The following is a 1,089,741-nucleotide window of genomic DNA, read 5'->3' on the forward strand; positions in this document are numbered from 1 at the left end:
CTGTTCAAAAATCAATTTTCCATGGAATTTCTGTGAGTGTTCCATTATTAATAAAGCAGCAGTAGGCAACCCTGGCTGCACTCTCACAACACCAACACTTGATGGGAAAGAATGCTGCCACACATATCCTTGCCTTATAGGACTCAGCCCTGCATTCCTTGCCCAGAGAATCTCTACCTGGGGCTGGGCCCCTATGTCATCTGTAATCAAAAGAATGTCAAAGGCTGGGGAGGAGGTGAATTATTGGTACATCTCTGCAGGTCTTCACTTTACCCAACTCAAAGCAATTTAACTTCTGTGGGCATTAAATTAATCCACAACCTTGTACAATTAAATTCTAATTGAAACTCTCATAGAAACCAATTAGCAAAATGTCTGAGAATTTTAAAAAAAATGTTTACATGGATACAGAACGGGTCTAAATTATTTCCTATTTATATCATGCAAAGACAATCACTTTGTTTTATGGAACAAGTTACCTTTTTACTTAACTCACTCTGACTGCTGCATCCTTCCATCTCATTTATGTGGATGGCATGGTTTTGATTTCATGAGTAATGATCAGAATTGGGATATCTTTATCCTAGTAATGCAATGTAATCTACATCTATCTTGAATTACAATTCCCACTATGCATCTCATCTTCAATTTTTATATACCTGAGAGTACTTCAGATCTCACTTTAATTTAGGACACACTGAAACATATGTTTGACTTTAAGCACATGTTTAAGTGCTTTCACAAACAGACCTGGAATGAGGCTTTCACAATGAAGAGATGAAATGCAGAGCTAGATCCAAAACTTAGAAGATTAAAGTGCTTTAAGAAAATTAGCAGACAGGACGGACTGCTGTTGCTCTCAAGAACAACACTACTTAATTGCCCAACGTTTGTGTGACCTGAGGTTGTCTTACCTTTTAAATGAAAAGTTAAATGTTAGTGTTCTTTCCTACATTCAGTGAATTAACATCTGTAAAAGGAAATATTTCCATACTGACCCTTATGCTTACAAATTAGTAATGAAGATTTTCTGATAAAGTCCATCTGAATAAGAAATTCCACATACTAAAGAAAAACTTCATAGCTCAACATTATTATATAGTATATTAAATAATAGAGAAGTCTGTGTACCTTGATTGGCTAACAGATGAAATCTGAATAGTGCCTAATACAACCTAATTCATTGTTCAGAATTTATGAGACTCATCATCATTTAATTAACAATATAAATATTAAAAAACATTTTCTAATAAAATTTTATAATTGTAATAAGACACTCCACTATATGAATTATGGAGTATTAATTCACACCCAGTTGTGTTGAAACTGGGTATGAATGAATAGATCATAATTCACAACTTGACATGTCCTAGTGTTGAAAATAAAAATGCGGACTAAATAAAATGGAATAATACCTTGCAGAGACAAATTAGCTAAAATTCAAGTTATTAATATAATTTATTGATTCAGCTCTTTATTAACCAGCTTCTCACATATTACACGATGCCTAATTTTGTAGTCCTTACACATGGAAATCGTCTGCTTCAGCAGACAGTGATGTGATAGTGACGACTTCAGAGATCTTGCCAAGAACACTAGTAGAGATGCTCAGATTTCCACCAGCCAAGAACTTGGCTGATTAGCTTAATGAGCAATTTTTTCTAGTGAAAGGACTCCAAAACAATGGATCTTAAGAAGTAATTAGGCAGTGACATGTTTTCATATATTCAAATAATAAATTGATTTGTCAGAACTACAATTTAACCAGAACGCTTGAAGAATTTTAGTTGAACCAGACTGATATTTATGGTCAAAAAAGGGAGAGAAAAGAACAGAAAACTCAAAATGTCTTTACAGTTTCTAACTGGAAATTTTTGATTTTTGATTACAAACTGATGTTTAATTTGCGAACACATTTTAAAGTGTGTGTTAAATAAAATATTTTCATTTGTTCTGTGAGCCAGAATTATCTCCTAGCTCTAGTAACAAAATGGAGGTTTTGCTCATAGATGTTTAAAACACTCAATAGGCAAAAATCTTCCAGAGGCTCAACTTGTGTGAATTTTAGGGATGCTTGAATTTGAATCAAGGTCAGTCTTGGAAATCAGCCATCCACTTCTGGAATGTCTGATATTAAGCTCCATCTAACTCAAAATAAAATATAGCGATCCAACCAGTTTCACTGAAGGTCCTCTCAGTGTGCATCCCTTGTCTATGTGCAAGATGAGATGTTGGAGTACTGTAAAACCAACACAGAATTTAAGAGGAATTCAAGCTTTATTCTGGTTCTCGCTTAGTGCAACCAAAGTACAAGGATTCTATCTCTGCTCCACATGGGCCACAAGAGATGACACCTTCTCTCAAATAACATGGACTGTTTGCACAATGATCATCATGTGACCCAAGCATTTGCACTGCTGACAAATGCCTGGATGTACATCCCTCTCACAGCCGACTGTATTTTAGCCACATGAGAGCATTTTCTGTCACATTAGAGGGAAGTGTGTTAGGACCTCAGGAAAAAGAATCAGATTACAAGAACAATTCAGTTGCCTGTAATCCACTTTCTACACATCTGAAGAGTTCCAAGAAGGGCCACATAGAACGAGCAATGGGTCAAACACCATTTTCTGTTGGACCAGATCCAACCATGACCCATAGAATGTGACAAAAGATGCCACGGATCCAGTTTCTCTAAGACATGCTTCTTATCACTGGAAAGCTCCCTGTTGGCCTTCCTCTCCAGTGCACTCTCCACTGCATTATGTGATTTCCCAGTGATCTCCTCTGCTTCTCTCTGCAAAGTCTCTGCAATAGCTGGCACTGATAACATTTACAGACAACTGTGTGGCTACTATAACTGTAAATCTATATCCCTCTCACCCCAAGCAAAGAACTTGATGCAAGTTAGGAAACTCAGAGGAATGGATTACATTAATTCAGCAATAACTCAGTTCTTGCTCAAACTTATCTGTCGTATGAGAAGAGAGTACAAGAGGACAGGATGCTATTTCTCAACATTGGCTCTTTGTATTATTAGGGTGGCTGAACATCAAGGGTGAAATCTTGGCCCTTACAAAATTAGTGGGAAATTTGCCATTGACTTCAATGGAGCCAGGATTTTACCCCGGGTGAGCACAGTTCCCATATGTGCTTCCATAATGAAAATTAGGAATGATTTGTCTGGTAGCATATGGAATCCATTTATGCATTATGAATAAGATTATTATTTAAAGTGGAAGATAAATGTAACTTAGCTACTATGTTCATGCATGCCTTGCACATATCAAATATAGAACATGGGAATGAGAATCCATTACATTCTCCTCTTTTTATCTGTATTAGGTAATAGCTTAAGAAGTTTGTTGGGGAAGAGACTTACAGGACAGGGGAAAAACCAGCAACCTATCAAATTGTTTACTAAGTTTTGTAATGATACAAGCCATGTTGTCCGGGTTCTGGATTTCCTGCTGCCTGTCAGTTTAAATGGATCTTTAACATTGCTTTAATGGCAGGTTTTCTGTTTGTGAATTAATTTTACTATTAAAAGAAATATATTTGAATGAATAAGAATGGAGAAAAAGCCAAAAAAGGGAATCTCATCCCTCATGGCTCTGTACTGCCTGACCTTTCCCACCAGAAAAATTATTCTGCTTCTTTGGAAACATGGCTGAGTGCCATCCCCACTGCAGACATGGTTTCAAACTGCCTTGGAGCTGTGCCACGAGGAACCTCTGGCTTATTATACAGGACGGATGCCAGACAAACTGGCTGAGGTGTGGTTGGGTTTTATGGACTTCCAATTTGAAAGTTATGCTATACATAATGTGATTAGATCTGACTGGAATGTTATTCCTTATTTTCTTTTATTGAAGTTTAATTGTTTCCTTATTCCGCTGTCATCTCTCCATTTGACTAACACTTGTGTATCACTGGTAAGATGTAATACTCAGCCTGGCTTTGTCTTTATACACCACTGCTCTGTGGACCCTTTTATGTTCGCTCAAAGAAAGAAGGAGAGAAAGAAAGAAATTATTCAAAAAGCAAATTCCTTTTTAAGCTTCAGTCCTAAAGTTTTTGCAGAAATCCTGCCTGCAGCAAATGTTTTACCTGAAGGAGGATAACAACAAGCCATCAATCATACAAACAGACCTCATTCTCACTAAAAGGCACATGTAGTTTAGATGGCCATCGCGTTCATTTTTTAGCCCCTAGTTGTGCATTCTGATCTGCACAAGCAGATTGCTGCACACATCCCATAGGGCTCTGTTTCCTCTGAAAAGGTACAGTGACCACACAGTTTGATCAAAATAAAAGATAAGGACCTTCATTCACATGGTTTTTATGTTGGGATCAAAATTACTACCATTTAAATATTTTATGTTTGCCATATTACAATCTAACAAATTAGCTTGGCTAAACAAGCTTCTGTGGTGAATGAATTACTTCTGTGCAGTTGGTGCCAGGAACATGTTATGAAAACAAAACATAAGATTTACAGATATTAACAATTTATAAGGTCAGAATGAGTGACTAATTATGAAGTCCTTGCCTAACTCAAGTGCCAATTTACCTCATGAGCTCTTCCTACTAGAAGTCATCAGCTGGACATGCCATCACATGCCGTGCACCACAGCCCTCCGCCTCTCGTAAGCTCAGGTCTGCACCTGCCATTAGTATTTTACCTTTATATATGTCCTGCTCCATTTGACCTTAATTTAATAGCATTCAAGGATTATTGACAGGTGACTGCAAATGGAAAACTTTATGGTTTGTTCTAGTACATACTGTCCACACTTCCAAAACCCTCAAATAATGAGAGAAGCCCACAGGCTTTGTGGTTACACAACTAATCCTCAACTCTAAAGTTTATTCAAGTACATCTAAACTTGGAAGCTTTTTTCCCAAGGAAACTAGAGAAACTCATAATACGGATGTACATTTTTATGCCTCCTAGCCCACTGTGTCTCATAGGCATACATGTACTTCTTGATTATTTTTTGGTAGAGGTGGGAGCTAACTGGCTCAATAGCTGTACATAAGACAGACTTTCCCTAAGTGGAGAAAAAGAAAGTAGATCAGACTTTATAGCGCTAGCATTTAGCATTAATAAAAAAATCTCAAAGATGCAATTTTCTTTTATAAGAAGACAATAGTTTGAAAAAAAACAATATATGACTACACAGCTTCATACAAATGCCAGGTTTACAGTGCCACTGGAACAGAAGTCATAGAATTAAATTGGACTGTCCTTGACTGTGTTTCCTCAGGAAACTAGTGCTGAGTTGGGGACAAGGGGGGAGATTACACAATTTTGGTTTGTTTTTTTTTTTTAAATTTCAATTCAAAGATTTTTCTCTTCTGTAGCACTATAGAGGCAAAAATGTAGGTATTTTAGTCAGGTTCTATGCTTAGCTACATAACAGAGAAAAATCACTTTATTAAAGGTGTTTATACAAAAGACTGCAAAGCCTTGTTTTGAACACCCAGCAGTAGCAAAACATAGGTTAATATGCAGACCTTGTCATTGTTCAGTTCAATTCCTAATAATATTGTTCCTTGCCTATAATGCCCATGGTTCTCATATCAGTGCTTTTCTCTTTCCCCTAGTGCTCTGTGACCTTGCGTTACTATCCAACAAAGTAGGAGAGCAAGCAGGATGCTTTATCAGAAAAAATAATTTCAAATGAATGTTAACATACCTATTTCCTTTCTGTCCTGCCCACTTCCCCCCCTCCCTTTGGCTACGATTTATTAAAATTATTTTGATTGAGTACACATGGACCCTTGCCTTCTATTGGAGAGTATCAGATGGGTTCAGCTGTGTGTCATAAACCTAATTCCTTCAGCAAATACAAGAAATACACTAGACTTTCTTGAGGAACCAGTCATGGTTGGGAAGTAGAAATGTCTTTGCTGGGGCTATGAAGTTCCAAGTAGCCATGATATGCAGCACAGTGCCAACAGCAAAATTGCTGCAAGGTCATGGATTTGTCAAAATATATGTTGTTTTCTATCCAAACCTCAAGTGACATTATAACAAGGTTTTACTGTTCTTGCTGTCACTTTGCATTAAAAGTCTTAGACCAGTGAAGAAAGACAGAGCTGAGGAATAGAAGACAAGTAGGGAAGTGCAGAGGTAGGTTCATTTTTGGTGACAGAGTAAAAAAGAATTCAATGGCTGGAAAAAGCAGGAGAAATGCATATTGAAGTGTAAACTATAAAGTTCTGACTCAACTCTGAGTGCCTAACAGACCTTAACTGCCCTACCTAGGGCCTTTACACACCCCTGCCCACAGGTTTAGGAGCCTTATTTAAGCTCAGGCCTGGGCACCCACTCCTTGCCTGAGGTACACCATAGGTGTACTTTTTCCCAGAACTACACCTGAATTTTTGCTTGACTTTCCCAGACTGACTTTCAACTTGACTTGTTACTTTGCTTTTGCGTTGGTTGTCTCTGATCTATCAACAGGACCTGTTACGGTCACCACCCTGCTGCACTTTCCTGGCCCAGGTGTTGTACAGCTTTGCCCTGTCAGTGAAGTCATTGCCTGGTCTCTGCTCTGACCACCCTTGGCTTCCTCCTCCTTGAGGGAGCAGCTGGCCCTCACTGCAATGGAGAAGAGAGACCTCTCCTTGGGGAATGCATCCTGCGGGAGGACCAATAAAGGAGTGCTACGTAACCAAGAAGAAGAAGGATAAGAACTGTGCTTCCCACTCTATTTCACCTCCTCCAATCCCTGTTTAGAGATAGAAAGATCTTCCCTGCAAGGATGTGAAATGTGTTTCATGAATTTCTGAAAGGAAGGCAAAGGCAATTGTAGACTCTTACAGTCTCCATATTGCTGGCAGTCATGCAAAAACATTGCTGGCAAACTATATAGGAAAGCAAGCAGTAAATACATGCCAAGAAGTAAAAATGAAAATCATGATGGTTCAGACTTACTCAGTTTCTTTATTATCAGAAATTTTAGCCAACAGGACATCATTTCTTACCTAACGTAAATCTCCAGTAGCATATGTCAATATATATTAGCTTTTTACCAAGCCCCTGTCAGATATTACCATAAAATAATTACCTACATCTAAAAAAAACCCCAAAAAACAAAAAACAAAAAAACCACCCCAAAACCCACAACAAAAAAATCCCACACACCATGGTTGCTCTCATAGTGGGAAGAGAATATGAGGAAGATGTCAGAAACTGAAGCTGTATAAAGAACATATTCTTAACTAAAATCTAAAGGACACCACATACAAACTGGGAAGGAGTTTTGAACTTGACAGCACTGATAGTTCCACAGTTATATTGTTATGCTGAACAGGCTGACCATAAGTGAGCATAAGGAGATCCTCATAGCTTATTGATGAGCGAAAATATGGTCTAGAAGATGGAAGTGATGAGAGAGCTCCATGTCTTTCAGATCAAGGCGAGGCTTTACTTTTCTAACTGATCGTAGAATAGAAATGAAAAAACATTCAGATCACCTCTTAAAAAAAAAAAGAGGATATTGCTTGAGTCTTTTGGCACAGGTCAGGTCAGTAGGATTCTCTTCCCATGAGGTGTGGAATGGCTGCACAACTACTCTGAAATTGTTTTTATAGCATCTGGGAGCTGTTCTGAGGCTTTCTTGCCTGAGGGTTGATGCTTGGTCTGTGGATCTCCACTGGCATGGAAATGCTGTTCACGTCTCTCCTGGCCTGTCCTCAATCCAAACATCCTTCTATACATTCAAATGACACTTTGTTCCATTCCATTTATTCTGTAAAAACGAAAAGCTTTGACCAGGATGTGGGAGGACTCTGTATTTTTATCCTTCTCAGATCTTAGCACACAACCCACAGGAAAGAAAGAGCTGAAATTACTTGTTTGCTTCCTTATTAAAAATAAAAATGTTCACAGCTGTTGATGTCTCAGCCATTTTCCCTGTTAAATGTCAACATACATCTGAGGTTACTAAAAATGCAGTATCTAAGTAAGATTCAAAATAAAAAATAAAAAAGTGTATGTTTAGCAGACTGTCCTGATTTATTTCCAGCCTCCTTAAAGTAGGCTTTTTCCTCTGTCCCCAGATTATTTTCCTCTGTTGTTGTTCTCACTATCACCTGTCATCACAAACACAAATCCCAGTTCCTTTTTCACAGAAGCTAAAGAAGCTTGGTTAAAAAGATACAGCTTCTAAAAACAGTACTTCCAAGGTGTACACAGTTTCTGTATAAGAGTACATGTATCCAAAGCAAGGACTAATGTAAATGGCAGTGACAGGGAGACCCTTCTGTCCTGGTTAGGGCCCGTTTTTCCTACAGATATATATAATCCAAAATTTATTTGCCTCTTTGATTGTTTTGATTGATATTTATTGAAAGAGAATGTTGTACTGAGTGCACACTCTTTGTTTAGCAATACAGCTTAGACTGTAAAATAGAAAACAAACAATTAAATAGCCAAGATGCTCATCTTTCAAACAAGCATACTGGAAAGATGTTCTAGCACATTCTGTCCTCTGCAGCCAAATTAATTGGTGTCTTAAAATAATGAAGGTTCCCAGTAATTCCTGTGTAAATTCTTAACTTATTCTACAAAACAGCTAAAATGTGTATCATCAACTATACAGGTGTTGCACTGAGGTCTCCATTAATGTTCACATGCTGGGAATATAAACAGCTCTGCACACTTTTTTCTTAAACACACTCACAGAAGATTTGTCACACTGTTCAGTTCATCTCAAATGGAGGAACCTTGTCCGAGCAGTTTCTCATGAGCTGAGGTCATTGTGAGGTTTAGGAGTTACCACATAACATGTTCAAGTTTGTGCTTTCAATTTACTGTGTAGTGATTTTAGTACTTAAATATCAGACTATCTCAATATAGTTGTATGCATTCCCACTCTAATAATTCAAATCAGTCAGCTATATATTGCTTTTTCTATTTCTCCTAAAATGATTACACTTACGTGCTACCAGTTCATTAACAGAACTCACAATAGCAAGACATTAGGGTGAGAAATTGATACAACTAATGAAATAATGAAAATTAAATCATTCCCTCAAATCACTGCATTTTTAGAAAAGTTTTGTTCTGTGGTGAAAAAGAACTACAGCTGTCAAAAATATGGCATCCTAACCTCTTAACAAATTTTAAAAATACCATCTGCAGGCAATGCAGTGCAGATAAACAGATGTTGCAGAAGTACAAAGCCCAAAGAGAAAATGGTTTGACAGTTCTAAGGTTAATATATCTGAAAAAAAAGATAACATATGTTTCTCTGATGAAGAGAAAGAGAGACTGCAAAATGTAACAATTGTTAATGTTTATAAACAGCTATCAAATGACTAACATGCAATTAATACCTGAATTCATTATTGTTTTGAGTTTCCTTAAGAACAGTAAGTAGATCAATTAGAGAGGACTACAAGTTCAGCATCTTTCTGTGTAGTGTTAGTTGTTTAGTTTAACTGGAGATGGTCCCTGCACTATCTTTAATCTGCTTGTGGGGTTTTTCTTCCCCTGTCCAAGAACTCCTCTCATTAAAGCGAACTCTTTTGAAATATGCAACACTGGCTAGCTTAGTCCCACTTACTAATGGTCCCGAATTGATTCTTAATTAGTTGCAGTTTTGGTCAGAATCCCATTAAAATAACCGAATGCTCCAACAGGAAAGAAGGAACAGGGTGGTGTTCTGCTGTGAGCTGCTGAGACTGGGGGTGAGCTTGCACCCACAGGGGCAGCTATGCAAAATGCAGTGAGATTCAAATCATGCTCTGTATCCTGGTTTGAATAGAAACCTTTGTATGGTAATTTATCCTCCATCTATAAAATATGATGAAGAAAGGCATCCAGATGCTGTTAGAAAAATTGCGTTCCTCCAATACTCGTCTAGTCTCCTCTTAAGGAAAAGAAAGGATACTAATTCAGAAGAGTATGAAACCTTTTCAAGAAACCACTGGGGTTTTTTTCTCTCTAATTTTATTTGCTATATATTTTCTAACCTTCTGTTTATATTCTAGAAAGCCTCTGGGAAGCTAAAGACTGCATTTTCATGTTTTTCTTCCAAATGACTGAGTATTTGCTATGAACTGAAGCATATTTTTGTTTATGAAGGGAATCAGTGGTCATTGTACAGCTGTTGCTTTATGATTTGAGTTTAATTATAGAAAAGTGAGGTATCAAGAAAACATGCTCTTCTAAAGCATTATCTGGAGCAAGTGTCCCTGTTGTTAGGGGACAGTGATATCACGTGAGCAGCTTTTGTATTCAGCAGTAATAATTCACTGCCTGCATGGGGGGATTGATCCCAGCTATGGTATCCCCAAAGGAGCCTCCACTAGGAATGGGCTCACATACTTTGATCTGTAGATTAACATGAGCAGGATCACAAGCCTTTGTCTCTTGTAAACATCGTATGTCCCTAAATTTGTATCCAGCAAAAGGCTGAGTCTTGTGTTTATTTGGGTAATGAATTGCAGTAATTAATGCATGCATTGATTCCTCTACTGACTCTCCCCTAAAGGCCATTTCCATTTTTAATTTATAGAAAATGCATACGATTCCTTTAATCAGAGCACAGTCTAGAATCTAAAATAAACACTCACGTAAAAAATACAGTAAATAGGAGCGAGATTACTGAGCAGAATTAAGGTAGGAATTTAGGTAGACAGAAGTTGTTTTTAACATTGTATTAAAGACAGCTACATAGCAATTAGTATAAGAATACGCATTCGGAATTTTCAGGGCAGATCCAACCCTATAATCAGAGAAGCACAAATCCTGCTATTTCATTGAACAGATTTCCACTTACTTCAGGGCTCAGTTTGGTCCCTCACATATGAATGTATATTTCGGTCACATATGTCTATTACAAGGATGTTTTGATGCTGTCTTTCTTTCAGTCTTTTATGGCTTTTGTATAAAAAAAGACCCTACCACTTACTAAATATTCTTGAGGGGGGAACATTCAAAGGAGCAATGTGTGATTCCTTTATGAATTGTGAATATTTCTTATTTGCCTAGTGCCAAAACTGTGCTCAGCGTTGTACAAGATGCAAAATGCAAGCAGCCTTTCCCTCACAGTTCTTCAGCCCAAAAGCATTTTCTAGCATTCCAAGCATTACCCTGATCTTAAACCGGACCGTTCACAAACAACACGGCTTCAGAACAAAGAAAAATCAAGTGCAAACCAAATAACACAGTTTAGAGGAAATAAACCACAACAAAAAGCCCCAAACAAATTATATCAGAATTTTTTTTAATTCCTGCAGCACTTTCAGACACTAAGATTATCTTTTTCCTTCTTGGGAAATGCCTGCTTTGTATCATACAGTTCTTTGTATATATAAAATTTCCATATACATATTGAAATGTGTGTAAAATATGCCTGGGGAAGTATGAAAATACAACATTATAAATACACAGCAAGGCAGATGATGCTGTGCTGAGGAATGCAATCTAATATTTTTCTGAAATGTACAGGTAATATAAATTACAAAATACCCCACGGTATGTATGCAACATAAAGGACACAAAAAGAAAGACTGATTTGGAAGCACACACAAACTAAAGGAATACCTGATTAACCTTTCACTGACTCCTGGGCCACGTGATGCAAAGCTTGCCTTCCTCCTAGAGTGATGGCTTTAGAAGAAGATGTTAAATTTAACCTCTGGCGCAATGATAAATTGACAATAAAAAATTCAATGGCTTGGTAATTACCAATCACTTTGGACATCGGCAACATTTTTCAGTTCTGTCAGTGCTCATTGGCACAAAAGCTTCAGCTGAAATTCTCTCGATCTCCCTCTTTTTAACTTTGTTTTCATGATGCAGATTAAATCTGCCACCCTATTACTGATTCATTTTCCTAATTTTTCATGTCTGCACCATGCCCCAGCTGCACTAGGCTGATAATTGTGGAGCCCAGCCCTGATGATTAACATCAGAAGAATTAATTATGCCTGCCATTAAAATTCCAGGTTGCACATGGTGATCAAGAAAAATTAAGTTTCTCTAGGCCTCTAAATCATTTCACCTTTGAGGAGAATGATAGTGCCTCGACAGCTAAACTGCAGCCTGCGTTCCAGAAAAGGTCTAAACCACACACCCTTTGTGTAATTCACTAAATGCCTTCCTAGTTATTCTCACTGTTTTATTCCACTTGCTAAAAGGATTTACTGCTCTCCAGATAAAGACAACTAAAGTATCTAGCTGATTGCTTGATTCCAATATAAACCACCTTTTTTTTCCTCCTTTCTGATACTTTGAGGAGTATCTGTTGTATTAATTTCAAGATTAAAGCATCACACAGAGAATGAAAGATCCAGACACAGAAGTAGTTTCATAGAATTAGCAGATAATTTACTTTTGTCCCAGTTACAAACTGAAGGGAAATGATGATTTTAGTACTAGGTAAAGACAATGATATTTCTCAGAAACAAATTGATAATGAAACAACACCAGACTCCTAAGATCTTTAGGCTAAGTAGTAATGAGTAAGGAAAAGCCTGTTGACTGACTTGTTTTGAAAAGGATTTTTGCATGGGAAACTCAAAATGTATTTGGTCTAGCCTAAGGTATGACATTTACTAGAGCCATAAAGAGTAAGATGTTCTTTTTCTATGCTATGTTTTGTCTTTAAATTACCATAATCCTGTATATTACTGGTTTAGCTTTAGAAGACTGTGATGAGGATTCATATTTTGATGAATGGATGTAAATATCTTATGTCAAATTGTAAATGTCACTCACTACTCTACAAGAGTATGCATAAACTATACATTGTATCTGCTTCCCTTGTTATGTTTAGGCAGTACCACCATAGCAATTTAGATGTGGATATTCTTGTTAGCTTTTATAGATGACAGATTTCTAGAATAAACTTAACAGAATCAGACCAAAGAGCAGCACAAGAGCAATTATCTTCCTCTATAAAATGTTATAAAATGTGAGGACTCAGTGCATTTAGAGATTAACTTCTACGGGAAGTCATGTGCATGGCGAAATAAGAGAAAGACCCTTCAATTTAAAACTTAAATCCCTGAGTTTAACGTGAACATCACTGCTATAGCTCAAGGATATTGTATTCTATATAAAATAGGCCATTTAGAACTTGTGAGGACTTTATTGCACTGTCTCACGAATGACAACTAGCATAGTATTCGTGATTAAATGAACATTTATTGTATTTGTAAGAGTATTCCAGGAATGCCATAAAACGAAGCATGAAGTCATCCATTTAAACATTTTTAAAACATGTCTTAACTGAAAGCATTGAAAGTATCTCCTCACAAGACTTTTGTCTAAATCCAAAACCTTTTTCTTTCTTCCCCAGGACATAAGGGATAACTCAAAGATACCAGGATTTTCGGCAAATCACAGATGTTTCCCCAGAGAGTCAAGAAAACAGTCAAACACATTGTCAAAAGCCTATGAAATAAGGTGAGAGAACTCTGAATATACTTACTGGTCTTGACCATTTCTGATATCTCTGAAGAGAGAGCAAATGAAGTCCTAAAAGGGGAAGAGATGACAATCAACACAATGAAATGGGATTAAAACACTGGTGTAAGATTATGTCAAACATTTTCTGAATTAGACCAGTATTCAAAACCATAAATTCCATTTTTAGCAAGCATGGCTATCAGTCAATATATTTAGGTGATAAAAGGTTAATCACAGATCTAATTTTAAGATTTCAAAAAACCCAAGTCTGATAGGAACAAGATGAAAAATAAGTGTACTGATTTTTGATACATTTAAAACTTACTGCAAATAGATTTACTATGCAAATACATAAATGCTATATCAGCATCACAATCAGCACAGTATGAGCTTTGGGAGAAGATCATCTTCACTGACTCCAGTCTTCAGAATGCCAAAAAATAATTAATCTTGAAAGTAATTTGAAAGGTTATTCTGGGATTAAGATTTAGGCCAGGGAAGACAGGGATTAATATGTTCCATTTCCCCTAAAATAACCAACAACCTTTGTCCAGTTTATTCTTACTAGTTCACAGATGACTTTTGTTCCTACATATGTGCACATAGCATTTTATCTACCAGTGACTGAAATACAACAGATGTTAAGAGTACAAGACTACAACACACCAGGATCATCTCAAGTCACGGAGTTAATACCCAGTCCAAATCCAGGCTTCCTTATTTATGGGAACTTGAATATAATATTTGGCTAATTATTGTAGTGAACAGATCAAAAATTTCAATCAGGGTCTTACATAAATTATTTTGGTTGTAAGATATTTCAGTTCTGAATCTCTAAATTTTGGCTAATGCTGATTTCTACTCAAAACTTGACATTAGCACAGGGAGAAGAAGAAAAATGGGAAGGGGAAGGGGAAAATCTGCTTACAGAAAGAATTTTACATAAATATAGAAACATTTATGTTGTCATCTGAAATCACAGAAATTTCTGTCAGAGCACTGTCAGGATGTGAATTCTTTCAGCCTACTGGAGAGCAGCTACAAGAAGTGACACTGCTTCTTGTCAAAAGTGAGATTCACAACCCAGCTTGCAAAACCCCTGTAATACTTTGACGGTTAGGATGATTAGCTCTAAATAACAAAAATAAGCCATACTCCATTTCCAGATAACTTTAGGCAAATTTAAGTTGATATTTAGTTTTCAAAGGTCAGTGGCTCTGTATGAAACATATTAGACAGAGGTCTCTGCCATTTTATGAGATACAATTCCAGTTTTTAGCTGCCCAGCTCTTTTTTTTTTTCTTTTTTACACTAAAAAAAAAATAATTATCCCATCCCTCCTAGTTAAACACCATCTACCATCAAAAAAACCCATTTTGCATTGTCATTGATGGTCATCTTCTGTCATCCTTTATCCTGATTTACTTTGCTTATTCATTCCAATTACATGATTGGTGAAATAGTTACTACTGGACATCAGTAGAATTTGGCCTTTAACCTTTTATTTCCAGCACCACCACTGCTTCAAAGCCTCTATGTCTGCCATCCAAATTTTTCCTGATGTTGTTTTCCACAGTATCATGTTACAAACCTGTATTAGATATACAATGTGCTCACCTCTGGCATGAAAATAATTCCAACATCTGTCATGTGTACAACATCTGCCTGAAGGACAATGAGGTCTTCAACGTAATCTCTTGTGCACTTTCTTTTTGTGATCTTTTTGGCATGATTACTATTCATTGGTTTGAGTATCCACTTGAATATTGTCTATTAACAGATTTTAATTTTATTTATTATATATTTGCATTAATGTGACCATGAACTTGAACCCACTGTGACAGGTGCTGTAAAACACAGAGGGTCTTCTCTCAGAGTTCACTTTCCAAGACAAGATTACTGACAATGAGAGACCAACAGAGGAATACAAGTAAGCAATGAGACCGAATTTGTCAGCATGTTGTTATACAGTTTTTGTAGCCACCATTAAAAAAAAAAAGTTTTGAGGAGAATAATGTAAAATCATTTCTTTCAAGCAGAATGAGAATCATGTCTGTCATTTTTTGTTACACACACATTGATACAGCAAGAGGTGCTTTTAGCAGTGATATTTCTTCTGTGATACATTCCTCCCCTCCATGTTATTTAGGTATTTCTTCATCTTGCAAATCTATATTTTCCCCATGCTGTCAATTTGAGACTCATGTTATCTCCCAGTCTTCAAAAACAGTGCTAATAACATGAAGCTGTGAGAACACACACAGCACAGCAAACAGTTAATTTTGTGTTTCTGCCTGGTGCATGAATTCCTGAAGCCAGACATAGGCCGCCACGTTTCACTACAACTGGTACTGTGCCTACCAGTTAGGCCATATTAGCCAGAGTTCCAGAGGAAATCACACCTTGTGGTCATCAAATCTGTCCCACAGCTTTACCTGTCAAAAAGACTGGAAGCAAACTGGTAATGCTGGACACTTCTGTATCAGTCATATATCTCAAGGCAGTTGATGTCCCTCTATCCCCACATACAAATCAGGTGTACCTTTTGTGCACTAAGGTGAAGTAGATCAACAGGTCTGATTTCAGCATTTTTCCTGAGAATTTTCCATACTTTCAGAGCTGTATCAACTCACTAAAGATCAGAGACAACATTCCGGTGTTGTGTGAGAATCATGGAGGGGAAAAAAAGATAAGTAATACACTTTGAAGTGTAACAACAGGCTTACAATTATAGAGAGATGTTGCACTGATACAGCTAGACATATCTATCTTCTATATGAAATAAAAATTGCTTCATAAATACAGGCAAAGGAGAGGAAAGTCCTTTTTCCTTAATTGTTGAATGGGATAGAAGCTCAAGAACCCTAGTCTTGCTCACATGAGTAACCACTGACTCCAAGAAGATAACCTGTGTGTCTAAGGACAAGTCATATGAGCAAGATTTGTAGAATCAGCCTCCAAACTTGCAGAGTATCACAGAAAAAGCAATTACTAGTGAGGAATGTGAGAATCCAGGGAGCATTGTTCAGCTTAAAGTCATAAGTGATAAAATGTTCCTGTACTGTAACACTGTGTTCTGTGTTGCTGGGCTGGGACACTGCAACAGACTGTTTTGGTTCCTTCTCTCTGTACCCACTACTGGCAAAGGAATGGCTGGTAAACCCTCATGCTGTGATGTGCATGTTGCTTTGTCACAAGCTGTAGCATCTGTGTCTAAGCTGATATGGATGGTACCATGTCCGCTGTCTTTTGCACATGCCATTTCTTTCTGAGCAGCCATGCACTGGACTACTGCTCTGTAACGTACATAAAAGCAAAGACACAGCTAAATGCAGCATATGCAGTTGTGTTTATTCTACTTAACACTATTGCATGTTGTCTATTTTTCTAATGAATTAATAGTCACGACTTTTGAACAGTTAATTGTTTTTAAAATTAGCAATATTGGTACGGAGACCCATTTACTACTAGAAAATTAAAAAGAACATTTAATATTTTATGCACACAAATTCTGAGCTTATCCTAATGATTTCAATGAAGTGTACCAGTTTAAATAATTCCAAACTTGTTTCCAGTTAATTCTTAAACAAAGAAAATAGGATAATTTATGTATACATCTTCAGTTCTGTGCTAATCAGACCTAGACTAAACTTCCCTCACTGTCTGTCACTGTAATTTGACTTGCACCATACCTGCCTAAAATATAATACAATGCATTCAGCATATATTTATCTATACGTAAATCCAGAAGCACATATACACTCAAACACATATCAACAGAGTTTTGCCACATATTTATGGGGCATTTCATATTACAAACTACCTGAGGAGACTCAGGTTTCGGTTTCTTTCCCAATTATGCTGCAGCAGGGAGCTTGCCTGTCTAACGTAAGTCACTGGAAGACACTTCCACACCAGTCTTGTGACGTGAAAATTGGCCCATGCCGTTTATGGTGCAGCAGCCTGTTACCATTTGAGTATCGTGGGCTGGTCACTGCAAGAATGTTCTAGCTCTACAGCTGTCATCCTACACGTTTCAGTTATTAAACTATCAGATATATGTAGGCTTCCATATTACACATCTCTTCCCATCTCTGTGCTCATAGAAGAGGATCTAAATTTGGAACATACATTTTCTTTCATCATTCAAATCCATATTTATAACCTATTCAGATTCAACCCTTTCTCAAGGATTTCTCTGTCTTGAAACAAAAAGAAGTCAAGTCTTCCCGTTGTCAGGTCATTGTCTGTTTCTGTCTTTCACCTGGCACATCCAGGAGAACTCCTAACCAACTCAGCAACCAGAGCTAGCTAATACCACTCCAATGTTTGCTAAAGTCCAAGCAGGCTGTTAATTCTTTGGAGGGCAGATGCCCATTTCTGCAAGGCAGGGCAATGTTCACATCCTGGAATAAAGGGTTTACCACACACAGTTAATCTTATATTTCAGATACGCATATAACTTGCTAATCACATTTAGTACAATCATATTCAGGTTCATGAAATTGCATATAATTGGTCAGAGGCTGGGTCCTGGTGCTCTAGGTTTAACAGCTATAGATTATATTTAAGAATATGATTTTTCTTCCAGTAATAAGTTTTACAAATTTACTGTCACCATCTGCATAGGGGTCTCATTCAAAATATAAAAATTAAAGTGGTGTTTATTTAGGTCAGCCCATTTAGTCAGCAAGATATTGTGGGATGATTCACACAAATAAAGATTTGGCAAAATATTCCCATGACAGTTTCAGTGTCAGATCTCCAGGGAAGACTATGGAAATATCAAAATACAATGAATTATTTTTTTTAGCAATAATCAGAATAAGGATAACTGAATTGGCAAAAAAATCACAATCATTTTTACAGAACTATACTTACAATATTACATTTTGCAATTAATGATATTTCTTAGGAAACAAAAAAAAAAAATCAAAGCACACATGAGAAGTAGTGATTAATAACATTCTAATTTGTTACACTTCCATTTGATGACATCTTGCTACCTTGGTCAATATTTCATCCCTGGTGACTTCCCTTTTCACATGCTACTAATCCATGCTCCAGATTTGGAGAACAGGCCACGAGTTTTAAACAGTCTCCAATTTCTTCCAGTTTACAGTGTTGGCTATCTTTCATTTTAAAATATCTTGAAAAATTAGTAACCATCCTCCTTATGCTGTAAAATAATGAAACTAGAAAACTGGCAATTTAATATTTTCTGGTTTAAAGCAGTGGTTTACAAAAACCTGACATCCACTCTCAATGCATTTTTCTGCTGTGAAGAAATCTGCATGACTTCTGTACTAATATACCCTTATCTGACCATCCAGAAAGTGCAAAGACAATAACTTTTTCCTAAATAATACTTTTTCATATTCTTTGCAGTGACAGTAATAGTTAAAAACATCATTTGGAATGCAAATAAATCTAGAAACTTACAAAAATATCCTCATAGTTTCTGCAGTGACTAGGCTCAATTCCTCAAGGGTTTGATGGCGTAAAAAGACGCCTTTCTCATGGCAGCTTCCCCTACTTATCCTATACTCAACATAACCAGTAGGAGTCAAAGGTCAGGGGACAAATGAGAGCTACTCATCTAAGTGAGACTCTGCAAGAGACAAAGATAAATTGATATGGATGTGGGAAACTGGAATGAATGAAGAATTAAAAAGATGTTCCCACCGGTCTGCACCTGTACCAGAAGACAGAAAACCACATACACTACTATCTGTGTCAAAACCGTTTACAACACTTCAGCTGAGACTGGCTGGGAAAAACAGTGTGACATCTCTTCAAAATCACAGTCAAGTATTTAGGTGTTTACACAGGTTTTACTCAGCATGTAAATTCTAGATTGTAGGATATATTGAAAATAGGTCATACACTTGAAATATCACTCTCACATCAGGTTCTCTATTGAAGAACTGGATCTTTATATGCAGATATGTTTTAGCAATATTTCTGCAAGCAAAAGAGGACCAAAGTTGGAAATCTCATATAGTCAATCTTTTGATGAAATTATCAGCACTTGATTATTTTAGTAAGGTCAAAAATTCCACAACTGCTTTGAAACTCAAAGTTTGCCTGAGAGACAACAGTGTTCAAGTTTTGATTCTGCTTTGATTTAATTCAAATAACATTGCTCTTCACTAGCTGATATCTTATTGGAGCAAAGCTTTATACTCCTTTTCAAGAACTACCTCTTTCTGTGAGGAGATTTGGCTTCAGTAATATGGGGAGGACTCCAAATGATAAATAACCTGAATATTGAACAAATGGCAACATTTCATTCATGCAGAGCAGGAAAATTTAGCCCCCATGGGTTATGTTACTGGGAACTCCTTAAATCAAAATGTGGAAACTCAATATTGAGGTACATAAACTATAAGCTTTATTGATCATGTCTCTTGCGACTGGGCATTCCTACCATGCTAAAGACATAACTCTGCATGGGACTGATTTCATTCAACTCTGACTTAAGGGTGCTCAGCATCTAAAAAAGATCATAAAATCCTATTTCTGCACACATGTATCTCAGAATAGAACATGGAGGAATTCTCAAGGGTATTGTTTTTCTTCAGCTTTTCTGAAATCTTGGTCAGGCATCTAAGAATCCTGAAGAAAATGAATAGATATGCTTTCCAGTGGTCGCCTATGTGGCATAAACTGCAGTAACAGTATGAAATGCCTTCTGATAAGAGGCCAATGTCATTTTGTTTTCTGATCTAGTGCAACGCAAGTAATCCATTCTTACATATTTGCATAACTTTGCTTTATATCAGTTTGGGTGACTATTTACCTGTCACATATGGTATGATACTGAGTACATGCAGAAAAGGACAGCCAGCAGAGGGTGAAGGAAGATGCCAAGGTTATAAACCAGTGCTCATATTTACAATCGGGCTTTATTTCCATGAGAAGCTTCTCCAGCACAGACATAGGTGCAAGTGGAGAACATCAGAGCTCCCTATCAGGCAACAGCCTCCCTGGCCCAATCCTGTAAATTCTCCTCAGTGGCATGTTTTATTGCCCCGGAGACACCACATGATGTCTATTTATTTAATTGCTTGGAAAGCCCAGCCAAAGAAGGGTGTCTCAAGTTTGGCATGTTAGTTTCCTGCTTGCAGATTTACAATTTAGCACCGTTTGGGTTTTCAGAGTCTCCTTGTTAAAAGTGTGAGGGGCCCATTTCACCAGATGAAGTACAACTGCTTTGTCTGCTCCAAACAGTTGAAATCCCCCAAAAGGCACAGAGCAGAAGTGCAGTCTGCTTGAAAACTGGTGTGTGCCGCCCTTCCAACCACTGATTAATATTCAACATATTCTCCAAGCAGAGCTCTATATCAAGTTTGGTGTTTTCTCTGTCCTGTCCTTTCCTTCCCTCCTCCCGCCTAATTTTGTAGACAGACAGCCATAATACGCAATAGAAGCATAACTCTTTAAACTGAAAATGTCATCACTTAAGAATACAAGAGAGTGGTATGTGTCATGTATGTCTGCAAAATGCAGTTGCTGTCTGTTACAGTCTGTAGCAACTTTTAAATCTGTCATCACGGCATGAATTTCATATTAAGCTCCTTCCCAGTGCTTTAGCCAGGAAGTAAAGGGGGGAACATACTGTATCATTTATGGGCATGCTGGTGCTGGGTCAACCATGACATCACTCTCCACTCTGCTGAGCTGTAATGAGGTGAAAAGGCAGCTTTAGAACAACATAGCACTTTATTTATTAGGAAAATTTAAGTGTGCGTGTATTTCAATTTATGATAAAACTGAAAACAAAGGTTATGGACTATAGCTCTCCTACAGCACAAAGTAAGGGGGGAAGGGAAGGCATTTTGTAGATGGTGAGAGATTTAATGCACATAAAGCACAGAAGATTGAAAGTTCTAGGCAGGCTAAAATCCTGTACTGACAGCCCAACCAATTAGAGATGGTACACAGTGCATTTTGCTGCAGTCAAATTGTACTACATGCTTTGATCAGAGTGTATCACTGAAGCAAGAGTCTAGTTGAGACTAGCTAAAATCTTCAAATTTGAAAAGACATAAGCATATAAATTGAACACAGAGGAAAAAAAAATGGTGAGGTTTGGAGCCTGTAAGAGCCCTTAATTGCCGAAGGTTCCCTAGAAACATGCAGTGCTTTTTTAATAACATTGAAAAGCTGGGCAGTCATAGCATCTTTCCAAATTAATGCTTAAATAGAAGATGGACGTTTGTACTTTACAGTAAGGATTTTTTTTCTCATGGGTGGAGATGGGACAAAAGAGGTACAAAAATGTAGAAAAGCACAATGCAGAACAGGCTGATCAGATTTGTAATTAACTGCTCTTGTTCCTTTTTTCTCAGCTACTTCTTCTGGTGTCCTGTTTTATTTTTAAGGTTAGCATAATTATTTTTCATGGTTAAGTGTAACAGTAAGGAACATATTATTTTTACTGCAGGCACACTACCAGCAGTTGGCTTTTTCTGGAAAGCCCCGCAAAAGCATCACTGATGCTTACTTCCCTATTTTGAATCTTGCCTTGCTTCTAAAAAGGGCATCCCACTGCCAGCTGATCACAAGCCTGGCAATCCCGTCTTTCTTGGCATGCACAGTAAACCCCACACCCACAGTGTTCAAAAAATACTTTTAAAACACTACATGCAAGATGGAGCTTTTCTGTCTGTAAGATCTGAACACAGTAAGTACCAGGTCTATGACATGACTTTTCAGGCACCTACTGTCATACAAATAATAAATAATAATTTACATAAATACATGGCTACATGTAATTAAACAGAGAACTATGTCTAAGTTCAACTAAGAAATGTAAAATTTGATATTAAAATTTCTTCCTTATTACAAAAAGTTACTTTAACAGCCCTGGTCCCAATAAACAGATAGCCAGAAATTGGTGTGCAGCCAGAATATCTCGGGTTCTAACCTTCCTAAATCTCACAAACCTCTAACACCTAACAAATGTCTGAACAGTACTTGGCAGAAAATACTCCATGGAAAACCCATCTGGAAGAGTCAGTGTCAGCCCCTGAAAAGGGGGTATTCTTTTTTTCAAATTAGTGGTAAGCTGATGTCTCAGCATGGTGCTAGCATACAATGTACTGCTGGAGTTGTAATTTTTCAGATGAAACGTAAAACTACGTTCCTCAGTGTTCATAGAGGTTTAAGAAGCCATTATATGTTTCCCAAAGCAACTGTATAATTACTGGCCAAACTCTCATATGGGGGAATTAATTCTGTGTAGTATTTTATCCCAAGAAGGGAAAATAGTTTCTTTTTTCTTTTTATTTCATACATGTATCAGGCCAATGTCTTAGACATTTTTTAAGATCATGTTTCATAAGCTAATATCAACCTTCCAGAAAAAAAGGGACAAAGTAGGCAGAACAGATAATTTTATATCTGTTCTTATTTCTGCCAAAAATATCCACTGGACAACACCAAATATTTCATAAGTTGCAAGTGTTACATTTCCAGTTATGCTCTGCAATATATATGTAAAAGAAGTAGTGCCCTGAGTAAATAGGGCAACTCACAGAGTTGGCAGCTCCTCAACCCAAATGCAAGCAAAACCTAGACATCTTTCACTCTGTCCTTGTCTTGATTTTTTGGGTAATGTTACCCCCTACATTGTCTTTTCCTGTTTTCTCTCTGTTCTAATCAGGTTTGATCTATCTACAGATTTCCTTGCTTAGAAAGAAAGGTCTAAAGAAATGCCACAAATATAAAGTCTCTTAGTCCAACACTCATTCTTAAAATAGCTTTGCCTTCTCAGTGCACATTTGAAAAACAGTTCTGGAAAACTATCCGAGAAACTTATTAGTTAAAATATTTTTATTTAAATTTGACTTGTAAAACATTCTGTCTACTTCCCCTCACATGTGTTACTTGTTTCAAGTACAGCATGAACCAACAGTAAACACTGTTTTCTATCTCTAGCTGTGATGGAAAGCACCTGGAAGACAAAAGATGACTGAGAGAATCAAAACCAAGACTACATCAGCATGAACCGAATTCATTCTTCATATGTTTCCTCAAATGTTGACCTAAATTGAATTACACTGTGAGTAGGTCTAGCTCTCTATCTGCATTTCTTATTAAATAGCTCACTGTTAGCATCTGCCTTTTTATTATACCTTGTGGCCTTTTCTTTCCCATTAATAACCTCACCATATGCCCCAAGTTCAGTACTTCCTCCACAGAATTTATTTTGTCATCTACGGAGTCTTTAAACTGTTTCCTTTTTCAGTATGTGAAACATCTTAGTAGAAGACGAGAAGCATAGTCTCTACATTTTCCACTACCTACATGATGCTCTTTTCAACAGGTAGCCCTCTGTACCTTTCTGTATTTAGTAGTCCTGTTTCTGTCAACCCCCCCGTCACACTGAATAGCATGGTATTCCCCATGAATCTACAGTTTTCAGACAGGAATAGAGAAAGAAGCAGAAAACATCGTTATTGTCACTGTATGAATCCAGAATGAGCTACTCCTGAGTATTCAATACAGCTTTGGTTTCTCTAGCTCAAAAAGTTATGGCAGAATTTGAAAACAGAAAGAAGAGGCCAGCAAAGACGGTTGGGACTTGGAGTGACTTCTACACTGAAATGATTAAATAGAACAGGACTCTTCAGTTTAAAGCCCTGCCTCTGAGAAGACATGATCCTAACTATAAAAATCAGAAGTTGCATGAAGAAGCTGCAAGATTTTTTCTAATACAAGAATTAGACAGCATCTAATGAAAACAGTTCAACAAATGCACAGTTATACTAATAAAATTAGACACAGTATGCTGGGAATGCTGAAGACACAATGTGAATTTTAAAAGCTGTTAGATATTTTCATGAAAGAAAAATCCATCCAGGAGTATTAAACACAAAGGTATCACCTTTGCTTCATGAAATCCTAGAGCCATACATCAAAGAAGACTAGAAGAACAGAGAGGGGATTATGACTATATGTTTGACCTGCTCTCATGCATTTCCATAGGCAGCTATTAGTGGCCAGTGTTGGAGGAAGAAATCTGGGCTAGCTAGGCTGACAGAGGAACTCCAGTAATGCTAGCAGCAAAATTTTAAAATCTCATTGTCTGACAGTTTACTGCCTGTGCAACTAGAGTTAGTAAGAAAGAATGTGTACTCCTGTCCCAGCTGCTCCAGTTCGTGGTTTCAGTTAAAACACTAAACTGAGCTCTGTAACATAATACAGATCTTGGTCAACTTTCTCCTGTGACAGCAGGGACATTCAGTTAGTGAGGAAACAGCAGAGAGCTACTCAGCAGTGCCCTACACTGATGTAGTAAGATTCACAAATGCTCTTCCGATGATGTCTGTATCATTTGCATGTTATACTGCGTAGCAGTTTGGCTCTTTAGTATGATGTTTGTCTTGCTTTCAGCCTGCTCGCTAGTTGACACCACAGACCTTCTATAAATACTTCACCTACATTTCCCTGTGTTCACAAATCAGAGGGTTCTTTTCCATTTTAATTCTCTAATATTTCTCACAGTGCCTTATAATCTGTACAAAGAAAGCTAAACAAGAAGAAACAGACAATGAAACACAATGCAGGAAGATACCAAATCAGTCAGAAACCCCCACCCTATCCACACACAATCAGTGCCAGCTGTAGTCCAATTAAACTTAATCTAGTCACATGCTCATGTGTTCCTCAGAAATTAGAGGAAATCAATTCAAATGCTAATGAGAAAACCCATAATTTATTATCTGCTGAGGAATGCATGTTACATTAATTTTAACTGTAAACAATTATTTTTATTGCAAGATTAATTACACCATCTTACACAACTTCCTTTTTTCATATTTTTTGAAGGAATTAGTTTTCTGCTACTGTTTTGTTGATCTGTCACAGTATTTTAAGCCTGGAAAAGTATAATTAATTTAGGATTACTACAAATGTGGTTTTCTATTCTTCTGTCAAAGGAAAGTGGGACAAATGCCTAGGGCAAAATACAGAAAGATCAGGATGAAGCTCTTGGCCTAAACAAAAGTACAAGAGCTGGAAAACAGTGCATTCCTGGAGCTAAAAAGTGAGAAAAGAGAGAAAGTCCAGGTGAAAACAAAAGTAAATTGTCAGCGGTATTAGCAAAAAAAAAAAAAAAAAAAAGAATTTTAAGTTAACCCAAAATGTCATTCAGCTAGCTGAGTAGTTCACTTTATTTTTAGTTGATCCCTTTTTATGTGAGACTTTCTTTTCCTCTCTACATCAATTTCTTTTAAAAAACATAAACATTACAGAGTCAGGAAGTTGGAAAAGATTTTATCAATAAAACACAGGGAAGCAGTGGAAAAGGAGAAGCATTTCAGGAAAGCCTATCTTGTTTGCTGACCAGAAGTCTTACCATATTTCTATAAAGTATGTGTACAGAATGAAACATCTGCATTATAGCTGAAATTTATTGCAGTGATACAGACACAGGGAACCACAAAAATAATCCAAACGGCATTTATTTTTCCAGTTTCTAGACTTTTTGTTTGTTTGAAACAAAAACAAAAAGCCTGTTCTAATCTTAGAAAGTGTCAGTGATAAAATAAGCAGCCCACTATTTTTTTTTTTTTATGTGTTTGATTTTTAACACCAATAAGAATTCAGACACCCTTACCAAAACAAAACCCAAAACCAGAACTGCATTTAAAGAGTTAATTTAATGACTGGACAGACCATCCAATGTAGTAGTTTCATTTCACAGTAATTGCTAGGAGTTTCCTCAATACAACTAAATTGGGGCCTCAGGTTTTTTGGATGACTGTGGGGCTCAGGTTTCGGGGCTACAACTAGATGGGAGATTTTTCTTGACAAGTATTTTCAGTGTTACCATTGGTCACATTACTTTATAGGAAACATGACAAATGTAGCTCTTTTCCTTCTTGCAAATACTTTGCAAAACTGATTTGCACTTTCACTAATTCAGTAACTATTCATAATGTATTCAAAGAAGACTTTAAACATATCTGGCTTTGTGTATCATTTAAAAAAAAGATTGACACTACTTTTTATTCTTGTCATGTGAGAAAAAGTGTAACATTGCAAATAACAAAACTCAAAGAATAACAGATAACACTGTTCTGCACAAATAGCCTTGTTCACATGCATATAGTGAGGAAGATAATATTATATTCAACTTACAAACTGTAGCACAAACAGAATACATTAGAGTATATATTCACCAAGAGCATCTGAAGACGAGTTTCAGAAGGCTGGGCAGAGTGAACTGTTTGTCCCCAGACTGTGTTTTTAGTATTAAATCAGATCAGGACGTTATAGAGAAACAGTTTATAACAGCTGGCCAATTTCATACCTGAGGGTAATAGCTTAGTGAAAAATGCCTGAATTTCTTCGTGTCTCTTCCACTGTCTTTATGTTTCTAATAAACACGGAAACTGTACTGCACACAACGCTCACTCTTTTCCTCCATCTTTGTGTTAAAAAAAAAAAAGCATCAGTTTTTAAAATCTGTCTCAGAGGATTACCTCTAGCTACCATGAAGTCTTGTTCATAATGCAAAGTTAAAAGGCAACAAAGGACAAGGGAACTTCAAACATCATCTGTGTTTGAATGTTGATGTTGCGGGTCCTGATACTTCAGCAGACTGAACGGTTCAGCAGGCACCAGAATTACACTTTGCCTGCTCTAAAACACCTTTGATTTTCTGAGCTAAACTGGATGCGACTGTGTCATTTGTTGCATTTGTTAAAGGAACTCAGTGCATTGCAGTTCCAGGTTCATCACTAATACTGGTTAAACTGTGAACCTCTCTACAAAGTAATAAAGTAAATGGAGCATGCTAGCATATATCACACATACGTTAGGAACTAGTGCTGCCATGAAGCTCTGATTAAATAGTACAATCTTCATCCAGTCTTCATGCTTCAAGCCCATACATTTTGAACTCCTTCCCAATAAAACTACAGAATGTGACAAAGCTACTCTGGACCCCTTTGTACTTCACATACTGATGACATACAACGACTAAAGGAATTTTTCCTTGGCACAGGGTATTATGTTGCCATAGTGTGTGTACCAACACTCCTTCCTCCCAGTTTGCTCAAGCAAAATCTGCACTTCATTCTGACTAGCAGAAGCTTTGACATCTGTCTTTACTGACACTTCTCACCATTAAAAACCATGCTGACAGTTTCCAGGAAAAGTATACAGGATTTTTCAGAGAGGTATTTAGCAGAACAGTAATAATCACTAGAGTTGTAAAAGTGTCTTTGAAGAAAATCTAAGGGGAAAATGGAACCACAACTCTAATCCTGTTAAGCAAGGAGCCCTGAATAAAAGTCATTAAATTGTACATTTCAAAATTTTTTAGTTCAAAGTCAGAAAGAATTATTAGATGCTTCCAGCTGGCCATCTGTTAATTAGAAATGATTAAGTTTCATTCAGATGGCCCACATCGATTCCCAAAATTTCTAGTTAAACCAAAATATTTGACCCCGTTGGGATATTAAATTACTTGCTGAAGCAGAAAGTAGAGGAGCACAAATAAGAGTTCAACAGGCAAAACTTCAACACAGACAGACAACTGATGAGGTGAGATATGCCCAAGTGATCTCAGCAAATGAATTTTAGTCTCCATGTCTGAGGGCCTTCCCCATCTGGATTGCAAGTGTATTCCCTCACAGACAGCAGTCAGTCTAACACAAGTACCTGAGCAAGATAAGCCAGGTGTATCCAAGAGGTTTCTCTCCACAACCCAGAACACTGGCTCACGTTATCTGGTGTCCCATGTCTAGTTATGGTCAGCCTCTCCTCCTTTAGGGGAAGCTGCAAACAAACAAAATCCTTGGATCCATATACTTAATTGAATGTCTGGGGAAATCCCTTTTTGACTGCCTGAAGATCTGAAGCTTGAGAACTCTTTATAACCATTGTCTTAATGCAGAGCTGGCTGTGTCACAAAACAATGCAAAAGCATTTCAGAGAGAGCAATGCAAGCATTTAATTTCTTGCTACAACCCACAAAAGAAAGGAGGAACTCAGATTTACAAACTACAGGACAGAAAAGATAACTGGAAACTTCTAGCAATCCAATTTCACTGCCGTCCACGCATTCCTGTCCCTATAAACACACAGGTATTAGAATTTCTCATTGCAACTGGATTTAAAAAAAAAGAAAAAAAAAATCTAATCTCACTTCCTTAAAAATCTAAGTAATGGTGAGTCCTCCACCTCACCTGGCAAGCAGTTCCTGCATCTAATTACTCTCACAGCTTCCAGCCATTCAATCTTGTTATGCTTTGTCAGCAGGACAGAAAAGCCCAATTATCACATTTTTTTCCATGGAAGGCTATCCGTGTGCTTCTTGACCTTATCTTTAAGAAGCTGTGTAAGTAGCACTCCTTGCTTCTTAAAAGAATAAGGCTTGTTTTCTAACACCTGCAAAATTTTCATGGCTTGCATCTGAACTCTCTTACTTCCACATCTACCTCTTGAAGAGTAGTCTCCAGAAAAAAACACAACCTTATTGTTGTTGCCAATATTGATCTTGCCAGTATTGTTTGTATTTCTTTACTTCTACAGTTACTTTTCTTCTCACCGTCGAGGAACCCTTTACCTCTTTTAGCTACAGTATTGACAGCTCATGTTGAGCTGAATATTCATAAGGTATTACATTCTTCTAAGACAAAATTACTGCTTACATTCTTAACTTCTAGGTATAGCATATCTTGCTATATTTTAGCAAGTATCTGTAGTGTAGTAGCTATAGTGATACTATCATGCAATTGAAAACATAAGGGGTCTGTGACCATGTCACTAGGTCACTGAGATCCATTTAACAATTGTGCTTTTTCTTTATTTTACTAACTCACTAATGTTTGTCTCATCTACAGACTTTAGCAACTAATGCTTTTCAGCACTGTCTGTTTTTTTGACAAAAGTATTAGCATCAAAACAAGCCTAGATCCCTGGAGAGCTCCACTGGAAATAAATCTACTGAATTAACCTTTCCCTATACACAAATATATTTTGATATCTGCCATTAGCCTATTTTTAATCCTTTTAATAAGTGTTATGTTAACATAATACAAGGTTTTTTCTAATCAAAAGAGTTTAAGATGAAAGATATATGCAAATAACTGCAAATAATAGTCAGCTCAGCACTTATAAACTGGACATATATATGTTACTTGCCTGTTCCACTTGAGAAGTAAACCAGGTTAGCTAAATCCAAAGGGTTTCAGTTAGGACAGTCACAATTACAGCACAATTACAATGGGCCATACTTGTGCAGAGTCACTTAATACAACACACCTGATGTGTATCTCAACTTAGATTGCTGCTGCACTTTACCAATTGCATACAGCTGCACTGAAGACATTCCATAAAAGTGCAAGATCCTGCATGCCTGAGATGGCACCAGTGATGGGAACAGGACATAGAGCTACATGGGATGCTTGTACAAGCGACCAAAGAACCTACCCACTAATGATCTGCAGCTTCCAACTTTTCAGAATCTCCTTCCTCAGCCAGAGTTCAGTGGACTGGCATAATTTCTTGTGTACAATGCTGTGGTTTCTAAACATTGCAGAGACCAGTTTTCACAGTAAACTGATATATGCCTAATAAAAATGTGTTCTTTTTGAAAGCTGTATTAATTTCACATGATGTGCCTGGTAGATTTAATCTTGTTCCTGGTCTACGTATGTCTCAGTTGCAAAACTTCTGTCAAAAACTCAACTGTCAAATTTTTATATACTTATTGGATAGCATTCAAATATAAAGTTGCCTGTAAGCCTAAAAGCTAGTAGCTGATTACAACCAGAGGCTTAATTGCTTTCATTCCCTTAATAGACTTCCTAGTTTGGAATCTCACATTTTGGGTAAATGTGTGAACAGAAAGCCTGGATCTTTGAGGGTCATGTACTGCTTATCAGAAGCCACGATGAATATTTGAGTAGCTGTACAGCCTTAGATGTGACAGTTACCTGTGTACTGCCATAGCTTCATCACAGATAATGTAAGCATTCCTAATACAAACTCAAATGTTATCCTATGTGCAGGCTGATATCAGACCATCTGTGAGTACAAACATTTGTGCAGATGAATTCCTGCTGCATATCAGCTGATGAACATATAGATGAGTTTCCTCTGTGTAAAACAAACTCTTTCTGACTAATCAACCTTTGCATCTTGACACTTCAGTGGTATGGTATATACATCCTTTCAGTTCTGCCATCGGAATGTAATAAATCTTCCTGCTAGTGTCATAATACTCTTCTCAATATTTATAGTTACAAAAATTTAACTCTTGACTGCATGTTAAAAAACATAGAGAGGATTGATTGTTAAAGTAAAAATCAATCTGAGGGTTTTGATGATTTAACAAGCCGCAAAAGCATATAAATGTATCACAAAAACTTTGATTGATTTATAACTTTGTAATCCATCCTTCCTCATCTATTATCCTGTAAGTACTATATTAGCAATCATTAGTAGCAAGACGAGATAGAACACTGACATCTTCCTGACACAATATGACCATAACTGGAATCTTCGAATACACAAATGCTTTTACCTGGCTATTAATAGTGCCCTTCACTAAAGATGGACTGGTATTACCAGCCGTATTGAACGACTGAAGTTTGCTATCAATCCTGGAAGTGTCTGCTCCGGATGATTGTACCTACCGGAACAATAGTGGAGTGCCAGCCAGACTACTGTATTACTGTTCTTACCAGTACTTTCATTTATCTCTGTAGAAAGACAATCATTTAAAATTAAATCCATAATAGTAAGGGAGAGGTATTTTTCAAGATCTTAGTATCAGAATCTGACTCTGATCTCCATGAAATAATGTTTTCATTTTTCCACAAGCTTCCAATTCTACCATGTGCATTAAACTTCAAGACTATGGGCACAGGCTAGGACCAGCAGTGATGTTAAGTAAAGATCAAGAGCTTATTACATAACAACTCTTTGTACCATCACTATGATAGCACTTTTTCTAAGGTTTTAAATTGTCTCTAAAGAATTTCATACAGGAAGAAAGAGCACAAAGTCTCCACCAAAATGAATACCAAGAAAATTGCCATTAACTTCATTTTAAACAAATTATAAGCAAAAAGACATCTTTGTCACCTGTACACTAAAAAGGCATAGATTTTTATATAGAATATATAGATTATATACACCATGGATGTCCGTGATCTAAGCAATATACTGAACAGCTTGGGCCACTATATATTTTGTTTCTTCCTCCCATTGGCAAATTTTTGATAGGTGACACTTGTGTTCAAGCTATTAAAATTCTTTACGGAAGCAGGTGTTGTGAAAGCTAGCCTAGACAGCAGGCTCTTCCAGGGCGATTCGTGGCCCTGCCAGATGGAATCCCCCCTAGTTTCCCCATATCTCTTACTGCTGTGCATTTTCACCCTATAAATGGATGCATTTTATTGCTAAATTGCCTACCCTGGACCAGTTTCTTACCTTTATACTACTGTAAATCTAGCACAATTCCTTTACTGATAGTGGGGTCATTTTGCATTTATGCTTGTGTAAATCAAACAAAACTTTGTCATTTCTGTCTGCGCTTTTAACACTAAATATTCCTATTAACGTCAGTCTTGGTTTTAGCTGTGTAAGAAATCCATAACAACGGCAATAGCCTGTAACATGTTTAAGACATTTAGAAACACCTAGCATTATGTAACATGGTCTACTTCATAATACTGCATTTATTGTTCTCATATAAGTAATTTCTAAAGGAATTCCTGCTATATACCCTGTTGAGAGCCCAGCTGTGGATAATTCTATGTCAGATGACAAGCTCCAAAATTTCTCCAACAGGGTTTTGTCTACAGGAGCAGGATTGTGAAGAGGGTCTTCATGCAGGTGTGTAGGACAACTTTTTGGTGACGATGAGCCATTCCAGGTTCAAATCTTTTGTTAAACTGTTGTCTTACACTTTCACATATGGGCTTAGTGCACACCTAGTACACTGCAACACATTTCATACATAATTGTATTGGGTTTGTGTGGCAAGGTTTTGATAGCCGGGGTGTCTACAGGGGTGACTTCTGTGAGAAGCTGATAGAAGCTTTCTCCATGTCTGATAGAGCCAATGCCAGCTGGCTCCAAGATGGACCTGCCAAGGCCAAGCCCATTAGTGATGGTGGTAGCGCCTCTGTGATAACATATTTAAGAATGGGGAAAAAAACCACCCTGTGTAGAACAATAGCAGTGGAGACAGAAGAGTGAGAAAAATGTGAAACAACTCTGCGGACACCAAGGTCAGTGCAGAAGGAGGGGGAGGAGGTGCTCCAGGCCCTGGAGCAGAGATTCCCCTGCAGCCTGTGGTGCAGCCCATGGTGAGGCAGCTGTGCCCTGCACCCATGGAGGTTAACGGTGGAGCAGAGACCCACCTGCAGCCCCTGGAGGACCCCATGCCAGAGCAGGTGGGTGTGACCCCATGGGAAGCCCGTGCTGGAGCAGGCTCCTGACAGGACCTGTGGACCCATGGAGAGAGGATCCCACGCTGGAGCAGGTTTGCTGGCAGGACTTGTGATCCCACGGGGGACCCACCCTGGAGCAGCCTGTTCCTGAAGGGCTGCACCCTGTGGGAGGGACCCATGCTGGAGCAGTTTGTGAAGAGCTGCAGCCTGTGGGAAAGATTCATGTTGGAGAAGTTTGTTGGAGGACTGTATCCTGTGGGAGGGACCACACGGTGGAGCAGAGGAAGAGTGTGAGGAGGAAGGAGCAGCGGAGACAGCATGTGATGAACTGACCACAACCCCCATTCCTTGTCCCCCTGCACTGCTGAGGGGAGGAGGTAGAGAAATCAGAAGTGAAGTTGAGCCTGGGAAGAAGGAAGGGGTGGGGAGGAAGGTGTTTCAAGATTTTGTTATTTCTTATTACCTTACTCTGATTTGATTGGCAATAAATTAAATTAATTTCCCTGAGTCAAGTCTGTTTTGCCTATGACGGTAATTGGTGAATGATCTCTCCCTGCCCTTATCTTGACCCATGAGCTTTTCATTATATTTTCTCTCCCCTGTCCAGCTGAGGAGGGGGAGAGATAGAGCAGCTTTGGTGGGCACCTGGCATCCAGCCAGGGTCAACCCACCACAGTAATATTTAAATACTAGTAATTAAGTGTCTATATTAATCCAAATCATGAGACAGTCTTTCTGCATCATAGTGATTCCCCTGAACCCTGCATGCAGTCACCTTCCATGTGCATATCATATCCTTCACTCACAGAAGAAAAAAAAGATCTCTGGGAACTTTAAAATACTGACTTTTCCCCTTGGTTCCAGTGGGCCAAGGAATTCTTATGGGGAAATGAACACTAGGAATGGCTGATAGGAACAAATAGTAGCCTCTGTCGTATGTATCATCACCTTCTGAAGATCAAAACATCTTCAGGCTAGATTATAATTTTTAAGATCCTCCTTCACGTCCCTAATAATATAGGGGAAGTTGGAAATGTCACTGCAGAAAACTAGTATGCAGCTTGTTGGTGCCACTCTACCAGGCAGTAAGAGGGGGAGTATAGAGGGCTATAACACCTTCCAGTGTGAATACATGACAGAACAGGATTGGTCAAGAAAGCAGCAAAAATGTATAAAATTACGTAAGTACTTTGTCCTGCAAAGGAAGAGGGTGTAAATCTCAGTGCGTCAACATGCCTCAGAGGCTGCCATCTTTAAATCCAGCATCTCCATATATCTATTGTTCTCAGGCCCAGTCAAGGAATATTTCCAGATTTCCAATGTTACTATTTATTTTTTGTTTCTCTGAAATAAAAATCAGACGGGCAAAATAGCACAAGGCACACAGTCCTGCTGAGCACCTATTTTGAATGAAATGTCATATTCATACTTATGTGTCAGCATGGATTGTCAACTGGGTGAATTTGTAGTATAATATAAAGGATCTGTAAGACAACTATGGGTCTGTAACGTTTTCACCAAAGAACACTTCATAGACTTCTCCTTAGCCCTTTAGCAATCAAACCAGCAGCTGAAAACTGCACACTTGAATATTTATGAAAGATCTTACTAAGCTGCCTCTATAGATGTGTTTTCCTTCCATTGTGCTTTCTTTCTCCCAGAGAGCATAACGAAATAGACACTTTTAAGAGTACTTTTTTAAACATTGATTGGTTTAAACATTAAACTGCCACAAGCCTAAAATAAAATTTTATTAAATTACCACTATATTGAAGACCATGGCCCACACCTGAAGACAACTAAGTATATTAGTAACATTACTGCATGATTAGTGTTAGCAAATTTATGAGTCTGTCGTAAGCATCTGCAGGAGCATTTCACCATTCACAAGTGCACATTAATTAGTTAATAGCTCATATTATACATTAATATCTAGGCAAGGATTCCTTAAAAATTATTCAAACACTTGTCTTACTCATGTAAGTAGCCCCATTAACATCTATAAAGCTACTCCTATGAGCAAAATACAGTTCATGGGTGTTTCTGGGATCAAAGGTTTGGGCATCTGTGGAAACTTTTGAATGAAATCAGCCATAGAAAGAATCAGTGAGCTGCTATTATGTTCACAGTTCTTTACTCCTGCAAGTGCTTGCAGAATCAGTCACCCTTCTTCATAATAGTAGAACACTTTTCCATTTCATTCTTAGTCCAGGTGTTCTTTGCATTTTGAAATTTCTTAGAAAATTTTACTTCTGTAAATATTAACAAGTTTTAATTTATATAGTGGGTGAACTGTGCTAGTAGTTTAGTACTCCATTTCCACTCCTCAATAAACGATTTTTGGTTAAAATCCCATTTGCATTATGTTATAAAGTTGGAGATATATACCTACAGATAGATACATAGTCCGTTCTTGACAGATATTTCTGTTTTTCTTTCTGTCTTTTGGATGGCTATTAAATGGTTATCTAACACACCAAGAATCATTTTGAAGGGGAAGAGTTCAGTTTCCAAATGGGCTATTTTATGTGTAGCAGATTCTGTCATCCTCAAACAAGCAGTACATAAGCATTCTTATTTAGCTGATGGAAACACTGTATAATCAGAGAATCTTTAATTAGCACAAGGACAGCACATTCCTGTCCTCTGTTTATGATACTTGCAAGGAAAATTTTTATAAAATTTAAATTTACTAAAAAGATTTTACATATAGTTAAAATAAAAGTAGTACTCTCTTACTGTAATCATTATAGGCCTGATCTTGTAATCATTCAATTGCCAGAAATTCTTTCCTTCTGACTTAAAATTTTTCCAGAAACTGACACTATGTGAACACACTTTCTGGATCTTCCACTAATTATGGACCTGATCTGCAAATACCAACTCACCAAAGACTTGTTAGAACAACTTATCACCACTTATGAGTCATCCTACAATAATTTACAAGGTTGGATTGCAATTTTATAGACATAATTACCACAAAGAGTACAGTAATGCACTCTTCAATGTTGTTTCCCACCACGCTGCAAAACTTTATTCTTTAACACCACACTACAACAGACAGGGCTAGTAAGAATTGTATCAACAGACAACTGCAAGTACTTAGGCATATAAACCAAAATATTTTGTGTATTTACATATAAAATTCTCTCCTCTTCTGACCATGAAAATTGCCCCTTCTGTGTGAGTGTTAGGCCAGGAGCTGGCCAGGAGTGAAGCACTGCTTTCTAAGTGTGATACTTTCAGGATCTGTGCATGCATATGGGTATCTGCAGGCCCAGATACCACATAGCCAAAGGCCACAGAAGAAGTCTGTAACAGAATTCCCTCAGCTTACTGTAAGTATAAGCATACCAAAGATGTTTTCTGTTTTCAACTGAATTTCAAAGCATGTTCAGAAGTTCTTTTTATTTCAAAGGCTCTGAGGTAGCTCATTCAAAGCCATCTCAAGCATGACCACACACTGTATTTTATCATGCACTCATTTCTTCAACATTCTGGACCTGGAGAATGTAAGAAAAACACCTCAAGCTAAAACAGTGGAATTTGCAACAACAAATGATTGCTGGCCTACAGCATGCAGACCTTCCTCAGCTCATCCAAATGCATGGAGCGAACTCCCACAAAGAGTAAGGACTGCTGCAAAATTTGTGCCATTCCATTCCCAGTGCAAGGCACATTTCTTTGACATTGCTGTCCCTAAAATAAGCCCATACCAACTTGTGAATTTTAAAACAAAAGCTTACATCTCTAGCAAACCAAGACATTCCATTGCACATGCTTCTTCCCTGGGGAGAGGATGAGAGAATGACCAACATGTGACAGATATTAGTCACATTCCTTTATGAGCTGCTGAGCCCAGAACTATGATGACAAACATCATTTAAGAGCCTAAATATAATGGAATCTTGGAACTAAACCTGTGTCTCCTGAGAAACCAAATCAGAGAGCTTTAATAACAAGACAGCATCTTAATATGAAAATTTATAGAGGCAGCAAATACTCACCTGTGTGATGTTTGTTGCATGTAACTGAATTCACCAAACAAAATACATCTTAGGTGTTTTTATACATGGAAAACAGTGGTCTGCATTTCCTACTAAAACTAACAGAATGTAAATGGGTATTTTCTGGCTTCATATTCATAACCATCTCTCCAGAACCATTTGTCCTAATCACAAGAATTTGTTTAGACCTATATGCAGGAAGATTTATGCCTAACAACAGTAAAGATGTAGAACTAACTTATTAGTCAGAAGCAATTTATTTTTCCTTGATCTGCACACGCTTTACGCACAGTCATGTTTAAGGAATGTACCCAGTGAATCTTTCCTGGAATATAATACCCAGAAGAGACCAGGCCACTCCACAAATAAGAAAAGGTACTTTTTCAGAATCACCTTCAAACTGACAAAACCTAGAAAGCAGTCAAAATATCAATTCTTCCTTAAACTAAAGACTACCCATATTCTCTCTGTTTTATTATGAAAGACTGACATATTGTGGTCTCTTAAATCTAACAATTGCTATCCCTGGCTTTATGCTACATCCAAATAAAATTAAATGTCATATTTAAAATAAAATGTATTGAAGTATTACAGTATGATTTTTATTAGTAGTAGTGCTACTGGCCTCCAGAATACACTTTCCCCCTTTTATTTTCCTGTCCTTACACTTTTTTCCAACGTTCTCCATTTGATCCCCCTATCTTTTAGCATAGTCTCCCTACGAAGACATGTCACACTTTGTGATATGAGTGTCTGACAAGACATATGCTTATAATAACCTTCACTGCATGGGTAATATATGTTAAAATGTATTACAGGAATTACTCTTTTTTTAAAGCACAAATACGCAAAAGAGAAGTATCACCTAAAAAAGTCAATTGTATGGCATCTAGGCAAAGGGTATAATTCTTTGACCAACTCTAAACAAACTGAATTCATGGGTCTGGGTGAAGTTTCAGTCTGTTGCCATTAGAAGTAATTTTACAGTTGAAATGATAAGTGATACTTGCTTCAGGACATTCCTGCCATACTAAGAAGTTAAAAGTAAGGTTGATGGTATCAGGGACAACAGGAATCATGGCATCAGAAACACATTTGTTACAGTAGCAATAATAAACAAAATAAAATTAAGAATAGCAATAGACCAGAATCAAACTTCTAGTTCCAAATGTCACTGAGCTTTAAATGCCAGTGAAGTCCACATTTAAATTCTGTGGATAACTGTCCTCTCTGGCCAAGCCAAAATCCCAAGGATAAACACCAGTGAACTTTAACTGAATGTGACTCCAGATACAAGAAATGTGTGGCTTGCTACCATGCAACATATTTAAACACAAATTAAAACAAGCAGTAGACCAACAAATGCCAACAATAATACTAAGAATAATACTACAGACATGCTTATGGTAGGGTAGCCATCCAGTTTATAAATGAAAAAGGATTCTTTAATTGTATGTCGCAGTTATTCTAAAAAAAAAAAAAGAAAAAAAAAAGAAAAAATGCAAACAAAGCTAAAACTAACTTTATTAAGTGGAACTTCTAGGCTAAGAAAGAATCACAAGCATTTGGGAAAAATAAACACAAGAACCAGCAAAAGGCAGCCTTAATATATGTTATGGGGAAGGGAGGAAAGAAGGAATTTTACCATTTTGTCATTTTCTGGTTTGAGTTATTTAATAAATGCTGGGATTACTGCAAAGAAATCAGCTGGATGCAATTATATGACACCATGCCAGCCTCAGTAATGCTAGAACTCTAAAATAAGCTCAGAGCTCCCTCACAGCCTAAACAGTGTTATTACATGCTGTTAAAAGATTCTTTTCAAGCAAACTTCATTACTTAATATTGATACTACCCAACCATTGAAAAGTTCAAAAGGTATTTCCATCTATTCACATCTTATGATCATTATAGTAAGGCTTTTAGACTTACTTCATTTCGTTGTTTATACATACTTTGAATTTTTGTCAAGTCGCTATTTCACTATTGTCAGGTCTTCATTTCTTTGGAACAGTAACTGGACTTTTATATGAACAGAACAGATTTTTATCTGTGACCTGAATATTCAGAATACATTAATGAGATTTTATGTCACTTATTCATATTATGAAAGTTGACATAATTAACTCAGCATGTATGTGTGCTATTATGGTGTACAAGAAGAGCTAATAGAACAAGTGGTCCAGATAAATAGTTAAAATAACTTGTTGACATTCAGAAAATTCCCTTTACCCCATATTTATGCAACTAATAAAATGTGCAAATATATATATATTTGTACAACATCTGCTATTTAAGAAGACTCACTTAAGCAAAGATTCTAACAGATTTTAGCAGAACTAATGTTTGTAGTGCATAGGAGATCAGACTATGTTTGGATATGACAGCATATGAAAGAGAGAATGAAAGACAACTTAGGACATTATGCATGTAGTAAATAGTACTATAATTATTTAATGGAGATTTTCAAAATATTGTATTGCTTTTAACAGAATAAAACTAAGTTCTTTCACATATGGAAAATTGCTTTTGACTTCAATTAAAGCAGAAATGAGACTGATACGTGAGATACAGATGTTTCTGAAGGCTGTTCATTCCCAAAAGGGGTCTTTTTGCTTGCAAGAATGCTGTGTATTACTACCATCTCAGGTAAGGAAAGAAAGACCATGATTTTCTCAGCTTTGACAGAGAAGCAAGCATACTAATGGATAAGCTCATAATTGCCTTGTTTCAGACTGGTTTTGATATGACATAAAATGTGCGTTCAGTGAAGAACTGATTACAGAAAATTCCCCAAATCCTCAAGGAATAATCAGCTAGCAGCTATAAAAAAAAAGAGAAGAAAGTACTTTTTTTACAGAGTGCATAATTAAACAGTAGAACTCACAAATATATATGAATCAAACATTAATTAGATAAATTAATGGAAGATAGTTGCATTGATAGCTAATAAAGAGTGTTGTACAACAGTACTAAAGGGGTTCAGGTTCATTAGTTTGGACTTCACATCAGCACACCAAGGAGAAGGCAGACAGCAAAAAGAAGGACTCAGCAGAAGGCCAGATGATAAAGGGAGATGCTAGGGTACAGAAAGAGAACTCAAGTGGGCTGACAATAAGAGATCAGCAGTCTTGTGGCAGAAGGTGTTAAAACAATGACTTACATTCAGGAGAATGCAGAAGTTTTTAAAAGCTGCCCTTTCACTAAATTTTTTACATAAAGATAGCAGTTGAAGCATGGAAAAATAAGACAGAAAGTAAGGCTCTTTCAGAGCAGATATTGATGGTCAAGCTCAATGAAAGTTAGATTGACTTCAGTATGGCATTTGTTAATCCCTTTCTTGCCCCTTTACTTCATATTTGTACTCACCCTTTTACCTTGTTTCATTATGAAAGCAGTTGAGAATGAGGGACAACTATAGATTCACGTATCATTAACATATAAACAAACACAGTCAAAGCAGAAAACTCTAAATTACAAATTAATATCTCTCTCATGCATTCTAAAAATCAAAAAGTGCTTCTCTGGAGATCTTTTAATCAAGTTGGTTATTACTTCATTCAGTGGTGTGACTTATCCGAGCATGTCCAGAGCCAAATAACCCAGTTAAATCTGTAGCTCTCTAAACTGTCACTATACAAAGACCTTCAAGCGACTGGCTTTTTTGCAGCATTCTGGGAAGCTGTTGATTCATTATATATCATGGTGCTGATGTTCCAGTTATGATTTGCCTCTGTGGAGGTGAAAAATTTTGTAAAAGTTTCCTTCATTATGTCAGGTTATGGTATCTAAATATATTAATTCCTGTGAAATAGTACAAAAATAATGTATCATAATTTCATCATAATTTTGCTTGTTGTAAAAATTAATAATAAATAGGCAGTCAGGTGCTTTTTTCTTCTGAAGAGATAAGCACACTGTAATTCAGAATGCAGAGGAATAAGTCACATTTCTCAAAGAAATTACTGAAAGCACATACCCAAGCCTATGGCAATGTGAGAAAATCAACTATTTAGGGTCTTCACCTTCATTCCTTCAGATATGTGTGAAGGGAGGCTTGAGCCTGACCTGTAAAACAAGTAATGAGATGAAACCTGCACATCTCAAAATCAACCAACCCAAAACCCAGTGAGAAAATATATCTCCTCGTGCACCTACAGTTATCATTCTTCACTCTCCAGCTTTCTCTCTTCCTTATGGTGGACTCAAGAGTCCATTCTTCCTCTAGAGAATATTTGCTGTCTTAGGGTAAAGTCCTGCTGGACTTCTACTGAAGAAATAAATAGAAGGGAAAACAATAGAAGGGACTCTAGTGTCCAGAATTGGGAACTGAGGCAATATGTGGAGCTCTTCCAACCAGCAGCTGCAGCTCACATTCATAACTTATCCTTAGTTTTGAATTACTATTAAAAGTATCACCCTATTTCTTTCCCTCCTTGCAAAGGTGTAAAATAATTGCTAGACTTGAAAAACCATGAGCTTCGCTAGGTATCTGAGGGACAAACAGAGTTGCAGACAACGCACTCCCTGGCATGCCCAGTAGTTAGGCCTGGGCCAATGTAACAAAATGGATGTAAGTGTGCCCATTTCTGCTGCTGCTATTGGTATCAAGGAGGGTGGGGGGAGGCAGGAGGCCATCACTAGCGAGTTTATCACACAGCCATGCTGCAGACCACAACCTTCAGCCATCCTGTTTCAGGGAACTAAGGGGATCTGGATCCCTCTGCTAGGCTGGCTAGCACCCTTCTCCCACCAGCTGACGTTTGCCTGGAGTCTGTGTTTATAAAGAGGCTCTGGATGTGCAAAACCTATTGTGGACCTTGCAATATGACATACTTTTTTCACAAAGCGTTGGTACTACCTCTTTTGTAGCAGCTCAACCGTTCTACTCAAAACTGTAAAGAAAAAAATATAGAAATAATTACCTCACTTTAAATGCACGGTCTAATTAGCTGGTACCTGAGCATAAGATTTGAACATTAACACAAAACTCTGACTCAGTGAATCCTTACAGCTGTGGGAAGGACTGTCATTTTCAGGTGTGAAAAGCACTGGGGAAATTTGATTACAATTTTAATTAATACTAGCAACTAATATAATGATAAAAACACATCTATTTATACAACAAAACATCCATTCAGACAAAGAAATTCCCACTGGTAACCTTTTCCCAACTATGTGTCAGCCGTTCATTTTCATTTTGCTGATGTTTCTCTTCTCTCTTTGGTTAACACATTCCTGGTTATGCACTTTATCTCATTTTCCAAGAAGGCCTCTATTTATGGAGAGTCACAGCCATTTTCTTCTGGATGGAAATGCTGCCCTCAAGCTGCCATTGTAACCTGAAACAAGGATGCTTCATTGCTTCAGAAAAGACCCCGGGGACTCTTCTTCATACACATATTTATCTTCTTCATGATGTACACAGAGATTTCCATTGTGAAGAAAAGCTGTGTGATTCCAAAACGCTGTGCCTTTCATGAAACAAAGGTTTGTTCAGGATTAAGATTAAACTGCAGCATTTTGGGGAAGAGAGAAGGAATCTTACCAGAAAAGCACTTCAGCTACCGTAAGGAACTGGACAGAGTCAGATCATGGTTTTTGCTGTATTCCTTCCTCCTCATTTCATTTCCTTTCAGGTGTCTGTTTCCTTCCAGTTCCCCACCTCTGTCCTCTAAAATCTGTTGGTTTGCAGCTTCATTCTTGACCCTCAACCATAATCCTATTATTTTCCTGCACACTACCTAGAATGTTCATCTACATCCACCTTTTTAATAGCATTGTTAATGGTTTGAGGGGAGTAAATCACAGTCAAGGTAATGGCTGCAAAAAATTAATAGACATGATTTTTATGATATAATATACTAGTATACTAATTGTCCGAACAGTTAATTGAAAAGCACTAAATATTTTATTATTCATTTGGTATTCCTTCTCCTTTTACCATTCATGCTTCTATTTATTTTTCTTTCTTTAGAACTTTTTAACCTACAGTTCCATCCTAATTTATCTTTGATAAAAATTGCACCCTACTGGCATATAATCATAGCACTTTAATATTTAAGAAATTGACAATTTTTTTGGACACTGCTGCAGATGAGATGAAGAATACAGATTTCATTTCAGTATCTAGAAAGCTTGCTGTAGAAGCAAGTCTTATTTTTTCAATCCATTTTTAAAAATTGGACTTAAACTATTGTCACTGTGAAGCATGCAGACTCCTCATGACAGTCAAGCTTAGACTCTTAAAGGGACAGAACACTTGCCAGTCCAGCGGTATCTAAAGGCCTCTATTTGTCTCCAACACTATCCAACAGCTCAGAGGACAATTTAAAAAAAAAAACAAACCCACAATAGCATCTGTCATAAGTCCAGGTTTTTCCCAAAAAGGTCATTGTAGTTAAAGGTTGTGTTAGGTGCAAAATTACAAAAATGAGATGGGTTTTTTGTGCTTTTTTTTCTTGGCAGAGGGTTTCGGGGTTTGTTTGTTAGAGATTTTGCCTTAATGTTAGCACTTCTGTTACAGTATTTGAAAAAGGCAGGGCATATCCGTTACACAGCCAATGGCTAGCAGTGTAATACACCAAAAATGATTAATTGTGTTTGGTATTCGTAAATGCATCCAGGGGCTTGCTTAAGTAACAGACTTGGTTCTTTCATAAATAAATGCATTGACTGAAACAAAACCAGTGTTAATCCTGTTTAGGATGGGGAGGAGAGGGGTGGTTTTTAAATTTTGAGTGAGCTTAGCACTTATGAAAATATCGCACATACAATTTAAAAGACAAAGAAAGGGCTGTTACTATGTTAAGCAACATTGTTTGTAATACCACAACCCTGTGATATCCATGCTGTTACAGTCTTCCTGCAAGGACAGTCCCACTAAGCTCTGTGATGATGATTAATATAGTTACACACTTACACAGCTACATAAAACTGATGCTAAATTAGCAAAACAGTCCCTCAAAGTTTAGTAGAAAGCTCCACATAATCTGTGATGAAGCTTTTAATGAGATGACTGCATGCAGTATTTTTCCACAGATCTCCGCCTCATTCAGCAAATGAATACTTAAGCAGTTTTCTCTCTATATGCTCCACAGAACATGTGGCCCCAAATACAGAATTTTTCAGTTCTATGTGGGCCTGTTTCTAGAGTTCCTTGCTAGAATATAAATGCATTTTTCTTAAAAAGCAAGAACAATGCCAAAAGCTATGAAATGAGGAAGTATTATTATTTTGTGTCATACTATTTTCTTATTTTCCTGAAAGGAGAATAAAGAAGTGGGAAATAGCTACCAGTTACCAAAAATATCAGCAGTAATTTTGGATGCTTATACAAAGCTGCTACCACCTGACTCTCAGATCAACATCCATGGCACTTTATAACTTTTTACATTCAAAACACAGTTCCCTTTGACGTCCCTTGCAAGTGCTGAAATCTCAGACCTGTGTGTCTCTATCATCTCTATAAACTTCACTCCTTCAAGAAGGACTATGTCAACCAGTGCCTGAGCACATAATGAGGCTCTTCACACTGCAAGGATCTGTCCCCAGGACATGAGCTGCAGGTTTACATGGGTTAGCTCTCTGTAAGCCTGCAGATCTATTCTGGTATATTCAATATATTGCAAGTAACTGAAAATAATATGAAGGATTTTATTTTCACTCTGACATTCTAGAAGATTTATCTCAAGAGTACATATGAAAACATAATGAAAGCATCATTGTTCTTCATTTGCACGTGAGTGTGTGCTTTGGTATTTTTTATACCTTTCCCAAGGTAGACATACAGCCACACTTAAGACCAATCTCTGGTAAAAAAACGAGCCCTGAATTTTCAGATGCGCAGAGCACCTGCAATTCCTGTTGACAATGGGCTGGAGCTGCCAGGCTCTCGGCACTTCTGAAACTCTGCCCTTAGTTTATAGACTGCCACAGGCATACTCATTCTTTAATGAGCAGTTAGTATTTTGATACACTTTGAAGTGATAAAGGCACAGATGAGGGAAGCAGAAAAAAAGTTGGAGAGGGTTAAAGTAAAACTATTCAGAAAACCGATTAATTCTGCTCTTGCCATATGCCTAATCAACCCTGTGTTTGACTTTGCTCAGTTTAGCTGATACATTTCAAGGGTAGGTATACACTACACATAAAATGTATCCATAACCACCTCTTCCTCTCATATAAACCACCTTGTTTACCCGTGTGGAAGTGCAGCCTCTTGTAGAACAAGTCCATATGTTCAATGTTACAGTGCGAATCTTGTGCTCAGTGTAAGGCTAATGAAGGCTAGAAGCCACTGAAAAAGCAGCTCTCGTGGGTAGCTGTGGGAGCTACACATGACCTGCAGCTACAGAGGCAAATGCACGCCTGCTAACTAGCTGGTTCCATCACCACAGCCTCTGGTCTCTGCACTGAAAGAAGCTGATGACCAGTAGATTACAAACGAAGAGCAATCCTATCCTCTCTGGGAAGATTTCTCTGTGCTCAGCTGTATTACTGTGCCCATTTTCCAACCTATCAGTTAAACCACAGAATCACACAATCATAGAATGGTTTGGGTTGGAAGGGATCTCAAAGATCATCTAGTTCCACCCCTTCTGCCATGGGCAGGGCCACCTTCCACTAGACCAGGTTGCTCAAAAAAAAAAAAATAATCCTTCTTTTTTGATATGCATCTTGGGATGTTTTATGACCTTAAGACCATAGAAAATGTCCTTCCATTTGCCCAGAGCTATTGTGTACATTCAACATTACCTTAGCCAGCCAATCCTGACTTTTCATTGTCAGTACTTCAATTTGTATTCATTTGTATTCACTTGACTCTCACATAACAAAAAACGTTGAACTACATTGTCTTAGAATATTAATTTACTACCATTTAGTAACAAAAGGCAATCAGTTCTATTTCAGACTGTATTATATATTCTATGTGAAAAGGATGGTCTTCTGCTGCTCTGAGGAAAACAGCCTGTCATTATTATCACAGCACAGGTTGTGCACTTCTCTGAGGTTGTTGCAGTAGTGTTTCACAGACAAGGCAAGAAATAGAAATCTCGGCAGTTCCTCCAGAAACAGTATCAAAGGTGTCACATAGGACTACTCCCAAGGTGAAATTCTCTCTAGTTCTAAAGACAAAACAATTTTGATGGTATTTTTGCATATTTTGGCATTTTAGGAAAGACTTAGAAGGACTGGGTGCTACATTTACTATCTTATGGAAGAGCAGGCCAAGAGATAAGTTAACAATTCCATTGTGGTGGAACAGCAAATATTAACAGAAAGGGCAGGATATGTGCTTTTGAGCACTGAGTTTTGAAAGCACTTGTATAGTGAACCTATTTTTGTTGATTTGCATCTGGATAATGCAAAACTATATTTGATAGGTTCAGTTTTGAAGCTACGTTATAGCTTAAGTTAAATCATGTCAAGCTGTGCTGATGATGTCAGCTAATTGGTTTTATTAGTTACAACTGCTGAATGTAATCCTTACAAGAGTAAGAGCTTCCATTCCTTCTCAGGAATGAACCTCCTAGACGCAGTCCTTTCTTCCAAGTCCAGACAAGAACCTGATAGATATAATGCAAGCCTTGGACATAACTAGTCAATGTTATGACTGGAATGTCGCTTTCCAATGACTATATTCTCACTGTGTTCTCCCAGTATTAAGACTAAGCTCTTACCCATGTTCACTGGGTAGATAGGCTGCTTGCCATCCTCAGAAGCCACAGAGCTCTCACGACAACAACTCCACCGGCACAAGAATTGGAAGCCTGTAGGGTAGGACTAATTGGTCTCACTGGGCTATCATACAGGTGTGTCTTCTGCCTCTAGATCTGGAATGGGCCAGAGTGTGATACCAGCACTGTAAGCTTTTCTACCCATAGGTCTGCAAGCTGGGATCATTTCAGATTTCTCTTTCAAAGAGAGATCTATTTAGATTTCTTTCTGGCTTCTGTGTATCTAATAATGTTTTTATTTTTGTCATGTTCTGAGGATGAGTATGCATTCCAGCATATGCGCAAAGACAGCAAACTTGCTTGTTTTAGGAAAATAACCATTGCTACAGATAAAGTCTTAAGTATGATAACTATTTAAAGAACAGAAGGCTTCCTTCCATTCAACTATGTACTGAAAAGATACCCTGCACGCACAATTAGGCTGCTCAAACTGCTTCACCAGTGAGTTCAAAACAAAGACTGCCTGAAATAAAAGGGCTGTGAGGGTTACTACCACCTTTCAGAGCTTCTAATGCAGCAACACCCCTCTTTTGTCAGATGTCCACAGGTATATTCTTCTCTCAAGAATCCAAAATACAAGAAACTTCATATTTTGATTCATGATCGCCCTGGAGAAGGACAATATCATATGCTGAGATGACTAAAAGTCATGAAGATTTGACAAATAATTTATGTATCCCTGTCTTGATTCCATATGATTAAGGGCATATCAACATAATGCTATAACACATAATAATAGTTAGGTTAATGCTATACAACTCTTTTTGCTTGAAAGGCTTTTCAGGTGCTAATCATACTTTCCTTGGGTTTACAGCTTATAACTGAAGTCTCCCTTCCAAACATGCTTTTTTTTCCTTCCAGAAAGATGTTTTGCCGGTATGTATCACTCTTCTTTATCATTGTTTTTCAAAACACTTACACTCAGTGAAATAAATGCAAATATGAAAATGAAAATTAAGGAGCACAATGATAAATAAAAATAATTAATTAGAGCCTTTTCAGTATAAACTGACTCTTATTTTAACCTCACCAAGAATCTTACCAGTCAGCTAATGAAAACTCAAAAATAGTTTCTTAAATTAGGTAAACAGAGGCACACAAGCTGAAGAATTCCCTCAAGTCACATGAGGCAACAACAGAAATAAGAGTAATGCCTATAAATACTGACTATTGTGATTCTTAGCTTTAACTACGAAGACTGATGTCCTTGATATTAGTGCAAATATCAAGGAATCTAACAACTGTAAGAATTACTCTGTGACAAAGGAATACTGCTGTCAAAGTAGTGATATTACAGCAGTGTATCAACAGAAGAACAGCCATACCAAAATCTATCTAATCCCCCATCCTATCTTCTGTTACAGCCAATAAGGATGCTTCAGAAGGATTGTATATCATATACTGGTATTTCTCCAGAACAGTCTTTCACCTCCTAGCAATCTGTACTTTGGGGACTTTCTGAGCCAAAGCAGTAAATTTGTATTTAATATTTTTCTCTCAGAAATTTGTTTAATAGTTTTTTTGAATCATAATAAATTTTTTGCATGTTCAATACTGAACCTAAACATTGAGGTCAGGAATTCCACTGCTTTCTTTTGTATGAAAAAGGACCCCTTCTCTTTGTTTCAAACTGAACACCCACTAGCTTCCTTTAGATTCCTGTTCATATTAGAATAACACTATTTTTATTCTAATTAGTCTATAAGTTCCTGGTACTTTAGAACATATTAATGCAAGGGTAGGTGGTATGTTCGTTTGTTGTGAAGAATCTATTTTGGCCTTTACAAAAATTTAATTCTTCAAATAGATTTGGTGGGTGGAGATGAATGGCCTCAGGACACTGTTTTTTCATAGTTTTAGCCATGAAATCTTATTCTGAAATTAAAACCTTTCTTATTCTAGGAAATCATGCGTTTACCAGAGCTGAGAGCTTTTTGCAAAACCTAAAGCTTAACAGTAAACACTTATAGCTCTCTTCAGTGGAGAGAGAGTGAATGTCCTATGATAACTTTCTACCTCAGACTGACTTAGGAGGGGAAAAAAAAAAAAAAAAAAGAAACCACAACAAAGTATTCCAGTACTAAAAGCTGTTACACTGGAGCTATGATTTCAGATTTGAGAACTGAGTCATCTGAAATCAGAAAGGCTTTATAGAAGTGGGACCAGAAGGATCCTACATCTCCAGAACAGAGAATAAAATATTGCATTCCCTTGCTGTAATACACAATTCATTAACAAAATGCTTTTCTCCCCTCAAGTTATGGCGAGGTCTCTGAGAAAATAGTAACCTCTAATTGTTACTTCTAGTTTCTCAATTAATTTAAGCTACAGAGATCAGTGCTGCAGAGTCGCATTCCTACCAGAAAGATTTCTGGAGACAGTCTATACAAAGGAATTTCCATTTTCATCACTGTGCTTTTTAAAAGCGTTCTGGCTAATTAAGTACCTGCAAAGCCTGTGTGTCATTGTATAATTAAATATTTTGTTCAGTATTCATTTACACAAACAGAGAGTGCTTTTTTCATAGACTCTCTACTTTAACAAAATTGTACATGGTATTTTAGAAATAAATCAGTGTGCATGTCTATATTATAGTTTAAAAGTAGGTCTGCAATTCACATAGGTATATCTGAGCTTGCTTTGAACTATCTAATAAGATAAGTCCCACAGCAGCCACAGCAACATGGGTGTTACTACAGGCAAGTTACCCCTTATCTACCTATGGCCTAGCAAGGTTTTGTAACTCAGATTAAACTTTTTTCCCCTGTAACTACAAACAGACTGTCTTCTGAGGAATGCTACAGGGATTAAAATGGAATCAACCCCATGGTATTACAGATAACCAGATTACATAATAAATAAAATATCTTCAGGCATTTTGGGAAAATGACAATAGACTCTATTGCTGAGAATTTAACAATCCCTATCAGTTTCTTTTTAAATAAAATATTTAATAAAAAGTAATGTTTTGGGGAAAAAGAAGCTGTTTACTAGAGACAAGTAATGGTTTTAGATTAGATTTTCCTTTTCAATCTTGACTTTTAACAGCATGACATTTGCCCCAAAGACAGTATTCTAGTTTGTGTTACTGTCCCTGGGAACTACATGCCCCAGAGAGCAGCTGTTTAATGAAAAAGTTTTTATAATATATTCATGGTAGTTAATGTGAACAAATATTATGTCCTAATAAAATATATCCTTATCATTGCCACACAAGTCATTCATCACTCCACTCTAAAGGAGTTTCCCAAGAAGACACTAACAACATCAGTTAGAAAATAAATACGTACATACATACATAAGAAGTTTGGGGTTTTTTAAAGCCTTATCACTGAATGTGGTTTGTAATGGAACTTGCTGCTAAATTAAAGTCTACTCCCTCAAGGACTCTTACGTCTCTTTCAAAATGTTTTTAAAGCATTTTACTCTTCAGTAGATCACTACAATGCCATGTAAATAAAACTGATTAATAAGAATTCAGTGAGGAGAGAGAGACATTTACCATAAAAACAGGAATGCTTTGAGCTCTGTAGAGATTCCTTTCTGCCACACACAGCTCGGCTGGAAACATTCCACTGGTCCCACAATGCACATGTTTTCAATTACAAACTACAGATTTTATCAGAGTTTAAGTTAATTATTTTATATCTCTGAGATGAAAGCAATTAATGTTTAAAAACAAATGTACATATCTTCTTATTTTAAAGCAAAAATATTTGTGTTTCCCAAGAATGGGCTGTGAACCCTTTGGAACAATTTTTTACTTTTAACATCATTGTGATAGGGAATCTATTCCTCTCTGGTGGTTTACCTCTCGAGTTATCAAGACTTCACAGCATAATGAGATCAAAATTACATCTTGTGGCAGTCTATTATGCTCTTGTTATTTACAGGCTTTTTAGAAAAAAACAGCCCCTGCAGTAGCTTTTGTAAAAATGATCCAGTATACATTTTCTACCCACTGCTGTTTTCAATGTCCAAACTGTATCAAAGTAAAACAACCCAAAGGAAATGAAGCAGTTTCTGTCAGCATCCCCAATGTGCCATATGAAGTATACACCCAGTATAATACTTGAGATTTATATGTTAATAATATTGGCTTGTATTTAATAAGTAAATCATATATATTGTTTTCTAAAATGAAAAGAATCATCAGTTAGCACAGATAAATCTCTAAAATATGTTACTAAACTTTATGCCAAAACCAAAATTATAACAGTGCAGAAATGGGGTATTTTCAAAATTCAGTATTAATACATACAATACCCTGTCCAACAAATCAATGTTTTTTGGTCTCTCTTCTCTGAGAGCAGAGTACACACACCATGACTTCACACTGTTTAAAACTAGTCAAGGGAAAATTTGCCCAGCATTGTTTTTAAAAACTGCACAAACGCCAGAAAAGAAGATGAATAAGAATTAATGAGGACTCCACTTCCATTGCCAAAAGCTTATTTTCTTTAAGGGCATTTAGAAAATAAAATCTTCATGTTTTTGAAGTAGAAGATACTAGAGGCCTGTAAAATGGGAAAAACCCCAGAGACTGGGTTTCTATTTTCCTCGCTTGTCAGGGAATTGCCACACAGCTGCAGGCAAGTCCCCACTGCACACCGTCACCTATCAGTTTATCAGTCTTTGAAATAGGAAGGATAATGTTTGCTGATCTAATTTAGTAAATCACTGTGAGATTTACATTTTAAAAAGTGTTATGTACGAGTGTAAAACAGACAGTAAATATCCCAAAGCAAAGGAATGACTCATCAGCAATGAGATAATTTGTGGCAAACACTCATTACTTTAGCTAATTTGTTGCAGGAAAGAATAAAACCATAACAAATATTATCTGGCCAAAATAGAACTGAACACAAAGGGCATCCTGGAAATAATTTCTGCCCTTCTAGTTTCATGCTAATTGTCATGTAAATTAGGAAAGCCAAAATTACACCAGCTGGGAAAGTAAAAGGTTTCTTTTGTTTCTTGAATGACCCTCAGAAAAGTCTTCCCCACCTGATTAACTAACATTGTGTTTGTTTTGTGGACAATAAAATGTAAAAAGTTTTCCTTTTCCTGTCAGCAAATGATGAATACATGTGGAACAGATTATTTAATACCACTAGACCACCAGGGAAGAAGATTTAGGTGAGCAGCAGCAGAGCTGTACCATTTATTTTTATTACCATGCATTAAAAATTACGTTTACAGATAATTGTTTTTCTCCCTCCAATAAACCAAGATAAAAAAAAAAAAAAATCAAGGAGAATATTTAATAATACCAGACCACCAGGGAGGAATTTTAAAAGTTTATTTTTTTATTGACAAATTAGATTCTCTTTTTCTTTCTTTCTTTCTTTCCTTCTAAATTTCCAATTATTTTTAACTGCAATTTGTGAGAGAATATTTGAAAATAGAATGACAAAATGAGTTTTCAGCTGGGGGAGTTTCACACAGATTAAGTTGTCCCTTTATAAGGGTAATTAGCTAATCAAATAGTCCCTCAACACCAGCAGTTTTATAACACCTGTGTAGCTGCCCACATGGTATATAATGTTTTGCAGATGTAAGTCCTCAAAGGTCTGGTCACACAGTCCTATTTCCTAGTATTCTTTGTCATTCCTGCTCCTACTGAAGTCTGATACTACTGCTATCTGTTTCTGTGGGAGTGTTACTGGGTATAAAGTTGTTGAACTTACTTCACTTTCCTGCCAGGAAAATTGCATTTTATATAAACCTCTATTTTAAATTCCCAATCCCAATTTGAAACTGAAGGATTGTGAGAAAGGTCATCCACTTCTGTGATGCTCCTGATGCTAGGAGACCCAAAAAATACTGGAAACATAAGTAGTTGGTTTGCTTATGTGAGAGCTCCAGATGATTTATCTATAAAAGGAATTTGGGGCCAAATTCTCAAGTCAATGCTCATTAGCTAAACAAAGCTGATATGGGCTTCAAAGTCAGTAGTGATTTTCCCTAAGTAAAAACAGCAAGCCCGTCAGGATCTGATAAGCGTCTGAATGCCTCAGATTTACAAAAAGAAAAAGAAATTAAGCCACTGAATATTTAGCTGTTTGTCTATTACAGTATGAAAGGAAACAGATGTTAGAAGAGGAGTCTATGCTATTATGTAGTGCTAGTCAGGTTCACACTATTTTCTATTTGAAGAAAACAAACAATTCTGCATGCACAGCAGGGCCATAAAAACATGCAGTGACACATGAATGTGCAGTGAACTTTTTCAAATGTGCACTGACTTTTTGAAATAAAAATGTTGGCTACTCAGCAACCACCTACAGTTCCTACAGCCAGTGCTTGGACCTGTGTTTGCTAAATCACAAAGTGGCTATAGAGGGTTTTTTCTTATATACAACTTTAAAAATAAATATGTATGCCTGGAAGTCAACATTTGCTACATACATTTTCAGTTCTATCCTGATTTATCATCAATATACACACCAACCAACTGTTAGCTTAAATGAGGACTACACACTCTCTAGGAAGGGCTTACAAACTTTCCTATATCGCTCACTCATGACCAGAAGACTCAAGCAACAAAGTAGGAACAACCTGCAGTGGCATACTGCTTACCTTATTTGTGTCTAATGAGAGAATCAACCTAGTCTGAACCGCTTCTGCTTTCACAGCCAACAGCTCCTGCCATTGCTGCCCAGAAGAGTGTGGAGCGTAGTGTTTATCTCTGCCTGTTCCAGCAGATGTTCCCAGAAGGAGAAGAAAGCCCTGCTTTAATGAGTACAGTTCATTTCTCAATTCTTACACCATTTTTTCCAAGACCTGGTTCTGGTCTTAACCTCCCACACACAGGAAACTCTTTGGACCTTGCCTTCTTCCTCTTTCCCCCCTTTTCCCTTCCAGGAGACTCAGAAGGTTGAATAGCAGCTTCTGCTTGGAAGGAAATAAAGGGTCCCCATAAATGCTGAAAGGGACAAACAGAACCATATACCTGCTCAACCACCAACCACAAACTCAACAAAGATGCATGCCCTGAAACATATTTCCAGTCCTTTTTCCGTAACTCCTTCAGAGCACTCCCCCAAAGCTCACCATGGAGGTGATTTCCTATAATTTCTCAAACTGAACGTTATGATTTCTTTGACCCCAAATTCTCCAGAACTCTACTGACTCCATAAGTCTTCATCCTACAACCTTCTAAAATTCTCCCTCCAAAGCTTTGCTGACCAATGTTTGCTTTCAGATCCCCAGCAACTGAACTTCCCCTTCCCCTAACATCCTTAGCCTCCTCAAATCCCAGCCTTCATTCTGTTCCTCCCCCAGAAGTCGGTACCACAGTAAAATTGAATTTTGCCTACACTGTTGGTACCACTGAGGAGTTCAATCCAAAACTCATTGAAATCAGTTGAAACTCTCCCAGGAAGTTCAGGTTTTGTTTGTTGGTTTTTTGTTGTTTTTTTTGTGGTTTGTTTTTTTTTTTTATTAGGCCTTTAGGTTTGATTCTAACCTTCCTATACTGAGGAAAAGTCAGTAAGTTTCTGCTTTTTTTCTATGCTGTTTTCAAAACCTAGAAGTCGAAAAGGAATACGTTGGCAAAATATCTAAATCTAAAAGAAGTTAATAAATTTTAATAAGAGTCATGAAACTTCACATATTTAATTTGCATGCACATCAGAATCTTAAATCTAAAAATATATGCTTTTTCTTAATTTTTTTCAGCTGTAGCTAAGACAACAAAGCAGTAAAAACATGCATGTTCACAAGCCATTCAATATTGCTCTGTATGTTTGTCAATAAATATGTTTAGTAACTAAGTAATGGAGTTAGGTAACAAACAACAGGAGAGACAAAATATGTTTCAAGTGAGGGAAAGTCAATGAAGTAGAGGAATGGGAGTTACATATGCATATCAATTGCAGAAAAGTCTTAGTTATGAACATGAACAAGGAGGAAAATTTCTCTTCCCTCTCTGGTTATTATTTGATCACAAGCAGCAATCAGAAGTTACTCAAGTTCTCTAACAGCAGCAACAAACATTTTTAAAGGGACACCACAAATGCCGTTGCAAAATCAGGTTGAGCTACTACAGCCACTGGAAGTTATCACCTGAAAAGTTAAAAATTAAAAATCAGCTGAATCAAAAGGCTGGGCTCCTCCCAAACAACTACAAATCCTAGGGCACAGAGTCATAAGGCTTTCTAGCTCTTCAGGAGTTGTAAGGCTTCATTTTCAGATTCCTCACAGAGCAGCAGTCTCCTTTTTCTTACTGCTCACAGCAAGTACAAGAAGCAAGCAAAAGAAATGCAAATCCTTCTGGCCAAAAAACAAACTATAAGCAGGAGAGGCAAATAGGATACCTGTTGCCCAGAGCAACATCTAGCTGATGAATGAGATAACAATGATGGACAACAAACTCATCCCTATTCCCAAGGTAAATTCTCATTCACTAAGTTAGTAAAATCATCAATATCATTACTACATTTACCTTACACAGCAGCTGCATGGCCCCTGCTATTATATTTTGACTACTTCAGTAACCAGTAGTTATTCAGATGTGTAGGCACAAGTATCAAGGGAGAAAAAGCAAGGGCTTACAATATAATTTTATCCAACAGTTGTACACAGTGGTTAGTAAAAATGTTTACAATGTTAACTATACTTCCTTTTCCTCTTGTCTTGAAATGCAGTGTCTTTCTTGGCATGGGAATGGTGTTGCTAGTACTTTAATTTTGCCTGTTGAGTGACTGAACGTATGAATAAGTTCTGGCACTGGAAATAATTAGTTTCTGAATTTTTAATGTTAATGAGCATACATTATATAATATGCATGGTGCCTTGCACTTAGCACTTACAATTCCTTAAGATTCAAAAGCACTTTACAAACAAACATAAAAATGATACATAAGGGTCACTTGCATCATTCTCTTTAGAATATCTGCTTCCTGTGTCACAGAAGACATTTTGAACAAGTCTAAACTAACCTAAGTATTGTTGTTTGAACTGAATTTGGATATAAGACACCCAGATGAACACATCTTTCCTTACAGAAGGTGTTGTAGGTGGTTGAAGCCCTGCATTAAATATTCCCTAGAATGATAACACAGTCAGAGTCAGAGCACCTCAATACAGACTTGTCCCTGAGCACCATAGTTCAATGCTAGGGAATAATACCAATGACTGACAACTTGCTTCACACATTTCCTCCCTTCAGTACTGTCCCATTTTCCTCCTTTGGCAATATTTGTACCACAACAGACTTAATTAATGCGCAAGCACAAGACCTCTTTTCATAATTTTGAACTTAGTTGGATATAGGTAGATGATATGTAGATGAATATATCAAGGCCACTTTTAATTGCATGAATAAGCAACACTTCTCTGCCAGGTTTGGACTATATTCCAGCTAAAATTAAAAGTCTTTCTTTTCCTGTTAATGCAAAAAAAATATAGCTTAAATCCCAAATGCTTTCTTTACCTGCTACTGTGTCCCATGCAGTTGGGAAGAATCTATTTCATTGTTTTCTCTGGGAAAATACTGTTTCATCTGTAATTTCTGTGATGCAGTATGCGTAAAGGAGTTTGATTTATGCATGCTGCATGAAGAACTCTAGACAGTCCAATGATTTGTATTCATTGACATACAAAGAAAACCATATTTGGTAAATTCAGCCTTTCCCTTGTTTTGCTGTTTTAACTTTATAATTGTCAGGAACAGCTGTGTACATTGCCAATCACCTTCCTAAAAACTAACAGGCCTCCAAGGGACAAAACTTCTATTCTCCTCCTAAATTTGTTTTTAATTATATTACACGTAAGAAAAAAAATGCCCCAGCTGTTAACACTGACTCAGAAAGGCCAAAAGGAGATGTAAAGCAGACATTAGGAAATACTTAAAAAAATTCTTGTAGTTCATCATGCTTTAGTAACAGATATTTCTGGCTTTGAATGAATTCTGAAAAATTCTGATGTGAGAGATTATACCATGGACTTTGGCTATTATTTTCAGATTTTAATGCCTCAAATTCTGCTTCAAAACCACAGCATATTAACTCTGTATTTGCAGGTAAATACTAAGTTATTTGTCATAATAACTTTACAACTTTGTGTTTCACCTTGTCTTGCCTTGATTGCTGAAGGTAATAGGGTCTGCTTTATTATGCCCATAAATTGAGTCAATTGACTTATCCTTATATCCTGTTTCCTGAACTTAATGAGAGATTCTGCATCATTAGGAAAACACATCATCCTACAACAGGATCAAAAGCAAAGGAAGCCTGATAATAAGTCATTTGGATTTCAGAGAATGTTCACAGGCAAACTTTCAGTGTTTTGACCTGAGCTAGGACAAACTGGCTTTGTAAGTTTGCTGATTCCTGTGTTTATTTTGCAGATGGCCCAGAAAACACAAGCAAAACTGAGTTTTTTTTGAACATAAGTTACATTCAGCTGAGTAAAAAATCCATGTGCTTTGTATGAAAAGATAAAAAAGTTCAGAAGTCCAAGCAGTCAAAAGAAGAAATCAAAGCAACAAATTAATGGAGCCACTTCCAATAAAGAAATAGAATTTTTTTCAACTTCAATGTATTTTCACTATCAACACAAAATATCTATTATGTGTTACATTACCATCATGATATTTGGATTTAAAGGCTCCCATTTTATAATCAAAATAGGAGGACAAATCTCTTAAATCCCAGCAGATTGAGTTTATTTGGCATCTGGGCACACAAATAGAGCACTGGTACCACACCTGGATAAAAAGATTCACTGGCACAGAGCAGGTCACGAGAATGCAGTCCTCCTGCTTGATTCATCACTGATGTGTCACACAGCACGTGTTACTGGTTTGCCCACATCAGTACCCACCGCACATTTTGTATTCCTAGCACCATTACAGGTTTTCTGTGGTTTAAATACAAAACATATCCTCATCATCTTTCCCCTTCTCAGAAAATATAAGAAAAGAAAAACTGAACTACAATTTTGCAACCGATGCTCAGGTGTTCTCAATGCATGGGAGTGCACAGGAAGTTGCTCAAAAGAACTTTCAGTTGTTGATTTTCCACTTGTTGCTATAAAGATGTTTTTATTCACACACAGATAAAGTCAAAACTTAAAATGGAAGTAAGACCTAGAAAGAGAGAAGATTGAATTTAATAGACAATATTTTTATCAAGGTTGAAAAGCAAACAGTAGAAGTATTACAAATAAAGCTGTTTTCATGACCTTTTTCAGCTCATTTCTGTTTTTTCTGAGTAGGAAATTTATGAAATTTCTAGTGCAGACATTAAACCAAACTGCAGTCTGGTTTCTTCAGTAGGATTTGAATATGCACCTGTAGTCCTTTGAATCCCTGTCCTTGGGAGTTCACACATTACTAACAGGTATTTTTCATTTACTGTTATCTTTAAAGATAAAGAGTAATTTCCAGACAAAATCATATACAATTTATATAATACCTTAATTAAAATAATAAATTATCTATAAATTTAAGGTTCTGACAAACCCACTGAACTAGAGAGCTTGAAGTTAATAAGAAATGCCATTTTTTTCAAAGTTGTACGGAGTGACTGCAACATACTGTATTGTACACCATACCTGACAACCCAGTAATACTTATGCCTGCTAATGATAAATTTTCAACCTTAATTCTGTCTTTGTGCTTGAGAATATACACTAACCCATTATTACAACCTATCTTTTCTAGAAAGGTGATTATTTCTATTAGAAAAGATTATTTCTATTCTGATTGAATTCAGTTATGAAATAAACAATCCCACAGTAGAAGAATATGAAAAATGTTATGTATATTGCCTTGAATTAATCTAAAATCATGAGTATGAAGGTTTTCCTGCTATGGATTTTTACTATCAAATGGAATTTCCAAGAGAACACTTCTGAGACTCAGTGATCCATATTTTTCCACCGCAAAGCACATAAAAAAAGAGTTCTATATGCATGTTATCAATGTGTGTTAGCGATAGAGAATGTAGAGTTGGATGTGTCATGGAGCAGTGCAGGAGACTCCAATCTACAGACTAATGACTTCTCTTCAGCATACAGATTATTGACAGAGTAGACCACAATGGTCAATTGTGTCAAGGACTACTTAGTCTCTCTTCAGTGCACAGATTCTTTATGCTAAAACTCATAAAACCTCCTGTAGAGTTGTTACAGTCTCTCAATAAAGACTTCCTTTCAAATCAGCCACTGTCTTGCAAAGTTACCATGTTCTGGTGGTCCAGACATATTTAGCATCTATTTAGGTGTTCTATAACACCTGTCAACTATGACAATCTTAATTCTCTAAGAATTACGCATTAAAGATAGATACCCTGCAAGTATATTTTTGCTGTTGTTCTTTTAGGCACTATATAAGAGAGACGGAAGTTATAAGACAGTGTTAAGTGTTCCCTTGGCCACAAATGCCTTCAGTAAAAGATTACAGCTGACAGAGATGTTGTTCCTAGTTAAATAAAGATTAGTAAATATATTAATTGTATGCCCAAATATTGCATAGTCTTGTTTTTTGACCAGTTTAATGGTGCTGTGGTTAAGGTTAATGACAATTTTATATCATGCAGCACATCCGTCACGCAGATGGCTTAATTTCCTATGAAATTTTATAACAGCAAAGAACATGTCCCTTTTTAGGAACGGCCTCAGATCCTGAGTGAATTCATGCAGATCATTTAAATACAAAAGATGACATTTTTTTTAAGCATTTAGTCTAAAACGAAATAAATACAAATTACAACAAGCAGATAAGAGTCAATCTTTCTTTGGAGAGGCTAAGAGCTTCATATGTATTGGCTGCATCAGTTAAACATTGAAATTAATACTGAGAAAAATAGCTGTAAAACTCTACTGCAGTAATTTACACACAACAAAATCTGAAAGTGAAGCTCAGAAATTTACTCATGGCCCTTAAAACACGGTTGTGCAGTATTCTCTGCTGAACTGCAGAAATAAACTTTTACCTAGAACACCAAAGACCTTTCTGGGATGTCACACATGCCCCATCCATTGCTCTTCTAATTATTTCTGCTAACTGCAGGATAAGGGAACCACAACTCCAGCCTCTTACTGCTCCCAGGATGCATTAAGAGGATGGAAACCCTGGTATCCTCTAGAAAAATGGAGATCATTGGCTTTCCCTAGAGGTGGTTAGTGTACCTCCTCTGTGCTTACATATTTGTATGTGGATTGAACACAATCCAGTTATTTCTGTAGTCATCATACCAGGAACCTTCAAGGAAAATAAATGTGCTCCCTGTTTGTCATGACAGAATACTATGTAAGTTGTGTAAGGCAATTTCACCTGCCTTCATGAACCCCACTCTTTGTTTTTGAGATAGAAGGAAATTGCATGTGCAAGGAAAAAAGCGGTTAAGTCTATGAATTCTGAACGTGAGTACTGTGCAAAGGGTTCATAAATCAGGCCTTTCTTTATCAGAAATGCCAAACATACCGTATTATCTTTACACTTGTTTCTTTTCTTGGAAATACTTTACGGATGTTTAAATGGTGTGGAAAGGAAGAAACTCTTTTGCTAAAACACTAACATTGGCAGGTATTCAAATTGCTATGTAAACTTACTGTAACCAATTCTAAAAGTCTCTTAGCTAATATTATGTAGTATTTTGTATAATACCTCCCAAAGGGTTCAGAGGAGAAATTTTGAAGTAGAAAAACTAAATGACAAGTTTGATTTTTGTACTGAACTCTGAAATAATAAAGTCTGGGATAAATCCTCCTCAAATAGATCTGTGTTATCAAATCCATATTCAGCTTTTGCAAAATTCTTTTTCATGCGCTAACATATTTCTAAGTCCTCCCACATTGCCTGACACTTTCTTTGGCTTTATAAATGGCCATGGATGAGGTTGTGCTGGTGAAGATGTGACTTTTTCAGATTGCTATGGTCAGGCCTAGAGACAGCTTGAATACTGGAACTGAGCTCCAATCCATAGGAAGTCAAAACACAGAATAACTGGGTAAAGTGTTGACAGTGTTACTAGCCAGGCCATCCGTTATAGTTTAAACAGATAAAGATTTTTCAGGGTTTGTCACTTTACTGCTAGGTATACTATGCGATATACTTGCCTGATACCATAAAAATCTGATGATTTATTAATGAATAATAAACCTCATGAATAGTGGATATTTGCATAATGATAAAGACTACCAGCTACATTAGCAAGGAGCACTCAGCTAAGAAGTTCCAGTTCTGTTTGACAAATGCATGAGATGGTTCCTGCTCCTAGAAAAAGAGAAACAATTTCCCCCTCTACTATTTGCACATAACATCCTCTTCTCTCTTCCTATATTGTATATATAAAAGCATATAACTTTCAACTATTTGCTAGAATATAAAAGGTTGCTAGAAGCGACATAGTTCACAGAGATACTTTGAAAAACTACTACTTGTAGTACTCCCTTCAGAAGAACTAGTCCTTATTCACAGTCAGATCCAGAACTTTCAGCAAAGTCAATCTAATTATTTTGCTTTTATAAATTACTTCTAGCCATTTGCACAGCTTTGTTTTCACCTTTTTTCAACCTAGATGATGGCAAAGAACAGGTTGAGAGTTTCTAGTCACAAGTACAAAGTTTTCACATTAATTACAAGTACACAAATCTTGCTTGAGCTTGACTTAATTTTTTTCTTAACCAAAGAGACATATTTATATCTCCTCAATATACTCTGGATACCTTCCTTTGGCCTGACTGCCTAAAGGAAATAGCTTTTAAATACCAAGAGTGCACTATAGTTGTCCAAGCTTCAAACACGGATATGAGATTTCTAGCAGTTATTATCATCTTCTAACATGTGCCAAAGAGGAACACATTGAATAGCTTGAAGCATTGGAAAAGGAAAAAGAATGTGAATTGGTGCCTGCGTTAGGTCCTGAAGCTATGGGTGAATGCTGGCTTTGAAGAATGATCCCTTAATGAAGATTTATATCTTGTTTAGATAAACATTCAAAACAACTGTACAAAGGACTTCTCTCTCATCGCCTTAAACTGCATCCTCTTAGCTACACAGAAGTGTGCATTCTGAGGTGTGTATTCTGTGTGAATTTCCACGGCTCCATTCAGTACTCCTTCTTGTGGGAAGACTTCACATATCTATAGCAGCAGTGTGAACAAAACAGCTTTCCACTCACTGGGAAATGGATAGAAAGGGAGCTGGCTCAGGAGGTCACTAGAAGCCCATTCCAGATGCTCTGTTACTATTTCACCTCTCATTAGAGGAGAGAACTAATACTCTGAAATACTGAAGTATTGACAGAAGATTGGTTGCTGACATTATATTGCTTCAGTGGGTAGAATAAAGTCTCACCCTCATCATTATCATGAATACTGCAGTAGTATTAAGTATGACCAGCACATCTTTTATCTCCCCTAACTGAAACTAAGAAAGAATATTACCTCATTTTTCAAACTGCTCAGAGCATTTGAGAAAAGCAAGTTACCTGCTCTTTAAGATCCTTGCCAATTGTGTGAGGTTACCTTTTTTCATGAAATTTTTCACGTGTTTCCAATTTCTGTGGTTTACTGAAAATTCAGACTGTGAAAAGAATAAAGCACCATTTGCCAGCAGAAGAGGTGATCGGAATGCCTAGCTATGGCTAGAATAAAGTACCACCTACTACTCCATGCAGCAAGGACAACTACTAGGAGACTATCAGTGGTATTAATTTCAGAGTATGGTGTTGAAACCAAGTAACTGGAAAAGAATGTTAGTTTTTTTTTTTTTTTTTTTTTTTTTAAGAAAGCCTACCACTGCAAATAATCCAATCAGAAATTTTAATTGCAGTCTTGATTTTGGTGGCTGACTTGTGCATGGAATGCTCAAGTTTGCCATACATGCCAAGTGGCATAAGAAAGGTAAGAACAAGCACAATATAAGAAAAATACAGAAATAAAGAATTGCATCTGTACCAGAAAGGAGTTCAAGGAATAGAAAATAGGGAGAATTCAAAATCAAAACTTTCTAAATAGTGATGTCCTAAGTGGGCTCTATGATGTTCCTAAATAATAGTTTTACCTTTCCTTCCACAGGCCAGACATAGTGAGATAACATTTTTTTAAATGTTGCTAGATGATATTCTTAGTTGCAAGATATTTTAAGTGAAATATCATTATTTTAAATATAGTTTTGCAGTATTTCACATTGTTTTTACTTTTAGCACATATATTGATAAAACTTATAAATAAAAGTTAGTTACCTTCTCTGAGTCATGTGAGTCTTTCTAGAAACTCAAAGGAGAAAGACATTTTAATGAGGACAAAACACACCAGTTAGCAAAAAATAAGAGATGCAATATCCTTTTTTTTTTTTTTTTAGTTTTTTTAATTTACAGTGTTCTTTTAGAGAGCTTCCTGTTCATTGAAGGAGTAGCCAAAGTCTTATGATTATTCTGTAAAAACTGCAAGTATTTATTTAAAGAATTATCACATTTAATCATTATATTAAGTTAAAAAAACCCACCTGTTTTGTGGTACAAAAATCCAAAAAAAGTCCAGAGATCACCATTGAGCAGACCATCAGCAGAAAACAACTACCTGCAATGGCAAGCCTGACAAAGAATACATACAGACAACCAGCTAGGAAGCAACTTCTGGACAGCAAGCCAGCTGGATTTCTGATGGTTATCCACCAGGGAACCAGTTAGATGGACAATAGTCCAGTCACAGTAACCACGTCTCAAAAGCCAAGGAGATGAGGAACGAGGCAGTCTGTGGAAATGGCATTTGAGAAGGTAAATAGAAGGGAAGAAAGCCAGTTATCAAGACACTTGGAAGCTTAGGCAAGCCAGGAGCAAGCCATTCTGTGATCCATACAAACAGCCAGAGAAAGACCTGGCTGCCCATCAAGTGATGAACTGGGATACTGAGGAGCTTGAGAGCTTGCCAGGTCAAGAGCCTAGAGAGCCTAGAAAAGAGGTCACACAGCTGTTGACAAGCTGGTTGATTGGTACAAAACCTGGCAAGAAAATAAAAGCTCACCTCCCTGCCTGCTTTCTGTTGATAGCTGTGACAGAATGAACATTCCTGTGGAACATTTTTGTTCCATCAAACAGGCATCATTCCATCGGAAAAAATTCTGCAAGCTCTATTGAAGGAACATTCTGTCTTTCTTCTAAAAATACCTATTGGTCATAAAAGATGTTACCCTCCTGGATAACTAACCAGTCTGTAGGACTACTTCAGCTGCTTCCCAATAATGGAAGAAATGCCTCAGCCAAAATTGAGGCATTGACACAAAAAATGAAGTTCTGGATTTCAGCTCTATTGACCCTAAAAACTGAGGGACTTTTAAGTAACAGATATATGAGAGCAGATAACAAAATGATGCATTACTACTGGAAAAACAGCCAAGAACAAATGGGAAAGAGCCAAGATATAGGAGTTCACTACAAACACGTCTCTACTGCTTGTATTTTCTCATTTCTAGAATATTACCTGTAAAAAGCCTAGATTGCATTTTGTTGCAGAGCAGTGAAGACTGAGTTAAAATAAAAAGCTGTTTTCTGCCAACTCTTCACTTCAGCAAAAACAATAGGAACACTTTCTGGCCAAAGTCCAAGGTTTTCATGCTTTCCTGAAGCAAACAAGTATACAATGTTAGCAAGGGTGAGAAAACTATTATTATTTTGCTAGAAGCAGCTTTTTAAGTTGCAGAGAGTAGCTCAGTTAGGTAGTAATACTTCTAATACCATATAGGTTGCATTGAACTCAGCATCACAACATGTGATAGGTGAGAAAGGAGTCTAGTGAATAAAGACAGCATTATTAAAGATTGCTGAACAGATCAACTGTTACAAAGACACTCCTGTGTTCTTAAGGTAGATATATTTTCCATGCCCTTAGCCAAAAAAATCAACAGCACTGGGGAGGTGAAAGAAAGAAATATGCTTATCCTTACCTTGGCAAGAGAGGGTGAGCTGTGTTCCAAGCTCGTATTTTTTATTCTCATTCTGACAATCACAAACACTTACTTAAGCTGAAATATTGGACCATAGCACAGATTTTAAATATGATTTTTGAAACTTGAACTCTTGACTTATATTTACATGAGAATTATGACATTCTATCCCTTAATGCTAAGGCTTGCCCATTACACTAATACTACACTTGTGTTTTTCAGCTGACCAATCCCAGCATAGGAAGTCGCACCACACAATGTAAAATGAGTGATAAATTACTTATCTCTCAACACCATTATAAGCCATAGCAACAAATAACAGATCTCAAACTATCTAGTTCCTTATTTTCATGAAGCTATATCAACCTTATATTTCTCAATATGAATTTATTTTACAGTTCATCAATTTAAGCCATGTTTTGTCCATCAGTCACCGAGCCCAAATTCTCTTCTTTTCCTTTTTTTTTTTTTTCCTCAGCTTCTTGCAGCCTTGAGCCAAAACTTTTAAACTTTCTATCCACAGCAACCATTGTAGTCTGGATTATATCCAGCCTTTTACTAACATCTGTCAAGTTCATATTTGTGGTTGCAATGGAGTGGAATAGAAAATAAAGATGGATGGCAATGGATTAACCCTAACACTTCTTTATTACACTGTAGCCATTTTATATGTCTCTACTGCACTGAGTCTTACTAAAGTTTCCACACATTATCTTCCCCTACATTCTTTATCACCTGGTAACAGAAGATAAAAATAATTCTTTTCATTTAATGAGGCAAGTGTTAATCAACATTATCAGTGGCATAACTAAGGTTCTTAAGTCTGAAATGCAGACTTTTTTGCCTATTCCACATAACTGCGCATGATCTGTTTCAAACACGTTGAAGCTCATAAAAGTACCTAAGAGGAAAATATTTTTTCTGCAAAGAAAAAGAATAAAATCTATATATAAAGATTTTATTTTCAAGGTTCCAAAAAGTTGTACTGACAATTTGCACTTTGACTATGAATTCCACCCAAAAATCTCACTTCCTTTTATAAAAATTAATTAACCCCTATGAGGCAATTGTTATAGGCAGGAACTAAGGAAGATGATACTAAACAACCCACACAAACCAAGCAGAAGGCAGATCTCCTGACATTTTTCTTGTTTGTCAAACTCAAAGCAAGGAAAGAAGAGTGTACTTCTTTGATGTGCTAATGAAAACTATTTATTGCGGCAGCCTGGTTTTTATTATTATTTTAATGTCTATGTCTGTAGAGTTCCAAGTGCGGCTTTTCTTCAGGAAAACTCAGTGGTCACTAAATTCAACATGTATGAATCCTTTTTACTTAATAAGAAAGAAATCCTTCTTTGAGTGCATAGTGTAAATAACTGATTTTTACCTGAAGGAGCCATAAATGTGGAATATTCAAAACCTTGAAAATTCATTAACTCCTATTAATTTCCAATAGAGTCTCTAAGCTTTACTTTTCACAAAAGCTTTGTAAGAGGAGACCATTTGCTAAACTTGTGCAGGTGTGTCATGTAAGATGGATATGACAATGAATTACAGCTGATCTGTTTACTGACACTGGAAAGAAATGAGCTTGGAATTAAGTTTTTTTATTGATTATATTCCATTCTGAGCATAAAGGTAGGAAATAAGATAACAACCCAGATCACAGAGTATAACACATGATAAAAAAGTCCCAAGAGGATTATTAAAAAGTACTTTAGTATTTAAAATTGTTGGGTTTCTTCCAAGCTCAGCAAGACACTCTGCCTATTACTTTCATGAAGCAGTTGCAGAAATACAACTTGGCCTAATGCTCTAAATCAATGTATGTGAGACATAGAAATTTTACAAGTGCTCAAAGTTGTTTTCTTATATAAAGTGCCTAGGGAACATGAAGAACTTGATTAGTCAATATGTATGCTAGATATTAATCTAGAAACAGCTGATAGGAAGGCAAATTCCTCCTTGAATTTGTTCTTATTTTGTGATTACTGTGTTCGAAACACGAGCTGCAGTGGGGTCCAAAATCTGCCAACATACAGTGACAAAAGACAACACTAAAGATTGTCTAATTATCATTTGAAAAATAGGATAGCTACCAAACACTACTAAGCCAATAAGGAAGAAAAAGAACATAAAAGAACAAGAAAAAGCTGAATTGTTTTAATTAATTCTGATAGAAAGATAAAGCAGTCCTGCATCTCTAGGTTAAAAGCCACTGAAGTAGTTAATAAATTCTGTTCTGATTTGCGCCACATGCTACTTCCCTCATTTCTCGCCAGGAAGTAAATGTCGGATTTAAAAGACTCTAAATGAAATGTAGATACTAGAGATGTCATTGACTATTTTTTTAAGCATTTGTCCCTCTGATATATATATCAAACAGAGAGCTGTTTTTCCTAGTGAGGGTCAAGCTGATCTTGTTGATGTGTTTTTGAAAGTACCAGATAGACAGGCACATCAGTAGAATTTGCAAGATTAATAGGAAGATACAAGTAGGACTCTCTACGCAGGACAAGAGATCTGAAGCCTACATACTATGGAAAGACTGGGCCACATGAACTTTTCTTATGCTTGTTGACAGTCTGTCTTCACACAAAATGAAGTAGAATGTTCCCCCCCAACCCAGTAAGTCATGAACACATAAAAGCAGTTTGTGGTCTCTCAGCTTACCCACAACACTTCAGATGAGTGCCTCCCCATCCCATTGATGGCCCTCTGCAGGACTAAACAGTGACAAATTTCAGTCACTGGCTGTGCCAGCTAACCACCATTGCCTGTGCAACTCCTACTGCCATCAGTATCTAATGAAGACTGAATTTGAGGAACAACAAACACGAGAGAGCAAAGTTCCTGAATACAGAATAATGCAGTTCCTAATGCAGAAGAAATGGCAACACATTTAAAAAAATATAATAATGATTGCTTGTTTTGTGAGATGGAAGAATTCTTCCCCTATCAGCATGTGAATGTACAGATAGACTGTGTACGCACACATAGGCTTGGGGTAACAGTATCACAGCTCCCAGATCTGTACCTTCTGAAAAGTTTAAAGGATTTTATTTTAAATTGCAGAAATCAAAGCTCTTCAGCAGTCTGTTCTACCTAAGCCTTTGTGAGATCCATGCAAGACTATGTTAAGGAAGTGAGCAAGGAAAATAACAATTGCTAATGCAACAGTAGATATTTGGATATGTGGGCCATAAAAAAAACTATGTAGTCTCTGCAATTCTCAGAAACTTTACTAGATCAATTTTACCACATTTACTAAGTGATCTATCTTTGTAAATTATTTCAGATCAGAACTGGTAGTTGTGTCCTTCATCAGTTACATAAAGACCCCTGTTATAACACAAAGTAGCTTTTTAGGGTCTTAGATTAAAGGAAATAAGTTGGTCCTTCAAAGTTCTGACACAGGACTAGAAAAGAAAATAACTTTTTCTTGCATCAATGTCATAATTTGTTTTGACACCTTCTGTACTGATTTGAAGGCTAACAGTTTCATTCATAGCTAGTTATGAGTTCAGTTTGATTACTGAACTATTCATTATGTTTGCTTGTTTGCTTATTATTATTTTAATAATATCCATTAAGAAGTGTGTTAAACTAGATTTTTTTTACAAATTTTCATCCTGGCTCATAAGTGTAAAAGAAAAGATAGCTGAGAAGGACTTGCAATAGTTTTAAATCACAATTTTTTCCTGGCAGATACTTCAGAATAATGAAACTGTTCCATCTATTGTTGTGCTTGTATAAATTGATGCTTTTTACATTTTAATTTAATTTAAAAGGTCTTCAGATTATTTCATCTGCCATACCTAAACTGGCTTTTTTTCCCTGAAAACCTAAGGTAGTACTCATAAAATTTGAGAGATTTAGTCACATCTAACCATTACAACTAGTATATTTCTGCCTCTACCACCTCTCAGCAGTGTGGTTCCAGTTCTACAGTGACCTCTTATCCTCAGAAGTATGACTCACTCTAATGAAATGATAGATTCTCATAACTATAAAGCAAGACAAGTTATTAAAGGGGACCTCTTACTGGCCTTCATATCAATGAGTCAGCTAATATCTAGCAGCACCTAACTCCCTACACGTTCCTCCTTCAAACTGCAGACTTGTTATTCTTTCAGTTATTCACTGTTTAGAATAAGAATATTTCAGCTGCCTACTATAATCTATTTCATTAGCTATAATAGATGTATATGGTAACTATCATTGGTCGTGCTTTGGTTGTAAATTGATGAAATTATTCCAAACTTTGGAAAGCCAGCTCTTCATCATTCTCTGCAGAACATTTTTCTTTTTTACAAAGTTGGGTTATTGCCAGGAAGTCTATCCTCCCTGCAGCATATGGCCTCCAGGTTCTCTAAACCCAGAACCAGCCAGGCAGAATTAAAATAAGGCGGCTATTTATGAAGTTCGCTGCATGTAAATATAACTTCTTCAGTACATCTCTGCCAGCTTCCAAATATGACAGAAAAGAGAACACAGAAAAGTTGGAAATATTTTCCTTCACTGTATTTTTTTTAACCAGAATGGGTGTGGCTGGCTGTCTTCAAGAAGTTCAAATGGCAGCAGACAGAAGTTTAACCATAGTCATGAGCCAAAACAAGGGTACACATGGGTTTAGGCTGGCATTATTCATAGTTTGCAGTAATGGAGATTGCTCTGTAAATATTTATCTTGCTAAAAATGCTTCCTGAAGCTCTTAGCACCAAATCCTCAACTGAGGGAGACTGCTATCACAGTAATGAAATTCTGCCCAGCTGAGGTGTAATTTCTAGCTCTGTTGTCTGTAATTCCTCTGCTGACTTTCTTATAGCTACTAGGCAGTGTCATGCCAGTAAAAAAAAAAAAAGAGAAATTAAAGTCAACGAATATTCAGAACACATCCTTCCAAGCCCCACTATTCTGCCAAAAGACTGGTGAAGCAACACAACAATTACTCATCAGTTACACCCCATTTTTGGAAGTCAGGGCTTTTATTTTATTCAGTTATTTTAATTCAATAATTTTAACTTTAAGAGGTACTTAACTTCACACACAGAATGACTGTTGGAAGGGACCTCTGGCAATCATCTTGTCCAACTCCCCTGCTCAAGCAGAACCACCTACAGCAGGTTGTCCAGGACTGTGTCCAGATGGCTTATCTCCAAGGAGGGAGACTCCACAACCAATTTGGACAACCTGTGCCAGTGCTCCATCACCCACACATTCAAACAAAACTTCCTCTCTCCTGGGCTCCTGTTGATGCCCACTGTTTCTTGTCCTGTCACTGGACACCACTGAAAAGAGCCTGGCTCCATCTTTACACCTTCCCTTCTGATATTTATATATACTGTGAAATCCCCCAAGCCTTCTTTTCTCTAGGCTAAGCAGTCCCTGCTCTCTCAGCCTTTCCTCCAGTCCCATAATCATCCTAGTGGCCCTTTGCTAGACTCTCTCCAGTATGCACATGTCTCTCTTGTACTGGGGAGCCCAGAACCGGACAAAGTACTCCAGATGTGGCCTTACCAGGGCTGAGTAGATGGGAGGGATCATGTCCCTTGACTTACTGGTAACACACCTTCTAATGCAGCCCAGGATACCATTAGCCTTCTTTGCCACAAGGACACATTGCTGGCTCATGTTCAACTCAGTGTCCACCAGGATCCTCAGGTCCTTTTCTGCAAAGCCATTTTCCAGCTGGTCGGTCCCCAGAACATACTGGTGTGTGGGGTTATTCATACCCAGGTGCAGGACTTTGCACTTCCCTATCTTGAACTTCATGAGGTTTCTGTTAGCTCATTTCTCCAGCGTGTTGAGGTCCCTCTGGATGGCAGCACAACCCTCTGCTGTATCAGCCACTCCTCCCAGTTTCGTGTCATCAGCAAACTTGCCAAGGGTACGCTCTGCCTCATCATCCACACCATTAATGATGACCTTCAATAGTACTGGGCCTGCTATTGACCCCTGTGGTACACTGCTAGTTATTGGCCTCCAGCTAGACTTCGTACTGCTGATCAGCACCCTCTGAGCTCGGCCTTAAGTTCCTATTTATATATGAACCAGTTCCTGTTATAAAGACATGATCTAAATAATATTAGAGGTAGGCAGGATCTTTCTTCTGCAGAATCATGCAAGAAAGAGCAACAGCCATAAATCACTGAAAAATAAAATTTACTAAACCCCCTGAGTAGTGCACAAGTTTGTGTATTAGTGTTACGAGATATGATGACGAAGGTATAAAAGACAATGATGCATCACCAGTGATGCATTTTTAGTCTGAGAAAGTGATTTGTCTTTCTTGCATGAATTTTTAAATTTGCTACAGATCATTTCACTAAAATGCAAATTGCACTTTGGGAATAAATCTAATAGGCACTTTTTTGCAACCATAAACACTGGTTAAAATCTATTTTCAGTTATACACAAGTAACATGGGGGGCTTTTGAATTTCAAAGTAACACTTCAAAAGTATGTTATTAGGAGTCACAAATTCATAAAGTGTCTTATGAAAATGAAATTATTATTTATTATTAAAATAAAAATTATTAATATTATTAAATTTTATATATATTCAAATTAAAGTTATCTCAATTTAGTTGCTTAAATACTTCCCAAAATACTACTTCTATCTTGGCAGTAGAGCAGAACTTTCATATTCATTGAGATTCTTCCTCCACAAATGACATCTGGTAATCAGTTCTTCAGTACTGAAAGAATGAGTTAGCATGCAGTGGTAACGTAACATGTAGACTACTTCATTCTGCAGCGTAACTGAACTCAAACTGACCCAGTGGTGCTGAAATGAAAATTTACAGCTTCCAATCAGAGTGGGATTAGCACTCACTGTGTGCTAAGCTCTGTTGCTGAGTTTACAGTTAAGACCTGAAGCATTCAGAGTTTTAAGATTTACCTTTGAATTGAGTTGAATTTCACATATAACTCACGTGCCAATAAATATTTATGGAAAGTTTAGTTAACTAGCTGCCTGGTCAAAAGAAAGCAAATGACAATCATTATGAGCAGCCAAAACACCAGAAAGTAATACGGTGATAAACAACTAAACCATGAAACTCCTTCCCTTTCATACCCGGGGAAAATGTGCCAGGATCTCTGCAGTTATTCACTTAAAATTACTACAGAAGGAAATACAATTTGCAATAGGCTCTGCTTCAAGCAATAAATAAAAGAAACATTTCACAGCTTAGTATACATCTACAGCACTAAGATCAGGAGGCTATACAAAAAAGCATTACTTAGTGAAATTTCTCTTTTCACTGCTTGCGGTGGAGGGGAAAGGAATTACTTCTGTTGCATCACAACACTTAATGATTTCTTAGTGAAGCAGAAATGGCAAATTCATTTTTGAAGATGCAAATAACGTTCTCCTTCCTCAGTGTTGTGGATCACTGTCTAACTAGTAATGGTCATTTTGTATAGAGCTTTCTCTACTCAATTAATGTAACTATTTTTTGCAGATGTATTGTTCTGTAAATCTTTTACACACAAACACATGGACACATACCTGAAAAAGATGTGAGACTGCAATCATTATCTTTCAGGTCAAGGAGTACAGGCCTGAACTTAGGAAAGAAGACTTTTACTGCCCCTTGTAGAGGCAGGTTCCTTATCTTTAAGCCAGACATTAGAGGACAATATGACACCAACATATATGTTAATGTTCTCCTCCTGACTTGAACAGAACTTATCCTTAACTTCTGACCTTTCTAAGAGTCCAAAAGCATTGTAGAAAACAAAAAGGAGTCCAAAATCATTTGTCACTGCAGTTGCTTTCAAGTATCTCCACACTACTGGGAACTTCATTCATGTTCCACATTAATAGACAGCTACATATGAAACTGATAGCATTAGCTATTACTAGTAATACTAATAAGTTTTTTAGGGGGTGATACATACAAAAATTGGAAAAAAACCCCAATTATCAGTGACTTGAGAGCATAAAATCAAATTCACACATAACATGGTACTGTCAATCATTAGTTCTGATGCCACATGAAATTTTACTTCTCTCAGTTACATAAAGAGCAAGAACATATTCTCGTGACTGTGATTCTTTCTTAAAACTCCATTCTTAAAGAGAATACCACTTTTCACAATTGTTACATCTTCACTATAAGTAGCATTTCATTAATTTGAGCAGTATAATTTTAATGAAATGCTTTCTCACTAAAATCTTGCCAAATGGATTTTCATTTTCCTCATTTCCCGTATCTTTGACAAAGAAAACTGTACTCATTTCTAGGGCCTCTTATTTCATATCCTTAGCACAAAACCACCAAAAGTGTAGACACTCTACTCAGTTTCAAACACTGCTGGATAAATTGCTGCTACACAGTTAACACAAGCAAGTTCAGTTTACGTTTGACTATGACACCCACTGCTTTCCTTGCTATCCCTAAAAGCCCATGGGTGTCTATGCCATTTCCTCTTTAATATGAGGAATGTTTATTTTTTCATATTATGCTATTTTAAGAGATATTTCCTTTCAGGTAGTTTGCCCATTCATTCAAATCCAATAAAAAGTGTTTGAGAACACACCACCCATTTAAATACTTTAATGGAGGCAGTATTTTGAGGAGGGTGAGTGGGAGGGACCAGAATCAACATAAATAAAGGTGTTTTGTCACTGATTTTGTCATGGATTTGTTTCTGTTTGACCAAGTAATTTACTACTCTATGCTGAGAACTGCAACATCTATAAACAGATGAAAAAAATTTTGAAGTAAGCCTTGAACCCTCATGTATATTCAAATATTCAGCAGTAGACACAATGGAAATATTCAGGCATGTGAAAATCATACAAGGTGCTTGAAGATTATCATATGAAATATAAAATGTGCAAATTATTCATATTCTGTTACTACTATCTTTCTATAAAATTTACTGTAGTTCAGCCACAGGTCATCAGAGTCAATGAGGAATCACCAGAGGAAATGGTCTATGGTCAAACTAGATAATCATAGCCATTTCTTTTGCCTTAAAACTCTATGAATCCATTTTAAAGCTGTTATAAATCTGGAGAGTTACATTAAAACCTCATGACTAATAAACACAAATACATCCATTTAATTATCTTTTAATACATTGTAAGTTATGTACTAAAGAAACCCAAAAGAAATACTAACTGAAATAAACAGAGCAACAAATATAAAATTTAGATATTTTATCATGTTTTCAAAGCAATTTCTTCCCATATGAAATGTATTCCACATAGCAAAACTCAGCACTCTTAAATTGTATGTGCACTTTCTCCTGTTCTCAAAGATTTTGCTTTACTTTTATGTCATGATCATTTTACAGAGTGGAATGAGCAGGGTTCAATTACTGATTCCTATGGGAAGTGGCTTCTATTCAACTGTGGAAAAGTAATAACTCTGAAGAGCCTCATTTCTGGTGAGTCTCTCTGCCTTTTCTTTTTTAACTAATTATTTATGCACAGCATTTGCATAGCAGGCCCTTACCAGACCTGTACAAATACTTTAACATGGGTACCTTGAATTCTTGTTGTTGCAAGTTTAATCAACACCTTGTCATGTGGAATCAAATTCATTTTAAAAGGATCTAAACAAACACCACCATTTAATTGTTCATATTATCAGACAAGCAACCCTGCTCATCTAATAGTGTGTATTCGTGTTCCTACCCTCTTCATTGGGTTAATGGTGATTCAATATATTTAGAGCTGGAAGCTACTTCTCTAAGCTTGAACATTTGAATGAAAAATGGGCAATTCAGCTACATCTCCCTTGGCAAAACAATCCATTTAATCAGTGTTAGAGTTTGTATCTAGACACTAGGTTTTAATCGGAGTATCTATCTACTAATTCTAAACAGGAGGAAGTAGCAGGAGTAGGGAAGGGAGTAAGATTCATTGTATCATTGCTGAGTCAGTTTATTTCCTGTAACTATCCACCATAGCAGGAGAAGCAGCAGGCAGATGCACCTACTTCAGAGGAGATTACTTTTTTCCCTGGGGATTCTAGTGTTGGATCCAGACATCTGTTCCACCACTCCAGAAAGGTTTAGTGTCTTCTTTTGTTTCTGTATAAATGTGCAACTATTTTAGTCTATTGTGTGGCTATATCCTCTAAAAGATGTTATGGGCTTAACACTGAAATTATGGGTTTCGTTGACAGGTAGCATAAGTCGCATGACTTCCACAGGCAGTTTGGTTGAATGAATATGATGGTATCTCCTTGTCTTGTACAAATATAGAGTAGGCTTGTGAATAAGGGCTTGCAGGACTGCTGTTTCTTCTGAAAGTCTTTATACTGTATCCAACATCTCTGATCCACCATTGGAGCACCAGAGTATTCTATGCAGTGACAAGGTTATCAGCAAACATACAGCTGCACACACATACATTCATGTACTACGTTACTATCTGATTCTCTGATTTCATAACAATGTAAGAAAACCTAAAAGCAACAATTTTAAAGTGACTTGCTCCATCCAGGCAACTTTAGATCCAAAGCTTAGTTTCATTCAGTAATCAACTCATGGCAGTGCTTGTCTCTTCCCACTATGTCTGAAAAGATAGTCTAAGTATCACACTTCTACAAAAATGCCTGAATTGAGACACTATGAATCTTGTCCAAACAGAACAAAAAGGCTAAGATTTGGTCTTCTGGCCATAAACTAAAGAAATTCAAATCTATTACTTAATAAAACATTTCTAGGACAATAAACTGTTGATAAGTGGAAGAATTCAGCTGAAATTAATGGAAGATGCTTCCTAAAGCTTTGTATTCTAAGATATTTTAAAATATAGTTTCTTAAAATACCTTCCTGACATCACGTATTTCATACATTTTTTTTCTGTTACATGTTGCAGTGAAACTGATTTTGCAAATTCAGAATAATATTTTGATCTGCAACATGTAAAATTCAACAAATAAACGGGAGGAACAAAAAAGTCCAAGAGAATAAAAGGCAGTAGTTTTGTGTGCTTTTCCTCTTTGTTTACATACTACCATTTTGCTCCAGAGATATAAAATAATTTAACTTAATTCAAAAATGCTGAAACTATATTTTGAAGTCATCCTTTCAAACATTGCAGAATATTCCTCTAAATACTCCTTGATAGCTTTTCTTCAACGTCAGGACTGTTGTTACCAGAAGGTCTGATCTGTATATGATCTCACAACAGCAATATATACAGTTTATGTTTCCACACGAATGATTGGATTTTATCAAGGAAGTGGTTAGACAGCTGTGACACACGGACATTTAGGGCCTTGTTCTCCAAACTTTCACTGACTGAGTAGCTAAGTCAATGAAGAACATTACAAGAGTAAGAGTTTGCTGGATCAGATTATAAAATTGGCCAACACTAAAGAAAACTGCACAGACATAATGCCCAATGTACACACTCATACCCTAGTTCAGCAAAATATGAAATCTTATTTGAAGTCAGTGGAACTACTCCAGTTGCTATTTTAAACACATCTTTATGAGTGCTGTTAAAAAAGCACAAAGGTTTAAGATCATACCATCATAGATTAAATCAGTGACAATAATATGTAGGTGTGTTTGCATGTATACACACACACATATGTGTGTAATCACACACATATATTTATATATATGTAAGAATACACAAACTTTTAATTACAGGACATAAAAGCACTTAGATAATATTTAGAAACATGGTATTTCTGTGGACTAAGTGTTATTCCCATTGTGAATATATTGATTTTTGAGTTTCACTGGAAAATACTCAATAGAAATGCTTGCTATTATCAGGGCAGATCATAAGAATAGCCATGGCAGGTCAAAATGAAAGTAGCCTGGTATCCTGTTTCCAGCAAAAGCTGATAGTAAGTGCCTAAGGAAGAGTATTAAAACAGACCAATTATATAGCAATACTTTGCCTGGACATTCTTCCAGCTTCTAGCAATTTGTGGAAGAGACTTCCTTAACTAGAAGTAATATCTGTGTTTAATAGCCCTTGATGGATTTTTCTTCCACATATTTATCTAATTGATATCTAAATGAAAGTAAAATTTAGCTTCCACAACATCCAGTGACAAAAATTTTCACAGCCAAATAATTAAACTTTTGAAAATGTATTGTCTTTGTTTTAAGTCTGTTACCTTGTACCTTAATATCATGGCCCCTCATTTCTGCATTAAAAGAAACAACCCCTATTCCTCTTCTCTCTTCCTCTCAAGATTTTACAGGTATCTATTATATTTCCCTTCATTACCTGTTTTTCTAGCTGAAGAACCCCTAGTCTATTTAGTTCTTTCTTTTATTGTCATTGTCTTATTTTATGACTTTTCTGGTTCTACTGTGTGAATTTTAGCTGAGGGTGTCAGAAGAGCAAACAAGTATTGAAGATATATCTGCATGATGGTTTTAACAATGGCTGGTTCCTACTCCTTTCTTAATAATTCCTAATATTTTACTCAGTTTTACCATTACCCAGAATTCAACAGATGTCCTCACAGAGATAGCTATCACAAGTCTAGTATGACGGAGTTAGGTCTCTCTTGAAAGGTAATAACCAATTCAGAGATCATCCCTGCATATATAAAGCTGGAAATGCTTCTTTTCCCATGTTACTTGCTTTACTTTTATCAGCATTTAATTTCATCTGCCATTGTATAGCCCAGTCTTTCAATATAATGTAACCTTTTACTAAGAGATTTCATTTTTAGCAATGTGAATAGCAAACTTCTATTTGTATGTAGCACCACAGATAGATAAGCAGGGGCAATACATGAAGAATTTTCATGTTCTTAGAGAGATCAGGCATATGAAAATGACTAATCAAGTCTAAGTTAGTTACAGGTATAAAGATTTGAGTATGCCAATTCTGGAATCTCAGATTATTCTAAAAAAACCCTTGATTGTACAAAACCAAGCCCTTTATTGTTTATTGATTTTTGACAGCCAAGGAAACTGCTTCAGTCAGTGCCTGATTCAGCTGATCAGCATAATGTAACATAAGCCTTTGTAAAACCGAATTGATTTATATTAGTAGAAACAGATTCTGATACAGACAGGGTTCCCAAATTCTCTTTTCCTCATGAACACATAACATTCAGTATTGAAACAATTCACAGTTTTAAATATTTATAGACAATTTCTAACTACGTTACCAAAATGTTTAATCAGTCTCTGAGGATCTGTTACATGGTTCACATCTCATCTGAGATCAGACAAGTATTTTTTAATAAATGGATATGGATATAATATAGTTATGGACTTTCTTCCACAGAATTTATTTTAAATATTCTAGAGAATATAACCTCAAATGGGGTAAAGAAAATCCTGATACTAACTTGTTTCTGGTTGTTGGGTTGTTTTCTGGTTTTAATTTTTTAGGGGTTTTGGGTGGGTTTTTTTCTGAAAAAAAATGAAATATTCAATATTTTAAGGCAATATTCAGGAAGGGCACATTTTAGGTTCACAGTTATATATCTGATACAAACACTCGCATCATAAATCTGACCTTATAAGCACAATGGGAAAGACATCAGATGAAACTTCAGTAGCATTTTCCTTGTTTTCTTAGATTTCCTAAAGAAAAATAAATAACTTTTGCATAACAGTATTTAAATCAAAGCCCATTATTGTCAGACTTCCCCCAGCAAAAAGCTGCTGAGCCTATTGTTTTCAATATCCTATGACTATTTTCTTTTTCCCGTAAAATTAAAACGTCCAGGAAGTGTTCTCACTGATTCAGTAACTGGTTTCTTTCTCCTACAAATCAGCGTTGAAACAGTGTTTCAGCAATGCTAGGAAAGCATTTGGCTGCTGCTGATACCATGATTTGAATGAGACTTAAAAATGAAGTTGCTACTGATCTGAAGCACTTCAAAATCAAAGAAAATAAATTATTTATTTCAAAGACTTTGTATCAGGTTCCAGAATAATTCAAACTTTCATAACACTTGAGTGTCCACACGGCAATACAAATAACTTCTTGTTCTGTACATTTCTGGTGTTACGTCTGCTCAAAAATGTGTCCCTAGGCATTTACTATTGGCTTTTGCTGGTCACTAGGTGTACCTACAGATTGCTCTACACACTACTCTGTCAATCTAAAGACCTCGAAACTGAAGACAAATGTAAACTGTTCTCTACTTAAGTTTCCTACATACAGGCCAGCACTATTTAAACGAGTATAAAAATAAAATGAGGATCTGACCTACTGTGTTGGTGCCCACGGGTGCTCCTTTTTTCCCAAACACGTGTTCTTGACAGCCCAAGAACAGTTAATTAAAGCTTCTGATTCTCTGTTATTTTTCTCAGAAAAGCAGTAGAAATGTAAAATAAATATTACTGCTTCACACAACACCAAATTTATCATTTATGTTACAGAAAAAAAAGGAGTCATTTACTTTTTAGTAAATGTTTCACTGTAACCATTAAAAAAGAAACTGGCAGCAGGCGAAGACTGCTAGAGCACTGGTGTTAGAAACATGCCATTATGGCTAATGAATGCATTTTGCAATTATACGCTATTGGCTTTCCCCTTTAAAAAAAAAATCAATCCAGGTGAATATTTTCTGACATAACTACCTTTTGACCTTGTATCTTTCATTCTCTAAAGGTTAAATCAGAGTGCAAAAAGCCACATTCATAACATGAAATGTTTATTTTTCTCTTTTGCTTCCTGATAGGAGTAAGTGTGCATAGCATTTATAAGAAAGGTAGCGTTTAAGTCAGAACACAAAAGGACTTTTACTGTACTTTAACAATAACATTATAAGTGAACAGGAGGAAAAAGTGAACCTTGCCGCTTGATGACGTCAAATGTCCAATAATTGTATGTTTAGTCACTTAAATTTGCTTTGATATCATCAGAATCAGATGATAGAGTCAAAAGGGAAATAATTAGCATCTTAACTGATAAGGGTACAATGCTAGGACAGTAGAAAGCTATGAAATTGGATTGGATTCAAGCTGAGAATTGTTTTACTGTGGAAGTGTAGTGATCTCTAGAGACTACTCTTCAATTGAAAATGATTTTCCTGTTTATAAATATACATCACTTGAGGTTGGGTTGTTCGGGTTTTTTTGTTCAAAGTTATTATGTTTTGAAAATTATCTTGGCTCCCAGGAGTTATTGGACTTATTTAAGATGACAGCTTTCTCTTTAAATTGAAATCCAAACCCATTTACAATTATGTCTTTTTATTCCCTTTCTGACTTCAACAATTAAAAATGGAAACATAGGCATTTCATTGAGATGATTTAGAATTTTAATCCTACAGTACCAAGGCATCAGTTTCCTAGGAAAACAAATCTTATTATGGGAGACTTGAGTGTTAACTGCCAGGAAATAACCAATTTTATATCACAGATGTTGACAATTTACTTTAAAAATACAGCAAAAGAAAAAACATTATTACTTATCTGTAAAGGTGTTCTGTGTCCTTTCATTAAAAATAGTGCAGTAATCATTGAAAAAAAAAAAATTCTTGGATACTATTGGACAGATTTGGAGCCTAGTTACAGAGTACTGACTGTATAGGCATACACTTAAATATAACATAATAGTTGTATCCTTTTATTCTTGCTCAAATAAAAGCAAGAATAAAAGTTGTGCAGTCATTTGCTCCCAACATTTCTACCATTTCCCCCAAAATACTCCATTTTAGCCAATTATGAATCCAATTAACTACAGGGGCATAAGCTTGCAGACAGAATAAATGAAAGACTGTTCTGTGGTTTAGATAGAATGAAGAAATGAGGCTTCAGATCTTAGAAAAGCATGTACACATAAATACATTTGTTGCACATATACCTTGAGCCTGACAAAAATGTTCTGTTATATATTATAAGGTGCTGCAGTAGTATAACCTGTATCTGCAATGTGTATCAGAGACGGGGCTGGTCAAAGCCATCTGTATACCCAGCAAACCTAGAAGTCTACCCCTCCTTCAAACTCCCAGGAGGAGAACACAAGTCTTAAAAGCAGACAGAATTGTTAGTGTCTTGTAAAGAGCTGAAAGGATCCTGTTTTCACAAACATTCAAAACCCTGATAAAAAAGAGTGCACGTGCTACATTCAGAGAATTAATTGCATATTATTAACACTTCATAGAACAGCTACTGGAGAAATGCCCAATGGAAATATTACTTTTGATTTTTAGCTGTTAATATTTTTTCCACAAGACTCTATTTTCTTCATATTCACACACCTAATAACTGCAGTGAATCAAATTCAACACCAATTTACATCCTGCACTAATCTACTGAATTGAATGGCCCTGTTCCAGGCCTGTTATAACTGAATGTGGCCAGCAGAGTTCCATATATTTCCATCAGGACTGGATTCAACCGTTAGTCTATAAACAGGTCCTGCAAGACACATTCATATAACATTTAGTCACTATAAATAGCAGATAAAAATAACTGTTTGACCCAAGTGTCCTTTGTGGATTAAGTTTTGGATAGAAACATTTCCTCCCATTCTGTTTGTGATTGCTTGAAATAAATAGATTTTTATAGTTTGTGTATGCATGCAGAAAACCAATTAAACAGAAGCCAAATAGAAATAAAATCTACAGGCTGTTCCAAACCACCACCAACATTGATTTCATCTACAATGAACAGTTCTCATGAGAGCATCTACAGGTAGCAGCCAAGTTGATAAAACTTGGTACACAAGGCACAGATCCAGCTGACTGTTATTCACTGAAAAATATAATCCTTCAGTAGCCAAACAAGACTTTGAACATGCAAGTTCTCCATAATCCTAACTAAAGCAAAAGTCATTGCAATACCTAGAAGCATCCTGATAAGCAGAGGGAACAAGAATTTCAAGTGGGAACGAGAGAGGATGATGAGGACTGAAAGAAAAGAACTGCAGATAAATTGTTCCATAGGATTCCTATCTGACTGCACAGTTTGGAGCTGCTCTGTGCTAGAATTTTATAGAAGACTTTTCAGACCCCACTGCTTCATATGCTGCAGAAGACAGAAGGGTGCAGGTGTATTCTTAATGTGGAGTTACAGTGAAAATTCATGTGCAGTGCAACTTTGGCACTTAGGAGTCCAGCCACTATGATTGTCACTATCCTTCATTTTAGTGAGTCAGACTGAATGTGACAGGCTTCAGTCTGATATATACAGAAATACCTTCAGGACCTCAAAAGTCTCCTCAAATCAGATTCTCTTCTTAATATGCTTGCAGTCATCTGTGAAAAAAATAAACACTTTAATGATGCCTGGATTGCTGTTTCATAAATCTTTCCTCTAATGTTTGGCATCTCTCATGTTAGATCTTTTTATCTTCTTTGTCACAACCAGAAATATATGTTACACTAGGTGAGCTAAGCTATGTAATTTAAAGAATTAAAAGTTAGGAGAAACAGAATGGATTATTTCTTGAATAAGGCAGTTGAAACCTGCCCTAAAGAATTAGATGCTACCATTGACTTACACAGTCCCTATACACTCTGCAAGTCACTCAAAGCCATTTTTTTTGTAAGTGATCACCAAATGTGTGTTTTTCATGCATGACAGGAGTAATTGAAATCAATGGAAATGGTGCTTTTAATGTGCTACCATATTACTGGTGCTATTATATAATACAGCTATTATAATACCAGATACTCAGAAAAAACAAGCTAGTATTGTCAAGCCATGCTCCTAGAATTAGTAGCTTCTTTTGATTCTTGTTTCTACATGCCTCAGTTTTGCATCTGTAAAACTGAGATAATGGCACTTTGTCTCCCAAAAATTTGGTTAAAATAAGTTAGTTATTATGAAGAACACCAGTGTGATAGCAAAGAGTGCTGTGTAAAGTTCAGGAGGGAATCAATGCTCATATAAAAAATTCTAGTAATCTGCTGCAAATAAGTGTGTCTATTGAACAACAACAAGAAATTAAAATTGCTTATTAGATGAGTGTAAATTAATTGTAACTTAGAATAGGCTGTTAAAAGGGCAATAAAAGTTCTAGGAGCTGGCATGATAGTACAAAACCACCCTGTGAGGATACAGTCCCTCGGGAATGTAAGGATCACAGACTGCAGCCTTTCCGCTTTTCTTTTCAAAGGCAGGCACTTAAAACTCAAGTGAAAACTGGAAGTATACCCATACAAAGTTTTCATATTTCCAAGCAAGAAAACACCGCATACAAGACCACTTTGTCTTTCAGTAGACAGACTTTTTTAGAGATGCAACTTCCAGCTGCACCTTTTCCAAGCTAGTTTCTTTTCCCTATTTTCTACATGTGTATTTCTATAAAATATTGGCTACTGACCAAATCTGACACTTGGATAAGATTTCTACTTATTTTTGAAAGCTTGCCAGAAAAACTGAAGCCAGGGGAAAATTTGCTTCAGAACTGAATACGGCCTGTAGGATTTGGTGTTAGGCAACTAAAGATTTTCTCATGCATAACTCCAATACTTTTAAGTACCCTTTGTATCAACTTGCTAAAAACATAGCTAACTTCTATAGAACCTCTTATGTGAAAGTGAAGTCAAGGCTTTAGATGGAAAAATCTAGAATCTTGTACTATCTCTAGTACAAAAAAATAAGGAAATCTCGTCTCCCCTCTCCCGCCTCAACTTTGCGAATCTCTCTGCTTCCTTCCCTTGGCTCTTGCATCTGGCTTCACGATCCTGCCCCTCCCTCCTGTCAGCTCTGGTGCTTGCTTACTTGATGTCTCAGCAAGGCCATCTAACTCACTATCAGCAACAGACAATTCCTCACAAAAACTACCCTTAGGTTCAAAGAGACATAGAATGAGCATTTCAATTGCCACAAAACAAGCAGTAGAAAAGCCCATTGAAGTGAGGAGAGAAGAAGCTGACATGGGGCACTGGAGAAGAACATCTCTCTTTTGACAGTGGTGAACTGGTATGTCAGATCCTGCTCCACCTCACTTTGTTTCACTGGTATTAACAGCACAGTAAACTGATAATATCAGTCTCCCCTGCTGTTAGGCAGTGGCCGCCCCTTACCATTTTGTCTGCACAGGTGAAATTTAATAATATGTGTATGCAAAATTAATTATTTTATGATTAACTGTATCAATAATTCAGATCAAAACTAAAGGAAGCTTAAAATTAAGCTCCAAGAGAAAGAAAACATTATGGGCCAGGGTTTGGCTTCTGGTTTTTCTGGAGTTTTAGGGGTTTTTTTTTCAGGAAAGCGCATGGCAAAATTGTTTTTTGGAAAAGGGTTATCGGCTTTGTTTGCACCAGCAACTGTGTTACAGTCTTCTCTAATGAGCAGTTAAAAGTCCTCCCACAACTTTAGGATAATCCATTTCCTGTTAACAGCAGAGGACCCAGTAAGAAAGCAGGGGGGGCAGCAAGTGCTTTAACATCAGTATTAACTCTGTTGCTCATCTCATTCAACAGTGTTCTATCTAAGACATTGTAGCAATGGGTATTTTGATTTTTTTTGGTATCTGAATTTCTACAAATCGTTTTATTTTATATTAAGACTGCATCCCACTTCCATTAGCCTACACATCTTTCAGAAACTATTGTAATTCTTTATATTATATTTGTAGAAATATATTTATATATTTAAAAGTTAATATTAAATTTCATACATATATTTTTATATACTATATTCATATATACACAACCTCAATTCCACAAATACTTGAATATTCAACAAAGACTATTTCTAAAATCTGGACACTCATTAAGGACAAGAAATAATGAGCTGCATTGCTTACAAAGGCTCTTACAAGACAACAGTTTCATTAAATCTTGCCTCCAGTGACTAAACAATCTGCGGACAAGTCTAGCCATTTCATAGCTCTTGATTTTGGAGCTATCAGCAGAGCTTCCCAGTCATACAGAGCCATATGGGTTTTTTAACCAAATACAGTGTAAAAATGGATGTCACGAAACATTACTGAATGAATCAGCAAATTCCTGCATTCCAGTAACAGAGCTAGAATGGTAAAACAGGCAGCATAAATACAAAAATATGTTGCTGTCTACATGATCAGTGGGAGAAAGCACAGAAAAATAATTTCACTTAATATAACTCTTTTGAAAACCATAGGAAATTGCACATTACAAATGACTACTGGCCTTAAATTCTTAGGTTTTTCTCCCCACTGCTAAAAGAACTGCTGCTACTGTTTGAGCGGGAGCTGCTTTGGGTAATTAATACATATTAACTATACTAAAAATATATATAATGTAGGTGAACTGCTTCATTTTTGTTTAAACCAAGAAAACTAGGTACAGACAGCAAAAGAATTCTGACATCACTTAATTTACCTGGTGCCTTGTTTGCCTCCTGTCTCTCAGGGTCTTTCACACCTTTTCTCAGCAGCACATAGGAGACAAAAAGTGTGTGATATTCAACGAACAAATCAGATGTGTTTCAGCTGCTAAAGTTCCTGAGTGAATGAGTCAACACACAAAATGGAAAACAAATGTCAAATGGCATAGAAAATGCCATCTGCACCTGAGGCAGCTGATGCACTCACCACACTACATGACTCAAATACTACTGGAAAAAAAATCACTAGAAATTATCATGTCACCAATAGAAGTAAGCAGAAGGGACTGAATGGAGCTGGATCATCATTGTATCCAGGGGACTTTTCAATATTCTTGTTATGTCTTCCTATCTTTCAATATACTGATTACTCAATGTGATACATCATAAAGTCATAGGGCATGATGGCTACAACAGCAACTAATCATTTTGAAAGTCTGTTCACAAATTCTTTAAGGGGAAGATCTCTGTGTGAGTGGTAATGTTTGCATTATAGCACGTGGCATAAGAACATAGTGCTGTGGAACCCTGACTCTAAATAAGCAAAATACCAAATAAAAAATAATTGAAATCTTTTAACCTGCCTAAAAATGTAAGAAATATTTTCTGTTAAAATAGGTCAGATTCTAAACTATATAAATGCCAAGAAAGAAAACTGCCTGAGAAAGGTAACTGTGGTAAACTAGAGAACATGGACAATGGACTAAATGCACTGTTGAGCAAAGATGAAAAGAATTATAAATAACAGATACTTATGGTTAGATGAGAGTCACATTGTTAAGTCTGTCAGTTTCAGAATTGCATAAGAATATTTTTGTTCAGAATTTTACATTTTATATCTTTAGAGATTCAGTTAATTTAAATACTCTTGAACACCACCATTGCTAATTTGCTATTGCATTGTTTGTGATACCGATTTAAATCAAATGATCTCTATATAACAGCAACAAGAGATGGTAGGATAGGTGATCCTCATTGTGAAACTTTCTTTTCTGCTTGGGAGCTTTTAACCAACAGTGGTTAGTATTTATTGCATATATGATTGTTCTCTTTTTTGTCAGCTTTTTATTGTTTTATCAAATATTTCTCAATCACAAGAGTTTTTAGGTCTACTGCTACTAAAATTATGAACTTCTACAGAAGAAAAGGTTTTTCTGAAAACATTTTGTGTTGGAAATAAAACTAAATGATCTTTTATGATGAATAAATCAAGACTAAAAAGGTATATCCTCAAAGTATGAGGAGGCAAAACACTAAAAGAAGACATAAAAATTTTATTCTCTTTTGACAATAGTATATATTGAAACAGTAGTCACTAACAGTTGTTAATGATAACTTACTGGATCAATCTGCTAAATATTAACTTCTCTTACCTGAAAATCTAATTCATTAAAACTGCTATATTGTTTGAAAACTGTTAACTATCATTTAGTAAAATATTATAGATTCCACGAATATCTCATATTATTTGCACATAAACAAATGTATTTCTAAAATAAAAGGTTGAGGTTTTCTTCAGAATTCCCAGAGTCACATTATATTCCCCTACCTAATAACAAGGCTATTTACAGCAAACAGGATATACTGAAGACATGTTGATTCCATATTGATCTTTGACGGGTTTTTAAAACATCATGACTTTAACAAATGGGTAAAATATTATTTTAAATGTTTAATGCTCAAGTATAAATTCAGAACTCTTACAGTTGATCAGAATTCCTTGCAACTACATGTGTCTTCCAGATTAAGAACTCGCAGTACTTTAATGAAATTTCACTAGAGCCCTTCAAGGCTCTATCATTACTTCAGCCTTCACTGATGACATGGAAATTATGTACAGATCAATGGGGCTCCTAAAATAATTCACACATACAAACTCACTCTTCCAGTTGAAGTCTCTTGGCCGGAGCAGAGTTGATTCAACTCGACATAGGCCCATTCACTTCAAAAGAAGGGCAGTGATTAACACTACCAAAGGGTTTGGCCATCTTGTTCTACAACAGTGACATTGATGCATTCATTAAAATATGTGAGCAGGATAAGTCTCCCATTTAGGCATCAAATTTGGCTGACTATTCTGTGGGACATCCTAATTATCCAAGCTTCTGATTTTAATAACAATTTGTTTAGAAGTGAATGTAATCTGACACATCCAATTTGAACACAGATGAAAGCTGAGCTGGATACAGATCTACTGCAAAAGTACTGCAAAATACAGTACCTCATTTGTTTTCAGCTAGTCTTCTGATTCTATTTTTACTCACTGTGATTTACCACCAGTATCCTCTGGGTGATAGTTAAGGAAACAGATGCTGGGAATCTCTGTCCCTTCAGTTCCTGAGAGGAGAGCTCTGACTCACATTTGTGCCTAGTCTCTCCTTTGTACTCACACATGCAAAGGATGGTTGTGTGAAACTTAAATTACCGCTTGATTTCCAGTTTCTCACTGCCAGTTTCCTCAAAGTTTCCACTTACGTATTTTACAGCTCTACCAGTTTCAGTTGAGCAGCATTTTATTACACGTTTCCCCTTCCAAAACCTGAACTGTGTGTTCCCAGGATAAAGTTAAATTCTTTTATTTTGAAGTGCTCTATTTATTTGGGATTTTCCAATGAAACTGGATAGAAAAAATGTACAAATGTGGGACAAAGTTGAAATTAATTTTTAGCAGATGTTTTAGATTGAATTTTTCCTCTACCACTTTGAACAAATGAATATATAGAACACATAAAGAGCTATTGAACAGAAATAAATACAGCCCATGCCTGTTTCTAAGGCTATCGTGGAACTTTCCATTGTCTATGTGCAGATATGAAAAGCCTTGATGGCTTTCATTGATAGACTGCGGTACTTAGTACAGTGCAGGAAGAACACTTCTAGATTGGAGGTATGGGCAAGACAGCAGCAGTGGTCCTCCCTGGGTGAGAAAAGGTACATATCATTATGACCAAAAATGCAGTTGTTCTTATTTTGAAAATGTTGCCCAAAACACAGCCTTCTAGTAATGAAGGAGTTAAATGACATGCTTGATTTCATTCACAGAAGATTTCTATTTGACTAGAACTAAAATCATAGTACAGTTCAGAGAAGAGGTCTAGTGTCATTTAGCAATGAGTTGCCCTGGCTGAGTTTCTAGGAGAAATAGTCACAATATAATTAATCTGGTGGAACAGCTGGATACACAGACTGCAATTAATTTTGCTCTGAATATTAACAGTTCCACAGCAGTTGAAAAGAAATGATATCAGTCAATAGATTTTTGAATTAAGTAGGTTGTGGGCGATAAAGCAAATTATTGTTGTTGATATTGTAAAACTTGTTTAAATCAACAGAATGATTACAGTAAATCCACGGACTTAATAAATCTGTAGTAGTACTCATTTATACAGGAAAAAAATGGAGATTCACATTTCAACTTCTAACTAAAAAGGCAAGAAAAGTTTTAAATAAACCCTCAGACTACTTCACTCATTAAACTGAACAAATGTGGACTGTTACTGTTACCTTGTTCAGTATGTAAATAGCATATCAGAACAGCACATAACTAATATCCATACATCAGAAACTTGTTTCCTGATTATCCAGAGATATAGGCAGTATCTCTTTAACAGTTTTTTACAGGGAATATTTCTACAAGAGCTGAACTTCTAAGCAGATGGTCACTGCACAAGAAACAGTTGAACAGTGGCACCCAGAGGTGAAAAGTGTACTGCTCCTGAAGAGTTATTCCATTTGTTGTAATCTCTCATCTTTTCCTTCTGTCACTCCCATCTTTTCTTTTCCAAGTAACAAATGCCAGAAAAAAATGCTGCAATTTGGAAGAACATACTCTAGAGCTTAAAAAAGAAAGCCCCTACTTTGTAACAACTATTATAGTTGGGAACACATTTTAGAAACACATTTTTCCTGCATATTTTCTATAACAAAGAACAGGATAAAAATAACCATGGAAAAGAGAATATTTTCAGATGCATCTCCTCGGACGGAATCCTGAAGCCACAAAGCCTTGTGTTCTCCCTAAATTCACTAGCTGAATTTATTGTACAGGATTATAACAGGAACTTAACGATCCAAACACAAAAGTTTGTGGATTTTAGGAAAAAGGCTTGGGATCATAGTACAAAGAGAATTATACTTGACACAAACTGTCCATACTATCTCAGCTGCCTTGACTTCAGACATTTGGTAAGACCTACTGTATCACTGTCCTAAAAGCACCAGGCTGAGAGCACCACCCCTCTGTGACAACCTCTCAGGCTCCTTGGCCAATATCTATTTTTGTATATACATAAATGCAGATGCATGCCAGTTACTTATTTCACAAAAAGTTTGATTAAATACAAAGAAATGGTGTGGCTATCCAGCATCAATCTCAGGAAGGCCCAATAAAATGAGTCCCATTGATTTTTAATTAAAAAGGCCATACTTTTGCAATTTCAATGAGTGCCTGCATTTTTCAGTTAGAGTGGGACTCTGTACCTGGCCTGAACTGCAACGAACCACATCCACACTCTCTAAGGATTCTCCAAACAACCTTCCACTAAGGGACCGTAATAGGAAGGGCTTTTGGCAAGCATCTGCTCAAAAGAGAAGAGAAAAGGAAACAGGTGTTTGTTTTGCTCGAATTTTAAAGTTTATTTCTGTGGGTTAAATGCATTGGGTGAGGTGTCCAGAATGTTTCTGATGATTTTCCCTAGTAGGAAGTCCTTTTGTCTGCTCTGCTCTTCATGCTGGTTGTTATTAACATTGCTGTCATCATCATCATCATAACTAACCTGTAAGGAGCAGTGGTAATGTGGTGAGCAAAAAAAGTGAAGTTCACCTTTCTCTATCTGCATCTCCAGCCCGAGCATGAGGAAGGGGTTTCCATAAACTCCAGAGGCAAATGTTCCTGAACTTGCCTCTGCAGCCAGTGTGTTGGGGAGTGCACTTCAGCTAACACCCACACGGAGCCCATCAGCTGAGGGCCCTTTCCCACAGTTTATAGGGTATAGACATTTCTCCGCATCTGTCTTTCACCAGGATTTTAAACAAATATGTGAAAGCGAGTAAGGAAAGGCATTACGGCTGTATGCAAATTGATCTCCTTCCTCCTCCCCATCCCACCTCTATTTTCCGATCTCTTTAATTCCGATCGCGACAATTTGAAGAAAAATTTTGTTGCCAAGGCTGCAAGGCAGTGACTGGCTGCAAGGATCTGGCACGTCTAGCGCGCTGCCGTTGGGCGGGGCGCGCAGGGCACAGCCCTGCTGTGGGGAGCGGCGCGGTGCCGCGCAGTGGCCCGCAGCGGCCCGCAGTGGCGCATCCCCAGGCCGGCGCCCAGGGCCGCTGACCTGACCGCCCGTTGCCTCTTAGCTCGAGCACCACACGTCACTCACACCGGCGCGCACCGCCCCGCCGCTGCGCCAGCCCCGACCGCGGGGCGGGGCGGGCGGCGGCGCCCCCTGGCGGCGGCGGCGGCGCGGAGGGAAGGCCCCGCCCCCCCGCCGCCCCGCGCCCTTCCCTCACTCCAGCGCGCGGCCCCGGCAGCGCGCGGCAGCGGCGGGCGTCCTCCCGCGCGAGCGAGCAGGCAGCGGCAGGCAGCGGCAGGCAGCGGCAGGCAGCGGCAGGCAGCGGCAGGCAGCGGCAGGCAGCTCCGTCTCCACGTCCAACGCGCCGCTGGCGAGGAGGCCTCAGTACAGGCGCCGTTCGACCTGCCGGTGAATGCCGGCAGCGCTCTCAGACGCTTCGTAGGGAATGTACTATGCTTATTATTCTGTGCTATTACATATAGTTTTGCTTCAGATGTCCAGAAAATAGTTTAATTACCCCAATTACGATCATGCTTGGCTGTTTCTTGTGTTCAGTTTAAGCTCTTCTTGTACATACAGGCAGGGATTTGGCTACATTGTTTTTGAATTTTTGGTTTTAGTTCCCAGAAAATGTCACCTTAAAAGTGATCTATTCCTTTCGAAACAAAAGTTACTTAAATGGATGGCTGGAAATATAAAACTTAACAACAATGTTTAGACCACAGTTCCTCTTCCAGTATTGTGCTGTAAAGAAGGAGGTGTAAAAATAAATAATATTTATCGTCAGCCAATAAATAAAGGCAACACCTTTTAATTCCATAAAAATACATTGAAAGAGGAGAAACATTTTGTGGAGGGGTGGAATAGAAAATCAGTACATATTTCCTTCTACAAAAAGTTGAGAATTTTCTGTGTCCTATAAAAGCACAGGTGTGTTGTATGAGCAGGGGGGGAAACAAACAAAACAAAAAGAGCAAAAGAAATCAAAATCAGTCCTATCCCTGCCAATAAAAGACACTTGGAGAAAAGTTGGAACAGAAGCAAATATTCTTGTTTCAACATCTGCACGAAGGTAAGTACAGTGCAAGAAACAGGGAGGGGGAGTCACCCTTCCTCCATTTGATCTTTTCATTTATAGACATCCCTTTAAAATGGACTGTTTTTTTAAAAATCTCTCAAAGGAAAAGACGGTGCCTTAGCCCTTCATGCCTTACTTGCAGCACCCAGGCTGATGAGGCATTCTTACTCATTCCTCCCCCTGGCCCTCACTCTGTTAACTAAAGAGATCTTCTCATACTTAATTGCACGTGTTATGCCTCACAGCCCAAACACACATTTTTCTGTTTTGCAAGCGCTGCAGCTTATTCTGCTTGGCTGTGAGGATGCGATAAGAAAACAGATATATAGCTTTGCACTGGGGGGTTAAACACTAAAAATTACTCTTGTGAATTTTCCTTTATAATCGTATCTGCTGCTTATGTGTGCAGCTAGAAATAAAATGTTCTGAGTATCTTTTGCATACACCCCAAATGCCTTATCCAGAGAGGTAGTGAGTAGCCCAAACTTCTACCATTCTCAGTGAAAGATGGAAAGCATTAACTGTCTGCGTATATCACCAATATTAATGTGGTACACATTTTCAGCATTTCTGCAAGCTAAACTGCCAAACAATCTAATTGATGGTCTATTTATCTGACCTAATTTTCCACCACTCCAGGAGCATGTAGAGAAGCTTTCCATGAAGTACGATTCTACAATAAGGTATCCAGTTTGACACAGCAATTGGCAAATTTTCCCCAAAGTATGATGGATTATATCCCCATTTAAAACACTGAATTTAACGTGACTGTGAATGTCATTATTCCTATTGTTAGCTAATGCCTTGTTTAAAGCTTGATACAGGAAGACATTTAGTATTTCCTTTAGTAACTAAATACTCTTCTGAGAAAACAGTTGATAAAATGAAACTCTGCAAGAGGTCTGGCCCAGAGAAAATATCACACATCGCATATGTAGGGCGCAGACCTGAACTGGCTGTGCCCTGCACATGCAAGGAGACCATTTCCATTTCTAACCTCAGTGACTCTATGGTTAGAACACATGAACACTTGAACAAAGTCATTTGACATGATTAAACTATACCAGCATCATATAAGCAAATTAAATGGTATGTCTGGACATATATGAGTTTTATAGTAAATAAGGACATTTTACAGGTTTTATTACTATTTAGAAAAACATATTAAGCAAAGATCATTACATAAAGCCTAAAATTTGAATTTGAATCTACATTGCTAGATCCTCAGCCTATGCATTACGTAAATGTATATAAGTGCATTTATTTAGTAAAATCAAATGATAGTAGTCTGCTGACCATCTGATTTTAACTAACCAATACACTTATCAAAATGACAGTATTATTTTCATAGCTGCCTGAATGTAAAAATAAGTTCCATTTGATATATAATGTTTATATTAATCCTTTTAAACATTTGCTGCCTTTCACCCCATAGGTGATCCCTGCAAAATGTGTCAAGTGATTTATTAAGGTCTGACCCAGCAAAGTGCAGAGAAGGCTCACATCCCACTGGCTTCAGGAGCAATTAAGGGCTTCTCCATGCACCTTCCAGGATCAAGCTCTGAGGATTTGGCAATCCTTCTGGACTACGGTTGTGTTCAGATTTTTGTATGCTAACTTTCTTTATCATGCTTTCATTTTGCACTGAGGTCAAATAACAGCTGTATCCTCTTACTGAGCAAAATTTCCAGTTAAGTCAATGAGTTTGAGCAAGAAAGGAATGCTGGCTTCAGTAAAAAGTTTGTCACATCTAGCTGTTACATGTCAGAGATTACTTAAGAATTTCACACTACAAAGATATCACAATCTAGACCTGAAAATATTATAGTTATGGTAGTTAGTAGTTAATAAATGAAATATAGCAAAAATATTTCCACTATAATAAGTAGTTTGTAGACTTAAAACTAACATTCACCAATCCTATCTGTGTTTCTTTCTTGAGAATTTCACTCTACTACAAAACAACATGTAAATCAATGGGAGATATTGGAAAACATAAATCAGTAGTAGTTATTTTACTACTAAAAAGAAAATCAATTATTCTAATTTTTCTTGTTTGCTGCTTACCCTTATACTCCAGAATTGTCTCTTTTTTCTTTGATATTTATAACCCAGTTTTAGGCAGTCTGTTAAGTAACAGTGGTCATGAAATTCACAAAGCATTTGAAAGGATCCAAAGAATTTATCTGCATCTGATTGAACTGATTGACGAAGGAAAATAATAATTAATTTTGAAAAACATATATCGCTTTTTAGAACACAATGTAAGAACACTCAGTATTATAACAGGTAGTCTAATATGAACGCTAGTAGAAAGACAGCACAGCATTCTTACATTCCAGAAAAAAATGTGTTGTTCTTTCAGTTGTGTCTTTGCTAACAATTTGGAAGCATCCATTGTATTACTACTGCAGTGTTATTGAGCTAGTTTTATTAAGGCAAATTTATAGCAATGTTAGAAATTAATACCACTCTTATTTCCTCCACTGCCTGGCTTTATTGAATGCCATGGGGCATATTAATCAGTAAAGCCAAGTAGTGCATGAAATAAAAGTATAAATTAACCTGTAACATGAATGTAAAAAGGGGCTTAATAAAATAGAAATAAATAACACTTTAATGATAATCAACCCTGCCTGGCTTAACCAAGCACATAGTGTAATAATGCTAAATACAAAAAAAAGTATTTAAATAAAGTTTAAATCATGATGCAAACAACATAATTTACAAAGTAATACTTAATTTACTGTATTGACTAAACACACATAAGACTGTACAAAAAAACACCCTTCTGGCCTGACACTTCTTCATGTAAAATTCCTGTCAACTTTGGGAGCAGGCCCAAGGCACAATGACTATGAATGTGAGGATGATTTCAGAGCAATTTTGCATTCTAAGAGTCTATGCATTCAGATATAATCGAAAAAGAAGCCTTGGCATAGTATATTTTGCATACACCCAAAATGTATCTCCAAATATCAGCTAAAACCAGAACAGTCTCTTCAAGACTGTTTCATACAGGTGAACTGCACACAATGCATATAGTGATTTATTAAGGGCTTGACCTTGCAAGTGTGTGAAGTCATTTTAACCTGTCCTTAAATTTATGTTGTGGTTTTTCTAAAGACAGTGTCTTCTGTGCTATAATAGAAGGGATTGGGGGGGAGGGGGAAAGTCTCTTCTCTCCAGGGTCCAAAATAATTCCATCCAAAGAATTACTCCCAGTACACAAATTGATATATGCAAGTATTTCCAAAATCAAAGCTAATCCTGTAATCATAAAACAATAGACAGCTCAGCTTTTCTCCAGAGTTACTGCACTTCCAGAGCACAAATATTTGGCCATGTTGTCATATATAATAACCACCTATATGAAAATACATGTATTTGCAAAAACAGGAAAAAAAATTGGCCAAGATCTGTATCATAAACCATCAACGTGTATGCTCCCTCTGCTGGTTCTGCTGCAGAAGTTAATTGTGAAACACTGCTGTAATTGCTCTGCTACTAACACTGACATAAACATGTAACAACTTTGCTAGAAACGCCAAGTAGCAAGAAGAAAGGTAAGATGAGAATTTCTGTATGGGTGACTGCACACATAACCAGATAAACATGATACTAAAGCAAAGGTTTTACAAATACAAATGTATAATATATTAGAAATGTATCGGAGTTCATTGCATCACAGTTGTGATACCATTATGGAGACATACTAATATCAGATATAGCCAAATAAAAGATACTGTGAGCTATGCTTGAGACACTGTTTGGGTGGACCTGTAATGTTGCAACCAGTATTAATTCATTTCTTTTACATTTTCAAATTGTATAAAACAGGGTTGCAGACTGGTTACATTGAAGTGTATCCAGGGTCCAATAGAAATGGTTAAGGATCTTATTTTTCATAAAGCTTAATGGCACTGAACAGGAGGCAAGCTTAACAGTTAGTCTAAGTGAGGTCCCCATACTCTTGGATGATGTTTGCTAGGAGTTTTGTCAGCTAATGAGTTGAACCATCTGTATCAGGTTCCTGACAGATGTGGCCAACTCCCGTACTGGGCTGCTACATCTTCTGATACAGAGATCTGGGGGGGGGTCCAGTGACAGCATTCCAAGGGAAGGGCAGAAAACACCGCCACCAGGTACTCAAATGTGGTAGCTCTTTGTAAATAACAAAGCAGCTTTTTTTTTTGCCTTTTTTTTTTCTTTTTTCTTTTTTTTTTTTTTTTTTTGCCAAAGGGCCTTCCAGACGTTTCTTTTTACTTCAAAATTATAATGGATCTTTTTTTCCCCTTCATCAGCCATGGTATCAAATTCAGCCCCAGCACAACATCAGTGGATGTAAAGGAATTACATGACAACTCAATTTAGGCAGGGCTTTTTCTTATTTTGAAATCAAGGTTCATGCTTAAAATCTGGATTCTTCTAAGTCCACTGAGTTTAATCTATTATACAGATTTTTAAATGCATAAATTTCAGCAAGCTTTATGAGATGCATAAGGGTATCCAATTTAGAATACACTAAGTGTATATTATCTCAGTGCTATTATAACAAGATGTGTTCTACAGTAGTAAAGAAAGTGAACTGTTAAATTTATATCTTATCCAGTAAATGTAAAAAAAACCCCTTTGAAATACCTTTAAAAATGGTTTTAAAAAGAATCATTTTGTATCATTTCTGTCTTCTGCATAAAGTATTATTTTTGGTCAAGAAATACCTTTGGACTATGATACCATGATAGCTAAAGGACTGCCAATTCAAATTGTTATTTCAACATAATAAATACTAGCCACTGTGTTTAGATCACTGAATTCCACATTATTTTGTCTGAAAGTCAAATACCTTTGCAATTTAACCTCAGTGCTGACAGCATTATAGTCATTAGTCCGAATAAGCTACTTTTTAAAATTACAATGGAGTTCCAAAAAATAAAATAAAATAAAATAAAATATTATAGCATAAATATGGTGGTTTAACTACATACCAATACAGTGTTTATGGACAGTTGTTTAATTTAACGCACAAAAAGAGAAAACTGAAGCTGGAGAATGCCCTTTGTTGGTCTCAAATTCAAACTGTGCACCTATTTTTCTACAACTGTCATGACTGGGCAACACATGATAAGTTCTTTGAAAAACTAAAACCTTATTGAATCAACAATTATGTAAACATCAAGAGACCATCAATTTGCAGAATATCCCAAATCATTTAAGTAATAAATTAGGAAAGAGTGTGAAAGACATATTATAAAACCTACAGTTAAAAGAAATCCATTAAGATTCATATTTGCATTCTAACGTTTTAAGAGATAGGTTTTTTCATTTAAATATTTCCTGTAGTATTAAATTAAAGCAACTGTGTTGTAACAGCACATAAAAAAACCAGAAAGTGCACATCTTTCATAAACACACTGTCTATGGAAAGTGGACCAAAAGTCTGTTAGTATAACAGTATATTTCAAGTAGTTACATGCAAAGAAACAAACATGCACCATGGGCCCCTGAAATTCTTTCACAACTATTAGAATACAATTTATTTTAATAACAGAAGACTATTTCTTGCATAGGTTAATATCTCAAGCATATTTTTAAAATAAATTGCTTGTGGGTCTAAAGCAGTTGATTAAATCTTGTACAAAAATCATTACATTTTCTTTATTCCCTTGGATTAGAAACATCCTTGTATTTTTACACCAGTGTAGTCATATGCATTAGACTGGAAGTAAGACTGTGGCAGCTCTGCTTACTGCCTGCAGCTGTCACTAACACTAGATCTATCTTCACAAATATTATTACAAGTGTGTTCATCTGAGTTGTCCTTATTCACAATAGCTGACCTTCATGGCTATGTCTGACATTTAAAAAGAAAAGTTCTGCTTTACAACCTTCAGTATGCCTTCAGTTATAAATTACTTGTAGAGTATTAGTAATAATAATTGATTTTAGCAGTAAGTAATAGAGTTATAAACAGCTCCTACTATTTAATGAAAGAAATGCTTCATCTTCTCGTTTTATTTATTAGTATTCAAGAGCCTTCCACAACCTCACTGAGATCAGTTATTGCTTAATTAAACTAGAAAAGGTAGCCTGTCAATGACTCTTTGTTCAAAAAAACATTTAAAATATTATTTTTTTTCATATTTCTTTACAAATGTTCTTAAGGGTTGCTTATTTTTCTGTTGTGAGTTTATTTGAATACAGATAGTGCATGTGAGTAATGAATTGTCTGAATTTTCCTTACATCTTAATAAAATACAGGATTTTCATCTTAGTGTGGTGCATCAGTTACAAGTAAATATAATCAGTTAAGAGTTTTACCCTGTGATGGCCACACTAGAGCTCTCTTCAGGGTTCACAAGTGAATCAATTGCAGAAACTGTCTAAGCATGTTTTTGCTGCTCACAACTAAAGTCTACTTCATTTTTTAAGAAATTTCATTTTCCAGCAAAGTAAAAGAGCACCTACAGATTCATAATGCGTAGAACTGATGTTCACACATGAGAAACTAAGAACTAAAAGACTTCACTGGCAAATGGCCTGATGAATGATGCAATTACTCTATCAATAATGGCAGGAAGGTTTCAAATAAACAATACCCAATTTAAATCCAACTGCAAAAATGATAGCAGCTGCTGATTTTATTTTGCCTTTTTTGTCACAAGGTAGTGATAACTGACAAATAAAACTTAATGTCACCTTATCATGATGCAAATAAAAATATACTGTAGACTTATGTAGATGTCAAGCTTGAGAAGCTATCTATCATCTCTCACCACTAGCTGGCACCATAGCTTTAAAAATGTAGCGATGTGCTCGTTTATATCTTGCTAATTAACAAGCCAGCTACCTAATTTTTAACAGAAACCGATTATTCAAAGCAAACGAGAAATATTTGGGGCTATAAACTAAAATGAGTCTGAAAGCAATATTCTCAGTGATGACTGGTATGATACATCCTGCAAAGGGAAATGGATAATAGTTAACAGACTCAGGGGTTGTTTTTATTAGATGAAAATAAACGGTACTGTGCACAGATGGGAGACTCTGATATTTTTGCTACTGGCTGGGAGATCGTAGAGGTCAATATCTTGGATTATGAAGAGGACGAACCCCAATAAACTGTCTCCCTTACTGGGCTTTTTATCCCAAATAAACTCAGAGGCCACTTCAGGTTCATTCCCAAAGAAGCAGCTTTATTGCACCAGCTAATAAATTTCACAGAGTCTGTCTCCTTCACTGGCTTCCCTTTTCTCATTAGAGCCTGCTGCTTTCATTGTCTGCTGGCTGGATACAGATGCCCTAAGAGCCAGAGACTCGCTTTCCATTCTCTGACTGCAGTGGTTCTGACATGGCAATAGACCTCACTGCCATGTTCCGCTCTATTTCTTTCGGACTAGTCACTCTGGGCTGACCCAACACATGCGTTGGCACACACGCCCACATGTGCAGCACACACTGAGTTCAAAGCAGGGGACTTACAAGCTAGTCATCTACTGCTCAGCCTCAGAAGAGACCCAACAAAAATCCAGGCAACTGTTGCCAACTGTCTATGAATGTTATATTTACTTTCAGGTTGGGCAAAGAAACCCATAAATGTTCACATCATACCAATAACAGACCATTTTGAATTGACAAATACATCATATTTGTGGTCGATCTGTCAGCTGTGGTCTGAAGAGAAATACTTCTATAATGTAAGAAAATCCTCCCTAAAAGGAAATTAAAGCTTTCTCCTATTATGGGACAGGTTCTCTGCAGCTGTCCAAACAAAGTCACTCTGAAAGCTGGGACATACAGACAAGATTTCTATATCAGTTATGGCCTCAAGAGTCAAGTCACCTCAAGAGAACCTTGCCATTCTGGCCTTGGCACCATTAAACAGTATAGCTCGTAAAGTTACACATATTCTTTTTTTTACAATCTTCCATAGGACCAGAGAGAAGATAATGTACACTTTGAACAACAGTGCTATACATGTTATAAATTCTGCAGTTGGTTCACTAGAATAACTAGCTGATAACTCCCTATTAAAAAAAAAAAAAAGTATCACAGAATAACATATACTGTCAGCTATGTAGGAAAAAACCATTCTAATTCTTACTCTGAAGAAGGTCACCTCCTGTATAATTTTATAGTGACATTTTTGTCCTACCTAACAGGGACATGGTGAACCTCATCTACCCCTTCGCTATTATCTAGTCTGGTTAGATTCTGTCATTTGCATACTATAGTACCACTGCCAGGCTAGTCTTCAGCCCACTTTAAGTACTGCTCTTCCATCCAGCTGAACAGCAGAGCAACAAGCAGCTCCCACACACGAGTACTGAGGAGATTCCGCATACAGACTGCACCGATGTTTCTAGGATAATCACTGACGTCATGAAAGTGCTGTTGTCTAAAAAGACACAACCAGTTCTAATGAACTGACTGATTTGGAAGACTGCATGGAAGGGCTTCGGTTAATGAACACAGTTACATTTTCAAACTGGTATGGCACAAATTCTTACCTTACAAAAGAAAAAAAAAACACAAACAAAAGGCTGGAAAGTAATGGAAGGAACGCACCTAGATCAAATTCTTTTAGTGTTTTAAATCTTTTGAGTAGCTTCATATTTCTAGTGAATTTTATCCTTCATTGATACAGGTATTTTGTGTTTTGTAAAGCTTTGTTTCAATCCCATATCAGAGAGTATGTATACAAACATTTCTTTGTTAATTTTATCTCGGAACAGAAAAGAACAATTAAGAGAGCATACTTATTTCTCTTCTACTTCAAAAAATGCCATCTAAGGAACACAGATTAGGATCACATTTGTTCTTTCATAAGAGGAAAGTTTATGTGGCAACATTTCTTCATTGTATCTCGACTTCTGATGACTGCCACTGGCAAGTTACACTTGCAAAGTTCACTCTGTAGCCAAAGGTTTTGAGTCTTTGTTTTGTGTAACAAAAACTGTCAGTAAACAACAAATTAGTTGCCCCTAGTGTTTTAACAAAGCCATGGGAACTGACACCTTTTTGCCATATATGCTCCACAGGATAAACTCGCTGCCAACACCATCTAATCATAATGTTAAGAACGTAGTGGGTTTGCCTTGTTTCAAAGCTATTTTGAGGTCACTTTGGTAGTCTTGCAAACAGTGGACGGGGCAGCCCCTTGTAACTGAGTCAATTCCACAGGATTCAGGACAGACGGCAATGTGAGATGGAGGACCATAAATTGGAGAAAACCCAGTCTTAGTGAATGCAGCAGAGAAGCTTGTAAAGGCTGCAGTATAATAAAGAAGTGTTAGAGTTAATCCACTGCTATCTGTCTTTATTTTGCTAACCCACTCGAGTGGACACCACAGCATTGAGACTACATTAATCAAAATTTGGAATGACCTGCTTTTCATTGCAAACTGCAGTTATCTTTCTTTACTGATTGGCCTTGACCTGTCAGCTGCATTTGGTAGTGCTGACCCTGGGGGTTCTTTCGAAGAGCCTGGAGTACTACGAAAGGTTGTCTGACTCTGTTCTTGCTTGGTTTAATTCATATTCTACTCAACATACCCATTTTATTTCCAGTAGAAATTGCTCATTTAATTGCATTGTAAGTTTTATGGGGTATGCCCCAGGCTGCGTTCTTTATGCCAAGCTTCTCAGTATTTATATGTGGAATGGTGGAAAAGAAAAAAAAGAAAAAAGTCACTCACTCACAAAGCTAGACCAGGCTTCATAATACCAGTAATTTTCACTGCTTTAAATTGTATACAAAGCTGTTTTGGGAATAAAACAAATTTATATGTCACCGTCTGAGGTTTATTTGACAAATGTATTGTTTTTAACTTAATACTTTCAAGACAGGTTCATCCTCTTTTTAGGAATTTAGAAACCCTTTCTTCAATGCTAGTATACATTAAGTCTAGTAAGAGACCTATATTAAAACTTCACGTATAACCAACCCCAAAGTTGGTTGGATGAGAGCCTTAGTACTACAAACCCAAACAGTTCACATTCAAGAATCCGATATTCTTTCAGCTACTACTGTTGTAGTGGTGTCAAAAGTATTTAATGTCTTCCTTTGCAAAAGGAATTCAGGTTTGATATTCCCAATCCTGATTCTTCCCAAAGAAATAAAGAAATGGTGTAGAAATGGAGTAGGTGTAATCTACCCTATGTGTGGTGCTTGCCAAAACACAAGATTTGAAAATTGACGGTGCTTAATCTATTTAATTAATTAATCTATGTATGAGGAGATGGTTTCAAATATTACGCCACACATAATCCACCACCTTTGTTAGTATTTGTACTCTCACAACTAGCATTTAAGTCCACTTGGACACTGTCAAAATGAAGAGAAATGTTACCTGATTTAGGAGTGTAATATCAAAAGAAACACACAAGGTAAACTTTAATTTTTGTTCATATCTTGAATGAATAGATTATTTCAACAAATAGGACTGAATTTATGGCTCAAAATATTTTACTTTGCAATAGAACTGATATGTTAAATCAGTATCATCATTATGAAATTGATAAATTTAGATCCGTCATTCAGGAATAATCTCGATCCTGGTCATCCAATCAGTTTTGGAAAGAACGACTCCTTCTTTACTAAGGACCAACTGCAGTGGAATGCTGTGCAAGGATTAGAGACCTGTGTACAATGATAAAAGTCCCAGATTCAGACCTCAGAGCAAAAAACTAATGCGGCATTGCAAGTAAAATGTATTTATTATAATCATTAGTTATTAACATTTAATTAAATTTACTTTGTGCTACATCAGCCATCTTATTTTAAAATAAAAAGTAGGCTGAAATACAAATTATAAGCATAAAAATAAAATTATGATTAACTTAAAAATTTTTACATTTTTTTTAAAACAGACAATAGCAATAAAAATGGAAGATACAATCAAAAATTTAAAATAAAGGAAAGCTACAAAAAGAGCAAGGCTGCAGTTCACTCATGAATAAAAACAAAGTCAAAGACAATGTCTATCAAGAGATCAGAAAGCAAACTTAGAAACACACCTCTAGATTGTGGAAAAATGCTGCTCGGAATCTGAATTTTGTGAGCTAGGACATATCACTAGTATAATGGAAGTAAGCTTTGGCAGAAATCTTTTAGGCTATTACATAAATAAACTTGAACAAACTCTATATGGACTCAAGTGTTTATTCTGGTGTTGCGTGCTCTAATTTCATACTAATTCCAGCTGAACTAGTACCAATTATCTTATCTGTAAACACAGTCACAGAAAAGTCCAGTCTGAAATTCACCGAGCATTTAAATGGAAAGAGAACAAAGGGGCTTATTTGTTTCCGTAACCTCCCCCCATTAAGTTCATGAAACCCTTTCTTTCTTGTATTATTTTCCTCTGTATATAATTCATAAGAACAACAGGAAAAAAAAAAACCTGAACCCCAAAACATCAAAAATATTATTCTTTCTGATTAGCTATGAGCTAATGACTTTTTTTTCCTTGCTGTGACTCACCTTGACTTTTTTTTCCTGAACAAAGTCTGTCTGTTGAGCAGTAATTGCTAGGGCAGTATTGCCAAAGTAATAAAACAAACTGCATTAATACTTTAACATTCCACTTAACTGCAATGGTAGCACATACATTACAAAAAAGGAAAAACATACACAGTTTCCACTTTTGATGAATGTCACAAATTACTGATAACAACATGTGGCACCAGAATAGAAATGAGCCAACAGCTGCAGAGATTTAAGTCATTTGCACACTGCCTGTTGTCTGGTACCTCCCCTGCTGGAAGTTACCATCTTCAGAAAGCAGTAAGGAGAGGGGAATGTGGGCCTACACTTCAGCTGCTTCAATTCACAATTCAACATGTTAAATCATGGGATGTAGGAAAACATCCTCAATTACCATAGCTGAAGTCATAACCAATCTGCTAGTAGTTAAAAAAAAAAAAAAAGTATTCAAAATCAGCATTATGAAAGCAGCATTTTGCTAGATTTTATTAGAAACACACATGTTTTTTTTGTTTCCCCCAGGAAATAAAAATGAGCAATTATGTATTATTTGAATTTTTCAAAATACTTGTAATTCTCTATTTATAACACAGTTCCTCCCAGAATGGTTAAAGCACAGCTGATTGTCACAACAAAGATAGAACTCTAGCCTACTCCTCTTCCCAAATCATCCTACCTAGACTGTGACCTTACAAGGCTGAACTGTAATTTAGAAATAACAAGGTGGCAGTCCTACAGTGTTACGTAGCAAATTTCCTGTGCAGTCCTCAGTGGAATCAGGAGTGTTCACAGAGCTCTAGGAAGAGCAGCAGTGTCCAGGAGAGTCTCAGGAAGGCCTGAGACAGTTTTGGCAAGGTCTGAGAAGACTTTCTGCACTAGTGGTATTCACACAGTGGTAAATAATGTGGGTTCTGGCATACTACTATCATTTATGTAAGGCAGACAACAAAGGAATATGGTCCTTGCTATGAGGATCTGAAGGTTTGTGGGACAGTTATCAAGCTAAGATAATATCTAGCAGCATGTAGTAGGGACATGGGCATTCCAAAAGAAACTGTATTTCATACCAAAATATTCTCTTCTCCTCATTACCTTTCACAGAGAAGTAATTCAACAACAGCTGTTTTGGTCCAGTAATTAGCTTTCGTTAGAGTAAAGAAGCTTGCTACTGCAGACACACAGAAGTCATGCTAGAACAGACTAAAGTTTATGTTCTATTCTTGCTGGAATACCACTAAAGTAAAACTCTAATAACAGGGTGAAACGTACATTTTTCAGCTTACATACTGCCAATTTCCTCAGCATCCTAAAACCAAAATGCATGTAAATCACTTGGAAATATATGTGCTTTTGTTTTAGTGTAAATGGGATCTCAAGAGACAAATGTCACAAAAAAAAAAAAAAAAAAAAAAGACTTGGGTTCAAAAGATGGGCTATAAGCAGATTTTAAAATCAATATTGACAGCTTTAATCCAAAGGTCAAAACAGGAGAATCTGCCTCTTGTCATTGAAATGAACAAAACAGAAAAAGGAAGAGCTTTAGGCTGGCGGCTGATGTTTCAGCAGTGCTGCAGTCATGTATAATTTAATACTCCATGACTGGCTAATAATACTCTTCTCTGTGTTCCTATCACAAGTTTTGCAATAATGGTCAAGATTTGTGGTTTCCAGCAGTCAGCTTGGAATATTGCCTCGCTGCTCCAGGCCTCACATAGTAGTCCTAGTTTTCCACTGGGATGTGCTATATAATTGCATCGGTCTCCTTTCTGAAGCTCTTGGGAGGGAGTTACACTAAAAAAAGAGGCAAGACAGAGGCTTTGTTTGGGCACAGGACTATAGAATGAAGAAAAAATAACTAATGCAATTAATCCCATACCTAACTTCACGAGATGGAGGGAATAAAAGCAACAGGTGTACTGGAGGGTTAGCACATGTCCATATGAGCACATGAAAAGCAGTTAATTCTTGCTTAGATAAAATGGCAACTTTAAATTACAGAAATAGCTAGCTGCGTGTTTTCTATATTTACATGCTACAAGCACCCTTCTTGATTTTTAAATAAAATACTGTATACTGATAGACACAAAAATATAAGAAACTATTTTTATTATTGGGAATTCTGTGGTACAGCTAGTATTCAGAATGGTACAGTCGTCTTGGTTGACTAAACTTAGAAAGAAGCTCCAAAGTCAGAGACACCCAGGTGATACTTCCTCGAGTTGGCCCCACTGAAGTGAAGGAAACAGACCCATTTATCTGCATGTTTTGAGTAACAAGTCTCTGAAATGGCACCCAGGAAGAATATGAAAATGGATAATATCTGCAAAGTACTTAGGCCTGCTTAGATTGTAGGCCTCATCCTCAGCCAACATAAAATGCAAGGAATGTACATAGGACAAGAATCTGATTTCATAACTCTAAAGCCTTTATCCAGAATTTTTTTGTACGCTTTGGGGACATTGTTAGACAGTTTATTAAATCTCTTAAACACCACAAAATCAAACTACATTTTAACTATATCTAGCACGAGATATTGTAACCATGTCCTCTGACATCTGGATAATGTAGATTGATTAAATACACATTAAATGCAGATGATACAAGTACAACAGCAACATGGTTGCAAACATTAAAAGGTACCAGTTTTTATACTACATTTCACCAAGAGTGACAGGTTTCAGGGGAAAGTCCACCAAAAATACTTGTCATTTTTCTGAAAGCAAAATAGCAACATTTTTAATCTGATTTGTTCCCATTTACACAATGTAACTTGTTTGAAAGTTACAGCCTTAAACATTAATACATTTTTATGAATTAGGTAGTTGACCTTATCTTAGATTTCTTTTGCATAATCGATCTGCTTATATTACCATCCTCTTATTAACACATAGAAAATGATTAATTATATGGCCAATGAATTCAAACCATGTGTGTCCTGAAGGCAGAAATGTCATCAGGTTATATATTGCCATAAATATTTCCACTACTCAGCATTTTCCAACTGTGCTTATTGCACATGACCTACAATATTTGGTAAACAAGCATGTGCAGCCATTTCCTTGGCAAGTATTCTAGCATTACAGGGCATTTTTTTAAACTCATAACACAATTTTCTATGGAATACATCCATTCATACCTTGCGGTCTCTGAGTGCACAAATGAGTAACTACCAGCTGCAGTTTCCTCACCTTTGGCTATATTCTCCCAGCAATTTCAATATATTTCTCTTAATTAAGTGATTTAATCAGCTGCAATAAGTAGATTGGTTCTTGACATTCTCTAGAGTTTTATTCTACTTGCCCAGCATCTCCATTGAACTCCTGGTACTGGTCAGTACAATCATTTTAAATGTAGTGAGAAAGAATGATAAGATACTTAGCAGAAACTATTATAATGCTTATGATATCAGTTTAAATTAGCGCTCATATTTTAGGGAATAATATTTTGTATTTAGCAATATCTGTTTCTAACTAAATACAAAATTTCTATGTTAGGAAAGAAAAGAGAAAACTTGTATGGGATTCACTATGAAGACTTGATGATTTTTTTAAAACAGATACGCCTTAATGTTCCAAATGCAAACATTAGCACACGTGGTATTACCCTCTGGAATTTAAATGTATTTTGGCAGCTTTTGAAAGACATAAGCTTATTTACATATGTTTCATGCTATATATGAAGAACTGTACATATGTTCTTGCATCACAGTAATCTAAAAATCTCGAATACATGTTATAAAATTAATGAAATGTTTCTCAGCAGCAACAGATCAGAAAATAATTATGTAAAAAAATCAATTCAATGTATTTTGAAATAATCTGACTTGCCAGGGGAGTGTAATAGTTAAAAGTGGAATACAATTTACAAACAGATTGAAACATAGCTTGCCACCAAAAAACAGTTTAAGCATAGCTGGGAGAGTAAGTACAGGAAAAGAATCATCTACGTAGCTGCGTTTTGAAAAAAATCCTGTCTGTGGCAGTCGTTGGCAAAGTAGTTGTTAGGATAGCTACAGTGTATACCAGATAAGCAGTTAAAATTATGTTTGATATAAATCACAGTCTGAAGAATGTGTGCAAATTCAATTTAGGAAAAAAAAAGTGAGAGGTTTTCATGTTTAGTAGTCAGAAAAGGCATTTGGAGTCACACAATTCCAGTGCCAGATGTAAGGCTAACTATTGGCTGAACGCTGACCATGTGTTTGAGCTGTGCGGATATGAAAACCCCTCCCAGAGCCAGATCTGCATTGCAGTCAAGGAAAGAACAAGATTTATTTCCCCTGCCCTACTGTCTTGCACAGATACGTAGGCAAGTAGGAAATCCACCTGCAGTTCCTCGCCTTAATAAAATGTACCAAATAATATTTACTATTTAGCTAGTTGTACAATTACTGCTAACTAGTGTTTTCCAAATCTTAGTAACAAAGAATGGACACTAGGACCAAGTATAATCACATACTACCTCTTACAATTTTGATTTCAAGAACAACAGATACTGCCTGCTACATCCTCCATTTTTCTTCTTTCTTCTACATCTCAAGGTTTTTTCCTTCCTGTGTAGACAACATGAATCCCAATTAAAAATCAATCTACAGATCTTGTATTTCTTACTTTTTTCCCAGTTGTGATGATTTTATTACACAAATTGTAGCAGTGCTGACTCCTCATACACTGGCATCTCAAACACAACATATTACATTTCATTTTACCTGGAGTCTTCAACTCTAAGTGGCTATCACATTCTTTTTCCCCCTAGCAATAGATAAACTCATTTAAATCTACATTTAAAGAAAATGTATGTTTTTTAACAAAAAAAATCTAGCATAAACAATGTATATTGCTTTTAAGAAAGTCCTAAATTTACCCTTGAGCCTTGTGTAAACCAAGCAGCATAGAATGTTAGGCATACAATACTTATAATCTCAAGTAAGCTCTTTAAATATGATTGTTGACACTTAAACATGACACCTTTACATTTTGTCTAGGGCATAATTTTGCTAGCAGCAGAATGCCCCCTATCCTAAGATCTACACAATAAATGTGAGATTCTTGTGCACAAAGTTACAGAGCCAACTATGTTATAATGGCATCTCAGCAAGCTATCTTTCCTTCACTGCTAGAGGTTTTATTGTTTGGTTAGTCCTAATATCATTCCCAATGCACACTTCTTCCTTTAACTTTTGTCAGAAGGGTTCAAGCAAATAAAATTTTACGGAGAAAATTCAGATAAAACATAGAGAGAGCACATTATGGAATAAAATGGAGTCTAATATGTTCAGATTTAATTAGCATCCAAAGAAGAGCAGGAAAAATGGGAAAAAATGTTTAGGAAACTATTCATTTTTATAGAAATCCAAAATGCAGGATTATTTTCCGTATTATATATCTGGTACAAATAGAAAACATTCTACAGAATAAACATTTTATATAGAGATACAATTTGTAGAAAGAATTAATCCTGTGTCCCTGAATGAAACCAAAATATACAAAGGGAAAGCTGTTTTAAAGTATTTTTAATTGAGCTAGTTGCTAATTGTTTGATCTCTCTCATTTCCTGGTTCACAGCTCTGAGATGTAGCTCTTGAGGAATATAAGTCATGCAAAATTGATCTAAGGTCTCTGACAGATGGAGTCTAACGGACATTGTTGCAAGACTTTGGTGTTATTTCCCCAAATGTTTTCTGGAAATTACTAAACCTGTACTAGGTTGCCGGACAAGTATGTGTGGTTTTGCTTCAAACTAGCTCATAGACTGACATATTACTTCAAATGCCCCTTTATCAATTATTAAAGTTAATGTAGGAGACTGTAAATTGAAGCAGCTGACGTACCTACATGCATTCAGTGACTTCCACGGGGATAAAGCAGACAGAAAGGGGAAATACTATCTCAAACCACTGCAGCTAAGTCCTCCAGAGAAAGCCAGAGTTCTGGGGCACAAGACACTTGAATTGGCACAATCTGAAGTGGAAAGGGTCTTTAGGATTTGTCATTTCTGGAGTGTGTGTGTGTGCATATACCAATGTAAGTATGTTTATGTGTATATATATTATATATATAAAGAGTATTATTAACAATTTCCAAAATAATGCAAATACTGTAGTATAATCATACTACTAATTCTGATATCAAGAACCAGGTTATTGGTTCTATGTATTTTTTAATTAATGAAGTAAAGGGTGTTCATGCACCATGCACTGCATACAAGTACAAGAAGAATTGCCAAAATGTTACCAGACTTTACACTAATATATTATCCTGTCTTTGTTCAGTGAAGCTCAGCAATTTAAATCAAATTCAGAGATGAAAACAATTGTTTCTAAATGAAGAACATAGCAGAAGCTGCAGTTGCTTACACAAGTCAAGTGTCTGCAGTAACACTTGCCCATGGTTAAATATACCATATTTCTACAACCCAGAAAAAAGAACTGAATGTTAAACAATCTTTTGTCCTGAAGCTCACATGAACGCTTCATTATACAGCACTCAGGCCTTCTTATCAAAATCGTAGTTTGTGCCCTTTTCAAAGTATGAAACTGAAATATATTCAAACCAATTATATTTGCAAAACTATCATCACAATACTAACATTTAATTAATAATGAGTCCATTTGTTTCTGCAATCTAAGAGGCTTATGGAAAATATATTTGGTTCAGTGAATTGGTTCCATTAACATTACTGTTCTGGAGGCTAGAATTCAAGATCAATTTAATGTTCGCATCTTAATCTCTGTGTAACACTAAAAAAAAAAAAAACTTTGGACAGTTTCACCAACAGTATTTATATATCCAAAGATTCACTTCACAAACAAATGCCACGTAAGAATCAAGCAATAAAAACCTGCAGTAAACCCACAACAAAAAAGGGCAATGAAGAGAAACTGACATTTCAGCCACAGAAATATATAAAAGTTAAAAGCCTTTCCCACTTTTTTTGGAACCAGGATCAAACTACTGTTCCCTTGGCTTACAAAGAGGAGACTACATGTTTGCAAACACTGCTAGGAAAAAAGAAAAGCATGTTAGCCATCTGCACAGATCACCAAAACTACATCTGCTACATAATATGAAACTTCATCTAACTATGGAACTACCTCAGCCAGAATGGATACAGGTGTATTAAATGCTACATTTTTCTCCGAAGGAAATGGGTGACCTGAAATGGGAAGCAATATTCTACTAGATAACAACCAACTTGAAAACAGTTTACTAGCAGAAAATTGTTTGCCTGAATTCAAAATGATAATTTTTCATCTAAGACCTCAAACTTGTGGATAATTTTCATCAACTGCATATCTTTGTGAAATGTGCATCTCCCTCATTTTCTGGCTTGTCTTTTATGTCAGTGCAGTAAGCACAATACTATAAAATTATTACATTCTGTACAATTGATTACACATAGGGGAGGACAATCATGAACTGAAACTGTAGAATTCAAATGTGATCTGCCTATGGCTATGCAACCAAATGAGACTGCAAGACAATCAGCCTCCATGAGTGATGCTTAACTGTGAAATGAATGACAATCAAACTAACAAAGAAAGGCACGGTATTCTTCAAATTCGGTGAGGCAGCTCCCGTGTAAACTACAAGAACCTTTGAAACTGAGAAACATATTTAGCCAGTACTGTTGCCTGTCTCAGTATTCGCACCCTGTGGGTAACAGGGGCAAGAGAACAAGCAACATAAACGACGCATATATAAATTATTTTATTTGAAACAAAAAGTTAAATCCTGTGGTTTACTTCGCTGGGAGAAGGAAGATGAGAAATTGTTGGTTTTGGCCTCAGTGCAAAGGATATCTGGAGGCTGCTGAGATTTCCAGTGAGTTTTACTTTCTAGGAAGTCACCTACCTCCTCACAGAGATCAAAATATAGGAATAATCTAAAAACTTCTTTCAACTTCTGTACACAATAGTAGCCAGAACATTTCTAAACCTATTGGGAATTTCTCTACATGTTAGGAAAATTCTCTTTAGTTAAGAGAAATCAAACAGATTTTGACTTTTTTGCATAAATGAAAGATGCTAATCTGAAACTCAAAGATTACTTTTTTTTTTTTTTTTTTTTTTTTTTTTTTTTTTTAGTAACTGCAGTGTAAAAATATAAAGAAATGAAATTAGCAGCTCATACTAAACTTCCAGTGATTCACAACCCTTTCAGTCAAGCATTTCATATGCGGGGTACCCACCTACAAACCTTTCAGTAAAACCACGTCAACTGGTTTACTCCTTTACATAGCATAAAGATATTTTTAGGAGGTGCCAATACCTCCTGCCTAGGTTAGGTCATCATACTGAAATAGCTACTGGTACTGTGAGAGGATGGAAACAACCAAGCCTGTAGAAACTTTAAGGGTAAGTTTTTATAATGCTGTTTTTCCTGATGTCATTTTCCAGATAAGGAAAAATTTGTTATGTGCTTAACTATGCTTTATTCTATACAAAATTCTTGCAGAAGACCCTCTTTTTTTTTTTTTTTTTTTTAAACTCTGTTAATTTATGATGACAAACACCATTACAAGATACAGGCAACGCCTCTGCTTAAGAAGATACGAAGAAGTTTGTAAAACTTACTGCTCGGATTCGTTTTGGTATTCAACCAGAAATACACTAACCTACCCTCACTTTCAAAGGGTGAGTGCTGAACAGTCTCTGGAGAGCAAATCTTTTCGTTGCCTCTTTGCAGCGTCTCCAGGATAAAAACAATACGTGGAGACAAATAACTTCTTTTAGAAGGTCCTGGGGCGCCTCAGGCATACCCTGATACTTCTGCAGAAGTCGCTCTGTAAACGTCACATTCCCTCCTTTCCTTTCCTACAAAGTATTACAACCCATCCGACCAACAATCTCCCTCCCTCCCGGGCAGCGTTTCGGTGGCTCCCCCGCCCCCCAGCAGCCCCCAGGGCCGCAGGCAGACGAGACACCGCCCTGCGAGCGGCGGGCTGCGCTCGCGGCCCTGGGCCGGCGCTCGGCAGGCAGCGGGGGCGGGCAGCCGCGGCGGGGGGAGGCCGCAAGCCCGCCGGGCGGCCTTACGTGAGGCCGAGAGGCGGTGCCGGCCTGCGCGCGCCAGTCACGGCTGCGCGCTGGCGCCACCACCCCCACAGCGGGCGGCGGTTCGTGCGCTAGGCCGGCAGCCGGCGTGGGATCGCGGAGGGCGGGAAGGCGCCGAGCTGAACGCTGGCACGGTTATATCTTATCTTCTCTCCCCTCCCCTACCCCACCTTCCCTCTCCGGCTGCACTCGCTCCCGCCCTTGTCCGCTCTCTCGGGGGGGAAGGGGCCGCTCGGCGGAGCGCGGCCCAGGGCTCGCGACGGGCGCGGGGGGGGGGGGGGGGGGGGGGGATGGCGGGATGGCGGGCGGTTAGAAGAAAGCGGTAACGGCCGCTGCGCGCGCGCGGCTGCCAGCCCGGCCCTCCCCTCCCCCTCCCCGGTCGCGCGGTGCCCGAGCCCGCCTTCCCACCACGTGACCCCGCCTCCGCCCTCCCCCTCCTCTTCCTCTCGGCTCCATATTGGTACTGAAGGAGGCGAGTCTGGTCACAAAATGGAGGTAACTGCCCGCCGCGTGGAGGGAGCGGGGCTCGCTAGGCTAAGCTGAGGCGAGGGTGGAAGGGGAAGTGGAGCAGCCGCCCCCCCGCCCCCCGCGGAGGTAGAGCTGCTTTAACCGCCCGCCAGAGCCCCCGGGCGGGAAGGGGGAGCGCTGGGCGCAGCGGGCTGGAAGGCGGGGTGCGAGGGGTGGGGGGCACGTAATGGTGCCCCTCGCGGTTCCCGGGGCCGCCCTGTAGCGGCCGCCGCCTCCATGTTGCGTATCTGCCGCACTCCAGAGCCGTTCTTCCCTGCGACATGGCGCATTAGCCCGCAATGGCGGCCGCTGGCAGGAAGAGGGAGGGTGCGGGAGAGGCTGCGCTTCCGCCCTGCGGCCCCTCGGGCACAGCGACTGTGGCCGCCATTTTGCTGCGATCCAGAGCGTGGGTGGGGGAGGCCTGGCCCTCGGCTTGGGACAGGGCTGTGAGTAGCAGAGTCCCCATCTTATCCTGCGCGATACCGAAGCACTTAAGTGCGTATTCGGGCGAGAGTGGGGAGAAGTGAGTCCCGCATGTGCGTGTGTCATTGTTCTGTCCTCCCTGTGTGGCGTTCCACGTAAGCTACCCGGAGTAGTGCGCTAGGGATATTCTTTTCCCGCTCATTTTCCCGGGAACAGACTTTTAAAGTATTAAGGTCGTTCAGTATTGTACGCTGCTTCTTGCTGAGGAATGCTGGTACACGTTGCAGCATCTCCCTAACTTCCCTCCCCCCGGCCCACCACCCTCTTTTCTGAGTTAGCACGTGTAGGGAGCTTTTGCTGCCCGGGGAGGTGGGGGAAGGCATCGTGCAAAGCTCTCTGCGCTTCTCTTCCCTTTCTCCGCTCCCCCAACCGCACATGCACAAGAGTCACGACATCGGGTGGCATCCTGCCATGATCCTGGTAGGCAACACGAAGAAGCAGTCTTGCACAAACCTTGGTTCAAATTTTCCTCAACTCGAATGAAGTCGAGATCAAATGCAGGCTAGGGCAGTCATCCACACCCTATCTGCAGGGAAATACTGTCATGATATCTCCCCACTGAGTTTCTTTCCTCTCTCCTCAAAACCTAAGTTTTTGCTCAAGTATTTAAAGTATGGTGAGCAAAACTGGTGCAGGTTTTTTGTGTGGTGGTTTGTTTTTTTTTATCTTGACCCCCTTCATTGCAAGATGAAACCTTACAAAATTGAGGATAGAGAAACTAACAGGTCACACTAGTTTCTGTTTCTACATTAAAAGCAGAGAAGAAACTGGATCCCTTAGTAAAACAGCTAAAAATAACTTCCATGTAAGCAATTGTTTTAGCTGCTTCAGGGTTGTTGAATAGTTTGACAACTGGGAGAGATGATGAGTTCAAAGCATTTGAACATACTTCAGTAAAGCTTGGAAACCCATCACATAAGTTATTAAGCTAATATCTTCTTGTTTTTTTCCCAGCAGACATTCCTATTGGCGTTGAGAATAAACTGCCACTTAGAGCTGAAAATCTGTTGTTTTGCTGCTTTAACTCTTAGGTTTGGCACGATACACTGTATGCACGTTAGGTCCAACTCCAGCTATTTACAGGAAAGACCAGTACATCTCCATAGTATTCTGAAGGGACAGGTAAACTGCCATCATGGGAATGTCTGTTTTGCCTGTTACCTTGTTGTCTCCGTAAGACAGTGGCATTATAAGTGCCTTTGAATAATGAGGTATCTTCTGGTGACTTTTTTCTCATCATAACAGATTTATTCTGAGACTGCTTTCAGTTCTGTAGTTAACCTGCAATATACAAGTGTTTCAATGCTAGTTTAACTCAGCTGATGTTCTGAATATTTTTATTTAGAGTTGAATAGAATTTTCTGTTGACGTTAAGTATAGAAAAAGCTAATGTTGACAGCTTTTTAAAACAATTTTCTATGAAGCAAAGTAGGAATGGGGCTGAACAGGGCTGTGTTCCACTTCAGCTGATGGTGTGCTTTAGCAAGGAGACAACTTTTTGACCATCATGGCCTTCAGAAGCCATCATGGCAGAGACCATGTCTGAGAGCTTTATGTTGGCCAGCATGGAGCCTCACTGGGAAGAGCAGCAGGTGACAAAATCAGATAGGGATTGTGTACTTTTCATTACTTAAAGTATTTAAATAGGCTTATCCCTTTCCTTCCTAACTATTACCAAATTTTTATTTTGCCATACAGTTATTTTTTAAAAGCCCTGGAATTCTTAACGTTCTGTTTCATACCTGCCGTGTATGACTTAAGGAATTGAACATCTCAGTATTTTAATACCTCTTAAGTCAAACTGATGTTTGATTTAAAGGATTCGAAGAGAAGGTTTAATGTTGTGTGAAAAGAAACTGAAGATAATACAAACACTTTGATATCACTTCATAAAACCTTTAAAATTGTTAATGCATTAAATCATGGTACTCATGATTTCACAGTTGAGTTTAATTTGAGCTAAATTTTAACATATTAAATAATAATTTCCACTCTAAATAACAGTATATATTGGTCAGTAGTAGAGATCTGCCTGCCTTTCCTTATGCAGTATTTGCAGGAATCAAACTTAAAAACAACCCCCCACAACCCAAACAAACAAAAAACCCACAGAAATACACCCGATTGTGTAGTAAATATCAATGATCTTAATGTGGCACAAATATAGTTTTACGGAAGCATGTTATCTAGTTGACAGTGTTGTATTTTGGCTACTGTAATAAAGTTTCAAGAAACATCCAAAGTAGTGGTGAATTGTAGCCAAAGATACTAATACAATATGATAAGTTAACTTAATGATCTCAGAAAACTTGAAGTAATAAAGGCTAAAGGGAATGGAATTTTTTTGTTTGAATGCTTAGATACGGATTCATTCACTGAGTTTATCTTGTGAAATACTTGATTTTTGTAATGATATGTACATGACTTACCATTTATTGTGAAATTTGGGCATGTAAATGCAGAGTACAGGGTAGTAATCAAATATCTCACTTGGAAGCAAAAGTAATGCAGATGACTAGTGCTACAGATTGCTGAGGATCAACTGTTAAAATTTCTGATGTTGCAAGAGTAGAATCAGTAAAGGATTTGTGCACTGGTGTTAGTGGAAAGTATTTTTTAATACAGAAAACATTTAACACATCCTCTAGTGTTCTAGTTCCAGGCTGCTGGATCACTGATTACAATAGGTTACACATAAGATAATTCTACTAAGTGGTATTTACAAAATGTTAAACGTTTGGGGTTTTAAAATCTACAGAAGTAGAATTTGATTTACGTAATGGGCTCGGGTATCAAAGGGGAATTTGCTTGCCCTGTACAAGTTGTATTCATGATAGTTATGTAAGACAGAAATCAACAATAGGTTGTTTTCTGCAGATTTTAACATTAGTTTGTACCTAGTTATTCCAACAGTTGTTGGAATAGACCTTTATTAGGATAACAGATGTTCCTTCTGCAGCTCTTAATTGTGAGCAAAACAGACTGAGGATTTTTACCCTTTTAAATACTTACATTTTTTTCTACTTTCACCCCTCTCCATTTCCTCCTAAAGCCACACCCTGCGTTGCAGCCAGAGAAGGCCCTGCTTCACAGGAATTGGGGTAAGTACTGACTTATCCAACCTGTTTTCTAGGTTTCCTAGATCTAAAAGAAAGGCTGAGTTAGAGTACCCTTCCAAAATGGCTGCTCTTAAGGAAGAGAGAGATGTGGAAGACTACAAGAGGAAAGGAAGACGATCCTCACAGGTGAGAAGATTGCGTTTTTTATTAAAAAAAGGTAGCTTTAAGGGGAAAAATATTTTTAAAAAAATCAACTTAACCATTCTGTCTGATGTATTAATAGCTTTTCTTCTACCTTCTTCATCCCCATATTAGCAGAGTAACTTTTAAATTGCAGTCTGTTACCATTTTAAGGGGTGGGGTGTTAAGCATAGTGGGGAAATTTTGCTTTTCTAGTTTTCTGTTATAACAAAACTGATTAAATGTATGTTTGTGATTAAAGCAAGGTATAATTATTTTTTTTAAGAAATTCATGCATCCTCAGAGTATCAGCAGGAACGTGATATTCCTTCCTATCTTCAAAATCCTGTTTTTAGTGGGAATGAAGACAGGTTCTTTTTTTTTAATAAAAAATGGTTGCCTAATAGTCACTGCAAATGAAAGCGAGGCTGTACTAAGTAAAAATAACTGTTTTCTTTTGCTTCTAGCAGAAATACCGTAGACTGAATAAGGTGCGTAGTATAGAGAAGATGTTGGGGCTGTTCTGGGAGGATGGGAGCTAGTTACTTTGGGGCAGGGTGTGGAAATGGGAGGGGGGGGAAAAGTCTTGATATCCTTCAGAAAATAAGTTCAATTTTAAGATCAGCAAAGAGGGTATTAAATATGTTTATATAGCTTGTAACTGAGACATTTTCTGATTGCTTATTTTGATTTATTTGCTTTCTAACATTACTTTTCCAGGGTGCCTGAGTATTTTAGCTAGTTCAACTTTTTTGGGAATGATACACGACTGCAATGTGGGAGGGCCTATACACTTGAATTGAGAACAAACCTTGTTGAGTTGCATGTATCTGGTAGCGTATGGTTACTTTGTAGTATATACTTAGTATATATTTTGTAGTATATACTTAGTATATACTAAGTATGATGTGTAAAGTCCTTCTGGAGGAATGTTGCAACTGTCTCACTGCTTTGGACTTTGGGTAGAATGTAACTGGGTTCGCTGGGCTGCCTGCTAGGTCAGCTCTTGCAGCTTACAAAAGTAGCTTGCTCTGGAATGTACTTAAAAGCTATTAAGTTTCTAGAGAAGATGTTTCACAGAGAAGGGTGGTGGGGCCCCGGTTGCCTGTAAGCTTTCCCGTTCCGGGCGGCAGCCTGGGATTGGACTGCCAGCGGGTCAGAGCAGTCTCATTTTACAGCTTTAGCCACAGATAAGTGTAGGTGTGGTGCCAGGCGTTCTGTGGACACTTGCAGGTGTTCGTAGAGGTACGATGCACAGGAGGACTTAAAACGGTGCTTTCAGAGCAATACTGCAACTCCAAAAGGCTGATTATTCAAAATCCCTGCCGTATGAAAGTCAAGTTTATAGCAAACTCAGAGCAAAGGCAGTGTGTGTCTGCAGCAGCGTTGTGGGAAGGTCGGGATTTCTGCAGAGAGGTGCAGTCAGACAGCGCTGTGGGGGGGTGTTAGGTGGGACGTTGGGTTTTGACGGCGAGGAAGGGTGATCGGAGGGAACCGCAGGCTCCCCCGCAGTGCCGGCCTCTCCCTGCCCGCCTCCGGGGCCGCGGACACTCCCATGGCGCCACTGCGGCGCGGGGACACGGCCGGCGGGGCGGGGGCTGCTGCGCGCGCGCCTTCCCGCTCCCCCGTGGCCCCGCCCCCCCGGCTCCATATTGAGGGTGGAGGAGACGAGATCGCTCACAAAATGGAGGCGGTCGGCGCTGCGTAGAGCGTTGGTTTGAGGGAGGAAGTCCCTAGTCGAGGCCGGAAAGAAAGTTTTCCACCACTTCAGAGTCTATTAATATGTTTTTTAAACAGTCTTTTAAACTGCTTAGGGGCAGAAACAAAGCCTCTTGCTGGCTGCAGGCAGGCTGAGCACTCTTAACACTACCACCCCGCCCCCTGCCCCGACTGAGGGAACGCTGCAAAATGGCGTGCTGGCCTGCAGTATCGGCTGAGTGGGAGGGAGCAAGCCTGCCGATCTTGTTGAAGCAGTGTGGTAATTAACACTAGGGAGGAAGGGAGAGATATGTTGTGCAAGGTTTGCTGCCCAGGAGAAGCTGCTGTTATAACTAGCTTGCAGCAGAAGGACTGAGAAACAACATCTTGTGTGACAGAGGACAACACTCTGAAAACCCTAGAGATGCTTAACCCCAGTGAGAACAAAATACATGAAAAAAACAGCTAATACCGTAAGATGATGTTGCCTTTTATTCCTGTGGAGAGTTTCTATAACATAGGTGTGTCCTGAGGATAATTTCTTTCCAATAGAAGAGAGAAGCTGTAGCAGCAAGTGTTTTTCTCCCCTATGAGAATGTCAGTTCATGTGCACAAAATAAAAATAAGCAGAAGAGGACTTCACTTTTCCTTTCAGGAGTGACCTGAAGAGTTCTGTGGTCATTCTTTTAAGGTAAAAGCAGTCTGAGTTGTCAACTGAAAACCCTGTAGCCTTGAGGGGTGTCAGAGCACTGTAAAAAGTCTTGGGGTTTTTTTCCTTATATAAGTTTTTGATTTTGGAGGAGTCTGAACTCTACAGTTTGAATAGTTCATAATAGATTTCCTTTAATATGTGTAGGAGAGTTTGAAACACGTAACGTTCCCAACTTTAACATAACCCTGATAAAAATGAAGTAGTGTCAGTAGATTTCAAAAAAATGGCAACTAGCAACAGAAAACAATATTTCACGTAACCCAAAGCAGTTTCTGTGTGCAGTAGGTTTGTTACCCTGTAAGATTTTAAGTTTGCATATAGTTATAAGGGAGATTTTTTGAATTATACTTCTGTAGTCCAGACCACTTGGAAGATGGTAGAAAAGAAGCTTTGCTTTGTAGTCACAGGACCATTGACTGTCAATCATTTATATAACGTTCCTGTAGTAACAATGTTAGTGCCTTAAATAGAAAGTTGTTACTGAGAATGTTTGGGCTCTTTCTTGCTAAGTTTAGGAGGTGTAAGGGCATCCAGCCAGCTTTTCATAATCTTGGGCATTGTTTCCTGTAGTAGAACCTGAACGTTATAAACCACAGATTTCCTAAAGCAGTATATAATTCAGAAATTCTCTTTTGCCGTGTATTGCTTCACAATATTCATTGCTCTTTAGGATGCTTGTGTTGCACTCAAAGGGATGTACACTTTTCTGACCAACACTAGCACCACCCCCGCCTTTATTTGAACCGTGGTGGAGGTTAAAGCACTTCACCTTCCGGTTTGAAGCAAGACATCTACGTGCAGAAATCTGGCTCTGGTTTTATGTAGTTCAGTTCTCAGGCTAATGCTGCATCTAGTCTAGGTTAACCCACTGCAGCAGAAACAGTGAAGCCTGTTACGCATTCATACTGCAGAATTGAAGTCATATGCAGCATAGCTAGCCGGCAGCATAACTAGCCAGCACCTTGTTGTGGAGTGTTTTACATGCACAAAAGTATCAGCTTGCTAAATAAGATCTTAATCTGGTTGCTTTTTATAAGGCTTCTCTGTCATGAGAATGGGAGAAAGTTGTAAAATAATGTTTCATAAACTCCTGTCAAACATACAGGGATATTCCCTCCCTATCTAAAAAACGTGCAATACTGAAAGAGAGCAGAAACACTAATGCACTTTGTAAGACCACTGTAATCATGCTATAGAAAACTGGGCTCTGAAAACAGCACATTTTAAAATGTGGCTGGTCATATATAGGTGATACTGTCAAGAGCTTCAATTAACTTGTTTGTTTTACGGTGCTTGTTAAGGTACCAGCCTTATTCCAGTAGTTGTATCTGCTACTGGTCGTTGATCAGTCATTATTCAAGACATTTTTTTTATCTGTAAGTTCATGTTGATTCACATTTGAGAGGTATTTCCCATAACACTGAAAACCACATATATACTTCTACCTTCTTGCTTGCATGCATTCAACTTACAAAATTATCCAAGTACAAAATTCACAATTTCAAGTAATTAAGAATTGATATTTTCTTCAAAATGCATTAAAATAACCTTTCAAAGTGGGTATCCCAAAAGACTAGACACTCAGTTTGGGTGATAACTCCTTTTCTCTTGTACACTGTATTTGAACTTCCCTTTATCTAGCAGTGCTTCGCTGCTAATCCCTACAGAGCAATATGTAACTCGAATAGACATCAAATGAATGCACTTCTAGGGGGTCAGGAGCAACCAAATTATTTAGTATATTGAAATCTCTTTACTGTTTGCATTTGAGCACTCTTTAAGTTGTTAGTGTTTTAATTTAAATCACACCTCATTAAGTGTTTACTATGCTGCTGTCTAAACCCATTAGAAGTCATTGTTTTTACGTAAATGTATTCCACCTATTTGTCATAATGTGAACAGATAATTTTTAGTAATTCTGTGAAATTTTAACTGTAGCTTGTATTCAAAATAAGTTTTTGATTTTTGTTTTTGTAGGGTCATGAGCCAAAAGAGCCAGAGCAGTTGAGAAAGCTGTTCATTGGAGGTCTGAGCTTTGAAACAACAGACGATAGCTTGAGAGAACACTTTGAAAAATGGGGCACGCTCACGGACTGCGTGGTAAAGTGTCAAATATTAGTTTGTGATTTGAAAGAATATAGGTACTTAATCTAGTACAGAAATGCAGAGTACGCCCTGTGTTTTTGCAGGTGATGAGAGACCCTCAAACAAAACGTTCCAGAGGCTTCGGCTTTGTGACTTACTCTTGTGTGGAGGAGGTGGATGCTGCCATGAGTGCTCGACCACATAAGGTTGATGGACGCGTGGTTGAACCAAAGAGAGCTGTTTCGAGGGAGGTAAGTTAGTGTTTCAGTTAACCTTATTTCCTAATCTTTACCTAATAATTTAAAACACTGACTGGCATTTTTTGGCATTACAGGATTCTGTAAAGCCTGGGGCACATCTCACAGTAAAGAAAATATTTGTTGGTGGAATTAAAGAAGATACAGAAGAATATAATTTAAGGGAGTACTTCGAAAAATATGGCAAGATTGAAACCATAGAAGTCATGGAAGACAGGCAAAGCGGAAAGAAAAGAGGATTTGCTTTTGTAACTTTTGATGATCATGATACAGTTGATAAAATTGTTGGTATGTAACTCCTTACTGAGAAATGACTTACAGGATAGAAGTGTAACAAGATTTCAGAACAGCAGTGTGTGGAATGTAAAGTGTTGGTATAATCAACTGCTTTCCTATTGTAAGAGATAGGGTAGATTTAATGTTCCTTTTAAAAATGTGGTCATGCCTTAACAGTAGCTTCCTATGAGAGTTACAGCATACTGATTTCAATGATTTGATTTTTCTAACTCCTATTTCACAATTTTCTCTAGTTCAGAAATATCATACTATAAATGGACATAACTGCGAAGTGAAAAAAGCACTCTCAAAACAAGAGATGCAGACTGCTAGCTCTCAGAGAGGTGAGTTTGGAGTTGTGCATGGTTATTTTATGTAACTGGCTTTCAATTAATGTAATTTAAGTAAAATATTTTGTAGGTCGTGGGGGTGGCTCAGGCAACTTCATGGGTCGTGGAAACTTTGGAGGCGGTGGAGGGAACTTTGGCCGAGGAGGAAACTTTGGTGGAAGAGGTAAATGACTGGAATGTTTATATAGAATGTGATTCTTTTTTTTTTTTTATTTCCTGTGTTGGTTGGCTTAAACACTTAACACGTGTGTTCAGGAAAATATTCTCATCTGTTTTGTGTTCCAGGAGGCTATGGGGGTGGTGGTGGCGGTGGTGGGAGCAGAGGAAGCTTTGGGGGTGGTGACGGATACAATGGATTTGGTGATGGTAAGTGTACTGTTCACTTCCCCCCCCCACCCCCCCCCCCATTAAAACCAGCTGTAAGTCTTGCCTTTACCTTGGAAGTGAAGTCTACTTTGGTGATAATGTTTTCTACATTGTAGAGCTGTGACGAGTTAAAGGTTTTTTGTTTTCCCCACAAAATGATGGGTGGAAAAAACATACTGCTCTCTCTATTTACCATTTAAATAACCTCATGTCATGAGGTCATGCAGCAGCTGTTCATGATGATTGAAAACTAAATGAAGATTCTGGTGTCAGTTGAGAGGACTAAAACTGAATAAAGCAGTGACCAGCTGACATACCAGAAATCTTTTCAATCAGCTCTAAGACTTTTTGTGGCTCAGTAGTATCTTTTTCATGGTGAAGTTTGGATGAGTATCCAGACTGCATCTGAAGAGAACTGTGGAGATTACCAAATGGCTGGGGAAGTAGCCTTTGGGGGGAGGGGGGAAATAAATGAGGGAGGTAGCATGTAGCTACGTACATTGTGATTCTTTAACCAGATATATGTAGTGGTGTTGAGTTCCTTGGAATTATTTCCCAGTTTGGAACTATTCCATCAAAATGTTGGGAGACCAGATCAGCATCTGGAATACTAAGTCTTTTGGATATGCTTAATCACGTAATGATTAGAAAAAAAGAATGTCCAATAGCTTAGACACACATGTAAATAAAGCTGTACATCTAGATAAAAACTGTAAACCAGAATTCTTTTGAGGGCTTTGCCTACTTCAGTTAGTTCAGTTCAGAGGAATAAAGAGGATGAGACACGGTACTGACAAAGCCATTTGTGTGAAGAGGCAGTTTTACATGTAATGGATGGTGGTGCTGGTAGCAGTGTGTCTGTATTTCCTGTGAGCCATAATGAACTTAAGTATCATGTTTCAAGGGTATACATAAACTAATGGGATTTTTTTTGTTCAGATTAAATAGTTTAGATAAATGTTGCAACTACAATGAATACAATACATGGCAAACATTGTGGGATGGTTCTACTATGTGTTTTTGTTGGTGGGTGTTTTCTTTTTGTTTTGTTAAATAGACCTTTCCTTACCAATGTTTAGCTTTGGTGTATTTAGTTTGACTACTCTTTATTCAAAGGTGGCAACTATGGAGGTGGTCCTGGCTATGGCAGCAGAGGAGGTTATGGTGGTGGCGGAGGACCAGGATATGGAAACCCAGGTGGTGGATATGGAGGTGGTGGAGGAGGATATGATGGCTACAATGAAGGAGGAAATTTTGGTGGTGGTAAGATGACAGCTTTAATTGGACGTCCATGTTTAGGCAGGTCTGAGTTGTACAATGCCTGAAGTATGATACTACATAAAATGAGTTGCATAATTAGGTCTGAATGTAGAATGGAAAGTTCTTTTTCCATCTGGATCAGCTTTTATACGTTATACAACATTGTTTTGCCTGGAACTTATTTTTCAAAAAGCAGCAGCTATAAATCTCTGGTGGTAGAGTGGGAGAATTTTGAAGCTTTTGACCATTTGCAGTATGCTGTTGCCATCAGATACCAGTTCACATCATGTAGATCTCCTCCTTTGTGAGGACTATAAATCTAAGTTTTGCTCCAAATTTGGGAAGTTAAGCTGCAAAATCTGCTGCATACTTTATTATACCCTCTGATGTGTATATGCAGTGTGCCTGTTACAGTTCTATCACTTTTTGGAGTAAATAGATTGTATGTAGTTTACATTATTGTCATACATGCAAAACGGTGGGCAGTGGAAGAATGCCAGTGAAACTCATGTGCTTCTCTGAGTTTGGAGGCCTTAAATTTGGCTGATCATGTTCAAATTGCCTACTCAAATCTATAAATTTTCTAATGTCATGTGATGTTTTCACCTTCAATGAAATAGCAGTTTCTAATCCTCAGAATGCTAAGGGTCTTCTGTGATTTGTGCATTGTGAGTAGAGATAGCATGTGGAATGCTTGCAATTCTATTTTACATTGTTTTAAACTTAAAATTTACACTGGATGTCATAATTTTGCAAGTGTTCAACACTTCACGTGTTGAACAAAAGTGGCTTTATAAATCTGTATTTGTTTCAGGTAATTATGGTGGAAGTGGAAACTACAATGATTTTGGCAATTACAGTGGACAACAGCAGTCTAACTATGGTCCCATGAAAGGTGGTGGCAGCTTTGGTGGCAGAAGTTCAGGCAGTCCCTATGGTGGTAAATGTGATTTTGTACAGAAAATACTTTTTGGGTTAAAATTTCTTGTTACTCTTGTATTTCAATAATACACCCTGTTTTTTGCAGGTGGTTATGGATCTGGAAGTGGAAGTGGGGGCTATGGTGGTAGAAGATTCTAAAAATGCTACCAGGAAAAGGGTAGGTGTAATGCATATTTATAATGATGATTAACAATGTACAACTGTTCACTGAGAGTAATAATTTTCTTATCCTGTATTCAACAGGCTACAGTTCTTAGCAGGAGAGAGAGCGAGGAGTTGTCAGGAAAGCTGCAGGTTACTTTGAGACAGTCGTCCCAAATGCATTAGAGGAACTGTAAAATCTGCCACAGAAGGAACGATGATCCATAGTCAGAAAAGTTACTGCAGCTTAAACAGGAAACCCTTCTTGTTCAGGACTGTCATAGCCACAGTTTGCAAAAAGTGCAGCTATTGATTAATGCAATGTAGTGTCGATTAGATGTACATTCCTGAGGTCTTTATCTGTTGTAGCTTTGTCTTTCTTTTTTCTTTTTATTTTCCCATTACATCAGGTATATTGCCCTGTAAATTGTGGTAGTGGTACCAGGAATAAACAAATTAAGGAATTTTTAACTTTTCAATATTTGTGTAGTTCAGTTTTTCCACATTTAGTACAGAGAACTCTATAACAGAAATAAAATGTAGTTTAGGGTGTTTCCTTGTTAGTTAATAGAGAGGATTAATGCATTTCTCAATTACTATTTTGTATTAATTTAAAGTTAACAATAGAAACACCTATTGATTTGCAGTCTTAAGGGGTCTAGTCTCAGTGTATATATGTAACTGTCATTGACATGAGTTACATAGGCATACAGAGGGAAAACATCTGTATGTTGCATTATAGTTTGTTTAGATGTATAACTAGGATTGAGTTACTCAAATTAGTGTTTGTGAATTATAGAACTAAGCTTTACCTTAATGAAAATTTCAAATTACTTTTTGGTTTGTGCATATTTTTTTAATTTGTAGTTCTGTATTAGTACTAGCGCTTCAAGAAAATAAGGCATGATAAATATTTTAACAAGACCAACTTTAGACACATTAAAGCTGTCTCCCGTCTCATTTGAGATGTATAAGGGATAACTGCAGTTGCTTAAGTCTTGGGTGAAGAGAAAAAGAAACTTGCTTTTTACCTTTATATTTATTGTAATTCCCGAGAAGTTAAGGTGGGGGGGGAATCAAGTGCCTGTTTCCTTGGGATATACAATGATTCTGTTTCAATAAAACTATACTTTGGGGAGGGCGGCTTGGAATTTTCATCCCCTTCCTTTGTCCCCATTTCCCCCTCCCTCACACCAGACTGTGCTGTTTCAATTAAATGAGGCGTCATAGTGAGAGTAATAGGTGTGTTCCTCACTAACTTAATGGCTATATACTTTCTTGCATGCACCCTAGGCAATTTTCTGGACACATTCTTCTGACTGGGAGCCAAGGGTAGCACAGGTGTAATCACTGACAGTCCCAGGTAACGCGTTCCAAAAGCCCGGTCACGATGGGCTCTAAGTAGTATAGTTCTCAAGCTTTTGCCCTTGCGAATGTCTGCGCTCAGCTGAGAGCTCGAAGATAAAACCAAAACACGATCTAGTTGTACCTTACTGACTAGAAACACGTCCCGCAATGTAGAACGGTACAGTCTTGGGTCTCCACAGGTAGAACAATAGCGTGTTGCCATTTGATCTGATGCACTGGAGTAGCAAATCTTATCAGCACATATGGCTAGAAATTGTACCTCATTCTCACTTCTGACCTCCAAATTAAGGCACTACAGTCTGTCCTCCTCTCATCTGACGTGAATTCTCTCGACTGTTGCCAGGACAGTGCTTTCTGTCAATTCAGACTCAGAAGAGTAGGGACCCAGTCAATAGAAGAAATGCTCAGACACTTGACAATATGGTATTGGAATTATTCACACCTGATTCACTGCTGGGTCAATGTGCAGTATAAGGTAAATGCGATTCCAGTGTAGGAATGAATCTGCAAAGATGTATGAAATGGCTCAAGGCATAATCAGTCATATTAATAATGAATTATAATTTTAAGAAGTAGTAGAAAAATGAGTGTGTTGTTTGAAAAAAAAAAAATTAAACAATGTTATTTAAACACTGTTATTGGAGTGTATTTAGACTGCAGTACACTAAAACAAGGAACTGGTGTCAAGATGGTAGCCTCCAAACTGGATTTCAAAGTCTGCTTATTCTTTTCTGTGGAGTTTAAAAATATCTCTAAAGTTAAAGCAAGAATTGGTGATTTAGTGAACGCTTTTGTTGTTGTACATATTAATTTGGGCTTGGGGTGGGGGTGGGGGCTGTATTTCAATAAAGGCTTTTTTTAAACAACCCATTTTGAGTTTGAAAACACTGGAAACTAAACCACAACTCACTAGGGAGTGAGCCACCTAACTACCGACTTGCTTTGTACGTTACTATGCTTAGAAGATGTGTAGACTTGTACATGGGGCCTGCATCTGATTGCAGGGACAACTGGAGGATGGGGTTGGTGTCCCTTCTGACAATTGATCTGGTATTTCTAAATTTTTTTAGAATGTATTGACAGTGTTCTTTTTAACAGGGCCTCTTGTAGCTGTACTGTGACAACAATGTTAACTTTGAAAAATAGTGTCATAATAAACTTTATGAACAAGATCTGTATGCAACCTTTTAAGAGATGGATGTAAGTGACCGCTTTGTAGGTGGGTGGGGTAGCTTAGCTGTTGTTTGTGACGTGGAAAAGTGTAAGCCGTGAGGACAGTGATTAACCAGCTTTAAAGAACCTAGGATGTACTTCTTTGATCCATACTTTGCTAAGGAGACTCGTAAGACAGGACTTCAGCAGCCTATTGAGTATGGAGAAGTCAGCATAATTAAAGAATGACAAGGCAGCAGGAGCAACAGCTTCAACTTCCAGAAAAGTGAAGGCATAAGATACTGTGCTGATAGTGAGCAGCTTTCCAAAGGCTAGTTAAATCTGCTTATCACAGCTGAAATATCGGAAGAAAGTCTAGCAAGAGTTCTTCACCTTTTGGAACCTCCTTGAGTGATAGCTACTTGAGTTGACTCAAAATCAATAGGTCTAGCATTTAGACCTGAAAGGAAGGGCAATGAGCATAGGTAAGGTTTGCCTTTAAAATTTTTCATGAATTATAAAGAGTAGTGGGAGGTTTTTAAACAAGGTAAGAGTAATTTCTTTAATTTTCAGGTTGAATGAGAAGCTGCTGCTTGACAAAATGGGGAATGTCTTGCACATCTTCTTCAGTTGAAGGTTTCTGACTGGGTAAGATTTGTAGCGTATAGTAAAACACTTGTTTAACTCTTACTTCCTTCTAGACTTTCCTTTGCCAGCCTTTTGATACCAAGGAAAGTATTAAGGAGCAAGTATTCCAGCATATGTCATCCAGTGTTTCCTGTTCTGGATGAGGGTTGTTTGCTGGCATAGTTGCTATTCAAGAATCTTCTGTTCCTGGCAGGTACAAAACTGTCCAAGATCAAGACAGAAATGATAAATGTGTTGAAATGCGTGCTCTAATTACTGTGGGGAGTGTACTGTGGGGGTTTGGAGAAATTGTTCCTTGCCTTGTAATAGAAAGAGACACCTCACAGAAACCCGGGAAGGTGAAGACACAGAAGCGGTTCATCACAGTTCTCAGTAGTGGGTGATCCACTGCTGCTGCAGTAATTGTGTAAAGGCACTTTGCATTGGTTAGAGCAGCAATTTCCCTCCTAATAAATTAATCTTGGCTTACCAGGTGGGTTTGTATTTATCTGTACAAATCAAGAGTTACCTTTCACATTTTTGGTGCTTTCAGGCAGGGTAGTTTAGTGGAGGCCAATACTGTCACGTGATACCCAGCTGAAAGCACAACAGCATTTATACAGATGAATGGCAATAAAAGACATTTTCATGGAATCTGCTTTTATACACATAGGTTCTTAACTCTTGGAACATGTATTTTGTTTTCTGCATCTTTGATGGTTACAGATCTAGGGTATTTTTAACTCCTTTTATATAGTAGTCTAGTACCTATTTAAACTTGCCAATACATTTTTGAGTGTCTGCATTATTTTTGTGAAGTCAATTTCTATTTTAGTGTTGGTTATGCTTCAGTTACTCAGAAAATAAAGTCAAATGGAACCTGTGCATTTCAGTTCAACCTGGGGCTTAGGCATGTTCACAGACTGATTGAAGTATTTAAACTTGTTACCTGCTGTCTCTAAACATCTAGAAAGCAAACTCTTAACATGGTAACGTACTTTGCAAGTAATTTACAGTGGGAAGGTTGAGATTTTCATATAATCTGGATCTACTTAATGGAAATCTCACAATGACTAACTCTTAAATATGTTGATCAACATTTTTGCTTAGCCAAAGTTGAGCCGAAATTTGAAACTGCTGCAGTAAGGTCACAGTCTGTCCTTAGTGTAGTGTGCCAGACAGCTTGTCGCCGAGGTGACAAGCTTGCTTTCTTACACATAGAGGTGGAAAACCTTTGCTTTTCCTCTGCTGGGCAGAGTTGCCTTGTGAACTCACCTTAGGCGTCTATCTGTATGTAGCAATGAGTAATGGGGAAAAGTATTCACGTGTCTCATGGTTACTCGGTTGAGGGCAAATGCTTTTGTACTGGGCGGGGGGGGTGGGGGTGGGCAGGGGGACGGGACACACAACACGGACACGGACCATTACAAATTTTTAACAGTAAAGTCTTGAAAATGTTTTAACAAAAGCAAGTTCTATTGCATCCATTACTAGGCCTGCGTATAGAGCAAAGCTCTACCTTTCCTTAACGTGAGAGGACTCCGCATTGCTGCAGACTTCTGTGCTCTGGAGGGGTCTTTTTGCACCATATATAGAACTAGGCACTGTTGGAGTTATTATCACACTTGGATTTATAACAAATTATAACATAGATTAGACTAATTTGCTTAATTATTTGTACGCCAATTTATTCAGAAATAAACCTTGTCAAAGATCCTTAAGAAGTACTTGGTCAAGTGTATGTCCAAGAGGCACTTCCAAGAGTTAAGAATATTGTTTTGTGGCTGGGTTTTTCTATAGTGGCTGCTATTGAAAATAGCAGCTGTAAATGGAGATGGAGATGTAAAGATGTAAAGTTAATGAAGCATTGGTCCCTAAGCTGCAGCTCTACGGAAGTTTATTTGATATTTAAACCTGTGTGTTAATCTAAAAGCAAATGGTACTTACAGGTAGCAAAAATGTCCCCAAAAGGGGCCTAGGTTGATGCAGATGTGATAAGCGGTTTGTGATTACAGAATACTGAAACTAAGTACAGCCTCTTAACTTTGATATCCTTTAAATTTTTAAGGCGGGAAGGGGAATGCTCCTAGGCTTTCAAGCGTTGATTGTGTGATGTACTGACTTGCTGTCTTTGATTCCTGTGTTTAAGACATGAATGTGTTTTCCTATACTGTCTGTACTGCGGTGGAATGTTCACATACATATTGGTCTGTGGTCTCTGACAATTTTTTGTTTCTTAAATTGTGTGGAGCATGAAAGATCTTGAGTATCACTAAAATTCAGATATCTGATGGATGATTCTTTCTCTGCTGTGGGTGCTACAGGTTGACATCTCTATGTAAGATTAGCTTTTTCCTGAACTAAAGTAATCCAAGTATCTCCGTAGAAGAAAAATGGCCTTCATGTAGAAGATAATATCGCAAGATTGGAAACAGAATAATGTAATAACTGGCAAAGACTTCAAGAGCAATGGTGCTAGTGTGCTGAAATCTTAGAACTTGTTGTTAAACAAGTTTAAAAATAGCATGGAAATTAAAAATTTCAGTATAGTCCATAATGGATTGAAATTTGTTAAAATATGTCAATTTTGTATCAGAATAAAGTGTATATTGTCAAATGACTTACAATCTAAAATGCGTTGCCATCACCTTTTTTTAGTGCTGTGAGGAACACAAAGCCGTCTTAAATTATTGCAACACATTTGAGTTACAGGATCATCTTTCCAACTTGGGACTGCAAGTCACCAGACCTTGGTTCAGCCCAGCTCCTCAGCTTTAATAGTTATAAAACTGAATGTTTTGATCAAGCAATGTTCTCCACGTTGGAGCCTTGTTGAGTGTATGAGGTTGGCATTGTGATGCATTAGACTTGGCAGTGTCACTAGTCACTCTCAGGTTTGGGAACATACTCTGTACCTCATCATAGTAAAATGAAGGATATAGCTTGCAATCTGATGTTTTCACATATACCAAAATAATCTAGTGTGGAATATTTTTTTCTTCAATGATGTTGAGTGTTTCACTGCGAGTACAACATTCACTGTGTTCATGATTATGAAAAGCACTGGTTTAAATTGAATGCAAGTGGTCGTGATCTGAGTTACTTCAGACTGGTTCTTTGCCTGGTGGAATTCAAACATGGCCTCTGCATTAACTGCAGGTTTTTTGCTGTTGCTGTTTTTGTCTTGGTAACGGAATAAGTATCCCTGTATTAGGTTTTAGACGTGTGGGTAGGACAAAGAGTGGCCCCTGCAAAGGCTGTAAGGATGTTATTTGCCTTTGGCTTTCACATCAGTGCTAAAATAAGGAACAAATTGGAGGGCAGGGGTTTACTGAGGTCTCTGTTTGTAATGAAAGTATCTATATTATAGCTAGGGCAAACATTTTCACTGCATTTGATAGCCTAGTTAATGGTGGGGGGGAACCCAGAGCTCTTCCTCCAGGTTCTCTGTGCTTTGCCATCAGACCTACCTGTGTATTAGAGCTATGTGTATCAGTATTGAAAGACTTATCCAGGGCCATAAGCTGGGTGTGATTCCTCCTTAATGCCTATGCTCTGAAGTTGCCATCCTTAAATATGGATTAGATCCTCTTGCTCTAAATAGCCATGTCTCACATTCCCCTACTGTTCACCCCGGCTCGGCAATTGTTAGGGGCGTTTTCCTTCCTAGGCAGTGCTGGTGGCAAAGTTGATAGAGGCACATACAAACAACAGCAAGAAAAATATCCCTCACTCCTGCAGTATCTCTGATTTAGTTTAGGTGGTGCTTGGCTGCCCTATCTAGAGCAAATAAATCCGCTTCGTCCATCAAACTCAGCCTCTGGGTTTTCAACCATTGGTATTGACCATTTGCTCCAAAACGAGGCATGTTCTTGTGTTCAGAGTGTGTCAAGGACTGTGCAGTGGGATGGAGTGACACGCTGGTGACATGCAAGGTCAGTATAAACAAGGTAAGCAGCCTCAGAGTGCAGGCAGAGCCACCCGGATTTACATTTCCCAGTGTCTTCTGCAAAACCAAATATTACTTGATGTAATGGGCAGGGTTCCTAGCACTTCCAGGGATGTTGGCAATCTGAGGCTGCAGTTTTTTTCACGACTGTGCTGTATCTGCTGCCTCAGACACAGACAGTTTTTGTGGGCAGGACTACACTTGAAAGTTTGCAGCAAGTAACACAGTATGAGAAGTTGAGTGAAACTTACTTTTCTCTTCAGGAGGGCAGGGCCAGAATATCTGATAGTCCCAGGTTTAGGAACCAAAGACTTTGGTACTGGCACTTGGCCATTACACCTGCCTCTGAAAGAGGATATAGTTAACAGGATCATGGTTCCTGGCATTACACTGCCCTGGAGCAAAACTACCACCTTCTTGGTGAAGCTGCTGTTACTGCTCTGCTTTCCTACTGCTGCTCCTCTTGGGTTAGCTAAGGCTGCACTGCGGATGAAGTGGAGAGAGAGAGAGCGTGTGTGTTTGTACCAGGTACTAGAGGGGCCTCTGCTATTCAGAATCAGTAAATGAGTTAACTGGAATATGACTGATGAGGTGACAAAGATTGGAAATAAAAAATAATTCGGGGTAATAAAAGCTGTTTGCAAAGAGTTACATTTGATACTACTGTGACTAGCTGGACAACAGCTTCTGAAATTCTGTGCATATAGGGAAAAACAAAATGTACCAATGTAATCAATGGAGTCACTGGAGAGTTGTATGGAAGCAGCAAACAGCACAGAGCAGCCAAAACCAGGAGACCTTCCACAGCATCCTGACAGAATAATATTCATCAGAACTACAGCTTTCTGTACTTCCTCTTTGTACCTTTGGGTTTTTTTGAGCATACTCAGAAGGTCCATAAAAAGCAATATAGTATGGAATTGGGGTTATGATAATCTAAAATCATTGCTTTGGCTTTCATGGCCAGCCATGAGAGGAGATGCTTTCTGATGGGTATGCAACTCCAGCACAGTTTTAAAGTTTAGGAAATAAAAATCTCAAGACAGAATTCACTAACCACTGTATCATTTCATTCAGTGTTACTCCAACTTTGTGAATAATGAGCTAATGGAAGGCTGGTTTCCTACTCTGATGTCCCTCTTTAAACCCTTTTTCCTACAATATTATTAAACAATCTTTGCAGGTCCTACTCTACCCTTTTTCAGTATCTCCAATTCTTTATTTTAAAAGAATGTACCATAAGGTCTTGCAAAACAACTTGGTGTTTATTATACTAAATGAAATTATGCATAATATTGTAATAGACACTATTCCTAAAATTACATAGAGTATCAGTAGCAGAAAAATATTTCATATTAAACATGTCTTTTAGAAGTTTCATAGGGAAGATGAAGGAAGATGATACAGTTTTTAATGTTCATCAGATCAACATGTATTTCAAATTACAAAATGTGATCAAGTACAATGAGTCCATGTGAAGAGTAAAAAAACCAATGCTATTTGTTTGCCCAATTTTTATTCTCTTATAAATTGTAATTTAAACTCCACAATGCTTTTCAATTAATTGAGCGCAGGTTCCAAACAGTACAGTTGGTTGGCAGTTGGTGTGCCTTTTTCCATAAGCTCCGAAGTAACAGCAGTGACAAATGATGCTCACTAATTGGAGTCAGAGATGCACAGTGTATTTCTAGAACAATTACTCTAAAGTGTACAGAATTTTTAGCTGGAAAAATGCATAATGCTGACAGTGTCTTAATTAACAGATTTTAAATGCCTTTGAAGGGAAAGATCTCATCATGAATTTAAGTAGCGTTCAAAGAGCAAAACAAAAGTTATGTAAATTTAGCACAGACTTGAAACTTAACTTTGTGTTACACAACCCTTCCAAATGGCAAACTAAAAATTATGCTGAACAAGCAGTAGTAATGCTGACAATGCTGAGTGATACATCTCTGGTTATTAAGCATATTTGTTACATGAAGACTTAGCCTTGGAAAACTACTAAGGATTTCCCTTTAGGGTAATAAAGGTGTATGAAGTAGAGTTAAAAAAAAAATTAATGAACTGATAAATCAAAATCAAACACTAAGTATCAACTTTTATACTAAATTAATATTAAATATAAAGCAAGTATAAATGTGTAAGAAAAATGGGAAACAAACTCTATTGCATAATTATAAAAAAGTATCAGAAGCCATACTGTTTGTCTTGCAAGAAATTATATTTAGAAGGCTAAAATCATTTTTTTATATATATCAAATAAATCTATGAATATAACAAGAGATAGGAACAGTATATAAATATGGTATCTTTAAATATTTACATCTATATGGAAACTAGTCAAAGTGGTGCTATAAGATGGAAATGTCTGTTATAAAAGTGAGATTACAAATTTTGCATATATCCATCTGCATTACACTATTAGTTTTAAACTTAAATCTTCCATAAACTAATTATTAACTTTAAAATTATCATTGCATAGAATTACCTGAAAAACATTACCTAATTCTGCATTCCACCTCACAGTAAAAACTATCAGGATAATGATACAAAAATAATAACTCTGAGAACAGTAGCCAGCTGTGCTGCCCTTCAAAGTTTAGTCTCTGACTTCTTGCTTCTAGGAACAAGAAAGACATTGCCATCTCTAGTTTGGTGCAGTGAATAATCACTAGGAGAGTAAGACTTTCCATCTTCATCACGTAGCATGCTGAAGACCTCAAGGTATAAGGTGGTTAGTTGCTTTTTCATTTGACGAAGGCTTTTGTCATGCTCTCCTTTTTCCTTAAGCAATTTCTCTTTCTCATCTTTTAGGTTACTCAAGTCTTGCTCCAGTTCCACTATATTTTCCAGTTTTCTTTTACGGCAATTTTGAGCAGCCACTTTGTTCTTGCCTCTCCTGCGTATATCTCGAATAAGTGCAAGCTGGGCTTCACTGAACTGCTCCTTAGACATCATTTCATTGAAGTCATCAACGGGGAGATTGATGATTTTTTCAACAGGAAAAGGGATCTGCAGAGCTTTTGCTCTTTGCTCATCTCTTGTGAGATGAGCTTCAAGGCGGCTTGAAGGTTTATCTTTTGTGAACGGAGCTTTGGGGTGGCCTGGACTGGCAGGGGGTTCTTCCTTTGGTGTGTTTGTACACTGCAAACTAGGCGTTTGAGTGCTTGGCCCCACGGAGGAAAACACTTGATCCTGGAACTGCAAAGAGTGCATGGTAGCATTGCTCTGCGGCACGCTGCCAGGAGCACTGTCCATGTCTTCCATTTCAGAATCGCTACAACCAGAAGTCTTATCTCCATAGGCAGATGATTCAACAGAGTGTTCAGGCGATGCTACACTAGAACTTGCATTCAATGAAATACCAGAGTCAGAATCACTACACTCTGGTACGGTTCCTGAGTGGTTGCCATTAAAAGCTTTACACAGTGAGAAATCGGAAAGATCGATAGGTTCACTTAGAATTTCTGCGAGTGATTGACTGATAGCGTGTGTCGTTGCTGTGTCACCATTCGCCTTTGTATCGATAAAGGTGGCGTAGAAATCCTCACAGAAATCAGAGTTTGAAGGGGACATGTCATTTAAAGAGTTCACACTCAGCTGACTAGTGTCTTCTGGTGGCAAAATGCTGGAAAAGGGGCCCTCAATACTATCCAGGAAATCTGGACCACAGTTATCTTTTCTCGTGATGGGTAATGAGCTGCAGTAATTATAGCTGTTGGGCATCTCTGTTGCCTTGGTTTCAGGGCTTGCGATCGTGCTTACCTCAGCCAGGTTATCATTTTCAATGTTAAGACACTACATGGGAAATGCAAGAAAGAATTTGAGCAACACATCTCCAACTGATAAAACCTTTTTCTATAATGCACAAACATCAACTGTTTTAGCAATCAACGTGGACATAAAATGGGTATTACAACATTGCTGTAACCTAGATGACTACAACACACTATGGAGAGACAATCTAGGAAGAAGACTAGATACCTAAGCAAGGGTATGAAGCAACTTGTTCTGGACAAAGCTGTTCAGATTAAGAGAGCAGAGCCTCTTAAACTCATAGCAAGATGCTGAAGAGACCCTCTCCAATGCTACATGGAAGCTGCACAGAGCCCTCCTGTTCTGGTAAATTGCTAGTGGGGATCCTGGAGCTGCCAGGTCTGAACTTTTCACAAGCACCACTGCTAGGAATGGCATGAGTACAGAAAATGCAGAATTACTGAATAAGACTCAATGAGCATTACTAGCACACAATTACTTCCAGCACTCATGTTATGTAATAGATTTCCTCAAAAAACAAGATTCTTTTAGGATTTACTGAATGAAGCAGCTGTTCAGTGCAGAGAAAAGTAATTCTCAGTGAAGTAAAAAGAGTACTAACATGAAGCCTTGCAAACATAAACTCACCCCACATACTTTTATTTAATCTGGCTAACACCAGCGTGACTGTCGAAGACCGTTACACTGATGGGCTTTCATTGGCTACAAGACCAATGTTCTTTCCAACGGGGTGGCAGTTTCTTAACTGAAGCTGAAATAAGTGTGCCTGCTGTCCCCAAAGAATTAGGCAATTACCAAAATGATTCTGTTTCTCTCAAGAAGGGACCACACACTGATTCTTTAACCAGAGATCATTCAAGGCTTAAGCTAAGGTTTTGAATGTGAGAGCTCTTTTTTTTTTTTCCTTCAAATATAATTCATAAAAGGTGATACCCCTCAATTTAATTATCTCACTTCTTTGAGAAAATTATTCAATTACTAGTCAGAATTACTGCAATAGGTAATTTTGGTTTGGTTCCTTAATGTATTTTCAGCATCACTGCTGCCTTTTCACAGCCAATTGCCCTTGTTACTTATGTGGGGCTTTTAAACCTACCACAGCAGTAAAGGTTAGGAAGCTAGGAAAACTTTCTAAAATATAAAAAATGAAGGGAAAATGTAGAGTAGCAGGAAAAACGCAGTTACTGCAAACATGGCTTTTTGTTAATTTTCAGATCTACAGGCATTCCACCAAGCATTCATCTCTAGTGTTAACAGCATAAAGTAGAGCAGCATCATGCTGAAGCACGGTGATATTCTACAGTAATATATTTGAAAATAAATATACTCAATTTTATAGTCTAAGGAAAATATAAATAGAAACATAAGGATAGGAGGAAAAGCAGCCCTAGACCTCCTCTGTAATGCACAATTTAGAAATACAGCTATGTGATTTTTTTGTTCCTTTGAAATATTCAGTTCATGTACGTTACATAATTAGTTCTTACTGAACATACATAAACAGTAGTTATAACTGTACCTGACTCTTCTATGTACCATATATATGTTCTATTAACCATCTTTACAAAACCTTTTCCTTAGATAGAAGTTGAACGTAAAAGTAACCATAAATGATTTGCATAATCAGACACTTCCAAAAAAACCCCAACATTTACAAGAAAGCTTGTGGAAACAATTCCTCTTGTACATTCATAATCAAGAAGTGTCCATTTTTAAGCAGCTGAAATTTCAACCATGATCATGGTTGGAAACTTTGTAGAGTAGGGCTGATGGTTGGACTCGATGATCCAAAGGGTCTTTTCCAACCTGAACGATTCTATGATTCTATGCTGTAACAAGTTCCATACAGAGGCAAACGATGATTTGCTAATCATGAGGAAGTTCCGATTGGGAAGATAGATTGTGATTTATTAAGGCCTTCTGATAAACAACTAATTTCATTCATCCTACGTTTTTCAATATATTATTTTTTAAAAATTAAAGCTTCTATTGAGTTATAGACATCCTACAGGTGTAGGATCCAAGATGATAGTTACAATCACCATCTGTTAGTATGCTATTGTATTGCATTCTCCGAAATGCCACACTCTTCCAAAATATCATGCTATTTTTTTCAGGTACTTATACTAAACCTTTACCTGTAACTCTGGAAGCGACAATAATTCTTCCCAAACTTGCTCTATGTTCTGCATATTCTCTGCATCAGTAAGTGGAACTAGGACAGGCGATTCAGGTGGCTGAGTCTGATCAGCAGAAATGAAGACTGGGTTGCTATTGATCTGAGCAGGAACCAGTGACTGAAATGCAGCTGAAGAAGCCTGAAGTGTTTAAAAAAAAAAATTTTAAAAACCAAACCAACACAACAATAACAGAAAACCGCCACACATAAAAAAACCCACTCAGAAAAACAACTTTTAATTTTCCAAAGCAAAATCTGGTTTTTGGCATTATACCATTTCTGCAGAACAAACAGATATTTCTTAACAAAAGCATTTTTTGTAAACAATGGGATAATATAAAAATACTCTCATGCAAGGTGCTATCATATTAAGGAAAAAATAGGGAAAAAAATTAATCTAGAAACTGGGTGGTGAAGGGCTTATCGTTACACATCAAATAGTCTAGGTCAGCACACAGAAATAAAGCAACTCAAACACACTAACTCCAGAGATCTGCACTAAGTTCACTGTAACAAACTGACAAAGTCCACTACTGTTATTTGCAGTAAGTGCAAGGGCTGCCATCAGCTGGCATTATACACTGAATCCTGGCTGCAGGATTCAGTAAGCAGAAGGAACACAAGAGTACCACTCCACTCCCTCCAGACACAGCCCTAGTTTAAGCCTACTATACTGCTTTATTCCAGCTGGGAGTCAGCTTGAGGACAAAACTCAAATCATATCACAAATTAATATTATGCTGAAGACAAATACTAGTAAGAGAAAACATGAGACTGATCCCCTAGAAGACCACCCATGAAACCGCTGTATTGAGCATTTTTACCTCATCGTCGTCTATAAATGGGAATGCTTCTGCCAAGAGCTGCATGCAGTCATCAAAGGACAAGGCCTCTGCTTCTGGTTTTGAAGTCTGTGTGGTCTAAATAGGAAAGTTATGAAAAAAATGTTACTGCATCTTTGAATAACTGAAGAATCTTCCATTACAGCAACAAATGCAAATTCATTTTAGGTAACCACTAACATTATGTCTTCCTGTGAATGGAAAAAGGTTTAAACACACTCACAAACACATATTAGAGTTTACCTGTGAAAAAACAATTGGTGGCTCAGTATTTTCTGACTGAATGCGCTGAGCTGGCTGAACAGGAACAAATTCACCTGTCTCTTCGTCTAGCTCCAGCTGAGCCAGCAAGGCCTTCTCCTGCTCTTTTTGGAGCTGCTCTTGTCTTTCCTTTTCAAGTTTCTTCTGTTTCTCGAGTTCATACTCCTTCTGTCGTTGACTAAAATCAAAAACTTCACGCCTTGCCCCAAGGTCTATATCTTGCCTCCAAAGGATGTCAATCAAGTTCATGTCCTGCAATAGAAATGCTTTTTTTAAGCAAGCGTCCTCCCCAGCAAAACTGGTTTAGAACAATAGCAAAGCTTGTAATTTCTGTATTAAACAGAGTCATGTAACTGAGGCTTATTCTCTTAATCCTGCAAAGTTATCTAAATAAAATATGGCTCTATATGACCCTTCTGAAGTGTGTGAACTGATGGCTTGGTTGCTGTGACCGGCACAGAGGCTCATAGAAACTAAGCAATTTATTACAATTGGTAAGGTAATACACAAACTAGTCAGAGGATAAATATATTCTTTTTGCCTAAGTTAGCTCACAGAAAACATGAAGCTATAGAATTAATTATACCACATTAAGAAAGTCATTTTTAGGAGAAAAGAACAGAAATTGAAAAGTTTGCCCATGTAAATTTTTTTCAGATGGTCTTATAAAACTGTAAAAGCTGACTAAAAAAATGACGGGGGCTGTCTGAAGTAACTATAATAGCCATACTACAAAATGTATTTTAAAATATTTATGTTCCATCCTGATACTAAGTATTAATCTTAAAGATCAGCAGAACAGGGCTTCAGAGTCACAGGATAACCTGGTTTCAAAGTCACCAAGTGATATAACATCACTGTAGCACTAAACACAATTATCAAGACTACTACTAAAAAATTGTAATTCAAAACTGAGTCTAAGTTTATGTTCTAAGTGCAGTTGGTTTGGAGCAGCTGAGTATAAACTAGGGGTCAACAGGTCTCAAATACTATTAATCAGTTGGCCTCTGGCTCATCACAGAGTCAATCATTATCAGACAGCTAACAACGACCTAAATTTCTTAGAAATGAGCTACCCCTTGCACCTGTAGTGTTTCAGAAGATAAACTAAACTGCTATTTAGGGAAAACCAACTGGTTAATATTATTTGATTTGGCTACAGTTTCTTTTAATTTATTGCATGAGGGTTTTTTTGGGGGGGAGGGGGTTAGTGGATTGTTTTGGGTTTTTATTGTTCAAATATTCAATATTTTTAAGGGCTGAAGTCTGTTAGGTTTCCTCCTGTAAATGAAACCTAACACTCAAAAAATGATCAATTTGGATGTCTGCTGATACAGAATTTTAATACTTGGTAGCCACATTTGTCAGATGGGTAAATGCCAACAATTTCTAGCTGGTGCCTTGGAGTCTTGATTTCATGGCATGTTTCATTATTCTTAAAATTACCTTTTAGCGGCAGCACACAAAAATAATGTTCAGTGTTGGGCATTCTCATCAGGCTAGCATACTACAAATAATATATGGAATACTACATTTCATTTAAACAGAACTTTACTGCTTCAGTTACCACTTCTACACCCAAGATACATTTTTTTGCCATTATTAAACATTCCCTTACCTCTAAAGACTATTTTCAAATAGAGAAGCAGAGTAACCTGAACGCCAATTCCTGCTGCCATTCAGAACAATCAATTCTGTATACCAGTTACGGCAAAAAGCTTTAGGGCAGGTCCACTTTTGAACAAACCAATTCAGTGTTCTCATTTCTTTGTTAAAAATTCTATACCATTAGCACTCATATTTACACATGGCATGAACTACTTCTACCAGTTACTAAAAAAATTACTTTTCTCTAAAATCGGGCAGTTACATAAAATATCTGTGTGTAACACAATGCAGGCATTCCCAAATCTACGACATATTTAATACACCTTGCTGGGAGAGACCAAACTCAGCTTTAATGGCCAGCAATGAAGAAGCTAAAATAATCACAGTGGCTGCCCAAGACTATGTTTGGTCTCTCCAGATTGGCAGGGTAAAACGAACTAATTAAGTTCTGCAGTAATTGGAGATATTGCAATATGGTATAGCTTCATTAAGGGCCAGTAGTTTACCAGCTGCTCACAGTCTCCTTCTGCAGCAGATTCAAAACTGTTTCCTAGTCTCAGAGCATTTGCAATATGTTCTGGATAAAACTGCAGGATCTGGGTTTTAGGGCTCATTTCTGAATTATTCATTTACAAGGCACCATTAAAAATGTGACTCAAAAGACTTTTTGTGTGTGTATAATGCACGCTGTGAAGTAACAGAGCTGGTTTCCTCCCCAAGTTGCAACAGACTACAGCACAAAAAATAGCAGAACTGGTGCTCAGCTTCAATTTACACCATGAAAAACAAAAGTGATCAAAAAAAGAGGTACAGAAGGCATAACATGTTTTCCTTAAGAAGAAAAACCACATAGTCTTAGTGCAAAAACTTAAGGCACAGCTATTAAATCTTTCAGCCATACTACTGGCTATATTCGTTATCAAAATAAGTAGCTTTCAGTGCTGCATCATTTGTGGGAAGCCAGCAACTGGACCAAAAAAATGCTGTGGCTGTATACTACCACCTCTGCGTGTGTGCAGCAATCAATTCAGCAGGCAAGATTATTTTTTGAATGAATATGCTAGCATGGTTTTCAGGATCTTGGGCTGTTGTCTGAGAAATATTACAGCACTTAATTGGCTCCTGTTACCATTCTTCAAGGGACCATATTTATTTCAAGGCACCTGGCAAAGGGCTGAGCTTTGCTAAACAGTGCTGTGCTCTACCCTGGAGAGAGATGCTTGTTGGGAGCACCCTTTTTAATTTTATTTAGTGTTGTGTTTGTGGCACTTGAAACCAAAAGGGTGGTTTGTTTATTTTATCACCATAATTGGAAAAGAGCCCTCCTATTTTCAATTTGAAAAGTTCTATATAAATACAGCAATATTAGCCTTAACTTCAAATAACAATTCGAGTAATAACTCTTCATGTGCATGGAAGAAGTGTTCTTCTGTTCAATATGCTAATATGTAATACCATCAAACAGCACACTGATTTAAATATTAACCTGCCATTTAACACTTATCTATAATTTCAGCCAATGTTTTTAGTAATGCTGCCCTTTTCAAGAAAAAAAAAAAATTCTGGGCATTAGTCCAAAGCCTCAGGTCAAAGTTAATGGAGTCAACATTGACCAGTGATTCACTAAGGAGTGAATCACAACTCCCAGCACAAGGTGATGGCAAGGAACTAAAAAAAAAAAAAAAAAAATTAAAATTGCAGTCTAAAGCAAATATTTTGCAATTTTGTTCCTTCAGCCTCCCCACAGCCTTCCTCTTTAAATTACTTCTCTGCCTTGTTGAACACTATCACACACATACACAGAGGTATCCACAGACACAGGCAGGCACTCTATTCTAGGTTTATCACTGAAGCAGTTTTCCCCTTCCGCTGTGAAAGCATCACAAAAATAACTGTGTATTTGATGCCTGGAGTGTTTAACTAGAACTATTAAAAAGTGTTTTACTTCTCGCCTGTACAACAGCTACCCTCTGATTTTTAGATGCCTCAACACCATGTGCCGGCCACAGAAAGATTCATTTGGAGGGACGAGCAAGCCCAGATTCACATTCGAACTGGAGCATATTCACTGAGAGTCCTGTGAAAGATTCATGTGACCCAGGGCTCGTCGCTGCCCTTTGGAGCCACACTAACCACTTCCCTTAACATCAGATGTGATTTACTGTAAAGGCGCCAGCGGTCCCTCATGTGACGGCGTCCACAAGCACCCGTTTGTTCTTTCCTCCGTTGTGCAATTTCTTGAATTGCATCAGAGGAAAGGATGGTTTTGGCAGAGTCCAGAGGCAGCGCAGGCAGAGCCAGGCCTCTGCTGCAGGAGGAAGGACCCACGCCCGGCAGGACCGCAGCCGCCACGCTTCCCCCACCGCTACTGCTCAGCTCTTGCCCACTGAACACCAACACCTATTTTGAGGGGAAATACATTATGGTATTTTGTGTCTGTATTACCATTGTCCAACATTTCTAACTTCTGGAAAAGTAATACGGTTTTAATATTTTTTCCAAGCAGACAAACAGTGATTTGATTTTGTTTATAGTATTTTCACAATTTTATCAAGAAAGAACTTCTCTCAACAGAGGACATGCTTTGCTTTCCCATGATCCATGTAAGCAGGAGGTGCCTTGTACCCATGGTTAGATTTTTTTGTTCATTTAGTGATATGCTCTTCCAACCACATTGATAGCTTACTTTGGACATATAAAGGCACTTTTAATAAGATAAACATAAATGTTAAACAATTCACATTAAGCCACCATCTGGCCCCCAATGGAAATTTTCATGTTTTAGATTTACATATCAGCATTTGCCATCTGGGCAGAGTCTGTTATACATTTTATGAGAAAATCTCTGACTACATTGTAAAGTTTGACAATTAACTCTTATTGCTCCTAAGCAAACGTATTTGTAGTAGGGTAAACAAAGGAAAGAGACCCTGTTTTCATGTTGTTTTCATAGACTGACTTTTATGCTTTAAACAAAATGCTAATCTTTCATTTCATCCCTGTTTGGTTTATCTGGCTGGTTTTATTTTTGTTTGAAATATAAGCCATTTTCAGGTAGCACTGGTAAAATGGAAACATCCAGTGGCCAAAGTGTCAGCAGAGAAACAACCTGTTATTTCAGACAGTGCTTTCAACCCATTATTAGCTATCTCCTTAATACAGAGCACATCATGGGTTTTGCGCATTGACTTCTTAAAGTCATGTCTTTTGCAACATAAATTAGGATAATGCTAGCAGAATCTCTCACCAGACAAGGATTTTTCTTTCCCATGATCCATTAGTACCTAACTCCAAGAAGAGAGAAGATTTCACATGCCAGCATGAATAAAGGCAAGAGCAACAGAATCAATGGCTATTGCATCCAGCAGGGAGCTCAGACCAGGACCCCACAAGCAGCAGGAAAACACTCCTATAGCTTACTCAGAGACATGGCAAAGTATCCCTCAATTCCTGTGTGTTTTTCAGAAAGTGAAAGGCATGAAAAAAAGCATCTTAAATTTTTGCTTTATTAAAAAAGTGTGTGGGAAGTAAGGATCATGGACCTGAGATACTCCAAGGCAAGAATGAAAGGGAGAGGATCAAGTAATAGCGCCAGTGCAAGAGAAGGAGCTGGAAGCATCTTACCACTTAAGAAAAGCACAGGCTGTGGAAGCAACAGCTGAATGTCTTCCCCTCATTGTCCTCCAAGGGACCTGATTTTGTTCAAGTAGGTTTTAAGAAAGATTTATAAACCATTTGATGTTTTCAGATGATCTCAGAAATCACCATAACTAGTGGTTTATTTTCTAAATCTTTTTCAAGGTAGGTTACTTATTTAATTACAAGTCATAATTACCAGAAAAAATCCTAGACACATAAGCCTCATGCTTCAAAGAAATCACAGAAAGCAGATAAAGTTAGCCCAACACCATAACTCTTTTTAAAAACAACTGAGTTTTGACCCACAATTTTCAATCCCTTACAACTGGAAGTCGAAGAACAAAGGTTAACTCCAGAATGTGGAAAGGACAGTGAGGCCATGAAAAACTTGAACAAGCAGCAGCCCTTATGTGAAGAATGGGGAAAAGGAATGGCAGAAGCTATTTACGCTGCAGGGCAGAAGGGTACAATAGCAATTTTAGATGTCTGGATTTAGGATTTGGAAATGTGACAGAACAGACAGCTGTCAAACAAAGCCACGTGACAGCAACCTGTGATTTGTGAATACACAAGGTCAAATCCCTGACTGTCCTGAGGAGCTGCCGCCTGCTGTCCCACATTCTTCACCGCGTCATTCCAGGCAATCTAGGAGGAAACAGCATGCTTGGGTGGGTGAGGGGGTGTCTTTTTTTCTTTCATACCTGTGCCACTTACTGCTGGTGTGACTAGACTGACGCTAAACCAGTACGTCTTGACACTAAACCAGGCTGCTTCTGCTTCTTGATGCCCTTTTGCTCTTCCTGGCCCTAAAGAGTCTTTGGATGCCTGGTATCCTGGTCAGCAAACTCTTTTTAAGCCCTGACAGGCTAACTTACCTGAAAAAGAACTCTAAAAGGGTTGGAAAGCCACAGCTTTAAAGAACTAATGTTGTAAGAGAATTTTGACTCCGTGTCTATATAAATAAGCCTGTTGAAAAATGCTGACCATGTGTCTTGGGACATTATTCTGCCCCAACAGAGTCATATGAGATAAGCTTAGTCCCTGAAATCCAAGTGTTTGTAGGCAGATTTAATTTTCTTACTGAAGAAATAAAACTGGAATGCTTTGCGAGGCCAGGAACAGACGAAGTCTTGGTATTTCATTAGCTAAAAGTGTTTAGCCTCTGTTTTCTCCTAACATACATGTCGTATTTCAGACCATACCTCCCACTGTATTCCAGCAGGCTCTCCTGATAAATGCCAAATTGTCAGGATCTACTCTTATAAATTAGATTAGTTGAAAGACTCCTTGGCTGGATTGTTCAGCATTCTTAAGAAAGTTTCACTGCAAGCTTGGTCTGGGCATTATTCTGACAAAGACAGGGAGAGACTCTGGCTGGCTGGGAGGACAAAATTCCCCTACAAGTGCAATTCGGGACACTACCCACCTACTCTCCCAGCCCTCACTCCAGAAATAGCTCCCTTGAGAGGTGGATGATTTATGTATTTCACCTGAAACGTCATCTTCCAGGAATGGTATCGACAAAGGCTAGAACTAAGATCCATACAGCTCCCAACATGATGGCTTTCCCATATGATACATCCTACTGCAAGCAAGCTTTCCAAACTGCCAGGGAAAACAGATACTTCATATATTCTCCAGTAATAGTGAAAAGACAGGTTTCTTTAAGGCTGAATAATACAAAATGAGCAAGAATGTAACTGCAATAAAGAACAGCCATTGTAGGCTGTTTATAGTCATTAATGTACTAACTTCATTCCAACTTTAAAAGCTGCAAAATCCTAATGCTAACAGCAAGACCACAGCAGGTAAAGAAAAACACCCCCATCAGAAAGACAGCAAAGAGAAGGAAAAGGAGAGACGCAAAGAGCAGTTTACTTCTTCACTTTGACGATAGTTTTCTATTTTTCTGCAAAATCAATCAATCCTCACCTCCATGCCAATCCTTAAAATACTGAATGTGTGCAAGAGCCTCACAGCAGTCCCTTCCAGCCTGGGGCACAGCAGCAGGGGCAACGTTCTCCTCTCTGGCTCATTAATCTCTGGAGTCAGGAATACGTACATATATCCTTTTCCCACCATACATTCTGTCTGCCTTGAGGTGACCATTTCTGGTACAACAGATCAGGGAATTCTTGCTCAGTGCTGCAGATCTTTTTGCAGAAGATTGTTTGGTGCTCTCTCTCAGGCACTCCAGAAGTACCTGTGTTTTTCTAAATTGTTTAATCAATATGTATTTTAGAAGGTAGCTTTAAAATAAGAGTAATATAGAGCATGCCATTTCCAGGGGCCGAATTGTCCCAAGACTGATCCTGCCTCAACATCTTAAAAAAAAAAAAATCAGGGGAAAAAAAAAGCTAAAACCCATCTCATCTGCATGGCTTACATAAAGCAGAGTCTTAAATCTGACACTGGTACTTGCTTTCTTTGTACAACATCTCATTTTTCAGAAGTCATTCTCTAGTATTCATGGCCAAATCTGTCATACATTTTATCTGCTCCAAATTCCCCTATTTCTGCCTTAGCCTAAAGGAAAACACAGTGAGGTCGAATGTTGTGAGCCAATGACAATCAACGTGAATAAATTTAACTATGCTCATATTTACAAGCACTACCCTGGCTGCTAAGCAAAAGCCAAAAATGGTCATGGGTGTCATCCCACTTCTTTAAACTTAGTCCTAAATCTCTTGACATCCCAGAGTGCTTTCTGGAACATCAGTATCTAAAGCAATGAATCTTACATGTTTTCATAGCTTTGCTGCTTCAGTTAGATGGGTTCCATTCTTCCCTTTTAGGTCTTAATTATATTGTGTTAAGTCTAAATTTCACTTTTCCACAGTATATTTGGCTGGTATAAAAGTGTTGTGGTCCCTTCTACTCAAATTTTGAATCCCTCTTTCAGCTTAACAGAGCCATTACTTGCTACTTCTTTACTGTATTTTGCATCAGCAGCATTACAAAATGATTAAGTCAATAAGCACACAAAGTTAATAAGTATTTAAGTTACAATCTATTACACAAGTTGCATGATGAAATTGGAAGGCTGGCAAAAACATAGGCTTGTTTTATAAAAGAGTGGGTTAGGCTATTTGTTTTTACATGCTTAATATATCAACAAAACTCTGCTGTGTTGCCCCAGCAGGTAAACTGAGTGATTCTGTTGTGGCTGACTTTCTAGCTGTTGTCTAATCACCATGCACTGTGCCACGTAACTCCATTTTGAAAGGTCTGTCTGAGATGGCTATTTGAATACGTCTACCTCATTTCAGAAAAAGCTGATCTTAATGGCTTTATTTGTGTTTGGTTTTCTTTTTTTCTTCCCAAGTCAAAACTGTATCATAAAAAAACATGGCATTTATTGAATTTTGTCCTTAATACAACAAAACAAATACTCACCCTACACATAAACAAATAATACAGAAAATATCAGCAGTATTTTCAGATGTTCTATCTTTTAACCATAGGAATACAAAAGCGTTTGTGTCCCAATTCATTTTATATATTGAACCTACAGTACTTGGAAAACAATTACCTGTTAAATGATTATCTTCAAGCTATCCTGCTGTACCCAGCCAGGCATGTGCTGTGTGCGGACATTGCCACAGGCTACTCATTAGTTTATCTACAAGAGGATTTGTTTATAATAATGGCTCAGTCATCTGGGAAACATGATCCAATCAAATTATAGCACGCTCTTATGTCCAATGAAACAAATCAGGAAACAAGAAAAGATGGATGTAGAAACAGAGAAAAGAACCTAAGAGAACTGCAAATAACACACTTACTAGGTTGTATCAACCTTGGGTTATAACCTATTAGCCACTATTTTGATTTCATCTGGATTACATGCTTTTTGGAAAAGCATGTTTCAAACCAGACAGGAAAACAGTGTGTTTGTGAGTCAAAATATTCTCGGGGATTATTTAAAATCTTCCTTGTACTATACATTGTCACTGCACTGGGATCTTCCTGTAAAGCCCCCATTTTTAGCTGTCATTTTGCTGATGGCTGGGCAAATTATGGGGACAAGCACCAGATGGGGCATTACAGCTGCACTACAGCCTGGATGTGGAAACAACGTGCTCTAGTATCACAAGAAGCATGTTTCACCAAGTTTCACTTCACTGACCTCGCAAGCAACTAACTTTGTTGCTATTGTTCATGGGGCAGACAACAATTGCAAGCAACAGGAATATCTGTGTGGGTTAGAAAGCAGTGAGGTTCACTAACTGTACTGCCAGCTTAAGAATACAGTTACATTGCAGAGAGTAGAGCTTGCTCCAGCTGTGACATGTTCTGTATACATCGGCACACATATGGCAGCATATGTAGGTGCCTACCTCCCACTGCAGTCTGGGGGGCACAGGTGCTAAATACCTTTGTGGATCAGAGTCTTGCAATTAACGTGCACTTTTCACATACATAATTTATATAGATAATGCTGAGAATTCAGTGTCAGTGCAGAGTGTTGAATAAATGAGTAGGGTCAAAATTTTTTTTTTTTTGAGTGTTCAAATATACTTGGAAAGGTTATTTAGTTTCTACAAGGGGAAAGAGAAAAAAACAACAGAAAAAAGGCCAAAAATATACTGTTATTCAACTGCTCACCACTGGACAGTACAAGATTGTAACAGATTTGAGGAAGGAAGGCCCAGTGTGGCAAATTTCTGCTGCAGTAACACTGTCTTCCCAAACAAGCAGTTCATGGTTAAATGGTTTATTTGACACTCATTAGTGGCATACTACAGAAAAGCTTCAGTAAATAACAATACCATTCAACTGTGCACTGATGACCAAAAATGCTCTCCCTAAATTTACATGAAACATCATAGAAATCGTTATTTAATTTGCATGAAAGGAGTATATATAGCTTTTCCCCTTTCTCCAGCCACACCAAGATATATGATGAGAGTTGTTTTTCCATAGAATGAGGCAAGGATAGATTTTACTCATTTTCTTAAGCACTTGTAATTCACATATTTCTCAGCAAAAAGCAATCCTCTAAAAGCCATCAACCCCCACAAGGGTTTCATGAAGCTCTTCCACTTGAAGGTCCTGCAAAGTTAAACAACCAAACCAGAAAGCTCAAGAAGCACCAACATGTCAGGCATCCACATGCCATTTTATTGTTTTTGTACACAATGACAGCTTTTACTTAAAAAAAGGTAAACCCACTGAGGAACCAAACAACACTGTGTACAAAACTAAAGCTTTGTTTCTGTGTGGTGCAATCCAGCCCTCACTTTTTAAAGTCCTGTGTAGTATTCAGTTTATAAGTTGTAAAAGCAAAAGGAGCCAATTCATCTTCCAAGGCATGAACCAGAGTAGGTAAATGGTTTTATACCTCTTACCCCATTATATAAAAGCAGTAATTCTCGATATCCTCAAAAGAGCAACAACCCCCCAGAACTCAACCATCAGGAGTTGTGTTCTTCTATCCAAATCAAGAGCCTCCACCACGCACCACTTTCCTTGGAGCTTCCATGTCTGTCCCTTTGGAGTACACTGGAGGCTCACAGCCTGTACAGCTGATTACCACAGCGATGCCTCTTTCAGCCTTCTGATTAAATGGACAGATGTACCTGAGAAATCAAGGCAGAGGCCAATCCCTGCCTGACCTGTGTCCCTTCACACACTCTACCAGCACCTACAATGGCCAAAACAAGACTGTTTGCCACAAATAATGAACATGTCAATATACCTCTTCCATCAATAAGCAGCATACTCCAGGCCTGTTAATATGGTTAACAAAACAATACGGGGGGGGCACACTATCCAGTTTGCAAGTATATTACAGTATATTTTGCAGACTGTTTAAAATCAGCATATACAGATGATTTTTCTAGTAGAAGACATTACAGAAGATTTGATTGCTTTCCAGATGTAATTAGAATCGATTTGTTGAGCAAAAAGGTTAAAATGATCACTTGTAAAGTAAGACAATACAGAAGGCAAGAAAATGTCAGGTTTGGATCTTACAACAGCTTTCTGCCTTTGACCAAAGCACTTTACTTCCTTATGCCTCAGTAGATACTGGGGTGTGGGGGGGAAATCAGATTATAGCAAGTTATCAGTAAAAATGGCAAGATTCTAAAATTTCTCTACAGCACAGTTAATCTACACAATGAGAGATAGAGATCTTGTTAGGGTAAATCACTACTCAGAGTCAGCTATGAACTGTTAATTGTCATTACTACTTGCATTTTATAAGACCTTGTTCATCATCTCTGTCACATATACACACAATTTATCAAAAACCCTCATCCCAAGCTTCATTTTGAATTTAAAATAATTCTATCGCTCTGACCTTAGTAACACAGTTTTTCAGAATAATTTAAAGCACTCCATTAACAGTTTCATTATTTAAGTGGCTTCCATTCTTCATTTTGCCAGCAAAGACAAACTTCAAAAGATGAGAGATGTCTAGAGATGTTCACACTGGTTATCAGCTGAGCAATGATTCCCAAGAGTGGTAGGTGCAGACTAGATTCCTGAAGTGGCAGATGATAAAGGATCACAAATCAAGCTGGAAAACATTCCACAGAACTACACCATTCCAGTGAGTCACAACAATTTATACTAGTTGAAGAATTGACCTGATATTTGGTTTTAGTGATTGAACTAAAATATTTAGAAAGCACAGTATCAGAAGTCACTGTGCTGTAATTCTCTCTGTTACGGCATACTCAGCTATGAAGCACCTAAACATCATGTGCATTTCCACAGCCAAGGAATTCAACTTAAATAATTTGGGAGACCAGCTGTCAGAAGTTATGACTTAGTTTCAAATATAAGTTCTGTTTTTTCATATTATGCTATTTTAATAGTACCATTTTTATTACTGAAGTACTTCCATTTTCATCCTTAGGTATCTTAAATCCTACTTGTTTCAAAAGTTTACTCAGGTTGGTTTGATTTATTTTACAAATACCCATGGGACAATCTCCCAGAAATTCCTCAGCTGGCACAGATCTGCTCAAGACCCATCTACAGTAGAAAAAATATAATTCAGTGTTATAAACCAGAAAATATGTCTGTACATCTCATGTCAAATAATTCACAGAAGGTTGCACCAGGGTCTACGGTACACTTGTTCCAAGGAACCTTAACGACTGTATTATCTGCACCAGTGCATACGTATCAGTCACTACTGCTGCAATACCAGTGAAGACAAGCGTTAGTGTAACAAGCTGGGGTGGAATACTCCCACTGACACATCTCGGATGACCTCTGTTGCTAAAGTCTCCACGTTCTCCTTCCAGATATGAAGCTTCTGAAAAACTGTTACCCATCTGAGCTGAGCTGCACCAACCTTCAGCGCCGCCCGCCCACACCTGCCACTCTCTTTTGCCCATCATTTTATTACCCAGCTGATTGCAGAACATGTCATCCGGTCACATAACTGCACGCAATCTAACTGGAAATACCCTGGTTTAGGACAAATTTCAGCCTTCTTACCCAACAGCACATAACTCAAGCAAACTGTTCCTGAAGGTGGAAAGAAATGACCGAGTGTCCAGGCGGCACAAAACACAAATGTCAGCTGCAGAGCAGACAGAAAGACTGGTCATCTTACATGGGAGCAGGCAGCATTCAGAGTGGCAGAGCCACATCGACCGCGCGCTGCCTGGGAATTCTGAATGGGGATCTTCCAACAGCCCCAGCAGCACAGGAATTGCTCCACTCTAATTATAGCAGTAAGTAGGGAGGTACTAATTTTACCACAAGGGTTCAAACAAAACCCCCCAGGATCTTTCTGTCTTAGCCCTTTATGGCGAAATGGTGGTGATGATCTGAGCAGTAAGCAAATCAAAGTCACAGCAGCTTTTCACATAACTCAGCTGTCACTGCTTCAACATTTAGTGGGCATTAATTTCAAACACAGCAAATAAGCACACCCTTAATCATAAAACAAACCTCTGAAAGGCAGGCTATCAACCAAGCTCCTTCTGAGTCAATTTCTCAAGTATGCAAACTTTGTTTTGCAAGCAGTCTCCAGGAGTGGATTTTTTTGTACTTACAAGAGACAGCATGTAAAACTAACATAGCAAACAGCAATAAAACTTTGAAACTGTGAGACAGGTGGGGGCAAAGAGGGAAAAGTTGATATCTTTATGTTTCATAGTCATGCAAAAGATACTTCCTTAAAAGGTTTGAAAGAGATGGTTTCAAACTGGTCTTACATAACTTGTTGCTGCACCAACAAACTTAAAGGAACTTTCTTTTCCTTTCCCTTCTCTTTTTTTTTTAAATTGTATTGCTCATAATAATACTGCAGAAATTGGACTAAAAGCCTTAAGACAGTGCAAGACAAGTACAAGTTTGGGTGGTCTCAGCTCCCTCAGTACTGCAACAGCATCAACAACAAAGACATACTTCTTGAAATGGTTTAATTGTAAAGTTAGGAAACATTAATAGTCATTTACAGCACCTCCAAAATAACTTAGCTAAAAATAAACACTATTTTATATTCCTTCTTCCCAGTATACAAACTGCAGCTTATCAGGCCAAAATCAGAAATCTAAACTGACATAATGAAAAACTTAAACTAGATCTGTAGTATATAAATTGCATCCACGTAAATTATTTCTAAGCTATACCCATTCTACTACAGCCTTGTCAATTAGTACTTGTGCTAGGGATTATTAATATACCACTGAGCAGCAGTTATACTCTGCTGGTGAAGCAACATTAACTTTGAGTGAACACTATTATTAACTCTTATTAGCTTTCCAACATCTCCATGATCAACATATCAAAACATTTAATTCTTTTAAAGTGAATATTCAAGTAGAAATTAAGAGCCAAATACAAAGGCCATGTATATCAACACATAACATTTGAAAATGAATGTGTCAGTTGAAGAATACTGAGCAAATATTTCACCAAGAACTCAAAATGGCTAAAGACAGAAAACAGAAGATGCTTCATAACGTCAAGACAAATCCTCTTCACGAAAGCAGTCAAGTAATTAAACATTTTTACCCTTACTTGATGTTGTTACAGACCACTTGGTTATCCAAATTAGTATCTGATTTAAATGTATGGTGCCAAATTAATATTTAAATGTATGGTTCTGAGAGACTTTGCTTCTGTCTGAAATAGACACTGTTGGACTATGCATGTCAATGTAAAACTAAACTAATATTAAAACAAGATATTCTTCTGGGGAATGTATTTTTTAAAATTTACTTATTTTAAAAGGTGGTAAAGAAAAGTTAGGAAATATATGTCTAAAAATCACTGAAAGTAATCCTGAGTCAGAGCTGTCCCCTGTGCTTCTTCAGTACTGTGCTTCTCAGAAAGGTAATACTGTTCTTATGCTTTAGAAAAAACTAAGTGTTATATGATCAGTTAACTTCTTGCTACTGCCAATTAATACGTGACTGTCACTAGCTTTGCTTTTCCTGTACGGAAAGCAGTTACTGGGTAGGAAAGATAAAAGTACACAATGCCTATCTTTACTTGAAATGTATTTGCCGTTACCTGTTTCAGATAAGCCTTCCATGGTTTAAAGCAGTTTTATACACCACAGATAGCATTTCTGGCTTCATTTCTTACTGGCTGGTTTAATTGTTTACCTTAATAAAAGAAATATGCTATAAAAGTATTACTGTTGGGCAATCCTGAGCAGGATTTCAGTTCGCTGTGTATCAGTCATCTTTGGATATTCAAAGCCATGACTTCCAGCTCCTCCTACCTGACTTTCCGTTGGTCTATCTGGAAAGACTTGCACAGGTAGCAGATGAAGTGTTTCCAAATCCAGCTAAACTAGATTATTACCGAAAAAGAACTAATCTGGCCAATGCATTGTATTCTTTTCCCTTCACCTAAAGCTGTATTCTGTGGCACAAAGTCCAACTTTGGTGTAATACACTGTATCAGAAGACTGAACAGACTTCAAACCCTTTCAAGTTCTCTAGGAATGTGCTATATTAAAATAATAGGTTACTTAGGGTTGGAATGAGATGGAGGCCAAAACAAACTTTAACTAGGTGATTAACCTGGAGATTTTGGAGGACTTTTTGCTGGCTGCACCTCAAGCACAGCAGCAGGGGATTAATATTTAATTCATGCCAACAGGTTACTGCCCAGACTTGTACTGCACTAGCCTCAGCCAACACAATCATTGCAAATACATCATGCTTTCACAAATTGGCCTAGTTTTAGTGAATGGTTTAGTAATTTTAAAGCTTATCTTTATAATTTCAAAGAGAAAAAGGAAAGAAGTAGTGTTCTAGATTAAAAAAATCAGACAATTTTCTTCTTTCCAATGAAGCACACATCCAGTGTTACAGGCATGAGCACACATGGCATCATTTACTGTCATCACCTGTACTTTCTGTATTTGCTCCTTCTCCCCTAGGCTCATCCTTTTGTGAGCCTGCAATTGACTCTTCTAAAAGCCTCCTTTAAAAGTCTAATGAATTCCAATAATTTTCAATTACAAACTCTGACGGCTCTTGCTGTTTTGGGGTTTGTCGATTCTACTGAAGGACCAAATATAACAAAATTTTACAACCATATAGGAAAAATTATAGTAAAGAATAGTATGAATTGATTTTACCGAGAACGTAAATGAACAAATACTTCACTTGGCTCCTTCCACCTCTAGTGTTCTTCAACATCATGTCACAAACATATCTAAGATTTCTTTAATGAAATAAGTATGTTCAACATGCTATTGCTACATTCACTTCAGTCAGGATCACAAAAGTAGCAACACCTATCAAACAGGTATTTTTCTGCTTAGCAAATTTAAGATATAGAACTTGAGAAAAAGAAACCAAAAGAAATCAAAAGGGTATTCAGGTGCAACAATAGATACAGTAATCTGACACATTTTTTACAATATCCTTGTCCTTCAGGTTTATACATAATCTGCTGAATTCTTATTCAGGATAAGAATTATACTATCTTTATTTTTTCAATTAAAAAAAAAGAAAAAGGGACAGAGCCAAAACTTACCCTTGCCCATGAACCTCAGTAGGAAGTGTACACAAACCTTCCTAACCACCCACAGAGTGCTATAAAAATGTCTCAAGTTCTTTACAGCACACGACATCATCCAGCTGCCCTCTGCTTACACTGAATGTTCTTTTTGTTCCAGTTTGGTCTCTTTCAAACATTTCCCAACAAACTTTCAAAGCCAAACTCTTCTCCAACTTTGAGTGCTAACCACAAACTTCTTCAAGTCAGATTTTCAGAGGCAGTTAACTTCTTGCACTTCCATCGATTTCCAATACAATTGTAAATTCTTAGCACATTTTAAAGACAAACTATGGAACAGCATTTATATGATGGATATTTACTACAATAATATCCAATTAGCTGTTCTCCTGAAGAGATTGATACAGTCAGCTCCTATTAGTCTACATTCATTTCAGCCAAACATACTACATTACATTGCATTACATCTACCACCAGCTTATCTGAAAGATACTCTTTTGTGAGTTTTGATGGAAAGAAAGCTCTATCAGTGCAGACTGATATCAAGGTGAGCACAGCACAGAACTGAGAGGGTGAAAATAAATACATGTTTACTTAAGATTAGAGCTTGCGATACTCTTATCTACTTCCTCCAAACTTGTCCATAATTTTAGTAGATGGCTTTATATTCAGAAATGTGGATATTTTCTTATATCGGAGTTTATCTACATACATAGATATTTCTACAGATAGTTGGATCAAATATTCCTATTCAACAGGGTTAAACCTCATTGCCAAGAAAGAAAACAAACCAAAAAACCAACCCAAAAACCAAGGACTTGTTGCCAGGCCCGAGCAGTGCACTTGTTTGTCTTTGCCTGCAGAATACACCTCATGTGGAAACAATAGGCCATTAGGGAATAAAACATAAACCCATTCACTTGACAATGTAATGCAGCATGTCATAAAAAAAGTATGTGTAATTCCTCATTAAAGCCCTTTCAACTGAAGAGATCACACTAACTGAGCTGGAGACTCTTCAGGGCAGTTCTCTGAGTAGAAAAACCCTAACAGACACACTTACCCAGGCACTCAGTTACTTGCCTTCTTGGTTTTGCCAGTTCTTACAGCTGGTCTTACTTCAACCTAAGTGCAACCCACAGCTTCATCCTTTGTGTTGGACAGTGAATTCTTGTTGCTCTCTCCTTGTTGTGAGGCTCAAAATTTAATAACTGATGGCTTTGTTGAGCTGTTTTACAAGGTTACAAACAACTATTTCAATAACTTCAAATTTATTGAAGAGGAGAATAGTTACTACGAGAATATCATACTTTCACAAGTATGATTTGAAACATCTTGACACTTGTTCCATTGCATTCTGTTTTAGATGTCTTGATGTCTGTGTTGTGTGTAATAGGCAACATCCCATTTCACCTCTGCATACAGAGAGAGGTACAAGAAAGGAATACTTTTTTCAAGAATATTGCAGGCAATAGCACTTCTAACTCCAACAGAAGTGTGTAGCAGAAAGGCGCAATTTTATGTTCTGGTTAAGGAGTGAGATCAATCCCAGTCCTTCACATTCACCTTTACTGCTATGACAATTGCTACCAGGCACATAAAAGACTAAGAGTTTGTGCTGTATTTGCACACCCATCCGCTCGCTTGCAAAATCTGAGGGGGCTAAATGAAGACTGTTCCCCGCCTCTCCTTTTGAGTCAACATTTTATGGGAAAGGGTATTTGGATTTTCTATTTCATAAACACACTTAAAACTATACAACAAAGATGGTAATCATTTACTATCTAAAAAATGCAATGCCTTTTCAGGCTAGGCCTGCAAGAGGAGAAACCAGCAGCTGTTGAGCTCAGGAAAACTGCAACAGGTGGCTTGGTAGAAAGGGTTTGACGAAGCAGGCAAACAAGTAATAAAAGCTAGGTTTGCTGGTAGAGAAGTTGCGGTGCATTAGGCAAGGTGGTACAAAAGCAGGTACGCAGGAATCAGTCTGTCAAGATACTCTGAGAAATGAGAGCAAAAATGCCACAGCTGGACACTACAGGCAAAAAGAAAATTCACAGGGTGTTTATGTAGCATAGGCCAAGTGCCTGATTTTTGTCACAGTATTTTCCAAGAAACTGATGAGGCAAGGTGGAGGTCGTGGCCATACTACGCAGGGCTAGAAAAACAGATGGGCCAGGCAGAGCTATGAGTGGCCTAAGCCAGAAAAGCAACAGCATTCAATGAACATGAAAAGGTATATTCAACACTGCTAAAGTGATGTTACCTATAGGAAGTACCCACTTAAATACCCTAAAAAATGGACAATGTTAAAAGAAACTCTATTGCATAGCATATATTGTAGTGACATACAGTGAAAGAGCCTCAAAACTCTCAGGTCTTAAATTTGTTAGCGTTAAAAGAATTAAAACAGCTCCAGATTAAGCTTCAAGTATTACTTCTTTAAACCACATACTTAGTTGATAAGGGTATGTTTGCCATTTAAAAGCCCAAGACAAACATGTAATGCTTATATAAACTTAAAGCGGAGTTCGATTATGTTTTCAGTTATTCACCCTGCTCTTGTGCAACCAGCTTGCAGCACAAGAGCACGGAACTTGCCCAAGCTTTTAAAGAGGGTTCGTAGCACAAGAATACAAAGCACAGAGACACCCAAATACCCCTAAGCCTCCAAGAGCTGCGTCTTGCAGGAAACCACCGAGCCTCCATCTCCTCCTGGGTGAAAGCCCCGGAGAAGCGCTCTGCCTCGGGCCCCTCGGGAGACGTTTCCAGCAGGCGGAGGAGCCGGGGCGCAGCCGCCTCACCGCCCCTCAGCAGCGGCCCGGGCCGAGGCCAGCGCCGTCCCGGCAAAGGCTCCGCCGGCCGCGTGTGAGGCTGAGCCCAGCCCAGAGCCGCCCCAGGGAGGTGCATGATTGTGCAACAGCTGCCGCCGGCCGGCGCGGGCCGCACGATAGCGGGGACGGGGCGGCGGCGGGGCCCCTGCCACGGGCAGCCGCGCTACAGCAGAAGGAAACCTGCGGTCACTCACCCGAGTAAGGAGCGAGGGGCGCCGGGCACGCCGGGGGCAGCGGTGCGAGGCTGCGCCCGGCGCGGGCAGCCCCTCCGGCGGCAGCGGGCGCCTCCCCCGCCGCTCCCTCAGGGGCCGCTCCCGGGCCTCTCCCCTCCCCGGCCGCTCCGGGCGCCTGCCCCCGCCCGAGGCAGCACGCGGCCGGCAGCTGCCGCAGAGGCGGCTCCCGGCGGCCCTGACTGACCTTTCCGCGACCGGCGCGAGCAGGAAGAGACCAGACCCGGCCCCCCCCCGGCAGAGCGGGGCGGGGGGGGCGTCCCCGCAGACATCGCCCCCCCGCCCCGCCCGCACCGTGACTCAGCGCGTTCGCAGGGGCGGGGCGGCGCCACGTGCTCCGCCGGCCTCGTGACCGCCCGCCCCGCCCCTCGCGCGGACACCCGCCCGGGCCGGGCCGGGCCCCGCGGGGGGTGGCGGGGGGTGCCGGTGCCGCCGCCGCCGCCCCCTCCTGCGCCCGCGGGCCGCGCTCTCACCTGGGCGGCGGGGGGCAGCTCGATCTCCATCGCGTGGCGCCGGGGGGGTACGGGGAGGCCGGTACGCCGCGGTGGGCCGCGGTGGCGGCTGGCCCAGCACCGCCTGCCCGCTCGCTCCGGCGCGGTTTGGGGACGGAGGCGGCCCGGGTCGGGCCGGTCCAGCGGCCGCCCCCGCGCTCCGCCCCGCCGCCGTCCAGCCACTCAGCGGCCGCGGGAGCCCGCGGAGGCGGCTCTTTTCCCGGCAGCGGCGGCGGCCGTGCCGGGAACCGCGCCTGCCCCCGGCGCTTCCGCGGCCCCGCCGCCCGGGACCCTCAGCTCCGCCGCCTCCCTCCCTGAGGGGCCGCCCCCCGCCCTGCCCCCGGTGATGGCCGGCGGCATCGTGGTCCGGTCGGCGCGGGCAGGCGCCGGTGTCTCCCGCAGAGCCCTCCGGAACCGCGGGCGGCGCCGCCCGTTCCTTCCCGCGCCTTAGCGCAGGTGCCTGTGCCCGCGCCTGTCACGGTCACATCGGTGGGTCACGGTCACACCTTCAGAGATGTGGCGGTCTGGGCGCGGCCGGCGGGCGCGCTCAGCGCCGGGCGGGGCAGGTGGCGGTGACGGAGCGGCCCCGGGCCCGCCGTGTGTGCACCCCGGTCGCTTAGAATTGACACCTTCAGGCGAGGTGTCCCGTCCCGTCCTCCCCACCCCGAGCAGTAATGTCACTGACCCTGGTGACATTCCACCCACCTTTTGATTCCTCCAGCTATTTAACGGGGTTCCTCGGGCGTAACAGAGAGCACGTGCGGCAGCAGCCCGCCCGCGGGAGGCGATGCTTTAGGGCAGGTGGGCCGCAGGCCTGGATCCCCACCCCTGCGTCATCGTTACCAAATTACTGGAGAGTCTTATCTTAAATCACCTGTCATTATCTGGTAAATGACATTAATCAGAGACCAAGCTGAATTCCACATGGAAATAGGAGTAGCAGTCAAATAGTTAATTCAGGGCACTGCATATTGCTTTGAAAAGGGTATGACCGCTGCCATTGTGTTTGGTACCTGGCTGACAGTATATGACAATATAACCGTTCAAATGATCCTTTGGTCACTCCTGGAGCCCATTTTTGCAGCTACTTTCAATGATCTGATATAACCAAATAGCATAGAATTAGGACACTCTCACTAGCCATAATAGAAGATGTAACTATTACTTTGTAGGTGCTTATTTAGCTTCTGTGGCTTGCAGCTGGAGTGCTGCTACAGTCTCTCAGCTGGTGCACTGTGCCTGCCTCGGGTATTCACAGTCGTTGAGCTGTGTTAGTGCACCTTGCAGTTTAAACTGGGCTAGTGTGACGATCTCATTTTTACATTTGCCCTTCAAGATACAAAAGTGTGACTTTATAGATCAAAAAATAGCACAAGTGTATAAATTTGATAAATCTGTAATAATTAAAAAAAATCTTTGAGCTATCGTATTGTGGGTGGGTGTCTACCCATAGATACTGCTTGCTGTAATTACATGAAATTGATATATCCCTCTGAAGAAAGAAGAGCCTGTAATCTGTTTTATTATACACGTGTTTGAAAACTGTACTAGATCTAGTGGGAGCACTTGCCTTACAATGAAAGTTTAGCTAAAACACATCCACAGAGCCACTGAACATATTATGGAGGTCTAAGCATAACATGTGCTGCATCACTGAATGAGCTAGGTGCGTTGGAGGAACTCTTACGATGCTATGATTTTGATTCCATGGGTGGCAAATTTATGGTGACAATAAATCATTTGTAATGGAGAACCAGCAGCAAAATTTTAGGTATATTCCTGCGTATTATTTTTGTAGTACTACTTTATTCTGTGGTTTAAAATTAACCCAACTGAATCCAAATGAAAGGGCTCTGTTGGAGACTCTGGAGAAACAGAAGTGGGCTATCACAAGTTAAAAATTCTTTCAGTAAGGCTGCTGGCAGCTCCTTGCAAACGATGTTTTTATTACGTATCAGCTTCTGACTTTTTCAGTATTATAAAAGAAACAGCAAGCAGACCACATTAGCACAAAATGAGTAATACACAATGTCAGTTCATGAAAAATTGCCCTGAAGCTATAAAGGTGTCTTTTCTACATGCTTTATTTAATAGAAAGCAAAATAAAAGCAAACATGAATCCTAGGCGTTGGCATAGATTGTATCGTAGTGCAGAAATAGTATGCAAAGCTAAGCAGCTTGCTTGGAGCCTGAGGTGAAAAAAAAAGGCAAGGACACTTTCTGGCCAGGCCAGATAAAAGAGCATTGACTATATATTTCATTTGTGTTCCTTGCTTAATTTCTTTTCTCCTTTCCTTATCTTCACACCTTGAGCTCAGGCAGACCAGCGCTTCATTTCTGATGAGAAGGCAGCCATCCAAAAATCAGCTTAATGAAAATGCTGTATCTCGCTGCACTATTTCCACCATACGCTACTGACAAATGAGGTGTATGGCACTAGGAGCTTTCTGAAACAAAGTATGAGCAATACTTTTGCAATATTGTTATTTTCAATTGGTTAGATAACCTGAAATACCTGGAAACACAGCCTTGTTTGTTAGTTGCCCTTTATAGCTTTTTGTATAGTAAAGTTTTGAAGAAAATGTTTTCAATTAACACTGCATCTTTCTAATCCTGGGGTTTATTTGGGATATAGTAACGTCTCCATATGGTATACATAGAGGAATATAGGCCCACATGTAATGCTTTGGTCTCCACTTGTAAATATGAGCTTTTAGCCAAGCACAGCCAAATGCTTTTCGATTTGCTGTATTCCCATTAGTAGACACTCATTTACCTTATAAAACTTACATACCTAGTCTATATGTATTGATACCCATTATTGCAATATTACAGCTTATATGCAAATGAGATAGATGTAATTTCCAGGAAATTTGACATAGCTGAAGTAGTATATTCAAGAACGACCCATGGTGGTACTTTACTGAAGAGTAACAAAGAGTATAGAGAACTTTTTATAACACATATGATTTTAAATTCTATTAGTTGCCTATTTTTATATTAGTGTCATTATTCCTATTCTTGCATTAGACTTTTTGTCAATTGTAATATTTAGAAAAACATTTATTTTATTATCAGAATTTATTCTAAAATATTTTCATGCTCTTTTTAAAATGATAGGAAATTAGAAAGATCTGGCCATATTTTCAGATAATGGTCTATAAACAACATTTTGATGAGGTTCTTTCTAATGTAGCTGCATAACATTTTATATTATTTTATATTAGAATAATTATGAAGATAGAAACTTCATAGTGCCACCTACTGCTGAAAATACACATTTTAAAAACCTTGCTACTTTGGGTACCTTCAAATAAACGAGTAATGAAAGAAAATATCTGTTGGAATAATATCTTTCAAACCTCTGAAAAATGTTGAAGACAAGTCTTGACTTGCCAAGTGAATTTCAGTTACACTGAATTTCTGAACTTTGAACCAGTGACTATTTTAACTGAGACTGTAATGAGAAGTGACTCTGAGGATCTGGGATTTTGACTAGAAGTTTTTTCAGTGTTACAATTTTAATAAGAACATTAATTTTAAAATTAGTCCCTGTGATGTCACTAGAAAAACACTGATGAAAGGATTCAGTGAAACTAAATTTATCTTTCACTCAGTGATAAGGAGACATCCTCTATTTTACAGAGAGCTCTGCATGAGATGTAAACCAAGGACCCTGGGATCAGCATCACGCGTGGCACAAGCTCTGTTCCTTTCTTACAAGCAAAGTCCTAAGAGGGACCATGGATCCCTGCATGGTTGTTGGCATAAGATGGTATGTTCTCAGCCATGATGGTTGGAATTCATCCTCCCTAACCCTTATCCTCTAAAAGTTAGATGAGGTTAACATACAGTCTAAAGTACAGTAGCTGGTTCTTTCTTCACTTCGTGAAGACCCTGTCTCTAGCACTAGTGAAATAGTAACCATATGCCTACAACCTTTTCCCACATCCCAGACGTTAAGTATTGGTTATGATCTCATTCCCAGGAACCATGGAAATACAAGAAGTGGTAGGACTTTGTACATGAGTATGAACATGTAGAATATAGACCCTTATTCTTCCGGAGGAAAGTTCAATTTTAAACTTGGCTTCAAGAAATCAGGAATGTTTTCTCTATTGCTGGTACTTGTCTCATCCTGTAGGACAAATTGACACTGAAATGCTTTGAATGCATGATTGTCAGAGTTTCTGTCATATTATGACTTGATGACTTAACCTTAGAAATTTCCTTTCAAGCTGAAAAATTCTTGAGAACAAGGCATTTGAAACAGATAAAAGAGCTTGTAAGGATGATTTAGCCACTTTGTAGCAGTATTTTAGAAGCCTTCAGAGGCACTTTGCGCGACCCCCCTTTTCATTCACAGAGGAGAAGGACTGCTGTCGTGACAGTATCACTCTGTGTCCTTCATTTTGCAACAGCAGCCTGATCTACTCAACAGATAATGATTTTCAGAAGAGCTTTTTGTAATGTACAGATGCTTATGTACAGGCAATTCTGGGTGCACATTTTACCAACATTACACATTAAGAATACACCTCCTATTAAGTTAGATTGATAAAAAACAAGATAAAGTACATTTCTTAGTTGAGCTTATTGTGTCTTTCATGCAGTGAAAATTCATGCTGACTTTTTGGTCAATTAAACTTTTTTTTTTTTAAAAAGTTTGGGCTGGGATAGAGTTGATTTTCTTCACAGTAGCTTGTATGGTGCTATACTTTGGATTTGTGATGAAAGCTGTTGACCACACAGAGATGTTTTAGCTATTGCTGAGCAGTGCTTACACAGTCTGGAGGCCTTCTCTGTTTCTCAGGCTGCCCTGCCTGCAAGCGGGCTGGGGGTGCACAAGAAGCTGGGAGGGGACACAGCCAGGACAGCTGACCTCAGATGACCACAGGGATATCCCACACCATATGATGTCATGCTCAGCATATAAAGCCAAGGAGAGAAGGGGCACTTTCAGAGTTATGGTGTTTCTCCTCCTAAGTCACCATTACATGTAATGGAGCCCTGCTTCCCTGGAGATGGCTGAACACTTGCCTGCCTATGTGAAGTGGTGAATGAATTCCTTATTTTGCTTTGCTAGCACATGCAGCTTTTGCTTTACCTACTAAACTGTCTTTATCTCAACAGACAGGTTTTCTCACTTTTACCCTTCCGATTATCTCCCCCATCCCACTGGGGGAAAGTGAGCATGTGGCTGCATGGAGCTTAGCTACCCACTGGGGTTAAACCTTTTTGGTGCCAAATATGGGGCTCAAAGGTAATGACAGATTTGATTGGAGTTTTCTAGACTGAATTTATAGCTGTTTTAGCTGTTTAGCTATTAATTGTCAGGGTCCTGTGCTTGCTATGCCTTGCTGTACATTAGAGTCTAGTGCTAGAGTTGGTGGCTGCTTTTTGCTCTTGCTGTTTGCTGTAGGGCTTATCATCTTACCCAGCTGTGCCTGGGAGCATTTTGATAACAGCAGTAGCGATGTGCCTGGGCTGGCTGACAGCCAAGGCATTACTGCTGTTCCTGTGCTGCTGTGCTGGACAGGCTGGAGCTCCAGTGTCAACTTGAATCAAAGGGACTTGACCTGTGGATAAGTCCACACAGGAACAGGATGTCCCAAAGTGTCTGTGGCTATGGGTAAGTCCATGTCAGAGCAGAAGCATCTGTGGGTGCGGATATGTCCACAACACAGGAGGTGTACCCCTGAAGGGATTATGGCCCAAGGATAAGTCCACATTGGAGGAGGTACGCCTTGAAGCATCTGTGGCCACAGATAAGTCCACAATACAGCAGATACACCCCTGAAGGGACCGTGGCCCGTGGATAAGGCTGTGCTGGAGGAGGTATGCCTCAAAGTGACTGTGGCTGTGAGTGAGTCTAGGCCACATCAGGTATGCCCCTGAAGAGACTGTGACCCATGAGTAAGTTCACACCAGAGCAGGTACACCCCTTAGGGACTGGGGTCTGTGGTTAAGTCCACGCTGGAGCAGCGGCAAGGGGAGAAGTACACTGCCATGTCCAAAGGGACCAGAGGCAGAGACTGTAATGGATATACCTTTAAATTGTAACCTATGATTTGAGTTACATGTTATAGTATTACTATAGTAGGAACCACTACCAATGGAGAACAGGCCTTACAAGAAGCAGTGCAAGTGCAGCAGTGACCCAACCTGGCTGACTTTGGTGCCCAATAACTCCATGCAACACACCACCTCTCTTGTCCTGAGTGACCACCATAACAGACAGAATCCAAGTCATGGACTAATTAACTCAATGGACATTTCATGGACATTTTACGGACATTTTACAGGGGTGGTCGACAGACTAGGAATGATTTCTGTGTTCCATCAAAGGATGGAAAGGGGGAAAGTGGCTAATGAGGATCTACTGGATAGTGTGGGACCTGAGCGTGATGTAAATTGTATGGAATAAGGTGTGGAAATTGTACTGGTTTTGGCTGGGATAGAGTTAATTTTCTTCATAGTAGCTTGTATGGTGCTACGTTTTGGATTTGTGATGAAAACAGTGTTGATAAAGCACTAATGTTTGTGTTTCCTAGTGTGATACAGGGGATGCCTGCACCCTGGTGGAGGAGGAAGGATGAGCGCTCTCACCATTGGCTAGGTAATTATTTAGCTCATAGGTGCACAAGTTACAAGTTATGAGTTGATGAATTGCGAGTTATGAATTAGAGAACTTGTGAGTTAGAAACCTCGTGACTTAAGTGATTAATTAGTGAATTCACGTACTAGACTAGCCTGTGCAAAAGGGATTGAGCCCTTGTCTGTAGTGTTTTCTCTCCTAATGAGCTCATAAAATAAAGTTTAATTTACAGAGTACGTTGTCCTGTAAATATGAGAGATCCAAACAGACAGTGACACAGAGTGAGAAGGGCCTGTGGCCCTTCTCCCTATTACCTGTCCAAATACTTTAAAACATCTTCTTTCCAAAAGAGTGAACAGGCAGTGACTAGGGATGCTCCTCTGAAAGGAGCAGGGGAAAATCCTTCACAACACTCAAGTTCTGGGCTGTTTGTCTACCTCAAATTCCTGTTTTCCTGTAAGGGCCTTGCCAAAGACCTCTGGTGTCTGCTCCTCTTCCTGGGGCAGTTATAATCCACCCAGTCCTTCCCTCTTGTTTCAGTCACTATGGACTATGAACTTTTAGTGTTAACATGTGTCAGCCTAAATAATTAAAAGCAATACAGACTGTATCCCAGGAAACTAGAGAGGTTGAAAATGTGCTTTTTCCTTCTCAAAGAAAGGGACAAACTCAAATCACAGTCAGCAGGAAAATGAATAAGCTATTTGGTGATACCACGTACAACAAAATAGCATCATAAAAATGAAATTATTTTTAAAGTAATATTCAAATCATGCAGTCATCGTTGATTTAGTTTCCAGTTATACAGAGGTAATTGTATTAACAAACTGCCTCATTCAGTTTGGTGGGAAAACAATTGAAAGTTTTAATGTCCTGGCATCTGCAGATAATAAATGATATGATCTGTGCTCCTAACTCAACTAGAATCCTAATTCTTGTTTTACCCAGGGCATACTACAATATCAGTATGTTTGATGAAAGATACCTCTGTGACCTTCTGGAGCCAAGACAATTCTGGAATAATTCTAGAACAGAATAACTGTTCTAGAATTAAATATTGAAATAAGCTAAAATATATGAAGGGACTTATTCCAGAATTAATGACCCCATATATAGAGAGATTTAAAATCCAAGTGAAATTCTGTGAATAGAAATGTTTGCAACATGCATTGCACTGAATATACTGGAAATAGTTTTAAAAGACTTAGTTTTGTGACTTCAATTGCTGAAGCCAGACTAACTATAAATAAACATATTACAAAGAGTCTAAAGTGCATCATGTGCTTTGGAGTCAGAACCCCATGTCTGATATGCTGTGAAACTCCCCACCATCCTGAAGTGTTGGAATATATTTATGCCATAGGTGAGCTGCCTATCTTGCCCTTTAAATTCTCAGGTGTTCCCAGGAGCTCTGAGAGCCTAGACATTTCTCAAATACATACTATAATTGTTCATGGATTTTTTTGTTGCCCCTTTCACCCCCCAAAAAATCCAGAGTGTGAAAACAAGAATAATACTGACGTCTCTTTGACTTTCATTTTCTGATGCAAGAGATAACACAAACATTGGGTAGAATATCTGTCCTATCAAAGTATTTTAGTATACTAGTAGTATCTATACAAATAGAATTAATAACTCAAATAGTGTTTCATCTGTAATACATTCATAATCTCTTCTAGAAAATGCCTTCCTCTAACTCATGATCCTGTATGTCCTCTGCTATAACAAAGGCGTTTGCTAAGTAGGGGAAACCCCAAGTTATTTCCTGTTCTGATTTTCAAAGAGAAAGGAAGAAGCTGGCTGCTTTATTGCCACTTTTTTTTTCTTGCCTTTTCTCTTTTTTGAGATTTTCCTCCTGATAGTCGCATGACACGGGAACATAATATGTTGTTTACTCCTTCAGCCTCTTGTCATGCCCCATATATTCTGCTAACCCAGCAAGCAGTCCTTACTTACCATGTTTAAAATGTAAGCAACCTGCTGACTCTATTCACACTGTTCTGCAAGAGCTGCTCTTGGAGCAGCCACACGCACAGGATGCTTTGCTTCTCCTCCGCGGGGCTGTTATGCAGGCAGCCTGTTAGCTATCAGCAACCGTCAGTGCTGAGCCTGTCGTGATATATCTGGTGGGGTGCTGATTTCCAGATGTGCTCAGGGTTGTGAAGATGGGCACAGGCAGGAGGGCAGATGCCAGTGCTGCACAGGAATGCTCGTGCAGCCTCACTGCTAGCTAGGCAGCAGAGGTAATATCTTGAAGAAGTTGCACAGACTGGCTTCCAGTGTCAATGTGTCCTCTATGCCTCAGTATGAAGTCAACAGTCAGAAATGCAGAAGCCCTGGAGTCATGATGTTTCTGTTGGTATTTTGCCTGGTTTTTCTTTTTTTTCTTTCTAATTTAACTTGCATCTCTTTCTCCTCTCCTAAATATATCATTATGTACATGGTCTTGCCACCCATTAGCCTCACTCCTAATCTCGTCTCGGTTAGTGGGCTATAGGGAGTGGGTAACACATAGGCCTAGGGATGAACAAAGACTGTATTTGAATAGGAAGCAGTATCAAGCAATCGGTGTGATCCTCAGCACTATACTGGACAGTGTGCCTACTTTTAGTTTAAATACGTGGTAGAAACAGGAAAGTTTGTCTCTGGAAGTGAGTTTCTGAGGAAACAAAAACTAAGCACGATTCTCAGAATATAAACGCACTCTTTTGGGATCTGCTGCTAGAATAATTTGGCAGCTGCTCAGCAGCAGCAACTAACAAAGCAGTGTTGGGATCTCTGGCAGACCATGACCTGCTGACCCTTTTTTTTCTACTTTGTATTTCTAAGTATTCTGTTCCAGAAGAAGTTGTCCATTATGAGTTCCCCTTAATCACCCAAAGGTTTGGACAAGTTAAACATACACATGTATTTCCAAATGAATCTGGTCTCCAGCCATTAATTGTTTTTCTGGCTTTTTTCAGAACTCTTTCTTATTTATCTTTTGTCTTTTTGATAGTGCTGTGAATAGAACTGACTATTTTTAGGCCAAAACCATAAAGAAAATTACTTAACCTGATGCTGTTACAGCTCTTCATGTGGAGGCCAAATTGACATTGCTTTTTTGCCTTGCCATATCCTGTGCAAACTCGCAGGTAGTTGCCAGAGGAGAAGACGGAGAGTTTCCCATCATTCTCTTTTCCAATTCATGCCTTTCAGGCTATTTCTAATTGAAAAATTATTTGAATTATTTGTACACTATTTACCAATTTGCCTTATTCTAGATCATTACTATTACTTTTTGAGTGCATCATTTCTTTACACCCCATCTATAATTCTCTTTTCATTGGTATTTGTAGCATTTTGTGATGTACAATTGTAAATGCCAGCAGTATGCTGGTTTACTTTATTTTCCTGATGAAAATATTTTTAAAAAATCAGCCCTCACACCCATATCTATCATACCCCAAACATCTCCTCACAGTTCAATATATCATAGAATCACAGAATCATAGAATCATAGAATACCAGGTTGGAAGGGACCTCAAGAATCATCTGATCCAACCTTTGTTGGCAAAAGCACAATCTAGACAATATGGCCCAGCACCCTGCCCAGCTGAATCTTAAAAGTGTCCAGTGTTGGGGAATCCACCACTTCCCTGGGGAGATTATTCCAGTGGCTGATTGTTCTCATTGTGAAAAATTTTCCTCTTGTGTCCAAATGGAATCTCCCCAGGAGCAACTTGTACCCATTACCCCTCGTCTTTTCCATGTGACTCCTTGTAAAAAGGGAGTCTCCATCTTCTTTGTAGCCACCCTTTAAATACTGGACATGGTGACAAAGTCTCCCCTAAGCCTTATTTTCTCAAGGCTGAACAAACCCAATTCTCTCAGTCTTTCCTCTCATGGCAGTCTTCCCAGTCTCTTGATCATCCTTGTGGCCCTTCTCTGGACTCTCTCCAGTCTGTCCATATCTTTTTTGTATAGCAGGGACCAAAACTGAGCACAGTATTCCAGGTGTGGCCTGACAAGCGCTGAGCAGAGTGGGATAATGACTTCTTTATCTCTGCTGGCGATGCCCTTGTTGATGCGACCCAGAATCCTGTTGGCTTTCTTTGCCGCTGCAGCACACTGGTCACACATATTGAGTTTGTTGTCCACCAGGACCCTCAGGTCCCTTTCCACAGAGCTGCTCCCCAGCCAGGTAGATCCCAGTCTGTGCTGCACTCCTGGATTATGTTTTCCCAGGTGCAAGACCTTACACTTGTCCTTGTTGAACTTCATGAAGTTCTTGTCAGCCTACTCTTCCAGCCTATCCACATCTCATGTTTCTGCAACACTGTACTGAGGTTCCCAGTATATACTGGGGTTTCCAGCATACTGTAAGCCATTTTTGAGAGGGAAAAGCTTATGTGGGAGCTGGAGCAGCAGTTTGGTAGCTGGCAGAAGGAAGCAGCTGGGCTGTAAGCAGCCCGAGAGCTTCCCAGGGAAATAGCTTGCTGCTGGCAGGGTGTCAGCAGTAGCAGCAGGAGGACATAAGGAGGCAGGAGACACAACAAAACTGCATATGTGACTGGCAGAAGACTGGTGTCAAATGGTCTCAACAAGGCCCACCCCATACGATCATAACCCTCATTTGAGATTCAGCTGCAGGGCTGTTAACGTTGCCACTGTTACGAGTTAATTGTGCTTAAGGGAGTTGCCCTATTTGTTCCGAGAAAGACATAAAGCAGTCGCATTACTTCTGCAGATCCTGTGTGTTAAACGAGGACAGCCTGGTAACTAGAGCCTGCAAAGCCTCCTGCCTCCAACACCTCCAGCGCTTGGCACTGAGCTGGGGGAGCCCTGGCTGGGAGGGGGCATCCTCGCCCGTTGTCAGCGGGCAGGTGCTCTGCAACAAACTCACAGCTTCCCTAGCAAAGCCAGCGTGAATTCATTTTTCAAGTAAGATTTTTATGGAATATGATTTGAAACCTTTAAAAAAATCTGCTACATTACATCTGCTGCCTTCTCTTCAGACATTCCTTTTATAAATCTGTCTGAACAGATCACTCAAGTTTGCACAGCAAGATTTTTTTAATAAGACCAGAGTGTTTGTTGATTGTGGCCCTCGAACCTTCCAGATGTTCAGCGATCACTGTGCAATGTTTCTAGTATTACTCACTAGGAACAGAAATTATGCTTAAGAGAGACTGATGCTAAGTACCACTCTTTTTTTCTCATGAAAATTGGTGAGATATTTGGTTAATAAATGTTCCTCAGTTTCCCACATCTATTGTGATGATAATTTATGCTGTAATTACAGTAAGTGTATCACAAGCATTCCAGAAACTATAGCAGAATGCATCTAGTATCCCTTGACCCCTGCAGTGAATGTAAATGATTTCCTGTATTCACTTACAGTTTCTTAATCAATTAAGAATTTGATTTTAAATCAAGCTGTTTGCAAGGTCGCGAAAGTTGTTTTTATTAGAGTGTGGTATGTGTTATTTTAGCTTGCAGACTGTTTGCAAGTGCAACAAGAGAGCTGGAGGTATGTTGCTTGATGAAAATAAGTCCACTGAACACCTATGTTTTGCTTGGATGAGCTGACAATACCAAGCAGAAAAAGCAGGCCTGGAGTAGCCCATGTGCTATAATGTGTGATGTTCAGGAGCTCTGCAAGTCTTTTTAGGTTATTATGCAAACTTAACAAGAATGAGAACTTTTCAGAATATAAGATTTTTACTGCAGTTCATGCATGCCATTTTTTCTCTGCTAATACAGACAGTAAGTTGGCTATATTCGTTGGCTAGTTTTTCAACAAACTACATTCCTGGAACTCTGCCTGACTTCCTTGGAAAATTTGAAGCTGATTTTAAGGAGGTTCTGTGAGAAAATGCAGCACAGTGAATTTCACTAACTTTGGCTGGCTTATAGGGGAAAGGGTTGTAGTTACCCTCAGGCATGAACTTGATTACATGAAGAGTAAGAAATACAAAATAAATCATATGCTTTAATTCTAAATTACATTATTTGATGTAATAAGAACTTCCATACCAGATCAAATCTAAATTAGTTGTCTGCCAATAGTAATTCCCAGATGTCTCTGAGGAAATTGCCCTATTCTTCAACCTCCTTGCCCCCCTCCGCAAGTATAATGGATAATTATATAACAACCTGACTATAGGGGAAGTTATTTTCTAACCTCAGGCTGGTGGCTGATTTATGCCTGAACTGCGAACATTTATATCCATTATGAATTTTTATCAGGTCCAATCTAATTCCCCACATAAATGTATGAATATGTATGTATAACCTTTTACTGAATCCTGCTAAGCACTTGGCCTCAATGATACCATTTGCCAGCATGTTTCACAGGCGTATTACTTTTTCCAATTTTAAATATATTGCCTTTTACTTTCATTATTACAATCAGAGTTTACCTGGGGAATGTATCAGTGGTAGCAAAAATCCTCAATATCCTTTTCCCCAGTGACTCCCTGTCCTGAACAGCTCTGAATCCCCAGCTGGAGCCTGGGTGCCTGTGCTGGGCCAGAGGGTAGCAATCTCCAGCCTGATGACATTTCCTGCTCCATCCCCTCATAGACCAGATCTTGCCTTTTACATTATGGGTTTATGATAGCGCTTAGGGATATGGTGGAGTTGAGAACGGTCAGTGTTAGGTTAATGATTGGACTAGATGATCTTCAGGGTCTTTTCCAACCTTGATGATTCTGTGATGAAAGTCAGAAGGATGATGAAAAAGGTTAAAGTGTCTCTAGGACTACTATCATTCTGCTGCACCATGACTTCCTGAATTTGCAAGTATCATTACAATTTAAAGTCAAGAGTTTATTTTTGGGAAGAATTTGGTTTGGACTATGGGAAAGAAATTAATTTTGATTTGTGTTGGGTCAGGTCAAAGAGGTGCTTTCGTGAAATACTGGGGAGGGAGGGCTTAATCTGGGGATGGGCTGTTACAGCTACATTTTCTTGTGGGAGGAGGGTAGCTTAGCTTTGATTATGGGGAAATTGCTTACAGCTGGTAAATGAAGGTTGAATTAGGAATGATTCTGAATAGAAAAGTAAGAACTATTTTACCTAAAGAAGGAATTTCACTTATGTGGGCTGATTACTGCCATAAAAAAGTGGTCAGGTTTTGACTAGAAGCAAAAGAAGATTGGACAGACTGTAGGGAAGACCATGCAAAAGAAGCAAGAAAAGACAATGTTTTCCTTTCTCCTCTCAAACCTGGACATTACTGGTGGTATCTGCATTCACAGAAATTTGAAAGGCAGGCAATTCCCAGGGTTGCCAAAGGGAAGAGGCACCCTTGCAAATCAAACCTCGACTAAGCACCTGTAATAAAAAGAAGGGCATGAGACCAACTTCAGTAGGCCATATATGAAAAATCTTGTGTTTGTGAATCCTCATAACACAATCTCAGTGAGGAAATACTCGGGCTGAAAAAGTTAATTTACAGAGAATGTGGATATATGCAAAGCCAACAGAGACATGTGGAGTGGTTACAACAGACAGCAGAAGTCAAGAGGCAGTAACTGCATACAGAGAACTTCAGTGGTCGGGTCAGTATAGAGCATCTGTGGACTTGACCACAAAGTTTCAATTTTGGTGTAAATTCTTTAGTTTGGGAGTGCTGAGACATGGTCTCTTGTTGATTCACTTAATTATATAATGAACAGCTGTGAAGTTTTTATTTGGATTAAAATTTCCCTGAAACTCGAGGTAATTTAGATCTGAGGTTTTGGCTCTGGTCCCTTCCCAGCTTGTACTCAATATAAATTACTGCCCTAGAACCATAACATGTTCAATTTATTCTCCATTTTAGATGGCTGAAAAGTGCGTGCATAATTCTGTGCATGCCACACTTTCTGTAATCTACTGTGATAAATGGACCAAATGACTGAAACTGCTAGGTAAGACCCTTTATTTTAGTCACGAACCCACACCCAGCCATAGTTTAAATACCAGGCAAAAATGACACTTGAATTATTTGATTTGAGTCAATGCCAAATTCAATCTTATGCAAACTCAGAAAGAGAGAGGGAAAAAAAGTCTTGGAATAAAGTCAGTGATTTATGCGTGGGAACATAAGGCAATACAAGCAGCAATTGATTCAATTGTAATGACAGGAGTGGACCACCATGAAAAATCTCATAACTTTTCATTGGAGCGACCGTGACTGACGGATTGGGAACAGAGTGATATTTTTACACATGGTTAATGACAACAAGAAAGGTAGACTCAGGGACCGGCATTCCAAATTTCACCTTCTATCAAAAACGCTGGTCAAGTTCTGTATGCCGTGCTCCACTCACACTGCTGTGAGGTTCTCCGTTTCTTAGTGCAATGACAAATATTCCCATTCTGGAGAGAAGAATAGAAAATAGTTATATCACACCTGTCTGAGAGAAATACATATATTTTCATGATTTAATTTCACATAACTATGTTAAATTAAGAGCTGTATCCAGAAATGATGAACCTTGGTGCTGAGTTTTGATCTTCTGGGTTAGTGCCACAAGTTCAGGTGCAGGCAGGCAATATCACCTGAACATCCCCCAGGGAGAAGGCAGGACTGCCTAGAACTTTGTCAGTGTTACACATCCCACAGGGATAATGTTTTCCAGGATTATTTTACACTCTGAAGTATTATTATTTTTCTTAGGGCTTTTTTTACTGTGTAGCAGGCCTTTCTAATAAGGCCATGTTTGCATAACCAAATACTATGCGTTCAGCTCAGAAGGGCAGCCAAGACAACTTTTTAGCTACACCTAATAATTCCAATATTCAGTTCAACCCAAGAAAAGAGACTGGGGGTTAGCTGCCTACAAAGTTTGTTACTGCAGTTCTCTTTGCTCACTGGTACCCAGAGAGACTCTGAAGGAGGTTTCTCTGAAGTTACGCACAGAAAGGTCCGACTCCTTGAAGCTCTTCGAGCAATTTTGTCCTCAGCCAGAAACCTATCCTCTAATTTGATGGTCTCAGTGGGAATTTTTTTCTCTGAATTGTCATGCCAAATAGTTGTCCGCTTTGTTGGTTTTTTTTCATGGAAAGGCACCTGTTCAATTTTAGATACTGTTCAGCCTGTTCCACTTCAGTGGTCTGCACTACTCCTCCGAGAGCCCTGAGCTTTTCACATAAGAGGCTGCCAGCTCTCTTATGTGCTTTTCCCCAGCAGCCAATTTTACTCTGAAGCTCTTACGCCTGAGCCAACTTCCATTCCTTTATAAAGGGATACCCTCTTGTTATTGCAATTGAGGAGTTCCATAAGAGGCTTTTAATGTCTCCAGAGTGTTGTTATGTACGATAAAATCTTGAATTAAGCTTTACCTAACACTTGTTCATGCAATATTCATTTATTGGCAAATTGCATTTGTTTCAGCTGTTGACAAATACTTTTAGGTTTATTTCTAATACAAGTACATGATCAGATTAATATAGGACTGAATAAAATGTTATATGCTCTGTTTGAGTAGCAGAGGCAGCTGGAAGCCTGAAATCACTACAATGTACACTGCCATCTTGTGTTCTGAAGTTCTAGATAATATAAAAATGCACACTGTACATACACAGCTTTTCACAAGATAGGACTTGGCTATATGAGTGGAGCATGCAAGCTTATCAAAAGATGTTTACTGTAATGTTCTTTCTTGTAAAATGTAAAATAGTCAAGTCTCACCGGTAAATCTGAATTGATTTGTTCTAAGGATCCATTTCTTTTAATTAGTGATTTGTGGGTAACCCAGTAAAAAAAAAAACCAAACAACCTACAGAGAAAATTCTGCTAGAACCAAGCCATTCTCTTTTTCCAGCAGTAAGGTCCAATACGGACTCCAAGGAATAGCTCTATTGCAAGGCAGCCTGTGAGCAGGTGTGGAGTTGCTAGAGGAGTTGTATGCCAAACGCTTCTCTTCTGCAAAAAGGGGGTATGATAGAAAAGAGGGAAGACTTTTATTTTTAGCTGGAATCTCTCTCCATTTGGAATAACTGTAGTCCGAACATAGCTAAATCATCCCTGAGGCTGTTTCAGGATGCACCAGAATACTGGTCCCTTGGTTGAAAGAGGACCTAAAGTTACATTTACTTACAAAATTAAGAAAGTGAATCTAACATCTCTGCCCCATGGTGTTTATTCAAAACTGGATTCAAAACACAAACCCAATGACACATCTTGGTGGATGAAATAAGTACTGCATGCTCTTCCTCTAAAAATGATAATTCCTTCATAAAGTACTAATCAAAGAAGTCTTTTTGTATGTGGATACTTCTAATTGTTTTCACTGTATAACAGTATTTAGCTCTGCCTTTTTATGTTTTTATTAATTCCAGCTTCTTTCTATAGTTGTTTACTATTGCAAACATGTAGGAGCACTCTTAAACACAGCTTTGAACAATGGCTCTATAAAACCCAAAGGATTTATTCCATGCAGCTGCTGTTGCCTGAAACAAGCATAAGCAAGATAGGGAAAAGGGTGCCAAAAATCAAATACTAAGCTTAGAGACACCTGGGGCAGGGCAGGAAATAGCAGAAGCATATCAAGGTAACAGATGCCAAGGTAGAAGGGCAGAATGGCAGAGAACATTAGCACGGGAGAGAAGCGCACTTGGCCTTACTTGCTCAGAAGTTCCCCTCAGGTTAGTTGCTTTCCATGCCAGAAACCTTTCATTCCACCTGTTTGGCATCTCTTAGCTCATTTGCACATACTTTGTATATGAACTTACAGTATTATTTGCCACCTCTGAAAGGCAAATGCTTGTGGCACCCATTATTGACTGGTGCAGGCAGTGCTTCTGTCTCTCAAGGTTACTTTTTATGGCTTACGTGTGTAATATATCACAACCTTCCCTCTCTTGTGAAATGAGCAGTTAGAATGATCCAAAAGAGCTTTTGCTCCTGTAATGATACTGTTACAATCCTTTACTGCTTTTTAAACTTGTCTTCAAAAGGCAATGTGTGTATTGCGGTCTGGTTGCATAACCTCCTGTTTCAGTAAGAGGAGAACGTTAAAACTGTTTGCACAACACATTGCAGTCAGTGTTTAAGTAATGCAAAAAGCTTATTGAAAAGGACTTTGTCATTTCAAAATCTGGAATGTTTTGCTAAGATTGTTGATGCTATCTTATTTGCTTTATCTGCCTGTAAGATTCCTGCTGGTTTTCTAGCATAGTCATACTTCCTTGATTTATATTCTTTGCTATGTTGCCATCTGAGAGATTTGTCAGACAGAAAAAGCTAATTAGCTACATATGAGGAATAATAAAACAGTAACTCAAATTGTGCTAGAAATTATATCAAATAAAGCAGGAAGCTGTTTTCTGTAATCTCTGTACTACAGTAATCTCTGATGGGGTGTACATATACTGCCCTGGTGACTGAATAGCACTGGCTGTAACAGTTATGGGAAAAGCAGAAGAGGGAAAACTGCAAACAGAGCAGGTCTGGGAGGAGAACTGACGTCTACTGTGTCCTCAGTTCCTAGAGATGTAGGCTGACAAAGCCCATGACTGGTCAGTCTAAGCCTCTCAAGCACCCCATGCTCCACCTTTTGAGCTTTTTGAGCCTATGGTTGCCATACTGCGTTAGACTGCATAATGTCCTAGCAGTGGATGAAAGTTTGTTGTTTCCATTCCTAGTTTATTTTCCATTAGCTAGTTCATTTTGCCATTGCGAGACCTTTACTGATGCTAGAAGATGCCTGTCCATCAGCCTGCCCATGCTGGTAACTACCTACAGTCTAAAAGTTAATGGTGGGAGACAAAACATTAGGGATAATTCCAAACGTGTGAGTTGAACCTGTCCCCTCCAGATGAATAACTGTATGTTGCAGTACCATGTCTGAGCTGCTGGGTTAATCCTGAATCCTCAAGTTTAGACTTTCATGTTTCCATCTGGGAGCACCCTCCGACCACCTGAAATCAGAGGAATTAGGCAGAATTGCTACTCCTGGGTGCAGCTGGGGCCAGCTAAACCTGCAGTGCCCTTGGGAACAGCAATGAACTTTCAGAGAAAGAACAAGATCCAGGAATGGCAGATAAATTTAATTGGACAAAACTTCAAAGCATTTATTTATATTTTCTCCTGTAATTAAGCTTAATATTTCTAAGCTTTTCCAGGGATATAAAGCCTACTGTTTCTGTTACTGCAGCCTTTTGCACTCCTAGTAGAAGTAAAGCACCACACATCCCTGGAGCATACGCTACACTTCCCAGAGGCCTTGCATGTATTTTACTACTCGAGGAAGTAGTAAAGAAGTGAAGAAAAGAGATCCACAGCAGAGCACAAAATAATCAGGCCCTGAATTTAAAGTTATCATAGGTTTTTGGTTTATGTTTTAACAAAGCTGCCTTTCCTTTAAAGTGTCCATCTGCAGGGCTATAAATGTTAGTGAGAAAGCCTTTGCTTAGGTTTATTTTCTGTTACCAAGAGCAGTTGGCCATCTGCTGGGTAAAAGGAAAGCTGTGCTTTGGTGCATTTGGAAGCAAAGGTCACAAATAGCACACCCCAGTCCTTTGCCAATGACACGTTTAGGCTGTGTCTGATTGGAAAATGTCTCATTAAACCACCCTGCTCAGCTTACCAGATCTCCTTAGATCAGAACTCAGTATTGTGCAATTTTAAATGGCTTTCACATAGAGATGCTGTCTACGTAAGATTCTTGCTGTCGCCAGATGTGGTAGGACAAATGAAAAGATGTCACCAGATTTTGGGGTACAGCTTCAGCCTCTGCGTTCCAGCACATGTGGAGATGTCTGTGCCAGCTAGGACTCCAGGACCCACTGCCTGCTCTGTCTGGCCTCTGCTGGGACTACCGGCAGGGGTTTGCAGGGCTGAGGACACTGCATCAAAAGCTCAACACAGAGGCGCTGATTTGAATCAGCTCATCACAGTTCAGCACTCCAGAAGTCTGGGAGATGCTTGTGCGCAGGGGCTGCTGACTCTGGAGTCTTGCTCCAACATTTAGTACATTTTAAAGAGTCCTGGGGCAGTGTACGTGGTAAGATGGAGGGGAAAAATGAAGGGTTGACAGGGGAAAAAAAAAATTGGGAAGCTTTTCTATTAAATCCAGTGAAAACATAACTGACTGAAATCTCAAGTAACATTGAGAAGGCATAAGGACCAAGTCTGCCTGTTTTAACACAGCCAACAAGTCAAGTAAAAGCTACAGAAGGTAGGATTGCTCAGCAATTTTGGGATACATGGTACCACCAGGAAAAGAAATCTGAGGCAAATAATTTTTCCTTTTTAATTTTTTAATGGTGTTTAGAAACTGGTTAGAAGCTACAATAAAATATATTTAGACACTATAACAAAAGTGTTTAGAAAATACTTTGCTGATAAACAAATACACACTTCAGTTGACTACCAAATAATTGCTAAAAAGCTTTCTGTAGAAGGAATATGCTGTGTCTCTGCATTTCTGCTTCACGAGTAGAGAACCCTCCACTGAATATCCAAAAGCAGTGTTTTCTGCTCTGATAGTTGGAGAGTCTGAACGATGTACTGAGCAGTAAATGAGGAATTTAAACACCTTATTGGAAGAATAATAGAGGAATGATCTTTAGCCATTTAAGGAAAAATTCAAACATGGAAGAAAAACTCAGATTAGGGACTGAAGAACAGGCATTTCAGATCTGTCTTGTGTCCCTGTGTACCAGAAGTCTCACCCTCTCCATTTCAACTGAAATTTGGTATTTAAATAGGGGTAAGGCAGTTTTAATGTTCTTGGCCCAAGCTACTTTGTACCAAGATGTTCAGGGTAACAACTACTATTCTCACAGCAAGACAATTGTCCTGATAAATGTCTCAATTTTCTAACTCTCCCTCTACTGAATTATTATCATGGTTTTATTCTTCCTTCAGTCACAAGGTTGTACTATTATCCTTAACTGCCCTCTTAAAACTAATCCATACATTGGCCAGGAGGGAGTGCTCTAGCAGGGGAGCCAACACTATTATCCTAGAGTCTTGCTGTTCCAGCAAGCTTGGGAATGATTGCCCTGAGGTTTCTCACCAAGCTGCTTTCAGTTCACAAGAGCATGAGGAAACACTCAGTACTTCTTTTTATGCCTAGTCATTAGGTATATTTACAGTAGTACTTTCTTCCTTAAAGTTTGGCACTGCTTTCTTTGCCCCTACTTTCTGTTTTACAACTGTTCCTTTGCCCCTAAACTTCCAGTGCTGCAGTGCTGAGGAGCCGTGAACACAAGGACAGTTTGTTTTTTTAACTTCTCAACACACAAAGAATGTTGTGTTAAAGAGAAAATAAATTCTGGTTTTGTCTTCATTTGAAAATGCCTACCTTCTTCAGCAATATCACTGCATGTAATGGAGCAGTAAGCTGGTCCCCTATCAAACAAAGAAAGCAGTAGAGATTAATTATCTCACAAATATTTTGGAGAATCAAGCAGTTCACCCATTTGTGCTGCTCCATTTCCCATGTTTTCAGCTGAAAGAGCAGGCTGCTGTCTAAATTGATGGCATCCTTTTCAGCTGAGACCAGCTTAATCTATTTTGTGTTCTTCAAAAAAGGAGCTGCCTTTGTTATCCCTTGTATGCACCACATTTCTCTGTTGAAACAAAGCACTGGTGAACAGCGTTGGCTTGACAGTGCCTGAGACTGGAGTCCTCAGGTCTAGCAAGGCAGCAGCCGCAGGAGCATTTAAGGTGTCCTGCTGGTTCAAATTCTGCAGGATGAGCTGAAGCTGTTTGATTTTATATACTTAATTAGACTTCTACAGTACAATAATCAAATATGCAGATTAATTCAAATCACATCATCATCAGGAAGGAAACAAAATTTTAAAAAGTTAAAATCAACAAATACCCAATAATTCCAGAAGTGGAGACAGTTTGCCAGGCTGCCTGCTAGTGACTCTCATGATTCAGTCTGCTCTAGCAGTGTTTGCTTACTTATAGGTAATGATGCTTTTTAACGGTTCCTACCCATGACTGTCCACTCTATCCTTCTCCAGGAGGCTCTCGCTCTCATCACAAAGACAGTTTAGCTGCCTGTGGAGCAGCTGCTGAACTGCACCAGTTTATAGCCTTGCATATTCAGATAAATTGCCACTCATTCCTCTTAATATACTGTGCTGTAATTTGCAAAATCCTGAAAATCATCTCTTTTTACTAGCATCTCTGATGTTAAAACTGTATTTTAAAAACAGCAACAGATTTGCATCTGAGCAGAAATGTTGCTTTTACTCGTACAAATATTCTGTTCAGCCTAAGTTATAGTCGAATCAACATTTGTTTCACAGAATGACAGCATTAGCTACATTTGTTCAAACTTCCTTGATTTACTACTTGATCTCATTATTATTACTTCAGCCTGTCTCCTCCTTCTGCCTTTTGTTTCTCATATGGGGCAAAACTGAAGAGCTTAGACCGAGGTCCAGGAAAAGGAAAATGCAAATGAGGTGTGGGAGCTGCATGCTTCCACTCAAACCAAACGCAAATGCCATAGTATTGACATAATGATAATGGGGCTGAATGGGAACCAGGAACTCACTCCCTTTCTGCTGTGGTTAGCCATGAGTGGAACACCACGTGGTGGATGGCGCTCACCAGCCTGTGATTAAGTTCCCTGTTCACAGCTCTGTGCCTCCAGTTCCTCTTCTGGTGACTGCAATTCTCCTTTCCCGTTACTCCATTCCTCTGGGAACAGCAGAGGTATAAAAAAAACCTGGTATAAAGACACAGAAGATCTTGTGCTCATGGCACTGGCAGTCTCCTGCTAAGCTTTCTGTGGCACAAGCACATAAAAAGCCATTGCTGGATGTTCAGTTTGCCTCCACTATCTTGCTGTATAATTGCTTAGGGTGCTTGATCCCCTCTTGGCACAGTATGTGAAGAGAGACCATTAGATGCTTAGTACCACCACCAGTTTCTGTCTACACTCTACCCGACTCTTATCTATTCTCATCATCTTTGCATGTATTCTTGAATGTCTTTCTAAACTTACGATCCTGAAGCATGTCTCTAAAAATGAAGGTGAATTGTATTATTCCCCTATACCTAGTTAGCACATACAGAGGAAAACATCTTTGATTTGTTAGAAGGCACCTCTGAGTTGGCAATGCAGAGGGAAGCTGGGCCAAACTAGAAGGAATAATAGAGCGTTGCAGGAAACTTTGGGGGAACAGACTAAGAGGGAAGTGAACATCACCGAGGGCTAAACAAAGATACAAGTACTGTGGATCAGAAGAATGGTGGCTGTTTCAATAAGGACACAGCTTACCCCATGACCTGAACGGCAGGGATAGTATTCTCTCTTAGCTGTGTGTTAAAAGACACTGGATGTGAATTATAAAAGGATATGGGTGCCTACATGCCTATCAGAACAAATGCAGAGGCTTCAGGGTAGTTGTATTCTGCCTACCATTTTCACAAAGCATCTATCATGCACTGGGAAATTCAGATTTAATAAAATTCTCTCTTATTAGTTATATAAGCTTAACTTTCTGTTAGTAGCTACCTTTACAGGACAATTGTACTATTGTGTGGGAGATAATTATGGAGTAATATAAGATCATATGAGGGTAATATAATTCAGATGGTGTTAACAGTTTTAATTTAAGCTGTAGATGTTTCATTCTGTTTTGACATCTAGTTCCCTCCAGATCATGGAAAAACCTATTGTTTTTAGCAAAGGAAAAAAAAAATGGTTCTGTGTGAAAAGTGACCAAAACAATGGCACTATGCAAAGGGATCCCTAAAAGTAGAATCAAACACTTCAGTCAAATACAACTCACATTTAAAGAGCATTTTGTTCACTTTAAAGAGTCACATGATTATTTGTCAGCTTCCATTTGGGATTAGTTTTTGCACGGTCTATTCAAACACTCTGCCTGTCCTGAATACGGTGTTTACGCAATTACATTGCTTAATTGTGTGTCTGATGTTGCATACCTTGGTATTCCCTAGAGCATATTCAGGTAATTGTCTTAAAATGTAATAGACACTAGAAGAAATTGTTCCTTCTCATTAAACTCTGAGGAAGGATTTGTAATAGCTGATTTGTTTGTTCAGCTGCTGTGCTATCTGATCTAGGAAGGGGTTGTTTTGAGTTGGCCACAACAGTTAAGTGTTACAGCTTTAACTGCATTATGTCAAAGATTTCTGCTAAGTTATCTGATAAACATCCATTTTCCAGCAGTAAAGAATCTTGTAGCAAGATTCAGTCAAGAACTGCACAAATACACTAGGCTTTTCATCAGCATTTCATATTTTAATTAAGCAAGTAAAAATCCAACAGACTTAAACTGCGTTCAAGCACAATCAGCCCTCTCCGTACCCTTGTATTTCTCCTCCTTCTGAGATGCTATTTCTCACCCAGAAGTTGTAGAGCTGTCATACCTACAATCTTCTCATATGGATAGACAGGGACTGAGTTTCTAATTAAAACCTAAGCAACATTCTCTTCCATGACACAGTTTATATATTATATACCCTTAGGAATAAAACAATGGTTATTAGAACCAATGATATGTATAGGAACATAAGCAAGGGAAATACAGAATCAAGCAAATGCCGTTATTAAGTAATTTCTTCTTCCTCCTCTAAATTCTGAGAAGTTGCAGTAGATTGGGAGAATTTTAGTGCAAGAATTTTAGTGCATCAAACTATATACTTAGAAAGGATTATTTAACAAAATGCTGCAATACAATCTAGCTTCCAGTATCTCCCCAGAGGATCGGATGTACATAGAAATCCTAGCAGTATCCTGAGTTGATCTCACACTCCATATGCATTAGAGCACAGGGGACAGGAGAGCACTAGGATATAGGATTATCAGGACAAATTGTTGAACATGATTAGTGTTTACTACATACAGCTTTTCCTGCCTTAATTCCCCATGGAACATTTCTCTACTGTCTGCTGACAGTAGAACAATATATTTTGGGAAAATATAGAAGGATATCTTTCCTTTCCAAACATACATAACTATCCAAATGAGGAGAGTGTATCATAATTAGATGAATTAAATGTCTTAAAACGAAACTACCAACTCTATTCAGGAGAAATTAATAAATGGCTGAAAAAGGCAATGTTCCTTCTCAGAAGGGGATTTTCAGAGTTGCAACACTTCCTGCCAGACTCTTCCACAGGAGGGCATAAAGCTGGAATGAAAAATGGACGTTCTGAAAGTAAATAAAGAGAACCAAGAATAGTTATGAGATTAAGTCACCAAGACAAAATTCAGGTGTACTGGAGTTGCAACAACCAGGCAAGTGTAGAGGCAAATAGCTTCTACAGAAGCTCCCTTGTCATGCTGGGCAGTTACATTTCACTTTAATTGACATCTCTCTTACAAAAGGAGGAGGAGAAGAAGAGTGTGCAGACCACACTTGAGCTCCTTTAGGATACACACCTTGAAAGCTAATTGTAAACGTCAAATTATGCTTACTTTCACCAGCAAAACTGTGGGAAGCCATGTATGGGAACTATGTTTGGTTTTACTGAATTGCCTCAATAAATAAATATGAAAACTTTTTCTCTTGACAGGCTTTTGACATACATTGCGGAAGAGTTGAAACTGGGCAGGGCTATACATCTCTACGCAGAGTTTTCTGGGAAGCTTTCTTCCCTTCAGTTATTTGGATGCAGCAGGACTGTCATTACAGTAGAATGAAGAAAGTGAAATGAGTTTACTGGGAACCTGTGAAGCATGTACATTGATAAACATATCTGCCACTACTGCTACCAGGGATAGAATTTAACTGGTTTTACTACCAGAAGTAAACAGAAGAAACAAAGAAATATGTGTCTTACTCAGTTTTCAAAGGCCAACCTTAAACTGATTGATGCACAAACGCATCTGTGCATACAGCTAACAATTTAGCAAGTATTTTTCTTTCATGCAAAATGTGATATACAGAAAAGTCAGATCTGGAGTTATCACTAGTATGTAGATAATATATTACTAATAACTCTGCCTTGGGGCACCAGTGGAAGGCTTAGTGAAGTCACAGCAGTTACACAGAGGAGTCGATATGCATTTTTTAATATATTATGGACAAGGATTTAGCACTTGCTTCTCAGTGATCAGCTCTTGTTCCGATACAGACTAGGGTCTAGCATTTCTTAAGCTGTTCAGATCATCTTGTTGACTGAAAGCTGAAACAGGTGATCATCTTTGATGCTTTCTCCCTTTACCAGGAAAGGGTTGACCACTGTATACAAAAGCATCTGTATTTTCTGTATGTTTAAAGAGAGAACATGCTGCCCACTAACCTATTCCATATAAAAAAGGTCAGCTTCTCATTGGAGGTCTCTAGATAGGAGGTTTCATTCACAGCCCATGCTCTACAGGCTTTTATCACCTTTTTCCTAGTTTCAGTTCCTCCTATGCTTGTGTAACCTTTCCAAATCCAGGCTGATCCTTGCCAGTGGCTTGAGGTCCTGCAGGCTTCTCCCTAACGGTAAGCTCCGAGACCTGGGCCTTTCTTGTTCTGTGGCACTGAGGCCTGCAAGCTGAGCCTCATAATGCCATAAAGTGGTGGTGCATGGATGGATGCAGTGCCTGTCCCCCAGGGTCTCTGCTGAATCTATAAAAATGGCACAAAGCCTAAGTAGGTCTTAGACGAATTGGTTCCTTTCAGGAAAACTTCTTAGCCCATTCAAATATCAACAAAACTCCTCCCAGAGCATGAATTACTTGGTGTTGAATGACATCTTAATGAATGGGTGTAAACTTTCTTCTTCTCTTTTTTCTCTGGTCAAAAAATGACTAATCCAGAGGTGGTCTCAAGGGCTTATGTCCTTTTCCCCCTTTTATTGCCTCATCAGCTTCTTCTGAGCCCATGATTCAGCTGTGGTGTCCCACACCCATCCTGTACCTAGGGCAGCCAAAACCCCACCTCTTCTGTAGGTGGTGAATTTTTATACAGGGGTACAGAACAAAAAAGTGTTCTAATATATTAGTGTCAATCACATCTGAATAGTAGTTGCACTGGAGAAAGCAAGAACATCTAAACCACACCTTATTCAAGTAGGCGTTTTCTTCTGTTCTGACCTTGCAAGTACTGCTATGAAATGAAGACTCTTGAAAAAAATCAGTTTCTGTTTTCCCATCTTTCTAGAAAGCAAAGGATTCTTTACGTTCATTTTCACATTGGCTACTGTTATGACAATGTTATTCTATTGCCCTCAGAAGCAGTGAGGTGAATTAAGAATTATCTCATAACTCAAAGCTGTGATACTTTAAAAGTGAAAAATAAATTAAAAATCCCACAACCTTTTCCTGATATTTAGTCAGTAAAGGAACAGCACAGGCATTTACTACAGCACTGGCAATTCCTGATGGTTTCAGCTGGGACCAGGAACTTTTTCAGGTTTCAATAAAACTTTGAAATTTTTCAAAATTCTTCTTACAGTTTTAAGTTGAATACAGTACTCTACCTTCTCTTCTAGATATGTGTACAGTTGCTATTTCAGCAGCCTAAAAGTTGCTGAAGCTTCTAAGGCTGGATGTGTATCCCATCAATTAATTTTCCACATCTGATACCTACATCTCAATGGCCCTCACGCTACATTAGGTGATTTTCAACAATCTGTTGAAGAACTTCATTCAAGGCAAGAAAAGTTATCAGAAGAGTCTTGTCTTTTCACAGTCTGTGTATGGGTTGCACAAGATTGTAGCCTTTGTCCTTACCAGCATGTTCCCTCTGTGCTCTCCCACGGGATTACTGGGTAATAGAGCTCTGAGACACCATGTTATGAAGACCTCTCTGAAAATTTGGAGTATTTTGGCTACTTTATGTATTACATTGTAAACTCTCTTTAAAGCTATGTTTCTTGAAAATGCCAATGTGCAGAATTCTGGAAATGCAGGTCTTTGATGACATGAGGAGTGTTACATTGAGCTGGCATCTCAGCGATGCTTGCAGATGCACTCAGGTAGGTGGGAAGGACAGCTCATGGAACCGTGAGTGCTGCCGCTTTGGCTCAGCAACGATCAGCATACTTCAAACTACCACATTGTAGATCTGCTGGTATTTTTACCAAAATCAGTTTCTTTGGTGTCACAACCATGCTACTTTCAAAATTGTTGCATTTCCTAAGTTTTCTTTTCAGCACTTCTACTTATCAGATAGACTTTACATGAATCAATTAGACATATTTATTGAAAATATGCCAGTGGTTCACTTCAGGCAAACGATGAGAAACAGAGACCTCACGATTTGCCAGTACATTATGTTACTGCTTCTTTTTATGAAGATTGCCAACCTTCCAAGGGGAGCTGAGGGTTGTGTGCAGAGCACTGGCAGGAACTCAGCATTCTTACTGTAAACAAAGACCCTTCTTGCACAAAAACGAGGTGTCACTTAGCTATACCTTTGCTCTGCCTAAGACAAGGGCTCTCACTGGTTTCCAAACCCTACCACCATGCCTCTACCACCGCATTAAATCTCCAGCCACACACACATTTGACAATTAATTGGGAACTTTTTGGAGAATTGAGTTCTGAGGTGGTGACAAATACTGCTTATCAGATAGGAGGTGAATTCAGTTTTTTACTGGGAACCACTATGACTACGATCACATAAATGAGCAATGGGCTCATTATTGTTCCTTACAAGTGACTGTGATACAAAGAAACATTCCAGAAAAATCTGAAGCCTACTACAATGACTCCAGTATCTCTTTGCCAGCGTTCAGCAATGTGGAAAGATTTAGATGACTGTGGCTTGAAGTCCCCCCAGCTATATCCAGAACTTCAGTAAACAATGTGAATGGAAACTCAGTCAAGAGACTCATGTTTGTTCCCTACAGGCTGCCTCCACAGCAGCAGACAGTTAAATGTGGATATGCATGAGTTAATCCAGAAAGTAGTATACAAATTATTCACAGGGGAGAAATTTAACTCCATAACCAAACTATCAAACTGCCGGAACAGCTGTTTATGTTGCAGTAATACCAGAAACCTAACCTAAAGCTGAGACCCCATTGCAACTAGTGCAATTCCTGCCCCAGGAAAACTACAGACTATTTTCTAGTCAAAGTACACGAAGGGCATAAAATCAATTAACAACGGTGAGAATAAAAGCAAAACCAATATAATAATACCTGGGCGGCTTTTATGTACTGCTTTTCATCGGTAGGTCTTATAGGGGTTGATCCTGTATTGTCGCACAGTCCTTAGTGTATTTATCTTCAAATCAGTCTCTCTAGGGAGATGCTGTTATCCCTGGTTTATAAATGGGGAGCTATGACTCAAAGAGCCACCAGTATTGCATGTGAAGTAGGGAACTGAACCACAGTCTCACTGCTTGTGTACTATGTACTGCTCCCTGGAGAACTTTTGGCTAGATGCTGCTCCCTGAAGAACTTTCTGCTAGTTGCTTAGCTGATGGAAAGGTATCATGTTGAAGTATCATGGGAGAAATAGGTTCCCTGAGGGAAATTTGAAAGAGGGTAAGGTAAGAGTTTTATGAATTTTCATGTGATTTTTATTTCATATACATAACAAGCATAGGGGTGTATGAGGAATGAATGAACAAACAAATCAACGCCAGGCAAAATGTCATTACAAAAGTATTAGTAATCACACAGATATTAGTATTCCACTTCAAAACTTCCAAAAAGCTGGTCGGTGCCATCCAACTGCAAAAGCTGATCATGAATGTAGGTCCCGTGGGACACCTGAGTAGGCTCCAACTGTCCGAGGTATTTCATGTCACAGGGAAAAAGTTGGAATTACTCTGAGTAGGTCATCTAGCCCATCACCTTGCCCTGAGCAGAACTGTTTATAATGCTATCATCTCTGATAGATGTAAGTTGTCTGCTCTTAACGCTAATGAAGTTGACTTCACTCTCTGCTTAGACTACAATAGTTTTTCATTTTCGCTGCCATTAGAAAGTAGTCTAATGCTAATATTGAAGTTGTATCTTGCAGTTTGAGCTCATTACTTCTCACCAACATAGCTGGGACATGAAAGGCAGATTGCTTGCTCCCTTTCACTTCATAGCAGTCTTACATATTTGAAGACTGATAGCCTATGTTCCATAGGCTTCTTGAATGGACTCAGTTTGTTCAACCTTTTTTCATTCTCTGACGAAAAAAACCCTCTTCACATCTGTTCTCCTTTAAAACCTTTCCAGTTTCCGCATCTTTTCGCAAGTGGAAATTCAAACCTGACCACAGCACTCTGGTGCATGAAGGTAAATTCCTAGTAGCAGGCAGCACCTGGGGTTGCCATCATATCAGGATCTCTCCTTAAATCCCAGTTCTTCTCCCTTTTCAGTGATGCTACAGGGTGACTCCCAGCTGTTCCCACAGGGCTCAAACATGGTCAGGACTGACAGTTCTGTGCCCAGCGATGGCTGCCCTGGCTACAGAAGGGGATATATTCCCACCAGTCAGTCAGCGATCACTTTGTGGTGTGGGTTTACACGGGGGAGTGGGTCACCGGCAGCCTGTCTCTTCTAGCCATGTCTGGGGTGGGAGGCACAGCCGGGCTGCGCAGGCGGAGGCACCTGGCTCAGCAGCCCTCCACTCAACAGGGCCTTGTGTCCCTGTCAACAAAAATGATAAAACCTGTAACTCCCGTAGGATTATCTGTCACCTCACCAACCTATTTCTTAAGTAACCCACCTATGTTATTGCCATTAATTAGCATTTCATCATTAACTTAGGCAATCCTCATCTTTACAGAGCATGCACCTTTGCGATCAGGAGATCTAAAGGGGCGGTAATTATAGCACGAGATGTGAGAAATCTCCAATAAAGTCTTTTTTCTCTCTTGTTTCGTCACGTAAGCCCTGAAGTGCTGAGGCAGGCAGCTATTCTGGCGGGCTGCACGACTGCTTACGGAAACAGGCCTCGGCTTGGAAGCAACGCCCTCCGCCGCCGCTGAGGGCACAGAGCCGCGCGGGGCCGGGCCCGCGGGGCGGGGCGGGAGGCGCGCGGCGGCGGTGCTGCCGGGACGGCCCATATGAGGGGGGCGCCGGGAGGCGCCTTCCGCCCGCCCGACCTCTCACCCGGCGGCGATCAGCAGCACAACACGGAAGCGCGATGGCGGCCGCGGCGGAGGAGGCAGCGGGAAGCGGCGGCGGCTCCTCGTCCTCCGCCCGGCGGCGGCTGCGCATCATCTCCGGGCACCTGCGGGGCTCGCCGCGGGCTCCGGGGCGGGAGGCGCTCTCCCCGAACCCCTGCAAGGCGCAGGGGGGCTCCGCCGGGCCGGCCTCCGGCTCCATCCCGAGGAAGCGGTGGGTGCGGGCGGGGGTCCCCGCGGGGCAGCGGGCCCCGGGCCGCGCCGGGGAGGTCCGTGCCGGGCTGGGCGGTCTCCTGGAGCGTTCGGCTGTCGGTGCGGGTCGGGGTTAGGGCAGCGTGTGCTGCGGAGGGCGGTCTCGCTCCCGCCCGGGGCCGGACGTGGGTTGAGGGGGCCCGGGGGAGGCCCCGCTGGGCTGTGCGGGGAGCTGCGGGGCTAGCAGGGCTGGGAGGGGTCGGGAAGGCAGCGGCGGGGAGGAGGGCGAGGGCCAGCCCGAACGCGGGTCAAGTGCTGAACGATTCACTGCTGGTGGTCTTCAGCCTCTTCCTTGTTTCTATAGTAAGTGGAATTGTGTTAAAATGGGAAGTGGTTCGTAGTCACCTTAATAACTGGAGAAGAGGTTCAGTGTTTGTAAAATGCTTTGAGGTTGCTATAGTGAAGAATGCAGCACGTGTGGAAAGCGAGGGTTGTGTATGGGCTGTCAGTCCTCCTCTGTTCACAGACATACGAAACCTTCGCTGTATATGAATGCTGCTGAAAATGTACCCGTTTGTTAGGCTCTAACTCAAGTTTCTTAGAAATGAATAGTTTTAAGCATATTAACTACCTTTTCTGTTTCTTACCATATTTTGTAGTAAGGAATCTCAGGTCATATGGGACCAAGGAAAGACAAATAGTCAAATCATATAGTTCAGAACTGTTTCACTGGCTCTTGGATTTATCTTTTTAGTAGATTCTTTTAAATGCTACAATTGTAATACCACGATATAGTTTTGTGTAATTTATCATTATGAGGCCCACTTTTTTGCTGGGGTGGACTTGTATTTGTTTTGTGATTTCCCCTTTCTCAGGTGTGGGTTTTCTATACGTGTGTTGGCTTGCTTTTAAGGTTTAGGTTATAGATGACCTACTGCCCTCCATCGAGCTGCATACAGGGACTAGTATGTTAGTGTATGGAGGCAGTAAAGAGACAGATAGGGCAAGTAGTGGATAAGAGAGTTGCTGCTCCTTTGAGGAAAATCCATTCAGCCCATAGTTTGCCCTCAGCTTCTTTCAAGAAGAGAGCAAGGGACAGCCTGAATTATTCTAACAGGCCGTTTGTGGCCCAGGGCCACAAGTTGAGCCTGCCTGCTTTGGGAGGACTGAAATGTCATGGGCACGTAGTCAGATGTTAACAACTTTGAAAGCCTTTAGTTCTCGCTGAGGGGCATTTGACGCTTTTGCAGAAGCGTGTCAAACAGCGTAGCTCACTGGGAGAGATGGGTCATTCCAAAATTGTTGCCTTCCATATTGAGTTTCTCTTTGGTTTGAATTTAGGAAGAAATCACTGATTCTGAAAAAAATACCAGTTTAGCTAGTTTTCAGGGATTTATTTTAAATGGGTTATTGCATATTTTCTACAGCCAGTCATTGCGTCCTTGAAGAGCAGGAGAGACAGGCTTTTGTGAAGATGTGTATAACCCAAGGGCAGCTTCTTTCTCTGTGGAAACACAGGCATAGTGAATTTAACATCTGTACTTCTACAAGTTATTGACATTGCTCTCCCATAGTAGGATTTGCTATAGGATCATAATGGATTGCTTTTTTTACTCTGAATAACTTGTTCTGGATTAAGAATAAAAATTATGTTGCTTCAAGGAGTTTATAATCAAAATGGTACAGTTGCTGGATACTTTGCTGTGGGTATAAGGAAGCCGCTGGAAAGCTTGGTTCACACCATAGGTACAACTGTCTTGATAAACGTAGAGCCCAGCCTTTTTGTATGTATAGAAACAAAAGAAACCTTAAAGGGAGCTGTATCTCTGTTTTAAGATTCCCTCTAAACATCTGAGATTAGGTTGAAACACATTTGAGATGTTGCATGTGAAAATTCTGATACTTAAATATAGCTTGGATATGAGGATCTAGGTAGAATTTGTGTTTGAGGATAATACCCAGGTTTTGAAGTGAGTGATGGGGAGAAAGACAATTCTGTTGCCTGTACTGGTTTGGAGGTGGCAAGTGGTGAACACCTGAGTCCTGTTCTAGTGACTTCAAGCTAATCTGGAGCTGGTTGGTCTATTAATGAGACCTAGAAGGTTGATTGAAAAATCTGGTAAAAATAACTGACCTGTAGGTGGGTACAGTGATACTGCATGGCTTTTATCAGCAACATTAGGACAATCCAAACCCAGATGCTTTTTTCTTGCAGTCTTCTGTATGATGATTCAGCTTTTCTGCCTCTTTTGAACTATTACTTTAATTTTTCCTAGCAAAGCTGCAGCCAAAAGTACCTTAAGCAAAGTTTTCATTCATTATGCCAGTTGTATCTTTCTTGTGGTGTTTGAGATTGTGTCAGAGCTACAGACACTGTTGTACCAGATTTAGGTGCACTCGCCTCATGTTGCATTTCTTCTGCAGAATAGAAGACTTTCTCAAACCAAAAAAACCCCTTTGTAGTCCTTTAGGTGTATATCTCTGATCACAGAAAATTTTAGCCAATAGTCATTAGACAGTGACCTGCCAGAAGCATGGCTTTCTTGTTGATAGTTCAAAGACCAAACTGTTGAGGATCTTAGCCAGACACTCATCACCAGTGAGGGGAGGAAGGAGAGTGTGTGGAATTGACTGAGAGTCTGTGGGTGCTCATCTAACTGTTCCTGTTTCCATATAAAAATGCCTCTGAAGGCTAAACAATGTGTTTGTCAATTGAAGTATTTAAAGATTGTAATATGCTTCCTAATTTTTAAAATGATGGTTACTGAGATGGGAAAAGTCCCCTAAAAAGACAAGCAACTCCATACTCATCTGAGTATCCTCTTGAGGGGAACCTTAGGTACTATGAGAGTGCGGAGATACTGTTTCTTGTTGGCATTCCTGGCTTGAATTTTGTATTTTAATTCAGTGTTACAGTAGAAGATGGGGATCATAGTTATACAATGTGTGTTGAAGCCTTAACAGGATGATGCACATGCTGAAAAACTTTCCTAAAAAAATTGAGTTGGAAAAGAACTCTTCCTTGAAATGACTTTTTCTCAAATCTTATGTTATGCTGTTGACTTCTGTAGACGGGTTATTAGTAAGCTCAGTTTGCTGGTGAGACTTGAGTTAAAAACTTAGTTATTTTGAAGATTAAGTAAGCAAAGTGTTCAACTTGTACTGCTTTGAAAACAGTAAGGTGCTACAACTTCCAGGAACATGATTGTACCAGAGTAAACCGTTATGAATGCTAGAAAGTGCGTGCCTCGGAGGTGGAGCATGCACTGATGTTAATCTTGCCATAAAAGCTTGTATTATAACTTATTCTAAACAATTAGTCCTTGTTAAAAGGGAGTATTGATTTAGTGTAACTAAATGTTGACTCAGTAGCTTGTAGGCTTAAAATTTTTCTGTCCTGGAGCAAGAGAAAGCAGGGCAGGACTTCCTGATTTTCCTATCTCTTTGTGGAGAAGCTTCTTTCCTGTGGGATGAAGAGAAGCTTGTGGGTCTCTTAATTATTATGGGTTTACTGTTATCTGGAGTAAACCAAGGGGTGAGTGTATAGCCAGCTGCCTGCTCTGTGTGAAGTTCACACCCAGGTTGCTCAGGGTAATGTGTTAATATCACCGTGCCCTCATACAGACTAGCAATTCTTGCTACAGTTGCTGGTAATGATTATAACTTTATTAAGCAGCAATGTGAATTAACTTCTAAACAGCTGATACTACTTGAATTTAACAAGTAACATCACAGAGGCTTCCTATCTTACCAATACTCAGAGCAATCTTTATTATAAACACTTAACTCTTTAGACAACAGTGTTTAAGCAACACTTGATGCTAAACTGAATCCTGGTACAGCTGACTTCTGAGCTTAAGGTGGTAGGAGCTTAGGGCAAAGAAGGAAAGGGCTGGTGCCACTAGAGAGACTTAACAAATCAGAAGAGTAAGAGCCTGCTGTATTGAGGAAGATGTGGCAGTTCACAGAAGGCTCTGTGATGCCATCAAAGCAGTTAATTGCTAGTCAAGGCTAATGAAATGTAAGAAATCTGTAAGAATTTAAGTAATACATATTGTTAAATCATTTAATACCAAATAAACCAAACTGGATATATTGGTTAAATTTTATTAGAAAAACCCTAGATAGAAGTGTAAAATACATTTAATATGTAAAGTACAATATGGATAATTATATGAAAGCAGGTAGCAGTTTACAGCAAAAACTGAAAGAATTTTGTAGGTTGGCTTCTTGATACCTACTGAGATCTGAACTGTTTTGTACAAAGCATGCTAAAAATGCATGTACAGAGCATGCTAAAAATTTTCTATGCAATAAGTAAAACAGTCGTGTTCGGGAACGGAGCATATTTTGCTTGAGCAAATAAATGGCAGTCAGCTGATTCTTTCATTAACTTGGGGTTTTTTTTTGAGATAGTGAAGCAGATTTCCTGGTTTTGCAAGCTTTCAAAAAATACTTCTCAAAAGACTGGTCTGTAGTGTTTGAAGAATCTTTCAGTGTTTGTTTACTGCCTGGGAGTAGCCATGTATGTGCATTTTTGTAGTAGAGCAGTCTCTTCAAAGATAAAAATGAAACTGGTGTCAACTGAAGTAGTAGGTGGAATAGAGATAGCTTCTAGTAAAGTATTCTGTTGCATAAGAATCATCATTTGACTAAGTGTATACTGAGAAGTGTAGTTATAATGTCTTGGCTTTCCTGAATCCTTGATACACCGTAATTGACTTAAGCTTTCTATGAAAGCACACTAGAGAAACACCAATTTCCTTGGGGCTTTGTTTATTACAGTGTGGTGAAATGAAGAGTAGTGAAATAGTTGAGGTTAGGAACATATGTAAGGAGAGTTAACATTTGTTTTATCAGAACAGTTTTTTTTTTTTAAAAAAAAAAAGCACGCTGTGCTTTTGAGTACCTAAACCCTTGAAGTTTTATGCCTAAAATCTTGTGTCTGCATTGGCTGCTTACTGTGGACTTAAACTGTAAATATGGATCCCAATTTGTGTTGCTATATCAGATATTCAGCAAACAGAATAGCAACTGAATCAGGTGTATGTGCAGCTGCAGGGCTTTAGCTGAAAGCGTGGGTTACAGAACCTGAATGTGTCTAAGGTTATAAAACAGATGTTATTTGACTTCATACTTGAGCGTGATTACATTTGGTTTGCTGCAGGAAAGATCCTCCAAGAGGACAAACACAGCAGACACTCCCTGCCTGCAGCATTGCATTCTTTTCCAGATAAATCATGCCTTCACAAAGCAGTTCTTGAAGGGATTCCTTGGGCTGCATTCCCTTCCCTAATTTCCAGGAACCTGATGCTAATTTACTACTGGCTTCAAAAATGCTCTTGGAGTGGCTTGCTGAGTTGGTTGAGAAGTGTGACTATATAACCCCAACAGAGAGACTGCTCCAGAGGAGAGGGAGAGTGTCCTTCTGGTATCACCTGTGGAAAGGGTTCTGAATTTCCAGCTGGTGGTCTGAATTGGTAACCAAAAGTCCAGCTGAGGTAGGCTTTGAGGAGTTACTGTTTGGTGGGTGATGTCTTGTTGTTGTAACCCTTTAGCACCATAACACTGCCTCAGTCTTAACTGCACCAATGTGCTGAGCTCTGCAAGAACTCTACAACCTGCAGGACTTTTTTGCAGTGTTACATTAGGCAAATACTGGTGCTTTAGCCCATGTGGTAGCCCTTAAAACTGCCACTGTAAGCTCATTTTCAAGAATGTGCTGGTTCTTGGATCATGGAACAGGAGTGTTTTTATTTTGTGTATATGTTCTTTTAATGCTGAGCATCAGCTGGTGATTGAATCGAAGATGCTGGTGGTTATTGTGAGGAAATTGATGTGAGCATCTTGGCTGTGCTCTGAGTTGCATTGATTCAGCTGGGTTGAACTGCACTTTCATTTTGCTTTTCCTTGAAGAAAATACATGAAACTGTCACTTGTCGTTGGGGTAAATTAGCTCATTTGTCTTGGTTTTGTGTATAAAGTACCAGATCTTCAGATTATTTTGGAGAAGGGGGAAGTTTTGTTGATATTTATGCACTTAGATGGTATGTCTGTGTAATGAGGCAATTCTGTTCTTTGTTAAATCACGTGATGGCAATGTTTGGAGTTCATTCATTACTCTATCTTGATTCTGATATTTCATTGAACATAATCTCATAACTTCATCATAAGTGAAAAATCTTTGTTTACTTCTGGTGTTATAATATCAATGTGCTTTAGACCTTGGAAAGTAAAAGGCTCTGTAACTGTTGGTGATACTTTTGCAGTATAAAACTTTTCTTGACTGGCAGTTGTAATTGCGTATGCAGCTGTCTGATATGTACTTGTGAATTTGAAACTACTGAAAAATTAAATCCATGGTTTAATTTCCACATGGGTTGAACTTCGGATGCTGAGCTTGGATACCTGTGGGAGACACTGTGCTTGCTCTTCTGTTTCCTAGGGATAGACAAGAACTTTTTCAGCCAGTCACAGTGCCTCGCACTAAAACACGAGATTTGGAGGGTGCTGGCAGGTACAGTTTTGTTGAAATAGTGTAGGTCCAGAGGCCTCCACCTGCACAGCTGAGTGATTGGATGCCACGGGAGCACTAGTTCAGCCAGGGGCCACCCTCCTGCCCTCCCTGGGCTGGGCACGCTGCTATCTCATAAGCCTCTGCCCAGTTTGTGGGCACCTTAGTGGTCATTTGGGGGCTTATTATAGTGCCTTGTGCTGTGACGTGAACAGTGTCCTGCCCAATGTCTCCTTGATTATTCCATAGCCAGTTTTCCAGAAAAATGCAGAAAACACTTGTTGAACAAATATTTTGCTGTGGAAATCTTTATTGCATCAAGTCAAACTAGTATTTTAGTATTGGGCATTGTGCCAAAAGTGAAATATTTAAGTTCACTTAACCTAGTCATGCTGGTTTTATCTTCTATTGTCACTGTTTCCATGGTAACTTACTTTCAGTTTTTTCCCTTCAGGCAATATAATTTTGTGTGTATATATATATAAAAATCTATATTATAAAAAATTAAGCAAGCTTTGCTTTATAGTACTTCATACATTTCAGTAGTGGATTTTAAGTTAGAAGGCAAGAAAGAACTGGGCATTGCCTAGTATTTCTGGCTAAAATATTCCATATTTCTGTCAAAGTTGAAAGTAGAGTTAGTGAGCTTGATACTTTGTTGAAGCCAATCTGCTGAGTAGGAAAGGTGTTGTCTTTAAATGAGACAGTTAAGGTACAATACAGAGCTGAGTAGCATCGAGTTTAAGGCAAGAATAATACCAAATGGTGATGAACTTGTCTTGCCTATATATATGCTTGGAGCAGGGGCTGGGAAGAAAAATAGAAGGATATGTAAATGATGTCTTGCTACACATAGAACATGTGTGGCATGAACATGTCAGTTGACTAAGCCAAAATGAGCATCTTTCCTTTTTCAGGGTGAGGCATGAAACCTTTTAACATGTTTTGAGTTATTCAGATGATATTCAGGGTTTTTTGTTGTTGTTTTGCCATCAAATTCTTAATTATTTTTTTTTTGAAGAATGAGGATGGAAACTATTACTGCAAGGAAAATTTTGTTTCAGGTGGTACAAAATACCGAAGTGTTAGACTTTCACAAATTATGTATCCTCTAGGTAGGTATAATGGTGGTACATACTAGTTGCAGGTCAATGTGTAGTTTGAGTCCCTTGTCTCAGAGCCAGGTTTGGATACATTGACTGCTCGTAATGGAGCAAGCTTTTTAATGTGTGCTTAGGTCTGCAGATGCTCAGCAGTTCTTTCTGCCCTTTATACTCTTTTGGAATATGAGTTTAACACTGAGATTTTGGGAATGAAAACCTTGCGAAATGTAGAAGGCTACATAGATTGCTCAGTCACAGATTGGATCATTCTTGAATGCCAAGGTAAACATGATGCATAATGTTAATCTGTCAGGTAGCTCTAATTACTACACCGGGGCATTACAGAGGACAGTGGGAGTGCTGCACTGGAGCTGGGGTGTGAAAAGCTTTTTCAAAGGAATGGTGACTGTATAATAAAGCTGCAAAAGGGCAGTATGAAAATGAAGAAGAGGGAGGAATGCTGTTACAACACTTGTGATTAGAAAAAGACTTTTTTCCTTGTTTGCCTTCTGCTTCTTATTATGCTGTCAAATTACAGTTTTAGTTTCCAGATTTAAGCTGGAAAGACGAGGAAATGCAGAGCAGGTGTATGTTATAGTGTATTTCCCATACTTGAGGGAGCTGGGGTAGTGAGGCAGACCTGGGGAAGAACAGCATCCTGCCCTGACTTCTATATTGCAGAGCTGCTTGCACCTCTTCTGAATAATATGTCAACTAATAAATAACACTCTTCCTAAAAAAAAAAAATAAAATCTGCTACAGTCTTTGAATTGTATCAGTATGACACTGCCATTGCCTTGATAGTCAAGGAGGCTTGCAGATCTCCTTTGGATGTCTCCTGCTTTTGTCTGTGCTGAAGGTAATTCTCTTGAGTCTTGAGGTTCACCAGCTCTGTTCATGAAGAGCATACCTTTCAAATGGTATGCCAGAAGATTTAAACAGCTATGTCTTCCTGCAGGCCATGTCAATTACAAATCAGAGCTGACTAACCAGTCTGTCTTTTAAAATCTGGTCTTTTTAGGCTTCTTTTTTAGGGACCTGCATGGAGCATTTCCTCTAACTTGTCCTTAGCATGTAGGCATGAAGTGCTAGGAACTACAATAAGTAAATCAAACAGCAGTTCTTAAACTGACAGTACTTTGGTATGGTGGAACAAAAGAATAAATGTAAGGTGTCTCGTTACAAAACCAGCCCTTCCTGTCTCCAGACAGAAACCTCAGACTTGCTCAGTATAGTTTTGAATATAAAAATTAAATGCTTAACTTTTTGTTGTGATGTTTACCTGTCACAAGATATAATACTGCCCCTTATGTGGGTGTGGGGGGTAAATCTCCTGATGTGTTTGAGGCAGCTGAGATGTTTTAGAACCAGCTTTTCTTCTACAAACATGCAAACTGTTATGTTAGATTTTAACTTAATTGTTCTTATCACACCAATAACAAGAGGTATGTTGTCTGGCAGAGTGAACCTTTGTATACTTACTTTACTCAGGAATAGTTCAACCTGAAAATCAATGCTTAAGGGTTAAAACTCAACCTGTGTTCTGCATTTTAAAGCCTGATGAAAGCCCTGGGCAGTTTAACACCAACCTAGAAAAGCAGGCCTTTAGAAAAGGCAAACAACTGGGAATGCAGTCATCTTAGCAGAAAGACCTCCTATCTGGGTCTTCAGTGCCTTAATAGTACCTCCTCTGGATTTTGTGGGAGGTATCTGTACCGACATCAGGACTAATGATAGTTTCAAAGCTGTGCATTATCAGTCATGTCACCAGTTCCTTTAGAGCCTGGTCTTTTGTGTCTTGGTCTGTCTGATTGTCTCCAGCTTTGCAGCTAGTTTCTCTAGCCTGTTTCATGCATCATACTTGGCATACTTATTTTGGCACTGCCTTGCAAGAGGACTTACCTCTAAATTAGGAGGGAAGCTGCTTGAGCCTTCCTCAAATTTCGCTTAATATCAAGTCAGTCCTTGTTTTACAGGATTCAACAGAGATCAGGTATATAGAAATACTACATTTAGTCAGCAGAGGGAGAAATCTTGCCTTGAGGAAGACTGCAATGATGGGGATTTGAGGGAAACATTTGGTTTAAAAAATTAAAATGTCTTTTGAGTTAGCCCACTTGTGTCAGTTTACTCTCAGCTGGGAACAGCTCAATTGTGTGTAACTTAGTGTCTTTGTATATATTTATAAGAAATTCCACAATATTTATAAATATAGGTATATAGAGTATAGGAATATGTGTAAAAATAGGCAAACTGCATAATGTGCATTAAGAACACTTCTTCATAACCTGTCATGTCAGTGCAATAGCACAGGGCATTCCTGTGCTATTGAACATGAGTGGATCCGTGCCCTTTTTTGAGTGAACACTACGTGTCTAAAGATTAAGTCTATCGAGAGAGGAGGCAGCCAGAGGGGCTGCTATATCTGGACAGATGTCTGCTCAAACAGTTTAATTTTGGCTGAAATTTTAGAATCAATTCCTCAGTGTGGAAGAACAACATATACTGGCTATTTCACAAAAGTGTATCGGTTACTGGGTACTGAAACTGCTCTATAAAGTTTGCTTAAAGTGCTAAGTTTGTCAAAGGCTTGTTGAAATGTCTGATTCAAACAATTGTAATGAAATACATTCCATCTGATTGATTAAAACCTTGTGTACAGGCAGTTTGAAGAAAATGAATTTTGATTAAGCCAAGTCTTTTTAATTATAACACTGACAGTATGTCAGCAGCCTATGTTAATATTATCTTTATAATGAAGGCCTTTGGTAATCAATCATCAACCAGTTATCTCATATGTAATACTGGAGTTACAACTGACTTGAGGCAGTTCTTTCTCTGAATCATGAGGTCTTTTTGAAATGGTCACCCCTGATCATCTTACTCTTACATCATACAGTCAAAGAAAAGAGCTACATTCACTGTATATAGTGGAGTGAGATAAGTCATCTGTTTTCAGACTTAAGTGCCTTTTTATTAACTAAAATTGAATTGTTAGGTCAGTACTTCATTTCTAATGTAAATAAATGGCAAACTTTTTAGGCAAAGTTAGATTAATGTGTAATTACTCTTTGTGTATCTCTAAGTCTTAAATATGTTTACACTGATTTACTTCTGACTTTATCATAATGGAGACCCTCTGTTTTGGTATGGTTGTGCTGAAGGTGTTTCAATTTTGTGGTTGTGTTTTGGCAGTTGTGTGCTTGGTTTTTTTGTATTCCCTTTCTTATGGTGACACATTCAGGTCGTATTTAGTATGTTATTCTTGCAGTTCTTGGGGTTTTTTTTGACTTTTCAAAATATATTTTCAATTTAGATGTGTCTGAGTGCCTCATCAAGTGAATGTTACTAAGAATGCAGTGGGATTACCATAGTGATGTCAAACTAAAATTTAGAATTATTTTCTTGACAGAAAATAATAATGCTAGCTCTCTTTTTCATTCTGAAAATATTCAGCTATTATGTATTTTTGTGTTGGTATTTATGTATAGTCTTAAAAACAAGCATCTTTCAAACATTACTCTTGCCAATTTGAGAATGATGCCATGCAGTGTGCATTGATTTAAGCTGGTGGTTGTTTTTATAAAACATTTTGTCTTTTCAGGTCTTAAGGTGCAATCTGAAGGAGTAATGGTTGTTGCTGCAGAATTATTTTTAGCTCTATTAAGCTATGCACTTTTGATATGTACTTGATTTCTTGAATTGCTTTCTGATAAGACTTTTTTCTAAAGTTTTGTATCTGTAAATCACTTTGGGTTTACTATATGCTAACATTTGTACTTACATATTTTTCTTCCTTTAAGGCAAGAACTTCTGAAGTGGAATGGATGGGGATATAATGACTCCAAATTCATCTTCAATAAGAAGGGTCAAGCAGAATTCACAGGAAAAAGGTAAGTTGAAGATTAATATAACTGAAGTACCTTGTTTAGTAGTTTTTTGAAAAGAGTTTAAGAACTGCACTATTTAGTTAATCCAAAGAAGGCAAAAAACTTGCTTTATCTCATAGGTTATTAGTTGTTCTGTATTTAATAAGTTTACCAAATTCAATACACAGTAGTCTAACATGTACTAAAATAGACTGTGTGGCTTATTGGAAGGTTTATTAAAAGTATTATGAGGACAAATTAATGTGTGTCTTCTCTGTAACTTGATATACTCTGTGCATTAAACTTCCGTTGGAGAATGGAATCAGACTGAAAATCTGCACCAATTCTAGAGCTTTAGATAACATGCAACAGGTTAGTGTAGTTTTGAGAATCTCTTGAGCATCAACAAGTTGCTCTATTAAACTTCCAATTTGTGTTTTAGGTTTCTTAACTATTGTGCATGGAGCTACTTTATCCTCTGAGCTTAAATATAAAAAACTGCTCTTCAGTGTTTCAAACACTTCTGATTTATTGCCTACTAACCCTTTGTACAGCAAGCTTGTTTTTCTGAGAAATATTTTTTTTTTTAGGAAATAACATTAAATTTAAGTCTACTTGGGGATCTCTTAACTTTCTTCCAGTGGGATTTAAGCCTGTCACTTGACATCTTAGGTTTTTTCCTGCCTCAGTGGAAAGTGGTCTTCCAGTCTCTTCCCTGGTTTAAAGAATTTGCTTTTTGTAAGAATAAAGAAAAAGAATGGGGAAGAGAAACGAGTTTGAAATAAGTACAGTTCTTCAGAAAAATTCACTCCTGGTCTTTGAGTTTGTGTAAGCTAGCATGAGCTAGTTTGAGTCAAAGCTGCAAAAAGCTAACTGGGATATTGAGTGCTTCAATCCTTAATTTCTTAATTTTTAGTCCCAGATTAAAATGCAAAGCCTTATTTTAGGCACTTGAGTTCACTGTGTAAATTTAGGGAGATCTTGGTGATCTCTTGCCTTTTTCCAGGATTCTGACTCTTGTGACTTTGTGACTCATTCTTTCACCTGATACTTTTAGTTTATCTGGAGTAGGTTATGCTGCACAGAATCTATGCAGTGTGCTTTGAAGGAAAAAAAGATAAAGGGCTGGACGTGGATTTTTTTTTTTTTAGGAGGAAGCATCGAGGCTGCTGTTCTAGAATGGGGGGAGAACGGCAGTTTTCCACCATCTGCGTTCTTTCTCTCTAACTGATAGGTCATCTTAGAAATGCCCTGTTGGGCCACACCAGTGCAGTTCCTATGGAATAGTTTGTCACAGTGGTAAAAGGAGAGGGTTTGAAGTGAGAATAGGCATCTGCGAATGTGTAGATGCCTCATCCTTTTAGTATCCACTACAGATCTGTTGTCTGTAAATTTGTCTAATAGCTTTCAAGTCTGCTGATACTGTCTGCCTCTATAGCATCCCATGGCAGCAAGTTCCAGGTCACTGTTTTGTGAAGTACTTGTGTTTTAAACCAGGTATCCCTTACTGTGTTGCAGGATGAGGTGAATGATAGTTCTTCAGCCTATCTACTGCTTTATTGATTTATGTAAGACTCAACTGTATTCTCTCTTCCACTCTGTCTCCATGCTGATGAGTCCTGGGCCCTTTAGTCTCTGCTTGTAAGGCCCCTTGGTCTTTATAGTTGCTGTTCTCTGAACCATCTCTAGCTCCACGACATCTTCTTGGAGGTACAGGGGCAAAAACTGCATGCAGTACTCCAGGTGTGGATACACCAGGGTTCTACAGAGCAGCAGAGAGATGAACGGTTTTCTTTCTTATACCTGCCCAGCTGATGCATAGCGCTGTTGGCTGTTGTATGTTGTCAGTGAAAATGTCATGATTTTTCCTATACTGACTACCAGTCTGATTCTGCAACATATTCAGGTAACATGTTTTTTTTTGCTTTTGCAATTATCTACATCCTATCTTCCATCTTCGTTTGTCTGCTCAGGTTTTTTTAAGGTCCTGAGTTTCTATTGGTGGTGTATCTGTCTCCCCAAAAGAGCTTAATATTAGTCACCTAGTTGGAGAATCCACTGATGAATCCAGATCACTGATGAAGACATTATGTAAAACCGGTCCCAGTACCAGTGTGTGACAATCTGCAGTCCTGAGTCTGTCTTAGGACAGTGATCAATAAACCCTGCCCTTTGCTTTTTATCTTATCCTTCAGCCTGTAGAAGAACCTTTCCTTCAGTACTGTAGCAGTGTAGTTTCTTAAATAGCTTTTTGGGTGAACACCTGTGGAAGTATAAAGGAGTGTGGAATTTAATATTCACTGTATCCCCTTTATTCACTTTCTTTTTTTACACCCTGATAGAACTCCAAAGGTTAGTGAAACAGGATTTCCCTTTATGAAAGCTATGTTGACTTTCCCAACAAACCATGCTTTTTCCATGTGTGAAATAATCTTTTTATTATAGACTCTACCGTCTCTCCAGGGATAGGTGATACTTGCTAGTTGGAGCAACTAAACCTGGTTTTTGGGGGGCGTGTGGGGGAAGGAGGTCTTTTAGGGGGTCTTCTTGCACCATCAGTGTACATACAAAGCTTGCTTCCTGAGCAACCATGCTTTACATTCTCTGCAGTAAACTCACTAACTCCCTCTATGCTGTGATTTATGTCTGTGTCTTGACTTAAGTTGTTGGTTTTCTGATTAGCTTTAGTTTGCCCTTTGAATAAGTGATGAATGCTACCCTCGCAAGCTAGCTATAGTGATAGATTGGCAATACCAAAAAGTATGTCTGGAGAGGAAGACACACCACACTGACTTGAGTCCATCTGTACCTTTGTTGCAAGTTCCTGATGCAAATGTGTTAAACTTTCATTGCTTACTGCGTTTTGTTTTGCATAGAATTAATTTAACTGTTTCCTATGGGTATGATGAAACAGTAACAGCTGTCACGTGAGGAACAACTGAATGCTGCCTTCCAAGGTGAAGAGTCTAGCTTGAGTTGAGATATGGTTGTAGCCTTTTATCCCTAGGAACAGAGTAGGGGTTTTTTGCAATAGGAGAACTGGGAGGTAGTTGAGATGAAGAAACAAAAAGAATTGATTTGTGTAATAGGTGACTTAGTTGTAGAGTTGATTGCACTAGCTGTGAAGGACAGGGTCCTAACTGGATTAAGTGATTGAATAATCTGAGAAGGGAAGACCCTTTAGGCCTAATGCAGTGATTTAGATGAAAACTATAGAAAGGATTTTCAAATGCTGAAACTGTTAATACCAAAGAAAGGTCCTTTTACTCTTCAGAGAGTGCTTGTGCATACATAAACGTGCACAAGGTGGTGTATATGTATACAATTAATAGCAGTAGTTTCTACCTGTTTAAGTGTGTTCCCAGCCTTATTTGTTTTCATGTGGTACACATGGTCACAAACAGCTTCTCTGTCCCTTGTCTGTAAGTCTTTGTCACATGGCTAAACTCTTGCCAAAGAGTTTGTCATAGAAATAATTTTACATTGCTTGATGGATTCCGATGCATTCTGATGATGAGGGAGGAACCTTTCACTGTTTCTCTTGAAAACATGTAAGGTGTATGGAGCTGGATCGGTGTGTCTTAAGACTGCTGTTTACATTGCAGTGTGTCCTTACACATGTCCTCTACCTGTAACTAGCATGTGAACTGTGACACTGCTTTCTACACTACTGAAAGGGAGAGACCCTTCTTAAACATAAAGATGGGAGGTGGGATATCTGAAAAGCCTTATGCCACAATTCCCAAAAATCATGAAGAAAAGTAATACCTAAGATGTTGACAATTTGATTTTGTGTGAAGTACAAAACAGTTAAATGCAACAAAATGTGCAGTTCCATGAAAACTAAATGTGCAGCTTTGTAGGCTTGTAGGTAAAGAATTTGGTTTTAAACTTCTGTCTGTGCATACATAGAATTGAAAGAAGTGTATCTGACATACATTCTTTTAATTTAAAATGACCCTATGTAATATTGACTTTTCAGGTACAGATTAGGTGGTATGGTATTACCAACTTTTAAGGAATGGATAGAAAAAACCTTTGGAGCAAGTCTGGAGCACAAAACTACCTCTAGAGTAAGTAAATAGCTGAACCAGTTCCTTTGAACATTAGTCTTGGTGATAATCAAGACCACACTGTTAAAGATGATTCAGCTGTTGTCCTGAAGGTCATGTTGCACATAATTGATTTAAATATAGTGTATTAATACCTCGGAGTTTTTAAAAAAAGTACTTGATGTAGAACTACTATATAAAACCTTCAATGACTTAGCATGCCTTGTGGTTCCAGGTTAACTACTAGTAGTAATTTTATTGGCATGAAAAGTTCTGACTTAGGGAGGTTTTTGTCCTTTTTTGTAGGTTGCTTTTCAAGATTGTAGCCTAGAGGGAGTTGTTTATGTAACTTCAATGTTGTTTATGGTAACAAAGATAGAAGATACAGTGAAGTTAAACTGCTGTTTTCAGTGTGTTTAATGATATCAAAGTTCTTATTTGACAGTAATTTTTTTACATGTCTGTGTGCTGAAAACTGGCTACCAGAATACTCAAGATTGAACAGAATGTTTTCAGGAAAACAACACATTTGGAATGTTATAGGTTTTGTGAAGCATCCATATTTTGCTTTTTAAAAAGAGTAACTCCTGCTAGTCAGGAGACCTGACTTCCCTCTAAGAATTCCTTTGAGGCTGCAGCTTCCTGACTAGGTAGCTGCTAAGAGGTGTTGGAAGCAGGCTGTGCTTGTACAGTGACTGTAGTAACCCTGCTTTGGGTGACAGTTTTACCCATTTCTTGAATGAGTTCAAGATTTTATTTTCTCTGAAGCGGGTAATCTCATAGGGCCTGAAAACTCAGTTTCTTCAGACTTCTGTTAATCAAGACATTCTTTCATCTGCTGTGACTTGCAAGATCTCCATCTGCCAATACATTTTGAAAAAATTAATCTTTATGTGAGTTTTCCTTGACCAGAATTGGTCTTAACTGGCAGCTGCTTTAACTTGCTGTGACCAGAGGTCCTGAGAGCTGTTGTTCCTTTTCTAAATGTAGAGGAAATGTAGAACAATGTGGAGTTGGAGAAGGGCAGATTCTTGAATAGTATCTTGATGCCACAGTATGTCTTGCAAAGCAGCTCTTCAGGATATCTGCCAGCAATGTTGAATGCTTTCCTGTTATGTCATCCTCCTCTGCTTCTGATGTTCTTGTTGCGATCTGAAACGGGCTGACTACCTTGACACAGAACAGGATTCGAAATTTGGAGTCTCCAGTATATCTCTGAACTTCTCATAGCTATTCCCAACTACTACTGCAGGTCCCCCATTTTCATGTCTCTGTTGTAGTTCTGAGTTTGTATTTCAGGTTGTCATGCTAGATTGGTTTTTCATCTTCTGTCATCAGCGCATGAAGAAGCTTGGGTATAGGAATAGCAGTAGGAGAGGAATCTCTTGGTCCATTTGTCTATCTCAGCTCTTTCTGCCTCTGTTGTATGAAACTGGAGGGTTTGCTATTGCATGCAATTTTCTTGTTATAATTAAAAATAGTTAAAGTGCCTGCTTCTGTGATGCTTAAGGCCTGATGACATTTTTTCCTTTTTCAGACTAGACTTACCGCAGACAGCAGTTTAGACCATGTTCACACAGGCTTCCTGTCTAGTCTAGTGCACAAATCTTAAAAAGTTTCAGTCCCATAAGAATAAATAAAGGTATATTTTTGTTTGGCATTGTACATAAAATTTTTATAGATGGATATTGACTTTTCAATCTGGAAGATGAAAACTAAAGGATTGAAATACTTGTGGAAGAGATAAAAATCAAGATACTTAAAGCCATCTGCAAGGAATTGTTACAGCTTTAAGTAGTTTGTGTCCCTCTTACAGAGAACAAAGGTCTTCAAGTACTTGGTGTTCAACTTGAAATGATATGAAATAGTTCTGTCTATGGAAATCCATGGAGAAACCAAAGTTTGAAATAGAAAATGTAAGCATAACTAGCAAAGATTTTTTTTTTTAAAGTGGTTTAAAGATCTTTATTTGGTACCTGCTTGTTTGTTTCTCATGTTTCCCAAGTTTCTGTCAGAGCTCTGCTCTTTGGATTAGCAAACAGCACTGTGTAAATGGACATTAACAGCTGAATAGTAAGAGCTAAGAGCAGCAATCCAAGACCTGACTTCCTCTGTGCTTGTGACTGGCCCCTAAAATCATGATCTCTTAGTGGCGGTGTGCCTCTTGCTTGAACAACACTTAATCTCAATTTCTGTGTTTGTAAGTGACAAAATAAATGTGCTGGTGGGAAAAGTCTTTTTCTCGGGTGTCAGACACCCTATTTGAAGAAGTATAATATTATCATTAAAGCAAGTCAGAACAGCACATATCCCCTTCCAGAAGCCAAATCATTGTTAAAACTATGTTTTCATTAGGTCATGTGTCTCATATGAAAACTCCAAAACAAACATTTGGCTATCCTTTTGAACCTCTAAATGTTGTTAGCTATCAGTAATGAACATATCCCATGCAGATACTGCTTTCTGAATTATCCCTGTAAGTACTCTTAATTTCTACAGAACCTCAATTTGTTTCTTATATGGTGGGCATTGGTAGGCAAGTTCTATCACTGTGGATCTTCTAACTACCTGAAAACTTTCCTGTTGAAGTTTAAATCTTCCCTTCAGCTCTCACAACTTTGAGACTCAACTCATTCAGAATAGACTGCTTCCATGGTGGTGGATGGGAGACTATTAATCTCTAATTTCCTTGCTGTTAGCTTGGTAACTAGTGCTATCCTCTAAGATTTTATCTAAGATATGCATATTTGCAAAAGGTATCAGCTGTTCTAGAGGTTATGTAGAGCAACGATAGGCAAAATTCCATTCCAGGAAAGAAAACTTGGGTGGGTGAGTATCCTTTTTTTTTCCCTGGAAGGCTGAAACTTCAGAAGGTGAAAAAAAAGTGAATTCAGTTTTGCTGTTTTCTCTTTGTACTTGTGAAGCAGCATAGGCTAGGTTCATCAAAGACATGTCTAAGTTTCTTTGACTATGGGGAACATTTTATACAAACTACTTTCTGGTTATCGGGCTGTAAGCAAGCTCCTTCTGGCATCATTAGGCAGCCCATAGTCTGTCTTGATAGCTTTATAACAAAATTGCAAGCATGTTCTTCTATTTGAGTTGAAGGTGGTGTTGGTTAATTTGCCAGCAAGGTTTTCATGACAAAAGTTTGAAAGCACTGCACTATGTTTTAACTAATTTTTGTGCAACTCCTAATTTTTAAGAATAGATTTAAAATAAAAGATGTAATAGTGAAAAACTTTCAGTTCTGTTCTCAAACGAGAGGGAATTTTAACTAGAAATAAGATTCTTGACCAACATTTTCTTTCTAAATAGGAGCTGAAGTCGAAGTTAGTTTTCAGTCATAAGGCAAGCTTTATATCTAATTGAAGAACTCCTTAATTAGAGGCCATTTGTAATAGAAGACATATTCCTTTAGGGAGATTACCCATAGAAAAGTATACCTGAATTTATTGGCTCCATTTTTTGGGGGAAAAAAAAAGCATGCTACTGAAATAAAGCTTCCTGTGTGTATCTAGTCAGCTGAGTACCAGGTAGGACAAGTGGGATCAGTGACTGAAGATGGAGATGAGAACTTCTGTATTTGATCTTGAATAGCTCTGTTTGGGTATCAGTTAGTGTTGACCTGTTTTTATTTCTGTTGTACAGAAATGTGGTAAGTGAGCCTACCTTTAATGAACTTATTTTCTTGTATTGTAGGCATCCTTAAATGTTAGCGATGTACCTCCATCCATTGTAAATGAAGAATTTCTTCAGGATCTTAGAGCCACTAAAATCTCATATTCGCAGGATGCAGAAGATAGGGTATTCAGAGCTCACGGTAAGAGAACTTCATTTATGTAACTGCTGCTTTCAGTGTTTCCTTGTTTGAACTTGTTAACTTGTTTGTGTTTCAGGTCACTGCCTACATGAGATATTTGTACTCAGGGAAGGAATGTTTAAGAGAATTCCTGATATAGTTGTATGGCCTGGTAAGCTTTAATTATCTTATTCTTCCTTCTGATCTGGGAGGCCATTGTTTACTAAACTGCTTTCTTGTCATGGGGAAGCTGTCTCTTGGTTCACTGACTACACTTGTCTTTACAGAAACTGAAGGAATTTTCTCATGAATGGTAATCATGATTGTTTAACATCTGGACTGCAGGTTGTGCCTGTGAAATCCCATCATTGCTTGGGGAAGTCAAATTTATTGTTAAATATAGCCAAAGTTTCTGTTGACAGCAGAGTTCATGACTTAAGTAACCACAGTGTAATTTGAATTTGTATGTTCACCAAGAATAGTTGTCTAAATGGCAGTCAATCTTGTTTTTTAAAGGAGTACATGATGGTAGAGGAGTAGTGAAATCTTTGTATTAAAGAACTTTGTTTTATGACATGCTGTACTTTAATAAAAGAAGTATAACACCTGTAACTCCTATCAGAACACTTTACAAAGGATCATTGACTTGAAGAAAGAGCAGTGTGATCTGATTACAGGCTAGGCCCACTTTAAATAGAGTAATAACTAATGCTGTTGTAGATATGTAGCAGAAAATAAGCTTGCTGCTATCTAGTAAAAGGATACAAATACTTAAACTGATATGACTTTATTTGCATAGTTGTGTGAATTTTCTATCTGAATCATGTTTCTCTGGTCACTAGGAACTACTTTTCACGTGCCATTCTTCAGTAGCTAACCAAAGAGTCATTTGACCGAAGTACCTGTCACATTTCTGTTCAGCTGGCTGAATCCAACTCTTTCCTCACCTTTTATACTCTTTCTGATACTTTGGTAGCCGCACTGCATTAGAAACCCTCGAATTTCTGATAAGAACTTAGTCTTAGCTCAGTTTTGCTCCCTTTATTTAGGGGAGAAAATCACAATAGGAGAAGCATAAAAAGAGGCACTATAAGATACATCACTTTGCTTGAGGACAGGTACTGACATGACAGCACTGGTGACTGTGAACAGCACTTGCCACAGCTTTATTTTGTGCAGCTCCAAAAGCAACTGAAATAAAATGATTGACTACCTTTGTTTAAAGCTGCTCTGTATAGCAAGAGCAAAGTAAACAGAGTTCATAAGCCTATTCAGTCCTGCTCATTCTCTGCCGTTGCATGAACTGTATAATGTAATACAGTATGTACTGTATTTGATCTATTTTTTGTTCCTTTTCTGTGTCTGCATAAGTGTTTCTGCTTCCCTGTTTGACCAGATACAGAATGCATTCTGAAAAAGTAAATTTCACCAGCAACTCTAGTTTTGAAACTGAATGTCAGCTAGGAAGAAAAAGATGTGTTGTTCAGCTCTCAGAAGAGTCTCATTTCTCACTTAAAATAAATTGGACAGACTATTTTCAAGAAAAGTTTTAAACTTGATTTGTCCTCCAAGATAGCTAGATTAATTGATAACTCTTTGGTAGCCCATCTTGCCCTGAGAATTTGCAGGGGGTCTCAATCCATGAGTAGAGCAGGAGACTAAAGCTGTAGTTAGTTCTTGAAATGTAGAATTGTTTCAGGTGTAAACTTTACTCTGGAACTCATACTTCTGAGCCCAGCTCTTACATAGTGCCTAGCTTTTTGAAATGTCTTCCTTGCTGGTGTCAGAAAATGAGCTGCTGCTTGTTCAGACTGCAATATTTAGTGCTAAGCACAAATAACAGTACTAAGCATAAATCCTGTTTTTTAACTGTTTGAACTTTTTTAGTTTGCCATGAGGACGTAGTTAAAATTGTGGAATTAGCCTGCAAACACAATCTCTGCATTATACCATTTGGTGGTAAGTGTTATGAAATCTCAAATCTGTTTGACATTACTAGTAAAAATGTATTCTACTTGAATTTAATTTAATTATGTGATCTTAGTAATATATTGTACCAACAATTCAACAGTTAGATATTTTATTTTTTTAGTAGTATTTTAAGTGTGGTCTTAATTTTTTTATGATCTTGCAGTATTAAAAGCTGCTATATTCAATTTAGTGGAAGTCAGTAAAAGTACGTCAACATCTTGGATATTGAATGTGCGGGAGGAGTGATTATATGAAGGTGAAATCTACTTCTGTGCCTGGGAAGTCTTCTAGGAAATAAGTCAAGAGATGTGTTAGAGGTATCATGTTTTTGGATGCATTACTTGTGCTCTGTTCCCACAGATACATATAATTAGGTTTTTTGTTTCACTGTTGAAGCTCATAGGTCCAGGGAGAATTGTAGTCAGACACTGTACTGCAAAATTGCTGACCATAGTTCTAATTTCCTTTTAGATATTGTTCAGTTTGAGGGTTAGAGTAGAGACTTCTGTGGCAAGGGGTTTTCAGGTACAGAGTACAGGTAAAGGCCTGTATAATCTATGTCCTTTGCAGCCTAAAGGACTTCAGGTTTGTAGTCATGGATGCTTTTTCCTCTAAGCCTGCTGAAGTAGAATGGTGAGCTACCTTGGTTTGACTTGGAGGTCAGGGAACAACGGGATGTTGGCTTTCATGAGCTCATCCTGTGAGAAGCTTTTGTCAAGCACTCTTAATTAGGTAAGATAAATCTGCGTGTTTTACTTGGTACTTCCTTATCCTGTAGGAGTGTAGCCCCTGTAGGAAGGGAATTTACTGTTTGAGAAGATGAGCATGTCACTTGAAGACAACATCAAACTGATGAGGCTGTTTTCTCCCTAAAATGCTCTCACCCTTGCCAGATACATCTGGAGAGCTGTAAGACTGCTACAAGCCATCTCTGGTACTAGTAAATTCATATAGCTGAAAGCAGCAATATTGACTATCTCTTGTTCACTGACCAGGATACAGAAAGATCTTCAGATTGTTTTCCAAGTCTGTTTATACTGAACTAGGGTCAACTTCTAGAGTTATTACTATAGGGGTTGGTGTTTAAGAAAAATGCCACCTTTCCTATCATTGGAAACAAAGGTGATGGGCTTTACTGCTTTTGGGTAGTGTTTTATTAGTTGTCACAGTCTCTGTACTTGCCATTGATGGTGGCTCTGGTAGCTTGCTGTGGATCTCTTTAGTATCCTAGTATCTCTTTTCTTATGGCTTTGGTACTCTTCAAGAAGCCAGAGGCTTCTTGGAGGCTGTTCTGTGATACCCTATAAAGATACATTAGAAATATCCAGAGAAGTCTGACATTTGGTTTTACTCATTTTTTTTTATAGTTATACCCTTTCAGTTTTTTTTCTTGCTTTCAGGTAAGTGGGCTGCATCAAGAGAAGTGTGGCCAGCAGGTTGAGGAAGGGGATTCTCCCTCTCTACTCCACTCTTGTGAGACCCCACCTGGAGCACTGTGTCCAGCTCTGGGGCCCCCAACATAAGGACATGGACCCGCTTGAGTGGGTCCAGGGGAGAGTCACAAAGATGATCAGAGGCTGGAGCACCTCCCTTGTGAGGACAGGCTGAGAGAGTTGGGGTTGTTCAGCCTGGAGAAGAGAAGGCTCTGGGGAGACCTTATAGCAGCCTTCCAGTACTTAAAGGGGGCTACAGGAAAGATGGGGAGGGACTCTGCATCAGGGAGGGTAGGGATAGGACAAGGGTTTTAAACTGAAAGAGGGTAGATTTAGATTAGATATAAGGAAGAAATTCTTTCCTGTGAGGGTGGTGAGGCACTGGAACAGGTTGCCCAGAGAAGCTGTGGCTGCCCCCTCCCTGGCAGTGTTCAAGGCCAGGTTGGACGGGGCTTTGAGCAACCTGGTCTAGTGGAAGGTGTCCCTGCCCATGGCAGGGGGGTTGGAACTAGATGATCTTTAAGGTCCCTTCCAACACAAACCATTCTATGAATCTAAGTATTGCATTCCTGTATTAGGTAGACTTCTTAAACCAACTTTCTAGGCAGATGTGTAGTGTCTTCCATAGTTATCTCAAAAAAAAAAAAAAAAAAATATCCATAGGTATCTCTTTCTTGGATAGCTTTGTTATTTCTTACCCTTCCTGGTTTTAAACCTATTCTGGACTTAACAGAAGCAGCTGAGATGGTCACAGAATTTCATGGTTTGTTACTGAGTGCTGTCAAAGCATTGTCAACTCCGGTACTGCCTTGATTTTCTGAAACCCAGCTTGGGAGAAGGGACGGCCTTAAAAAGCTAATCACTAGCCTCAAACAGTTAACTTCAGTGATCTTTATTAAGTGCAATATTGGAAAGGAGGGAGAGAGGGATGGTATGTGAAGAAAAGCTACATGAGAATTTTATGATCACAATGTCAGTCCCATATTTGCAGGAGGGACAAGTGTCTCTAGTGCCCTTGAATGTCCTGAAGAAGAAAAAAGAACAATTGTCTCACTGGATACATCACAAATGGTATGTCTCTCAATTTTTTATTTTTTTAAATTATCCTACAGTTACTTTGAATGGTGGTCACTAGCAAATGATATTTCTTTGCAAGAATAAAGTAGGGATGGAAGTATTAATCTGTACCGTGAATGATTAAGCTGGTACTCCTTCAGTTTAAGTGATATTTTGCTGATGTTAGCCCTGTACTACTTCATATGACCTGCAGGTATTTAATTAAAAAAAAGTCACTGTTAAGCCTTCTTGTAGCAGTTTTGTGTGAAAATCAGAGGAAGCTACTATTCTATGTTGGAACTTGTTTCTGAAGTTAAATGAAAGGCTAGGAGGAAGTTACCTGTTATTGCAAATTTCATTAGTTTTTGCAGACTTAAGAACACTTAAAGGTTGTTAAGCTGACCTAATATGTATAAATCAACTTCAGGGAGCAACTTTAAAGAGAAAAACCTAGATTTTTGTGTAGATAGCATCCTGAGAATGTGAAGTTCGTAGCTTTATGGCAGTCTAGAAGTTTTGTAAAATTTAGTGCTAGTTTTCATCTTTCCAATATGAAGAAGCTTTTAAAATTATAGTTTAGATACTTTTAAAATGATAGTTTTATGATCACATGGTAATGAGATGCTTAAAACAGATCTATCTTTGATGTAGGACACTACTGCCTCTAAGCACCTGCTGAGCTTATTAACTCCTTTAGCTTTGAGGCAAGACCTGGGTCTTGACTCCATTTTCTCTTAGTGGTGGTTCAGTTAACCTTCTCGCTTCTCAGTGTGTCTGTCTACAGAGTGATCTTTTAAAGGTGGTAGTTGCATATTGAAGGAAGCTCTTTGGGTGTCTACATGGAGTGAAATCCAAAGAGTTACAGTACTGACTCAGTCCTCCATTTGAACTCATAGATTCATAGCCAACAGCTTTGGTTTCTGTTTGGTTTGGGATGGGAGAGGAATGTGGTTAACTATTTTATTATCATGCTTTTGTGTCAGCTAGATATGTAAGTATACACCAAGCCAGAAAACAGACTACTTTCGTGTGTCTTGAATGACTCTGCCAGCCAATTCTTATAAGCATTAATAAGGAGGGAAAATAAGGAAATTAAGGTGAAAAGAAGCATTGTCAGAGTTGAAACCTGTGTGTCTTAGAGCAGTTAAGATGATTGTCTAAGCTTTACTATTTTAATAGACACTTAATGGGTATCTTAATCTTCTATGTAGGGTCTATATTGCATAAAACTGATTTACATAAGCATCTTAGATCCGTTAAGCAGTTTATGTTGAAGCTGAAGGTGTCTGAAAGGAGCTGAAATAGCTGGCTTCGAATAATTAGTCCAGATGTTGTGAGGGGAGACAATTGCTTTAAAACATAGTTTAGGTTGGACTACATGATGTCCACACTTCTGTCATTTGAAAAATCACGGCAAAGGGATGTTAGAGCTATCTTCCTTCTATACAATGTTAGTACACAAAATTATAGAAGGACACTAGAAGTGTACTTAAAAAGATTGAAGAGTGGAACCTGAAGCTTCTGTGGTGTCCTTACTATAAACAAAGCTAAAACCATATTTGTTATCCTTCATGCTTAGTGGAACATGTAACTTGTGTTTACTACTTTTCCTGATTAGTAGAATATACTGATGGGACAGTAAGTGTCTCATCAGATAAAATGATGTAATGCTTCCAATTATGTTGAATTTCTAAAGTGTGTACATACTCTGACATTCTGTAGTGTATCTTGCTTCTAGCTTACTGTGTCAAAATTCAAGAATTGAACTGGAATAACTGAATGCAGTCTATTTTAACCCATGGAGTATGTTTAAGAATACTTTTCTTGGTGTATACTTAATGTCCAGATTGAAGGTGCTTGAATCTGACTATCATGTTAATGTTGAAAATCACTGTATTGCTTAACTTCTGTGAGAATTTTGACTTAATTATTTCTGGCTTTTCCGCATTGTTTCTGTAAACATTCCTAATATAAATTGACTAATAGGCATGTTACTTTCTTATAGTGGTGACTTCATAAATTGTAACCTGTTGTGTAGGTGTTTGAGGGAGTGAGGGGGCTCAGCTTCCACTGCTGTAATAACTGGAGTTGTATTAATAGTAAACTTTATGACCAAGCATGTTGATCCTATAGCATTAGGGAAGGAAATAAACAAAAATCTTTAACACTGTTTCTTAGTTTTGATTGACTTTTCAACAGAATCGGATTCTCTGGATAGATGAGAAAAACTTAACGGCTTGTGTGGAAGCTGGCATTGTTGGGCAAGATCTGGAAAAACAGGTATTAACTTGTTAAGCATCCAGTATTTCTCTGTATTTTTCTTAGCTGTTTCTCATGTCTTGTGTAAATCATTGTGTGTTTTCCTGCAGACTAGTGTGGTAAGCATTATATGCATGGCTGTGAACTATATCACATTGAATGCTGTATTTGATGAATATTTTAATTTTTTTTCTTTTTAGCTCTAGCCACAAAATGTGATTACAGTAGTAAGTTGGCAATTCATAGGATGTAATGCTATGCTTTCTGTTTCAAACCTTAGATAAACCCTTGTGGTTGCAAGGCATGACACTGGTACAGGTTACCAGGAAAAGTTCAAATTGTCATTTTGTGATGCATGTTTTGGTCATTTTGGCCAGAGGTAGTTTCTTCAAAAAGGTTAGAGCATGTAACAGATTTGCTGTTGTTGCTGCTTCTTAGGGCCAGCTACAGGAGAGTAGCAGAAAGGATGGAGAGTTGCCCAAAACAAGTGTCCAGTGGAAGATGTAGATCACCTTCATTCCGAAGTGACCTCTAGTGGCTTTTAATTGCAGTTTATCAGAAGAGCCACAGCACCCTTCTCAGGGTCTTTTTTTGGTGCTCCCCTATAATCAAGCAAGTTGTGGATGTTTGGTACTATTCTTCAGGATGTGCACTTACGCTTATTTAAAAAAAAAAAAATAATTCTAGGACTTGACTTGTTTGATAGCTAAATGATGTCTAAACTTTTCTCAGTGTCTAAATACACTTTACAAATATGCAGAGATTTGAAGGGTTTCTTGAACAGTTCTTTCCAGACACTTCTTAGAAGAAAACTCATCATACTTGACTAACAGATCTGTTTATGATGGGAAAGATGGACTTTCCTGCCTATTACTTTATTTTCCCTTATATCATTTGATGTCATATTTTAACTTTCTCAGATCTGTTTCTTTCAAGCTTGGAATTAAAATGCAAAGAGAATATTCTCTGCATTTAAATTGCATTTTTCTATGGTAATAGTTTGATATTTCACTACTACCTATCCTTTAAGTGCCACTGTTTTTCCTTTCACTTAGGGTAAGGGGCAATATTTCCTTCTTGCTTATAGCTCTTATGAGCTGAAATACTACTGTTGCAGTTATTCTTTTTGAATATTTTTGATCAAAAAGCTTTTTTCAATCACGTTTGACTATGAAGAGAGCACTGGCTATCAATTTGTTCAATATTGAATATAAATTAGTATTTGTGCAAAGATTTTGATATACAGAGTGATTCTAAGCACGTGAGGACTTCTGTGCAATTCCTTCAATGTACAAAGAATACAAAATCAGATCTACATTGTGTGTGTGTATATATTTTAAAAATCTTATTACATATACTGGAATTCCACTTGCTAGCAAATAGGATGTGAATAAAGCTAGGACTCCAAGTTGTGCTTGTTCTGTGTGGTATGATCTGAGCATAACTATGATTTAATATTATATTAATGACAATACAGACTTCCACTGAAGAACAGGTGGAATGCAGATATGCATTTGGACTGTGCAAAGAAGAAACTGTTTGAAAGTGGTTGGTTGTATTTTTGGATTGCAGCTTTCTAGCATTAAGTAAGCTTTGGATTGGAGGCTAATCCAGTTTATGTTGTTTTAAGAGACTTTACCAGCATTATCTAGGAATTATGTTGCAGTGAAGAGGTTTGGTGCCTCTTACTGTGTTCCTCATTTTTGGGTGCTGAAGTTACTTAATAGGCTATCTCATTTTCAGATACCATAAACTTTATAGTAACTAAAATCGAGAGCTGAATTCTAAACAACAGATTTGAAAACCTAATATTTGACAAAAGTTATAAGTGGAGACATTCAAAATCAATGTGCACTTCACACTTTTGTCTACCTTAGCTAGTCACTCTAGTGTGATTAAGATACTATTTTCTGTGGGAGGAGAACTCCAGATATTAGTGGGCTCTACAGAGAAGCCTCAAGTTACTTGTTTTTGTTGGAACAGAATATGGAATAATAGCCAACAGATGAGCACTAAAGGTGACAAAAGGATAATGAAGATAGAATAATATTTGGTTTTTGTAATAAACATTATCAATCAGGTCTTGATTCTATAGAAAAAGCTAGTACATGCCTATATTTTCTGGATGAGGCTGTCTTTTTGCATCTGCAAAGTACATAGTGTAATCTCTCCCGTGTCCTGTAAGTGCCTTTAGCACATGCTGTTCATATAACAGGATTTGAGGAGTTTAGACAAAATACTCTGTACATACATAGTCAGATCCAAATTTTCAAAAGCATGATTTTCTGCTGTGCTTGTGTTTATACAACTCATAGAAATTGGTAAGTTGTGACTGAAGCAAAATTCTCGTTGTCCTGGGAATGAGGAGGGTGCAGGCTCCAACCCTTCCCGAATATATGACCAGTAAGTATATAAAGTCACAAGCTCCTTTGTTATAAGAGGACCATGAGCTAAATGAATGACCATAGACATTACATAGAAGTGACTTTTAATAATTTAAGTTAGAGCATAGTTAATGATGCACATTATGTGGCATACTTAACAATCCAGTTAGACATAGGTATTTATCAGCTGGTCAGTGCAAATTGATCACCTCAAATGCACTAACAGAGTTATCACTTAATGTGAGACTGTTGGGCCTTTAATTCTTCCTGTCCAACAGCTTTGGTGTTGTGATTCTAAGGGCATCTAATCAACCTCAGGTGCTGTGCAGATGGCAAAGCCAAGCTAATATAGAAAAATGAGAAACAAGTGACTACTTAATGTACAGGAATGTGTGATCTGCATCACAAATAGCTGACACCATTGCATACAGGAAGCCCAGCCAGATGGCTGTATATTAAAACACATCACTCCTTGAGAGAATTAAGTACAGGCAATTTGCTCATGTTTTCTGCAGACCTGCTGCATATCGCATTAGAGTAGAAAGAACAAGAGATTAAGAGCTTTATTGTCAGCATTTGTGCAAAGTTGGCAGTTACTTAGTTATAATTTTTTTCCATATGTATTTGAATTTGCAGCTTCTTATGAACAATAGAGATTTTAGTTTTAATATATGGGGGAGGAGTGTTATAAGTTGATGTGTAGCACAGCATATGCACAGTAGAAGCAGAATCAATCTGCATTTCATTTACTTATCAAAGACAAAACTTGTGCCTGAATGAATGGGTATGTGGTCAGGATACTTATTTTTTTAAAAAAGAAAACCTAGGAGAGATTTGGAGTACTAAGCAATGCAGGCTTTGTAGAATGTGGGTTTTTTCTTTCTTTAGCTTGCTGAAAGTGGCTTCTGTACAGGCCATGAACCAGACTCCATGGAGTTCAGCTCGCTAGGAGGATGGGTAGCAACACGAGCATCAGGCATGAAAAAAAACATCTATGGAAACATTGAAGATCTGGTAAATAGTTCTAATAGTTTTTCTAATTAATTTATTCTGTTTGGAGGTTTAACTTTTATAATGACTCACAATGAGAGGGGAAAAGGGATAGTAAATTGCAGTTCTAACAAGTGAAACAGTTCTGGCATCAGATCTTGACTGAGTGTTTGCTTGTGTTTGGTATTAATACTAATAATCCTTATTACTGATTTAAAAGTCAGTTTCATTTTGGTAATCACTAGCTAGCTTAAGGAATTGTCACCATGTCATCACTCTGTTTTCTTTCACTGTTTTGTGCTCTCTACTAATCCAGTATAATAATCCTGTCAAATTTACAGGGTGATTCCAAAAGGCTCATGTTCTCTCCTACCTGTTGTGTGTTCCTGAAGTTGTCTACTTGGATTATCTAACTCTAACAGCAAGCTAGCTCTTCCCACCTTCCTACCTCCCCCTAGGCTAGTAGTTTTTTCAAATCAGTAGGGTGGTCTAATTTACCATGTGGTGAAATCTAATGTCCACCACATGGTCTGTAGGAACCCTGAGGAAGGAATGGCAGGGTTCTACTCTTGAATCTGTTTTAAGCATTAAAAAGCTTTATCTTTATATTAACCCAGGTAACTTGTTTTTTGAAGCATACTTTCTGATTAAAAAAATCCACCTTTTCAGTTACAACAAATACATTGAGTATACTGAAGTTAAATCATCACTGTTCAGACTTTGCCTGCCTTTTTGCTTCAAACTTCCAGCTTTCTCTTGTAGTTTGTACAGTAGCCCTTCCACACACGTGGGTTTTTCCTTCTTTCCTGCAGCAAGGTAAGGTATCCCCATCACTTCAGGGATTTTGGTCAGCTCATAGTTCAGACGTGTTTGTTTTCTGCACAGTTGTGACACTTTACTATCAAGTGACTGAGCTTGGCAGAAACTACACAGTTTTTATTCAGTAGACCTGGCTGGACTAAAACTACTAGTACTTACAAAGTGTCACCGGTCCCCTACTGCCTGATGTGTTACTGAGTGGTATGGTTTTGCTTGTACTGGGGGATGTGAAGCAGAAGGCTTTTCTATCATGGAAGCATAACTTGAGGCTAAAACAGCTTCTGAAATTTTCATTAGGAGGAAATAGGATTGAAAACTGATTCAGAACAGTTCACGCGTTTCAAAATAACATGGTAAGAAAGTTTCAGGGAAGTGTTTATCTTTTGAGGAAACTTTATATCTACAAATGGTGTGTGATACAAGATGCCTAAAATCCACTTAGTGCAGAATCAACAGTTCATAAAATGCATATAATGAAATTCTTGAACAACTTGGAGCAGGATGAAAATTAATTAGCTACCTGTGCTAGAAAGTTTTAAAGCTGTTAGTTGAAATTCAGTAATCTTGCTTCATTTAAAGGCTTTACTAAAAACCCAAACCCTACCCTTCCTTGGTATAAAATAATTGAATAAAGGATTAGAAAAAAACAATTTGGGCTCTGTATTGAATGAGCATGAGTAAAGCTGGAAGCAAAGACATTGAAAAACACTTTTAAAAAACAACCTTCTAGCCTTACATATGTATCAGTCTTACGGCAGATTTAGTATTGATGATCTGTTTCACAAAGCTTACTTCCATCTTTCCTCCTAATAGAAATATTTCTGTAGTAAAGCCAATATAATTCAGTCATCGGTTATCAAGCAGCAGTTCTAAAGCAAAATTTAAACCCATGCTTTTTTTCTTCTGAAGTGCTATGTGTATTCTGAATTAAAATCCTAGTATTCAAAGTACTTCTGTACTGAGAAACAACACAGTTTTAACTGATATTGCCTGCATGTAGCCAACAGCTGATTTGATATGGCATAGAACTGGAAACAATCTGTTGTGTGGGCAAACTGTGCTGTGTTAGATATAATTGTTGATAACAGTCCTCAGATTATCTCAAAAGTTTTTGGGGCTGCCTGCAGGACGTCTGAAGTCTACAAAGCTGAACTGTATCAAGCTTAATAAACATTTAGTAGAAAATAAATATCATACAAAAAAAATCTGTGCTTAATGCTAGCATTTATAGTCATTGCATATTGTTTAAACAGGTGATTCATATAAAAATGGTAACTCCTAGAGGAATAGTAGAAAAAAACTGCCAAGTACCTCGCATGTCAACAGGACCTGATATCCATCACTTCATTATGGGATCTGAAGGTATAAACACAGTAATTTCACATAACTGCATCTTAATTCAAGTTCTGTAATGGCTTGATGATTTGAGCATCTTTAATGCTGTGACTTCCAGTGTGTCTATGGGTGGCATTATGCAGGCATGATTTTCTTGTGTTGGGATAACACATTGAGACCTTAATTAGGACTGTTAGGTTAAGCAACTCTGAAAAGTGCTTGAAACAGATCTGTGGAGTTAACCTACAAGTCTGGTGACAAACATGATTTAGAGGATATTTTGTAAGAACTCACCATGTCAGGAATAAATTACCTGCTAATGCAATACTGAATTTTTGGTATTTCTGCTTTGTTAACTTACAGTGTCCTGGTAAACAGTTGTGAAGTTGGGTTACTTGTGTGAAGTACATCTTGCAACACTTAGTTTTTCTTTTTTCCTGAAGGAACTCTTGGAGTAGTTACTGAAGTTACGATAAAGATTCGCCCAGTCCCTGAATATCAGAAGTATGGCTCTGTGGTCTTCCCCAACTTTGAAAGAGGGGTGGCCTGCTTAAGGGAAGTGGCAAAGCAGGTAAAGAAAAGCTGGATGTTGGCTTCACTCAAGAACACAAATTTTAGCACTAGGCCTGTGCTGACGGTCCAGTATTTCTGGCAATTGATAACCAAGGGTTTGAGATAATACAAACCTCGTAAGTGTATATGGTCCATGAGGCTTTTGGAAATTATGTGGTCGAGGATTAAGCATGTTCTGAATTTGCTTGAGATTCTGAGCCAAATTGTGGATGTGCCTTTTGATAGGTTTTTTTTCAGTGGGAGCTATTTGCATATCTTGGCACAGAAAATTTGGCTTTGCATCTCCTTCAACAGAGAGCTTTGTCCTTAGATTAATTCAGGACTATGCAAAAGGGACCAGCATTTAAAGGAATTAAGTTGCAGCATACAAGTAAAAGGCAGCTAAACTTATGGCTCTGAAGTGACAAAGGAACAAAAGTCATGCAATGGAAGGATATGACCTGTGTTTAGAAAATACTTTCTGAAGCACAGTGACACGTTCAGGTGAGCTGGATATTTTGAGGTGGAATTGTGCTTACACTGTAGTATTTAAATAGAGCCCTCTGAGTGGTGTGGTCAGATAGTTTCAGGTAGCAAAACTTAGACATGGGTATCCAAATTGTGTAACGTTTTTCCTCATGGCTCTGCTTCCAAGCAAATCTTACACTGGCTAGCCTCTTTCTTCACTCTCTTAGACTAACCTTTCTTTGCTTTGTGCAAAACATATTAAATTGTTTCTATGAATGGTAGAATATACCCTGAATTGGGGAAGTAATTTCAGAAATGTTTTAATTAATGCCAAACTAAACACAGCTTTACATTTTTTCCAGTGATTGGTCTAAATTAATGACTTAATGTTCCAAGCCAGATGTTCAAACTGGTATGTGAATGACATGTATATGCTAGTCAGCAGCACTTGCCAGTTCTTCTGTCGTGCTTCTACTGCTAGTGCTTGTTCTTCCTGTTAAAGGTACCTAAGCAGACTGTTTGGGAATGCTTAATCATATGGCTGATCTACATTTTAAGTTAATTAAGGAATTAGTGTCTTTTCCTTAGCTATGGGCTTAGTTAGAAGAGGGAAAAAAGGCACTATTAGCCACTTAGTGTTGCTCCATTTCTAAGCTTCTGTTGCTGCTGCTGCTGTTTCACTGCTTACTTGAGCCTGAACTACTTATATCCTCTCTTCTGTTGCCCCTCGCATCAATCTTGGTAGTAATTACAATGATCGCTATCTGAAAAGCTGTTTCTTGTCTGTATTGGTCTACTTTAATGTAAGAATAACCAACCTGGAGGTTGTGGGTGGGTTGATCTCATTTAAAACCACTCATCCAGCCTTCTTCTGTCAACCTGCCTGGTGAGCTATCTTAGTTCTTCATTTTCTTCCTTCCTATCGTGTGACCAAGTTTATATTAATGATGTGTTGGAAAGTGAACATGTCAAATCCAAGTGATAGAGGAGTGCTTCCATATCCATGTGATTAGATGAAGACTAGCCTAAAACTCAGGCTTTTGTCATATTCCTCTGGCCGTACGTTTCAGTATGACTGGAAATGGCCATCACAGATTACATGGTGTAGGCATATGTATGACCAGAAGCATGCCTAATTGAAGGCAGCTGTTCTTGCTGTTTTTCAGATTTCTATACAGTATAGAATCTAGATTGGACCCAGATATGGATTTTAATTGCAGTCTGATGGCAGAACATTAGTGTACTGGGTCTGGCTGGGATGGAGTTAATTTTCTTCATAGCAGCCTGAGTGGTGCTATGTTTTGTACTTGTGACCAAGACAATGTTAACATACCAGTGTTTTAGCTGTTGTTGAACAGTGTGTACACAGTGTCAAGGTCTTCTCTGTTTCTCACTCTCTCCTCCCACCAGCAAGTAGGTTGGGAGTGGGCAAGAGGCTGGGAGGGAACACAGTTGGGACAGCTGACCCAAATTGACCGAAGGGGTGTTCCATACCATATAACATCATGGTCAAACTGGAAGGGGTAGTTTTTCAGGAGTTGTCACTGCTTGAAGAGTGGCAGGATACTGGTCAGCTGGTGGTAATTGATTGCTTTTTGCATCACTTCTTGGTGTTTTTTTCCCACTTTGCTTACTAAGCTGTCTTCATTTCAACCCATGAGTCTTCCCACTTTTGCCCTTTGGATTTTCTCCCCCATCCCACTGGGTGAGAGTGTAGTGCTTAGCTGCCTGCCAGGATTAGCCCACAACAATTAGACTTTTTCCATGCATTTATAATGTATGTGTATCTTTGATCACACATCAACATAAGCTTAATATTCTAATCAAATATGGTATCTTTAGTGCATATGACAACTTAGAAAAACACTCAGTACTTGAAGGTCAAAGGTCTTTGGACTGTTCCTCTGTTGGCTTGAGGTTAAACAAAATTCTCAGTGCATTATATCTAGACATACCTAGGTGTTGCTATTCAAGTGAAAACAAGCTTATAGTCACCCCTTTTTGATGATGATGGCCATAGGTCTCTGGGATCAAAGTGTGCTTTCTTGTATGCTCTTCTTAAATGAAAATTTGATTGTCATGGGTTTCAGCAAAACTGTGTGCATAATCTTTTTGTTGTTTCTCCCTCTCATTCCCTTGACTTTGCCCCCAAGAGATGTGCTCCTGCATCAATTCGTCTTGTTGACAATGCACAGTTTCAGTTTGGTAAGTAAGTAGATCATCTTGGACGAATATCTCTTTCCAGGGGGTTTTGGTTTTTAGTAGCTTAAGTCTGTTTTGGGTGGTAATTCTTTTCCTCAAAACTAGACAAAGGAGGCAGTGAACCCAAAGTTCAAACTCCAGGTAGTGCCATAATGTGGACTTTCAAAAACAGAAGCCTATCTTTGTCTCTGGGAAAACAGTATCTGCTACAACAGTCAGTAAAGAGCCATGCTGTGCATATAAATACATAGGATTTTTTTTTTTTGCTACCTTTCCATTCTTGGCATCTAATCTACTGGAAGGTTTGAGATTCTGGAGTCACTTCCTCTATTTTGCTGTAAAGGAACAGAGATAATAGTGTTGCAGTATAGTACTTGAAATGTTTTCTTGTTAAGAGTACTAATGAGAAGTCAGGTATGAAAAAAAATCAGAATGCAGGCACCTTACTTTGAAGATAAGTTGGTTGATTCCTTTAAATTTCATAAAAGCATTGGAAGTGGTGTACAGATTCCCTAGAAATAGCAGGTTTTTTGAAAATACTCTGATGTGGCAATGATTGTTTAGGTGGGAGAGAGGCAATGACATACTTGTCCAAAATGAGCTGTCTATTTTTAAAAAAGCTCAGGTGTAGTAAATGCCGTAACTGTATGCAAATAGAACTAAAAACCTACAGCTTAAGTATAGAAAGTCAGTGAAGCTACTAGAAGATTACTGAACACAAAGATTTTTGTGAAATTTCAACTAGTTCAAATAGCTAAATAGGACAATGTCAGACATGCAGACAATATTTTTGGAGGAGTTCTTAGGGAAAGCTGTAATTTCAAACTGTAGGAAATTTGGCAAAAGATGGGTTCTCCTCAAGAGTGTCTTGGGCCAGAACACAAAGTTCCACTACCCAAAAGCTAATACAGAACTTGAAGCTCTTGCTGAGACCATGCTATTTCTGTACCCAGAAGATGGAAATGTGAACTGTGACTTACCTTGAAAACCTCTATTTTAATACCACTTGAACAAGTCAGAATTTCTGAAACTTGTTTTGGACAGAAGCCTCAATGATGAATCTTGACTTCAAATGGCATTAATATGATGGTGTTAAGAAAGCTGAGCTTTGTTTTTCAAACCAAGGAAATCGGGATTTGTAAGACCTGAGAGCCCAGCAAGCCTTGCTGCTTGCTTTGGTCATGCTGGCACGTACAACAGAAGGCAGATGCATTTTTCTTTCTTTTTAATTGGGAAGAAGTTTGACCAATTATAAGCTTTAAACCCAACGTTGAATAAATTGTTCTACTTTTTAGCTTTGATCTGAGGTTGCAGCTTATACGGTTCCTTGCAAAACATAGTTTTGGCTGTGTCAATATAGATTTTTCTTGTAGTCATTATTAAGTAGGCTTAGATCCAATCATTTTTACAGATTGTGATTTAATACATTCATGCCCTTCTGCTATTTGGTGCTTTTTTATGTGCTTACTTGAGTGTACTTGGAGGGGTACTCCTTGGGGTTTGTTCATATCTGCAAGGAGAGTTCTTTTATACTGAAGAGGGAAGGAGAGTAATCAATTGCTGAAGTTCATGCTTTATTCAGGAGGAAATACTTCCTTCTAAAATACTTCACAAAGTATCATGTAAATGGTGCATAACTTTTATGAATTGGGCTCACAGCATGTAGGCCAGATGCAAGACCGTTAAAGTGAAGCAGTAATGGTAGTTCAGAAGTTGCTTGTGACTGAAAACAATGGAACAAACATTGAAAGACTTTCATCTCAATTAAACCCAGTCCTGAGGCAGATATGTTAATTTAACAGACTCCAAGACACCATTTATATATCCTGGTGATTTTAGTTCCTCGTATGTGATTAAGGAAGCAATTACTAGCTTTATGTAGAAAATTTTGCACAAGTGACATAACCGTTAAGGAAATAATTGCTTAACTCCTAACTTGCACCAATTTTGGCTATAGGTTTCAGTGGTTTTGGCATAACTTTTAAAAAAGCCACCGATTTTTCTTAGTTTTGTAGTATAAAAACTAATGAAGTGGTCTCTTAAAATTTTCCATATGCCATATACTTGCGAAGGTCTAAACTAGAGCAGCCTTAACTAGTGTCAAATGAAATATTTGTGCACATATATATGCCTTTAAAAAATTAATAAACTTTTCTTAAATTATCTTCTAAATGAGTAGAGAGAAGTCTGTGATAATCAAAGTGGTCTAAGTGATTCTTGCAACTTTGACTACGAAGCTATTCTTTTATTTGCCCATTGAAGTAGGGATTTTGAGTACTGTTTGCCTTAACACACCTTTTCCCACTTTTTGCCAAAGGTCATGCTCTTAAACCACAAGTTGCTTCCATTTTTACATCATTTTTGGATGGACTGAAAAAATTCTACATCACGAAGGTAACTTTTGGGGTTTAATACTGTTTGGAACTGCATGCTTTTCTTAAAATTCAAGATTTTTCTGGTATACTGTCTCTAATGCAGCTGAGTTTGGGTGTAATAGATCCTACATAGTATTATTAGTTAGCTCGAGATTCTCAAGGTGGTTCAATCCAAAATGAGGTTATCTGTTTGAGGAGTTATTCCATGAGAGCTGTTCTCACTGGTCATATCTGTAGATGAAATTAATGCGCCTTGACTAACAGTGAGTTGGTGACAGAGCAAGACTGAAACCAGTTTAACTTGCAGACCACTGAGCATCAGTTAATACTGATGGAGCGAGGCTACCACTTTATCTTTTCCTTCTTTCAGATCTTGTCAAGGAATGATCTACCCTGTTATTACAGTGGACTAGAATTTTGGGAGAACCTCAAGATATTTTTCTTGAATTGCCCGTATGGATTGGCTTTTTTGTCTTTCTAGAATTCATCTCAATGAATATCCATTTTAATCCGGAATTATCTGCTGCTAAAATGATTTCACCTAGACTTTTGTATTAAATAATTTGTCTTGTTACTGTTTTTTTCCTCCAAATTAGCTAACTGGAGAGTTCCTGCAAATATGGGTATTCAAATCTAGAAAATTGTATTATCCTGGATTTATATAACTTAGATAGGAGGTAAACATTCCATTCTGATCTGATAACATTGAGTGTGTTCAAGGAGTGGGCTTATTTGAGAGATAGTGGCTGGTGTTGGTTCTGCTGCTTTTTCTTGTGCTACTGAAGTAGATGATGCCATGTGTTTTAGGACTTCTTTTGCTAGGGAATACCTATTAGTCTCAGAGAACCCAAAATTTTGCCTTCCCTCCCTGATCTGCTGTAGTGCAGGAATATCTAAAGTAGTAACTGTTTTGGCAACAAGTTTGCTGTCAGTTTGGAGCACTCCTGGTTGGCAGTATACTGCTTCTGTAGTCAGCAACAAGCATCACTACTTGGGATGTTGTATCACCAAGGGATGTTGTATGCCAATTCCAATTCTTCCAGCTCTGTAGGAGAAAAAGAACATGTGAAGAAATGGCAAATGCAATGTAATACTGATGCAGAGATTCGAGGTTGGTGACCCATCTGCAGTTCTTACGTCAGGGCTCAGTCCCCTGGTGTATATGAGCAACTTCTACGTCAGAGAAACTCCCAGCTGGGACAGGAAGTAGGAGTATAGAAAGGAGCAAATTTAATGACCCTGAGACTGATATTGCAGGTGTTACTGGGACCAAGATTCTCAAATCCATCTTACATTTACTTCCATCTGTCAATTGCTCCCCATGTTTAAAAAAAAGTAAACATCAGAATACAGAACACATCAGACTAATGCTTCTTTTAATGAATGGAGTAGTCGTTAACTGATAGGGACAGTCTTTCTTGTTTACTCCATGTAGTTTGGGACTGTTTACTGACAGATGAATGCTCTAGGTGGTGTTTGTCTACTAATTCACACTGTATCTAGTTCCTCCAGTGCCTCTTAGAGAACTGTAAGGTGTTACCTGAGCATTACAGCCAAAAGGTGGCAGAATAGATGAAAGGATTCATACTAGATCAAATACAAGTGGTTTTAGAACAAGAAGGGACTGTAAATAGCATTTTAATAGACCTTTATTTGTGTCCTTGGAGTTTATAACTGCAGTAACAATATTTCTTTGTTAGCTATGCTGATTTTGTAGTACTAATAGATAAGACAGATCCTTTGCCTGGGGAGGTATATTCTGTTTCACAGTGTTTTTCATGGTGGCGTTTTGTTGGGGTGGTAGGATGCAATATAATTTTCAGAAATACTAACTTGGATGTCTCTGACTGGGGTTCACCATACAGATTTGAGCTCATTGGCTGGAGGACTGAGCCACCCCAAGATACTTTGCCTCCTTGCTGTTTTTTTGGACCCTCCTGGTACCTTCAGTTAACTTCCAGTACAGTTAATCTATTCAGTTAAGGGAATAATAAAAGGAATAGCAACTAACTGGGATTTTTCTCAGCATAGCTGTTGCACATAAAGGATGAATTTGAATCTCTTGACTATTAATGTAACTTCGTATAACCTTGCTTGGTGCTTAAGTAACAAGTTACCACAAGCAGAGTGGAGACTGGAGGAGATGAATGCCACTGGAAAGGGAAGGGCTTTAAAAACATAATTGTTGGTCAATATACATATTAAGAATATGTTGTTCTAAATCACAAATTCTTACCCTTTTTGACTGTGGAAAATTGTTAGACTTTATTACAACTCTGCATTCATCTCCATTCTGTCTGAAACCTTCTTAGTAGTGGTCATTCACTGGAGCTAATTAATAATAGAAAAGGTATGTAGAAAATAATTAAGGGTCTTTTTTGGACCAGTTGCAAAGATATGACTCTTCACTGTTACTCCTGAAACAAAGCCATACAGATAGTCTCACTGCATTACTATTAAACCTTTAATAGTGTTCTCCCCATTTCCACTGGGATATGTTCCCTGCTACAAGTTTAGAAGTTATTTTCCTTCCGTAGTGCTTTTCCCAGCATAGAGATTTTCTGTGGCACACTGCTGATACAACTATTTTGAGAGCAGTGACATTTACGGTCATTGTAGTCATCTTCCTGCTTTAATACAGGAATAGTTGACAGAATATAAATGTCTCCCTATTGCTCAAAGGATTTTAAGGCCTGTTCTTTCTTCAGCATAGGTAGACAACTGTTATGTCATCCTGCTTTTTAACAGGAGAAAAAAGGTGACAGATAATCTCTATTTCAGTGGGCTTGTGAATGTTTGTCCTGTCAAGGAAAATCTTGATTGTTTTGGGAGTAAAATTTTGAAAGATGTTTTTTCCGAACCTTTCCTCTTAGTTGCAACAACTTACTAACCAGAGCACATGCTATGTATTTGAAAAGTAAAAACTTGTTGCTTGTATTCTGCCACGTAGACATTGACATAATACAAGGTTTTCTGTCTTTGCAGTTTAAAGGATTTGATCCCAACATACTGTGTGTTGCGACCTTGCTCTTTGAGGGTGACAGAGAGAAGGTTCTTCAGCATGAAAAGCAAGTCTATGATATTGCCACCAAGTTTGGGTATGCTTTTCAAATAACTTTTTCATATAAAGATGGGAGTTAACTGTCCAGGAGAAAATAGGATTACCATATTTTTATAGTGATTACTGTATGGATATGTTCTCAATTTACTTGTTTGAAGTGGCAATAATCAATTAGCTGTTCCCTTTGATAAATATGGCTTTGATAAATATGCTAACTCTTAACAGATACCTTTACTGAAAAACTTATGCTGTCTGTGTATTACAGAAAAATAACTATTCAACTAAATATAGAATTGATGTTATTAAAATGGAGACTAGCCCTTGTAATTGCTTATAGGCATGGAAGCTGATTGTTTTGCAATGCTAGACTGTATTTTAACTACAGAACTGGAAGACAAAATCATAAGGGTAATATTAAATCTTTACAAAATTGATGTGAGCATGTGAATACAAGAAGCTTGTTTAAAAGAAGAATCTGTGTTCAGTTAAAGGAGTGCAGTGAACTTCTGTCCCACAGACTGTTTTCTATTCTTACAAAGGAACAGAAAACATTCATTGCAGTGGCAGGTTGGGTAATCATCACATAGTTTGTCCTGGTTTGATTAAGTGTGATTGATTGAAAACCATCATTAAAAGTGTGATTTGTCAAGAATGTACTTCTTAAAGTTATTGCTAGTATTAGTCTCAACTATTCAAATATACATAAGTATTGTTTTATCCATTTTAAGGCTATCCTCTTCTGAAATTTGGGGTTTCCTTGTGCTTTTTGTTCTACCACTTAAAACAGCTTAAAATTGGGATTTCACGTGAGCAGCTTGCTAACATTCAGTGATAAGAATAACATTGCTCTTGATCTTAAAGAGCATTTTAGTTTAATGTTTTAAGCAAGAAAAGGCTTCAACTGTGAATCCTTTTATATTTTGGTATTTCAAGATGGTGTATTGATAAAGGGGGGGAACTTTTCTATGTTAGAAGATGGTGCTATCTGTTCTGCTTGGTTAAGGCTATTAGTTAGGTGTTTAATATAAATGTTTAATAGTTTAACCTGGTCTAAAGTGCTAAACCATTTAATGGTCTAAAATGTTTTAATGTTTTAATTCTGTCCTTCAGGATGTCTGATTCCTGCCCTCCCTGGATATACAGGAGCTTCTAGGAAGGCTGATTACAGTTACATAGCACTTTCTTGTTCTCAGAAACCAATAGTTAAAAACAAAGACTTTCATAATGCTCCTAACTTGATTGACTGGTGAAAGCAAGGCTTCCTTTTTCTTTAGTGCTGTGTCTTTTTTTATCCATTCACACACTTACACTTTTGGGATCTTAAGGCAGTAGTCTTGCTCTCATGACCTGTGAGCATACAAGTGCACAACTCCAGCATGCTTAGAAATGTAGATACACATATTCCTGTGAATGAACATCAAGGATATACTGTGTCTGGATATGTTTCCCCTGCTCTTTTGTGATGTTTGAAGACTGATATTTAAAGATCACATCAGATGTTTTGTTATTGTTCATCTCTTCAGATTATGGGATGAAAAGAGAAATGCAAAGAGTTAAAGGTCTGTTCTGAAGTAACTTATCATTTCTAGTGAAGAAGAGACCCTACTATTTGCAACTATTGTAACACAGCTTGGAGACAGCTAAACTTGCACATATGTTTGATAATCAAAGTATTATTTTTTTTTAATTCTTTTTGGAAACCAGTGACTACTTTGCTGGAAAGTTAATTAAATTCTTGTTAATTGCAGTGGCTTGGCAGCAGGAGAAGATAATGGACAGAGAGGGTATATGCTGACATTTGTCATTGCTTACCTTCGGGTAGGTCACCGTTTGTCTGCCTGCTGAAACTTTTGTTAATTAATAAAACAGAGATGTCTTTTTTGAAGATGCTTTCTCTGAAGTCTAAATGCATGTTGCCTTGGATGATACATTGACCTTCTCCCAGAGGTTGTATCTCTTCCATTTCTGGTTAGTGTTTACTCGTGGAACTTCATCTGCAGAACACCATAAAGACATTAATTTATGTGCTTATTAAAAAAATCGTTTCTGATACAGGGTAGGGAAAACTAGATTGAAGAATCCACTAGCAGTTTCTAAATAAACCAGATCAGTCCTATAAATACACAGGTTGAATGTAATTGGAGGCTGGGAGAGTACTTGAAATACTCATGTGCTCACTCAGCTCTTACTCTTCTTTGGACATCTGTTTATGGCTGTAGTTCAGAATTCCAGGACAAATGGACCTTTAGTCTGAACTGCTGCAGCTGTTCTCGGGAACTTTAGTCTGTTTAAGAGATTTTTTTTTTTTTGGTTCTTTTTTTCAGAATAGTATGCACATCCTGAGTGCTAGATTTTATTTGGCTTTTATAGTCAGGAACAAATCCCTGATTTTTTCCCTTTATTTCAGCAGGCTATATGTAAAATGGACAAAATGTTTGTCTCTATTCTACCTAGATAGATACTGCATTCCAAATAAATATTTCTACTAGGTATTACATTGGTTAGCACATTGGAGCTCTTGGCTTGATGCTGTAGTGATACAAATATTTGATTAGTTTAGGCATACTGACAGTCTGACAAGTTGTCTCACTATAGCCACGACATCAAAATGTTTGTCATCTGTGTCTTTGAAGAGCTACCCTATTTCCATAATTATAAACTAATGTCAGTGGGACAGATGGGTGTTTTTGCTAAATAGACTTTCTGTTTTTCCTCTTACAAACCAAAATTGCTCAACTGTTAGCTGTGTAGCATAGACCGTAGTTCCAGATGTTGATGCTGAATGTTGCTGATAATTTCCTTTTTCTATTTATTAGGACCTGGGCCTGGATTACTATGTAATAGGAGAATCATTTGAGACATCTGTTCCTTGGGATAGGTAAACTGTGATTATTCTTTAGAATTACTTAAAACTTGTATTTGACTTCATTCAAATTATTTCTAACTCATGCTTGCTCATGGGGAAACTTAATTTAATTTAGGCCTTATGTACTGGAGGTTCCCTGATGTGCGTCAAGTCTTGCACCTGTGTGTTCTTGCTAAAGTTCCTAGTAAATTACATATCAGGATTTTGTAAATGCAATGTATGCAAGCAGTCAGTAATATTTCTACTTAGGTTAGCTTACTGTAACAAATTCAGGACTGGAAATTGCACCAGCTTAGGAGGCTGGACAATGGTGACAATAACTGTATTGTGTGATGAGCAGTCACACATGTGGGATCAACAGTGTATTTCAAACAGAAAAGTTTGTGGTGAAGATCTAAAAAAAAAAACTTAAATATATTTAAGTTTTTTCTTTGCCCAGTAATACAGGGAAATGAAAACTAAAAAGATAACTTTTGCTCAAGATTAAGATCTTTTTCCTAAGCTTATTTTATGTTAGCTATGGTTGACAAACACTTGATCACAACAGTTTAATATATGAAATCACTTTGGATGCTTCTGTCCATTTGGTAAGCCAGAAACCTCTTAAGCAGGATCTAAGGTGATTTGAATTAAAGCTTTACAGTGGAAATTGTGCAAAGTGTGGTGATTTACGCTGGCAAGGCTGTATCCTTACTATTGAAATTAGTGGTGGTAGTAAGTTCCAGCCTCTGCTTTGAAAATTGACATAGTATCTTAAATAGCTACCAGAAATTTGAGGACAATTTTAAAGCAAAATTGCTCTTTATTTTACTTTAACTTTATAGATTTTGAAGTGTGCTGTTTAGTCACCAATTTGTTTTGCGCCTCTCTCACTTCAGGAGAGAATGAATTTTTATCTAAGTATTTAAGAGAATATTTTAAATTGTCCTCATAAAAGCAAATGTTTTCAGAAACCTTTTTCTGCTCTAACTCACAAGAACCACGTAGTTTTCCATAAATCAGTTAGCTACCTTATTCCTGACAGGTTAAAGATACTTGAATGAAATATTTACTCTACTTGCTTACTCACTGAATGGATAAATTTCTATTGTGCATTACTTCTATCAATCTGCAAAGTATTTTTAAATCTCTGTAAAATATCTTAATCTGAATTGTACAGTATAGCACCGCAGACCTTTGTGGGAGAACATGTAACTGAAGAAATGATCACTTGAAAAAACAGTGATTTAATTGTTCAGCACTTTGGATGCACCTGGGTCTGCCCTAGAAGAAAGAAATAATAAAAGCAAAACAAGTATGGCTTATGACAAGGTTTAATAGCTTTTTGCCATATTAGAACTATAACAGTTCAAGCTGGCAAGGTAGTACACAGCTGCAGTATCTCCAGTTTTGGCCTTGCAACATAACAAAGGTATGGTATTAGCGGAGTATACAAGGCCTTAGAGTTCTCAGGCTTTCTATTGTGAGCTGTATTTGTCGACTACTTTGCCAAAAATTTGAGGCTGTTTTACTGAGAAGGTAAGTAAAGACATACAGAAGTAGGTAACCTCCATTTTCTGTTGAACACTTTTGAATCCTATTCCATATGAAAAAGAGCTTTCATTATGTACTCTGCATCAGAGTAAACTTTCTATACAGAAAAAGCAGTGCAAGTGAAGTCTTGATGAGGACTATTCTTAGAACAAAATCTAAGCTAGTTAAAACCGGTTCTAGAAGGCAATCTTCTGTTTTATTAGATTATACTTTTTGAAGTTGTGTTTTTTAGGAAGTTGTATAAAATCATATACTAAGTTTTTATATTTAGCATGTTTTCTGTTACAGGGTTTTGGATCTTTGTAGGAATGTGAAGGAAAGGATAGTAAGAGAATGCAAAGAAAAGGGTGTTCAGTTTGCTCCTCTTTCCACCTGCAGGTAAGCCACGTAACAACCTTAAATAATCATTTTTCTTGAATTTTTGATTAGTAAGAGAACTAAGGAAGAGGTCATTACACATGCTATCTAGTAGGTAAAGTGCATATATTGCAAACACTAGTAATCTTGACCTTCCTCTTTAACATGCAAATGTCTTACATGTAAGAGTGGGTAATTCAAGGGATTAGTAACACTTGATTAGTCTTGACACTCTTCTTATGTGCATGAGTCAAGTGTAATGATTTAAGAGCTTCAACTCTGTCAGCATTGGGTCACTCATGAAGTATGAGCAAAAAGGATACAAAACTCCTTAAAAAAAAAAATGCTACCCTTTCAAATAAGTTGAGTAACCTAATGAATTGTGTAATGACACATAGTGGCTGGCTTAATACCATAAAGCTTTGTTTGTAATGCAGTTCTCTTCAACAGGGTGACACAGACTTATGATGCAGGTGCATGTGTCTACTTCTACTTTGCTTTTAACTACAGAGGAATTAGTGATCCTATTCATGTCTACGAACAAATTGAGGTAATGTATGTAAGAACAGTAGTTAAGGGGGAGGGGGCAAAGCTGATGTCCCATAATATATGCTGAACCCATTGGCTAAGATAACTGAATTTTGCAGGAAAGATCTCAAAATCTGTTCACAAGGCTTTCATTATTAGCAGCTAGGGAAAGAGGTGCACACTAATAGTGCATCAAGTACAGCAAAGACTACCAGGTAACTATTTTAGACATCAGTAAATGAATACTTATGTAGAGTATTCATCAGTAAATGAATGGCTAAAGTATAGGAAATCTTGAACTGGAGTTTGGTTTTGGATGGCAGAAACTATCAATCATAAAACCCAAATCCATGGGAAACAAGACTTCCTGGTTCCATTGTTTACAAAGCTGCTTCTTTCACTTGATTAGTCTTTAAAATACATGGTAAAACTGTCAAGATTATCCTTTATTAATAGTGCTGCATGTAGAGAATAATGAGTGTGAGGGTGTGTCTCGTGCTATTTCGGAGAATGAACTGCTGTGGTTATTTCTACTTAAACATAGATAGGTGCCAGTCTAAGTCTGCTGTGACATTTACCGCAAAGCTCTGGATTAACTCTGCTTTAACACTTTGACTGGTGAAACACTATGCTTACCTTGTTACCTTGAAGGTTTAATACTTAGATGTAGAAGGACTATGGCCAAACTGCTTTTCATCCTGCCTTTTGGTTCATATGCTCAACCTTCAGCACCAGAAAACTGCTAATAGGACTGTGGAGAAATAGGCTATGTTTATAACTAGGATATTGTTCTTCCCATGCCTATTTAGAAATTTCTCTTGAACATGGCAAGCAGATGCAAATTTTTATCTACAAGTTCTGAGACTTCCATGCTATTGACTCTAGGGCATTGGAAAACATCATACTTGAGTGCTTATTTAATGAAACTTTATTAATACTTAGATACCACCTAATTCCAATAAACAGTAGTAGTAGTGTGATCACCTAGATGCATGTCTTCCACTGTAGGTGACTAAATTTAACCTAACAAAGTGAGTTTGCCAACCAAGTCTATGCACTCTGTGGCAGACTGAAAAATATCTCTAACTGCATCAGTATGGTTATATACGTTATTCTTAGAAAAAGTACGCTTCTTTGAAAAAGGATTTAGTGCTTGTGCTTAGGAAACCTTGCTTAGTTATACTGTCTAAGCTGTCTAAATATTAATAATCAGAGCTGGATGGGAAGGAGCTTGAAAGTTTTCATATACTTCTTAACATAAAAATCTAAATTTCGTTTTCTGTCACAAAATTCACCCATGAAAGGGTTGTCAGTTGTAAAATACCTCATTTCCTCAACCACAGTCTTGGAGATCTGGGTCTAAACTCTGGTCTGAGTAAGAATCTTGAATCACTCTGGCATTAACCATCTTCCAGATGAGCATCCCAGTCACTAGACTATTTTAGTTTTGGCAAGGGGGAATATTCCATTCTGGAATAATAGATTTGTTGTAGCAGATGCCATTTGAAATGTCTTGGCTTTGATAATGCTTATATGGAAAATCCCCACTTACATTTATCTGCAGACTTGAGCCAAAATGTTTATCTGTATTGAGTACCCTAGTTACTTCTGAAACCTTTCATACACCTGTGTAAATGCGTATGATAGCAAGCATTTCACTGAAAACAAAAATCTTGTGCATTTGTTGTTGAATAAAAACCTTATCTTTCCAATTTAGAGGGCTGCTAGAGAAGAAATACTCGCCAATGGAGGAAGTCTGTCACATCACCATGGAGGTAATGTTCTCAGTCTAATATTAGTCTCTTTGATACTGCTAAATATTCATGAATACATAAAATAGTTTGTAATAGAACTTTGAATAAATATTTCACAGGCATTAACTGAAATTACTGGGGGAGGGAATCTCCTGGCTTTCTTTCTAGAAACTTATCACCCGTTTGTCAGACTTTCAGGGAAAAGTGTCCCTGGTCCTGGTTTGCTTAATGTTGAGTCACACAATGTGTATTTATGAGCACCAGCTTCAAACCTTTGATAGGAAGTCTATAGGCTGTCTGAGAACCTGAAAATGTAGTCGATTGGTTTGTCATTAGCAAATTCTACTGAACCTTGTGCAGAGGTATAGTCAGTTAAAGACCTCAAATGGGAGTTTCACAGTTTTAAGACAGTTTAGTGTCCCTTGGGACTATGTGAATGCTATTAGCCATAATTCTAGAGCACTTAGTGAAAATATCTGCATAAAAGAGCTAGTGACTTTAAACTGGGCTATGTTGCAATCTACCATTTGTTGCATATTTGATGTTATGTAAGTATTGATATTACTGGCTTGCTATCTGCTAACTTCTGATTATTCAGTTTCTTCTCTTGGAGTTTGGGAATTACTTGTCCTGAGTTTTTGCAAGCTATTTTGTGCTTTTATATTATGTTTAAGAACTAATATAATGTATAAGTGAAACTTCATATACCTGATGCTTTACATATGCTTTTCCCACATATCCAGATAGCCTAATTTGATTGCATGTGTCCTATATAATGCTGTAAACTCAGATGTCAGGAAGACTTGTGAAGTCAGTTTGATTTGTGCAGCTAGCTTCTTGAAACTGGTTAACTTAATGCATTACTTCTCTCTACTCTCTTGGGGCACTGTTTGGCCACAGAAATAAGAGCAAAGAGGAAGTCTCATGATAAAAATCAACAAGATAAAAATTTTGTAATTCTAAGACAGCTCTGTGTGGGGAAAAACTGAAGGGCAGAAACTGGTGAGTTCCTGGACTTCAAACTTTTAGCTAGGGCTGTTTTCAGGCATATAGGTTTGATAGAAACTGAAATGGATTCTGCTTTAGCAATATCATGATATTGAAAGATGTGTAGGTGGTGATAACATGAGTGAAAACAGTTTCAGTATTTTTTGATTAATATGCTTATTGTCCTCTGATTAAATCTCTAATGTGGTGGTATAGTAGACTGGTCAAATCTTGCACGTGGGATGTGGAATTACCCCCTTGATCTACTATTGTGCTCTCCCCTGCTGTGGCAGCTGTATTTTACTGTGACTAGCATTTCATCCATTAACTTGCATGCAGCTGGAGCTTGTCACATGTTTGGATGTATTTGCCTTCACCATATGAAACCTTGCGTGCGGCATATGTTGAACAAGAAAAAAAAATACAGCTTTTTCAAACCCTTGCACACTTTAACTTTCTGACCACAGATATGGGAAACTTGGTTCTGTTAGACTTGTTATGCTTCTGTTGTATGCATGACTGCCTCTTATACTGGTAAATATTTTCTGCTTTAAGTGTTTTTGTCTGGCAGTTCATTGTGTACTGTATTCAAGATTTGTTTTTTCCAGTGCTTAAGTGGATGTGCTGCTGAGAATTAGCCTAATAGTATTAGTTTTATTTACTGACCTTCAGACCTTGTCACTCTTAGCACTGCTAAGACTGGTCTGTTGTGTGTGGTAAAATACTGGTGCAGTTTCTTTTAGTATTTGTCTTGTAATTGTGATTAATAACAGTTGTTTTCACTATCTGGAAACAGACAGGCTGGTTTGTCTGCCTACAATCACACTATGATAAATGGAGCTATTCTAACTCTGGTTTTGTGTACCAAAGAAAACAGATGTAGTCTGGGACTTGAGGCTATAGGAAATACAAAGCCTGCTTAAGTCAATCTTCATACACTCCTTGAGTGAAGAAGTGGTCATATATGACAGTTTGAGATATGTAAAGCTCTAAATTACTTCACATCTGGGGAAGTACTACCTGCGGGTAGACACATAGCTAAAATCTACAGTGAGAACTGAAATCATGATGCTTTTAATCTTATGAAGAGTAACTTCAGAAGGACCTTACTTTGGATTCTGTTTTAATCTCAGTATCTCTTCTCTGCTCCCCTCCCTCCAGGCTAATGGGAGATATTGTAACTTTTAGGCACGGCTCACTAAAGATACTGTGAGAAGATCCCTCTCGATTAGTTTTCATAAGAAGCATAACTTTTATTTGTTTAATGGATTACACTAAAGATCACACCTTGCAATATGTAAGAACAACAACATTCCAGCAAAGAAATTGCGGAAGTTTATCAATACCAGCCTTGTACAGCAAGCATCTCATGGTGACAAGAAGCTGTAGCAAAGCCAGACATACACATCTGTGTAATAAATTTATCCTTTCAATGTAACAATTACTTGTATTTTGGGGTAGAATATCTGAATTTTTTTGTTTTTATAAATCTGGATATAACTTCTGTGATACTGCAACTTAAATTACTTTGTCCTTTTAATCAAATTGTCTTTTCTTTTTGAAGTCTTTCTCACTCTTGACTCGAATATTTAAATCTGGTCGGTGTCAGGAATGGTTTTCCTACCTTAATATTACTATTTAACACTAAATAATGTTTCTGGATTATGTACTGAACAGAGTTTACATATGGGAAGAATCTGAGGCATACGTGTTGTTATAAAAATACACCTAAAATACATAGCTGATCAGATAGGCACTTATGCACAAGGAAGTCAGCCATTCTCCAGTGCATCAGAAATTGACCCTTACAGAAGAGGTTATCAGACTTTTTTCTTTATGATCCTGGCAGTCTTGTCTAAATGTAGTAGGTCTGTTTCTTGATAAATTTGTTGTGAACAAACTGCTGAAAAGCTTCTTAGTGGTTTTAGAGTAGTTTTTAATGTGTGACAAGTGGTTTCTTATGCCTTCTTTTTTTTTAACATAGCATTTTAACTAATATTACGACATAATCTGTGATTTACTAAAAGTTTTGAAAGGTATTCAGGAATTAGGTATTCTAATTGTAGCATTCCTTATCTTCATTTCCTACATGAGATTTTACAGTCTTGCTTATAGTTTTCACCTTACCTTGACTACATCCTACACTTTAGAAAGGGGTAGTGCACATCTCTGAACACAGCTTTGATCCTTCTGCTTTTCTGGCTGCCAAGTACCTTTAGATTTGAGAGTCATGCCACTAAGGATTGCTAGAGCCACAGTTAGCTTTTAGAAACAGAACATTTAAAAAGCAGCACTAGGAATGACAATTTCTTGTAGATACCAGTTTAAATTTAGATAAATGATTCTTCTAATTTAGGGCAAGCCCTAAAACCACCCATATGATGTGTCACACCTTGCATTCTTGAATTTCCTTTTCATAAAATACATGCCTTTTTTGTATACATAAAATAACATGTGCTGAGAAAGTATCAGTAGGTATGACTGGTGTATAAATGCAACTGTAACAACCCTTTTGAGGTACAGCGTCAGAAGAGAGCTGGCTGGATTTGAGCCTGATTCCTTCTGTATTACCAAGCTAAGCACCCATGTAAAATTAAGGAACAGTGTAAAAATTAGTGATAGTTTCCCTTGCAGGGAATGTTCTAGCTAAAACTGGTTACTTCAGGAAACAATTATTAGCTTGTGGGTTTGAGGAAAATACCCCCATTTAGCCACTTAACAGAACTAATTTTCTTCCACTTTCTAGACAAATTGCTTTCTAGACAAATTGGCTAGAATAAAGGTTAAGCAAGTAGCTCAGGCTCCACAGATTTAGGTATAGTATCAATTTCCTCCTGGCAGTTTATGTAGGAAAACTTTAAAAAAAAAAAAAATCCAAAACACAACAAAAACCCAAACCACCACCACCACCCCCCCACCCCCCCCACCCCCAAAAAAATAACCAAAAAACCCACACACCTTACTTGCCATTCAGTTGCAGTTTGACATTGCAATTCGTTGTAACTGCTTGGCATCATTAAGAGGCTGTGGTTTAAGCTATATGCTGCAGTAGTTAACTTGCATAAACTAAAAAATCTGGAATTATAAAATTCCCTTATGGGTGGAGTTGAACACAATCTTTTCTCCTCTACACAGGAAAAGTATCTTATTAGCTTTAAGTTAAGCACTGGAGACAGATCATATTTTCATCTTACAGCTAGCGCTTGCTCTACAGATTAAAATGGGTTTAAACTGTGACATTTGTCATACACAGAGTAATCTTACGTGAAATAAATATTATATTTTCCTCCTTGGTCTGAAAGTCTTAATAGAATAGTCATCTTCAGTGCCTTTTCCACCAAATAAATGGAAAGGACTTTCTGATTCATCAGCACAGAATTTGAAAGTACTTAAGTTGTTTAGATATTAAGTGAAAATGTGCATTATGTTATGGTGATGGTAAGTGTTAGTTATGTGGTAGACTTCAGGTACCCCACTTGTCCAATATACTCCAGCACTACCACAGTATTAGATTAACGCACTGACCTTTCTCAGTATTGCAAAGCTCTTTCTGGAAGGGTAGTAGCCAATTAAGCAATTTCTAAGAGTAGAGAGATGCTTTACATAGAGATAACCAGCTTCAGGAAGAGCATGAAACAGCTAGAAGAGCCCCATCCTTCTTATGACCTGTTACTGCTTCTCCTTTTGCAAGGCTATTGTTCTGCAATAACTATCTCTAAGTTGAAAGGACTGGAGTAGGGGAAGACTAGGGCCATGTACTAGAGCCTATTTCCACCATGACCACGCAGTGCTATAAATCTGTTCTGCATGGGTGTGGAGTTATTCCTGGGTTCCGTCAGCTGCATTAAAACTTTCCTTACAAGACTGTTTATGTGTGCCCGAGTACTTCATATTCCAACAGTAAGGAAACCAATTGCTGCCTGCTGCTTACTAGCTCCATCCTTAGCCAGATTTTTTGTGGCTATCCAGGTGCATTTTCAAAGATGAACAAGTGTAGCCTTTATGAGCCAGGAGAACTGTACTCTCATTTTATCTTCTTTGTGGCCAGCAGGTATGTGCTACCTATCTAATGCACTTCTCTTTGAAAAACTATGCACTTAGGAAACTACAGTCATTTTTGGCAGAGAATGTCATGTTGGTGCATGTTTGCTTGTTTGATTCTTTTTTTTTTTTTTCCAAGGGGTGGGTTCTATGGGAGCAGCATAGAGTATGATTGAACTTCACCAAAGTGTATTTTATTTCCTAACAGATTAAAAAGGCACTGGAAGCATGAACAACTTTTCTAATGAAACCAGCTAAGGGCTGGACCAGTATATATCAGAACTGGGAAAAAGTTATTCAGCTAGCTCACATGTTTTTCTTTCATATATGGACTATAATAATAAAACTTGAAAATCCTGCAAAAATTGATGTTGGACTGTGTTGGAGTGTTGCTACTGAACAAGCTTCTTGGCTTTCTGGTCTGAAGTACTTTGTGGTAGACTCTGTCTCGCTAGGGTGTCTGTACTCTATGTAATAGGCTGGGCTTCAGTTTGAGGACTTCTGGCTTCCTAGCAGTGAATGTTTTAAGGCATTAGACTGCTCAGCACACCTCAGGACCAGGACACTTGCCACTTGTAACACTTGAAAACTAATTCTGTTGCATGTCATCTTGGATAATTAAGATGCAAGATTAGGTATCTTCAGAGGAAGAAGATGCGAGAAGGAAGGACTGTACTTGTTTCCAGTTAGGGAAACAAGGATTGTGTGTGTAATGGTGTGTATAGCTGGGTTGACAAGTAGTGACTTGTTAAGCTACTACAAATTGATTGTACAATGATATGCTGATTTGAGAACCTTATTAATGATGTTATGATGTAGCATATAGAATTAGGTCAATTTGATCTCTTTTTTTCTTAATTGAGAAAAGTATACCATGTTGAGAGCCCGTAAGTGGTAGATGCTTGGATAAAATCTGGTTGTGTGCATTGTCTCGTGTCAGTTCTAGATAAATGGCATCATCTAGGCCTAAAACTAAAAAGTCTACTTTCTCTAGGCTAGAAATGAAAAGGTGTTTTTCTCTAGTCTGGGGTAAGATCAGGTTTAATTGAGACCTTTTACTGTTAGGGAAGTCAAGGTTTCCTTGAGCCCAAAGCCGTTCTTTGGCTAGGCTTAGTGTGGAGTTAAGCAACTTTGCCATAATAGTAAAAGATGTCGCCATGAATGTAAAAATAATTCCAAGTGGCAATTTCTTCCTCCTTTTCCCTTCTCATCGTAGAAGCTAATGGGATTGTCCTATGGAGGAGGAACAGAGTACTTATAGGGCAGCACTAACTTGAAGTGAAACAAATAGAAACATTGTTTTTCTAAGTGGTGCTCTCATCTGTACAGAGCCTTTCCTTCACTTGGTTTATTTTCCATTTAATCAGATGGACCAGCTTAGAATTCTAAGAGTGCGATTGCTTCAACACTGTTTAATATGAAAACTTGAGTAGCTGAAGAATCCATGTATATCTTACTGACATGAACAGTAGGAGCAGGGCCTCAACTTACTGTTATCAAGGGGTTAAAATCTTTTCATTGAACATGTTTGTGAAGGACTGCTGGTAACTGTAGTACAGCTTTTTCTTTCCAGTTCACTAATCAAATGTATGTTAGATTTATTATTGCAAAAGTATAAACCATAGAAAATTTGACAAGATAGATGTGTAAATTATCACTTTGACAGAACTAATGATGCACTCCAAGCACCTTCTGTTTTCCAGCACTTGGTGAGCGACTTCATTAAATATGCAACGACTGTTTGGTGCTGCTCAGACAGTAGTTCAGTTCCTTGTGGAATTGCATTATTACTGGAGGTGTAAAAGAGGCAGGCATGCTAGCTGTTGGGCATCCTGCTGTGATTCTAATGTGCTCCATCTTGTTGAAGCAGTTGTTTGCAGTCTTTTCAGGACAATTACATCCATAACCACAGGACACATTCACTGAAACTATATTACAGATAACAGTTGAGAATGGTAATGACTGTTCTTCAGCTGCCTGTGTAAGAGCCAGTGTGAGTGACTTGAGGTGATGGTCAAGCCACATCCATGATTCTTCTTTTTGTAGCAGTAGTATTAAAGTTTCCCCAGATAAAATTCAACTACATCAACTTGCTCACAGGCAAATTGTAGTGATGGTATATTTATAGATGGGGATTTTTTTTTTCTTGAGCTGGGCTGTAAAATACAACCACAGTTCCTACCACATGACAAATTCTTTTGTCCTTCAGTCATGATCTTTGCTCTCGACACACGTGCTGCTAATAGTTGTTTTCTAGCAAACTGCAAATTTCATTCTTTCTCACATTATTTGCTTTTTCAGTTGGCATTGTGACTAGCTCATACTCCTTAAGGTATAAACAAATATATTCTGTTCTCCAGAGGTGTCCCTGTAATTTATTATTCTGATGACAGTTTGATGGTTACCCTGAGAACAGGGCACAAAAGATGGCTTGAATTTAGCTTCAGATACTCTTAAAGCATCTGTCTCTCAAACCTTTACTATATCGCATCATACTGACAAATGGATTGTGTTTCAGGATGACAAGTTAAATGCTATACTGTGTTTAATGAAAAAAATGTCCTTTATTTTTGAAGATCTGTTAAATCAGAGTTGATGATTTGGTTAATTATTATGTGAAAGCTCGGCCATTTAACAGGACTATTGTGAGACTTTGGTGAAATGAGTTCTTAAATGGCTGGTGTTTCAGCTTTGCTTTGTATTTAGTATATGTTGTGAATATCTATTTTTACATGGACAACTAAGCTCTTGTGTAATGGTATGAGCAATTGCCAGCCTGTCTGAAAGTTTTTGAATGAAATAAGATATTTTGTTGATCTAAAACTAGGTTGTAAGCCTTCTTAGAAAACAATTTTTGCTATTTAAACCAATACTCTTTTAAGTTTATTACTGAGTTAGGTTTTCGCTTTAAAAAAAGGTGTGGGGTTCTGCTTTTTAGTAATCTCTACAGTTTCCTACTTAAAATTAGTTTGGTGGCTTTTTAAAACTTATTACCAATTTCCCTATTTTAATAGAACATGTGATTTCAGCCTAAGCTTCATCTAAATTTCATAGTTTCTAAAGAAAGTAGACAGTGTGGAACACAGTCTTCCTCTGGGAGTATGCTGAGCTTAATGAGCTTGATAGTCTGGTGGGCTCAATAAATCAAATAAAGCAAAACATTTCTCATTTTTGAATAAAAGCATTTATCACACAGTGTTTATTCATTCACGGTCAGAAGATTGATTGGCTCCTAGAATCCTGCCATATATTGAAACACTTTGTTTTTGTTTTTCCAGTAGGCAAATTGCGGAAGCGCTGGATGAAGGAGAGCATCTCTGATGTTGGCCTGGGAATGCTGAGATCTGTTAAAGAATATGTGGACCCCAATAACATCTTTGGAAACAAAAATCTTTTATAAAGCCCTGCGCAACATGATGTACTAAAACTTCAAAATTACTGTTGAAATTCCTCCACTTTCATTGTATTGATATCCCAGTAATCAAATATAACATAGACTAAACTTTAAAAACTAGTAACTTACACACTGATTTTTGCCACTCCCTTCCCCCTCCCCCCAATAAAGTGTAAACATCACTGTTAATGTTTATGGATTTTTACTTACAATGCTCCTAAACTCTTAAACAACCCACTGGGCACAAAGTGTATTACCAGCCAGGAAATGCAAATTTGGTTTTCCAAGTTTGGTTAGGCAACACAGCTGACAGTATTTTTCAATGCTGGATACTGCCAGATGTTTCTTACTAGAGCATCCCCTGCGAGGAGAACAAAGACTGACAACAGTTTTCTACAGAAGCAGCTGCTCAACCCAGCCTCTTGCTAACGGAAAGCTGCTAAGAGACAGATGAGAGAACACCAAGAACACCATTAAGTGTGTAACAGACTTGTAACCAGCAAATACTTGAAGTACAAATGTAGGCTTTGATCAAAAGAGAATGTAAGTCAAACTGCTAAAAACTCACTAGTATCCTACTGTAGTACTATTGGAAAATCTTATGTAATTGAGCTGTTCCAAGTTGTATTTGCATTGCTGGGATAATCTTAAATTAATTGTAGGTCAGTCACTATAAGTTTTGTACAATGGACATTTCTCACTGTATGTTGAAAACAGGTTTGTAACAATTTTGCGTTTATCTGTACTTCAGTCCTAGTGTGTATGGTTTTTGCTCCTGTTTTGTTTGTTTTGCAGAGATGCAAAACATCTTTTTCAGTAAAAAAAAAGTTTTGGCTATTCAAATGGAACTGCCCAGCACTGTCTTTTGAAACAGTCTCAACAGTTTAATAAAACATTTAAATGGACAACATACTGTCATCCTGAAAGTGAGATTTCCCATTTTAGTTTTGTACAGTTTCCTATGGCCTTTGTGAATCATTTATTGACTTCACTAGTAGCCACAATTTTAATTGTCCCTTGAACTTTAAGAAAATGAAATATTTTCTTGATCAGTATCATATGAGTAAGCGTTTTTACATTGAAACTTGAATCTTAATCAGTAAAACAAAGTATTTGTCAATATTCATGATCCATTTTTAAGGTGGGTTCTTTTCTTAAAGCAAGTTATCCAACTTTTTGATAGTTAATGTGTATGATTGCATAGGATAGAAAAAATAAAGACTATCCTTTGAGGACACTGTCTCTAGCCAACTGCTTCACAGCTCTAGTGTCAGTTTGGACACCTTTTGTATTGGTAGTTCCCTTATTGAGGAGAAAAAGATAAAATTGCTTTTTTGTTTTTAAACTTTTAGAGTATGGTCTAATTAGCTCTGGTTTGGTAATATACCAAAAGAGTACAAAATGCTTAAAGAAATACTGCATATCAGACAACTTAATCTTGAAACAAGTTCAGATTTCAATTCTAATTAAAATGATCAAAAAACATGGACACTCAAAGCATCACTTTAAAATGCATGCTGTCAAGGTACTTAAGGAAAACTTTTTATCATCTGCAGGTTATAAAACAGAATGTTAATGTGATACTTGCAATGCAGCTATATTTATTTTGAAGGGTCTTTATTTCACAACATTTCAACTAATCTACTATTTTGGGTTTTGGCCCCCAGAGTTCATATTTTAACAGCAACCAAAACAACAGGTATAGTCTGTTTTAGGAAACTGAGTCTTTGCACTGTGGTTAAGTGTTCCTTAAGTACACAATGGTGTCTCAGCAAAGTGAATATGTACATGTTTATGCTGGGGACTTCCTCATCTCGCATGCTGCATGATGGTGACTACATGGCTACAGCTGGCATCTTGCTGATGACTGGTATAGAGACCTTTCTAGGGGCTGGTAAATATGAAGGGTTCAATGAAAGGATATGTCTAACTATGAAGAATCTATTTTGAAGGAAAGTACATGAAGTTGTTTGCGCTGTCATTCTGCAAACAGAACTAAAACAAGTAGTCATAGTCAGTAATACCTGTCTCAAGATTTTGACTTAAAGTACAGCACAGCTCTATGACATCCTTCTCAGTCCATAATTTTCTGATTATATTTTCCTCATCCCTTCTTTTTGTCCTGAAATTACACAGGCAAAAACTCCTTATACTCTATTTCTAACCTTTAAATAGCCACTGGCTTCTGAAGTGATTTAAAATGCAGTAAAGATTTTTACTGCATGTCCATTGTCCTATGGGAAGGTGAAATAACAGGCTATAAGGGTCCCAAAGCAATGTCACTGGATAGCTCTGAGGAAAAGATTAACTACAAATGTAATGGATATTTTTTTCTAATGGCCACCCTGTTGCTGTCTTCCTAAATACTTTTCTATCTTATGAACTGCAGTTGAAAAGCATGTATTACTGACTGTCTTTAATTTCACATTTAAGTTTCTAATGAAAATAAAGTGTAGTGTGAGTTCAGACCTAGATACATACAGATCATTATCTATTCAAAAGAAATCTTCCCTTCTCTGATAGTAAAGTCTTCCACCACTCTTCCTTCTGTATTATTCTCTTTCTAAAGACCTCACTTCCCATAGCTGCAACCTGTTCAGAATGGAGTTTGATCCATGCAGATCAGAAGTGTATCTTGGCATAACACATTACTTTTTCATTTGCGTGACTATTTTGGCCATATGTAAGTTACAAGCAGTTTTAATTAAGCTTTCATGACTTCCAATTACACAGCTTCCGCTCTCTTTGAAGGAAGAAAGGTGCAGCCTGAGTATGACTTGACTGCAAAATGTATTTACATTAGAGAGACTTCTATAAAAGTTTTGAGGGGAAAGAAGAAAATCTGTTAGAAATTGATCCAGGGTCTAAATCTTACAGTCAGAGAAAAACGTGTCTCTTCTTGACATGGCTTAGAGTATATTGGTTGAGTTAGAGACATCTTCTTTGCCTTACAGCTGTGAGCAGAGGCCAGGCCAAATAGTTCTTCCATAGTAATGTTAATTAACTGAAACCAATTTCAAAGGCAGGGATACATTAGCACTGAAATCCAGAAAACATCAGAAAACATAAATTGCTTCTCAGTCTTGGAAATGTATGTTTATCAAGGTTGTAATTTAACTTTCTGCAAATAAAGCCAAACAGTGTTTGTCATTTTAGTGTGAGATTAACTGTAAACTTCAGTTGTAATGTTAAGAGATTATAGAACCTTATATTATTAATAAAAAGAAAATGGGCCTAAATTATGTGTTTTTGTGCTGAAACTAAACAAATATATTCTACTACATTGTCATCTTTGGTTCATTTTAATTTGGTGGTGAACTTTTACCTAAGGAAAACTATTAGGAAGGCTGTGAAACTTACAGAGCGAAATGAAATTGAATTTGTAAATGAATGCTAATAGAAGCTCAGCTTTTGTGTGCCATGTAAAGCAAAATAGGAGAACAAGAGAAGTGCAGTAAAGGAATGGCAAAACAATAGCTGAACACTGGCCTACTCGGTTCAGAAGTTTCACCTCTTCAGTATTCCGTTTGGGCAGCAAGGGGACCATGTTCAACTGCTCTTGGAAAGTTCTGTCAATGTAATACAGGAGCATACCTTGTCTTACTTAGCTTCACCAGATTTCAAAGACCTGTTGTATTAAGCTATTGCAACAGGTATATAGCTTCCTGATGTTGTGTACACGTCTCATTTAAAACCTCCTTTTTACAGGTCCTGGAATCTGACTGCAAGTTCTACGTGCACGAATGCACCACGTGTGAGCAGAAGAGGTATTTCTCAATTATCTGCATCATTGCTATAAAGCTTAAGCTCTTTAAGCTTAAACGGCTGAAATCACATGTTGCTTGAAAGAGATGTTGAATTGTCTTAATGCAGTTACTTCAACGCATATTATTCAAAAACTGCAAAAGTCATAGTGTGCAGGGGACAGGAGAACTAATGACATGGTTCAGTTTGTAGAACTATAACAATTTCTCAATATGATCCAAACTTTTTTGTGTGCTTGTTCACAGGAAGGAGAAAACTGACAGTCAAGCATTTTATTTGTGTTTCCCTTCTATTAACAGCATAAAAATGCAGTATTTTTACATAGATCTAGACAGTCTCAATTTGAAGGAGATCTTAGAGGATGATATACTTGTCTCAGGTTGACAGCCAGATCCCATCAGTGTTCCCTTTGTTTAAAATAAGTAAGTTTTATAAAAAGTTGGACCTGAACTTGCAGCTGTGTAAATACTATAGGTTCACTGTTTATGGCTTTGTAGTCCCAACACTGACTCTGAATTCCACATTACCTTTAACATAAATCGATGTCTTTCCCTAGACTTTTTATGGAGACCAGAATTGGCAGGCAGTTGCTTTGTTCGTGTTCAGCTTTAAGGTCTGCTGTGGTGTTCAAGAGCAGAGGTGGTCAAAGATATTTTTAAAAAATGTTCGCCATACTGTCTTTGAAAAATACTAGTGCTGTCAGTTTGAAATTCAAGATTCAGTTTCAAAAACGTGGATTATAATATTTTAAATCATATGGTTACTTGCAATATTTACCAATATAAGTTGCAATAATATGTGCCTCTACTGAAATGCTGTGAAATGTTTCATTTATGAATTTGTTTTTGCACTTTGGAAAAACAAAGCATTGAATTTTTTATGGGAAACTTTATGAATGTTTCATTTTGATTCAGAATAAAGCTAAATTTGTTTTGATTGACTGTTCAGAAATTCCAGTATAACATTCCTATTTGAGTAGCATTCAACATATTTTTCTACCTTCATGGTAGTATGTAGTAGTTTTTGTGCCCTCCCCCCCCGCCATGTATGGGGACATAACAGCTTTTAAATTAATGTATTTTTTGTAGTGCTATAAAGTATCATAGCAGCCTTCTAAAGGATAAAACAGAAGTGTTGATCACAGCAAAGAAATTGTGTGTATGCAAAAAGATACAGGACAAAACCAGATTATATGACTGTAACCATATAAAGTTTAAGCTGATGCTTCTAGAACTTCATATCAAATCAGAAAGTAAGTGAAAAATGTTTTTGTTTAAAAATTACATTTTAAAATTAAACTATATTTTCTAATGGTAAATGATTGTCACAACTTTTGCAGTTCAGTATCGCGCAGCTTGTTCTAGTGTGGCTGACCTCCCAAGATGCTTTTACAAAGCAAAATATAAAGTGGATGGTCTCAAGACAGGCCTTGATAAATCTACTCCCATTTCAGGCTGCTGGAAGGGCTTGGCTCTGTTCCCATGAGTGACACAGACACTCTGAGCATGTGGATATCTGGTGTTGCATCCGTCAATGCTCGCTCAGGAACTTAATATTCAAAGCAGTTTGAAGACAATGAATGGCATTGATGTTATGTACTCAAATGAAGTTCAGCAAATATGGAAAACATAAAAGGGCGGTTTGATAAGTTCAGTTATTCATAAATTGGTTATCGATAGTGGCATTGATAAATGCAGTCTTGACTAGACACAACCTGAGGATGTGGGAGTAATGAGAAGGTACAAACACAGCCGTTGACCTTTCTCCCTCCCAGCCCGTGGCAGCAGCCAGCAGCGTTTCCTGTCTCGCTCTGTTCCTGCTGCCGCAGAGCAGGAAATCCTGGCTGCCCAGAGGCGAGGGTTAAAAGCCCTTCTGAAACATGAAGTGACACACATGCTCACCTAGCAAATACATAGCAGCTGGGTAAATACATGCAGAGATGAGGCCATAAAAGCTGGTCATTAAGGAAGGTAAATCTGGCTAATGTTATAGAGCAAATGTAAGGAAGATGTGGGTGAGCTGAATGGTGCATGAAAAGCTCAGGTTTAGAATGACACTTGTTGACAATACTTGAGTATGATACTGACCACACCATGGGCTTTGAGCATATAGTCCCAGCTGTATTTGGAGTTTATTCCTTGACTTGCTTAGGACAGAACTCTGGGTTTAGCCTGATTTGCTAGGAAAACAAAGAAAATGCAACCTCTCTGCTGCTTGGTTTCCTCTTCATTCTTCTCCCATTGTCCCCACCAAAGCTTTTGAGCTTTGTGGACAGCTTCAGCCAAACTCAAGTAAGATAGAAGTCTCAATGTATTAAATTCTTGCAGGTTTTTGTGGAAAATACCAGCCCTAGTTAGGCTGGCAGGACAGATAAAATCTGAAATGTCAGCTCAACCATTGTTAATACCAGAGAATCCATGTGGTAAAAGCCCAAACGTTAGCTGGTGTACATCCACTTCAAATGATCAGTGTGCTCTGCCTTGTGGTTCTTCTTGGACCCTTAAAATACTTGGATGAGTGGGTCAGCCACAAGGCAAACTGTCCTTTTTAGTACTGCTGCTTCTGGACGTACAGGGCAACACTGTTCCTGCAGTCAGGTTTTTTTTTCAATTAAGATTTTTTTAATAAATGAAGGTTTTGTCCTTCTCTGTTCATGCTTTTAACTATATTATGGCCAAGTTCTCAGTTGTTCTCCGCTTTACAGGTTAGCATATTCTAGTGCAAGAACATGAAGAACAGAAGTTGCTGTCTTCTGTGGGATGGTATTGGAGCTCAGTTTATACATGCAGAAGTGCCTTAAATGGGTTGTAGTTGGTAGACTTCTCTAGGTGAGATCCCTTTAAAGCATAGCATTAAAAACAGTCAGCAGGGAATGAGAACAAGCTGTGGAAACGGGTTGGGGAGAGAGAGGGGAAAGAGAAAAGATGTTGGAAGAAGACAGCAATAAGTTGGGTCTCTATGTGTGTTAACAAAGTCCTGGCCATCGATGAAGAGTTGCTCTAGCTTTACAGGCATGGAGTCCTTCCACGTTGTTACCCAGTATGTGGTTGAGGAAGCAGGGTTTACTGTTTTAGGTGGAGGAGATGAGTGACTGCTGCCCAGGAGAAAGGCTTTTGCAAAGGCTTTTACTCCTGTGCAGTGGGAAGGTTAGCATCACAACCTGGAACACGGAGGATGTCCATCTGCAAAGCTTCAGCAGGCACCACAGCCCATCAACATGCTTAATAAAAACTTCTTTGTACAACTTCACCTGTCTCTTGCATGACTTATTGCTAATGAAATAGTGACCAGGAACCAAAGAGAATTGCTAACGGGGAAAACAGAGCAAGGGCAATGCAAGACAGTGTCTTGTGTGTATGGCTAAATTACACTGAAATGAACATCTGGCAGCAACAGCCAGGCAGAAGGGACCTGGTTGCTATAGAGAAATGATAAATTTAGGACGGTAACAAATGTGCTGCCTTGGTTACAATTTAGTACATTTTTAAGGTTGATGAGAGGAAATCACTATCTCTTCATTTGTAGAGCTGTGTGCTGCGCTGTGGACATGAATAAAACATAACATTATTTCCTGTTCTTTTCAGTAGGTCATGTAAGACTCCCCTACATATCTGGGCTTGAGTAGTCAGTGTTCAGGTGTTTATGGCTAAGCATTTCTGGGCTGGCTTACTCAGCCATGCTACAGTGCTTTGGGTCCTTCCACCCAACCTTTATCACAGCATGATTTACATTGCTAAAACCAGAATTATCCTTGTCACTGTTGCAGAAAGGATAGGCTGATTCTTATTTGCTCCTTTGAAAAAATGGTTGAAGAGCAGAAGTGTTGCTTTAGTTTTCTTTTGTTTGTTTTAAAACCACATGCTGATATGCTTCAGCTGCAGACCAGTCAGCACACAGCAAAGTTAAAACAGCTGTGAGTGGTGGGGTAGGGAACCTTGTGATGACTGATGAATTTGGAACAAGTTACACAATTGCAGAGACACTATAGTAATCAGCAAGACCTTCAGGAGCCAGAGCGCAAGTACTTACCACTGAAGTTAAATGCAAATTCCCGTAACAGTGAGCTGAGCAGGTTTATAAACACAGGGACTACTGTCTAGCAGTAATTGTGCTTGCATCCACTAGCCAGTGCGTGCAGAGCTGTGGGTTTGGTGCTGACACTTAGCATCTGGAATTGTAACTGTGATGTTGCACCTCTACTGTGAGTCTGAAGGATGGGATTTGCTCATTGCTTGCAAATAAGCCCTTCAGAAACAAAATGGTTGCGTGTGCTGACACATCCATTTTGTGCAGTTATATTAGTTGCTTGTGATAACCATTCTGCAAATCATGTGCTGCCCTTGTTTATAAGCAGCCAACCCGTGTGTATCCAACCTGACTTTGGTAAGGGATCCAGTTTTTGTATGTTGAATGAGCTTGAGGTTAGCAACTGCTTAGCTGCAGAGCAAGGACAGTAATTGTTATTTGGCTTTGCACTCTGAAATCACTTGGTGATTTTTAGAAGAGAGAAGGAAAAAGAAGTATAATCCAAATTTTGCTTGGTATGCTGAGGCTTCTGAAAGCAGGGGGCTTCTGTGGTGCCGCTGCAGGTCAACTAAGTATTATGTGCTCTGGGTTTGGCCTTTAAAACACCCCTTCTTTTGTGTGCTGTTTCTGTCCACTTTGAAATACGTGACTCTGAAATGTCGACGCACGTGCTTACATTTTTGGATGTGAAGAACGGCTCCATTTCAATCTTTGCTGCTTTTTCAAAACAACACATACAAAAAAACCTCTCAAAAAACATTCCTATACAATGGAAGCTACAATTGAATTTGCTCTTAACCACTGTACTACAGTGGCTTGGGTATAAACTGCCTGTAAAACTCCCCAGCTGCTCTAGCTCTTTTCCTGTCGGAAGGCTGGCCATAGAATAAATTAAGAGTACAGCACTGAAATCAAGATGTGAAATTAAACTTTTATTAAAGTAAATCAGGTCCTGGATTTATTTTAAAGAGTGAGGCAATAAAAGTGAACATATAAAAAATTGCAATTTAAAATAATGTACATTCTTTTTATGTCATTTCTCTGTTTTCAATTTCATTGGTACAACTGAGTTATATTTACTTAAGTTGCATACCTGCGTTTTTCCAACTGCAACGGTGGTTTGTGTGTTTGATGCCCTTCACTTTCAGGATGCCATGGAGAAAGAAGGGGGAATATATTGGAAAAAGGAAACCACAGAGAGCTCGTTGCAGCTACCCAGTTCACCACCATCTGGCACCAGTGTAATGTAGGGTTGCCCAGAGGTGTCCTTATTTCACCACAGGGGAGGAAGCCTTGGGCCTCTGCACCCCCATGGGGTGTCCTGCAGCTCCCAGGGCTCCCCAGCCCTCATGGGGAGGCAGCTGCCTGCACTGCAGAGCCCCCACTGCTGTCCTGCAGCTCAGCAGAGACCTGGCCCCTCCAAGTGCTCTGCACATGGCACAGGAGCAAGAGGGAGAAGGGACAACCGCACGGGCAAGGATGTCTGTGGGCATTGGGTCTGTTTAACTATTATTAAACAATTTAACTAGTGAAGCTCAGTGTCCAGAGCATCGTCTCTCTGTACTTCAACAGCAATGGTAGCAGAAGTGAAACGTTTGGATTCTATTGAATTGCATTACCTGTTGAGATCATCGATGCGTATTGCTTGACTTCACTGAAGGTAAAATAGAGAGTTTTCCCTCTTGCTTTGGGATCTGCTGGGGTAAGGAGGGAGAACCCTCGTTTCCTTTCTGGATTCTTCTGAATGAATTACCTTTTCATCGAAGAAACTGTATTCCTGTAAAGGAGCATTTTACAGTGTGCTCTGTGAGGAGGGCTGAAGGACAGGGAGGAGCAGGCATGTAAGTGGTGAGGGGCATCTCATACCCAGAAGGGATGTTGTGTTTGCCATGGATGCAAAAGGAAGAATCACCTGAGTGGAAGAGAAAAATGACTTTAGAAAAGGTATTTGGCTCTGCTTGCAGAGTTTGCTCATTCTGTCTCTCCATCCATGCATTTATTTTGCAGAACTGTGATCTCAATCCTGCAACTACCAAGCCCCTTCAATTACCATTGTCTTTGAAGACACACTAATTATAACGGATTAAGCCCATATCTCACAATCAGTTAAAAATGCTGCTCTCCATCTATAGTGGTGCCACCTGCAGGTGTCTGGCAAGGTTAGTCACCTCTTTCATAGGTACTATAGTTGCTTTCAAGCACAAAAATCAAGTTTTCACCTGCTTGCAACTGAAAATTGCCCTATTTCTGTGAAGTGTTGGTTAGCAAAAACTGTAGAGGCAGTATATTTTAAGGTACTAGGACAAGTTTGCTCAGTGTGGATACAATACTGCATTCTTCTTCTGAATTTCTTGTGCAGGTTACATCAGCAGAAACAATTTCTGTGCTTCTGGTGGTGGCTTTCTTTTTTGGATGATAGGGCCATTAACTGGGTCTACACTGGCAAAGCTGTGCAGATGCTTTCACGCAGGACAATATTTTCTTCTATCGTTGGTTCTCCTGGCATTTGATAAATTTACAGAAAACAATTTATCTGTTTTGCCCAGTTTATAAACCTGGAGGTAAATGGTTTAAGTTATTTCAGCTGGACAAAAGATGAGATTTATAATCAAGTGTCCTGAGTCAGAACTGTCCACTCTGGAGCACTCAAGATTCATCAACTGGAAAATGAACCTACAGCAAATGTGTGCTTGTGCTTCCTGATGCTCCCAGTGTAGACCCTTCCATCCTCAAATCTGGGGTAAACTACATATTGATTGGTGGTCTTAATTCACATTAAGGTAGTCTACATGGAGAATTAATACAGATTAGCTTCAGTAACGCAACCATTGTGTTGCTAATTCATTCTCTAGTTTACTAGACATAGTTAATGTCTCTATGTGGATAAAATGCTAAATTATCTATCCTGGAGCTATTTTTTCTCAAAAATTGCAGTCAAGCACTTACCTGCAAAGATGATGTTCCCCTCTGACATTTGGAAATGGGCAAGGTTATTATTTTGACAACAGGATCCCACTCTTACCTGCCCCATTGCCGTTGCCCTCTGGTCCTTTCACTTTGGGATGGGAGAGATGCAAAGGGATGCGTCTGCTGCAATACCGGGGCAGAACAGAGGGGGCTAAAGCTCTTGTGGTTTCTCTGCTGTTACCAGCGTGTTGCCATCTGGAAATCACTGAGGGAGCCTGTTAATTCAATTTTATTACTGCATATTTTAAAGACTGTCAGAGAAGCCCAGGGCTTTGGGACAGGTCTTCGTTTTAGTTTAGTCTAAATCAAAATAAATAATAAAATCCTCATGAAGATGTACAGGCACTATGAGATACTTATCCAACCTGACATGATAAAAAAATAAACTTATGATGTTTTATAGGCTCATGAAAAAAGTATTTACTTACCTCATACAATTGTGCCAATAAAGTTTTAAACAGATTAAAAGCAAAAACAGATGCCAATATTCATACCAATCACTTTACATATGAAAAAAACAAAGCAGGAAACACAATTATCCCAAATTTAAGCTCGCCAAATCTGATTTAAATGTGTTAATGTCTAGTTCAACATGTACTTGTTTCTCTTCTAAGACCAAGCAAGTTTTTCAATCGATTTGGCAAGCCCCTTGAGATAGTTGAAGAAAAATGGTACAAGTATATATTGGGTTCAGAATATCCAGTCTAGGAATGCAACTAAGCTTGAAAGTAGGCTATTTCTGTCTGCGCAGTTATGTTTTTAAAGATATATCTGATATATCAGTGGTTGTTAGAGTAAGATTTTGTTCACCAAAAAGACAGGACACTTGAAAAGTAAGCATGTGAACCCAGCTGAATGGAGCCAAATGCTATGGTGAGTAGGTACATTTAAGTGTTCAAGTGGTTTAAGTGTTTGCCCAGGAAGTATAAATACCTAGGAAAACTGGGGGACATGAGCAAATCCTCTACCTGGCACAGTATTCACAAAGTCCATGCTGCATGCCAGAAACAACCAGTTTTAGTTGTATATGTGTTTCTTAGACAGGAATTACTTTTGGCACAGAGCTGCACTTCTGCTGTGATTTGCATCCCCTGCTAAAAAAGCCAGATTGGTAGCTCTAACATTAGGAAACTTTGAAATAAAAATTACCACATGGATAGCTCCATGATGAAAACACCCAAGTTTCGTCTATAGCAGCTGCCAACCCAGCCCCAGTGAACGAAGTGGTAGGGTTGGGGAGGGCTCAGGGTGGCTACTCAGGGCAGAGTTCAGGCATGTGTGCAAACATACACATGTGAGCATAAAATGGAGCATTTGGTAGATGGTTGCAAGGAGAGGGAGTTTTGTTTCAAGGATGGAACAGTTCACAAGAAAGATGGAGATATCTAAAATTGACCAATTCAACACATTTGTGGTACTGACTACCATACAAGCACATATCTTGCCTCACAGTGTAACAGCACCATTAGCCTTTCTTCCATAGACTACACCAAATAACTAATGAATTTCCATACGGCAACAATTCTCAGTGGCTCTGAGAAAGCACCCCTGGCACTTTGCCACATCCTTGCTGAGAACTTGCAAAGTCCTGCAGTCGTGTAGCAGTGGCTTTCCTCTTTTTCTCCTGGATGATGAACTGATGGTGCATTAAGAGACTGCTTAAAAATGTTTACTTCTTTTCCTGAACTTGGTCTCCCACAGAAGTGAATACATGATATACAAATATAAAAAATGTACAAATCAAAAATGGGAGAGAATGTGGTCTGGCCATCATGAACAAGCCTGGACAGCTGCCTCGGGAGGGGCTGGGATGCACGATAAGACAGTGGTCATCTTAACACCACTGAGAAACACATGACATACTGACCTGGAGCTGAACTTGAACTTTGAATGAGCTAAGCTTCTCTTAGCAGTGTACTCAGGAGCAAGCATATCTCAGCTCTCCAGGTCTTCTCTGGATCTTAGTTCTGTCTGGGAAAGACGCCTATATCTGATTTATATCTGGGATGAATTTTTCATAAGTCAACACACTTCTGAGAAGGATAGTATTTTCTTTTTTTCCCCTAACTTGTTTATTTTAATTCAGACCTGCAAACTAGCTCGTAAACCAATGTGCAAAAATTGTCTAACGTATTCCTGCCCATGGGAGATCTGTAGTTGGCTTTTATTTTTTTAATCGGATTTGAAAATATCTGAACAGCCATGAGTGTGATCAAGCTTACCTGTTATGCAAAATGACTGCTTTCAGGGAAGAGTGCAGACCAGAGCTCAGCAAGAATAAAAGGTGTGATCTCTGTTAGATGATAAAAATCCATTGTGAAGACTGGTAATGCTTATGATCTTACCTCTACTTTTTTTACCTCTTTCATTCCCTTAAAAAAACCCAAACCACCCAAAACAAACAAACAAAAAATGCAACCAAACAAAAAAGATGTAAACCAGAAGTGCAACAAGATACATTGGCATATGTCAAATCAATGAAGTAAGCAGTGACTGGAGCAGAGGCCTGCCTGGTGGGCTCTGGGTCAGGCCTATAAATCAATACAATGGGCGTTCAGGGTGGCATATGAGCCTCTTGTTCCCTCCCTTCCTTCACTTGCATGTATAATTATTTTCTAATTGGCCACCCTGGACTAAAGTAGATGTTTCTGGCCCCTTTTCCAGGCATGCCCGTTACTGTGAGTGCTATGTGACTCTGCGGTTTGATCTGTTTCCTTCCTGAGCTGCTTTCAGAAAGACTCCAACCTTTTTATCACCTGGAGCTACAGTAAAAGCTGTCTACACACGCACTGGCAGAGTGAGCAACCCCATTTCCAAGCACTAGAGCTAAGCACTCACTGACCAATAAAGCCACCCCTCTCTCCTACCAGCCATGCTGGAAGGACATTCTGGTCAAGGGAGTCTGTCTCCTCTGTCTTCTCCAGCACTGGCCAAAAGCAGTCTGAAAATACAGTAAATCTTCATTTAACTCTAGATCAAAGATCACCTTATGACTGAAAAAGAAGTTAACTCTGCCTTTAAAGCCAGGTGGTGCAGGTTTGAATGCTAAGAAGAAAGATGTTGAAAAACAAATGGATGATGGAGTATTTACTTAGAGTTGCTGGACTTCTCCTCTGTTCTTAAAAAGCATTTGCTATTGCCACCACACAGCAGCCAAAGATCAGTCTGAATTTATGGTGTTTAAGATTAACACAAAAGTTTTAATCACAATTAGCAGGCTGCTGCTTCCTTTTTTTTATTTTTTTGATTTGAGTAAGTGCCTTTTAAAGTTCTTGTCTTCATTTTCCCATTGCTTGCATACTATACAGCAATCATACCATCTCATAGGAAAAACTGAGCAACCTGATCACTACTTATGTCAGTGTATCCTCAAAAAGTACAAGCTGGGGTTGGCAAGCTTCTTCCATCAGTTCTTTTACAGTGTCCATCATGACCTGGAGAAACCTTGGTCAGAGAAGGAGGAAGATTCCCAGTTCATTTAACCTTTGGGCTTTCTGGAGGCGTAACAACAGGAGTATTTATTACTGCTGTTCATTTTTAATGGCCTTACTAAAGGCCAGCAACTCCTCAAATGTTTGGTGGGCCCCTAGCCCAGCTGTGAGTAATGAACTGTCTGTGACAAACTCTGATGTGAATTCAGCCTGCACAGGGCTGTTTGCTACAAACATGAATTCACTGGCTTCCCTTTTGACAGTTATCTTTATCTCTCTCATGGGTTGAGCCAAAGGATCTGCTCCAAAGATCCCAAACTAAGACATTCAAAGTCTCTGTACAAACACTGCAGTTCAGGGCCATCTCTTAATCACTGCTGGCCTAGGCAAGAATTAGAAGTGCAACCATGAAATGCAAGGCTGCAACATCAGAAAGGATCACTCTCTTAGAAAACACCTGGAAAAATCCTCAGTTGAAAAGAAGAATTAGCCCATTGGGTTGCCCTCCTCTCCTTGTCCCAGGATGTCACCTCTACTGATGAGTTCTTCAGTTTCACTGTAGTTGCTTCTAGGTTTGTTTTCCTGGTCTCTCCCCATACTGTAGTCCCACTGCCAACAAGGCAGGCAGCCCCCAAAGAGACTTCCTCTCCTGGGAAGTTGCCCTTCCCATACAGAAGCACAGGTCCAAGTCAAACAGCTATGCTAATACATAGGCTCTGAAACAAGGACTATCCATCAGTTTTTCCAGACTGACCCTTCCAAAGCTTCGGGATGCCTTCCTCGCTTCATGTTACATCCCTTTTTTAAAAAATAATTAAGTCTGACTTCTATTAGCTACTCTGATTTACCTTTTGGTGGTTTGTTGAGCTTAGCTTGGCTTTTGTGTTGTTTTATATGAAAATATAATTCTTTCTGTGGGTGCTGGGTAACAGTTATGAGGTGTTAATGGTCCCTGGCAGAGCAATCATGCGTTCTGGAGCACGTTAGGGTTTGCTTTGGGCCTTTATTTCATTCTTTCTACGCTACACCTTCAATATGTGTTCGTTTGCTGTTTGGTTTTACCTGTGTCCCATCGCTTTCACTGTCTTTTGTTTCTGTTCTGCCAGGCTGAGAAGTTTAGCAGGATTTCTGCCATGTAGAAATACGGCCATGTGGAGTCCTGAAGCAGTGTTGCCAGTAGTTTGCTGATAAATGTTGTGTTTCACCAGGGAATGGGCAGAATTGCTCTGGTTCTAACTTTGCTGTGTATTTGAATTTGTTAATGCCAGTAGATTTTACTGTTTCTTTGTTCCTTCTCGGGCTGCTTCTGTTTCTGTTCATTATGAGGCTTTGCTCAAAAATTAAGATGCTTGGGCTGTCCATACATTCGCACTTTGTTCTGATCTGTATTGTAACTTTCTGTGATCTATGGCCTCAGGCACAAGGAACTGGCAAGGAAGTGCCTGAAATTGTGGTTTGGCTATAGATACCTGATTCAGAGTCTTGTCCCTCTATTAATCTTCATTACAGACAATAGGTCAGATTGGTGCAAGTGCACTGGGCTTTGATTCAGTGACCCAAAATTTATGCCAGCTGAGAATCTGGCCCGATGTCTTATTTATAACAGATAAAATTTGCAGAGAGGGGTAATAGCTTTTATTAGATCCCCTTGATTTATTTGAGGGGGGAAAAACCATAAGTTTTTGGGCATGCAAGTCCCTTTTCAGGGAGAAGGATCTTTGTGAGGATGCCACAGAAATTATTACAGTCTATCCACAGCAAAAAGACTTTCAGAAAAGATGTGCCTGAAAAAAAGCACTGACCTTTCTCTCCTGGGTCCTGCACTCTTCCCCGCACTGAGCCCTCCCCTTTTGTCTTAGCTGTCTTATCTGGGGAAAAGAAGACCTGTGGTCATCTCTCCCCAGATCTGACAGTCTCCCATTCAGCTGGTCTTATTTCTTCCTAGAGCTAGTCTGTTTGTTAGGGTTGGTGTGAGACCTGATCATGCCTCCCTGGGAGTGTTTCTTCTCTCTTCTCTTGAATGAAGGGAGCACACAAAACCATTTCACTAAATTTACATAAGTAGTCTGAGACCTGGGACTTCACCCTCTCCACCAGGTCCTAGGACGAGTCTTGGTTTGTTCTGCTGTCACACATCCAGCACTTCTGTTCACACCTCACAAGTAATGGGATGCAATTAGAAAATGTGAGTTTGGATGTACTCTCAGAACTATTAACTTATGACCTCTTCAAATGGGACTTGAGAAGAAGATGACCAAGACTTTGAGTGAGTGGGCAGAGCCAGGTCGCCCTTCATGGGCCTGGGTTCAGCAGTGGTGGCACCACAGACAGCTTTCCCTGAGGGCATGTTGAGGTGAGAGCTGGTGTCTGCATTCTCCAGGCAGACATAACTGACAGGTCAGTGTGTGCGAACACCAGGTGTAGGTGTGTGATTTTGGCTGCGAGTACAACTGGCGTGACAGACCCGCACGAAGCCAGAGACGACAACATCACCTTTCAACATGTGCCCCGGCTGCTCAGGATCCCGTGTATAAAGCAGGACTTTCATAAACATCCTTGAGCAAGGAAACCCTTTCCTCAGTTCCCCTAAGAGCAAGAGAAACCAATGCCTTATGGGATCCTCATCGGCTGCTGCCAGCTGGTATCCCAGCCATGCCTGGGCCAGGGCCCCGCTCTACTGAAGATCTACCTCTCAGTCTGTCAGCATGAACGCATCCCACCTTCTTCCTCATGCTTTCTGACACCCTGGCAGGGTTTGCTGCAGAGACCACACTCAGATGTCTTCTCTGAATTGGCTGAGAGTGTAATAGGTGAAATGATGGAGGTTGCTCAGACTTAAACGTGGGGGGTACGAGGTATAACAGAAGGAATAAATCCTTGTCTCCCCTTCCCAGCCAGATGCACCGTAAGCCTGACAGACTTATGATTTTACATGGAGAGCAACATATGCTACAATTTTTATTTCTCTAACCATTAATCAAAAGGTATTTTGTATAAACAATGTAATTGCCAGCTCTGGCCAGTGTGGGTGGGCTGACAGAAAGGTTCTGCAGCTCTCTACAGCACAGATAAGCTTCGCCAGACACTAGCCCTGGTAGCCAACAGCAGCTGGAAGAACCATACGCCAGCACGGGTGGGTGTGCGTGGCCGCAGACTGGGCTCCAGCCTCAGTGCTGGCAGGGGCAGGCAAAGCTGCATTTTCAGCTAGAGCAGTGTAATGCTGCTATGAGAATATTAGTATTTCAGCAGAGACACACCTTCTTGCATCTGAGTTTTTTGTCTTCTTCCTGGGTTATGTCTGCTCGTTTTGTTGTGATACCAAACCTGTGATTTTTGTTTTCTTAGTTGCACCAAAGAACGTAAAACTGCAGACAAGATGCAGTTGCTTAATGCACATTAGCAGACGACTTCTTGCCCACAACCCAAATACAGCTGGAAACTAGAAACACTAAGAGGAGAACTTTCCCCTGGTGCAGGGGCCCAGGGCGGGTGACGGGAGCCAAGCACTGAGTGTGGATGTGGGTGCGATGTTCGGGCAGTGGGGTGCCTGCTGGCAGTGAGCCGGGAGCAAAGTGTCAGGCTGGAAGCCTTTTCATGGTTCTTCTGAAAACTAAGCCACAGGTCCTTTCCACCTCATGTGAGTCTGTGGGACAGGAATGGCTGCATGGGGCCGTGCCACTGCACAGATGATTGAGCACCTTTATCTGGAGGTCAGGGAGCTTTCAGGATCTGCAAGGGTGCCTGCTGTGAGTAGACAGTGCTCGGACAGCTTCTGGGGAGCCAGCAGGAGAGGACAGCAGAGCTTCAAGGCACCAGAGTTATGTCTTTAAAGGAAAACATTTCATTGTCCAGTTTTATGCTTCTATTTGGCACGGTGGTCATTTATCTCGAAGGACTGTTTCCAGGCTACTGATGCCAGGTGATGTGAAGCTGCAGCCAGGCCAGAACTCTGGTGCCAAGGTGATTTTGAATAGCAGCCAGTGTGAGAAAGAAGTGCCAGGGTGATAATAAAGTGTTGCTTCTGAAGACACTTCCAGGAATTAACAATCTATTTTAATTTTAAGAAATCTGACAGTTTTGTAAAGGCAATTTCTAGAATGCTGGCATGGATCTACCAAAAAGCAAATGCTCTGATGCTCTTCTCTGAGAAATACTCTTTGAGGAATTTAAAACACCAGACTTCCGGTAGGATTAATGCACAGATGCCACCAGAAACTAACATCCGTATTACAGGAACAAAAATCATGCATCTTTGTTATTGCTATCTTCATCTATTGGGAACGATCCCATCAACTACAGATTATCTCTCAACTCCTGTAGTTACCAAAAGCCCATCAGTGGCAAACAAGGCTAATGCGAGGTGTGAAATACGCCACTGGATCAACAATTCTCCCCCTGCCTAATTCCAGCTGTTATATGGTGTTAGTCTGTTTGGGGAGTGGTGGTTCTGCTATATTTAATTTCCCTAGAAATCATCATAAAAGCAGGGGACAAAGGGAAATGAATTCAGCCATACAAATTGCTCCAACACAGTTGCCCTTGCATGTTTTCTGCTTAACTTGAGCAGCTTTAAAGTGTTACAGAAAAATTACTAGTATACCGAGAGAGATCGAATGGCCCCAAGTAGCAAATTTCAGAGCCAAATCTTGATGCCCAAACACTTGATGAGATTTTTAGATCTGGAGTTTTGATTTAGCTAGTTCTAGAAGTAAATTCCTTTCTTCAAAACTTGCACTCGAGCCAGGCTTGCATTCCTCACCATCTCAAAATTTAGTGCTGGTTACTTTGTGGTGAAAGCAGATTTATATTTTGCTCATCTTGAAGTGACTGATTTGCTGAACGTCAGATGATAGAATTTGCTATAACAAATTGTTGGATCGATGATCTAACACGCTAGTATGCTGTTACTGACAACATGTGATGATTCAAAGGCAACAAACATATCTTGCTGTGCCATCTCTTAGGGGAATAATTTCTTCCTGACACTTCTAGTGATCATCTTACACCATGAAGCATGAGATTTGATTACCGATACTTTAGCATGCATAACTACAAAGGTTGTTATTTTTAATGGAGTGGACAGAGTGTCTCACGAGAGTTATAAACACATCGTGTGCATTTGAAATGCGATTGTTGTGATTTGGCTGATTCTTAATACAGAAGGCTTTGCACAATTAGATTAGCTGATGAAAAAACAGCATTGCTCAACAAATCAGCAGGATTCATAGTTAACATTTTTCATGAAATCTCTATGTAAGGCAGTTATTTTTGCCCTCAGTCTATCTTGAGTAGCAGCAATTTCTGCTGAGAATGCCAAGCTTGGAAACAGCAGCATGGAGTTAGATGTACCAGAAAAATCAGTTTTCTATGTCTTGAAGCGAGAATTACAATGACAGGGCACTATAATTTGGTGTGACCTATCAATTAAGTAACGAATTCTCCATCACCCTTTTGGCCCTCTCTTCCATGGTGGTAATTTTGTCCAACTATCATGCAAGTCAGAAGGCTTGGTCTTCCATGAACACCTTCTCATGATATTTATAACCACTCCTTCAAAAGCCAGTATGAGCTGACTTCAGTCTTTGATGCACAGGTGTTTCAGAAGTAGCAACATGCTAAAATCTCACACACTGCCTCAGAATTTTCTAGTTTGCATGTATGTATTGTACAAATGCTCTGTCTCAGACTAAAGAACTAGATTTATTCTGAGCTCAAAGGCTGCACAACAAGTGACCTTCCTTTGGTTGTTTTTCATTTGATTCTGAAGTCTCATGTGAAATCAGAGAGCTAAAACAACTTCAAAATGGGCTATTAGCCCAAGCTAAACCTATTTTTCTCAGTTTATGAATGACTTCAGAGTGCAGACTATGAGATTTGCTGCTGAGCTATACTCTACACAGGATAGCAGTAAAGGTGAGGACTTTTGTCACCTTCAGTCCCATACCTGGTTCTCTAGTTTGATTCCCCAGAGAGACCAATTTGAGGCTATTTACAGCCAGAGTGCTGGATTTACAGCCTATCTGATGTGCCCTGCCCATAAAGCATGTACACTGCATCAGAATGTGCTTTTGTGATTAGACTTTGTATTTTCACAGTGGATTGTTTCTCTGAAGCATCTGTTCCTCTTCCTGAATGGACGTTTTTTCCTCTTGCACGATAACAGCATTGAAAACACAGTATAGGGCTATACAGGGTATACAGTCTCAGTATAGGGCTATCTTTGACAGATACGTGATTAAATTCTGCTCTCCCCTTATTTCAAGATACTAGCAACTTTTAAGTGATGCCAAACATTTGATTTATTCTGTGTGAGCTGATGAATGCATATCACAAACAGAAAACTGGAAAACTAAGTTCTCATTAACACTGATGCTTCAAAGACTGGGCGGGCTTCTTCCTGGCAGTGCCTTCTGTTTAAAATGAGGTTTTGAGTTACTAAGTCATGCTTTAAGTTAACAGACAAGTTCAAAGAATATGGGGAGACCTAGACCACTAAAAAAAATCATCCTGCTAAAGAGAATGTTGTCATCATCTTCAACATAAGGTAAAATCCTTTAGTGTCTGGGTTAGTTCCAAGCCCTGAGGAATGTATTTCTCTTTAGTCTCTTCTTCTCAGACAAATGATCCAAATGGGAAAATTCTACATAGCCCTCTCCTGTCCACTCTGATTTGAGCCACAACCTTAAAGCAAGCCACAGTTATTGCGACTCATGGCACCTTTCTCATGGCTCCTCTTCTGCCTGGCCCATCCTCAAAAGATTGAAACACCTGAATAGATGAAGTTATTAAAAAACGTAGCAAGGAAGGAAGCTGTTGGTCCACAGCTGAACCCTCTTCAGCTCCTTTTCAGAGCTGAATGTGTGTGGGTCTGACTGTGCTCTCCACCAACAGAGATTTTTGGACCTTCAATTTCAGTGAAACTAAATAGAAGTTACAAGCTGCCTACTCTTAAATATTTATGTAGTTTTAATGGGCAGATTTTTCTCTCTCCTCACCAACCCTCCCTTATTTTTTGATGGTTTTCTTGTTTAGTGCTTTTTGGATCCAGTCCCTGCATTTATAGATCCCAGGGGAATATTTTACCCACATGTCTGCCTACTCACCCCACCTTTTGATTTTTACAGAGACCTGTAGCAGTGACTGCATTTACAGTGTGGCAAAATGGAATTTAAAAACAAATTGAATCACACCTCGTGGCCACCACAACTCAATCCAAATGCTGCAAGTATGAGGACCTTAAGTTATTATGCAGAAACCCTTATTTTCTTCAAATATGCTGACCAAATGTTCTGTGTCTGTTTCACCTTTTCTTCATTTCACCTTATTTGAAATTAGAGTGACAATGGATATGGAGCATGCCTGTCTGCCTATGTCTGGCAGGATTTCATTTATCTATGAATTCATATTGCTTTTTTAATATTGTTGATAAGTGATAGCTTTATTTCTAGACCATCCAGGGGATACAGAAGACATATTAAGCCTTACACAATATAATAAACGCAGTGGCTGAGCTCACATTCATATTAATTTACCAATAAACTAATATTGCCAGATAGATGCAGAGAAATAGGGAAAGCCAAAATTTTAGATGTCTTGTAACCAGGTTCCTTTCCAGACTGGATGTTGAGATCAGGTATTTATTTGTTGTCTAAAGCAGGGGAGAAGTAAGGTGAGTGGTATTAAGACACACTACTTACAATGGCATTCTGGACACTTTCTAAGCAGATTTTTAGTGGGCAGTGGATTGCCCATTGAAGGACCCTGTGCTTTACTCTTAGAAGGAGACTTGTGTGCTTCTGGACCACCAAAACAATACTGGATGGCAATTATTCTCTCCTGGATAGAAGTGCGATTGAGAGAGTGCTAATATGAATCATCTTGCCCTGTGTTATCACTCAAACCTTTCCAGTTCACACCAATAAACATGCTCGCACTTACTATGGCAACACTAACAACCACAGGGGAAAAACCTAGCCTTTTGTGCCAGAGCATAGTTTTATAAGCAACGTGTCTCTCTGCCTGCACCCGTGTGGTTTAGTGTTTCGGACTGTTTCATTAACCACTTTTTTGACAGCTTCTCAGCTTAACAATGGGTACAAGCTACAGCTGCAGTAGGTGTCTCTTAAATTCTCCCTGATGCAAAGAAATCACGCAGCTCCTCTGCTGTCTTCTTACTATGAAATGCTGCTTCTAATCCCCAGTAAACCAGCTGATTTGCTAAAAGAATTTCTAGTTATTTATTTTTATGTCTTTCATTATTGGCTGTTCATAATCACTCTCAGCCTTCCTAACTTTCATGCCCTGACATTTTATTTGTTCTAGTTCATATTCCCTTTCTATTGGCTTCAGTTGGGCTGGGTTTTCATTTTTTGAAAGTCACCTGTTTGGCTTGAACAATATTTTGCTGTTTAACCATTTTATTGCTTTCCCCCATATTTTCCTGCCTCCTTCCCTCCATGCACACCTCTTTTTTGTGCTCTCCATGATTACATTCAAGTTTCTTAAATAGCTTCCATGCTGAGTCTAAAGATTTTAATTTCCTTACTTTTGAATTTAAAGTCTTTTTAATATCTACTGCACTTAAGCACAAAGTTTGCTTTCCATGGTGCCTCTTGATGAGCAACTCCCTGGGATGCTGAGTTACAGTGTGGCCTCAGATGCAAGGTCCTCCCTGACCACCTCCTGGTCACCTCTGTCAGCTCTCCGCTCTGCTCCAGCCTGGCCCAGTGCTTGGATTAATGAACCTGGTGGAAAACTGCCCTGGGAAGAAAACAAAAGAGTTTTTTGCCAGTCTTGGTGGAAGGCACAAACAGCTACTGAGCTCCAGCACCTGGTGTGGGACTTGAAGTAGCTCAGTGTTCCTTGCATGACTCCTCGGACAGGGCTGGGTTTGGTTTCAGGTCCTGCCTGTGCCTGCATGGTACTAGAAGATGGATGAAAAGGTGTGGGATCATCTGATGTACTTGGGAGCAGAATAAAACTTGTTAAGGCCAATATCTTTATTCCTCTGCAAAAGATGCAGTTTGACTGTTGGTTTGAGAAGAATTGGAAGGTCTTGGGATAGGAAATTCTGTAAGAAACTCTGAGCTGGCAGAAGTGACTTCAAGGCTGTCTGCCGGGATCCCACTGCTAATTACCTGCACTGTACCAAGACCATAATGTGCTTTTAAGGGGGTACAGCGAGTCAGTTGTGAGGATGGCTCCAACCAATAAAATCATAAGAACTCTCTATAGATTTGCAGGCAGACTAATTGGGATCAGAAGATCTGGAAACAACAAAAATCAGTGATGTGCACTGACTTTTTGTTTTTATTTTCCTTGCCATCAGTGTTTTCTAATTTTTCTTACTACTAGACTGTAAGTGATTACCCTCCAGGGAAAAGCCGAGTGTGTATTTTAAATCTCCTTTTGTATTACTGTTACACTCCAACTTGGTTTTTTTCTCTGGATTGGGATTATGCTCCCACTAGGCTGATATAAACTACCTCTAAATCAAATTAACTGGGTACCTGGCAGTTTGCGCCAATAACCTCCTGAAACCTGATTTTACAGTTTGTTTATACCATACAAACATGCTCTATTAGCACCGTACTCTGCCTGTACTGACCCTGTATGCCCACTGGGCAGCTGCCTCTCCGGGTCCGGGCTGCCTGTGGTATGTAGGCTGCTGGGAGCGAGACACACACATTTTCTCAGCCAGTGCCTTGTGCACTGTCCCTGCTCCCTTCATGTGCATCCCTCGGGTGAGCTCAACACAGCAGAGGCTGTTTCCGATCTCATAAATAGCAACACTGAGACTCACTTGATATTTGGGGCAAACAGGGAAACCTGCCTTATTGCTTTGGAGCACACATTTCTGTTTTGTCACCAGGCTCAATGACTCCACCTGGCACCAACTCAGAAATGAAATGAGAGTGCTGACACCTGAGAAGTGGCTATAACTAGTGTCAGGAGAAACTATTTTGGAAGGAAAAAGCTGTGGGTGGATTTTGTAGTTGTCTTAGTCATGTGGGTGGGTAGGTAAGAAATTGGGTGGGGTTGCCTAGGTCTGTGGTGGTGGTGTGCTGCCTGCAGGCCTTGGCTGATCTTCACTGGTGTGAAAGAAGTCAGTGGGGACTAACAGACTGTGAAAAGCCACTTTGGAGTATGTGTGTCCATATGGAAGAGTTTTAAGCTGTTTCTTTCAAGCTAGGATGCCTTTGTTTTGCATGTAGCTGGTGTTTAGTGACTAGTAAGAACTGATACTTGGAGGTAGAACATGTGAATGTAACGTGGTGGAAGGAAGACACTGGCTTCTCCTACCCAAAACACCCAGAGACTTTTGGTGGAAAAGGACAAGCTATTCTTTAATTTTAGTGTCATAACTGCAGGAAATATGGGAAACTTGTAAACTTGGGAGGGTGGTGGTAAAATCTAAACAAAGAGTTCAAGATACAAATTCCTTTAGTTTTAAGGCAGCTCTTCTTTAGAGTTTAAGTCTTTCCTATCAAGGACTGAATGAAGAAAACAAAAATCTGAGCTTTGTAGAACTGAATCCAAATTCAGTTCCATCTTGTCTCTGTTTTCCTTCTCTCTGCATTGTTTCTTTGAAACTATCAAACTGTATTTTTAGTTATTAATTTTTTTTTTTTGCCATTCTCTAGTGCCAGAGTGCAAAGCTTCAGCCTCAAACAAATTTATATGATCAGGTTCCAAACCCCTTAAACAAGTTGTTTTATTGGAAGTTCTCTTAGGCCTTTAACTGGGGCTGTGCTATCAGGGGCTGCAATAACACATAATGGCACTGTGAGTGCTGTGGCTGCTCTCTATTACTACCCAAAGGAAATCCAGAGTGTAGGAGAAGAGGAGAACTTTAGCAAGTGAAGATTTCCCTGTGGCCAATGGGACTGTGCTTGCTAGAAGGGTCCCTTGACCATTCTTACAAGGTAAGACACAGAAAATAAATTATAGTTATTTGTAATGACTTTTTATCATTGCAGCAAAGCTATGACCAGTCAGGACTGGTAATGAGTTTAGGTTACTCCCTAGTTTTGTTATATTCCTATGCCTGGAGAGTTTATTTAATTGAACTGCTGTGTTTTTATTACCAAACTTTCCAGGCTTCAGCATAATACAAGGCAATGCACGGGCAGGGTGTGCTAGGAGAGCACGAAATGGCTTTAATTGTTTCAGATTCCCATATGCTGTCCCTCCTCCTCCACCACTGCTGTCTCTCCAGAGGTGCCTCTGGGTCGAAGTTGAATTGAAAAGTCATTTAACATAAATACTTTAACATGCCTTGGTCCCACAGGCAGTGGGCAAGGTACCAAACTTCCAGGCATTTTAAGAACAGCCTGAGGACGGTGTGCCATAGCAACATTGCTGCTGGCTGCAATCACGGCTTGCATGCTTTTCTTCACCAACACTCTAATTCCTGCTATATTTTAAACAAGAACAGACACTGTCCTCTAGGTTTCTCTCCATAAATGTATACAAACCGGGCCAAACTCTTTCCTCAGTCGCGCTGAAGTAAATCAGAAGTAATTCCACTGACAACTGTGAATGTCGCAGTGAAGTTACACCGGCTGAGGGCAGAAGTTGGACTGCTATGCCTGCCTATGTAAAAGCTGTCACCGCCAGCCAAGCTGAAACGCTCGTTTACTGCAGCACATGGAGAGCATTATTGTTGCTTCAGACTTTGTTTGGGTGGAAGTCAGTGGTTAAACACCTGAAATCTCAGTAGACAAAAGAGAAGACTATAAAGTTTTACAACTGTAGAGTAGGAGATTGCAACATGTAGGTTCCATTAAAAAAAAATCAGAAACTATGTTATATTACATACTTTAGAGGTTTTGTCACTGAGTTGATTAGTATGACTTAGTTATTAGCTGTTACTAGAAGCTTTCCACTGAGAAATGGAATTAGAAATACCAGTTGCTGTATTTTTATTCAGAGTCTTGTTGAATTCATCTCCGTCTCACAGATGCACAGAGAACGAGTCCTAAGGCTGTTTTATATGTTTAAGTATTTGGCTGTTTCTTTGTGGGGGGAAAAAATGCAATCTGCAGAGAGAAAACCAATGTTCTGTAACAGCTGGGCTTCAGATACACACACCAGAACAGAAAGGGCTGAGGGCTGTCAGCCACATTTGTGCTCAGGCAGCTGTAATTCTGGTGACTGGGATACTTATTTTTCCAGGCCAGCACTAGTACCCTAGTTTCTAACTCTCTTCAGCACCCCCTGACCTTCTCCCATCCCTTTGGTTTTCCTCCTTGTTTCTCTGCCATTCTTACAATTCTCCTTCACGCTGCATCCCCTGTCCAAGCACTGGGATAGCTACCCTGAGCACTAGAGAAAGGCAAGGGATTCAGTAAGAAAACAAGGATTCTGCCTTTTTCTCACATGCACAAGAACTCACAGGTAGACGTAATGTTATTGCTCATTCCTGAAACATTTAAAGTATTCATTTTTTTTTTTTTTTTTTTTTTTGCTTTGCAGCTCAATCATATAGATCTTAAAAAAACTAGTTGTTTTTTATCCAATCTCTGACTGGACAAATACAGGTACATTCAGTGCCAGCACATACATGAGAGGATTTTAAATTGGTGGGGCGAGGTGTTGATATGATGTATACCTGTGGACTTGACTATGAAGTGCAATTTCTAGGAGTCTTCTAGACAACTAAATTCACTAATTGGAACGGCTTAATATCAGAACAGAAAATAGTCTTCAGCCTGACTGTAGTGCATTCATTAGAAATAAAAAATGTTTTCAAACAATTGTTTGTAGTATCTGTCCAGCCCTATTCCTGTACAAAACCCCCTGCTTCTTCCTCTTCCTCCCATTTCAATTCATTTTCACATCTTATCTTGTGTATCTCTAGCCAGCAAGATCTAGCTGCTGCCTGAATCAGGTGCCATTACGTAAATTCACTGGGCAATGGCATTTAAAGACAGGAAAAGCTTGCTTTTAAGCACAGCAATTTGAGAGGGCAAGTTAATAATTAAGACAAGCTTTTGGGAGTGCAGCAGCCCCCACATCAGCCCACGCCAGTAAGTTTGACTTGTGTTGGTTGAGTGAGCAAGTCTTGATGTTCCTCCAGTCTCTCTTAAAGCAAGCAGCAAAAGCTAATGGGCCAGCTGCAGTGCATCCTCCTTAGCTAACGAAGCAGGATACTTCCAAGTCTTGCCTTTTGACCTGATCATGAGAGACCTTGATTAGAGCATAAAACATTGATAATGTGAAACTTTCAATTGCTTTCACATTTCTAGTTGAGCTTGGTGTGCCCAAGGGAGACTTGTGGGTGTTCAGGAGTTCACTGGTAATGTTATTTTACCCATTTTTATTACTGATTGAAAAGTGCAGGGTTGAGGTGATTTTTTTCTTGTCATGTTTTTGCTGGTGGAGAAATGTGAATAAAATAAATCCTTTTTGGCATGGGAAATGATGTTATATTTTATTTAATAAAGAGTAAATTTTATTGTGCACCAATCCAATTTATAAACGTGATCTCTGTAACTTGCACTTTTAATTACAAGGGGAAAAACGGAATTAGTTCATTAATGCTGTGAAAAGGAACAGTGACCTACCTGCCAAATGACAAGGTGGAAATAATTAATCTGTTCAATTAAAAAGAAACTGATAAATTAAAATGCAAAGCCTTCCATGTGGTGCATTAAATTAGGGAGTCACAATTTCCAGAACGTGTGTTTATTGTCAGACTTGATCCTTTCTTTTCTTGCTTGACTTGATTCTGTGTTTGGCAAGTTCTGTTAGCGAGCTGTTTGGCATTCAGGGCTAACATACAAATTCATACGCCCAGGCATATTTTGCAAAAGAGAGCTTGCAAGATCAAGCTCTTTATGAAATCCAACTGATGAAATGCACATGCCTTGTTTTTATTATTATATTACAAACCCCCTTATTCCCTTTGCTTTGCTTTCTCTCCCACCCTTAAATGTCACTTGCTTTTCCTTGGGTTTTAAAAGACCCAGGCACGGTGCTGAATTGCCGGGGTCATCTCAATCAATTTATGACCTTAAAAATCTGATCCACACGGAAACTACTGAGCTGCTGGAGCTGAACCCTAAAGTATACAGCATATTTGCTCCACAGAACTGGAAATAGTAAAACAGTTTCTTTTCTATAAATACCAGTAACTCCTCTTGACATTTACAAGTACATAGTATTTTTTTTACACACTGCATGATCTCAAAAGTGCTTAACAGATCAGTGAACTGTGTATCTGCTCAGCATAGGTAACTACAAAGCCATTATGTACCCTGCACCATCCCTCACAAAAGCTCAAGACATTTACATTAGCTCCTGTCCATCTCAAGGCCATAAATTGCAGTAAGAAATATGGGCTACTTACTGAATGGTTGACCAGTGCTCTGGTGCAGCCTACAGGAAAATATGAATGTTATTGTTTACTTTAACTAGGGCATATATCATACAGAACCAAGGCCTTCTCATTTGGTAAGATGAGAGTTGCTCTCATCAGAAATACTTTGGGGCTTGTCCCGTTGCTAGGGAAAAATCAAATTAAAAAGCAAAAGCTAGGCAGCGGATGGTTTTATATCTGAGGTGTTAGAATTGGCAAGCATTAAAAATACAGCAAGAGAGCCAAGTCAGACGTTTCTGTGATGTGGTAAAAATAAGCCGTGCGTGTTGTAGCCTCTTCAGAAGGCGTGGGTTTGCCTTGTGAGGGGGAACAGTACGAGATGGAATAAACAGCTGTGGCCAGAAATCAAATTCCTGGCAGTTCAGCAGCTCCGGTCCTCCTCCTTTAAAGCTACAAATCACTGGGGGGATTCCCCTCACCCCAGCTCCCACCAGCATCTCTGCAAAATCACCAGACAGCCCCCACAACATGGTTTTAACTCCTGAATGCTCACATGTGCCGATAGATTTCCTTGCTAAATCCTTAGGACATCATGATTCAGAGCTGAATTATACACTCTGCACCCGTTTTTTCCCATCTAAAGCAGCAAATCATTGCCTGTGTCCAGCTGGGAATTTCCTCACAGAGAGGGGGAATAGAAGCAACTCCTATCAGTAACCAAATACAGGGGTGCAGATTCAAAGGGAATGGCACAGGAAAGGGGCAGGCAAGGGAAAACAAATTTATTTACTGTAAATGAGCACAGAATATATAAAACCTGCCCTGGGGTACAAAACTTGCAAAGCTCTGTTAAAATAATCAGGTTTCCCAACACCTCTGTCAGCTTCTGCTGTAACACCCCTATAAAAACTGAGGTGGGTGTCATTGCTGTGTGATGAAAGCTATCCCAATTAAAGAGATAAGCCCTCCAAAAGTAGCTAAAAGGTTGCTGAGAACAGCTATGTATCCTGGCGTGGCAAGTTGTACAAGCACTGCCAAAGTCAAGGGAAATCCCGGCACCCCAGTGTCCACTGGGAGCAGCTGTACTGTGCTCTGGACTTTGTCCCACCGGCTTGTGAGGCTTGCTCTCCTCATCCCTCCATTTAGTCCCACCGGCCCCACCCAGGAGGTGTTGCCTGTCATGTGCAGTCCCACCTCAGATCCAGATGTCCACCCTAGCTGTGTGACAAGACCTTCTTATGCTTCCTGAGCATGTAATGAAGTGCCCTCCTTGTGCGCCATAAGCATAGGCTGTGTAATGGAAACCGCGGCGTCTCCCCTCCTCGTCCTCGTGCATTTTGCCCCAGTGCTTTTCTGCCACAACTGATGCTCATGGATTTGGTGAGATTGACCTTAACATTGAGTATAACAGCAGAACTTGTGTAGGAATAAACAAACCCCAATTTGTGTTTCATGACAGCACCTGTTTCAAACCCACAGCCCAAGGGTGGAAGAAGAGAGGGTTTAAGACAGACAATAAACCAAGCCACTTAAAACGTGTTGCCAACAGCCCACTGAGCTCAGCATCCCATTTCTGAGGCCTTAAGCAGGAGGTGAAGGTCTGCCTGCTCAGCGGGGATCAGGATGCTGCTGTTTAGCCCCAGGAGCCATGGCCTGGCCAGCTCCTCGCTCTCCACAGGGACAAGAAACTTTGCAATAGCAGTGATGTACCCCCAGTGCAGGTGTGTGCTTTCAGGTGGTGTCTCAGCATGCCATATCCTAGGTCATAGTTTCCCACAGATATTCGGGAACCTCTTGCTGAAATGGCAAGGCTTGGGTGCCTACACGCCACGCAGATCTTGGCCTGAGGGCTCCATTGCTTCATTCACATTTGCTTCACCCCTGTCCTTGGGCCAGAGCAGGAAATGGCAGAGGGGGCATAAAGATCATTATAATCCACTTCTTCACTCAGAGCCCGGCCTCAATGCCTGCATAGTTCAGGTCCCATTTCTCCATTCCTGGGGGCAGGAGAAGAGCTGCTGCCCACCGTGCTGAGGTCCATCCCCCCACTCAGGGCATCCCTGCAGGCATCCCTGGCCATGGAGGAGCCCTGCTCAGAGCTGAAGGAGTAGAAGGGAGCACAGTGTGCAGCAGCGGCCAAGCATCAGTACAGCAAGTGTGTGATCAAAACCCGAGCTGCATTCGGCTTTCCCCGCTCACGAAACTTTGTATTTTTCCAACGGGCTGTTTCTCCTTATGCTATAGTTTAACCTTCCTCCCTTGCTCTTTCTGTCCCTGTTGCACCCACGCTGTACTTGTCTTCGTTTCGAAACATAAACACGTGCCTCTGAGCAAGCTTCCAGGCTGTGGCATGTTTTATGCATCTTTATTAGCTCTGCTCCAATGCTGGAGTGAGATTACATGATGTCTGGATTTCCTTGCAGTCAAACTTAATATCCTGAGAAATGGGAAATTTTACTGAAATCCTGCAGCGCTGGCCAGGGTTTGGAAGGGGCCGCACTGCCATTTCCACACCCATGTTGTTGCCATGGATGTGCAGAATTATCTGCCTTGAATATATATATATATATTTTTTTTATTTTCTGGAGGGGTTTGGATGGATTTTTTTAATAGGGTGGGGCAAATAGACTTTAGGTAATTTTGCCACTGCCCAGTTTAAATTAGTGTGAAATTGTGATGGGAACTCAGGATGTGTAAATATGAACAAACCTATAGGGGAAAAAATTATGGTGAAAAACTGACCATGTTGCATGAAAAAGGCATTCAGCTGACTGAGTGGTATGGGAAAACAAACAGAAATAGCTGTGAGAAATAATCAGGAGGGTATGAAATGCACACCTTGTTCTTAGCTAGTATAAATATTCATTGCTTCAGGGGAGCCAGGCAAGCCAACATCAGCTGAGGATATTAGCTCCATGTAACGGACTGAAATATTTCTTTTTGTGTGAAGAAGAAAGGAGGTGGCTGTTAACAACTGCATTTGCTGGCAGAGCCAAGGCCGGGTCCCTCGGAGGCACAGGAGTGCACCCTGGCTCCCCTGCAGCCTTCCCAGAGCCCCAGCCCAACTGCACTGTAGCCCCCACCCTGGGGAGCCCAGGCTCCCTCCAGTGCCTCTCGTGGGTGTCCTGTCCTGTGCCAATTCATCCACCGAGGGCTTTTATCCCATGCCAATGCCCTTGTTGCCGCCAGTGCTCCCACTCGGCTGCTCCCAGCGTGGGCTTCATTTCAGATGGCAGAAACAGTGCAGTGTTTCTCCCTGGGAGCTCTGCACTGGGCTCTGCTGTATAGGCAAGGTGCTTGGAGAGGGAAGGTGTTGGAGGGTCTGTATCAGAAGCACTAAGCTGGTCCTGGGCTGCATTATCCACATGCCACATGCCACATGGCAACAAGCTTGAAATGACCCACCCACGAGATCCCCACCTCTACCCTCTAATGAGGACGAGCAGGCTCTCAGGGACAAAATGCAGGAGCAAAGAGCTCTCAGGAGTCAGCATCACCAGGCTTACTCCCCAGGTTGAAGGTAGAAGTCCTGCTGAATGAAATCTGGCACAATCCCTCATTAAATGGAGATGTGGTTATGGTTAGTGCTACATAAGCACCCAGGAAGGCTCCTCCAGGACTGCATCAAATTGCAGGGATTCAAACGCAAGAGGCGAAGAAAATGGCAGTCAGGAAAATGTGTAAGTGAATCTGTCTTTGTTCAGTGTCAGGAAATTAATGCCAGCTTCTTAAGGCATGGGAAATGACATTGGCTGCCAAATACAAAGTGCTCTGGATTTCATGGGAATAATTATGACAGTGAAATATTTTCTTAACTTGACCTTGGGCCACATACTAAATGGAAAGAAGTAAATTTGGCACTACAAATGCAAACTGAGCCATGGTAACTTATACCTGTGTTGGATCTGGCCCTACAGAGCCTGCTCCACAGGGCCAAATCCTGCTGTCACTTACACTGGTGTAAATCAGTCTGAGTTTTGCTGAATTGGATGGAAGTACTGGGGCTTGCACTGGGTAAGTGTGAGCATAATTTAGTGCTGGGTGAGGACCACTGCCTCGTGGAGGTCAGTGCTATCCCGACTGAGCAAATCACCAGCTCGTGTGGAGCTCTCACAGGACAACTGTAAAACAGGAAAGCAGTAGCAAGGCATAAAGTTATCCCCCGGGGAACACCAGATGGGGTTTGAAAGAAACGTGTTCTGAGGTGACAATTGGGCATCACTGTTTGCAGACAGCCTACAAGAAATTAATTCACAGACAGAGGCGCCTTTCTGAAGGGCTGAGCACATGTTCACCATCAGCTAAAATGAAATCTCAGTTTTCATAGCTCTGGTTTGTACCTCTGGATGCTTCTAATCTGTTGATTACCAATCTAGTCATGCTCGTTTGCCTCCTGCCTCTGACACTTCCATAAGTTCAAATGAAGAAACAGTTATTAGCATTATTACGTGCTTCATTGTACGAGTTCTCACCCCAGATTAATACCCGATGGTTCTAGGTTCAAACAACAAACAAAACGACAGTGCCAGGAAATGAGATGAGAATCTGTTTTGCATTCTCATTCCGGGCTCATTTCCCCCAGTTTAATTCAAGAATAACTTTAGAAGGAAGAAAAAAAAAGATACCACTCTGTTGGTACAACAGGGTAAGCAAAACCTGGACTCAGACGAGCTTATATTTTCATCAGATAAAGGGAGAACATCTCAGACAGGCAACAATATTTTAGGAAGGGAAATAAAATGTCACAGCCCACTTTTGGTTTACTTTTCTGCAGTAGCTACATGGCAGAAATATTAAGCAAGTGTTGTCACGTAGGTTACCTTCCTCATCATCTGAAGACAAAGCTGATTGCTTAGGTTAAAACTCAGAATTAAAGAATTAGTTGTTTAGGTTTCTTGTGTAGATATATATCTATTTGGCAAACGGAAATTAGAGAAATAAATTCCACAAAACTTGGTACAGTCTTAAATTATGGGAGGTTAATACAGATCCTCAGTGTTTTCAAATGCAAAAGATAGGAGGTAACCATTTAATCTGTCTCCCTAGGGAGGAATTATTTGATTTCTAACATGAGAAAACACCAAAGCCAAGGCAGAGGCCTGCTGTTACTCCATCACGGAAGAACATGTTCCTTTGATATTTCATCAGCTAGAAAATCAATGAGTAGGGTTTCAGATTTCATAGAGGAACTTTACTGTTTTTTTTTTTTTTAGGTCCAAATGATAAAAATGCTATAAATTCTATCTTAGACTCTGCAAGTGAAAGGTTTAAGAGATTATGTGAGTAAATCATTCATCCCTTCTGAATATCCTGCTGATAAAAGGGATCCCCTGATGTGATATGTACTGTCAGGTTTGAATTTGAAGCAGAGAATTTCTTTCAAGTTCCCTTTAGGGAATCTGTACATTTTACACTGAATATTAGGATCACCTCTCCAGGCATGGAGAAGAAGCCAAAATGAGACCCTAAAGCCATAGAGAAATTATCAGAAAGAGATAAACTGGTTTCCTTTTTTATTAAATTCTCTTATAACCAGCTTTATAACCTAGCAAGTCACAAAAATTTCACAGTACATTACACATGCTCACTCGCAGGCATTTCACAAGATCAGGGAGGCGTCTGCGTTTTCTGCCCTGGACTAAGCACAAAGGCAGAGGGCAGGGCTCCTCTATCTCCCTTCCCAGAGACTCCGTTCCACTCTAACAGCTTGATATTTTGTTGACTGTTTCATTGCTATTAACTCTGGTTACCAGCATTTCATGTCTTCCAAAGCCCTGATCTGATTCTTGGGCAGGAGCAGGCCAGGAGGCATTTAAGCACAGCAGAAAAGAAGGTGCCACTCGTTACACTGGGAAAAGCTGTGGCTGCGCCCCATTGCTGCAGGGAGGGTGACTCCTATCTTGCACAAGATTGTAGGGGCTCGTTAGAGACTGCTGAGGGGGGTGCTCTCATGCGTGGAAACAAACGCTCCCTAAACCAGCTGGTAAAACCAGCACAGGTCTACAGAAGCTCCGGAGAAGTCAGTCATGCCCTGGGCTGTACAAATACATCCAGGTCAGACCTACACCTACTTAAGGGCAGGTTCTCCTCCAAGGTGCAATCCACGTAAGGGTGCTACAGAGGCGTGCAAGGGATGCAAGAGGCTGCAGGCGTGCACAGCATTGCCTGCATCTCTGGGGTGAAGGCACTGGTACCCCAAACTGCTCAACTGGTGGTGATGCTGAGAGGCAGCATAAAAACCTCGCTGCCTGCCCACAGTGTGTGTCCTTGTCCCTCCTAAATACAGGGCAGGCAGCAGCAGGGAGCTCCTGGAGAGCCAAGGGCAGGCGAACACCGGGTCTGAGGAGTAGTGATCGCTCTGGGGCAGGGACTGCTGCCTTTCACCGCTCGTTTTTGGTTTCCCTTTTTTCCCTCCTTCCCTCCAACCAGGAGGAGCAGCGAACTCTAGCGTGGGCTAGGAAAAGAGGGATTATGGATTACACTACCCTTCTGCGTCTGGATTGAATGTTTGCTGCTCTCATTGCCACCAATCTGGCAGTCACAGGCCCTGGCGGGGACCCGAAGGGGCGGGTGCGGGGCCCGAGGGTGCTGGGGGTACGGGGTTCAGGGGTGCTGGGGTTGCGGGTCCCGGGGTGCTGGGGGTACGGGGTTCAGGGGGTGCGGGTCCCGGGGTGCTGGGGTTGCAGGTCCCGGGGTGCTGGGGGTACGGGGTTCAGGGGTGCTGGGGTTGCGGGTCCCGGGGTGCTGGGGGTACGGGGTTCAGGGGTGCTGGGGTTGCGGGTCCCCGCCGGCGGCCCCGTTGGGCCAAACCTGGCCCAGCAGCACCCTCTGGAGCACGGCCGGAGCACAGCAGCAGCCGCCCGGCCTCTCCCTGAAGGTTACACAAAGGCATGTGCTGCCAGGGGAAGAGTAATGCCTCTCTGATAAATCACGCCGTATTTCCTAATGGAGCTGTCTCCGCACCTGCCCCGCACCCACGGACACTGCGTGGGTTATGTCCGTGCGGTGCCTGGCTCCGCGCTACCGAGGTGGCTGAAGGAGCGGTCGGATGACAGCCATCGGGAGATGGGGCTGGTTTTTTGTTTTAAAAATGCGATGTGCATTGGCCTGCTGTGCAGGGGAAGAGCAGAGGATTTATGTGCGCTCTGAAAGCCCCGTCCCTCAGCTCTGATGGAGAAGCAGACCCTCCCGCTCCGCATGGGAGCTGCAGTGATAAATACTATTGACAGAGCAAGAAAATCAGATACGCCATGTCAGAGCTCTTGCGTTTCTGTTTGCCGGCTGTTTGAGTGGCCGTGAATCAGTGGAGGAGGACACAAAGAGCTCTGTGAGGCACCAGAGAAATGCAGTTAAGAAAAATCTGAGCTGTGTTAATTTTAATTTGGAAGACGGCTGTTAGAAAACAGTTCAACCCAACAGGATCTGAGTGTTAGCCAACTCCTTCAGCCCTCTCCCACGGGAAAGAGGGCTATAAAATAAAACCGACTCATAAAAAGCTGTTAGTCAACCTGTTCCGTGCTTGTGACACAGGATGGCAAGGGTCCTAGAGGCAGAGTTGGGGGGGAAGGAGAAGGTAAGCAGCAAGAAAGGCTGAAATTCAGCAAAGGGGATGACTGTGTGCAGCAGAGGACAAAAGCGCTGTGGAGAAGCTCAGACTGTTCAGAGACAGTGTGTAAATTCACCCCAGGAAGCTTAAAAGTTTGTGGTGCTGAATGATGATTCCCATGGTCCAGAAGAAAATCTGGCGCTCGTGTTTTTCGATTTCCCTCTCCGAGCAGTTCCTGGTGGGGCGGCTGTTGGGAGGAGGGTGTCTCCCAGGGCTGGGGCTGTGCTGCATGGATGGGAGGCCTCAGCCCTGTGCTCAGAGCCATGGCAGGCTGTGGGGGCTGCCGGGGAAGGGTGGGCCCGGCTGGGCTCAGGCGGAGGCTCATGATCCTCTGCCAACTTTTACCTCTTGGTGTGCAACAGCGTTGTTTTCTTAACATGCAGTGGTTGCACCATGGGAACCAAGGGGTTAGCTGTTCTCTAAGCAGCATTTTAAGTGGGTGGAAACAAGGTTTTTGTCACTGAATTTGACTGGGGTGGTAGCATTTCGGTACTTTCAAGAAGCTGCTCTTGGATGGCTTGAAACAGCAGTCTGTGAAAATGGATATTTTCTAAGGTGCCAATTTAAAGCTCATTGAAGTCAACAGAAACTTTTTTATTGGCTTCTCTGGGCTTCAGTTTGGGCTATAAACTATACAGAATTTAGGGGAAGAACCCCCAAAATAGAAACATTCTGCACCAAAGCTGTTGGATTTGGCAAGGTCTGCTGTAGGAGTGGGCTTTATTAATTTAAATTCAGGCAAGGTCTAGGAAAATTATGCTAATCAAGAGGTTCTTTGGAAAATCAGTCCAAATGTCTCAATTTTTCTACTTAATGGAAAAGCGTCAGCCAAAAAAAGAGTTATTTTGCTGAAAGTAAAGCCTAAAAGTTTGTTAGGACTGAAAGCCTCTTTTACTTTATTTTAAAAATGTTTCTTTGTGAGTCATGGGTAGGTCGCACTGCCCAAAGAAGGTACAGAGGACTGCAAAACAGCTGTTTGTTGTATCAGTTACCTCTCAACATTTCTCTGCAGTGTCTCCCAGACTATACACGCACTTGGATGTCCTTATATTACTGATTAGCAGCAAATTTATTGAAGCTGGAGGATTTTAACACTAACTTGCTTTTCACCGCTTCCGCACTTGTGTAAATCCTCCCCGCCACTCCCTAGGACACGAGCCTGGTTCATTTCTGCTGCTACTGGCTTTCATTGCCCATGTTCCCACACCAGCGCAGGGTGACAAAATCAAGTGTGCCCTCTCAGAAAGGCCAGCCTGTGGTTCGTGAAAGCTGATACAACACCTCGTGCAGGCTCTGACAAAGGTGCACACCCCCCGAGCATCAGTGTGGCGTGCCCTGGCTTGGTGCATTAGAACTTCAGCAGGCACGGGCTGCACCACGCTGAAGCCTCCTCTACCGGAGGCTGACATTTAAATGTGGTGGATGGGCAAGGAAAGCCTAGAGATGGCCCTTGCAGTGATTGTGAAAGAAGGTGGTGTTTTACCATCCACTCTCAGCTCTGAGCTAAAAGATGTTTTTGCAGGAAATGTGTTTTGTGGACTAGTCCTTGGGAAACCAGATGGTATTCATGTGTTTATCTTTTTTCTGTATGAACTACACATTGTGATGTGAAGAAGATGCGTGTTGTCCCAGGCACCCTCACTCCTTGAGAAGACAGCAGGATTAAGCAGAGGTCCAAAATTTAGAGAAGGTTTTATTTGCTGAAAGGAGCTAAAGAAAGAGAAGTCTTTAAAGACTTTCCCCTCTAAAGAGAGGAGAAGATGGATCTTTTGGTGCTTATCCTTGAGCCCACACAGCCATGTTATCACATCGGTGACCCAAATCTGCACACCGTCAGGGCTGGACTCTGTTGCTTTTGCTGGAAGCTAAAGCCAGTATGGATGTCTAGAAGTTTTGAACTCAGGCATCTAAAATAGGATGTTTTAAGTAAGATACTGTGGAAGAGTCTGCCCAAATCAGCTTTTACTGTTGGATGTAACTTCACCATTTTTAGGGAAATAACATTCCTCTCCTTCTCAATCTTCTAGTGGGGCTTGCTTACCCAGTAGAAACACCCCCGACTTCCCTGAGGGAGACTCTAATCATGTTCCTCCCGGAACTGTACAACAAGAAGACTCTTTTGTCTTGTCTGTTATATCTGTCTTAGTATAAAGTCAGCCACTCCTTGATTACTGAAATTTTTTTATCAGCTCTGACTGCGGAGCTGATCACAAGTGACCCTGGCATCCACTACCTCTGCTCTGCTGGTGGTGTCAGCAGACATTTGATTAACTACAGAGGTTTGAGCACCAAGGGGATTCAAGGTGGGGCATGAAGTAAGTCACATCTCAGGTCCTTCATGCCTCCTGTGCTCCACCCACCAGCTCAGGCAGTGCTGGAAGAATGGTGGTTCAAGGCCTTTGCTCATGCAATGTGTGTTGTAATTACTGCAAGGGTAGCTGGAAAAAAAAAGATCTGCCCACTGAAGTACAATACAGCTTGTCACCTGCAACACAGGTGGCAAGACCTTGTAAGGTTTGAGGACAAGAACATATCACAAGACGCACTGTAAGGACAAGTCTTGCAAAAGAGGCTATTAGTTCAAATAAAATCCTGGAGATTGGCCTCGGTACGACAGTGATGTGCATGGAACGCATCTTGCGCTGCTCATCTTTCAGATACTGATGCTGTAATGGAGGGCTGAGGGTCTCTTTCTCCTTGCTCCCCCCCAAAAAAGCAGAGGCTCTTGCTTAGGAACCTGTGCTTATCTGCAGCTGTTTGCCCTCTGCAGCTCCCTGGGAATATGGTCAGCCATTTCTGGGTAGTGTATTCTGTTTGCATTCTTTTAAATGAAACCAGTGATTTTTGGTTGTGGACGAAAGAGCTGTGCTGGCTTAGGGCATTAATTTAGGTGGATTTTACAATATTTCTAAGGAGCATAAACCATTTTTTGGTGTCCTCCCTTTTCTCTAAACAAAAATGCATGTGCTTTCCTTTAAAAATATATTTGTGTGTAAGTCACATAGTGGTAACATTAAATGCGGTATAAAGATGGTAATAAAACTGGTTGTAACATTTATATATTTTTCATGACCAAAGTGCTTTGCAGTTGGAGATGCTATAAAGGCATGCATGATACTGGAGGAAGCAACACACTTCTACTGCAAAAGACGGCAGCCATCTGACCCAGGACCCCCTCCCTCTGGGCACAGGAGGGGCAGGCAGCTCTCCAGGACATAACGGGGGCTGGGGTGTCTGCCTCGCCATGGGAAGGTGGGGTGGCTGTGTCTGAGGGAGAAGCTGTGTCAGACAGGGTGGAAAATACTGCTGGGACAGGGAGGAGATCCCGCACAGAAGCACCCGTTGATGCAGCAGAGGAGGAAGCTCCTGCCCCAGGCCTCCTCCAGTTGTGTCCCAGCTCTGCTGCCTCCCCCTCTCCTTTCAGAGCAGAGGCCTCTCCACATTGGGGTCATGGTGTTCAGCATCCCCCAGCCTGCTCAGAAACCTGGGGTTGGCTGGATGAGCCATGTACTCTGGGAGGAAAAGCAGATAAAAAAGGAGAAAGAAAAGGGAAGAACAGGGAAAATGCTGCTACTGACATTTTCCCTGGGGTTCTCCAGTAGTTTTTTGTACTTCTGATCCATTGCAACAGGACGAAACAAATTCCAGACATGCTGACTGCCCTCTAGCCGTATCTTCTAAAACAGCCGCATTTTGCACAACTCCATTTCCTTTTATGGGGATTTTTTTAACAGGGGGAAGTGTGGCTATTCTCCCTTCCCACCCTGCGGCAGAGGGCCCTGTGCCTTCCCTGGAGGCTGGCAGGTTCGGGGAGCATGTGCCAGAGCCGGCCGACCCTGTCACCTCCGCTTATTTGCAGTGGCCCCCTCTGTGGCCACCGAAGGCGAGGAAGAGGTGAAACGCTTAGTGCTGCTAATCCCGGCTGCAGCGCCCTAATGAATGTCACGCACCAGTGGTACAGAAACCGCTAGAGCATGCGAACATCACCGAACAGTCAGCCGTGGAAAAGTCTCTAAATTGCTCTCCATTAGAGGGCATTCAACATTTGCACAGACACAAATCTGCAAAGTGATTTTTTTTAAAATATCCACTGATTTTTACAGAATACGCACAATGAATATTAAATAACGGGCTGATGTTCCCTCAATCATTGCCTATTACTGCACTTCAGATGCCATTATGTGGCGTGACTTTTAAAAACTTTTTTTTTTAAAGGTCATGCTGTTCATGCTGCATAATATATAATACAATTCCACTGTAAATTAGAAACATACTTTATAGCCTGCTGCTGTGCTTCATGGAGGTGAACAAGATTTGAAATCGCGGGTCTCCTCCTCGTGGGGAAGCAGTTGTGGGAAATACTTAAATCACCATAATCGGGCACCTTATGGGTGAGTAATGGGCTATGGAGGCCTTCTAGGACACCTTGCCCCATCTCCTGCCTGCTCTCTAGCTGCTCTAGAACATTTTCCCATTCTTGACGCTGTTAAATTTGATTCTACTTTACTGTTATAGGAAGTTTTGGGTAACTGTAACGTTACCTAACCCACAGCCGTTTCCTTTAGCTACAGATGATATGCTCAACCCCAACAGGTTTCTTTCACAGCAAATAAGCAAAGCTGACTTTCTATATGTTGAAATGGTTGGAGGCCTATTCAGTCCCTATATACACTAACTCTCTGGAAGGATTAAGTATTCTATTGCTTTGTAATAGAGCAACTTTCAAAAATGCTGTCCTCTTTCCAGGTAAACCACAGCATAGAAACTGGATTTTGAGGAACATGCAGCCTGATTCCAAAATTCCCCCATGACAGCTCTTCAGGGAGCCAGTATCAAAGGCAAGCAAATGAGTTAAAGCCGAGGATCTTTGATCCTTATTGAAAAAAATTGTGGTCCCACACTGCTTCAGAAGGCAGACTGCACAAAAAGGAGAACAAACATGGGTTTCAGAGAGGTGTTCAGAGATGCAGGAACAGTAACACAAGGAGGAAACTGAGAAGGAGATTTCTTCCATCTAAGGGTAGAAGTCGTAAGCTTAGCATGAAATGGAAGTTACATTCTTTTTTGAGAGATAAGGGAAATAATATAATTTCACATTCACAAGGTCTCTTACTAGAGACTGGTATATTCTAAGAACAGTATTTGGATTAAAGGGGCAGGCCAGGCTGCAACTGGAGGACTGCGTTATTAAGCCGTTGGTACCGAAGGGGTGTGCAGGGCAGCAGCTGCTGCTCGGACAGCGCAGGCACAGGGGGACTCTGCGGGTGGCACAAGCCAAGGGGCAGCACTGGGCAGTGTCTCTGAAACCAGTTACGTCCAGTCATAACGAACTTTACTGCAAGGGTAGACCTAAACCGAGGTACCATCCTAATCCATCCTTCTTGGAATATATTCCTGGTCCCTGTATTAGGTATACAATTTGCCAGAATACTCGTGCATTATCATTAGCAAAAGGCAACGTTAATGTTTGTAGGACCGATTTTTTTATTATAAAGCCATTTTTTGTGTTTGAATATACCATCAACATGGTCTGTAACATTAAAAATTCCTTGGAAAAAGCAGAAGAAAGAAACATTTCACACAGAGGCACAAACTGGATAATTAAAACAACTCTATTTCTTCAATTTCTGTGCTAGAAGAGATGGGTAACAAATTATTTTCAACTGTCCACCAATGAAAAGAATTGGTCAAAATTTCAGAAGGATAAAATATTTTATAGGTTAAAACTCGTAATGAAGTTCTTGGTCAATAAGGCGTATTTAACATGACAGATGACTGAGAATGCCCCTAGTTACTTGGTGCATGTTAATTTTATGCAAATATTCTATTTTCCACTGGATGTTGTTAAAATACAGGGCAAAATCTTTAAAGGTAAGCAATGAAGAAAAACCTGTACCACTGTGGACTACCAGGGTGAGTATCACCTCACAAGCATAAGAAAAGAACAGACAGAAAGTTCTCATCTCTACTGTACGGGAACACGTTACGCAGTCCACCCAATGATCTTATACATCAGGGCCCTCAGAAGCCTGGCTTCGTAGGTAACGGTATTCTTCCCACTGTGCATCCTCTTCTCTTCAAGGGGCTGCTCGATGACAGCTGGGATGTTTCTTCCATACAGCTCACACTGCTTCAGAAACTGAACGCACTCTTGAATAACGCTGTCACGTAGCATGATCATGTGCTTGGACATGTTCTCCAGCAAGGACAGGAAACACCGTTTGGCGTAATACCATGTGTCAGTGCTCAGTTTTTTGTTATATGGCTCCAGGCTTTTAATGACCCTTGAAATACCAAAGTCATAGTTTCCCTTCACACAGTAGAGGGTACCAATGACTAGATTGACAATGCAGAGATGGTAGACATTTTTATCAGGATTATCATAGGAGAGCTGCTCTTCTCCCTTCTCAATCTTCCTCAGCAGTTCCTCTGCATCTTCATTCTGACTTGTGAGGATGTAGGAAACGCAGAGGTTAGCTAACACAATGGCACTGACATGGAGAATGTTGTCATAGTGCTTCTTAACTATTGGCTCATAGAAGCTAATAGCCTCTTTATACTTGTTCTCTTGCATGAAGAGCACGTGAGCCACATTGAGCTTCCACACCTCCTGTTCGTTACAGAACTCCACCGATTTGCGGAAAATCTTTTCTACCATTGTGTAATTCTTCATGTCCCAGTAGATCTTTGCCTGGGCCATCAAGACAGGTACGTATTTTTCCAGGGTCTCATCATACTCATTAACTGCTTTTTTTACAGCTTCATCATCCCAATTTTGTCTAGCTTCCTGTACCTGCTTCGTGAGTTTTCTCAGCTGCTCAGTCAGCGTCCCTGCTGAATCATCTAGCTTGTGGAAAGCCTCCTCAGGGGCAGTTTGACAAGTAATAATGGCATCCAAGAAGTTGTACAGGTAAGGTGTGAGCAGTTTGTAAGTCAGATGGGCATTCTCTGCCAGCACATCAGCTGCCAGGTCATAGTACTGATGTTTGCAATAGAGGAGTAGCAAGTTTCCAAAAGTTTCTGGTGGACAGGGGTTCTGCAGCAGAAGAAACTGCAGTTTCTCAAACCCTTCAGTGGGCTGGCTGTCCATGTTCATTAGTGCTTGGTTGTGCAGCGTGACTGGATCCAACTCCTCTTCGGCCCTCGGCGGCATATCTGTGAGCGCCTCCTGGGCCGCTTTCAGGTTGCGCAGTTGGTACTCAATGGCTGCCTTGAGGTTGAAGGCCTCCACCAGGGCCGTGCGGTGCAGGAGCAGGGTGTTGCCTACGCTGCGGACATCAATGCCCTCAGTGGTCATGCCCACGCTGAGCTCTGGGTGCTGGTGGATGCCGCGCTCTATGATATCGGAGATGTGTTTGAGGGCAGGGGCATACTGCTTGGCCGCGTAGCAGCACAGCGCCATGTTGTAGGACAGCTCAGGGCAGTAACCCAACACTTGCATGGCACCGGCAAACTTGCCGCTGGCCTCTTCGTGCCGCCCCTGCCGGTACAGCAGGCAGCCCAGGTTGATCTCGGCGTCAGCCCGCTCCGAGGGGTCCTCGGCTGCGCCGGGGCCGCCGTCGGCAGCGGCGGCGAGCGCCTCCTCCACCAGGTTCTTGGCCGCAGGGAGGTCGCCCTGGGCATAGTGGATAGCGGCCTGGAGGCGCAGGGCCCGGCCCTGGTAGGCGGGGAGGTCCAGCAGCGGGCTGGCGGCCCGCAGGGCCTCGGCGTAGAGCCCGGCCTTGTAGAGGGCCTGCGCCTGGTAGAGCCGGTACGCGTCCAGCTCGGGGTGCAGCGCCACCAGCTGCTCGTAGCACTCGGCCGCCGCCGCGAAGTCCTGCAGCTGGTAGTGGCAGTAGCCCAGCAGGGAGAGGCCGCCCCGGGAGCGGCAGCTCTTCTGCAGCTCGCGGCTCAGCAGCGACACCGCCTCCCCGTACCGCCCGCCGCCGATCAGCCCGTAGACGACGGCCGTGTACTGCCCGTCGGGCACCGGCGCGCCCTCCATCGCCGCTGCCACGGCAACGGCCCCGCCGGAGCGGAAGCGGAAGCGAAAGCGGAAGCCGGGCCCCTCGCTGCCATGGCAACGGCAGCCGCCGGAGCGGAAGTCCTCCCCCGGCAGGCGGCGAGGGGCGCCGCCGCTCCCCCGGAAGCAGAAACGGCTGGCGCGCGCCCGGCGCCGCGGCGGCCGGCTCACCGCGGAGCTGCAGTCAGTGCTCGGGGCCCGGGCGGCGGCGCGGGGCGGCCCCGCCGTCTCCCTGCGAGGGCCGGGGAACCGGCCTCTGTGCTGAGCAATCCTGCCTCCCCCCCGCCCTCCTGACCTCCTGCTGCTCCGGCGGCCCGCGGCGGCGGAGGGCGGGCATGGCGGCGGCCGGCGGGGCCTGGTTTGTCCGGCCGCCCTGGTGCGAATGGGAGCTGGTGCCCGGGAGAGGAACCGCATCCCCGGCCTTTGACTGCCATTTTCCTTTCCCGTTCGTGCTTTTATCTCCCCAGTAGTGGAACGGGTTGTTCAGTGACGATTCCAAATCGGCCCAAAGAGTTGGCGCCACCTGAAAACACTGCCGAGACCAGCATGTTTGCCCTGTCTCAGCATCTCGTGCAGCTGGAAAGAATAAAGAGTAAAATCAAAACTCCTTTATTTCTAAATGTTGTGTAAGAGTTCTCTTAAGCAGTAGGGTAAAAGCGGGCCCTACGCTAAACACACAGTCCTGGAACACAGGCCAGTATGTTATGGCTGTCCTGGACTTTTTGAACATGAAACATCCCCTTTACAGCATATTAAGATCCAGAGTTTGTTACGGCTGATGGAAGGAAGGCTGTTTGTACCTTAGCACAATCTGCCAGCTTGCCTGTGGCTTTAAAAAAAGTAGGAGAAATTATTTCCAACTTCTCTGAAACATTTCAACAAGGTACTTGTTCCTTGGAGGGACAGCCCACGTGTTGCATGTCCTTCCTGTTATTTCTACTGAACAACGATACGTCCAGTATCACAGGCTGTACAATCTCTGTGATTTCTGTACACGTGAATAGTCACCAGCCAGATTTGGTTTCTGGCCATTCCAGACTAATGGCAAGTGTACCCAGCGAAGTTAGGTTTGCTCCCAGGCATGAGTGCTGCAAGGCCATGTCTCAAAAACTGTATGTGAGTATGTGAGCTGCTCAGCGCACGTGTTTTCACTGCTCTTCTATTTGCGTGATTCAGTAATCAATAGATACAGCTCTGATTCATCCCAACAAGGTAGTTTCAAAGAAGAATAATAATTAAAAGAACCCACAGCAAACCATTAAAATGATTTATTTTTTTTAGAGACCAATAAAACCAAATTGTTAATTTCGAAAACATGCTTTAAAAAGCTGAATCAGCATTGTTTGGGCTACTAAAGCAAAACAATGAGGGTAATGGTCTTAAAATACAAAAAAGAAAAGGATGCAGAAGTCTTCAGTTATACATTTGGAAAGTATGTAGGATTCACTTGCATTAGAACATACACACTGTATTTCTGTGCATGTCAGTTGTTTCCCATAGGCAAAGGTTCAGAGCTTATAATGGTATTCCCCACACAACTCTAAGTCACGGTGTCCAACATTCTTATAGATTGTTAATTAATTACAAAGTAATCCAAGGAAAAAAAGGTAACAAGCAGTATACAGTATGTGTTCCAATACTGGCACATTCAAGTATGGAAATCTCTGGGGTCTCTCATTTCAGCTGATTTATACCTCCCATTTCATCGTTATGTTAGAAACCATTCACATGATTTTACTCTTAAAAATCTTCTGTTTCTTTGACAAAGCCAATTAAAAAAATGTCTTGATCTACATTTTCTTGCCCAAAACACTCTTAAGCATTGGAAGTGTCTGTTACTATGTTTTACATAACCTTGAAATAAACCTGTTCTAAAATGTCACTCAATGCATAAATGATCTACCAATAACTAAAATTGTTTTAGTTTTATGAAGGAAAAATAAGTATTTGGCCTGTAGACTGAAACACTCTTATTTTTCCACTAGGATTAATTCATCTAAATGTTATAAATGACATTAGGCACTGCTGGTTGCAGTTTTCAAAAATAGTCTGTGAGTACTAGTATTGGCTTTGTTGATAACTACAGGCACATTATGAGATTGCAGTCCACTATAAGAAGGAACAATTAGCAAGGTCACCAGTCCAGAAAAATGCAGCTGCTGTACCAAGGACACCATCTGAAGGAATACCTGAGCTAAAATGAAACACACTTGTCTACTTGATGGTTATTTTCTGCAGGGCACAAAACATACTAACAACCTTCTCAGCAAGGTCCCTGGACCTTCAAATAGCAGGGGCTGGCTGTGACGGAACTGCGTGGGAGTTCAGTGTCCAGTTGCCACATGAGGCATCCAGTTTAAACTTCTGTGAGCTACTGCTGCCTGACCTTGTAAGCGTGATTCTGCTTTGGAGCAGGAGCAAGACTGCATCCTGACTGAAGCAGATGTCTACATCTTGATCATGTTATGAAGCTGTTCTGTTTTGCCTGTAGGTCTCAGGCTGGGAGAAAGGCAAAATGATGGGGCACTTTTAGGGGAAATCGTCTGGTTTTCCTACTGGAACTATGGTCAAAGACACCTCTCGGACATCTCGTTCTCGGAAGGTGGGAGACCCTTCTATCTGAACCACAGGACAGTCTCTACCCCAGGTGCTCCTCGCCTTGAACAGTGTTTGGTTTTCTGGCAGGGTCACAGTGTTGTGTTGCAGGGGAGCGCTTTAATCCAGGAGGACATACCTACGAGCCCCTCCTGAGCTCTTCCACCAAAGCCTATCTACTCTGTGCACCTCCCAGGCATGAAGCAGAAATTGGGGCTGTACCCAGCAGGTGTCCCGCCTCCTTGCTGAGCACATGTAAGGGGCTTTGTCAGGAGGGCAGGAGACAACCCACCCTTGTGACTCCCCACAGGCTGGTGGGGAAGGTGCACCTGCAGTTCGAAAGCCTGCTCCTAATCAAGTAGGATTTGAATGTCAGGCTCTTTCCGGATTACCCTACACAATGCTAGGGTGTTGATGCCTTTTTTTTTTTTTTTTTTTTGGTGAGGAAAGGTTGATTTTGGTAAGCAGTCTCATAGGTGGGAATCCTGAGTGGAATTATTGTGTGGCCTGAACTATCTCTGAGGATGGGGAGGAAGACTGAGGTCTTCTCCTGAGCATTTTCTGCTGATGACGTGAGGGCTGCTGGCTGGCTCCTGTGAGACCTCATGGCCTGTAATTCGTGAGACAAGAAACCTGCCTGAATTCAGGCTGTGGTTAGTACTAGTCAGTAGGACACCTAGAAAAAAGGCATTGCTGTTGAACCAGCTTGAAGAACCTTCGGGGGAGAATCAAGCCCCTGTGACCCTATGGATGGTCCATGTGCTCAGCACATTTTAGCACTGGAATTATAAATGCTAGGGCCCTCATTCAAGGCCAAATTTCCACTGACAGCTGGGGCAAATAAGTGATGACTTCTCTGTTGCTGAGGCAGACCAGATGTGTTTGGCCTCTCCAGGGAAAGGCCAAGCAGCTCTTTACTATCACTGTCCTGGGTAACAGTGGGTTCTCTGTCCTCTTCTCCACATGCCTGCTAATTTGTCCTCGTCTCTTGTAGACCTGTATTTTATACACACTCACAGAACTAAGCTGATTTCAATGGGTTTTGATCTCTCCTTGTGCAGTGGGCAGGGAAACAAGTAAAAGAGGGAGAATGCCCATTTAATAACCTACACACAGTCATCTCTCCTGTGCACATCTCGGAAGAGTCTGGCAAAACTGACTGAAGTACTGGGAAAATGCTTCCTTATCAGAAATAATGAAAAGCAGATACAATTTCTGTCTATCAACCTTGTAAGCACTAGCTAAAAAGTGTTTTCCATCATCTTAAAATATGAGAAGCTTGGAATATATTTCTTTACTGTACTGCATGCTTCCACAAAGAATCTTCGTTTTCTCAAAAATGCAAGTCTTTTGCTGATTCCTAAGCTAAGTGTTAAAAAAAGAAAAAGTGTAAGATTTTTTTTTGTTTGGTTGTTTGGGTTTTTTTTTAAGGTTGAGCTATATCACTTTCAGAGACCAAATGCTGTTCTGAGATGCACTACTGTGCCCCCCTAGTTTCAGGAGGGTTGCTTCATTTTGCCTGAGAACAATTTGATAAAGATCTAGCCGTGCTCTCTCATTTTCTTCCTTGTGATGGAGGAACAGAACCATAACATTAGTCAGCACTTTCTGAATTTTGACCCACAATAGCAAAGATACAGAAAGACAGGAGAAATAGATGGAGGCAATTACAAACAGTCACTTGATTGATGGTTGACATTGTTAGAGCTTCAGCTGTATGTCAGGTTGTGGTGGTGCTGAATCCCCATCCCTGCCGGTGGGTGTTGCCATGGGCAACAGCGCACTGAAGCCAATAAAAAGGAGAGGAAAAGAGGGAAGACTCAACCTTGGGGGAAGCTGTAGGGTATGCGCTATAAATTATGTTATACTTAGCAATATGCAATATCAAAATTCAGGAAAGCTGTGTCTACCTGCCAGCAGTACTATGTCAGTTCCTAGTATCTGTTTCTCCCCTAAAGTATATCATGTTAAGTTTTGTATGGCTTGCTGCTTACTATCCTGCATCTGTCTTTATTCAGGGAAGAAAGAAGTGGTAAAATAATAGCAGAAACATTTCCATTTGGTGCATGTATTCACTGCTGTGCAGTCTGCATTTCTGCTCCTTCCCTGCTTCTTTCTGCTAGAGACTGATGTGGTTCAGTTGCATACTAACAGATTGGCTTGCAATGGTACTGAAATTTCCAGCTCTTCTCCTATACACATGATTAGTAGCACAGAGGGTTTTTGTTTTGTTGCATTTTTTTTAAAGAAGCGATCAGCAGATTTGTTGTTTCTGTTTGATTGTCAGACAGATGTAGTCAGCTTTTCAAAGGCGCTAACGACTCACTTTCCTTAGAAAGGAGGAAAGCTCTTTTTAGCATCTGGTCAGCTGGGCCAGGTTCTGATTTCCATTAAACTGGTGCCAGTTCAAGGTAATTCCACTGAAGTAAATGGAGTTTGGCACAGGTGTAAAACTAAGCTGAATTCAGCTTTAATTTCTGCTGCCAGACAACCCTATATTTAGAATCCCATTTTTCATGGAGTACAAAGGCAAAAAAAGCCTATGAATGGGAACTCGTAAGCACTGCAACATGACTCCTCTTGTGTCCGGTCATGCAGCAGAGAAAGCACCCTCAAATCATAGATTACAGTTTTGCTACACTAGTGATCTTTGCACTAATGGAAAGAGACCAACTTTCAGGTAACAGTACTGTCATCACAAAGAACTAGACATGTTTGGTTTTGTGACCTGTCATGTTTGATTAGATTTTTATGAACATCTTTACCACAGATGTCTACATGTGAGCCTTGACTAGTGCTGTGGTGGCTGTAATGGTAGCATCTCAAATTGTACTGAAAGAACTGCAAGAGAAGTAAGAGGTAGTCAGTCCAGTATGATGATATTCTTCCTCTCCATCATTTCAAAATATTAATTTCAACTGGAAATTATACTGGAAAGGCTTATCCGTAGTCCACTTTTCAATGTAATATAAACCTGAAGCACAAAGCAGCAGATTTTCTTTTTTATTTGTATTCTATTTTCATTAAAGCCCATTAAACTTTTCCTTAGGGGACACTGTAATTTTAAAAAAATGAATGTATTAAAAGAGCATTTTTTAAAAGAAAAAAACCCAACTCTAAAATTACCATGCAATATTTTGCCTTTATGCAAACTTCCCCTTGCTGAGAAATTTACTGCATTGTTAATATGAATTTCTCAGGGAAGCAGGGACAGGTTGGTGTTTTTAAAGATAATAAAGTTTGTTTTTAAATGTAGCAAAGGTAGGCAATTCTAAAGGCCCTGATCAATCACTAAGAAGCTTTGTTGTAAAAAAATACTTCTTTAGAATACAAAGCAGGCTTTTCAGAACATTCAGGCATAAAAGAGGAGGGAAGAGTGAGAGAGGAACATCACAAAAGCAGGCATAATTGATTCATAACATGTAGTGAAGAGATGCAAAACAACAATGTAATTACATACTATTCTGTTTTCCTGCAGCTCCTTGCATATGAATTGACCAGCTTGCATCCCAGTTCTGCTCTGTATTATTAATTTTATTAAGCTGTAAGTTCTTATATTTCAGTCTGTTGTCAGCTTTACAGATTTTTACAGCAGCAGTTGAAATGTAGTGGAGCTGAATGAATGCTTCTTGTGCTAAGTCTTCTGTGTCGCTCCAGATACCAGCGCAGTCTCACCGCAGGCCTTCCTTTCAGTCCCACTAAGCCTCCCAGTAAAAGCAAACTATGCTGCCATCAAGATAATATCCACTCAATTAAGCATGTCTGTGAAAGCATTTCTTAAAAAAAATGGTGGGCCTAAGTTTATGAAAACCTTTCAGACAGCTCTTATCGTAAAGCGACACTGACATTTGCAGGCTTAATTTATGTCTTTGAGAGACATGGGAAAGCTAGAGGAAAAGGAGGATGAGGATGCCGCCTGAGAAGGAAGTCTTTTTTGGTGCAGCTCCTCCCATTTACCTCTATTTACTGCCACAGAGTCCAGCATAGGCTTCAGTTTCACATTCAACTTCACTAGACACTGGAAGATTAAAAAAAGAGAGGATGAGAGAAAAAATATTGACAGTATTTCCACTCTTTTGATGGACAGTCCAGGGAGTAGCAGGGTAAAAAGAGTTTAATCTGCACCGTGTCCCCGCCCTCTTCGCCCCCAGCTATAAATTCCTGTGTAGGTAAAGCTTATTGTTCCCACTGAGATCTCTTTATCTTACTCATCTTACCTGAGACTTTAAGTAAGCCACCAAAAATATAAAAAAACCCACATAAGGTGGCAGAGTTGCTGCTCAACTACTTTAGCTTTCTTGTAATCCTTAAAGATAATCCTTTTGAGGTATCCCCCAAGTGCCTGAGGCTATCTGGTTGCTGGCATCTATGAGCAGGAGGTCCACTGGTTGGATGTCAAGTTGGACAAAGCTGAAATAACCTTTAGATTCTCCCTAGTGCTAAATTCTTATTTCCTATAGATAAGTAAATGACAACAGTACTGTGCTTTCCAAAGCTGGCAAAAAATCCATTTGTGTGCTCAAAATAAAGGAAAATAAAAGTTTTCTTTTTAGATTGCACTGAAATCACCTCTTTTCTACATACCCAGTCCAAAGCTCACAGAAGCCAGTAAGAATCTTTTATCTGGTTTCAGCTGGCTTTAAATCAGCTCCAAAATTATATAATTCCTGCATGTCTTTGCTAGAAGTTTCTTCTACCTTCCCCTTTAGTATTAAATGCTTACGTGGAAGGACCACAGGTGCTTTGCTTGGTTTTGTCCCTATGTTAAAGAGAGACAGAACCTCATTAACAGCAGCACCCACATGTGAAGAAAGGGTTAACCAGTTACCTCCCATGGGGTCATATAATGTGCCCTTTCAGGACAGAGGAGTACTATTCTTTTGCAGCTGTTTTGACTAGCAAAAACTGGGTTTTGATGAGACTTGGGTATCATGCTTTCTATGATAGCATGGAAACTACGTATTTGTCATTTGAAATAAAAGGCAAAAAAAGTAATGACAGAGAAGACAGCAAAAGTTGCTCTTCTAAAAGTGCAGGAAATGATAAGGAAAAGAAAGAAAAGGGGAAGCAGGTACCTTTGCAGTTGATCATTTTCATTATTTGCTTTAAATAGCAGGGTTAACAGCAACCACTTTAAATGGTCCCCAGAGTCCAGACACCACTAAAGAACTGGATTTTTTTATAGCTAGTCTGCAAGCCATGGGAGCTTGGTTAGCTACTGAAGTAAGTATTGGTAGATTTTTAATTGAGCTATTATATGATAATTAAGGGTTAATGGCCCGATTTTAAGATGTGCTGAAAACTTGCAATTTCAGTTGACTTCAGTAGGAAATATGAATGCTCAGCACTTCTGAAAACTCACGCCATGTGTAAGAAGCTGATTTGTGTGGAACTTGAAGCAAATCTGCTTGAAATTATTTCCTTAGAATATGGCACAGACTGGGCAGATAATTTTGCAACCTTGGGCCTGGGGTAAGAGGCAGAGTTTAGTGCAGTCTCTGCCACATATAGTATTGCTCACTGGTGACGGTCATTCATTTGATAGAATGGATGTGGATTTGAAACATTCCCATCACCGTGTCTCAGAGCTGCCCATTTTTAGCTCTATATTTCACACCGTTGTGTATTCCTTAAATCTGCTTTGGCAGAGTCCAAACCAGAAGGGCAGTAATACATTATAAACACCTGAAAAGCTCACTGTTATCATTAGCACCTGCGTTACCACTGCCAACTCAGTGTCTAGAGGTAGCAAGTCTTGACAGCAATTCATCAGATCCTTTCTGTGCAAAGCCAGTATCCATCCACTGGCAGTTAAGCTTGCTAGTATTTCTTAAATCCTAAGAAAGTTTTTGCAAAGTATTTTTCCAATATTCACTTTATATTAAAAGAAAAAAAATCAGTGTTTAAAAATCAGTATATTTCAAAGGTTTCTAAGCACAAAGAAGGCATTCTGCACTCACATCCAATCAGCCCTAGGATCTGTAAGCATAAAATGCAGTACAGGCTGTTCCTGGCATAAATGGTATACCAGCAACCTGTACCTGCTACAGGCAACATAGAGGAGAAGGAGCTCATTGGGACAGTGGACTTGGTCTCAGTGTGGCTGTGCAGCTCTTGGCTATGTCTGTGTCCTTTCTGTACTGGTTTTTTTTGCCAAGACTGACCACAAGAGCATGATGTTTTCAATCCTAGTGCCAGGGAGCAAATGCAGAAGTCTGGGCATGACCTACTGCTGTGCTTGTCCCTCCAGGCCTAGGCATATGCCACATTCTTATGGTGGGAGGCAGCCCTCTCATGTACAGTGCCAGGAGGACTGTGAGTGCTTGAGCTGTTTAGATCAATCAGCTTTGCATTGACTACAGCAGAGACCAGAAGCTCAGGTAAATTGGGGATGGATTCAAGAAGCACCCACACAGTTCTACAGTAATCACTGTATCTTATGAGCTGTAAACACATTTTAAATCCAAAAGTAAATACATATATTTCTTAGAAATACATACCTAAGTGCATATTACAGAGTCTAATAACCCAGGTGCAACAGAGGTTACCAGCTAAATAGCAAGAATGGTTAACTTATAACATTAACTTTGATGAAATAGATTAAAAGGAGTATTTAAGAAAGAATAAACCATGTCATTGATATTCATTTTTACCACAGCACAAGCAATTAATTCTATGGAATACTTACAAAATATACAGTGTAATTTTAAGATACTTTATTTTGTCACACATTAATTTAGATTAGGGATACTTGACAGTGCAGACTTTGCACTTGGTCTATAAAATGTCTTTATTCAGACATTGATTTGATGTTTAAACCATGGATTCTGTATTTAGTATCCTTTCACTTTAGGACTCTTTCATTCTGATCTAGTCTTTTAATTAAACCAACTACTATAATTCCTATGGAAATTAGCTTTTATTTTATTTTTTCCAGCTACCAAAGCATTTTAGTAGGACTTTTCTGATACAAAGTACACAAATTTGATTTTATTTCTGTTTGAGATGTAATTAAAAACTCATTTGATTACTATATATCTGGCCCTGTTTTAATTATTAAACTCCAGTAATCAATTTTCTTTTATGAAGCTTCTGGGAAATTATCTCAAAAGCAACATATTTCTCTCCCTTCTGGCAGACTCTCGACCCTTTACTGAATTACATTCATAGCACCTGTTCCTGATCCGGATTAAACCACCAATTTATTCCCAAAGCTCTTTAAGTTTATTTGGCTGTAGCCTAGTCAGCGTTTTCTACCTCCTGGCTGCACTTTTGCTTTCCATTTTATTGCATGAGAACCCCTTGATGTACTGCTCCTCCATGCCACTATTTTTGATGCATCCCTCTTATGAACAGCTTTGCTAGGGATCTGTCTAATTTGCTATCCAGCTTCTTAACACCCAATTTATTATTTGCTCTAGTAGGAAGAGGCTTGGTTGCCAACAGCTGTCTGACATGGGATACCACCACATAGACTCATAGCTCCAGAAACTCCCTCTTTCCTTGCTCCTCCTTGGTGCAGCAGGCAGGCTGTGAGCTGGGGTGAGGGAACCCCTGCCTGGGGGAGTTCCTGTCTCTCCGCAGGGGACCTTGATGCCCACTTGCAGTCCTTCCGCTGCAATGCAGCTGCCTTGCTGCACAGCAGTAGGTACAGGATTGGTGACCTTTCCCATTTTATCCCCTTTTCTGTAAAAGCGGTTCTTAATAGCAGAGTGATAAAGCATGCTGGAGGAGCAGTCATGCTGGAGGCTACACGCTCCAGCGTTAGGAAAAGCCAGATAGGTTTGCAGTTCCCTTCTGCATCCATATATTACCTCAGATGCATGACTAAGCTGTTTCTCCAAAAGTTACTGCATAGCACTGACTTTTTCTTACCACCTTCAATTATTTAGGTGTCTTTTGGACTATATACTGCTCTGCCCACAGCATACTTTCACAAGGTATAGCTCCTCTTACATAGAAGCTCCTCCAGTACAAGGAAAGGTTAAAGGCACTTCAGCAATACATTGTGTGTACCTGGGAGTGGGGCAGGGCTGCCTGAAGGAAGAGCTCAAAAGGGGGAGAGCATGAAATACTCAGAGGAAGCTATTTATGGGAGAAGGTAAGGAGGGGAGAGTGGTTTTTATTGGGCATAGAGATGTGTTTCTTAGGTATATTTTGCTAGATAAAGCATAGAGAATGCAAAAATAGTAGAGGTAGCAACAAACCACTTCAGGGAGAAGGTGATGGGTAGCAGTGGAGGCACTTGTTGGTAGATCTACCTCCTGGGTTGAAGGGTGGTGGTGGGGGAGAGGTCTTGATCTGCTACATCACCTTCATCTCTGGGAAAGGATGTTAGCTGAAACAGCCAAGATGCAGCACAGATGTGGCCAAAGTCTAAACTATTGCTAAAGCAAATACAACATTTTGTTGTATTCTAAGACTAATACCAAATCCTTTTAAAAAGGAGCACAGTATGCCCTAACTTACAAACAGAGCAGGACCTCCAGAGTATATACTTTTTTTTTTTACCCTGGAGATTCTCATCCAAATATTGACCAATTCTGACCTTGCTTAACTTACGAGCTTTGACAAGATTACAGCTTATGGAAGTATGGTTGTGGGTCTAATATTTGTAAAGTGAGTTTATGGAATAAGACCATATAAATTCATTTTTATGACTGAGCACATATCAAAAAGTTATAGGTCTCAGTGTTCACTCTACTTTGGAACCCAGTGGTTTCTAATGAATCACTTTTATTATGTAGGCAGTTTCTGAGTTGGAAGGGAGGACTAGTGACCGAGAAGCCATAGGGATAAATTCAGACCTGGTGTAAGCAGCATATGAAGCATTGCTGAAGTCAAGAGAGTCGTGACCAGTTACAGCAAAGCTGAATTGGACTCCTGAGTTTTGCTGAAGTGGCTTTCACGTGAGAATACATAGGCCAAAGGCGAGCCATTTATCTGGAAGTCCTTGAACTTCAGATTCGTTCAGATAAAAGGGAACCTGTACTGCAGTCATCCACAGATTTGATCTTCATAATACAAATACTTGATGGAAGTTGTTTTGAAAACCACTAAGCATTTCTGTATGTATGCCTGTGTACTAAAACCAAAAAGAGTGCTAAAATTCTTCTATAGGTAGAATACAGAAGATAAAGTGATACAGAGAAGATATAGGGATTAACTTCTATGAACCTTTGACTGTTTGCATATATGAATTAATTATTTCCCCTACTGATTCAGGGCCATATTTAATCATTATATTTCAGAAAAAAATACTGTATTTGGGAGGGGGATGAGTTGATGAAAAAAATAAATTACCACCATTTCCTCATAGTTGAAGGAGACTTTGTTTATTCTGGCTAAGGCTTACTGAGGAGGGGTCCAGGTCATCAAGTACATAATGCATCGGTGCATTGCATTTTCGTTTCTGCCAGGGAATTTTTTTCTGATGCCTAAAAATGTAATTAGATTAAATGAATATACTACTAACTTTCCTGATAGAAAACAGGAGTTTCTTTTAGCTTCTCTATAGAAATTGTTAGCAGTGTGGAAGGAAGCCAGTTGTGACTGGAAAGGGATCTAATACATGCACAATTGTTCAGCTCTTCCACTATGAATTAGCATTGTGCTTCTTTCTGGTGACGGTACAGTAGCAGGAATAATGCTGCACTCCTTTGTAAGTAAACATGCATACTACAGAGGAATGATTATAAAGTAAGGTTCTCCACTGGTAAAATGTGCCAGGTACTTCAGGGAGGAAAATATGTACAGAGCTCCTGGTAGCCAAATGTGCTTTGACCAATATCAAGCGTGCTGTGCTGTCAAAGGGAAAGAGTAATACTGAAGGACTGGGTACCCACTGAAGTAGCTCAACTGATGTGTTGCTATAGCTGCAAATGATTCATCTGTTCATAATAATTTCATGAAACCAAGGGTTTGCTTGGAAGAGGAAGAGTTATTATTTCATAAACAACTTCTTATTTGGCTCTGCTGTTTATGGTTTGATTCTATGCATAAAGCATGCAAGAGACAGAATGTTTCTAACTCTTTTCCTTTCAACATTTTAACCAAGCAACTGATCAATGTCTTCTGCCTTGATATTAAATGGATTTTGAAAAACTCTTCAAACCATATCAGTCTCATATCCTTATTTAGTTCTTTGAATTTGCCCTCAGCTGGGAATTCTGCAGGCAACTGTGATTCTGTTGTGTTAAACACTTACTTGAAGCATTTCATCCATCATCATTTCTCGTCCTTTTCTGATGCAATGTAGTTTGTGCTTTGTCTTTCTTGAAACTGAATGGCTGTTAAATTATCCATTTATCTTCTTTCAGATTTGCTGTACAATTTGAGTTCCCTCTATTGGCTGTCTCTTCTACCTTATCTACCAACTTTTCAATCTACTTCCTCAGATCTTTATATACATTTCCATACACAACTGTATGTCCTTTGCAACACATTGGGCAGATAATTCTAAATAAGACAGCAACAGAAATTGTAGTATTATGAATTATTCACTTTTTCTCACAGATCCAGCTGAAAGCCTTTAGTGAAGCTTAGCCTTTAGTAAAGCTTAGCTTCCCCAGCTTCACTTAGCTTAGTTTTACTAAAGTCAATGGCAAATATTGGTTTTTCTATCTTCTCCCAAATACCTTGGCACAAGATGACTATTTGAGAAGTAAGTTGAAGTATTCTTGTTTGAAGGGAAAAGGTACTCATTTCTGCTGCCTCCTCTTCTAAGCATTTCTAAATTCCTAAAATTGTCAATAGTAATACATTGTTTCATCAATAATCGCACCAAATTATGAAAATCCTAGCAAAAATAAATGTTCTGTTAATTTCCAAAAGAAAAATTAATCCTTCCTTGCGCTTGGGAAACAAGAAAAGAGGATCAGGATCTTTCTGCCTATTGTAAAAAGGTGTTTGTGATACTCATAGACACAAAAATCCTTGCTCTGAAACCACCAAAACTGTGCCTCTCCATATTACTCTGTAAAATAGCGACTGACTGGGAAGGAAATTGCAAATAAAAGCATTCTTTCTTCTTTTCCCAGTTTTTCTTTCTTGTATAGCGCTTCACCTTTTCTCTCCGTTAGTACAAAAGTAGCAGGAAAACCCCAGACTCTTAGGTTAAGGGCATGAGGTAAGAAAAACAGTTTGCTGATGCTTATTCCCTTACTGGAAGTTGGGATACAGTCACTGTATCTGAGTTTTCTGAAAGTTCAAGAGAATTCATTCTGGGTGGCCCCATTTAGATTAATCATTAGCAGACAAGCAACAAGGCCACAGAAGTGCTGAACCTAGTTGAGTTCCTATTTCAAGGCTAGAGAAAGATCCTTCTGCAGCGCCAAAATCTCCTTTCTCTGGGACAAACCCATATTCCTAATGTAATCCTTAGCTACCAACTCCTCCCAGCACTGGCATTTGGCCTGATTAAGTTTCCTCTGAAGCAAATTTCTTGCAAACACAGCAGAATATGTTGCACCTGCTCTTCCTTGGATAATATTACCCTCTGGATTTCAACAGAAAGTGAGACTAATTTGATCTGCCAACGTCTGTGCAGCCTCAGTCCATGGTGTATCACATACTGCATCCTGAGCCTATCTGCCTTACTAATCCTTGTCAGCCAGGCAGTCCCAGGAAGCACAGATACATCATCTCTCACACTCTGTCCAAATCAAATGTCAGAAATAAGCCCTGCCAAAAGTGTGCATCTTTATGGTATTCTTTAGGATCTTTCAAAAGTTATCCTTTTCTTCCCTCAATGTGCTACAAAAGAAAAGCTGATCTCAATGAGAATTACACAGAGCTGATCAAATTGCTTCCTGTGAACACATTTTTCCAAATAGCTTAGTCCCGATCCTCCCCCTCCCCTTTTTTTTTACTTGTTAAAGCACTTCTCAACAACTTGTGAACATATTTCAGGGAATGTCTTATAATATTGCTCACCGTGAACAGCTCACGATGTGGTGCTATCCCTGCCCCCTGACTAGTTGCAAACTTAAAATAGAACATGACTTTTGTACAAAGAATCGCAGGTATGGGTGAATAGTGGGTACAGCAAGCCATTTCCAAAATGTTCATACAGAAAAACTCTTCCTCATTAAATAATTAAAAAAAAATTTCAGTTCTGACTGTATAAAGTTGACAGAAACATCTGAAGGAAAAAGTCATTGTTTTGGCTGCATCCAGTGACTCTTGCCTGAGTAAGGACTTAGCCATCCCATACCATTCCAGGCTATTCTGGACAAAGCAGGACTTCTAGAGGAGTGGTCCAAACCCTGAATTTCTTATACAATATTTCCTTATGCAAAATTGTAATTGAAGGAATGAGGGAAAGAGAGAAGTGTTAACTGAGGAAGGGCTTCATCAGGATACAGCAGTGTAAGCATGATTGTTAAAGCATGCCTTTTCCTCCTTCTCTTCTGCCTTATAATTGTAACTAGAATATACACTTTTGGAAAAAACTCACTGTGTGTACATATGCACTTCCAATTCAGGTGTCAAAGTCAACTCTTGAACTGAGGAAGTTAAAGCACAGAGGTAGCCATGACTGTGGAGATTTCTGTGTATTTTTTCTCTGCTTTGTAGAGGTTCTACCATTTATGACACCCTGTGCATTTAATGTATGCTTACAAGCAGAATAGATGCTTTTGCAGATACTCTAAAGACAGATTTAATTACAAGGGTAGACATTATCTTCTGTAGGAAGACAGGCATATCGGAGCTCTTGGAGTTGTAGACAGAGTGATTAGATTTCTTTCTAAGTACATCAAACGATGTGATAAAGAAGGACTCTGTCCCTCCACATTCCGTTCAAAGCATTTAAAGTACTTGCTAGGCTATACATAAGTGTTTCTACTCTTCCCAGATTCCCCCTAGAATCCTGGATGGAGTAATGCAAATTCACTTCTGTAGATACTATTTTATGTTTAAAGCTCTCAATACCCAAGAAAATCTTGAATAGCACTAAAATAGCACTAAAATGGAGCAGTTCAATGGAGCACCAAGGTAGAGGTGAGCAGGGCAATCTCAGACATGCATAAGTTGTAAAAGCCATGAGCTTCTTTATCTTCCACAAAGACATCTCCCTTAAATTTAAATAGCTGCTGTCATTGTCACTGACTACCTGACTATGTATTTATCTGCCCAGAAGCAGAGTGCATGGCCTTTGGCCCTGCTATTCATAGTGTTACTGTCTCTGCCTAACAATGCTGTGAACAGAGCTGGGCTTCTGTTAGCATCTTTTGTTTGATGGGAATCGCTGAAGCTTTGATGTTGTTTGTGAGAAAAATAATGATTAAAAAGAGTAAGACCTTCACTCTCCCACTCTGTCTGCTCCCCACAGAGAAATCTAATCTGAGTTGGGAAAAATCTGTGACTGATCCTGTCTTAGGTATACACAAACCACAGAGACCAGGAGAGAAATCTGTTACTGTTGAAACTCTTAGCATCTCTTTACAGGAGGGTCAGAGAGGTGATTTTTCTTAATGATCAAAATTTTGTTTCCTGTTACACAAATGTGTATGTCCAAATAAGTACAGAATACTTGCTCTGTGTGGTGAATACAGCTGTCAGTGTAGCCATAGTGCTTTATTTTCAGTGGGATGTCTTAATTTTCTGCTTTAAGTCGCATGTGCTTCCCCTTTATAGAATATTCTAACAAAAAAGGGGATGATTACTTCATACTGGAACTACATTAGTAGATTTGAAATGCTCTACAGTTCCAAAAAATGCATTTTTCCTTATAAATTATTATTCTAATAAGCTTGTTTCTCATCTCTACTGATGAACACTTTTCTTGCTGGCATTTTTGAATGAAGAGCAAATGTGATGCAGTAAAGCATAACTAAAACCTCTAAAATCAGAGCTTCAGAGTAAATGGATGGCTGTTCTGCTACTCAAGGCAAAAACTCCACTGTCACATAAAAATACTCTGATCAGTGATCACTACAGTAACAAAAAAGTAAATTCAATAAAATTATAATGTCCCAAGTGTAATAAAAAGCAATGAACAAAAAATTGGGAAGCTTTCATCTTCACAAACCTTTGATCCAGAGTGTGAAGGAAACAGATTTGATTACTAAGGTATTTTGAAATTTGAGGTGACTTGATTCCCACATTGAGCAGCAGATGTGGGAGAGAGCAAGGGAGCAGAGCTGTGGCTTACCTTGTGCCAAGAGCAGTCAGGTTTACAGAGCAAATACAAAAAGGTTTTGGATTTAGACACTTGGATATGGGAAATCTAGCTGTGTGTGATTCCTGGTATTTATTTATTTATATCCCCAGTTATCATTATATATCTATATTCAGCTTCAAGCTCCATGTTAGCTTATGATGTAGCATGTTTTGGATATCTGTGACTTTCTTTCTTCTGGGTGGGATGGGTATTTCAAGGGGCAGTCAAACATGATTACTAATGGAAGTTGCACAGATCTTGATGATTTGCTAGTCACTTGTAAAGCTCCTCATATAAAGGGGCCAAACTCAGAAAACACTTCTAGCCAGGTAAGCAGAGGGATGTGATACACATCCCCCAATAAAGGAGACTTCATTATCCTTTACTTGGGAGAAGAACTGCACCTCAGAGTGGCTTGTCTTGAGCTACTTTAAGGAAGTGCAGAGGGCAGAGCAGATGCATAAGGAGGAGGTAGTGCCAAATCTCCACAGAAGACTGATCAAGTCCCAGAGAATGTTTCAGAACGGAGAAAAAAATACAAGGCTAGGAAGGCCATAACTCTAAAATGCTCTGCAAAGTTTATATACTGTTTTAAATATGAAACATTCCTCATGGGCACTCTGGTATGTAGCCTAGCTCATAAGCCTGGACTGTGGAGAAGATATGGTTTGTTATAGTACTGTTGGTGGCACTGGGGTGGTGTCAGACCACTCCTGGAAGTTTGGACTGTGAAGTTTCTTCTGTATTTCACGCTTCAGAGATCCCAAGAATTGCCTACTCTTGGGAACTACTTTGAGCAAAGAAAATTCAAGGGGGCTCTGCTGATCTGCTCTCTGACTTCAATGGAAGTTACCAGCATTCACGGGTTGCTGGGACCATCTCTGCTGTGTGGGTGTCAAATAACACAGAGCACAGCATTAGGTCCTGCTGTAGCAACTGCATTGGTATGGACGCATGCATTCCCCACAGAGTTCCCTTCGGGGATCTGGATGTTAGGATCTGCCCACATGGATTCGGGACTTCTAATCACTAGCATGGACAAAACTACATGCAAAAGCCTTGATTTTGTTCTCTATGGTATAATGTTATAATTTTGGTATCAAAATGAGTGTCAAATGTTTATTTCAAACATACGGTTTTTATCAGCGCTATGCTAGTGAGCTATACAAGTACCGCTAAGATTTTACTAATTTGTCAGCTGCCACTACGCTTCTTTATGTTGCATTTGTAATGATGTAACCCATTCTCTCTCCACATGCAGTTCCTACAACATATTACAACAGCTACAATTTTAAAGAATGCATTTGGAAAGAAAAAAAAGAAATCTAGGACTTGGACATAGTTGTAGTGTTCAGCCAGCCCTGAACGGAGGATTTACAATGCCTGAATACACTGCTGATGTGATATGTGTATTGAGGTTTGATTAAGCTGGATATGAAAATTAAAACTTGGCTCCACATTGAAGAGAGAATCTCCCGCAGTGTGATACTATGACATCAAGTTTTCTGTTTACCCCTAAGGCTGGAGCTGCAATGACTTCCAGGTTTGATGGTGTCTCTTTTTTAAGTTGTTGAGCAGCAGGCTAATAGCTGCACAGCATGATGCAAAGACAGCAGAAAGCAGGGAAATCAGATGTGAATATATTCCCCAGAGATCTCCTGCTAAGATGGAGCTAACTAACCAGAGCTTTAGTGCTCAGATGTAGTCTTCTCATGCAGAGGATGGGCTGATTATCAGCCCTTTCTGCTTTATTGTACATTTTTGGATTACAGATGCTATTACAAATCATGAATTCTGGTATAATATGCATTCTAGAGTAATATGAACTATTATATTGAAAGGAACATTATTTTTAAAGAGTTTTCATCCAATGTCAGTCATGTCACCTCCCTCCACCATTGTTGTCCAAAATGATCTTGGTATTTTAAAAAATACAGGTTTATATTCTCCTGTGCTTGCTTTGCCTTGTTTGAAAGCTATAGCTTTAGTTTATTTCATCATGACAAAGACTGACCTAAGAAAGGGACAGGATCTACTGACAAAGCAGTACGCCACCTCGCTGTTCACAGAAGCGCATGTTGTCCATGTTACGCCACAGAAGCCTTTGTGGCTGGACAGTCACTTCACTATTACAACAGCAGCAGCCTCAGATGCCACAAGGTGTAGAGGGCAGTGGAAGCAGATCATCCTTCTTACCTCGTATGCTACTGGTGACATATCTGGTCTGTACAATGAAAAGGAACTGCCAATCTGCTTTTGTTTCTGTGCAGGGAAGCTACATTCAGGGACAAGATCATCAGTTTAATGTTAACATGGGAGCTGGTACCTGCTTCCCAACTCTTGGCTTAGTATCATCAGTGGCCCGTTCATTGCTTGGAGATAAGAAGCAGTTTCAGGTGCAGTGGTAACCGGGGGAACTTGTTGCAGTTCCCCAAAAATGCCTAGCGAGAACATCCCCACGTTTTCCCAGATATCAGTGGCCAATCTGGCAGTCTTTATTGACATAAGGTGGTCTGCGTGGTTTCAGTAAGTAGGAGGAAGACTGGCAGACACAGTTATTGATGGTTGAGTTTCTACAGTGTTATTTGCCATTTATCATCCTGCACATGTAGCTCTGCTTTCTATACAAATAAGACAGAAGAAGTTAAAATGGTGAAGCTTATGTTACACAGGTCAAATCCTGAAGCTGGTTTAATCCAATGAGAGAGAAGCATTATTCTGGTCATCTACAGCCTTAACAAAGTAGTACTTGAGAGCTTATGCACCTTATACCAAGCACCCACGCAGTCTGTGTAGAAGCATGATTAAAAGAATAAACTCCAAGTTAAACAGCATACAGGCTAAACCACAAATCATGTCACTGACCTTAAAGGTTTGGCCTAGAGGGCCCCTTAACAGTTTGGAAGGAGCCAGAAGGGAGTGCAAAGGCTCTCATTTTCCTTTGGGTCACACATATTTGGACAGGTTTGACAACAGCACCTAACGAGGCCGTCTCTCTGGCACCTCTCTGCAGAGCACTCCACGCCTTGCCATGATGAGAATCAGTTTGTTTCAAACATAATAAAACGAACAGTTGCCCTATCAGCTTTTAAAACTTAGAGAGGAATTATGTTTACAGATAATTCCACCTTCAGAAAATCTGAAGATTTCTGCATAGAATTCAGACTTTTGGTAAAGTCAAAGAAAGATAAAGAGTTCAAACAGCCTTCAAGGCTGCACTGTAAGCTAACTCTTTTCCCCTAGAGAGGCAAGAACAATCTTCTCTGGACTCTATAGGAGCAGTAAGTAAAAATTACCTCATACAATGGCATGCAGATGCTATCAATCCACTCGAGCTGCAACCTGGGTAGTTCATCTTTCCTGTTCCGATCAAAAATGGCCTGAATTGAGAAGGGAACAAAACTGTCATGCTTTATTACACTGGAGTATTTTACAGACACATCATCCAGCACTTTGGAGCTATGATCAAATTCTCACAACCAGAACACTTTGTAAACTGTAATCAATCTTTGCAGCAGTCTTCTTACTGCTTTGTCTGGCATGAAAAATAAACTGTTTATTTTCAATTCTGTTTTGAAATTTGTAGGCTGTTTTGAATTTTATAATTCTGTGATGTAACATAAATGCTTCACAGTTGGAGTTAAGCTGGTAAGAAACCTTGTGCAGAAATGTAAAGTAGATACCTTTGAGTAGAAATTTCCCTTTTCTCACATTGGGTTTTCTAGCTCAGCAGAATGAACAGGGATGGTGGATCTGAGACCCTTTCTGCAGAACCAGCTATGTCTGTGAATCCAAAGGGTGAGGAATCAACAGATCCATTTTGGGAGCAGTTCTCAATTTGTTCCTCTGGAAACAGCCTAATTTGTTGCTCACTGCACTCCCCCAGAGAGGAAATTATGGAAGTCGAAGCTGATGTTTAAGAGGCTCAATTATTGGCTGAAAGGAGATGGAAGAAACTGAGTTCTGCAGAGTTTGAATGTGAGTTGTTTTCTCCATACTCTGCCTGAGATTACTTGGGCCCATCAGCTTTCCATCTACAGGATTTTAATCCTCTTTCTAGTGGCCCATCCACACCTTTTACTGAATGTGTCTTTTTTTTTTTTTTTTTTTTTTTTTTTTTTTAATCTCTCTCTGAATATGCCAAGTTTTAAAGAGTTCTGTCTTTTTTGGTGGAAAGTCGGTTCTTATTCTGGGCCTGTCTCAAGGTTGATGTCTCCTCAGAAAACTTACTTTCCTACTCTACCTTCTAGAAACTCCAGACTACACACATTACATTACATTAAATGTCTGGTTGAATTCTTCTAGTTGTAGCCTGCTCTTTCTGACATACACAGGTATCACACAGTGTATCTAAATAAGACCAGGAGGTAAGATTCAAGGACTCTGTGATCTTAAATGAGAATCTTGGGTTTGATTTTTGGAAAATTCTGTATTTCCTATTTAAATCATTTTGAAAAATCCTGTCATTTTCAGATTGTTATAAGCACAACGCAAGAAAAAAAATCCTTGGTTTATAAGACAAGAGAATATCACATTATCTTGCTAACAACTCTCTTATCTAACTAGCAGCAATACCTATCTAGGTGGCTTGACATAGTGATATGTCATGAAATACATCAGCATTTGATCTTGTTTAAAAATTCCTCATTAATGTGGTAAAACTGTACATGATTTTGACCCTTAGCCATCAACTGTTAGAACTGATGAACTCTGTGATTATTTACTGGCCTTATCTCCCAACATAAAACACTTAATACATCAGTTTACTGGATTTTTTTAAATTGTGAAGGGCCAAACAGAGAGGAAAATCTTCCTTCAAGCTGTATGACTTCAAAGTATCCTACATGTGGCCCACAAATTACTGTAGTCCTTGGTGCGGACTGTAGAGCCCAAAGGAATAGTGAGAGGGCTCCTATGATGGAGGAAATACTGAAGATATGTATAGGTGGTTGGATGCAGATTTTCAGAAGACATGAGTCCAGAAGAAAGCTCTGGCTTTTGTCTTTCTCTGCACTTCTGCCAAGTCTACAGTTTGTCCAAAATGTAGCTGTAACAATACACCTTAAAATAATTCTTAAGGTGGGTGGACCTGGGCCATTTGCACTGGAATTCATTGCTACTTGAAGACAGTGACGTTAATGTGTCTGTTGAAATAAAATTACTTTCCATTATGTTTCATTAGCATGAGAAACACACTTTGCAAATTTTATATACAAGGCAGGAAAGGCACTTATACCCATATTATATTGAATGGTACTTGCAGTTATTCAGGCCTAGATTTGGTCTCAGAATTGTGAATATCATGACTGACTGATTGCTCATCTACTGGACTATAGCTACCAATTTTTCTAAGATGTACACACAGAACTTCTATAGGGAAGAACTCCATTAATGTCCCAGCCTCTGACAGTATATAAAGTGAAAAGCCATTTGTTGTATCTGAGCATTATTTACTACAAACTTTTTAACTTTATTGACTTCATTACATCACCACAGGCTCATGTGCAAGTACTACTGAAGTGAGAACAAGTCTGAGCCACTGGAATAACCCTTTTATTTTTGGAAGCATAAACATATTTTTGAATGGCTTGTAAGTTAAATTCTTTAGAATACTTTCTGTTACCCTTCTCCTGTTGCCTTCATATGATGGCTTGTCAACATTTAGAAGTATTTAACCTGGATAAGGCTTTCTCTCTGAATCATTCACTGAAAATCTTGATGACACTTTTTTTCTTAGTTCTTGTTTGACACTTTATATTCCACTCCTATATTCCATTCCTATATTCCACTCAATACCAATTTATCCTTTCAATGACAGTGTTATATTTAGTTGTATACCTATACAGCATTTGATACATCAAATAACACAGATAGACAGCTGCAGCATAAAGTAAATCTGACAATTTTGATTTCCATAAGTAGCTGTTGATTTTTTATTTGAATGCCATGTATTGAAAACAATAACTGTTGCTTAGAAAGTTAACTGACAGAATAAGCTTGGGAATAGGTACAGAAAGTGGGGAAAAGGGCTCAATGCAAAACTGACTGAGTTGACTGAAGAACTTTTATATGGCTCTAAATTCATGTCCTTATTGGACAGAGCTTTTATTTATCCCAAGATTTTTCTTTACATACAAAATACAGTTAGTTTTTCTGAATAAACCCAATGATATTTTCTTACCCTATTCAAGTTAGTAACTATTTCAGAAGTAATAAAAACTTACTGAAGGGGTGAGTTTGAGTTCAGATCTTTCTCTGTCCCCTTGTTCAAAGAACTCACTGGTTACCAGCTCAGCTGCCTAAAACATAAATCATGATAAAGATTAGAGTTCTTGCTACATAATTTTTAGGGTAATGAATTCTTGCTCAGACCATGACTTCAGCCTGTGCTTAATGGTAAAGAAGTGAAGTCACTTACATGACTGATGTTAGGTTCATGTTTGTACAGTTTTCATGACTGCGCATACGGGGGTATAAACAGTCATAACCACTGATAGGCACACTTACCCCATTTTGATAGGGAATTGACTGGGGAAATGACATTGCAATGTCGAGGTAGCACTCAATGCAGTTATATGCAACTTAAGTATTGAGAACAGAATAGAAAATTATAGCTTCTCATTGGCATCCACAGTTACGTCTGCAAAAATGTTTTGTAAAATGTGCAAGAGCTCTCCGGGTATTTACAGGCTGTTGCCATATATAAACAACCCCACTTAGAAAAAAAACTTAATTAACCAGTTTTTTCCCCACTAGGCTTCACTTTTTTCCCATCTCTGTCATCACTATAGGATCTGAATATCTAAATATGAACTCATATTGTGATTATCATATTGAATCAAAATCAAGAACTCTGGTGGGTTGGAAGTTGGAATGCATCTTTCTGACTTCTGTGAATGAAGATGTTCTATTCACAGCAGAGGTTTGTGCTTCTCAGAACACAAGTTTTAAAAACAAAATTAGTTATGGAAACAACAGGAATTTTAGGAAGTTAAACAGTGAGCAATCCTGATATAGTAGCCTTTACATACTGTACTCTTCTCATGTGTCGGGCTTTGAAGGTAAGCAAATGTTTCATTTGAGATGCAAAAAAAGGAAACTCATCTACTGAAGATGGCATTCAGTTCCTAAAGCTCCTGTTTTGCCTGTTTTTGTTATTGTTTTCATGTTTTCCTAGCTTGAAAACATAGGAAGTTATTTCATAATACCAAGGTACAAGAAGAGTGAGCTAAGCAGAGAACCTGCACTTCATAAAATCTCAGAATTTCTTGCTCTAGCAACTGCATGGTAGCTAACATTCACAAATCCTAAGCTTGTTACAGTTGAAATAAGGAGTACCAAAATAAATTGGAAGTAGGTGAAGTCATGTTGTAAAGTACTCTTAAATCTTAAGCCAGGCTATCACACAGTTTGAAACTTGATAATGTATGTAATCCCAGCACACTAATAAAATTCTGGATCAATACTTCAGATAGAGGAATAATTTAACAACTTAGCAGCAATTAAGGGTTTGCCAAGTGTATTGTATAAAAATAATCAAGATGTAGTCTCAGCCCTATCTCTCACTGCTATTCTGATCCTGTTCTTGTGTCCCTTTCCCTCTTCTATTGTCTGTTTCTATCCTCTCTTCCTGAATTTTGCCTTCTTACATGTAGCCTTTATTCCTTTTGATTCATGTATTTCAATCTCTTTCTCCCTCACTTTTGATGTTTTTTTCTTTTCAGCACAGTTGAGGTCCAACTATTTCCTGTTTTCCCTGTGTGGACTTATTAGCCTCTCTGCTCAACCAGGTAGTGTTTCAATCAATTCCAGACTGTGTTTTTCAATATAAAGTAAACCTTTACATTATGCTGCAGGGGAACATTCACTTGCAGACCTCAAAAGTGATAAGGATAAAAAAACAGTTTGCCAGAGACTTTGGCACTAATTCAGCACCATAGCACAAAGATTGACAACATGGAAAACAAAAACCCTACCTGACATTTTGGCTATCAGCGAAAATGGAGAAGCTAACTGGGTTAAAGAGGAAAAATGAGGAGGGATTGCACACGCTGCAGCTGTAGCTAGGTGGCACTGAAAAATCTTGTCACTCATTTTCCCACTGCAAGATACGAGCAACTTCCCTGATTTTCATGCGAGGTGACCATATTCTGAACAAGAAGAGTAACAGCGTTAGAAGGACTAATGTCATAGTCTGCTTATAAAAGTAAAAAAGACGCATCTGACAAAACTGCAAGCTGAGGTGAAGCCCTCGCCACATAAATGCTTTTTTACTGAGTTAACGTGCAGGTAACTTCTGTAGGTCCCTTTCAGCTTCTGTTACTTCCTTGTCCTTATCCAAGAAATCTGGCTGCTCCTGCCTCACTAGTTCTCTGTTCTAGCTTCTCTGTTTCACCCCATCTTTTTAACTATCACTTTGCTGTTAAGCCAATCAAACTCCCTCCAGGTGCTTATCCACACTCAGCTGCGCTGGTGTATTTCCTATTCGCTTCTTGATGCCGTATATTCCTCCAAACCCCTACACAGCCTGCCTTCTACTAGCTTGTTCTGGACCTCAATAAAGGAGAGAGAATTATTAGTGTGGATACAGGAAATATTAAGGGTGGATGCTAAATAAGGAAAGATGCCTAGAAGAGGGAAAATGATGTGGTAAAGGACAAGACTTTTGGGACAGGTTGCTTTCTCACATTGTAATTGTTTCCCAATGCTGGACCCAAGTTTTACGTATATTTCTAAAGAGCCTACTCAGCAGCAGAAGCCTGAATTTTTATTTCTTTGTTTCTAAGTATAGGATATCAAAAAAGGCTCTATACTACACTTGAAGTTTTTTCCATCAGTGTTGAGAAAATGAACACATTTCTCTTATCATATATACTGAAGATTTTATGTTATTCAACGTTTGCAGATCATGTAGTAGTATTTTTGATTTAGGGAAGATTCTGCCATGGAAAACTTTGGGACAAGACGGGTGAGCGCAGCTACATGTGGCTAACAGGTTTCTTGTTTAATCCATCCATTTTTTGATATGGATTTAAAAGGTTAATAAGAGGAGAGGTTGTAAAGCCAGATCTCTTCAGGTACCTACATGCTGCTCACCAGCATGTGTACATGGAAAGATTATGCAATAAACTATTTCTTGCAGAAACCCCCTGCTATTTTTTTATAGCACTAATACCGCTGTAAATTGATTCCAGTTTTGGTCCCTTGTAAGCCAGGGCCCTGGGAATATTGTCCCGCCAGTCCCGCCTCCTCCCAGCCCTGCTATTAATCATGACTTGCCTGTCTTGAAATCTCCCACGGTTTGGTCACAGCTCCAAGGTCACAGGCTGTCATTAGCATTGATCTGAAAAACAGAAATGAACAATACAAGCTGAATCAACCTTTGTTGGATTTCTAAACAACTCTGCTCTGGATGCATAAATAAATAATACATATATAAGATGTCAGCCCTGGCACCTTCTTTTCCTCCAGAAAAGAATGACATGTTTGAAATCTCAGCCATCAGCATGGCTTTTACATCACAATTGTGGCTAGGAAGCCTAATGTGTTGCAGGTCATCAGATGATGAATTTTGGTATTGTGCATTGCACACTAGAAAAGAAATGATATCGCAAGGGAGTAACTGCTAATTTTGCAATACTTCTAACAGTACTCATGTTAATACCTATAATATACTAGAAAACATGTGCTTAACATGATATAAGTAAGGATATAATTACATAATAACACCTGCAAACTGGATTAATTTATATGCCTATTTGTAAGTGACTGCTGTAGCAAGAGAACCTATAATCACAGGAGGCATCCCAGACACTGTTTAAGCAGTTTCTACTGCTCATCTACAATAAAAATTTAAGATTTACTATGAGCTATACTGTTCCACTGTAGTTTAATACCTAGCTACAACCATGTTTTATATGCATTAGGAGAAAGAAACCATTCAGCTGTAGTAAGCGTTTATGTACAGTACCATGATGCAGATAAAAGTCTAAGAAAGTTTAAATGAAGAACAAGGGCACTGAAAATGAAGCATCAAATATATTGCCTGAATCTAAAATTAGGAATGGGTGAAATGATATGGAAAATAGAAAATGTCCAATATTTTGGTCAAAAGACCAAAAGGAAACAGAATTCTAATGAAATTTCAGATAAAATGAGACATAATCAGGCATGCATATGCAAATGCACACATTTTATTGTCTCAAAAGCGTGGTGTACTTAAACCACCCACAATGTCTGAGGTTTTCAATGGGATGCATACTCAGATCATTCCTGAGGGCTAGAAGAATATCGTGTATCTGCAAATTCCCAGTTATAGACTAGAAGAGCAGAGAGAAGCATGGTCAGTAACAGAAAACAGCTGAGAGAAGGAGAAGATGGGGAAATGGACAAGAAAGATCTTTGTGTCCTGAGGCAGAATATTGATGATTTCTGGAGAAAGAGTGGAAGGGCTGAGCAGTAACTGGTGAGGCTGGGAGAAAGGGGAGAAAACATGACAGAGTGTGAAGGCAGAAATAGGAATGGAGAAGGTGAGGTCACAATGACTACATCCCTGCTGTTTGGTAGTATTTAGAAATCATACCATATATTTCATATCATGGATCATATTTTTAAAACAAGCTACCTTTCTTTGTTACGCTAAGTCTTCACTCCATGATATATGAAATTCCTTAAACAAATAGGGCTACATTTTGAAATAACCAGAAAGGAAGAAATAGTAGTGCTCACCGAAATATTTCTCGGTGGTTTTTTATATTCCAATCATAACCACCTTTACTGACAAGTTCAAAAAACTCGGTCCTTCTCCTGCAACAAAAACAGATTATCAGAGAAGGAAACAGGGCAGCACTGCAGTAGAAACACAGTTCTCTGGACGATAAGAAATCATTGCACCTCATGTATTATTGTTAAAGTCGTTACACTGACAGTCCATTTGAGCGAAACATACTAATTTCCGAACATGTTCTATAAATGTCTGTTATCAATGTCAGAGTTGCCTAGTAAAAGCAATATTGTATTTATGGTCTCCGCAGATAAGGAAATAAATGGTACCAGAATGTTCAGTCTACCATGGAAGCATGAAATGTTCAGCAGTGGACATACAGACAACAGAAACACCCCTGAAATATACACTCTTCTCTTTACTTGTCCTTGCAAAATGGTTTTTACTTCTGTATTCTGAAGGGTTTTTCAGAGATGTGCAATTCCTCTTATTTCCAGCACACAGAACAGAACAGTGAGACACAGGAGCTGCAGATGTCTTGAGCTAGTAGTTCTTATTGACTAGAAGGTAGGTCTCCCTGCTTGGTCCCATGCTTTGTCTTTTGCAACATCTTGGCTGTGTCCTCAAAGATGGACAAAACATGAGCCAGAACATGTTAATCTGTGTTTGCTGCCTTTGAGTACCAAAATTCTGACTCATCATAGTCTGTAAATTTTTATGTCACTGAGACTCCAAGCTGTTATTGCATGCAGTGTGACTAGAATATGAAATAGATCCTGCCCCAGATATAGCAGAAGTTGAGGTACAAAAATATGGACCAACTTGCCCAGAGTGACACAGCATATTAGCATCAAAGCTGGAAAGCAAATGCCTATGTTCTGAGGGACAGTCCAGTGCCCCATCTCACAGGAGACTGTACTACCTCTTGGCAAGTGGAAATGTATTTAGATTCCCCAGCAGGAGAGAGTTTGCAAAGTTTTGTACTTTATACATTCTCTTCAGCTTGACTGAAATTTTGAACAGTGATTATTGAAAGCACGGTCTGACAGCAGCCAGGACAGGTTTTTACACATGAGGAGATTTTGATCAATGGACAGAAATTTATGTGGGGCATGTTGCATTATTCTGGTCCCTGATTGTCATGCGTTATATGACCAGTCACTCCTACTATAAGGCCTTTTTATAATGGATTTCATGACAGCAACTAGAACAGGGAGATACAAGGACTACATGATGGTATCTAATCCCTTATGTTTTGTGAAATAAAATATAAAAGAGTTTCACATTACAAAATGTGCTAGGACAATGCAAAATCGCACATACAGAAAACAAAATTCAGTTTTGTTCACATTCAGTTTTTTTCACACTAAGTCATATCATCATGGCCCCAGTCGAAATAAATATTGCAACGATGAAAACTGTAATGGCCAAGAGTAATTGCCACATAAACCTTAGACCAGCCTAATCCTGAGCAGATTATCAAAAACTACATATCCTATTAAGAAACCAAGCGGTGGGTTTTTGCATCCTGTATTTCAGTGCCCAGTCTAACAATGTAAAATTTGGTAATGATTTCATTTTGAAGTATTGGATATTCTGGGCAATTCATATGTTACTAGACAAAAAACAGTCAAGAATGTTTAAAGCTGAAGACTCAGGAAGATGACATTCCATAAACATCAAACATTCAAATTCAAAATATAGAGATCCATAAACAGTAACTGAAAATGTGAGTCTCAAGGCCTTATGTTAAGCTGAAAAGTTTAAAATAAGAATTTTCTTTGAAATCCATTTAAATGGATGCAGAAGTAGTAGTTCAACTCCACAGAGAATGTAGGAAGGAGTCAACCTGGGGAAAGCAGCAATGTGTAAGGAAACAATTTAGTGTTTCCTACTGGTTGCTTATGCCTGGTATCCAAAACAAAGAGGTTTACTATTATTAAGCAAACATATGTTAGGATTTCAGAAGTAAACAGAATTATAACAATTTTGCAACGTCACTGAGTAACATTGACTCTGGTTGTATTTTGCCTGGAAGGGAAAGTTGTCTTGCTATATACAGCAAATCCAGTTGCTCTACATCCCAGTGGCTCAAGATTTGAGTGAATTTCTATAAACATTTTGGCTCCATGCTTTTGCTTGTTGTATGATCTACAAGCATCATTATCTAGAATTATCTACTAAAATCAAGTATATTTTCCATCTGATCTTTCACTGAAAGTCATCTTTTTGTTTGTTTCTAGAAAAGTAGTGCCTTGAGAAGGTTATAAAGCCTTGCTCTGCCTGGAGTTTTGTTGCTGTTTTGCTAGGACTTTGTGATCATTAGGTTTAGGCATTCTAAGAATACTAATATGAGAATTTCCTCCTCTACAAAGATATTGAGGACATAGCAAACTGAAAAAATATGTTAGGTATTTGTGTGGAAACATCTGTTCACATAAGGGTGGCTTTAAGAAGTGTAAATCATCAGCGTTTCCAGGCAGTGATTTTCAGGCTCTTTTGGAAGTAAAGTAGCATAACAACTACCTGATTAATGAATCGTAATAACACAAGAGGAAAAGATAACTTATTTGCAGACTTCTGAGTAAAGAGGCCTCATTCGCTAAAAGTTTTCTGATTCAAGTAGCACATAATCAATTATGCAAACACGGAAGAATAATCTTGAAATTCAGCTGATGCCCCTTTTTGGACATTATTTCTCTGTATTAAAACTAGAAAGACAACTTGACCATGTAGTTTTTCAACCTAAGGCAGGCAGGAAAGAGGGATCCATCACATCTGAGTCTGGACTGGGTTCCCTCCCAAGGCACTGCGGCGGGCCCTCTCTGGCTCTTCCAGGGGCTGCAGGATATCGGCCGGGGGAGCACATGGGGCTGTGCCAGGGCAGCTTCCCTCTCAGCCTCTGCCACTCATCTCTTCCTTGACAGCACTAAACATTTCTGCAGCACTTGTTATTTGTGGTGAGAACCTGTACTGACACATCTCTGTGGTCCTTGTGTCTCGCTTAAAGCTGTCAGCAAATTCCCCTGTCATACCAGCCTCCCAGGTAACAAGCAATCCTAACAGACAGCTTCAGAAAGAGTACGCTTAAAAGGGTTTATTTGTCCTGCTCAGGATTTTCATGTCGGCAAGCAGAAATTTCTTCATGGACTAATGTTTAGAAGTTATTTATAATAAAATGATTCACTAAAACCCTTTATTAATACAACTTCTCCGAGAATAGACTTGCAGGAAACAAAAAATATCAGCATGTCCTCTGCTGGTACTGTTTAGAAACAGTCCTTGGCACAAATAACCAAATAATGAGAAAAAAAGACAAAGCAAACATTGCATCATCCCAATTAATATTTTTACAATTAACAGTTAAAGATATAGATAGTTGAACAATTTCAGGGTAAAGACTTTTCCTGAAGTTTTCTGGAAACTTGGTTTGGTATCAACCATCAGCAAAAAGGAAGGGTGGAATCCAGGTGTATGACCCTAAGAAAAACATTACTAAATGCTATCCAGCACTGTATGGGATAGGATAGTAATGGACATCAAACAAAAATTCCTAAGGATGAATTATTGTTATGACTGGGAAGGCAGTATGCTGAAACCACACATCTGACAGCACTTCTCCGTGTAAGTCAGTCACAGGCATGTGCCAGAGAGGGGGATGTCAAAAGTGCAATGTGATGGTAAGACCACAACTCCTCTGACTACACGCATGCTTCCACACATTCTCACTGGGAAGAGCTTGGTAATAATTAACAGTATTTGAAAAATATAAAATAGCACCAACTTGAAGCCTACTTAAGAGATTTGGTTTGCAAACAAGGAAAAGGAAGAAAACTGCATGAGAGAGATCCTATGATACTTCTCTCAAGCTTTTTAAGAGCTATTCTCATGTGATACAAATTGGCATAATTTGTCTTCAAAGCAGCAATATATATGCTTTCGTTACCTCTGCAACTGGGTCTGTAACTAAGTATAGTATTTCTTGGCATACATGTTTAGAAACTCTGAAATGGTGGAAAAGAATTCTAAAATGTCATTGGATTTTCTACATGCCTGAAGAAATGGTCACAGAAGGGACAGAAGAATTATGGGACTGAGTTGTAACTGATTCCTGGGATTGCTTTGAAGTATAAGCTTAGGATTTCACTTGCTTTTTGTTATTACAGTCATGTTACACATTAAAGCAAAACTTACTTGGACACTTGAGATATTTCTATTAGCCTAAGATATACTAAGTATTAGACTAAGTCTCTTCAACCACAGCTAAACACTAATTTCTCATATTATATATCCTTATTGGTATTTAATAGGTCATTAGAGTAAGTTCTTCGAATTTTCATTTGTCAAATACAAGAAATGCCAATACTTACTCAAAATACAGAGTGAGGTCTGTTGCCAATATCGATTGCTTTAGAAGCTGCATAAGGTCACTGTAGTCCTTAGAGGACAAGTTAGCAAAGATGTTGTGACCCTATAATGAAAGAGATAAAAGAGGTAAAGGGCTAGCAATCAATATAGGTTTTTAAAAGGTTTTCTCTTTAGTCTACTGTTTCTCTGTAACAGAGGCCTTTTCTGATTCATGACAAAACTACAAAAAAATAATAATGTTAATACTGCTGAGATTACATTGGGGTGGAAGAGTTGACGATTGTAATCAAGCACCTGGTATGTTTTTCTAAACTCTGCTGAAATTATAGCCTCTTGAGGAAAGATTTACTCTTTGCTCTGACCCTGCATAGACTCAGTTTATGGGGAAAAACTATGGATACATCTCAATCTTTCCTCTTATTAAATGTTTTAGGGAGCTGTGCATTGCAGCCTTTGAGTTGTGCTCCTAATAGATTTATCTGTGCTGCTGCTTGCAGGCACACAAACTGCTGTTAGAGCAGTCAAAGACACTAAATCAGTTTTTCATTCAAAGCAGCCTATTTGCTCACTCTGCCCATTACTGTGTTGTCTTACAGTGTACACAAGGCATTGTCTATGCGGGCTAAAGAACCACAACTTCATGCAGTTTAAATGCCCTTTGTAGACCCAATAGCTTACTTTTCAAGGGATCATGGATTAAGAATTTGAAAGGTGCCCTATGGCCAGAATGAAAAGAAACAAATTATTTAATATTGCTCTTTGAGAGCAGAAAGGTCCTTTTGTAACTGAATTTCTAAAAACTAAGAGGGACGGAGATCCTATAATTTCTCTACAAAATCCTAGAGACAATAAGCTGAAAGAAACAAAATTAATGAAAAATTCTAAATGTAAGCTTAAGAAGTGGTCTTTGTGACATCTGTCACATATAACTAAATTAACATAAATAAAAGTACTACACTTTTTTTTTTTTTTTTCCAGATCACCTACAGAAATAATGAGGTTTTTGCTAAACAAGAGTTTTATTTTGGTGGTGTTTAGCACTGTAATGCACACATTCAGTATGCAGTGCCATCTACTGCTTAGGAAGATTAAAATGCCCTTAAAAACAAGAATTTTCCAGCAACAGGACTGCTATAACCATGACGGTCTGCAGACATAGATGAGATAAGGTCTGGAGATAGAGATGGTATTTTTTAATAGATCAGCTAATTATTGGACTAAAAAAATAATCTGGCATGCATAAAAGATGGTCTTCTCTGTGACAATTAAATGATTATTTCTTTTCAGCTAAATATTGAGAAGGATTTGAGAATCTAAAGCTTATTTATGAAAAACAATTTTAAAATCAAAGTACTCAGAAGAAACTAAAGAAAAATATATCAGGAAAACAGCAGCTCTTGTAAGAGGGGTAATTTACCAAGTTGTCTGTTATTCTATAATATCTGTTGCCTTTCTGACCTGTTTCATGGTGTATAAAACCATGTCACTACAAAGTTCAAGATCACTTATACTGAGGTTAGCATGTCAAGAGTAAAGGATAAATAGCTCCTTTGTTCAAGATGATAAAAATCTAAAGAAATAATACAACATGCTATGTTTCCTTCTAGACAGCAAAGACAGACTAAAATCTCAACATTAGTGGATAGGATATAATCTAATTTCAGTTTATTTGAGAGAGGAGACCAACTGCTCAGCTGGTAAAAGTTAGTGTATCTTTAAGTAGATTGAAGGATTCAAATATGCATTTATTCCAAACAAAGGGGTGTTGTGTTCCATTAGCAAATAGTATCTCTTGGATAAAAGTTCCATAGGATTAATTTTCTGCTCTAGAAATGAGGACCTGGAGAAGAAGCTGCCTGAATGGTCAAAGGGGAGGACTTGCATTTCAAGTAGTATTTTACATCTCTGAAAGAAGCTGGAGTAGATTCCAAGGAAAAAAGTATTTTTTCATAAATTTCTTGATTTCTAAGATGGAAAAGATAAAGAAAAGCATCTAGACTGACATGAGGTATAAACTTTCACAGTTGTTCATGTCTTGAGCCTGTCTTCAGAGACATTCAGTCATGAGGAATATTTCAGGAACTAGAGAAATCACTGTTTCCCAGGAAAGCTTGTTCCAGAGGCTGAACAGTCTCATTGGTTTAGGAAAAACAAAACAAAACAAAGCAGCCTTGCCTTTTTCCCTTTTCTGAACCATTCTGTTTAACTTTCAAATACTGCTTTTTCTTATGCCTTTCCCTGGTACTATAAGGAGCCATTTAATTCCTAGTATCACCTTTTAGTAAGCTAGGCTAGGCTAAGCAGATTGAGCTTTTTAAATCTCATGCTGGTGCTCTCCTTTCCTATGTCTACTTTTTTGACATGATATCGAGAAACTGATCACTAAAGCCACAGTCCCATGACTAATCTCTGTGGCACTGTACACTGAGGTAAAGCCATCACCCTGTTCCCATTTGTCTGTGATCACGGGACATTCCCAGATGCTCTTCAAACATTACTGCAGATCAGCAGATGGTCTTCAGTTGTGCTGCGTGAGCAACATTTTTGTTTTTATATATACTGAATGCATTTTGTATCAACCTATCTGTGTAAATAAAGAAAATACATCCATTGTTTTGTAAGGATTGTGGTCCATCTTTCTACTTTTCTCACTTACTGCATCTTTAGGGTAGTGCATGCTGCATACTGTTACACATAAGATGTTCTAGGCAAGAACTATGTCTTTATACGTATCTGCAAAGCAACTAGTGTACTTTGGACAGCATGATATTGCTGATAGTAATTTTTTTAAAAAATCATTTAGTAAAATTATGCAAAACCATCATAAAAATACTGATTACAGAAAGACTGTCAAAGAAATTAAATTGGTCCAGTAAAGGATGACTGTGATACTCTGAATACAACACCCATGGGGAAAGGTAAGAGCTTGTTTCACCTACCTATAAACCACTGAGCAGGATATATGTAAGAAGACTGAGAAAAGCTGACAATATGATTAGGATATGTTCTCCTTGCCCCTAGCTGATTGAGACAAATATAATCTCTGGGCTCTATGATCAGCATTTGTAGTTGTTTAATTTTGTGCTAGTTGTGACCTTTGTGGTAACCAATAAATAATTCCTCAAGGAGAGGGCATTGAAAAGGTACTGTGTGTGGTATTTCCTTTCTCCAGCTGGAACTACCCAATAGTTTACAGTGAGATTAATAGTAATGCTTTGTACCTCACTTTGGAGAATCATGACAGCATGATTGAAATGGTGGTGCTCCAAGGTAGCAGAGGTGCCGTAGAGCTGAGCTAAGGCTGATCCGCTCCTGAAAGAGAACATGGGGAGTCAAAAAGTACTGCTTGTCTGCTTACAAAGCAGATTTCAGAGGCAATTTAGTAATGAAAGCACGTAGCCTCTCCATTTCAGCAGCCACACTTAAGACAGTTGCCAAGATCAAAATACTAATTTAAAGCCAGATACAAGGCATTTATGTTCCAGACTTTGCTAAGTATCATCAGCTGACTAAAGATTTTCCTGGAACTACATGAAATTTTGTAATGCAACAGCACAGGCACACCACTGTGCAGTAAAGACAAACAGTAATGTCCTTGAGCTAGGGCCGGCTGTTCTGCTACTACTTTTTATTTTTAATTCTTAATGGACATAAACACAATGGCTTACAATGAGTGATTACAAACTCTTTAAACAACCCCCCAAAACACAACAACAACAAAACAACTGCAAATACAGTGAGGTTCTGTATGTACGTAAAATCATGTACTTAAAAAAATACTAAGGTAAACAAAAAACCACAAGTGAGAGCAGTGAATATAAAAGTAAAGTTTAGCATCTCTTTAGAACATATTTTCTCATCATGTTTATTGTCTAAAAAATGGCTTCAAAATGCACAGAGCAGGTGGGTTTTCTAAGTTTAAAGAACGAAAATCTATGGAATACAATTATAAAATTGTGAATCTTTAGGAGGTGCAGAGAAAGGGACTGGATTGTCAGAATAGTTACTGTTCACCATAACTTCATTTCTGGGAGCCAGCCTAAAGCAACAAGATGGGTTTTCTTTCCAAAGAAATGAGAATAAGAGATTATGCTAGAGACAAACAGAAAGAGTTTCCAAGGAGCATATATACTATAAAACTGCACCATACTGATATTTAATTATCAGAAGCAGCTATATTAGAGAGGACGTCCAGGAAACATCATCCCCAGAGAACATGGTGTTGAGATATATAACACAGCCATTTCAGACAACTGTGATATTGCCTCCATCATATACCTCTTGAACTTTCATCACACAGAACAGCAGTATTGAACACTGAAGATAAAATAGGAAAATGTGATGCTTAAATTTATGTCAGGTTAGAAGAATAAATCATAGCTGCTGTTATGAAAACTACAGCTTCTGTTTTCAGGGATGTTTTATACATGTGTGGCAATGTTTGTCTTTTGTTAAATGTCTTCAGCAATTTCTTTATGGAGTCGTAAAATGGTAGCCTCCTTTCTGTAGTCCGTTGTCAAACAAGTGATAGAAGTCTAATACTGAAACCTCTACCTTTAACTCAGCCATCTCTCTGCACAAGAGATATTGTGTAATGTTACAGTGAAGAAGTGGTTAACTTAATCAGAGCCTAAAACGATCAGGATGTAAATCTTAGGTCTCATTTTTGTAAATTAGGAACATAAACATCAATCAGCTGAGCTTCCTTCCCATTTGTCTCGTCTTTTTTGATTCTCTTCAAGACTCAGCTGCAAAAAGGCACCTAGCAGTGCTTGGTAACCTTTGCACCATGAGCTCTGTCTTTTGAACGCTGCAATTGATTTTCCTTGCTATGGTGATTGAAGATCCAGACAGTGTCATTGTTTCATTGAGACTGTACAGCAACACCAATAGCTCAGGAAATGGCAGCTTAGTGAATATCAGAAACATCAGTTTGAGTGATGTTCACTGAGGCAACTCGCCCCCAGAAATGCAGCAGCCCGTGCATACACACATTGCAGCAGAGTATTTCTGCAAAAGGTAGGAAAAAATAGGCTAATAAAACATCACCCTGTCTTTCAAATATCTTTGGACAACCATTTGACCACACCCCATCATGCTGGAGGATTATCAGTAATGTAGAACAGACAAAGCTGCAAATGCATGCTGGGATCTGCAGGACAAGAGAGCCTCAAGGTCTCATATTCTGACTGTAGAGGACCTAGGGAGTCAAGAAAATAACATGGGATTTGGAGGAGTCTCTGTGTCTGACAGTTTTATTTCACAGCTTGGCCAGGATATTGTCAGGGGACATTTCCTGTTGTCCCCCCTTCACTGTTCTCAGGGAACACAGATTTTGGAAAGAATTTGACCTTGGTCAAGGATGTTCCCTCACCACCACAGTAAGACAAAGTACCCTCAAACCTTCCATACACCTGCTTCTACCTCACTGTGCCTGAGGGCAGCAGCCTGGACAGTAAAAACATATGCAAGTCAGGGCTGCTGAATCAGGTCCTAAGCACTTTGAATAGAGTAAAATTAATTTTTAGAATTGAAAATGGTCTGGAGAGCAAGATTTCACATAGGTGATGTAAGAATCTGCCTTCGAGATCCAGCTTTGTGTTCTGGTACTGACCATTGCAGGGGGTGTCCAGCCCACCCCTGCCCACTGCAGCATGTCTCCAAACAGGCTTCGTGTGCTCTGGCATGTGGAGTGGGCCAGGGAGGAGGCACTTCTACAGACCAGGGACTCTGCGCACTCCACAACTGGCAGGTATGTGGTGAGGCAACTACTCCAGCCACCTGCTGCAGACTATATGCATCAGAGCTCCAGCATGATGGCAACGGCTTCATACTTCATAAATTAGGAATTACTTTATGTGTGCTTACCTATACTGGTGTGAAAGTTTTTGTGATAGCATTATTTCAGTTTTACCTATTTTCTTTTCTTCTTAAGAGTTGAACAAGGTTTTGCTTAACATGATGCATTCCAGCCGGCAAAAACAACCCAGGTGGACAGTTTCAGTGTTTCCTGGCTTGAATACCAGAATCAATAATACCTGAGTCTGAAAAGAATGTCAAGTTTTGGCACCACATTTCAATATGTGGTGTCAATTCAACAGCCTGATACAAAGGACAAGCCAGCAATTACCCAAAAGAACAAAGAATGATAAAGATGGATAGTCCCTCGCTACATACAAGAATAAGAATTCTTGGCCTTGGCCTGGGAGGGCTGAAATTAATGCTTCATTCTTTATCCTGGTCACCTTTTGCTCTTCTGTGGAAGAAAACCAAATTAAAGTAATAAGAATTAGAAAACTTACTTGGCTTGGAAGGCATTGTTGGTTCCCCTGTGGTCAAGGTCATGACATAAGCATCCCACAATCAAAGCTAAAATTTCAATTTCAGTTAGAATCTCCTGAAATCCTGCAGTCTGAGAGCAGAAAAAAAATAGCAGCTGTAACTATCAGTAGCAAAAGGGATAAGTAATGTTAATCCATCGAGCAACAGTCAACTTTGTTTTGATACTATGAACATTTCAGTAAGGAGAAGATAAATGCTTTATTGTCATATTATATTCCCTGCTGTATGTTAGATGGTTAGCAGAACAGATAACGTCCTTGGAGTGATCTGTTATTATCTCTCTGTTGCATTTCCAGCATGCCATTTCTTCACTACCCAGAAGGCACTAAAGGCAAAAAGAGCTGAAAACAAACACCAGTAACTACACAGTGAGACAGAACCTGGAATTTCATATCAGAGAAATACAAACCAAAATTGATTCCATCAACAAATTATTGTTCAGAGAAGTATTTAGACAGATTTCTTCAATCCTGAGGTGACTATCTTAGTCAACCCCTCCTGTCAGAGATAGCTGAGACGTTAAATCAAAAGACCTATAAAAGAAGCCAGCTAAAATATACTCTATGGAACTGTTATGAACTATTAAGAGATTTGTTATCTGGGACACATGAAATGAAGCGGCATGATTTAAAGAGGAACTGTCTCAAATGGCATATTTCTGCTGCGGATACCCGCTTGAATTTGGGAGAGAATTTTGGAAACTGATGTATTAAAATTCCCCACGAGCAGCTCAGACCAGATACACCCATGTGAATGGGGGAGCTGATCCTAGAAACAAATTTTTGCCACTATACTTTTCGTGGATCATTGCCATAGCAGTTTTCCTGCTTGAACTGCCTCACGTCAGAAAAGAAACACTACTCTTATAGCTAATCAAGCATCCTGAACAGATCCTGTCCAGAGGAGGTGCTGGAGCCTGCGTGCAACACCACCTCTTTGGTGCTGTGCCTCTTACCCATGGCAGAAACAACCTGGTTCTTTGACTCTTCAGAAGCATAAGGGCATATTGCCTGCAAAACTGTCTGGCTGAGATGGAAAATCTAACACTTGTCTTTCCACAGTGCCAGTCTCCAATGGCACTCCTCAATTAGTCACACAATCTAGTTAGTATGAAAGGAAATTATATAAAAGGAATATAAAATACCATCATGTTCGAGGACCAAACCAAGGCTGAACACTAACAGTGTGTAAGAAATCCTGAATTCCATTGATTTTCAATGGGGCATAATTTCACCCACTGGCAAGAAGAGAGTTAAGTGATACAAAGACAGTGAATATCAGTGGGATTTGATGTCCTTAACTGGTAGGAACTTACAGCCCACTCAGAAATGCCAGTCAATTGCTGCAACACCATGTGAAAACTCTGCTATTCACCCTGAAGACCACAAATTCTACTTAAATAAATGCACATTCAAATCCAAATAGCCTCTGTTTTCACAGTCTGAAATGTGGCTGCAGTTAATATTTAGGCAGTACAGGGAGCCAAGCTCCCCCGCATGCTCAGGAATGCATTTCAGTGGGAATTGAGGAAGTGCAGGAGTTGCTACAAAAGCTTTATAATTGTGCTCAGAGTTTACATATCAGGAAAGATGATCAAGTATGAGGAAAAAAGATTCCTTTCATGTAGAATCCACTGGTCTACAGAGTGGCTTGATTATTATGAAAGAAATTCTCCTGATTTATAGTGGCATTGCTTTTTTTAGTTTCAGTAACAGCTATCCAGTCAGAGGAAATTCTCTAAAAATTCTCTTTTTAGTTTTTAAACATTGCTCTTATATAACAAATAATAATCAAGGTCTATTTTTAAAAAAGGGATTAAAAAATAGATTTGTAACTGACAACATGCCATGTGTCATTTCAATCTAGAGAAAATGTTCATGGCTAAGTTAAACCAACTTAAAATAGAAGTTTTAGAATATAAAATTGATGCTGTAATAAATATTCTTTAGCATAACACAAGCTTTGATTAAACTCAAGGATTCAACCTGTATTGCAAATGAAGGAATGCAGATTAAGGAATTTATTAACATCTCAAAAATAAATGCAACATTTTATTTAATCAAAAGTATTGTCATGGAATATATGAGAGAAATATAGCATATTTCACAATAAAAAACATTTAAAGCAATGTTACAGTAAGGGGATATCTGCTTTGAACATAATGCAAGAAAATAGAGGATTACATTTCCCCATTTTTTGAATTTACACAGAGAAAAAAAAATACATGGCTATAGACGACGGTTCAGTAAAATTTATTTTCACCAGAAAAGGAATGACCCATAACTCATGAGTGGCACAGTCTCCAGTGAGTTATGGAGGTCATTCTTTCATGTGAGGAAATGAATTGCATTCATTATACCTTGCCCCACATTTATATGTTTTGTTATTAGCACACCAGATGGGATTTTAATTTTGTATTGCTTACTTGTTCATTTTTACTGTTTGAAATAAGTATCAATGTGGACTGTGTTAGGCAAAGGCATTGATAATGAAGCCTGGGCTTGATCCTGCAGTTTAGTCTCATGTGACATCCTTAACTCGCAGGAGCAGTCCTGCTTCAGTGCTTGTCTTCAGAATACTTGTCTGAAATACTGAAGTATGGCTCGCAGGACTGGGCTTATGATTGTTCAGTGTCTAACTGGAGACAGAAGATACATGCTTAGATATATGGGACCATACCTTAGATATGCAGAAGGCTGACCCAGGAGTGAAACAACTGGTTTAAGCTTTGTTGGTTTCTGTTGTTTGGCTTGTTCAACCCAGCTGAATTTTCCTTCTGCATTCAGTGGGAGCACGGAAGGGCCATTAGAGGCTACCGTGTTACAGATTAAACATTACTATGCTACAGTAAGTCCTACCTAAAAACGCCCTAAAATAGACCTATTGGTTTATATTTGTGGTGCAGTCAATATTGCTGACTGTCATTGAGAAATCAGGAATAGGGTGCAATAACTGCACAAAGCAGTGCCTTCTTGGCCATCCAAGAATTTTCCCCTTTTTGCAAGTGAAAAAACAAGGCACATACTAACTTGGATGGCTCCCCCAAGACAAACACAGTAAGAGCAAGCCTTGTGCTATTACGAGTCTCTTGACTATCTCTTTTTTTCACAATATCAGTCTTCCTGTCTCTGGGAGGGAGAGCAGCCTAAGCTGATCATACACTTACTCTGTTCTCAGGTGGACGAGTCGTGAGTTCAATGTCATGGGCGCACATGTCCAGCCCTGCATGTGGAATTGCTCGTTCAGTTTATTACCAGGACTGTGGGCAATGAAATGAGTTTAGCTTGAAAATCCCGCATCACCTGTCACAGACAGTTGAGTCCCTGTGCTGACTGCTAAATGGATCCTGAAATTATGCTTTGAGGACCACGGTCAAAGCAGTTTATGGTTGAGGCCTCGCAGGCTTGCTGGTGGCTGTTGAAGCAGTAGGGATCTGCTTTCTCCGTGCTGGATGTCGATTTAGTCACCACGAGCTGAGATGAAGCCTGGTGGGAGAGCGCGTTTCCCACTGAAAGAGCAGCCTGCCGAAAACCTGGCCTCGGAGCTCCACCTAGAGGTTCTCACGGGGAGGTTTGAGGGCTCCTCACCCTCGGCACCGTTTGGCAGGAATTAATGTAATTCCCAGCTGTACGGCACTGCCTGACTTTGCCCTTGCTTCTCAGAGTAAGAAGCTTTTCATTTTTCTATAACTTAAAAAAAAAGCATGTCAAGTTTATAAAACTTTAAAAAGGACCAATGCCCACACACTATCATGTGATTTCCTTAGAGATCATCGTAAAATGCCTGCTGAAACAACATTAATTCTGCTCAGCTGAGCAGCCTCGCGCCCAGAAGAAGAGGTGACCCTTCGCTCTTGTTGAATGTCTCCATTGCCGTTGCCTCACGGTGTACAGTACAACTTTGCTGTGCCTCCGTAAATGCTCACAGAAACAAATCCACATTGCTGAGACAGACCTAGCACTAGATCTACCTGCTAGGGGACATCATACTCTGTTTTTTTCTTCTCGCCCAACATACAAAGTTCTTCCACAGAGACAATGACAAATGGAGGAGGACAGCCGGGAACCCACACACAAGACAGCTGTGCCCTGAGAGCAGGAAACAGGCCACAGACTGTCTCAAGTCCATGTAACACAGCGCTGATGTGTGCTGCAGATGGCACAGGCTGTGCAGTCTCCACCTCTACAGACAGGGTCCAAACTCTAACCGCACCACAGAGACCAGCCAGCAACGAGAACATAAACATTCAGTGATTAAAAAATTAGGGAACAAGCACACGGTATCCCAGATAAATAAATACTTGCACAAATGCTATTAATATGACCACTTTATGGTTCACAAAGGCCATTAAAACTGAGCATGAAGAAAAAATGGAAAAACTTGAATTCTTATTTTTATCTGGAGATAAGGCAAACCCAAAATGTAAAGTACAGCAGAAAGTGTTGTGTGCAAACAGGCATGTTGCTTCTCTTTTGCCATATTAACCAGAATATTAAGCACCCAGGATCACTGAGCTTTTTATTGATACATTTACAAGAATTAACTAGCCAAACATGAATTATTTCATGCAGTGAGGTTGCTGTCAGGTAGGGAGAGCGAGCGAGTAAAAGCAGTGGTACTTTCAACAGAATTTACCTGTATGCTGAAAGGAGTTACTGGTACTGATGGAAATACGTGTTAATGAAACCCAGAAGTGTTACAGTGTCCAGTGGAGACATAAGATTCACTTAGATCACTCTGTTGGAAGATGATCTTAAAATGTTTTAAGGCAATACAACTATTTAGATGAAGCTGGATAAGAAGGTAATAAATATAAACATAATAAATACTTCTGAGATTCTAATCTTCCTTGGTTTTGTACTTCTCAATTTAAGAGTCTAAAATTAAAGTCAAATCAAAGAGTTCCAACAGAAAAACGTTTTTGTAAGATCAAGATCTATAATAACAAGCTCACTCCAAGACTGCCATCTGTTTTCAGTCACTTTAATGTGCCTGTGATATCATTGTCACTAAAACACTATAAGGTTTTGCCAAATATGTGCCGCCTTAAGTTGAATAACTTCCGTGTGCATTTGGAAATGAATGAGTATCATAATAACTAGAAAAGAAATCAAAAGTTGGAAAATGTTTAGACAGGTAAGGCAACGTGGCAGTAAAAGCTCTTACAGGATTGTGTCTGCAACTGGATACTTACAGTTAACATGGCAAACATTAGCTGGCAGACGTTGAAAGCATGCCTCCAGTTGTGATACAAAACCATTCGATAATTCTTCCTAACTGTCAAAAGCCACCTACACAGTGTCTGAAATGAAGAGTACAAATTGTATCAAGGCTACTAAATGTGTACAAATGGACAGAGCAGTGCCAAGACAAAAGCAGCAGATTATCTCCGCAGCGCAGATGGTTACCTCATAGTCAATTTTAAATTTCTGAACCATTCCAAGTTCCATGAACATCCGCAGGGCTGCAGTAATCATGGCATCCACATCAAGTGAGAAGTCATCAAAATGGATATCATCAATGCCAAGCTCTGACACCAGAGGGATGTTTGCAGCCTGAAAATGCCAAAGGGAAAGGGAAACTTCTGATTCAAAACTTGGGTCTTTTTTTCTGTGTCACTCTCACAAGAAACCATCCATACATCAGTTCTGACCTGCCAATACATCCCCTGCTTGATTTGAATGCCGAGCAATAAAAGTCTTCATCTGAGAAATACAAACATGTTGAGCTAACGGAGTGAGGGAACAGGGGGAAGAAGAACCTGGTATGAGCAGGAAATATGCTCACCATCCCAACTGGAGCCCGTACATAGCATTTAGATGGTGAGAGCTGACCACTTTACAGCTACTGCAGTAACACAATATATTCCAATGCAAATTACAATGCTGTAATGCAAGAAACATCTGGACAGCCAGCAGCTGGGAATTTTAATTGCTACCATTCAGAAATACAAAGTAAATATACTGCTCTGCAGAATTTCTTCATCCAAATGTCTTTACATTCATAAGCATACAAGTGCTCTTTGCTTTACACTGTTCACTACATATTCATAGAACCAAAAAAAGAGTAATACAAGAAATGTCTAGCACAAGTACTTTTCAAAGTAAAATAAAAATAATTTTCAACATGCTGATATGTAGTAAGTCAATAAACAGCAAAAGCCTTACATTTTGCTTTGTCCATGTAACAGCAGACTTTTGTTCTGCTTGTAAGGAAGGAATGAGCTTTTAATGCACACAAAAACATCTGAAGGAGTGAGCAGGACTGGCTAACACATACATTTGCACACACAGATGTGTTGTGGCTGGCCCGGTGGCAGCACCTGTGGGAGCCAGGCAGCGGTGCTGACAACCCTCACGGGCTTGTTTGCCCTTCCTTACACCCCTCGGACTTGCCACTCATCTCCCTAGAGAGGGCAGGTGGAAGAGGCTGCGTTTGCTGAAGGAGCATCTGTTCCCTGTCTCCTGCAGTGAGAAGGCGATGGGTTGGACAGAAACCTCACAAAGGGGCTGGATCCAGCCCACAGGCCGTAAGCTGGACTGTGCTGAATTAGTTAAAATCACATGGACTCAGCTGGTGTGGCACATCCAGCTACTCACTTGCATAAAATACCGATTTGTTCATGCAACTGTAAGTTCATCTTCACAGTTACAGCTTCTATGTGACCACCTTATGGTTTCCTTTTTGAAAACTTGTGTTTTGAAATACTGCACCCTAACTACAACAAATTACTGACATGTAAAAAGCTTTTTCTGGCCAGAGGGAAAGTGCCACCTTGGTAATTACTTTATGCAGAGATTTAGCTGGCTTAGCTATACCATGTAAGAGAAGATGGTGTAAACCTGCCATAAAATAGTATTAACATTGCGGTGTTAGTTTATTCGCTAGCTGGAAGAAAAGTCTTTTCTGTTCAGCACCCAATAAAGTATGCCAATACCACAAAAAGTCATGGCATTAAGTCAGTGATATTAACTGACATAGGAAATACAACAAACCCATCAAGTCAAGTGTCATCCCAGGACACAGCTGAAGAACCTCTGGAGTATGCAGGCAGAGATGTAAGTTCTGTTAATTGCATACTTGCTTTGTCTGCTAGCGTACTTATCCAGGTTGAATCAATTCATCATCTTTTTTTGAATAATTATTGAAACATTTGAAATACTTCTAGGTGATCCCAACACGTGTTACACCTTAACACCCTTTAAGATCTGGCTGTAAAGCTATGTACTTCTGAGGTAAAGAAAGAAAGAAAATACAGTTAGGTGTGAAACAGGAACACTGGCCCAGAGACTGTGCTGTCCAGACCTTCAGCGGTCTTACAAAAAATGTGACTTTTTTATCATTCAATTATTCTTCAGAGCTTTAGGAGATACACAAGATGCATACTAATATTTAGTCTATGAATACACTCATTGCATAGTAAATGCACTCTATAAAATGTCTCTGAGGGCAGAAACACATTTGTCCATCTTACTCGTTTGTTCCTCAGAGAGAAGTTTAAATAGCAAAGATGCTGAAACAGAAGTACTTGATTGTAAGTAGACCTACTTGAAATTGTTTTATCGAAACTATCTTTACAAACCTACTGCTGCATTTTTATTAACTTTGAAGTGGGCTCTGATTAAAATTTTCATGTTTTTTGTCCTCTTAAAGGAAAACAGACATTTTCCTTGCTATTTTTTTACGGGAAACAAACACTTCTACCAGCCTGTTACAATTCAAGGGAGAACACTTGAAGCAGTTGCTCAAGTACAATTGTTTTTCCCTTTGTCAAACAGTGGAGAAATAACAATATATTCCAAATCTATTACAAACTGAACAACAGGATATTAACAAAGCAAGTCAAAAACAATTTCTTCCCATGTCAGTCTGAAACTTTTAAATATTTATGAGGTTTTACATTCCTAAATTTAACAGGAGTGCCATAATCCAAAATAACTGCTGAATTAATAGCCAGGAGATAACATTTGTATAAAAGAACCATTTGCTTTACAACGGCAATAAAGGAAACAACAGAATTATGAGTGTTGAGACTAATTTGAATAATGTTAAAAAAATGATATGTTGTGGGGCTGCAGCAATATTCTGGCTGCACCTGGCATTGTCTGTCCTCAGCTTCTTATGCTGGAAATGCAGCAGTCCAGGGTTTATAGGAAAGCAGCCATTAAAACTTCATTTTTTTAATTACAAAGATATAAAAAATATTCATAATACAGAATATTAAAACATATCCATCCCTGAAATTTTACTGCACTGCAGGACAAATTCCAGTGGATTTCTTAAAATAAACAGCAATAACAGCACTCTCTTCCAGGAAAACAGAGGGAATGAAAGTACCATGACAATAAGAGGAAGGGGCAGGCAATTAAAATTCAAGTTACAGTGAAATTATTTTTTAAAGCACCCCAGTGATTTAGAATCACTTAAAAGGCTTGCTTCCTTTTGAACATTTTAAAGTTCAATTTCCCCTTTCTAAAAACAATTAAGAACATTATAGTTTGAAATTTTTTTAAGCTGCAGACCAAGCGATTTCAACGCTCTTCATCCTTGAGAAAAATTCACATGACTGTTCTATGAGCTTATGGTAAATTAAAGCTGGATGTGCTTCCTCTGGTCACACCTCCATAGCCCCTGGCACTAAAGCAAAATTTTGTCTTGAAAGGAACCATGAACACAAGTTGAGCTTAACACATGAAAGGCAACTAGTCTTGACTAATAAAGTACAAACTCAGCAGTTACCAGACTAGGAAACTACCACCACTTGTAGGCAGCTTGAAAAAGAGAATGTCATGCCCCCAAATGAGAGCATAAAGACAAGGTCTGTGGCTACCCCATACTCAGATGTGCATGGGATGGGGTGGGATGGATACAGGAAGGAGGAAAGGCACCTTTGTACTCAATACAGGATTGTTCTTTCCTCATTGCTCTTTGCTATCATGTAAATTGCTTCACAGCCTGCTTGGTATATGTGAACAGTTAGGAGACAAGTGACTGGTTGAGCCTTACCTTACATCAGCCATCGCCAAAATGCCATATGTTATTAATGACCAAATTACTTCCAAATACATGGAACGCGAAAGTGGTTTCTACCAACAATAAAGACCCAGTTCTGGTCACTATAAAAGACAGTCCATGGGAATAGAAAAATAATGTTTCTGGTTCAGTATTAATAAGCCTTTGGGCTGCTGTGGATGAACAAAACCCAAGAACGAAAACTTTAGGAAACTAAAGAGTCAAAGTTTTAGGGAAACTTTGAAAGGCTAAATACTTGAAATAAAAGCTACTATTTGATGCTCACACCTTAGTGCTGCTGAAGACAACTAATTCATAGTTTTAGAAGTATGTATAAAACATATGCTGTTTAAAATTATTTCTTTATATTGCTATCATTCAATTAGATAACAACAAAGATAAGCATTCATACTTGCTTTTTCTTCTGGGCAGTATGTCATCATGTGTAAATGTATGTCAGAAAAATGTAGTATAATATGCACACATGTATACACAGAGCATTTTACAATGTTGTCCCTGTAAGGGCTGAATGAAGCCATCACAATCAATCAACAGAAGGAAAAGGGGAGACTTCTGCTGCTCTTACTGAACATATTTCCTGAATGAGAGATAGGTTTTACATTCAGGGTGGTTATTGTTAGCACAGATTGCTTTCCTTTTAATCCTACTTTCAGTTTGTCATAGTACCTTCATAATGACCAATACTGCTATTGAGAAAACATATGCAAATCATACAATTAAATGCCCTCTTACAAATTAACTTTAAATCAGTTTATAGTTATAAATAGTTGCAAGAATGATCCCCTGGAGATGGGTAAAAAGAAAGGGGGCGAGCTTCCCATCCTGAATAATTTGTAGGTGTGATAGCTGCTATAATCTCACGATAAGTGTCTTGCTATTTTAGGATCTGGAAACACGTTACCAGTCCTTCCAAACAGGGAAGAAACTTTATGGATTTCCCAAATGATCCACACAGTTTTACAAGCCAAACTTTCTGTGTGAGTTGGAAGTCTATTTTTCAGCATGTGAAAATTATACTAAGCTAAAGTCTCCTTGTTCCATATGTACTGCCAGTGAAGAGCAGCAGACAGGTCACATACTGCCAGCATGAAAAATGGTCAGTGGAAGATAACCCCTTATGTAGGGAAAAACTGCATCATGTCAGGAACAAATATGAAATAGCAATTTGGATATTTAATAATCTCCTATAGCAGAATTTTGTTATGAGACAGTCTGGGTCAGTGGTGGAGCGAGGGCAATTTCAAGGTGGTGTTAACATTTTGTCTCATTTTGCCATAATCCTCTTACTCCATCAATATTTCCTTCAAATTGGCACACACTGATAGGCAATTTAAGGAGTTTCTTAAAAAGAGGACACCTACAGCTCAAGGGTCTGATTGTAATAACTTCATTCAGCATTACACATTATATGAAAACACAGTTTTTGATCCCATTTGATACTAAGAACACAGGACAAAAATACCATTCCACAGATTGATAGGGAAGGCATACTAAATGATTTTGCACTAACTCTTCCAATAGCATATTCTTTGCAATCTTCTATATCTATATTTGATAATGTGATAAAATCAGACTTAAGAAAACTGGTGAGTTCTTCAGAAAGCATTCTTTTTCCTTGTAAAACGTTCACTACCATGGAAGCAGTCCAGCTAAACACAGAAAACGCAGGACTGAAATCCTACTTTGCTGTGCCAGATTAAACTCTGTGCTTCAGTTTTACTACCTGTGTGGATAAGACATCAGTGCTTATTATGTGAGGAGAGCATTTTGAAACCTACTGATAAATATATTAATATGGCTTTGTTAAAAAAATAGCACATTCTGCCATTTGGTATGCTCACCTTCTTTCCCATGTGATATTGGAACTATTCACAGAATGGTTTTGGTTGGAAGGGACCTTAAAGATCATCTAGTTCCAACCCCCCTGCCATGGGCAGGGACACCTTCCACTAGACCAGGTTGCTCAAAGCCCCGTCCAACCTGGCCTTGAACACTGCCAGGGAGGGGGCAGCCACAGATTCTCTGGGCAACCTGTGCCAGTGCCTCACCACCTCACAGTAAAGAATTTCTTCCTTATATCTAATCTAAATCTGCCCTCTTTCAGTTTAAAACCATTACCCCCTGTCCTATCACTATACTCCCTGATGCAGAGTCCCTCCCCATCTTTCCTGTAGCCCCCTTTAAGTACTGGAAGGCTGCTATAAGGTCTCCCCAAAGCCTTCTCTTCTCTAGGCTGAACAACCCCAACTCTCTCAGCCTGTCCTCACAGGGGAGGTTCTCCAGCCCCCTGATCATCTTTGTGGCCTCCTCTGGACCCACTTGAGCAGGTCCATGTCCTTCTTATGTTGGGGGCCCCAGCACTGGACACAGCACTGCAGGGGGGATCTCATGAGAGTGGAGTAGAGGGGAAGAATCCCCTCCCTCGACCTGCTGGCCACACTTCTCTTGACGCAGCCCAGGATACGGTTGGCTTTCTGGGCTGCGAGCGCACATTGCTGGATCATAGTCAGTTTTCCATCCACAAAGACACCCCCCCCCCCCCCCCCCCATCAAGTCCTCCTCTGCAGAGCTTCTCTCAATCGACTCATTGCCCAGCCTGTATTTGTGCTTGGGATTGCCCCGACCCATGTGCAGGACCTTGTACTTGGCCTTGTTGAACTTCATGGGGTTTGCACAGTCCCACCTCTCCAGCCTGTCCAGGTCCCTCTGGATGGCACATCCCTTCCCTCCAGCGTGTCGACCACACCACACAGCTTGGTGTCTTTGGAGAACTTGCTGAGGGTGCACTCAATTCCACTGTCCATGTTACCAACAAAGATGTGAAACAGCACCGGTCTAATACTGAGCCCTGAGGAACACCACTTGTCTCTGCTCTCCACTTGGACATGAGTCATTGAACACAACTCTTTTAGTGTGACCATCCAGCCAAGGACTTGTGCACCTTCAGGTTCCTTAGACGGTCTCGAACCTGATCTCCTACAGCAGACAGTTCTTCATTCTCTCAGTCCCCTCTTTTGTGTCTTGGGCAGCGTGGCTGGAGCACTTGCTGGGGAAGACTGAGGCAAAAAAATCACAGAGTACCTCAGCCTTCTCCATATCCCAGGTAACCACGTCTCCCATTTCCTTCTGGAGAGGGCCCACATTTTCCCTAGCCTTTCTTTTAGCACCAATGTACCTATAGAAGCTTTTCTTGTTGCCCTTGACATCCCTGGCCAGAGTTAATTCTACCAGGGCTTTGGCCTTCCTAACCTGATCCCTGGCTGCTTGGACAATTTCTCTCTATTCCTCTCAGTCTATCTCTTCGTGCTTCCACCCTCTGTAGGCTTCCTTTTTGTGTTTGAGCTTATCCAGGATCAACTTGTTCATCCATGCAGGACTCTTAGTGTTCCTACCTGACTGCCTCTTTGTCAGGATGCATCGCTCCTGAGCTTGGAGGAGGTGATCCTTGAATATTAACCACCTTTCCTGGGCCCCTCTTCCCTCCAGGGCTTTATCCCATGATTCTCTGCCAAGCAGATCACTGAAGAGGCCAAAGTCGGCTCTCCTGAAGTCCAGGGTAGCGAGCTTGCTGCACTCCCTCTTCACTGCCCTAAGGATCTTGAACTCCGCCATTTCATGGCCACTGCAGCCAAGACTGCTGTTGAGCTTCACACCCCCCACCAGCCCCTCCTTGTTGGTGAGAACAAGGTCGAGCACAGCACCTCTCCTCATTGGCTTCTCTATCACTTGGAGAAAGAGGTTATTACCAATGCATCCCAGGAACCTCCTGGATTGCTCATGCCCTGTGATATTGGGGTGGTTGAAGTCCCCCATGAGGACCGGGGCTTGTGAATGTGAGGCTGCTCCTATCCTGTCTCTAGAGGGCCTCATCAGCTCGGTCCCCCTGGTTGAGTAGCCCTCATTATAACATCTCCTGTCCCTGCCTTCCCTTTAATCCTGACCCATAAACTCTCGGTTAGTTCCTCATCCATCCCCAGACAGGGCACCATGCACTCCAGCTTGTCATTGACATAGAGGGTGACACACCCCTCCTCTGTAACTTTCACTACTGAATATAGTCCACTTTTTAATATAGCCGTATGGACTATGACATGTAGAATGGTTAGCAAAGTTCCTAATCAGAAAATACTTCCAGATCAACGGAAAAAAAAATAACAAGAAACTTGAATATATATAATACATATAAAGATATCCCATGAAATATATGTCCCAATGTAGCAAAAGAATGGCAAAACAATATGGTATGCCTCTTAACTCCCAGGGGCACTGTTTGAGTCAGCAGTGCATGGACTATTTCAATAGTGGGTCAGGGTCTGACCTCATTTATATTCTGTAGTGAAACTGGAGCATCAGACAACATGACGTACACAAAAAAAATAAGACTACCCTTTCAGATATCTCTTCACCTAGAATCACACTCAGATTAGGAACTGAAAAACCTTAAAGGCTGGTCATCAAACATGCACAGAAAGCTTCAAAGTGGAGAATATTTAAATGCGATGCCTTCTTTATCTCTCGTTTAATCTTCTATCAAGCCATGCTGGAAACAGGATTTTCTGATGGCAAAGATTTTTATTTCTAAAGGGTTCTTTTCATGTATAAAGGCCTCTAAAATACTTGCTTATATTTATAGCTGCAGGCATCTTTTAAAATGTATCTTTATAGTCAGTTATTAGCAGTAGTGGACAAATTTTGCACTTCTTCGTCGCCATGGAAGACCAAAGCCCGTTATGGTCTAGTCTGACACATTTCTTACTCTCTCCAAAGGGGAAAGAATCAAACGTTTCAGCTCAGGGATATTTTAATGCCCAGAGCAACCCTGCTTTTAGAGGCCTCCATCTGTTACTGCAGACTGCGGATGGCGTCTCTCTGCCCTTCACAATGCTGAGTTAGCGCCTCTTCTCCAATGACCAACCACAGCAGAAATGGACCAGCAGCATTTAAAGGGAATTTTAATATTTACAGTAAAGGGGAGTGGGTGTGGAAGGAACTTAAAAGTGTGCACATGTATTCTCCTCTGGATTTTGATTCTAATGATTTTTTAACATGATTATCACGATAGCATTGCTGCTGCTGCCTTCAGGAGTGAAATCACCCAGAATCACAGAACCATTTAGGTTGGAAAGGAGCTCTTGAGACCAGCCAGTCCAACACCCCTGCTCAAGTAGGGCCAAAAAAAGCCCCAACTTTATCTGTCTTTCAACAACTTTCACCAAATTCCAATTCTCTGAATGAGGTCACCATATGAAGGGATATTCAAATAACCACAGCTGGAGACTGGCATGAGATAGGAGTGGGGCTTTGGACTCATCTGAAGGCACTTGGACAAGAACATGAGATAAGGAGACCTCACGCGGCCACATAAACATGCTTTGACACCATCAGACCTACCAGACTCCCTGTTTCTGCGTGCCAGACTCTGTGAATGTTTTATCCAACAACTGCTCAGATGTAAAAGACATCAAACAGTCCCTGGAACAGGATTTATGTATTTTAAACCTCTTCAGAGTAACCAAGCAGATAAGCAAAGGGTTGCAATTGTGAAATCAAATGCTCAAACTCTGCCCAAAGTCCCACAGTAGGTGTGAGCCCTTTGCTGGAAAAGGTCATTTATTGTTTTAGTCAAAGTTTCACATCTGTAAACTGAGAATAATGCTGTCCTTGCATCCAGATTCAAAATCTGCAGCGGAAGCACATATATGTGGTGCATACTGCTTGATCCTCAGCTGGCAAATTAACAGTGTAACATGTAATTTAGACATGAAACACGGAACAAAGAAAGTTGCATTTAGTCTTATTTTAAAAAGTTATATTTGGTTTGACCATTTACCAAACATAACTATGCTATGAATACTGGTATTTGCTTTAATTAAAAGAGAAACTTCATGGCATTAAGAAAGCAATTTATTCTGCTTCTTCTATTAGAGCCAGACAAATAGCCATTAAGTAATATACCACTATCAAACACAGCATTTAGGAAATTTTTTTATTATCATGCACTGTGGGCTTAGGACAAAAATATGGTATTTACTTTCTGCTTTTGGTATAAAACTGAGGAAAGGATTTGTCTTCTTATAATTTTATTTTTAAAAGGGCAAGGGAAGATATGTTATTACAGAATTACACGTATTATTTCCAAAGGTAAGCCCAGAATTATAGCTAAAAAGCTGAAAGTATTTTGAATGTTTCTGATCAGTCAATCAATCCTGTCTGAACGTGACACTTTTGGAAACTGGGACCCATCAAAAGGAATAATAAATTTGAGATAAAAATATTACATTTAAAATTTTGTTATGAACTATAATAGAAAAGACACAAGATACATTATTTATGTTTCTAAAAATCAATCTTTGATGTTAAAGTTGTTTCCTAGTACACAGAAACAAAATATATGGCAACCTATAAAAGGAATAAAAAATTTCTATTTTAAAACAACAGAGATGTAAAATAAAAACAATTAATGGTCTGAGCATCTATTATTCTTAAGGCCAAAGTCCATAACCACAGCAGCCTAGGACTGGAGTTTTACAGGGCATGCACATTCAACACAATGATCTCCCGAGGTGCACAGGGGAGTGTTCACGTCCTTTTGGCTTATGGTGATTAGGAAATAACCAGTGTGTCACATACTACAGGCTAGCAACTGTCGACTTTTTATGACCAGTGGTGCAGATGAGAAGCTCGTACAAAAGGGTCTATTCAGCCTCTGTCCCAGAATTTTAAGCAAACACAAGCAACAAACCTAGGGCAAGTATTTCTCCATGATACAGGCATGCAGACTGCCATTTCCCACAACAGCCTTACTTGGTTTTAGTAGGCAGTCAGCTTTGTTGCTCCCATGAAGAGCAGAAGGGGTAATGAGGACTCACCCCCTTGTGTCTATAATTTTGGGAGAGTGAGGGAAGAGGGATACAAGGTAGCCTTCTTCTCCACAAGCCTACCTAGGAAGGGGAGGGAAGGCTCTAGCTGCTTCCTTGAAGACTCAGGAGAAGAAAAATCTGATTAAGGGTGGAAGGAACAGGGTTCAGGGTTCTTCTCACAGAGGACATGATGTGAAGGCACAGAGAGGAACTGGCTCTTTTGCTGGCAAACAGCCCAAATTGTGCCCTGCAATTCTCGGTTGGACACATGGTGTGAGAGAACATGTCAGAGAGAAAGAAGTGAAGGTGTTGCAAAGAACAGACACTAACAAAAACCCCCAAAAACCCACTAGTACTACAATGGAGTACACACTGATGTTACACTACTTTTTTCTATCCCAGTGTACTCCAGCAGCACTCACTGCACCCGTGCTAATCTGCCGGACCACTGGTCAGATGCCACTGTGGGGGGCCATGGCGGTGCTGCAGGAGTGCACAGCTATGGCACTGGACCCTGTTCCTGTTGGCCATTGAAATTTTCTTTCTGAGCACCTGCGACAAATCAGGCTGGCAGTACAGTGACTGGTAGTGAAAGTTATGCAAATATATGAGTGGGCTACTGCTCCATTGGGAAGAAAGTCCTATTTCAGATCTGCTAGAGTGACAGCTATAGCAGAATATTGTCAGGTAGACTATAAATAATACTGAGAACACCTCAAACTTACAACACGTGTTTACAGAAAAGCTACAGAGAACATTGCAGTGATTATCCTTAAGAAATGTTTTGTCTTTTTCTCCTTATTTTCGTCAAGTTCTGATTGCAGGTTTAAAAGAAATCCACCCATTCTATTCTGAATCCATAAATCCCACTCTAAGAGCACTCAGGACTGCCCAAAAGAACATTCTCAAAAAAACCCAGTTTCATCTTGCTACAGTTTAAAAAGGCAAGCAGGTTCTCCTGCGTGAGGCTTCTGCAAGGCAGACTCTGAACATGGAGCTTAACTCCTCTCCCTGGAGCAGAAAGTACATCCTCCACAGCACCCTCCAACCCACAAAGCACACCAGGAGAGAAAGCCTGAGCACCCAACCCACACAGCAACACAAAGCTCTAGTTCACACAGAGCTCACAGCCTAATCACCATGTTTTCTGAGAAAAAAAAAAAGTACAGATCATGCTCTTTCAACAAAAACAATAGGCACTTACCTCTTATATTTATTTAGCTCTTTATTTACTACCTATATATTACTAGCTTTATAAATTTTCTTTAAACAAAAGTTGCTTTCATCTATCACAGCTTTGAGGTGAAAGGCTGCAACACAACCATAAATACTTGTTTCTTGTCATTCATGAGGTACTTAATGAAGGTCTTATAATACATGTTAACTGGCCCCTATGAAAATACCCTTATGATATTTGATATAACTGTTTCTTTTCTCCTAGACACTTTGCATCTGCCAAATTAATGTTTTGAATATAACGTCTTATCCTATGCTTAGACAGTGCTGCAGAGGGGCCGCAGCATCAGCCGTGGAGGCATGAATCTCAGTGAAGATGTCTGTCTGCATGACTCTGTTTTAGGGACACTGAGGATTGTCCGTGCCTGGCACAAAGCTGTGGGGTGCACAAATACCTCAGCCTCCGCCGACTCAAACAGAGAAGCTGTTAACATGCAGACAAGTGAGACATGAGCCAGGCAAGGAGCTGGATATGGGACCCTACCGGGGCCGCATTGCTGTGCCACACAGCACCCAGCTCACCAAGGTCTCGCTGCCATGCAACCCTGGGGAAGGCACGACCCACAGACCAGGCCTTGCCACAACTTGCCATGGCATTGCTGTGATTATACCACTTACAACCTTTCCTTATCACCACCCACAGCAATGGGTCTGCTTCAGGGAAAGTACAGATAACACAAGTAGATACCGGGAAGCAGTTTAACAGTAGAGTTTATGAAGGCCATAAAGAGAAATAATTTTTTGTTGCTTTGAGGTGGGGGTTTTTGTGTGCCCATAAGCTTGTTGTATGCCTGGGACAAAACACATGCTACTGCACAGCAGCACAGAAAGCAGGGTTAGTTGAGTTACGTTGAAGAACACCAAATAGGATGCTGTATGTGTAGAGGGATCACAAAGCCGCTGGAAAACACTGATATCTGATGTTCTCAGCGTGTGTGTGTGTGCATGTGTGTGTGTTCAGAGCTGGGTGTAGCTTGTTGCAGAGCACAAGATGACAGCACACTTCACAGAAATGGCCTCATAAAATATTCAGTTTCCTGCTTTTGCCTGGGGTACAATCTGCACATTTTCCATACAGTTGCAGCAAGAAAGAGCAGTGCTAGAGTCTATTTCTCATACATTTAAAGTGTTTACACTTTAAATTTGAAAGACTAAAAACGCAGATCTACTGACATAATTTCTCCATTAGAAAGTACATTTACTCTGCCTGGGATTTTGCCCAGACTGAAACAAGAGGCTTTTGAGACTAAAACAATAGAGGAATTCCCCCAGGCAGACAATGAAACAGTGTAATAAATAACACATAGAAGGTTGTAATTACAAATATTTTTTACATAATATAATCTAGATATAGTTTAGCAGGCCCATACATTCCAAATATGAATTGATCTAGAAAACAAGTGTGCATCCGTGTGATTTTTTTCCTTCAAATAATCCCAGAGCCTAAGATAATACTAAACAGAAGAACGGTCACTCACACACTCATGTGTGGGAACAGGTCTTTCAGCACAGCCTCACTCTTACCAGCTGATGGAGGAATGCAAAAAAAAAAAAAATTGCTGGATGTAACATGGCTGAACCTGTGAGGATATTTCTCCCAAGTCTCTTGGTGACTCACGCAAGAAGGACATGCTGCCTGTGCTGCTAACATATTCTACTACATGCACACACAAACATTATGACGGTGTGAAATTGCACTGGTATTACCTTTTTCAGATTTTACAGTTTAAAAGAAATGCTGCTAGGCAATCAGCCTTAAAGTGGAGCAAGGATGGCACCCAGTGGCCAAACTGATTCATCTCAGAAAAACATTTCTCAGCTACTTCCCATTCTTCACTTTCTGGAGTTTTAATTATAAAAAAGGTTCTAGCTCTAATATGAACTCGTTGGCAATGTCAAAAGCCTTTAAAGGACACTGCCTTCTTCCTATGAGAGACTTTTATGTTTCCTTTTGTAAAATATTTTGTAAAAATACCCCAACACCTATAGAAATATTGCCATTAATAATTTACAATCAATACCAGTAAACATTTATGACAAACAACTGTTTGCAGACAGAACACTGTATAGAGGCAGAAATAAGCAAAGAATAGTATTTTTTATTTTTGTAGGATATATGGTAGGGAAAACAAAAGGTTTCTTTCTGGTTTTAAAATCAGTACAACTACTAAGAAACCTGTTTAATTTTAAAATTAACATTGATAATATTAATGCTAATTAGAAAATTTCTATCCAAATATAGTTTGGTGAAAAGCAACTTGATTTATTTAACAAGAAAATTCCCAGTTAATAACTGTCACTCTGCTGGGGTTACAAAAGGAATCCAAGAACAGATAAATGAAGAATAATTTTAAATGTGAAATATTATGCATTTTTCTGGATTTCTTTAAAGAATTCTTTCTTCCATGAGTTAAAACAAACTGTACAATGGTCTTACTGGGTCAGTCTTGAATGCAGGTCTCAGAACAATGAGCTGTCACATACAGGGCTAGCCCCAGGGATGTCTATCAACTGCGTGGGGAATAATTTGCTCCTTATTGATGGTGAAAGAACCATGATAAACCCACAGTGAAGAACTCCAAAAGTACCATCATTCACTGAAGTACCCCAATTTTTTAAATTATTCCGGTCCAATTTAAGTGCACAAGTCTTTGCTAGATAGATTTTTCTTCCTGTTTGAAAACCTTTCCAAATATAAATTCCCAAGCCTGCCACTGACTAAAGCATACTACTTTATCATTTGACAAGTGTTGATTTTTTTTTTCAATCATTCATCAGATATTCCTCAGGCTCGCATGACATTTTAAATGTATTCTTTGCCTTACCACTTTTTGCACGATCATTGGCTAAATAGTGTAGCAGTGTTGAACTGTGTTTATTCCTTGATGCTTTCCAGCTGACAAGAGATTCTTGTGGAATATAATGACTGATCAAATTGAAGGACAGACAACAGGTCTGTTGGATAATAAATCATTTCACTTTCACTTGTGAGCAATGCTATGTCCCTAACAATTGCTATTTCTGATTTGTTTTTCTAAGCATTCTCAAGTCCTGGACCAATTGTGGTTTTGGATATGAAAACAGATGTAAGAAACACAAAACTTCTCATGTAAATAACAAAATCCAGTATTTGAGAGCAGCAAAGAAGTAGCACACTTTTTTTAGTATGGGTAAATTAATAACCATAAGTGTTTTATTACTCCTCTGCTGAAAACTTCTGTTGTTGAAGCACCACTGTATTAGTGCGCATAATTACTAAGAAACGGAAAAACAGCCACTATTAAAGGCAATAAGTCAGTAATATTTTAAACCACTTAGAATGGTTTTTTAGTACTGTAAAAGAATATTAAAGTATAGCAGAAATTCTTAGAGTTATTATCTAAATCAACTGAAGTCTATTTCAGCTTTACAGAAGAAGGCTTTTTAAAAAAAGTAGAACAAAGACCAGTTTTGACCATGCACATAATTTTAATTTTCTGTTATTCTCAGTGTTTGAAGTTTATTACTTGTTAAGGTATTTGACAAAAAGATTTAAACTCTGGTCTAGTTATGAAGTAGCTGATCTTAGTAGTCATTTAGTCTTTAATATTTCTAGTTACTATGTGTCTTTACTCTGCAGTCAGAATATCAATGTTGTTTTTTCACATTTTTTTTAATCCTAACCCTTAAAGCTCCCTTCTTTTTAACCTACAGTGTAAATGTATTCAGAGATTATTCTGTATAGCATAAACACTAAAGAATATATATATTTTACCTTTGCATATTAAAAAAATTCCACTGGAAGTTCCTTATTGACATCTGCATTATGCCCTTGGCCTGACATAATCCACTGACCAGAACCTACTCCTTCCTGAAAGAAGCCTATCCCTTTTAAAAATTCATTTAATGACCTGTGATAAACTTATAAATGAACAGAAAAAATTGTCTGGGCATGGTTATATGATGAAATTGTGGGCTTTATCTAGCTTCCAGGCCACAGGTTGGTTTCTTTTGCCTTAACTCTCTCAAATCATATATAGCTTTTCCTCAAGAGAAAGATTTTTTTAAAACAGGATTTACTTATGTACTACACTATAAAATAAACTTGTTTTGTGCAGGTTTATCATACAAATGCAACACAGTTGCATCATACAAATCTTCTGCAGTCAGAAACCAGAAGTGTTGAAATCTTTCACAGAGATGTTTTAATATTTCTGTCTCCTCTTTGCAGATGGGAAACCAAAACATGAAGTGCCTTGCCCTGTTCAGATAATATGACAACACGAGGGCAAGGAACCTGCCCAATTAGACTACAAATATTCAGAGGTGGGCAGACTCTTCATTACTGCTATAACCTCCCTTTACCCCTCTATAGTCAACAAAGAGGGACGGCCCCTCAGAAAGCAGCTCAGGGCTGAGCCTCACCAGGTTAAATTACTCCTTGTAAACCCTCCCTCCACAACATCCTGGAAAATTCGTATTTCATCTGCCCTGGAGGGAAGGCAATGGAACATTTTACTCTGGCAGCTCCATTTTTTCACCTGGAAATAATAAACATTGTCATTTTAGAAATATGAGAGGAATCATTTCAGTGACGTTTTGCAGCAATTTAATCTCATCTTGATCAACTATGAAACTGTAAAATCAAATGCTGAAATTTCAATAAAACTGTCTAAATTTTTGAAAACAAATTCAGAATTTTCATTAACTTTTTCTATTAACTGTCCCTAGAATTAGGGTAGACACTACAGTATGACACTAGTCTAGTAGTACAGCTCCAAAAGTAATTTGTAAACAGGTGCCACTCATGCCTCTGACACACCGCAGTCATCCCACTTTATTTCTGATAAAATGCCTCATGGAAGAAATTCAAGCAAAAAAACCTCTTTTTTTTTTTTTTTTCCACAAACTGTCATATTGCTCTTTTATATGCCTTATTCTCAAAAAAACCTATCACACTGGAACAGGTTTCATGAGATGGTAACAATGTCTGTATGAGAAGGGCTGTTGTACTAGGAGAAGTGCACCTGAGAATCATAGGTCCCATCACTGAGACAAGGAGCTGAAGAATGGCTTAGCAGGACAATCCAGAAATGCTTCCAGGGGCACGTGGTTGAGAAAGAAACATCTCACACTAAAACAAACAATTCAGCAAACTCAAGAGTTTTCATCAAACCCTAGTATCTGCAATTTCTGAGATTTATGACAGTAATGATCAAATCAAAGCACATTTCTCTCCATTTTAAACATAGAAGGCACGGTCTCTTTTCTGGATGATAAAAAGTGATGCAAAGAATGTAGTTTCCTATTTTTTTTCCAAGCAGTGCTGTTGGAAGGCACTGATTAATAACATAAGAATAGTTGTGCTGCGTCAGACCAAAGGTCCTTCTAAGCCCTGTACCTTAGCTTTGAGAGTAACCAAGAGCAGGGAAGACTATTTGAACTGAAAACCCGTACTTTCTTGGCGTACTCCTCTCAGCTTCAGTGAGCTGTGCTTCAGAGATTTCCTGAACCAGAGCTGACTGTCATTATACAACAGTCCTCATTTTACCTTTTCCTTCTGTTAATTCATCATTTTTAACTCATTAACATCTATGGTGACAGGTCATATAGTGTAACTACATGTTTGCTGAAGAGAGATCTTTAGTCAGATTAAAGTCTGTACCCTGATAATTTCATCTGATGCCCCTAAACCTAAACATTGCATGAGAAAAGACCATGAACAATCTTTCCCTACTCCCTCATGACATTTCCTCTCGTCACTGAAATTGTAAAAATTTTTTTAGTTTTATATATCTTTAGAAAACAGAGCACTAGCTTGTCAACAGATTACAGCCTCACATTTCAGAAACTAGTATAAAACCCCCAGTATTTTATTTTAAAATATTATTTATTATTTTTAATAATTTTCAGTGTATGCAATGTGTTCCTGACTTCTTGTTTCCATGACAACTGAAGACATAGGCAGATGTAAAAGTGTGTGAAATAATGTAATACAATAAAGACCTCAATTTCATGAATTATGAAACTCTTAACACTATGCCTTAGGTCTTGTCTTATGTGGGCAGTGCATGTAGAAAAAACAGAAAAAATAAAGTGTGTTTTACATCTTGTGAACATGTGCATTTCTCACAAGAGAAAAAAGGAACACAGCTCAATATTAACACTTAAGCGCTGTTTACCCTCAAGGTTTCTCCTTAATTTTTTTCCTCATTGTCACTACTCTCAGTGGAACTTGAGCAGCTAGAATAGCATTGGGCAAAAGCTCGGTGCCAGCACAGACCCTCCCTGTGACAGCCGAAGAGGAGTCCAAGAGTCTGTGTGACTAGCCTTGGGGGACAATCTGAAAAACACTTAAGCATGTGAATAGCTTCATGCACTTACATAGAATTGTAGGTCTCTAAAGAACAGTATCTGTTTCCCCATATGCATGGCTGGGACCACGGCTTGCAATACTGACTTTGCAATATGATTACATGCCTTCAGTCCTTGGTAAACTCATGTTACCACACAGTGAAATGGCAGTTTCATCAATGCATAAAAATCTCACCTTCTAGCTATACATATTTAAATGGCAATATTTCATAAGTGATCCAATACACAAAGGCCATCTTGCCTTTCTGAATTTTAATTACTGAGGAAAACTATAATGTAATTATTATAAACCACTACAAATTATTTAATTACAAGAACATAAAAGTAACTAAAATAGTTCTAAATTGAAAGATGGTGACAGCAGAGAATAACATAGCTCAGGAATGCTTTCCCAGTTCTTACAGAGATTGGAGATAAAACACATAAAATTCAGTTTTTCATTGTGCTGCCCATTGTTATTCATTTAAGGGTGGGTATAAAATTGTAACAGCATAAGACATGAATAACAAATTCACTTTATAGCATACGTGTAACGCACTCCAAGTATCAAATTCACTTAAATCCATCATCTTTCATGGATTCAACTGTTTACATTGTCATATACAGGAGCAGTCCTAAAAGTTGTTTCCTTTTTTGGTTCAACTCTTTCCATTATTATTTAGTTAAATGTCTGTGTTTTTAAGAGAGATACAAAAGCCTCCCTATGCGGAGGTAGGTCTTAACTAGTCATGCGTCAGGCTACGGAATTGAGAAATACAGAAATTGCTATTCAGGCTACATTTTGAATCGAAGATTCTGTAAAGCAGGTGATACATTATTTTCCGTTGTGTAGCTCTCCTGTGTGCTGTTTGACCTAAAAAAGGGAATCTCTCACAGGGCTATAAATAATGCATCACAGTCATTAAATATTGATCTGGCTTATACCACTCACAGCTGCACAATTAGGTTAGCTTTTTAAAAATAGCCTCTTGTATATTACCCGTAATAGGACAGTGTTTACATATTCTCCTTAGAAACTATATTAGTTAAATTTAAAGGTGATGTTTGTGGGACTGCTTGCTAAGTCACAGGACTTGTTCATTGCTGTCTCAGAAGTCAGTAACTCTTGCTATAAATATCCTGTCCTGGGCACAATTCTGCATTCTTTACTCATGTATCTTGGCTTTCTATATTTGTCTAAAAGACAACTATTTTTAGGCTTGGAGAGCCTGCATTTCAATGAGAAGAAACCTGGCACTACAGGACAATGCTACAGGATAGCATCAATCAGATTAATCAAACTTCACTAGTCTTACATTTTTCTATTCCAGTACTACAAATGCTTATAACTAAACACTAGTACTAGTACACAAAGGAAATAACAGAATTGTCTTTTAAGTCTAAACTACAAGAGAGAACTGAGTTGCCACAGTTTTTAAAATCATACCTATCTGTAACTTCTTAAAAAAGTAAAAGAATATTGATATGGCTATGATTCATTGGTGCATTACTTTAGCTTATCCTGCCAAAATTCAGTTTGAATTTAGTGTAGTTACGTAGATGCAAGTGAGGAGAAGCATTGTGATAAAATAGGCTCAAGGCTTCAGAGAGACATTCTCACATATACAAGAAATGTTTGCGCTTAAGGTGGATTTTTTTTGTTTTACTTGCAAATGCCCATGAAAAGTTTAATTTTTCTCCCTATATCTAGAGCTGTATCTATAGAAATCTACCTATCTCAGTAATGCAGCAACATATCAGAAAACCTAAAAAATATTATGCAGTTTATATGAACTTAACAGTATATCTGATTTAAATGATTTTTGGTTTTTTGGAAGCCATCAGAATCTAAATCTAAAATAAGAAAATCAACATTGAAAAATATTTAGTAGCAAATAAATGAAAACTGATCTGGCAATGGAGAGATTGTTTTAATCCTATAAATCATTCACAAAACCCACATCCTCTTTCTTAGAACCTGGAAGTACAGTGCATATCCCAAATACAGGAATAATGGTAGATACCCCAAATTAATTCTGATTAATAATTAATTCTAATTCAATTGCCTGTTATTGAAACTCTATCAGTTAAGCTTCCATATGTTTTTCTCCATTTTAAAAACCTACCCATTTTCAGGAAAAAAGATCCATTTTATACCGCATGATAACTCAAGTCTTTACTTAACCTACATTTTAAACTGGCATTAAAAGAGGACTGGATCTTAAATTTTAACTTTTTTCGGAGATCTTGTTCCATCAGAAAATGCAACACAAAAGACTGACTGCCATGTATAAAGAGATGGAAGGTGGCAGAGGGAGCATTACTATGCAGTTTTACAAATGTCAAACAAAGTCAAAGACATCAACAACATCCTGCTGATATCAATGGCAAACCTTCTATTACCTTCCTTGGGGCCAGATTATCACCTGCAGATATTTGCTCAGATTCTGAATCCAGATCTCTGCAGTTCCATTTGTGTCTACCTGGAGGGCTAAGTCCCCTCTCTCATCACTAAAACGGGCTCACTGGGTTAAGGGCATGAATTTTCCATTCCCACTCCCCAGGGTGCAGGCAGCAGGCTGCATGGGTGGCTCCACTCAGGTTGGCAGAGCTGCACCTGCCTGCGCTGCCTTGGAGCCTCATACCCATCCTGCTTGTGCCAGCCTCCTGAGAAATGTGTGCCTGTTAGAGTACGTGCTAATGAATCCCAAAAGCTTTAATGCAAATAATGAAAAGGACTGGTGACATAAAATTTTACAGTAATGATTCATATAATTGGATTCTATTTTGAGAAAAAAGCCCCATCCCTTCATTAATAGAACAATTTCTAATCATATAAGCATTTTTAAACTTGGCTTTCAGATTTTTATTAGTGAAAGCTATGTTCTAGAAACACCAGAAGTGGAATCCCTTCAAAAATGTGCAAAAACCCCTGTTCAATGTGAATCTGTGCTGCTGCTTCATTTTCACACAGCTGTAGAAATCAGATATGGAATAGGCCAACTGCATGACATGGTCCAGTATCATACAATGTTTAATTTCTCCGAACTGTGAATTTCTCTCTGTATTTTCCAGCTCCAGAACCAATGGTGCTCTGCACTTTTTCCCATCCTAGCATCTGGAGAAAGGTATTTAATTTCTTACGGGTTTCTTACTATGATGAGTTTTTTATGTTGTTTCATTAATTCTTAGATAGGATTGGTAGCAACAGAAATAAATGTTATTTATTTTACAGAACCTGCTCACAGTGATTACATTTAATTCTTAAGAACATACCTGGTATATTTGTGAATTTGTGTATTTGTGAATTCTTCAAACAACAGTAGGAAATTATTGACAAAATTTCAAGTAAAAAAATCAACTTTAATTAGCCTTGCTAGGCTTTCTGTAATGCAATAAAATTAATTCACTGGTAAAAGCCAGAGGAAAAATAAACTTCAAGTACTCTTGCAATTTTTCACTTTGTATCAGAATATTCTTGAGACCTTAGGCAAATAAAAATTAATGGAAAAGCATTTTATTAAGACTATAAAGAAATAAGATGACAAAAGTGGAAATAAACAACTTGAACTAGGAGGAAGAATATATTATTATTTCTAAGCTGCTGGGGTCCAGTTACAGTATGTTTGGGGTAATATGTTGAAAAGTTGTCAACTCAAATGTATTGTCACTCCAAAGTTATTAATTACTGTTAGGTCCCATGTCAGTCAAGAGCCGGTAGTGAACTACTGGCATTACTCTCATTTAGATGTTTCTATCATGTCTATTTGTTACTGTTCTGACTGAACCAGAACATCAGGTAAATTGTAACAGACATTTCCTCTGACATCTGCCAATAAATCACCAAAGGGAGAGGGGACAGTTTTAGCCCCAAACACCCCCAGAGGGAGGAATTGTTTATTAGCCAGTCAAGTCTAGAAGATGACCCTAATATAACAAAGGGCTTATACAAAAGATAACAACATAACGAACAGAGAAGAGAGCAGTGATTTCAGGATAGGATGCCCCAGGAGACCTCAGCAGGGAGACTGGCTGCCAGGGCTCTGCAAGGTGGGGGAGACGGGAACAATTTCATCTCACAGATGGATGGCCCTCTCTGGGGATGAACTCTCTGTCAAAGGCCCACAAGACACGCTGGTCCTCTCTGGGTTTTTGTTGTTTTGTTTTGTTTACAACTAGTGGTGTAAAGCATTAACAAAGACTACCTGGCACTCATTTTGTCAAGAATTGAGACAACTAGATATAGGAAAGGGAAAATTTTTCTGAAAAAGTATAACATCTTAGTTTAATAATAGCTGGATTATATTCCTCATTTTCTCATCTGTGTTCTTTATAAAAATATATCTATTTGGGGTTATTAATGAATCATTAACGCTTAAATGGATAGTTACATGCCTTCAAGGTAAATGGATAATGACAAGACATTCCTTACTTGAAGACTGGCAAATCTATTAATGAAGACACCTGGGAAAACAAGTAGAATAGCTCCTCATCACACTAGTATCTAAGTCCAAAGAGTAACATAGCAAGCTTTTATTTCAACTACACAGACCACGATGGAGAATGACAGCAACCATGAAGTATGGCCCTCTGGTATCTAGAAAGATATTGGTTGAATCCTGACAGTCATAGAAGCTATATTACAGGTGTTTATTCTAAGGTAAACTAAAACAACAAAAAAAAGAAAAAAGAAAAAAGAAATATTTATGGTCCTTTATCCCTTTCTTTCCCCTCTCTCTCTCTCACAGTGTTCAGTGTTACTTTACTATCGTAAATACAACGTATTAAGCACACAAAAGTATTTTCTGCTGGTTGCAGCACTGGAGCAATCTTCAACCATGTTTGATTCCAGCAATACTTCAGTAATCTAATCTTCAGCTTGCAAAAAAGTAGGTAACTGCACCAATAACTACAATGGCGGGAGAATATTACACCCTTATCACCAGGTATCGATACAGAGTTATAAGGCACAGCCATCATTCAGGCAATAATCTACAGACTAATTAACTAACTAGGAATAGCTGCCCTTCCTCAGCCCAGGTAACTTATTAGTATCAGCTCTGCTAAGTCACCCACAGCTTCCCCCTTCCACCACAACTATCCCCATAGTGCAGTGATCAGGTTGCAGCCACCCAGCCAAGTGTCAAAATAACCATCAAACAGCTATTTTTCAGCTAGGCAGGTGCCAGGGAGCCACCGCAGGAAATGCCAGCAGTGTGGAGTCACAGCAGTCCAGATCTCTTTCCCAGACCTCGCCACAGCCTCTGATGCACTTTGTGTATCATAGACCAACGTTGATACCCACCATGAAAACCTCCCAAACAGCTATGAGGAGCCCTCTACAACACTGACTCCTCATAGCCGAGGAAAGTGCCACCATTTCCCTAGTGTTTCCTCGAGCAGATAAGGACAAACAAAGCCTATCACAAAAGCAGCTCTGGAGTGCTGTCGGAGATGAATGAGCAAGGTCGCTGCTCCCCGTACTCTCTACCCCTTGGCAAGGCAGAATTCAGTGAGAAGACATAGTTATTGGTCCCTAGCAATGTTATGTTCAGCACACATTGCTTTACAGTTCTGCCCAGGACACTTATAGAAGTTGGAAGAGGATTTCCCACCTTCACGTCCAGCCTTCTGAGCCTACGCACAATCTTGATAGTGAATGTTCTGCTTTTTTAGTAAACACAGGACAGCTTCCACACTATAAGCATGTAAAGACTCAAGTTCCTCTCATTTTCTCTAGTTTCTTCCTCACCTCCCACTATAGTACGACTTCCCTATGGTGATTCTTGTTGAGGAGGCCACCAAATCCATGCTGACGTGCAGTTCCAGCAGCTGGTGCTGGGACAACAGTATTTTGCAACTGTGCACCCATCACTGCAGCTCTTCATCCTTTGAAAGATTTTTTCCACCTTCCCTGCCTAAGAGCCTAACATGTAATACATCTATCATAAATCATTGTTAATTATGATTTTCGGCTTTTGATGTAAATCTTTTCTCTCAGATAATCTACATCCATTTTAATTTACTGTTATATTTTCAGAAATAACTAAAAACTTAAATCCTTACCTTAAATTTATCAACTTCTGCCTTCGAACATGTTGCATGATAAGATAACACCTGCCCCAGAACAAAAGATAAAAAAACATTTTTGTAGATTTGACAAGTAGAAATAATAGGGCTCCGTACTGCAGTCTAATCAATGATGTTTAAAACAAATTTAATTAATATTTATGCATGGTAATTCAGTTCTGAATGTCAGCATATAATAACTAATTGCAGGTTATCAGGTATACATTTGGCATTTATGTTGCAGGGAATTTTATAGGACATCATGAACAGTAAGTAATTCAATATTATAAGCATTCCTACATTGTTCTCCTGGAGTTCTACAATTAAAAGAGAAAGAATTTACTATAAAAACAACAGTAGATTTATAGACTTTAAATAATGCTATACTGTAAAGCTTTAATGCCTTTGCTAGTGGCACATCATTGCATGCAAATTAGCACCTCTATGCTATGTCTGACATTCTCTTCAATACCATTCTGGAGATGAAAACATTACATCACATGCACAAAGTACTGCACACCTCCTCTATTACCTGTAAGTATGCATACATTTACATGGAATACATTATATCCTTATGTGACAATACTAACATTAAACAAGCACTCCAGAAGGTGCAAGAGCCATCCTGCGTACTGGACCCACCAAGGGTCCTCATTTTGAAATTGTTTTCATCTATGAATGTCTCTGTTACTCATATAAATACATAAACTCTATCTCAAATGCCCTTAGCTTGCAATACCTTGTGGCAATATGTCCCAAGATGTATTTACTCATATCAATTTTGTAAAGGTGTCGTCTTTTACAGTAATAGGAAATCATTCCTGCACTACAGAAGAATAAATAACAAACACCAATTCACTTGTTCTGTCCCACGTTTTACTTTCTATAACTATACATCATGTCCTTCCTCAAATATTATCTATTTCTCTGTCCAACCATATTGTAGCTTCTCAGAAATCTGTAAGATTAGTAAAGTTATGCCTTCTGCTATGTCAGATTACACTTAATACCAAAATTCTCATCAGGCTTCTTTATCTGTATTCATTATATCCCACTAGATTTTTAAAGTCTTCCTTAATAATGGTTATTCCAATCTTTTATTCATTTGCAAATTTTGCATCCTTAATATATAAAATAGAATTTAGCCTGTTTTATAACCATATAGCATCCTACTGTCAACCTTTCCCCATCATTTGTTTACATTTTGCTCTTCTGTTTATTAGTCAATCTTATGAGAATTCTATATGAAAAACAGTATCTGTATAAGCATCTTATGATAAATAAATCAAATTGATTTATTTTACATCTGATATCAAGCCATTTTCAAATGCCACTCATTGCCACACTAGCTAAATACAGAAATACTAATAAAGTATTCTATTACTGAAAAATGGATTCACAGTCCTTCAGCATATACCATTCTTTTGTTCAGTACTTTTCTGCTGTATCTTCAATCACTTCACACAAATATTATCATGAGTTGTTGCTCATTTATAGAAAGAATTACTCTTCACTGAAGCATAGTGGCCATTTATCAAGCCTATAATCTACATTCAAGCTATATGGCTATTAGTCTTTTTTAGATCAAAGAAAGAAGCTGTATTTTAAACCAAGAAATTTAATTTTCCTTGACTTCAGTATTAAATAACAAACTTCTATGTTAATTTTCAACCCTCTGTATCTGAGCGTGATATCTGGCACTGCTGTATATTTCTTGCCAGGAGAAGTATTACTTCTAAGGTGTCATACTGCACAAATATCTGGGGCATGTGAGGGCTTATAGTAATTCATGACTATGATATGTAAAGAAAAAGGAATCTTGAAGGAGGCCTGAAAAGGAAATGTTTTAACTTTTTTTCCTAAGTGAAAGATATACAGGAATAATAAAACCCACCACTTATACTTAGAATATTTTCTAACACAAACAGTCCTATTGACTTCAAAAAGCCTTAACATGCCTATGTGCTTTACAGGTTAAATCCCTAATACAGAAATAATTATCTCCAACCCTAAAGCAAAAAAAAAAAAAAAAAAAAAAGCAATCCAGTTTGATTTTTGTTTTAATAGAGAGAAATTCATATCTCAGTCAGGCCAATGTTATTTTTGTGGTTCTTATTGTAATGGTGGGTATTGTATGAACTCAAAGGAACTACACAGTTAAAGGGTACACACATCAGGGATAGCTAGATCATTCTCTTCTCTTATCACACATGAAATTTAAAACAATACTGAAATCTTAGCGACATTACCCTTTCATCAGAGAAATGTTTTAAGATTAATCAGTTTTACATAATGCTTTTTAAAAGATCTTAAATTTCCTTCAAACCATTCTTAATTATTTTGGTAGAAATAAAATAAATTTGTAAAGCTATCCTCAAAACTCCAAGCTTTGCTCTCACCAAGATTATTTTTAGTAAGTTTATGTTTAAAATCTCCAGAATATAAGAGAATAGTGTTTTATTGTTGAATCGGCTTACAGAAGTTTAAATAATCATAATTTTTTGAAATGTTCTGTATTTTAGAGTTTGTTTCACAGGAGCTGGTAGATTTTAATTCTTCATGAATGATGGGGGGAGCGGAAACAGGAAAAGAAATTCCTACAAAGGCAATGGTGAAAAAAAGAGAAAGTTGTCCCTCCATTTAGCTACTCTGTATGCATTTTCTAGAAAGACGTGATGTGTTGAAATGCCAGGACCTTGGATTATGTATTCATCTTGACCCACAGCAGAGCTCTTACTGAGCTGCCAGCCATCCTGCTTTAACTTTATTCTAGCAGGACATAAATTTGATAAGGTTCAGCAGATGTTGCTTTTGATACTAAAAAACTCTATGATGATGATCATTTCTTCAGATTTTGTCCTGGTCACAGTATGTTTTACTCACACTTTACAACTCTAGGAAAACAACAACAAGCTATCCAAAATATCAAATTCCAAAGAATTTTCAGTTACTGATGGACAAAAAAATACATATAACACCTAGATTAATTCCTGCACTTACACCTGTAAGAAACTAGATTTTCCATCATCACTGTGCCCCCTTCTAACATAGAAAACATATGCATCAAATGAGATATCCAGGTTTAAAACTATGTGAGCTGTGCATGAGTTCCACACTAAACATACCCTGAGAAAGATTCTCTTCAGCATTACCTTAATAAGATAATACTCTAAGGTGCAGAGAGGTAGATACAGAAAATGATGCTAACTGCAATAAATTCAGAAGCAGTATGTTCCTTTACATGTGACACTTATGAGCAAGAAAGGTTTCATTAAGATGTACACATACGTCAAGAGCCACAGACTGTTTTGCCCAGGATTTCTTCACTTGGTCATACATAATTGTGTTGTTGATGCCCAGGCCACAAAAAATAACAAAAGCCTAAAATTAAAAAGACAAAAAAGAAAAGGAAGTCAATTATAATACACAAAGATGAATGCTGGCTTAATCATAAAAAGGAACTGTATGGAAATATTAGGAATAATCATGCTTAGACAAGTTATCTTGAGAATGTAAGTCAGTCACTGGCCTCAACAAGGTGAGAAAGATGAGATGCAAGGAACTTGTTTTAATTAGGATGCAACCTTATTAAGTGAGGAGTTCTGAGAATTTATGTCAAACCACAAATACAGACAACATATTCTTCCCGCCTCCCTAGAGTAGCCTGAAACAGCACTAAGCAGAAATATCAAATCCTGCTGGAAAAGTATGTTTTTGCTACAAAACTGAATGCCTCTTACTTCAAACAGTCGTTGGTCAGCATCGTCAAAGGGTTTCCCATCAAGCCTGTTCAACACTTGAGCTACACCTTTAGAAAGAGTTAATATGAATTATAATCTTCATTCATTAATTCACAATTCAGAATATTTTATTAACTAGTAACATTTAAAATACATCTTTCAAACTGAAAAGCAAAACTGCAAGTATTTATTCCAAAAATCATTAAACAGACATAAACATGCAAGAGTCTGATTGTTTTGATACCAGGACTCAGCTTATTACTTTCAACTGTTATTCTTTACTCTCCAAGTATAGTATCGCAAATCTAAAAGTTACTCACAATGTTTTCACAAAAGGTTAAAGATCTCTTTGGGAAAGAAATTGAGCACTTTGCTAACAGCAATCATGCAAATTGTCCTAGCAATTTGAAGCTACTAACATAATTTGCTGAATCAGTACTTTCATTCCTAAAATCTTAGTTGGTTTAGCATCACCTGGGTATATAAGTCCTTTTATTCTCATGACTGGTCCATAAATTTATTGAACCAATGAAAAAAAAAAAAAAGTAATTTCCTTAAACCGCTTGAAAAAGTGTTCAAAGCTTTTGGCTCTAGCTGAACTAATACTGAGTTCTACTGCAACAAACCAATTCTATTTCATTTAGCTACAATATGCCCTTAGAAAAATACTCGAAGAGCTATCAGCAGTCAAGGGTTCAGTTTCTTTCTACTTCTTTAAGGTAATACTCACTGCACAACAAACAATGAGACATATTTTTAAAAGACTCAATTCCCACATCATCTCTGCTGAATAAGCTCTAAGATCCTGATCCTGCATGACACCAAGTGCCTTCAGCAATGCACTACTGATCTCAGCTCTCACCGACAGACACAGCACACAGGGATGCAACTCTTGCCCTGCTGGTTTAAATTGCTATTGCTTTGAATTGAATTCTTCTGTGGAAAGTTAACAGAGGAATCTGGCACTGTTATTTACAAATCGTGCTCCTTTTTGTGCCAAGAGCAGGTAATAACACAGGGCCAATTGCAGGTGTATCATAGCTGGGAAGCATCCTATCAAACAAGCAGTAAAACCCTGTCACGTCCTGATCCAGCACACACCACTGCCACAGGCAACTCTGACAGCTGCCACAGCCTCTAGAGAAAGTCTTCCCTGACTGTGTAGTTTATTATTAAAGAGGGAAACGACCACTTTACTTGACTGCAGAAACAGTTGCCTGAGTTATGTACAAAAAAGGGAGACCCAAGAAAAGTATCAAAGTGTATCAAACTAATTTCACTAATATTGGTAGAATTCTGTTTTCATCTCTTTAGTTTCAATACAATATATAACTTAACAAAGACACAGTGGGAAAGCTGAAAAAGTCCATACACAGTATCCAAGTCAAAACATCCCTTCTTGGATACCTAGCATGCTTCCTAGGTACCATAACTTCTTAACTGAGAAAAAGAAGAAAAGGGAACATAGAATTAAAAAGATATAATTAAATTTACATTAGCACAAAAATGATGCAGCTATGAGGAAGGTCTTACCAATTATTTGGTGGTTGCTATTCCATATAGGAACACATAGAACAGACCTTATATGAAAGCCAGAAATCTGGTCAGCCTAAAATGTAGAAATGAGAGCTTCCATTAGTTGTAGGTACCATTTGCAGCCTTTTACATTCTAGTAATAGAAATGTCAAGAAGTTTACATTTACAAATGTAATTCCATATGGATCAGCTCTCACTCAGAAAAAATTCCTGCTGAAACCTCATTCACAGTAAGATTAACCAAAAGTCATAAGGATTGTTTCAAAAATTGCCAAAGAAAACACAAACATCACCATCTTTGCCACAGAAAGCTTACACTATTTGACTTCGATTTGAAATTAAAGACAAACTGCAATTGAGGCCATGTCCAGACAATTCCTGGATTACTTACACTGGTGGATTAGTAGAGACAACCTTCACTGAATAAGTGTGCCTTAGAAATACTCTTCCCAATTGTCAAACTGAAATTGGATTTTGCAAAGCAGCTATAAAAGGAGGCTTACAGGAAATACGCATCTTCAGAAGAGTAAGTAGGGAATTTTGCAGAAGCGCAAGCTATAAAGAAATGGAAGGATGGTGTCAAAACCAAGATTTGAGATTTTCTATGCAGGTTTGATTGGTCCTGTAGTTCTGAAGAGAATCTTCTGCCTCATTTATTGTTTTCTATGTAATATAGTATACAACTTTGCACTTTATTATAAGTGTCACTGATTCTCTCTTTTCTATGGTTAATAAGCTTTATTCGTTAGGGTTATTACTGCAAAATCTGAAGAAAATAAAATATTTTTTCGAAAGAGATTAGAGTAAGAGAGTGGGATGAGCCCGTTCACAGGACATCAGAAGATGTTCTCTTACTAAAAGTGCCAATGCTACAGGCAATCTGTAATAGAAGAAAAGACCAGCAATAATTCATATACTGGAGGCAGGACGGGATCACAGTGATCTCCTAGCTAGCAAAAAATATAACTCAGGTTTTACTAGAGTACTGCTTATTTGTACATACTCAGAACTCATCACTGATATCAGCATGGAGTGCCACCCAAAATCCATGGGAGTGGGGGAGCAATTGCCTCATGTATATCTTAAAATTAACTCAGTGAAAATACTTTGGCATTAAGTTCTTGATGAATGAGTTGAAAATTGAGCATCAACATTTGAAAATGACAATTAGTGCTCTCAGAGAAAAAAGAGAGTGTTTTTAACAGAAGCAGAGAACAGAATATCTGTTCATAACTACAACTGTATGTTTGATTCTAAGCCATAAGGGATAATATGTTCCTCTTACTACACTTGACTGTAGAAATAACTGATTGTAACAACTGAATTTAAGAATTGAATTTTTATAGAAACCCACCAACAGAAAAGAATTACTGCTCTTTGTATTAAGTGTTTTCTTTTTCTCCATATAATTTGGGCAGTGCCTCTAACTCGTAAAGGACTAACTGTGAAACAAATAAGAGCTGAATTATTCAAGACATGATACATTAAAAGTACAACCGCAAACATATCAAGGATTGGCATGCTTTATTTTAGCATATGTCTTTGGCAAGAAATAGACCCCAGGCATTAATTGTACTTTTTGAAATTCTGAACAAATTGCCATCAACACAGTTTTCTTGTACACTTTTACATCAGGTCCCTTCTATTTTTTGTTGTTTTGACAAATTCTGCTAGTTTGAGAGATAATCCCTTTAATGACACATGGAATAAAACTGGAACCAAGCAAACTCTCAACTTCCAAGCACACTTATTGTAGTAATATAGTTTAGCAAGCTTGGTGACCAAGGCTGTCCACTGATTAATGTGCTGCCCAACTGCTGGCCAAGTCCCCTGTAGTAATACTGTTTCGCTGGATAGAATTCACTGAAGATTTTGTCCTTCCATATGTCTCTAACATTTATTCAGGTGTTAAGTATACGCATATGTTTTTATCTGTATCTATACCTTCCTAACTGAGGCTGGAATTAATACCTTAGGATACACAAACAACTTTTATTAGGAGTGATACGTATCTTGGAGAAATAACTAATCCACTGTGTATATTTAATTTGTGCAAATTAAAAGGCTAGTTGGCTAAGTTAGATTACAAACATTTGTCTCTCTAGATACCAGTTCTGTTTACATTGTGTGTGTACAGTCCCAGTCACCCCAACAGCTAACAACGATGGTGCTGCTAACGCCAGCAGCAGAATTTTCAGCAATAAAAATCAGTTTGTATAAATATCATAGCACTTGATAAAGGAAGGTATCACTTATAAATAGGAAAAAATGAATCATGGACAGACTCAGTAACTGCCTGAAGTCATATACTAATTCAGTGACCTGTGTTTACTGTATAAAGCCATGTCAGCACCAGCAGACCAGAAGGACATACTGGATAAAAAAAATAAAAATAAATATTCACAGGTTTTACAGCCACTTGGATATAACAATAAAATTGTGTTATATTAGTTGCAATGCCAAAAATATTATATAGATTTACATTTCTAAAAATCTCTTACTTCAGCATCAAAGCGAGGGTCCTGATAGGCATCACTGATGTTCACTGGGAGACCCGTGGAAGCTACGAGTTCAGCAATGCTATTATTTATTAGCCAGTCAGAATAAGATGATGATTTCTCCATGCTGTCTTTGAAACTATCAAAAGGTATAGCAAGGAAAGAAGAAAATACAGTCAACACCGCTTGGAAGTCCAACATGTCTCATAGGCATATTCATAGGTACAGTAGAACCATTCACAGTTATTCATGGCTATTAAGCATTATCTATGGAACAATAATTTTGGATTTATTGAAATGGTACATCAAAAATTCTCTCCTTTACACAGCTCTTTCTGTTGAAAATAGCATTGGTCTCCCAAGTAATGTAAATAAAGCATTTAATAATGAAATGCATTTACATGTGAAGAGTGGGATAATGTTCCAAGTTTGCGGGATACAGGTCTGCTCATCAAAAGCAACCAGAGTTCTAAATAATATTTTCTGTAGTGCTACCTGAAAATACATAATTTTAAGATTTTAATTTTTCAATAATTTGGGGTATTTTAAATTCATACTTCCAATAATTTTCCTGACAAGGGAAATGTCATTTTTTAAATTTTGGTTTGAAATAACAGACCTGAATGGCTGATGAAGGGATCATGAAATAAGTCTTAAAATCAATAGTGTAAGTGTGTTGCAGCAGGTGGATCCAAGTAATGGATCACGCAATTCATGAAAGTTTCCTTTTTTTTTTTTCCCCTGGCTGATCTTCTGCCACAACTACTGAGGGGCTAGAGAGCTGTCAATAAATGAGCATAAGACACTAGAATTATAGGCTCAACTCACCATACTCCACCGCAGCTTCTCCAGAAAATTCAGTGTCTACACAGACCTTAAAGTCCTCATCTTATGCCTCATCTAATCAGTAGGAAAGTTCTCATTGACTTATTGCAGACAGGTTTTTGACATTGGCAAGGTATATCTATTCACGTGTGAATAAATGAATGCATGTTGTCTAAGTTTTGAGAAGAAAGCTTATCAATTTTCAACACCTGAGAAACATTACTTAGAAAAAAGTGACTGAGCAGCCATGGAGAAGACTACAACTGCTTGAAGCTGCAAAGTAATGCACAGGAATGGAAGAAGGTTGCACAGGAAAATGCTTGAAAGACTCAATCAAAGTGAAAGAATTGATTTTTGTTGCATTGATTTTGCTGCATTGATTTTCCGGAGACTAATTCAACTAAGTCACTCATTTGAAAGAAAACTCAATATTCTTAAAAGACTATAAATAAAGATAATAATAATGATTTACATAAATAAATCTAAGTGTATCAACTTTCATTTGGGATAAGAGTTTTGAGTGACTGTAATAAACATTATACGTATACTTTGACAGGAACCTTTACAGAAATATAATGTTTTTTGAGCTAAGTAAAAAATTCACATTTATAATTCAATTTTTTTTTTCAGGACTTCAATACTTGAGAAGCAAAAAAATCCTTAAGGATAAGAATCTAATTTCAAATGCATAGCTCCCAGCTCATACCTTAAAAATCTGGATGATATTATCATTATAATATAAGACATTTTAAATCACATACTGCATTATGGGTGTCAAGCATTTTAAGCAGCAAATGAATTCAAGTAAAAGAAACAAGATATAATTCAGGAAGAAGTTTTAAAAGTATGTTCTACTATGTTGTCTCTATTCCTAACAAGTGCTTTACAACTACACTCTGGAAGAGAGGCACTCAACTTTCACTAGGAGGAAACATCAGTGATTAATTCTGATGCAAATCACAGCCAGCTGGCTCTCTCCCCATCCTCAGCAACTCAGAACACTCAGAAGCTACTCTAAAAATCACAAGCAACAATTTTCTCCAAACCATGGAAAGCTGTGAGTGAGTCCTGCTGGACTGATGGAGGCAGCTGCATGCCACCATCTCCCTGTCTTGTCCACACACTAGCAGGAGAGTAAACCCAACTCAAGAGCATTGAGCAGTGCTGCAGGCTCCCCTTATGCAGCTGCTTGCCTTGCTGTCTGCCCCAAAGTCTCCCTGACTGGGGTGGCAGAAAGTACAGTAGGGAAGTGGTACAGCTAAAATCACGGGTACCTTCAATCCCCTCTAAACAGTGACATGAACCCTTCCAGCTCCTAGGACTAGAAGACAGAAAGATATTTAAGAAGCATAAAAATACTGCAGGGAATGAGGTGATACCTGAGTGCACATCACCCCAGGGACAATGATGGTGAAACAGCGGTAGCAGGGATTTCAGCACTTTCTCTGTACCAGCCCAACTGGGAGGGAGCACAGATATTTTCTTCCATGCAACTCTCACTGTGGCTCAGGCAGCTAACCTTTCCACTACCACTGGTATTCAGGTTAGAGAACTGTATTCTCAGCTACATCATCTGCCAAGATGACGACTTCTGTGCGGGAAAGACATGGCACCCTCCCTCAGGCTCATCATCATCTAGAATACATCAAAACTGAACCCTCAAGGCTTCTAAGATTTATGTAATCTTTTTCCAAAGGGAGAGAAAATTTAGGAGACTTTGCAAATCAGTAGTTCAAGAACAAAATGACTGGCAAAAATGAGAGCATTGGTGTGCCATTACGGATAATAAACAAACTTGATCATGGTGTGTGCTGGAAAATTGCAAACTGAACAGATAAATGCAAGCGTGGTCTTGCAAGATGTTTCTTTACAACCAACAACAGAGAAAAAAGATACGAGTATTCATCACAGAATTTAGGGACTAAAAACGTGAACTGCTATTAGCCAGATATAAGAAGGAGAAAAAAAAGAGCCCATTTCTTCTAAAACTGTGTGAGAAAGAATGTTGGGACATGAAAAGTTATATTGTCCTTGGAGCTTCTCTCTCTTTCAGATAAAACTTATACCTAGAACTGTTCTCAGCCTATAATCTCTTTGGATTTCCACTAAAATTTCAAAGAAATAATATTTATCTTCACTGTTGTAATGATGAAGAAACTCATGTAATTTTTTTCCACATGAAAAGTCTCGTGACTTTACATCAGTTACAGCTGCAGAATGTAGAATGAAAAGGGCAAAACTCCCTAGAAAAATGCTCAAATGTCAAGGGCTAGCAGCATTGTTCTGTATCCTAAACAACCTTTATTTTCCCACTATAGTGCCAATAACTCAAGCTGTGCCTGTGCTAGATCCAAATGTGACATCATATCTGCCAGTCTAACCTTGGTCTCTGTAAAACCACTCTCCACTGGATGAAAAATGAAACAAAAAGCAATAAATCATTGTATCAAGATGCACAGAAATATACCTTTACAAATCTTATTAAGACTAGCTACCAGGTTGCACGTGTTTATTCATGTCTCAGACTAAAGTTAAAATCTTGACTTGAGTACACGCAGAGCAGGCTACTACAAATTGCTTCTTGGTAACATGCTAATATAACTATGGTAACAAGAAATGAGCCAGCTTGGTTATCTTGACACCACTCTACATTGTTTTGACTAATCTGGCTACAGATCAAGTTTCAGAAAAACAGGAATAACAACCACATCCCTTGATTCATACTCCTGTCCCTGAACAAAAGGAATGTATTTTCACCCATTTAATTGACCTAGGAAAGACCAACTGCTACTCTGAAGCTCTTTGTCAATAGCAGTAACTTGTGATTCCTTGATGAATCAACAAATTATTTATTCATATTTAAACCTTCCCATTTTTTATCACTTGTTTTCCTTTTCCACTTGTCTCACCATTCCCATCTCTCAACTAGCAGACAGGCCATGGAAGAGATCTAGCTTCTACCCATCTTTCTGTGTGTCCCTGGACATTGCTGTCAGCTTGCACATCTTAAAAATAACACTACCCATTTCTGTAATGCTGTGAGATCAATTAATGAAAAGCATTAAGAATTATGGCCTGTCATAATCTGGAGTATAATTTGCACATTCATCTTAATGAAGTAGTAGCTTCTTACCACACTGGAGGTGAAGAAATAAACCACAGAAGAAGGCAAATTACCCAGGAATACTTTTTAAAACTTCTTAAAGGGCTTAAATACAGCAAAGCACAAAGTAATCTTCAAATTTGCTAAGCTATGGATAGCAAGTTGGACAGAAGGCTAAATTTATTATTATGGCAGCCATTTGATATAGAAAATTCTAATTCAAAATCAGTATGAATTGATTTGCATAAAATGTGTATGATAATCACTGAGTTTTGATGCTGAAATATGGGAGAAATTTTCTCACAATAGCCCTAAATCTTCATCCACTCCTTTGGTATGTAGGACATTTTATGTGAGCTGTTACCCGTTGTATTATCTTGTAGGAATTAATACAGTAACCCCACATGGACAAAAAGCTCTTTCTATTACTACTTACAATTAACCTTTTATCAATGTTTAAATACAGATCCTACTAAGCAAAACACATACTTCTATTTTGACAGGGCTTCCAAACAAGATTTAGTCACAGGAACACAATTTCTAGGAAATACATATTCTCTAAAGTTTTTAGGCTTTCCAGCTTGACAACAAGAGCAGAAATAAAATTTTATTGGAAACCTTTCAACACAACTGTAAGCAGGCATTTTGTAAGAGATCAATAATCTAAAATGATTTTGTAATTTTTACTTCAATATTAACTATGCAAAACAATATTTGTGTGTTCTTCAGGAGTTCAACAATAAAAAGGCCTCAGTTATTTCCTGGTTTCTTCTCTGAGACACTGATACAATGTTAGTGCATATATATACACACATAAAAATATAGTCACATTTATTCAAGCAAGTCTCCATTTGAAGAAAGCAGGAGTCTTGTCTTAGTAAAAACTGCAGACTCACATTCTTCAATCAAATCTACCCAAAGTTCCACAAGAAAATAAAACTATGATCAAGCAAATTTTAAGCTACGTGAAAAATAAAGTCGTTACCATAGAAGTCATGAGCACTAACCTGTTGTCAGTATCAGCACTGCATTTTGGAGATAACAACTCAAAGGATTTTGTAAATTTCACCACCTGTCACAAAAAAAGTAACTTAAAATTGTTAATAACATTAATAAATATGTAAGAAAACAGCAATGTAAGGTTTCTATATTTAAACTGTATTTTTATCCCATCGTCTTAGAATACAAATTCGATCTGTATTCCCCTGATGGAGAACTCATGTTCAAAATACACATTGTGCACAGTTCACTAAGAAACAACATCAAATCAAATTATATCTTTAGATTCCTTCATGAAACTATTTTCTGCAACAGTATACGTTTCCCTTCAAAGGGCTTTGTAACATGAATTATGAAGCTTTACCCAAACTTCACTTTTTTTAATGTAGCATAATAAACAGAAAGACACATTTTCACTACAATTGCAACCAATTTTCCTTGAGCATATGTGCCAACAGCACATAAGTGAAACATTTTAAGAGTGCCTAATGTGACACAGAACACAGGTAACATTTTCAGATACTAAGGTGGGTCCCCACCTTCCACTTTGGTTCTGTGTTGTAAAAGCTTTTCACACAATGTACAAACGATGATATTGTAGACATGGCTTAACACTGAGTTACTCTACGGAGATCTGTTTTGATATACAGGTTAACCCTCCAAAATAGGGGGAAATCAGGAAAATAACTGTTTTGTCACTTGTAAAAATTACCAAGTGAGTGGCAAGATGATATTCTCCTACTCCAAAATAACCTAAGATTTATGACTGTTTAGAAAACGTTTAGGCTTAACTGAATATCTTGGCTGTCCACATTTCAGAATTTGGTCTAGAGGAATGAGAACTCATTGCCTGTGGTTTGGAAAAAAACCCTCCGTGCTCAAAGGTAGAAGTAGTACCAAGATCAGAAAACTGAAGTGAACAATGCTACCCACAGCCTGCTACTAACACAGTGTACTGTTCTGTGAAAAATAAAAATCATATTATACTTGCAAACATAGTGGCATTTCATAAGAGTGTAGTAGAATTGTATCTTGTAATTATAAAATCAGTGTGGGAGGTCTAGAAAGAGAAAATAAACTAGAAACATTAAAATTCTATATCAGAGAACATATAAATGAAATACAAACCTTGATCTTGCTTTTATGAAAGCTAGTGTAATTTGGGGCACACTCCACTAAAAGTACTTAATTTCTATTAGTTTAAATGAATTGAGAATTATATCTTTCCTCTAGGAAAGAAAATATTTTTTTTTCTGCTATACACACAAAATTATGATTCTGTCTCTGATAATCATTTAGACGTGTCACAGCCCAGAAACAAATAATCAATTACAGAGTCAGTGAATCCAAAGATACTTGGATAGAAAAAAGAATGGTATTACAAGCAACATTTTTATCCTTCAGCTACTTCTTAAATAAGTAGAAAGGAGCATAGTTTGTGTTGAATAGCCTGAAAACACTGAAGTGAGCTACCAATATAAAGGCAGTCACTTATTGTGCTACTAATAACAATACTTATAAAAATGTTAAACATTTTTTTAAAGGCTCTTATACCCTATTAATGGCAGTACTACAAAGTCCCAGCGAAAGCCCCTGTCAAAACTGTGCATGAAATCCAATTCTTGACAAATACGTCCATATAGCTTACATCCATCTGTACAACTTAATAGAGCTCTGCAATGAAATAATTATTCCTTGTTCAAGTGGACAGAGCAATCACAAAAAACAAACATACTTCAATAATGCTGAAAGTTGTATTTTTACTTCACCTGCTCAACGCAAAGCTTCTTCCTATCACAAGAACAAGTACATGACTATCTAGACATTTGTATGCAAATGTGTCTTTTCCAGTGGATTTTCTGTTACCTCAGGGAAAAATGACTAGGTCAAAATAACAAGAGGGCTTATCTTTTCACAGCATTTTCATCGTTTAGGAACTGAGACCGGTTCTCATTATTTATTTTGCAAAGTATTAAAGAAGCTTGTTAAAATGTGCAAACATAGCTACTCTGAAATATACCCCTGCCAATAGCTAGAGTGAGTGGAAAACTTTCAGGAAGGAATAAATCCCATGGAGTAGTGGCCACCAAAAGTAGCTGAGAAAACTCCCTGTGTTGCAGGTTCAGCCCTTACTGTAGTGCTGTTCTTCCACATTAAAATACTGGATTTGACAAAAACCCATTCATGATACAAGTTCAGAAGCTGACCACTCTGAAGACACTGATCAGACGGCTGTAAAGCCCACTGAGTTGCTGAATAGACAGGATGGTCAGATAAGAAAGTCTTGATGAGTTTATTTTTACCTGCTATTTCTAAGGAACCAGTAGTTTGATTAAAGATGTAACAATGTTACATACTAGAATAGAAACTATATAAGCATTTCAGTTTGCTACAGTTATACAGTAACAGATGTAGAAGTATGAACACTGTAGAATTATCAACAAAGATGTCTGATAATTATTTATTGGAATGTATGCAGAAAAGTTTAGTTCTAAAAATGAGCATTAAAGATTTGTTTGATAATGCAACTGTTTCTGATTCTGAACCTGCTTGCGAGCACCACCCATTTGACACGTCATTAGCCTGAAAATGTTACAAAGGTCATAAATTCCAGGTAAATATAAATAAAGCTACAGACAGGATTTTTCTTTCCTTCTAGTGGCTATACAATGAAGAAAGGAACTGAGAAAAAAAATATTTGATAACAAATCAGGTCATCAGGGAGGCACTTTCAGAGTTATGGCATTTGTCTTCCCAAGTAACCATTACATGTGATGAAGCCCTGCTTTCCTGGAAATGACAGAACACCTGCCTGCCGATTGGAAGTAGCATATGAATTCCTTATTTTGCTTTGCTTGTGCACACAGCTTTTGCTTTACCTATTGAACTGTCTTTGTCTCAATCCATGAGTTTCACACTTTTACTCTTCCAATTCCCTTCCTCATCCCACTGGGGTGGAGAAATGAGTGGCTCTGTGGGGCTTCTGCCTGCTGGGGCTATCAACACCACTGTGTGGTTTAAAGATTCAACCTGTACCTAACTTATAAGAATGATGTGCTGGGAGAATACTGGCTGTCCAGTACTTACATATGATATGAAACAGCTTCACCACAATAAAAGCAACTGCTCCACCACTCAAATATTAGCCTTTCTACGGAATGTGCAGCCATACTTACTGGTGATTCAATATCTTCCAGAAGTAATACTGAGCACCGTTCACACTTCAGCAGAGTCTGGGCCCGATGCATAATCTTCTTGACAATTTTCTCTAAGTCAGTCTGTTCCTCGAAGAGGTCATTCACTACTTCCAGTAAAGCCTGCATACAAGGAGAGAAAACTCTTGTATTGGTTGTACAATTAATAAATATATGGAGCATTGCAAAGGAGGCATAATCTCTGGGATTGATTTTAATATGTGTGATCCATTGAAATCTTCATTCAAATAAAGTTCTTAATGATTATGGCAACAGAATTGGGGTGGGGGTATCTGAAGAAAGAAAGGAATTAAGTATTTCTTAGCTCACAACTGGGCACAATCCAACCCCTAGAAAACAATGGGAATCTTTCAAACTATTTCACTGCGGTCCAGAAATGAAACAATGGCTGTAATGCAACTCTCCAAGTACACAGTATGGATTGAGTTACTTGATTTGCTATATTGAATTTGGTGGTGCATTTAAACGTCAATTTATTCATTTATTACCCGTTTTGCATGTTCAAAGCTGGAAAGAAAAAAAACACATCAATACTTTCATATTCCAATAGCACTCTGATCCCGTCTTTACCACTAACAACATGTCTGTAACATACAATGTTGTAAAATGAAAAGCTTCCGCTCTCATTTCATCAACTTTAAAAATAATAGGATATGTTCTTTCTTACCATGGGTCCAAAGAACTGTGCTTTTTTCCTTTATTCTGGTTTATGGCATCCACACTAAAGAACATCCATATATGCAAGCATTTAAATATTATTCGTCTTAGCTCTCCTAACACAGTGGTCATCAGCAAAATGTTGCTCACAGGCACTGGAAGTTGCCACCATTGGTGTCCAGTTTGATAGGGAATGCAAAGTATGGGCTTGTCCATCACGCGTTACTTGTCAACTAATTTCAACCATGGACTAGACAAAGCCAAAGACCACCAACAGGTCAGAAATGCAATTAAGTACAGACCACCATGTAGCTGTCAAATGGCAGTAATACTTGTCAGGCCTTGCATGGCTGAAGCAGCAACAGGAAACAAAGAATCTGTATCTCTAATCCAACTTCCTGATGTGTTCAACCACCAGAATTTACCATTTTCTAATGAAGAATGAGAATGTCCCTAATACTTTTCTGCTGAATGCCTCCCTCAGAAGATTAAATGCCAACTCCTCAAAAGTTTGTCATTGTTCCCTGCCGTCTGGGAATCTGCAGCAAATTTTAAGTCTCTGTGTAGTCAAACAATTATTTTGTTCGAACATCAAACAAAGAAAAAAATCTTTGGCAGAAAATCTTTTTTTCCCCCCAAGACTCCTCCACATCTCCACCCCAAAATATAGTGATCTGTAGTCAGACCTGGACAGAAAACAAGCTCAGATGCTTCATGACCCTTAACTATATGCACCATTAGAAAGGGCTATTGTTAGTTTTCAAAGTAGTGGAAAGCATTAGTTTCCATACATGGAAAGCACCAAAATCCTGAATATACAAATGTCAGTGCTCAATACACAGACCCACCCCACTGCAGTTTCCCCTGCTTTGTGAAGCAAGAGTAGGCTCAACACCAACAGTGGTATTTCTACTGAAGCTTTGAAGCTGTGATCCATGATAACAAAAGTATAATTTCATGTCATTGCAGGAAAGGTAATTTTTTTTTTTAAAAAAAAGCTAACGATTATAAAAAACCCCTCAAAATTACTATTTTATTTCTGAAAAAATAAAGACCTCTGAAAAGTAAATGACGTGAGCTCAGCATTATTTTCACTTCTTTAGAGCCTCCTGTCCCAACTCATGCATGGCATCAGCAATCATGAGTAATGTGAGTAAAGTATCTATGCAGACACATACTGGCAAAACCCTTCACATACAGGTTTTTTTCTTGCCTACTTTTATAAAGATATATCCACATTATTTTCACATGAATTGAATATTACAAATTCAGGATGGCAAAGGTTTGATATATCTGGAATTTTATGAGTTTGAATCTCTGCCATAGCAACAGTCTCTCCTGCACTGTCTGTATCACAAACACAATTGTTTCAGCACTACGAAACATGGAACTGACATCAGGAAACAACACTACCACTGCGAACATATTTCCCTCTCATGCTCTCTGCTTGCTGCCTCAGTCAAGATAGCGATCTGTTGAAAATGTATTTTTTGAAATAAAACATGGTGAAAACTGTCTGCTTAGCAAACGCATATGCAAATCTGGAATCTGAAGGAACAAAAGACTATGGTTTGATATTGGTCTAATATACATTTTTTACTTACCCTGCTTCTGTCATACTCCTTCCTTGAAGCTGCAAATAGCTGGGCGTTGGATATGGCAATTCCACAGAATGGGAGATACATCTGCATCACCTAGTATCAAAAGAAACTCCCAGTCATTAAAAACAACTGCAGTTAGACACTTATGCCACTAGCAAAGAGACCTAAACTTAAGTGACATGTCCCAGGAAGGTCTCAGCTCACTCACTCTTCAGCAGAACACTAAACACAAAACAAAATCGTCATGGGCAGGGCACATAAAATGGGTGGAACAGAGATCAAATGGGTAAGAAAGAACAAATGCATTTGAGTTCACAGGTCCCAGCAGTGAGGGTGCTCTGTAACTTGTCTGGAAACCCACAGATTCTCAAGTCTATAAAATGTCTGCTGAAGACTACATTAAATTACTGTAGACACAACAGCTTCCCTAGGGAAAAAAAAGAGTATTCTTTATTTTTCCAGACTGCTTTTTTGTCCTAAGATCAAGAAGCAAGCTTGAGTCACATTTCCACTGATTTCAAGAGATTTTGGAGAATACCAGCACAGTGGAACACAGCACATTCATCCAAAATGATTAGTCAGAAAGCTGATTGTCTTCTCAATAAAGAAGAAAAAAAAAAAGGTTAAAGAACATGCTTGAGAAACTGGGCCTTAATGCATCACCATACATTAAGAAAAACTGGACAAGAGGGACTGGGAGACTGGTAGAATATTTTGAGGTGCACAAGATGACTTTAGGCTGGCTATGACTTTAGGCTGGCTGAAATGAATGAAGTAGGCTAGTCAAATACTTGAATACCTGTAGGACTGGCACTTTCACAAGAATGACAGTGGATCGAAGTCCAACAACATTAGCATTTTTAAGCCACGTACTGATAACAAGTCCGTAACATACTGCCACTGCTGAGTGGTTCCCAAGCTTTGGTCTGAGACATTAAGTAAATTTTACAGGTGCTGAATAGCCTTAATGTTTGCAAAGCCAGCAAGAGCTGGGGCACTCTGCTGTTTACAGAGACAAAAGAATGCTGCAGCAGCTAACCTTTCTTCTCCTTGGTCTGTCACCTGGGAGATCCACTGTAAGCAATCCTTTCTGTGATAAGTTTTGGCATTGAGAAAGTGGCATTTGTCTTTGAAATTCAATTTAATTAGAAAATTACTGCTAACCCAGGGAAGTGGGCTATTGAAATTATTTTATGAAAAAAACCCCAAGAATTGTAAGAATACAGAAGAACTGAAACAGCACCAACTGCTTTTCTACTTTGTCTTCCTTAAACACTCCACTGGCTACATGTCTACTTAGTCTGTGAGTAATGATGAGTTTTTGAAAAGAATCTTCAGATGCTCTGAATTTTGCACCTTCACAGCTGCCATTCTGTCAGAATAACTGCACAATTTTAAGGGTTCACACAACTACACCTATACTGCCAATTTGCAAACAGTTTACTTTCGTCCTCTTCCCATCACGGTTCCCTCTAAAGGAAAATTACATACTTTAGACTCTACAAACACTCATCTTTTCAGAGGGGCAGTAATTAAACTAGCCAACGATCACACCAGATCTGCAGGAATGAGTACACAAAATGAAAAGTAAAGCAAGATGCTAACAAATTGCTAAGAAGGGTTCATTTTTTTTATAAGAAATTCTCTGAGAGAATTTTGCATATTTCAGTTTAGATTTCATTTCCAAAATGAAACAAAAAACTTATTTATATTTTCTTGTAATAGTACTAAATACCATAGCCAAGTAAGAGATGCAGAGCAGAAAAACTTTAATCTGAGAAAAATCTGACCTTGAATGCAATTATGAATATCATAGTGAGACTACATTTTTGCTTAATAAAAACAAGTAAATGCTAGTATTTATTGCCCCACATTGGAACCTCTATTCCCCAAAATAATGTGACCCTGTGGCAATGGAAAGCATACAAGAAGTTTATAAACATTCAGCCATCACAAAAACAGCTAGCAAAAATGTCTTTTTCGGCAAGAAGAAAATACAATTTTGCAATATTGAAAAACATTGCTCTCCGGAACCCAAATTCCAAGGCACTAACTCTGTATAGAAATTAACATCCATAAAACACTGGTTATGCAATGTCAAGAGTCTGGAAAGCTGCTGACTTACATCATTCTTCTCACCACTCAAACTAATTGTATAAGATGCAGTGCAACTAAGAAAGAGACACCAAGCTGTTTAAGATAATCAGTAGAAGAAATTAATACATGTCCACATGAAGAAAAAACCCAAAACCAACAAAACCCAAACCAACCATAAGGTAGAGAGGAACCACCCTGTGATAAAAGATAAATTAATTATCCCTGTTTACCTAAGAACAATTGACAAAACAAAAGCCTACTGTCATTCCTCTTTTGTACTTTCTGAATGGTAAGGGTGGCTGCTGCCTAAACCACTTTCGGCAAATTGCAATACAGTACCAAATAAACAAAGACATTTCTAATAGTAACTGAATTTTAAATAATATTTTTTTAACCAAAATGCAGAATGCAGTAGAAAGCAGTTATCACATTCTGATTTTGAATTATGAATTTAAATCTGCAGTACTCAAGACTTCTTTACAAGTACCTCCAGTATGATGATGTCCAGGCTGTTGACACTCCATACAAATATGGAGTAACATAATATTCAACTCTTAACTGGCTGAGCCACATACTGTAAGGAGCTGGTATTGTTACACCAGATTCACTTCAGGGGTTTACCTTCCAAAGAGAATGCAGAGTTGAGGAAATGTCACATAACACCATAAGCTGGACATATCCTTTTTTCCTCCTTTTAAGTGGTAGGTATATAACTACTAACCCTCTGGTACTCCAAAGTAAAAACATGTTGCATCACTGAATCACAATGCACTGTAATTCTATTTCCATTCCAGTGGATTACTACCATTTCTCCTTAAATAGAAGGACGTAACTTATAATGGACGTAAAGCACAGTCCATATTTTACTATCTTAATTCTCCAGCATGGATATGCTTCAGTAATATACTGACTTTTGGTAACATCAAATAAATTGGGCAGAAGACTAAACTGTATTGTAAAGACAAGAGTATTGAAAGGTTGGTCATAGGCCCACTGTTAAGCAGCATGTGACAGGAAACGACACAGATAAATGACATGGTTATTTTAATTTGCCTTGGTGAGACAAGATCTTGTTAAGAAGGAGCCGTTTTCTTTTTCCCTGTCTGCTGTTCTTCATGCAGCACTGAACAGGCCAGGACAGCTTGCCTCTACCAGCCAACGTCTGTACAAGTTTTACCAAATAGTTTTATTACACAGTGAAGCCAACCTGATGCTGGAACTTCTAAAGGAACCACTGACACCTTGTCCAAAAGTTGAGTGTGCAACATTACACCAATACACAAAATATTGGTGTGAAACTCGTGGAAAAACACCTAACACTCTTCTGAAGAACATAACATAATTTCCCTCTGCTATACTGAAGGCCATTTAAAAAAAATAATTTTGAAGCAAAAGAGTATACCTGAAAGAAAATTTCCTTCCACATCTATTTTGAACTAATGACAGGAAAAGAGCCTGCAGATCTATTAAACAAAGCAATTTCCTAAGAAAGCAAATAGATAGAATATAAAAACATCAAAAATATAGCTTTAACAGATATACCTCATTAATTTATTTTGGCAGATAAGGTTAGTTGTAATGATTCAGCACAGTACTTTGTGGCATATTAACAAACAAATCAGTAAATATGTAATAGTATATTTTATAAAAATTGTGTTCAGTCTGAATAATAAGCTAATCTAATGAACCTGCTGAGATGTTGGAAGAGACTACTATATTTTTTCATGCCAACTATAAGGCATTCAGATACAATAACTGCAGGTTAACAAGATTATATTGTGAATTACTTGAGCATTCAGGGTCCAGGTAACCCAACTCAGTTTCTCATACCTAACTCTCCAACAAGTACCACATCCTTGGGTAGCAACTACACTCACCTCACAATTTCACAGCAGCATACAAAAGCTAAAAAGCTGTGCTTACTTACAAACCGGTGTAATATTTTATCAGGGCAGGAAACCTTGTATGAAGAGAAGATGAAGTAATGGACACTGGTTCAATATTGCATCCTCTTAATTTCTAAATTCTATTATTGTGTTATGGAGTTATTTTATGTTAGGGGTATTAAAAAACAACTACCAAAGGAGTGAACAGGATAAATACTAGAAGCTGTCATATTCAATTATGCAACAACTTACATTTTCAGCTAGGTCCTGAAGATCTTTTCTGCAAAACTACACCAGTAAATCAAATGACTGCCCTGACCATAGTTACTTTTTCCTTCCCACAGAAGGATATATTCCCATTGCTTTAGTATCTCCACAATCTCTAAACTTGTATGACCAAAGTTAAATCTTTAAATCCACAATAAGAACTGAAGCAGTAGCTTGATATTTGGAAGTACAAAGCATTCCCAAATTCTGCAATATTAACTGCTAGGACAAGAAATCTGCAACCTGTGCTTGTTTCACTGTTTTTTTTTAATGGCATCAGCTCTGAAACCCAAATGAAGCGCACCAGTTTTCCCTCAGAATTTCAGAGGATAGTCTTCCATGTTTCCTCTTCATAATCACAGTTCTATAGGCCAAAAGTTCCATACCTGGTTGCATAGTTGTCTGGGCACATCAGCATTTGGACACCTACACTGCAGCATCACAATGTCTTGAGATGTGACATTCATTTTTGTTTCATCTGGATTTTCACAGATGTTGAGACATAGTCAGAATACATAAGTTAATACAATGCTTATCAGTATTCCTCTGAACGGCTAAAAATAACTTAAGGGTTTCTCTCATGATCTGGGTTTGGGTTTCACAATAATTTCATGCATGATATAAATTTTTTCACCATCAGAAACAGGCAGGAGGAGACCTCTGGCCAAGTTCTTTCGGACAACAGAGTCCTCAAGAGATACCACTGTTCCCTTCATCACACAGCCTGGGGATGATGGTCCCTATGGAACCTGCAAACCTCTCCCTTGTTACCCAATAAAAGCCCCTGCTGGTTCCTACTTTAAGAGTTCAAAAGAAAGCTATTTTCTAGAATTGGGCGTCTCATGAGAAATAAGTTTTGAAATTTTCTCTTCACAAGAAGGTTTCCTAGTCTCAGTGTTGTTTTACCCTCACAAATAGCACAGAATCCACATCAACGACAAAACAGTATGAAATATTACTATTCTTACCCTATTTAGGAATATAGGCATTCATATCTGCAGATCTCAACATGTCTTTTGCTTTCTTTTTCTTTTAATGACAGCTAATGATATAAACAACGAAGCTGCATGCATGCAGACCTGCAATGCAGAAAGTTATTAGCTAATTGTGAAAAAAAGCCAGTGCGGCAATGGCAGCACACTGCAGAGGTAAAATGCTAGCTTCATGCTAGCTGGCTGGAAAGCAGCCCTGAGTTCAGCTTCAGCTAAATGCAATGACATTTACCCTGCCTCCCCCGCCTGCGGTTTCACCTGCACTAAGCATCCTCAGAGAGCACCCGCTGCCATAACTACCTGATAGATATAGTCTAACTCATGACTTCTGACATACTCGAAACACTGCCCTGCCCATGGTCACAAAATAAAACAATTTTGATGTCTGGTGGAAGAAAGAAGCCTCTCACTAAGGCTTGTGTACCCAATCTGGCACAAACTCCAGGTTAAGCTCTCAGCAAATGCCTGTCTGGTTCAACTGCTTTCTTTAGCAGCTACTGGAGCCACTTCTCTTTACACAGCTGCTTGGTAAGCCTGTGGGGGAAGGGAGCTAGTACAGGCTTCCTAGAAGGAGAAAAAAAATCCTTTTAAAGTAAATGTTTTTGCTACAGTTTAAAGTTATAAACTTTTTGTGGACATACTTAAAAACCAAGTCAGGGAAGCCAACTGCCCTTTGAAACACTTCCTAAAGTGTTAAAAATAGGTTCAGAGAATGAAATATTCTGAATTCTGAAAAGGATAAACCAAAATCAATTGCAAAATGATTAAGTGCAAGCATTCACCCAAACTCCATTACCTTCTGCCAGCTGTGCAGTGTCTGCCTATCCACCACTCTGATAAAATCTGATTGTCACCTAGGTTTGCAATTTTCAGAAATATTTTCCAAAATTATTTTTCCACCCCAAGCATGGACAGAACCATTGTTTGGTACAGACACACCATGAATTATGGGCATACAAATAGGGCACACAGCTCCTGCTTATATCAGTGAACCTCCAGAAGCTCCTGGGCCAGTTTTCTATTGCCTCTGACTTTTTTTTTTTTTTTAGTTTCCATTTACATGTGAATATTATTTATGCAGTACCATAAAAATACCCTAACGCTCGCAAACATACGGCAGCAACTCTATCCTACAAAGCTCACTAACTAACTATGGAAGCTTTTGGTGGCTGCAAACAGCCTGAAAAGGACCACAGAAGCATTTCTTCAACACTGACTCTGTGCTTGCCTGCCTCATATAATTACTGGCACTCATTCAAACTAGGTAACTCCTCCACCAGACAGATTACAAGACATGTCTCCTGTAGGAGCAGACTTATTACAGTTTTGAAACCTGAATCCTATGTAGGTCACTGTCCTCACAAGCCATGGCACTGGGAACTATCACATGCAGGACCAAGGGGCAAGAAAGGGCAGGAGTGTAGCTTAAACGGCTTCAGCCACAGCCTCTCACCTTTTTCTGGGCCCCCATCACTGCCTTCCTGTTCCTACAGCACAAAACCCATCTTCTCTCTTTTCTGCTACACACATAAGATCTTTAAACTGGAAAAACAAATGAACACTTTGAATTTTATTTACAATAATACACTTGTAAAACTGTTTATACAGTCAGAACTACACACATCCACTAATCCTATTTCATTTTTCTGGCAGATATTTTGAGGTTTCTTGCCCCAGTCACTTTACAGCTAAATATTATTCATATCTGCCATCACTAGCAGGAGGTGAAGCTCAAAAAAGTCTAAACAAGCCACACTGAATTATTGTCATACACACAAAAACATTGGCAGTGGCGATTAAACCTATTTTTAGCAATATTATATAAGACATATTTAAACATTTTAACATTGCATTGAATTTAGCACTTGATATAAAGTGGGAAGGACAATAAATTGTACTGTAAATTTCCACAGAGCACATCATTTTAAATGATGTTGCTCCAAATAAATCTGAAAACATTTCTGCTAAAGAATAGAAAGCCAAAACCAATTTAAATATATGAAAAATGGCTACTATTCTAGGACCCAATCTTCTGATCTCATACATGCAAAAATCCAGCTATTTTAATTGTAAATTCCGCCTTATTTTATACACACCTGAATCAGTGATGCCCCATAATAAGCCCTGTTCCAGCAAACACTTCAAACTGCCAGTTATTTAACATGTGATACTCAGCCAAGATTTCCAGCAGAAGAAATGGGGACAAGAGGAGGAGAAAAGTTAGACAAAGAACAACAGTCATTCTATTAAAATAAGAAGTGTATGAACTGAGGAAGAGTAAGGGTAGCAGCTGAAGACAAAATGCAGTGACACAAGGAGCATCGCCATGCTAGCATAAGCACCTGTAAGCCCAATGCCTGGCATTCAGCATTTAGTCCTGAGAGTTCAGCAAATGCACATCAAGGTTGAAAACAAGGAAAAGTCATTTTTCAGGCAAGCCCAAGTGAGGGCTGCAAAGTTAAAGTAATATGACTAAACCAGTAAACCAACATGCTTCTATATTATAAGCACGTTGAAAGCCATGGAGAGTCCTCACTGCAAGGGCTATTGAGGACTCTCAAATCTGGATGGTGGAGTTATGCACCATGTCTGTGTGACCACCTGCAGTTAGAAGGCCATTAAGTCAATCCGACAATTATGGGTGGACGTTTTTTTATCAGGTCTAGTGTTTCCATCCATGGGTTTTGAAAGTTGGCAGGGCACCATCCTTTGTAGCAGTCTTACAGAGAAGTGCTAGGCAGCTTTTATTAGTTTGTCTGAAATAACATGAATGAGAAGCATCATGAAAGGTCACGAATGTCCTCAAAACCACAACTCCTCCTACCCACCAATTAACTTTCTCTCCTTCAAATGGTGAATGTTGGTCATCTTTGACACATCCAAATTATATCGTCACCTTAATAAAAGTCAAGCTGAGAGGGTTCACAGAGGACATTTTACCTGTGTAATGTTTTCCAGAGAGACCAAGAGGGGCTGTTACTGCCTGGCTGCTCTCTCCTGTTTGAAGGTGAGCCACTAGAGGCCAATCCCCAGGCATGGCAGCCCACAGCCATTGTGTAAGGCAGGCAGTTCTGCAGTGCCTTAAATCTCAGTATATCAAAGCACTTTGACAGACCATGAGCAAAGTTTTACAGCAGCAATATCATGCCATAATTTTTTTCTAGAGACGGCAAAAGTGAGCCAAAGAAAGATTAACTGATTTATCCAAGGGTCGGAAGAAGGTCACAAAGAAAGAGTCTGTCAAAATTTTGGAAAAGCTCCTGGTTCCCACTATGCCTGAATCGGTGGACCCAGCCTGCCCAAAGACACTATTACAAAAGCTTTATAAATGTCACTGGATGAGATGGGAAGATCTTGGTACTAGCACTGCAGAGTGACAGCAGTGAAGACTGATACTATCAAGCTAAAATAAAAAAGTTGCAGATCAGAACTTTAAATTGGCATAGGAGAATTAATAAGTATCACTTCAAAGTTGATTTTCCCTAAGAAAGAGTTACAGTTTTCAGTTTTACCATTTCAAATTGCACGACGTCTGATCTCTGCAGATACTACCCATAACAACTGACCATGCTAAATGAATGATATTGAGACCAAGAATAAATTCCATATGCATCCATACATTGAGAATGTAATGTTCAAGTCACAATTCTACTTATAACTCAGTTACCAAATCCCAATTCTTGTCAATGATGAGAACTAGATTTATTCATATACTTCTTGCTGCAGTCTTTAAGTATTAGAGTACACAAACCAAAAACTATTTCTACTAATTCTCAGCTTAGTCAAAACTGAATGAAGATGTCTTCCTTCATTTTTTGTATAAATTAAATTTTGTCTTTAGAGCCAAAGTGCAGGCACAGAATCAGAATCACAAACTGGTTGAGGTTGGCAGGGACCTCTGGAGGTCATCTGGTCCAACCCCCTGCTCAAGCAGAACCACCTAAAGCCAGCTTCCCAGGATTGTATCTAGACAGCTTTTGAATACCTCCAAGGATGACAACGTCACAACCTCTCTGGGCAACCTGTGCCAGTGCTCTGTCACTCTCACTGTAAAGAAGTCTTTCCTGATGTTCAGAGTTTTCTGTGTTTAAGTTTATGCCCATTGCCTCTTGTCCTGTCACTGGGCACCACTGAAAAGAGCCTGGCTATGTCCTCTTTGCAACCTCCCATCACCTATTTATACACACTAATGAGATCCTCCCATGAGCCTTCTCTTCTCTGCCAAACAGTCCCAGCTTCCTCAGCCTTTCCTCATTGGAGAGATGCTCCAGCCCCTTAGTCATCTTTGTGTACCTTCATTGGACTCTGCCCAATGTCTCTCTTGTACTGGAAAGCCCTGAACTGGACACGTTGCTACAAGTCATGAGTGAAACTTAATCCTGATGTTGCATAAATACTGCGTGCAGTTTAACCAAAAAAGAATTTAGCTCATCTATATATAACAGTCTGCATTGAGATCACAGTGATATTACTAAGTTTCTATTCAGGCTCTTCTCTTGTATACTTCAAAAGGTGTTTCGTGATTTTTGAAGAAAAAAATTACTTGAACAGTAACATTTTTTCACATTGGACTTTGTTTAATAGAGACAGAGAATGTTTCTGGAAGAGCCTACTGCAGAGGCCTGATCCTTTGCCATGCTGAGCTCCTCTTTCAGCGAGGTGGGCATTCTTGCCTGACTAAAGCCAATGCTAGTAAAAGTCCTTCCTTCTAATTGAAACCCCAACTGAAATACAAAAGCCTGAATCCAACACATAAACCAGCTAGATTTCCCAGGTTAAATTGTCATGGTATGAGTAAGTTTAGCTCCCCTGGCTGATCACTGTTTGCAGCATCAGTCAAAAGGGGATGGAAAGGGTTGCTTCTGTTGAACTAGAAAAAAAATGTGAAGCAAGTTTCCTTATGCAAGTGAGATCCAGACTTTGGGTGACAGCTTCAAAGAAAGTTAGGGACTGACACCAACTGTATTCCCTTACATCACTGCTTGTCAAGCAAAGCATTTCTAGTGTTTCTTAGGCTACAGAAACTTTATCCCCAAACAGAATAAATCTTCAATGGATTAGAAATATCCCACAAAGGACAACATATAGCATAACTAACCCTTCCTTTCACCACATTGTTTTATGTCTCTTTTCCAACCAGGATGCACCTGTACCTTGATCCTTTCTTCCATAATACATAGAAGCATCACAACACAATATAATCCCATCATATTTCTGACATACATCCTTATGTTATTTTGTGGAGTTTCTCCTCGACATCGGGAAATTTGCCAGTGGTGTTCTACATTTGCCTATTTTGAATTTATGTATATCTAGTGACTAATATAATTGTTACTGAATGTCACGGCACTTTATGCTGGTGACAGTGGTCTACTCTTCATACATTTCTCCTGAGAAAGCTGTTCTTACTCTCCAGTTTTTAAGATGAAGAATAAGTGAAGGAATACAGTGTATTTTTTACACATATATTTTTTCTTAGAAATGCAATGTTTCTGCAAAAGTGCAGAATCTTATTCTAGCAGAATTGATTATACAACTGGACACACTTGACAATGCTGTTATTTGATTCTGATTATACCAATTAGGTAATCTGAATTAGTTTCTGTTATAGCACTTTCAGACCTGATTAAAAGCAATTCTAACACTTACAACATGTACTGTAATTTCCACCTATCACACTGTGCGTGTTAATGTTTCACATGAGGGGAATAAACCCTACAAACCTTTGCCTTTAAGAAAACAGCTCACAAGCTGTCATGTTGAGATCATACATGAAAAAAAGCAGCATATAGTAATAATACCATCTTTAGAACAGTTTCCATACAAAGTGACAGAGAATTTGCTGGAGGGAAACTTATCTATAAATCTAGACAGTATCATTCTTAGTGGTCTAAGGTTAGTAACTACTAAATTAGGGACAGATGAAAACTAACATAATACCAAGGCAATAGAATAATTTCTTAAATCACAAGAAAGAACAAAAATGCTAATTCTTATTAGTTTCAAATGAAAGAAGCTTTTAAAAGACCATAACAAAGTACAGAAATATTCCTTAACTGTTTTCTTAATAAAACTATTTACAGAAAAGTGTGATGAGCAATTATATTATATTACCTCTCCTCTTCTTCATTATGGGCAGTTTAAAGGAACAACAGCAGAAAAGTAGCTGAGCCAAATACTGTGCCCATATACATCACTGTGAGCCTACAGTAATAACTCCGACATCTTAATTTGGATTTACAAGGTTGTAATTTACGGAATTTTGTCATCTTTAAGAATTTGAAAAGGTGGTTGATGCCTCAAGGACATTTTCATCAGCACTGGCTGTATCAATTTCACAGAAGGCTGACTGACATTAAAGTTTATTTTACTCTTTCCAGGCGAATGCCAGTCAGAAGAAGCTGAGCATAAATATTTACAGAATGTCTGTGGAAATACGTAATTTGTAATACAGCCTGATTGGTTTGACATTCTCTGCTTTCTTTATATCTCTGTTCTATGTCTACCAGGATGTCCAAATCTCACATTTTACTGTTTAATCCATGCACAAGAACATGTCAGTAAAAACAGGAAAGGAAGAGACCATCTCTGCAAGGAACTCTGAATCTTACCCATTATTTCAATGACAGCAAATAAGAAAAATATATGGTAATATATTTTCGTAAGATCTAAAGCCACAATTTTAGAGAATAATCTAAATTGTGCTTCAATTTTCTATCTTTGCTTCACTGCAAAAATAGGAAAAGAACGTATATGGGGAAAAAAGATTGTCCAGGAAATAGTAAAATGTGCAACTTATGAAGGTAAACAATGATTCATTCTGCAATATTGAAAATATACCAGTTCTAGAATGCAAATGTGGTTTTATATGAAAAAGAATCCACATTTGTCTTTAATTTTTGCTTAAAAAATTAACTTGGAGCCTTTTTGAATTCAATTGTTTTGCCCAGAATCTTCACTAGACATCAATAAGAAAGAATCAGAGTATGAATGAGAGCCACAAGTTTCTGGATTCAGGTATTCACTTTCAGCTTAAGTTAAGCCTTGGAAGGATAAACTTTGCCAGACCAGTTAGCAGTCAGTCAGGCATATTCCTGAACTAAAAGATCCTTTTTTTCTTTCCTGGGAATTCTCTCCAAAATGAGCACCTTATCATAAGTGCTATTTTGGTACTTGTTGATTTCTCCTTACAGCCTCCATTAACTCTTCAATCAAGAAAGTCACTATCATTAACTTTTTCCAGTTTCATCCCATGAAATTTTAAAAATAAAATCAAGTAATAATTGGGATATTTCCCCAATTCCTTAAAACATACAAGTACATGTTCTAAAATAATTATTTACAGAATTCAGCTTTGACACACATTTTTTATGTGTGTATGTGGAGGACGTTAACCTATTCAGTTGAAACTGTGGTGATTAACTCAGACAGTAAATTAGTGTCTTCCAAAACTGCCTTTTGAGCCTGACTGATTGACAAAGCACTGGGAGAAGCATTGTGTTCCACATTACTGCACCTCTGAGTTTTAAGACTAGGTGGGCTACAGCAGCCTGACTTGAAAAAATTGATTTTTTCTGTGCTGCAGACTTCAAGGGGCTGATGAAAGTGTGTGGGCTGGTTTGGATGTGAGCCACACTTTTTCCACACATCATTGTGTCTCCTGCACTAATGACTCACACCTGCACATGCTGCTATCTGATTTCTAGGCAAAGTTATTTATAAACTGGAACTGCAGGGCCAAATCCTGGTGGTATAACTACACAGACCATGATTTACCTAAAGCACTTGTCTGTGAAGCATAGACAATTTGGGGACACTGACTTCACTCTCAGGTACCATGAAAACTGGACACAGCTTCTCCTCTGATAAAAGCCACACTGAGACCTTGTATTGCAGAACGCTATGGATCTGATGTGGTAAAGCACCACTTTTCACCTGACTGTGAGATAAACATAATCACAGACCTCCAAGGTCCCCTGGACACAGAAAAACATCCTATCTTCTCTCACAGCAGGTACAGAAATTTTTTGCCATGCAGACTGTTTATACCTGGAGACTTGTGTGTTGCAGGCCACTGCAGATGAAAGAAAATATTTTATTCAAGCAAAAATACGTTGCCCCAAGCTTATGATTACAATCTTGCCTAAAGTGTCCCACACTCATCGGTCAGAGAAATATTCGCATTATAGTCTCTGCTTTCCAACACTGTTCCCCAGTGCTCAGAGTATTTCATTAGTTAAGACTGCAGAAGCATCAACATTTGGTAGCAATTACATATCTTTTTCTCCTTCCTCTGCAACTGACCATTAAGTGTTTTTACTAGAGGTTCAGATAAGGCCATCTGTCTTCCCTTCTTTGGGTTAATTTGGTGAAGGGCACAGAAAAACCAGTTCAGAACAACTGCCTAAATGACCTCTCTGTGAGAACAGCATTATGAACCACACAATGAGTTACATCCTCAGAGATATAAACCACTGATCTGCTGCAGTGTAAATTTTCAAAGATGTTAATCTTACAACTAGTAAGCACACAGCATTCTGCCCTTTAATGCTGAAAATCATATGGTGTTTTGAATCTCAGATTAAAGTGATTGCGTATCTAAACAAAGCTCTGTTTAAATGGAAAAAAACCAAGCCTTTATATAGAAAATCAGGTATATAAGCAAGCCTGTAACAGTTATTTATACAGACACATATTTTGCTTCCAGCAACACAAGGTTCTTCCAAATATATACTTAGGTATACTTCATTGTGTGCCTCAGAAAAAAACCAGTAAGGTATTAATATTAATATGGCTGTTGAACTTCAGACTGGAGGGCATTTGATTTCAGGTAGCTGAGTTGTGTTCAGAAATCAATATGCTACTGTCGACTTTGGTGCAAATTTACTGATGTTAAGGGCTTACTTCTGCCTACGTTATTAACAGTTCAATCTCGGGCCAAATTATTTTAAACATTTACAGAGCACCCAGCAAAACAAGGCTTCACTTCCAGTTGCAACATTTAAGTAGTATTATAGTGCATTCAGCCTTAGCTTGATTCTGTAGTACCAAGGAGTAAAATACTTCACAAACTGAGTAAGGATATCTGGTCTTTAAGCTACAGAAATAATAGGAAAACAGTCTGTCCTGTCATCGTACAGGCTATTCTCCACTAATAGATATTCTATTAAAAAATGGAGGAAAAGAACACTGTTCTTTGATTTGATTAGGATTTGAGTAGGCTTGCTCTTTTTTGTCTCCATAATTTTGGATGGCAAAAGTTGTCATAAAACAAGCAATGAATACTAACCAAGGCAAGGCTGAATGGTCAGGGAAGTGCCCTGGGTCATACACCCTTGCTTCTTACAGCTGAGTAGCACTACAACAGAGATGCAAAGAGAAATTCAAATTCAGCTCATTGCACATCTGCCCACATTTGATCTCCTTCTACTTTTATTCCTTTTCAATAAGAGTTTAAACATTTTACCAATGCCCAGTGTTTTTATCTTAACTTTATCTGCTTAAGAAACTGTCAGTCTTAGCTTAGGTTATCTTTTGATGCACATACAATCTTGTTGCAGTCCTCACACCCACTCATTTTTCCATCTTTTCTGCCTTCTTTTTCTGATATTAGCTTATTCTTTTCAAAATTCTTATTTCCAACTCCATCTCTGCTTACAGAACAACCGATTTTAATTTAGCTATTGCTTCTCCAAAAAAAGGTCTATCTTTGTTTTAATTATTTTGATGGCATGATTTTTTCTTTAATGTTAAGAAATTCACTACCTCCATAAAGAAAGTCTTCACAGAACTGGAACAGCCCAAGAAAGAATGGTTGAATTCTGCATGCTAGCCTGACAGTTGTCCTGAAATAGTATATAGGCAGGTAAACAGGATTTATTCTTGGTACTTTTTTTGTGACAAAATTTGTTTCTATGTGACAGTGGATTTCATGATGTTTCTGAGAAACTGAACTTAAAGCATAAACTGATTTCACTGAAAAAGACCAATAGATGGTGCCAGTACTATCAAATCCAAAGTACCGAAGAGCTCTATAACCTTATACAAATTGCCAGTGGCATTTAAATAAAGAGCTTGCTGATTCTTTTTCTGTGCAAAGAGATTCTTAATTCTGAAAACAGTTCATCTCTAATTAGCAACTGTAAATCTGATTTCAGAAGCTGGAGAAAAAAAAAACTGGAAAAAAACCCCAAAAACCCACACACACTTTTTCAATCTCCTATTTCTCACAGCTGTGGGCCTAACATGGAAAAAAATAGCCATTTTTTGCATCGACATTGCTGCTCCTTCCTTCCCACCTATCCATCTTTACTCCCGTGCAGATTCATGGAAAGTCAAAGACTACATCCATACTGATAGGAGAAAAGAGGCTCCAGAGCATGTGGATATTTCTGACTTTATCTGCTTCCACCCACGTGACTAGCAGGCAATCTCTGCACCACCAGCAGTCTCACATGGTCTCACTGGTGGCAGAGCAGTGACCCCCCAGTTGTGCAGGCCCCACATGCACTACAGGGCATATTCCTGCTGGCCTGCAACATGCACTGCAAACAAATTCACGCACAGGGATGCCTTTATACCCCCACAGACTGACCTGGCAGGTCACAATCCCTCACTGCTCTAAGGGACTGTTCTTAGTCACCTGTGTAGAGTAGCTTTACTTATCTCCAAATACCCAGTTATCTACTGAACAGAGGTGCAAAACCAGAGCAATCCGTCCTTACCTTTGCTTAGAGCAAGAAATACTGAAAAAATAGACCTTGCTGCAAAAACCAGACCACGTGAGTACATGAACAGTTTAACTCCTCCAAGACAAGCAAATAATTATAATATAGTCCTTAGTACTGGTTTTTCTTTGTATTTAAAACTCTCTCTTCTCAAATTTGTTCATCTTATTCCTGCAACTCCTTAAAGTCACTGGTATGACTTTCATGGATAAAGCATGCAAAATTTTGTCCTTTTGCCAAAGTCTGCATTCATGCTTTCATTTTTATTGATTCAGTTTTCTATAATTCCCCCACCCCCTTTAAAGCAAAAGCACTTATTTTACAAGAACTCAAACAATCTTTTAAACCCTCCTATTCTCACCTTGCTAGCAAAAGCGCTATAAATATATACAGATGTTACTTTTTGTTTTGAAATAATTCAAAATAGGATCTTACTTCAAGCTGTATGTTAAGCTGATATTAAGATAACTCAGCTGCCTACCTGGTAAGCCAGACCACTGCATGTACTTTAAGAATATAAATAACACCACCAAAAGAAAACTGTATTTCACAGTTTCATATTCATATAGAACATTATGCACTGTATTATAATAATATATAACATGATAGCTATGTACTACATAATAATCGCCTCAGTGTGCACATGTACTAATCATCAAATTAATTGAAACTGTGATAGTTCTCCAATAAGCAAGTTCAATTACACTGAGTCCTATATTAAAAACCCCTCAAAACGGACTCCCAGTTGAAGTTTTATGCAAACTTTAAATCAAAAAATCTTTTATCTCACCAATAGCATTTCATGACGAATTTTGGGTCTTGAGATGCTACTTTGGTTCATGGGTAATAAAAGACTTTGCAATAAAATTTACACAGTTGCTGGGACAAAACCATGTCACAACCAGGTCCTGCTGCAAAGCCTGTAGTGGTGCGGTTGTGTCAGAGGCAAGCTGTGTGTTCAACTAGCACACAGTGGGCACTGTATTTAAACTCAAAATAATTACAAAGAGCATAAATAATACACTTTTCATGCTGTTACTATGTTGCTCACAGCTATATCATGCAGGAAAAGCATGTTAGAGTAATTATTTTAGTAGTTTTACACCAAAGTAAAAAAAGAAAGGGGAGGGCAAGGAACCAAATCTAAATTTGTAATTTATACAGTGAATAATGGGTGTATTTACACATTTCCTATGGAGTTCACAGATGAGCAGAACAGATGTAACATTTGCTATTCCATGTCACCCCAGGCTCGGTCCCACTTCACATCCTTTGGTGTTGAAGAATCTTTCCTTCACATTGTTCCTGAGGTCTGCCTAATTTTACAAGGGGTTGTACTTTCTAGTGGCTTGTGCTAAATCACTTTTACAAACACCTGAATAAGTGAGAAATTTCTCAACCCTAACTTGTGGCAATGTTGTGTTTCAGAAAACTAGACTGGTCAAATCAAGAATGAGGAGATTTGTAGCTTCAAGGAGGACAAAGTAAAAGTGCATCTTTTAATGTACACCTCTGTTAACCAAAAAATCATCAACAGAGTAGGAAAAGAATGCCTAGCTGCTGTGCTTAGACATGTGTTGTTTCAGATGTGGGTTGTCACAGTAATACGGTGACAGTATTGCCACTGTATTGACAATGATTATCTGAAAGAGAATAAAATGTAAAGATTAGCAACAGTATCAAATAAAGTATTATATGATACACAGAGAGTTAAATCAAGAAACCCACAGAACTGTTGGATCTTCCTAAATCCTTTAGTACCCATGTTTAAACAGCAGAAAGCATTGCATAAGCTGTGCTCAAAATATTTGTTATCCTGGCTGTATGGTATTGCCAGAAAACACCTAAATAAAACCATTAACTCTGGTGTTAAGGATTCCAAATCATTTGGTTCCAGACACGAACAGAAGTTCAGACTTATTCCTTTCATAAGTGAGCAATACAGTAAGCACTACACATTATGGTCAGAATTATTTTATAAAGACAAACATAACTTTAGATGGTATATGCAAATTTACACAGAAGATAATTTTATCACAGTAAGTCAGGTACCCATATGTACATCATGAACATAAAATAGAACTGGAATATATGATAGTTAAAAGAAGAAAATACAGAAAAGAACTAGTCTTTTTCACATTTCCTGATTAATATTGAAATACAGTATCACAAAACCAAGCTCAGAACAAACTTGACACCTTGGCTCCCCAAGGTCAGACCTAACTATTGTCAGAAGCAAGGTCTCATTTCAACAAGAGAAAAAGCTTGCCAAGAAAAATGAGTTCTGAATCAAAGGGGTTATGCTGTCTCATGTGTGTTCTGGTTCTCTGCAACAAAGTTATGTATCACTGTGCCTCCACTTTATTTTGTGAAGTCTAAAAGACTTCTAAAGCAAAACAAACTCAAACACATCAGGTGCTAACAAATTTTTCCAAATGTTGTTATTCTCATTCAGATTCCTAGGATCACAGAACTCATGAATCGAACCACTGCTCTCCAAGGTGCTACTTCTGGTTGGATAGACATTTTATTTCAGAGTCTGGTTGTTCATATGTACCTAATCACAGAAGATTAAATGCTGACCTAGACCATAGCTGTGCTTTAAAAAAAAATATATGTTCTTTAGAAAACATATGTGTGAGGGAAAGCTTATACTTCATAAGGCTTCTGTCCCAGATCCTCAAGAATTCAAAATTAATACAGGGCATTTCCTTTAACTGAATTCAACAATTAATTTTTCCTCATGCAAGCTGCACTTATGTGGCCTTCAATGTGACCATCTCACTCAGAATATAATCAGCATACAATTATGTTCTCTCTTATTAATGGAAGAGAAGATTAGGTTCAGTATCCAGGACACAAAGAAGTTGTGGTTTCTTTCTCAGCTCTACCACTGATCTGGGGGTTACTGCAAGTCATCCCTTCTAAGTGAACATCACTAGAAGATTTCAAAGTACTATGAATGTACCACAAGAGTACAGAAAACAAAATGTTTTCATTTCCCAAGCTATCTTCATTGAAAACCAGATTTTTCCTCTGCTCCCTTATCAATATGAAAATTTAAGTTCTTCAGAGATAACGTTGTCTGTAAGAATGATGCCTTTGTTCCTGTTGCTCAAGCAGCATTTTCTTTTCTCCTACAGTTGTTCTGTACTGAGAAACAGCCAAGGCAGTGAACAATTATTGCTTGTCTTTTGTGTTAGTTACCACTGTGGATCACAGCCTCCAGCTTCAGAAGTACCAGACCTTCTCCTTGTCCTGCAGCTGAGAAGCAGCATTAACATTCCCTTTCTCTGGAGCTCTGAGTAGCAGTGACACTGCTCTTAATTCTCCTTGGGAGGAGATGTCTCCATAAAGACATACTACGTTCAGATGATAACAGCTGAACAATCTGGTAATGAAGTGCCATAAAGCCAAAGGAAACTGAAAACATGGGTTTCCATGCCAGAACTTCAACCAGTATGTGGACAAGCATACTGAAAACTGAAACTTTCACAGTCATCCTGTAAGTATGTGATGACAAATGTTATGCTTCCTACCATAACTAAACAGCCTTGACTTATTACACAACAGCTACACTAGAGCTAGGAAACTAACTGCAATAAATACCCAAATAAATACCCATGAAGCTTCATTCTGAATATAAAAATAATTTTCCTGCTGATGGATTCAGCATCCATTTACATTTTTGAGAAAAAAAAAAAAAAAAGCAAGCTGCACCTTGAATTTATAAGTAATTCTTATTTATGAAAAAATCTTTCTCTTCCCACGCACTGTATGAAGGCAGACAATGGGAATGGCATTACATTAACAATACCAGTAGCAAACTGATACTTTTGCTTATTTTGTGTGTTCCCGTAAGTGCAAGAGAAATGTGGAAGGGTAGCAACCAGTCATCTTATGCTTTTTGGATTTCTGAGGGCAAAAGTCAGGTCATGAACGGCTACCACAAACACTTCTGCAATTTCTAGAAATGTGTGGGGAAACTCTTCAAACACATGAGCTGGGAGAGGACTTGTTTCATTGAGGAGAAGGAGCTATTTCTGATCATGAGAAAATTAAACACAGATAGCAGGTACATATTTAATATTTATATTTTGAGAGAAGTACTAAATTTTACACACTGATACCCCCTCTTTTTAAGCCCATTTAGCCCAATTGTGACCACTAGTTGGTTTCATTAAAAGGAGAACTAGATTAAGGAAGTAAATGTTGCCTTGAAGCAATGTTATTTTATATAAGGAGTGTATTAAGTCTCATCACATTGAACCAAGCAGAAACTAAGCAGGAGAAGATTTTTTTGGTTTAGGTACTAACTCTCTTTGAGTTAGACTTCATACAAAAATTTTCCTCCCATCTTACTCGGAGCTCTGCTACTTCGCACTAGTATGTGCCCACAACCCTCTCTGTTATTTCTGCTTACACAGGTATGTACCAAGTAAGCACCTCTGTTTTGGGCTGTGACAAGTGCACATCAGTTTGGGGATGTCTGCTGACTTGAGCCTCATGTTCCATAAAGAAGCCTAATTGCTTCACATGGCTATCAACAAATGAAGAGCCCAGTGATTAAAGCTACCAACTTTAAGAAGGTTTAGCCCAACACTTGACAATATCAATATGCACATTTATAATGCACTTACTATTCCACTAACCAATGAAAGGAAAAGCACTCTCCTTGTTTTAGATATGGAAGAGTGCTGTGATTGTCTCCCTGTGTTTATGGTGTGAGTCATCTTGCATAAATAGTCCCTTGATTTCAACTATACTGCAGAACAGCACACTAATTTACTTCCAGCTGCGTGGAAGTCTATAATCTGAGTGTCTGAGAGCTCTTCAGATGTGAGCTGCTGCCCATTCATACAGTTGCTAATACAACTGGCTAATGGTATTGAACCCAATTATTTGTGTTATCCTGTATAACACAAAATACAATTGGGGTCCTAACTCAATAGCACTAAAAACCACACAGAGAAGTAAAACCACATGTGGAAAACTAATTGCATTTCTCACAAAGAATATGTAGTGCTCCCTGCAAATTAAAAGATGGATTTTTAGTTAAAGGGGACAAATTCTGATCTTTACTTCCACAGTCCCAACTCAGGAGACCACTGACACATCCTCTTCTCCCCAGGTCATAGGAGAAGATGAATATAGGTGGAAAGCAGATATACATGGGTGAGAATTGTATGCATAAGTGGATAGGACAGTAGCACAGAGTGCAAGGTGGCATTTGAAGTTCTTACAGACTGCAGACAGCCCAGAGAAGTTGCAATAAATTAGACTTGCTGAGTTTGTTTTAATGTCTATGAAACGTTGCAGTAAATTCCAGAGTACCAAATAATCTTGAAAATCTAAAACAACCCCTCATTCCTCTACCTCTAGGCTGAGCTTCTGCCAGGTACAACAGATTCTCAGATAAGGACTGCAGATTTGAACCAAACTGTGATTTGCATGCTTTGAAGTCAGTAGAAGTTACAAGTAAACAGGCCATTTATAATCAAGGCTTATAACCACCTATAAAACCTTGTCCCCCACAAGTCTGGTGTGTTGTATAACTCCCAGTTGCATGATACCTTGAACATAATTTTAATATTAGTTATTTGCTTTAGCTTTATTAACAACCTAATAGAGGTATACCTATTCCCTTCACTAATTTAAAAAATGCAAAAATCTGTTACAAAGACCATACAATAAGGGAAAACAAATGACAGTGGAAGATAATACCTCTGTGCCCAGCAAAATCCTGGAGTGGATCCTCCTGGAAGCTATGCTAGGGCACATAGATAATAAGAAGGTGATTGATGACAACCAACATGGCTTCACTAAGGACAAATCGTGCCTGATGAATTTGGGGGCTTTCTATGATGGGGTTACAACATTGGTGGATAAGGGTAGAGCAACTGATGTCATCTACTTGGACTTGTGCAAAGCACTTGGCAAGGCCTGCATGACATCCTTGTCTCTAAATTGGAGAGACTTGGATTTGATGGATGGATCACTCAGTGGATAAGGAATTGGCTGGATGGTCACACTCCAAGAGTTGTGGTCAACTGCTCGATGTCCAAGTGGAGAGCAGAGACAAGTGGATTGAGAGAAGCTCTGCAGAGGAGGACACGGGGGTATTTGTGGATGGAAAACTGACTATGACCCAGCAATGTGTGCTCACAGCCCAGAAAGCCAACTGTGTCCTGGGCTGCATCAAGAGAAGTGTGACCAGCAGGTCGAGGTGGGGGGATTCTCCCCCTCTACTCCACTCTCATGAGATCCCCCCTGCAGTGCTGTGTCCAGTGCTGGGGCCCCCAACATAAGAAGGACATGGACCTGCTTAAGTGGGTCCAGAGGAGGCCACGAAGGTGATCAGGGGCTGGAGAACCTCCCCTGTGAGGACAGGCTGAGAGAGTTGGGATTGTTCAGCCTAGAGAAGAGAAGGCTTTGGGGAGACCTTATAGCGGCCTTCCAGTACTTAAAGGGGGCTACAGGAAAGATGGGGAGGGACTCTGCATCAGGGAGTGTAGTGATAGGACAGGGGGTAATGGTTTTAAACTGAAAGAGGGTAGATTTAGATTAGATATAAGGAAGAAATTCTTTACTGTGAGGTGGTGAGGCACTGGCACAGGTTGCCCAGAGAATCTGTGGCTGCCCCCTCCCTGGCAGTGTTCAAGGCCAGGTTGGACGGGGCTTTGAGCAACCTGGTCTAGTGGAAGGTGTTCCTGCCCATGGCAGGGGGTTGGAACTAGATGATCTTTAAGGTCCCTTCCAACCCAAACCATTCTGTGATTCTAAATAGTGAAAGCTTCCTGAAATCACATATATAAATATAACCCTGGGTTCCTATTATTATCAGTAAGGTTGTATTGCTATGCCTGTGCAGTGTTGAGTAATATTTTGTTACTACATTATAATAATACTGCTAACAAGACATGATTAATCAATAATGTCTTTTTTTTTCCTTTTACAAAAAGAATACAGTTGTATTTGTCCAGAGACAAGGAAAACTCCCTGCCCAAAAGAATTGAAAGGAAAGAAAAACTTCCTTTAGTTTAGTGTGAATCATGTGAATCTATGTCTATGCTCTGGGATTAGTTGCCTCCCATCTGGGATTAGATGGACAGTGCCTATGATTAATAACTATATAGCGTGTCAAAAGAGTACAAGAAAGGAAGGTATACTGAAATATGCTGATCCAAAAACATGAACTGGGAACAAAATAGAATTTATGGAACCTGATCTAATAAAAATAAAGTATTCCAAAGAGCTGGCTTTAAGAGTACTTCCTGAAAACATTAGCCATTTTAATGCAGCAAAGTCACCAACACAGTTGGGGTTTTTTTGCTTTTGTGGGGTTTTTTGTTTGGTTGGTTTTTTTAGTATTAAACTATAACGCATAAGGAAAACACAGTATGTTTTTGATAGAAAGGAATCTTGAATACTGTATCAGGACCCTTCTACTGTACTGTAACCTCACTAACATACAATTGCATTAATGCAGATGTGGCAGAGATATCTTTTTATCATTCTGTCCCTAGAAAGACTAGATCCAACTTTTGGCCTAATGCTACCATCCTGTGATTAAGCTGAGCCAGTCCAATCTGCAACCCCAGTCTAGTTCTTAGAGGTGAAGAGTTTGACACTTCTCCAGTTTCTCGACTATGACTACTGTTATGTGATTTTTCTTTTCCTTGATATTCCTTTTTGTGGCCTACTCCCAGCTGAAAAATTTATAAAGCACAAAAATTAAATTCTCTCAATGTGTCCAGAAGGTCTACATAAGTCTACTAAAAGGTCATCAGACATGTATCTACAACATCCCATCTGTCATTTTTGTAATACTTCCTCCCATTTCTTTGGAGAAAGAAATACTGTACAGCACCTACCATACTGGGGTCTTGGGCCCATGAGTGGGGCATCTAGATTAAAAAAAATAATTAAAAAAAAAATGTATGCACAACACATGAAATAACGGCATACCTTCAAAAAAGATAAGCCTATGAGGTATCTAAAAAAAACAAGGATTCATCATCTCCATAACACTTGTATTGACAATTTTCTCATTAGATTTACCACGTCTGTTATTCTCTTGAGAGAATGTAAATAATTACCTAGATGATTCAACATATCACACACAATTTCCTAAAGAGAAATCACAACATATAATAGAATTTAGTTTAGGACAGTTCAAGAGCAGCACATATTACTGATGATGCAAAACACACAGTATCTTTACTTACAGGTTTGACTGGGAACTTGCACACAGTGAGCACCCAAGAAGGAGCTGCGTTGCCCAGAAATGAATTCTTGTCCCCCCATGACAGACCCCAATCTCGGTGCTGCCATTGTTAAACCAATGCCAAGGCTCAGACCCTGGATTCCACATTTTCAGTTGACTGGTGAATTTTATCTAGAGTATGTTTTACCTGGAGCAATTTCTGGCATTCAAGAGCTGGCTAAGAATCCCATATAGACACAGCAATTACATCTAAGCAGAGTTAGCTTCAGGATCTACTTGCAGCAGCCCTCTGCAGAAGAAGAGATGGTGGCTAATAACAATAGTTCGGAGAGCTAAAAAACAACACAGGATAAACTGGGGAGTCTACCCAAGAAATAAATGGCATCATTTCCATTTCTACCTGAAAAGCAAGTACAGTGTCAGTAGTATTGCTAAACACTTCAAACTGTTTAAACAAAAAAGACAAGGGTCTTAAAAACACATTAGCTTCCACATTGGAACTATTACCTTTTATTTTCCTCTTTTAAGCAGATATAATATCCCAGATTACTTAGACAACCCAGTTAGGCAGACCAATCTACCTCTTTGTTTTATGTAGTGCCTCTTTTTGACTATTTAATCTCTCCCCCTCTCGTATACATTCCCCCTACACACACACACCCCCACCCCCCCACCCCCCCACGATTTAATCTGGGGCATGAGGTGTTCTCATCTTTAGAACTCAAAAAAAAACCCCCAAAAAAACCCCAAATCTGGAGCTCTGGAAAAGGCATTAATGTTCTGGTAATCAAAGCTGCCAGCTACATACAAAAAGCTAGAACGAAGAGGTGACTTTCTGCGGCATTTCATAAGCTTGCATGAAACCTTGTTACCACTTGTCTGAAACTTGTTACCACACAGCTGCCACTGCTGCAGATAACTATGGCTGAGGGAGGAAAGGTCAAAAAACAGAGTATGTTGGAAGTAAGTTTGTTAAAACTTGAGTTCAAAGAACCAAGCACCCTGAAATATTTTTGCACTTGGCATCCTGACAAATGCTTTGGGAAAGTATTACACTGACCAAGCCACGAGAAGGAAAATTAAGATCCATTTGTATCCTAACCTAATTTCCAAGAAGACTGAACTGATCACCAATTTTGCCTCCTAAGAGGAGGGTGTGAAAACAAACGTTATCTTACCAAAAGGCTCAAAAAGAATGGACCTACTGCATTGTACATCCTATAGATCAACTTAGTTATTCCTATCTGCAAATAATTTAGTGGGAACATACGATATTCTACATCCTCATATTCACTTCCAATAATACCTGAAAGTGGAGACATACAATGCAGTATGACAAACAGTGCCAGACTGTGATAACCTCTGGTAGCATTTTTCATTGGTATGAAATCCAGTAGTCCTGTGAACATGAGAAGTTCTTATAACACTGAAAGCTTTTGTGCAATGACCTTTTCTACCACCACTGTGTTCAGTGTCTGAGTACGAAGTGATACATGTGAGCTCTACCAAACAGCAAATCTATTAAGACTCTTACCCCTTTCACAAATGCACCCATCTGCGTGAAGCATAGGGGGAAAACAGACATTAGCAGGATGAGAAAAAGGGAACACACTGAGGGAAGACAGGCTTCATGTACAGCACTGGGGTACACTGCCTGTTGCAAAAAGGATAATACAATTGTTGAAGTGGGAGAAGAAAAATGAGAGTGCTGTAGAATGAGCCATAAACTAGAAAACAGAATGACAAAGTTCTGAGGATGCAATTTAAAAAAAGTCATTTTTTTTCAAACCACACAGACAGCACTAGGATCCTCACAATACCCATGATGTGTATCCAGCCGTGTGTATCCCAGCTCACAAGCAAATGTCAAGGCTTCTTTTCCAGAACTCTGGTGTGCAATAGCTTGACAAAGGAAATATTTTCAAAAATAGTTTGGGAAAAATATATTTTTAGTAGATTAAAAGAAAAAAGGCAAAATTCAAAGGAGTTTCTGCCCAAGTAAAAAAAATCAGCATGGAAACATTCACCTTAAACATCTAAAATGTGATAAAGCTATAAATAATTGAAAAATTAGCCTGTTGGAAAATGTTCACCTACTTTCAGCATCTAACAAAAGGAAAGGTTGTTCAATTTTTAAAAATTGATGACACTGCCAGACTGAAGCATCAATGTATGCAGACACACTGGATAACTTTGTGGATGAACAGGGAGGGAGCTACTGAGTGCACGCATTTCTTGGATCAGGTAGCCGTAAGACTGTATTTGAGTGAAGATGCCTAAGTACACTTAAAGTCTTGCTTTAGGCATCTGAATCCATTTTTGGATCTGCTTGTCTCCTCATCTTGTCATCTTCAGAACAACATTGAAAAGTGGGAGGCAACAAAGGTCTGAGGCTACACAACAAAGTCACAGGAGAAGAAATAGCAAAATAGTGCTCAAAGCAAACATGACCCATGGAAAGCTCTGAATGCAGTTGTGAAAATGACCTCAATTCTGGCAGTTACTAATGTCTGAGTACCTCTGCCTACATTAGGTGAAGTCTCAGTTACTCACACGTGATAAGGATGTCGGTATCAAAATCAACCTCATATTATAAGTCAGTCGCAGACAAACTATGGAGAAAAAAAATCTTGCTTTATGTTTCCAGGTAAGCACATGACTTTAGAGAACTAAGTCTGCTTCTTCAGTACTGCAGGCAGAAAGGAGAGGCCTCTGCAGGTGTTATCAAAATCAGACGTGCAAGTAAGTGAAGTTAGGTTTACTAAGATTTTGACGTTATCCAAAGAGGACGAGAAACTTCACACACACCGCTGGTGCCGTAATGCCTGGCATCCACTTGATGGCAGTGTGAACAGGCCACTCCGCCTTACATAACGGGACACCGAGCGGCAGCCCCGGCACTCCTCGCCTCGAAAGGTAAAGCGCTGGTTTAACACGGAGGGCTGCAACACACTGGTACATTCTTAGCCTAAAGCTGGGATGCACTGATGTGGAGTAAATGTCTATCAGAAAACGTGGAAGAAGCATGAAGATGGCTAACCTGATTTATATTTAACACTCACAAAACATGCTGTCATCTTTCAGTCCTAAAATGTACCAGAAACACTAAGCTAAAGGACAGTCACAGCTTATCTTTGGGAGGCACTATTCTAGTTATACGTGCTCATTTGATTTTATATTATAATTACAACCAAGGAGGAACGCAAGCCACTAGAGGGGGTGAGACCCTTTTCTGGTGGCACAAGTGGTAGACTCAAACGCAGGAGTGCAGGATGCTTTCTCCATCACTTGTTGCTGTGCCCCCTGGGTCTGCCCCAGCTTTTCACTTCCCCAGCCCTGCACTTTCCTGCCTCCACTTCTCCTCTGCCTGCTGCAAAATCCTGCCTTAAAGAGACAATGGTTTGTGCATTCCTACATGTGCTTCGGAATGCTGTTTTACAATCAGCAACCCATTCTCAGGGTTTTTGTGACAGCAACTGCAAATGAAATTGATAAGGTATCAGTATGCAGCTCTGGTTAATGAAACAGTACTAATCACAAGAGCACAAATTTGTGTATTAATTTGGTAGTCCCAACACCAGACTTTCAGGGATATGATAACCATACTATTAGGCATGACAACAGATACTCCCAGCAGCAGCAGTTGCTGCCAGTCAGGCAGAGAGAGACCTCTGGCCTCCAGAAAAAACAGAATGTAGGATTGACTCAAAAAATTCAAATACTGAGAGAAAAATAAATGCAAAATAATTCCAGTAAAAAAAGAAAACCAACACAGTTCTGCTGCTATAACTCTGCCATTGTAGAAGATGCAACCAGATACACAATGTTCCAGTTATTGCTCCTGATACTCACTTTCATAGCTTTCATAATCATATCCACATAAAATCACACTGCCTGATTAACTTCAGGTCAGAATTACAGCAGCTATCCCAGAAAAGCAGGTTCTGTTTAAAACAGTATCGCATGGATATTTTTAACAGTTATATATTTCCAGCTTCAACATCACATTCTACTACAAGTATCTAAGATCTAAATTAATCTTTTTATATAAGCAAAAATAGATCTTAGTATTTGCCTTGACATATCTATTCTCATAAAATCCACAGAACTGACAGCAGAAGAAAAACAGAAGGCCACGCAAATTGGAATAAATTAAATTAGAATCAATCCAGATTATTAGTCTCTAGTTCAGTTTTCATTAAAAGAAAAAGTCTAAGAACCTGATGAAACGATAATTGAAGTATTTTGTTTTAATGTTCAGGACATTAGTGTAGTATTACATCAGTGAGGAAGATGATCACTGAGGAGTTTGTCAGTGGAAGAATGATTAACATACATTAAATCCTCCTTATACATGGAGGCTTATAAAATAAATTTCTTACCATTCTTTTCCACTATTTCTACTCTGAAAATGGAACCTAATTTTTAGAGAATATAGGAAAATCTGTTATAGGTTGAGTGAAAAAAAAAACCAAACAAGGAAAAAACCTACCTCTTTATTCGTTCCAATGTAAACATCAATGCAGCAACTTCAAACCTCGAAAGACTGATAGCTGAGCACACGAAATGCTCTAGCTCATTCTTACAGGCTCTTATGGTGGCTTACACCTTTTCACATCTCACTGGAATGACCTTTGCTTCCTGTGTATGGCAATTTCTCAAAACCCACTTCAGAATAAAAAAAACTTTCATTTGTATATGAACTGCTTGGGCTGGCAGCAACTACTGAGTTTATAACTTAGTGGTCAGATTTTGTCAGATGTTCATGAGATCACACAAAAACAGAGATAATGTCTCCACTTATAAGGAAAATTACAGTCTCTACATTACATGTTTTCCCAAAACTTCAATTAAATGCAGTATTTTGTTGCTCTAAATTGTTACTGAGAAGCTTCTTGCCAATCTGCTGGTTTAATGCTTCTGCAGGCAGACCAGCTTTTATAAGTCATCCACATTCCTAATGCTCAGTCAAGTTTTGCCAACTTCTTGAAGTTCAGAATTATTTGATATTATTTAAGAGACTAGAGATGGGAGTTTACCCTGTGACAGCTGTATTATTGAGGCCACATTTCAGCTGCTATGCATGTCCAATAGGGTAGCAACAATCTTTGCCTGAGAAACAAAATTTCTGGAGATACAGGATTAAAAGCTCATAACCTTACACCCTGAGTTGAAGGAGAATCCCTGAAACCATTGGCTAGAGCACATTTTAAATCTTTGTGATTCAAGCACAGAAGCAAGTACGTAGCCCCTTCTAACCACACTAAACATGTTTTCCACTGTGTGTGACAGAAAAGGAAAATTCAGATTGTGTTTATGGTAACATGTCTTGGCAAGTTTCCTTCTTTCAAAGCCTCCTCTCCTTAGTAGGAAGTAGTACCATATCCATAGCTATTCTGCTCTGTAGGATGAGTCTGCAGGGCTGCTCCAGCTCAGACCACAACACGTGGCCCCACTGTCCTACAAGACATCTCTCTCCACATGGCAGCTAGGACATCCTTGGCTCTCTGATCTCCAAAAGTCCATCACCACTTGGCACGTGTCTCCCCACTCTTGGGACCCAACAATACAGCCCTACACACTGTCCACTACAGCTCCAAGGCATTTCCACTCACCTCCCAGTTTTAAAGCATGCCACAACACCAGAGAGCTATTATCATGCCAGAGAGCTGTTATCATTGAATTTGCCTTGTAACCATGACACCAACATCATGAAATTCTAGTCTGTTTTTATACAGCAAAAGCCTTTTTTTAAAAAATAATAAAAAAAAAAAGAAAAAAACCCCAAGATTTGTTTTTATCCACATACATAGCAAATTGCCAGCAAATTAATACTAAGGTTAAATTCATGTCAAATTCAGTCTAAACACTGTAGCCTTGATAGCTGCCAGTATATTTTTTTGTTTCACTAAAAATGTATGTGGATAAATATTCTAAGTAAAAGAGTTCCCCACAGACTGAATTGACGATTAAGGTGCTTACTCACAGCTTTCACAAAGCACTGTTAAATGAAGTGTTCTTCCTGGTGCCCCTGCCTGTATCACTATGCTGTTCACAGGAAATATTTTTCTAAAGACAGTTTGCTTACCCTGTTAAGAGTTACCTGAAGTGCACTGCATAATTTCCTTGCTGAAATCTCTGACCACCATTCATGGTTATGAACAATGTGGCTTAATTATCTCTGACAGGTCCAACAACATTCCAACTGAAAAAATCATCATAATATTGGTTGTTATAACCCTACTTCAGTGTTTGCCAGCTAGGCAAGAGATGCAAAATAGGTATCATTAGTTGGTTAAACTACTGTAGCTTTCATAATTCCAGTCAGGTCTACTCTGGAACATGTAATCTTGCTGCACAGTAATTGTTAATCTTGTCAGGTCACCAGCAAAAGTTAGTCAACATGTTTTTCATGCTTTGTTGTAAGTTTTAATTTAAAATACAACACTTCCCAACATCCACAATGATTCAGGTAGCTCTGGAATCTTTCATAAGAACAGTAACAGTTTTTGCTAAAATTAACAATCAGCAAAGCAGACTAGCTAGGTTAGATGATGAACAAGAATTTTTTTTTTTTTTTTTTTTTTTTTTAATGTTCTGGTAATGCAGTGACATCAAGATGCCAACAAGCGATGAGGACCAGCTCTGGCTTTCAAAAGCAGTTCTGGGCATACCTGACAGGTAGTTTTAAAACACTAAGAAAACTGCAGTTCTTGGTTTTTCAGGCTAGAGTGTACAAAAAATATGGTTCAAATTCCTTCTAGACATGGAAAGTACCGACACTCACAGCAGACTGGAGGCACTGCCCAGGACTCTGGGGAGCAGGCACCCCTCCTGCCAAAGCAGACAGCTGACCGCAGGAAAGACTGTTGCACCGGTCACTTCACAGCTTTTACAGGCTGAAGATTTTTAGGGCAAAACAACTGGCATGAAAACGAACTCTTCACTAAAAGCAAAATAAGGAAGAATAACATGAAATTAATGGAAGTCACATGGCAGTTCTTCACACAACGTGCAGGATGTTGTGAAGGCTAGAAGTTTGTCTTGCCTCAAGAAATACCTGAATAAATTTGTAAGTAGAAAACCCTTAGGGTGGTGTTAAATACAAAGATACCATGTCTGTCCCTGAGCCACAAGTCACTGGAAACTGGTGGAGTACATGAGAGAAATACCCTTCCGTGCTTGCCTCATCCCAGACATTTGCTTTCAGCAGCTGACAGAAAAAGGTCACTGGGTTAGACAGACCTTTCATATGAGGTGACAAATCTTTTCTATGTTCCTATGAAAGAAGAGGACAAGGGTTTTATTCATTTGTGGCAGAAGAAATAAACAGCCATTTTGCAAGATATAGGGGAAATTCATTCCTATACACTCCTAGTAGGCATTACAGCTACATTCCTGCTTACACACTCCGTCTGCTGGGATGCAGACATGAATTTCACAGGCTGGCATTTGCAAAGATAGCATGGAGGACTGAGTCCCCTCTAATGTACAGTCAGGAGCTCACCAATTATAGACCAGTAACACTTCTGCAAACCAGACAAGGAGAGCAGGGTGGCCCAATTTTCATGGAGATGAGAAATATTACATGTAAAGATGAGGCTATTAAACCAACAGCTGAAACTGATTTTTGTGAAATTGTTTTGGTGTTTTCTAACCAGATCTGTCCAGATTACAGCTGCTGCACACAAAGCATTCAACAAGGCTTCAAAAGCTCAGGCTGAGCTCAGCAAGAGGGAAAATAATTTCCTTATTATAAAGTAAGAATACTTAAAATGGAAAGTCTGATAGTACATATAGAACCACCTAATGCCATTTTTAGAATTATGTTTCAGAAGAGAGACCACTGTAAAGTGATTTGCCCAAGGGCATACCATGAGTCAGTGCCAGAATGACAATACTGTTTTAATTACTTTGTTATGAAGCCTGTAATAATATGTTGAAGGTCAGAGGTTGACTTAATTTTTAGCAAAATTATTTGCTAAGCATTTCTCAATATCTCATCACATAACCTATAGCTACAGACAGGCTCAGCATCACAATTCCAGTGGGAAATACTTTTGATGGCAGGAACTGCTGTACGAACATTTCATTCTGCTTCAGGAAAGATAAGCAATTCACAGGAGATGCGAAATGCTATTTTCTAAAAGTATATCAAGCCTTGAAGTTATTATGAAGAACAGCTATGGAGAACTGAACAGACTGACAGAAGTTCAAAAAAAACTTCACTAGGGACAAAGTCCTCCTATCCAGCCCACAGGGCATATCTCCACTAATTGTCAGAAATGAAGGCTTCACCAGCTGCTGACCAGAAAGGTTTCCTCTTACGTTCTTCTGTAACAAGGCTCCAGTGCAGGTTTTACTGGAAGCAAACAAGATTTTTCTAATGAGCCATTTGATCAATATAATTTAGTTCATTTAAAGGAGTTTTGCCAAGAAAAGGAAGACATCTAAAAACTTTATTCCTTAGGTAATGTAATAACATGGTTTTCTCCAGAAAAAAACCTCTACTTTTCTAGACAATTCCTTATATAGACAGTACCTAAGAGTTATACTGTAACACAAATACATATCATAGCCCTCAGACTATTTTGTGGCAGGATTGCTTTCTGCTGACAGACGAACCAAACAAAATTCTAATCCTCCTGAGCCTTTTTATTATTGTTGTTTTGGTATTCAAAGCATTTAAGTAAAAATTCTATTAATACAGTATCAATAAAAAAGATAAAAGTAATATTAACCTCACAGTTTCTAGTTACTGAAGCGTCTGAAAATTACTATCAGAACTGCAGAGTTCTTGGCTTCTGGGCTTTCTGTCGAAAACTTTACACTATTCTGCTTCTCACTGGAGAATGCAGTATGGCTGCACAAAGGTGTCCATGACCACAGTGCTTTGTTCCATTACCAGTCTTCCTGTGAAGTGTGTTCATGTGTTTGACCAGTAGAGATCTGGACTCCTTTCTCTAGGCCTGCTGCAAGCCCTTGTGAACACCAATTAAAGGGGAAAACAAAGCACAAGCTCCAGGGCTATTTTTATGCTTCAGAATTTGCAGGAAGACCCAAAGGTCTCTTAGTAAGACTTAGACCCAAGGTACTACTGAATGCTTCATAATTAATGTCTCTAACAGAGAGACATAATTAATGTCTCTAACGGATCACTTATCCTCATAACTCCTCTGGAGTTTTGTCAAACAGGGACATAATTAATGAAAATCATTGCAAGTACAATTTTTGATAACATGACTGAACTAAGCATGAAAGAAAGCAGCAATGTATTCTCAAATGTTGCATTAGATACAAAAACTTAATGCCCTCACATCCAAAGAAAAGGGCTGATTTCCTAGGAAATCAATCAGGCTGCTTCCACAAATTGTCAAATAGAACAGTAAAAAAAGCCTTGATAACTCAGGCTGTAAAGCACTGCCTATTACCATCAGCCTGTTGAAGGCTCAGGGCTCTGTGTGTATTTTAGACAATGAAAATATCTTAAGCCCTTATGCAGTTGTGGAGGCTGCCTTACAATAACCACTACAATGATACCTTGGTGATTTTCTAATCCACTTGAAATAGTTGATTCAAGAGACATGAAGATCATCTAATGCATCTACCAGATGGATTTAACATAACCTGTACATAGCTTTGGGTACACAAAACCAGCAGCTCCAATACTGTGATTAGATTCAATGCAGTTTTTGTAGAGCTGAACAGAGATGAGGCCCAACATGGGAAGAAATGCATACAGGGTTCTTCTGTGTGCCAACCAGATTCTTTTTACCACAAGCATCCAACAAATATTATGAAAGTTTTATTCTGTCTCGTGGCTCTTTGTATGGCTCAGTTTCCAGGACTGACTACCATTTCTAAATCTGATCACCTTTTTCAAGCTCAGAGGCAACTTCAGAGTCTAATCAGCTGTCAAAACGTCTCCTAGGAAAAAAAAAATTAAATTTAACTTGAGGGAAACCCTGATCTTTGTTGTGTTAGGGGGAGGGTTGACATAACAACCTCTCTAGTTTTCTGACTTTTCAATGAATGTTCACAAAAGGAATTAAGCAGTCGTCTTTTTTATGTCTAGTGAATCGAGCTGAGGGAGGTGTTTCATCAACAGCAGTCACCACAGAAAATGTGTTCAGCTTATTGGAGACCATTTGCATCCAGTGGAAGGATACAGAAGCCAATGCTATCCTTAACCAAATTCTTTACAGTGCTCCGACCTGGATGAATTTAAACTTCATAAAATAGACTTTGGGGGTCTGCATTTAATAAGAGGGTCCTATGGTAAAAATGGACAGAGGTTTGTTGTTTAAAAGCCCATAAGGTCAGCAGAGATTGTCATTTAGTTTATTGAGCTTTGAGTCAAATACTGCAAATATTCGCCAAATGACAGTCTAGGTTTACAGACAAGAGCTCTTATTTGTTTGAGTCTCTGTGTATTAATCAAGAAGATACAAGCACCAGATTCCTGCTGGCAACTGCAGGAAGAACCCAGATACATTCCTCACTCTCACCATCATACAAGACAAGAACAAAACCCCAGTCCCCACAAAAAAAAATTACAATCTTCACTGAACTGTTCCATAGAGAAACCCCTCCTGATGACAAATCTGACAATGTGTTTATTTGTTTTATGATAGCACCTAGAGGCCTCAAACAGGTATCAAGGATTGATTTAGTGTAATACGTACCATAAACACACAGCAATAAAGTAGCCCCTGAGATTAGGAAAATACACATTCATATTTGAAAAAATAGTTCACTAAAATATCACACGTTAGACATGTTTCCATACCTCAGAGATAAAGATGTCCAATTCAAATATTAACTGCAGGTCTCAGAACAGAGGTATACAGATATATTTTTGTTAAGTTTCAAGCACATTTACGAAGTTCTGTAATTAAAAAGAAATCTAGACTTTCAGCTTAACTTGAAAGCATGACTGAATGTATGCAAGACTGAAAGAAGTCCATTCAAATATTTGTCACTGTAATCATTTGGTGCTGGTGGTTGCAAACTAGTGGTGTGAAGCTGCTCTGATAAAGCCAGTATTGTAGTGACAAATTGTTTTAAACTCCCCCAGCAAGAGAGTTCAGTTGCTGTGATTTATTTTAATTTAGATTTGTGTAGCAAGTACTTTGAGAACTGTGCTTAATAGACCATTAGAGTTTTCCCAGATAGTTGTAGCGCTTCAGCACCTTCATCCTTCAAATGTCTTTGTTATTTTCTGCCTTCTTTCAGCGAATTTGTCTCTTGCATTGGGATGTAAGTGGCATACTGGCCACATGATACCTTTGAGGATTAGGCCAATTTTAAATAATAGCTTTTGAAGTCTCACTGCCATGCAGATTTTCAGAGAACCAAGGTAGATGTTAGCAGGAGTTCATCACATAAAGCAATATATGAAACATTAAAAATTATTTACCTAATTTGTTTCTTACGTTCCTTTCTAGTGGACACACCAAAATAATTTTCAGGTGACTCTTTTTGGTAAATTCCACACATTCACAGAGCTGGGGTCATCATTTTCACAGCAGCCAGAGATGTTTGCCTGTTCTGGCTCACTCCCTTCCCTAGTAGTTTTATTTACAGCTGATTACTTCCCTATGATAAAGAAACCATCCTGACTTTGAAATCACTACCTGCCAGCATGACTTTAAGCCCATCATGCAAAAACTTACAGAGAACAAATTAGCAGGTAAAGCAAACTCCCTCCAAATCATTCATCACTATAGTAGACCCGGTGTAGAATATATTTAAGCCTTAACTAATATGGACCAAGAAAAGCACATTAAATTGGGCAATTTAGAATCAGATGGCTGCTACTAGGAATGTAAGAAATAGAAACGAAGATACGGTGTTCTTACGCTCCAGCAAGCCCTCACAAACCGAACATGTACCAGCTGAATCCTGGAATCTGGACAAACACATTTCTTAATAAAACTATCCACAGAGCACAGACAACCAAATCCAGTTCTTCCTTCCCACTCCTAAGAGAGATCTCACTGCATTCAAACTACTGCTTTTCAGTAAGTCAAGCAGGATTTAATTCGAGCTGGCTGCCCTAGGTAGTTTCCCTGCAGTCAATTCACTTCTTTCAGGCTAGGAGGACATCAGAGCCAGAGAGATCCAGGATGCCAGTTTAAGTGACAGGGGAGCTGCTGCTACTGTTTATTAAGCCTCTCTGATGGACAATTAGATTTATTTTGGCACTGCATCTCAGAAGACTCTAAAGGGCATACAATAATCTAAACTACAGACTGTCAAGCTCTTGTTAGGCTGCGTTTCTCACCAGTCCTGGAACAAGCATGACTCACCAGCAAACAGCATAAATACTTAAATGAATCTTCAGGACAGTACTGGGAACGCATGCAGGGTGCACAGTTCTTTTTTGGGGTTTGGGGTTTTAATCTTCCAACTCTAAATCTGTGCAGATTAACTAGTGTCTTCATTTGCAAAATACATGTAAAAGTGTATCACCAGCCTATTTTTTCAAAAAGTTACCAATTACACAACATAATATAATAGTGATGGCTGCTATACAGAAGTAATAAGGTATTCTACTATTGTTTGTATCAAACTGGAAATCTGTGAAATCAGTCTGTTCAGCTGAGCCACTGATGCTGGGGAGACAAAATACACTGTGAGACAGAACATTTTCTCTCATGCCAGTGGTTGTCAAGTCTAGTTCTGCACTTAAACAATGAATTGGCTGAAACATCCCTTACAACAAAAGAAAAAAATAAATCTGGCAGTGGGAAACAATCATTACATGTGGAAAATTCACTTAGACTCATTATTAGTCTGTGTTGTTATCACCGTGATCAGAGATGTAAAAGAAAAACCTGAAAAGTTGCCATGAAAAACAAAACTAGAAAAACTTTGAAATCTAATAGTCCATTTTACATATTGCAAAATATAAACTTGGTTACAGCTTGGGAGCATTAAAAACTCTTCAAATCTTAAATATTTTATTTGCTCTTAACTTCCTGGAAATAACTAAGAGTACATAAAAATGATGCTAGCATCTACTTAATTCTAATTGAAAACATAATTCTTTGTTTCCTATTGACTGAAGACAGTAGTGTCCCCAAATGAGATTTCATTATACAATATAGTCTTGTAGCTTTGTAAAAAAACCCTCAGATTATTTTAATTGCTTCACATAATACTAAGAGAGGACAGACACTTGCAAACAAGAGTCAGACTTAAATGACACTGACATTTCTTTGAGAGGTCTTGGGAGGAGGGGAAGAGGAAGAGTAATTTACATTTTCATTTTGTAACCATTCTGACACTGCTGTTAGAAATTGTAACATTAAGATAAAACTGGATTTACATCTTCTGTCAGTTACTCATTAGGCTTTTCTGCACAACCCACCTCAACACCCATGTAGATCTTTTCTTATTTTGAAAAAGATTTCCCAGTTTTTGCTGTCCCCTTTCCTCACAACCACTTTTGCCAATATTTTGATAAAAAAATCTGTTTGCTAATCCTGCGCTCTCTTGCTTCCCAGCTTTCTAGGTTATCAGTGAGTGAAGAAACTTAAAAGTACAGATTTTGAAATAACAGCACACGGACTGCCAGGCCTCATTAAATCTAAGATCTATTACAGAGCATGATAACGGTTATGTTCTCATTTATTTTTCCATAAACTCTACATGTCAGAACCCATTTAATATATTCTTGAGGAGTTCTAACATACAGGCTTATAATTATAACAGTGAAATAAATTATTAGTAAAAATAATATAAAGATGGCAATTAAAGTATGGGCAACTTGCTGATTTTAGATAACATTTAGCAGTCACTGAATGGAAGCAAATGCCACACCCTCAGAATGGTATAAAATATTTACATTAATATGCTTATGTAATGCACAATTTGCATGTACACAGTTGTTTTGTTAGTTGAGTGTATGATAATTAAATGTCGTATCCATAACAAAGGCTGCATTTAAAACAAAATTCCCTTTACACAGACCCAGAGAGTAGTAATAAAAAGAAGTGCAGAAAAAAGCCTATTCAGAGAAGGTCTCATTTTGTTTAATTTGCATGTGGCTACCCATTGTAGCATACACTGCCAGGTTTGTATTGTATGCTAATAAATCAATATTCAACATCCAACATTTTCAAGAATCAAAAGTAATTCAGAAGCAAACTAATGGTTATACAAGTTTAGATAACTTATAAAGAAACAATTTAAGTAGTACTGGGTCACCTCAGATGTCTGAAAAAGTAGCATCTGAAAATTGAAAGTTATTTCAAAAGTTAATTAATTCAAGCTAAATCACTATGCAGAATCAGTTACACAGACACTTTGGAGAAACAGAAATCAAAAGCTAATTATTTTTAAGGAAAAAAGTTTTTATAAGCTTTTCACAGAAAAGTTGTCTTTAATGTGGTGCTAGAATAGGTGATACTGCCAGAGATAGGACTGACTTTCTTCGTTACTCAACACATGTTTAGAAGGAGACATCTAACCAAAATATGATGCCAGTTATACATACACACTGCAGTGAGTATTGTTCTTGTAATTAGTTTTTCAGGTTTATAAAATTACTAATAATGTTAGCGTGAAGAGTAACCACAGTTAGTTGGCATTTATAAAAGTTTTTTAAAAGCTCACTCTGTGGTACTATGGATAACTAGGGAGCTGAGTCATCTGTATTGTTAGTCTGTCAAACCATAAGCTTTCTTACTATTAGCCTAATTTATCCTCCACTCCTTTTAATTGTAGGATGTATTTTAAAGATTGTAATCCAGACATGTAGCTTTATAATACATTTCATTCATGTCAAGCAATCTTCATTCTAAAAATGATCTCCATCTCTTTAGATGAACCAATGTGACAGGATTTTCCCCTTCCAACAGGCATTACTTAACATTTCTTTTTGTCATAGCAGACATGTCAACATGTGTGTCATACACCAACAACGGCTCTGCATCAAATACCAGATGCTTTGAATCAACACAAAGAGCTTTCAGGAGAAAATTCTGCCTCTAACTACACTTCCACAAAAATGAGATTCAATACTATTTTAATACACAGAAGTATATTTCCCTATTATATGCTTGAAGGAGACTCCATTTCTGTCTCCTGGGCAGAGAGAGTTGCTGTTCTGTTCCTCCCCAGCTTGCTGCCCTCTACCATTCTCCTCCCTCGTCAATTTTTGGCTTCACGCACATTTTCCTTCCATGCTCGGCTGTACACATCTGCCTTCAACAGCATAATTTCCTATTTTCCCTACTTTCTTGAATTCAAATTAGTAGCTTGTGGCTCCCTCTATTCTTCTGCCTTTTGACCTCACTTTACTCTCCAAATTTCACTTCATATATATAACTAGTGTCCCCTTCCTACCTTCTTTGTCCTTTCAGGGGTATTCACAAGTCTTCTATATTTTAGAATAGCATAAAATTGTATATGCATAATCTCCTCTAAAATAAAATTTCTTTTACACATGCTACAGGCACTTATCCCACGAAGAGCGCTAAGAGGTGGTGATTTTTAAAGTCAGCAAGCTTAGGCTCATCTCTGTGATAGCTTTCACCCATGAACTTATTCTTATAGGTAAGTTTTCAAAAATAAAAAAGTCTTCCTATTAAGACGTACTACATAAAAAAAGTCTACATAAGATTTAGAGACCATTAAGTTGAAGTTTCAGCCACAAGATCTCCCACATTTACAGAACAGATACATGTTTTGACAAAAAAATTTACATTTTATGTTAAGCATTTCTAATAAAACATCATTAACACAAGTGCTGTGCCATTTACTTATTTGTATTAAGTATCTTTAGAAGAGTCTACTGAGTTACAAAACAAATTTTAAAAAATACAAAAATAAAGGTAATCTTACTTTTTCATCATCATCAGAAAAAGGGGCACCTCCAGGAGTCTTGTTTATTGCTTGGGCAACACCGATAATCTCTCCATCACTGTTTCTTATGGGCATGCACAAGAGTGACTTTGTCTTGTATCCGGTCAGTTTGTCAATCTCATCATTAAAGCGACGATCCTTCAAAAGAAAATAAGGAAGCATTAACACACGTGTCATACATCTAAGCTTTCTTCAGGCAGCAAAGTACTTTATTTTCTCAATGTCTTATATAGTATTTTCAGTAGTGTTATGTTGTTGTTTCTCTGTTATTATCTCATTATTAGTTAAGATACTAAGAAAAATAGTTTTCTCAGAGGATCAGTACAAGGTTTACAATTACATAATTGTATTCACTAAAGTCCCACACTTATACCTCAATTAGAAGAATGCCACAACAGCTACCAGGAGAACGTGGAAAATGAAGACAAATTAAGCATATGAGGAACATAAATATGAGAAGAGGAAAAATGTGATACAGAGACTGTGCAAGATGCTTTGGGCCTTGACAAAGCACAAGCTCCTTACACCCACAGCTCAGCACCATCACTGTGCCTTCTTTGATGGCTCTGGGGCCATCTGTAAGCAGAGGGTCCTCCACAGCAACATAGGCCTTGGCACTGGCCATAGATGGTGAAAGCCATGGGCAAGGTGGCTCTGACAGGTTTCAACACAGATAAGGAAACTATCAGTTGCTCAAGGTCTGGCTCCTGCCCACATGTTCACAGGCACTTTTCAGTTTCTTCAATCTTAACCAATACTGCTTGCTTCACTATCTCTCTATATTGTTGCCAATAAACTTCCCTACCAGTGAAGCTGTGGGTAACCACATGGCCCCTGCAGGCACTGGTGAGGGCCCTGAGCTCCTCTGTGCACACACTATAGCTCCTCCAAGGCACACACTAATGAAAGAGCTGTTCACAGTTCACGAGCCATATCTTTTCATAAGTGTGTGTGAAGCATGCAGATGTTGGGGTTTGCGTGAAAGGATTACAAGCTGCAAGGAGTGCTGTGCCTTAATTGAGAACGCCGAGGAGAATGAGCCATGCAGATCTGGTATGTTCTAATTTCTAGACTATCCCTGGCTGGGGAATCACCACGTTTACCCCAGAGTGGGGCAACGGTGTCCACTAGCTGTATACAGCATGGACAGTTGCAGAATTAGGACTTCAATGTAAAATAGGGAGCATACCAGCATGACACTATATATTGCTCCTAAATCTTTATCTGTTTTTCACAAGTTTATGCCAGTTTAATCTGATCAGTGATTGAGGTGTGCTTATGTACAAGTTGCTCTACTGTTCTGTACTTACTCTTCACTGCCTAGTATCTGCACCAAACAAGAGAGCTTCTGAACTTTCTTGTGAGTCATAAGTTATAGGTTATACCACCTTGTATAACTAGCACATGAGAAATACCAGGAAGAATCAATTTCAGGCAGAAATGCTATATGAAGCTGGGATGCTTTAAATTTGTGCTTCTCAAGTTTCTATACTCACACTGCATAAACTATGAAACAGTGAAAGATTTAATGGAGACTGTCTCACAATACTAACATCCAACTAAATCATTGTGGAGCAGGCTGAAAACATATGGGCAAATATCTGGGTAGTCTGAAAGTTCCTAAAATGTAGCGTACATCAGCTAGAGTATTTTTTCATCAATCTGTATTGCTCGAAGGGGGAAATTTAACAACACAATTCTCATTAGTGTTAAAAGAACAGAGCAACTGAATCCCCACAATAAATGCTTACCCTTAAGCTTTATATGGCAAGTAGCAATCATTTATTCAAGAATTTTGCAAGTATAATTTCTTGTAGTTTTGTTTATTTTCAAATTTTGCTGGCCAAGAATTGTATCCAATATAATCATCAACAAGTTTTTTTATTGTTGTTACACAGAATTCTTTTAGACATGATTATTTCATATGCTTTTTTATCCACTTGCATTGGTTCTTTTGGAACAATATTAATGCATAATTAACTATGAATATTTTAATCTATTTTAATTAATGATTATATAAAATCTCTAAATCGTGATGGAATAAGCTTGCAGTGTAATCCTATTGGTCATAAAGCATGCAGTTTCTCAAAAAAATACAGAACATATACTATGACCATAAGACCCCTCTTACAATAGAATGACAGAATTCAATCTCTTACAACCAAATAATAAAAATGTTTATAACACATCATGTTGAAGAGTAAAGATAGTAATAACAAGGTGCTCTTCGAAGTAACAGCAGCATTTTGTTATTTTAAATTTTTTCTAAGGCAAAGAATGTGCCTAAGGTTATACATATTTATTGAGGGATGTACATAAGAAATGCTTGCACCACATTCAAAGACAACCACTCTTCAACACAAAATCCAAGTCTTTTATTAAAACTAGAATTGCTTCATACTTCTTGTTGTCATTCCTATTTTGCGTGGGGCCACAGTGCTGGACATAGAGTATACTTCTGTCCCCAAAGCTATTCAGGTACTAAAGTCATAGTACTGCTAATCCCAAATGCATCAAAAAAATTTACTTAAATTGCATTTAGACAGTTCTCACTTCACATTTGAAACACAGTTGAGGGGCAATTGACATAACACATTTTACACTAAAGCACTACAAGTAGTGTCTCATGTCTTAGTGAAGACCCAGGTGCTTGAATACCTATAGGAATTTCAGAATGCAATACGTTGCAAAAGATGATAAACTACCATCTTCAAAAAATACAGTAGTACAAAAATATGCATAGGGTGACAATATTACATCTTGAGATCAGATTAAATTTGATCACCATTTAAAAAGATAATGCCATCACTTTATAGAACACTTCTACTGAATGACACCCAACAAAGACTTACAGCTAGTGTTAGTAACGTGATTATTCATACACCCTTATACTAGGCCATGCTGCACTCCACATCCATATGCTGTAGATGCTCACAGTTTCTCTGTCATGTAGACTCTTTTTGACCTCACTTCTGTCTGTTGCACTTAAAATTTAGTACATCAAATAAGGCTTGTCATGGGGGCTAGTATTCCAATGGGGTACAAATGCTTTTTCAAAGAAATACAATAAAACCTCAGCATTTTCTGGAAAACTAAATACAAGAATGTCCCTATTTTAAAAAACACCTCCCCCACATGCCAATATATTTCTCAGCATATAGCTTAGCTAAAGACATGACTCAAGGAGTATATTGTTTGGATTTGAAGTTTGTTTAACCTTCCTCTGCAGGATACGCACAGCTAGTTACCTCTGGAGAAAGATTACTGTATTCAAACAGAAGTGTTTAAAAGATGTATTAAATATCTTTTCATACAACTTGATAGGCTTGCCAGAATAGTAAGAGGAGCTTATAGTACTTTCAATCATTAAACAGTCTGAAGTTTTTCTTAAATACGTTAAGATTTGTAGAGAGCAAACAGCTGAGAGCAAAATTAAAACCATAAGCAGAAAATGACTTTCAATATAGATTGACAAAAACTAAAGGGAACTGAACTAAATATGGGTCATTTGTTTACACAGCAGTGTGCAGAAACGCATTCTCCAGAACAGTACAACTGTAGAACACAAAGTGACTCAAAGGAGGCTGCAAAGTTCAGAAGAGGTAGTGCTAACAGCATCTTTGTTCATCTTGGTAGAGAATAGTCTTCAACAGCTCTTCTATCAGTCAGGGAGGGAATTACTGCTATTTACTGGCAGCAGCTCCGTTCCTCCAGGGTGAAGTTAGCATTTATGCTGCAGACAATAGTTACAGCCAGTTCTGACTCCCCTAACATGAGGGAACTGAGCTGTTCTACAAAAATAAGCACAAGTTTTCTTTTCAAAAGTTTAGACAATATTGGCTGTGAAATAACGTCCATATTTGTCTCAGGTGATGAAAACAATCTATACAGTCCTTGATCTAAGATAAGATTTGATTGTGATGAGGAAGAGATAATTCCTTAAATCTTTACTGATGCTAAAAACTGACAGATTGTTTTTTCCTAGCAATTTTATTTCTATTTTTATTTTCCTGTTGTGAATTGCAGATGCTATAGAAATAGACTGTTCTAGCCACCTCAAGAGACATGATTTAGAAATGCTCTAAACTCACTCATCAAAGAGTAACATATACATTTGGTTATTTTCTTACTTGTTGCAAGTTTTCATACCTTTCAATGACAAGAAACTAATATCAACTGTAGTATTCATATACAGTTTATAGTGCTCTACTGCCACAGAATATCAAGCTCTTGGTTCTTTCTTTATTATCCTATTTTATTTAGTTCTGTTTTAATTCTATAATTTCATTAGGGGTTTTTCTTCTTCCTTAGACCTATTTCTGCCTCTGGAGCATATTAAACAGTCTTTGCTTCCATAAAGACCAGATTACTATGCAGCCTTTGATGAGATACACTTGAATTATTTGTGCCCAACAACTTCTTTAAGAGAACTAGAACCCCCATGATGAATGGTTTTTAATAATGGCATCAAGGACCCAGATGTGCCTGATCTTGTGATCTTTCCACATGCTTCTAGAATCTTTTATATCAATTTCAATAGAAGCTGAACTGTGCTGCACCATAGAGAATCCTTCCTAGAAAGAGATGGTTCTTCTATCAGTGAAGTGAAATGCAGGGCAATTATCACACTAGGCTTCACCAATGAATAAATTAAACATTATTTCTTCAACTACTTCTTGGTAACAGCTGAAGCAGTATTTAGAAGCAGCTATTGTTGCCGAAATATTGATAATATTCTTTGTGTTACTGAAGAGACAGTACCTGCTCTACTAATTTTGTTCAAAGCAAAACAGAGTACCTGGGGAACCACTGAAATGACAACATGCCTTGACTTGTAATATTGTTGTTGATTTAAATCTTGCAGGCCTTCTAAAAGAAGTAAAACTTCAAGGGGGCGTTTAGCTGAAAAGGACAGCTGTTGGACAGACAAAAAGTGAGTTGTGATTCATTCATCTGAATACACTCAATTAAAAGAGATACATTGTTGCAAGACAAAACAAGGGTCTGGGATAAATATTATGAAGATGCATTCATGTTTATCTGAAAGTTTCTTTTGTTTAGGTAACAAGGTTCACTGTAGTGGGTATTTTAATGCAATTGTAATTTACAATCCTGTGACATATGCAGTCATTGCCTTTTCAACAGGCCTCAAGATTAACACACAAAGTGCTGTTTGACCTGCAGTGGATGGTGGCACACAGGACAGTGGCTTGTGAACCTGTCTGAATTGGATATATACAGTACAGCTGCTGGTGTTAGGAACAGATTTAACGATGAGCTATCAATCCAGTGTTCCTTAATGGATGCTATGGAGAACCAGAGACACAGGAGGGATTAGCAATCTGGAATGTGTTTTTTAAACCACAACTCATTCCTGCTATATTGTTTCTCCTTTCAAGTGCATTTTGAAAGTTTCCTGATTGCACCTCTTGCTGGGACCTCTACCCTAATAGAAAGGAAGCACAGGGATCCTGAGGCAATCAGACAGCCTTAGTCCCAGAAGCATGTCGTTCAGCAAGGATAGAACAACATGTTTTGGTCTTCCTGCCATCTGATATCAAATTATCCATTTATGCTGAAGAACTGGACCACCTTTTGCAGAAGGGTATTACATTTCTGGAGCAGAGACTAAAGGCACAGTAAGCACAGTACAGGGAAGTTAATGTGTTTAATTGGAAAAAGGAGACATTTTTGAGGAAAAACTCAACAAGAACTTGGTAAAAACTGAAAATCATCAAGATGAGAACTGAAACTCTAACCTTTTGTGGAAAAGCAGGCAGGAATTTTATTTTGTTGACATTTCAGAAAGTAATGAGGAAAGCTACACAAGTGAACAAAATAAAATACTGTTTCTGGCAACATTAATGTCATTGACCCATGCAATATACACATAAGAAAACTGAAAGACTGTGTGATCTGCATTATGTCCCAGAACTCTTATCTCCACACCCTGCTTCTTCCACTACTTATTGTCATAATACGTTGTATGTGGCAGGATCTAACAGAGAGGTTTTACTGGGCTTAACAGCAACAATAAAAATCTCAATGCCCAAGTGTGAACTGTGATGGCTGAGAAGCTTGTACAAAATTTACGTCTACCTCTCCTACAGAATAGTAACCTTGAGCAAGGAGGCCTGTTTAGCAACCGATAACAAAGCTGCTAAATCAGAGAGAAGCCCTCTGTCAGACTGCTAACATTTTAAGATACAAACTGTATTATCCCACATGTTAGAACAGCCTGCAGCACAACATGATCTTCATCTGCAGTGGGCTCCTGGGTAGTAAGAAGTGTTAGTGTTGATGATACCAATGCAGCACTTGCTCATAAGTTTCTTTTACAATCATGATTTACATTCAGAAATTAGGTACAGACCAGATACAAGATATACTTTTGAGAGAGAGACTTCACCATAATTGTAGTTGTACTGTCAGTGTTTTCATGCAAGAATACTCAAGAATTACAAGTAAAGTCTTCCACTGGCTGGTTAAAACATTACTAAAACCAAACATAGTTGGTTTTACTGCTTTGTTCTACATAATGAGATTTCTAGATGGCAGAGACATTCAAAAATGTCAAGACTGAGGAACTTTTAACTGGAATTTCAGAACTGCCAACAAGGAACAGTTATTCTGTAGGATAAACCTTATCCTCATCTCAAGGTATTTATTGATTGTAAATTCTTCTTTGGGGAAATACTATACTATAAAATGTGATATTCAATCCAGTAAAGACACAGAAGAGAGCAGGCTTGGTTCATCAATACAAGTGCTGGTATTTCAGCTGCCTGCACAGTGACACTGCAGTCCAAGTTCTTTTTGGACATATTTAAAGATTGTCAATAAATAAGGACAAACATCTTCATGCTTTTATTCTATAAAAGACCAGATTAAGGTACAGACAGGTTTTTTCCTAGGATTCTGGAATCTTATAATGTTATCAGAATATCAACTTCCATTAAAAAATAAATTAAATGTCTAGTTCCTGTAATTGCAAGGATAACACTAAAAGTGTGATCTGAAAGTAACCAAGAAGATAAGGATCAGAAATGCTAGAACCTGGCACAGCTGTTGTGAGCAGCATGAATTCTTATCAGTGAGATACATTTAAATTCACTTTTCTAGATCCCATACCTTCATCATTTCAGATGAAAACTCACAATATTAACCACGCTTACAAGCTCTGATCCCATAAGATACTCATTACCTTGATGTACCTGAGGCTTCAGGCAATTTGAATGAGGACCTAACCAAATGATGCCTATCTCTGTATGTCAAGTCCTCCAGCTTGACCTCTGTATTCATAAAATTAGTCTGTAAATCTGACTATGAGAGTTATACAGATACTGGGCAAGGACTGAAAAAAGTCAAATCAGCTGTATTGTTGATAGAGGTGACAAACAAGAGAAAAATCCATTAGGGCCCAATCGTCTTTTCTTTGATATCAATAGCAAACTGACCATGAATCTGAGGTCACTAAGTAACAGTCATGGATCATGATTAAACCTGAACAACTACACTTAGAGGAAGCCTACAAAAAAATAATCTGTGCTGACCAGCAAGAAGAAGAAAAATCTCATTAAAAAGTCATTATTCCTGTAATTTACTAAAAGAATCTACACATTTACAACTAAAAAAAATATTTTCAAAAATTCTAAGGACATGCACTATTCCACAGAAGGTCATAGAGGGTCTCTGAAACTCCTATGAAACAGTCAAAACAAGTATTTTTTCTTGTTTTATCTTACTTAAATCTATGTTTCTTCTTTCCTCAAGACATCTGAAGTAATAGACTATGTTAGAAATGAAAACAGTTTTAACTTCTGAGCAAAGTTTCACCAACTGCATTTCAGTATTGATTTTCAGTTTAAGTGGGTGGTTCACACATGGTTAGTAAAGGTATGGGGTTTTTTGGTTTGGGTGTGGGGTTTTTTTAAACATAGGATAGCTGTTTGAACTTGGAAAGAAAATGTCCTTTTATATCCTTATTAAAGCTAGAACAATTTCTATATTATTAGCATGATTTAGAACAGAAAAAGTATAATCCTAAACCAAGTTAGCTAAGAGTCAAATAATGTAATGGAGATGAAACCTGACTGAATACATTTCCAGGAATTAAGTCTTCATGACAGACACTGTTTTCCTTCTCCGAAGTCTAAGGAGAAAATGTTTAATCTAGTGAAATGGGCTGACTCAACCAAAGCTGACAGCTACAAGGAAAAGCCATTTCTGATTATTTTTTTATAATTTAAAAATACTGCTTTTTAATCACACAGAACAGAAGAACACAAGAGGTGCTCAATTAACAGACTTGACCTACTATATTGTACAGTTCACTGCACAATTGGGCTTTCTTCTCCTTAGGAAGGGCTCAAGAAAAAAACCAAACCACAAGAAACACTATAATCAAAGAAATTTTGCTGCATTTAAATTATTGAGTTAGCTAAGTTGTATTAAAAGAGTAGTATGTTTGACATCATTGTTAACCTGAGTATTACTGTACTACAAACTGTGCGGGATAGAAAAATTTGATTTAATGTAATTTTGATTGACTTTATAGGAAGCCATTCTTCAGGAGCCTCTACATTTACAGAAGTAAAGAAACTGAAGATGGAAGAGACCTATTCAATTTCTTAATCATGCTTCCTATCAGTATATAATACATAAACTTTTATAGAAAACAAAAAGAGAAATCCAAAAGACAGAAAGTTTTCTAGATTCAAAGCATAACATTAAAGATAAATGCAGACTAAAAAATGAAGGTATCCAGTCTGTTCTAGACACTCTTCTCTAAAAATTACATACGGTATACATAACATTGTGCATAAACAGGAAACAGAAACCAAGTAATAAACCACTACAGTAGATATGGGAAAAACCTTGTAGAGAAGAAACTTGCACACAAAAAACAAGTAATAACGCAATCTCTGAAGACACTTCCATGTAAGGATTGCTTCAGCTATGTCTGTCATCTCCCTCGAAGTCCCTAAAGCCCTGGAGACAAAGGCAGCAGAAGAACAAACTAGTACCATTCACCAGCATCTCAAACCTAATTCTCCCAAGTAAATAAGCACACAGTCCAGTTATATTGTGACTATTTATACAGTGACAGCAATATTTCTTATAAGATAAAACCAGATAAGAATGTGCAAAACAGCTCAGCCAACTCTATTCCTTCACTCCCAAATCTTAAAAAAAGTAGAGAACATTGGCCCTCAAAAATTCTTAATTTCCAGATTTAAAACTAAATAAGTCCATATATAGTTTGAACTAAAAAGTAGCTTACTTTGCAGATGAACACCTTTTTTTGTTTTTTTCAATGATGCAACACTAGTTTCTTGGGTTTTGTTTTAGTTTGGTTTTTTTTCTTTCCTTTTTTTAAAAACATGTCTAGTTTGGGGCCTTTTGTTTAGTTCAATCAGTTGGAGCATGGTATATAATTTACGTCCTTTTCTAACTACTATTACATTTATTAGTTAGACAATGGATATAAGTAACAATGCATGTTGTCTACTTATGACTGGCACAAAATTAATGGAAAAAAATAGCACAGGTAATCTTTCTTATACAGGAGTAAATAACTTTATAAGCACTAGCAAGTTTGCAGACATGACTGCCAAGCTAATGAGCATAATTCATTTCATGCTTCATAGTTTGAACTGATTAACAGTAGGTATCCAAAAAGATTCCTCCATAGGACGTTACCCAGATCCATCACATAAGGTTTTTGTTCTATTTCTTCAAAACAAGCTCATTTTAGATCACCAATAGCACAACTGTAAAACACATTGTGATCTTGTATATGGCAACTTCTGTGCAATTCTGCTCTGCTTATATCATTATTTAAAAAGTGTTTACAAAGAAAAATATTTTCCTCTAATTTTAAATATTCAGAGATCACACCCACTACTGTTTGCTCCACCACAATGGCTCTCTGCCCTTCTGTGCAGGACCTGACAGATGCCCCGCTGGGAACCAATCACATGTCCATGTTCCCATTTTGTTCTGACCCTGCTTTAAGCCAGGTCCTAGTGCCGATCTCCTAAATATTAATGATTATTTATGAGATATATACACACACAGGATGGCTTTAAAAAAGCTGATACTTCTCTGAGCAAAGAAACCAACAAGACTCCTGGGTGTTTCAACAGAAGTCTGCATATGGGTTTAAGCCTACCACCTGCAGGTGATTACTCAGATGAGCAAACACGTGGCTTCAAGAGTTACAGAAGCAGCCTAATAAGACTCTTGAACAATAAATTGAAAATATCAGGTCAGAACAAAGTAGTAGTGTTATTAACTAAGCCACACTCATTTTAAAGCATGCACTGTAGAGACATTAAGCTCAGACTGCACACAGTTGCCATTACCCTGTTAACACACAACTCCACCAAGCCATTAGCTTGAGTTGTTCGTATTTCATAGTTTGTCAATAGGGTTGTTTTAGAAAAGTAAAACAAGTTAACTTGCATAATGATGCATGTACACTTGTTCATTAACTGTGTTATTCCATAGAAAAACTATACAATAGCATACAACTGTAAATAACCAAAATGAAATATCCATTTGTTTTGAAAAATTGAAAACCAATCAAACAGAACAGCAAAATCATTTACCAAGCAAAACTACAGTTTTACTCAGTCTTGTGCTTGTAACAAGATTTCAGCTAAAATTTTTTCTCACAGTCACTGACCTGCTCTAATCAAATACACATATTTCCTTCTAACAAGGAAGCTACAGGCTACAGAGGCACCAGTTTTATGCCTGTTCTACAAGGAAGTTTTAAAAGTGTCTGAGGGAAAACATGTGAAAATGTCCATCTTTTTCAGACAGGTGGACTGGCTGAGCAACAAACCAGTTAAAGTCTGGTAGCTTAACAAAGAAAAGTCTTACAGAGGACAGAAAACTACCCCAGCTCTCCCAAAGCTGTCCCCAGCTCTCCTGCTCAAGCTCTGCACAACCAACAGCCCAGGAGCCTGCTGCAGGAGAGCTGGGGAGCCAGGCCTTACAGCCACTCCTTTAGAGTGGTCAAAGGCACCAGGGTACACAGTACTTGCCCTGTAAGACAACTGAGAAAGTGAGCCAGACAGATTTTTCTTTTTTATTTAAAAAAAAAGCAAAACAAATTATTAACATGTTAATTCACTAATGTCCTCCACAGCCATACTTACCTGAGAGCCTGTACCCACCCCCAAGCACACCCTCACTGCAACAAGACAACATAACAGCCTTCAGCACTGACTTTTAAGTATGCAAGCCCCCCAAAATAGCTCATAATTACCCAACAGCCCCACTGGAAATTAGAGAAAACTCATTACACATGAGTATGGGCAGACTTGTCCCCCCAGCCCTTTGCTGCCCTCTCCTCCCTGTGGCAAACAAGCCCCACCTGGGCACCCTGTGCCCAGCTGCCCCCAGCCCACTTGCTGATTGTTTCAAAGCCACTGCAGGCACACCTGGGGCTGCAAGCAGGTGGTGTGCATCCATGGAGTAATGGCCAGGCAGGCCTGGAGGACAGGCTGCTGCCTGCCTGGTTGGTGAGGTAGCCTCACTGGCCCCACACAGCCATGAAGTGTGTTCACTCATGATACCTGTGGGCTGTCACTGGTGGTGTATACTGTGTGGTGCAGCCCCCTCTGTCCTGGTGATTCACCTGAGCAGCAGCATGGAGACACGAAACTATATCTGAGCCCTTGGGTGGCTTTGGACACGTGCCTTTCTACACACCCCTGGCATCTACCAGGAGCTCCTGCTCCTGGCAGACATCTCCAAGGTGAGAGTGGTGCTGGTGTGACCCAGGAAGGCCTTAGGACATTTTACACATCGGTCAGAAACCATTCCTTGAGAAGAAGACTTATGGAGTGAGGAAGGTGACAGGAGGTAAGGAGATTTCCCCAGCTGCTGCCCCAAGGGCTCTGAACTAAGGAGATGCAGGAGGGTGCTGCCTTCTCTGGGGAGATCATTCTCTCCCAGGCCAGAGCCACTGTGACATGAAGGATGTATTCACCTCCGCTAAGCAGCAGATTCAGGGGTAATTACAATATCCCTTCACACATTTACTGGCTCGTACTCACAATTCCAAGTTTTCCTAAATTTTGTGTGATGGACTGGAGTGTCTTTCTGCAGAAAGCACATTAGAGCAGCTTAGTTCTTTACTGTTGCAATTATCTCCTGTATTCCCCCTGGTACTTCCTAGTCATTGTTTAATGCACAGCAAAAATTGTTTTAACTCACTTATTACATGGAATTTAAAAATTTTTTTGATTATTCTGCTTGCCAGGTTTCATGCCCTCTGCTCTCTAAAGCGCAACCTCTGTCCTTGTTAAGAGTCAGCACCGAAATGAATATGGCTGTTGGTGCATGCTGCTGAATAAAACAGTACCTAGGAGCTTCCCATTTGCAGAACTGAACCTCAGAGGACCCAGGGTTTTAATGCTTTAACTGCTCTTTAAAATTGAAAGAGACACACTGTTAATATTGATGATAACGAACAGCTACCCTGTGTAATGAAATGTGGCTCCTGCCTGTTCATGACCTTCCACACCAACAGCCTGTCCCACACCGGCACTCCCAGGCTGAAAGGTTTGCTTGTGTGAGCAGTAACTTTGTAATGCTGTCCTGGCACAGCAGGAGACAATAAATGCTCACAGTGCACCCAAAAGCCCTGAAAAAGACAATGTTGATGCCTGTACCTAGGTGTTCAAGGATGTTTAAAATTTACTGTAAAGGGTTGTGTGTGCGTTAGCTGTATTACACTTGGCCTAAGCTTGAAAGAGGTAACAGGTGAGTCCAGAACAAAGAGAGCTCAATTGTTTTGCTTGATTTTACTTCCAGTAATGTGGTTAAATTTTCTTTTTAAAGACTTGAGCTGTATTGAAAAATAATTTCTGATCATCTTTTATGGCACTTGCTCCAACTTACAAAACCCTATGTCTTAGCTATGTCTTAGCATGTCTCCATTTAATATTTCTCCTCTCTTTGCTCCCCGCTTTATTAAAACATCCATCTGGTAAACCATTTTTTTCTTCTGTCTTTTAAAGCTACTTTTTGTATTCCAAATTCAACGTAAGATGTACAGAAACTTTATTCAGCTGATGCTGGCAAACAGCAGAACATATTTTTCACCACCTTCTGATGTATGCTTACTATTCTAAAGTGTAGGATTATTTTCACTAGTTACAAGAACTTGGGATGCCATTAATTCCCAACTTTTACACAGCTAAATGTATAACAATAACCAAACATTACTTGTAATTTAAAATTTTTATTATTTAAATACTGCTCTAAAAGATGGAACAAAACTGAAATGATTGGTAATTTCAGCTAAACATCGTAGAAGACCTGTGAGAATAAGGGATGACATGAAAAAAATCCGTATCTTTAAATAGGAAATAAACTTAAATTTTTAAATAACTCATAAGAACTGCAGATAAAGGTTTAATGGCCTCTGCCTGTGTACTTACTTGCTTAATAGTCTTCATATATGACTGCAAAAGCTACATCTATGCTCTGTTAAAAGAAGCCTCAATGGACATTTAGTTCCCAAATTTCCTTGCCAGTATGACAGGATTCCTCCAACACGTGTGCTCAAGACATAGTGCACTATTCACATAAGAATAAGGAGTAAGAAATGCTTCCCAGAATTAATGCATGGGAAGACCCAAGGCCTTATTTTAAAACTTAAAATGATTAGGAGTTCAATTTACAAGTCAACGAGATTACTCCCAGGAGTTTTAGACTGGCTCCAAAATGCAAAGTAAGTATCTAATTCTTTTCCTGTTCTCAAATCCTCTGTAGTGCTAGCTCTTACAGATTGGATTGTATATTTTACAAACTGTTGTAATTTTAAACTTTCATCCAATGACTTTGCAATGTAAAAATAAAGCTTTTAATGCTATGAATGAAATTGTGCAACTTTTGAATCAGTCCTATAACATTCACCTAAACATTTCCATAAACTATTTGTCAAATTCTCTGATGCTGTGAACCTCCAAAAAGTTTGCTCAGTCACTGCTGAACTTCATTTACCAAATTACCATGAGATGTTAGATAGTTATTCTTTAGTATTGAAAGAAGTTATTTTTAAACAGTCCTCAATACATAATATTAATTCCAAACCTTATATCTAAGTATGGCCATTGAATTCAGGAAGATTGTTTACATAAGCAGGTTTTGAAAGTCAGACTCAACAACTGTAATAATCACCTATATCATGGAAAAGCCCCAGTCTATTATTTGATTTCATTTTTTAGTATTTTTCTCATTAGAAAAAGAAATGTGTAATTGAAATCTTACACTATCTCTGAAAATGGCACTGCAAGTCATTTACAAATATTTCCTAAACCAATCAGTCCGTGTACAGGCATAGGGGACTCCCCTTATGAAGCATATTACAAGACATGACAGGATGTAAATGTAGTGTTGATCGCGCTGAAGTCCCATTAATGTCAGTAGTAGCTGATGATACAAGCAGACAACCCAATTTGCACTCGATGGTAGAATTCCAGCTGGTATTTGATCAGGCTCTGAGAAAATAAAGATGGTTGGATGATAGTAAAACAAATTTCCCAGTACTGTAAACTAGGTAACTGATGATATGGAAGCATCTTTACCTCCTTTTAAACAAGTTTGTTAATTTAAAAAACAAGCAAAAAACCTTTAAATTAATCTAGAGGTGTTCCTCTGACCTAATATAAGGCCTTTTCTTACTGAATGGGTAGCATCAGTGTAGACACTCTTCAATGGACAAAATGGTGCTGTGCTGCCACCCCTTTTCCTGTCAGCCTGACAACGTTTACTGGTGGTGCTTTTTTTTACCTGACAGTTGATTAAACACTTCCATCATGAGTGGCAATGCTGATAAAAATCATATCATCATATTTATTAATTTTTAAAGTGCTGTATTGTGAGCACTACAATGACCTGAAATGGAACAGCTGTCACTTCTTTACGCACACGTACCTGGGCTTCCATAGGGCTCTTTATACTATTAAATTAGAAAAGTCTGCTTTTAATGATGCACAATGGATATATACATGCCAGGTAAGAGAAGATAAACTGTACTAACTCAGAAACATAACAGAAAGCAGATTCCCATTTTACTATCAAGCAAAACTTTCATTAAAGTGTCAAGGTCTAAAGTTTCTTTAGCACTAGAGTTAATCAGAAGTAACTCCACTGAAAGCAGGGAAGTTGCAATTGATATAATTACAGGATGAACTTGGCTTAGAACTTCCCCTTGTACTGCAACTAATGTACTTATGGCTTAAACATACAATGAATTGTATTATTTATAATATTTTAATCGATTTTGAATAGGAGCCAGACAACAGTATAATATAAATAGTATCGGGAATGGCAACTGGATGGATTATTTTTCACTTTTCTCTGCAAAGGAAACAGACAATAAGCTGTTTAAAGTAGCTGGACTTTTTCACAGGGAAGTGAACACAAAGTGAACAAACACTGAAGAGAAAATAATAGTACAGTCCCCTAGGGCTAGAAAACACTCCGCCTTTCCAGTGGTGTTCTCACCTTCAAAAAAAAGGTGGCTGGAGCTGTCCAGAGTTAAAAGGAGAGATCGATCTCTTTCCCAGCCGAACTCAGATATCCTTTATCTGTTTAGCTACTTGAGACTATTGAGAACATCTTCTGCTTGACCCCCAACAGCAGATATTTTGGGAAGAGTAGTTTTAGAAGTGAAAGTAACAAAAAAAAATCAGATGGTAAGAGAAAGTGTATAGTGGAGAAAAGGAAAAATAAAGGAAGAAAGCAAACTTAGATTTTTTTTCAAAGGTGATCCAATGCTCAAGCATTTTAGTCTGAATATTGCAGCATTTACCAAGCTCTGTTCTTTCCCTTTGAACTCTGTGGGTTGGGAACCTCTGTCAGTCTGGATCTGTGAGGTGCTTAGTATTTTTCACTGCTTGACAAATAAATATTCAGCCCAAAATACATGGCTCTTCTGTATTTCACACAAAAATAACCCTATCTTATTTTTCAAGTTTCTTCCTTGTATAGTTTGCTATAAAGCATCATCAGGTTTTTTATGTTAATCATTTTTGTTTAGACATTGGGCAACGGTTACTACTAAAATTCTTAAAAGACATACATCTCCCACCTCTCTAAAGCTTTCCAAGATCCTAATTTAGAAAAACTGTCTCTCTGTGGTTCTTCGTTTTCTCAAATTGCTGGTAGTGTCTCACACTAACAAACACCAGGAACAGCCCCTAGGACTGAGAGAGGTAAATTTCAGACTAGTAAACTGAGTGCACCGTTCTGCACCAACACACGCAGGCAAAGGCACGTCAGTCCCTACTGAAGTCAAAGGGAATTTTTGCCTTGAAGCCAGGACTGCGTTTTCACCATTCACGCTGAAGTCTCTATAAAAGTAAAAGATGGGGAAAGTCCTTGTAGGAGAATAACAGGACTGTTTATGTCACGCCTAGGAAGAGGTTTGAAAACACATGCCTTGTGGGCTGAGTGGGCATATGCAAAGGTGAAAATAAACGCTCTTTTGAAAGCAATGAGATCATTTCAGCAGCGGTCAGGCGGGGAACATTAAGTGAGACTGAGAATTAAGAACGTTTTCATTAGGACTGTCACAAGCTTTTTTTTGAACTTTTCTTCAGCCGATTCCAAAATATTGCGTTTTGAAACGCAAGAAGCCGCCTGCCGCTCCGGCGACATCCAGAAGCAGTGCTGTACCGATCTGATGGCCATTTTAGCCCCGTCGGCCACCCAGGAGAGGCTTTCCCTCCCGCCTTCACGGGAGTCCCCTCCCGCCCCGTCAACAGTTGCCGCGACGCGCAACCCTCCGCGCCCCGACAGTGGCAGCGCCGCCGCCCCGGCAGGGACGCCCCGGGGGGGAGGCAGGGCGGCGGGGAGGGATACCCCGGGGGCAGGCAGGACCGGGCGGCGGCGGGGCTTCTCGGCAGGCGCCTCCGCCGCCGCGGTCCGGGAGGAGCCGGGGGCCGGGGAGCGCCGGGAGCCTGCCCGGCTCCTACCTGGTAGGCGTCGGGGATGTTGACCGTCTCGCCGTGCTCCGCCACGTAGCCGATGATGCCCTTGCCCCAGGGCACCTGCACCTCGTTGCTGTTCTCGGTGGAGCCGCAGGGCAGCAGCGGGGTGCCGGCGTGCACGTCGAAGAACTTGGAGACCAGGCTCTTCTTGCCGGCGGCGGCCCCCTCCACGAGGAAGAGGGAGCCCCGGTCGGCATCCACCATGAGGCAGACGAAGATGAGGATCTTGTAGCTGAGGCTGGTGAGGTCCAGGTCGTTGGAGATGTCCTTGACCAGCTCCAGGAAGAACTGGCGCTCGTTGTGCTCCTTGAGGTAGCGCTTGTAGTCCAGGGCGGTGGGGGGGTACTGGGGCAGGCTGACGCGGGACTCGAGCAGGGCGCTGAGGATGTGGGCGGTGGTGGGGGGCAAGGAGCTGGCCTTCCGCAGCAGGGCCCGCCGCCGCACGCTGCTCAGCGGCTCCTGCGCCCGGGCGTGCACATGCTCGTCGTAGGTGAGGTTGACGTGGATGGCCTTGGAGCGGGCGAAGCTCTTCCGCAGCTCTTTCTGGGAGGCTCGCCGCTGCAGCCCCCCCGCTCCGCCGCCGCCGGGGCCGCCCGCGCTGCCCCAGCCGCCGCCGGGGCCGCCGCTGCTCCGCCGCTCCTCCGACGGGCCGGCGGCGGGGGCGGCAGGCGCCTTAGGGAGCGAGTTCTTCCTCTTCAGCCACTTCTCCACCAGCTCCGGGTGCCTCTCCAGGAAACTTTCCACCGCCGCCACGTCGAGGCCGGCGTCGGCGGCCGCCGCCATGGTGCCGGCGGCGGGGGCGGCTCAGGCCGCGGGAGCCCCCGCGGCGGCCATGCCCCGCCGCCACCACGTGCTGCCGCCGCCCCGACGGCCGCCCCGGGGCGGCGGGGGGGGGGGGGGGGGGAGCTGCCGTCAGCCCCGGCGAGGGGCCGCTCCTGCCCCTTGCCCGGCCCCTCCTCGGGGACGCGCCTTTTCGTCGCCCCTCGCTTCCCCCCGCGACCTCCTTTTCCTGCCCACCACTCTTTATTGGTAGTAGTAGTAGTCGTGTTATTCCAGGTATTTTTCTGCTCCCCGGGTCTCAGCCCTTCTCTGGGCCTGGCCCCGGCGCCCGGTTCCGGGCCGGCTCCCCCGGTGGGCCGGGCAGGCGCTGCCGCCGCGCCTCTGGAGATGCTCCGGGAGCGCTCGGGCAAACCCCTTCTGCCAAGTGCTGTCAGTGCTGGCGGCGGCTGCTGCGTAACCCAGCCGGCGGACCACTGAGGAGGGAGGGGAGGGCGGGGGGAGGACGCGTGAGCCGAGCGGGGGGGGCAGGCGGGGAGGAGGGAGGGCTGGCAAGCCCCGCCGCGGGGGGAGAAATCGCCGCCCGCTCGGCGGCAGCCGCCTCGGCAGCCCCCCCGGGGTGCGGGGCGAGGCGCGCAGGGTCCCCCGGCGGGGGGGCCGCAGCGGTGGGAGCTGCGCGAAGGAGCTCCGCGTTAACGGGCGCCTCATTCAGGAGCTTCGGGGGGAGTGTGCGGGGGGAGAGGGAGGGCCCTTTGTCTGTAATGCGTGTGCAGGGAAGGGGCAAACCCGGCCGCGGTCTGCGGGAGGGGCGGGGGGGAGGTAACGCCAGCGCTCCGTTAAAGAGGTTTCATGCCTAGAGCGTTATTTGCGCTGCCTCAGGACTTGAGGAGGCAGGCGGAGAGACGGAGCCCTGCCAGAAACACCAAGTGAATTCCGTTTCTTGAATCCCTGGGTTGAGCCGCCTGCAGCCTCTCCGTGCGGGCAGCTGCCCCTGCCCGCCCCGCGTCTTTAGTGCGGCGTTTCGCGCCCGGCGCTGTGTAAGAGGGGCAGAGAGCGGGATCGGGCCCCCCGCCCCCCCGCAGGGCTTTCTGCCCCAGAGCCGGCCGCCCCGGGCAGCTCGGCGGGAGCGACGACGCGCTCCCGGGCGCCCGCTCCTGCAGCACTGGCGGCCAGACGGAGACCGGCCGCTTCCACCGAGGCGGACGGACCGGGGTTATTTTTATGCGCACGTGGAGCACGTTTCATTGCTAAATCGATGCCTACGCATAAGCGATTGAAAAAAAACGGAGTCATGGAGCTCAACACGTGAAAAATGTCTTTCATGCGCTCACCAAAGACTGAATGAAGGCGGCTTCAGAAATTCATGAATGGGAGTTCGGGAGGCTGGGAAAACACACCGGCAAATCCTCAACCAAACGGGATTCCGACCTGCCGGGGACCCTGGCCCTGCAGCAGCCCCTCCCGGCGCGGGGGTCCGGGCAGTGCCTGCGGGGAGAGGGAGCGATTCTGGGGACACGCGTCGGTAGTGCGGGCGGGTGTCAGCCGGGGAGGGAGGGCTCCGTGCGTGTGCCCAGAGGGCTGCCGCTTCTCCCGCGGCAGCCGGGGGTAACGAGGGGCTCCGTGCAGGTGCTGTGGCTCCCGCAGACTGCTTAGGAAGCGACAGACAAAGGATTTCGCCTCCCGGTCTCGGTGCCCTCGCTGTGGCGGGCTGGGCAGCAGCTCCCCCGCTGCCGCCTGGCCGGCCGAGCCCGGTGCCCGCCCCCCGCCCCGCGGCGGGCTCTCATTCTGCTTTCCCGGCCCCCCCCGCCCCCCGCCGCGCAGGGAGGCTGCCGCAGGAGGACGGCTCTCCATTGAGAAACCGCGCCGCCGACGGCACCACCCGGCAACGGGGCGGGCGGACGGGGGGGGCGCGCAGGCGCGCGGCCAACCGGGACCGGGGGCGCGGCCCCCGCCGCTTGCGGGGCGGACGAGGGGCCGGCCCGGCCCGGGCTGCCGCGGCGGGGAAGACGCTGTCCCGGCTGCCGCTCCCGGCCGCCGCACCGTGCCGCCGCTGACTTGCCGGGGGCGGGGGGGGGGGTCGGCTGCGGGGGGAGCGGCAGCCCGGGCGGGGGGAGCGGCAAGCGGGGATGTCGGAGGACAGGCTCTAGGGGCTGGTCCCCCAGCTGCTCGCACCTCTAGAGAAGCTGAGCTCTTTCCGTACGGGTAGCTTGGGGATGAAACTGCAGGCGCGTCTCGGCAAGGGCAAGGGCGACTGAAATACTGATCTTTGAAGCCTTTCTGCCGGCGCGCTGCTGACACGCTGCCGGGGCTGTGAAGTAACGGGATTTCACGCGTGGCAGCAGGCACAGCCCCTCAGCCTGCGCCAGCGACCGTCACATCGTGGGTGGAGGCTCCGCTCTCGGAAGGACACAGCCGGGGTGTCACCCCCGCTCCCCAGGGCACCCACGCTGTCACCTGCACACCGCTGCCCGTGCTGCCAGGAGCTGCCCTCGGCTGCTGGCCCTCGCCCGCGCTTGCCTCGCCATCACCCTCCAAGGGCTCCCGCTTGCCCGAAGCCGCTAATTGCTGCTTGGCCTTTTCAGGGGTGCTTGCGCTTTTGCAACACTGGCACAAACACTCCACTTACACAAAGAAATCGCATAAGCTGCCGAAGGCCCGGCAGGCAAGTACCCCAAGCTCTCAGGCAAGGGCCCTGGGCATCTGCATACAAGTGAAATAGTTGTATGTAAATAATTTTTGCCATCTCACTATAGTAAGGTTTGGTCTGAGCACTCACACCAGTGTTTACTACAAAATGGTTACTGTGTAGCAGTTCTGTATGTAAACATTTAAAGCAATGTAGTGTTTCCATAAGCCTAGGTATAAACAAGGTCTTCCCTTACCATTTCTTCAGTCTTCTGGCATCTTTATTTGCTGGGGTTTTATGCATGGGATTTGATTATAGTAAAAGTCTGCATATCGACAATCTCGCAAATGAGAGAGTCAAGACTGAAGGAATTAAAAATGCAGTTGTCTCCATTGCATAAACTACACAGTGAACAATTGACTGTAACACCTTAATTGTAAAGAACTCTGCAACCCCAAATCTCTGTATAAGCTATAATCCTCTCTTTTAAAGATAAAATGTGACAAAGATGATCACAGGGGTTTTCTGTTCTGTAACTTGCACAGGCTTTCGACATGCTGTCACAGTAAAACTGCTTCAGGAGCCTGGCCCAGCGTGCATCCGTGGATTTTCGGAGAAAGCTTAGGTCTGTCTGTGTTCTGGCACACCTCTGCTTGCAGCGTGAGTAAAGCAAGTGCACTGTACTCTGGGCTGCAGCTTCATCTGTGGGCCTGAGATAGATTAGTTGCGGCCTTTCATGGGAGGGCCAAAAAGGCAAGTGGATTTTGTCGATGCCATGGGATTGTGCTGCCTTCATAATTCTAGAGGTATGCTGCAGTGAGGTACGGGCAGCTTATATCTGATGCATTTTATGTATGATGCACCTTATGTCAGTGTGGATGCACAGTGCCAACTCGGAGAGCAAGGCAGGCTTTAGCCAGTCTCACCTGGTCTTGGGCACAGACATACAGAGATGCCCTAAAAGAATCGCAAGGAGAAATGTCAGTGCATTTCTCAGGTGGAGTATGTTTTTTTATTCAGGAAGGCAGTGGCACAGCACTCTCCAAAATGCAATTGAGAAAAGCACTCGAGAAAATTTTTGTCATTCAGGCAGATGCTTTAGTTGTCTAACCAGTCAACAGAACGGGTCCCGACTATTAAACTGAAAGGAGGAAGTATCTTACAGCTACGGCACAAAAGAAAAAAAAGCAGGTACTCGTCCAGTTATGTCACAGAACTTTTAACCCAATTCTTGCTTATTCCCTTACTTAAAAACAGCAGTTCAGCTCTATGGAGCACTGTAAGACAATCAGTTAAAGCCCCTGGTGGGTAAGCATTGGAACAATACCGATAAAATGAGTACCTGGGAATAGGCGCTGAGGCAGATTAGTTTTGTACTAATGCTCCTTTCTGCGATGCCATAAGGAAACCTTTCTTGAGTGAAGTATGTTCTAACCTATTACATCTCTGTAAACAGAGAATTAAATTGTAAATCACAATTTAAGTGGTAGAGATTCATGAGGAGGGTTTAGGAGGGTTGTAATCACCTTCATCAATCCTCTACTGTTGGTGAAAATATCTATTATTATCACTTGCTCAAGCTAGTTACCCTTTATTCATTCTAATGGGAGAGGATAAGGATACCTTAATGTATTAGCCTCAAATGGAGAAAAAAGATCCACAGCTCTGAAAAATGACTGGTAGTTGATTATGGTTTTTTAATACACAAAGGAACACTAACAATAGGATGAGTGGGGTTATATTTTTAAACCTTAAAGGTCATGGGTGTTCAGGTATCTCAAGATTCTTTTAGGTCAACATCACTACTAAAAGGTTACTTTCCCCTGAAAATATCGGATGTTCCTGATATTCCACTTCCCTCATCCTTATATAGAGTTCTTTTAATGTAAGACTATATTTTGTTATCTACTGCATATGGGACTTTCCTTTACCATTGATAATGACAAGGATTTTTTTTCCAAAAGAAAACCTTCATTTAGTTGTCAGTCCCAATACTTACAGGCACTTTCTTATTTACATAGTCACAACTGAATAATAGTTTCAGTGGGTGTTTGAACAGCTAGTTGCAGAACTGGGATCTTGGATCTCCTTATAGAGAGGAACAGTATTTCTGTAGTACTCTCCACAAAGGTCTATGAAATGTATAACACAATATAAATAATGCTCACCTCCCAATGTTATTTATTAGGTCATAGCATCTTAAAACATATCCTTATTTGATTTTGCTAAGGCCAGTCCCTAGTGACTAACATCAAAATACTAAAAGTTGACATAGGAGCTAGTCAAAAGTCAAAACATTTTTCACTGACATTACAACTGCTACAGCAATGTTTCATGAAGTTGCTTTTTTCAAGTATGCAGTAAGATCAGCTCTTTCATTCTGCTTTTTAATTCCAGCAAAAATCATTTTTGTACCAGAAATGTATTTCTTAGGGTTTTCCAAATACTCCATCAGTGTATTCTCACTCCAGACAACTCCTGAAAAACAGAAAACATAGTAAAATACAAGGTGGCCCAACGTCATGTATTTATGAAAATATCAATGGTCTCAAATCAAAGGTGTGATGTCCTGAACATAATGTGCCTAGAATCCAAGAGGAATGTGAGCAGAAGTGATACATAATATAAAATTCACAAGGTATACATTGTCTTTGTGTCACTTTAATAAGTCAAATATAAACCCTTTTTGCATCATGGAGAGTTTCAGTTCTTTTCAGCATTTCACATACAATTACTTACTACTTTTAAACTGTGTAAGTGTCTTTGTAATTCCAGTATCCAGAAGATCTGACTTTAATTTCATATAGTTGTTGACAATGAGCATCTACAGATTGACATGAAATTCATCATGGCTGTGCTCCACTGGAGGGCATTAGAAAAAGGGTTGTTAATGGCCAGTTCCTGGAATCTCTTGACAGAAGTCGAAAAACCATTAGTGTTTCCTTCCAACCCTGCTAAAACCTGTCTCTGTCAACAGAAGCCTACCGTTGTACTGAAGACTACTGAAATACCTATAATCAAGTTTCTCTTCTGTCCAGAGTTGACTCTTCCCATTGTCTAAGGGGGATTTAGATATCACTTTGTTGGTTTTCTTTTAAAAACTTGTACTAACATCAGTATAATTTGCTCACTAAATTTTTAATGAGAAAAAATAGTTAATATATGCTGATGATGTTTTGTATGAAGGAATTCCCAGTATACAGTGAATGTCACAGAACATTCCCTAGAAATCACAGAAAAATAAAAAAGTCAGCCAATTCTAAAGCATCTTAGTAGCCAGAAAAAAAACAGAACTGTATTTGTAATTAATAGCTTGATTCAAATAATATAATTTATATTCAAATGATATAAATAAAACCAGTGAAACACAGAATTACTTTCCATTTTCAGATGTTCCACTGCTTTTCAGGCCTGTCTGCATGAAAAACACAAGACAAGTCATAGCTTACTAGCAGGTGATGGTATTCAGTTAAGTGTTCTGAGCAAAACAACTGCAGCGCATCACGATGCCAGTAGAGGGTAGTGACCAGCAAACAAAATCTAGAAGCACCTTTAGGAAACAGAAATTAAAACCTGCCTATTGATACTACAAAGTTTTGGGAAAGCTGTATATCTTCTGACCTGGTGTGCTGAATATTGATAAAACTTTTTAATATAGGGATCGAGGATTGTTGTTTCTGAAACTATAGTTCAGATTCATCTGCAGTATGCAAAGTAAACAGTTGTGAGAGTAACTCCTTGTGACTAAGTCTTTCTACTGTACCTCTAAAGAAAAAGACTTTTTTTCATAGATGTCCCCTCCAACACTACACCTCATCCATGTCACCAGTTAGTTTTACCTTTGTTCTTGTTTGCATCTAAGAAAATCCTGCAGCTTGTCCTGTTCTGCAGCCAAATAAACCCCGAAGATTTGGTCCTGTCTTGTGCTTTCCAGCTTTTTCAACTGTGTGGCACTGCAAACATTTCTGAATAAAGATCTTCTTGCCTTTTTCAAAATCACCCATTTTGATCTATGTAAAAAATCTTTTAAAAAAAGGAAATTTGAACAATATTACAGAGAAGTTCACCATTGGTCACATTTATAATCTCCTTCTACAATTTCATAAAATATTTCTGTCTTGCACGGTAATAAAAGATAATGTGTCTCAAAGTAATGAAAATTTGTCCCAGACTTAATTGTAAAGGTAAGTTTGGGTAAGACTCTGTTAAGCTGCATAATTTCTTAACATGATCTGGTTGCTGATGGTTATGAATTAAATTTTGTTAAGTTATCCAATTTACAATTCGGAAAAAGCACCATGGTTTATTTTTGTTGCATCTCTGAGAGATGCAGAATTACAAATTTTGTTATTCTTATCTTTGGAGGTTAAGGGAGCTTTAAGTTTCATGATTGCTCTTCTAGAGCTACTTCAGTGGTCAACGTACTTTTGTCTAGAAGGCTGATCTAAAACACAGAAGCAACTCAGGATTTCCCTGTGGGTCACAGTGCTACTTAGAATTTCTCCAGAACTGTAGAATTCAACCCTCCTCCGGTGCCTGTCGGGACACGTTCATGGTGAGGCAGATTTCCAGTGGCAACGGCTGGACAGGGAGGCCGGGCTGCCCTTGGGCCCGTGTCTGCCAGGGAACGAAGGACAGTTGAGCACCTTTTGGCCCTCGGAGGGTGCGGAAGGTGAAGAGCTAAGGCTTGGACAACAGGCCCAAGCCAGAGTTGACCTATAGATGAATACTGTATATTTTATAACTGATAACCATTGTGCTTGTAGGTATTGTACTAAGCTATAGCAACCCACTTATGCTGATGTAAAAAGTGCTAAAGCGCTGAAATACTGAAGCCTGAACAACAGGCCCCGAGCCGAAGCTGCTAACTTAGCATGTAGTCACTAACAAAATATGTAAACTCCCCAGTAAAAGATACAGTTTAGACAGAACATAATCAGTAGTGAGGACAAAAGGCTGAGAGAATGTATCCAACTTTCCTTTCTCAGCCTTGTTCAAGGCTGAGAACCCAAGTATTTGGCCTTGTTGGAAACTCCCTTGGTTCCCCCCCCTGAGCCCTGGCCAGGTTTTGGGTAGAATCCAACAGGAGAATGAAACCAGAAATTTTCTGCTCAAAACAAAGCTGCCAGTTATTCTGGCTTGCCGATCTCTAGTATATAAGGCTGGACCCACTTGCAGCGACTTTGGCTGCCTCACCTACAGATGGATGCATCACGTAGGACTTCCCACTTGCCGGGAAAGGCTCTCCAAATCCTCACTGTAACGGGGGCTCCCCAGCGTCTGCGGATCTGGATAATGGTAACATATGCAAGTGGTGATGTATCTTTCTTAACCACTATTCTCTCTCTCATGTAGTAATGATTTGATGCATTACCCTGTATTTTCCTATTTGTTGCTTTAGGTGCATTATTCTGCCTTTTCTTACTGCATGTTTTCTGTATTACTCTGTTACATTATTTAGTTATCACCAGTAAAATACACCTACTCTTTTCACTCTGGTGTCTGAGTTTAATTGGTATCCTTAATCAGCAAAACAGAAGGCAATCCTGCTGCTCCCTGGTGACACCCGGGCACCAGCCACCCCTCCTAGGCCCAGCGAGCCACCCGTCACTGCTGTGTGCTTATTTTCCTACAGATAGTTATTTTTCCTGGGTATTTTTTGTGTTTGTTTCCCATGAAATACATCAAGTTCCCTGGGTCTCTGTGTTCTCAGAGTTCACAAGATGCACGTTAAGCCCAACTGTTGCCTGTATCAGCAAAGGCCTTGAAAATGGTTTCTTCATGGAGGAGCTCTATGACACCAGTGCTGTTTCAAAGGAGGTGGGTCACCATGTAATATAGTGAGTCTCTGGTTGAAGGAGGCCCTTTAAGAATAAATTATTGCAGCAAAAGTGAGTATGTTAGGGAAATATTGACACAGGGTACAAATCTGGGAGGAGTGGTCAATACACCAAACGGCCATGTTGCCACGGACTAGAGAGGCTGGAGAATGGTCTGACAGGAGCATCAAGAAGTTTAAAAAGGGACAGGGGAAGGTGCAGCATCCTTCACTTGGGTAGGAACAACCCCACGCACCAGTACATGCTGGGGGGGTGACTGCCTGAAAGCAGCTTTGCAGAAAAGGACTTGGGCATCGTGATAGACACCAAGGTGAACGTGAGCCAGCAAAGTGCCATTGTTGCAAAGAAGGCTACTGGTATCCTGGGCTACATTAGGAGAAATGTCACCAGCAAGACAAGGATGACACCTCTCCTCTACTCAGGACTGGTGAGGCCACACCTGGAGTACCATGTCCACCTCTGGGCTCCCCAGTATGAGAGAGACACAGACATAATGGAGAGAGTCCAGCAAAGGGCCACAAAGGACTAAGGGGCTGGAGCATCTCTCATATGAGGAAAGGCTGAGAGACTTGGGACTCTTTAGCAGAGAAGAGAAGGCTCAGGGGGATCCCATCAGTGCGTATAAATAGATAAAGGGATGGAATGAAGAAAACGGATCCAGACTCTTCTCAGTGGTGCCCAGTGACAGGACCAGTGACGAAGGGCACAAACTGAAAGACAGGAGGTTCCCTCCGAACATCAGGAAACACTTTTTTTCCAGCGAGGGTGACTGAGCGCTGCGCGGGTTACCCAGAGAGGTGGTGGAGTCTCCCTCCCTGGAGACATTCAAAAGCCGCCGGGACTCGGCCCGGGGCAGCCGGCTGCAGGTGGCCCTGCCTGAGCCGGGGCTTGGCCCCGCTGCCCTCCGGAGGCTCCTCCCGTCCGGAGCGGGGAGCCCGGGAGCGCCTCTCCTCGATTCGTTTCTGCTTAGCCCTTCCCACCCGCCCGCCGCCGCCGCGCCCGGGGAGCAAGTGCTGTCTCCCACGGGGGAGCCACGCCGGTGCCCCGGGCAGGCCCGGCGACGCTCCCGCCGCACGGGGTACTCCCTCCCCGGGGAGCGGGGTGCGCCGCGCAGGCCGGCCCACGGCGACGCTCCGCAGCCGGCGCTGAAGCCCGGCGTGGGGCGGCCGGGGAGCCCCGCCCGCCGCAGGCAAGGCCGCGGCCCTGACTGGGCGCGGAGAGGCGGGAGGGGCGCGGCCGGGGCGGGGGGGGAAGGACATGCTGTCTCCCCGGCGGAAAGGGCACTGTGGCCGTTCCCCGCCGGCCCCCGAGAAAAGCCAGCGGTCGCCAGCGGCCCGGGAGCCCGCCATGGAGGAGGGTAGCGGCTTCCGCCTCTCGGCCGAGTGCCTGGACGAGCCGCCCAACAGCCGCGTCTTCGTGGTGCTGGGCAAGGACACCGGGGAGGCGGTGATCCGCGAGCGCTTCGCCCCCTTCGGGGACATCCAGAACATCTGGCTGCTGCGGGACAAGCGCACCAACGAGTCCCGCGGCATCGCCTTCATCAAGTTCGCCCGCAGCTCGCAGGCCTGCCGGGCCATGGAGGAGATGCACGGCCGCAGCCTGGTCCCCGACACCAAGCCCATCAAGGTACCGCCGCCGGGCCGCGCCGGCCCCTTCCTGCCGGCGAGCCGGGCCGGGCGGGGGGCGAGCGAGCGGGGCCCGGCGGGGGGTTCCCCCGCTCTCTTCCAGCATGGCGGCCGCGGAGGGCGGCAGGCCGCGGCCGCTGCGCCCCGAGCTTGCCGCTTGAACGTGGCGCTGGCCTACGCGGGGCGAGGGGAAGCCCCTCGGCGGGGCGGGGGGCGGCGGAGGCCCGCCCGGAGCTGCCCTGGCGGACTGGCAGCGAGCCGCCGCCGGCCGCGCGGGGCCCGCTCCCGCTCCCCGGGGCCTTCCCGCCGCGCTGGCGCTCTCGGCCTTCCGGGGCGGCTGCGGCGGCGGGGCTGGCGGGCTCTTCGCGGGGAGATGCAGCGGGTCCCACCCTTGCCTGAAGTTCCCACCCGTGGCATAAGCTGCAACAGGCCCGGGGAAAATGCAGGACCTGGAAACTAGGTTGGTTGGTTTGTTTGTTTTGGGTCTTGTTGTGGTTTGGGTTTGTTGGGGTTTTTTTTTGGTAACCTTGAGGGAGTCTGTGAAATATTCTAAAACAGTGCAAGTGTTGTAAGCAGGATCGATGTGAATAAATAGACCTGACTTTGAAAGTATATTTCATACGGGTTTCGTAGCTTGGGTACAGTTTTTCCAAAATAATGATGCTTTATCTATGGAAAGGGCTGGCAGCTCTCAGCCTCTTGAATTGTTTTTGTATTCCCTGAGTACTAAGAAGATATGAATGACCTTAAACAGTGAAAGAAGGTTCTATGTGTTTCCTTTGAAAATGCAATTGAGTCAGTAAGATATTTTCTGAAGAACTTGACATTGGAAGCTGAAAGATCAGAGTTGTATTCCTTACTCTCCTGCATGACCATTAGAAAAATAATTTTAAGAGCTCTGTGAAATCAGTTGCTGCTTTTGCATAAAAGGCTTACTTTGAAGATTGTTTGTATTTTTTAAATTTCCTTGGTTTGGGTTTTTTTGCTTGTTTGTGGGTTGTTTGTGTTTTTTTTTTTTTTTTTCCTGGTTGTCTTCTGGGGTGCACTTCTGAGATGAAGTTTGTTTCAGGAATTAAAAAGGGCTTTAACAGTTATAGATGTGAGAAGTTATGAACGTTCACAGAGCACTAGACCTGCAGGCTTCAGCCCAGCTGAGCAGTGAACTGCAGTAGCAAGGTTTTAATAAGCTGCTAGGCTTTTTTATTTGTTTGCTTGCTTATTTTTTTGTTACTACTGCTATACTAGGCCCGTTGAGGTAATGCGGTTTTTTTCCTGTCTCATGTGTGACCTGTGGCATTGGCAGTGCTGCTGAATCAGGCTTCGATATTCCTGACCATTCTTCATTATCCCCAGTGAGAACTTCTGCTGGCTTCTGTCCTGTTTGGGAAACCATTTGGGGTGTATTATATTTGGAGGTCTTATCTCTGATCTTAGATGCATCTGTGACGTTCTTTTTTTCCATGTTAGGAAAGCTAGCTTATGTGAAAGACAAATACAAAAGCTTGTTAAAACAAACTATTTTTCTTGCTTGTTGATATGTGGTTAAGACCTGTTCTATCCAGTAATTACTGTCTATGTAATTATTTCATTAGGTATTTATTGCACAGTCAAGAGCTTCTGGAAGCCACCGAGATGTTGAAGATGAAGAGCTTACACGAATCTTTGTTATGATACCAAAGTCCTATACAGAGGAAGATCTGCGTGAGAAGTTTAAGGTACTGATTTGCTATTTGTTAATTATTATTTTAAATTGCCTTTGTCTTGTCAGAAGGGCTTAATGCATGGAACTTTAATGCATTTTCAACTATTGTAAATTAATACGCTTTTTAATTGTTCTAGATGTATGGAGACATTGAATATTGCAGCATTATTAAAAACAAGACTACTGGAGAAAGTAAAGGTTTGGGCTATGTGAGGTATTTAAAACCATCGCAAGCTGCCCGAGCAATTGAAGAGTGTGATCGAAGTAAGAATCTGACTGCATTCTTTCAAGTGTTTCACGATAAGTGTGTATTGTCGTTAATGTTCCTTTAATTTTTAGTTGTAGGTAAATTATTTATGATAAGATAAAGTTCCACTGCAAATAAAAAAATAGTATTATTAACATTCACTGAGAACAGTCACCTGACTTCATTCTTGCAGGACCAAATTGCAAGTAAGATCAGTGAAAAGAGTTTGGAAATGGATACAGAGTTTTCTTTTGTGCGTTGTTGTTGGCCTGTAATGTAGGCTTCATACACAGGAAAACCTCTTTTTAATCTATCCCTGGGAATATTCATTTTTAATCAAAAATATATTTGATAATCCATAGGGCTGCTGTTGTGATTACACTTATTTAAGAACAAATTAATCCTAATTGAAGTTTGGTGGCTTGTTTTGTTTTCATTTAATGTCATGATTAACCTGTTACAGAATGAAAGACTTTGTATGCTTTATGACCAACCATTTGTCACTTACGCTGTAGTACCAAAGAGGTATTAAAGAACTTGAGTGAGTCTGGTGGAAGGGCCACCAAGGTCGTCAGGGGCTGAAGCACATGACTTATGAGGAGAGACGGAGGGAACTGGGCTTGCTCATCCAGGAGAAGAAAGGCTTCAGGGGAAACCTAACAGCAGCCTTCTAATCCAACCCCCTGTTCAATGTTCACTTAATTGCAAATACAAAACAACTTGGTGTGTGGGTGTGATTGGTTTTTTGTTGTTCTTGTGTGGTGTTTTTTTCTTTTTTTTCTCCAGTAATGTATGTGGCGGTTCTACATCATATCTGTCATAAATAGTTCTATAAAAATTGTATTTGTGACAATTCTTGCATAGGAATATGAGTCTGAGATTACTTAGCAGTTACATTTTATTTCCTTTTTGCTGTGAGGTTAAAATGGGATTTGTTGGATAGCTTGAGAGTAATATCTATTTCTTTCATAAAAGCAAAGTCTAGATCAATGCAAAACATACATAAACTGCTGTTATAGTGTGGAAGTTCAGGTGATTGCCTGTGGAGCATCTCTGAATCCTGCCAAGTATCACAGAATGCTTGAAGTCGGAAGGGACCTCTGGAGGTCATCTTGCCCAACCCCTCTGCTCAAGCATGGTCACCTGGGCGCCATGGTTGCCCAGGACCATGTCCAGATGGCTTTTGAATATGTCCAAGGATGGAGACACCATGACCCCTCTGAACAGCCTGTGCCAGTGCTCAGTTACAGCAAATAGGCTCTGTTGTGCTTAACTTGTGACTAGGAGTAGTTCTCTGTGTAAGTTGATAACTTCCACCCAATTATTATGGCAGACTGCAAGAGTTACAGATTAGTTATTTTCCTAAAGCCAGCACTTACTGGATTTTCTGAATTTCTAAATACAGTACTTGGAGAATGCAGATCTGATCAGATAATTTAGATGTGTTGAGTTGTTGCTACATGTGTGGCTGTTTCTTTCAGGCTACAGGGCCATTTTGGCTGAACCTAAAAATAAGTCATCTGAGTCTTTTGAACATGATTATTATAGCAATAACATGAAGCAAGAACCAAGAGGAAATACACTTCCATTTTGTAAGTCACAGCTTTTTATACGAAAAATGATTTGTAGTCTTGAGCATGGTCACAAAGTAAGAATGCAGTTTGGAAGAAGGGAAGCTAACGGAGGCTTAGGTCAACATCTAAGTAGTAGATTGAATGTTGGAGTTCGAAGTGAGCGAGGCATTTTGTTTCTATGTTTTTATGTCTTGCTTTTACTCTAGTTGGCCGATTATTTTGTGACCTGCACTGATGAAATAAACACGTTACCCTTAGTATATAATTGACTTAGATTACTTCTAAAAGTTGAATGAAAAATAGGTATGAAATGAAGTCATGCTAGCGTGATGACTCAAATTATTTTTATGTTGATTCTTGAGGTGGGCAGCCAGAGTTTTGTAGTTTTGAAAAAAATGAGAGCAGAATTCAAGAGTCAGTCTCCAAACGTCTGTCAGTGGTATCACGGCTTCCCTTTATCCAAGAGCAGCTGTTTGCCCTCTTTGATATAGTTCCAGGACTGGAATATTGTGATGTTCAGAGAGATCCTCATACCAATAGTGGTAAGTAAAAGTGCAGAAACTTTTTTTTTTTTTCCTTTGTCTGAAGGGAATGCCTTTTATTTGTACTACAGTTCATTTGTATTGCAAAATACGGTACATTGAAAAGAATTAATGTTTTATGTATCAATGGTTGATGCTCTCACTGATGCATAAACCCAAAAATTCAGTTTTGTTTAAACCCCTGTTTACAGATAGTTAAACACCTTTATTTTCAGATAACAGAATCTCAAGAAGGACAGAATCAAAACCATGAGAAGTGGGATTTGGTCAAATTAAGTTAATAGTTTTGGGCAGAATAAATGGAGAAAAAGTTTCAAAAATTATTAGACATATAGGTTAAATGTTCCCTAAACAGATCTTTTGAATTTTCATCTTGAACTAAGTGTGTGTGTGTAGAAGCTGACATGAGTGAACTGCATTAAATCATTCCAAAACAAATCATGTTTTGTGTTGGAAGGATTGTTTTGATTTCAGTCTTGTTTTGCTGTTGCTGAGAAAAATGTGGAAGAGGTCTCTTCTCCAAGAAGCTTGAAATGGAAATGAGTCAGAGAGTGAAAATACAATTTAACAATACTTGAGATTCAGGGTTGATGGGATAATTGCATTCTTAAATGAAACTATGTATGTTTGTTGTTTCTAATTCAGGGTTAGGGAAGAAGACATGTTTTTACTTGTGTTGCTTTATTAGCAGCTTTTCAACTTAGCATAAATATAGCTGATCTGTCACTAGCTAATTCCACCGAAGTTTTCTTCACAAATACTGCTTGATGTTGCTATTAAGTAACGTAATGTGTGGTAAAAAGACTTTAAGAATTTTGTATCATCCATGACTAATGTGCAGTTTAATCATATTGCTTTATATGAGTGTAGCTTGTTCTTAGGACTTACCCATATCGTACTGAAACTGTGCACTGTATTTGTAGGATATGCTGTGATTCAGTACAGTACTGCTGCATCAGCTATATATGCCAAGTATAAATTACATGGTTTTGAGTATCCTCCTGGAAATCGATTAACTGTCATTTTCCTAGAAGATGGGAGTGATAGCTCAGAGTAAGTAGCCATACATAGAGATAGAAAGTTGTAAGTTGTGTTCTGGAGAGCAAATTTTAAAATAAATAAATAAGTACATTTTTAACATAAGTAACAGCAATGTCACTGTGATCTTCCTTCATACTTGTATTTTCTGATAGTATTTTCTGAAATGTAGGTGTTTCGGTTGGTTTTTTTTTAAAATAGTTTAGAATAAGCCTTTTGAAACTTATTAGTCTCTGATAAAAGCTTAAAATACATATTCTTAAAATACATTGGAAAATATTTGGCAAGAACCTTTGTAAATGCCTCTGTTAATATGTAGCAGTGTTTTTGATGAGGTTTATGATTTAAAACCAGATTTATCTCCTTGATCTCTTGGTTGTGTTTGCAGTTCTGCAGATAGTAACCTTGTGAAGCACATATATAGAGTAAAACCGTTGGATGCTGAGGATGCAATATCCCTACTGTATGGAGATCGTCAGGTTTTACTTTGACTATCTCTAATCTGTTCCTGTGATTTGAATGCCCATTACGAGTTGGAGCAGCTTAGGTGCGCTCCTGCAGTGAATATTTTGGCTTGGTTTCATCCTAAATGAATCTAGTTCATTTCCCCTAGAGTATTAAAAAAAGCAGAGTTTTGTATCTCTATATGTAGAAATGTATGAGTGTTTTCAGTGAGTTGCAGCTAGTGTGCATACTGTCAGATCATGTCTAGAGTGTTATGAAAGCCTGACTTGATTTTCGTTATCTACATGAGTTTACAGATTTCCAGAGATATTTTTAGATGTGCATTAAGACTCTTCTCTTGCTGTATTTAAGATTAATGTAACTTAGCTCTTTCTTCTAAAAGAGTTTATTCTCACTTCTGCTTTCAGCCTCATCAGAAAAATGGCAACACAGCTGGTAACAGCACATGTGTCATCAGTGTTGCGGAATAACAGTGCAGTTGTTCAACAGTATAGGACACCTTCTGTAAGTTAATATAATGGATGCTGTTAATATTCTTCTGAATTGTTGTAAGAAACTTCAGATATGTCAATAAAGAACACTGCTCCCTTTCTCTGTAACTGTTCTAGATGTTACGTTTTTAAGATGTACCTCTGGTTGGTTTGTACTTTTTTATTCCCTATAAAGTTGTTGATCTTACTTGGATTTATTGTCCAATTTAATGAAATAACCAAAGTAAAGAAATAAGATGAGAACTTGAGTCCTGTGATGGAACAAAAATTGTAAATAAGGTGTAATGACTTCCCCCTTCATCAGTTAATTTATACTTGCCTTTTTTTCCCCCTGTTTCAGCAGGCATTTGGAGGAACTTCTGGCTCACAGTTACTTCAACCCCAAACAGATGCCATACTTCCACCACACAAAAAAAAGGTTCCACCTGACACTTCTGTGAAGGAAAGGCTTTTCATACTTTTTCATCCCCACCCTTTACCTGTAAATGTATTGGAGGATGTGTTCTGGTAAGACATATGAATAAGTGTTCTCTAACCGAAAAAATAACCATGAAATATTTAAAATAAATGTTGAAAATGAAGATTGTCATCATGAAAACTCTTCCCAGAAAAGACAGGGCACAATGATCAATAAGTAACAAGTGATCAATAGGTGACAGTTGCTTTTTGAAACAATTATGTAATGGAATTCACCTTGAAGCATAGATGCAATGTCATCAGTACAGCAGCTTTATTATTGATTAATGTAATCTGAAGTAAAATGTCTAGTCTCTTAACATTTTTTTAACCAAAAAAATGTAGTACTTCTGGTTCTTATGGCCTAATTTATTTGGCATTTTGTTGTACATCTGTAAGGAATTTAAGTCTTTTGATAAACTTCCACAGTAACTTAGGGGAGCAAGTATAGGGAGTTTTTTTTCTGATATATCCTGAGACATTTTTATCGTTTGCATCTTACTGATACTATTTCAACCATCCTTTCACACTACCTCCCTATGAGGAGCAAAGACTTGGGAGACAATTTTTGCCATCTTTAAAATAAATCTGTAGTTCAGCTGTTCTCGGGTATTTTATATTATTTATTTTTAGTATTCTCTTGAAGAAAAAGACATTTTGCTTTTCTAATAGCTGGCATTTGCAATACATCTTTGGAAAGCCAAAACATTTTCAAAGCAGCATGAGAAGAAAAGAAACAGTATACACTTGTGTGGAATTGAAAATGATACCTATTTGATATACTGAAAAAAAAAGGCTATGCACCCTAGTCTTGACACTTGTATAGCTTCAGTATAAAGCCAGAAGACTTTATTTTTTTAAAATCCTTTTTAAGGAACTGTCTAAGAATCTCCTGAGGACTTGGAAATCTGGGTCTTTTCCTAAAACTTTAGTGATTGCTTTCTGAGTCACTTCAGTGAGACTTTTTCAAAGATGAATCACAACCAAGCAAGTTCATTTAAGTGAGATAAAAGTTTAGCCTCTAAATTATCTGCTGGTTCATGTGTGTTCTTTTTGGTTTGCTTGGGGTTTTTTGTTCTTTTGGTTTTCGGGGTTTTTTTGGAGTGCTGTTTAGTGTTTGGGGACTATGGTATTGATTAGCTTTACATGTTCTTTTAAATAAGAGATCAATCACTGGTGCTTGTGGTTCTACTGTAATATTCCATAGAAAACATTGCCTATGAACTGTTGGTTTTATTTCTGAAATTGGCTGGAATTCTAGAGAAGAGAATATGAAAAGTGGAAGTTTGGAAGAGGCAGCACAAGAAAATATAGCATACATATGAGAATATAGTTTTTGCAGCTACCAAATCAGACATACTTCAGTTTGGATAACAGGTATCTATCTTGCAGCAAAACCTGTAAATCATCTTTGTTTTCTTCTTTTCTTTTTCCCCCCAGTCGTTTTGGACACTTGATAAAAGTTTACCTTGTGGCTGGAAAAAACGTGGGCTATGCAAAATTTGCAGACAGAGCAAGTGCCAGTGATGCCATAACTGCGTTACATGGCAAGATTGTGAATGGTGTCAGGCTTAAAGTAAGGTTGGCAGACTCGCCTACGGAAGAATCTAACAAACGTCAGAGAACTTACTGATCGGGTGAGTACCCAGTTACTTAAACTGAGCTGTTACTTAAACTGAAGTTCAACTACTTGAAATAGTGATAGGCAAACTATTTTGAAGTTAGACATCAACGTATAATGATAAATTTTAAATCTAGTTTTAGCTAACAACTTGAAATTTGTGATACGTGTGTGTTTACATATATGTATATATGGGTGTGTATGTTTATATATGCACACGTACACTTTATTTTCATAAAAATCTATTTTTATAATTTTTGAACAAATATGAACCAGTCTGGATGTTCACTTTATGTACATAAGAATATCAGTTAACATTGAAAAGAGTATGTGAAAATAAACAATGGAACTGAGATCAGTTTGTGTGTGTCTTTCTTTCATTAAAAACACATGCCCTCACAATGGTGTTGGATAAAGATGCAGAGTTCAGCCCTTGAAGGGCAGAGGAGGGAAGGGATAAATAAAAAAAGGACATGGGAAGGACAGGGAAGGCTGTCAGGTGACACTGACTGTTTGGGATATTTGGGTCATCTGGATTCTCAGAAATCAGGTGTAGCTGGAATGTGTGACAGTGAAGAGAATATTGCAGAGCCTGCTGTGGTGTATGTTTAAGATAATTAGTTAGTGAATTTATTAGTTGATGCTTATGGCCTGTGAAAGCTGGCTGAGCTCCTAGAGAGGTTTTACAGACTTCAGGGATCAAAATTCACTTGTTCTTTTAACATATTGGTTTGATTCAAATGATAGAATTTAAATTTTTTTTTAACATTAGAATTATTACCAAAAAAGGATTAGAGTTGGCAGAGGAAAGGCTAAACCCTGTTTTCTACAAAATAACTGCCAAATATTATTGTAGCTTCCAAATAAATTCAGTAGCTGTATTATCTTTATAGGGGACATGCAGTTTTGCTTTAACTCGTTAAGAAAACAACACATGAAATCCTGACTCTCTTCACATAAATATTTTACTTCTAAGCTTCTCTCTTTGTATCTTTCTTTGTGTAGGTACTCTTTGTGACCCAGGAGTTGCAAAGACCGGAAAGGTTTTGCCCACAGTGTTCTCTCCCTCCTTTTTTTCCTAAGGACTTTCATGTTGTTCTGATAAGCAGCAGTTACTAAGGTGGCCTTAGTCTTTGTACACAACTTGCTTTTTAAAAAAATGGATTTCTAGCTTGCTTTTTCTGCATTGAATTGTAGCTAAAACTCATTTGAAACTTTTTTTTTACAAGCAGCTCTGACGAATGCATTTTTAAGTAACTTGTACCCATGCTCTTATCTTTGTACAAAGGTTTTGTTTGTTTTTATTGTGGCCTCCAATAATAAAAGGCCAGCCTCTTGGTCACTACAGGAGAAACTGTGATGTAAAGTATAATGTAATACCAGCTTTGCCTTGACTAAAGTGTAGATACTGTATGCATCCAAAATTAGAAAGATGATTTATCCTTACTTTTTCTTTGTTTTTTAAGAAAGATAACAGTCAGAAGGCAGGGAGGTTCTCTTCTTCTGATTGTCAATCTAGAACTGATTTTATTCACACACAACATGCACATGTGTGTACACATACACAAGCACACATTTTTCCAGTGTGATTTTTGAGAAGATTCTTTAAGGTCTCCTGCTGACAAAAGGTGAAGTTGGTCACCAAATGGTATTTTCAAAAGGCTAAAACTTAATTTATATTTCTAATTAAGTTCAAAAATTCTAATATATACCTATTATTGACTATTTAGAAACCTCAACTCCCTTACAAGGTAAGGGTAAGACATACACATTTGCTGTTGTGCCATTTTACCTAATTAGAAAACTGGAGAAATAAGGTTATATTTGAAGAAAACCCTTTTACACATGCAAGTTTACAGCAAAGCTCTTTGTCTTTTCCTAGGTTTTTGCACTCCTGTAAATGAACAAACTAAAACTAGTACTCTTTATTCTTTGAAAAAAGATGGGCACCCTAAATCTGTCTTGGACAGATTACTTGTAGTTCTGGTGCAAGTGACTGCTGAATATTTTCCCTTTGGTTAGCCTTTTGTCTGCTGTGCCTGTGTGATAACACAGGTAGAAGAGCTTTCTGAATTTTCTGTGTTACATCTTGTTACATCCTGTACATCAGGTTCCTGATTCAGAGTCTCTTAGCAGGCTGTCTTAGCTTAGGATAAACAGGCAAAGCCAGTTTCTCAAATTCAAACAAAATGGTACATAAAAAGAAGATTCCATCTGTGCTCCTTTCTAAAAGGGCTTGCTCATTTAAATCGGGCTCACCACTGTGTGACCAACTGACAAATTTTGCAGTAGTTTAGAGGCTTATATTCTGCTTTCAAGTAAAGTTTTAAATGGTGCATGTGAAGGGGATGGAATTATCTGACTCTGCAATAGTACTTTTTTTTCTAAGATGTGAGAATATTAACTTTTGTTCTTTTTGAATTTTAGCTGGAGGAAATAATCTCCTTAGCTAAAACTTCTATGAGTTTTCACTTAAAGAAATCATTGCCTCTTAAAATAAAATCCTTTCTAAAGACCTGCTGTATTGCTTGCCTTTTATCTCTAGCAAGGGGACTGGATTCCTGCAATAGTACTCTCTATACAAGGTTCTCTGATTTAAAATCTGTGATAAGATATATTAATTCAATAGAATCTATATGAAAATAAATTTAATTCAATTGACCAATTTAAATAAAATATTATTTCAATGCAGTTTTTATCTGACTTTTGGAAGTTTTTTTCCCCCAATAGTATTTTTGTTATGTAAATCATCTTTTTTTTAGTCTAATTTACAAAACTGTTTCTTAAACGTTTTCTGGTAATGGTATGCTACTGATAATGCTCTTGCAATGTAAACTTCTGATCATAAGAACAATCTACTCTCTTACAACAACCTTTGTTTATCAGGAGGATTTGAATACATGTATATTAATATTCTAAAGTAATCCATCTGAATTTTGCAGGCTCTGGCTCTCCTACAAGTCAATGAAAATTCAATTGTTTATATGAGTAGTTAAAAGTAGAGAAATTACAGAAATACAGACCAATAAAGTTCTCTCTTAACTACTTTAAGTTCTAATGTAAGGGGTTTTTTTGGGGTGAGGCTTTCTGTTTTATGCCAAGTAAGTATTAATGGCTGAAATAATCACTTCAAACTATCTTGCTTTGCATCAGTGTAGGCTTGAGAAGACAACTGCAGTGCCTACTTCTAGGCAGTTGCTAAAACCGGAAGCTATCTTAATGTTCTTGGTGTTGACCAGCTTCTGCTTTCTGCTCGGGTTTTTGCATTGCTTGGAGTATTTCATGAGAACCTCACTGCAGTTCTCTGATGCCTGTTGTGTAAATTATATCACTCAAAAATAGAAGAGGAAGAGAATTTGGTAACTTTCAGAAGAATGTATTGTGGAAATCTGATCTCTTCATTTCAGCCTCGTTCTATTTAAATACCACTCCCCACGCTCCCACAAATGAGGGGAGACCTCATTGCCCTCTACAACTACCTGAAAGGAGGTTGCAGAGAACTGGGGATGAGTCTCTTTAACGAAGTAACAAGTGATAGGACAAGAGGTAATGGCCTCAAGTTGCTCCAGGGAAGGTTTAGACTGGATATTAGGAAGCATTTCTTTACAGAACGGGTTGTTAGGTGTTGGAATGGGCTGCCCAGGGAGGTGGTGGAGTCCCCATCCCTGGAGGTGTTTAAGAGTAGGGTCGACATGGTGCTGAGGGATATGGTGGAGTTGGGAACTGTCAGTGTTAGGTTAATGGTTGGACTAGGTGATCTTCAAGGTCCTTTCCAACATAGACGATTCTGTGGAAAAAAAACCCCACGCCCCACAAACAAACAGTATTTTTCACAAAGCTTTCAAGTAGCCCTTAGAAAGCAGATCTTCTAACTAGTACTGTATTAGAAATCCAAAATATGGATATCTAGGGCTGGATTCTGTGGCTCTTAATAATCATTGCTGATTGGCTTTAACCCACAGCAAATGGATTCATTGCATTTTTCCCCTTCTGAAAAATGTGTTGTGTTGTTATTCAAGAACTATTTAGTTACTAAGTTGAGAAACATTTATTCTGTGACGAAATACTCGGTTATTGTTGTCTTTTATTATCTGTGTCCTGTAAATCCTGCATCACTGATTTTATTTCCTTTCATTTTTTTTTAGTTAAAACTTTATTAAAATTTTGGCATTTAACATGTATATTTATAAAGATTTACTTCTGTGCAAAAATGTTTTAAAAAAGTAACTGTATCATAGTTGAAATATAGTCCAGAATTAAAAAAAACATTAACTATATTTTGTATCAACAGTATAGTGCAGAAAAATTGCTGCCTTTCACACACTGCTCAGAAAAAGAGGTACTTCTTTAAAAGCTAGAGAAGCATATATAAAATATATTAAAAGCCTTATTTATGTGGTGTTGTAAAGATTGTTTTATAATGTATATATTTTAAAATAAAAATAGATATGTTGCTTTTTGATACTATTTTTGTACTTGTGTTTTTTCTGCAGAAACTAAATAATGACATGACCCTCAGCTAGCTGACTGACTGACTGAAAACGTGACTAGACATGGTTCCTGTGGACAGTGACAGCTTTTTTTTTTTTTAATTGTTACTTAGTTGATCTTCTCTCTATATATGGTACTTTCTGGTTTTGAAAATGCAGACATGCAGTTTTGAAAATTATCTAGGCATTACAAATTGTAAATTGGTGGTTGTTCTTGTAGTAGTCTATAATCTTGTATTACAGAAATATCTCTCTTGTGTTTAACTGAATTCCTCCTCTAAGGTGGAAATTACAATGATGGGGGAAATAAAGGAAGTCAGCATTTTGTGGCTTGACTGGTTAATTGATAATGATTCAGATCATAACTGTTAAAATAGAAGACATCTTTTATGATCCAAATTGCATTGAAAACTGAACTACAGCAGTAAATTCAAACAAAATGAAATAACTGTTTTGAAAACTGCAGGTAAACCTGACAGTATTAAACTAGATTTAAGAAAACAGCTGTAATCAAGAAAATGATTCAAGTATATTCTTAAGTATTTTGTTGATTTGGGCCAAAAGTATTCATTATTCTTTGTATGCTGCTTAGTGGAAAGGACATTTGACTGTGGGTCAGACTGCCAGAGCTGCTTACATTTATCCTTTCATATCTGGAGGTCTTTGATTATAACTGTGGGGAAAGTATGGAGTCTAGGGGTGTGCTTTTGTTTTGAGGGCTTGGTGGGGGTTTTTTTTGTCTTTTGTTTTTCAGTTGTGGGGTTTTCTTAAGAAGGTTTCAGTGCATATGTTGCTTAAGAAAGAATTGGACAATTCAGTGTTTCAGCAGGATGAAGAGGATTTCAGCATTGATGAAGAATATATGAAGATTGTTAGAATAAGTATTTGCACAGATAATTTCAAATGCCAAATACTTTTCTGTGTATTCCCAAATACTACTTATTAAATTGAAAATATCCTGGTTATTAAAATAATTTATACAGATAAAACTGATAAATTTCAGTTGTATGCATCCTAGAGAAGAAGCATGTTCTCGGATGCCAGCGTGTCCCATCTTGGTCCCTTGATCATCGGCGTGGGGAGAGACAGTGGAGCATCCTATAACTTCCTCTGACTCTGAGCACCTTCAGAAAGATTTCCTTCCAAGAAATCCCTAGCTCACAGGAGGGAAGGGCTGAGAATGCAGCTCTTACTTCTGTAGTTACCAGGCAGGGGATAGTGAACTGGGTTTTAGAGCAGACACACCCAGTGTACGCAATTCTAATGTGATGGGAGAGTTCTTTACATTGATAAGGGAGATTGGGTCACAAGGGAAACAGGGCGAATGACAGCCCATAGTAGATAGATCTGGATAGTGGGGTTTACTTAAGAACCAATAAGATTTGAGCTTTTACCCAACCTTATAATTTCATGCACTCACCTGCTTTTCTCTACTCCCTGCCAGCAGTGTTAGGTTCACTTAGCCTCTGCTTCCCTTCCCAGCAGGGAGATCACTGCTGTCAGGAGGGTTGGGCCGAAAGTTGCATTTGTGCAGTGCAGCTGCTCAGCCACCAGTCTTGGACCCCACTGGTCAGTGTTTGGGCAGCCTTTGGCATTTGTTTCTATGCAGCCCACTGAGCTCCAGGGTCATGCCTGGCTTCCATGGTCTTCACCTTCTGCTCCTCCAGTCCCTTATTCTTTTGAAGAATGCTAACTTCTTACCAGGAAACCTTTCTTGGAGCCTTCTTTCTGGTGTTCCAAGCCCCTGAGTCTCAGTGAATGTGCAGAAGCACAGCACCTTATAATTAGTGGTTTTCTCTTGTGTCTTTATTAATTTAATCTATGTTTTTATCTACAACAGATGGCTGCCTTTTGTTGTTTTGTTTGTTTTTTCAAAGAGAAGGAGGAAGTGAGAAGGTATGGGGAAATACCTCCAGTTGTAAGTAACTGAAAGCTGCAGGTGAAACTCTTCAGTTTTTTTCTATTGTTTTCCAACAGCAAAAGGCACATACCCATTAAAACAACCCCCTGGTTGGGGTTGGTGGGGGTGGGGAGGGGAGGGAGGCAGGAAAGGGAGGGAGTGGAGAGTCTAATAGAATTTTTTTAACCAGAAGATATGCTTACTCAAAACTTACAACTTTACCATTCAATGCTTTATAGTCAGCTCTCTCAAAATGCTGCTAGGATACAAACCTGGATTAGCCATCTAGGGTAATGTGCCTTCACCTACTATCAAATTAATGCAATTAGAATAATATTTACATGCAGCGTACATAATGTTTCTTATGCAGCAAATATTTTAAAGTATTTAGTAAATTGGTGTCTAATACAAGATACAGCCATGTTCAACTATTTTTTTTATTTCCTGCTCTTTATAAAAAGAATTACCAGTAAAAGTATATTTGTATTAGAGTATATGAGAATAAGCACTGTCATTGCAATTGTTTCAGAAGTTTAAATTTAAAATGACAAACTGTGTATTTGAAAAACCACAAAGCACTATTTTTTTCTTATGTTAAAAGAATATTAGAATTCAAATGCTCCGATGTGAGGAAGTTGCAGAATAAAGGTTGCCTAAGAAACCCTTTTTCCTCTCTCTGTTCCCCTAGTATGCCTTACGATGCAGTCCTTGATGACTCACCAGCAGCTTTTTTCCCAAGAGCAGTTGTTTCATTCAGCACAAAGAATGAAATTGAATCAGGGCTGCATGGTTAAAGCAGGCTGTAAAATTCCTGCTTATTTTGTTGTAGGTGTTAGAAATTACATAGTGAACAAAACAGGTTTATGGTTGAGCCTGGAGAATTGGATCCTGTCTCTGACTCCTGCCCAGAGATTGATTGTGAGGGGGGTTGCCATTTCTCTGGGATTCCTCTGGAAAAGTCCTGTTTGTTTGTTGTTGTTTTGCTTTTTGTTTCCCTTGTCCTCACCATAAATTTTGAGTAGAATTTGGGGCTTTCCTGTATTTGTTCTGGGGAAATGATTTTGACCAGGTTGTCATGAATCCAAAACTCCAGAACCATCAAGCAGCACCTTTGCAGCCTGAACTGTACAGTGTACTTGTGCTGTGAGTCCAGTATTTTTAGAAAACATCAGTCCTACTGTGCAGACATGACAGAGACACCGTGCTTGTATAGCTGGTCTGACATGTGCTGCTGAACTTGTTCATCATGTGGTGTACCTGCATGTTAGGAGTAAGCTAAAACACAGCCTACGAGGAGTGAGGTACTGTGCCACCACGAGCATCTTTTCAGTGTAGGTGCAGATCTTTACCATCTTTATTTGTCTTTACTCAAGAGAGCGCTTTAAAGTATAGGGTAAAAATGGTTGTGTTATTTAGGTGCCAGGTGAAATGCTGAGAATTTCTGCATAGTCACTTGATAAAAGAAAAACTTCTCATATACATGTTTGAATCAACCTGTTTGATCAGTCTCTCCTATGTCAAGATCCCCAGTCTAATGTGGATGCTTGTGTGTTTAGGTGATGTAAACATCCCCAGCAATGTAAACAAACACTCAAAAATGAAGTAACTGGTGTCCGAGCTTGGTCATCCAAGATGGAAAAGAAGAATCATCTGTTAGAATGGTTCTAACAGCTACACATGGGAACATTCAACACATACAGAGGATTAAAAGACACCCCTTTATATCTTGAAGTAATGTTACGAAGTAGGGAGAACAGTGCTGTTCTCTAATTGTTCTCAATCCTGTTTCTATTACTGCATGTCGGTAGTGGGCCACTGCCCTCCCCTGGGTGTGGAAGATCAGTGCTCTGTCTGTAGTCCTGCTTCAGGCTGCAGAGCTCACTTGCCTGCTTGTTCATGTGAGAGACTGAAATGTCATATGACTGTCTCAAAGCTTTCTTGTGGCTGTGCAAACCTCCAAGACAAGCTGCTGCAGCCTGTGAATTGGTCTGGGGGATGTCACCAAGGGAAGCGGGAGTCTATTGAAGGATGCACTCCCCCACTTCTTTGCGGTTGCATTGTCGAACTCCTTAGATATGCCTCAGAAGTGTACTGAGCTGGCTCCATTGTCTAGCCATTTGTGGCTCTGTTGCATAGGCCAGACACCATGCATGCCTTGCTAATGAACTGGTAAGAAGCAAATGTTTCTGCCCAGAAGCTGGATGCAACAAAACCTGTGGGACCAGAGAAAAAAAACCTGAAGGTGGGCAGATATGCTAATCAGTGGATACGATGAACTTAAAAAGGCAACAGAAAACTGCTCGGTGTGCATCCACCATCGAAACCAGATCCATGTGCACCCACCACCGAAGAACTGAAGACTGAGGACCAACGGGACGCCACTGGATCCATGGTGGTGACTATTCTTGCAGCCCTATCCCGCATCCTTGCTTTATTTCTGTCTTTTCCTTCCATTCTGTCCTATCGCTACCCCTCTTCACTTTTTTTTTAATAATAAAAACCTGTTTTGGGTATATGGCATTTGACCTCGTTTGTGTCTTAATCTCGCTCTTGGGATCATATCAAAACCTCCCCCGACATTGGATCGGGACAGTTCAGTGAGGAAGAGAATTGGGCTGGTACTCAGAGGAGAGAAATTTCTCCGTTTTCAGTACTGAGGTTTCGAGATACCCTAAGAAGGAACTCTGCGAGCAGACTGTATTTTTCATTTTTCCTTTTCAGGCATTGCTAAATCAGTCTATTAGGTAACTCACGTGGAATAATTTGTAGTGTTCCTGTAACGTTTCTTAAAAGATCCTTAAAAGCAAAATCATTACATGCTCTTAGTTCAGTATATTTCCTGAAAGCATTGATGTACTAGTCTTCTCCAGCTAAATACCAGTTTGTGTAAATACATTTTGCTATTTTTAAGTCCCCCAGCATTTTTGATTGGATATAATATTCATCTCTCCCTGTTTAAATTGTTATGTAGCACTACTGATAAGTGGCATGTTGCTTTTCTAGGTCATTTCATTGGTAAGAAAAAACTGCCTGCTGTGAGGATGAGCATTAGGTTCCTGTACTGGAAAAAACTGTGTCACTTATATTCTTTTTGCTGGTGGTTAGTGAATTGACCAAAACTGTATAGGCTTTTTGTGTGTTGTTTTGCAGTATTAGTGCTTTAATGTTGGCAAGTAGAATTTAGAATGTTTATCTGTAAGTGACTTGGATTTCAGCTGTGTTCATCAGCTATAGTTTCTGTTGGCATTGAACAGGGCTTTTGTACCTTTTGAAAATGACGTAATACAGATTTCATAAATTATGCTAAATGGTGTCCATTATAAATGATTTTATCCATTTATTGAGTCATAACCACCTGGTAGCAGAGGAGCCTTTTGTTTGTGTAACTGGAGAAAGATACTAATTTGCTTATGTTGCCTGAATGTCTACATTAGGACATTTCTGACCATTAGCTGAAAAAAAGACTGCTCTCAACAGAGCTGTGCATTCTGAATGTGACCTGTGAGTCGGTGATTGCAATAGGTTCCCCTCACTGAGTCTTGGGGCTCCTACCTGAGACCTTTTTCTTTGGGTGGTACAAACCACTACTAGAGTACCCCACGTGGGGGCAGAGCCCAGGTTTGCAATGCAGTGGAATTGGATTTCCTTTGTATTCTTCCTCTTCCTGTTAATAGTCCATTTTCTGACTCCGGGTGCTCTGTCATGTTGTTTCTGCTCTGGCTACAGAGATATCATCTAATGTCTGCAATGCCAGGCGCCTCCACTCTTTCAATTACTGTAGCACTAAGTGAGAGACAGAAGAAGGAATAATCATGTGTAAGTGGAAACTGTCGAAGGTGAAAATAGCATGCAATTTATGCGCACAGCTCCGGTTCATTAAAACTACTTCATTTCATAGTCCCGCTGTACCATTTTTCTAAACTTTCTATCTTTATTTGTTAAACATTCATTTAAAACTTTGTCAAAGGTTCTGCTCAAGTTTTTCACAGAATGTCAGATTTGAAGTGCAGTTGAGCTGGTAAATTTTCTCCAAAATAAAGTGGAGAAAAAAATTATAAATGAAAGAAGGAGGTTTAATGATGCCAAGTTCACCTATTGTCACAATAGCAAGGGGACAAGGGGTGATGCGGGAGCCTGTAGCGTTGCGAGGCAATCCCCTCGTTCCAGCAGAGGTCACTGGTCTCCTGGATGTGCAGGTGGAGGCTGCAACTCAAAACTGACACTACTTTTGAAAAATCTTAACCCGCTCCTAAGGTAATCAACCTATATATAGAATTTCTTAACCAAAAGGTTGTGGGTTTTTTTTTCACAGATAGAAAACTATCTCACGGTGTATGAATTTCAAACGCATAATTTAAAATACTTTAAATTATTTTAATTATCATTAAATATTAAATTATATTAAAGTAATTCATTTAAAAGTAATTGAGAGAAGACAGAATCCTAGTTTAACTGGCAACTTTTCTCTGAATTATTTTTTAAACCATTAATTTCTTCATAGCCTCTTAGTTTTGAAATACAAATGATCTATTTTTGCTTGCACGAGTCTCACATGTCTATTTCTGATTTTTTTGTTCCAGAGGCTTTTCGTAGTTTTGAAAATGCAGTATTAGCCAAATAGTTTTAAAATTATTGTGCCCAATATGAAAACTTTCTGTGAGACACATGAAAACACCACATACAGAACATCTCTTTATACCATTTCTTGTCATTTTTGCAGTTTCTCTATAAAAGATTGAGGGGGATAAAAATCAGGAACTAGGAAGAGAACCAAAGAAAAGAGGGGTGAAACAAAGGAAAAATAAGGAAGATGACAAAAAAGGAGTCTTGATTTTGAGACAACAGAGTAGGAAACAGTCTGTAAGAGGTAAGGCATGGGGGTGGTTCCTGATGGAAAGTCCACTTGGATATTAGGAAAAGCAGGATAATCCAAATGATTCACATCTTGGGACAGAAAAGATGGAGAGCACTGTGGCGGTCTGGAAGCCAAATGCTTTAAGATTAGGTTGGATGTAGGGATTTGGAGTCTTTTGGATGGATGTCTATCACAAATGAACTGCAGAAGCCCCTACATCAGTCTGTAGTAATGTCACTCTTTTGTGTGTTACTTCTCCTTTGTTTTGAAATACACTGATTATCACGCACCATGCACATTTCATCTGCATATAATGAATATTATGGCACCAGGATAACTTTTAAAGCAGTATCTGTTACTCAAAACTGTATGCTTTCTGTTGAGCTGCTTTATCTTGTTGGGTAATTTCTCCTTCATCTCTCTGCTGTGTGGTGGCTCTGTTCCTTCTCCTTGTGCTGACAGCCCATCCCCAGCTGCAGCTGTCTGGACTTCACGGAATAACTTGCAGCACAAATTCACATCAGGTCGCTCACCCACAGCCTCTGCTTTTGGCAGGGACAAGCATGGCAGCAGAACCTTGGGTTACAGGCAGGATCAGGCCTCCCGCAGCCAGCCTGATGCTGTATCACATTCAAAAAACTCCAGGCAATTTCAGACGCTTTGGACAGCTTGGGTAGCTGAAGCTGTGGAGACAAAAGGAGGCAGCTCCGCGTCAGGCGAGTCTGCTGGGTACGAGAGCAAAGAGAAGTGTGCAGCTGAACATAACACACAGCACGGTTCAGCTGCTCACTCTGCTTGGTTATAAATGCTTCAAAGTAAGCTTTAAAGAGGAGCTGCTTGGAGGCATGATGGCCTTTATGGCCTTGGTGCTTTGTAAACATCATAAATCACAACTTGAAAATAACACTTCAGTACTGTACAATCCACATATCTCATAGTTGGTGGGGCTGTTGTTTTGAACTACACGAGGCACTGTCAGATTAATGAAATATTGATATAAGACTTTTATTTCATCTACTTTAGTAATATGCATCTGCCTGGTCCCAAACCTCAATTTTCCTCTTACGGATTTTTCTTGAAAGTCTGCAAACTCTGTGGGGCATGGGAAGGTGGGTCTTCACCCAACGTAAAGCATGAAGTGTTCAAACATAATGTTAACACACAGTATCTGCAGGACCTTACTAAGACTGAAGAGTTAACCATTAACCCGAGCCTACTCTATATTTAGAGAAAGTGTTTACAAATCTTGAGCATGGGAGTACAGAAGATACCCTGGGAATTCTTCCAACTCTTCTGACCAAGTTCTGTCTTCAGAAGGTGCTAATGAGTAACTTTTTCAGATGTCATTTTAAGAAATAGACGACAGTCTTAACAGAGCATATTCAGGCATGTGGACATCAAAAATCTATTGGAAATGCAAATGTATGCTGGAAATATTTTCTGAAATTGAAATTATAACCAACTTCACACACAAAATTTCAAGATTGCTGAAAGTTATTTTAAGTATCAGAATTTTGATTGTCCTCATCCTGGGCACACTAAATCCCCCTCCTAATGTGGCTTTTGCATCTAAGGATAGCAGGAGTGAAGTTACATTTAATCAGCAAAACAAAATCAAAGGCAATGGCATGTGCACTGTATGTCTTGACCCACTGATGTTTTTAACTTTTAATCAAGCCCACAGAATTCACTTCTATTCAGAGTTCACTCCTATTATAATAAAGCTGGGGGACAATAAATTTGCTGCCTTTCTTCTCTGTGACAAGATACCAACTTAACTACTTAAAATTATTGCCAGAATTTTGGACAGGCTTTCCATATGCAGGTATCACATTAGGTTTTTCCTTTGCCTGTCTAAAGGACAAGGGTTACAAAGATGGCCTCAATGCTGTATATAACAACATTCTTGGAGTTTTATCCTGAAGTCCATCTGAAACTCTTTGAAACTGAGTAATCTCTGTTGTTACTCTGGAAAATTAGGTAGTTTTCAGAGAGCGGAGTGGAAACTGTACCAATGTGACCCTTTTTAAAGCTATTCGGGAGGAGGTATTGAGAGAAAAATGTTTTAAATATTGAAGTTTGAAAGAACTTACTAGAGTGTGGTAATAGCCAGCAGGGTTATAAGGATTTCAGTAACAGCCCTTCCATCCAGAGATTTCTTTCATTTTGTTGTTTAAAATGCATAGCTTAAAGTGTTTCTACTGCTTTGGTTTTGCAGTCTACACAGTGAAGAAATCACATGCATTCTGCTGAAGATGAGGCCATGGGACTACAATCCATTGCTGAAATCAAGTATGAAACAAACTCTTTTCCTTCTCTTTGAGTGGAGACAGCTAGCTATACAGAGTATCAACCATACAGATTTTGTTTATGTGATATTGAACCGCTCCAGCTGATTTATCATATGTTTGTCTTCAGGGATTCTTGGAGTTCTGACAAACTGCATTTCAGATTTGCTTTTCAGATTTCTAGTTTCTTTATTTAATAGGGATATTCTTAACAGAACTCTTACGTGGTTATCTATGTAAGATGTTTACCTGCCATTTGAGTTTTAAAGCATCTCTGAGTATTTTTGCTTCCCTTTCCAGTTTCTTCAATAAGAAGAAATCATTATCTCTTCCAGGATGCCCAAGGATGGCTTAGATTTTGTTCCTGCGATGATCTATGAATAGAAACTATTTTTGTTATATTCTATGCATATCTTATGTTGTTACACTTCAGGATTTCTTTTGCTATGTACTGCCCCGAACTTATATAAAGGAGAGCAAAAAATGGTGCTGAAATAAATAGACCACTGCATATGGATTATCACTACTGAAACTGAAAAGCAAAATGTTGAGAAGATAAAGTTTTTCCAAATTATCTTCAGGGGAATGGAAGAACACCCAAAAGATCAAGAACTAAGAGTCTGATTTTACTCCCAGGGAAGATGGGGAAATGCAGGATTATGCTTTCATACCTAGATATGCTGCTTGTCCTTAGTGTCTCACACCTAAGCAGAAAGCAAAGAATGTTAGAATTTCAGATTTACATCTGAATGGCTGTACAGGACCAGCATGAAGGTCCATTTAATCTGGTGTCCTACTCTCCACAATGGCTGGAAACCGATGCTCGGGGGAGCACTGAAACAGGGCACATAGTGTGTCCTTTCTTCGGCAACTTTCAGCAGGCAACAGGCAGGCACCTTTTAAGCAGGAACTGCAAAGGAAATTATTACGCTTAACAGCTACAGCTATCCTTCATTCATTTGTATAATCCCTGCTTAAAAACATCTGTCTCTTCAGGTGCATAGTGTTGTATAGCAGCAAGCCATCTGATTTAATAACACTTTGTATGGAAAAGTTCTTCCCTGTTGTTTTAAACCTGCTGCCTGATCATTTACTGAGTCTCCCTGAAGTCTTGTGTGATGGAGAAGAGTGTGATCGTTTCCTGTTGGCCTCCTGTGTATCATTTGGGATTTTGTAGATCGGAAGACAATCCTTTCTGTCTGTTCTCCAGCTAGAAATTATCTCCTCACACAGATGTGTTCCCATACCTCTGCATATATTCTTTTAGCCGCATACATGCATTTTCTAGTTCCACATTTCCATATGAAGGAACCGGAACTGTACATAGTACTCAAGTGCACAAGAGATTTACACGGGGATGTAATGAGCTCTTCTGCTTTGTTCTCAGCTGCTTTTGGAGTAATTGCTAACATTGTTTGCCTTTTAGACTACTGCTGAGTAGCAAGCTAACGTTTGCAGAAAACTACTCACAATGACTCCAAATGATAAAGGCTAGTTTAGAGCCCATTATTATGTATGTTTAGTCAGGTTTATTTTCATTACTGTTTACATTAGTTTGCAGTTATTGACATAGACTTTCAGCTATCGTCTTATTGCCCTATCACTCACTATTGTCAGATCCTTCTACAACTGCTCTGAGACAGCTTTTGTTTTGCTTACCATGAGTAATTTTGCATAATCAGGAAACTCTGAAGATCCTTGGTTCTCACACAAGTAATTTTAGGCTATTTAGGTGCAACAGTGCTCAGCCAGAAGTTTTCTAATTCATCCCTAAGGAGGACTCAAAGAAGAAAGTAAATAATGGTTGGGTGGTCAGTATCTGTGAAAGAAAGAGGACATTGATCTGGTTTCCTATTCAGAACAGAGTTACCTGATGTTGGTCCTGATGGCAGCTGTCCTTTCTGATTCCTGGAGATGGCTCTTCAGTCTGCTGGCACTCCCATACTCTAGGGCACATCCAGTTTCCATCTCACTGGTGCTTGCCTTTTGCTGCCTTTGCAGCACATGCCTGCTATGAGCCTCCCACTGCCTCCTGAATTCTCCCTCTGCCTAATTTGTTTTATTATCAGACACTGTTTAATGCTCTTTCGTGCTCTACTTCATGCTCATTCTTCAAAACATTTCCAGTTTATTGGTTACTACTGCTGTACTCTCACAGTTTTGCATAATTTGAATTAATTTGCAAAAAAGACATGGTGTAATTTGCAAAAATCCTTAATAAAAACATGTGTCTGCTACCTATGCCTTGCCTAAGGGTGCCGTTTTGCCAAACACACACAAACGCTAACAATAAATGACAGCAAAGAAACAACACTATTGCCGCTACATGAGAAAACAAAAAGATTTTCTTAAGATTCTGTATGTAAATATTTTTCAATGCCCATAGATGTGCTTATCCTCAGTGCATGGGTGGTAAGCAAACATTTTATATTATATTCAGTAAACTTCCCTGCTGCCTGAATTGAAGAATGGGACATTTTAAAGGCATTTGTGTCTTGCCAAGAATTGTGGAAAGAATTCTATGGTTTAACCTGTGGAGGTTTTTGATTCTTCACATGAAGAATCAAACTGTTTTACAGCTTTCTTTTGGAGAACATGCCTCCCAGTTGTTAATGAGACTAAACTTAAGAAAAACATGTCAAGTTCTTGGATGGACAAAATAGAATATAGCTCCTCTCCTGTGTTTATGTTCTTAACTCAATGTTTTATCAAGATGTTCAAACCTTTGTTCCTGGTAGTGTAAATTATGAGTAAAAATCAGTGAAAAAAATTCTCATGTCATTGGGTAACAACCACACTGATTTTCATAAAGTTTATATAAGACTACATAGGATCAGCTTATATCAACATTTTTTGCCAGTGTTTCTGAAGTGATGCGGTTATAATCTTCTACAGTTATCCAAAAAATATCCATCTGAATCCATCCAAATGATGGCTTATTTCAGGACTAAAGATTTATGTAGGTAAGACCTTAGAAGATGAGACGGATACCTGTGTGCACACACTTTACTAGCATTTTGTTATCTGCCATCTATGTAATGTAATTGCTGTATTGTTTAAATAGAATATTTAAACTGCCTTTCTATATGTTTGTTTCTCATTTCTCTTTTATTTCAGTATAGGCAAATTAGTAAAATCAAAAAAAAAAAATCTCTGTAGAATAGCCACTTAAGAATTTGGTATTATTGTATCATAAGAGATTAAAGATAAGTTGTTCAGAAACAGAGAGCTAATTAACAACACAGTTTTCTGTAATTTCTTTCTATTCATGGTTCGCTTTTCCAGGTCGCAGATGTTGAGTGGCCTCTTGACTTAAACGACTAATGGTGGTGTTGAATGGTGTCCTTAAGATACAATTAAGAGTTGTGTCCTTTATCTCCTTGCCCTGTTACTTACTTCTTTCATGAGAAAAATAAGTGACTACATTCCTGATATGATTAAGCTTTCCATAATATATGTGGCTTGTTACTTAATCTTTCAATGGATTTTATATGAAAACTTACTCTGATGGCTCCCACAATCCCGCTTAATGTTCTTCCTGCTTCAAATCTTGGAAACTGGACACAGAAAATAAAAAATCGTGTTACTTAATGAATTCCCTAACTTTATTCAACCACATTCAGAATGAGACTTGCAGGTTCAGCTGAGAGGATAAAACATCTTTTTTCTGAGCAGCTTATCCTAGAAGTTACACTAAAAATATTGTGTCAAGGGAACCTTCTTTGGAGGTCTCTGCTTTGATAGAAAACAGTTGTGGTTTTTTTGTGTGCCAGGGTCCCCAAAATGATCCTTTGCTGCACAACGATGCTGCCAAGTCTGGAACTGCCTGTTTGAGAAATGGGGAAAACATAAACCAGCATCACACAGCCTGTTTGTCTTTGCTTAATGAATAATGTAGCCTCAATAATTAGATTTCTAGAATCCTGTAAATCTCTACTTTTTCCAAGGAATTCACCATTTTCGCCCCCTCTCTTATTGAAATTTGCTGGCAGTGACATCTAGTTCTCCAGGGATTTCAACTGATTTTCGTGGATGACAAAATATATTTCCCATATTGTTACCACGAACCAGACAGCAGGGCTAAGCTGGAGGATTTAAATAGGACAGTCAGGAGGAGTCGAGTTTGCTACGAGAGGCCTCAGAGCCATCCTCCGAGGACGGGACAGTGCACCAGCCTGGGGGACAGGGAGTGACCAAGGCTCTGGCAGAAGGACCAGGGTGCCAGAGGCGAGTCACTAACCAGACAGGCGAGTCTGCAACCTGTCTCCTCCACAGCAGGGCGACCTGTGTCGCTCAGTAGCTTCTCTACACAAGACAGTCCAGCTTCCCGTCTCCAGCCATCAAGGATGTCATGAAAGCTGTGATAGAGGATGTACAGGAAAAAAAAGAAAGCTCATATAGATTAAACTAGGGGAATAACTTCTCTGGCAGTTTTCAAGAGTAGGTAATATTTTTTTTCAACAACTTCCCTTTATCGGATGACAAAGACCAAATCAGCTAAGGCAGTGAAAGCTGCGGGGCGGGTGACGGTGCAAGGCTGGGTCCCGTGTTGGCGTTACCAAGCCAGTGTGGGGAAAGGCCCTGACCGGGCCGCTGGCAGCCCCGCCCTGCCTTGTCCTTACGCGCGGGTCTCCCAGCGGCACCCCTTTGTCTGACACCACCCTCCCACCCGCGGCACGGAGCTCCCCCCCGCTCGGGCACATCCCCGCTGACGCCCACGTGCTTTCCAGTTTAATTTTAGACCTGATCTCATGACCGAAGCCCGTTACTCGGTCCCCGCCGCTGCCCCGTTTCTCCGACACGCCGGCATCAACCTGACTCCGGGCTTGGCTTTGCGCACCGGGCGCCGAGCCGAGCCGTGCCGTGAACCGCTGAGCCGAGCCCCGCCGCTGGGCGCAGAGGGCCGCGGCCGCGCTCGGCAGGAGCATCCCGGCGCCGCCTGCCCCCTCCGCCCAGCCCAGCCCAGCCCAGCCCAGCCCCCAGCCCCGCGGTACCTGTCACCGGGCCCGGCCCGCTGCCGCCGTCGCGCCGGGGGCAGACGCGGGGCCGCCCTCCGCAGGTGGGTGCCGGCCGGCGCGGAGGGCACCTTGGCCGGCGGGCGGGGGCGGGGGGCGGCGCGGCGGGGCTGCGGCGGCGGCGCGGGGCGGCGCGGCTGCCCGCCCCCTCCCTCCCTCCCTCCCTCCCTCCCTCCCTCTGTCAGACGGGCGGGGAGCTGCGGCGGGCGGGAGCGGAGCCGCCCGGGCCGCAGCGGGGATGCGCCGCGGATCCCGGCGAGGAGGTGGGCGCTGAGCGGCGGCGCTGGGGGCGCGCACGGCAGGGCGCCGGCCCGGCCCCGGGGCCGGAGCGGCGGGACAGGCCGTGCTGGGGCACAGCGGCTCGGCTCGGGTGGCGCGGCGCGGCCGGGTGCCGGGGTGGGCGGCGGGGCGCGGCGGTGCCGCCGCGGGAGGCGGGGGCGGGCCGGGTGCGGGGGCAGTGGCCTGCTCCGGCGGGGGCTGCGGCGACCGGCCCCGGGGCGAAACCGGAGCATCCGGGCCCGGGGGGGGGAACGGGGACGGGGTTACGTAACGGCACCCGGGCCGCGCGCGCGCCGGTGCCGGCCCCGGCCCGGCGGCGGCTCCGTCGCCGCTCCCCGACGTCGCCTTTTTTAACGCCTCCCGTGCAGAGCGATTTAAAATGCCCCAATAAACTGTCTGGTCTGGGAGAACGAATCGTAGATCAGCTATTACTAAGTTGATGCACTCTTAGGATACCTTGCTGTTTTCATTCTGTCTCTCTCTCCCTCAAAAAAAAAAAAAAAAGGCAGGAAGGGCCTGTATTCCCAATTTGCTAGCGATGCTGCAAACCCCTTGCAAGTACTTTGGATATGTATGGATTCAATAAAACAGTTGTTTGGAAATCATCAGTTTGCCGTAAGTGCAGATGCTTCCAATGATCCATCTGACGTGGGTTTTGCCATTGGCCCCTCATTTCGTTTTATCCCTGCTTTAGCGTGCTGCAAGGCTACATTGTTGATCTTCCCCAAAGCTTCAGCAATGCAGATACTGAGGACTAATAGTAACTGAAACAAAAGGCCTTGCTCTACATCTCGGGTGAATTAGGATTCCAAGGTCGAACAGCAAACTGCAGTGCAACTTGTATGGGGTAACGTAACAGAACAAAAGTATTCATAAATCTTATTAGAGAGTTTAAGTGAAAAGTGTTCCTTAAATAGGCCCTTACTCAGTAGATGAAAAAGAATTGCTTAGTGAAGGTGTGAGGAAATAGCTATTTTAGGACTACAATTAACTATATCGGCTCAATTTTAATGGAACTAGTACATTTAATAGCATTCCTAACAGATTTTCTGTTCTCCAGATGATTAACTTGCAGAATGATACCAGCTCAAAGATTAAAATCTCATCAAATATCTAATGGTTTCAGTATAATGTAATTGTGTTTGGTTTCTAATAGTTCTTTTCTAATAACCAGTCTTTGTAGCTGTAGATACTATAATTAGACTTTTTTTTTATCTTGGTGTAAATGACATGACCTTGAACTTTAGAGGTTAAGCAGATGTGGTTGTTATGGATCACGGTATAAGTTTAGTAAAACATTTATCTTTATATATAATAAAGGGGGTTTTATTTTTGCTTAAAAACTACATGAGAGGAGAACTACTTTCTCTTTGCTTTCCATTTTAGATAAATTAACAGAGATGTGTACAATATCTATTATTTAAAATACCCTAAGGAGGTTTATATTTAAACTTCCTTTTCTGTACAAGTAAATGGCAGGATGTATATCTGGAAAAACAGAATATTGCAGGATTTGTGACTGAAGACCCCCTAAACATTTTCCCTTGCTACTGAGGGCTGGAAGAGGTACCTTTTGTTGTACCTCAAGCTCACTTCTTGCACTTCCTGTTAGTTTGCTATTGCACTCCCAGATCCTCCATAGTGCTTGTGAGCCATACTGTTAGGGGCCTTCTTAGCAGTTTCTCTTATTACTGGCCCTTTTTTGTTCTTGGCCCATTCTGGGAGCTTATTCATAAATCTCTGTGATGCTTCAAGTTTCTGTTGCAGCTTTTCTAGTCTTTAGTGTGCTTCAGTTCCACCCAGGAATAACAAAACATTGGTTGGCATACTTGGAGGAACAGGTGTGTTTTTCTTTTTTTCAAGTGCTAGTGTTGAAGGGCTCTACTCTCTGTATATTTATATGCATGGATGTGTTTTTTATACAACCATCAAAACAATAACTTTGCTCGCAGGTGTTAGAGTTACTGTGCCATTCAAGAGCTTGCTACAAAGCCACAATATCTATGGAAAGATAAAGCCTTGTGACTTCTTCATAGGGAAGTTCCCGACCTCCTGCTCTATTGCAAGTGCTGCTGGAGACGGGGCTGCTCTCCTTTGCTGCTTCTTCCTTCAGTCCATGCTGGAGATGAAGGCAGAGGGGGTTCATAGTACTGCTTCATTTTCCTTCAGTCCTGTGCGTGTCTGTCTGTGGGATGCGTATGTGTGTCTACCCCTTGGTGCTTCACATTTCTTCTGAGCTATGGTCTACCACTGGATTTCTCAGTTGCAACAGAAGTGAATGGTTTTGCTCTTGTTTTGCCAAATACATGAGATACCAGCATGGGTTTTCTCTAGCAATATTTTTTTTGCATGTAATCCTTTAGATTCATGAGAATTTATGCTCCTATACCATGTGGCTTTTGTCTTAGGAGGGTTGTATTTCTTAAGGGACATTAGTCTTCAGCCTTGTGTGCCACGCTGGAGAACCTGCTATCAGTGATACTGGTATTGCAGTGGGAGACGGGAAGGGAACTGCCAGCGCCTCACTGATGAAGATATGTGTGTGTTTATATTTTTAATGTGTGTGTATATATACAGTGAGCCTGTCCTAATGGTTTAATTAACCCTAATGCCTCATATATAGTGTAGGAAATTGCCCATTACCCCTGTCTTTTCTAATATCTTTTTAAAACATTGAACAATCCAAACAATTCCCAGAGATTTCTGATGTATGTGATGATTAAAACCAGGGAGGCTTTCTTTTTCTTTTTTTTTCTTTTTTTTTTTTTTTTCCCTGGTAACTAAATGCTTGCTGGTTTTGAAGCTTTTGACTATGCTGGCATAGGAAAAGGCAGCAGTTTCTGTAGATAATTTTCATGGGAAATGTTACTCTGGACAATTGTACTTCTAAAAGGAATTTCTCCAAGAATTTCCTTCAGGCTTGTATTTCTTCCTTAAACTGAGTTTAATGAGATTAAAAATAATCCGTCCCAGTGGAATACTAAAGTAAATGCTTGCCTTTTTCCTTTTTTCTTTTTTTTTTTTTTTTTTTTTTTGAGTTGAATTTGCCGTATCAAAGTTCTAGATGTCAAAGGAAGCAGCAACAAGTACTCTATACAAATTAAGGTAAACGTGCTCAGGCCCTGTGAGGGATGTTGGATTTTTGGCAGATTCAGGCCATGGCTTTGGTGGTAGATAAGGAAACTCTCCAGCTGTAAGAAGTCTAATGATGAGGAAGTTACATGATGAGATGCCAGGTAATGTGAACTGAATTTGGTTGTAATATTCTGAAATATTAAGGAATGTGAAATTATAGAATCATAGAATGTTTTGGGTTGGAAGGGACCTTTAAAAGTCATCTAGTCCAACCCCATCTCCAATGAGCAGGGACATCTCCAGCTACATCAGGTTGCTCAGAGCCCCGTCCAACCTGACCTTGAATGTTTCCAGGGAAGCATTCTACCACCTCTTTGGGCAACCTGTTCCAGTGTTTCACCACCCTCATCATAAAAATTTCTTCTTACATCTAGTCTGAATATACCCTCTTTTAATTTAAAACATTACCCCTTGTCCTGTTGCTACAGGCCCTACTAGTAGAGTTCATGCTGTGAATGGTGCTATTTATGTATGCTTGTAATTAATTTTATTATCTCCATACCTGGGTTTTTCCAAGCTGTAAATACAAACCTACAGCTTCCAGCTATTTTCTGTATGTCAGAATACAGACGTGGAGGCAGTTAAAAGTTTTCTTTAAATGCCACCACTGTATATATTCCAGTGAATGGTGTTTCTAGGATATCCCTCATTTGGGGTTGTTCCTTTCAGAAGAGCTGAAAAACTATGGAAGAACCTTTTGGTACTGACAGCTGATAAGCCCATGAAAGGGAGGACAGCTTAGCATGAAACATGGAAGATAGGAGAAGACCATGGGAGTTATCATGTATAGACAGTCAAGCTCATGTCTTTTAGGGAAACCTCTGGGCTGAATAGACTTGTTAAGATATTAAGGGAGGAAAAAGTGAACAATACCAAAATACTAGAGACAACTGTTGAAAGAGGAAAAACCAGGGTTGAAGTGGGGTTTTTTTGGTGTGGTTTTTTTTTTTTTTTTTTTTTTTTTTTTTAAGGGTGGTTGGACCAAGTGACATCCAGAGGTTGCTTCCAACCTAAATTATTCTGTAATTCTAACTGTTTTGGCATTAAAGGCAAAACCCAGACACTACTGTTTTCTATTTACAGTGAAAAATAGGTGGTGCTTAGAAACTGAATTATGTTTTTTGAAGTATGTGTTTTAATCCTAGAGAATTTCCAGCTAGTTTAGGAACTGGTTCCAAGTAAAGTGTGTCGGTATGTGCTGGGGGCTGTAGCAGCAAGGAGGGAGCTGCTGAATTTCCAAGCTTGTTTTTCTGAGAAAGCTACAGACTGGTGGTTTAAATGGTTTAATTGTGAGCCCCTTTATCACCAACTCAGAATCCAAAAAAGATTGTATCTTGTTACTTGTTACCAATAACTTTAAAAAGAGAAGCTTTGAAGGCGGAGGAGGAAGTTGGAGACTGAAGAAGACTAAGGCTGGGTCTGGAATGTATGGCACTTGTAATGTCGTAAAGGTGAGGAGAGCTTTATAATGATCCTTAGAGATGCCTCACTGTAGCAGAGAGAGGAGCTGCATTTTGAAACCAAGCTGAATAATTTCCTTATTGGGTTTTTTTAGTTCCTTAAAGGTGAATATATTTGAATACTAGCTGAGAGCACTTCTCTTAAAGGAAATAATGGATACATTAACTTGAGGTGTAAAGAAAAGAAATCTCTAGTTGATTGTGAGCTTAATATAGAGTTGCAAGAACTTCAAGTAGCAGGTGTCATGTTGCATTAGATTCAAAGATTACATTTTCTACCAAAAAATCAATTTCCTTCTGGGAAATTTGTGTTTTGTTTTGTTTTGTTTTTTTTCCTGTCTCCTTGCTGGGGGATGGTATCTATATTTCTAGTAGAGTGCAGTCCCTGGGCATCTCTTAAAGGTTTGATGTTCCTCAATCAAATATTTCACATTTGTGGAATTTCAGCTCTATCCGCCCCCCCCCCCCCCCCCCCCCCATGAATCCTTTCTTCTTTATTTCAGGATGTTGAGAATAAGGTGAATAAGATGGATCTACCCAGAATTTAGCAGATAGGAAGTCCAGCCTTGGTTATGATCTCTCACAGTGCGAACTAGCCGCTTGCATTCATAACTGCAAAAATAAGATTTTTATTTTCCCTGTTTTACAGTGGAAATTAAGAGATGGAAATGCTTGTAGCCTATAAAGTGTATAAAAAACCTGTACTTTTCAGTTCACATGAAAACTGTGAAAATCACAAAAATCACAAAAGGTATGCTTAGTCCCTATTGATTTGCATGTTTCTAGTCCAAGCAGAGATGCTAAGGACCTTATCGATTCTTTACTTAAAAGGCTGGATTGATTTATGTGTATATGGTATTGAATGTAGTCCCACTCTCTAATGCAAATGCTGTTCTGTCGGTACAAAGCTTTTCTATAGCATGTATTGTTTCCAGTTATATTTGTGAAGGATTCAAAGGTATTAAAATAGCGTATTAGATCCTTTGCATCAGTACAGTAGGGCATATACCCAGGATTGCTTTGTTATAAAAACAACTAAACCCAAAGTAAGTAACATTTGTGTAAGAATGATCTATAGATTGATTTCAAGATACCTTATTTTGGACTGTGACATCCTTTTTCAGATGATGAACTGAAAAGTTTTCTGTTGAGAAATGGAATAAGCTCAGGTTGCCCAAAGAAAAGATCACATGAAACCTGTGCCATGGGGTGAAGGCTACCTGCCCAGACAGAAGATGCCTTGGCTACATCTGCCCAGCTCTAGCTGACCTGATTAATCCTGGCGAATGAAAAAACAATAGAAGAACTTTGTTCTGTAACTGTTGCTAATTTTGCACTTTCTGTAACACATTTGGGGTGGGAGACCAAAGAGTTACAGAAATCTTGGTGGCGACGGCTAACTGACCTTGGATGTGGACTGTGGAATTGATGAGACCTTTGACGGCTCGTGCTGACAGTTTAAATGTGAAAGCAATAACTCATTAAAGCAGTAGCCCTAGTTGTGGGGGATGAGGGAGCATGACATGGGACATGCACATACCTCTGACACTTGGAAGGCCAATCTGGAAGGGAACAGCCTGATGTGAGGTCCAGGCCACCGGCCAGGACTTGGACACACCGAGCAGTTGGGGTGAGTGTTCTGCTCCCCAGGGTCTCTGGTGGTAGTGTCCCTTAGACCTTGATTTGTGCATAGGATAGACAAGCTGGAACAGAAATGTTGCACCTGTCCGGCTTAATAAAACATGACTAATGTGACACAGAGTGGTATCTTTCTATTCTTGCAATCACCCCACCCCATTCCCCTGTGACAAACCCAACGTGGATGAGGTGATGTTAAACAGGATTTGGGTCAAGAGAAGTTTCTGTGAAAATCTTACAGAAATGGTTCCAAGCTGGTGATTCCTCTTCCATTTCACTTCAGCCTTCACTGTTTCTCTCCTGTGTGTGGTCAACCTGCTTCTGCAATGAGACCACAGATGGGCTCTTGTCCCCACTTCTACTGTATAAGTATTTTTATGCCTGACCTACTCAGGGTTGCCTGACACCCTTGTGATCTTGTTCAGGAAAAAAACTCTTAACTGTTTCTTACCATCCTGGCTTTGAAAATAAAATTCAATCTTGTTTGGAAAATAAAGGCATTGTGATTTGAGAAGTGGGAGAGAAATTAATCCAGATTATGATTTTTGAGGTTTTGGACACAACATAAAAATTTCTGCAGTTAATTCATTTTCTAGAGTAGGAGAACTTTCAGGAAGGTGGTGGGGGGCAACTTATTTTCTTTTATACCTTCATATTTAGGGTGCCAGTTAGCCATATTGCCACCTGGTAAGGATTGATCTTCTGGAGAAACTAGAAAGGCAAAATCACTGATGGAGAACTACAGAAGTGGCAACAAATGTACCAGATAAAGGGACTTTCATCTTGGATATGGGAAACTCGAATGGTTAGTTTAGTGACAAATGTTTCTTTCAGAGTGGAGTGGGTCACCTGGGTGAGAAGGTGATGGATGATGGTGGAAATGATACTTGGTTAAAAGGGAAAAGCTTCAAAATAAAACAGCCTGTTGAGATCTGAAACTGGCAGTTGGTGTTGAGTCATCTTGGGGTCTTTCTGACCCCAGTGTGAACATGACAAATGCATCCCTCTGAGAAGTAATTATGTCTCTTTTGTGTTTAAAGTCTGTGTTTCTTGGTTTTAATCTGTTTCTGGAAAACAAGCTTTCTTCAGAAGATCTTTGCAGAAAACAGGATGGAAATGATATGAAATGGAGCTATAGGGTACTTGGAGGATGAGTCTCGATGTAAAGTATCAGTGTGCCCCTGGTACTGGAAGATAAGCTATGTAGCCATACAAAGTCTGTGTCTTTCATTGTAATGGTTGTTGATGCATAAAATCCATCTTCATTTTCCCCTGTTCCTGTCAGCTAAATGCAAGTTGTCTTTCCAAGTTCACTTGCACCTGACAACTGTGGGTTTTTTTTTTTTTTGGTGTGCGTGTAGCTTCTGATAAATATGGTCAGGTCATAGCTGCTACCTGGTTTAAAGTTCTTGGGTGACAATCATGGGCAAAAATAACCCATTCTCTAACTGAAAAAAAAAAAAGTATTTCTATAACTGACCTTAACTGTGACCTGTATTTGTGTGGGTGTGCAAATATGCTATGGGAAGCTAAATGTAAAATATATGGTGGTCCACTGAGCAAGTGTCTCTCTGTCCTGTCTATGACTGGTAGGGTAGCCTACATATAAAACCCGTGGTCAGTTTGCAATATACAATCCAGAGTGACATGCAATGCAAAATAATCTTTAAAAAAAAATTATAAGGTATTTTCTTTAGTAGCTGCACACTCTATCCCCTGCCCAGTCACCATAAATACTGTTGTGTGACAGAGCTTACAATTAGTAATTGGAGTGGCTTCTGTCTCTAATTAATACAATAATGGTTGTGTTTTCTTGTAAAATGTGAGTTGAGGATTAATGGGGTAGGCCTCAAACCAGGTCAGAGTATGAGGATTAGAATTTAGCTGAACTGACTAACCCTCAGACCCTTACAGCACTCTTCAATAGCCCCACATGGTTATGCAGCATCTGTGAGTTTAAGGAACAGAAGATGTTTCAAAAGTGATCTATGATACGCTTTTTAATTTCCCTTTCTGGTGATCCAGATCCAACAGCAACCTTTGCAAAGTAGTTGGTTGCTTTTAAATGTAACAATGAACGTGGCAGCTTGAGTTCATAGCTCTTACCCTTTCCATAACAGCTGCTGTGTGTCCTTCTGCCTGAAGAAGAGAAAATGTGCTACAAATTTAAGTAAAATTTTGTGAGCTACACTAGGAAAAGGAGTGAGAGTGGCAGATTCTTTGCCTTTAAATTTACAAATTCCAGTTCATAATTTTCTTTTGTTTTTCATAGTATTTTTGCCAAATCAGTGTAATATGGACCTATGAACAGTAAGTTCAGGTAGAGGAGGTGGTAAAACACCATGTTGTAATCACTTGGCCTTTCCTAAAACTGGGATATTCTTCTTAATACCCTTAGGTTTTAGGTTTCCCACTTGAAATACCCAGACCAGTTCTCCAGAGGCTGTGTTCACAGTTACTGTTCATAGTTCTCCTGACATTTTGTGCCTTCTTGACTGCCTCATTTTTCTCTTATATAGATCCAAATATATACTTGTCCTCTATGATGTGTGCACTTTCTAATAGCTGAAATGTGATTGAAACTGTTAATGCCTTGTACCAGGGCTGTGCACCGGGTTGAGGGGGAGGATCGTGGCCTTCAGTTCTGATACATGCTGACTGTCTAGTCGAGAGCTATACTGGCCCTTGGCTGCCAGCTCGTGGTGCAAAGACACTGTGATATTATTAGCCTCTGCCACCTTATGCTATTTCTGATATAGTTACTTTCTGATATTAGATTTCCTTCTCAAGGTTCTTTAGAATTTTGAGAGATTTATTCAGTATTTGCAAACTTTTATGCTTTAATCTTAACTTTGTGAGCACATTAACTCAATCATTTTGCATAAAACTATCAAATAATGTCAGTCATAAACCTGTGCTGTATCTCTTTACTAGTCTATATACTATTTACTATTTGAATTATTTTTAAGTTACACAACACTCCTTTTGTAAAGTTTAAATATATTGACTACAGCATTTTCTACATTTTCTTCATTCTTTTTCACTTGTGTTATTTGTAGTAAGTCAGTAAAAATGATTTCAAAGATGCAGTAAAGAATAATGCCATGTACAAAATAGGTAGAGACTAACAATAAGGACTTGATAAACATGGTGATATTCCCTTGAGGGCAACTGAAGTATGCCAATTTACATCAGTTGAAGGGATTTTAAGTAGAGTAAACAAGAACTATTTAAGCTGGGATTGATGTAAATTAGGCTCATAGTGCTCCCTAGAAAAGGGACAGTATCTCATAAGAAAGAAGTTTTATTTCTTGATGCCACTGCATGTGTTCTATGGTCAGCTCTTTTTTTCTTCTGTTCTGCTTCGTCTGACTGTGGACACCATGCTCAGTGCTGAGATATGCAGAACATGCTTGTGGAGGGCATGGCAGCTTTATTCATTTCACACTTTGACACCTCTGGCAACATTTCCACGTTGAAAGCTGATGGAAACAAACTGCTTTTTAGGCCGCAGATATCTTGAGGAACGTGTAGTTCTGCTTCCTTGGCTGGTTCTTGGGTAGTTTGCCATGAAAAATGTGTCATAGCTGTGTGATATAACACTGCAAAAACACCAACATTAGCTAAATCTGTTTATAGATGAAATTTAGTTTCTTATAAAGAAATGTAATGAGTGCAAACTAATTTTGAAACTTTTTTTTTTTTTAAGGCAAGTGCACCAATGTTGTGTTCATTACTTCTCTGAGTTTCCAGCACCGAGATGTGCTCTCTCAGCTTTTGTCCTCTTTATCATTCTGCCTCTCCTCTGCAGGCCACACCTGACACGTTAATAAAGCCCTCTCTGAATTTCGCTTCTGAGCCCAGGTGTACCAATCCCCTCTGGAGATACAGGCATGTCCCCTTGTCCAGGCTGCCCGTGTTCCATGCCTTTCCCCTGCAGCTGCCCCTTGTGCATCATGGCTGATGCAATCTTCCATGCTTCTCCTGAGGGTCCTTTGCCATCTCAGGAGATCCTCAGTGGGGGCTGTTGGGGGCTGAGGAGTATGAAAGGAAAAAAACCCTTGGAAAACAAAATGCCTGGAAATTCACATTGTTAAGCATACCAAGGAAAATCAGTTATTTTCTCAACGGGCTTTATGCTTAATAGCAGTGTAAGGTGCCATTTCTTAATGGCAGCAAGTGAAATATCATTGCACTTTATGTTGGTAATTCTGTCAAGGTGGGTTATACATTTCAACCATGCTGTAGCAGATTTAAATGTAATGGTACAACTTCCAAATGCGAGCTTCTCATTTAGAAGGACAAGTCTGAACAGAAATAAATGTATATGTGTATTGTAAGATCCAGAAAGTAATTCAAGCAGACCTCTCTGGAGTTTTTAAACAATCTCAGTATGCTGCAAAAATTACTTTCAGTTCTTTAGGCTCCCACAGATTGCAGCACAGAAAATCAATACTTTTTCAGCTAATGTCAATTTTTTCCATTAAAGGATAAATGAGGAAGTGTGAGGCTTCTAGTTTTCTCTGACTTCAGTGCAATTCCCAGATAGCTAATCTTTATCTATCTTTTTATTTTGTATAATGCATACTTAGTGCTTGTCATTTTATTCTCATTGCCAACCATTGCTTGTGTTTACGAGTTAAATACTCAAATAATGATGGAATTGTGGTGCATTTTTAAAGCCTTTGTTCAAGTACCTCAAGTTAAGATGGTGAATGTTTTATTTGACGAAATTAAACTTCATAAGAAACTGAAAATTATCCCTATTGTGGGTTAGTTTTCTGCTCATTCAGTGATGTGATGGCTTGTGTTATCTTTGTAGTCACTGGAATTTGTCAGTGTTTAAGAACTGGTACTGTGAGAGGATTTGTTCCTCAGTTTAATTTTTATAAACCGAAATGTAATAGATCCCTGAACAAACATTTCCTATTCATATGTTGTCAGCAAGCCAAATGTATTTAATTTTTAAAATTTTGTTTGTTGCTTTGATGATCAGTGTCACCTCTGCACCCAGCAAGATCATGAAGTGGATCCTCCTGGAAGCTACGCTAGGCACATGGATAATAAGAAGGTGATTGGAGACTACCACCATGGCTTCACTAAGGGCAAATTGTGCCTGACATGTTTAGTGGCCTTCTATGACAGGGTTACAGCACTGGGGAATAAGGGAAGAGCAACTGATGTCATCTACTGGACTTGTGCAAAGCATTTGACACTGTCCTGCATGACATCCTTTTCTCTAAATTGGAGAGACTTGGATCTGATGGATGGACCACTCGGTGGATAAGGAATTGACTGGATGGTTGCACTCCAGGAATTGTGGTTAATGGCTCAGTGTCCAAGTGGAGAGCAGTGATGAGTGACATTCCTCAGGGGTCAGTGTTGGGACCAGCGCTGTCGTTGGTGACGTGGTCAGTGGGATTGAGTGCACCCTCAGCAAGTTCACCAACAACACCAAGCTGTGTGGTGCGGTTGACAGTCTGGAGGGACAGGATGGTTTTAAACTGAAAGAGAATAGATTTAGATTAGATGTAAGAAAGAAATTCTTCACTGTGAGGTGGTGAGGCACTGGCACAGGTTGCCCAGAGAAGCTGTGGCTGCCCCCTCCCTGGAAGTGTTCAAGGCCAGGTTGGACGGGGCTTTGAGCAACCTGGTCTAGTGGAAGGTGTCCCTGCCCATGGCAGGGGGGTTGGAACTAGGTGATCTTTAAGGTCCCTTCCAACCCAAACCATTCTATGATCCTCTATACACCTATTTTGAAAATACTGTAGTTTTGAATTAGAGAAAATATTTTTTTATTCTCTGAAGTAAACATGCACTTTACATTTCTATTTCCATAGATTTATCAAGAGTAGCAAGAGAGTGGCATGATCAAGGGCAACACAGCAAGTGAAAAGTGAAAGATAGCAAATGTCAAAGTTTAGGTTTTGCTCATTATTTGTTTTGCTAATAAGGGCGTGTGCACATATGAGCAGAACTCAGGAGGCAACAGCATTTACTCTGCCAGATGAGAAGTAGAGAAACTAAGTCAATTGTCCTCCATTCTAGGAGGAGATGGATCTTGCAAATAATGATATTAGGATTTTGCTGAAGTTTCTCCCATGGACAGCTGTTACTGTTGCTATAAAGTTTGCTGGAATGTAAGAGCAGCCTTACTTGTTAGCAGTGGCTGACAGGGACTGTGTGGTATGAAGTTTCACTTGATCTACAGAAGACCTACATAAATAAAAATGGGGAATGTATATCTCAGAAAAAGAGTGTGTGGAGAACAATTGAACTCTCTGTACAGGATTTAGCAAACAGGCTCTTGCTCAGAACACAGGGTCAGAAACTAAGCAGAGAGAGAATATCTTCCCCTCTGGGTTATGCCCAATTGCAGATTGCAACGGACGGTTCTGAATGAGTTTCTAAACCTGCGTACCTTGTTCAGCTGCAGCGTGGGTGCCCCAGGCAATGTGCTTGTATCTACAAACCTCTGTAGAAACTTTGGTTAGCAATCCTTCAGTGAGCTGAGCAACATATTTCAATATTTTTCATTGTACTTAACGTTTTACATGCTTCAGTACATTTAGTCCATGCTCCAGTTCTTTCTGCACACAAACCCATATTTTCCCATCTTTGTTATTAAACTAGCTGTAAGAGGCAGTCAATGTTAAAGAGAAATGCATAAAGGAGAAAGTAAATGACAGAAAGTCAAAATTAAGCAAACCATTTCAGTGCTATTACTAGATTTAAGAGAGAATATGACATCTTATAAATAGTTTCAAAGACTAAAACATAAATATTTGAAAGGAATGGACGGCAGACTTCAAACTTGTAGCAGTTGTTTGACAGAGTTGCCTGTTGTCTTGCTGAGGGCCTGGCTGGAGTGGTGTAGAACTGGAGAGCAGTGCCCTGCACAGCTGTAGAGAGAGGTGTTTTTTTTTTTAAAAAAAAAAAAAAAAAAAAAAAGAAAAAGTGAGGGAAGTAAATTTCCTAACTTTCCTGAATGCATAGGTGAAGCCCTGCTTGGTAGAATAGATGCAATTTTCCTGCTTCAGGTTGCTTGTTAAAAGTTAGAGAAAATAAGGATGAACGTGAGATTTTTTTCAAAACACTTCAATTTCCAACTGAATATCTAAAGTGCTTTTTTTCCCCTGCCTCCTTGTTAATTTGTCTTTTAGAATTTTTATACACAGGAAGCTGTCCCAAAGCACTTGTTTGTTAGATGTCACTATGTAGCATTAATACAATTAACCTTACAAGTCCTTTTTTCTTCTTTAGCATATTTGCTTAGTAGTCTTTCAAGAATTAGTTTAAAATCTGCTATTTTCTGATGTTGATTAATTCTGGAACAGGTATTGCATACAACAGGGGAGTTTCTCTTCTATGTAAATGGCTATGGGCATCTTGGCTGAGGTTGCTGACACATATTTGGCTACACACTGCCTTACCAGCTATTGTCAAGGACTAAGGAATGTTGCAAAGATAAAATGAGTTACTTAACAAAATTATTGTTGTCCTTACAGTTGGAGTAGTCTCTCCTCCAAAGGGAGAAAAAGATTTGTAACACAACTGGAGATAAAATAACTGTCAAGGGTAACAAATATTTTATGATGTTGGGGTATGAAATTGTCCTAAAGTGCTTTTAAAAAAAAGTGACTGAGTATCTTTGTTCATTCAGTGGCAATATACACATTAATGAAAAGTTTCAATTGAAAAACACTGACTAGGCCTCACTTCTGAGTAGAACTTGGATGCTTCTCTGTAATTCAATTGTGTAATTTCTGGAGGTATATTTATTTGTAAAAATGGCAGTATTATGACTAGTAATACTTAATATTTTTTGAGATAACATTTATGTATAAATAAAAACATCAAAATATATTTTCACTGTCTAGATGATAGATGGCTCAGAGTCATTGCAGTCTAACAGTTTTATTCTAGGGAATTTACAAATACTGAGTTGCTATGCATATAACCTGAGTTTATAATTTGTGAATGGTAACAAGGAGCAGAGGGAGGAATTTTATCTGTATTTCTATTTTTGCTGTATCTTTTCTGGTTTTTAATATAGTAGCATTTTATCATTTATACTTTTGGCATTACTCTTGCATGCAATATACTTTTCAGGACTATTCTTATGCATAGAGGTTGCTGTCAGATAATGTTAGGAGATATCTCAGTAGCTATGGAATCAGTAGACAACACTGAGAGAAGCTTAAAAAGGAGATGCTGAACTTCAAACTGTGGGTGGTATGGCACTAGAAGTTCAGTAAAACCTGATGACTTGAGTTGCGGTTTCTGACACACACTATTTAGGTCTTCATGGCCAGCAACACATGAAATAAACCCCGCTATCCCATTTTTTTGGCTTCAGCAGTGGTACGCAACTGTTCTGTTACATAAACGTGTGATTCCCCTCAAGAAGGAAGAGGATGCTTGCATTTTGATCACCCTTTTTATTCATACAAATGTATCATTAGAATCCTGTTCATATTTTGATGAATCTTGCTGTGGAAAATCCAAATTTATCAGCATCTCAAGTGAGAATAAGCAGCTCTGAGTGGGGACAGTGCTCCCTTATTTGTCAAAGTGAGTGAGCAGAGAGAGGAGGAATACCTAATGAATCCCGTTTGATCAGAGTCTGTGATAGCCAGCACATCATCTTGGCTCTGGCCAAGACCACAGATAAAATCTTACAGTGGTTGTTAATAGCGGAGGTGGAGGTGTGGATAGGATCCTGGCAACTGGGGCTTTAATGATACGAGAATGAAGTCTGATGTCATCATGAAAGAAAATGTTTAGTGGCCTGTCTTGAGCATGAGTATATACGTAATGGTAATAAATGCCTCTTCAGGTTGGGAATCAGTCCTAATAGAATTGCAAGTGAATGTTGTGCTTCTTCCTCCTGAGAAATCATGACAACAGTAATTGAAACAACCAGATTTTTGTTCAGCTGCTTACTGCTGGAGGTCTTTCTGTTATCTTTAACCCGGCGTTAATTTAGGTCACCCTTTAATCTAAGTAAAAGAGACCATGTATGCTTTCTGTCTTCTCTGTCAGTACAGAATGTCCAGAGAATGCTGTTCGTTTTGGTGCTAGTGTACTGCATGAAATTTCAGCTTATATACTTTAATATGAAAACAATACAGCTTTTAAAATTATTTGTTAGTTTATGCTCTGTACTTATTTATTTTGGGTATCCTCCTATCTTCCTACTTCTAAGTATAGTACCAAGTCCTTAAAAATTACTTGTTTTATTGAAGATCATTGTGCCTACGCAAGTGCAGCAAGAGTCTGAGTCTGTAATATCTCTGCCCTGCAATCTAAAGCGCTCAAGCAGTGTCCTCCTGGAGCCTCGCTGAAATAGATGAGCAGCTACAGATGCTGTAAACTCCAAGCCCTGCACGTACATATCTGTATAGCAAAAGTGTCTTCCAAAAATTAACTCAAAATTGAAACCAGAATGCAAATAGATGCAAACACAGTAAGTTGTTTTGTTTCTTTTCTTCATAACACCAAATAGGGCAAGGTGTGTTTTAACTCATCATTTACTCACATAGCTCCTCAGAAAATTAACACACTATCAATAGCAGTAGTTGTAAGGACAAGTCTTACTTTAATTTTTTTGTTATTTATCTCCTGAATACAGTCCATCACTGTCACCTGTTTTATTAACATTTCAGAATGCATAATAGTTTATAATAGAGAAATACAACTCCTGTTGTCTCTTCCTCCAGGCTTAAGTAAGAATAATGTATTTTCGTATCTATTTATATTATGTATGTTAAAGCATCATTATGAAACTGAAAATGCCTCTGAGTACATTTTATGGAAGTTGAAAGCCCCTGAGTGATAATGGCAGGCTATCACTGACCTTGTTGGTGTATTTAGTGCTAGTGTTTCAGGATGCAGAACATCTTGATACTCATTTATCTGTGACCTGGGCCTCTCAGATGGTCGTCTTGTTCAAGCGTTCTCAGTGGTAAAATCTGCTTTCTTATGTTAGAGAACTGGAATGCTTTCCTTGGACAGGGCAAAACGTCAGAAAATTTAAAACACTTGTAAGAAATAACCACTCATTCTGGAAGTAATAGGGGCAAAGAAAGTTTTTGGCCAAAAGTGCGCTGGTTAGCGTAGGCTGGAGAAACCTTTATGTGTTACAGGGCAGAGAGTAAAGTGAAAACAGAGTAAACACAGTTAAAAGAAAAATTTGGGTTATTTTCCATCTTTCTGGTAGGATCTTAAAGGATCCACTGTAAGTTTCTGCATGGCATCTGTCCCACCCTCTCCAGGGGTGATGAAAACTGGAGAGGTTCGGGTGGATCTGTATCTCCTGTGGGCCAGGCAGAAAATAGAGAGGCAGTGCTTGGATTCACAGAAGAGGATTTTTAATTCTGTTAGATTAGGAAATACAGTTTATTGGTTCATTATACTCCGAAAAAAGTTGAAGTGTTGTACCTTAGTGAATTTGGATTAATTTTAGCAAATACTTTCCTTAAAAGGAAAAATGGAGAAAAATTTGAAAAGCTGAAATTTCATTTGAATACGTTTGCAATGAAATGATAATTTTCATGTGTCTTGATGTTAAAATGGCCTTTTTCCGCCAAGCTACTTAAAATTTCTCCTTTCTTCCTCCTTTTGGCCCTGAACTAAAAAAAAATCCACTATTGATACAGCCAAAGTAGGTTATTTTTCAGTTAAGAGTTTGAGGTTTATGAAACATGTCAATAAACATGCCCAAGGAAAAACTTGACTGTTCCAAAAATACAAGGCAGTCTTTTCTAGTTAAGAAAAGCTCTCCTAGCATATGGTGTGTTTCTTTTAAGATGCAAAATATTCATATACTGAGATGAACCTTCTGGAGGAACTTTGAGGCAATAGCTCCTGCTCTTAAAGCTTCTGCCTTTATTTGTTTCAACAGAGACTTACTTTCTGAAAATCTTTCTTCCCAATGTCTAAAAGATGTTAATAGCACCCTGCCAAACTGTTGTTGACAATCTATTTCTTGTAGGATGCTGTTATATAAAAATAGCTTTTTTTATATATATTTAATTTCTCAAGCCAGGAGAAACATTTGGATTTGCTTTCAGCATGAGTCTAGAATAACATTAATGTCTCTGGCATAGTAGTTGTTGTAGTCTTGTATGACAACTGTGTTGTACACATTATCTTACATGACTGTAGTTGTGGAATAGATTGCATTTTATATGTGATTGACATGTTATTGCATACAGGGCTGCCTCATCCATTTCTTTCAGTGCCTTGCTTGCTGTAGCAGTAACCTGTGTCTGCTGCCATAGTGCTAGCATGACCTTCATACAAACCAGCAAAAACCTGTCTTGTTTGCTCAGCATCCCAAAAGGCAATTAGGAATGGTTGCCCAAGCAACGTAACAGCCTTGTCAAATACCACGGGGATTGCTGTGATGCCAGTTGGACTGTTCTGTCAGAAGTGGCATGCTTCCACACGCAAAACAGTGGAGTAGCGAAGGAATGTTGTTGCTTCCCATTTGCTTTTTATCTTTGCTTGGACTCTTTTCTGCTGAAATGGTGGAAAATAAGCAAAGGCACAGCGTAAACAGAGAAAAAAATAATTAAAAAGCAACACGAACAAGGAAAGGAATCCTGTGGGGAAGCTCTGCATTGTGGATGCAGGAACAAAGCAATGGAAAAAAATCACAGGGAAAAGAGTGTTGAAGTGGAAGAAGCATTTAAACAGAATAAAGCTATTTAGAAAAGGAAAGTAGGGAGAAAACATGGGAAATGCTGAAGGAGCAGTATAAAGGGATAAAAATGGGAAACATCTTTTTTTAAGCATCCGTAACTTATGTTAAAACTGTTTCTTCATGAGAGGTACTATCTGTGTTTCACGTTGTTTTTGTTTGTTTGTTTTGTTTTGTTTGCTTTTTTAAATTAAAAAGAAATTGGCAGACTTACTGATGCTTTGATACTTGGGTTTGTTTCCCTAATATAAAACCTGCCAAAGATCTCTTCTGGGTGCAGGTGGCTTATTGGTCTTGTGTGGTTAAAGCAAACTTGTATTTTGCAGCCAACAGCACACAAGGGAGCAATATGGCTAGTATCACATCTGTCTGCCTTTTTTTTCTTCTCAGCTTGAATGAAGAGCTACCTATTTACAGCTAGGATAACTGCGGGAAGGCCTTGGCAGCCATCCAGACAAAGGGCTTGCACTCACATCTCTACATCCATAGTGGGATGCTGTAGCTGCTTTCCTGCTGTTAACCCACCTAATTTTCCTCATTTGATACACATATAGTCTGTGAATTCTTGGATAGCTCAGGTACTGTATGAAATACTTGTTCCATCTGTTCAGAGCATTTGAGCTTTATACAGATCAATTCAGAGGTTTAGATCTTGACTGTTTTCTTTAGCCAGTAAAGAATTATAATACATGGAAGTCTTTTGGAATAAAAGCTAAGCCATGAGAAAAGAACAACAACCAACTAAATAGGAAATAACAAATACCTTATTTCAGTGTTTTTCCTGAGAGGTGTATGTATTTGTTTGTTAGCTGAGGTCTCATTAAGAGTCAGTTTATTCTGCCACTTATGTGCTAGTTTCTTCAGCTCTCACAGAAAGACATTCCTTGTTAGTCCAGAAGCGTTTGGGTTCTCCTTTAACTGCTTTTCTGCTATGTAATTTCATCATGGATGGTGTCTACTTTAAGGCTTTTATTTTCTCCAGTAGCGTGGTTCGATGGAATCAACAAAATCTGTAACATTGATATGTGTCCTAATGTATTAAAATCTGATTTTTGCTGGTCATTGTAGTACTCTGCTCTGTCAGCTGCTTTTAATGTAGCTGCTACTGCCAACAGTCACAATTACTACAGAGGACTCATGCATGTGGAATTGGGTTTAGAAATTGGGGTGCACTGCCTTCAAAGTTACAGAGCTCTAACACAAGCTGCAACAAAAATTGTCTTCCTTCTCTGGACTGATTAATAGTTTACATTAATTTATTTGATTCTTTCATGGAGTCCACTTCTGCTCGCATCCTATTTATATTATAATCTGATCAGCATCTCTTCATGTAATCATGTGACATTGTCATAACAAGGTGAAGTTTTGATTGTCTACGCAGCTTCTTATATGAACATCCATTACCACAGTAGCAGAACACAATGAATCTGATATATAAAAGTTGCCCTGTCCTGTCCTTCTAAATTCAGTCTTCAGAGCACCCCACTTCAAAGGACCTGCCTTTTTCTTTTAGGGAGTCTGGACTTGATTTGAGGTCCCTTTTTGCTAAAAACTTTATAAGATAGAAGCAACTGCAGTAGCTTGGCATATAAAATGGTCACCTCACCATATGAATTTGAGCAGATTTCTCATAAGAGCTTTGAGTCTACTATTGGGAATTTTTGTTTTGTTTAAATTTAAAGTCTAAATACAGATTTTGGAGGTTAACTTTACGATTCCCGTTTTTTGGTGGAAAAAAAAAAAGTAAAAATTGATTCTAATCTCAAAGATATAACTAACTAAAATGAAAATATGTTATGTTTGGGTACAGCATCCTCAGGATAAAGCATCCCTGTTTATATAATAGAGATTTTTCTTTCTTTATTTTAGATGATAAAGAATAGCACATTTTTAAAATACAGTTGTAGATAGAATTCTTCCTATCATTGTGTGAATGTTACAAATAATCAGAGACACCTAGCTTAATTTCCCTGACATTTAGGGAATAGAATAAATTTTATTGAAGTGTTTTTTTTTCTTCATACCATAGAGTCAAAATCTCTTTTATCTGGCATGTGTATATAGAGATTCATAGTTTTTGTCTACTGACTAAAAAATGTTGACCAAAAATAAAGAAAATTGCTTTTTAATACAGAAATTGGTTACTCTGTGCTTTGCAAAGCTGTATATTTGTTCAGTAAATTCTATCTGGTTTACCTAGAATTTCTTGTATCTTAAACAATACATTCATGATAATACTTAAAGTACTTCTAATCATCATAATCTCTTTTTAAAAAAAAAGAGACCATTCTATAATTGTAGAACTTTTTTTTTCTCTTCCATTTATCTCCTTTACCTGCAGCCTGTGTAATCTTCTTAGTTTCTATTCTTCTGATCCCCTGTTTCCTAGGAGATTTCTATGTATTCTTATTTTTATTAGATTAAAATAGAATTCCTGAAACATTTTCTATATGTGTACTATTAATCTATTAATCTGCTTGGGAAGGGACTCTCTGGGCTGTTTTACTTATTTATTTGCCCGTATTCGTATGTTGGAGTCCGTTGTCGTAAATTCTTATGCAAATTGACTGGATTGGTGAGTCACTGTGATGTTAGTCAGATTACAGTCAACCTCCCCGCATTTTACTCAGCTCTTCAGAGATATATGGTCACTGGTAATGAGTGATCTCTCTTGCCTTCACTGTTATATTCCTACTGTTTCTTAAAACTTTGTTACTGTGGCATATGTATCATGGATACAGAACAAAATAAGATGGAGTATTTACTGGCATACTCATCATAACCAAAAGTTCTAGCTGAATTCCAGTTAGAGTGTTTGTGTGCAGTACAGTTCAAGATACACTTCTAGGACTGATACTTTCAATTTTTTTTTTTTTAATATCTATATTTTTTTTTATATTGGAAACCAATCAAATAATATAAACTATTTGTTTTACAGGCAACTTTCACAACAGGCCTGCACTTTTATATATGTTAGGGAATTCTTAAAGAGTATAGGAATTTGGCTTGGCTTGACTGCTGCATAACACAAGAGAGAAACCTGCACATACAATTCCTGCCACAATCCAATCGAGCTGCACTATATTTTTTTTAGCAATAGTTCTACTTTTTGCTTATACCAACTCCATTTAGGAACATAACAGTACAGAAGCGGAAGAAACCACCTGAGTTACTGAATCCAGCCTACAGCATCACATGCAGTTCTGAGGTGGACAATAAGTCCAGGTCTGTAGAAGCAACTGCTGTGGCCAGAAGTCAGAAATACACCCAGCATCATAAGTCCTGTTTTATCAAAATCCCAGAGATAAAAACATGAATTGCACTACCAAGACAGCACAACTATTTCCATTGGCTTGAGGTACCACAATGACTTGGAAGCATTGATGTGTCCTCAGCAAAGTGTTCATACTCGCATGTCACGTGCCACCATGCTCCTTTCTTTCTTGCTGTCTCTTCATAAAACCTGGCAGTTTGAGCTAGAGGAAAAACTTGTTCTTGATCCTAGGTCTGGTAATCAGATTAACTCTGGAAGCATGTAAGTTCTTGAGAAGCTTCTTATTGCCATTAAGATCATCAGTGCTTCCTGCTTGGTACCAGACCTGTGTCTTCCACAAATCTCTGATAGTTCAGGATCTCTCTGGAAATGTGGGCTGGAGGAATAGGGCACTTCCTGGTGTGGGCAGACTGCTGGCACCAATGGTGGAATGTGATCTGACTCAATTAAGAAAAAAGAAACAGCAAACCCCGTGGTGTTCAACATACCTTCCAGCAATGTCTTGTATTCCCATTTCTGCAAAACCTGATGAACTGAATGCATATCAAGGAAGTTGTTCCAATAGTCCTGCTTGAAAATGTGCAATTTATTTCTAGTATAAATATGTTAGCTTCAGCTTGAGAACAATGCTTAGTTTCTCTCTCTAAATCTATGCATTTAGAGCAGGCTGAAATCCAAGACTTTGTACATCATGTCAAGCATGAACACTGGTGACTAGGGTAAACCTGTGCTGTGTGTTAAGTGTGTGCCACAAGAAAGGAAACGAAGACCCTTAAAAAGCTGTAATAGCAGTAGTAGTCCTGTTGGCTGGGTCAATTCCAAGGCAAAAAAAAGTCACAAATCATTTTACTATATGAACTCTTAATAAATGTGATGTTTTTTGTGAGTGTGTTTTTTTTAATTTACATTGTCTAATAAGTGTAGAAATGTTGTTTTTTTTTTCTTCACATTTTTGACGCTGGAGAAAGGAAGAGTTTCAAAGCCCACTGAAAAGATGGGATCTATGAGATAGTGGGAAGAGAGAAAAGGAAGGGCAGCCAGGCAACTTCTGAATTTCCATTGATAACACTTACTAAGCTGTCATGGCCAGAATGGTGATGCAGAAGCCCGATGTGCTGTGGCCAGTGGTGAATCTTATGCATCATCTTCGTTGGTCTAGGGTTGGATTTCTTTGCTAACAGCAGACAATTTTCCAAGATACATCATGCTGTTAATTGTTGTAGCATTAATTTATGATGCACTGGATTAAAAACTAGATTTTGTCATAATTTTAGCTCTTGTATTTTCCAGGGTAATGGCAATTAATAAGCAAGGTTATGTTCAAATAGGAAGAAAGCAGAGAGGATTACATGCAATTAAAAAATCTAGTAAAAATAATTGTTTTAAAGGTTCATCTTTGGATTTTCACACTACTGCAGCTGATCTGGCTTTTGAGATAATCTATTTTGGAGTATTATTTTTATTGATACTCTAATAAGATATTTTTGCACTATTAAAATCTTTGCATTTCAGTTGGTATACTGCAGGCAATCTTGCTGCTGAAGGATTTAACTTTTTTGATTGAAAATGGAAATTCTTTGTTTCTTTCTGAATTCTGAATGATGAATGACTGAACAATGCAACAAAGTTGATCAGCAGATATAAGCATGGTATGAGCTGTTAAAGAACAGTAATTTGATTGTCTATACTACGAGAACCATTTCTCATGAGATTTAAAATATTCAGTTTTCCATTCTGATATATGAATAATTGTGAATAAAATGCTTTTCTGAAGAAGTAACAATATAGCAATGGGCTCATAAATTTGACTTTTTTTTCCTTTTGTAATTTTTATGTGTGTGGCAAGTTTGAGGGTGCTCTTTAATTAAAGTGATTTGTATTTTGCCTTAGTCCGGAACTGGTGCACCCTCATCTCATGGGGCTTGAAAGACTTGGTTTGTAGCATTGCAGGTGTAAAGATGATGTATTTGTTCATTGTGTGCTCTGTTTGTCCTGGCTCTAATAGTGGCTTTTCTGGTTCAAGAAAGGCAATGCAAGCAGCATCTGCGGCTTTGCAGCAGCTTTGCAGCACTGTCAATCTTCACAAGTGTGTCAGCTTCTTTGGATGAACAAGTACTTAATCGTACTGTTTTCTCCTTGGTGGGTTTGCTTTGTATGTGATATGTTCCTTAGGAACGGATCTGTTTCTCCGATGTGATAGATCACAGTGAGAAAAGGATTTGTGTCCTTTCCATCTATCTCTTAAAGTAAAAAATGAGACCTGTTAAATGACAGTGTTGATTTCAATGACTCTCCTTTGGTGGCAAATACTTACATGTGTAACATCTTTGACTGACTATGCTAATGCATAGACGTTTTATTTTTTTGCAATTTTCCAAGGTGGTCTTGTACACCAAGGTATACTAAAGTTGTCTTTCTTTGAAGAATGCAAAGCATCCAGGGTTCCTCTCAGCTTTGTCTCATGTGTGAAATATGCTACTCAGATTAATTATCCTAAAGTTCTATGACAGTGGTCACACATAAAAGTGATATTTTTATATGGCATAGTAAAGGTCAGGTGATACTTGCAGGTTTTCAGGAAGTGCTGGCATTTCTGATGGTGCTAGTTTATTCTTGGAGATCAGCCCTGTTCCTGTATCTCCATGCATGCTGCAATCTTTTGTTGTTATTCAGAAAGACAATGTGTCGCCATATGTGTGTGGTAAGTTATTTTCCCTTTTTTAAAAGCTTTGTCAACATTTCTGTTTTTAAAGCATTTATTAAATCATCTCAATTAGGATGCATTTTTTAAATATTACAGAATTAAGCTCTTCAGTATTTTGGTGTGGTATAGTTAAGCAAAAGTATTTCTGTAATAATTGCCTCTTGTGGCCTTTCAGCCCACCAGATGGGCAAATGGTCAAAAATCTAAAACATTCTTATTTCAGGATAAATAAGATATTTCAAACTAGAATAGTTAGTGTCACTGTGACTAAAAAGACCCCCTGATTTTTCTGTGTGACTGTAGAGCCTAGGACACTGCAGAATATTCCCAGTATCTGCAGTGTGGAGCGTAGGCAGTGAGTCATAAATACTCTTCTGTCTTAACTGGCTTTGGGAGGGAGGATAACGCAAAGTTGGCGTTCCTTAGCTCTGGCTTCTCTCCAGGGGCTTTCAGGCAAGGCAGAGTGGCAGTAGTTGTAGTGACTTTGATGGGAAAGCTTTACTGATTGCATTGGTAACACCAGTGCCTTTTTTGGATCTGGTAGACCACTAATTGGATCTGGTGTTAGTGAAGAGTGAGGTTTGGTTGCTATCAGTTAGCTTTTACAGTGTGACCCAGTAGGCTCTGACTGTTCCATAGTTTTGAATTACAGCTCTGGTATTTGACACGGGTGTGCCAGCTTAGCTGGATAGGAAATTACTAAGATTTCTTTTATAAATAAAATGGTGAATCTCGGGTTTGTTCTGATATGAAAGCACATTAAAGCATACAAATTTAGGAACTCTTATAAAACACCCCACATTCCTCTAACTTCTGCCTTTTATTTCTCCTTTCTTTCCAAACATATGAAGAAAAAACTATTGAAAAGGCTTTTTTTTTTTTTTTTCTTTCCCCTCCCTCTGGCATGGTGTTGTACCATTTTCTCCAAGTGCTGGATAAGTGCTGTTTGGATATCTGCAGAGCTACAAACCTTACGCATATTACAGTGAAATAGCAGTTCGAAGAGAGCTAGCTCAACATTCTCGCACTATTAAAATACAGTGAAGTAGATACAGGTCTGTAGGGAAAATACTGCAATATTTCTGTTCTGTTTGTTAGTTGTAGTATATTGTTTTGGTTTTATATTTTACATTTGAATAACCTCTCACATTTAATAACTATGTCAACAGAAAGAAATCTAATTGCATGAAATTTTTGTTTCTTTGGGAGTAGTAGTTAATATTTTGGGGTGTGGGTTTTTTGCCTTGTTTGTTTCTTTGTTTTTTAAGGGGAACTACTGAGTTATGGTTCACTGCAGTTGAATAGTTATGAAGATGATGAGTACTGGCCTGATGACTACCTTCCTGTGCTCTGTTCTTTACTTTCTAGCATGCTGCTTTGAGCTCTCTGATTTCATGAAACCCGTTCTGACTGGAAGTGACCCTTGCACTTTCCAGATCCCAAGCACTTGGGAAAAAGGGAGACTAGTCTCTGATGGCCAATGACAGACATTTTAATTACCACTTCCTGTCAGCTTGTTCGAACAGGTCTGTATGATGGCTAAATCTACTGTTGAGGGTGATAAAGGTGATGTCATATGACATACACAGCAGTTGGATCAAAAAGAGTTGAACTGATGAACAGGTGTGGAATACCTGGATAATTCTGCTTATAACCCATCTTCGTGACAGTGAAGGATAATAGATTTGGTTTGTGTAAAATTTGTGAATACTGTATTATGTTCAGGACAACATAAGGAATTTGAGCATTTTTTGCAGTCCTTCTTGTCTTGTCTTATTTCCAGCTTCAAAATTGTGGAGAGAGACATCCAGGTAACTGATCCTATATTGGAGCTTCTTTTTGTAGCAGACATTTACATTGATATGACATTTTTGCATGATGTTTACATGACATTAGTTCAAGTGACAATCTCCTTTTGATTTCTAGATCGAAATTGTATCCCAAGTTGTGTAGCAAAAGGAGTATTTTATCTGATGGGATGGGACTAGAACATTCAATGTAGGCAGGTTGGTTTTTAGCCCTTCCTTTATTTTATATGTAGGGTCGTGATCAGAAGTTTTAAAGGAAAGTGTAGTAACTTCAAGTTATGCCTATCTGGAGCAGATAATGTATTTCCTGCTGGAAGATGCTTCAATGAAAGGATACCTCAAGACCCTGGCTGTATTCCATTTGATTGAATGTACTATCATTGGAACATTTCATCTTAAGTGATGAGTCATTTCTGACTCAGGCAAAGAAAAAAAAAGATCTATAAAGAAGCCAAACTTTGAAATGAGAGTGACAGATCAGAATAAAAACACAGAATGTTGGAAATCTGGATATGAAATTCTCTAACGTCTCCATTTTGTATTTATTTGTCTAGTGGATGAAGTAATGAAGAAAACCTTGCCTGAAAAATTATCTCCAATTAATGGAAGCTACTGTCAGCTTGGTAATAGAATAAATTATTTAATTAAATATTCTTGAAATAATTCTTGTTGTATAACCAACAGTAGTTGACTTAATGAATATGTGATAGGTTTCTCTTTCTTCTGTGCTAAAATTTTTGACCTGTTAGATTTCAGTTTATTTCACTCAGGATAGTGAGATCATAGTTAGTTGCCATGCAAATTTGTAAAGGTGGTGGTAGTGGAAGAGGAAAACAACAGAAACGTAAGTGGCAAGTCTTTTGCTCTGATGCATAGACCATAAAAAAGTGAAGTCCTTGTGGTCTTTTTGATGTAGAAGTGACAGAATAGGGCCTTGTTCCTTGTCATTTATCCTGTTTTGAGTAAGGCCTTACAGAAAAGTCCCAACATCAGTGCTGCTGTTGAGTCCTTTGTGTGCTAGAAAGAGTTATGTTCTATGTTCACTGTTGACTTGGTCTTGCCAGTAGTCACAAACCATTCACAAATCGGTGCTTTTCCCTTTGAAAAGGGACCTACTGAAGTGCCAGCTCTAGTTTGGTGAAGCCCTCAGAGGAATAGGAACAACAGGAGGTGGAGGAGGAGAGAGGAAGATAAGAAGATACATATTTGTGGTGGACATACTTACGTAGTTTCATAAGGGGCTTGAGAAAACATGTAAACATTTTAAGAAAATGAAACAATATTGGACTTCTACGTTGTATACTAGCTATTTGCTTTCACTTTATATTTTAAAGTCAAGGGAAATAGCTGAATACTTGCTAGATATACACAGAAAAATGTAAACTCAGAATATTTTACTTGATGTTTCTCTCAGTTGTGCTTTTTTACACAACTTCGCCATTTAGAGGATAGGTTGGGTTAATAATTGTATTTGGCTAAATCAAATGTCAAAGACAATTTAAAGGTAGCTTATAACTCATCCTTCTCTTACTATTTTCTGTGCTGAATCATCCTGAAATTGTGAATATTGCAGTCTTAATCTTATGTTACAGTTGCTGGGTAATCCTTTTATTATTTGGATTTTTGTCTCCTGTCAAGCTGAAGGCATCATTACCTCATCTTAGAAGGACCAAAAAAAAAAATAAAAAAAAAAAAATTCATATTCTAAGGAGGAGAACCCTATTAATTCTAGGAGCTTTTATTTCTACTTACTGCCTTTTAACGTTTTAGTCACTCCCCCTGCAAAGTGGAAGGGAGCCAGCTGTGTTAGAAGTAGCATCTCAAGAACATATTCTGTCATGTCAGCACTTCCTCATTCAGTTTTGCTATGCTGAGACTGTAAAGGGGGCCTCAACACAATGTTGATCCTATGGGTATCGCTGGCTTTGATCATAAATTACCTTTCCTCAAGTGTTTACCATCCTTGATGGTGCTGGATTCAAATTTCTGTATATGTTGGAATGCTCTCTGAACCAAAACATTTATGACCACTGAAAACTTCCCTCAGATTCCATTTCATACAGCAGTTCATGACTATACACATGCTCTTGTATAGCTGCTGCAGCTCTCTAACTTCTTGTTGTGCCATTTCTTTGTACTTCAGATTCTTCCTAAATCTAATGGATGTCATTAAAGAAACTGACACCATTAGCAGGTAAAACGAATATTGCTGTGGTCTCTGTGACATCCTTAATTTTTGGGTTTTTTTGGCATGTGGATTAGTACAGGGTATGGCAAATATTGTGGTATTGGCACTTGGCTACCACAGGTTCCTAAGGGTAACCACTGTAGGCTGAAATAGCTTGTTTAAGCAAATAACCACAACATGTAATTACTTTGTTAATTAATATAAAAGCTCTTCAGTTTTCTATAGCTTCCTTTTTGGATTCATTATGATGAGTTAGAAATAATAATTATAGATAATGAAACAGGATATTTATTTAAACCTCTGTGTGAAAACATGGTCTGGGAAGGAAGACTTGTCCTCTTTATAAAAATGGTTTTGGGAGCTAGCTCCTTCTGAGCCATTCTCTGGAAGCTGGGGGCAGAACTCGGCTTAACTTGTGCCAAGTACAGCATTTCAAACAGGGCAGCGTTTTATTGTGGAGTGTGAAAAAACCCATTTTTTTACAGATCATGTTGACAAACACAACCTGTTAATGGTTTGTTAGGATAAAGAACAAAACTTAAACAAAAATAGTTCTAGAAATACCTTTTTAGGCCATGTCAAAGCCTAGTATCCAGCTATGATTTCCCAGACACTGACAAAATCTTTTTCACTTCAGTGTTGCGTTGTGGAGATAGCTCTGATGTACACTGTGTTTTTACATCCCTGTGCTGCAGGGCAGGCTATATTTAGGAATGGTCGATTAGCACAATCATCTCTAATCTATGGTATATAGTATGTCAGGGAAATACCCATCTGAAATGTGACACAATTATGCAAAAAAACATGACAGATTTAATGGATCTATCTATAGTTTATATTCCACAAGTTTTCTCCCTACTTCTCCAAAGCAAAACATGTTGGGACTGTGCTTACAAAAATTCGTAGATGCCAGTTTTGAGGTAGAAGGTTCCTACAATGGCCTCCCCAGTCAGGAATAAATAATTTCTGAGATGTTTGAAGTCATCAGTCAGTTTTATGTTTTGGAACATACTAGTTGCACAGATTCTTAACCTTTAATTGGTCATACCTTAAAAGTAGTTTTTTTCACTTGAGGCCCATTGCAATATAAGTAATAACTCCGGTAGCACAACATGTGCAATATATATATATTTATATGTTGGTTCAGTTGTCATATGTGTATCCTTTCAGTGGAGACTAGGTAGGTAGTGGACAATAAATGAAACAACCATATACCAGGATGTACTCCAGAAAGCAAGGGATGGATGTGGAGTGCAATGCTCTTGCACTGTCACTTGTGAAACTTTATGGGAGGATTGAGACAGAGGTACCAGAGGAAAAGCAAGCAGAAGAAACTGGAGGGAGAATAAAAAAAAAGTTTGGTTTTGTTGGTAGTGAGACATTTTTTGAAGATGGGGGACTGCTAAATTATAGATATGTGTGGTGTAAAGTCTCTTTGTGTACTTGAGAAGCTAGGTAGTGGGATATTATTCAGACAGGGGAAGCACAAGTATCAGTGATATAACTGATCATTTTGAAACCAGATGTATATTAGCCCTGGATAAACATATGGGAGGGCATTCTTTTAATGACATGTTTTCAGTAGTTGTTTAGGGTCATATAATTTGTCTTTTTTTTCCACTTCTGTCTCTATTAACACAACTTGAAAATGTTTCACATTGTTGCTAGGAATTGGTGGCCTTGAGTGCAAAGCCGCTGCCTTATATGGTCCTGTTAACACTTTCTCATGGATTGCTGCAAACCTGAGAAAACTGTTATGGCTGTACTCTATGTTTGGGACAAAACGCTGCAAGCTGGTTGGTGCTGTGAGTGCTTGACACTTTTACAACCACATCTTTGGGTACCGTTGTGTATACAGCGCAGCAAGCATTTAATTCAGACTATTTGAGACAGTAGGTGCATGCTAATTCAATGATCTTCTTCTGGTGCTTTTTCCAGTATTTAAAAATTTTGGACCTCTGAAATACTTCTCAGTGTATTTTTTCATTACAATTCCATGACCAAAGAAACAACCATTCTCCTCAAGTAGACTGCCCCGAATCTCAGGAATTACTAAGGAAGTTTAAAATACTGCAAAGTCATACTGACTTAGTTGCATCTGCAGATACTGCTTGGTTTGCAGTCGCTCACTGCTCTTAATGCAGAGGTCTAATTTATGGTTATTTGCTGCTTACTAAATTTAGATTGGATGGTTTTGCTTGCTTGTTTTTGAAACAAAGGTGAGATATTGTACAGTTTGCTTTGGATTTGGTTTTTGTAAATTACTCATCAAGTTAAATTTAAAAAATAGACTCCTCTGAATTACCTTTTGGAAGTGAACTTTATTTCCTTTACATGGCATGTTTGTGGGCCAAGTCCAGAGGCTACTCATATAGAAAAGTTGCGTTGCTAATCCAACTCCTTAGTGTTGTCAAAGTGTAACTAATAACAGCAAAAATTTCTAAGTACCCCTTAGAATTGCTGGCCTGGATAGACAGGGGAATACTTCATATGAACCCTCACTCTAACTTGTCTGATGCCATGCAGAAAACACAGGTGCGGCATTGCCATCAGAGGCAGGGATAGCCTAAACAAGTGAAGATGTGACCATCCCTGCTAACATCTGATACTGGTACTTAATCTTCCAGTCCCACTGGGATTTGGAGACTCTCTGGGTGGAGTGAACTGTAAGAGACTTTGAGCAGCTCCCTGGTTGGTTGTTCATCCTACTCATAACTAGATGGAAAACAGTCTGTAATTTGGTTAGATTTCATTTAGTTAGTTGTACATAAGAATAGTTTTGCTATTCTGATTTCTATCTCAGATATGATAGAATGATTTAGTAATGAAAAGATTGGTAGAAGATTGTTTTATGGGCCATATATAGCAGAACGACATATGGGAATTTACACACAGTGGTGGAACAATGCCAACATTTGCACCATATCTGGGACAGATGTCAGACAGGATGTGAGCCTGGAAGAGTCCCTCTTTTATTTTGTTCAGGGCAGTGTGGGTGTTTGAGGAAAACACTTTCACTGAAATGCTCATTTTTGTAGGTGGTCTTCTGGGTAGTTACTGTACAGATGAGGAGACTGTAAGTTAAGAATTAATCAGTCAAACAACTGAAGAGCACTGAATAAACGTATTTCATTTCAACTTTTAAATTTAATGAAATATTCCAATATTTTAAAAGTATTTCTAGTGCTTTTTTTCTTTTTTTGTAAGGGGGTGTGTGTGTATAGAAATTTTATTATGAGAAACCATGAGAAATCCTGGTTCTGACAGTGAAAAATTCTATAATTTATAATATATAATTATAACTAACTTTCTACTGCTATTCCCAGTTTTTTGATAAAGAGATGATAGTACTTTCATCGCAACACTCCAAAAAAAGCAGCCTTTTTGAACAGTTGCAGTAGCACACGGCAGGAACAATTCCAACTTTGTTTTTGTTTTCTTTTTCAAGCTTTTTCCTGCATGTCGATCTTTCCATGAGCCAAAATGGCAACAGATTTAGGCCTGCACTGTAATGTAGTTACACTTGGTCAAGCTTGTGTTACCTCACGTGCATGAAAGATTATGTTTTCTGAGTTAGTAAAAACCCTATGTAGTTCACTGGGATATTGTGTGACTTTTTAGACCTCTCCATGCATATGATATAACATTAACTGTCTTTTAAAACAGGAAACAACAGAAGAGGTTGAACAGTCAAGGCTTTCTATTATTTCATTCATGTTTTTAATCATCAGGGTGCAAGATGTTATTTTAGATGACATGAGGTTTTTGGTTATTTGAGTTTAGACAGAACTCAAATCTAAATTCATCCTTAATTGATGTTACTTATAAGTGGATGTATTGGAGAATGAAATCGTACATTTCCTTTATGCATTAAGCAAGGTCACTATTCATGAAAAGCCATCACTCCGTGCTTGTGACTGATGATTCATCCTGTCCAGCTGACCAGTATGGAAATGGTCGAGACTGCAGAAGAGCCCTCTTTCAGCTGTATTTAACTTCATCAGTTTTCTGCACTAGTGTAGCAATTCTGTCAACCACTAGATTTTGCATCCCTCTCTTACTATGTGCTGTCACTGTAGTTGAGTCACCGCCTTTGGCCAGAGCAGGCCAGATGTTGGATTTGCCTTTTGACTGTTCTTTTCAGTTGTGGTGTTTGCTGTTCACTTTGATGTTAATGCATATCAGACAGCAAAATACCTGAGTGTTGCTTTTGCAATTGAACCTCACATTTGGCTGCTCAAACTTGGTTAGCAGCTGACCAACTCAGGGCACTTTTGCTTGCTCAGGAAAAGAACGAAACAATTTTTTTCCCCCCTATAATATCCATTTGCCTTCTCTCTCATCTTACTTTAAAATAAACTTAAATTTTTCACCTTCCAAGTTCTGTGATGTGTGTCAAAGCTTGCTGCAGGTTTTGCACTTAGTCTACCTCATTGTTACTCTGAGCAGCTCTCCAAAAGGTGCCTCTCTAATGATGTATACTTCTACAAATGTAAAATGTGAAACTGTGGCATTCACAGATAGAAGAGCAATATATCATTTTATGTGTTACCTATTTTTAAAAAGTTTTAAAATTCACCTTAAATAATCAGAGGGCTTCTAAAACTGTTTTTTTTTTTTGTTCTTATCAATGTGGTTAGAATGAAAAATATATAAGTACCTTGTAAATATAGCATGGCTTGGAAAGTTCAAAAAAATTAAATTAAAATGAAGAAATTTAATTTCCTGTATAATCCATTGAGTTTTTGAAATTATTATATTTATTTAAAAAAAAAATTATTTCTTTTATTGGGTTAATAGACTGCTAAATCAAAGTTTCAAAAATTTGGAACTGAAGATGAGGTACTGTATTTGTGTGTTTTTTTTAAATTAAGAATGTGTATTAAATTTTGATAAATATATGAGGTTACTCATATTTGTTGATAACATTAGGTAATAGTTATTTTGTGACAACATTAGCAAATTAGATGCAACCCTAAAACATAATTTAATTTGTCAAAAACCGAATTTGTTTCTTACTAGTGAAATTGAAGAATTATTCTGGGTCTCTTTAAAGCTGTATTGAAATTAGGCAATTTGGAATTTTCTCTTGAGATCAGTTTGGGAATTTTGCATTTGGGCACAAAAGAAAATGCATTAGTTCCTAGTAAATATTCTGCTAAAGCACAATGACAGTGTTGTGCATAATTGGCAGCCACTTGCCAGTTAGAGCTTGAATGGGACTGTTATTTCAGATCAGTAATGAGGACTTTGTGAGAATTGATTGCAACTTGCAAACTCTGCATCTGCTGTGACTGACTTGACTCTGTGCTAAAATTAAGCCCCTTCTTAAACTGTTTTTGAGAAGTACAGCTGAAAAACACCGTGGAATGCTAATGTTGTTGCTAGTTTAACTTTAAGCCCTTCATTACAAATTGTTTTGCAAAGAAAAATAGTTTGTGATAAAATGATAGTGTACCACAGGTTTAGTAGTGTTGAAATAAGAGATCTTTTGCTTGTTGTTATGCCCTTCAATTTTTGTTCAGATCAAGCTGAAGAAAAAATTTCTCATATCTCAGCCCTAGAAAGGCCTGTCTATTGCAAAGTGGCAGGACACAGACGTTCAAGTCTTTTAATTCTAATTGTAGGTTCTCTCTGTTTATTTTTATTTCTCATAATTGGAATCTGCAGTTGTGGCCTTTCCTATGAAGAACAGTTTTTTGCAAATACACAATATGTTTTAAATTGTTTCTAAAGAATTTGTTGCTGTTAGCTGACCTTCTGGGCAGTGCTGCGTAACGTAAAGAAGCAGGACATGTATAGAGCTTGGATTAGAAAAGGAAAGATAAAAGGATCATGATTGTGTGCAATTTATGAGAGAAGCATGAACAAAGAAGGAGGTAAAGCAACCTGGCACGGTCATGAAACTGGGTCTGTAGGGAGACAGTGTGTACTTTGTGGTCAAAGGATGAGGGGGAGGAAGAATGAAAAATACTGGAGTGGGGGCAGAGAGGTTGAGCTTTGACAAGGATGAGTCTGCAGGACACAGTAATCATGGGAATCTGGGGTGATGCAAGGTCGCGACCAGTAGGGAAAAATGAATTTGTAGTAGAAGGTTAAGATGTTAGTAATATATAGTGGCATGTTAGGGATTTGTGTTTCTGCTGCTGTGTTATCCCTACAAGTCTTCTGTGCTGGTTATCACAGGTTATTCATATGGTACATGGCCATATTCACGAGTGTGAATGTTGATCACCAGCAATAGCCCTTCTCTCTCTGTCCGGTGTAAAACTAACGAATTTTTCAGTTGATTGACTGGGCTTGATACACCCTATTTCCAGATTGCATAGCTCCATCTGAGACTCTCAGTCTTACTCTTCACTGCCGTTGTACACGTTGTGGTTTATTGTGTGTCAAGTAGATAAAAACTAATTTCACATCTTGCAAGTGGTGCTAATGCAGCAGGTCATGCAATAATGATCATCAGTCATTGAAGTGTTAAAAGGCAGGTAGTTTTTAGAGAGAGATGAAACAGGATTCTCAGCTGGGCATTACTAACCTTGGTACTTTCTATAAAAGACCAAAAGGTACTAAATGTAAGTGTCCTGTGCCTAATTATGGGGAAGTGTAAGTAAAATTTCAGTATATTATGTTCAAAGAGAACAGCAATATTTGATGTTAGGAGGGAAGGGTGGTTGTTTCCCAGCACACAAAAAAATAGTGGAGAGTAACTACTTGCCAGCTAGCATGTTTACTGTATTGTGAAGTAATAGATGTACAAGTATTGTGAGCAAAGGCTTTTTTTTTTTTTGCATGTTCTTATAGTTTTATCCTTCCTTCATCCCTCAGACTTTTTGCTATAATTTGTGAAGCTTTCATAGCCTCGCAAGGAATGTATCTTAGGGAACCAACGCCCTGCATAGCTTACGCCAGTTTTGCGTAAATCTGATGAAAAAGTGTAGCGTGGGTTATTACGAGTATGTAAGTGATTGACTATTGTGAAATTAATCTGTGATTGGAATAATTGCTCAAACATAACTCTAACCAGTATACTGTTGAAGCACATCATGTCTGGTACTGTGTGCAATGTGATTAAGCAGCATGCTGAAGTCTACAAGTGTATAAACAAGTGCATTGCTGTGGGAACTAAGGAAGTTACCTTACCATTGTGCTCAAGCAACCTTTCAGCCCTCCTCTTAATTAACTAAATAGTGACCTTTCTGTGCATCTGACTGTAAAACGTTTGTCAATTCTTTATGCTGATTCTTCTCTAAACTCTATCAAACTTAATAAAAATCTTTAAGAAAGCTGTGAAAACGGACATTAGATGCCTAAAGTCTTGTATCAATACTAAATACAGTGTATTTGTGCACTAGCAAATTTTGCATTTGGAGAGAACTCTTCCATGTAGTAGGCAAAGGTTTAACAAGGGCCCTTGGCTAAGGTTTGAGGTTAGAGGTATTTAAAGGAGAAATAGCATGCACATTCTTAATAATGCAGGGAAATTAATTTTTACAAGAACTTCCTAGGATTTGTGGTCGCTTCATGCCACTGAATGCTTTTGCATTGGTGTTGGTTGATTTGCTAAATTATATGGTTTATTTCAAACAGGAACTAAGCTGGAAAATTCCCTTGGTCCTTTTTGTGTTAGATGATCACAGTAGTCTCTTCCGGTTTTATAATCTGTTTATGTATAAAAATCAATACATATGAGAAGTAGTTTTTGTCTATAATGTCTTTTGGAAATCAGTGACTAATGGAGAACACACAGCTTTTCAATGATGAGAATATTCTATGACTACTTGGATATTTTTTCTCTGCAAGGTGCCTCAGGGCATTTCTGTTCTCATATTAGATCATGCTTTGTGCACAGGTGGAGGCAATTTAGTGTAGTGTAATTCCATCTGAAATTATTAGTAGTGTTGGAAGTAGAGTTCCTTCTATGGCAAATGAATGTTACTTTTGAGTGTTTTTACACTGTTTTTTGTCAGTGCAGCTGAATGTTAATTCATTAGTATTTCAAAAGTAGGAAGAACTAAGCATATCTAACTATTGATGGTGCAGGACTTAGTGTTTAGTGTGATTGTAGGAAATAGTATGTATCTCACTCATGGAAGAGAGTCAAGAGATAACCAGCTGTGTATTAGGAGAAAAGGGTTTTATTTTGGTTGTTGTGGGTTTTTACTGATTGGCTTTGTCAGGAAACTACTTTTGAGCAACTTGCCCATTCTTGCGCTCAGTTTAATTCCAGTCAGCGTATCTTAGACTTTGCAGGAACTTCAAAAGCTATTATTACATCACATGGTCTTTTCAGCCATGCCTGTGATTCCTAATGTTTTTGTAAAGTGCTTGAGACATTTTTGGCATTTTCTTGACATGAACAATAGTAGTCTATTTTTCTTTTCTATCTTTTTAATGAAGCCATAACTTAGTGAGGTGCAAAGAAATTCAGGTAGTAATGAGATTTAAAAAATCACTTTATGACGTGGTCCTGCTCTTTCATGGAAACTTATGATTTAAACATATGTGTCAGTAAGACAGATGTCTTTAAAGCACTAAGAAAAACAAATAATTGCAGTGATCAGAATATATATTTCTCTAAACTTGAAGAACATTTAACATTGTTCCATACAAAAGATCAGGCTTAATAAATGCCTAGTGACAAATGAGGATAAAATTGGAGAATCACAGGTGGAGAGATTAATGGGGTGCACCAAAGATCAGGATTAAGAAAAAAAGAATTTTATTCCTTTTAGTTTATCCCTCTCTTTCTTGGTTGATTTGGGGTTTTTTGTTGGTTGGTTTGTTGGTTGGTTTCAACTGTGGGAAGGGAGAGGGAGAGCCTGAACTCTTACCATGGAATAGGCCATTAGACTGCCCTGAATGAATTCCTGCTTCCAAATCAGCAGTGATGGCTGAGCTTTGAAATGTATTAAAAAAATCACAATTAAAAATTCCAGTCTTGACCTGAAAATGTCTTCTCACACCATTACAAACACCCATTGTAATCCTCAGTGTATTTTATCAGTGTTTATTTATTTTCACCATTATAAATCTGTGCCTATTTCTAACCTACATATATTTATCTTTTTTTTATCCCATTAGATTTTGTTATACCTTTGAGAAGAATTCTAATAATAAATGCCTTCACCCCCATGTAGTGATCTATAGACTGTCATCCAGTGACCCTTCAGTTTTTTCTTTGAGAAACTAAATAGATTGACCTCTATAAATCTTTTATTAGTAGTGATGTTTTTCAATCTTGTCGTCATGCTCATGGTTCTCTCTTGAACCCATTTGTGAATGTCTTTGAAATGTTGGCAGCAGAACTGGACACAGTGATTTAGTAGCAGTCACAGAGGTAATACAGCCTCCCTATTCCTTCTCAATATTTCCCAGATTATATATAAGCCATTAACTATATTATCCTTTGCAGCTGTGAATCCACCATGACACTTACTGTTTGTCAAGCTAATCGCTTCCAAGAATAAAACTGCATCCTATTTTTTGTTCCTGGATGTGACCTTCCATTTGGCACCCCAAAAAATAGGTTTGGTGGAAGCTCTGACTAATCTACCAGTTTTGTGTCTCCCCTCTCTGTTCTCTGTGACCTGAGCAAACTCCATCAACTGCGGTCTTGTATTTGTTCCCGTAAATACATTTCATTTATACTGAGACAGCACTGATTTTTTTGATGGCGTCCTCCCTACCATTTCATGGTAATGCTGTTCAAAATTCAAGATCAATAAAATAAGTAGTTCTTAATTTGCTCTGAATCAAAATTTTACTTGTTAGGTTTGAAATGTATAGCAAAAATGTAATGTTTATGTGGTAGTGGAATTAAAACTTGCAGAGAAACAAGAGAGAGATTAATTAAAGAATGGCAGTAAAATGCAGCCAGACATGGATTTCATGGGCCACAAGTACCTTTTAGGCTCCTGCGCCCTGAAGGATTAATACCATTTTTCTGAAAACATTTTGTAGGGCTTTTATAAGGGAAATTAGGTTCTTTGCTTTAGATCATTGTCCAGTTGAGACTCTAATTAAAAAGCAATTTAAGAGTCTTTAGGCTTCTAATCTATTTTTCCTTTGTCCAAGTTGCCCATTGGTAAAGAAAAAATTCATTATTAATATAAGGAAAAAAGAAGTTTCTCTTTTTTAAAGAGCTTGTTGAAAATTGTGAGGGTTTTTCACATGAGAAATAATCAGGATACATGGAACTTTTTTATTGTTTAAAGCATTTCCTGAGTTTTGATTACAATTTTCAATCTCCCCCCCTTTTTTTTTTTTCCCCCAAGAATTAAAAAATGTGATTATTTGAAAAAATTTTGATGGAAACAAAAATCCCCCAGCAATGTTTTCAGTTTAAAACAGGGATGCAGGGATGGAATAGTATATGATGGGGTTTTTTTTGTTGTTTGTTTGTTTTTTAAAACAGGTGTCCTAGACTTATGTTAGTCTAGAAAGGATGATGATGTACACCAGTTACTTTTTCCTGTTTAATGTTTAACTGGTATATATTGTTTATTTTCATTTATGTATTTGTAAATATGTCTATATGCTTAACCCTCTGCTCACAGCAGTCTGTTACAAATGCATACAAACATGTCGATATGCTGCCTCTGTAGTATGTAAAAAATTTCCATGCCATGCAAATCAATAGTATTCTATTACTGTGACAGCCTGAGGAACACAGAACAACAAAGACATCCTAATGAAAATCCAAAGGCACCCTAATGAAAATCCTAGGGTCACTTCAGCTATTGAGGCAATCCTCAGAGACTGCAAATGAGTTGAGGGCTTGTTTTGAAATTATCATCTAAACTGAAGGTTTGGACATACTGGAACTCCACTAATTACCATGTATGCTTTGGGGCTGCTGGAAGAGTGGAAAACTGCTTAATCGTGTAGGCAAGCAGAAAATAGGAAAGGCGGATGTTGTAGTGATCTCTTCTTGTCTGAATCTGATTATCTGGTTTTTGACCTCATCCGTCTATTTGATGAAGTCTGTCATAATTGTGTATTTTAGAGATATATGCCTACACAAGTAATTTTTTTAAATATTATTTTTACTTTTTATATTACTGAGCCATACTTGGACTAGCCACTCAGGAAAAAAAAAAAAAAGATACCTCACTGTTAAAGAAATAATAGCAGGTATAAATTGTTGGGGGTCACTATGTTGTGTTAAGGATGATATGGAAATAAGAGTGTCTCAGTCTCTCCTGTGGAATATGCTGTTTAAGCTGTAGAGACTATGTACAGAAGTAGACCTTCTTAAAAGCAAAAAACCCACAATATTGCCTGCTCCTCCCCCATCCCCAACCCACCACAGAACCAAAGTACCCCTTAACACGAGCCTAAGGACTTTAAAAAACACTGCATTTCATAAACTTAGTTATTGTTTTGGGAAACACCATGTTAATTCATTTCAATTTCTTTGATAATTTTTCCAACAAATGCTTATGGGAGGCTGTCAATTGTAGGGCTGTAAAACATGACATCTATGAAATATATATTTTTTTTTCATTCCTTTTGCTACATTATTGACTATCAGTCAAGGAGAGGTGGTAGCCTAAGTAAGAATAGTGTAATAGGTTTAGTCTTTGCTCTTATTGACATAAACATTGTGTCTTAGACAATTAATTATCTAATCTTGCAAGAATTTACAGGAAATTGCATGTGTAAAATGGGTAAGTACTACTTTTGTCTATAAAATAGCAAGGCTTTGGTTTTTTTTTTTATGGTGTTTAGTGGTTGCTTTGCTACAATGTATGTCTAGTTACATATCTAGCTAAATTAGCAAACAAAGTAATCAATGAGGTGAAGGAGGTGAGTGCCCACATCAAACCACTCAGTAAGCTTTGCAAGCAAAGACGGGATCTCAGAGTTTTGTTGAAGCCCAGCAGTGGAGTGGTTGTAGGAGGGAGGCTGAATACATCCCCTGATCACCCACATTGGAGAGGCTGCTGGTCAACACCATGATCTTGGGCAGGTCATCATCACTGCTGCACTTGGTCAGTGCAATTTGCAGTTTACATGATCACAGAATCATTTTGGTTGGAAAAGACCTTTAAGATCATCAAGTCCAACCATAAACCTAACGCTGCCTGTTCCACTACTAAACCATGTCTACATATCTTTTAAATACCTCCAGGGATGGTAACTCAACCACTTCCCTGGGCAGCCTGTTCCAATGCTTGACAACCCTTTTGGTGAAGAAATTTTTCCTAATCTCCAATCTAAACTTCGCCTGGCACAACTTGAGGCCATTTACTATCATCCTATCACTTGTTACTTGGGAAAAGAGACTGACACCCACCTCGCTCCAACCTCCTTTCAGGCAGTTGTACGGAGCGATAAGGTCTCCCCTGAGCCTCCTTTTGTCTGGACTAAACAACCCCAGTTCCCTCAGCTGCTCCTCATAGGACTTGTTCTCTAGACCCTTCACCAGCTTTGTTGCCCTTCTTTAGACATGATCCAGCAGCTCAATATCTGTCTTGTAGTGAGGGACGCAAAACTGAACACAGTATTTGGGGTCCAGCCTCACCAGTGCCGAGTACAGGGGGATGATCACTTCCCTAGTCCTGCTGGCCACACTATTTCTGACACATGTCAGGATGCTGTTGGCCTTCTTGGCCACCTGGGCACACTGCCTGCTCTTATTCAGCTGGCTCTTGGCCAACACCCCCAGGTCCTTTTCCACCGGGCAACTTTCCAGCCACTCTTCTCCAAGCCTGTAGTGTTGCATGAGGTTAAAGGTCTTTAGACAAGATCTTAAAGGTTTTTTCCAACCTAAATGATTTTATGATCATGGAAATTGCAAATTGCGCTGACCAGGTGCAGCAGTTTGGTCTGTATCAGAGCTTCTCTCCAGGGGTAATGCTGGACTTGACTTATTTCCTACTTACAGCCAGGTTATAGATCCTTCTGAATATGGGATAGAGTAATTTATGGCAGTATTTAGGCACTGTATGTATTGCTGTATATAGTATCAGATTGAGAATTTGCATATGACTGTGTTGTTATGAATGCCTGCAATTAGACATGTACATTTGTTTTCCGAACCTTGAATATGCAGCTTTTGAAATACTTGAAAGGAGCAATAGTCATATGAATTCTAATATCTACTCCTTAAAAACCATTTAGTGTTAGTAAGGTTTCCCAGTTTTCCTGTAACACCTCATTTATTCCTATTTTCCCCTTACATCAACAGTGGTGTTTTGGTGTCTATCTAGGATTTAAAATTCACTGGTCAGAGGTCTAGGACATGTGATTTTTGATGAGTACTCTAAATATTGTCTTGAAAGTTATTACTGGAGCAATTGTGCTGGTAAAACTGTGCTAGACAAATGTGGGAAATTTGATTTTCCTGATGGGACTAACTGGTGTTGAATTAAAAGAAAAAAGGTTGCTCAATTGTTTTTCCCCATTGTCAACATGCAAAACATCCATAATTTTCCTGAATCTGGAGTTGGCCCTTTATTATTTCTGACAGAACCTGCAAATAAAACAAATCTTACAATGAATTGATTAAAGCCTTATCCTAAAAAGTTGGTGTTTTGTTAAAATGATGTGGCTGATTCTCAGATAGTGGCTGTAAAGGGATTGGTTCACTTGTTTATTAAAAAACCCCAAACAAATGAACACAAGACAAAAAAAGACAAATTGTTTATTTCCCGTAAGTGGTCTGTTAAATCGCCACAGCATTGCTACTGCACTGAGATGTTTTTTTTCCATTATATTCTTGTGTTTGCAACGTTCATGTACTGTAGCAAAGGTGTGGTTATGATTTTCCTGCCTGGAAGGTTGGCAGTAAAGGGGGGAACAGACAGTTACATATTTCTCATAATGTGAGAAAAAAGGTTGACCTCCACTGAGAGCTTGGATATCGAATGACCATGTTATACAGCCACAGAGCACCACAGAAAACCTCTTCCCTCCCAAATGAAAAACAACCCCGTATTGATAGATCAGTGTGAAGATGCTTTGCTTTGACAGTTGCATATTTTTGGTTCATTTATGTCTAGGGACCCAGTTCTGCACTCTAAATTGTCTTCTCAAATTACTCCAATACTGCATAAGATATTAAACAGTCTGTAAAGCATTCTGGGCATTCTTGCAGAAAAGACTCAGAGTGAGAAACAACATAACATTTATCACAGAAATCTGTTATTTGAATCCAGACTCCATTTGGAGTTACCTGTTGAGAACTTACATTTATCTGTTATATGACATGCAGGTTTATTTATAACTCTGGATTTATGCAAGTCATGTATTTGTACGTTTTCATCACTTCCACTAATAGCGTTTTCACAAACCACACTGCAGTTGGTGCAGTTGCTCAAGCTTAGTGGAACATCTTCAGATTTTGGGAGAAGACAGAGATTCTCTAACCAGTGTCAATGGACTTGCTGTACAGTGGTGGCTCATGAAGTGAGATAGCCGCAATATCCATGCCTCTGATATTGATAATATTAATTTCCACAGGCTGTTTCTCTCCTCTGTGTCGCCCATTTATTTTGTGCAGTTTATGCAGCTTGTGTTTCCCATCTTTACCCAGTTTGCTCCCTGGTGTATTGTCTCATTTCATTCCTTGTGCATGTATCTCGGATCTTTTAAACCTACTAACTTCCCCCCCCCCCCCCCCCCCCCCCCCCCATAAAAACAGCCTTTCTCCATTCCATTGCTCACTTTTTTTTTTTAATTTTTATTTTTAATTTTAGCCAGTAACATAAAAGTACTCAATTTTAAAATGAAATTTCAAATAATGACAATCTGTGTACCTCCAGATACAATGTAGTTTGTTCAGTGAAGAAAATAAAGACTAATAAATTTTTATATGGAGAGTCAGTGTTGTCTTCAGTATTTTTGTACTACTGAATAGTCCAGTCTACAGAATTCCCAGGAAATACTTTTAAGAGATGTTGAATCAAATGTACTATTGTAACCTGGGAGAGAAGGTGATGAGAAATCAGTAAGTAGCTCTCAGTGCTTCCTTGTCTTTCAAACTATTTAGTGTAACATTGATATAAAAAATAATCAGTCTATATGTTGGTACTGGATTGGTCATTTGTTTTGATGCATCTGAAATAGTTTTGTTTCAGATAATAGAAGGCAGGATTTCTGGGTTAACATAATATCTCTGGTGTAAAAAACAGTGGTTTCTGGTATGAAAAATAAAGCATGCAACTTTCCTTTATTTATTTATTTAGACAGAAAGAGATTAAAAGAGACTGTAAACCTTTGTGGATGGAAAGGAAATGAAGAATGACTTTGTTTTTGAGACCTATTTAATACTTGATTTAAGACACCAGGGGAAAAAACCCCAAACCGCAACACTAATGAACTGAGAATAAATAAGGAAAAAAAAATTGTGTATAAAATGTGTTCAAATCTGAGATTGAAGTAGAGAAAGCATGGAGAATAGGGAATTACTAGGTTTCCACTTTTTTTTTTTCCCCAAGCTTGGACAAGCTGTAAGAATTGAGATCAAGCACAAAAACGGTATTGGGAAAACCCCACCTTGAATTCAAAGCCTAGCTTGAAAAAGAAACACTAGGGGTGAACTGTAAGAATGTGGTGGAATAGTTCTCACCTATGAAAGAAGCATTCAATACCAGATATTTAAGAAAGAATAAAGTATTTCTTAACTACTTGGTAATGAATCTTTAGTATATTTCTTAAATAATTTCTTACTGTAGTTTCTGTACAGTAATTTTGTATTCCTTTATGAATAGGATTAGATATAGTTGTTTTACCTCATCTGGAGAATCTTACAATCATGGCACATGGTTTTATTCCTTATGCATCAGAGTTAAATGACCTCTCTGCATGTTCTGCTTTCAAGACGCTCTCTCTTTGGCTTTGGACAGAGCATTTTACCTTTCTATATGCATCATCTTACATAAAAAAAAAAAAAAAGTAAGTAACTTAGAGAATGTACTGAAGATCCAGTAAATAATTTTTATGATTACTAAATTACAAGTGATGTTTTAAATCCCAAATAGTTGAGAGGGCAGTGAAAAAAGTTGAAGACAAAACTCCCACCTGGGCCACTGATGCTCGTGATGACCAAAATCTCTCTGTAGTGTCTGGTTTTCATGTTCCAGGAAGTCTATCTGTTCTTGTACGCTGGAAGCAATGAATATATTTTCTGCCTTGGGAACTCATGGCAAAGCAGCTTTCAGGCAAGCCAATGCATGCTCACGTTTGATGGGATGAATCAATTTAGCGTCCTAAACTGACAGGTGGTTTTGAGCAGTTCATGAGGGATTTAGTTGGTGTGGTGCAAAATGCAGCCTACAGGTCAATGATATTTGGATAAGCAGCAATTAATAACCAATGGCCTATACCATTACCCTTGTTTATGCCAAATAATGCCATTCTTTCTGAGTTGTCCGACAGAAATAAATTAAAATACTTTCAGGTTCAAGACATATTTTCTGTGATATAAAGGGATGATAAAATTGGCCTCATACAATGAGTCAGATGTTGAGGTCTCTGTCAGGAAACAGTATCAGAACAAATGCACAATTACTAGGGGGACATCCCCCCCCGCAACCCCAACAATAATTTTTGAATGTGTTTCTAGATTTTAGATTATTTTCTAGAAATATTCTACCATGGTCTATGACTTGCTTCTGTTCCCACTGAAGTCAGTAGCAAAATTCCCAGTGACTGATGGAAAAAGCCCATGAAAAATGTCTTGAAAGCACTAATTTTGGTAAATTGAATTTGTTGGCCAAGAACTTAGATTTATACTTGTTTGCTTCAATCTGCTGTCTCTTTACAACAATTTCCCTAAATTTATTCCTTCTAACATGCTCTAAAAAGATGTATTACCTAAATTTTAAGCCAAAACTGGATATAGAGACACAAAATCTAAATTCAGTATGCAAGAATAACAAAAAGCTCAGTGCTAGCTCTTGCTAGTTTGCATTAATATTTTTGTTGTGCTTACAGTAGTTGTTTTCTCAAATATCCTACTTTCCTTTTTTGACTCAAGCTTGAACTGTTTATCAGAAATTTCTTTGTATAAGTAATAGCAATCTTGTATTGAAGTTATTGTTGCTGTTAAATAGGGCAAGAAGAAATGTTTGCTTTTTGTAGTGTGAAGGGAGGTGGTTTAGTTTTATATATCTTTTTTGGGGAGACTGCTATCAATAAATAAGTGTGGTATGAGCAAGTTGTTTGTTAGGTTCAGCTCTTAATGCTTGGAGAATGCCACAGAACCACTGTGTAGTTTGGCTCAGGTGTAAACTGCTATTTTATTTTTTTAAATACCTTTCAGAAGAAAAAGCCCACCCTCCACAGAATCTCAAACTTGGCAACTATTTGCAGAACTGTTTTTCTTGTGCATTGGTTGCTAGCATTGTCTGCTTCTTACAACAGCATCTACACTTCCTGAGAGCCTTAAAAACACACTTGAAGTGCCAGATCATTGTCCTCCTGTGCCAATACTAAATATGAGTTTTTCCATATGAGTCAACTGAGTTAAGATCAGATGTTTTCAAAAGGGTTTGATTTTCATTTGCCCAAAGGCTGCTCTGCTAAAAAATTTTCAGTGACCTCATAGCTGAAAGTGACTGAAATTTTGTCCTTTTAGCTGCTAACTCAACTGTTCTGCACAGCTTTGTGAACTGGGATATAATTTTTGTATTCTAATTTTTGTAATTTGATTTTTGATTTGTATGAAAATTGCATAGACCTTGAGATGTCACTGTTGGTACACCTCTTTGGCTAAAATTTGCCTGAAGCATTTGTGAGATATAGAAATGCTGTTAAACTAGGTCAGCAGTCCCTGGTATGCTAGGATAGAAGCATAAGCCTCTCTTTGGGTGCAAATTCATTGTGTTTTCTCTGTGAAGTTCTGAAACAAATGTGCTATGCAGCTTGTTTCTTTCTTCCTACAACCTCTGTCTTCTTGTACCTGGCTCTTAGCAGCTCCAGCATAGCCCATCTTCTTAAGCTTCTTCTAGCAGGAATTTGTCATTCTGAAGAGAATTGGACAAGATGTTCTGACTATGTGGGCAGCTTTCCATGGTGGAACAGCCATGTCCTCCCAGTCATGCCACTGGGATGCTGTGTGGGCTCTGTGGATATTATGTGGGATCTGTAATTCTATGGGAGACTCCTTGGTGGAGATGAAAGCTCATCCGTAAGATATGGATGAGATTTGTACTTGTAAAGTGCTGATAGCTAATAAAGTGAAGTCATTCCACTTTCCATAGCACAGCAAGCAAAAAAGGTGTCTGTCACTTATGAGTCATCATAGATCTCAGCTCCAGAAGAAGGGTGTTTGTTAGGGTGCAGTATTCGGAAGCTGATGGCCGCAAGTCACAATGTAATTAATTATTTAGCTACCTCTGTCTGAGTATCAGGGTTCAGGATGATATTCTTGCATGGATATCTGTTCTGATTGGAGAAGCTAGAGCTCTGTCTTCAGTACGTCATCATTTCTTGAGCCTGCGGTCATGTCTGAGTGTCAGTTAATGTATTTTTGTCCTGATTTAACATGGTGTAGGACAGCACCTTTCTCCGCACCCATCTAAAGCGAGCTGTGGTATGCTGACCCTTGGTGTGCTGTCATCACACTGTATGTGGAAGGGCACTATTTCAAAATTAGAGAGAGGGTGGTGAAGAAGATAGATGCTAACTTCAAGCAGACGACATCATTCAGGCAATGATTATATCCAAGGTTAATGGAAGATCCGACAGTATCTATTAGCTGAGGCAAGATCAAAGTAATCTGTTAAACATTGAGAACTATACCTCTGTTCCTGAACTGTCATGACGTGCTGGTGATGTACTTGCAACATTTTGATAGTGTTTGACAGGTAGTGTTTGACTGTTATTGACAAAAATATCCTCTGTGCTGTTCTAACTATTTTTCTGTTCTTGGATGGAAATTAAAGGTTTGGGTGGAGAGAAGTGAGAGAAAGCATCTAATACTTGCAAAGAGGTAATACACATAGCAGTGGCTGAGTAGACAGTAAAGCAATTCCATACCCCTGCAGCTATGGTGAGTTAGCCCTGGCAAGCAGCCAGATGTCCACCCATCTGCTCACTCCCCCTGCCTCAGCGGCATGGGGGGAGAAATAGGATGAGAAAGCTTGTGGGTTGAGATAGACAGGGAAACTGCTTATCAATTATTGTTGCGGGCAAAACTCAGCTTAGGGAAAATTAATTTATTGCCAATTAAAATAGATTTGGGTATTGAGAAATGGAAGACATTAAAACAACACCTTTCCTCGCATTTTTTCCAGGTTCAACTTCACTCCTTCATTCCTGACACATCCAGTCTCCCCCTGCCCTGAGTGGCATGGGGTGGGTGGTGGTTGTGCTCAGTACATAGATTTTTCCTTGCCATTCCTACCTCCTCACATTTTTCCCCCTGCTCTGATGTGGGTTCCCCACATGCGCTGCAGTCCTTCAGGGAAAAAGCGGCTCAGCATGGTTGCTCTGTGGGCCACAGTTGCTTCAGGACTATCTACCCCCTCCAGGGGCTTGCAGGGCAGTCTCTGCTCTGGTGCCTGGGGCACCTCTCCTCCCCCTGCTTCTTTGACCATGGTATTCATATGGTTGGTTGTCACTTGTTTTCTTCTTCCTCCTCTGCATTTACGGTGTCTTCTGCCCTTTCTTAAATACCTTTTCACTAACAGGTTCAGCTCTGCTCTGCAATGGTGCTGTTGCGGAGCTGCCTGGAACTGGCTGTGTCCATCTTGGGGCAGCCCTGGCCTCCCCTCACAGAGGCCGCTCACCCCCGCAGCCCCCCGCTGCCAGACCTGAGCACCCACAGACCTGAGCATCAACATGGCAGCCCACAGTATCTGAGTTAGGCCCTGGGTAACTCCTGCCTTCATCAGTACTTTTTTTTTTTTTTTTTTTTTTTGTATCTGGGATTCAACAAATATACTGGTTTTGTCCACATTAAAAGATTAATAGCCCCTGGCCACAGTCATGTGGCTGAAAGTGTTTTCTGGTCAAAACATTTTCTATTATCTTTCAGAAGTCTTTGAGAGTAAGACATGAGTGTGTGTTGAGCTCTGCACCATCTGAAAGGTGCTGATTCGTGAAACTGGATTGTCCACCCCTTCAGTGAGGCTTCCATCTTTGAAAGAAGGACCTGCTTTTAAAAACCAGCTTGCGGAGTCTTTAATCTAACGGCAGGATTTTTAAGAAGTACTGATTATAATGTGGTGTTCAGTGGTATTTGTGTTGTATGGGAAGTCCTAAGGAGTTACTTGATAATGTTACGATACTATGCAAGATGGGATAATGATCCCTTGTCAAGGATTTGTAAACTTTGCCTGAGAATTGCTGTAAATTCCTTAAACCTTTCCGTAGGGGTTTCTGAAATATTGTAATACCACTTTCATCTTCTGTGAGAATGCAGAACAATGTATTTGTGTTTGTACTGGGTAGTTGTTAGGAGGGTAAGTAAAAACGGGGAGCTCTGTTGGATTAAATAGTGACTGTCAACAGATTTCTTTGCTGCAGAGCTACTTTGAAGCGAGTGTGTATTCATTCACTCTTTCTCTCACATTTTTCTTTATTAAGGTGCAGTTCAGCTGAGATTGAATTCATCTTTGGCTGTCCATAAACTCTGAAACAGAAGGATGCAGAAGACTATTCCTTGCCTTTTTGTACATGAGTGATAAGAGCACAAGATCATTACTACAGGTTTGCTGCAAAGATGAGTTCAGAAGAGAAGACTCTATCTCCAGCTCACAAAACATCCACTCCATCACATAGAAGTGCCTCCTCTTCATCGTCATCTCAGAGGGACAGGAGGCAGGTAAGGAAAAGATCTAGATGTTTATAACATCTGGTGAAATGATTCATTTATTCCAGTAATGGGGCCATTAGTTCTCGGTTGCTCTAAATTCACTTGTTTATAGCACTGGATGATATCACTATAGTCAAGAACTGTTGATTTTTAAAATTTTTTTTTCCACTTTCTAAAGTGGTTTGGAAAAGATTCATAAGCAATATGGGCACTATGTGTAGCACTGGAATGAGAAGGATATAATTATGTGGACAAGTAGGAAACATACTCTGAAGGCTTTTGGGAAGTGGTTTCTTTGGCAGCATGAACCTATAGTCACTTCAAATTGTTTTGTGTCCTTTGTGAATATCTATTTTTGTAAATCTTCTACAGAGATGTGTTATCTTTTTGCAAGGTGATATTTCAATTCAATTTAAATACGATATTGTTCATCCTTTATGGAAGCACCTAACATTTTAAATATTACTTGGTTTATTACAAATTTACACTGATTGTCCCACATCATACATTACTAGTCCAGTTATGTTAGACTTTTATTTTCAAGAGACCCGTGTATATGTGGATGTAATATGTGTAATACATGTAATACTTTTCTTCAGGATCCCTTTGAGATGAGGACTGTATTATTTCCCCTCAAAACAACTTAGGCATTCCTGTGTCTTTTTGAGGGCTGGGTGTAGAGTCTGGCCCCAGCATCAGTGGGAGCACTTCAGAAAGTATCAGAGTTACCCACTGGATTTCAGATAGGTCGTTACATATATAATTACAAATGAAAAGGTTGATACTGAAATTTGATTAGAACAGAAACATACTTTGAAACTTTGATCCATGGAAACCTTAAACACTAAATCAGCTTCTGAGTTAAACATCATCATGTGTAAAAAGAAATGTACAAAATGTAAGAATATAATAACTTTACAATTTTAAATATCATGAAAATGCTTTCATTAATGCAATACTTATTCTTTTCAGCTTGACAAGGAAAAGAGGAAGGAAAAGAATTGAATGCAATCACAGCAAACAATTATTTACTTGAATGACTGTAGCTTAATAACATTTTTCCAGCTACTTGTATGCCAGCTGTGACACTATTTTCTCAGCTGCTGCTGCAGTAGGTTTTTTTTTTTCCCTACCTGATTTATAAAAATTTTGAAAACTGAGAATTTTGGTGAAAACTGTAACATTTACAGATATGAATGTAAATAGTCTCACCATAAGGTATGTTTAAAATGGTAAACCAGGAGAAGAATTCTGATGTGTTTGATAACAGACAGGAAATGTCTCTGGAATTTTTTTAATAATTTCCACTGCTTTTCAGTGAAGTCAAAAATGGTGTTCTTCCAGGTGATATAAATTTTCCCTTTAATGCTGTACAGGATTTGGGATGGCTGTACTCAGTTAAGTCCTGGTTAGTATATGATCTCCTCTTAATTTTTTATTAGTTCCATCTGGAGGAAGAATTTTGACATCTTTTGTTTAAAGCGTCAGTATATTTTATCCTCTCCCTCATTTAAACCCAAAGAAGGTGAATGCAAGACTTGTAGGAGCTTCTGAGCTCAGCTAAGAGCATATCCTCTGAGTTCTATTTGTAATTAGGTAGTTTGGTATGATCAGGCAAGTGAGAATGACAAAAAATTACCTTTTGGGAATACATTTTACCATAAGTCTAATGGCTACAATATCTGTTACCATAGCAACGGGGTAGAGCAAGGTATACCTGTCATCATAATGAAATGGATGCTTAACTTTAAGTCCATATTTGGTCACTGAAACATGAAGCATGATTTTAAAATAATGCTGAAGAGGTCAATGGTGTGATGCATCCAGAGCTCTCTTGGATTCAATAATGTGTGATGATGCTTAACAAGTATATTTAGGCATGTAAATGTGACTGGAAAGTCTACGGCTAGGCATTAATTTTTTTGCCTTAGTGCTTTCAGTGTTAAAGGCAGAGAAATATCCAGGAGAATGAATGGATGGGCAATTTCTTATGCAGTGAAACTGAGCTCCGGAGTGCATACAGCATGAGGTGCAATAGTACTATATCCAGGGAAATAAACATACGAATGTTTCCTTTGTTAACGTAGTCACAGTAAATCAACCAGCTTCATTGTAGCATCTACTATAACGATTATATTTCTAATTATTTCCTTGCTTTTGGCATTATTTGTATATGTTTTGTTTTTTATAGGCTTTCCCCCAAATGCAATGATAGGTAGGGTGTAGGGGATTTTGGTTTGGGGGCTGTTGGGTTTTTCTTTGAAAAGGCTTGAAAATTCTGTCTTGCTGTCTCCTTGGACTCTTCATAGCAGAGAAAAGCACCCTTCCTGAAGGGGTAATATGTATGGATATGGAAAGTGATATGACTGGATGAAGTGTCAGTGTAGTTTTCATTGTCATATGTGAGGATAACACTTGATATTTCTAGATGGTTAACAACTGAAATCTTCTCATCATATAATTCTTGTCAAAGTCATACCAGCAATTATGGAAGAGTTTCCCAATAAATTATGGTGCAGGAGGCTGAATGACTGTGAACATGACTATGATAAATCATTTCAGGGAGAGTGGAAAATGTCGTGCTGTATATAATGCTGGCATTTTAATGTAGCTTTCTTATTTGTGCAATATACATCACCTAAGAGAATTAGCAGTCAGCAAAAGCTTTGACATTGCCAATTTGCAGGCTCCATGACTAAGTAATTGATAAATGAACAGACTACTAAAGCCAGCAATAACCAAAAAACTGGGTTCAGATTTTCATCATTGTAGGAACTTTATTGTCATTCATTTTCGTCAAAATCATGGTTAATTTGGACTATTCGATAGAAGGCAGCCAACGACCAACCTGTTTTGTTTAATCCCTGAGCTGAGCAGGTAGCAGGGCAGTTGTGATGTCCTTGATAAGAAATACTTTAGAATGGAGCAGCAGCAGTTTTTCTTACTGTGGAGCTGTTGCAGAGTATAGAACCGCTGTCACTTGCACCGTCAGGGGATCTCCCTAAGAAAACTGAGTCCCCATACAAAGGTGAGCATAAAAACTGCAATTCTGACAGCCTTTTTTGTGGGCCATGTGGAAAGGAAGGTTCTTGTTCTTCATGCCTCATGAAACTCCGAAAAGGCTAGTCATACTCTGTTGTACAACAAAAAGGAGGAAAACTAACCACTGGTTTTATAAAGTACAGCTGAATATGATAAAATCGTATGTCGTATATTCAGTTTGATGGGTGTAAGTTCTTTATAAATATTCATAATTTATTGTCTAAGTATGCAAGTCATACTGCAGAGTGTAATACGTTATATATTCTCTGCAGTGCATGGGTAGTAATATTGTGCTGAGAAGGCAGAAAGAAGTAAATACATTACAGGGTTAACAATTTGCAGTTTGGTAAATGGGGGCCTGACCCCAGGCTATTAAACAGAGGGAGTGATGCAGAGGGAGAGTAATAATGAAACCGTGAACGAAGGAGAGATTTTTGACTTTTCTGACCACTATCTAAATGGTAGCTAATACATGATGTGAAATGGATTTAGCAGTGTCTACTATTTTAAATGAGGATTTATCTTCTAATGTTTCAGTTTTGGTTTTGGTCTTTTAAGGGGGAGGGATGATCAACTGTTATCTCTTTCTGTTACTCTTTGTCAGATTGCTGTTTCAACAAATCCTTGGTTCTTTTCTCACACAGCAAACACAAAAGGAGGAAGGCTTTTAGTCCTACTGCATTTAGCCTTGTGTGGTCACCTTTCTAGTAGGAGAGCTTTCATATTTCAAATAACCATTGTCTTTCAGCCATATGTAAAGAATGAAAGATTGGGGCTTTGAAGGAAAAAAAAAAAAAGATTTTCCAGAGCAGCAATCATCTGCTTTTCAGATTTTAATCTGTGGTGGTTTTTTTTCTTTCTGTAAGAGCAATATTGACTGATAGGAGAAGGGGTGTACTCAAGGGATGCAGAAAGGGCTGAGTTTGGGCTGGAGATTATTTACCTGGCCTTGAAATTTAGGAGCAGAGTGTGATTCCAAAGTCAAGGCTCTGGTCTTGATTAGAGGTCTGTGCTGGTTAGCTTTTTATAACCACTATATTTTAATTGTTAAAGTAGTCTCCTGAAAGCAGTATTTCCTAAGGTGAATATTTTGTAGATATAAAGCTTTAATGATGATGGAAGGATCAAGTAATTTGTCTGCAGCAACCTTAACCAAACCTTAGTTTATAGAGTAACTGAAAGACTATTAAGAAGTTATTGCAGTAGGTGAATCTGTGGGTGAAATATATGGTACATGAAAAAAAGGGCTGATAATTGTTGTTTGTATATAGGGATGCAGTAGAAATCTAGACTTCACAGTTCTGTGCACTGTATCAAGCACATAATAAAAGGCAGTTGATAGCATAAAGTGCTGATTAGATGAGATGGACATAGATTGGGAGGAGAAAAAAGAGAGAGTTGACTTGTCTGTTGTCTCTCTCATCAACTAATGATAAAGCAAAATAGGAAGAGATGTGCATAATAGGAAAATGTCATGGGTTCTGTGTCAATTCTGGAGTTTCATGCTTTCAGCTAACGTTAATAAGAGTAAAAGCAGAATTATGAAGGGAAGTCCCTTGGCTAAGAAAACTGCCATCAAGTTTTTCCCAGGAGATAATAAGCTGCAAATTTTTCATGGATGTACTCTAGGGACTATCGGGTTCTGTGAAGCTGAGTTCACATGGGCAGTCTGCATGCCACAGCAAGTGGGTGGTGCAGGAGGGAAAAGAAAGAAGTGCCAGGAGTGAAGTGCTCAGCTGTGCAGTGCAGAAAGCAAAAGGTACTTAATTTAGAGATGAGACTCTTGGTCAGGAAATAAAGGTGAAAGAAATGAGTAGGGTAGAGAGAACGGGATGGGCCAAATGCTTCCTTAAGGTTGTAGGACATGAAAGTAAGAAGCAAAGACTGGTTTGTAGGGAGAACAACAACTGGCTGGAAAAGTAAGGGCAGAGTAGAGAGAAGGAAAGCAAGGGGAGAGGTGTTTTTTTGTGATCAGGAGTATCTGGGAGAGCTGGTTGATGTGTAGAAGGGGAAAAAAAAAGTCACAATCTTTCATTGTAACTGCTTGATGTTTAAGAAGCTCTTGTGTGGTTAGTCTAAGCAATAGCAGATTCACTTTTTATTTGTCCCACAGAAAAGTGGTCTAGTATTTGAGTCTGAAGCTACTTAATGCAAAATGCTGGGGCTTAAAATGAGAGACCTGCTGTTGCTCTTGCTTTGGCTCCTGTTGCTGCTACACCTTTCCTGGCAGCTCAACGGGAAGTAACAGAGCAGTGGCAGTGGGAAGGGTCATGGCAGGAGCAGTTGTGTAATAGCAGCCACTAGTGCTTTTCCCTTGGTAGGCTAGGTTGGCAGGGTAAGGCCCATCATATACACAGATCCATCTTACCTGCCAGAAATTCAAGTCCTTTGGAAGAGTCTCTCTCTTTTAATTGTCCTATTTAGCATTTTTGGTGCTTTTTCTGTGAGACTGAGAACAATTAGATGTGTGAGGGTTTGTGAAGGGATAGGTGGGAGTGTTCATGCTCATGTAGTTTAATTTTTTGGTTTAATATATTGAGATACCTCAAAGTGAATTTTCTCTTTGTTTATGTCAAGTTACAATCAGTGACACAGCATCAAGGATGCTTTTGTGGTTTCATTATAGATTTCTGCCTCATAAACAATGACAGTATAATCGATTGAATTTTTACCATGCCAGCCTATCTGTCCAGTGTGCCTTAGAGACTGTTGCTCATACAAAACTGCAGTATAATATAATATAGTATATTCCATGTGGAAGAGAAATCTGAGGACATTTATATCCCTTCTTTGTTCTTAAATTGACTAGCAACCTGCACGGTCGCTCATTGTTGACAGCCTGATGTGACATCTGGGAAAAAATTCTTGGTGGTTAGCTGTAAGTTTCACTTGTTTCTATCTCTGTGACTTTAAAAGAAAGGAAGGCAAGGATGGATAGTTGTCTTGTAGTTAAGGTACAGACCTGAGACCATGGAGCCTTATTCCTAGCTTTGCTCTGTAGCAAAGCATAAACTTAAGAACATTTTTACTTCTCAGTAGTTTGTGAGAATTATTTCAATAATAATTATTAATCTCTTTGAGAGTTTCAAACTGAAGATGCTACTAAATGCCAAGTACTGTTCTTACAGTGATATAATTCTCTTTTGCTCTCTTTCCTAATTAACTCTCTTTACTTAATACAGTTGAAGCAGCATTAGAGAAGGAAGTGTTAAACAAGTACTTTAAAGGCAACAACTCACTGGAGCAAGCAAATATTCTGAGGGAGCCAAAGAGTGAAGTGACAAAATTGTTAACAAAAACATGCAATTATTCTTTAAATTGGTTATCTCCTCCTTCTCTACAATATATTTTTTTTTGATAATTCTGTGTCTTTAATAGAGTCTGAAAATGTTGCTTAGGTTCAGGAGGTAGTGGGTCTTACTTCAGTATCTGAAAAAATGTCTGAAACTCTTAATAGAGTAACTTAAGAAGCCGTAGGACACCCATGTGAATGTAACATTAAATTCAATGCCATAGTGCTTGTCTTAAATGAAATCATAAATCTCAGACCTGTTAGATTTCTTTTTCATCACTCAAGTGGGTAACAGTGAACTACATGATAAGTGAGCATCTACATGTGGCACAGTCAGACCTTCAGGAGAAGGTAAGGACTTTCAGAGGAAAGCTCTCTAGACTAAGGATTTGTCCAGGGATGGGTAGGAACCTGTGTAAGACTTGGAGGGAACTGGTACAGAGTGAGGCAGGCTCCCTCCACGCACTGATGCCGATGGGTACATTGAAGGTATGAGGCATTCCTCCTCTGGCGCTGGGAGTCTTTGGGGTTAGGGCTGCTGGCATACGTTGGCAGCAACACACACCCAGGAGCCCAGTTCAGGCTGGATGCATCAGGCTCGCTGCCTGTATGTTGTGAAGCCAGCCTGCAGGCATGCAGCAGATGTCCCTTATCTTGTGCCTGTATTTCTCCCTAGAATTTACACTATAGATACATGGTGACCAGAAGTGTGCATGTGCACTAGATGGGCCCACTCCAATCAAGAGATATTTGGATCGTGAGTGCCCCTGACCTTGGTAATACCTATAGTGGTTTGGAGACAAGATCTCCCAGAGTACAAGCCTGATTAATAGAGGGAGAAACTGCCTCTTTCTAAGAAAGACTTGGCCTTAAAGCTCTTGAAGAAATAAAATGGTCTGGAGCAGTCAAGGAGAGACAGATAGCCTGGTCTATAAGGCAAGCCAGTACAATGTCTGAAAGACCTGTGAGGAAAAAAAAAAGGTTGTACAGGAGACTTGATTCAGTTCTTGACAGTAATAGTGTGCATGCCAAGCTGTCCCATGGGGCCATGTGTACATGTTCTCTGAGCTTCATAAACATTGCTATCTGAGTTCTCTTACCTCTAGGGATGCTTTACAGACTGCATGGAGAATGTTGAAGTGCAAATATGTGCTATGAAGAAAGATTTCTTTTTTTAAACTGTGTCAGTTTGATTAGAAATGGTGTATGTAGCTATCTTCTATTACAAAACTCAGGAAATTGCTCACATAAAAGCTTAATGACCCATGCAAATTATGACAGATAATTTAAAGTGGTGTTTTCAGAACATGGTCACACTTGCATTCCTCCCATCTCATTTTTTTCCCTCTGTCATGCATGCATGTTCATACCTACATAAGCATGTCTTACTTTCCTTGAGAACATAAAAGGTTGGCTTGTATTTTTTTAAAAAATGAGTATTCATACAATTCAAGAGTCCTCAAACATTGATTAATATTATCATAATATGCATAATATCAAATAAATAACAATTTCTAACTCCAAAATGGGCTGTCTGGGATCCGTGAGGAATGTGTGTACACGCAGACACACACAGACCCACACACACATGAATTCAGGGAGAAAAAGGGCAACAATTCTGAAGTGTCAGTTAGGATTTCTTGGAAACAAATGAGGGGGGAAGAAAAAGAAGCATGAGTTTCCTTTCATTTCCTCAGTGGACAGAAAAGACACAAAAGTGGAAAGAAGGGGGAGGATGATGGCAGGTGTGATATGAAGGCTTCTGTTTTCAAGACACTTATGTGTGATTGGAATTATCCCCATTCAAGACACACAAATGTATTAGGCAGAATAAATGTTTGCCTTAGTAAAGCTGTTTGCTGTTCTGATATTTCTTTTTCTTTATTAAATACTTTATCCTGGAATTGAAAATGAAGCTGTTACATCCAAACTTTTTTTTTTTCCCCAATAGAATAAAAGTTCATGTAAAAAAAGAAAAAAATTTAATTAAAAATTTTTCAAAACCCCTTTTTTCCTAGCTCCTATATTTTTTGTACTGCATATGTTAAAGTTTAAAGTATACTGAGAAGGTCTAAGTGGGTGGCTTACACCACGAGGATGTGAAACAGAGGCCCAGGAAGAAAAGGCTGCTTTTGTGGTTTGTTTTTTTTTTTTTTTTTTTTTTGAACCTGTGTGCTTTTTTAGGTGAGTGTCCAACTTTTTGGCCTATGATTTGTGTTAACTTAAACTCCCTTGCAACCATGCATTAGAGTGAAAACTGCATATATTTTCTGAAGAAGGCCATTCAACATGTCTAGAATGCTTTCATTAGTTAACAAATTAACATATCAAGGAATGGTTTTCTTTTGTGTATTTAATTTTATTTTCCCTTCTTTTTTTTAAAAAAACCTACATCAGCACTATTAAAACGAATCACTAGCCTGAGACTATTTAGCGAAAAATCAATCCTTTTAATTGTGATTATTCAATAGTCATAAAAATGCTTTGTATCATTAGCAAACATTTGAATTCTGTCAGATATTGTCAGTTTGTTTGCTCTATTTTGAGATAAGTGTGTCAAAATCTAAAGTGTCAAAGGAGAAGATTGTCGTTAAAGACTCAGACTATGACTTGGTAGTCATTGCAAACCATTGCTCTGGCAAGGAGAAGGTTGCTGTTACAATGATAGCTCTTTTCTGCTTTATCCAGTTGTGCTAATACTTCCATTCAAGAAGGAATTCAGAGGAGAAAGAGCTTATTTCTCTTCAGAACTTGTCAAAAAGTACCATGAAAAACAAAGGCTTCTTTGCTTACAGAGCCCAGAAGTATTGATGTGAAGTGCTATGTACAATACAAAGCTGGAGTTCCAGAAAGGGCTGACAGAGAGCTCCTGAGCTAGCAAATCCTTCACATTTCTGTAACATTTATTTTACATATCCCAGGAAAGAAGTAGAGACATACATACCTATATGTTCTTAATATGCTATAGAACTGCTGCTTAGATATACTTATCTTTCAGTAAAAAGGTTACAAAAAGAAAATGCTCTTTCTGTACAAGACAAGCATGTGCTACTAGAAGAAAAAAAAAAAGATTAACTACATGTGCTATTCATAAAGTATTGTTAAGTTCCGTTGTTGGTTGGTAGCCCAGATGAGAATAGGACCATGGTTGCTTTATACAAAGAACAAAAAAATGTGCTAGAAGAAATGAAGGAGATATATACTGATGGAGATGTGTTTGTTTTGCTTTGTACTCACCCTTCTCACGGTGATATTCAAGACTCTGACTTTATTCCAACATTAAGAGATGGAAAGCCAGAGCTGACTGAGAAGCAACCTAAGATAAAACCAAATTTTAAGGTTATTCCATTTGCAAATAATATTGCAGATTAACTCAGCATATATCACAGCTGTATTTAAAAGGTAGTAAAAACTGGTATGTCTGCAATCAGATCTGCTTCTACCTTATTAATGCTGCTCTGTTTCAGATAACTGGGGAATACTATGCTTTTAGTTTTGAGAAAGTGATTGAGCATTGCACTTCATGCTAAACAGAATTCAAATAAGAACACAGGTTTGTGCAGGGGTAGCTAGGTTGCAAATAATACCAGTGAATAGCAGGTAAGAAAAGATGCACTAGTTAGTCCTATGGATTACAAAAACCCAACACAACCCAGAGAGAAAAGCTGTGTTTTAAATTACAGTTGTAGAACACTGTATGTCTAGGCTCCATGGTTATGGGTGTTGAAGACTGATGAATGTTGTAAACAAACAAAATGACCCACAATTCTTTTTCATTAATTGTTAGCCACGTGTTGTGCACATTTCTGAACTAAAGAGGGTTTGAGTCCAGTATGAGTGATAAATTCCTCACTACCTTGTCTTTGTCTTGAAAATGAATAAATCATAAATTAGAGAGAACTCATTGCGTTAAACATAATTAAATTCCATTAAGTCATTAAGCAGCAAAGCACAAAGGGAGGCATGAATGCCAGACTTGTCCTTCACTGGATTTCCTATCTCTACTTACCCAGTACCTCTTTTCTTCCCTTGCCTTCCCTTTGAAAACAGTTGAATGTCTTTTCTTTTAATGGGAAATCCCATTCAGTTAAGAGATGTTAGGGTCTTCAGCCTCTGGCCTGATGGAGACCAGATGCTCCATGTGCTGGTGTTTGTTCTGGTGGACAAGGTGAATGGGTCACTGAACTCTTAACTGAGAAATGAAGCTGGTGAGATATATAGAAAGATCTTGTAAAAACATCAAAAAAATGCAGGACCAAATCAGCATTTCTGTTCCCCACGTGTAGGCTCGTTAGGGGCATTTTGGGGGAATGTATGCTCACATATATAATGTACGTTGTAAATTATCTCAAAATTGAAGGAAGGATTGTAGTTAGGACTAAGATTTAGCGATGAAGTTACAGAGCAATTTCAGTTAAACTTGTAATCTTGTTGAATTAATTTCCAAGAGCACACAGAATTTGATGGTGCTGGCGTTTTTCTCCAGGACAAGCCAGCTATAGCACACAGGTAATCCTGAAGCATGGTGGAAATCTGGAACAGAGCAAAGCAGAGGTTGATTTTGTCTGCCTGTATTCTTGGGATGAGAGGAGTGAGAGTACCAGGCTGATTGATATGCCTAGATTAATGGATTATTCATTTTTCTGTTCGTATAAAGAAAACCCGGAAACCATATTGATCTGTCTCTTTCTTCCTTTTCTTCTCATCAGATTTTTTTTATCTGCTTCCTTTACCAACTCTATTTTTCTTGTTAAAACAAAAAAATGCCTTGATAATAGCTTCAAGATCTCTATAATTTTTATTTCTGTGATGCTAAATAACTAACCTCTTGCATTATAAAAAGAGCTGCTTTCAAAATGTCTAATTGTGTAATTTCTAACTGTAATTTTGCAGAAAAATAACATACATTAATGGAAAACATTTTGCACCAAGTAATGTCTCTTAATATGCTAGAGACATATCATAAATTTAAAGAAATGATTTTGTGTCATTGTAATGGTGGTCATGACAGAAAAGAATTGGAAAGCAGACATTTACAGACAAGAAGACAACACTTCTTGAAGTAAGGAATGTAAAGAAGGCAATTTGATTTTAAAAGTGTTCATTTTCTTATTTCCAAATGAATAGTTGAATAAGTCAGCATTCATTAAAGTGCTGTTAGCTAATAATGTATTTCTCAACTGAAGTGGAACTGTAATGACTGAGGGCTGATTAAAAAAAAAAAAAAGCACAAAACCCCCTTGCCTTAAAATCATGTGATTGAAAATGTCACAGGAAATCTGGCAAGCCAAGGGCTGTTGGGTTACTCCACTCTAAATATTGTACAAGATGAAACTGCAGTTATATAACAACAAACTATACCGGCTGCTGCATATGAGACCTTCAGAACATCTGTGTTGGGCATTGCTCCATCTCAAGATGGAGGGATTCCTGCCTGCCAAACAAAACTGGCAAGAAAGTTGAGAATCGTCCTGATTATGCTAATCAAGCAACATTTTAATCTTCCTTAGAGGAACAGATTCAGGCTTTCTTTTATATTGTTTAAATGTGATACTGTGTGCATAAGTAGCATTTCATCTATTCAATGAGAAAACTTTAACATAGTTTATCATTAGTAACTTTGTGGTGCTCAGCTCAAACATGCATATTAAATTATTTGTCATGTAATGTAGGAACTTGTGCTACATAAATACAGACATTTTTCTCATTGGCTAGTAACAGACATTGGGCTAAGGAATAAGATTGGTCTTTCTTCAGTAAAGCAGAAGATTTCAAAGCATAGATGACAAAGCTGTTGCTGGTTGGCCCTGGGAAATGTGGCAGGTAACATAATACTGCTGCTTTTCCACATTCTTCACTGTAAAATGAAATTGAAATAACTGAAAATAAATGCCGATTATTGTTGCATAGTGGCAGGGATGTTTATTAATCTCCACTGACAACAGAGACAATTCCCTTATTTTCCTATTCTCGTTCACAGTGGCAAATTGAAAGAGAACAATGAAGGTCTGTGTGTTGCTCTGCAGCAAGATGTGGTCTGTGTTATCTGTGCATTTATATAAATAGCTGTGCTTATTTTAATTTTGTTTGGTTATGGTCCATATGTACTTAGTTATCTGTATAAACAATAATATTTACTCTGCTGTTTGCATGTATTATATTCTCTGATTGTTTCTCCTGTCACTTGTACCTTTGTAATCTCTTCTTCAGTGAATGTAAAGAAGCTTAATTGTGAACAAAATTTAATTGTCATTTTCAGTTGAGAAAAACTTACCCTTCTCAGAGGGTAATTGCAATTACAAGTTTGTCATTATGTTACCTGTTCTGGAAATGCAATAGTTTTGCTTCATGCCAGAGAGATACTACTGACCTGTTGTGATAGAATTCTTACCAAATAATGAGATGTAGCAAAATTTCAGCAGAGAACAAAATAGAAATCCAAGCAGGCAGAACGTGGTTATTTTCTCCTGTAGAAAAAAATGCTTTTTCTTTTACAAAATATGAGTGAAATGTTTCTGGAAAATGGAAAGACATTTTTTAGATGTCTTTTAAGAATAGCAGTTTCTTTCAAGACTAGTTGTGACCTTATGTATTTCATTTTTGAACCATGCTTTGAAGATACAAAATTTTATAATATGGTCATACATAAAACCAGCTGTAATGGTTTGAAATCATTGTGTTCCATAAATGTCCACCAGCAAGCCTATCAGCTGAGACCCAGTAACTGATCTTGTGAACACCTGTAATCTATTAAAAGCACTCACATAATGAGTTACTTCACCTGAGTTGAGAAGTCAATAAGAAAATGCTAAGGTGTGATAATGAGTATGTTAGAGGCAGTAATATCTTATGTGCAATGGTTTGCTTTGGAAGTGAATGTAGGACAGTGCGACTGCATGATATGTATATTCAGTGACTTGTATCTTAGCAGAAAACGTAATAGGTCTTGTCTTGCTGGGAGCATTTTGCATCTCTCTAGCTAAAAACTGCATTACTTCTTTCCTGGCTTTTTTAGTTCCCAGTGATTTCTAGGCTGAACAGAGTAATTTAGTTTAAAAAACAATAATAGAGTGTTGTGGCTTAAGCCCTGCCAGCAACTAAGCACCATGCAGCTACTTGCTGACTCCTTCCCCCAATCCCCATGGTTGCTTGGCGAGGAGAATTGAAAGAAAAAGGTAAATCCTTGTGGGTTGAGATAAGGACAGTTTAACAGGACAACACAAGAAGAGAAGAAATAATAACAATACTAATAAAAGAATGTATAAAGTGAGTGATGCACAGTGCAATTGCTCACCACCTGGACCCCAATGCTCAGCCCATTCCAGAGCTGCATTCATTCCTCCCCTCAGCCAGCTCCCCCCATTATATACCGAGCATATGAGTCATATGGTGTGGAATATCCTCTTGGCTAGTTTGGGTCACTGTCATGGCTGTGCCTACTCCTAGCTTCTTTTGAAATAACTCTATCCCAGGGCAGAGAGGAATGAAAGAGAGGTGTATTGCCTCAGAAGAAAAACTATTTGTGCAGTTATGTTATGCATGGGTAGTATGTGGTATATCAGCCATGATGCTGATACTTTATGTAAGGAGTGTAATGATCGGTCATTCATTACTTAATATGTATTTTTAAAAGTTGTTCTCTTTAATTACTTGTGCGGGGTGGGTTTGTTTTTCTTTTTTAAGAGTGTTCATATTTTGGAGCGGAAGGCTTCTTCGGGAAGCACAGACCCTTCTTTAAGCAAGCAGTTCCTTGAAAGTGACCCTATCTCTCTATCCAAGGTAAGCAAAAGCATGGGCTGTAATTTGGGTTCTGTAGTTACAAAGTAGTTTGACTAACAATTTTGGGATATTGTTTTGTGTGATTCTATCATTGAGTATATTGTGAGCCTGATCTGGAGCTTCCTGTTCCCCAGCTGAGGTGTCAGAGGGACCAGTAACCTTTAGTAGATGTTATATGAACAAAATTAAGGATTTGAATGGTGGTGGTGGTGGTCTGTTTTGGGTTTTTCTGTGCGTGGATGGCCCCCAGGAGCAAGTTTAACAATCTCAGAGTATAGGGCTAGAAGGGACTTTGAGAAATGATCCAGTCCAATCCTCTTGTTAAGGTAGAGCAAATCATATCTAAGTCCAAAAGTGCTGCTAATCAATAATTATATTAATTTAAAAGATATATCCTAATGACATTCCTTGTGAGTAGTTTCTTAAATTTGAAATTTAAAATATCTTGCTGAGACCTTCTTTCCTGAGGCAAAGAAATGGATAGAATCAACTTCTTCCTGGCTGAATTCCTCAGTTTTGGAATAAGTGATTCCAAGTAAATCTAATTCTGCGTAAAGAAGGTTTCATTTTAAGATGCTTCATATGAAAAAGTAAGATTATTACTGAAAAGGTGAGGATGCTGTGATGGAATATTTGGTGGAAAAGAAAAATCTGAAATTAAATGTAAGTTCTGAAACAGAACTAGTAAAACAAATTTAAAAGGAAACATTCTGTTCATCCAGGGAAAATGAAATGGTTCATTCTGTTTTATCTGGAAAAGAGATACTTTGCAGACAAAAAGACTAGGTTCAGAAAGCTGTTGGTAGTGGCTCACTCTAGGGCATATGCGGACCCAGGGACTATAAGTTGTGCTTGTGTTACCCTGGTCCTGCTGCTTCGTGCAGAGCTGTTTCTCCTGTAGTATGTATGGAATCACAGAAGTCCTCAAGAACTAATGCTGTACTTGAGAATCGGTATTGGATGACGACCCTTCAAGCATATCACTTTCACTCTGGTTTTCATCTGTTTCTGGCTGCTCTTGCATTATGTCCCTTGTATTGGGCGTATCTCATCACACCAAACCCGTGGGATTCAGCATAGTTAGGACTGTTAGAATGGTTTTAAGAACAGCTTGTAGCACTGGTGCAGCTGAAGACAAATATCCACACTGCACTGAATGATTGCTCATTTTGTCCTTCTGTATCAGGCCTTTTGTTTAAATGAAGAGCTGTATGATATTGTGTGATTTCTAGTTTAGAAGTAATCAATACTAATGTTATCTAGTAGATAAAAGACTTATGCCTGCAGCTGATCTTCTAAAAAAGAAATCGATATGATGAAGAATCAGTTGGCAGAGTTGTGGAGAGAGATCCTCTGCTCGCCCCAGGGGACTCATAGTTTAATTTGCCCCCCTCAAGTGCCAAGTGCTTCTTTGTAGGGAAAAAATAATGCATATGTGCTTCCCTCTACAGTAGTGGAAATAGAATATCCAAGCAAAACACAGGGAAGTAGAAAATGTGTTTTTTGAGCATGGCATTTACAGGCAGTGGGATAGTTCTAGTATGTAGTTATGAAGGGAAAACTAAACTGAGTAAACATTTCTATTAGAATTTACTAGAGTATGTATTACTTGGGATAGAGCTTTTCACCCTTCTCAAAATAACAAGACCTTATTGAAAATTGTAGATTTGAAATTTGCTGTTACTTTTGAAATCATACTTTTATAATAGTAACAACGTTATCATGGCTTTGTAACTAACTTGGAGGTGTTACAAAAGACTGGCAGTGGTTGGCTTTGAACAGTTTTGTGGGAAATGGGGGAGATGATTTTTTTTTTTTCCCTTTAAATGTTTGATGCTGTATGACCTCCTTCCTCTCGATAACTTTTCATAACATTGCTGGGAGTTGTGACAGATCAGCTGAGAAAATGCAAGTTTACAACTTTGTAGGATACATTAGTAAGATAGAATCTTAATGAGCAGGCAATAGATTTTTAAATTGGTACAGAATTTTGTTGATTACAGTAGTAGCAAGAGGACAGAAATAAAGGCATGACTTTTTTCTCCTTAAAAATATTGTTCTTTAGCTGTTCACTATGGTATATTATAAGTCTGGTTTGAGTTGTACAAGTTGTCATGCATAAGAAGTGGTACGTACAAGAGATATGCTTTAACTGGCTCCCTGAAAGGCATGCAGCTAGTTGTGTCTGAAATGATGTGGTTCCTGTTTTCTTATGTAGATAGAAAATTAGTTAGCTTTCCTATAAATTTCTCTTAATACAGTGAAAATAAATGCAGGAAAATTTAAAAAAGATTAATTTCCTTTTGCAGATTTCTAAAGGTGCAATTAGCCTGTGAGACTGTCATAAAATGCCTTTGAAGTCAAGAGTTGGCTACATTCAGAACCAACAACAAACCAACCTCTTCTGCTTGTTTATCTGATTTTAAGGAAAAATTAGAGTATCCAGAATCAATGGAGCTTGTACTTCAAAGATCAGAAAATTTACAACTTTTTATGATCAGGGAATACCACAAAGGGCACTGTTAATATATGTCTGTAGATTTAACAGTATGGATTTTTCCTCATTTCATCTCACAATCCCATCTTTTTTTAGAGAAGTAATACTCTGAGTAAAGGTACATTTTGACATGCAGATTCTGCCCATACCCCACTTGCAAAATCTCTTTAGTTCTTTTAGTTCTTACAGTGCAGGGCTAATTTGTGAGGTGCCTTCTGGGTATTGTTAACAGGTGGTCAGAGCCACCTGCATTTTAACACTGTTACCTCAGTACCGGGTCTGACCTTTCTTATACTTAGCTCAGCCACAATTTGATCCTGTTTTCATGTATTTGGATGTATTTATTTCATTGGGACACAGTCCTTGTGAACAGCATGTCCACACCCACTCTCAGATTGTTGTTCAGTTACAGTGTCAGACTTTTTTAAAAGCTTCAGCTTCCTTTTAGTTACCTGGTAAGGGTTAAACTTCCAAGAAATATTGATATTCAGTAGTTTTAAATGAGATGCAGCTGGACATAATACAGTGACCATGTAGTTTGGTACCTAAATAAGCTGATTTAAAAGCTTCACCCTCCTTTACTCTTTGTCTTGCACTGGAAAATTTGTGCTACATATAAGTGCAATTGTTCATGTGTGTGCAGTTAATTAATCAGTGTGTCTTCATACTTTTACCAGGAACCTGACAGCTGGGAAATCATAGAGGGTCTGAAAATAGGCCAGACCAATGTCCAGAAGCCAGACAAACATGAAGGTTTCATGCTGAAAAAGAGAAAATGGCCTTTAAAAGGTTGGCACAAGGTAAATGCCTCATAAAACAGTCAAAAGATTATTATCTCATTTTATTAGTTGGGATTTTTTTGTCTAGAGGAAATTAGCATGTCAAATAAATGGCCAGGATTTTGGTGTATGACTTTTTCTTCAAATTGTGTAAAGAATTAGTTTGCATACACAGCTCATGGCTTCCAAATTGCAGTGCCTGCTACCTAATGTTGTATTCAAAATCCAAGTGGAAGTTGTAAATAATGGAGCAGATGCCTTGTGGTTTAAGATGTTTAATCAATATTCCTTTTGTTCTTTCCAGTATATTATAGCAAAAGGTAGCCATGTACTGTTTAGACTGCATTGAGTTTGCGTTAAAGTACACAGGACTTCATGATAGCAGAGGGGCTTTTGCATGGACCCAAGGTGTTTGTATGGGAGACCATTCCCCTTCAGCATGCTGACTTGGTTTTACTCAGCTTTGTCCCTGAATTTTGTTTGTCGTCTTGATTGCAGTCTTCTGTGTGGGCATGCAGTAGGACTATACATTTTTGCCATTAGATGCCTAAATTTAAAAAACCAAAACAAAACACCCCCAAACTCAACCCCAAATCTGTTTCTATTTAGTTAATTTGGAGACATTTCTCCATGCATAATTCTACCTTTTGTTAGCCCTAAACCTGGTGTTCATAAACTCTTTTGTCTGTATTTTATTCCATAATAATTACATTTTTTCCCCCTTTGTAGTAACAGGATGTGTGGTATTGACACTCACCTGTCTTTTTGTAGCTGAGGGTACTTGAAGCATGATAATTTTCTAGGACAGAATGTGTTTTACTGCAAAGGATAGGAAACCATTTGTTATATATGGCATTTCTTCTGGGAAAGCATTAACATTGTTTTTTTGCTAAACACTGTGGGACTTAGGTCTGAATCCAAATGCAGTCAATACTGTATAAATTACACTTCTTTTCTAATTTCTCTATTCTTTCTGAATGTTATAGTGGGGGTCTACTATGGCCACTGGACCAGGAAGACTGAGCTGATGAGGCCCTCTAGAGACAGGATAGGAGCAGCCTCACATTCACAAGCCCCGGTCCTCATGGGGGACTTCAACCACCCCAATATCGCAGGGCATGAGCAATCCAGGAGGTTCCTGGAATGCATTGGTAATAACCTCTTTCTCCAAGTGATAGAGAAGCCAATGAGGAGAGGTGCTGTGCTCGACCTTGTTCTCACCAACAAGGAGGGGCTGGTGGGGGGTGTGAAGCTCAACAGCAGTCCTGGCTGCAGTGACCATGAAATGGCAGAGTTCAAGATCCTTAGGGCAGTGAAGAGGGCGTGCAGCAAGCTCGCTACCCTGGACTTCAGGAGAGCTGACTTTGGCCTCTTCAGGGATCTGCTTGGCAGAGAATCATGGGATAAAGCCCTGGAGGGAAGAGGGGCCCAGGAAAGGTGGTTAATATTCAAGGATCACCTCCTCCAAGCTCAGGAGTGATGCATCCTGACAAAGAGGCAGTCAGGTAGGAACACTAGGAGTCCTGCATGGATGAACAAGTTGATCCTGGATAAGCTCAAACACAAAGAAGCAGCCTACAGAGGGCGGAGCAGATAGCCTGGGAGGAATAGAGAGAAACTGTCCAAGCAGCCAGGGATCAGGTTAGGAAGGCCAAAGCCCTGATAGAATTAACTCTGGCCAGGGATGTCAAGGGCAACAAGAAAAGCTTGTATAGGTACATTGGTGCTAAAAGGAAGACTAGGGAAAACGTGGGCCCTCTCCAGAAGGAAATGGGAGACGTAGTTACCCGGGATGTGGAGAAGGCTGCAGTACTCAACTTTTTTGACTCAGTCTTCACTGGCAAGTGCCCCAGCCACATTGCCCAAGGTGCAGAAGGCCAAGGAGGGGACTGGGAGAATGAACAACCACCCACTGTAGGAGAAGATCAGGTTCGAGACCGTCTAAGGAACCTGAAGGTGCACAAGTCCATGGGACCTGATGAGATGCGTCCATGGGTCCTGAGGGAACTGGCAGATGAAGTAGCTAATCCACTATGTATCATATTTGAGAAGTCATGGCAATCTGGTGAAGTTCCCACTGACTGGAAAAGGGGAAATATAACCCACGTTTTTAAAAATGGAAAAAAAGACCTGGGGAACTACAGGCCAGTCAGTCTCGTCTCTCTGCCCAGCAAGATCATGGAGCAGATCCTCCAGGAAATTATGCTAGGACACATGGATAATAAGGATGTGATTGTTGACAGCCAACATGGCTTCACTAAGGGTAAATCATGCCTGACAAGTTTAGTGGCCTTCTATGATGGGGTTACAGTGTTGGTGGATAAGGGTAGAGCAACTGACATCATCTACCTGGACTTGTGCGAAGCATTTGACACTGTTTCACATGACATCCTTGCCTCTAAATTGGAGAGACTTGGATTTGATGGATGGACCTTTCAGTGGATAAGGAATTGGCTAGATGGTTGCACTCCAGGAGTTGTGGTCAATGGCTCAGTGTCCAAGTGGAGAGCAGTGACGAGTGATGTTCCTCAGGGGTCAGTGTTGGGACTGGTGCTGTTTCACATCTTTGGTGACATGGTCAGTGGGATTGAGTGCACCCTCAGCAGTTTGCCGACGACACTAAGCTGCGTGGTGCAGTTGACAGGCTGGAGGGAAGGGATGTGCCATCCAGAGGGACCTGGACAGGCTGGAGAGCTGTGGAACTTAGAGAGGCAGAGCCATATGAAATGAATATCACGTGCTTGTGAAGTCTATTAACGACCATACCTAGTTAAAAAAAAAACAGGACCAAAACCATCCTGTTGTTTTGACATCTTATTCAAGAAGTTATGTCTCCAGGAAAGCACTGTTTTCTCATCCTGTGTGAGATATTGGTACCATCTGTTGTGTGACTGACATACTTTCCAGAACCATCTTCAGGAGATATTTTCTTCCATCTAACTACTGACCCTGCTCATAGTGTTGACTTAACAGGTTCACATCATGAAAACATTGTTCTTCCCTTCCATGTTGGACAGCTTAGAGAGTGTAGGATAATATTTTGCTGTGTTCTAGATTTTCAACATAGACTAGTGCTTTAGGTTAGACTCTAAAAATACAAATTAGTTTCTATTAATTAGCATGTTTTGAAAGTTCATGGTGGTAAACCTATGTTAGTGAATCTCATTTAAAGTCTAGGTTTCCTGCTAGGCTGTATCTTTATGCTGTGTGCCAAAGTCTATGCTAACTTGTCCTCAATGCAGCTTGAGTGGTCTGGTACACACAAGTTAGGGCAACTTTAATTGCAGGAAAACCAAGTTGTGAATATGGGATTCTGCTCTCTGCTGTAAAAGCAACTCAGCAAAATAAAGGTGTAGCAGTGGCACAGATAAGCATTGTCAGGTTAGCCTAGCCCTGGTAACTGTCGATGAAGATAAGTGGCTCATGCCATATCAATGACTAACATCCAAAACATAAGCCCTCCCATGACCTGGGTATGTTGCTGAGAATGCTGTAATCTTTACACTTGTACTAATAACTGTATTAGCTTGATTACAGCTAGAAAAGGTATAATCAGCACAAATTGCAATCTCATCTTTACCTCACTGAGTAGGAGCTCTGCCATGAGGCACAAAGTTTTGGATGGTAGAACAGTGTGTCATAGCCTGCATTTTTTTCCCAGCTGGAGATCAAGGAGACTACAAGAAGATCCATATATGGGTCTTCCTTTTGGGATGTAGATCTTGCAGTAGGGAAAACTTTTCAGTTTCTGGATAAGGAAGGTAGTTGGTTAATTTGAAATGTGACCAGCTTCTGTGGGAAGAAAACCAGGAGGAAAATGAAGAAACAGACGTAACTCTTGTCCTACAGTATCTTTCTTATAGAGTTTATTGAATTGACTGGAAAACTGAAAAAATACCCTTCATTATTGAGGTTTGTTAAGTTAAACCTAAAACATAATGTTGAAACAAGAGAATCTGTTTTTTTTGCTTAGAAGATAATTGTTGTTCAAAAAAACAAGAAAGAAAACTATTCAATACTGTAGTTATCCTCTCTTTCCAACCCACAAATATTCCGTAATTGCAACACAGTAATCCTTTTCTTTTGCAGATGAATTATTGTACATAGTTTAAATTGCATCTGCTCATTTTTTTTCTTTCAGAGGTTTTTTGTCCTGGATAATGGAATGTTGAAATATTCAAAATCACCAATTGATGTAAGTAAAGTTGAAGACCATTTTAAAATTTGTATTGGAATTCAGCCAGCCGGGGTGATTAAATCTCATATTTGCTCTAGGCGTATTTATGACAGCACACACGTGAAAGTTGTTGATGAGTTTGAAGAGAGATCTGAAGAGAGATCTTCTATGAAAATAAAAACTATGTTACTTATGGTAGATTTTTTTTTTAATGAAGGTGCTTGAGAGATTAGCCTGACCACGTATTTTTCAATTTTTATGTCAGTCAGAGCTGATTGTTCTGAGAGATGTGGATAGGACAGAGAAGTGATTACAATGTACTCAAGAGAGATAAAGGGTAGCATTAAATTAGTTAGATCTGATACCAATAGCTATCAAGTAGTAGCAGCAGGAAGCTGAGCGCTGTCTAATTTTCTCTGCTTCTCACTTACCTGCATCTGTGTATCGGTGTGAACCAGCACACTTTAACTTTGGAGTTAGCTCTGCACTGAGCACTTCTTGTGAGATACATTTCTCTGTCTATAAATATTTCTTAATATTTTTTCTTCTTTTTCTTAATATGGTTTTATATTAAAATGATCATAAAATGGGAAACATTTCAGCACCAGATATTTTTCCGTTAAATATAGTAAAGAAGTGCATGATACTACCAATTTCTTAACCTGCTTTTTGATTTTAGATACAGAAAGGCAAAGTCCATGGGAGCATTGATGTTGGTTTATCAGTTATGTCTATAAAAAAGAAGGCTCGTAGAATAGATCTTGACACAGAAGAACACATCTATCATCTGAAGGTAAGAAGGAGTGCAAATACTTGTTTTCTTTTCATCCACGATGAAAATAAATAAAACTATAAAAGATGTGCAGAAAAGCAGTATTTCGAATGCTTTCTTGATAGTAAATTTGTTTCCAGGTGAAGTCTCAGGATTCATTTGATGCATGGGTTTCAAAATTACGCCACCACCGGTTGTACCGTCAGAATGAGATTGTGAGATCTCCGAGAGACGCTAGCTTTCATATATTCCCTTCAGCCTCTACTACAGAGTCTTCACCAGCTGCTAACGTGTCAGATGGAAAGGTATGTAGTGTTCTTTTGTTGAAAACCCATGCCCGCTGGGCTTGCTCATGGGCAATTTCCACAGGCTCTGCTTTTAATACCAATAGAGAGGAATTTCCACTGTGGGAACCAATGGTCAGCAGAAAGATGTGAGTGTGTGCAGCTGAAAGACTTTCTAATTTGGCCTTACTGCAGCCTTCATTAATGGGCTGCTGTAGAGACCCTGCAAAGAATTCACCATCCCCAAAACAATTTGCACTTGCCTTCGTCATCAGGGATAAATCTGTCTCTTTACTGTTTGATAATGTTCTTCCACTTAAACAGCAGCTTTTCTAACTGATGCTTAGCAGATACAGTTAGCTTGTGAGGTTCTTTGTTTGGTTCTCCAACATGCTGTTCAGAAAGATCTGCATCTTAGGGAACAATACAGTCAAATCACATATGTCACTGAAATCATGATGCATGTTTTGTTTTCTTAGTCTGAAGTAGAATGGTGATTACACTGACTGAGCAACATATCTACAGTAAATTTAAACATTTTATTATGCCTTAGGTGCAACAAAATAGCTTCCCCTGGCAGTCGCCTATACCTTGCAGTAACAGCCTTCCTGCTACCTGCACTACCGGTCAGAGTAAAGTAGCAGCCTGGTTGCAGGACTCTGAAGAGATGGACAGATGTGCAGAAGGTTAGTCTTTACCTTTTCATGCCTTGTTCTTTCAGCAAAACTTCTTGTTATATAAAATAAGAAACAGTAAACTGGTTAAGTTGCATCTTTAGATGCACATGAAGTAGCTCTTCAGGTAATTAGATGCTTGTGGTGGGAACTTCCCTCTCTGCATGTTTTGGGATGTTGCTTTTAAAATTTATCTTAATAATCTGTATTATCTTAATGGATATCATTATTAAAATATGATCAACTTTTGAGGTCCAGAGCAGTTGCTGATGCCCATAGAAATAACAAGTGCTCAACATCTCTAAAAATAAAGCTTTTACTTAGATGCCTTACTACAAGGGATGTGGACATTTAACTTTTATAATCCAATAAAGTGCCAATGATGGACATCATGGGAAAAATGAAAAATAAGTCCAAATTGAAGCACCTAATGTATTTTTGTTTTACATCTGTTAGATCTTGCTCATTGTCAGTCAAACCTTGTGGAACTCAGTAAACTTCTTCAAAATTTAGAAATACTACAGAGAACCCAGTCAGCACCAAATTTTACAGACATGCAGGTAAATATGCTTGAACATAAATTATCACACTGAAACATTTGTTCTTTGTGTTAAGGGAAATATAGAGATGTCTGTTAACTCAGAATGATTTTCTGAAATCATAGTAACTCTTGGATGAAAGGTTTATGTTATGTGTTTATCCTAATCATGTGTAAACAAATAAATAAGATGTATTAACTATTTGAGTTAAATACGATGAATCAGATGATTAAGTCATTTGCAAAGCAAACTGAGAACTGTTACAATAGAAATACATTGAAATTGTATTTAAGAAGTTTTTAGTGTGCTGAGTAGGATATCATTTTAAGTTTTTAGGGAGTGGAGACCAAAAGACTCAAAGATGAAGTTGCATGCTCTAGAAAAGAGGGCATAGTACAAAGGTGCCAAGGGTTGGACCGTTTCCCTGTTCAGGGGGAGTTTTCCTCCTGACCACAAGAAAGCAACAGCGGATCCTAAATACTTTTTTCACTCAGTCCCTTTGAGTACCCGAATCTCCCAGTGGTGTTGGTGCATTGGGAAGTCTGGTTCCAATGAGGTAACGAGACTTACATTTGATTTTGGGAAGAGGTGAACTCTCCATCTCTCTGAATAGTACCAGAATAGAAATCCATGAGGATTTCAAGATCTGGTCCTAAATATTGTGCACTAATGAAGAAAGTATACCAGTAGTTTTGCTAAATGAGCTAAATATACCATGTGTTTATAGAAATGTATGGATAGCTACAGCTAGACTCTGCTGTAGTTGCAGGCCCTGGCAGTGGCATTCTTCTTACTTTCTAATTTGTAGATGTCTAACGCTACAATTCTTTACTAACTTGCTGTGCTGTCTGTGTTGGTTGTGTCAACTTAATAGTACTTTGTCACTTTTAACCATTTGTGTAATGTAGGCTAACTGTGTAGATATTTCAAAGAAAGACAAGCGGGTCACAAGACGATGGAGAACAAAAAGTGTCAGCAAAGATGCAAAAATTCAACTTCAGGTACTGAATGCACAACGTTTTACTTTTCACTGTACTTTTAGATTAACCTTTAAGCATGAAATGATATATTAGCAGAAAGTAGGAAGTCAGTGTACTGTCTCTTATGTTCCTGATGAAGTAAATTAAATCTCAGTTTGTTGTTTAAAATCTAGAGAAGATAGTGCAAAAAGTGTTGATTTTGCTTTCGTTCATATGAAAACATTGCCATCTAGGGAAAGGGGGGGGGGGTCTGAATACTAGTCACTTAAGGTTCAAAAAAGGCAATATGCATGCAGCTCATGGGGATACTGATGTTCTATCTCAAAGTTGCCAAGAAGGGACAGTTGAGCAGGTGACATCAAGCTAAAAGCAGAAAACATGAATGAAATACTAAATACACCAGTTGTGTTTATCAAGACCTATACTAGGAATATTACCAATGAAAAGTATTTTCACATGCCTTCTCTTATTCAAAAGGCTAGTATGGAAACAAACTGAATAAACCAAAGAATAAACTATCTGAAGAAAGAATTTACCCCATCCTGCCTTAGAGCTGAGAAGTAAAAGCACAGAAATAAGCATCCTACACTTGTATTACTGCTAGATCCAGGGTGTCTTACCGTGTTTTGTCAGAAGTAGTTGTGTGTTTTGAGGCCTAATCCAAAACCTAATCTTTTTTAGAATTGAGCAACTGATAATGAAGACTATATTCAGCTGACTTCAGGAGCTAACAATCACCACTGTGCTGTCTGCTACAGAATAAATGAATATCAGCAACTTTTGATCCATTTAAATTCCTTGAAATTCATGCAGACTTTGAAAGCCTTTAATATGTCCCCTAGAGGCACAATAAGGAGTTTTCTGTGACTCAGAGGTACAATAAGGAGCCCTCTGTGACTCATTTAAGATTAATAATCTTAAGGAAAAAAAAAATTGTAGAAATTGCATCAGCTTTCTCATTGCAGCTGATGTAGGTGATTTTTCTTTTTACCTGTTGCACTAGATAAATCACAATAGATTGAACAATGAAGCATATGTTAGGGTTAAAAAGGTTTATTAACAAAGGAATTTTGGTGATTGATGTCATATCCTATTACCTGCGTTTGAAGGATCACTGTGTTTCCCTGCAGCTGAGTAACAGAGGCAAATAAAAATATCAGGAAAATGGATGCAAGTACTTAGGGCCTATGAAGAGGCAGAGTCAACACTGCATGTTCTTTTCGCATGCCACAGTGGTCTCAGAGAAATTCTTATCCACAAAAATGATTAAAAAATGATGAAAGCGGTCAATGTATGATGATATAGGGTGGGTCATGAGGAATTATGAGGTGTTTGTTGCCTGCTCTTTGCCAAAGTGACACTGGACCGTGCTTCCATCATTTTGGCACCTGACTCTCAGACTGCTGTTTGTGACTTGGCAGGAGTTGTGCCTCAGCTCCTGAAATTCTCAAGTACAGTCAGTTTGCAGCTTCCCCTGAGAGAGTTTGTGTGTGTAGCACTGCTCTACACGGGTCTGTCGCTTCTGGGTTGATAGTGAACTCTGCCTAACCTGGGACAGCATTAACTCCTGGCAAGCTTAATGCTGAAAAGCATTAAGTTATTGATGACTGATTTATAAATTAATTTGCAGTGAAACAGAAACAATAAAATTAGTCTAAATTATATGGAACATGAAGACTCCTTTTTGGTTGCTCCTGTATCTTGCCCAGTTTGATGGGCTCAACACACTATTTGTTCTTCCAAGGGCTGTCCTGTCCCATGAGTGGTCTAAAGCTGTGATCCGTGGAAGATGGCCTCACTCTTGACTCATTGTGTTATTCCTAATTTGCTTGTGTGGCTATTCCACTAAAATGTGGATTTTCTCCCATTCCTAGGTGCTTTTTAAGCTTATAGTCCCATTTTGTTCTTCTGTTAGCCATTCTTTCTAGTTTCATTTGCCTTCTTTACAGGTTGTTTTTTTAAGACTACTCCAACTCTTTATAAACTGTTTATCAGGGCATCCACCACTGAGAATCACTTTGTCTAATTTGTGATCATTTCTTCATGGTGCCTACACATGATTTGCTATTAAGTGGTTGACATTTGGTAATAATAAAACTTCTGTTGTCCTTTTTCTTTCTTCATGCCTCCATACATCTCTTTAGTTTTAGGGGATAATGCTAATATTAATATACTAACTTTAAGCCAGTTGCACTATTAATTTAATTTGAAGTACTTGTACTTATTTATTTTAGAATAAGCAGTCATTAACTACTATCAAAAGACCCTCTGATAGTATGATGTGGAGAGCCATCCTTCTGGGGAGCGTAAAACTTAGAGCACTCTATGTATAAGTGTCTTGCTCATGAGTAATGAGGAACGAGGATGTAACTTTTGCGAACTCAGCATCTGCTGCATAAGATGCAAGGAGAAAATTCTCCCATCCAGATTTTGTATTGTACTTGTTACCAGTTTTTTTGTTAAGAAGATAGCTTTTGTTGTATTCCTGCTAACACATTCTGGAATATGAATGCTAGGTGTATAATGTGTTTAAAACATATTCCTTCTTGTAAGAAAAGCTGCTTGCTTTGTTTCTTAGAAATAGATACTTACCAATTAGGTATAGCAGTTCTGTATGCATTTAACTTTGCTCACACAGCTAAGCCCAGTGACTACAGTGGTTACTCCCCAAAGTAAAATTGACTGTAGCATGTGTGTATACATTTGCAGGTTTGGCGGTTTAGTATTGCTAAATTGTTTAGAATTAACAGCTTAATTTACAGACCTTTACTCAAGATTAATACATGGACTGCTTCTCTGAAGAAAGATTGCTTTTATGAAAGAGATTTAATTTGTTTTTAAAAAGTCTATTTAAAGTCTTATGAAAATGGCATGCAACAACAGGTTAGTTGACCTGTGTTGATTTTACAAATGATGCTTTTGTACAAAAACTGAGGGTTTTTTGTTTTGTTTTGTTTTCTGTTTGGGTAAAAGACCAATTTGTCATTCTCATGACAATCTCAAGATCTTCAAAAGAATAAAAAAATACTACTGAAGAGCAATAAAATGAACTAATGTTGATTTAATTTCCCTCAAAAGCTCAGAGTTGTGAAGTTCCAAGACTGATTATTTTTTTTTATTTTTATTTTTTTCAGGGGGAGTATTTTAATAGAGAACTGTATAATATGGAGCAACCTGAAAAGTCAGCTTGCTCTACTGAGACTTTCAGCTCAGAAATGAAACCAGACCCAAAGACTGGCTTATTACCTTTTTCCTTAAATAAGTATTTCTTTATATCATAGCTCAGATTATGATCTCACTTTCTATTGTGTTGAGGGGAGTGTGTGAGGGTTCTGCAGAGCTCAGTGTTCCCATTTTAATGATGTACACCTGCATTCATAATCTAGCAGATATATATGTATTTGTGCATGTCTCTCTGTTCAGAGGGATGTCCCTATTAGTTAAACAAGAATATTCTTCCAAACTCTTATTCACAGGATAGACATACTTCTGTAGAGCACAAAGAGCTTTATATTATGCATATGATGCGTTCTCTGCTTTAACAAAGTTTGTACACTATATTTTAGAGGTTATGTACATGTTTTTTAATGTGAGAATTTTACAAAATATTACAAAGCAAGGCTTCTCTTACTGTGATCATTAGACAACCCTTCCATTGTCAGTAGCCCTGACACTAGTATCATCCAGAGGGTGGAGGGTATGGCCATTCTCAGATGCAGCAACCCTACCAGCGGGAATGTTACAGGAGCAAGACACTTCAGCTAAAAATTGAACTACAATATCCTGTTCTTCAGCATAGTGTCCATGTATCCAATCTATACCATTGTTATTTATATAGTGCCCAGGCTGCTTTCAGAAAAAGTAAAAATATATATAGATTTAAAAATACTGAGGTAGCTATAGGTGAAGATATAGTGGAAGAAAAAAGTGAAGGGATTGAAAATTGTTTTCTAAAAGCAGAAAGGTGGCTTTTCTAGTCTTCTAAAAATCTTAAAATGGCTTCAAAGTAATGAAATTTTGATTAGGCATTGAATAGAAGGACTTTATCATAGGTGTGGAACTCCTCTGCATTAGACAATTACTTGCTTGACTGTATGTACCATGTTGAATTTTCTTAAAAGTAAAGTAAAAGTAAAGTAAAATTTAGCAGGATGAGGCCACAAGTTAGGCATGCAGAAAAAGGAAGTAGTTGTTGGAATACTTTGTTTTTCATTTGCACTGCTTTATCTGGTTTTTTGCATTGCTTTGGAAGCCAAGCCTTCAGTAATGTACAGGAGAAGTAGCTGGAACTCAAAGTGGTGTGTGAGAAAATGAACAAATAAGCTCAAGGATGGATATGGAAATAGTAGAGCAGTGCACAAGAATGTTTACATAAACAAGCTGACTATAACATACACACTGGAAAGTTTTACCATTGAGATGTATGCATCTTCAATGACCACAGTTCATGCACTTTCACTAATGCAAAATGATCTCTTTCAGAATTCATCTTCTAGATGGTCAAGTGACCCCCAGCAGGAGTTAGGGTTTTGTGTTTTCTGCCATGCCATAGCATCCTTTTGTTTTCTTATTCCATAATTGCCTTATGACTCTGAATGGCAATGCTAATAGATTTAATTTTTTTTAGTAGTCTTAGTGAGTGCACTGCAGTTCAACTCATCTGGAGATATTTTTAGTGAAGTGTCTAGCTTTTTTTATGTCTCTGGCATACACAACTGAAAACATGTGATATGTCCTCAGAATGTGTAGGCCATAAGAGTTAACAAAATTGAAATCCACTTAAAAGACTCTCCCTCTCCCTTTTCTGATCACGTTTCATCTTCCTGTGTCCCATCACCCCTTCCCTTCTCTTTTTCTACTTCCTTTTCTTCTTACATTCACTGTCAGGAAGGGCCGGCACCGAAGGGCCAGTTCAGCACAACACGACGCCGGCAGAGACTAGCAGCTGCAGTGGCTACAACAGTGAGTGGATTTAAAAATCAAGGGATAGCTCTAAAGATGGGAAGCTGTGTAACTTGAATGTGTAATAAGTTTATGAAAATGTTTCTTGCACTCTTTGGAGGTGTCCATGCTACCCACTTTCAGCTGAGTTTCTTAAAAGTGGTCAGGCCTGCCACAAATGACTTCATAAATGGGGTCTGAGCTTGTTTACATGGTACATGTCCCTCCTTTATGCAAGTGCAAGTGACGGTTAGACTCGGGCCCTGCACTATTTGAACATGTCTTTGACATACTCTGCTATATACTACACAAAATGAAAAGAAATGATCAAATTCTGTTAAAAGATTCTCATGACAGTCTATAGCAAGACAGCAGAACCAAGGAGATTTGTTACAAACAACTATGGAATTATAAAATTTCCTGTTTTTTTTTTTTTTTTTTAAAGTAGCATAATGTTAGCCTTTTCATTGGAGACACTTTCTGTTTACATTCCATAATCTCAAAAAGTCATATTACTACCTCTAGTGTCTGTATTTAGTTTTGTTAATTCTCTAAGTCTTTGATGCAAAATCTGGAGCTATGAAATCAACACAGGGGCTGGGAATTTGGAGGGGGAAGCACTGTTTGTGAAATCAAATTAGCATCAAAAGGATATCATTGCTGCTTAATCAGGAAAGCACTCTTAGGAATGCACAATATATATGTTAGTACTAATCCATCAACTGATTAGTACAACAGCTAGATGGGGAAGACTCTGTGCAGCCAAAGATTGAAGTGAGCTGTAAATGTCCTGTTACCTAGCCCAAGCAGTGAATGCCTTCACCAGGCTAAAGTATTCCAGGGTCTGCTACTCCAGCCCATAGCTAAAATCCCCTAGATCAGACATAGCTTCTGCTTAAATCTGAATACTTTGAGGTCCTGCTACCTGAACCATAAAACTCAGTTACTGTATAGGCCCTCCTAAAAAGCATAAGAGAAATCTGTTTCTTCAGTTCCCAAATGAACTCATCTAAATTTAATCCCCTGTAATTAGTTGATGCTGAATGCTGTGCTCAGTAATTGATTGATATTCTGACCTCATCAGTCTGCCTGTCTAGCAACCTGCTTCTCAGTTTACATGGCTGAGCAGTGTCAGTGGGAGGCTCTAACCAGTAGGTTCAGCAGTAGTTAAATAGCATTGGCAAGAGCTGTGCCAAGGAGTGCATAAGTGGAGCAAATACAACTGGACTTAGATTGCAAGGCAGTAGGAGTCCAGGGAACTGCTGAGTTGTTACCTGCAGCTGAAGTGGGTACCTGTTGAGGGAGGTCTTGGAGGAGCTGGATAAAGTGCAGGAGGAAGGAAAACTAGAGGCACCAAAATGCCTCTGCAGTTGTTGCTGTGATCGTGGCAATGGCCTGTTCTTCCGGGCTGATGCAGCAAAGTGCATGTATCTCCAAGACAGTAAAGTTATGTGTATAGACTGAGGGATACAGAATTACATCAGTTAAATGCACAGCAGAAAGAGGTTTTCCTTACAACCCACTCTACCAGGAACAGTTTGTTCCTACAACAACATGTAATTGTGAAGGTGATGGATGAGTGTGTATTAACACCCCTGTTGTAAATCAGAAAGTCAGGACAAGGTACATCTGAGGTCATAGAATCATAGAATGGTTTGTGTTGGAAGGGACCTTAAAGATCACCTAGTTCCAGCCCCCCTGCCATGGGCAGGGACACCTTCCACTAGACCAGGTTGCTCAAAGCCCCGTTCAACCTGGCCTTGAACACTGCCAGGGAGGGGGCAGCCACAGCTTCTCTGGGCAACCTGTGCCAGTGCCTCAACACCCTCACAGTAAATAACTTCTTCCTTTTTCTAATCTAAATCTACCCTCTTTCAGTTTAAAAACATTACCCCTCATCCTATCCCTACACTCCCTGATGCAGAGTCCCTCCCCATCTTTCCTGTAGCCCCCTTTAAGTACTGGAAGGCTGCTATAAGGTCTCCCCAAAGCCTTCTCTTCTCTAGGCTGAACAACCCCAACTCTCTCAGCCTGTCCTCATAGGGGAGGTGCTCCAGCCTCTGATCATCTTCATGGCCTCCTCTGGACCCGCTTGAGCAGGTCCATGTCCTTCTGATGTTGGGGGCTCCAGAGCTGGACACAGCACTGCAGGTGGGATCTCACGAGAGTGCAGCAGAGGGGGAGAATCACCTTGACCTGCTGGTCACACTTCTCTTGATGCAGCCCAGAACACAGTTGGCTTTCTGGGCTGTGAGCGCACATTGCTGGGTCGTAGTCAGTTTTCCATCCACAAATACCCCCAAGTCCTCCTCTGCAGAGCTTCTCTCAATCCACTCATCACCCAGCCTGTATTTGTGCTTGGGATTGCCCCGACCCATGTGCAGGACCTTGTACTTGGCCTTGTTGAACTTCATGAGGTTGCGTGGTCCCACCTCTCCAGCCTGTCCAGGTCCCTCTGGATGGCACATCCCTTCCCTCCAGCGTGTCAACCACACCACTCAGTTGGTGAACTTGCTGAGGGTGTACTCAATTCCACTGACCATGTCACCAACAAAGATGTTAAGCATTCATGCTTAGAAGAGTGTGTGTAGGGAGGAAACTGCAGTGATGCATCAAGAAGCTAAATATTAAAAACAACCCTCCAAAACAACAACAAAAAAACCCCCAAAAAATGGGTAATAACGTCAGAATCAAGTCACCATGGATATAGAGAGGAAGCACAGCAGTGAAAGGAAAAAAGGGGAAGGGAAGTATGTTGGGAGTGTTTCCTGGACTGTTGCCTATTCAAGAGAATGAAAGAGTTTGTGTAATGTGGACTTTTTAATCTGTTGTGGAAAGTAGCTTGGAAACTTTTCTAAAAACATGCGTATGAGAAGATTTCAAGTCAGTCAACAGTTCAGTATTTTTGGTTCTTGCATTTAAAGCAGTCGGCAAAGCAGCTACTTGTCTCTGTCATGTGAATGTATATTTCTTGCAAGCAATGTGACAGTATTTGTAGAACATGTAAATGTTGTTTTTAGGACAAACTTTAAAATTATTTTTATTTCCAGTAAACCTTACTGCAGAAACATTGCTTTTCAGCCTGGCCAGCTGAAGTATGAGGCAGAAATGATGTTTTTAAAGCAGGTCTTGTCAGCTAGGTTCATCACCCCCCGCCATTGTGTGGGCAGCCTGCCTGCCGCTCTGTCAGTCTATGTGGCTGGGGCAACTTGTCCCATCACTACAGGCACATGGGGTTGTGGGGAGTCTCACTCAAGCTCCTGCATTATAGCTGGGATCATCTTTCTTTCCTGCCTTCTGAATGGGCTGGAGGTTTGGGTACATGCTCCCTGCACACTCACCTGTCATGTAACCACCTACTCTGCCCTCCTGGAGCCACCTGGAGCAACTGAACTTTTGCAGTGCTCCCAGCCAGAAAGTTCTGGGAATATGCTCTCCGATTTAAGAAGTAAAAAGATTTTGTAAAGGAAACTTGGAATTAACCTACATTTATTCACGTTAATTAACCTGGTTTTGTTGGGCTGTTGAGAGAGGCAGTCTTGCCTTGTGAAGAAGATAATGGGTTAAATGTCTAGTATGAACAGAAGGAATTTATTCTCCAAATCCTGTTAATGAAGTCTTCTTGATATGAGGCTAAAATGAGGTTCAATAAAAAATATCTACTTTGTTGATATAGCTGGAAATCAAAATATGTGAGAGAATAAAGTTTATACTGGCTAGGTGCCATAGAGTCATAATTTTATATGCTATATGTATCTGGAGGAACAGGATGGAAAATGGTATTTTGCAGAATATGCTCATGTGTGGAATGTGATGTGTTGAATAGATCCAACAGGATTTTGAAGGTTTCATTGGGGAATCAGAAACCTAAAACATATATTGATAACTTTTACAGGAAGGGATTGATAAAACCATTCCCTAATCTAATCAAATAACAAGGTACCAATTTCAGATACTGGTGGTAATATAGAACTTATCTGTTGATAAAAATTCTTAGTAATATGACTTTTTATGTTATCTGCTGCTCTTTATCATGCCTTGGAAGACACCTTTTATATTTTGGCCCCATTTTTCATATTTCAATAATTACATTGGGGTGCAGTGTGGAAATTCTTGATTTATACTTTTGATCAATATAATGAAATAAATTAGATTGAATGTATTCAGCGTGTTTAATAGTGCTTAATATTAAAGTAACAAAATGTAGTCCTGCATGCCTTTGCTTTGCATTTAAATTTGAAAATTGGGTTCTTGGCCTGATTTTTATATAAATGTGTATAAATGGTAAAATTAAAATAAAATACAACATATGTTCACACACACATATCACATATATAACAGTGGTAGCCATACACTGCGTATGTAGCATGTAGGTAGCTGTTCAGTTCACACGATACATGTGTATATAACTTATAAAGATTTGCATGAGTATTTTTATTACTATACATGAAAAGTACAGAAGGTGAGAGGGAAGTGGAAATGATAATAAACTAAAGTCTTTGTTCCATCTTACTAAACAGTATTGATTTACATTTATTTATGGTTCATGACTTTAAACAAAAATCAGGTGAAGTTTTGAGTTTTTGGTTGTTATTTGTTTAGTTAGAAAGAATATAGAAAGACACTATGCTTTTTCCTTCTTCGTAGTTGCCAGTACAGTGAGTTTCAACTCAAGATTGACCAGTAGTTTCCAAAAACTTCAATGATATATTTGATAATATCCTATCCTATTTCTAGATCTGTGGAGGAACTTGCATACTTCAGATGTTGGTACTGTAACAACAGAGTCATACTATGTGTACTCTCAAATGTCACAATATAAAGCAGCATGTGTCATGGGTCAATTTTCCAGTCATCTTTTAAGCATTAGGAAATGGTCCATTTTTTTGTAAGTGGTAGAATTTAAATGCTTCGTCATTAGCTGTTAGCTATGTAATTAAGCCTTCTGTCTGTTACAGAATTCTCTTGAAATTTTACACTGAATCAGCTGTGTGGAGATTTGGGAGAGTAAAAAGTTACATGTTGACTCTTACCTTGTTCTTCACATTATGAACTAAGTCTTTTGTTTTCGGAAGAAATTTGTATTTTGCTTCAACAGAGTCCAAAGATTGGCTGCACCTTACACAATACTTTTTCACTGTTTCTTGCTGTAGGTCCCTTTCAGTGCTACAATGTCACCTGTTCGACTGCATTCATCCAATCCCAACCTTTGTGCAGACATTGAGTTTCAGACTCCCCCAAGCCATGTAACGGACCCTCTGGAGTGCTCTACTGAGTACATGAAGCTTCAAGAAGAATTCTGCCTGATGGCACAAAAAGGTAGCTGGAAATGTCAAGCCTTTCCTTTATTGTGTTTCTCTGTTGTGTTTCTTTTTTGGCTTCACTTAGTTAGGGCCAGGGCATTCATCTGCATTAGAAGATACTGTATAAGAATTTTTAGCTGGTCAGGTGGCTTACATAAAGATTACATATATTATCCTTCTTACATTTTCCATGGATGTCATGAATATAGAGATAGGTAAACTCTATCTGATAAGAGATTTTTTTAGAAGTCTTCTGAACTGCTTTCTGCGTCTTGTAAATATGTGACTGAATTTGCAAACACTTTGTTTCTCAATAAAATGCTTTATTTCTCCCCAAAGATGAATCAGAATGTCACTGCTACATATAATGTCACGCAATTAATTTTTGTGCAATGCTTTCTGTGTCAGTGGAAACAACAGAAGAAGAGCTTATTACTAGAATGTACTTTTGAAGTGCCATTTTATTGCCAATAAATGAATGGTCCTACAGACTGAAAAATACTATTTTAAAAAATTTTTTATCAGTTTGCTATCTGTTATATCACAAACATAGGAAAAATTAGAGACTGATACCTTAAAAAATGTGAAAAACCTGTTTAAAGACCAAGTAATCCTCTTTTTAATGCAATATTAAGATTTAGCAGAACTGATTTTTTTGTTACTCTGAAAAGAAAAATAACCAGACAGAAAAGAACACACATTGGACACAGGCTTTCCAAATATGCACCTTTCCACACGTTCAGCACCAAGAATATGCTCAGATGACGTATGTGTGAATGTACAGTATGCACATTACAACCTCAAGCTGTAAGTGTTTGTACTTAATTTAGCATGGATTACTTTAAGTTCAGATCCTTGTTTCAAATTTCCGTAATTGTGGGATGGAAATCTCACTCTGTCTTTATTGCTGAAATATTGTAATAGATGTCAATGTGCAGTTCTGTAGCTGAGAAAACACTTGTTTTCTTTTTTTTTCTGTTTGCTTAGTGCATTCTCTTTTGAAGTCTGCCTTTAACAGCATAGCTATAGAGAAGGAGAAGCTTAAGCAGATTGTTTCAGAGCAGGATCTTACAGGCCACAATGCTCAAATAGCACACCTCAGACAGTCCCTCTCTCAGGTATGTTCTTGGTTTGATTTCAAGCACATCTAGCTTGCCAGATGCACTATTTCTTTTGTATTTTGGCTATTTCCTGAGGTAGAAGGAGCCTAGAAAAAAACAAGTTCTTGACCAGAACTATGACATATATTCTGTTATGACATAGGTCTAACCTTAATGCATGTGGAGGTGAAGGATAATCATTTGTTTGTGTAAGCATGTATCTGTTATGGTTTTCCAAAGTAAAGAAAAAGGATCAAATGTTTTTATACAAATGCTAGATATCTTTCCTGGAGCTGTTTCCAGCACACCCAAGGAGATATTCTTGTCTTCTTAACTAAGTTTTAGACTTTGATTGTATATTTTCAGATTTGTTTCATATGTCCATGTGTCTAACTGCAAAAAGTATCATGGGTTACAGGATAATCATGGGTAAATTGGATATTCAGATACACACCTGTTACTGTCCAGCGTCTCTCCCACTTAAGCCGAAGGAAAAATTGTCGTTGGCTTTAGTGGGAGGTAAAGCGACAGTAAGTCCTCAGGTTGCAAAATAACTCAAATTTTTTAATTCATTGTCAAGAAAACATAAAATCTTTTACTCTGAAGAATGGATTGGTGTAGAGTACTGTATCTGCAAAAAATGTGAGCAGAGTTTTAAAGGCAAACAGAGCTTACCCAAATGTGTATATAATTTCATACACTGTTATTGTTACTGGGTTGGAGGTTTTTGCTATGAGGTTAAAATTGATGCACAATGTTTCTGTAGATACAGATGCATATCATGTTATGCAGATTGATTACTGTGTGTTGTAATAAAGTTTAGGGACAAGAGATAAGGGTAACCATTTCTGGTTATTGATGCAAATTTAACGAAGATCTGTGGAGACTTATTAGCAACTTTATGAAACAGGTGATCATGTTTTCTTCTTGTTCCTGGCCTCCAGTGTCAGTCTAAAAGTCATGGTCACATATTCCCCATTGAGACTATGAACTAATAAGTGGCAATTTGGCCTTAGTCAGAAGTCTGGGTTTAACCAGTCTCGTGACCAGGTTTGAGCAGTTTGAGAAGCTACTGCCAGGCTGCTGTTAGTCATCACCTTCCCTTCCTGGTAGATGGCAATTGTGAACATGCCAGACAGTTTCAGAACAAAGTAAAATGGAGTAATTTAAACTGTTTAGTGACAGTTTAAACTAGCCTATTTTACTTTGCCTGTACCTTGTTTCAGTGCATTCATGCAATCTGTTCCTGATTCTGCACTAGGGGGAGGCAGAAGAAGATTCTCACTCCATTATAACAGTCATTTTCTACTAAAACAGTATGTCTGGCTGTTGTTTATATAATCCTTAGTGCTGGGGATATATTAAGGTTAAGTCAGTTCATGTTCTAGGTATGTAACATATTATACTTTTTCTGGATTTCAGAGTCTTGCACATGAGTCTTTCAGATAACAGACAGTATGTATATATGCACCCAAATTCATAATCTAGGTTGGACTTTTCTAAAGGAGAAAAATCAGCAGATACCAGACACCAGTTGAATTCTATTGGTATTTGTGACACTCCAATGGATCAGTAGTTTGAAACGAGTACACACATGCAAATACATCAAATTGATCTGGATGGACTAACACCCAATGATACTAGCATTTATGTTGTTTTTGCTGGAAAGGAAGCAATTTCCTTTTGTAGGCTCTTAAGTGCTGATAACCTTGGTTCAGATAGGGCTGTATATTTGTAAACCAAGAATTGCCTCTTTGGGCATTTTGCAGGTAGTTCCCATTTGTTGTTCCACAGTTTCATTCTTTCTTGCTGCATTCACTCCCCATTTCCATAATGTACATAACCCACCAGTATACCTGCCAAAAAGCTATCTGAAGAATTAAAGTAGAATGCCACTGTTACATTGTGGGAGAATATCTGTCTCCTCTGCCTCCTGAAAATCACTGAAGGCAAACTGACCAAAAGATTAGATCATGTTAGAGAGGATCTCAAAATACGTATCTCTCTAAAAATTGAAGAAAGGATGTTCTATGATTTCTTAGGAAATTGCTGGGAAGAGCTACTTTTTCCTCTCCTTCTTTTCTTTTTTTTTTTTTTTTTTTTTGCTGTTTAACGCTTACTTTTTAATTTTAAATGAAATGTGCAATTTTTATTTTAAGGCTCTCAACCAGAATGCTGAACTAAGGAGTCGCTTGAACAGAATACATTCAGAATCTGTTATTTGTGATCAGGTTGTCAGTGTAAATATTATCCCTAGTCCTGATGAGGTAAGACTTCGGCCTTTAATGGATTTAGAGTACAAACAAACCTTGCTAATTCTCACTAATAGCTGAAACCTAGCAAATTATAGAATTTTTCAGATTGGCAAGTGTTCATTTATAGCAAAAGTCAGATTATATTTTCCCTACATAAAATAAAACTTCTGTCTTTTATTTTGCATATGTCAGATCTCATGAAAGAGCTTGGTTTGGTCTCTGCAGAGAAACAGGGAAGGACTCCAGTTTTGGAATATTAATTGTTGACTGTGGGAATTAGTGAGGTTTTACTGTATTTGAATGTAACACACAGTAGCTAACCAATTCTGTATCTTAGTTTCTTGCCAAGTCAATGGAACAGTTTAGTATTTAATGGCCTGATCCTGCAAGTGCTTAACGGGCCTGATGTTTAACATCCTGAGTAGCAATGCTGAAATAAAAAGGTTCAGTCTATGAACCAAGCACTATACTAATACCATGTTTGCAACATCTAGTCTTTCTTGTTTTGCTCTCCTTAGTCAACAGATTACTGAACATTTGTATTAATAAGTCAGCTTCCCTCATGAGAAGGACAAATCTGACTTTGCCAGCTGTATTATGTTACAATTAATGTGGTCATTTTGACAGCCAGTCTGCTTACATTTTACCAAAATATTTTTCATTTGTCATTCCCACTAATTTTTTTCTATGCATATGCCATTTCAATTAACATACACTTGCCTCCTAATTATTTCTTCCAACAAGAAAGGAAGGTGAAAATATGTTTCCAATTACCTTTGTTTATTTGCTTTTAAAAATGTCCAGACAATTTTTCCAAGAGTCCAGCATGTTGGAGACTAGCAACAGAAGATAGAGGTGAAGTGGTGCCACAGCACAGCAATCTGCAGTGAAGTTCTGAGCGATGACCATCTCTTCTATTTTATTTTTTTTTTTGTTGGTTAGCTGTTTCTTTTTCATATGTACATTGCTATCTTGGTACAAGGTTGAGAGGTTCCCAGGTCTCTCATTCACTTCTGTTGATTGCTTTTATATATATAATCTTGCAGTGTGTAGATAATGCCTCTGTGAGCATCTTTTTCAGGTAGGGTCATGTGTATTTTTCTAAGTCCCTCTAGTTTATACAAAACCTTAAAATTTTAATCACTTCCTGTAAAAATAACAGTGCAATGAGTTTGTTTCCATTATAATTCATCCAACTTCATAAACCATCTACAAGCTTATAAGCCCCAGTGAAAAAGGAATGGTTTTTGACCTCTTGGCTTGTTTATGATTTTTTTTTTTGTTGTTAGTTCATTATGAGGCAACTATATAGAATAATTCTACAGGATTAAGATGTCAACAAAACCATTTGCAGGACTTCTGTAGTAAGATTAATGGGGATGGAATTGCAATCTGAAGAGTTAACTGTGTTTAGAAGGGCTTCAATAGTTTCATCTGTATTATCTCCCAGAACCAACATAGTGTATAAATTAAAGGATTAAGTCAGAAGCCTGTTTCCCTACACAGCAGCAGCTCCTTTGGTGGAATGGTACAGGGAGAGGATCCTCATTTTTTTTCTCCCCTTCTGTTACGGAGACTCTCAAATAAACAACCAACCACCAAAAATTAAAAATTTATTGTCAACACAATCAACTAGCACTCTGCAAATTACAGGTTCAAATGTCTGTGAGAGGAGAACAGAACAACTTCCTAGGGTTTAACAACAACCCAAAACGCAGGACAAACACAACTCCTTAGGGTTTAACAACAACCCAAACCACTCTACCACTCACCTAACAAGTGAGGGCTCTCAACCTCAAGGACCTGCTCAGGGTAGTGCCTCTACCCAAGTCACCTCAAGGAGTTTTCTTGGGTGATGTCCCGACCCAAGGGGAGAGTCCTTGACTGCAGCGTGCTGCTCCAGGGGACAAGCTCAAAATGGCTCCCCAGGGGACTCCATTTATACCCAGGCCAAATCTGACCTGTAGTCAATAGCAGCTCCCATTGGCCAAAGGCCCCAACTACCATGAAGCTCCGAGAGCAATGGCAATCAGGAGCTGCCACACTTCAGCAGCCAAGAAGCTCTGTTCTCATTTGGTGGGTGCGCCTGCCACACCTTCTTAAAGCAATAACCTTTAGGGTAAATGTTGAAACCTGGTGTTCTTCCCATCAATAGCAGGAAGAGGAGGATATGTTCCACTATTTAAATTAGCTTGCCTCCTACTGATAGACACATAACACAATTTTGAACCCTTGCCTTTGCTGTTAAATTATCTTTGTAATAAAATTCCCTTTAGCAGTATTGAGTCAACGTTAATGGCATAATTCAAATGAGATTTGGCGTACAAACATGGAATAAAAGCACGTAAGTGTATATTATAGCCATCGTCCTGAATATTCAAACATTTCAAACATTTGTTACTAAACTGGTTTACTAGCACACTTATTTTGAAAGTAACTTATAACTCCCTGACCTTATAAAGCTTTATATTTGAGTTTTGGTTGTATCAAAGCTAGCTCCCAGTCATGTAATTTGTTATGACCAAGTGTCTTTTCATCTGAATTTCACGGATGAACTTGTCTGACACGATCCAGCTATTGTCCGCAAAATCATTCCTCTGAATATAAAACTAGATTTGTGATTATTCACACTGCTAAAACATAGAAGTTGATGCTGAGTAGGCCTCAAATGAAGACATGTATCTCACTGCTCAAAATGCACTTTATGTTGTAATTGTCAGTCTCATCTGTTAGGTACACACAAAGCCCTACTAAAATGCTGTCTTTACTATCTGTGCACAGAAAAATTATTCAGGTGATTTATCCCTTCTATTAATATTTCTTTTATATTAGAAATAATACTTTTATTTTTCTGTGCTTTATTTACAGATGGGTGAACAAATTCATGTCAGTTTGCCACTGTCTCAGCAAGTTTCTAATGAGAGCAGGCTCTCTATGTCTGAATCCGTTTCAGAGTTCTTTGATGCACAGGAAGTGCTTCTATCTGCCAGCTCGTCAGAAAACGAGGTAGGCTATGACAGCATGCTGCAGCTTTGCTGTTAGACAGATTTAGTTATTGCTACCACTAGTGAGTGATTTTTTAAAAAAATAATGCTACTTAGAATAAAAAGGTATCAGAATGTGTAAGGTATAGATAAACTAACCCGAGACTCCCTTGTGATGGGGTGCAGAAGTTCCCTGATGCGTAAAACTGAGTTGAAAGTTGTTTGTGTCAGTAGCTTATATTCAGTACATGTCCTTGCTAGACCTTGACAGTTTCAGATAAGGATGGCATAGACAGGAGCAATTATGTCTGACTATGCAGTCAACTAATTTATATTTTAAAATATTTTTTTTAAAAAAAGTCTTCTAGTATACATATAAAGTTATTCTCTGTAGTTAGAGAAGTAGACAAAAGCCTGAAAAATTGGCTTACTCAAGCTCAAAGCTGAAGCAGTCAGATACAGTTCAGGCTCCCGAATCACGTTGCTGTCCACAGCTTTCCTGTGCTATCATGAATAAATTGTTCCATTTTTAAAATCTATTTACTTTCAAAAATACCTTTTTATAAAGCCACAGTAGCGCTGTGGTCTACCACAACTCTTCTGTAAGAGGAAATAAGTGTGCCACTTCCTCTTTGACAAGAATTGCTCATGTGCCACAAGCTGGCACAGCCATGGCGAGAGTTGTTCATCTGAAGAATGGAATGGTTCTTTATCTTATTGTTTCTGGCAGGTGTAAAGTACATGTTGTCTCAATAGTCTGGATTGTCTGTATCAGCATGGAAAATTGGTGTGTCTGTATGGTATAAATGAAATGGAAACTTTACAAAATCACCCCCAAATGGTATAGGCCTTACAATAAATACCGTCATCAGTAAATACTGTAAAATATTTTGAAAGTAGTATTTCTGAAAAAAAAAACTGTTAAAAAAAAATTTCTTAAAAATCATCTTAACACTGATTTTAGGTTGATGTTTGTATAATTTTTTGCTGAAACACAAGGTGCGTTTTATTGTTTGGTTCTTTTTTAAAGAGCACAAATCTGACTATTTCTTCTCACCTCCCATTCCCAGCACATTACGTTGTCAATTTTTTGTTCATCTCTGATCTCATTTGAAGTCACCCTTTTGCAAATTTGATGTCTGTATTTGGCTTCATAATAAGGATTTCAAAAACATAAGGAGAGCATAGCATTTGTTTTGACACTTTTAGTGCATTGGCAGTATGGACTGATTGAAATATCCAATTGATTTAGTTAAATGCTTTAATTGGATAGAGATGATTTCTTTGAATATTTGTTTCAATTAATTATTTTTGTCTAATTTGTCAGTATATTTTATATGTATTTGACTTAATTGATATTTTATTTGTTATAGGCTTCTGATGATGAATCTTATATCAGTGATGTGAGTGATAATATATCTGAGGACAACACCAGTGTTGCAGACAACATTTCCCGGCAAAGTATACTGCTATGTTTTAAACTTTGGAAAATTACGTTGGTTATGTTCACATACCAGATTTACTGCATGTCTGTACAAGACCAACTCAGCTGAAATCAGTGAAGTTGGGCTTCCTTGTTCTGGTGGTGATTTGGTTCAATGGATAAGTCTGTTTTCCTTAATCTAGTGCTTTCTTACGATAATAGTTTTTTCCCTTCCCAGTTCTTAATGGTGAGCTAACAGGAGGTGCATTCAGGAATGGACGGAGAACTTGTCTCCCAGCTCCCAGCCCTGACACCAGTAACATCAATCTGTGGAATATTTTGAGAAATAACATTGGCAAAGATCTTTCCAAAGTATCTATGCCAGTTGAGCTAAATGAACCTCTGAATACCTTGCAACATCTTTGTGAAGAGCTGGAATACAGTGAACTCTTGGACAAGGCTGCTGAGACAGATGATCCTTATGAACGCATGGTAATAAATCTAGTACTTCTTATATCTGTATTAAAAAGGGAGCTGATGAAAGGAGGTCTGTGCAAGGTCCTCTCTTGCTCTTCCTATTCACAGAGTACAGACCTCCCTGCTGGGTCAGATGAATGCTGTGAACAATTACAGGTGATAGGTTTGATCTGAACAAGGCTGAGGGACTTTTCTTGACTTCAAACCAAGTCATGCAGTTGTGACTTATTGATGTGAAGACTGATCTCTCTCTCTAGGACTGTATATGTAGGCGTTGGCAGTTTCTAACCCTTCAGCATCCTTTCCTGGCTTTAAGTGATCAAGTCCAGCAGTCTCCAAGAGCTAGTCAAGTCTGTGGCTGGCTTATGATCAGTGTAGATGTCAATAAGATGTCATCCTAGGCAATTTATAATAAGAGAAGTTCCAAAACACCAAACCAAGTTTGCCTGGGCAGCCTGACCTCAGCTACCCTGTAATTATGTCTTGTTTTTTTAACTGGCATGTTATGTTCAGCTCTCAGGGTGTTTTGATCTGTCACGTCTCCTTTTCCTCAGAACAAACAGGGAAGGGCTGTTAGGGGAAAGTTGGTAGTGTTGTTGCTGAACATATCTACTGTTCCCTGGTATGGGTTGGCAGTACTGTGGATAGTTGGGAGAAAAGAGGTTGTCTTGGCTGTCATATAGCCCCATGCTCAGGTCCGTGAACAGCCATGTTCACATGGCCTGCAGGAGAGTGAGGGGTCCTAAACACTGGTATTTTTTCCTTGCCACTGAAGAAGTTGGACTTGTCTCATGATAGGGAGGTGAATTACTTATCACATGCTGTTTTCCTACAAGACTCCTTATGTCCCTGACAAAAGGAAAATCCTGTAAGGACTGGGCACAGTTGTACTGAGCAAAGCAGGCTGTTTGCCTGCAGGATTCTGCCTCCTTTGTATAAAAGCTTGGAGGGTGAGTATTGAAGGAATCAGGACAGTTCAGGAAGGAAAAGCCATGGTTCAACCAAAAGCTTCCTTGGAAGCATGGATTCAATCCCCTTCTCTGCCACAGATATCTAATGCAATACTGGGGATACAAGCCAAACTTTTAACAAGCACCTTAAAAAATCCAGATTTTACTGAGGGGAGTGAGTTGTGTGATACTGCATAGTGATGGCATATACACAATAATTGCTGCCTAGTCTCACTTACGTTCTTGTCTGTATTTTCACAGGTTCTTATAGCTGCTTTTGCAGCGTCAGGCTATGCCTCTACGTACTTTAGAGCAGGAAGCAAGCCATTTAACCCAGTCCTTGGTGAAACTTATGAATGTATTAGAGAAGACAAGGGATTTCGATTTTTCTCAGAGCAGGTAAAGCTTGTTTCTAGATAGGCACTCCTGTTTAGGTTTAGATTTTGGTTTCTTTGTTTTACAAAGTAATCATGTTTTTTCTTTCAACTTAGAATGGTTTGCTTTCTTAGTAGTAAAGAAAGGTTGTTAGTATGGGTGAACTTTATAAATGCTACAAGGTATATATTTTTATAGTAATCAAAAAGAAGTGTTTTAAGTACATAGTGTTTTAACTACAAACTTAAGTTGCATCTGTTTTCATAGCAACATAGGCTAATAAAGTGTGGGCTATTTAGTGTTTTCATATTGTGGTAGCAATTGTATTGTCTTAGAAATGAAAATGAATTGGTTTTAACTCAACCAAACTGTTTTCCAGGTTAGCCACCATCCTCCCATTTCGGCCTGTCACTGTGAATCGAAGAACTTTGTGTTTTGGCAAGGTATAAGTTTTTAATTCAAAAGCATAAACTCCTTTTTTATTAACAAGTGAAAACTGTCTGTACAAGCTGAGCTTTGCATTTGGAACTTACTCAAAATTTCTATACTTGTTATTTTTGTAGTAACATATCACAAACTGATGCTCTGAATTATTTCACTCCAAATTCTCATTTTAAGAGTGAGCAGACGTGTTACAACTTCCCCTGTCATTTGCAGTCTGTTTATACTTTTCTGCCTTTTCTGCCTTCTTACCAAGAAAATTATTTCTTACAAACACAAGCAGTTCTTTTTATGCAGTTGAACAAGCAGCTCTTTCTTTCCTTGTATCTACTGACATATGCATTTAATTTGTATCGAACGTTTTCATGGGAGATTTTACAATAGTGCATAGCAGAAGCATGACCCCTAGAAAAAAATCAAACTTATCTTTAGCTTTTCTGACCTAATGTTATTTTCTAGTATTTTATTTATTTTTATATTTTCATGGCAACCTCATACTGTCCTGTTTTAAACCAGATGGTCTAGCACAGATCATCTCATGTGCCATGCAGATCACTGCAAGGGGAAGACTTTGGTCTTTTCAGTTTTTTAAATCTTTCACTATTATATTCAGATATCAGGTGGAAAAACAAATTCTGGGGGAAATCAATGGAAATTCTGCCAGTTGGAACCTTGAATGTGACTCTTCCAAAGTAAGCTACTGTCCTATTTTCTTTTGTTTTCAGTCTTTGCTGCAATCTAATCTATGCTGCCTTGTGAATGGATTGGGGGAAGTGTATGCAGATACCACATGAATTGTACTGGTGAGAGTTAGTGCCTAGCTCAAATCTCTCCTTAGTGTACAGGTGGGGATACTGAAGCATTTCTGAGCCTGAAGATCCATTTGGGTTTTTGGAGGAAAAATACGCAAACTCTCTAGAAAGCAATAGGCAGATGGGGATAGAAATGATTTAAGAGACAGAACCCAAGTTTTACATGTACAGTAGTGGTCAACTGTTCAGAAGAAGGCTGCAATATAGGACTGTCAGCTATTCCTGCTCCTGTAAATTGCAGCCAGCCTTTCTTTCTGCCTCTAACAGTATGTTATCACTCCACCTCTTTATCCGTCTCATGAAATTGAAGTAAAAGCACTCAGAAGCATCTTTGTCTCCTGTCTTCACACTTGCCCCTCAGCTCTGAAAGAGAGTGTGCTTTGCAGTGTAATTCCCTCATTTTATTCCCTTGTTTGACAATAGAGATGTGCTGAGTTGTTACAGAGGGAATTGGATGATGTGCCAGTGATGTCCTGCTTCCTACTTACTTTCTGTTATCACCTTTCCATCTTTATTTTGTTCTACTTTGTAATTTAATTATATTGTCTGCTTATAGCCTCAATTCAGCCTTATGCTGATCTTTGGGTCACTGTCCTGCCCCTAAAGGAATTGTGGCAAAAACACTTAATGCTCTGAGGACAGTGAATATGCCGTGCAGGGCTTTGGTGGTTCACATCTTAATTTGTAGTTCATAGCACCATTCTTCAGTTCTCTGCACTAGAGCTTAGGTGAGCTCCAATATGAAGGATTAATAATGTACCCAGAACCAGTGCTTTATTAAAGTAAGCTATTGTTTCAAAAGTTTTTTGAGGTATGGTCTTGTATTTATGATAATGGAGCTATGTTTTACTTTTTTGTCTGTAATGATCATGATTAATATATGTTACCAACTACTTGTTAATTTGTTCTTAGGTATGGAGACTACTATGTCTGGAACAAAGTCACTACTTGCATACATAATATTCTTAGTGGAAGGAGGTGGATAGAACATTATGGAGAGATAACTATCAGAAACACAAAAAGCAGTGTTTGTATTTGTAAACTCACATTTGTCAAGGTAACATATGTATTCTAAGACATAAATATTTATAAAACTGCATAGTTTAAGCATACATCAAGCTGTTTCTTTAGTATTCCTGAAATCCACATTACACATTTTGTCTTATCAGCAATTGTAAATATGTGAATTGTCAAATGAGAGTGCTATGTCAAGTAGTATGACTATTCCATTGAACATTTGATATCAGTGTGTTGCATTGCTGAATAGCTGTGTGCTATATTGTTGGTTTTAGGTTAAAAATGAAATGACAAAATCTCTTTTCTATTACCACAATGAAAATGCAAAGTCACTGTAGACTTTTGTGCCATTTTCCTTCTGCCTTTATTAGAATTTGGTGGTCAGTATTTTATCTCTTCCGATTAAATAATGCTGCTTTGGTATTTCAACATCCAGGCAAGGACCACATATAAAGCCAGATCACTGTATAGCTATGTTACTATCAATTATTTTCCCTAAAAATAAGTTTGTCTTCATATCGCAACAAAATATATGAAGACCATTGCAGTGTTAGCAATGGTGCATTAGCGTAAATCTGAAATTCATGTTCTGATGGATGTTCTGAGACTGGGAAACTGGCTCAGTAGGTGAAGGTGTAAAAAATAAATGTGTCTAAGAAAAGCAAAACAGAGAAGAGAATCAGAAAGCAACAAGTAAGAATACTGTCTGAATGTCTTCCCTGCTGCAAACAGTATTGTGCAGCGCCCATCAAAGGATTCCCTTACATGTACAGGTGTATTCAGTATTTCTCCATATAGAAGAAGAGAGTTAGCTAGCTCTGATCTTGCAACTTTCAAAGTGTCATTTTTGCTGAAATGTGTGGAATTTGAGTTCATGAACAACAATATAGTTCCCAGATGTGCTGATAATTTAAATACCCTTATACCAAAACCACATATCAAATTATTCAGGGTTTCTCATATACTAAATCAATTAATATTCAGATCTTCTGAACTTTGCATTCTGATATTCTTGGTTCCATGTGAGCTCTTTGATACAAAATTTGAACAGTTGGTGCCCCATATTAATTCATGCAGTATCTGTATTGGTACAATGGGTAATGTGAAAAACAGTGTGAATTAGTAATTTGTTGTTAAACTTTCAGGTGAACTACTGGAATTCAAATGTAAATGAGGTCCAGGGTGTTGTGATAGATCAAGAAGGGAAGGTGGTTCATCGCCTTTTTGGAAAGTGGCACGAAGGCCTTTATTGTGGGGTTGCACCTTCAGCCAAATGCATATGGAGGCCAGGTGAGAAGCTTGTAATACCCTCTGGCAGGTATTGTAGTGTAACCCTGAAGTATGTAAAGCTGTTTTAGCCATCATTTTAAATACGTAAAATGCTACTGGAGAAATTAAATTTCTGGCTAGACAAATAAACAAGAATTTACGAGTTTATAATAATGGTAAATGGAAATGTTCTTACAGGGCGTAGTCTTCTACATCTCTGTTTGACTCCTGGTCAAATATTCTGGGGTCTTGGGGTCAACATAAGAATAAAATTAAGAAAAAAAAAAAAAAGGATGTCTGAGCCTGCCTGCCTTCTCACAGTGAGCAGGGTGGTTTATTTGGATCCAGCAAATAGGAGGTGCCAGTTTATTGAGTTTGTTGTCTTAATGCTTTATTAACCTAAAGGATCGGTCTTCAGAGGTGCTGAGCTCCTGTGATTTCAGGAGCTGATTTCAACTTCCTTACTGCTTGCTTAAAGGCACTGAGGTTGAATTAGTTATCCTTTGCACCTGTAGTATTTCACACACACAAAGTGATTATCCATGAATTGTCATTATTGTGTTTTGAACCCTACTCTGTATTGATAGTATTTTGAACCCTACTTTGCACCCTAGTCTCTGCAATGTCTACTCTGACTGCTGTTAGTGCTGAAGGTGTTGGACAGTGCTGAATCAGTGCGAGTGAGCATTATGTTCCAAAATTAACTCTGAAGATCAGTTAAGGTTAGCTTTTGTACAGACATTTGATAAGCCCACTTTCGGGGGAACAGAAAACTATGTTTAACTTGAAAATCTTGAAAACAGTAATTTTTATTTAAAAAGGAAGGAAGATCATAAAAGTTTTGAATCTATTAGCATGTAATTACAACTCTGCAGGGTAAGCAGTTGAAATTAATTTTAGTGAATGTTGTTTCACCTAGAGAATAGCTTTTGGTGCTTTTTAATTGGATGTAAGGGTAAAATATATTAATATTTTTTCTGTTATAATTTAATAAATAAATGAATCTCTTGCATCTTTAGAGTAATAGTTTAAAAATCTTTTTTTCTTTCTCATACATATTCATACAGGCTCCATGCCAACCAATTATGAACGTTATTATGGCTTCACAAGGTTTGCTATTGAGCTCAATGAATTAGATCCTTTACTGAAAGATCTTCTTCCTACAACAGATGCACGATTCAGGCCAGATCAAAGGCAAGAATGCTTATTTATACACTTGATATTTGGTGGTTTTAAGGCTGGGTTTGGCTGAGTGTTGAATTTTGTCTGTGTCTTCACTACAGTCTGAACTAAGCTTTGGAGGATTTTGCTAGTATTGCAGTCAAATTTCTGCTTTGCCAAGTTGAGGGAAAGTAGAAAGCATCTTGTTTGTATAGCAGAGTTACAGTGCAGTCTTTGGGCAGAGGTAGGATTCCTCATAACAGACTGGAAAGACAGGCTCTGAAATTTCATGCCCTCCTGCTATGAATGGAAGCAACATTAATTCCCTCCTAATTCTCAGTTCATAGAACTTCAATGTTTCTGATATGCTGAAGTTACTAAAGAAAGTGTATGCCTTAGGCTAAGGGTCAGGTACATATAACTGGAGAGTCACATCTTGGTTATTCTTATTTTATAGGGTTATGGTTAGATCTGAAAGTGGTTACAACACAGACAACAGGCTTGGCTTCTGCTTGTCTTTTGTGATGCTAGAAAATCCCTTGTAGACACTGTATGATTGCTATAGGACCTGCTGTTATTCATACAGGCTTCTGGAGGAAGGAAATGTAGAAGCGGCGTCATCTGAGAAACAAAGAATAGAGGAACTGCAGAGAGGTCGGAGGCGGTACATGGAAGAAAACAGCATTGAATATGTACCCAAATTTTTTAAGTGAGTCTATTAATTTCAGTAGTAAATCCCTGTTTTCTTATAGTGTGACTGGACAAAGTGCTACAAGAATTACCACCAACATAGTCTGTTAATTGTGAAAGCCTGAAAAATGGCAATTTTAAGAAAAATGATCAGATACCTGATCTCTGTCTGAAGCAATTTTTATGTAGTTTAAAGCTTCATAATGGAAAGATCATTTTCTCACAATGGGCAACAGCTACACAAGCCTGCTGCACCCCTTGGCCAATGGTTTTTGAACTTTGTAGTGGAATAGAAGTATAATATTAGGATCTAAGATTTAATTATGTTATTTTTTTAAGTAATTGCATAAGCAAGGTAAGAAATAGTGACCTGAACAACAGCATCGTACATATATAACTATGTCTATGTCTATACAATGTGTATATAAATATACACTTAAATTAGAATTTATTTATTTTTGAGTGCAAGGTTTTGGGTGGTTTTGGTTTTGTTTTTAATTAAGCATTCTTCTGAAACAACGGATAGTCATACCAAATAGCCTGATGTTTAGCATGGGGAATCAAAAGTGTAAAGATTTGAATGTGCCTGATGCAGATGTAGTGGAAGATGAGCAAAATGCAGAGGAGACAAACAGTTTTAATGGAAAAAGGCTTGCATTCTGCAAGCTACATCTATTGGTTGATCCCCTGCACATAGTAAGAATCTGTAACGGCCAAAGAGGCTCTAAGACCTGCTCACACAGATCAAGCAACACATTTGTGATCTTGGCTGTTTTCTAAACCTTGCACTTTTGACACAGGTAGAGGTTGATTTTTACTTTTAAATTCCTGACTGTTCCTGTGTCCTTTAGAAGTATGAAATCAGATTTAGTTTTGAGTTAGATCAGAGAGGTATGGAATTTGATTTCATATTGCATAAGAGTAGAGATCTATGATCAGACCTTTTTTTTCCTCTCTTTCTCTTCTGTTTTTGTTTTTTGTTTCCTTTCTACAGAAAAGTTATCGATGCTAATCAAAGAGAAGCCTGGGTTACCAATGATACCTACTGGGAACTGCGAAAGGATCCTGGCTTTAGTAAAGTAGAAATTCCAGTACTCTGGTAAACTGAGAATGTAGATCTAGTAAACATATCACTCTGAAGAAAAAAATAACTATGCACAATATGTTTCTTATAGCTAAGTGTGGTTTGTGGGTCTACAGAAAAACCTATCATTCGCATTTATATTCATCTTTATAACGGACTTTTGAAAGTGCATTAGATCAGGCCCCTGACCACTTATGGATCTTTTTAATTTTGCAGCAGCCATTAAAAAAAAAAAAGGAAACAACAAAAAAAAAAGAAACAGAAACCTTTTAAAGTTTCATACACTGAAAATTGAGAACAAAAGAAGCAGATGAGTTATCCAAAGTCACTCAGAAGAGGTGGTAAACGCAAAACTGCAACCGGTGCTTTAAACAGACATTAAGAGTAATGTAATTTAAATTAAAAAAAAAAAAAAAAGGAAGAAAAAGAGAAAAAAATCCATTTTGTTTCAACTATTTTTGTTAAAAACTCTTGGGTCACAACACTGTCATTTCTGGCTTCAGGTTAGTCCTTTGGTGTGATGTTCTTGGACTGGCCTTTGTCAAAAAGATATGCTTTTCCAGAAGCGGTTCCCATTCATATGCCATTGTTCATGCCTTAAACAAAATATGAAGATGTACAGTAAGTAATTTTAAAATATGTATGCTTAGGCTTGTGTGAAGGGCAGATTTTTAAAGCATTAGAATTTTATCATGATATAAGTATTGGAGAACTTGCATTATTTAAAATCAAAAGACAACCAAACATCTAACTGTATTTCAGAGGAATGAGATCAACTGTACATGCTTTAGCTTTGGGAACCTGACTGTATAATCAGACTGAAAAGAAACTGCTAACTGGTTGAATTTGAGACAATTTTGGTAAATGAATATGAATTGCTAGTCAGAAAGTTCGTATTCTGAATGACTGATTCTGAGATGCAATCATCACTTTTATCGCTGGCTGGACATAGTCTCACAGTGAATCTCATTTCCCCGTAACTGTTTATACAATTAGAATTCCCTGAAGCTTTGCAGCAACGTTAAAAGCACAGAAAGATTTCATGGGAAGGTCTCTGGCTTCTCTCCAGAAGCTGGATAGTACTGTAAATACAACTGGTTTCTGCCACACACACTGTTTACTTTACTGGCTCTGTTTTTTCCCCATCCACTTTTCTTATCTAAATTTATATTTGAGAGTATGGCAGCGACTCCCATGCATTGTAGCTAACAACTACTACTTGTGTTGCCAAAATAGCTTTTGTGCAAAATTATATTTTACAGTTTTTCATAAAGTGATTCTATATTTTTTGATTAAGAACCAAGTCTTTTATGTGTTGCTAAGCCTCAGTTACTATATGCAGGAGAAGGCTTGGCACTTTCTATTTGAAAATCTCTGAAACATTAAACAGTAGGAGGGCAGATTTTAATGAAAGGAAAAAAAGTAATTTTATTAGGTAAAAACTGCATTCCATATGGTATGATCTAGTCTTCCATTTATGCACGTATTATACATCAAGGCACTGACGATAGGTTAGATTTCATGCATATACACTGTATTTCTTTCTACACATACACAGAGTACATAGTGCACTTGAATTTTTCTATTTAAGATTGATTCCAGTACTGAGACCTAAAAAAAAATTAGATAGATATGTGATCCTGCCATCAGAGCTGCTTGAACAGTTCTCAGTAGATTACCACACATACCCAACTCTCCGCCTCCTTCTTCCTTTGGCAGAGTCAGGTTGCTACAGAACTGAGATTACTTTGATTACTTAAAATGCATTTAGTTCTCCTGTTTGTATGGCAAAGCAACTGGCAGAGCAACTAGCTTCCAATTTCTTCACACAGTTCTGTCATTAGGAAGAACTATGAAAACCTAAAGAGAATATTAAGTAGGCTTTTTAAGAATAGTCAGTGCTCATGAATTGGTCATGAATATTTGGTATAAAAAAATGTGTGCAGATTAACAGGATTTCTTCCAAAGAAAATTTTGAATTATTCAAAGAACCATACCTTTTCTTTCCTAGTTGAACTTAGTCTGATTATTTTTTCAGTTCTGCAATTGTTCTTATAAGAAAATGAAAATATATCAAACTTTGTTTTTTTAAATCATATTTGGTTAATTTAATCCTATTTGCTTTAATGGCATTGCACTATGAATCAAATTGACACATTGTGTGCAAAATAGCAATTAATTATTCTGTGTCACTTTCCATAAAAACAACATTGTTAAACGTTTGCCCCCCTCATGCTCAAATTTTTGTGTGCAGTTCACCGTGATATTAGAAAGCATTATGTCTGTATGACTGCAGGTACATTTGAGGGACAGAAACTGCATGTACTCAGATTTTTTTGAAAGTTGGATTTTAATTTAAATACAGAAATAAGATCTTTAGTTTTACAGTGTTCTGCTAGTGCTTTGTGATTGCCATTATTTGCAATGCAAACTGAAGCTTGGTGAACACTAAAGATGCTATCACTGATTTAATTATTTTTTACAATTTTTTATTTGACACTCATTGAAAGAAAACTAACATTTTTAGAATTAAAAAAATCTGTGATATGCTAAACCTTTCTATTGAAGGCTCTTTTTAAACCTATTGAATGTTAGATAGTTAATTAGTAAGTAGAGGAAACACAAAACAATGCATCACGAAATATTTGCAATCTTTATCAAAAATTGAAAAGTGCTAGCAGATGTACCGTAAAGCAATTTCTTATAGTGCAGAATTCCCCAGATTCTGTGCAAAATCTTTTATTAAATTTTTCCCATAACCTTGGGGGACATCATGACATATTTTGTGCTGTTTCTAAAGAGAATAGGTTAACAGAGTACAGGTCTGGGGGCTTCTATCCAAATTATAATTTTTAGGCAACCTCTGAAATTTCACCAGCACAGTGTAGCACAGAATGGGGTTTCCTGTGTTGCAATGAGAACGCACTGTTGGCTCTTTTGCAGCCTGGCACCCATTGTAAGTGCCTGCTGCTTTTTGGCAGGGCTGCTGCGTGGCTGTCCCTTCCCAGCACATGGGACTTTTCTGCCCCAGGTGCAGACCTCTGCACTTGTATTGAACCTCATGAAGTGTCTTCTGGTCCAGTCTTCAAGCCAAGCAATGTCCTTTTGATTGAAGCTCTGCCATTTGGTGTGCTTTCTCATCCTCCTAATTTATCTGTGAACTTGTTAGCATGTAGTCTATGTGCTTGCCCAAGTCACTGGTGAGATGTTGATTGACATGGGTCACAGAATTGGCCCCTCCAGGGCTGTCCTCGTTGCTGGCTGCTAGTGGGGTGTAAGCCATTGATTAATGCCCTTCAGGCCTGGGGATTCGGGCAGTTTCCAGCCCATCTCACTCCATTCATCCAGGCAGTATTTCCTTTTGAAAGGCATGAAAAATACTTACCGACTCAGTAGATTTTATTGCTATAGATTTGGTATGTGATGAAAATTAGTGCAAATCATTTGACAATTAAAACCTTTTAAACATTTAAAGAGGTTCTAACTTTCATTAAAGACATCTCCTTTGCTTTTTCCCGTGTTTTTTCAAAACACTTATTTCTGTATAAAATACACAACCCTTATGCTTTAGTTTCACAATAGTGAACTGTACTTTCAATTAATATCTTAAAAGTGTACCTTAATTTATTCCCTGTTCTGGTACTGCGGATATGATAGGGTAATAATAGCTATTTTCATCAAATGTAATGTCTTATAAAGACTTAAATAGCTTAATTCCTATTTTAGATTTGTATTAACAAGATGGTAGATTTTTTGGCATATTAGAAGTTGTTATCTCACTGGAGATACAGTTTGAATATGAGCTGATTTTTGTACAGTATCACTGTGATTAAAAAGTCATCCAGACACCCATTCTAATTTTAGACAGATGTAAGTTGCATGAAATAAACTTTTTTTGTATTTGGCTTTAAAAGTGAACTCCCACTATAATACTCTTTTAATCTTAGAAATAATATTACCTTTTTTTTTTCCTCATTTTGAACTTCTGACTCTCAATGTGCTTGTATGGCATTTGTGGGTTTTATTTGAATAGCACATGCTAGGCATATGTCGAGTGTTGCAGTACATACACATGACACAGTTTTGAAAGATATTGACCTTAATTCCCTACTGAACACTGTCAGAGCTGTATGGAAACAAATCACACAAACCTTAAGACACACTAGGAGCCAGCGGTGGTCCTGCCCTCATGGGTGCCAGGTGAGGAGATTGCATCTGGGCCATGCCCTTTGTTTCCCATGTTTAACATGGGATTTTCTCACCCTCGAACCAGGCAGAGTGGAGCCCAGTGAAATTCAGTCTTGCTTGTAGAGTTTCTCTCCAAAAATCTGAATTTTTAGAAATACCCTGGAAGGGAGGGGAAGTTCATTTGCACTTGCACAATAACCAAGAGAGCTGAATATGCCATTTCTCTGTGAGTTTTGCAAAACTTGCTTTCACTAGCAAAGCTCTGTTAGTATAGGGAAGGTTTGTGTGGTCTCCTTGATTTATAAGATTTTGAACGTTGTCTGGTGCAGAGGTAAACACTAGCTGTTTATCATGCCATTGGCTGCAGTTGTAATCTGAGGAATTTATTTTAGATGTCATTACTAATACTGGAGCTGATTAATGAAAGTAAAGGAGAGTTTTCAGATTAAATCCACCTGAAAGGAAATTTGTATTCATATGCTAAAATGACAGGAGGGGGTAAATTAGAGAGTTTGGCCCAGCTGGGGTTAAAAGATTAATATCGGCAGAAGTGTGCAAGAAACACTGGAATAGCCTCACTGGTCACCCTGTGTCATAGACCTGGCAGAAAGCTAACAAAGTTTACTGTGTTTACCTTGGCATCTACTGGGCCTGAAAAGAAAGACTATCTTGGGTTTTCTTCCTGTCTGTCATTAAGTAAAAGTCATCAAAATTGTGTAAAACTTGAATTTGCTCTTTAGAGCGTATATTGATAAAAGTTGAGGTAGGCAGGGATACAGTGGCAACTAAGGATTTTTGTTAATGTGCTCAAAATTGCAGAGGTATATTTAGCATAAGAAGTAGTATAATTTTCGGCTTTACCATCCCTGGTTTCTTTTATTATAATTCTGGTTTCAGTCAGAAGTAGTTAAATGGAGAAAGGTATTTTGTTTATTTGGTTGGTTTTTTCTCTTTTTGTTTTTAACAGAAGAATCTAGACTAAGTGTGCTAATAAAGGTTTAATTATTCCTGGGGGCGGATATCTCCCTGAGCTCCACTACAACAGTGAATGGCACCCACAAGAATGTTGCAAATCTCAGTAAGCTCAGAGAAATGTCTTATTTACAGCAATTTATTTTAGTTTTGTATTATGTATTGTAAGAGGTCTACTTACAGAAACAAATAGATTATTTGTTCTTTGAACTAGGGAATGTAAAACACTTTCACTCCTTAGCTTTGGTGCAAGCTTTGTCTTTCTTCCACTAAACTGAAAAGCCTCTTTATAAAAGGAATTTTATAGGGTATCTTGCGGTTTTAAAAAGTGACAGCAATGTACTTGTAGGTGTTTTATATACTCATCTCTGCCTTTGTCAAGTCTTGTGGTATTGTAAAGCCATTGTATCTTTAATTTCTTTTTTCTCTTCCTTGCAATCATTAACAAACCTCAGAAAAGAAAAGGAAGGGAGAGACTACAATGCAAAACAGTGAAACTAGTCACAGCAGTTATGTCAGTGGTACAGCTGTAACAAAATAGAAAGTTTAACTTTTATGAATTAAAATGTCAGCAGAGTTGCTGAATCCATTGCAGGCAGGTTATCTTGATACCATTTTTCTTTCCACTGATCCATGACATCATGAAAAAAAGGAAGGTTGGTGACATTTGCTCAGAATTAATTCTGAAGGTAAAGGGAAGTTTTTATTCCTTTTATAAATAAAAATGACTGTAGCCAGCATCTGGCTGAAGGTGTATTGGTAATGTGGACAAAGAAAGTTACATATTTTATAAATAAGGAAAACATAAATTTGGAAGATATAATCAGCAGTATGTAATATATTCTGTCTTGACCTATGAGTAATTCACTGAAGTATGGTAAAGCTACTTACTTGTACTTCTGGAGCAATAATCCAGATCTTGTCTCTTATGAAACACCAAAATGTATTTCCGTATTGACTGCTACTTTCAATGGTCTGTGTTAATGAAAGAGGGATAAGTGAAGAAATTCCTTCAAAAAGTCAGAAGTGGGTAACTTATCTTTTACACTCTGAACATCAAAATGATGTAAGTGCTATACAGGAGCAGTACACGCAGTGATAAATATTCAACCAGAACTATTCTTCTTCACTGAGGTACTCGCTCCTTGTGCCAGTCAGTGTAGCCACACATGCAACATCTTTTTCTGAAGTTGCATTACTATTTATGATTGCTCTTGTGGCCTAGGGGTTGATTTGTCAGGTCCACCGAGGACAGTGTTAGAGCCAGGACTGCAAACTCAGTTATTTTTTTCTAGTAGTACTGTGCTGAATGCTCGCTCTCTTCCTTTGTTAAATTGACCTGAACAAGGAATATTACCGTAACATTAACAAAATTAATATAAGTTTAATCCTCAGTATTTTCCAGGCAAAGGAAAATTCAGGATAGCTTCTTTAACTGTGTTGAAGAAATAGAGGCAAGATCTTTGATTATCTTTGTATATGCTTAATATTTTATTAAAATATTGTGAGATTGGATCACCAATAGTAAAATTATACATAAATAGATTAAACTTGCTTTGCCACCTATCTTAAAGTCAACATTGAAAATTATTGTTCCAATTTGAGGTTAGAAATCAGGTCTATTTAGTTCTTGAAATAAGTGTTACCGGTATTCTTTAGTGGTTGAAATGTAGTATAACTAATTCAGATCACCATAGATTTCATTTTCAGCTGAGTCTTGAACAAGACCTGACTATGAGCTGACATATAAATGCTGATGAGTGTATTTTGGTATGCAGGCATAAATGCAAAGATGGCAACTTCTACCTTAGTTAAGCTTTTGCTCTAATTAGCAAAAGCACTGTTCTTGTTCCTTTATAATTATTTCTAAACTAATTATTTTCAAACATTCATTCCTCACTAAGAATTAATTAGATGTGAAGTTTGAGTTTTAAAAATTAAACAATGTTTGGAACTCCACAGACATGAAGAGTGGTGCTTCTGTCTTGCACCTAATGCTCAGATCTTGCTAAATCTCTGTCTCTGAGTGGGGTGGACCTATAGTGCTTACTCAAGTTTCATCTTTGGACCAAAAAGAAATATCAGTGGGCTTTTCTGGATGGGATTCTTCTTTGTATATTGTTTTGTGTCTATGTTATTTACTATAAAATAAGTAAGAAATCAAGCTGCTATCATCTGATGTCTGAAATCTTTTCCTTCACCAAAATGCATAGCAAACTTTTTGTTCTTTATCTGTTACTGCTAGATTGTCTGAAGTGGATACTTTATTTAGCACATAAAGAGCCATTATAAACTACTGTGGTATCCAGAGAGATCATTATGGTAGTTCTATATTAGGATATTAAGTATATTTTCTTTGTTGTAACCAGTAGCAAGACTGTTCTTTGGGTCTTTTATCTACTTTTCTTTGTATAATTAACTGTTTGGTGAATTATGATTTCTCAGTATTTCAACAGCAAAGAATTCTGTATTTTCTCTCATTTTGCACAAAGTAAATATGAATTGGGAATAATGTCACACTTTTTTTTTGTGAGATTAGACCCCATACGCACATGTATGAAATGTAGTAAATTTTGGTATTTATAACTTGCTCAGACTCTGACAATACCATTGGAAGAGTAAGGTTTAGATTAGTTGTCAATTTTACATTGCCTTACTGAGCTGCTTTGCTTTTAACAGCCTTTAATTTCAGATGGGAAACAGCCCTGCACCAATTCTTTAGCAGACCAAAATGTCAAAACCTAAATAGCTAAAAGAGCATTCTTTGCTGATTGCCCATATCCCTGTTCTCATTCTACTAAAAAACCCCAATTCTGTTTTCTTGTACACCCTTTTGCATAGCGTACTTGTAAAAGGAGGTCCTCAGAGTCTTTCCACTGTGATTATGCTATTATGTCAGCTAGAAAGGTATACAGAAACTAATTTTGTGTTTTTTAAGAAGAATTTTAAAGGCAAATAGTTGCTTTCTAGAAGCCTAACATATAGAGCCAGTGCTACTTCTGAGTACTGGGTAGACAGTGTCTGTTTTAGAGAGAAATAACAGACTGTAACTAGAAAGGCTCTGTGTTTCTAGATGCACCAGACAGAATTTTTTCTGTTGTTTGAAAGCAATAGAAAACTGTTATGTAAGGGAAAGAAAGACAGAAAATAAGAAGCATCTATGTACCCAGCTACCCAAATGTTGCAGAAGGCATTATTTTTGAGCACTGTAATATTAAACCTCACCTGCAGCACCCTTATTTTTATGCTCAGAACTTCACTGTGGACTTCCATAATGAGATGAAGAAGAAAAGGGTACTGGAAAAAAAAGTCAGTACCATAATTTCTAAATAACTCAATAGAAAATTGATTTGCAAATATGTTTTGAAAACTGTATAAGCTACTTAAGATATCGTGATTTTTAAAAGTGCAAGTAGTCCTTCATAGTACATTCAGTAATTTAACACTTTAAAACATAATCTTCATTGGTCTTGATTGCTTTCCTGCAAATGCATTCATTTGTGTTTGACTATTCACAAGTTTGAGATATCTTTCAGGATGATTCTTCTTTACATCTTATTAATTCTGACTACAAATACTGGCTGTAATCGTGTCTGTAAAAACAATTCTATTGCTTACAGTTACTAAGCATCAACAGCTGAGGAATAACATAGGCTATAATTTGTATATTCCAAATCTATAGAGTTTTATTTCACATGCAAGAGTTAATCAGCAATGCACATCTCAGATTCTTTTTCTGCTTCATCTGCTTGGACTGTGATCTTGCACAAGCATCAGCACATACTTAGCATAAACACTACAGTCTCATTGAATTAAGTTTAAAAGCTGTAGATACTAAAGTTCAAATAAAAAGGCTCAACAGTGACATTCCTAAGAAATTAAAACAATGCACCTGGTTACACCAGGCTTTATAGTACTTGATTTTTAATTCCTACATACTTAAATAAATGAGCACCTACGCAGATGAGGCTGAGCTGCTGTTGGTACTCCATTGAACTTAATGAGCTTCCAGGTGAGTGGATGATCTAGCTGCCCAAATCTATTTCAGCTGTAGGCCTAAGGTACAGTCAAGACTAGGTATTCAACTAGTTACACTTAAGCTTAATTTTGAACAGATGCACTGTCTTGTGGAAGATAATTGTATGAAATACAGCTGGTTTGACTGCTTGCCAGTCAGAGCAATATGTTTGACTTTGACTCTTGCATTTTGGGACCTTATTCTGGGGCTTGTAGTATTTAAGAACAAGTTAATTTCATGTCTCTGCAAAGCCCAATTATGTGACATTTGGAAGAAAGAACAGGAGATTAAATCAATGACAATTCATCATACTATGTCTCACTCTGGCAAGCCTAATTGTAAGAATATCTGCAATTCCTATCCCTGTTTCCCCTGTACTTTCCCCAGGATGGTGCCAGCCCAGAGTGAGGGTTGCTAGTACTGTATGCCAGTCAAAAAAGGAGACTAATCTCTCTGATTTGTAAAGAGGGTGGCTAACTAAGAGCATGCTACTAATCTAAGCCTAGAAAAGCATGGATGTGAGAAAGTGCCTCCCCTCTCTCCTTCCAGGCTTTAGTACATAAATAGAATTGCTTTTTTTGGTATATCAAGTTCTCTGGCTACTTCAGAGATTAAACCTAGCCAGGAAGGAGCAGTAAAAAAACAGTTTTAAGTTCCCACATAATGCAGCTGCAACACTTACTCTGTGTCTTTGCACTTGGTAGTTGGTTTTGAACATACTGTTGTAGTAATCCAGAATGCAGATGAGGCCTCACGCTGACTACCTCTCACGCAATAAAAAACAAGCTCCTACAGTAGTTACTGTTGATTACAGTCGAGTATCTTTTGGTCACATGATTCAGGGAGGTGGTAGTGTGGGAATAATAAGCAAAATAAATTAATTTAATTAAGGCTTTATTCCAGTGATGTATGTGGTATACACAATACCCATAATACCAACTCCAACTGACGGAGGTCCTACAGCTTCTGGTAGGAAATAAAGGTGAACTTGGCTATGAAACAGTTTATGTTGTGCTCTAAAATGTAACAAAAGATGTCATCTGTTTCCTTCAAGCTGAGCCAGTTTTAGCAGGATATTGTGTCCAAAAACAGACACACAATTCTAGTTTTTGAGGAAACACGATGCTCTTTTACCTGTTGCAATGTAATTGGATAATGCATGTACAAATGACTTGTTTAGCCTGCCAATGAATGTTGCTAATGCCTTACCAAAAAAAAGAGCATATTTTTTGTATTTTTTTCCTCAGAGGCAAATCCAAACAATGCTAGATTTGAGAAACTGTTTACTGAAAAGCATTTTCTAATAGATCTCCGAAGAAGTGCAATTGTATAATTATTATTGTTCAGTGCATACAATACATTGTCTCCATCACTCTGTACACTGCTGCTATTAGTGCTTGTTCTAATAAATCTCAATGTACACTGTTTAAACTGCTGTCATTTGTGTTCTGATTTATTAACATAAGAAACACTTCAGAATATGGTTCTTGAATGAATTGTTTGTAACTGTAAAATGAATTAAGTGAATTGACTATTAATCATAAAATTTTTAATATATATTTTACAGATTGATTTTGGAGAGGTGAGTGATAGAGGGAACAGTAGCATTGAAGCAGCAGCTTCTCACTAGCATCATCCTGTTTCCTTTCTAACCTTTTTCCACTGCAGGAATATTTTTATAAACTTTTCCTGTGCAATTCGCTGTACAATTCCTTTAAATCTGACGGGAACTACCAACTACAGTCTCAAAGAAGATAATTTTCTTTTTGGCAGTTCCCATTTTTATCTTCATGCTACAGCTGGTAAGAGCCTTTTGCTTTTTTTTTTTTTTCCCCCCCCACTTCAGCTTGCTCTTTATGATTAAAGGGAGCTTGCAGTATGTTTCTCAAGTTTTGTGAGAGGGTGTAAAGAAGATGGTTCCTGATGTTCTCTAATAGAATTGAAAAGAGGTGTGGAAATGAAAAAAAAATTAAAAAATTACTTGACACCCACCCCTTCTGGCATCTTGGAAAAATAACAGTATGTGTGATTTTTCCATTATGTGTTCTTGTCAGTTGTTCAGCGCTTAAATCAATTACATTTTATTTAAAATGAAAGCATAATAGAAAACAAGAATTTGGTTGGGAGGAGAAATTAAGGTTTTTGTTGTTTCTTACATTGTAAAAAGAAGTAGTGTTCGAATAGTCTGGAATGATGCCTGAGTGGAAGTAACAGCAAAGCAAGGGAAAAGTTTTTTTATGAATGGCATTGCTTTCTTTCTTGTGTCAGAGTACACATCTGATCTTCTCTCCAAACCAGTGGTCTCAGCCAGGTCATACACTGGGAGCTTATTCCCTGTTAAACAATTCTACGAGAGAAATTCAGCTCTGGTTTCACATTTTTGTAGTTGGGATCCGTACTATGCCTCTGAATGCTTTGCAAAACAAATCTAACACTTTTCAATGACTCTTCAGAAAAATTACTGTGCGTAAGTGAAGGGTGAAAGGCTATATGTCATTACTTAATTGATTAAAAAAAACCAGCACAACAAACCTTTTGGAATGGATTAGAGTGCAAGAAGCCTATGAGGCAGCACTACCAGTCTGGCATCTAATTTATTATAAAAGCTATTACTTAAGTATGGAAGTGAATTTTATATTTAAATTCAATCTGAGAGACAGATGATACTCCTTCTTAACCACAAACATGTAGGTGCTGTGGTGGGGTGAAGTGAGACAGTGTGGGAAGCTATTGACAAGATTTCATCCTGACTCAGCTAAAGGAGTTGCCCACAGAAAGCTGTTCCAGGTTTCACTGCCGGTACAAAAATCTGTTCTGATGTGATGATACACAGCATTTCTGCCCAGCCAACATATCAAGCCACATGGTTCTCCAAGTCCTTATTAGCTTATTAAATATTTAAGTTGGTCTAAATGTTGAAAACCACAAGTATGCAATATTGTCTGTTCCTGAACCTGCATATGCAAAATTATTTTTCAAGTAAGTAATCATTACTAAATCAGATTAAAAGAAACTAAGCTGAAATATCACTCAAAACTAATGTGGTACTGTGGGCTAGCTGAGGAGGTACTCTACCATTTGTTTCAACTGACTAGTGAGTCTAATTATACTCAAGGCCAGTAAATAACACATCTTACATTTAGACTGTGCTTTTTATTTCTGAAAGCTATGTCTAAGATGTAACTATTAGTAGCTAAGAGACAAGCTAGGTTGTATATCCCATTTCTATATCCCAAGTGCATATTAATAATGATAAATTTTTTAAAAATTCAGAAAAAGTTAATAAAGTATGCATAAATGCACGTTACAGACATGAATCTGGTGTGAAGACATTTTTAATCTGTGATTAGATTGCATTAGTTTACATTTGTAATCGCATGGAAGATTCAAAGTAAAATCAAATATGTAGTTGCTTTCCTTGCTGATGACTGGCTATATTTCCTTCAGCAAAGAAATGAAACTAATGACTAGCTCAAATTTCATTACTATCTCAGGTTTCTTGAGCAGGTTTTTTGACGAGTCAGTGGAGGAAAAAAGGATAATTAAATATTTCCAAAAGGTTACACTTGTTGGACTGTAAGTGGATTACAAGTTCTGGTAAGGACATTGAGTTATTTTTTTAACTGATAAAATTTAAGATGTAGATTGTGTTTTAAGTTTTTCTTTAAGCAGGTTATTTTTGAGGGCCTGGCATTACATTTAATGGTCAAAGAAATTGAGGTCATATAGCACGAGGGCACATCCATTCTTCAATTCTAGTTCAAGAGCTGATTTCATTTAAATGCTGAGCAGCCAACCTAGTACAACAATATTAGTCAGGCTGCTTTTTATGTTTGGTGACAAGAATTTTTTATGTCACCTGTCTGTTAAAATGTTTAGTATCTGGGAACTGCTCAAGTATATCCTTGTTTTATGCCTACACATGTGAAAAAAAAATAAATTAGGAAACTAGATGAGGAAGTATTCTCATAGCATGAAAATGAACAGCCTGAATAAGCATAGAGGTGATTATGAAAGAGGATGCTGATTTCTTGCATGCCCTGCAAACACCTACTTCATTTTGTCTGTTTATAAATACTCTGTATCCAAAGATCTGAGAGTATTTTATAATACTAGTCAGTTCTTGCAGTACCCTGCTCAAGGAAGTGATATATTACCACAGCCACATACAGTAGGTGACTGAGGTTAATTGCCCAGTATCACAGAACAGCTAGTGACAATGCCCAAAATAAATCCAGTTCAAGCTTGCTGCTCAGATTAAAACATAAGAAGAAGCAAGGAATAAGATATGTCTACCACTGAATGAAGTATTGTATAGAGATAATGGTACCAGTGCCCATCAGACAGATTAGCATGGACAATGTGAATTACATCACAGTAGACAAATCCTTTGTTTTGTAATCTTTCTTCAGACATAGTGGCACAGCAGTGACAGTTCTACATCCTCATGCAGGTGAATGCACAAGCCCACAAAGCTGTCCTCTAACACACACAGCCACTCACAGATGCTGAAGATAAGGATTTAGCCATTCAGGCAGCATCCTCCAAAGGAAGGGCAGCATTAAACCTACTTTAGGTCACACTGGCTTGCTTGTTTCCATATTTGTCTTTACAAGCTAATAATGTAGATGATGAAAGTAGCTTCATTGTGTGCTGTAATGTTTATGTAACAAATGACCACTTCTTTTGGCTGAAAAATGTGCCGACTTCTCATAGGTAGTAAGTTTAAATGCAGACACACTATCTGAGCAAATCTCTCCCTGGAGTACTACTTCTGCATTTCTTATTAGTAAATGCTTCACAGCTAACACATCCATCTGCCCGTTAAAAATACTGCCAATAACGTTAGAGCAATTACAAAGAAACAAAAGCTGGCATGTTTCATACATTTTAGCTAGTGATAGTCATTTAATATGATATTATTTAAAGATGGACACATGAAACACAGATTAAGTAATCTGCACATCCATGAACAACGGTGTGAAACCTGAAAGGTAAGTCAGTGGAAGAGAATATAAAGCTATCACGAGAACGTATGCTCCTTAATCTCTTTTGTGTTTCCTTTTCATCATTAACACGGCTCCAGTGAGAAGACAGTGAAGTGGTACAAAGGAACCAACTGTGCAACACATTCCCTTTTCATCAAGTCAACAGATGTTGCCTGTATAAAGGTGAAAGGGGGATGATGTCAAGCAAAAGCCATAGAGAAGCCAGTTGAACTCCACATCTTGTAGCCTTTCATTGATGTAACGCTTACAGTACAGTTCAGCTTTTAATACTTTGATTGCTGGGCAAGTGTCATGCTGTAATACAGCACCTCCTGGCAGGAGGTCTACCTTTTATGGGTACTGTAGCACAGACTATGAATATGTATTATTGCAATCTGTTCTGTGGTAGAGAATAGAAGGAGGTTGCAACAGAGTTTACTTGAGCTGTAAACCTGAGGAGTATTATATAGGAAACACAGTAATAGTGAGTGTGTGTATCTGTCTTCCAAATGGACTATTAAAAGTGACCTTGAAAATAATTTAGAACATCCCTAATGGTATGTTTTAGATATTTGTATAGAAAAGGACAACAGTGCCTGCACCTTTTAAATTTTTTTTTCAGATCCATTCTAATTGGTAAAGAAACTGTTCACACACAAAAGTCCCGTATAAATAAAACATGAAAGTCCATTAAAATACTTCTGGAAGCTTCTTATTAAAATTCTCTCCTGACACTACAGATTGTAATGGAATATTCAGAAGGATCTGGCTCCACAAGAAGTGAAACATACTTTAAATGTGGGGAACTTAAAACATTTTAGGACTAGGCTTCTGATGAGTTGCCTCCTTGAATTTCTGAGTTCTCTAATTTTGATATGGTCTATTTATTCTGCTGCCCAGAGAGGTTTCCATAAGGAACGAATTAAGTTTCAGATACACAAGAAGTGACTACATTTTTTTTTACTGCTTTGTCATACTGAGAGCTTAATAAGGTAAGTCTACACAGAATTAAAATATTGCCATAGCTAATTTATTTTTTCCCCTATAATGCATAATTAAAATAACATTTGTGAGCTGATTTAAAATCTTCATTGCACTTGAACTATATAATAAAAAACCTTCTGCTGAAAACCTTCATCTTGCTTTAACTTCTTTTTCTTCTGATAGTGGTCTCTAAATACCATAATGCTTTGTGAGCAGCAATCACTGTGAGCATTGTGCCAAGTGACCCCAGTATCCCAGCAAACTGCTAGACCAGAAGCTCGGCATGACAGTGGTACTGTCTTCATACTCAGGAACTCTGAAGTGATGTAGGTCATGGTATTAAACTGACTGGTTTTGCTTATACAAAAGAATCTCTAGACAAGCTCCACCCGGGGCAGGGGGGGTGGGGGGGGTGGGTGGGGAAGTAAAGTGCTGTTAAAACCACTTAGGTCGTAAAATAAACCCAAACATATATGTAATAAGGACCATATTTGGTCCCATAAATTGTTATTTTTGTTATCTCCCGAAATGTAACAGGATCTATATTGTACGGACTCTTGCTTCCTAGGGAAATACTCATGCCATCTGCTGGAAAGTTATGGAATTTAGCAAATATTTTTTTTCAGTAGCATTTTATTTTACTGGTTTCTAGATGTTAAATTCTTACACCTGTGCTTTTGTAGAGAACTGTAGGTAAATGTGTAGTTCAAAGGCATTTAAGTCAGCTCGTCTGGCAGCTGACAGCCCCTTTTTGTACACTAAAAAGGTATTAAACAAATTAGTAGCATAATTTGGTAACGACTATGTGGGCTTAACCCTTTCAAGTGAAATACCAACTCAGTTTATCCAGTCACTTAACACTTAAGACTTCTTTTTGCACCTCATTTGACTGGTTAATCATACTAATTTTATGATATGGTTCACTGTGACAAGAAACGAATTAAAATCATATCAGTTCATGTGGATTACAGAAATCAAAATGATCTGCAGATGATTAGATTTCTGGAGTGAAATTAGTGAAATAATTCCACATTTTCAGTTCCTTGGGCAAGCCTCTAGCTTGCACGCACCATAGATCAGCCTAAGATGCATCTTTGGACACCCCATAATTACAGATCTCCAACATTCCTGCAAGGATAATGTAGGATAGCTATCTAATAATAAAACAAAAATCATTATGGAGCTACATAAAAACTACAAAAAAAGCATTCTGCATTCTCAAAGGTTATGCAGAAAGCAGGACTCTGTCCGCTGGATTTTACTATTAAATAATCTCCAGGTTCATATCAGTGTGATGTAAGGAAAAAATACAGTATTTAAGCATCAGAATTCTCAGCTATATTTAACTAATGCTTGCTCTGTTACTACTCTATACCTAAGACCATTCTGAAGAAATGGAACTTGCATATGGAGTAAACTATCTTGGTATTCACTCCAGGTGAAGATCTAGCAAAGAAACTGCAGAATGCAGAGCTGAATAAGCTGCCTTGAAACTGCTCCCCATGCTGAGGCTTGTGATGTCCTTAGCAAACTTACAGACACGTTCAGTCTGCCCGGGATGGACAACTCAAACAGAAGCAGAACAGTATGGTAATTAGGAGTAGAGAGCAGAGTTAAGCTAGAGTTATAGGAACAGAAAAATCAAATAAAGCAAATAAATAAAGTAGGACATTATATCTTTACATCACTTCATATTTTTTCTTGCACAGAATTCCACCTTCCAACTGTAAATGAACCTGCTCTGCAGATGAATCAGCAAATGAGGCTTCTGCCAGTAAGAGTCTTGATTTATTTATTTATTTACAAGGGTCAGAGGATATATAATTAGAGAGAGAAGAGGTAACAGAAAGTGTGTTCTCATGATTGAGGAAATGGGGAGACTGGAGGAATAATTTTGTCTCTGACATCACTGAGTTAGTATATGATTCAGAGGGGCTCAGTTAAGTACAAAGGTCATCATAAATGGATCCTAGGCAATATGAGGGGGGAATTATTTTGGTAATTTTTTTTTTTTATTTGCTTTTTAAAAAGTTGGCTGGGTCATGGTAAAGATTCAAGCCTGACCTTGTTCCAGGAATGTATAAAGGAGGGCTAAGATTGGGCTAGAAAAGTCCTTTGGTTCTTCTATGAAGGATTCTGCATAGCGAAGGCAGATGGGATTGTCACTATCCCATTTATGGAAGGCAGAAGACCTTATCACTTTTGTTACATGACTCTATGCTAAGGGGTATAGAAGGTTACAGCCCTGGCACTTCCCAGAAACAGCCTTGAACCTGCATGTGAGCAAGGATTTTCATCTGCACAGCTTGGTGAGACAAGGCAGGATTTTTTTTTATTCAGGTGCAGACTCAGGCATAACATATGCACAACCTGTTTTTCATTTATTGGTTGCCCAAAGTGAGAGAGTGCCAGGGCTGCAGAAATGCCTGAAGTTCGTTAAGTTCACTCATGTGCCAAGTACAAAAGTGTCTAGTAGTGGAGGGGCAGGGGAAATATCTTAGGTTTCTTTACTTAGATGTGCAAAATTAGTGAATGTTTTCTGAACATGCCAATGTTAATGTAGTTGCACTCCTGTTCTCTGACCTGTGGCATGAGGATGATACAAATAGCTGCTGCAGCATTTATGGTAGATTATAGGGTGTTAGAGTAACAGGAGTACCATGTAAACATATCAAATGGAAATATCAAAATTAGTACTAGGATCAGATTGAGTATGATCTATGACCACATACAAGTACATGTTGAATAAACAGTGCCAGCTGCGCTTAATAACCTGTAGAAAAAATAGTATCCTGTCACAGTTATAAGACATATATAGGATAAATCAAGACTGAATGGGCAATTTTAATTTAAGAATTTTTCTAGCTTTTCCTTCCCTTTAAAAACCTTTTTAAGTTCTGTTAATGTGTTTTGAGTAAATATATACAGGGTTTTTTTGTTAGTGCAGTGTAATATGAATTACAGTCAGACTGAATTGCAGCATTTCACATGATTTCATTTAAAATCTATATATAACCAGCTTTGATTTTTCAGCACCCTCTAGAGTAAGCAGAAAGTTCTGGCAGCCTTCCCTTTCATCTTAGCTGAGGTAATATACTCCTCTTTTTGCCTTTTTATTGGACTTCATGATACTCTGAATGTTTGAAATAGTTATGGAAGTATTGGAAAGAACTAAATTGAAACATGTTAGATTATTAAATAAGTGATCATATTATGACAACTGTCCTTAAAATGCTTTCACGTGAAAACCCTACTTCAGAAAAGCCAACCAAACAAAAGTTTTTACTTGGCAACCAAGAATAATATTCATATTAAAGTGTAGCTTTACAAGCCTGTGGCTGATGTTTTACCTACTGTAACTGCAAAAGGAGTCTCTGGAAGATGTGCTACAAGGTTTAGCAGTTGTATGCTCACCACTCTTGCAAGAAAATCAAGTCATCATTTACATGAGGACGGGTCATCTCCTGCTGCGTCCCTCACAGATCCCCCTATGGTACTCTCTACTGACTCTCTTTTTTCACCTTTACAATTTTATATCTTTTTACACTGGTGCTTTACTTCTTGGATCCTTGAACTGCTTCTTAATCCTATATCAATAATCTTACTTCTGTCTGCAATTTTATTAATTTGCATTATTCTCACAATTTAGCAAATTTCTCAGTAGTCTGAGCCAAATACATGCAGCTGGCCTGTCTCAAAACTAGCCCTTGGGTCACAGACAGCTGAGTCCATAGGATAAGAATAACATACAATGAAAGCCCACCGCTGTTTCCCCCCCTGCTCCCAGCCATCTCTAATCTTGTTTTGGCCCAGGTGTTTCCAAAGACAGCTGAGTCCACAGGAGAAGGATAACATATAGTGAAAGCCCACTGCTGTTTCCCCCGTGCCCTCAGCCATCTCTAATCTTATGCTTTGGCCCAGGTGTTTCCAAAGACCTCCACACTTACTCCCCAGCTGAGCTTTCACAGGTAGGTTATGCAACCACTGTTGAAAGACAATACTGTCTCAGCAGACCTACCAGCTTTCACGAATGTGTAATTCAGGCGGTCTGCCGGAGCGCGTCTGGGCTGCTTTGTTGGTTGTTGGTAAAACACTAGAATTCAGCTGCAGCAAGAACCCAATAAACAGTAATACATCAGTAACTCCTAACGGGAAGCTAAGGGTTGAAGGAAGTTACTGTCATCTGTTTCTAAGATTGTAAATGTTTTCAAACAGTGGCATTAAACTGCCAAGGAAAGGGCAACCATTTCCCTATCAGTTTACACTGGTAATTCATTATTCATCATACAGAATTAGAGAGCTTAACTGAAGGTCTTTAAGAGAAGTCTCGAGCAATACACCATAGATGCTTGGTAGCTAAGATGCAGTTGATTCTTTTCAAGCAAAATATAACTCGATCTAAAAAACCAGTTAGACAGCTTTTCTTTTTTTTTTTTTTTAAACATGTTAATTTGTTCGAAAGAACTTCGTAAAAAGAATTGAACATGGGCTTGACGTCTGGAAGTGCTTTTTATTGTTATTCTTACTAATGTCATAATATGTTTGCTGCTGCAACCAAAAACTTTGTTAAACAGGTTGGTGATGGAGGAAGACTAGTTCCAGTGCCCAGTCTTAGTGAAGCTGATAAATACCAACCTCTGAGCCTTGTGATTAAGAAAAGAAAATGTTTGCTTTCAAAACAATCTAAATTTGCTTCAACACCTTTCACATTAAAAGACATACTTCAAGGGGAGAAAGAAATTTCTGCAGGTAAGACTTCTATCTTTCTTCAAAGCAGAAAAAAACGCATGTTTTCTAGTAAATACAGAGCAGTAGACGTAGTTTAAACTGTGCAGGTTGTGTGATGGTTCTTTAGTACATGGGTAATGAAATTGTTCCGCTTAGTCATGTAATAAATATTTAAGAAAAAAGTACAAGTCAAACTCGTGAAAAAAAAAAAGGACTTTCTGGCGAAAGAGTAAAAAAAAAAAGTCAATTATACTAAAAAGCCTTGGTATTTTCTGAACTAATATGAAACAAATTCAGTTAAGCCTCGGTTGGTTTTTTTTCCACAAATTTCAACAGATTTCCAATAGATGTATGTTGATTAAGTGCTACTTAAAAGTTGTCTTTAATGTTCATCTTTCTCTGTATACTCTCTTTTAAGTATGTAAGAATGGCCTCAGTTCTGCAGCTGTTCCATGCTAGTAATCCCTGTTGAACTGGGCTCTGCACAGGCAAAAGTATTTGACAACAGCTATATGACTGAAGTAATTGGATTTCCATAAGATATTTTTCCATGTTTGTAATCTTTTTTGTGTATTTAAAGAGTTTAGCTGTGTTTGAATTGCCTTTGTTATGCAATATCAGAACTTTTTGAGGAGATTCTATAAGAATTAGGAGCTGCAAAATTGAAATATACTGCCTATATTTTCCCATATCTTCCTTTGAAAAGTCTGGGTGATTCTTGTCTACATGCTATGTTTTCCCAAAATAGCTTCATTGCTTTATTTTCTTTTGAGAAAAGGTCCATTTTAACAAAAGTATTGATCACATTAATTGCACAACAATTGCTTTAATTAAAAACTCTACTAAGACAAACCAGTATGAGCACAAGAAGACAAATACTGGTTGACCCCACAAAAGGGTGATTCCAGGACACAAACATGATGTGAAAAATTGGAATCCCACTAATCCTACTAGTCTTACATTTAGGACAAGGCAGACGACTTGTCCTGAATGTAAAAAATTGAAAAATCTCATTTAAAAGTCTGAGAAAAAGGTTGCAAAATCTCATTAAAAAGTCTCCCAAAACCTTACTAGTCTTTTCTGTAAAGGTTAGATGTCATGTGCACAAAGTATTGTCCTTTAATGTAAGCAAAGAACTTTGTAATTAAATTTCCTTTTTTATTTAACAAATACAAGCATTTGCAATCTTTTTAGAATTATAAAAAATATATGAACCTTTTCTTTTGGTTGAAAATAAAGACAAACAGGATTCATACTGGGTGACTTCATAATGTCAGTTTATCTGAAAAGATTCAAAGGTTTTTTTTAAACAAAAAGAGGAGTAAAACCCAGACTCTCAAATGTATTTGGATGCCTAATCCCTGTGTTCTACCTGCTCTATTCATTTTAATTTGGTAACCAACGCATTCTAATATTTTTCTGTTAGTGTAATGGAAATGTATTTAAGGTTATAAAGAAAGCATTACAGAAATGCTTTGGCACCTACCCTCTGATTGTACAATAAATCAACGCATACTTTCAAGTAAGTCAGAACTAATCTGTTGTTTCCTTCAAAATAAACTGACATAGTCCCTGGAATCATCAGGCATATATGGGAAGTGTGGTAAGTCTTTCTAATTGTGACACATCACATAAAAAGCAAAGTTAATGTTACTGGCACGCCCATTGCATGTCTCATTCACGTATGATAAAAATGAAGAAATGTTAGGTTCATTTGTACTGCATCTAGACAAAATTTAGAATTCCCTATTATTTTACACCCAGTGGCTTTAATTTTGTTCCTAGCTTTAAAATTGTGTAGCCTCCACTAAGTCTTGTGTTTTAGAGCCTCTGTCAGTAAACCCAGAACATGCTACATGTCTAGTTTATACAAGTACTGACAGCATACTTACAGGTAAAAGTACTTTAGGAGAATAATGATAAGCACAGAAATGTAGAAATAGCCCTAATCACCATTTCATGTCCAGGGCATATCACATGAAGGAGCATGGGCACAACTCTGCAAGAGAAAGGCACAGAAATCCCTCAGACCCTTATGTGCTCTCTTTCCATTAGTCATCAGTAGTAACACCGATAAATAGAGTGCTCAGCGTAGGTCTGAATTTCACATCTAAATGGTTAAGTCCAGTAGGAAAAGTAGCATTTATTCTTTTCTTGCCGTGTAAAAATACTGCATTAAGACTTTTCATCACACAATGGTTATCTTCTTTTACTCAGGTGTCTCGTCTTACCAGTTGCTCAACTATGAAGACAAATCAGATGTTTCGCTTAACGGTAGAAGAGGAAATCAGATAATGAATGATGTCGGTTTTGATGTTGCTGGATCAGATTCTGTTGCCTTTAAAGCTTCATTTGGCATAGTGACCAAACATGAAGTTGAAGTACCAACATTGCTTAAAGAACTTACTACAAGGTTATATTATGTATTTTGTTTTCTGGTTACAAAATTATATTTCATACAGTTAGACTGAACCTCTGAAATGGTTAGGTTTTGATTATTTTTAGCCAATCGATAGCAGTAACTGTCTGATATTGTCCAAGAGTCTCAGGTTGGATCACTGGGATTAGACACATGACCTTCTGTATAACACAGACTGTAGAATTTTTCTGAATTAATTCTTGTTTGAAATATAGCACGTCTTTCAGGAAAAAAAAAAAATCCAGAGAGGAAGAGTCTATCCAAGGTCCTATCTATGTTATTCCATACTATTGCAAATTTGAAATTTACTTCAAATGACATTAACCAACTTCAGGTTTCAGAAATAGAATTTCTTTGCCTTTGTCTGATGAACTAGAGAGCCATAGGTATTATTGCCAATGCAGGTACTTCAAGGATTTATGAGGTGATTACACAGCCTTTTATTTGAAAAGCAAAGTAGGTTTATCTACTTGAATTTTTCATAACCTTCTGTGGCTCTTCTCTAAATGCAGTCTCCATTTTTCCAACATCCTTGCTGAGAGGTAGACACTGAAACCAAACTTGGTGTTCCTGTAGTGCTAGCACAAATGTCAAAAACACAGAAATAGGATGTGACTAATTCTAGGTGTAATTCTGTAGTTTATATTTCAAAGATTATCCCTTGGCCACAATGTCATCCCAGTGAATCCCAGTGTTGCATCCCAGTAAATGATCTACTATGCATGATGTGACATTTGGTATTTTCAAATATATGTTGTTTCCTTGTAGTTATTTACCAAACAGTGCATGTCATTTTGTACCCATAACCTCTCTTGTTCTGTACCTACCTTCTTCTGGTTTATTTGTAACGTCCAAATATTATCATTAATAATTGGGGGTGGGGTGGGGAAAGAGGTCCTAGTCTCCTGATAAAAATATTCAAAGTTATAGGACTGAGAGCCAATGCCTGTAGAAATTCTACTACAAACACCTGTTTCATGATTGTTCCATGTTTATAAGTTATATAGTTTTTTTCAGTTATAGTTGACACATATCAGTTAACCAGTTTTTAATCCACTGAGTGTATGCCAGCTTGTATAAGCATCATTTAGGCTTCTAACCAAAACACTGCATCATCATAAGCTTTACAGAAGCCCAAAGGTAGATACGTGTTACAGCTATTGCTTTTACTATCTATTTTCCATAAATTCTTACTGACTGACATTATATAATTTTAAGAAAAAAGTTATTAATTAGGGTGTGTAGACAATTCCTTACTGTCACTAAGAACAGTGTCAGATGGACAGGCTTGGAATTTTCCAGGATGTCCCACATATCCTCTAATGTTTGTACATTACTGGCTTTCCTTGAATTTTTTAGTGCTTCTGTTCCCAAACACTGAAAATCAATATTAAGTTTCCAGACATCTCTTCAGTCAGTTGTTTTACTGCTATGAGGCAGAAGTTATGGTGATTTATTTATTGATTTAAAGTTACTAATTCTATCAGCTGCTTTGTGAATTGCTAATAATCTCTGGATTTCCTTCCTGCCTCCCTCTTGATTTTAGAAAAATAAACTTTGATCATTGTCTAGTCCATCAATCAAGAAAAAGTAGGATGGAAATTTTGTGCGTGGTCATGGAAAGTATTAGAACTACAAGGCAGTGCTCATTAACTGTCCATACTGGAATGCGTGGAGAGACGATGAGGGTAAATATCTTTGACAAAGTTCTGTAACTTAAATGAACAAACATAAAAAGCTCATTTTAATAAATGTTATGGTTGTATTTAATTGCATTTTTACTGATGTAAGCTCAGAAAAAATCTGAAGTAAATCAATAATATTGTACTGATGTAAACTGAATTAAAAGTTGGTCTTTTGTTAGTATTGCTTATGTGACTGAGAAATGGGAAATGCATGAAGGGATGGCTAGACAATGAGCCATTGCTTTGGGTGAAGCCTCAGCAAAAATGTGGAATTTACTTCTTAGTTTGACTCTCCAATAAATGTATAACCTATCTTTCATTATTACATTAATCTTCTATAACACATTGGAATTTCAGGTTGTTATTATTTCAAGGGTCAGCATCTTATTCCCTGTCTTATGTTCTTCCTCCCTTTCCCTCTCTCTCTTCAGTGTTTGATTAATTGAACATACAAATCTTCTGAGGTTTGCCCATTACTAGTATTTATAAATCATTCACATAATTTTCAGTGAGTGATGCAAGTTATGTTACTGTCTCTATATCAAACTTTAATAAACTGCAAAGTTGTAAATAGCAAATTCTTCAGCTGTGAAATTTGACCTTCAATTTCAAAGCTTCCTCCTGGCATTATAATTCCCAATATATACAGTTAAGATATTATTTTTTTCATTTCAATTTGTAACTTTTTTCTTTTGATGCTTTTCTAAATTATAGTTTCACATTATTGAAGATCAGAATTATAAAGGACGAGACAAAGCCATTGTTTTTCCAGCGCATACAACTATCGCTTTTAGTGTATTTGAACTTTATATTCATTTGGATGGTAATTTTGGTAAGTGATGCGAATTACTGTCATTACCGCTATTACTTATATTGATCTGAATTTTTAAAACAGGTTTCTTGCTCTTAATGTACATAAGCCCCAATTCCATACAATGGCATGCTTTAATTTTATGCACATAAGTAGTCTGACTTTCTAAGGGAAACAATTCTTGAAAAGATAAACAAGGCAGGTGCTAGAAAACAGTCTGTCACAGAAACATTTATTTTAAAAGTTAAGTATGATTTTGTAATTTTTTAAAAATCCTGCAGCTGCATGGAACAAAAAAATCACTTCTTTATATTTCTAGCCTGTAAGGAGCAGGTTTATGAGACTGTCTGGTCAGTTTTGCATAAAATAGGCAAGTAAAAAGACCCAAGTAAAGAAGAAAGTGTGAAGAACTTCTAAGCTAACATTTTTTTCTGTTGGGGCTTTAATTTCAGTCTGTTACATCATTACCACATGTAGATATCTGAAGATATTTAGGGAGAAATAATCACAATTACTGGAAGCTAGTAAAAAAATTGCATAGCTCCTATAAGTTTTTCTCCTTTTGGGGAAAGGATAGTGCTTATGTATTGACATTTTTTGCACTAATTAAAGTGTTGCCTATAACATTATCAATGTTATCAACATTGTTTGTAATAAACCAGGAAGTCAATTTAGGATTTGATCTAGTACTTGATAATATCAAATGCAAAACTCCCCACTGACTAGCGTAATGTTAGATAAAGTTTTAACCACCAGATTCACATGTACTTAAATACAGGAACCTCTATGAGAGAGACACTCAGCTGTTGAGGGAATTGCTTGACTCTCTGTAACATTGTGGCTTTCTGTAAATAGCAAGTTAAAAGACCTGGTTAGGGAAGTAATCTCTATCTCTACAGATCTCTACAGCACTATGTTTTAGAAGTTGCAAATAGCTCTGTACCCTTTGGCATACGCAGCATAAAACTTCCATGACAAGTACTCTGCATTGTAAAGCACCTTTACTGAACTGTGAGATACCTTTGCCCTCCTGTAAAAACTTTAAATATACTCCAACCCAGGCATAATTACTGGATGAAAGTAAAAGAGATAATACAGTATGGTAGTTCTTTATATTCACTTCCATAATTCTCAACGTTAATTTTGGTTTTGAAAGTGTTTTATTTTACTGTTATGCAATGGTAAGTACATGCACAGTGTTTTTCCTAAAGTCATTATCAGTGAAATAATCCATGAAGCTGATATTTCTATTTGCATAATTAAAGAGAATTCTCAATTGAGAAAGTTTAAAACATGCTTTTTCAGTTCCTTGTAATTGATTATCCTTATATTTAATTTTAAAGGTTTTTCTTTCAACTTATGTATAGAAACTTAGGTGATAACTTATTTTTATTTTAAAAAAAAGTTTTAGTAGTTGATTCGGTGTTGGAAGAGATGACTCTTCCACACACAGCCTTGCTTATTATTTTTCAATTTTAGTTTTAAATGAGATCATAGAAATGTTTCTCCTTCAAGAAGTGGGGCTTCCATTTATATCATACGGACTGTCTTAATCCCCTAACATGACCATAAATTGTGTATAAACCAAAACAAACTGACGATGTATGTTGAAAGCCACCAACATTCTAAAATTCCCACTGAATCTGTGTCACTTGGTTTTATGGGCTATTACTGTGTGCAGACTTGTATTAAAAAGTGCTACTAGCCATTAAAAATATTAGCAAATCTGAATTTAATCACTGTTAGCTTTATAGATTAGAAAGCATATTAAACTCTGTTGTGCAATTATTGCTTTTATACTTTCTTCTAAAAACTAATTTTTAATTTTTACAGAACTCTGTGTGACTCCAATTTCAAAAGGAGGATTTGAAAAAGAGAAATCTGGATCATCTTCCCTGACCAAATTAAGGAGGTTAAAGACTAATCTGTTTCATCGAAGTATGACTTTTGATATTTATATCCAAATGTCTTAGTTAATGCATGAAGAGTGTATTTTTGTTTCTTTGTGTGCAAGATGAACATAAAGAAGAAAATTTCAATTGAAAATGTACCTCTTGTGTATTGAAATGATTGTAAAGTTATTAAAATTTATATCTGAGAATCTGACTATTCCACAAATAACAAATTTATGGTATTGCTGTTCATTAAAACTCTAAAGATCTTAAAATAAAAATTTATGGCTGATGACAAACTGGTATGGAGTAATTATACAACTAACTTCAGTTAACATTAAGCCTATTTTGTGTGCTTGCCATTTACAGTTAGTGTTATGCAATGCAAATTATAATCTATAAATAATATTTCAGGGCAAACTAAGTTTAAATATCAAACACTATTAATTTAAATATTTGAACGTACTCTTTGGGCTATATGTTCACGTGGCAGGGACATGGGCAAGACACCATCATAGTTTTCTTTTCTCATTTTGATATGAACACAACATCCAAAAAAAATGAGTGTCACTATGTATAGCTATATTTTCTTCAGAACAAGATCCTATACTTTTAACACTCCTTGGTCTAAGTATTTTGGGAATCTGCAAATCTGAGTGTGAAGATCAATGTTGAGCAGTAAACCCGTCCTTCTAAAGGCTGCTCTGTACAGGTGTTCTTGCTCCATTGTATCCCGTTCTTGATCAAAGGGCTTTTATGGACCAAGCCCTCGGTGCTGCTCCACTCCACACTTCAGAGATGTGATACATCTCAGTAGCTGTAGCTGCCTAAAAGGCTGTCATCCAATCTAAACTAATCAGTCCCTGAAGAGAGAGGAAAAAGGTAGGTAGTTTCAAAAGTGATTTCTTCCTGGGGTGTTTGGATGCTCAGAAATCCGCTAGGAGGTCAACATGGAGTCCTCCAAATTGTTTAAACCTTTTAAATATTGGTGGGGTTTTTTGGTAAATACCAGAGGAAAAAAGTGAATTTACAATTTTCAGGAAATAAAACTAGAAATGCAAAAATAAAAATGGTTAAACAGGAAAGTACGCAGCTGGGATTTGATTTGGCACCAGTTTTTCAAAAGCTTGCCTCATGCGTATCTTTTCAGTGTATTTCTAAAAATATGATAGTTATATAGTTTATATAAAAAAAATTTCTGGCTTTTGTCCATGTCTTTTGTGAAATTAAAAATTTTCATCACACAGGGCTTTTGATGGGAAGTAATCTACAGCATGCCATGTTTAGAATGGTTTCATGAATCAGTTGTTATTTTCATAATTAGACTGACAGGTTGTTTTGTAAATAGTTCATAATGTAATGACAAATCATTGCTTCTTTTTTGTGTGCGTTCTTTTTCAGATAAAAGAGTAGTGGATGTCATTGCTAATTCTGATGTTTACTTGGAGGACATTTTTACAGATTATTATGAAAAAGCTGCGAGCATGACTGACCTCTCTACAAGCTATCTCAGAGAAGGGTCTCATATCCGAATTAATTTACTTAACAACAACATCCCCAAAGGTCCCTGTGTCCTTTGTGGAATGGGAAGTTCTAAAAGGGAGACAGTATACGGATGCCTAGAGTGCTCTTTTAATGGACAAAAGTACGTACGCCTGCATGCTGTGCCCTGTTTTGACCTCTGGCATAAGAGAGTAAAGTAACTGAGTGAGGTAAGTGCCTATTGTCACAGACGTGGGCATAACTGTGCCACAAACTTTTCAGAATTAGTATGACTCAAAATTGTTGAAATGCAAAATAGTGAAAGTGCAAAACATTTTATTACACTATTATCTTCAAATTATTTGCTTCATAGTCAATGACCTTTTAGCTGAAAATGCCCTTGTGCATTTCCTGACATTGCTTTTCTTTTTTCTAAAACCTTCTCATTATCACGATAATAAAAAATGTACTTTTAATCTGAATTTTCATAATGTCAAAATATATGCTAGAACTTACTTTGTTTACACAAACTTGTTGTTAAACCCCAAAATGTTGCCTTTATCTACACTGGCATATGATGGTAAAATGAGAATATTTGTTAATAATTTAGTGTTCTCATGAATGTTTAATTGAAGTATCAGATTAAAAAACATTCTAAAACTTAGCTCAGTCTAATGTTTCATTTACAAAAGGGAACAACTAAAACTAGGGATAGGCATTTCATATTAGGATGCCATTACCATATGTCAACAGTTTATTTGGATTACTAAAAAGTACCAGCCAGTCCACCCTCTGCATTTGGATTTTTAGGTCACAGCTGCTCTTGACTTTCTTTTATGTGTTCAGAAAAAATTGCGTAGCAGAAAATGTTTTGGAATTTTACGAAAGTTAACTGAACTACATCCTTCCAACTAGACTTCAGGGGTGATGATCTTCAACCAGTAGATCTCAACCACAGAAAACTGTCTGTTGAGAATATAAACACCAGAGGGCACTACAGAATTGTGTCCAATACTGAGATTGGACTGCTGTTGGTTGAAGTCTCCCCGTGCTATCTTAAATTGGGAAAACAATTAAAAAATGTTTTTCTACCTTTTAGAATGATTTTAAGGATAACCCAGGTATGGAAGCTTTCTTATTTGTGCTGCCACTTTCACTGTGTGCAACTGATTACACGTTGAAATAAATACAGCCACTGCTTTTCACATGAAATGAGTAAAGTATGTTACACAAGTATTATGATGACATCTGCATGAGCAGAACACTTAATGAGCCTGAAGTACTATTAACTATTGCTATTTCTTTGCATTTTTCCAAAGTGAGGGAAACCAGAATGATGCCCAAATAATTATTTAAGTTTATATAGAGTAGCTCCCATCATCTTCCATCTCATCCAGATAAATCACGACAGTGCAGATTTTCAACTTGGTGCTGCTGAATAAACTGGCTAATTTAGTAATTTTACCAAGTCAAAGTTTAAAAATCTGCTTATAATACTGCTTTTTTTCATGAACACCAAATTACTCATCTTAATATTACATCAAATAGGTTATTTTAAGTTGCTTTAAAAACATTTATGTTTTTATCTTGACATTCCATAGCCAGTGTTCATTTATTTATTTATTTTATTTTATAGTTAAATTTGCTGCAAACAGCAATTCCCCAAGAAGCTAGCCTAGGAGCCTGCAGAGGTTTAATGGAGTTACCTTCCTGGGATTCTGTTTTCCCCTTTTATTGTACAGGGGATTGAAAAGTTATGTTCTGTCAACAGATACTGGAACCATTTTTGTGTACTTGATAGGACAGAAATAATTATTTTCATCAGTATTTTACACAATGAGAAAGACTACGGAGCAGTACTAGAGATTAGGACCACTAATAATAGATCATGGTGTTTTCCAATTTTATTTTCTTTTGAAATATCTAACACATTTTGTAGTTGAATGTTAAAAATAAGATTTTTACAGTCACCTGAAGAGATATAAACAGATGCCACTATAAAAAAAATACAAAAAATTCTGTGACAAAGTATTATTTCAGTGTCCAGAAAATGACCAAAGATTTCTTAGGTACTTAGAGTTCATCGTGTTGGTAGACATTGTACTCCTTTGCTGATATGAAACCATCTCCATCATGGTCATTCTTCTTAAATATATCAGCTAAGATTTCATCATGGACTGAGGGATGACGTTTTTTGCCATCTCTTGCAAATTCTTCTTTCAAATAGTGGCTTATCTAGAAGAAAAGAAAAAAAGTCCAACCATTGTGGCTTTTAGGCCTGTACTCAACAGCTATATTCGAGGACACTTGGGGAATACAGGTAAGTTATTGTGACTCCAGTGTAGACACCTCTAAAGTTTGTTTCCCAACAAGTCTGAGACATACTAATGTATCAATCAAACAAATTTCAACACTGCACAGTGTAGTTTGTGTAAACATACAGAAGCTTTACATGATCAACTGCAGCAAAGGCAGCTCATGTAAAGATAACACTGATGCAACTATACATACAGTTTTATAAATTATTTATTTCAAATTAGTTACCTCAAGTTCAGAGAGTTTCTTGTCACCGTCCTTGTCTATTTGATTAAATGCTTCAACGCTGCGAGGTCCCTTATTTACTGCATAAAGTTCAATCTCAAAGATCAGTGTTGCGTTGGGTGGAATCTTGCCCTGTGCTATGATTAAAAGGAAGAAAAGCATTGAAGAAATCAGAGACTATGGTTAGAGATTACACATATGATAAATTCACACATAAAGTGTCTTTTTTTTATTACAAAAGGCTGTATTAATAGTCCTTAAACTCTGAGTTTAAATATTATACAGCTAGACAGGAAGATTGTTCAGATTGTGTTAGATAAATGATTTTGAGAGATATTTGCAAAGAGTACACTTCCCTGAAACAAAATTATATTGCTCATATCAATTCAGGTACTTCTAAAAATTAAAAGAAGGGTTTGTGTTATCATGAGAAACAAGTACTTTTAAAGTTCTCACTCTTTCACATACTGTCATATGATGGGGCTTATTGAGAGACTGATACTAAGAAATGTGCCTTTATTAAAAATTTCTAATCTGATTTAAAAGATTGCAGTGATAGACCAATGCTCGTACGTATTTTCTGTCTGAAGAAACAAGCAGGCAGTATCAGGTTTTACCAACTTACTATGAATTATACCTGTGGTTAAAAAACTTGACGTAAAATAGTGTTTAAAATATGCATCTCATTAGAAAGAAGCAACAGAATGTAAGTCATCTGATTCACAGAAAAAAAACCCAAACAAACAAACCCCAAACTACTGGAGTATTTTGTCTGCTCTCCGCAGTAAAAAAACCATGTTCGACTTCATTATTCCTGCATCAAAGAGTTTTCTGATATCTGCCTATAAACACAGGACAATGTATCATGCATCTGGCAAAACAAGGGAACTGAAGAGAGACAGTAACAAACTAATGAGGTCTAAAAGTAGTGCCAAAAAAGCATCAAGAAATCATGCAGTGTAAAATTAAAATGTAAACATGCAAGTTGCTTCTATTCATAGCCAAAGCCAATGAGCATGACATTGTGACTTCAGAATTTTGAGCCTGTGCCTGTCCTTTCTAAACTGAAGAAAAACTAAAGAATCTACTTTGTTTATAGTATAAACAAACAGAAGGTAAACAAAACTCACACTACTCATCTAAAATATCCATAGTAAAAATGACAGTCTTCAGAGTTCAAAAGATTTTAATTTTACAAGCTTTAAAAATGTAGAAGTTTTAAATATACCTGAATATACTACTTATGAAAGAAAGATACAATACTAGAATTCAGTGTCAGTAGTTTACAAATATACATACCAACAAAGGAAAGATATGTAAAGATTTAGAAAGCCACATGCATCTTTTCTAATTCAAGATTAGGCAGGCATCTTCCCCAACATGCAGGAATATGCTGAGACAGAGGACAGGTATGCTGTAGGGATACAGTACTTTCTTGAAGTGCTACCTAGAACAAACAGTGAACACTAGGTATTAAAGAACATACTTTTAATTGTGTCAGTGTTTCTTCCTTGTTGTTATGAGACTGACTTATTACACATTATGCTCAAGGGGAAAAATTTATTCCTGGTCAACTTCACTGGCTACAGTGGAATTGTATGGAAGACAAAACTGGTGCGTGGAATTCTGACATAGTCAGAAGTGGGACGTGACAACTACCAAACTATTATAGAGGAGGAGATACCTTTACACAGAAACTACTACACACAAGTCAGAGTTCAATTTAAGTTATCTACAATTAAAAGTGCTGAAACGCTGCATGAAACTCTGACTGGAAATTTTTTTTTTAAAGTAGACCGCACACTTAAGCATCATAAATTCAAATCAGATTTCATGCATTGTACTGTTGCAGTATTATGTTATGTGATGATACCATCCGCTAACTATCCAGAATTTAAGCAGTATTTTAAACAAATTATTTCTAGCTACATTAATTCTGTGGCATGCTCTGGATTACATTCCATTTTGCTCAGAAGATGCAGAAGGTCATTAAAAGGCTAAGCAGGTAGGAGTCAAATAACAGAAACTGAACAAGAATATAATGTAATAGATTAAGACAAAAAATGCTGGTATGAATCACTAAGATCTTCCTTTTGCTGACAGTTTTTTGTATTATGGCAATACTTGGAAAAACACATGGGGTGCTATGTACTGAATTCTAATGCAAACAGCAAGGCCTGGGCGTGGGTTTGTGATGAGGACTACTTACACTGCGCAGGATTAGGCTGCACAGCTGCAGTCACCACCTTCAGTGTCTCCAAAAATAATGGAGCACCAATTCTTACAGTCATTTACAATACTGTATGTTGGAAAGGGTAAAACAGAGGAAAGGCAAAGTTTAGTATTAAAACTTCTTTTTTACCGTATCCTTGCTGTCCATATGCTAATGACGGAGGAATGACCACTTTCCGTTTTTCTCCAGGACACATATTCATCATAGCAATATCTAACCCTTTTATGACTTGTCCAACACCCAGAACGAACCATTTTGGATGACCTTCATTTTGTGTCCGACTATTAAAAAGAATTGTGAGTGGATAACAGTGAATTTAGTATTTTTTTTTTATAAAAATAACTTTTAATTAGCAGTCAGTAAAAACATACATTAGATTATTAGAACACAAGAATGTTTAGAATACAAGAATATGAAGTATTAATACTGTTTTTTTGCTACATTTATAATTAAGGTCAAATCTTGACATGTACAAGGGGCAACCTCTTTTTGAAATCAAAACACCAAGTAAAAACCCTAACTTTTACAAAAACATCCGATCTTCCTGATCATGTACACTGCATGCCAGAAACAAGGTGCCACTGCAGGAAGTCTGTGAGAAGAGAAGCGCTGGGAGAAATTCACTGCTAGAAAGTGAAAATGTCTTCAGCAGTTCACGTCACTGTACGATGGGATGCGACGGAGCACACACAGGTGTGCTGGGGGAACCTGGCAATTTTGGCTGCAGAACTGTGCGCTCACCCACCGCTCTCTGCAGTTTAGATATTTAGTGCTTGAGCCAGACTCTGGTCATATGAGGTGTCCTCCGTATGGGAGCTACACTGCACAGTGACTGAGCAGAATACAGCAAGTTAGAGGGCAACGCTGTATGTGCCAAAATCAGTCACTTCAACAGGCAAAAAAAATGCAAGTAAAATCATACTGTTAAATGTAGAATTATCCTCTACAAACTTTTTCTTGAATGATACAAGTAGGGGGAACCAATCAAGGTTTTGTAATAAACTAGGCCACTGTCTGTAAGATCTGTCCAAACAGGGGTAAGGAATGAGCCAGGCACCTGAAGAAAAATCTCGCATTCACTGTTCTGCACAGGTTGAGTCCTGCCTCACTAGTAGGGTGCACCACCATTAAAAGCAAGACACTGTAAAAATAAAGCCTTTGCACAACGGTTTCTGTGCCAAGCAAGCTGAACCAAGCTGAAACAGCCCGAAGGTAGATGAATGGGACAAACTGAAAAAGCAGAAGTCTAAATGCTAACATTGGGTCAAAGAGGAAGGCAGCACAAACCGAGCAGTGAAACAGAAGGGGCATAGACTACAAACCACTAGTGTACTGTGGCTGCCCTGCTCAATGCCAACTATGTAGAAGTGCATGCTGTACTCAAGTTTCTGTCTAAATTAGTCAGTTTGGGTCCCTACCAGGTGCTCCATCTCCAAACCCGAGTTCTTCTGCAAAGATTACAGCACAGAACGTGGCAGGTGATAACATGGTGGTTTTTTTCCCACTCTGCCAAAGGGGCTCTCCCTGCGAGGTGTGGGCTACAGGCTCCCAGCGACCCGCCCAGTCGGTCCCTTCGCTGACAACGGCCGCCAGTCTCAAGCCTGATTTCCAGCTTACCTCAGCGCTAGTCCCTCCTGACCCTAGGTAAATCCTACGTCCTTCAACCTTCGGCTGAGGAAAAATAAAGGCTGAGATAGGGGAAATGACTAGTGCTAACGTCTTTAGCGTGGACCCCAAGCTGTGCCCGTGCTGGGAGAGCAGCCGGTCCCGCTGCTCCTGGGGGCGGGCAGGCTCTGCCACGTATACCGCCGGGCTAGGGCCTGCCTTCCCTTCCATCCTACCCGGCGCCCTGGGGGCCCACCTGCAGTAAAACTTGGATCCGTCGCTGGCCAGGAAACCGTCGTAGTGCGCGTTCAGCAGATCCCCCTTCTTGCTCTTCGGGCTGCAGACCTCGGGGAGGTGCACCACCTCTATTTTAACCTCCTCTGCCGTCGCCGCCGCCGCGCCGCCTTCGGCCTGCGCCGGGGCCGCCAGCAGGGCCAGCGGCAGAAGGAGGAGGCTCAGCCCACGGCCCATGTCGCTTCCAGGAGGCCGCCGGCGTGGCACTGTCCCCGCGGGGCCGAGGGGCTGAGCCTGCGCCGCCGCCTCGGCCTCTGCCTGCCCGGACGCGGGGCCGGGCCGGGCCCAGGCAGCCGCGGGGCGGGCGGTTCTTCGGGCCGGCCCCTTGTGCTCAGGAAGTGAAAGGGACGTCAGGAAAGAGCCGCGGGGGAGGGGACGAGGGTGCCGGGGGGCGCGGCCGGGCGCGCATGGGAGACGCGGAGCGCCCCGCGGGGCGGGTGGCGCCGCCGGGGCCGCCGCGGGCCGCCGCTGCCGCCGCGCCTGAGCTGAGCGGCTCCGCCTCCGCGCGCGCAGGGAGTAGTAGCGGCGGGGACGGGAGGTGAGCGCCCACCCCCGCGGCGGCGGCCGCCCTTTCCCCGCGGCGGAGCAGGAGGATGCGGCCCGGCGTCGGGCTCTGAGCGATGGAGGGGGTCCTCTACAAGTGGACCAACTACCTGGCGGGTAGGCGGCGGGGGCAGGGGCCTGGGGGGCAGCGGCGGTCGGGGTTGGGGCGGCCGGGGCCTGCGGCGCCGGGGGGCGGGGGCTTGGCCTCCGTCCGTGTGGCGCTGCTGCCGCCGCTGCTGCTGCTGCGTCGGGGGGTGCCGGCGTCCCGTGGGCGGGCGGGCGGGATCTGTTGTTAACGCGCTTGGCTGAGAAGCTGTCGGCCGTTTGCGCCCGGAGCCCAGCCGGCGGGGAGCGGCCGGGCGTCGCGCCGCGGGCGGCGGGGGCTGCCGGCGCCCCTGAGGCGGCCGGCGCGGCAGGACGCCGGGTGCCGGCGCGTGACGGCGGGCTCCCCGCCCGCTTCCGCGTGTGTGGCGGGTGGGGGGGCCGCTCGGCCCCGCAGCCGCGCCCGGCCCCGCGGCGCCGCCCTCGCAGCCCGGCGGGCACCGGCGCGGCCGCCGTGCGCCCGGCCGCCGGGGTCCACCCCCGGGGACTGGGTGGCCGAGGGCCCCTCGGGACCGGGGTTGCGCCCTGCCGGGTTCCTCAGGGGACGCTTGACAGGGCAGGCGGCAGGGAAACGCCGCCTGGAGCGTCTTGCTCTAACGGCCCGACTGTGGGGTTTTCCCCTCCACCTCCGCTTCCTCCCAGAAGTAATCTTAATTTGCAGCGTACAAACTTGGAAGGTATCCTTGCTTGCAGTTGAGGAAGCGTTTAGGATAGTGTCTTTAAATCTTCAGTTATAAATGTAAAAGTCGGAATTCACTTTTAGTTTGCTTTTGGATGGTAGGTTGTTTTGAGTCTGGTGCTCCTTTATCCTAATCTGAAAAACGTACAGAAAAATTTGGTTCTGGGTGAAGTTTCACAAAATGTTTTTTTAGAAGTGCTGCAGACAGAAATGCACCAAATGCCTGCATTGTTATCAAAGCTCTGGTTTTGTTTGCATCATCCACTGTTGTAATAGATACCGTCTCCCTCTGGAGATAGCAATGGATAGATGGTACTGTCAAGGTGAAACAGATTTCGCTTCTGAGACTGTAATAGGACTAATTGTCCCTCTAGAGCAGATCAGTGTTGGATCATATACCATGCTTAATCAGGCCTCGTGTTTGACTACCTTGGCAATATCTTTTTTGCCCTCTCGTTCTTCAGCACTTCACGTGTGCTGTTCTGCTTCAGCATATTCGGATTTTGAGTGTGGAGTGGTGTGAAACTCAATTCTGAGGGTTTATAAAACGTGGACCGCATTGCAAGGATTGTGTGCACTTGCTGAATTGAACAGAGCATAAGCTTTCATTTTTCAGAGCAAACATGTGTCCGTGTATACTGGTCTTCCAGAGAAAGAGAACAGTTTTACTGTAATTGAATAGGTATTTGATGATACGTTTGTCATTTCTTCACAATAAACGTGGAGAAAACACATATAGGAAAAATTGTGGTTATGAAAGAAATAACGAGTACAAGTTTCTTTTAAAAATAGAATGGAAATTGTCACTTTCACTTATGTGACCAAAAATGTTAATGTAGCAAAGTGTAAAAAGGTCACAGGTAATGAGCCCTTGTGGTGTTTGATGTAAACTTCCCATTTGAAGTCTGTTATTTAATGAGTAAATATTTAACAGTAACTGTGAATGCTGTACACACAATAGACTGTTACATCAACATGCAGCTAACTTCTGCTAAAAGTCAGTAGCCCTCTAAAATAGCAAACTGCAGAACCCTTCCTTCCCTATGTGCTGGCCAACTGAGAGCATCTGCTCATGCACTTCAAAATTAGTGTGTCAGGAATTCCCTACAGTTTCAGAATATAGAAAAGCAGCAAATTTAAAAATCTAATCATATTGGTGAAATTTCTAAATTTTATTACCAACTTTCTTGTTACTCTACTATCTATTTTTGTAGCCAGAAATAGGCTGTAGTACTTGTCATTAACCGTAGAAGCTAAGCAGCGAAGGAGCTTGTTATTGTTGCTGAAGCATTGTGGAAAACATTTCATTTCCTCCTTCATTAAAAGCAAATCAGAAATACAGCTTTATTTTTTTCCCCTCAAATAATATGTATGCATCTAAAAATTTGTGAGTACAGATTTGACAAAATATTTAACAAACAGAGGGCGCTCTGCCCAATTTCAAACCAGAAGAGCTGTTTTTGTTCTTTAGCTTGCTTCTGTGAGGCACTTGGAGTCTTTTAAGTCCTTTCCTTCTGTTTTTTCCGATACCAGCATAATGTGAGGCTGGAATAATCATCCATTTAGGGTCCCTTTTTATCAGAATTGGGCTGCTGAGACAGCTGTGCATGCACTTAGGAGATAAGGGCAGCACAGAATCAATGTTTTACAACACAGTGTAGCAGGAAAAAAACCATCAGTGCATTTCTGGTTTGCATATTACAGAACAGAGTCTTCAGTACAGTCATTTCATGATTGTTTGCTTATTCTTTGAGTGTAAGTGGTGATGCATACATACAATTTAAAATATTTCTTGTGGGACTTGGGATCCCTCAATGTTTGTATTTTTTTTTTTTCATCTTGTTTTTATATCTGTGGATCTGCTTATTGGTTACCACTCTGCATTTTGAAAGATACAGATGCTTACCAGTATAGCTAATAAATTAAAAGAATAGTTACATGTTATTATTTCCTTATCATGGTATTGTAACATGATGTAATGGGGCTTGGTCTTATACTTCTTGAATTAGTATTAAAACTTTTAATGATTTAATGTGAGTAGTGTGATGTCATTAGCTGATTTTCAAAAGTCTGGTGCCTCATGAAGCCTCCTGTGTTATTAGACACTGCTGCTGGATGGCTGTGGCTTGCTCTGTTGGAATGGCAGTTGGTAAGCACCATGGGCCACACCGTCGTATCACCAAATATGTTGAGTTCTCAGCCACACAGTTATTGCCATTCCAAACCCTAAGCCAAGCAGGAAGTTAAAGTTTGGTGTCAAGTTGTAAAAGAGAGGGATAATCTCATATTGTACAGCAGACCCAGACTGTAATGGGCCAGTGTAATTGTGATGCTCTACTGGAATATTTTAGGTCTACATTGTTTTTAGAAACAAAGGTGATTTACTAGGCAAAACCGTTTGCATTTAGTAGTATTAGAAATTAGGGCACCTATTTCAGTGAGTGTTGAGTTTTATGAAATAGCTGTTAAAAAAAAAAAAGAAAAAGGAAAAAAGGGGGGAGGAGAGGGAGGAATGCTAATATACTTTAATCCAAGAGGCCCATGACAATAACTTACTACGTGGTGTAATGCTGCTCTGTTTTGGAGATGTAGTGAAGTAAGAGATCATAATATAATTTTGCTAATGGAAAGCTGGTGAGAACCTTAGTAGAGAAGCTGGTGTATGCTATCCTCACAAATGGACCTAGGAGTATAAGCCATGTCTCAGTTCCCTGCACCATGCCTCACATTAAGTTGTTGTTGAGTGGTGGAGCTGGGTTATTGTCAGAGAAAATGGTGTGTCAATAGTTAAGTGTGAAATAAGTTTTCACTGAAATACAGTAGGCAGAGAAGACCATAGCATAGTAGTTGGTGACATCAGTCATTTATTTGTATCTTATAAATAAGATCCTACAATCTTAAGAAAGCCTACCTGAAAAATATACTTGAATGAGAAGGATTCTTCAGAGGTATGTAATTTATCAACCTTCAAAATAGGATTCCTTAGTGGTTAAATTAATTTTGCTCTAGAATGGAATATAGTGAAAATTGAAATACTGCTGATCTTGCATCCAAAAAGGATGGGAGTGAAATATCCATGTACTAGTAGTCTGGTTATAGAGCAACTCTGGTCTTCAGACCGTGCAGGTTCCTTACTTCCAGGTGCATTATGAGAATAGTTTAATGTTTGCATTTTTGTAAAAGTTTTAACAGCCGAAGAGCTGAATTTGATTTGCAATTTAGTAATTAGACTAAACTTTCCTTTTCATGTTTTTGATCCCACTAGGTTGGCAGCCTCGATGGTTTGTTTTAGACAATGGGATATTGTCATACTATGATTCACAGGATGATGTTTGCAAAGGCAGCAAAGGAAGTATAAAGATGGCTGTATGTGAAATAAAAGGTAAGAATTAATAGATTTCTGCTTGAGGAAATTTTAGCTGCCAGAGAAACAGGAAAGATCACCCAACATACATTTTGCATCATAAGTTTTTCCTCCTCTGTTTTTCTTTATCTATAGTCCAATGTGACTGCTTCATAGTTCACAAATGATAATGAATGTGAATTATTAAGTGGTGACAAAGGAAAAATGTTTTTGACAGTTAGAGCTCTGCTTTGAGATTTAGAACCCACCATATATTCCTTTTTGTTGTAAATAGTTGTGTGCATGTGGCTTATGCTTGAAGTTGCCTTGGCTAGTTATTTAGTTCTACTGCTTTTCCCTCTTATGACCAAGGATAAGAGACTGAATCATGAATGCTAGTTTTTTAGACGAGCAGCAGCAGTGACCCAAAAGGGGAGGTTCTTATAAACCAGAGATGTTTTCCTGAGTCGTTTTTACTTTTGTCACTGTTAGCAGCTGCCCATGTGCAAAGGTGGTGGATGTATTAGAGTTAGAAGTGAACTGTTTATGTTGGACTGTGAGTTTAGCCTTTAGTGTATTCTAAGCTGTGCGTCAGCCTCCTTGGCTAATGGCAAGGCACTGTCTGTAACTCTCCATTGCTTTGAACTCTTGACCTCTTTCCAGATAGCCGCAGATGACTGGGCTTGTGATGTGGGTACTTGTATATTAAAAAGTGGGCCACCAACTATTTTTCATGTGGTAACTCCTTTTTGTTACCGTTTCGTTGCTGTAGATGAAATCAGTGATGTAAAGTGGAAGATACCATTTTTTGGCCTTACCAGTTGTTCATTTTGCTTGTCATCTTGTTCTTTTGGTGAAGAAAAGATAACAGTTGAAGTCTGGATTTGGTGCAGTCACCTGCATCTGTGGCTTGTGGGGAGTGGATCTGGAGGAATTGTGGTTGATAACATGAAACTCAGCTGAGTATTCAATTAAAGATGTAGTGCTGAATATAGTAGACTGTAAACAGAGTCCACCTCAGTTCTTGGTTCTAGGACTCTGCGACCTGAAGCCAGTTTTCATCTAGAAGGGAGATTATTTCAGTTTTTGTCTAGTTCTCCGTAAATACTTGTCCTTGCAACAAAACTCTTCAGTTTACCACGTTTCGAATACAACAGTTATTACAGATACATATGCAGTATATTGTAAATGCAGAAAGGGAACCCCATTGTACTTGAGTCTGGCCACTGTTCGGTGTCTCATGTTCCTACCTGTTGACTTGAAGGCATGCTGGGGAGAAGGGTTAAGCGGCTTTGGGCTCTTCATTGTTTAGCAGTGGTACATTGTGATTTACTGTATTACTATGGGATTGTAATAAACATTTCAAAATACTTTGATCAGTATTAAATAATTGTTACTGACTTGAGGTTATTTTTTTTTTTTTAATATTTTTTTTTTCTCCTCTATTGTAAGTTCATGCAACAGACAACACAAGAATGGAGCTAATCATCCCAGGGGAACAGCATTTCTATATGAAAGCAGTTAATGCAGCCGAAAGGCAAAGGTGGCTGGTAGCACTGGGAAGTGCAAAAGCCTGTTTAGCAGATACCAGAACAAAAAAAGAAAAAGGTATGTGTGCTACCTAGAGCATATACAATCTTACCACTCTCTCAAATGTTTGTTTTCAGATAACGATAGTACAAATATTGTGGTAGAAAGTCAGCATTATTGTCTTTAAATATGAATTGTAATTATTTCTAGTCATCTATATGGTAGATTCTCCCTTGATGTTTGAATTAGAGGTCACTTCCGTTGACCTTTTCTATCTTAAGAAGCTGAAATACCAGCAACTTCTGGTCATTACAAGAACAAACATATACTGTTTATAGCTGTTGAGAAGCCATTTAATTTCTGCTGTTTTGGTTCTTTATAGTTAGTGTTTTTTCTATAATTTTTCTGGGATGGCTTAAAGTAACCATTTCCAGCCACTCTGGTGGGTGTAAATTTCATCCACTAAATTTTGTCTACATTACACTGCAGCTAAGAAAGATTTCAACTTTATCTTTCCTAGTAATGTGCATCTTAATGATCATTAGATTAGTGTCAGTTATCCAAAAGTACAAACTATTGTCTGCTTCAAGTACAGTTCTTAACTCATTGCAGAATCCAATTTTCCTCAAAATAAAGTAAAAGTTTAAGTGAATTTTTAAATTGATATGTAAATTTAAATGAAAAGTGCTTAAAAATTAAAATGTGTGCATACATTGTATGCAATAAATTGATATTTCCTTTATTTTTTTACAGAAATAAATGAGACCAATGAATCTCTTAAAACCAAAATGTCCGAGCTTCGTCTCTACTGTGATCTTCTAATGCAGCAAGTTCATACAATACAAGAATTTGTTCACCATGATGAGACTCGATCTCCTCCCAGCATTGAGGTACGGAATTTGTAGAATGCCATTGGAGAACCTAATTATATCATACACCTCGAGTTTCTATTGACATCGTATGCCTTTTTCATCTCCTAATGTTGGGAGATTTAACCTAAGGTCAATTTTTTGAGTGCTTGTGCATATATAATACTGACAGTGATTATATGTGTGTAAAGTACCTGGATGATTTAACTGTAATTCTAACATGCATTAGGAAGCAATTGTGTTATTGAGTCGTTTGGTTAAAAGAGCTGCCCTATGAGTTATGCAATAATTTGTCTTGTTTTGCATCTCTGTTATGAGCAGAGTAGTTGAAACAGTCTTGTTTGTCCATTCTTTACTTCCTTGCGTAGGAGGGTATTCCACTTCGTAATCACTGAAAGGCTAGTGTTACAGATACTGGAAACTTGCAGTGTAGATAAGACTCTCTGAATATGCACAAGTAAAATTATTCTAGTATTTCTGCTTTTGAATGAAAGTTAGTACTGGAAATAATGAATGGCATAATTCTTTACACTCTTGAGCCAGCATGTGGACAATATCGTTGTCTAGTCAGGGCAAAGGAAGGGGTTGACGCTTAGTCACAACACAGCAAACTGTTGTCCATTTACAGCAAGGTGCAGCTGAGGCTTGCAGGCTCCTTGCACGGGAGTGATCAAGCTGTTTGCACATTCTGCTGCAATTCATCTGTTTAACTGAGTGATCTTCTGATACCAGTTAGTCACTCTGAGCAAAGCTTTACAGTAAACGTTACAACGTTGTTGGCTGATACGTTAAAGAAATTCAGATGTCAGGAAGAAGTTACAATGCAGAAAGAAATTACAATGCTGTCATATTTGTTTGCCTAAATTAACCTCATTGGAAGGAGCACATTTGATTAAATGAAATGGGAAATGGAAGTTCCTAGTGGTAATGAGGGAAATTAGTGTGTGTGGGAGTGGTGGTGGTGGAGAGTTGTATTTGCATCTGAAAAAAAACCCAACCCTGAAAGGTGTTTTTCCTTGCTTATGCTTGTGCTTTCATTTATTTTCAGAACATGAATGAAGCCTCTTCCTTGCTTAGTGCCACATGTAATACATTTATCACAACACTTGAAGAATGTGTGAAGATTGCTAATGCCAAGTTTAAGCCAGAAATGTTCCAGCTGCCTCACCCTGATCCCTTAGTTTCTCCTGTGTCACCATCACCTGTCCAAATGGTTTAGACATTTAAAATACTATTTTTTTCTAAGTGTCATATTGTTAGTTGGATGGCAAAAAGAATGGTAGAAGAATATGCTATTGCTATGTGTTATGATTTGAGCAGTTGAAATCTTGACTCTATTATGAGTCCTACTCTATTATGAGTACTACTGGTCCTGAATATAAATCAATGATTTTCCGTTCCCAGTGTTTGTTTGCTAGCCTTTACAGAATCAGAGTAATTTATTGTACATGTCAAGACCCTGTAATGAGGCATTTCTTAAATGAATGAGGTTTAACTTTTCCTCAGTTCAACTGTTTCTTTGTTTTTATAGAATGCTAGCTGTGCACTGATCTTAAAAATTTCATAACCTTGCCTCCTGTTTAAACAGATAAGTGACTTGTGACTTGAAGCATTTCAGCAAGATAGCATATCTTTCGGTTAGTTACAAACAGTTCAAACTGTTTGTATTAATCTAATATGCCCTTATTTAACAAAAAGGTGAATAATGGTAAAGAGATTACTGATTATTTCCCTTAGAAGGACAGTGTATGTGGAATCAGCTTAAATGTCTTGGCAATCATATGTATAGATTCCAAGATGAACTGTGTTGTGGGAATCTCTTTGCACTTGGATCTCGTCTCTATCTTCAATCAGTTTACTTCAAAGCTGATCATTATTGGTTTAATAAGTTTTATCATAGAGATTTGATATCAGTGATATCAGGAAAACCACAAGGAATCAAGAGGCAGGATTTGGCTTTATTGTGTAATAGGGAATTTAAGCTGGCATTTGGTAGAGGAAAAATGTCTTGATATTTCTATATATCATAGCAATTAACAAATGGCTCTGTGAGTAACTTTGGAGCAAGAGAGAATGAATTCCATATAAACTAGGTAGTTTTTTTAGTAAACTCCTTCCTGTGTGAATGCTTTCTAACTTAATATTGATGACAATCCATCTGTTTTCAAATAGTTAAATAAGATTTTTAACTAAGAATGATTGCTTTTAATTAGAAAGATTGCCCTCTCTCTTTGTAGAGACTGTAAATAAAGTAAAAATTAATGTAGGTATGCATATTATTCTTATAAGTATCTTGTGACATTTTTGGTGTGGTTTGTTGTTTGGATTTTTTTTTCCCTTAGATGAAGCGTTCCATTAGCCACCCTGGTCCTTGCTATTCAGAAAGGTAATTTTCTATTTCCTTAAGCTTTTTTCTTATCACAGAATCATCTAGGTTGGAAAAGACCTTGAAGATCATCTAGTCCAACCATTAACCTAACATTGACAGTTCCCAACTACACCATATCCCTAATGGATTATGTCTCAAAAAACCTCCCGGTACCTGGTAGCATTAAAATCAAATGTTTACTTGAGGAAGAAAAATTAAACAGCATAAATTGATCTAATTTTGAAAACTAAGGGGGCAGATTATCACTGTTGGTGGCAAATAATGCTGCTGCTGTCTCTAATACAGTATAAAGAATTTCTTCATGTTAGAAACTTTATGCAAATGACTTATTCTGACAAGTTCCTGAAATTACACATAGAGCTTGATTCTTTCTGGGTCAGTATTTCAGATTCTCAAGTTATTTGCTTCTGCATGCAAAGATTATATTGTATTGTATTATATTATATATTATAAAACATTTTTATTTCCATTTCCAGGCTTTATAATTGTGAAAATTAAGAATGTTCTGTCGACCATTTTTGTTGTACCACTTTTGGTTTAGTATAGTGAAAAACATTGATGCTAACAGTTTAATCTAAGCACCAAAATTATTTTAAATTTAAAGTATATTAAGTTTGTGTGAGTTGTTACAGATCTCGCTGCTTTTGTAGGAATAATCACTCTGTAAAAGAACCGATTTCATCCCTTCACCGATTTTCACAGCGGCGCAGAAGAACATACTCAGATACAGAATCTTACAGTGACACTCCCTTGGAAGATTCTCAGAGTAAGTTTGGCAGAGGGGTGGTTTTCTTTTGTATCTTTTCATACAATTTATTACTCTATTTAGAGCAGCTGTTCTAGTGCCGATATCACCCTGAGGAAAAAGTTTTCTTTTCAATGAAAAGTTTTGGTTGTTAGATTCCTTTATTATAAATCACAGTACTTGTGTAGTTTGTTATGTGGCTGACTTTTTCTGGCTTTCAGTCATTGAAAAGGGTCTTAGAGCTGGAGTGGTTGTATTGAAATCAGTGGGACTCCTGGCAAGAGAAAATAGAGACATAACCAGAAAAGGGATGTTTGTACTAATAAAATCTTACATGAACGATGTTCTGGTAAGTGGTGTGGAATATTGTTTCCCACCTGCTTGTTGTCACAAAACAAATTCTCCTTTCTGTGACCCCTGTGAGTGACAAGGGGTAATTTCCACCCAGTGTACTGCAGAAAGATGGTTCGTTTTGGTGGCTGCTTGCCTTTTGCAGAGAACAGCACTGTTCTGAAAGAGTGCAGCCTTGCCAATCATAAATAAAAACAACCCAAAAAATTATGAAATGATGTCACGATCAGAATATTATTCCCTCCTGATTAGGTGGGCCTACTGAGTAAGTAGCCAGTTCTCTGTGGTTTTTCCTTTTGAATGTTGACGTCATTTTGAATCCATCCTAACTCCTCTCAGGTAGATTTTAGCTTGACTAGTTCTTCCTGACTAGTTCTGGTTTAGTCTCGCTGCCTTCCGGAGTGCCTAGCGCCTCGCTTGGATTGAAAAAGCCTGAGGCCTGTGCATTGCTGAAACCCTATGTGAGCACAAAGAGGTACTAATGATTTTACGTTCTATCATGAACCAAGTATTCACACCTCTGCATCGTGTTCTTGGTTCTCTGATGCTCACATGTTGCAGGGTGACCACCTCTTTCACCTCACTCATGTGCCACCAGTACAGGGTATGTCAGCATGTATCCCAAGCTATTAAACTCAGTTTAAATCCTATTCTGTGTCTTAATGCTAATGAGGGCACTAGCTTCCTGTAACGCAAGGCTTTTGTTGTTACTATCTGGACTTTTTGGTGTTAGTTACCCAGTCTGACTCTTTTCAGGACTGCTGAGAAGAGTCTTTGTCCTGTGTGTTTCTGCTAATACCAGGCTTTTTTGGTTCCTTACTATGTAGCTCTAGTTTCTAGCTCAGTTACCTGGTTTTTTTATTTTCTTTTATTGTGTCAGAAGCTCCTTCTGCTACCTTCCAGTTATCTTAGATCTTCCTCTTTCCTGTCAGGTAGCCTAGCAATACCCAACTTGCAGTAAGTCGTCCATCTCATTTTAATAACAGAAAATGTTTTAATTAAATGTTTATTGATGCATCTGTTCTTAAAAAAAAAAAGTTCATGTGTTCCTCATACATAATATGTCTGCACCTCACAGATTACTATCCTTCATAATGTAAAAATCATTGTGTATAAAACAAAAAATTTACTTCATTTATACTAGCTGAACATTCTTCATATCCATCATCCTTGGGCATGGTATTGATTGAAATCTTTTCAGGAAAAGTCCAGAGTAATTATGCTTCTGATTGCTTATGTATAGGAAATAGTTACCAAATAGAATAACTGACAGATTGGATGAGGTTTTTTGGGGTTGAAAATTAAATACTTCTTGATATCTTCATAGGATCTGCTCACTCTTCTAGAACTGCTGTCAATGGAGACCTGGTATCATCAACCATTCCTGAAGAAAATAGATCAGTATCAAAGGAAAGATCTGAACTGGAAGAGAGTCATTCGTCCTTTTCTTCCTGAAGAAACTGAAAGTATTCCATTTTCTATAAATAATGCTATGCAAAAGCTGCTGTAATTATACTGTTGTTATAGGAAGTAGTCATTTCCCTTTTTAGAAGGATTTCTCTGCACTTTATAGAATAACATAAAAACTATCTTTGAAGTGTATTTTATCTTTATATAGTTTATTTGCAAGAGTATTTTCCTAATATTTCACAGTTTGAATGTGCATTTTTTGGAACAAATGATGGCTTAACAGATAAGCATCCACATTTGTAAATGTAGCTCTTTTTAAAAAGTGTGAAGGTCTGACTGATACATTAGTAAACCTGCAGGTTATAAACTTCAGCAAAAAAGTTTCATTTTTTTTGAGAAGATGCAACTTGTGCCATGGACCTCTTGGTCATTTGTACCAGGTCATCCGCCAGGAACTGTGATTAGCCCTGCAATGGCTTTTTTGCCTGTGTAAGGGCTATGGGAACGGGCACTAATGGGTCTACTCTAGCAGCTTGATGGTATCTGACATTGCCTTCTTTAAAAACACAAGGATATACATAATCCGGTCCTTATTTTTAGCCAATGAAAGTAGAAATATGTAGTGTATTTTTCTAAACAAATGTATAAAAATAACTTAATATGAAGCATTTGTACCAAACATTGGATATTTAATAATTTTTATTTATTTATTCTTTTTTGCATCAAAAATTTCTACCTACTTTCACTACTAAAGATCTAAAGATCTACTAAAGGCTTCAAAACGTGCATAAATTGTTTCTGGGGCGTGTAGCATCACAAGTAGCTAATGCAGCACCGTTAAGATTACTCTGCTCACTTAAGATGTGTTTTTAGCAAAGTATTATAGAAGCAAAAGCTGAAACATTAGACCATAAAGCTGCTGTTGTAATGAATATTTGTATCTATACATATTTTATTTATGACATATTTATACAAAAGGGAGCTTCTGTTTTTGCGACTCCTTTATATCATTTGAGGATGGTATATACCAGAAGATGGATTCTGTTCTCAGTTACATCAGTGTAAATTTGCATTAACTGTAAGTGAGATCGGAGTCTGACTCTGTTAATAATTAATAAGTAATATAGTATAACAGTGCCTGCTAGCACCTTGGTCCATAAGGTTGTTAGTGTTAGCATTGTAAGCTTTTGGGGTTTTTTTTGGTATTCATTTAGGAATAAACTTGGTCTATAAAGTCTTAGCTATAGAGCACTTTAAGCAAGCCATTTACTGGTTTTGATTTACACAATTGCTAAATAAATGTACAGGGTTTTTTGCACTCAAGCACATACCAAAATCTGTTTTTATAATCAAATCTTCTTTAATTTGGTTTAACTAGTCTTCCTTTTGTGTATAATAATAATTTGGTGTTTTTGAAGCAGGCTGGAGAGGACAGATGGAAATGGAGTGGAAGCTTTCCTTATAAATTTCTGGAATGTTGATTTATCTAAATCAAAATAGGTCCAAATGTTGAGGAAAAACATATGAGCTGTTGCCCATATATAAAATACCCATTTATAAACCATTATGTCAGGGTTGAATGGAATGGAATGATTCGTACAAGTAAAGTTATTTGTGGATACCAGCTCAGAGCTGTCATTTGTGCTCAGTTCTGTCAGTTTTCATGCAACTAGCATTTACATATGCATATCAGCCACACACATGCTTGTACATTTTTTTCTGAATGTTGCTTTTATGTATTCTGTATGACACTTATGACAATTGTAAAACTAAATATTAAAAAAATGTTCAGAGAAGTAAACTACATATTGCAATGAGAGTGTTGTCTTGAATCCTATGCTGTCTTAGAGCTGCTTTTTGAAATTTCACTGAGGTTTCTGCCAGCTTGTACAGTGTTAAGTACATGTCTCATTAACAAATATCTTTTTGTGGCTTTCAGCTACTACAGAGAAAATAGTTTGGATTCCACATTGTGCAAAACCCCTCTGAGACTGATCAGTGCATGTGGTAGTAAATAATAATTTTAAATACTGCCACAGACAGGATTGTTTAGACAAAAGTTGTAATGATTAGATTCAAGCACAAAATTTGCATATAATTACTGTTTTGGGTTTCTCCATGTCAGTAAAGCTGGAATGATGGCTTTCTGTACATGTAACATGTTCCTGCTAAAGTTAAATCAGCCTTTTTTTATATATACCTGTGCCAAACTGTGGCAAAAATCCTAAAATGCGTTTCAGTAAAATCAGTGAAGATGATATGCCATCATACTTAGGCATCTGGAGCAAAGAAGTCATTTCTGAAAATGATACTTAGCCTGCTGATTCAAAATGATCCATGTGTAGTAAGATTTAAAAAAAAAAAAAAACAACTTGGATGCTCTTACATTTTCATTTTCAAATTTAGGGCAGAGCTTATCAGGAATGCGTAGTTGTATCATCATTCTTTCTGGTGGAGAACGGGAGCTGAACCTCAATATAGACTGTGTAATCAGTACTCCTAGTTTTGATTTCAGTTGCTTCTGAAGAGATCAATCTGAAACCAATTTTCTAAATAGTATTTATCACTTAAAGAATATAAGCATGCTACATATATTTCAGTGAAAAGTGGTAACTTCTAGTTACCAGCTTAAATCTCTGAAGTCTCTAACATCAGGTGATTAGAAATGTAAGCCATTTAAAGCACATTCCCAGCTTGTACTGTAAAGAATTAATGATCATAAAATTTTACTTCTGCATAAAAAAATTTTACTTGATTTCAAAACTGATATCACAGCTATTTGTGTTAACGTTATTTTTGCAAACTATAAATGAGTTTTGCTTGTTATGCCACCATCAGTTTTAAGTATTGTAGTGTAGCTTTCCTGATGGTGTAAGTTAATAACTTTTTAAAGGGGTATAATACCTAAATGAAGGAAATGTCTGTGTCTGAAAATTAACTGTTTTTTTCAGATGTTCCTCATTATCCTGCTTTAAAAGAGTTAATGTGAAACCTGCCTGTTATGGGTGTTTCTTTACTGACTGCTTTGAGGGCTGAACATAAGAGTTCAAGTTCCAGATCTAGAAGAGAAAGTTACTACTTAAAGGGGATTGATGTAGAACCTGGGTCCCCAAAGCCACAGTTGCCATCGTGAAGATCTCTCTGCTGTTTAACATTGAAGATCAGAGGACCCTGTACATTGCAATTTCACTTGTAAAGCTCCCTAGATGACTAACTGTGTGTGTCCATCCATCCGCTGTCTTGGAAGGACTTGGCCCCTTAGCAGCTAACTTAAGCAGTGAACTAAGGTTCGGAAACTAGGCATCCCTCTGCCCATACAGTGGGGGGACCAGTGCTTCACTATTTTGCAAAGGAGGTCCAACACACTGACATGAACAAGCTTACTAGAAGATAGGCTTGCCCTTTAAAACATTTTAAAGGAAACGCTTTACCTCTGCTCTTCCCACTGTGCACATACAGTAGTGATTAGAAGGTGTTATTTAGGAATTTAATTTACTTAGCATTTTGATATTTGTTAAGTCTGGAGGAACAATCTAGAATGTTGTTTGGCAAGTGAGTACCGTAAGAAAGTAGTCAAACTGTTTCCCTGTCTGGTGCTGCCTTTTTCTTGTAGGACACTATCATCGTGGCTATTTATGCACCAATATACATAGGTACACCTATAGCCATATCCTGACTGCTCTAACCAGCACACACATGGAGAGAAGGCTGAAGACGAGAGCACAACTGTATCTTATGGATGTGTTTAAAAAAAACCCACAAAAAAACCCAGGCCTCCCTCAGCTTTTTCAAAGGGAAGGGTAAACAGTCATCGCCAAGACTGTCAATTATTGAAGTCAAAGGTAATACTTTAAATACTATTAAGGGCCAGGATTTAAGAGTGTCTCTTTCTTTTCCCTGTTTCATACTCTCTTGTGATAAATACTGCTTTGGCTACTTCTCCATCTTCCCTTTTGCAGTGCACTCTATAGGATGCCTAGGCGTTTTCCACAAAGTTTGGGTTACAGTTGCAGGAGCAGGTAGTAATTACCTTACGTGGGTCTGACTCTCATTTTTCTATTCACTGACTCATTTTCTGACATGTCAGAGTACTTTATTTTCTCTGTTGTCCTTTCTCTGTGTACCACTGCTGTTCCAGTGTGGTGATGACTGAATGTTTTATGTTTGACTGTGTTATGCTTTGTTTTTTTTTTTTTTTTTTTAACAGACATTAAGTATTCTGATTATTATTTTTAAATCCAAGCTCTAGAACATTATCATCTTCAAAAAAGGGGAAGAAAAAACCAAAAAAACCCAACTAGAGAAGATTTAGTTTTAATATTTTATCAGAGTTGTGAGGTTTTTGTGTTCTGTGCATATAATTTTTTCTACTTGAAGGGAAAAGTCAAAACTGGAGACAATGGTAAAAATTGAAATGCAATGTTAAGACTAGGGTTTCTTGTCTGCTAGCGGTAAAGTGAATCTCAGTGTTACTATGGCTGTCCAGTTATTTTTCTCAGGCTACCAAATGTAAAACGTTAGTAGAGAATGTATGGCCCTATAGTAGAATTTATACAGCAGCTCACAGAGCTTTGTTAAAAATTTTTTCCTTATACATCAGGACCCAGGAAACATGGAAGTCCAAATGCCTTCACACACATATCAGTGGTAGGATATTTTTCTGAACTTGATACTATAGGGCAATAGATTTTATCTTTAAAGAGAGCAAATGTCAGCTTGTACAGTTAAAAATTCCAGTATTTGACCTGAACATAATAAGCATATAATTTAAAATGTTCAGGGCTCAGAGACTGCTTAATCTATTGTCTCAAAAAATGTTAGTGTTTGCTTAGCAGCCTTGTGCAAAAACACTGGCTCAGCAGGTTGGCATGTAAAGTTACCTATTAAAGCTGTGCTTCAGCAAAGCCTGTAAGTACTTTAAATCCTATTTTTAGGCATGTGAGTGGCTCATCTGCTTAAAGTTAGGTGTGCTAGCTTAAGTACTGTGCAGAGTTGGGCCAGAGAGATACAGGCTAAATGAACAACTGCTTACACTCCCACACCAGTGTGCTGTCCTCTTGAACAAGTAAATATGTCTAGACTCAGTAGAGGCCACAGAAGCCAGTTTTTGGCAGCACTTGTGGAGAAGAGTCCATGCTTAAATCTGCAGATGCTGTCTGTCACTATTACTTTCTGCTGAGATGACCAACTAGTGAATTTTTAGTGTTAATTTTATTATGTGTCTGTGTACACAAGTTAGTTGTTGGTTAAACAAGACTGTACTACTGCATGTTTGTGTTTTGTACTGAGTTTGTTGGGGTATTTTTAAACACTTAATGGAATTAGAATGAGAAGCTTTCTTGAGGTTTTTTTTTTTCTTTGAATGCTTTAAAGATTAAAATAAATGGCCTCTTTTACCTCATTTTTATTATTCTTTTTTACTTTCCTCCCTAAGGAAGAAATACCACGTACTCTTAAACTCTTTTATCTTTATGATTGATTCTAAATGTTCCTGGTTCCATCACTTGAAAAAGTCCAGATCTTGTCCTGAACCAAAACTTAACTCTTCTGAAATCCTTATTTTTACTTTAGTCCTTGTTTCATCCCCATTTATCAGCTTTCCTGCATTATTTGGATAGCTAGTGGTTGATAGTGTATCAATTTATAGGAGATTAAAAAAAAAAAAAAAGGCTGCTTTTATAGTGAGTCTTTTTGGAATAGGTTTTTAAACATACTACCTGCTTTACTACTGATGAACCTGAGGGTTTTTTTCAGTAGTAGTAGTAGTAGTAGTATGCTGGGAGTCATAGTGATGCATAGTGTTGCTAACTAATGAATGCTGTCCTGAAGCAGTGTTGCATTGCTATAAGTGTATTTGCTCTCAAGTTTTTTCTACTGACCAGGGTGAATTCTGGAAGCAGAGTTGCTCCTTTGACCTTGATACTCTTTTCCCATAGATGACCACAATTGTGACCTGCCTGCATGGGATTTGTGATTTCCACCCACGCCCCCTGGGGAATGTGTAAAGACAGGCTTTGTTCCTATAGGTACATCAGCTGACTTGAGGGATGAAGAACTGACAGGGCATGGGCCCTTAGTCACCCATGGGAGGTGAGAATTTGTAGGTCCAGGCAATTAGAGTCAACTAGTCTAAACCAGTTGTAGCTGCCAAAAAAAGGAGGCAATAGCCAAGTTTCCTGGAGGCAGATTTTTAACCACTTTCAGCAGAGACCAGCTATAAAGGAGTGAGATTAGCAAATGATCCATATAGGGTGTAGTGGAAGGCCTGGAAATTCACTTAACAGAGGGATAATAAGAACAGCATAATGCTTAGGCGTATGCTAGAAGAAGACTTTTTTTTTTAAAGTCTGGTTTAAGGCTGACTTTCTGGTGGCCAAGCTGTTTCTGATAGATGACTGGATTTTCAACAGTTAGCTATCTGGTTTGCATTGGAGAATTAGTCTTCCAGTAAAAATGTAATAAAAATAGTCTTTCAGCAACTCCTTTTCTGTAGTGTAGTACAGGAACTGTAAAAACAGAGCATAATAAATAAATAAATAACAAGGAGTCACAGATTTTATGGTGCAGAAAGCATGCTTTATTTCAAATGAGCAAATCTATCTCAAGGAGGTTCAACAGCTAACAAGATTTATTACTACATTAGGAGAACTAAAGCAAATTGAAGTGCAGGGCAGTATTTGATGTTGTAACAACAGTTTGTTTTCAAACTGTGGTTCATTGCTTAGTTGCCCAGAAGTGACTACTGGCTATCTAATGCTACCACACAAACTCAATCACTGCATCCTATGAACCTCCGAGAGGGGGTACTGCTGCTGCACTTGAGTACCTAAATAGCTTCGTTGATTAAGGGGATGGCCAGGTGATGTTACTTTTTTAAAGCTATTCAGGCAGTCAATATGTCAGAAACAGTACGCAGACAGCGGGTGAACAAAGTGCTGGCCGCTCGCACTTTGTCCAAAAATTGTCAGTCAGGTATGGAAATTGTGACATAATCAGATCCAATGTAAAACATTAAAGCAATGCTTACAGGAGGGTAATTGCAAACATCACCAATGCCTTACATTTCTGATTCAACATAAATATTTGTGCGTGTATGAAATACTACGCACTGTATCATCTCTTAGGTGTAGGTAATCTTCAACAGGGAGCCTCTCTACCTGTTGAGGCATTCTTAGACATCAACAATGAGTTGAGGCGCAAAAATTAGTTAAATGTTGAGCAGGGTAGTCGTTTGCTAGGAAACTTTCTCCTACCAACTGTTAGTTCCAAAAGTTACGTTTCAAAATGTCATAAAATAAATGGTACAAAACTTCATAACCGTTAACTTCGGCTATATACAGTATGTACATGTCAATGAAAAAAGTGTTTAAAATTCTTAGGTCAATAATGACTATAAGTCATAATGTATAGCTCTGGACTTCGTCTCATTCAGGTAGGTACAAAAATATTTTTTTTTTATATTTACATATCAGATACTTCAGTCCATATATGAATCACTTGTAAAAAGACAAGTGTAAATAATACAGATCAAGCTCTCTAAATTGATCGAATATTAATATTCACAGTGGCAGAATCGGTACCAAATTCATTTCCTAAATTCAGGGTATAAAGTCCACCGTCGTTCTTCTGGACATCCATGATGATCAGGGTGGTTAGATCTTCACTGGTTTCAATGTGGAATCTGCCTCGCTGGTCCTGACTGGTAATTTTTCTCCCTCTGCAGTACCATGTTATTTCGGGAGCAGGTTCACCCGAAAAGGCACAAGATAGTGTGAGAACTTTTCCCTCGTCGATGCTGATATCAGATGGGAGAGCTTCAATTTTGGGTGGTACTCCTTTACAAAACAGGAGAAGAAATACCAAGTTAGTCTGTTTCCACTAAGCCATGCAGCAGGGTTACTGTGACGACTATTTCAGGATATTTGAAGCACTAACTCAACCAGTAATTGTATTGCTCACCTCTCAGACCTGATTTAAGCATTTTACTAGTTGAACTCTCCAGTTGAGCCATACTAGATTTCCCCATAATACTGCTGGAGCTCATCTCTACAAAGGATTCTTTCATGGAGGACATGCTTTTGGCAGACATGCTTGCAAATTTCATTTCAGTCATGCTGCTACTGCTGAAACTGCTGAATGAAGCCTCTTGTTTAGAAGAAGCCATTTGAACGGACTGAGAAGAAAAACTTTCGTGCATGCTTGCGTCGCCACTTGTCTTCAATACTACCTCTTTTGGAGGTTCTTCAATTAGAGCTGGGGAGCATCGCAAACATAGAAGGAAAAACCAATAACATCACATTAACGAACAAAGTCATGCAGCTCTATATGGTTAATTTTACAGAAACGAAGAGACAGCATAGTTTGCTTTCAATGGAAAACTGCAGTGGAGTATAAAATTGTTTACAATCATTTGATTGAAGATGTCCAAATCGCAATCAGTAATTTCTACATGAAACAAGTAGGAAACAGAGCTGTTACTAGTATGTATGAACTTGAAGGAAAAATACTTAAGAAGAAACAGATTGTCACACAGCCTTTCCTATTAGAACCATTACTACAATTAGACACTGAGAAATTGTGTGGGTTCAGTTCATGTTTGTAGAAGTTGTGAAACATTTTCAAGTTCTTACAAGCATGGTATAGGAAAGTCTGTATTTCACTGCATTGTTCTGTAGCTGTGAAAGGTAACAGAAAATCTCAGTCACTGCATCTTTCCTTTAAACCCAAGCAGAGTCATACAAGCAAATCATAGCAACCCCTTGATGCTAGGAACTGGGATATGGTACAGCCAATAAAATACTAAACCCAGTTCAGTTATGGCTAAGTTACCATAAAAAAATTTAACTGTGAAATGACTTTGTTTTATTGGAACAGATTCTGTTAGTAAATGAGGAAAGAGCAATTGCCAGCACCAAGGTCTTAACACAGTCATCCTAGAAGGAATGCTCATAGCCTTCTGTTAGCATGCATCTATTGATGTAATAGAACATTTGTGTGCTCCTCTGTGGGTGTTATAGAGATTTCTAATGCTGTTTTGGTTCTGTAGATATAATATACAAAAGAAATAGGAACTTGGTTATAAACCTAAATCAACATTACCAGTGGCTTTTATCATAAGTCATTTTAGTAGACACACCACAGCAAAAAGTTGTGATCAGTCTGAACACAAGACCCGGAGAACAAACTTACGGAGTACAGTCAAAGATGCTGTAGCAGAGCACTGCCCATGGTAATTTTTTGCTTTGACTGTGTATTTTCCGGTGTCACTCACTGCTGCATTTCGAATCTCAAGAGAATATATGTTTTTAGAGCGTGTTACTCTGATGTGTGATGAAACAGCAATCTGAGGAGGGAAAAGAATGGTTTCATTAAGATCAGTTTTAGAAGTAATTCTAATTTTTCAAGTAAATATATTAAATAAGTACTTACAGGTTGATTATTCTTGAACCACTCAATTTCAGGTGAAGGATCCCCAGAAACTTCACAGGTGAACAATACATCTTGTCCTTCATTGACATTTTGAGACTTAGGCTGCATGATAAATGCTGGTTCATTGGAGCGTTCTTTAGAAAAGGTCAGAACATACTGGCATTTAATAATGCCTTCATCAGTTTTACCCTCACAGGTAAGTATACCTTCATCTTTATTACTAGCTTTTTTGATAGTTAGTGTGTGATCACTTCCAGAAACACCATATCTGTAATCATCTGAATTTCTCAGCTCCATTCCATTCAGCACCCATTTTACTTCAGAGGCACCAGGAATGTTGGCTTTTAGCATCACTTTCTGCCCTTCGGACACTGTCATTTTAGTTGAAGAAGCTTTAATTTCTGCTTTCAATTGTTTGACATCTTCAGTAACAACCGACTTTTTAATGACTTCTTGAACTGCTGCTTTTTCTTCAGTTGCCACTGCTGATTTCTTCTGGGTAGAAACTGTAAGCACCTCATCTTTTTGAACTGATTTATGAGTTTCAGATACACCTCTTACCTGGGAATGGATATTTTTAAATACTTGGCCAGTAAACTGGAAGCTAGTTTTTGAAATGCCTCCTTCCCCAATAATTTCACAGGTGTATTCTCCTTTATCAGATTCCGTGAGCTCATGGATCTTGAGCTCGTAGGTGCCATCTGCTGCATAATGAAACTTGAAATGATGGTCTTCTTTCAGTTTTTTGCCATCCTTGTACCAAGCCACTTCTCTGACACTTAAAACATTGCTTTCAACTGCACAAGATAGCTTTACCTTATCTCCAAGAGTTTCTGCTTTCAGATGCTGTTTTATCTTTGGTGGAGAAGCAGTTAGTAATTGTACTTTCTCTGCTGGTACTGATTTGTCTCCAGGTGGTGACTTTGCTCTTGGGGGGCCACTGATGGGTTCAGGAGATTTCACTCGTTTAGGAGACTTAACTGGCTCTGGAGACTTTACATGAGGCTCAGGAGATTTGATTGTTGGGGGTGATGTAATTGTTTTTGCAGGAATTTTTGTTCTTTGAATGGTCAAAGTAAAATGCGCTTCCTGTCTTCCTTCAGAGTTTTCCACCACAACAGTGTAACTTCCTTCATCTGACATCTGGACTGAAGAAATTTCAAAGGTGGACTTGTACTGTGTTCGTGTTACTTGGAAGCGCCTTGAGGAAACAATGGGTTGTCCTGCACGGAACCATGTTATTACTGGTGCTGGTTCACCATCAGCGTCACAGGAAAATCTTGCAGTCTCCCCTTCAGAAACTGTGATTGACCGTGGCTTTGTAAGGATTGTTGCTGGTAGAGTGCTTTTGAATGCCTTGTGTACAGTCCTTTCTTCCAGTGATTTTTCTTCAGCTGCAGTGATTTTTTCTTCAGAAGCAGCATAGTGTTCATATGATAAAAGCGATTCTCTTGTTGCTGACATTTCTGATTTGACCTCTCTTACTGAGGAACTTGCTTCTGTAGCAGATGCTTTCTTAAATGAGGAGACTGCATATGCCTCTGTTTTTGTCAAGTCAGGTAAAATTGACCTTGGTACTTCTTCATCTCTCCGCTGGGAAGAGTATGTAGTGTAATCTCCTCCAGTAACATCTAGTGTTGCATAATCAGAGCATTCCCCTTTGTAGTTTGTGCATACAGCCCGGTATGTTCCACTGTCATCAATGTGGCAGTCAAGAATCTCCAGAGTTAATACACCACTGGTGTTAGTAAAATGTATCTTACTGCTCTCCTGGAGCTCAATACCGTTATGGTACCACTTCACTTCAGCAGTTGGTTTGGACTGGACATTTAGAATGAACCTGGTATTATGGCCACACGGTACTCGGTGTGAGCGCATTCTCAGGGTAATGCGAGGAGCATGGTCAAGAGTGAAAGGCTGCTGAGTCAGAACTTCATATTTCCTTTCCATAGATTTCTGAGTTTTCAAAGCAGATTTCATGGACTCATACCTAGAAAATATATCAAATCTTGCCATCCTCTCAAACCGAGAGAGCGATCTTTCACTAGAAACTGGGCTAGGTGAGCGTGGTCGAGTTCTCTCTGGTGTTGGGGATCTTCTCTCACTTTCTTCAGGAGGCCGTGAGCGAGGTCGAATTAATTCAGATACAGGACGCATCAACTCAATATAAGTTGGAGAAAGAGATCTTCTTCTCCTTAGTAATCTAGAGGGAGGTGAAAATTCCCTGTGAACATGTTGCACCATTTCTATTTCTTCTTCTTCTTCTGATGTGATTTCAGTTATTTCTCTTTCCCTCCTTCTCCTGAGCCTACTCTTTTCCTCCTCTGCCATATATTCGAGCTCACTCCTGTATTCAGAGAGTCGTTGAGCAGTGCCAACAGGACGGAGCAATTCTTCATCCTCTCTTTCATCCATTATTCTTTGTTTTTGTTTAGGTGGTCTGTAGGCAGCCCTGTCATGGCGCTGACGAAGCTCTGCGTAGCTTGCACTGGTATCAGCTTTAGTTGGGATGTGATAGCTTGAATACCTCAGCTCTCTTTTTCTTTCTTCCTCTGATCTGACCTGTGCTCCTGCAGTAGAATACCGAAGGGCAGACAGTTCAAAGCGTGGGGGACTTCTACTTGGTGGGGAAGCAGAAAAGCCTAACTCCAGCTCTTCTTCAAGGCGCAGTCTTTCCTCTTCAGTTCTCTTCATGGCTAAATAGTCATCAATAGGCAGGAGTAATTCCTCGTCAGACAAGTCACCAAGCGATCGCCGCCTTGGTCTATAGTAATATTCATAGTCTGGAGATGGGGTACGCCGACGTGCTGGTCTCACAATTTCAAGATCATCTTGTGTTAGCTTTGGTATGCGCCACTTAGGCTTATACTGATCAGAAATGCGTGGCAGTGGCATCACGTAGAATTGCTCCCACCTGGAAAGACGTATGCGTTTCTGGCGTTTCTGAACAGTTCTCTCAAGTTTTCCTGGCATTTCGTACTGGTCTCGCAGCCTCTTGTACCACTTCATGTCTGACAGAGGCACAAAGTGTTTAATGTTCTGATCTTCCTCAAGAGTAGTGCGTACATGTTTGCGAGGCTCTGGGACCTCATATGGCATACGAAGTCTTCTTTCTTCCTTCTTTTCTTCTTTCTTAATTTCATATTCACCTTTGACGTTCTTAGTGCTAACAGCTGGTTTATATAAGATAGCAGCTTCTCTGAGAGCCTCTTGTGCAGTTTGTGTCAGTGGAACAGCTTCAACCCCAGATAGGATTTCTGCCATTCGTAAGGTCTTGTCAATTTGCCTCTGTACGTGCTTCTCCCGCTCTTCTTCAGTCTTGTACTCACGCTTGACATATTTCAAGCGTTCAACTTTTAGATAAGCCTGACAGCTTGTAGATCCAGCACTGTTTGTGGCAGTAACTCTGTAATAACCACTGTCTTCTGGTAAAGTTTCTCTAATATGCAAAGCATAATAATCCAAGCCTTCATGAATTATATCAAAGTTAGGACCAAAGGATAGAGGTTGACCATCTTTCTCCCATTTCAGTGTTGGTTTTGGTACACCAGATACCCTGATCTCAAAACTGACATTTTGGCCTTCTTGACATTCAGCATTTGCCAGCAGTCTTTTAAACATTGGCCTTAGTGTGGCATCTGCTGGAGGTGGATGCGGAATCACAGTCAGCTTGGCTTTGCAGCTGTCTTCGCCATATTTATTGCGTGCCACAATACTGTATTCAGCATCATCCTCTTCAGTGACATTATTGATGACGAGTTGGTAAAGACCCTTGTCTGATTCAAAAGTATACTTCTTATCATCATCACCAGGTTTGATTTTCTGGCCTGATTTGAACCATGTTAAGCGAGGTTCTGGGTGAACTGTTATAGTTACTCCGAACCTGACATTTTCTCCAACGTATGCAGTGCGGTTATACAAAGGCAGAGTAAATTCTGGTGGACGCTCTAATAGTCTCATAGTATCAACCCGTCGTTTCACTTTCCTAACGGTTCTGCATCTGTAGTGCTCAGAAATTTCTCTCACACCTTTAACAAAAAGTTCTGCATAAGAGCTATCTTCACCATAATCATTTACTACCTTGCATCTGTAGGTGCCATCATCAGATTTAGAAACATCTTTGACATACATGGTTGCCACACCTTCTTCATATTTGATTTCATATTTCTCACTGCTTTCTAATTGCCTCATACCAAAGTACCATGTAACTTGTGTGGACTGATCATAGTTTTCAATCCTGCATACATATTTGGCATGCCCTCCTTCTTCTGTAACAGTATGCTTTATCTGCCCAGCAATGGGACCGATGTCTATTGGTGCAACTTTAACTTTAGCCACCGTTATGCCTTTCTGAGTTCTAATCGCGCCTCCACAGGAAATGCGGGCTACTGACACAACTGTGTTCCACTCCTTCTTTACTAGAGTTTGGTAGTAACGCCTGTGCCTCAAGGTCTTGATGACTTTAGTGCTGGTCTTTTCTGTCTGCTGTTTTAGCCACACATGGTTAAGCGCTTCAGCAGCTGTCATCCGAGCTCTTCTTTCCTTTACTAGTAGGCGATCAACGAAGTCCATGGCCTCAATGCTTATGTCTTTGAATGCTTCATCATCAAAGTTGTATTCAGCATTTAGAATATTTTCAATAACTTGTTGGTTTGTTTCAGCAATGAAAGGATTAATGCCACTGAGAAGTATATATGTTAGAGCACCAACTGACCACATGTCAGTAGCTGTGCTGACCAAATCATGATGATGTACTTCAGGTGCATAATATTCAGGAGAAGTGAACTGGAGTCTAAAGCTGTCTCCAGGCTTCAATTGTCTGGCTTGACCAAATTCAACAATTTTAACTACAGAGCTTCTTCTTGTGAAGTAAATAATATTGTCTGGTTTAATATCAAAATGTCCAATGCTGTGGCGATGTAGAAACTCTAGTGCATCACAGACCTGGCGTACATAACTTACTATTTCTCTTTCATTAAGTTCAAATGAAGCTGTGCTGATTCTTTCAAAGATGTCAACTCCAGAAATGAATTCAAAGATCATGACCAATTCTTCTAGGCTCTCAAATGATTCATGAAGATACAGGATATTTCGGTGCCTAGCGATGTTTAGAATGGAAATTTCTTTCTTTACCAAAACTTGGTCAGCACCCTTTACTTTGACAAACTTGGCCAGGTAAGTCTTTTTTGAAACTGCCTCAACACAGCGGTGTGCAATGCCGAACTGCCCACGTCCAAGCTCTTCTGCAATCATATATTTGTCATAGAGTTCCTTTGTAGAATAATGAGCTGCTTTAACTGTGGTGACTTCTCTGGTCTCATCAACTTCTTCATCATAGTTCATTACTCTGGTTTTATCTTCCTTTGTTATAATTGGATCAGTAGGTTCAGAAGGTTGGCTTTGGCCAAACTTGTTTTCTGCAATTACACGGAACTGGTAGGTGGTCTTGCCAAATAGGTTCACCACTGTGTATCGTGTATCACGAGCTTGTGCAACACGAATCCATCGCTCTGCTGTTGTTGCACGTTTCTCAATAATGTAGTTTATGATTCTGCTTCCACCATCAGTAGCTGGTTCATTCCAGGTTAAGTTGACTGAATCCCTTGAAATGTCAGTTACCTTCAGACCTCTTGGTGGATCAGGCACATCAGCCACATCTAATTCAACTGTTTTTTGATCAATTCCAAATCTGTTTTTGGCACAAACAATGTAAAACCCTGCATCTTTTCTGTCAACACCATTCGGGAAAACAAGAGATGTGAATGATCGCGTAACAATGACTTGGTAGTGTCCATTAGTATCGATGAGGTCTTGTCCCTTCTGCCATGTGATCACAGGGTGAGGCTTGCCACTGAATGGAATCTTGATGCTCACTACTTCCCCTCGGAGGGCATGAACAGCTCCCATGCCTTCCAGGTTTTTGGGCAAGTGAATCTTTGCAGGAACTGGAATAGAAAGAGAAAGAAAAAACAAAACATGACAAAAGCACATGAGAAGATCACCAGTAGTCTAAATATTCAAAGATTTAAAAGAATTTGTCTTAGGAATCAAGACCCTTCATTCACCTTCAACGTCCAAAGAGGCTGTGCCAGACACAGATCCTCCTTGGTTGGTAGCTCTAACTTGATATACTGTGGCATCATCATCCGTTACATTTGTGATCACCAGCTGGTGGTATCCGCCCTTGAATTCCTGTATCTTGATCTTTTCACCATCTGGCATGATTTCTTTGCCTTGTCTGTACCACTTAACAATTGGTTTAGGATGACCTGTGACTTTGCAGACAAATGTGGCATTAGCTTGAAATTTCACATTCAGATTCCTTAGTTCTTCCTTGAAATGTGGAGCTTGAATTGGTACATCAGATTTTGGAATGACTGGCTGTGATACCTCACTCCACTCACTTTCACCACCAAGATTTTCACATTTTACACGGAACTCATATTCAAGACCTTCAATAAGATCTTTCACAGAATAGACCGTTTCACGAATTTCATCTGTTGTTACAGAAATCCACTTGTTTTGTTTCTTCTCACGTTTCTCAAGATAGTAAGTTCTAATCTTTGCACCACCATCACTTGCAGGTGGCTTCCATGAGACAACACAAGAATCCTTTGTGATAGCACTTGCTACTGGCTGACCAGGTTGTCCTGGTTTTTCTGTAAAGAATAAAAAAGTTCAGAAAATGAAGTGAGCTTGCCTTAGTAATTACAGGGGCATACAGATACTGATATTTTGGTGTCCACTTACCAAATGGAGGCTTCATAACAACAACTGATGAAACCTCCAGTGCTTCACTAATGCCATATGTATTCTGAGCAAAAACACGGAAATAATAGCCTGCATTTTCAGTTAGGTTAACAATTCTACAGGTTGTGCCTGAAATGCTTGAAGATACAAGTTGCCATTCTGCTCCTTCCTTGGCTTCACGTTTCTCTATGATGTAATTGGTTATCATAGCACCTCCATCATCTTCTGGTGGTTTCCAGCTTATCACCACAGAATTCTTCAGTATAGACTCTATAACAATTGGCCCTACTGGTTTTTCTGGCTTATCTGTAAAAGAAAAGGCATAATGTTTTTAGTTCTTTTTCCAATAACTATTTGAGAAACTACTCCACAAAAATACTGAAAATAAAATTAATTACCTTGTATTTCCACATTAAGTACAGTGTCAACTGTTCCAAATGTGTTACTGAGTTGCACTTTGTACTTCCCAGCATGAGTCTTGTGCTGGACATTCTTAATAGCAAGATGAGTATAATGCTCTGTGTTCTCAATAGTAACCGTTTCTGATCCTCTCAAAGGTTTGTTGCCGTGGAACCAAGTTATCGCTGGTACTGGTCGGCCAATATATACAACATGAAGGCGGAGGGTGCCACCTGCACCAGCGTAGTATTTCTCTTTCAATGGGAAGCCAGGGTGGAATTGAGGAGGAGCCTGCAATAATAGCTTGCCACTAGTTTCAATTTCTCCAACATCATTGGTAGCCATACAAGTGTAGAGACCTTCATCTTCCTGTTCATCTGTTATTACTGTCAGTGTATGATTGCGTCCATCAGATGACATTTTGTATTTTCGGCTTTGCACCAGTTCTTTGCCAAATCGGTACCATTTAATATCAGGCAAAGGTCTCCCAACAATCTGGCATGTTAGCTGAGCTGCTTCACCCAGTTTAGTTGTAACATCCTGCATTTCTTTTTTTATGGCAGGTGCTTCTCCAGCTACGATAAAGAAAATAAAAAAATAATGAAGATTACTAAGAAATTTTCCTCTGTTACTATATTACTGGAAATTAATTTTCATTTCTATTTGTGTCTCTTATATTTGAAAGGCTGTGCTTTAGGACAGTCATGTTAGCAAATAACATAAATAGACAGCACGTTAAGTGAAGCACTGTGGTTTATGAGACAGCAAATCACACAATAATATCACAGCAAATATGACAATATATTTTTGCTTACATGTTAATTTAGTTTTCACTGCCATAGCAGTCCTTCGAGGTCTGCTGAGGCCAGTCTGATTTTCTGCAAAAACACGGAATTCATATTCTGTAGCCTCTAGTAAACCTCCTACTGTAAACTGCCTGTCCTTGATGCGTTCTTTATTGCATTTTTTCCAGGTGCTTTCTCCAGACTGGCGATATTCAACCCAATAGCCAAGGATCTCTTTGCCACCATCACTTTCAGGTCGTTCCCATTCTAACGTAATGCTGTCCTTAAATATAGAAGTGATCTCAATTTCTCCAGGTTGGCTTGGTTTATCTGAAAATTAAAATAGATACAGAAAATAAATTCCTCTCTAAATGTCACTAAGTTGCTCTTGAAAAGATCTGTTAATGCAATCATTTTCCTACCAAATGGATCCTTGCATACAACTGGTTCAGAAGAAGGACTTGCTTCACTTTCACCGATGTCATTTTGAGCAATGATACGGAATTGATATTCAGCATCTGGAACAAGTCCTGTGACTGTGTACATTGTAGTGGTAATCTGTGTCTTATTATGCCGGACCCATTTTTCTGTAGATGTCTCTTTACGCTCAATGTAGTAGCCAGTTACACGAGAACCACCATCATCTTTAGGTCTGGACCAGGACAAGCTGACAGAACTCTTTGTAACATCGAGCACTTCAGGTGGGTTGTTTGGAGGCTCTGGGGGATCTGTGGATAATTATAATAACAAAAATAATAGAAATAATATTCACATAACATTAAAACATTTACATATACTATTGCACTTTTAGAACCATAATATAGTAATTAAAATTTATTTTTTAAAAAAATTCTAAAAGGGGACTTACTTAGTGGTGTCTTTGGTACTGCTGGTTCTTCAGATTTGAGAGATTTGCTAATACCAAAATGGTTTTCAGCAGAAACACGGAAGTGATATTCCACATTTTCTTTGAGCCCTTTCACCACTAGTGATGTCCCTTTCACTCTGGAGTCAACAGTGTACCAGGCAGTCTTCGGTACTTCTCGTCTCTCAACAATATAACCTAGGATATCTGCACCACCATCATCTGTAGGAGGTCTCCAGCTTACTCTGACAGAGCGAGCCTGTATATCATCATACTCAAGTGGACCTTCTGGTGGATTTGGAATGCCAATCACTCTGACTTTAATATACACAGCTTTTTTTCCACACTTGTTTTCAAGTGCCAAATCATAGGTGCCTGAATCTTCTCTTTCTGCATCTTTGATCACAAGTTCCGTGTGAGTGTCAGAAGTTGCAATCATGGCCCTCTTGCTGATGTCATGTCCTTCTTTTGTCCATTTGCATATTGGGATGGGCTTACCCTTAATGGGTATTGTAAGCCTGATAACTCCACCTTGTCTCACCATGAGACCTTCCTGGTATTTTTCATCAAGTTCATAGTCAGGATATTCTATAAAGAAAATTAACATGTCATGCTACATCTGTTCTACAGATTATATCATACCTGCTTTAGGCAAATACTTTTTTAGAACAACTTTCAATGAGAGTTAAGACTTGAACAGCCTTACCAAGCATTTCTGTTATTTTGACTGTTCCTGGCACTTCAGCAGGTTCTCCAGGCCCACCAGCATTACAGGCTAGCACACGGAATCTGTACTCTGCACCCTGGGGGAGATGTGTTAAGGTGTATTCACGAATCTTGGTTGGCGTGGTATTGCATTTGGTCCATTCAAATTGATCAACCTTCTGCATCTCAATTAAGTAGCCAGTAACTTTAGAACCACCTTCATCTTCTGGTGGACTCCAAGCCAGGGAGACAGATGTTCTTGTAGTATCAGTGACTCTTGGATTCTGAGGTTTACCTGGAGGAGCTGGAAAAGAAGATCAGATGTGAGGGGTGGGATCTTTTTTATTAATATTTAGAAGATATAACAAATGCCAACTTGCATCGTATGATCTGTATTAAGTCTATAGGATTTATATAGGAAAACTTAGAATGAAAGATTTTCACAATTATTTTCTTGGTTTTCTCCAGTCAGAATCTCATTTGTTAATAGGCCCAGATAAATTTCCAAATTAGAAAAAAGAGTAAATTTTACTATTATCATTCCCTTCTGCCGTGATGTGCTTAATCTACGTAGGAAATTACTTACCAATTGGATCTCTGGCGACAGCAGATTTGGAAGGACGGCTGGGTTTCCCAGTGCCTCTCGCATTGATTGCTGTGACTCGGTGTTCATATTCTAATCCTTCAACCAACCCAGTGGAACGGTAACGAGTCATAGTGACTGGAACTTTATTCACACGGATCCATCTATCTGCTCTAACTTCTTTGCGTTCCACAATATAACCAGTAATCTGTGAGTCACCATCATCTTCTGGAGGATACCAAGTTAATGTCATGCCATCTCGAGAGATATCAAACACTTCTGGAGTGCCAGGAGGACCAGGAATACCTGTAAAAACATAACACAGAATTAGTGAAGAAAGCGTCAAATGATTCTACACATTAGTAATGTGCAAAATATTGTGAATGACAATGTAATATCAATGTCACAACAAACTTGTTTTATCAGCAAATGTCAAAGTACTTTACAAATTAGGTCAGTGAAATACTCCTGTTTTTGTAATCGGGCAAAGCAATTTTTCAAGGCTAATGGTAGACCTGAGCAGAAATCCAAGTTTACCATCCAGGTTCTGTGCAGTGCATCTATAATATCTATATAGATTTATGGATGGCATTTGTCACCGGAAATATAACAAGACTAGTGTGCATCATAACGTACCATTTTATTTGTCAAAAGGAATTAGTATAATCTAGAAAAATCTTCTCTATATGTGGATATATAAGCCCATTTAAATATATATTTTTATTTTTAAAGGTAGAGAATAAGCAAAAATTCAGACTTACGGATTCTGCTCTTGCATTCTATAATTTCAGACTGCAGGTAAGATCCAATTCCAAAGCGGTTTGTAGCAGCGACACGGAACACGTATTCTGCACCTTCAACAAGTCTGGTGAACTTAAACATTGTTCTGGTTACTGACTCTGAAACTGGCAGCCATCCAGGACGGTGAGCATTGCGCTGTTCAACCACATAGCCGCTAAGGGTAGCTCCACCATCTAGCTCAGGTGGCTCCCAGGATATGGTTACATAATTTGAATCAATGTCATCAATTCGGATAGGCCCAACAGGTGGTCCAGGTTTGTCTACAAAAAAAAGAAAATTAAAAGACAAAAAAAAAAAAAAAGGTGAAGAAAAGGAATCATATTGTTGATGTAACAAAGTTCAGATGGAGAAAGATCATGGACGACTATTTTCATAAATACTTACCAAGGATTATAACCTTTATTGTATCAGTAACTGTTCCAGTTGTGTTCTTCAGTTCCAGTGTATACTCTCCAGTGTCATGTATGGTGGTCTCACGCACAGTTAATTTAGCCGTTTTGGCAACAGTCTCCATTTTGATGCGTTCTGATTCTTTTAGTTTAGAACCAGCAAAGAACCACGATGCAGCTGGCGGTGGTCGTCCTTCAATTGGAATAACTAACTCAATGGGCTTGCCAGCAGGTACATGAATTGTCTTCTGAGGTATTCCAGCGAAGTCAATTGTGGGTAGAACTAAGAAAAGTAAATAATTGATATTTTAAATATCCATTTTATAAATATCACATTCAGTTAGTATAAGCTTCACCCTGTTATTTTTAACAGTAGATACCTACCCTTTTGGTCTTGTACTGTCACTGCTGTGACAATCTCTCGTGGTTCCGACACGCCCTTCTGATTCTGTGCTCTGACCCTGAACAAGTACTGTTCACCCTCATTGAGAGAGATAATTGTATGCTCGTAGACGGTAGACTTCAGTGTCACTACCTTCAACCATCTTTCTGTTCCAGCTTTGCTGGCCTCAATAACATAGCCAGTTAGTCTGCTGCCACCATCATGTGATGGTTTCTCCCATGCAAGAGTAACAGTTGATTTAGTGGTGTCAATCACTTCAAGTTTTTGTGGTACCATGGGGACATCAGATACTAGTACTGCATCAGATGTTTCACAAGCTTCACCAATGCCGTAAATATTTTCTGGTAGTACTCTGAAATAATACAAAGCTCCTTCTAGAAGTCCAGTAACTCTATAAAACGTCTTGCTGCATTTGATAGTGACAGTCTTGTAAGCTCTCATGGAAGCTTCACGTTTCTCAATTATATAATTGTTAACTGGGGCTCCACCATCAATGGTTGGAATATCCCAAGTAAGCGTCACAGAATCTTTTGATACTTCCTTAATTCTCACTGCAGCTGGTGGACCAGGTGTATCTAAAACAGAAAAAAAAAAAAAAAATTTTTTTCTTTTGGATCATTTCCTTTTACAGTCAATGACTGTTTCTGCATTAAAAAACAACGCTGGGATTTGATTTATAAACTATCACAGCCTTAGAAACTATATATTTTCCTTTGAATTAGATTGTTTTTATGACTTCCCAAACATTCTCATGTGTTATTTAAGCTGCAAACTTCCTTTGGAAATTAATGACTTCCTTGTTCCTGAGCAACATGCACTATGATTGATGTAATACCCATATACAATTGTAGCAGTACTTACCATACACTTTGACAGAAATAGTTGCAGATTTTTTTCCTGATTGATTTTCAGCCTCAATGACATATTTTCCAGCATCATACCGATTAACTTTATCCACAATAAGAAGTGTGTAGCTGTCTGTAGTATCAATAATAGCTCGGCTCACAAGGTCAACACCCTGCTTGCTCCATGTGATTACAGGAGCAGGTCTGCCAGATACAGAGACCATTAGACGCAGGGAACCACCGGCTCTGACTGTAACTGTCTTCTTCAGATCATCAGCAAGCTCAAGCTCAGGTATTTCTGATGAAGGGTGTAAGAAACATGGAATTAATTAATCTTTTAGTAGTTCTAAATGAAAATATTATTATTCCTTAAAATATACATTAAGTTTTCAAATTACCTATTCTTTCCACAGGTTCAATTTCTGCTGATGATTCACTAAATTCACTCATACCATTCACATTTGTAGCAGCAACTCTGAATTGGTATTTCTGGGCTGTTTTAAGACCAGTCACAGTGAACTCAGCATTCCTCAGAGTGGCAGTTGTATGTGGTCGATACCACTGTTCAGTACCTTCTTCCTTCATTTCAAGAACATAGCCTAAGATGTCAGCACCACCATCATATGTGGGCTTTGACCATGCTAAACTTATGCTGTGCTTAGTAGTATCCACAACTCTCGGAGCTGAAGGTGGTGCAGGAGTATCTTTGAAAAAGAAGAAAATGCATTTCACATCCATGAAGGAAACATTTTACAGTTAAAATCAATTTCTAAACAGCTAATGCCAGGAAATGCATTTAAAATAAACTGTAACAGCTTTTAAGTTTATTCTAATACTATCTAGTTCAGTGGATTTGGGTATCTTAATTGAAGTGTCAACATGGGTTTATGCACCATTATTATAAGTAAATATTATGGTAACTTACATGATGGTTCTTTACATAACATGTACTGTGAAGCTTCACTAGGTTCACTGTTCCCAGCAGCATTCACTGCAGTGACACGGAACTGGTACTGGCTGCCTTCCATGAGACCAGTGACTTTCAGTCTGGTATCATAAACAGTGTAATCTCTGTTCACTCGTGTCCAGCGCAGACTTTTCCTTTCACGTTTGTCCACAAGGTAGTCCTTAATCTCACTGCCACCATCTGATTCTGGTTTCGTCCACTGAATAATGATATGTTCCTTGCCGACACTCACTTCTTCAGGAGCACCAGGCTGTGTTGGTATAGCTGGTTTTTTTTAAAGGTGAAAAAAAATTATTATTTAACAGATTGTTTATCTATAGAAATATTCCAAACATTTTGATGCAGAATGGAAGGTAGTAACACTCACTGAAAGCATTCCTGGCAATCACAGGTTCCGATTCAAGTGGAACACCTGGTCCATATTTGTTGACAGCTCTCACACGGAAGATGTACTCGTTATTTTTAATAAGTTTTGTTACCACATATGATAAAGTCTGGCATTCAGCCTCAACAATAACCCAGTGAAGTCTGCTGGTTTCACGTCTTTCTACGATATAGTGAGTGATTTGTGCACCTCCATCTTCCTCAGGAATGTTCCATGCCAGAGTACATTTCTCTTCTGTTACTCTGCTAACTGTGATTTTACCTGCACATGGACCTGGTGAATCTGGGTAGAGATGAAAATAAGTATTGTTATTAGCAGCTAAGGAAAAGTGTCTCACTCTTATTTAAAAGAATGTGGGTTTTTTAGTATACTAAGTATGAATATTAATCATGGAATACATACCAAGCACTTTGACAAGAACAGAAAGTTGTTTCATTCCACTGGCATTTTTAACTGTTAGAGTATATTTTCCACTATCACTTCTGTCGCAGAACTTGATAACTGCAATGGCTCGTTTGCTGGTGTATTGCAGAGATATTTTTTCGCATAGATCCAATTCCCTGTCACCTTTGGACCAGAAGACTTTTGGTTCTGGTTTCCCACCAATGGCTGCATCAAGAACAAGATCTGATCCAGCCCTAATGGTCACAACTTCTCCCTGTAGTCTGGCATCAAGTTCAGCTTTTGGTGGTGCTGTCATAAGGAAAAAGAGATTAAAAGCAAATTACATGACAGTCCTAAAAATAGAACATTATGTTTCATTGTTCCAAGTGAGTATGTCTTACAGTATTCATCTTTGCAAATGATAGCACCAGTTGATTCAGATCCTTTGCTAATCACACCAGCAGCATTCTTTGCTAGTACACGGAATTCGTATGCTTCATCTTCACTAAGAGCTGTCACAGTAAAAAAGTTTTCTGAGACAATGGTATAATTGCATTTCAGCCAGCGTCCATCACCAGATGCAGTATATGGTTTGCGCTCTATAATATATCCGATAATTTTGCTTCCACCATCATAAAGGGGTGCTGACCATCTCAGTGACACTGTAGATCTGGTGACATCTGTTACTTCTGGTCTTCCTGGTGGATCTGGAGGAATAAAACAGAAAAATGAGAAATGCTATCCTATTTCAGCTTAAATAACAACATAACTCTAAAAGTAATACTTACCAACTGGATTTTGAGCCACTACAGGTCTGGACGCTTCACTAGCTTTGCTAACACCTGCAGCATTTAGAGCATAGGTTCTGAATTGATATTCTAGGCCTTCCACCAATCCCATGATTTTGTAGTTGCATTCACAGCATGGCACTTTGTTCTCCTTCACCCAAAGGATGGTGTTGCGCTCCTTCTTTTCAACCCAATATCCAATGACTTTGCTGCCACCATCATGATAAGGTTCCTCCCAGCGAATAGCCATGGCAGTTGCAGAAACAGAATAGACTTCTGGCCTTGAAGGTGGGCTTGGTGGGACTAAACACAAAAAGGATGGGAGGAAAATGTTAGTTATTACAAATACCTCAGTCAGAGAAAAAGAACAAATTTTGAAAAGTGTTTCACTTACCAAATGGATGCTCAGCAACTATTGTTTTTGATTCAAGGGGTTTGCTGACACCAAATCTGTTTTCTGAGCTTACTCGGAAACTGTACTCCTGGTATTTTGTGAGATGAGTGACTTTGATCTGTGTACGTTTCACACTGGAATTTACCAGCTGCCATGCCGTTGTGCCAGATTCACGTTTCTCTACAATATAGTTTGTAATGTCACTGCCACCATCATCTTCAGGTTCTTTCCAGGTCAACACACAGGATTCAGCAGAGACAGATGATATTTCAATTGGGCCAGTGACAGGACCTGGCCTTCCTATGACTACCACTGTGACAGTAAATGTTTTCACACCAGCAGTGTTTTCAAGTGTCAGGTAGTATTTACCAGAGTCACCTCTCATACTGTCCTTTACAGTCAGTGTGGTTCTGTCTTTTGTTGTCTTGATGGTCACTCTCTCAGTTTCCTTCAGCCTCATCTCCTCAAGTTTCCATGTCACTTTTGGAGCTGGACGCCCACTGATTGGTATATCGATAGTAAAGGTGCTTCCAGCCTTGCATGTTATAAGCTGCCTGCTTATTTCACTGAGATCTGCTGTTGGTTCAATCTGTGGCTCCTTAATAATAACAGAAGAGAAAGCTTCTCTCGGCTGACTGTAGCCAGCATCATTCTTTGCCTTGACCCGGAACTCATATTCAGTGTTCTCCACAAGGCCTTCAACAGTGAAAGTAAGTTGTTTGGTTTGTCCAGCTTCAATCCAGGAGTCAGATCCTTTTTGTTTCATTTCAAGAAGGTATCCAGTAACACGGCTACCACCATCATGGTCGGGTTTAAGCCAAGCTAAAACTACGGAAGATTTGGTTGTATCAACAATATCTAATCTCTTAGGTGGAGCAGGTTCTTCCGTGGCTACAACTGGTTCTGTTAATTCACAGGGTTCACCCACACCATATTCATTTTCTGCTGACACTCGGTAGTAATATGGCACACCTTCTGCCAGATCAGTGACCTTAAAGATTTGTCGAGTGCATTTTGAACTCACCACTTGCCAGCTACGACGGCTTGCTTCCCGTTTTTCCACAATGTAGTGATGGATACGTGAACCTCCATCCAGGACAGGGGCATCCCACATTAAAGTAATAGATCCTCGAGTCACATCTTTAAATGTAATAGGACCTGGTGGACCAGGTGTGTCCAAAACCTTGACAGTAAATGTAATAGACTTACTTCCACTGTTGTTTTCCACAGTAAAGACATACTTGCCAGCATCATTTCTATTGCATTCCTCCACAGTCAATGTGCTGAATGAATCAGTCGTTTGAATGTCAGCACGCAAGCTAAGATTAGCATCTGCTTTGGACCACACAGCAGTAGGAACAGGTCTTCCAGAGAAGGCAATAAATAGACGAATGCTTGCACCTGCTCTTACAATATGAGTCTGCTTGAAGTTTGCATCGATATCAATTTCGGGTGCAGAAAGCCTGTCCACAGTTTGGACTGAAGCAGGAACTTCACAACTTTCTCCTTTGCCAGCACCATTGACAGCACTAACTCTGAATTTATAGTGTTCTCCTGCCTCCAAATCAACAACGGTATATTTAGTAGCAAGAACAGTCTCTGCATTGACTTTCTGCCATGCTTCAAGATCAGCTTTGCACATCTCAATGATGTACCCAATTATTTCCATGCCTCCATCAAAAACTGGCTTGGTCCACTCTAAGCTTACACTAGTCTTCGATGTATCTGTCACCTTTACAATATTAGGAGCACTTGGTGGACTGACTGGTTCTCTGCATTTAATCAGCTTTGAAACGTCACTTGGAGGTCCAACTCCTGCAGCGTTTTCAGCCATGACATGGAATTCATACTCATTGCCTTCAACAAGGCCAGTTACTCTGTATCTGTTCTCAGTAATGGGCCTCTTACTGGATACTTTAACCCAGCGCATGCTCTTCTTTTCTCTCCTTTCTAGAATATACTCATTTATCTCGCTTCCACCATCTGATTTTGGTCTTGCCCATGTGAGCGTGATACTGTCTCCTGTTACATTGGTAGGCTCTGGAGTTCCTGGTGCATCAGGGAGAGCTGAAAAAAGAAAAACGTCATTAGAAAGACAAGATGGTAACTCCACAGTTATTTCTACACAATGAGGTGGAAACTTACTGTAAGGTATTTGTGCGGTAACTGGATCAGACTCCAATGGTCTGCCAACTCCAAATTTGTTCACTGCAGAGACACGGAACTGGTACTCGTTTCCCTTAATTAACTTAAGTGCTGTGTAGCTGCAAGCTTCACAATTATCTTCAACTAGTGCCCAAGCAATCCTGCTGGTTTCACGTTTTTCAATTATGTAGTGGGAAATAGAAGCACAACCATCATTAGCTGGAGGGTCCCACCATAACGTGACTTTTTCTCCAGTAATGTTTGTGAATCGTATTGGTCCACCAACTTTTCCTGGTGTGTCTGCAATTTTAAAGGTTCAGAATTATAATTTTCTGGCACTTAGAACAAAATGCTATTTCAAAAGAGCACTCTGAAAGTGTTTGGTGCAGTACCTTGTACTCTGAAGGTAATGTCTTCTCGTTTAGTGCCTGAGGCATTTTTGGCTTCTACCGTGTACACTCCACGATGATCCCGGGTAGCATCTCTAATGAAGATTGTACTATATCCAATAGCTGTAGTTATTTCTATATTCATTATTTTCTCAATCTCCTTACCATCCTTAAACCATGTCACTTTAGGTACTGGACGTCCTTTGATTAGAGCTTTAAGTCTAATGCTCTCTCCAGCTTTAACAGTAAGGCCTTCAAAGTGCTCAGGGCCAAATTCAATTGTTGGAGCAACTGAAAAAGAAAAATATAATTCAATTCCCATATAGATAAGTATTTTTCCTGATACTATTTTTAATGTACTAATTATAAAAGATTGTCATATATAGAATTCTTTCACTTAGAAAATGGCATTCTCTAAAAAGAAGTTATTATATGAACTATAAACTTATTTTTCCTGTAAGCACACAGTGCATCATATTAACAATAGGTAAAAAACACTATTAATATATGCTGCTACAGTATGCCAAGCTACCTGAGGCATATTTTCATTTCTAAATTATTCAGTGCATCAGAATATTACAGTTTATGATTTCCAACTTTGCTGCTGCTGCTTATCCAACACAAATGCCATGCCTTTTAGCAACTGATTATGTATGGCTGCCAGATTTGGGTCTTTAATTTAGACCATCCCACCTTGTACAGAGTACAAACAGAAATGTTCTGAGTTGACTGGAAGGACCTCAGTCACCCATTCTTCCCCCCTTGGCCTCCCATTTCCCATCAGTACAGCCAGAAGCTCTGGCTGGATTCAGTACACAAATACAAGCATATTAAGAAATAGTTCTTACTGTTTTCATCTCTGGTCATTATATAGCCTGAAGACTGTGAAGGTGGGCTGATTGTACCAACAGCATTTCTTGCAAGCACTCTGAATTCATATCGGTCACCTGAACTGAGTCCTGTAACTGTATATTGGCATTCACTAACATCAGTAAAGTTACATCTGAGCCAACGGTCTTCACTTCCTTGCCGTTTCTCAATGCTGTAACCCACAATCTTACTGCCTCCATCACGCAGTGGGGGGGTCCATTTAAGGGTGACTGTTTCCCTGGTGACATCAATGTAATCAGGAGTACCAGGTGGGTCTGAAAGGAAAACATTTAAAATCTATATTTATTACCGCTCACCATAGTCTACAAGATGAACATTTTCTTGGATGCGTGATTGACCATTCACTCACCCACTGGAGAGACTGCCAAAGTAAATTTGCTTGGCTCGCTAGCTCGGCTTAGACCTGCAGTGTTTTCAGCGTATACTTGGAACTGGTAATCCAGGCCCTCAAGCAGTCCAGTAATCCTGTATTCTCTGTTAGATATTAAGGCAACATTAACCTTCTGCCACAAAATACTGTTTCTTTCCTTCTTTTCAACATGGTATCCAATAATCTCTGAACCACCATCATAAACAGGAGCATCCCAAGATATGGTCATTCCATCAGCAGTTATGTTGTATACAACAGGCTTGCCCGGGGCACCTGGTGGTCTAAACTGATGCTTTGCCACAACATCTGCTGAGACAAGAGGTGGGCTCACTCCGTATCTGTTTTCTGCACGAACTCTAAACTGATATTCAGTGTCTTTAACAAGGTTTGGTACTTTGAATGTTGTTCTTGCAGCACTTGAACACACCAGCTTCCAGTTCATTTGTGAAGTTTCTCTTTTCTCAATACTGTAGCCAGTAATTTCTCCTCCCCCATCATCATCAGGAGGTTCCCATGACAAAACTACACTATCTGCTTTGATTTCATCTAGTCTTAAAGGTCCTTTTGGCTTAGATGGAGGGCCAAGAGTGATGACAACAATTGTGAATGTTTTTCTGCAGACTACGTTATCAAGAATTAGAGTATATTTGCCACCATGTTCCTTTTTCACATTCTTGATGCTTAAGCTTATCTTGTGTTCTGTTTTCTTGAAACGAAGATGTTCAGTTTCTTTAAGAGGGAGGTTGTCCTTGAGCCAGCTCATGGATGGCCTAGGTTTACCTTTATAGGGCAGTTCAATGTGCAGGTTATGTCCAATTCTTACTGCAATCTGACCTCCAGGAATATCAGAAAGGTCAGCTTCAGGTGTTATTATATGCTCTTTCACTGTAATGGGTCCAACAGTAACACCGTCACTCATGCCTTTTTCATTTTTAGCAAAGACTCTGAATTCCATGACAGAAAGCTCTTTAAGTTTTTCAGCTTCAAATTCACAAGTCTTGCTTGTGCCTGCATATGTCCATTCTTTTTCTTCCTGCAGTTTCTTTTCAATAACATAGTCTGATATAATGCTACCACCATCATAGTCAGGTTTACTCCACTGCAATTTAACAGAAGTCTTTGTAGAATCTTTCATGGCTAGGTCTTTTACAGGTCCAGGTATGTCTGCAGCTTTCACTGGTTCAGATGTCTCACAAGGTTCACCCAATCCAATTTCATTTTCAGCAAGAACACGGAAGAAGAATGCAGTCTTCTCTGACAGGTTAGTTAGCTTAAAGCTGGTATGAGAACACTTTGTTGTTACAGTTGACCAGGCCCTCTTTGTAGCATCTCTTTTTTCAACTACATAATTTGTTATTTCAGAACCACCATTAATAAGAGGTGGCTCCCATACCAGTGTAACTGTGCCACGAGAAACATGCTTAAGCTGCAGCTTCTGGCAGGCAGATGGTGTGTCAAGTACTTTCACATTCACAAATGATGATTTTGCTTCTCCAACTCCATTTTCAATTGTAAGAACATATTTTCCTGTATCATTTCGGGTAACTTGAGGAATAGTAAGTAGCGTAGATGATTCGGTGTTCTGGATGATATATCTTTCATCAGTCCCAAGATTCTTGTCACCCTTTCTCCATGTGACTGTTGGAGGAGGTCTTCCTTTGAATGGAATCATTATTTGCACATCTTCACCTGCTTTAGCCACAATAGAGGTCCGGAGAGCAACATCCAGATCAATCTCTGGTGCCACTGTGGAAATAAGTAAATATTAATAATGCATACTTGGAATGTAAAATAAGAAATGTTTTGACAAAACACAAAACATAGAAAAATGATAAATCACTGAAAAGTACAGTACCAAGAATATCTTTAGCTTGAACAGGTTCCGTCATTTCAATAGGCTCTCCTTGTCCAGCACAATTTATAGCAGACACGCGGAAATAATAATTAACACTTGGCTGAAGGTGCGATACAACATACTCAGTTGTTCTCACTTCTCCCTTATGACTGACTACAGTCCATTCTTGCTCTTCACCTTCCCTTTTCTCCACCACATAGCTGGTAATTGGACTTCCTCCATCATAAGCAGGTTTAATCCAGCCAAGGGTGACAGATGTCTTGGTTGTATCCACAACCTTCAGCTTTGTTGGTGGACCTGGCTTATCTGTAAGTGACAGTTTATGGGGGAAAAAAAAAAAAATCAGAAGTCATATTTACAATTAATCATAAAGAAGAATAAAATTCGCCCTCAGTTATGCTGATGCTATCCCATCCTAATTGCTCATTGTTCACTGATTTCTAACCAGTTAGAAATACTGCACATTGTATCTTACCAACAGGATCTGCAGCTTTGTAGAAGTCAGAGGCTTCAGAGAACGGACCTTGTCCAGCTGCATTGACAGCACAAACTCGGAAATGATATTCGCTGTTTTCAGTCAGACCTGTAACTTTCTGTCTGGTGTCCCGAATGGTTTCTTTAGTAACTTTGAACCAACTCAGACTCTTCTTGTCACGTTTCTCAAGAAAATATCCTGATATTTCACTGCCTCCATCAACAGTGGGCCTATTCCAGACAACAGTCATAGAATTCTTGGTTATCATTGTGGCTTCTGGTACACTAGGTGGTCCAGGTGTAACTGAGTAAAAAAAAAAAAAATGTCAGTAGATCAGTACTACTTACAAATAATACACAAGGTAATTCAGTTGCATAAGTTATTTTATATGCTTCTTACCAAATGAATTTTTGGCTATAACAGGTTCAGACTCCAGTGAATCACCAACTCCAAACTTGTTCACACCACGGACACGGAACACATATTCATTTCCTTTGATGAGTTTTGTTGTAGTTACGATACACCCCTCCAGTTTTTCAGAAATTAAAGACCATACAACCCGACTTGTCTCCCGCTTTTCAACAACATAGTGTGTTACAGGAGCACCACCATCATCTGCTGGCGGCTCCCACATTATTGTAATCTTTTCAGCAGTGACTGTCTTAAAATGTATAGGTCCACTTGGGGGTCCTGGCTTGTCTGTGGAAGGCAGAAGAAAGATGATGTTAAGTATTTATTACTGAATTATTATTTAATATTGTATAATACAGTCATAGCTCAAGACATACCAAGTATCTGTACTCTAACATGGGCTGATGCTGAACCCATCGCATTCTTCAATTTTAATTCATAGATGCCACTGTTGAGTCGAGTTGCATCCTTGATGAGTATAGAAGCAAATTCTGTTGTGTTTTCAATAGACATTAATGCACTGGTTTGCACCTCGTTGCCATTTTTGAACCATTCAATTGTGGGTATTGGCTTGCCTGAGATGCCTAGTTTTAGTTTAACTGATGTTCCTGCTTTATATTTCACCACTTCTGTATATTCTGGTGGCACATCAATTTCAGGTGCACCTTAAGAAAAAAATAAGTTAAAAACATGCTTATTTTAGACTTGTATTTAATGAAAACAAAATACAATGATACTTTATTTAAGCTAATAGTTACAGGCATTTCATAAATACAGATCAAAGTAAAGATAGCATGTATAACTTAAATCATAAAACTAGAATGAGTTAGAATTAATCCTACCAAGAAAAGGCAACCACATGTATAAATATAACCACTTTGGCCACAGGGCATGGGCAGACTTCTGTTGCTCAAAAAATAGATACCGTAAGACTTTAAATGCCAAAGATATTCATTACAGTCATGCCCAAATAGCTCACAGTCATTCAAGCTTATTGAATCTATCACTGTAAACTAGCCTACCGTATTTAAAAGCTTATGGTTCTACAAAACAGCATTGCCTTTAAGCTTCCTAGTACCACAAAGTGATCCTGTTATATCATTGCAAAACACTTACCATATGTATCAACACATGTGATAGGACCCACAACATCTGAGGGATTACTAATGGAACCAACGGCATTTTTAGCAAAGACCCGGAATTCATACCGGGAATTCTGTGTCAGACCAGATACTGTGAACTGAGTCTCAATAACATTGGTGAAACTAGCTTTTGTCCATCTGCCATCTGGAAGATCACGTTTTTCTACGATGTATCCAGTGATCTTGCTACCACCATCAAATGCTGGTTTCTGCCATGACAGAGTGATAGCAGTCTTGGAAATATCTGAGACACGAACGTTTCTTGGTGGTTCTGCAATAGGAAACATAAGAGTATTGCTAATGAATAACAGCTGTTTTGGATATTGGCTTACGGTACAGGACAGAATATCACAGAGAAGGAAAAAAAAAAGCACTACTTAAATGGTTGGGCTTCTTTATTTTCTAGGGAATACATACCACAAGCATCAATTGCAAGGACTGGATCAGAAGGATGACTTGCTTTTCCAATGCCAGCTGCATTTTCTGCATAAACTCTAAATTCATAGATAAGGCCAGCACTGATGGTGGTGACTTTGAAGTGAGTTGTGCGAATGAGGGTCTTGTTAGCCTTCTGCCATAATATGCTATTCCTGTCTTTCATTTCCAGATGGTATCCAGTGACTGCACTGCCACCATTAGTGACTGGTTCATGCCATCCAACAGTAATACTCTCTCGGGTGACATTCATGACCCATGGTGTGGAAGGAGGGCCAGGGGTAGCTGATGATATCGAAAGAAGAGATTAATTGTTAACAAAATTATATTTTCAACATCAGAGCACTAAAACATTGAGCTATAGCATGAGAAGCATATTACTCACTGTAAGGAAGCTTGACAACCACACATTGTGAGTCTATGTGATCGCTGATGCCAAAGCGGTTCTCAGCTTTGATGCGGAATTGGTATTCTTCTCCTGTTGTGAGCTTCATAACTTTGATAACAGTTCTAGCAACGGTTGCAGACACTTCAGACCAAGCAGCAGTACTTGTTTCCCTTTTCAGTACAATATAGTTGGTAACTTGACTTCCACCATCATAAACTGGTGGCTGCCATCTGAGTGTTACACTCTCTTCAGTGATATCACTAAGGACAACAGGACCAACAGGAGGACCCGGTCTATCCAGCACAACAATATTAACAAATGATTTTGTGGTGCCACTTGAGTTGGCAGCAGTAATATCATATCTGCCAGCATCAGCAGCCACACTTTCTTTAAGGTTAATGATGAGACTTTCTGCAGTGGTTTCTGTGTGAAATCTCATAGTAGGTTTCAGTGGAACACCATCTCTAGACAACGTCACCTTTGGCACTGGTTTTCCAGAAACAGGAATTTCAACTTTCAGGTTTGATCCTGCTCGAATATACACAGTGTTATGAGGGAAGCCCTTCATGTCAATCTCAGGAGATTCTGAAAAGGAAGACATTTTCAAACCATTAAAAAATGTTCTCACTTTTAAAATATGAATCTAATTTAACGTGTATCAACTTTTGTCTCATGTCAAGAGGCATACCTAAGTGTTCTTTGACTGTAACAGGGAGCAGTAGTTCCTTAGGATCACTTAAACCAGCCTGGTTTTCTGCAAACACCCTGAAGAAATAGTCAACATTCTCCTTAAGACCATGGACAACATGATGAGTTGTCTTTACAACTGCACACTTAACCCATTTTTGCTGTCCTTTCTCAAGAGCTTCAATGAGGTAGCTCACAATTCTGCTTCCACCATCATGTTCTGGTTTTAGCCATGAAAGAGAAACACTGTCCTTTGTGACATTTGTTACTCCAAGTTTTTCTGGTGGGCTGGGTTTTTCTAAGGAAAAAAGTACATCAGGTTAAACCATATAGCAAATATTTACTTTTTATATCAGCAGTTACACAGGAATGCTATCTGGATTGAGAAAATGTGTTTTTAAATTAATTTGTATATTAGAAAGGTTTTAAGTAAAATGCAAGCAAAATTTAAAATTCAAGCTATTACTTAGCTCTTTTTCATTTGTAGAACCACAGACATACCTACCACAAAATAATCTTTTTTACTGTAAACAGATTTAACACTTTTTATGTTATTTTGAAGTAAACATTTAAAAATATGCATTGTTTTAAATATTAACAAATATATTTCTTAGTAAAACACACCTGTTATTTTTGTTCCCTCCTTGGTCTCCGAGGGCACTCCAACACCATACTCATTTTCTCCAGAAATCCGGAAGTAGTAAATGGCACCTTCTTGCAAGCCAGTCACTTTGTAGGACAGGCGATGACAATTGTTTGTCACAGTGACCCATGCTTTTTTGCTAGCTTCTCGTTTTTCAATAACATAGTTCTTTACAGGTGCTCCACCATCATTTTCAGGAACATCCCAAGATAACACAGCAGATTCTTTAGTTACCTCTTTTGCTGTAATATTAGATGGTGGGCCAGGAGTATCAAGAACTTTGACAATTAAAGTCAAGGTAGCAGTGTTCAGAATATTTTGCAATGTTAATGTGTATTTTCCAGAATCGTTTCTTGTTGCTTTTTCAATAGTAAGAGATGTGCAATTATCTGAAGTATCAATGCTTGCTCGTGTACGAAGATCAGTGTCTGGTTTGTTCCATGTTACGTTTGGGACTGGTTTGCCTCTGAAAGGAACAGTCATTGTGAATGATCCACCAGCCTTTACAATTAAAGTCTTTCGCATTTCACTGTCAATATCAAAGGCAGGTTCTTCTTCTCTCTCTTTTGCCACCTGAGGTTCTGAGACATCACTTGGTTCACTGACACCAATTTTGTTAATGGATTTCACTCTAAAGACATACTCAGAGCCTGATACTAATCCTGTTATGGTGTATTCTGTGCCTCTTAAGTTCTGAATAGCAGTTGTCCAATCAGTTTCATCAGTTTTCTTGTATTCAACCGTGTATCCTGTTACTGGAGCACCTCCATCAAACAGTGGCTTTGTCCACCCAATTGTGATATTTGACCTTGTAGAATCCATAATCTTAGGTTTAGATGGGGGAGATGGCAAGAAGATTGGATCTTCTGCCCGAATTAATGGTGTGGTTTCACTTGGAAGACTAAGGCCAGCAGCATTTTCTGCATAAACCCGGAATTCATATTCACATCCTTCACGGAGACCAGATGATTTCACTCTTAAATCATAGACTGGCTTTTTGTTTACACGAATCCATCTTAGGCTAGTTTTCTCACGCCTTTCAATTACATAGCCAGAGATCTCATTGCCTCCATCAGACTCAGGTCTTGCCCAGCACAGAGTTATTGAATCTTTGCTCACATTGGTGATCTCTAAAGATGTGGGTGGACTTGGAACTGTAAATGGGTCTAGGGCTTTGACAGCAACACTTTCTAGAGGCTCACCAACGCCATATTTGTTAACTCCCATCACTCTGAAAATATACTCATTACCCTTCAGTAGTTTTGTCACCTTACAGGATGTTGTTCTAAGCTCTCCTTCACAAAGTGTCCATGCAATTCTGCTGGTCTCACGTTTTTCTACAACATAATAATCAATATCTGCACCGCCATTTTCTTGAGGGGGTCCCCATGATAAATGGCACTTTTCAGCAGTAAGGCCATTTATTTCTAATGGGCCTGCAGGTGGGCCAGGTCTATCAAGGACTTTGCAATTAATTGCCAAAGATCTTGTTCCTGCAACATTTTGTAATGTTAGTACATACTGTCCTGAATCACCTCGGATACAGTCCTTAACGGTTATTGCAGTAGTGTGATCTGTTGAGACTATTTCAACTCTAGCTTTTCCTTCAAGCTCCTTGCCATCCTTTGTCCATGAAATCACTGGTATTGGCCGTCCTGCAATATCAGCATTGACTTTAAACACTTCTCCAGCTTTCACAACTACAATATCCCTGAATTTGGCATCCATCATAATTCTTGGAGCCTCTACATCATCTTTTACAGTCACAGGTCCAGTTGATTCAGATGGCTGACTGAAGAGTCCAGCGGCATTCTTTGCAATCACACGGAATTCATATCGCTGGTCTTCTGTAAGTCCACCTACATCAAAGTATGTTTCTTGCACATTAGTAAAATTACACTTTAGCCAACGACCATCTGGTATCTCTCTGCGTTCAATAATATATCCCGTTACTTTAGCTCCACCATCATATTCTGGTTTAGTCCATTTCAGTGAGACACATGTTCTTGTAATGTTAGTAACTTCTGGCTGACCAGGAGGATCACATGGATCTCTTGCTGCAACTGGTTCACATGATTTACTGCATTTGCCTATTCCGGCGATGTTTTCAGCATACACACGATATTCATACAGCAGTCCTTCATCAAGACCTGTAACTTTCATTTGTGTATCAGATATAAGGCTCTTGTTGACTTTTGTCCAAAGAATGCTGCTTCTTTCTTTACGCTCCAAGTGATATCCTAGTACTCTGCTACCTCCGTCATTAACTGGTACCTGCCAAGTTACAACCATGAAAGTTTTAGTTGCATGCACCACATGAGGAGTTCCAGGTGGTCCCGGAGGCTTAAATGGATACTCTGCCACAACAGAAGGAGAATTAGTGTAAGTGCTTTTCCCATAGCGGTTTTCTGCACAAATGCGGAACTGATATTCAGAGCCAGTAGTCAGTCGAGATACTTTAATTGATGTTCTTGCAACTGCTGCAGATACTACATCCCATGTTGTTGTGGTAGTATCTCGCTTTTCCACAATGTAGTTGCTAATATGGCACCCACCATCATATGCTGGAGGTTTCCAAGACAGAGTGACGCTATCAGCACTAACTTCATCAATATGCACATCAGTTGGTGGTCCTGGTCTGTCAAGGACAACTACAGTTAAAGAAGCTGTTGTTGATCCGGCAGTATTTGAAAGATGTAATTCATAATGTCCCAAATCTTCATTTGAAGCTTCCTTGATGGACAGTGAAGTTGAAGTCTTCGATGTCTGAATATTTACCCTGGTTGTCTCTTTTAAGGGATTTCCATCCTTCTTCCAGCTAATGGTTGGAAGAGGTCGCCCTCTGAATGGCACATCAATCTTAAGATCATCTCCAGCTTTCACAGTGTATGTGTTGAAAAGGAGTTCAGCAGATGGCTGGATTTCAATATCTTTTGCAATGACTGGGATACCAAGTTCTCTTGGATCACTTTTTCCTTTTTCATTAACAGCAATAACTCTGAAACTGTACTCTTCTCCCATACTTAAGCCTGTTATTGTTGCTTCTAATGTTTTCACCTGAGTACATGCACTCCATTTTATACTTCCTTTAGTTTGCATTTCTACTATATAACCAGTAATTTTACTGCCACCATCGCTCTCTGGCTTTTCCCATTTAATTGAAACAGAGTTGCGAGTCACATCAACAAGAACAACCTTTGCAGGTGGAGAAGGTGGTTCAGAAACCTTAACTGGGTCAGGTGTTTCTGCTGGTAAGCCAACCCCATATTCATTTACAGCTAGAACACGGAAGTAGTAACTACATCCTTCTTGTAGCTGAGTTATTTTGAAGGAATTCTTAGTGCAATTGTTTGTAACTGTGGCATATGCCTTTCTTGTGGATTCTCGCTTTTCAACTACATAGTTGGTAATTTTAGCTCCACCATCAATAAGTGGCGGTTCCCAGGCCAATGTTACAAAATCTTTCTTCACTTCTCTGATTGTCAGGTTTATAGGTGCACTAGGTGTATCAAGCACTCTGACATTCACAAAAGCTGATTTTTTGCCACTGTTGTTCTCTAAAGTAAGATTGTATCTACCACTATCAAATCTATTAACATTGTCAATGACCAGCATTGTATAGGAACTGGTGACTTCAATCTGAGCTCGCTCACTAATTGTTCCTTCTGCTTTCTCCCATCTGACTTCAGGTTCTGGTCTTCCTTTGATGGTGACAAACAGGCGCAATGTACCACTAGCACGTACAGTGACTACTTTTCTGAGATCTGCATCAAGTTCAATTTCAGGAGGTTCAATCTTGTCTGCTGCTATGACTGTACCAGGTATAGTAGCAGGTTCTCCTACTCCTTCTGAGTTGATGGCACAGATGCGGAAGTTATACTCCTGGTTCTCTTTAAGTTTTGTTACGGTGAACTGTTTTGCTTGTAGGCCTGTTGGAGGGGTGCAGGTAGTCCATTCATCAGCAGCAGCTTCTTTTACTTCTACTACATATCCCTTAACTGGAGCACCACCATCATAAATGGGCTTACTCCAGGCAAGGGAAACTGATGACCTGGAAGTGTCTGTAACCTTTGGATTGCTTGGTGGACCTGGTGGATATAATACATCACAAGCACGATAGAAAATGGATGGCTCACTGGGTTTCCCTACCCCTGCAGCATTTTCAGCAGAAACTCTAAATTCATAGAAATGCCCATCAGTAAGACCCGTTACTCTGAATCGCAAGTCCGTCAGCCTTTTCTTATTGCATTTGGTCCACCGGATACCATCTTTATCGCGTTTTTCAAGTATGTAACCTTCAATTTCAGCTCCCCCATTGTCTTCTGGGCGACCCCATGTTACCACCATAGAATCTTTTGTGATTGCTGAAACTTCAGGTGTTGAAGGAGGACCAGGGGGCTTGTAAGGATTACGAGCCACAATTGGCTCAGACTCCAAGGGTTCTCCAGTTCCATACTTGTTCACTGCCATCACACGGAAAATGTATTCATTGCCAGCAAGGAGTCTGGTTACTTTGTAGTTGAGAGCCTGCACGTCTGTTGCTACTTGCGTCCATGAAAGCCTGCTTGTCTCTCTCTTCTCAATGATATAATGTGAGATACTAGAACCACCATCATGTAAAGGTGGAGCCCATGCCAAGTAGCATTTTTCTGCAGTGACACCTGTAACCTTCAAAGGTCCTTCTGGAGGTCCTGGCCTGTCAAGCACCTTTACAGTGATTGGTATAGATTTTGTGCCACCAACATTTCTGAGGTTAAGAGTATAGTGACCTCCATCTAATCTTATACAGTCTTTGACAGTAAGAATTGTTTTCTGAATGGTAGATTTAATTTCCATTCTTGCAGTTGCTTCTTCAAGGTCTTTACCATCTTTTGACCATGTAATGTCAGGAATAGGTTTGCCGTGGATATCAGCTTCAAGAACAAAGGTTTCTCCAGCATGAACAACAATGACATCTTTGTATTTAGGATCCAGTGAAGCCCTTGGTGCTTCAATTTCATCTCTGGCAGTAATTGGCCCTGTACTTTCAGATGGTTCACTCAAGCAACCTGCTGCATTTCTTGCAATTACTCTAAATTCATATCGTTGGTCTTCAACGAGACCACTTACTGTAAATTCTGTTTCCAACACGTTTGTAAAGCTGGCTTTCATCCAGCGACCATCTGGCAGTTCTTTCTTTTCTACAATATATCCAGTTATTTTGCTTCCACCATCATATTCTGGTTTTTTCCACTTCAGTGTGATATTATTTCTTGTAACAACAATGGCCTCTGGGCGGCCAGGTGGGTCACAAGGATCTCGGGCAACATACAATTCTGATACTTTGCTGACTTTGCCAATGCCAACAATGTTTTCAGCAGAAACTCTGAACTCGTATTCAAGACCTTCTTCAAGGCCATCTGTTTTATATTTGGTGTCTACAATGAGTGACTTGTTCTGTTTTGTCCAAAGAATGCTGTTCTTATCTTTACGCTCAAGATGGTAGCCAAGAACTTTGCTTCCTCCATCATTAACTGGTTCATGCCATTGTACAATCATATGGTCCTTGGAAGCTGCTGTTACAAATGGGGTTCCAGGTGGCCCAGGCACCTTGTAGGGGTATTGCACAACAACTGGTTTAGAATCCAAAGGAGAGCTCTTCCCATATCTGTTTTCAGCAGAAATCCTGAACTGGTATTCAGAACCTGTTTTAAGCTTTGTTGCTTTGATAGTTGTTCTTGCAACAGTTGCTGATACAATACTCCATGTGGTAGTGCTTGTGTCACGCTTTTCTACTATATAGTTGCTTATCTGACAGCCACCAGTATAATCAGGTGGATCCCATGATAAAACAACAAAGTCTGCGCTAACTTCATCAAAGCGGACAGGTCCTCGTGGTGGGCCAGGCTTTTCTAGTACAATTATGCTCAGGTGCTCTGTTGCGGTACCTGCTGTGTTTGTTGCTGTTACTGTATATTTACCGAAGTCTTCCTTGTTGCTTTCTTTAATATGTAAGATAGTTGATGTTGATGTATCCTGAATATGTAGCCTGGTTGTCTGTTTCAGTGGCTGCTCATCTTTTGTCCAGGTAATAGTAGGTTTGGGTCTACCTATAAATGGTACTTCTACCTTCAGGTCTTCTCCAGCCTGTACACTGTATGTATTAAACATCAATTTGAAACTTGGCTCAATTGTCAAGTCTTTAGCTACCACAGGAATTCCAAGTGCTCTGGGATCACTTTTGCCTTTTTCATTGTAGGCAATCACATGAAATTGATATTCCTGTCCTGGACTCAAGCCAGACACAACTGCATTGCATGTTTTGGTCTCACTAACAACACTCCATTTGTCTGTTCCTTTAGGCAGCATTTCAACAATGTATCCCAAAATTCTGCTACCTCCATCATGTTCAGGTTTTTCCCACGTAAGTGATGCACTTCTCTGAGTCACATCGGTAAGTGTTACTTTCCCAGGAGGCAGAGGTGGCTCTGAGGCTTTGACAGCATCTGTGGTTTCAGCTGGAACACCAACCCCAAATTCATTTTCAGCCATAACTCTGAAGTAATAAATTGCTCCTTCTGTAAGATTTTCAACTTTAAAACTTGTCTTGCCACACTTAGCACTTACATTTGCAAATGCCTTCCTGGTTGACTCACGCTTGTCTATTACGTAGTTCTTTATCTTTGCACCACCATCAATAATGGGTGGTTCCCAAGATAATACAGCAGAATCCTTCTTTATATCCTTTACCACTAAGTTTTGTGGTGGTCCTGGTGTGTCCAAGACTTTTACTGTAACAAATGCAGATTTAGAACCACTGCTGTTCTCCAACTTAAGAATGTACTTTCCAGCATCATTTCTATCACAGTTGTCAATTGAAAGTTGTGTGTAGTTTATGCCTTTATCAATCTGAACTTTTTCTGTGAATTCACCTTCTTCTCGAGACCATGTGATGTCAGGTGTTGGTCGTCCCCTGAATGGTATGTGAATCCTAGCAGACCCGCCAGCTCTAACCACTATCCCTTTCCTTAGCTCTGAATCAATATCAAGTTCTGGAGCTTCAAGTTTGTCTTCTGGTTTAATAGTACCAGGAACTGATGCAGCCTCTCCTACACCAATCTTGTTGAGGGCACACACTCGCAGTTTATATTCTTGATGTTCAGTAAGCTTTTTGATTTCAAATCGAGTGGCGCGTACACCTGTCTGTGGAGTAACAAGTGACCATTCATCTTCATCTGCTTTACAGATTTCTACAAGGTATCCCTGGATTTCACAACCACCATCATAAATAGGTTTACTCCAACCAAGTGTAATTGAATTTTTGGTGGTATCCACAACATGTGTGTTTGTAGGTGGGCCAGGCTTGAACATAGGGTCACAAGCTTTAAAGTAAGGAGAAACTTGACTTGATTCACCCACTCCAGCAGCATTTTCAGCAGAAACTCTGAATTCATATTCATGATCCTCTGTTAATCCTGTAACTCTTAATCGCAAATCTGTAATTCGGCGTTTATTGCATTTTATCCATCTGATGCCTGCTCGGTCTCTCTTTTCTACAATGTAACCTATGATTTCACTACCTCCATCACTATCTGGCCGGCTCCAGCAGACAGTCATAGAATCCTTTGTGATGTTGGTAATTTCCAAGGCCTTCGGTGGTCCAGGAACCACAAATGGATTTTTCATCATTACTGGCACAGATTCTAATGGCTCACCAACCCCATATTTGTTAACTGCCATAATACGGAAAACGTATTCATTTCCTTCCAAGAGTTTTGTTACTTTCAGCATTGTAGGTAAAACCTCTGAAGCAACAACAGTCCACGCTAAGCGACTAGTTTCTCTCTTCTCTACAATGTAATGAGAAATATCACTGCCACCATCATGAAGAGGAGGAGCCCATGCCAATGAACATTTTTCAGCTGTAACTCCTGTCACTTGAACTGGGCCCTCTGGAGGTCCTGGTCTGTCCAGAACTTTTACATTTACTGGTACTGTCTTTGTTCCTGCAACATTAGAGGCTTCTAAAATGTACTGTCCACCATCAACTCTAATAGCATCTTTTACAATTATTAATGCACTGAAATCTGTGTTCTTTATTTCATATCTAGCAGTTTCCTCAAGCTCTTTATCTCCTTTGTACCACTTAATTGTTGGTAGTGGCTTTCCATGAACATCAGCCTCAAGTCTGAATGTTTCACCAGCATTTACAACAATTGTGTCTTTGTACTTCGGATCCATTGAAATTCGTGGAAGTTCAACTTCATCCCTTGCTGTTATCGGTCCTGTACTGTCAGAAGGTTTGCTTACTGCACCTGCAGCATTCTTTGCAATTACTCTAAACTCATATCTTTGGTCTTCAGTAAGCCCTGTTACAGTGAACTGAGTTTCAATGATATTTGTGAAGCTAGCTTTCATCCAGCGACCATCTGGTAAGTCACGTTTCTCTACAATATAACCAGTAATCTTACTTCCACCATCATATTCTGGTTTGGTCCACTGTAGAGTAATAGAGCTCCTTTTTATTATTATAGCTTCTGGGCGACCTGGAGGATCACATGGGTCACGAGCTACATAACACTCAGAAACTTTACTTGTTTTGCCCACACCAACAATATTTTCTGCAGAAACTCGAAACTCATATTCAATTCCTTCTTCAAGGTTAGTTGTCTTAAAACTTGTGTCCTGAATAATAGTTTTATTCACTTTAGCCCATAAAATGCTGTTTTTCTCCTTTCTCTCAAGATGGTAGCCCAACACTCTACTGCCACCATCATTTATTGGTTCATGCCACTGTACGACCATGGAGTCTTTTGTAACCGTTGTCACAAATGGTGTGCCAGGAGGTCCTGGTTCCTTGTACGGGTACTGTGCTACAACAGGTGCAGATTCCAATGCAAAGCTCTGCCCATACCTGTTCTCAGCAAATATTCTGAACTGGTATTCTGAACCAGTTTTCAGTTTAGTCACCTTCAGCGTAGTTCTTGCAACAGTAGCTGAAACTGTTTCCCATGTAGTGGTGGTTGTATCTCTCTTGTGAACAACATAGTTGGTGATTTGGCAGCCGCCTGTGTACACTGGGGGATTCCATGACAGGGTAATACTTTCTGCACTTATTTCATCAAACTTCACTGGTCCTACTGGAGGATCAGGTTTGTCTAGAGTTATAATTTCAACAAAGGCAGACTTTTGCCCAACAACGTTAGCAACAGTGATTTCATAAGTGCCACTGTCCTCTTTGCTAGTTTCTTTAATATTCAATATAGTGAGATCAGTCAAATCGCTCACATTGACTCTTGTCGTCTGCCTTAATGGTTGGCCATCCTTTACCCAGGTAACAGTTGGTTTAGGTCGACCTGCAATTGGTACTTCTACTTTCAGATCTTGTCCCACTTGGATACTGTAACTGTGAAAAGCAGGTCTTACATCAGGTTCAATCACCAGGTCTTTGGCAACGATTGGAACTGCAAGTGCTCTAGGATCACTTTTACCCTTTTCATTTACAGCCATTACTCTAAAAAGATATTCTTCCCCTTGAGTTAGGTTAGTAATAACTGCTTCAAGTGTTTTTACACGAGCACATTCTGACCACTTCTCACTACCCTTTGCTTGCATTTCAACAATGTATTGTATGATTTTGCTGCCACCATCATGTTCAGGTTTTGCCCAGCTTAGTGAGACACTGTTTCTTGTGACATCATCCACTGTTATTTTCCCTGGAGGCTGTGGAACTTCAGCAACTTTAATTGGGTCACTGGTTTCCGCAGGGAGGCCAATTCCATATTCATTCTCAGCAGAGACTCTAAAGAAGTAATAGCAGCCCTCCTGAAGTTGATCTACTTTCCATGAAGTCTTGTGGCAGTTTGTTACAACAGCTGCATATGCCTTTCTTGTTGCTTCACGCTTTTCAATAATGTAATTCTTTATTTTTGCTCCACCGTCCAAGAGAGGAGGCTCCCATGAAAGTGAAACAGAGTCTTTAGTGATCTCTCTGATTTTTAAATTAACAGGTGCACTTGGGGTATCCAGTACTCTTACACTGACAAAGGCAGACTTTGTTCCACTGCTGTTTTCTAAAGTCAGAGTATACTTTCCAGTATCAAATCTGTTTACATTGTCTAGGACAAGGGAAGTAAAACTGCTAGTGGTATCAATAATAGCTGCCTCTCTGATCTCACCATCCATTTTACCCCATTTTACTTCAGGTGTTGGACGACCTCTGATGGGAACAAACAGTCTTAAGGAACCTCCTGCCCTCACATTTACAATCTTCCTTAATTCCATGTCAAGGTCAAGGTCTGGTGCCTCCATCTTTTCTTCCACAATAACAGAACCAGGAACATCTGCATGCTCTCCAACTCCTGCTTTATTAACTGCACATATGCGGAATTTGTATTCATGTTTTTCCACTAATTTTTCTACTTCCATGTGAGTATTCTTAATTCCAGTTGGAGGGGTACAAATTGACCATTCACCGTCACTTACATCACATTTTTCCACAATGTATCCCTGAATTTCAGAGCCACCGTCATAGATAGGTTTACTCCATGAAAGGAAAACTGAAGATCTTGTAACATCCACAACTTTAGGATTATTGGGTGGACCTGGCTTGTAAATAGGATCACACGCTTTGTAGTAAGTGGAAGGTGGGCTTGGTTCACTAAGACCAGCAGCATTTTCAGCTGAAACTCTATACTCGTAATCATGATTTTCTATAAGCCCAGTCACTCTGTATCGCAATTCACTTATCAGGCGTTTGTTACATCTTGTCCAGCGAATACCTTCCTTATCTCGTTTTTCAAGAACATAGCCTAGGATTTCACTACCGCCATCTGAGGCTGGCCTTTCCCATACAACTATCATAGAATCCTTGGTAATGGCTGTGACTTCTGGTGCCTTTGGTGGAAGTGGCACTACAAACGGGTTCTTTGCAAGTACTGGTTCGGACTCAAGAGGTTCACCAATGCCGTATTTATTCACTGCCATGATGCGGAAAACATATTCATTTCCTTCTAAAAGTTTTGTAACTTTGCAATTTAGGGTTTGCACATTTGAATCAACAACTGTCCACACCAAGCGACTGGTTTCCCTTTTTTCTACAACGTAGTGTGAAATATCACTACCACCATCTTGTAGTGGAGGTTTCCATGACAGCATGCATTTTTCAGCAGTAACGCCTGTAATCTCAACAGGTCCTTCTGGTGGTCCAGGTCTATCAAGAACTTTGACATTAACAGGAACTTTCTTTTCACCTGCAACATTTTTTGCCAGTAGTACATACTGACCACTGTCAATTCTAATGGCTTCCTTCACACTGAGACTTGTTGCAAAATCAGTACTCTTTATTTCCATACGAGCAGTGTTTGTCAGCTCACGATCGCCTTTTAACCACTGAATGGAAGGTATTGGTTTGCCATGAACATCAGCGTCAAGCTTGAATGACTCACCAGCATGCACTACAATAGTGTCTTTGTATTTTGGATCCATACTTATGTGAGGTGGTTCTACTTCATCTCTTGCTGTAATTGCCCCTGAGCTCTCAGATGGTTCACTGAAAACACCTGCAGCATTTCGTGCTATAACACGGAACTCATACCTCTGGTTTTCCACTAGACCAGTTACTTCAAACTGGGTATCAATCACATTTGTAAAGCTTGCTTTCATCCAACGACCATCAGGCAGCTCCTTCTTTTCAACAACATAGCCTGTGATCTTACTTCCACCATCATACACAGGTTTCTTCCACTGAAGTGTTACTGAGCTTCTTGTGACAATTATAGGTTCTGGACGACCTGGAGGGTCACATGGATCATGTGCAGTATAGCATTCAGATGCTCTACTTGCCTTTCCAATGCCCACTATGTTTTCTGCATAAACTCTGAACTCATATTCAAGACCTTCCTCAAGGCCAGTTGTCTTAAATTTGGTATCCGGAATAGGTGTTTTATTCAGTTTAGACCAGAGAATGCTGTTTCTTTCTTTACGCTCCAAGTGATACCCAATGATCTTGCTACCACCATCATTGACTGGTTCATTCCATTGTACCACCATGCTGTCTTTTGAGACATTTGTTACAAAAGGTGTTCCAGGTGGACCAGGAACTTTAAATGGGTATTGGGCTATGATTGGCTCTGAAGTGAGATAGGTACTCTTCCCATACCTGTTCTCAGCTGCAATTCTGAATTGATATTCACAGCCAGTTTTTAATCGACATGCTTTTATAGTTGTTCTTGCAACAGTAGCTGACACAATCTGCCAAGTGGTGGTGGAAGTGTCTCTTTTTTCCACAATGTAATTATTGATAGAGCTACCACCATCATATTTGGGTGGTTCCCAGGAAATGGTAATACTATCTGCTGTTACTTCATCTACTTTTACTGGTCCAGTTGGAGGTCCTGGTTTGTCAAGGACAACAATATTTAGGGTCTCAGTTGCTTCACCTGCAGAGTTTGTAAGTTTAACTAAATATGACCCCACATCTTCTCTGCATGCTTCTTTTATTGTTAACACCGTGTTATTTTCTGAACTTTCTGCGTTTACTCTTGTAGTTTGCTTCAGTGCCACATCATCTTTATGCCAAAACACTGCTGGTTTGGGTCGACCAACAAAAGGAACATCAACCTTTAAGTCCTCTCCTGCTAGAACACTAAAAGTGGTAAACAGTAGTTTGAAAGCTGGTGGAATCACAAGATCTTTTGCAACAACTGGTATACCCAGCTGGCGAGGATCACTGATACCTTTCTCATTCTGAGCTGAAACACGGAAGGTGTATTCTTCACCTTGGATCAATCCTGTAATAGTGGCTTCAGTAACTTTTACTGTAGCACAAGTTGACCACTTTTCACTGCCTTTGCTTTGCATTTCGACAATGTAGCCCAGAATTCTGCTACCACCATCATGTTCAGGTTTTTCCCAAGATAAGGATACACTATTTCTTGTCACATCCAACAAAGTTATTTTCCCTGGTGGAAGTGGTCTTTCTGATACTTTTACAGATTCTGATGTTTCAACTGGAAGGCCTATTCCATACTCATTTTCAGCTAGGACTCTGAAGTAGTAGTTGCAGCCTTCTTGCAGTGAATCAACTTTCCAGCTGGTCTTGTGGCAATTGGCATTAACAGTTGAATAAGCTTTTCTTGTTGATTCACGTTTTTCAACAATGTAATTTTTTATTTTAGAGCCACCATCTATGAGAGGAGGCTCCCATGTGAGTGTAACTGATGATTTTGTAACTTCTTTTATTTTCAAATCTTGAGGTGCCCCTGGGGTATCAAGAACTCTGACATTCACAAATGCTGATTTACTACCTGAGCTGTTTTCAATTGTCAGTATGTATTTGCCACTATCAAATCTATTTACATTTTCAACAATAAGTAGAGTATAAGAACTTGTTGATTCAATGCTTGCTCTATCCAAAGATTCCCCATGTTCTCTTGTCCATTTTACTTCAGGTGCTGGTCTTCCTTTAATTGGGACAAAGAGTCTTAGAGTACAGCAGGCTCTAATAGTGACAACCTTACGTAGTTCTGCATCAAGTTCAATCTCTGGAGGTAGCATTCTTTCTTCAGCTTTTGGAGTCCCAGGAACAAGAGCAGGTTCTCCAAGACCTTCAGAGTTCATAGCATATATTCGTATTTTATACTCTTGATTTTCTTTCAGGTCAGTGATGGTAAAAGAAGTGGCCTTTAGACCTATTGGTGGAGTTACAATCTTCCACTCGTCTTCTTCAGGTAGCGCAATCTCAACCATGTAACCTGTAATCTCTGAACCACCATCATATATTGGTTTGTTCCATGCTATTGTAATTGAGGACTTGCTGCTATCCAAAACACGAGGATTACCTGGGGGACCAGGCTTAAATACAGTATCACAAGCTTTATAGAATGGACTGGTTGGACTTGGCTTACTGACTCCAGCAGCATTTTCAGCCATGACTCTGTATTCATACTCATGGCCTTCTGTCAGTCCAGACACTTTATAACGTAAGTCAGTAACAACCCGTTTGTTACATTTGACCCACCGTAGACCAGCCCTGTCTCGACGTTCCACAATGTAGTTAGTTATTGGGCTTCCACCATCAGAATCAGGATGGCCCCAACAGACAACCATAGAATCTTTTGTAATTGCTGTAACTTCAGGTGTTTTAGGTGGATCAGGTGGCACGTATGGATTTACTGCAAGAATGGGCTCTGATTCCAGAGGCTCACCAACTCCATATTTGTTAACAGCCATAACACGGAACACATACTCATTGCCCTTTAACAGCTTAGTAACCTTCAGTTTAGTTAATGGAACTTCTGTGGCTACAGCTGTCCATGCCAATCTACTGGTTTCACGTTTTTCAACCACATAATGGTCAATCTTTGCTCCTCCATCATCCAGTGGAGGTAGCCATGACAGTACACATTTTTCTGCAGTGACTTCAGACACAGCCAAAGGCCCTTCTGGGGGACCAGGTCTATCAAGAACTTTAACATTGAAGATATGCTTGGCAAAGCCACCAGGATTCGTTGCAGTAAGTGTATAGGCACCGCCATCTCTTCTTGAAGAATCTTTATTGATAAGAACAGTAGAGAAATCTGCTATTTTTATTTCTAGCTTTGCTGTGTCTTCAAGTTCTTTTTCTCCTTTTGTCCATGCCATAGTTGGTGGAGGGCGACCTGAAACATCAGCCTCAAGTCTGAAAACTTCACCTGCTTTCAGCACTAAAGTGTCTTTGTATTTAGCATCCACCCTTATCTTTGGTGCTTCAATGTCATCTCTACAAGTTATTGCATCTGATGGCTCAGAGGGCTGACTAACAGCCCCACCAGCATTCCTAGCAATCACACGGAATTCATAGGCAGCATCTTCTGTCAAACCACTTACAGTGAATTCAGTCTCTAGTATATTGCTGAAATTAGCCTTCAGCCAACGGCCATTAGGAAGGTCTCTTTTTTCAACAGTGTAGCCAGTTATCTTAAAACCTCCATTATATTCTGGTTTAGTCCACTTCAGTGTAACTGCATGTCTTGTAATGTTCAGAGGTATCGGCTTACCAGGTGGATCTATTGGGTCTAGGGCAAACACAGGCTCAGATGGCTTGCTTGGTTTACTTTTCCCAGCCAGATTTTCTGCTATAACACGGAATTCATATGCAATGCCATCAGTAAGTCCAGTTGATTTAAAGATATTGCCTGATACCAGCGTTTTACTTACAGTCTGCCAAAGAATGCTATTTCGTTCTTTTCGTTCAACGTGATATCCCAGAATTGGGCTTCCACCATCAGTAAGTGGCTCATTCCAACTAATGGTCATGGTTTCTTTGGTGACTGCGATCACCTGAGGAGTGCCAGGAGGCCCAGGTACCTTAAATGGGTAGTTGGCAACTACAGACTCTGAAGTAATGGCTGGACCAATTCCATATCTGTTTTGAGCTTTAACACGGAACTGATACTCAACTCCAGTAGTCAGACGAATGGCTTTAAATGTAGTACGTATCACTGTAGTTGCCAATTCAGTCCATGTGGTACTGTCAGTCTGACGCATTTCTACAACATAGTTACTTATTGGTACACCACCATCATTCAAAGGAGGCTCCCATGAGAATGTTACAAAGTCAGATGAAATTTCATCAAATTTGATTGGTCCAGTAGGAGGCCCAGGTATGTCATGAACCTGAACTGTGATTACTTCACTAACCTCTCCAACAATATTTTTAGCTGACAGTGGATAGTGACCACTATCACTTCTTTTACATTCATTGATGGTTAGTATGGTTGCAGTTGCGGTATTTTCATAATTTACCCTTTGTGTTTGCTTAAGTATCTGGTCTTCTTTCTTCCAAGTCACAGTAGGCCTTGGACGACCAAGCACAGGGATTTCAATTTTGATATTGTCACCAGCTTTGGCAATGACTGTTTTCTGGTAGATACCACGGAGGTCAAACTCTGGTAGCATCGTTTGCTCCTTGATAATAACTGGCCTGCTTTCTCTTGGGGCACTTCTTCCAGCACTGTTAACTGCCATAACCTGGAAAGTATACTCTTCATTTTCAGTTAGATTCTTTACTACACAGTCCAGAGTTTTTACAGTGGTGATGTGTGCCCACTGGTTGGTTCCTTTTCTCTGTGCTTCAATAACATACCCAGTGATCTTGCTGCCACCATCATGTTCTGGTTTTGGCCAGGCCAGGCTAACTGAATTCCGTGTTACATCCATAATATTAAGGCTCTCAGGTGGGGATGGTGCCTCAGAAGCTCTTACTGGTTCTGCAGTTTCAGCTGGTTCACCAATACCGTACTCATTTTCAGCCAGCACTCTGAAATAGTATTCACATCCCTCAACCAAATTAGGAATCCTGAAGGAACACTTCTGGCAGTTGGTTGTGACTGTTGAATACGCTTTTCGAGTCGATTCGCGTTTCTCGACAATATAGTTTGTTATACGTGAACCGCCATCTATCAGAGGCATATCCCATTGGAGGGTGATGCTGTCTTTGGTTATTTCTCTAGGCTTAAGGTTTATTGGTGGACCTGGTGTATCCAAGACTTTTACATTTACAAAGCCAGTCTTCTTACCAGCAGCATTTTCAAGAGTCATTAGGTATTTTCCTGCATCGTATCTGGTGCATTCTGTGACAATCAAGAGTGTAAAAGAGTCTGTATTTTCAATACTGGCACGTCCTTTGAGTGAAACACCATCTTTTGTCCAAGTAACTTCTGGAGTTGGCCTTCCTTTAATTGGCACAAAAATCCGAATAGTTAATCCAGCTCTAACAACAAGCGTTCTTCTTAGCTCAGCATCTAATTCAAAGTCAGGAATCTCTTCCCGGTCTTTGATTTCCACACTGGGAATTATTGCTGGTTCACCAACACCTGCAGCATTCATGGCAGAGATTCTGAAATTGTATTTGGCTCCTGTCTGCAGATGAGCAACAACAAACTGAGTGATTCTTAAAGCAGTCCCTGTTGTGTCTTTTACCCATTCTTCTTCTCCTTCCTTTTGATGCTCTACTATATAGCCAATGATGTCAAGACCACCGTCATAGTGAGGCTTGCCCCAGGCTAAAGATGCACTTGTCTTTGTAGTATCAGTCACTCTTGGATTTGCAGGTGGACCTGGTGGGTCTGAAAAGTGAGGAAAAGGTAAAATGTTACATTACAGAAGAAGTCACTCTTACACTGTCTGAATGTGCTCCCCACCCATCCCCAACAAAGAAAAGGCATGATACTAACATGCAACATCCTTGCATACAACTGACTTTGAAGCATCACTTGGTGGTCCAACTCCTGCTCTATTTTCTGCACTGACACGAAATTCATACTCATTTCCTTCCAGGAGACCAGTTACTTTGCATCTAAGATCTGAAACTGGTTTCTTTGTTGCTCTGACCCATCTTAAGCCTTTCTTTTCTCTTCGCTCCACATAGTAACCTGTGATTTCACTTCCACCATCATCTACTGGCCTTTTCCAGGTAACTGTGACAGTATTTTTAGTCACATTTGTTACTTCTGGTTTTCCAGGAGGACCTGGGGGACCTGTTAAGGAAGAAGAAAGTACAGTTAAAACAAAAATCAAGTCTTCCGAGATTAATAAAGACACACTGGAACCTCTTAGCTTGTTCTACATACCAAATCTATCCACCATTTTAACTGGTTCTGATTGTACTGGTTCACCCTTGCCGTATTGATTTACTGCTGAGACACGGAAAATATATTCATTTCCTTGAATGAGCTTGCTAACAACATGCCTACAGCTTTCAATATTTTCAGCAATCAATGTCCAGAGCAGTCGGCTAGTTTCTCTCTTTTCAAGAACATATGATTTGACTGGTGATCCACCATCTTCTGCAGGAGGTGACCATGTAAGAGTTGCTTTTTCTGCTGAAACGTTGCTGATCTCAATAGGCCCTGGAGGTCCTGGAACATCTAAAACTTTCACATGTACACTCTCCTGCTTAGTGCCAAAAGGATTGGTTGCAGTGATTGTGTATTCTCCAGAATCTTTTCTGGCTGCGTATTTAACGGTTAGAGTAGAAGAAGTTGGTGTCGTTTCAATGTGCACAAGCTCTGAAGGTCTAAAATCTTTTCCAGCTTTTGACCATGCTGAAGTTGGAGGTGGTTTGCCACGGATGCTAACAGCAGACACTGTAATGGTGTCTCCTGCTTTAACTGTTAAACCTTCCTTCAAAGTAGGATCGATAACAATGCTTGGTGCCTCTGTCAAAACAAACAAACACACCCCCCCAGATTATTATAACAAGAACATAGGGGAAAAAAAAAAAAGAGGATTTGGTATTAATTATTTTTTTAAAAATCTACATTTTTAATGACATCTACATACCATACTCATCCTTGCATATTATGGTTCCTGTGGATTCAGATGGAGGACTGATAGCTCCGGCAGTATTCTTTGCTCTAATTCTGAACTCATATTTGGAGCCTTCAGTGAGGTCAGTTACAGTAAATGCACAGTCTGGAACATTCACATGATTAGCTTTTGTCCAAGTCTTTGAGGGTAAATCACGCTTTTCAACAATATAGCCAATTAACTTATGTCCACCATCATATTTTGGTTCTGTCCAAATGAGTGTCACTGAGTTCCTAGTTACATTGATAACTTCAGGTTTCCCAGGGGGATCTAGAAGAAAAAATAATAAATAAATAATTGTCGAACAAAAGTTATTTCAAATTTCAGAATTTTCCTTTTTATTCTCCTGATGACTTACCAATAGGATCAAGTGCCACAACCGGTTCAGATGGCAGACTTGGTTTACCTACTCCAGCCATATTGATTGCCATTACTCTGAATTCATATTCCAGACCTTCAGTTAACCCTGTCACTCTGAAATCTTTCATTCTTATTGGTGTTTTATTTGCTCTCTTCCACAGAAGACTATTTCTTTCTTTGACTTCAATGTGATAACCTAGAAGATAAATGGTGAGATGAAAATATGACGGGTTTTCTAGAAATCTTCATTTCTCATGGCATTGTGAAACATCATACTGCCCGTATGGCATGCCACATAGGCACTGTGCAAGACAAACATTGAAAAACAGATTAAGAAATGGATGTGGATATACATTACAGGTGTATGTAATTGCAATAATGAGATGTTTGTAAATGCAAATTGCTAATTTTATAGACCCAAGTAATGTAACATACAGGGAAGTTTGGTTTTCTTTCTTTGGATGTTTTGGTTGTGTGCAAAAATATTGTTTCTCAGTTAGTCTTTTCCCAACTTTTAAGTTAAATTTTTAAAAAATTCATCATAGAGAAAGAGTGGGAAGTAAAACAGTGAAAACAATAGACCAACCAATCAATCAATCAATCACTCAATTTAAAGCATAAATGCCTGATAGGTTTATATTACCTTTTGACAGAGAGAAAGAGCTATTAAGAACTGAAATACTAGGGAGGCTTTAGGGGATATACCTGTGATTGGTGAGCCTCCAGTTCTTTTGGGATCAGTCCAAGTTAAAGCTACAGATTCATGCCGAACATCAACAATGTTGGGAGGTGGAGGAGCATCTGGCACATCTACACAGTATAAAAAAATGCAGTAACATTAAAAATAAATATCACTCCTAAAATATTTTTTTTCAGTTTTGAAAATTATAATGGATACTTACCAAATGGATGTTTTGCAATGACAGGGTCAGATTTAAGACCTTCACCTACTCCGTATTTATTTTCAGCCCTGATCCTGAATGTATATTCATTTCCTTCATGAAGCCTTGTAACTCTAAACATGGTTTTCTGGACTGCAGAGGCACAAGTCACCCACTTATTGTTTACATTATCTCTCTTCTCTAGGACATAGTTAGTGATTTCTGAACCACCATCATCTTTTGGAGGGCCCCACTTTAAGGTTATAGCATCGGCTGTGACTTCTTCAAATTTCACCGGACCTGTTGGTATGCCAGGTTTGCCAACAACTTTTACAGAAATAGTGCCTTCCTTGCTGCCAGCAACATTCTTCAGAGTTATTGTGTACTTTCCAGCATCAGCTTTCTGGCAGTCATGTACTACAAGTGTGGTGTTAACTGCTGTAGAGTCAAATGCAACTCTTCCGCTCTCAGTAAGTGCCTTGTCTTCATCTTTCTTCCAAGTTACAGTTGGGACAGGCTTGCCTTTAATTGGGATTTTAAGACGGAAATTGCTACCCTCTTTAGCTATATAGCACAAATCAGGTAGATCTCTTAAATCAAGATCAGGTGCCACTGTAAAAATAAAAGAAACCAATTATTCAACTATGCATAAACTCTATGATAAAATGGAGATGCTGTTTTAGAGGTATCGGATTTGTATGTATGCAGAGTAATGATACTAAGCATAAAATAAATGTAATTTAGGTAAGTGAAGCATTGAATTAATGATCTTGCTTCTTACCAACATCATCTCTTGCCACAATTGTGAGCTCTGTTGGAGTTCCATATCCAGCATCATTTTGGGCTCTCACTCTGAAAGTGTATTCTTGTCCTTCTTTTAGGTCTCTCATCGAAAAATGGAGGTTCTTTGCCCGCATGACTTCTTGCCATTCATCTTCACCAATCAGGACCTCGACAATATATGCAAAAATACGGCTTCCACCATCACTGATAGGTTTTTTCCATACTAAATTGCATGATGATTTTGTTACAGCTGAAGCTTTTAGATCCACAACTGGCCCAGGTGTTTCTAGAAGAAAAGCATAGTAAGTGTCCATTCAAGCTAAAAATAAAAATGATTTGAATACCAAAATAGGCAAAATGGATTAATTTTTCTTACCAGAAGCTTTAACAGCATCACGAGTTTCACAGGGGTCACCAATACCATATTCATTTTCAGCAAAAACCCTGAAGAAGTAAGATTTGCCCTCTTCTAAGTTAGTTATCCTGCAGCTTGTCTTTGGACATTCTGTTGTTACTGTGGACCATGACTTTCTTTCTGCATCACGTTTTTCAACGACATAATTTGTGATTGGACTGCCACCATCTATTAGCGGAGGTTCCCATGTAATGAAGGCGGAATCCTTAGATGCTTCCTTTACAATCAGGTTAATTGGAGGGCCTGGAGTATCTAGATAAAAAAAACCACCCCACATTTGATTTAGTAAACAGAATACAAAAAATTAGTTAAAAAGTTAACAAATATATTATAATGGAGGAAACCCTGACACTTACCAAGTACTTTTACAACAATGGTGTATGCCTTTTTGCCACAGCTGTTCTCCAGACTGAGGACGTATTTTCCAGCATCATATTTGTTTACATTTTCACAACGCAGGAAGGTATCAAAATCAGTTGACTTGATGTCTAATCCTGGTCTATCTCTTAGGTTGGCACCCACTTTAGACCATGTAATCTTTGGAGGTGGACGTCCTCTTACTGGCACATAAAGTCTCATTGTGACTCCAGCACGCAACACAAGGACTTTTCTTAGTTCTGCATCAAGTTCTCCTTCAGGAGGAACTGTGTGTTTAACAAAAAACATGCAATTAAAACATCATCTTTAATACTATCACTAAAGTTGCTGTGACAAAAAGTCCTTCTGTACTAGCATTTCACTAGATTAACCAACTTGTTCTTATACCCATGATGATGTTAGTGAGTTACTGTCCTGACTCCCATTCCAAGATAATTTGCAAATTTGGCATTTTTTGCACTGACTTCACTTCTTTTTTTTTTTTTTTTTTTTTTTTCCCCTGCCTTTTCTACTATCTACACTAATCATATAGAAGAAGTCTCCTAGTTCCTCTAGAATTCAAAAGAGTTTCAAATCCTCCTGGACTGTACTGCTTACCTTGAACAAAGACAGTTCTGTGAAGCAAAGCTTTTGTACATACAGCAAAATGTATACAGAAGCCAGCATGGCTCTTAAGGAATAAGTGTAATACAATTAAATAGTGTGCCACATAGATGCTTAGAATAGTAATCTTGGCTTCAAGTTATGTAGAAGACAAGAAGAAGACTGGAAGTTTTAAGAATAGAAGAGAGATCTAAAAAGTCTAATTTTGGGATTAGAGAAAGAAAAAAATACCTGAAGACCCAAAATAGGAGGCAGAAGAGTATCTAGCATACAAAGGAAAACAGCAGACTCCAGTCAGATTCTACTCAGTTCCTAACTGCCCTATTCGCTTCCAGATAAAAACTTTTAGTTGACATTTTTTGAGAACTGACACATTCTGAATTAATCTGCTTCTGTGGTCTGTGACAAACCTTGCCTTTAGAACCCATCCCATGAATTAAAACAAAAATCAACAAGGTAATTTGTTTTCAGTGAACATACTTAAAATGTCTTTGGCAGTGTGTTTATCAGGAACATCACTTGGATCACTGTATCCAATCTTATTGACAGCATAAATGCGGAACTGGTACTCTGTATCTTCCATCAGCCCTGTTACCACAAATCGCGTAGCCTGTAAGTTCTTGGGTAGGTTGCATCTGACCCAGTTGTCTGTGTCAGCTCTTTTTGCTTCCACTAGATAACCAATAATAGGGCTTCCTCCATCATATGCTGGTTTGCTCCATGACAGGCTTATCGAATTACGAGTCGTATCAACCACTTTCGGGAAAGCAGGTGGGCCAGGAGGATCTGAGAATTAAAATAACATAAAGTTATTGTACCAAATGCTGTACAAAAGTATTTGGAAATAACATTGGAAAATTTTTAAGACTTTTAGCTTACATTGAGGATCACGAGCATACACTGCTTTAGATGGTGCGCTAGGCTTGCCAGGTCCGGCCTTATTCAACGCTATCACCCGGAACTCATATTCTGTTCCTTCTTGGAGTCCCGTAGCCTTAACAGTTCTTTCAATGACAGGCTTTCTGTTAACTTTTGTCCAGTTAAGAGCCTTAGTTTCACGCTTCTCAAGTATATAACCAGTTATTGGGGATCCACCATCACTAGCTGGTGGCTTCCAGCTAACAGTCATAAAGTCTTTCGTTACATTGCTAATTATCGGTGGATCACAAGGTCCGGGTACATCTGTGAAGATTTATTTGAAAATTATGTTCACATTCATAAGTGTACACAAAAAAACCAGTGACTAATGAAGGTATCCCACAAAGCACTTACCATATGGATTCTTAGCAACTGCTGGTTCAGTGAGGATAGGGTCTCCAACGCCATATTTGTTTTCAGCACATATGCGGAACTGATACTCATGTCCTTCTATTAGTTTCTCCACTGTGCAGCTTGTAATGGGTACATTGGCACTGACTTGGGCCCAGTTTGGTCTGCTTGTTTCACGCTTGTCTACAATGTAGTTAGTAATTTCTGAGCCTCCATCTTCCAGAGGAGGCTCCCAAGAAAGCATTGCACGATCTGCATATATATGTTTGATTTTAACGGAGGCCGGTGGACCAGGCTTATCTGGAAAAATTAACATTACATGGTTATAGCTCTATCTCTTGTTATATCATTTAACTATAAATGTATTTATTAACAGACAGTCTTTAGCTTACCAAGTACTTTAAGCTTAATGGTTGCTGACTTTGATCCACTTGCATTTTCAGCAGTAATAGTATAGTCTCCTGTTTGCTTCCTGTTAACACTGAACAACTCAACTGTAGCAAGATTTCTCTTAGTGGTAATCTTAACACCTTCAGAAGGCTTTAAAACTTCTCCTTCTTTCTTCCAGTTGATTGTGGGCATTGGCTTGCCATATACATTTGCCTCCAAACGCACATTAGTTCCAGCTTTTACTGTAAGCTGTGATTGCATAGACAGATCCAACTCTATTCTGGGCGGAACTGAAAGGAAAGAGCCTAAGAGTTAACCAATCTAGTAAGAGATAAACATCTCATTCTTCACATGAGTGTTAGTTCAATATGCACAGACTCTTATCAGAGTTCTCACATGCTTTTACATTTCTTACCATTTTCTGGATGAATGGTCACTGGATCAGAAGGTTCTGAAGGTCGGCTAATGTTAACTGCTGTCTTGGCAATTGCTCTAAATTGGTACTGAGCATTTTCTTCCAAATCAGTAGCAGTGTACTCTTCTAGAGGTATTTGATGTGGAGTTGTATTGCACCGAACCCACTTATCACCAGGTAATTTGCAAGCTTCAACAAAGTAGCCAATAAGTTTGCTACCACCATCATGCTTTGGTCTTGTCCATACCAGTGATGCGGTACTCTTAGTGACATCAATAACTTCAGGTTTTCCGGGGGGATCTAAGGCAAATAAGATCATGTTATAGTCTGTTTTGCTGAAAAGCTAACATACTAAAAAATGGCTTTAATAGTGCTGGATCCTGTTTGCAGCATACCCACATGGTGCACCCACAGTGCAGTCACAGTAAACATGAAAATCTAAACATAAGGGCAAACTGAAGATAATAGAGTTGCAGATACATTGAAAATTACCATAAAAACAGTAGTCTGTTGCAAATTATTAGTATGTTTGGCTTACCAACTGGTGCTCTTGCTGTGACAAACTCAGTTGGTTTACTAGGTTTACTTGCTCCAGCTCTGTTCAATGCATAAATTCTGAAAGTATACTCAAGACCTTCGATGAGTCCCACACAAGGGTATTCTGTGGAGCGCACAGCTGTGTCATTAGCTTTCACCCACAATAAACTGTTCCTTTCTTTGCGCTCAATGAGATAACCAGTGATTGGACTGCCTCCATCACTATCTGGTCTATCCCAGGCAACAAAAATGCAGTCCTTATTGACCTTGGTAATACGTGCATTCTTTGGTTCACTAGGAACATCTAGAAAGAAATACAAAGAAGGATATCAATCACATGCTTTCTTACTAGGAGGACTAACAAGAGAAATGCTGCTATCAAAAACTGACATACCAAATGGGAACCTTGGAATCATCTTGCCAGAAGTAAGTGGCTCAGAAATCCCAAAACGATTTTCAGCACGAACACGGAACATATACTCTTCTCCAGGAATCAGTTTTCCAATTCTGCAGCTTGTCTTTGTGACAGAAGCTAAAGCTGTGACCCAGTCTCCTCGACTTACATCACATTTCTCAACTACATAGTTTGTAATGTTACTGCCACCATCTTCAAGAGGTATATGCCATGCAAGACTGCAAGCATCAGCATCTATTTCAGAAATATCAAATGGAGGCTGTGGCGGACCTGGTTTATCTGCACAAAAAAGTATATTAAGAAAAAAGGGATGAGAGAAAATGTTAACTACTGGAATATACTGAAAGTAGTTTTGTATAAAGCTGGGTTTAAAGATAATCAAATGGAACATACCCATGACTATCACTCTGATTTTCTGACTATCAGTACCAGAGCTATTTTCTGCAGTAAGAGTGTAAAAATCAGAATCTTTTCTAGTCACATCCTTAATGATAAGAACAGAAGACTTTTCTGCTTTATGCACAGCAAGACGACTGGATGTAAGTACATCTTGATCTCCTTTCAACCATTTACAGACTGGCTGAGGCTTCCCATATACATGAGCTTCAATTCTCAGTTTCTTTCCAGCTTTAATGTGAACGTGATCAGGCATCAGAATCTTAGGCGGGACTGAAAAAAAACCACACACAGATATATAAATTCAACTTGTGTGACATATTAATTTATTTTTTCTTATTTTTCCATGTGAAAGGTCTCTGCTTCTCTCTCAAGTGGAATCACCAGTAAGAATGACTTGATAATTTTTAATTTAGGTTCCACTTATAGACAGCTAGAGATTCTGCAGTGGGCAATAACTGTTCCAGTCTTATTTTTACATTCTTGTACAGGTTATAAGAGACTATTTTTGAATTTGGATTGCCTTCTCACATATTTATGTAGAGGCTTGTGCACTGTTAATGCATGACATATAATTTGTCTTTATATCTGGAACTTGTTGCTCACTTAGTGCTGACTTTCTACAAGACAAACATGAAAGAGAGTAAAGAAAGACTGATGTTCTCACTGAACTAAATCAATTTCCACAGTCAAACTTTTTATACCCTTGAACTATTATTCAAGTAGAGCCTTTTCTCCTACTTCTTCATTTGCACAAAATCTTTCCGATTTCTTCCAAAAGAAACATGGCAGTATGAGTTGTGTACTTCCTGCCATTGGCTAGTTTTCCTTCTCTTTTGCTCCTGTACTTCTCTCTTCCTCTTTCCATGTCATGAATGAAGATTCTTCTCATCTGCCCCTTACTCCTACGTCTTCCTGTGCCTCAGGCACCCTAACACCTTAATTAGGCCAACCTGTCCTCCCTGCCTTTTGCTTTCCATTCTCAACAAACTCTACAATATAAACAACTTGTTTTCTCTTATCTTAAAACAGCTCCCACTTTGGGCCCCATTTATCTCTCAACCTACCACTCAGACTCTTTTTCTCTTTCATTTTAAGTTGATTGAGTGTATTTATTATTTCTCCTTAGTTCCTATTTTATGGTTTCAATTGAAACTATATTTGCAAAGAACTTTAATATTTCTGAATTAGTGGTCAACTCTCATCTTTTCTGACCTGTCAAAATATTCAATACAGCTAACCATAATCTTCCATAAAGCATATGTCTTTCTGGCCCTCACTCAAAGAACTAGAATTCTTGCTCATTGCATTATTAAAGTGAATATTGCAACATAGGTAGTATTTAAATTGCTACTTACTGAGTTGTTCTTTAATTTCAAATACTCCTTCAGTTTCTCTTGGCAAACTTACTCCTACAGCATTTCTAGCTGCCACTCTAAACTTGTACTTCTTTCCCTCTTTCAGACCAGCTACAACAATGGAGAGATCTTTAACAATTGAATATTCTGTCCAGCGATCCGCTGGTTGCTCATCTTCTTTGTAGCTAACAATGTACCCATCAACTTTAGAGCCTCCATCACGCAGTGGTGGCAGCCAGCCTAAGGTAGCACTATTCTTCGTAATTTCAGTAACTTCAAGTTTTCTTGGTGGATCAGGTTCACCTTTCAGGGGAAAAAAATGAAACACATTAAACATTGAATTTTTGAGATTTTCTGACTGCTGAATACTTGTTGAATTATTGGATGCTATCCATGTTAACTCAACAAGAACAATACAGAAAAGAGCAAAATCCTTGCAAAGGTACTATATTCACAAATTGTATTACTTGAAAGAAACCGACACAGAAATGTTTATGTTTATCATTGACTAGTTCATAGCATTGTCCAATTTGGAAACACCAACTTTCAAAAAATGCAAAATCTTATTAAAATAAGAGAAAAAACATAAAATGTGCATAAAGGCATACTTACTTAGGGGATCTGTTGCTAGAACCGGTTTTGGTATGTCACTTGGAACACCTGACCCATATTCATTTACTGCTGTTACTCTAAAGAAATATTCATTTCCAGGTACAAGGTTAGCTATGTGGAAACTAGTTTTCTTTAGTTCTGCAGTGACTGTTCCCCAGGTCTTCCTGTCAGCCTCACGTTTCTGCAGGATGTAATGAGTCACTGGGCTACCACCATCATTCTCTGGAGGTGCCCATGAAAGATGGCATGACATCTTGGTGACATCTGAAGCCTTGAAGTCCACCACAGGTCCAGGAGTATCTATAAAGAAATTTCAATTTATGCTAGTCTTTTCTTCTTTAATAAGTTAAAATTAAAAGGGGCTAACAGCTTCCTATACAAGGGGGGGTTGTGTTAGCTGATGCAGTTGTGCGCAAAAAGTGTAGCACCTGGGAGTCATAAAAATTACTGCAATGAACATTCAATATAGTTAAAAAACTGTCTAGAGGTATTTCTCTCATTACTTACCCAGGACTCTGACGTTCACAAACACAGCCTTTTCTCCAGCTGCATTAACAAGTGTTAACGAATATTTGCCTGAGTCATCACGTGTTGAATTGGGAATGACACAGAAGGCCATAGTGTCAACTAGATCAACTTGTCCTTTCCTGATAACATTATCAATACCCATTCTCCTCCACGTGACTTTTGGTGCTGGACGACCCCTAATAATGGCAAAAAGTCTAATAGGGCATCCTGCCCTGACTGTGACTAGCTTTCTCATGCTTGCATCCAACTCAATCTCAGGAGGTTCTGAAAGACAAAATTAAAGAAATGAAATGCAAAGATTAGCACATGAAATAATATAAAACCAGAGCAAATGAAGTCTGTATGTAAACGCTCATAAAGAGGATGGGAAAACTCACCAAGTATTTCTTTGGGAGACACAGCTTCTTTCAGTTCAGCCGGTCGGCCAAGGCCAACCTGGTTTTGGGCAGAAACTCTGAACTCATATAATTGATTCTCATCCAGGCTGGTGGCCGTAAATTCTGTATGAATAAGTTGAGCAGCAACATTGCATCGTTTCCATCCTGCTTCAGGATCAGCACCCTCAACTTTTGGTCTAATTTCCACTACATATCCAATAATTGGAGCACCACCATCATACACTGGTTTTCCCCAGCCAAGAGTTATGGAACTCTTTGTGCTATCAACCACTCTCAAGTTTGTGGGAGGACCAGGTGGTTCTGAAAGATGATAAAAATTACAGACAAAAACATCGTTATGCAATGTAGCGATCTGTTATATTAATGTTAAAACAAAATACAGTAGAATACAGTGGTATGATACCTATTGGGTCTTTTGCTACTACAGGTCTTGATGGCAAGCTTGGTTCTCCAAGTCCAACTTCATTTTCAGCACTGACACGGAACTGATATTCATGACCAGGGATGAGATTAGTAACCTTCTTGCGTCTCTCTGGGATTGGAGTCTTAGTAACAGGAACCCATCTTAGTGATCGTTTCTCTTTCTTCTCTAAAATGTATCCTGTAATTGATTTGCCACCATCATATTCTGGTGGATTCCAAACTACAGTCATCTCTTCTTTGCTAACTCTTGTGACGTCTGGAGGGTCAGGGCGTCCAGGTCTATCATATTTTGTTTTTGCAATAATTGGGTGGGTTTCTGTTGGTGGACCAGTGCCCATTTTATTCTCTGCACGAACTCTGAATATATATTCATTACCTTCAATGAGGCGTGTCACATTTGCATAGTTTGTTAGGACAGAGGAAGAGTATGTAGACCAAACCATACGCTTGCTTTCACATTTTTCCAGGATGTAGTTCTGTATTTCACAACCACCGTCATCTTCTGGAGGGTCCCAAGTAACAGTACATCTATCACTTGAAATGTCAGTGACTTTCAAGTTTCTTACAGGACCTGGTTTATCCAAGACAATAACAGTAGCATATGCTACAAAACTACCAGCTGTGTTAGTTGCAGTGATCACATATTTCCCACCATCACTGCGCCTTGATTTTGTGAGAACAAACTTAGATGTGTCAGAAGTTGTTTCAATACTGACTCTTGGAGATCTGGTTAGATCTGTGGCATCTTTGTCTTTTGTCCATACAACTTCAGGCTGTGGTTTTCCTCTGACTCCAGCCTCAATTCTAATTGTGTCACCTGCCTTCACAGTTAGCACCCCACTTAACTTCAAGTCTAGCACTGGTTTCTGCAGATCTTCCTTCACAACAACTTCAGCTGTTCTTACCCAGCCACTTTCACCTGCCTCATTCTTGGTTTGAACTCGGAATTGGTAAACCTTGTTTTCAACACATTTATCTACCATGTAGTGTGTTTCTTTAATGCTGCCTTTGTGAACCCTTTCCCATTCATCTGAATCTTTCAGTTTTCTCTCAACATGATAACTTAAATTGGGACTTCCACCATCATAATCTGGCCTTCTCCATTTCAGATACACAAATGTCTTTCCTTTCTCTGCAATGTGAAGATTTTCTGGCTCTCCAGGCTTGTCAATAGGATTGATGGCAAGGATGGGAGTCTTGGTCTCAATGCAAGGACCTGGACCTATTTTGTTTTCTGCACAAACTCTGAAGAAGTATTCACGGTTCTCTATAAGATTTGCCTTTACTAATCGTTTAGTGATATCAGAGGAGACAATTGACCATCCCCTCTGGTTTGGTTGACGGTACTCTACTATGTAATTTGTAATTTCAGAGCCACCATTATCCACCGGACTCTCCCAAGCGATCATACAAGAGTCTTTTGTGACATAACTTATTTTCAGGTTCTGACATGGTCCAGGTCTGTCAAGTACATTAACAACAGCAAAAGCTTGAGCATGTCCACAGCTGTTCTTAGCTGCTATTATATATTTGCCATGATCAGATCTTTTGGCTTCTTTCACTTGCAGTTCAATATTAGGTAGATCATGGACTATTTCAACACGCTTTTCTTGGACTAGTACTTTGCCATCTTTAGACCATGTTATGTCAGGATCTGGCCTGCCTTTTACTTTACCAGTAATACGGATTGTTTGGCCTACTCGGACAGTAATTAAGTCTCGACAGGTCACATCTAGGCTTACTTCTGGAGGAGAAAGAATATCCTTTGCAAGTACAGTTTCTGCCAGTTCTCTTGGTTCTCCCTCTCCCACAATGTTGACAGCTTTTATACGGAATTTATATTCATTTCCTTCTATTAACCCAGGTACTCTGAAAGCACACTGTCTAATGAGTTCATCCTTATTAATCCTATTCCACTGCGTAGTTCCAGTTTTCTGACATTCCACAATGTATCCCAGAATCGGGCTGCCACCATCTTTGAGGGGCTTTGTCCACACAAGATCAGCTGTTTCTTTGGTTTTGTCTTTTAATTTTGGATTTATCGGTGGTCCAGGAGGAGTGATAGGACGTGATGCTTTTATTGGATCAGAGCTTGGAGATGGTTTGCTTAAGCCCACCATGTTTTCTGCAAAAACTCTGAATTCATATGTGTTGCCTTCAAAAAGACCAGTGACTCTGTATTTCATATCAAGTATTGGCGTCTTATTGACACGCACCCATTTACCAGACGCTTCCCGACGTTCAAGTATATAACCGGTTATTGGAGTTCCACCATCAGATTTTGGCAGAGTCCAAGACACTGTTGCAGCATTTTCTGTAATATCATAAACAGTTGGTTTACCAGGTGGGGATGGTGGGTCAAACATATGTTTTGCAATTGTTGGTTCTGAATCAAGGGGTGCACCAATGCCTATCTTATTTTCTGCTCGAACACGGAAAATATATTCACAGCCTTTCTGCAGTCGTGGAATCTTAATTTTTGTGTGACTTGTTCCAGAGCTAACCACTCCCCAAGTTTCTTTCTTTGATTGACGCTTCTCAACAATATAATTTATTATAGGACTCCCACCATCATCTTTAGGAGGGCGCCAAGAAATAACCATATGTTCTGGTGTTACTTCAAGAATATTAATAGGACCAGTTGGTGGGCCAGGAACATCCAAAACTGTAAGATGTAGAGCAACAGTTTTGCTGCCAGCTGCATTAGATACTGTGAGTAGATATTCTCCTGTATCTTTTCTTATACAGTCTTTGATGGTAAGTACAGTTGAAAAATTGTCAGTCTCAATCTTGTGTCTGCCATCTGTTTTTATTTCAATGCCATCAGTAACCCATTTTGCAGTGGGAACTGGCACACCTCTCATAATCGCAGGAAGTCTTACTGTGGTGCCAGCTTTAACAACAAGACCTTCAATTAACTTCACATCTAGTTCCACGGATGGAGGTACTGAAATTAGAGAAAAATAGAAATTACCTTTTCAGGGGAAATGTTTAAAGAAAGAGAGAAAGAATCAGTGAAACATGAAAAACTAAAAATTACCTAGTTTTTCTTGACACTCTATGGGTATAGTTGTATCTGGAAGGCTAAGACCAACAATATTCTGAGCTTTCACACGGAATTTGTATATTTTTCCTTTTTGTAGGCCTGTAACAACACAGTCTAGCATAGGGACTGTCTGGAACTTTGTCCACTCATCTGCACCATCTTCTTGATATTCCACCAAATATCCCGTTATCTCAGCACCACCATCACGATCTGGTCGATTCCAAACAAGGGAAACTTCAGTCTTGTCAACATCTACATGATGCAGATTCTTTGGTGGCCCTGGAGGATCTTTTAAAATACAAAATCAAAATGGTTACTAGCATGGCCAGTCTATGGTAGCAGTGTGCCATGTTCACATTAGTACCAACAAGATAATCTCAAAAATTAACCAGAACAACATAAACAAAACAAATCATATAACTGAAAAACACTTACGCAGTGGATCTACAGCTTTAATAGGCTTGAGTGTTTCCACATATGGACCTCTACCAAACTGATTCTCAGCTGCAACTCGGAAGAGATACTGAGTGCCTTCAATTAGATATTTAGCCATGTGACTGCGTTTCTTGGAGGTTGATGAGATGGCTACCCACTGCGCAGAAGCTACATCTCTCCTTTCCACCACATAGTTGGTAATGACAGAGCCACCATCATCTTCTGGTTCCATCCAAGTGAGATAACAAGAATCGCTTCTAACTTCACTGATTTGCAGATTTCTTGGTGGACCGGGCTTATCTAATATTGACAAAAATTGAATCTGTTATCTCTTTGATAACTAAAGCATTTTTTACAAGACTTAGTAAATTTCAAGAGAAATGCATATATTTTGTGTAAACTTTAGTCCTTTTTCTACTGTGCATTTATTATAACTCAGTTTATTGATATTTTCCAGACATTCCTTTATTTCTTAATCTCTAGTTATAAAATAAAAACATGCAGTACAAAAGGAAAATCAAAAAGATTACCTAAGACCACAACTTTTACTGAAACAGTCTTTGAACCAGCTGGATTTTCAACTGTCAGGGAGTAAATTCCACCATCTTCATGGACAGTGTTACGAATTTCAAGCTTACTGCCAACTCCTGTAACCTCAATATCAGCTTTGGGTGAGACCTCATGATCTCCTTTCTTCCAAGAAACTTTTGGGAATGGAACACCTTTAATAACAGCACTAAGTCTCAGGGTATCTCCAGCTTTTACATGCTGTTCTCGGGCCATATTAGCGTCAAGTATCAGCTCAGGAGGTTCTGGAATCAAAATTATATGTTTTTAGAAAATGAGGGAAAAAAATTTCTTCTTAGGTAAACTCCTCTGCTTTTATTAAACTTACCAAGTCTGTCCTTTACTTCTACTGGATCAGGAACATAGGCTGGTTCAGATTCACCTGCTGCATTCACTGCCTTGACCCTGAACTTATAGGTCAAACCCTCAGTAAGGCCAGTGACTTTGTATTTTGTTTCAGGACAAGAATCTGCTGTAAGATTGGCCTTTTTCCATTCTTCATCTCCAACTTTCTGATACTCAACAAGGTAGCCAATTATCTTGCCATTACCATCATGGCGTGGTGGTTGCCAAGATAAATCAACTGAATTTTTAGTTTTATCTACTGCTTCTGGATTAACAGGTGGACTTGGTTTTGCTGTTTAAAAAGCAAGAAAAGAAAGAAATGGGGAAAAAAAGAGAGACTATTAAAATTATTTTCTAACTGAAATGAAGAGTGGATTAAAATTTAAATGAGAAATGAAATTTAATACTTTACCAATTGGGTCTCTAGCAAAAATTGGCTTTGATGGTGGACTAGGATCACCAACGCCAATTTCATTTTCTGCTGAAACACGGAATTCATATTGACAGCCTTCAAGAAGGTCAGGTACTTTGAACTGAGTACTGGGGAAAATCGGGTCTTTGGTAACTTTGACCCATCTTGTAGCCATTGTTTCTTTCTTTTCTACAATATAATTTGTTATTGGCTTGCCTCCATCATATGGTTTGTTCCAAACCACTACTGCAGAGTTTTTGGTAACATCCTTAATGATTGGTTGCTCAGGTGCATCAGGAACACCTTGGGGGAAAAAAAAAGAGTTTATGAACACTACAAACAGAGTAAAGATTAAAACATCAAAATAAGATTGCAAATGAATAACATACGGAAACGGTCCTTGGCTTTCATCTCATCAGAGATGAGAGGATCACTTATGCCGTAAAGATTTTCAGCATAAATTCGAATTTGATATTCTTTTCCTTCAAGCAGCTTAGGTATTTTGCATGTTGTCTTAACTGTGGCAGATGTAACTGGCATCCACAGGTCTCTGTGTGCATCCTTCTTCTCAATAATATAATTTGTAATTTCACTGCCTCCATCATCTAATGGAGGTTTCCAGGAAACTACCATATGATCTTTATGAACTTCATCAAATATAACTGGGCCTACTGGAGGTGATGGGCGATCTGTTTAAGAAGAAATAAAGCATATCCACGCTTTTATAAGAACTTCAGATAATGACATAAATTAAACAGTGTCAATGCAGTAAATATATTATGAAACTAGAGACTTGGCATCACAGTTTTAATAAGGAATCAAGACTTCAAGACTATTTCTCTTTAATATGTGTTTGACTCACTGCACTTAATTCCTTAATGCTGATAAGGTATTTGGTGACTGACATTTTCTACAGTGTTGACATTCTCTAAATGTATGTAGGGACATCAAATTATTCATGCTGAATAAACTAAGACAGAGTTAACTATGTACTCAAGATGAATAAATAGTATTTCAGTATAAATGAGAATGCAGTAAATCAAATTATTTTAACAAAGAACACATTTTAATATTTACATTTTATAGAATCCAGTGAATTCTAATCACTACTAAATATCACAGACAATACTGTTGTTCAGTGAAACCTACCAACAACATTAACTTGACAAAATCCTTTTCTTGATCCTGTGCTGTTCTCCACAGTAACACAATATTTGCCTGAGTCTTCACGGACAGATTTTAGTATCCCCAAGCAAAGAGTTGTAGGAGTTGTCTTGATCTTTGTACGGTCATCTTCTTTCACAACAATATCATCCTTTAGCCAAGTAACCTTTGGTGCAGGCTTGCCTGAGTAACGTCCAGTCAGGCTGAAAGCTTCACCAACCCTGACAATAAGTTTGTCTCTAAAGTCAAGGTCAAGTGATGGAGGAGCTGAAAGACGATATTAAAAAACACAATGCCCGCAAATGTCAGCAATATTAATAAGAAGAAGTAAGGAATCAGTAAATGTAATCACTGTTTTAAAAAGAAATATGAAAAACATACATACCAATTTCATCCTTGCATGTGATTGGTTTTGTGCAAAATGATGGCTTGCCTTGCCCCACAATATTGCAAGCACTCACACGGTACTCATAGGTGTCACCCTCTTTCAGACCTTCTACAGTGTATCTCCTATCAAGCATTTTCTCCTTTGTAACTTTGTGGAATTTCTCTTTTCCAATGAGACGGCTCTCTAGAACGTACATGGTGATATCTGAGCCTCCGTTATATTTTGGAGGGTTCCAAGTTAATGTAACAGAGTTCTTGGTAACTGCTTTTACTTCCAGGTCTTCTGGACGGTCAGGAACAGCTGTGAATAAACAAAAAAATACAGTAAATGCATTTTTCTGCATATTTCTCTCATATGATAGTCATCTATAATTGAAAATAAACTTACTTATTGGGTCTCTAATGACAAGCTCTTTTGTTGTCTCTGTGAATGGACCCATGCCAATTATATTCTCAGCTGCAATTCGGAAGAAGTAGGCTTTCCCTTCAGTGAGTCCCTGAACAGTCGCATTCTGTCTTGTAACTGTGCAGCTTACTGGAGTCCAAGCTCTGTGGTCAGATTCACGCTTTTCAATTATATAGTTGGTAATAGGTGAACCACCATCATCTTCTGGAGTAAACCATGTCAATTTACAAGAGTCATTGGTTAGGTTCTCAGTAAGGAATGGCATACCAACTGGGCCTGGCACATCTGAAAGCAAAGAAGAAATGGAGTATTTAAGTGTACATGCTGAATGTTATGAAATTTTACTTGTTCACAAGGACTGAAATTGCTATTTACCTAGCACATCAACAATAATATTCTTCTTCCGCTCACCACCGGCATTTTTAGCAAGAAGAGTGTATATACCCTGATGGCTCCTCTTGCAATTCTTGATGACCAAAGAAGAACTAATAGCTGTTTCTTCAATTTTGGCTTCTTCTGGTAAAGCTCGGTCATCCCTGCTCCAAGTCACTGTGGGAGCTGGTTTTCCTGAGACATATGCTATGATCCGAATTACTCCTCCAGCATGAACAACAATTCTGTCCCTGACGCTTGCATCCAAATTAATATCAGGAGCCACTGTGGGAGGTGAACAAAACAATTCCATGAATTTTTTTTCCCACTTCGACTTAGAGGTACTAAAAATGTATATGTAAATGATAAATACCAATTCTGTCCTTCATTTCAATAATGTCTGTAACTTCTCCAGGCTCTCCAATGCCAGCAGCATTCACTGCTCTAACTCTAAATTTATAAAAACATCCTTCTTTTAATCCTGCCACAACGAACTTGGTTCCTCTAATTTCTTTATCTTTTACCTGGAAAAAGATATAACATCAAGGTATCATCAATTTGTGATGTTTGAAACAAATCTTAAATCAGATGTTGTTTCACATTTACAAGCATGAGACAATCTTAAGCATACATGGATCTAGCTCACACAGAATTCTTCAGAATCTGTGTAAAGAAATACAAGACATGGACATACAAGCTATTCTGAAGATTCACCTTTTTGATAATTCTAACAGCAAGGATATTACAGCAATTACAATGGTCTGTGGTCTCAGAAGAATTACATGTATTATTGGACAAATAGATTCATATAAGTGAGAGTAGGAAAAAAAGGAATTCTTTGTTCTTTTTAAACCTAAATATGAAGCTTGTTTATCTGGAAACAGTGCAGAAAATTTAGGTACTACTTAAAATGCACCCAAATGTTATGGAGATAAAACAAATAGCCAATAGTTAAACTTTCAGTAGTGTATTACTGAAAAAAATAATTCAGTAATGCATTATTGAAAAAAGTAGGAAAATGTAGGGACATAGAGTTGCAAATGATTTGGCACATTTGACACCAGTGAGACTTACTTTTGTGCCAGTTCTAACTTGGTCTTGCCTTCTGTTTTTTTATCACAAATTACCTACATGTTTTCTCAGATCTTCAAACAGAAATTTTAAAATTCTAAGTTTAGTAAACTGCAAAGTTAACTTGATGTGGTGGAGGTACAGCTACTGACTTTTACATTTGGTCTTATATTTTAAACATATGAAGATAATGCAAAAATATGAACCTTTAGGAATTAACTTGCATAGCGCAAATTTGTAAAAAATACATTTTCCAGAGCAATTTCTTTTGATAGGCACACAGAGAGAAGAAATGCAGATTCTGTAATATTTTTCTACCTACCCGTTCCCATTCTTCCTTTCCTTCCTCTTTATACTCAACAATGTAGCCAGTGACCCTAGAACCACCATCCTTTAGTGGTGGAGTCCACTCCAAGTCTACAGAAGACTTTGTCCAATCAGTAACTTTTGGAATAGGAGGGCCAGGTGGGGCTGAAAAATATCATCATACCATTACAGCATAACAATATATTCTATGTTCTTACTTGAATATTTTCAAATTAAAAAATAGGAATCTAAAATATTTACCAATAGGATCTCTAGCAATTGCTGGATCAGATGGCATGCTTGGTGGACCAACACCAGCTGCATTGATAGCTGAAACACGGAACTGATATTCAGAGCCTTCAATAAGACCTGTAACTTTGTATGAAACGCCCAGTGTCATAGGTTTTATAGGATCACGGTTAACCCTGGTCCATCTCTTTCCAGTAGTCTCTTTGCGCTCCAACCAGTAACCAGTAATAGGAGAGCCACCATCATGTTCTGGTTCTTCCCAGTTTACAGTCATTGAGTCACGTGTTATACTGCTAACTGTTGGCTTGTCACATGGTCCAGGAACAGCTGGGGGAAAAATTCACACATAGCTTGTAAAAAAAAAGTGCTAAAGAAAGATTGAGATAGCTAGAGTGCAAAACAGATCTATGCACTGACACGGTCACAGCTGTGTTATGTAGTTACCCATCTGTATGACACTCCTTCCCTCATTCACCTTCCCATCCCTATTCAGGTACATACACTTCCATGAAATATAAAATATCTTTCCTTCAAAAAACAATTGTCAAAAATGAATTTTTCTTGCCTTCCTGGATCAGTACCTCATTTCAGTGCTCAGCCTAACCTTGGATGCTTTAAGAATGATTTTGTCTTGCCAGCCTAACATTCCTTCTACATCAGAGGTACCCTATCTAATTTCTGTTTCAAAACTGAAGGCAGGAAATAAACCCTTCCTCATCTGAGAGGTCAATAATGTCTCAAATACAACAGAATGACCTGAATCTTATCAGATAAACCCTTATTCATACATTTAAACCTTAAAAAAACCCCTTGATTGTATTTTAATATATAACAAGGAGGGAGAAAAGTATTTTCTTAAGTACTACATGTGCTTTCAAGAACTAACTTCTAATGCTAAAACTCTTCAAGCTATTTTAGAAAATTTACTTATGTAAAGAGAGAAAAGTAGGAGTGGTGTTTAACAGATGCTGTACACATACTAGTATATAAAAACAACTGACATAATTTGAAAGCATATTCCTACTTACTGAAAAGGTTTCGTGCTGTTTCTGGTTCACTATCCAAAGGTTCTCCAATACCAAATTTGTTTTGTGCCATAATGCGGAACACATATTCATGGCCTTCCATCAACTTAGGAACAGTGAATAAGCACTCCTTAGGCTCATTAGTAACAGGTACCCATGTCCTCCTATTTGCTTCTTTTTTCTCTATAACATAGTTTGTAATCTTAGAACCACCATCATCTAACGGAGGAAGCCATGATATTGTCATTTTATCAGCCAAAATGGATTCAAATTTAATAGGTCCCACTGGAGGTCCTGGACGACCTAAAAGATACATTTTTATAAAGAAGAATTAATTCAAATGCCATGAAAATAAAGTATCACATGAATGCTATTGATTTATGCAATGCATAAGAGTTCTTGATATCTACCCAGAACGTTTAGTCTCATCTCCTTTGAAGCAGTTCCCAGATTATTTACAGCTGTTATAGTATATAAGGCTGTATCACTTCTGCGAGACTGCTGAATCAATAAAGTGCAAGTATCTTCACCAATGATCTTGTTGACATGTTGATCATACAGCACTGGTGTTTTGTCATCTGGTTTCTTTGGAGAAGCTTTTAGCCACGTTAATGTGGGGAAGGGTACACCCTTTATCTTGGCCACAATGTTAACATCTGTTCCTTCTTCAACCTCCATAAATTCTTTGAGTTCAATAGATGGTGGACCTACAATGAAATGTTGAAAAAATTAACATAGAAAAATACTTCGTAATTTTAAAATGGAATTTGTATTTACTGGTATCAGTTAGTACTTACATGTCTGGTCTTTGACAACAAGTGGGCCAACAGTGGCTGAAGGCCTACTAGGACCTGCTATATTTACAGCTTTGACCCTGAATTCGTATTCTCCACCTTCTACAAGATCCTCAACAGTAAACTTTGTTTCCTCCACGTCACGTCTGTTGCATTGCTTCCAAGTCTCTTTCACTTCTCCAGTACGATCCCAGCGGAGACATTCAACATTATAATGTGTAACAGGAGCTCCACCATCATTCTTCGGTGGTTTCCATGTCAAGCTGACCGTGTTCTTGGTTACAAGGCCAATCTTTAGTTTAATAGGTGGATCAGGAGGATCTTCACAAACAAAACAGAAATGTGAATAAATCCACTGTATGGTACCATCTGGTTTTAAAGAATTTATTTGACTTTTATTACACTTACGGATTGGATCTCTGGCTGTGGTGCGTTGGATGGTTTCTGCAGGAGGGCCAACACCAAAACGGTTTTCTGCACGTACTCGGAAGAAATACTCTTGGCCAGATATGAGATCAGGTACAACAAAGGATGTACTTCCACAGTTTGCATTGACTTTAGTCCAGGCCTTCCCATCAATAGTTCTTTTCTCTATAACATAGCCTCTGATTCTATCTCCACCATCATCATCTGGCATCTTCCATGAAAGTTTACAACTACCTCTTGTGATATCACTTACTTTTAGGTCTTTTGGTGGGCCTGGGACATCTGTTAAAGTAAAAGCACAATAGAAACAATTTTACATAATTATGTAGAAAAATAAGAATAAATCTAGTATTTGAATACTTCAACATGTGTAAGCCATACCAAGCACATTGACTCTGATATGCACAGTTTTTTGTCCTGCTTTGTTCTTTGCTGTAATACTGTATCGTCCAGAATGACTTCTGTTGCACTCAGGGATGATAATCACTGAACGTGTATCTGTTGCTTCCACCTGTGTATTATAGAAAAAAAGAGAAGTTATAGATCAACTTTAAATATTTATGTTTGAAAAATGCAACAATACTAAAGTTATAAAAATTGTTTGCTTTACCTGAGCTTCTTCAGGTACACTATGACCTCCCTCCTATAAACAAAGTGGAATAATGTCAATATAAAAGGAGATAGGCTTAAATGTCTAGAAACACATGTAGAAAAAAGCTTTTTCTTTTACTAACCTTTGCTGTTGTCTTTGCTTTTCCTTCAAACTCCCAAAATGTTTTTGGAACTGGACGACCCTTGATAACAGCTGGAATTTTAATTGTTGTGCCAGCACGACAAGAGAGGAAATCCTGTGCTCCAATATCAAGGAAGATTTCTGGTTCCTCTGCAAAAATATTTAAATATATACATTTTAAGAGATACTGAAAGCAAATTTCTGTCAGCATTGAGCTAAAACCCCCCACAACACGCAGAATGCATGTTTATGTGAGAAATGTTGGGTGTGCAAAAAGGAAGCTGGGGAGTATATGAATAGAAAAATTTGTCATAGTAATTTCTTCATAAAATAAACATTATTTCCTTAGTATAACTGTAGGTGCTTATCAGTTTTCCAGTGGATCCTGCCCTGGTAATGGTCATTATGTCACTTTCAAAAAATGTGTTTTAATCTTTTGTTATATTTTTGCATAATTGTTTGTTCTGGTTTGAGTTTGGCTTGCCTGGCATCCTGCTTGAACATTCACAGCAGTAGGTGGCATTTAGATATAAATACCTAAACTAATTCCCAGAACACTTACCTAGAATATCTTGGACAGGTATGTCTGATGTTGCAGGACTTGGTTCTGACTCTCCAGCAGCATTTACAGCTTTCACCCTAAATCGGTATTTTCTGAGCTCTTTCAAGTTGGGAACAACACATTCACAAGTAGGAAAGAGTTTGTCTCCTTCATTCACCTTCTTCCAGTCAGTACTACCTTCATCTTGCATTTCAACAATATATCCCTTTATAGGACTGCCACCATCCTTTTGTGGAGGCTTCCATGCAAGAGCTACAGATGATTTGGTTTTGTCTTTGACCTCTGGGCAAGATGGTGGATCAGGCACAACTTGTAAAAAAAAAAAAAGCAAGTAAAAATTACCTAACAGTTAGTGTCTGCCTATATTTTTCTGAATAGTTTCTATAAGAATGCAAGTATTTTTATTTTCTTCTGTCATACATAGTGTATAATGCTAGAACATACATACAGATATTACATATATTATTAAGAGATACTTAAGGTACAAGGCATAAAGATTGAACTCTAACAATAAAGAAAATAATATAAAAATCTGATTCTGAACTCAAGTTTATCTGGCACTGTTTGTATTGATGTAATCACAGTTTAAGGTTCATAAAAGAGGTAAAAAAATTAAATTAAAGCTAATTATTTTTAAAACAGTGAAAAACAGAGTATCAGGAAACTACTTTGTGTCAATATATTCTTTTGGGTTTAAAGAAAACAAAGCATTGGAGTAATTTCATTAAAATCAATATAAATAATAGCACATTTTGGTTCTGGTGTGATGTAGTCCTTAAAATAGTCATACAAATTATATACTTACATATGGGATCTGCTGCTAAGGCAGGATCTGATGGTTCACTTGGAGGACCAATTCCAGCAAGATTTTCAGCCATAACTCTGAACTGGTATTCAACACCTTCAGCCAAACGAAGCACATTGTACTGTAGACCTTTTACTGATGGTTTTGTTACTGGAGCCCTGTTAACACGTGACCAGTAGACACCTCCCACCTCTCTCTTCTCCAGCCAATAACCAGTTATTGGGCTGCCACCATCGTTCAGAGGAGGCTCCCACGTCACCAGCATTGATGATCTGGTGCGATCTAAGATTTTTGGCTTTCCAGGAGGTCCAGGAAGGCCATAGGGATCCTTAATAACAACTTTTTCTGAGAGGCATTCATCACTTATTCCATATTTGTTTACAGCCCGGACTCTAAATTGATATTTTTCATTTGTTGCAAGATTCCATACCTGAAAAATAAGATTTAAATCAATACTTGGCTACTTTCAGAATAAACTTATTTGAAGTTATGCAGCAGTTTTCGCTTTAAACTCTGTCTTGGAATCTCTTTGACATACCTATGCTTATGTATTACACAGCTGCATGTAATGCCTTAGGGATATTCTTACTTCATGTGCATAGGACCAAACATAAATAAAAATGTCATTATGTTTGGTTTTGCTGTTGGCAAAGCTATCAATAATGCTGGGAAATGGAAAGGAAGATGTCTTCTAAACTCAGCTGAGATTAAGTAGCAAAAGAGAACAATTTCTTTTGTTTTGTCACATGAGGAAAACACACATACATAGATGGGCAACATTCATCCAGTAATTCTTGAGTCTAAATAGAGCACGAGCACAGGTATCTATGCAAGTAGCAGTTTTCATTAGATGTGCACTATTATTTTTTATGTATTCATAAAGATATTTTATAAATTACCCCAAATCTTCTCTCAACAGCACTTTTGGAGACTTCTTCCCACTCTGATTTCTTCCTACTAGCATCACGTTTCTCAATAATGTAATGGGTAATTTCACTACCACCATTATCAAGAGGTGCATCCCATGTTAAATAGCATGATTCTGCTTTAATATCAAAAACAGCAAGATTTCTTGGTGGAGAAGGACGATCTGTATGGAAGTAATGGAGCATAGAATTAAATTAAGAAAAAGGCAGAGCATTTTATTAGCTGTCATTTTATTCAAATGTCGCATCCTTACCATACACTTCAACATGCACATTGCGGAATGCAGTGCCAAGACGATTGGAAGCTCTCACAGTGTAAGTGCCTTTATCATCCCTCACTGCTGCAGGCAGAGCAAGTTCAGTTTTTGCCTCACTTCTAGATACTTCTTCCTTGGTTATCTTAAGTGCACTGGATGTTTGGTCAATTAAAACTTCATTCTTGTCCCATTCAATCTTTGGCATTGGCAGACCTGTCACATCAGCAGGAATGTTAACTGGTTCTCCTGCCTTCACTCTGATAGTATCTCCTCTCACAGCCAAGCGTAATGTAACAGTTGGAGGTACTGAAAACAAGAAAAGAAATGACAGAGTAAGGATGGAGATGAAACAAAGAAATTGCCTTGCAGTGTTCTGAAGATATTTGTATGGATTTCTTTCAAGCAGATATACCTTCATCATCTTGTATAACTACATTTAGGGGCAATGATGGTTCGCTTTCTCCTATAGCATTGACAGCTTTGACACGGAATTCATACATATGAAGTTCATCAAGGTTCTCAACGAGAAGAGATGTTTTTGGACAGAGCCTTGCATTAACTCTTTCATAGTCTTTTGAATCATGTCTCCTCTTCTCAACAATATATCCTAAGACAGGACTGCCACCATCACTACGCGGAGGCTTCCAATCAAGGGTAATGCTTGACTTTGTCCTCTCTGTGTACATGAACCTCTCAGGTGCTGTTGGAGGACCTGTTAACACAGATAAATCATAATGAAAAAAGCATTAAAAAAATAGAGAATTTTTAACCATATGAGTACAGTAGCTCTGGCTTTTTAAAGCTATAGCTTTAGTATGCAAAGTACCTGAGTATGGTCATGGATAGTATAAAGTTTCTCATGTATATGGATAAAAATGTAACTAGTAGTGTCTCAGTAGACAACACTACATAAAGAACCATAGTAGTTTTACAGAAGTGATTCAGAGATCTGACTGAAGTAATTAATTTAAGGCAGATGCCTTATCCAGGTAGTAGAAAAGTAAATACACTTTCTGTATAGAAAGCAATCCTCACAACAATACTGGTTTATCAACCTATAATTAAAAATTGTTTTTAAAACCCCATAACATTAGTCATCTCACCTAGTGGATCAACTGCAAGAATGGGTCCTACTTCAACAGGTGGACCAGTACCAAACTTGTTCTTGGCGCTAACACGGAATTTATATTCCTGCCCTTCAACTAGACCTGTAATATCACATTTAGATCTCTCTGTGTCTATAGCTAGTCTCCATGTGTGCATTTTGGCATCCTTCCGTTCAACAATGAAGCCAATGATATCACTGCCACCATCATCTTCAGGATCAGACCAGTTAAGCAAACACATCTTTCTGTTTGTGACCACTGGCTTTAGGTCAAGGACTGGCCCGGGAACATCTGGAAAACAAAATCAAACAAGTAGGATAAAGCCCAAAGATTATCTCACCATAAGAAATGCTCAGTTGATTTCAGAAAATATTGTCTTACCAAATACTTCTACTCTGGTTCCTGCAGATTTGGAACCACTGCTGTTGGTAGCAGTAATTACGTATCTTCCATGGTCTTTTCTCAATGCATTCTTAATGGTTAACTCAGATTTTGTGCCAACATTTTCAATAACAACTCGATCTTTGTCTAATTCACCGTCCTCCACAGTCCATGCAATGGTGGGAGTAGGACGTCCAGTCACAGTAGCAGGAATTTTAATAGTTTGCCCAGCCATGATCTGAATGCCTGCTTTGACAGAAACATCCAGCTCAACAGTGGGAGGCTCTGCAGAAGAGAAACAAACAGTTCATTAGTTCAAGGGAGAGATTAAAACAACAAGTTTTAAGCAGCTGGACATTTCTTGAAAATAATACAATTGCAATACCTTTAGGTTCTGCGACTGTTGTGGGTTCAGTTTCACCGGGTGGTCCTTCACCAGCTGCATTAAGTGCAGTAACACGGAGTTTATAGTCTGCACCTTCTCTGACTTCTTTAACAGTATACTGTCGAACCTTAATGGGTTTCTCTGTGCAACGTGACCACTCTTTTACTCCCACCAGTTGTTTGTATACATGGTAACCAGTGATATCTCCACCACCATTGTACGCAGGAGGTTCCCATTCTAACTCAATAGAAGTTGAGCTTGTATCAGCAACCCTTGGGATCGGTGGACCGGGTGGCACTATAAATAAATAGGTGTAAATCAAAGTTAAAGGCTATGAATCCTATTCTGTCACCTGTCTGCTATTAGCTTCTGCTAAACTACTTACTTATTGGGTCCTGTGCAGTTTTTGGATCTGATGGTGGACTAAATTTACCAGGGCCAGCTGCATTTTCAGCACATACTCTAAAGATGTAGGTTAATCCTTCCAGAAGTCCTTCAACTTTTATTTCCAGAGCATTCACAAGGTTTCTGTTGACTCGAGCCCAGTGAGTACTATTAATTTCACGTTTTTCAATCCAATATCCTATGATAGGGCTGCCATTGTCTTTTGGTTCATTCCATTTAACCAACATACTGTTGCTGGTAACATCTTGCACATCAGGTTTATTAGGTGGATCTGGTGGAGCTGAAAAAAAAAAAATTGCAATTTTGTCATCATTGCTGTCTTTTCAGAGCTTACTCAAAGCTAAGAGAGAACTAGAATATGAGAAATGATTGATTTTAAGTCATTTATGGTTCTTCTACTCTTTCTTAGAAACTTTGATTCCTAACTGCAATAGTAGTCAAACTTGCAGTGGTTCTCTCTTTTGGTAAAACTATTAGTCTATTGAACACAGAGAATGTCAGTATCCAGGTGAGTGTTTTAAGTATAAAGTTTTATGACAGTGATTGGCATTCTTATTTCTTTATTATTGAAATTAGAATGTTTTCAATATTTCCCTTTATTTCAATTGTTTAAAATGTCCAATAAATAATAATTGCATTCCTCAAGTTTCCTCTGGGAAGCATTCACATAGATGAAGCTGAGTGTTCTAAGAGTCTGTGTAGTTTTACACTGGTTTTCTGAAAACGTATTTCAAAATAAAAACTTACAGAAAGGATCTTTTGCTATCATTGGTTTTGAAACACATGGTGGCCCTGGTCCAACTCTATTTTCAGCAAATACGTGGAAGAGATATTCTTTTCCTTCAATCAGTTTTGTTACATGGAATTTGCAATGTCTGAGTGTTGCACTGACAGTGACCCAGCCCATTTCAGCTTTTGTGTTGTCTTTCTTTTCCAGTACATAGTTTAGGATTTCACTTCCACCATCATCAAGGGGAGGCTCCCACTTGCAAATGACAGAATTTTTCCTCACATCTTCAAATACAAAGTTGACTGGAGGCCCAGGTATATCTGTTAGTAAAGCAAGAAAAATGATGAGTACTCATCTTGTGCACTTCTTACCCAACATTCTGAACAACTAGGTGTTTTTGAGGACATTCATTACATACCTAACACATTGACTTCACATGAAGCTTTTGCAACACCATGATCATTTTCTACTTTAATTGTAAATGTGCCATGGTCAGCTCTGATGGAGTCACGAACTGATAGTACAGACTCTCCTTCTTTATGGTTGTCAATACTCATACGTTCTGGCAGTGAAAGCTGGAAAGGCTTCTCTTCCTCAACTTCACCCTTCTTCTTCCTTGTATATGTTGTTACTCTCTTTTTGATTTCCTCTGGTCTGACAACTTCATCATTCCTCAGCCAAGTGATAGATGGATATGGTGACCCTGAAATATGTGCCTCAAGTATGATCTCATCACCTCTCTTCACCTCAAGGCCAGACTGTAGGTTTGCAGCCAGGAAGACTTTTGGAGCCTCTGTAATAACACAGAATGATAAATGGAGAGTAGAATCTTCCAACATGTTTGAGAATGTATGGCAATTACTAAAATCAAATAAGCAATTCATACCAATAGGATCCACAGCTTTCACAAAAGGAGTAATCCGAGAAGGCTCACTGATGCCAGCAGCATTCTCCGCACGAACACGAAACTGATATTCCTTTCCTTCCTCAAGACCTTTAACTGGATAAGTTAACAGAGGTACAAGATAGTCATTGCATCTCTCCCACCTCTCCTTGCCCTTAGCGAGCTTTTCTATTATGTAGCCCATAATCTTGCTTCCACCATCAAACAGGGGTGGTTTCCATGTAAGTGTTACTGATTTTGATGTTGGATTATGGACCTCAAGGTCAACAGGAGGATCTGGAGGCTCTGTGAAAGAGTAGCAAAAGAGGGATCATATGAGAAAAGAAAGTATGAAGATTTTGGTTAAAATTCAACTTACTAGATTAATTAGTAGCAAAAACTGCTTACGTTTTGGGTCTTCTGCAATGATTGGGTTTCTTAGTTCAAGATATTCACCTCCTCCAATCTTATTGACAGCTTTAACACGGAAGTAATATTCACTGTTTGGGATAAGATCTTTGACTTGCCATGAAAGCTTATTTTCACCAGACATGACTGGGATATATGTTCTACGACCAGCTTCTCTGCGTTCCAGAACATAATGCAGAATAGGAGTACCACCATCAAAGTCTGGAGGTTCCCAGGATACTTTGCAAGAATTCTTTGTTACTTCGCTTGCCTTAATGTCTTTACACTGTCCAGGTGGACCTGTTGTAAATAAGAATAACAAAATTAGTTAACTAAATAGATGGGAAACTGTATTCCTACAAATATGAAATTATATTGCATTTCTTTGTAGAAAGCAGACCAAAACCACAAATGTTGGCTACACAGCATATATATAGGAATATATGTTCCTAAAGGTGAAAAAATATTCAGAAGTTTTATAGGGTTTTTTATATTTATGGTGACTATTCATAATAATCAGGCTTTGAGCAGCCATTGACTAGTTAGACCAATTGGGGTAAAGTGGTTTTTTTTTGTGGGATTTTGTAACATTAATGCCTTTACGGCAATCTACATGTGTCTGAGTTGAAGTGATTCCTCCACATGGCAGAAAAGGGATTTTTCTAGTCCTTTCTTCTGTCAGCTGCAGGGCTCAAGTGAGGATAAGTGTATTTCTCAGCATGGAAGAAGCTTATTTACCTATGACTTTGACATTGACTGAGCCAGTTGTTGATGCCAGTTTGTTCTCCAGTGTGATAGTATAAACACCAGCATCAGCATGAACACTGTCTATGACTTCGAGCAATGCAGAGGTGTAGTCACTCTTCATTGTTGTTCTGTCACCAGCTTTCAACTCTTTGCCATCTTTGTGCCATGTTATAGTTGGGGATGGAACAGCTCTGAAGGGTATAGGGATACGTAATTTCTGTCCTTTAACAACAACAATGTCACGAGTTTTTAGATCAATGGTTGGATTACCTGTAAAAGTAAGTATAATATTACCAGAAAGTTGCCAAACACCATTCTTTTTTCAGTTGTGCAGATCTGAAAAAGAAAGAATTTATTCTTACAGTCTGGGTCCTTGGCAACAACTTTTTCTGAGATGTCTGATGGCTCACTAGCTCCAACAGCATTGACAGCTCTGACTCTAAGCACATATTCCTTGTCTGGAACAACACCTTCCTCCACTTTACATTTTAAATCTTTTATTGGACGGGAATTGATTCGCATCCACTTTTCTGTTCCTGCTTCGCACATCTCAACATTATACCCAATAATCGGGCTTCCACCATTCTTCTCAGGTGGTTTCCATGCAATACAAATGTGTTTTCGACCTGCATCTGTGACATGCAAATCCTGAGGAGGTGAAGGAGGACCTGCAGAAATGGTAACGAATTGTGTCATTTTTATCCCAGAACATCTGTTCTACAAATCCATACACTGTATATTATACTATTACTTACTTATGGGATCTTCAATATGAATAAGGTCAGTTGGTTCACTGGGATGACCACAGCCTGCTTCATTTTCTGCACGAACCTGGAACTGTACATCTGTACCTTCAATGACATCAGTCACTCTGAAATTGCAGTCTGGACCAGCTGTCTTGCCAGCTTTTACCCAGCGAGTGGCTAGTTTTTCTTTCTTTTCAATAACATATCTGAATAAATAGGGGAAAATACTATTAGGCACTTGAAATATGAACACTTCAGACTCCTTGCTCAATAAAACAGATAAAGAGAGATTAGCATAGTTTGGCCAATGGAAAAGTAGAGAAAGTCAGGGGTGACAGATTTAATGAAATTTACTTCACACATCAGCCACTTAATCCTGGTAGTCCTGGTAGGTCTTGGACGTAACGGGGCTGACATTACTGACAGACCCAATTCTGAAAGCCAATTCCTGAATTTCTGCTGTGTTCTCAGGTTTTAGAGAGCTGTAGAGGTAAAAGAACTTCCATGCTATGCTTGTATCCTTGCTAGTTTGGATCTCAGTGGTTAGTCCACTGAGAATGTTTGTAGATGTTATCTGTGAGTTACTCAGCTGTCAAAATTATGCCTATGGTAGGCTATGGGAAAGTAATGCAAATAAAGTGACATGTTGCTTCAGGCAGACCTCTGTAGTTGTCAGTTTGTTTAAGATCTGCTTACTGTGATTGGGAAGGAGAGGAAAAGTGAAAATATAAAGAGGAAAAATCTAACTGGCATTCAAGGTGAATTTCAGAGGACAGATACTTTAGAAACCAAAGAAAAGGACAAGTTAGAAGCAACCCAAAGGAGTAAAACTGTCTGTTTGAAAAGTGTAATAAAGAAGCGAATGAACAGAAAAGAGATGAGGCTTCATCTTAGCTGAGTGTATACAGTTTGAATGAGAAAGTAAGTCAGAAGGAAAATATAAGAATATTACTTGGTAGATGGGTCTAAGTGGCTACAGCTCTGGAGGCACTGGAGACTACGGTTGCATTAAATTTTTAATATTTTATATATACTTCAATTTAATCTGATTTGATTAGATGCTTTTTTGAGGATGTTGACACACATTCATTTTTCAGGCACATTAGGTGATTCATATTTGCATAATTTCCACATTTTAAAACCAAACACTTGATTACTTTGACCATGTGGCTTTTTTTTTTTTTACATCCATCCACCTCTTTTTCATATGAAAGGTGTCAATTCAAAATGTAAACATTTTGAGAGAAATGTCTTCATTCATGAAAAGATCTTAATCTACAGGAAACACTATACAAACTTAAAATGACCTTACCTTTGAATCGGTCTGCCACCATCATTCTTAGGTGGTTCCCATTTCAAATCAACATGGCCTTTTGTCACTTCAACTATTGTAAGAGCATATGGAGGCCCAGGGGTTGCTAAAGAAAAAAATACACACATTAGAAGAATAGGAATCCATTATATTACACGTGAGCTGTTTCTACTGGTCACTCAGTAAGCAAATCTGAAACTTACTGAAAGTATCTTTAGCAAGCACCGAATCTTCAATTTCACAATAATCACTCTGTCCAATGGCATTTTCAGCAGCCACACGGAACACATACAATGAGCCTTCCGTCAGTGGGCTCACTGTGTACTTGGTATCTTTCACTGTTGTATCAACTGTCTGCCAGCCTTTTCGCCTTACATCTCTCTTTTCAACAATGTAGTTGGTAATTGGGGAACCCCCATCTTTTTCTGGTACTGTCCATTTAAGATCTGCTGTGTTTTTAGTAATATTAATAACCTCAAGCCACCGAGGTGGTGAAGGAGGATCTGTAAAATATAAAAAGAAGGTAAAATAAGCCCTAATTCCCATCAAAGATCTTGGAAGACAGGGAATACACCAAAACTATTAAAACTTTCTATTTTCTTAGCTGAAGCAGGGCAGATTTTATTATTTCATAAGCCTTCCAAGAGTTCACTTGGTAACTACAGAGATAGCCAGACATGGGGCTTTTTTAAAGACAGAGACAGTGTACTTGCAGTAGCAGCACATTCTGAAACTATACTCACAGAGCCTCTCCTTGCAGAGCACAGGGTCACTGGGTTCACTGGGCTCACTCTCGCCAGCCTTGTTCACAGCTCTTACACGGAATGAATATTCTTGTTTCTCCATAAGCCCTTTGAGGAAGTGTTCAGTTGTGGGAACTCCTTCAGCTACTCTCACCCACTCATCTGTTCCGGTCTTTAGTAGTTCAATGACATAAGATTCAATCTTTGCCCCTCCATCATGTTCTGGCTTTGTCCAGTTCAGGAATAATGACGTCTTGCCAACATCTTTCACAGTTGGTTTTCCAGGAGGCCATGGTGGATCTAGACAGGAGTGCAATATTAATTATGTAATTGAAAACAAACAATTTTTTGTTGTTGTTAATTAAACTGCTGAACCATTAAAATTGTGTTTATTGTACCAATTGGGTCTTTCACTAGGATTGGCTCTGTTTCCTTGCTTGGTTTTCCAGGTCCTGCAAGATTCTCTGCCAAGACACGGAACTTATATTTCTTCTTATTTGTAAGACCTTTAACTCTGGAAATAAAAATTAAGTTTGATTAAATGAATTCTACACATTAACTCATGCCTAAAACATTATTCTCTCTACTCTTCGCACTACAGTTTACTTGGACAATCTGAAAATACCCAAATTACTGCTAATGATGTTTTAGGAAATGGTGAACAAAATAGGTATATAGTCCACAGTAAAATGGTGCACCATGATACAGAAAGTAGTATTTTGAGAGACCTTTTGCATTTTCCCATGTTCCATGGTTGTTTGTTAATACAAGTATCAGGAGACAAAAATTCCAGAGTTTTTGCAAATTGATACTTGAGATGGCTATGTCTGCTATTTTATAATGTCTTATGAATAATTATATTGCACAGAATTTATTAAGCATAACATTAAAAAAAAAAAGAGATGATTCACTCTTCTGTAAAGGCATTCTTCTTTAAAACTAATTATCAAAAAAAGTATACCACCCAATGTTAGTTAGATCTAAAGTTATGGAAGCAAGGTAAAAAGAGTAAGAACAATGTAAGACTTGTTTAAAAGGCTACTGTCACATTTTTATGTCTCTGTGACCTATTTCAGACTAAACTGACTAAAGTCTTACTTGAATGTCGTATCTTTCACCGGCATTTTATTGCATTTTATCCATTTATCCTGCTCAGGATCATATCTTTCAACCCAATAGCCAGTTATGGGGCTGCCACCATCTTCATCTGGTTCATTCCATGTTAAGGTCACGGAGTCTTTAGTGACCTCTGTAGGCTTGAGACCTGTTGGAGGGCCTGGTGGATCTGTATAAATGAATAAATTTTGAAAAAAAGAAAACAAAAAACAGAACCATCACATATATGTTTTCTTTTTCTTTGTTAAGATATTGTAAAAATTTAACATTAATTGAATTAACTAACCAAATGAATATTTTGCAATGATGGGGCTACACTGTGCTGGTTCCCCGATACCATACATGTTCTCAGCACTGACTCGGAACACATATTCTTTATGAGGAGTTAAATTGGTAGCTCTGAATTTTGTATCCTTAATAGTTGATGACAACTTGTGCCATATTTCACTATCTGTAGCTCTTTTCTCAAGGACATAGTTGGTAATTTTAGAACCCCCATCATCTCGTGGAGGATTCCATGTCAGAAGGCAGGATTCATTTGTGATTTCTGATACATCAAATGCAGCTGGTGGGCCAGGTTTATCTGTAGAGGACAAGATGTGAATGTTAATCTTTTGCTCGCATACCTCATTATGTTACTACTAATGATTTTTATACACATAAAATACGCATACCAAGAACATTAACTTCAACAACAGCAGTAGCACGTCCACTGGAATTTACAGCTTCTATAATATAGGTTCCACTGTCACTCCTCTTACTGTCTGTAATAGTGACTGTAGAATGATTAGGTTTGGTTTCAATGGTGATTCTGTCGTCAGGTCTTAAAATTTTGTCAGCCTTGGTCCAAGTAACCTGAGGCTCAGGCTTTCCAGTTACTTTAGCTGGCAGCTCAATTTTAGTTCCAGCTTTCACAGTAAGTCCAGCAAGAAGTTTCACATCTAAGAAAATTTCTGGAGCCTCTGATTTAGGAGAGAATAAAAACATTGTTAGAGAAACACTATTTCAGAGACTGATAAAAATAAAGTGGCTATTGTAACTCAGTGATTGAAGTAATTACCTTTTGCATCAATGGCCTGAATATCATCTGTTGGCTTACTTGGCTTGCTAGCTCCTATTCTATTCAAAGCTTTAACCCGATATGCATACCACTCTCCTTCCTTGAGTTTTGTAACTTCCATTCTGTTTGTTAAAAAAAAAAAACATTCAGATATTTAAAGTGGTGAGGATGGCATAGTTAGTTGAAGGTTTATACATTCTGATGTTAATTTACTTACTTTGTTTCAACAACAGGCTCCCCACATATCTCCCACTTGTCTGTGCCACGTTGGGATTTTTCTACCAGATAACCTTTAATGCGGGCACCACCATCATATTTGGGAGGCTCCCAGGTGAGGAAGATTCCTTTTGATGTCGGATTTCTCCATTTAACATTCTCTGGTGGATCAGGCACCGCTATTAAAAACATACAGGGTCTTAGAAACCAGTCTAAGGAAGATTTTTTTTTACATCTTATTTTGAAGAAAATCAGCATGATTTCAGAAACACAGTATCAGCAACAATGTGAAACAGTTGACTCACTTGCTGGTGCTGACATATTTACAGGTTCATCAATATATGCAGGTTCTCCTGGGCCACATTTATTGCATGCAGAAACTCTGAATAAATATTCTTTTCCTTGGATGAGGTCAGGTACAGTGAATTCTTGGTCAACAACATGATCCATAACCTAAAGAGAAGGAAGGCTTCAATGTATTTCTAAAATTTATTTCCAAAGAGCAATTACCAAAATAAGACACAAAATTCAGTAGCACATGCGGAAACAGTATAATAAAAAGAATTTGAAATAAGAATGAACTTACTTTGTTCCATGTTTTCCGGCTTACTTCACGTTTTTCAATTATATAGCCGGTAACTGGACTTCCACCATCATCTTCTGGAGGTTCCCATGACAGCTGCACTGTGTTCTTGATTATGTCTAAAACTTTAAGTTCTCTTGGTGCACTTGGACGAGCTAGAAATCACAGAAATTGTCTTCATTACTTTGTAATCGGAGTTTGACAGATGATCTCTTATGTAATCTATCTGCCAGATTTACATTTCTTAGTCATTCTTCCTTAAACAGCAAAGTTGGATATTTAAAACCAGAAAAGAGTTATTCTGGAGGATGGATTTCTAGTTTTTAGTTATATTTTAATATTCTTGGTTTACCAAAAGTTGTGTGATTTCACATTATTACCCTAATTAGATTTTAGCAAGGCAAATATAGAATGTTATTGCTAGAACATATACATATCCACTTACCAATGACATTAACATTAATTTCTCCTGAAACAGATGACACAGGGTTTTCTAATGTTAAGGAATAAATTCCCTTGTCTGGACGTTCACTTGGAGTAATTACTAGTTCTGCAAAGGAGGCAGTCGTCTTCATTGTTACACGATCACCCTCTTCTAAGACTTGGTCACCAAAAGACCATGTGGCAGTTGGCACAGGGTAGCCAGTGATAGGAACACGGATCTTGATTGGCTCTGGAACAATAACTTCCAGCCCATCTTTAAAAGCACTTAGGTCCATTGTAGGTCCAACTGGAAAAAATGGAAAATGGATTTGATGAAGTAATTTCAGATGCTCTGAATATAGCTAATAATAGCTGTGTTGAGAGGCTGATTCTGACTGTATGTCAGCCTGCAGGTTGGAGCTGTCTCTCTCTAGCTGTGAGTTATCACTCCCTACCTCTCCTGGCTAAAAGTTTTTTTAGAAATAAGCGAGATGATAAGACAGTTTAGCATTATCAAGTAGGAGATCTAATTTACCCTTTAATACAAAAACTTTGTATTGTTTTGATTTTTGTCTTTTTTGCCTTTGCCTTTCTCTCCTTCTGTTACCTCCCACCTTCCACAAAACTAGGTCAGGAGACAAAAGGTCATGCCTTGTTCTTCAGGCAACCTAATAGGTATCTCCCTAATAGTAGAGCTAATTATCTTCAGAATTCGTAATGGAGGAGAAATAGCTCAGAATCTCAACAGTCTAAGGCTCTTTATACTAGTTGACATCACAGTTATCTAGTGAAAAATATACATATTACTCACAAGATACACTTTAATTGTGTGTCTTATCCAATTAATTATCTTTAATAAATAGCATATGGCTTACCAAAAGTATCATCTGCAGTTAGTGGTCCAATAGCCTCCGCTGGGTCAGACACACCAGCTGCATTTTCTGCTGAGACTCTGTAGTAATAACTGGATCCTGGTTTCAATCCAGTTACCTAAAAAGCACAAATAATTTAGTAACTTATATTAAAGGTCATCCACACATTTTGAGTACTTTGTGGATGAACAGAACATCTTACCTTATAAGTAAGAGCAGGTACTAGTTTTGGGTTACAGCGAATCCACTTGTCTGTTCCTTCTTCTTGCCTTTCAACAATATAGCCTAAGATTGGACTTCCTCCATCTTTGAGAGGAGGCTCCCATGTGAGCTGCACTGATGACTTAGTTTGATCTGAATGATCAAGGTTAATGGGAGGACTGGGTCTCTCTGAAAATAATTTGAGAAATACATTTTCGCAGCAGAAAAAGGAGTATGGTTCTGCATATCAGCTGTCTATTCATTAAAGTACTCTTTAAAGCCTTTGCATAGCTTTTTATAAACCAGTTTTAAAAACTGAGGTTGGATCCTAATTTCAGAGCAAAACTATTTGGAGTTCTTACTGAACCAAATGATAGCAAGGTACTCCGGATATGTTTGAAGGACAAAAGTAGGAAAAATATAATTGTACATGGTATTTGCAGCACATGTTTCTCAGCTGAACTGCCCTGCACACATAATATATAAACAGTCAAAATGTCCCCATCTCACAATGCAATCACAATCAGTGCTTGCATACTTACTGATTGGGTCCATAATTTTTACTGCACGTGTAGCAGGACTTGGTTTGCCAACTCCAACCATGTTTTGAGCTCTTACTCTGAAGAAATATTCTTCATTTTCTACAACATCAGTCAGGACAGCTGACAGTTCATCAGCTCCAGTGGTCATAGTTGGCTCCCATTTGATGGAAGCTCTGTTACGCAGTTCAATAATGTAGCCAGTAATTGGGGATCCTCCATCATACTCAGGTGGTTCCCAGGTAAGTGTAGCTCCAAACCTGTTCACATCAGTAACTTCTACATTTTGAGGAGGACCAGGAACATCTGCATTTTATTTTAGGGAGAAAAAGGAAAGACAATGTATGTGTTTTTACTTATTGTTAGAGTTTGTACTGCTTGTCTTATACTGACATCAAACTGAGTTTTTCATAACTTCTGCTCACCAAATTTGCTCTTAGCTTCCACAGGTCTCTCTGTTTCCACTGGCTCACCAGTGCCCACTCTGTTCCGTGCACTAACACGGAAGAGGTATTCAACTCCTCCTTTTTGAAGTCCAGTAACAATGTATTCACAATTTTCAGCAAGATCTGTGACCGTAATCCAAGTCTTACGCTTGATATCACGTCTTTCAACAACGTAGCCTATTATTTTACTTCCACCATCACTTTCTGGTTCTTGCCAGGCGAGGCCAACTTCACCATCATAAGTTTCAGTGACTTCCAAGTTTCTAACTGGGCCCGGAACATCTAACAAAGATATGACAATATTTTAGGGCATTGCATCTTTTTGGTTTTTTTCCTCTGGCTTAAATAAATTAAGCAAGGTTTTAATAATGTGAGTACTTACCAATCACCTCTACATTGATGAATGCTTCTGCCTGGCCATGTTTGTTTCGAAGTATAACCTTGTACCTTCCCTTATCTGATTTCTTCGCTTCATAAATTTTGAAGGTAGTGCAGTCAGTTGTTGTATCAACAGTTGTTGTGGGCAGACTTTCTTCCCCTTTCAACCATTCAGCTTCTGCTCTTGGGTAGGCATCATATGGAACAGTCATAGTCAGAGGCTTCCCAACATCAACCACAAGGTTTTGATCACCAGTCTTGATTCTAGGTGCAGCTAAGGAAGATCAATGTGACAAGTTAGTACCTACATATTAAAAAAAATTGATATATTTGTGTAGTCAGCAAAGAAGCTAACATAGAAAAGTAAAAGGAGTTGTTGCATTAATTGTAAGTAAATCCTTCATATACTCATTGGATTGCTCCACAGAAAGAAACTCAGGCTGGTTGGTATGTACTGTGTCCTCCTATAAAATCAGGGAAGAGGGAGTTGCTTTTTGAGCATTAATTTAATGTATTTTATTGGTATGATCCTGTAACATAGGCACATTAGGAATTAAATGTCTTATATGACTGAAATGAGTAGGCCAAATGATTTTCATCGTTTAGATCTGAAGTTACCTAATGAAAAGATTCTCTTTCCTTTAAGCTCAATTCATGCTCTTTTGTATAGAAACTGAAAAGTGACCTATATTTTCCTCAACAGTTGGATCAGTGTGGAATAATAATAAATGTTTGTTGCCTGAATTATAATTCGTACAGTTTAACAAACTTGCACTTGTTTCAGCCTGATTGTGTATGCATTTTAATTCAACTCTTTGAAAGAACAAAAATCAGTTTAGTTAAATAGTTAATTCACTAATCTAAGATTTTATAAAAGAAACACAAAGCAAGCAACTTACCAGCTAATTCAAGTTTAGCTCTAGCTTCCTTATCTTTGGCAATAAATCTGTATTCTCCTTGGTCACGGGGCTTTATCTCGCACACCTGCAGCCTGTGGACCTTTCCTTCACTCATCATCTGATGTTTGTCACCTTGGACGATAATCATATTGTTTCTCAACCACTTGACCTCCACACCATCTTTGTTCAATTCAGCCATGAAGATGACATCTGCACCAGGAGCTTCATAAATATCTTGTGGTGGTCGGATGATCTCAACAGGGATTTCTGAAATAATTGTAAATTCATTTAGCATTATTTGTGTATTGTTTCTATTATTACTAAATAATGAAGAAACAAATCCTATTCAATCTACTCATACCTTCAACAAAAAGTCTTGCCCTAGATTTCCTGTCATCCACTCCACAGGAATATTCACACTCATCATCTAGTCTACAGTCTTTTATGATTAATCTGTGCAGATTTCCATCCTTTTCAAACTGGTATCTTTATGGGGGAGAAAAGTAAGCAGTATTTTAGTTTCCAGACAAAGCAACAAAGCAAGAATGTTTAGCATATTAATAACCACGATAAAATCTACATACTTCTTGCCTTCCTTGATTTCTCTTCCATTTCTGTACCATCTTACACTGGCTTTCTCTTTGGAAAGCTGGCACGTAAAGACAGCATCATCAAATTCAGTGACAGTCTGGTCCCGGAGGTGTTCAATGAAGTCTGCTGGTGCTTCTGTGATTAGAAGCTCTGCAACAGATTTGTCTTGTCCAGCAGTAACAGTGTATTCACCTTCATCTACAAACCCACAGTCTTTAATGATGAGTGAGTGTTTGTATTTATCAATTTTGTACAAAATGCGCTTGTTGAACGTGATCTCTTCACCATTCTTTGTCCATTTGAGGGTTGCATTAAGGCGATTCACTTTGCACCAGAATGTGACAGTTTTCTTTTCCATGGTCTCAATGTCTTCAAGGGGCTCAATAATTCTGAGATCCTCCTCTGTTAAGATAAAAACCCCAAACTGATTAATCTACATCCTCATGATCCTGCTGTGAAATTGAATGCAAGATGATGACATAATTTTAATACAGTGTAAGTTATTTACCTAATACTGTTAAGGCAGCAGAACTTTTGGCACGTTCACCTCTCTTGTTTGACAGTGAGATGGTATAGGTAGCTTGATCTTTCAACTGTGCGTCTCTAATTCGGAGAGTGTAAACTAAATCCTTCTGGACAATAATGTATTTTGCACTATCAAATATTGCCTCATCATTTTTGTACCACTTCTCTTTGGCACCTTCTTTATTGACTTCACAGTTGAAGATAATTTCTTGACCCTCATTAACTTCTTGGTCCTTAAGGGGAGTTATAATCCTGAGTTTTTCTGAAATTGAGAAAATAGAAGAAATAGGACATAATGGGCTATACATAAGGAATGCAACAAAATATGCACCTGCACATTGATAAAATAAAGCTTACCAATCACTGTTAAGCGTGCTGTAGCTTTAGCTTCACCAACCATGACAGTATATTTTCCTGCATCTCCTAGAATAGAGTCTTTAACCACAAGTGTTCTCTTTTTGCCATCTGAAATGATGTCGTACTTATCACCAGCTTCCAGGACTGTGTCACCTCTCAGCCACTGTACTGTAATTGCCTCTTTGGATACTGAACAGAAAAATTCAGCTTTGTCTCCTTCAAGTACCTCAAGATTTTGTGGTTTGGTAAGAAATTCTGCTGCAAGTTCTGAAAGAAAACATTTTTGTAGATATATATGAATTTATTTTATTTTTTACTTATGAAGAGAATAAACCAAGTTGTGTATTCTTACTGATTTTCTTATTTTTAATTTTCTTTCCAGAATATAAGGCCAACAAAAGTAACTCTCTTACCATGTACAGTAAGTTTTCCTGTTGTACTAGAGCTTGGGAGCTTGCAAGTATATTTGCCAGCATCTTCAGGATGAGCATTACGTATGAGAAGAATTCTCTTTCGGCCATCAGAAATATGTTCAAATCTACCACCATCAGGCACCTCCTCATCTCCTTTAAACCAAGTAACTTCGGCATTAGGCTTTGACACTTCACAGATCAATTTTACAGTGTCATTTTCATTTACTTCAAGATCAGGAAGATTTTTTGTGAAAACAGCCTCTTCCTCTGTAACAAGAATTTTGAAATGATTTAATTAATTTCATCAAAACAACATTTTGGTTTCATTCATAGATTAGATTTGAAAACACTGTGTTTACCTATCACTGTAAGTAGGCCTGAAGTTCGAGCTGTTTTTGCTTCACAGGCATATTCAGCTTCATCATCGAAGACACATTTACTGACAACAAGAGTGCGTTTTGCACCTTTGGAAATTATGTCATACTTTTTGCCTTTTCTAATTTCAATGCCATCCTTAAACCACTTCACCTGTTTTAGAACAAATAAATATGGTTATTAATATTAACATGCTCATCATAGATTTCAGTTGTGTGTTCTTTTGTAACCACATAATAAAGTTGTCAATTTAAAAAAAAAAAAGCTATAGCGGAAAGAGTTAATCAGATTAAAAAGTATTATTGACCTTGACACCTGGACGAGAAATTTCACATTCAAACCGAGCAGATTCTTTCTCTTTAACTTCAAGGTCAGTTAGGGGTTTCAGGAACTCAACACGAATAGCTGTAAGAGAAAAGAAAATTTTTAATAGAGGAGTCTCCAGTAGAGAAGAATAAATTGCTGACATTGATATTATTGCCAGTCATGTACACTAGTACACAACATTTATAGCACTTAGACATTTTGTAGAAAATTGTAAATTACTCACGTTCTACATTGAGAAAACATGATGTCTTAAAATCCTTAGCATCACAGGTATATGTTTTCGCATCATCCAGTGTGCAGCCATAGATAATGAGTTTTCTGACCCTGCCATCAGAAATGATATCATACTTCTTTGTTTTGTGAATTTCTTCTCCATTTTTGAACCATTTAACTTTTGCATTTTCCCTGGAAACTTCACATTCCAGTATTGCAGTGGCCTCCTCTTCAACAGTCTGGTCCTCAAGTGGTTTAGTAAATTCAACTGGGGGTTCTAAAAGAAACAGATAGATTTTTGATAGAAAAGATCTAAATTATAGCCAGACCTCTGCTAGTACCGAACTTTCCCATGCTGTTTACTAATTTTTCTTGACTGAATAATCAAAAACGCTCTGCTGAAGGTTTTAGGTTTTCATTTTTTTATTTTTAATGCCCAGACATGTTCGGTTAATTCAGTTAATCTCATTTTCAGCCTACTGTAAGATTAGATTGAATGATATCCTTGTCCATGGGGTTTTTACTCACAAATCATCAGAAAGCCTTGCAACTCAGTTGCTTTAGCTGAACTATACGCATGTAATCTCAGTGACTCCATCAATGATTTTTTAAATTTTTACTTCAATTTTAACTAGAAGTGTGTGCAGTTTTTTGAATTCTTAGCCATACACAGCTTGCAAGAAGTGCAAATGAGTATACAGTCAATGTTACATCGCTTGACTGATGGTGTAGTTGTGCTCTCACAGGTTTTTGAATACTACAAAGAACAGAAAAAAAAGCCATTGGGAGTCACAGAGACCAGTATTTGTGGGTCATCTTGAGGCCAATTGAATGTTCAAGTCTGCAATGAAGCCCTGGAAATCCTAATAAACTGATTCATCTCCCATGTCTGACACGTTTCCAGTATTTCCCTCTTTCTCAGCTCTTCTGTGAAGCATAAAGATTTCAAGTAAGTGGCTTTTTTTAATTAGGAAAGTTATCTACCTCTCCAATATTGTATGTATGATCCTAGTAATTTAATAAATGGTGTATATAAACATCCTGTTCCAGGGTGAATCATGAATGAACCATTAATGCTGACTATGGTATAATTAAAATGACTGACTTACCTTTCACAAAAAGATTTGCTTGAGTTCTGAAATCTTTTGCTGTCAGTGATACCTCTCCTGCATCTGTTAACTTGACATCTCTAAGAATAAGAGTGTGAACTCTCCCTTCAGCACGTGTCACGACCTTATAAAGTAGATTAAAAAAACCCCTTTGTAAGTATCTACAACAAATATGTAAGAAGCATTTAATGAAATAGCATTGTTATCTGTGGAGTTTGGTTGTTCATTTTTATATGAAATTTCCATAATTTCCTTTTGTATATACTAGATATAGCTCAAGACACAAATACTTTGAGGATTTTGAGAATCATTTCTGTTTTGTCCTTTCACCTACAAGAAATTTTAATTTCAAGTTTCCCCATGTTTTAAGGTATTTGTGTCCTTGTATTAGAAAACCTGAGTGAGTCTACTATCAAAGTTCAAAATAAGGCTGACTTGAGACCATGTTTATTTTGAACAGGTACTGATAAATACCAAAATAAGTAAATTTATGGGAAAAAATTGATATTACTCCTGACTACATCTAAAGCAAAAACTTTTACAGAGATATAAAGAGGTTTGACACCCCCCTCATACACTCTTTTGTAAATATAAATTTGTCTTTCTATTATTAAATTTCGGTCAAAAATCCTGCCTAAAACCAACATTTCTGCATTGATCTATTGTTGAAACTACTTTGCAATCATAAGTTTGAATTGGGTTAGTCCTGCACAAACATCCTTTTTCTTTAGGAGTGGACCTGAGGGATTCAAGGACACATCCTGCAGTTCAGCCATTAAGAGGGCTGCTACTCATTTATGCCATAAATTTTAATGCAGGTCTTGAATTCTATTTATTTATTTTCAGAGAAGTATGTGATCAAGTAGTAGATGCTGGTTTAGAAATATAAGGGGAAAAGCAAGCTTCTGCTACAGAAGAAGCATAAAAGATTAAGTTACTTTTGAGAAGGCAGTCCCCTTTGTTTCTGAGGGACAGAAGGAATTAAGAGGCTGTCCTTCCAAATGGTCATTGTGTGCCTGAAAACCAGGTCTAATGAATGCTCATCTGAAAAAGATTGAGATGAAGCCAAATATACATTTGGCCAAGATAAGCAGCAAAGATAAACAAAGAAGTCGCTTCAATAAAGGTTATATGTGTACAGCTGAATGCCAGCCACAGAGGTAAAATAATGGTTTGAATTAAAACCAGCTGAAATGAAACACTTGTAAAATTAGATTGATTCTTGAAGACAGTAGTAAAAGTGTTTCAAGAGGCTATTTTAAATGGGCAGGAAGTGATGCATCAGTGGTTTACTCTGAAATTCTTCTTGATAAAATTTCAGATGAAGTCAAATGACAGTTTTGACTGTATGAATGAAAATCTGGATTTTTTTCATGTAATCAACATGAGAGCGCAGACAGATAAAAAGAAAATAAGGTTCCATCATATAGAATATTTAACATATAATATTTTCTTGCCAGGCAGTAATAACTATCAAACCACGGCACTGATCAATAGCTTTCCACAGTTCTATTCCTAGACTCAGAAGCAATTACCTTTATTTATTACATGTCTCCTCTGCTGAGTTTCAATTTTGTTTATCTGTCCTTAAATACTGTAATAGGGTTGCCTATTGCCATGATTGGTTTTTTCTTTTCCTATTTCTATATCCTACTTTTTTAATGAAATTGTTTTTATTTAGGCAAATTTCATGAAACTCAGAAAGATCTAGTAAAACCTGAAAATAATATGTTAAAAATTGTATTTAAAAGAAAAAAAATCTGTACCAAAGTATTATTAGCAGCATTATAACAGGTTCTGAAACTTTGCTAGGTCCTGTAATGCCTTGAAAGTTTGCTTTGTCTGAGGTTTCCAATTTGTATTTTCATTTGCATTATTTCTCTTAGGCCTAGTATGTGAAAAAGAAGTCTTAAAACCAGTGATATCCATTTATATATTATGTTTCTTAATATATTTCTTTATGTTTCTTTATGTATTTCCCCTACCATTAACTTTAAATATTAAACTGACTGCATTCCAGGCTGCTCAGATCTCAAAGTTAAGAGCCAGCACTTGATGAAGGGTTAAAAATAGCTAGTGAGAAGTGCTTGACAAGCAAATCTGCCCAGAAAGTTATCTGGAGAGCCAGAACAAATGCCTGAAATGGAATTTGAATCCTCTTAATCCCCTTATATGCAGAATTGGACTGCAACTCAGCATTCAGGAGAAAAAAAGGATTTCCTGATAGCACCTTTCAAAACCCTTTCACTGTAAGTACAATTAACCTGAGCAAAAATCATGCAGTACCCCTGTGGCTAAGTTTCCAACAGAATCAGGCACAAAGTCACTGTTGTAATGATTAATATTTTGTAACTTTAGTTTCCCTTTGTGTGATAAATACTTGTAGTATTCCAGAATACTGGAACTCTGGGGAAAAAAAAGAGCTGTATCTCATTTAGTGAGGATTTACCATTTGGCACAGCAGCACTACTGTATTGCTGTGCCTTAGTACTTCTACTGACAGAGACTACAGGATAAATAAAGAAGGGGAAAAGAGTTGAAGGAGAGGAAGCAGGAGGAAACATAAGGAAAAAGAAAGTTTAGTTTCTTTACCTTATCACTGGGCTCCAGTTTCTTTCCTTGCAGGAACCACTCTACAGGGATTCCCTCATAAGAGAGTTCACAATCGAAGGTCGCTGACTCCCCAGCTGTCACTGTTACATCCTTGAGGGGTCTCAGCAAGCCAATTACTCGAGCTTGGTAAGGAGAAGACATCATTTTCAGATTAGTCACTTCTACCCAAGAGAGAGCTGCTGCCCTTATGTACTAATCTCCACGGTGGCTTCCCTCAAGAGAGACAGACATCGCAATGCTGCTCTTAAAATTCCCTAAATAGAAGAGGCCACCCTGGGTTTTTAGGGGGAGGGCTGGCCACCTAAAATTTCCTATTTGCAGAGAGTGTTTCTTTAAATTGAACAAGGTCAGCAGGAAAGTTGCTGTGCATCTGTCTCCCTGCCAAGCCTTGCATACCTCTTGGTAGATAAGGCATGTGTTTTCCAAAATAGTGAGGGCTAGGATTGGAGTGGGAAACAAGTGGTCTTCAGCCGTGTGGTCTGTCCCTGTCCATCAAGCTCTTAACCCTATCCCCAGATATCACTGTGATCCTATCCTCTCAGGTTAGCATGATACTTTAATGCAGTAAAGCCTCTGCTTGTAATACTTTGATTTCACAACAACATACAATGACAGATCATGAAGCAGCCTTCAAGGCCATCTCCTTATTTTTATTTCTCATATATGAATAAAATAATATACAAGGTTAAAAAACATATAGGACATTCCTTAACTAAAAAATTACGATGGCTTGAGTAATTAATCCTCGAGTTGTTCTGGAAAGAATTACTGTGTGTTCAATACAGTATAGAGATTTGTCCACCTGTTCCAAAGAGGCAATGAGTACCTTGTTTTCACTTAATTAATTAATTTCAGTTTAAAAGGCACTTACGTTTCACTCGAAGGTGAGCACCGGATTTGGCATTTGCTGCTTGGAAATCTACTCCACCAGCTTGATCTAAGCGTACATTGTACAGTGTAAGGAAGTGCTTTTTGCCTTCCTCCTTGATTTCACACTCCTGCACAAAGAGAAGTAAATCAATTTTTTCAGTAACTTTTTTGTGTTCCTCACCACAAGAGCCCCTACCTCTCTTCATACTATACATGTGTTATCTCCTCCTCCATTCACAAGACTTAGGCCCACTGCCACCTGCAATATACCTTATAAACTTTTATTCATAAGCCTTTCCTTTCAAAGTCAATGCAGTCTGTTTCCTCTTAGGAAGAAGGAGCAAGAGGCAACATATTCATGTTGGTGAATAGTATGAACTGATTGACTAGCCAATATATCCATATGTAGACCAGAGGCGTGATTGTAAAGTTTCTTAATTTTCCAGATCCTTCCAGCAAGGAATTAAGAATATTTGATTAAGCCTTATACCATTTTAAACCAATTTTAGCTGTCATAGTAATGGAAAAGAGTTTGAAAATGTCATCTACCTCTATTTAAACAAATAACTCAAAAACCAAATTTAAATGCAGACAATCCAAATTTTGTATTTTTAAATGCCATTATGTTTAAGTGAATTCCACCAGGTCTTTGCACTTTGGATACATGATTGTTAGGGACTAGCAATACAGAATGTACTTATTTATGTAAAATAATCTATTATTTAGCTATTTTATATAATGTTTTGGATTAAGTTTATAAGACCTTTAAAAAGTTATTAATGAAAAAAACAGTATTCTTATTATAGTGACCCTTACTGAAAGCAGAAAGATTTCACTTACTTTCTGCAGCCATCTTCTACTCCCTCACACCCTACCCCCCCACAAATTGTTGAGACACATGTAAAAAACATCTGAAATATTTGCTTACAGCTGATTCAGTCAGGGGTTCTCCTTTTAGCTTCCAATTGCCATGGACACCTTCCTCAGAGATTTCAATATCAAAACGGGCAGTCTCTGTCTCAACAACCTCCACACTGTATAGTGGACGTATAATCTCAATATCCCGGTCTGGAGGAAAACAAACCAAAAGGAAAGTGATTCCATCAGCCTCTAACAGACCCCAAAAGATCTCTACTACAGAGCAGCCCAGTAAAATAACCATACCTTCAATATTGAGTTTAGCAGAGGTTTGATCAGTACCACAGTCACAAGTGTACTGTCCAATGTCTTTCTTCAAAGCTTTCTTGAGGATAAGGATTCTCTTTTTGCCATCAGCCTTAATAACAACATTCTTTGATGGAGTAATTGGTTTGCCATCCTTCATCCATTTCACTGGGGCATCTGCTTTGCTGATTTCACATTGTAAGATTACTTCATCTTTCTCTACAGCAGTGTAATCCTGCAGCTTCCCAGTGAAGTAAGGATCTCCCTCTGTAAGCAAAGTCAAGATATGTTTATACCTGAAGTACTGGTCTTTCAGAAACGACACTTAGTTCTTACCATAAAATACATTTCTTGTTTATGCCCTGCAAGAATGATTAAATATAGTCCTTATAAATATTACACAGTTCTGTTGCAAAAAGAGAAAACAACAAATATCTAAGAAACAATTCAGTGTATTACTAATATTACTGACAATGTTGTTTTGGTGCTCTAGGAGTTTCAGACCACTGTTCAACTATCTATTAGTTAATCTTGCAACCGTTGCATGAAATTTTGAAGTTATTTTATTTATCCTTTGTGAACGGGGAAATGGAGACCAAAGAAGACAAACAAATTGTAAAGTTGTCAAAAATCACAAGGTAGATTTAGGCCAAACCAAAAAAAAACCCACCAAAGAAAACCAAAACCAACCCCAAGACTTTCTGAGCACTATTTTTCATTAATAAGACTCTTCTGGTAGTATACATAATGTAAATTCTTTTGGGTATTCTTACCAAGAACAGTGAGTTTAGCTTCTGAGGATTTGCCCATAGCTTCCACTCTAATCTGAGAGGTATCATCAATAGTAAGGTCTTTGATTGTGAGTGTATGGAATTTGCCATCATCTGTCATTGAAACCACTTTGCTGGTATGCAATCGCTGGTCATTCTTGAACCAGACAACAGGGATATTTTCATGGGAGAGTTCCACAGTGAACACTGCAGTTTCTCGCTCTTTTTTTGTTACATCCTTGAGAGGAGTAATGAATTTCAGGCGGATACCTATAACAACATAACATTTCATTAATAATAATGCTTTCAATAAAAACTACTCAAGGACTATAGTGCAAATCTTCCCTAGAAAGGCAAAATCACACAAACCTTCAATTATCAGCTTGGCACTTGTTATCTTATCCTCAGCTTCAAACATGTATTTAGCTTCATCCTCAAACGCAACAGATTTAATAATCAGAGCATGCTTTGTCCCGTCTGAAATAATTTCAAATCTTTCATCAGGAGTGATCTCTTGTGTTCCTTTCAACCAGCGGAAAGTCTTGGGTTCTCTGGACACCTCACATTCAAACCTGGCTTCATCCTTCTCAAAGACCTTCACATCACTTAGTGGAGTGATAAAGATGAGAGGCAATTCTGAAATCAAAGAAGAGCACTTTTATTTCAGTGATAGGTTCATACAGACCTTTCTGCTGCAAGATTTGTTCTAATGCCCTGAGATACACGTGGAAATGTTGGAAAAATGCAGACTGTACCTTTCACTTTCAGATTGGCAGCACTTTTAGCATTAGCAGCTTGGAAAGACACTTCTCCAGTCATATCAAGTTTGCAGTTATGAAGGACAAGAGCATGCTTCTTCCCATCTTCAATGATTTCACAGTCCTGGTAGTAAAGAAACACACCCCCCCCAGCCCAAATATGAATATTCTAAGGAACCACTCAGAAGACATTATCATTAAATACATTTTTTCTAGTGTAAATTATGGTCTAAAAATAAAGAAGCCTTACAGGTGAAGGTGTTAGGGTTTCTCCCTTTAGCTTCCATATAGGATGGACATCAGGCTCAGAAATTTCAATTTCAAAACGTGCTGTTTCACCAACAAATACTTCCACTCCATACAGTGGGCGCTCCACTTTAATTAAGCGAGCTAAAATCAAAAAACCCAAAAGTTGACATCTGTTTACTCACTCATTCTATACCATAGAAATGTAATACTGGAAAGGATCTCAACTCTCTCCCTACTCCTTCTTTAAGGCATTCAAATGTTATCATTGATAAATGTTTATGTGACCTCTTTTTTAAAAGCTGCAAGTTTGGGCAGTCTACAACCTCCTTCTATAATATGTCTGAAAGTTTAGTTATTTTTAGTAAGAATATTTTTCTCATAATTAACCGAGATATCTGTTACAGTGCATTAAACTGCTTTTTTTCCTCACTGTAAATGGACATAGAGAATAATTGATCATCACTGTCTTTACAACAGCCATTTAACTTACAATATATACTCTTAATAATTGTAAATCTATATATTTCAGCTATTCATCATAACAGCATGTTTTCTAAAGGTACAATTTTTGGTGTTGTACTCTAGAGAGTGTCTGTCTGTCTGCATTGTTTTACAAAGGTTTCATTACTTTCCCTCAGTCAAGGCATGATAACTTACGCTCAACGCTGACATTAGCACTTGTCTTGTCGGTTCCACAGTCACATTCATAAACACCCTTATCACTCTCTGCAGCCTTCTTGACCTTCAGGATACGGCGCAATCCATCCGTTTTTATGGAAATTCTGTTGGAAGCTACTAGTTCTTCACCATCTTTGTACCATTTTACTGGCACATCTTTGCTAAGTTCACACTCCAGAATAATATCATCTTTCTCCACAGCACTGTAGTCTTGTAATTTCACAGTGAAATATGGATCGGCCTCTACAAAAGGCATAGTGGATATGAAATGGTAAATTAGTAATATAAATTTACTAAAACATCAATATTTTGTCACTTTCTACTTATAGAAATTGTTTCTACATATCATATAGCGTATTTTAAATTATCCAGTTACCTAAGACTTTGAGGTTTGCTTGTGTGTTCAAGTCCTTGACTACGGCCTTTATTTCAGAGATATCATCAAGTGTTACTTCTCTCATTTCTAGTTTATGAACTTTGCCTTCTGAAGTCATAAAAACTGTTCTGCTTGTGTGAAGTCTTTTCTCATTTTTGTACCATTTCACTGGCATGTCTTCATGAGAAAGTTCAAACTGAAAGTGAGCTGTTTCCCCTTCTTTCACTGTTTGATCCTGTAGAGGTGATATGAACTTCAGCCTCACACCTGTAATGTGGACACATAAATACCATCAGAAAAAGGCTAATGTGGTTCTAAAAGATACATTCTTTAACCATTTTTTATTGTTTTGTTCATAAGAAGATTCTTGCCTTCCACAAACAGTCTTGCTGTGCTCTTCTTGCCATCAACTTCAGCAGTGTATTCTCCCTCATCATCAAACTGAGAATCATTGATTACAAGAATATGCTTCTTTCCATCGGCAATGATGTCAAATTTTTCTCCAATCTTGAGTATATCAGTGCCCTTAGACCATATAACATTGGCTTCTCTGGTAAGGACACATTCAAACCTTGCTTGGCGCCTCTCAGGGACAGTAACATCTTTTAGGGGTACAGCAAAGTCCAGTTCAATTTCTGGAAGCACAAAACAGAACACTTCATTTGTAATGTGCTCCATGTGAACTCTGTTTAAGTTGGTATCATACTCCATGGTGCATCATACCTTTCACTGTCAGGATAGCTGTAGTAAACGCATTAAGTGCCTGGTAAAGGACTTCACCAGCTTGCTCTAACTTGACTTTGTGCAAGGTTAGGAAGCGTTTTCCTCCTTCAGCTTTGATTTCACATGTCTGGAGAGATAGACTTTGGTAAATACAGTGCCAATGCCTTACTGCTAGGTATTTTTAATAAAGGGATTCTATAAACATTTTATACACAGGAAAGAGTCAGCTAGAAAGATTGGAATTGCTTTTCAAGGAAAGTTAACACTTTTACTCAATAATAAAAAAAATGAATATATTTCTTTAGTGTTCCACAGTTCTTTTAAGTGTCAGCATCATTCCTAGTAATGTATGTAGGGTATTTTTAGTATTGTCTGAATAATGTGCTGTAATCCTTTGAGATAATGAATTGCTTCAAAACTTAGCTTTTATAGCATATAATCCTTACATGGACAGGCAGTGTTTTTTAATCACCATAATGCTTAGCCTTTCTATGTTCTAGCCTGAGTAGCAATGACAGACCTGAGAAGATCTTACCATAAAGGCTCAATTAAACACTGTTCACAGTGTTTAAATAAATAGTGTGTAAAATTCAAGGATGCTTACAGGTGAGGGTCTCAGGATTTCTCCTTTCAGCTTCCATTCACCAGGAATATCATCCTCAGATATTTCTGTATCAAAGTTTGCTGTTTCTTTCTCGTAAACTGTAACATCCTCTAATGGCTTCAGAAGTCCAACTTCACGTTCTAGAATGCACAAATAAACACATATAATTACAACAAGTTTTGACAGAGCTTTATGATAATTCAGGTTACCTTTTTTGTTTGTTTGTTTAGAGGTTTTTGAACAAATAAAAGCTTCCTTACCACCAAGGGTCAGTTTAGCTGGGTATCTGCGACCTTCAACTTCCACTGAATATTCCCCAATATCATCAGGGCCAGCATTCTTGATTTTCAGGAAAATTTTATTTCCTTCTTTCAAGATTTCTGTCTTGTCAGTTGGTTCAGCAGGGATTTCCTCATCTCCTTTAAACCATTTAACATTTGGTGTATCCTTGACAATGTCACAGGTGAAAGTAGCTGTCCCTTTTGGTTTCACATGTTGGTCTCTTATGGGTTTTACTAACCAGTCTCTTATCACTTCTGCATGACAAAAAGTTACATAAAACTACAGCTTAGCAGACTTTTATTACAAATAGATTGGTCATAAATAGAAGAAATAGAACTAATAGATTTTGTATTACAACAAGCTTCAGTAGCAGTAAAAATCTTATTTGTCCATTTATATTGTAATACTATAAGACAAAGCTTTCCTAATTTTAAAACAGCCCAAATATCCCACAGAGAAAGGAGAACATGGTTTTGATTGCTTACCTACTACCTTAACACAAGATGAGCATGACAGCTCAGTGTCTTCCACGGTAACACTGTAAGTACCAGCATCAGCATCATCTGAATCAATGATCGTGAGGGAATGTGACAAACCAATAATGCCCAGAGCAAATTTCCCAGGCTTGTCTTTGATGATCTTCCCATCCTTCCTCCAGACCACATTTCTTTCTTTGTTAAGCTCACATGTCAAGTACAGTGGCTGGGTTTTAACCACAGTGACTTCTTCTTCAAGAGTTTTCACAAACCGTACTGGGAGTGCTGTGGGAAACACAACATTTTGATTTATCTCATTTATATACAGAAGATGTGATGCAGAAATGCCTTACATATCAAATCAGTGTGTGTAGTGATTGATGGAAACAAAAGGATGCATCTGCTAACCACTGTAAATTCACAAAGTAACTATTTCTAGCTTGAGGAATAGCTAGCCTTTAAATTCTTGATAAACTTGAAACAGGGAATACCTTCAACAATGAGTTTGGCTGTAGATGTCTTCTCTTTGTTCCCCAGTCGTAATACACAAGTGTATTCACCAGCATCTGACAGCTGGACATCAATAATATGCAGCTTTCTATCTTTGCCATCAGCAATAAACTTGTGTTTTGGACTCTCTCGGATGTTACTTCCATCTTTCATCCAGCTGGTAATTGCAGTGGATGGTGAAATAAGGACTTCAAAGATTGCAGAAGACCCAACAGATTCGGCTTCTGTTAGCACTATATCTTTCATCTCCTTGACAAACTTCAGTGGTACAGCCTTGAGTTGGTAAGTGAATGGAGGCTCTTCAGGAGGTTTTTCACCACCACTGCCTGGTCTGAGTTTCCTTCTTTCTGCATCTGCTGGTGAAGGTGTCTTCTTGGCTGTAATTCAGGTTCAGAAATGAATAAACTAATCCTGATTTATTGCTTTTGCTTTTAGGTATTGACTTCTAGTATCCTACCTTTGACTGGACTGATACCCTTTGGTGTTTCTTCTTTTGGTGGCTTGGCCTCTGAAATAGAACAGCAATATTATTAGGAATGTAGTTAAATATACATACTAGAATTAAGACAAATATTTATTTTATACATCAGACTTTATCTCCTTTAGTTATATACACAAAAAGGGGAGGAAGATATAAACATAAGTGTATATTTATACAACTTATACTTTCTATATCTCAATGGCAAGTTCAATAACTTTAAGCATGGGAAAGACACATATTCAGCAGCAGGGACTGAAAGGCAGCTTAGGAGCTCCTAGTTCCTCAATTTATTGTCCTGTCCACTATTTTATAAAATTCTGCCATTCTCTGACACTTTACTCACAATTAGGCCCTTGATCAATACCCACATGGCAACCAAAATAGCTTAAGTACCTATTACAAATTACATGGGCTTTTTAGAAAAAGCACACACTTTTCTAATGAAGACAACAAAAATATAAGTTGTATAAATTAAATACATGTTTCAGGACAATGTGATACTCTCACAAATGAGGGATGTTCTGTTAGTTGCCCAACTTGTGATGAATCATCTCCGACTTCTGAAAATATTGCCCATGGTATACAATCATCATTTTGTGAAAGGAAATAGATAGTTTTAATGGGTGAATGGTATGAATGAAATGCAGGACAGATTTTATTGCAGTGGGTGGAAAAATGAATACTAGATAAAACATGTGAGTTTTTCTGAGACCATAGTGACACACAACATGATTTATGCAGTCTTATAAAAGTATAAGACTAAGACAATGAACAATGATCACACAGATGTATGTACAGACAGGTAAGACAAACACGATAAGAGTGGCTGAATGCCCATACAGCCATCTGACAGACTAGATGGAAATGTGAATGGTGTTAAAGAATGAAAACAAACATCATAACAGCAAATGGTATTCTCCTGAAGCAAATAGTACAAGCACTTTGTGGAAGAATTTGGCAGCAGTCTTCCTCACCTCGCTTTGCCTGAGACTTTGCAGGAACATCCCGAACTTCACATGATTCTCCAGGTGCATCCAAATTTCTGTTCTCACTCAAATGTCTACTGGCCTGACCAATCACACAAGCAGGTTCTGATTTCCGGAATTCTCTCTCTCCTTCTGCTTTCTTGGGAGATATTATCTTACCTATGCTTGAGGAGTAAGTAACTTCTCCATTTGCAGGAGTTCCTTTGCTTGATGGTATTTTATCTGAAAGCTTTCCCTTTTCTCTTTCCATGGTAAAAGATGTGTTTTTCCCAATGCCATCCTTAGCTGATGTTTTTTCATCTGATGTACTTTCTGTCACTGGAAGTTCTTTTCCTGAAAGCTTGACTTCTTCTACAGTCAAAGATTTCTTTTCTTCAGTTTTCTCTTTGTTGCTTTGGAGAGCTGGAGTGTCTTGACATCCATCCTGAATAGCATGAACTTCTTGAAATTGTTTTTTGTCTTGACTCCCTGGGGGCTGAATAGGAACTTTCCTTATTGACTCAGATCTGTCAACTGTTTTATCTTTGACTCCCTTTTCATGCTCTCCCGTGGAAACTTCATCTTCCATTCCTCCTTCTGTAATCACTGTATCAAATTTTTCTTTTTCCACAGACAGCATTTCATGGGCATTTGACTGTCTAATTTTGTCTTTTTTTAAGTGGGTGCTGAAGGTAGTTTTCTCTTCCTTCTCTGGTATAATCTTTCTCCCTGTTTTTTTATCACTTAGGAGTGCTTTGTCAGTCAACCATTGTCCTGAACCCTCCTCACAATGAACTTCTTCCTCTGCAGAATGTTTTTCTCCTGCTTTCCTTTCCCCTACTTCTGGTTTAAGAGCAGATGGTTTAAAGATTATGTAAGTTTTTTCTCTGGGAACCTCCTCATCTTCAGTGAGGTATTCTAGGTCAACACCTTTTCTCAGTGCTGGTTCAATCTCCTCAGACAGGTCTAAGGAATGTAGTTCTGCCGATGTAAAGTCCAGATTGTCATCTTTCTCATCATCTTGAATAATTTCCATTTTCTTTGTTTCTTTATCAAGAATCTTATCTATAGGAATTTCAGCTACTGTGGTACCAGATTTCTTCATCCATTGAGTTTTATTTTGTATACCATGCTCCTTCATGGATTCTCCAAGAGGAACTTCAGATTTCTCTAGAATAAAACCTCCTCTCTCTTCTTCACTTGTAAGCAGAGGAGTTTCAGCTATTCCTGCTGCTGTGATATTCTTTACAAATGAGGTTTTATCCTTAACAGTAAATTCTTCAGGTTGCAAACTGATTTTTGATTTTCTCATTTTTCCTAGAAGTCTTTTCTGGTCCCTGGGCTCACATGGCTCTCTGGGCATATGTTTAGGCACATAAGTTGACTCAATTTCCTCTTCTTTATCATGTACAGGAATCTTTCCTTCATGAACACTAAACTTGTCAGAGACTTTCTCTATAGCAGCTTCTCTATGAACAACCAATTTAATTTCATCCCCCTTTTCCTCTTCAGAATCTCCCTCTGCATGTTCAGATGCTATTGAAATCAATTTCAATTCCTCATCAGGTAGTGGTAGTTCATTCTTTGCATAAGTAATGTGATCTATTGCAACTTCTGTTTTCTCACCTGTAAGGGTAGTCTTTCTTGAAACTATAGGTATAATTTCCGGCTCCTCTTCTTCAGGAGCCAGGATAAAATATTTAAAGGCCACTTTCTCCTGCTTATCTCGCTCTGGCTTCAGTATTCCATCAGCTGTTTCCAGTAAGATTTTAAACTCAAGTGGCTCTACTGTCTGACTGTCCAGAACTGTCTCCTTAGGACTTACTCTCTCTTTTACATGCAAGCATTTCTCAACCAAAATCTTCTTCAACACAACTGACTCAGGCTTTTCTTCTTCCATTGGGGGCCTTTTATCTCTATGCTTTAGTAAAGATGGTGCATCAGGCTTTTCTGCAGCTACAAAGGTTTCACAGGTAATTTAGAGTTAAAATCCATCAGAATAAGCATCAGGAACAATATATTTTAAGACAAAATTTCCAGCTATACCTGAAATAAAATGAACATAGAACACTTTTTCTCCACACAACAGAAGACTTACAACACAATTACAAAACAAAAGAAAGATAAAAATGGCACACACAAACAGTACAGAAGACCTGAGTAAACCACTGTTATGGTGCAGAGTGCTGTCCAACTAGTTTGCCAGTTTAAATCTAACCCACGTTACAAGTAGCAGAAAAAGACAGCTTTCTAAGGCCTATCTGGCCATCTATATAAAATGGGTTAGTTAAGCTACTGCAGGCCTGGCTACATCACCAAATCAATGGCCAAGAGACATTCATCACTAGGCTTCTCAAGTGCCCAAGAGGTGAGTTCTACTGTAACATGAGGCCCTTTGAACGATGGGTGAGCAGCATATACATCAGCTCTACTGATGGAACTCAGGCTCAGAGTGCTTCAGAGGAATTGGACTCTTCACAGTTCTTTATTCAGAGCAGGGTATGATCCGGGCTCCTAAGAGCATCAGTTGAAAGTAGCAATACTCTAGTTCTTCAACACCACTGCCACTTCTCCTCAGGATTTCAATAACAAATTAAAAACAAAAAACCAAACAACACAAGAATTGTTTAGAAACATGTAACCTTTCTTTTGCTATACAGAAAATACAAGACGCATTTCACAAGACATACATTGAAACATAAACAACTGTCAGGAGTCAACAGAATACACAAATTTCATTGTAGGACAATAAATAAAGGTGCACATATCACCATCCAGAAAGAAGAACTCAGTTTCATCTCTGTGATATATCAAACACACTTGTCTTTTAGATTAGGTGACAGTACCTAGAATAACCAGATCCTTGAATAGGACCTCAAATCTTCGTGTAATGAATGAGTTATATGATTGTACAGCTCTTCATTCTTTTTAATCTGAAGGTATTTAGGTATCTCAGAGAGAAAACCCCTATAAATAGCATAGAATAAACATAAATACCTGCTTTCTTTCCAACTACTGGGACTGTCACTGGAGTAGCAACAGCTGGTGCTGGTTCTGCTGCTGGTTTTGGAGATTTTAGAGCTGTAGAAAAAAAAAAAAAAGAGTTCCCATATATTTGTTTTAATAAATAATTTTAAGTACGATGTTCTTCAAAATGTTCTGTAGATTGTATGAAAGTTTCAGTCTAGTAATGCTAAAGACATTTTTTTAATGTCCTTTTAGCCAGAAATCTCTGAATGGAAAATACTAGACGCACAAGAAAGGCTGCACTGTTATTCATGACTAAAGAATTCTTACCTACTGCAGGTTTAGGTTCAGGCCCAGGAAGTGGGATAGCTGCTTGTTTAGGCTCTGGCATTTCAAACACAACAATTACAAATAGGTTAATTTACATGTTTTGTAATCCCATTGAATATTAAAGTTAGAAGCAACAATACAGAGAAAGTTAACCAAAGACAGAGTTTATTGTTTTATATTTTATTTAGCCAGAAAGCAAGAAATTAACTTGAGATGAACTCTTATAAAGCAAGACACGGTGGAAAAATGAATTTTTCAAGCACTGAAGAATTAAAGACAGCAAGAAATCCAGAAGAATCCAAAGTGGTTAATCATGACACATACTCATGGACAGACTGGATGAGAGTAATGCATTAAGTTAATATAGCATGATATTTAGCAATGAATATAATTTAGTCGCTGCAACAAGGAAAAAGAATACCACGCATCTGTACCTTTTGGTGGCTCTGGCACATGTTTCTCCTCTTTTTTTATGACAGGTATCTCAGTTTTCTTCTTAGGAATTTCTGGGACTTTAAAATATTATTTTTATTTTGTAAAATATATCGAAAGGCCTTGAATCCCCAAATACAATTATCTCCAAAGTATTTAAAAGTTTTCATTCTTTTTAGACATAAACAGTTTCAGATGTTCACAAGGTTTAGGAACATGTATTTTTAAGAGTGAGATTTGAATAAATTAGAAACACTAAATGGACAAAAGGATGAATATTTGCAAAACAGTAACTAAAAGAATGCTTGGATTAACTGTTTCACAGTAGCTATATTTTTATCAGTATTATAAAACATCTGTAAAGTTCTCTTCTATACACAGTGAAGATTGAGAAGCAATCTCAAAATGCATAATTCAAACCCAAAAGTGGATGTCAAATTTGGTTTTGCTTTCAGCAAAGATTTAATTTACACAATTAGGTTAATGCAAGCCATTTAAAAAATTCTCTTTCATTCCTGAATTTCAGAGAATACTACTTAAATGAGGATTTTTATTTTCTATTTTTAACTATACTTTATCAGATAGATTTGAATGTAATCTAGTACCTTCAGGTTTCTTAATTTTTTCTACTGGGGTAGGTACTGGTTTAACTTCTGGTTTAGGTTCTTTTTCTGGTTTAGGTTCTTCCTCTTCTGTTTTCTTTTTAAGAACTTTAAAAACAAAGGAATTTCAGTTTTTAAAGCACAGGTAAACAAAAGAATAAGATGTGAACAAGACAAAAGATGAAAAATATATCAACAATCATGAAGAAGCAGGAATGTAAAATACATAGTTCAATATAAATGGAAGATTTTGTGTAACTATGCAAGATACTACACTGAAAACCTTTTAAAATTCAAAGTCATCTAGAGCAAAAAGATGCTTTTATTAAGAGCAGTCCATCTGAGAGCAAAGATGTCAATGTTAACTGTCTATAATAGAATACATTTTTTTATCTTTTATATTTCTTACCATATTTAAATGATGATTTACTATACATAATTATGCATTAATAACTGCAGTTACCAATGATTTTCAGAGACAAAATGTGGGATTATGGATTAAACTCCTATTGACTTCAGTGAGAGAACAAGACCGAATCTTTAAGTGGCGTATTTGGAGAGCTCAAATTTATATAATGTCTGTTCTTCATTTTACCTATTTCACTTATTTTTGTCCTGTCAGATATCTGTCTTAGATATCTAATGAGACTGTCATCTGAAAAACTGAATATATTTTATTATGTTGTCTGAAATTTGAAGGTCAGCTGCATGGTATGCAGGCATGAGTAATCACACTGGTATTTCAAAAATAATTGGAAATAGTGCCTCCTTTTTCTAAGCAATAATTGAGCATGAAGTGATTCAGATGGCTCCAGACTTTGCAGGAAAGAAGACTGATGTACAATAGTACCACGAGGTTCTGCAATCTGTGCAGTGCTTCTTAGAAAACCATAAAAGAGAATACAGATGCTACCTATGTGACTAACATTTACACTGCCACTGGAAAATATTTAGGGGTCCAGAAGCTGAAGACAGTGGAAAACTGTCAAATCTAGTATAGACTTTACAGAGATAAGGAAAACAGAAGAGAGTTATAGGGAACCAGATTTTCAGTGTTCTGTTCTGTTTTCATTACTAATTCTTTGGATCTGACAGATTTTCAGGATATCCCCACATCATCCCTGCAAATATAAATGCTTTCCCCAAGCAACAGACATCAGGTAGTACTTGGTTCATGTAATTTTCCATATCAGACACATAAAACAATGTTACTTAGAGGAATATACTGAACAATGTTAATAAGATGGGTTTTTTAAAACAGAGCCAAGTTACTATACCTCTTTTCAAAACAACTTCTTCTTTTGGTGGAGGAGCAACTTCAGGAATCACTCTGCGAGGTTTCTTTACAAGTCCAGGCACTTAAAAGAATGTTATTCAAGATTTTATTATGGGTTCATAACAGTATTAAGAGCTAACCAACAACTATTCCAAACACACAAATCAAATGCTGGCTCACTACTGATTATTAAAAGCAAAGGTAAAACTGCTGAGATTGAAGCTGATGGTTTTAATACTTTTTCTATATTATTTGCATACGGTTGTCTTCTAGGCTTATGCATAAGAGGAAATTTTCACAGAAATCAACAAAAGAGGAGTATGGCTTGACAAAAGTATAAAGGTTACGTATTCAAAGAGAGTTATCATAGTTACATTTTATCTCCTCTTCCTCTTTCTTTACAGGCTTATGTTACATATTTATTCATCTGAACTGTGTATATGTGATGTACATAAGGATCCATTTAGTTTAATTTCTAGTTCTGGAACAGCATTAAGGAGAGATGTTCACTGCTTAGCTGCTTAGCTTGTCTTAAGCTCCAGTACATATGAAAAATAAAAGTACTTGTAAAGTGGCCTGCTCCATTCATTATTCATCTCTATCTCTGGAAAGTGTCGTCTCACAAAAATAAGTTACATTTCAGACAAATAATAAACTAAGTATGTTTGAACAATGCTATATATATTTAAACAGTATATTATTTTTATTTCTCCTTAAGCAGAGAACCAAAGTGAGCACCTACACGTGACAAAACTCAAAAACTCTCTCACTCTTCTGTCATTCTGTCTCTTGCATCTCATGAATTGCATGATGAGAGGTTAAAGTGGACATAAATATAACATGAACATACACATCTAAGACTGGAGTTCGCTGTTTAGCATAATCTGACATAGACAGCTTTTTGATATTTCTGAGAAAATTAAAGAAGAAGAAGGTATCAAGAACTACAACTTTGGGCTCACGATAGGCTTAATTTAAGTCAGATTCTTATATTAGCTAGGTACCTTTAGCAGGTGGGGGTTCCAATTTTGGAGGCTCACCAGGTTTTGCAGTCACAACTTTCTTCCTTAATCCAGGAGCTTTAAAGAAAATAATTTTATTTTTTCAACACACATCATTAGATTCAAAAAAGAAAAGAACTTTCTAAAAAATCCCAACAACTGATTAATACAATTGACATAATAGAAAGACAAGAGCTACAAAGCTAAGATTTTGGCTGATTAACTGTTGAGAAGAAGTCAGATGATCTGTCAGAAGCACAGTTGATCTGAAACCCACGTTCAGACAGTAACACCAGCAAATTATTGCTGGGGATTCTTTTCATTTGTAAGAACATGTTATAGAAAGAGGAATTATGTTAAGGATAGAAGAATGTGTTAACTTGGTTAAGATTTTTATTAATAAATTGATTTTTTCTGTAACTATTAAAAAACCCCATGTAAACTGACTTGGCATAACACTGGTAAAAAATCATGAGGAACTGAGCATTAGTAAGGTGCACCATTAAAGCTATAGTAAAGTAGGAAAAAAAAAAAAGAAAAAGATCCAAAGTGATATGTTTAAAAGCATGCTTTTCAAGATTCATCAGTATAATTTAAAGGATTATATGTTTGAGTTCCCATTGTTAATTGTGGCTTCAGATGATTATACCTTTAAGTAGTTCTTTTGCCAATTTAATATCTTCTGTTGGTGGAGTAGGTGGTGGTGGTTTTCGCTTTTCAGGGATCTTCTTTTCAGGTTCTGGTGCTTTAAATAACATTAGGTGGATTTAGTGTAAATTTACTACTGCAGTAGTTATGTGAAGAGTAAGGTACAAATGAAAAGACAGTCATTTTTCATTTCCAATGAAGCCAGTGAAAAAAATCTCATTCAGTTAAAAGGGAGTATGAAAGAGCCTTAGGCTATTGTTTTGTAGCATGCACACAATACAAATATCCAAGCTGACTTAAAAAATGTTAATAACATGAGAACAGGTGGGAAACCAAATGACAGGAAGACTCGACAAGAAACAAAATGAAAGCATTTAACATAAACTGTATGTTGTACTTAGAATTAAGAGATCAGAACACATTTCCAAAACTCAGTAACAGAGAAAGAATTATGCAGAGACCTACAACACACAGGTACATGTGCGAAGAATGACAGAGCAAGAAAAGAACTGCACGGTAATGAAAGGAAGGTGTCCAGCAGACTCCAGGCAGGTACTTTGTATACCTTCAGCTGGTAAAGCTTCTTCTACTTCTGCAGCTGGAATTTCTTCTGCTTCTTCAGGCTCAATCTCCTTTACGATTTCATATTCTTTAAAGAATATTGACAACTGGTGTAAGTTTCCAATGATAAGATTGTTTCACATGAACAGTTATGTAGATATCAATAAAAAGAAAGCTACTCCAATAGACACAGACAAATACACGTTAGGATAAGTAATCACTCAGTATCTGTTACCTTTGCAGTTAACACATGCTTTTGAAAAACTACTCTCTCTATGTAAGAATGAAACAGGGTTTTGTGAAGGATAGTATTTTTTATGCATACAATATAAACTAAACATTAAATTTGTGGATGAGTCATTGTAACTTGAAAGAATAAAAACTTCAATGCTCCCAATTAGTTTAAGATTATAACAGCAATATAAATACTAGGTTTTAAGAGACTCAAATTTAGTGGGAATTGACTATTATCTTAAAAAGAGACACACTTTGTTAGAAATATCCTGTGTAGGAGCACATGTCACTTGAAAATATTTAATTTTGAAAATTATATTTTACTTCCAAATATGAAAATAGATACAAGAAACATAGACTGGTATCATGTAAAATATGAACAACTTACAAACATTACAATGGGAAAAAAAAGGACAACATCTATTTTAAAGCTTATGTTTGGAACAACAGGATTGTCCTTACAGTAATAGCTATGATGGCATATACCTTCACTTGGTAGTGGTTCAGGTATTTTAGGAACAGCAACAGGTACTTTCTCCTCTGGGACAGGTTTCTTGGGCACCTCAGGCACTTTAAAAAATATTAGTTCCTTTTATTTGTGTGTATATAAATGTATGTAAAAAACAAAAAAGACAAAAACACCTAGCACACAGAAAATGACAGTGAGTAACAGTGGCCACAACCAGGAAAGGCTGTGCTCCAGTCTTTCTCAAGGTAGTCTACATACAACTGACACATTTTATAGACTCAGTTACGAACAAAGAAAAGAGTGAACAGAAAACATTTCTTCTCAGGAGATGACTCCTGGCAATATATACCTTTGGTTGGAGGAGGCTCTGGTTTTTTAAATTCTGGCTTTTTAGGTGTTGTCAGGGGCACTTTCTCTTCTGGGACAGTTCCCTCTGGCACTTCAGGTGCTTTAAAGATATTAGTAAATCTTGAATTTGGTGAACATTAAGATACATATATATATGTACAATGGTGAAAAGTGCAATGACTAAAAAGAGTAAGGCATTCAATACATGAAGAATAAAATTTCAAGTGACAGATTACACAATCAGATATCTAACCACTGTGTACATCAGTGAAACAAGGGAAAAGGTATTCAGAGAACAGAGAAAAAGAGAGGCTTGGTCACTGATGTATGTACCTTTAACTGAAGGAACTTTATGTTTTTTAAGAACAGGCACAGGCTCTGGTATTTTTGGCACAGCCACAGGCTCTGGTTTCTTGGGCACAACCACAGCTTTCTTTGGCACAGCCACAGCCTTCTTGGGCACAGCCACAGGCTTTGGGGGAATGACCACTGGCACCTCCTCTTCTGGCTCTTCCTCCTCAGCCACCTCAGGCACTTTAAAGATATTAGTTACTTTTACTTGACTGAGCTAAAGGTCAGGCACACACAGACACAACACAACCAAAAGCTGCTCTCACCCCTCCCCACAGAATGCAAAGGGGCAAAGAGTACTCAGCACTGCAGCAACCCAGAGGGCATGGCAGGCTCCTTCAGAACACCACCACACCACTGTATACCTTCAGCTGGAGGAGCTTCTGGTTCTACAGGCTCAGCAACTGGTGCCACCTCTGGCGGTGCTTCCTTCTCCTCTTCCTCTTCCGGGACCTCTGCCTCAGGCATCTCGGGCACTTCAAGGATATTAGCGCATTTCATTTTACATTGGTGGAAACATGTGCCAGGGAGGAACAAAAAACAGGGCAACACAGACACAAAACATCAAAACAGCTGGCTCAAAACCTCACACACACGTGCAGCACTGTTTACCCAGCATGCACAACCTTGAGAGTCTCAGTTTGGAAACAAGACAAGCCAAGAGAGGGTAGGACAACACTTAAGAGAAGAAGATTAAATATCTTCCTTGTTAAGTCATCCATGAAGACAGGTACCTCTGGGTGCTGGAAGCTCTGGTGCTTTGGCAATGGCCACAGGTACTTTTTCCTCACGAGTAGCCTTCCTGGGCACCTCAGGTGCTTCAAAGATATTAGTAACAGTCAGTTTTATACATTAAGCAGGAAGATGAACAATGAAACATAAACTAGACTTGCACCAGTGACCAGACAGTAACCAAACTGGTCTCACAGTATTGACCCGTGTCTCTCTCACTCACCAACTCACATACACACAAAACCACGCACAGGCACAGGCACAGGCACAGGCACCAGCACAGAGTGGTGATGCCAAACAGGTTCTGTGAGAAAACTGTTGGCTATGTCTAGATACTGCTCGAGGGTGAGGTGTGAATTGGAATATCCCACTCTGTACTCAGCAGCCTTCCCTGCCTGGGAAGAGGGACTGTCATTCTCAGCCCCGCTGGGATCTGACTTTTCCCTGGGAGAAACCTCAGCCCATATCTTATCTGTTGCCATTCCTCATGAAGCTGTTGGTGCTTTCCAGGCAGCAGTGTGGGCAGTGACAGGGTGCGGAACCCAGAATTTCTCCTTTGTCCCTCTTTCTGTCCTCCATTTCCATTCTTTGCGGATGCTTTTCTTTTTATTGGCTTAATTTCTTATCCTAAGTAGCTCTCTTGCCTCGATTTTAATTTCACTGTGGCAACTTCCACAGCTTGTGTGGTGCACTAGATTTTATAACCATTCCTTCTTCATTATAAACTCTAAAATGTTGAGCATTTTCTTTAAACACTTTATATGCTGTCACTTCTTCTTACTGCCCTCACATGTGCATTTCTGAGTAAAAATTGTTTTTTCATTTTGAAAGATTCGTGTCTATCATATACATTAACTGAGACTGTCAAGACTCATGGAGATATTTATGGTGCCTATTTAAGATAACAAAGTTGGGTAGTAAACTGAAAAACTTATGATCAGCTTTTAAAATGTAACATTTCTAGTATCTGCTGATTCAGAATCTGAAAACAAAACAATAAATTCAATACACATTTGGGTTGCTTATACAAAATACTAGATAATTGAATTCCTAACTGATACACAGCACAGAACATAGTAATTTCAGGTAATCAGAAATGGACAGGATAACAGACATCAGAAGTAACATGTAAGACAGTAAGAAACAGTCCCATTCAGGCTGACAGGTGACAGGTACCTCGAACTGGTGCAGGTTCTGGCTTTTTTGGCACAGTTACAGGTATGGGCTCTTCCAGAACACTTTTCTTGGGCACCTTGGGCACTTCAAAGATATTAGTATATTTTAGTTTTGTGGGCACTACAGATGCATATGAAACAATAAGACAATCATACATGCATGCAGTCATCTGAGAAAGTGCTGTGTTTACATTTGGTCAGCAGTTATGCTTTGCTTCAAACAATGACCAGGGTGTCAAAGATGTCACGCAGGAAATGGGAATTCTGTGTTTAGTTTCTGTTTCTGAGTCAAGGTGGAAATGTAGAAAACATATGCTTTCTTTGTAACAGCTGATCAGAGATGTATTTATAGAATCCTACTGTATTTGAGTATCAGTCATGTATCATTCACGTCTACTTTGTCACTGTAACATATTTTTTTAGGAAAGTAATATATAATTTATCATTACCACTTTTTTCTATCAATTATTTCAATTCCTTACACTTCCTCTTCATTTTCAGTTTTTCAAAGTTCCTTTCTTTTAGATTCTATTGTTTACAGAAATACATACTTCCTCTCCTCTCTTTTGGATTGTATTAATGATCCTTTCATGTGCCAACAAGATGAGCAGTAGATATATCCTGTCTTTTGATATCAAATCTACCTCATGCATATTAGCATTAACTTACTTTAAAGAGGTAGAGAACTGATACTGCTGCTTTCATTCAGCAATACAGTCTACTAGAAAATTCAGGGATGCAACATTTATGTTATTTAAACTGAAGACTTATTTGCAGGCTTTTCTTCAGGACAGCATGTTATTCTGTTTAAACTAAGCATTCAGTAAATGTTAATTCTTAAACTTTTGAAAAATTTCAGAAAGCTATAGATATTTTTCAAGTAATTGAAGCTATTTTTCTGCCATGTTTTTGACACTCCACATTGCACTTCATATTTCTTACGCACCTATCTTTGATAGGTCATCACCAGAAAAATTAGTTCAATTTAACTCCAGAAGACCATGGTTCTTTCTAATGCTGATACTAATAGTGATGACATGTACCTTTGGCTGGTGGTGGTTCTGGCTTTTTGGGTACAGCAACGGGTGTTTTTTCTTGCAGGACAGCTTTCTTGGGCACCTTGAGCACTTTAAAGATATTATTCCCTCTTAATTTCACAGTTAGGAAAAACACAAAATATCAAAACACTTAGAAGAAAATCAAAGAGTTTAGATTTTTAACACTGTAACATTCCACTAGTGACTGGTTTGTTAGTCATATATGCAAAGATAGGTGTAGGGGTAGAGGACACATAAAAATTCTTACACAAAAGAAGGGATAACAAATTAAAATATTAATGAATACACTAAAATAAAATGCAGCTCCTCACAGAAGATATACCTTTAGCTGGTGGAGCTTCTGGTTTCTTTGGCACAGCCACAGCCTTCTTGGGCACAGCCACAGGCTTTGGGGGAATGACCACTGGCACCTCCTCTTCTGGCTCTTCCTCCTCAGCCACCTCAGGCACTTTAAAGATATTAGTTACTTTTACTTGACTGAGCTAAAGGTCAGGCACACACAGACACAACACAACCAAAAGCTGCTCTCACCCCTCCCCACAGAATGCAAAGGGGCAAAGAGTACTCAGCACTGCAGCAACCCAGAGGGCATGGCAGGCTCCTTCAGAACACCACCACACCACTGTATACCTTCAGCTGGAGGAGCTTCTGGTTCTACAGGCTCAGCAACTGGTGCCACCTCTGGCGGTGCTTCCTCCTCCTCTTCCTCTTCCGGGACCTCTGCCTCAGGCATCTCGGGCACTTCAAGGATATTAGCGCATTTCATTTTACATTGGTGGAAACATGTGCCAGGGAGGAACAAAAAACAGGGCAACACAGACACAAAACATCAAAACAGCTGGCTCAAAACCTCACACACACGTGCAGCACCGTTTACCCAGCATGCACAACCTTGAGAGTCTCAGTTTGGAAACAAGACAAGCCAAGAGAGGGTAGGACAACACTTAAGAGAAGAAGATTAAATATCTTCCTTGTTAAGTCATCCATGAAGACAGGTACCTCTGGGTGCTGGAAGCTCTGGTGCTTTGGCAATGGCCACAGGTACTTTTTCCTCACGAGTAGCCTTCCTGGGCACCTCAGGTGCTTCAAAGATATTAGTAACAGTCAGTTTTATACATTAAGCAGGAAGATGAACAATGAAACATAAACTAGACTTGCACCAGTGACCAGACAGTAACCAAACTGGTCTCACAGTATTGACCCACGTCTCTCTCACTCACCAACTCACATACACACAAAACCACGCACAGGCACAGGCACAGGCACAGGCACCAGCACAGAGTGGTGATGCCAAGCAGGTTCTGTGAGAAAACTGTTGGCTATGTCTAGATACTGCTCGAGGGTGAGGTGTGAATTGGAATACCCCACTCTGTACTCAGCAGCCTTCCCTGCCTGGGAAGAAGGACTGTCATTCTCAGCCCCGCTGGGATCTGACTTTTCCCTGGGAGAAACCTCAGCCCATATCTTATCTGTTGCCATTCCTCATGAAGCTGTTGGTGCTTTCCAGGCAGCAGTGTGGGCAGTGACAGGGTGAGGAACAGGAATCTCATCATCATTATTATTTCTCTCCTCTATTTGTGTTCTGTTTTTTCAACTTTGTGGCAGTAGAAGTATGTGGGGCTTTTAACTTAGTGAGGTTTCAGGGCTTCTCTAATCCTGTATTTAGAAATTGCATTTGGCAAGGGTAAAAGGGATACCTGCAGAATGAGCAAGTTTCCTTGCTCTCCTTCTTCATGTGATGCAGAATTGTTCTGCACAAATACAGAAGATCTGGTGGTCTTATACCTAACAACTATGTGCAGATTTGCAGAACCTATCCTCTTGGGTCCCTGTGAGCTTATGGTCAGAAAAAAGTTACATCAATGTATGACTACAGTCATATGATTTTCTCATATGAAATTTGACCATGGAATGAAGACCATCCTGATATGCCATGCATTTGAATAAGCACTGCATTTACTAAAGAGTTTGGACTATCTGTTATTTAGGATGTAGGCTCAGATCACATAAGCCCCAAACCTAAAATACTACTGTCCTATCTAGGTATGTCCCTCTTTTTACTTTGGGAGTTCTTTCCCCATAGCAACTTCCATTCCTTCACAGTCGTTGAACCTGGATTTCCTTGTTATTCTCTCTGAAGTGATCAGTTTTTGTGGGTGTTTTTCTTTGTTTGTTTTTTTGTCTGTTTTTTAATATTGCTGTGTCATGACTGTGTCTGGCTGTTACTAGCACTCAATACCACAGGCTTGCCAGTTGGGAGTGGCTAAAGAAAAATACTGTGCGTAAAAAACCCCATTACTAGACATTTTTGGGAAAATGCTAAAGACAGAAGTTTACATTAAAAATTGAAATTAGTAAGCTTTTTCCCATGTATCTTATCAATTTTGATATATAGAATTTTAGATTCTGAACACATATGAAGGAGTTTGGAAGAGTCCCTCATTTTCCCTATGTATTTGCCATTCTAACAATTGAATTGTTACACTGCACAGAACATAGTAATTTCAGGTAATCAGAAATGGACAGGATAACAGACATCAGAAGTAACATGTAAGACAGTAAGAAACAGTCCCATTCAGGCTGACAGGTGACAGGGTGACAGGTACCTCGAACTGGTGCAGGTTCTGGCTTTTTTGGCACAGTTACAGGTATGGGCTCTTCCAGAACACTTTTCTTGGGCACCTTGGGCACTTCAAAGATATTAGTATATTTTAGTTTTGTGGGCACTACAGATGCATATGAAACAATAAGACAATCATACATGCATGCAGTCATCTGAGAAAGTGCTGTGTTTACATTTGGTCAGCAGTTATGCTTTGCTTCAAACAATGACCAGGGTGTCAAAGATGTCACGCAGGAAATGGGAATTCTGTGTTTAGTTTCTGTTTCTGAGTCAAGGTGGAAATGTAGAAAACATATGCTTTCTTTCTAACAGCTGATCAGAGACGTATTTATAGAATCCTACTGTATTTGAGTATCAGTCATGTATCATTCATGACTGCGTGTTCTGGGCTGGTTTTGGCAGTTACTGTTATCTTTTTACTTGTCACTTGGATATTCTCACTATATTTATCTTTCAAGTTGACTTCACCTTTCTTTTTCTGTCTTTGACTGTTTCCTCTCTCTTTCTGCTTTGCACATTCTTTCTCGTAACAGCTCTGGCTTCCATTCTAATCATTAGATGCTGCTTATAACTGTTGCCCGTTATATTCATTTACATTATTTAAATGCTTTTGATATCATCAGTGTGTGGTGGTACTTCACTTGAGGAATGTCATTGTATTTCAGATGAAGAGAATCTGGTGGCAGAGGGAATTTTTACTTCTCTGGCCAGCACTTGGGACTTTCTAAAGGAAATTAAATGATTCAGCACTGCATCAATCTATGGTGTGTACAGTTTTAGACTATTTTAAGTAATTTTTTAGTATTTCAATCATGAAGTCTCTCATCCTGATTAATCTGAGAAAATAAATGCCTCATACAAGGCTCAGTGAATTAGCTGTTCACAGGAACAGCAAAATACAGGCAAATTACAATTAACAGTTTAAAGAAAAGATTCTGCTCCATGATGCTATCCATGGCAAAACAGGTACATAGAGATATCTCAACTATTTTGCTCTATGTACAGAAACTGCTACTTTCCACTGAAACCTTCAGTTTCTGCTTATTTTGTCCTTTCTCATAGAGTCATAGAATCATTTAGGTTGGAAAAGACCTTTAAGATCATTGAGTTCAATTGTAAACCTAATACTGTCAACTCCCACTAAACCATGTACTAAACCATTCCTACTAATGATGTGAACAACAGCTTATGCATTCATTCTTTTGTTAGCATCCATAAAGTTTTGGCATTTATTGGTAGACAGGAGTTCATCATAACTGCTTGATCTATTACTATAGCCTAAAAAAATCAAATCTTACCTCCTGAAATTTTTGAACATACCAAAAAAAACAGTACAAAAAAAGTTTGGATGTTTTAGTTGAGGAAACATTTTACACCCTTGCACAGCAATTCATATTTGGTAAATCTGTCACACATTTTAGATATCAGAGATTCATTAAAAATGAGATCTCATTAAAATGAGATTCATCAAAAAAAAACCCCCACTCTTCCTTATGATGATAATCATGGTAGCATGTATCTTTAGCAAGCAGAGCTCCTGCCTTTTTAGGTACAGCAATGGGCACTTCCTCCTCTGAGACAGCCCTCTCAGGCATCTCAGACACTTCAAAGATATTAGTGCATTTCATTTGACAATTACAATACAACTGAATATAAGTACAGAGACTGAAACACAGAGGACAACATAAATGTTCTGAAGTAACAATTTGGCACACAGTCATACTCAGTTCAATTGTTTAGCAAGCGTTATTTAAACCCTCAGATTCTAAACAACAGACAGAAAAAAAAGAGGTTAAGATAATACTTAAGAGAAGAAGATTAGGTGTGTTCAACATGTATTCATCATAACATGTACCTCTGACTGATGGAGGTTCTGATTTTTCAGGAAGAGCTACACGAATTTTCTCTTCTGGGACAGCCTTTTCAGGCATTGTAGGCTCTTTAAAGATATTAGTATCTTTTAGTTATGTGTATCAGGCTTTAAAATGAGCAGTGAAACATAGTATACTCAAGAGAAGAAAAAGACATTCTATTCATAAGTGGTACCTTTAGATCGTGGAGCTGCTCGTTTTTTAGGTATAGCAACACTCTCTTGCTTTTTGGCCAGCTCGGCTGGTGGTGGTTCCTCAGGTGCCAAAACAGGCTCTGGTTCTTCAGATGCCACTTCAGGCTTTGGTTTTCGAAGCACCCTAGAAGGCTGTAGTTTTTGGGGTGCTAAAATTGGTTCCGGTTCCTCAGACACCATAACAGGTTCTGGCTTGCAGGATGCCAAAACAGGCTTTGATTTTCTGGATACTGCAATAGGCATTGATTTTTGGAAATCTGCAACAAACTCTGTTTCTTCAGGTGCTACAACAAGTTCTGTTTTTTGGGGTGGCACAAAAGGTTTTGTTTTGGGGGGCACCACAACACGCTCTGATTTTTGCATTGATGCAACTTTCTCTGACTCCTCAAGTGTCACAGTGAGCTGAGGTTCCTCAGGGGCCATGAATGGCTCTGTTTTTTGGGGTTCCACAACAGGCCTTTGTCTTGAGGGCATCACACCATACTTTAGCTTTTGGGGTGGCACATCGAGTTTGGGTTCCTCAGGTACCACAACAAACTCTGGTTTCTCAGGGACTACAACATGCTCTGTTTTTTGGGGTTCCACAACAGGCTTTTGTGTTGGGGACATCACACCGTGTTTTATTTTTTGGGATGCCACATCAGGCTTGGGTTCCTCAGGTACCACAATGGACTCTGGTTTCTCAGGCATCACAACACGCTCCAGTTTTTGGGATGCCAAAACAGTCTCAGGCTCCTCAGATGCCACAACATGCTCTAGTTTTTGGGGTGCCATAACAGGCTTTTGTTTTCGGGCCACTCTAGCAGGTTCCAGTTCTTGAGGTTCTACCTCTTGCGGCTTTGGTTTTGAGGGTCCTGCAATGTGCTTTGGTTTTCGAGAAACTGGAACAGCTACTTTCTTTTCTGGGAAAGTTGTCTTGGCCACTTTATGTACATAAAAGATATTAGTTCTAAATTTAACAACTGCACTGACAATCATACCAAATTTAAGTGAATTATAAAACATAAAAACACAACTGCAATGAAAACATTAAAAACATATCAGGCATCAATCATTTCTGTTGACCTTTTTAAAGACAAATATGCCACATTTTGGCTTTTTTCCCTTTTCTCTCAAATGTCACCCCACTCACCCCTCCTCCACCCCCACCACCCAAGCCTCATTGCCCTCATATGCAAATTCACACATGCACTGATAGTATAACTTAAGCTATAAGCAAAATCCATGATAATTATAAACAGAATGGACAGGACAAAAGATATTAATAACATTGCAGGTAATAAGCTGAAGACTCTTTCAAGAATTAGCAGTGATGGCATCTAGTTTTTCTTGGTGGAGATTCTGGTACTTCAATTACATTGATATCTTCTGCTCTTAGCTACTAGAATGTGTACTTTCTTTTCTTCTACTATTATCACTTTGAAGGTATTAGTTGTGATTGTTTTGATGAACCCAAGAGGGTAGAATAGTAAGAATAATCCAAAATAGTAAGACAAATTAAAGTATAAAATACAGTCAATTCAGACATCCAAGATTTATCATCACTGTTCTTCAAAAAGACCCATGTATGTCTGTTTCACAGACATATGCAGATACATAGAACAAGTATAAATTAGAATCTCAGAAAACAGAAGGCCTGGAAAATCAAAGTGTTAAAGAGGAAAAATATTGCTTTTGTTATTTTATTAGTGTTGAGATTTACCTTTCTCTGTTAGAGGTTCTGGTTCTTCAGGTGCAGCCTCTGGTTCTGGGACAACCACAGGTTCTTGTTCTTTAGGCACAACCTCAGGTTCTGGTATTTTAGGCACAGGTATTTTCTTTTCTGGAACAAGTTTCTTCGGTATCTCAGGTTCTTTAAAGATATGCATTTGTTTTACTTTCAGGAATTTGAAGAATAGGAATTAAAAAGGTAACAATAACTCCAAGGTGAAAATTATCAAGCAGCATCAGAAAAAAAAAAATCCCTTATAGATAGTCTGTATTTTTGTCATATTGCTTGGTGCACATCATTAATAGCCATTGTTGCTTGGTATAAGCTATTCAGAAGTGAAGAAGACAACACAATCTGTAACATTATATAAATATTAGAATATAAAAAAAGAGGATAACACAAACTTAAAAAAGATAATATTTAAGAGAAACAGATTAACATTTCTGTTCAATTTAATCAGTATTGAACATGTACCTTTAGGTGGCAGAGGTTCTGGTTTTTTAGGAACTGCAATGTGTATTTTTTCTTCTGAAACCACTTTCTTGGGCTCCTCAGGCACTTTAAAGAAAGTAATTAATTTTATTTGTATGAAATTCAAACATATGTCTGTAGTGTTAACACACTAAGAAAAAAAACATCAGGGACATCAAAAACAACAGAAAATTGTCTCTGATGTCTCACTGAGTTACAGATACATAAACTACAATTTAAAAAACAAAAATATTTTATAGAATATTTATAGTAAATTACCAATATGTTAAAATGGTACCCTAGACAACAAAGTGGGTTTTTTTTCATTAATTGTGTACAGTAGTTACCTTTAGTTGGTGGAGGTTCTGGTTTCTTTGGTACTTTAACTGAAACCTCTTCAGGGACCACTTTCTTTGGTACCTCAGGCACTTGAAAGAGATTAATAACTTTTACCGTAAGAATTTCATAAACAGCTTTGAAGCATAACAGAACAGTATTAGTGAGAACACTAATTATAAAGATTTATTTTTTTCACACAATACAATTGTTCATTTGAAAAAACTTTGACAACAGAAGAAAATTCTAAGAGAGGTCTTGGGTACTGTCTTCTACAGTGTTAAAACAATAAAAGAACGATGTTTTTGATTCTGTTAATTTTGTCGTAATGACAAGTACCTTTAGCTGGTGGAACTGCTGGTTTTTTAGGCTCCTCAACCAGTATTTTCTCATCTGGGACTTTCTTGGGCACTTCTGGCACTTTAAAATGAATAATTATGTTAATAATTAAAGAAAATTAAATAGCATTGAAGGGGAAAAAGAAACAAATGAAGGGACACCAGGTAACATTAATTAAACATAACACCCTTTACCAAATAGAATTTTTGCTCTCAATCTTGATTAAGAGTCATTTGAGAGGAATAAAGAGGCTGCTTCCAAAAATGAAATACAAAAATCACAGTTTATAAGATAGAAAGATGAGGAAATAGTATCAAAAAGGTCTTATCAGTGAAAGTAAGACAAATTATTGCCCTGGTTTTATTAATGACAAGTACCTTTAGCTGGTGGTACTTCCGGCTTTTTAGGCACAGCAACTTTGATTTTCTCTTCTACAACTACTTCCTTGGGTGCTTCAGGCACTTTAAGGAAAGAGATTATTTACAGTTATTATATGGAAGTTTACAGCTATGTTCAAAACTTTTCAGTAGAAATTACAAAGTAAGGAGGTTCTTAATAGAGCAATTGTTTTGACATGTTTATTGACATAGATTCTTTAATGTCCCTGTAAAGTCTGAGGAAACAGCTGAGTCTTTTGGAATTTTTTCTTCTACATAACATTATTTTTCCATTTTATTCAACTACCTCCCAAATCTCCATTTGACTAAGGCTGCTATTGTCCATTCTGTATTCATTGTCACATTCTTCTATATATGATGACTCCTTGGTATCAGTTTTTCATCTATACATGGAGGGCTTTCTGCTGTGTTAGACATCTGTATCACTTATTCTATACTTTGAAATTATTAAACTCTCTGTTGGAGTTAATTTTTCACTGTTAGTCGGGAGTATTTCAGAAAATAAACGCTGTGTTTTCTCTTCAAGGTTTCTGCTGTGGTTCTCAAGTATCAGTCTCATCTCTGTCCAGTCACATCAGTATTTCTAACACACTAGTAAGCTGATTACAGCTATGATTCAAAAAAAAGGATTTTCAAAACAGTAACATATATAGAACTGTGGGCACAGAAAATGAAACTAATAGGACAACACAAACAAACAATCAAAAAACTAATCTGCACAATCAAGGCAGAGTTTTTTTCTCTTACAAATTTTAGTTACCTGTAGTACAACATACCTTTGGCTGCTGGTGGTGCTGGTTTTCTAGGCACAGCAATGGGTACTTTCTCTTCTGGAATCTTCTTGGGCACCTCTGGCACTTTAAAGAAAACAGCATTCATTTTTGTTATCTTTAAGGCATTTAAAAATATGTAAATTATTAAGAAAAGTCTCACAAGAAGCATATCAGAAAGAAACATAATATCAGATGTAAGAAGAGATATGTCATGCAAAAAATGCTGTGTACTATTACATACTAGTAGGATTTTTTACAAATGAGAAATAAAGGGTAATTTTGTCTTTTACTGTAAACCCTATTGCCCAAGAGAAAGAGAAATCTCCTCCTCGGAGAGTCACCATTATTGACATATAAGCTTTAGGTGGTGTTACTCTTGGCTTTTCAGGCACAGCAACATTTACCTTCTCTTCTGAGACACATTTCTCAGGTACCTTGGACACTTTAAAGATATTAGTGAACTTTGAAGAATTACAGAAATAAAACATGCAATACAGAGAAATAAGACAGAACAAGTAGGTGTATAAGGATACTCTGACAACAGTTACATGTTCTGAAAAGTCTCCATTCTATCCCTCTGGCAAATAACAGTTTGAAGCGACTTTGCTGGGGATCTTTTGTCATGCAGTGCTGACATGCCACAAAAATTGCTAGTTCAGACAGACTTCTAAAATATCTTAATGAATTGTAACAACCGGTTTTTGTACCTAATCCTATTTCCATTCAAAATTAAATCAATTGACACCTAAATTTAACATGAGCAATGTGAAAGAGGAAGTGTATACTTGTCGCTTGAATATTAACAGAATTTCTGAGGCTGTTTATAGTACCTATAAACACCCATGAAGTGAAAAAGTTTGTTCCATAAATCTCACTGTGTGTTGACTCAGCTAGAGTTTTCCTTATTTTTAGTCCCTATGACTAGTTTCTGATAAAACTTCTGTGCCATCACAATGGATTACTCTCGAGTAGAAGAAATAGACAAACTCAACTAATTTTCAATGATTTGACAACAAAACAAGGGACAGAAGAAATCTGAAGAATAAGGAGAAGGAAAAGATATGTTGACCTATACCTTTGGCAGGTGGAGCTTCTGGCTTTTTAGGCAGAGGGACAGGTTTCTCTTCAGGAATAGTTTTCTTGGGCAATTCAGGCACTTGAAAGATATTTACTGATTTTAATTTTAATTTTATGACTGAAAGACGAGTTGAAAAACAGGAAAAGGGACATATACAACATAAATGCCACAAATCTGACACAAGTTGACCATGAACTATTAAATCAGAAACTGTAAGAAACAGAAAAGATGTTATCAACCGAAGACCTCAGTTTTTTATTAGGTTATCAAAGTACCTTTAGATGGTGGAGATTCTGGTCTTTTAAGCACAGGAGTAGGTTCTGGTTTTTTAGGCACAGCAATAGGCACCTTTTCTTCTGGAACAGCTTTCTTAATGACTGTGGGCACTTTAAAGATATTAGTTCATTTTAAGAATTTATATAGAATAGAAAGTGAAGTCATAAAAAATCCCAACTTTGTAATGTAAGTAAGGTACTAAAAGAATGAACATAAATATTAATTACATTGAACAGGAACTAAACCCTGAACATGAATAAATTAATTTTTCTGAAGTTCATGACTTTGCAGATTGCAGGAAGAGATGATGAAGAAGATATATACCTCTAGGTGCTGGAGCCTCCTCTTTTCTATGAACAGTAGAAATTTCTTCAATGTGCACTTCCTCATAAACTTCATGTACTTGAAAGATATTAGTTTAAATATGTAAATTAACTTAGCATATCTTCAGAAAACAAGACAATGTGAAAGTAAAGAACAAATGAAATCAAATATTCAAGCTCATCTTAAGATAGACAAGTCTATTTTATATCTCCCCTCAAAATTAGGATTTTTTCAAATGAGTGAAGAAAAATATCTCATATTCTACCCTGATCTGACCTCTGCAGCTTACCAGAAGAAAGATGTATATGTTCTAAACTGAGCTACTTCCTTGAGTACAACAAGATAGGCCCTGTCTATCTAAGCTCTGTCACTATTTTTTTTTTTTTTACCCCCTTGGACTGATAGCAAATAGTGGGGACTCTTGCAATTGTCTCTTTTGCCCATAAAGCTAATTTTTCCTTTAACAACTGCGTGTGGTTTTAAAATTTTGTTAAATTAATTTTATACTGTTGCAGCTAACCAATGCTGCTAACTAAAGTCTAGTTTATGGTAGACAGAATGCTCTCAGAATAATTAAAGATTTATATATGAAAGCATATTTTTTATCCTTCAAATCCTACTGAAAATTTTTTGTACCTTTAAGATGTGAAGCTTCTTCTTTAGGTAGAGCAGGAGGTATTTTTTCTTTGCGGACAGCTTTCTTTGGTACTTCAGGAACTTAAAAACATTGTTTTATTTTAGAAATTTGCACTAGGAAATAAGTAGTACAGTTTTGTAAAACAATAAAAAATTCTACTAGAACAATATGAAAATACATGCTATTAAATTGTGAATACAACTCAACAATTTCACTTTCTGGAGTTCACTGTTTTTCTAACTCCTAGCATTTACAGGTCTGAAATTGCTCTTCTCTGAAAAGATATTAGTTAGGTGTTTTTTTCTCATTAAAAAATCTTTAAGAATTTTGGCAATTTAAAGGGTTTTATTTTTTTAAATTTTTAAATTACTTATAAAAGCAAGGCAAAACTCCAGTGCAATTAACTAAATATTATGTTTCAAACATCTATAGAATTCTTCAGCACTGTAATTTTATTATAAAACTATGTTTCTATGAAAAAAAATTTGTGGCTTTATAGTTTGTCCTGATTTAAAGTGTTACCTTAATCTTACTAAAGCCCCTGACATGACTGCAAAGACTGCTTCTGCAAAAAATCTTTTAGATTTTTTAAAAATATATTGTCAGAGAAAGTATTATGGGAAATAGAACATGAGACAAGAAGTCAAAACAACATAAAGCTAATCCCTGGTCCTGCTATGAATTTCCTGAGTACTAAATTTCTTTGTATTTCTCTAATTTTTTCTATTTAAATTTTGAATTCTTGATGCAGAATGTATCAAACTGTTTGAGCAGCTGCTAACACAAGACAAAAATAAGTAGTTATAGACAATGTTCCTTGAATTTGTTTTCCTGAATGATTAATTATTCTGTCTTAATAACTGTTGATTAGTTTAACATATGAAGAAAGATGGAATTCTTTGTAAATGGTTGCAAAATGATTATGTTTTTAATTTCTGATCTCCCTGTATGTACGCTCTCTTTCTAAGTTAAAAACAAACAAACAAAATTTACAACACGAGATCAAATGGAAGAAAACAGTGTATATAGCACCTAGTCATGTTGTTCAAGAAAAACAAGCATGTTGGGTTTCTCACTTGGTACCTCACTTTTGAAAGAGGCTAGAGAAAGTCCATTTGGAGGTCATGTACCTTTAGCTGGAGGAGCTTCTTCTTTAGGTACAGCAGCAGGTATTTTCTTCAGAGGGACAGTTTTCTTTGTCACTGCAGGTACTTCAAAGATATTACATTTTTTAAAGAACATTACAATATACAAAATGTAAGTAACAAAGCAGCAATGACAGACACATAACATCTAAGGAAACATTAGAATTAACACATTAAATAACAGATTAGCACATGGATGGAATGTTGAAGATGAATAACTAATTTGTAGGGAACATGTTGCTTTATAGATTAATTGAATAGTTGGTGTACCTTTAGCTGCTGGAGCTTCTGGTTCACTAGGAGTAATAACAGGGATTTTTTCTTCTGTTGGAACTTCTCCATAAACTTCAGGCTCTTTAAAGATATTAGTTTATTTTACATATTATAACAATATTTACAAGACAAGATTTGAAAGACAACTTACAATGCAAAAATGCAGACATGTATGTGGACAAAGATCTGTTTGAACATAAATTATTCAAATATCTCACTTCAGCCTGATCATTTACCTACTGTTGCTAGAAGTGTCCATTCCCAGTTAGTAAAATACAAATTTACAGAAATATTTAATTTTATTTTCTAGTTACTTCATTCTGAGAACTAAATAGAGATTGCAATTGAATTTCACATGTCCTCATCTGGCGTTAACTATCTATATTCTATCTCAAAAATTAATTGTTACTCAGGATAGCTCTTAAACCAGTGTCTACTTAAGTTCATTTCTTTGGTCCAATGTGGCTAATGTGCTTTCCTGAATCAGAAACTTAGTCTCTCTCTTATTTATGTTTCTTTCTCCCATTATTAGAGGAGAAGAAAACATTCTAAAAATGTTAATCTATAACTAAATTTTGGGGGAGACAGGGTGTCAAAGACATGGATGGAAATTACTTTTAAATAATCAAAAAAATGAATTGAAAATGTCTCATTTTGCAGAGCAATCTAGAGCACGAATCAATACATTCTTTGCAATTTACTGCTTGGTAGATGTGTCATTGATGTACCTTCATACAAAGGAGGCTCCTCTTCTCTAGGAATAATGGTGAGTACTTCCTCTTCAAGGACAGCTCTCTTATGAAACTCAGGAACTTCAAAGATATTAGCTTTCTTTTAGTAACCTCAAAATAATTTTCAACTTTCAAAATCCCAAACAGAAATATACCCAGAAAACTAAATTCTTTGAGGTCCCTAATACTGTGCCTTTTCAAGAAAGAAATACTGAGTAGTTCTAGAACTGTCTTGCTAGAACCATTATGTGAAGGAATTTGTAGTTTCTGCTCTCAGAGAGCATAAGCCATTTGCTTTTCTCACTGTATTGTCATGCTTTTCCTTCTGATATGTGTAACAGCTTCAATGGTTTTAAATTACTAGCTCTTGCTCTATTACTTCTCCACCAATATCACGACCAATGTATTGGCTTCAAAACCCCAGTTTAAACTAAATTCACAACTATATTACAAATGTAAGAGCACTAATGGTTTACATGCTGGTAGTGTAAGTAGCGATAGCTCCTCAACATGTTTTCATTCATAAATCAATGTATTTACTATTTAGCACATGTATAACAGGTGTCTGAAATGTTTGCTTCAGAATTTTCAATTTATCACTGAGAGTTGAATCTGAATTTAGAGACTAGATACTCTTGTCATGGTATGAAGAACATGAGGATCATTTTAAAAGATGTTAGTTGGGAAAAACAACAGAAATATTTCCTTTCCATAAAATCTCTTATCAAAGGTTCCTTTACCTTTCATTGGTGGAACTTCTATTTCGGGTGTATGTGTAGGTTTCTTTCCTTCAGGGACAGTTCTTATGGGAACAGCTGGCCCTTTAAGATATAATTTACTTTTAGGGCTTTCAAAATTATTTGGAATATATTAGACAGAAGAAGAACAAATCTAACAAGGAAGATCCATGAAACAACAAAGGATTAAATGGTTCCTGAAAGAATATGTATGTTAATTCTGAAGATTAGAATAGAAGAATAACATACTAAAAAAATATTCTTGAAAGATGGCCATACATTTGGATAGTGAAATCTCCTTCCTTTTCAGAAGAAATAAAAACATTATTTCTTTCTGAACTACTTTCATGCGTGGCTTAATGACAGAACACACATTTTTTAACGCAACTCTCACATATTTTCAACAAATGACTTGAAACCAACAGGCAAAAAGACTCAATCACAAACAGTTGAAAAAAACACTGTGGGGACATAAAACATATGCACATCTTTCTCAACAAGTAATGAAGACAAAAGGCTGAAATCAGAGTTCATGACTCATGAGGACAATGCAGAGTAGGTATACCTTTAGCTGGTGGAGTAATTTCCTTTTTAGGAACAGCAGATGGTACTTTTTCTTTTGGAACAGGTTTCTTCGGCACTGCTGGCACTTTAAAGACATTGGTGTTTTTTTAAGAACTTTTGCAGTTTGAATATTATGTAAGAATATAAGTTAAACAAAAAGCAAACAATGCAAAGAGTCAGAAAATTTAGAATAAATACAAAATACAGTATCCTCAATTGCTATTCTATTGAGCAGTGACCTTGCAGGCCATCCATCTGGTCTATTTCACTTGGATTCACATAGCTAGAGTCTTCTGTATTCACTGAAAGAAAAACACTGCTCTTGTTGGGTGAATTTTTGACTAGGATAAGCCTTAACAATTAGATTTCATGAACTATCAGCTCTAAATAATGCCAGCTTGGAATATGGTAAGATTTTAATTTTCTATCAACTAACTACACATCCTTACAAAAAAACCACCAACACTTTCCCAGATTTCATTCTGATAATTCATATGAAAAACAACTGTAAAAGTTAGCACAAAATGAATTTCTCTCAAAGTGTGTGCTCTGAACAGAAAATTACAGAGCTTCAGACTGGTACAGAAACTCTACTAGCATCCACTGACAATTGCTATTCATGACACTTATCTTTTGTAGAGCCTGATACAGAAAACACCTATTAAGATTGTATGCACTCCAGCAAATAATTAGGTTGAAGAAGGTCTTAGTTTTTTAGGATTCTGTAGGAAACTAGGGTTTCACTAATATAGTGCTATAGCTCAAGACTTTTATTAATTTATTCATCTGCTCGTTTTCAATGATTAGGTATAAAATGTCACTTATATTGTGATGGCAAAAATTAAATCTTGAAGGTCCTCCTGCACTTCCTTTGTCCTCAGAAAGTAACTTGTCTCAGTTTTGATTTGTTAAAGAAATATTGGTTTTTTAGTAACTTAATCCCTGTCTTTGACTGTACTGCAAAATAAAGTTAAAGGTCTAGCAGTCAAATCAGAATAGGTAAATCACTGGATTTGGGGATTCAAAGACTCAGGCAGAAGGCTGTGGTTTTAAATTTGTCTAATAGCTGATGTACCTTTAGCTGGTGGAGCTTCTTTTTTAAGAACAGGAACAGGTACTTTTTCTTCTGGCAGAGGTCTTTTAGGCACCTTAGGCACTTTAAAAAACATTTCATTATGGATTTAAAGTTATTTCTGAGGATTTACAACAGATACAAAGACAGCAAGCAGAGCAATCACTCATTTGTGCAGGAACTATCTCATCATTTATGCAGAGACAAGCAAACAGCCATTTATCTCAGAGTTCTTGAGCAATGAAAGCTAAGGAATATTAGCATACATCTTTCTATATATCTCTTTAGATACACTTTCTGTTTGGCATGATGGATCCTATGATCATAAATATATAAGATGAGAAGGAAGGTCCTGCATGAGTTGTGACATTTCTAACTCACAGGAGCTAAACTGAGCAAATGAAACATATATTGACGCATAAAAATATTTAATTCAGGCTGAAACTGAAGTGCTTCAGAAAATAATAATTTACTTTGCTTGTGTCATATCTACACTAGCTCACTCTTGGGCAGTAAGATGGGGAATCCTCCCATTCCACTCTGAAGGGAAGAATTCCAGGAAGGAGTAGAGAAACAATCTTTGAATGGATTTATCATTATCAGCAACAAATACACATAGGACTACAAAAGGGGAAAAATAAAAATAAACACAAAAAGGCGGCTTAAGCAGTAGCTGGAAATTCAACAAACTATAAGAATAAAGAAATCATGACTTGATGTACCTATAGCTGGTTTGATTTCGTAAGCCTCCTCATATACCTCCTCATATTTCTCAGAGATCTCTTCCTTCTCCTTAAACTCATACTTTTCATAGAAATCTTCTTTCTCCTCAGCCTCCTCTTCATATTCCTGTTCCTGAATCTCCTTATATCTCTCAGGTTCTTCGGGTTCCTCATATGCCTCAATTTCTTCAGTTTCCTGAACTTTCTCAAACTCTCCAATACTTTCATATGTCTCGTACTTCTCATACTCTTCATATGTATACTCATACTTCTCCACCACAGGAGCAGGAGCAGGGACTTTTTCTTTCCGGACAAGTTTCTTGGGTACTTCGGACACTTTAGAAACAGTATTATTGTTACTACCTTACAATTATTTATCTTTTTTTTTTTTTTTTACAGTTACTCAAGATGACCCACATAGAACAGAAAATGTACTTGATAGCCAAGTAACAAGTATAAGTTTTATTCAAATATAAGAACATGCTCCTGAAACAGTATATATATTATAAAAGATTTTAGGAATGAGGAGGAAAAACAAATCTTTGGGAGGAATAAGAAGAAATATATCTGTACCTTTAGTTGGTGTAGGTTCTTTGGGTTTGGGCACGACAGCAGGCACCTTCACTTCTGCAACAGCTCTTTTACGCACCTCAGGGACTTTAAAGATATGGATTTCTTTTAGCAATTTTAAAAAATCACCTTAAAGCAGTACATGTAAAAAGCACAAGAAACAGAGCTTTATGGCACTACAATGTGAACATTGATAATGAAGAGTTTTGACATAAATTCAAGCAGAAATCTCATACAATAAAGACAAAAGTTAGAAAGAAGAAGGTTGAGTATTTTTAGCATAAATATTAATTATAATCAGGAGTACATATACCTTTTGCAGCTGGAACCTCCACTTTTTCAGGGGGGGCAACAGGTACCTTCTCTTCAGGAACAACCTTCTTAGGCATCTTGGGTACTTTAAAGATAGGACCTAGCTTCAGTGGTTTTTTACACAATTTTTAAATAGGCACAAACCCAGAAGCTTATGAAGAGCAGAACAAAAACTTACAAACAAATAGTATAACGACAAATATAACACAAGACAGATACACTAAAATGTCCATTGCTGAACTCAGCGTGTATGAAGAATGTTATCTGTTAATGATAACAGCATTCACAAACTGCAATACCTTTGGCTGGTGGAGCTGGCACCTTTTTAGGAACAGGTTCTTTCTCTTCAGGAACAGGTTTCTTAGGCATCTCAGGCACTTTAAAGACATTATTTATTTTAAGAATATCATCTGCTAGTAGTATGAGAAAGACAACAGAAAATACATACAAACAGACATAATGAAATAAGAAGTGACCTGCAGAATACGTTTTAAATGTTTTAAGGATGAAACAGAAATAAAAACAGAAGACACTTTATATCCATAGTAAGACTTCTTGAACAAGTCAAATAATTTCAGAACTTATTTTTCACTAGGAATTTGACAGGCACTCAGACATCAATACAGAAAGACATCAGGGACACAAAACTAACATAAATAATGAACAAAATAAAATAAATAGAGACACTGAATGAGAATAACAACACACTGTTTTCTTAGGTATTAATTTGTGTACCTTTTGCTGGAGGAAGCTCCATTTTCTCAGGAGTGGGTACAGGTATTTTTTCTTTTGAGACAGGTTTCTTAGGAATCTCTGGCACTTTAAAGATATTATTTTGCAAACACATTTTAAAATTAGTTTCAGAGCATTAAAAGCATGAAAAAACATGAAAAAAAGATCAAAAGCTCCCCCAAAAGATCATTAAGATTTACATACAACTTAGAACAAGAAATAAAGATGAATTTCAATGAACCCAAAAGATCTCATGAGTAACTTGCAAGAAAAGATCATGTACCTTTTGCTGGTATAATTTCCTCTGGAATAGTTTCCTCTTCTTCTTCCTCAGGAACAAAAATGGGAACCTTTTCTTCAGGCACAACTTTCTTTGTCACCTCAGGTACTTTAAAGATATTAATTTAAGAACTTTACTTTCACGACAACACAAAGAAAAGGTCATAACATAAGACACAAAGACAGAAACTTCAAAGTAACAATAGTAATAAAAATAAGGGAAACTCTATTAGTTATTTTTCACTCCCCGAAAACAGCAAGTGCAATTGGGGTAAAAGGTTAAATGAGGGTTAGCTCTTTTGCCCAACTCTTAATTACACAATATCATTGCCAACAGAAAACATTAGCAAGATATGCTACAAATGAGAGGTTGTAGAAGATTATCAACATCTAATTTTTTACATAAAAAACTTCAAGTGTCTGCTTTTCAATTTTTTTCTAAAAAACTTAGCTGCTAAGGTAGAACTTGCTCAGCACCAAACGGTGGCCTCTGCAACAGTCTGCCTCCACTCTGAATATCTCATTTAGGGTATATTTTCTAGTTTTATTTTATATAAGTTTAGCTAAAAGGCTTGAGATTTTAGAATACTCTCAAAGTACATGTCAGAATGATCTCCCTGAAGAATATCCAGGTAAAGACCCATAAAATATTATTCCTGGTATTTTGTTTAAACCAAATTTACATTAATTTAAACATTAGTTCTGAATAATGGCATCACAATGAATTCTTTCATCCACAGCAATCACTTAAAATGGAAAACAAGCAGATCATTCGAGGCCTGATTCTCAGCCCACTGAATTCAATAACAAAATAGACAATGAAGCCCTGCCCGAGACCTAGCACTGCTCACTACAGTGGGTACTAGAACCAAGGACCTGACTTTACGTGAGTATAAATTGATTTTTAAAGTGAGGTTCCACTGAAATATGAAAATGTAAGGGAGAGGATTTATCTGCATACACCACAATGTGATATACCTTTAGCTGGTGGAATTTTCTTTACTTTAGGAACTGCAACAGGTACTTTTTCTCCTGGGACAGCTCTCTTGGGCACCTCTGGCACTTTAAAGATATTGTTTTGGTAAGAAATTTTCCATTAGTTTTAGAGCATCAAAACTACTAAAACCACGGAACAAAGTCACAAAGACCAATAATAATAAGAAAAGTCCCCTCGGAATGATAATTAAGGTTTACATCCAGTTTAAAACAATCAATAGAGATGAAGGTCTATTAATGAACTGAACAAAGCTCTCCGATAATTTTCAAGAAGGAATGGTGTACCTTTTGCTGGTATCTCTGGAACAGCTTCCTCTTCCTCTTCTTCTTCTTCAGAAACAAAAATAGGTACCTCTTCAGGCGGAGGTCTTGGTATTTCTGGCACTTCAAAGATAGTATTTAATTGTAAAAAACTTAGACACAACATCACAAACTGAGAGACAATTTACACAGAAGTTAAAGAGTATGAATTAGCAAGTACATTCCCCACAAACTGCTATGATACTTCAGTTAAATTCTAATAACAAACAGACAGAAACAGTAAGAATCATCATCCACATATTCAGTTATAAGAAGAGATACCTTTGGCTGGTGGAGGTTCTGGCTTTTTATATACAGGGACAGGTACTTTCTTTTCTGGAACTTTCTTGGGCACTTCAGGCACTTTAAAGATATTTTTGTTTAAGAAATTAATTTTCAATGTAACATAAACCATAGTAAAATGATAACTGTATAACTGATACTAAGATTACACAAATATGGTAAAAGTTGAAACATTGATTTTATCCACAGATTTATGCACAGATGTAAACCTACAAACATATAGACTACAGCATTACAAATTGTCGTAATAAGGCTAAGGGAGAAGTCTGGCTGTTAAGTCACGTTGTTTATCTTTTGGAGCATCTGTTTTTGAAACAGCAAGTAATTTTAAATAATTTAGAGATATAAGATCCAAAAGACAGAGACAAGACACGAACATAGACATTTTCAAAGTGTAGAATAAGCATAGCACCCATGACTAACAGATATGGCCACATTACAGTGTCCTGATCAAAAACAGGTCAGTGAGTGGTTCAGTATCAAACACACTAAGATGAGGAATGGGATTGCAGTCTTCTAAAGATGAAGAAACAAAACTAGAATTATGCAGTTGAACCAGAAACTGGTGTACCTTTGGCTGGTGGAGGTTCTTCCACTTTTTTAGGCACTGGGACAAGTACCTTCTCTTCTGGCACAGGTTTCTTTGGTACTTCAGGCACTTTAAAAATATTATTGTAGTTTAAGAATTTCATTTTTGAACCATAAGGTAAAGAACAACGATATGAATCAGTAAAGTGGAATGACAAAGAACTGTCAAGAATAGAAAACTCTTTTCACTCTACATTACATTAAAGAGGAAAGGTGAACAAAGACTGGTTTTTAAAATATGTTTTTTTAACACATTTAGTCAAGAGCTGATATACCTTTGGCTGGTGGAGCTTCCTTCTTTTTTGGTACAGGAACGGGAATCTTCTCTTCTGGCACAGGTTTCTTCAGCACTTCTGGAACTTAGTAAGATATTGTAAATTTAGCTTGGCATAAGAATCTAAAACAACATGACACACAAACCAGTGACACTAAACAACTGAACACAAAAGAATCACAAATCTTAAGAGTAACAATCCTTTTACTATCTTCGTGTTTAACACAAGTGAGAAGAGAAATGAAGTCTAGAAGCTCTTTCTGATCACAGCTAATTACAAGTTCATATACCTTTAGCTGGGGGAGCTTCCTTCTTTGGCACTTGGACTTTCTTTTCAGGTACAGGTTTCCTTGGCACCTCAGGCACTTCAAAAAATTATTTTGGTTAAAAAATAATCCACAAGCTAGTCAAAATAGAAATTAAACAAAAAAGACAGTGGCACAAACATTTTATATTAAGATCCCCCTCCAAAAAGAACAGGAAAAAGTAATGATCAAGTAAGGTATCTGAAAAATACTGTGAATTACATGTTCAGAGCATGTCTGCTAAGATAAAGAGATGATATATACCTTTTGCTGGAGGAGCTTCTTTTTTCTTCAGAATAGGTACTTTTTCCTCTGGAACAGGCTTCTTGGGAACCTCAGGCACTTGAAAGATACCATTAATGTTTTAGGTATTTAGTTCTAAATCAACAGGAACATTAAGTGCAAGCAAGCATCACAAATACATACTCAAAACATACAGCTATGATTTAAGATGGTTTGATTATTAAGACAAAATAAAATAGCAAACAAATTATATGAACTGCTATTATGTCCATTCTCCCTGCTCAGCCATTGACACCATCAATAAAAACGCTTTTATCTTCAGAGGCTTATTTGCTGATCAAAAGATTGAGTTAAGACAGAGTTTGACTTTTTAGAACCAGCTATTGAAGAAGATAAGTGTGATGGTAGGGAAACTTGCAAAAATACTTTTTTTTTTTCCTTCAATTTTTGGATGTTGATTACAAACATTAAATGAACAACTACTTGTTGTATTAGATATTTATTGGTTTTGGTACTTCTCCTTATTTTCCCCTAAAGCTATGATCCTAACTCTTCTCAGGCATGTAATAGGTTGCACCTGATCGTGTTGAAGAAAACAGCTTTGTATATGTATTGAATATATATTGCTGATTACATTTTCTTTCTCAGAAATTTCCAAGTGCTTTCTACATGTAAAAAGTAAGCACATCAAGTTTATCAACTGATTTACTTCAAACACATAACTATGGACACATTATAAGTAACCAGCAGTTTATACCACAATTCGTTGGGTAGTGGCAATGTTTATGAGTGGTTTACTTTGATGGAAAAAAATAATAACCTGACACTGCTGAAATCAACAGATTTTCCCTTTAACTGCAGTGAGGCAATGGTTTAAACTAAAATGTATCTTAACATTTTCTATACTCCAAAACCCAGAAATATCCATACAAGTCTTATGATGACAGAAGAGTAATCCCACCGGCTCTGAGCATACTGAAGAAAGTTTGGAGCATGTATGAATTAAACTTAACTACTATGATAGAGTCAAAGGAAATGTTAGCTAACCCTAATCTTCCTGTTCAGGATTAACCTGGCTTTTGCAGTGTACAGCCTGGACTTTCCTTTACTAGGTAAAATACACTAATCAATATGACAAAATTCTAGTGCAAACAATGTTAAATATAGTTTTGGCATTCATTGATTAGTCAAAAGAAATTCTGAACTTCTTGGGGAAGAAATGCTATAGAATGATTTGAATCAGGACTGTAAAATATACATTATTAAGTACTCTTAGATGGTTATGTAATTTTGGAAAATCGGATATAGCTAGTCTATAACTTTATATTACGATGTAGAAAGGCTTTATTACTGAGATCTTGGCATGACCTAGTTGTCCTCTGTAAGTAGTGAATAGTATGTTCATCCTGTACTAATAATGTTGAAAATTTACACCAGTACCATAAAAATTATTCCTAAGGAAAACACCTAAAACTAAGAGTATTTGAACATGGTAATTTAATAGAAATTTTACATCTTTGCTTTCCATTAAAATATATTATTCCCTTCAAGAAATAAATAAAAAACAACTATAGGGTTTTCAAAGATTTCTGAGAGGAAGTAAATTCTACTTGTGTTCCTAAATCAGTTATTTTCAATTAACCTACCTATTTTCTAGATAAACATATTTTTTGTCTGTGATTGCAGAATTCTCATAAACATTTCTAAGTATTTCAAGCACAGTCTGATAGCAAACTTAGATCCCAGACAAGGCTGAAATAGAGTTCAGTTAAATTTTCTTAGTGGGTTATACAGACTTCATATGAAAGAGAAATGATCATATATGACATGGAACATTTAAATAAAGAGGCAGTAGTAAAGAGTAGACATACAGGCATCACATGTTTTCTACACTATATACTAATCATTAAGCATCTTGAAAAAAGGCACACTGTGAAGCACACTAGAACATATTAAACCAAAACTTTGGTATATTAACAGAATGAAAAGGTACTACTTTTTCTCACACAAATCCTAAAATTAAAGTATACCTCTAACTGGTGGGGGAGCCTCCTCTTCATACTGGGGAACTTCTGACTCTTCCTCCTCATATGCAGGAACTTCTTCTTCATAATAAGCAGCTTCTTCTTCATAATGGGTGACTTCTTCCTCTTCATATTGAGGAACTTCTTCATACTGAGGAACTTCCTCCTCATAGTGACTAACTTCTTCATAATGGTGGACTTCCTCCTTGTAATGGATTACTTCCTTCTCATATCTGGTGGCTTCTTCCTCTTCGTATGTTGGAATCTCTTCTTCCTCTTCATACTGAGGAACTTCAACATATACTTTTTCTTTTCGGACAACTGTCTTGCGTACTTCAGGCACTTAAAAAGATATCAATTGAAAGAATCTTACAATTCAGCACATAGATCTTACTAACAATAAGGATCACAAGGCATTGTCAAATAAGAATTAAATCAAAGGAAGAACATTTCATACAAAACAAATCAGTATTCACTGTACATGAAACATAGAAGACACACAAAATATTGTTACTGTATTTCAATACTTTATCCAATATACCTTTGGCTGGTGGTCTTGCCATTTTTTTAGGAGGATAAACTTGTACTCTTTCTTCAATGATAGCCCTCTCTGGTACATCAGGCACTTAAAAGATACAGTACATTTACATTTAAGAATTTTTAAAAAATGTTGTTTAAAAGCAAAAATATTCCTGGCAAGAAACACAAAAACATATCTTACAAATACATGGCTGACATGTAAAAGACAAGGGTGCTTATTGACACTGGACATGTAACTATGGAAGCCATTAGGCTGTTTTTTCAATTATGTAACAAGAAACATTTCAAGATCCCAATATAAGCAGCAGTGATTCATCCACTGATTCCAGCAGTGAAGTTAAGCTTGCTAATGGGCAGAACCCAAAGTCCAAATTCATCCAATTACAAAATCCCTAGAACCCCCTGTCCTCTGTGGCAGCCCCTCTCCACAGCAGTGACACTTTTCAGTACCTCAGTAATAGATCACTGGTAACAAAAAATTTGCATAGGAAACTCCAGATGAAGATGAGGGAGCACACAGAGAAAACCTTTGTTAGTGACTAACAATGGATAAGAGCTCTGGTCTAATTAAAGGCAAAAGAATTAATTGCTCAGTGAGGAAGGCATTTTTTGTTGTCTGTCCCCTTACAAAGTGGCTTGTTTGTTCAGGCGTGGCAAGGAGCCATTTCCTATAAGAACAGGAAAATTTCCAAAAGATTAAGGTGTGAATATGTTGAGTTTTTAAGATTTATTCAGGAAAGAATGCATGCTATGTTTAAGCAACATATTCTCTTTTTCAGAGCAGCAGTGCATGAGTCTTGTCTTCTGAGGCAGGTGCCTTGGGAAATTTTTGACCAATATAGCTGGAAGCTGCACAGAATATTACCCCAGCATTTTGATGTCTGGGAGACTACTAGACTTTTCAATTTGGTATTTTCTTAACAGACTGCAGATCTTTTCTGATCTTCTTAAGAGATGGAATCCATTTTGTCTATGCTTTCTTCATGACAAGCTACAGTGAGCGTAGATGAGTGGATGCCACAAGTCTCGATGCTTGCTGAGTGGGTGTTATTTTGGGGGGAATGTGAAAACTGACCAGCTCTTTAAATATTTTCTGGCAAAGCACTGCTTGATATTTAATTGCAAGTGCCAGGTACATCTGTGTTTGAAATCTTAAACTAAAATTGATTGGAACTGGTAACTTTGGTTGATTTGATAACAAACTGCACTGTGCATGAGTGCCCTTGCCAGAAATATCAGGATTCTTTTGTCCTAGCTACAACGCCTCTGGTATCCCACAGAAGAACTGTTGCATTTAATGTTCTTCTGCTTTGACATTCCAGGCCAGCTGGTATATTACCCCTGCCTTACAGAAAGCCAGTCAAAGATCTTCCATCCTCCTCTTAGTAGTCATGATCTGCCTGTCCCCCCATCATTCTCTAATAAAGAGACTAAATAGATTATTTAACTTCATACTGATGTGATTGTATTAATCTTTCGTGATATGAATATGATAATGCTGTTTATCAACAGCAGCAGGTCTGAAAGTAGTAAGAGGCATCTTGTGGGTCATTTTTCACAAATCAATAGATTGCCTCCAATCTATTTCTTTATTCTATTTCTTTAAAAACTGTGGATTTGTTGAAAGCCCTTGAGCTGGCAGGTCCAATATATGGGATTCTGCTAAGTGTCTCAGCCAGGCAGGCAACAGCAGAGGTAAAGGTTTTTTCTCTGACATTCAGATTTAGGTGAGGAATTGGTATAACAAAGCAGGAAAGGACAGGCTTTCTTTCCAGAAGAGGAAAGCATGTTGATATAAATGAAGGAAAAGGCTGCCCTGTTTCCCCAAAAAGGTCAGACAGGTGGCAAGATTTGCAAAGGATGACCTAGTGAAATGGTTGGGCTTCCACTGTGACAACAGCACTAAGCCAGAAGGAAAGATTTAAGTCTTTTATGAGAATGGAATACTGTCCTGTGGTATCCTACAAGCTTCACTTTCAGGATAAACTGACAATCTGCACAGGACATGAAACTGTGTTTTGTTGTGGTTTTGTTTGTCTGTTTATTAAGTAGATGACAAGATGTAAATCTGGACATAGAATGTTTTTAGTCCATTCATACCTGTGTATGAAATCTCCTTTTCTGTGTGAAGAGAAATGGATACTTCCTCTGACATAGCCCAGTGTTCTTCTTCTGTTGGTACTTTAAAGACAGTTTAATGTTAATATTTTTCTCTCGTGTAATATCATGTACAATAATAAATATCCCATTTGGGGTTTCTTAGACAACTAACTACTATTTCCTGACACCTCCCAAACCCAGAGTAATTGGGTAAAATATGTCTCTAGGGTTTCTCAAAGACTGTTAAATTTCCCTGGGGACTATGGTGGAACACAGTGGTGGACTTGGTAGTGTTAGGTTAACAGTTGGACTTGATGATCTTAAGAGTCTTTTCCAACCTAAATGATCCTATGATTCTAACATTAAAACTTCAAGAAAGATGCCAGACTAGCAGGCTTGAAGCTCTGGTGGTACTGCATGAGGACAGTCTGTTCATAGATTAAATCCATGGGTAGGAGTACCTTCTGGTGGTGGAGACACTTTTCTTTTTGGAACAGCAATGGATACTCTTTCTTGTCTGGCAATTTTCTTTGGTGCTTCTGGGACTTTAAAGATAGCAATTGTAAGAATACTAAATTCTAAAAGAAATAACACATTTTCTGAAGTTCATCCGAAAGAATTATGGACAAACAATTATGGGGAAATAGTACACATTTACATAGCAAAGATACTTATAATAAACACAACAATCACACCAGACATACAAACATAAAAACATTTACATTAATAGAGAAAATGACCAGCTGAAGCTTTAATGCATAGTAGCTAGATATGCACTAAGTAATTTGAAGACTACTAGTTCGGGGGGTTCCAGGAATAAATTCCCCAGATAAATTAGACACTTTGAAACACCGTGCAATTTTAGTATCAGCAGCAATATCGTTAAATATTAAAATAGTATCTACTAAAATACTAAATATAGTACAAGAATAATATATAGACTAAAACACATCAAAAACTAACAGCATATTCACACATCATGAAGTAAGATGGAATGATTGAGATGAAAGTAAGATGTAAATAATTTGCTTCTAGGCTCTTCAGAAATGTATTTAAACCACAAAATACCACACATACAGGATACATAACAAAATCAGTTTTCAAACACAAGAAAATCACAGAAACAGAAGACATATTTGCAAGTTTGAAACCCTTCACTAAATATTGACAATGTTAGAAAACATGGATAGTTTTTTCTAAATGTGTTTGTATTTATTTAACTTCTTCACTGAGTAAATGTCTTCACTCAGCTTTCCAAAGCTCTTAAGCAGCCAGAGTGATCAGCGAAGTTAAATAGTAGTTAGAAAATACAAAGAATGCAGGTATATAACTGTTCTGTCACCTTCTGCATTCTTTTGCAGGGGAGAAGACAAAGGTCTTTTTTGTTTCTAATCAAGTCAGGAGAGACTGGGATTTGAATAACCAGGCAGATGGTATGATGCACATGCACATCTGATACTTAGAAGCTTTCTCTACTTTCAAGGGAGGTTGTATACCTTTAGGTGGTGGAGCTGCCACTTTCCGTGAAATTGGAACAGGTACTTTTTCTTCTGGCACAGGCTTCTTGGGCACTGCTGGCACTTTTTAAAAAAAAGTTTATTTTAAAAGATTTTGAATTAATCACAGTTTATGAACATAATCAGATGACAAAATACAAATGTAAAGAGTTGACATTTCTTCAAGTCAAATAAAAAAAGACAGCAAACATTGAGCATTACAGCTTGTGTTAGACAGTTAGACATTATAAATATAAATCAGTACTCTGAAGCAAGACTTCTCTTGTGTAGCTCTGAAAAATTATATACCTCTTTTCGGTGGAGCCTCCTCTTTTTTAGCAACTGCAACTTTTTCTTCTGTGATAATTTTCCTGTGCACTTCAGTCACTTAAAAATAATAAGTGTAAGAATATTTAATGGCAATATTTGAAATGCAGACATATATAAGTTTTTTCTACTTAATCTGATTTGTTATAAGAGAAAATCTAAGTAAACTTCAACAGCAACAAAAAATGAGGCACTGCAGAAGGGTGTACTTTACTGCCATAGCACAAAGATGAGTATATAGTCAAAAGAAGGGAGATCCAGACAGATGTTACAGATACTAGCAAACAAACACTTATTTAAGTAAAATGCCTAAACACAAATACTGGAAGGCCAGACAAAAAGACCTTCATAATAATAATATTCTCAGTTTGTTTACCTCTGGTTGATGGAGGTTCTTCAACTTCTATCTCAAAAGTGGGCACCCGTTCTTCTGCAGGTTCTTAAAAAAGATTGTGCAGCTTTAGAAAATCTGATTGACTTCACCAACAGGCATAACATAAAAGATGAAATAACATAAATCTCATCAAGACGACACAGGCCACATTGTAGACACAGACATAAGTACATGTTTAATGTTGAAGAAATTTGATATGTGAGATATATTTTTTATCAACATGCATATATGTTAAAGACGGAATGCAGCAAAAAAAAGCATTTTTTGCAACATGAACAAACCACTGATATACCTCTTGCTTGTGGAGCCTCCATTTTTTTAGGCACAGGGACAGGTACTTTCTCTTTAGGAACTGCTTTCTTATGAACTTCAGGAACTTTAGAAAAATGAGTAAGATGAGAAGGAAGATGAGAAAGAATATTAATGTGTAATATTTGTAATTGCTACTACATCAGAATGTGTTTTACTGAGTTAACACAAACCCAAAGATGGAATTTGAGACAACCATTTATAGACACTGTCAACATGTACAAACAAGACAGTAAGACAAACATAATTCCCTTGAAGATACATCATCCAAATAAGGAACTGGTTTATACCTTTAACTCCTGGAGCTTCCTTAGGGGCAGCTGGAACTTTTCGTTCGGGGACAACTCTCCTATGCTTCTCAGGCACTTTAAAAGATTACAATACACAGTTTTACAAAGAGGAGTAGTATCACTATAATATGCACACATTTCCTTAATACAAAAAACCACAAATGGAGATAAACATATAGCGGCAACATAATGCTCAGAATGACAAAACAACCAATATTTTGTAATGAAAAGAATGTATACCTTTAGCAGGTGGAGCTTCCTCTCTTTTAGGAACAGTTACCCTCTCCTCTATGTAGTAAGATTCTTCTTCAGTCACTTAAAAAGAGTAAAATAAAAAAATACTTGAGTTTAAGTATTTGACATCTATTACTGTCTTTATGACCCTGGTAAGCAACAAGATATTTGTAAGACAAGAATAAGCTTTTGCTAACAGACACCTCTGGTATTACAAAATCTACATTCAAGCCATCTCCCTCTGAAGCCAATGGAAAACATCCAAGCAATTTAATGAAACTGAGATTGAGGTCTCATCTTGTATTTCTGTGGAATTTGAAAATGCTCAGTATTTGAGGCACTAAACCAGCACTTTCCATTCCTCTGTCCACTAGTTCACTAATGTTGGAATTTGTCCACTTTGAGAAAGCCTCTCTCTCAAATACTAAGAAAATTCCTTGACTAAAGCCATCCCTTGAAAATATTTTCTATGGTATCACTTGTAATGAAAATTGAGTCAATCACTGTATGTTACTGTCCTCCACAGCATTACAGGTGGAAACAACTTAGTCATTTTATGATGAAATGGTCTGAGGAACCAGAGTGTACCATGATATTCTGAAGGGCCTTTACTTCATCCAAGTGACCTGGTGGAATAGGAACTTCCAACAGAGAATTTTTATGAAAAAAAAGAAGGGCTGATAACTCTCAACATCCAAGAGATACCTAATTATTTTCACAGAATCACAGAATCATCTAGATTGGAAAGACCTTGAAGATCATCTAGTCCAACCATTAACCTAACACTGACAGTTCTCAACTACACCATATCCCTAAGTGCTATGTCAACCCAACTCTTATAAACCTCCAGGGATGGGGACTCCACCACTGCCCTGGGCAGCCCATTCCAATGCCTAACCAAATACTTCCTAATATCCAGTCTAAACCTTCCCTGGTGCAACTTGAGGCCATTAGCTCCTGTCCTATTGTTTGTTACTTCGTTAAAGAGACTCATCCCCAGCTCTCTGTAACCTCCCTTCAGGTAGTCGTAAAGGGCAATGAGGTCTCCCCTCAGCTTCCTCTTCTCCAGACTAAACAACCCCAGTTCCCTCAGCCGTTCCTCCTACGACATGTGCTCCAGACCCTTCACCAGCTTCGTTGCCCTTCTTTGCACACACTCAAGTAATTAAATTTTCACTGTATCAAAACAGGATTAACTGCTACACTTTACAAATGCAAGCAAAATAGAAATTGTAGACGTTCTTGGCATTAAAGTTTATAAGATATGAGACATAATTATATAGTCGTAAATTTTTCTTTATGAATAGAGTCGATATTAATCCACACTATTTTTGGCACAAATAAAAAATTAGTTTTTTGCTTTCACCTAGTATTCCTGAATTTTGGTCGTACCTTCAGAAACCTCTTCTCTGTGAACGGAAATAGACAATTCCTCTATTTCTTCTTCAGACCATTCTTCAACTGTTGGTTCTTTAAAGAAAATAATTAGTTTTAGTATTTTTGGTGGATGGATGGATGGATGGATGGATGGAGAAGATGAAGACCAATTCTTACAAGTTCTACATAACAATGACAAATATGCACACAATACAGAAAGTGATGTGCACACACATATGTATCATTTGCTCTAAATGATGTGTTTTGACCATGCCCCATGTACCCTATTGTGTGTTGTTGTATCTCTCAAATATACTTCACTGGTCAACTGTCAGACCATCAGAATGCCTCAGCTCCCCAGACTTCCCCACAACAGCCTAGGGTGGGGGGGAACAACAGTCAAAGAATTAGACGTTACTCCTTGATCCAGCTACATGAAAGTAAGAAGTATAGGAATAAGATGAGAAGGGTAGGTCAAGAATCGAAAGAAAAGCCTGGCATGTGCACATCTACAAAAGTGACTGTATCAGGGAAACATCAACTTATTCTGGAGTAAGAGATTAATTTGCAGGAGACAAACAGAAATTATCACTGCACATATCCATATGAATATATATGTGCTTGTTCATATTTTAGATAGATAATATTCATATCTGCTTTTAAAAACTCATTTATGTTTTTTAATAGAATATGTAAATTGTCTTGACTGGCTAGTTATTAATGGGATATAAAAACGATCCAAATGTTGTTTTCAGCTATCTTGAAGCAGGTATTTTGTGGAATTATACTAACTTAAAACAAGTGATGTCAACCTTCCCTGAGTATGAGAATGTGAACTAAAAGAGCTTGTGAGAAGCTAATGTTGCAGAGAGAAATAGTATCGCCATCTGTGGGGCTACAGAGAGCTTTGTAGGGAGTATGACAAATGGATGGTTACAGTCCTAATTAGAAGAGTCTAAACTCAACACTATACATCCATACTTCTTACTATGATTTCATGAGAGTCTGATCCAAAGCTCATTGTATTCAATGGCAGAGTTTCCATTCCTGTCAATGGGGTGGGATCCTGTCATTCAAGACTGAAATTGTAAATGGCACTCAGGATGCTCTTAACTGCCTGCATGTCTGAAAAGTGTTCAACACAAACCTCATACAAGGTAACTAACACGAAATTTTTGTGGATTCTGATCTTGATCTTAGAAAAATAGACTTGTAGACAAGGCACAAGTTTCTCACTGTTTTCTACTTATAGTGTACCTTCAGGTGGTGGGATTTCCTCTGGAATGGCAACAGATATTCTTTCTTCTGTAATAAGTACTCTTTCTTCAAAAGTGGCTTTCTTCTGTACTTCAGGCACTTTGAAAGATAATAATATTAGAAGTATGCTTTTCTAATTCCATTGTGAAAGCAATGTTGCAAAATGCTAAAAATAAGTTTCCAAATAATTACTTAAGGGTACTTAGTACGTAACACATAATAGAGATTCAATATTTAGAAATAATAATTTTGTAAGTATTGCACAACACATACAACATACTGTAATGATTCACAGTCACTAAATCAGAACAGCAGAATTCACAGGGGAAGCACAAAGCATACCTTTAGCTGGAGGAGCCTCAACTTTTTTAGGAACAGCAGGAGATACTTTCTCTTTAGGGATAGGTTTCTTAGGAACGGCAGGCACTTAAAAAAAAAGTATTTCGTTTTAGACCTATGAAGTGCAGAACTGGCAAAGGCATCACATAACAGAAATGTATCATTCAAAAAGATTACACGTGGACATATTTTGCTTACAAAACACAACAGCTGAACAAGCTGAGACAAATGCAATATTCTAAAGACTAAAACAAATTATATTACACTGAACAGTATTGTACCTTTTGCAGGTGGAGCTTCTACTTTAGGAACATGGGGTATTTTTTCTTCTGGAGCTGGTTTCTTAGGTACTTCTGGCACTTCAGAGATATGAATTATAATAATATTAAGTAACTGAAATTACAGATAAGACTGCATCTGTAGCACAGTTATCCACAAAACTGACACAAAAGATACACAGCTAATGTAACTGAAGTACAACTAAAACCAGATTCACTTAACAATCAAGACCAAAACTGGATGAGAACAAGATGCTTAAGATAACAAGAAAAGAATGTTATTTATTCAAGTGTACCTTTAGGTGCTGGAGCTTCCTCTCTTTTTGGAACAGCAATTTTTTTCTCTGGGGGAGCTCTCTTAGGCACCTCGGGCACTTAAAAAGGAAAAAATATAAGATAACTGAATTGTATATTTCAAAGCTTTTTTTATATATAAAATTTCATTAATCCATTCATAAGAATATCAAGACACCTCACATAACACATTCATACACTTAACATAGAAACGTATGAGATGAGCAACATATATTTGAAAAAAAAAAAAAAATCAAGCCAGTCTGTGGAGGCCTATCAAGTGATTTAAGACCGATTTCATAACTGAAGAAAGAGTTGCCTAAGTTACCTGGCCTTAAAAACTGCTGTGTATAGACAGAGAATGATATACAAAAAACCAGTTTCTAACACAACCATGATTACGTACAGGCTAACAAAAAAAAATTAAAAAGGTATTCAACAGGTACATGTACACTCAATCACTAAGTATACCTTTGGCATGTGGAGGTTCTTCTTTGGGAACAGGAACGTGTACTTTTTCTTCAGGCACAGGTTTTTTAGGCACTTCAGGAACTTTAAAGGTATTAACATTTGTTTAAGTAATCTTTCTAAGACTTCTGAGTTCATCTTAGATGAGAACAGACATACAGTATAACACACAAAGACTGTAATCATCATATGCTTATATTAAGAATCCTATTAGGAAAACAACACAATAGTACAGGACTGGTTAAAGCCCACATTCAGGGAAGAAATTCTTCACTGTGAGGGTTGTGAGGCACTGAAACTGGTTGCCCAGAGAAGCTGTGGCTGACCCCTCCCTGGAAGTGTTCAAGGCCAGATTGGATGGGGCTTTGAGCAACCACATCTAGTGGAAGGTGTCCCTGCCAAGGAGATGATCTTTAAGGTCCCTCCCAACCCAAACCATTTTATGATTCTGTCTATGATTGTATGATTCTACAATACAAAAGATGGCGTACCTTTTGCTGGGGGAGCCACCTCCTTTTTAGCAACAGCAACTTTCTTTTCTGGAACAGGTTTCTTAGGGACTTCAGGCACTTTGGAAAACATTGTCAAAGTGAGAGAGCTTTAGTTTTTTGACCACTTACCCAGATTTCAGTAATCCAAGATTACTTTATAGAACATAGTATCTGGACAAGGAGCTGAGCACTGCAACACAATACAATGTACAACCTTTTGGACATACACTGGACTACATGGGAAAGACACTACAATACAATATAAAATTCCAATGTTAACATTACTGCACTATCACGTTCATGGCTCTCTCTTGAAGTAAAAACACCCTAACTTTCTGCAAAAGACACACAACATAAACAGAAACAACAAGCACAAGACTGTTAGGAAAGAGAAGGGTCAAAGCTGAGACAAATGCAAGCTGTAAGCTAAGTTATAGCACAAATGAAAAAGTAGAAGTATGGAGATAATGCAAAATCAAATAATGCATATGGAAATAATCCAAAACCAAAGCCATGTAGAGAGTAAATTCATAAATATATTCAAGAAAATATGAAAAAAATATAATGAAAGACAACTTGTTTGGTTTGGTTTTTTTTCTGTTTTTTACTAAGGCAGTAGAAATACCTTTAGCTGGTGGAGCTTCTTTTTTAGGGACAGGAACAGGCTTTCTTTCTTCTGGAATATGTCTCTTTGGTATCTCAGGCACTTTAAAGAGATATGTGGTGAACACTTAACAGACAGTAAAAATATTTGGCAAATCACAGTAAGTTATTTGCAACACGATGGATAAGCAAACACTACATGTCAAAAAATACGCTGTTTTATCAAACAGATACCATATGCTTATCTCAAAAAATGCTATTCAAAGAATTATTTAAAGCAGTGATGAAGAAGAATTAGGTTTAGAAATGCAGTAGGGCTTGAACTTGTGAGAATAGAGCCATAGAAAGATGGAAAGATCTCAGTTCTGATATCCTATCCTTTGGTAAAGAGTGGTACAGGCAGATAACATGAAAGTTCAGAAAGTTCAGAAAAAATGAGTGAATGGTGATAGAAAGATTTTATTCACCTTCAATGTGAGGGATCTCCACTTCTGTAGAAATGACTTCTTCTTCTTCTTCTTCTTCCTCTTCAACTTCCTTATGTGCTACGATAGGAATTTTAAAGATATTAAATTTGGATATAGGAAATATCAATGTCTGTAGTAAATCTGAAAAGCTTTTAAGAAGATATTATGTGTGTCCAGTACACAAACCTCACTGAAACACATATGCTAATATGTAAAAAAAATTCATCCAGAAAACCAACAGCATGTGCAAACCACAATGAGTTTTAATTAACTGAAGATTCAAATTGTTTTAAAAACTTAAATACTGATTAGCCTCTCATTCTTAATCAATCTACCTTCAATTGGGTAAACAGCTTCAAAGAATCTTTCTTCAACTGTTTTCTCATGCTCTGTTGGCTCTTCAAAGGAAAGCATTTAAAAAATGTTAAAATAAAATAGTTGATATGTTGGCATCTATTAATCTAAAGAAAACTGAGGCTGGCTACGTAACACAATGAACAAAAAGAAGCAATGCATATTGAAAGACAAATATACGATGTGTCTAAATATGTAATTTTCCATACATAAGAATCAATTAAAGAAAATCTAGTATGATTGAAAGATTGTTTTGATTTGGGTGCACAGATTTTTGGTTTTGTACATACCTGTGACATATGAATACTCTTCTTCTCTGTGGACAGAAACCGACATCTTTTCTTCTGAAACAGTCCATGTTTCTACTGTCGGTACTTTAAAAATAGGATTTTGTTTTAGTATTTTATATTCTAGAGCCACATTAGTGGTAGTCAGCATGTGAGTTTTTATCAAATCTGTATCTGTATTGCACATTTCAGTCTTAGACATATTTAGACAGTCAGTATTCATTCTAAAATACTGAACACAAACCAAGCATACAAGTAAAATATTTAGTGTCTGTTAAAGACTAAAGACACAGACACCTTTAACCCAAATTTTAAAATAAATGCGTGCGCAGGCTTTTGGAAATAGTATATCAGAAGAATTCCGAAGGTGGTTCTTCAAAGCAATTTTGTGGCACTGGGCCAGAATTATGCTCATTATGTAGTCATAGGCCAGCAGGCAGAACAGGTGAAGAAAAAGCTAAATCACAGTTCAATAACCTGTAGGCTGTTTTAAACAAAAATCAAAAGGCTAGCCACAAACATGTTAAAAACAGACTTTATGAAAGGTAAAAGCAAGGTACACATGCCAGAGTAGTCACAGCATGACCAGTACAATAGATTCAGGAACATACACACAGGCCCACATATTCACAAGAAGCACAAGAACACATAGAGTGCTGGAAAAATTATAAACTGCAATTGAAAGATGCTGATCTGTACCTTCCTTTTTCACAACTTTTTCCTCAACGATCATTGGTGTAGGTTTTGGTGGTAGAACTTTCTTGGTAACTGTTGGCATTAAAAATTTGTTATTCAGTCATATATTTAGCAAAGAGATCAAAATAAGTTTACAGTTATCTAACAATGATGTTGAAAATACAACAAACAAGACAAACATAATCTAACTCGGTAGCTAAGTCAGGCTGCTTGGAACCACGCAAAGCAACAGAAGGAATGTGTCTGCTTCTTTTTTTTGCTACCTCCTAAAGGGGCTGGGTAACTCAAGGTGTTTAGTACACAGGTCATATCCTGACATATATTGAATTGCAGCCAACAAACTCCTGCTGCAGAATGGGAAATGCTATACAAAAGGTGGTGGCTACTAAGAGAATAAGGATTCATCTTTATTTCATAACCAAACAATTAACCAAGACATCCTGGTAGACAGGTCAATATGGAAATCTGAGGAAAGTGGGGATTTCACATCTTCAGCTTACAGTGAAACAAACCGTTTCACCCAGTACAATTTTACACCCACTTCCTTTCTTAAAGCATTGGTACTTAGCAGCTGCATTTAGTATTTTCCCCTAAAAAGCTTTTCATCTTCCTTTATAGAATTCATCAGAAACTTTTATTAGATGTTTCAAAGACTGAAAAATTGATCAGACCCAAGTTACATGAAGACAAAGCATATGCAGATCAGCTAAGTAACAATAGCCACTACTTTAATGTAAAGATGACATTAAGGCAATTAAGCAGTAGTTACCCTCAGCCCGTTTGACTTTTTCTTCTCCAACCCTCTGAGTGGTTATCTCCACTTTTTCATCAACAGGTTTCTTGACAACTGTAAGCAATTCAGATATGTTTATTGTTTAAATAATCTTGCAAATTATTTTCTGTACACAAACCAAGAAGAACTGGCTATTTTCTTGTTTAGGATGTTATAACCTTTGCACATCTTGTGCGTTGTTCAGTGGTGGTGAATGGTGGTGGTAAAGGCACTTGTGAAACAGGTGATGAGGCCCACCCTCCCCTGAGAGATATGCAGTGATCTAAATAGAGGACACTTCTCAGAAGTGCAGCATTTACTGGCTCAAAAGCACCACCCATACCCAAGGCTAATATACAGTGAGAAACAAAGATAACTGAAGCTCAGTTTGATTTTGCCAGCAATTCTTGGTTGCTTCAACCACCATTGCCACTATTATCTCTCTACTCGAAATATGATGTGGGAGAAGAGGAAGGGTTGCCACAAGTCACGCTCACGTCACTGTCCAATATAAAGAGAATTCTCTCCTTTTCAGTGAAGTGTGAATAACCACCTTCACCTTGAAGAAGATGCATGACAGATCTTAATCTGCATGTTTCTGCTTTGCAGGAAAGTCATACCTTTACGAACTGTTACTTCTTTCTTTTCCTTCTTTTCAGCTGTAATTGCTGGTGGTTTTCGCTCAGGCACAGGCTTCTTAGGAACTTCAACCACTTTAAAAATAATAACATCACTTAATGATGAAAAATGCATTGTCTAAATGCTTGATACACACAAAAGGTACTAGTTATGCCATTATAAATTTATGAAGTTGAAAAACACACACAGTTTTGGAGGTCCAATTGTTGCAGTAAAATTTTCTGTTTATTTCCAAGTTTGATGGTTTCTTGTCAGAGCCAAATTCTGTTCCTAGAGGCATATATGTCACTGCTACCCCAGACAGTTAAAGCATGCAAGGAATTGCAAAATACAGCTATTAACATCAAGCAATTAATGTGTGAAACATGTAACCTAAATCAAGTTTATCTAGAATACATAAAAAAGATAGAAAAATATTCAAAACAGCTAAAAATGACACATATCCTTACAAACTATGAACTCACATTAGGCTTTAAAGATGTGCCAATCTGCAAAGCCCATTGGCAACCAAATTATAGTGTATCAGTTTCTATCTGCACCTATACCTCACCATACTAGAGTCTTTGTCTTATCATCAAGTGCCAATTAAAACTTGGCAGCATATTATGGTTTAAGTTATTGTAACAAAAAATAAATCCCAAAAATGCTGCCTGGCTTAAAATTTTTGGGCCTTAAATATGAGAAAAGAGAAGCAATAAAATGGCATGATAATTAAAATACCTTCTTCATGAATGACTCGTTTTTCTTCATAGCTCACTTCTCTTTTCTCATAAGCTTCTTCCCATTCCTCTTCCCCTTCATCATAGCCTTCTTCCTTGACATAATATTCATGATCTTCGCCATAATCTTCTTCCCATTCTTCATAAGTTTCTTTGGGCTTTTCATATATTTCCTTCTTTTCTTCATAAATCTCTTCTCTCCTTGCCATGGATGTTATTTTGATCTCTTTGGGCTTCTCTGGCAGCACCTCAGGAACTTAAAAAAAAAAAAAAAGATTATTTATATCATAGTCTGGAATTTGCAAGGCATATTGGATGATGGCAGTTAATGAAGTTATTTCATCCTCACAGATGGTTTAAAGAATTTCTTATGCAGTCCTAATCACCTTGGATTTTAAATGTATATGTTTTTAACAAAAAGACAAAAGTGAAACAAATTTGACTAATTCAAGGGAATTAGAAACAAATTGCCTTGTTTCTACAAGGTAATTTTACTATTTTTTAAAAAGATTTTTTAAAAAAGTATAAAAGTTACCTTTAGGTGGTGGGACTTCTTCAGGACCTTTTTTAACCACCTTTTTGGAGACTTTCTTTACTGGAACCTTTTTTTCTGCTTAAAACCAATAAATTTTAAAATTTAAATTTAAAGAAATCCAACCAACAGTCATAATGAAACATGTGCACACTGTCCAAAGACTTTAAATATTCTTACCTGGCTTCTTCTCCACTGGTGGTGGAACAAGAGGTAGAAGAATAGGAATAGGAGCAGCTTGTAGGAAAAATGAAATATTTAGAATAAAATGTGATTATGATGTTTTCTTGTAAATGAAGAAGAATCCTAGTGCATTTGGAAAATATATGACATGATTTTATTGCAGCTGCAGAATAAAAGCAAACATGGTGCTCATTCTGACAGTTTACTGTAGCTGGAAGAATATATTATGAATGCGGATCCCCAGTCTATCTTTATTTGAACCCTTGCCCTTCTCAGCTTTTTTTTCTTTATTGTCATCACTCTCCTATCTTTGCTGATAGTAATTCACCTAAATATCAAATCTTTCCCTTCCTGCTGCCACTGCAAACATTTACCAAATTATCCTGGAAATGAAACCAAGAAGATTGAACTTTTAAGGTCCATAGTAAACTATTGAATGTAACAGAAATATATGTAATGTTTGTAGTCTGTAGTCCAATACCAGAACCTGGGAAGACACCATGTGCCATAAACATGCAATTCATTGTACGGCTTTAAAAGAATATTTGTATTTTATTTTCCTTTTCTTTTTTTTTTTTTTTTTCCCCAAAGGGTAGTAATTTAGGCAGCTTGTTTCAAAGATATTTCTGTGACAAAAAAAGAAAAGGTGTAAATAAAGAATGATCAGAAGAGGAAAACTGAAATAAAAGGAATATCAAGCGAACAAGAGACTGATAGGAAAACAAGATGGAAAGGACAAACTCTTTTCAAGAGAAAAGGCTTCATTCCTACCACTACCTGTGTATAGCTTTCAACTTCCACACAGCAAAACAAGCCTGTTTAAGTCAAGCCTTGCTCATATTATATTTATAGAGACATATTATATTTATAGAGACATAAGTAACTAGATCTTATCACTGAGCTGTCTAAGATTTTTCTCTGAGGTTCCCACTGGCCTGCTGCTTCAGTACAGATATAAAACAGCACTATGTTACCCTACCTTCAGCTGGTTTTTGAGGTGGAACTGCGACCTTGGCATCAGGAACATCTAGAAAAACAAAATGTTTAATTGACTTAATAAAAAAAAAATTTGAATATGCTGTCTTCAAGAATGGTGCTTTTATCTTTCCTTTTCTACCATACAAGGATTGCAGCTTGCTCCTCAAAAATAAGCTAGCTGACTAATAGGTAACTAATTGCATTAATCTTTCTGTCTGGCCAGACTCTACACTGTTTCATTTTATTTCTAAGTAATTCTAGCATCATTTTGGAGTAGGCTCTTAAGAACATTCAGAAAAGAAGACCATTATATATCATAAGGAGATGATTGCTACCCATTTTGCCTCTTTGGTTATTTTTTTTCAGTTGTGCAGAAGACATCAAATCTACTCATTGGTAACTCTTAATTGTTCTATTCCTCAGTCACTCAAACAAAAATAAACCTCTGTGTTTTAGAGAATGTGGCTTCCTGTATTGTACAAAATAGGACCTCAGACACATTAATATCACTGATTTTGGAGTTACCACAGTATTCATTGCCATTTACCACAGTATTCATTGCCATTATTTATGAGAATAAATAGTTCCTCATATATATGGATAAGGAATATTTTTTCAGGGTGTAGGTTTGACTTACTATAACCAGGAAAAAAGGATTTGAAAATAGAAGATAAAGCAGAGCAATGCAATAAATCTATGACAGAGTATAGACATGATCTTGTGCCAGACTTGCCGTCTTTACCTGGTGGCTTCAACTCCAGTTTGATTTCTGCAAAAAAATATTAGATTTCCTTTAGGACTATTTATCTTTCCAGAATCACGTCTCAAACTCACAAATTTGCAGATGGCCATGATCACAAATTTGTTTAGCAAATTTGCTAACCTTTGGTTACCAGATAGAGCTCTGCAGTGCTTCTTGCTTCTCCCCTTGGTTCAAGACGAGCAATTACAGAATACACACCTGCAACAGCCAAGAATGTTGATATTTATATGCCTTTATCATTGAAAAAACAGACAACAAAATCAGATAAAAGAATAGCATCAGCACAAATATTCCATGCATTTTTACCTTCATCTTCTGCAGTAACATTGTGAATAGTCATATAGTGACAGCGACCTTCACTTCTGAAGCTGTACTTGGGACTCTCTCTCAGTTCGGTGGGGCCTTTATACCATGTCACAACTGCATCATCAAAAGACACCTCGCACTCAAAGGTTGCAGACTGGTGTTCACTCACTACAATGTTCTGTATGCTCTTTGTGAACTGAATTGGTTCCGCTGTTTTTAAAAACAAAAAAGATATCTATTGTTATGCACCACCAGGCCATATAGCTTATTTAATTCCTTCTCATTGTTTTCACAGCTGTATTATTATAATAAGAGTTAATATCAATAGATCTTCAAAAAGTAGAGTAAGAAAAAGGGATTCCATCTTCTATGAAGTTGTCTATGTAAGAATGAAGATTAGAAGACATAAGAGTACAACTGTACAAGATTGCCGTGCAAATAAGTTATGCAAGAGAAGTCATTAAGGAAATCAAAGATAAAGAATAATTAAGAAAAAGAGGAAATCTAAGGAAAATATAAGAGTATCAGAGAAAGAGAAAATAAAAGCAAGTATGACTCAGATTGTTTGAGGGCCAGGGGACATTAGTATTGATGATTTAGTCAAAAATACTAACTTATACAAGTATGTCACATATTGTTCAAAGAGAAAGGACAGCAAAATTCCATGTTTAGTCCATTTCCAAGTTTGGGAATATCTCTTTAAGAAATTCCTTTTATTTTCATTTGTTCTGTTAGTGGAACATCCAGAAACTCTTTATCACTACCATAATAAAGAGATTCTATATCTGTTTACAAACCTTCAATGGCCAGATCTGCAGTTGTTTCTAGATTGTCAAGCTTGCAGGTATATTGTCCCTGGTCTTCTGTTCTAACATCCTTGATGATGAGTTTGTGTACTTTATCAGAGACTTGTGTTGAATATCTCCCGCCTATCTTAATGGGTCTCCCATTTCTATACCACTGAGACTTGGCATTTGGGATAGAGAACTGACAAGACAGCGTGCATGTGTTTCCTTCCTTGAAAGTAGTGTCATGAAGATGCCGTTCAACTGCAGGTTCTATTAGCATGTTAAAACATACATTTTAGCAGACATCAGACAGTGGAATAATTAAAGCATAAATTAATTTAAATACATACTTCAAAAGTACACTTACCAATGACAGTTAGCCTGGCACTGGCAATGTGTGGTCCACACACTATTCTGAAATTTCCCTGATCCTCAAGTTGGCAGTTCCTGATTCTCAGTATGTGGCGATCACCTTCAACTCTAATTTCATATTTGTCATTGGAGTCCAGTTTCTGGGTTCCCTTGTACCATGAAAGTTTAATTTCTGGATAGTTAATTTTAATCTCACATTCAAAGATGGCATCCTCATCTGTTAAAACCGTCTGATTTTCAATGTCTCTGATCAGAGTAATAGGCTGAAAAATATTAGTTTAAATTAGTTTCAAGTTGCCTGTTATGGGTTTGAATATTTCACAAATCAGTCCAAAAATATGTTACCTCTGTCTGTGAGAGTCGTTGCTGAATAAAAGCTACAAGTTCATCAAATTCCTGATCTTCTCTTTGAGCTTTTTCTGTCAGCTCAATTTCCTGTGAAAAGGAGGAATATACTCAAAGATTAGAGGATATTAATGTCAAGCAGTCATGTTTATCCAACATAAAATTAGTTCCTACATCAGATTTTCTGTAACTGTGCTGTAACTAGCTTATCTTTCCATCTTAAAAACTGCAGTTAAGTTGTGAAGACAGAACATCCTTGGCCAGAAGGTCCATTCCTTCTTCTTGGGTTTAAGCATAAAAGAAATTGAGAACTGTCAGTAAAAGATCTAAAGAGGAACCAGAAATTCCTACCCACACTGTAGCATCAGTGCGCGGACACCAAGTCTGTTCAAAGGAACTGTACTACTCCTAACAAAGCCAATGCTGCAGTCATGCTGTGTCTTACCAATCTATGACTTTCTTCTGCTTGGGTTTGCTTTAGTAACTCAAACGCTTGCAGGAGGCCACGGAAATCTGTAATTCCATACATGCGAGCATATTTCTCATATTCTTTGGGATCTACATTTTTGAGAAGTTCCAAGATATCAATAGTTTGTTCCTCTTCTTCCTTCCTTTTTGTTGGAGTGCTATTCAAATCAATGACATAAGTTAAAATATACAACGCTTCATTCCTAGAAAGTTGTTCACTGAAAAAATGAATCAGCTTAGAGCTGCTTTGTGCAGTGGAATCCTTTAGTTCAGTCTAGTCAGGTGCTTCTATTTTTAGTACAGTTATTCATATTTAACCACTATTAAAAATTATATCTTGATCTGAGATATATAATAAAAATGTTTCTTCTGTGTTGATGGTAAATTAATCTATAAAAACTTTCTATATACCTTTTTAGTTTTGCCCTGAGATCCCCTTCAACAACTTCTTCTTTCTTTCTTTCTTCAACTTGTAGGTTTACACTCCTCTCAATTTCACCATGTTGGTTAAAAGCTACGCATTTATACATGCCAGAATCAGTTTTTATTGCATCCTTTATTTCTAGTTTGGCTTCATCTCCTCTCTGCTGGATTATAATGCGACCTCCCTGGTTGAGTTGCCTCCACTTTCCCTTCATCCATTTAACATTTGGAATTGGGTCTCCTCCAACTTTTGCAATAAATTTTGCAACAGTCTCTGCAGAAAGATGCAAATGAGGAAGATAAGTCTTTCCAGCTGTCTGTGACAGCAGGACATAAACAAAAGGTATAGGCAAATAGAAGATAATGTACTTCTTTGAAAAGAGTTCTTACTTTCCATGACTTTGATATTCTGAGGCTCTGACACAAAATAAAGTTTTCCTTCCACTTCTGCTTTCTTAGCTGCTGGTGCAGCTGCTGGTTTTTCTAAAAAACAGAGTCAAACAGTTAAAAAGATTGTTTCATGTAATAGTTTATGTTCATGTGTGATGATGCTTTCAAAGGAATTGTAAAAAAGGAATTAATTACAGAGATGGAACAAAATATTATGCAAGAGATAAAAATACAAAATACTTTCATGTTATTTTAATTAATTTGTATTTTACTTTCCAGATGAAAGTGAACACTGTGGGCCGTATTGTGCTGTTCATTAACTTCAGTCAGGTCATTTATATTCTGCATGGATGCAAATTCATAGATGGATATGCAAATAAGAATCCTCATTTTCTAAAATGGATAAGTTTTTAGAGAGGTATTCTTTTTTCTATTTCTGGAAATTTCACTCTCAGAGTTACTTGCAAAATACTTTTTATCAGTGATCTACTAAACTATTTTTTTTTCTTTTGCGTAGTTCTTGGCCTTGCAGTTACCCATGTGGTGAAAAAGATACTATTTTTACATATTACTGAACTCTTATTTATTTTACGCAATGGTAAGGCAAGACCTACATGAAAGAACTCATGCTTAGACATACTTACTTCCAGCTAAAAGGTCAAAATGTCTTAGAGTTGTAACAGTACTGAAGCAATTAGCCTCTAAGACCACATGCTCAATCAAATTCCTTTTGTATTTTCCTTTAATAAACACCACTGTTCTCATCCTTTCCATAAAATATGTATGTCCAAGTAATTTCACTCATTTAGTTTGGATTTTTCTTAAATTTGGTGTTTAGATTTAGAAACTAAATTCTTAATCTTTTTGGTAAGAATATACTATGGATTTGACACTGATCTCCCACTGTTTATGTCGCTATTTATATATAAATTATTGTTAAATATACTGTCTTCCCAGATTGTACAGTTTTGCAAAGAACTAAAAGATACTGATTGTTTGCTATTAGATTATTAAAAGGAGGATGGAATCTTGCTTTAAATTTCCATCATATACCCTGTTTTTCTCCATGTTACTGTACCTTTAACCGTCACTTTAGATTTGCAAGTATCAGTGCCAGCTGCATTTGAAGCTTTGCATACATATTCTCCTGAATCAGATTTGATAACAGCAGCAAGTTCCAGAAGAGCTACTCCATTAGCAAAGCTGAAGTTGCATCTGTCTGAAGCTCTTATTTCTCTCCCTGCCTTCAGCCACTGAATCCGGATTGGTTGCGATCCTTGGACGTGGCAGCTGAGATGTAGGGTATCACCTTCCTCTGCTGCTGCTGGCTGAAGAGGCTGATCAAAAACTGGAGGCTTTTTAGGTTCTGGAATATGAAAATGCTTGAGTGAATACTCAAGGAAGGGAAGTATGATTAAGAACGTAAGAGAAAAAGAGATACATGTGATTCTTAAGAAGACAGTGGCAAAAAATGAAGGAAGATAATGTCACCTCACGACTTGTCTCTCACAGATAAACAAGTCTGAGAATTTCAGTCATATTAAAATGGAATTAATATCAAAAGAGTATGTTTTCTATGCCAACATGCAAGAAATATCTTTTCTCCATGCAGCAAGGACATTTCACGTGTGAAAAATAATATAAGAACTAAAGCACTGCTATTAGGCTGCAAAACTATATAAGCACTTCTATAGAAAAAAATATGCAATCTCCTGCAAGAGTATTACGATGAAGTGCCATGCTGCCACAACACACTGCCAAGGCTGCCCAAGCTTAGCTGTAATTGCACAGAAAAACTGTTATTCCATGAAAAAAGAATGATTAAAAATTCAACAGAAATATCACACAAATATTTCAATCTTCACTTTAGATCAGTCATAGCAAATACTGAAAAAGTAAAGAAGCATCTGCCTCAAAAATGTTTAATTTTTATCACAAAATTGAAAGAATTCCTTGATTTTGTGGTTTAACTCAGTGTTCATCTCAGGACAAATTACTGCTGTTAGGTGAGTAAAACCAGCTCATAAGACAGAAGCTGTATAATTGCAGCCCAAATACAACAGAGAAAAGAAATAACCAAAGGAAAACAAGACTTCAACTAACCTCTGATAACAACAGAAGATGTACACAACACGCTTCCTGCTTCATTGGACACTTTACAGGTATATAAACCAGCATCTGATTGCTCTACACTCTTTATATGCAAAAGTAAGGTATTGTTTTTGAAAGATATTTCACAATGAGGGCTTGAATGAACTTCCTGATTGTTTTTATACCAAGCAACAGTCAAAGGCTGAGAGCCAGAAATACGGCCCTCAAGTTTAAGTTCATTCCCTTCTGTTTCTTCTACTGCTTCAGACAGTTTCTTAGTAAAAGTAGGTGGAGTTTTTCGTTCTGTAAAAAAAAAGAACATATTATTCAAATTCTATAAATCAAATCTGAAATGAAAAATTCTAAAGAAAATGCTTCAAGAAAAATCTGAACATTGGGAAACTGAGATTTGTTCTCATTCAAATAGGAGTTTTTTTAAAGTGAAAGTTTGCCAAGATAAACAGCAGGTGTCCTGCTCTTAGAGTCACTGTAATAGCTGATTTTTCTATTTGAAAAAAAATCCTCTTACACTGATTTAAGTCAAATGCCATTTAAAAAAACCCCAAGATTTTTGTTGAGTTCTCAAGAAAGAAATAGGCCAAAGCCTATAAATAAACTAGACCAAAGAAAATATTCTTTCATTTCTCCTCCCACTGTTAATGACTCTTTCTAATTCCCTTAAAAGACCCATGGGTATCTCCAGATAGGAACTTTCAAGCTATATCTCAAATGTTTTTCTCAAACTCATTTTGTAGCAATAAGGTTAACTTCCTATATAATTAAAGGAAGAAGAATGTACACACAAAGTATTATTTATTCAGTACCTTTAACAGTCAGTTGAGCTGTGCAAGACTCCTTTCCAACTTCGTTGCTAGCATAGCATGTATACTTTCCAGAGTCTCCCCTGTCAACACTCAAGATGGTCAAGTGGGCTGTGTTGTCTACATAACTGATCTGGTAGTTTCTTCCTGTTCTAATCTCTTGGTTATCTTTTGCCCAAGTGACTCTAATAGGCTGTGTTCCAGAAATGTGACACTCAAAGTCAGCACTTTCTCCAATAATACCATCCACAGGTGTAATTGGGATGTCAAAGAATGGAGGAGTCTTCCCTTCTGAAGAGTGAAAGAAATAAAAAAGCATCATTTCAAAATCTTGATTTGCTTTAAACCTCTGTGAAATGAATATTATTTGTACAATATTAAACCCATATGTAGAACAAAAGTGAGTTTCAAGATATTTCCATTAAATATTTCACAGCCCACTGACCTGTAAGGACAAGCCTGCCACTAGAAGAAGCAGTCCCAATCGCATTGGTAGCTGTGCAGGTATATTGCCCAATAAGGCTCCTATCTGTCTTCAAAATCCGGAGAGTTGCTACATTATCCACAAAGGATGTGTGAATATTGTAGTCCTCTTTTACACGTACACCGTCTTTAAACCAAGTTACTTCAATAGGTTCTGAACCAGCAATGCCGCAATCAAATGTAACTGGTAAGCCAACAGTTTCATGAACATCTCTTAATTTTCGTGTAAAAGTAGGAGGAAGTTTACGCTCTGTAAGAAAGCAGGTATTGTACAGTGAGGGTTTTCAGAAGATATGTACCTATTGCTGTACTCAGCAGTAATCACTGCCTAATATACTGTAGAGTATGATGGATTTTTGCTCATAGCCTCCAAATAAAAATGTTATTCAGCTTATCATTTATTTGGAACCTGATGTGAAAAGAGCACTGTGCATATAGTTGCAGGAAAATACATAACCACTCTGCCCTTAGTTACACCCAGAGAGCCTATTTAACCCTCAGGACTGCTAATGGTGGAAACAATCAAAGTAATATCCTCAATGGGGAAGGAAGATGCAGAAGCTTGCATCCCTACAGAAGAGCTGTGATCAGTAAGAGACATATTTCGATTAGCTTTACTGGTAGGCCTTTGTTAATAGACGACAATTCTACAGGCTATCTTACACGTCAAGAAACAGTAAAGTATTTAACAAGGAAAAGGTAATCCTTGTTTTGCAAAATAGAAAAGCATACTTAAGAAAAATAGGCCATTTTCCTATTTTTTAAAATGAAATATTCACCTTGAACTGTCAGCAAAGATGATGAAGCAGCCTCCCCAACAGCGTTTTCTACTTTGCAGATGTACTCCCCACTGTCACTACTGTCTACCTGGCTGAAAACCAGAGTGGCAACTTGGTTCTTATAATGCATTTTCACAGTAGCAGTTCCTCTCAGCTTTGTATCGCCTTTGTACCATGATACAATCATTTCTGGTGTTCCAGCAACCTGGCACTGTAAGGATGCAGAATCCCCAACAGTCACCTGCACTGGCTCCAAGGGTGTAATGAAGTAAGGTGGTTCTGAAGAACAAACACACACCATTAGCATAAAAAGGTCTTGCACAATGACCATTAGTAGATCAAATAACACTTGATGAAGTAATGGTGGCTTGACGCACCTAGTATTGTGATTGCACCGTGACAATTGTCTTGGCCAGAATCATTTTCAATATGACATGAATATTGCCCCTGATCTTCTAGTTTGCTACTAGAGATTTCCAGTATGGCAGATGTTTCTGTAGTGGTGATGCTACACTTCTCAGAGTGCATTATTTTTACTCCATTTTTCTTCCATGTCACTGAAATTGGTGGAGTACCCGTATATGTGCATTCCAAGATTAAATTTTTCCCTTTTTCTACATTTAAATCATTCACCTTCTTCACAAATTTGGCTGGTTCTATAACGAACAATGGGAAGAAAACAAATTAAACAAAGCCAAGAGATTGTTTTTAGAAGCATAATAAGCATAAGAAACAGTAGTCTGGACAAACCTTTGACAAAAAGATGTGCTGTGCAAGAAATCTTCCCTGCCTCATTAGAGACTTGGCAGGTGTAGTCTCCACTCTGAAGTGGATGTACATCAAACAGCTCCAGTTCTGCAATTGAATCTTGCAAGGTGATGTTGCATCTTTCTCCTGGTACTAGTTCAACACTACCTCTAAACCATTTAACTTCCAATGGAGAGGAGCCTTTTACGATACTGGTAAAGGTTACATTTGCCCCAGATAAAACATTCAGTGGTTCAGGTTTCTTCACAAAAGATGGTGGTTCTAAGCATGCAAATAAAACAGACAGAGAAGAAGTACATTTGAACTTCTCATGAAGAGCATAGTAATCAGAAATATGCAGCAAAGGAAAGAATGAAGGTTTTTTGAAAATAAATTTGTGCCCTCTGACTCTGGCTTCTTTTTGATACTGACCTCTAACACTCAAAAATGCGCTGCATTCATCAGACCCAGCTACGTTACTAGCTGTGCACAAATAAGTTCCCATATCAGATTCCTGAAGTCTATTCACTTTCAGAGAACAGGTATTGTCTGTAAGGGTAGCCTGATACTTGTCTCCACTGGTAATCTCCTGTCCATCATGAAACCAGGAAACCAGAATAGGTGGTGACCCATAAACTTTGCACTCCAGTACAGCAGAAGAACCCAGCTGACCGTACGTTTCTTTCAGTTTTCTTGTGAAAGAAGGAGGTATAATACGATCTGTATTTGTTAAAAAAATAAAAAATAAAAATTACCATACATGAGCTTAAAATGAAGAAAGTTCCCCATGCATAATAAAATCAGTCTGTTCCTACACACTTAGGTCATTGAAAAATAGCTGGATGATGGTTAAGGATATGCTGGAGCTTTCATTCACACATTTTGAGGGACACCTTTTATTTTTGCGGTCCTTTTTCATAAGAAACAATATTGTTCCAGCTGTCCAAGAAGACATGTAGTTTAAGGCTGAAGAAAGCAAACCCTTGCAACAACTCCTGCCCCTCAGAGATTAGGCAGGCATCTAGTCTTGATGCCTGTCAAAGTGGTATGCCAAGTAGTCCTAAGATTATACAAGCAATGAGTCTCTCATGACTAGTCTCAGTCATGAGAAACAGTTTGCTGTCTGAAGGCTTTGTAAAGGAACTATAGGATCAGACTCAAAAAGAGTAGTCAACTAACCTGAAACATGCACTGAAGCTGTGCAGCTGCTTTTACCAACACTGTTTTTCACCTCAAAAGTATATTCTCCACTGTCTTCTAGTCTTGCATTGAGGATCTTAAGTCCAGATACTTTGTTGAAGAAACTGATTTTATATTTATGGTCAGTGGACAATTCATTTCCATCCTTAAACCACCTAGCAGTAAGCTCTGGTGTGCCGTCTACTGTGCATTCCAGAGTACAAGAGTCTCCAGCTGTAACTTTGACTGGGCCTGGCTTCTCTACAATGACTGCAGGTTCTGCAATAACATGCAAGTCACAAAATTTTTAAAAACAACAATGTAGTAGTTATTAGTATGATAAAAATTGAAATTTTAAAGCATCTTAAAACACACTGTGGTTTTTATCCCATGCTACCAACCTAGGACTGTCAGCGTGGCAAAGCATTCCTTAACTCCAGCATCATTTTTTATCTGACAAACGTATTTCCCAGCATTGGCTGGTTCTGCATTTCCAATCCGCATAGTTGCAATGTTTTCTGAATAGGAGATCCAAAGATTATCACTTTCTCTAATGATTTCCCCTTTGTCTTTTAACCACAGAACAGAAATGGGCTGTGATCCTTCTACTGCAGCCTGCAGTTCAATCGACTCCCCAACTACGACAGTGAGATCACTCAGCTTCTTCACAAAGGTCGGTGGTGCTATTTAAGAGAAGATATTTAACAGTAAAAAACCACGCCAGGAATGGGAAAGTAGGAGGAGAATGGCAGGAACAATGAAATGCCAAAAAGGTGCCAATGTTTATACAAACCTCTTAGAGTTACAGAGCCAGTACAGGAGTCACTTCCCACATCATTTACAGCTTTACAGTGATATTCACCAACATCTCCAGCATCCACACTGAGAATGTGAATACTAGCTAGGTAGTTCTCGGACATGACCTTATACTTCTTGCTGCTCCGAATTTCTCGTTTGTCTTTATACCATGAAATCTGGAATGGAGGAGTGCCCTGAAGCTCACATTCCAGGTGAATATCAGACCCTTTCAAGGTCTGGACTGGATGGGGCTTCTTGGTAAAAATAGGGGGTGCTGAAAAAAAAAAGAGGTTAAAGTTTGTGTTAATTGAGCAAAGGAGACTGAAGAGGACAGACTATTCAAGTAGCTGTTCTGACACTGAACAGCAAAGACAAACCATAAATAAGAAAGATCTCCCACAGCATAACAAACCAAGAAGAGATTTGCCTTCTATTCAGACAGGTTTTGGCCTCTGACTAAAGAAAGTGGGATTTAACAGCTTCTCCACAAGGGAGGACTCATATAGATAAAAAAGTAAGGAAAGAGCTGGGATTCTGACCTTTTACTTTCAGTGAAGTACTGGTGCTTGCACTACCCGCTTGATTCTGAGCTTCACAAGTGTAGTCACCACTGTCTTCAACGCTGAGGTTGTGCATTTCAATGACTGCCACTGAATCCACAAAGGACATCCTGTACTTTTCACTGGGATGGATCTTGGTTTCACCTTTATACCAGGTGACTTTGATTTCTGGAGACCCACCTATTTTGCATTCATACTTAGTGGAATCATGCTGTTTCACAAGTCTTGAGGAGTCTAGTTTCTTAATAAACCTTGGTGGTTCTGGAAAGCCAAAAAGGGGAGATGATGCTTTAAACTGCACTGACTCTGAATAAGCAGGGACATATGTAACAGAAAATGTAAACTTTGGGAACTTATGCAAACATTCTAATTTCGCAATTGCTATGAAACTTATTTTAGATTATTTCAAGTTGGTCCAAAATCTAGATTACGAAGCAAACAAGTTCTCTATCTGCATTTCAGTTAGATTCTCCATCCTTTACTGTTCCACTCTACTTGTCCTTCTATGTATTCAGTACAGATCCGCTGACATGTGTGGTTTTCTTTAAGTAATATCCTCTTGCAATACATGAATAATCAAAATGCCTGATGAAAATGCAAGAATCCAAACTGTTCAGCCAAGAAATATTATTAATGTCATTTATGATGAGCATTATAGCAACTGCTTCATACCCTAATATGTCATTAACAATTGATATAGTCAATAAATGTGCCTGCACTATAACCCTTCACATATTTATTGCAAAGACAAACATAAAGGTGCATGTAAGTAATAAGAGTCAAGGAGCTTAGGTAGCAAACAAAAGAGGTTCAAAATAATCATGCTGGGAAGAATCATAACATAGCTGGTATTACAGAAATTGGTGTTAAAGGTCCTGTGACTAAAAAGAAAACCGGATGGTTACATTTTGTTCTGTAAGGAGAGAAAGGAGGGGAGGTTTGACACTTTTCATCAAAAGCACCATATGGATGATTCAGAATCACAAGACTGAATGTTCATAGATCAAAGATATAACTAAGTAAAACCAAGAAGTGATAATGCGGGCACAACAAACAAATCTCTGCAAAACAGGATGAAGTCCTTCTTTGTGCATCTGTCTGTAAAGTGTAGGAAGAATAACTATTTTATTGTGGGTTACTTCAACCTGTGGGACATTTGCTGAACATCCTATGTTGTTAGTAACAAAACTTCCTTAGAGTTTTAAAAATAGAAATGATGGCTTGTTAACACACGGACTCTTGGAACCTTAGCAATTTACTATCAGATTTCACTTTGACAAAGAGTTGATTATCTATCTGCATGCTAACATTTGCTGAGTAGCCACACTAATACTACTCCTTTCCAAAAATGAGGATATACAGGTTAGTAAGGTATATACTTAGATGTAAAGCAGTTTCTAGAACCTAAAGCAATTGTTAAAACCACAGATTGGGAACATTAGATGGGAAAGTTAATAAAAAACTGGGAGATTTTCAAGGTCAATTGAACAAAATATCTTAATTCTGCAAACAAAATGCTGTGTATCATAGAAATGAGACAGCATCTGTTCAAATTAAACACATGCAAATCAATGCACACAAAGAGCTTGCCCTTCCAAGTTCTATGAAAACTGGCTGACAATGAACATCATTAATTTTACAGCCCTGGGGAAACTGTACAAATTCTAAAGGATGGAAATTAGTGCCAGTATAAATTCAGGATCAAAAAAGAAAATAATAATCCTGGGAAAAAAAGAAAATCAGGATTTTATGAATAAATAGTTGAAGAGTAAGAAAATAAATAAGGTCAGTAGGGATGGTTTTATGAATGGTAACTCCGGTCAAATAAACGTATTAGCAATGTTATCATTGATAATAAACAGAATTGTGATTTTGGTGGAAACAAGCTTTAAATCTTTTAAAGAGGTTATATTGCTTGCTACAATTTTTCAGTGCTCTTTGTAAGTCAAGCTATATAATAACAGCACCCCTACTTGCCACTGAAACCACAGGTAATTCAGTCTGCCATATTCTTCCCACCCCCACGAAGAAAAATCCCTATGGATAGAATATAGTCTAGATATATATAATACAATTGACAAGCAATTATTACAAAATCTTGCTAGTGGTAGTTCAGCCTCTTATGTTATTTTTCTTAGAGAGTAAAATTCATAATATTTACTCTTGAAATGTTTTTGTTCTTTTCCCCATAAATTTATACAGAGGGGAAAAAAGAGAAAGCACTAAACCAACAGGGATATTTGGACTCATGCATAATTTAAGTCACGTATTTTACATTCATTCTTTTATAAAATCAGTAAGAATAAGATATCCGGAACAGCTATAAATAAATCCAGTGTTCCCACCTACACTAAGGAAATTACATGAATATACAAGTGTCACTTGTACCAAGACAGTTTGATCCAGTCATAAATTTAGATCATTGGAGTGTATAAGATCCACACACTATGTGGAGAAGCAAAGTGTTGGTGGAATGGATATCTGTCACCAAGTCTGCCCTCAGATCCTCCAATTTTGCTGTCTAGAACAGCAATTTTCAATGTTTTCAGTCTATGAAAGAGTAAAACTATTTGCAGGAGCTGCACACCCTGTAAAAATACATTTAAGTCTCGTAAGTGAACTGAGTTTCTCTCAGTTACCTTTCCCTCCCCTGGACAACTTAAAGAATGTCACTGCTGGAGAAAGACCTTAGGAAGACATACTTTGCTGGCCAAAGGGGCCATTCATAAAGACGCAACAGGGCACTAAGAGCTAACATTTTAATGGAAGAATCCCTTTGATAAGACAAATCATGCGCCATACCACAACAGAAGAAAGATGAGTAAGTATTTAAATATTACAATAATATTTAAATGAAATAAGACATCTGTGTAGCGTCTTGTAAAGGTTGTTAGTCTCACACATCTGCATTTAGGGCTTTGTTTTCCAGGTGTCTGCCTTGCAAAGAAAAGCCTCGTGAACACTAAAGGTCACAGCAATACCTTGTACAGCCAGCTGAGCTGCGCATGCGTCCTTTCCAACACTGTTGCTCGCAGTACATGTGTAAAGTCCAGCATCCCCTTTACCGACTTTTAGGACTGTCAAGCTGGCCGTGTTTTCCACCAGCGTCATCTTGTAGTTGCCACCTGGGCGGATCTCTCTGTTGTCTCTGGTCCAAGTAATCCTTATGGGAGCAGAGCCAGTCATGTGGCACTTAAAGGTTGCACTTTCCCCTCGTGCCACATCGATAGATACTGGCTTGATGTCAAAGAAGGGAGGTTGTAGATGTTCTGCAAAGAGTAAAGCATGACAGAGCTCACCACCAAGCCCTCCTCACCACACACCTCACCATGTCATGCCCATGCTCCCTGACCACCATACTACGGGCAAAGAGGGAAAAAGGGTGAAGAAATAAAAGAGCAAAGACATAGAAAAGATCTTTGTTTAAGTGTGAGCTACAAACCTGTGAGGACAAGTTTGGCGCTGGAAGATGCAGTCCCCAGAGCGTTTTGGGCTGAGCAAGTATATTGACCACAGTAAGCCATACTAGTTTGCAAGATCTGGAGAGTCGCAATATTATTTAAGAAGGCTGATTGCATGTTATCACTGTCGCTTAAGAGAACCCCATCCTTGTACCAAGACACCTGGATAGGCTCTGAGCCATTTATGCGGCAATCAAATGTCACTGGGGCACCAACTGCCTCCTGAATATCTTTCAGTTTTCTGGCGAATGTAGGAGGAAGTTGACGTTCTGCAAAACAATAATAATCACTACTATAAGTAGGAAGCGACCCCGTTAATCTAGAATTAACTCTGAAATTAGAAGTACCCCTTTCTGTAGACAACAAAGAGTTCCTAAAAACTACCCCAGAAAAGAGTGGCCTTTGGCACATCACCTTTAACAACAAGCAAAGCTGTGGAAGTGGCGAAGCCAACGCTATTTTCTGCTTTGCAGATATATTCTCCAATGTCACTATCCTCCACGGTGGAGAATGCCAGCGTTGCCACATTGTTCTTCAAGTGCATTTTATAAGCCTGTGTTGATCTGAGCTTGGTGTCATCTTTGTACCAGGACACCTTGATTTCTGGCGTACCACCAATCTGGCATTTTAAGACCAAGGGCTCCCCAACTTTCACCTCTACACGGTCCAGGTGCGTGACAAAATAGGGTGGTTCTAGGGAAGGAGAGAGCATGGTGAGCAGAGGCAGAGCATCAGTGGGGTCCCTTAGGGGGGGTCAGGGGTGATGCATACCTAAGATGGATACAAGGCTGTGGCAAACATCCCCACCCGCCTCATTTGCCACCTCACAGGTGTATTCGCCTTCATCGCTCTTGGTGCTGTTGAAGATTTCAAGAATGCCAGATTTGTCAGTAGTTGTAATACTGCAGCGTGGCGACTGAGCAATGGGCATGCCATTTCTTTTCCAAGTGACAGAGATGGGAGGCGTGCCTGTGTAGCTGCTTTCCAACACAACAGACTTCCCCTGCTCCACACTGAAATCACTTAATTTCTTCACAAAGATTGCAGGCTCTGTGGAGAGGCACAGATCAATAGTGAGAGGGACAGATGTGGCAGGGCTGCAGGCAGAGCATGAAGGGAGATACCTGTGCATTCACGCACACACACAAACACACCTTTCACAAAGAGTTGGGTTGTGCATGAGGCACTGCCAGCATCATTTGTGACTACGCAAGCATAGTCCCCGCTGTGGCCTGGCTCCACGTTGTATAGCTGCAGCTGTGCCACAGACTCATCCAGAGAGATGGAGCAGTTGCTGTCCGGCACCAACTCCCTGATGCCTCGAAACCAGGTCACTTTGAAAGGAGTACTGCCCTTGATGTAGCTGGTGAATGTCACACTTGATCTGGGCAAAACTTCCTGGGGATCAGGTGTCTTCACAAAAGAAGGTGGTTCTAAGGATCATACAAAGAAGTGAAGAGGAAGAAAGACGTTAATAGGCGAGTGTCTGTGGGGGAGGAAAACTGGAGCATGTTTGAGTCAAAAAAAGAGAGAGAAAGGGGGAGAAAACAGAAAAAAACATGAAAAAGAAACCATGGGAAACCAGAGGGAAGGAAGAGAAGAGGGAGGAACAATTTAATTGAAGGGGCTGTAGTATCCTTCCACTGACCTTGTACAGTCAAGAAGGCACTGCATTCATCAGATCCAGCCACATTGGCTGCCACACAGGTATATGGCCCTGTATCTGTGACATCCAGGGCATTCAGCTTCAAAGCACAAACGTTATCCAAGAATGAGATTTCATATTTTTCTCCACTAACAATCTCATTCCCATCCTGAAACCAGGCCACAGATATGGGGGATGTGCCAGACACTTTGCACTCCAGAAGCACTGAAGATCCCAGCACCCCATTTGTTTCCTTTAGTTTTCTTGAGAATGAAGGAGGAACAAGACGATCTGAGTATGACAGGGCAGAAGAATAAGAAGAAAAGTGTTGGGTTTCTTTCAGGGGAAAGGGAAGTGGAAAAGAAAAAAAGCTTCCTTTAAAGACAAGTGTGAACAACAAAGACATAGAGCTGACCTGAAACATCAACTGAGGAAGTGCAGCTACTGTCCCCCACCTCATTGTGCACCTCAAAAGTATACAAGCCCCTGTCTCCCCTGTCTGCAGAAAAGACTTTCAAAGTGGATATATTATTGAAAAAGGTAATTTGGTATTTGCGATCGCTCCTTAGTTCTCTGCCGTCTTTGTACCATTTGGCAACAAGTTCAGGTGTTCCTCCTACTTTGCACTCCAAGGTAAAAGGATTGCCAGCCATTACTGTGATTGGCTCGGTCTTCTCTAAGATGACTGCCGGTTCTGAAATAGGAAGGGAGGGGTCAGTGTGTCACCAGGAAATCTACCCACAAAGCAGTGAGCACAGGATATAAGCAGAAAACAAAGGCTGGTAGAGGCAATTGTGCAAGCTGTAAGAGATAGTACCTGTGAAGCAGGTTATACCCACCGAGGACTTGTAAAAAGGCAGAGCACTCCCGCATGCCAGCATCGTTTTTGATCTGGCAGATGTACTTCCCAACATCAGCTCCCTCTGCACTGGCAATCTCAAGAGTTGCAATGTTGTCCATAAACCACATTTGGACATTTTCACTCTCCCTAATAACTTCACCCTTGTCCTTGAGCCAGACAACAGAAATTGGTGGGGATCCTTCCACCACTGCCTGCAGGGCTGTTGGCTCCCCGACGAAGATTGCAGTGTCACTCAGCTTCTTGGCAAAGCGTGGGGGTTCTGATAGCAAAAACAAGGAGGCACAGGAGGGTTAATCATGCATCTCTGCTTGGAAGAGGGACAGCCAGCAGATCAAGAAAAGAGGGTGGTGATTATATTGGTCCTGTAGCATACAAACCTTTGAATTTCACCGGGCAGGTGCAAGTGTCGCTTCCCACCTCGTTCATAGCTTTGCACTGATATTCTCCAGTATCTTGAGATTCCAGATTGAGAATATGAAGACTGGCAATGGAGTGCTTTGCTGTTACCTTGAACTTCTTGCTGCTCCTGACCTGCCTCCGGTCCTTGAACCAAGCCACCTCAAAGGGTGGAGTCCCTGCTATCTCACACTGCAGGATAACATCTGAGCCTTTAAGTGTGTCCACAGGGCTTGGCACCTTGCTAAAAACAGGTGGTTCTATAAAAAAAGAATCACATCATAATGTGTAAGCCTGCTTCCCTGGATGGGTTTCTGGATAGTAGCAGGAGGTAACATATTCAGGAAGGGGGCGTACACTTATTCTTGTAAACCCATATTTAGCTTCCAAATATGTGGCCTCACCTCTAAAAAATGCTGAGCCCCTGGCATCTCCCATCAAGCCATCCCAGCACTCAAGAGTCCCAAGGGCAGAAAATGTGACACTTCTGCACATGTTTGGGGTCAATGCTCAGTGCCCCTCCCCAAAAGCCACTCTTCCCTCTCCCCAGGACCACATTCCAGCTTTCCCCGCCTCTTTCCAGTCATGAAAGCTACCATCAGTGAGACTCAGCAACACAGCCTCCTCTTCCGTCTTAAATTTCATTCCTGTCAGGATCACTGTGTATAAAGAGGAGGCAGACGGATGGTTGCAAAGTATGACCAGCTCCTTCACCATGGCTGGTGTTCCACCTATTCCGTGCTTCCCTTGTGATCTGACCAGCTTGCCTTATTCAGCTTGCAATTAACTTAAATAGGAACACAAAGGAATGGCTGCACAGTGCTGAACACCCACCACTATTCCCTGCCTGGTCTCCACTGCTTAAACACAGCAGCATTTGAATGTGAGAGCAGCTGGAGAGACACTGGCCCAGCAACGACCAACTGCCATAGCAGCAGCTCCCTGTTCAGGAGGATGGGCAGCTGGGGAGCGGGCCCAGAAGCCAAGGATTCTGGTGGTTTGTGGAGCCATGCTGCTAACCTTTCACTGCGACTGAAGTGCTGCAGCTGGCTGTGCCGGCAGAGTTATGGGCTTCACATATGTAATCGCCGGCATCTTCAGTGGTTGAACCCAAGATGGTTAGCATTGCCACGGAGTCTACAAAGGACATGTGGAGCCTGTTGCTCGCCTGGAGTGCCTGATCATTTTTGTACCACACAGTTCTGATCTCTGGTGTCCCACTGATTTTACATTCAAGTTGAACTGTGTCCCCCTGCTTCACGAACCGCAAAGCTTCAGGCTTCTTGACGAACTTGGGAGGTTCTGCAGAACAGAGTAAGTATGTAGAGAGTGACAGTATACTTGTTTGCCATGTGAAATCTACAAGGCTGAGAAGAGTTACGGGGAGCACAAGAGTTTAGGGGCACAACAAATTAAGATTGCTACAGCAACTGGCTGTATCCCCAACCAGAGTTTCCTCCCAAGGAAAAACACAAGATGGAGAAGAGAAGGCAAAGACAACAACTAAAACTATATTCTGCCAACTCTGGAGCCTACCCCGTCAGACAGCTGGAGCTGTAAAAACAAGATGAAGGATGATTGTCCCACCCAAGGGAAATTTTGCTGTTACCTTTGAGGAGCGAAAATATCCCCAGGCCAGCATGAAAGATTTGACAAGCCTTTCACCCCCAGGAGCAGCAGAAACACGGTAGGGATAGTTTCACTTGCTTATACATCTTTAAAACATATTCCTGCATGAAGACCTTAAGTGATTCATCGTCTAGGTTAAATCAGCAATTCAGAACTCCAGTTGAGAACTTTAGTGAATTTGAAAGAGTCACTAATGCTGCCTTACAAATGCAAGGTAGTTGTATTTACCGTATCACTGTTATCCATATAGTACACTGTGACTGTAGTTTAAACACTAACGACAAAGTAAAAAGCGGGGTGACTGCAACCCTCTATACAAACAGCTTCACAAGGGGACCTTTCCCCTTGCAGATTTTGCAGGCACACAAGGCTTTTACTGTCATTCAGTATGATAGGAGAAGGTCACCATATGGTATATGTCTGCTTTCTGGAAAGGGTGGAAAATGAGACTCAGTAACAAAGAGGTCTCTTTACTCAAGAAAAAGAAAACACACAAACGAAGGTGACTTTATCTTAATACCTTTGACACTGAGTTGGGCTGAGCAAAAGTCTTTCCCAGCTTCATTACTAGCTTGGCAAGTATATTGGCCAGAGTCTCCTTTACCCACTCTGAGCACTCGAAGGTGAACTGTGTTGGCTACAAATGTAATATTGAAGTTTCCTCCAGTTCGGATCTCCCGACCATCCTTGGACCAGGTGATGTGTATTGGCTGGGCTCCAGTAACATGGCATTCAAAGTCAGCACTTTCTCCAAAAGGCACATCAATAGATTCCGGTTTGATGTCAAAGACAGGTGCTTGCTTGGGTTCTAGAAACACAAGAAAACCATGTAATATTCATACCTCATGAAAAAACTAATCCAACACACAGATACCATCACATGCATGAAATGGGAAGAGGGAACCTGTGATCCACGTAAAAGTTTTGTAAGCCAACACACCTGCCACTGTGAGCCTAGCGCTTGAGGTGGCAGTGCCTACAGCATTGGTGGCTGTGCAGGAGTACTGCCCAGTATGATTCATCTCAGTTCGCCCCAGCTGCAGCACTGCAACATTGTCTACAAAGGATGTGTGCACATTGTGGTCATCGCTTAGCAGTACACCATCTTTATGCCAAGTCACAGTAATGGGTTCTGAGCCATTGAGCCGACACATAAATTTAAGGGGTAAACCAAGAGGGTGCTCGATGTCCTTTAATTTTCTTGCAAAGGAAGGTGGTCGTTTGCGCTCTAGAAGAAAGCAAGTAAAGGATAAATATTCCCCAGGAAGCAATATTTTTATAGTTTTGCAAGAGGAAAAGAATTTGTAGTGAGCTAATATAAAATCGTCACCTTGAACTTTTAAGAGAGCCTTTGTAGATGCTGTTCCTACACTGTTTTCTGCCTTGCAGATATATTCACCACTGTCATTGATAACCACTTTGTTGAAAATAAGCGTAGCAACGTTGTCTTTAAAGAACACTTTGTACTCAGGAGTAGACCTGAGTTTTGTATCACCTTTGTACCAAGACACAGTGATTTCTGGTGTTCCAGCAATGCGGCATTGCAATGTTGTATAATCCCCAACTGACACCTCAAGAGGCTCCAAGTGTGTAACAAAATAGGGAGGTTCTAAAAGAGAGAAGCAATTAGATAGGCTCATTATAGTGCCAGACTTTGTAATGCATACATTTGAAAGAACAGGCAAGAAAAAAAAGCAAAGGGAGCACACACCTAGGGTAGAGACTACAGCCTCACAAACATCTCTTCCTGCCTCATTTTCAACATGGCAAGTGTATTCTCCTGCATCTTCTTTGGTGCTGTCAAGTATTTCCAGGATGCAGGACTTCTCTGTGGTGGTGATGCTACACTTCTGAGATTGGGTGATGGTGTGGCCGTTCTTCTTCCATGTCACAGAGATGGGCAGGCTGCCTGTGTAAGTGCCCTCCAGGATAATGGGCTTGCCAGGCTCCACATACTGATCGCTCAGTTTCTTCACAAAGACAGCCGGCTCTAATGAAGGGTAAGAAGTCACAAATGTTGAGCACAACATGACAAATGGAAGGAAGGAAACAATATTTTAAGGTAAAGAGAGACACACAATCTTTACAAACCTTTTACTGTAAGGTGTGCTGTACAATTTGCCCTGCCAGCATCATTAGTCACTAGACAAGTGTACTCTCCGCTTTGGAGAGGAGTTACATCAAATAACTCAAGCTCCACAATGGACTCCTCCAAGTAGATATTGCATTTGTCCCCTGGCACAAGCTCATTGGCCCCTCTAAACCAGTTCACCTTAAAAGGAGGGGTTCCTCTGATAACACATGTAAAAGTGATGCTTGTGCCTGGCAAGACATCCAGAGGCTCTGGTGTCCTCTCAAAAGAAGGTGGTTCTAAAGACACAAGAGAAAAAGAAAGATAAGACAGGTTGCTACAGCATAACCCTGGCATTTCCACACACCTACTGAAGTTAAAGAACAAAATCTTTATTTTTCAGTCAATAATTTTTCCTGAATATATTTACAAAAGACAATAAGCAATTTCAAGAAGAGAAAGAGGAAAGAATAGCTCTAAGAGCTTCCTGACCATCATATACTGACCTTGTACAGTCAATACAGCACTGCATTCATCTGAACCAGCTATGTTGGTAGCTTTGCAAGTGTAAGTTCCAGTATCTGAGTCGCTCAGTGAATTCACTTCTAAAATACATAGGTTATCTGAAAAGGAGATTTGATGTTTTTCCCCATTGACTAACTTAAGTCCATTTCGGAACCAGGCAACAGAAATAGGAGGTGAACCTGACACTTTGCATTCCAGCAATGCTGAGGAACCCAGGACACAAGGGGTTTCCTTTAGCTTTCTTGTGAAAGAAGGAGGAATGATTCGATCTGCATAAGAAAACATAATAAATCCATGGTTAGAGAGAAAAGGAGGGAAGGAATGTAAGAAAGGAAAGAGAGCATGACCAAATGAAAGTTTTTGTAAAAAATAGAAGACAAGATAGCCAACCAACCTAAAACATCAACTGATGCTGTGCAACTGCTTTTCCCCACATCGTTCTGCACTGCAAAAGTGTACAATCCACCATCTTCCTTTTCTGCATCCATAATTTTAAGTGTAGATACTTTATTGAGGAAAGTAATTCTGTATTTTTGGCTGCTGGTCAGCTCTTTGCCATCCTTGAACCACCCAGTGGAAAGCTCTGGTGTGCCTGCCACTTTGCACTCCAAAGTACAGGCGTCTCCTACAGTAACTCTCATTGGTTCTGCTTTCTCTACAATGACTGCAGGCTCTGGAAGGAGAGATGGGTAATATGTATGATGAAAACAGGATTTGATTAGTACTAGCTCTACGTATTATAGTACTACAAGATGAGGCTTACACATTTCATACTAAGGGTATCTCAGTTTGTTGGGCTGGGGAATTTTTTCAGCTCTGTTTTTTCCACCCTTCATGCTACCCTAAACTGAAGATTTCAGATGATCTCCAAAATGAATTAAAAAAAAATATTTAAACTTCTAGGAGAGAAAGGCAATTGTCTGTCCCTCTCCAAGCAGGCATGAGCAGAAGACATGACTTAGAAATCCAGTCAAATGGATCCCATCACCACAGGTCTGTGGTTCCTTTCACCCCTATCCCTGGACAACTGGAAATAAGGAACTTGAGTACTGCTTGTTGGGGACACAAGGATTCTCTGTTTTGATTGTTTTGAACTCAGGGGCACTAAATAGCGAAGTTCTTGACTTTGAAAAGATCTTTTATGAATTTGTGCTTTCTACCAACCTAGAATAGTTAAGGTAGCCATGCACTCGCGACTTCCAGCATCATTTCTGATCTGACAGATGTATTTGCCAGCATTGCTTGTCTCTGTGCGCGCAAGTTGTAAAGTTGCAATATTTTCCATAAATGTGATCTTCGTGTTTTCACTTTCTCTAATAATTTCCTCTTTATCTTTAAGCCACTGCACAGAAATTGGCTGGGAGCCCTCCACTCTTGCTTGTAACTCTACTGGTTCACCAACCACAACAGTCACGCTGTTTATTTTAGTCAAGAATTTTGGTGGTTCTGAAGAAGAAATATGCAGTTATAGTAAATACTCACAGTGTCTATGTAAAGAAGAGCAATGCAGTGCCATTGGGAGCACTGCAGAAAGCATATGTGCCAATACTTTACCTTTCAGCTTCACAGTGCAAAAACAAGTGTCACTTCCTACGTCGTTCTGTGCTTTGCACTGATATTCACCAACATCTGCAGCTTCAACATTAAGAATGCGAACGCTTGTATGGTAGTTTTTGGCTGTAACCTTATACTTCTTACTACTGCGGATTTGTCTCCTGTCTTTGTACCAGGTAACGTCAAATGGTGGTGTTCCTGAAATCTCACATTCCAGGTTAACCTCAGTTCCTTTGAGCATGTCTACTGGAGAGGGCTTCCTGCTAAAGACAGGAGGTTCTAACAAGGGAAGAAAGGAATATTTTTAGAAAGGAGTCCGGAGCTATTTGACGAGCTATTTATTATTTATAAAGGAATCTGGAGCTATTTTTGTTTTTACACAATGGGACTGCTGAGAAAATCAACAGAATGGGCAAGAACTTTCCTTATTTTCTGGACACATTATGAAATGATCTTGCAGGTAGGTGAGCATTCAGAGCTCTTAGCTCCTCTGTAGAAAAGGTAAACAGAGGGGTGACCCTTGGCAGAGAGGATACAGATCTGATTTAGCTGGTAGTATTCTCAAATACAGGGTGTAAAACTGACACCAGTTCAGGTCTGTTCTTTTTCCTTGTATTTCAGCTCCTTGATATAGCAATTCCCACTATGATCTGTCTTGTTGACAATCATAGAACGGGGGAACACCTAGCTCAGGACTCATCTGCATTAAGAACAACATGTCCCTTGTTCAGGCACTGGCAGAGGGGGTGAGGAGCATAAAGCAACAAACATGACATGAAGAAAAAGGCAGTCCTGAAATAAGAAATTAATCTCCTTTTCCTGGGGATTTCCAAGGGATAAAACCACCAGGGAAAAATAGGATGTAGACAGAGAACAAGAGGACAGCTAACCTTTCACTGTGACTTTGGTGCTACAGCTGGCCTTGCCTGCGGGGTTGTGAGCTTCACAGATGTAGTCACCGCTTTCATCAGTACTGAGATGATTCATTTCAAGCACGGCCACAGAGTCAATGAACGATGTCCGGAATTTCTCACTGGCAACAATTTCACGGTCATTTCTGAACCACACTACTTTCATCTCTGGAGATCCACTTACTTTGCACTCAAGCCGGGCTGAGTCACCCTGCTTGACTACTTTTGCTGCCTCTAGCTTCTTAGCAAACTTGGGTGGTTCTAAAAAAAGAGAAAAGTGGGGTCAGGAAGGTCTGAATTAATACTAGAAAAAAAAGAGGAGGGAAAAGAGCCAAACTGTGAGCTGTAAACACAGGGGAGGTAATTCACTTGGCAAAAAAGAAAGAAAAGAAATAGATGAAAAGACTGCAACACAACAAGAAAGAGTGCACACCTGTTACCATCAACGTTGTAGTGCAAGAGTCACTGCCAACGTCATTTGAAACGTGGCAAGTGTAGTGCCCACTCCTAGAAGTATCCACCGAATAGAGGGTTAAGAACCCAGTGGACCCTTCAATCCCAATGAAACAAGTTGGGCCAGATACAAGTTCTAAGTCTTCTTTGAACCACTTTACTGTAAAGGGTGGTGTTCCTTTTAGTGTGGCCTTAAACTCCACTGTGGAATCTGGGATGGCTTGCTGGCTTTCAGGTTTTACTAAGAAGCTTGGTGGCTCTGCAGTTTTTAAGAAAAAGAAATATTCAGTTACATCAGAAATGTCTAAGAATGAAGAAAATTAGTGAGGCAAGCATGGAGACCAAGTTTTCAGCATTAATATTAAGAGGTATAAGAGTGTTATGTTAGCATAAGATTTAAGGTATTTTCCCAGTATTCATCACAAATAAGAAGTAGCAAAATTGTTTCAAACCTTTCACAGTCAGGACAGCACTGCAAGAATCATTCCCAGCAACATTAGAGACACTGCATGTGTAATTTGCACTGTCTGCCAGCTCTAGATTAGCAATCTCAAGTGACATTGTGTTCTCATGGCACAGGCTTCTATATTTTGCACTGTCAGTTATCTCTTTTCCATCCTTAAACCATTTTGCAGTAATGGGGAGTGATCCAGAGACTTTGCATTCCATTTGGATAGAAGATCCCAGAATGGTATCCTTTTTGGTTAGCTTTTTAATAAATGCAGGAGGAATTGATTGATCTGCCCAACACGAAAAAAAAAAAAAAAAAAAAAAAAAAAAGGCAAAAATACACTGGTTACCTTCTTGCCTATCTTTCACAAACAGAGATTATAATTTTTTTCATTCCCTCCCTGCTGGATTGGTGAATTTGACAAATGACAATACAAACCTAGCACAGTCAGAACAGCTTCACAGGTGCTACTTCCGAAGTCATTTTCAACCTTAAAACTGTATGTACCACTATCCTCCTTTGATACAGGTTCAATCCTGAAACTGGCCACATTGTTTTCAAAGCTCATTGTGTAGTATCTACTGGGCAGGAGCTGTTTCCCATCTTTGTACCATCTTATTCGGAGCTCTGGTGTCCCGGCCACAGTACACTCCAAAGTCACGGGGTCTCTTTCAGTGACTTTAAGTGATTTAGCCTTTTCTATGATCCGTGCAGGCTCTGAGGTATAAAGTGTATAAAAATGGCAGTTAGCTACACAGATAGGGGACTGACTTTCCAAGTACTCATCAAGGATGAGCTTGAAGGGTCACACCTTGTACACACCTTGTACAAAAAGCAAAGCAAAGCACTTCTCTATGCCAGACTCATTCTTTGCCTGGCAGGTGTATCTCCCTCTGTGGTTGAGGTCAACATTGGTAAGTTTCAGTGTGGCCACACTGTTCTCAAAGGTAATATGGTGGTGCACATCGTCTTCTAGTATTTTCTCATCTTTTATCCATGATACAGATAATGGTTGAGCACCTGCTATGACGCACTGGAATAACGCAGTACCTTTCAAAATGCTAGTGACATTCTCCAGCTTCTTGACAAAGGATGGTGGTTCTATGGTGTGAGGTTTTGTTTGTTTGGAACAGAAGTCATGGAAAGGGAAAAGGGGAAAGAGAGATTATATAAAGTCATCCTGGTCACTACAGTTTTGCTAGGGGATGTAATGTTTGGGGTATGCTTCCTAGAGGACTGACCTTTCAAGCTGAGCCTTGTGCTACAAGAACAGCTCCCACCTTCATTTGATATAATACACTGATATTCACCAACATCTGAGACATCACAGTTAGTCACGTTAAGAGTAAATACTGATTCTTTGGTGGAGATGGCATATTTCTTGCTGCTGAACATCTCCTTATTGTTCTTCAGCCACTTGACCTCAAACGGAGGAGTACCAGTCACCTCACACTCGAGTGTGGCCTCCAAACCCTTCACTACCTCAGTGGGACTCAACTCCCGAACAAATGTTGGAGGCTCTATAAAGAGGAATGAGAGGAAAGTAGATAGTAACCTTTAATGGTTTTGAGGGAAGAAGTCTCCCCTACTCCATCACCCCAGCTATGTGGCATAGCTGGATGATGACAAGATGTTCAAAACCAACCTTTTACTTTCAGCTCGACGCTGCAGCTCTCACTACCTGCATCATTGTGGGCTTCACAAACATAAATCCCACTATCCGACACTCTGGCTTGAGTGACTTTCAAAGTGGCTAAACCGTCTATGAAGGAGACGCCGTACTTAGCTTGGTCAGTTACTTCGTTCCCATCCAGGTACCATGTGACATGAATCTCTGGTGTGCCTACTACCTGGCACTCAAAAGTGGTGGACTGTCCTTCACGCAAAGCTACTACAGAAGTTGGCATCTGAATAAATCTGGGGGGTTCTAGAAGACAGACAGAAAACGTGAGGCTTTATAATAGTCAAGGTGGTTTAAAGAAATACAAGGGTTTCCTACCACTCCCCCCGCCAAACTGCACAAAAATATCAGAACCACAAAGATGAGAAGAACATTGGGTTGCACACCTTTTACAAACAAAACTGTTTTGCAAGTTGCAGTCCCCACATCATTGCTTATCTGACAAGTGTAGTTCCCGGAGTCAGATGTTCTAGCTGAGAAGAGCTCCAGTACACTAGATGTGTTGTCCTTCCAGACAGATCGATTAGCTCCGGAGAGGAGCTCCTGGCTGTCTTTAAACCACTTTATCTGCAGAGGAGTAGAGCCTTTCACCAGTGCTTTGAACTGAACCCTAGCATTGGGCACAACCTCTTGGGACTGGGGTTTTTCCACAAAATATGGCGGTTCTATAACATGTAAAAAGGAAGAAAGAGGATTACTCCGAGACAGGGGAATTCCAAAATTATGAATGAGAGACCTAACACAAGACAAAGAAGGAGCTCAAACCTTTGACTGTTAAGAACCCACTGCATTGGTTGCTTCCTGCCTTATTCGTTGCTTCACAGGTGTAAGAGCCACTGTCTGTGCCTTCCAGTTTATTGATTTCCAGAAATGCAGTATTATCATGGAAAGAGTATTTGTGCTTTTCACTTGCTGTTATTTCTTGGCCATCCTTGTACCACTGGATACTTATAGGATGTGAACCAGACACTATGCATTCCAGGTGGACAAAAGATCCCTTAATGCTGTCCATTTTCTTGAGCTTTTTGGTGAATTTAGGTGGTATAATGAGATCTATCCAAGACAGAGTAAAAAGACAAAGTATGAAATTCAGCCTTGATGGTGGCAGATGTCAGCTCAGGAGAAAAGATTTTGTATATAAAAACAATGATAAAAGAGAGAGCCCATACACACCTAGGACGTTAATACTGGCAGCACAGCTACTGCTCCCAACATCATTGTGAACCTCAAAAATGTATTCCCCGCTATCTTTCTTTTCTGTATGAAGCACCTTTAGGACTGAGACAGTATCTGTAACGCTGATCTTATATTTTGGACCTAATGTCAGTTCCTTGCCATCTTTGAACCATTTGGCTGTAATATGTTTCGTTCCTGAAAATTTACACTGCAAGGTTGCTGGGTCTCCCTCAGTCACATCTATTGACACGGCCTTGTCCATGATTGTAGCAGGCTCTGTTGTAAACAAGGAGATAGAGTGTTAAGGGCATCTGTAAAAATCACAAGGCAACCGTCTGAGATCACTGCAAGCCCTCAGGGTAGGACCAACCTTTGACAGTCAGCAGAGCAGAACACCTCTGAATTCCTGCCTCATTTTTAGCCTGACAGAAATATTTCCCATCATGTTTCAGTTCAATAGACCTCACCAGAAGAGTGGCAACATTGTTCACAAAGGTCATTTTGATATTGTTGTCTTCAATCACTTCATCATTGTCTTTCAGCCAGGACACAGTGATGGGCAAAGAGCCTTTAATAGCAGCCTGAAACACGACTGTGCCCCCTCGAAGGGAACTAATGTTTTCTATCCTCTTCAGGAACTGTGGGGGCTCTGACAGGAAGAAAGTGATTGTGTAAATACATGTCTGGTGCATGACAGTGTAGCATGGAAACCACACTGGGATAACAGCATGCCAGTGGCATTCTGCACTTTGCACTAACCTTTCAGTGTGACCTCCGAACTGCAGAGGCAGCTCCCAACATCGTTCATTACTCTACACTGATACTCTCCAACATCAGAAGCATCAAACCTGAAAACGTGGAGGCTAATCAAAGATTTCTCAATGCTTATTCTGTGCTTCTTACTGCTCCGCACAGGTTTATCATCTTTCACCCAAAACACTTCAAAGGGAGGTGTGCCAAGCACCTCACACTCCAAAACCACATCAGAATCTTTCAAGACTTCCATGGATTGAAACTCCTTGCTAAAATAAGGTGACTCTACAGTGCAAAAGAGAGAGTGCAGTTTGTATTAATCATACTTTTGAAGCCTGTAAAACTGCAGAGTTTAAAGAAACAAACTGTGGATGGATGTCACACACACCTTTGATTGTAACAACACTACTGCAAATATCTTTTCCAGCATCATTTTTGACCTCGCATATGTATTCCCCACTGTCTTCAGTCTCAACCTCTGTAACATGGAGTCTTGCCAAGGATTTTGCAAAAGACATCCTGTATTTCTCACTCTCTTTTAGCTCTCTATCATCCTTGAACCATGTGATTTTAATCTCAGGAGTACCAGTGACTTCACAGGTCAGTTCTGCATATCCGCCTTTCTTTACCAGATGGGTTGGCTCTAGCTTCTCCTTGAAGGCAGCGGGTTCTGTGGATTTAAGAAGAGTGTTCAGGACAAAGAAGGCAGGAAAGAGCGCCACTGGGTCAACCCAGCATCTGAAAGTTTAAAAGAGAGTAAGAACGCAAACCTTTTACAAACAAGTTTGCACTGCATGTTACTGAACCAGCTACATTGGAGACTTTGCAGGTGTATCTTCCTGAGTCTGTTGGTTTGACTGCATAAAGCTCCAAGTAACTTGCTAAGGCTTCTGTCATAATGTAGCAGGCTCCTCCTGTCACCAGCTCAGTATCACCTTTAAACCATTTCACCGTCAGTGGTGTTGTGCCTTTAAATGTGCCTTTGAAACGTACGGTTGATGCAGGCAGTACATCTTGGGACTCAGGTTCTACAGTGAAGCTGGGTGGCTCTAGATTGCATTGAAAGGAAACAATTGCGAAGAGTAAGACACATGACCTGCACTTTGGGGAAGAAAAGTATTATCACATGAAAATAAAATACCAAGAAATGTGAAACAAATTGCCAAACCTTTTATAAACAAAGTGCTACTGCTCTCTTTGCTACCAGCAGAGTTTGTGGCTCTGCAAATGTAGACCCCAGCATCATTTGGATCTAGGTGTTTTATCTCCAAAGATGCAGAGCCTTCTGCAAAGTGTACTGTGTACTTGGCACTTGAAGTGATCTCGGTGTCCTGCTTAAACCAAGAGACAGTCATTGGAAGAGAGCCTGAAATTTTGCAGTCTAGGCGGCATGAGGTGCTAATGATGCTGTCAATATTCTTCAGTGGTTTAGTAAAGAAGGGAGGGAGAGTGCGATCTGTTGAGAGTGAAAAAAATGAAAGAAACCAACACATGAGCAACACAGGCATGCAGTTCTGCTTCTGGCTCTGTTGAGCTCAGAGCAGAGTAGCGAGGTTCTTTGCAAAGAGTCAGTACCAACCTAGCACAGTGAAGCTGGTAGTACAAGAGCTGATGCCCACATCATTGGATATCTCAAAGGTATACTCGCCACTGTCCTGCATTTCAGTAGCATAAAACTTCAGCTGGGCAATATTATTTTTAAAGCTGATCCTGTATTTTTTGCTGGCAGGTAGTGGCCTTCCATCTTTGAACCATTTGGTTTTTAGCTCTGGAGTGCCTGTGACAGTGTACTCCAAAATGGCTGGTTCCCCTGCTGTTACCTGGATCATTTCAGATTTTTCAATGATTTTGGCAGGTTCTACAACAAAATTAAACAACCAGTGTTAAGGACAAAAGGAAATTGCTCTTCCTCTCAGGCAGAAGACAATGTGGGGATCACAGCACTACTCCACTGACCTTTCACTGCCAGTTCACCAAAGCAGGACTGACTTCCTGCGTCATTCTCAGCTACGCAGGTGTATTTGCCACCAGAGCTCAGCTGGACACCAGTAATTTGCAGTGTTGCTAGACCGTGTTCAAATGTCACTCTCACTTTGTTATCATCTTGAATAATGTCTTTGCCCTTCATCCACATCACAGAAATAGGCTCTGACCCTTTCACCACAGCCTGTAATGTAATACTGTCTCCAGCCAGAGCTGTCACATTTTCGATTTTCTTAACAAAAGATGGTGGTTCTAGTTCAAAGAAAAGAGACAAGAAGAAATACTCATCTGCTACCACATCATCCCATGAAATATGTTGCTTAAAGACAGTTTTATGAGACAGTACGTGCAGTACATGGCATAATTCAGCTAAAGAGGAGGCAAGAACAGCTTCATTCCCCAGCTGCGAGTTAATGCATGGCCTTTAAGGTCAATGATGTCCTTCAAATTCACAAGTTTGATGCCAGATAAGAATTAAGATATACACAGAATTTTAAGAGAAGAAGAAGACGTTTGCCCTCCGCACCCTCCCTAGCCACCCACAAATCCAAAGAAAAGACATTTTAAGAAATGAGAGGTTCTTGCCAATCCCTTCAGTAAGTGGAGTTTTCTCTCTCCCACTGACCTTTCAAGATGTATGTTGCACTGCATATGCACTTCCCGACTTCATTAGCTATCATACACTCGTATTCACCAACATCCGCACTATTAAATGAGGACACCTCCAGAGAAATAACAGCTTTCTGAGAGGTCAACCTGTATTTTTTACTACTGCGAATCTGTTTCTTGTCTTTGTACCAACTAATCTCAAATGGTCCAGTGCCAGCAACCTCACACTGAAGAACGGTGTTTGTTCCCTTCACTACCTCTGCTGGTTCCAGTGTTCGGATGAAAGATGGAGGCTCTATAAAAGCAGCGAGAAAGAATTAGTCAACCATGCCAAAAAAACAGGAAGGAAAGGGTTTTCTCAAGAATGTGACTGGCAGCAGCAAGAAGAACAGACCTTTGACAACTACTTCAGTGGCGCAGCTGTCACTTCCAACCTCGTTTACAGCTTCACATGAGTAGCTCCCACTGTCATCAACTTTCATTTCCAAAATATCTAACACAGCCACAGAATTGACAAAGGACATCCTGTGCGTGTTGCTTTCACGGATTTCCTTATTGTTCTTAAACCAAGTAACCTGGATTTCAGGAGACCCTTTGATTTTGCATTGAAGGCGTGCAGAGTCACCTGGGGTCAGTAAATAAGATGGATCGATCTTCTTCACAAAGGATGGTGGTTCTAAAAATGGGAAGAAAGGGGAAGAAAAGGGGAAGAAAGGGGGGAAAAAGGGGGGGGGGAAGGGAAAAAAAGGGAAGGGGAAAAGGAAAAGAGAAAAAGGAAAGAAGGCTGAAATACAAAGCTTTGAAAGATTGGTTCCTAGTGCAAGAACAAAACATGACTTCAAAAAAGATCAGCATAATCTTTGCTGAGCTGCAGTTCTTGTGGTTTCTTCTTGACCTCTTCATCCATCTCTCCTCTGCATACAGGAGCAATTCTTGGATCTGGCTGGTGAAAGCAATATTGAAACCACACACAGTGCACTGGAAGGCATCAGGGAAAATGAGCAAGAGGTGAATAGACCTGATGGCAGGTCTGAGAAGAGTTCACAGCATGATTTCAGCCCAGAGAAATTTTTTGCCTGCAAAATAAGAAATGGGGGACCCAAGAAGAGCAAAGGTAAAGTGGGTGTAGGACTAACTTACCTCTGACTGTGATGCTGGCAGAAGAGGAGCTGCTTCCTGCCTCATTTGAGGCAGTGCACACATAATGGCCTGAATCCTTGAGTTTAGCCAGAGGAATTTCAAGCGAGGCTATCTTGTCTTCAAAGTAAATCTTATAATCTTTGCCTGGAGGGATTTTGTTTCCATCCTTTGTCCACCCTACTGTGACTTTCCTGTCTTCATCTACCTGACATTCAAGATGTATTTTTTTATTGACTGCTGACTGCACTGACTGCAAAACTTTAATGAAGTGGGGCTTGTCTATAATGACCATTTCAGCCTGGCAAATGTCAGCCCCAAACTTGTTGGAAGCTTTGCAAGTGTAAACCCCTCTGTCACTGGTGGTGAGATGGGAAATTTCTAACACATGTTTATTTTCCATTTTGGAGATCTTGTGGTGGTCTGAAGGTGAAATGGTTGTGCCATCCTTCTGCCAGGCGACGTCGATGACTGGAGTCCCCGAAACAGTACACAGGAACTTGGCACTTTTGCCCACAAAAGTAGTGATAGATTCAGGTCTGGTAAGAAACGTTGGTGGAAATGCTTCTGCAAAACAAAGGGGTTCAATGTTATCCAGAGGTGAGGACCAGAGCTTATGCTCTCTCTCCATATTTGCCAGGGACAGAGAGCAAGAGGGGCCAGTTTGTCACTGGACGCTCTTAAGCAAAAGAAGCCAGCAGTAAAGGAGATAAGAGGTGTTAAAGATGATGAATTTTGGCTTTTGGTTTTGTACTTCTGGGGTCTGTATATTGCTCCAGAGCTTGAAGGCATTTTGAATGTCTGCAGCAATGTACAAAATAAAGGAAAATAAACCAAAAGGCAGAACTTCTTCTCCCAAGACTGACATGTTTGCACACTATTCCCTCAAGATGGACAAGTTTGCATGCGTTTCACAGTTTGTGCGTCTTTCTTTAGTCTCTAGCATCTGGCACTTAGCAAAGACCACATAAAGACTCCTCCCACAGAGAGAAAAGTTGGAGGAAAAAAATCATCATATACTAAAAGCCCCAAAGTGTTTTTTTTAAAAGAAAAAAATAAAAAAGGAGAATTGTATAGCTCTCAATAGACAAAAAAGTTTGCAGATTGAAACAGCTTTAAACCCTCTTTTGATTGTTTAAGAAGATCTATTTCCCCAGTCACACAGAGTTCCCATCTGGCCACGTCACACAGATGTTCAGGTACGTGTAGCTGCATAGCCTGTCTCACAAGTATAGCTGCAGCATAAACATAGGGTGCTAGGATAATCACACAGTGATTATTACACCAAAGAAATCAGATTTTAAAGTGTATGTTTTCTTGTTGTCTGGAAGTTAAATCTTCTTCAAGAATATATTCACAAAGCAATCCCATTCTGTTGATGATCTAGTTCCTCCCGCTCTTTCCCCCTTCCTTCTTCCCTTCCAAAACTTCACACTGATTCCCTTTTTTAGGTACAGAAAGCAACTAAAAGCAGCATTCTCAAAAATTAATCCTTCTCTATGCTTGTGCCTGCCAAAATTAGGTATGGATTATGTACAACAATGGCAATCAAGAGCCCTACCATAAACATTTGTAAGTATAGCAGTGAAAGCATTACAATATACCAAGATATTTCACAGAGAAGTGCTTGGAAGTCTGTACTTACCAGTTACTGTTAAAAGGGCTGTAGAGCTTACACTGCCATGCTGGTTGGAAGCCTTGCAGCTATACTCTCCACAGTCAACAACCTGAGGCCTCGGGATCTCCAATGTGGAGAGGTAGTTGGAGGTGCGAATGGAGTATTTGTCCCCATCATATATCTCTCGGCCGGCTTTGTACCACTGGAACCTGACATTGGGTGCAGTCTCTACTTCACAGGTAAACTTGGCCACATGATTTACAGCCACCTCCAGAGATTCGAGCCTTCTCCTCAGGATCGGTGCAACTGAAATCAGAAGCAGAGAGTAACATAAAGCCCTGCCTGCTGACATTTTGAAAAGAAACAATGAAGTGACTGACTGAAAAAAAAAAAAAAAAAAAGGTGGTTTATTTGCAATCCACATAAAGTGACTGTAAAAGAAAAAAAAAATACCTGTAAGAAATGAAAGCAGTACCAGGCTCAGTGGACAGACAGTGTTACAGTGCATAATGACATCAGGAAACACAGTGATGATACTGAAAAAACAATGTGCAATAGCGATGCAGAATAACAATGTGATACCACACTATCCTGGCACTATGAGAAATTATGGTGTGAATGAGAAATGGGGCTGAAACTGTGCAGTGATTTTAAAGAGTGAGAGAAGGTGCAGCAGTGAGAAAAGTGGGAAGAGCAGGTCCACTTCACAGGCAACAATGGGAGAAGTGGTCGGGATTGAGATACACTTTGTCCTGACCATGCTTGTATCATGAGAACAGGAAGCAACAATGTTCTTGACCAAAGAGTGGGGTGAGGGAAGGGAAAGACTTTACAATGTGGTAAAAGGAGACCATAAATGCAGAGAAAATGGGGCCCTGTGATTAGCGGCATGATGGTATTAATATTGTGTCTGTATCCAAAGACACAGCCACATAGGAGGGCAGTTTCATTAGTAGAGCTGTGTATTAGAAAGGCAGTATTTTATCCCCATAATCCAACCTCTTTTAACAACTGTGAGTTTTGCTGCTGTTGCTCTTTTTCCACTTTGATTCAGCGCCACACAGGTGTACTCTCCTTGGTGAATCTCCCCGCACGTTTTGCTTATTACTAGCGTGTATGTGTCCTGATCTTGCAAACACTTGAATTTGCCACCTGAAGACACCAGTTTACCCTCAAAGTACCAGTTCACCTCTCTGACATTTGTTATGACAGACACCAGACTGACACTCTCCCCTTCCTCCACAACAGTGTTGACCAGTTTGCTGTGTATGATGGGATAATCCTCTTTGCCCAGCTCATCTTCCGACTTTTTGAGACCCTCTCTTCCCTCTTCCTCACATATTTCTTCCCTATTCTCCTTCCTTTTCAGTATTTCTGTGGGTGTCTCAATGGGAACACCTGTGGAGGCTACATCAGCAGTGGCTGCAGCTGCGCCCACATCCTTGATTTGACCATGCTCGGTCACAGTGTTGATTACTTGTGCAGACAAAGGCTGCTCCAGGGGTATTTCTGCCTCTATAGTCCTCTCAGCCTGCTGGGGCTCCAGTTTAGAGGCTTCATCACAGGATTTTCCTGAGACAAGTGGACTGGGATGGACTGGCAATGCATTGGATTTTTCATCTGTCAAGAGATGTTTTTCTTCACAAATAACAGAATAGAAAGCCTCCTTCAAGACTGTTTTCTGGTCAACTGTCTGAATGCTGACTTCTCCCAAGGAGACTGGGATTTCTGTGGAACTGAGTCCTCCTGTGGTCACAACATAGGTGCATAGGGTGTGGTTTTGTTCCTTGGTGATGTTTATTGTCTGTACTTCAATGTTTTCTTTATCAGCCAACCATTCTGAAAATAAGAGGTTTTGCTCACTTACCACTGCAGCTTTCAGTGCATTTCTAGCTTGAGACTTTATGTCTAAGTTGCAGCTCTTGGGCAACTGAGCAGTGAGCTGGCTCTCCTTGTTGAGGACTTGGCTTGGCTGAAGTTGGTGACTGTACATTGTTTCACGGGGTTGTCTCCCTACCCTTGGACACTGCCTAAGTGGGCTGGCAAGATTGATGACATGTTCCTCCTCCAGGGGCTGGTTTTCTTCTAGAAGCAATGGAAATCTCACAGCCTGTCCCTCATGAATTCTTGCAGCAAAATCTTCCTCTGCTGCTTTCAGGGAAGAAATGTGCTCCAGGGGCACAGCTTGGCCCCCAGTGATGGCCAATTCAGATGGAAATCTGGGTTCAGCCTTCAGCTCACCTTGCATTGCCTGGAAGCCCTCAAGGACCTGGATATGGTCACCATCTATGGCACAGCTGTCAGTGCTGCTTGACACCTGTAGCAGGGCTTGGGAAGTCTCTGTCTTCAGAGCAGCCATTTGCTCGGCTGCCTTGGGGATGACTTCCTCTTTGGGCAAGAGTATCTGTGCAGCTACAGTCCCAAGACAGCCCGGCAGTTGTGTCTCCATTGCTGCTGCAGGCACCACACCCTGGGGGCCAGCAGGGAAGATTTGCAGTGGCTCTGCCAGAAGCCTGCTGCTCTCATGTGTTGTGGCCACCTGAGCAAGCATCTCTTCAACACTCTGTGCAGCCAGGCAGGCTGGTGGCAGGCCAGGCAAGCTGTCCTCCCTGTGCAGCATGTGCTCCACCTGGCTTGTCTGGAGCTGAAGGAGAGCTGGGGATTCCCTCATGGCCTCAAGGCTGAGTGCTCCTTCCATGGCAGGAAGCTCGACAGCCTCCTCATAGGAAAAGGGGCTTTGGTCCTCTGCCACCGCAGAGTGCTGCAAGGCTGGGCTCTGCCTGCACACAGCATGCTCCTCAGGAAGAACAAGGAGCTCAGCAGAGCATGTGGCTTCACCCAGGGCGCTCACCGCCCTGCACGTGTAGAGCCCAGTGTCCTCTTCCATGCATTCCCACACTGTCAGGGAGCCCGAGCCATCAGGGTGGTGAGCAACAGAACGACGTGCATCAGAGAAGAGCTGCTCAGTCCCCTTGAACCACTGCACATCGGGACATGGCTCCCCAGCCACGGTGTACTCAAAGACTGCGGTGAAGCCCGGAGCACACCTCACACTCTCCGGCTCCCTGGTAAAGCAAGGGACCCCTGGTATCCGCTGCCGCACGTGGAGGTGGGCACTGCATGTGGTCTCACCGTGTACATTGCTGGCCACGCACCTGTACTCGCCCTCATCCTGCACACCTGCATATGGGAGGATGAGGCTGTGGTCATTGCCAGCAAACACTAACTTACAGTCCATGGATGGGGTCAGCTTCATCCTGTTGAAAAACCAATGGATTTTGGGTGTGGGGCTGCCAGTAACAGTAACAGAAAGCCTAGCTACATCTCCCTGACAGACCTCAACATTTGAGACTCGTTTGAGGAAAACAGGGGCTTTGCCCCCCTCCTCCATTTTCATATTTGCATTGCTGGAATAAAGTGGTTTTTCAGGCTCAAATTCAAGTGTTTTCTCTCTATCAGGCAACTGAATGCCGCTGCTGTAGCCTTCACTTCTTCCTTCCTCAGAAGATACAGTAAGAGAGCTAGCGATGTCTGTATGGAAAAAAATTGTTTAGTTTTACTAGGATGTTTAAATGAACACTTGTAGATAGCCATAAACAGTGTCAGTGAAGCTATTTTTGTATATCTGGAGGTTTTCTCCAGATATATTTTTACTGCACAGCAGTTAACAATGAACATGAGGTCCTCTTGTTGTCAAATACACACCTGACAAAAACAGCAAGACATGCTGTGCTGTCAGGTTACTTATGAACTTCCCATCTGGATCAACATGGGTGTCTCTAAACCTGACATCACAGTATGGGTTAAGCACACCCCCAAGGTGTACAGTACAAGTAACAGTCAAGCAACATTGGTGTATTTCACAAATATAATTGAAGTGGTATGTGCCTTACATATTTGTATGTACACTCATACAAACAAGTACAGTGGAGCAGTGCCAAGACCCTGGTTTAATTCAAAACACTAAGAAAAAGCAGAATGCCAGAACTAGGATTGGAAAAATAACACAAACTTTTCAGCGCACCAACCTTTCTTCTGGTGCAGTTAGTTCATCTCTTTCAACTCTAAATTTGTCTAACACACTAAGATATTACCTCTCCCTTATCAGCTTTGTTCTGTTTTTGTCTTTAGACCCTTATGCTTACAACACCATTATTACTAAAATCATGACTTTGTACCCTTGATTTAATGTCATTGATTTAGATCTCTGCTTTTAAACTCCTCCCTGTCACAATGTTGCATATTTAAACTCCCACAATACCAGAGAAAAAGAGGACAGAGCACTTTAAGGTTTTTTCTTTTTCTTCCCTTTGTGAATTTAGACATTTATGTGTTGGACAACTTTGTTCTAACGGTGGTTTAAAACTGACAGAAAGAAGACATCAAGAACATGTCATTCTCTGCAGACGCTTGATACTAGAAACATCAGCGAAATCTGAGACTTACAGGAATGGAACAAGCCATCTATGAAAAGCACGGCGCAAAGAAAACTTTTGGAAATCAAACCCTGTTGTCCTCACTGAGTCAAGTTTGCTCAGTTAAGGCCCACAGTATTTGACACTGGAAAGATATGAAAGTTGTTTAAAAAGAATAAAACAATTGTGAGTGGCACTCTAATGGTGAACCTTGATAAGTTTCTCAATTACAGTGCCTTAAATTCCAAAACTTATTGTGAGATAATTTTTGCTGCACTCCAGTAACAACTATAAAGAAGAACAGAATATGCCATTCCCAATTCTTTCTCATTGGTTTTAGCAATTATTAATCTTGTCACAAATACCATAATATACATAGAATAGCACAGTGCATACAGTGGTTAACTACACAGAAGAGATGCTTAGGTTAAAAAAAATTACACCAGTCCTTCAGTATTACCTACCAGTCTCGTTAAAACAGTAGGTCAGTTTCCCCAGAAATACAACGTGCTAGTGAATTTGAGAATGGGTGGCAGAATTGGGCCCATAATAAAGTATAAAAATTGCAGAATGAAACCTACGCTAACACACAAGAATGCTTTATATACAGGAGTGTGGCAAAAATTAATGCACTCTATGTGTTCCTGGATATTTATGACAGAAAAACTATCCAGATACTTTTTCATACTTTAGCTATGTCTGTGAAATGAATAAAGTACAAGAAGCAACAAACTTAAATCATTTACATATTTATTTCACAAATTAACCATACATGTTAACATTCAATACACATTGATGACAAACAAACATAATTCATCCTGTTTTAAGATTTAAGATTTGTAGAAATGAAGACAACATTAAACCTGACAATGAAATTGTGAGTTTTATAATTCCTATGAAAGCACAAAATTTTGAAGAGACATGGTCATTCATGGCTCTAAGCTATACCAGTTGCCCCAGAGTAAGTTTATTCAAAACTAGAATTACTCCAGATTTAAATCATTGTAGCTTAGGTGAGACTTTGTCTCTCCATAAGCACATGATAGTTCTCCTGGCTAATGTATGAAACTTAAAACAAGACTTTTAAACTTACATAAATCACAAACACTAGTACACAGGTAGAGATAAAGAGGCTTGGCCATATATTTCAGATGTGAACATGAACTTGGACCTGTTTGGCTTATGGCTTCAAAAACAAGTTATGGGCCTGTTTCTACTAAAATTTTCAGTTTATTTATGTGCAGATTAAACACACATCATAATTGCTTAGGACCTAACCAAAGGGCCTCTGACCTCTTTTGCTTTGGACCTAAAAGACCCCTCATGCCACAGCTGACGTGTAACATCAGACAATTCATGCCAACTTCCCTAGGGACATCTGCTGTTTAATGAATCAGTCAGTGCTACACATCTACACAAGAAATGGATTAAAGACACATCATGAAGCAATTCTTTGCCAGCTCAGTGTTGGGTCAGACACTCATGCTTCTCTTTCCTACCACCATTACCTATGAGAAATCACAATTTTCTCTGCCTTTTAACAATATACAAATCTTAAATATTTATCACGGGGTCATGACTGGGAAGAAACTGAAATGACACACTGTTATTAGCTTAACCACTGCAGTCATTTCTCCCATGTACTGGGTCATTAGAACTTGCCACTCCTCCTGACTTTAATTTTATATTGGGCAATGCAATCAGGCAAAGTGAATCTTTTGATCAAAAATTACAATCCCAGGATAGTCTTAAAAGATTATTGAGTTTTTGAGGCATGCTGACCTCAGCGTGAGGACACATCAAACTCAGAAATAAGAACATGCATGAACATAACTGAATGTACTATAGGAATAGTTCTTTTATGCTTAAAATCACCATGCTCCTTAAGGCAGTTTGCAAGGCAACTGACAGCAATTTGTAAATAACTGGAAGAACCTCATGAACACATAGTGAAAGTAAAAATAATTTTTGCTTAGGGTTGTTGAACTCAAGGTTTCAGCTTGGCATATAGGTAACTGGAAAGCTGGCATATGCATTAGAGAGTAGTTTACCTTCTGATAAACATTAATTAATAACTTTCATATTTTTAACATGTTTTCTTAATCAATTTATCATTTAGGTCAGATAGATTTAGTTCTGATTTAATTATGTCAGCTACTGCTGATTCCTCCTCCTAAATATTAGCATTACTTTACATACAAAAATATATACTCACATTGAGAAAACTAATGTAAAAATCTGCTGAGAAAATGCCACAGGTAACAACTGAATGTATTCTACTTATTTCTGGTCATCTTGACATATAGCACACTTAACTGTTACTAATTTTTTTTAAAAAAAAAGAAAAAAGGAATATGTAGAGATTTAGTTCTAATGTGAAAAAAGAATAATGCATAAAAATCTCTTACTTTGTTACTATTATGTATTTTTTATGAATTACATTGGAATATGGGGAAAACCAAAATTACTTTAATGAATTTACAGTTACATAATTGATTTATTATGCTCCCTCTCCTTTCCCTTTAACATCTAAAGATACAGTACAAAATATATTTTCATGTTTATTACTTGGTAATAGAGAAAAAAATCCTGTCCAGTCTCTAATAACGCAAAACTTTCATTTTCTTCCCATTGTGTTGCTTTTCTTTACAACAACATAATTCCCTTGACTTAAAAAAAAGTCATTTAATTCCATGAGTCAGTAGAATGAGGCCCATGGAGCTAAGAATTTTGCAGTGATGGAAACTGTAAACACAGGATTTCAATTAGTGAGACTCACATGTTCTGACACAACATTGTGAGAAGGGGGAATACCAATTTAAGGAGTTATTTCTCAGAACTATATCCAAACTAAACCTTTAGGTTACAAGAAAAAGGTGTTTTCTATGTTTTCAGGTGATTTCTAGCCTACACAAAACAATAATGATTGCACTGATGTAGACACACAGGAATATGTACACTATATGAAAAATTAGTCCTACATAAATGAGTGTCAATTAAAATATCTTTACAAGAATGAGTAAGGACCTTGGAAGGAGCCTGAAATATACCTCAATGCAGAAAAGTGTGCACAAAACCTATGCACAGATTAAATCTCACTTAAATTCCCCAACAAAGGAAAGTTTAAGTGAGACAGAAATATGCCCACATAGAGTGGTTTTCATCCCTAAAGGGATGAAAAACAATGCCCCTAAAATGAGTGTTGCATTTTTACCTGCACTGAACAGCATAGAAACATTTAGTGTTTCAAAACAGACTCTAAAATAAATTATGGAAATTTAGTATAATGTTAACACAGCACAAGTCTCAGCAGTTCCTGCCCTGTTAGTAGCTATACATTTGTACTGCCCACTGTCACTTTGCATCAAGTCTTCAATAGTAAGGCTATGAGAACCCCCTTGCTCTTCCTGCGCACAGTACCTGTCCCCTTCCAACAACACCCCATCCTTGTACCAGCGGATACTTGGGTGGGGGGAACCAGTCACAAGACAATGGAAGCATGCTGAGGCACCTACAAATGTACTGTAGTCAGAAATGAGCCTCAAAAATTTGGGAGGGGCTTCTGTGACCTGGAACTCAAAGCTGCAGCTCTCCGAGTCCTCTGCCCTAAATTCAACCCGTTCCTCTCGCGACGGCTCTGCAAACACATCAAAACTAACGTTGACACACTTCTCCCCTTCCACTTCTTGCTCTTTTTGAGTCACCGCAAGCAGTTGGATCGCTTTCTCTGAGTCATCTATGTGTGGCTTGAACTCAAACTCCAGCTCTATTTCTGACTGGTCACCCGGGCTCACAGTCTTACTCAAAAGCAAATCACACTTCTGGCCCTTGTGTGGTTCACTGGCCGTGACTGTCTCACTGCTTGCTTTAGCGCTTGCTCCCTGTTGAGCCAAGACTATAAGGGAGCCTTTGCACATTGCTTCTCCCAGCCTATTGATTGCCCGACACTGATACCAGCCACCATCAGAAGGACCTACATTTTGGACCTTCAGACTGTGAAGTCCCTCCTTCTGACTCACAACATACTTCCCTGTGGCAGGTGTCACACAGATGTTGCCTCTGAACCACTGCACTACTGGGACAGGAGTACCTGTTACCACACACTCAAACACTGCCTCCAAGCCTTCTGTCACCTTGACATCTGCAAAGGGCACAGCAAAGCGGGGAGGCATTTCAGTTACTTGGAAATCTATTTTTATATCCTCATTCTCCGCTGTGGCCAAGCCTGCAGCTTGTTCCAACAAGGCAAGTGGAAGGACATCCAGGGAAACCACCATGCTCTTCTTATCTGGGCTAAACTCAGGACTGGTTATGATTTTGATCTGCTTCTCAAACTCCTTCACTTCATTTTCATCCAGCTCCACTTCCAGGAGGATTTCCTGTGGTGAAGGTGACCTTGAAGATGTGTTTTGCTCCAGGTCAAAGTGTATAACATGCTGGTGGGTGACAGGGGGGGGCAGTGCTAGTGACTTCCCATCTTCAGACAAGACTTCCACCTGAGCAATACTTTTAGCTTCCCCGACAATGTTCACTGCATGGCACAGATACTGTCCTCCATCGGCTTTCTGGACATTAGTGATCTTCAGCACACATTTGTCCCCATCCTTCTCTATCCGCACTCTCTCACCCAGCTCCAACAAAGATTTATTATGATACCACTTCACCCCTGGCTTGGGCACACCCACCACCTCAGCCACAAGGCTCAGTGTGCTACCCTCATACAGCCGCCTCCTGCTCAATGCCTTGACGAAGGCAGGTGGCATCTCCCTGCCTGATGGCTCCAGGGCTTCACAGGGGGTCATAAACACCTCAGCCTGTGGCTGGTCTGGAGGCTGCTGCCTTCTCTCACAGAGTGGAAGCATGGTCAGGGCATCCATATATTCTCCAGTGGGTGTCTGGTAGCGTTCTGGTGGCGTGCTGTCCCCTGATGCAGAGCAGGGTCCCTCGAAGGGTGTGAAGTAGTGCTCTGAGGGTGTGTTGCATTTTGAACCCTCCGATGGTGTGGAGTAGTGCTCGGGTGGTGTGCTGTGTCCTGAGCCCTCGGACGGTGTGGAGTAGCGCTCGGGCGGTGTGCTGTGTCCTGAGCCCTCAGACGGTGTGGAGTAGCGCTCGGGCGGTGTGCTGTGTCCTGAGCCCTCGGACGGTGTGGAGTAGCGCTCAGGCGGTGTGCTGTGTCCTGAGCCCTCGGACGGTGTGGAGTAGTGCTCGGGTGGTGTGCTGTACCCTGAGCCCTCGGACGGTGTGGAGTAGCGCTCGGGCGTACTGAGTGGTGTGTGGTAGGATGCTGATGAAGCAGTTTCAAAGATCTCCACTGAGGAGGGAGGTGTGTAGAAGTGGTCTGAATCAGGTGACTCCTCTCCGCTCCTGCTCTCCAGCTCTATAGACATTTCTGACTCAGGAGAGAAGGGTCGGGTGAGTTCCTGCTGGTTGTTGTAATAGTCGTAAACCATGCTGAAGGTAACCTCCTCCACTTCCAGTGAAGTGATGGTCTCTCGCTGCTCCTTCTGAACTGTCTCTTTGAGATCTGGAGTTTCCTGCCTCCCAGTTGACCTTAAATTCTTGGCCAGGGACAAGGCAGGCTCCAGCTCTGAGGCTTGAACAACGTTGGGCTCTGGATCTGCAGAAATATCATCCCACAGTCCTTCTCCATCCAGGCTATTCTCAGAAGCTTCCTCTGTGGGAGTCTTCTTCTTGCCCCAAGACTCCTTCCTTTGCTCCCTCTGTGCCACAGGATCATTCATTATTAAACCACGTAAGAGTTGCCCAAAAGAGAAGCCCTTGGTTGTGTTTGGTTCCTGTTGGGTGTCCCTGAGCAGCTCCTCAGGGGAATCTGTGCTTTCTATCTCACAGGTAGAGCTGCTCATTTGTGTCTCAATGACCTTTTCTATCCCAGAACCTTCTTTCTCCTCAGCCTGATGCCCAGCCTGGAGTTTCTTTTCACGTGCAGCTTTTTTCAAGTCAATGATGAAGCTGTCACTATGGGAGTCTGTGGTCTCCAGTAGTTCCACATTCTCCCATGCATGTGTTTCCTGCACTCCTCTTTGGAAATCTTCTGTGGACTCCACCAGAAAACCATGAATTTGTCCCTCAAGTGAATCCTCCTCCCAGACATTCACCTCTGACTCATTAATTTCTTCAGCAGAAGATCCCTCTTCAGCAGATATCATGGTGCTGCCAAGAGCACCATTAGGGATTCGCAAATCAACCCTTCCAATTTCTCTTGACTGTGCCTCATTCTGGGCAGTGACCTCCTCCTGCTGCATCCTGTAGCTCTGATGCAGCTCCTCATTTAGAGGCATCTCTTCCACAAGCACATCATGTTGGTGCACAGGGGAGATAAACTCAGTCACTCCTACCTCCACACTCTCCAGAGCTGTGGGGGTTTGTGCCTGTTCTGTGTCCACTGTCTCTGCAGCTGGGAAAGGCTCCACAAACTTCTTCAGATCAAATGTGATATTAGTCTCATCAGTCTCAGATGGAAACAGCTGCTCTTTCAAACGCACTTCTTCTAGGTTAACCTCAACTTCCTCAGTAAAATCCTGACCTGAGTTTTCTATGCCAGGAGGAGTGAAGATTAGATCCACAGAAGAGTTGCCTGCATCAGACTCCATTTCTTGCAGCATTTGTCCATCATTGTGCACTTCCCAGAGTGCGGCATCCCTAGCATCAATCATTTCTTCTTTACAAAGATTATCATCAACCTCGATGTCCTGTTGAGTATCAACTGATCTCTCTTGCTCTTTGGCCTGTTCCTCCTGCTGCTCCTCCATACAGAAGTCATAAAAGCCAAACTGATCTTCTGTGGGTGTGCTTGCAATGTCGTCCTGCAGGTGGGGCACACTTGGCTCTTCTACAAGGGGCACATCAAGAGACATTTCCTTCCAGGCAGGGCCATCGCTCTCCTCCATGTAAACATCACTTCCCTCTTGCACCACAGGTGATATGGGAATGAAAAATTGGGAATCCTCACACTCCTTTGCCAGAGCAGACTGCTCAGAGGCATGTGTTTGCCCTTTCACTTCCATAAATGGTGACTTTAAGATGTCCCAGGACAGAGTATCTATATGTGGTATCACCTTGTCTCCTTCAGCCTCCAGCTCCTCTGAAAAGTGACCTGAGTCCTTGGCCACCAGTTCATGGTCTTCCCTGGACATGTTGAGGTGCAGCTCAGTGGCATCCATTACAAAACGCCGTTCCTCAGAGACAGGTTTTCCCCTCCGCTGTCTCATCTCAGAAATTCCATCTGTATCCCTCACACTTTCTTCTGTATAACCCGTTTCTTGCCTTGGATAAACTTCCATGATGTCCAGCACCATTGTTTCCTCCATCTCAATTTCCCTGAAGTCAGGAGTTTTCTCACATTCCTCTTCCAACTGCTCACCAGGAGATCGAGACAGCCTTGGTGACCAGGGTAGGTGGGCTTCCTCCTCCTTGGAGCATGTGATCTGTTCCTCTTCATCCTTCCCAAGTGTGCTGAGGCCTTGGAGGTGCAGAACATGGTCCATGGCAGGCAGTTCCTCAGTGCCTCCATCCTTGATATACAACTTGGGCACACTGGGCTGCACTGTCAGCTCAGAAGCAGTCTGTGCTGTTCCAGCCACATTCTTGGCCACACAACAATACAGCCCAGCATCTGCAACAGAGACCCCTTGGATGTGTAAGCGGTACACGCCATTCTTGCCTTCTTCAAACCTCAGCCTCTCACTGGCAGAGAGGTTCTGGCCATTCAGGGACCAGACCACAGCTGGTGGAGGCTGCCCAGACACAGCACACTCCAGCACCACTGCCTCCCCTTCATGGCAATGAATGTGTGCTGGGGCTTCTACCACAATTTGGGGTGGGTCATTTCCCATATCAAATGAAAATTTGAACTTGTGTTTTATGGTAGGAGCAGCCTGGTTTGGAGAGGGCCGTGTAGTCTCCCTCATCTCTGTGTCTTGTTCTGGTGTTGGAGTGGGTGCAGTGATTTTGATTTCCACAGGCAGCGAGAGCAAGTCTGAGTCTTGAGCTACACTTGGCAGTCCCTGCACTGTTGTGAAGGCCAGGCTGACTTCTTCTTCCTCCTCCACCTTCTCTTCTTCCCCTTCTTCTTCCTCCTTCACCTTCTCCTCCCCCTCCTCCTCTTCCTCCTCCTCCCCCTCCTCTTTCTTCCCTTCCTCTTCCTCCTCTTTCTTCATGGCCTCATAGGCTGGCATCCGCCGCCTCACGTGGAGTGCAGCTGAAGTGCTGACTGTGCCCAGTGGGTTGAAGATGACACAGGTGATGGTGCCACCATGCTGCGGGAGCAGGGATGGGAAGGTCAGTGTAGACCGGCACTCTGTGGTGTGAACAGCAGTGCCCCGGATGCGTCCCACAGGCTTGTCATTGTTGTACCAAGTGACTGTGGGCTGTGGGCGGCCATGGAAGAGGCAGGAGAATGTGCATCTGTCTCCCTCAACAGCCTCCTGAGGCTTGACCTCCTGGACAAAGAGGGGTGGGCAGGCCTCCAGGAGCCCACCTGGCATCTGCCATCTCTCTCCTGCAGCCTTGGACCCGCAGTACCCCTTCTCTACCTGTACCACGAGGGGCTCTGAGCCATCCATCCTAGCAGCTGCCTCAGGTGGGCTGGGCTTCCCAAGAGGGCCCCCCTGGGGCATGGACATGAGGGATTCCTGCTTCTTTTTCAGCACTGCCCTCTTTGCCTCGCGCAGCCGCTGCAGCTTCCAACGGATCTCCTCATCCAGCAGCTCTTCAGCATCCGCCACTTGGCCACTGTGCTCCCTACCACATGCCAGCCCTGGACGGTGAGGCCCCACCAGTGGCAGCCTCTGGAAACGAATGGTTCGTACCATGCCTCGGGCTGGGGAGAGGTTCCCAAGCAACTGCTCAGCCTCCTGCCCCTTGTCAAAGGGCGAACCAGTGCAGCGGAGCACCACCCGCAGCCGGTCCTCCCACCGCTGCTGCAGCAGGCACTCCCAACTCTCCTGCATCCACTCTGCTTTCCCTGTGAAACCCCAGCCCTGCTCCTCCCTACTGCGTGCCACCAGCAATGAGGCAGTGGACTCAGCTGAGCCCTCACTGTTAATAGCAAATACCCGGTAGCTGCCAGCATCGTGCTCCCGCACATCCCGCACCTCCAGGCTGGCATGGTGCGTGTGCTCCTCACTCTCAGTGCGGATCACCTTGCGGCAGTCCTGGTGGACCGGACGGTTGTTGTGAAACCAGGACATGTGGGGCGCTGGGCATGCCACCAGCTTGCACTGGAAGAGTGCAGGGTTCCCCTCCAAGACAGACCTACACTTGAGGCCCTGCGTGAAGGTGGGTTTACAGTTCTGGGAGCAAGCCAGCACCGCCGCTGTCCCAGGTTCCTCAAGGTTCGCCTTGCTGTGCTGTTCTGCAAGAGAAGGAGACTGGGTTACAACATGCCACACTCTGCCTGCCATCTGATTGAAAAAATGAAATAGCAATATATTGAAATAAAAAATGGGCATGCAACAGATTTCATCACACACCCAGGAAAAAAAAAGTAATTCACTCACCATATTTGTTCGAATAAACGCAACGCCTTGCTCTGTTTTAAAGATTGACACGAAAATCGTTCGTTGTCTGTTCTTTCTTCAGACTGTGGAAATTTCTTCTTGAACAAGCAAAAATGAATTTCAAAATAACACGTTCTTCTGCGTGTATGTTTTTGCTGCCTGGAAAAGCTGTGTGTCTTTGGGTGGCAAAGAAGAAAATCTTACCTGACTTGCAGACAGTAGAATAAACGCCCTTTCTGACCCCTCTGTTTGTAGATTAAATGTTCAAACAATTGAGAAAAAATATTTTGAAAGATATTTTTTAAAAAGTAAGTAATTAGCTAACATGAAATGAGAAGGCGTTTATTCGAACTAATACAGCCACTAACTTCACAGTGTTATGCACAGGAAAAAAGCAAGCAACATGAACCACGTATGCTATCTGCAAGCCAGGGTAAGAGATGTATAATGATGAATTAATGTATGTAAAAAAGTGCAAGGAATCAATGGGAATGTGTAGCTTTCACATATCCTAAACAACAAATGCTTTCTAGTATACTTCATCCATCCATCCAGTAGTGTCCATTGAACTCATTAATGTTAGGTTGCTGACTTGCTTAAAAATAATATGATTAAGATTTGTATAACTTCCTTCTGAAGTAAACTATTCCATGCATTCAAAAGGAAACTGAACAAATAAAAGCTCTGTGAACAGCTGCAAAGCATGAAGTAAAAGTTAAGAATATGGCTGAAAAATCATAAATTTGAAGTTTTAAAAACATTTTAAAACTTAAATAACCTTATAATGCAGGTAATCCTTTGCATATCAAAACAAACATGCAACATGTTCCAATATGCTTTAAAGTGTGTCTGTCTTTCCCCATCAGACGCTACATGTAAGCAGATGAAAGCTTTTCACAATATTACTAATTACTGGTACTAATTATTCAGTGGAACTTCATTGGTGACTGTACCTTTCACTTCCATTTCAATCTCTTCCTCTAGCTTCTTGTGAATAATTTTTTCAGGAGCTAGAATAAAAAGAGAAAGATTTTTGAGCTATAGCTGAAATATGCCAATCAATGCTTTATGTAGTAAAAACATCCAATCTCTTTTGCAAATATACAGAAATTCACACATACATATACATAAATGCATGCCAAACAATTCAAACACTTGATAAATTTTGAGAACACACTAATCAAATGCTTTCAATATACACTTTTCTATAAGATTTGCTTTCTTTTATGCAGGGTAGGGGAAAGTTTCTATTGTAACATGCCTTTATCATGCCTTAAATCCCTGAAGAAAACATTAAACAATCCACAGACTAATGAGATGCTTCTTGTTCTTTATCATCTCTCAGGGAATGAATATACTGGAATGCAAAGATGCTATGCATGAGGAATTGATACTTGGAAGGAACATGCAGTTGCCAACCTGTCACTCTCAGATGGGTGCTGCACTCGGCTTGTCCTGCAGGATTAACTATTCTGCACTTGTATATACCCTTGTGGTTCTGACCGACTTTCAACAGTCTTAAACTGCACAGTGGCCCATCATGTTTTAAGGAACACAATGCAGACTCCTCAACTATTAGCTGATTGCACAGCCAGACCACGCAAGGTGTAGGCACACCTTTCATTATACAAAAGAGTAACACATCATCTCCTTCTTTTACAGTGGTTTCTGAAGGCAGAGTTTCAAGAAACTCTGGTGCTTCAGCATCAGTTTCTGTGATGTCTTCACATGGCACAACATCAGGATAGTAGACTCTGTTTCTTTGCTTCTCAGCTTCATATGGTCTTTGGGATGTAGATATAAACAAGCTCGAGGTTTTCTTGGAAGATTCTTGCTTAACTTCAGATGCTTTAAACTGACAATCTTTGGCTGCTTTAAAGCTTTTAGTATCTGATTCAAGGGTAATTTTTGTTACTGCTTTGGCTTGTGCTTCTTTTGCTAGGCAAGAATAAAGTTAGGAAAAGGATTAGGTCAGATGTTTTGCAGGAATTAAAAATATCCGTATACTTAGGAGGAAAAACCCAAGAATTAGTATTGAAAGAATGTCCAGCATATTAGTTTTACAGTGCTATTAAACATGAGTGATTACACATTTAAGAGCTCTATTCATGATGGGCTAATTCTAGGTACCAGTTAAGCCTATGGGACTTTCATGGGACTAAGACTTGCTCTGTAATGCCTGTTAGAAGCACAACTTTGCTTTTAACTTAGAGCCTCAATTTAGAAAGTGGTAGTGGAAGATTATCTGAAGCCTTTGCACAGCTCATGAGTAAAGAAAGAAACTTCAATATGTAAGAGCCAAATCAGCAGGGTCAATGGCTTCCTCATTATTCATCTTATTTTTCTGCTCTTTATTGTTTTGAGCTCAGCAGAAATACTATCACCTCTCTAGTGTGGTGATAATACATTTTGTGGGTCTTCACCAGTGGTACACTACTAACATTTTAATACACTAATATCAGAAAGAAGTGGAAGAAGTCTTAGCAAAAATAAATACTTATATCTCAGGGAGAATGAAGGGTAGAAGACAATTCATTAGTGCAGTAATACAAAACTTGCACCCATTAATCCTTTCAAGTACATTGACCTATACTGTCAACCTTGGAACCAGAACCTTGAATTTATGGGAAACAAGTTGGACTCAGAGTTTGAAATGACCAGTTACCTAGTTCAACACTGCTTATCTGACGTTTTAATCTTCCTTAAAGTCCAGCTTCAGGAATTCTCAAAATGCAAAAATTCCTATCAGCTTCTTTTGCTTTACATCTCACTGCATATCATGAAGGATATGAGGAATAAAAAAACTCAGACATCTATGACTTGCTGGGAAGAGGCATGAAGTTACAATATCAACTTCCCAGTACTGCACGTCACTTATGAACAGAGCCGTAAATGTGGAGGAAAAAACCCAAAGCATTATTACTAGAGCTTTCTCAATTAAATACTGATAATAAAGGAAATATGAGTAAGCTGTAGGAAATGATAATGAAATTGCAAAAGGTAAGTCATAATTGTTAAAAGTCAGATAACCACCTTTGACTGTTAGTATTGCAGCAGTTGTTGTCCCTCCGTAATCATTATATACAGTACAACTGTACAGTCCTTGATCTGTCAGCTGGGTATTTAGGATTGTGAGCAGTAGGACACTTCCATTTTGTGATATCTTCACTTTTTCAGACACTTCTATCCTTTCACCTTCATGGGCCCAATGAAACTCAGAGAAGAATTCATTTTCTAAGGCACATATGAACTGAGCAGTGTCACCATATTTCACAGTTAGGTCTCTGAGCTGCAAGAGAATCTTTGGAGGAACATCTTTCATTTCCTGAGCAGTGGTCATAAAGATCCTGGTGCTCTGAGATGTTTGGGAAAGAATTGTTTTGTGCATGGCTTCCATTTCTTCAACTGATGTAGCCTTCATGGTCAAACTTTCTGATAAGCTTTCAAAAACCTGTACACCCAATTCCTGTGATGGTTGTTGCACTGATTTAAATTCTTTTTGAAAAGTTTTAATGTTCTTCTTCGTGAGAGGAGCAACATGAAGTTCTGATATAGCCTGTGACCGGATAGATTCTTTTACATCTTTCCCAGAACTTTGCCTATCTAGGGCTTGCACTGTGTAATCAAGTAACAAAAATAACAACAATATTAGTATCTAAAGAACTTTACTGGACCATGCTCTGAACAAAATCAAACAGCATGGAGGATGGAAAATGAATGATCTTCATTTGAAAACTCAGCATGCCAGATGCACTACTTTCTTGCCACAAAGATTATGCATTCACATATATGAATGACAAGTGATGCCTAAGCTAGTCATGCAGTTGATACACAGTTGATGCTGGTCTCTTCTTTCACTGAAGTTGTCCATTTTAGTATTGGAAACTTATTATGGAACTTTTTAAGGAGGTATTTTCTTTTTTTTTATTCCTAAGGATGGCACAAAATACCTCGGTCAATGCTATAAAGATCATGTAATTACTTGTTTTAAAAATCTGAATGCCTTCAGTAAAATGCTATTCTTTGACCTATATCAAGATAAAAATTTGCAAATTTCTGAATGTTATAGCTTGAACAGAAGAAATGAGAGTGGCTGGGTTACAGAGGGTAGGTACTACTAACATTAGCTGATAAAGAAAGGGTGTGAAACAAGGAAAGAAGAACATTAGTAACAGCATAAAAGTGTGGTATACAACAAACTGAATCCCTTTGAAGTAAAATGGGGCTTTACCTTCTGCAGTCACTGTAAGTGTAGCTGTACAAGTTGTTTCTCCAGCACTATTTCTTGCCTTGCAAGAGTATTGGCCAGCATGCTCTAAGAAAGCATCTACTATTATCAGTATAGCTGTGCCTGTAGACTCATCAAAGTGGAAAACTAAGTCTTTTGTTGGCAACATGAGTTGTTGATTATGAAACCACTGGATTTTTGGTTTGGGCATGCCAGAGACTCTAGCTTGAAATCTGACTGATTCCCCGCTGCATACCCTGCAGCTTGAAATAGGCTGGATAAAGGTGGGCCTTTGGCCAATAGACTCCTCCTTAAGTGAAACAGATGAAGAAACATACCAATGGGACTCTGATGTAACTTCTTCAACATTTTTAAATCCTGAAAAGAAGCATGTCAACTTTTAATTTCTTACCCTACACTACAATAAATTTCCTCTCTCATTCAAGATTTTTTTTTCTAACTTGCAAATAAACAGCATGAATTATTCTAATTCATCATTTATAAAATCTGTTGCAAAAAGAAAACAAAATATTTATGGTTAAATAATATCAAGGACAATATAGAACTTAAATAGCTAATTCTCTAAAACTTTGGTCAATTCATCAGTTCACCAATTCATATGAACATAACCTATTTCTTTTCAGCCGCCCAATTACCTGGTACACACCTCTATTTAACATGTTTTCCAACATTTTAATTAATTTATTTTATACAAGAGCTCCAACTAGATTCTCCTCACAGTCAAATCAAAGAATGCGTAAGCAAAGCACTTCTATTAGAAAGAGGGTTTCTACCATCTTTGGTGAATGACAGATTCTAATACTGGAGAGAATGGAAAGGTGAGGTTATTGGAACATTGAAAAATTGTGGAATAAGTTTTCCTGTGCATGACCTATATTTTGGAGACATAAATGTAGGCTGTGGACGTTGTAAATAGTAGCAATTAATTGAGTTAAAAGACAACATGACAGACAACGACTCACATATAATCATCAGTGTATATTAAGGTTAGTATTGGAACATGACCTAAACAAGATATCTTCTTTAATTGCACACTGTACCTTCCAACTTCAAGGTAGCAGTGCTTGTCACTTGGCCTACAGAATTACTAGCCACAAAGGTATAGATTCCTTCATCCTCTGGATAAGCTTCAGCAATCTCCAGCTGGTAAGTGTCTTCAAACTGAGTCATTCTAAAAAAACGCGATGGTTTGATCTCTCTCTCTTTGCTGTACCAAGAGACTTTCAGATCTGCTCAAGGAACAGAAAGAAGACAAAAAGTGTAAGATATTTGTCTAGTAAATAAACACTATTTTTATATTTATATCTGTCAGAAATCTTAATCTCAAGTATCTTTTTTAAGTTTAAATGTGCCTTGTATTACTCTGGTAATGTATGATCAGTGGAAAGTGGTCTACTTGTTGCTTTAAAGTTTTGATTTCTGCATTGGAAATATTTGTATGGGAAAACTGATTCTGGTGCTGCTATATTCCTGAGTAAAATAATTTTTCCCTTCCCCTCTTAATGTATAAATTTAAAAATATTTTGCTACTACTAAAATCGGAGAGAGTCTCATTTTTAAAAAGGGATTCTGTTACAATTGCCTGATTAAACAGGCTATAAAATCACTAGGTTGAGCTGAACAGGTTAAAGAAATTAAAACAGAATATTATTTTGTTAAGGACAGTACCTTGCCTCTTTTTGTTGCAAATATTTTAAGTTTTACACCTCATATTTCTAAAGAAAGATCCTGTCTTTGTACCTTTGTAAAATTCCTATATAAAATGTCGTGTTACTTGACTTGTATAGATTCTTGTAGACTTGGGAAAGGAGAGGACTGAAGCAGACTTTAACCTTGCCTTTCCACCTGGCACTACATTACATTATTAATCAAATGTTTTTACACAAATAGTGTGCTATGACTGTCATCAGAAGAAAGAGACCTTGTTTTCAATAGCCAGCTTCATAGTGTGTATCGTTAAACAACTGTATTTGCAATCATGTATTACCTAACCTAATATAAAAGGTTTTCACAACACAAGTGAGATGTATGCAACTCCATTTGGATACAGTGTTCAATAAAGGAAATTTTCAGTGAGAAAAATTTCTTCATTTGAAAGGGTTGTCAAGCATTGGCCAAGCTGCCCAGGGAAGTGGTTGAGTTACCATCCCTGGAGGTATTTAAAAGACGTGTAGATGTGGCACTTAAGGACATGGTTTAGTGATGGACTTGGCAGTGTTAGGTTTAGGTTGGACTTGATGATCTTAAAGGTCTTTTTCAACCTAAACAATTATATGATTCTATGAAAGGGGACCTAGACGAAAGGATCCTTATGCTCTGCGCTGTACATGCAGCTTTCACATTCATATAAATACAGTTTTTGTAGAAAAGCATACACTAGTATGCTTTGCACAAAGGGAAAGCCAGTCTTTCCAACATGTATTTTTCTAGTTTTAGCACCACTTCTAGATCAGAATCATATTTGTCGTAAAGCTTTTCTTTTAAAAAAAAATTTGAAGTTTGATTTCAAGTGATGGAAATGCAAATTATATATATTTCCCTACGTCTATTATCAATTTTATGTGGATTTTTACAAGCTATCACTCAGAATTATTTTTAAATTTAGAGTTTTATTTACCTTTAAGTAATTGTAAATTCTTTGGGATTGGAACTGAATCATATTCTGCAGTTTACCATGTGAATATTTTATTACTAGTCATATTCAAGGCCATTTATTGAAGTGAGGAAAGGTAGTTTTATTTGGTTTTGTGTTAACTTGGAAATAATTATTTTAATTGTAGAATGATGTTCTATGTAACTGAAACTAGCAAATTAATTAAGGAAAATCATGACACTGTATGTCATCAGGAACTTCATTATGTTCATTTAACACGATAATGCTTTTCCACCATCATACTCTGTTTTGAAACTCTGCATTTTACTCACTGACATTTTTCCAACATCAGTTAGCATTTGAAATGCTGAGAAGTTGCCGAAGACAAATTTTTTGAAACAGACCTTCTTTTTAGAAATGCTTAATGTTTATGACAGTTTATAACTTCCATGCTTGATGCCACCTTTGACATATGACTTGCTTAACTGATAGTTGTGAGCAAATAACACTTTGATGTGTGTGTATATCAAATAATTAGGGAAAGACTTATCCCAGCACATATACTGTTGCATTTTTTCTGAGTTCAAGATGAAAAATTCTGAGAGATGAAAAGATGTACAGGATTTCATTAAACCCACCTGTCCCTGTAACTCTGCACTGAAAACAAGCAGACTGTCCCTCGGATGTAACAGCATCACGCAGTGGTATTATGACAGCAGGTGGGTACACTGGCACTTCTAGCTCAGGAGAAACAACTTCTGGGACTAAAGGATAAGAAAAAGAAGTCATTTTTAAAGATGAAGAAGATCACACACATGTTGACAATCTCATTTCACAGACACTGCTATGAGCATGGGAAACTCACTTTCCACTGAAAGTGAAGCTGAAGTTGTAGCAACTCCGTAGTCATTTTTTGCTTCACAGGTGTACACTGCTGCATCTTCAGGAAAAGTTTCAATCAGCAATAGAGTATATTCTTGTGCATCATGAAGAAATTTGCACTTGAAACCTGGAGAAAGTTGTTGATCATCTTTGTACCAGGAAATTTTGGGATGAGGTTTGCCTGATATCATAGCACAGAAGCGGGCAGGTTTGCCAGACTCCACAGTGGTTGGCTCTAGCTCCTGAATAATCTGGGGTGGCTCTGGAGCTGCAAATTGGGGGGTGAAGGGGAAAGGGGAGGGGAGAAAGAATGATAGAGAGAAATCTCATTACTGATATTTATCAAGACTTCAAAAATATTAGCAAAGACTTTTTTTTTTTTTTTTTTTTAAATCTTATTATTCCCAATCTTGTGTGCCCACAAAAATCTGCCCTTTTCCTTGGTACAGGGGGAATGATCTAGCAGGAAGTGCCTTACCATAATTAGCTGTGTTGGCCTAAGTGTTTTCTGGCAAAATGTGCCCAAGAATTGTTAGGTTGATTCCTCTGGCAAAACGTATTTGTACATATGAACAAATCACCTTTATTTGGACTTGAGAATTTCCTGATCTAAATAAATACACTGGGGAAAAGAACTGCTATAGCATTTTCATCAGCTAGACAGCTATTTCAGTAGAGCAAGGAACACCCATGTACATGAGGATTTTGGTAGCGTTCCAGACATAAGATTCTCTTTGGATTTAATTTTTTTTTTTATTTTACTTTCAGAGTTAGAATTTCAGAAAAATTATATAGAAATCAGAACAACACAGGGTAATAAATACAGTCAAAGCATTGTTTGCAGGGACACATACCATTCACATAGAGAACAACAGAACTCCTATTCCGTCCTGCAACAAAAGTATATTCTCCAGCATCAGAGTAAGTGGTTTCAAAGATGCTCATTCGATGAACTCTCCTTTCCACCACGTAACTGTATCTTTCCTCATATTGGAAGTTGATCTCAATACCGTCCTTGTACCACTGTGGTTCAATGTCATCTTCATTGACTTCAAATTCAATTTCAGCTCTTTGTCTCTCAATGACCTTTGAACAAGTAGAATAAATATTAGAAATAGCTTTTGTTTTTACAGATGGTCACACATTTCAGTTTCCTAGAAGAAGGCCCTGACCTTATGATTACAGATTTTTGTGTTAGGACTCTTGCTGGATAGATATGATTGCACTTCCTTTGCATTATTCTTTGAGTGACAAAGTTAGGAAATATTTATTCTTCTGTATAGGCCATACCTGAATATCTTTACGGACACTTCTGATACGAATGTCACGACCTTCCACTATCAAATTGGCACTGGATGTGTTTCCACCTGCTACTACAGTGTACTGACCAGCATCAGACATTCTTGTGGAAGGAATGATGAGACGATGGACATATTTTTCTCTCTGAATTTTCATCCTAAGGACATCAGAAAAGAAAATGAGCAAGTTATTTCCTGGAAGAAAATACATAACAAAAGTCAATATGGTGTAGAAGCAATCATTCACCTGTCACCAATCTGGAGTTCTTGTCCATCCTTCATCCACTGGACGTGAATGTCAGGTTCTGAAATTTCACACTCAAAAATAGCCCTCTTCTTCTCCACAACCTTGATGTCTTTAATATGCTTCCTAAATTCAATGTGACGAGCTAGGGCAGAAAAAAAGTAGTATGAGTGCCATGATGCTATTTAAGCCACTAGAAGTCACTAAATATACCAATTAAGACAGCAAATACCTTCCACATATAAAGTGGCCGATGAAGCTGCTTTTCCAGCAACAAAAGTGTATTCTGCAGCATCACCAAAATGCACATTTCTTATGGAGAGGGAGTGTGTGAGCTTCTTTGTTCGTATCTGGCATTTATCAGTTGATTTTATTTCTACCCCATTCTTTAGCCATTTATATGAGATTCCTTCATAGTTAACAGTAACTTCAAATGTTATTGTATCTTTCTCTTCGGCATTGATGTCTTTTAGCATGGAGGTAATCAGGATGGCTAAAAGAAAAGAAATGGACATGGTTCGGGGTTTTTTGTTCTGTTTTGCTTTATTGTAAACACATGTTAACTGGATCAGAGATTATTAAAATTCTTTAAGACAGATTCTGATTTTTGTTATAATTAAAAGGAAGTCTCCGTCTCCAGAATCAACTACAATTAAATTTCCCAAAACTTCCAAATGACATAGGAACCCATATTCTGTCTGCTATGGTGACTTGGAGTTTAGGCATGTGGCCTAAACTTTCAAGGTCACAGCTTCTAGATCTCTTAAAAATGTAATTGAGGCTGTTTAGGGTTATTTGAAAACTCCTTTATAACAGTGCTGGTTTTATCTGAATTGCACCAAGTGCATGTATTAACACAAACTCTATTATTGGTAACTGTAAATTATTCTGGCTAATTTAATTTTTACGTACGTTTTACAGTCAGAGTTGCACTGACTCTGTCATTTCCACAGACAAATGTGTATTCTGCAGAATCTTCACTGCTTGTGTTCATGATATTGAGCTGATGGAGTTTCCCCTGGACCACTATTTTGAACTTTTCACTCATTTCAATCTCCACACCATTTTTCAACCAGACAGCAGGCACATTGAAATGAGAAACTTCACATTGAAAAGAGGCGGTTTTGGTCTCAGGAATCTCAATATTTTTCATGGTCTTTGTGATGTGTATGGCTAAGAGGGGAAAATAAAAGACAAAAGAAAAGTTTTTTTAAAAATCAGTGTGTGTGGAAGACTGCAAAAAACCAAGGGTAACAGGCTATGAAGTGTCAGTTCAAGTTGTTCAGTATGAGTTGGTCTAGCAATTCATATAATTACTTTCTTACAAACTTACAATACTTACTTTCCACAAACAGTTTTGCTTTACACTCAATTTGCCCAACAAGAGCTGTGTATTCCCCAGCATCAGCAGGAGATATGTTATGCAGCATAAGCTTGTGAACTTTCCTTTGAGAGATCATCTTGTATTTATCACTTTGTTTAAGCTCAACGTTTTTGTGGAACCATCGGACTGGTACAGTATCATGGGATACACTCAGTTCAAAGGAGACAACAGCATTTTCCAAAGCAGTCACATCCTTTGGCTTTTTGATGATCTTGACAGCTTGAGGAAAAAATTTAGCAAGATTCAGCAGTGTGTTTAATTTGAATTTCAAACCACACATTAAAGCAAATATTCAAACCAGATTGACTTACTTTCCACATGAAGTCTGGCATTTGCTCCTATCTTTCCAAGCTTAAAGCTATAAACAGACTCATCAGTGACAACACAGTGTTTGATTTTCAGTGTGTGAACAGTTCCTTTCACTGAAATTTCATATTTGTCATTTGATTCAAGTTCAACACCATTTTTAATCCACAGAGCTCCTTTCACATCAGGGTGGGTCAGTTCTACAGTGAAAACTGCCTCCTGTGTTTCTGTCACAGTCAAGTTCTTTAGTGTCTTCTTTATCTTAACAGCTAGGAAAAAAAATAATCCACTTAACAAAACAGACCAAAAATAAATATTATAGTAAATATAATAAACTTAATAAAACTGAATCATGGTGCTTAATTTTAAAATCTAGTATGTATATATTGATTTATACAGTTTCCACTGAAATAGTGTGCTTGGAACACAAAAAGGAACATTAACTTGTAGCATCCATGAGAAACAGGGTTTTTTCATTTGATATGCTTACTGCACAACTAGCAAAGAGAGAATTTCTACCTGTTAGCCTGTACCTTGAGTAAAATGTGTTTTTATTAAAATACCATGCTAAATTCCAAGTATGGAGACTCCAAAATACAGTAAGCTTGTGTCACGTCCCGCTCAGATGAAGGTCTCTCACAGCTTGCTACCTCAGAAAGCGCATCATATAAAAATATTTTCAAAATATGAAGCAAAATATGCTTGTATCTTAGGGCCTGACCCAAGACACAGTGAGTGATACTGGACTGAGTCTTAAAGACATCTTAAAGACATCAGTTAGTTATAAAAAATACTGACCTTCAACCTTCAGTTTGGCAGATGTCTTTGAACTTGCTATTTCATAGCTATATTCACCCATATCATCCAGTTTCGTGACAGGGATCTTGAGCCTTCTCTTTACACCATCAGATTCAGAACGGTACTGATCTGTCATAGGTAATGGTCTACCATTTTTTAGCCACTGGCCATCTGATTCAGGATTTGCCACTTCACATTCAAAAACAGCTGCCTGGGACTCAGCCACAGTCAGGTCAGTAAGGGGCTTTGAAATCGCACCACCTGTTGGGAAGCAAAAGCACATGTTTTTGTTGTGTTGCTGTTCAACTTTCCCCCATATGGAAATGCAGCCAAGTGAAAACTAGATGCTGGAATTCTTTGCCATAATTTGCAGCATGCCTATAGATATACTTGAAATATCAAGAATAGAATGTGACCTGAACATCACAAAAATATGTTTCTTACTTCTATCCTAGTTATTCTCATTTATTATTTTTATTATCAGCACATGTATACTGAACATTCAAGACAAAAACCTATTTTTTTAATTAATGATGTCAAAAGCATACTACAGCATTCCATAGTATGGCTCCAATTTAGCAAAACATACTAGCACTTACTTAAAAGTTTTGTTGAATTCAAATTATGCCAATCACAAAAAAGCAAGAACATAGGAAAAAAGATAAATTAAAGAAAAAAAAAAAGTACAGAAGCAGCAGAATTGCTACAATTATAAAATACAGTGTATTGAACATTGGTTTTAAGTCACAGTGAAGTAAAAATCTTGGACTTTAACCCTACTAACCTGCTACTATGAGCTTTCCAGATGTTTTCTTCTCTCCAGCATAAAATACATACTCTCCTTCATCATCTTTCATCATCTTCACCACTGTCAATTTATGTATTTTGCCACGTGCTTCAATTTTATATTTAGGACCAGCCTTTATTTCTTGGCCTTTGAAATGCCAAATTACATCAATTCCTGAATGAGACAGCTCGACTTCAAAGGATACATTCTGTGTTTCAGTGCAGGTGATGTCATGAAGACCTCTAATAATCTGAATTTCTATTGAAAAAAATACATTACAAATATATTAGTTGTTTCCACAGTTTTGCATTTAAAGAAGCAATTTCACAAAGAACTGTGCATCTTAAAGGAAACCTACTTTCAACTGTGACATTGCAACTTGTTTCAACTTTGCCAACCATTAGTTTATAATGTCCTTCATCTGATGCATGGGTTCTGGTAAGCACTAGCCTCTGCTTAGCGCCTTTACATACAGCTTGTACACGTTCATCAGGCTTTATCTGATGATCATTTAGGTACCATTTGGAGGAAGACACATCAGGTGCTGAAACTTTGCATTCGAGGATAGCTTTTGTTCCTTCAACTACATGAACATCTTTTAGAGGCACCACTATTTCCACACCTGTCAAGTTAAAAAAATATTAATCATGAAAAAACCTATGCCTTTAGGAAGTAATCCTAAAGGATCTAAAACTTAAACACACCTTCAAAATCATGATAATGACTTACTGTACACTGTGATCTGTCCAGTGGTTGACAGTCCAAGACCAGGAACATTAAAAGAGTAAGTTCCACTATCTTCCTTTGTTGCATCTTCTATCAGCAACATGTGTGACTGTTTATCCAACACAATGTGAATACGATCACTTGATTGAATTTCATGACCATCTTTCATCCAGACACCTTCCACATTTTCTAAGGAGACTTTAACTTCAAGTTGTACAATATCTCCTTCACAAACTTTTTGATCAGTAAGTCCTTGAAGTATAGCCATGGGACGAGCTGTGGAATGAAATGAAGTTAGTTAATCCTCATAACAGATAAGAAGAATGTTGAATATTAAGGCAGTATGGGATATAGTGATATAGCTATAATATATAGAATCTATAATACATAGACAATATAAGTATTAGAAATGCTTACGCTTCATCTTCAGTTTGCAGTGAGTCCTTTTCCCATCAACAACAAAGCTATACTCTCCTTGATCATCTTTATTAACATCTTTAATAGTGAGGATTTGGCGACCACGGCGGGATGTAATCACATATTTATGATTAGAAGTGAGTTCAACATCACCATGATACCATTTCCCCTCCACGTCTTCTGGGGAAACCTCACATTCAAGTTCGCCTGAGAAGGATTCTGGTACTTCAACATCCTCAAGTTCTTTAATAAACTCAACCACAGCACCTACAGGCAAAAATAATTACATTCATGAATAAGCTTGATTAGATGCCCCTGATGAAAACATTTCTTACTAAATGAGCCTAAGGAAATTTATATATCTACAGCGTAACCATTTTACATAAATATATCTCCAAACTTTCATACTGGATTCCAAGAATATGAAAGCAGCTTGAACATTTCTTAGTGCGTTAGACATCAGTTTAAATTGTTTTATTTCTTCCTGAAGCTGATTTCACTTTGACAGTACTACATGGTACAGAGCTGTGTGCTTCTCACCTTCAACAGTAAGCTTTGCAGTAGTTTTTATGGATTCATCTTCTACCAGTGCACAGCTGTAGTCATCAGCATCAGACATTTCAACTGCTAGCACAGAAAGAAAATGAGCCTTTCTGTCTGAGTGCATCCTGTATTTGTCTCCAGAATGAATCTCAATTCCATCCTTAAACCATTTCACTTTGACAAAGGGTTCTGATGTCTCACATTCAAATGTTGCCATGGAGTCTCTCTCTTTAGCAACAATATCTTGTAACTTCTGGGTGAAGCTGATTAACTGCTTGGCTGCAAAACAATATGCAGTGAATCAACAGTGCACTGACCATATAGAATTAACACACTATGATAAGCAGTAACAGAAAGGTAGGAGAATTTAAATTACCTTGTACTAACAGGAAAGCATGGCTAGAAGTTTCACCAGCTATATTGACTGCTTTCACCATGATGCTGGCAGAATCATCAGAAGTCACATCTCTGATGACTAATTCACAAACATTATCTTCAGGCCAGTACCAATACACACGATCAGTCCTTTCAATTTGCACACCGTTTTTGAACCACTGGCACTCAGGATCTGGTTTGCCGACCACTCTCACACGGAAGTGTGCATCTGTCCCCTGAGCTACAGTCTGGCTTTGAATTCGTTCAAATATCTTGGGAGCCTCCATGCTTGGACTAAGCTCAACCTTCTCTGGTTTGAACGTTGGAATGGTGATTTTGCCTTCAGGAGGAAGTGCTTTCTTCTCTTCCTCTGGGATCTCTTTGGTCCAGTGAAGAAGTTCTTCTTTTGTCTTTTTTAACATTTCTTCATATGATTCATCTTTTTTGCGAGACTTAAGTTCCACAGCAGTGATGGCTTCATAATAGCCCTCTTCTGTCCTACGCTTGAATTTACTACGCAGCTCTTCAGATTCCTCCGAAAGCTTCTCATGAGTGATTCTTTCAGCCCTTTTCAGTTTCACCACTTCTTTGGTTGTTGCCTCTGCAGGTTTGTCTACCTTCTGTACCTCAAAGAGAAGTTTTCCAGGCTCTGTCACTACAGGCTCATGTTTGGGTTCAGGAGCACGACGAAGAACAGATCTGAAGTCTTCCCTCTGCTGGATCTCAAGTTTCACCTTATGTTCAATAAAGCCTTCTGGATTCTCTGCCGTGACTCTCACCTCTCCTGTGTCATACGATTTGCAGTCCACAATATCCAGGTAGTAGATTCCATCGTAACGGAGCCTAAACCTTTTGCTCTTACGGATAAGCTGTCCATTGAGGTACCAGTTGACCTTGGGCAAAGGATAGCCAGTCACACGGCAGCGGAATCGTGCTGTTTCACCTTCCAGGACTCTTGCAGGTTCAGGAACCAAAACAATTTCTGGTTTTTGTTTTTCCTTTTGGTCCACTGCAACTGCAGGAAGAGCACCCTCATGGGCCATTCTTTCTAACTCTTCAATTCGCTGCAGTCCCCTTCTGCCTTCTGGCAACTGGGATTCTTCCACAAGGCTTTTCTCATCCTTCACAATCAGAGTAGCAGATGTATGGTCTGTACCATACTTGTTAGTTGCCCTGCAAGTGATCACTCCACTATCTCTGGAATAGGCTACTCCATAGTCCAGGCTACAGTACCCAAACTCATTGATCATGCGGAGTCTGTTAGCTGCTTCCAAGGGTTTGCCATCATGCAACCACTCCACCACCATGGTTGGGTCACCAATTGGTGTAAGCCTGCATTCAAAGTGTGCTGGGCCAAATTGCTTGAGCCGTAAAGATGTGAGCTTTTTCTTAAAGAATGGTTTCTGTTGCTTTTCTTTGTCATATAGATCTCCTTCCTCCCACTGCTCCTGACCATAACGCAAATGGAGAGGCTCTAACTCTGGTGCTGCAATCTCCTTGGCTTTGTAAGTTCCTTTTGGAATGATTAACCTCCTTTCTGGTTCAGGTTCTGCATGTTCAACTTCAACATTTACTTTGCACCGAGTAGTGTCTCGCCCAGCTTTATTGATAGCAGTAGCAGTATACCATGCAGCATCTTGCCTGGCAGTAGATTCAATTTTAAGGGCAGCTGCCCCTTTGGTTCCCTCAATCCTGAAATATTAAAATGATTTTATTTAAACTTTTTTGTACTTCTTTGTCATTCACTTTTGCCCTTCTCCAAAATTAGGTCAAAGCCTCCAAAGGCAAATCTCTGGAGGAACTAAACATGTTGTTTACATTTATTCATGTTTATGAGTGCAGTGCCTAAGAGTTAAACAGATAAGGATAATAAAAACCAGCCTGGAATTCAATGGCAGTTTTGCCTGCAGAGGACTTCAAAATCAGAGACGGATAAAGGTTCCTAAATCTCTGATGTAAAAGCATTGGCTTTGCAGAATACAAAATACACTATCTGGAAAAAATGGAGTGAGTCTTACAAAATATTTTATATCTCTTAGCCCTGCTGCAATGCAAAAGCTGTTAGCAGTTTCAGTAGCCATTGGACTAAGCCCTTAGTGAATCCCTTGTATGGAAGCAAGGGTGTTCAGCACACTGTAGGAGGCACTTTGCAGAATGGTGATTCTGGAAAGGAACTCCTTTACTATTTAAAGAAATTAAAAATGCTTACTTTATTTTGGGGTACTTATGAGGCACAATGATGTCACTATTCTTCAGCCATACAATGTCAGGATTAGGGTTACCAGTAGCTCTTACTGCCATCTCCAGTCTGGAGCCCTCCTTTACGCTAACATTCTTCAGCCTTTCCACAAAGTGTGGTCTGACTAGGTCTTCCTTAGCTGAAAGAGCAAGGGTAAGATATCACAAGAGGAAATGACATAACCATGGTTTTTAATAAACACTCCTCAGCGTGCACAGTAGATACCTTCCACACTCAGTGTCATTGAGACTGAAGCTTTGCCTGCCCTATTCTGAGCAATTACAGCCCATTCTCCAGAGTCATCAGGCATAGCAGGAACAATGATCAGTGACTGGGTTCCATCTTCTTTAATCACTATTTTATGGGTGTAGTCATTAACCACTTGTTGACCTGCAGACATGCATGAAAAAGAAAGTTACACTGAAAACAGTGTCTCAACAAGACGTAAAATGCATATGAGATTGGTTTTAAGATTATTTGTTGACAACAATGAGGTTGATGTACCATTATGGAACCAGTATGTCTCTGGCATAGGTCTGCCAACAACTTTTAAGTCAAATCTTGCTGTTTGTCCCTGTGAACATTTAAACGATGTAGGTTTCAGCACAAAAACTGGCTTATATAATCTCTCTAGTTGTCCTTCATCAGTTTCTTCTAATCTGCGGGCAGGAGAGCGAGAAGGAGAACTGCGGGCAGGAGACCGGCTTGGAGAGCGTGGAGAAAGAGATCTGGAAGGAAAAGATAAGACAGATGTGTATGACATGATAAACAGAGTTCAACTTTTGCCTTTAGCATAATTTATTTTAAAGAGGTTAACGAATTTGTATGAGAAAATGTGACAAAATTAATTTTTATTTGTAGTCACTTTTCTTTAGGTTTTTGACAGGAATTTGTACAGCTGAATAGTATTAAGATACACCAGAGCCAGGGAAATTTTGGGTTTTAGATACTGTACAGATATGGATGTAATCCTCTGTACATTTGTGCATGTGTGTGTATGTATATGGAGACAGAACACAGCACATGGCAATGCTGGATTTTTTCTGTCATAGAAATACAGCTATTTCAAGGGGCGGGAAATAAGAGTTGCACACAGTACTAAAACTCCAAGTGCAGAAGAATTTTTTTCCAACACCTGAGTACTTTAAGAAAGAAATATGGTTTCTGAGGTTGTAAATCTGATACTGTGGCTGGATATGCATGTGAATGATGGTACTCTGGGAACAGCATTGCTCATTAAGAAGGCAAATAAGACAAATAGTTGGCACATGAATCAATATAAACCATGAAAACAGCATTTAGAACTTCTTTAGATGTATGCAGACTCTAGTAACTTGTTTGGCTGCTCTGTAAGGAGTTTTTGGACTATCACAGCAGACTGAAGTCTCATGAAATCTATATATTACTGTGTACCTACCTATATCTTCTCATAACTTCTGGTCCTGGCATATAACCTGGAGTTGCTGTGGGTGCAACTGGCTCAACGTAGAGTTTTGCTGAGCAAATGGCATTTCCTTTCATATTACTGGCAAAGACAGTATAAATTCCTTCATCTTCAGGTAAAACAACAGGCAAACGCAGACTGGCACTGCCATCTTGCAGAACTTCCATGTGGTAGCGCTCTCCATGCCTTATGCGCTTACCATCTTTGTACCATGCAATCTGTATGGAAAGAAACAGTGGAATACTATGTGAGCTCTCCTAAAGACAAAGATCCATAATAACTCACGCATACAACATATTCTTACTTCCTGTTTTTTCAGCTGATGCATAATCACACCCCATATATTTGTGTTAACATCAACATTTTTACTGGAAATAAGTAAGACCAAAGCAACACATTTTCACAGTATCCTGAAAGATGAATTTTGGAGCTACAAACAGATATAAAGCCCATTTTGATGTAGAGCAAAGCGACCTACACTGGACTTGCTATTGTGTTCCCCACTTTTGTGGACTAACTTATGAGATACTCAGAAGCAAGACCAACTTAACTGGTAAATCTAATGTACCTCTGAACTGGCTAACCAACCTAATACTATTCTATTAAGTGACAAAAGGAAAATTCAGCTTGATATGAAAAAAAAGGACTGTATTTCCTTTGAGATTTGTTGTTTTCTATGCAGAATGTAGAATGTCTGACAATGAGATGCTAAGGGATTTCTCAAGTAGAGCACCAGATAGTTTTTTAAATAGATTAATGTCACGCAAGTCTGGGGTACCTTTGGTAATGGATATCCAGTCGTCTTGCAATGGAAAGTAACTCCTGTCCCTTCAAAGGTTCTGTAATTCTTTAATCTTAAATCGAAACCTGCTTCTATAGCTTCAGATTCAGAAATATCAACCATCATCTCCTCTCCATCTTCTTCAAGAAGTTCATCTAAGGTGGTTTTAATAATTCTGAGTTCAATTTCCTTGATAAGTCTTTCTTCAAAAGAAGAAATATGGAATTCCTATACAGAAAAGCAAGACCATTAGTTCTGTGTGACAGATAGTGACCTTGTAAAGAAGTGATTTGTACTGGTAAAATGTAAGTATACAAAATCAGTATGGCGTGGTAGACATACCTCATCTTCTACAAAAGTTCTGACCATCACTGTATCTTTTGCCATTTTCTTCCTAATTAGGGCTTGCTCTTTTTCATACTCTTTTTCAAAGTCACCATATGAAATAGCTGGGGCTACCTCAGCCACTTTTGGTTCCTGTACATATGCAGTCACCTGAGTTTGGTACATCATTTCTTGTTGCGATTTTAAGTAGGTTTCATAATCAGCTAAGAATTAAAAACACATTGATTTTGATAAGTTTTTGTGGTTTTTACTAGATTGAATAGAGAAAACAAGTACAAACTTATTTTACTGTTTTTGGTGATTCAAGCAGAGTTTCTCTCTCTTTAGCTAATAAAATACAAACAGCAATAAAATACAAAGACCGATGTCTTCAGATGAGCTTTATAAACAGGTAAGAATTTATTTAGGTGTTCTGGTTCTCAAAGTGGAAGCACCTGTAGAGACTATTTTACAATTTCTTCACTGTGGCTCTGTCTCCTTCAAACTTTCATGCATTTTTACAAGGACAACTAAAAAAAAATTAACTTGGCTTCTTTCCCTGTAACAGAACAACCTATTACTCGATTAACCTCCTTTCCCCACATCACTCTCTGAATGTATTATGTTATGTAGACTGTTATGGACATCAACAGAAGAAGGTTCCTATAGCTGCACATCCTAGGAAAGAATTTAAGGGCTTCAAAAACCTGATGTCAAATACTCCATCTTGCAGAAACAGAGCCACCAGATCTCCCTTTATGATTCCTGAACTGACCAAACTAAGCTGCAAAGACTTTGCAGCACAATTTAAAATGTATTTCCATTTTAAACTTAATTTTAAGAAATATTTTTCTCATTTCTTTAATCTACAATGTACCTTCTTCTAGTAAGGAGACCGTTGCAGAAGCTTCTCCATGTTTATTACGAACAACAATAGTATATTCTCCGGCATCGTCGGCAAAAGTCATAGAAATTTCAAGTTTGCATTCCCCGGTTTCTCTTTTGTAACTCACTTTGTATCTATAGAAAACATAAAAGCACAAGCTCTCTATAATTCTGATGAACAGACTTTTTAGTGAACTTGCCTTCAGTTATACAATTAATCAAGAATCCTAACTTGTACAAGACAAAAAAAGAGAAACTTCTGCAGGCAATTCTCACTCAATGAATCTGCAGAACAGTGTAAGAAAAGTAACCATGCTGAAACTAGAGTACAGGTCTATTTTCTTTCTGTTGACACTAAAATAAATGGGATGCAAACAGCAGTACTGAAATATCAGAGATCCAGTTATTAGACACAGTAAAATGGTATCTGCTGTGTGCATATAGGTTGTCCTAATATGGGTCATTATAGCACAATATATTTCAAGAATGCTACAAATGTATTTATCTCTGTTAGAAGGTGTGTTGCTTTCTATATTTGCATAGACAGAATGCAAACACTGCATAGACAGAATAAAACAAACTCAAAACTTCTTCCTGATTTGTTTTAAGGATATGTAGCATTGCTCATTTTATGGTATTTTGAATTATATAAGTTTTAAAATATATTTTAAAACTTATCAGCCTTCTAAAGCCTCATATTAAGACAGGATCCTACGATTTCTCCATTTCAAAAATAAAATTTCATTAAATCAGTGATGTTATTTGGCTCAGCATCAGTAAGGGAATCAAAACTAAGGTAGTGTCAATTAAATATTCTTAGAAGTTATGTTTAAATAGTTATTGTGCATTGTATTCAAAGTACCTGTAGCCAGTCGTTAGAGGAACTCCACCTTTTTTCCAGTAGACATGTGGCTTTGGGTTGCCCCCTACTTGGCATTCAAAAATAATGCTCCCACCTTCAATTAATTTATGTACTATGGGTTTTCTTATGAAGAAAGGAGGTATGGGTTCTCCTGATACTTCCTCTGCTGCAGCAGAGACATCTTCCATTACAATGTCCTTTGTCTCCGCATAGCTGAAATAAGATTTCAGTGCAAGTTAGTGAGCTGATGTATGAAGCTCTTACAAACAGAGTTCAAGAAACTAATGACCACAGTAGGAGCAGTCTGTTTAGGAAAATAACTTTACCGTTTCTCTTCTGTAACAGCCTTCTCAGAAATGGTTTCTCGAGTCTCAATTTCTTCTGAAACTGCAAGGCAAATATGATATAGTGGATCTTAAAATCCTTTAATAGTGCTTAAGCAGTGAGTTTAGTCAACACAAAGAGAGAGAAGGTTAAGTAGTTAGTTGACTCAGAGGGCCAGGTACTTCCACTGAGGAAGCAAGAGGATCTATCAGGCCATAACTGGCCTTTCCAGCCCTGTTAACTAACAGTCCTAGAATACAATTCAAGGCATATATTCTACTTGGGAGCTGACAAAATGTCTAAATTACATTACAAGTAATATGTAGCTAACAAAATTTATAATCTTCCTACAATGATAAATATACATACCTTTCACATATAAGTGGCAAGATGTGCTGACGCTCCCGGCCTTATTGGTAGCAGTGCAGGTAAATCTTCCACTGTCTTCTGCAAATGCTTCACGAATCACAAGGCGAGCAAGCCCTGCTTTGAAAGTGATCTGGAAGTCCATTGAGCTCTCAATCTTGTAGTCTTCCCTGTACCATGTCACAGTAGGCTGAGGATGACCAGAGATATGGCACTCCAGAGTGACAGACTCGCCTTCAGTCACAGTCTTATTTTTGAGGCCCTGTATGACAAAAAATATCACAGTCAGTATATATTTTCACTACTAAACAACTAAAACCTATTTGGATGGAAAATTTAATGCCTACTTCAAAACAGTGTTCTGTTCAGCAGCATACCCAGGAAAAAAGATATATTTTCCGAAGGGAAGTATTTGAAACTGTATTTGAGATCTCTGAACATTACTGTTATTAACAGAAAATGAAAAGGTACATTGATGTTTATGCAGATCATGGTGAGAAATTGTTTCATTGCAGAAAAGGTCAACCTACTATGTGACATAATAGTGAAGAATCACCCCCATAACAGACATTGAGAATAGTCTGTATCAGAGATAAATTGTATGTCTAAGTCAGTCTAATACAGAGATAGATTACATAAAGCCAAATTTTCATGGTCAGGTTTTCAAAGGTAAAAGTTAAAATACAAAACAGGTAAAAACATAGTGTAACTCCTCTAATCTACATACAAATTACTTACTGAGACTAAGGTGGGTGGAGTAGCAGGGATTTCTGCAGGTACAGGAACTCTGGCAGTTTCTGTTACCTAGGACGTTTAAAGAACAGTAAATAAACACCTAACAAAGCCAAGGACATAAACAGAAGAATTTAGATAAGAAAATAAATTAGGTAAAGAGAGCTCTTTGCTTGTCATAGGTAAATATTAGGTCCTTAGAAGGATTTGTGTAAAACAACAAAGAGATAAAAGTCAGCAGAATGCTGTAAAAGTGGAAAATTACAATGAGAAAACAGCAAACTGAGACTGTTACATTTTTAAGATGAAAGTCAGTCAAAGTGACGCAAATTTGCTTAATAACATACCTTTGCTTCACCTTCTTTCCGCAACACCAAGTGTTCTTCCCGCACTGCTTCACCTTTAATGCTTACACCTGCCTCTTTTCTAGTCTCAACATCATAGCGACTTTTATAGGCTTCAGCAGCCTCCCCAAAAGGAAACTGTGGAGGGGCGGCTGGCTCTGCTTTTATCCTGACTTCATGTGGCTTTAGCTGAGGTGGTTTCACAGGCTTGGTGATCTTTTGCACAGCAGAAGTAGCTGATAACTCTTTTTCCAGAGTAGCCATGGCAGATCCAGCTATTGAAACCTAGAGAACAGAAGAGAAAGAGTTACAGCTTTGTTCTCTTGTTTTTAAAGGAAACAGTAAATTTCCCAAGCAGATTGCATATTCCTTAGTTACTTTTTGTTGACACTGCAGAAGATATGTATATATATAAAAATGAATTCTAATTTTAGACTGGAGTAGTAGAACACTGGAGATATAATATCCTTGTAGTATTTTTGATGTGTCTAACATCCAAATATTTTGGTTTCTGCTTTAGAATTTGTTCTTTAAATGGTCAAGAAGCTCTTAAGTGCACCATGAGAAATGTCCTCTAAATTTATTCACTTGAGGCCCTAGCTTTCCATTTAATCTGACTGATACCGCAATAAACAATACTACTAATTACATAACTGTCGGTGATTAAAATAACCAAAGAGATTTCAAAATGCTATTGTAGGTGTAATAACTTTGGAAAACATACATAAATCTTTAACAAAAAATATTTTAGGCACTTTTTATGGTGTGTGATTATGTTTGAGGGGAAAAACAGTTCATTTTTAAACTCCAGGTGAAGAGAGAAAGTATGCTTGAATGAGGAAATTAATTAAATGGGAACTTTCAATATTATATGAAGGAGTCAAACAGAAGAATGGAAACTATAACATTAAAAATGGATGGTGTCATATTATGCAGTCTGGATTTTTTCTATTTCAAAAATTAGGTTAATATGTTGTAATCTGCAAGGAAGAAAGAAGCACTGTTTTCAACTTGCTAGTGAGCTGATGCACATAATAAGATTGTAGAGGGATACTTCTGCTCTTTAAAAATCGTAAGTTGCATGACAAATGTTGACAATTTCTCTGCATGACATGAAGTATTGAAGCTGCATCCTTAAACAGATGATAAGCTTGTTTAAATAACTAATAATTACAAATCACACTTTAGCAGTCCATATGTCTGTTTATAACACTGCTTTTTATTATTCAAATAAGACAACAGAAAAAACTGCAGAGAGCATACAACTCTTCTTCTTAGGAAAGCACCATACTGGAGGGGAGGAAAAACCAACTGGAATGGGTGACCTACTGGTTATTATAAAAAAGCACACTGGTCTTCTTGGTTACAGTTTTCACTTCTTACCTCATACGTATGATCTGGTTTAGGAACAGCAATTTTGGAGACTGTGAAGTGAGGACTTGCTGTGCGGGGTCGCGGGTGTTCAACGTGAATTGTTTTCTCAGTTTCTGTTGCTCTTTTTATCTATGCAAAGCAATGAAAAAAATTGTTGAGAACGTGATGCCGCTCTCCAAACTGAAACAGATTTCACTGGGACGTAGTTTTGGAAAAGAATGCAACGTAAACCGAGTCTAACCTCTGTTGATATTTGAACTTCCTTCTTTTCAGTAGCTGCGATATGTTTCTCAGGAGGAACATAGACAGTTTTAACTTCTTTAGTGACAACATGACGTTCTGCTGGGGCCTCAGCAGCATGGTCTGTTACAGCATGCTCTTTATAGCCATATGCCAAAGTTTTCTGCTTTACATAAGCTTCATCTGCTTGTTCGGGTTCCCAGGGTGATCGAACACGTGCCTGATCCACTGCTGCAACAACTGTAGCTACAGCTTCAGCCTTTTTTCCAGCTTCAGTCTACAGATAACATTGGCAGAATTTATACAAATATTCATCATTATACTAAAGGCTTGCATATATGGAAAATACTTATAAATACAATGTTCAGTAATGTATATTCCAGACAAAGAAAGAGTGCATAGATACGCAAAAGTAATAATGTAAACATCAAATGTGTTCACCCATAAATACACTTCACAGTAGATTCAAATATAGACATATTTTTTTCTAAGCTCTGTCTGTGCATATTCAGAACATAGAGCTATGCCTTTGTGCTTTACATATATCAATATTTGTATGCAAGCCCACTTTTAATACTCCATAGTCACATTTATGGCTACTTGTCTAGGAGTACAGCAGGTACATAAACGTGCACATAAATTTAAAGTCAGTATGCTCATCAGCTCCATATAACTGTTAGATGCTACTAAAAATGTAGAGAATGTGTCTATTATCTGATGTGAATGTATTTACTAAGGAATATACCCATAAAAAATTTTACCGCAGGCATATCTGTTAGTTCAGCGCTAATCTATTTTACATGATTTTACAAAAGAAGAAAAACTGAGCTTTCTGAGAAATTAGAAAGAATGCATTTATATCAGGACTCTTTTTTGTTTCTAATAACTGATAAATACTGTCAACTTCTATGTTATCAGGATCCAAATTTCTGCCCAGTCAGCAAACAGCAGGTAATAGGATGATTACTACTAGTGTTTATTGTTACTGTCATAACTGATCTCGATGTAGCAACAGATCATATGAAAAGTATGACTTGTAGATGGGAAAAAAACTAATAGATAATTTCATGCTGATTTTAAAATCATTATCACCTTAAACTAAAATAACTTAAGCAAGGCAAAAATGTGATTGTTTACAGTTATTTAGGTAATAGGGACCTCTTATTCGGTATCGTTGCAGATCTCACAATTATTGTTTATACTAACTTGAATTTGGCCCTATTTTACATTATCTAACAAGTAACTCTTATCAGTCTGACTTCTCTGAGTGAATTTTATATGCTATGCTCTTTTAATTATATTTTATAGAGGTATTTTATGAATGTACCATACTATTTCTAACAAAGTAGATAGATAGACTTTAAATAAAAGCTGTTGGCAACTATGTTATTCTTCCACGTATGACAGCTCCTGGCTGTATTATAATAGAAAAGCTTTTCTGCTGTGGGAGTCCTACTGGAACAAAACTGTGTCAACAAGCGTCTGATTGTCAGAAGTAATAAACTGGACAGACTTGAATGGATGTTAAAGTTTGCATTGTACAAAGAACAATACAATTCAAACCTTAATAGAGGGAGGTTGTTTCATCTGACAACCATAAAATTGCAAGGAACCATCTTGTAGAAAAAGATTGCAGCATCAGAAATTTGAACATTACTTGAAAGTCATTGGTAGGGAGCAGGCTTTCACAGAGAAATCTGACTGTAGTCTTTAAAGTGGCCAATAGTCTTTCAATAAGGCCAAATGCCAGGTGCTGCACTTGGGCCACAACAACCCCCAGCAGTGCTACAGGCTTGGGGAGGAGTGGCTGGAGAGCTGCCAGTCAGAGAGGGACCTGGGGGTGTTGATTGACAGCTGGCTGAACATGAGCCAGCAGTGTGCCCAGGTGGCCAAGAAGGCCAATGGCATCCTGGCCTGTATCAGAAATAGCGTGGCCAGCAGGGACAGGGAAGTGATCTTACCCCTGTACTCAGCACTGGTGAGGCCGCACCTCGATTACTGTGTTCAGTTTTGGGCCCCTCACTACAAAAAGGACATTGAATTACTCGAGTGTGTCCAGAGAAGGGCAACGAAGCTGGTGAAGGGTCTGGAGCACGTCGTACGAGGAGCGGCTGAGGGAACTGGGGTTGTTTAGTCTGGAGAAGAGGAGGCTGAGGGGAGACCTCATTGCCCTCTACAACTACCTGAAAGGAGGTTGCAGAGAGCTGGGGATGAGTCTCTTTAATGAAGTAACAAGCGATAGGACAAGAGGGAATGGCCTCAAGCTGTGCCAGGGAAGGTTTAGACTAGATGTCAGGAAGTATTTCTTTACAGAACGGGTTATTAGGCAGTGGAATGGATTGCCCAGGGAGGTGGTAGAGTCCCCATCCCTGGAGGTGTTTAAGAGTAGAGTCAACATAGCGCTGAGAGATATGGTGTAGATGGGAACTGGTAGTGTTAGGTTAATGGTTGGACTAGATGATCTTCAAGGTCCCTTCCAACCTAGTTGATTCTGTGATTCTGTGGCATTTCCTAACAGGAAATAAACCTCTTTATCACTAGAAAGAATCACATTGACTCTGTTACTTGACAATCATCCCACTTGATGGGTATATTATCATGAATTAATTTGAGGGCATTCCATTGTACCCAAGTAACTCTTAAAAGGTGAGGTTTGCAGATAAAACAGATTGTAACAGTGCATTTCACATCTGCAACAGCTATATTCACCTGATCATAAGTTAGATGAATTTGTTCTTGCTTGGCTGTAATTTCTTCTCTAGTTCTGGACACTGTGACTGGTGCTTTGGTTTTATCAGTAGCAATTATTTTCGGAACTACAGTAGTTTTCTTAACTTCCTTTTTAATCTAATTAGTATAGCAGAAATAAAAGTTTCAGTTACATATGATCTTGAAAGATATTTGAACAATGGGAAAGCATTTTGGATTGGGAACAGGGAAGGACATTTAAGGGGTTAGATCCTTGTGCACTGCACGCAGCTTTGTATTATATGTATACTGGTAAGTATTGTTACACCCTGACACCTATTTAAATAAAACTAATGATTAAAAAAAAAAAAAAAGTTAAAATGCATTTCAAGAGTCACTCAGTCCATTCCAAAGGTCAGTCAGGAGAGAATTGGGGGCATCCTATTAATGAAAACAGTTAGGACAGAAAGGTAGAGGTGGAATAATATAGTCTAATTAGCAGTAGTTCTAAAAGTTTGTAAGTGGAATAAATCTTAGATAAAATGAGCTGGAAATGTATAGTTAGTATTTTTTGAGGGACACATAAGGTTTGTAAAGAAGAAAGGATAAGGAAACAGATATGGTTTTAATAGTTCTATTCACCTTTTCATGGGTTATGCTCACTTGTTCTTGTTTGGTAGCAATTCCTTCTTTACTTTTCGATATTATGACCGGTGCTTTAGGTTTATCAGTGGTAATTACTACCTTAGGTACAGAAGGTTTCATATCTTCCTTTCTTATCTAGTTTTTATGGTAAAGAAAAATAATAGTAATTAATTATGCCTGTTGCCAAAATTACACATCTTTTTGGGAAACTGGGATAAGGTTTCAGAATATATATCAGTAAGAGAAAAACATCACCTGAGAAATGGAATAATTCCTTTGCACAGAACAAGTTATAGACTAGCTGAATGATGTGTATTCAAAGTCATTAAGATATCACATTAATCTGTGTGTGAATTAGAGAAGAATCTGTCTACTTCCTAGTTAATTGTGATATATCATTGTTATGTTTTGTAGAAAATATTTGCATAAAAATTAGTATTACTGACTTAATATTTATTCTCATGGCTAGATGGAACTATTTCATCGGTTACTCCAACAAACAATCATTCCACAATATGGCCTAGCAGATACATTCAGTCCTCATACAAATATGAACTTCACTAAAGCAAACTCCATAGGTACGTATCATACGATGAGACATGACCTTTACAATTTATCTTCAGAAATCTAACTTCAGACAAAAAGGAAAGGTCATTAAGCATCAGATGAAATTCTGAGCGCCCTGGCAATAAAAGCCATAATGCTCAAAGGTTCTGTAGGAAGGGCAGCTGCGCTCTTCCTCTGTAGACAGAGCTGCTATGAAGTCAGTAGAATTGGACCTGCAATGCTGGGCCTACACCTGGAATAATTTGCTTTATAAATTTTTCAGTTTGTAATCTTCTCTTCATAAAAACGCAGAGCAAAGATTTTAGTACATTCAATGAAAAATGAGGTTTTACGAACTTATTAGAGTGTAACAATGATTTAAACATCTGTAACATTTTTTACCTTTTCATGAGCAATGTGCACTTGCTCATGTCTGGTAGATATTTCTTCTCTAGCTCTTGATATTCTTTCTTGTTCTTTGGCTTTGTCTGTGGCAATTATTGCTGTGGGTAGTGGAGTTTTCTCTGGTTCTTTTCTTATCTGAATGTTTACAAATAAAGAAGTTTAAATGATATACTGTTTAAAATTATAAGGTATGTGATTTTCAATACATTTGGAAAAGAAGATACAAATGAAAGAGAGGAAAAGTGACAAACTCTGGATTTCAAAATCATCTAGTCTGGAAACAACAATTACAACATAAACAGACTTTTTATAAAACATAAATACATTTAGCATAAAAATAATAAAACGTACCACAAATGCTTGCTTTGTTACTGAAAGCAGTAATAAAAATATTGGATCAGAGAAAAACTATCCTGCATCATAATCAGTTTGAGAAAGTGTAGGATGTTAAAAACAACTTTTGGGTAACTCTCACTTTGCCAAGAAGTTCATGATGTAATCTGCACATAAACATGTAAGGTTTTGACCAGGTGGATTTCTGTTTCTTGGTACTTTAAAGGTAAGTTACACTTTCTTCACATATTTCAGCTAGAATGCAAATGTAACATTTCTCTATAAAAGCTGGTCTTCCATTAAATTACATTCATCTGATAAAACACATGCTAAAATAATCTGAAATCGAATCACTCATCAGTATTTTCAAAATTTATTTCAATGCAGAATGAGTTTTTCCTCCTTTTTCTGACCCACAGTGCTGCCAACAAAGCAAGAAGGCTACAAATGGCAAGCTTAGAAACAAAACCAGGAAAAAAATATGGAAAATTTAAGAGGTATTTCCTACTTGTCAGTTCTTTAAATGGTTGAGAACACTATCTAGTAAATCACTATACAATATACAAAAAATAGATTTTTTTCTAAGTTAATGTTTTTCAAGTTTATCTATAACATTATTAGGTATTAATAATGGAATTGAAATACAAAAGGAAATACAGTCATCATCAAGGAGAGACAGAATGATAGTGTAAACTAGAAGAGCGAACCTATACAAAAGGAGAAAATAATATTACGGTATGCCATTTGTCTTGTTCATAGGCTTGTCTTTTTGATGGGATATTAGATTTTGAACAAGGTAGAGTATGACAGTCATTGGTAACATCTGTATTCACCTTTTCATGAGAGATGTGCCTTTGTTCTTGTGAAGTAACAATTCCTTCTCTAGTTCTCGATATTACTGTTTGTTTTGTGGCTTTATCACTGGTAACTACTACCGTTGCCTCCTTTCTCATCTGATTTTTACAGCAACAAACAAAAAAACAAAGCCTTAAAATTCATTTTAACAAATTGGTCATCAAAAGAAGAGGAGAAGAAAAAATAAGAGAGGAATGGTAGTGAAGGAAAAATATTAAGAGAGAATTATTTTATTCCTAGTGGGGAAATTATAAATAGGGTATTAGAGGAAAAACTTCATCAGTGTAAGAATAATGTTAGAGAATAAATGACAAGGGAGAATACAGGAACACTTTCATAGAAGGCATTCTTAAACTTAAAAGCAGTTTAAGAATAATTAGTTCAATCCTGCTATGATGGAAAGCAATGGAATAAGTGATCCATGAGCATTCCTTTACAGTCCAGATGCTCGATACGAGTATGCATGCTTTTGCAGTGCACTGGGTAATATCTTGTTAATTCCTCACAGTGAATCATGCCTTGTTTGCATGTTGGATGAAGGGATAAAGGGGCAATCATAGAGTGTCTGTGCTCTATTTCTACCTGCTCCCGAACAGGTTGAACGTGGACTGCAGTCATTGCTGTCCTTTTAGAAGTTTGCTCTACAACACCTGGAGGTGGTTCTCTCACCATGGCTTGATCCACAGCAGCAACAACCGTAGCAACAGCTGCTGTTTTTTCACTGTCCTTTCTCACCTATATTAGTCACATCAAAAGACATTTTTTCATGTTTTGCATACATTCAGAAGAAGCACAAAACAAGTTACAGAACATTGCAAAAAAGTATTTAAATATTTGCAACAGAACTCACTCAACAGCAGATACACACACGTTTTTACACACAGCCTCTTGGACTCCATTTAGCACATAGAGTAAAACCAATGCTTTTTCCAAAAAATAGACTTTACCTCTCTAGCACCAGCCGCCACCTCACCAGCAGTAGCACCGCTAATGGTAACTTGTTCTTGGACCCCGTATCTCCCCTCCCATCTTTCTTCAGTTCTTATTTGGGTAGCGCTTGTAGATACTCTTGTTTCCCTCATCTGGGCTTCTGTGGTTGCAGCATAACCTTCCTGCTTCCAAGGAGGAAGGACTTCGGCCCCACCTGTTGTCACTACATGTGTTTTACGGATTGGAGATGGAGATTTCACTGGTCTAATAGGTGAGGTGGAGATTCTTCCCGCCGGAGAAACTGATCTAATGAAGAAATAAGGTATTAATACGATTAATTTAGTGTCATACAGGGAAAACTAAACAAACAACTTCAGCCTGAACTTGAATTCACTCCCCATTTATGGTATTCTTCAGTACTTTGTAGTTTAACTTTTAAAAAGTTTTTGAGGTGTTCTACTTATAAATTACACTTATCTGTTTTTAACATTATGTCTAACGTGTGTTTTTGTCATACTCATAACTGTGACACATTTCTGTAGTAGCTTAGTTAGATTTCCAAACAGAAATAAGGGCAAATGTCAGAGGCAATTTTCACTGAAGCACATATATTTAAAATATAAAAATACATTATTAATTTCCATTTGCTCTATCTTAATTCTCCTAATAGGAATAATATAAAAGGCTTACAGGCTGTGAGTATTACATATTATGTTTGTGGTCTGGTCTCTGTAGAGAGACAAAATGATTGGTGTAACTTTTCTTTGTAAAAATACCATGTGGCAGTTATCTAGAAACAACTGTATCTACTCCTGCACCACATCTCATTTCCACAAGTCATCCGTACATGTGCTCAGATCAGGACCTATATTTTTTCCCATACTTACATTTACAAATCTCAGCCAAAATAATTGGTAGCCACTTTGAAAGTGCTAGTTTCTAAATTTTGATATTCCAAACAATCAATTCTAATCCTAGCAGGTAGTTTTAAACCATTTTTCAAAATGCTTTACAGGCTTTCTAACTTGGATTTTCTTTGAGAGGAATTTTTTTATGCTGTACTTCCCAGGTAACATTAACAAATTGCAGCAGTAGGGGGCAGCAGCATCATATTAATTTTTGGATTTATTTTCTAATGTATTGTATTTCTAAAAGGGGTTTGACTAGCAGGGGAGTACAAACTTCTAGTTCCATATGCACTCTAGATGGCACTATTGAATTATTCTTTCATCTATGCAGTTTGTTAGTTATTGCTAGTTACTATCAATCCATTTCTTCCTGTCCTTGCAAGTTATTCTCAGTGGGACAAAGTTCACCAGCATACCTAGCTCTGGCAATTTAAATGGGGCTCTTCTGAGCACTCAGCTTGGAGCCATTCCTTCCATGATGCTGGTGCTTCAGGATGCTGAAACTGCAGGACTTCCAAAGGATTCTTCTCTTTACCGGCCTCTCAGCACAGACCTCCTGGGATCACCCTGCTCTTCAAATTCCTCACTTCCCCTCTCAAGTCCTTTTATACAGCAGAGCTAAACTTCATTTTTCTGTAACCACATTTACCTTGCCTACCTTCAAAACATTATTTCTGCCGTCATTACCAGCACACACATAGAACATGTGTTCACGTTTTTTTACATATCCTTCCATTCTGTTTGCCACTCATCACAGTGTCATTGCTCTTTTCTCTGTTCATCTAAAATAGTCAAGGGCTCTATTGTTTTCTTTTTCATCATGAATGTGGAGCTTTGAGTGCTACTTCAGCTGTATGTAGAGGAATCAAATGGGATTTATTCTCTAAAGGATTTTCTTCCATATGAGATAGAAAATTTACATAAGAGACGCAGTTCTATTGCAGTGACAAATATAGCACATTATACCTCACCGTCAGACTAAACTCAGTATCAAGTCAGTGCATTCTTACATTTTACACTATGCTCTCATTCTACAGCATTGTTGCTATATGTGAAAGTGATTCAAAAAGCAATCCTATTTGAAAGAATAAGTTTACCTTACTGGTGAGGGTGTTGGTGCTCTGACATGTCTTACAGGTGATGGTGATTGTCTAACAGGTGATGGTGATTGCTGTCGTGCCATTTGTGCTTTTGCAGCAATTATTGGTGGGGTCGGTGATTTTGACGTAGGTCTAGGAGGCATTCGTGGAGGTGCTTTGTGTGGGAGCTGTTGGGCTGTCGCACCTTCTATGACCATTTCAACACTTGTAAGTGATCTTGCATCAAAGTGGGCTTCAGTCTTCTACAATGAAATCAAGAAAACAAGTCTGAGATACTGTTGAAGTAATCATCCACATTTTAGCCTTACCTGTTTTGTTTTTGAAAGAAATACCTTTTCAATTCTGGCTTGTCTTGTTTGTGAAATCTGAGCAGTCGAAACAATTGTCTTTGTCTTTTTAGCAGGAACGGCTTCTTCCTCGCCTTTTGGAAGAGAAAACATGGTCAGGAGAATTGCATATGGCAACAAACAATAAGCAGTTGCAGAAATAAATGAATGGTCATTTCCAGTTATATACAAAAGTATATAAAAAACAGAAAGAATTAAGCAATCATCTGTTTTTCCCGCAGTATCTACAGGCAGATAACTGTGAAAACAGTTGAAATAATATTTCTGCATCACTATGTCCTTAGGAAAAAAACCACAACAAACAAACCAAAACAAAACACATTTATTGTAGGTTCTTCAGAATCAGTCCTGGATCTCAAATGACTTCACAGTCTGGAAGCCTGACTGAGGTGAAATTCAAGGCAAGCTGCTCTGCGTAGGATGATTCACTGCTACAATTATCTGTCTAAGAACTGTTTTAATCCTTACCAGGCTCATTTACAAGACCATGTACAGTTCTGAAGTCTAATATATCTATTCTATCAAAGCCAGCTTACAAATATAACTTCGAGAAATCTACAGAACAAAATGAGAACTGACAGTATCCCACACTTTTTTCTGTCTACTGTATCCTCAGTTTAAAGAAGACCCATTCTGGATAAAAGGTCCTTTTAAATTCTCAGACAAAAACCTTTGGCAAATTTCACCAAAGACACTGCTTTTTCACAGCGAGTTAGTAACTCCTGAGAAAGAAGTTATAAATGAACTTATTGATATAGCTTTGATGAAGTGGTGCATATTGTGCCATTACAACAATGAATGCTCTCTTATTTTCATGGCTTGCAACTTCAACTCCATTACCTTGAATTAGCAATTCAGCTGTTGAAGTAGCACGTCCCACATTATTTGTGGCATTTACTGAATAGGTACCGGAGTCTTCAGGATATGCTTCTGCAATTATTAAGCTGTAAAGGTCTCCTTCTTGTAAAATTTGAAAATCGGGGGAGCTTTGGATTTCTACTCCATCCCGATAGAACTTCACCACAGGTGTAGGGATTCCAGTCACTCTCACGTCAAGTCGAACTTGACTTCCCTGCCTTGCAGTCATGCTCTGTAGTCGTTGTGCGAAGTTTGGTGGTGCTGTTCCAGCTGTAGTTTTATTGAAGAAACAAATAGAAAAACAGTAACATCTGTTAAAAGGAACTGTAAGGGCTAGAGGTCTATTTCTCCTTCACATGCTACTGACAGATGATACTACCATCTCAAATATTCAAAACATTAAGAGTTGATTTGCCAAAATGCAAACACCCTGAACTTTTTTCATGCGTTTAAAATTTCTGGTATTTCTGATTATGCCCACAACTGCAAATGTTTTAGAATTAGAGATACATTGATTATAACCATAGGTAGAAACTGCAGTCTCTTGAGTAGGGCCCTTTATGTGAGTTATTCTGTTAAATATCATTTATATCCTTAAATATTATTAAGGGTTCCATCCTGCAGAACTTTATCCTTTCTTCTATGCGTAGTTTGAATGCAACCAGTAAGACAGGGCACATGAGCAGAAGTATGCAGGGCTAAACCAGGAGTTTGTAATTGTGATTAAGAGTTTATAAAATCAAGATTAAGCTGTATACAGTTAAGGTATAACGGATGTTGTTAGAAATTACCGGTGAGAATATATGCTGAATTCTACACTGCTTTAGGAAAAGGAATTTGGTTTGCTATTTCTTTGCTGATCATGTGCTTCAAATCCAAACTTTTTTCATTATCTGTGACACTTTCGCATGTAGCAGAAAGAGGTGCCTGTCTTTAGCTGCTTGATACCTGTGACAAGTAGCTCAGCAGTACTAGTTGCTTGCCCAGATCCATTGGTGGCTTGTACAGTGTATCTTCCACTGTTTGCTTCTGTCACGGTGGGGATCACCAGTTTAGCGCGGCCATCACTAAACGAGATCTGCACACCGGGCAGAGTTGCAGCAGAGAGAACCTGGCCATCCCGATACCAGCTCACCTCAGGAACTGGGACACCTAAAGAAAAAGGAAGACAAAAGGAGATTAAGATGCTATGAAAGGCCAGATATCCAAAATTACCATAATAGCCGTTCACCTATACACAGTTACAGTGGAGGGTAATCATGCCATTACACTCCACTGTAACATAGGCATAGATCTGTTTATCTGTCTAGTGACACACTGGTAAAGGAATTTCTTTTTAGAAAGGTCTTTAAAATACACAGAGCAATAGGACAACTGCACAGGCTACTGTATTTAGGAAATCACATAATGAGTGGACTGTAGCGTTTGGCAATGCTGTTGAGGAATAAAAGTTCATCAAAATTATGAATTAATTTCACATGAGGTATTTATTTTATTTATTTGCTAGTATCTACGTAGTATTGCTTATGGCTAACAAAATTATCCAGTCCAATAGTTTGGAGACAAAGTAAAAATGAGAACTTTCAACCCAGTTAAGTAGTTGTCCTAACACTAACTGATTTTAGAACATGAAGTGACAGAAAAAGTGAGTGTTGTAGACATTAACATCAAGTGCTATTAATGTGTTTGGGTTTTGCTTCTTTTTTTTCTGGAGTGAATTCTGTTTAAGTTTGGTGGAAAACAGTCAGTTGGAATCAGCTGATCTTTTGTTGTTCAAATATATTATTCTTTTGTTGACAGGGTCATGAGCAAGACTCTTCTGGTCAGAAGAGTTTCACTTACATCTACAGCTGTTTTTTTGGCTTTAAATGATGATTTTAGATTCCTAATAGAAATTTTCTCCCCAGTGTTCTACTCAGCCAACTTTACTGAGCAACTGAAATACATTTGATGAACAGATAAAATTTTTATATGAGCCACATAAGGAGAAGAGCTAATTTAAGGAGACAGTTCCAGCTCAAAGTCTTTTCTGTAGTTCTAGAATACGATTTCTGCAAAATGAAAATTGCTGCAAATTTACTTCATGTACTTTTCCACTCAAGCCAAATCATCAATTGCACTGGACAGGGGCTCAGGAATGAGATCTGAAACTGTGCTTACTACAGCTGGTCTAATTTTCCCTGTTCCACTCTCTGTGGTTTGGAAAACCCCAGGACCACAGAATTCTGCTTCCTTTTCAGAGTATCCCTATAAACTCATTTAATTATTTGGGGTTTTATTGTGCCAGGAATATGACTATGTGAGACTAAAATGAAAGAGAAGCTGAGATATGTAGATTGAAGCTTTTACTGAGTGTCTGCAGTCACACCAGACTTGGTTAGTAAAGTTTTAAATTTTATTCATAGTTGAAAAACTGATTTTTAGATATATGTAAAATAGAAACACATACACACACAGAATGTGGCCAGTTTTAGAGAGGATTAGAAATCAAAAGGGTAGAAGTACATTTAAGCATTGTTAATTTCACAGATGGAAGTTATCAAACAGCCCCAATGGGGCTGGTATAATTCAATTTTGTACTACTGGTACAACTTGGGCCATAGAGTATCCAGCAGTTCCCACTGATTTCATCCAGAGCTAATGTGTCTTCAACATTTGTGTAAACGAGTTTCAAAATGGTTTAAGCTAGGCAACCAAAAATCATGCTGTCAATAGTAAATTTCTTGAAACATTGTCAAAATGTTTTATTTTCTTGGTGCAGCTGGAGTTTGTGTGGTAGGTTGAACAAGGCCTACGTTTTTAAAAATTGAGACTATTTTGATGTCTCAAACTGGTGTGTTCAAGGGATGCAAAGTTAGAAGCCATTTGAAAATCTGAGCCCAAATTCATGTTAAAAGAAACTCAACTTCACGAATTTACTAGCACTCTGCTAGTCCCATGCCACAGGGCTAGGAACTAAAAGGGAAGATCTACCTCAGATTACAGATATTGTTGCCTGGACTATAGGGAGTAGGGACTTACTTTTATGTGTGCCAAATTACTATGATCCGAATACTAATTATTAGGGCATTCTTTTTAATTTTGAAACTCTCCTTGAGTTTTTTTGAGCTTTACTGCCAAAAAGAAGAAAATTAACCCGAAGTGCCTCGATTTCACTGCTTAAGTAATTGAATTAGATGAGATTGTCCCGACAATGACATGAGAGGAAGGAACTGCCAACCTGTGTTGGCAGCAATATATGTGCTGCTTTCAACAATTATGCAGAGCATAAAGGCTGTCTTGCATTGGGTAATACTTGAAAATATCAGTTCAAAGAAAGTTTAGCGGAGTACAGGTTAGTTCTTTATGAACAAATTCAATACTTGATCAGTACTGTGGAGACGTGAGGATGGGCACAGTTCTAATGCCAGCAGTACTGCAGACTTTCTTGACAGTGATGTGCTGTCTCATGTCCCCTCAGTCCCTATTCACCCTGTAGGACTGCCCCTGTGATGATGTCCTAGCTGTTCTGGCATTTACTGCTTTTAATCACGAGGTTTGTGTGTTCTGCACTTTCTGAGTGCAGGGAGAGGTACTGGGTACTTTTGTCTGATACCAAACCTTTGTTACGTGGCACTTAATTCACAGTCTGATACAACAGTACAATTCATTTGTTCTACAGACTGAAAAATTGCATCTCAGGTGGTTGCTAAACTCTTCTCAGTACTGTTAGATTAACTGGGCTCTTCACGTTCAAATTGTAGCTCTGTACTAATACTTGACTTGTATATAAAAGGGCAGTGTTATCAGAGATAGAAAGAAAGTCTGAATTTCAATAATTCATGACAGATAGGAAGGGCAGACAATGTAGCAGAATAAATCTGTGTGGTCCATTATTTATGCAATTAGTTCAAGAAACAAAACTTTCATATTTTTTATGCACTAGAAAAACTAAATGCCAAGCCACCGTCAGATCTTGGTGGATGCTTTTGTGGCAGAAAGCTATTCCAGAATCTCACTGTGTGAATAAAAGCTAGCAGGAGATTGCTTCACATGATATTTGGGACTAAAATCCATATATGTTATACGCTATTAGAAAAACTGCTGTATCTCCTCTTAGTAAGAAACCAAGTTCCCCTCCCAAGTACTCCATAATATCACACAAATGAAAATTGCCAAAATCACACATTGAACCATAATATTAGCATCCTAACTTGTTCTGATGATATATTTATGTAGTTGTAATAAGTATTGTAGCCATCAGTGGAAAGGCATGAAAAAATACCATGTGTGAGCCAGTGTTATCCAAAGGGACAAAGGGATGAACCACAGTGGACCATAGATGTCAGTTGGACAGATCATGTGTTTGCACCTGTCACAGAGCATCTGGGTAGTGTTTTACGGTATGTGGATCATCACATTGCAAATGCCTGTAAGACAATATAATTCCACCAGCAGGAACACGTGTCATTTTTCCTTAGTCACTGCCGAGGTCAGAGGCACTCTTAGAACAGGGTGTTGGTTAGCTGGTAAAGTTATCTTGGGGGGATGCATGGGGTTTTGCACAAGATAGGGTGTTTTAATAGTGTGTCAACTGGCAAAATTAAGTATCTTTTAAAATTATGTGGCATCTGTAAATTGTATCAACAAGTTAAATAATATTAATCCACCCTTGTACTACCATCATGATCACCATACACATCTGCTCTTTAGCAGACTAGGGTTTTCTACCCTCTTCAGTGGCCACGTGGACTGAGATTTTGTGCTTCTACCCCTCCTGCCAGAACTCTGGAATTAAGTAAACTCAAGGGCACAGAACGTAGAAATAAGGTTTAGCCAGAGTAACACTCAGCACGAGGTCAGTGAAGAACTAGCATATGCCTTGCCTTTTGCACCTTGACTCCTCATTCTGTCTGATCATCATCCAAACAAGATTACTCTCTCTGCACCTATACAAAGCTCCCCTTATTAGCACAGTATATGTTTTAATGTACATACCTTTAATGCTATTTCCCCCCAGTTTTGATGATTCTAACATATATGAGAATTAGACAACAGTTTCATTGGCAGGAAGATTGACTATTGTCTGGCAAGCCCTGTAACTTTATACAGTATGTTTGTGGATATCTGACAGCACCTCACAGTGCTGATCAGTACCATCTGACATGGATATATATTCACATTTCAGCACTGATCTTTACCCATGCAGATCAAATTATGTTCTATGAAAAGTGTTATTGTTTGTCTTAGCATAAATGTTACCAAAAATAATAATAAAAAAATAACCAATCTTGCAAGAATGAATCAAAACCTTACCACTAATATGAGCCTCAAAGGTTGCGGCACTACCCTCCAGTGCCACAACACTTTGTAATGGCTGCGTAAATGTTGGTGCTTTTGTCGTCATCTTTACAGGCACTCTGAAAGCAACAAAAACATAATTAGAGATGAAATTTTTATTATATGCACATCCTTCTTGCTAGATTTTAGGAATATGTGTAATTATTTTCATAACAACTTACTCTTCTTGGTTTTAAATCACATTGACCTGTTGAAATGTGAAGACTATAGGTTTTGACAAAGTTGTATAGCAAATTATTCTTAGGGCACACTTGGCTGAGTTGAATGTGAAACTGTTATATTTAGTGAAGCTGTGATTTAGTATTACAAGTATGCAACAGGAGACAAAGTTCTGCTTGACTCATTGCATGACCTTGTGCAGGTCATTTAGCCTCTATTTGTCCATTAATCTCCTTTACCTAAAGAGAAAATAACCTCAATTTAAATTTTTATTTTAATGATTTGAAAATGTTTTGTTAGTGTAAATCATTTGCATTCTCCAATGGGAAGACAACTAGGTCACTAAGTAGCAAAAGAAAAAAAAACGTGAAGGTCTACAATCTATATGGCTTTTAATAATTAAAAAAATGCCAAGAGGCTCTCTTAAAAGCAGGCTGTAAGTAATAAATAATTTTATTTTATACAGAAGCATACTGGCATTAAAGATGCAGATAAAATTCTACTCTTTCTTAGAGAGTATCTCAGTGGAATTTTGAATATGGGAAGACAGCCACCTTCGAAATGTGAGCTAGGATATAAGGTAGCCACTGACACTGATGGTTTGAACAACTGCAGATTCATGTAAAATCTGAAAGAAAAATAGTTTGTTTTCTCTTCCTATGTCACAAGATCCTACTTTGAAATAGTGCACCGCCACTAGAAAAAGATTCTGTATCATGAGTATTTTATATTTGCATGAACATATTTATTTACTGATGTTGAACTGTGCAGGTTTTTAAAATGTAGCTAATATCTTCTTAATAGTATCATACATCTATTAAAGTTAATTTTTTTCTCATTAAAAAATTCCCCCGAGAGCATATCATGTCTTACTAAACAAGGGTTAATCACATAGTCTTTTCAAGTCAATCTCACTCACACATTTACTGTTGTTTACTTTGGCTTTTGTGCCTGATTTTGTGAGAGTCCCAGGCTTAACTTTAAAATTAATGAGAAAGTCAAGTTTCTTTCACTATGAGCCAAATTTATGCTACCTTTCAAAGGGGTGAAAATTCTGCATGACATGATTTCCTTCATTGAAATCAGTGCCTGATGCCTACACAGAGTAAGCGCATAAGGGCAAGATTGGGATTTTGAGCTGCTTTTTATTGCCTTTACTGGTTATCTGGCTACTTGTTCCAGCTTGACAGAGGAACAGCCTTTTATCAAAGTTTTGAGGGTGGGGGGAAATGAGCTCAAATTAGAAAGAAATTACCTATGTTTCATCCTAACACAACACTAGTTTTCTGAAAGGAAGATGAAGACAAATATCTGTCACGTGTATTTCACTAAGATCTACTTCAGTTATGACTATGTTTTGAAGCTCAGCTAAAATATATGGAAATAATCTTACAGTATAATTAAACTATAATTATGAAAGCTTATATATGTATATGTAATTTCCTGACTTCAGAATAGGTTGGAAATAATTTAATTAAGTTGAATTGTCATTGAGTTCACACAAAGTTTATAAATTTCATTGTCTAGGCAATTTTTGGTGATGAAGATCTGATCTTATAAGGCTTTTTGTATAATTAGAATTGAAAGTATGCATCTGAAATGTCATGTTCCAGAAATAACCTTCCTGGCTATGAATGACAGCAGACAAGTGTTCCAGAGCTGCCATGTAATTGATACCTTCGCAGTTGATTCCCTTAAAAAGTCATCAGCGCTTAGCTGATACCATATGCATTTTATCAGAGCTATTCTTGGAGCTTCTCAGTTTATCTCTCAGTAGCATAACCTTGAACACTCCCACAGAAAGGAGTTTTTAAGTTAAGCAGATGCTTCCATGTACTTTTCAAATCTTAATTCATATAGTCTTTAACAATAAATATACTGGGAAAACTTTTTGTGGAGTGTTATCCAAACTTACTCCCAGAAATTTAAGACTTAAACTTGTCAGACAATTTAAGTGCTCTATGTCTATACTCTGAAACCTATACCCACCCATGAGCAGATTTATAAATAATAGATCATATCAGGATTATAAATGACTGATAAAATACATTACAACAGCAGAAACATGCTACTAACCTGATCTCTCAAAGTGCCTGTAAGAGTGGGCTAAGCCCAACGAAATCTCCTTGAACGACGTCCTTATCCAGAGTAAGATTTTTTTAGACAATCCCAGCATGAGAATTGTAGAGCCTCTAATCATAAAAACAAAACTACACAGTCTTGACAGTGTAGTTTTGTTTTTTTGCAATCCCTACACCCGAGGCGAGGCGGGGAATGCACGACTGCTCAGAAGTGCTAACATAGTTGTTTTGCTTTATATACCCCAGCTCTGCTGACGGGTCTGCCTCATCATGTCAGTGCCAGTTCTGATTGGTTTCCTAAAAGAAAGTATCTTGTGAGGGGGGATTCACTGTGTGTAACTATATACCACCTGTTGGTTTGATTGACAAAGTTAATTTTGGAAGCACAAAAGAGATTCACAGAGGAAACATCATCTGTTCCAAAGATTTTGATTTGTAATTCAATTTTGTTTATAATGTGCAGTTTACAAGCCATTGCAAATTTCCTAAGTCATAAGCACAAGATGAAGAAAGTAATAAAGAAGCGTTTTAGCAGAGGATAGTCATATCAGTGAGATTCAGCATTACTTTCTTTCATTATAAGACATCCAAGAAGCTACCAAATGCATCTGTCAATCACCACACTAAATAAGTAAGCTAAGCTCAGACATGTGGCTGCACACTATTAGAATACACCGTTTAATTTTTTTTCCATAACTTTGAATCCTAAAATTGTATTTGGCAATATATAGATTTGGCACTCTGGGGTTTTTTTGTTTACTTCGCAATTTTTCTGTTCCAGGAAGTTAAGCTTAACAAACAATACAAAGCACAAAAATACAAATTTTGTGAAAATAAATTAACACAGATGACTACCGTAATTTCTTAAAAAGTAGATTTTAAGTCTAATGGCTTTTTTCTAGACCTGTGGAGGCCTTGTGCAGACCACAGAGTTAATCATCCATGAAATAGCATATTAGTTTGTAAGCTTCCACTGGCTCAGCTTCCTCACTCTATGCAGCTAATTGTACCATTAGATTGGTTGCCTCTGAAACAGAGGTCAGTTAGAAGACTACTCTCATCTACAACTGGAATGGGAGGTGTTTTGCCACAACACCACACCTGCTTGTCTGTTTCCATTGTTGCCTTCCTATTCAAAAATCCTTCTCCTTACCTGTGAAGTGGAATATGTATGATGAATATCTAACAAACTCTTTAAGCATACAACCAGCTCATAAGACTAATTATGTTCTTAAAGTCAAGCATGTGCTTAGCTGTTTTGGAAAATGGAGGATTTCAGTCTGCTCTTACCAAGATCCACATTGAAAAGGATCTCCCAGAGGATAACTAAAGAAGTAAACACAGGCTGATTTTTTGTACTATCAGCTGCGCTTGTGTTTGAAAACAACCTGAAGGAAACCTTCAGCAGGAGCTCCAGAAAATATCAAGGAGAGAGAATACCACCACTATGATACCTTCAAGGGGGTATTATACTATAGTTTGCAGATCTGAAAGAAAGAAGAAAGGATATATTGATGTGATCTCATAAAATAACTTCAGAAATTTGATCTGTCCTTTAATTTATCTATCCCATAAGGTGTCAACTTTATGGCTAGTCTTGGCATGCAGGAGTAACAACAACAGAAACTGGAGGAATACTCTCTACACTGGTACTATCTGGACTCTCACAGAGATTGAAATTCAAGTACTATGGCTCATTTTTAACTTTTTACTGCAAATAGATATCAAAGAGCCTAATCTCTGTAAAAGGCTTATGATAACAAACGCAACTCTATGCATTAGTGGGGAGGATAAGTTGGCTTCTACTAAAAGACACAAAATGTCCAAAGAAATTTGTCTAAAGGGTATCTAATTACTGATTCTAAATAGAGACTTGTTAAATTAGCAGATGGCCATTTTTCTCTGGAGTTGAACATTTAAATATCAATGAAAAATCAAACTTGGAGAAAGAACACAGGCTAGTATCTGCAAACTTAATAAACGCAGCCAGCTTAATGACAATGTCTAAGTCAAATAAACAGTGAAAAAGTTTATGAATGTGCAACAATTTCTAAATGACATAAATGTGCAAACTTACTTTTGAAGTCATGAGATGGTCAGAAGTTCAAATTTTTCTATTTCAATCAAGTCAACAACAGTTGATGACAATAACAGAAAGTTACAAGGAAAAAAATTTGCTGCATTCATAGAATGATCATGGAATGGTTTGGGTTGGAAGGGACCTTAAAGATCTAGTTCTAAGCCCCCTGATGCAGGCAGGGACACCTTCCACTAGACCAGGTTGCTCAAAGCCCCATCCAAGATATTCAAATAGGTTGATATAAACAAAATATTTTTAAAATAAGTTCCTTCCCATTTATTTTTTTAAAAAGTTTTTCATTTGCTTCTAATCACTATTAAATCAATCTTCATTCCAACCAAAGTTTAAACTTTCTCAACTTTTTATTTTTGCTGGTGAATTCAGAAAAGAAATTGAACAGTAAAGTATTTCTCTCATGCTCTCAAGGAAATACGAATTATTTATACTGCATGTCTGTTGTTAACAGAATGACTATTAGCCCAGTGTGATTTCTACATGTTTATTGTAACATAGCATATCCACAATGAAAAGCAGAAGGATGACTTCAGTCTTATTATTGTGTAGCAAAGACACTGCTGGTAAAAACAACATTATTTCTTTGCTCCAGGATCAAACAAAATTCAGATCCAGATAATGACAAAGAAATTTTTTTCAGGCAGACATACAAATTGGGGATTGTTATGAAAACTTCAGCATTTGCTTCAGTCTGCTACTGCTTTAAGTATATTGCCAATGTTACTATAGTATACATATTACATCGTAGGCCAACAATACATTTAAGAAATAATAGATAATCTTCAACACAATGAAACATTGTGGTGTGGATACCAGCAACCTCTTTGTATGTGATTCACTTTGATTAATTCTAATAATCTTACTGACCTGATGAGTGGAGCTGCACAAAAGGAATGATTACTTTAGTAGGTCCACATGAAGATACCTTGAAAGCTGAAGACTCTAGTCAGAGCTTAAAGACAAATTCATTCTTTCTTGAATACTGAAAGCTTCAAACTGCCACTTAGGGAAGTTTTCAATTTGCTTTTTTGAAGTGGAATTTCCTAATTTGCTTTTTTAAAAAATCACAACCTTTCCTTTTCTTCATTATTTGTCAAACAGTAGTAATGTACTATGTGCTGTAGCTGCACAGCCAATATAGCATAAATCCTGTCTTCTTTCCTTTTTCTTTAATCTATACACATGCTAATTTTCAAACTGCATAAAAAGAATCAGTATCTTTCCCATTTCCTTCTTTACTTACATTTTCCCTCACTCCCTTCATTCTTTGTTCTGTTCTTTCCTATATAATGTCTATCTCCTTTCATATATTATTTTCATTTCACTCTGTCCCCCAACCAAATATGCAGAACCAAGGGAGTTATGAAATAAATAATTTGGTCACTTTAAATAAAACTTCTCACTGATAAGATGCTGTCCTAAATCCTTACAGAACTGACAAAACACAACCCAAAGAGTATTTAGATATTATATCCTTGCTGAATTTCCAGTTTTCTAAAGTCTATATTTTTAAAAAAATTGTTTTCCCTCCTCCCACCCACCTTCTTTCTTTAAACTTAGAAATAACTAAAAAATTCTTAACTGTTAAACCATTAAATCCTGACCTGAAATCAAAATACATTTCCAGCACCTTCATCAACTCCCCTTTCCCTGCAAATGCTACAAACAGTACTTTGTAATGAAACCTTTAGAACCGTAAAGAAAGGCTATAAAATGCATTATATTCACAAGAATATCCACATCTGTGTGCTGCAGCTGGCTTCTAAGAAGCTGCAGCATTTTCAGATGCTAATGTCTCTTATCTGAGCTATTGTAACTGATTATGCAAGATACACCAGTCTTTCTCAATACAAACTAAAACTTGCTTGCAGAAAATTGTTTTACTTGTTACTGAAAAAGACACTGTCAGTTTCTCCCAAAGCAGAAAAGATAACTAAGGCACTAAGCAATTTTGAAAACTACTTTAGGTATTTCACATGTGAACAATTTACTGGGAACTGTGACTAGATCTGAATGGATATGGAATAGTTATCAGGGTTCATATTCACTAAATTCATGTCGATAGTTGTCACTCATATCATGTCATTGGAAATATTGAAGAAGGAGAATTACAGACATCACTTATCCCAAGTTTTCCTTGATTATTATTTCTTTAGATATCACCCCTGCACATTTACATATTCAGAACAAGGAAGGAATAAAAATATTACTTACTCAGCACCTCACCTTAGAAAGCAGGGCCCTACTAAGAAAACCTGGACCCTGAGTAAAGAATATATTTACTAACTGTTTCACTTCATTCCATAAAAGAATAGTTAATAACATAATACTGGGAGAAAATTTTATCTAACTTTGAGATAGACCTTAGAGTTTAGTAGATACATACATCCTGTCAAATTTTGCAGACCTTTTAATAAATTCATGAGCATCTATGATTTATAAAATGAAAAACAAACACACTTGCCGTGTTTCATAATGGATCCATTCCCTGGGAATGCTTGGAGCAATAGCTGTGGTCCTCACTGGCAAAAGAAGGTTGCTGGGGTTTTTGTTCATGTGTTTATAAACACCACTTTCTACTATTTTGTAAGAAAACCATAGGTAAGAACAGATATACAGATTTCTGGTTTGCCTCATGTATTATTTAGAAAAGCATTAACACTTTTTTTTTTTTTTTAAGTAAATTCATGTTTTGTGAATTAAGGGGAAAAAAAGACCACCTCAAATATTAAAGTTTGAGTTGTTCTTACAGGCTGATAATCAAGAGGAAAAGCAGGAAGAACTCAATGCCTCAAATTTGCTAAGGAGTCAAGATCAGCAGGCACGGAACTCTACACTTTCATTTTTACAGAATGGATTTTTAAATAGGAAATCTTATATGCCATACTTATAGATTCCAGCTGATAAAAGAACACACATTTTAGGTTTTTTAAAATTTTTGGGGGGGATGTCTGATATGTACTTTGTCAGTCCTCTGAATACGACTGCAGTTAGAAACACAGTATTTTCTGTGAAATCTTTAAATCTAAACAACACATGCAAAAGAGGTGCTTAGTTGGCAGAAAGGTAATTGTATGGGATCCACAAGATGTTTGATATTTGTCTCCATTCCATTTTGGAAAAAACTGTTTGTGAGAAATACAGGGTAAATAAGCAGAGCAAGAACTTCAGTCCTCAGATTCTATATTTATGTGCACATATACATAGCCTTGTGACTCTCCTGTGGGCAGGATGCCATTGACTTTTCCATAACGTCAAGCAAGTGATTTATGTGATCAGGTGAAGACATGTACATGATATTTTTTTCAGCTCATTTCCTCTCTATGTCTGAACTTTAATTTAGAGATAAATTTAAGTTTCTAGCAGCCAACCCACATATTGTTGCAGACAAATGTTTAATGTTTTGGTAATATGATTTAAGCAACTCTCAAAAATGTTATTTCAGTCCCAATTTTGCAGATGACATCTACCTGGATGAAACACAAAGATGTTGCACTGCTCTCTGCAAGAAGTGTGAGTGCATTGCTGTGGTATACAAACCCAATGTAGGCCTAATCAATGTTTCCATAAAGAATGTCAAAATATTGCACAATAGGCAGTTGCACAATATTGGTATTGGCCAAGCCATATGTAGTGCACTGAAGCAGAAGTCTGAGTAGCATGAATCATTTGCTAGGTAGGACTTTGAAAATCTGAATCAGCAGGATTAAGATGAAGAACAGTTATTCCAAGTCTAAATAGATGTTCTACTGGTTATTGTGCCAGTCAAACAGCCATCCAAAATGGGGTGTTTTCTGATCTACTTTTTTCAATGGTGCAAATGGATGACACTACAAAAGTCCTCCCCTTACTCTGCAAGGAAAAAGACACTTAGAGTCCGAATTCATGAGATGGAGACAAAAATTTCATCATGCTAATGACTGCCCTACAATTCAAAAGATTCAATTTCAGTTCAGGTTTTCTTTATATCATGAATGGATGCTGTGGGCCTTGAGAAATTCTGTCATTGGGAAGTCCTTGGCTAAACTAAGGATGTGCTTTGAAACTAAAATGGGTATCACTTCATAGTCTACTTCTTTGGACGGTAATGACATACATCAACTGGAAATGGATTGCTTTGTCACACTAATCCAGACCTGAAAGAAGAAGAAATATAGTGGAAGACTTCTCCATTATGCTGCCTTAAAGAGGCTCTCTCTTCCCTGAAGACATTCTTGGTACAAAGCATGCATGAGACAAGGTTTGATATTATTAGTAACCGCTCTTTTTGATGCCTCCTCAAAATGTCTCAGAGCTGTTAGAAATAAGGTAATGAACACTGTATTTAATGAACCAGAAAATTCTGTAGTTATAAACTCATTTTGTTGTAAGTCCTCATTTGTATCTGAGTCCTCTATATAAGAAAGTAAGGAGAACTGTTGATGGAATTGATAGAATTTGTAGAAGAATAAAACAGTGGATACTGATGAAACACCAAGATCTGTAATTTTAAAGGCTGATGTCTCTTTTTTCCTTCATCATGTTCTGTTAAATTCATCCAGCAAACCAGAACAAAATGGCAAGAAATCAGAAATCACTGTCTAATAAATGCTGTGCACAGGTGAATTTTATTTTATTAATGACTTATTTATAAAGAAACCAAATACAAATTGTAACCCAGATATAAATCAAATAGCACTCAAAGATTTATCTTCTCCTCACCCATGGCCAATATCTACTAATGGACACAGCAGACAACATGAACACCCTCACGAATCAGGCATCTTGCAGTTCAGTCCATCTTCTGATCATCTGCAGCAGGCTGGAGCAGAGCAGGATCATGTTCCAAATTGAAGCTAATCTCTTGTGGCCTCTCAAATTCAAGATACACTCCTTGAAACCAGAGTTTCTCTTTAAACCTGTTTAAACAAGGTCAGTTAATATTGCCTGTATTTTTAAACGGTGGCAGCTGCAGCATTCCCTTTCATAAGCAACACTGTAGTGGGTTGGTATACACTGTACTCTGTGGTCTTGAGACAATACAAGATCAGAGATCAAATAAAGAGTGATTCCAGACAGAATGTAAAATATGCTAGAACTTGCCTTACTGACAATAACATATAACTAAAGTGTCCTCTGGTTATTAAGAACAGAGGAGAAAAATGAGAAGAAATTTGACCTTTCTGCATGATCTACACTTTTTAATCATACTGAATTCTCTATGTGCCATAAGTAAAATTAACATGATCTTGCATTTGATATTTTTGCTTTGGAATATCTGCCACCTCACAGCAATACAGAGAAAACCTGAACAAAATATATGGGATCGATGCTTGATCAGGACATGAGGGAAAATGTGCAGGCAACTTAGGATGAAATGAGAACAGCTTTTGAATTAACATATGCAGTAATTTTACTTTCCTTTTACATTTTGGTCTATGTCTAGATAGACAAACCTCAGGAATTTAAAGACAAAACAACATTGTTCTTCCTTTTTTCTATGGATTTTTGTCATAGAATGCACTACATATGAAAAGTTCAGAAAATATTCAGACACTTTTAGGCAACAAATGCATTTTTGTGTGACCAGTGTAAACTTAACATTTTGAGCAGACTGTGAAAGACTAGCCTGACAGCAATCCCACAGATTCTCAACCACTTTCCTGGGTCACATTAACCATCACTTCTTTAAAGCCACAAGACTCCTGAAGCCTCTTTTCTATTACATTGCTCCACATACCTTCTGGAGAGAAAGCTATTTTATTGGATCATCATGAAACCAGCTTTTCACCATAAAATAGTCTTGCCAGTTTCAGAGCTGTGTAATAAACATTATCTATAGAATTGCTCAGGTATTTTCTGTTGAAAACCTCTGACAGCAAGTCTTATTTTTATGTACACAATCTCTTCCTAACCCCCACCTACATCCCTATGTTAACTCATTTTATCTGATGTTTCCAGTGAAACAGTGAACTAATAGTAAACCAGATTAGTAACAGTCACAGGGTATAAAAACTCTCTTATCCCTGAATACTCAAAAGACAAGCAGTTTTAGCACCATAAACTACAGCAGGCTATCAGAGCCTAAATTCAGGAGGCAAGATTTAACCTTGTGCAAGAAGTCACCACAAGGACTATTGACTTCATGTGTCTTATTTAATCTTCTGAAATTGCACAGTGGGATGCTTTATCATCTTTAATCAATTAATGAACAATGACTGTTCCTGTGCTATTAGGACTACTACATATTCTTCTAAATAAGATGCTTACCTAATAGAAAACTTTGTTGACATATTCTGTTATTGAAACCTCATGTTAATGCAGTTGTATCAATTTGAACTTCTGGAATACTTCGTATCTTTGAGCTTATCAACCTTACATTAATATCTACATTAAGATACCTAGATTTTTAAAAATTATTTCACTAAACTAAATACAAACTCCATTCTCTATTGTATTACAAGGTCTTTCATCTAACAGAATTGCCTACCTTCTGATGAACAAGTAAGTGTTAAAGGCAGTCACGCATCATGCACTTCATTTACATTATGCAAAAATTCATAAGATTAGTGTTTGATGTGTGCTTTGTAAATAAAGGTCCTTACAGCTATTGGAGTATTACAAGATGTAGCACAGAGTAAGATGCAAGTTACCTTACTGGGAGATGTTTAGCCACTGGTCTTTGATCTTGCAAACAATGTGTGTTGTGGGCTTGTACTAGCTCAGTTGTACTGGCATTCACTTCTGAAAAGTATTTATCTTCCCATTTTGATTTAGCCTGAGTTACAGTGGAAATTTCTGGGGTTTTATTTTTCTCTGAAACAAAACAGGTACATTAGTAAGTGGAAACAAGGTGCTCATTTAATATGGCAACAACTTGCCTACAAGCATGCAGCTGGCAGGATGAATCACCTATCACTGTTACGAAAGCAGAACAGTCTGCCTTTCCAACTTCATTGCTGGCAACACAGATATATTTCCCAGTATCAGCAAGGACTACATTTCTTTTTAAAAGGTAATAGGTATCTCCTAATTTCTCAATCTGTAAAACAATAGAATGCACATAGATTATTAGTAGCATAAAGCAAAATATATCATCTTTCTCTTTATTCCTGAAATAAATATTTCAAGAACATTAGAACATACACTGATATCTCCAGACACCACTTGGATATCATCCTTCGTCCAGCGGACATGTGGTTTGGGCTTTCCATGTATAGTGCAATGCAGGATTAGATCTTCTCCTTCTTGTAGAGTTGTATGTCCAAATTTTTGTATGAAGTTTGGCTGTTTTCCTTGTACTGAAAAAAAATTATTCACTGTATTTTAAAAGGCACAACTAAAATAATTGAAGAAAAAATCAGCTCTCAAAGTTCACCACATGCATGCCTTTACTGACACCTGGAATTTAGCATAATTTGTTTGCAAGACAGTTAGTACGCAGACATCATCTATCTATATATTATAAAGTTTGTTGAAACACATGGATATTAAGGACCTAAGAATCACATGCATTGGCATGGTGATATTAGTTCCATGGTAATGCTAAAGAATCATGTTCTCTGTGTAGGTACAGGCAAATCTATGTAGATTATTGTGCTTCAGTGAAGGTGGAAGAGTAAATAATCCACACAAATTTAAAGTGACAAAGTCAAGAGAGCAAACTTTTGCATTTAGTGCATTGTTGTACATCACTCTCTTCACTTTTTTCCCTTATTCTTCTAGTCAAAAAAATGTTACTGAAAAATTAAAAAAGATTGATCTATATTTGCAACACTGATAAAGACCAGAATGTAGCCTCTGTACCATTTTGATCTAGATCACAGCTTTGGCCATCATCAATGCTGAAACCATGTACTAGCAGATCATCCAGTACAAATTTGATTGAGATCAAGGATGGGCAAATAATTGTATTTCTATTGCAATAACCAGAGCACATGAGATTGAGTTTGTACTGGCTTCATGCCAGCTGTGGGAGGACAGATGACATCTGAGCCAGTATGAGTCCTGGATAATACAAACTAAACCATCAAAATTGTTTGAAGAAATTTCAATCATTAGCGTCAGTTTATACTGAATCGAAGCATTGCTTTGTGTGACATGTAACTTAATGAGCTGTAAAGCTGGATTTACTGGATCACTGTACCTGATCACCTGAGATTCCACTTACATTCTACCTCCAGGGCCACAGTAAAAAAGACAACGACTTCAGGTCTTACACTAAGTATTCTTGACACAGGGAATACAAAGCAGAAGATGTTAACATACAGAAGCACACACAAAGACATATGCTACAACAAAAATGAACACTTTGCATTCCTATCACATAATGTCTTGTTCCTCTTTACTGTAAATTGTACCTTGTGACAATAATCTTTAACAAAAGTAAGCACTGGCCTTCTCAGAAATGTAATGTTATTGAAATGTGTGATAAATATTAGAGCTTGAAACTCCTCTCCACTATGGCAGCATTAGTCCACTGTTTTAGGACAAAAATTTTTTCTTTATGCTATCATGAAACAAAAATCAGCATCTCTCACAAAGGTGCCCAGCAACTTCTAAACCCAAATACAGTAAGACCATGGCTATTTTTGCCAAATGTGGGACTATCAGCATGGTGAGGCATTTTCAGCCACTGTATTAATAAATCCTCTGCTTAGGTAAGCTCTTGCAATAAGCTTTCAAGCTTAGTTTAGCTGCTTTTTCATTCTTCCCATGTACTGTTGGACTGAGGCTACAATATAGAGCAGAAGTACGTGAGTTTTACTCTCATACTCTTGCTAACCTAAGGTCTGTATTAGCCAATCCCAGCAGCCCAGACAACTCACTTCTTAGCTGTTGAAAGTTAGCATGTGCAAGCTGCCACCACCATTGCATTACATGCACCTGAAGCACAGAAATTTGGGGTCTGCAGCTTTGCTTCAAGCAAGAGAACCAAGCTTACACCCCTGCCTCCTCTTTGCATACAGCTGGCAATAAGTCGCAAACAGTGAATGATTAGCTTATATTCCAGCAGAAAACACTAAGTGGGCATCAGCCACTCCTTGTGACATTTTTGCCAGGATTGCATTACTTGTGTGGGTTGTATTACCTTGTGAAGTCAGGTTGCATCTCATACCAGGATGATTTTTACCATTTAAAAAAAAAAAAAAAAAAAGAAAATAATCTGAGTGGAATGGTGATAATGATCAGAGCCCATTTTTATTTTATATCAGTATGTCAGCAGAACATAAAAATGAAAACAACCAGTTTCCAGAAAGCAAAGGGAAAAATATGTGCAAAGAAAACCATGAAGTGACAGTTACAGCTCTTTAAGGCACAGGCTAGAACTTAAGATGGAAACAAAGTCTACTGTAAAAGAATAGTTCACCCTCTGACAGCAACCTTCAAAATAGAATGGATGGTTATATTTCACCAACGGTTTTCCCATGATATCATAATGAAATATCAGAATAAGCTAAGATAACTTGTCAATTAAAAATTATTTCTTGGCTGGACATTTTCTTGCATTGTGGAGGGAAAAAAATTCAGGTAGTCAGTGGTACTGAATTTCCACTCTGATGGCTTCAGATAAGAAGTTTCTCAAATATTAAACATTAAGTAATTTGTAGGAACCAGTAAAGTTCTGCTACAAATGGAGGAACCAGCAAGGAAAACTCAACAGTCTGGAGCAATGAAAAAACTGCAGGTGGAGAGATCACCTGCATCTGGCTTTATCACACAACTTTCACCCCTACCCCAAGCCTCTCACACACAGGTAGTAAGTACCAGGTCAAGCCAAATTGTTTTCAGCAGCCACTTTTTATTACTTTGCTTCACAGTTATTCTTCATCTATTTACTCTGGGCATGTAATTTCCATTCTCTGATGACTTGAAATGTGAATTAGCAAGTTTAACAATTTCCCCCATCTTCTCCAAAAATTTAGGCTAGACTGAAATTCACACCATGCGGCTCAGAGACTTTGAATTTGCTCAGCATTGCTCTAAATTAAGACACTGCACTTTATTTTTTAGAGATTTTGTCTCAGTCAAGCTCCTAACACAATCACAAGGAATTTTTTAAGAAATACCAAGTACATGACCCAACTGATCTGAAATATCCATCATCCAGAGCTCCAGTCTCCTCGAATACCATAGTGTAGATTCATTAAAGGAACTCTTGAGCAGTAATTTTTAAAGACACAGCTCCTCTGAGCCTCAAAAGATATACAAACACAAAAACGACTAGCTTACCCTAGCAAAGTCTCCAGAGAAATGTCCAGAAATAGGCATACCTTACCAGTCATTTGAGAGAAAACCACCTTCTCCATTGCAGCTCCAGCCACATCTGATCCAAAGCCAACCAGGGGAATGCCTCATCCTCCCTTTGCCTACTGACTCACACATGGGCTCTCAAACAGGCTGCTTCTTTTGAAAAATGAAAATAATTAATCCCTTTCCCCTCCAAACTCATGCACCTTTTGTAAATACCCCTTCACACAACTCCATATCTTGTAGTCAGGCAATCTCATTCACCACTTACTTTCTTAATAGGTGTCTGCATATGGGGAAGGAAGAAGGGAGGTTAGGTTAGTAATATGCCTAAGTGTAATATTTTTGTTGCAAGGCCAGAGAGATTAAAATTTAAATCTGCTCTTTAAGAGAGCAATCTGGAAGATGTAAACATTTTGGGGTCTTGAAGTAACTGTAAGTTTAAAACTGTGACTGTGATGAGGCGAACTCAGCACTGTAAGAAAGTAGTAGAACCAGAACAATACAGAGCACCTAGATGTACTCCCTGCTTCTACAGTATCACAGAATCATCTAGGTTAGAAAAGACCTTGAAGATCATCTAGTCTAACCATTAACCTAACACGGACCATTCTCAACTACACCATATCCCTCAGCGCTATGTCAACCCGACTCTTGAACACCTCCAGGGATAGGGACTCCACCACTTCTGGTGGAGTAGCCCATTCCAACGCCTAACAACCCGTTCTGTAAACAAATGCTTCCTAATATCTAGTCTAAACCTTCCCTGGCGCAACTTGAGGCCATTCCCTCTTGTCCTATCACTTGTTACTCTGTTAAAGAGACTCATCCCCAGCTCTCTGCAACCTCCTTTCAGGTAGCTGCCTCTTCTCCAGACTAAACCACCCCAGTTCCCTCAGCCGCTCCTCGTATAACATACGCTCCAGACCCTGCACCAGCTTCGTTGCCCTTCTCTGGACATGCTCGAGTAATTCAATGTCCTTTTTGTAGTGAGGGGCCCAAAACTGAACACAGTAATCAAGGTGCGGCCTCACCAGTGCTGAGTAGAGGGGTAAGATCACTTCCCTGTCCCTGCTGGCCACGCTATTTCTGATGCAAGCCAGGATGCCATTGGCCTTCTTGGCCAACTGGGCACACTGCTGGCTCATGTTCAGCTGGATATGGTTAAAAGGAGGTATGGTTAAAAGGAGGAGCAAGTGAACCATGCACAACATGAACTATAAAAAAAAAGAAGTGGGGGGAAGCATTATGTTGAAATTACTGCTGAAACAGAATGAGTGGGGATTTTCAGAGAAATATCAGTGTATCATGAGACTACTATCACTCTTTTTTAAAATATTATCTGAACAGAAAACAGCAGAAATTTTCCAGCAAAATTTTTTCAGCATTCATTAGAGTCCTTAAATAAAGAGTACTTAAACCCAGACTGCCAACACAGCAGTAATCAGCATTGATTACACCTTTGTTTACAAAGCAAAGCATTAAAACCAGTATCCTGCTGTGTATCTGGTGTCTCTAATCTCTCCCTCTTTTTAAAATCTTGTTTCTTACAGAATTAAAAATGTGGCTGGTATCCATATACCCACAAAAAACTGTGCATTTAAAACTATTCCTGATTTAAAGTAGATGCAAAACCATACTCACAAAATCAAGTTCTGTTAATCTAAAATTCACAGAAATGTTCAACTCTCAGAGGAGATGTTTAATGAATTATGTACTTCTACAAAGACTTAAGATCTACAGATGTGCTAAAGCAACTTCTGGCCTTATCTTTATAACTTTTTGCATTTTATAATTATAATATCTGACAACATTCAGATGCAAAAACGACAACATTCTCAGAAGAGACAAGGTGTTTGTTTCGACTTTCTATTATTTCACAGCATCTGTTATATAGCAATAGCATGAATGCCATAGTTGTGTGTACTCTTGAAAACAGTAGTGTACTTTTTAAAAGTTGGATTCATTTGCATCTCATTTTATTCTCACAAGTCAAACTTGAAAGATCTTATTTAAGATTTAAATAGGAACTCAATTCCAGGATTTAATCCAGTAGTAGGAAGCTTATTTTTCACAGATAACATGTTTGAGTTAAAATGAGAGTGGATGCAGTGACACAGGAGCTGATCACAAGCCACTTCAGATGCTTTTGAACCGAGTAACAAAACTGAGGCTCACTTTCCTTAGAAAGGCAGTTGATTCGGATCTTCCATATAAACTTTAGACACATATAATCTTAATCAGGGTGTACAAAGAACTCTGCGTTAATCTACCCTTCCCCCGTGGAATAATTTTGTTTTGTTTTGGCATAGTTGGAGACACGATCACCCTTGACATCTTTTTTCTGTGAGGGTCTATTGACTCTGTGTTACCTAATTTGTCAGTTACATCAGGCATTTATGGTTCAAGCTGGAAAGAGTGTTAAACTCACCAAGTGTGGCATTTCACTACCATTAAGCTTTTGTAGTTTTGTGGGCAGAGGGCAGCTTTCCTTTAGTGCCTTTCTAGATAGAAGTGGCTTAAAAATATCCTTCCTCAGCCAATAAAATTGAGTATGGGTGCTGTTTCAACATCACATCATAGCAGTGAACAGTTACAGGGGCATCATGTCAATATGCTTCCTCATCTGGAAAGCCTTCCTGGAACATATAATCCCAAATCAAGTCTCAAATAGCAATGCCTTAAAAAGTCTAAGATAAACTACTTCTGTGTCTTGTTCAGTACATGAACTACCAATAGTACTTTCAAAATATGATTAAAAAAAGAAAAGAGATAAGAAAAATGCAAACTTCAGCAACAAGTGCCATTTCACAAACTATTTAAACTACAATTCAACAGGAAAAGAATCAGCATTGTATTGATTTTAAACATTTTTCTGCTAAGGAGACAAAACATAAGTATACCTGATTAGACATATGCAGCATGATACAGACTCAGAATTTTACTAAAGGCAGAATATGTTTGTTCATAGGCACACACAGCACAGATTTGTAAATGATGGAATAAATTTTACTCTCTCTCTGAGGCTTCTCTTTAACTCCTCTCCTCTTAGAGGAAAGATGACAGTACTTGTTATGCTTGGAACTGGAAGTGTAAGCCAAATTCCAATAAAAGGCTACATCACTGGCTATCTTCTAAATAATATTAGTAAAGAGCTGGAATAAAACCCACTTGGATTGAAAGCTGAATCTCTTACTCCTACACAGTTTTCTAAACCAGCCTTCTAATCTGGCTGTGAAATTTCAGGTAAAGCAAGTTACTGAGATCTCTCCCACTAGTTTTAAAGCCTGTTAAATGAAGTTAACAGAAAGAGATTTAATGCAAAATTGTATGAGGGAGAAGGTCTGCATGCCTGCTCCCTTGTAATACCCTAGGAGTCTGGATGTACATCAGGAAGCCTTATGAGGGAGGGAAAAGAGTATGTTCCCATAATCTGTGTAGACTTGCCCAGTAGTTCTGTGTCTGTTTGTTGCCTTTTTAACTTGTAGAGCTGATTATCATAAATAGTGAGCGGTCTTTCTGTAAGTGCCAGCAAGCAATCAGATCCAACTACAAGTCTAGATCCAAGATACCTCCAAGTCCTGCTCTATGACACGATGAAAAGGCCACATCTTGTTCTCCTGTTTCAATAGAACTAGAAATGAGTTTGGGATGAATTTTTCCAAGCAGGGCTGAAATCCTAGCTGTATCCCTGCTTTCTGAAGGATAGAGACTCACCTTGCAGTGTTCTTTTGCTCAACAAATGGTTCTCCTCCAACCAAAAAGGTCAAATGCATATCTCTGAACTCATGCACTGACCATATAAAAAAGACAGAATAATGATCATTCTAGCACTGAACTTTCCATAATCTTCAAGATGAAGGATTCACAAGTTAAAACATAGATGCAGCTTTGAGTTCAGCATCTGTAGAGCTACAATGTCTCTTTCTGTCACAAGTCTTATGACAGTTAATGCTTAATTTAAAGGCCTAATTCTGGCAGAGACAAAACAGAAGAAGAAAGAGAACATCTCTGCTTTCACTCCTGTTTTTTTTCTGTGCATATATTTAGCCACAATACTGAAGGCAAAAATGCCTGAAAAAGTTACCTGAGTATTATATAAAGTTACTTAGAACATGTCAAAAGAACATCTATGTTTACTTTTTTTTTATGAATTATGTCAACTCTTAGTAAAAACAGAGGATTAAAGGGCAGTCATCACCTAGAAGACTCATCTTCGAATAGATAATGAGTGATATCAACAGGATAGTTATCAAGCACCGGCAGCTCTGCAGCAGGCAAAACCTTACAGCATGTAGGAGAGGCAGTTTGGTTTGTTCTTACCGCAACATTGCTTAATGTACTGCTTATGCAAGTCAGTTTGCTCACATAGGTTCTTTGCTGTATGTTTTTAACAACCATACATAAAGTCACAAGGGCAGAAAAACACTAAACTGAATTTTACTTTTATGAAAATTGAAATATTTGAAATCATACCGATTATAAAATTAGCTTTACTGTGAAATGGAAAGTACAGTTTAGGAAAATAGGTGATTTTTATACCTGAGAAAATTCTTATGAATGAAATTTTTTAGATGACCTAAATTAGAAAGTTATTCATTAAGGGTAATACCAATTTTAGTTTGAATTTACTTTGTTCCCCATCTGCTCACCACCTCCTCCTCCTCCTGCTCCCTCTCTTATTGCTGTGAAGTTATATTCCCTTAAGAACTTCTCATGTTTCAAAGCTACAAGAATTTTAATAAAGTTGCAGTCACTGGGCCAAAATATCTAAGTGTCAGTCTTCAATCTCACTGACCCCCACCAATTTGCAATATATATTCTGTTCATAACATGGTACGCAGTCAAAGGCTTACTTCATTTCAGCAAATTATGCAAGAGAAAGTAAATATTTACTCTTTATAAATTTTCCACATCAATGCAGTTATAATATGAAAGTTGCAAGTCAAAGATGCAGGAAAAATCATGCAGCTGTTTGTCAATTGTTTTTACTGTACAAATACAAGAAGTACTGTAGCTAAAGAATGAAGTTACATTTAAGGATTTATAAACAAAATCTTCCACTAGCACAGTTACGTCATTGTTATCAAATATCTAAGCAAATTACTACTTTAACAAAAAATAGTATTTCTGGTTGTCCTTTTCAAGAATAAAATGCAATATGTAAATGAACAAAATTCTGCTTTGGATTTACTGCTTTGAAGTTATAGGAGAATTCTATTTGACTGAAATAAACCAATTTTTTTTTCTATGAATGCACTTTTGAGTATTTCCCCAATTTGGTTGATTCTGTTTGAAATAAGTGTGTTGAAAATTTTAAACATGCACAAATGCTTACTTCATAAATTATTTTCTCTCGTCTTATACTAACAATTTAGTGGATTATTAGAAATATTTGTATCTTTAATTTTATAAGAAGGCAGAGAAAGTATCACAAGCATCTACCTAAGCAGATTGGTATCTTGGAACATCTCATTTTGTAAACATTTGGGGTTTCTGGTCTACTGTATACTACGTGCCACTTACACAAATCCTGATGATTCTGGGTCAAATCTTTGTTGCGCAGACGATCACAACTCTATTGGAACTACTGCAACTTTCATTTGTGGAGACTATCTGCTGGGCTGCGACAGATTAAATCTGATCTATGCTGGTGCAATCATGAATAGTACAATTTCTTTACTAAGAAGCTTTATCCTACAAATTTTTTTTTTAAAAGTGTGAAAAAAATGTGGTTGGAAATAATACATTTGATGTTTAAAAACCATTTCAACACCCTCCGCATTCCCTCCCCAAAAAAGGCATATCATAAAATATACATTGATCTGAGAACTCTACCTGAGTGCCTTGACATTTAATACCTGTAACCATTAAAACTGTTTCCAACACTTTGTAATGCCAACAATTTTTAGAAAGAAAAACTGCCTCAGATTCTGGAAAATCTTTGTAACTTTTTATCTCACCATCACTAAGAGAAAGGAAAATAAGCACATAACACTGGTATTAAAGAAACAAGTAATATATCGAAGTGTGACATAAAAGTGGTTTGGTACAGATTGTGAAAGATGCAGTGTAAGGAAATAAATTTAACGTTGTCTTAGCATGTGAGAATTAAGTCCAGTGCGGTCAATATTGTACTTATTTTGTGAATAGCCAGTACATTAGTGATATGCTAATATAGATGACACATAGCATTATCCCGTCTGTTCTTGTAATAGGTGGCCTGTTACCTTTCACGTGGAGAATGGCACTTGATGAGATAGTGCCGTTCAAATTTTTAGCCCGAACAACATAGAGGCCAGCATCTTTATCACACACCTTCTGAATGAACAAAGTATGCTTTGTCTCCTTTTGTATAAGCTTTAAGTGCTCATCTGCAGTCAGTTTCTGGCCCTTCTTGTACCTGAAGCAGAGAGTCAGTTTTCAAGTCAGATTTATATTGCTGTATGCCAAGCAGAACTTCACAAATTCAGACAACCTCTATAATGCTACATTGACAGCAGAGACACTGCTGTGTTCCCATTCCTCAGTTTTCAGGTTATATGTAAATACGGATGAATATTTAAACAAATTGCTGGATAGTATGTTCTTAGTACTAGAAAATGTGGTTCTGAAAATGGTCTTCAATGGATAAGTCACACTTATCTCACTGTAGTACTGGAGAGTAGCATGAAGGCCTGGGGCCTCAGGTTTGCCCTGAAACATGTTTGCTACTAAGGCATTTAGTCAATCCACATTCAACTCATGAATAGGCACTTAAAATGCAGAAGCAATGTACAAACTTTCTGAACTTGTGTCTGCAGTATAAAGAACAGTCAAGGACCCGCTTCTTCACCGCAGCCTACTTAAAGTTTACTTAGTTCACATCACCAAACAGGATAGAACAATATATCAGGAGTTACCTCAGAAAACTGGTGTCATGTTCTAACACCTGGGGATCTGTCACCATGTATTGGTATTAACTCCTGATTTACAAATTGGAAGTGAGAGAAAATTCTGTTTTTTCTTGCCTCATGATGTTTCAGCATAAGCTACATTTAACCTAACACAAACACAAAAATGCTTTTCCACATGTATATCCAATAAAATGTCTACATCAGTACAAATTACATGGTATTGGTGAAGTTTTCATTACAAAAACCCCACATTTTTGTCTGTTTTCATAAATTTCTAATTTGCAAAATGCTTTCTGTTCAATGTTATTTTTCAAAAGTCCATATATCAGCAGTGTATATATTTTTGAGCTAAAGTAATGTTTTCTTATGTAAAACTGAAGGTACCTCTTGTTTCACCAATAATGTTCCTCAAAGTGTAGAATACCAGGATTTAAAACAAAATAACTTTATTGATAGCAACACAGTACAGCACCAAGGCTGCAGTGTCCAGTATTTTTTTCAGTGCCATAGAAGAAAATTCAGCTTACTAAAAGCTTACAGTTTGCCTAATTCTTTACATGTATAATAATAACCTTAACACCAAAACATTTCCAGTAAGAGGCATATCTAATTTTAATACATTAAAAGAAAGTCCTCCATTGTGAAAGTCTAATGGAATAAGTGGAGAAATGGCAAGTGAGATAAAATTTTAGGAAAATATGCCAACACATAGCGGCCTACTACCAAAATCATTGAAATTGTGCCCCTCTTTCAGTCTCTATTCCCTCTGGCAGGGAATTGCTAAAAAGTCATCTTAAAATATGTTTATATTACATCATCTGCATTTCTCACAAATGCAGTATAAACCAATCTAATTAGACATACAGCAATTCAGAGAGAGATAGAAAATGCACACAAATAAGTAACACTGGCTCTCTTAGTGTAGATATTTAGGTTATGCAGGTATCAGTTTTTGACAAGTGACTCACATATATAAATGTGTGTCTCTGTCTTTGTAGTGGCTATATAAACATTTTAGCGTGCACACACGTGTATGTGTCTGTCCGTCCATATATAGTGCCAAGATCCTGCGAAAATATGGGTGAATTTACTTGAAGTAAATTTGGAGGGTGCATTTGTTTTAAGAAATTATCAAACAAGTGGAATATCATATTCCAGAATATAAAAACTATATGATGTGTTTGCTTAGAAAACAATGGATATGCTTGCAGTAGTTTAATGCTCTCATTATTTATAAAATTAAGTACAGAGAGATTATTTCAAGTAGGTTAATTGTCAAAAGCAATTTTGCAGGTGGGAATCATGCAGAAGTGTGGAGTAGAAAGGATACAAGGCATTTGTTCTAGTCTATAGATTAATTAATCTGGTTATAATTGGTTCAAGGTGTCTTGCTAATAGGTATATTTACTACTTCTCATTATAAGCTACCCACCATGTCAGTGTAGGCTCTGGGAATCCCGTTACTTCTACTTCCAAAGTTACTGGAGAACCTTCCATGACGGTTTTGTTAGACAGAAGCTGGGAGAAGTTAGGCGCCTGTCCAGTTAGGCTGGCCATGCTGTTCTTTTCTGATGAACTTTTAATCTCTTCTCGGGTGACCATCTGCCTCGGACAGCTTCTGGTGGCGTCTGATTGAAACACGAAACCTGAGAATGCATCCAGCAAAGCATGCAGCCTGTCCTGGGTTTTAGTACAGTTATTCAAGTCATGCAATTGTTCTTGTGTTTCTGCCATGCTTTTATGAAGTTCAAGGTGTTGCAAATGTGTTTTGCACACTTCACTCATCACACTATATACTGGTTTGGCATTTATAGTGCAGGAAGCAGTAGTAGCTTCAGATATTCCTTGTAAGCTGCAAGTCAAAGGAGATACTGCTCTGACTTTTGGACCAGAGTCTGCTGAAGAGATACAAAACTTCTCAAACTGATCTGATGGGTTTTCCATTCTATTATTTGCAGCATCAGCATAAGCAGAATTTGTTAAGAGATCAGATGCTTCCATCACTTTTTTAATACTAGTGGATTTCTGCATTTGCAAGCTATAGGAACTGACATGCAGACTATGAGAACTACAACAACACTGCTCTTCTAGCTCTGTTTCAGAATGTAAGAGGTTGGATTCTGGTGTCTCAGAAAGCGGTGGCAAAGAGATATCATCAGGTGATATACACTCATATTCATCTCCGGAGGGTATTTCTTCTGGCAGGAATTCAGTCCGCAAACTATCCTCTTTGGCTGAAGATGACAGCTCTGTATCCTGTGAAACAAGATCCTCACCAGCTGGACAGATAATTGGAGTATCAGCCAATTTATTCCTCTCCTTAAATTAGGAGGGGAAAGAAGAGAAGGGAAAGAAGAAGAAAAAACAGAGAATGAGTTATAATTCTATGCATCCCCTTTTCATACAGAAGCTAGCAAAAATATTTGAAATATTTCTTCTAATTAAGCTTAATGTATTCTAAGGAGCAGGAGAAAATACATGGAAAGGATTATTCATCAGAAAATTCTGCAGCAGCTAACTGGAATTTCAAACTCTTTGAATAGATTCTAGCAGATATTATTATAATTATATATAAAAATTTATTATAACATTAGCAATAAAAAGCACCTCTTTCTATAAACAGATGTCAATACCTGTGGATTTTCTGTAGGTGCTGTTTATAAGAGCATTTACAAGGAGAAGGTGGAGGAGAAGTTGGCCTAAGGTCTGCCCAGGGAGGTGGTGGAGTCACCATCCCTGCATGTGTTTAAGGGTCGTTTAGATGAGATGTTGGGGGATATGGTGTAGGGGAGAACTTTGTAGAGTAGGGCTGATGGTTGGACTCGATGATCCCAAGGGTCTTTTCCAACCTGAATGATTCTGTGATTCTAATTACATCTAAATGGGTCATAGTTACATAGCAATAAAAATATATTAACAGCCAAGTACCTGGACTGTGATTCTTAGAGAGTCAGCAGTCATGTTCAACTGTTACAGAATCAAGCAAACATCTTTAAGATATTTTCTGAACCTTTATATTTCCCTCATTTTTTGCCAGGTGTTTGTTTCAGGATCTTGTCCAAAAATTACCAGAAAACAATGTAAAATTATTTTTATATTATCTCAGATCTAGAATAAAAAAGATAAATCCCTCTCATCACGTTTCAAAAAGAATTGAATGTGGCATGAGTGCATTAATTTTAATCACAAAGCATTAAAGACATTATCTGATTTATTAATTACTTCTCTGCCTCTTGATCTTTATATAAATGTGTAATCACATATGCAGGCCTATTTCTTTTGTGTCAGGGCTCTCAGCAAAGGTGTCCATGATGTTTTCTTATGATATTCTCTCATTATTGAGTTCTATACAAAAATATATAATTTACTAAGCAATGTTTCTATCACCTATAAAGTGTTCACTGAAAGCAACTAGGTGATACACTGGATGTCATTGCTTTCCAAACCATGTCTCTTTAGAAGTATCCAGGACAAAAGTGCAGTGGCACATTCATTTTGGCTTTCTTTTTGCTTTATTGCTCTAAATATAACCTAACAATCAGTGCACAAAATTAACAAAATAAAAGTAAAAAGAAGTATTAGAACCTCACATGTGCCCTGGTTCTGTAGATACAGTAGTTTTAATATAGATGTTTTTCTAAGTTATACATTTATTTCAAAGCCATGTGATTCATGTCAGATCCACGAATGAATGGCTGGAAGAAAGTTGGGATTTTACTGTCTATTTTACTAAATAATTCAATTCAGTTGTAAGATGAAGTTTGGGTATTAAATGTGTTTTCCACAAGTATCCTGTGATGAAGTCTGACCCCCAAAGTGTCTTTCAAGTATAAAGGTATCATGGATATAAACATGATAAATTATAAATGACACTTCAGTTTGGTGAAATGTGTCCATTTTTCCCCTTTACAATTACTCAGAAAACAATAAATACTAAGTTATTTCTTCCTTCTGCACATATTCAATTTCTGAATTGGGGCTCTAATTAATTATAAACTGTTCCTAAGAAATTGTTATTTTTAGGGATTAATTCCAGTATACTCAGACAATATGTTTTTCTAGGTTTTGCAAATTTGACTGTCACCCAGCTGTTTTAACCTTAACAGGTTCTAAGTAACACACTCAGTTTTAAGCCTGACCAAATTTGTAAGTCTTTCTCAAATGAAGCTTTAATAGGCACTTCAGTAGCAAATTCTGTCTGAACAGCACTAACAAATTTAATAAACCAAATCTCATTAAATATTAAGAAGTTGAAAAATTCTTTAGAATGTTACATTCTGAGCAGGTACACTTAAAAAACATAGATCAAAATTTCTGAAAGGACAGGCTCTACTGTCTGAATGAAATCAATGGCCCAGATTTATTCTGTCTATCAAGGAGTCTATGTCCCTTGTACACACAGTGGCATACATTTGGGTCACTAAAGGCCATGACCATGTAGGAATCTTCCAGTGTCTAATCTAGGATCCTAGTGCAGGGATGTGCTGTCAGTTTCATGGTCACCTCACCTGGAGATGACAGAATTGAACAGTTATTTCAGACATTGCTGGAAAATGACCCCATGGAAAATGCTGGGGAAAAGAATGACAGGTGGGCAGCGAGTGAGCAAGCTGTCACACAGGCTTTGGCAGCATGAAGACGTTCAGCCCTGGTGTGCCACCTGGGCTCAAAGAAGCATGAGGATAAGTGTGCCATGAGAAGGTCTAGGTCACTTTTTAGAGGGTGATATTTAATACTGAAGCAAATTAATACTGCAAAACTTGCTTGCAGAAGTATAGACAAAATTAGAGACTTCTGGCCCACTAGACAAGGGTCTGGGGATGGGTCAAGTCTTTCCTCAGAAAGGATGGAAATGGAAGACAGAAAAGTTCAAGTGAGAAGAACCTGCTACTTCTTTAAGTGAAGTATGGAGTGATGAAAAGGGTGGAGACATCATAGTTGCCATACTTCACAACTATGCGCTGTTTCGCATATACCCTTGACTTCTCCCCTTGGCAGCCGAGACACAGTCTGATAAGGACTGATACAGCTGTGGCCTAGAAAAATAGGAAATAGGGCTATGGACATCTGCTGGGTGAGGTGGTTCTCCTGAGGTTGGCTCTTTGGAACAGTCACAGAATTTTGAGTGAAATCTGGACTCCAAGTCAATGGTGAAACTCCCATTGACTTTGAATGGAGGTAACAAAATTAATTAGGCTCGATTTTTGGCTCATCAGCAGATGAGCAGAACATTCTGTATCGAACTGAAGGGAATGCTAATATTAGTTGAATTTCTACAAAACACCACAATTTAATGTCTTGTAGTATTGGTCTATGTTTTGGTCAGCTTGCAAAATGGAAATTTTAGAGCTCTAGATCAATTACCAATGTATCCTACTTTTCTAAAGACTTAGATATATTACCACCTACTCCAAATTACCAAAATATTTCACGTAGTAAATTATTTGCATTTACATCCAGGATTCCAAGGCTTCAACATGTTCTTTAAGCTAAAGGAATTAATCTCATAAAACATAGGTTTAGTTTTGTACTGCCTGTATTCCTAAGACTACATTTATTCATTGACTAATTGGAACCTTTCATATTCATTTACCGTATATCCATGAACAAAACATGCTTGTCTGCTAGGATTTTTATCATTCTAAATACATACCCAGTCTTTCACTATCTAATTTCCTTTTGTGCATTGTCCCCAACATGCAACCCATACTTTGGAACTTATTTATGATCTCTGCTGCAAGAAATTTTGGCAACTGAAATGTAACCTAAGTGTTTTAAGGGGAGGGTGAAGACGACTATTTGATGCTGAGTTCTGTTATTTATTTGACGTATAGTGGTATACAGCAGATTATCTGTGACATGATGTCATACTGAACTGCTGACAGCCATAGCTGTGTTCCATCATGTTTTTGCCATGACTTCTTTCCTGTTATTCACAGTTGCAAAACTGAAGCAACTCTGTTCTTGCTTTGCATTGGATTTTTGTGATACTGTAAATGAGAAGACAATCAAAGCCCACCAATCTATAACAGTGTGCGTCACTTCTGAGAAGCAATGAATTAAGGAGTAAAATTCCTTTGAAAGTACACAATGACCATCGATTTAAAAAAAAAAAAGAAAATCAACATGAAGAGCAGATACCTGTTTAGTGTTGGTAGGAAACAGATTATTGTTTCTCTTCTCAGTAATGCTTTCTGAATTTGTAAGGAATTTACCTGATGCCATCTGAAAGAAAAATGTTTAAAACTCACTTTTCTTTCCTGATGAAGACCTTAACAATTCAACAACGAATCATAATTTCCACCATTACTTAGTTCAAATTCTGTGCTACGAGGCTTCTCTCATAGCATATTACTTATAAATCAAATACTTTCACAGCTTATCTCTAAGGGTTATATGAATATTAGGGCTCCTCTATTACTTCCTACATTCCCTTAAGTCTTACTATAAAGAAGAGGGCAGAATGTGCTCTCCCCTGAGGAAGGAAGAATGGTCACAAAGAGGACATCTACATTAAGAATGGGGCAATAGACCAAAGGAAAATTGGTGAAAAATCATGAAAATACTACTATTTTAGAAAAGAAAGAGAGATATATAGGCAAGTAAAAGAGATATATAAGGCAAGTAAAAAGAAGCCTACAAAAATTAAAACTCATAGGGAAGAATATCTGGATTGGATAGAAGGCAAAGGGGTAACTAAAAAAAAATTGAAAGGAAATGACCAAGACTATACTGATAACACCCATCTTAAGAGAGGCTTCACAACTGAAAAGCAAGAAACCTTCCAGCAGTACACAAAGCCTTTTAAGAAACAGAGTTCTAGTTTAAAAAAAATAGAAATCTAACAAACCTGCTGCTTTTGTTCCTCTGGTTTGTCTTTCATAACAGCCTCACATGCTTCTTGACCATCTCTTTCTTCTTTTTGAACAGTAACCAACTCTTCAGAAAACTCATCTTTCTGCCATGTTAAAAGAAAGTTAAGAAAGCTTATACACAAGAGAAGGTAACAATTGTTAGCTACACACTGACTTGTGCTCTGCACAACAGAATAGAAAAAAAATAAGTGAAATCTTATCTAAAACCTGTCATCAGCACAGGTATAAATTGCTTATGGCAAAAATATGCAGCATAACCTGAGTCATTCATTCCTGGACAAGCAAAGACAATATTTTTCGAAGCTGAGGGGATCTTTTCTGAAGCAGGGAAAGTATAGGACACCTAAGACTGAGGAACTCAAGTGGTTAGTCAAGAATCTGAGGAATATTAACCAATTTGTACCCAGCATAATTAAGAAAAAATAAAGGATTAAGAAAGTGACACTATTAGGAAAAAAAGAGGATAAACAACAAAACCTTAAAAAAAACCCAAAAACCAACAAAACCAAACAGGATTTCAGGAAAAGTTTTAGGGAGGAAAGAAACATTTGTGAGTCTCTAGAATGTTCAAATTTGTCTAAAAGGTGGAAATGGGAGAATGTGTTCTAAGCATAAAACATAACTAGGCAGAATTTGTATTTGTTCATGTTTTCCTCCCTCCTTCAACTTCCTAGCTGGACAGTCCATAACCACTCTGAATGTAGTTAACTGTACTTTAGATCAGCTACTTTACCATTCTTTTTGGCTAATACTTATTTCTAGCTTAAGCCTCAAAGACTGCACAACTGGTTACAAAGTACTTCCATAACAGAAATCTGGACAACCATACTGTATTTTATGAAGACTTCATGAATCCTTTAAAATTGTCACGGAAGAAATCTACAGATTTCGAAGAACATCACAGTGGCACAACATAAGAAACCCCAAAAGTTTTATAGTTACAGTTTTGTGTATTTCACATCTTTAGCTGTCCAGCCAAAAGTTACAGTTCTAAATAAGTTATTATAATAAAGTGCGGCATTATTAATGTTCCATTCTAGAATCAAACAAGTGAAAAACTCTGTGTGATCTGTTCAATCTATTTTTTTTCTGAAGTAGTCTTATTTTGCACTTGAAAAATGCAGGAGTTGCTTTCTTCTAACATTCAACAGCTATATAAAATCAGGAAAGATTGTGCAATACATTTCCCCTTAATTTGTTACATTTTAAAAGTCACAGGAAGTGAAACTGAATTCATTGTCATGGCATTCCATACTCATGGGACCTATTTGTGTAGATAATTGGCTGAATGATTTATTCTTCATAAGACACAGACATTGTCTATTGAGATATTCTGGAAAAGTGCAATAAGAATGTTAGTTTGAAAATATCAGAGTACTATATATTATTAAGAAAAATCACAACTTTCATTTGAAAAGTTGCAGAACTACTCTCTATTGCAGAAAATTAATTTATAATATTCCTTTTGACTGACTTTTTTCAAAGAACTAGCTAAAGGTTAAAGTAATCAGTAAATAGTTTATGATGGTTGGGTGTGAAAAAAGCATTCTCCAAACAACTCTGTTAAAGAAAGAAAACTTTACAATTAGCAAAATCAACATAAAATATTACAATAATTTTGAATTCCACTTCGCTTTAAAAGATCCATATTATGTTGAGATAGCAAAAAAGATCAAAGGTTCAAGCCCTGTTTTGACACAACCTGGGGCTGCTGTCCTGCACACAATAGCATTTATGTAACACGTGGACTGGGAGAACAACTTTAAAAAAACCTAACTGGTGTTTGCATTGAAGTTTCTTTACGGTAACAGTGCAATGCAAAGCCTTTCCATTCATGTAATGATTTTTGGAACTCATTTGTATTTTTGACATCTCTTAGTGCTTTTAAGTGTATTAATGGATAATTTAAGTGTTCATCAGATTTTACAGTATAATTCCGTCAAAGAAAAGTGAAACAACATTCAACATCAACATCAAGTTGATAAGTTATACTTAATTACACTTACAGAAGCTTATCAGAATATGAAACTAAAAATGTTGTTGTTCTCTTTATGTTATATGCCATGTTTTTCTAATTTAAATTACTTTGGTTTTAACACAACTTGGGTTTTGGGATGATTTTTCTAATAGGGAACCAAGCTAGGTTGTTTGGCATTTTATAGATCTAGCAGTTACCCATATTACAGTACCAAAGGAAGAAGAAATATGAAAAAAAGTATTTGTCTAGATACTCAAAGAAATTGTGACATCTTCCCCTTAAGGTTACTTGAAAGCAGTAACAGTCCTGAAAAAAGTCAAGAAAAAGAAATTTAGGAGGAATATTTAGTGCACAAACAAGTAGCACTTCATTGATTCATTATGATCATTACCTAAGGTAGTGGAAAAGCGAACAATTAAGAAATGTTTCATACTACCATAGATGATCCTCAGTTAAATGTACTGATTCAGATACTAAGCCTGGTAAGTTGATACAGATGCAATACCTTCTCCAGATAAAAAAAATAAAATACCTTAATCTCCTTAAGTTCTCTCAGAGATCTACACAACTCATCAACAGAAATAATGATTTCTTTGTACTTTAAACTGGTTTTTTCAACATACTTCTTTCCTTCTTCAGTACCTACAAAGGTAAAACATGAAAGCAGAACAGAACGGCTTAAGCAGATGAATAACAGCATACTTTGTAACCCCAAGATACTACAATAATTACATGTTTCTGTGTTCTGTTTTGCTGAAGGAATTCTGTGATTGTCATTGTAGGTCTTCTGCTAGGCTTCTCCTTGAACAAAGCTACTTCTACCTGGTGAGTGATACTACTTTAAAAGATGTTAACCTCCAAATACAAAACAAAGGCAGGATGGATAAGCTTTCTCCAATGTAATGACTTAAAAAGCACAAAGCAGTTTCTTTCTCCCAATGTTCCTAACAGCTGGTGTCAGGAATCTATTCTGTCAGCTTCTTTCCTACAGACAGGAATGTTTAAAATATTGAGACGGTTAAAAAAAAAAAAAAAGGAAAAAAAAAATCTGTGCTCTTTAAATAGTCTTTATAACAATAAATTAGAGGAATTTAAAAGCACAGTTTGACCCTGTGGAATTTTTGTCAGATTTACTACTTGAATTGATAGGCTACAGTGTATCCTTGAACATTTGGATGGTCACCTTATCTTTGGATAAAATAACCTCAGCAAGTGTATAAATATTACAAGTGGGAGAAAAAAAGCAAAATCTGAAGTTAGTTAACCTTCATTCTTTCTGGTCAACAATGTTCCAAATCAATACAATTGCAAATAACAGTATTTACATAACAATTCATATTTTTTGCTACTACAATGCTTAAGAAAGTTGGCACTAGTTATTCACAGCGTTAACGTAAAAAAATCACTCAGCACTGAGGTATATCACTGTAATATACTTTGACTTCAAAGGCTTGCCTATTACGAGATAGCATAAGCCATGAAGTCTTAATTCCAAGCTCATAAATATTACAAGGACATTCACACTTTTGATTTCAAGGTGAACTCAGGCTGTATACAGAGAACCAAGTAACCACCAAACTGTTGAATACTTTCACGTTTTTATTTTTTAAATATTTGTTCTGAAATCCTTCACCTCTTCTAGTCAATACTTTAAAACAACATTTAAACTTCATGGGATTTTCTTCTGAAATGAATAAATCTAGGAACCTGCTTCCTTCTGTCCTAAGCTGTGTTTTTTTTCCCCACAGTACATTACCAGACAGCTCCTCACCATATAACTGTTTTGCAAGGTCTGCAATCTGCTGTATTTTTTCTTCTTGTTGAGGCACTGCAGGCTCAATAAACTTGTTGAATTGCTTGTAGAGAGTCTCGATTGCTTCTCTTGTTTTGCATTCTGCAGAATATTTGCCAACTCTAACGACTGTTGCACTCACATCTTCAAACCAAAATTGACACTGAGACATAAAAATACTGCATTATAATGAATTATTATCAGCAGTTCAAGCTTTTGTAGAATAGACCAGACTATTCTTAGACTTTCCATAATCAGCGGCATACAGTATGTCTTAAATTTTCCGGTTTTAATCTGTTCATTACCAATGCTGCTTCAAATATTAATAGCTGTTAAACTTTCTTTCAACACCAGATCCATGCTCACCTTACAAGCATGGTGAGGTTATTAGTTAATGGTTCTGTGAACATATGTTTTATTTCTGAGTTCTTTCCACCTTGTATATCAACTGACTTATTTCACACTTTGTATCATGGCCACAGTTATACCTCTGCAAGGGCAGCAAGGTTGCTTAGATTTACTCTACTAGCAAACAGGGTCTTTGGTCTCAGCAGCCATTAAAGTTGCTAGGTATCTTTTTACTGACAAGAATGGGCTTTAGAACATACCCTTAATAAACAGTTTTGGTTAACAATACTCAGAGGAGGACAGAATCTGGTGTTCACTTGGTATCATCTGTATTGCATCATTACAGCAAGCAGTTGATAATCACCATTTTAAACTGCCATTAAAGTCAGTATTTAAGACTGTGCCTACCCGCTGAAAGGAAACTATTGAGTAAAAGGTGATACTTTACACTGAGTAAAAAAACCCAATCTTAAATTTTAGCTCTAGGAAATCATTTAAAAATGTAAATGCACAAATAATAACAAATTGCTTTTCTAATGTTATATGAAATGACACATTGATCAGATCACTGGACAATGAAAACATCTTTTAAACAGAACTTTAGTATTGTGATCCATCATTAAGGGAATCTGTCATGTATTTAGATCATTTTGGAGATATGAACAGTGTTTTTTCTAAAAATAAACAGTGATGACAGGAATGTGCTTGCATCACAGCAGATGCACCAACACAATGTGTCAAGAGGGAAAATACTATTAAACTTTTTTTCTTTTAAAAAAAGGCAATGCATGAGGCAGTTCTCAGACACCTTAAAATAAAGTTACAGAAGCCTCCAAAAGGACTTAGACTGCAGTTCAGAGAAAAAAAAAAAAAAAAAACAAACAACAACATACACTTAACAATTAAGACTATTAAAAAAAATTATATGCTGCTTTTAAGGAACTGAGTATTTTGCAATTCAGTTCCAGAATTACATACCCCACAGACAGCTCTTCCTGACAACTAACAAAGTGGGTACTGTGATAACCTGTCTCTTGTGGTTTGACAGCTATCACAGAGGGCCTTTTGGTACTTTCTGTGTTGCCTCAGAATATACTTAGAGAAAATGAGCTCATAAGTATGATCACAGATATGCTGAATCACTATGAAAGTCATATGGAGGTGAATACCCCAGTCGTATGCATAGCAGTGCACGAATATGGTCATGTTGCATAGCTTTTTCCCCCCTTTTCTCCACAAAGTTACAAAGAAAAAACAGAAGAAAATACAGATTTTTACCAATCTACTACTTTGGAAGCCACAGATTTTGCCTGAAGTAGTAACAAGCACTTTTATTTATCCCAGTCCTGGATCATTATTACAGCCACAGTGGGGATTTCAGGTTTACTAGTACCTCTTCCATCATCTGTTGCAGATGCTCCACGAGATCCAGATTTTGTTTGTAATCCTCCACAACTCTGTTAAAGTCATTCAGCTGTTTTTGTAAGTCACTGATTGACTCCAAGAGGACTCTAACTTTAGCATTAGGTTCATTTGCTACAGAGCCAATGACTTTCTTCTCTAAATTATGCATCTTCTTTTTAAGAATCTGTTTAAAAGATGTAGCAATGTTAAATACTGCAATAAAAATGTTTCTATTTTTAGAAATAAAAAGTAAAAAACATGGGAAAAACCACACAAACCTACTTCTTGTTCTGTGTTTTAAAAAATACAAGTTGCTTTTTCAAAAAATCAAAGGAAACTGGAGAGCCTCTACCATGCTGATTAAATTCAACATAAATTATATTTAAAGGTGGAATTGAGTTTCATTTTTCAGCTTAAAAATAAACAAACATCTAGTAATAAAACATGGGATCTCGAACAAAGTAGCTTTCATTGAATATGCAAAGGAAAAAATACTACTAAGTCTTTGGAGTCTTTGACTAGATACAAGTCAATTTAAGCATCGCAGTTATTTATGTCCTAGAATATCAACAAATTGCTTGAAAGAATCTGATGTAAGCAACATCAGTGACAACCTAGCATAATCCCAAAGACCAAGGGGAAGTATTCATACTAGTACTTTATGATGTCTTGTACAAACACGACATGTAAATTTTGTGATAAGATGGTATACATACATTTATATATTTTATATCCTGGGAATACTGTCTTGACAGTTGATCAAGACTTCATTGTGCTCACTGTTTTACAAGTGATGCAAAAAGACAGGTCCTTGATTTTTGTTTGGAAAGGAAGAGAACAGTTTAAAATAGCAAAGTATTTAATGAACTATCCACATATACACTTTTAAGAATATACACTGGAAGGAAGAGTGTTGCCAGCAGGTCAAAGATAATTAATTGCTCCCTTCTATGTAGCACTAGTGAGGCTACATCTGGAGTACTGTGTCCACTTCAAGCTCCCCAGTACAAGAAATACCTGGACATACTGGAGCAAATGCAGAAAAGGGCCACAAAGATGACTGAGTGACTGAGCATGTGTTATACAAGGACAGAGAGAGCTGGGATTTTTTAGCCTGGTGAAGAGAAGGCTCAAGGTAGGTCTTACCAATGTGTATAAAAAAATGATAGGTGGCAGCACAGAAAACAGTCAGACTCATCTCAGTGGTGTCTGGTAAAAAGACAGGAGGCAATGGACCCAAACTGAAATGCAGGAAATTCTGTTTAAGAAAACAACCAAACACACCACACCACTTTTTATTCTGAGGGTGGAACAGCTTGTCCACAGAGGATATGGAGTCTCATCCCTGGAGATATTCAAAACCCCTGGACATGACACAGAGCAACCTTTTGTAGTTGACCCCTGCTCTGAGGAAGGAATTTTGACTAGATGATCTCCAGAGGTTCCTTCCAACCTCAACGATTCTGTGATTTGAATTTGCATTTGTGCATGAAATTGCCAAGAAAGTTAAAAAAAAAAAAAAAAGGGTGTGTGTGTGTAAAAGGAATATTCAATAACAACAAAAGAAATAGCAAAAATAGAATCATAGAAGCTACTGAAAATTTCAAGCAAAAAAGTTGTGAAGGAAGAGACTGGCAGGGCAAGCAAAATAAAAAGTGCCAGTTCTGTCTGGCAACTAGAAGATCGTTGGATGCTTTGGAAGAAGAGTTTCTGGTGAATGCAAAGAATGGGTGAGACTAGCAGGGTTCAAGCTAAGTAACAGGGAAGCTGAGTAACAGGGAAGCTCACAACACATTTTTTATTTCCTGTGATCTGCTTGACACAGGCCACAGCAATTCAACCAGTGAATCTTTCACTAAGATTAAAATTTCTAATATTACCTGTATTTTCTCTGCATATGTATCAACCTGCTGAATCTGTATTTTAAGTACTTTCAAATTTCGAGCTTTTTCAGTTTTCTTCATGTAGTTAAACTTCAAGTTGTTGAACTTCTTTTTGAGATCCCTAAATGATTCTCTGAGCTGAAACAGAGTAAGAATATTTGTTAGTTGAAAAGAAACCAGCACATTTCAATTTAGGTTTTTTCAAGAGCTGTTTAACAGACCACTACTGGAACACTGATAATTTAATAAAGAAATTAATAGTATTATGACATCTCATAAAGCATCTTTCTATCTTCAGAATTTCTTTCCAGCAGTGAAACTCATAATCTTGCTAAATCAACATTTTTGCATTTTGAATGCTGAGCATTGTTTCCAGAATGGCTGGGGCAAAAAAAGGATTAGGGCAAAGGATGAGATCCTTGCTCAGACAATCTATGAAAAATCATGTCCGAGAGCTTTTATTGATTTTAACTAGAGGCAGATATCCTTCACATACTCTAGTCCATTTAATGGAAATGGTAGCCATGTGAATGTATACCCATGCTTATTTTCCAGAACAACATAATTCTACTGGCCTCAGGCAACCAGATTTGTATTTATTCATAGTACTTTTCTCCTACAATACAACAATTAGTTTATGTCAGGTTGGGTTTTTTTGTTGGGGTTTCACCCCCTTCCCTTTTCCAGAAGCCCTGCTTCTGAAAGGAAGTTACACAGGGGATTAATTTTATACATGTGCTAGTCCAAACAACTTAGTACAATTATTCACAGCATACAAAGATGAATCCAGCTCTTTGAAGGATCAAGATGTAGACTATATGAGCACCTGACTTTCAAATAACTATCCCATGCATATGGTAGCAAAGAGATTCTGCCTAACAGCTACCCAAAGCAAGCCTCACCTACCTACAGCTAGATTTGGTACCATGCAAGAGTATTACCAGTTAGCACTGACTTGGTGCAGCAAGCTCAAAATCAGGGAAAATTATTTTTATAATAATATTAATTAAGATGAACTAGTAGCTCTGATTATAAAGCATCTATGCCTTTCAAGACTTTTCAAAGGACTCAGCTAACTACTATTTAATTGAGTTATATTAAATTTGCTGTAAAACTCTTTTCTTACTTAGACGGAGTGTAGCTACATTTTCTTTTAATCTATGAAATATTTTTAAAATCCAGAATGATAGGAATGACAGTGATGAAGCCCTAGGAAGCTACACCTTCATTTACACATATGGATCAGATGCATTGCCAATTTACCAGAATGAATTTAATACACATCAAAAAGAAGAGTCATACATGATCAACATAATTTAAAAAACAGTGTTTGTTTACCATGGGAACGAGTTACAATATAGAGTTGTTATATTCTTTATCTTTTTTTCCAATGCCAATCACCTGTTTTCTTTAATGTCCTCTTATAAGTGTGCTCTTAATAAACCATGTCATTCTTTGCACTAGCAATGTTATATAAATAAGCATATCAAACACATTCAGCTAAATTATCTTTAAAGGACTATGAATTCTTCAAGTATAAATTTTTTCCAATATCTTTTCTCTGAAAGCTATGCACTTTTCAATTTTATTTACAACTGCAAAAAATCCTATTAGACATCAGTTATTTTTGATACCTTTAAGTAACAGATATGAAAACCAGCCAAGTAAAAAACCTGCTTAAAATATGCTTATGATACTTTATAAAAGGTACTATTTTAATTAAATTGCAATTCAATGATCATATTTTAAAATTATTTATCATTAGTTAACAAAATTTGAAAGAATATAAAAGTGACTGGAAATTTTTTTTTAATAATTTCACATTCTTTGTGTTAACAATCTTCTGCTTTCAGGAGAATGTAGAATAAATTCTGTAAAATTATATTTATCTAAAGGAACCGATATAAAAGAAATGCAGTGGTTCTAATGCTTTGTGGTCTGTTCCTCCAGACACACAAATGAAAAGAATTTACTTGATTGCTGTTAACAGGTACAGGTCACATCCACAATTTGATATTTAGTTAACATATTTGAGACTTTTTTAATATGAAAAAGCCCTACAGAATTCCCTCTGCTCCCCTCCCCGCCAGAGAATCCAGGGAGTAATAAATGCTCATTTTGCAGCTACTGTTATTGAAACAGCTAGCAATCAATCATTATTATTTTTATTACATACTAATGCTAATCCATCAAGGGATATATTTTTCATTTTCATTTCATCTAGTGGGATGTTGCCACATTATTTCAGCAGTGAATAGACAGATGGTGTTCACTCAGTGTAATGGAAAGGAAGGGAATTCTGTCACCAGCACTGTGATCTCCAGTTAGTTTAAGCTCTTTATCCCACCTAAGTACACAGAATAATAAAATCTATCTAAAAGCCCTCTGTTAATAAAACACCTCTGCAGCACAGTATTATATTCAGAACACAAGAGCCTTATTTGCTGGTTTAATTTTGAGGAAAAAAAAGAGATGAGCAAGAGTTTATTCTAGTTTATTTCACTGGCTTATGCACATACATAGGCTAGTGATCATTTATAATGCCAGAGGCTCTCCTCATAGCAGTATGTGAAATTAGATCACCTTGTTTCAGATATGATGGCTCATGTGTCAAAGGTCTGCAGCTGCTGTCACTCTTCTCTTTTAGCTCCAGTGGAAAAAACAGATTCAGTTCAGACTTGTATATCACTCCCTCAGAGTACATGTACAGAACTCCTGTTATCATCAGCAATTGTACCAAGGATGATATATGGCTGCCATTTTTAGGAATCTAAACATACCTCAGTTTTCCACTATTTTCTGCAAAATTAAATGAAAAATACTAAAAGAACTATACACCCTAATACACTTCAGTGATTTCAGCCCACAAGTTTAACGGAACTTTGTAACTTGTCCATTGTGTCATAGTCATTAATCAGGCAGCTGTTCCTAACTATAGTTGGCCTGTCATAGGTGGAGAATTGATCATGGAGGAGAGGGCTTTAGGTGCCAATTGCTTTGATTTATCACACAACTACAAAATAAATGGAAGAATTAAGTTATAAAAATGCTTTAAATATGTTTTTGTAAACAGTACAGTTCCAGTAAAATGTTTGATTCCTGTGAGAGGCGCTCTAGGAGGTACTTCAGTCTTGTTAGCCACTTACCTTTCCCTTTTTATTCACACATAAAACTTTTAGTAGCACTAATAATCAAAACAGCCTGTGAAAGCAGGTTGATGAAAAGAGATTTTCAAAGTGGCAAAGATTAAAGAACATGCCAGCCAGAAAGTGGGAAGAAAGAAAAGGTGCTGTTCAAGTCATTAATGATTACTTTAACTCTGGGACCACAATCAAAATACATTACAAGGTAAGAAATGCACTAAGTATCCATTCCTACTGATTCGTGAACAGAATTAGCTCATTACCCTTTATGGTTAAAATTCACATTTTCAGTCATACCTTTCCATAAGTGTATAAATAATGACATGATGAAGAAGAAAGAAATGAGATGACTGGGGAGAGCTGAGAACCTGCTTCAGGATCTGTTACTCTTCTGTTGCAAGCTTCATGCAGACATGTATAAATGTTATTTTTAAAGTGACCACCTAAAGAAAAGGCTTTTTCATTGCAAACGTTACCTTACGTGTCACTTATAATCCCATGAACAGATTCAGTGTAGTATTAAGCTAGAGTTACCTGAGGCTTGACTTGCCTCTATTGCAAACGTGTAATGCAGGTCATATGAGCTTTCCTTACACCTTTCAACGATGTAGAGGGCATAAACCCTTTTGGTCTTTGCAAATTCTCTTTAAATTAGAGAAGGCACACAAAAAGCATGCATTTTGCTCTTCTGTCCTTCAAGACTGTTTCAAAATTCATGCTATGTATCCTTGGCTATAATTTTTTTACTTGTATTTATTTCCTTGGTTCTTACAGAAGCACTAATACGTTACAAACACAGGGAGCTAACCAAGTCCTCTAAGTATGATAATTCAAACACAACTGAGTCCTAATCACCAGAGCCCTTGCTCACATGATTTACACACTTAAATTCACCACATTAAAGGTAAATTAATTTAAGTATTTACGGCAGAATTACAAGTATTTTCACTCAACAAAGTTTGCTCTGGTTGGCTGTTCACTATGTGACAGCTATGAACAGCTGCTGCTTGCTGCTAGCACATGAAATATTTACTTAGACATAGTAGATGGTAAAGAAATTGTTATATCAGACAGGTCTGCTAGATACTAGCTATACTCAGACTACTTTCTCATGTTAAAATTAACAGAATTTAAAATACTGAAGTGAATACTCATAACTTTAACATTCTTGAAGTAGTTCAGTGTCTGGTTTCTTAATCCCTGAACAGAAATAGTTATAAATAGTGGAAAAAAAAATGAAGAAAAATGGCAGTGGATTAATGCATATGGAGGTACATTAGTCAAGTATTAGTTCAGGAAACATCTTCTATGTTAACCTCTAACAGAAAAAGAATCTGAAAAAAAAGGTATCCACACACCATATTAGTACATTTCAGTTAGTTTATATTCAAGATTCAATTAGGTTTGCAGATGACAGGTTTTAACTTAACCAACATGGCTTTTCCAACTTAAATAAAAAAATCAATAATTAACATTGTAATTGAAAATATGCTATGCAATTATTTTGCAGAGGGTGTCCATTAACTATGAGAAACTAAAACTTTACATTTTGCAATACAGGGCATGTGGTGAGTGCCACATGTCACTGACACACTTTTCATTTCAATTAGAAAGAGACAGAAGATGCTTTTTTCCTCTACATTCTTCTCTCACTGGAAGTCTAACAAGTAATAAAAATAGAAAAAAATATTCTTAGAAAGGAGTCACATTTTCCTGCCCTCATTACATAATACAAGAATCAAAGGACAGAGAAAAGAGATTAATTTATCGTAATAGCTTGTCTTTGAATATGGCCAGCCTTACATACAGGCTGCTCAGTGAACGTTTTTTTTCTTTAGCAAAGTCGAGAGGTTTTCAGTAAAAACCTAGAATACTTTAGTCCAAACCTCAAATATTCTGATTCTGCCATCCACTGCAAAGCATAATGGGACTTCTTGTTTAGGTACTTCAAGTTTCATTCCCTTCTACAGCATGGCTCCCTCTACTAGAGTGCTTCTCCTATACCACCTGCTGTTCTATGGCCTCTTACCATCGGCCAATCACGGGAGACTGATGCACAGATGATCACAGAAACACACTCAGCTTCTAACTGACAAGGGACTCGAACTGTAACTGAGATTCAAAAAAACCTTTTTTTGATGCACATGTTCTTTCAATTTCAGAATACCTTTTTGTGAAAATGGATACTTTTCACAAACACACAAAAGAATGTTGGAAAAGAAGAAAATTCAAACAATAATTTTCTCATTAAAAATATTTGGGACAGAAATCTCAGTCACCTCTACTTTGGTGGTTTTGAGAAAATACAGTCTTTCTTTTTTCAGGTGTAGATTTACTTAGTGAAAGATAAAATAAGAAAATATAAATTTCAGGGTCCTGTGTTTCCACCACCTATGCTTCACACTACGAGGAACATTAGTGTGAAATCCCTCCAGGTAAGAATCCAGTTTCTGTACTTCTTGGATGCACAGAAGTGCAATCTACAGAACATCAAGTGTACAGGTCATCAGCCTCTTATTTTAATGGAGCAGTCTGAGAAAATTAATTCTATGGAATGTTTTTCTAAATTAATTTTTGCTAGGACATTTATTCAATTCAACCTGCAAAGTTGTGAGTGGATTTGTATTTGGCCTACTGAGATGCTAATTTAATAATCATACTAAGTAATTTTTCTTAAGTTCTGTAATACTAAATTCTAGTACCTTGTGCCAAACAACATTTCCTTTTCTTCTAGCAGTTTTTTAAGTATCATATCTTGGGTTTCTGAAAAAGATGTTAAGTACTGAATTATTCTGAACTCTTCATTAAAAGACTGCAAGTTCTTTCTAATACCCTTACAATATATGTAAATTATACTTTTGTTTGAAACTTCAGCTTCATAAGAAAGAATTCTGAAGACTCATGTACTTCAGATGAAGCCAGCAGAGCTGAAAGCCAAAGAAAATATAGCTGCTCTATTTCCAGTCCCCTTGGTACAGTGAAAGCACTTTATTGCCAGCCCAACAACTTGATATAATCCTGAACTGCAGAGGTATGGACCACAGATTATTATTGCTGCTGTGTGGATCCAAGGTTGCTGGTAAGATGAAAATCAACTTTTCTGTTAACGTATGAAGCATCTAGGGGAATGGTAAACAGTAACTTGTATTACAGAACACAACAGCCCTTTTAACAGTCCTTTAATGTGTTGGGATTTATCTCATTTACCTCATTTATCTCCTCTTGAGTGGTGCAGTGTTGGAAATGCTGTGACAGTTCTTCCTCATATTTATCGGCTTTGGAGCTCCAGTTAATGCTATCACACTCAAATCTAGCAAGATCTTGCTTCAGATTCTTTACAGAAACATTCAAGCAATTCTAAACAGGGAATAGACAAAGAAACTTATGAAACTCAGGAAATGTATTGATTTAACCAATCTAAAATGAAAATAATTTTGAGGCAGAACATGCGTAGTCAGTCACAATGAGCTATATTAAACTACTAAACCTCCACTGTAACGAGAGCAAGTACATAGCAATTTCCATCACTAGTAGTCTGAGGAGTAGTTTTGAGTCGAAATCGCAACTCTCACATAGTGTCTTCTCTGAGCAAAGAGGAAGCGGCCTACTCTACCACCTGGTGATTAGCTCCTTTCTGCTTTTAATCAATTTATAGAGTCTGAAGAGCAGACTGACAATGTGGATAATCTAGGTGAGCCACAAGGGAATGTCTTGCTCTCTCCCTAGTAAACGAATACAGGGCATGACAATCCTGCTTTGAATAAATAACTCCTTTCTAAAATTATATTGCCATGCAAATCGATCTGGAATCCAATAATAAGGTAACACTGTTATATATTTCCTTTTTTTTCTTTTGTTATCCTTTCTTTACAGGACAATAAATATGCAAAACAACCTTTACAAAGCAGCTGGAGTCTAATATATAGATGTGGCATTCAAGAAATCACCAACAGGGCCTTGAACTGCACAAAGAATACTAGAGATCTGAAAGTCATGCTTTCTTTTTTTCCAAGCGATGATTCAGATTAATTTCCCCTCTATTTCAAATCTATTTCAGTGTTTTCTGGAGTAAAATCTGTTCACAGACAATCAAAAAATTAAAACAAGATTTCAAAGAAATTAATTTTTCTTTTCTCTTGGCAAAAGTAATTTGTAATGTAACTACTGAAGATAATTCCTTGATGTTTCATTTAATTTAATGGCTGTATAAGTGCAAACTCTAAAAGTAGAAATCTACATTTTACATTTTTATGTTTTGCTTTCTTTTTTAGGGATCTTATAGCTCTGTATTTATTTTTCTTGGAGTATTAATATGTTTTTGTACATGTAAAAGTCAGTCAGATAGCTCCAATAATCTTCTTTCATATCTATCCTTGATTTCACAAATCATTCTAATTCTACTCACAGGTTCCTGCACTGCAGACAAGATATCTACTCCCTGGGAAATAAGCAGTTTATATAGCTGTCTGATACGTGCATGTTTCTCCTGAGCATTCACAAGGTAGGTTTTAGCATGGTGGACATTTTCAGGGTCTTCACATATTTCAGGAATATCCAGTTCTCCTGATTTTGACAGACATTCCAGCTGAAAGATATTAAAATGAAAATCAGTGTGTGTTTAAAACAATGTAAAAGGAAGCTTACAATTCCTTCCTTGCCCATAATGTATTACCCTGAACTTCGCTGATGGGGGTTTAAGTAATTAAATTCGGATTCAGATCTGAATCTTAAATTCCCCAAATTTCATGCAGTTTTAGATACACAATTTTAATTTTGATCACCAGGCAGGTTGTTTTTTTTGGGGGGAAAAAAAAAAAGACAACAGACATCAAAACCAAAAAGTTTAACTGTAATGAGAAGAACGTATATTTTAAAAGATTATACTCACTTTTTTTTTAATGCGATGGAATTTGACTGTCTTGTTGAAAATCTCATCATATTCTGTCATTGTGTCCTTTACCATTTGATGGAAATGAATAAGCTCACTTATTCTCTCAGAATTCTCATTCACAGGAAATCCTTTCTGGCTTGGAAATTCTAATAATTTTATCAGGTACTCAAGGTCAGCATTCAGTTGCTAGCAAAAAAGCAGAAGTTACTCAAATTACACATATATATTTGCATGTTTTCCATTACATTTGATGAAATAACAGCCTAACAACAGGGAATTGCTTGAAACATCAGTGCCATGCCCTTTAAAACACTCTCCATGTACTTTACTTTTTGCTAGGCATGAATCTCAGCTATCACCCAGAAACAGCCTTGGATCAAAAGTCAAACTGACTTCTAGGGAATGACAGACTGAACTGCTAATCAGAGACAGTGTTCAGAGGAGGCAGGAAGCTCAGTATGACATATACCTCAGCCTCTGACCAGGTCTAACTCAAAAGCATGAAGCTGATACTCTCCTTGTACTTCCGCCAGCCCAATGCTTGTGTGTTACTTTAATAAGCAGCTAACACCACACAAGTCATTCTCTGGACACTGAAGACACCTTGTGAACACACACAAACCCTTTCTTCTGGAAAAAATAATGTGAAACATAAAATACTGAAAGTGAATGAATTGTACCAAAAAGAGCTTTTGATCCACCATGCGCTTCACTAGCTTGGTTTCTCACCTGATACTGTGGTTTCATTTGGTTAAGCTTTTTTTGTAGTTCCAAAACAACAAAAAGGTCACTTCCAAGGTCAACTGTTGCTTCAGGCTGAAGTGCCTCTTGAAGAATCTGTAATCCATAGGTAGTCTAAAAGATAATCAAACAGGTAAGTGTTTCTATCTGTAGTAAATAAATAAAAAAAAAAAAATTAAACTCGTATCTGAATTTGTAACAAGAACCTTCCCCAAACCAGACACACAAATACTGTCAGTAAAAGATCTCTGTCTCAAACCCTCTGACTGACGACGGTGATAGGAAATCTTTAAGGCAGTATGCAAAAAAGATTCAGACACCGAGATCAGAGGACCCACACACAGAGTGTATTTCCTGTGATAATAGATGTCGTGGCTTATGGTGCACTAGACAAACAGCACCTACAAAACTCTGGATCTGCCAGTAGCGTAGCTAGTGTTTCTTTTAAGGAACACTGCACACTGTCCCTGTGCCAAGGAGGCTTCAATCCTCTTTGCTTCTGAACATGGTTGGACTTGCATTTAGTAACTATCAGGACACAGTTTAGTTTAGTAACTACGAAGTCACAACAAAATGGTCCTTTTTTAAAAAAAACAAACTAAAAAAACAAAACTAAAGCACTCCTGGTATAGTATATGGACTTGATTAAAACAAAATTTGAAGTGGGGACTCAGACTTGTATGTGTTTGAAAATATGGGCAAAAAGATCAAAAACTTTTCATGTTTCTTGATGACTATCTGAATAGCAGAATAGACTATGGAGAAGTACCTTATTGATCACCTCTCTTAAATGATACCTATAGCAGTCGATGAAAGAGTAAAGACAAACTAATAATAATCCAGAAATGTTTACCATAGTTTTCTTCCTAGCTATTTTACTTACAATTTTTAGTTGTTCTTTAAACATCCGGCACTGTTGCTTGACGGGTTTTACTTGAGTAATTTTAAAATTCCAGATTGCCCAAAGATCAGTCAGCTCTTCCTTTTCTTTACTCAGATTAACAATGATATCTTCTGTTACTTGTACAGATTTTTCTACATTTAATATTAAATACTCATTTACCTGGCAAATAAACAGGTATGTTTTTTTCAATATATGTTTTTATAAAGTACATTAAAACCTTGTAATATTAAAGTCTCAACAAAGCTTAATAAGAAACAACTGTTCTAGCATAACTTCTTTGAAAATTTCTGGTGCTCTAGGTGTCTTTAAATACACCTTTCTCTTAGAAATAGGCATAGATCAACAGAATTTGTATACTGAGGACATGGCTAACGCTAAAGTTTAAACCTAGGTCAGGTCAGTAATGACTGAATTATTGCCATCTGATGGCTGTTTAATGTTCATACAAAATAAAGTAATTTCTGAATAGGAAGAAATATCCAAAACGGCCTTTTGGGGAATAGCAACTGGAAAGTGAAGTGGATGAAGAACAGACCACTCCTTTGTGCTGATAACCAAAACCACACTGAAGCATAGCAGGGATAAAGTGTTTAGCATTTGAACATTTGGTGGTTTTTCCTCTTTTTAACAGAGCTCATATCAGAAATACCTGAAAACTTGGTAATGATGTTTCTGCTTTTCCTGCTCCAGTATTTTTCTTTTAAGAAAAAGTTGGGTTCATAAACTACTTGTATGATCCTGTCTTCCAGATACTTAAAAGTTACAGTCTAAGAATATCATGGGAACACAGTAGCAGAAAATATTGTGGCAACACACTTCCAGGTCTTTAGGGAGATAGTATCTCAAGATATGTTAAGTCTTTAAGTGACTGCAGTGCAACTTCACATTCACAGGTATTCAGCTTGCCTTTACACAATCTTATCTGTGCCTGACTGCACCCAGCTGTGACAGCACACACTTTAGCCCACACTAACTGCCTGAGCACTTTTCCCTCCTTAAGTAGGTTTTTCCAGCTCATCTTGTATGCTGCTGTATGTTATCAACATCAGCTCCCCCTTCTCACCCTAATGTAACCGTTTCCTAGGAGGAGTGGCTTAGGGAACAACTGCACATCAAATTATCATCTCATGAAGGGGTGCTGGAAAATTAGACAGGGATGCCTAGGCAGTGCAGCTGAACCCAAGACAGAATGTAAAGACCCCAGGAAAGATTATCTGTAAGGAAGTAGCTCTAACACTCAAATTAGTAAAGACTGCCTCTTAGTGGAAGTAAACTTAATACTATACTTGAGTATATGCTGCTTTCCAACATGATGTTAAGTGCTGGAAGTATGAGAAAAGCAAAACAGTGAGAAATCTGTAAAACACACATTTCCTTGACACAGGGTGCCCAGAACAAGCACAGGACGGGATGGAGGTCCAGTGATTTGTGTTTGTCATGGTGCCAAGGAGGAATGCGAAGCAAGGTGTAGGCTGCGCAGTCCCTTTCTTTCACTTATCTCAAGGATTTTTGCAGTAGCTGGCCAGCCTTGTTTCTCATCCTCCCTTGTTTTCCCACAAAAACCAGCTGTACCCCTCGCACCCAGGAATGTGCTGTGTCTTTACTCAAAAGATAATGGCTTGACTACAGTCCCACCCACTCACACATACATACTATGATAAATACTACCCCAAGTTTGTACCTCATTTGGGAGGACGATAATCCGACACCAAATCGGAGGGACAGATCGATGGGTTTGTGCGCTCGCCCCCCCGCCGAAGGGATGCCTTTTGGTAAGATTTGAGCCCTTGGCTACACTGAGTGATTACCCAGGAACTTACTGTGTGTGTGACTGCAATTGTTTTTCTTTTGTGTAGTGCTATATAACCAACCTGCAGTTTGTGCATTTATTGTAGGCAATCTCAAAGAATCTGTAGATGTTGCATAAAAATAAACCGTACTACTCGTGAACCTGACTGCTTCTCTTGAATGCAACCGGACCTACAGCATACAGGCTGTTTGTGCATCCAAGTCAGACCTATAGTTACGGCCCTAATTGGCATACCTATTAAGAGATAAGTCCAGCTGCCCCTAGCCCCTCTAATCTCTGAGGACCAGCTAGAATGCAAGGGGATTTATATCCTACCAAATTAATTCATCACCTTAAATGCAACACATGAACAAAACAGCTATATGCATGTATTATATTTGTATGCATGTGCCAGATCATTTATTAAGGGCTCTGTTATTGTTAATCACAAAACTTTTTATATTACTTAAAATGCCATTAGGACTCAAATACTTCCATATTTTAAAAGTATATAGCAGCATCAGTGCCTTTAAAAGTAGGTACTGGAGAAATCATGACCCGTCAGTCACAGAATTAGGATTAGACCTGATCACAGGCAAACATCAACATATTCAATAGAATTTATCAGATTATACTCACCATATTTACTAAATTAAGAAAATTGCAACCCATATTTTGGGTGGAAAAAATCTTCTCTATAGCCTTTCGCCACTGAGTATTAGCTGACTCCATTGTAATTTTATTTTCAGCCTCCCTGTTTGTTTGTAGTGGTTCTGATTTATAGAATTCCTTCAGATTTTGAATATCATCATTCACCTACAGAAAGACATAAAATAAGCATCAAAACCATATCAAAATTGAGCTGCTATAATCAGGAGGTATACGAATATGATAAAATTGAATAGCAGCCTCTGAATCTTTTCCAGATTTTAAGATTTATCATCCTCCCTAAAACCTACACAAATACTACATAATACAAATGTTTTAAATAACCTGTAAACCAGTAGATGGCAAACAGATGGGTGGCAACAATTTGTTCAATTTCTGTCACGTATCATTACATCAATATTATATATGTGTGTATCAATGCAATGATTTTCACAGATCCGTTTAATATAAAGTAACTGAAGTAACTGAAGTTAGCAATAATTGGAAGTAGACACAATTCAATTTTTTGGAGTTTATCTTCAAATAAATAAACCCTATGGCTAATTTTATCTGATAGGTTCCACTCTGTCCTCAATTTCTTTGTAAATATAAAAGAACAGTGTTGCAGAATCTTAAAACAAGCATTACATCAAAATGAAAAATAACTGCCCTGTGCATCATTAGCACAGCTACCAAAATTACACTGATAATGAACTGATTATGGTTTTGGCTACAGCTGGTTTATATTTAATTTTTAAACCCCTTCAGATGAATTAACACTTCAGTGGAAATACTGCAAGATAGCGATAAATATCCATATCAACATATTATGAGAAATATCTATATCAACATATGTAAAATATTTTTAAAAATATATGAAGCAAAATCAGTAAATTTAAGAGTACATACATGTAAGCATTTCGTTATGTATATAATGAACGAGCACACGTGTGCAGGAGAAGTAAAAAATCAATTGTAATACTTCCTACAACAGCAATTTAAATCAGTAGAAAATCTGTACATAGACTAGTCATTATGTTGATGCAAGTACAATCATCAGGGCTGCCTGCCTGATGGAACACATCTTTAAAGCAGAAAGGAGCTTACAAAGACCTGCAATGCTCCAAGGGCACAGCATCTACAGGATTTGTCTTAGCTAAAAGCACATTTTTCATTTATAAGACTTTCACAGTCTAGTCAGAGAATAAGTAAGTGATCAGTACCTCCGTAGCTGACTTTAAAAAGGTCATGTAAGTTTCTAGAATTTCTAGTTTTGAACTAATATTTTTTTCAATTTTCTTCAGTTCTTCATTCAGAAAGTCAGTTCTGCTAGAAAAAGCTGCCACCTGCTCAGGTTCAAACTCTTCCATATCTTTGATGATTCTCTCAGCTGCTTCCAGTTCACGTGAAGTTTCCTTTGAGGGTACAAGCATAGAACATGTATAATGATGGAAAAGGACTTGTAAATATTGATAACACATTGTTAATTTTCATTGGTATTGCCTTCTTATGTATCAATTCAATTACTCTAGTTGAAGAAGAGCTCATAATTGGCATTATATGCTGAAAAGAACCATTTCTTTCCTGTAACGTTTTGACACTAAAAACTACAGATGTAGTTATTAAAATAGCTCTTCTGAAGGGAAAAAAAGTAGGAATTTCAGTATTCAGGTTAAGCAAACCACTTAACAGTGTAAGAATGAAAACAACAGAAGCATTCCATATAGGAACATCAATAGCCAGAACTGATAAAATTCCTTTAATAAACAGTATAGCCTGATTTTCTGAACTGATTCTCTTCAGTCTAAATCTCTCTTAACTGCTGGTCTGATAATCAATTCTTGTAGAAGAACTCAGTGACCACTCTAGAGACTCCAGAAGTATTGGATCCTCATGAGGCTACTGCTGTTTTAAGGCCTGTCCTTATAGCACTTTGCCTTATGCATTCCACTCATGCCTTCATTCTTCAACCAATTGCTTCCCAGCTCCAGGCTAGTCCCTACCCATAAAGCTAGCCTATGCTGCATTCCAGCTGAAACCAGTGTTCCTGCATGTAGCAAATCTGCAGAAACCAGACAGAGATCAAATAGTGGGTTGCATCTGTTACTGCATTAACTGCTCAAACCCAGAAGAAAGTCACAGTATGCTGTCTGAGCAAGAGACGAGTTACTAACATTTTCCATGATTCAGCTAGGATTCTGTTTTTCAGATTTCACTGCCTTAATTCATAGTTTCATGTATCTATGTCTATATGCCTATCTACTTCCATACATTTAACTCAATACCACCTACCATATCTACCTCTGGCATTCAGCCAAGAGCACAAACTAGCATAGCACAATCCACAGAAAGAATAAGGTAGGAGAAGTTACTATTGTCAGGACAGATTGTACACTGCACCAAAGTTAACACCCTGGCATGCAAACATCTGGCAGAAAAGACAATAAAAACGATTATACAGTTCTGTGGAATAAAAAGGAGCTCTCGTTCATCTGCTGAATTTTTTAATGTTTTTACTATATGCTCTCTAGAATTTCTTTAAAGTGAATTTTATTTCCACAGACACATACAGATCCAGCTCTTGGGTTCCATAAACTGTTGCGTGAAACAAAAAAGTACTCCATAGGAGTAATGGAGTTTTAAGAACCCCTAAAACATAGGATACTCCTAAAATACATACTACCATGTTCTTCAGCTTAGCCAAGAAATATGCACCTGTGTCAAGACTCTGGAGGGGATTCAAATGGTTTTAGGCCACTTTGAGATACCGCAGTACTGCTATGAGAGTTGGAAAGGCCCTGGATGTGACTTAAAAATAGCCTCATTGACGCTACAGAGCTGAGTGCTGCAGTGCTTTCATACTGTGGTGCATTGCTAACATGACCAATGGATACCTGATGGCAACTTTACAGCCCCCGTCAAAGTTTCTCCACCCAGGAACTACTTTTTCTTTTTTGCTGATTCATCCCTTTTATTTGGCATAATAAACCACAAGAAGATTTTTCTGTGCCTCTGACTATCTAGACAATTTTTAAAATTGGTATCTCAGGTAGGAGTAGCAATCCACATTAGAAGAGTCTTCCTGTCAAGGGTTGATACTGAGAACTAGAGGGAGGAACAAATAATATGATGAGATAGAGAGAATGGAGATAACCAGTGACAGGAGAAGGACTGACTTGTAATGTCATATATGGTTTTGTTCATTAACTACAGTTTTAGACTAAACTATAGGCCTATTTTCTTTCCAAGAATACATAAGAAACTCTCAGCCTGTCAACTTATTTAGAATCACATGCAGCACGCATTTGTTTCTAAAAATACTTAACATTATTAAAGTTTGGGGTTTTTTTTACCTTTGTTTCTTTAGCCAGTTCAATGTGTTTGTTCAAAACTCTTTCTGACTCGGAGAAATACGAACCAATCTCCATACCAACTGCAAGCATCAGGGTGATTTTTTTAATCGACTGCGATACCTTTATTTGAAAGCATTATTTATATAGTTAATTTATACAAGTAGACAGCATAAAAAGTTTAAAACATCCCTTACTATAGAAAAAAGTGAAGTAACACATGTCTGTACGTGTGTAGATTATGTCTTTGTATAATCAGAGAAACTCAAGAATGAAAATATAAAAGAAGAAAATTCTACTTTGTCCTAAGAAAATTCTTAACATGTATGGTCAGAATTTGAGAAAAACTTCTGTTAGCTCTCATTTTGTTGATAGTGCTTTCCCTTATCCTAAGTATCCCAGACTTGTTATTGAAATAAGGCACAACAACTGTATCATAATCTAGACATCATAACCTGGGCAAGAATAGTTCTGTTATTTTTTTCAGAAAATACATTTAAAGCTTCTCTGCCAAGCCAAAAGATCTATTTTTATGCAGATACATGTACACAACTCCATTTCATTGTCCCTGTAAGATGTTATATATGCATGATGATAACAAAACAGATTATGAAGAGCAGAGGCAGGTGACATGTATAGTTATTATTAGACATGTGAATTCACATGTACCATATGTTTCAACAAGTGGCTGTTGACTGAGCAGTCACTTTATTAAATGAAGCTCAGGAGCAGTTGAATTTGCACCAGATTCTTTGGGGTATTTTGCATTAGCAGAAGGTTGGCATGAAAAGTGTTCTTCTTGGTAGGAATATAACAGTAAGCACTCTTCACTGTAATGAAAATTCATCTATTACGACTCAAATCTTCAGAATGTTCTTTATGCAAAAGTGGGAACAAAGTGATTAGAACAAACTGCAGAATGAAACCATATGTCAAAATTGGGGTCTATATTTTGAGTAAAAATTAGGTTCATAATTGAAGTTTTAGCTTAAGATTCACAAATCGCTGGTGACATCATTTCTACAAGACCAACAGCAGCTGTCAGCAACTCTCGTATTTTCAGCTGAACTGTATTTTCACTGTGTTCTAATACCACGAGGCCTCTTCTACTTAAATTGTATGCAAAGGGATCAATTTATGGCAAATTGACTTCCCATTTGATTCAGAACAGTTCATTATAAACTTCATGCAAATAATACAAAATATCAGATTGCAGACTTAATCAGTCATTAAATTTGATTTACTTTTTTGGTCTACACTCTGGGATTTCCCTCATATAAACCTTGTTAAAAGACTGTATTTTTTAATTTGAATTTACACATGGAATCTTATTTAGGAGCCATGTGTCTATTCCATCTCTGACAAGTCATCAAAAAGGTCTGCAGTACTACAGAACATTCAACAGCTTAAAGAAGGCTGTGATGTCCTTGATGCATAGGTATCTTAATGAATAAAGGGAATTTTTATGGTGAACAGAATCCACACTCCTTCAGCCTTACTGAAAATTTGCTGTGGTTCATAGTCACCATGCTTACTAACCCTCAGTTTTGCCACACTTCTATTTTCATCTTCAGCCAAATGAAACAGAAGACATAGGAACAGTATAGGAAACCTGCACTGCAGGTCACAGTCCTGACTGCTCACTTCTTTTCCGAAGTAATAAATTATAATAGCTCATTATCTAAGCAAGTCCATGCTTTATGGAAGATCACTAGTAAAATGTTCTCATGGGAACAGCTGCATTTTTCAGAACAGCTTTAGGTTCATTTGTGCCGGTAATAGCATTCAGCATTCTGACTAAAACTGTGCACTCTCTAACAAACCAATGTTATTTGTAATTATTTGAGTCAACTTTAATATACACATAGCTAAATTATGGAAATACAATGCACCACTCATGAATGTATTAAGATGACAACGTGTTATCATGTACCTTATTCAGATGATCTTCAAGTGAGGCAGTCCACTGTTGTTTCTTCAAAGTAAATTGTTTATAATCTGGACACTGCTTGATTAATTGATCTACTTTTTTTTTAACATATTCCATCATTTTCTGAATTCCTATCACCCTAGAGCTAAAATGGAAGAATAGAACTGTTGTTATTTGTCATTTTTGCTCAGCAATCAGGATGATAATGACTAAAAAAGCCACCACCTTTTCTGTTGATTTGTACTTGTTACTGGCAAGTAACTTATTAATTTTAAACTGCGACCCTTAAAACAAAAATAGCCAAGAGAAATATTAAAATTAACCCAAACAAAATTGATTGGAATTCTGTTTCCACACAGAAATGCTATTTCCAAAAAAAATCATTTATCACCAGTCCATAAGTTAGATTCATGTGCCAGATATCCTGATTCGCTAAGAAATATCTCATTTCATAAATAATTCTAACTTTAGTTACACTATCTAAAGACTAAAACCACAAATGGAATAGTCTAAAAAGAGTGAAAATACATGGCATATCACTTCTACTTTAAAAAGAATGTTTTCTTTGGACTTACAAATATTTCAGTGTTTCCACAGTGGCTGAAAAAAATGTCATATACATTCTAAGTCAACATATCTTTAAAGATGCTGTTTTAACAGAAGAAAAGACATCAATTTACAAAACAATGCTTGTCTTATAACTTAAACCATTTAATATCACAGAAGAAATTCACAATCTGAATACTTAAGGCAGTCCTCTTCAAATTGTAAAGATCTGAAATAATTAAGATCTGAAGTTTTGATATTAAAAAAAGAAACCCACGTATCAATTGATTTACTACTGAAATTTATTCATCTTAAGAATTTTTGTAAGACAAACATGTCCAAAATAAGTTTTCCATTACTTTAGTTTCATCAGAAACTTATGTTAATACAGGTGCTTATTCAAGGTTTCCTCCTTTGTCCTCTAAAATTATAGGAAATTTTCTCCTCACTTCAGATCAGGCTCTGCAACCTCAAAGAAAAACCTTATTCTACACTACTAACATGAATTATGGTATTAATAGACCATTCTGTTTGAATCTGATCCAAGAACTGATCACTAAGAGAAACTAAATTTTAAGTCACTTTTAGGGAGTAGGTGGTTTCAAATTTGTAAGTTACTCTGTCAAAAATTAGCAACCTGTTAGTTTGTGCTTTATCCTTAAATTCTAAAAGTGTCACTCCTCTCCTTCAGCAATCCTTAAAAAGAGGTATGTTTAAAAACTTCTACTAGCACCACTTATTAAAAAAAAAGCAATAAGAGAACAAGATTTATAGTTTTTGAAAATTATAATTTAGAGCCCTATAAAATCTTTGAAAGGATCATTGGGGTTTTTTGAGCTAACACAATAAATTTATAAGAGCAGTAAAACAAAGGCAGTTCTTATAGGCAAGCTAATTGGCTGACGAAGTAACAAAGGTTCTCTTAATGGACAAAATTTACTGACTCTATAATTTTTCTTAGAATTAATACATACAAATTTTTGCTCTTCCTGTTTTTCTAGCTTGTTTTAATTTAAAAAATGAGATCTCAAAAATCAGACTTACCAATATTTTAATTTTGAAACACTAGGATTACAAGAAAAAACTGCCTTCTGCCATTTTTCTATAATCTATTCCTCTTCCCATGTGAAGATTTTCAGCATTTTCATTTATTTGGACTATCTTTTAAAATAAGGCTGCAACATGACTTGAAAAGATTTGAAAGTAGGACAGAATTAGCATCATATTTCTCCATTTTTACTCCAGTGGATTTCCAATTATGACACTGAAGTCAGTGTCACTAGCCTTAAACATAGTCCTCCCTCAATGTGAGGGTATCAGTATTAGATTTGTAAATCATAAGCTACTAGACCTGTCTTCACATACGCATACAAACTGCCTGGCTTATTTTTGGGTACTCTGAAAATAAAACAATGTGGATACAGAAATCCAACTTCATTTTAATTCGCTTAATGTTCAAGTACTCTACCTTCTCTCAGTGCATTTAAACTGGTACTACACATGCCAGCCACTTTGATATTGCATTAAAAATGCATCTTCCAGTATCCCCATTCAGAAGATACAGTGCAATTCAGAGTATCATCTCATCAAAATCGACAAAGTGTAACCCAACCTGAGCAAGGTGATTCCTTATTAATAAAAATATTGTCTGAAAAACTGGAGAATCTGGCTTCTTTTTTAAAACAAGTCAAGCTAGTAGTAGAGCACGCAATATCTTCTCTATCACAAATGATGAAGGAATTTTAAAACTACTGTGCTCCAACTACTCCTTCCAGGAGCTGGCAGCTATTTTCAAATTCCACACAAATTTCTACTTGCTGCCAGCTAGTTCAAGAATCCTACCAGATTGCAAACACTTAACAGCTATGTATCTCACTGTCAGATTATACCTTCTTGTCTGTCCTATGGCAAAGCAGCTTTTTGAAAAGATACCTAAACTTTTTCAGATTCACACCCTTCATTGCCTTCAAAGGGTGACTGTCCATGTCCCTCAGGATTTCCAGTCCGGTTAGATAAAGGAAAAGGGAAGTCTGTGAGGGCAGTTAAGACTACCAATGAATTGTGCAATAAGGGGAGCAAAATACTAATCAGGATTTAGTCTTGATATGAGTTCTGTTTTCTGTCCATATCTTTCTCCTTTGGCCCTCAGCTGTTCATACCAATCTTGTCCCATGTAGGTTAATCACTGGGCTAAATACTGGCCAGCATTTAAAGACAGCACAGTGGCTTATACATGACAAAGAGAGGCCTCTCTCTTTCCTCTTTCAAAATGTGAACGTTTCTGGAAGAAATTAATATTCTGGAACGTAACACCTTTACCACAATTGCTGACAGAACTCACTATGTCACCATTACTAGGCTGTCGAGCTGGCTGGAAGCATTCTGGCTATCTCCTAAAGCCATGGGTTAGGCAAAAACACCTAAACTTGTCTTGCTGTACAAAAAGTTGAACGTGAGTCAGGATCATCCTTGTGATATTGAAGCCTAGCCCCATGCTGAGTTGCATTTGGAAGAGACTAGCCAGAAAGTTACTCCCCTCTGTTAAGGGCTTCTGAAACTTCATCTGGAGGTCAGTTTGTCCAGCTTGGGTCCCCACAGTACTAAACAGACACACAAGCTGAAGTGAATTGAGCAGAGGCTACCAAGATGATTGGAGGCTGGAGCACATGATGTACAAGGGGGTGCTGACAGAACTCTGTTCATCAGAGTAGAGAAGAGGTGAAGAGGTGATCTAACTGCTGTCTTTCATTATCTATGAGGAAGCAGGTTTATAAAAAAGACAGAATCAGAGTCTTTTCAGAGGTGTACAGCAAAAGGGCAAGGGGCAATGCTCACAAGTTGCAGCAACAGAAATTTTGGCTAGATGTAAGAAAAACATCTTTCACGAGGAGAGCACTTAAGCACTAGAGCAGGTTGCCCAGAGGGGCTATGGAATCTCCATCCTTCGGAGATACTCCAAATTTGGCCCTGAACAACCTAATCTTACTGACAGGTTTTGAGCAAGGAATTGCTCCAAATGACCTCCAGAGTTCCTTGCCAGTTTAAATTATTGATAGTAATTCTCAAGCCCATGCCGAGGAATATAAAATGTTCCACCTGCACAGAAGTACTAGCACTACTCATTGAAATATATGGCAAATTCATTACATTTGGGCAATGAGGCCTGAAGGCAGCAGAGAAAAACTGAAAAGCCGTAATATTTTGTGTTTGCTTTCTTAGAAAGGGACTTATTTATTTTTATAATGCAAGTAGATATTTCAAATTTTTGAGAGTCTGGAATCTTCCACGGTTCTTTAGAAACAGCAAAACACATTTCTAGTGAGATTGCCTATTGATATTGTTCTAAGTTTCTCCTTCCTTCTCTAAATCACTACTGCTTCAGCTGTAATGCTGTTTTTTAAATTATAATGTCATCTAGGCAGAAATCTTACCTTCTTTATTTATTTATAGACTATCTTGAGCAGTACTTTGGCACACAGGAGATCTGCCTCTGGCATTACCTTTTTTTATTGAATTTTACCAGAAATGACTGATAGGGTTATTTTGACAAATTAATCACATTCTTCTTGATGTGTACCAGTGATATCTTACTATCCCCACTACTGACTTGGACTGTTTAAATATTTTTTTAAAACTCTTAATAAGGAAGAAAAACAATGAATTGTTATTTTAGGGATTCAATCAAGGTATTTAGCACTCCTAACATTAATCAGTGCTGTGCCAACATAATTTGAAACACAACATCTGCTTCTGTTGAGGTAACTTCTAGTAGAACATCAAGTCCTAGAGAACAGCAGCATGCACTCTGAAATTATGGCTGGTTTAGGAATCAAAGTTTCACTCAGGAAAATCCCTTTCGTTTCCATTTAACTGAAATACCAGGAGATGCTGAACCAGTAACAATAGCTGTAAAGCCAGCTGCATATGTTCCCAAAACAACTTTCTGTTTGAATTTTCTGTTTCATCCCTTTGCTAGGTTCAAGCCAATTACATCTGGGGTGACAGGTGAAGGCACTTTAGATAGAATTTTTTGCAAGGCCATGAGATTAAATGAAATCTTATCTAGACTTTCAGTTGCTGTGTTGAAGTAAAGCTATTCAAAGTTCAGGAATAATTAAGGACATAACCATGTAATGGGAATGTAGAGCTAAGCTGACCACTAGCCAAACATCAGCCACAGTCATCTGCTCTGTCTTTGAAATAGAACTCATTAATATAAATGGTCTTCGTTCTTATTGCATCAGCCTCCTACTAAGACCTGAAAAGTAGGAGATATTAAGCCACTGGGACTGATTATAAACTAAGTCATGCTTTACATCAGTGTAAAAATCGTGTCTGTGGAGTACCTCACCTCTGCAATTAACAAAAGCTTTGGAAGAAAAAAAATATTTTATTCATGAATTAAAACTACTAAGAAGTGGAGAAACTTCCATATTTTATGTATTTGGCTTAACACCTGTATTTTTGTCTTGCATCAAATCACGTTATAGTTGCTATAACGATGACTTTCAAAAAGGTCTAAAATGATTACATTGGGCAGCAGGGACTGAAAATGATCAGTAGCTATGAACATTTACATACATTTACTTTTCCAAAATGTTAACTAAATCGCTGTTTCTAAACATTGCCCTAACATACTAATTCCACTGTTTGACACCACTCTTACAAGTAGCATTCCTAAATATTTTTGTTAAAGAGATTGGTTTATATAAATACCAACAGATACATGGCAGACGCTGAGTTTCAGGTCATTTAAATGCACACCTACTTAGTTAACCACACTGGCTCTAAATGCTGTCCGATTCTAACTAGTTGAGTTATAAAGCAACAGGTAGATACAGAGAAATGCAGCATATATGCAAAAATGGAGGGAATACCTCTGAGAATCTGCTTTATTAACTAAAGTTTGTCCCTTTTGCAAGGTAGTCGCTGTGCAACCTTTAATTGCTTCCTGTAATTCCTCATACTTCATTGTCAAGATAGGCAAATGTAAGTCTTCTGAATTAAAGACTTTAAGGTAATTCTCAATACCCTCAAGGCCATCAAGTACCTGCAAAAATAAAAAAGCATCTGTTGTCAGTATTTCTGTTGAAAATGTGCATGTATATACTTTTACATAAATAGATGATCAATAGACATTTAATACTTGACGTTTCTTCAGAAATGAAAAGCACTATTTTAATTTAGGGCCTGATACTGCCTTTTCAGGTCACAGAAGAACACAGGTATAATTCAACAAAAGTTAATATAAGTATGGGCATGCAAAATCATGATTAGTCTTTGAATTTAAAGCTATTCCATTTTTTCAGCAATAGTCAGGCCAACTTGACATGCCAAAGCAGAACCAAAATAACAAGTAATAGAGCACATTAGCACTCAAAGTTTTATTAAGCTCACTGTTAAAGAGTTTTACCAAAATTATTCTTCTTTTTAATGTTTTAAATATGTCAAATGTATATCCAACAAGGAAAACATAATTAGTTATATTTTTATTTTAAAAGTAGGCTCACATTTTGCACATATGCAACTTCGGTTTTGTTATACCTATTCTCTGTTTTCCTTTAGTGCAAGAAGTTTCTCAATCAAATACCAGAAAAAAGTGACAAAAGTACTCTAACAAGACTCCTGCCTTTTTAGACAGAGTAAGGACAACATTGCAATACTCCATTATTAACGTTAATAAATACTAATATTAGTAAAATAGAAATGTGCCCAAACCTACTGCGCATAATTAGCATCACAGCGGTAACACAAAATTCTTACACAGATTTTTTTTTTTGTTGCTCTAAACACTAGAAAAACATTAAATCTAAATAAAGCAAAGCAGTAGACAATGTCCAGTAGCATTCATTTCTCTTTGAATATATACTTTTATGTAACAAAAATATAATGACTATAAGATGGACTACTCTGTATACATATTTTTAAAAGGAAATCAACTGTTGTACACCACGTCAAACTTGTCTTCTGACTTTGCAAATCTCTATATATACTATAAGATTTAGTTCAGTGAATAATTTTGCAGACTTACAGTCTGAAAATACATTGTTCTTGAACCCTCAGTTCATCATTGAGAAGAATTCTGAGAGACAACAAAACTACATACATGCTAAAATATTATCCTTAATTATGTCATCTTTAAAGTTACTACATCAGAAGACCAAAAGAACTTTAAAATCAAATTTAGTCTGTCCCAAAGTTCTTTTGCAAGGTTTTACATTCATAAAAAGTTGAAAAGTGAAAATTCAGTGAGATTCTCAGGGCACAATATGATTCAGCTTGCTACACCGTATTACAGATGAACCAAGAACTCAGCATATGAGAATGAACCCTGTACTGCTGACTCAAAATATGAAGGAGAAATGCCTGAACTCTCTCAAACAAATGAAATCTATGCAAAAGAAATTAAGAAAAATAAAGAGGATGAGCAAAAGTAATGCAACTTCTATACACGATAGATTAAAATAGGACATACATATTATTTTATTGTTTCTGCCAGGTTATTTTTCCTTGCAGAAAAAAGGATTCAGCATTAAAAAAAAAAAAATCCTGACCATACAAAGAAAATTTACAAGAACACTCCATTGGAGGAGTGTAATTGAGTGTACCAAGGAAGGGCTTTTCCTAAAACATGAAAACCTTTTAGTCATCACTAAGCATAAAAAAAGGTCATAAACCTCAGATCAAGACAGGAATTAGAATGATCTTTGAAAACTCATAAGATTCATGGACCTATGTGAATCTCAAAGATTTTTTCTGTAGATAGAGGCCCTTCACATGAACTAAGGAACTAAGTTAAGTTTATTTACTTTGTGTAACAGGTTCTGTATAATGAATTCCAGTCTTCAGGGCCATACTTAAGTATATTAAAGAGTCATAGGAAAGGCTCAGAAAAAATACAAGTGAATATACTTTCACTAGCCAGCCTATAAATATTTAACTGGGAGAATTTTACAGCAAAGAATAGACACTGGATTCCTAAAGCCTCACTTCATTTGCATGTAGGTGCACACTTTCACCATTTTAATTCTACTTCACTGAATGTGGCTGAATCTCAAGTAATTTCTATTAAACCTATTATTCCATTATTATTTTATTCCTTTCTACATGCATTTCCTTGACTGTATTGTACTCCCATATAAGAATTTTTTTTGTCTTTTTATTTTTTTCAGTGTTTTTTCTTTACTTGAACAATAAGTTTTACAGCATTTGTTTACTGAAGACCTATTAAAATTCTCCACTGAATCAATTTAATTTAAAAATTCGTGATATGTTTTTAGTTGTGATTAAGTGCTACCCTGTAATACAGCATTTGAAAAAGAATTTTAAGATCTTAGGCCTTGAGCCAGTAAGAATATCAAAAGATGACTAATCTAAAACAACTTCAGATGACTGAAAAAAAAAATCTGCTATTTTTGTTTTGGTATAGGGATTTGAAGAGAAGGTTTACAAGGATATTCTTTTCATGCTCACATCAGAGACAATGAAAAGAAAAAGAACTCTTGAAAGTGTATTCAAGTATTCAAGTATGATAAACATCTTATATTATAGAGAAAAAAAGTATAAGAAGGATGTAACAAAAATTAATGACCGAATTTATTAAAATAATTTTCATACAAGTAGTTGTTGCTGGACTTGATGTTTGAAAAGTAAAAATTCAGTTGTAAAAATATTCCTTTTTCTGGTCATCAATGATTTATGCATTCTCATCACATGAGATTAGGAAGACAGAAAATGAAACACACATGCTAGTCATGGCTGCTGTATCTAAACACAACCCACGTAAAAAAGCAAGGTACAGAATTCAGTAGACAGGTAAGGCCATCTTAGCCTTCTCCTGTGAGAGCTACAAGAATCTAAGCCTAGAATCTGAATCACTGCTTCTCCACATGAGCATATCAGTGATGGAAATTATTGCCTACTTATTCTCTTGCTGACCTCAGTATAGATGTGGGCCTTAATTCATCATTAGTGCTGTCACCAAAGGAGTTTTGTGCTTTTTTAACTGGCCACTTTGGTGTTACATCATGTCTCAACCATGTAGTATATGACATGCTCAGTATGAGGAACTGTATATTGTCCTTGTTTTTTCTTAAGTCTGATTATTAATTAGACCCTGCAGAGACCACTTCAAGTATAGACATCACTTCTGGTATCTATACTATCCTGTAACAGGCTGGATATTTTAGAGCAGCTCCTGTATCTTCATACAGCATTATGCCATCATGACAGAGCCCATGATCTTCAAGTCCAATTTTTGGCAGATAATATTTCCCAAATACCTTATTTTGGAAACTGAGTGCTCTTCTCAATACACTTTTTTGTCTTAAAAATGATTTATAAAATGCATTTGCCACTTTGGATAGAAGCTTAAGGCAAAAGGTCATATTAAAGGGTAATCAGGTTTGTAATTTTCCATTCCAAATTGTTTAACAAGCTCTGTTTGCATAATCCCACATATATCAGTATTCAAGAGCACACTGACAGTTGTATTATCAGGTGGTTATTACAGACTTGGCTTCTTACCAACCTTGCCAGCAGTATGAAAAAAGTCATTGGCCTCTTCTAGCAGGGCTTTCCTTTCTTCCATATGGAAGCACACTTCTTCTCGCAACAGACAGATTTTCTGATTTGAAAGCTTTAGATGTTCTTTTTCTGTATAGTCCTCTGAAAGCAAGATCTTAAGTGCTTCAGCTTCCAGTTGTTCAACAGTGGAATTCCATTCCTAAGAGGAAAAATTCCATTTTAATCAACTACACATAGAAAAGTAATATACCTGCACAATAATAATACAAATACTGGAAAACATGTATCACATTTATAGGCCTGAAAGTTACCACCATTTAGAACAGTATTTCTACTAGGCAGGATTTCTCAGCAAATTATGGTTTTACTGACAGGGTTTTCAGTGGTGGCATTCTACATTCCTTGACACACTTTCACAGGCAGAAGTAACAGTGTGACTGCTGGCGAAAATGGTCTGGATAACACAAAGACAAGAAACTTCTGCTGGGTAAAACCACACTCCCATGACAAACAGCCCCTTAAGCCCAACTATTTAACCAACAGCAAATTAAAACACTGCTTAGATAATAGCTGCTTCCAGTGAGACAATCTGTGCTGAGAGCTGTCTGGTAATCAATTAAATCAAATGACTCCCCCTTACAGTGAGGTATGCAATCATCCTTGACACTCTCCATTGTACACTTTCCCTGATTTCCTACAAACAACACAAGTCTGTTCAAAGCATGTCTCTGCCATATCTGACCATGAACCTTCCTAGTGGTAGTGACAGATATGATGCTTTAAAAAGGAAGATCACACTTCAGAATTTCAAGCCACAGAATCAGAAACGTTACTGACACTTAAATGAGCCAGGTACTTTAAAACTTAATGTGCTTTAAAATGGATTCAGTTGAATCCGTACAAGTTTGCACATAGATATTTTGTCTGCATTGCACCACTTGGAAGCATATTTAGCTAATCAGAACTGATTGTCTATTTGACTCCTATTCCTTTTTTCAACTATTCGTACTGAACTGACTTGTGCTTCTAGTGTACTGACCCAAATTATACATCAAATTTAAGGATTAAACCTTCATGATCAAAACTTTTTTCCCTACTTTTTTTTTACCTGTGATAAATGCTATCACAGTATTCAGTCCCACTATCTTCTTTAGGTTATAAAGAGGTATTGAAAGGCAGACTAGACAGCCCAAATGGAAGTGAGCTTTGCTTTGCGTCAAGAGAAAAACACCAATTCATCTCTTCCTGTCTTGCAACTACTGCTTTGGTGTTTAGTTGCTTCTTTGTTTTTGCTGTGTTTATAGAGAAAACTATAAAATAGTAAAACTGTTATACAGTGTACTTTATCCCTGCTGTGCTTGTCAACACTTAAAATTGGTGCCTTATTATGCTGTTCAAAACAAAAGGAGCAACTGCTATTATACTGCAATTTCCCAAGCCTTAGGTAGCATATTTCCTCCACTTTTTCTGGTAATGAATTAAATAAGTGAAGAACCTTTTGGAAATTCATTTAGCTTTTCCTTCCACAGGAATGTCTGGTAAAGCAGACAGAAAAATATTTAAAAATAAGAAATTTCTTCATTAAAACACTCCACAGTGTGCATATGGCACAACAAGATTACAGGGCAGGTTCTTTAATTTTCAGCATGCTTAAAGAACATTAGCCTCACATTTGTTGTTTCTTTTTAGTGAAATTATTGCTAGTGAAAGATGCTGTTTGGAAGTTTTCCCAAAAGAAGTAATCTTGTTATTCACAGATCTTTCACAAACAGCAGCAATTTTAACTCCCTCATGTCCCTTTAATGTCCCACCGTGCTGCTTTATCCTTCTTTGAAGTACAGTGAACAGGAGTAGACCTATTTTGTCTGTGTAGTTCAGAGCATTCCTTTTCTGACATTGTCCATTGTTGTTGACAACTGGTACGGTAAAAACACTTGTACAAACCACCCATCAACTTATTTAACAGGCTTCTTCAACAGATGCAGTTATCTCTCCCTCCCTGTGGGAATGGAGTAAATCTGGACCAACAACTAACAAGTGAGAGACACCCTAAATTCCCAACATACCCATTGCCCAACATACCCAAGCTTAAATAGTACATGGCAATTCCAACAGAAAAGACTCTTTTCCTTGCTGCATTCTAGATTAACTTGAACAATTCGGGGAGAACATCTAGCATTACTCACAGGTCAGTGAAAAATACACCTCAAAATGAAAAACACATGCATTCAGACCATGCTTCTATATTCTTGCCTTGAACTTTGGATTCATTTCTACAGCTTCCCAGCACATGAACTGAAGCTGAAACAGAGGGTATTGACATAGGTAACAAAAGTAATTTTAAAATACGACCAAACCCAAGGGAATAAGGAATATGATGCACAGTGTGCTGTCACTACATAGCAACACAATAGTCTCAAAAACCTGAATCACATAAAAATACCTTTAATCTCTCTCAAAAAACAACTACCAAGGCATATTAAGTGATGAAACTTTCTGTGTGAATTAGTCAGTGGTATTAACTGCTGCGGGTTATAACAGAGACGAGTATTTTAGCAAAGCTAAGGAAAAAAGGATGCACATTTTATATGATAAATGAGACTCTAAACAGGATTTTAACAAGCACATTTTCATTAAATTAAAACCAATTTAAAATAATATTAAAGCTTATTTAGGTAGTAAGCAAGCTTTCTGAGGAGGAAAAATGTAACAAAGACTTCATACTAATAAGCATAAAAGGACTGCTAACACCACTGAAGCAGTAGAAGTGACTCAGATTACAGACTTATTTGATTGGTATCCTATTTCTGTGCAATGCAACATATTCCTTCATCTTGAAATTCTGATGAACAGGAAGAGGAAAATTATGACAATCCTGCTGAGTTTGTAAGCCATTTTTCCACTGTGGTGAATACTCTTCACATGGAAGACCTTAGCAACTATAAAAATCTATAGACCTGCATTAATGCCTCATTTAGCTTTTTCATGTTAAATCTATTTTTGCTTTTAACTTTTTTTATAGTATTACCAATAAAAAAACATACCAAAACAAAACCCAAAAGCCAGCAAAAAATAATTCGGTAGCATTAAAACATTTCAACCAGATTCAAAGTGGTTTGGTAAGAAAACTAATTCCACATATCTCAACAAATTTAGCTTTGTTTCATTTTGGAAAAAAAAAGGTGTCAGAACCCCAGAATTCCCTCTAGAACTGTGTTTTGGTAATGCTTCAATATACCTGAACTGTATGCCTACAAAGATGCAAATCTGTCTCACTCATGCTAATCCTTCTTTCCTTCCCTAAGGGAACCCGTATGAAAAGCCTTCTCAGAGATTTTTCAAGCTCAGCTCTTCCACAAGCACCTAAAGGCCAAATGATGCCCACTATATTTGCTTGTAGGCTTATAAAAAATACTGATGTTTTAGAGTATCCTACAATGAAATCACACCACTTCCCAAGAAAACACTCAACCCCCCTGTATAAGTATTCCTTGAGGACTTGAACTGGACACTTTCAGCTTCCTAGTGAAATAAAGAGAGATTAATCTGGGGCACAACAAAAGCAAAGGGTTTTTTCATTTTGTCTATTGCTGATAAACAGCTGTAGCAAAATCTTTCTTGATTTTTTTATTTTTCTTTCAAATTAAAATAATGACCACTTCTGAGATCTGGATGCAATAATCTTCAGCCTGTACTTTTAATTAAGTGAAACCCTGCACTGTATTATTTAACACACAATTCCCCCTTCATAAAATCCTGTCTTTGTCTCTCTGTCCTAAGTAATATTCACCAGGAATGAGGATTTTGAGAGTAATTACAGTCTGCTGTGCTGTATTTGTTCCTTTTTACCTAAAGAATTTATCTTGGGAAAAAAACAGTAACGAGGTCTCTCCATACACACAGCTTAATTGGCCTATCTACAGATAAGGTGTGAACCCCTGACATTCAATTGTATCAGCAACACAATGTCATCACCTTCCAATACTTGCAGCTGGAATGACTGGTACCAAATGTATTCCATGCTCAGATTCTAATAAAAATTTCACTTACATTTAAACATATAAATGTTAATGAGAATTAGAAAACAACACTGCAGTTGTGAGCTTTGTACTGGGACAAATAATAATTAACTGAAAAAAGTCAAAGAAAGTGCAGCTGAGTAAGTGCACCCTCATTTTGTTATTATACACTATTTGTGTAATAATTAAACATAGTATTTTATGCAATAATGAAAATTAATATTTTAATGTAACAGGAAAGGAAATTGTCTACAGTTAGCTTAGGAGCAGAAACAGAAAACCAAAAAAGTTCTGAATTGCTTCAGTATATCTCAATGTGTAAATGATAATTAGACCAGGCAAGGCTAATTATAAGAAAATGACTCAACTTGCAGTGAAATGATTTCCTGTAAGAGGATTTCACTGTAACAACATTCATAAATCTCTTTGGTACAAAGTATTCAGTAGCAGCTTTTAGGGAATCTTAAAGCAGAGGTTAAACTCTGCCTCATTTATACTGAGGCAAGCTGCTTCTTTAATCTTTCATACAAGTGCAAAAAAACAATTTATTATAACAATTTATAGTTTAAAATATTCCATGAATATGACAACCTTGCACATTCTCTGAGGGTATTTGCTATCCTTTTGAATAATTATTCAAACTTCATTCAATTTTATATAAAATAGCTAGCAACAATTTCATTTTCAGCTTTTTGTTTATAAGGAAATTTTTCTACACATAAAAAGCCTATACTTTCCATCAACAGGACATACAAATTCAGTGGAAAAATCTTTGTCGGTTTTTGCCTTCTACATGTTAAATTCATAACGATCTGTCAGTCGGCACTAAAATATTTGTTACTCATTTTCCCTGAAAGGAACCTAAAGCCTACTATTACCTTGACTTTGCAATTTGTCAAGAAATGCTTGTGAATTCCTCTGACCTGTTAAAGACACATTGCATTGTATGTGCCTATTCTCAACGTGCCTCCTTAGCTCACATCACTGTTACTCACAGTAGTAAGTCTTTTAAACACTCACTTTCACTATTCCATTTGGCAAGGAAAATGACCTCTTTCTAGGTTCCTTGATTAATCAAGTATTTTTCAAGAGTGTTACAACTGATGAAGTTAAATTATTGTGGCTTTAAGTAAAAGTCTTGAACTTTTTGTGCCTTCAAAAATATCCAGCACAAGCCTGGGGGAAAAAAAAAAAAAAAGTAGAAATACCTACAACTTTATCTTGCTATTAAACAACTACTGTGGGATAAATGGGCTTTTTTGGTCTACACCATAAACACTTCTTTCTTAAAAATTCTAACTTTGGATTAAAATCTGAGAAGTTGTGTAAAATTGTCTTCACTGGAATATTCTAGGGCTAAAATGAGAAAACCTTGAAACACATCTATTTGACTTCATATCATGATCCATACAGTAGATAAAGTAGCATTTAAACTACAAGCCAGTTAAGTATAAAAACATAGACTTTTCAGAATATGTGATAAATTATCCCCCTCTCTCATACTGCAAAAATTTCACAACTGAACTTCTGCCTGTAATTGATTCATTGGTACATTGATGATTTAACCCCTGTGATTTGAAAGGCTTTTACCTTCAGTAACTACATTGCAGTGTAACTACCAATATATTCATGTAATTCCCTCAAATTACAAATAAAACAGTGTGCACTAATAAAACTGCAAAGGATTGTGAACTGCTATGACAACAACCATGATCTGTCTGTTGGGAAGTTCAGTGGATGGCTATTATCAGTGTATTTAAGAGTGAGCTGTTAGAATCAACAGACAGAAAAAGTAATTCAAAGCCAGTCATCTCCCAGAAAATTGTTGAGAGATGTTACAAGACAATGCCAGGACAGAGAGGGACCTACCAAAATAAAAATAAAAAAACCCAAAACAAAACACAAAAACCAAACCATTAACAGAAAAATAAGAAATAGAAAAGGAGCATTCTCCCAAGGCAGTGAGATGGCACTACAGGAAAATCAGACAGTGAGAACCTGCTAGATTGAATGTAGATTTGCATCTGCTGTGCGCAAAAGACGAATGTTTACGTGAAAATAAAATTGCCCATAAAGAAAACTTTTTCTTTACATGCTTTGTTCTACCTATCAAAATACAGGAGTGTGTTAAATCATCTGCTGTGCAGATGAAATGCAGTACTTGTCAAACTCAATAGAAAGCCAGTCTCAGAAAAACTGGCAAGAGCTGGATAGCCTGAGTTTGCATCCATGCAGGTAACGGCAAAGGAGCATGACCATCCAGAGAGAGAAGAGAGCTGCAGGCAGACATTTAACTGTGAAATAACTTTTATATGTATCTAAGCATTAGCTGTGAGATCTGGGGAAAAGAGCAGATAAATACAGTATTTTCGATCCTTATGTTAATATCAACAAATACAGCAATTAATACCACTGATAGTGATAGTTAATTTGGTCATTAAGAACCAGCCTGAAACCTCATGAGAGCATGTTATTACCTAGCATGAGCAAGGCTACTCCAGACCCAGTAAGCATGCAGGTCTATAAAAGAGAGAAGTACTTTCCATCTTGCTACTAATCCTTATTAAAAGGGGGAATGATTCCAGCACTGTTCAATCATGAAAAGTGGCAGATACTAGACAAAATGCAACTTCGAATACTTCTTTTCTTCATCTTCAAAGTTATTTGGCCACAAAGTGGTGCTAGCAGTTCTTTTTTACCATGCCAAGCACCTCCAATACCCATACAAATGTAACAGCTGGCAGTTAATCAGTGCCCACAGATACCCCCATTGAAACATGATTTCCTACATCTGCCTCTTCTCTTCCTTCAAATCTTGGGGGGGGGGGGGGGGGGGGGAACAGGGCAACAGACACGGGGGCAAGGGGAATCCTTTTAATGTTTGGGAGGGTTGAGGACTTTTTTCCTATTCTGAATCCTTGGGTTTATCTTTGGTCTTGATTACTGTACAAGATGGCGATAATGTTTTCAGTAGTTTCACCTCTTAGCAAGGTCAGGTTCAAGATAAAGTATCAACTTGAGAACATAATAGACCATTTTCCTTTTGTCTCTCAATCCAGTTGCACAAATAAGGTGTTTTTCCTGTAAATCCTTCTTAGGCTAGCCTCTGAACTACTTAAGCAAATCATTTGTCCTGTTCATCTTAATGCAACGACACCTGTGTAGTGGTGCAACCCCCACGTCTCTTGAGGCTCCCAGTGCTTGGTGCAATTCCCCTGCCCTGGATCAAACGTCAACCCAAGATGAATAGGGAAAAGCAGTGGACCAGGGCATAAAGGCACTCCCTTAATGCTCCTGATTCTGATATGGCTTGGAAGCAGACCACATGCCAACTCAAATGGATCGGGAAAGGCAGTAGACCAGAGTGTTAAGGCGCCCCCTCAGCCCGCTTGGTTTCTGCCCCCTCTCCCTTACCACTTAAGAACAACAGGAACAATCAATGCCTTCTGACAGCCTAGTACATCCATACTAGGAATTTCTGTCATTGGGATGAAAGATTGTATCTTAGAAAGCAGTGACCCTGGACAACAGTATCATTTTGTGTGACTGTTGTCCTCCAAGTGGGGTCATTTATCTGGTGTGCAATATGCCAATACACATACAGAGCAAAGGTATTTATTTATACCATGTCTGCACAGAGTGGGGTGCTAGGTGGTAATTCCAAAGCTAGCACTCCGTACAAAAGAACTTCAGATTACATGAATACACTTTTACTGTAATGACCATTGGTTAGTTTCTTATCACTTTGTCCCTCATTGGTTAACAACATGCTTCGTCTCGATTTAAAGTTAGTGTCTTTTAATTCTTCTGCGCAAATTCAAAGGGGGGGGGGGGGGGCGCGCAGTGTCTTCTTGATCTTAAATTGAATTGGTGGTCACAGTCTCCCCCCTGACACCTTTATCTTTTCCCCAGTTACTGATGATTCTCTTCTCAATCATCCATCTTGTGGAACCTCTTGGGGCAGGATGATCCCCTTCATATCAGTCTTTTTAACATTAACCAGACATGCATTGTTTATACAAAGTTGGAGTAACTCACTCCTTGTCTCCACATTCCTTCTTTTGATCACAACACTTTTAAATCAGTGACTTACCCTGTCATTTTCTATTTACAAGTTTAGAATGAGCAGAGTAGAAAATTTCCTAGAGACATCATGACCAACTGAAATGAAAATTTTACAGGAAAAGTAAGCTTAAGGGAATTTTGTGCATCCTTGAATGGGAATACAGAGAAAATAATATTTACATTTCCGGGACTAGTAAAATCATTTTCTGAATATCGTGCCTAAATTCTTCACTGGCCTTCCCCAAACTCCCGCATGGAAGTAGTCAACAGCTTCTCAAACAGAATGAAAACTTCACACAACAGCACTGCAGTTCCAAAATACATATGAAGTCAAAGTCAAAATTAGCAATCACATGCTGAAGGCCTGTGAGTTGCCAAAGATTTAGAGAATTTAATGTGCAGACATGATATATCTTATAAGCCTGGTTTTGCTTAATCTGTGAGAAAAGATGCCAAGTTCATTTCTAGGTTGTTCTGTATTTCAGCGTATTCCAAACACACAGGTAAAACTTTATGCACTGATGCCATCTAATATTAATCTCTGCTATCTGACAAGTATTTACTGGAATAAACATTTGACTGGTATACTTTATCTTAATTTTAAAATCAAGATGTCAGGCTCCTCCTTTATTCTGGTCTTGACATGCTGCTTGGAGAAGCATTAGAAATATTGTTGTATTCTGCTTACATGACAACCCTGAAGGAGTTAACTGTAAATTATGCAAACAGATGACATTTAACTACAAAGCTTACAAGGAAGCATAACTGTGAACAATCATAAACGTGTTAGTTGCTATCAACACAATAGCCTTTAAAAAGGCATTTGTTTCTACTGGAATGGGTTTGGGATGAAAAAAAACCTATTTGGTCATCCGGGTTATCCAAATACAATTGCTTGAAAATGATACAGTGAGGAATGATCCTGACAGCAACAACACTTACCTGATGACAGCACAACTGAGATATCCACAAAAAGGCTCTAAATATATGCGATTTACATCATACAAATATCCTTTTTTTCTTTAATATCAACATTTTCTTTAATCCCATCTTGCTTTTATGAGCGATGGTAACAGATTTATTCTCTAGAAAACTGATACTCACAATGAAAATATTATTTTCAATTATTTTTATTCCCAAGAAATGAATGGGCAAATGCCTCTTCCAATCACGTACACAATTCAGTGGTAATGAATTATAGTAGAAGTGGCTTTTTATCCTTTATGAACATTAAAATTTGGTAATATTCTAATAAAATTACTTTTATTTTTTGCAACATGGTTTAATATGTAAACTACCAGTCTGGAACTTGATCACTAATTTGAAAAACCAACTAACCAACATCAAGGATTACTCTTTTTTTTAACCTATTACTAGCTTTTAAAGCTTTAAATGAGAAAAACATTGAGAAGCATGGAGGCCTGCATTAAAAGATGTAAAATGGAAAAAATTCTCATTTAGACATATAGAAATATACATCTTATGTACACATACAAAGTATGTACTCCTATATGTGCTTATTAAATGCCTGAGTTTACATTTTGCTATTGGTTTTTAAAGTTGCTTTACCAATTATCGTATTTCTTACTTTCACTTTGACTTCCATTTCTTCAAGCTCTTGAAGTAACTCTTCATTTTCCAACAGAGATGAGCCTAAGTTTTGTTTGTGAAAATAATCTCTGATGTTCTTCTTGTACCAAGATGTTACCTAAATAAAAACAATTCAGTCAGTGGTAAATTTGAAAAGCAACTGTCCATTTTTTAAAATATATACAAGAGAGTTTTATGTACAAAAGAAGCCCTAATTTTAATTCCTTTCATTTTTCATCCCTAATGTTCATGCTTTTATTCAAATGTTTGCATTTGTATTATTTCAATGTTAATAAATGCAGAAGGAAAGAACTGTGCTCCAAACAAACACATATGGGAGCATATGTAATAAAATAGACAAAAATGTATTCCTCACGTATGACCAAATTATAAATTAACACAGTAAATAAAAAGTTTTAGTCACACACAGAATAAATGCATGGTTTATAACACGATGAAGATATTGCACATTTTCCCTAGAATAGCATTAACTTAAAAATATCCCTTTGCGTATACTAGAAGACTATATTTTGCAAGAATACAAAAAAAAAAGACTAAATGGGCCTTATGACCCAATAGAACCTCTCCATCTCTGGCTTGAAAAACCCAGTTGAGCTATTGAGATAATATTATGTCAAATAATCTTCAGTAGCTTTAAAAAAAAATTATTACCTCATACTAGACTTACTTCAGCAAGTATATGGTGCAAACATATGCAGCGTAAAAGTATATCTTCTAAATTGCACAGAATGACTTGCATTTATTTCTGCTTGATTCACAGTAGGTACTTCTCACTTTCTTTGTAAACAACACACGGCAAGAATTCCTGAGTGAAGCTTTGCATTTTAACATAGTAGTCAGACTGAGTTATTAGTATTAAGGAGACTTCCTCCAATCTTTTCAGTCTGGAAAATCACCACTATACTTAAATCATATATGCCGTACTAAAATTTACTTTGTACTCTAGGTACTACAGATTTTAATAGCACCCTACAGATCATTTTTTTTAATCTGCTCATGTAGAAGATATTTTTAATAAATTTAAACAATTCCAAAAATGAAAGGACCTTTAAAATGTGTTGGTAACATTTTCAGTTACAAATAAAAAAATTGGGCACATTATCTCAGGAGTTCAAGAGAGCTAGGAAAGTAAATTATTTTACTACCAAGCCTTCATTTCTTGAGCATATCCTCCAGATGTGTACTTACTGATTGAAACATTTTTCCTGGAAGCACACATTTTCACAGAACATTTACTATCGGTTCACCAAAATACAAATGAATGGAATGGACAATAAAAACTGTGCTAAAAGGGAAAGAAAAATTTCTCTGTAAATTAGGACTGTTCTCTCTATCATGTATCTGCTTAGCAAAACAAACTAGTATTTCTGTAATGCTAGACAGAGGAAAAAGTCAATCTTTAAGCCTGTAATAGTAAAGCGTTCAGCCCTTTACCACTTGGCAGTATTTCTTTCCATTACAATGAGTTTAATCAGTTGGTTTCCACTACAGCTAATACCTCTGACCGATTTCACTTGTGCTAGCTTAGCTCTTAAGCAACAGCTAAGAATATTTAGCTGTTTTTTTAAGAAAGAAACCCATAGAACCTTACTTTCAGTGATTTTGGTGGAGGGATGGGGAAGGAGAGAAGGCTAATATAGCTGTTTGAAAAAGACAGTTGTCTTCCGTGATTGCTTTAAATCTAGAATCACTTCCATTCTTCAAAAAATCAGATTTTGTCATGCATTTACAATAATTATCTGCTCTATTTGTGATGAATAACCAGCATCAGAAATCAAAGGTTCTTCAACGTTTTTCTCAGGTTGTTAAACCACTCATTTTGCACTGATTATGGTCCAGGTGGTTTCAATGCTTAGTGTCTTCCATTGCCTTCCTACATTTTCTACTGTCAATTCAGAAGCAGTAAGTTTTCCAACAAATAAGGGGGCTAGAGGGACACACACACCAAACTAAAAGGATAGCTTAGCTTGGTATGGTTGGTTGGCCTTGGCCAGGTGCCAGACACCCACCCAGCCACTCTTACCCCTCCTCCTTTACAGAACCTCCCAGGGAGGTGGTGGAGTCCCCATCCCTGGAGGTGTTTAAGAGTAGGGTTGACATAGCGCTTAGGGACATGGTGTAGTTCCCAGCTACACCATGTCAATGTTAGGTTAATGGTTGGACTAGATGATCTTCAAGGTCTTTTCCAACCTAGATGATTCTGTGATTCTGCAACAGGGGGAGAAAATAAAATTAAAAACCTCATGGGTTGAGATAAAGACAAGGAGATCACTTACCAGTTACCATCACAGGTGAAACAGGCTCAACTGGGGAAAATTAAATTACTGCCAATTACAGGTTTGGTGAGAAATAAAGGCAAAAAATGAAACACCCTTCTCCTACCCAGCCCTTTTCTTCAGGCTCAATTTCACTCCTTCATTCCCAACTGCTCTACCTACCCCCCCTCACCAAGTGGCAAGGGTGGATGGGGGGGGTTATGGTCAGTACATAACAGTTCCTCTCCGTCGCTCCTTCCTCCTCACACTTTTCCTCTCATCAAGAACGGGTCCTCCAGGGGCTGCAGTTCCTGCCAGGACACCCTGCTCCAGCATGGGCTCTCTATGGCTACAGTTCCTTCAGGGAATACCCAGCCGCTCCAGTGTGGACTCCTCCCTCCACGAGGTGCTCCATTGCAGTCCTCTCCGCAGGCTGCAGGGGAATTACTGCTCCCCCTCCTTCTTCACTGACCTTGGTGCTCACAGCGTTGTTTCTCGGTTTTGGCTTTTTTTTTCTTCCCCCCCCTCACTCCTCAGTATATCTGTGCGGTGTTTTGCCTTTTCTTAATTACGTTTTACCAGCTGCACCACCACTCGGCGGAGGGGCTCAGCGGTGCGGCGCCGGCCGGAGCCGGCCGTGTCCAGCGCCAGCCTCCCCCCGGGCACCGGCACCCAGCGCCCCTGGATTGGCAGAAGAAAGGGATTTCTTGCGTACACCAATTCACAGCTCATACACCAATGTGTTGTCCCGGGCTGTACTGAACCTCTTGAACAATCTGACACTAACGTGAGACTACAGAGAGGAGGAGCAAAAATAGCAGAGAACAGAAATTAGGAAGTAACACACTTTTCTTTGTAGAAATAATTCCCACTAGGAGAAACTTCTTGTTTTTTCACTCCCTTTCTTCTGTATGTGTTAAAACACACATACTTACATGCCATAAATTAAATCTGACCTTACCTCAGGCAGTTTGAACTTGAGCAGCCTGCGCTGTATATTTTGACATACCTACTCTGCACTGCAGATGAGCTATTCTCAAGTAATTTCTCCAGTGCATTCACAAAAAAAATGACTTTGTTAAATACCAGACTGGTTGTTTTCATGACAATAATCACTGTATTGAGTGGCTGGTGCTTTACTTACTATCTGAAATCTCAAATAATATTTTTATCAGTATGCGAAGGCATCATCATGACAATACAGATTTGTTTTCATTCATCTTGGGGACATTTCAGTCTCTTCATAACAATACTACCTAAATCCTTCCCTAATCCTCAATATATTTATCTTCACAGTATTGCTGGTGAAGCATCCTTGTCTTATTTCATAAATAAGAAGTTACAGCAAAATGGGACGAGACACACATTCTCAGAAAAAAAATCCAGCACTTGGGTTTAAAGTCTGGTCTTTAGTGATTTTTCTATGATCAAGCACAGCCTTATAAAGAAGAGGAATAACAAAATAATCTTTTACAAGAAAAGAATGAAATATCAGTATTGCATTGTCCCAGAGCAGCTACTTGTGGCTTGTTATACCATGTTTATGACAGACTGTAAAAGACCCTGGAAACAAAAAAACCAAACACCACTAAATATGATGTATACCAGTCAACAAAAGCATTTCAAGTTCCAATAACATGGAACAATCCTTTTCGTTTGTGATGTTTCTTGTCCATATAGACAAAAGCACTATATGCTTTCTTTTGGCCTTTTTTTCCCTTTTTTTAAGAAAGGACTTCATTTACACAGTGTTCCCAAATGCAGAAGTTCTTTAGAATATTAGCTAGTAAGAGTAATCATTTCAATTTCAAAGGGAACATTTGCAATTGTGAAATATTAAAACCAAGTAATCCATCTAGGTACATGCATATTTTAACAAGAATACATACACTCTCAGGAAAGATTATGATTGACCAACAATGGAGTGAGTTTGGTAGGATGTCAGAAACTCATTTGGTTTCAAGGTGTGGAGCTTTTTTACATAGGATCAAAGTCTCAGAATCCTATGAAGTTGGCCAGAGTTTCTGACATCCTATTAAACTCACTGATGCACCACGATTTCATCAGGAGTAGCTAGCAGAGAAGTAATCTTGTTGATCTGATTATAGAATTTTGAATAACTTAAACCATTTAGGTCTAAGTGTCTTAGCATCCATCGTCAAACACAATTTTTGATATTTATAAAAAAACTTTTGCAGAATGTGTTGGAATCAAACAATCAAACTTCATAGCAGAACTTCATACGACATTTTGATGATTCAAATAGTTCTATGCATTAGGTGACAATCTTCAGATTTGCCTCCAAACTGCCTGAGATAAACTCAGTGTTTTCATTCTAGCTATCAGTAGAAGTAGCAGCACTATGCTGGAAAAAAAAAATCAGCAAAAGCACACCACCAGCAGATGTAGTGCATGTTTAGACAGTTCTCTACACATTAGCTACCGCTGTGAATTTCTCCTCTTATATGTGCACTTACACATTTGGATTTGCAGATCCTCTTTATCAAATGTTAAAATGAAAATCTTCATTTCTCATAACAGAAATTTGCTTCCAAGCAAACAAGCAACAGAACCTTTCCATATCCTACCACACAGAAATTCTTTTAGGCAAGTAAGGTCATAAACCTATCAGTTTACTATATGAAGATTACAAGTGAAGAAGAATGCCCTGAATTTTTTGGGGTAAAATCCAATGACAGCCTTTAATTCACTGGGCTGCACTACTTGATTTTTCATGTCAATTAAACTACCTTTAATGAAAATGAAATGAAAAAAGGGAACTGTAACTTATATCAAGATAGCTGGTTTCCCATATATGTCTAGATAACAAATGTGGGTGTACTCACCTGTCCCCCAGTTTTACTCAGCTCTTAGCTCTGCCCTTGATGTGACCAAGTGCCATGAATAATTTTAATTCTCATATATGCACAATTGGATTGATTAAGAAAAATTACTTTCATAAATCTTCTTCCAAAGATAACTAATTATGCACAAAATAGGCCAACCTACCTCTGATTTTCATTAATGAAAGATTATCAGAAAATGTGATGCTGACACTTCCATAAAGGAAGGTCAGATACCCTTCTCTAAATATAAAGTAAGCACAATTTGTCATATTGTTAATACTGAAAAAGAAACATGTTACGTGTTACAATCATGACTATCAAATTATCACAGTCCAATTAGAGATCAAAGAAATGTGCTGCATTTTTAGTTCTTCAGAACCAGCTAATAAGTAGTGATCTTTACAGCTGCTTGGCTTTTCTTTAAAAAAGCAACCCACAGATTATGCACCCTCTGTATTACATAATTATGCCTAGCAAAACAGAGGAAATAACAAAGAGCACCACTCTTAGATCTTACACAGCAGAACTTATCTCCCATACTCTCTTTTCTCTCTATCACCTGAACTCCCATTAATGTCAGCAGGAGTTCAATATGCTGGTTTTGCATGTGTAGCACCATTGGACATCAAGAGGAGTTCAGTCCATGTACAGAGATTGGAATATTAGTGTTCAGATATGCTGAGAGGCTTTGAGAGTTTAATTTCTGTCATCACTCAGAAATATATGCATAATGTGTTAGAGGCCAGAGAGAGAAATTGTACATCAAGTGTCTAAAAGTTAAATTTCCACTCTTTGTATTTACATGTGAATTTATATTTTGTCCACAATGCACTCAGAATAACAGAATCGTCTAGGTTGGAAAAGACCTTGAAGATCATCCAGTCCAACCATCAACCCAACATTAACAGTTCCCAACTACACTATATCCCTCAGCGCTATGTCGACCCGACTCTTAAACACCTCCAGGGATGGGGACTCCACCACCTCCCTGGGCAGCCCATTCCAATGCCTAACAACCCGTTCTGTAAAGAAATGCTTCCTAATATCCAGTCTAAACCTTCCTTGGTTCAACTTGAGGCCATTACCTCTTGTTCTATCGCTTGTTACTTGATTAAAGAGACTCAACCCCAGCTCTCTGCAACCTCCTTTCAGGTAGCTGTAGAGGGCAATGAGGTCTCCCCTCAGCCTCCTCTTCTCCAGACTAAACAACCCCAGTTCCCTCAGCCGTTCCTCCTACAACATGTGCTCCAGACCCTGCACCAGCTTCGTTGCCCTTCTCTGGACACGCTCGAGTAATTCAATGTCCTTTTTGTAGTGAGGGGCTCAAAACTGAACACAGTAATCGAGGTGCGGCCTCACCAGTGCTGAGTACAGGGGTAAGATCACTTCCCTGCCCCTGCTGGCCACGCTATTTCTGATGCAAGCCAGGATGCCATTGGCCTTCTTGGCCACCTGGGCACACTGCTGGCTCATGTTCAGCCAGCTGTCAATCAACACCCCCAGGTCCCTCTCTGACTGGCAGCTCTCCAGCCACTCCTCCCCAAGCCTGTAGCACTGCTGGGGGTTGTTGTGGCCCAAGTGCAGCACCTGGCATTTGGCCTTATTGAAGCTCATACAGTTGTCCTTAGCCCATCGCTCCAGGCTGTCCAGATCTCTCTGCAGAGCCTCCCTACCCTCGAGCAGATCAACACTCCCACCCAGCTTGGTGTCATCTACAAGTTTACTGAGGGTGCACTCGATCCCCTCGTCCAGGTCATCAATAAAGATGTTAAACAGGAGTGGCCCCGAAACCGAGCCCTGGGGGACACCACTCGTAACCGGCTGCCAACAGGATATAAATCCGTTCACCACAACTCTTTGGGCCCAGCCATCCAGCCAGTTTTTTACCCAGCAAAGCGTGTGCCCATCCAAGCCTCGAGCAGCCAGTTTTGCCAGGAGAATACTATGGGAAACGGTGTCAAAGGCCTTACTAAAGTCAAGGTAGACAATTAATTTTCCATAATTTCCATAATTCCAAATTCCATACAAATTAGTTTTCCATAAATGTAGAAATCATATATTATACTAGGCTTGACTCTAATGCAGATACTCAAACCAGTATATTCTGATAAGCATGACATGAAAAACTATTTGAATTTGTCCCTCTGTGCGTATACCAGCCTCAAACTGGATGCAGGTATGAGCTAACAGGTAGTTAAATACTGGCCACTCTCTTCAGATGATCAGGAAATTTGCCTGTAGAAAACAGTTTCTATATTTTTTGTGATCTGGGCACATACGTGAGAGGAAATGGAAACATATACACAAAAAATTCACTGCACAATATTTTCAATCCCACCTAGAGTGAATACTAGCTGGTTACTCCCAAATATTTATCCTTTATGAAATGAGGACAAGTAGAATCCCCTAGTAAATTTTATGAAATTGTGACGTTTAACATCTCAGGCAATGTGATTTTTTTTTTATTTTTTTATTTTTTAAGAAAAAGTAGTGTGCTTGGCTCCAAAAGAGACCCCACGTATTTATCCCTTACTCTTCAACAGCAAGCTATTTCTGGAGTGTTTCCATTTTGAGTGTTCCTCCATGTTTGTATACCATGGAATAACACTGGCACGATCAGGCAATTGTAGTAACATCTAATATTTTTAATGTAGAGAAAGGATAATTTTTCTAGATGAAATAGGACATATTTCCAATATAGTGAGTTAGACTGATACTGAAAGTTCAGTTGTAGAGTTGTAGCTGTTGTAAATTTATTAGAATACATTATATTGAAACAACATTTCTTTTTGAGTAACTTTCTTTTATGGTATCATTATGTGCTGATACTGGGGAAAAAAAAAGACAGCTCAAACAACAAAACAGTACCAGCAGCAATAATATGTATCTCTAAGCAAGCACTAGATGGTTTGTAATGATCTGCACAGAAATGGATATAGCCTCCTATATTGTAGTTCTTGTTTTGCAGTATTTTTGTCAGCTATTATTTTATAACGACATACTGAGATGACACTTGCATAAGACCATACTATATTTATCTATTGTTTGGGTTTTTTTTTTTCCTATCTAATCATTAAGTAAGTAATTCTTGCTCTGTTTCTGGCAGCTACTGATACTGAGTGCTCCAGAAGTAAGGCTGTCAGCTTGCTTGTGTACAATTTTGTTGTCTCTATGCAAAATTACAGAGTTGTATTTGTTGGTTAAGGAGGATCTTAACCTCACAGGCAAAGTTGGTGCCTACAGAATAGACTACTGCTACAGTTTCTAACATTTTCCTCTGATGCAGGGAGAAACTTTATTTTGGAGTCAAAGAAGGAAACTTTCAGATGTATCACAATCAGGACTGTACTGTCAGAGGTCCATATAAAATTTTAGCCTCTTTACAAAACACTGAAAATAACTCAGCTTTAGTCTTGTTAGACGTTGGCAGTTAAACTTGCATAGGTTCCTCCTTCTCAGCATACTTAACGTCCAAAGAAGCAGAGCAGGACTCTCCCCATATATTTTTTCTGACAAGTTGATGAAGTTATGTAGTGTTTCTTAAGAAAATGAGACGAGAGAGTCTTACATTGCAGAAGTTTTTCTGGTAATGTGGAGCACAAAGAGAGAAAAGCTATCTGATCTGAATGCTGGGAGATGAGAAATGAAAAGGAGAGTGGTAGGACTGGAAAGAGGAAGAGTAAGACTTAAATGTATGTAAACTCTGAGAGGAAGGTACAAAAACAAGTTGTATTTGAGAAATTCAGTGAGAGATGGAAGCTAATCTGGGAGAAAGAAGAGAGAGAAACAGGTTGCAGGTGTGGAAAACCTGCAATCTCTACACTACCCTATAGAATTTTGGTCTGACTCCAAGAACAAAATACTCCTCTGTTTTCAGACACACCAACTGGCTACCTATGCTATATCTTCTTTTTAACTGACTAGTCCAGAAACAGCCTGCTGTGGTTGTAACTGCTATTACCAGTTACTGTTATTGCTCACATGGCTAGAGGTTTTTTGTGCTGGGAATTCAGTTTGAAGGGAATCTAGTTTGGTTTGAAGCACCACATTTGATAACTTACAGGAGGGATCCACATAATGGAAATAGTGTTTTTGAGGACATTAAAGTTATATTAAAATATGGATGTTATAGTTACAAAGTCAAATATTCAAAAGTTAGGATCTCAAACAGAAGTGGCCCAGGGACATTGGCCTAATAAATATATTTAAACTCATTTTCTCTAATAGTATCTACTGTAAAACAGTTGCTAGGGTTTTTTTTTTACTGTGACTTCCCTTAATATTATATGTCTTACCTGGTTCTCTTGTTGGTGCCACAAGCAAATTTGCAGAACCTGCTCGAGTCCTTGGCGCTGATGTTTAAGAAATCTGTCCAGTTGCCGTCTCCTGTCTTGTAGCATTTCAAGGAGATTGTCAATTTTCAAGCAGCTGCTCTGGGCTCCCTGGATCATCTCCGGATTTGCATTTGGCCCCTCACATTTGAATTCTTCTATGAATTCAGTTAGCTCTTGGCTTTTGTTTAAAAGTGCAAGTGACTTTTCCAAAAGCTCTGTAAGAATAAAATTTCATAGGAAAAGAAACCAATGTGATTTGTAATTCTAGTAGTGTATTTCAAATATTACTCAAGTATTTTTAAAACTACCTATCTATTTGCATACATGAGCGTAATGTATTTTCATGCATTGCATGAACAGGTTGTAAATACTTACTTTAGAAGGTATGTGTCCTAAGGTATTTTCAACAGCTACATGCCTACAGTATACCTACAAAGATATAACAGTGTATACACATACATGTATGTACATATAATAGTATATATAAATAGACATATAACGATGCACTGAGAGCCATTGAGACAAAACCCAGATGTGATACTGTTTTCTCAAAATTGAGTTATTTGTGATGGTTTCCCAATCCTCAGGTAAGCTGAAGTGGAGTTTCCGACCCTGCTTTCTGTGTGGGTCAGAAACCTCTGTAGTTTCTCATTAGTGATGCAAGTAAAGTTTAGGTCTTTATGCCCCTCACAGAAGCTGAAAGGAAAAGTTCTCCTGTCTGGGGGCTGTTATAACCTTATGACTAAATAAGTCATGAAAATCAAGAACTCTTATCTTCTTTCCATAACCTCTACCTAGATACATTCAGGGTTAAAATTCAGCGCACTAGTACACTTTAATGACCTACTAGTCATGTCTGTGTCTTTGTTCCAGCTCCTTAAAGCCACATAGTAAAAGATCTAATGCACATAAAACAATCAGTATTTATAGGTCTTCCAAATGAAAAGGAAAAAGTTTGAGGTATGGAATGAGGAAGAAGGGGAGCCAAGCCAGAATAAGAGGTACACACACACATATATAAAAAGTTTTCAAGGAGCTTGTGAAGCAACCAACAACAGGCAGCAAACAGCTGAAACATTCATGTTCCCAGCTGAGTACCTCTATTGATGATTCAAAGTGAAGCACCCTAAATCTCCAACTTTCATATGGAGCACTTAGGGAAGATGCAGAAGTCAAATGCTTCCACTTCTCCAGATGCCAAGGGCTAACAAGAGAGTGTAGTTTCCACAAGCTCACTGCAACAAGCCTGTCCATTTAACTTCTTGCCTTCCAGAAATGTTCCATTTCAGCATTTTTGTCCATCCAAAATGGTATACATATAAAAATGAATGAGGGTAATTCATGTTTTCACCTTTTTTATTCTGATTTGAAATGCCTTTGTTTCAATTTTTTTTTTTTTTTTTTTTTTTTTTTGGTGATAAACTACTCATCACATACTGGTAGAGCAAATACTTTATAAAGGATGTATTTTCAGCTATCTTACTTTGGAGTGGGTAGTCAGTATCCTTCTTGCAGAAAGAGATACAAACTCTTTTTTATCAAATATCACAATATCAGTTTTCAAAATTTGATGTGGTTAAGATAGATTAAGAAACCTGTCAATTGGAATGACTTTCCTTCATCTGAAGAAAGGCTCATTCCCATCAAAGCAGTCTTTTTCTGGCAAACCATTTGATTCTTACAGTTATAGACCCTCTCTTCAGCAATAAATTACTGCCAGATACTTCATGTTAAAATTGCTATACAGTGAGCACTTTGCTCCCATGAAGATTGAATTAGAAGCCCCAAAACCCATGTTAGAGTTACCTGAATTCAATTCTCTGTTCAGTCTCCTGAGAAGAATACCTGACATTCAAGGTAGCTAAAAATATTTAAGCTGGTACTCCACTAGTGAATAATAAAGTATTAATATTCTGCCAGTTGTTAGTAATCTTATAGCAAAATGTGGTTAAAATTACAAAGATGGAGTCTTAAGTCTTACAAAAAAATAGAGAACCACATGGAATTGCAAAAGTGTCTGAAGTAGCCACATAATGAGATTGGTTTTGAGAAAATTTATTTTGCCCTTTTTGAATTGAGTACCATAACATGGTAGAAGATGCTTCACATGAAAATTTGAATGAACACTCACATAGAAGAATTTTCTAGGCAAACATATGTGCAGGAAAGTTGTGGTGGAAGAGGAGAGAGCACCTTTTTTCCAAGAGTGTTTCAGTTCTAGCTGCAGAACCTCTTGGAACAGATCGGACAGCTCAATGGGGATGTGAAACACAGCCCCACTCCTCAAAGGCAGAAGCAAAATGCAGAGAACCACTGTAGGCAAATAGATTCTGAAGCTGGCTAGTTGCCACCTCTATCTCATAGCTCCCACCCTCGCTTCACCACTTCTGCTTCAAACCCCATCCCTAGGCAAAGGAAAGCAGAGGGCATACTTTTCCCCCAGCCATTCTCAAGAAACTGTAGGGCTCTGCAGGGGATTGTTACTAAAGCTGATTGGAAATTTTCTAATGGAAATTTTCCATAGGAAAATGCTAATTCATTGGTAGCTATGATAACTTTGATGAATTTTTCCATGGAACAGAACGATGGTTTTAGAACTTGCATGCCAAACAGCACTAAAAGTCAGGCTGGTTTCTTAGTAGCTCATCTGACCTGGACTGCCTTGAAATCAGAATATAAGCTTATCACTAGCTGCTCTGCAGCAACAAAGATAGCTCTCTCATGGTTCTATCTCAAAGCCAGGAGTTTTATATCTTTTGGGAGGCCTGATAAAGAGTTATTTCACCATTATATTTTTCCAAATAGAACATTTTCATAATTGTTCTAAGATTATTTTTTTTTTGTAAGTATGCACAGGAAGAGTAAAATCATCCTTTAAGCAGTTAGCACACAATCACACACCATCAGGAGTGGAATACTGTTTGTACCTTTTGTATGATGCTCTTGTTGCAGAAGGAGTTCTTTCAAAGAGTCAATATTGTCAAACTCTTGGGCATTTTTCAGGAAATCTTCCACTTGGTCAATTTTAACAGCAAACTGCATGAAGAAAACAGGGTGGGAAGAAGCACAGCATGATGTTCTTTGCAGAACTTCATCATAATCTCTGTATTTAGGGAAAACTAATGAGGATTTGTAAAGTATTGGGAAAAGACATTTTTAGTGACTGCTAGGTACAGATGCTTTGTAGCCTCTAAGCACCTGGGTTTTTGAGGTTCTCATTGATTATGGGAACCCAGATTTCAGTTGCATACTCTGTAATTACAGTTTCACTTTATGAATCATCTTTCCTACATAGCCTTCAGACCCACTGAAAATAAATTCTTATGGAGGAACTCGTTAATTTCAAAGCCTTCAGTAAAATGATTTAACATGAATGAAGCCTTTAACTTAGGTCTCCTTTCCAGAACCTCCTTCTAATGTTAAAGTATTGAGGGAAAAAAACATTTAAGGGCAATATCAGACAGAGATACAATCTTCAAAGCAATCTTCTGAAGGCAGAAATGAGTAGCAAATTTAAGCTAACTAATATTATGGTAAACACAGTAATTAATTATAGTGGGAAAACAGCATCTCTGTAATGAAGACTGAAGTTAGATTACTCCTTTACATCTCATTTTCCCATGGCTTCTGTTTTTTAAATACTGAAACATGCTGTGTTTCAAGGAGATCTGGAGCAGATTTGGTAGTCTGCTGAGATTGTTAAAACCAAGATCGGAATTTTATTTGGAAGCCAAATAAATTCTTTGCACCTTTGCAGGTGCAATTCCAAGTATGAGTAGCTCAGAGTTGAGACACATGTTCTGCATCTTAGCCAATCTTTATTGATTCTACTGATCCTTTTCAAGAATGAAGAAACCAGTGGAGTTCAAACTTGTGTTTCAGCATAAGCAAAGATGTTGAAAACTGTGGTGAAATTAAGGAAGATGAAAAGCAAGTGCTCTGCTTTTTCTGTCATTTACAGATTCACAGAATCACAAAATCATCTATGTAGGAAAAGACCTTGAAGATCATCTAGTCCAACCATTTCGGTTGTTCAACATTTATCTCCTTGATCTGCATGTTATAAAAGTCTGGTATCAACATTTGAGATTCGAGTTCTGATTTTCACTACAGACTATTCTTGAGATACATTTTGTGGTTTATCACAATAAAACAAAGATTTCCATAATCACAGGATATCGTTTAAAGAAAAGCCTTTCCATAACAAGTTTCAGCAACTCCTATTTAAATCAATATCGCATTTCTTCTTCCCTTCCATATATAACGGGTGTGATCTGTGCTGTGCTCCATCTGCTGCACTTTGTTTTAATGATATAAGCGTGTTGCAGGGGCAATTCAACTAGCCCCTTAAGGATTTATTCTGCACTAGGTTGACCTTTGGTAGTACAGAAGTTATTGTAGTGATACTTATGCCAACTCTGTACTAATTTCTTTGTATAATACACATTGCCAGGACACAATAATTAGTAGATTGTTGATCTTGGAGTTCTTAGGACAGCTAGCAGTATAATGGTTGCTCCTGTAATTTATAGGTGGCACTGTACTATTGCAGAAACAAAATTATCAGGGAGAATTATTAAACTCTTCAAAGCACCAGGGATGTGGAGCAAATTGAATGTAAGGCTACACAGAGTGAGTGCACACTTCAGGACATGGAATCCCTCTCTGCTTTAGCTCCCTCTGTATCAGTGAATTGAGGATAAGACATACAGAGAAATGGGTAAACAGGGAAAGACAACACTAAAATCTGTCTCTGGGCTCACACAGTTGTCCTTTTGTGCACATCTGCACAGGGAAGTCTCAGGTAAAGGACTGGCAAGTTAGACTAACATTTAGTTTGCATAATTACAATAGCTCTATGGATATTTCTGTGTAAAAATTTCAGTCGCCAATCTTCAGTAAGTATTAGTGAAGGCACCTGAGAATTTAGTTCTTTCAATGCCAAATAAGTTGAATTATAAGAAATGAAAGATACTCTGCAGAATGTCCATAGCCACTGAATTACATTTTTAAAGCTTTGGCCCAGTTCCATTTTTCACTGTCATTTTCTGTCAAGTACAACTTTTGGAGACATTATGACTAGGATATTTCTTAAAGCCTACATGGATTTTTGTTCAGTTTCATCCTGATCTATCCAGAAGGTGGAAAAGGAAGGATACATCTAGAGATTTCTTAATTGCTTCAACCTTTAGGAATTCAATGAACATATAGAAGAGTAAAATTACAGTGGACAGAGTACTGGTAAGATGCAGAAGGTTTCAAATTAAGAATAATTTTATTTAAATACAAACCTCCAGAGCATTTTCAAAGAACACTGAAGTAAGTTCCAGAAGCGCCTGTCGCTTCTCTAACATAATGATGAGGGCATCCCATGCATCCCCAAGGGTCTCCGCCATGGCATCATACACCTGACTCTTTTCTTTGTTCTCCTCTGCAGCCTTGTCTGCTTCATGCAGCAGGTCCCACACCTGGTCTTCCAAAGCCTGAGAAGAAAGAAAAAAAAAAAAAAAAAAGAAATCTGGAAACAGAATCCAAAACACTGAAACACTGTGCTGATACTGGTGTCAGGATATATTTTCAGTGGGTCTGATAAACTACCCACAGTTCTCCTATTCCTGCTTTATTTCCAGTTCCTAGTGATAGGAGTGCAGCTGTTCCTGCATGTTTCATAGCAAGCTTCTGAATTTCATTTGTGCTTATGAGGCAATATTTTTAGGAAATTTCATTTAAAAACAAGTGTTAAGAGAATTTATCATTATATCGCTAATATTTAGATTCAAATGGGTTTACATCTCCTTAAACACAGATCTTCATGGAAGTGGTAGCAATGCAGATATTTTGAATCTTCTTTCATATGCCATCGTATTACATACCTGACATTACAAGCTTTCAATGCAATCCAGACAAGAGTAGCTTGAACATAGGCACATATTCTCCAGAAAAACACTAAATTTATACAGTGTTTCAAGTTCAGCTCACGGCATTGCTCAAGCTGGCTGCCAAATAATAATACTCTATTGTCAAGAAAATTGTTCTACTGTGTTTCATTCCCTTTACTAATCTCACCATGAGAAAGATAACTACTGGACCATCTGCAGTTTATGTTAAAAATCTTAAGTGTGTCAGAAAACTTGATTAGCATTTGTTCTATTCTTCCCCCCATCTCAGGTTTTATCATGAGTATGAATTAATAAAGTGCCACTTTCTTCTGTTATTATGGGTGCTATCAAATGAATGTGTAATGGAAAAGAAATCTCTATTAGGCAAATTAAAATCTATGATAACTCATTCTCATGACACAGACTCTAATAAAGGCTAAAGAACTGGAAAACTTCAAATTCTTCTGATAGATCCAACTGAAGAGAGGAAATTGCAGAGAACTTTATTGTTCTAAACTCAGAACTATATCCCCCAGTCCTCCCCAGACCTTGCATACTACGCAGAGATGCCAGCTTGAACCAAAGGGGCTCATCAGTTCTAAAAGTAGTACTATGAGAACAGTATAATAAAGTATGGAACTTTTATTATTTCTTTGAAAAAAAATGGAATTAAATTATTTTATCTTAAATGTACAGGCAGCCAACTATGAAAACAAAGAGTGGTAAAATTAACAGTCATAAGAGAAACTCCAACAAATCCATCTTTTTCTACAGTATACAGAACAGTCATTATCAGCAACATGAATACATGCTTATTGTTTGGTGACAAACCCATCAAAGAGAGCATCTGATCAAAAGCCAGTGTTCTAGAGAACAATGCACACTCTATTTTATTTTCTGAATACCAGGAATGGGAACTGCTGCTTTCCAATCCTTCTGTAAAACCAGTTCTTTTTGTTCTGTTGAATCCCCATCCTGATTGCCTCATAATACGAGAAGAAAAGCTCAAATCCCCCAAATGCTACTTGTTCTGTATTTAAGCAGAAATCTAATTAACATTTATTTTAAATGATGCGTTGACTTTAAATAAGGTCATTTGCATGGAGTAGATACTGTCACACAGATGTAACTATTGATAGCAACTGTTTTATGTCTCCATTATACCACAACGAGACAAGAATCAGATCAGGAAAAAGAGTTGGCCTTAGGAATCTAATCACAAGTACTCCAGTCATCTTTTATTCAAAAATATTTATCTAGCTGACAAGGTAACCAAGGGTTGCTGCAGGTGTTTTTCTAGTCTTATGTGCAGCAGTCAGAATCCTTATTACTAGAAATAAAAAAAGAACAGCACTAACTCATGATCATTTTTAAACCACAGAGATTATATGGTTTAACAATTAATAAAATTTAAAACCCAGCTTCAAAACAATGAGAATGGTAAGTTAATGAACTGAGTTCATGAAAATGTCAAATGAAAATCAATCTTTCACTGCAATCTTTAACACAGTTCTTTCAACTTCCTTGTTTGGTTGGTTTTTTAATTGGTTTGCATCGTTATTTCTCAATTACTTGTATACTGTCAAAGCTATAAAAATTATGTTGTCCATGTGATACTGGATTTTCCTAAATATGGGCACAATCTCTTCAGAGCCAGCTAAGCTTTGATTCTTTGTTCAACCTGAAAAAAAGGCTAAAATCCAAGTACTAACTGCCAAATGCTACCTGTGTTGGATGAATCCTGGCTAACAGACCTAAAGGAATTTTGTTTTATTTCCTAGCACCTAGAAGAAAAGATCTTGTGAAAGTCTTGTGGAAGCTTTAAGGTCAAAGTGTAGAATAAAAGAAATATCATGACAGAAGGTGAATGAATGAAATACACAAGGATGTGACTTCATCGTCCTGTGACAGCAAGGTAAGATAAGGTTAATGTAGACATACTTCAGAGCACTTACTAGATATGGCTGAAAATGCTTTAGCAATATTTTTGATGTAAAATGATTTTCAAACTTCTTTATGCCAAGCATTGTCTTTTAGCAGTTAAGTTTGACTTCATTTGAAAAAGTGAATCCCATAAGCTAAAAAATAAAACCATGGAGAATTCTGCTGTCATGACTCCATTCGTTATGTCCACTTTCCTTTATTTGTTGGGTTTCCTAATTGTGACACTTCTTTCAGACATCACAGAAGTTCAGCAAAAGGAGACTATATCTTATTATTGAGAAACATAGGGATAGGATGTAAGGAATATTGACTTTTAGTGGAGAATTAAGTTATGAGACACCTGAAAGATATTCCATAAAATGACATCAGAATTCTACATGTTCAGTTAAAATCATTCTGCTGAATATAAAAAGCTCACTTTAAGGCCAAGTGATGGCTAGAAAACAAATCTGGAGATTTAATATGCTAGCAGTCAATGTTTTCAGTTAAAAATGACAAAGTCAAGGATTATTTCCTGAGAAATTAGGAAAAAGGTAGTATATACTATTCCTACCTCTCTTAAAAAACAGATTATGGTTTACTGAAAATAATTAACGTTTGGGGTTTTTTTCCCACTGGTAATTGCCTTCAGAAGTAACCTACAGGCATGATGGCTATTTAATAGGGCACATCTTTGTCTACATTGTTCACTTGTTTGAGAAAACTGCATTTTAGATAAAATCTTGAAATCTCCAATGGTCAATGCAATACTAACAGGAAGAAAGAATTTACTTCACCTGGAAGGCCACTTTACCCATCTTTTCAGGCCCCATCCTCTCTTTCCCACTTGTTGGTTAACTTCAGACATGTGGGATTTTCACAATACAAAACATATCAAGCACATCAAAGGCAAACCTCCATTAATAGTGCGCTCACATTTCTGTTGTGTTATATAATGCTAGTAGAATTGGTAGATTCATGTGTTGTTTTGTTCCCATCTTACTAATTATGCCACTAAATTTGTTTCTAAGCTTTTGCACATGGAATACTAATGAACAGTTTCTTTAACTGAAGCCATTTGCCAGTAGGTAGATGAGCACACATAACTATAATATGCTGCTCTTCAAACAATCTTTACATTTAATATATTTCAGTCTTCCAATTATTTCTAATGCCAGCTATTCCTGTTGTCATTCATTACATTTCATAGACAATATAAAGGCTGGATATGACATTTACATTCCTTCAGAACAGACCTCAATTCTCAAAATATATTTTGAAAACACAGCCAGGCTGCTTGCAAGATGATTTTAAAGGGCAATCCCAATAAAAGCACAGTATAAAACAATGTTTTTGTTACCATGAAGACACAATGAAGGATAATTTGACTAGTTTTTCAGACACATAAGAGAGAAATTTATTACTAATGTTCCATGTCACACTGCTTTGTTATCTGTCCAATTTCAACAGAATGATCAATATTTTCTAATTATATATGATAATATAACATGAAACGCCTAGAGCTCTGCTTGTCTACAGGACACAGAAAAATGTTTCATTCTTTCCTAACGGTTCAACTTACTCAAAGTGATAGCACTCAAGACCCAAATTCAGCACTAACACTATTTTACATTTAGAAAAAGAATTTTCTAGAAGAGTCATTAATTAGGATATAAGGTATTAATTTCTAAAAAGCTATAAAAATGAAAAATAAATAAGGTCTATGTATTTCATTCATTATTTCAATAGTTTAAGTACTGATAAATGAAGACATATGAAGAGACCATGAAAGGGAAAACAAAATAACAAAGGTTTCCTGTGCAGACTGGGTCATTCTCCTTTCTTGTCATTTATCACCCAACACTAGGAAATAGCTGTTACATCCTAAAGTTTGTTTTAAAATAGACCTAAATTTAGGACTATGTCCTGCAACAAATTACCTCAGTGATTTTGATTCACTTGGTACATAGGAAGTGCAAGTTCATATCAATGTTCAAATACTAAACATCAACTCGCTTTTATTCAGTGTTAAAGTTTTTGTTGTTCGGATTGTTCCAAAATTTGGTGAGAAGACTGGAAACCATTGAGGATACTTGCTTCTCTGGACAGCTAGCTACCCTCAACAGGTGAGGGATAAACCAAACCCACAGTTTTAACAGTTGATGCCATGGGTGAGATTCTCATGCCCTTACTTTCCAGCCATTTCAAGAGGCTCGCAGAGAGTTGGAGTCCTTGAAAGTCCCCAGTTTATTTCTAACCTGCAAAGTGTGACTCTAGTGAAGAGGGAAACCATGAGATTGTTTCTTAAAGCTGTCATTTGCCTGGTGAGGGCAGAAGCATAAAGCAGTGTGGAGTGTACAGACCACTCAGCCTCAGAGGTAGTTATTACTGAAAAAGCTATTTGTCCTGTTTCTTTGCTCCCTCCATGTTTTGTTCAAAGTCAGTTCAGTAGATGTTCCAGCCCAGGGCTGAGATAATCCAAAGACAGCTTGTTGCTCCCCATATTACTTCCCTCTCTGCTATGAGTGCTGCACTTCATCACAGATTCTTATCCCCAGAAGGTTCTAAAGAATGTGAAAGGCCATGTAATTTAATTTTAGCTACTAACTTAAAATTATTTCATAACACACAGTTTACACTTATTTATAGGTAGGCATTTTTAGTTGTAGTCTATAGGCTACAAAGTTGCTGTCAATGATGAGATATTTGTGTATCTCTGCTGCTACAGAATTCTCTCATTTCAACATTATGTTGTGTACATATGTTATGTAGCTAAGATTGGCTTTAGGGAAAAAAAAAAAAAGAGACCTTCTACTGCAAGGAGCATACCAAGGCATGAACTATTCACACTATTTCTAAATCTTGGTGAATCTTATGCAGAGCTGCAAAAAGTTGCACTGAAGTATGTGCATCTGATCTTCACATTTCATTTCAGTGTAATCTTCAGTAGGAAAGCTACTGAATTTATGGATTTTAAACTCCTCAAGCCAGTTTCTGTAGCAATAAAAAAAAAAAAGACAAATCCTAAACATATCTTATAGCCTGATCAAGCCTGAAGAGTCAAGTCAAACTTGCTCCGTAGTCAAATATTCTGGAATTGCTTAGACTACAAGAAGATCATGTCAGCAGTACACAGAAAATGGCATTTCTCTGTGCGTTGTAAACATCTGTTCACTTTTACACCTGGCTGTACATAATCCCAGCTGAGAAAAGGAAAGAGGAAACAGAAGCCAGACAGGAGAACCTGGGACAGAAGTGCATTTCTGAGCCAGAAACACATGGGACAGGTGCAAGAGATTCCCCTCCAATTATCTCACTATAAAACTGGATCAAAGTGATGAGTTAACAATATGTTGAATACCACTGCTCAAAGATTTACTGCTGATTGTCTTTAAACTTTTTTTTTTTTTAAAGTCACTGTAGATCTCCAAGATCTCATTGTACTGTATTAAATTGAAATTAACCCCTCTCTTTGCTTGGAAAGTGTACTCCCAAAGAATCATTTATAAACAAAAATTACCAGGTAGAAGAGCTGTGGGATATTTGACAAAATTGTACCACAACAACTCAAACTGTTTGAAACTCATGTCACTCTGCAAGAATCATACTTTTATACAAGAGTATATGTTTCAAGAACTGTATTTACTGCAGTAAGTCCTAGCACTAAATTTACTGTGACTGTAGCCATCTCTAGTTTAATCAAGGCCTCTCCTGTTTCTTAAGCTTGTCTCCTGTCCTTGCCAATTTGAGTTATTCACAGTGCTGCCAGTTTGCAACAGTATTGTTTCAGAGAAAACAATGCTGCAATGGGTAAGTCTACACTGTGGTATCTGTTTTGAGTGCAGCTGGTGAAGACATGCCTAAGGTAAATTTTAAGTCACGCAGTGTCAGTAGCCTAGAACTCAGTGCTAGCAGAGTACTTCTCAGGTTGTTTTTACTGCTTTCACTGGGGTTGTATCTTCACTAAAAGCATTTCTGCCATCTGCACTGTAAATCCTTTAGTACAGTGCAGCTCAAAAAAGATCTGAGAACCATCCTATTGCAACTTACCGCTTCTAGCCACAGGGTGCTTGGAATTTAATGAAGCATTACAGGGCTTTGAGCACAAGAAATGCACCAGTTGCAAAATGAATGAACCCTGTTCTTGAGGGACATAGAATGATTCCTAGAAAGGTTCCTAAAGGTATACAACTAAGGTTTGGCAGACAATTTTAGTGAAAGCGGCAGGTAATTGTGGTTCATACTACTGCTGCTACACTGCTGGCTATGTCTGAGCTGGTATCACAGATGTCTACACAAGGTGTAAGCATAACATAGACCTGCTGTCAGAACTCAGAATATAACATTCAAAATAGAAACAACATAGGTTTCCAATAATCCAATTACTATGTTACCCATATGCAGCAAAGTATCCAGAAGTTTTTCATTACCATACACAATACTGTTTAAATTCTTCAGACACCTTTCAACTGCTACCTGAACTTACTCTTTCTGGTTGAACAGTTTCATGGTCCCACCTTCATTCACTCATATACAGAAGAAATTGTTAAATACGGAGTCCAGTTAGAGTTTTGGCATTGTCTTCAGCTTGCAAAACTGCTCATTGCTCACAACCACTTACATGCAAATATACAAGAATATCTAAAGTTACTGGCATAGTCAAAGAAGTATAATTGTAGCTTATACAGCTAGAATTATTAATAGACTTATTTGACCTAATCCTACTCTATAAAGTGTAATTTCGTTTCCTTATTTATGCTTTCAGTGCAATGTGAATTTTAACTCATAGATTTTCATTGCTAAAATTCGATTTAGCTAAAAAAAACCCAAAATGTAGTGCAGAAAATAGAATTATACTGGAGTTCTTATCAAATCCACGCTCATTCCACAGCTGATGAGATGTTTTTCAGGCAGTACGTATTATTCATAGAAAATAAAACAACTGCTTTCTTGGCTCTGGAGCCAAGGAACTGCCTTGCTTTAACCTTTGTACAACACATTTAAGAAATGCTTAAAATCATTATAGGTTTTGGTTTCCTTTTTGCTATATGAAAAACCTGTCTTTCAGCAAAACTGCTAATGTTCAATTCACTCATATTTTTATGTAATTTAACTTAAACAGCTTTTTAAAAATATCTAGCAGTTTCTCCCAAACCAATAAAGTTTTCTTGTATAATAAAAAAGGTGCGCAGTGAGCAGCATTTTACCCTTCCTGGCCAATGAAAACACATTGATCATTTCTGCTCTTCTTGAGATGGCAAAACTTCACACTAAATCTGACTTTCAGTAGCTTCAAAAAAGTACCAAGTGCTGGATGAACAGACAGAATAAATCATTGCCTTCTTGCACTGGTAACTCGGAAATAGTGCTAAAACAATGGCAGAGTCATTTGGGTAGCTCATGCAAGGCTGCTCCTGGGCATCTCTCATAGACATAAACTGCTTGTAGCAGACTCTGCACAAATAATCATTTTTCTAACAAATGCTTGAAGGCATTTAATAGGAGGATAGTCAGTGAATATCTCAAACTAAGCAACCATCCTGGGGTGCTGCATCTTCAAGTACTTTCAATTCAACATTGCTTATGCCAACTAACTGAATTGATGAATAAAAATTACTACTTTTTTTTTAAAAAAAACTTCCCATTATAATTATTGCAATCATTCACAGAAGTATCTGATTTGGAATTTGTTTGTTAGCTGAAAATCACTGCATAGCATGTATAGCTCCATGGTCCTTACAGGCTTTTTTCAGACTTAGATATAGTAATTTTATTTTGCAGAACATGGCCAAATAACAATGTTTATTAGCATATGCAAATCCACTCTCCTACCTCTGTATCCTAATATTTGGTTAGCCTATTTTCACTCCAAAGCATAAGCATTGATCCTTAGGGTGCAAGGAAATCGATGCTGCTTTAGCTCTTTTGGTCTCCCCTCTGACTTTCAAAGAGGCTAGAGCAGCTAATGCCTGGAAGCATTTAACCAGATGGTGATTTGCTTAATTTCTTAAGTTTATTAATTTTATTGAAAGTTTTACTGAAAATTTACTTGAGTTGGTTCAAGGAAACACAAAATTCATTTTGTGTTAGACCACAACCAGCACTTAAAAAACAAACCAAACTAAACTAACAACAAAGCCCCAGCAGTAGGTGGTGGAATTTATGCTGCCCTTTGACAGGCTATTTTAAAGAAAAGAGCACTAAAGATAACTTTTAACTCATCTGGGCTGCTGAGGAAATTCAGAAGATTCCCACATGACCTGGGAAAGGTGATGTCCTACAGACCTCTCCCACCATACTATTGGAGACCCAGGATCTGAATTTATCTCATCAGGAATACTTGTGACTCTAAACTGAATTTGGTCATCAGTGTTTTTTCACACTCAGGTAATAGCGATTAAATTGCTTTCATAGTCATGATGGTTGTTTGAATCATCAGAAAAAAAACATACTGAGAAGCTAGTTCATGAAACAAGTAATGGGAGACTTTATAAAACATTTTTATCTTTTTGAGTATCCATACACTTACCACTAAAATACCACATCTCCAACATTATCTACGTTGTTCAATTTAAGCAGTTGCTCTCCTGTGGTATTTACTGATTCAATATATTTATGAGAATCCTGGTCTTTTTGCTAATCCAAAAAACCCATTTTTTTTAGCCCACACTAAGAAATAAGATGATACTCTTCCCTTTGATATCCCTACTAGGCACCTACCTTCAGTTTGATGTCAGCTTTTTTCAGTATAGATGACCAGAATCCTAAATTTCCAGTTGCACTTCCTAATTCTCTTCAGAATAGTTGCAAGTATCGGATCCTAGACTGTTTCCAGATCCATGGTGGTTAACAGCTGTTCCACAGTCAAGTAGTAAACTTAAGGCCACAACAGAAATACTTGCTATTCTCTTTAACTGCACAGCCTTATATCTGGATTGTTGAACTTTACTATATTTCTGTTCTTATACTACCTAAGTTCTTCTGCTTCCTCTTGATCCTCTTCCTTTCACGATCAAGTTCATCATTTCATAATGAGGTTCATGATCAGATTGCTCCCAATGAGCGATATTCTCATCAGAACTGGATATCGGATTGCTCTGGAATGAGAAAACTTTGGAAAACTCTTCGTCTTTTGTTCCTTTTTCCATCTATTTCTGTCATTGTTATTTCTTGAAAAACAGGTAGGGCTTGTCGAACTGTTTGAGAAGACTTGCATGCGCACTGACTGGAGCACACATTTCTCATAATTATGGAATTATACCTAGCTTATCTTTAAACCCTAATCCTGCTCAGTGGTTTCTTTCCTTCTTCCTTCCCTATATTTCATTATTATTTTGGGCCAAATTTCACACTTCAGCTCGTATTTGATACAGGGAACATTGTAACTTGGAATTTTCAGGGGTGTATACTATCCTCCTCACTGAGATGCTGCTAAAATTAATCTTTGTTTATAGGTAGTACTGAAATTATACAACACAAATAGTTATTAACTTGAAGCTCAGAAAGCAGTCAAACTATTTTGAGACAAATACTATTTCAGAAGAATTTTATTTATGCAAATATTGAAACTGATGTGTGAGCTGAACTAACATTGAAAAAAATATTTATTAAATCATTTTTTTCCCTTTTTTTTCAAATCACTTGCAAAAAATCAGCTTTCCTTTATGATGAAAATGCAGCTGCACTTTGCTGCTAATTTTACTGTTGGGCACTTCGATAATTACTTGTAAATAATTCAGAAGATCCTAACAATCATTTCTTCCGTAACAAAATTACTGAAAAATAAGCATTATAAAAATATTTTTACTTGAAATAGCTGACTTATTTAAAATATAGAAAATGCAAAAAAATGAGCATATTATATTATTGGTTTTTGAAGAATGTCATTTTCTCATTTGTTTTTCTTGGATATTAGCATATAAATTACTGTTTTGCAATTTATGCTCTGTGAATTGAAGTAAATAAAATAATTAGGAGCAATCTTCAGGTTCATGAGCCAAATTAATAACAGTGTTGATTTTAAACTTAAGTTTATAGGCTAGATTTATTTCTGGTTTGTAGTGGTTCTGCCACAGTCTCTTTCATGATAAAAACCAGAACTTTGGAAGCAAACCAAGAATGCCACTGTTTGTCTTAGTGGGGATTTTAACATTTTCATATCCAAAAGCATGGCAACACATGCACACACAGAGTCATTCGTTTTGGTTTTTTGTTTGTTTGGTTGGTTGTTTTTTTTAAATGATCCAGAAAGAATTAATATTGGGAGATTCGAACACTAAGACAGAATGTTATCTCCAGACAGGGCTTCTGCTGGATACAACTGTATTATGGAGAACAGAAGAAAGGCAGAGAAATGCGTATGCACGTTGCAATCAATATCATTTTACCTCCTGGAAGCTTTGTCTCTCAAGTTTTTCTGGTTTTGATTCTTCTCATATTTTTTTTTTATATTGTAAAGAATGAGATATCAAAATATACATATACATATATTTACATTTCCAGAACTTATAAACCTGCTAAACAAGCATGAGGCAAATGTTGAGAAGGAGACTTGCTTGATATCACAGAAGTTGATATTTTCAAAACAACTTACTGCTGATATAGTCTAATTTAGCAAAAGAGAAATAGAATATGTTAGTTTAGAATCAGAGTATTAGTTGAGGCTACTGAAGGGTCAAATCACAAAGAGAAAGGGCTATGATTCCAAACCTGAAAACATTTATGTTTAATTCTTAACCATGTTAAAAGAAACATTTTATTTCATTTCATGGAACCTGAAACAGTGAATATGTGTAAGTGTTGGCAGCATCTAGACCTGTCAGATGAATTCATCACTTATAAAAGAATAAGTAATTCTTTAATACTTACAAACACCAAATTTATGTCCAAAGGATAACAAATCTGTAAGCTTGCCTAGAACAAGTGACAAGCATATACGAATTTTTCTTACCAATTAGGCATCAGTGAACAAAACTAAGAAAATGAACTGTAGTTACCTCTTAAATCACTGTTGCTAAACAAGTTTCATTGATCTTCTGGGCTGCTAGTAATCAGTATGAGAATTCAACAAAAACAAATAGAATAATTGCCTCTATAAAGGACATCACTACGATACATATAAATGAAATTTGAAGAACACTGAAAGGAGTTTTAACTAGATGTTGTAAACATCATGTAGATGTTTTTTGTTTGGTCTCAGTTTTCCTGATCAGCGTTTATTCTTTCATGTTAACAATAACATGTCTGTTTCATAATCCATAAACATTTGAAATAGGGACCTTTTCAAAAGTTGTATTCTCCTTTTTATTAAAATAGTAAGGTGTTCCAAATTCCCAAATTCAGTGGAACAAATTTAAATCAGTAATGAGTATGACAGAGTACATTCTATCAAAGGAAACTATTTTGGATATGTTTTCTCCTAATGCCCTAAATAACGCACCATTTTTTATCAGAATAACTCTGAACATTAAAAGCAGTAAAGAAATGTTCTAAAAATTACTGCTTTCTCATTTAACAGGTCTGTTTCTATTACTCATTATAGTACCATCTGCCCTGTTGATTTTCATACTGGTTGTTTAGGTTTTCTTAACATTTAGCAACGTTAACATTTCATCCTCCCTTCTTCCTAAGGAAGCACAGTAGAAAAAAACCCCAACTTTTTTCCTCTTGCTATAATGTAACTTTCTAATGTTGTTACTTTGAAAAGATACAGACTGAAAAAACAAATGAAGCTACTTTTCAAATTCATACAAGTTTAATCATTGAAGCAATTCAGATTATCAATATAAATATAAAGTGTAATGAATACACTATTTTGAATTAAAGGATCTTTTTTGATAGGATATTCATAAATTATTTTATAGAAGCCTTAATTTTCATAAATGTGCTGTTCTAACAAGATATTTCTGATTTGCTGTATGTTGTATTAGCATTACTACAGTTGCATATAAGTGTTTTAAAAAGATATGTAAACCTGAGACAAAATATCACAATGTTGCCACATAACTAGAACAAATTTTAGTGGAGCACAAAACCTTATCTTCATCTTTACCTTTTTTTTAGACTATTTATAATGCATTCCAAATGCCAAGATCTAATTAAGAGCAAAAGTAAATATGTTACAAGCTGCCATAGAATACCATTGATAGAGTCGGTTGGAACAAGATAGTCAATGAAAATAATGACTTGTAGCCAATATGGAAGAATTAAAAACTGTGCTGGATAAGACCACAGCTGGGAGAATATTCATATATTTGCATAATTATTATTAAAATTTCCAAAATTATGTTGCTCACTAAGGGTAAAAGATCAAATAGAATTGCATATGCTGGACACCATCAAAACAAGGACCATCTAGCAACTCCAATTTTGTGTTGTCTTTTCAATCCCTCTCCTGCCCACATTTCTAAATTCTTTTTTATCCTCTCATAAGTAACTAAATCTTTATGTCAATAAATGTTGAAGACTGAAACATCACTACCTCTTTATCCATCTTCACATAACTAATGCATAATTCATTAACAAATGCTAAGGGAAAATATTTCTATAATCAGTACTTCAAAGACTGAGAATCATTCTTGTAAAAACTTTTGATGAGTGGATTTAGTAACTTAAAACAATACTTTCGGACAAGTGTTAACAGCTTACTATAAGACAGGGTCACATCTGAAAAATGCACAGTATGAATGATAATGACATTGCAGTCCTGTATTACCGCAGCACTTAAATTACTGAGGAAAAAATAGTCATTTTGAACTTAATCCTTTTATAGAATGTTCATTAATCAATGCTGAATTTTTCAAGGACTGTAGATATAAAACATGAAATGAGTATTTGTTCCTGATATATTTGGATGGCAAGACCTACAAGGTGTCTCTCAGAACATTTGTATTATTTTCTTCCCCTTAGCAAACAACATTTAGTATAAATATGTAACACTAAAATTTGACTTGAGGGTAACGTTATCTAAACATTTGTTTTTCTTTTAAAGGTTGGAATTATTATATTTTCTTTTTTCTCTCTTTAAAATTTATTTTTGACAACTGGGAAACAAAACCCAGCTTCTTCCAGTTGTCAGTGTGTAAGAACTCAGCTAATTTTGAATTGTTCAAACAGGATACAGCAGCTTGTTCCAAGAATGCCTGACTGTAGCACTGATGGCAATAAAGATGAGGCACTTGCATAAGTAAAGGTAGCAGAACCACCTTCTCTGTTTTGGAGGTTTTGTTTTGGAGATACATACTTTCATTTTTTTGTTGTAATGCTATTCTTTGTACTACACAAAATCCATACTATGCACCATATTAGATTATATTCTCTATATATTGTATTAAATTAACTCACATATGTTTGAGATTTATGACTGGAGAAGCACATAGTCCGTGGTATTAAATCAAATGCACTTGATCCTATCCAGATCATGTTTGCTCTTTCAGATCTGAGTTTTATGCAATCTCAAAAAAATAAATGGAATCTATTAAGATAAGTTGCTGTGCACAGCTTCAAGATTTTAGAGGAATTCGTCTACAGATATAAAGTCAATCTGCCCTATCAAAACATGCAAACAAAATTTCTTCTTAGGTGCCTTTAGACTCTTCTCAGTGTCAAACATCCACATTTAAAATAATTCAACCTTTTCATGCAAGCATGTCACCCTGTATCCAAATGTCACTGTTGTTATAATCAGTTCTCAAGAGTGCTAAAATGTGAATTTAGGTCTGTTACTTAGCGAAAATCTTCCTAGCTCAAGACAAGCAATATTTAATGTTACTATATCATTCTTACCATAATTTACATCAATTAATATTCAATAAAAATGTGCCTGGAATATCTACTTCACACTTACAAAGAGCTTGTCTGTGTTTACAGCTCTTATAAACTAATCAAACTTTTCATAACGTTGGAGAATTAAAAAAAAAATTATATTCCATTATATTTAGCAGTTATTGAGGGCTATAAGAATTTTTTACTTGACTTGACAGTAATGTATAAAGTGAAAAAATAGTGCATCTTTACTGTTGTTGTCAGAAAATAGTAATTTACAGTAAGCATATTTTTCCAGTGCACAGGCCTAACTTTGATCTGTTACACTGACAAAGGCTGAACATATTTTTTCCTGTGTGGAGTTTAACCTAACAACCACATTGCAACAGGAGGCCCAGGCAGCTATGTCAGCTGTTGTCAGCTGAACTATAAAGACTGGATGTATTTTTGTGTGGTCTTATCACATCTTACCTTAAGTTTAGCTAGGAGGAATTCATGATCTTGCAGTAGTTTTTTTGTCTCATCTTGATTGCTGCCAATTTCTAATAAATTTGGTGTTGATTCAGCTAGCTGAAGCTTCACCCATTTTCCACACTGTAAGTAAACAATTACAGCCATCAGAAAACACAGGCCTGCCTTCATTTATTTACTCACACAGACTCCCAGGTCACACATACTTTCCATAGTCATAGGAGCACAGGGAACCATAAACATACTCAATTGCAGAATGAAGACACAGAGAATAAAATATAAACTTCACTTCATTTGAAACAGGTATCAAAATCCCAGCAACTAGTGTTACCCAATAGCTACTGTGATTTTGGTTTTGCCTGTGAAGAATAAGATTATCACAATGAGCCAAAAAGGTTTCTCTAACTCATCTCCCCTTTCAGCTGAAGATTGCAAAGATAGTTAAGGAAATTAGGTGGGGGTGAGGGTGGGCGGAAGGTACAAATATATTACAGCAAATGCAGAAACCATAACCCCAAATATTATTTCCACCACACACATCCAACATACCTGTATACAGAATATATATAGAGAGAGATTGCACAACTAGGAGCAGGGACACTTAATAGCCTTTGGAATAGAAACCCAAACAGCAATCTCCCATTGTGTCCTGAAGGATACACAAAGAAAGGAAGCTTGACAGCAACCCAATGCATAGCTAAGTCTTTCCTCACTATGTTGCAGAACTGCTACAGTCTGAGAAGTATAACTCAGAGAGGATGGTGTTAAGGAATGAAGCAGTGTTGTCACTGAAGGCTAGCATGGTTCCCACGGCACACAGGAAAAATAAATGTCTTCACCCTAAACTTAAGTCTCCTTGCAACAAAATTGCTCCCCTGCGGCAGCAGACACTGTCTCCCAGGAAGGTGAGAACTGATAGGAGAACCTTCCCACCCGCACAACTGAGGTAACCCCACCCAGAATAATCACCCTAATTCCATGACAGCCCCACTCATTATCACCTTATGCTGCATTAGAAACTCTAGTGGCTGAGGCTTGCGTGTTTTCCAAGTTGTCTGGAGAATGAAGAATCAAACTACCAATAAATTCCAGCTGGGATTCAGTACCTAAGCATCCACCTTTACTCCCCATGCCACATTTTGTGCAAGCTGTAGGTGTAGATTTCAGCTCACAGAACAGGCCTTTAGGTGCTCTAAACATAACTGTATACACTCAAGGACTTCTACTAAAAAACATGGGAATATCAAGTCTCAGCTTTCAAAAATAACCAGTCATTATCAGGTTTAGGCCTTGTTTTTTTTCCCCCAGCAAATACTTGAAAAGAAGACACACAATCTGCATTTATGGAGTTGGTAGACTACTTATTATGTAAAAATATTGCTGAGTATAGTTTCAAAATAACTCTTGAGGAGTCTTAGCTAGAATTAAAGGTAACATGCTTATTAGCACATTTTCATGGTGCACTGCATTTATCTCTTTTTAAACAGAATAGGAGGAATTCCTTGCTTCTAAGAGCCTACATTTTTTGCCCAAAATATTTATTCTATCTAAAAAAAAAAAAAACCAAACAACAAACCACAAATAGAAATTGTGAACAGAAATAAGTGTTAACTTCCATGGAAGCTCTATTAGATGTTACTTGATTAAATGACCTTGCCTTATAATTTCATACTAACTGTTCATTTGCACAGAACATTTAAAAGGAGTAGTAATCAATGTGTAGCCAAAAGCCAAGAACAGACATGCTCTTAGGTAAGGTAAGTTGCTGCCTTACCTTAAGTACAGCTATAACAATACTGGCATCCCCAGCCTGAACAGCAACTGAACTGACTGTTGTTGTAGAAAGCTTCTGCTCCGAACTGGCTTCATTTGACATGGTGTTTCAAAATGGGACTTCATACATTAAAGCAGACTTGAAATGCTCTTTCAAGGTCCACTGTTCATTTCAGAAAGCAACAGAGTTGCTTGGATTCATTCAGTGAAACAGCTCAGCTAACACTGATTAGTCTGCCAAAAGGGAAGAACAGGAGGTTAAAAATAGACAACTCCATTGAGTTTATCATTCTTGAGAGAGATTTGACACACCCCTAGTTTGGTAGCATTAAGCTGCCTGTTCTTTTTTGTCACCATCCAAAGTGTGAAGGGCTTCTTCCATGAACACCACCTGACACTGGCTAACCAGAGGAAAAAAGATTCTCAAACTTAAAAAGCTAGAAAAAAATTTACTATTGAGTCTATACAGACAAACCCAGTGTTTTGAGGTTTCAAAACACACAACCATACAATCTACATTTTCACATTCTACAAGTAAAATGTTTTCTTGTTTACTAGTTACTGAACATATTTGCTTAACATAATTCTTCCGCTGAGTCAAAGTATTTAAACAAGATGAACATGTGTATATAAATCAGATGCTGAATCAAAACTGACAGAGGATTTTTAATCCAAAAATATTTAAAAGATAACAACCAGAGAGGAAACCAAGTACTTTGTGTGAGTTCTTAAAGAGTATTTTACTCCTGCCTAAGATTAAGATAACTTACCTGCTTTTCAATTTAATCACAAGTTGTTTCTATTGTGTTCATTTTGTTCTAAATGAGCATAAGGAAGACCTCTAAAGATTGTTTAAACTCCACTTAAGTTTTTTATTCAGTGCATGGAAATTAACAAACATGTTTAAATCACAGTATTGGTTTGGCATGTTAATTCTATTGCCAGAAACCCAGATCATGCCACAAGTAGCCTACAGTACGAGACAGCAGCTGCTAGGTTTCCTTCCACAGAACAGCTGAGAAAGTGACACTGGTGTTTGGATTTGCAGGTCACTCTGGAAACACAATTCCAGCCAAGAGACTATACATATAACTCTCCTCTAAGCATCTGCTTGCTTGATTTGTTTAAAAATATGTAAAATTTAGATAAATTCTTATAAAAAACTAGATTTGCTAATTGCAAACTAGAATAGACACACCTGCAATGAAACCAAGATCTGGAAGCAAATTCTAAAATATTTTGGACTGGGAGAAATTTAGGGCAGTTACAGGGAATTTGAACTCATGTGTCAAGGTCTGGGATTTTTTTGTCTGTTTTTTTTGACTGCTGGAAAAACTGATGGGAAAAAAAAACAGCCTGACCTCTTGTTAGTCTTCTAAAAGGAGTTACAAACCAATTTTGGTACTATGTCAAAGTGTGTCCTTGAGTTTTTGTTCTCTCAGAAGCACATTTTAAATGTACTTTTTCATGGCACAAGTTGGGCCAATCCATCATCTCACAAGGGTAGCCAGACACAAGAGCTGTTTTTCACTCAGATTAAATGAGGAATCATTTTTCATAGAGCTGACAGCTGGAAATCATGGAAAAACACCACACTCAAGAAGTTGACCATAAGCAAGTTTGGCAGCAGCTGAGTCAAGTGATTGAAAATATCTGGTAATAAATGATATTGTATTTATTTGACTTATGCTAAACATATAAGATAGAGACAGGTAAACATCAGAGTACCAGGCAGAGAAAAGGTAGCAAGGGATCAGAAAAGATCTTATAGCACAATCCTAGAAGAAAAAGATCAGGATTTTGGCATTGCATGATGATCCATTTCAGCTGTGTCTGGGAAAACAAAATTTAACAAGCATGCCTTTCTCCATCTTGTTTACTTACCTATCTGTCATCTGTTCCTCTGTCTGAAACAAACAAAAATCCTGCTAAAAGCCAGAAACAGGCAGGCTCTCTGTGTCAGTAGAGAGAAGTATTTTTCCTTTGCTACTGCTGTGTGAAAGACGAGAATGAGAATGACAAGAGGAAACTAGCATTCACCAGCTGTCCGTGAGAAGCAACAAAACTGAACACATGAACAAAGGAAACAGTCTCAGGAAAACAGAAAAAAAAGATCAAGTGTCTCTAGTGTAAATAACGTCAGGTATTATTTGTAACAACTGTATGTAAAAAGGATTTGAGAGGTAAACGTGATAAAACTCACTTCATTTTCAACATGGATTGTGTCTTTATCAGCGTCTTTTTTTCACGTGTGACAAAGGAAACACACTAATCACAGTTTTGACAGTTTTGCATAGGAAAAGGGCTATCTTTCTTGGAGGTAAGTTGCTTTTTGTTCAGCACTTTGGAGCTGCCAGTGCACTATGAAAATGCCTCTGGGAGAGACAGAGTTCATTCCCTGCAGCCTCAAAGTTGTGAGGTCTTTCACTTTGACTGGTTTGCAAATGTAACAGGTCTCCTTTTTTTTCCTTGTCTCATGCCTGGGAGAACAGGCATACACAGCAAGGGGGGAAGGAGAACAAGGGAAGGAAGCATCCCTCAAACTGATGGGTTTCATGTGGCTTGGAAAAAGGTACATAAACACTACTTCCCTCTGACAGCCCCACCTGAATGAGGGACAGGGATGTCAGACCTCTCCAAGTCTGTGGTTGCTGATTTTTGCTGACTCCTATCATCTTACCTTTTGAGCAGGCACCATTTTCAGGTATTGTCAGGAATGACAGCATGAGGGCATGAAAGCAAGCAGTCTGCAAGTCTCCCCAGGTTCATAAAGAGGGGACTGTGCAGCCATGGAGGTCACATACAAGAGTGAGGTTGAGCAGGAAGTAGCTATTTCTGCTGAAAGGGGCTCCTCTTTACCCTACACTGGTTGAGTGAGTTTCGAGGATGACAAACTGGTTGAGCTCCTAATCAAGTTTTGTCATTCCTAAAAACCAAAACCAAATACGATAAAAAACATCCTGGCAGCAGTAGCAGTCAAGAAAGGAAGGCAGAAAACAGAGATGCCTCGCCCCAGAGGTCAAAAAGTACATGAATGGCATGTGAGAAACAGTAACTTTTAATACCATCTCTTTTTTAACACTTATTTAGAAAGAAGTGTTTCTTGCAGAGAACTGCACTACGAAGGCTGCCAGAAAACAGAAGGAAACTGAAACACTTGAGGAAGAACAAGTCGGGGCCAGGCACAAACTAACCTCCCAGCACCCAGATGCAGAGAAAGGAGTAGCGCAAGCTACACCACTGCCTGCAGCAGGGATATAAGATTCTGACACAGGCCACAGCAGAGGGAGATCTGTCCTCCCACGACCCCTGGACCACCCAGGGGTAAAGGGATGCCCAGCCTGGCTTCACTCCCATCATGACAGTGAGGAGTTTCTGCTGCCAAAGTTACTGGGGCAGGGCAGGTGCACCGAGAGGGGAGGAAACTCTCCTCACTCCCAAAAGCAATGTTATTACCTGCAGGAGGGAGGGAAAGGGCCAGCCAGGGTAAATGAGATTCACTTCAGGTAGGTAACAGCTGAAGCATGGGCAGAAGCCATTTCCTTGTCAGCTTAGAGCCCATGAACTTAAGAAAAGTCAGCCCTAAAATATCCTGGGACCCTGGTGGCCCTAAGAAGGGGGTTGTGCTGTCTTTGCCACCACAGAGAGAGAAGGCAAAGTCTCAGTAAAGGGCTAGGAAACAGCTGTGAAAGAGTACCCAAGGGATAAAAGACAGCCCGCTGCCCCCCAGCTAAAAATGGTAAGAAAAAAACCATGGGCCATGTTGCGTGGATTATTGTCTGATAGTTCCCAGATTCATTTTATTTAAAAACATACAAGTATAATGAAGCATTATAGCTTGTATCTTCCCATTCTTCCTGTGCATCACCCTAACAAAAACCCTTCCACTCTTGATTCTTCATCACCAGTCCTGAAGACACTTTATACCACCCTAAGAAAACAGGATGAAGAGAAAAATCTACCCAAAAAGCATTGTCCCACAAAGCAGAGAAAAGACCAAAAGCAAACGTATCCTGGTTCATCCCTGTCACACTTAACACATCTCTGTGAAAAAAAAAAAAACCACACCAAAAAAACAACACAGCACTACTAACTAAAACCAACAGTGTATTAGAGATCAAGAAACCAGCACACAGTTTAGCATTGATAATTCAGTGCACTGATAACAGCAAAATCAGTATTTGTTTTCTTTTAAGGACAACAACATTTTAAAAAACCCATACAGTAAACAGACCCGGAAAAAAATGACAGCTAATACATTTCAGTCCACTGGCCATTAATTTTTCATGTCCCACTCTCTCGTCCCAAAGCATTATCTTCCCTGTATCCCTCTGTTTGGATCCTAGAGGATTTCTGCAAAGCATACATGCTATTTGTACATAGCACTTGTCAAAACAGTACCTAAATCCATACTGTTTATTAAATGATAGAAGAGATCCACTAAATTTAACCATTGCTTACAAACACGTTATATCACTTCAGCCTCCACTTTTATTTTAAGAAAGCTCATATAGCCTTTAAATTTAGAACTCCAGATTCTAAATGTTATATAAACAAAGACCATTCTTTCTAGCATTTGTTATTTAAAAAATTCTCTTCCGTTTCTTTACTTGGATTATATACAGGGCAAAGAGGAATGCTGACACATAGGGACTGCTTACATTTTTCTTCACTAGGCATCATGGTACTTCAATTTCTGAAAAGCATACAATCAACCTGATTGTTTTCAAATATACCGAAATAATAAACCAAGCTTGGTGGTAACCTGCTCATCTGATCTGCTTTCTTCTTATCTTGGTGTGTGACTCAAGATGGGCAGCAAAGAAAACTGAGGTGTTGGGATCTCAAGAACTCCTGAAGCAAACCAAATTTGTTGTTCTGAGAATGTGTTAAAACATTAGTGCTTTCAGAAGGAACCTTCTTCCCTTCTTAAACGTAACACTGCAAAAAATTTATTTCTTTAGATTCTTACTCACAGATAAGCTTCAGGAGGTTTCATACGCCAATAAACTGGAGGAAGAAGGCAAAAAGCACCTTAGGGAAAGGAAGAGAAAGAGAGGGAGAGAAGAGCACAGGTCCCCATGATAATTCTGAAGCCATTGGCAGCTCTGACTGATTAACAGATGTACCTCTAAGCCAGCTCATCTGAACAGATGTCTCCAAATCCAAACACATTAATTACTTGGTGTCATTTTTCTTTGCAAGTTTAATTTTATTTTGCTGTCACAGCCAATAAAAAACATAAGTTGGATTTATACCCTTCCTTAAAGTGACAGCTACAGGAAAGACTGAAAGAAAAAAGTGACTTGATGACTATTCAAGTGTAAATATAGTGGCAAAATATAAACAATGAAAATTTTAACTGTTGAATGGGGTGAAAAGCTTAAACAACACAGAAAAAAATACACAAGCATGAAGTGCAGAGTGATCACATCTCATTCTCTCTCACATCCCAGGTGAGAAGACCAGCATGTCCTCTTAAGTTTACTGGAGAAACTCAGAATCAGCTGGAGAGTGGACTTACCCCACAGCACCCCTGGGGAAGCTCAACATTTCTGTCTCATTAGGCGTTGTCCAAAACAAATGCTGCACAGCCTATGGAGTTGTACTCTGATGAATGCAAAAGTGAAGCAGTTTTAACAGCTCACAAGTGCCACGTACACTAATCAGCCCAATTGCAAGCTTGTCAACAGAGAAAATGGTGACCCAGTGTATTCAACTCTGTCAAGAGAATGAAGAGACCTTAGATAGTTCATCAGTCCATTGTTAAGGCTCCAGCAGCAGCAGCAGAAAGAGAACAGTTTATTACACAAGATTAGTATGTTCCCTCACCCATGCATGCAAGAAAAGTCAGCAGGACTTTTGTTACTAAATTCCTTGGGAGCATTTGAAATTCCTTCCTGATGTGGTGTCTTAGCACAGTGGAGTATGCACTCTACACCAAATATAGATGTGAGACAGACTATGCTTTCTCCTTGTAAAGAAAGAAGATTAAGATGAAGATTTCAGCCTACATCTGAGTCTCAAGGCAGCTGCAAACTGTCTCACTAATAAGGTAACTACATGAGAGTTTTGCCCCAAGTCACTAATTTCTGTGTTTAATGTACATTTGAAATTTAGCTGTATTAAAAGACTGTTTCCCTTTATTTTTCAATATTTATACATCAATACAGATGTCTGATTAAACTTGTGAAATAAAAACATCGGTTAAAAATCACACAGGCTGTTCAAAGAGACAATGACATCAGTGTAACGGGATTCTTAGGACCATTGTTTTAAGAGTGAAACATCTCTGTTCAATCTCTTCAGAATAATCAGCCAGCAATAATGCAAAAAGATCAGTATGAGTCATTAATTTAACAGGAGACTAACTGAATAGATATAATCATACTAACGACACCCAAAACATTAAAGCCATATTGCTACTATTGTTTAGAAGAGTTGATCTAAATGGACACAAATTTCAGAAAGCTAAATTTAGAATCAGTACAGAAGCACGTTACACAGCCACACTTCTAATAGCACGTTACTTGAAACATCTGATATTGGGTAGTCTTTATCCAGAAAAGAAAAATTCTGGAGGGGAGTTGAATTTTAAGCATAAAAGAACCATAAGACTTTAAAACCCTTTTTAAAAAAGTCATTTATCAGTGGAGTAGTAAATAGCAGTCATTTGTTTTGTTTTTAAAAGATAACGCTATCTTGTATGACTTGCTACTTGAAGGTTCACGCTGCTGAGCATTCCTCTGTACGTTCTGGTCATACATTTCCCTCTTCCAGATCATGGTACCTCAAACAGCAGGCATGTACTAGGTCCTGCCTCTCCCTTTCACATAAGTGCTGAATTGTGTGACATACTTAGAAGAGGTTAAAAAGCAGGAAGTACTGAAATCATCCCCCCGATGCTTTGTATGCAACTGGGTTGTTAAACAGATGTGTGCTCACTGCTGATGCCCAATGTAACAGGGGTGTGACTACAGGATATGAAGATACTCCCTTACTGTTCGCAGTGTGAGTGACCCTTCACACTCTACAAAGGATGGCATGTAACACTTCAGCATTCAAGTCACACATAAATTTAGGAAACAGCTAGAATTAAAAAAACAAACCTCTTTTCTCCCCCTCAATACTCTTTCAACACTAGCTGAAAAGCAGTTAAGATGAATTTACATGCTTCAGAGCCATTCTTTGCCGTCCATAGCTAAAACTGCTGCTGCTGTACAGTCACCAGGAATAGGTGATTTGTTCCTTCTTCTGGGCCTGGGTGCTCAAACTTCATGTGACCTGAATGCTGCTGTCTGCAGTAGCAGGTGGTTCAGTGCAATAGGAGAGGTTCAGTGGCCAGAAACTTGGTACCCAGAATCTTTATATCACTGTTCTTCATACTTCTTCCAAGTGACACCATGATGACCGAGCAGTCTGCATGTCAATGCGTACTACTACAAGATGCCATATGCTGTACCCAGTGCTGCAATATCACCAGAAGCCTCCCTTCCCCCATAGATATATACAGAAAATCAGTAACTTGACCTGGCTGTAGGAGGGAAAAACAAGAAGTGGTCTGTCAGCATGTTCTTGTTGGATTTGACTGCAGATTCCAGAGACAAGGTCCCTGGATCAGCTCTGGAGAGTGCATGCTCCTTTGAAGTCTCCCTCATTGTCATCCCAGGATCTGAAAGATCACCTTGGCAGCGCGTTCCCATCTGACAGTCTCTTCAGGCTCTATATATAGGGTACATGTCTGCAATGCTGTGCCCAAGGTGCAAGTAGCAGACTCTCAGGGGAACCACTGAATTGTTCTGCTGTCTGCTCCAAGCAGCTTCTGGTTCTTCCACCACACAGATTAATGATCAGACATCTCAGGACCGCAGGTTTCTCCCCTTGAAATTCAGCAGAAGGCAGAAGATGTAGCTCTCACCATGGCAAAATATTGAAGAATGAATTAGGGACTGACAATCAACAGTAAGTGCAAAGACACACATGGCAGTTGGCCCTTTGTAGCAAGAGAACCATGTCAGGGTATTGAAAGAACTCTGCATTGTTCAAGATCTTGCTACTGATGTCTGTGTTAGGTATAAGCTGAAAGAGCTTGTGGGAAGGTGGCAGGCACATTGGTCGACAACCTAATGTCACATTAAGTGTTAGATCAATTTAAATCACATTTGAATCTGAGCTTCCAGATTAGTTTTATTCTAAAGACTAAACTACGTAATAAAACAGTGCTCTGAGAGCTTAACTAATATGTGGTGAATGAACACAGGCAGGAGGTCACTTCACATCACTGCAGTAATGCTGCAAAACAAACCACTAAATTGACCATCTGTGACCTTGCTGGTGGTGTTAGACCTGCAAGGTATATGGTCTATCTACAACCCTTTTACAGATACACATTTACCACAGGCCATCAGCATCAGCGCTGATCATGCAAATAAACCAGTTGCTCAAATGTATCTTTTCCCAGAGCTTTATCTGTCACAGTGTCCAGTAACACGTCCAGGATCCTTTTGCCAGGACAAAGGTCTTTTCCTGAGAATCATGGAACAATTTAGTTTTGACCACTTTTTCCAATTTCTCAAACTAGCTTTTTCTGAATGATCAGTTCTCTAGCGAACTCTGCAGGCAGCTGCTTTGATTAAGGATCCCCATTGCTTAATTACCTTAAATTTCACACTTGAAAATAGGTTTGCCCAGGACAATAATCACCATTTTTGTCTGAAAAAGGATACAAATTGAAGTTTAATGGTATGGTGGATACAAGATTTTCTGGTATAATCTCCTGTGATCTTCCTCACAGTATGGAGACAAAAGGCAGGCAAGCACTATACTTGAAATTTGCAGTCAGGTGGCATTGGGGGAGGGGGGACAAAGGAAATGCCCGATCAAGTACAACTATAAACTTCTTGCATTTTTAAAGTTGCATGGACGTTCTTATTTTGTTTTTAACCTTAATACAGTTTCAATATTAGAATATTTGAGGCAGAGTCTTGCAGGATACGTTCTCAGACATCACGTTAATTTGCCTGCATGTTATGGCCTGAGAAAAGGACTGTGTCCGCACTGGCAACATTGCTGGAGTGCTGAGGTAAAATTCACATAATGCAAAGTAACATTCAAATTAAGGTTTTAACTGGACACATTAAAAATACACTGACATTTTTAGAGAAGGTTTACAGAAGATAGTGTGGCATCACTGGCTGTGCCATAGGTTTTGCTCCAGTCTGTTCCTATCTAATCTGCAAATGACCATAAATCAGGGTCTTACTCTTGAGGCATCTTGTAAGGCCCTGATGTAAAAGGGATATATATCAAGTAAATTTAAAATAATAATAATGCTAATGTATTTTCAAATCCTTAATGTTTCCTATTTGTCTATTTTTGCACTGGTTCTTTAACATTATGTAATATGTTTTACAGCACTTCTGATTTTAAAAAAATCTTAAATAATTCTTGTAAGTTGCAAGATGGAATATTAGATTTAGACTTTTCCAGTTATATAACAACTGTGGCCTTCCTATTTCTTTAGCCAAATCAAGAGACAGTTTAAAAATAAACTATTTCACTACTTCCCCATTTTTTAACCCGCAGACCTTGAATCCAACATAAGCAGTTCCAGGAGAGTCCTCTGCCATCCTTTCATTACACAGAAGTCTTTTCAGAAGGCAGAGATAGATGATTATTTTAAGTCATCCCTTGTCAATGCAGCAGGATCTGCAGTAACTGTTTTAGAACCTTGCTTTCAGTGTTCCAGGCATAAAAATAGCATGCAAGAGTATTTCATGGGCTGCATAGCTGCATAGCTTTTTTCCCTACTTGATCTGATATTTAATATTTAGTATATATTTTGTAATTAAAACCCTTTCTCCAAGTTACTCTTTCTCACTGTGTTAACATTTCTTCTGTTTGCAGGGTATTTGATTAACTGCCTGCAAAGGATGAGCTTGATCTTCCTAAACCTCCTTACAGCCCATCTATTGACATCACATGATTTTTATAAGAGTTTAATTTACAGTAAAAACATTTAAAATTCACCAAATGGTTTTATTACACTTCCTTGGTTTTCCTTCCTTTCTTTTTGCTGACTACCACTCTTCAGGTCTCACTACCATATATAGGAAAAACCCCCATCACCCCAGTGTTCTCAAATCATTCTCATTTTAGCTGTGCTTTTTATATCCTCTGGGTGTGTGTGTGAGATTTTCATGACTATAACATCTCACCCACTCCCGAATATTAATGAGGCTTCCTTCCTAGCAACCCTGTGAAGCAGGGAATGCAGCTGTCATCCCCTCCCAACACACACACACACTGGCAGTAGCAACCATTTCAACCTGAAAGTAAATTCTTCTTTGGGAACAAGGAAGGAACTCTTTAAAATGCCATTTGGATCACTTGCGAAGTCTTTGATAAAATTGTTAGAGGAGAAGACAGTTTAGTGGTAGACATGCGGATGTATCTCTGATAAGGTCCAGAAGACAAAGCAATACTTCGAGAAGAGGTAACAGCTAACAGTGAATAACAAAAAGCACTCCAATAGTTCACACTTCTGTCACCTGCAGGAGCAAATGCCCTGGCTTCTTCATAAATGACTGGTTCTGCAGAGGTAATGCACCATGAAATGATGCCTGCAAATGGCAGCTACCTAACGAATTGGCCATATACGATGGGTGGAAATAAAAACCTTACAAGGCTCATTGAGCACGTGGCTTGCTGCAGCCTTTTGATGCTGTTTCAAGCAAAGCATTAATAAAAACCCTGGCTGGATCTGACCACATTACTGTGTTTCTTTGGATACATTTGTCTTTGAGAGGAGGAAGACCACGTTCTGAAAGGCAGTGAGTGATATAAAGCAGACAGTGGGGCATCACATTCACATCATCACCACAGATGTGTGTGAAGTAGCAGTCAAATGTGTTGAATACATTGTACAATCTTCACCCTGCTGAGACTAGCTTGCAGTTATCTGTCATCCAACAGAGGCATGCAGAGCTGCATACAAGGGTTCAGAAAGAGAACAGTCTGCACTTAGCACTGGTTTAGAATATGGCTTGCTCCCAAGTCTCTAAAAGTCAGACTCACATCACACAATCATAATAAATATCAAGTAACCATGCTGTATACTTGCCTGTGGAAATGGTTAAGACACCATGAAAGCTACTCTCTTTCCTAGTAGTCTAAAAACCTTAAGAGGAGAATGAAATGTTAAAAGACATTTATCACTTAGCCAAGACTTTAAAAAAAAAAAAATAATCCTGGCATACTACTTGAGAGAAATGCCCTACTGGAGCTCTCCAGACCACTGGAACTCTGCAACCTCTGATCCTGTGAGGCATGGGTATCATGAGCAATCCAAGCATGCCTGGAAAGTCAGCAATGACAGTGGGAATGTGCTGTTACTTACCCAGCATCTGCAACTCCTGCTGAGAAAAAGAACATGGGAAGCAGAAACTCCAAAATTTAGATGACAATCCATACACTGCAAACCAAGCATAACACAGTGAACCATGTCTGAAAATTACACCATTGAAATTAAACTATTGACTGCTCCTGCCAAAATGGAGAACAGTAACAAATAAAAATCGAGGGTTTTGAGAGGTATTTGTTCATATTCTGATACAAAATCTTAAGTAACAGGTCTTCCATCAGCTCCTCCAAAAGGCAGATCTTACAGTTAAGATAAACTTCACTCTCCATTTTATTTACGTAATTTATAGATTATTAGAATTGATGTTTGGTGTTTGATCTAGGAAAGGGCTCAATAAAGTTTTATAAGGCCAAACCTATAAGCATACTGTGTGGGAAGCATTTATATCCATTCAAATTGAGCCAGTGATTCTCAGGACTTCATGGAAGTCACAGGGCTCTTCTACATTGAGCTGTCACAGCCTTATTCTACGTGCAATACATATCTACACAGAACTGCCCAAGCATCTTACTGCACATGTTCTAGGACCCGCAGCTACCATGAGATCTACTTTTCATTATTTTCTAATCTACTTAATGTACATGTTGCCTTCTGACAGTGACAGTATTGTAGCAGAGTGGACCAAACAAGATTGGGATATGTAATGTCAGGATCCTCAGAAAAGCCAAGTATATTTATAGAGTCATAAGTAGAAACCATGTTTTAGCTGGCCTGTACAAAGCAGTCATACATGTCATTTTGGTCACGTGCTGTCAATGGCATGGTTTGCTATAGGAGTTTGACAGATAATCTGTGGCTAAATCAGCCTTCCCAAAGAAAGACTATTACATACTGAGTATTAGAAACTAGGGATAGTTACATTGGGTCTACTCATCCATTTTAAGCATAGATGTTTGAGCTTAATAAATCAATAGGATATTTTACATACCATATAGTATTCCTCCCCTTTACACAGAAATTCAAAGCATATTAGAGGTTTCCCAACAGCAGCTTACATCAGTGGTGTCTGACAGTAATCAATGGCTAGCTGCTTGTGGGACAGCTAAAAGGCTTGCTAATATATAAAATACGTATGTAAAATTGTAGAACTAGATAAAAACATGTTTAATTTTAAATTACTTTAAGCTTTTAAGCACACTTACTTCTAAGCACATTGTATGTGCTAGTTACCTGTGCTCAAAAAGGTAGTTTTTTCCTGCAGCATGGGGTAGTCACAACACATTTAATACTTCAGTGCTGTCACTAAACTGCCAACAAAACAGCATTTTTCTTTAAAAACCTGTGGTTTATCTGCAACAATAATCATATGTTGCCATTTCTGTTCATTACTAAAGGAAATTATCTGCACAGCTCTTGCTAACAACCGTTTCCACTTAACCTTCTCTTAATAAACTTAAGACCAATTAGTTTCCTTTGCTTTTCTTTGTGCTTCAGAAGTTTGAAATGCTTACAAACTGTAAATAAATATTATTAGTATCTGGAAAGTTAGCTGAACTTTTCCAACTGAAGTTAAATAATATTAGGATTTTCACTTTGATTTTTAATGTTTTACAACCTATTTCTTTAGGATGTTTGAAATTTCAAGAAAGTATATTTTTTTTCTCCTCTCCATTCAAAAGAGGAGTTTATATCCTGATTCAGCCCTCCTCTTGTCTCTGTATTATATTCCCATAATCTTTGCTGTAAGAGACCTATGTAAACTAAAGTCAACTCTGACAGGAAAAGAGAAAGCTTTTCACTATTTTGAGCTTAAGTGTATCATTAATGCTTTACATATATTAAATATGTCTATACTTTCTTGTATTAACATAACTAAAGTTATACAGTCACATAAGCATCTATTTTTCATTAATATCTTTGATAGTTGATTAATATTTTGTCTTCCAACTTGACAGAATCAGAGGAGTTCTCATATGTTTCTTTAATGATTCACCTTCAGGTTCCAAATTAACCTTGAAGTCACAGAAAAATTGTTCTAAACTACCAAGTGTTTAGGACATCTGTACAAAGGGACTCATTAGAAATGGGAAACCAAACTCGTTTTTGTGTGGTTATTTAGTCTTGTAATCTCCACAACAGAACTACCTCCATTGAGCACTAGATGAAAAATGTCTTGAAGAACTCCTTGACTCCATATCCTTGCAAAAGGCATGCAATTAGTCAATTTTCAACAGAATTTTCAATTAAGATGCAGTCTTGGCAGGCATCAGTATCATAACAATGGGACTATGTAAGTGAAGGAAACAAAAGTGGTATGATTGTGGGAATCGATTTTACAAGAATAGCCCAGTATAATTTTCTAATACCTGATTTTGATTGCCCAGAAATAACCCTGCAATAGCCTGCACTATTAGGAAATTGTGGAAATGATGCACTACAGAAAAGACTCAGTCTACCAAGATTCAAAATGACTGTGCAAGTTGGAACCAGAAGTAATATAACTGCTTGACTATTTGCCTTTGTATCTTATTTTCAGGGTGTATCACTTTTCCACAAACCTGAAAAAAAACAACAGGTATGCCTCCAAAGGGATCACGAATTAATTACTTAGTTGGAATGATGTTATGTAAATTCCAGATACTCAGTTTTTGGCCTTGTAGTTCACATACAGGCACTTTTGCAGCTATTACGTATGTATGGGTTGATATCCCGTATGCTTCGACCAACTTTCTCATTATTTTCTTTAAACTAGAAGTCTAACATAACTAAGCATTTTTACAGTGCTGACTCCCTTTTTACTGTTGCAGGAGTCTAGAAATGAGGAATAGACTTCAGAAGCTAAGAATCACCAAATCTTTGCTTTCATCCCTGTTTCTCAGTGTTTTGTCTCCGGAGCTCATGTAATGTGCTATTACAGAATTTAAACTGTAGCTCCAAAAGCTTCCTTTCTTCCTCCTTCCTAATAATCTCTTTATACAGATTAAAATTATCCTGTAGAAAGAATTCAGAAAACGAGAGGTTGACATAGCATCATTACATGCCATTACTGTTGCTGAAAGCCCATGACAACCTCTCCTTGTGATCCTACTGACACTTTTTTTTTTTAACTGGGATGGAAAAATCTTCCCCCTATCTTTTTGTCAGCTGGCACTGATATGCTTAGGCTAGCATGATGGTATAAGAGGTGCTATACAATCCCACTGCACACACAACTCTTCGGCATTCACTGCTGAACCCTCACAGTGACTATTTGAATGCTAAATCAGTCACACAAGCTATACAAGTCTCCATAGTACAAACCCGATTTTTCCAAGAAAAAATTAACCCCATTAGTCCTACTAATCACCATACAAAGTTAAGTAGTAAATAGAATCAAACATTTTTATGGAAACTAATATAAATACCCACACATCTTTCACAATTAAAAGAACTGACAGGTATAAGCATTTTTTATGACTGACAGTCTATCCAACTGATGCCCTACTAAAAATGGATGACACCTGTTGAGCTGATCACCTTTCCAATACTGCTCACTGGTCACTGTCACAAAAAACACACTCAGGATTACATTACCAGAAAGAGTAACAAAATATTTACCGTATTCTGAAACATTTCAAATACCTCCAAACTGGTCTAACAGGAACTTAGAAATTCTTGTTACTGATTTCATTACCATGGAACAGGTTTGACTCCATCATTTCCAAGTCATTAGTTGTAATATACTTACAATTATAATAAATACAATCCTTACAACCAATCCTTCCCTATTCTACTGGTATCTACCCATCATACACGTAGCACTGTATCCCTCACTGCAGGTGATTTATGTTAAAAAAACTCCCAAACATATTTGCACCTTTTGGAACTCCATTGTTTGAATCTTTTTTGCTGCCAAAAAGGGCAGAGCAGGAGCCACAGGTAAAGCCACCACTCCACCTGCACAGACAGGTAACAATACATTACTCGAGCACAGTTTTGCCTTTTAGCATGTCTCACTGATATATATCTGACTTTGTATGCTATTAAGGGTTGTACATTTCTAAAAGTTCAGTAGCAAGTACAACCATAGGTGGTAGATCAACTAAGAGAAGACCAGCACAAAAATCTCTCTCAATTAGTTACATCCAACAGTATTCTTAACAGATGGTGTTTATTCCATTCTTTCAGTAAGATAGGAAGTCTCAAGAGTTCATCGGAACAATTCAGAAATATTTGGCAGGCTCATGTAACATGACCTAGAAAACTACTTGCCATCATTCCTGATACATAGAAAATGGGCAAATCACAAAGTGCTGGTAAATAGCACCTTACCAGTCACTTGATTTCCCTAAAGGCAAGGGAATTCCAGAGGAAGGGGAAGGGAGTAAAGAGGAAAAGCTGGCATAGCCCACCGGGTTGTATCACTTGTTAGAAACAGTAGGGTGAAAGTCAGAATCCACTGGCCTCTAGGAATGCCGGACAAAAGATAAGAGCCTCAAGATTGGACTTTATACACTGAGCCAAAATTAACGTCGGGGTTATTAAGGTGAACAGTCATCAGTTCCAAGTTGTGCACACAGCTGTCACATGAATGAGTTAGGAGCTTCTGATACTGCTCTGGTTTTACATACATTGAGCCCCTAAACAGAATAAAAATAGAATAAAAAATGAAATAAAAATCTGCAAATAATCTTAGTGTAACATGTTTACAGTAAACTAATATTTTAATGGGATTTTATACTGCAGACCATTATTTACGATAAGTAGATTCAATTTACAAATGCTGCAGAACTTGAGACAGTGCTTATTAATGACTATAGTCTCAATTTACTTTTGTGTTTGTAGCAAATATATACAATAATATTTTTGTATTAAATATATGTAGATTTTTCATGTTTGGGTTCTTTATAAATAAATTTCATCCAAATATTAACCATAATGACAGCAGCTTTCTCAAACAGAATCGAACAACTAAATTACATTTTAAATATTATACTGAAAAAGTCTCTATAAATAAGGTCTGTGAAACTTCATTTGGTTTTAAACTAGTATTTATGTAATACTGTACCATTGCATCAAAAAAATAATTGGATTTCCTATGCCAAAATACCCTGAGAGGAAAAATATCTTTATCATGAAGTTACAGATAAGCCATTAATTTTGAATTATTATTTTTTATAGCAAAATTGCTTTATTTGACACATCACTTTCCTCTGCAGAAAATGTGGAAAAACTGAAACAAATAAGTAAATATAATATTTGAATGACAGATCCATCAAGAAAACCTGAGAAGTAATAACAATGCCTGCAGGGAGAGCATTAGCTTTACTGTGAGCAAAATACAGTGCGATAACAACATAAAGTACTTAGACCTACAGTTGTTTGTTTCACACACAGCATACTAAAATGGTCAGATACCACACCATCTTCCAGTAAATATAATATTGAATTTATCCAGATTAAATCCCAAAGAGTAAAAAGTTAACCAAATTATGCACACAGCTGATTGTTTCAATCCAATTCCCTTAAAACCATGAGATTAGTAATAAAATGAAATTTAAGTTGTTTATGAACTTCATGTTAATCATTTTTCATTAGATGAAAATCAACCTCAAAGGTACTACACACCAGGGATATTCACATATTCCAGATTCTCCAAAGGGAAACAAGACTTAGAAATAAAGCACAAGAGATGTGTACCAGTCTTACATGGGAAAAAAAATTATCATTAATGTAACACTGACTTATGCACATACTATCTTACTTTTGTGTAAGTACTGCTATAAGTAAGAAAAAAAAACGGACTCTTGCACCTATTAAAAATAGTTCAAGAGCAGTTCCCCTTATAGCTACAGTGTGCTAGAGTATTTAATAAGAGAAATTATACAGACTTCTTAAATATATTGGGAGAGTGATGATTTTCACTACTATTTATCACAAAAATATAAAATAAATGACATCTGGGAATACAGACCAGAACAAATTTATATCAGATTTTAAAAAGATGATTTTTATTAAGCACAAACAGCTTTTAATACATTATCAATACAAATAGGAAAACATCTGTTTAATGAATTTGATATATCAAAGATTTGATGGGCAAGTTGCATACTGGCACAATAAAAGTGATCTTTTTTAAAAAAAAAGTATTTCAAATTAAAATTATAGGGTCACCACTGTCTACACTGCAGGAACTTTACCTACAGTCTAAATTTACTACATCACCTGGGCAGAGGGGGAAGCAAAAAACTACAATTTCATAATATGGAACTCCTAACACTTTCATTAGCACCATTCAAAGCTTGCATCAGCTGTTTAACTAAGCAGCAGCTGACAGGTCAGATAAAGCTTTACAGCAAATTTCAGTGCAAAGTTTACAGTTCCTTTTCGCAAGATACTTGGAATCTATGGTTTCATAGCATGTTAAATAATTATGGCTTGATAGATGTACAGTGTTAAAATGCTGAAAACATTTACTTTGAAAAAAGATGAGACTTGTAACAGCTGTGAAATGCATTTTAATATATTATGCCAAATTCTGTAATATGCAAACAACATGCTGGATTACAAACTGAAGTCCTATTATGAATTCACAGACAAGGGTCAGTATTAGCTCTCTGGGGTAGTGGCTTCTGGTTGTCTCAGCTGCTGCTTTTTCAGGCTAACTAGCTTCATCTTCTCTCTAATGTGTTCTGCTGCAGAAGCCATATCACTTGGGCTCCCAAAGTACTGCTCAGACCTAAAAAAAGAAAAACCAACCCACAGGGAGTTATCAGTGAAAAGTAAAACAGTACATGAATATACACATGAAAGGCACTAGAAAACACAAAGCAGGTAAGAAAAATAGGCACTTTTTCCTCTTGAAATTTAAAAGCCACCTTTAAAAGGCTCCGGAGACTCAGTGATGAGACTTGAGAGCAGATCTTAATGAAATTACAAATAAAAGTGATCCTTTTATACCCAAAAGATTCTCTCAACAGCAGGGCACTGTTCTGTTAAGTGCAACAAAATACTTCCTATTTTTTACATCCCTTCTCTGGCTACCCTCCAAGTCAGTCTGGCAGTTTTGAGTACTATGACAATCAAGGAAATCTGTCTATACATGAATTCTGAGGCTATACAATTGCTGCATTATTGAAGGACTTCACATGTATGTGAAGTCAGCCACATGCTGTCAAATTTTGCCAGCTCTCTCTCAAACCAAAAAGAGCACATGGCTATGTAAGTTGATTTCTCCCAAAAACAACAGCTGAAATGTTAGGAAAACCACTAACCAAGCTGTCAGCAAAAGGAGGATTTGAACAGAATACATGTTTCAGAAGAACAGGTACCCAATCTAATTACAAAACACCGAGGTGGAATAATGGAAATGGTGGTAGGACAAAGGACTTCGGACAGAGTAGCAGGACAGGCATAAGCAGACAGAGAAGTTATTTCACACAAGAGTAGACTAGTTTGACTAGGGAATACCAGAGACAACAGACTGCACAACTGAGCACGGGATCACAGCATGGGCAGAGGTTTTTCCTGATGAAGATTAGAAGCCATGAGCAGGCCAGGGAACAGTGACTTGCACTTCCAAGAAGATACTGACAAAAGTCTGACGTGGTGAAGAGGCTGATGAACATGCCTCCAAGCATTTTATGACATTTCTTAAACTATTTCTACTAATGAATGAACCCTTTGAAAATTGTTTGTTAAATGCTTCAAAAAGAGAATGCCTACAGATGATGAGCAGGGGATCCTGGGATTTAGGACAGCTAAAATCCCACTTTTGAGAAGGGGACATGCATAACTGCTGAATTGCCAGAGGAGTCAGAAATAACGTTGAGGATTCAGTCAGTCAGCCTAAAATACAGGTGTATATATACCTATAGCTATAAGAGCATTGTGTTAGTACTTGAAACTCAAAGTGTAACAAGTGTGGTCTTTCAAGGGGAGCTTTCCTGAATTCTAATGTTAGTTTTTACTTTAATAGTCTATCTGCCAATTACACCCATTTTAAGAATAAACAACAGTTGCTACTTTTACCAGGTCACCAAAATCTGCTCTACAGAGGTTATACCAAAACACTTTCAACAAGCATAACACACTTCTTGGGGTTTTTTTTCCCCTCACAGCTATAAAAACCTCCATTATTTTCAAATACACTCCTGAATGGGCAGTAAAACTCACTACTAGTTCAGGCCTGGGTCCATCTTCATGGGTAGCACTCCTTACTGAAGGAAACTATACTGCATAAGGAATGTGGTATTTTGGAAATAAGATGACAGGAAATTAATTTTCATGACCAGCCTCCTGTAACTGCATTTTTCAGATCGTCTTCAGGTAACCCATAATGCAGTTGCCTGATACCATCTCGTAAGGTTTCAGCCTCTAATTCAAAATACTGATTTCAGATCTCATTCATTATGGTACAGGACCTTACAAACTCAGAGACTAGTTCTAAGGCTTGGTTATACTCAGGTAGAATAAATTAACTACAAGCTCAGCATCACAATGGACAAGTATATTTTACTGAACAGAGAACTGAGTTTTATTATGTCTGAGATTCCAAAATCAATTGGCTTTTGTAGCTCAAGACAGCCACCAGTTTTAAATTAGTATGAATAGCTCACAAGGGAAGTACTGTTTTACCTAGTGAATAAGTCATATGTAAATTTATCTTAAATGTACTGGCTTCAAGACTTCAGACAGATAGAATTGCAAATAAATTAATCAAAATACCATAATTCTAATCTGGTATCTTTTTTCAGGGAGAAGAGATTGGGACTGGTCATTCTTCTGTTACTTCTACATACTTTGCTGGTGTAAAGACTGCATAAATCTAATAATTATTGTGTGGGGAAAAAGTCACTACTTTGAAAAAATGGGCATGTTGTCTTTGGAAAGTTTGAAATTGAACCTGCCTGCTTTCTGTGAAAAGATGGGAAAGAATTTTTAATAAGTATTAGTGTGCTGCCTTTTTAATTTCAGCAATAAGCATTCAGGATTCTTCTGCATATGAGACTATTACAAAACTTTACCAAAAGCATACTCAGAAGGCATTAGTAAAACATTTTGCATACCCATCGGGATAAACTACAGGCACTGTTAGCCTGTCCAACAGCGATTTCCCAACTGCTTCAATTTCATCAAATTGCTCCATTTCATTAAAAGCTTCAGGCTGCTCTGGACATTCTTGCAAAATCTATTTAAAAAAAAGGAAATGCAGAATCAAGTACACAAGGGATCGCATGTAGTTTTTTTAAGTGCCATTAACTGGCAGAGTGAATGCTCTTCCAGCATCTTCGCTGCCATGTTTATGAGAGATCAGTTGAAATATTAATATAATTCAAGAAAGGAAAATATCAATTAAGCTACATTGAGACGATAGTTCAGGGCTACCGCTGTTCTGTACTAGAACATTTTACATTATTTTTTCTTTTTTTCCTCTCTTAGAAGTAGTCTTGCTAGACAATATTCCAGCAACAAATATAGAATGCATAAAAATAGTAACCTGCATCATTAAACATACAAGACAGTCATATAAAATGAAAGAAACATGGATAACGAAGGCCCCTTACAAACAGTTTCAAAACTGAAATCTGCATGTGGCACAGAATAGGTGGGATTAAAAAAATCTGAACACAAGTGTTTTCAGATGGGATTGGAACCCAATACTAGTACTTAGTATTCACTTCTCCCTCTGCCACTTCTTGCTTTTTTCCAAAGCAGCAGTTATTAACAGCATATTTTCCTCACAGACTCATTACTATGTCACAATAGTGATATAAGAATTGTATTTTTGAACAAGAGCTTTATTTTTTTCAGCCATCCACTTTTTTTAAACTTATGATTGCCTAAAAACATAGCAATTAACTACTGCAATAATGAAAGAATGATCATAATATGGACTGAGACAATCAACTCTTAAGAGTTTATGAACCACTGAATTCTAACTTGGTATCAGGTAACTTTTTTCAGCCATCTGTGGCAGCATAGATGATATGTATCTGCTTTTGTGAACCTCCATCAACTCCCAATGTCTATAAATTCAAAGTATCTTCCATTAATACAAACAAGAAATTAATAAAAGCAAGGAGCATATGGATCAACTTAGCATCCATGCTCTCCTCTTACCACATGCAAGGTTGGCTTTTTTACAGTTATATGCAATTTTATTGTCAATATTAGAGATACATACTCTAAATTGCTTTTCTAAAATGTATCACTTCACACAAAGACTGGTTCCTGGACAAAAACACCCTGCCTCTCATGATCTACATTAATAGACATTGTCTCGAATTCAGACATTTGAAAACTCTCAACATTCCCCCCCTTCAGCAAGCTGTTACTGAATAGCAACTATTCCTTATAACCTTGTTGATTGCTCATCTTGCTCTGTGGCTTCCAGCATCATCCAACTGGGCACACTGGTGAAACACTTGGTTATAGTTTGAAAAAAATCATACCAAGGTAGAGGTGTGTCTTGAAGGAAGCATGTTCAAAACACCCCAAGTACAAAAGACAAGATTCAGCAACACAGCAGGCATGGAAACTAAACTGGTGAGAGTTGCTTTCATTTACAGTTTGTGAGAAGGCTATCGCATTCAAAATGCACACAGCTTAAAAGGCAATACTCCCTTTAAGTCCCCAAAGACCTTAAATGACCCCATAGCTTTGTATTATACCTTGCACAAAAACATAAATCACGAAGTGTTCCTTGCCTTTAAGAATTACAGTCTAAAACACACGAAGAAATGCTTTATGATCAACATCAGAGTTCCCCTCTGAAGAGTTAAAAAAAATTCTTCCCAGCCCAACTCAATGCACCTGAACTTCAGGGCTGCTGTTCTTTTCCTTAAGCAGGTCCTATACCAATACAGGTATGCAAACAGTAAGTGCACTAAGTATTGAAATTAACAATTAGAAATATATGCTTAGATTCTTTTGGCTTTTTTTTTTAATATTTAGAAAGGGGAAAAAATACACACCAACAACTTCATTTTTTCCTACATTTTGTTTGCTTAAATTCTGGTAAGAAATTTTTCTTCTTGAAACCACAACACTCACCTTTTCAGCACTTGAGTGAAATGCAACAGCCGTTTCCAGCCGGTGCACTCTTTCTTCAGAGGTTATTGTAAACTGTTTCCACACTCTGTTCAGTCTCGGAAGTGTGTCCCCTGAGGACCTTGAAGTGCATCGCAGGGACTGGCACAGGACAACAGTTGCCTGCAGTAACTGTCTCCCATAATCATAAGTACTCTAAAAGTTAGAGGAGACGGGAAAGAAAGTACATGTAAAAACTGCATTTAACTTAGGAGCTAATTAACATATTAAAATGACAGCAGACAAGTTTATGAAAGCTCCTCAATTTAGTTCAATATACTTTGTGGACCTAATCTGGTCTACTAGAAAACGCTGCTTAAGTATGAATTGCAGTGACAAAACAGTGCTTTTGCTCTTTAAAAGAAAATATTAAAAAATTAAAAATAGTACCCTGTTGTCTAGCATTCACACCAGCAAAAGAACAGAGCTTCCTGAAATTTTTGAATAGCTGTTTAGATCTTACATGGGATATCTGGTATCTACTGCCAAGATGACTGTCTCACTGACTTCACTGTCACCATGTTTGTGGTCACCCAGCATCCAGGTGCACTGTGGCACATCACTTGCAACAGCAAGCTACCCTCCTGTCATTGTCAGTTCTGATTCATCAAAAGAGAAAATCAGTTCCAGTGTAACAGGTGCAATTTGAAAACATCACATCTGTTCATCAGCAAGTCTGAATTAGACATTCCTAAAAGCAGTACACACCTGAAAATGCACCTGAAAAAGGCCCAGTTTGTATACTTTCTATTCTTAGGTAAAATTCTTTCACATGCACCTGGCATCTGTTTATATATTCAAGATATGCAAACAGGTGTACAAGCATGCCCTGTGGCTTCAGTGAATTTGAGTACTCTTGTACAGCAGGATTCATTAGTTGGCTGCTACAGTCAAGAATTAAAGCTGTCAGTTCTGTTCAACCACTAACTCTGCTAGTGCCAAAACTCCTTGCACGAGCAGGACCACGCACTAACAGTCAGCGCTATCTGGAAAACCAATAGAAAGACAGGCTCTGTTTCATGAGGTGCAGCACAAAATAGAATGAAACCAAGTGACCCACCCATATTTTAGTATTTTATTGCAGTCCTTGAAAAAAAAAAGTCTTTATAAACACTGTTCGAAATATATGCCTTTTAAAGAAAGTCAGTGTGAACTTTATGTTTTGTGGCTTACACTGCCTGTGTGAAGCAGATAAGCTAAGGTAGTAAACTGTAGCATCGCTATTGTTCATGGAACTTCGAAATCTCATTAGGCTCATCTCCAGTTCCAACAATCATGATTTCTTCATTCAAGCATTGAGGCAAACCATTAAGACTAGTAACAGGTGTTCCATGATTATCCATACAGGTACCAATTCTATCCAAGGACATCTTCTGAAACTGTACAAAACCCATATTGCTAAAAAAAATATTTCACCTGTGCAACATCAACAAATTTTCGATGTTTCTCCAGTAAAACTTTTGTTTCTTGAGCATCATCTCCCAGTCGGATGTGTGTCTTCAGCAGAGCATCCAACAGTTCACTTAACCATTCTACCGCCTTAAAACAGAAGTTAAAACAACAAAAATAAATTAGAAAGAAATTAATCCACAAGGGTGAGGTAACTTCAGTACTAGCATATACTTTTGGTGTGGAAAAAAGTTAAAAGACATACCACAAACTGGTAGATCATACTTGCAATCACCAAATACACTACTTTCAGTTATTACCATATCCTTTATTTTCACTGTACATATTCACTAAATAAAACCACATTTGAAAGCGACAAAAATACTGTACAACTATCAACGCCCATAAATTTAACCAGTGGACTACAAAGACCAGAATGATGAAATTCTCTAGGCATTTCCGTACCTGAGCAGCATCCTCTTCGCATTTAAATAACTGTACCATCTGAAGCATCTTCAGTCGCCGCACATCCACCATATCCTCACACCTTAAAGAGCAGCACAGAAAGGCACGTGTATAGCAGACACAATACACTGAGTCTGACAGCGATGTTTTCAGTGAGCAACATTAAGATGCAAGTGTTCATGAAAAGGTGATTAAAGCATTTTTGTGCTGCTTAGCTTGGCCAAAATATATAATGCCTTGTATATCAATAAGGAACATGCAGTAAATAGAACTGAGCACTACAACCCACCTAAATCATGGTCCTCAAGACTCCTGATATGACTAAGCTATAGTTGTAACTACTGCTGATATTACTACCAGTAGCTGCTACAAGGCCTTCCAGCAGCATTGCAGGTTCCTTACCTTGTTGCACTGGTAAGATTTGCCACACAGAGACATACATGGCTAAGACAGACTTTATGCTACTGAAGTCTAGGTGAAAGCTAACTTAAACCTTGCATAATTCTGAATAGTACCTTGAGCTGGTGGCAAAGTTTTCTTGGTGAATAAAGCAAGGACTGTTTAAAAGAAGTTAATACATCTTTCCATTTTTCTTTTTAGCTAACTAAAGATTGTAATAATTGAACCCTTACATGATTATGTCCTTTACAATAACTTGTCAGGAAGCATTTCAAAATCTAATTAATGTAAAAACTAATTCTAATTCTCTTGTTCTGAATTAAGCACACTTTGCAGTTCTTTCTCTAGTTCAAATTTTAAAAAGAATTGGAAGTTTTTTTCTTTCCACAGTGAGAGCTAAGCTAATAATTTAGCAGAATGACCTTTCCACTTCAATTTCAGAAGCTTACTAAGTAGACGGCAAGATCTAGACTCCCATCCAGTGCAATTACTAATGTCAACAACATCCAGCACTATAAGCAAATGCAAGTGACTGTATTCACAGATCTGTTTTTTCAAACCAGTTGCAAACACAAGCACTTCCAAAGAACAGTTTGTTAGTGTGCTGCGTTTTATGTGTCCTGAGGTGCTCTGATGCATACAGAAAGGAAATTTGTCACTCTTATAATGCAGGAAAACAGTTTATGGGTTTCAAAAACATAACTAAAGAGACAAAATGCCTCTAGAAATAAACATTATACTATATGTGTATATAAATAATAGGAAACATTCAGTAGAATTTGAAAAAAAAATGTAGTGTCACAAAAGTTACTGTTAAATACTACTGAAAGATACTGGTCATTATTATACATTTTGTCTCTCGTCCAGGCTGAAGAATCTTGTTTAATCATTAATCATCTGGAAGCTGCTTCATACCTTTGTCTGAACATTTTATTGACTTTTTGACCTTCTGTGACTTCCCACAGTTCTACATCCCTTCTGAGAACAGGGACCAGAACTGTGTAACACTTAAAACAGAAATGGACTACAAATCTATACAGTGACACAATGATGGTTTCCTTTTAGTTTTCTATTCCCTTCCTAATAATCCTTAGTGTTCTACTTGCTTCTCACAGTATGACTGAACATTAAAGCAATTTTTGCAAAAGTTTTCCAATGTTTATCTTGTGAGTTAATGGCTGGTTCAGAGCCCATAACTATATAAAGTATATGAAGTATATAGAGTTTTTCCTTTTCCTATGTGCATTTCTTTTTTCAATACTGAATTCCAACTGCCATTTTATCACGCAGTGACACAGTCCTCTACTGCTCTTTACAGCTGACCCTCTAAACACAAGTGCTGCTCAAGTAAATAGGATTCAGAGGACATACTTAAAACAATACCTTCTCTAAGCGTTACCAAAACATGTAGTTTCTTAGACTAAGCTCCCTAACAATTTGTGAGTGGTAGAATTAATTCCTAAAATGAGCAACTTGATGCTCATTACACCTTGTTGTTCCCTAGAGGCACCTTTTTCTTCAGCCATTGCCCTCATAGTTCAGACACTTTCTTTGGAGAGCACTTTGTCTCAGGGATTCCAGCAGTAATGGGCAACATCATCTGATTCTTTCACACTGTTGAGTACAAAAAAAGGCTGGCACTGTGGCAAATACAGTACTACTATATCTTTAAGAAAAAATAATCAGTGAAAGGCTCGCAGGAAGAATATGATGGCAAAATCCATCCTTCTTGCAAGTTCAACTCTCCCCAGCGTTCTTCCCTACTACAACTTCATTCCCCACTATCTTTCTGCAAAACTCAAAAAACGCAACATTTGCAAAACTGAATTCTCCTCCATTTTGTACCCTGTCCCCCCAACACCATCTCATCTTTCTTTCTGTCTTCAGGAGTGAAAATGCCAGGCTCAAGGGATACAGGTTGTGAAAAAGAAGAGGAGGATAAACAAGTCTGTACGTAATTAATACGTAATTTTAGAGCCATCATCACTACTGCAGTCTTATTATACCTTCCATCTCAGACTGCTAACATATAAAACATGCCTCTTGTATACATTCCATAACTCCATAGAAAAGAAATGTATAATTCTTGAGCATTTACAAGCACAGAAAAACTCAAATACTCCATCCAGTACCAAAAGACAAAAGGTGTTTGATTTAGGAATATGGTACAACAGATTAGGCAGGGAAGCTTCTGTCCCATTTAAATATACCACAAATACAAATTACAGTTGTACCACATACCTTAGCTGAAGATAAAGTAAAATGGTCTCTAAAAAAAAAATTTTTAAAATAAACATATAAAGTGACCTATCAGTACATGAAAATCTTCATGACTAGAACTGTTGTTACCTTTGTTTTCTAAGCTGCATATCTTCCATTACTCCTTGGATATGGTCCACATTTTCTTTGTTTTCAATGGTCACATCTTTTCCATAGGCCCAGGATGCCTGATTAGATATCTGATCAAGAAGACTTTGACCTTTCTCACGCAAGCCTTGCAAGCCTAAGTCTAAAGAAAAAAAAGAATAAAGAAGGAAAAAAGTCAATGGTCACTCTTATAAATTTGTTATTTTTTTCCCCAAGGGAGAGATATGAAATGCAACAGAATGAGATGGAAGGCTGGAAAGTGAAAAGGGTATTACTATCTGTCTTTCACTGCCCTTTCCAACTTTTAAGTTCGAGTGAGCACTTCTCTATATTAACAAAGAAGTAAGGCTTTGCTACTTTATGACCTAGCAGATAACAAGGAAAGGAATAAAAGCTGACAGTGAGTATTAACTTTTCAGCATATAAATAGCTAATTAATGTCTTTAATCCACACAGTTGCACAATACCTAAAATATTTATCACTGCTAAGCAGTCGTAGCCTAAGTGTTCTTCCATGGCTGGCAGAAGTTACTACTTTATAATACATTTGATATGGCCGATACATTCTTCTATACTGAAATATGCCAATCCTTAGAATCTGCTGTTACATCTATTATTTGGCAGCTCTACTATCTGTTTTCTTAAGGGAATATCTAACTTATGCATTGAACTGTTATACTCCAATAACTACTTCTACCATATATGATTTTGCTTTTAAAGCTCTTTCTCCTACAACATATTGGACTAGATGATCACTGTAGGTCCCTTCCAACTGAAATATTCTATTCTATATGCTTGACAGTGTAACCACCTTAAATGTGCCATTTATTAACATATACATTCAAGCTACTGCGAAATACTCAGTACAAGCATTCTAAAAACTGAGTGGATGACAATTTTAATCATCAAGGTGTCAGTTCTGGAGACAAAGAGATCATTTAAGCACTATATTCCCAAGATACTAAGGACGATTAGTGGGGGAAAAGTTTGTTTACAGATGAAATGCAAGTTAATGGTATATAATCAATATATATTACATGTAAAATATTTAAAAGAAAACATTTCCAGATAGAGCTACTATGCAGTAGATTGCATAAGCAAGTCAATTACTTAGCTAGAAACCGGAAGAGAGATATTTTTTTCTGCTGTCTTTTTTAAAGGGGGTGGTGGGATTACTGTGTATTTTCTTGTAATGCATTCATTAGAATGTGTTTATCTGAAATGCAGAAATCTTTTGCTTACCAACACTTTTCAATTTCTCTTCCAGTAGTTTTAAAGTTTGTTGAATTGATGCCCCATCTGCTGGCGCTACATCTACACACAACATTCCTAGTAAGCCATCCAATTGCTGAGACAACTAAAAAGAAAAACAAACATCTTTTTAAATATCAACATTTATGCTGAGCTTCAGACAGTTGGGTCTACAATCTTCTTCTAAATGTTTGGAAATATGTCATTTTAGAAGTTTCTCTTTGCATCTATAGAAAATTAAAGTCAAGATGGAAAATAAACGACCCATCTGCATACAAAATTCCAAGAGCATACATCTCTAGATGGGGGGTAACCAAATTTTTTTTTTTTTTGACAAGTATAGGAACGGAATAAATGTCAGTTTAAAAAAGAAATTATGGAAAGTATACCAAATTGTGGTTTAGTTAATGCATATGCCTCTATTTTTTTTTTAAAAAAGAGGGGGAAAAGAGCAACTTTTTAACTAGTAACCATTTTATTTCAAATGCTACTGAAACGTAAGACATATTACAAAGCACTTCCCTCCTAAAAATGGGGAAATTTTCAGTGTTTCAGTTATAGTAAATGAAGACTTACGGCACCTTCCAAGTATCATATTTCCCCCCACTCCCGTACATTTTTTCCAACGTATTCAACATTTGTAATACTAAGGCAATAATATATTGACAGGTGAGCCTGTGAAAAGTTTAAAAAGAAAAACTTACATCCTGGGCAACACTGTGGAATTCAAGTGCTGCTTGTAATAGATTCTGCCTGAATTCCAGCTGACTGGCCTGCCGGTAACACACATCACTCAGCTGTTGCTGCAATGCTTTCAATTCCACGAGGTCCTCCTCATCCCCTGCGTTTAAAAGAGCTGCTATCTGCTGATTAAGCTCAACATAAACAGCAAACCACTCCTACAAACACAAGAAAATTAAGCATTAATACTAAACATAATTCTATTTCTCTTAAAATGCCATAGATCTAACTGCAGACTAATAAATAATCAAATTTTAAAAATAACTTATTACAGCTTACACTATAGTTATGAAATCTCACACAGGAGGTAAAAACATTCCTAATTTCAAATCAACTCAAAAAGTGCTTAGTACATGTACTGTAGTATAAAAAAAAAAAGGTGCAGAAAGATGGGAAGATTACAAGGCATGGCTAGTAGCTCCCAGCACAAACTCCCACTCAAACTATTTTACTGAACTAACAGACAAATTCTAGCATTTTAAACAAATTTCTAATGCTTACATGTCTACAGTGCTCCACTGAAATAAAAGACCTTTTGCCAAGTGGTAATTACAAAAAGCTGTTCACAAGACTATTTAGGTGTTACTTTCAGGGACATGATTGAAAGCAGCAATAATTTTTATAAAATATTTAGAAAAAATACTAGTGTTGACGAATTGGAAGTAATCTCTATCTTCTGAATAAAACAGAATCTTCATGGAGAGAAACTTCAAAGTGATTGTTGTTTCTTATTTAAGGAAAGCTTTAATTTCAATATTGAGTTTCAATAAAAATTGAAACTCAATTCAAAATGTGCAGATTTGTTTCTCAAATGCTTCTATTACTGAATACATACATAGGAGTTCGTTATGTTGTCATGGTGGTATATTTGCAGAAGAAAATAGTTTAAATATTTAACAATTCTGGGAGGCTTAAAAGTAACTTGATCACATTCACATCTTGCATGATTGAGATGCCTGTAAAGCAAAACACGCTTGCTCAACAGCTTTTATTTTGGCCTACAATAGTGACCTTCAAATGCCCTATGCATTTCTAATGCTATGGAATAGCACCATCTATTGGCCTAAAATAGGTGATTTAATTAGTATTCTTGTCACACCTATTGGGATGTTTGCAATTTTTTAAAGTTATGCCTTCAGCTTTTGCATCATTTATTTACAAAGCATGTAAAATAGAGTGTAAATATCCATATTCTAAAAAGTTTTTTCTTTTTACCCAAAGCCACCTCTACCATCTACTCACAAAAAACAGAGTATGAAGAGATGCAAGAAGGGAAAAAAAAGTAATGAAAAAGTTGTTAGCAATCAGCGAAAAATTTAAGAGCAGAATAAATCTCACATCCACCCCAAAAGGGGCAACTAATATGGAAACATCTTCCATTGTCACACATGTACTATAGATATAGTTTCAGTAAACTCAGTTTACACAACATAACTCTTGTTACTACCTTTAGACACTAAACATATAAATCTAGTTTACTGAGTGTGACAAGTCAACTACAATATGAGAAGTCAAATAAAAAAACTAGATAATAATTTTTAGTTTTTATTTTTAGCATTAAAGTCAAACAGTTGCCGTAATTTATTTTGGTCAAGCTATCAGTGAAATTAAGACAGGCAAACCAGATAGGAGTGTGTTTCTGACCCTTTCCATAGGGAAAAGTTAGGCACAGCTGTACATGACAGCTCAAAACCATGGAGAAAAGGCCAACATTTGCTCAAAAATAGCAGTTCTAGTCTATTGCTCATGAATAAAACAGTCAGAAAATGGAAACCTAAACACATACCCCCAAAACAAACAATCCCCAAAAAAAACCAAACAAGAAACAAACCAAAACAACACCCTAAGAAAATTATGTTTTCACTCCAGAGTAAACTGAAGTTAAAAAGTGTATCTTTCAAACAAGTCAAACATTTTTTGCAGGTACCTTCAAAACAGGAAATAATCAACAATAAATAGATGATGAAAGAAAGCAAGCATAAAAGCTGTCAATCCAATTATAAGGAGAGAAAAAAATAGGAAAATACTGAAAGAAGAAGAGTACACTCAGCTATTATGAGATGTTTAAAAAAAAAAATCAAAGAAAAAGGAAAAGCACATTTTTCCAGTGTTATCATCAAAAACCAGTTTTACTTTATAAACAGGCATCTAAATTTAAGAGAGGCCAGTGGTCTCCCAATTACTTTTTTCAGTATAAAATTAATTTTTCTGACTGTTGTTTCGACAAACTCCTGCCAGCACCTGAGAACAAGCAGCATTCCATCTTGTCAGTGCTTTAGTGATGAGCAAACTGTAGGCCAGCCTGCAAACTTCAGTGGGATCTCAGTGATTTCAAGGATTGAATATAGCCCCAGCTAAAGCAGTTCTCTGTTACAGATATCCAAGTGAGAACAAAGTATATTCAATCTTGTTTTCTCTTTTCATCTGACATGCTAATATTGCTGAAAGATACTAAAAATTATTTTTTTCAATGAAGTAGGCAGATGATTTTTTTTTTCCTTTCCAATTAGGATTTTAACTGTAAGATGTCTTACACTTCAGGAGGCATTGGTTTTCAGAGCAGACATTGCTTGAAGAGCTTAAAGCAATGAGAAGACAGAGAAGATTGGATTCACTTGACCAAACAGACACCTACAACACTTCTACATCTGAGCACAGAAACTGTACTCAGTAGAGATGTAATCAATAGAATGAGTGTAGTCTAGTGCACAGTGTTTCTCAGACTAAAGGTTTGGAGTTTGTTTTTTTTCTAAATTACATCAGAAAAATTGTAACCCAGTGACTATTTTCTTTGTCGTGACTTTACAGTCATGGCAAGGGAACTTAGGAAAAGTGGACAGAATTGTCAATGGCTACATCAAGGAAAGTCAGAAAACAGGAAAGGCACTGTGAGCAACACTCACATTGGGAATATCAAGTATTCATATCCCAATTATAGTTAATCATCTGATGGAAAGACAAAATTCTACTGAACCTTAGGATATCTTCAAAATAAAGCAAAGTCATCAAGTCAGCACAGTTACAAAACAGTCTTTTCAAGATTTCATTATGAACATAAACTACATCTTAAGTCTTGACCAATGAAACTTAAGCCAGTTCTAGCTACTGGTAAGTGTAGTTTAATAAAGACAAAAATATTAACATTCACCTGAGAAGTACACAACTTCTCAGCCATTTTGGCAGGGAAGAAAAAGGAAATTTACTCCTTCTACTCAACATTGAAAATTTAAGAACTGCTGTAACGTAATAAAAACAAGAAAAATCATAGACAGAAATCAGTATTTTTTTTACACTGGAAAACAAAGTAACATGTACATACAATGACCATATTAAGTTCTTAAACTGCTCATTTTCCTCTAACTCATAAAATCATGTACTATGCAAAATTCCTAGATACTCATAACCAAAATACATTGCTCATAACTGCATGTACTTAGAATTATTTTGCTACTTGAAAAGGGTATGGGAAATCTCACACTGTGTTGACTCTCAATCTCTTCATGTTTCTGTTGCAAAGCTTGTGAAGCTCTAATTGAATCACCTATTCCCCACTGGGTTCTCAGCTGTTCAGATCCAGGTCCTTCAAGCCAATTGACTACCTGTCAATAAGATAAAGATGACAAAAATAAAGTAGCAAATCAATTAGATAAGAACTAGTATAAGAAGATTTTTGTAATATAAGCAGAAATATTTCAAAGTAAGTATACGTTTATGTAAAAAAAAAAAAATCAGGCGTCTTGTTGCTGAATCATTCACATCTTTAAAAGCTTTACACAGAAACTACTTTTCATTAACCTCAGCCTGCCAACTCCATGAAAGTGGGTGGAAACCACCAAAAGTTTTGTCACATACATACTTGTCATTTCATATCTATGTCAAAAAGAGCTTAAAACACAACTTTCTTGATATTTGACTTCTCATGTTCTAACAGGAATTTTTTTTTGCCAAAGTGAATTACAATGCACAGCTGTATTCAACTTCACACCTGAAAGTTTTCTCCTTATTTTGCTGTATTTATTAACACTCTAGTACCAGATATGTACTTACTCCAAAATTAAATTTACATACCACCTTCGTATTTTATATATTTATGTCTTTCAACTTGTTCAAATAACAGAAGTCTTACAAAGTCTTAATGGCCACATCTCAGGGGATCTGTCTTTGCAGAAATCTTTGGAAGTTCATGGCACTACAATTTGACTACAGTACTGGATGTCTTTATTAATATTCTTATTATTATTTTGAGACTATTTCATCTGATGTTAATATTATTCAAACAAAGCAGAGTATCTGAAGTTTTGGTTTTCTTATACACATTTGAATTATCAGATGATATCTATGGCAAAATTTAAGTATCTTGAAAACAGAGACAGCAGTGATGAAACCTAGTGCAAAAGTCACTTACTACTGGAGTCCTGAAGTAAGGAAATGCAGGAATACCCTCACATTCTGAAACTTAATGAAAAAGCATAGAAGCCAGCTTCCTCTCTTTAATGACTTTTGTTTAAATGAAGACGACAGAACAGCTTCACACAGTTTTTCAGGAAATACAATACACAACATAACACTATAACCATGAAGACAAATGAAAAAGGGATTAATTGGACCATTTTCCTAGTGCTACTAGGCTACACTGAAACAGTAATCAAGAATGACCATCACCATTACAGAAGGTTACTCAGTCCACCCCACCTTTTAGTCATCATGTCTGCATCTTCCCACCCCCATTTTTGTGTGCCCCCAAAGCAGCACTGTTTCAGAGCATATTTTCTTTGCTCCAAAAGCATCCTGAGCCTTCTTTACTTTTATCATTTCTTGAGCAAATTAAGACTACAGTTTTAGGTTCTTTTAGTTTAAAGAGGAACTTCCTGTTGTGCTCAGCACCTCTGTACAGCCGTTGCTTGTTAAATATGGAATGGACCTAGAACTGAAGGCACCCAGAGCTCCCCCTGTCAACCTTAGTGTGGCCTAGAAAACTCACACAGGGAAACAACAGATCTCGTGCCAATCTGAAACAGTGTGCAAGACTCCTGCTTAGCAGTGCCCTCTCTGACCAAGACCACCTCCCCTTTACACGTTTCCAGCAACTACTGGATTGCCTCTGAAACTGCTTAGCTTAGCACATGGCCATTCTTGTGTGACAGATACTTTAGCTGTGGAGACAGGAGTCACTAGGGGATGTGCAGAAAGAAGCGATGTTATTTTCATAAATTATATCTATGGTTAATGATTAGACTACTGCAAGGCCTGACATTAATTTTTGTGAATTACCATTAGAAAAATAGTAATTAACACCCCTGCCTAAGGAGGGACAAAGCTAGAATTTATCATAGTATATAGAGTTGCTCATCAGCAGTCTGCTTAGTAGAACTGCTCATCAGAAAACATCTGGAAATCATTGGCATCTTTACACTGCAGAATGAAAGAGGAAGGAAAGGGAAACAAAACTATGGAACAGAAGTAAGAGGCGTAGTTAAAAAGAGAGGGTAGGATACTGAAGGCACAAGGGACTAGAGATGGTTATGGATAAGAGGGCTTTGAGGCAGGAGTAAGAACTAAGCAGTTCACAGTAAGCAGAAGCAGCAAATAGTGAAAATGAAACAGGAACACAAAAGCAAGCCAGGAGTGGTTAACAATATAAGCAGCTATACAAAGGATGAAATAGGAATGTAATTGTAATGAAAGTTAACAGGAAATCAAAACACTAAAAAATAAATCAGCAACACAAGAGAATGAACTTTCTATGTACACACCCATTCCAACTGAAAATACTGCAAGCATGTTATACTGCAACTTCTGTTTTAGCAAAATAAATTCCATGGTACTTTGCCTCTATTGGGTTCTTCCATCATTATCTTCTTACTTTTCTTGGTTAGCCTAATTTTCTCCCATAAACCAAAAGGAAACTAATCAATTTCTAAATTTAGTCTTCCATTTGTATGCCACTTAGAAAGCTTTTAAATGCACTTTATAGAACTGATTAGATTGATAAAAATAGCAAAACACATTTTTCCTGTGTGCTGAGACTCAGTTCACTTACTGTGTAGCATCCATAGTGCAGACAGAGCAAATGAGTAACTATTTCTAGTATAAATATTGCAAACTGAGGCTGATGTCCCAGTAAACAAATGTATTTAAATGCATTAACAATGTCAGTTTGCCAAAGTACGTTATAAATATCATTTCAATCGACACATCTTGTTCAACCAATGTAACTTAACCACAGGAAAAAATCATCTCACCTGATTATACCCATGGCCATGTTAATATGTTCTATACAGTACTAATTTCATCTCTTACATATTTTTATTATTTCCAACTCCACATATCAAAAGATGACATATTGCTTTTTAAATTCTTTTTTATAATAATCTGAATTACTACATAAGTGAAAATTATTTCACCAGTAGATTTATATTTTCACTGCTAGAAATAATAAGATTGATTAGTTTTTATCTTTACCCATACTGGAACACTGAAGTGCAAGTACTTGATTTGCACTCCTCATGCATTAGAAATGTCAATATTGAAAGGTTAACAGCAATATCCATTCCATTTTCTGCATGTTCAAACTACACAGAAGCTTAAAAACATAAATCTAATTTCAAGTAATAAACACAAGAGGAATAAATTAATTCTATTTCCTTGATATTTCTCTACTGAGATTGCTGAGAAAAATGTTGAAAGTGCTAATTACATGCCTGTTTCCAAAGGACCAAGCCAATTCATTATGATCTTTAACACACGATTGATTAGGAAGGTTTATATTTATTCTTGTCAGGGTATCCTTGAAATACAGAGAGTTTAATCACTTTAACTTAGCTAAAACACCAAGCGTTAGACAAATAAAGGAATAAATAATGGACTATCTTCAGTAATAAGAACTTAAACCAACATGGGCAGGGGAAGTTTTCCAACTCTCAAGCAAATTGACGATCAAATGTGTCTCATTTGTGGATGTTCCTCTCGCTGCTCACAGCTCAGGCATTTGCCCCTCTGACAATGTAGCAGTACACCATAACAGTACACAACAAAGGGACATGAAGGTTCTCCACTGTGATGGCAAGAGAGCACAATTCTGTTAGAACAGCCTTCAGAAAGTCACCATGGTATTCACCATGTAAAGCATCAAGTGAAACTAGCACATTGCGGTTTGAGGAGCATAAGGAGGCCTGAAGCTCTCACCTCTGATTCTTAGTTTTGCAGGAAACACAGTCTGGGACCTGACCTCAAACATCCACCTCACAGTATTGAAGAACAACCCCAAGCTTACCTGCATTACCTTCTGCTGAATCTCCTCTAGTTGTGTACGTTTGCTACGTTGTCTGCAAACTTCCTGGTAGCGGGTATATTGCTCTCTAAGTGAGTCTAGTAGCTTCATGACCTGTGGCTGAGCAAGTAGTTCATCATCCATTGGAGACCAGGAAACCCCTCCATCTGAACCATTGAATCGACGCTGTTGTAACTCAGATAGTAACTCATGACCTTTAAGAATACATATAATGATGTGGTTAATCTAGGTTCAAAAAACAAGCACAGAAATTATTAGTAAGCATGGCTGCTTTTAGACCATCCAGTGGTACATTTTTGCAGCTATTGATCTTTCATGCATTGGGCATATTTAATGATACCATTTCATGCAGAGCACTGACCACAGTTGGTGTGGATGTATCAGTCAAAAAATAGGGTTGAAATCATGTCCTATATTTTAGATATATAGAAGAGATACCGTGACTAACATTCACATTGATAATAGTATTTATTACTGTAAAGAAACAATTGCAAAGTACAATCCCGAGTCTGAAACAACTGTAACTATTCTGGTTTACTTCAAAGTACTGTGTAGCATCCAAAGTACTTCTCTCAAACAATACATATTCTTAGATTAAAAGAATGGTCTAGAAGCACTAACAAACTGATCACATAATTTCTCTGTTATCTTTCAATTTCTCTGCTATCTTTCAGGACACTTACAAGTACAAAACTTTCACAGATAGTGTGGGGCTGAATATAAGCATTTAGATCATTATTTTTTTCTCACTTATCTCACCTTTTTCCTTTGTCCTCTTAAGCACCATATCACGGTGCTACACTCTAGAGAGTGTAATGATTTTCACATATGCAAAAATAGTATGTTTTGACTATTTAGTCCTCTGTTTAAACTGTCTGAAGAACGTTATTGTTAAGTTGTGGTACAGTTTTCAGGATGTAAACACCACACTACCAGTAAACCCAGATCATCAGTTTGTTCCCCAAAAGCTCAATGAACAAGTTAACAAATAAAGCAGTGTTTGGTCACTAACAAAACATTGGTGTAAAAGTGAAAATCTGCCAATTTCACATCATCAGTTCTGCAGGTCTTAAAATGGTAACATGACAGTTCACTCAAAGAAAAAAAAACCCAACACACCACTAGAATAGTAACTAATACCTCAAGGAAAATGCAGAAATATAGACTCCAAATTCAACTAGCATTATTTAGACAACCAAAATGCCAACAGCTTTGGAGATTGCAGCAAGCAACTTTAAATTACTCAGCATGTATTATTGTGAAATGAACATGTCTTAATAATTTAAATATATTTTGCCACACTATGGAAATAAAAATCTTGGATTTCATCTTTTATAATACTATACAGATAGGCACAGATAGCTGCAGAGCAAACAGCCTTAAAAGCTTTTACAAGTCATAATTCTATTGGGATAATTTTGAATTTTTACTATATTGTTTCAGCAGTAAAACTTTAAAAAAGGTTTTATATTGAAAAATATTAAACTAGATTCTTATCAAATTCTAAGAACTATACTTTATACGTGGAGATTTGGAGCTTGTGAAAGCAACAGTACTTATAATTATGGAAGACAGAAGCCCTTCATCTAAAACCACAGTTTGTTCATATTTACGCTTAAGAGACGGGAAAGTTTAATCAAGGAGAGATTAATTTTTTATTCTCAAACTTGCAATACAGTGAATCTAACGAAGAGAAAGGTTGCCTCTTAGGAACTGCTTTGATTTAATGAAAGTTATTAAATTTCATAGTTCAAGAAAAATTCATTATGCCATAATTGAGAAAACAGAGAATGCATATTGTCGTGGTTTGAACTCAGCCAGCAGCCAAACACCATGCAGCCAGTTGCTCACCCTCCCCCCCCACCCAGTGAATGGGGGAAGAGAGTGGAGAGACAAGGAAAACTCGTAGGTTGAGATAAAAAAAACAGTTTCATGATTGTAATAAAACCAGCAACAATAACAAAAAGTACAAACAAGTAATGCAAAATGCGACCGCGCACCAGCCGCTGACTGATCGATACCCAGCCCGCTCCTGGCCCACGATCCTGACAGAACGAAGATCCCACCATCGCAAAACCAGAAGCAAGAGAGAACCTGCCTTGCCTCCTCATATACTGAGCATAACATCCCATGATATGGAATACTCCAATGGCCAATCCAGGCCCAGCACTCCAGCTGTGCTCCCTCCCAGCTCAAGAAAATTAACTCTATCCCAGCCGAAACCAGGACAATATAAGCTAATGTTCTTGGGTGCTATCTCTTTACATAAAATTGAAGTGCTGTTTTGTCCAGAAATCTTACCATTAAAGGAGGATACACATTTAAGACTAAAATCTAGTGACAGTGCCTACAGACACTTCATATTTTAAAAACTTTAAAGGCCACAGCAAGGAACTATTGTTTCACCTTTTAACTCAAACAATATTATCCAACATCTAAAGAAGCTAAAATTTTACACAGAGGGCATGTAAAGCCAGTACTCTGTGGTAAATACTACATGTGATCCACACATTAGTTTGTAGGAGATAAGGATTCTGAGCACTCAACCTCAGATCACCACCTTAACACTATGGATTATTTCCTGTTCTACAGAGGCACAAATCTTTAAGCAATTTTCTAGTCCAAATCAAGTCTATTATACTTTATTGTCACTAGGAAATTCACCCTAAAAAAAACAAAAAAAAAACATTTCAAAGAACCCCAAATTTTTAAAGGCTGAAGGGAGAGTTTAAGCAGCGAAGAGTCAGAAGACTATATGTTTCACTTCTATAGATGGTTAGCTCAGAACTAGACTGCCACAAATTATCAGAACTGTGTAGGAAAATGCTATCTGTATTGTAACCATTTGGTGGCTACTGAGACAAATTCATTCTATAAGGCTAACATACTGATGTCATCTAGAAACAATGTATTCTCAAAATTAAACATATTAATTGTGGTAATACTATAAAGATGTTACCAGGATTATTAAAAACTGTGTTTAAAGTGACACATTTGGAGTTCTTCAATTTATTTGTTAATGTCACTTTTTTTTAGCCCAGCAAAGACAACATTAATAAGATAAGCTAGTTACATTGTGGTGATGATGGTTAAGATAATTATTGTGCCCTCTATGCTTTCACTTGGGGCCTAAAAATTAATAATGTTACTTTATTGACCAACATTATTTTTTGACTTACTATACCTGTCTGCAATACCGTCTCAGGATCAACCGATGGAAGGAAGTTCAAATCTATTGATCTTGAATAAAGTAACAAACACATTATTAATAATAATAATAAAGTGACAAATACATTATTAATAATTTGTATTACAGTAGCACTGAAAACTTCAACTAAGGCCAGAGCTACCTGATGCTCTTAAGAGACTCCATGTTTCTCTCCTCACTCAGCAGAGTCCTCACTTTTTCAACTCATTGTATCAAAACAGAACTGCAGCTGCAGGTAGTCATTAGTCAAAAGAGCATCCACACAGTGATGAATTTTGTAGTCTATGTTAAACTTTCAGAATTTCTTTACACATTTCAAAATACTTAAGACATACCATATTTTCAATATTGTTTGGATTTTCAATGAAATTTTATAATCCAAAAGCACCAATTTCAAAAAGCACATCACACACCTCTCTTTTTCTTGTTGAGTTCCTTTATCACTTCCATTGTTAATTAGAGCAAGTTCATCCAGTAGGGATGTTGATTCTTTCGTGAACTTTTCGAACACCTAAATAAGAGGCAGGTTTTAATTTAAGAAATAAAAATTGTATGTGACAGTATTGAAGTCATCAGTGCAAATTTATCCACTAGTTCTGTTAGTATACTTCAATCCTTACACAGTGTAATTATTTCCCAATATTCAGATGGTTAGAGTAGAAAGAGTAGAAAATAAAAAGTTTTATTCAGGAAACACTTAAGAGCACTAAGACTCCTTAGGGAGATAGTAAATGTTACACTGAATATAAAGAAGATGGACTGAATTCTGAAATACTGAAAAATTCTGAGATTTCTGCAAAACCTGTAAGTTCTTCTGGACATATTTATTCTACATCTTCATTTAAGCCTTTAAGTAAATCTTAAGAATAATGCTAGAGAATCAAGGCATGTTACACAAGCATCTGACAGTTCACTTAAAATAACCAACTTGGTGAAGATTCCAGCTTTTAATCACTACGAATATGGACTATATTGTAACAAACAACTAGGGTAAAAGAAAGATGTATTACATACAAAGAAATACACTCATCAGTTTCTTGGAATATAGAGGCTTTGATCTGAGATAACAAGGCCTGTATAGTCAGACACTAGGTACCATTCAGACAATTTCTCTGCACCTGACTTCTGAGGTTTCTGGGGGGTGTTCTGGTTTTTAACAGAACTGAGCATGATTGGGTGCCATAAGTGACATGCACAACAACTTTCAGGTCTTTTTGGTGTTAATAATTACTAATCAATAGCCTGCAGATGAACCTTCCTTAGCCTATCTAGGACTACTTAAATTTCAGCAAAAACAAAACAGAACGTGAGGTGGACAGCTCGTAAAAGCCCATTTATAAGAGTGGTTTATAAAATTCAAGCTAAATTCAGTTGTTACAAAAGGAAGAAAAAAATCCATAGAATTAAAATGTATAAACAGTTGTAAACTATTTTTCAGCTACTACCTTAACCAACCTTTCTGCCCTCTTGTCTAGTTTCAGAATTTAGGAGTTGCAGCCGAGGAGGTTCTTCATTAACATACAAAACAAGTGAAATAAGGCAAGAGAGGAGACACAGGAGAAAGAAATTTTCAGTTGTCGTCTGAACCAAATATAAAGCAAAAGTCCCAGCCAGAGTGAAAGTACTGTCCTTATGAATTTTATGAATGCAGGAATAAGGGAGTACAAGCCAGATTTGTATATACCAGACAAAAATGAAGGACAATGAACGTGTTAGATTTCCCTCCCATGTGTCAAGGTGCTCTCAGTTTCAGGCAGAGAAGAAACAAGCTGCCTTGCCCTAACCACACACACATAAAGGCCAAAGACCAGTACAAAAAAAGCTGCACAGCAGATTATGGTTTCTCTGTTCTTGGGTCTGAATATACAATTTTCCGAGATCCAGCAAAAAAGAAACATGGTACGTAGGGTGTAAACCCTCAAGTTTCCTGCAAAGGCCTGCTGCAAGTTTGGCTGCAAGGTATGTTTGAAGACTTTGGGCAGCTGCTGTTGGGACACACTGTGGAGTATTCTTTGTCCAGGATCCCACCTGGAGATCCTAGATGGAGATGCACATTTTAAGAATAGATTGCATGGGAAAGTAACACACTGAAGTTTAAATATTGTTTTGAAAATTCAATTTAAGTAACTGAAAAACAAGTATCAATAAAGAACAGAATGCTACGTGCACCAACAGTTGCTTAACCAATTTGTGTCTATTAATGATTTAGGGGTGTATTTGCTCCTAGATGGTTACCGAATCTCTGATCTACTGGGGAAACTGCACTGACAGAGGTTTTATTGTAGTACAGCTTAAAACCTGTCTCAGTCCACAGAAACCAAGGGCTAAGAGATAACTTCAAAGATGTGCAGAGTCCAAGTATTCCCTCCTTGTTTTGGATTTCTCCTATCAGCAGCAGCTGAGCAATATCCCTTTGTAACAACTATACCATACATTCAGGCTCTTCTAGAGTAAGGTTCTACATTAAGGAGGTTGTTGGTTCAATGAATTGAGTACATTAGCTGTATCATCCCTTGAGCAAATTCAGTGTTAGTTATCATAAGACTATTCATGCATTTGAACTGCACTACTACACACATGACAATTTCTACACACTTAGCAGTTACTAAACAAACAAAAATTCCTGGCTCAAGAATGAGACATTTGAAAGAAAAAAAAAAAAAGGGAAACTAACCAGCCTCTTATTCAACCAATCCATGTGATCATAGGTAAGAGTTCCTCCAAAATCTTCTGTTAGTTGGCATGGTTCTATATATCGAGTCAGCTTGTTAGCAGATACTAAAATAACCTGCAACAATAAAAGAAATTTTAGGTACACTTGCAAGTAACACATATTTACCTTAAGTACCTGAGAAGTTAAGTGTGTCCAGAGGTACTGGAGCAGATCTTTCTATGCTTCAGAGAAAGTGACCCTTTTACAGCTAAACATTTAAATGAAGTATGGCTGGTTGCAATTAGCATGGACCTAAAACAGACAGGAAATTTTGATTTGTAGTGTATATCTCATGCATAATCCTGTCAGAGTGTAATCTGTACCACCTTGTCTATTTACAACAGGAAAAAGAAATACATTTCTTGAATATCTGTTTTGTTGGTGGTAACTGATGCTTCTTGATTAAGTCATACAACATGTGATCTATTTTTAGCGAATATAGTAGCAGAATATCATACTACAAAGCACTTGGTATTTTTATCACTCTCTTGCAATACTTCCAGTGCCAAAGGTGAGTTTGCACCATAAAAGTTAAGTGCCTGCATTTACTGTGCAAATATGCTCAACAAGAGTTGGATCAAAGACTTGGATCAACCATACGCTTTCCACAAGTAGTCAAATTCAAATCTTAATATGTGTAAAAGCCCAAGTCATTTGCCCAGGAGACAAATCCAGTTCATCAACTAGTTCAGAAAATTAAGGAAAACACAGGTCCACTGCTAGTCAAAAGACTAAATTCTTCCCTTCATTTCTGCATTCTAGAGGTTCCTGGCTGAGCTTTATTCATATAAACCTAAACCAAAAGTTGACATCACAGGTTGCTTTGATGCATGATATGTTAAGCCTGGAATAACTCCTGTAGAAAGAAAACTCTGTGGAAGCAGACATATTGGCAATATATATCCAGAAAGAAAAAAAAAACAAAATGGAGAGAATTTTGAGAACCCATCAGATCATGCACATATTCTTGCAAGAGACAAGAATATGTTGAAAGAACCAACTGGAAAGAGCCTTCTTCTAGTCCAGCTCTGTGTTCCCCCAGTCACTGGAAGACAGAAAATCCAAAACTTTCAGGTTTCCTCCTTAAAATTACCTCAAGGGTTTTGTCTTCCACCACTTCAGGATAGTTCAGACCTGTTTAGGTCACTAAACCAGTTTGATATAAGAAATCATTGAGGAAAATACTATGTTTCTGAGATGGGTTTTGAGATCAAAAGCCATTCAAGCCAACCACCATTGGTCATCTTTAAAACCTGAAAATAGAGGTTGCACAGTCTCCATCCTTGGAAGTTTTTCAAGACCCAAACAGATAAAGCCCTGAGTAACCTGCTCTAATCTCACAGATGATTCTGCTTTTAGCAGGAAGTTGGACTAGAGACTTCCTGAAGTCCCTTCCAACTGGAATAACCGATTTTTCAATTCTTACAACTGAGGAATCCAGAGTAGTTCCAAACAAGTAGTCTAATATTTAATGTACAGGAACATCTTCCAGCAACATTCAGCAAATATAGGCTATTCTCCTGTATTCTTAATGGTATGTAGCTGCCATAAATGGAATTAGCTTGTAGTTTCTTTAAGTAATGCCAGTAACCAGCCCAAACACCAGATTATGCTAGGTCCAAGAAAAATAAAGCCTTTGTTTTCCTTCCTTAGGCACACATTTATATTTTCAGTCATTTTTACATTCTTTTCATCTCTATGAGTTCATAAAAAAGGAAAAGTTAATTTAATCAGGACATTTTGGTATGGAAACTGAAGTAAATAGGGCAGCTGGTTCACATCACTGAAATATCGGTTCTATAAAAAAAAAAAACAAATAGCCTGAAGAAAACAATGGACTGCATTGAGACCAGTTATTTCTGATTTTTTTAATGGAGATTCTTCAGGAAGGAGAGCAGACAAGGTATATGCTTTACAAACATGTACAGAGAAGCATTTTTAAAAAGTTTTCTCCTGCAAAGCAAAAGCTGTCTGTAATAAATATATTAACTATATGAGAAAATAATCCTCCGACAAAAAACCCCACACCCCCCCACAGGTGAGATTTGCACAAAGAACATAAACTTCTTGTGCACCTTATTAGAAAATTTTTGAAAAAACTTCCACTTCAATAGTAAGCCTTGTTGTAGCTTAAGATGTTGTTCCAAAAAACATTAATACTCTATGTTTCCTTTTTTAAAAAAACTTTGTATCTTAAACTGTTCATTGACTGATCACTGGAATAACTGCAAAAATCCTGTCTGAAGACTACAAAAAGTAAGCAAACGTTTGAATTTTTGACAAAGAAGTGGCAGAAGGGAGGTAGGTTCCTGGACAGAATTTAGCTTGTTCTAGAACTAGACTAGTGCCAGTACTAGTGTAACATACTCCATATGCTTTAAGTTAGTAACTTTGATATTTCTAGGTGTCAAAAGTTTAGTTTGCCTCTCTGAAGATTCTGAAATACTGTTTTAATCGGCTACTACAGATTAATAGGCTGTAAGAACACAGACCAAGAGCCAAAGGGAAAAAAAAAATGTTGAAAAACAGTAGGTGTGATGTTGCACAGGGAGAAGGTAAGACAGTTCTCTTTAAAAGATGTGAATTCTACTTTAAGTTCAGCACCTACAGCATGCAAACTTTTGCTGTCAGATTCCTAAAACTTTTCAAAATCCAATCACAATAATTGTCTCTGCCCTTTTGTGAAAATGCAAGTCAAATTAGCACGTCCTGAAAAAAGTTTTCCTCTATGAATTAGCATTCCACCTTTGCACTTGAATTCCACACTTCAACATATTTTCTGTTGTGCTTCACATAGCTTTTAGTCACACGGGCTCTTCAAAATCCTCAATAGTTTAATACTTGGATAATGGCATACTTAGAATCATTTGTCATCATTCCCTCTACAATTATCATTACCAAACCGCACTAGACCACTAACCACAGAGAACAGCTTTAGTTTCTCCTCCCTCTGGGAAGAGAATGATGATGGCTTTCTATTACTTGACCAGCTATCAATACTCCTAGATAAAACACAGGTACAGATGAAGGCCATTTACAGTTATAAAAATAGAAATATCCCACTGTTTGCTGGCAACCAAACCGATTCTTTTTTTCCCCTAAGTCATCTTATTGTGTTGACTCCAGGAAAAAAAAAAGTTTTATTAATCCAAAGTAAAAGCCTTTGGACAGCAGATTGCAGTTGGATGTTAAAGTGAACAGCTTAGATTTCCTAAGGAATAAATTCAAAAATCTGGACAGATAGTAAAACAGAAGAAAAAGTATAAATTACTGAATCCTTAAATCTTTGCTTCCCTTCCCACTGGATCCTCCCACTTCCAACAACAGTGACAGCTAATAAGGTGACAGTGGTACTAGGTTTCAAATGTGTCCTCTTTGCTAATGACCAGAGTCCCTATCATCACCACCTCTACTCAGTTCTCTTTCAAGTCTAGAAGAGAGGTAGCAGCTCTCATCGTTGCTCTACTCTAATCAGCAAACTTGCTTTGTACAATACTGGCCTGCTAAAACATTGTAAAAGCCTTTGCAGAAATAACTCAGGACAGTGCTTTGGGAGAAGTGCTGTATTTCTGCATAAAATCACAACCACCTTTTTAAGAACTGCCAAAAAACCCAAAATACATGTACTGCAAAGTCTTATGCTTCAACTTCAAAATTTCCTTATTTCTCAGGAGTGAGACTACCGTTATTTTTTCTAGTAACATGATTTTGCCCCATGCAACAGTGCCATTAAGACTTACTTATCTTTTATTATGAAAGAGGTTTGAATACTGTTTGTACAAAGCTGACCTCTCTTTTTACATGATTTGCTGGTTTTTGCAATTATTTTCTTTGATCATCTGCAATGATATAGATGCAGATGTCAAGATCAGAGGGGAATTCTGGACATTCAGTAGGACATGTAAAAGTGCCCCCAAAATGTTAGAAACATCCATCTGAACTTTCTTTCTTGAGAGAAGAAATGAAAAAGCTCTTTAATACAAATAATCAAAGTCAAATCCAGGAGCTACTGGAACACAGGATGGTGTAAAATTTCAGTAACAAGGTGTTTTTTTCTTAAGTGTGTAATATCACAGCAGCCACACTACTGAATCTAAAAAGGAGCAGTTACCTTCCAAAAGAACACAACACACATATCCCTTGAGAATACAAAATTTAAACAAGTGAAATCTAAGCACGTGATCTTCTGAGAGAAGTAAGTATCTGTATTAATCTTCACAGCTTGTATCAGTGAGTAATACATTCCAGTTCTGGGATAAATTAAGAAAATCATCTAAACAAATTGGATGGTAATATTCTACATCTATTATCAGAACAAAAACTTTATACTAGGAAATAGGTACAGAAGCATCTGTAAGGGGACTAAATTCTATTTTTAATCTCAGGAGTAAAGAGGTCTTAAAAATCAGATTTAGTTTAAAAAAACTAATGTCATCATCTCTGAGAAAAAATATTTATTATTAACTGACATTTACGCAATGCTGTAAATCTAAAAATACACTGATTTTCACAGAACAGAAAAAAGTCAATCCTGACAAAATCATTTATGAAAACAGAGATAATAACTTGTTACATAAACATATCTATAGTGCTTTATAATTTGTTAGTCTGTTTGGGGGGTTTTTTGTTTTGGTTTTCACACTTCAAACAAGATAATACCTAACAACCTGAAAGTCTGACCAAGTTCACAATTCTTTGTAAAGAATTCTTACCAGGTGTGCCCAACTACCGAGACATCTATATGGGCTGAAAAAAGTGCATTTTCAACACATGCCACAGTGCCTCACTTAAGTAACCTTGATGATCATGTGGATACCAAGTGATGTTAGTCATGAAGTTAGATACTTCTTTAGAAAAGAAAAATATTCTAATAATAATAGAATGTATGTATTATACACAGTATTAGCTGTTTGATGTTCTATAAAAGTGATAGAAACGCAACTAATGGCAAGAACATGTACGCATACCTATCTGGTTGCTGACAGGTAAATTTGGACAAATATCATTCAAACAGACATAAGTAGAGAGGTTTTTGTTAATTTCCCCAAAATTCTGCCAAGGTACACTGGGAAGCCCAGATAGCTCTTCCCCTCTCACAGCCTGGTCGATAGGTATAAAAAGCTGAATTCTGATAAAGTCGTTTGGGCTCAATATTAAAGCTGTTTTCTCAGCGGACTGATTCTTGATGATTTGTTATGCCAGCAGCTTACATATCCAAACAGCTTTGGAAAAATACAGGAAAAGCTTTGATGAACAAGGCAGACATTTAGCAAGAATAAGTTTGCACTGCAGGCTGTGCAGAAATCCAAACTGAAGAATGACTGTTCATTTTTCACACTACACTAAAGGCAGTTTTTGTATAAAAACCAGCAACTTATTTCTATTTTTTTTTAAATTAACTGTGAATCCTGATTGTTTTCTAAAACTCAGATTCATCTTCAACATTTGTTTGTTTGAAAGTTAACTGTGCTTATTCTCCAGCAAACTCAGCTGCTGGAAAAACTTAAATATGACCCCACTATTCTCCTGGTGATTTTTAAAGAATAACTATGGCACTTTTCACAGACCAAACATAGCTGCCCATATATCTGGTCTGACAGTGACTGATTGCCACAGGACTGTAAAGCAAAGACTTCCTCTTCCCTAGAAGAATCCTATTGTTTGATGATAAATATTATTTCAATCCATTTTGTGAAACACTGTGTAGGACAGCGTTATTTGTTAACATGGAACACTTAATCTATACAATGATCATTTGCTTTAACATTACACCAAGAAACACAAGTTAAATATTTATCTGGCCAGTATCACACAGCAATCTGGCATACTAGAAACCCAAGAGCAGCTAGCAGAATCTAGATATACACTAGATTAACTGTCAACTCCACTCCCAAAAGCCGCCTCCTTCACTTCCAAGCACTCATGTTTTTGCCCACTCATTCACCTTCCCCTCCAGAGCTCATGATAATAATTAACACACTATCTTTTTTCCATCCCTGGGAAGAGACTAATAGCACACACAATCTGGTATTTTCTAATGCACCTTTCTTTAGGACTGAAGTTAGAACGTGATGTAAATGCAGGCTTACATACTCCAGCTCCACGGGGATAATTCCCTTATTTGGCCCAGGTTTTTACAAGAAAGGACCCATCGCCTCTGGTGTTAAAACAGCAGCAACAAAGATACATGCAGATGAAAAGAGATGTATTTAAATAATCATAATTTTGATAAAAAATTGGAACTCCTATATGCATTTTTGGAAAAGTCCATGAAAGCTACAAATTTTGGTGCCTCAGTATTAAAAAACACTGGACTGGAAGATCTGATAAAAAAAGATTTCCTACAAAGTGTTATTCATTCTTCATTCTGTGGAGCAATACTCTGCTTATTAGCATTATTCTTAAAAGGTAAATTGGGGATGATTGTGCCACAAGTAATTTCCAAGTAGAATACTGAAAGCTAAGATATAAAGACACGTGTCATAACAACAGTTAATTTCAAAATAAAACAGTATAAGAACCTCCTGTAGTAACACAGTAGAAAGCTCTTGATTACAGTGTGTTTTCAATGGCACCAAAAAAGCACATACAAAGGTGTTCAGGGTGGGGATTTTTGTGTTTTGGAACATTAAAGATTGCTATAACCACAGAGCAGGCATTTACTCACTTTCAGAATAAAGACCATTAGTCTACAGAAGGTAAGTATCTACTTAGGTATGTAGTACTGACTTAGTAGACAGAGAAGTTACTTTATTTGAATTGGGGACTGATATGAAAAACTGTGGTTTAATGACATTGGATTTAGCCTTTCCCATTGTTTTCTTAAACAGTTCCTATACTTTTAAACAAATGACAAGATCTTACTAGCTATTTTTCAGCTACATAACATGGAAAAAAATAAGTTAGCTAGCTAATATTTCTTTCAGAGCAATTCTGATATGCAAGTATACAGACCATAAACAGGTTGATAGGCAGGAAATTTTCATGGAGAAATGTGATTTTTAGGATTCTGTACTCCTCTGTATATTGATGACTTGACATTAGAGACTTGAGATTTTCCAGAGCAGATTCTGCTGATATACCACCATAAGAAATTTCTGACACTATGGCTAGAAACAGAGTTGTTAGCTGCTACAGCGCAAGCATGAAGCATTTAGAACTACTCTGACTTTGGACTTCAGGACTATCAGGATTCTTTTGTTATATACTCTCATTTTTCCAACTACATTCCCAGTCGTTTACCAACTTTTTTTCCTTTCTCTTTCTTAAAGCCCTTGATTTCATATCTCACAATCCTAAGTGAACTTTTAAATTTTGCTCCATGATTTCCACAAGAACAGCAGGCACACTTACTTCTTCCCCACTTTCAACAAACTGATCTTCAAAGCACTAATCTAATATCTAAACCAGGGTGAGAGATTACTTTTCCTCCCAGTCCCTTAAATGAATGGTATATGCAACGGTATGAATGGTATACCCAGCTCCTCTGCTGGAGGATGAACAGGAACTGACCTAAAACAGGTCCAAACCCAACACTAATACTAACCAGGAATAAGGATGCACTTTTACCCAGCTGAATCAGCCCACCTCTTTATACTTATCTACCCAGTAGCTTTCTGATCTCATTTCCCACATTGACTTTCACTGCTTTGCAACTCATCACATCTCACTCTGAAGCAGAGAATCTCTGCCTTCAAAGAGGAAAGGAAGGCACTGTGATAATAGCTTTGTATGGCAATATTAAGCAAGGTATTAAAAACAGATCAGGTAGCAGAAAACAGGAGGTAGATGTGATGCCCCATTAGAAATTAGAAATCACAGTTACATAGCATTTACTTTAAAGAAAATTAGATTACACTGTCAAGTAAATAAAAATATTTCATACTTTCATTTATTTCATTGGTACAAAAGCCATCCTGGATTTTCCTAATAGTCATGCAAATCTAAGCAGTGATCCAAAACACATGTGTGGCTCTGCTTTGTTTTTATGGCCAGTAATATACAATTATGCAGCTGTAGATTTGTGCATGAGTTAGAGGCTTCCACAGCCTTATCAGTCCTCTGCACTTGTATCAGGAATAGAGCAGACACATACTACTGTCTCTAACACAAATAGTAGTTGGAGCACAGAGAAGGTAGGTCATTTCTACCGAGCCAGTTTTCCTAATCACAACCAAGTAACAGATAACCAAGAGTTAATGAATGGTGAAGAACAGAGGCTTGCCTAATACCAAGGGTGGTTCTTCATTATCTGGGAAAGCACAAGATTTTTCCTACAGTTTTCTCAGCTTTCCCTGTCCTTTAATGAAGAATGCATTTAAGAATATGAGTTATTGCATAGAAAAAAAACCAAAAACACACACACAAAACCTAAGAAAGCACAAGATACAAGGGAAGCCACGAACTAGGATGGTGTCAGAGTCTCTTTAGAAACACCTAGAGCAATTCTGTACTAACAACTGCTCACTATCCAACCTCAGTTAGATGACAACTGCCCCAAAGCCGATGGTAGCCCTTCATGCAAGCAGTCTCACCCTGCTTCAGTGCTTCTGAATTAGGTGAAAGGGAAACTCAAGAGCAAACACCTATCAACCGAAATGAGAATTCAGCAACTACCCATTATTAACCTTTACTCATAAAAACTTCTGATCTGCCCATGCATCAAGCCAAGATACAAGGAGGCATTAAGGAACAAATGTGAAGTTTTCCTCTTGCCTAGGAAACAGCTACTGTGTTCTAATGCTGTGACCATTTTTCTTGTAAAATGATACATCACTGATTACTTTCTTACAATTGACACATTTCCACACATGTTTACATGAAATGCATCTCTAATACTTTAATTATTTTCTTCTTCCTAAAACCTCAGAACTATTAATTTAAGAGAATCTTAGATCAAAATTTCAGGTCAGGAAGAAACATTTAAGGTTCAGTAATGAAAAAAAGTTTAGAAACAGAAACCAAAAGATTTAGTTACACAACTCCAATAGTCTATGCCAACAATGCCAACATCATCATTGGCACAGAACATGCTTCATAAAATTACTAAGCTTACTAAATTTCATTACAGAATTATCATTTAATGACTGTTAGCTAATCCTTAAAGTCAAACAAAAAAATCCTTTTATTATCGTGGCCATGTAAAATTATCCCTGCTTCATTAACATATTTTCTGTAGGCTTTCTGGTTATTTGTCTAGAAATAGATTCTAGCTGAGTCATATTAAAGAAATATCCAAGAAGAATCTTCTAGAGGATTAATTTCCAAACTGGCAATACCATGATGTATACAGTAATAGCCACCGTACAAAATTCTTTTATACTACAACTTCAAAGGCTTCCTGAACTTGTCCAAGGACCATATTTACAGGTGTGCAGATGGGAAAAGAGAGCCTGAATCAATTGTAGGGACTGCTAAAGAGGGGGGTTCACCTTTATTACTGCCACTCTCTGGACTTTGGTGTTTACCTTATGTCCTGAAAGCATCTGTGTGAAACTGAATATTGCAAACTTAAGTCACTTTCTAAACACAAGCTCTTAAACCATCCTTTTGAGTACTGGTGATTGGTTCAGTCTCCCTTAATTCTCATCTTGGATGTGCTCCAAATAATAGGCTAGTTTATAAAAGGCGGACACAACCATACTCATGTTTTTGATTAAAGAAGCTATAACTGAGCTGCTACATGCTGAACTTCAAGATAGAAATATACTCTGACCACACCTTCTTGCCAGTCCCCTCAAGGGATTCAGGTGAAGGGACAGACAGACATCTATGAAACCCAAGAGTTTGACTGTAATGCAAGTCACAAGATTATCCTAGTACGAACCACTTCCAGTAGCAAAATTTCAGGCACTTCACTGCCTAAATTTATTGGTGAGTATCTTGCTGGCTGCAGACTTTCAAACACACAAATGGCTGTTCAGAGGTTCTTTGAATTGCTCTGTTGAACCTGGGCTACTTTTCAAATCTGTCTTTAAAGAACTATTCAAAAAGAAAATATGACCTTCATCTGTAATATAAGCAACCTGAAGGCAAATACGCAGAATTTCCTTACTTATAAGGCTCTAAAGCAGATTACAAAAAAATGATGTAATAAAAGGAATCTTAAAGCAGATTTTTAAAAGAAAAAGATTTGGTCATCTGACTGAAAATAGGAATGTTACTTCTTACCCCCACACTCCTTCAGAGCACTTTCACATGCAGGAATTGTTTCCAGAAATGAAGCCACCTATTCTAGTAAAGTCTGATGCAATTCTGTTAATTCATATGAATTTTGTCTTATTAAGTGTTGTATCTGGATGATAGTGTCTTTGGGTTTATATTATTTAGCAGTTAAATAACCTTTCAGCTGCCACCTTCCAATTACCATTTTCCCTGAACTAAGTTTTCTACAGGAGCATTCAAGAAAATTATAATCTTACCAGAAAGAATTACACAGCATTGGACAAGGCTGAAAAACACTTTTCTATTCAATCTCTTTCACAAAAAAGTTGGTCTCTAAGAGCTTTGCACAAAACCAGTAGACATTTTAGTATTTGGTGAGCACAGCAAGCCTTTTGTATTTCAAACAAGATTAACTTCAAAAATGCCTGGAAAGATTGATGATACAGATAATTTTCTAAAAATACGGAAAAATTGAGATTTCCATTAACCTCCCAAAAAGATTAAAGAATGGAACTGCTAACATTAGTGTGTAATCTCCTGTACACACTCAGCCTCACAAGCTAAGAACAATATCAGCTTATATTTGGCAAACTGAAGGGATCTATAACCTTTGTTACTAATGTCAGAGAACTCTAAAAATGAGAGAAGATGCATGCAACAGCAACAAGATTTTCTTCAAAATGGTTACTGCTGATTTAGTGACACCATACAACGTGCATCTCTACAGTCTATTACAGAAGAGTCATGAAAACTCACACTAAACCTTGTACAACAGTTTCTTACCCAAAGCATCCACAATATGTAATCAAACAGCTTTATCCTCTTGCTGAGCAAAGAAATAAACGACAAACATTTCTAATTTCAGACCTACTTCATTTAATATTCTTATTAAAAAAGAAAAGTTAGAAGGCCACAGTGGTTTGTTAAGGATATCTGCAAAGCATCTGGAATATAACTAATTTTAAAGAGACATTAATTTTCATCCAATTATTCTAGTATTCCAGAAATAATATTTTTGACTGAACCAGAAAAAAGTTCTACATACCTCAAAGCCAAGTCTATCTTTCTCTTTCCAAAAACAGAAATGCGTAACCTTCTTATCCCAAAATTCATCTGGCTTTACTACACAAACAAGTGATACCTCAGCTGGAACAACGTTCTGTAAGACAAATGAAAAAAGTAAAACTTTCAAGATTAAACCTTCATTTACCACAGAAATTAATTCATCAGCTATTCAGAAACTTAAAATTTACAGACAGAAATTAAACTGCCTGCTGCATATTCGTCACAAGTTGGCTCCATCTTGTTTTGTAGTATATTGCACTAAATTTTATAGCACCTCTTCACTCCCAGTCCTGATGCCTAGCCATTAATCTATGCTACATCAGTATAGAAAAACATGAATTATTGGCCAGACTTATTTTTATTTTTGACATTTTGTTTAAAAAAAAGTTCAGGACAACAAAGCCTTCTACCAATGTCATTTGCTATGTAGAATGAAACAGTAACCATGAAGTTAGAAAATAATTTTATACTTTGTTATTAAATCACATCAAGATTATATCCTATACTTCTCTAGTACATATTGCTTAGACTAGAATGAAAAGGCTTTACATTAACATTTCCACATACTAACTCATAAAAGTATTACCAGGAAAACGTTCCTCAGCCTAACAGTAATTTCATCTACCAAGTTGATTTTATGTGCTTACACTGAATGTAGATTGAGGAACAGAGACTGTTGATTACCCCCAAGTCAACAGCTATAGCTATAAGCAACAGTTAGATAATCACAGTACTGACATAAAGGTGACAACCCATAGGATTTCTCTTCAAATACCTCATTTTATTTATAAAGATATTATTCTGAAAAAGGTAAGTAAGTCCAACTCAGAAATCACACCACTGAAAAAAAGATATTTCATTCCTGCACCACTTTAATGAATATGCAAAAACTATTTAAAAGTAGGCAATATTTTTAATATGGAAGTGTCTGTTTAGATGACCAATCAGCACCTTTGAGAACTATGCGTGTCCAAGCAGGGAGAAATCTCAAATGGTGTACACAGGTGATTAGTTTACATAGGAAAATCTCCTTTGTTGCTTCCTTCTCAAATTAAGGATACAGACGTGCAACTTACATTTCTGCAGGCTTCACACTGGCAGGAAGTGTACTGACAGGAAGCCAGTGAAATCTGGGCATGGGCAAATAGCTAGCTTCCCACTAAATGTCACAGCTGCACATTAGCTGAAGTGAAAGCTCAGTCAAGATCATAATAGGAATATAGCAGATCCAATTACTGTAACTATTAATAGGAATGCCATCTTAGTCAAGAACAGGTGAAAGACACCTTGAAACAGACTTAAAAACCCAGGAGCAACAATGAGCCAACAGGTCAACAAAATGAAATTACTCATATTTGACACACTTTCTGAGGCTTCATCCAAGCCAGAGAAAAACTGCTCTGATAAAGAGAAATCATCTGTGCAGTAAGAAAGGCAGTAGTCATGGTCTCTAATCTATTCAGTGCTGTATCTTGCATTTCCTTTGACCATTGAGAGCAGAAAATAACCTATACTGTTTAGCAGAAATAAGACTTAACTATAATCCCACAGTTCTGAAAAACTAAAATAATAAATTGTTATGATTTTCTTTAACTGGGAATTGGCACTTTTTTCCCCTTCTCCTACTACATATAGAATCCAGAATATAATTTGTCATTGGGACCATTACGCACAACAAAATCAACTATAGCCAGTTTCAATGGAAACCAAGTAGTACAGCATATTGCATGAGAACCTGCTCAGCTGCAGTATCAGTGTGAACTGTTTGCTGCAGACATTCCTACCACTCACAGTTGATGATGCCAAGAGCATGTTTCTGTATTTTTTTAACTAAAACTCTGTTTTAGAAAAAGGTCTACAATCGTGTGTTCTCAGCATGTAATGAAATTGTCCCACACTTGAGTGAGGTGTAGTACCTGCTTTTCAGATTGTTTCTTCCTACACAGACCTGTCACACAACCACATTCTGTGATTTTAAAAGGCCATAAACTGCATATTTCTGAATAAAAAAATTATTGCTTCTACAATAACATAGCTATTGGGTTCACATCTATAAAACTAATAAATCCACTATGAATATATAAAAATTTATTTACCTGTAGCATTAACACAACCGTCTTTACCACGTTCCATTGAGATTTTCTGCCATCCACTATCACAGTAAATCCTCTAGCTTTACACTTCTCACTAAAGAAGAAAAACATAGAAAAAAAATAAAATGCATGAACAAGCGTCATATCACAATGACTTTGTATTTCAACTCTACCAAAGCACACAACTACATGGGTTTTTTTTACTTAAAATACTGTGTAATAAACCTTGTTTACTCATTTAGAATTATCTTTCAATTTTAATGTGCAACAATATTAATAGATATTCCAAATTACAATTTTTCAGTAGCACTGAAGTGTATTTCATAATACAACCATTTATTTAAACTTTAGCAACTCTGAAAAGGTTTCATAAGCATAAACTTCACTAAATCCTCAGAAAGAAGAGGTCAATTTACAGTTTCATATGGAAGACAAAGGGATGTCAGTTTTCAGAAGGCTACACTTGTGAACTGGCACAGATTTGAGGATACAGCTACACTTGATGTATGTCCAAGCAGGAAACAATCTGAACATGCTTAAATTTCTTTCCTGAACGAATGGATCAGAAACTGCAGTGCACAAAAAGCCTCTACAAGGGCAGAGGCTTTGCGTATGGATCAAGTATTTGAGACTGACATCATCTCTTTTTCTTCCTAAAAAGGTCCGAGTCTGTGTATACCACAAACAAAAAAAAAAACAACCTGCTGAAAACAGTTACTGCAAAGCTAAAAATTCAGAGGTACTTCTGCTCAAGTACCAAATGGGAGAAAAGACTGAAAACATTCCTCACTCTCTACGCGTTCCCACAAAGACCTCTCCAGCTCATTTCTAACTGAAGCTGGCAACAAGGTGCTCACAACACCACCTGGGCAGTGTTCAAAGATGGCAGCAACCTCTGCATATCACCAACAGCTGGGAAGTGCTACCTTCTCACAACCAGCACAGCAGCAGCCAGAAGAGAACATGGAAGTGAGCCCATGTTAGCATTAATTAGCACATTAGATATCATGTCTCAGGTTGAAATTTTTGTGTCCAGTAAAGTTATGAGCAACTAAAAAACATGACATTTGCATGAGGTAGAAAAGCATTATGTAATCTTTAGCACTCAAATCTGCAATTACAAAACAAAGCCCCTTCTGTGATCTCTTTAGCTTACAAAAAACAAAGCAACATGTAGCAGTAAGCATTATGTTTCCCACCAAGAAATTTAACTGTTATTTCATATTTAAGCTGAGGTTCATAAGGTATGGGTGGTAGACAAATTTATCTTGGAATTAAAAAAAAAAAAAAAAGGGAAAAAGGCACCTTACTAGTCTATTTAGGAAAAAAATAATTACAAAGTTGGCTGCCAATTCGTACATGCTTTTGGTTTTAAGGAACCTCTAAGATCACACACATAACTTTTCTGGAAGTACTCTGAACATTCAGGCTTTATACATACAATGTTTAATCAGAATGAACTCAAAAGGCACACTACTGCTACTTTTAAGAACAAGATGAATAGCATTACTATAGCATCACTATAGCATCTTGAGATGCGGCTTCCTTAGGCTCAATGGAATCTAGTAGTATCAGGATCTGCTCTTGTCTACTACTAAACCTATCTAAAAAACCCCAAAACACCCAACAAAACAACCAAATTCAGAAGTGAGCTACCACTTCTGAAAAGTTCAGCCAACACAAACATAAATGCTTCTATGAAAGTTAAAATAAGAAAAACACTTGGTGATTTGAGCCACAACACAGAGAATACAACAAAGGAAGCAAACTTTAGTATGCACAGACAATAGCATAACATTGCCACTTTTATTTTTCTTGGATTCTGAAGAGGCCTCTTCAGAATCTGGGAATTTTAAATAGCATCAAAGAAAGGCATAACAGTAGACTTAAACACTAGAAATAAGTTGTCTGAAGTTTTAGGAAGGCTTTACACACACACACACTCCCCCCACACACCCCCCAAAGAAATTTACTCAAGACACTATAAACAGTTATGCCTCAAATTTTGGCCAGAGCTATCCATCAACACTAGAATGCATAATTTTGCAAGTTATAGTTACAACCTATGTCATGCACAACTGGACTAAAAGTTAAACATATTAGGTTACCTTACACATAGAACTAGAGGAAAAAACCCACATTAACGTTTCTTGGACAGCTATCTGGGTTTGGGGCAACATCCCTCCCTACACCCCTCCTTTTTTCAAACGCTATTCAGCAAGTCTTTCCAGAACAAAAAAGGCAAGCACTTAAGCCAAAAAGTTTGCATTTGTCACTAAAAAACAACATGCAAATAAAAACAACAATGATTTTTCCATACTGTCACCATAAAAGAGAGGTCAGTTTTTCCACAACTGACAAACAGAACATTAGATGTGGGAACACTGAACTTTGCTTTCAAACAGATTTCCCAGTTTGTACAGAGTACAATGAGTACTGTGGTTGAATTTTCAGACAGTTATTTTTATGCTAATATATGTAAAAACATACATCAGAATGAGACTGCATAATAATTAATGTTAGCTAGAACAAAAATGTCTGCATCTGTTCCATAAATACAGCCAAGTCCCTAAGTCAATAAAATGACTTGCACAGATGACCATTCGGGATTTTCATCACTTTACAAAAGACATGCTGTTTGAAAAACCCTAAAACTTCCATGACTAAAATGATGTGCAATATACTCATATACCTACTGATGTTTTACTTGTAAGCAACATGAATTTATTCTCTGCTTCTTCCCCAGTCAGTTTTTTTAAACAGTCTTAACTACAAAAAAATCAGATCATTTAATCGTGTTTTAGAAACATTTATAGATTGCAATAAAACTAAGTACACTAAACAGGCTTTAGTTATGCTATTGTTCCTGTTTCCAGAAGGGGAATTTAAAGGGATACAAAAGCAAGCATTTATCCAAGAGGCTTTTTTCCTTTTTAAATCAGTGGCACAACAGAACAAAACAAAGCTATAATAAAGATAAATCTCTGAATCTTAAGAAAAAAAAAATGCAATTAACTAAATTAGGACCAAGAACTGTCACTATAAGCTTGCAGGGTTACATGTGCAGAACTTAACCAACAATAATTTGAGAGAAAGGTCTGGATGACAAGATACTCAAGTCATGATTCAGCACCTTTAAACAGTATCTTAACTTTAAACATTTGAGATGCTCAGTAACTTCAATAAGACTTCATATGTTTTTAGACTCAGTGTACACTTAAACACTACAAGCTACAAAGATTAGGCATATAGCAAAGAAAGAGTAAGAAGCTTTTTTTACTTTGAGCAATGCTACCTTTGCAAGCTTAGGAGTTTCACTACAATGGCTCAATAATTTACATATAATTTAAGTGCATTGTTATTAAAAAGAAATTACCAAAGATATCCCAAGAAAGGAGTGAGGAAATACACAAGACAAAAAAGCCCCAAAGCCAGCCACACAGAATAAAAGGATGTGTGCAAGCCTTAGTAGATATCCTTTAGTTTATTGGGATGTTTCTAATTCAGTCAGTATCACATATTAAACAAAGATTTACGTAAAATTCATTTGGTATTGAAAGGCAAATAAAAGGAAACACCAATAAAATGATCCCTTCCACCACTGGAAAAGAAGGCAGCCCTGAACAGAATGCGTTTGAAATCACCTTGGGATACTTAGCAGGTAGTCTAGCGTGACACCCAGCTCGTCCATACTCGTCTGTTCAAGGCATAATGGAATTGTCAGAATGAGGCCACTTCTTCTGTCCTTCCCTCCTATTTTGGGGGGGGGGGAAAAGTCATTAGAAAGGTAATGTGAGGGCTTTAAGGTAAAAGAAATACTTTGTAGTTACGTGGTCTCAAAATACATCATAAAAGTAATCTTAAAAGTTGCTGTGAAAATCACAACTGACATTTCACCTCTCAGGTGTGAGGAATCATTTACCACATTGATATTTAAGGCACCACCAAGGAAGGCTTCAGAGCATAAAGCACATCTGTAGCTGTCAGTCTTCCATCTACTACTTTCTACATAAACGACACAAAATTTTTCCAGAAGCATTATTTTTGCATATCTAGATTATGTTGTTAAAGAATATCTCCTAGACCTTCTATACTACCACCTGTCAAACCTGGTAAGCTTCCAAGATGAGCATGTACCCAGCAGCTCCAACTGGAACACACCACCTCCCAGAAACACAAACTACACAAAGGAGGATCTTGTACCACACAGGCTGCTCGTGGCACATACTCTAAATAGGTAGTTCATTCACCAAATGCATAGTATTTCCAGACCTACTTACAAACACATAATAATCACCTCACAGGTAAGATAAATATTTCTAACCAGTTGCTTTAATCTTCATATGCATTTTCAAACCCTCTAGTAAAAGTTATACAAACAATATCAGCAACAAAAATATTGAAAGAGCTGGCCTCACATTGATATGTCCATTATGAGATCCAGTAAGACCAAGTGTTAGGTGATGCTGATAGGCTGCATTTAAGTAGACAGTTCTACAACTGTCATATGGGTTTGTTTTGACTACACAGGGTCTTAAGAAAGTCTCTGGAAAGGTACAGTTAAAAAAAAAGGATCTTTAAAGGAAGCTGAAATTTTCTCTTCTGGTCTTTCTTCTAAAAGATTGACTTTTGAGTCACACATTTATGAACCAGTATGCAAAATGGATTTGGACTAGGTTCTTACTCATAACCTGAATTGAAACTGAAGCCAAATCAACTGAATACATCACCACATGAGAAATAAATACTGACACAGCTCCTTGAAAAGGTCAATCAGCAAGTGCTGTAGAGTGAAAGAAATCAGGTCTGCAGCTGGCTCTTCTATTATCACCACATCTCTAAGTACAGGGGCATCACTGGTGATCTGAAGGCAGGTGGCCTTGAGACCAAAACATTTGCCCCTAAATGGCTGTTAACTCATCAGCAGATTAAGTAAAGGGGGCAAAAGTAGCTGTGACTCATCTTTCCACTTAATTTGGTGTAACTCATCTAGTTCATATATTCACCATTTTGAGCAAACTACCTTATGTATTTTTTTTTCCTTTCTGCCCTTGAATCTTTTAATGTCTATAACCAGCAAAAAGAAAAGAGATCTTAATTCAAAACCCAGTCAAATATTTTGGTGGGTTTTTTGGTGAGGGGAACAGGTAGGCAATTATGAGAAGGAAGAGGAAATTGCACATGAACTAAAGAACATTAATGAACCCAAACATACTCCAGAAGGATACAGCACTTGAGTTTATAGCTTATTAAACCACAACTTCAGTCATCTTAAAGTTTGGGGGTTGTTTTTTTAATCCTTTAATATTTTTCTAAACTAATACCCATCTCTACATTAAACCAGGTTCAAAGTAAGTTTTCCACCATGTGAAGTAGCTGAAAGCCTTTTCCATTTTATTCAATATTATTTCTTTGAACAGGTTTTAATATATTAGCTATTTTATTAAAAAAATACTAGAGACATTTAAGTACATGTAGGAAGCAGTTAGTGAACAATTTTCTCCATATTTTGGAAAAACTGTAAAAAGATAGCGATAATCTCAGCTTTATTTGGGGTGAAAAAGAAGCAAAGTAAATTTCCATAACCTGAAAAAAAACACCTTTATTCTCAAATTAAGTGTGCTACTCACATGGTTAAAGCCATTGAATCATGCTTTTGCTTCATAAAGTTACTTAACATTGGTAGAACTGAAGTTCTATCTAATCAGTAAGAACAGTTTTTTACTGAATAGTAACAGCTGTGCAGAAATAAGACAAAGCACACAATCACAGCACAGTAATGCTTGCAGATGCATACACATATATTGACATAATTTGGTAAGAATTCCCCCCATCCGTTAGAGATGCAGGCAAGATAATGAAAAAAAAAAAAAGCCTTGCTCGTTTACACAACATATGTTGGCATCTTAATTGTAGTAGTTTTTTTTTTCCTTGTTTCCAAAGCTGTGCAAACTCCCCAAAGAGCATTAAAGATCCACTGATACACACGTATCTTCCACATCTTCATAAAGGACCTGACCTACTGCTTTAAGTGGTCCACTGCAATAGTTGTGTTCCCCTCCCTTTCTCTTCTTCAGGGGAGAATCACTGCTGGAAAACAGCAATGCACTTTGTAATGACTGTATTTCTAAACAGAAGATTTAAAGAGTGGTGCTACATGAGAAAGGACAAATGTATAGATCCTTTCTGCAGAAACTAAGAGGGAGTCACAGTTTAAAGCAACAGTAATTTACAGATTGTCCACCCTTCTGTTTCTGAATGGCAGAAAGCCTGAAAATTAAAGTAGAAAAGCAGGAGAAAAAGGAAGGAAAAATACCTCAGTGCTTTAAAAATGACATTTGTTCTCATCTGTACATCTGGAGTGAAAAAAGAATTTCTCTCCACTTGCTACACTGCTTAGCGAGAGCACATTAAATCCAACAAGCAGGAGGAAAACAGTAAGTTTGTGGATGTAAAAGTACTACTTCAGAAGCCTCACTAATTCAATGGTAGCTTGTTAGCTACCATCTCTCAACAAGAATAAAACATTAAAATTAATAAAGAAGCCTTTCCTTAAGTGTTCAGGCATTGTTTGATCTTTCCTTATCCATAAGGATATCCTCACAGAAAGGAGAGTAGCAGTTTTTACGAATATAGAAAATAAATCCATTGAAACTAAAATTTGCAACAGCTAAGTTCAAAAATGGGTTACACATAAAATGGAGGAACTATGAAAAATTACTGGAGCAGAGAAGCAAGGAAACAGTCACAAGTATTAATAAAAATCAAAAACACAGACTGGACAGAATTTGGTGATCAAGCTGAGTGAGCCTGCAATAGGAAAAGTAAGAACGCAAGAGGTTATGAAGGTATTTCTACAGGGAACAGTAGAAGGGTCAGAAGGGTCACCTTGAACCAACTTCCGTGGTCCAAAACTCCATGAGCCATGGCAGCAGCTCAGGACTCTATTGGATAATATACTTTAAGAATTGTATCTAACATTCCCTCTCCTCCCTTACCCATGAACTCGTGAGTGGAATATTAAACTTGTTCATTTTAATGAATATATACATGGCTGCGGAAGGAAGCGTTTCCAGAAAAACACATTTTCTTCTTGCATTTATAGCAAGTTTAGTCTTATTATAGCTGATTCGTAACTGGAAGAGATTTGTCCTGTTCAAAGTTACTTCTGGATTCACAAGACAAGCACCAGCCCCCACAAAAGTAGTTAACTACTAATAGTAGCTCATGTTTTGTTTACACAAAATTGAAAGACTCCAGTGTTGAACAGGGTCTAACTAATGTAAGTTTAGAACTGGCACTTGAAGCCCACTCATGCAAGATACTAGACAAGAAATTCTTGCTTTTATACCTGGATTTAAGTAACATTTGCTGAAATTGACTGAAAAATTGACAAACTTTTGAATTGACTGAAAAAACCAAACCAAACCTCAAAAACTATAATCTCTTGACATTTCACAGGAAGTCTGCAATAATTAACTAAATTACGCAGTTTCATGACAAGTCATCTTGCCTAAGAACTGACAGGTTTTTCCACCAGCTTGTAAACACTTCTAGAAAAGATTCAAACATATGTATTCTGCCTGCACTGTGATTTTTGTGCAGCTTCCTTGCACTGAAGTATATACAGATCAGGTAAATATTCTGTCAACCTGCCATAGCACAAGAAGAGAACAAGGTAGAAGTTATCACTGATTCTTTTCCTTAGTGAAAAATGATGGCCAGTCATTCATGTAAAAGATAAAACTTTAAAGTATATCTTTATCCATCTAAGAATCATTTTAACTGAAAACTGTATTTTTAAAGGAAATACTGAAAAAAATTAATGGGGCTTTAAAGGAATATTACCTAGTTACCAGTTAAGAAGTGATGGCTACCATGGATGTAGTCTAACATTTCCCAATACTAGCACACTAAACAATAAGAATTAATTAAACAGTAAAGTAAGTTGTTCTTTGATCTTGGTTGTATTCTTTGTAACTCCTTTCTAAAAATTCAAGATTGTATAAATATTTACCACCACCTTCAGAATGCAATGTTTAGTGAGATAAACCCAATCATACTGTGATTTTAGGTGTGACAAACAACACCTCCTTGCCTTACAAAAAAGCACTACACTCAGACTACCTGAGTCTTTAGGCTTAGAATTAAACCTGAAAAATAAAATCATAACTTGTGTGTTATAACTCAGAAGTGGTGTAGTTTATAAACTGAAAACATATTTAAGTTAAGGAAAGCAACTAAGAGCATCACAAAAAAAGAAACTTACTTAATTTTGCACCAAAGAGGTTGTTCAGGTTTTTTGCCGAGTCAGTAGCTTGCTTTTTTATCCCTGCTATTTGTAATAACTTACCAACATGGAAGCTATACAGCCATGGATTTCAAATCTGAGGAGACACTGCCCCATTAGAAACCACTATGTTTTGCTTCCAGAAAAAGAAGGCAGGGCCAACATTCTTTGTACCAACAATACTCAAAAATAACAAGAGAATTCAACATTTAAACACTGGAGAACATTATCCTAAAATATTATTTTTCTGATTATTTGTTTTTAAGCATTAATATGTTTTCATTTATGAAACTATATGGAATAAAATTGCTTTAAAGAGACATGATGAACAGATTTCTCTGTCAGGGTCCTTTACTTATATCTAAGAATGCTTAAAAGAACTACCACATGAATCTTCACTATTCATTAAATTAAAGCATCCATTAATACTACACAATTCCAAAAAAGGTCAAACCTACTTAGAAATATGTAGGCTCAAAAAGGTTCCTAGCATTTAAACTGCCACTCAATAAATTACTTTCCACTAAGAACATCTATATTTCATAATGGATCGGGCAGCTTTAATAGCAAATTGAAAACGCACTCTAGTTAATGAAAACTTCCCCTTGCAGTATAATGCTGAACAAACATACTATGCATCTGCTATTACTATGGAAGAAATTGCCCATTGGTCCAGGCTTTAACATAAGTTGAGTTTTGGCTGGGGTTTTTTTTGTTGTTTGTTTACTTTTAAACAGGAATTGTTTGATTTGTAGTTGCTGGAGACAGTGGGCAAATTCAAAGCAAAACAAGTTCTTTTAATAAAAGAAGCAGGTTTCACTTCAAGTGACTGGAGCAGGCTAAACTAGACTACCTGAAATAAACTAAACCAGAACAGTATTTATTTATGGCAACACTTGTCCATTTGTGAAGTTGAGAAGCGTTCTGCAAATTATCCACCTACCCTACAGTAGGCAAACAAACACCAAGAACTAACACAGCTATGTATGACAGCAGTGAAATTAGCAAGAGAATGTCATTCATCATTTTAAGTATTCCCTTTTTTTTTCTGGCATGGGGAGAGAGAAAGTTACCTTCAACCCAAGTTTCAAGAAGTTTTAATAAATACAATGATAATTTCAGCCTTGCCTGAATTTGAATCCTAAAAATACTCACTCTGTATTTCTAAAACCACATTAAAAAAACCCAGAAAGGCTTATTCTTGAATGTCTGCTAAATTATCATTCTTTTATGAAACTTCATGACATCAACTCTGTGGGTTGAGTTACAGGCTACAGCAAAAACAAGTGCTAAATGTCAACAGCAATAGCTCAGCCACTTGATTAAAAGTTTCAGAGATCCTTTTGAAATATGACAAAGCACTAACCAACAATAATTTCTGTTAAATACATCCAGCAAATACAAGCAACCAACCCAAAAATCCCATCCAAATTATGCAGGGAGGAACCAATTGAGGAAAACAGAAGCCATACCTGAAAGAAAAGCCAATTTTTTCTTCAGAATGGGTAATATTACTGAAGCTTCCATTCTACTTCAGATAATTTTCACAGCTCTGAAACACAAGAAGTTAAAGTTGTCAAGCACAAGAAATCAATTACATTTCACTAGAATGAGCACTGGGCAAAATACTTCCATACTCTTCTGAAGGAAGCACAGAACACTGTAACCAAAATCCAAAGTACTATAAAAACTGAAGAAAAAACATTATCATATACATTTTTCCATGTAAATCTTTAATTAAAGATTTCTTACTCATCATAAAAAAAAGAAAATCAAAGCAGAATCTCAACCAAGGACATTGAGATAACATATATGAAAGTCTTATTTCCCAACCCCATTAAACTACAATTAATTTACAAGTAGATCATCTGTTTGCTTGGTCATTCAGATGTAAAATAAGTATAAATAAAATTGCACTTTTGCATAGTCTGTCTCATATTACCAGAAATATAATAATTATTTAAATATATTATGCTGCATTTATGTCAGGACACTGCCATTACCCTGCCATTAGTAGGTCTTCAATTAAAGAAAAACATCCAACAGAGTATGTCTAACCTATAACTGGAAATGCTTTTGTTCCTTTTGTCTCCAAATCCCTTCTTATTCCCATCCCATTTTTATTGCATTATGAACCGCAATTCACTACGATTAAGTGTCTGTGTTTCATTGACAAATCAACAGGATGCTTGAACTGCAACCTCCTCCTCCAGCCTACACAAAGTAGCATCTGATTGTAAGTTCTTCTGAGTTCATACCTGCACAAATCAATCCATATAACAAAAACCCCCTAATTCTACACAAAAATACACAATTCAAGATATGCACAATGCAAGATATCCAAAATAAATAAAAAATATAAAAGACAGATCAAAGAAATTTTTTTTTTCCTTTAATTCCTGAAGTCACAGGGCTTCAGACTGCAACCTGGAGTTCTCCATCTGGATACTTCAGCATTTATGCACACAAATAGAACTTTTTTTCCAGGGGCGTGGGGGGCAGGGAGTTAACAATCAAAACTACACATGATCTAAGAAAAAAGAAAACACCAAATAGAGAGCCTGGGGTAAAATAGAAGTTATTCCTTTTCTTGTTAAAACAATGAGTTCTATTACAAACAAAAAAAGCAGAATAATTGTTTTTTTATTATGAAACAGAAATATTTCAACAACTTTTTACTATCCCTCTCTGTTCCAATGTGTAATGCTTCACAATGTTCCTTCCTATCCCTTTTCCCAAAATCTCCATATTTAAGTGTAATTTTTGTCAATTACATAAAACACATTTTTCCATATTACAGAAGGAAATAAACAATTTTCAGTTCTTCAGGAAACTAAGTCCCAAGACAGCTTGCACTTTAACAACTACTCAAATAAGCATCCTATTAAAGCTTCCTGTATGCTTCAGACAAAAATATGTAGGTTATTTGTTGTATAAAACACAAAACTCAAGAATGACTCAGGCAGTCACTTTTGTCTCATACACCACACTCAAACCACCCTGTGGAAGCTATTTAAGTTTGGCAGTGTTTTTTTTCTTAAGATTGGTGCACATACCTAATTATGATTTTTCCCTCTCCTCCCCAAATTATATTTCAAAATTATTACAAATGACTATTATAATCAATGAAAAAAGCCCAAACCTACAAACACACACTTCATTATCTTCATACTTCCACATATGAACAAAAACTTGCATCAACTTATTGACTCTAGGGAGCATGTTTCTTTGCTGTTGTGAAAAGACCAGTTTATTTAATATGAAAGCACTGCCTGGCTTTCTGCCACAGTAGTGGCACTGTCCATGGATCAAAATAGTTCTTTTGTTCAGCATTTCCTGGAACAAATGGAAGCATTCTGTTCATTCAGAGTGAAGGGAGGTTGAGTCAGAACAATTAGAACAATCGCCAGTAATTTCAAACACCTAACCTTTGTTCCAGAAACTCCTGAAGTTTTCAATTATCTCTTCTGTGAGAGCTTTCATGTGCTCCATCTAGAAGAAAAATCTCACCAGAGCAAGTTATCAGAACATACTAGACAAAAATCTTCAGGTTTAAAAATAAGGTTTTAACATCCTTCTCTGTCTTTAACACTCCAAAGAATCTCAGGATACATTAAAATAAATGTCTTTTTTTAATGTTGGGAAGTGAAACAATTTCAAGAGAGCTGGTATCCACTCTCCACTGGGAGCTATCAAAGTTGTTTTAAAAAGCTACACTGCTAAAAAGCAGATGTAAGTATATTTAGACCTACAAATAAAATGTAAAGTCTTTTTAACTTGTTCAGAAGACAAAGTGAAAGTGACGGGCTCTTAAACTGGTCATGAAGCTCTCAATTTAGAATGGTGAAAGAATGATGTGCTACTCAATGTTGTACCACTATTTAGCTGAAAGAAATAGATCCAGTGTCTATTCATCAATAAAAAAAGGCATTTGGATTCATTAAATAGAAAAGCGCTACAGAAGAAAAACAAGAGCACTGAAGAGAACAGATTTCACTTCAGGAAAGTGAAATACTTCAGGAAGCTGCATTTTATCACTTCCAAAACAAAAGACATAACTTCTATATGCCCAAATTTTACAGATATTAAAGAAGTTAGAGGTTAAATCTGTTTGCTGAATTTCAGAAACAGTGTGCTGTATGCCCACCTGCAATCTACTTTGCCAATTAAAATACTATATGCCAAATTGTAATACTTGTGTATACAGGAAACACGAAATAAAAGAACTATATTGAAGAACCTCACTGAACTTGCTTAGAATGACCTGGGCTTTCATGTTTTTAAATCAATACAGCAATGTTAATCTCCAACAATGTATCCATTCTTTTGAAGATGTCCACAGAATAGTGGCAAGACTAAACCCACATAATATTTATATTAAAAATCTGAATATTTGAAAGGTCTTCTAGTGAAATAGAAAACTCTTCCAACCTACCCCTCTAAGCAGAGAATAATACTTGTGAAGAAAATTCTCTTAAATACAAACTTAAATAAAATAGGTACACATTAGGAAGAGGATGAGAGGCTGGGGAAGACAGTAAACAAATAGTAAAATCAACCAACATTTACAGAACAGAGAAAAATGAAAACAATATTTCAAGCTGCACTCCAATGTGAATCAAATCATGACCTGGTAGGCTGCATCCCCCTATTATTTCTAGGCTATGGAAAGGCATTGGAAAGCTACGGAAAGAGAAATCACGTTGTTTCACTCAGTTTACAATTCTAGAAGTTCTTTCAAAAAAAAAACCACAACACAAAACACCACAGAACTCACACACAATAAGAACTACATGTAATTCAGCATAAAAGTGCATAATTTCTGATGAAGAATATCAGTATCACCTGCATTTTCTGCTATACATCTTTGGTCTCTTCTAACAAAAAAATGTAGGTAAGTACCAATGTCCAGATGCTGTTTAAAACCATTTAAAAAGTCTATTAAAGAGAGAGAGTAGAAGGAGAATTTGGCAGACTTTGCTGACTAGATGACTGGAAGTAAGATACCCTGAAGATGTTAGAGAGAAGCTGCCCTGCAAGTAACAGGTGTTTTCTAAGCAACGCAGTGGGAACCACTGGTCAAAAGCATTAACAATCAAAACAAATTCAGGTTCAGTAAGAATTAATATAAACGTGTTTACTCAAATTTGTTAGACCTGAGCCATTTAATACTCTCAGCCCATAATGCATGGTCTTTAAATGGGTTAGTCTGTTCACAAGCATCTACTGCAAGTTTCAAAGAATGAGTACTTCATTCCCTCACCATGTATCAAATGAGAGAATAGCTGGTCTGTTAAGCACAGGACTAAAAGTCAGGGAAAAAAAAAAATCTGGTTTTAATTCCTTGTCCTGCTATGAAATATACATATGGCTTTCAGCAAGTCATTTATCCCTTTTAGTCTTCATTCAGTTCCTCCATCTAATTCCCTTTTTACAACAGTATTGCAATGTTTAATTCATTAATGTTTTTGAAGACTTTGGAGATTAGAAGGAACTCCACAGATCTGCCTATAAATAACCAAGCAGCAGATGGGCAGCTACATTCAAAACTGTAGCAGCTTGCAAGTCCAGGCACAAACAATAGCAAAATAACAATAGACATTCTGAAGTACTAAAAAAAAAAAAAGATAAAAGCCTCATATAGAATCAAATTATTTTTTTCTTTTAAAATCAACTTCCGAATTACAGACCTTCATTTAAATTAACAGCTTCATTCACTGAAGCCAGCATGCAAGTTTTTTCAGATTACTTCAACCCACAAAGCCTTAACCCACGCTTTCCCTGGATCAGCTTAATAAAAAGTTCATCTGTCCCACACAAAAATAAAATCCATGTGCAAAAGACAGAGAAAGCTGAATATCACAATTATCTGTGTATATTATTCTTTCACCTTCCTTTAAAGCTACATTAAAGGACGTCATCTATCCTTCAGCTAAGTGGCATAAAGAACACAAATGAAGGTTTTTCCAGGGCTGATACCCCAGGGTAATTTAAGCAGCACATCAAACCTGACCAAAACCTAGAAAAAGGCTGTAAGCATTCATTAGTTAATGCTGCCTTCAATTAAAGAGCACATGGAACTGGGTTACTCAGCTGGACAGTTTCAGAGTAACAATAAAACCTGACAGATGAACATCAGCTTAGGTACTCAAATGCAGTGTTCGGTTTTTACTCTCTAACATATTATGAGCAGCACTAATAGCTTTTTAACATTAGACCCCTTCAAAACCTCAGGAAAAAAGGTAACTCCACATATTGAGGGAAGATGAAGATCAAACCAAGTTTTTTGTTTTCTCAACCATTTCTTTTATTTTTGACTATCTGTAAAAACTATCCATTAAAAAAGGGCATACTGAAGTTTTATATTATGCCTGATTTTCAAGTTGTACAGAGAGAAAATATTCCTGATCTTCCATGACCTGTTAATTCACACTAAAGAATTAAGAAAATAAAAACCACTCAGTAGATTTCATCAGTATGTAAGCTTGTTTAATTTCAAAGCAAAATGCAACCATACAATATCAGTTCCATCACACATACACATTTAGTACTCTAACTCAGCAACTTGTGACAGCAGATGAATGGACAGATTGAAAGCGTGCTCTATTTTTGGTTAAATCTAGGGTTACCAGTTTGCTAGGCCATGATCCAAAAGCACATTGTCACTGCCATACCAAATTTAAGCTTGGAAAAACTCCATTTCTTCTGCCCCATTTTTGCCTGGAGATTCAAGTCTCACCTTGTACACTTTGTGTTCTAACTATAGCCAATACCAGAACTTAGAAGATGTCTGTTAACTACTTCCTCTATTTAACCCATCTTCCATATTCATTTCACACCCTTCCCCCCCTCCCCAACATTCCATGAAAAGTAAGAGTGGCAAAAAATTTATGAGCAATATAATGAATAGTGAACCAGCAAATGGACAACAAGTGAACAGGAGAGATTATGCCATCCAAGAAGAAAGACATTGTTTTTGTAAGTTTTCACTTTGATCTCACTCAACTATTCATTTCACAGAATGGTAGAGCTTTTCCTCACACTTAGAGCAAGTGTCAGAGGGAAAGCAAAGAAGGAAGAGTACCTCACACATAAACAATATAACTAAGGATGCACAATAACATCTGCATGTCCAGCTGTGAAACACAATACTAACACCTTGGTCTTTTCATACAAGAAGGGCAAGCACAGGATACTGTGCAGCAAATAGCACTCTCTCAAAGAAGAACACTTCTCTGGATTCAAAAGCCATGTCCACAGACTGCAGTCTTGCTCCAACCCAAAGGAATACATGCAGAAGCCTGTAATGATGCTACAACACATGACATACAAAATGATAGCTCGCTAGAGTTTTTTTACCCTTTCCAGCCTCAGGCCAAGCCAAACACATATATGTTAAATTACAACAGTTTTCAGGCCTCTTTAATCTAGAATAGCAGAGAAAAGTCGCAGGTTTTGTCACAGTCATGCTAAGTCACAGGTTTTGGATGCATCTCCACATTTCCTTTTCTGCCATATTTACAGAGAGAGACCCCATGTTTATCTTTCTAAAGAACCCTATAGCTCATCCTTGTAGGATGTTACTATAGGCAACAGAAGACTCTGATCTACCTTATACCCTCCCTTGCAACAGGCAGCCAAAACAGCAGAAGTTGCAGTCATCTGGTATCATCCCAACTCACTTCACAGCATCAAGTGACCACAGAATACGCAACATGATTTGGGAGGTTGCTTCTTCCACCACTTTCTATATAGCAATAGGTCAACTGAAATGCTATGTCCAAAGCATAGCACAGATGTTTTCTCTTCCTTGTCACACTTCCATAAGACCCATAAAAAAACCAAATCTCAGGTTCAGCTCTTTTTACTTAGTTAGAGACCATGTCGAAATAATACAGAAATCACACAGATTGTAAATTCTCCCACATAAATCATTTTTGAGTCACAGGTTAGGAGAGAGAAAAATAATCAATGAATAGTAAAATAAAGTTAAGCAGTCCTCTTCTAGCTCCTGCTACTAAAAGAAAAAAAAAAGGTCATAAAATCCTGCAGGAATGAACTGGAGGAAATTAGTACCTTCTCACAGATTCTGTAAGGAACTGTCCAAAACCAGTTTGTGATGAAAGATCAGAGAGCTCTTATGCCTTCAGTACTTCATAAAACTAAATAGGACAGTAGGAGGAATGAGATTGGACAATTCGGGCCATAAACTGCCAAGTCAAAAGACAAACAGCTGCACTGATGAGTGTAACTGTTGGCAGTCTGGAGCAAGTGAAAAATAACTTTCCTCTGGGGTGCAAGGTTAGAACTTCTTGTTCCTTTTACAACATTTATATAAGAAAACAATCTACAACTTCATAACAATACACATACTTGGCATTGTTTATGAGTGCTGTGGCTCAGGCCCTCAGGAATCAGCTCTCAGCTCAGTATAGTGACACTACAACTGAATAGACGCAAATAGAAATGCTAAACCGAAAGCTATCTAGAGTGGTGGGAGGTACAGGAGTTAGGCCAATGGATTGTTTGAGAGGAAAAGTAGGGTGGGGTGTGTATACATAAGTGTAGCAGGCACAAAAGCAGTCATCTTTTTTAGATGGAGGAAACTGACCCAAAACAAGAAAACAAATGAGAGGCTAACAAAAAGACTGTTTACAAATCTCTAAAACTTTGAGTTTGATACCTGACCAAAAAGTTCCAGCTCAGGAGTAAGATTTTGTGTGGACCTTGAAACATCTTGAACAATTTGCTCTGTATTTTTTAAAAAAAAAAAAAAAAATTATGGTAGTGGCTTTCCCCATACTCACTGAACAACACACAAAGGAGACACAATGAGGATAACAGTAAAAATCCCTTCATACGGAATAAGTAATTTGAGAACTTTGCTAATTTTAACTGAACATGAAAGTAGAGGCAATTGAAAAGTGCCAGATCCGGTACATAAATACCTCGTTCGTTCACATTTAAGTTTCAAAATATTTCAGAATTACACAAAATTCATTGCTATACAACATAAAAATTATCTATGCTGCCCTTGGATTACCTTGGATGGAAGAGAAATAAATCTTTCCTTAACTTGTTCAGAATTTTTAACATGAGTACAAAAACTGAAGACATCTGTGCATTTCAGCTGAAAACCACAAATTAAATTGTCCACAGCAACCACCTGCAGTAACCACAGCACCTCTCCCTCTCTCCCACCCCCTCAAAATAAAGCATGTAGCATTCCACTATCCTAAATAGACACATGCTTCAGAGAATATAAAATCAAGCTCTCTAACCTGCTACCTGAAGCATCCTGCATAGATGTAACTCATACATTTTCCACTGACACTATTTACTAGGGTCAAATTAGAATGTAACATGAAAGAATTAGCAAACAACATGCTTGCAGAGAGAAAACAGACAACCTGCATTGAGGGTATACTGATTAGAAAGAAACCATCGCTTTTACCAACACTGAAAAGTAGATAAGCCTTGGCACCTTCCATCCATGTATTATGTGTCCATCCCGTCCCTTTCCCTCAAGAAGGCCTATTTATTTTCTCAAGTTCAGCCACACATATCATTTAGTGACCAAAACATCAAGTTAACATCAAATCCATTTATCTTATTCTTTCAACACCTTTGGGCTTTTTGGCCTTACTTAGTCTGGTCAACACTTATTCTTCATGGCATCTCTCTAAGAACACATCTCAAATTCAACTCTGCCACCACAGTAGGAGTTTACCTTGGCTCTGAATTCTCACGTGCCTACTACATCTATCTCCCTTGAATCATTGATTCTGCAAAGCCCTAAGTCATACCTTCATCTCCTCTTAACTACTGTAATTTCCTTCTTAACGGGTTCTTTATGTCCCAGCATTCCAAACTTCAGCTTGTCCAAAATGCAGCAGCAGCTCATCTTCTCACCTAGAAACAGGAAAACAACACTCCATATTGATTTTCACTTGCTTCCTTGTCGAGTTTAGAGTCTGCTGTAAGGCTATCCTCACTTCAAAAATCCCTCACTCTCATTTAGTCTAAAGAGTAAAAAGCTTTGCCAGTGTATTCTTCTATTTGCTCCCTCAAGGTGCTCATCTCTCATTTCTCTTCTGTGCACAAACTTAGCAACTCCATCAGAGCAGCAACAATCTACCTCAATGCTTTTAAAGCTTCTTTCCTTACTCTCACCCACAACCACAGCTCCCTCTTTAAATTAGAATTCACATATCTGCAGTCTTAGGCTTAAAACACCCTCCAATACATCTGCAAACACTACTCTGTGTGAGACACTAAGTGAGATGCTGTAACACAAGCTGCACTATTTTATCTAAGCCAATATAGATAACATAACCAAAGCTTCTCATACTAAAGTTATGTTGGAGCACCTTTTAACGATTTTTAAAAGTCGTAAGTCAAAACCAAAGTAAAGCGGGTAAATTAAAGAAGGCATGAGTTACAGACTAAATAAGTTTGTGCAAAATCAGTTGCGAAGATATTGTTCTAATCAGTGTATTCATCAGTGTCAAAACTTCATAAGAACCAAATATATTGCACGAAAATTTTAAAGATCTTATTCTTGGAAGAGATTGCTCTTACTTACCATTGGTACTGGAATGCAACACTGTCTGTTAGGGATACAAGTTTGAGCTCTGGATCCAGGGTTCTGCAAACTTAAATGAAACAAAGTATTTGACCATATTTTTAGATGTTAATAACCTGAAACTTTATTTCCTTGGAGGCTGAAAACAAAGGCTTATTACAAAGTTACATGATAAGAGATTCAACATTTCCATTATATATTTACAAATACTTGTAAACTAGACATTCCAGTTGAATGGGACAGCAGGAATCCCATATTTTCTACCAAAACATATGGTAGACATCAACATTGTTTATAATTAGCAGGCAATGCTCCTGAGGCAGCACCGGAAACAGTGGGAAAGTAACAAGAACCAGAATCCTTGTAGTATGCTTTCAGTCAGAGGTAATACAGGCACAGTTTTAGGCAAAATCCAAAATAGAACAGTGTTAGCGTTTTTTTGTGAAGAGAGGAAGAAGGTATTCCTACAAACTAAGTTAATCACTGCTATAAAATTAAAAAAGGCAAATTATAATTTGTATTTTAAAAAGAAAATAGTCCCTAGAAAATGCAGAAGAGATAAGCATCAAACATAAAACCTCAGCAAAGGCTTTAAGACTTGCATGAAACCTTGTAACTGATCAAATTCCACCCACCAACAAAACCCAAAAACTCAAAATTAGTGCATACTGTGTTACAGGCGAAGCCAAGATGCTAAACACATTTCATAGGTTTTACAGTTACTCAGATGCAGCAGTCATTACAGTAATCTCTCTCACAGCAAGTTTTAAATTAGAAAAACCTTGTATTACCAGAAGTTTTCTAGTCAGGCAAATAAACTAGCAGCCTCAAAAAGATATAGAGAAGGCAAGAGTACACACCTCTAGCTCAGGAACAAGAATATCAATAGCAAGTGCTCAAGATAGCTTGAACAGAGAGGCAGTGGAAATCCTGCAACATCATTTCTTATCCCAACAAGACCCTAGGGTAGGCTTTGCCTACTTTATCAGAAGATACCTATTGAAGGTGTTCTGTATTTCCCCAGCCACTCATAGTCACTGGGAAATTCCTCTTCATAACTCTGTTCCTAAGGACTCTTGACAGGTATGTAGCACTGTATTAAAGATCACCATCTAGTCTCTTCCAGGAATACCTCCAGTTTTCCTCCCTACTACCACTCCCAAGCAACAGCCAGCTGAAACTGAACTTCACCTAACTCTAATCGTTGCTGGAAAAGAACAAAACTATGTACATTTCCCCTGCTTATGTGAGCTTTACCAAGAAATGCGATTCCACAGCCAATTTGGAATTATAGCCTACAACTCCAGGAGACAACACGGCACTGTTTCTTATAAGAAAATATATGTGTATTTAAATTTCTTAACTTTTGTTTCTAGGAAAACTGATGTTACAGATCATCTAAACTGCAAATAAAATATCATCTATTAGCATACTACTTCAGGAAAAACAGTTGGCTGAGGTGATTTTACAGGATTCTTCAAGCAGCAATCTATGATGTAAAGAAATGTGAAAAATCCTAAACCCTATCACTAATAAAACACAGCAATTACTTCTAGTTTTAGTGGGGTTTTTTGTTTTGGTTTTTTCCCCTCCCTGACAGATCAAAGCACGATCAGCACCTTACCAGCAAGCAGTAGGCCCCTCTGACCAAGCTTCAGTTCTGTTCTGTGGTCCACCTTCCCCCTTTTCTCCTCCTCAAGTTTCTGCTTGGTATAGACAATAGGACTAGATCAACTCATTCAGAACAATGAGAACCCTTATTAGTGCAGAAGTTCATCACCATCACTGTTCCTACAATGTAATAACAGTGCCCATTACTTACTATACATTGACTCTTAGCAGACAATGTCACAGAATGGAGAAGAGCAAGAAAAAACCAGTACTTCCTCATCACAGTGAATTTTAATGCATGAACAAAGTCAACATCCAATCGTTAGGACAATGCAGACACTGCAATACTAAAAATGCAGAGGACCGGTACTTCCTTTGGGATGAAGAAAAATGAAAGAACAACTGACAAAAGCATCTACTAACATCCATCCATGTAAGCCTTACCAATTTTGCTCATTTAAAAAAATGACAAAAACTCAAAAACCCAAAGAATTGTTCTCCACTAATTGTCTCCGCTCTTGCTTCCATACACTCGTTCGAATTCTTTAAGAAAAAGGGTGCTTTAGAGCATCTCCTTCCTACAACTGCGTGGCTACAAAGCTCTGTTAAGGGGTAGCAAAGGATACTACTGATCCGGGGGGGAAGGCAAAACGGCTAGACAATGGACCTGTCAGAAATCAAAGGAATGGCACTCACGGCTCTGAGCAACCACTGCTTCGGCAGTGAATCACCTTCCCGACCAGGCAGCGCTTCCAGGAGCGCCCGCCGCCGAGACGGTGACACGGCCGTGACTCGTCCCCACCAGCCCGCCGCCGCACTGACCAGCGGCCACGCACCGGGGAAACCCCCACGAGAAGCCGGGGCGGGGGGGTGAGGGGGCCGGCTTCCTCCGGGGAGCGCTGCCTTCCCCAAGCCCTCTCCTATCTCCCCGAGCCTGCCGTGACACCCGCGGGGAGGCCACGGCGGGACTCTGCGGGAGGGGACGCCGCCCTCCCGCGCCCACCGCCCGCACAAAGGCAGGCCCGGCCGGCAGCGGCCACCCGGGAGCCCCCCCGCCGCCTTGGCCACGTATGTAGCGGCGGCACGAACAATACACAAACCTGTTGCGCGGGTTCCCCCGGGCCCTACCGACCTGCCGTGCCCCCGGGCCGGCGGGACCCCACAAAGGGGCAGGGAAATGGGGCGGGGGTGGGGGGAAGCGAGCTGCGCAGCCACCGCCGGGGGGGTACCCCGCTAGCCCTCCCGCCTGCCGCGGGGATGCGGCGCCGGCCAGCGAGGCCGGGTGCGGGAAGGCCGCCCTGCGGCAAGGCCGGGCCGCCGCCGCCCCCCGGGAGGGCCGGGAGCCAGCCGCCGCCCGGCGGAGCGGGGCGCCCCACGGCTCCAACGCCGCCGCCCAGGGAACAAAGCGCGGCCAGGCCGCGGGGCCTGCGCTGCGCCCGCGGCCGCCGGGCCGCCCCTCCGCGGGGCTGCGGCGAGGGAAGAGCCCCTCCGGACGCGGCTACTCACCCGGCTGCGGCGCTCCGGCTGCCCGGGCTGGGAGGACGCCGGCGGCAGGGCGGGCGGACGCGGGGCGGAGCCTGGACCCGCCCGCTCCGGCCAGGCTGCAGCGGCTGCCCTCAGCCGCTTCGTACCGCCTCGCTGGCCCGGCGGCAGCCCCCGGGGACGGGGGCGGCTCCGACCCCTCCCCCGTCGGCAAGGAGACGGCGAGCACCGGGCGCTGCCGGGCCCGCCCCCGCTCCGCTCCCCCCGCCTGCGGGGCGCGGAGCCGCGGTACCGCCCGCCCCTCCCTGCCTCCCTCCTTCCCGCGGAGCAGCTGCGCGGGTCCCTGCCCGGCCGAGAGACGGCGAGGCGAAGCCCCACCCCACCGGGAGACAATGCGCCGTCGCCGCCCCGCTAGGGGGTGCCGCGTGCTGCGCCCCGGAGGCCTCGGCCCCGCCAGGCACCGCCCGGCCCGGCCCCTTCCCGCCGCCCCGGCCCCTTCCCACCGCCCCGGCCTCCAGTCGGCGACTGCGAGGCCACCGTAAATACCCGGCCTAGGGCAGGCTGCAGTCTGGCCGACTGAAGACCTTTGAGCACCGGCAGCCCCGTCAGGGTAACAGTGGTGCTTTGCTATGTGGAGATGGGCGGGGGGGGGGGTGTTGAATGCCGGTCAGATTGATCCCAGGTGAAAACTGGTCGTTGAGTGCCTCAGGCTTCCACCTGCGGCCCTTCGCCCTCAGCGTTTCAGTAATCACAACACGAACGCGTATTTTGTTTCCCCTAGATTGCAACTAATACCCTATCGTCTGTCCAGGCTCCTGGACAAACATCCCGAAACTTTGTCCCTCCAAGACTAAAATACGAGCAAAAACGTGGAAAGAAATGCTGTGAAGAAAGCCAGCCAGGACCCTTCTCTTGCTTTCAGTCTAACCACCCTAGGTCAAGTTGCTGTCGGTCTTAAATCTCCTGCTGAACACATCATTTTTAGGCTACATAATGGCTCTTAAAAAAATAAATCAGCTTCTGCAAACTCTTTATCTTAACAGTAATTCTGCTCTTGTTATTTGCAGAGCAACTTAGTATCATTTACTATATCTCATTCCAAATATGAAAACTGTCTCACATAGACCGCAACTGCTTGGTTTCTCCCCTCGAAACACAGTTTGCAAAACCACCACTATTTGCCCCCTTTTCTGACGGCGGTCAGTCAACATCTGCTGCAGCAATTGCCCTCAGCATCACGTCACCATCGGAGCACACCCGTGGTACTGACCTCATCCCTGGCCTCTGCTGACTCAGAAAGCTGTCCCTCTCTCAGCAACACAACCCACTGGACATGCAAGAGCTCAAGATAAAGAACTGTCATTAAAATTTTCAGAGGAGGCCTATCATCCAAGGCCTGTCAGCCTCAAAAACATACCTTCTCTGTTGGGTCTTTCTCTCCTGGAAGAATACAAACAGCAGCAGCAAAAGAAGAGGCAAACAAAAAAAACCTTTCCAAAAAACCTGTAGAGATAACCAGAGATAAGTGATCTTCATCAGCTTCCCACCAAAAGTAATTGCTGCAGAGAACTATAGAAGTTATTTTGTACTTTATTAAAAGAGGAAACAATATTTTAAGTGTGTGCACTAATGGTTTAAGAAAGTGCCAGGTGCAACTTTTAGGTCACTCTTCTACATTTATGCTTATTTATTGCATACTTGTGGTGAGATGGTAAGGCAATAGAAAGAAACTTCCATTATTCGTCAACATTTACTGAAGATCCCACAGGATGTATCTTTGTAATCTCTGACTGTAGGACAAATAGTATGTCAGAACACTAGATAAGTGATCTGATGCCCAGCACCAATATCCAGCACAAGTGAAAACTCAGTGGAAGTCCCTGACACATATATCTTTATTCTTTAAAAGGAGCAAAACTGAAATCAACAAAGGGAAAACTACTGCTGACTGACATACTTTTTTCTTTGTTATTCCACACTTCTAAAAGCCTCCATATTGCAGCCATTACATTCTGTGTACCATTCCTATCACATAGCCTAAGCAATAAATGAAAGTATGTCTATTTATGACAAGACTGTGCACTTTTGGTGCTTTTGGTTTGGCTTGTGGATTCCAAACTTTTCAGTACACATGAACTAATTAATCCTAATAAAATTTCTCATAGTTACTTTTGAGAGAAGACAAATTTAGGCCAAAATGACATAGACCCACCTTCTCCTCCGTTTTCCTGGTCACAACAGCAATCTCTTCTCAATGACTGATCGAGGCTTCTCCTCCTGCAGAGAGGAGGGGCAGAACTCTTGCAGCGGCTTCCAATGCTCTAAGACAGAGCAACCCACAAGTCACTCTCATTTGTACTCTGGCTCTGGCTGTGCTAGTTTGAGTACTGAGATGTTGTAACAGGTTTTCTGACTTTCCTTTTCCGTGTATACTCTGCCGAGTGATTTGCCAGGACAGAATCTGAGGTGATTAATGTTGTTTAAGGTCATATGCGCAGTTCAGAGTTGTAGCTAATTGCCTTTGCCACACAAACTACCAGTAGAAAGAAATCACAGTACATTTTTGTATCAAGGAGCTATTTGATTAAAACAGGCCTCAATATATGCTATTATTCTCCAGCAGCTATGCCAGATTTACTCAAACACAAATAAAAGTAAATAGGCTGAAACATCCTGAGCTTCGGGCGCTGTGCTGCGTGCCAACACAACAGAGCCTTTGTTACAGGCAGAGCAGTGCTCTCACAATAGAGTTACTGCTTCCAGCTCCAGTTCCTGCACTTCCAGAAAAATCAGTCTTCAAAGAAAACCAAACCAACCCCCCCACACACTTCTAGTGGACACCAGCTTATCACCATGACACTGGTCCAAGGTGCCACCAGGTGTGACGGTGGCCATCCTGTGCAGCACCTTCACTCTTGCTCCACTTGCCACTGGGCACAGGGAGATGCTGCTAGGCACAGTCTTGCACCAGGCAGGCTGAAAACCCTGCACCTGGAGTCTGCTGCCTTGCTTGTTATTTGCTTCCACATCTCTTTGCAACAGGTAGACAATTATTTTTACCTGTAGCACAAAATGAGTGTGAGTAGTTAAATTAGTGTAAGCTATCACTATCCAGCGTAAGTGGATAGAGATGTAACTTGCAGACCACTGCAATTCCTAAATGGTATATACAGTAAATAAGAAAATAACTATATGTAGTAGGATTAGTGTAGGCTGGCAGTGATAAATTGTAAAGAAAAACTGGCGAATGTTTTGTATATGGAGCTTTATGATCATAACGAGATGGTATCGTCATATTCACGGGTAAGCAGCAGAGAAATCTACTACTTTTAAGCTTTATGTATTTGTCATACAGCCAGATTCATGTTGGCAAAATAGTGGGAAAAGTCCCTTCTATGTTGATAAACAGTATCAGGAGGTTTGGGAAGTGAAAGTGACAGAAAAATATAAACATTCAGTGCACTTTCAAAACATCACAGAAACAAACAAACGATCTGCTACAGTACTCAGTATGTGAACTACCATTCACTGGCTTCTGAAGGTAGCACATTCACCTGCTATTAACACAAAAATTTGAAATGTCCGTTTAAACACAAATACTAGTTTTTAATCCTGAACTGAGAAGTGATTGTTTCTTCTGAAACAATTAACAACAAAGCCTTAAATTGTGCTCTTAATGGAATCTGAAACTCGAGTCCCAAATAGCCCAAACCCATGAGACTGCATTTACTGATTAGCACAAGCTGAAAGTCTGGCACTCTGCATAGGCAGGGCCTAGCAGGTTTTGAAATCTATGTTTTATTATATTCATACTTATCAAAGGGTGTATAAAACAATCTTTTAAATAGCTATCTCACGTTGCAAATAATTTTGAAGTTCTTCAGTTAAATTATAAAAAAAAAAAAAGAGAAAGTCTTTGTTTTATAAAGGTCTTTGCATGATTGACATGTCTGTAATGAGAGACTGCAGTATGAAACTTTGCAAGATTCTGAAGAAACCGGGGAGTTTTGTGTCTTTTTTTTCATATACTTCTTAGTGCTCATGTAGAAACAATAAAGCATACCCTGATCTCATCATATCCTTCCAAGTACTGGAGGCTGTTGGATTGTATGTCCTGCAGCAAACTCTGCAGTGACTTTTATTACTTTGTTTAATTACTTTTTATTTTATATAAAATACAATCTTCATAACTTGTCCTTTCTTTCCTACTGAGGAAATAAGGGCTTTCTTGTAAAAAATAAAATAAAATAGAAGCCTAAAGGCTGCATTGTCTGAGTAGCTACCTGAGAAATGTTTAATGGGAAGTAAAGCTAACTGTGGTAAGTATCTTGCTGCCCAGGTTTCTTAAACATGACCATGGTCTCTTCACAAATTTATTTCATCTTGTGAAGGAGAAATGGTTTCTGGTTGGCAGTAGACTCCAAGCCTCTATAATACAGGAGGAATGCCTTCCATTCTACATAGCAAATTAGACCATGGGGTCTGGCCCGAGTCTCACGTCCAATAACAAGGGTATGGATCTTGATCCCATCTCTGTAGCTTCAGCCAGAAGGTACACGACAGCTGGATGGAGAAGGGCATGTCTCTGGTCATGTTTGTGGCTGCAAGGGGAAGGAGATGAGAATGAACTTACATGTCATATTAGGTGCTTGTGCCATACCACTGAGCAGGTTTGGTGGGATGTCTGCAGCATACTCTGTCACCTGATGGCTCAATCTGATCAGGGATTACTGCTGTGGTGCTTGCTGAAGAAAAGGAACAACTGTACTTACCATACTAGTTATCACATGAGGCATAGCAGCTCTGAAAAAACATGACTCTGAAATGCTAACTATAGAAGTAACAGAGAGAGTGCTGATAGTCAGTGACATTTTGAATGACTCCTGTACAAAGCACCTAGTGTTCTGCTGGAACCATATTTGCAGCTCCATGCTGCTTTCTTCTGCTTGCACCAAAAAAAGAAAGAACAGGGATTTTTCTAATGAGACTTGGTTATTTACTGTCTCCCTGCAACTTGCTCGCTCTTTGGCCATGGCATTTATTAGCCTTTAGAAGCTACAGGTGGAGCCACCACTATTTTTGTTTACATTAGATTCACATTTCATTTCCAGCTTCAGAATGAACTATTAGAAAAATCTTAACAGCATAAAGGAGGTTAAGTGGTAATGTATGTCAGAGATCAAGAAATGGGTGTCCTGTACTGTAGCTGTTACTTCGTGCAGTCTTAGAAAAGGGGAAGGCAAAGACGACTTTACACTTTTTGCGTGCATTCCCTATATTGGGTGATTCCAGATTCTATTGCAGTTCTGACCAGGAGGTGTTAACAAGCATGTTCCTGAGAAAAAACTTCTGTAGTTTTCCTCTGGGGATCAAGAGGAGGCTCATTTGCAAAGAGAATAAATTGAAAGGAGTTTCCCAATAACATTTTTTTCTGTATGTCTAAATAGCAGATCTTTATGTTAACAAGAACTGGTCAGTTATGGATTTTAAATACATTCTCTTTATAAGTTCCTCTTTGTATGGCTTGGAGTTCTAACTTTACAAACAGTATCTGGCTTTCAGGGTATATGCTAACACTAATCACTATCATTGTTAGCAACAGTGAATTGAAAGAGGATAAGAAATATGAGCTATTTTTAGAGGCAATAAACCAGAGCTCTTCACTCTCACTGAAAAGCCATTTTTAGGAGTAAGTGGCTGAGCTGGTTAAAATTCATCACTGTGTCTGCTAGTCTATGAATGTCCTTAAAGCTTCCTGATTTTATAGTTTATTATGTTTATTAAGCATTTAGGAGCTTTAAATTGTAACCTTTGGTGTAGAAGAGTACTTATTTTATAGAGATTTAGTGTTAGTGTTCAGTTACTCAGTACTCAGTGTTCACCCTGCATGTCAAAAATCCTCTTCAAAAAAGAGAGAATGTCATGGCTAAAACCCCAACTATTTTACTAAAGAAAGGAATTCACATCTGTATTTATAATTAAAAAGTAAAACATTTTGGAATGTGTGGAGGTAATTTCTCATTGCTTTATCAAAACTGTTGTGTACAAACTTTAATGCGTTTTGAAAGAGTAGTCTCAAATATAACTAATTGCGTTTATCCTTCTCTTAAAAGATTTCTGAAGTCTTAGTCAAAATGGCCAGGATTTTCAAACACATCCAAAAGCCCTAGGAGCCTAATCATGGGACATGTTTCTAATACACAGAGGTGTTTTAAAATCTCAGTCATTGGTCCTGTTTTGTTGCTGGTTTGAACTTTTGCATAGTTCACCAGTAGTTTGTAATCCTCTTCCTATATCACTTTTCTGCACACATGCCTCAGAAGTCATGAGCAATCAGGCTGCAATATTGATCTTACTCACGGAGGTCACACACATTACAAACATGTTGTTAAAGTCATTCAGACCACCTTGAGAATAAGGTACTATTTAAATGGAATATGAATAATACTGTCTAATCCACAGTGCTGATAATTTTCTAGTCTGAGGCAAGGATTTTTTGAGCTTTTCGTCTTTACAGTATTTGGTGTTATACAACAACTGAAATTTGGATGTAACTGTTGAGTACTAAATTAGATACTTGGCACTTTGTCTTCTAGTACATGAACATAATTTCAGAACAGCTCATACTGAGCGATAGGAAAAATAGGGCAGAGAAGAACGAAATCACGCAACAATTTTTACTTAATAAGGTAATACTGAAAAACTTTCATAAAAACAAATAGTGTTGAAGAATGTTATCGTGTGCTGAGTTACTCTATGTAACAGAATTTTACAAAATATGAATATCTACATTTCTATATGTAAAAGAGACATAAAACCCCTTCCCTTACAGACTCATAGCAAATTTTACTTTAGCAAATGATCCTTTCTAAAGAACAGATCATTAAAACTCCTCATATTCTTCCCATGAGCCAGTGAACAGGTTGAAAACCCAATGTGCTATGAATTAAATTTTTAGTACTACAGACTATAAGGAAACTTACCAGATGCACACAAATAAAAGGAAAGGAATCTCAGGGAGCACAGTCAGAGGCAGCTCAAGCACATGTGTGCAACTCCACTTTTAGGACATGGCAGGAGGAAAAAACATTTCTGCACTTGAATTAGGCAAGAAATTTAAAATTAGTCATTTTGGTTGTATACAAGCCAGTTTCTTATACTGTAACAAATGTTGATGAGTACCGTATTGCTCCAATAGTATCTTTCTTGTAATGGTAATAAAGGTGTTTAAATCTACTTCATTTTTCAGCATTAAGAGCTAAAGTTGAGTTATTTCTTAATATTTAACTGGTTTAACTTCAGAGAGGCAGAAGTTGAGTGGACTCTTTCCTGCAGTCCGGTGCAGGTATGCAGCGGATGACTCACAACTATCACGACAGCCTGTCTATACCTACCTATCAAATCCAACCAGCCAATCTGTGTGGTTTGGAGAGCCATTTACGGTGAGCTATTCAAGCTGCTATGTTTGTTCTCAGACTCTACAGAAAAGGAACAGCTATTTGGAATATCATACGCTTGCATCTTTCAGCAAACTGTGGTGGTTCTATTCCTTCTCAGGTTTTGCAAAATTGTGTTTTGAGCTGGAGGAGGAAGCAGAATTTGTACCTAATGAAATGGCCATCTGTAGCTAGGGTTTTTCAAGTTTTTTAGTGGATGTATTGCGTGCTAAGAGTTTGATACTATTACTGACTTTTATTGCTTATTTCTACACAGGCTGGCATTTCAGGATTTTTGAAACGTTTGGTTTAACTGAATCACAAGTCTATTTGGAATGTTGACATGTTTGAAACAATGCAATAAATGCAGAGCTGTGAGATTGTTTTGCCTAAGCATTTTGCAAAGACTCTGCTCGTTTCACATGATTTTATGAAATAATTGGTTTTCATTCATTCTTCTCTTAAACCCTTTTTCATGACTGACTGTGGTTATCTTTCATACTTTATCCATAAGTAAAACATGTGCGTCCTCTAGTTATAATCAGCAACTGGAACCAGACTACTATTTGCCTTTTTATCCTAAAAGCAAATATTTTACTTATAAATTGCTGCCCTATGTTTATGAATGCCTGTATGATAAGAATCTGGAATAAAATAGGGGGAAAAAAACCCTATAGAAAGTTAGAATTCTCAGGACTGGCAAGAAACATTTGAGTTTTCCATATCTCGACATTGCAGCAAATTGTCCTAATGAACCTTCCTGCTTAAAATTCATGAGTATGCTAAGCGCGTGCAGTCAGAAGCAGCATGCTTTTAAACCTTCCTTAGGCTAAACAAGCCCCATCTGTTTTCATTGGCTTCTGTACCATAGAGGCCATCTATTACCCCTTCACAGAAACATGTCCTTATGCCTGTCGGTTGTTGTCACTAGTGCTAATGCCAACTCTTCCCCTACAGCTTCCTCAATGTCCTCACTAGCTCAGGTGAAGTCCTTTTCCGAACTCCAAACTTGCTGTTTATGCCTATAGTTTATCACTTCAGTGTCATTCCATAAGGGAAGAGCCTTCTCAGCTTTGCCTTCAGCTAACAGTAGAAACTTTGTTATGCATTTCTTTGTTTTGGTTTCCTCCCGGCTCTAAACATGTTTTGGGTTTAGCTCAAAATTCTCTCACTGAGCCCATGTTGCCTGTCTACCCGTGCCTCTGTTGCCTGGAAAATGGCACAGGTCTCTTCATCCTCCCGGCTACAGGCAGGCTGTCCTCCCTGGCTGGTCATCTCAGGCGAGTTTGATAAGCCCTAACTTCATTTGCACCTGCCGCTCTCGCCGCTGCCTTTTCATTGTGTGTTTTCATTTGTGCAGCTACACAGTGAGCCAGGCTGGACAACTGACTAAGATCAAAAGAAACTTCTTTCCTTCCCTGCAAAGTTGATTCAGCCAGCACTTCCACTGAAGTATTTGGTAAACTCTACCTCGAGTTAAAAACTAAATCCCTCCTGTTAAATCACACATGCCCTTCCCTCTGAGTACTCAGTCCTTTGTGCCTTTCCTGGTATCAGTCCTTGACTTCACTAGCCCTCTCTTCAAACATTGTGGTGGTGTTCAACAAATTTGACTACCCAGGGTTTTCTAAGTTGCTGCTGTGCCATTCTTCAAGTGGCTTCCACTTGAGTGCAACCAGCAAAGTTGAGGGGCCCTCCAATATTCCAGTTTTTGAATGTGTGTCCACGTTTGGCAGCATGCGGCAGGTTACGCATACACTGTGATATTTAGCAATACAGAAGTCCTTTGAGATCAACCAGAATTTGGAAGCTGCTCAAAGATTCCCCAGGCAGTTATGTATGACTTCTTCCTTCATTCTTTTTTAATTTTCAACCCAGTGTAAGAAATTAAACCATTTTTGATAGAATGGGAAGAAAAGCCTTTTCATAATTCTTGTTCCAGTCCTGCTAAGCCTCATCAGTATAGTTAATGCTCATGTATTTATAATTCAAGGTGACTACTCATGTATATGTTGTTTGTTTCAGTAAAATATCTGCAGAATTAGACATATTTTTTGCACTGGAGTTCAAATCTTGTACTTGGATCTGTATACGTAGTCATTATCGACAAGAAGCCCTATTCATTTCAAACATTTCTGTAGCTCCACTGGCAGGACCATGGTCTGGACTTTAGATCACCTATAAACCATGTAAGTATATGAGTGATATAAAAGATTTAAAATCAGGTTTCTAATTACCAGAAATCTTCTGGAATAGCACAATGAGCTTTTAGCTGAATGAAAGATGTATCAAACTGGCAAACCTGCCTTTGGATACTCTGTTCTGTAAAGCAGACATTAAAGGCCAGAGCCAGGTTGCTCTTAACAAAGGCAGTTTACCTCCCAGAGCCCAAGTGTACAGGATACGTCCCAGATCATAACTGAAAATGCACAGCATTTCTTTGTTTCTCACAGGGAGCAGGACACAGATACACAGTTTTAAACATTTACAGCAGCTAATCAGCAGCAAAGCAAAACAGAAAGCAAACAAAACCCTGAAGTCTTTCTGTTGTTGTAGTTGGTAAATAAAACATTGTATTTGGGTTTAATCCAGATTATGCCTCAAAATTTTCACCCTTGAATAGATTTCAACTTTTTGTATCCTGCATATTCATTAATATCTTTATTTTTATCAGTGGCTGCCATGCATTTTTTCAATTACTTTTTTAGACTTCCCTGGCAGAGCATGCCTTCAAAAGTCATTAATAAGCTACAGAATCCTGTGTGCTGCGCCACTATACAATCTTGTAAAAATAAAATCTGCATTTCTAATTTCAGGCTTAAATGCAAAAGGAAAGATTTTTCTCTTTGCTTTGCAAAAATCTCTTTAAGACTCTCCATTTAAGGAATCAAAAATAAATATTCTAAAATGTGCAAAGTGTTTACTGTTTGTTGCAGTAAAAGGATTGTACTTTTTAAATATGATCATATTCTAATTTTTAATTATTATTTTATTAACAATAAACATCAGTAATAATAATTTTTTTATATATAGTAGTTAGGTATAACAAGGTTACATCCAATCGTAAGAAAACTAAACAACCTAATAAAAGCATATGATTACTTTTACATTATTAAATCAATAAATAAGCTCTGCTTATTGGTAATGGAATCAGGTTGCATGCAATTATTTTCCAAATAATTATAATATAGGAATCGTACTTCCTTTTTTATTCTATTTACAAATAACAAAACAGAACATGCACTTGCTTGCTAATGAATTTCACATCTATTTTACTGGGGTGGGAAATTTTTTCACAGTGGTTTTGAAAGCTTAGATGTCTATAAACCATTCCAGTGAAAATTCACTTTCTTTTTATTGATCTAGAGGTTTTCAGTTGCTCAGAAAAAGCAGGAGGCTTCAAAAATGTTAGCACAGGAGGAAAGGGAAACAGCAGTTATGGTCACATTATTTATGAACGGCATAATAAAATAAAATAAAATAAAATAAAATAAAATAAAATAAAATAAAATAAAATAAAATAAAATAAAATAAAATAAAATAGTCTGGTGTTGGCTCAACTTTCATTTTGGCATTTCTTAAAAATAGCTATAAATGACTACTGCTGAAGCATCATGTAGGTTTTGTTTGTTTTTTTTGGGTTTTTTTTAAAGAAGAATAAAAACTAAGTAGCTTTACAGTAGGAAAGCTGCAGTGGTGGAAAGGCATGCTGATCAGCTTCATGTTGTACGCTCAGATCCCTGATAGAGCAGCAAAGTGATAATCCTTTCCTGTGCAGCACAGGAAGATATCACTTTCAATCTGGACCTCAATATGAGAAGTACAATGACAATTCAGAGCCTGGTACTGATAATTAGGAAGCTAGAGGGACTGATTTATGAGGAAATGGCATTGATTAAAATTTGCATTTAGGGCACTTTCTCACAGAGGATCACAACTGCTGTATTAGTGTTAGACCAGCATTTTCAAAAGCAATCATTAACAGGCTGCTGTACTCCCATGGCCTCCAGTAGTCAGCAGATTTTCTGAGCAGGTGTTTAACAAAGCCAAAGCCTGCTGAACACCCTTGTGCTAAATACTCCATGAGGAAGTGGTGGGCATATTGCTGAATCAATAGAGACATTACTTTTATTTGTGAAGACACTCAGACAGCCACTCTCCTTTGTTTCCAGCCAGGTGCCCCTGATTTAAACAGCTCAAAGGCAGAAATAAAGTGACAGAAGTGAAGGGTCATTAGGATTGTATAGACACTACTGGTAATTCAGCAAACTACGTACCTTGGAACCTCTAACAGAAAAACAAAACAAAACAAGCTCTCTGCTGCTACTTCCGCCAAAACCTTAGCCAAAAAAACCTAAATAAACTTTGACTGAATATGAATGGCACAGCAATAGATAAAAGCATGCAGAAAGAAAGAAGTGGCTGTTGAGGGGTTTGGGTGAAACCAGAGGGAATTGCAAATCGAAGGGTAGTTGCATCAGCCACTGGCTGCAGAATCACATCCACCACTAAAGGTACGTGATGCAACTGAAAAAATTAATATTGCAGAAAGAAGAGATGCAGGTATGTGATTAGATATGAGATATATCCACACCTTCAAAATGGAGAGTGAAAGCCAGAGAACTTTCCATGATTTTACCAAAAACTATTGGGAAGACAAACTTATCTACAAAAAGGATGAACTTAAGAAGGACCTGAAGAAGATTCATAGAGAGAGATGTGATTTAGGAGCCCTAATAGTGTCACCATAACACTGTGTACACTAATTAACCACCAGAACTTAACAAAATAAAAAAGGGGGGGGGGCAGGGAAATAATTCGTTTACGGAGCAGCCAGGCTTCTGACAGATTTATGCTGTGCATGTCATGCTCCCATGGTTTCTCCTATCCTTACTGTCCTCCCCCCTCCAATAAATACCTCCAGTTCCTCCCTAAGTTCCTACCCTTGTTATGGAGAGAGCTGTAGTAGAAATGTTGATTGGGGTGAGTGGAGAATGAACGGGAGTGCCAGAAACAAAGGGCAGGAGAGGACATAAGGGCCCATGTGTTGATGGCACTTAGATTATCAGGTCATCAGGATCCCAGCAGATCTGTGTGCAGCTTCTAAGCATACCCAAGTTAGGAGACAAAGGAGAGTGAGTAAATCCCGATGCACAGAGATGGAACAGGAGGGAGAGGCTGAGGACTGTCAGCTCCTAAAGGGTGTATAAAAGGCATATCCAAAATTGGCACATGGAGCTCGTTGAGAAGAGTGGAGAAACTACAGAAAAACTCAGCATGCTAATCAGCTCAGCTAACAGAAGCAAGGAAATACTCAGTATCTGCTACAAAAATAGAAAGGGATTATAGAGCCTTTACATTGTTTTCCACGTCTTATTCTGTGGAATAAGTAATTTGTATTAGTGGAAATGAAGACATTGCAAAGCATTATGAAGTAACATTGGAGAAGTAGAGCTCAGCCTCAGCACATGAGTAGTTCTTTGCAGTGAGATGGGTCTTTATGCCTTGACGTAGGACCAGGGGCAGCTGTGACTAAGGCGTAAGCACATATATCAAAAGATCTAGTGCATATAACAAATTTGTGCTGCTACTGCTGGTGAATATACATTGCTTTTATTTTGGAACAGATTCATATAGGTCATTGCTCTGCTGAAATACATACTTCAGTAATAATTTTCAAATCTCTCAGGTTCTCATCATTTAACCATTGTTAATTATTTAGCAATTATGCTGATGAAAGGTTAAAAATTATCGCAGAGGCATTTCTTCAGTAGGGGAAGGAGAAATGGTTTAAAATTAAATCCTTGCAGTTGGTGCTTAATGGTAATGACATGCTATTTTTATATTATTTGAAGTAACAGATGATTACTTAGAAACTTCAATGTTGGAAAATGGGCTAGAAAAGTATGGTAATCTCAATAACAGACAAGCATTCTCTGCTGTGGAATTAGTACATGGTAGAGGCTTTTACAGAAATACAGCTTTACAAATTAATATCTTGATGACCACTGAAAACTACAAGGTGAGGTTTATATGTCAGGGTTCAAATGTAAAATAGGCAGAGTCTACAGATACGAGCATTAAGAGAAACCTTGCCTTTCTAAGGAAGAATAAGGTATATTTTCACATATTACTAATACAGTAAGTCATGCATATTTGAGCAAAAAATAAAAGTTAAGCCAATAGTGGGTGCAGTGTCTTTGTAAGATCATACCTGAACTACCAGTAACTTCTGTTAAGTTGCAAATCTTTTTCTCCTATTTTTTGAAATTTAACATAGTTTAAAGAACTTAACTACTGCATCTGAATGTCCCATCAACCATTTCAGACTGAAAAAATGAAAATGCAATCTATTTAATTTCACCCACAAGCAATAGCTGGTATCCAGGGTAGACACATGAGCCTGTATTTCATGCTTTCTTCCCCTCTTTAAAGGAAAGTTGGAACAAATGAGCCGAGCCTTATGCCTCAGAATTAGTAACTCCAGAGCATTTCAGAGCAAGAGCAAGAAAGCGTCTCAAAGCTGTCAGGGATCCCTGTGAAGAATATCCTGCTAAGCACCCACACTTAGATTGAGGAAGGTGTATTATGAACACCTTTACCAATGGCATACTCAACCCCACAGGGAGGGAGGTGGGAGGAATGCACCCTGCTCACACAACTTGATCTCAGGTTGCCAGTCACTTGGTGTCTTTCAAACTTCACAAGTGTCTAATAAACACCAGCTTAAATATATACCCTGAAACTTGGAAATATAAAAGTAATATAAAATATAAATATAAATAAAATATAAAACTGAGCTAATTATTGCCACTTGTAAATGACAGATGAACTCAAATATTAGAATGCTATTTCACTGTAGTGGGGAGAAAGAAACGTTAACAGGGAGACAGGGTAGTATATAATACATAATCACTCCTTTCCAGAAGTGCCGGTCTATAATATGTAGTCCTCCTCTTTCATCTCTTGTGCTGGGTCCTGTGGTTGTTTTTCTCATCCTATAGTAATACCTCAGTCTTGCAGGTTATGACTGTTGGGCTGGGGGGATGTGTTGCCTGTGCTGCTGGGGAGCAAGGCCTTCAGCTCCTGAAGCTCCACAGGTCCAAAGCTGATCACCATTTGCTGTCTCTGCTGGTGCCTCCAGCCACTTGCCTCAGCTGCCCTGTTGCTCCAAAGGGCCTTTGCAGCCCCAAGCTCATGTGAGTAATGACTGCAGCTCTGCTAACAGAGCCTGCTCCTCAGTTCCCTCTACTCTCCAGCAAGAGTGCCTGTAACATGCAGGACTGCACAGGGTCTTTGCTACTCAAAGAAGACTTATTAAATAGACTACCTATCCTGTCTTGTTAGTCTACATCATTTGCACACCAAATCACATTTACATGAGCTGATTTGCCCAGATGTAAGCTCAGTATTGCAACCACACAATTTTGCTCACTTTATGATATGTCTGCTTATTATAAAGAGAAATATCTCACCTATAACACTGGCAGCAAACTATGTTTCAGAGCCGACCCTTTGTTCCTCTCCTGCCACCAGATGTCAACAGTCCTCCTCGTCTTCTGCTGGGAGGGCAGCTCTTCCCTTCAGGACACAGCCGTCAGGATTGCATTTGTCTAAAATGAGAGAAAATTGTAGCCAATCTTCCTGGTTCTTTCTTGAAACAGCAAAAGAGAAGATAAAATAAATGGCTTGACTGAAACCTTAATGTGAATATAAATTGTGGTATAGATTAAGAAGTCAGTTTGGTCATAATAGTAGGCAGAGCTTATCATTACATTTCATTTCTTTTAATGGACACTTTCTGCTGCATTTATATGAACAGGGCCATTCCTTTTAAGCTGAATTTTGTGTGTGTTCCTCTGTGATTTAGAACATCCAAGGCTTCAGGGCATATATATCTGAACTGCACCATACCCTTCCTTTTTTTTTTTTTTTTAAAAAAAAAAAAATCACTGCACTGACCACACTGTAATCTGTCACTGGTTCCAAGGCAATTATACCGTGTCTCCTCATTTCAAGAGGACAAGTATATTAGACATCCCAAAGTTCCTCAAAGCTCTGATAGATATTTTTTCAAGTTCTTCTCTGCTTTTTCTCACACAGAACTGTGAACACATCCCTCATTCTTACTGACACTCAGAAATCTGCTACCCATTTTCACTTTAGAAACTATACCCACTTGTGGGTTTTTTTTGTTTTTCATGGAATGGTTTTTTTTGGGTTTTAAGATATGACACCTCTAGAATGGAAGCAATTACCCATTATCTAGGAGACGTTATACATTCATAGTGGCACTGCTCTTCTGAGATCATCTAAAGCACATACAGGTGCATGCAGCAGTTTCTAATGATGTTTTTATTTATTGAATTTGTCTGTGTAAATGCGTGGTAGAAGTCATCTTCCAAACAACAAACCAGCAGTACCTGCTGAGAGGCTTCAAGGGTGAGATAATATACCTAAAGTGAACCCCATTTATAAGAGCATAGAAATGAATGGGCCCATAATTCAGGGAAAAATAAACCTGTCAAGTCAAGTCACTCCCTTTTGGGAGCTCTTTTATCTTAAACCTGGTATCCATGTGTCTCTGAAGGTCTCCAAGCCTCCCAGATTAGCACTGCTGGAAAGCAGGACAGCTATCAAGGCAGTCAGTAACAAAGTCCACTTCCCCATGTCCTCACACTCCTCACAGCTAGGTTGGAGCAGATCTGAAAGTATCATCTCAGCCCCAAACTACTGTCTAAACACAAACTGCTAGTCAGCACTTTGAAAGAGGTGCTATGTGCTGAGAGTGGCTTTTAATCTATTTCTCTCCCCGCACACTCTATTCAAACAACATTTTCTACTTGTCTCATAACACATAAAGCTTGGCAGTCTTCACAGTATAGAGTGGGGCTGAACTATTTCAAATGCCCACAGGACTTCAATTATCCTCCTTGCTCTCTGCAATGATTAATGCTTTTGCAAACAGACTTGCACTGGTATGGCTGGAGCAGGCGTGCGCATACCCGCATGTCTGCAGACAGCTTTAATTGAAGACAGGAGCAGAATCACCAATGCTCTGCTGACCGCAGTGCCCAATCAATAATCCATGGCAAAGGCATCACAAGCTATACAATATATCATGGGGTCTGACAGCTGGCAAGTGGTATTGCTAGCAGCAGGATGCCTCAACGCAAATCTGATTTTGGAGAATTCAGAATGTTTGGAGTTCTGTTTTTCAAAGCACCTACTCAGTATCTGCACAGTAGAAATCTGAAAGAGAATTTGTTGGATGCAGTCATTTGTATTGTTCCATCTCCATAAAACTGTGTTTTTCCCACTGTGGAAGTGAAGTGATCTCTAGTTGAAAATAAACATGAATATATCTTTCAATATCATTAAAAGGATTAAAAATAAACATAAGATTTTCCTACAGCATACAAGGAGTAAAATCATACATGCCAGAAGACTTGTTAAACTGTATCTGCTAAATAAAAGTATGAATTACAGAGACATAGTTATTTTGTAAGGGTCCTTCAGACTCATACATTTGTCACAAATCTGTGATTTAGTAGCAGCCAAAGACAGATAGAAGAGAGAGAGAAATGCTTTTGGGGTAATCTAAAAGGTAGCTTTGCACCCTCAAGCTGCATTTGGGGATCGGATCACAACATGGCAACACATCTGCTTGCAGGGAAGGCATTTTTCAGTTTGGTTAAATGCAGCCTCATCTTGCAAAGATCCACATTGCTGTGCATCAATGGCACATCAGGGCTTCGTGGTTTCTGATAATGCAGTTTCATCAGAAAACCTAAGATAAATAGTATGAAACAACTACTGAGAACAGTGTTAGGTGTGGCTTTTATTCATTCCATAATTCTAGTTGTTAATTTGTTTTTATTTTCGCATTTTCACATTTTTCTCTTATTTTAGTCTCTTTTCTCATACCATTCTGTATTTGTCCTCTGTGTAACTATTTCTGTCCCTCTATGATCCAAACATTTCCTCTGTTGCACAATCCTTCTTTCCTTCTCTCCTGTTCCTCTTTCTACATCTTTTCTCAAATTTCTTCCTTTATTGTTTCCACATCTCCTCTTCCCTCACCCTATGTTTTTTATCCTTTGTTTGGTTTTTTTTTTTCTGATTCCTAAGTCTCATAGAGTTGTATGCCTACTTCTTGAGTCCCTTTAAAAATATTTCCTTCTTTGCTAGATACCTTTCTGCATTGGCTTCACCTACATCTCATTGCCTAAATGGTAACTCATTGCTAGGTTGTAGAGAGGCCAAGCACACTGATAAGTTGAACTCATAAAAACAAAGAAAACTCCAAATAAATTCTTTAGTGGTAACTGATAAATTAACACCACATTGATTAGGTTTTAAGGATGGACTCCTGGTAAGCACAAGGAGTCCTCCTGGACATCCCTTTTACCAGTTACCATTTGCTTGTAGTCTCCCTACAGAGCTCACAATTTTTCCTGGTAGGTTCATCATCTTTCTGAAACTACTGGCATTTCTACAAATACATTCACTCATGGAATGACAGCAGCAAGCAATTCAGATAACACTCAATTAGCAGGAGACTGCAAATAATGTGCTTGTCAGACACCTCCCAATCCCACTCCCTTTCTCTGAATGTTCAGGCCAGGGAATATATTTTTTCCTCCTCTACTTTTCTGTGATTTGCATTTTCATTTGCTAAGTGTATTACAATGTCCTATTTATCTTGGACTGCAGCATCAAGATCTTTGTGCATCTTATTCCCTCCAGGAATTTCCCAGGCTAGTATTTCCCCAGTGCACCTATTTGTTAAACAAAGACAAAAGATTTGTCTAATACAAAAAAGTAGAGACTGTCCTCAGAGAAAGCCAAAATCCTTCTGAAGAATAATTAATTATCTGGATACAATTCAACAGAATGCCATTGTGTGTGTGAACATGTGTTAGCAAGAAATAAAAGCTTGAAATCGCATATGCTTTCTCCTAGCTGATTGGAATAATCAGAAAATAAACAGTTCAATGTATTTTGGGGTTCTTATATATATTTAGTTCAAGCCTTCACCCAGAATTTCTGGAACCACTTAATACATTCCCTGAGAGCCCTTGAAAATTGTTCCCTACTTCCAAACACTGGATTCTTGGGGGTGGGAAGAGAGCTTACCATATTAGAGAAACACAGCTTCAACCTGAACAGTGTCCCCAGCAACATGTTTATGATGATACGTAATATATTCCCTTAAGATAGTATTAGAAATAGTTAATTATTTTGATTCTTTACTTGCTGGAAAGACCATGCACCACGCATATATGTTTTCAGCTGCCACTTCTCTGGCTGATCCATGGTTTTCATTGTGTAGTACCATCCAAGAGGGCTCACAGAGAGGCTTCAGCCCCTTGGGAACGCTGCCTGACCCTGTTCTTCAGTTCAGCCTACAGTGGCCATTTCAGCTCTGTCTAGCTCTATGACAGAGGAGGCCCCTCATGGAGCTAATCCAAAATTGCTATCACTCTCTTCAGCTTCAGGAAGAACCTTCACTTTGTTTGGTGGGTCCTTCTGGAGAAGGACTCCAAGCTGAACTCTACATTGTTGAGCTTCAGTATCCAAACCAGTTTTTAATTGCTTCCTGTTATGATGGCTCAAAAGCATCAGTGGGGAAGTGCTGAGTTGAAAGTTGATGCAAATTAAGCTTTCCAAGGACTGACTTTTCCCTGTGTGCCAATAACTGGCACACAGAGAGCACTTTATTCTCAGTGGTTTTACCCCATCAGGAGTTCTGGGTAAACAGTTTATGCAGATGGGTTAGCTCTCTGCCCATTATTCTCCCTTTCACCAAGAGATGAGAGTCCTGAAGATTCAGGGCATGGGGCTTAAATGAGGTTTTATGAAATAATATTTTTCTATTTTAGAATAATACCTGTCAGAAGGAAAAACAAACAAAAAAAAATTACAGGAGTTAAGATTCCCATAGCTGCATCCAAGTATTTTTAAAAATCTCATTATCCCTCCAGACTTACCACAATGTTGACGATACTGTGCAGAGGTGCAAAGTTCTTCAGCTGAATCACTCTGTTATCAGATGCTATGCGCTCTATGAAAACAAAGAAGTTTCTGTTGATTCAAGGTCAGGCAAGTTCCATCATACTTATCTCTTACTGACTAGTCCAGTAAGTGCCTCCAAGATTTAAGCTGATCTACTACAGTTACATCTGAGTGCATTCTCTTCCATTTCCTCAAATATATATACGTTCTTACTTTCCTTCCTTGGCTTCAGCATCCCCACAAGACATGAGCCTGCCTCCTCAGCATCCTCCCCACCTTGGTCTGTATCACCACCTACAACGTCAAGAAGCAGGATCAGCTGGGGCATCCTGGGCGAGCAAAACATACTCTTATTCCCCACATTGCTTTGCATCTTTTAGAGACATGCCTGTGAACAGCAGTCTTCCCATTTCTCTGGGGGGGAAAAAAAAAAAAAAAAAAAAGGTGACACTGGTGATTCTGCTTAGTGTCCTTCTGTGCCATATGATTCTTTTTTAGGTCCTTTCCACCCTTATTTTTTCAATCCAGTTTTGAGTCTGTGTCTTCTTCCCTCAACATAAGGCATGAGCTTTTAGTTGCAAGTGTTTCTTAAGCCCACTCATTCTAGGAATTTTCTACCAGTGCACCAAGTCTTTTTTCAGCTGTTAAACTGCATAAGTTCTCTTTCCCACTTTACAAAAATACTGAGATTACTAGTTGCTTTGTCTAATCTTATCTTTTCCAACCCACTAACTCTATAATCAAAGGTATTTGAGAAACAACTGAATGGAGTCCAGAAGCAGGGTATATTTGATTAAGGCTGGCACTATGCAAATATAGCTGCACTCATTCTGGACCAGATCCAGACTGAGTCTTGTGGATTTACAGGCTCAGTTCAGCCTGGTGATGTTTGTAGCATATTGTCTTGCACAATATATAGACATATCCTCCCTCACCTGGGCAGTACTGCAACTACAGCTGTGCATATTAGCCCTTGACTCGGACAGTAGCCTCTGCTCCCTGCTCCACTTATGAAAGTTGCTTTTCTGTTGTTGTCTCAGTGCACAGCCATCTTCGTTTTTCTGTACTTTTAAAATCTGGACTGACTGTTAGCTCTACATCTGGGAGCATTTCTTCCAGGCCAGGTTTCTGGTCTTTGCTCCCTTCCCACACAGGGTGAGTGCCGCACAGGGTGGGACAGTCAGTGCCTCTTCTCGATGCAACTGCATAGCACCTGCTGGACTCCCTGGCTGCTGCCTGGTTCTTACTCTACTGTCAGCAATATGGGATGATTTTTTCTTAGAAATATTCTTCGCTGAATTTATTAAAAACGTCGACTACCACTAGTTGTTAGTCATGGCAGAAAGATGTACCTACACACTAATCTGAGCCATAGGAATTAATGGGAATATGAGTTCCCTGTTTAGCAGATTTATAATGGGAACAATTTTAATCCCTCTTGAGCAAAACTGGATTTAAGGAAGTTTAACCAATACACAAAAGACTCTGGAGCTAATTAGCAGGTCTTTGTAGTATCCAGACCCCAATAAATATTAATGTGATGTCCTAAAGAACAATTTTTATGTTCCCGAATCATACATTTATTAAGCCAAGATTTGACCTTTTTGGAGATTACATGGGCAAACTCCTTCACTCTCTGCAAACACAGGCAAAAATCTATCTCCTGCAAGCATACCCTAAAAAAATTCAAATGCCACATCCTACACTTAATGGACACACTTGATTAAACTGAATACAAAAACCAAAATAAATGGAAACCTCCTAACCTAGCTACAATAAATTAAATATTAACACAATATCCACATCTTTAAAATGCCATGTATCAGTTTTGAATAATGTCAACAATTACAACTCTTCTGTTCTTCCCACACTAAGAGGAGTCTATCTATATATAATTACTACTAAAAATCTACATTCAAATCCTGCTGTGGGTACAAACACACCCAAATTAGTAAATGCTAAAATGAAATCTATCAGTGTAGCAATCATTTACTGTCACGCATGCGTTCTGATATTTTCCTCCCAAATTAACGATCGATAGGATTTTAACTCTTACACTTCACGCCCAACAGCACAGTTCCCTTACACAGAGGAGCAGCTGATAACAGAGATAGCTGTTAGCCCTCACATGAACCAGTCAGCAATCTGCATGCCACTCCATCCACCAAGGGGTGATGTGAAACAGGCGAGATCTTGCTTGGTGTGGGGATTTCTGACTTCCAAGAGCCCAAGGGGGTCTGCAGTGCTCAGGGAAATTAATTCAGAAAGGACAACTGTGACATTCAAATAAGATACATGCTACCTGTGAAGAGCTGTGCAAATGAGCTGACAGATTTCATTTTGCCATGACAGCCACTCACATTACGTTCCCATAAAACTTTGGCTAAAGCTATGGAGTACTGTACTGACAAAAGAAAAGGGGGACTTGTCAGCCTCCATAGGAAAAAATCATAGAACTTGGCCAGTGATAAGACTCATGATCTACCTAGAAATATTTACAGGAACTGATAAAAATCAGAGTCCATGATCTTGCAACTTCTGGCCTACCCTGTTTTAGTGTGAGTATACCATGAAGAAAGTTTCTCCCACCTCAGCTGCAGCCAGGAGTGACAAGACTGCCTTGTCATATCTGATGTGTGTATAAATACCTGGGGAGAGGTGGCCCTATGGTGGTTGATGCTACTAAAATAACCCATTTGAGAATACACCACTCCTCCCAAAAAATTTCTACTATCAACTGATGTAATGTATACATGGCTGCAAAGACTTGGGATAGTACAAAGCGTCTTTTATCAGGCCATCATTACTTTCAATATCATGTTTATTTTACTCAAAGATATTATTTTACTTAAAAAATAAAGACCACCATAGTAATCAGATATGCCTATCGCACATCTGCAGCAATACTGCTACAGTTACTTAGCAACCAGTAAGATTTTTCTTTCCTGACAGAATTAAAAAAAAAAAAATCAGGTAAAGGAAGAGAAAATTGGAAGCAAATTGAGTTGAATAAAAAAAAGCAAATGCTATATTAACATTCAACATGCATAACATGGGGATTAACATGGGGATGTCTTTGCTATATGCACCAGCAACTGTTGCAACAGCATTCAGCCAGCTTCTGCTATTAAAACCAAAGATCAATCTAACTTAAATTTTCCTACCATTAAGATGTCTTATCTACCATGTTATGACTATATCCTCTTCTCTGTTTCATATTACAGGCAGAAAGAGACAACAAAAGGAAAAATATTATGTTGACTTAAAGTTTCTGTAGGTGAGTACCATCCCTTGCACTGAGAAAGGAAAGCAACCTCAGCCAGAAGAATTTATAGGGAGCAAAATTCTGCTCCCTGTATTCAGTAAGAATAACCACAAATGTTCACGGGCCTTCTGCAGAATCGAAAACTTGGCTGCTGCAGAAGAAAGCACAGACACACGGCTGTGCTCCCCATTCTAGGTGGCCAGTGGGTTTCATGTACACTGTTAAAATCTGCTCAGACAGATGGAGGGACACATCCCCCACTTCTCCCTTGTCTGGATTGCTCTCTCTCCTCACTGCTCCCTACCAACTCAGGCAGAATTTAGAAATTTCTTTGATTCACTTTAAAAGGTGAAGATTTAATGTACATTCTGACATGGAGGAAACTTAATGCAATTTCTGTACTAACCAAATATAATGTTTTGGCCCAATTTTTATGATTTAGGAAGGAATGAATCATATTTTGAAGGAAATTACAGACTTAATTACTAAAAGTAATAATGTTATGAATAAGCACTTAGATTCTCAGCAGGAAGTAATTACATTTATGGTAGTTTGGAAAATTTAGCGCTGTGGTTTTCTTTATAAGACAGCAGTGTTTCATCAGGATTTCATAATATATATTAACTTCCAAGGCAATAAGAGTCTTAAGTATAAAATACCAGAGACCAACATTCACTTTTGTACTTAATTATTACATCATTTTTTATGTTTCATTTCAGCAAAGATACTGATGGCAGTTACAATTTATTGAGCATTTTCTGTGGAATCAAATCAAAATTAAAAAAATAGTAATTTATTTCATGTTTTCCACTGAAATACTCTTTTGCCAATAAAGCCCACAAACTTACTGGGCTTTGTTTGATACTTGCTTGCAGATAAAAACATTTCAGGACAAAACATCCCTCAAAACCTTTCTATTATATAAATTTTTTTCAAAACATTGGAGCAAAAATCCAAAGGACTCTCCCACAATGTTTGATGTCATGCAGGACTGCCACTATTGTATTCTGCATTTCTATAAAACAAGTTTTTCCTGTCAAATGCAAGAGAGAAATAAAAATGTCTTTTCAAGTATCAAAGAGAGAGAAAAGTAAAGTCAAAAAGTGGTTGTGAGCTGGGGTTTTGTTGATCTGAAATTTCAGTTAAGCATCAACCATTTTAAAGGGAAGCATGTGCCCACAGAAAAGCCATGGTGGGTAGTGGCATCAGGAACAGAATTGCTGTGCCTCATTAATGAAGCCTGTTTTCCCCTAATTTCTCGTATTTGATATTCCTTTGCTTGTACAGAAAATGTTTTATTGTACAATTTTTGTGTGTGTCTGGGTGTGTGTTGTTTGAAGTTTCTCAAGGGAACCAATTGCCTTTTAAAGCACAATAGACACAGTTATTGTTAGTGTGAGTAACGCTGGCTTCAGGAGACCTGTAAAGACTGGAGGCATTAGGAGAGGATGAAGTATTGGAGCCGTGTCTTTGCCCCAGCCACTAAGTGAGGCAACTGATCATAAGAACACTTATTCTACAGGGAATGATTTCTCCCTCTCTTGTTTCCAAGTATTCTGAAATAAGGAAATACTTTATTTTGCCTGATGCTGAACGGTTTAAGAGCTGGCTTCATCTCAGCTCTGTACAACCAGTCCGATCTGCATGTTCATTTGCACTTGGCAGAAGGAACCTCTCCAGTACCCAGCATCAGTGTCTTCTTGCTGCTCTTATCCCAGTCTGTCACTGACAAAAGAGACTCTCATTGCCTTTGGACTTTAAAAATTACAGATTCCTCCACAGTTTGTCCTGGAGAGCAGGGAATGCCATACAAAGTTTCAGTGAGGTGGAAAGTTCTGATTTACAGTAAGCAGAGGAGTGGAACAGGACTGCAAAAGCTTAGATGAAGATATGAGCATTTTAAGAGGCTCAGATGAGGAGAATCAATGGATACCCATCTCTTTATTCAGTCTTTTGAATGCTGCAAGAATTGTCACTGAGGCAGTGTAGGTCTGAAAGGCTGCCTGTGTGCTCTCTATAGCAATGGCAAACATGAAAGTATTACTGTCGGACTGAACAGAGCAGGTCGAGTTCTTCACAATAGGCACAGCAGCTGACAGATTGACTTTCAGTGATGATCTTAGTCCCATTAACCTCTAGCTACCTGAGAGTTAGATCTTTCTTATGATTGCATCTTTATTCATATCACACATTTGCTATCCTTCCTACACAATCATATGAGGGTTTTTTACAGGACTTCTATTTTCCCTTTTGTTACTTGCAGCTGGACTAATGTTTTATATAAATCCTGGGAGGCCTGAAATTCAACTGTATGTAATTCCAAAAAAAATAGAAATAGACCTCCATATAAAGAGATAAATAAAGTAGCAGCATCCTAGCGGGAACCAGGTACTCTCCCTGGACTACTGAAGCATGGAGGATGGTTTGAGTTCCAGGTTGGTACTCTGCCAGTCATGTTTAAAGCCAAGACTACCCACAACTGGTTTTCCTCCCCGCCTTTAAAGAGAGAAGTTCATTATCTCTTCTTCACATCTACATGCTTCACTCCAAACCTTTAATTAAGGGAAGGATGCAATAGATTGTTAAACTTCCCTACTTTAGACTTGCCTCTTCCCCTTCAGTGATTCATCATGTTAGTGAGACTTGCTTATAGAGCACATAACTCAGAGAGCAACTTTTCTGTGCAATTAGCTATACAGACTGACCTCTGTCATCAGGAAGGGATGAAAATGACCTTTAAAATAGCTGGCCAGATTCATAGTTACTTATGGCTGTGCTGAGGTGTCTACGCCACACTGCAGGGAATAGAGGACAAAGTGTGGGTCCTCCTTTGCTGAACAGGGCAGGTGGAAGGACCATCTGTACTAACTCCTGCTTGGTAGGGAACTTGTTGCCTGTGAACCTGGCAACCTCTCATGGTGCTCAGAATTGCAGGATGGCAAGAAAGCAGACTGAGCAGTGAAACTTCTACTGACTTATTTGGGACCCTCTGCCAAAAATTCCCTATGAGGCCCTCAGGAGAAAAACAGACCTTCAAGCCTATCACCTAGACAAACATCTCTAGGGAAGTAGCAGCCAAAGCTAATTTCTAGACTGGCACCAAAACAATCTCCCTCAGTCAAGCCAATTATTTTTGTGCTATTTTCTTCTGAAGCCAAAAAAGGCAAGATAAACAAATGATATAACAGCCTGGTAAGTAAGTGTTAGTTACCAACTAAATGCATAAAAATTCAGTAGAGCTTTGCTACCCAGGATGCATATACATTCAACAACAGGGATGTGATTTCAGCTTCATTAAATCAAGAAAAGGGAAATTGCATGTGAATTATCACAATGAGAGATGTGTCCAAACAGCTTGACTTGGACCAAAACCCAGACAATAACTGAAGTAAGACTACTTCCCAAAGAATCATCATAAGGACACGTAAGCAGTATTATCAGATGTCTTGCTTTATTTCTAACCAGCCCTGACTACACTTCAAGCCAGAAGAGTCTATGGGAACAGACTTTTCCTATGGCACAGAGGCTCAGGCAGGGGCCCATCCTCAGGGGTCCATTTTAAGTTTGAGTTTGAAAAAATTCTTTAAGACAAGAATCACTTCTTCCTCTTTATATTGAGCTGACACCAAACCAGACAAGTCAATACTGATAAAGAAATAACAAGTCAATAAAGTCCTGCTTTCTAACCCTCTGTTCAGATGATCTTTGTAGTAAATACTGTTGCTACTTCTGCACATTTTCAGTCTGATCATAGTCAGAGTGAATAATACTCTCAAAGATGAAATGAAAGCACCAGAGTTATTTTTTCATCCTCAGGACTGAGTGATAACTTTCCTGCTTTCCTACAGCAGTTCCATTAGATAAAAACTACAAAAAGCAAACTGACAACATACCACTACTGTCTATGAAAGACACTACACTGATCAAACCATTATTCTGCCATAGGCAATGTGCCTGGGTGAAATGTTAAGAGATCTCATGTCAGTTCAATGCAAAGAAGCACAATTAATTCAACTACTCATCAAATATGCATTATAGAAATGGGGAAGCTCTACCTTGCTTAGTAAAGATCCATCTTTAGAGGTAATAATGTTCTTGATGGAAAACTATTCTGCTCTGGTACCCAAAAATGAAGGCTCCTACCTGTAAGAGAAGGGCCATTTGGAGAGGTGGCAAAGGAACAGCAGAGGAACTGGTCCTCATAAAATCAATTATTGAAATCAATCTGATTTTGAAGCCTAATCCCAATCTTGAAAGGTGGAAGAGCCTCTTCAGAACTGAAAAATAAAGAAAATGCTAAATTCTAAAAATGATTCACAGTTTCAGAGTGAAGAAAACACATCTTGGGACAAGTGAGTGAGGATTCACAAGGAGGGGCATGACATTGGAGATACAATTCTTTACTATCTTGTATCTTATAAAGCACAATGCTAGAAAGCTTGGTGAGAGGGCTTTGTAAGCAAATGAATGTAAGGTGCTAAGTTAGACAAAAAATGTACCAGGCTGGGGACCAGCAGGAATGCTGTGTGTTAAAGTAAGCTGAACAATTATGGAAAATGACCAAGAGTGAATGACAACTAAGAGCAAGAGGCACCAGTTCCAACTAAGGGAAAACGATGATAGGATTTCATTACTCCAGAAGCTGTAGGAAGGACACTTATCCCCAAAAGCTGTATGGGCAAAAGCAGGCAGGTCTTTCTGTGGAAGAAAGATGCAGTTATGGTACAGTAGTTACATGGAGTGCCATTTCTTTTATTATATAGTATCATCTATTCTTTTGTCCAATTAATTTCCCTCCAGAGGCCCAAAAGTAGTTTCTTACATCAATTTATTTGTCATATGCCTAAGCTGTAGGCTCTCTGGGGCAAGATCATGTTTTTTGTGTGCAAGCAGTAACGAGCAGAGTGGAGGTCTGATTGCTGACTAAGATCACTTGAAATACAAATGCTAGTAGGAAATACTGGGGGTGAGGAAGATTGAGGAGCGATCTAGGCTAGTGTATAAAAGAAGATAATGGATGCTTGAACCTCACATAGAAGTTTTGCTTTCCTAACACTGTACACTAAAAGCATGTAAGCTTGGTAGGGTGGCATCTAAATTATTTTCAACCATTTTCTTACATTGTTTGTGTCTAACTTAAGACACTACATTTCTTGTCTGTTTAAGATTGGTTCATGTCAGTAGATCCAAAGTAGCAGTCTTTTGACCTTGGAGGAGAGGCTGAAATGCTTTGTTACCAGCACACAGAAGCCATCTTCCTAACTGAAGGTATTTTACCTGCAATCATCACCCATGAAGAGGAGACTTGCAGAGCTAGAGACTAATAGGGTTAGGTTCTGATGGTCAGATACAAATATGTCTCTTCAAAGCAAAATTACTTGAAAAATATGCACCTGGGTTTTCAAAAACGTGAAGTGTCAGGCAGAGGATATATTTAATTGACTGTCAATTCCTCTTGCCTAGCACAACAACTTTCACTATATCTGTGACAGACACTGTGCTTTGCAAAATGCAAGTGACTTTTGGAAATCCTTTGGTATACAGCTAGGTGGGGATCGTTGCTGAAACCCCATGGTCATCTTAGAAATAGTCAACTGCAGTAGCTACTCTTCTACTGTCAGTTATTCTAAGCTTTGCTGTTGGTATTCAAGGGATGGTTAGTAAGTCCCCTGTATTCAAGATAGCCTTTTTGGTCAGTGCAAAACCTGTGTAACATAAATTTCTTTTCTTTGAAAGATTGACACTTATAAAGACTTCCCGATTTAGTTCAGAACCACTCCATTTAGTGGACGGATGATTTAAGCCCTCCATAGTGGATGAATCATAAATGCTGAAACCTAGCTCAGTGTTAGTTTTACTGTTGTGATAGGCATCTGCACTGAACAATCTATAAATAAAAAGAATCCAAGTGACTATACATCATAAATATTTATTTCCCAATTTATGTTTCTCTACCCATCAGACAGATCTGGGACTGAAACTGAAAAATATATTTGTGACAAAACCTTCTAGCAGCTGCAAAATGAGCAATGGGGACATCTTGGGGTCTTTATTAATTTAGAGGTAGTGAGAAAGTGGGACTGAGTTTCTTGAAACTGTCCCCCAGTGGCTTTCCTTACACATTTCACAACATGAGCTAGACAGCTGTTCTCATGTTCTCTGGAGACAAAATAAAGATGACTTTTGATATCAGTGTAACTTCTTTTTCAGTTAACAAGCTGTCCCTCTAAGTCAAGAGCTGCCCTCAGTGGCCACTGTCTGTAACCCCACATCAATTCTGTGCTACCAGGTGTATGACAGGAAAAGGAACAGAAAGGCTGCAAGAGGTTGATGGCCCTGACAGACTGTTAGACTGTTTGGCTGGGGAAAACACTTCACAGCTGTTAATATTAACTCGGGTACTCTGAAGTCTTGAATTACTAGGATTTTCCAGGAAAAAGTGAATCCTTGATGAAAATGCATTGATCTAGCAGGAAGGCCACAAGCCCCTGTTATGTGAGCAGTTGATACTGTAGTATTTTTTACACTGAAGCCTTCTGGGGAAAAAGCAGCAAATATTTCACTCGTCGTTCTCAGTTTCTACATTTTGCTGCAGAGTATTTTTAACAGCATTAATTATTGTTTGGCACTTGTACTTGAAGTGTTCTCTATGAGTCAGGCTAAAAGTTAACATGCACTAAATAATAATACAGAAGCAGCCAATTAGTAAAAACGCATCAAAGCACTCTGTAATGGAACCATAGTAGCAGCTGATATAGGACTTTTGAAGTAATTACTGGGGCTAAGATGTCAAATGATTGAACAAACCAGCAAATCAATGAACTGTGCATCTAGACTATTAAAATCTAGAGTGGCAAGGGATCTTAAGGTATCATTCAACACAGTACTCTGCAGTGAGTCATTTTTGGCAAAAGTTTGCTGAGAGGTTGTGAAATCTCCTCTGTTCTAGGTTTTAAGAACAAAGCCTAGGCAATCTATGCCAATGCTTACTCACCCAAACCATGAGAATTTTTTCCTAACATCTAATTTAAATCTTCCTTCCTCAAATTTAAGCTCATTGCCTCTTCTGCTAGTCTCAGTCAACATGAAGAACAGGTTGTTTTGTTCTTTTCTGCTGCGGCCTTTCACAGATTTGACATAAAAGCAGACGTTGCACAGGCTCTGGTGAGGGCTGTGCCCTTCCCATACACCACGCTGTGCAAACCACTGGTTTTACAGCTCCTGTAGTGAGTGGCAGCAGGGCTGAATGGGGGGGCTGCCCCACTCCCAGGAGTGTAAACAGCTAGTTCAACCCTGAGGGCCAATGTATCTTTGCATATCCTGTCTCTGCTATCTTAGCCAAGGCTGGGGCTCTCATTTATCTGATAGAAGAGGGCGCTAAAATCCAGGATCACGGTCACTGAGTCTTGATAAGGTATTGACCTTATAGATAACTTCTTTAAGTTGGAAAAAAATACTTAATTCTCTCCTTACTTCTAAGCACAAACAATTAACTCTTGCTTTAACTACAGCTTGGACGCAGACTTCACATACATATTGTGAGAATATCAATATTCAATTTCTTCCATTTTTTTTTTTGTTTGAGCTATTTAAATCATATAATTAGGAAAAAAAAAAAAAAAACATAAGCAGGACTAACACATTATTCAACTTTGGGAAGAAAATTAAATGAGACAAAAAAAGCCCCAAAGTGGGCTGCTAAAATTTGGGATATTGTCCCAGCAGTAGAAAAATTAGTAAGAGGTTGTTGGAGGAGGGACATTTTTTAATGTTTCTTGCTTGCTTTCTTTCCTAGCTTAGAGTCCTGAAACTGAAGTAGTTGCTGACCTCTAACTGTGATATTACAAAGTGAAAATGAGGACATTCTGATAGGAAAATAGAGCTGTGTGTGTCACTGTATGCAAGTCATTAATACTAGTGCCCTTGGATAATTGACTAGACATGAAATTTTCAGAGAGTTAAAACAAAGAAAAAAACAACTATTTAATTTCACTGCTTCTCTACAAAATATAAGTTATTATATTGAAAACTGAATGTTCAATTAACTGAGGAGTCTCAAACTGATAATTCAGTTTTGTCCTCAGCAATAACTGTAGTAGGCTGAATGCAGCCTCAGTGCTTCCATTACATGGCACACAGCGGGAGATGAGGAGGATGATACAAACAACAGGGTTACAACAGCCTCCTCTTCTGTGAACACATCTCCCTGTCTATACGATCTATTAGCAGACATCACATGGGCACTAGAAGCTAAACTGAAGCTCCTTAGGTGATTTCAGGGCTGTTTCAGAAGATAGCACACAAACATCTGACACAGAACTACTTGCTAAAAAGCAAGGTGCCAAAAAGATTTAAAGTGAAGTGTTGTGTGAGGTAGGGTAGAGATCGGGAGAATTTTGCAGGTCTGCAACAATGGTGGCAGTGGTCTCTCAGGAATTCATCTGCAAAGTACAGGAGGAGTATGTTTGAAGAATGAAACAAAACAAAAAGCCTTAAACCCTTTCCTCAGTGAAAGGCCTTCTCAGGGTTCATACCTGAGAAGAGAGGTGCTGGTGTTTCACTTTAATAGCCTCACAGATCCAGCTTGGCAATAAAAGGAATAAGTGGGTAACATCCTCAAAGAGCCTACCTACAGTCACTGAAGGGACCTGCGGATGGCTGGGGCTCCTTCCCCTGTCACTGAGGCAGGTCCCAGACAGTGCTGGGCTGGGGAGCGCTGCCTGGGGCACGCTCCGTCCTCTGCCCCTTCCCCTCACTTGCTGCAAGGTGTTTAAAGGCAAACCTCAAAGCTTCTGCTCCGAGAAGAGATTTTTTCCACATCAAATTCGCTTGATGAATGTTTATCTGGAACACTCTATTTATTACCCTGAAGCTTGTATTCCCAGTTATTTCACATGAACAATGGTGGAAGTCACTTGAATGGTATCCAAGGAGACAACTTCACTGAACTAAACTAATTAATCTTGTCTTATTGTTGTTTACAGTTGTTTTCAAATAGACAGTAACTGATCCCGTAGAGCCCATCATAGCTCCCCTGTACAGAACACTTCATAAAGATATGCAATACGTTTATCAGAGCTGGTTTTGCTTCTTAAAATAATGTTGTTAAGCTTCTCCATTTCATTCATAACGTATTATTTTCCACTTCTTGCTGTCAGCCTCTAGCTCACATTATGCTCCCCCTGGATCTCATTTTCCTTTAGTTTCAATAACATTGATTTCACCCATATGTGCCTTCTATTTCTGGCGCATTATTCCAATTTTGCCACTAGGTGTCATCAGAACGCACACCAGCACCGCGGCTCCCCACTTGCAGACAGATTTGGGAATTCGGAGAGGGAGGGGAAGAGAAATTCTCATGAGCTGCCAGTAAATTGACAGAGTAGTAAGGGGACCACAGTTCTGATTTCTCCATGCCTTTCTCTGTTTAGCTACACTTTTGCATTACAGGAACAAGATGCAAACAGCACACTCCAAACATTTACACTGAGGGTGTTTGACATCAGTTTACCTTCGGTTTCATTAAGAGTTGTTCTAAAGTCTGCCCAGATTTACAGTGTTCATCAGCACGCCTGGAAGAACTCTCCTTGCGTCAGGCCTTCCTGGCTTTTCAACAAGCCACTGGAGCTCCCAATTACACGACATCTACAAGATGACAAAAAAAGTACAAATTGAAGAGGCGTCAGATAGGACATTCTCATTTATTCCAGGGTTTCACTTAAAAAGCATTTAACATCCCCCCTGCCCAGTAGGTGGTAAAGCAATTTCTTTTTCAAAACAAATGTAACTCTTCATCCTTGTCCTCCATCTCTCCCTCCCTAAATTTTTACTTTTTTCAACAAAGATGTTAAATGCTGTTTCTACCTATCACAGTCTAACTGCCCATTTCTGTATGCTGTCACTTGTCCAGCTCTTCATTTCTACACTCATTTACTGCACAGGGGAATTCTTTTTTTTAAACCATCTGGACCAGAAGCTTCAATAAATGACAGGCATTCACCAGGGCTGTTAATCAGATCCCTGATATAAAAACAGTATCTGTCAAGTGCAGAAATAAACCTGCCCTGAATTTGCATAGATGGCCAGGCACCATAGCTGTGTGCGTGGGGGAAAAGTAACTGCAGGCAAAGGTGTGCCAAGGCGGTAGAACCACGTCCTGCAGCCAGTCCTGCAGCCAGTCCTGCAGCCCGTCCGACAGCCAGGCCAGCAGCAGGCCACGCCAGCTCTGCCGAGCTGGTTTTGGTTTCTCTGACACCAGCCATGGGATTCACAAGAGCTGAATACAGGGAGAGGTTCCCCCCTTCATTCTCTTAAATATCATCTATTAGCAAATTACAGAGAGCACATTGCAGGAAAAAAGACCAGAGTGACCAAAGCTTCTAGTACCTTTCAGAAAGCAAATCAGCCCCAATACACAAATAAATTACATATTTCCAAGTTTTATTTTGTTTCAGCTCACACAAGCCAAAACATTTTCATTGATTTATCATTCCTCCAAGGCCTAGTTTTTAGACTTTTACCTTTTGAGGTGGTTTAGCTGGACTGGATGCTACCCAACACCTTTTAGCTCAGCTGGCTTCTGGCTGGGTCAGCGTGGGATCCTGCTGCCTTCTGGGATCCGAGGAAAACAACCCTACATTTTCTTTTGCAGTTATTCTTATGTGAGGCAGATCGCAGAGCCTCCTTCACTCACTTAATTTCTTTGGGGGTAGAAAGAAAACTAATTAAACAAGGATAAGGAGAATCTCAATCTGGAAACCCTCTACTTCTTTCTGTGCCCATGATGTCCAGAATTGGTACAGAGGAGGGAAGCACAGCAGGGAAAAAGAGTCCTGGGTCAGTTTCGAGTATGTACAGAAGTCTGGGAAACTCTGGCCTATGCCTTTGGCTTGTGTGAGATGGCTACTTGCATGAAACTCAGGCTTCACAGGATTCTGCAAACTGAATTTACTGTTAAATATAACCCCTAGATTTCACACAGGACAAGTTATTATTAATATCCCATCTACTTGACCTAGATTCAGTATACTGCAAAGTGCCATGTTTAAATTTAACTTCTAAAGAAAAAGTAATTAAATTGAAAAATCAGTCACTGGACAATTTCACATTCGGTTCATTTAAGGTCAGATTGTTGCTGTCTCAGAGAACATAAGTTATAATAGTTTAAGTTTTCTTAATGGGTCAAGTTCAGAAGTGATGTGAAATTAGTCATAATTGAATAATGGCTAATGGGTCTAAATTGGCATATAGCATACACATTGAGAGGTATGTACCCATTTACATCCTCTTTGACTCACTAGTGGGATCCAAGAAGACAAGGGCAGGAATTGCCACCAGGGGTTCTGTGTGGTTCAAAAGGTCATAGCTGAAGTGGACAAGGACCTGCTTCCTTCCTGCACAGGCAGGCACTCCAGTCCAGGACTTGGCAGAGGGATCATAGTTGCTTCCCAAGGGTATTTCTGCTGCTGCACAGGAGTTGCTGTTAGATGTGATCTGCCGTGGGTGATCGACCTTTGCAATCCATGTGGCACCATTTCAACTGCTCTGCACCTTAGGGAAAACCCTAATCCAGGGTTAAACATGTTCAACTTGCTTCAAATTTCAGTCCTCTTCAATTAGCAACTCTGAGTTATGTTTTGAATTTCTTTAGAAAATCTATAATAATCCGGTTAGAGAGGTTCTTTGGTCTTACACCTAATTGGTTCCCCAGTTGGAGGTACTTTGGACTTCCATCTATTTTTTCAAACCTCAATAATTTCATTCAGCAGAACCTTTTCAACAGAATTTCACAGTACTATGAAGTATAAAGATTTTCTAACTGCGTCATGGTATATGCATCTCCACTGTTCAGAGATCTTAGCTCAGTGTAGTTTGGTTCTACATTAAGAAATATAATTCCAGATTTAAAGATTTCCATCTTTGGTTTTGGGGCTTTTTTTTCTTTTTAGTTTATGGGCTCTGACTAATTAAGTATATAAGTATTTGCCTATAAAAAAGGATCACTGGTATTTTTATTATAGCACGATAAATGTCAGTTAATGCTAAGTTTTTAATGTGTCTTTACAAGAAGTAAAATTTTATTGTATACTATATTTTTAAAATGTTAGGTTCTGTGGCAAACAATTTTACTGACTTCTAACAGTAAACTGAAGTAATCTAATTACTTTGGGAAAGTAATTTGCAAAGTACTTTAGAAAAGTACCTTTTTCTTTTAATGATATATTTCTGATTAATCTGTGTTTTCAGGGAAACAATGTTGGTACAGCTGGTTCTAATAAAACCATTCTTTGAGGGTGAAGTGCCTGTGACATACTTTAAACAGGGCCTTGGTAGACTCAGTTTTACAGACATGCAGAACTTCTGCAACTTAAAGCTGTAGTTCTAAAAATTAAAAAGAAAGCTCTTTACAAGTTTAACTGCACTCATCCTAGAATAGTAGCAGCTGGCTATAAGAATATCCATCTATCTGCATTACTTCCTTTACTCTGAGATGTAGCGTAAATCAAATACTCCTAGTGACAGCTCAACTGATAGCCAAGAGTTACACTTTTATTCCTGAAGTTTTGCATTTCAAGGGAGCATGAAGCATCAGAAAGAATCGCAGATTGTTAGTCTTTATCTGCACATCAAGTCAGAATTTCTAACATAAAGATCCTTGGTTTTCTTTTCAACAGGCATGCCTATGGGAGGAGCACAGCTGGTGAGACAGCTGCAGTGAGGTTGACTTCATGGAGGTTCCTGCAAGGAATCTGCTCAACAGAGAATTACAGATTTTAGGGCGCAGTTCTTTCCTGTTTCCTTCTTCCCTGGGTTAGTGAAGAAAAGGAAATTCCTTAGATGAAACTCCTTTATGCAGAAGTGCTGTGATACTTTTGTCGACTGCATTTTTCCTTCAACAGGAAACCAAGCAAAGGAGGACAGAGGCCATGTCAGAACATGGAACTGAGCTGTGTACCTCAGTCACTAGGCTTCTTGTCACAGCCAAGGCTGTATCTCCAAGGGCAGGCATTATGCAGATAATAAAAGTATGGGAGGAATCTTTGAAAATACAATGAATTACAAATTCAAGTTCTAGCTATTTAAAAAGCTTGAAGAGTTCTTCTAACTTAGCTGTATCTTGAGAATATTAACAAATATTTTCAGTACATTTTAAAAAAAGGAAAACCAAAAAGCATGATCAATGTGAAGTTCTCAGGCAACAGGAAATAATCTTTTTTTTTTCCATTTCTTTCTTCTTTTTTAAAAAAATCAACCTGAAAGCTTTTTAGAAGGCTGAACTATTTCTGTTATAATCCCACATTCAGGTGTTCCAGGTGTGACAAGTCCTATTGAGCTTTCCTTGGGGTCTGTTGTTCTCCTGATATGAAGTCTCTGTGAGAACTTCAGAAATACTTGGCATCAGCTCTCAATTCCTTTACAATGCCTACAAAGAGATTTCTTTGGAGGTACATATTTAACCTCTATACTTTCAGTGCCAAGAAGAAATGCATTTCTGCTGGGGAGTGGTGGTGTTAATTTTTTGGCTTCTTTATCCTCTAAAGCTTTAACTCTGAAAATAGAGAGTTCCAATACATCAGAAGCATTTTGTTTGTTTACTTGTTTTAATGCCACTAGAAATATGAAGATCTTTCCCAGCAAATAGGGGAAAAAAATCCCACCACCAATAGTATATGCAGACCAAATATCACGCCTTCTTAACAGTACACAGAAATAAGAAAATTAGTCAGACTGGTCTACTGTTTTGTGTCAGATACAAATAACTTCGACAATTAGATTTTTCTCTTTACAGTACCTGTACATACTTCATAGAGATCAGCTTACAAATGGCTCCAGGTTATCTACCATGACAAAGCAGCCTTGTCCGTGGGCTGGCTGCAGAGCCACAAGCTGTAGGATAAGTGCCAGAGATCAGAGAAGCCAAACATTCAAGATTTCCAAAAGTTATGGCCAGGACACTCAGCTGGTTGAAGAGAATGGTGTCACTCTTTCCTCCTCGCCATTATAAGGCAAAGAAAAGATCTGCGGTGTGATCTCCATTTTCCTTTTAATAATAGAAAATGGGTGAGAGGCTAATTTCCCATCAGCACAGGGGCCTGGCAGCCTGTTTCATGGATTGCTTTGATTCAGTTCTGGTAAAACTGCTCCTGTTTTCCCCCTTTCAAAGAGTCACTAGCTGTTTTTAAGGTCCTGGTGTTTCTTTTTATCAGCAGGCAATATAAGCAACTCCTTTTGTCTCAACCGTGTGTGAAAGAGACACTCACAGAATTGAAAATTTTATATTTTAAATTAAACTAGAAAGCAAGTGGGTGATCTGTTGAAATGCATCGTTGTGTGAACTGCTTGTTGAAAGCATGCAGCCAAGCTTTGAGAAAAGGTGGGAACAATCACTGCTGTCAGCCTTCCAAACACCAAGCAAAAAAAGTTTGATGGTTTTAATCTTCTCTATCTGTCATGATGAGAAAAGACAATTCCTTTGACAATGTAGTGAAATATATTTCTAAAATGAAAGAGGATGACTGTAATTTTTTGATTCAGATCTTCTTAAAAGAAACCTTATTTGCTATCTGGAGTCCATTTCTATTGACCTTATTCTCTGTAAACCTCTACATGTATTTTGGAAAAATCAGATACTTTAAGATGTGATCAAGGCAGGAATAAATTTTCCACATGAGATGTTTTAAAGGATGTCTGGTCATGTTCATACAGTCTTTAGAGGATTGCTGTTTGTAAAGCAGATATGTTGTATTTAAATTCTGTATTGTAACCACTTCAATGTTATTCCTATTTGATACATTGAAGAATATGAGCAGTTACCCCATTCAAACATTGTCATCAGTCCATTTGGTACTTGTATTAGCAGTGGAAAGCAGAATCCAAACATCATCATGTAATTTAAGCCTCATGAACAGGTTTCAAATCAGACTAAGAACAAGAATCAAAAAACCAAAGCTATTTCTTCTTTATACCCATACTAATATGTTGAGAAGCCATTTTGTCAGTGACCTCAAGTTCTCTATTGCTGCCTCCTGAGGAACAACATGCAATAGCATTTTGTCTTCCTTATGCCAAGGTCAAACAACACTAATGAATCAGGATGAGATACTTCCTTTCTCTCTCATGCCAAGAATAAAATTACTTTTGGTGCTCAACAACATTTTTACTGAAAGCAGGGCTCCATCACACGTAATGATGACTTCAGAAGACAAAACATCGTAACTCCAAATGTCCCCCTCTTCCTTCTTATTCCTCTAGCTTTATAGGCTGAGCCTATAGGCTGTCATATGGTGTAGGATATTGCTCTGGTGAGTTGGGGTCAGCTGTCCCAGCTGTGTCCCCTCCCAACTTCTTGTGCACCCCCAGTCTGCTCACTGGTGGGGTGGTGTGAGGAGCAGAACAGGCCTTGACTCTGTGCAAGCACTGCTCAGCAATAACTAAAACATCCCTGTATTATCAACACTGTTTTCAGCATAAATCCGAAATATGGTCCCATAGTAGCTACTGTGAAGAAAATTAACTCTATCCCAGACAAAACCAGCACAGCAGGCAACATATGTAAGGAGTTAAGTATTTTCAGGAAGAGGCTAAAACTGTTTAATGCTTTTTTTTCCCATGACAGGGGACTGCAGAGCAGGCCAGCTCCGATGATTTAGAAGGCACCAGAGCGTTCCCGGCATTCAGTCCCAGAGAGGGAATGGCAAGTCATAACTTTTAAAATTAACTTCTGCATTTGAAAATGTAGATGTAATTTTTATCACCACCTACATTTGAACAGTTCTGGTGCCTTTGCTACCACTAATCAGTACGTCCTGCACTAAATCATTTACAGAGAGCAACCACTGAAGCTGATTTATGAGCCTGGTGCCAGGCCTGGCACCACAAAGGGCTCAGGTGGTAGAAAGTATCTGTGCTTGCGTGGTCCCCCACCCCTTATGTATTCCAAAGATGGGTAGCAGAGAAAGGGGAGGATGTAACTGGAGTCTGTTTAGCATCAGCAAAGAACTGGAGTCTGGGATTTATGGTTTGGTAGCTGTCACAGCTGAAGACCATTCACTAATGAAGTCCAAACTGGTGTCAGAGAGACATTGTGTTCCTGTTCCCATCTCCCTTTTCTTGAAGGTGAATAATACATCAGCACTCACCTGTGAAAGTCACAGGTAAATCTCATATTGGAGGGTTTTTCTACATGAACTCTGATTCCCTCTCTGCTGGGGGAGGCAGGCAGGAAGCTGAGATGCAGGAAATGCATCTCTGCCCCAGGAAAGGAGCAAGGCATAGACTGAAGGCACTCTGGGGGATTAACTTTTAAAGATATGGACTCAGGGGCAGATAGAGAACAGGAGACAGATCTCTTGTCCCTCTGATGCATGTCAGGTATTCAGAAGGAAGAGAAGTTAAAACCCAGCACATATTATAAGGCATGCATGTGCCCTCCCATACTGTGGCTATGCTGCAAACAGTGCTGCTCTGGGGTGGACTGTGTTCAGAACAGGAGCACACCTCTGTGTGATCCCATCAGGGGTTATACAGACAAGAAAAAGCAAGGATGGAGCCAGTGTATTTGCTCTTACATAAATCAAACACCCATTATTTCCTTTGTCCTGTTTGGCAAAGGGTAGGCTCACACTATTCGGCTGTGAGAGCCTCAGAGCAGCTCCAGTGAAGTCAGGCAGTGAAGATTCATTTTTCATTCAGCCTTTGCAGAAAATGTTAGAGAACATTTTAAAATTCGAATTGCATGTGAAAACCTGATTTGGCACAGTTGAACATGAAAATTAGCTTTGAATGAAGCTACCACCTGCCTTCCTGAGGAGATAATATATCCCAAAAAGGAAGTATTTACAGGCACCACTGACCTTCTAAGGCAAGCATCAGATCTGCCAGAAAATGTGCTTAGCACAGTCAAGGCTGACAGAGCTTAGACAGATAAAATGAGAAGGGTCATGGTTATGTTGTCCCCTATTCTTAGGCTTTCTTATGTGCTAAAATCCTACATCAGAATATCTCCTGCCAGTTTTACTCTCCCTGCAGGTGTTGTGGTGGTGGTTCCTTTTTTTTTTGGAAGGGGTGGGAGGTGGGTTTTTGCTGCTGTAAGTGAGCTGTAGGGAAGATAATGAACGTGAGCTCTTTGGTGACTTTATAGTTCAGGGAGCTGTTTTCAAGTTCAAGGGCAGAATGGAAAAATCTCACCAGCACTTGCTGGAAAATGAAGGCAGACTTCACTCCAGAGATGGAGGAGGGAGCTGACATCTTGACATGCTATGAGAACTGATACTTAAGAGGCTGATAGAGGGCCAGAGAAACAAGTGGCATGGTTTGATGTGGTCAAGGAAGAAGCTAGAGAGAGGATCAATGAGTCAGATGATATAATCAGAAGGCAAGGCAGGATGATGCTGCAGTATGTTCAGACATGGGATGGCAAGAGCTTGTCTGGCAGAAATTGGTCCTTGAACAGTGGGAAAAAGCTCCCTCTTACAGCTGGAGGAGAGGAAGCATCTAAATGGAAAAGTAACTTGGGTGAATGGCTCTGGGGAGAAGGCTTAACCAAAAGTGACAACCTTTTATGAGCAAGAGTCCTCCTGAAGGAAACACAAAATCCTGGGGAAACGAAATGGAAATTTCCCTTGCTGGACAAGAGCCGTGTTTCGGTCTGGAGCACCAGAGAGGGTATTCATTGCCTGAAAAAGCCATCTTGAAAGCCATGGCTCAGATTTAGTACTCTGACAGAACCAACTGGCTGCTGTGTGTATCGGGCATTTAAATCTGCTGAAATTACATCGTATATCTGAAGTGTAAACCGCAGTCTTTGAAAAAGAAGCCTGTGTGCTGTGGCTGCTCCTAGCCTAGGAAAATAGCTTACAGTAGCTAACACCTCCCAACGAATGTGTTTTTCAGCACCACTACAGTCAAATGCTTTCATTTAAGACTGACCTAAACATGTCAGTCCCTCTCCTGATATCAACCTGCTTCACGAGTCTAGACATGGCTATCCTGGCACTTATGCTGCCTGCATTTTGTGGTTGCGAGTCTGGCTATGCCTGTTCCTTCCCTCAGTCCATCTGATGGGGAAGGCATCCCTTTCCTCCAGGGTGCCTTAAGTCTTCTGTGCAAGAGAAAGCTGTCTGCTGTTTCTAAGTTGTTCCTGGACTAACAAAACCACTGCAGACGCCTACACCTATCTAATCTCCTGTAAAGGGACTGGCCTGATTCTGTCCCTTCACACAACACATGAAAAGGTTTTACACTGATGGGAAGTTTTACTACTGTTTTCTTTAGTTCCACCAAAGTTCTCCACATCCCTTTCTCTTTATATCTCATGGAATTGAGACAAATAGTGGAGGTGCTCGAATACTTTTTAACAGTCAGTGAAAAATTGTTGCCAAAGTGTGAACTTCACCTTTCAGTTTTGTTCCATTTTCATTTGGCTTGCACAATAAAATCACAATATTTTGCCTACTTTTATTTCAGAGGGGAGAAAGGAGTAATTTTGTTTGTGTGGTTGTATAGATCTGAATTTGTTTTCAGAGAGAAATATTTTGTGCAGTGGATTTATGTCTGAGAGCACATCTATGTTTTGTGGATTTTGCTGGCCAGTTCACTAGCTTACATAACCCTGTTTCTGAGATATCAGGTGCCCTTTTTTCAGTCAGCACCTTACCTGCATAAACCAGTGGATGTTCATCAGATTCAGCCAGCAGCAGCCTTACTGTCTGTTGCACAGAGTATTTTTTTCCTATTAGAATCCACCTTCTTGCTGCTGCTTTACTATACGCCAACATCTCCCTTAAGCAGTCCATAATACTTGTCTAAAAAATATGACCAATTTTTGTATTGATCTTTCCTTTTCAAGTCTGATAGGGTGCAGAAGAAATATGCAATTCAAAACCCAAACAGTCCATTGCTCCAAAACACATGTACCCAGAGATAAATGCAGAACAGGTGTCAGCTGCGGTCCTTGATGCTCTAATAGAAGTTGCTTGGCTGTGAACACAGGATGTGAGCAAGATTGCTGGGAAGTTTTTCAGCCATTGAACTGGTTGAATGGCTTCAGATAATCTAAACAAATAACTTTGGGAAAATGTATTTGTTTTAGCAAAACTCACCAATGCCTGAAACGCATCACATTCCAAATACCGCAAAGTCCTTTTTTTTTGGCCTGAAAAATACCACCTCAGCTCCGCCAAAATCCAGTCACAATATCGCAGTACAAATAATTTCCCCTCCCTGTCACTTTGACTCTCTCACCTTTCTAGGTGCATCCTCCTTTCAGTTCCCCTTCTTCAGCCTACTACAGATAAGATGCTTGTGTTCATTTTTTCAGGCTTTCATAGCAGATGCCCTCCATGTTGTGAGTGATCAGTCAGTATTTAGTGCTGCAAGTTTCCTTCAGCTTCTAATTGACCTGTAACACAATGATTACTTTTGATTTTTCAGCAGAAGACCTTTTTATCTTTCAGAATTATTGACTTAAATAGAATTATTTAAGATGACAGGTCTTCTGGGGGTCACCTAGTCCAGCCTTCTGCTCAAAGCATTTGGAGTTGGATCAGGCTGCTCATCTGGCTCCATATAATAGCTTCCCCAAAGGAGGATATTCCAATAACCTTCCTGGGCAACATGCATTAGGGCTTACCCGCTTTTACTGTGAAACCTTTTACTTCTTCTTATGTGCAGTCAGAACATTCTTTCCTACAGCTTCTGGCTGTCTCCTCTCATCCTCTCATGGGGCTTCTCTGAGAAACATCAGTCTTTTCCCTGTGACCACAGATCAGACTTGAGGACAGTGGCCAGAACTGTCACAACCTTCTCCAGGCTCAACAAGCCCATCTCACTTTCCCGAACACAACATGCTGGTTTCCTAACCACCTCTGTGGCCTTCTCCCAGACTTGCTCCAGTTTGTCAAAATCTCTCTCATATCAGAGGCCCCAGACTGGACAGGTTACTCCAGGTGCAGCTTCGAAAGTGCCAAACAGAGGAGTTTTACCACGTCCCTGAACCTGTTGGCCATGGTTTTGTTAATACAGCACAGTATTCAGTTAGGCTCTGCTGCCACAAGGGCGCACTGCAGACCTGTGTTCAATTTGTCCACCAAAAAATTTGGGTGTCCTCCCACCCCGCCCGGGTCCTTTCCTGCAAAGCCGCTTTCTGTTGAGCGGGCCCGGTCTGCAATATTGCATGGGGTGTCTCCTTCCCAGACACAGGACCTGGCCTTTGCCTGAACCCCATGAGGTTACCATCAAACCAGGTTTCCAGTCTGCTGAGGTCCCTCCCGGGAGCAGCCTTACCCTCCAGCATACCGCCTGGAAAAGCAGCCCCCCCAATCTGGTATTAAAACTTGCACACTTGCCAAATGCTCTCCATCCCACTGTAACAGGTCACTGGTGAGTATGTTACTGATCCGAGGAACAGCACTCAACTGGCTGTCACAGACTGCAAACAGCTGATCAACGCCTTATGCTTGGTGGCCCAGCCACTCCTCCAGCCACCTCGTAGCCACCCACTCCATCCATGCTGCCCCCATTTGCCTGCTGGGATTCTAAGAGAGATGGTGTCAGAAGCCTTACTGAAGCCAACATAAGGGCACCCACTGCTCCCCCTTGCCTGCACAGACAGGCATCTCCTCCCAGAAAGCACTCAGGATGCTCAGGCATGATTTTGCCTTTTGTAAACCCATGTTGGCCAATCCCAACCACCTACTTGTTTTCATGTACCTGGATTTTTGCCATTTTTGAAGACAGGCATAAAATTGTCCCTTTTCCAGTCACTAGGAACCTCCCTCAACTGCAGGCCTTTCAAAGGCGACAGGCTCCATTTGGCCTCCTCCACTTCTGGTGCTTGGCAGGAGTTGGGTCCTGGCATTCAGCATCTAGCACAGTACTCTATCATACAAATAAACATGAATAGGAAACTAAACCAAATAGAAATATTTCTAAATCAATGTTACTTTAATCCAAAACCAATATAATATCTAAGAATTCTAGATACTCAAAAATATAGACATAGTTTTACCTGAAATACTCGTCATTCCAATAAACACTTGAGGATGCTTAGGTTGACACTTGAAACAAGAATGTTAAGAAAAAAATGGTTAAAAAAAATATACTAGTCATAGTAAGAAAATCATCATGACCACTGTGACCAGAAGGTGACAGCTGTGGAGATTTACTGTCCAACCAAGCATGAATAAGTAGTACAGTACCTCACTTACTCAAAGTGACATGTTCAAAAGATATACAGTGAGGCTCACTGGATTATTGCCAGATGCATAAAGGTAGTGAAATACTTCCTGCAGAGCTTAAGACAACCATGTTCTCTTTTTTTCAGACAAATGTGACAAATTCTTTTGCAAAACTTTTCTGACCATAAAATTTATAGTCCAAGATCACAGAGTAAGGGAGTAAAATAAGGTAATTTATTTTTTAATGAATAATCTCTTTCTTACAGGAAACATCTATTAGTTTATAGTAGAGGGACTCTAATTCCCAGTGTAACATTATCATCAGAGTTCAAGTGGTATATGGACAGGGCAATATGTGTGCCAGATTCTGTCTTCTTCCTTCTGCTATCTTACCAAAGTCAGAAGGAAATATTTTATTATTGTTTTGACCTGCAGAAATGAGATGCACACATACTAGTATCCTGCAGTGGTCATAGAAGATCCTATTTCTATATTTTTCTTAAAAGTATATGTCTGTATAGACTACTGGACCATGTCCTCTGTTTGATACCCTTTATGGAAATCTTTTGCACTACAACGACCATGATCCAGACACATGCGCCAGCAGAAAGTTCCTGCTGATGTGTCCATGTCCAGTCTGAATCCTTTTTCTTCTGCTACAGAAAGATGGCAGTGCCAGGTGACAATCCCTGACCAACACAGTGCCCCTTATAACTTTTGACTTCTCGTACAGGAACAGCTTGCAGCTCAAAACACAGTGAGCAGACCTAGAATAACAGACATATGAGAGGACGTGGTCTATTACTTTAACCTTATTACATTAGTGGTTTTCACATTAAATATATTTATTCAAAATGGTAACTGCAATGTAAATATTATATTTCAGTACTAGCCCTTTGTTATAAAAAAATCCATTAATTTCATAGCTAGCTGACTGTAATGCTATTATACCTCAAGAGAAAACATCCTAACGCCAAAAAAGCAGCTGATAGCCTTTGTGCAAGTATGATACAAATTCTCCTTCTCATGTAGAGCTCGTTTCTAAAATGTGAGATCCCAGCAGGCATAATGAGGTTTGCCATTTATCATGTAATTATCATCTCAAATGCTCAGTCCTGCATGTCATGGACAAAACTTTGGTGGCAAGCAGAGGTACAGTACACAAAATATAAGTTAACACAGCAAAGAGTACAAAGGATGTTGAATATGAATTTGAACATGAGTCTTCCTTGGCTTACAATCATAATCTGTGAAACACAAAGAGCTAAAGGACTACGTAATTCCTCTCGTTGCTGAATGACATGACACATTCTTTCACTCTTAGTGGCCTAAATGTTTCTCCAGTGTAAGATGCTCTTTGAAATAATCAGCCATCCAACAAATCTACATATCCCTGGCCGGTCCCCTCCTTAGTACAGATTTTCTGTACCTTATATGGGAATATTTTCAATTGCAGAAACTTGTAATTGAACATTTCTCATCACTGACAGTAGGTTATAAAAAGCAGCTAAAATAGCATGTTTCCTGAAGAACCAATTAAAATACACAGTTCTGTAGACCTATCTCATGTTGGACAGAAACAGCATCCTCATGCAAGTAACTCCTCTGAAAGTAGCTGATCAGCTAAACCTGACTCCCTACAAGCATGAGTTACAAAATCAGACACAAACAGATGCACATGCAAGACTGCCTACCGGCTACTACCTTGTAATTCTCACAGTCCACAGGATTAATACAACTGTACCTGCTTCCTCAGAAGATGCTAAAAGCCCAGACTCCCTTACCTACCCCTTTGTAGGCGATTCTCCAGTGAATTATCCTCTCACAACACAGTCGACCGCTCCACTGAATAGTGGAAATTGGGCACAATTACACTTGCAGAAAATGGTCTCTAATACATTGCATCTATGAGCTATATGTTGGTCTGTAAATTCTCTATTATAAAGTTCCTGAAATTCTTATTCCTTGGCCTTTATGGCTTTGTAATGGCCCTGTTGGCTTTGTATTAACCTTAACAGCCTTACAGTTGAGTCTTTTTACTCTTGTACTTTACTTTTTCACTTTGTATCAACAAAGAAAAGATTTTTACAGAACAGATCAAGCTTTTCATCAGGGAAAAAGATAATTTCAAAGCTTCCTCAAACACTTGCCTTCAAAAGCCTGCTGCATCAAGCAGCTGTCTACTTTGCCCACGCTTCAGAGCAAGTCCTGGCTCCAAAGTGACCTGTTTCCAGGCTCAGATATGCCCAGGTTGGTTTTAAAGTTAATCCTTAATCTCCATCAGAGATGGCATAACCATGTTGCAGCATTTTGGCGGTGCAATAGTAAAACCATAATCACCCACCTGGCTCTACTGC

At 38.3% G+C, this 1,089,741-nt stretch overlaps 14 protein-coding genes and 2 long non-coding RNA genes across 89 annotated transcripts; 6 read left to right on the forward strand and 10 right to left on the reverse strand.

Annotated features, from left to right (window-relative positions):
- Positions 1-1,990: 1,990 nt before the first annotated feature.
- HNRNPA3 (heterogeneous nuclear ribonucleoprotein A3) lies at positions 1,991-129,743 on the forward strand. 31 transcript variants are annotated; one of them, XM_074829200.1, is made up of 15 exons: positions 112,403-112,676; positions 115,770-115,881; positions 116,343-116,366; positions 120,263-120,385; positions 120,475-120,621; positions 120,705-120,915; positions 121,158-121,247; positions 121,309-121,416; positions 121,509-121,619; positions 122,736-122,882; positions 123,694-123,819; positions 123,907-123,978; positions 124,065-126,967; positions 127,056-127,130; positions 127,324-129,743. In XM_074829200.1, the coding sequence occupies exons 1-12, from the start codon at positions 112,453-112,455 to the stop codon at positions 123,957-123,959; spliced, it is 1,476 nt and encodes a 491-aa protein (XP_074685301.1). In that variant the 5' UTR covers positions 112,403-112,452; the 3' UTR covers positions 123,960-123,978; positions 124,065-126,967; positions 127,056-127,130; positions 127,324-129,743. The 31 variants fall into 31 exon arrangements, with proteins under 31 accessions (XP_074685322.1, XP_074685330.1, XP_074685319.1 ...); XM_074829201.1 differs by having other exon boundaries at positions 129,434-129,743; XM_074829202.1 differs by having other exon boundaries at positions 124,065-126,530; positions 129,434-129,743.
- A 2,559-nt stretch (positions 129,744-132,302) lies between these two features.
- Positions 132,303-158,076, reverse strand: NFE2L2 (NFE2 like bZIP transcription factor 2). Of its 3 annotated transcripts, none has more exons than XM_074829195.1 (5): positions 157,849-158,076; positions 138,100-138,369; positions 137,839-137,934; positions 136,974-137,153; positions 132,303-134,856 (listed from the first exon to the last, which is right to left on the reverse strand). In XM_074829195.1, the coding sequence occupies exons 1-5, from the start codon at positions 157,876-157,878 to the stop codon at positions 133,651-133,653; spliced, it is 1,782 nt and encodes a 593-aa protein (XP_074685296.1). In that variant the 5' UTR covers positions 157,879-158,076; the 3' UTR covers positions 132,303-133,650. The 3 variants fall into 3 exon arrangements, with proteins under 3 accessions (XP_074685296.1, XP_074685298.1, XP_074685297.1); XM_074829197.1 differs by lacking the exon at positions 157,849-158,076 and adding an exon at positions 157,340-157,541; XM_074829196.1 differs by lacking the exon at positions 157,849-158,076 and adding an exon at positions 156,972-157,119.
- A 3,443-nt stretch (positions 158,077-161,519) lies between these two features.
- Positions 161,520-247,585, forward strand: AGPS (alkylglycerone phosphate synthase). 16 transcript variants are annotated; one of them, XM_074829187.1, is made up of 23 exons: positions 162,680-163,129; positions 164,421-164,485; positions 169,194-169,387; positions 172,275-172,362; positions 200,062-200,151; positions 204,110-204,200; positions 207,882-208,002; positions 208,079-208,153; positions 209,869-209,940; positions 212,377-212,456; positions 214,641-214,721; positions 217,973-218,098; positions 220,147-220,255; positions 220,672-220,799; positions 223,402-223,453; positions 225,768-225,844; positions 228,811-228,923; positions 230,635-230,704; positions 231,703-231,764; positions 233,574-233,663; positions 234,093-234,192; positions 235,888-235,945; positions 244,231-247,585. In XM_074829187.1, exons 4-23 carry the CDS (start codon positions 172,337-172,339, stop codon positions 244,350-244,352), a joined length of 1,743 nt encoding a protein of 580 aa, XP_074685288.1. In that variant the 5' UTR covers positions 162,680-163,129; positions 164,421-164,485; positions 169,194-169,387; positions 172,275-172,336; the 3' UTR covers positions 244,353-247,585. The 16 variants fall into 16 exon arrangements, with proteins under 16 accessions (XP_074685290.1, XP_074685281.1, XP_074685288.1 ...); XM_074829189.1 differs by lacking the exons at positions 162,680-163,129; positions 169,194-169,387 and adding an exon at positions 161,520-161,641; XM_074829181.1 differs by having other exon boundaries at positions 162,680-164,485.
- Positions 172,504-182,928, reverse strand: LOC141925301 (uncharacterized). The gene is made up of 2 exons (XR_012623805.1): positions 175,064-182,928; positions 172,504-172,813 (listed from the first exon to the last, which is right to left on the reverse strand). It is a non-coding gene; the product is annotated as an uncharacterized LOC141925301 (long non-coding RNA).
- A 38,343-nt stretch (positions 247,586-285,928) lies between the features above and the next one.
- LOC141924967 (intraflagellar transport protein 70B-like) lies at positions 285,929-288,466 on the reverse strand. Its single transcript, XM_074828300.1, has one exon. The coding sequence runs from the start codon at positions 288,446-288,448 to the stop codon at positions 286,448-286,450; it is 2,001 nt and encodes a 666-aa protein (XP_074684401.1). The 5' UTR covers positions 288,449-288,466; the 3' UTR covers positions 285,929-286,447.
- A 6,277-nt stretch (positions 288,467-294,743) lies between these two features.
- On the reverse strand, positions 294,744-432,233 carry PDE11A (phosphodiesterase 11A). Its single transcript, XM_074828301.1, has 20 exons — positions 431,436-432,233; positions 414,412-414,570; positions 374,367-374,456; positions 372,067-372,207; positions 368,899-368,963; positions 363,967-364,102; positions 361,463-361,538; positions 359,930-359,997; positions 359,478-359,570; positions 356,187-356,237; positions 332,067-332,213; positions 331,853-331,960; positions 326,619-326,728; positions 323,538-323,628; positions 320,319-320,419; positions 315,954-316,031; positions 314,501-314,568; positions 311,450-311,520; positions 308,522-308,605; positions 294,744-295,079 (listed from the first exon to the last, which is right to left on the reverse strand). Exons 1-20 carry the CDS (start codon positions 432,231-432,233, stop codon positions 294,918-294,920), a joined length of 2,697 nt encoding a protein of 898 aa, XP_074684402.1. The 3' UTR covers positions 294,744-294,917.
- Positions 432,234-437,185: 4,952 nt separating this feature from the next.
- LOC141924969 (cytochrome c, somatic-like) lies at positions 437,186-438,857 on the reverse strand. Its single transcript, XM_074828302.1, is given in 3 exon segments — positions 437,186-437,331; positions 438,693-438,713; positions 438,716-438,857. Coding segments are annotated over 3 exon segments (309 nt in total).
- Positions 438,858-441,721: 2,864 nt separating this feature from the next.
- Positions 441,722-455,271, forward strand: RBM45 (RNA binding motif protein 45). Of its 2 annotated transcripts, none has more exons than XM_074829231.1 (10): positions 441,722-442,319; positions 443,911-444,033; positions 444,158-444,284; positions 445,749-445,859; positions 446,204-446,383; positions 447,307-447,436; positions 448,294-448,390; positions 448,718-448,884; positions 450,274-450,470; positions 454,948-455,271. In XM_074829231.1, exons 1-9 carry the CDS (start codon positions 441,951-441,953, stop codon positions 450,464-450,466), a joined length of 1,497 nt encoding a protein of 498 aa, XP_074685332.1. In that variant the 5' UTR covers positions 441,722-441,950; the 3' UTR covers positions 450,467-450,470; positions 454,948-455,271. The 2 variants fall into 2 exon arrangements, with proteins under 2 accessions (XP_074685332.1, XP_074685335.1); XM_074829234.1 differs by having other exon boundaries at positions 448,721-448,884.
- A 5,479-nt stretch (positions 455,272-460,750) lies between these two features.
- On the reverse strand, positions 460,751-469,097 carry LOC141925304 (uncharacterized). Of its 9 annotated transcripts, none has more exons than XR_012623814.1 (6): positions 468,982-469,097; positions 467,705-467,813; positions 465,858-467,544; positions 465,647-465,767; positions 464,237-464,361; positions 460,751-462,382 (listed from the first exon to the last, which is right to left on the reverse strand). It is a non-coding gene; the product is annotated as an uncharacterized LOC141925304 (long non-coding RNA). The 9 variants fall into 9 exon arrangements; XR_012623810.1 differs by adding an exon at positions 464,659-464,691 and having other exon boundaries at positions 465,858-467,813; XR_012623809.1 differs by having other exon boundaries at positions 465,647-465,757; positions 465,858-467,813.
- OSBPL6 (oxysterol binding protein like 6) lies at positions 469,004-579,671 on the forward strand. Of its 6 annotated transcripts, XM_074829236.1 has the most exons (26): positions 469,202-469,265; positions 480,511-480,585; positions 517,737-517,974; positions 531,983-532,078; positions 535,253-535,375; positions 539,496-539,549; positions 540,211-540,324; positions 540,444-540,608; positions 541,141-541,273; positions 541,718-541,821; positions 542,709-542,801; positions 547,668-547,742; positions 552,875-553,040; positions 554,012-554,142; positions 556,284-556,391; positions 559,248-559,385; positions 560,737-560,824; positions 561,025-561,278; positions 562,475-562,612; positions 562,968-563,031; positions 563,643-563,721; positions 564,754-564,898; positions 566,004-566,148; positions 567,195-567,321; positions 567,875-567,997; positions 568,973-579,671. In XM_074829236.1, the coding sequence occupies exons 3-26, from the start codon at positions 517,873-517,875 to the stop codon at positions 569,079-569,081; spliced, it is 2,874 nt and encodes a 957-aa protein (XP_074685337.1). In that variant the 5' UTR covers positions 469,202-469,265; positions 480,511-480,585; positions 517,737-517,872; the 3' UTR covers positions 569,082-579,671. The 6 variants fall into 6 exon arrangements, with proteins under 6 accessions (XP_074685338.1, XP_074685336.1, XP_074685340.1 ...); XM_074829237.1 differs by lacking the exons at positions 469,202-469,265; positions 480,511-480,585 and adding an exon at positions 469,004-469,046; XM_074829235.1 differs by lacking the exon at positions 480,511-480,585 and having other exon boundaries at positions 469,195-469,265.
- A 9,079-nt stretch (positions 579,672-588,750) lies between these two features.
- Positions 588,751-598,161, forward strand: PJVK (pejvakin). Its single transcript, XM_074829248.1, has 6 exons — positions 588,751-588,961; positions 591,158-591,353; positions 592,906-593,047; positions 593,759-593,876; positions 595,689-595,793; positions 597,149-598,161. The coding sequence occupies exons 1-6, from the start codon at positions 588,751-588,753 to the stop codon at positions 597,448-597,450; spliced, it is 1,074 nt and encodes a 357-aa protein (XP_074685349.1). The 3' UTR covers positions 597,451-598,161.
- A 954-nt stretch (positions 598,162-599,115) lies between these two features.
- FKBP7 (FKBP prolyl isomerase 7) lies at positions 599,116-604,229 on the reverse strand. Its single transcript, XM_074829249.1, has 4 exons — positions 603,865-604,229; positions 602,133-602,284; positions 599,774-599,907; positions 599,116-599,464 (listed from the first exon to the last, which is right to left on the reverse strand). Exons 1-4 carry the CDS (start codon positions 604,077-604,079, stop codon positions 599,303-599,305), a joined length of 663 nt encoding a protein of 220 aa, XP_074685350.1. The 5' UTR covers positions 604,080-604,229; the 3' UTR covers positions 599,116-599,302.
- A 53-nt stretch (positions 604,230-604,282) lies between these two features.
- PLEKHA3 (pleckstrin homology domain containing A3) lies at positions 604,283-621,940 on the forward strand. 6 transcript variants are annotated; one of them, XM_074829241.1, is made up of 10 exons: positions 604,283-604,562; positions 608,492-608,608; positions 610,022-610,177; positions 610,853-610,989; positions 612,017-612,181; positions 613,311-613,354; positions 614,008-614,123; positions 615,800-615,919; positions 619,477-619,705; positions 621,800-621,940. In XM_074829241.1, exons 1-9 carry the CDS (start codon positions 604,523-604,525, stop codon positions 619,665-619,667), a joined length of 1,086 nt encoding a protein of 361 aa, XP_074685342.1. In that variant the 5' UTR covers positions 604,283-604,522; the 3' UTR covers positions 619,668-619,705; positions 621,800-621,940. The 6 variants fall into 6 exon arrangements, with proteins under 6 accessions (XP_074685342.1, XP_074685343.1, XP_074685346.1 ...); XM_074829244.1 differs by lacking the exon at positions 604,283-604,562 and adding an exon at positions 608,104-608,174; XM_074829242.1 differs by lacking the exon at positions 621,800-621,940 and having other exon boundaries at positions 619,477-621,264.
- A 477-nt stretch (positions 621,941-622,417) lies between these two features.
- On the reverse strand, positions 622,418-865,226 carry TTN (titin). The gene is made up of 304 exons (XM_074829250.1): positions 865,031-865,226; positions 862,751-862,854; positions 858,404-858,607; positions 857,438-857,725; positions 856,583-856,671; positions 856,248-856,492; positions 854,260-854,548; positions 853,895-854,047; positions 853,291-853,410; positions 852,122-852,259; positions 851,171-851,308; positions 850,550-850,687; positions 847,842-848,117; positions 847,610-847,729; positions 846,230-846,511; positions 845,889-845,954; positions 845,154-845,412; positions 844,787-844,847; positions 844,461-844,673; positions 843,591-843,733; positions 842,732-842,937; positions 842,387-842,617; positions 841,582-841,826; positions 840,669-840,892; positions 840,390-840,554; positions 840,135-840,303; positions 837,927-839,617; positions 837,548-837,829; positions 837,008-837,274; positions 836,594-836,866; positions 836,223-836,486; positions 835,862-836,122; positions 835,078-835,338; positions 834,285-834,548; positions 833,932-834,192; positions 833,502-833,762; positions 832,822-833,082; positions 832,593-832,734; positions 832,338-832,503; positions 831,902-832,133; positions 831,031-831,315; positions 830,804-830,929; positions 828,613-828,801; positions 824,277-824,333; positions 810,390-812,921; positions 809,418-809,696; positions 807,776-808,339; positions 807,030-807,311; positions 806,652-806,930; positions 806,000-806,278; positions 805,623-805,901; positions 805,212-805,499; positions 804,814-805,092; positions 804,432-804,713; positions 804,050-804,328; positions 803,661-803,939; positions 803,288-803,566; positions 802,880-803,167; positions 802,501-802,779; positions 802,079-802,360; positions 801,675-801,953; positions 801,256-801,534; positions 800,872-801,150; positions 800,435-800,722; positions 799,963-800,241; positions 799,509-799,790; positions 798,619-798,897; positions 798,229-798,510; positions 797,459-797,737; positions 797,046-797,333; positions 796,560-796,838; positions 796,180-796,458; positions 795,799-796,077; positions 795,409-795,696; positions 794,989-795,276; positions 793,860-794,141; positions 792,821-793,099; positions 792,421-792,702; positions 791,997-792,275; positions 791,585-791,872; positions 791,091-791,369; positions 790,708-790,986; positions 790,351-790,629; positions 789,918-790,205; positions 789,457-789,744; positions 786,455-786,736; positions 785,911-786,189; positions 785,519-785,800; positions 785,118-785,396; positions 784,371-784,658; positions 783,942-784,220; positions 783,569-783,847; positions 783,192-783,470; positions 782,375-782,662; positions 781,933-782,220; positions 781,121-781,411; positions 780,096-780,383; positions 779,018-779,110; positions 778,616-778,901; positions 778,182-778,362; positions 777,737-777,826; positions 777,387-777,654; positions 777,029-777,289; positions 776,232-776,441; positions 776,046-776,123; positions 775,905-775,931; positions 775,164-775,211; positions 774,182-774,238; positions 774,005-774,082; positions 773,471-773,725; positions 772,732-772,824; positions 772,109-772,186; positions 771,343-771,411; positions 770,647-770,730; positions 770,338-770,400; positions 770,003-770,080; positions 769,558-769,638; positions 768,933-769,010; positions 767,976-768,053; positions 767,683-767,760; positions 767,405-767,488; positions 767,063-767,161; positions 765,821-765,898; positions 764,435-764,509; positions 764,195-764,269; positions 763,888-763,971; positions 763,578-763,640; positions 763,184-763,261; positions 762,875-762,958; positions 758,745-759,080; positions 756,736-756,813; positions 756,457-756,531; positions 756,168-756,251; positions 755,876-755,962; positions 755,284-755,364; positions 754,987-755,085; positions 754,684-754,767; positions 753,710-753,814; positions 753,430-753,513; positions 752,994-753,071; positions 752,696-752,779; positions 752,386-752,469; positions 751,813-752,148; positions 751,094-751,174; positions 750,020-750,103; positions 749,458-749,538; positions 748,715-748,798; positions 747,984-748,067; positions 747,699-747,779; positions 746,568-746,648; positions 745,932-746,009; positions 745,607-745,717; positions 744,257-744,337; positions 743,460-743,543; positions 743,083-743,163; positions 742,755-742,835; positions 742,411-742,494; positions 741,928-742,077; positions 730,611-730,706; positions 729,965-730,039; positions 728,962-729,042; positions 727,688-727,792; positions 727,085-727,162; positions 726,651-726,704; positions 726,351-726,434; positions 723,363-725,309; positions 722,365-722,415; positions 721,889-722,284; positions 721,407-721,682; positions 720,900-721,175; positions 720,640-720,779; positions 720,036-720,162; positions 719,684-719,947; positions 719,313-719,579; positions 718,916-719,179; positions 718,260-718,399; positions 718,007-718,133; positions 717,621-717,887; positions 717,255-717,521; positions 716,482-716,748; positions 716,246-716,385; positions 715,319-715,445; positions 714,427-714,569; positions 711,835-711,958; positions 710,736-711,002; positions 710,493-710,590; positions 710,170-710,338; positions 709,811-710,077; positions 709,398-709,664; positions 709,024-709,302; positions 708,509-708,917; positions 708,286-708,410; positions 707,925-708,191; positions 707,030-707,299; positions 706,627-706,929; positions 706,205-706,507; positions 705,664-705,851; positions 705,465-705,579; positions 704,612-704,896; positions 704,170-704,321; positions 703,889-704,036; positions 703,585-703,762; positions 703,368-703,489; positions 702,982-703,269; positions 702,594-702,890; positions 702,290-702,476; positions 701,590-701,705; positions 701,192-701,491; positions 700,652-700,951; positions 700,449-700,554; positions 699,146-699,342; positions 698,753-699,058; positions 698,382-698,660; positions 697,644-697,943; positions 697,239-697,541; positions 696,771-697,145; positions 696,370-696,672; positions 695,603-695,902; positions 695,218-695,514; positions 694,833-695,117; positions 694,449-694,742; positions 693,758-694,057; positions 693,343-693,651; positions 693,062-693,252; positions 692,163-692,592; positions 691,358-691,666; positions 690,797-690,945; positions 690,673-690,705; positions 690,444-690,573; positions 690,045-690,344; positions 689,640-689,957; positions 689,253-689,549; positions 688,846-689,145; positions 687,830-688,144; positions 687,585-687,733; positions 686,565-686,715; positions 686,195-686,476; positions 685,802-686,104; positions 685,412-685,714; positions 685,012-685,293; positions 684,252-684,551; positions 683,863-684,165; positions 683,434-683,742; positions 683,069-683,350; positions 682,539-682,838; positions 682,098-682,391; positions 679,038-682,004; positions 678,614-678,934; positions 678,216-678,500; positions 677,709-678,008; positions 677,097-677,399; positions 675,736-676,011; positions 675,322-675,621; positions 674,929-675,231; positions 674,391-674,690; positions 673,978-674,265; positions 673,589-673,885; positions 673,196-673,498; positions 672,797-673,102; positions 671,692-671,979; positions 671,297-671,587; positions 670,919-671,206; positions 670,159-670,749; positions 669,962-670,066; positions 669,255-669,452; positions 668,870-669,166; positions 668,158-668,745; positions 667,762-668,064; positions 650,548-667,653; positions 649,925-650,221; positions 649,234-649,821; positions 648,831-649,133; positions 648,388-648,684; positions 647,649-647,936; positions 647,260-647,559; positions 646,861-647,163; positions 646,386-646,691; positions 644,510-646,276; positions 644,118-644,414; positions 643,273-643,560; positions 642,881-643,180; positions 640,736-642,802; positions 640,342-640,644; positions 639,955-640,260; positions 639,572-639,862; positions 639,152-639,451; positions 638,743-639,048; positions 638,216-638,521; positions 637,834-638,115; positions 636,954-637,547; positions 636,565-636,852; positions 636,141-636,440; positions 635,383-635,685; positions 634,798-635,100; positions 634,095-634,679; positions 633,649-633,954; positions 633,257-633,556; positions 632,441-633,016; positions 632,043-632,348; positions 631,358-631,951; positions 625,293-631,237; positions 625,053-625,206; positions 623,823-624,116; positions 622,418-623,698 (listed from the first exon to the last, which is right to left on the reverse strand). The coding sequence occupies exons 2-304, from the start codon at positions 862,839-862,841 to the stop codon at positions 623,400-623,402; spliced, it is 103,143 nt and encodes a 34,380-aa protein (XP_074685351.1). The 5' UTR covers positions 862,842-862,854; positions 865,031-865,226; the 3' UTR covers positions 622,418-623,399.
- Positions 865,227-871,718: 6,492 nt separating this feature from the next.
- On the reverse strand, positions 871,719-967,905 carry CCDC141 (coiled-coil domain containing 141). 6 transcript variants are annotated; one of them, XM_074829254.1, is made up of 31 exons: positions 967,828-967,893; positions 965,945-966,177; positions 964,171-964,293; positions 949,426-949,617; positions 947,062-947,170; positions 944,096-944,349; positions 934,677-934,796; positions 925,009-925,203; positions 921,356-921,528; positions 915,936-916,077; positions 914,006-914,125; positions 911,876-912,067; positions 910,644-910,820; positions 908,195-908,374; positions 907,300-907,425; positions 906,568-906,756; positions 906,085-906,264; positions 904,887-905,036; positions 898,534-898,674; positions 896,643-896,837; positions 894,881-895,064; positions 893,642-893,751; positions 891,107-891,214; positions 890,398-890,481; positions 886,425-886,575; positions 885,689-885,884; positions 883,591-883,763; positions 874,256-874,410; positions 874,022-874,151; positions 873,763-873,925; positions 871,719-872,028 (listed from the first exon to the last, which is right to left on the reverse strand). In XM_074829254.1, exons 2-31 carry the CDS (start codon positions 966,044-966,046, stop codon positions 871,902-871,904), a joined length of 4,641 nt encoding a protein of 1,546 aa, XP_074685355.1. In that variant the 5' UTR covers positions 966,047-966,177; positions 967,828-967,893; the 3' UTR covers positions 871,719-871,901. The 6 variants fall into 6 exon arrangements, with proteins under 6 accessions (XP_074685355.1, XP_074685352.1, XP_074685354.1 ...); XM_074829251.1 differs by having other exon boundaries at positions 885,689-886,575; XM_074829253.1 differs by lacking the exon at positions 914,006-914,125 and having other exon boundaries at positions 885,689-886,575; positions 967,828-967,894.
- Positions 967,906-983,267: 15,362 nt separating this feature from the next.
- On the reverse strand, positions 983,268-1,043,700 carry SESTD1 (SEC14 and spectrin domain containing 1). Of its 3 annotated transcripts, XM_074829258.1 has the most exons (21): positions 1,043,514-1,043,700; positions 1,042,021-1,042,187; positions 1,040,397-1,040,466; positions 1,039,618-1,039,723; positions 1,031,284-1,031,363; positions 1,025,166-1,025,274; positions 1,021,525-1,021,615; positions 1,019,409-1,019,522; positions 1,008,161-1,008,274; positions 1,005,900-1,005,997; positions 1,005,463-1,005,518; positions 1,002,261-1,002,472; positions 998,464-998,586; positions 994,951-995,145; positions 994,238-994,352; positions 992,978-993,137; positions 990,230-990,311; positions 989,792-989,914; positions 988,340-988,531; positions 986,353-986,474; positions 983,268-984,023 (listed from the first exon to the last, which is right to left on the reverse strand). In XM_074829258.1, exons 5-21 carry the CDS (start codon positions 1,031,336-1,031,338, stop codon positions 983,894-983,896), a joined length of 2,091 nt encoding a protein of 696 aa, XP_074685359.1. In that variant the 5' UTR covers positions 1,031,339-1,031,363; positions 1,039,618-1,039,723; positions 1,040,397-1,040,466; positions 1,042,021-1,042,187; positions 1,043,514-1,043,700; the 3' UTR covers positions 983,268-983,893. The 3 variants fall into 3 exon arrangements, with proteins under 3 accessions (XP_074685359.1, XP_074685360.1, XP_074685361.1); XM_074829259.1 differs by lacking the exon at positions 1,042,021-1,042,187; XM_074829260.1 differs by lacking the exons at positions 1,039,618-1,039,723; positions 1,040,397-1,040,466; positions 1,042,021-1,042,187.
- Positions 1,043,701-1,089,741: the final 46,041 nt, after the last annotated feature.

Source organism: Strix aluco, chromosome 6 (genome assembly GCF_031877795.1).
Source record: "Strix aluco isolate bStrAlu1 chromosome 6, bStrAlu1.hap1, whole genome shotgun sequence".
NCBI classification, from domain to species: Eukaryota; Metazoa; Chordata; class Aves; order Strigiformes; family Strigidae; genus Strix; species Strix aluco.

What these genes read in the sequence shown, in the direction of transcription:
- HNRNPA3 (XM_074829203.1), top strand. Translation starts at nt 112,453, where the DNA reads ATGGCGGCCGCTGGCAGGAAGAGGGAGGGTGCGGGAGAGGCTGCGCTT. An exon ending in TACAGTTGATAAAATTGTTG is followed by an intron (nt 120,916 to 121,157) that starts GTATGTAACTCC and finishes AATTTTCTCTAG; the next exon opens with TTCAGAAATATCATACTATA. An exon ending in AGGAAACTTTGGTGGAAGAG is followed by an intron (nt 121,417 to 121,508) that starts GTAAATGACTGG and finishes ACGTGTGTTCAG; the next exon opens with GAAAATATTCTCATCTGTTT.
- NFE2L2 (XM_074829195.1), bottom strand. Translation starts at nt 157,878, where the DNA reads ATGGAGATCGAGCTGCCCCCCGCCGCCCAG. An exon ending in CACCAATTGTTTTTTCACAG is followed by an intron (nt 137,935 to 138,099) that starts GTAAACTCTAAT and finishes TTTCCTATTTAG; the next exon opens with ACCACACAGACTTCAAAACC. An exon ending in CATTTATAGACGACGATGAG is followed by an intron (nt 137,154 to 137,838) that starts GTAAAAATGCTC and finishes TAAACACTTCAG; the next exon opens with GCTTCTTCAGCTGCATTTCA.
- AGPS (XM_074829178.1), top strand. Translation starts at nt 188,470, where the DNA reads ATGGCGGCCGCGGCGGAGGAGGCAGCGGGAAGCGGCGGCGGCTCCTCG. An exon ending in ATGTCTACGAACAAATTGAG is followed by an intron (nt 234,193 to 235,887) that starts GTAATGTATGTA and finishes TTTCCAATTTAG; the next exon opens with AGGGCTGCTAGAGAAGAAAT. An exon ending in TCTGTCACATCACCATGGAG is followed by an intron (nt 235,946 to 244,230) that starts GTAATGTTCTCA and finishes TTGTTTTTCCAG; the next exon opens with TAGGCAAATTGCGGAAGCGC.
- LOC141924967 (XM_074828300.1), bottom strand. Translation starts at nt 288,448, where the DNA reads ATGGAGGGCGCGCCGGTGCCCGACGGGCAGTACACGGCCGTCGTCTAC.
- PDE11A (XM_074828301.1), bottom strand. Translation starts at nt 432,233, where the DNA reads ATGGCGGCGGCCGCCGACGCCGGCCTCGACGTGGCGGCGGTGGAAAGT. An exon ending in AACAGTCTGTGGCTCTTGAC is followed by an intron (nt 356,238 to 359,477) that starts GTATGTGTACAT and finishes GTTCTGGGGCAG; the next exon opens with GTGTTATCTTATCATGCAAC. An exon ending in CAGAAGTTGATAAATTTAAG is followed by an intron (nt 332,214 to 356,186) that starts GTAAGGATTTAA and finishes TGGCATTTTCAG; the next exon opens with GCTGCAAACATCCCTCTGGT.
- RBM45 (XM_074829231.1), top strand. Translation starts at nt 441,951, where the DNA reads ATGCTGTCTCCCCGGCGGAAAGGGCACTGTGGCCGTTCCCCGCCGGCC. An exon ending in AGATCCTCATACCAATAGTG is followed by an intron (nt 446,384 to 447,306) that starts GTAAGTAAAAGT and finishes CTGTATTTGTAG; the next exon opens with GATATGCTGTGATTCAGTAC. An exon ending in GATGGGAGTGATAGCTCAGA is followed by an intron (nt 447,437 to 448,293) that starts GTAAGTAGCCAT and finishes TTCTGCTTTCAG; the next exon opens with CCTCATCAGAAAAATGGCAA.
- OSBPL6 (XM_074829237.1), top strand. Translation starts at nt 517,873, where the DNA reads ATGAGTTCAGAAGAGAAGACTCTATCTCCAGCTCACAAAACATCCACT. An exon ending in CTCAGAGGGACAGGAGGCAG is followed by an intron (nt 517,975 to 531,982) that starts GTAAGGAAAAGA and finishes TTCTTTTTTAAG; the next exon opens with AGTGTTCATATTTTGGAGCG. An exon ending in GAACTTTGTGTTTTGGCAAG is followed by an intron (nt 563,032 to 563,642) that starts GTATAAGTTTTT and finishes TATTATATTCAG; the next exon opens with ATATCAGGTGGAAAAACAAA.
- PJVK (XM_074829248.1), top strand. Translation starts at nt 588,751, where the DNA reads ATGTTTGCTGCTGCAACCAAAAACTTTGTTAAACAGGTTGGTGATGGA. An exon ending in CTTAAAGAACTTACTACAAG is followed by an intron (nt 591,354 to 592,905) that starts GTTATATTATGT and finishes TCTTGATTTTAG; the next exon opens with AAAAATAAACTTTGATCATT. An exon ending in TGCGTGGAGAGACGATGAGG is followed by an intron (nt 593,048 to 593,758) that starts GTAAATATCTTT and finishes TCTAAATTATAG; the next exon opens with TTTCACATTATTGAAGATCA.
- FKBP7 (XM_074829249.1), bottom strand. Translation starts at nt 604,079, where the DNA reads ATGGGCCGTGGGCTGAGCCTCCTCCTTCTGCCGCTGGCCCTGCTGGCG. An exon ending in GGATCCAAGTTTTACTGCAG is followed by an intron (nt 602,285 to 603,864) that starts GTGGGCCCCCAG and finishes TCTTTTTAATAG; the next exon opens with TCGGACACAAAATGAAGGTC. An exon ending in ATATGGACAGCAAGGATACG is followed by an intron (nt 599,908 to 602,132) that starts GTAAAAAAGAAG and finishes TTTTAATCATAG; the next exon opens with CACAGGGCAAGATTCCACCC.
- PLEKHA3 (XM_074829241.1), top strand. Translation starts at nt 604,523, where the DNA reads ATGGAGGGGGTCCTCTACAAGTGGACCAACTACCTGGCGG. An exon ending in GTGGACCAACTACCTGGCGG is followed by an intron (nt 604,563 to 608,491) that starts GTAGGCGGCGGG and finishes TGATCCCACTAG; the next exon opens with GTTGGCAGCCTCGATGGTTT. An exon ending in GATCTCCTCCCAGCATTGAG is followed by an intron (nt 610,990 to 612,016) that starts GTACGGAATTTG and finishes ATTTATTTTCAG; the next exon opens with AACATGAATGAAGCCTCTTC.
- TTN (XM_074829250.1), bottom strand. Translation starts at nt 862,841, where the DNA reads ATGACGACAAAAGCACCAACATTTACGCAGCCATTACAAAGTGTTGTG. An exon ending in AGAACCTACACCAACTAAAG is followed by an intron (nt 752,149 to 752,385) that starts GTACAGATATAT and finishes CTGTTTCTAAAG; the next exon opens with TGTCCGAAGTACCCAAGAAA. An exon ending in TGTGGCACTTGATCCTATTG is followed by an intron (nt 669,167 to 669,254) that starts GTAAGTCATCAG and finishes TTTTTCTTCTAG; the next exon opens with ATCCCCCTGGGAAACCTGAA.
- CCDC141 (XM_074829251.1), bottom strand. Translation starts at nt 966,046, where the DNA reads ATGTCAAATGAAGCCAGTTCGGAGCAGAAGCTTTCTACAACAACAGTC. An exon ending in ACAAGAGCATCATACAAAAG is followed by an intron (nt 944,350 to 947,061) that starts GTACAAACAGTA and finishes TTATTCTTACAG; the next exon opens with AGCTTTTGGAAAAGTCACTT. An exon ending in CCTTGCAAAACAGTTATATG is followed by an intron (nt 893,752 to 894,880) that starts GTGAGGAGCTGT and finishes TTACCTTTGTAG; the next exon opens with GTACTGAAGAAGGAAAGAAG.
- SESTD1 (XM_074829260.1), bottom strand. Translation starts at nt 1,031,338, where the DNA reads ATGGAAGCTTCAGTAATATTACCCATTCTGAAGAAAAAATTGGCTTTT. An exon ending in CGGTTGTGTTAATGCTACAG is followed by an intron (nt 1,019,523 to 1,021,524) that starts GTAAATAAATTT and finishes TTTGTCTTACAG; the next exon opens with AACGTTGTTCCAGCTGAGGT. An exon ending in ATGCAGCTTAGAAAACAAAG is followed by an intron (nt 990,312 to 992,977) that starts GTAACAACAGTT and finishes CTGCTCTTTAAG; the next exon opens with GTGTGAGGATATGGTGGATG.